The sequence below is a fragment of the Lepidochelys kempii genome, chromosome 16, assembly GCF_965140265.1.
Source record: "Lepidochelys kempii isolate rLepKem1 chromosome 16, rLepKem1.hap2, whole genome shotgun sequence".
NCBI classification, from domain to species: domain Eukaryota; kingdom Metazoa; phylum Chordata; order Testudines; family Cheloniidae; genus Lepidochelys; species Lepidochelys kempii.
The window spans coordinates 19,312,021-20,417,530 of record NC_133271.1 but is presented as its reverse complement, the minus strand read 5'-3'; the positions used below and the strand labels follow the sequence as shown (position 1 = coordinate 20,417,530).

General features: G+C 44.7%; 28 protein-coding genes, 1 long non-coding RNA gene and 5 other non-coding genes across 102 annotated transcripts; 15 read left to right on the top strand and 19 right to left on the bottom strand.

The window, feature by feature from the left end:
* Positions 1 to 3,530: 3,530 nt before the first annotated feature.
* Positions 3,531 to 15,444, top strand: MYMK (myomaker, myoblast fusion factor). Its single transcript, XM_073314759.1, has 5 exons — positions 3,531 to 3,665; positions 6,013 to 6,127; positions 10,656 to 10,804; positions 12,090 to 12,206; positions 15,298 to 15,444. Exons 1-5 carry the CDS (start codon positions 3,531 to 3,533, stop codon positions 15,442 to 15,444), a joined length of 663 nt encoding a protein of 220 aa, XP_073170860.1.
* Positions 15,445 to 100,180: 84,736 nt separating this feature from the next.
* Positions 100,181 to 112,122, top strand: SLC2A6 (solute carrier family 2 member 6). 2 transcript variants are annotated; one of them, XM_073313950.1, is made up of 10 exons: positions 100,181 to 100,490; positions 102,478 to 102,640; positions 103,267 to 103,473; positions 105,327 to 105,426; positions 106,253 to 106,464; positions 107,228 to 107,380; positions 108,809 to 108,917; positions 109,196 to 109,378; positions 109,831 to 109,976; positions 111,432 to 112,122. In XM_073313950.1, the coding sequence occupies exons 1-10, from the start codon at positions 100,390 to 100,392 to the stop codon at positions 111,576 to 111,578; spliced, it is 1,521 nt and encodes a 506-aa protein (XP_073170051.1). In that variant the 5' UTR covers positions 100,181 to 100,389; the 3' UTR covers positions 111,579 to 112,122. The 2 variants fall into 2 exon arrangements, with proteins under 2 accessions (XP_073170051.1, XP_073170050.1); XM_073313949.1 differs by having other exon boundaries at positions 111,428 to 112,122.
* Positions 112,123 to 112,367: 245 nt separating this feature from the next.
* Positions 112,368 to 131,187, bottom strand: CACFD1 (calcium channel flower domain containing 1). Of its 2 annotated transcripts, XR_012155239.1 has the most exons (6): positions 130,988 to 131,187; positions 124,472 to 124,544; positions 123,327 to 123,452; positions 121,175 to 121,282; positions 118,911 to 119,354; positions 112,368 to 113,707 (listed from the first exon to the last, which is right to left on the bottom strand). XR_012155239.1 is itself a non-coding variant. In XM_073314207.1 (5 exons), exons 1-5 carry the CDS (start codon positions 131,109 to 131,111, stop codon positions 119,261 to 119,263), a joined length of 525 nt encoding a protein of 174 aa, XP_073170308.1. In that variant the 5' UTR covers positions 131,112 to 131,187; the 3' UTR covers positions 112,368 to 119,260. The 2 variants fall into 2 exon arrangements, 1 of the variants encoding a protein (XP_073170308.1); XM_073314207.1 differs by having other exon boundaries at positions 112,368 to 119,354.
* A 1,501-nt stretch (positions 131,188 to 132,688) lies between these two features.
* ADAMTS13 (ADAM metallopeptidase with thrombospondin type 1 motif 13) lies at positions 132,689 to 166,376 on the bottom strand. The gene is made up of 32 exons (XM_073314814.1): positions 166,364 to 166,376; positions 165,799 to 165,954; positions 157,818 to 158,101; positions 156,309 to 156,450; positions 155,593 to 155,732; positions 154,597 to 154,680; positions 154,334 to 154,458; positions 153,290 to 153,436; positions 151,428 to 151,562; positions 150,989 to 151,139; positions 149,953 to 150,057; positions 149,168 to 149,319; positions 148,420 to 148,483; positions 147,387 to 147,513; positions 147,014 to 147,162; positions 146,201 to 146,321; positions 145,330 to 145,410; positions 144,883 to 145,064; positions 143,888 to 144,023; positions 142,910 to 143,039; positions 142,642 to 142,821; positions 141,909 to 142,098; positions 140,396 to 140,510; positions 139,898 to 140,027; positions 139,588 to 139,767; positions 138,996 to 139,175; positions 137,994 to 138,198; positions 137,043 to 137,391; positions 135,680 to 135,826; positions 134,657 to 134,833; positions 134,149 to 134,333; positions 132,689 to 133,816 (listed from the first exon to the last, which is right to left on the bottom strand). The coding sequence occupies exons 1-32, from the start codon at positions 166,374 to 166,376 to the stop codon at positions 133,658 to 133,660; spliced, it is 4,821 nt and encodes a 1,606-aa protein (XP_073170915.1). The 3' UTR covers positions 132,689 to 133,657.
* On the top strand, positions 165,882 to 174,389 carry REXO4 (REX4 homolog, 3'-5' exonuclease). 3 transcript variants are annotated; one of them, XM_073314031.1, is made up of 9 exons: positions 165,882 to 165,972; positions 166,490 to 166,712; positions 167,566 to 167,918; positions 169,185 to 169,340; positions 169,599 to 169,792; positions 170,329 to 170,417; positions 171,086 to 171,160; positions 172,697 to 172,771; positions 173,198 to 174,389. In XM_073314031.1, exons 2-9 carry the CDS (start codon positions 166,491 to 166,493, stop codon positions 173,282 to 173,284), a joined length of 1,251 nt encoding a protein of 416 aa, XP_073170132.1. In that variant the 5' UTR covers positions 165,882 to 165,972; position 166,490; the 3' UTR covers positions 173,285 to 174,389. The 3 variants fall into 3 exon arrangements, with proteins under 3 accessions (XP_073170132.1, XP_073170131.1, XP_073170133.1); XM_073314030.1 differs by having other exon boundaries at positions 166,447 to 166,712; XM_073314032.1 differs by lacking the exon at positions 166,490 to 166,712.
* Positions 168,699 to 206,895, bottom strand: STKLD1 (serine/threonine kinase like domain containing 1). Of its 7 annotated transcripts, none has more exons than XM_073314026.1 (22): positions 205,894 to 206,895; positions 205,537 to 205,710; positions 204,722 to 204,841; positions 201,738 to 201,836; positions 201,322 to 201,366; positions 199,474 to 199,548; positions 198,752 to 198,856; positions 198,204 to 198,274; positions 197,267 to 197,382; positions 196,487 to 196,605; positions 196,210 to 196,370; positions 195,403 to 195,533; positions 194,122 to 194,202; positions 191,687 to 191,803; positions 189,667 to 189,807; positions 188,256 to 188,384; positions 179,862 to 179,990; positions 178,745 to 178,873; positions 178,097 to 178,237; positions 177,023 to 177,102; positions 175,658 to 175,706; positions 168,700 to 171,104 (listed from the first exon to the last, which is right to left on the bottom strand). In XM_073314026.1, exons 3-21 carry the CDS (start codon positions 204,755 to 204,757, stop codon positions 175,659 to 175,661), a joined length of 1,953 nt encoding a protein of 650 aa, XP_073170127.1. In that variant the 5' UTR covers positions 204,758 to 204,841; positions 205,537 to 205,710; positions 205,894 to 206,895; the 3' UTR covers positions 168,700 to 171,104; position 175,658. The 7 variants fall into 7 exon arrangements, with proteins under 7 accessions (XP_073170125.1, XP_073170127.1, XP_073170123.1 ...); XM_073314022.1 differs by having other exon boundaries at positions 204,722 to 205,710; positions 205,894 to 206,082; positions 206,716 to 206,895; XM_073314027.1 differs by lacking the exon at positions 205,537 to 205,710 and having other exon boundaries at positions 206,062 to 206,082; positions 206,716 to 206,895.
* SURF4 (surfeit 4) lies at positions 206,814 to 225,532 on the top strand. Its single transcript, XM_073314036.1, has 6 exons — positions 206,814 to 207,133; positions 219,890 to 220,076; positions 221,657 to 221,733; positions 222,683 to 222,726; positions 223,493 to 223,679; positions 224,923 to 225,532. Exons 1-6 carry the CDS (start codon positions 207,086 to 207,088, stop codon positions 225,187 to 225,189), a joined length of 810 nt encoding a protein of 269 aa, XP_073170137.1. The 5' UTR covers positions 206,814 to 207,085; the 3' UTR covers positions 225,190 to 225,532.
* A 3,000-nt stretch (positions 225,533 to 228,532) lies between these two features.
* SURF2 (surfeit 2) lies at positions 228,533 to 235,453 on the bottom strand. Its single transcript, XM_073314039.1, has 6 exons — positions 235,238 to 235,453; positions 233,511 to 233,665; positions 233,179 to 233,282; positions 230,758 to 230,943; positions 229,634 to 229,809; positions 228,533 to 228,638 (listed from the first exon to the last, which is right to left on the bottom strand). The coding sequence occupies exons 1-6, from the start codon at positions 235,313 to 235,315 to the stop codon at positions 228,555 to 228,557; spliced, it is 783 nt and encodes a 260-aa protein (XP_073170140.1). The 5' UTR covers positions 235,316 to 235,453; the 3' UTR covers positions 228,533 to 228,554.
* Positions 235,454 to 235,498: 45 nt separating this feature from the next.
* SURF1 (SURF1 cytochrome c oxidase assembly factor) lies at positions 235,499 to 242,605 on the top strand. Its single transcript, XM_073314035.1, has 9 exons — positions 235,499 to 235,623; positions 237,193 to 237,274; positions 237,718 to 237,845; positions 238,286 to 238,368; positions 239,405 to 239,596; positions 239,974 to 240,046; positions 240,461 to 240,623; positions 241,418 to 241,499; positions 241,907 to 242,605. The coding sequence occupies exons 1-9, from the start codon at positions 235,576 to 235,578 to the stop codon at positions 241,971 to 241,973; spliced, it is 918 nt and encodes a 305-aa protein (XP_073170136.1). The 5' UTR covers positions 235,499 to 235,575; the 3' UTR covers positions 241,974 to 242,605.
* A 2,466-nt stretch (positions 242,606 to 245,071) lies between these two features.
* RPL7A (ribosomal protein L7a) lies at positions 245,072 to 250,765 on the bottom strand. The gene is made up of 8 exons (XM_073314038.1): positions 250,680 to 250,765; positions 249,590 to 249,710; positions 248,749 to 248,898; positions 247,646 to 247,786; positions 247,163 to 247,242; positions 246,453 to 246,583; positions 245,795 to 245,864; positions 245,072 to 245,234 (listed from the first exon to the last, which is right to left on the bottom strand). The coding sequence occupies exons 1-8, from the start codon at positions 250,680 to 250,682 to the stop codon at positions 245,130 to 245,132; spliced, it is 801 nt and encodes a 266-aa protein (XP_073170139.1). The 5' UTR covers positions 250,683 to 250,765; the 3' UTR covers positions 245,072 to 245,129.
* On the bottom strand, positions 245,938 to 246,010 carry LOC140899450 (small nucleolar RNA SNORD36). Its single transcript, XR_012155335.1, has one exon. It is a non-coding gene; the product is annotated as a small nucleolar RNA SNORD36 (small nucleolar RNA).
* LOC140899448 (small nucleolar RNA SNORD36) lies at positions 246,680 to 246,760 on the bottom strand. Its single transcript, XR_012155333.1, has one exon. It is a non-coding gene; the product is annotated as a small nucleolar RNA SNORD36 (small nucleolar RNA).
* Positions 247,425 to 247,502, bottom strand: LOC140899449 (small nucleolar RNA SNORD36). The gene has a single exon (XR_012155334.1). It is a non-coding gene; the product is annotated as a small nucleolar RNA SNORD36 (small nucleolar RNA).
* Positions 247,872 to 247,944, bottom strand: LOC140899452 (small nucleolar RNA SNORD24). Its single transcript, XR_012155337.1, has one exon. It is a non-coding gene; the product is annotated as a small nucleolar RNA SNORD24 (small nucleolar RNA).
* Positions 248,966 to 249,040, bottom strand: LOC140899451 (small nucleolar RNA SNORD24). Its single transcript, XR_012155336.1, has one exon. It is a non-coding gene; the product is annotated as a small nucleolar RNA SNORD24 (small nucleolar RNA).
* Positions 250,428 to 261,446, top strand: MED22 (mediator complex subunit 22). 4 transcript variants are annotated; one of them, XM_073314040.1, is made up of 6 exons: positions 250,428 to 251,040; positions 251,758 to 251,943; positions 252,471 to 252,613; positions 254,270 to 254,350; positions 254,983 to 255,191; positions 260,157 to 261,446. In XM_073314040.1, exons 3-6 carry the CDS (start codon positions 252,491 to 252,493, stop codon positions 260,353 to 260,355), a joined length of 612 nt encoding a protein of 203 aa, XP_073170141.1. In that variant the 5' UTR covers positions 250,428 to 251,040; positions 251,758 to 251,943; positions 252,471 to 252,490; the 3' UTR covers positions 260,356 to 261,446. The 4 variants fall into 4 exon arrangements, with proteins under 4 accessions (XP_073170141.1, XP_073170144.1, XP_073170142.1 ...); XM_073314043.1 differs by lacking the exon at positions 260,157 to 261,446 and having other exon boundaries at positions 250,434 to 251,040; positions 254,983 to 256,102; XM_073314041.1 differs by lacking the exon at positions 250,428 to 251,040 and having other exon boundaries at positions 251,586 to 251,943.
* SURF6 (surfeit 6) lies at positions 255,140 to 269,629 on the top strand. Of its 2 annotated transcripts, none has more exons than XM_073314034.1 (5): positions 255,140 to 255,191; positions 264,463 to 264,734; positions 265,488 to 265,742; positions 268,054 to 268,139; positions 268,854 to 269,629. In XM_073314034.1, exons 2-5 carry the CDS (start codon positions 264,641 to 264,643, stop codon positions 269,529 to 269,531), a joined length of 1,113 nt encoding a protein of 370 aa, XP_073170135.1. In that variant the 5' UTR covers positions 255,140 to 255,191; positions 264,463 to 264,640; the 3' UTR covers positions 269,532 to 269,629. The 2 variants fall into 2 exon arrangements, with proteins under 2 accessions (XP_073170135.1, XP_073170134.1); XM_073314033.1 differs by lacking the exon at positions 255,140 to 255,191 and adding an exon at positions 263,879 to 263,958.
* A 7,320-nt stretch (positions 269,630 to 276,949) lies between these two features.
* LOC140899125 (uncharacterized) lies at positions 276,950 to 279,086 on the bottom strand. Its single transcript, XR_012155222.1, has 2 exons — positions 278,483 to 279,086; positions 276,950 to 278,114 (listed from the first exon to the last, which is right to left on the bottom strand). It is a non-coding gene; the product is annotated as an uncharacterized lncRNA (long non-coding RNA).
* On the top strand, positions 279,012 to 319,580 carry CCDC180 (coiled-coil domain containing 180). Of its 2 annotated transcripts, XM_073314009.1 has the most exons (38): positions 279,012 to 279,105; positions 280,873 to 280,994; positions 281,647 to 281,840; positions 283,907 to 283,986; positions 284,971 to 285,080; positions 285,164 to 285,292; positions 285,461 to 285,571; positions 287,988 to 288,083; positions 289,042 to 289,205; positions 289,464 to 289,583; positions 290,511 to 290,590; positions 291,105 to 291,193; positions 293,135 to 293,257; positions 294,563 to 294,736; positions 296,174 to 296,289; positions 296,862 to 296,988; positions 297,464 to 297,488; positions 297,581 to 297,951; positions 299,427 to 299,644; positions 300,341 to 300,516; positions 301,881 to 302,061; positions 303,447 to 303,593; positions 303,894 to 304,038; positions 304,275 to 304,391; positions 304,920 to 305,018; positions 307,133 to 307,219; positions 307,975 to 308,165; positions 309,103 to 309,173; positions 310,778 to 310,955; positions 312,020 to 312,094; positions 312,632 to 312,698; positions 313,485 to 313,626; positions 314,166 to 314,326; positions 315,280 to 315,417; positions 316,141 to 316,252; positions 317,182 to 317,287; positions 317,780 to 317,918; positions 319,369 to 319,580. In XM_073314009.1, exons 2-38 carry the CDS (start codon positions 280,926 to 280,928, stop codon positions 319,498 to 319,500), a joined length of 4,860 nt encoding a protein of 1,619 aa, XP_073170110.1. In that variant the 5' UTR covers positions 279,012 to 279,105; positions 280,873 to 280,925; the 3' UTR covers positions 319,501 to 319,580. The 2 variants fall into 2 exon arrangements, with proteins under 2 accessions (XP_073170110.1, XP_073170111.1); XM_073314010.1 differs by lacking the exons at positions 312,632 to 312,698; positions 315,280 to 315,417; positions 316,141 to 316,252; ... (1 more) ...; positions 317,780 to 317,918; positions 319,369 to 319,580 and having other exon boundaries at positions 314,166 to 314,249.
* Positions 319,581 to 325,406: 5,826 nt separating this feature from the next.
* On the top strand, positions 325,407 to 343,769 carry GBGT1 (globoside alpha-1,3-N-acetylgalactosaminyltransferase 1 (FORS blood group)). 4 transcript variants are annotated; one of them, XM_073314546.1, is made up of 7 exons: positions 325,407 to 325,514; positions 331,847 to 331,919; positions 332,444 to 332,506; positions 334,967 to 335,017; positions 335,117 to 335,152; positions 338,298 to 338,432; positions 340,600 to 343,769. In XM_073314546.1, exons 2-7 carry the CDS (start codon positions 331,852 to 331,854, stop codon positions 341,282 to 341,284), a joined length of 1,038 nt encoding a protein of 345 aa, XP_073170647.1. In that variant the 5' UTR covers positions 325,407 to 325,514; positions 331,847 to 331,851; the 3' UTR covers positions 341,285 to 343,769. The 4 variants fall into 4 exon arrangements, with proteins under 4 accessions (XP_073170647.1, XP_073170648.1, XP_073170646.1 ...); XM_073314547.1 differs by having other exon boundaries at positions 325,418 to 325,448; XM_073314545.1 differs by lacking the exon at positions 325,407 to 325,514 and adding an exon at positions 328,619 to 328,775.
* Positions 343,770 to 351,895: 8,126 nt separating this feature from the next.
* Positions 351,896 to 451,649, top strand: RALGDS (ral guanine nucleotide dissociation stimulator). Of its 5 annotated transcripts, XM_073314059.1 has the most exons (19): positions 408,261 to 408,578; positions 409,297 to 409,374; positions 433,198 to 433,308; positions 435,520 to 435,713; positions 437,770 to 437,844; positions 438,413 to 438,606; positions 439,178 to 439,299; positions 439,474 to 439,689; positions 440,438 to 440,541; positions 441,177 to 441,261; positions 443,849 to 443,926; positions 444,021 to 444,107; positions 444,402 to 444,434; positions 444,736 to 444,857; positions 445,429 to 445,524; positions 446,163 to 446,364; positions 446,716 to 446,961; positions 447,235 to 447,349; positions 448,836 to 451,649. In XM_073314059.1, exons 1-19 carry the CDS (start codon positions 408,447 to 408,449, stop codon positions 449,009 to 449,011), a joined length of 2,466 nt encoding a protein of 821 aa, XP_073170160.1. In that variant the 5' UTR covers positions 408,261 to 408,446; the 3' UTR covers positions 449,012 to 451,649. The 5 variants fall into 5 exon arrangements, with proteins under 5 accessions (XP_073170163.1, XP_073170162.1, XP_073170160.1 ...); XM_073314062.1 differs by lacking the exons at positions 408,261 to 408,578; positions 409,297 to 409,374 and adding an exon at positions 351,896 to 352,196 and having other exon boundaries at positions 446,163 to 446,415; XM_073314061.1 differs by lacking the exons at positions 408,261 to 408,578; positions 409,297 to 409,374 and adding an exon at positions 378,708 to 378,865 and having other exon boundaries at positions 446,163 to 446,415.
* An 897-nt stretch (positions 451,650 to 452,546) lies between these two features.
* Positions 452,547 to 464,157, bottom strand: CEL (carboxyl ester lipase). Its single transcript, XM_073313875.1, has 11 exons — positions 463,459 to 464,157; positions 460,741 to 460,891; positions 459,937 to 460,059; positions 459,097 to 459,294; positions 458,330 to 458,460; positions 457,636 to 457,743; positions 457,068 to 457,185; positions 455,909 to 456,095; positions 454,648 to 454,851; positions 453,261 to 453,458; positions 452,547 to 452,819 (listed from the first exon to the last, which is right to left on the bottom strand). Exons 1-11 carry the CDS (start codon positions 463,522 to 463,524, stop codon positions 452,627 to 452,629), a joined length of 1,677 nt encoding a protein of 558 aa, XP_073169976.1. The 5' UTR covers positions 463,525 to 464,157; the 3' UTR covers positions 452,547 to 452,626.
* Positions 460,809 to 478,613, bottom strand: GTF3C5 (general transcription factor IIIC subunit 5). 2 transcript variants are annotated; one of them, XM_073313849.1, is made up of 12 exons: positions 478,432 to 478,613; positions 477,388 to 477,607; positions 476,592 to 476,790; positions 473,459 to 473,654; positions 472,149 to 472,253; positions 471,444 to 471,558; positions 469,896 to 469,976; positions 469,265 to 469,362; positions 468,337 to 468,419; positions 466,625 to 466,767; positions 465,593 to 465,748; positions 460,809 to 460,891 (listed from the first exon to the last, which is right to left on the bottom strand). In XM_073313849.1, the coding sequence occupies exons 1-11, from the start codon at positions 478,576 to 478,578 to the stop codon at positions 465,597 to 465,599; spliced, it is 1,539 nt and encodes a 512-aa protein (XP_073169950.1). In that variant the 5' UTR covers positions 478,579 to 478,613; the 3' UTR covers positions 460,809 to 460,891; positions 465,593 to 465,596. The 2 variants fall into 2 exon arrangements, with proteins under 2 accessions (XP_073169950.1, XP_073169949.1); XM_073313848.1 differs by lacking the exon at positions 460,809 to 460,891 and having other exon boundaries at positions 464,679 to 465,748.
* Positions 478,614 to 492,173: 13,560 nt separating this feature from the next.
* Positions 492,174 to 1,020,738, bottom strand: GFI1B (growth factor independent 1B transcriptional repressor). Of its 7 annotated transcripts, XM_073313861.1 has the most exons (8): positions 508,238 to 508,617; positions 503,994 to 504,146; positions 501,064 to 501,192; positions 498,564 to 498,731; positions 496,853 to 497,115; positions 496,016 to 496,153; positions 494,727 to 494,892; positions 492,174 to 493,898 (listed from the first exon to the last, which is right to left on the bottom strand). In XM_073313861.1, exons 3-8 carry the CDS (start codon positions 501,176 to 501,178, stop codon positions 493,720 to 493,722), a joined length of 1,029 nt encoding a protein of 342 aa, XP_073169962.1. In that variant the 5' UTR covers positions 501,179 to 501,192; positions 503,994 to 504,146; positions 508,238 to 508,617; the 3' UTR covers positions 492,174 to 493,719. The 7 variants fall into 7 exon arrangements, with proteins under 7 accessions (XP_073169962.1, XP_073169968.1, XP_073169965.1 ...); XM_073313867.1 differs by lacking the exons at positions 503,994 to 504,146; positions 508,238 to 508,617 and adding an exon at positions 1,020,720 to 1,020,738 and having other exon boundaries at positions 501,064 to 501,195; XM_073313864.1 differs by lacking the exons at positions 503,994 to 504,146; positions 508,238 to 508,617 and adding an exon at positions 553,620 to 553,623 and having other exon boundaries at positions 501,064 to 501,195.
* TSC1 (TSC complex subunit 1) lies at positions 515,273 to 573,864 on the top strand. 11 transcript variants are annotated; one of them, XM_073313822.1, is made up of 25 exons: positions 515,273 to 515,563; positions 524,305 to 524,367; positions 525,485 to 527,945; positions 537,316 to 537,440; positions 538,273 to 538,465; positions 539,377 to 539,480; positions 540,295 to 540,447; positions 541,854 to 541,998; positions 543,348 to 543,502; positions 543,859 to 543,932; positions 545,550 to 545,728; positions 546,316 to 546,431; positions 546,725 to 546,848; positions 547,406 to 547,518; positions 547,838 to 547,910; positions 549,366 to 549,467; positions 553,730 to 554,306; positions 560,473 to 560,516; positions 562,745 to 562,911; positions 563,911 to 564,093; positions 564,455 to 564,565; positions 566,365 to 566,487; positions 568,272 to 568,459; positions 568,808 to 568,969; positions 570,467 to 573,864. In XM_073313822.1, exons 5-25 carry the CDS (start codon positions 538,360 to 538,362, stop codon positions 570,981 to 570,983), a joined length of 3,516 nt encoding a protein of 1,171 aa, XP_073169923.1. In that variant the 5' UTR covers positions 515,273 to 515,563; positions 524,305 to 524,367; positions 525,485 to 527,945; positions 537,316 to 537,440; positions 538,273 to 538,359; the 3' UTR covers positions 570,984 to 573,864. The 11 variants fall into 11 exon arrangements, with proteins under 11 accessions (XP_073169923.1, XP_073169926.1, XP_073169927.1 ...); XM_073313825.1 differs by lacking the exon at positions 537,316 to 537,440 and adding an exon at positions 523,867 to 524,016; XM_073313826.1 differs by lacking the exon at positions 537,316 to 537,440 and adding an exon at positions 517,499 to 517,631.
* On the top strand, positions 571,096 to 696,258 carry AK8 (adenylate kinase 8). 10 transcript variants are annotated; one of them, XR_012155214.1, is made up of 15 exons: positions 588,676 to 589,011; positions 597,792 to 597,876; positions 602,192 to 602,241; positions 604,754 to 604,864; positions 612,235 to 612,303; positions 624,735 to 624,816; positions 626,199 to 626,270; positions 627,354 to 627,554; positions 630,949 to 631,080; positions 634,897 to 634,986; positions 652,120 to 652,261; positions 692,733 to 692,813; positions 692,907 to 693,023; positions 693,304 to 693,521; positions 695,577 to 695,663. XR_012155214.1 is itself a non-coding variant. In XM_073313852.1 (14 exons), the coding sequence occupies exons 3-14, from the start codon at positions 597,795 to 597,797 to the stop codon at positions 695,809 to 695,811; spliced, it is 1,347 nt and encodes a 448-aa protein (XP_073169953.1). In that variant the 5' UTR covers positions 571,096 to 571,175; positions 574,683 to 574,825; positions 597,792 to 597,794; the 3' UTR covers positions 695,812 to 696,258. The 10 variants fall into 10 exon arrangements, 8 of the variants coding, with proteins under 8 accessions (XP_073169953.1, XP_073169952.1, XP_073169958.1 ...); XM_073313852.1 differs by lacking the exons at positions 588,676 to 589,011; positions 692,907 to 693,023; positions 693,304 to 693,521 and adding exons at positions 571,096 to 571,175; positions 574,683 to 574,825 and having other exon boundaries at positions 695,577 to 696,258; XR_012155213.1 differs by having other exon boundaries at positions 692,907 to 693,521.
* On the bottom strand, positions 575,422 to 587,894 carry SPACA9 (sperm acrosome associated 9). Of its 3 annotated transcripts, none has more exons than XM_073313873.1 (5): positions 587,744 to 587,894; positions 587,312 to 587,375; positions 584,300 to 584,455; positions 582,725 to 582,927; positions 575,422 to 582,050 (listed from the first exon to the last, which is right to left on the bottom strand). In XM_073313873.1, the coding sequence occupies exons 3-5, from the start codon at positions 584,441 to 584,443 to the stop codon at positions 581,657 to 581,659; spliced, it is 741 nt and encodes a 246-aa protein (XP_073169974.1). In that variant the 5' UTR covers positions 584,444 to 584,455; positions 587,312 to 587,375; positions 587,744 to 587,894; the 3' UTR covers positions 575,422 to 581,656. The 3 variants fall into 3 exon arrangements, with proteins under 3 accessions (XP_073169974.1, XP_073169975.1, XP_073169973.1); XM_073313874.1 differs by lacking the exon at positions 587,312 to 587,375 and having other exon boundaries at positions 575,422 to 580,555; positions 581,903 to 582,050; positions 587,744 to 587,882; XM_073313872.1 differs by lacking the exon at positions 587,312 to 587,375.
* On the bottom strand, positions 696,036 to 721,931 carry GTF3C4 (general transcription factor IIIC subunit 4). 3 transcript variants are annotated; one of them, XM_073313833.1, is made up of 5 exons: positions 721,563 to 721,931; positions 714,939 to 716,762; positions 712,992 to 713,122; positions 711,743 to 711,831; positions 696,036 to 697,087 (listed from the first exon to the last, which is right to left on the bottom strand). In XM_073313833.1, the coding sequence occupies exons 1-5, from the start codon at positions 721,905 to 721,907 to the stop codon at positions 697,017 to 697,019; spliced, it is 2,460 nt and encodes an 819-aa protein (XP_073169934.1). In that variant the 5' UTR covers positions 721,908 to 721,931; the 3' UTR covers positions 696,036 to 697,016. The 3 variants fall into 3 exon arrangements, with proteins under 3 accessions (XP_073169934.1, XP_073169935.1, XP_073169936.1); XM_073313834.1 differs by lacking the exon at positions 696,036 to 697,087 and adding an exon at positions 708,416 to 710,431; XM_073313835.1 differs by lacking the exons at positions 696,036 to 697,087; positions 711,743 to 711,831 and adding an exon at positions 708,416 to 710,431.
* On the top strand, positions 723,319 to 798,794 carry DDX31 (DEAD-box helicase 31). 3 transcript variants are annotated; one of them, XM_073313841.1, is made up of 20 exons: positions 723,319 to 723,603; positions 726,459 to 726,712; positions 727,712 to 727,787; positions 728,467 to 728,510; positions 728,979 to 729,049; positions 729,992 to 730,056; positions 731,423 to 731,467; positions 733,587 to 733,628; positions 735,735 to 735,799; positions 739,324 to 739,443; positions 739,831 to 739,937; positions 740,449 to 740,672; positions 741,511 to 741,687; positions 745,496 to 745,555; positions 753,060 to 753,110; positions 754,859 to 754,998; positions 765,542 to 765,623; positions 770,999 to 771,110; positions 775,119 to 775,299; positions 793,427 to 798,794. In XM_073313841.1, exons 1-20 carry the CDS (start codon positions 723,490 to 723,492, stop codon positions 793,572 to 793,574), a joined length of 2,178 nt encoding a protein of 725 aa, XP_073169942.1. In that variant the 5' UTR covers positions 723,319 to 723,489; the 3' UTR covers positions 793,575 to 798,794. The 3 variants fall into 3 exon arrangements, with proteins under 3 accessions (XP_073169942.1, XP_073169943.1, XP_073169945.1); XM_073313842.1 differs by lacking the exons at positions 765,542 to 765,623; positions 770,999 to 771,110; positions 775,119 to 775,299; positions 793,427 to 798,794 and adding an exon at positions 760,330 to 760,524; XM_073313844.1 differs by lacking the exons at positions 765,542 to 765,623; positions 770,999 to 771,110; positions 775,119 to 775,299; positions 793,427 to 798,794 and adding an exon at positions 760,318 to 760,524.
* BARHL1 (BarH like homeobox 1) lies at positions 800,433 to 811,570 on the bottom strand. The gene is made up of 4 exons (XM_073314257.1): positions 811,270 to 811,570; positions 810,280 to 810,951; positions 805,590 to 805,812; positions 800,433 to 802,689 (listed from the first exon to the last, which is right to left on the bottom strand). The coding sequence occupies exons 2-4, from the start codon at positions 810,737 to 810,739 to the stop codon at positions 802,395 to 802,397; spliced, it is 978 nt and encodes a 325-aa protein (XP_073170358.1). The 5' UTR covers positions 810,740 to 810,951; positions 811,270 to 811,570; the 3' UTR covers positions 800,433 to 802,394.
* CFAP77 (cilia and flagella associated protein 77) lies at positions 820,851 to 926,699 on the bottom strand. 4 transcript variants are annotated; one of them, XM_073313871.1, is made up of 7 exons: positions 925,844 to 926,699; positions 863,895 to 863,960; positions 861,342 to 861,441; positions 859,826 to 860,054; positions 839,568 to 839,670; positions 836,112 to 836,213; positions 820,851 to 822,355 (listed from the first exon to the last, which is right to left on the bottom strand). In XM_073313871.1, exons 2-7 carry the CDS (start codon positions 863,910 to 863,912, stop codon positions 822,233 to 822,235), a joined length of 675 nt encoding a protein of 224 aa, XP_073169972.1. In that variant the 5' UTR covers positions 863,913 to 863,960; positions 925,844 to 926,699; the 3' UTR covers positions 820,851 to 822,232. The 4 variants fall into 4 exon arrangements, with proteins under 4 accessions (XP_073169972.1, XP_073169971.1, XP_073169969.1 ...); XM_073313870.1 differs by lacking the exon at positions 863,895 to 863,960; XM_073313868.1 differs by lacking the exons at positions 863,895 to 863,960; positions 925,844 to 926,699 and adding an exon at positions 922,296 to 922,504.
* Positions 926,779 to 948,840, top strand: TTF1 (transcription termination factor 1). Of its 5 annotated transcripts, none has more exons than XM_073313836.1 (11): positions 926,779 to 926,894; positions 931,535 to 932,489; positions 932,910 to 933,154; positions 934,802 to 934,987; positions 935,948 to 936,026; positions 937,625 to 937,755; positions 941,722 to 941,950; positions 942,995 to 943,084; positions 944,324 to 944,389; positions 944,737 to 944,822; positions 946,489 to 948,840. In XM_073313836.1, the coding sequence occupies exons 2-11, from the start codon at positions 931,597 to 931,599 to the stop codon at positions 946,659 to 946,661; spliced, it is 2,178 nt and encodes a 725-aa protein (XP_073169937.1). In that variant the 5' UTR covers positions 926,779 to 926,894; positions 931,535 to 931,596; the 3' UTR covers positions 946,662 to 948,840. The 5 variants fall into 5 exon arrangements, with proteins under 5 accessions (XP_073169937.1, XP_073169938.1, XP_073169940.1 ...); XM_073313837.1 differs by having other exon boundaries at positions 926,779 to 926,940; XM_073313838.1 differs by lacking the exon at positions 926,779 to 926,894 and adding an exon at positions 928,172 to 929,167.
* On the top strand, positions 956,876 to 1,006,175 carry SETX (senataxin). Of its 6 annotated transcripts, XR_012155212.1 has the most exons (26): positions 956,876 to 956,997; positions 964,285 to 964,468; positions 965,029 to 965,239; positions 965,439 to 965,548; positions 968,587 to 968,806; positions 969,898 to 970,017; positions 972,670 to 972,841; positions 973,619 to 973,709; positions 974,710 to 979,377; positions 980,469 to 980,571; positions 981,329 to 981,505; positions 983,997 to 984,226; positions 984,783 to 984,950; positions 985,559 to 985,715; positions 986,596 to 986,697; positions 987,285 to 987,400; positions 988,388 to 988,459; positions 989,464 to 989,613; positions 990,863 to 990,970; positions 991,754 to 991,941; positions 992,349 to 992,441; positions 995,846 to 996,010; positions 996,573 to 996,671; positions 999,435 to 999,522; positions 1,001,589 to 1,002,871; positions 1,003,085 to 1,006,175. XR_012155212.1 is itself a non-coding variant. In XM_073313816.1 (25 exons), the coding sequence occupies exons 2-25, from the start codon at positions 964,286 to 964,288 to the stop codon at positions 1,002,390 to 1,002,392; spliced, it is 8,595 nt and encodes a 2,864-aa protein (XP_073169917.1). In that variant the 5' UTR covers positions 956,876 to 956,997; position 964,285; the 3' UTR covers positions 1,002,393 to 1,006,175. The 6 variants fall into 6 exon arrangements, 5 of the variants coding, with proteins under 5 accessions (XP_073169917.1, XP_073169918.1, XP_073169921.1 ...); XM_073313816.1 differs by having other exon boundaries at positions 1,001,589 to 1,006,175; XM_073313817.1 differs by having other exon boundaries at positions 956,876 to 957,014; positions 1,001,589 to 1,006,175.
* On the bottom strand, positions 1,011,272 to 1,083,853 carry NTNG2 (netrin G2). 3 transcript variants are annotated; one of them, XM_073313846.1, is made up of 9 exons: positions 1,083,177 to 1,083,853; positions 1,081,859 to 1,081,977; positions 1,078,557 to 1,079,684; positions 1,053,011 to 1,053,654; positions 1,034,612 to 1,034,784; positions 1,032,548 to 1,032,574; positions 1,015,259 to 1,015,426; positions 1,013,273 to 1,013,407; positions 1,011,272 to 1,012,491 (listed from the first exon to the last, which is right to left on the bottom strand). In XM_073313846.1, exons 3-9 carry the CDS (start codon positions 1,078,767 to 1,078,769, stop codon positions 1,012,268 to 1,012,270), a joined length of 1,584 nt encoding a protein of 527 aa, XP_073169947.1. In that variant the 5' UTR covers positions 1,078,770 to 1,079,684; positions 1,081,859 to 1,081,977; positions 1,083,177 to 1,083,853; the 3' UTR covers positions 1,011,272 to 1,012,267. The 3 variants fall into 3 exon arrangements, with proteins under 3 accessions (XP_073169947.1, XP_073169946.1, XP_073169948.1); XM_073313845.1 differs by lacking the exon at positions 1,081,859 to 1,081,977; XM_073313847.1 differs by lacking the exons at positions 1,081,859 to 1,081,977; positions 1,083,177 to 1,083,853 and adding an exon at positions 1,056,473 to 1,056,623 and having other exon boundaries at positions 1,078,557 to 1,078,643.
* Positions 1,083,854 to 1,105,510: the final 21,657 nt, after the last annotated feature.

The following is a 1,105,510-nucleotide window of genomic DNA, read 5'->3' as shown; positions in this document are numbered from 1 at the left end:
ACTTTCCATGGCTGGCACCTACAGCATCCATCAGCCAACTGGATTTCCTTTCCAATGGGTTCCAAGTAGAGCTTGGGCAAAGACTACTGGGGGGGAAAAATAATTCTGCAAATATTCAGTCGTGTTTTTAAACAAATTCACTTTGGCCAGGTGCGCAGTTTGTTTCCTGCAAACGTTCGTGTGATGGCAATAGCACAAATGTTTGTGGCGAACAAGCGTGTAGCTTGCACGCCCAAATACTCGTGGCAAAAATTCATCCAGATCCTTGTGGTGAAATTCATTTTCTGGGAGCGTTCACACCACTCCAACCCAGATACTATGGTGCTGAAAGCAGAATGGAAAGATTAGATAGAGGATTATCAGGATTATGCTCATCCACTCAGGGAACAGAAATACCATGTGGTTTATGCGACCCTACAGCTTTGCCTTGTTGGCTGGTACAACAACACTGGAGAAGACTGAGTAAGTTTTAAAATGTTTGTGGTGAGTTTATTACTTATAAACGCAGGGGATTCACATGCATTGTGTGGGCAGATTTTAAACAAGCTTCCCGAAAACAGCTCTGCCAAAGCATTCCCTGGGACCCCAATGCACTTCAAACCTGACCACAACACCCCTTTCCATCGCAGTGTGTGGCCCCACACAGCCCTGCAAATGCATGTCAGTCCCAGCCTGCATTGCCTGCTGTTCTGCCACCCCAACCCCTTTCCAGAACAGAAATGGCCGGTCAGATAAACTGGATGGTGGTAACTGTGATGCAAACAAAGAGGGGACTGAGATGAAACCCAGCAAACTCATTCCACATGTAACCTAAGAAAGGTACATAGACCTCCAAAGTGGGCAGGCGAATGCATTAATGCACCAAACTGACGAGCTCCCCCCTTCCACCGTGGCTAAATTGTTTTAAAGAGAAGGCTTTCATTCCAAGCATCCCTTTCAGAGAGATCTCTTCCAAGGAGATAACGAGCCTGTCCTATCAGTACAAGAAACAGACGGTAGCTCATAGCATGACCCACAATCTTCTGCTTGAGCCTACAACCACAGGGACTATTGCTCAAGCATTACATTCCTATTCCCTGCTTCGCAAGAACAGCTGGACTGAAAAGATGCTGAGAATCTCTTCACGGTTCCAAGGAAAAGATATTAAGCTAGGAGGGGAGCCACAGGGCTATAATAAAAAGTCATAATAAACGAGAGAGGCCATTGAGTAGATTAGCAGCACAATGTTTGCTTGGCTTTTGGTTTCCTTTCATACAGCTTTATTCAACACACCGGGACCCGGTGAAGTTCTTTAGAAAGGTTCTACTGCTTCACTATTTAAGACAGATCTACAGCAGTTAAGATGCTATATGATCCATGGGGCAAAGCTTTAGGGCATTACTAAGAAAGAGGATGAATTTTAACTGTGTCAGAACACACAAATGACAGGACAAGAACATGTAACGGATTGTTACCTGTTGGAATCCTGTGTGGTTTTCCCATGGAATGACTAGTGAGCCTTAACATCCTACCTGAGAAATTATGGAAGGATTACAGCCAATCCTAGAAAGAAAAGGAGTACTTGTGGCACCTTAGAGACTAACCAATTTATTTGAGCATGAGCTTTCGTGAGCTACAGCTCACTTCATCGGATGCACGAAAGCTCATGCTCAAATAAATTGGTTAGTCTCTAAGGTGCCACAAGTACTCCTTTTCTTTTTGCGAATACAGACTAACACGGCTGTTACTCTGAAACCAGCCAATCCTAGGTCGCTGCTTCCTGCAGAAAAATAACAAAGGAGAATTTGCAGCTGGTATGTTCCTTTCTAGGTGGTGGACCATAGAATATCGGGGTTGGAAGGGACCTCAGGAGGTTATCTAGTCCAACCCCCTGCTCAAAGCAGGACCAATCCCCAATTTTTGCCCCAGATCCCTAAATGGCCCCCTCAAGGATTGAATTCACAACCCTGGGTTTAGCAGGCCAATGCTCAAAGCACTGAGCTATCCCTGCCCCACACCATAGGAAAGTCCACACCCTTATGGCCACTGTTAAGTCTGGAACTTAAAAAACTTCAGATAAGTAAAAGGACACAAGCTTGCAGGTCAGCAACAAAAACTCTGCTGTATATTGGTTTTCCGCAGACCACATACATTTAAGGTTAATAGATTTTAAGGTCTGATAAAACCATTACAAATAGCTAGTCTGTTGCCATCTCATAGGGGGCCAAGTTCAGCCACTCTTTCTTCTGTCAAGCTCTATCTGACTCCAAGAGCAGTCCAATGATTTCAGCTGAAAGTAAGTACTACTAAGATTGAGTACAGTGGCCCATACTTTTAAAGTAAGTGGTTTCCATGGAAAACTACTCCGAATGTTAACACACAATGGGCTAGAGCAGGGGTGGCACGTAAACTGCACCTCCCAGAGCTGGTCCCAATTTTTCCTTTAAAACTTTTTTTTTAATGGAAAAATGGCTTTTTGAGCTAATGGAAATTTTCTCACCAAACTTTTCATTTTTGTCCAAAACAAATGGTTTGTTTATTTGAAAACCAAAAATAATATTTTTTCAGTTTTTAATAACTGAAAAATGATGGCAAACCTAAAAAATCCACTTAAAGTTATAATGAACAATACTTTTTGATTGTTTTGTATATTTTTCAACTCGTTCTAACACCACTTCAAGAGTAGTCCTATGGTGCGCTGTGACTCCCTGACACCCCTCTGAGTCATAATTGCTCCTCTGCTTCCTCCTAGCTGCAGTGGGGAGTAATTTACTCTTGGGCTATCCCAGCAGCATGTATACGCAGGCTAACACAGCTGCCTGGCCAATGAGTTGAGGAGGTGGAGCTAATCCATCCATTCCCGCCCAAACTGAGAGGTGGTGGAGAAAAGCAAGCTTGCAGTCAGCTTACTTCTGGGCTCCTGGATTCAAGGTCTATGTGACCCATGCATGAGTACAACCGAATTCCTATGCCCCCTTACTCCCTTGTGCCAGCATGTAGTCCGTGTCACTAGCTGGTCCAAATGAGGCCTATTCTTCTTTCCACACATGCACCCTCTGCTACTTTCAGTGGGAATCCCCCCAGGGAACAAAACTTGACCCATATATGTTGCTTGATACCATAACAGCCTGTTTACAAGAACGCTGGGCAAGAGTGAGACGTGTCAAAGGATGTTTTGCTTGGCGACACAGGGCATTTGTCCCCATTGAGCTCCAATGCGTTTCAGGAATGTTAAAAAAAAAAAAAAGAAAGAGAATGTGAAGACCATTTAAAGGGCAAGCCATCAGCAGCTGTGCCATCTTCCCCTTCAGCTGCTGGCACATGTCATCTGCTGACATCACCTAGAACGAACCCAGCATCAGGGCATTTAAATTTTAAAGCACACTTGCCACAGCTGTTTTCACAACACTCTGTAGTCCTACTTAGAGCTGCTCCCTGCTGTCCTTCTGAGTTCTCTCTAACCAGCTTTCTTACTGATTTTTTTAAAAGGTTTTATTCCTCTGAATAATAATATTCCTCCGCGTTCTCCTGTGATTGTCACCCATCCCTCAATGGGTTCACTAGTTGCCAAGCTTCTCCTCCCAACTATCAGCAGCCTGGTCTTCCTCCCGACCATCAGTATTGCAGCCAAGCGAAGATTCCACATGGAAGCCATGGTTTATTTCTTCACTATGTTCTTTGTTGCGGTAAGAATTCCTTCTGTTTCTTTTGTTGGCAATGTCCTACTTTACCCCTTTTCTGCAGAGTCTCCGTTGGGAAATAAACATGCAAGTGGGATGAAGGATTTACAAAACAAACAAACAAACAGGAGTCTTATGAAATACTAACGGGGGGAAACACCATACACTGGGGGGGGGAACATAGCGTATTGCGTATCTGAAAAATACCCACTGTTGGATACGTCTTGCCACTGTGTATTGCCCTGAGTATTCTGAATGAGATTCTTCAGTTTATGATAACAAAGAGCAGTGATCATAGGGAAATATATTTGAATCCTTTATTGTAATTGCACATTTAGGGTGTGGTAGCATCTGTCGGTTTGTCTGTTACAGTTCATAAGTGGCCATCCCGTATTCTGGTTTTAAACTGTATTTAAAGTAAGTTGATGTTTTGTAATTTTAGACAAAAGCATACAGTGGAATTATTGATTTTACGATAGCTGAATTATGGTGTAAATTAAAGCTGGGAAAGGGGGAATTTATGGAGTAGCAGAGGAAAGATTGAGGGAGATGCCACAGAGTTATCAAGAAAGATGATTATTAACTTTCCAGTCTGGCCGAACAGTCTTGAAATTGTACTAGCCTAGAGTGAAAATCTATTTGCCTTCCCTTCCCATGATAATAATGGGGGTAAGAAGGCTATTTTGTTCACATGCACACACAGAAATAATTAATTCACTTGCTCTAGTCATGCAGATGAGTAGGACTTTGCACAACTGTTCACTCTATTATTATATACACACATTGTTTAACTATACAGAATAGAATTCGCATCATCAACCTAGTTACCTTTCATAGAATCATAGAATTCAGAGATACTGAAATTTTTACACATTCTTAATTTATTTACATGCACATTTCATAGAATCATAGAGTATCAGGGTTGGAAGGGACCTCAGGAGGTCATCTAGTCCAACCCCCTGCTCAAAGCAGGACCAATCTCCAATTTTTGCCCCAGATCTCTAAGTGGCCCCCTCAAGGATTGAACTCACAACCCTGGGTTTAGCAGGCCAATGCTCAAACCACTGACACAGTGGGGATGAGTGTGGTATAAGAACCTGAACAGAACTGGATTTCTTCCTCCATGCCCAATAACTGAACTCATATAATATTTAGCCTTTTCCATCATAGATTTCAAAGCACTTTGTAATGGCAAGTAAGAATCGTTACACCCATGTTACAGATGTAGGGAAACCCAGGCCCTGGAAGGTTAAGTGACCTACCCAGCATCGTCAAAGCACGTCGGTGGCAGAGCTAGGAGTAGCACACATGTCTCCAGATGCACAGTGCAGTGCTCCATCTGCAGGACCACGCTCATCCCTTATTATAAAGGCCAGCCTTGTTAACAGGGAAAAAAATCCTACTAGCATCTAAAAACCTACCAGACTGGCTAATAAAACTGTACCATGCCACGTAAACACATTTGGCACCATTTTAGGACCTATTACAACTCCCACTGAAGCCAATAGAAAACTTGCCAAGGACTTCGATAGGAGGTGGATCGGGCCCTTAGAGAATAATCTGAAGATGCAAAATATTAGAATGTAAGAAAAGGGAGACAGCTGCCAGGGCTGTCAGAGTATGTCAGGACGAGCAATGCAGTGATGCAGCTGCTGCTGCATTGTATAGTCCCACTCAGACTCCCCCACAGGAAATTCTTCAGCCCAGTGAAAGCATCTGTCCATCTTAGACAAGTGCTTCTACTTCAGCCAGAAATGCTCTCTCCAGCTCTCTCCTCCCCATCTCCAGCCTTCTCAAAGCCCAGCACCAAGCGGGGGAGGGGGGGTTCTCTCAATGGCAAAAGCTGCCATAGAAAAGAGAATGGGCTGAAGAATTTGCAGCAATTCTCACCGTAAACGATATTGGTGTCCCCAGAGAGAAATGCTGGCAAGAATTGTGTCAGGTCCATTTGTTGCCAAATGGGTAAGAGACCAAATCAGGAATGGAGAAGCATCTCAGAGCTAGCAGAGGGGGCGTAGTGGAGTCTAGTTGTCCGAGGAAGAAACTAGAGCTAGGCAAATATATACAACAAAAGAATTCCCACAAATATGCCTTTGATATTCCCAGTGAATTTTCTTTGCCTGTGCTCATACCCATTGTGCATGAAAATGTTTTGCAAATATTGTAGCGAATGAGTTTACGGGCAGGAACGTCCATTGAACCAGTGAATTTTAAGGGAATGCTGCAGAGCTTGAAACTCGCCCTTATACAGAGAAACAGCACAAAGGCCTAGGCACAGTGTAAGTCCTGTTTAGGCTCAGTTGTGGCTGACCCCTGCCTTGGTAATGTGCCTTTGAATTATCCTTTTTAATAGATTTACCATGCATGTGATGGACCTGGTTTGTCAGTGCTATGTTTCATGCGGTATGATATCCTGGAGTATTTCAGCGTCTATGGGACGGCTTTGTCCATTTGGGTGTCACTGATGGGTAAGCATGAGTCTTTGTCAGTTCTTAACATGTTGCAATATTTGTGGGTTGGTGTTTTAGGGTACAGGACTTGTTGGTGTCTGTGTCACAATGGTTAGTGGGCTTCAGTCATGAGAGAGATGCTGTCCCCTATGACTCCCAATTATAGGAGCCAACTTTGAGATATTTCCTTATGGAACCCAACCCAAGCTGTGGATTTCTATGATTTGAATTGTGCTAGGGCCTCAGGCCTGTAATCATAGGCCAGGGTCCCACTGTGCTAGGTGCTGTACAAACTCAGAACAAATAGACAGTACCTGTCCTAAAGAGTGGCTGGAAAAGCTCTGCATCTGGAGACAAGCACTGATTCTTGACAGATCTGTTTAGGTATTTGTACCACATTCCTCGCCCTGGAAGCCAAGAAGCCCACAGATGGATGTCCACCACCATTATCAACTCTTAAGCAAATCTTTTTATACCAGGGCTCATTTCTTCAAACTCTGGCAAACATACATAAGCAAATCAAAACTCATTTCTTCTAACAAATAAATCCCCCTGATTTATCAGGACCTAATTTTGGCTGTGAGGAAATATCAGAGCATGTTGGGAAATGGAAAAAATATCTCATTACCCTTTTTTATTTAAAATCTGTGGGTTTTGACCGTTTTCATTTTTTCCTTTCCCCCCTCCACCCTCCCTCCACGCCGTGTTTCCCATTTCCCTGCTTTCTTTTTCTCCCTTCTTCCATAAAGGGAAAAGAAAGGGCAAAGAAAAAAAGAAAAACAAAAGACTAAATTTTCCCTCTTTGATACGGTCAACACATTCTTTGAAAAAACTTTTTCACAAGAATTTCTGATTTTGGCAAAAAGGCCAGTTTTCAACAAAAAAATGTTTCATTCAAAAAATTCCAACCAGCTCTAGAATATATATTCTCTACCTTGATTCACGTGAACGACTGACAAATCACTCAACTCTACCAACCTTCCCAAAGCTCAAGTGAGAGTTTACAGTCACATTCCCAACATGCCTTGAGACCATTTTATCCCCACCTCTCTGGTCTCTTTTGATGGAAGGATGACTTGGCCAACATGGCCCTTCCAGGCCAGGGTATCCAGAGTTTATGCAGCATCTACACAGAAAAGGGGGACTGGAATACTTCACCCCACAACTAGGAACATGATAAACCTTCTGTATGTTAAAATGAGTGTGGGAGAAGTTAATCACAAATATGGTTGAGCTCAACAACAGTTTGAATATCAAGGGAAGGGTTCAGCTTGGTTCCTAATCTATCCATCGTGTGTATAGTCTCCTTTGTGATGACTTTAAAAAAATAGGCAAATAAGATTCCAGGGCCATTCTCCACTTGATTAGAGCAATTTCAAGGTAAATGAGTTTTAATCTCTATAACTTGGCTGGTTGCAGCTCGGTTGAACTTGATTGCTTTACTATTGAATTTTACAAAAAATAAAAAAATCAGAACTAAGAGGTTTAAACTATTGACCATCAGGGAAACAAATTAAAATGCGGACATTTATCCCTGTAAAAATGTGATCCAAGGACACAGAAGGTGTGGTGACTGAAATGTGGGATAGCTTTTCACCATGTTGCTTGTAAAGATTGAACACACATGTGCGTACGTACAGACCCTTGGGCATGTTTCCTGGAATGCAAATCCAGGACAGCCATAACACAGCTGGGTAAGCTGGAAAAGCATGGAGCCCACTGGGATCCATAACTTTTAATCAGTTATTACCTGATTCTGTGCTAAACAAAAGCCTCTAATAATTTACTTGCACTGGCGACTTCAAGTTTCCAAACTTCAAGCAGGTGTCTGTGCAGCCTCTGCTGCATCCAGAGCGAGTTAGCAGGATTCAGATCTTAGGGTGGACAGGGCCCAAATAGTCCTATAGGATCACATGTAGAAGATGGTGCAAAGTCATTAGGGCTGAGGGCTCAAAGTGAAGAGAATAAGGAGGAAGCTAGAGATCCTACCATGCCTGACCATTGGCTCAATTGGCTCAAGTGCCTTGGCCTGTCCACCTGGAAAACTGAATATTACGTTGTTCCCCAGGATCTCCTGGGAAAGTGAATTCAGCCACCACACCCTGAAACCTCTGGAGTTTGGCTGGCACTTGCAAAGTCAACTAGGGGAATTTAGCTACACAAATCCCACATCCACATCCACCCTAATTGAATTGGCCTCGTTAGCACTAACCCCCCACCCCCCACTTGGTAAGGCAACTCCCATCTTTTCATGTGCTGTATATTTAGTCCTGCTTACTTGTATTTTCCACTCCATGCATCTGATGAAGTGGGTTATATCCCACGAAAGCTTATGCCCAAATAAATTTGATAGTCGCTAAGGTGCCACAAGGACTCCTCGTTGTTTTTACAAGTCCCACTGAAATTAATGGGAGCTGTGTGGCTAAAGTCACCATCATCCTTGGAAATCTTAACCTTTGGGTAAACTTTTCAAAAGTGTCTAAGTCAGGCAGGGCCAAACTGTGGCTCGTGAGCTGCACACAGCTCTTTTACAGTTAAAGTGTGGCTCGCGGAGCTCCCCCTCCACACACAACCATTCTCTATCTACCAGACTGGGCTGGGGGGAGCTTGGGGTTTCTGCCCTGCAGGGAGGGGTGTCTAAGGGCTTTAGCCCCACAGGGGGCCATCAGAGCAGAAGCCCCAGGCCTCAGCAGATGCCACCCCATGGGGTTGGCTGTGCGTGTGTTGCGGCTCTTGAACTTCTGAAAATTATTGTATGTGGCTCAGAGGGTCAGTAAGTTTGGCCACTCCTGATCTAAGTGATTTTGAAGCCTAATTTCCATTTTGAAAAGGGACTGAGTCCCTTAAGAGCCTAAATCCCTTTGACTTTCAATGAGATGCAGGCTCCTGGGTGCCTGTGTCACTTAGAAAAATGGAACTATGTTCCTAAATCTTTGAGATACTTGAAAAGTTTTACCCTTTGTCTCTTTCTGCAAAGGTGCCTCGGAGAGCCACACACAAGAGAACTCTGAGCCTGTGAGCCCTTGTCTGCACAGCTGTGGGTCACACTTGGTGTGGCCCTGAAATAATCGTGCAGTTTATATTCCCTACAGATAACCCAGCAAGTCCTGTCTCACACTAGGGTACTAAAGAACTAGATGGGCCCAAGTTCCGCCTGAACAATTAACAAGATTTCTGCTGTTTGATCTCCTCATAGCACTTTACTGGGAAGAAATGATCGTCGTGGCTAATATTGTTAGCATGTCTGTGTTTGTACAGCACCTAGCACATTAAGGTCCTAGCTTATGACTCAGGCCCCTAGGCAGCACAGTAATACAAATAATTAATAATAATCACAATTATGTCATGCCACCATGTGGAACAATGGGAAATATCCACTTTGTGCCACTGCCCCGCACAATACAATGCAGTCTTGTGCTGTTCCAAACCTTAATTGTTTTGACAGACAAGCAGAAAATATCAGAGGCCAGCTTCCTACTGCTTCTCTCGGTCTGTAATTGATGACTTGGGGGAAGGAGGTAGCCAGCTACACAGTGCTAACTGATCCAATCCTGGGCAGTTTGTCAGCTGGGAAAGCCGCCACGTGAAATATTATAAAGCACTGAGTGGGCCATCAGACTGAATGAATATTCCTAGCCCTATTTGTTCTGCGTGCAGAGAGGGCCAGGTGCTGTAGAACGAGCTGGTCTTAGATTGCTCCATTTTAAAGTTGTTCTTAAAAACCTCTGATGGCAGTGATTCTACCCCCTCCCTTGGAAGCCTGTTCCAGAGCTTAACTACCCTTAGAGTCAGACGGTTTTTCCTACTATCGGACCTAAATCTCCCCTGCTGCACATTAAGCCCATTACTTCTCGGCCTATCTTCAACGGACGTGGAGAACAATTGATCACCTTCCTCTTTGACAACAGTTGGTGTTCCCTGTGTAAGATACGTCTAGGAACCTCAGTATGTCCCCACTGCGCCGAAATGCGCCCCAAAGCCCTGTCTGCAGCTAGAATCTCACTTTCTGGGAGAGAGCTTTGCGGCATCTCCAGCTGGTGTCCTGCTAACCTCCCCTTAATCCCTGCTTGCCTGGAGGCAAGGAGCTCTGGTGATCTCAGTGGTCTTTGAAGCTATCTTAGATGTGACACTGTATGTGATTCTCTCACCTCTGACTAAAGCTGCCCCTGGTTAAGAAGGAAGGAAGGAAATGAACTGGAGGGTAGAACATTTTCATGAGACATTCAATTACCCTTTTTTTATCTCAGAGAGCCTGGGAGTCAGGAAATCTGGGATCTACTCCCAGCTCTGCTAGAGGTTTCCTGCCCACCCTTGGGCAAGCCACTTTGCCTCTCTATGCTTCACTTTCCCCATGCACTGTATAATAACACCAACCTAATAGAGGAGTGGTGGGGTTAGGGTCAAATTCTCAGGGCTTCCATCAGCCATGTTTAGCCCAAAGTGAACCCTTGGATGGAAGGTGCTGTAGAAACACCAAGTATCTGGAGCAAATCAAAGCAATGGAAGATTAGATGCTCTGATCCTCACTTTGGTTTGTGCCTTGCAGCTCTGGCAGAGTTTGATGAGCCTAAAAGGTCGACCTTTGTGATGTTCGGCGTGCTCACTATAGCAGTGAGGATTTACCATGACCGATGGGGATATGGCGTCTATTCAGGACCAATCGGGACGGCCGTCCTTGTGATAACCGTGAAATGGGTAAGTAAGAAGCCAGCTGGCCACTTCACATGGGCTAAGTCACTTCTGGACAGAGAGCTGCAAAGTTCTATCCACCACATCAGTCCCATGTAAGCCCTGAGGTCTGCTTGTACCCACCTCTCAGCCTACCATCAAAGAACAAATTGGGAGTTTCCCAGTAAAGCTTTCAAGCGACAGAGAAGACACTGCAGGGGGAATAATTTTCTTTTCTAAACCAAAGTCTGCTGCACATTATGACACTGGGGCTGGATTCAGAAGGGAAATGGAGTTATTCTGTGTTCAGTGAAAACGGAAAGCAGGCAAATAACAAAAAGCTTTTGTGATCATTGCCGGATTTGATTGGTCTGAGCCACTCTAGCGGATCTCATGTTCTTATGTTTCTAGTCATCAAGAATATATTTATGGAGTTTTTACAATAACCAAGAGGCAGTGTGGTCTGGTAAATTGCCCTGAAATCAATGGAAGATTTACCTAAAAACAGGTGGTACAGCAGAGCCATAATTCTGGTGGAACAAACACAGGTCTGATTCTGTTTTAAGGCTACACAATGTGGCTTCCAACTTCTGGGGGTGACTAGAAAACAGTGGCCTTCCAAAGGGCATATTATGCAGCAAACCATAGGTTGCCACGAGTCAGATTTATTAAAGAGAGTGTCAGAGTTATTAGAGAGAGAGAGTGTGTGTAAAATTGATAGAACAAAAACTGTGTAAGGACCAAGCATCATGGAAAATTCAGTGAGCCCAGTCCCAAGTTAATAATGTCACTAACCTTCACTTCTTTATTAGTATTTATTGTATTACTGTAGCCCAGGGGTCGGCAACCTTCGGCGCGCAGCCCAACAGGGTAATCCGCTGGCGGGCGGCGAGACATTTTGTTTACGTTGGCTGTCCACAGGCACGGCCCCCCGCAGCTCCCAGCGGCCGCAGTTCACCATTCCCAGCCAATAGGAGCTGCAGATTGGGGTGCATTGTCAGAATGATGTGAAGGCCTAATAAAAAGGGATTTGCTGTGGCGAAGGGAAAAGTAGCCAAGTGCCTGCCCACACTGTACCTTGCTCTACTCAAGACTCACTCTTGAAAGCAGCAAACAAGAGCACAATCTTCTCGATCTCATGTCCGGTCCCAGGCGTTAAGAGCTTTAGGATCAAAGAGAGTAACCCAACCAGCCAGTCACTATCAGAGGTTTTGCTTACTTTGCTTTTTAATTGCATGGGATCTTTCAGAAGCTGAACAACGAGATTGAACATGGGGTGAAAGGGCTTCACGTGCTTTCTGTTCCCTTCCAGCTGCAGAAGATGAAAGAAAAGAGAGGCCTGTACCCTGACAAGAGCGTCTACACACAACAGATAGGCCCAGGCTTCTGCTTTGGGGCGTTAGCACTCATGCTGAGATTCTTCTTTGAGGTACCTGTCTGCACAATAAATTACAGTGATAATGACACTGTAGTCATTATCACTGTGTGAAGGAGATTCCCAGGGTAAGAGGATCTCTGGTTCAAATCCAACCCAGGCCAGAATTCATCTAAAATTATTGCCTAGTCAGCAGGTCTTAGTCTTAGTCCTAGTCCAGGTGCCAGCGGACAGATGTCCATTTCACATACAAAAACCACTGCCAAAGGCTCACCTGAGCAGACATTGTGCTGAGTAGTGATTTAGGTGCCTACATCCCTGTTTTGACTCCCTGCAATCCCCAAGACTCCCGCCAAACTCTGTAGGTGCCTAAACTCACTCGGCACCTAAGTGTCAGGTGAAAGGTCCCTCGGTGCCCATGTTGCTGCCTCTGAACATGCGCGTGGCTGCCTCACCCTAAGCGTCTGGAGGCCTATCTCCCGCGTAAGCCCCAGAGCAACTCGCATACCCGGGGAAGCCGGGCATTCATCCACCTAAATCATATGTGGGGCCCAATCCAGTAGACATATGCTGAGGCCACATAATGGATTGGACCCCCTACGAAATCCTGCTGAAGAAGGAAGGGGTGGGGCCACTACCTAGCAGTTAGAGTGCTCACCTGGACTGTCGGAGACCCAGGTTCAATTCCCTCTCTCGTCGGCATCTCCCATTGGCTAGCTACATGGCGTTCTGGCTTTTGCGGATTACATTGGCCCCTATCTTCCCCATGCATTGTATTGGATCCTAGGTGCCTCGCTCAGGCTTTGTGGATGGCAGTGTTGTTTTCTAAGCATCTAAAAGGTGGGCTCTGCAACACTGCGTATTGCAACACCTAAATCCCTTCATGGACCCCACCCTTCTTGCCCTAACTCACGGCACCACAAGGCCCTGAGGAGCTCTGCCAAAGGTGCTAATAAGACTATTTAAATGGACGGCTTCTCACAGTGGGCATGCCACCCTCTCATGCAGCTCCCCAAGGGAATGCCTTCAACCCCTGCGCACTGAACAGCTTAAAAAGGAGGAAAACTGATCTATTAATAGAGCCCTGCAAATCTGCAGATATCCGCCTTATATCCACGGATATCCATGGACTATGTTTGCAGATCGCGGATCGGATGTGGATACAAATTTTGTGTCTGCGCAGGCCTCTATCTATTAATTATAACCAGAGTTGGGCAAAGAATTGACAGCGAATCATTTAGTTGATGAAGATTTTTTTCGTCTCTTTTTCCATTGGCAAATTGTCTGTGAACAGCTCACAATTTTCTCCAGTGGGGGGACCTCTTGAAAATCTGGCCCTGTGTGATTTAGCCAAAGGTCAAAACCCATATCAGTGGCAGAGTGAGGACCAGAACCCAGGAGTTCTGATGAAGGGCCTGATCCAATGTCCACTGAACTGAGTGGAAGGATACTGATTGACTCCAATGGGCATTGGATTGGGCCCTCAACCTTCTGCTGTAACCACTAGACTATACTCTTTTCCTGTACAGAAGGCCCTACGTCACCAATGTCCATGAAGAAAAGGGGACATAACACTCTCGACCCTGCCTCTCGCTGAGCATGTGTTCAGCCCTTGGGTTACTGCCATTTTGTGCATTGGGAGCAAATCGATACGACTTCACAGGGCTGCCAGAGGATTATTTTTCAAAGCTTTAAGTAATTGCAACTTCTAGCAGAACATAAAAGCGTCACTTAGCACAAATTCCCCTCCCCCCAATCCACAATCTCCTCCTTCCTTCTGCTTGAGCTTCTCCTAAGCAGTGTAATGAAACACTTCATTCAAGAGCAGAGAAATGTGCAAATCAGCCTGTGTTAAGTCCACTTTACTTTTCCACGGCTGCCTGTTTAAGGCTGGAAACCCTTTTTCAGCACTGAAGGGAGGCAGAGGTCTCAGGATCTCATTTCTGGGCTGGTGGGTGTGACCGGTATTGCCCAGATGGCCTGTAACAGAAGAGGGGACGGGTAGGACGTGTACACAGAGCATTTATCAGTGATGCTCCTCGAAGGGAGAGATTTTCCAAAGAGCTCAGTGCTCCCATTGAGGCACCTGAATAAAGGCCCCATTTTCAGAAGTCCTCTGCATTCATCCTGGCCAAAATAGAAGCCAATCTCTTTTGGAAACTTGGTCTTGTTGCGGAGGCAAACCACACTGGGCCAGGTAGTTGTGAGTCTATTTGGACACAGCTCCTTTGTGGGAGACCACGAGTTGCAAATATGTTCACACCATAAGGGTGAAATTACACCAGAGACCAGCCTGATGAGGGCATATTCCATGTCTATGGGGATTTGCCAGTACTGGGTCTAAGTTCAGGCGTACCAAAGCAGTAGAAGCCTGCTGTACCATCTTAGGTGAGAGGTACTGCAATTTCTGGCACTTCGGGCAAATCAAAAGGCTTTCACAGTGAGTTGCTAGATGCTATACCATGGTCTCTTAATCTCAGTGCCCCAAGCCATGCTGGCATCTCTGTGATACTGCACACAGCAGATCTCCAGAGCTTCCCAGACAGGAGGTTCCAGCAGCAACAGCCACCCAGAGCTCAGTGAAAAGTGCAACAAATAGTTCACCTCCCTTTTGTTTTCACTTTCTGTGAGCATCCGCGTGACTGGTCTTTACTAGCATGAATAGCCCTCAGAGCGCAACCTTTCAGCATGCACATCCAAGCATCAGCAGAGAGCTAAATATAGTACAGTGGCAGAGAACTCATTTTAAATCTGGTTTCTGCAGCAGGCATTCACACCAGAAATCCACTGACGGGCCTGATCCAAAGTCCACTGAAGTCAATGGAAAGACTGCCGCTGACTTCAATGGGTTTTGGATCAGGCCCTATAAGAGCATTGCTTATCCAGTCAGGGAACAGAAATAATACCATGTGATTTATTTGACCAATCGCAACTAAGCAACACAGCTTGAATTTCAAATAGCAAGGCACTGAATGAAAAGGGAAAAAGACTGAATGGGGTGCCAGGGCAGAGAACCATGGGATTAAATCTGTCCTGTGTGTATATGAAATACTCTAAAATTTCAGTGATGTGAGAATCTTGAACCCAGAGAGGACGCAAATCCTCCAGCAGTGGAAACTCTCACTGACTCTCTCTTTGGTTTCAGGAGTGGGATTACACCTACGTGCATAGCTTCTACCATTGTGCTTTGGCCATGTCCTTTGTCCTGTTGCTGCCCAAGGTGAACAAGAAGGCAGGGAATGGGGGAAACCCCGCCAAACTGGACTGCTCCACTCTCTGCTGCTGTGTGTGATAAGAGTCTCCCCTGCCTGGAGGCTGGGGCGCCTGTATCCCAACACGCACCTGTTCGCCACCTGGAAGGACCCTACGAAAGTTATGCAGCCCTCGCTCGTTAGTCCAGTGGGGATTATGACCAGAAACAAGCTGCCAGCTCTGAAGCTTTTTTCCCTGCGGTGGAAAAGAATTCCACTGCCACCCCCCACACCAAAATGCAGGTTGTTACAAATTTTTAATTTGCTGATGAACAAAACTGGTCCTATTCAACCTGAAAGGCCTTGTCCCTTGGCCATCATTCATACCAGAGGCTTCCATGTGTCCATGTAGCCAGCTGATAACTTTCTCAGTAACTGTGTGTATATTCCCCAAAGAGAAACTTTTCTCCACCTTAGAGAAGTCCTGGCTGGCAAGTGATCCTGTCCATTGGCTACTGAGTAAATCCAGCAGGTCTTTGCATCCCCTAGAGAGTTTGGTGGGTCACATATCCCCATGGGGCATCACATTTCGTTTGCCTTTGGAAATGAGCGATAATATTGCACTTTGCACACTTGCAAGTGTGAGTTTGCTAAACCTGAGTGAGTGGGGTTTTGCTTTTTGTAACACTGAAATAACAGAGCCTGTATTTTTGCTAGACATTTACTATTTTATTTACACCTTCTCTTAACATTATATGTTTAACATGTTGATTTTGTAAGTATGGCCCAACCGAACCCTTAACACTGTGATTTGGGTACAGAGCAGATACCAGTGTTGTGGGTCACACAACTATCCTAACCTTAATGTCATTATTAGATGTTTAGAGAGAGCCACGGATGTACAGGGCACCTTACAGACAGAGAGGAGACAGAATCTCTGCCCTTGAGAGCTTACAGCCTAAATAAGGCCAGACAAACACAAGAGAAGACAACTGTGCAGAAGAGGGAGAGGGGAAGATTTGTGAGGAATTGCCTGAAGAGGAATGTGAAGAAGGAGAGAGGACCAAGAGAGACTGTCCCAGGCATAAAGAGCAACATGACGATTGGCTCAGAGGCCATGGCCCTGAATGACCGAGGAGGCCAGCTGAATCTGAGGTTATAGACACCCTAGATGGGAGAGGATCTGAATCCAGCCTACTGCTCTGAAGGTCCTGCGGGGGCACTGGCAGGGTGCCGGGGGGACACAGGTAGCCTAGCTTGGAACTCTGGTGCACAGAGCCTCCAGGTCTTTGTTCTCCCCTCCTATTCTCTCCGCTTGTCATTGGAGCTCTTGCAAATACTGAGCAAACCCCCGAAGCTCTGGCTTCGCTCAGACTCGCTCCTCACTCAGCCAAACTGCTCGGCAAAGTCAATGGCAGTTTTGCCCGAGCGAATAAGAAGCTGAAGGATTTGGCCCCCGGCTACCTCCTCTCCTCTGCCAAATCCACTCCGCCTCAGAGTGAGCTGCAACACTGGGCACTTTGTGCTTGCGAACCTGTTTGGCTCACACAGCCACCAGGTGTGCTTGCACAGAAGCTCATTAGTATGTAAACTACATGGAAAATTAGAGGCACAGAAAGAAGCTCCTGGAAGGGCGGGGAAGAGCTGTAACCCTATAATATCCCATCAAACAGACTATTTACTCTAGCAGAAGTGTATGATTAGTTTAGACTGTCTGGGAGAAAAGCCAAGACCATATGTCATGGACAATTAGAACAGTATTGATATACAGTGATCTCCATTGAAGGCCTGCCTTAAGCCTGGGCGCCTTGGGAACAGAGCTCCATGGGGGTCATTCATCAGAGCAGCCTCCTGCTTGCAGGGCGACAACCAAAAATGAATGCACTTCCAATAAAAACACAAATAAATGAAAAGGCACAATGGGCCCAGCCACCACTGAGAGGCTGGTGCTGCCAGGATACCACCAATGCTGCTGTAACCTCCAGGTACACACAGACATCCCATAGTCTTGTGCCTACAGCAAGGGTCACATACAGGGCTAGACTGTCCAGTTTATCACTCAGTCAGACACCTATACAAGTGGTTTTCCAAAGAGATGAGCATGGTGGGTTCCCTTGTTGCCCCATGCTGTATAGCCTCTGGGTAGCAGACATGCCCACCAGGCATTCACATTTTGTCCCTTGCATGCATGGTTTTTGAAGTGATCCTTCCCCATCTAGAGGTTCCTCGGAGTGCCCATTAGATGGCTCAGATGTCTTTGTTAGAGCACATGGAGGTCTCAAGATTATTTGGGGGACAGGAGGGCTCTTACCCGCAGCACGCTGTAAGCATCCCCGCCTAGCGTCCGAAGGAGCATTCTGCAAAGGATCACTGCCCACCTCTTAGGAATCTGTCTCAAATGCTAATTTCAATAGCCAATGAACAAACAGAAGACCGCACCCAAACAGAATATATTTCCCATGCATGAGGGACCACAGTCTCCTGCTCAGGAAATGGACGATCTTGTGGCTACGCTGCTGGCTTGGAAAGCAGGTGCTCTGCAATCTGCCACAGGCAAGTTACTCGGTCTCTCTCTGGCTCAGCTCCTCATCTGTAGAAGTGGGAGGATAAGACTTCCCAAGTCCCCTTGGGACGGTGCAAGCCATTCAGATACTAAAGTTATTGGGGTCTATACAAGTAGCTGCATCAATCATCTAATCTTAATTCTAGGTTTTAAAAGAGCACACATTTTTAAAAGACACCCAACAGCCAAACGTACCGTACAATCCAATACCAACTCAAAGCTACCTGGACAACTGGCCTTCAGCTTGCGTCGCTCCACCCAACCCCCAGCTATCTCTTTACTCACCTTCTGCACCTGGTCCTAACCGTAGACTGTGCGCTCTCTGAAGGCACAGATTGCCATTGTTTTAGCTTTTTGTACTGCAGCTAGTACAAAGAGGCCCTGAACCCTGACTGGGGACTCTAGATGCTTCTGCAATAAGAACAATCAGGGTCATCAAGCATGAGCTCTGGGCAGAGCATCAGCTGTAGTGTAATTTGCTGGATTTATGAGCATGCTGCAGAAAAATAATTTCAAAGTAATCATTTGCATGTATTTAACTTGCCCATTCTGCAATTGTTATTTTTAAAGGGGCGAGGGGGGAGGAGGAAAATCTTTTATGGAAGGCTTTAAAAGAAATGTATTTGTAGCACAAGGAAGTGGAATAGTTCCTACATAATTAAAGTTTTCTACTAAACGTGTATTATAGACTCATTTGGACCGAACACGCATGTGCCTTTTACAGACCTCCATTTTCAAAAGTCACGAGTGATTTTCGGGATTTTTGAGACACTTTAAAGAAGTCTGATTTTCCTGGGGGCGGGTGCTCAGTATTTTCTGTACATCAGGCCCCTTTACACTGTCTCAAATTAAGCCCCCCAAATCACTAGTCACTTTCAAAAAAATTTAGGCCACATTTTTTAGGGAAAAAAACACATATTACTGAGTCTATCAACTGAAACCAATGAGACAGTTCCAAATACAGACATTTATCACTTAAAAACTGACACAGTACTCTTCTTAAGGTAGCCCCGAGGGGCTACCACTAAACTTGGGCCTCCCTGCACTAGGCGCTCTATATACATATAGTAAGAGAATGCCAATTACTTGGGCAGAATGTGTGCTAAGCACTCTAAGGTCCTTACTAAGAGTTGTTACATAAATGCAATGTATTTTGATTACTGACTGCCAGGAAACAAATGGATCCATAAAGGGAAGGGAGTCAGACATGCTTTCAAAATATATTATGCATTTTAAAACAAACAAACAAACAAGCCGGGCAAATAAGCAAAAGCACAGCTAAGTAAATTAAAGCTGCATGAGCCAACCAATCTGCTGCTCACACCTGCCCTGCATTTAGGTGTCATATAAAAAAGTTAACTGGTCTATTGTATACTAATAAAATACTAGGCAAGGGACATTTTTCCCCTTGTGCTGATGCAACAGGGATCTGCACTGAATGTGCAAACCTCCAAAAAAATAAAAAAACACTTACTCTAGCAGCTGCTGTAATATATGACAAGGGAGGCTCTGGAACAGCAACTGCCTCCTTAAAAGGGACACAAAAGAGCAGAAGAATGTAAAAAAACCTGACCCTTTATTCCAAACGATTAGGAGATAAATATTTAAAGAGGTTAAAGGAGCTCGGGGGGGAGATTTTCAAAAAGTCCAGCTTCCATTGAAAATCAGTGGAAGCCGGGAGCCTCAAGTGAGACTTTCTACAGCACCAAGGTGACTCAGGGGTACAGTGAAAGTCAAGGGCACCAGTGCTCCTAAATCACTTTGTTACATCTGGAAATCCCACTCCCACCTCCCATTCGTGCCTTTGGAAAGCTTCCTGCAAACACGCAAGCTCAGTGCAGCGGCATCAAAGGCAGGCTGGACTAACCCTATGATGGTTTAAAACACAAAGGAGGCAGAAGAATTATGGAGGGTGGCACCGTGGAGAGAGTTAACCAGGAATAATGAGCAGGAAGGGAAATTTACATTGAACATCCAGGGACATTTCCCAACAGGGAGATCTCAAAGAGGGTGGGATAATTCACCCCAGGGAAGGAGCAGATGCCTCACCGCTCAGGACATTGCAAACTACCCTGCACAAACTCCAACTCTCTCCATCCGTGCTCTACCCACTCACTGTGCTGTTGTTGCTGAAGGGGAAATGCGGTGAGGGGGACAGCGTGGGACCTTCTTGCCCTTAAAAGCAGCCCTCTACGTTGGCAGGACGGTGTAGGGGAAGCTGGCTCAGCTGCTACCCAGGCTGTCCCTGTTCTGCCGACGCACAGAGGACTTTGGCAAACAAAACGAAACAAAAAACCATGGCAAAACATCCAGATGTCAGGGAGCTGAAGCCTGGGGCCCCAGTGAGAAAACCCTGAAGCCAGTCTTCGGAACTCACAGCAGGCGCGTCCCTGGGGATCCGGAACTGCTTCAGCAGGTTTAAGCACAAGCATGGACATTTTCAAAAGTGGCCACTAATTCTGCGTGCCTCCAAATCTGGATGCCCACCTGGAGACATCCTGGGCCTGGCTTTAATGGGTGCCTCGTCTGGTTAAAGCCAGCGGGAGCTCAGCGCCTCCAAACATCCGGCTCAAGCGGTCTCAAGGTTGGACAGCCAAAAACCGAGGCAGCCAGAAACAGAGGCCGCTTTAGAAAATACGGCCGCGGAGCTTTAAAACTAAGGGGGAGATTTTCAAGGGCACAAATGGCTGCGAGGTGGCCCTGTCTGCTTCCTGGGGACAGCAAGGTGCTCACCGGCCATTTCAGCCGCTGAGGATCTCCCCCCAATGTCTCTAGGAGCTTCCCCTCCACACACACTCCCCCGGGCCCCTGTAAACAGCTGCTTTCTGCAATCCTCACCCAGCCAAATTCTGGTCTTGGTTATGCCAGTGCAACTCTCCTGGCGGCAGTGGAGTTCTCCCGAGGTAGCAGAGAGAGCAGAATATGACCCCGCTGACGTCAAGGGAGATCTGCCCATGCCAGGGCAGAGTAGGGACTGCAGGACTCAGCCATGTGGGCTTGAACCCAGTCTCACTGAAATCAAGACAAAACTTCCACTGGTTTAAATGGCGCAGGATCAGGCCCCACATACGTGATGTTGCTGACATGCAGTACAATACCCATCATGCCATCCCCCTCCTGGGTGTCAATATTTCCTATAAACAGATAGCAGAACAAAGCAAACCCTCTCCCCTCTTTACCAAGCAAGAGTCAGGCTTCCTTATGAGAGGCACAATAGCCGAGTTCTGTATCTCGGAGGCAGGACATCCCAAGCAATACAAATGCAGAGAAATATTATAAACATTTACAGCAACGTAGACAAAACAGTCTCTTGTAACCTTTTAGCGTGGTGGAGAGCTTTGCCTGTAACAGCTCTTGAGTCTCTGCCAAAAATTCTTGCTGTTTTCATAAGAGTAGGTGTTTTTGTCTAAGGTGCAGTCTGAGTGCTGTGACCTTTGTCATGTCTGCTACTGAAATTTCCTGCCTCTCTGTTATTCTCCTCTTCGGTAAGACGATATGAAACCCAAAACTTTTATTGCCCCTTTTAAAGCGTCTTTATAGCTCCCCGTCTACTTCATATAGTGTCTTATTCTCCAACACTGGGATATTACTTATGGGATCCGTGCTTGACGCTGCAAAAGGCATTTGGGTTTCATACTGCCCAAACTGCCTGAGCTTTTTAACGGGGGGCAGAGGGATAAGAAAAAAGAAATGAGATGGGAGAGATTCCACATTTTAATTTAATAGGGCTTCTGAGTCTGTATACGGGGCACATGCTCCATGTGCAGCTGATACAGGGCAAGATTCTGCAAGCTTTATTCGTGCTGAGTTAGCTTTTCATTCATGCAGACAGGTACTACTCAGTATGTGGATGGGGTGCAGAGCCCAACCAGGGATAAATAAGGGGTGGGGGGGAGCGGCACCACCCTGTCTTTTAAATTACATAATGCCCGCAGCCTGGCTCGGCAGAGTGATGGTTTTAAAGGGTTCCCTTTTCTCTTCTCCTATTTGCCCTCATCAGATGTGCAGCATGCCGCTGTCACGCCTCTAGGCTCCTGCTCCAGTGCACGGAGGCGCTGCAGCTCGTGCCTAATGGCCACGACTTCCGGGAGCGTCTTTCACAGTTATCTGCACTGCAGTAGGGTCTAGGAGCCCTAGTCCCAGACCAGGACCCCACCTTGCAAGGCGCTGTACAAACACAGACCCCATACACACACCTGACACACAGAACAAACAAAGTTGGCCGCCTGCCCCACAGAATTTACAATCCGATCGAGGCTCCATGGTCTCCGCTGGCTTCTGCTTCCTCCCCGGCCGTCGGTGTTCGACTTACAAAGCTTTAAGGGCTGGAGCAGCTACACGACACACGTCCCCACACTGAGGCAGGTGGAGGTCTGGACAGACTGAGCTTCAGGAATTGTGTAGGCTTCATTGCTCAGGAGGGGCCCGCTTTGCTTCTGGCCACCTCTGCTGACAGGTGAGAAGAGGCTACGGCCCTGTACCCACCCCCCCGTCTCCCCCGTGTCCTCTGCACCTCCCTTTTGGAGTGGTTTGGCACCCCCTGTCAGTGGTGGGAAGGAGCAATCTCGACACTCTCTTGAGCATAGAGATGACAATCGTGCCTGACCTTCATGCCAGGTGTGCAAGGCGAAGAAACCCCCTCCCATGCCAGGCACTTGAGCGGGGATTGACCACAATCCAACTCTGTACAGCTTGGGTCCTGGCTTCTCATGCCACACAGAGGAGTTAGAGACACTCACCCACAGAATTAAACGGGACGGGCTCGTGACAGGACACACGCCACTCTAGAACTCCTCACCACCACTGACCTCCCAAGAGCCTGGATTCATTGATCTTCTGGGGGCACCACAAAGACTATTGCCCAAGGAGCTATCGAGAGGGATGCATGTTCATTTCCTGCATAGGAGGCAGATTTGGAGTCTCCTCTGGCATTGACCCAGTTTTTAAAGGGCTTTGTATCCATTACTGGACGTGGTTTCGGTCATACACTTGGAGCAGGAAACGCCCAGAACTCAGTTCAGCTGCGACGGAGACAGAACCTGAGAGATCCCGTAGAACCAACCCTCTCAGCTGAGAGCATCAACTCAGCTCATACTATTGCCAGAGAAAAATATGTTCGGTGTTATTTTTATCCGGCACAGTAGGCAGACATGGTGCTTTACCGCTTTGAAAAGTACACAGTGCGGTCAATACTGCTTAGCATTTCCAGAGCCCTCTCCATCCTCCCAAGCCTCACACCACCCCTGTGAAGGGACTATGTATTAGCGCCATTTTACAGAGTAATGGGCCCAGCACAATGGAGTTCTGGCCCCTAGGGGCTGCAGCGATACAAATAATAACACATTGCACTTGTACAGCACTGGTTCATGGTGGATCTCAAAGCCCTTCACAAACTTCTGTCCACGCCATTAGCCACATTCTAAGGAGAGGGAAATGGACCCACAGAGATGGGGAGGGACTGGCCCCACGCTTCAGATGGAGTCAGTGTCAGAGTGTGGATTGGAAGCCAGGAGTTCCTGGCCCCCAGACCTGTATGCAGAGCACTAGACCACACCCTTTGCAGGGAATCAAAAGAAGTCTCTATCCTGAAGAGTTTACACTCTAAGAGCCTGAGCCTGCTAGGTGCTGGCCATTCTCAACATCCCCTTCAAATCCGTGCTCAGCACCTGGCAGGATCCGGCCTAAGGGCCCAGCGAGGTGCAGCGCAGCCAAGAAGCAGTTGGCAGGCATTGCAGAACAAAAGGGCTTTGCGAAATGCTCTGAAGCTGGAGAAGGAGAGCTTTTGGCAGAGAGGGATGGGGAGACTGCTCCAAGCACACAGGCTAGGCAGCAGGAAAGAGAGGAATCCAGTCGGGAGTGGGAGAAGGCGACCGAGGGGCATTCGTGGGTAGAGAGGTGGACAGCAGGTGGGAGGAAAGGAGGACTCAGCAGGGGCTCTGGAGCTTCAGAATCATGCAGGGGAAGTGGGAAGGTCCTGAAGACAGAGAACCCCCTGGCCAGACGCCAGCTACCGCCCTAGTTCAATTATTATGTAAAATGGGTTCTCACTGCACACGTTAGTGCAGCGACTGCAAATGCTCTGGGGTCACTGAGGCCACAAACTCAGGGGAGAGAGGTTTCAATTGGGAGAGCAACGAGGACCTGATCCCGCTCCCAGCGGGCAATGGGAGTGAGATTGCCCCTCCCCCCACCAGTTATCTTCCACGCACCCACAGGAACCTTTGAAGCAGGACTACCCAGGTGAAGACATATCATCTCAGTCTCTGCTGCCAAATGTATTGGGCACTCAATAAAATGTCTTATCAGCATGTGGGCTTTGAAAGATTGGTTTGGTTTTTCCCAGATGTCTCTCCCCACCCCTCTCTCTGTACAGCAGACAACCAGCCAAATCCACTGCATTATTTCACAGACAGCAGGGTCTATTTTTTCCTAACTTTTTTTTTTTTTTGTATCCTCCAAACCACGGTATGCTCCAAGGTCCACCACTCCGAGCAGTGACTTACAAGCTTGTAATGAACAGTGACAGAACAACCCAGGTTATGCGCCGAACAGGACACTTGAAGAAAGTTTGCTCTCTCCAGTGCAAGGCTAGAGAAATCCTGCTTTTAACTCCCTCAAAATTCAAGCGTGAATGTGAATGTAAGAGCAACTGAGAGAAGCAGAGACAGCCAGGACACCGTGAGAAGCACCGCACAAGGGGCTCACTCAGACCTTTGTCAAAATACTCCAGTCCAGATGCGTGGCCTTCCCTTCCAGTCCCTGGCCTCTGAGCTGCAGAAATCCATCACACAATCTGGCACCGTTACAACATGGAAAGAACAGGGAATGAGATGAGACCACCAACCAAAGCTCACTTTCATAGGTAACCTGAGGGATCTGAATCTGTGTCTACAGCGGTGAAAGGGTGTTCTTATCTGGGTGACTAACCCCAGAGATCCCAGATGGGATCAGGGCCCCTTGGCAATGGACAAACGCACTGTAAGGGACAGTCCCCAGCTCTGAGAGCTTAGAGTCTAAAGAGACAAGACAGACCAAAGGGGAGAGAGGAAATAGAAGCACAGAGAAACCAAACGATTTGCCTGAGGTCACCCAGCAAATCAGTGGCAGAGCCAGGAATAGTCTCCTGGGCTCCTGATTCCCAGGCCTGTGCCCTATGCACCAAACCTCACCACCTGTCCCACAAATCACTGAGCAGCACTACATGCCTCCACTGTTAGAAACCCCAGTTAGCTGAACTAATTTCTCGTGCATTTCAGCCACTTTGCTCATCACTACTGGAAACCATATATAATGGTGCCTGATTGTGCATTCCTGGTTTACCCGAGAGTCTTACTGGCTTCAGTGGGAGTTTTGGGTGCATACAGCATGAGGGACTGGATTCGCTATGGTGCAGCGATACAGAAATAATAAAAGCTTTCAAATAGACGGTTTTAAATATAAGAATAAAAGGTCCCACTATCTGTAAAAATACCTGGGGCAGCGTAGGGGATGGATTTACATTGTTCTGCAAAGTGATACCAATCCAGTATTAGAATGCTAGTCTATAATGCTTCCAGATTTAGCCACAGTGACATCCAGATAGGATTGAGTCTGATTTTGACATCAGTTTTTTTTAAAACACTTGCAACAAGCAGTAAAATTAAGAGGAAGCACATACCCCCTAACAGTTGGCTCCCTGTCCAAATGCTTATTGCCCTCTTGATATTGATCTAGATGAGATTACCAATTTCCCACAATTTGGGAGCATGTATGTAGTGCCCTGGAGTTCAGATTGAGAATTAGATACTGCAGCATCCAGGTAGGGTGGTAATCTAAGATCCAAAACGTTCTATACATTCTGCAAGATGGGATCATCTTTACCTGTTGGTAAAGATCTTTACCCAGTAGCCCTTTAAATTTAATGTTGCATGAGTTGGATCAACTACAGAATTGGAATCCCAATGGAAGCCCATATGATAATTCACTTTCCAAGTTCTCCGATGCTTCTAATTTTGTTATTGAACTGTGTAAACTCCCCGAAAATCCCAGTGACTGAGCCATTTCCATCTTGTACTGTTTTTGAGACCGATCTCAAAAATGGTACTAGATGGACCATGGGCCCTGCCAGTCCCCCTGAGTGTAAAAATCATGAGACAGAATCGGGAAAAAAATTCTTAAGATTGAGCTATAAACCAGGAGATTTGTTTTAAAGGAATAGAGGCGGATCTTTGGGTCTGTTTTCTCTTGTTTTGTGACTCCCCCTGTCCATTCACCAGGCGTGCGTGATGCAGGTTGAAAAAAATTCAACCTTCAATGCACACAAAATGTGCATGGACAAAAATGCAGACTCCAGCTCCCAGGGCCCTCTCTGCTGCCCAGCTCCCCACCAGCAGGCTCCCATACCTCCCCAATCTGCTAGCCTCCATTCACCCCTAGGCAGGCTTTTCCAGCAGGGTCCTATGGCCACCACCCCACTGCTCTAGCCCCCAGTCCCTTGGCCGGTTCCAGCAGCTGCTCTCTGTCTGCAGCCTGCAAGGGAGGACTTCCCCCTGGGCTCTCCCCTCCACTACCCTCCCGTTCCGGCGGTTGTACTGGGTGGTGAGGTTAGCCTTGCAGAGCAAAGGGAGGGGTCAACTCCCCTGCCCTGCACCTGCTCTAGAGCTCTGCCCAAAGGCAACTTGGGACGGCAGGCTGTGGCTGCTGGTATAACTGCCTGCGGTATGAGCTGCACACCTGCTGACAGCTCTGCCCAAATTCCCGAGGAGCCAAGCTTTTTCTCACTAGATACCCCCAAAAAGGGCCCCAAATCACAACACTCGTGATAATATCAACACGGGCAAAGATTTGCGGCTGTCGTTTTTTATCCACTGCAGTGGTCCTTTATCTCAGAAGCTGAGTATGTTCACTGAGCACCCCATGCCACATTCACATGCTACCACCTTGGACACCGACCATCTTCCTGTACGGGGCTCCAAAGACAATCCAAAGGATCCCCACCAGTCCTGCATCCTGCTCAGAGGGAACCCGATCTTCATGGGCAGTATTAAAAATCAAACGCAGGTCAAAATAGCACAGGTTGTTCCTTTAAGAGCCTATATTTTCTTCTAGTTTTTTCCAGGAAGGAGGATCAAATCCCGTTAGAAAGCTGGGTTTAGCAATTAGCCCAGACAATGGAGACTTTTCGAGAAGGAGGATGGTTCAGGAGTAAAGGCACCAGCCTGAATTTAGGAAACCCCAGTTTCAAAAATTCCCTGCTCAGCCCCAGATTTCCTGTGTGACCGTGGGCAAGTCGCTTCTACTTGCTGCGCCACAGGGGTGTGATGCAGATAAACCCGTTAAAGACGGTGAGGTGCGCAAATGCTACTGCTCACAAGTAGCAGAGCTTGCGCATTAGATTTTGATTAGAGACGTGTCCAAGCGGCAAAATCAGAATCTGGAATCCTCCGAGTCCAGGGGTGTTTGTTCCACCTCAGTTCTCATTTGGCCCATAACAGAGATACTAGAGCAGCTGTAAAATTCTGACCCAAATCCAGGTTCCATTTATTAAACCTAGCCCATCCCTCCATCCCGCCCAGCCATCCCTCAACCAAATACCAGAGTATTCAGATCCAGTGTTTTGGTTTAGGCCCATCTCACAGAGATTCACTCATCAAGGAGTGCTTCATGCACATACCAGATGCATACCACAAAAGATTATAGAACCAACTATTGAAAGTCAGTGGTAAACCCCTTACTGATTACAATGGGGGCTGGATCAGATCAAATATGATCTGACCGACATCATTGAGCTAGATGATCTTTTCTTTTTTAATCCTAGAATATTTTGTGAAACTGAAGCTTCATTTGGAGGCTAACAAGGTAGCATGTCTGCATATTATATGCCATTCGAAACAGCCCCAAACCTATAACACTCTTTCAATAAGTATTTAACTAATCATCTTAATCTGAGCCACATGCTTTTAATGCCAGGGAACGAATTCTGACCTAAAATTGTGCACATAATCTGAATTTCTTAAAAGAGTGAATGTGTCTGGAAGCACCATACTCTAAGGAGCATTAGACAAATGGGGGAAAAGTTAGTAACACTAAGAAAACCACAGGCATGCTGCTTCTGGCACTGTATTAACCATATACCTTCTTTCCTTTAGCTACCTGGGGTTTCTAATGGAGCAAACATTTATAAAGAGATTGTGAGTTTGATCATTAAATAAGAACTCATTTTGAAGGTAGACAGGAACGTTTGGGGGGAAATGTTATGTGCATATATGTTTGCATGTCTTTATTGGTATTTTTATTTTCACAATAGTTCAACTAACCCAATCTGAGCAAGAGCGAGGGCCCAGGTTATAGCCAAAGTATTGGGTAGCACCTTCACATCTGGAAGGGATTTTGACAGACGTTCTCCCAGACTGTTACAGACAGTTTAAAAGCAAAACCTGATAAATAGCAAATGTTTTAACAAGTCAATAGGAAGCTGTGTTTGCTAGAACTTGTTGATATACCCATTCTGGTGTTACCATATTGCTAAACCCTTTCAAATTACACCCACACCCACACACACCCCACCATGCAGTGGGGATTTGCCTGGGCACTCATGGCTGGAGCTTAGGTCTCAGTTCAGAATGAAAGCAAATAAAGAAGGACTTGCCCAAAGTTACTCTTCAACGTCTGGCCAGTGGGCTGGCTCTCTCTCCCCTGCTTGGTTAGGATCTATAATCTTCACTCCCTAGACACGTCAGCAGTTCATGATCAGCTCTCTCAGGCTGTGTCTACACTAGAGATTTTGGGGACTATAAATTCCCAGCTCCACTGGGGGAGGCTCTAGTTTAGACATGGCTCAGAGGCCTTCACCGCCATCCCTCCTAACCCTGCTCGGAGCAGCTCTAGATGACACAGCAGTTAAAATGCTGGGACCTAATCTGCACTCATTTCTACTCGTGCTACCACCACCCATGATGCACCTGTAGAGAATTACAGGTCTGACGAAGTCATGCAGACAAGGTCTTAGACATAAAGCAGCACCCTCTGATTGTCCTCTCCCACCTTTACCAGAGCTATATTTTTCAGCACAGCCTGTGCTCCTATGCCCTTTCCTGAGCCTCAGCCGTCACCGTCCTGGAAATAGCACTCTTCTTGCGTTAGCAGGCTGAGACCTCCCCTCCATGCCCTAGTTTTCAATTCTACGACATCTCTTTGAGCCTTTTGTTATGCTGGCCTCCTAAAGCCCTCTCTGCTCTAAAGGATGATCTAGTTCACTGAGGAGATCATTACTTCTGGATTGCGGCTACAGGTCAATGATGGGCCTCGGGGTGGCCGTGGTCCTATGTTGAAAAGCCACACGCTCCTTAATGATGATCTTTTTTCCTTTTCCCTTTGGAGCTCCTGGGCACTTTGCTGGCTACTTAGACGATAAACTCTTTGGGTCGTGCCTTTTTGTTCTGTTTGCATGGTGCCTTGCACCAGGGTTTGTGGGCTTTGCCTGGAGCTCCTGAGCACACTAATGCAATACAAATACTAAATCAGAACAACAGTCATCACGTTCCTGTGCCCAGAGCCAAGCCCCCTGCTACAGTTCTGATGTGATCTCCGTTCCATAGAGATATTCTTCACTCTAACTGTGCATCTCCAGCTCCACACTCACCTCCTCATGACCTATCATTATTACTATTATCTCTTACTTGTATTACTGTACAGAGACCTGGCCATCCCGAATATCCACACGGCGCAGCGACAGTATACGATGACGAGAGGTGCTTGCAAATCCACATTCACTATGCACCTCGCCCTCCATTCCCTATATGCCCATAACAGCTAGCGGTAGGAAGAATGTTACCTGCAGCTCATGTTCCTGCCTTGCCTTGTCATACGCCTTGCCACCGCAAGCACAAACTCCATTCCCGCAGCTGGTGTGGGTGTGGGTCATGAGTCAAACATTCCCTGTGAGACCAGCCCCCACACTGGGAGAGTGAGGAGAAGGGCCACAGGGTAGTTACTCCACACCTGAACATAGCCATTATATGAACAACATACCCTCATATCTCAGTGTCTGTACTTTGACCCGTTAACCTTTTAGCCACAATCGGGGATGTTGCAGACTATGTATTCCTTACGCCATCCGATCCTAAACCGAACTTTGCACCCCTTGATAATCTGTACTTTATTCCCTGATAACCAGAAACTTCTATGCTTAAACTCTGTACCATTTCTTTTATTTTAACATCATCTTAATAAAATTGTTAAAGCAGGAGACAGGCAATTAGCACTGAGCTGCTCCTTTGATCCTGAACAAATGTCTTCATTTTTCTGCCTCAGTTCACCCAGCTGTAAAGTGAGGACAAAAATACCATCCTACCAGGTGCCTTTTGAAGCATAATTCCTGAATGTTTTCAAAGTTATTTGAGGTCCTCTTAGGAAAGACACTACTAAGGGTAAAATATCATTATGAAAGATGGGTCCCAGGTGCAGCCAATCCACACACAGAAAGTTCATGGGGGTGGGGGAAGGTCGTATCTAGGCTTTTGGTTACCGTTATTATTTGTTAAGTGCTGAGAACGTACTCAGAACTAGCTGTGTAAGACACAGAGAAAGACAGTTCTTGCCCCAGAGCTTAGGGTACAATTTGCAAAAGTGCCTAAGTGACTAAGGAACAGGTTAAGTCCCAACTTCCAAAGTGTCTTAGCCCAAGTTTTGTTGTAAATCAAAGGGTCTTAAGCTGCCAGCTACCATTTGTGCCTTTGAAAATCTACCGCAGTCTATGAAACAGCAACCAGCCACTACTGATCTAGGCTGGACTTGAAAAAAGTGACCTGAGGGGGAAAGACTCTACACCCCATTAACAATCCTCTGAGACCCTCACACACAAACACCTTGTTTTTAAAAAGAAATGTACCTTAGCAAGCAAAATATTACAACACAACAAGTGATGCCTCTTTGTGCATGCCCGACTTTAGGTATTTTCACCTCCACAAACAATACAACAGGCTAAAGCTTGAAAGAAACATTAACACAGACAGTGAGATGGGGGTGGAGGAATCAGAATTGACCAGAAAAACCACCATCACCACAGGACTCCTGCCTGTATTTCAAGATAATGTATGCAGCAGACCTGCCAAGTCCCACTCATTTGGAGCTAGACTCATGTTTGGGATTAATTTTAAGGCAGCTCTTAAAGCATCTCAGTCTCACAAAGAAGAATTTGGCTGCCTTTGCCAAGGAAACCTTTAAAAAAAATCTCACTTGCCATTTTTCAACATCTCGCTTGTTGAAAATTGTCATCACCTGGGAGCTGTGGGGCAGTCTGTTTAGACACCTGTTTTTCTCGTGCAGCATCCCCGTCTATGTCCCAGTCAGTGAGCAAAAGTACATTGGGGCTGGGCTTGGGGGTTTTTGGAGAGAGGGTTTTCATGTCTTCAGAAATACAGTGCCCCAGGTTGGTGTCATCCAACAAGGCACAGGTAAGCACAAGAACAGACAGCAGCTCTACCAGGCAGCTCACACTCTTCTCACAGTGTACCTTAACAAGGCTGGTTGAAAATTTTCCATCAATACTTTTTTTTTTTTTAAATGGAAGATCAGGGTTTCAACTCAATGATTTTTTTCTTGAAAAGTGCCTGCTTTTTTGTCAAAAAAAAACAAAAAAAACCCAAATACCTGAAAACTGAAATATTTCAATTTGGATATCTCGCTGTGGTGTCTCATGTGTGTTGTAGTTTAATTTCCTCAAGTCCCTGTTCTCCTCTTTGGGCCAGGTTTCTTCCACATACTCAATCTCCCATAGTGCACCATGGTCATAGGTGTTCATGATGCAACCACCTCCCCTCACTCTGAGGGGAAATCATAGTGCACCATGGGAGATGTAGTCCAACCAGGGAGCACAACCCATAGAGGAGAATGGGGGCATGAGGTACCTGAACTACAAGTCTCATGAGGAACCACAGTAGCATTTTCAAAGCAAAATGTTTCCTTTTTTAGCCACAGTGTATATCTGGTTTTGATTATTCACCAAAAAGTCTAAATTTCCCATGAAAAAAAGACCATTTTTTGAACAATGCTAGCCTCAACCCTTCCCTGGAGGGAAGCATCTGCAAACCTAAGAAACCAACTTGATCTCTATGCTTACTCAGTGTTTGGCCTCATTGTCCAGACCATATACAAGGATGCTTCTTATAATGATGGGTTTTGTGATGAAGATTTCTGTCCTTTCGAGGCTGGACTGAGAACCTCAAACCCATTTCCTTTCAGTCACTGAACAGCAATCAGATTGTAAATCACTGTTGCCCTCAATCAGATTCAGGAGGGGAAAGGCTCTGCAGCCCACTGCCAGTCCCCTGAACCATACAGTGGTATCTCACAACAAGAGGGAAGGGAGGGATCTGAAAATCAAATGACATGCTTCAAAGCTTGGCAGATTCAACCTAACAATCACCAGAAATACAGGGCAAAATCCCAGCCCCACTGAAGTCAATGGCAAAACTCCCATTTTGATTGCAATGGGACCAGGACTTTGCCTTTGATCAGGCTGCCAGCGCTTTTGGTGTCTCACCTACTCCCCCTTGGAATAAACATGCTTAAGTGATTTCTCTCTTGTGGGTATAGTTGAGACCTTCAGGTTGTGTATTTCCTTTCAACAGTCAAACGTTATTTACTCTCCCCCCTCACTACTGTGAAGGTGAACAACTCAAAGAGGTTATATTCTGTAGATTCAGTGTAATATAAATAAACCTCCCTCTGTCTTGTTTCTTAGGCATCTGCTGTCTCTTAATCACCCTGGAATCCTTAGCAATTCCATACCACGCCAGTCAGAGGATCCCACATTGTGAAACTGTCTGCAACATGTTCAGCCACTGACTCACTGCACGGCGCCAGCCAGGTCAGTTGCTTTGTGGGTGCTTCCGTTTCATCATCTACTAAATGAGGATAATTCCCCATGTTTAAGATCTTTAGACAAAAGACTCTATAAAGGCAAGGTGTCAACTAAGTATTTAGTGCCTTCCATCAAAGATCTCAAAGCACTAGAAGTAATTGGTGTAGTTTGCAGCCAGGGAGATTTAGGTTAGATATTAGGAAAAACTTTCTAATATAAGGATATTTAAGATCTGGAACAGGTTAACTAGGGAGGTTGTGGATCCCTGTCACTGCAGGTTTCTAAGAACAGGTAAGAGATGTTCTAGGTATACTTAATTCTGCCTCAGTGCAGGGGGGTGGACTAAGATGACCTCTGGAGGTGCCTTCCAGCCCTACATTTCTATGATTCTAAGATGAACAGCGTGATCTGCAAATTTCCTTCTTTCTTGAGCTGCTTATCCCAGAAGCTGTGCTGCATTTTAAATGACTATTTTGGACCAATGAATAGTGGAAGAACCATCTAACACAGGCTTGGAATGACTGTTGCTTCTCCTTTTCATCTTCGGCTTTGGACCAAACTCTACTCTGAGTTGCACTCATCATTGCAGAGTGACTTCACAGAAGTCAATGGAGTCACTCCAGACTGACACCCGGCCAACTTGAAATCAGCGGAGTTCATTTGGATTGGCACTGCAGTAAATGTGAGCAGTACTGAGCCTGTCTCACACAAACCATTGTCAGAAAAACCTCCAAGGTGTGTCAGAGATTCTGCTTTCAGCCCAAAAGTTCAGCCACTCAGACCTTTAGAAACTGAAAAATGATGGCCGGATCCTGCTTGTTTTCTCCATGCAAAACATCCTTTAATTTCTGTGAAAATTTGAAGCGACAAAGGTGATCAGGATTTGGCCCTTCGACTAGAAAAATCATGAGAACAAACAGCCTTGTGAAATTTCCATTACTTCACGCTTCCAGTGATGCCAGAAACTCTGCAAGGAAATCCTTCCTTGCAGTAGCTTTGATACTTTAGCTTCCAGCCCTGGATAGAACCAGGAAGTGCCAGAGCCAGCCATGAAAACTAGAAAGACATTTGGATTGTCAGTTACGCAAATTTTCTGAAAAAGTCCCATTTGGGTTTGGCTGGATTTTGTAGGATGAAGGTTCTAGACAGTTGGATTATTTTATCCAAACCAATTTGCCTAGCCCCCAAATAACTCCGTTCCACTTGTGGAAGGTGGAGATTAATGGTGCCTATTGTGCAGTAGATGATACTTTCTACCCAAGCAGGTCTGAGATAGTGTTTGCTCCATCTCTGTTCAGGCTAAAGGAAAGACCGCACACAAGATTACTTCAGGATGCCAGGAGCTCTGCTCAGAGCATTTGGTTTACATTAATTATATCTGGACAGACAGAAATTTACGCATAATTCTGATAATTGCCCAGCTACAATGTGAAGATTATAGATGCATGTCTTGATCTTAACATCTACTGATCTAAGCCACTTATGAAACACAGAACAATGTATCTCAGCTTAGCAGAAGCATCCTATCAATATAAGCCAGTCCGCACAGCAATTCAGCTGGCAATAATAAAGATGCACACAGAGTCTGTAATGTTTTCAAGGACACTAATGGGAATCCTTCTTGAGGGTTTTTCCCTCCTCCCCCTTTAATTATTGACACAAAAGTCCCAAGAAAGCCTGGAAAAAGATAGAACAAATACTGTCCCTGACAGGATGACAAATACTGGGACTTGTTGAGGAATGTGAGTAAAAGTCAATAGTAAAGAGAAAAATAAAGGTGGGGGGAGAAGGTATGTGACTTCATTTAAAAAGTCTCATTTCTTTGCAGTGAATGGAATCACTGCAATGGTTCTTTGGTGCCCTTTCACTGTATGCATTTCAGATGCAGGTGAAACAGAGACAGGAACAATGAGGAGTACCAAAAGGTGGGGATGTTGTATTCCTAAGGAACTGAGAGAAAGAACTTCTGGATTCTACTCCACTCTCTGCTGCACATCACTTAACCTCAGTGCCTCAATTTGCTAATGGACAGAGATACAATGGTGATGGGCCACCTTCTTACTCAACTAGGCAGCTCTGGTGCAACATGGGTTCGGTCTGTTTCCCTCCAACCCTGCCAGACCATTGAATGAGGGGTCAAGCCTGGGATCTGATACCAGAGCTCTCCACATGGCAGTGAAGAGCCCTCGTTACAGCTAGGGCAACACTTAATTTTTACACAGTCGGAAGGAGAAAGAGAGACCATTTTCCTTGCTCTACTCCACAAGAGAATGGACCTGCACAGGAGCTAATGTCTAACACAATATCCAATACCCATTCACTCACACCTGCTGAAGGCAGGAACTCTGGGGCACCTCTTGGTCCCTGAGTTCAGAGGAGACCTCCCATGTCTGGTAATATGTACCATTGGGCTCCAGTGAGCTGCCACTTATTGGGTGAAAACACACTGGCTGGTGCTTAGCTCCCTGTTGTGCTGGCTCTCACACAGAGGATGTGGGGAATTATAGACCAGTCAGCCTAACTTCAATACCTGGAAAGATATTGGGACAAATTATTAAACAATTTGTAAGCACCTGGAAGATAATAGGGTTATAGGGAATAGCCAGCATGTATTTGTCAAGAACTAATCATGCCAAACCAACCTAATTTCCTTCTCTTGACATGGTCACTGGCCTAGTGGATAGAGGGGAAGCAGTATATGGGATATATCTTGATCTTAGTAAGACTTTAAGGAAATGTGGTCTAAATGGAATTACCGTAAGATGGGGCACAACTGGTGAAAGACGGCGCTCAAAGGAGTAGTTATCAATGGTTTGCTGTCAAACTTGAGGAGTGTATCTAGTGGTGTCCCACAGGGGTCAGTCCTGGGTCTAGTCCTATTCCATATTTTCATGAATGACTTGGATAATGGAACAGAAAGTATGCTTATACAATTTGCATATGACACCAAGCTGGGAGTAGTTGCAAGCACTTTGAAGGACAGGATCAGAATTCAAAACGACCTAAACAACTGGAGAAACAAAGACAAGTGCAAAGTACTTCACTTAGGAGGGAAAAATCAAATGCACAACTACAAAATGGGGAATAACTGGCTAGGTGGTACTACTGTTGTAAAGGATCTGGGGGGGGCTATAGTGGGTCACAAATTGAATATGAGTCAATGTGATTCAGCTGCAAAAAAGGTTAATATTCTGGGGTGTATTAACAAGATTCTATGCAAGAAATGAGAGGAAAGTGTCCTCCTTTACTCAGCACTGGTGAGGCCTCAGCTGGAGAACTGTTCTGGGTGTCACACTTTAGAAAAGATGTGGACAATTTGGAGAGAGTCCAGCGCAATGTTCCCTCTAATTTTTGACAGGCCGTGTGTGCAAAAAATGTCTTCTGTGCAAATTATTATGCACGCGGTGTTTCACCATGTGCACGGGGGTTAGGATCTGTGTGCACACGCACACAGCTTAGAGGGAACAGTGGTCCAGAGGAGAACAACAAAAATGATAAAGGTTTTGGAAAACCGACCTATAAGAAACAGTTACAAAAATTGGACATGTTTACTGGGGAGAAAAGAAGATTGTGGGGAGACTTGATAACAGCCTCCAAATATGTTAAGGGCTGTTCTAAAGAGAAGGGTTATGTCCACTGAAGGTAGAACAAGAAGTAATGGGCTTAATATGCAGCAAGGGAGATAGAGATTAGATATTAGGAATTGAGCCCCTTTCTTAGAAGCTGAGACAAGTTAGCATACCACCCTCATCTTCTGAAACCCCAGCTACAGGGCCTACTCTCCGCCTCTCACACCCCCTCCGCATCCTAATTATATTATTAGTAGTATTCCAGTATCACCTAGCAGCCCCAGTCATGCATCAGGATTCCACTGGACTAGGCACTGTACACACACAGAACAAAAAAACCCCGAAAGAGCTTGGATTTGGAGAAACTGACCAGCACAGCTGTTGTGGAAGAGCTCCCCATGTTGACACTCTATTCTGGAATAAAAATTCCTTTATTCCAGAAGAATTAGTGTGTTTCCAAAACAGAGTAATTATTCAGGCATAAAATCACCCAGAGTGGTTTGCAAAATAGCTTGTTCCTCAATAGCTCCACCCGTCAATTTCCCTGTGTAGACAAGCCCACAATCTAAGTAAACTAGATATGCAGATAATGGTGATTCAGGCCAGAACACTATCCCCCTATGAGCGAGATTCGCCATCCAAGAGCTTGTGACACAAAGCTCTCCACGAGCTACTGCTTCCAGTTTGTTATTTCACAACACACTTCCATGCCCGAGGTAAAATTGCAACAACACTATCTCCTCTGCGTGGTTCAGGGGCCTGGGTGGGTCACATGCCAGAGCCTCAACTGACCCACGTCAGAGGTGATTAATTTATCAGGCTTCTGGCACCCACCACTGACTGGGAGAAAAACAATATCCCACATTTCATGCTGTCCCCACCCACCAGATGTGTCTTGGGGCGAGGTGGGGCTGGGGAGATGAACGTTCCAAATCAGCTCACAAAAGCTGCTTGACATCAGGCGCTGATTACTGGGACAGGGCCAGACTCGGCGCGTCCGGTTACACAAGTGACACTAGACAACAGCCTCTCATCTTGGGGGCCCTGCAGGGAGAGTTCCTAGCAAGGATATTACACATGCTCTCTATGCAGGACCAGAGACGGCGCTAACAGAGACATCGCTGGCCTCATTCACGAGCAAGTATATGATGCTTGAGCTGTCCACCAGCATGGACGCCACCCATTCCACTGGCTCATGTGCCTAGTCATTTTGTTTGCTCACGTTTCCATGCTGTGGCTCATTATTAAATTGCAATGTACACAGTCACTCGGCTGGGGAATCCAGCAGGTGTCCAGGCAAAGGAGCTCAGGGACCAAAGTTCTCTCCTGTGATTGGCTGCAAAAAGCTTAACTGACACAGCGATGAACCATGCAGCGACCGAACCACAGAATTATCGGTCGCCTGGGAATCTGTGTTCATTCTGAATGAGCAGCCAGTGATTAAGACCTAATTAAATGCACATTAATCTGTATAATTGGTGACATCCGCCAGGCCTTTTAAGTGGCACTTTAACCAAGTCATTCTAAATCAGTGGGGGGTGGGTAGAGATCAGGGACATGGAGAAGCTCTGCTACAGATTGTAAATCAACTCCAAGCCCCTTACTAAGCCTGTGGCATGTGGTAGTGAGTTTGGAATACCTCTTTCTCCTCCCCCAGCCCCATCAAAGAGCTAAGCTAGGAACAAAGAGCACAATGATATCATTCAGATGCTGAAAAGCACTTGTACAGCGGACAGCCGAAAAAAAAGGAAATTTTTCTTCTCCCCCTTCCCCCGCCGCCTTTCCCCCTAAATTTCAGTGATGGGCTGATAGCTCTACTGGAGCCAGGCATACTGCAGGCAAGCTTTCCCTTGACAAAGCCTAGACAATGTACGTTAATCCTGACCTGCAACACCCTTTGTTACTCCCATCCTGAGGTCTTAAAGGACTCTGCCAATGCTCCTCAGCCATCCTGAGCAGCAAAACGTACTTCTGCTTCTCCAGCCCTGGGCTTCTCCAGAGCTCAGAGTGCCAGGCTTGGCACTGGGGATGGGTAAGGCACTGAGGATGAGGATTCAAACTTAGGCCACCAGAGGTGACAGGTCAGTATATTAAAGCTGTTGCACTAACGAGACTCTCCCCCCACCATCACCATCCAAAAGAGACTCAAACTTCCCCATGACGTCAGACCATTTGTATAAGAAAGAAGCGGGGTGGGAAAGACAGCCCATTATTTATCCGAAAAGGTCACAACTGAGCTGGAATATGCAGCAGTTGGATGTGAGTCGTCTGGATGAGGCCCATGTCTCTTCGAAAGAGAGATTTCGCGATTCATCTCATTTGCTTGCTGTGGCATTTTCATCACAGTAGTTCTCCTTATGCAATTACATAAAAAATATCTAATGAAATCTCTGTGACACAAAACATGAACGTTTATATTGGCCTCCCCGTGCCGTGGAGTTGATCTTGGCCCGGATGCCCAGACAGACATTCTGCATTCTTCAGAGATTAAGCATTGAAATGTTCAGGAGGAACCCAGCTGACTTCTCCCCACTGTAATCACTGCACTAATTCCAAACACATGGTAGCTGTCCGGGGAGAAGGGAATACATATATCATACACACACACACACACATTACATATCTATATACACACACAGGGATGGATAGATATATAATGAGCATATATATATATGCACATACAAGAGGCCAAGCCAACTGCTTGGCAAAAAAACATTTTTGGAATAAATAAGGTACTTAAGCAAAATTGTTAAGAAAATAGTAGGAATGATGAATAATGGTCTCGTTTGGATGGGGATCCAGACCTCTAGTAATGCTTGGAGCACCCCCAAGTGTGACCCCGGAGCATTTTGATGATATCATCTCTCTGTGTCGACAGAGCGCCTCTCCGTCACTTTCAGTTTTTCAACCCATGAAATGTCAGGCCCCAGTCAAAATAAACACGCTCAAGAGATTCTGGGCAATGAAAATCTGTTCCGTGTGTGTATGGCAGGGGGGAGAGGGGTCTTTTAAATTTCTTCTGCCTCCTGTTAAAAAAAAAAGTGATCTTATATAAAAAAAAATAAAGAAGAAAAAGAAATGGTCCTAAAACTGCCATTGTTTTTGTTTACCTAGATGGTAAATTCCAAAAAACGGACTGATTAAGATTTATGGGAGAAATTCAGCTCTTGGGGTGGGCTAGGATGGTCCAGTGGTTAAGGACCTAGCCTAGGTGTGGATGAGCTGCATTCAGATCCCTGCTATGCCTCAGATGTCCGGTGTTAGCCTCTCTGTACCTCAGTTCCCCATCTGTAAAATGGGGGTGATAGCCCTGCCCTGCCTCACAGAGGTACTGGGTGGATAAAAAGATTGTGAGATACTCAGCTAGTTTCAGTAATGGGGATCATATAAGTTGTGTTTTCACACAATGCAGTCAACCTGCAGAACTCATTGTCAGAGGATGTTGTGAAGGGCAAAACCATAACGAGATTCAAATGACAATTAGATACGTTCATGGATTATTAGAGAATACGTCCATCAATGGCGATTAGCCAACATGGTCAGGGATGAAACCCCATGCTCTGGGTGTCCCTAAGCCTCTGAATGCCGGATTCTGGAACTGACGACAGGGGATGGATCACTTGATGATTGCCTATTCTGTTCATTCCCTCTGAAGCATCGGGCACTGGCAGAGAGGACACTGGGCTAGATGGACCATTGGTCTGATCCAGTATGGTCACTGTTATGTTCTCAAGACGATTAGATTAGACAGACAGATAGATGTAATTTATTAGAGAATTTCAGGGTGCAAAGTGTTGCATTGACAGGGCCTGGATCTAAAGATCTCTGTTTATCCACGGAACAAATACAGCACGGGCAAATCTTGCTACGTCTCCTCCCCTAACATTTCTGAGACCTAGCCTTTTCTTTCTGTCCAACCAGCTAAAACTCTCCTCTGGGTCTTTGTTGCCCCACCACCACCATGTTGATCACTGCCACCCCCTGCTCTCTGAGCTCCCTCCAGTCCATGCAAAACAGAGCTGCCGTGATCCTCTCCCTGGCTCCTCACCCTGATGATGTCACTTCCCTCTTTGCTACCACATCAGCTTCAAGCTTCTTGTCCGCACCTTTCTAAATCTTTGCCTCGCTTCCTAGCTCTCCACCCTGCCCTCAGAACCCCTACATCCACCAATGGCACCAGCATCACTCCCACCTCGTCTGCTTTTGCCACAGCTGGCTGCTTGGTCTCTAAAACACAACCCCTTGCAAACAACAGAGAGAAACTGCAGTAATCAAGGCTGCACGTGGCAAAGCTCTAGCAGATGGATCTTTGGGTAGAGCAAGTGATTACTGCAAATGTGCAACCACCTGGCCTGCTGACATTGACAAGTGACCAGGCCCTTCAAATACAGGGCCAAATCCTGGCACCCTCCTTACTTGGTGTTTGCTCAGGCAAACTGCCCAGCAAAGTCATTTAAAGAATGTTGGCATCCTTGGAGGAGAAGGTGCAAAGTGTTAATAAGAGCTGAGTTCATTTAAAATGTTAGCAATGCAAAAAGAAAAGAAAGTCTTAGGTTCATCTACTAATTACAGTGGCCTGCAGATCCTGGTCCACAGAAGCTGAACCTCCCTGTTCACTCTCAAATGAGGAGCAACCAAAGATCATTTTTCAAAGGACAAGCACACTTCAAGGTTGTTTCTTTGTATTCCCCCATCTGTCTGTATCCATCTGTTGCCTCTTGCCTTATACTTAGATTGTAAGCTCCTTGGGGCAGGAACCGTCTTTTAGTTCTGTGTTTCTACAGTGCCTAGCACAATGGGGCCATAGTCCATGAAATAATAGGAACATAAGAACGGCCATACTGGGTCAGATCAAAGGTCCATCTAGCCCAGTATCCTGTCTTCTGACAGTGGCCAATGCCAGGTGCCCCAGAGGGAATGAATAGAACAGGTAATCATCAAGTGATCCATCCCCTGTCACCCATTCCCAGCTTCTGGCAAACAGAGGCTAGGGACACCATTCCTGCCCATCCTGGCTAATAGCCATTGATGGACCTGTCCTCCATGAATTTATCTAGTTCTTTTTTGAACCCTGTTATAGTCTTGGCCTTCACAACATCCTCTGGCAAGGTGTTCCACAGGTTGACTGTGCATTGTATGAAGAAATACTTCCTTTTGTTTGTTTTAAACCTGTTGCCTATTAAGGATGAGATTTTCAGAAGCACTCAGCATTGGCCTAAGACTGCTCCCATTGACTTCAATGACAGTTTAACTATTAACTTCAATGGGAACGGCGTTACGCCAAAAGTGAGCACTTCTGAAAAGCCCATTTTATAGTCTTGAGATGAGAAAGAAAGAAAGATTAATGAAAAGGTCTGTTCCCCGCAGTGAAAACAGGCTTGGTGGTCCCATCCTATTCCCTTCCTTGCACACAACAAAACCATGTTTGCAGAACTGGGCCATCTCTGTTCAGGAGAGGGGGCAGCAGGTCAGTTTGGAGGTGCATTGGCAGAGCTGTGGGAGAGCCCAGGCCTGGAGTAGCAGAGATCTGATGGGTCAGGATTGGGGTGCATTGGCAGAGCTTCATGCAGAGGTATGGACAGCACTTGTCCTCATTATGCCAGGGTCTAGTCAGTGCTATAAGGCCTTCTCTTGCATGAGCACTAAAGATATAGAAAAGAGCTGGCTTGTATCCACGTGGAGGCCTAAGATACCGATTTGGTTTAGTTAATTTCTTAACTGTTCCATTAAAGACTGCTTTGAAATGGAAACTGGTAAATCCTGCCTCGTCCCTAACTAACTGAATGCCGTGTGCAGCCAGGAGTCCCTCAGGACTCAGACTGAGAGCATTTCTCCTACCTGTTAACATGCAAGGAATACGAGTCCATTTGAAGCCTCTTGTTCTCACCTTCAAGGTGCTGCATAATTCTGCCCTCCCCTCCTTTTCCACTCTCCACCCTTCCCGCATCATCCCCCATCCCCTCCGTTCTGCCAGGGATGCAGGCCTTGCTAAGCCTTTCATTGGCTTCTTCCACAATCATCTCCATGCTGCCTTTATGCCCCTTACCAGGCTCGTGTTCAAGGCTACTATTCTCCTGACTGCTGCCAGGACACCTACAAGAATTTAGCCAACAGATAAATGGGGTTGTGTCTCTTTTGCTCATTGCACAACACACATACGATACAGGAACCAGACAGGCTTGGTGGGGTCCAAGTAGCCCTGTTTACTGAACATACACAACATGCCTGGCCTAGCTACATACATACTGCTGCTCTGGTTGGGTTCTGGCAGCTTCTAAAACATAGAACAGAGTAAGTGCCACTATTCGAAGGGATATGACCCTATTCCATTAAACCAGGTCCCCAAATTATGGGGCACCCCCCCCAGAGGGGCACGGAGGAACATTCTGGGCGGGATGTGGAAAGCGTGGGGCAGCCCCCACAGGCTGCTGGGAGGGAGTGCCCCCCAGCCCTGCCCCACCCCCAGCTCTGCTCCGGCCCCATCCCCAGCCTCGGCACGCAGGCCCGGCAGCCAGCCCTTACCACAGCCTGGCTGCAGCTCCATTCCTGGCCCCGGCCCCACTCCCAGCCCCAGCCTTGGCCCCCTTACCCCTGTCCACATCCCCCCATCCCTCCCAGAGTCACAACCTCAGTCCCAGCCCCAGCTTGGGGTCGGGGGGGACATGAACAGGGGGTAAGAGCTGGTGCAACCCTGAACTGCATTACTCTACAGGGGACATGAGAACTGGCTGTCTCCTCAATTCAGACAACATTTTTGAGGTGTTTTTATATTGTATCCCTGACCCGCTCTCTTCATGTGGCTCCCTGGCCCCTTTGGAATGGAAGTTACAATAGGAAATACTAAAAAAATTAAGTGTTTTTAAGGGGTCAAATCCTCCTGATTCAGGGCATCAGCCAACCTCTTCCTATTAGAGTCAGGAGGAAACATTCCCTGGGGGCAGGTTACCCCTAACTGCCTATGGCAGGGATTCTTCCACTTTCCTCTGAAGCCGCTGGTACCAGCCATTGTTGGAGACAGGGTATTGGACAGCAATGCATGGCCCACCGGGCTGATTCAGGATGTTCTTATGGAAGCTCTTTGGAGCAAAAACTGACTGCCGCTTTCTATATTCACGTACAGGGCTTAGCACATTGTGGGCCCTACCATAAGAAGAAGAAAATATGGCCTTTCCACACTCTTTTTCAGTGGTTCAAAAAACGTTTTCATGGTGTCATTAAAATACACGGGCCAACTCTTTCTCGCATTGAATCAGTGGGAGTTTTGCCACAGACCTCCCTGCGACCAGGATTTTGCCTGCTAATGTGTTGATAGAAGACAGTACTAAGATCTGCATTATTTGTAGTAAGACGCACAGGGCTCAGTGCTGCCTTTGGGTGCTGTGCCTTTAACTATCCGTCCCAGAGGACAAACACATCATCCCGATGCCATGATGAAGCGTGGGCCACTGAAATTGCTATATTTCGGGACCCTTTGGCTAGGCTAGCAGGGCATGAGCTCACCCCACTGAAAAGGGAGCAATCCCAGAAACAAATGGAATGGGGTGGTGGCAACCTAGGCCGGACTAAGCCAGAGATTAGGAGTCTGGATGGCGGACAGGCAGCCAGCCAGTGGGAAAAGGACAGAACATTCAAAATGGGAATGTTGTGGTCACTAAAACAATCATGGTGCCTCAATTAAACGGCCATTGGAGTAGCCACTTCTTCTCATCATCTATTGCCTAGCAACCAGTGACACAAACACCATCCATGCTAGCAACAGCCAGCTGGGCTTTATTTGCAGTGCCGGAGTCTTTCTAAGATCTGGATAGTGGGGAGGAATGAAAGAAAGTATTTCAGAATGTCTGTTTAAAAGTCTCAGTAACAATCAATGGGAGATTTCTAGGGGATGCAGCCAAAGAGAATACAGGGAGCAGAAAGAGCCAGGGGAGCAGCAATAACCCTTTGTAATAGATCCATAGATCCCAAGGCCAGAAGGGACCACGGTGACCATCTAGCCTGACCTCCTGTAGAGCACAGGCCGTAGAACTTCCCCCATTTAATTCCTGGAGCAAGAATTTTAGAAACAAACCCAGTCTTGATTTTAAAATGGTCAGTGATGGAGAATCCACCGTGGCCCTTATTAAATTGTTCCAGTAGTCAGTTACTCTCACAGTCAAAACTTTACACCTCATTTCCAGTCTAGCTTCAACTTCCAACCATTGGGTTGTATTATATCTTTCTCTGCTACACTGAAGAGCCCACTATTAAATATTTGTTGCCCTTGGAAGTACTTATCAACTGCAATCATGTCGCCCCTTAACCTTCTCTTTATTAAGCTATCTGACATTGTACTCAATAACATATAGCCAACGTCCATTGATCATTAATTATTATCATTGTAAGGATGTGTTAGAGGTCACAGTCTCATCACCATGATATTAAGGTGCCATTACTAAATTTAAAGCTCACACACAGCATTGCCCATAAACAGGCAATAAATACCACACTAGGCATGGTAAGCCACTGGTCCTTCTGTAAGCTAGCAGGTACATTTTCCCCCTTGACATTCTGGTGCTCCATCCATTCCACTCCCTCGGACGCTCACAGGATCTTGGGTGCAAAAAGGAGCACAGTGTGATAGTGAGACAGCTTGCCATGAAAGCTGGCAGTCTTGCTAGGACAGAGATGAGCACTCACATTGCTTTGTTTACCGGCCATTTCACATACAGTTAAGTGCTTTTTCTCTCCCCATCTTCAACAGAAAAATTTTAGAGAAGCCACTGCTTAATAATAATTGAGTGGTGACCCTTAAACAGGTGCCAGTTGGCTGGAACTTGCAAAGGGGCTTAAGGGATTTGGGTGTTGAACTCCCTTAGCATGCTTTGAAAACCCCACCCTAAATGTTACCTAAACATCAGCAGTATGCCTGAGGCATGTCCTATAGTAAGTACAGGGCATATGGCAAACAGTGGGATAGCTGTATCTATTTACATAAGTATATCTTATGTTAAATATTTATATAACACTGGCAAGTTTTTTAATGCCAACCATGGCACATGGTATTTTTATAGAGCTTTTCAAAGTCACTTACCAAGGTGGTTACATTTTATTAATTATTATTATTAGAGACCAGCCCAAGCTAAAATCCCAGATCCAGACCCTGGAGCCAAACATTCCCAAAAGTTCAGGGAAGTGAGATTTGGGTTCTGAATCTGGTTCCCATAAAATTATAGATTGGGCAGCTGTAGACATAGATGTAAGCCGGAAACTCAGATCTGGGTCCCATCTCTAGTTATTACTCCCATTGTTTTACAGAGAGGGGAAGAGAGAGAGAGGAAGATGAAGTGACTTGCCCAGTAAGTCAGTGGCAGAAGGCTAACTCTAAGCACTAGACAAGTCTGTCCTCCCCCAAAAATTCGCATCTTACTGTAAAGCATAGGCTGCAGTGAGTATAGTAGATGGCAGGAACTCTAAAAAACCGCAGGTCACTATAAAATCAGCCTGAAACATCCTGCAGTGCCTTTAAACAAAGATATGATTCAAGTGTGAAACCCACCCATGGACCAATCAGCACCTGGGGATACCCACAAAGAGGCAATCTCTCATTAGAGGCGAACGTTACCTGCTGCAGGCACAGAAAGGCAAATGCTCAAAGCCACAAGAGAACATTCGACTTAACCCCAAACCCTCTCTCCTGTGCTGGAGTAATAGGTTGCCCCTCGCCCTGTCTTCTCCCTTCCCCCCCAGTCCCACTCCTCCTTGGTGCCCTCGCTTTAACGGTGGGACATTTTTGACATACTACAAACCATCGGCAAAACAAGATGTCAGCCCTACAATTGCTTCTGGCGTTGATTCCGTCAGGGCGCGGGCGGGTTCCAAGAATAACAAGGGAGAAAGTTAAACAAACAGCAGCCCATTTCTCATGTTGCAGCCAGCGTTCCAGCACAAGGGAAGCGCCCCTCAGCCGTTTACAGGCGCTCTTGTGGTCTGTATTTATGATATGTCTGAAAAAGGCCGAGCTTTATCGCCGCTTGCAGAAGAAGGAGCAAGGGAAAAGAAAGAAGGAAGGGGGAGGGGAAACTAGCCCCTTAGTCCACTTTCATCAAGGAAACGTCAAGCCATCCAAAAAAATTTAATGTCACATTTTAGCAAGAAAAACAGCTGTTGTGGTACTTTAAGGCACAGAAATATTTTGGCCTAGGCTGCATGTTGTGGATATTGGCTGAGTCAAGGTTAGCTGTTAAAAGGCAGAAATTCTAGACCCATACGAAGAAACACAGCATTCCTTTATATTCAGATAATATTTACTCACAGTCTTTTCTGTTGTTCTGTTTTCCTTTCGGGAGGCTGCCCAGCACCCTTGTTTTTTTATACTGCCATTGGCCTCGATGGTATTTTGGGTTGACTCTGCAGGGAGATGGATTTGTTTGAAGGTAGAGTGAGGAAGGAGCAGAAATAATAAGGACCCAGGGCTGGAAGCCTTACTTACATGAGTAATCCCCAAGGAGCTTATGAGACTGCTTGTGCAAGTAAGCAAAACTTGCGTGTGCAGTAGTTACACGATCAAGCAGTCAGACACCACAGCAGAGCTATTTTATACGGTATGAATAGAATAAGACATCCAGGATCCTCTCTAACACCTTCTGGGGCGTCTTGGGATTTAACAACCAAACTCTCCTGTGCAATCCACCCTCTCTCCAGTGTTGTTCAAAGGGACCGGGGAAAAAAGGACCTCACAGGTCCAGCGGTGATAGGTTTTAATACCGAGACACCCACTGAGTAGCCTCCCAAGAGTTTGTGGCATGTCACAGAGAGGTTAGAGCTCTTTTATATCGTCCACCTTGGGGGGATCTGGGTGAATTTTTAATCAATCATGGCCACGCAACAATAATGATACTGTAACCAATTGGTGGTCGTCCCAGTTGTCACTGTGTCATACATGCCATGGCTGATTCAAACTTTATGGATACAGTGGAGGTAGCATGTAACTCGTCCAGCTCTAAAAGCCCAGACCCCTGACACTTGAATTATAGGAGAATCTTCACTCTATGTTAGCAGTATAAGGCCTATGACACACAGTTGAAGAGCTCTGATTCTATCCAGCAGGGGGCAGTCGTACAAACACACATTAGCCTGCTCATTCCAATATAATAGTTAACATTTATGTAGCATTTTTCATATTCAACGGGTTTTTCGCCCACCATCCCGAGAGAGAGGCTGGTAAATATTACCCCCGTTTCAAAAGGCGGGAAAGTGAAGTGGAGTGAGACTAAATGAGCTGTCTAAGGTTTCAGAGGGAGTCAAAGGCTGAGCAGGCACCACAGCTGGAGTCCCTGAATGACAGCTCCATAGTCAAACCTCTCCCTACTCACAGCTCAGGCAGGCTGGACTGTCCGACACACACGCGCATGCACACCGTACAGGTGGCTCTGTCAGTGCACCTGCATCCAAACCTGCAACATCTCTGCTCTACTAGTCCCGGGCCATCATGCAACTCTACCTTTCCACCTCAATCCTGACTTAAAAGACCCCAGTTATTCCAGTCTCCGAAACAGACAGCGATGGCCATGCTGAAGGATGCAATGGTTTCTGATACAGATGGGCAGTTTGAAGACGCATGAGCCAAAACTTGCAGTGTGGTCCAAATTTCAGCTCAAGACTCTAGCAATTTATTCTATTACTATTTATTCAGATTTCTAAAAAGTGATTGTAGGTGCCTGTCATAAATATAAAGGGAAGGGTAAACCCCTTTGAAATCCCTCCTGGCCAGGGGAAAGCTCCTCTCACCTGTAAAGGGTTAAGAAGCTAAAGGTAACCTTGCTGGCACCTGACCAAAATGACCAATGAGGAGACAAGATACTTTCAAAAGCTGGGAGGAGGGAGAGAAACAAAGGGTCTGTGTGTCTGTCTATAGTCTGTCTTTGTCGGGGATAGACCAGGAATGGAGTCTTAGAACTTTTAGTAAGTAATCTAGCTAGGTATGTGTTAGATTATGAGTTCTTTAAATGGCTGAGAAAAGAATTGTGCTGAATAGAATAACTATTTCTGTCTGTGTATCTTTTTTGTAACTTAAGGTTTTGCCTAGAGGGGTTCTCTATGTTTTTGAATCTAATTACCCTGTAAGATATCTACCATCCTGATTTTACAGGGGGGATTTCTTCATTTCTATTTACTTCTATTTTTATTAAAAGTCTTCTTGTAAGAAACTGAATACTTTTTCATTGTTCTCAGATCCAAGGGTTTGGGTCTGTGGTCACCTATGCAAATTGGTGAGGCTTTTTATCCAACATTTCCCAGGAAAGGGGGGGTGCAAGTGTTGGGAGGATTGTTCATTGTTCTTAAGATCCAAGGGTCTGGGTCTGTAGTCACCTAGGCAAATTGGTGAGGCTTTTTACCAAACCTTGTCCAGGAAGTGGGGTGCAAGGTTTTGGGAAGTATTTTGGGGGGAAGGACGCGTCCAAACAGCTCTTCCCCAGTAACCAGTATTAGTTTGGTGGTGGTAGCGGCCAGTCCAAGGACAACGGGTGGAATATTTTGTACCTTGAGGAAGTTTTGACCTAAGCTGGTAAAGATAAGCTTAGGAGGTTTTTCATGCAGGTCCCCACATCTGTACCCTAGAGTTCAGAGTGGGGGAGGAACCTTGACAGTGCCCAACCTGCATTCTGGGCACCACCCTACCAATTCAAAAAAATATTGTAAAGCAGACAGAGAACTGCCTATAAAAATACCTAACCCCCTCCTCAACACACTTAGCGCAGAGAGAAAAAAGTAACCTTTGCCCAGCAGGTTAACAAATCTGGGCTCTGGAGGTAGGGCCGGATTAACTCTCCTGTGGGCCCAGAGCTCTTTGATTTGTGGGGCCCCTGTATACAAGTCTTTTTCCTAATTTAAAACAAAATGATCACAATTATGGCACTGAGGCTATTAACGCTATACTAAACTTGCCTTTTAATTAACATAAAGACGTTCTGTGGTTACATTTCAGTCTTAAAACATGTAGAATATAGTTAAATTAATTCAAAAGAGCCTACTTCTTACCTTAGAACAGCTGTTATATTAGTTTCTTTCTGGGAGGGAGTTTGCATGCAGAAGGGGGCTCCAGGCTGGGGCAGAGTGTTGGGGTGCAGGAGAGGGTGAGGGGTCTGGGAGGGAGTTTGGGTGCAGGAGAGGATTCTGACCTGAGGTGGGGGGGTTGGAGTGCAGAAGGCAGTGCAAGGTGCAGGCTCCAGCTGGGAGGCACTTACCACAGCGGGGCAGCAGGGCTCAGGCAGGCTGGCTGCAGAAATGTGCCAGCACCTGGCCGCTTCCAGGAGTGGCGTGGGGCCACAGCATGCAGGCAGGAAGCCCGCCTGAGCCCTGCTGCACCAGGGCTCCCTTTAGCCTGGGGTCCTGGGCTGCAGCCCCTAAAGCCCCTGTGTTAATCCAGCCCTGTCTAGAGGACCAAGGTGTGGGGAGGAAGTTGCAGAGAACACCTTGCCAGGGCGCTCCAGCTCAAGTGTCAGAGCTGATGTACGTCCTATAGAGAGAGGCGTTGTTATAGGGAACAAGGCCCCCAAACCATGTAGGGCTTTGTGGGTCAGGCATCTTTGTAGGCTATTCAGTGGAGATGCATGTTGGGTGCATTAGGCCAGCGCTTCCTGATCTGCACAGGCTTCCAATAGCCTCCGGGATGCAGTTCCATTCCTCTGGAATTCCATTATTGGAAGAGTGGGGCACACTGGCTTAACATGCGCCCAACATGCAAACTCCACTTCATCAACCCAGCACCATAGAAATGCCATGCCCCCAGATCTGAGAGTCCATAGACCTGTCTGGCAAACCCTGATATCCTACTTACACTCCTTTATCTAAGCTAAACAAAGGCAACTCAGCAAAGGGATTGAATGGCCAAAGGCGAGATTCGCATAGGTGATGAGATAAAAACAGCCACCAAAATCATTCCCAGTCATTGCAAACCAAGACCATGTGCCTCTTAAATATGACAGTCCAGAGTCATCCATCCTGGAGTTTGAGCAGGGAGTGTCTGGCTCAGCAACTCCATTACCCCACAGTGAACAATTCAGTCTCCGTGTCAGGATGGGTTTTTTGTTTGCTCTATTTTTCCAGTAAATAGTGTCTCATTAGGACGGCGCTCGCTGGAAGTGGGAAGACACACAGTCTGCCGCAGGGCTGTGCCCACCACAGCAAGCAACGCCGCCCGTACCTATTCTGAGACACCGCTTCTTTGTTTGTTTGCTGGAGCAGAGCTGGCTGGGAGGATTTCCAACCCCAGCAAACACTCTCCAAACCAGTTGTGAAGCTTATACAAGCCAAAAGGTTGAGCAGCCCCTGTGTGTGCAAGAGCACCAGAAGGCTCTCTCGGGCCTTTGCACAACCTGGGCTATGCAGGGCCACAATTTTATTCTCTATTAACATCCCCGGGGGAAAGGGAGGCGGCAGAGATATAGTTCCGCCCTCCATATCTCATTGCCCAGCTGGGCTGGCTGCAAAGGATTGGGATGCTGCAGCTCCTAAACGGGGGACAGTAGCAAGCATTACCCCCTCCAAAAGGCGTTGTGTGCCCCTGAGGCACGAACCCACTCAGTGCTTCCACTGGGACAATGAAGTTACTCTTGCAGCATTCTGCTTCCTGCATGGCTTGGCTACTTAGATTGCAAGTGTAGTCCACGTACCCATTAGTGTTAAATGTTCCCCTCCATACAAGAGCATGAGAATCTATTACAGCCCCTGCTACAGAGACTCAAGCTGTAGAAATTCCTGCCATTTGAACTGGAGACCCCCAGAGCTATCACCAAAGTGTCAGTGAAGATAGCAGTCCTTGCAAAAACTCTCCAGAGCAGGGACTCTTACTGGATTCACACAACGTCTAGCCCAAGAGGGTCCTAATCTTGGCTGGCGCCTACAGGCACTACTGGAATACAAATGCTCATTCATAATAATTAGGTTGCCACTTTCCTTTAGCAATCAGGGTATTTGGCATAGCCCAAGTAGCTCAACAGAGACGTTTATAATTGCACAAAGGCACAGGCAAGGGAACAGTCCTTAGATATGTACAGTGCACTCGTAATGAAGCAGTAACATCTGTAATGGATGGTATCATTGGATACATCTGCACTTTGAGCTGGGGATGTAACTCCCAGCTCAAGGAGATATAAGTGAGCTGCCCTGAATACATCCCTAGCATCTCTCACGAGTGCACGCGTAGGGTAGCTAACCCCTCCCATGGCTCACACTGCCCCAGCTACATTCTATTTTTAGTGCACTGATTGTATCAGAGCTAGTGCAGGTATGTCTACTCAAGCTTGGAATTACACCTCCAGCTCAGAGTGTAAACATACCCCTTGTCATTGCGGAATTTAAGACATTTTCCTGGGGCTTTTGTTTCATTTTTTACAGTTACAAAAATTGATTCCTGAGTTTTTAATAAATTCTGTATCCACCTGACAATCTCCTTCCATATGAGAGTGTTGTGATGGTCTCAGTTTGAACAATGAAACCCAGATTTTGCACCTTGTTGTCCTTTCTGGCCACACCTGATCAATCACACCTGAAAAACAGGACTTGCAAATTCTCCCCATACATCTTCTGTTCTCCTCATGCCCCACACAGACTTTGCACTGTTCCTAGCTAGAGGTGGCTGGGAAACAAAAACAGAAAAAAATAATAAATTCACTCCGAAAAAAAAAATATACAAGTTTCCAAGTTGTTTCTCTTTCACAGGGTTCAAAATGGACATGTTTTTCATTTGTTCAATTTTTTAAAAAAATGTTATAATCAACATCCTCCTTAAAACCCTAGTCAACATTTTTAGTTCACCAAAAACTGGGTTTTTCAGCAAACACAAAAATTTGGTAACCATTTCAATAAAACTGATCCAAAAAAGCTGCAAAAATTCAGAGAAAATCTTTGAAGAAGTCATTATTTTTTCCAAAATTACTGAGTTTGTAAAAAGGCAACTTTTCAATGCAAAATTCTTTTTATTCCAAAAATCTCTGCTGTGGACTCATTTCAAGAGGAGACTGGCGAGAGGGCAGATGGTTTCCTTGAATAAAGGAAACATGCTGCCTAGAAGATTCGGCATTTCAGCGGAACCCCAACACAGAGAAGCAGCACGAAGCCTCGTCATCACTTAAAGACCTCGTGGCTTAAATGGGACTAAGGGATAGCTCCAGTTCTCTGCACAGATTTCACCCACTGGTAATTCAGATAAGGTGAAATTCCACATGGAGCAGAGTACCAAGGAAGTCCCGAACTGTACCATGTATTACCCTGCACATCTATAGGAACTTCCCTTCCTGGAGCTCAAAGCACTTTTCAGGCTATCATTTTCTCAGTGCTCCAGGGACACCCCTTTTGAGAAGAGTAAACTGAGGCACTAATAGGTTGAGTAACTCATCCAGTGAGTTGGAGGAATAGACTCCTGACTCCCATCCCCTCAGCCTAGCCCACCAAATGCTTTGAAATGGGCAAAATGTGACTCCAGATTTAAATGAGTCTGCTTATAGTGACGCCACTCTGTTGGAAAATAGAGACAAAGGTTCCACTGTATTTGTTTCGAAATGTCGCAACTCCCCAAAGCACCTCCTCCAGAATTTTCCAAAAACAAAAACAACCAAAACCCAGATTTTTCCCACCACATCCAGTGGAGCCATTTCTAAATGTTGTGGAAATACCCTCTTGTATCATACCAGTGTCAGACCAGCAGTCACTCTTTAATACGGGTTGGGGAACACAGCAGATATATTTGACGATCCATACTTCACTCTCCAGTCAGTTGGGGTTTTTCCCTTTCATTCACCCAACCCCAACTACGTTCCATGTGCCGCAAATTGTGATCCACCAAACACAGCTCCTCATATTTTGCTAACCTCAGATGGTTGGATGAAAAAAAAAAAGTCCAAGGTGGAACCGCAATGTTTATAAAATGGGTCACTGAATTATACATAAAAATATTTTCCTTGTGGATGCAATTACTTCCTGGACTTGTTATTCCACAGATGCTTAAATTCGCCTCAAGCAACTCCAATAAATGCTTTACAGTCTGCTAGATCAACAGTAGCGATGTTGGAGCGAATTGAATAGCACTGTTTCAAATTTGTCAAAAAACCACACAGTGTTTTCATATGCACGTTTCAGAAACCCAAACAAAATTATTCTCAACCATCATACTGCCTTTTCTTACCCTTTTAATGTGTTTCACATTAGCTTCTCTAGACAAGCCAGGACACTGGGGGTCCAGGTGATTTGAGCAAGTGTTCTCAAAAAGTCATATCCTTCAGTGAGGAGATATTTTTCAATCCCCCCCTTTCTTTAATATAAAATCTGGTCTGTCTGTCTCACCTGAATTTTTCTGCCACATTTTGCAATGTCTGACTAGTCTTTATATTATACATACATATATATGTATAGAGTCCAGTATAGGCAGCAGGATGCGTAAGAGACTTCATAGGGGAAATGAATTTGTGGAAGTGGTAGCAGGATGCATGAAAAATTAAACCAGGAATTCTTCCTTACCAGCCATGTCAGCTTACGGGCAGGTGAGGGAGAGTTCAGAGGTCTATATTGGGATGTGAACCAGAGGCCAGATCCTCTGGCAGTGCCAGATTAGTTTTGAAGGTGTACTGAAATAAAAGAGAAGCAAATACATTCATTCAATCAAATCTTTTCTTCTCATATGAAAAACTACATGACCATGCTTTAAAGTAATAGCCCCAAATGCTGCAGTATTACTATTCCGGGAATGATTCTGGGACTAGTTTATTCACTCTTGCAGAAAACTCAAAGAAGGGGACTCAGAGGGAGGAAATCACTGGCCATTCCTCTTTCTCTTTTTTATGCAATTAAGAGATTAATACATAATGCTGCTGCTAGAACAGTCCTCAATGGAATGAGGCGACTGACAGATGAGTGCATGTCTCATTTCTACATTGGTTCTTGATGAAATGCTGTACTGAAGGACTTTGGTTAATGTCATTAAAAGACTTTAACCTACATGGTTTCACTACAGATGGGCCTGAATCAGAACCCAGAACGGGATCTCCACGCTAACAGTGGGATGCTTCAACTTCACTCTGAGGCGTTGACTTTTAGGAGGCAGCGTTTGAAATCCAGGCACTACAGCCCATTTCCAGTCATTAACAACGTGGGTTCCTGGTATTTCCTTATCCTTCTAGATTCCTCCTTATTCTCCTAGATTTTCAGCCCCCGGCCTATACCTGTGTGAGGGTGAAATGGCACGCATGCCTGCCTGCTCCAGCACTTTGCCAAAGAAAACACCTGTGTAGGTACACAAGTGTGAGAATTTGCACCTGCAAAGCCTATTTGTCCTAGGGGCATTCGCAGGGGTAAATTCTAACACTTGTGGGTGAGCAGGTGTTAATACCTTTTAAGTGTGCACACAGGCGTTTCCACCCACACCGCCTGGATGCAGATGTGTGTGGGTACAAGTAGAGCGTCAGCTGAAAACTCAGTCCGTAATCCAAGGCCATTGATCCAAAAGACAGGGGCACTGGACTAGGAGTCCTATCTCTGACTCTGCCATTGACTCACTGTGTGACTTGGGGCAAGTCACTTAACCTCTCTGAGTCTCGGAGGAGTTCTTGGGGAAAGGTCTTTTAATGGACCTAGAGAGTTTGTGCCTACCCCTATGTAAGAACATAAGAATGGCCCTACTGGGTCAGACCAAATGTCCATCTAGCCCAGTATCCTGTCTACCAACAGTGGCCAGTGCCAGGTGCCCCAGAGGGAATGAACAAAACAGGCAATCATCAAGTGATCCATCCCCTGTCACTCATTCCCAGCTTCTGGCAAACAGAGGCTAGGGACAACATCCCTGCCCATCCTGGCTAATAGCCATTGATGGACCTATCCTCCATGAATGTATCTAGTTCTTTTGTGTACGTAGCCCAATGAAGCTAATGAGACTCTTTCCATTGACTTCAATGGTCTCCGACTCAGAGCCTTAATCTGCAGAACAACTGCCTCCTGACATTACACAGCCAGCCCTGTCTATTTTATAACCACAGTTGAAAAGGTTCCTATTTAGTGCAGCTTTCAAAGTGCCTTGAATTAAACAGTGACCTGAGACTGTTTTAATGGAGGGCACTATATAAATATATAGCACGGTAATGTTATGCCAATAAAACGAATTAATCCCTGCTCAGGAAATATTCAGGACCTATTCAAAAAGTGCCACAAGATTATCCTGTTAACAGGTTTCTACCAGAGCAGAAATGTACAGGCCTCAATTTTTTCTTTCCAAATTGTATCCTTGAGTTCTTTTGTTGGAAAGATAAATGGGTTAAAAAAGTTCATGCAAAAACGGACGTGTAACAAGCTCCCCATCCTCCTGCTTTGAGGACATGACTATCTCCTGTTCTCCCCCTTATATGGAAATCCCAGTTCATCTTTGCCTTTTTATAGAACACAACAACAATTCTCTCTCTCCCCCGGGCTCTGGCAGTGGCTGCAGGCCAAAGAAGCTGAGAATTCAGACACTCATCTTGCCCAAAGCGATGTCCTGCCCAAAGCCCTGGACTTGGGACAAGGGCTTGTCCTCGTCCCTTCCCCACAGCAGCAGCTGACTTGAGGAGTCACCGCTCATTCTGGTGCAAACATGTTAGCGATATGCCTCCGCACAGCTGAGCAAGGGGGCAAATTCCAAAGAGTAACAACAAAAAGAAAGCCAAAGAAACCCCAACGGCCTAAACGTACCCCCAAAGCTCACCAGTTAGGGCCTGATCCAAAGACATTGATTGTGTTTCCATTGATATCAGTTGGCTTTGGACTAGCCCCTCGGTCACATCCTCCACCACACTCTCCAGCTGTATGGAGAATTTTGACCCATGTGCCCAGAAGGCAGAGGAGTTAGGGCTGGATTCTGGCCGTAGCCCATCCCAGAAGGACCACAAGCTCGGAACCACGTGTGTGCAACGAGATCCTCTCCATTCCTCCCTGCCCTTTCCTACACACCCCGCCAGCTACAAAACATCTAGCCTGGGGGCGAGGGGATGTAGCGAGAGGTGGGCTGCTTCAAAGGAAGAAGCTGACTTGCACCGAATGAAATGTGACCTCTCTGTGGTGCTATATCAGCCTCAAAAGGTTTCCTCGAGGGAAGGGTAGAACCCGGAGGTGGAGAAACTTGGTGGACCAGCATAAACTGGTGCCCAGATACTGCGGTGAGGCACGTATTAAAATTCCTTACCATAGGCAGAAAGAGGCAAAGCAGTATAAGAGGGGGAAATTAATGCATCACAAAGGCCAAAATGGCCATCTCTTAACCAAGGAGAGACACTGCTCTATAGCTCCCAGAAGGGGAGCGTGGAAATTAATGATGGACAAGACATACTTAGGTCCCTTCTAGTGCATCTCCTGCCAGGTCAAGATTGTCCTCTATGGTATATTTTATGGTGCTTTGTCCAGGGCAATTTTAATTGATTTAAGCTATTGGGGTTCTCTCACTTGCCCCCTCTGGCAGTGTACTCTGCCACAGAGCTCACGGTTATCACATTTTCCCTATTATTTCTTACTAATGAATTGGCATTACAGCAGCACCTAGAGGCCCTGATTAAAATCAGAGCCCCATTGTGCTAGGTGCTGTACACACACAGTGTGAGAGACAGTCCCTGCCCAGAAGTCTAAGTAGACCAAACAAACAAACTGGATGCGAAAGACCCATTTTACAGGTGGCAAGCTGAGAGATGGAGAGATTGAGGGCCTCAGGCCCTAGCACTGTTATTGTCCAGGGGTCACATGCCTTGTGCCAAGCAGCAGAAAGGATCTGGTTTAAGTTTGGGTCCCTGGGTTCAGTTTGCAGGGCTGCCTTCTGGATGTGGAAAGGGAGATGTCAGGGTGAGAAACTGAGCACAGCTCTTGCTGGCTCTGGAAGAGGGAAGATCCCCCTTGGACCTCCGCTAAAGCTGCTGTCTTTGGACCGCCAACGTCCCAATTCTTTCTCAGTGCTTACACGATGGGTTGTAGTTCAGACCTGATATAAGCGGGTGCAATGCTATGGAGTTCAATATTGCTGCTCCTAATTACATCAGGTCTGAATCTGACCTTACAAATCCAGCCACCTAATGGGGACAACTCTGCTGACTGGCTAAGACCAATGACAGCTGAATTGCACCAGTCTGTCTGGACACACAGAATGGATCAAAGCAGGAACACCCATTGCTCAGAACTTCCTTGTCTTATCAGGCATGGGGAGCTCTAAGCAAAAGAACAAGAGGTGAAGGACCAAGTTTTGTGATATTTGGTGGAGTTCTTAAATTCCCAACTCCTGGAGTCAGTTATTAAATACAAAAGCTTTCAGATTTTTTTTAAGTAAGTTTCTAGGCTAACTGAGTGCGGAGAAAATCTTGAAATGTGACCCCCTAAGGCTCAGAAGCTAGAAGACAGAGAACCCCGAATGCATGGGCTTGATAAATCTCATGCTTTTTAAAGGCAATCTCGTGATTTTGGGGGCCTGGCTGATGATTTGGGAACACTTGGAAGCACACAGAGGTGAGGAGGGGAAATTGGGGATTTCACACTGAGACACAAAGCAAGCCCAGCAATTGGGCACCTACCTTGTCCCAGGCCCAGGTGATCACCCATCCTGTTTTCCTCAGGCTGAACTCAGTTTTGGTAGGGCACCCTGCATCCGTAAGGTAGGGTCTGGAGTCATTAGTGTCCTGAAATAGCTTTGGGGACCGGGACAATAAAATCACAGCTACCAATGTGGTTTGCTTTTTTATTTTTTTTTAATTATTTTTTTAAAGTATTACTTGAGAAGTTTGTTCCACCGAACACATTTAAAGGTAGCAACACTCAGAGTTGTCCCGAACAGGGTCACCGCTAAACCCTATGAAGTGTCTGTAAAAGAGAAATGGGCCAACACCAGCAGCATGTATCCCAGCCATGCCCCAGAATGCTGGGTTTCCAGTTAGATGGACCCAAATCCAAGACACCCCTTCCTCTCCGCTCCCATCCTGCAACTCACCAGTTTGCCAAACCAAATCCAGGCTGCCGCATCTTTGCCAATTCCAAACCAAGCCATGCCTGGTTTTGTCCAGGCCCATGGGCTGAAGGGAACATATACCCCACATACCACATGCTTACGAATGTTCAAGGGTGCCAAGCTAGGCCACCCTAGAAATGTCGGGCAGCAAGGGACCTCGAGAAGTCATCAAGTCCATCCTCCCCGCCACTGAGGCAGGATCTTTGACTGCCCTGGTAATTCATTTAGCAGCGGTGCCCCTCCCTCCCTTTCAGAATAATCCCCATACATATATTTTAGTGCCACTTAGATGTCTGCAACTTACACTCTCCAACCACTCTCCTTTGCTCCCAAAGTGGAGCTAGGGATGCAGGTCTGGCAGATGGTCACAAATCCAGATCAGCTAGCACCACTCCAGATAGGCAGCAGCCTTTCCCCATTCCGGTCAGCAGTGACTGCATCAATCCACTTTGGCCCAGAGCCCTCCAGGGCAGCACCTCCAAGACAAGACCATCCACGCCACAAAACCCAGCCCACGTCCCCAGTGTCTTAGTGCTTGGTCGGGGCAGGCAGGGGAGACCCAGATAGCATCAGTCAGCACAGAACAGCAACATGAACTAATTATCTCTGCTTCACTGAGCACTCTCCTTCCCAGCCTGCAGCTTCAGAGGTGCCACCAAATCTTTTGGCAGGTCTCTGTGGATTATTCTGTGCTTGATGTGGGAGTCAGTTTCTGGGCAGTCATGGTAATAATACTGCATCTTGGGACAGTGACTGGAGCACTTCCTTGGGACTCGGGAGACCTGGGTTCCCTTCCCAGGGCTGGGTGACCCTGGGCAACTCACTTCACCGCTCCGTGCCTCAGTTTCCCCATCTGTACAATGGGAAAATGATACCAGCCATCTTTGTAAAGCACTTTGAGATCTCCAGATGAAAAGCCTGAGGGCTAGGGACTGTTATTTTAGTTCACCCAGTCTCCCATCTCAGGGCTGGAAACAGGCTCTTTTGAGCCTGGAACAAATGCCCCTGCCCTACCCTCCCCACTCCCATCCAGAAAATAAAACCAAGCTCCTTCTGCAGGCTCCTCAGAGCCAGCATTAAAGGCAGGTCAGAGCTGAGGCACACAGCCCCTTCCACTGTGTGTGTATATAACACACGCACGGCTGTAATGTACACAGTCTGCCTAGGAAGTTAAATAAAGGGCCCCAGAGGGAAAGTATTGGCATTTTTATTTGGGATTAGGGCCCAGCACATCTTAATTTTCAATTCAACCACCGATGAAAAGAAACATAAAATAAAATAAGAGCCAATGGTGGAGAGGAGGGAGAAGGCCAGCGTTGGACTGGCCCAGGGCCCTCAGGAATTAGCCACAGAAAAATGTTAACATTCCTGGCCTGGGATCTTGCCAAGAGACAAAGCACTTAAGGAGCCTGTAATATAATAAACGATGAATCCACATATGGTCTATGGGTCCCAGGACTGCTGCCTGAGCTGGAGAGGGGGAACGTGTGCTTTGCTGCTCCAAGGCTTTGCTGACAGAACTCGCATCGCTTCCACCGCAACCAGCAGCGTGTGTGGAAAAACGCCTGCCAGGTTGTTGCCGACGGGGCTTATTGCCCCGCTCTGTTCCGAGGCCTGCTACAGAAACGGGAGGATTCGCACCTTGGTCTCCACCGTTCCTGGTGGGCTTGGCATTGGGCTTTATGCTTCATTCCCCCAAGCCACGGCAGCGTTCAATGATTCCGCACAAGGTCTTCGACGTCGAATGTCATGTGTGTCCTGCCCAGCCCTGGAAAGCGTGAGAGGCTTCAGGCCGGGACCGCTGCTGCTGGAAAACAGCACATCAATGGAGCCTCCGGGCTTAACCCCACAATGCTTTACCAGGTGCCTGCATGGCAAAAACCTCCACCAGTTCAACCGGGGCTCACCGGGCCCCGTCGTACTCCCACGGAGAAGCCAACACCAACAAGTACCTAGCACATGGTCCCGTAGGAAAAGAAGTGCCACGTCTTGATACATAAAAAGAAAAGGAGTACTAGTGGCACCTTAGAGACTAACCAATTTATTTGAGCATAAGCTTTCGTGAGCTACAGCTCACTTCATCGGATGCATTCGATGCAAATAAATTGGTTAGTCTCTAAGGAGCCACTAGTACTCCTTTTCTCTTTGCGAATGCAGACTAACACGGCTGCTACTCTGAAACCTGTCTTGATACATGTAACACAGTGGCATCACAGAAAGATAAAATCAGATCATATTCAATGACTCTCCGAGGTGTTTTGACAGTTTCCTTGGGTTCACCATGCCTGGGTTGCGGCAGGAGGCGGGGTGAAGGGAGGAGTAAAAGAGGCAGTTAAAGAGTATCCCGTCAGCTATTGTTTCATTGTTAGCATTTCCACTTGAAGCGAAGGCCCACTGCAGAAGACAGTCTTTCCCATTCAGTGCGAGTGTGGCAGCTGGACCAGGATTCGGGAGGCTTTACCCCACAATGGGGTCTGGTTTTGGTTCTGCCACACTCAGAGAAGTCACTTCCTCTGTGTTTGGAGCTGGGACTGTCTCTCACCACATGTACGAACAGCGCCTGGTGTAATGGAGCTCTGATCTTGGTTGGGGGCCTCTGGGCACTACAGTAACACAGATAAAAAATTAACAACTCTGGTTTATAGGACTTGCCATATTGGCTCAGACCAATGCTTCATATAGTCCAGTATCTTGTCTCGATCGGTGGCAAGCACTGGGAATATGTCAAACTTCCAAACTGCGTGATTATGCCATAAACTGCCCATCATGGAAATTTCTTCCTAGCCCCAGGCAGTTGGTGACAAGTTCACACCCGAAAATAGGGTGACCAGATGTCCTGATTTTATAGGGACAGTCCTGATTTTTGGGGGCTTTTTCTTATATAGGCACCTATTATCCCCCCACCCCTATCCCGATTTTTTACACTTGCTGTCTGGTCACCCTACCCAAAAACATGAAAGCTGATACCACTATATCATAGGCACCCAATGAGTGGGACACTCCAGTAGCCACTGGGGCATTCCCAGTTAAATGCAGGTGTGAGGTGTAGATTACTCATGCCCATGACACTTTCCCCAACCAGCAGGAAGATACTGGAGGGAAAAAATATTTTCACTGAAAACCAGATTTCTACTGCATAGTCTGGGCTGGTTCCACTGACCTTGCTGAGGGCTCTGCACGGAGATCCATCTGCCTTTGCATTAGGAGAGGGAAATGTTTTTCTTCCTTTATAGCCACTACAGGTCTTTACTAAACCCCGCTCTACACGAAACAGGCACAGGTCCCCAGCACACAGGGAAAGCTCCCAAGAAACATTTTAGATCACAACGGGGAAAAAAAAAAAAAAAGAGGGAAAGGGTTACAAACAATGATTCAAAAGAAAAACACACCCCCAGATTGATTTTTGCTTGTGATTTCTGATGGGGGCGGTTCAGCAGGGTCAGCCACTGCTCAGCTTCAGGAATTCAAGGTGAAGCCGGGCTAACTTTCAGAAGAAGAGCTCAGGCTAAGGGTATGTCTACACTGCCAGTGAAGGTGTGAATGTAGCACTGGTAGGCAGGGTAATCTAGCAAGGGGAACAACAGGACACATGGCAGCATGGACTAGCCGCACGCATTCAACCTGCTGGGGAGCCTGGAGACATACTCAGGTTGCTAGCCTGGGCTGAAGCCCACACCGCCAGGTCTGCACCGTTATTGTTACCCGAGTTAGGCAGATGAAAGCTATCACCAGTGTGGCTAACCGTGTACAAACACACCTTCCCTTGCAGCACGGACGTCCCCGAAGGATGTTTTTATTCTGCCTCGCACAGACACCGAATGCTGCAAGGTAAACAGGACAACCTGACCCTGCAGGAGTGAGAGCCGTGCTCCGGGTTACTCCTTTGCAGGAGCAGGAGTGGGGGTTCAGAGGAGGAGTGTGCAGCAAAGTGCCTCGTGAGCATGGTGCCAAAACCCATGTCTCCACAGACACACCCATTCTCTGCTCATGCCCTGCCCTTTCTTTATCCTCCGAGAAAAGTGGAGGGCTACACCTTGCTTGCACTTCCTACTGGACACCCTCTAAGAACCTGTAGGGTCAAAGCCCAAACTCAAGAAGCCTGATAGCCCCAGTACCACACAAGCCACATGCAGATGCCCACCTGCCTGTTAGTCCTGGAAGCCAGACAGCAACACTGCCTGGCTGTCAGCTATTGTTTAATAACACTGGCATGTGCCCTGGCATCCAAACAATCCATTCCGCGCCTGCCCAACCTTCTGGGTTTTGCTATTTGCTCTGTTCGGTGCTCGAGGTACAGCATCACACTTTAAAACAGACAAGCGTTTCAATCTGTTCCTCATTAGGAAGGGCAGACAGCCCAGCGCAAGAGTCTGAGTGCTAATCTCCTTTCCAGTTGGTATCCATCAGCAGATGTACAACAAGTGGTTAGATATTTTAGAGGACATGTGTGACAGGGGCTTTAGCTTTTTCCACACACAGGGATAAGGTAACGTTGCTAAGGGCTTGGAGTAATGGACATCTTTGGTTGAATACGTTATTGGTCACATTTTTAATGTCATGGAAGAGTTATAATGGTCTGTTCTATTGTCTGAGTTTCGCTCTGGTATGCTGGGATGTTAGTTTATTTTACTAAGGTCTTTCTTGGAAGAAATGGTGATGAAGTTAACAGCCTGAGAGCCATAAGTGGCTGATATTAAATCAAGGAAATGATATGTTTTGTGTGTATGTGTATGTGTTTAAATCATATTAATTGGAAAAAATACACATAGTAAAGGGAGAACGAGACAGCAGAGTTCTCAGGAATTTGGGGGAAGATTTTTGTCCTAAGGAAAAACGAAACCCAGCACTCCCCGCAAAAAGAAAAACAGCTTCATTTCAAAATCACTAAACCAGCTGACAAGCTGCATATGTTCAAAGGCAGGTGGCAAGGAATGAAAACATAGATTATGGAGTCATAATAGACTGTTGCTTAAGGTCTATTCAGAGCTGTTTGTGTAGTTGAATTGAGCTCGCTTTAGAAAAATACAAAAGTATTGTTTAAATTAATCTTTATACCTCTAGAGCAGCTTGAGGGCTCAAACCCCCATTTGATGCCTTTACGTGGCCTCTGTGGCATATTAGGATTCTGCAGAATCTAAGCTTTCATTTTATTTTTAAGTAAATTCTTAGCCTCTGTGGTTGCAAAGATAACTTTTCAAATATGAGCTGAGTTTAAATGGATGCAAGCGCCATCTTCCTGAGTCTGCAGACAGACTGAAACAATGGCTCAGAGAGGGAACAGCTCCCCTGCTCTGCTACTCTTGGCGACCCGTTAACTCTGAAACTTAATGATGACATCCCTGCTCTAGGTCTTAATAGGCAATGACAGTCACTAAAATGTTGCATGTCATTGTGAGTGAATGGTAAAAGACTAATGGCTAAGGTTATGTCTACACCGCAATCAAAGGTGCATCTGCAGCACACGTAGAAATACCCAAGCTAGCTTTGGTCTAGCTAGCTCATATAACAATATCAGTGAAGCCAAAGCAGCACAAGCCTGCCTGGAAGCCTGGGTATGCACTCAAGCTGCTAGCCCCTGCTGCCGCAGCTTCGCTACTACTGTTATTCAAGCTAGCAAGATCAAACCAATCCTTTGAATGCAGTGTAGACCAGTGGTTCTCAACCTGTTTACCATTGTGGGCCACATCCAATACTACCCGTAGGGCCCTGAGGATGTCACGTGGGCCGCAGCTGTGTGCTGATTGGGCCACAGGTTGAGAACCGCTGGTGTAGACACACCCTAACCGGCAGGGAGACGTGACATGGAATGTTAGCAGTGTTGACCCTGGGCAGGGTACAGGGTGCTAGCAGGTATAATCTCAGACAATGGATCAACATCGCCCTGCACGTTGCACCCTAACGCAACAGCGACAGAGCATCTTCACAACAGTACTGTGATGTGGTGTGTCGCCATGCTGGGACGAGGAGTTCCGGGTCAGGCTCATCACAGCTCTGCACAGGAAGGAGAGAAGGAAGAAAAAAAAATCAGAGGAAAGGAGAAATGAGTGGGGAGAAGAGGAATTCCATGTACCACACAGGCCACTTCCCCCTATCACTCCTTGTAGTCTCTCCTGCAGACTCTTCTTGAAATGTCCAGATGCCTGCCCGTCTGCCAGCAAGAGCAGTTGTAACTGAAAGCAGGAGCCTGCCTTGCAGTGAGCACTACAAGAGCTCAATCTGGCTAAACAGAAAGAGAAGGCTAAGATAGAACCTGATCACGGTCTAGAAGTACCTGCATAGGGAGATGATTTCTGAGATCAGAGCGCTCTTCAGTCTAGCAGACAAAGAAAGTGAGATCCACTGGCCATAAGCTGAAGCTAGACAAATTCGGACTAGAAATATGGTGAGGGTAATTAACCATTGGAACAACTGACCAAGGGAGACGGTGGATTCTCCCTTACTTGGTGTCTTTAAATCAAGACCGGATGCCTTTCTAAGAGATAGACTCCAGCTCAACCACAAGTTATGAGCTTGATGTTTGGAAGCCCTGGATGAAATTCTCAGGCCCGTGTTATGCGGGAGGTCAGACCAGATTATCATAACAAGCCCCTTCGGCCAGAAAATGGTGACTGTGTGACCCAAAGGAGGAGAGTTGCCAACTCTTTCAGTCTCAGGAACCACATTCCACAAGGGTAACAACTCTCGGGGCAAGACAGACCCTGGTGCTACCAGTGTGCTGAGCGCGCTGCAGCTAGATTAGAATCCATAGCCCCGATTGTCCAGCACCTTACACCTCCTGCTTTCACTTCCACCTGTGCAAAATGGTGCCGTGCCGATTTGGTAGCATTTCAGCCCCACTTTACACTGCTGTGAATTTCCACCCAAGGTGCAGAGCCAAGGTGAATCAAGCCCTGTTTCTTGTCCTGCTAGGATCCTCAGGTCGGGATAGGCTGGGAGGTAAGATCCGCAAGAACTTGTAGACACTCCCAGAGGCAACTGGGAGCTGCCTTGACATATCCTCCTGTCCTGAAATGTGACTGAGGAGGACAAGTTGACCATGTTGGCCCATCTACCTAAATCTGACTTTTGTACCCTGGTACATTCCTCTCCTTCCACCAACACCAGGCTAACTCTTCTCAGCTCTTCACAAGGCCACCGCCCCTCTACATTTCCAGTTCATTCATCCTGTCTCAGCCCGCCATCCCCGCACGCGCACAAACAGCTCATGTAAGAGCATTTCTCAGTTCCCAGAAGTTACTAGTTCAATGAGTCCCATCCCCAAGACTGGCCAACGAGAGTTGTTCTGATGCTCTCATGCATCTCTTGTTTTTCATTGGCAGTGTGCGTTGTCACTCTGTAGCCTGCCGGGGTGGAATTTCTATAAACGGCTCAGCACTGGAACGTGTTCCTCCAGCATGCTCGCATGGTTGAATTAAAGTTTCCTGGTAAAAATCCATTATTGCTTTTCTAATTTGCTATTATTATTCTTCCTCTGAACTTGCTTTTCACTTCTTCTCCAGTCCAAAGACAAGTCCCTGACCTCCCATGCACACATGAACTGCTACCTCCCCCTACACAGAAGCCTAAGACACTGGAATATGTCACTTTGGGGCTTGCTGCCGCAGGAAACACACACATGAGGGAGCAGTGCACCATATGGGAATGGAGGGGAGAAAACAGGAAGAGGACACCCTGGACTCTTTTTTGCCTGCTACATTGCTGCAGATACTCCAGTGAGAAATACTTCTCATTCCGCAGAACTAGGGCCAGGACCCCTCTCCCAGGCACTGGCTATGCTTTCTGCTTTACTGCCATCCCAGTTTCTCCCCCTACTATACAGAACATATTGTGAAAGACAGTGACCATAAGTGACCCAGTCCCCTCCCTGCCGTGAGTGCACATGGCTGGGCTGGAGCAGGCCCGAATGGTTTCAGGGACCATCCAAGGTTTTCCCAAATTGCTCGCTAGTTTTCCACTGGCTCCAGTGTTCAGCTCCCAATCTCCAGACAGAGGCCGGCTGGCCAGGAGGAGCAGATAATCAAAACAACATGTGCTGCTCGTGCAATATGGAAAAGCAGCTACTCTTGGGGCCTTTGCAGCTCCCTACCCTGGATTTTTTTTTTTCATGCTTTTAAGCTTTTTTGGATGCAAAGCGTAGTCAGCGGGTGCCCCCTTTTACAGGAAAGCGCCCAGTGCAGTGCTGCCCGGACGCAGGGGAGCTGGCTCCAGTACTCTGTGCTTCTGTCGGAGATCTGAGGATCACACAGCAGCGTGCGAACGTTACTGGGGTCAGTTTCACAATATTCCTGCACAGTGAGACAGCCTCACCCCGACGTGACACATGGGGAAACTGAGGCACAGAGCAGTGCTACATCTTGCCCAAAGTCACACAGCGGAGTCTGCTTCTCCTGTCTCCCAGCCCAGTGTTCTAGCTACTACACCATGCTGTCTGTCCCAATTGGGAGGGTTTCGCCCAGGGATAGAATGTGGGGGGAAAGACAGGCTTTACCCCACAGAGGGTGTTTGCATACACTAAGATGCCCAGAGCTTCCCTTGCTTTAAGGAAAGATTAAAAAAAAAGAGAGAGAGAGAGACCGTGCATGAGACAAATACAGTATGTAGCACACCGAGCGATGGATGGCCGTATGCTCACTGCATCCCAGGTGACTGCTCTGGCTCCCCCATGTCATCCATCAGCATTACCAGGTGCCATTAGCTATCTGATCAGTCAGGGCTCTGCATGCTGCCTCTTCTCCCCTCACCCACTGATAGTGCCCCTCACCCTGCATCGACCACTTTGGCTCTGGTTGGATTACACATCAAATGCGCTGCTGGATAGTGTTAAAAGAGAAGTGGTGCGCAGTATCGCCATGATCAAGATGCAATGCTTGCAGTGTTGAAATTGGCTCCTGGGGAAGAGGGCAGGGCTGTAACAAAGTGATACTTGGCACTTCAGACAGGTACATCCAGCAAGGATCTCAAAACTTCCTCAAGGAAGATCGGTTCCAGTAGTCCTTTTATTCAAATAAAGCAGAGAGAGGAGCCCTGACTTATGCTAGGTCACAAACCAACTCATAGCTGAGACTAGAACACAAGACTCCTGCTTTCCAGCCCAAGGGACTATCCACTAGGCCACACTGCCTCTTCAGATAAACACCCCCTCCTTTCCAGCTCTGCCATCATGTACTGAAAGCCCTTCCCACCTTGTGCAGGCCCCCATCCCAGCAACACACTGCCCAGGAGTTTGCAAAGTTCTTTGTTTGAGAATCGGCCCTGCTTTCTCACGGCACCATCAGTAAACGTGGACAATGTAAAAAGAGAAAATTATAACCACCATCAAGTATGAGCCCCGCTGATGCTGCCAGCCTTTCCAACCCCACCAAACAAAGCCTGGAGCAGGTCGCAGGGACATATACTTTGATGAAAAGTTTTTCAAAAAGGTTCAACATTTGCGGGGGGGGGGGGGGAGGAAATCACTTTGGTGGGGAAAAGAGAAAATAACCCCTCTTCATTGGTTACTTTTGTTTTCTCCACCTAGGAAAAAGGGGGAGGGAGGAGCGAAAGTTAAAATAAAATGATTTTTTTTTTCCCAACCACCAAAAATATTTTTTTAACTTGACAGTTCTTCTTTTTTGTTGTTGTCGAAAAACATTTTTTGACCATCCCATCATTTTTATGTGAAAATTTTCATTTTCCAGGCCAAAAATACCCCTTAAGAAAAAAAGCTCTAGGGAGGACTTTTCAGCGTGAAAACATGAATTCTCTTCCCCCTGCTCTCCCATTTTCAACCACCTCTGCTGTGTCTATTGATTATGACGGAGGAGGGCTGGGAGTAGGTGTGTGGGGGAGGGTGCATGGGGAATTCATCCCAGATTCCATCCCAAAACACCCCTTCCTGTTGATTTGTGTCCGCATAAACAGCATTATGATGCAGCTCAGCATTATTTCTACACAGTCCACACAGAACCTATCACCATCACATAAGGACAACCACTTCTTAAAAAAACCCATCCTCCATAGCTCTTCTTTTAGGGCCTGATCCAAAGCCCAGTGAAGTCAATGGAAAAACTCCCATTGGCTGTCCTGGGTTTGGGATCGGGCCCGTTACAGTCTTTTCATGGTCAGTTCTGTGGGTGAAGGGATGTGGAAAGTTCTGTAGGTAAATTGCACATAAGAAGCTACATTCACGGTACTTCTAGTGTGACTTTTCCAACTTCCCGGTCTCCCTCTTGTCTCACCTGCTTGTGGGTAAAGGCGAAGGACAATCACACACCCCGGGAGGGAAGCCTAACAAGTATTAGGTTTCAGAGGAACAGCCGTGTTAGTCTGTATTCGCAAAAAGAAAAGGAGTACTTGTGGCACCTTAGAGACTAACCAATTTATTTGAGCATGAGCTTTCGTGAGCTACAGCTCACTTCATCAGATGTTTACCGTGGAAACTGCAGCAGACTTTATATACACACAGAAATCATGAAACAATACCTCCTCCCACCCCACTGTCCTGCTGGTAATAGCTTTTAGTATTAAAAGCTAATAGTATTAGGTTGCTTCAAGAGATAAGCGCAAACCAGAAAGTAGGACAAGCAGCTCTGCTGCTGATTAGGGGAAGCGTGAAGTGCACAAGCAATTGAATCAAAGTCTATTCAATTACTACGTTTTATTCCCTAGCTGGTATGCACGCAGAAGGAGTAACAATCTGAAAGCCGCTCAGAGAGGAAAGCCACCACTGTTCCAAGCTGATCCATTATCCTTGCTAATTAGCACAGGACAGGACAGAAGGGAACCCAATTAAAGCAAGCCAAACAGAATGGCTGGGGCATGACATCAGCCCTTGAAGTCAGACACATGGTCATTGTTTATGGGGGAGCCTGTCTCCTCACTTCCTCACACTGGCAAGGGGAGATGGCGAGGAGGAGACAGTTGGGTTGGGTTGTTTTTATGAAGGAAGAAAAAAAAATAGATAAACACGCTGTGGGAGTGAATTTAGTGCCTGTGAACGTGAGGGGCTGACAGGCCTGGCCAAAGCCAGGCAGACACACAGCCCTGCCACTGTCCAGACCTCCAGCACTGTCTGCTGTTCCAGCTCTGCACCTCCACGCAGCACAGCTAATGCACCCCAGTCCTGACCTGCAGCCCCTCTACTAGGCCAGTCCTGCATTCCACAGACCAGCCAGGGCGTATCCTAAAGAGAAATGCCAGTCCTGGCCAGTTAGCGGGTGGTTTTCTGGCAGGAAGGAAGAGAACTGGGGACAAGGAACAAACTCAGAAACAGGCTTTGAATCCAGATCTTCCGGGCTCCTCTATTCTACTCGCCCATCAGAAAGGGAGCATTTCTGTATGTTCCCTAGCTGGAAATAGTCAAAGAGCTCCAGAAAGCTGAGAGGTTATGTACTGCAGCTTGTCTACACAGTGATCTCCAGGAAAGTTAATTCCAATTAATTGAAGGTGTGAATTTGAAGTGAATTAATTAAACTACATTAAACCCCTGTGTGAACACCCTCATTTAGAATTGCAAAGTGAATTAGGCTAAACTGAACTAAGACCACTTTAATTCTGAGCAGCAGCCTCTACGGTTTAACTACGCCACTTCAAATTCACACCTTGAGATAATCCGGATTAATTTTCCTGGATGTCCCCCTGTGACAAGCCTTAAGGGAACATGCAGTGTAATGAAGAGGCATTTGAGAAGCCTGCTCCAGTTTGGGATAATGAAGGTCTATCTAATGCAAGTTGTACTATACAGAGCATTTAAAAACATTTTCAAAGTGCTCTGCAAACCTTGGCTCACATCCCCTGCCTGCATTCAGCAGGCACTCCATAGACTCCGTTGCACTCCATTGACTTCAGCAGAGCCACACAGTTGCAAATGAGTGATTAGTTTGGTCCAATAGCTAATTAATCCTGACTTTACCCTGTGAATTATTATCAGTTCTGCTTTAGAGATTGGAAACCAGATCCTGAGCATTGTAAAGAGCTGTAGGTTAGGGCAGTGGTTCTCAGCCAGGGGTATGCATACCCCTGCAGGTACACAGAGGTCTTCCACGGGGTACATCAACTCATCCAGAGATTGGCCTAGTTTTACAACAGGCTTCATAAAAAGCACTAGTGAAGTCAGTACAAACTAAAATTTCATACAATGACTTGTTATTACTGCTCTATACATTATACACTGAAATATAAGTACAATATTTATATTCCAATTGATTGATTTTATAAGTTTATGTTAAAATGCAAAAGTCATCAATTTGTCAGTAACAGTGTGCTGTGACACTTTTTAATTTTTATGTCCGATTTTGTAAGCAGGTAGTTTTTAAAATGAGGTGAAACTTGGGGATACACAAGACAAATCAGACTCCTGAAAGGGGTACAGTAGTCTGGAAAGGTTGAGAACCACTGGGTTAGGGGACTTGCCTAGAAATCACGAGTCGATCGGAGAGCCAATTAGAATTCAAGGGATGCTGAGTCACGTCCCACCCCCATTTAGCTGCCTTTCTTAAACACACAGGTTTAAAGTAGGCTTCTGCCAGCTGGCTAGGTTCTGCCATTTGAAACCTTAGGCCCTGTCTACACACAAACCTTGCATTGGTTGAACTAAAATTGGTTCTTAAATAGATTTCATTACACTGGTGCAAACCCCTGTGTTGACACATCCAGTTTACACCAATAGCTTAATTCCAGAACTGGCTTTAAAACCAACTGTAGTTAAACTGGAGCAATCTGTGTGTGTAAACTGGCTCTTAGACCTGGGCCCATGCCACAAAGATCTGGATCTGAATTTTCCCTGTGCTGCAGGCTGGGGTTTAATTGGATCCCACCTCTAGTGAACAACCACCCAGCCATTCCAAGCAGGAGCAATTGAACAACTGCATGCATCCTCCTCCATGTCTACAGCTCCATGGTCACCTCTCGGTAATGGTCTGGAGCCTAAACAGGTGGATGGTATTGTTAATTCAAACACATCGCTGCTCCTTCCTTCCCCCATCCCACCTCCCCAGTCTGGCTCTCATTCCATACCCCAGCGCCCTGTCCACACAATGCTAATCAAGGCAGAGTGAAGAGCTCTGCAGCTCGGAGCGTTTATTGACTTAACTAAAGCCTTTGATTGGGCCACGCATTCTTTTGCTCTTGACAGCAGTGGCCTGGGTTGGCCTCGCAGCTGGTTAAAGGCATCAGTTTCCAGCAGCAAAAAGGTGGAAGAGAAATAGATTCCGCACTGCTGTTGACTGGCACCACGGGAGTTTAATCACTTCCCCAGCACTCCACGCTGGATCCTTGTATTTTCTTTCTGGATGAGAGAGGAACTCTGCCGAGTCCTGTAGCATTCGTTTGCCGGGTGGAGAATGTTCAGCAGAGAGACCGGGTACTTACCCAAGAAGGCAGGTGCTGTTCCTGCCAATGGGCGAGCCCCCTGTAGGAGATGAACCCAGGTTTCCAACGGGGCACTAACCCACTGCCTATTGGTAATTTATATTGCAGTAGCACTTACAGGATTTGATCAGGATTTACACCACCTGGTGCCAGGTGCTGGACAAACACATAGTAAGACAGAGTCCATACCCTGAAGAGTTTACAGTCTAAAGCTAGGTCTACACTATGGACCGTACCACTGCAGCTGCACCGCTGTAAGAATCATAGAATATCAGGGTTGGAAGAGACCTCAGGAGGTCATCTAGTCCAACCCCCTGCTCAAAAGCAGGACCCATACCCAATTAAATCATCCCAGCCAGGGCTTTGTCAAGCCTGACCTTAAAAACTTCTAAGGAAGGAGATTCCACCACCTCCCTAGGCAACGCATTCCAGTGTTTCACCACCCTCCTAGTGAAAAAGGCTTTCCTAATATCCAACCTAAACCTCCCCCACTGCAACTTGAGACCATTACTCCTTGTCCTGTCCTCTTCTACCACTGAGAATAGTCTAGAACCATCCTCTCTGGCACTACCTCTCAGGTAGTTGAAAGCAGCTATCAAATCCCCCCTCATTCTTCTCTTCTGCAGACTAAACAATCCCAGTTCCCTCAGCTTCTCCTCATAACTCATGTGTTCCAGACCCCTAATCATTTTTGTTGCCCTTTGCTGGACTCTCTCCAATTTATCCACATTCTTCTTGTAGTGTGGGGCCCAAAACTGGACACAGTACTCCAGATGAGGCCTCACCAATGTCGAATAGAGGGGGACGATCACGTCCCTCGATCTGCTCACTATGCCCCTACTTATACATCCCAAAATGCCATTGGCCTTCTTGGCAACAAGGGCACACTGCTGGCTCATATCCAGCTTCTCGTCCACTGTCACCCCTAGGTCCTTTTCCGCAGAATTGCTGCCTAGCCATTCGGTCCCTAGTCTGTAGCTGTGCATTGGGTTCTTCCATCCTAAGTGCAGGACCCTGCACTTATCCTTATTGAACCTCATCAGATTTCTTTTGGCCCAATCCTCCAATTTGTCTAGGTCCCTCTGTATCCTATCCCTGCCCTCCAGCGTATCTACCACTCCTCCCAGTTAGTATCATCTGCAAATTTGCTGAGAGTGCAATCCACACCATCCTCCAGATCATTTATGAAGATATTGAACAAAACCGGCCCCAGGACTGACCCCTGGGGCACTCCACTTGATACCGGCTGCCAACTAGACATGGAGCCATTGATCACTACCCGTTGAGAGCTCTCCCACCGGCACAATTAAATCACCCCCAATGAGCGTCGGTAGCTGCGCCGGCAGGAGAGTATCTCCCGTCCACATAGCACTGTCCTTACTGGCGCGTCTGTGGGTGAAACTTAGGTCAGTTGCGGGGCGTGTTTTTCACACCCCTGACCAACGTAAGTTTTGCCGACAAAAGTGCTAGTGTGGACAAAGCCAAACAAGACAAACAAAGGATGAAAGGGGAAGCCACTTCCCCACAGTCACACAGGCAGGAATAGGAGCCAGGTCTCCTGACTTCAAGGTCATTGCCCTATTCACGAGGCCACTTTCTCTCCCTAGGGCCTCATTAACAATCCTTCCTCATGCCCGCAGCGCAGCTGGGACAAGTCACCTTAGCCAAGGTCCCACAGCAGCAAGGCTCCAGCAGAACATTTCAGCATGACTAAGTCCACCCCAATTCAGCAAAGCGCTTAAGAATGTGCTTAACTTTAAGCTGGTCCTTAAGTCCCATTGCGTTTTGTCAGCACTGCACACTAAGGCCGGGTCTGTGGGACCCAGGCTTGTGGACTCGGTGTTTCCAAGCCTGCATTTGAACGTCCACGCTGCACTGTAAACCTGTGTCTCACAGCCATGCTAACCCACTCCATATTGTACTACGCAGCCCTTCTGACTCGGGTCCACACTAAAGTGACAGGGCTTGGACCAGAATCACAGTGGGACTCGGGCTCTGACCCACCCCCCTACCAGGGTCCTGAGTGCTTGCTGATCCAAGTCAAGTCTGATTTGCATGTGGATGGAAGTGGGGCTTGGGCTCAAACCCGAGTCAGAGCCCAGGCTATGTGTTCAGGGTAGACATACCCACTGAAGCCCGTGGGTCTTAGCACATGCTTGAAAACTCCAGAGTAGGAAGGGATTGCTGGATTGGGACCGTCGGTCCGCAACATTAACTTCCCTCATTGGGAGTTATTATACACCTCACTGCTCCCATGCTGGTAGACGTCCCATTATCCTTTTGGCAGGGAAATGGAAGGAAGCAACATTTACAGTGGGAGAAAATAACCCACCCCCATCCCCCGTTATAACCCAACACACAGAAAGCAGAGATGGGCCAAGACTGCAGGGTGCAGATCCAGTTACAAATCAGAACAGGCCCAGAGCTTGCTGAAGAGCAAGGGGACAAAGTTCCGTGTTCCTGTTTGGTTCCATCACAACTGAAATTCCCTGGATTCTGTCTCTGAAAGCTTCACTACCCCAGGTGCTTATATGGCCCTCCATTACTGTAATACCCAATCACCTCCCAACAACCCTATGAGGGAGGGCAGTGCTCTTATCCCCATTTTACACTGGGGGACTATGAGGGACAAAGAGATTAAGTGACGGGCCCAGGGTCACAGAGGATGTCTGAGGTAGAGCAAGGAATTGAACTTGGGGCTCCCAAGACCTAAAATCACGCGCAAATAAGAAACTGCTATGCTTAGGGGTTTGACTCTCCACAGCCCGCAGGCTGGGCTATGTCTGAAGGAGCTGCAGCCGCTCAGCCAGCTCACTCTTCGCTCTGGAGGAAATATTATCCATGTGCTCTTCTTGGACCAGAGCCATCAGACTCCTGTCCAAAGCGATACGTGTTAGACACTATAAATTAGCTGGTACGTGGCCCAGGATCCAGGCATGGTCCCCCTAGTTTTGGATGAATCAGATGGGAAAACAAGCTAACATTCTTGTCCTATCAGGGACTGGTGGCTGGGGTCGGACAGGAGGAGCATTTTGCAGACACTGACCGTGCCGCGCTCCAAGTTTGCGCTCACTGAATGGCTTCGAGCTATGTTAGAAGGGGGAGGGGAAGAAAGTCTCCACTTCTCTTTAAATAAAAGGATTTGCTTTAAGTAGGAGAGGCTCGTGCTTTTAGGATCCAGTGGTCCTGGGTTCAGCCCCCACAGAGGACCCGATTGAGGCCTTGTTAAAAGCAGGCAGCCTGCCCGGGTAGAAAAAGTCACAGCACATTAGTGTGGGCGACGCTTACATTGGGTGATCCAAGGTGTGGGGAAACATTCACAGACAGACCCATTCCGTACATCTTGGGGATCAAACGCAGACCCAAACCCAGCCCAACATCTGCTCGCTACAATGACTCCGCACAGAACAGTGTCCTGTTCAGTCCTCCTGGTCACTGCTTTTGTTGGTATAGCCCCACCGTCTCTCAAGAACAGCTATACTGGGTCAGCCCAAAGGTCCATCTAGTCCCGTATCCTATCTTCCAACAATGACCAATGCCAGGCCTCTGCCAAAGAGATCACCTCTCACTCCAGGAGAGGCAAGAGTGCGATCTTTTGCTCTGCTCCTTTGACACAATATTATTCGTTGCAAAGATGAAGCTCACTGGTGAAGGGGGCACAGCTTTCTCAGGTCCCTTCCAAACGACAGGTTCATGCCTCTGACCTGACCTTCCCTCGGAAAAGTCCGTATAAAACAAAGAGAGAGAGAGAGAGAGAGAGAAAGAGAGAGACTCCCCCCACCCACCCCTTGGGAAAGGAATGGAGAAGGAACCACATGAGAGACCAATGCCATTGTTTACTTTTTGTCAGAAGATGCTCAGATACCAAGGTGATGGGTGCAGTACAAGAACCTGGATAGAAAAGAATGGCATCTTTAATGGTCCCATGGAACCTGGGTTCTAAAGTTCTCAAAAGACTAGGAAACTGTGTGGGGTTCAAAGGCCAGAACATAGCTGCATCGACTTCAGTCGAGTTATGCTAATTTACACCAGCTGGGGAGCTACCTACCTTGCAAGGCTAAAGGATGAATACAACCCTGCCAGGATTTTGAGTCTCTGGCTCCTGGCTCCTGATGCTTCAAGCCCTCAATGCAGTCCTTTTGCACCAATTACAAGCCTGTCTTAAGGGAAGCATGGAGGGAAGTGGGGGCATTCAAGGCAGTGGTGCTGGAACAATTTTTACAGTGGGAGTGCTGAAGACGGAAACCCTGTATTTGGGTTGTTATTACTACTTCAAACCAAGGGGTGTGGCAGCTTGCCCAGCACCCATGGTTCCAGCACCTATGATTCAAGGCGGAGAAACTCTTCTCTAAGGAATTCATCTGAAGGATTAGTCTGATTGGCCATTCATTCAGGTCTCCCTACCAGCTCAATTATGGGTCCATTTCCCTCTGAGAGGTGTCCACAGCTCACAGGAAATCAGCAGGATCGTTCTACTTTTCAGCTGACTAGATTCTCTCCTTCACGCGGAGCAGAAGCAATGTGGCCGAAGGCAAGCACCAAGAGTGTACCATTGATGTGCCATACCTACCAACTGCATATGTAGCATGACTGTATTGAAGTCACTTTACTGGAACCCAGTGGATTGGACCTTCGACTAGAACAGTGGAGACCTGGGTTCTATTCCTAGGTCTGCCAAGGACCTTGGGCAAGTCATTTCCTTTCTCTGTTTTCCCTCCCTTCCTTCATCAATCTTGTCTATTTCAATTGTAAGCTGTTTTGGGCAAGGATGATCTCTTACAGTGCTTAATGCAGTGCAGCTCCAATCTTACATGTTCCTGTGAGGCAAATAATAATCCGTAACCGCAATTGCATGTCTTCTGGCAGAGCCCAAGGTCAGGGGGAGAGGCAGTATTAGTCTGTAATACGGAGAATGAGATGGTGCAAACTCTACCCACTTGAAACTTTAATATGACCCGTCAAGAAGGAAAATTTGGACACCTCCTTGGCTGCCAATAGCATTGGATTAAATACACAGAGCTGACTTCAGTGGAGATACCCCGAATGTGGTTCAGAGTACAGGTCACTCTCCCGCTAGGATTGTGCGGCATCCATGGGATGGGCTAGCCAGGGCAATTCTGGTCCCCACACACAAGCCACATCTGCACAAGAGTGTTAGTCGCTGGTACTCCCCACTCTTGCTGTCCCTGGTTCCGCTGCCCCAGCAGAAGTGCAAGCCTGGACACAGTCCCAATGGCTGCCAGCCCCATGTCACACGGACCTACTCTGAACCAGGCTAGATGACACTGTAGTTAGAAGCCCTGTCCAGCCTGGGGTGCCCACCTGGGCGAGCACTGGGGCAGCTGAAATAGCGGTAGTAACAGTGGGAGATTTTAACGAACTCCTAGCGTCGACACAGCCAGCGATTTAAGGTGATCATCACTTCCGAAGGAGTTGGGAAAGGATTTTCTCCCAGTCATTCTGGAACCCTGAGCAGGTAACATCTGTTAAAATAAATTGGGTGTATCCAATAGAATCCAGTTTCTGCCATCCCACAGGACTTCCCGAGGCAGCTTTCACATAGGATTGCTGTACAGAGCTCCATGCACAATGGAACCACATATTTTGTCTGTAGGATGTGAAGGAAACAAACACAAATTAAGCCTCCACGAGAGAGCAGTGTGCATGTCTCTTATGTCGCGTTCTGCACCAACTCTGCCCAATAAAATGACAGGCAGGCAGGTTACGTAGAAATCTAGAGGAGCAATGCAGAGAAAAAACAAAGCTGTGATAGGTACATAGCTTCATATGCTACAGGTTCAAAGTATTCAGCCTGAGATTTTCCCCAAGCACTTAAACAACTTTGAAAATCTCACCTTTAATCTCTATTGATAACTAGAGTTGGCTGAAAATTTTCCATCAAGAAGATTTTCATGGGAAAATAGGATTTCATCTAAATTGAAAACTGGGGGGGAGGGCTTATTTTTGATCAAATTTGGGGAGAAAAAAAATCAGAATTTTTCATTTCAGAAGTGTGGAAATTCACACTTGATACCTTGCAACGGCTCCCCAACTAGGAAAATCTGGAAAACAGGAAGTGGGGGGGAACCTATTTTTAATTAAACAGTAAAAGCTGTGAAAGTGAGTTTTCATCCATACTTTAAAAAAAAAATCTTCTCCCCTTTTTTCCAGGGGATCATGAGGACAAAAATGAACTGGAGCTGGGGAACTTCAAAAATTCAAGAAATCAACATTTTTCAGTTTAAAACACCAAAATGAAACATTTGAAGTCAAAACGAAACAAAAAATTTCATGTTTCCAAATTTGCTGTGGGAATTATACTTCTTTGACCAAACCAGTTTTTTATAGAAGGATGCCCCCTCACTATGGCCAAAAAAAAAAAATTCCAGAGGGGAAAAAATTCCCATTTTGTAACTCTCTAGTGTTAGTTACTCTAAATATTGTCAGCAGAACTGACCTGGAGAAAGAAAGCAAGATAGTAGTCAGAATGATGTGATTTTTAAACTCCACTCACATCACCTGCTACAAAGATAAACCTTCTCGCAGAGCAGGGCAAACACTTTCTAGCCCAAAAATCTTTTTCAGGCATTACAGTACTTTGATTGCAGATATGGGGCTTGCTTATTCAGAATGGAGGTTTATTCTTTTTACGCCTAGTTACACCATTTTTTCCCAATACATTAAACAAACCTAACTCTCCACCTGAGCCCCGTGCCAATTCATCATTCACCACTGCTGCTTTCCATCTATTTGTGAGCAGAATGGGTTTTGCCCTGCATACGTTCCTCAGTCTATTAGACAGAGTGTTATTCTTTTGCTCTATGTTTTGATACTCACAAAGCTATTACCATCTATTGCACACACATCCATCATCAGGGCTTCAAACTCCAGAAAGTCCCAAAAAAAAAATTTTCCACTCACCATGCAGCCTGCCAGTCTCTGTTCTTTTACTCTGTGTTGCTTCGTTCATCGAAGTTCATTTTAGCAAGTCTTGAGTCCAGAAAGTAAACAGATGGCTGCCCCAAAGTGTTGCTTCTTTAAAACAGGGTCGGGAGGGGTGGGAGGCCAGAAGGCGGAAGAGATCTTTTTGCAAAACAATCCCAAAAAGATTGCACTGATTACGCATTGGACTGATTATGAAGAAGCTGGGTTGGTGCCCAGTTTGGAGAAAGTGGAGCCAAACAGCTTTATGCAGGGCCACCAATTCCCCAAAAGACCAGGGCATGTAGCAAATGGAATGCAGCTACTCTACCAGGGTCCAATCCAGTTACACCTGGAACTCTTGCTTGAACTTCACCCACTCCAGAGAAGTTTGCCATGCTAATGTAAGCCAGGCTGGCTCAGTCTGGGTCTTTGTCCCCCTCTCGTGGCTGCTCCAGATAAGAGGTTAATGAGTCATCTATAGCAGCCGGCTAAACCAATAAGGGTGGGAGTTTCAGAAGGAGCCTAGGGGAGTTAGAAGCTCATGATTTTAGTGTTGAAGGTCCCAGATTCAAATCCTGCTGTTGGTCTAACTGGGGTCAATTTCCCTAAGAGCCCTGCATGTCCTCCCAGCACATCTGTAAAACACATCACAGCCACACAGAGAAGTGCTCTAAATGCCATGTAACGTTTGGATCGGATTGCTTTCAGCATGATTAAACACTGGGTTAGTCTGGGCTGTTTCAGCGTCGACAGCATGGGCCGCATTAGAACAGTCCAGAAAGTCATCCCGTCCTGCACCGGTGGCCTTTAATGGTCTCCCAGAATCCACTGCTTCTGAGGGTCATGGAAGAGATATCCAGACTGCTCTGCAATGCTTAATTTGTGCTGGGGCTTTGCAAGGCTGCCCAGGCACCTCTAGGCTTGGCAGTTCATCGCCCCAGTACCTCTAGGCTTGGCGCATCAGTTATGAAAGTAAAAAAAAAAAAAATTGCATGAGTCCAAGCACCTAATTGCTTGAGCCCCAGCACCTCTTTCATTACAAACCAAGCGCTGCTGCTCTGCATCTCCAATGGTTCACAACAGCATTAATGAGAACGTGAGGCAAAATTGTAAAGGTGCCAAACAGAAGTCAGCCGGCTAGCGTGGACGCAGCAAACTAGTTGCACTTGGAGCAGCTGCATTTCACCAGATTTATTTCTCTAGTGCAAGCGCAGCCCTGGAGAGGCAGTTTGATCTAGTGGATTGAACATGGGATAAGGAGACCTGGGATCCAATCCCAGCTGTCAGTGACTTGCTAGGCAATATTGGGAAGTTATTTAACCCTGGCGGTGTTTACACGCAGGGCTTTCTCAGTGGAAGTGCTCGCATAGATCTCAGCCCCCTAGTACTACCAGGGGAGGTCGCTGGACTGGGAGTGAGGAGACCAACTCTACCCCAACCTACCGATTGTTTAGCCCCACTCAGAGCAGGTCTAGATGACATGGTGCTTAAAAGGCCACCATTGGCCTGGCACTAGAATCCCCACTGGTTCTATAGCAGAATCTGAGAAAACTCTCAGGTCTTGACTCTGTTTCCTCCACCCTATAAAGTAGGGCTAAAAACCACCCCAGGGGTGTGATGAAAATGAGGCAGATACTGTTCCTGAAGCACTTTATTTGTGTAACGCTCTGTACAGGCACTAAGTATTATTACATCTTGACCTGGTAATCACCAATTCAGACTTCCAGGAGAAGATTTATGAAAGGATGTGGCCAGATGAGAGAGAGAGACAGATAGCCTTGCGGATTGACCGATTTCTCCCTTCCCTTACAAGAGGAATAGAAATTAAATTTATGAATTTGGTCGTGCAGTTGCCAAGTGGCTTTGATGCAGTTTACTTTTTTGCGTATGTTCGTGATCTCCTGCACAGCTGCCAGAAGAGAATGATCCTGTGGAGCTAACTGATGCTTCTCTCCGGCCTGCCTGAGCCAAAAGCTCTCTGTGAAATTGTATTATCCTTTAAGCGGCCATGCATTTGGTTGCTGCCTTTTGGTAACACTTGTGGGTTTGATCCTTTCTGTTCTGGGGAGAGGGGGTGATCGCTAACAGAAAGCCCATGCAAATAGTTTTCCTACCTAACACAAAAGTCCGCTTTCATTTTTCTTGCTGTATATTTCTCAACTGCCTGTATTCTAATAAAAGATTTATTTCTCTCTCCCTGAACACACCAGGTGCAATTAACACACACGTTCTTCGTTCGGCGGCTCAGCAAGGCGCTGCCACTTCCAACAAGCCACGCTGTAGAGAATTTATTTTCCCAGCCAACAGGGGTTTTCTAGCCGTCCTTGGCCTGCCCCCTCGTGTTCCCGGCTGCCCATTACACCCAGCAGAACATGAAAACTTCGCCGTTGCCCCCTTTAGGCCATTAGTAAGGATCATCTGAGAGGGAAAGGGACATGTCTACATAACTCACTGGCCTGCAAGCACCAGCTCCATTCACACCAAATACTTGTGTGGTTTAGGTCATTACAGGCATCGGGAATTTCTTCCAGACCTGAATTCAATTCCCACCTAGCACAGAGAGATGCTGTAACCACAGCACTTGGCTCTGAATTTCAAGCACCCCAAGTTTCAGGGATGTTCAGATCGAGAGGGTTGGTTTGGGCTCCAGCTCTAATATTTTTGGGGCAACAAAGCGCACGGAGTGGGTTTGTAAGGTGCCAAACTGCCTGACACCATGGCTAGGCTGCTGTAGGTGTAACTAGAGAAAGGATACCAAGGCCCGTCATGAGACAGGGCTGGAGTATTAATCCTTTAGTACTCAGGTCAAATGGCTAGCCAGGTCCATCTCCTCCCAGCTCTCCTACATGTCCCACCATTCATGACAGCCAGGCCCAGAGCCACAAAGGGACTTGGGCATTGCATTGTGTGGCATCACAACACCTTGAGAAGCCACTGGAACACAACATTGAGATCCACAAAGCCTGAGACAGACATGTAGGCTCCCCCGTACCAGGCACGGGGAGAGGCAGGTGCCTAAGACAGAGAGGTGCTTGGCAGGGAGCTAGCCCCTGGGAGATCTCAACAAGAGGGGTATGCATTAAACCCTCCCCCTTTCATGGAGACAGGCACCTAAGTCCAGGCTGCAGATAGGCGCCTGTCTCTGCTATCGAGCCTGCCTCACGCCACACAAAAGGGCCAAAGGAGCAGCTGCTGCTACTCACCTACCTCACCTTATAACTCGTGGCTCAGTGTTAGAGCACTCGGCTGGGATAGAGGAGACAGAGGTTCAATTCCTGCCTCTGCCGGAGGGGGAGAAAGGGTCCGAGCAGAGGTCTTTCACCTCTCAGGAGCATGCTCTCATGGCCGAGCTTTGGGATATTCTAATGGGGGAGGGCTCCTCAGCCTCTGGTTGCACGAAATAGCAAAACGCTCACTGGGCCCGAGAGCGAGAAGGACTCCATAGCCCAGTGATTGGAAGAAGGAATCCCAGGGTCCAGTCCCCCTGCGCCAATGGCTGTAGTTATTTATCCACAGCAGAACAGCTTCCACAGGAGAGGCCAAGGGAGCCTCTCAGGTGAGGTCTCCATCCAATGGGCTAAAAAGCCATAAAGCTGGGTCCCACCACCTCCTCTTCCTCCTCCAGCCAGAGTCTGAACGGGACCTGATCTAGTAGGCAGCCTCTGAGCTCGCCTGCCAGATCAGGCCCAGCATGTCAGTTAGGCCAACAAGCGTTTATCTTCCCCTGGTTTGTGGATCACACTGGGACACAGGCACCTGAATGCCAAGAGTGAGGAAGCAGTGCACAGGCCCAGAGGCAGAAACTTAAGTGCCTAGGGAACTTTTACCACAGACGTTTAGGGGGTGAGTGAGTTTAGATGCCTACAGGTTTTGGCAGCACCCAAGCATGGATTTTATGGATCTCAGTGGCATCTAAAACTGGGAGAAGGCACCTACCCCCAGACTCAGGTACCTAAATGTCATTGTGGATCTGGACCCAGTTTTTTTCGAGACTCCTCACCTGGATGTAAACAGGACAAATATTTCCTGCTATACCCACAGGTCAGAGCATTGGGAGAAGTGATGCATGGGAATGCTTGGAATGGCTTCAGTCCAATGGGCAGACAGAGAGGCGCGGGGGTGGGGAAACAGCATTTATAGCTGGCGCTGGTCAAAAATTTGATGAAATTATTTTCCAAATTAAGAACTCAATTTTCAACCAAAAAAGCCAACCAAAACTTCCAAGGAATAGTTTAGTTGAAAATTTTCAGCCAGCTCTACATCAAACGTTTGTTGATAAGACAAAATGTTGATATTTTTGAAATTTTACAAAAGAATCCAGCAAAAATTTTACTGGTTTTCCAGCAAGCTCTGCACACAACCATTTCCAGTGTGAACCAGCTGTCAGATCCCTGGCTTTGGAGTCCAACTATTACTCAAGGTTTTTAACAGCGCTACTGTAACAAGATGGTTCAAATACCCAGCAGTACAGCACTCCTTTCCTATTTTGTATTTTTGGGGGCCTTTTTCAAGCGATACTCTATCCCAGCTTCCACTCCATATTGCGCTGTGACAAAGCAGATATGTTAAATAGTTCATGTCATGAATTACCTAGGGTGTGTTGGATCACTGCCCTCTGCGGAGCAGAATCAGAATGGCTGAAACATTCACAGGCCTATCCTGCTCACAGCAATCCTGTGAAATCTGGGCTTTTGGAAGAGGAGAGGTTTAATTCTCTTCCTACTGCTGTGGTTTAGGTCTAAGCAGTCACAGCCAGTTGAAAGGAGAAGAGCCCTACATGGTCACAGAATTAATACAGCCCCTTGCCATGGGTCACCTTTTGGGATAGACCTCAGGACCAACAGTTGCAGAACACAAATCTCTACAGTTTGCACAAAAGGACCAATGCCACTATTTGATAGCAGTAGCAGGTTCTCCTCTCTGTGGATCAGCATGATTGTGCAATGCATTGGCCAATTAGAAATGATCACAGGACATAGTGGCACATTCTGCTTCTTCAGAGCCACCCTATAGCTTGATTGGTTATTCCACCACTCAGTTGCCCTCAAAACACACCACCCTTTCCAGGCTTAACGATCACATCCTTTTCAATAGTCCATCTGCATCCAGGCTGCCCATCTCCTGAACACTTAGAACAATAGGACTAAAAACTATCTATTTATGGTATTGCAAATGGTGCTTTTCTCATTTAATTACCTCGTCACCTGATGCTGTTGCAAATCAATGGAATTACACCAGGGATGAATTTGCTCCATTGTATGGGTACCTCTAATGCAAGTTAGCACATGGCACCAGGGAGAGTTCTCATGCTATCAGCAAATTATCTCATTCAGGGTAACCGATGCCAGAACGACTCAGCTGAAAGAATGATCAGAACTCTGTCATTCACGTTCCCTTTCTAGATTCTCCCCCTCCCTTATACACACACGCTCACATCTGCTCCCACAACCCATGCACAGGACAGCAGTTTGGGGACTCTGTGGTTTTGATCAATTGAGACTAATTCTAGCCATTATCCATCCCCATCACAGCCCCAACATTCACACTGCATGAACTCCACGGCTCGAGGCGTGAGCTAAAAATGGAATCCTGCGAAGGCGCTCCTATCATAAATCTAATTTCAGATGCCTGTAGAACTAAGCCATACCTAACCTTAATGGCAGCCTTGCAGCTGTTGGATTACTTACTGCTCTTCTAGTTTAATAGTTTACGGTCCCAATTCGTTTCCAATGAAGCACGACAGATCAAAGATTAATCACCCAAGATGGACCAGAGCCAGCCCTGTCTAGCCAGGAGCCATGCTTTCCTTTTGTAGCAGGAGAAATTTAAAGGTGCTTAGAGAACACAATCAATCATTACCAAACGCCGGCAAGATTGGACAAAGCAAACGGCTCATTGGCAGCTACTAGACCCTAGCATTAATTGCTTAAGAGTTTGCAGAACTGCTGCAGAGAGCTGGACGACAAGGATAACATAACAGATTGATTGTTCCGACTTATCACCTTTGCAAAGAAAGCTGCACCCATAACTTTGGCAGTGCGGCAGCCTGAAAACTCCCTGTGGAAAGAGGCAGGGTGTGCGTGACCAGGGCTGGATGAAGTAATAACTGGCCCAAACCTCAAACCAAACCCTTAAGGTTTGGAAGAGTTTTGTTAGCCTCCTATGGCCCCTTTTTCCCAATCATACGGCATCAGTACAACCCTGGGAGATAAGGAAGTATTATGAGCCCCCATTTTGCAGATGGGAAACAAAGGTACAGAACCCAGGAGCCCTGAATCCCGCCCCTCCACCCACTTTCACCAGTCATCAGCATCCACTGGTTCCAGTCCACACACACTTACCATTGAGCCATCAGACAGACATTCTCATGCTTAGCGAGACCTATCGCCCTGAAACTGTATAGCGTCCAAGGGAAGAAGAAAAGCTCCCCAAGATGAGGAGCGGAGGCATTGTTTAAAAAAGAATTTTATTGTGTGTCCCCCATCACAGCCCTTCTCCCCCCACAAAGCAGCATTATCCACCAAGCAAGACACATCCTGTAGATTTCTGTCCCGCCTCCTTCCAGAGGTGGAAAAACCCCAGGAGTTCTGTACAGTCACAGGGCCAGCCCCTCAACTGACGTTAATGGAAGTAGATCTGTGGACTTCAATGGCGTGTGACAGATTTACAGCAGCTACAGAGTCGGCCCACATTGTTCATCAGCATCACTTGTTCTCCTGGTGCGTTTCAAAGGTAGCAGAGCGGAGTCTTGTCAGACTGAGCAGTCAAAGGTCTGACTCCCACAGACACTTCCCTGCCTCATTGTGGTCCTCTGGAAAGCTGGTATAAAAGTGACACCTTGCTAGCAGAGTCCTGAGCAAAGTCCTGAGCACCAGCTGCGCCAAGTCTGGAGAACGGGGCTTCTGGAGAGTGGGACCAAGAATGCTGAAGACCACTGGTTGTCCAGTTTGAATTCCAAGAGAGGAAGAGGTAACAGTTGTATCCACTGCTCTGCCAAGCTTCACACAGCCTGTTAGGCCATTTTAACCTGTGACATGCTGTACCTTTCACAGGCAGGCCCACGGTAGTATCATCACATGGTAGCACCAAGCATGTTCAGAGAGCTAAACAAGGGCCCCTTTTAAAAAAGTGTCATATCTTGGGCAGCCAGGCCCAACGACGGTAGCTCCTGAAGGCATGCCCAGTAGGTCACCTAGCTTCAGCAAATAAAACCACCTTCCAGATACGGTTCAGGCCTCATGACGAGCACAGGTAGGCTCCTCGCTGTGGCCCACAACTTGTCCGGTACCCTTCCCGTGCGAGAGATGCTGCTTAAAATGTCGGACGCCAGGCTGAACGTCAAATTGTGCAGGGAATTTTCTCCAGCCTGGTCCGTGCTGTTCGTCAGGAGGGCAAAGGTGGTCTCGGTGGCAAAGGGGCTTCCATCGAATGAGCGCTGTATGACCACAGTCATGCCATAAGGTGCAAACTTCTCCCTCTCATAAATAATGGAGAGGTATGTCCTGGTCTCTGGGTACCCTCCCCAAGGCAACTGAGTACTCTTGGAGTCTAGTATTTGGACTCTCACTGAAGGAGGCAGACCTTGTCCTGTGGCCAGCAAGGAAAGGGTCCATTTTGAGAGACAAAAGAGTGTATTCCTCACATCCCCCAGCCCAACAGCCACCAAAGAGACCCCGAACCCCTCAGGATGGTCAGCCCAACGCAGGCCACTCACACTGCGCTGGAGGGCACGCCATGTCGTTTCTGGCTGGTTTGGGAAGAGAAGACGAAATGGGCTGAGTTTATAGTCCAGTGAACAAACTCCACTGGAGCGGAGGGCCCTGCAGTGGTTAAATGGCACTCGGCCAGTATTGCCGTAAATCAGGAAGAGAGAGACAAGGATAAAAACAAGACACAAGATGCCTGCAAGTCTGACAGACAGCAAGAAGTCAGAGTCTTCTGGCCTCAGAGAAACAGGCTCGGGGGATGCAGAGGGAATTTGCCTTTCTCTGGATTCCATCTCCACTTGGTTCCTGGGCTCACACAGGGATACTGGCATGTTCAGACAGTGACAACAGCTTTTCTCAGATGGCTCCTTCTCAGGTGGCAGGTCTTGGTCTTCTACAGCTGGAAGCAAAACAAAAATAAGAATACCGTCAGCCAGATGGGAGCTTGAGGGATGCAAGAGGCAGTGGGCCCACTCTGTCCTCCATTAGCTGGCTTTATGTTGAAGTCACTGGAGCTAGACGAGGATAAGACCTATGTAATGGAGCAGAGATCTGAGCCCAGCGTGCCTGGTGACAGGACAGGGAATCAGGGGATTTGATCTATTCCAAGATCCAAGTTATTCCCTATCTCCCAGGATGATTCCTTCATGCTTGCAAAGCTTTTCGAATTTGAGGTGTGCCGTGGTTCGTGAGTGCATACCTAAATCAAGGGGAATAACCCTAATCCATTCAAATACTCTACACTGAAGTTATTGGCAGCTAAACACGTCCATGACTGGGGGGAGTCCTGGGTGGGAAAGGAAGGGACAGGGCGAAGAGGCAGTAGCAAGAATCTAGTGACTTTGGAGGCGAGTTCCAGAGACAAGGTTACTCATGGAGGAGAAGGAAATCAACAGCCTGTGTGTGCATTCATTCACACACACACACACACACACACACGTGCACTCTCCCTCCGCACCCAGGTTTACCACCTACACTGAAAATACATCAGCCATGCTTGATCTTGAATGAGGGACAGGCAAGATTGTTAAGAAACCCTGTAGAAACTGGTGGCTGATATGGCAACTGAAAACTCCTCAGGGCAGAGACTTGGCCCATTTTCGGCTTGATATAAATAACAGCGGTAGAAGAAACAATGACACATTGGTTATATTAGTTAGCTACCTAAGTAACATGAACTAATAACAGGTTTTCTCCAATATGAGCTATGACTTAAACCAAATTTGTTTATGTTATCAACATCAGGCTAAACGTCTCTCTGGGATGGACAGCTGTTTGCAAGCTAGGTCTAAAGGCAAAGCCACTTACTTTCACCTTGGAGCACAGACATCCTTGGGGCCGGTCCCAACACAGCTGCAGATTCCACACTGAGCTTCTCTGATCCACTTGCATTCCTGACTTTCCCACGGCTGCTGATTATCATTTGTGAAGAGACTGAAGAATCAGTCACATTGAGAGGCCTGGCTGCAGCAGAAGGATGGCACAGTGACCCAAACATGTCACTGCCAAGTGTCCAGTGTGGATGGTTTATGCCCAGTCATTGAGCAACCTTGCTGAACTTTTCTTGTTCCTGGTCCCCAGCTGCCAGATACGAAGCTTGGTGTAAAGACAGTACAATATTGTGACAGAGTTGTGTGCTGGCTGGTCTGGATGTGTTACCAATCCAGACACCCTCTAAGAGGTGTGGCTTCTTCCAGAGCAGGGGAAGGACCCAGCTACCTAGGAACTGAGGGTGTTTCCAGCCAGTGGGGAAGGCAAAGTTGTTTTGAAGTCAGCAGGAGGAGGAGCTGCCTCCATGCCTTCTTACAGATTTAAAAATTTTATTAAAGCTAATGTGAAAAAAAATTATATAACACATAAATTGAGAAAAGGGTGTCTGTACATCTGGGTATAGCGCTTAGATTATCCACAAAGTTTGTTTTTAAAGTCATAAAATACATAGAGTGCATAATCAGCAATAACCCAAATTTAGGTGAATGAATTTAAGAATACAGTTTAGATATTTAGCATCCATGCATTTGGGTACATTATTCACAAAAGAAGTTATGCAGAGAGTTGGTGGTGGAAAGCAAAATATATCAATGAGTGAAGATTGTCCCTCAATAACTGAGAATTTAGGATTGGTTATCCATTTAGAGAAAAAACAGTACATCAGGAAAAATATTTGAGTTACTTTCCTGATTACACTTCTCTAAGTACATGTTCTGTTTACTGTTTTCATGTCCATGTTGTTATTCCAGGGACTTTTCCTGCATGTGCTACCCCACCAAGGAGACCATGAGGTCATGCAACAGTAAAAATGCAAGAAGAGGAAACAAGATTAGAGCAGAAACTAGAGATGGGCCCCAAACCCAACCCTGAATCCAAACTCACAGAGCTTACGGGGTGTCAAAAATCCAACTCTACATCCAGCCTCCTTCCCATGGAGCCTGAACAGAAGATGTGTGTGCACTCGTTTTGTAACTCTGCCCCCAAAACACCAGCAGGCTGGAACTTATATTCCCAGTGTTAGCAGGCGGCTTGTGTCAGCAGCATTCAGAGATTGCTCAACAGCTGTCGTTAAATCCAGGCTGTCTGGGCATCTCAGAGATCGTGTTGTGCAATGAACATGGAAGTTACCTGTATTGATTTAATGAATTTTATATAACATGTGTGTGTTTGGCAGTTATAGTGTTGCTGGCTAATGAGTTACTAAAGAGTTAAATCAGTCTTAGTTTTTGCAGGTACCCAGAATCCATAGCTATACACAGCCCCAATGGCCAGTACTCAGACAATGGAGAGGATAGTTCCTTTTGGGGGTTGGGGAGACCAGCTTGAAACTAGGGGGTTTTAGGTGGGAACTCTGAAACAAAGCACTTGCAAGCTGTTAAAAGCAGAGCCTTCAAGGAGACTGGGAGAGACAGGAGGTCTGCATAAGAGTCAGGAGAACAGAGTGCGTAGGGGGATGACGCGTCAGGAAGAAGTTTTGTTTCAAAGTTTCCCATGAAAACAAAGTTTAACAGCACTGCCGTTTTCTGGGGGTGGGGAGGGGAATTGGTTTAAATGAAACCCAGTTTTTGGTGGGAAGAACTTCTCAGACGGAGAATTTCAGCCAGCTGTACTGTTGCTTCCAACATTCCCGGGTGATATTTGGTGATCACCCTCCCTTCTGCTGGGGATTCTCAGCCTGATGCTATGGTAGGCCAGAACATTTCCAGAACAGAACATGCCAAATTGCATTGGGGTTCTGGGACACAGACCACACACCCCTTTTTTTCCTTCCACTCAGGACACAACCTGAATCCAAGTGCATCAAGGTACTACACCCGTCATGGAGGGCCCCAGCCTGCAAGAGACAGGAGGGAGGATGGCAAGTGATTGCACCATGTGTGGTGCTCAGTTTGTGTGGTGTTCACTTACTATGCCGGTGGGAGTTATATAAGTGCGTAGCTAGAAGCACTGGTAGAAGATGGGCTTATGGAGACCTCGTGGTGGTGTGGTGACAAGATGGTCCTCAGCACACAGCAACGGTGAGGAGGACAGGGCTACATTGGCCATCAGTGCAGCAGAACCAAGGTGTGGAAAGGCAAGAGAGGTGTATCACCCCCATAGGAACATCTTAGAGTATGTATTACTGCCTGTGGCTCCAAAATACAAACCCTCACACCTCCATCTACCACAGAAAAGGCTGACAGAGAAAGTAGGCCCCCATGGCCAGCAAGGGGGAAATTCATAAGGAGCTGGCTCCCAAATACCCAGACCTTTTTCCTGTTGCTGTAAACTGAGACAACTCTCACCCCAAATGGCACAGACAAAGGGAACAGTGGCTCTGGGGACAACACAGCACGAGGGTCAGAGAGGGGACTACAAGTCTTGAGGGCTTCTGAGTCTTTCCTGGTTTGTGAGATCTTTCAAGGCCCATTGCCAAGGCTTACAGGGATTGGGAAATTTGCTCACTGATGGCCAGATTAAATCAATGGGCATGGAATCAGGCCCAGAGGGGGAATCATAGGTAGTGGAGATGGAGAAAGACTCGTTAGGCCGTTTATTCCATCACCAGAGGCCAAAGGCAATCTGCCCACTGTTACCATACATTCCCAGTGTTTTGTTGCACTAGGGACCCCAAGAGGCTCTCTTTCACTCCTGCATTTTACTCAGATACCAGGGAAGGTGGCATTAACTTGGCATCATAGAGCCGGGTGGAGCTAGGCTGTCCAGCTAAGACATTTCCCCTTCCACTGAATTTCTGCATGGCCGAGGCCCAACCAGGAAGTGGGGGAGATTCAGAATCCAGAGGGACATTGGTACCCAGCTGAAGCATGCAGGGCTGGAATCAAATCAGTACATACATCCTCCCCCAGCCGCACCCGCCACCACCAGGCAACACACTGAGATTAGAACCAGTAACAGAGAGAGGGCCAGCGAGCACGGGTACTGCCTGAGGACCATGCCTCGACCACCGGGCAGCCACCAGTAGCACATGCACAGAGCAGGTGGGATGTTTTTACTCATCTCCCTCCTGAAAGGGCTTACACAAGGTCAACAGGGGGGAAAGAAAAAAATCACATGGTGGGAGGAAGGGGTAGAGTCATCTGAAGGAACCAGGCCCTGTTTGTACAGGGAAGTGGAACAAGATGCTTCCAAGAACTGGGTTCCTTCAAGATTTGTCCCTAAGTCTGGGGACCTGACAGTGAATTTCCCTTTAGCACAACAAGTTCAAGGGCAAAATTAATCTCTCCTCAGTGAAGACAGGTTTGCAGCTAGCCCCTCATTTCCAGCGTAAGTCAAACAGGACCTGCAACCACAGGCCCAGAAGAACATCCCCCATCTCTGAGGGGAGGCTACACAGAGTCAGCGTGCCTTGTTAAGGAATCACCTGCATTGCCCACTGACACAGTCCCGCTCAAGAACACACTAGCCCCTCGGGCCCCATTCCTGTGACACAGGCACCCTGCAACCTCCAGTACATGCTTTTAAAGATTATTTGAGGCCTATGTAAAGTCGCAGCCTGGCAGGAAGTTCATTTACCCTGAGGAGCACGTGGAAACTTCTCCTTTTTCTTGCTGTGCCCAGGAAACCATCACAGTGTCCCTGGGGGACATTTCATAGAAGATCAGGGTTGGAAGGGACCTCAGGAGGTCATCTCGTCCAACCCCCTGCTCAGAGCAGGACCAATTTGTGCAGCCCAGGGTATTTCCTGGGCGGGGAACAGTGTCACACTGCAACATCGTTTACAAAACAAAAGTGAGCTGGGGCAAGTGTTGATGCCAGAATTATTCTTCACCCAACCAAGCCAAAATTCAGAATTGCAGAAGCTAGACTGGGAGTAAAAATGGTGCCATTTTCACTAACAAATGGGCCTAATTTGGAGCCAGAAGCCATTTCACGAGGGTTTGTGTGTCTCAGGGAATGTGTGCACTGTGAACTCTGCCACACAGCCCCCAGTCAGTCAGCTTCTGGGTAAACTGCAACAACAGCCTCCTTGGATGCTGGCGGAAAAGTTGTCAGACCAGCTCTGCCTGCAACTTTGCAGGAGCCAGGCACGTTTGCAATGACTCAGTTCGGGGAAAGGGGGAGAGTTAGACACAGTCCTTGCTGAGTGGAGCATCCACCCAGAGATACAGGGGCCAGGAGCCAGGGTTTAAAGTGAATTCTTGGTTCCCAATGGAAATACTAGACAGCCAGCTCCGTTACAGTAAGGCACTTCCAGCTACATTCAGATCCAGAACCACAATGCACAGCTCAGACCCATCTTTTGATAACAGGCAAGATAGCCCATGGGAATGGCTTACCTGAGCCTGTAAATCCATGGAACCTCCCTCCTCCATCATATCCACTCTCCAGCTGGGACCCACACTTATTTTATAAAAATTTCAGTTATTTTAGAAGGAGTGGGGAAATAAAGAAAGAATTGACACAATACAGCCTTGTATGAGGACATTAACCTAGTTTTCTAATAATCCTTGCAGTTAAATCACTAGACATGGATAAATTCCCAGCTCTGACACTGATTGCCTGCATGACCTTGGGCAAATCACTTAGCCTATCTGTGCGTCAGTTTCCCCCACCTGTAAAACAGGGGCTAATACTCAGCTAGCAGAGGTGCCAGGAGGATAAATACACTAGTGGTTGTATGGTGCTCAGGTACCATAGCAATAAGCCCATAAATAAGGCAAACAAACCTCCTCTCAGACCCAGCCTACACTGCAAACGCCTTGGCGGGCCTGCTGAGCCAAACCCCTCTTCCTTACACCAGTTTTACACCTTTGATTTCAGAGGAGTTACTGCTGAATGAGAGAATCAGGCTGTGCTTCCTTAATCTCTCTGTGAAGCATCATGCATAGCCCCGGCACAGTGTACAGGCACGTACCAATGAGACAGAACTCACATTCCCCAGCATTTAGAGCAGGTACTAAACCTAATGCCCTGGTTTTAAAGAGACGTTGGGGAGAGGTGGAGCCAGGGGCAACCAAGAGGAAAACTTCAGCTATTCATTGGAGACAGTGAGGGAAACACATTCAATCCAGGACCAGAGGGTCCAGCAGAGAAATAAGAGATATAGATATTTACCTCATTCTCCTCCACCGCAGGCTGACTCCCAGGGCAACAGCCCACACAGCAACTCATCTGACAGACTTCCTCAACCTCTCAGTTAAGCTCAGCCAGGTGAAGTTTTCCTTAGGTGTGTTGCCACCTGAAACCCTTTTCCTCCTGGAGGCAAGGTCTCCTCTTGGTCCTAACACCCATCTCATGCCTCTCTTTATTGTTTGGAGGGCAACCCCTCTCTGGGGGGCTGGTGGGTTCAAGGAGTGCCAATCAAAGATATCTTCCTGCCAAAATGTTTTCTTGCCACCAAGGGTCCTTTCTGATATCGACCCATGGATTTGCATAGAGAACCCCCGGGCTATGGACATTCTATCCCCAGAATATTTAAGAGCCTCTTTCAACGGGAAAAATATATGAATATTTGCCTTTCATCCGAGGCTGACAAAGTGCTTTACATGCAGTAATAAATGACACCTCCCAACCCAAGCAGGTGGACAAAGCAATTTCATTAGCCACATTTTACAGATAGGGAAACTGAGGCATGGAGCAGAGAGGCAATTTGCCCGAGGTCACCCATGGCACAGCTGGGAATATAACTCAGTCCCCTGTTCCAACCCTTCAGTGAAGTATTTCTGCAGTGTTGATATAAGCGTGTAATTTATTGGCCTCGCCTATAACAGATAGTCAGTATGTGTCCTCAGCCTCATCTGTGCCAACAGGACCCCTGGCACCATATATACACCCTGGGTAACAACATACAAAGTACTCAGCGGGTTCTCACTGAGACATACAGAGCTACATTTTTTAAAGCACAGTCCTGCACCTCCTGCATTTGTGTGCTTAAAGGGGCGTGCAAAATGGGTGATGGTTTCCATGGGCATGCGCGGGTGCCAGATCCCAGCACACAGTTCGGATATTCTGCATGCACGCCCTGGGCCTCCGGGTACAAACATTTGACCCGTCACATCAAGGTTTTGGATTCCTGCCACATCCCCAAGATCTTTGTAGGAGATGGTATGTCACAGCACAGCACAGAGCTGGTCTCTGATCCCAAGCAGGAAGCTGGTGCTTTCAGCAATGGGCTCTCCAACGATGTTCTGAGAGGGTCTGCGTACGGCAGACAGTGTCCATTTGGTTAGAGAAGCCTGTAATAAGTGATATAATAGCTGGCAGCCCCCTCTATCGATAGCTCAAAGCACGGTGCAGGCTGCATGTTGGTATATAAAGGATCATATGATTTCCCACGTTATTGGGAGTGTTTTAAATCAAGGCACAGTGTCAAAAGTGAGGTTCAAGACTAGGAGTTTGATTGATGCTCTCTGCCCTGCATCGGGGGTAGCCACACACCGTCCCGTCTCAGTGTAATAATCGCCATCTTGGTCAGCACTGGGAAGCCTACCCAGGACCTCCAGAGCTAAAGCATGAGCTGCTACAGCACCAACTGAAGGACACAGTCCCCAAGCTAGCAGCTGCAGGACACTCGGTATTCACTGTGGCTCAGACGCAGCAGGGGACATGTAATCAGGAGTGGCCCTGGCCATTTTGCCAGGTGGAAAATGTTTTTGGGTCCTTGCCCTTTAGCGGCAGAGCAATCAACAAAGAAAATATCACTCAGCTGGCCAATCAGCCATGGGGTGGGAGGTGCAGAAGCCAGCTAATTGGCAGATCAAAAACATGTGCCCAATCAGAGAGGAGAAAAAACAAAAAAAAAACCAAATGGCACAATAGGACATCACCCCCTGGAAATTGACACCCAAGGCGACAGCCCAGCTTGCCAGCCCCTGTCTGTAACACACACCGGAGAGTGGGCTACACCAGCAGGGAGCAGGCTCAGCACACAGCATGGGATGGCTTCTCAGGAGGTGACTCTTCCCCTTGATTGTTCCATAGTCCTGGAACAGGAACATGGAGGGATGTTGCAGTACAGATCACTCACATCAGGCATGAAATGCAGCCACCTCTGGGGCAGAACGCAACAGGAGGTCCATGACAGAGAGTCAAGACAACAGTTTTCAGAAAGAGGCTGGGGAGAACAACTTCTCCGACTGACCCTGTGAAGGGCGTTTGAGGAGGCAGGATGCACTGTAGAACTGGGCAAATTTACAAGCACTTCATTTCCGCTACATTCACAGTTTTCCAAAACCTATAAAAATCAACTGCCAGGGATCATTTCCTGGGTCCCTAACCCACCCAAGCAAGGCAGCACTCGTGCGAAGAGGCTGCCGCCTGCCTTGCCCCAGCTTAGCACAGAAATAAACAAGAACAAATATGTGGCTGGCCTAGACACGCAGAATGAAGTGGGTGTGATACTAACCAGTTACACTATCACTGTACACCTTGGCCGGTGGCAGCCACAGACGGCACACAGCCAGCTCGCCCCAAGTGGGAGTCGGTTCCACCATTCAAAGGTCGAAGTGAAGAGATAAAGTATAGCTTTCCCACACTCATGCAGCAAATACAATCTGATCTAGGAACGTACGACCACAGAAGGAGCCCCTGGCTAGGGAATCCAACTCACCAAGGAGATTATAGTCTGTAGTACAAGAGGGTTTAGAGACGCCAGTTGAGATCAAGGCCCCATCGTGCCAGGCAGACACACAGCAAGAGACAGTCCCTGTCCCAAAGTGTGTAGAGGCTAAATAGACAAGAGATGGGAGGGGACAGAGAGGTGAAGTGATTCCCCGCAAGACGATCAGTGACAAAGTTGAGAATACAGCTCCACTCTGCTAGTGTCTAGCCCAGTGGTTCTCAAACATTTGTACTGGTGACCCCTTTCACACAGCAAGCCTCTGAGTGCGACCCACCTTATGAATTAAAAACACTTTTTCATATATTTAGCACCATTATAAATTCTGGAGGCAATGCGGGGTTTGGGGTGGAGGCTGACAGCTCACAACCCGCCGTGTAATAACCTTGTGATCCCCTGAGGGGTCCTGACCCTCAGTTTGAGAACCCCTGGTCTGGCCCATGGGTTTAGTTGCAACACCGACCCAGTTGTTGGTGAGCAGGATTGAATCTGGGACCTCTGAAGCTAAATGCATGAGTCGCTACTGCATGAGCTATAAGCCACATGGCTCTTAGCTAAAGCTGTAGCAGACTCATTAATCTCTAAGTAGTCTCAGTGCCACTCCATGGGACAGAGCACCACACCCAGGAGGTGTGTGGGTTACATACTGCATGAGCTATAAGCCACATGGCTCTTAGCTAAAGCTGTAGCAGACTCATTAATCTCTAAGTAGTCTCAGTGCCACTCGAGGGGACAGAGCACCACACCCAGGAGGTGTGTGGGTTACATAGTCATCACACCACTCCCAACTCAACCCCATCAGCTATAGCAACCTACCCACCGCAGCACAGCACTTGTACAGCGCCCTGGGAATGGATGACTCTGTGGCCCGGCATAAAGATTTGGAGGTTTTGTTGCCAGGGCTTTGCTGGGAGGGCATTAGGAGCACAGCAGGACTAGGGCTCACTGAGTGCTAATGGGCCAGTGGGCTGAGGAAACCCCTGATCTCCCAAGGATGAAGAGCAGTGATTTTGCCTGCTTAAATGGAAATATTTTCCCCCACATGAACAGCCCAGCTTCCCTCTGCTTTTCACAATCTGGCGGGGATTCTGCTTCTGTCTCTGCAGGTACAGACCCTCACAGACCTTTGTTTTGCAGCCAGCATGACATCTGCTCAGGCCAATACCTGAATGGCACAAACCAGGCATCATCATTTAAAATGGACCTAACTTCAGAATTCACAGCCAGATTCCCATGAAGTTCCAGGGCCCAATGTTCCCCTGTGTAGCTCACGGGCCACTGGGATGTTTGAAACAGGGGCTTTGCTTTCGCCTCCTCTTGGCGACCTAAAAGTTCAAATCGCTGCTGATAGCTGCTAACCCCACTGCTACACTTGGGCTTTGCTTCAACACATTCCCTTTGGCCAGTGCCAGTTCCCTTCTCCTGGGATAGATCCAGAGGTGAAAGTAAGCCGGTATGCCCTGGTACGGCGTACCGGTAAGAGCCGGTGCGCTGTACCAGGACTGGCTTTCAGAGAGGGCAATTTAAAGCCCTGGCGTAGCGGCGGCGGAGCTGCAGTGGGGATTTAAAGGGCCCCCGAGCTCCAGCCACTGCTAACACCCCCCCCCCCCGGGCCCTTTAAATCCCAGCCTGAGCCCTGCTGCCCGAGCCCTGGGGTAGCAGCAGCGGGACTCCGGAGGGGATTTAAAGGGCCGGGGTGGTAGCGGCGGCTGGAGCCCCAAGCCCTTTAAATCCCTGCCTGAGCCCTGCTGCCCGAGCCCTGGGGTAGGGGTGCGGGGTGCTCTGGCGGGATTTAAAGAGCCCTGGAGCTCCAGCCACCCCTGGCTCCACCCATCATTTAAAGGGCCAGGGCGGTAGCAGGGCTCAGGCGGAGATTTAAAGGGCACAGGGCTCCGGCAGCTGCTACCACAGTGGAGCCCCAGGCCCTTTAAAGCTCTGCCAGAGCCCAGAGCCCTGGGGTAGCGGTGGCAGCCGGGAGCCCCCAGGGCTCCTCAGTGATTTAAAGGGCCCGGGGCTCCGCTGCAGCCCTGGGCCCTTTAAATCGCCCCCAAGCACCAGGGCTCCCAGCCGCCTCTGCAGCTGGTAGCTCGGGCGTGATTTAAAGGGCCCCGGGCTCCCAGCCCCCACTACCGCAGCTGGAGCCCTGGCCCTTTGAATCAAGATTTAAAGGGCCCGGGGATTTAAGGCCCTGCCTCTTCCGGTTGAGGCCATGCCCGCTGCTCAGGACCCCGGCATACCGGTAAGTCCTCTAACTGACTTTCGCCCCTGGATGGATCCAATTCTAACACAGTGCCAGCCTGGCAGATGGTACTGAGAACCAAGTGCAGTTCCCACCTGTCGCCACCAGATGGCAATGTAGCTACACCCTTTGAAACGCTGCCTTTTCTCCCTGGGGTGGTCCAGAGTTCAGGCAGAAGGTTTCCCAAGTTGTGGCGAGTTCAGATGCATCAGACGCAAAAGAGTATTCACCGTCAAAGCAGGTTTTTTAATTTCACGTGGTAAATCTGGCTGCTGCTTGCCTCTCTCTAGGAGTTTATTGCCTTTGCATATGGTTAACCGACCCGAGGAAAAGGCCCTTCAGCTTTATAGCAGAGCCGGATAAACGACCAGTGGTCCTGATCGCAGAGAGGAGTTAATTGGCACCTACCCATCCGTGTCTGTCAAGGACCAGCTTCTGCTTTCAGTGTCAATCCAGGGCAATGCAGAGCAGAACCCAGCCTGAGAACGTTACATCAGAGCAGAGAGTCCCCAGTGGGGTTTCAAAGCCATGTGGTCAGAACTGCTGAGAATGTGGCTTTGCCAGACTCTTCCTCCTAGCTGGGCAAGTGCTGCTGAGGGTCCACGCGGACAGGGTCATGCCCTGGCTTGGGCAATTTTCAGATGAGCTGAACTATGGCCTCGGGTTCCAAACGCCCCTCGCGCTCGGAGCTCTCTTCCTTCAGGGAAATCTGATGCCTGAGTCAAAGGTAATGTCCCAGCATGACTCTGACTCCAAATAAAATCTGCTTACACAAACCTGATGCAGTCAGGGCTGTGTGTGTGCACAAGAGAAACCAGCTCAGACAGTCTCCTGGGGCAGAGAGCCACCCCCACAGTGACTCCTCCGACTGCTGTGGGAATGGCATTGAGAGGAGTCCAAAGGGGGCCCTCCATCCCAGGCCTCACTGTACTATCCTTGGGCTTGGGAGGATTCGGGAAATGTTGATTTCACCCTACACACATGAACCACCAGAAAGAAATATTTCCATGGAGAACTCTCGACATTTGCAGCTAACCAAAATGAGACAGATCTGCTTGAGAACCTGGCGTTTGATTTAAGGACCTTTACTGTGTCTGTTCGGATATGTGATGGTGACTACTGGTGATTTACCAGCTCTTAAGCTTTCACTTTTGAATCTCTACCTCTACTGTCATTCAATAATTATTGTATGACACCCCCCCTCAACTGCCTGATGCTCCCCCATAATTGCCCACAACTGTGAATATTTAAATAGATAAATATTAAAAATACAGTTACAAGGAACCACAGATTTTAGCTGTTCAAATTATTAAAAAGTAAACATGGAAATCTGCCAAGCCCAACTCTGCTCCCCTGGGTTGCCCCTGCCCAGATAGCCTCTTGTCACAGGCTGAGTCCCTCAATGCCAAAGCTTATCATTGGCCCTGGTGTAAGCCAGATCCTCCCTCCATGATTTCAGATCTGGTTCCCCACCAGAAGAGCCACTCTGGCACGTTTCTGCAAGTTCATCCCACCATCACAGACCCGTAACCCCAATCCCCAAAACCTGGGGAGGCTGGAGCTGGGGTGCTGTTAGACCCACCATAGACCTAGAAACCAGCTGCAGTGTCTGGCTCCGGAGCCAAACTTCCCCAAGGTCTGGGATGGCTGGTTGCAAGTTGTGGTTTGGGCCCTTTGCTACTGATCCTCCAGTCGTGCCTGGCTACCTGCCTAACTGCCGTTTGCAGGAATGAGTCTTCCAGAAGGCTGGAGGGACTGGTTCCTGGGGGACGAGGTTTGCCCTCGATCCTGCATGCCCCTGATGGTGCAGGATTGCTGTGCTCCAATGCGTGCGAGCAGAGGGCCCGGGCAGGGAGATGTTAGAGATCCTCAGTGCTAGCGAGTCTCAGCCCCGTGCTCCCTGCCTGGCCAGGACACAGGGTAATGAAGCAGTGGGATGGGAAAGGGCTTTTCTGTGGAGTGAAGGGCTCCAGTGAGATCCTGATCACACTAAGCACACACGTAGCTACCCGCTCTCCTCTCAGCCCTGACACCAGCCACCAGGGCCAAGGGGCCCGCACAGCGTTACCCCCTCGGCTGTAGGAACAGGTCCCGCCCGGCTCATCGGTCCTGTTTCGCTGTATCGGTCATCGATCTCAGTCTTTCAGTTTGTGCTTGTGACCAGAGCTCCCCCCGAGCCATGTGGCTGCACCAGCCACACCCTGACAGAGGCACCAAGTGCCCTGGTGGAGATGCTTTCCCCAAGTAGGGGGCATGCCAGGCTCCCTTTGCCACATCAGTATGGAACATGCCACCCTCCCCTTGCTATGCCACATGGGGCATGCCAGCTGTCCCTGGCCACGTGCCGCCCAGGGGAGTTGCCCTCCCCTTCTCTCTGTCTCTCACACAAGAAGGGTGCGGGGAAGAGACAGGGCCAGATGATGAGGCATGTGAGCTCAGGAGTGAGCGAGGAGGAAGAGTGGGTGACTGAAGGAGGAAAGGGTGGAGGACAGGGTGGGATGGGGTGGCAGTGGGGGTGGGGCGAGGGGGATGATTATTTCCCTGTCACTTTTTCACATTTCCTGGCCCCAGCCAGCTTCCTCTTCTGGGGCGCTCAGCCGCTCACCCACAGGCACAGATTGCACCGGTTAAGCAAGGCTTTGAGCTGCCTCCTCGCATCTCTCGCTCTCTTTCGCTTTCATTCGACTTTGTTCCTGCTTGTCCCTTTGAGACAATCCCAAGCTAGCAGCAGCCCAGAAAGCTGCAGAGGCATCACACCCCCTGGGGACAGTGGCTCCTGCAGCCCGTGCTGCCCATCCACTGGAGAGACGAGGACAGTCGCCCCCATGGACGCCAGCATCCAGAAACCGCTCCTGGGAGCGCCCAGCTCAGCGTATCAGACCTTCCCTCAGAGGGATGCCCACCAGCTGGACCGGGAATACATCAGGTAGGAGCTGGGCTCGCCCGGCTGCGCTCTTTGCCTGGGGGCAGGGGTCTGACTGATGGGAGCCCGGCTGTGGCCATTGCTCTCCGAGAGGAGCATGTAGGAGTGACACACCTGTACTGGGGCTGCTCCTCTCCCCGCCTGTGCCCATTTCAGTGGGGTTGGAAGAAAGGCCTCATCTATTCCTCACTGTCCAGGACCATTATTGAGTCATCGGTATTCAGGTGGCACCCGGAGCCCTGCTGTGCCAGGCGCTGTACGCACACACTGAGAACCAGGCCCTGCCACACACAGCTCGCTGTTTAGTTTAAGACCAGAAGCAATGACTGAGTGTAACAGGTGCAGCTGGTTCAAACTGGCACCGCTCCCCTGGTATCGACAAGGCTATGCTGGGAATGCTGCGGGGGGGCGAGATGAACTGCAAGGCGCTCACACGCTGTCCTGGGCTACCAACATGCACAGCTAGATGGCCCTGAATGGCCGGGACACCCCTATGTCTGGCCCCACTGCGACAGGCCCTGTGCCCACAGGGAGGTCAGAGCCTAGCAGTCAGCGCCCAGAGCTCTGCGCGGCTGGCTCTTGCTCAGATGAGCCAGACACCAGGACTGCTGGCTTTGCCGGGCTGGTGGGGCTCAATGCTGAGCACACTGGGGGTGCGTGGGCTTGTGTGTGTGTAGAGGGGGTAGGGCTATAGGGAGAGGAAGGATTGTCCAGTGGTTAGGGATGTAGCCTAGGACCTGGGTTCAAGTCCCTGCTATGCCACAGACATCCTGTGTGACTTTGGGCAGGTCACTTCGCCTCTCTCTGCCTCAGCTGCCCGTCAGCACAACAGGGATGAAAGCCCTGCCCTGCTTCCCGGGGCGGGTGAGGGGGGCTGTGAAGATGCCGACACTAAGGACTGTGAGGCGCTCACACACGACAGTAATGGGGGCCAGATAAGCATCTCTGGGCACGTCTACACAGTACCAACAGACCCACAGCAGCAAGGCTCAGCACCTGGGTCCACTGACTCCGGCTTGCTGGGCTCGCGCCCTGGCTCTGAAACCCCCCGCGGGGGGGAGGCTCTCCGAGCCTGAATGATTACACTGCGAGTTGTAGCTCCCCAGCACCAGCCCACGGGGAGGGTTTGCTGGGTCGACGCACCCTAAGCTGGGCAGATGTGTGCTTTGGCCTGGGGTGGGACGCTGGTTTGGGTCCCGCTCTGGGAGAGTGACAGCTTTGTGTTCTGTGACTGCACGGCCCCTACCCAGGGTGCGCCTGGGCACTGGAACTAATACTAAACAAGGATTTACCAGCTTTCAAAAGGTAAACTGCCCCCAGACAGCCCTCTCCCCAGCTGCCAAGGGCTAAAGGGAGCGGAGGAACTGCAGTGCACCACATGGAGGCAGCCCCACCACCACTTCTGCATTCTTCAGCCTCGGGTACCTTAGGGTTCCTGGAACCTGAAAATCAGGTTTAAAGACCTCACTGACTTTGGAAGGGCTCATATTTCACAGCCCAACCTGCCTGAAGTCTCCAGCTGCCCCCCTCCCCACCCTTATAACCCACAAGGTCCCGGTCTCCCACTCACAACGGGACAGCTTAAAGGGGGGACGCTTACACATGGGTCCATTATGTAGAAGGGACTACAGTTATGCATTAATAATAATGTTGTGTATAACGCGCCCCCATCCCCAGGCGCCGCTCAGGGCTCCACACAGCAAAAAGGCCGTTGACAAGCCCATTCCACCCACATGCTCCAGAATCTGTAACCAACAAAATCAAGGAGGGCTGGAAAAGAGGGGCCCAAAGTTAAAGCAGGGGTTGGGGGTGGGGCAATAGAAGTGCCTGGGAGCCTAATGAGGAAAATCCTTTGGGATAAATAGGGTTTGATCTCATTCTTTATTCTGTCGAGAGCAATGTTAGCTTAATACACCCACAACCACCCCCGCCCCCAAACACCCTGTCCTCTCTTCCCTGCTCCATCTCTTGTCCTGTCTTTCTCCCACAGAACCCTTCAAAACAAGCGGCTCTTTCTAGCAGCTTTCGCTGCCGTCCTGGGGAACTTCAATTTTGGGTACGCGCTGGTTTACACGTCCCCTGTGATCCCTGCCTTGGAAACATCCAACATCCCCGCCTTGAAAATCACCCGGGTGGAGGAATCCTGGTTTGGGGTAAGAAGTGGCGAGTCACCCCGCTGAGGGGAACAGCACACACATGGCAGCCAAGCTGCGAGAGGCGATTTATGCCGATCCCGTGCTGGGAGATGCTGGGTTAAAGAGCCCTGCATTTCCACACGGGACTAGTCGGTCCCAACCCGAGACTCCTTGAAGGGCCTGTTTTTCAGAGGGTGGGTGCTCAGCACTCTCTGGAAATCAGGCTCCCTTTTTAGGGATCTCAAGTTGGGCCCCCCCAAAAAGTGAGACCGCCCCACAGTCACCAGGCGCTTTTCCCAGGTGACTGTGAAAGGGCAAAATGTGCGTATGTCGCTCCAGGGTGCCACCAGGTGGCTGGTGATGGCGGGGCTCTGACGGGGGAAGGAATGGAATGGCGGTCAAGGTGGGAGGAAACTTCCAGGGCTCTGGCCAGGATACACAGGAAGGCCCGAACGAGGGTTGGTAGGAGACAGCAGCTCCACCAGAGAGAGGTTTGCAAATCTGACAGTGAGTCAGAGCCAGGCTGCTGGGAATCCACGGGAGTTTTGCCATTCCGGTCACTCGGGCCAGGCCGTCCCCCCCGCCGACTTGCCGTGGGAGGGCACAGAGCCGCCATGTACCTCCCACGCACCCTCCTTTTGCAGTCCGTGTTCACGCTGGGAGCTGCCGCCGGAGGCCTCAGCGCCATGCTCCTGAATGACCGCCTGGGTCGGAAGCTGAGCATCATGTTCTCAGCCGTCCCTTCTGCTGTCGGATACGCCTTCATGGGCAGTGCCCAGGGAGTCTGGATGCTGCTGCTGGGGCGGCTGCTGACGGGCTACGCAGGCGGCGTGACGGCGGCATCCATACCGGTAACGAAGCGTCAATGAGTTAACAGGGCAACGGCTCATTGCCTCTCCCCCTCCGCTCCTCCCTCCCTGGGGCATTAGCCGAGGTAGCAAGTTCGTCCACGGGCTGGAGACGGGGCTCCACATTTAATCCGCTGTCGAGGTTACCCCAGCCAGGCCTTGGGACTTGGGGTGCAATAACCAGGCCCTACTGCTGCTATAGTAATTGACGGCCTTGAACGTCACAGCAGGGTCAGGTGCCAGCTCGGGGCTGGTATTGGGACACAGGTGACTTCCCTTGCCGGGCACCGAACCCGCAGTGCCCTGTTACTCAGTGGCGATTGGGCAGCCTGTGTGCAATGAGTTGGGTGCTTCTCCCAGGGATGCCCCTCCTGGCAATCGCTGCAGAGAAGTCAAGCGTTGAATGGGCCTGACCACTGAGCTAGGATACAGAGGGACCTAGACAAATTGGAGGATTGGGCCAAAAGAAATCTGATGAGGTTCAATAAGGATAAGTGCAGGGTCCTGCACTTAGGACGGAAGAACCCAACGCACAGCTACAGACTAGGGGCCGAATGGCTAGGCAGCAGTTCTGCGGAAAAGGACCTAGGGGTGACAGCGGATGAGAAGCTGGATATGAGTCAGCAGTGTGCCCTTGTTGCCAAGAAGGCCAATGGCATTTTGGGATGTATAAGTAGGGGCATAGTGAGCAGATCGAGGGACGTGATCGATCCCCTCTATTCGACATTGGTGAGGCCTCATCTGGAGTACTGTGTCCAGTTTTGGGCCCCACACTACAAGAAGGATGTGGATAAATTGGAGAGAGTCCAGCGAAGGGCAACAAAAATGATTAGGGATCTGGAACACATAACTTATGAGGAGAGGCTGAGGGAACTGGGATTGTTTAGTCTGCAGAAGAGAAGAATGAGGGGGGATTTGATAGCTGCTTTCAACTACCTGAGGGGTGGTTCCAAAGAGGTTGGATCTAGACTATTCTCAGTGGTAGAAGAGGACAGGACAAGGAGTAATGGTCTCAAGTTGCAGTGGGGGAGGTTTTGGTTGGATATTAGGAAAAACGTTTCCACTAGGAGGGTGGTGAAACACTGGAATGCGTTACCTAGGGAGGTGGTAGAATCTCCTTCCTTAGAAGTTTTTAAGGTCAGGCTTGACAAAGCCCTGGCTGGGATGATTTAATTGGGGATTGGTCCTGCTTTGAGCAGGGGGTTGGACTAGATGACCTCCTGAGGTCCCTTCCAACCCTGATATTCTATGATTCTATGACTTGCCCAGTTGGTTCCTCCAGCTCTGGGGGAGGCGCAGGGAGGCAGGGAGGGGGGCAGTTTCTGTGCTCTGGCTAAGGAGAGAACTAAGGCCCTGAAAGCTGTCAGTCGGCACCTTTCTGCACCACTAGATACCCACGCCCACAGGAAGAAGTGAAGAGCTGGTCTTTGCCCTGTGCTGCCGTCCTCACCACAGTTACTTCCTCCTACATGCAGGATGCATTGACAGTAATATCAGCCCAGGGTGGCTCAAAATAGGGAAGACAGAAATTGGGCAAGACTGAAAATAACCAGGCTGTGGCCTTGCTCCGTTTCTTGCCCTGACAACAGAGACGACTCATTTAGAACAGGTTTCAGAGTAGCAGCCGTGTTAGTCTGTATCCGCAAAAAGAAAAGGAGGACTTGTGGCACCTTAGAGACTAACAAATTTGTTAGTCTCTAAGGTGCCACAAGTCCTCCTTTTCTTTTTTCATTTAGAACAGTGCTCCTGCTTTCCCACTGGCTTTTCCCAGGACGCCCCTAGCAGGCACGCTGCAGAGTTTGGGAAGTGACACACACCCCTTCCTGTCCTGTAACCACAGTGTTACTCTCTTCTAGGTCTATATTTCCGAGATCTCTCACCCTGGGGTCAGAGGAGCTTTGGGCGCCTGCCCTCAGATCATGGCTGTCCTTGGCTCCCTCATCCTGTATGCACTGGGCAAGTACACACCACAGAGACTGTTTTCCTTTCGTATTTTGAGGGGTCACTGGGCAAATCATGAATATGTGAATGAAAAGAGGCAGAACCTAGTGGAAACTCCAGGAGGAGCTAGGATGACCACCCAGCTAAGGTCACCACAAGGGATGAGCGTGCATTGCAGTAGTATCTTGGCAGGAGACTGTTGAGTCTTGACTCTTCACTCTACAGAAGAGACCTGGGAAAACCGCAGCGGTTAGATGGGTACAGATAATGACCACATGCCCAGTGTGGGTAGATTTGCAGCAATTAAGTTGGTACTACAATGACTGGGCACCTCAGTCCCAGCGTCATCAAGAATGAAGAAAGGTTATTTCCACCACTGTGTGCAGCCCAGAACAGCTGGCCATGGAGGAACTCTTCTCCATTTCTGTTGAGTGCTGCCAGCTGCTGGAGGCAGGACACCACATTCAATGGGCCCCTGGTCTGTTGGGAGGGCTGGGATGGGGTCCTGCAGAGAAAGGAAGGTCTAGCCAGCTGCCGTCTAGCTAGAGTGGGTTGAAACTTTTCCATTGAAACACTTTTTCTAATGGAAAATGGCTTTTCCAAACAGGATTTTTCATGAAAAATGGCCATTGTGTCCCAAATTTTGATGCTTTTGTTGAAAAACAAAAAAAATTTCAATAGCTGAAAACGTTTAGTTTTTTTGACGAAAACACACAAAAAATGATTTTTTTAATGAAACCCATTTTTTTATTTGAATCAAAACTTTTGGGGGGAGGGAAGGGGTGGGGAGATCATTTCCTGGGCAGCCCTGCCTTTAACATCCTGCCGCTGCTTCCTGCAGGCCTGAAGCTCTCCTGGCGCTGGCTGGCCGTGGCTGGGGAGGTGCCGGTTCTCACTATGATCATCCTGCTCTGCTTCATGCCCAACTCGCCCCGTTTCCTCATCTCGAAGGGGAAGAACGACGAGGCGGTCAGGGTGCTGCGCTGGCTCCGGGGACAGAACACGGATTTCCGCCGGGAATTTGAGCAAATCAAAGAAAGCGTGAGGCAACAGGTGCGGTGGGATGGGGCCACTGCACTGGGGCATGCTGGGAATTCATACAAAAAAACATTAGAAACACAGCCTCCTTTCCCCCCCTCCAGCTCCCATGGACTGTAAGCATTACCCTGTGTGCCTGACTGGGAGAAGCAGAGTGGCCCAAAGTATGGGGCCTCAGGACAATTGGGTTCTGTTTCCAGCCCTGCCACACACTTGCTGTGTGACCTTGGGCACATCACCTTCCCCTCTCTAACAGCGTAATGAGACTTCCCCACCACTGAGCAGAGCTTGGAGACCGAGGGATGAAAACAACCCAGGATTTCTCACCATTCACCTGCTCTGTTCTTTACGTGCCAGATCTGGCCCCATGAGTGCAAAACGCGTGTTTACCTTTCCGCTCTCTGTCTGTGTGTCTAGACTTCTCTGTCTGTGTGTCTAGACTTCTCTGTCTGTGTGTCTAGACTTCCCCACCACTGAGCAGAGCTTGGAGACAGAGGGATGAAAACGACCCGGGATTTCTCACCATTCACCTGCTCTGTTCTTTACGTGCCAGATCTGGCCCCATGAGTGCAAACGCGTGTTTACCTTTCCGCTCTCTGTCTGTGTGTCTAGACTTCTCTGTCTGTGTGTCTAGACTTCCCCACCGAGCAGAGCTTGGAGACCGAGGGATGAAAACGACCCGGGATTTCTCACCATTAACCTGCTCTGTTCTTTACGTGCCAGATCTGGCCCCATGAGTGCAAACGCGTGTTTACCTTTCCGCACTCTGTGTGTCTAGAGCAGACGGATTTCCTGCGCGGAGATCAAGGACCCATTCATTTACAAGCCAATCCTGATCGCGGTGCTAATGAGGTTCCTGCAGCAGCTCTCAGGCGTCACCCCCATCCTGGTGTATTTGCAGTCGATATTTCAGAGCACAGCTGTGATACTGGTAAGTCCCACAAGGGACCTGACCTTCCACCTCCGGTCAATCATATGAGAATCCAGACAGCGTTTTGACTTTCAGCTAAAGCGTCGGGCAGTGGCCCCACTGCAGGAGACTGAACCCGATAGCCCCGCTCTTCAGAGCTGCTCTGATCCATCCTATGGCTCTTTGCTCCATGGCCTAGATATTCAAGTGACTAGTGATTCTGGAGGCTCAACCTGAGACAGCTTAAAGGGGGCTGGTTGTACAGAAGGCACCCGCCCCCAGAAAACCAGGCCCCTCTAAGGAGTCTCAGGTAGGGCACCAATAAATTGAGATGCTCAGAATCACTAGTCACTTTGCAAACTGTAGGCCCAGCATGTGTCATCTTCTGTCCCTACCCTCCAGTCATTCTGAGCCTGGAGAGGCTCCACAGGTCATCCCCAATGGCACAGGATGGACCAGGCGGTGAGGGGCATGTGGGTTCTAGTCAACACAAAGTATTTGTACTGGGGTATTGGCCAATGCTCCCCAAAGCTGTGCCCTACCTTGGGGGCAGGACGGCTTCCCCGTTCAGCCACCTCAGTCTGCTACAGAACATTTTAATGGCATTAGTGCTGATGTCCCAGTTCCAGTCAGGTGCATTCTGCCCAGGAAAACGTCCGTGGCAATTGCCGGGTGCCTGCATCAAACCCAACTCATGGGCAGGGCTGAAGAGAGATTCCCCTTTGCTGCTCTGTCCAATGCTGGGTTGGACAGGACGTGGCTCTCTGACTCACACCACCCTGCCCATCGCGGAGGCCCTCTTCACTCCTCCTGCCAGGCCTTCCACCTCTCTCCTCTTTGCTCCCCGCATGCACTGGGTTGGGGAAGAGCAAACCTTTCTTGAGTTAAAGGCAAAAAACCTATTATCCCTGTAGAGCAAACATACACCAAGCGGAGCCTCCTCTCTGTGCACTGCAGTCAGGGAGAGAGGGAGACCCCAGGCTTCCAAGGGGGAGTTGTCTCTGGCCATGTCTGGCCCCCTGCTGTCCCAAAGTCATGGCCATAAACGGTGGACTCCACGATTGCCAGTGGAAATTCACTCACAGAACATGGGGGACAGAACTTGGGACCTTCAGCTTCAAAGTCCCAGGCTTCTAGCATTGGAGCTAATGGCAAAATTCCTAGGAGGATATGGGTGACAGCCCCATACTCCAGCAGATCTGATGTGCCAGCCATTGGTGGGCGACAGTGGGACACAGACACACATACCAGTCGTACTTTACCCCAGGCAGTTGGCAGCCTGGTTTATTAGATCTAACTAAAGGGACCATTCTTCTGTGGCTTTCACAGAAGTAACAGTAGCTAAGTTCCATGGCTATGACTGAAGGTGATGCAAGCAGGAACCTGTACTGCCTCAGATCTTGCTTCTCGCTTTCCTACTATTTGATTATTTGTTTGTTTTTACTGTAGAAGCCGGAGTATGATGCAGCTATAGTAGGGGGAGTTCGCTTGGCGTCTGTGCTCATCGCCGCCGTCTCTATGGACAAAGCTGGGAGGAAAATTCTTCTTTTCGTATCAGGTATGTCTAGCCCCAAATTCCAGAGAGTTTTATCTCCCGGGGTGCTGGGCGAATGCTAATTCATGCGATGGTACAACCGTGGGGTGCTCCAGTGGCTCGTTTCCTTTGGAGCAGAGGGGGACAACACAGCTCACCAATGGGTCTGACTCCCGATCTCAGGCCTGTGTAAACCAGGAGGCATAACTCCATGGAACTCGCTGGAGCTCCACGGGGAGAAAACTGGGCCTCACCTCTTCATTTCACCTTTTTGTTTCTTTATTCTCGCTCTCTGTTAACAGCTGGGATCATGTTTGCCTCAAACCTGATCCTGGGGCTCTACATCCACTACACGTCGCTGCCTTCTCACAACTCTACCATGGCCGTCATTAATGGGACCCTAGTGAATCCAGAAAGCCTTACTGCAGAGCCCTCCAGCTACATCACCCTCATCCCTCTGGTGGCTACCATGCTCTTTATAATGGGTATGAACAGAAGCTACAATCCATATTCCAGCTGCAGAGGTGTCCCCCGTCCGGGACTAACCATCCTGGGCCGGTGTGATATGAGCTGGGGAGGTTCCACGCTGGGGCAGGGACTGGGGCAGGAATGAAATGTTTCTCGGGAAAAACAGTGTTTATGTGGAGACCCTCAGAGGTCTGGGGTGTTGGAACCAACGGCATAGGCAGAGAAGGGGATCAGAGGCACAGTGAATGTATTTGTCACATGAATATCACCACCACTTAGGGGGCTGTAATCAGCAAGGGCTGGATGTGAAGATGGATCCCTCTCTTTGAAGACCGGCTAGTCTTGGTAGAGTGCTGGTTGAAACGGAAATAGGAGCAGTCATGGGTCAGGGATTGGCAGGGAACTTTTCCACTCCCTACCCACTATGGTCCTCTGCTTTTCCCCTGATCTCTCCCTTTTCTCCCACCAGGTTATGCCATGGGCTGGGGTCCCATCACCTGGTTGCTGATGTCAGAGATCCTCCCTCTGAAGGCCCGTGGGGTGGCGTCAGGCCTCTGTGTCCTCGTGAGCTGGCTCACGGCCTTTGCGCTGACTAGATTCTTCCTGCTGGTCGTGGTGGGTACAGCTCATGGCGGCACGCGGAGGTTGACCTGAGGGAGGCCTTCGGGGGTTGGCTCTTTATTTATTTATTTATTATCATTTTTCTAACTGGTGCTAGGCCCTCCAAGGCTGCCACCCCATGGGAGCAATATGGCAGAGACAGCCAATCCTGTCAGTGACGCGGACAAGGGACACCGCTCTTGGAAGGCAGCACAGTCAGGAGAGCTGTAGCACAAAGATGAGACCTATTTTATCCAGGCATTGGTAGCTCTGCCCGCTCACACCATTTTATCGCAAATCTTGCGATATTTGGTGTTTTGCTTAAAGCCCCAGCTCCTGGAGTCAGGTGATGACCTGAGACTCTCAGCTTTCTTTTGTTTTTTAAAGTATATTTCTAGCCCTCATGATTGCAGTGCAAAAGCTTGAAACCATGACCCGAGTGCGACTTTGAGGCCCAGACACCAGAAGGCAATAGAAAGAACCTGAAAATCATTGTTATTTTTTTAAATCTCTTGATTCAGGCCCCAAAATATCATACCTGGGGTTGGCATTACGAGCTTCCTCCAGAACTTCATGCAGACACATGAACACTTAGTTGGCCCACATATGACTTTCCACCAGGAGGTCTCCAAATGTCTTGCAAAGGAAAGTCAGTGTCACTGTCTCCATTTTACAGATGGAGAAGCAGCAAGTGGAAGCTCAGGGTCACGCTTCAGAGCTGGGAATACAACCCAGCTGTTTTGACTCCCTGCCTGGTGATTTATCCACTGGACCACACTGCCTCCCATTAGCCCCTTCCATCCAAGGCACACTAAGCATATTAATGAAACAAGCCTCACTGTCTCCACATTAGAGGGGGAAACTTGGATGCAGAGAGATTAGGTGACCTGTGCAGGCCCACACACCAATTTAGTGGATGAGCTGTGAACCAGCCCCATATCTCCTGCCCCAACATCCCCACGCCCGTGCCTTAACCCCAAGACTATCCTTAGGTCTATAAGAACAGCCATACTGGGTCAGACCAATAGTCCATCTTGCCTAGTATCCTGTCTTCTGACAGTGGCTGGTGCCAGATGCTTCAGAGGGAGTGAACAGAACAGGGGAATTCTGAGTGATCTATCCCCTGCTGTCTAGTCCCAGCTTGTGGCAGGGAGAGGTTTAGGAACACCCGGAGCATGAGGTGCTTCCCAGACCATTTTGGCTAATAGCCACTGATGGACCTATCCTCCGTGAATTTCTCTCATTCTTTTTTGAACCCAGTTGTACTTTCGCCCTACACAACATCCCCTAGCAATGAGTTCCACAGGTTCACTGTGCATTATGTTCCTCTCCATGTATGATGTCTGAGGACACAGAGGGAAGGTGTCGACTTACTGCTTCCCTTCATTTTCCCCAGTATTTTGCTAACCCACTCTTTCAATGGCTCTCGGCTCCCAAGTCACGCGGGCATTTGTCCTATTTTCCAGCAAGACTTCGGCCTTGAAGTCCCGTTCCTGTTCTTTGCGGTCATCTGCGCAGGGAACCTCATCTTCACAGGTTGCTGTGTCCCAGAGACCAAAGGCCGATCCCTGGAGCAAATCGAATCCTACTTCAGGACTGGGCGGAGATCCTTTATGAGGAACCACATATGAGGATCCTTTAGGAGCACCACCCTTCAGCTGAGCTTTCAAAACAAAATCTGACATGCAAGGGGACAAGAAAATTTTTGTGCTGGCATTTTCTCTGTGCCAATAAGGTGTGCATACATCAGGCATGCAGGCTTGTTGGTGACTTGTTGGTGACTGTCTAATTTTGGATGGAACCAATGTCTTTGAGAATCACACACTGAAATTTCACTTCCTTTTCATGAGTCACTCAACACTAGTCTAAGGGACCTTTGGTCTCTGGACAGAATGTTAACGACCTGGAATTTCTATCTGTGCTGCTAATTTTAACCTACATAACAATACCAGCTCCAACACAGTACTGGATGTAAAGAGAGCTCCTTAAAGACAAACAAACAAGAGTCTGTGGACCAGAGAAAACCAGCAGTTTCTTAACACAGCCTGTAAGAGCAAAGCAGCCCAGGGGAAGCAGGATTTGAAACAAGAGCTTACATTGTTGGCCACTGCCCAAGGTGGGCTGGCAAAGGCCCCTCATGAATTGTAACAATAAAGTGGTTTTGACGCCAATGATCGTGGGCCATGAGACATCACGTTGATTTGTAAGGAAAGGCTCTAACACTCCAGGGCAGCACCCTGCACTGCGGGAGACCATGCTGTCCTGATGACCCCTCCCAAAGCACAGCTCCCAGACACACACCAGGGAAATGCCCGTTCTTTTGTGCAGCGTCACTTGGAGTCTTACAAGCACAGTGATTTCAAAAAAGGCAGCAAGAGAGAGAGTTTTTCATATAAAAAGCTGCCACATTTTATTGCTAAAAATGCACATTACACCAGATGCCTAATAAACAGGAGTGAGACCAAATGCAGTCCACACAGAAAGGACCCTTAGAACAGAACAAAGAAAGGGAATAGAAACAAAAACTAAGAGCTAGTGCAGCTGCCCTACTGCAGGAAGACACATTAGGTGCAGACAATACTTTTGCTGTAGCTACAGACAGGTCCTTCTCCTGCCAGGGATTGTTCTAACAAAGTGGGCATGAGAGCTGGTTTTCTTCCCATGTTCAGCCACTGAAGGAGGCAGGGGAACGCCTCTCTTGGAGATGTATTGGCCCTCCCATCTTTGAGATTTCAGCTACACATGGTTAGCAACACCTTGCCACCACCATCCTCAGCAACATCACCACAGGGCTACCCCAGTCTCTTGCAGGCTGATGGTCTCACTATAGCACCAGCCAATACCCACACTATCCCTGGGTTAAACACAACCATGCCAGTAGCTTGTAAAGGTTTTGAACGGCAGCCCATACCAAAGGAAGTTGGAGTTTCCAGAACAGCAAAGACCCAGGTTTGGACTGACTGTCCAACCATTCATCCAGCCACATGAACACTGTATCCGCAGCTGACTCACTGACTTGCCTGCTCCCTTCCATTACTAGTACACCTCAATGCACTGGAACTGGGAGCAGAGGGAGGAAATTAAGGCATAGTACATTTGGGCTGGATATCAGGAAAGGTTTCCTAATACTGAGACCTCCTGTATTAGACTGGAGAACAGTCCCCACCCCACGGTCAGCGGTGGAACTCCCACCAGATGAGACATTTCACACTGCATGGGACAGATGAGTAGAAGGTAGAGATGGGTCAAAACCAGAATTCCAGATCCAAACTCCTCTGAACTTCAGGAAATTTCAGATCCAGACCCAAACTTTGCAGCTCAGGCCCGTATCTACCATGCACTGGCTAGGGTTTGATTAAGTGTGACCCAGCACTAAGGGTTCCCTGCAGCTCTCACTTGAGTCACGGATGCTCAGCACCTTTGGAAGTCCTGCCCAAGACTTCTTCCATCTCAAATGCATACGGACCAAATCCTGAAGTCTCTGAAATGCTCATGGAAGCCAGTGGGCATTTTGCCTGAGTCAAGAGTGAGTGAGGCCAGAGCAAGAACCTCAGAATTTGGCCTAAGGGAGTTCTGCCTGAGTATAAAACTGGGAAGGATGGTGGGTTGTTCTCTATGATGAGAACTTTATTCTTTGAGTGTAGCTTCTTTTCCTTTATACCCACGTTGGTCCACGTTCTTCTATTAAGTTCAAAGTCTCAGAAATCACAGTGGCTCTTTCCGGAGGTAGAATGGTCTTTTATTCACTGCATACACAAAGAATCAAGTAATTAGTCTTACAAAACCAGCACTCGCCACCTTCTAGAGCAGCAAGGCCTGGATACACAGTATAAATGAAGCTTCAATTCTTCCCTTTAATGCCCAGTGTAAAATTGTCCCAGATGAAAATGGAGCTTGCAAATACAGTGCTGTCACCTTTTATGAATAAAATAGATGAGAGATTAGTAACTTTGCTTACGCCGTGCAAATGCACTTTGGGAACGAGAATTGCCCAGACAGCACTGTGTCTGGTGGTGGTGTGCACATTTGCACCCAGTACCTATGTATCGTTCGTTTGCAATGCCAAGCTCTTTGTAGCCAATGAATTCCCATCTCTCTGTAATTTGCACATTATACAACCTCCTGCCCTCTGGTCAGTTCTCTCCCGAGAGGCCTTTCCAGCATGACCTAGCGCACACAGAACACAGAGGTTCCTTGTCTGTAAAGACCCCTTGAAGTGTGGGCCTTCAGCCTACGCATCACCAGTGTCTGAAGGGTTAGCGTCAGGGTTGGACTGAGACTGTGTACTCCCTGGGCCAGGTACTGGAACTTCATCTATGCTTGTACAACTCCCAACCCGCTGACAGTGCTCAGCAAGTACTATTAATAACCACCCAGCACTGGGAATGGATCTACTCACTACTGTATTCATAATGTTATCTTCAGGGTTTTATCTACACCCCCAAAAGTAATTGCTTATCCATGCTAGGATCAGAGCCAGGCTAACTACAACTGTGTTTACTGCTGCTGCTCCTAAAAGCCCTTTATGTGGCACGTCTAACACAGAATTCAGCAGGAAGGAGGGTTGTCAGCCTGCTGAAGTCTACAACCATGATAACAACCATCACAGGGTCATCTGCAGCACGAAGAGGGGCTTGGGCTTTAAAGCCCGAGTTTCCAAAAGGATCCACTAATTTTGGGTGCCCCAGGCTGGTCTTGAAGTCAGTGAGATCTGTGGGTGCTCAGCAGCTCTGGAAATCAGGTCCTAGGTGTCTCGAGACACCCAAATTTAGTGGACACTTGAAAACTCTGGCCAAAGACTTGTACTCCATCCTTACAGAAACCTCCTTATGGCTCCAATTCATGTGCTTAACTCGGAGCCTGTTCTTAAGGCTCATTGAAGTCAGTGGGACCTAAGCACATGCCTAAGTGCTTTGCTGAATTGGGGCCTGACCCCAGACACTGGGGCTCAGAGCACAGGATGATCTCATGAGACTTCCTACCGAGGTCTGGGGTAGTTTTGCCTTTGACACCAATGGAAGCAAGATCAGACCATGCAAGCTGGCCAATCTTAGTAAATACTGTAAAGGTCAAAAGGCGCTCGGACGTTTTTGTAACAGGGGCCTTCTGAAAACCCCGTACTGACAGGAGTCTAGGCACAGCATGGTGAATGAAGGACCTTGTCCCTTCACTGGCTTACTTCTGTGGGTGTAGATTAGACTCAGTGTTATTCTATCGCATCTGCGTTGCTTTTAATTTCCTTTTATTAAGGCTACTACTCACAGAACAAAGCAATCACCACTAATTTATGCCAGCAACTATGTGCTTTACTCTGCGATATCCTTCTACTGAATGCGACTCTAACTTCACCAAACCCCATTGAAATCAACGGTGCAAGTGTCCCATTTACTCAGTGGGACATTACACTTTTTTTTTTAAAATCTAGTAAAGATTTTGCATAGGGACACTGTCCAGACTGCTCAAAGGACAGGGCTGCTGTCACATGACAGGCTCCATCACAGTTTTATTCTGAGGTATCCTTTAAACACAGAATCACTGTATGGTATCCATGCCATGAAGGGCCCACTGACATTAGTGGTACAAGTTATCCAGGGTGCCGTGCTACCTAGTAACACAAACACCCCGGAAAGTCAATGCTCCATGTGCAGGAAGGTCCATGTACGGTAACGCACCTCGAACACAGAGCTGGTGGCTCAAACATGGGATCGGACCCTTTATTAAACTCAGTGGCATCTGGGTTGACAAGTCACAGAGCGTGATGTAAAGTGATGGAGGCACTAAGAGCCTAGGGAGAGGGGACAAGAAAATAGCTGCTGAAGACTGAGCTGCAGGGACGCATGCGTGTCTGCGAGTCTGTCTGTCTGACTGTGCAATAAACCCTGTGCTAGATTCTCGGCTGGTGTAAAACTGCAAAGCTCCTTTGACTTTAATGGAGTGACACCAATTTGCACCCGCTGAGGCTTTGGCCCCGATAACCTTAGGAGGCACCGTCAGCTCACCCTACAATACACACACTCATGCCTTCCAGCAAAATAAAACCGGCAGTCTGATTTTCCCACAAGCCAGGGCCCAACCCTGATCCCACTGAGGTCAGTGGAAGTTTTGCCATTGACCTCAGTGACTATAGGGTCTGTGCTAGCCACAACGGTATCTGAACTGGATTGTTCAGCCATCCTGTGAACACAACTTAAAAAGATCATGTCACACGCTGACTGCAGCTGGAAGGCGACAGGTCATCTGGTCGGTGAATCCCTTTCCTGAGTGTGTAATAAACAGCCCCTCACTCTAAAGGCTGAAATAGTAGTTCAGAGCATTTTCTTACAGTAGCTAGGGCTCCGCTCTTTGCCCAGAGAGAGACCTGAAATTAAACAAAACAGGCCCTTGAACTATGGCGAAACACTGTCCTCTGTGAAATAGTGTTTCCTTCTATGTCCCATGAGAACAGTCCCAGCAGAAGTACTTAAATACCCCAAAATAAATTATTCTTCCTGTTCCCAACCAGAACAAAAAGCAACAGAGTAAAACAAAACAATAAATTCAATGTAAACCTATGATCAGAACAGAGTGTAGGGGTCAGGGTTGAGAATAGAGGGAACTGGACTTTGAGAATGATCCATACCCTCCAGAAGAGAATCAAACGGAGAATGCGATTAGGGCACCGTTTATGTAGCCTGTTGTATGGAAGAAGTGCATTGTGTAGTCCACCCAGTACAAAAGTGGTGAATGTGGATTTGATCCTGCACCACAGATGTCAATGGGAGTTTCACCACTGAGCTGAATGGGAGCAGGATCAGAGCCTGTGTGCCCAAGTAGAAAGTGGGTATGATGTATGTTAATTACTAAAGAGCCTTTTCTTTTTTTTCCTGTCAGGAAGATCCCAAAACTGCACCACCGAGAATCCTCAAGCCCTGCTCTAAAATGTAGCCACCTCTGGGGTAGCACCCGGCAGCAGTTTAACAGTGCACAGCAAAAGGGTAAAACAGGAAGTGACAAACAATTGAATTCATTTGGTTACATCTGTAGGATGTGTAAAGACTTCTCAAGTGCCGTGTACAGTTATAGCTTATTAAAACCCCAAAGCTATTATGTTGCCTTTTTCTTCTGCGAGCTAAGAGCCACATTTTGCTCTCAGCTAAACCAGTGTAACTCCAGAGTCATCCGCTGAGCTCAGTGGAACTAATCTGGATTACTCAGAGCGCAGAATCCGGGCTAGAGTTCCAAGGCACCAGGTTAGAAGTAATGTTCTTTTTCTCTGCGCTTTGTCTAGTGGCTCCAGGACAGGATGAGGCCTTTACTTTCCCAGTTTAAAAGGAAATCAAACGGTCACAAAGCATGCTGTTGGAGGCAACAGCTGCAAACAGTATGTAGTGTCTAGCTGGACTAGTCAGAGGGTCCATTTACAAGCACTGCCTCTTTAAAGTAGCAGCAACTTAGGATAGAAAAGTTAACTAGGGGAGAACAATACGAGCTGGAGTGGGCTGTCAGTGTCCATGCTGCTGCATGCAATGAATGCACCTCACTGTGCAAAAACACTACAGCCTGCCAGGGTACCCCCCCAGTGACACATGATGATAGGACAGGGGTGTATGTGTGTGTGCGTGTGTGTTAGAACATTAGGAGAGCAGGCCACAAATTCCACGGTATAAAGTGAGTTGGTTCATCTTTGAGAATCCTAAGCAAACTTTACCAGGAGGATGCAGCGTCGAACGCTTCCCAGATCTGAGGCGTCTCAACGTTGCAGGGAAAAGCATGCCACCTGCCCACACAGCAACAATATGGGTGGCTGAAAGCCACCTGCTTTTTGGCATGAGCCTAAATGCTAATATTGTTGCGGGACAGAAAAAAAGAATATGTCCCACATCCATAGGTACCGACTCTGCGTGGAGAGGCAGTAGGAGCAAGAGCACCTAAGGAGGTTTAAGATTCCAAATCAGAATCTGGGCACCTGAGCAAGGGACCTTCCTTCATACCAGTTAACGTAAGTCACAGTTTAAATGGGCAGGACTAGCAAAATCCTGCTCAGCTCAAGGAATGTTACCCTCATTTCTGATGAGGGAAAGAAATTCTTACTCCCCTTTTCCTCCAGTGAAAGGGTGAGTGGTAACAGGAGAAAAAAAAATCCCTACGGAGACAAACTGAGGAGCTGATCTGGTTCAAGACCTCTGTACAATGCAGCTGCTGCCTGCAGCTATACTCAGAGGGATGTGGAGGTTGTGCTTTACACGCATTAAGACCTGATCCAAAATCCATTCAAGATTGCGAGAGTGTCTCCATTAACTTCTGTGGGCTTTCGATCAGGTCTCCGGCAGGTCTGTTATTGTCTTAAGTTACTTTTGTGCTCTCAAAGGTGTTTTGCTAAACAGCAGTAATTCCTGACCTAACTGCCCCTAATCTAAAATCCTAAAATAAAGCAACACCAAGGATCAATTAGTTCCTAACACAATCCATTCAGGCATCTGCATTGTTGTATATCGTTAAACCCTAGATTAGCATAGTACACCCTTAAAAATCTGTACCACAGAGCACCACTAAAGACTTGTAATGCACAAAAAGCCAGACTTTAACCCTGTCGGAGCCAATGGGCAACCTCCCAATCACTTCAGTGGGACCAGGAACTGGCCCCATAGTGCACTCTGGAAAGGGGGGAAAGCATCTCAGTTGGGAGGGTAAGAGCTTGCCCAGTGTTCCTAATTCATCTTTCAGAAGCCAGGTATCCATATTGCAGGGCTCCTGAGCTTCCGTGATTGGTACATCTTCCATCTCTTCTCAGGCAATTCCCAGACTAGCCCCCAAGTGAAATCGTGGCCCGCTACATGTTCTCCAGCAAAAACCCCACTGTACATCACGATCCCCCATGGTGAACCAGGCACCTTGCTGAGGAATGGGTACATGCTATCGGCTTTGTCGAGCAGCACTTGAAGAGTCAGCTGAGATTTAAGTCACACGCACCTGGTGGCAAAAAGGGATTTTCAGATCTTTGGTGCTGGGTATAACCTGGGCTGGGCAGGGCAGCTAATCACACAGGAGGCTTCTTCCCAGTGAAACCTGCGTCTTCCAGTTGCAATGTGCAATATTCACAGACTGAGACGCCTCCATCTGAGGCTCTTTCCAGATTATTTTGGAAGGCAAGGTGCCACCTCCTGCCCCTTGGAATTCTAGTTGCTGCAGTGTTTGGAATGTTCACCAAGGAATTGATAGAAGAGTGATCAGATTCATGTCAGAAGGGATTTCCACGGTGTTTTTAAAGTCTCAGTGTCAGCAGGAAGTGGCTCCACAGGAGGTTTACCCAGGAGGGAATTCTACAGCACCTGCCCCTCCAGAGTCCCCGTTAGCTTCTCCTCATCCGCTTGCTTCTGCTGTTGCTGGATTCTTGCATAGGAAATGGCATCCCCTCTGCAGAGAGAAGGGACAGCATTAGAAGATAAGCTATTTGGAGGCAAGACTGTCCTCTGTGTGTGTGCAGTGCCTAGCACAAGGCAGCCCTGATCCAGAGTGGGACCTCTTGGTGCTACCGGAGTCCAAAGAGTAAATAATAACTACAGTGAAAAACTCAACAGTCAACAAGGTACGACAGGCAGGTGAGGAGGACTGGGAATGAAAGGAACAGCCCGTTACTGGCTCCTTAGGCGTTTGGGTCTGCTCCCACTGGAATCAGTGGGTGGGGTTTTACTATTGACCTGATCAGTTGCAGAATCTAACCCCATCTGAATAGATCTGGCTTTTGGGCTGGGATTTGCCGTCATCTCAGCCAGGGCAATTTAACTCCACAACTGAAGTTTTGTAAACAACAAAAGGCAAAGATTTATAGAGCCTGGGTCACTGAGAACTGCTCTCAGCTGTGATTTTCATTTAATGCCAGTGAAAACGTGTTTTCACATGGGGTTGTAAACGTTCTGCAGCAGCGTTTGCAGCCCAAATGCCGGCTTAGCACTAGAAAATGAAACTAACCAGAAATGTTAAAGTGAAGCTAATGGGAATTTCCTTTGGGTTGCAGAAAGCAAACGAACAGCATAAAAGAAAATCAGAGGGGCAAAATTCTGCTTTAATAATATAAAGCATGGTGAGGCAAGGAGATTTTTAAACACACCCACAAGATTCCAAACCTGAAAAGGTCCCTTTACATGCTGGGAAAATTCTTTATTGGTATATTGAAAGCTCCCACCTGTGAATTTAGGGCTGTGACAGGGGTGTCCACCCCACACAAGGCCTGAGAAGGTTAAAAAGGGCCAATTAACATTGTAAGCTGCACCAGGAGGAGTGCCAGGGCTGGATAAAGCCTAGCTGAAGATGAAGCCCGGCTAGGCTTTTACAAAGCCAGGAAGTTGAGCGCAAGAGGAGGCTGCAGGGAGCAGCTGTGCAGTCACTCCCTACAGAGAATGGGAGTTGTCTAGGGACAAGGAGGCGTCGTGGGGGGAAAGTAAGCCCTGGAATCCCACACTGGACTACAGAGACTGGCAAGGAGCCACAGGGAGTGTAGGAAGCTCAAGCTGGCAAACCCAGAGGTGGGCCCAGAGACAGAGAAGTGAGGGAGGAAGGAGCTCAGGGAAACAGGAACCGTCTGAGTTTGATCAGACCATGGTTGCAAAAAACAGAGTCCCTGGGCTGGAACTCAAAAGTAGCAGGCAGTTCCCCTACGAGCCACTGGGCCTGGGCTTGGACTGGAAGACTGCCTGACATGGCACACAGACAGCCTGTCCAGTGGGACTTTGACCCCCTGGAAGGGGAGGACTAAATCATGATCCGACCAGAGGGCTGAGTCACGAAGAGGGAGCACTCCAAGTCGCAGAGAGAAAGAGAGAGAGAGAGAGAGAGAGAGAGGCAACAGTGCGAGAAACCTATGGAAAATGGCACCAGATGCAGCGAGAACTAATCCCCAGCCCCAAAGAGGCACCCCAGCAGTGAATGCACCCCATTACAAGGATGCTCTGACCCTGGCTCTCCTAGTGTGCTCAGAAAGATGTTCACTTTCTAAAGATATGCTCTCCATGAAACACTCTTAGCCCCCAAATCCTGCCACACAAACTGTTTGCACGAACCTCGACTGCTGTAGGTATATTTAAATACCACCCACGCAGGCCCCAGTCTCACCACACTGACTGCCCAGCCTCCCACCAGCCCCGCTGAAGACCAAATGGCTCTGCTGCAGAGAGCCAGGGTCGCAGGGCCAGCCTCACCGCTGTACTGCATGTGAAACAAAGCACTTTCTTCCTTACTTTTTGCCAAGCGCCGACAAGCCATACAGCACTCCTGTTGCAAAAGCAATAGCATTTCCCAGTAACGTGGTCAGCGTCAGACTGAGAATGACTGGAAACACGGCCATCCTGGGGGAGAGAAACAACGTCAGCCACGAAACAATCCCCATGGGGCTCCCCTGTATGCCCCTGTTGGAAATTACTTCCCTTGGAAGTTTACTCAGAGTTCCCATGACTCAGTTAGCACACACACATATTTTTTTATTAGTTCAAAGGCCGCTTAGTGTTAACTTCACCCACAACGTCAGTGCACACTTGTCTTCTATATCCCAACAGCAACACAGCTACGAGTACCGCCCAAAATACTCACATCAGATCCAGGCCCAGGAGGCTCCTGCCTGTCATGGTGTAACTCCAAAGGGCTAAGGAAAAAGCTCTGACAAACAAACTTCTGAAAGCCTAACTTCTTCTACACTACAGCAAACAAGTTAAGTACTGCCGGTTACTGGACCTTCACCAAAGACAGAAAAGGCAGGCTAAGGGCTACACCCTGTACACTTCTGATGAAGTGAGCTGTAGCTCACGAAAGCTCATGCTCAAATAAATTGGTTAGTCTCTAAGGTGCCACAAGTACTCCTTTTCTTTTTGCGAATACAGACTAACACGGCTGTTCCTCTGAACCCTGTACATGATGTCCAATGAATCATGCTTTCTCTAGTTCCTAAGCCTTACATAAGATAGAGCTGATATTTCCAGGGTCACTACACCTTTAACCCAGACAAGTCTTCTTTCAATTTTATTCTCTTATTCACGCTTTAAGCCTATGGCTCACGCGAAGATTCAAACTCGGTCCCATAATCAGGGGTCTACTAAATTCACAGCCATGAAAATCATGTCATGGACCGTGAAATCTGGTCTCCCCCCGTGAAATCTGGTCTCCAGCCGCTCAGCTGGGAAGGCAGAGCAGCAAGTGGCGGCTGCTGCCCGGTGCCCAGCTCTGAAGTCAATGCCACCCACCAGGAGCAGTGGAAAAGTGAGGGTGGCAATACCGCAACCCCCAACAGGCTTGTGACCCCCGTTTTGGGTCCGGGCCCCTAGTTTGAGAAACGCTGCGAAGAAATCACACTTTTTTTGAGTACCATATCCGTGAAATTTGCTATTTATGCCATGGCCAACCCATGAAAACTGTGATTTCTCCACGATTTCAGTAGACCCCTACCCAATGCAGGCCCCAGTTTCTACCAGCTGGGAGTGGCTGCACTCTTCCATTCCCTGGAAGCAATGCACGTGCTCTCTGTGACGCCTGGACTGACCTCTCCGCTAAGGGCCAGATTCTGCCTTGATTCCTGCTGAATCCAGCACAGCACCGTCCTCACAGGGTTGGGCTGAACCGTGGCTCCTCCACCCACAGGCCAGCCAGTGCAGCTGGGCTGGCACAGGGTGGGCAGTGATCAGCTGCTACTCAGACTATTTCCCTCTGAAAGCAAGGGGAAAGCAGGGCCGAAATTGTGAGCACAGTCCCTTCCCTGGGCTGGCGCAGCTATGCGGAGCCCCTTCCTCAGGGCTTTGCCCTTAATGTGCCTGAGGTTCACAGACTGAAAAGCTCAAGGACCTGATTATGACCTCCCTGAGACTGGTGTAATTTCAAATCCTCCAGGGCAGGGATGGTCTATTTCCTGGTTCACATCCGATGAAGTGAGCTGTAGCTCACGAAAGCTTATGCTCAAATAAATTGGTTAGTCTCTAAGGTGCCACAAGTCCTCCTTTTCTTTTTCCTGGTTCTGTCCAACACCCAGCACAATAGGGACAATGGCTCTGGCTAGCCACCCAAGTCCAAGCCTGTGTGACCCCCTGGGTCCAAACTCAGGTGGCTAGCCTGAGCCGCTGGCAGGGCTGCAACCTCTACACTGCTCTTCTTAGCATGGTAGTTCGAGAGAAGCTAGCGCAAGTCTGTCTGCCTGGGCCGGGAGGCTGCTTCCAGGGGCAGTGTAGACGTATCCCTAGCGTTCAAGGCCGAAAGGGACCACCAGATCCTCTCGTCCGTATATCACAGGCCACCAAACCCACCAATCAGGGCCAAAGCCCACTAAACCGCCCGTCCAACCCCTCTGCCAGCCTCGTTTTTGCCTGCCCCCTCTCCGGCCCACAGCTGGAGCCAGCCATCAGTCCTTACCCACAGTAGAAGGCAGCTTTTTGCCAGGGCCGCAGTTTATCCGCCCGCGCAGACACCGCGTTTGCAAATTCGATAAACTGGCAACAGAATGGAGCTTCGCACAGGAACAGGATAAAGGCATTTAACCTTCAAAACAAAGCAAAAGAGGGTTAAGCCATCAGCATGCTCCGGAGAGGGAACTCGAGTCTCCCGGTCGGGGTCCCATTCACACATCTGTCAATGAGCCGAACAGCTCCGATTCTTAACAGTCAGAGAGATTTCATTACCTGGGGCCAGATTCTGCCTCCTCCTCTGCTCCAGTGGCCGACAGTCCCGTTGAACTGGCCACGTGGGACTCCCCCTTTCAGACAGGGACCCCCCGGGTGGCATGGAGCCAGTGTAGTGCGCTCCAGCAATCCTGAGGAAGGGGGATGACCCTGGCGAACAAGCTAGGCAGGGTAAGTTAGAGACAGCGCCACCCCTCAGTTGCATGGAGCATGAAACTCTAGCACAACCGAGACTCATGCCCTGAAAGCCTAGCTCAGCAGCCATGTAAATGGGGGCGTAAGTTACAGGTTGGTCCAAACTGGGTGAAAAGGCCCAATCCGCACACACTTGACCTTACACTCTCCTGTTAATCTCCTGCTGCACATCCCCTCCATGAGTGGCAGGTTACACTGCTTTACTGCCTACTCCCCACGTGTCACTTGGGCAGTTTAGGTCACCAGGGCAGCTACTTCAAGCCGTATCTGGCCCGAAGCCTTGCTGGTGATCACCAGGGTTTGCGCACAAGCTTTGTGGCGGCAGACATAGAAGCCTGTACGACATCTGCAACCGATGGCGCTTCAGGAAGGGACCCCGCTTATTTGCATGCAGGATGCCCGTTTTATTCTGGAAAAGAGTCTCCGGATAGTGGCAGACGGCAAGACCGGGGAAGATCAGTACACTAGGCTAACCCCAACTGCCTCACACATCAGTGAGGGCGAGACCCTCACGTCCCATGAGACAGACAGTGATCTCTTGCAGCGGTAGGCGGCCATTACAAAATGCAAGTGCAGAGTTATTTGCCCACAAAACGCAGCTCTACCGCCTGCCGCTGCTAAATGGTGATTCAAAAGTGGAGACCAGCAGCGCTGGGGCAAAGAGGGAAGAACAAGCGTACTTACATCATCCACACCCCAGCCGCTATGTTCAGGGGGTTGATGGTCACGCAGTTCCAAAGGCCGGCAAGTGCACAAGCTTAAAAGCAAAGAGATTGATTTTAATTCATGTGAAAAATAAACCATGAAGCACACAGAGGTGGCAGTGTGATCTAGTGGACAGAACACTAACCTAGCAGGTAGGAGATCTGGGTTCGAATCCTGGTTCGGTCACTGACCTGCTGCGTGACCTTGGGCAAGTCTCTGCACCTGTGCTTTCCCTCTTCAGTCTGTATTAAACTCCCTAGGTCAGGGATTATCTCCCATTACTTGTATGTACAACATCTAGCACGATAGGGCCCTGATTTCAATTGCCACCTGTAGCCACTACTATGATATGAATAACAACTACGTATACCAATCCACACTGAAGGGGAGAGATAATGGCCAGAATGATTGGGATGTAGGAGATAGGCTCTGCTCCCAATTTGGCTAAGACAAGAACACAGGGTGCCTTTGGCTTAGGACACTCGTCCTTCAGGCTTGTGTTTCTATGGACGTTCAGGGTTACACAGAACCCCAGTGTGTTTGCTTTTAAATTAAGTCATTTTAAGGGAGCCTCTATTTTTATTTGCTGAAGAATCTCGAGTCATGTGTAACTGGCCCCAAGGTAAACAACAAGCTACTTTGAAATGAAAAAATAGCTGCAGTCTGCAACAAACTGAAGGCAGAAACAAGAACTGACAGATGGGCCAAATTCCTCTCTCATCTACAGCGCTGTAAATTCAGAGTGATTCCTCTGGAGTCATAGGGACTTATCCGGAGATACTCTGGACAGACATGAGTGGAACCCAGAGCAGAACCTGGCCCTCTTTCTGCAGATATGGAAGCAGTTGTTTGACAAAACAAGCCTCAAAATAACCCACGAGGCCTTGAGTATGTAATGCAAAAAAAGGAGCCAGCGGGCAGTTTGTGAGCCCGCAGTGCATGCATTTACCTAGCAGCTCATTAAACTTGCAAAATGTCACCTGCATTTGATACAGTCAGTCTCCTCAATTAACAATAAGAGGCTACCTTTATGCCCAGGGTAACCAGAGCCCAGGTGTGGAGGAGGGGCTGCATGGCCTGAGTGTAGGACAGAATCAGCGGCTGGCTCAATAAGAAATAATGACACTAAACAAAACTCCAGCTAAAATAGGGTCTCTAAAGGTTAGTATAGAGGGTGCTGGTTTTTGTAGCCCATGCAATGCAAATGACTGGTGTCTCTCACAGCAACCACACACCACACAACAGAACCACTAACCCAGGAACCTATCCTTGCAACAAAGCCCGGTGCCAACTGTGCCCACATATCTATTCAGGGGACACCATCACAGGGCCTAATCACATCAGCCACACTATCAGGGGCTCGTTCACCTGCACATTTAACCAATGTGATATATGCCATCATGTGCCAGCAATGCCCCTCTGCCATGTACACTGGTCAAACTGGACAGTATCTACGTAAAAGAATAAATGGACACAAATCAGATGTCAAGAATTATAACATTCAAAAACCAGTCGGAGAACACTTCAATCTCTCTGGTCACTCGATTTCTGACCTAAAAGTGACTATTCTTCAACAACAAACTTCAAAAACAGAGTCCAAGGAGAGACTGCTGAATTGGAATTAATTTGCAAATTGGATACAATTAACTTAGGCTTGAATAGAGACTGGGAGTGGTTGAGTCATTATACAAAGTAAAACTATTTCCCCTTGTTTATTCCTCCCTCCCCCCCACCCCCCACCAACTGTTCCTCAGACGTTCTTGTTAACTCCTAATGTGCTGGAAACGGCCCACCTTGATTATCACTTCAAAAGGTTTTCTCTCCCCCCACCCCACTCTCCTGCTGGTAATAGCTCATCTTAAGTGATCAATCTCCTTACAATGTATATGATAAACACACATTTTTTCATGGTCTGTGTGTATATAAATCTCCTCACTGTATTTTCCACTTTATGCATCCGATGAAGTGAGCTGTGGCTCACGAAAGCTTACGCTCAGATAAATTGGTTAGTCTCTGAGGTGCCACAAGTCCTCCTTTTCTTTTGGCGTCTCTCTGTATTTGAAAGCTGTGACCTACTCAGCGTTAAGGATTTCCATAGGTGAGAGTCCACAGGGGTCATTGCCCTGCCTGTGGTGTGTCTCGTGTGGTTGTACCTCATCTTAGAAAACAGAGAGCAATGTGGGGGAGTTTTTAAAGCAATCATTAATGAACCCTCACAACCCACTATAATTAGCACCTTCCACATATGGGGAAACTGAGGCACAGGATGGCAAATTGACTTGCCCAAATTCACCCAGTGAGTCAGTATCACACTGAGAACTCAGGACTTCCTGTGCTCTGCCGTTGGAGCCCACCCTTTGGGAAACACTAAGCAGTACGATTTTCTAAAAGGGTCTGTTAGGGGTATTTCAAGGAGACTAACACATTCCAAAGATAATGAAGACTCAGTGTGAGAGGTCAGCCGGGGAGAAGAAAAGTCAAAGGAGAAATAATAACAACTCTTATCTAGTGCTGCTTTACAATGGAGGTATCATTATCCTCATTTCACAGATGGGGAAACTGAGGCACAAAGCAGTGGCGTGACTTCCCCAAGGTCACTCAACAAACCAGTGGCAGAGCCCGGTCCAGCACCAGGGTCTTCTGAGGCTCAGTCCAGTGCCCTATCCCCTAAGGATACATGCACTCAGAGGAAATGGAAACAGCCCTCAGGGTTCAGGAGATGACTTATTCTAATCTTCCTAAACTATCTGCTGATGAGACATGTGTGCGCTCCCACTGCAACCAGAGCTCCAGGCAGGGCTAGTGGAACCAGCTGCTGGCACAAGGACAGGGCATAGACAGCTCTACTGCTTGTCCTTGATACATCTTAGCAGATAAAAGCACCAGATTGTGAGCAGGGGAGGTGGGCAGTTAAACCCAGAGCTTCAGGCACTCACGCTGCCCACAAGAAAGTGCATGATTATCATAAGTAGGAACCACTTAACAGCCACATAGCATCTGTCATCCGAAAGCACTTTCAAACCGATAGACCAGTTATATACAGGGATCACTTCACCCACCACAGAAACACAGCTTCCTCTGGAGTGGAACACAGCAGCTGATATTCACCACTCACAGCAACACTACACAACAGTGTAGGACAGGAAATTTAGAAAGCTCCCACATTCAGCTGAAAGCACAGAGAGAATTTAGAGGGCAGAATGCTATAATCCGAGCACAAATTTGGACTAGATATCAGGGCTAATAAATTCTTGGAATACATTTAAAAACAATTATGGTTTGGGAGTTCTTTGTTATGAGGACCCACCCCCAAAACAAACCTGACTGCAGAATGCCTCTGTACAACTCTCAGCTAAGCAAGAGGTTGTTTTAGCCCTCAGTGTACCAGCACCCATGACCAAACTGTTCTTTCACTCTTGTTGATGCCAAGGGGGAACAAAGAGCTGTCAGCTGAGATTTCTTTTCCAGTTCTAGGCCACGGAGAGCTTTTCAATTATGAAAACGTCTGCTGGGATTTGTGGTGTGGAAGACGGACAGGTCTGGTGCTTAGTCAATTAACTAATTTGCTGAATGGCAAAGGAGCATCCAGAGAACGTGGAGCTAAAATGAACTCTTAGCAGAAGAATTCACTCCTCTATAATTCATAGAATCATAGGACTGGAAGGGTCCTCGAAAGGTCATCTAGTCCAGTTCCCTGCACTCATGGCAGAACTAAGTATTATCTAGACCATCCCTGACAGGTGTTTGTCCAACCTGCTCTTAAAAATCTCCAATGATGGAGATTCCACAACCTCCTTAGGCAATTATTCCAGTGCCTAACCATCCTGACAGTTAGGAACCTTTTCCTAATGTCCAACCTAAACTACCCTTGCTGCAATTTAAGCCCATTGCTTCTTGTCCTATCCTCAGAGGTTACGGAGAACAATTTTCTCCCTCTTCCTTGTAACAACCTTTTATGGGCTTGAAAACTATCATTACGTCCCCTCTCAGTCTTCTCTTCTCCAAACTAAACAAACCCCATATTTCCAATCTTCTCTCATAGGTCATGTTTTCTAGACCTTTCATCATTTTTGTTGCTTTTCTCTGGACTCTCTCCAATTTGTCCACATCTTTCCTGAGCCCCAGTCACCTGCTCCTACCAACAGACAGTTCTGTCTTTAATACATTTTGGGCCAAGTTCAGGTATCAGCAGTCACAGCTTCGCTGGGGCTGAATCTCCTTATGCTAGCATTTGAAACCATTACAATACAAACCCCTTTTGCATTTGAATGAATCTGGCATTGTATGAACAAACTCTCCTTTTAGCAGCCTGGATACAATCAACTAAAATACGAATAAATTGGTTCCATTTCTTAGTGACCCACAAAGGCTAGAATCTTGTAGCAAATTGTGTTGTCTCCCTGCACTCTGGAAAACTGCCTTCTGTTATTTTGCTTCCCTGATATGAAGCTCTTTGAAAAGACATTGTTGTTAGTATGGGAGATTCAGAGAATTGTCCCTTCTGTTACCTGCCATTAACTTTGGCATTGGGATTCAGAGAACTTTGGGATTCAGAGAATTGTCCCTTCGGTTACCTATCATTAACCCTACTTGCCCAAGAGTCGCTCGGCATATTTTTTCCCTGCTTGGCAAAATCACAAGGAGAAGAAACTACCAGGTGTATACATGGATTTTCCAGCCTTCCTGGTTTGTTTGCAATACTGTTACTGATCACAAGAGGCTGACCACAACTCTTGCCAAATCTGACGTTTGTTGGACAGCCCCAGCACCTGGAATCATGTGAATAGGTGAGACTCTCAGCTTTCATGTTTTTAAACCAAGTACATTTCGAGTGCTCCTGGTTGCAGAGAAAAGCTGGAAATGTGACCCGAGTGTGCCCTAAATGCTCAGAAGCCAGAAGAACCCAAATGTCTTTTTTTCCCCAATTTCATGACTTTTAAAGCACACTGGTGATTTTTTAAAGCTTGAAGTTGGCAATGCTGTCCGTGGCACATACCAGCTGTCCCCTTCAGCTCTGCACCCTCAGCCCAGAGCATTTCTGTGGCCCCCAACCATCCCTTGCTAAAAACCCCAGCTCGCCAAGGACTGTATGCTGCACTGAAACTACAGAGGCTGGAGTGGAAGTCTCCAGGTAGCTCTCGCAGCACTCACAACCTGTGAGGTAGATTCCTCCTCCCAGCCCTGGGGAGACTCTTCAGCAAATTTCCTGACTGTATGCAAGATACGGAGGGCCTTGCAAGAAGCGCTGTGCACTCAGGTGAATTTCACCCAGTAGGAGCAACTCTGTTACATCCTTTCACCACACCAGGAATGCAGGTGCCAACGTGCCTCAGCTGTGCAGCATGTTCTGAAGCCCCAGCCCGGCACACCCTCAGGTTAACAAACACGTTCTACACAGGCGAACAAAAGGAACTGAAGCAAACCTGCCACCCGTGCCGACACCAGAACAAGAGCCAACCGAGGAGGCGGAGACAGAGAAAGGGAATGGATGAAATGTTCCAGCACACACTGAACAAATCAAAAGTGGGTGCTTTCTCAGAGACACGCTCTCACTTCCCCAGAAGTGATGGGCTTGATGCAGGAACAGGCAGCCGGTGGAATTCTCCGGCCTGCGCTAGGCAGGAGGCCAGACACGGTGATCGTAACCGTCCCTTCTGGCTTTAAGATCTATTCATCTTGTCAAACCATGGAGCAGCACAACCCAGTATGACCCAATGATGCCTTGACTCTTTCCATGGGAGATTGTTAATTTCAGGGGCAAGTATTTAACAAGCCAGCACAGTTCTCCTGCTTTGTTCCATCTCCCTTCTGTTTGTTTCAAAGATAAAATCCCTTATTAAAAAAAAAAAAAAAGGCCCAATATTATCCTTTTGGGGTCTCTATTCAGGGGTTAGTAATAACAGAAGCAAACACAGGTACACAAAACCACTGTGAAACCAGCAGATCAGCAAGGAAAAGAAAAAGTGGATATATATAAGCAACGAATGGTCAATAACAACAATGAACCAACCCCTGAGCCTGCAAACTGCACGCGGATTGCTTTGCCCATGCAGATCCCCATTCAAGTCCAAGTGCCATCCATCTGCCTGCTACACATTGCAGGATCGGGGCCTCACACCCTGTTTCCATTGCCTCCCAGGGCATTCCACCTGAAGGGGAAACGTCACAATTTGGCACAAGCGTAATAATTTATACGGAGAATGACGTTCCTCCACCAGGATCCCAAAGTGCTTCACAGTGAGGCCCAGGCGGGTTAAACAATGAAAGCGTGCACAATGTAGGCTCCGGTTAAAATCACTCTGATTCCCGCACCTAGACAATGTGCTTCTGGATCTTTGCCTGGCTGTGATCAGACAGACAGACAGATAATTGCTGCTCGGACCTTCATCGCCAGTCACTGGCAGGCGGGCACAGGCCAGCACAGCTGACCCAGGACGGCCCATCCCTGGAGGTTATTCCAGGGGCACCGGCAAGCAGGACCTTAGGGCTACTTACACACGCCCCCGATGACACCGGCGATCCTGCACAGCCACTTGTACCACCAGGTCATGTCATCGTCCGCCGAGGAGGCAGCCGGGACAGGGGTTGCTTGTTGGAACTGATCCTCCTGGGAGCTCATTGTGTGGCCCCTCCTCAGGGGCTAGGGGCAGCCCCCCCTTTGCACCTGAGCCACAGCAGAAGGGGACCCCCCTTCCTCCCCCCCCCCACACACAAACACCCAGAAGAGTCAGTGACAGCTCCTGACACCCGTCCTGCGGCGGGGCCCCTCACCACCGCCCCATGGAGCCGGCCTGGCCCCTGACAGCTGCTCTGTTCTTGCTGACAATGGAGAGCCTCTGTCCCCAGCAGCAGCAGTTTCCCCAGCTCCCTGCGTGCTGCATGATGGGTCCCCTCCCTTCCGAGAGGGAGGACGCTGATGTCACCCTCTCATGACACAGCTACAGTGGGCAGGGCCCTGCCTGGCCCCAGCGAGGCACAGTGAGCAGGGGTGGCCATAGGGGTGCGTGTGTGCACACTGGTGTGTGTACGTGTAGGCACCTCGGCGAGTGCACGTGCCAAAGCATGCCTGTGAGGCTGCCTGTGTGCGCCTGGGTGCAGACGGGCTGCTACCTTGCGTTTAAAAAGCGTCTTTCAGCTCGCCCTGAACCACAGAGGGCTCGTTTCTAATAGCCACTATGGGAACACAGGCGTTCCTTGACGTCCTGTGTTCAGACCCCCCAACCGCACACCTCTCCCACGGGCATGAGCTCCTACTTCCATGTGGGTTCAACAACTCTGGCGAACTCGGTCTTCTCCACTCGCGTGTTTCATTCTTGTGCATGTCTCTGCACTTTTGCTTCATCAGAGAGGTGAACGGACTTGCCTAAGGTTACATAGAATATGTCAGTGGTAAAGCCAGAAGCAGGACCAGGAATCCTGACTCCTAGTGCCCTGCGCTAACTACTAGGACATGCTGCCAAGGTGGCCAGTGTGCGAGGGCAGGATCCAGGTCTGTCAGACCAAGTGAATAGGTAGGAGACATGACGGAGGTCTGTATATGCAAACAAAAAACGTACTGAGCTAAGGCTGATTAGAAGGGATTGGGTTGGCAGGGATTCAGGGAAACTCCCACTCCACCCTTCACCCCACCTCTCTTCTCTCTGGCAGTTAGTGTTCAGTGATTTCCAGAGCTGCCAAATCTCAGTCATTTGGAAAGAGAGTCCCTCAGTTAGGATTTAAGTTTATGGGGCAGTTCTTAAAGTGTTTCCCCCTCTGGTGAAAAGGGATTTTGCTGTGTGTTTCAACAAGGCTTTCCAAATCTCTTGTCTTCCTGGAAATCTTCCCATTCACATTTGAGACAGGAGGAAAGCACCTTTTAAATGTGGCGTTGACAACTCTCACGATTCTATCAGGCATCTCACAATATTTGGAGTTTTTCTTAAGGCCCCTGCTCCTGGAATCAAGGGAGTGCATTAGAATCTCAGCTCTGTTTTTTTACAAAAGTTTCTGGCTCTCATGGCTGCAGAGAAAAGCTTGAAAATATGAACCAACTGCCACCTAAAGGTTCAGAAACCAGAAAGCAATGAAAAAGAACCCAACATCCATTTTGGGTTTTTTTAAAAGCTCATGATTTTTGAGCCAACATCTTGATTTTTGAGGCCTGACTCATGATTTTGAAAAAGATATAGAAAAGAGCAACAAAAATGATCAGGGGTATGGAACAGCTTCCATATGAGGAGAGGTTAATAAGACTGGGACTTTTCAGTTTGGAAAAGAGACAATTATATGGGGGATATGACAGAGGTCTATAAAATCATGACTGGTGTGGAGAAAGTAAATAAGGAAGTGTTGTTTACTACTTCTCATAACACAAAAACCAGGGGTCACCAAAGGTAATTAACAGGCAGCAGGTTTAAAACAAAAGGAAGAATTTCTTCACACAACGCACAGTTACCCTGTGGAACTCTTGGCCAGAGTATATTGTGCACCAAATTCATCATTAGCAGGACAAGTTCTCTACCTAATTATTGGGAAATACTATTATTGCTAGAGGACATGTAGTGCCCTGTTCTCATTTATGCATAAGGCCCCTTTCCACCATTCGGACAGTAAAGTGGCTGTAAACGTTAGGGTCCTTGTACACTGCCAGAGTGTAAAGGAGTAACAGGTCCATCAATTCCGAATGGCTTCTCCGCCTGCGACACACATTCGTATCATTGGCCAAAAGGGAAAATGCTAAAGGGTTAAGCTGCTGACTTTTACTAACTACTCTAATCTACATCTTCATCAGTGGATGCTGAGGCCCTGTGGCAGACGAGACCCTTCTAACAAGATGACATTAAATCACAGTCATGACTTGGGCTTCAGTCTCCAAGTCATTCGTTTCAGGCAGCTAAGTAGTCTCAGTGCTAGTTGGGAGAGACAGGAAAAAGCTTTTAAGAGAATTATAATATTTGACATCTATATAATGCCTTTCACTTGAGCATCTCCACGTGCTTTACAAATATTAACTGATCAGCCCTGTGAAGGAGACAGGTATTGTTATTCCAATTAAACAGATGGGGAAACTGCGGCAGAGAGGTTAAATGACTTGCCCAAAGTCAAACAGTGAATCAGTGGCAGAGCTGGGTGTCCTGACTCTAATTGATCCACTGCCTCCCTGGTTGCGGTGCCCCTTGTTTCCATTTATCTGGGCTCTCTGACCCAGTACACTGCTCGGAAACTGACACGATCTTCTGTAAAGCCTTCATGAAATTCAATTTCAGCCCGGCTACCCGTCGATTCCCAGAAGAACATCTGTTTCCCATGAAACACTGTTGTCTTCATGGCACTCACATCGCGTATCTGAACAAAGAAAGGAATGAATCACAATCGCATAGCAGTCTGCCTCTTTCAAACAAGAGCACTGTTGTTGCTATGCCAGGACCCATCAGGGAAGCGCATCAATAGTTCAGGGGACCTGGTACTCACAGAATGGGAAGTCACAAAAGTTGGGGGCAGAGTCCCAGTGACTTCAGTGGGGTCACTCCAGATCTACACTGGTGTAACTGAGATCAGAATCTGGCCCTATATGATTTCCAGGGTGCTTTGAACCTCGAATGTAGAAGCAAACTTCTCAGGGCCTATGAGGGGAAAAGCGTGCCCTACAGGTGCCCCGCCCCAGGCTGATGTCTCACCGAGATGTAATTGGAGTGTGTTTGATTGTTTTCAGTCCCCAGGTCCATGTAGAGGGCATGGATGGCTATGCGATACCGTGGAGCCACGTTGATAAAGGTCCGACATGCCACTCGTTGTTTTGGGTCTGGCAACTGTCCGGGATTCACTATTTCACCCCAGGGTCCAAACAGCTGCACATCACAGTCTGGGATGGGGAAGTGGGGTAGGAGAGAAAGCAAACTGTGTTGGGTACGTCCATACAAAATAAAGCATGTGTCCAGCAAATTTCCCCAGTGCACTCCAGACGGGGATCTCAAAGCATGTGCAAGCATCTTGCAGGGACCCATCTTCAATATGGAAGGACAGCCAATGGAGACGACTGAGAGGCCTTATGGGCCCCTGGTGAAGGAGCAACATCTCTGGGCCCTTGGGTCTCCATGGGCAGCCATGAACTGCACAGTGAAACTCAGTGGGCCTTGCTTTCCCTGCCCCTGCCCAAAAGCCCCAGTGAAGAGTTCAGCAAAGTACCTTGGTGATATTTTTTTGCCGCTGCTTTGCTGTTGTACTGAAGAACTACACCATTCCCTGGCAGCAGGAGGCGCTGCCTCACCATCAATGTGTTGGTCCTGGAGTTTACGGATGACACCGTCAGCTTCTTACAGCCTGTCCACCACATCCTCCGTCCAGAAAACAGCACTATATCCCCTGTAATAAAATTAAATAGTGATAAAGGACCCTTTTACCACAAAGTATTTTTACAAGGAAAGTCTCAAAGGTTAACATCCATGAAAAAAGGAAAACCAACTAGCGTTGAGGCAATGATCGCCAAAACAAAGCTTAGAAAGAGAGGTCATGCTGTCAGAGTGGGCAATGATAGACTCCCGAAAAAAAGTTTTCTATGGTGAGCTGAAATTCAGAAAGTGCAGGAGGGATGGTCAATGAAAACACTTCAAAGACTCCCTTAATCAGAGTCTGACCTTCTGGGGCATAACTAGTGATAACTCTGAAGACACAGCCAAGGACAGACCTTAATGGACAGCAACTGTCAATCAAAGATGTAAACCCTTTGAGGAAGACAGATGCAAAAAACTGACTGGAAAAGGGCCAAGAGTCACGCCAAGGCCTCAGCAGGAGCCTGCATATTCCCATGTGACATCTGTTTGCAAGCTTGCACCTCATGGATTATTAAACTATACGACTACATGAGAACACACACTCTGTCGTGACATCACAGTCGGATACAACAGATAGGCATCTACTTCACAGATCTAAGAAATCGCTTTCCGACCACGTCACCCATCAATAAAATGCAGCACCTCTGGCATGGAACACAGCAGCTGTTTAACAGCACACAACAGTGCTACATAACAGTTCAAGAAAAGAAGCGAAGAATAATCGGGTATCTAAATGAAACCACAAGGATATTTTAAGGAGCAAGATTAGAATTGTGGACTACCAGCAAAAGTTTACACAGAAGTAACAAGGAGGAGGCAGGCGCAGGTTTCTGAAAGTCCCCTGCCATGGATGAGCTCTGCAGGCTCTGGAACATACCTGCACTGCAGTTTAGGGAGCTCTCCAGCACCTGGACTGTTACCACTTCCCCCAAGGGGCGTCCAATGGAAACCGTGCAGTCACTGACTTGCAGGCCAGTCATGTTGATGACCCCGGTGGAGTTGAGGAAGAGCCTCCCACAGACACCTGCACAATAAAACGAAAAGCACAGACATCGTGGATAAATAAGGGCAGCAGAAGGAACGTACGCCCACTGAAACCACTCCCTCTACATCGCGGCATGTGCGCCGTCCTGTCTGCAAGCTCCTTGGAGCACAGACTGTGATCACTGCTCCTGAACATGTGTCAACAGCGTGCTTGACCTCTGTACAAGACACACAGTAAGACAGTTGTTGGCCTGAGGTGCTTGCAATCCAAAGAATGCAGGAGGCCCTGGGAAGAGAATTGTAAAGCCTGCTGCAGTTTCCACGATATGCATCTGAAGAAGTGAGCTGTAGCTCACGAAAGCTTATGCTCTAATAAATTGGTTAGTCTCTAAGGTGCCACAAGTCCTCCTTTTCTCTTCTGATGGGTAGCCCATGACACACCTGGAAGGCGTGACCCACAGCAAGATTTTCAGTGAATCCGCTCCAACTTCTGAGTCTGCAGCAAACCTGAATCGTGCGTGCTGGGGGCTTCTGGCCTGTGCTATGAATGTTCCACACAGCTCCAAGCGAGATGCTCTTCACAGCAAAGCAGAGCAGGGGAACTCTGAGCGGAGCTTGCCTAGCCATACCAATGTGCTGTACCCGCTTGGGGCTTTCACCCTCCTGAGCTGGAAGGGAGCTGCCCTGGATCTGAACTTGCTGTGGGCCGGAATTAGGCTCTGCAATGAATTTCATTTGATTTTAAATGATCATGAGCCTGGAATCCGAAGTCTTGACCCAGACAAATTTCCTACTGGAGTGCTTCCATGCTCCCTGCCGGAGTACTGCCTAAGTGCGGGAGAAAAGGAGTACTTGTGGCACCTTAGAGACTAACCAATTTATTTGAGCATAAGTTTTCGTGAGCTACAGCTCACTTCATCGGATGCATCCTGTGGAAAGTGTAGAAGATCTTATTATATACACACAAAGCATGAAAAAATACCTCCTCCCACCCACATTTTTTCATGCTTTGTGTGTATATAATAAGATCTTCTACACTTTCCAAAGTATGCATCCGATGAAGTGAGCTGTAGCTCACGAAAGCTTATGCTCAAATAAATTGGTTAGTCTCTAAGGTGCCACAAGTACTCTTTTCTTTTTGCGAATACAGACTAACACGGCTGTTACTCTGAAACCTGTCATAAGTGCGGGAGGACTCTCAGACTCCTGGCCGGAGTATTGGCGAAGGACATCACCCTATGTAATCACCACCTAACTGTACTCTTCAGCAGTGTCCTCCTCCCCCGCTGAAAGCTCCTCGGGGCGTTTGGGTGAAGGAGCCAGCACCCTGGTTGGAGGACGATCCAGGGCTTTGTATTCTGGCCTCTCAGAATAAGTGGTGGCTGCTGTCGTTATCGGGTTCGTAGCTGAAGTTGGTATCTGGTGTTCTGATACCGAGGATCCATCCACCACAGGCTGCTCAGGACAGGGGCCGGCAGAGCAGCCACGCACCGTGATGGGCTTGGGGGAGCGCATGCAGAAGACGGGGTTCACATGCTCATGGGTTTTCGGATTGAGGCAGAAATCCTGCCGCATCTGAATGCCGTTCCCACACGACGCCGAGCACTGCAGTGGAAGAAACCCAGAGGCCTTTATAAATCCACAGTCAGGGTTCTATGCAGGGGGAAGGAGGTTCAATGGCTAAAGTGCAGGTCAGGGAGTAGGAAGACCTGGGTTATAGTCTCAGCCGTTCCACTGATATTGGCCAACGCATTTAACCTCTATGCCCTTGAGTTTCCCCAGCTGTGAAATGGAGATTATAGAGCTGAGCCACCTTACCGAAGAACCCTGAGACCCACAGATGTACCAATATGCATGCACAATAGTGATTATGTGGGTGTCTGATCTGACAGGGGAAGGTTTGAGCAAAGTTCAGAAAAGACTTGCATGGAGCACATCACCCCAAAACATGCAAAGGCAATTTTTAAACAGCAGCCAAAGAGCAGAAGTCTAGCAACTTGGGGGCTGCACAGATACCCTGCTCAGGGACGGAGAGCGGAAGGAAAGATGAATGACATCCCTAGGAACAGGTTGGCATTTTGATGGATGCTAACACCATGCAGTGTGCAAGAGAGGAGTTATTTCTCCTATAGTCCTGGGATTTGCTATGAAGCCAGTGGGCTACACAGCTTCTGCACCTAGCGCTGCGTTAGAAGGGTAGCAGGTACCTCTGTCCATTCACTGAAACCCCACTCATAGGAGCACATTCTGACGATACAGGGGATGCTGGAGAGGGGTTTCTCTGCCTCCGGACACAAACTCTCTTCCAGCTCGGTCTCTAGGCCTTGGCGGAGCTGGACACAGGTGATCAATTGCGTGGCTATGCCAAGCCCACAAGAGGAGGAACACGAACCAGTTGCTGCTACTTTCCATCTGATCCGAGGGGAAGGAGAAAATTCAGTGAGGACTGATACCTCTCCTCTCACCAGCCCCTGCTAAAAAGCACATACTGAGACTTCCTCATCTTCCCACTTCCCCAGCCATCTGTAGACTCCCTTCCTGAGCAACACGCACACTGCAGCATGGGATCATCCCAACTTACTGTGGCTCCAATCCATATCTGGAACAGAGTCAGTCCCTGTGGCGAGGTTAGAGTATCTGAGGCTGGTGTAGAAGTGGGTCCTCTGAAAGCTGTAGAGCAGCATCTTTGGGTTTTGCTGAAACCCCATGAGCTCAATGTTTGCATGGGGGTTCACAGTACATGCATCACAAGCCCTTTCCCCCGCGCCCCCCTCCCCGCCCTCGGGGAGACATGTACGGGCTGAAATGAGTCAAGATCTGGTCTTCTCGTGATATTTCCACCCCCCTGGAACTGACATATCCTGAACAGACCAACTCTTGTGTTATTTCAGCCCAGTAAACAGCCTCCGGAAACATCAAAAACGAAGCCACACACCCTCCTAGCCAGCCTGTCCTGAGCATGCTTCCGCTACCACCTTGCCATGCATCTCCATCCTGAAGTTACAAGGTCAGAAGTGACTGGGCAGTGAGCACCCTTCACCCTTCCTCTAGAACACAAAGCACTTTGTCTCCAGCTTCTGGAGAGTGACAATCCAGAGGTCCCCTCTGTAACCTGGTTCCCCAACCATCTGGGTTTGAGTCCATGGAACTTTTAAAGACACACACTCTCCGCAGGCACATGCGGTCTTGGTGAATGTGATTATAATGACCTTGGTGGGCACGGCTCCAGATTACACAGCTCCTGCTCCTCTGGGCGAGGCAAACCATGACACTGTGCGTCTGATACAATCTCTTCCACCTTGTCCCCTGTCTCCCTCGCACAGTACAGGACCCTGCGCACCACACCTCCTCCGCAGCTTACGCTGCACGAGTCCATTTTGTAATGCCACCTGGGAACAACACAGCCATCAATGAGTGACTCCAACCCTCAGCAAGCCATTCCCCGGCCATCAGTGAACTAAGGTGGAGTTTGGGTCCAACCTCCAAAGCACAAGATCCAAAGCTTTTCTTACCGGGCTTATTTGAGAGATTTGCCTGCAGAGACTATCAGCCCTATTTAAGAAGTACAGCTGATTGTCCTTTAGTTCACATGGTAGACACCTGGGGTACTGGAACGTCTAAGCACAATTTAGGTGGTAATTGTGGTGTCCACGTTTGCAACCCAGATTTGTTAAAACGGGGCTCCTACCCCACTCTGAGGTAGTGAGGTATCAGGGGTATTGGGCTAAGATTTCCCATGGCACATAAGCATTCAAGGGCTTCACTCAGTTATACCCAGGCCCTAAAGCGACAAGCAGTTACCTTGCTGGGCACAGATCAGTGCCACACTCCTTGGTGCTGGCTGGCCTGGGCATCCTACCACATTTGGAATGAGGAAGAGGACGGGTTGTATTTCCTTCTTGTCTTACACAGCGAAGAGAGAGTGGTATTCTCCCTCCTCCACAGCTCACTGGGCATGCAGCCAGCTCCTTCACCTCCCAACTGGGGGGGACAAGAATGGAGAGAACATCTGTACCAGAACCCACACAACATTTCCCCTGCGGGAAACAACTGATCCCATCACACCACCCCGTCACTGGAGGCTGACAGTGAAAAGAGACCTGTCTCGTACCTTGGCGGGCACAGCATGGGATTGCAGCTTTCCAGCCTGCTCGCTGGCTTTGGCACTTGATTACAATGTTTCTCTTGGGTTTCTTCTTTGGTCTTGAAAGCCACACACACATAGCGAAGCTGGGCCACACCTAGAAGGGAAGGGGAGACAGTCTGATAGCATGGCATGGACGCAGCTGTTGAAACAAGATCATTTATGAGAGCAGCAGCCTTATGCTGGAGCTCAGTGCTGTTTATCGATCAAGCAAGCTCCGCCCAAGCTCCTGGAACCTTGTATTAGTACCAGCCTACTCTGGATTCAAACCAGGAACGTTACAGGGGAAGGCTCTGCATCCTTGTTCCAAGCCCCCTAACTCTTCCAGACTCTGTGTACTTGTGACCACAACTACACATGCACCCCGCTCCTCAGCGGTGAAAGATTAATTGCACGAATGCACGAGGCTGCCGAGTTCATCCCCAGAACAAAGAACGTTTCCGTGCAGCGTCACAAGCATCTCACCTCCACCACAGGTCACGGTGCATTCGCCAAGGAGAGGGCTCCAGACATGCACCAAGCGATTTTCCTTCTGGAGACTCCCAAATGGCACCAGCTCTTCCCGTGAGGGCGAATTGTCCTGCTTCCAACACAGCAGCAAAAAACAACAAGTGATTGGCAGCTGCTGCTCGCCCAGGGCCTGAGCCAAGCCCACTGGAACCAAGGGAGTCTTTTCAGTCGTGTCACAGGGCTCTCTGACAGATTCCAAACTGGTATACCCCCAGGACTCCCCTTCAGTGATGCAAGCTGTGCATCTGAGCCCCCACAAGAATCTCCCTCTGTGACCATAGGTGCCGACTCTGTGAATGCTCCAGGGCTGGAAAATTGCACCCACCAGCAACCAAGCTCCCCGCCCCAGCTCACCTCCCCTCTGCCTCTGCCTTCTCCCCTGAGCGCGCCGCGTCTCCTCTTCTCCTCCCAGCACTTGCTGCCGCAAAACAGCTGTTTTGTGGCTTAACAAGCTGTGGGAGGGAGGGGGAGGAGTGGAAACGCAGCACACTCAAGGGAGGAGACAGGGCCGGGGCGGGGCTTTGGTGAAGGAGTCCAATGGGGCAGGGAGGGGGCGGGGACTTTGGGGAAGGGATTGGAATGGGGACGGGGCAGGGGTGGAGTCAGAGCATTGGCACCTATGTCTTTGACTGAAAGGGGACAGATTGGAGAATTTCCTTTTACCTGTTTTAGTGGGACACTGGCCTGTAGACTTTAGTGCTGACAAAAGGCCCCCGAAAGCCCTGGAGGCCGAACCCTGCGTTTACCCCACACAGTTGTAGCAGCACAGCACACTCAAGGGAAGTTTCCCTCACAGGGCCCCACCAATAAGGCTGAGCCCTGTGGAGAGAGCCCCTTCTGACTTCTGGCCCCTTGGCTGAGATTGCCTGGATGGGCACCTCTTGGGCACTGTGGGGGTGGTTCTCTGACATGGACACATTGTCTCCAGACCATTGGCCTACCTTAGATAGTCATGACTTTCAGTCACGCCTGATCTGGGCTGGCTTAGAACCAGTGGCCTGCAGGGGACAGTCTCTACACCCCATTAACAATCCCCAGAGCCAGTCAATTCCCCCTCCATTTTCCAGTTTCATCCTGCAGTCTGTTTGCGAATGCCAGGGTCCCTCTGACAGACAGCACTGCAGGTTTCTTTATGGGAGGTGATTTCATGAGGCGATGGCTCTCTGTGATAAATACTAAAGCATTTCGGCCTATGCTTTGCTTGGAGCAATATAGCTGTGTGGGAAGGAAAGTGGGTGGGATGATGCCCAAGGTGGTTTAGCTGGCCCCTGCCAGAATTAAATCACCCCCACCAAAGTCTGATGAACCTGGCAGCATTATCTAAGGTGAGCAAGGCTTCCTGCAGTGACTACAAGGGACTCTGGACTAATAAGCTGTCCTATGTGCATAACACCCTCTCAACCTCCAGCCTGGGATCCCCCACGGGCCAGAGTGTGAGGTTTCCCATTAGCCAAGCCAGTGTACTCACTGTGTTCCAGCCTAGAGGACAGATATTAACCACACATGGCACAAAAGCTAGAGGTTTCTCTTCCGCCAAGCACAGGCTGTCGTCTACTGTGGTCTCCAGTCCATCAAGAATCTGTACACAGGTCACGTTCTGCTGGGTGACTCCAGCCCCACAGATGGCAGAGCATTTGCCCGGCTCAGATTCCTTCCATCTACATGGGAAATAACAGCACCACCCAAGGATCTCAAAGCACTTTATAAACCTTAATCAGCTGACCCTCACACCACCTTCAGTAGGTAGGGATTACTACTCCCATTCCACATATGAGTCACAGACGGGTGACGTGATATGTTCAAGAGGTCAAACAGCAAGTCATGGCTGAGCTGATAAAGAACCCAGGCGTTCTGGCTCCCAGTCCCCTACTCCAGCCTAGACAATACTTAGACCTTCTCCCAATTAAGAGCTGGGCCTCTGGGGAGAACACTTGGTCTCCGTGATTGGAAAGGAGAGACAAAGATCTCCTCATGGCTGAGTCCGCACACTCCCAGCTTGAAGAATTGTGGCCCCAGCAGAAGTCACCGTGAAGGGCACAGTAACAGAAATGGTTACATAGCCCGGGCACGAACAAGGTGCCCTCAAGAATGAAGAACATGCAATAACCCCCCTGACTACGGGACTGTCACACAAAACAAGGGGAGAAAGAGTCAATTATTTATTCCCCCCCACACACATATTTAGGGAGCCTCTGAATTACCTTATGGGACACGGCTCAGTGCTACATGCCTCGGTGGAGGCAGATTTGGGAGCATCCATGCATTTGGAATCAGGAAGAGTCAGGATCAAGCCCCCTTCTCTCTTCATACAGCGAACCAGCCGCTCCATCGTTCCACCCCCACATGTGGCACTGCAGGGGCCGAAGTCCCCTGCCACCCAACTGTGAAAGGACAAGAGCCAGCTATGCCCATCTCTAGTGATAAGAGACTTTAGCTTAGTGGTGGAAAAGGCCATTCAGGAATACTCACCTGCCTGGGCATGGCGCCATTGCACAGGGCTCCTGCCTTGAAGGGGGCTGTGGAGTCTCCGAGCACTGCTGATCATCTGTTATTTCATTCCTGGTCTGATCAAAGCAGGAGTGATTGACCAGTAGCACCCCTGGGAACGAAAGTTCAGTAAAATATTAGAACTGCCATTGCAGAGGTTCTCAGCTGAAAAAGGGAAAGGAAATTCTAGGCTGTCTTACGGGCTGGTCTTTGCTCTTACAGGAAGAAACTATGAGCTCCCTCTGTCCAACAAGACAGAAGTGAATCCCCAGATGTGTCACAGAAAGAACAAATATGGGAATACAGCCCTTATATAAACTTTAAAAAACTGTATTTCTTACATGGATTTCATCTTGAAAGATTTTAAAGTAACTTTTTCTCAAGCAAGATGAAGGTTCTAAAAGATCAGCTGTTCAACTGTTAGCCCAGTTCCAAAACAGAAAGAAAATACGTTTTGGGCAAAAAAATTCATCCAGCTCTAGATCAGTCATTAGGTAATAATTCGGTTTCAGTATTTGCACTTAACTAGCTCTAAATCATAGACTTGATTGACTTTGACCAAATTCTTTAGCTAGGGTTTATAACCAAATGCACATCCCCCTTCTGAGAATCCTCTTTGGAGTGTATAAGGATTGGTTATGTTGAGTATTAACCTGAGGATTTAATTCCAATTCATTGTTGCGTCTAGCTTGTTGATGTTGATCATGATTTGATAGCTGTACTGCTTTATTCTTAGCTTAATTTAATATTAGTAATAACAGCTTAGATTTGGTCACTTTTTAAAATTTCAGTTTGTTTAGTAAGTTTTAATAAAATTTATGAGACTGATACCAAGCCGTATTTCTTTCAATAAGCAAAGTGAGTCCAGAAGGTTTGAGGACTTAGGTGGATAGCAGCCAGTCAACCTACAAGCCTGAGCAGCTTCCCCCAATTAACCATTGGTTCTCACATCTGCCTCACCTTCCCCACAGCTCACCGAGCAGGTCCTGAACTGAGGAATCCACACATGTGTCTGTTTCTCCTTTGGTATAAAGTACCTGAAGGTGATGTCTGGGTTGGTGACATCTCCATATTCCTTCTCATACTTCCTATAAACCTGGGGAAGGAGAAGAGTTATAAATCTAGAGCTTAGCCCAGGTCAGTATGGTGTTGCATATGCAGATCAAGTCAGAGGAATGGGTCTGAGCACATGGATAGCAAAGATGGAACCACGGTGCGAGATCTGGATGTGGATCCCAAACACTCCACTAGCTGGGGTCATACCCACCTCTAACAAACACCTGGTTGTACCAGTGTCCGTGGAATTTCTGTCAGCCAATCAGCATGCCGGAGGGTTGATTAGTATTCCCCAATAAAAGTTCTTTTAAAAAACACCCATCCGCTGGGCACTGACTAGAGACTAACGCCAATGCTCTTTGTAAACAGTTCAAGTTAACACTGGGTCTGTTTATCACTTCCAATCATTCACACTCAGATTAAGTCTGCCATAAGAACCAAAACCCAGAGCTGAATTCACGTCCTGATAGGGACATCCCTCGCCTGGATGGCTTTGCCTTAGCATGTGTGTATCTGCCACTAGAGCACCAACTTCGGTAATGAACGATGGGAACTGCTTAATTGGAGAAACAGCCTTGTACTTCCACCAGGTTTGTTTCTGGGAAGGGAACCGATCTCTTGTATCACAAGAGAGATTTGCTGTCAGGATTCCGCTGTTTTCTCCTTTTTCCCCCCGCATCCAACCTTCACATAAGTCTACAGAAAACCCACAGGGAACATGTGCTCAACCGTTTCCAAGGATAAGGAGACCATCACCAGCACGGAGCTCAATTTCTGCTGCCATGGGGGGAATCAGTAGAGCCTCAATCACCACCAGACTCTGCCTTGCAGGTCTTAGCCCTGAGCCACGCAGCCCCAAGCCAGTTCTGGCTATCCCCTTTCCAGCCCTACCAAGCTACCTGAATCTCAATGTCCTCTTGGGTTGGTCCATCGACATGGACTTCCTCCAGGCTTGGCAGGTTGTCCTCAGTAAGTAACACCCTGTATTTGATCTGGCTGTCCTCTATTACTGATGGATAGGTGATGTTCAAGGAGATTCTCTCCTTCCCAGCCACCACATACCGACCTTGGACCTTCACAGCTAGAGAAGCAACAATGGTAGTCAGGGCAGAGGGGTACTATGTGTTCACAGAATCAGCTAGAGACAATGGCTTCCTTCTATGTATCCACTAGTGACTTGTCCAGTCTATTTTAAACATCCCAAGCAATAGAGCTTCCCCTCCTTCTCTACAGAGAGTACCCCACTGCCAGGACGCTTCCCCCCCAGTCTGCCTTTTCTCGAGACTGCCTGGGTGTTTGGGGGCACAGAAACCAAACCAGCCCAGGAGCCTTTCCATTATACTCACCCAAATGTGTGAAGAGAGGTTTGCGATTGGTAACGTAGACGAGGGTGGCCTTGTGAGGCAGGGCTAGAAACGTAACATACTCTGGGGAACGAACACAGAGAAGATGTGGTCACTTTCACTTTAGCACCTTCTCTAAGGAGTGGGGGATTTGTTATTACAGTCCTTGCCCTCACAGTACACCTTCCGAGGATCTCAAAAGACTTTACAGACAGTAATTAACCCTCTAAACTCCCCTACACGGTAGGTATTATATCGCCATGCTACGGAAGGACAGGCGGAGGCCCAGAGAACTAAATTCCCCCCAGTGTCACTCCACTGACTTCAGAGTCACCCCGGGACGAATATGGCCAAGAGAACTTAACTGAATCAGTGGCAGACCTGGGAACATGGCCTCAGCATCCTCCGCTCTAGCTACCAAAGCCCTCCGCTCACTTTCAATTTTTTAAAATACCCTCCAGAGAAATCTACGTGTGAGTGACGGCAGGGGCAAGCTCGGGCAGATCAACATTTTACTGCTCAGGCAGAATTTGACAAAGCTCGCAGCCCCCCTGTTTTACAGAACTCAGCTAGGCTGAGCTCTTCCCCCCAGGCCAGAGTTCAGGATCCCTGCCCGTGGCAAACAGGGAAGCCACATTGCGAATGGCTTGGCAGGGAATCCAGGCTGCAACTAGCTCTCGGGCTGCACTGAGCATTAATCTCATCCGTTTCCATCTCTGACAGTCTCCACCAGCAGATTCCACACAAAACCGAAACAAGCAAAACCACACCCAAGAAGCTGCATAGGGACAGTACAGAGCTCTGCATCTGTTTTGGGGGCATCTGGCATCCGAGATAGACCCTGATGTGGAGAGCAGGGCTGAGGCTTGCAGACCTTTGGCTTTTCCTTCGGTGTAAGAGCCGCTCACTCTGGTGCACGTGGCGTTGTCTCCCCCGCACACCATGCAGGAGTCCATCACCATCCCAGAGTCCATCCTGCCGTCACAGCCGAACACCTGAGCAAACGGCAGAGCCACAAGACCAGCTTATTCTAGGAAGAACCTGAAGTGATCAAAGTGGCATTTCCTGTGTTACACTCTTTAAGCTACCTTTTCTCTTTGTAACCCACGTGGGCACGAACACTCATGGGCAGAGGAACCCACGTGGGCATGGACACTCATGGGCAGAGGAAGCAAGCACGGATGGTGGTTACAGCATGGCATTTAGAGTCAGGATTCTTAAATTCTAGTCCTCATTTTGCCACTGACCCACTGTCTGACTCTGAGCAAATCTCTCCTGGAGGAGAGTTAGGTCTGTCCAGGTCTGCCCACTTACCCTAACAACATATACAGCTATGCAAGCTGAATTGATGACAAGGTTGTTTCAGTCTCATGCTTCAAGGTATAAACTGATTGCTGCACTGTTCAGGAAGGAATTACACACACATGTACCGTACTGTATAATCGGCAGGATGGACTAGCTGGGGAGGGTTGGTATTGGATGCACAAGCGGGATGCCCAGTTAGTTAGTCCAAAAGTCTAAACAGTCCTAACAAATCCTGTTCTTATAGAAGAGCCAGCCTCAAAAGTTTGGGTCACAGTTTGCTTGTTCCTACCCTCAAGGAGGTGGCTCCTTTGAGACCATTTAGATCCCATGTCTGAAGTTTGGCCTGGATACACCATCCACTTGCAGAGAGGAAAATCCTTACCCTGCAGCTGCCCATCACGCACAGATCGAAAGCCCCTTTGGCTCTGCGGTTGCTCTGCTCACACCTGGTTCCATCTGTGAAACTGACCCCGCGGCTCACCATGAAATTCTTCTCCTCTGCCTTGCACATGTGTTTGCACAGGGTATCCCCTGGGGGAGACAGACATGGGGAGAAAGGCAGAGTTACTCAAGCAAAAAGGCACAAGAGAGTCAGGTACATTATGGGAAGAAGGTAAAAGGAATTGTCAGGAAAGGCTGTAACCACCAGTAAAGCTGCCATTTGATTTGCCATTAAGGTCAGGACTCGAGGTCACACTACGGGGTCTCTTTCCCAAAGGAACTGCTGTCTCTCTCTCTCTCCCTCCCCCCTTTACCTTTGGCATAACCAGTAGCCGACGTCCACTTATAAAAAGATGGGACTTCTGGAATGAGATACAGCGGCTTTACATTTGTCGCTGCACACTGTTCAGCCATAAACTCCAACTGGGAGCTCAAACAGGCCTATGGAAGAGGAAGATTATTATGCAAAGCAAGTGAAATGGAATACAATAAGAGCAGAATCCCAGGAACCACTTCACCCACTACCTAAGTGCAACCACCTCTGGGGTGAAAAGCAGCAGCTGACAAATAGAATAACAGCAAATGAAGAAGACTATCCCATTAAAGTGAAGTTGCAGGAGAATTTGGGGAGGAGGAGATGGGTTAGGAATGGGAGACAGACGGTTTGCCGATGATGTTATCTTTCCTACTTATCCAAAATAAATGCTGGGGGAAATGTGAGCAATACAAGCATGGCCCTTGTTGAGTGCAGTCCTGCACTGAAAGGACTCAGGGCATGTACGTTGCAGCTAGAGGGGTAATCTTCAACTCGGGTAGACAGACTCACACTACATTTGATTGAGCTGTCACGCTAATAGCTGCAGTGTTGCCATGGGGAGACAGGCAATGGGACAGCTGGCTGCCCAAGTGCAATCTCGTCCAAGACCCTAGGTCAGTACTCAAGCGGCTAGCGCATTCCATTGCCCACACCATCATGGCTATTTGCATGCTAGCTCAACCAAAGCTAGCGGCTGTCCATCTACCTGAGCTGGGAATTACCCCTCCCTTGGAGTGCCTGGCGGCTCTCTAGGGGTCCCAGATAAGATGCTTTATTACACCTTGCTGGGGCTGGTCAGTTATTAGTCGGTAATTGGCCTCAGTGACAGTGGAACAAATACCTGTCTTGTCACACAGATGGAGACTGCATACCCAATACTTGGTTTCCTTCCCAGGGAAATCAATTGTTTCGACTCTGAAAGCTGTGGCCCTGAATGGTAGAGTTCTTAAAGGGTTAAAAATGGCATATAACTGACAGTGCATTGTTTGGCCATGTGTGTGATGCCTGCAGAGCGAGAGAAGGCAGCCTACCTGCGTATTGCACATCTCAGCCTGGAGGTCTGCTCCCCTGCACTCCTGACCCCCGAAAGCAGGCCTGAAAACAACAGACATGTGAGTCCACAGGCAGCCAGGTGAGAGGCTGGAAGAGCTGCCCCACAGTAAGGAGACCGAGGATCCTGATCGTCCAAATACACAGGATCTGGCAGTGCCTAGCAGCAGCACCAAGATCTGGCTCATGGACAGCCACACCGAGCCGGCTAACGAAACGACAAATACACGGGTCGATGATGCAGCCAATCAATGGAACGACGGGGGGCATGGATCAGCGTTCACGTCGCGCTCCCTGTCAGTGTCTGGCCCAAGCCGGGGGAGCTAATGACCCAACCAGCAGACCAAGTTCAGTGACGAATCCTGGTCACGTGACACCTGAGGCACATTGTGCATATGCTAAGAGGAAGAATGGAGTGACACAGGGATCAAGGCACTGAAAAGACTCATCCGGACAACGACACACCTGGGCAGTGAAAAGGCAACGAGATCTGAGAATGATACACATGGTCAGTAGAGAGACAAGGAACTTGTTACACTGGCAAAACACGCAGCACATCCTAAGCTGGGTTCAGCGCAGGACGCCAGCCCATGTTTAAATGAACTCGAACATCAACAAGCTTTCGTCCATGGTAAACGAGTGGAAGCACGGATCCTTTGGGCCTGCAAACAGCCAGAGGGCCCCACGAGCACGTCCAATGGCGCTGCCGGGAAAGAAGAAGGTCTTTACCTGGGGTTGTTACAGAGTCGTCTTCTCGTTATAACTCCTCCTCCGCAGCTGCGGGAGCAAGCAGCGAGGGGGCTCCAGCTGGACCACTGCCCATGCACCGCTGCCCCGGGGTTCAGCTCTTCCAGAGAGCTACAGTGTCCCTTGGAGCACCACTGGAACCCAGAACACCAGAGATCAGCAACAGCCATGCTGCAACTAAGACTGCAGGGAGGTGGGGGGAGGCGCGCTGCCCCTTCAGCTGGGAGAAATGCAACTGGAAGGGGACAGTATCTTGTGCCTCAGTCACTCCCCTGCCTGGGAGGGGAGGTGAAGGAAATTGGACCCCAAATCGCGAGGGGAGGAGCTGAGCGAGGCATCTTCTCCTCCAACTCTACCTCCCATGGGGGACAAACAGTGAAAATACCCTGTGCCAACAGCATATTTGATAACGGGCTCTTCAGTCCAGCAGACAAAGGGATAACCCAGTCCAATGGCTGGAAGAGGACACCAGACAAATTCAGACAGGAAATAAGGTGCTCATTTTTACCAGTGAGGTTAATTAACCCTTGGAGCAATTTACCAAGAGTGGTGGTGGATTCTCCATCACTCTTCCAACTTAGCTCTCTACATGGGAAAGCTCATTCGTCCCACTGTACCAGCCATCCGCTATGCCCTGTAGCCAGCCACTCCGCCATCCAACCATCCAATGCGCTCTACAATCACTCACTGCACCGCCCTGCCACCCCATGTGTCTGGTAGCCACCCACTCCCCACTCCAATCTTCACCGCGCCCGGAGACTCTTTACCTTGTTGATCCCACACTTGGTCCCATCCAGAAGGGGAACAAGAAGGCGAGTACAGCTGGTCTGGTCGGCCTGATGGGTGTGGCAAGAAAGAACTCTGCACATGTCCTGGGAGGGCAGGGAAGCCAGGCTGTTCAGTGCGTGCCCGAGGCTGCTGTGCCAGTTACTCAGCCTGAGCTCCCACCCCTGTCCCACCAACATAGGAACCCCACGCCTCCCAGCCAGAACACTGCAGACCACGGCTAGATGGCTTCCCTAGGCCGTGCCATGGCTCTGTGTGTGCTCTGCACTCACCAGATACCGGGGAACAGCAGGAAGACAAGCATGCCTTACCCATACCCACCCACCTGCTTCCTGCTAGCAGGAAGCCAGCACCTGCTCTCTCCCTCCAAATCCCAAGGGCTTAGGCAATTTCCTGAGCGTCTCCATTTTGAGTGGAATGAGGTGAGGCCCATGCTGCAGGTGGCAGGCATTATAGGCGCTTCCAGTGACTGGCACTGCCAATCGTTATGGCTCAGGATGAGGGTCGGTGACAGCAGCTGAGGTTTGCAGCCGGATTAGTGTTTTCTTGTTAATGAGATGCATTAACAATACTGTCCGTGTGTTAGAGCCACGCAGTCTTGTACAAGGGAGAGGACAAAGGGGATCTGGAGAGCAAAGAGATGGAGTAGAACAAGAGAGGGACAATGGAGAACTCCTCACCACATGGAGTCTCTCTCCCTTTGTGTTTGTACGGTACCTAGCGCAGCATGGCCCTGACCAGGCCAGGATCCGTGGACACTATTACAATGCAAATGTTAAATAATAATGAAGAGGAGACTTGAGTGGAGGAGAGAGAGGAGGGGCTGAAAAAGGGGCAAGTGATCCAAATTCTTTATAAGCCTGCTCTCTGCCAAGAGCCCCCCAGCAGATGAATACTGTCCCCCGCTCCATGCCAGCCCACCGCCCTGCTGCGCCACCATGCCCGTCCCAGCTGCAGTACTTCAGGGGTGGCTGTTACCAGCCAGAAGCACAAGCGGGTAGAAAGTGTTCTACCTACAATGTCATTCCTGGCAAAGGTGCACGCCGTGGCTGCGCTCCCAAAGGCTATTTTACACTGCTCGTCTGCGCCGTAATACAAGCCAGGCTTCCACCCGGGGATGCTGCCCTCCAGGTCCGGCAGGTCGTTCAAGCAGCTTGCTTGGCCTGTCCTGGGAAAGCCACAAGAGACATCGCTTTCCAGCACACAGCCAGCAAGGACACGCACACATGCTAACACAGGCCTTGGGAGTTCATTATTGGTGTCCCAGGAAACGTGAGCATTGTCCTAGGCTTAGAGAAGTCTGCTCTCTTCACCACTTGTTCATTCCTAAAATCAACAAACCCCCGAGGAGTAACAGCACCTCGCTCTCCAAGAGTCCCCCACCTTGTTCCTTGCCTTTCTCCTCTCCCCAACGCAGACGTGCAGATGAGCATGGAGAGCAGCTGCTTCCTCCTACCTGAGAAAGGCAAGGAACTGCTCTCTGCTGCACTCCGACCAGACCAGGTCCACGCTGTTGTGGCTGCCCTCGGAACCCATGATGTTGCCACTCCCACTGCACCGGTTTCCTTCACCGTCGTGATGGATTCCAAAACTGCCGCAAGAGATAAAAGGGGGTGGGGGCGTTACCGATATTATCCAGCTGATCTCCTGGTGTTAAATTGCAGGAGCAGAACACAGTTCCAACCCCGGGCTGGGAGTCACCACTCCTGCATTCTATTCCGGGAGTGTATGAGTGATCTTGGCTAAGTCACTTCCCTGCTCTGTGCCTTAGTTTCTCCATTAGTAAAAGGGGGTCAATAGTATTTCCCTGCTATGTGGCAGTGTTGTGAGGCATAATTCATTGTTTATAAAGTGCTCTCAGACCCTCAGACCAATGTGGAGAGATGCAATGGGAGGGAAGTGCAAAGTGTTAATTAATATTGAAGTTTCCACTGCATTTTGTTCTAATTCCATCTCCCTCGGCCCTCCCTTTCCCCACAGCACAGCGTGCTTTCTCCTGACGCGCACTAGTGCTTACTGGGTCTTATTGACATTACGTTAGTGCCTCAAGGCCCCAGTCAGGATCAGGACCCCCTTGCACTTGGCACTGTCCACACACCTAGGAAAAGACAGTCTCTGGGCTGCAGAGTTTACACAGGTTAAGAAGGTCAGAGGGACAAAGGATTGGGGAAAGGGGGATGAAGCGGCTCCATTATACCTGAGGCTGATGGAAACCTTTGGGTGTGAATGACACGGCTCAAGAAAAACAACAGGCCAAATTCTAAACGAGCGCAGCCCCACTGATGTCACCAGAGCTGCACAAATTTACAGCAGCCGAGAATTTGGACCAGGGATTATAAATCTCGGCCTCTGTTTTGTTGTGGTTTTCTACGTCGCCAGTCTTCCCTTTGTTATTCCCCCCCCTGCCCATAGGTAACTCACTGCACACTGTTCTCGTCACCCGCCCTGCCATGCTACCGGGAGTCACCACCATTCTCTGGGCCAAGACGCCGCCACACCGATTACAAGAGTGACCTGAGCCCTCTGAGGGGCTGGAATCCAGCTGGTGGCACACTGAGCCGTGCCCGGAGGACGTCCATGCAGAAGAGGGTCGGCTCTGTGCAGAGTACCTCCTGAGATGATGAGTGCCCGCAGCTCCCACTGAAGATGATGGGAGTTAAGGGAGCGCAGAACCTTGCAGGATTGGGCCCCTCGTTCCCATTCCGTCTCTCCGGAGTTGCGTTTCAAGCAACCTGAACAGGGCTGACCATAGGCATACGCAGCATATGCGGCTGTGTGGGGCACCTGAAAATTTGGGGCACCACCAGGACAGCAGGTAAGAGCGGGTCGGCTCCCGCACACCCAGCGTGCACTGCAGTCTCCTTAGGCAGGGGCCGTATTCACAGAGCCGAATTTGCCAGTGCGGCGCATTCTGCGTGAGGGAGACGGTACGGGGGTCTCTGTGGGGAACTGGGACTCTCTGCCGCTGTGAGGCGGGCCGGGCGGCTCAGTATCCTTGGCTGCCTCGATGCCTCACAGCCCGGGCTGCCGCAGCGTCTGCTGTGTACGAAGCTCGGTGTGTGTCAGCAATGGGGGGGTGTGTCTTCTGGGGGTTCACAGGTGGGGGTGGTGGCTGTGCCCCGAGTGGGGCATAGGGGCACCAGTTTAATAATACTGCGTAGGGCCCCATAAATCCTAAGGATGGTCCTGAACCTAAGGGAATCCCAGCACCGCCCGAGGTGACTCGCTCACTCCCTGAACTCAGCTTGCAAACAATGGCCAATTTTCTCTGAGTGAATGGGCTGACACTTGGCAACTCTTTGGGTCTTGCCCTCTGACCTGTGCCCGATCTCGTGGGCTATGGTGACTCCCAAGTCGAAGCCAGTGTCCTCGGTGATAACGCAGCTCCAGGAGGAGGAGCAGGCTCCCCCCAGCTGGGTGACTCCGCGCAGTTGCTTGTTTCCATCGGGTAACTCCAGGTCAAACCTAGGGAAGGGTGAGACAGGCAGGGAGAAAACATGAGAGCAGATCCATTAGGATTAAAAACCCTAGCAGTGAACATTGTCAACTGAAAACGTCTTTAGCCTCTCCCAGCTCAACCTGACCAGGTATTTACCACCCCCTTTCACTTTGATTCATGAATCTCCCCAGGGATGAGATGCTCAATGAAGGTTTACACTGAGTACCTAGAACCACCCTACCCAGCACATGTTGATCAGATATAACCCTGTCTGCAGGAGAGAGAGATACCAGAATCCCCTCTGTGCAGAGATGAGCAACTAAACAAGGCCATTACATTCAACGGGAGCTTGGCGGGTGTCATTAGTTACAGTCAGTTGAGAATAATGTGAGCCTGGGAGTCAAGCGGCCTGTAGGAATGCGTGAGTCAGAGGAAATCTCGGAAGCTGGGGAATTTCTCTATAACAACCACTGGGTTTCTGCCTCTTCCAGACTTTTCTGCCCTCACATGAGCCTCCCGTGATCATGCAAACATTGCTTGGGGACGCAGGCCGCCGCTGGAATTGTGCCGAGTTCGCCACAGCCAGGCTGGCCACTTCCCGAGGGATATTCCAGTTAACACTGAAGCTGAGGAAGTGGAATTGTTGAGCGCTCAGCCCAGTCTGTGCTCTGGGAGCTGGTGTGTGCAGACATGCAGAATACCTCCCCCCTCCAGACCAGGGGAGCAAAGTGGCATGAGGGCTTCCTACACCACAGCAAGCCACTCACGGAAGAATTGTAAGGCCCCTCTCCAAAGGGTGCACATTTTACTACTACCCCATCTGAGCGCGTCCAGCAGGTGCTGCAGTTTGCCTGACCCTGCCGGCCTGACCTGACGTCTCTAATCTCCCCTCAGTCTAATCCCCCTCAGGGGCGTTCTGTTACCTGGTCACATACAGGACAAGGTCGGCATGCTGGGGATCTGAATCATTCTGGGGATTGACCTTCTTGCTCCACTCACAGACACTGACCAGCGAGGAGCTGATGTTCGTGGTGATGTTCATACCCACCTAAAGAGAAGGCACATCTTCATATGCTTCCCCTTTAGTGGCCCTGTCACAGGCTGGCTAGCCCTCTGAGGGGAGCTGGGCTCAGCCTCACCTGTGACGGACCCTTCCAAGGATTGTGAACAAATCTCCATTTTCTACCTCTGGTTCTGTCAGGACCATCATTCTCATCAGGTGAACCCTGAGCTGAGCTCCCAGTGAGGCATCTCTCAGCAGCTCTGCACCCTGTAAAAGGAAAAACAGGATCCAGATGGAGTTTCATAATGAAGATGCCGGTGTGACTCCTGTCTGTGCCCTGCATTGACACTAAGGCTTCCCTACACATAAGATCTTCCACCAAACCAGCCAGATGTACTTCCAAGGTGACACATCGGGTAATTATAATGGACAATTATAAAATCTGCAAGTCACCAGGGAAAGAAACAGGCAGTTGCATGAAATTTGCCCATTACAAACAGAACCAGGATTCATCTGAGAACTAAACTCAGTGTAAGCCACAAGTCTGTCCACCAGTGTGCACTAGATTTAACTAATAGGATTAAAAGCCTCCAGCAGAGCGAGAACAAGGGATTTCACAGAGTGTGAAAATTAATGTCAAGACCCTTCAAAGTGCCCCAGCCCCTGCTATCCACATGAAAACACAGTGATACATTCCTGACTGGAGCAAGGTGGGTAGCGCTGAGGAAATTAATAATAGAATGTTAAAACCCACACAGTGAAATGATAGATCAACTCAAATACGGCCGCGGAAATCAATGGGCACTGAAGGATAAACTCCTAATGCTGGAGCCAGCACCCAACCAGTTACTAAGGAAATTAAGGGACACATTTTCCAAATGGGGCTTTAAAGCTGCACTCCCAGCGTTCGTGAATGCCCTCCCTTATGCCTGCAGCTTCCTGGATGAGGGTACAATGGCCCATGCAAAGGAGGTGGCTGCACACTGAAGTGTGCTTTGCACCCCAGTCCAGTATTCTGTACATACCCGAGGGAGGGGTGCTCCCACTCACTTCTGTGGAGGCATTTCCAGAACATTTGGCTATGGGCTTAGCCAGACGCCCCCACCAGAGGTCCCTTCCAACACAAGCCACCATAGGCTCAGTAAACGTGGCACTGAAATCAAACAGAAAGCCACTCACGATGTTCAGGTTGGTAAGGATGTACCTCTCGGTGTCCTCTGTGTGGAACTGATAAACATCAGGGCCCACTACCACCAGCAGCTCCAGGTGCATGATGCTCCCCTCTGCCCTTTTCCAGAGACGAGGAGGAGACTTTCGTTCTACAACACCACGAGGGAATACAAGGGAGGTTAGGATGGAAGGAGGCCTGGAAGCCCTGTGGGTCCATCCCAGCCTTTTGAACACTTATGAGCAATACATCGCAAGATTGCTTCCTCCCGACACTGAGCTAATTCCCGTCTGCACTGATTTCTATTAGCTGCTGCTGCCGCCCTTGGTAATTGATCATGGACAAAATATCCCACCTACATACCCTGAGTCCTGACCCATCCTCAGCTGAAGTTCATATCTTTTTGCTCTTGTGTTTGGCAGTAACTGGTGAGTGACAAGGCCATGCCTATCCGCCCAAGATAAATCCTGAGTCCCTACTGAGGCTATATGTTGTTTTAGCAAGGGTGAAAGCAGACAGGAGAGTGATAGGATGCAGCTCGGCCTCTTCTCCAAGCCACAGACAGTGCTCCTGGACTACATAGGCCCCAATGAGAGCCTCATTTACACATTGTGACGGCAACAAGTCCTGCCCTCACTGTCACTCATGCAGCCCCACTGACTGCAGGTAAAAAGAGGGGGCAGAATTGGGCCAGTAGTTCCTCTCTCGGCCCCGAGACATCCAATACCTCCTTTCGTCCTTGTCCCTCTCCCTGCAGCTCTGAAGATGATGTGGGGTGTGGGGAGGCTGGGGTCTTCCAGCACATTCAGGTGTTTGCTTCTCACAGGTCTGATGTGAATCTTTTCTTTGTTCACGATGACGGCCCCTTGCTAAAGAAAGCAAAATCCCACCCCTACGTTATTCCAGAGGCATTCACCACCAAGAGAAAGTCACAGACCACCTCTCCTGCCAAGATTTACCGCCAAGATTTCCCAAATGGGTGCTGCACCCAGGCAAGACTGAATATGTTTGGGGCATGAGGATGCAAAACCAAAGGCTTCCTGTTCATTTGTGATCTGTAGGATACTACTAGGATCTAGGAGGGAGTATAGTCTAGTGGTTAGAATGAGGGACTAGGTGTTAGGCTCCTTATATTCTGTTTCTGACTTCACCACCAACTTGCTGTGTAATACTGGGTGAATCGTTATCCTGTCAGCTTTCTCGTCTATAAAATGGGGTTACTATTACCTGCCTCAGGGCAGTGCTTCATTAATGTTATAAAGCACTTTCAGATCCTCATAGGAAAGGATACTAAATCAATGCTAATTATTATCATTGCCATGGAGTACCTCACACATCATCGGGATCTCCTGTTATCAGAAGGATTTGGATGAACACCAAACTGCCAGGTTACCAAAAGCTCTGAAAAATAAAGCTACTGGAGGCTCAGTGAGGCAGCACTGGGGTGACCAAAATTGAGTGTTTCGAGACCTTCCTCCCTTTGAGTGGGGGAGAGGGGGGAGCGGCTTATTTATTTCTTTGCCTGTTTCCACATTTTCTCATGGCAGAATTGTGACCCCCCATATACTGTACTGAACTGCAGACTCTTCAGAGCAATGACTCTGACTTTTATGGACTCTCTGAAATGCCTTCACAGTGCTGTCTAGATAGGAGAGATGGTCCCAAGCCACAGCATTGGATCAGAAACCGTTCAGACTCTGGGGGAAATTTGGATTTGAACTTCTCAGCTCAACCTCACTTCTTCGAAACTGATCTGAACCTGAACATCAGATCTGAATCCCCTTAGACCTTGAAGGAAGTTTGGACACAAACTTTTGGGCTTTGGACCCAGCACCACCAATTAGTCATCAATAAATAAAAAGTAAATCCCCTTATGTTTTCGACAGGGCAGGAATTTTTCTTCCATTCCAAGCTCAGGGTGAAATTCATCCCTAGGCAGAGGGGCCAGCACCAGGCCAATGCGCCGCATAAATGCCACTTCCACCCCACGCATTCTTCACACCGCTTTCTGGGTCAAAGTTGAACTTTTATGTAGTGCATAGTCCTCGCACTGGTCCTCTGCACAGGAATGAATTTCGCTCTAACCCCTTATTTCTGATCTGACACTTTGCTTTCTAGGCACCTGGGTCTTCACTCTGAGACACCTGGCCAAGTGCATATGGCAAAACATCGTTGGTCATTAGTGGTTGTAAATGCAGCCAATGTTTTGATTTCAAAGTCTATGCTGCATACTCACCAGCTGCCCTTCGCAGTAAGTGACTCTACATTCAGCCCCTGGAGGGTGCAGTAGTTGTCCACTGGCAAAGCAGGTGCCTGGGAATTGCTTTAGTAAACTAACGGAGGAGTTCAGCTTTCGATCGCTCACGAAGGAAGAGGAAAGAAAGATGTGCTCCTCCAGGAATTCAAAGGTGTAGAGTTCTCCCCAGGCCCTAAGGGAGCAGCGTTGACCTTTACAAGATTTTGGTTCAACTTGGTCCTCTTCACAGGGACAAGCTGGCTGAGCAATAACAAATTCCGGTACTGGAAGAAATACCACAAATTACTAGGATTATACACATAATTAACTGTAATAATAATGATGCGTGGGAAAATAAATATAACTATCTGCTTCCATGAAAAACAATACTCTCCAAAGAGCCTTTTCCCTTTAATTATGTCAATAACTCTGGTCCACTGTGTTTTTATCAATCCCGAAACTGAGGATAGCCTTGCAGCTAAAGCACAGAACCGGTGATCAGGAGATCCAGGTTCTCCTATTAGCACTGAAACTGACTTGCTGTGTGAACTTGGTCAAGACTTGTAACCTCTCTGTGCCCCCATTTCCCCACTTGTATATGAGGATAACAATTTACCTGACAAAAAGGTAAGGTATTTTGAGTTCATCAGATGTAAAGCATTATAGAAGTGAAAATTATTATTGCTAGGCACTATACAAACATGTAAGTACAGCGTCCCTGCCCTGAGAATATTGCCTAAATCTAAACAGTATCTTAATCCTGAATTATCAATCTAAAAGTATTATTATATTTTCTTGAAATGTTTTTAAAAAAACACTTACATAAAATCATCATTATAATCTATAGTCTTATACCCAGCTGATCTGGATCTGTTCCAGGGTTATTTAGAACCTTTCATTCTATGAATTGTGCACTAAAACAATAGCAATATGCAGAAGGAGAAGTGAAACAGAAAAGTGCTAAAAGAATTACTGCATCTGATTTCCAAATCACATACCCAATTCTGCAAACACTTACACACTTGAACCAAACTACTTGTTTGAGTAAAGTCACTCACAAGCATAAGTGTTTGCAGGTCAGATCAGGGCTAATGTCAGTAATAGTGCGTGCTTACTGATATCAAATATACTGTATCAGAAACAAATTTACAAACATGACACATTACAAAATTCAGAAGGAAGAAGGCTTACATACCATCAAGGACTGCATTGGTGCCAAAATAAGAAAAAACGTCTTCTGGATCCAATGCCTCAAGAAATTTCTGCAAAAAGTAAAATAGCAGTTTTACATTTTCAAAGCAAAAACAAATGGAAATAAAACTTTATTCAGCACCACCTATCCTGCGCAGAACTTCATTTATTCATTTTAATGTTGATGTCTTTCTTTTGCATTAAATGTATGGTACAGAATGATCACCCAGAGGAGATGACTGTACTTTCTTGATTAGCGGGGCTTAATCCATTTTGATTTGAATGCACATTGTCCTATTTCCACAGAGAGGGGGGGGAAAGCATTCTTGCAATCTGTTCTCTCTGGAGGTCAGACTTACCTCTTGGAAAGCTGCTGGCCCGCAGAATGCCAGAGGGATCATCACAAAAGCTAGGAAAATTGAATTGATGGTCATGTTGAACGAACTGCAATTGACACTCAACAGCAAAGGCTGGCCCGGGGTGATTAAAATGTTTAGCCCAAGGCATCACATGGAGCGGAAGTGAAGAATACATAGTTTAAACAAATAGAAGAGTTGATCCACTGCAGAGAGGGGCAGCTGAGGGGGAAATCAGTTGCTGCAGGAGTTTTTACAAGAACAGCACTAGAGAGAAAGTTTTTGCGCAACATTTGCAAATTTTGTTACAGCCAAAGAGCACTGCAAGAATAGAAACTTTGGGCCAGTTTTAACAGCCAAGTAAACAATAAGTAAAGAAGCTATTTGGGGGAGGAGAAACGGGTCTAAAGTGTCAAAGCTAAGAAACAAGATGATTTCCCAGCTCCTGAGGGACCAATCTGGCAGTGCCTATCCAGGCAAAACTCCCACTCGCTCCAGTTCTAGGGGGAGAATGAGACGTTAACTCCACTGAGACACAAGAGTGAGCTGTATTAAATCTCAGAGGACAGGTTCAAGCCACGTCTACACAAGTTACATTGGCATACAGCCACCATAATTTGTGTGTAGCTCGAGCACGTGCATACTTGGCTGCTTGCATCGATGCAAAGCGTGGTGCACCGCAGGTAGGTATCCCAAGGTGCCATGCATCACCAACCAATGAAATGACTTTTGCGACATTTTTGCAACGTTTTGTGATACAGGAATGACTTGCCCAAGGCTCTTTGAGCGCTATGGGGTCCAGTTCCCAGCATGCAACTTTTTCCATCCAATAATACCATCCATATCCCATAATTTTTCATGCTGTTTTTTAAAAACCCCACAAACCCATGTGGTGCTTTGCAGTCTCTTCCATCTCTGACAGAAGCATAGAGCCTGCAAAGCTCTGCACTATTGTCACGAATGTTGTAAATACAGGACCTACGGTTCACCTGTATTTGCAGACCCACCGTAACTACTGTAACTGAGGATATGAGGATATCTTCAAGGACAGTTTGCTGATGGACATAGTGAAAAACAATTTAAGGGTTGCTGGTGCAACCAAGCAGCCGCAGAGAGACAACAAGCAGTGGCTGCAGAACTTTCACATGCAAAAGGCCACCCACATTCCTGCACATGTGTGCACAGCTCTCCCCAGCCCTCCAGTACAGGGACACCAGAAGGAGAGCTGCATTGACGGTGGAGAAGGGAGCAGCATTCACTGGAAGCTTGCAATGCTGAACTGCAACCAGTGGGAAATCACTTTGGAAGTGGAAAATCCACAGTGGGGGATTCTCAGGCAAGTATGCAGGGCCATTAATTGTACCCTTCTATGCAGCACTAGGACTCCCAGCAATGCGCAGGACATAGTGGATGTATTGAAGCAATGGGGTTCCCAAACTGCGGTGGGGCAATAGACAGCATGCATATCCTTATTTTGGCACCAGCTCACCTTGCCATGGAATACATCAACAGAAACGACTACTTTTCTATGGTTATGCAAGTGTTGGTGGATCACTGGGGATGCGTTACCATCATCAGTGTGGGCTGGTCAGGGAAGGTGCACGACACTCGCATCTTTAAAAACACCGGACTTTTAAAAAAGCTGCAACCAGGGATGTTCTTTCCTGATGGGCAGATTACCATTGGCAACATTGAAATGCTAATAGGGATCCAGCCCACACCCTTGCTCGTGAAGCCATACACCTCCCCCTCAACAGCACCAAGGAAAGATTCAGCTACCAGCTGCAGGTGCAGAAGGACTATTGAATGTGCTTTTGGTAAACTGAAGGAACGCTTGCGGTGTTTACCCACTAGAACGGATCTCAGTGAGAAAAATACCCCAACAGCCTGTTGTGTTCTGCATGGTATCTGTGAGGCAAAGGGGGGAAAGCTGCCGCCAAGGTGGAGAGCGGAGATAGAGCAGCTCTCCGCTGACTTTGAACAGACAGCCATCAGGGCTATTCCAAGAGCCCAGCACAGCGCTATGTGGTGGGAGGGGCTTTGAAAGAGCACTTTAAGGCAGTTACAGTAGTGTTCTAGGCTGCTTTTAGGGACTTGAATCTGTCTTGTGTCATCTACATTACGCATTGGTGGGTCTTTGCCGACTGGTATCTATTCTGTTGAGCCCGGAGCTTTGGGTGCTGCTAAGAACTGTGTACGCTTGCTGCCCATTTATAAATATGGCTGCGTGTTTTCCTGAAGCTATGAATTCAGTGGTGCTTGGTGTACATTTACAAGTACTATGTGCTTTAAGTACTGTTATGCATTCTGCAGTATTTGCTGTGAACTAATAAAGATCATTTGATTCTCCAAAACTAGAACTTTGAGTGAAACAAAAGTCCAGAAAAACTATGTATAAAAAACAAAAAAACCTTGTACAATACTGTACAAAATGTTAACAAAACTTAATGGGGTGAAAATTAAAATTAAAAAGGAGGTAAAAATGTATATCCATTTCAGTAAACAAATGTAGTCCGTTGCGATTACACGTACACCAGTCGTGGTTCTCACAGGTCAGTATAGGTGAAGCTGTGGTTTTCCTTGCTGTCCCCCAGCGTGGTGGGCTAGGGGGTCCGACTGCATCCCATGATGCCACATGGAATATTGGGGGTGTAAGAAGCAGTGACCATGGAGCTCTCCAAGGACTGCAAATAGTGGGAAATCCAGGATTTTTGGACCTGTCGGTCAACCAGGATCTGCAGCATTTGGGTTTGGTGCCTAAAAAGACCCATTATGTCCGGTGCATTTCCTGCTCCTTGACCCACTGGGACTCCAGGGCCTTTTTCCTGTCCTCGCTGTCTTTCTCCAGGCTGTCGGTCACACTGACTCTCCAAGCCCTTTGTTCATGATCCGATGCAGCACTGGCTTGCAGGATTTCGCAAAAACATGTCCTTCTCAGTCCTCCTCCTCATCAGTGCCAGGCATTCTGTGGGTGTGGAGGGGGCATCCTTCAAGGCTACACTGCCAGAAGCTGCTGATAAAAATAGACATATGCACCACTGGATCACAATGGAAAAGGAAAGAAATATGTCAAAACTCCCTTCCCATATTCCCATAAATGCTTTTAATAAGTTATACTTATTGACACTTCAGTTTTGGAGTGCCTCTGCACAGCACTGCTCTCCAGCCCCGTCCATGGCGAGTATGGCCTGCCAGGGATGGGATGGTGGGGGGTGACGTTCTGTTGTATGAAGCTATAAAATTACAGCCCTAGTCCATGGGTTCAAGTATAGGGCAATAGCAGTGAATACTGGCACTAGTTTTCACAAGATGTGGTGATTTTGGCTGGTATCTCACTTTGGAGAGTCACAAAGGCACAGAGAATACAGCTTGCTACAGGCATCCTCATTATCCTAAATATGAAATAGACATTATTAAAAAAAAAAACCTGGGGCCTCACACTGGCTTTTCCCCTCCTTGAGGTTTATGTTCATGTACACTTCCAGAAACTAAATTCAAAAGATTATGTTCCTCCAGTGTTCACAATCAATCAGACCACCTCCCCTCCCATCCATACTCACACAACAGCCTTGAAGCAACTATAGCAATTGCCTACACAGAAAAATAACATTAGGAATTTGTTTATTGCATTTTCAGTGATCTTTAATACAATGTCGGAATTAGAAACAGACAGGAGATTCAGCACTGTGTGAGCAGCCAGCTCTGTGCCAACCACCAGGAAGTGTTCCATGGACCACAGTTTGGGAACCTCTGAGTGAAATAATATAGATTCATACATTCCAAGGCCACAAGAGACCATTGTGATCTAGTCTGAACTCCTGTATAACACAGGCCATAGGACTTCCCGCAAAATAATACCTAGAGCAGATCTTTTAGAAAAACATTCAATCTTGATTTAAAAATTGTCAGTGATGGAGAATCCACCATGACCCTTGGTAAATTGTTCCAATGGTTAATTATTCTTATTATGTTAAAAATTCCTTATTGCCTGTCTGAATTTGTCTAGTTTCAACTTTCAGGTATTAGATTGTGTTCTATCTTTGTCTGCTAGATTGAAGAGCCCATTATTAAATATCTGTTCCCCATGTAGGTACTCATACACTGTGATCAAGTCACCCTTACCATTCTCTTTGTTAAACTAGATTGAGCTCCTGGAGTCTATCACTATAAGGCAGGTTTTCTAATCCTTTAATCATTCTCATGGCTCTTCTTTGAAACCCCTCCAATTTATCAATATCTTTCTTGAACTGTGGACACTGGAACTGGATATGGTAATATCAGCAATGGTTGCACCAGTGCCAAATACAGAGGTAAAATAACCTCTCTATTCCTACTCAAGATTCCATTTTATGGATCCAAGGATCACATTAGCATCTTTGGCCATAATGTTGCACTTAGAGCTCATGTTCAGTGATTATCCACCACAACCCCTAAATCTTTTTCAGAGTCACTGTTTCCAGGACAGAGTTCCCCATCCTGTAAGTATGCCCTATAGTCTTTGTTGGGTTGCCCAAACGCACACACACACTTCTGAGGAAATATCAATTTTCACAGGGTGATTCTGACTACTTGTATGCTTAACAATTGTTTTCACGGGTGCTTGCAAGACCCTGCTTACAAGTCACCAAGTCATGTTGGGGTGGGAGATATTTGTGAAACATCATTACACTAACATATGGTTTTGCAGGCCAATGGTATTTCGATGCTACGTGATAATGTTTTTCCAAAATGGTAGCATGTTGCATTGCCACATAAACACCAGGACTCCCAAGTGTGTCCGACCCAAAACACTCTCTAGAGCAGTAACACTACAAAATGGGTCTGTGCTATCTGCCAATTATATTACAGGGGCACCAGTGCTGTATCCCTAATGCCACACCCCTCTTGGGTTGAACCCCCAGCTAGTCTTCCCTCTTCTGTGCACCCCATATTCACCCTGCTGTGCTCCCTCTCAAGTGCACCCCACACACACACACACCAGATGACCCCTCAAACACCCCCATTAACAGTCCCCAAACCCCAGCACTCCCCAACAGTGATCCCCACATCCCCCAGTGCACCCCCATTAACAGTCCCCAAACCCGGCGCACCACAACGGCGATCCCCCCAACCCCCAGTGCACCCCCATTAACAGTCCCCAAACCCCGGCGCACCCCAATGGTGATCCCCACATCCCCCAGTGCACCCCCATTAACAGTCCCCAAACCCGGCACACCCCAACGGTGATCCCCGCATCCCCCAGTGCACCCCCATTAACAGTCCCCAAACCCGGCACACCCCAACGGTGATCCCCACATCCCCCAGTGCACCCCCATTAACAGTCCCCAAACCCGGCACACCCCAACGGTGATCCCCACATCCCCCAGTGAACCCCCATTAACAGTCCCCAAACCCCGGCGCATCCCCAGTGCACCCCCATTAACAGTCCCCAAACCCGGCGCTCCCCAACGGTGATCCCCACATCCCCCAGTGAACCCCCATTAACAGTCCTCAACCCCAGCGCTCCCCAACAGTGATCCCCGCATCCCCCAGTGCACCCCCATTAACAGTCCCCAAACCCGGCGCTCCCCAACAGTGATCCCCGCATCCCTCAGTGCACCCCCATTAACAGTCCCCAAACCCGGCGCATCCCCAGTGCACCCCCATTAACAGTCCCCAAACCCGGCGCACCCCAACGGCGATCCCCGCATCCCCCAGTGCACCCCCATTAACAGTCCCCAAACCCGGCGCTCCCCAACAGTGATCCCCGCATCCCTCAGTGCACCCCCATTAACAGTCCCCAAACCCCGGCGCATCCCCAGTGCACCCCCATTAACAGTCCCCAAACCCGGCGCACCCCAACGGCGATCCCCGCATCCCCCAGTGCACCCCCATTAACAGTCCCCAAACCCGGCGCTCCCCAACAGTGATCCCCGCATCCCTCAGTGCACCCCCATTAACAGTCCCCAAACCCCGGCGCATCCCCAGTGCACCCCCATTAACAGTCCCCAAACCCCGGCGCATCCCCAGTGCACCCCCATTAACAGTCCCCAAACCCGGCGCACCCCAACGGCGATCCCCGCATCCCCCAGTGCACCCCCATTAATAGTCCCCAAACCCGGCGCACCCCAACAGTGATCCCCGCATCCCTCAGTGCACCCCCATTAACAGTCCCCAAACCCGGCGCTCCCCAACAGTGATCCCCGCATCCCTCAGTGCACCCCCATTAACAGTCCCCAAACCCGGCGCACCCCAACGGTGATGCCCCCAACCCCCAGTGCACCCCCATTAACAGTCCCCAAACCCCGGCGCATCCCCAGTGCACCCCCATTAACAGTCCCCAAGCCCGGCGCACCCCAACGGCGATCCCCGCATCCCCCAGTGCACCCCCATTAACAGTCCCCAAACCCGGCGCACCCCAACGGTGATGCCCCCAACCCCCACACCGCCAGTACCATTCCCCAGTGCGCTCTGCAGCCCCGTGTCCCCGTCCCGCGGGGGGCCCGAGGCGGCGCGGTGCGTGTTTCCCGCCGGCGGCCGTTCGCAGCGGTTTCCGGGCGGCGCTGGGAGCCGAGGGGCGCTGACCGCGCACGTGTGCCGGGCTCCCGGCGCTGCAGCGCAAGCGGGCGGTGAGTGGGTCGCGCCCACCCCTGCGCTGGCAGGCGGCTCTGCGCGGGCGGGGGATGGGCGCTCCTTGGGGTGGGGGGTGACAGGGGTCTGTGGATGGGGTTGGCCTGGTTCTCAGGGCCTGGCAAGCCCTGGCTATGGGGTGGGGGAGAGGGAGAAGTTTAATAGAAGGCTTATCTGTATGGAAACCACAGGGAAGTGATCCCACATCAACCATACTGGAAATCCAGAGGGTGGTTATCCAGGTTTTGCTGTCTAGGGGGATGCAAAGCAAACTGTCACTTGCTGTGTAGTTCTGTAAACGCTTCCCTGCAGGCTGAGTGCGAAGCCCATGCTATGTCTCTTCTGTGGATAACCAGAGAGTGTCTGCATCCAGGCTTAGCTCACCAATACCTTTTGTAAGCATTAGCCGGTGTGGCAAATAAATGAATGGATATATATTCCTATAACGTAGGATTTATGCATCTTGTTGACAGAAATGGATGTTGCTTTCAAAGTGTGATTGTTTTCTGATGACAGAATGGCTAAAATAAAGACCAAAGAGTCAAAAGCTTCAATAAGCCTCCCCACCGCTAACCCTGAGAATCTAAAACAACAGCACAGGAAGAACAAGAAAAAAATATTATGGAAAAACAAAGTCAAGCAGGTGGGAAAGAAAAAACAAAAGGACACCAAAGTTCTGGGGGTGCTACCCCCAAAAGTTCCTCAGGAGTTCTCCTCTAACTGGAAGACTCTGCAAGAGGTCAGTGACATCCAAGAGTTTAGTACCAGGCCCCAGTGGGGTAACCCATAAACAGTTAAGTTCTAGTGAAAATCTGCAAGGGGGATTAAGTGTTTGAGATCCCCACAGGTGTTAGTTCAGTGTATCCTCTTTCTTTTGAAGTGCAGACTTAGGTACTGTACATAAAGACATGACATGTCCAGGGGGTGTTTTGGCTAAGGTCACAGCATGTTTTATGCAAATAAAGTTTGCTGTGAACTCTTGAAACAAGAAATGCTTTGCGGGTTCAGTAGTCAAATTAGGGAATTATCCAGAAGTGGAAATAAGTATCCCTTGGTCCATAGGAAACTAGTAAATTTCACAACCTCTTTCCTTCTGGCCTGATTTGAGAATTATAATAGTATGGTTCTCGGTATTAAACTATTGTAGGTACGATTGAGGAAAAGGAGTGTGTAAGGAGACTTAAAGATTCACTGTGAAATTGACTGAAAACTGCAGTTTTCATTGTACAAGAAAAACTTGTTCAGTTCTTAATAGATAGGTGTCCTCATCGCTAAAATTGTTGGCATTTATTGGCCCATTTCTCACTAATCTCAGCAGAGAGATCAATGACTTAATGGACCATGGAGAATGAACTATTCTTTCACCCCTTGAAATGGTGGGGCTCAGTATGGGGGAATCTTGCATTGCTGTTGCCTACATGTGTACCTGTATTGTAGGTATATGTAGAACTTGCAACTCCAGGGTTGGAAATGCACAGAAATTGAGTACTAAATTCACAAGCAAGAAAGTAAATGTGTTGGTGGGTTGGGTTGGGAAACTTCAAAGTTTAATGCTACAGTAAATTGTGTGGGGTTTCTTTGGGTCACATTAGCTGCTGAAACAAAAGGCTGCCAGTTTGGATAAGTCCCTTCCTGTATCCCAAACATATTCCAAGAAGCACACAACCAAAAAGGGAAATGTCAAAGGAATTCCAGCCCTAAATGGAGGTGGGAATATGGGAAAATTCAAATCTGTGAACAAGATGGACAGTGATCCTGCCAAAGTTTGTGTTCCTTTGGCTACCCCAAAATCGGAGAGAACTGCACCTGACAAGAATTTGAGTGATGGCAAGGGAAACAGAAAGAAACACAAGAAAAGAAAAAATGGCAATATTGAGAAGGAACAAGGTGACATAAAACATAAGAGGAGGAAAGCTGAAGAGCACACAGAGCAGCCACGAGCAGAGTGAGTATTTCAGGCCTAATGTTTACATATGTAGGTGGCTGTAACTATTCTAATTGCAGTTGATTAACATTAGACAGTGATGCAACGCTGTGCTTTTTGTCAAAGGAGGACTCCTTTGTTCCTTATACCACCTCCCCTTAAAATTTCACCTCTTCCCTACTGTACAGGCTGTAAGTTACTGCTGCTATCTTCATGGACTCTACATGGTTCCCCTTAGAATAGAGCTTCTCAAACTGTGGGGCGCACACACACCATATTGGGGTCCACAACTGCAGCCCGGGCCAGCCCCCATGGGGAACAGGGAGGGAACGCCACCCAGCTCTGCTCCTGCCCTGCGCTCAACTGTGGCCTCAGCCCTGTTGCCCCTGTCTGCATTCCCACCCCTCCCGGAGCCAGAGCCCCAGCTCTGGGGCAGGGGCACGGACATAGGGTGGGGGCATGAGGTAGAAAGTTTGGGGGCCACTGCCTGGAAGGGTGTTAGGACCATTGCTTAATGGCCAGAGGAGGCAGTTATTTGGCAATGCAAGATATTTTGCGCTTTCCCTTAATAGCACTTCCTACTTTAGCCACCCAGGGAATAAGAGACATGGGTTGAAAATGAAACCTGCATCTCATCTATTACAGTATATGATGTTTCTCTTCCCTTCCCACCAGAACGGACAGATTTCTGTACCATAACCCTGTTTTGGAGGTGCCTTTTCATACAAACATCCCAAGCTATTATAAATTAAAAGGTTTAGGGAAAAGAAATCCACAAAAATCTCGGCCCTGGACACGAATGAAAAAAGAAAACCTGCAATCTTGAAAGAGCTCCACTGAAATGCTGAAGGAGAGCAAAAGACGGGTGGAAGAGCACCTGGTGACTAACAGATTTAGACCTGGGAACTAAGGAATCTCTGGTACCTGAAGGGGCAGAATGGACAGGGGAATAGATTGGGTGTGTGGCTGGACAGAAGTTCAGACAGAGATACTTCTAAGCTTATAACGTGTATCCTGAAGAACACAGTATAAGATTACAGTAAAAATAATTCCACACTCTCCAGGCTAGCCATATGGGACAGACTAACCCAAGTCCTCTGATATTTGAGTAAAACTACATGGTCTACAGCATCTGACTGTTGCACTAGTTGGCACTGATTTAGACTAATTAGTTGAGTCCTTGCTTTTATAAACATCAGGCTTAGCCAAACTTTCAAAGATAAAACGGCCTTTTAGACAGTACATTTTTTAACAGTGTTACAGTGTAATTTTGTCTTTGCCTGGCAGGGTTGACATCTGGTTTGATGGTGTAGATCCAGAGGATATTGAAGCAGCAATAGGACCTGAAGCAGCAAAAGTTGCTAGAAGAAATATGGGAATTGAAGAAGGCAAATCAGAGCTGTCTGTGGAACAGGTGCTGGTTAAAGAAAAGGCTTTTGCGGGGTAGGTTTTATTTCTAACGTAAAATTTCTATATACTGTATATATATATAGAAGTGTCAAATATTTTCTCTTTCTTACCATTGTGGCTTCCAAACATAATAGAGCGTAAACTGATGTCTTCCTGAGTCTGTAAACAGACTGAAACTACTCTGAGATGTTAAGTGCCCCATTTGTTTTAACTGGTGGCTAACTTGTACATCTAGAAGTTAAAAGTATATGATCACAGCAAAGGCTTTCTAACTCTGGTATCCTCTTCTAGGCTGACAAAAGCTGTAGCCATGGACTGTGAGATGGTGGGAGTGGGGCCCCAGGGTGAAGACAGCATACTGGCTCGTGTATCCATTGTGAACCAGTTTGGAAAGTGTATTTATGACAAATATGTCAAGCCTACAGAAAAAGTGACCGATTACAGGACAGCTGTTAGCGGCATACGGCCCAAGGACATAAAGAAAGGTAAGAGATCTTTCCTAGCACATTCCTTAAGAGAGAGAGATCCAGTTGAGCACCACAGAAACATCCCTGACTGAGTTAGTGCTAAGCTATTTTGGGGCCTGTTTAGTTCTATTAATAAAAATAAAACAATCGCAATCTCAGCACACCCTAAAATATCTAAATGAAAGGTAACTCTACAATAGATCATGAATAAAATACATTCTGTGGAGACACTTTCTTGCAGAGTGATCATTATTGCCCCAGTAGAGTGTAACTTCTGTAACCATTGCCTACAAAAATGCAAGGGTGGTCTTAGGCCAATAAGTAGAAGTCTGTTTCTCAGTTGATTGCTACTTCTGTTCATGTGTGTGCCTGTTCTGCCATCTTCAAGTCTGTAGTTATGAGCAAGCTGGGGGTTACTGTGTACAAGAATTCTGCATTCTCCAGTACCCTGGGTCCCAAGGAAGTGACTACCACATAAAATACTTCACTTCCTAATGCTGTCTCACAACTTGTGCTTTGTTTTGTCTCTTACTGAAAATGTGTTGAATTTTTAGGAGCAGAGTTTAAAAGTGTTCAGAAGGAGGTGGCTGACATCTTGAGAGGAAGGATTTTAGTTGGGCATGCTGTCCACAATGACTTAAAGGTATGTAGTTAGATATTTACTGCTTTGAAGCCATTGTCTTCAGTGACTGACTTGTCACCCCAGAATGTTAGCTGAAGCATTAGGTTAAAACACCTCCGCTCTCTGGAACCATAGGTTCAGATTGTAGCTGGGTCCATTCGGTCTTTGTAATTCCAGAGTAGGTTAAAGTACAGCATTATTCAACTATACAATGACTGAGTCTTTCAGATGAAACCTTAGGATTGTCTGTTTTTATCTGCTCTTTAGGGACATTAAAGCTCTCATGGCACATTTTATGTAGTTTTAACATTGCCTTCTAATCTAGGAATCAGCACGTTGATCAAGTTGTTTGCATATTCAGGGAAGGCCAAAGCACAGTCTATGAAGTTCTACGGTGAGGCCCGTGGCCTCATTAATACAGAGACACACGGCCACTTGCATCAGATTGGAGTATTCTGTGCTGGGGCATACAAGCTCCACAGGCAGCACCTCCCGAAGATGGCTCCCATCTGAGCCACGTTATGCAAATTGGTTGGGGCTCTCATTCTTGGATACTGAGGATGTCCAAACACCGGCAATCTTACTTGTTCATGTTGTGAACTGTCCTTTGAATCGATGGGAGTGGTGCACTCAGCTGTATACAGTATCCTGCTACTGCATTCTTTACAGTGGAAATATTTTTCTTTCAGATCCTGTTTCTTGATCATCCTAAAAAGAAAATTCGGGACACACAAAGATACAAACCTTTCAGAAAGGAAGTCAAAGTAAGAAACTTGCAGAAAATAGTATCTTGATTCACTAACATTTAGTGCTAGTGCAAGGCAACAAGATCTACAGCAGGGGACCCCTAAGGGGGTCGCGAGGTTATTACATGGGGGTCACAAGCTGTCAGCCTCCACCCCAAACCCTGCTTTGCCTCCAGTATTTATAATGGTGTTAAATATATTAAAATTTTTAATTTATAAGGGAGGTTTCACACTCAGGAGCTTGCTATGTGAAAGAGGTCACCTGTACAAAAGTTTGAGAACTACTAATCTAGAGGAATGATTCCCCACTGCACATTCAATCTCCAGTCCTTGTTCTGCCACTGACTCTTTGTACGAGCTTAGGCAAGCCCTTTCCCCTCTCTGCTTGAATTGTCTTTATGTAAAATGAGGGTATCTGACGCACTGCCATTTATGAAGAGTAGCTAGTTTAATGTATTTTGACATAGACTTGGAAGGATAGATTTTTTTCAGTAAATAGCGGTAAACTTCGATTTCACTGTACAGACAAACTGAAGAAATATTTCCATCAATAATTGAAATGTACAGATAAGCAAAGGAAGAAAAATGCTGTTTAAGAACTTGAGTTTGATTTAAGGATATTTACTTTGTATATTTTGACATGTGATGTTGACAATTTGTGTTTTAATGGTTATAAAGCTTTAACTTTTTTGAATCTCAACATCTACGGTTATTAAATAATTGTCTGATCTGCCATAATTTCCTGCAACTGTGAACATTTAAATTTATACAAATTTTTAAAAAGCTTAAAATAAACATTGATTTTTATTGTTAAATTTTTTTTTAATTGAATTCTGCTAAGCCTATTATACAGTGTTTGGAATATCTAAAGTACTAAGGAACTTACTGCCAATCAAGATTACCATGCACAGCAAATTCAGTGGCTTTCCCATTTCCTGAAACCCAAAACAGGGAAGTGGGTCTTTCTATCATCTTTCTGGGCAGTCAAATAGGACAATATTGATCTATATATAGAAAATGGTGGGTTCTTCTATTTTGTGATATTGTTAATAGGAGCAGCTTCATAAGTAATATAAAAGTCACGTTTTTGCCTGGAAATATCTGTCAAGCAAGATCCAAAGGTTTACCTTTGAAGTGACAGGTCATATTTTAAATTTCAAAACAAGACACCTAATTTTTTCCTTTCTCCCTATCGCTAAAAGCTTTAAAAAGCCATGGTTGATGAGGCTATAGTCAGATGAGCTGCTGTAAGTGATATCACTGTGTATGTCATTCTTACAATGCTGAAGGGATTTACAAAAGTGGAGGTTTGAATAGATCCTTCAGTGATCTGATAAACGGCATCTGTCTCACCAATTCATTTGTAGAAACTTAGACACACTGTGGTTTAATGGGTATTCTTAAACTAAAACCTTCCATCCTAACTTTTTTTTTTTTTTTAAAATTACTGCAGGATTTAGCTTGAGTAATTGTGTCCTTCATGCAACGGAGTAGATGATATTCAATTTAGCTGTTGGCAGAACAAACATGTGATTCTCTTGTTTTTGCCTCTAGAGTGGACGTCCATCTCTGAAACTGCTTTGTGAGAAACTGCTGAATGTGAAAGTGCAGACATCGGAGCACTGTTCAGTATGTAAACCCGTGGGGGAAATGTATTTATGGGTGGATCAACAGTGCCTTGGGCTTTAGGCTCTGGAACCCTAGTAGAAGTATACCCTCATTGTCATCTCTGTACCCAAGAGATTTGGTAATCTTTACTCAGCATATCAATGTCCAATACCAGTCTGAGGAAAGCTTGTACCGTCCTTACCTGCTTCATACCAATAGCGTTAATCACCTATTTTCATGAACACTAACCCTATGGAAATTGCCCATCACCTACATTAAGTGTTCTCTTACATGATTTCAGTATCAAGAGAAACAGCAAGTGAAATTAAAAAGGTTTACTTTTATTTGGGGAGTAAAATGGGTGAGAGGATGTGACTACCATTAACAATGATCCTACAGCAACTTCTGCTTTTTCTTTAACCTGCTGCTTGTTTCATTGTTTTCCAGATTCAGGATGCGCAGGCAGCTATGAGACTATACACACTAGTGAAAAAGCAGTGGGAAGCAGCTATCAAAGCCAAACCTAAACTGTAGAAAAATAAATTCTAAAACGTCAACGATTCAATCCTGTCATTTTCTGCTGTGCAGCATTTACTGTGCAGATTCCAATGGTGACTAGATTCCTATGAAGTTGTATGATGGCTTTCTCCTCTTGCCAAGTGTATTATCCTTGAATCAGTCAGAGAAAAATCAATCAAAAACTGACCGTGGGTACTTTAAAAGAAGTTGCTTCGTATCCTTGCTCATGGCTATTTTTGGAAGGGGATGCTGCATAAATAGTCCCCTGCTCTAGAGGGCAAGAGTTTTAACAACCTCTACATCCATTTCTAGCATGGGCAAAGGTTACTAGTGTGGTAAATATTCTGTATGCTGCTCCCTTTCTCTGCCAGTACAGTGTATGTTATTATCTCTTCTCACTTGGTCTTGTGTTGACACACCTTCTGTCTCTCTGGATCCTGCTGCTTAGAGGCAGCATGTTTTGCTGCTTTCCATCCCTCCTCCTGTAGATAGTGTTGCACCCACATTTTTCAGCCAGCTGAGCTCTGTAAACACTTCATGTGCTATGAAAGAAGTTGATGCCCCAGCTGAAAGACTGTGTGCCCTCAGCTTTGTCAAGAGAAGATAAATTAGAGCCTCACTTCCTAGCTCCATGTATTTAGGTTTATAACAAGAAGGAGATGATACTGGGCTCTAAATACCTTTGACGTCACATCTGTTAATATTAGGATATTTAACAGCAAAAGACTAGTAGTGTCCCAAAAACTGGAAAGTGACCAGCTAGAAATATTGAACCAAAGTGTGCGAAGCCTGTTGCCCCGCTCCTGCATTTATTCCGATTACAGGGGAATGATCCCGTTTGACACAGGAGCAGCTGTGGCACGCCAGATTGCCCAGAGCAGCGTAAGATTTTATGAACAAACTGGTAGTACCTAAGAGTACGTGTTGAAAAGGAGACTATTGCAAGTGAAAGATAGACTAGAACACCTAAGCTAATCTGATAGTGGACCTATATACATGTTGGAACTGCAAGGGGAAGAAAGCAGTCAAAGTGCAGTAAACTTTACTGAGAGTCTTGTAAAAAGTTTCATTCACCCAGACATGTGAAACACATGCATAATAAACTCCTATTTCTTTACAAGGAATCATATGTCTGTTCATGAACTGCTGAGGTAGAGCTAATCCTGAGAAGAAGCTGTTATGCTCCGAATGAATAATCCATGGACCAAAAGCTCATTAAATACATAAAGCTCACTTAACTCCAAGACTGTAGTCCTTAGTATGATTTTTATTCATCTTTTAGGAGAGTATGTTAGAGATTAAATGTAGTTTAAAAATCCACAAAGAAAGGCAAGTTCCCAAAATAACACTGCTGTCAGACTCTCCATAGTCAGTAGTCAAAGCGGTTTGTTGTAAAGAATACAATGGAATATGTTCAAGCAGATGATATCTGTATAATACAGGCAGTATCTCCTTCTGGGGAGAAAAATCTTTTTAAAATACTTCTGAAGGAATCAGGCATTTCTACCTGAATCAGAAGACTTCAAGTCTTGTATATATAGAACAGCTTTTGTTATAGACTCATAGGACCGGAAGGGACCTCGAGAGGTCATCTAGTCCAGCCCCCTGCACTCATGGCAGTACTAAGTATTCTCTAGACCAGTGCTACTCAAGCTCTCTTATGTGGGGGACCGGCAATTTTTTCCCCCAATGTGCGCGCAGACCGGCAGCCAACGGCTCGCGGACCCCACCACTTTGAGTAGCACTGATCTAAACCATTCCTGACAGGTGTTTGTCTAACCTGCTCTTAAAAATCTCCAATGATGGAGATTCCATGACCTCCCTAGACAGTTTATTCCAGTGCTTAACCACCCTGACAGGAAGTTTATGACAGGTCCAGGCTCATACTCTCATTTGGCTGAGCCATTCTTGGTTGAGGACAAAGGCAGCTGATGGACATCTTTGTAGCCTCCTGATCGTGGAGGGGTCGGGGGGCTGGTTCAACTTCCAGCAAAGCTCCCAAAGTTAGTAACTCTCATAGATCTAAATGAGTGTTAGTAAGGATAGGAACTCTTTAGACTATTTCCCTAGTATGGTCCTTCAGGCAGAAATTAGAACGTGTTGTTCCTGAAGTATGGGTCACTTCCCAGGGGCAGATACCAGCTGATAGCTGGTATCGCTGCAAATGCCTTATTAACTGGGCCATACGTGCTGCCCGAGTGTAGTCTGGTATTTTGTTCCCTGCATCCCACTGCTTCTTTTTAAACAAAACAGAGCTGGGATAATACAAATAAAATGCTTACTTTAACTAAAAGGTGCTTTGAATTTGCCAAATAGTAAAGCGCTAATTTCATACACAGTGTATGTTAACACATACCCACAAAATGGGACTCAAAGCTTCACTTTTACCTTACTTCTGCAGTTTCAAAAGTGCTGAATCCACAAGGGTAATTATCTCCTGGGGAGAAATGTGAAAACTGTTAAATACAAGTTTATCCTGGTTTTTACTTTACAGTGTAAAGATACAATTAATAACTATGGTACAAAAATCTATTCTGTATTTAATGTCCTTTTATAGGAGTTCAGGCGGTATATCTCATTTGCATTTTTGGGTCTACAATAACTTACTTTTAGCAAATGTGTGGCCGAATTCAGAAACTTTACTCTCACCCTTAATTCCTTTGTACTACAGTGGTGAGCAAAGATTGCAGAATTGGCTCGTAAGACTATAAAATTTACATAAACTGTCTAAAACTAAAGAAAAGCTAAAAGGTAATCAGGAATCTGCTCTAAATATTTAGCAATAATTGTCATGTTACACAATGTATATAAGTACATGGAGCAATATCTAGCATGTAAAAAGCCTTGATAAGAGGAAGAGAAAAAGGGAGAGGGAAGGATCTCTCTTAGGGTTTGTAATAAAATCATTATTGTTTTTTCAGTGGTATTTCACATATGGAATGTTTTGTTTTGTTTTGAAATGGAAAGGGTAATGATAGCAAGAGAAACATTGTGGAAAGTAATTACTTTGTACTATGGCCTATGAGGCAAACATTCTGGAGGAAGAGAAATGTGAGCAAATTAAATTCATGACTAACAGAAGAGTAAGGGTGGAGGCTCTGACTGTCTGTTTTGGTTGGGTTTTTTTTTTAAATAACTGCTGCATGCTTGATGGCAAAGTACTCTAGGTTAATAACTTGGTGGTTTAAGAGTGTAGGTCACTCTAGTGTTGGAAAAACAAAGGTGGGAATTATTTTGCTGTTTAATGAATTTAATATAATTCTCTGAGAGGGCAAGCCCACACAATTAAGTGGCTTGGGTTTTTAGGGTTATTTAATAGATCAATAAATTCCTCTCTGCTTTGTAATATAGCTGTCTTGTTCCTATATACTTTAACCTGTATTTCTGGTATAAAAATGTAATAAAAAATATATGCAGGCTAATGCTGGATGAAGTGGGAATAATGTCAAACTTATATTTAATCGATTTAAGAGGATTTTCAGCATGAAGTTTGATAAACTATGCTCCCCCTGCTTATTTTTTTAGTACACTTAGAAATATTCTGAGTCCCCATGCCTCCGAAATACCCTGCACACTGAGTCCACACGAAGCCCCGACCCCAACAAGTTCCTGCACTGTATCTTCCTCTGGGTAAGATGGATGCCACAAACTACTCCAGATGGTTGATGTTTGTGCAAGCCATAGCCAAGAAATAAAACCATTTGTACAAATAGACGGAGCATGCTCTTTGTTACCACAGTGACCGCCACCTACCATACTGGATGTAAACTTGACTCTCATTTCAGTCAGCAGCTCCTTCATGTTCTGGGAGATCATCTCTAGCACTATGCCATCTGATGAAAAGGAACAGGGGAATCTATCTTAGTTACTGTAATAACGCTTGGAATAGTATTTCACCTTCCATAGCTCTCACCTGACAATGGCCAAAGGAGCTAGGGGAGGGAAAGGCCCTTATGTTAGGAAACAAGACTGACCTAAAGAAGTTTGAAACAAACATTGAGTTTATTGTAACCTCAGGTGCATGATTAAAGTATTACTGCCACGAGGAAGAGTGGGATACGGTTAGATGGAAATTAAAGTAAATCAAGTAAGGGACAATTGAAAAATTCCTTCAGCATCTATAAGTTGCTAATGAGCATTCATGTTAATACAATTGATATGCAAGCACAGAAACTGAGAGGCCTGGAGCTCTGCCTCTGTGTATTAATTACTCGCACTGCAGTAGAGTGTACAGGCTGTGACAAAGATTGGGGCCCCATTGCACTGGGTACTGTTTAAACACATCATGAGAACGTCTCTGCCCTGAGGAACTTACTGTACACACACAAAGCAATACTAGTAGGCAAGAGCAGTTTCAATGGAAGGGTCAGATGTTAACTCTTGTGGGAGAAAAATGAGCCCAGTGCATTATTTCTGAGGCAGGCCACACCTGAAATTTTGTTTCCTTCCTCTCTCCTGTCTTTCATAAGACAAACAAGGCTCTATGCTGATCTAGATGTTCTTATTCAAACTGCAATGTATTGCCTTTCCTGCTTTACTATTTACACTTCCATGGTGAACGATCTGGGGAGAAGCAACCGCAGACGTGCAGTTACTAGTTTCATAACAGCTCCTAACCTGAATCTGAAAACATATTTCAGGTTTCATACCACAGAAGCTGAGCGATACCTTATTGTACAGTATTGTAGTCTTGCTGGGGACTGCAAGCAGTAATTTCCAGTTACTGTGCTCATTGACAGTGTAGAATTATTCTTGGTTGCTGTTATGATTTTATGCATTGTCTGAACAAAAAGGACTGTGCAAAGACACGAAAGAACAAGACCTTACCATACTGAACCATCTCATTAATCAGCATACAGATGTTCTCCACCACTTCTGGATCATCACAGTGAAAGTGATAGGAGTCTTTGATCAGGCTTATTCCGCTGCCCTTTGTATCTGTTACTATAAGTCTGAAAGCAGATAACTCTGAAAGAGAAGGACACAAGTTCTACTAGGCCGCGGCAGATTTCCTGCCTTGGAAGACTATTCTGAAGCACCTTCAGATAATGTGTAGGACTGTGTAAGCAGCTGACACTTTCCTGCAGGACAAAACTTCTCTTTATGTCCCACATACCCTTTGTTCATTTTTCATTAACCGTCCTTGAGCTGTATCAGTTTTACACACTAGAACAACCTCAACACAAGGAAGTATTTTAAACACAGAGAGCTTACAACAGGGTCCCACTCCCTCTGCTGATCCACCAGTTCCCTCTGACATTCATGCTTCTGTTCTTGGGCAGGAGGGGTTAATCCAGTTTTCTTGTGTGAATGTTTTTCTCTGACAGGTTGTATGTTTTTCTCCGACAAAAGGAGAGAACTGATACAGGAGGGCAGATGCCCCTCCCAACCCCACTGGGAACCTTTGGTCTTTACAGTGTTGTTTGCCTCTGATGCCCACTTGCCATTGTTAAAAACACCTTTCTGGACTGTTACCAGATATCCTTAGGAGGCTTGCCAATGCCAAGCACGTATTCTTCACCAGCACTGGTCTTTCTGGGTTCATCCTGAGAGCATCCAACAGAAGCAGAGTTGTTGGTTCATACTGGTTTTCAGTTAAGCAGCCTGCAAAAATAACCAGTGAAATATCCATCAGTGCTTTCAGCTTCTGCCTCAAGCTTCTACAAGGATTCCTTTACCATGCACCAAAACTAAAACGTAAGCCCTGTTAGGCCTATTTTACTATAATACAGACTAATAGAATATCTGAGCATTGTGAGTTGGTCCAGGGGCTCAGAGACAGTTATGAGCCATCTGCTAGGTGAAGCTCCAGGTTCAATTCCTGGTTACAGCCTTTTACACCCCAGATCAGCAGAGGGTAGGAATGCTGCAAAAACAACATCCTTTACTAGTAGGGGTTGGAGAGGAAAGAATGCAGTGGCTAGAAAGATGGTGGCCATAATAAGGGGATTGAATGGTAGAGGTGAAAAAGGAGAAAGGGTAGCATGAAAATGCTGCAAGGATGTTTTCATCTATAAGGTGATTCCGAAGGAGCACTAGTATCGGACTCATACTGCAAAGATGTTCCTTTTAATGTACAGGAATAGTGATACATAGATAATGCTTCTATTTTTAACTTGTGTTCTTCCCAGGGCACTGACAACATTCATGTTAAACACCTTTCCTTGTAATACTCTCCACAGCACTAATACTGTGCTGGGTGGTTTTACGTTGGAAAGAGAGTAACAAACCTGAGATTCTTTAGTTGTGAGAGAAGACAACTAAGAGGTGACAATCTATTCTACAGAGGTTCTTAAACCGTGCTCATCACTGTAGTATCTGATAGCAGTATTTACTTAACCTAGCTAAGAGTTATTACAAAATTAAACTTCGTCTGAGGTTGTCAGAAAGAGATGAACTAGGGGGTGCTGGTTCAGTTAGGAGGGTAACTATGTTGCCAGCTAAAGTACAGCAGGTTGTATTGCACCAAGGTAACTTATAGAGGATTCACTTCTTCAACATTCATTTTAATTACTACTTAAATAACTGCTGTGCGTGATTTGGTCAGACTAACCCCTGCTGTGCATAAGGCATAGCAAGTACGAAAACTCACCCTGAAGTGTCAGAACCCAGAGGGCAGAGCAAGCCGACTCAACCACCTCTCCATTCTCACGGTGTTCTTGGAGGACTCCAGTGATAATCTGGACAGCATTTTTTAGTGATGCTTGTCCCATGTTACTTTCTGAATTAGGAAGAAAAGCCAAATGCCAATATAGCAAGCAGAGTTTGTTAACTCAAACATTAACGCAGTGAGCAGATTAAACTGCAGGCAAACATCATCTTACTGCACAAAGGTATCACAGAAGTTATGTTTTCTGTATAAAAACACACTATTGATTACTTATTTGATCATGCTCTAGATTACTTCCATCAGCTCTTCTTTATGTTAGTAAAATAATCTTGTGTAAAAGTAGAATGAATTATATTGAAATTATAATTCATTAAAGAAATGCTACTTGAAGGGTTTGTTGAAATATAGTTGTCAGGAAGAGAAACATTAAGGAGTGTGAGACAATGGGTCCTCAAACTAATTAACTTAGAGCTCCTACTGAGCTAGGAGATTGGTAAACGTTAGTATGCAAATAAGATATGTATGTATATTAGTCAGTTTCTGCTTTCTTTTGTCTCTTATGTTAAATTGGCTTTGGCTTAGCTGTATAAATAAGTTATCTTGAACCTCAGAAAGGGGCTCACATCTGGGTGCATTAGCAAAGCTCTTTGCTGATAAACAGAGTGGTCTGACAAATTATGTGAGTCCTGAATCTGACTTTGACAATTTTGAGGTTCCACCGAGTTGGCAACCGTCTTCTCTGGGGCTGTGTGACTCCTGACTGTTCTTAGGACGGCCGTGGCAAGCTGGCACCTGGGCATTTGGCCCGAGCGGTCCTCCACCAGAACGGAAGGGTGCATGACCACAGTGAAGTCTACGCCATCGAACCTGTTGGTTCCCACTCTGTTCTGGTAGGGATCCCGGGATCTGACATCAGGAATCTGGTCAGGTTATTATTTCTGTGTTTTGTCCGGACTGAGGACTGTCTTGTCTCTGTGTCTATCCGTCCTCCCTGTGGTGTGTTTGAGTCTGGGCGCCGTCTCCGTCCGGGGATCGGCTGACCAAAGGGTTCCTGTCCCCACGGTCTGAGTGAGTGAAATCTGCACAATCGCAGCCGCACCGCACCATGGGTAAAACCCTTGGTGTGAAAGCAAGGGCGATTGAGGCAGTAGCCTGTGGGCTCCTTTTGTGTGTTGCACCGGGCATGGCTCTGACGAACCCGACTTTCCTTCTTGTGTGATTGGCATGTAAAGTCCTCCTGTATGCGTAACCAGACGTCTAAGTTGGGACTGTTCCCTAAAGGAATGCCGGCTCAGTTTATGTATTTTAGGAAGAGTCCGGACTCCTGTAAATTTCTGGAAAAATGGTCTAGGCTAAGGGGGTTAGGTAGAGTGGCTACTACCACGACTACACTTCTGTCCCCAGAAGCCTTTACAGCTATTCTGAGGGAAAATGGGCCCTTTCCCCACAGAAATGGTCTATAAGGGACTGCTGTAGGCAGCAGGCAGAGAGAGAATCTGATCAAAATTATTTGACTATTGGGTAATGTAATCAAAATCACTAAAGGATGTAAGGGGTTTTTATTGGAACTTAACTTGGCTGCTCCTGGTTGTGTCTAGTTGTACAAGATGGAAGTGTAATTGGGGTACAGTTGTGTAAAAGAGTAATCACAGTGCAAGGGATGTTAGGCAAAAGAGAATTTTCTGTGTGTATATAGTGCTAAAATCTGAAGCTGTGTCTCAGCTATTACCTGAGAATAAACTTAAAGCTTGGTACAGAAGAGAAACTATTGCAAACATGGTCTGTTGCACAAGAGGGGAAACTGAGGTACACCACCTCATGAATTTCATAAATGACCAGTGAGTGGGGTAATTCACTAGCCTGACTATAGAACAAAATAAGTACAGCCTGGAGGTAATTCTTCTGTTTTTCCTGCAATTAGCAAGGAAATTTGTACAAGAAAGTGGTATTATTATTAAGCAATAATCTGCCCCACCAGGGGGGTGGAAATTGTTTCTTTTGTTTTTAGACTCTACAAGCAAGCTGGCGCCAGCGGAAGAATAACTCAGAATACCATGGATCTATGTTTTGTGTTGTTTGTCTGTGGTGTTGGTCTTGTTGCTAGCATTGTTGTGTTTTAATGAACAGAAAACCTCATGACATAGGTGGGGGATGGCTTCAAAAGGCTGACCTTTGGCGGGGGGAGAAAGATGTGTATGGGAATGCAAAGGACTAATTCAGGAGAATCCCAAAATTCAGTGGCCACTGTTAGGATCTCAGGACAAAGACCGAGTAGACGTCTTAAAAGACAAACTCGGCCAACCTAAAACTAAATTGGCAAAAGGAGAGGTTGATTGTTTCATGCAGTGGTGGGACGAGGCAAATGATAGGTGGACAGAATCAAAACTTGCCTCTCTCAAAGATTCTGGCTTCTATCCCACCAGATGCAACTCATTTTACTGTTGTTGATTTGTGCTCTGCTTTCTTTTCTGTCCCGGTTCACCCTGACTTCCAGTTCCTGTTTGCCCTTTCTTACAAGGGGCAACAGTACACATGGACCACACTGCCCCAGGGGTATACTGAAAGCCCGTCATATTTTTCCCAAGCATTAGCTCGAGACCTTGCTGACCTTGTTTTCCCGTCCAGGTCCACACTAGTCCAATATGTAGATGATCTACTCCTCTGTTCCCCTTCATTGTCTGCCTCTGAAACTGACTCTTTAGTGCTCCTTACTGCCCTAGCAAATAAGGGTCACAAAGCTTCTCACTCTAAACTACTACTCTGTCAAGTTTCTGTCACATACTGTCACGGTTCCTCCCCCACTCTGAACTCTAGGGTACAGATGTGGGGACCTGCATGAAAAACCTCCTAAGCTTATCTTTACCAGCTTAGGTCAAAACTTCCCCAAGGTACAAAATATTACACCTTGGACTGGCCGCTACCACCACCAGACTAATACTGGTTACTGGGGAAGAGCTGTTTGGACGCGTCCTTCCCCCCAAAATACTTCCCAAAACCTTGCACCCCACTTCCTGGACAAGGTTTGGTAAAAAGCCTCACCAATTTGCTTAGGTGACTACAGATCCAGACCCTTGGATCTTAAGAACAATGAACAATCCTCCCAACACTTGCACCCCCCGCTTTCCTGGGAAATGTTGGATAAAAAGCCTCACCAATTTGCATAGGTGACCACAGACCCAAACCCTTGGATCTGAGAACAATGAAAAAGCATTCAGTGTTTTACAAGAAGACTTTTAATAAAAAATAGAAGTAAATAGAAATAAAGGAATCCCCCCTGTAAAATCAGGATGGTAGATATCTTACAGGGTAATTAGATTCAAAAACATAGAGAACCCCTCTAGGCAAAACCTTAAGTTACAAAAAAGATACACAGACAGAAATAGTTATTCTATTCAGCACAATTCTTTTCTCAGCCATTTAAAGAAATCATAATCTAACACATACCTAGCTAGATTACTTACTAAAAGTTCTAAGACTCCATTCCTGTTCTGTCCCCGGCCAAGACGACTACAGACAGACACAGACCCTTTGTTTCTCTCCCTCCTCCCAGCTTTTGAAAGTATCTTGTCTCCTCATTGGTCATTTTGGTCAGGTGCCAGCGAGGTTACCTTTAGCTTCTTAACCCTTTACAGGTGAGAGGAGCTTTCCCCTGGCCAGGAGGGATTTCAAAGGGGTTTACCCTTCCCTTTATATTTATGACACATACCTTGGCTTTCTCCTCTCCTAGGATTCCCGTGCACTTTCTCCCACCCGCGTCCAAACTATCCTTAGCTTTCCCCGACCTCGCTCCCCACTCCAGGTCCAGAAGTTTTTCGGCATGGCTGGATTTTGCAGACAATGGATTCCCCGATATGCTTCCCTTGCAAAACCTCTCCAGGAACTCACTTGATTCTCTGTGCCTGACCCCATGCCATGGCCCCCTGAGGCCAATTCTGCCTTTGTTTCCCTCAAACAGGGTTTGGCTTCTGCCCCTGCCTTAGGGCTGTCTGACTATTCTAAGCCTTTTACCCTTTTCTGCCACGAACAATCTGGGTGTGCACTTGGAGTTCTCACTCAGATGCACGGAGAAAAGAACCGCCCAGTGGCTTATTTCTCTGCCACTTTAGACCCTGTTGCCCAAGGCTTACCCCCCTGCCTGCGTGCTGTGGCTGCTGCAGCGTGCCTAGTCGAAATGTCTGATTCCCTTGTTCTCCGCTCTCCTCTTACCCTCCTGGTCCCTCACTGACCTCACCCTGCTCCAAGACTCTGCCCCAGAAACCGAGAGAGAATCCTGGGTTGCCCAAGGTTGCTCTCTACATCCTGATTCCTTTTGGCGCTCGCCTACTGGCGCCTTTGTAGCCCCCTTTTCACTCTACCCATCTCTGGCCGCCCTGCTACATGGTGTTTCGCATGTCGGAAAGGAGGGGATGGTCTCTGCTGTAACAAAGACAGGATGGTGGCCCCCCCATTTTAGTTTTTTTGCAGCCCGCCACTGTGCAGCCTGTACCATTTGCCAAAGCCATAATATTGGTAAACCTGTAAAAGCGGCCCAGGGGTTCTGGGGCCTGCCTCAAGCACCGTTCTTGCACAAATGCCTAAGTGTCAACACTATGAATTGATATGGGTTATGGTATGTTTATTCTCCGGTTGGAGTGAAGCTGTTCCTTGTCGCAAGGCTGACTCATTGTCTGTTGCCAAATGTTTGTTAAATCATATTATGCCTGCCAAGGGAATTCCTGCTACTCTGTCCAGTGATCGGGGTACACATTTTACTGGACAACTTGTTCAACACCTGGACTGTATATTGCACATCAAACACATGTTGCACTGTCCCTACCACCCACAGGGCGCAGGTGCAGTTGAAAGACGAAATGGTGTCCTTAAGAATAAGCTTGCTAAAATTTGTGACTCTACAGGACTAAGCTGGCCAGTAGCCTTACCATTAGCCCTTATGGACATGAGATCCACTCCATCCCAAAGGCATAAATTAAGTCCCTTTGAAATTGTTATGGGACGCCCTATGCGAGCTATGACTACCATTACTCCCGTTCCAGATTTGAACTTGACTCACAGTGCACTCCTTCAGTATTGCAAGGGACTAATGCAAGCTGTAAGTCACTTCCATTCACAGGTTCGAGTCGCCTGGCCCATGGAACCCACCTCCGACGCTTGCCACAACCTTGAGTCAGGTGATTGGGTCTACGTACGGTGCCATCATCGAAAGCACACCTTGGAGCCCTGGTGGAAGGGTCCTCATCAGGTACTGCTTACTACACAGATGGCTGTTAAACTATCTGGCATCGCAGCATGGATACATGCTTCACAGTGTAAGAAGGCGCCATCCCCAGAGAACCAATCACCACCTCAGGACAACGCAGAGTCAATTTTGACTCCAGAAGAAGATGTAGAGGAACAGTCTGCAATATCTTACAATCTACGCTCTTGTAAGGGTTGCCAGAAGCAGACGACAAACACACACAAAAAAAAGGCAGTAGTGAGCCTAGCAGGCGTAAAACCGTGACTGCAGTTCCCTCAGTTGAGGTTGTCAGAACCAGAAAAGCCTTGCCTCCAACATGCGCCTCTGCCTGTTCCTTGGCTGCTGGTATCTTACGGTCAGGGGAGACAACGATGAAAATTCTTTTATCCAGCAGCAGGTGTGGATAGCTCAGACCCTTAATATTTCTAATTGCTGAGTCCGCAGCCACATCCCAGCCCACTCTCAAACTGGTATCTGGCTATCCCACTCAAGTCCCCAGACCTCACTGGAGGGCCTCGTCTGTTTAACAAAATATGGAACAGCAATGACACTTGGGAAGCGGTGGGAATAAACACATCTAAATGGATAAGTGTGGTGGAGGGAAATGGTCATTGGTGTTGGGTGTGTAATGGGACAGGGCTGGATCTGGGGAAAAGCCGTTGCCTTCAGCATATTGTGGCCAATGGTGTATGGGATTATTCAAACAAAACTAAAAAGTGGCGGGCCGGGTATGGAGATATGAATTTTTTCTCAACCTGGGATCAAACAGAGAAATCAATCTCATGTTCTCCCTACAGTAACCTTAGTGAAAATAATACAAACTTTCAATGTCATGCAAATAACACTACTCCTCCTAAGGAGACTTACCCTGTACCCTTTGGGGGATACTACTCCTCTTTTGCAAATACCTATATGACAAATGGGTGCAACCGAACCTTCCTGGCCTTAATAGGCCATCACTGGGTGTGTGGGACCAGAGCTTATACCGCACTACCAGCTAATTGGTCAGGAAACTGTTATCCCGCCCGACTCTTCTCACAATTCTGAGTGCTAGGAACCTTCCCTCGAGAACGCCTCCGCAATTTCAGGCGAAAAAGAAGGGACTTAACAGATGCCCAATGGTATGTAAATAACATAAGCCCCTTAACCTGGGAAGCAGCCATTGGCGGTTCCTTAATACCATTAGGGAGAGTAATACACCATGCAAAACGGCTCCTAAGGTTACAAGCAGTAATTGAAATAATGGCAAATGAAACTGGAGAAAGTTTAAGAGCCCTGGCCAAAGAAACAGGGGCAATCCGACAGATGGCCCTCCAAAACCGTCAGGCATTGGACATAGTGCTGGCAGCAAAAGGAGGGACTTGTGCTCTCACTGGAAAAGACTGCTGTGTGTATATACCAGACAACACCAATGAGGTAATAGATCGTGCTAGCCACTTAGAACAAATCACATATCTTCCCCACGAAGAGCCAAGTTCTTTATGGAAGTGGCTAGGTAACCTTTTCAATTTCTCTGGCATAGGAAACTGGTTGTTTCAGGGAGCCCTAACTCTCCTGTTTGGAATCCTAATAATTTTTGTATGTTTTCAGTTACTTTCCTGTTGTATCCAAAATTGTGTCAGGCATGCTACACAGATAGCTGCCCCAAACCAGAGTGCTAATTTGATTATTTTAAATATCACTGATGAACAAAGAGATAAAGAACGACTGATATGTGGAACCCAGGCATTGTTGGTCATTGCGTAGCTTGACCAAAAGGAGGGATTGTGAAAGTAGAATGAATTATATTGAAATTATAATTCATTAAAGAAATGCTACTTGAAGGGTTTGTTGAAATATAGTTGTCAGGAAGAGAAACATTAAGGAGTGTGAGACAATGGGTCCTCAAACTAATTAACTTAGAGCTCCTACTGAGCTAGGAGATTGGTAAACGTTAGTATGCAAATAAGATATGTATGTATATTAGTCAGTTTCTGCTTTCTTTTGTCTCTTATGTTAAATTGGCTTTGGCTTAGCTGTATAAATAAGTTATCTTGAACCTCAGAGAGGGGCTCACATCTGGGTGCATTAGCAAAGCGCTTTGCTGATAAACAGAGTGGTCTGACAAATTATGTGAGTCCTGAATCTGACTTTGACACTTGCATGATTCCAGCTGTTTTCATCTGCAAAAGTTTTACAAGCTTAATCTAACATGCAGACTATATACAGGAATTGCTTCACCCAAACCTAAAATGCAGCCATCTGTGGGTAGAACATGGCACTCAGGAATGATACCTAACAGACCACACAGAGAAAAATATCAAGTTGAACCTGCAGTGGGAAATTATACGTGCAGAATACAATTGCGCACATTTGTTTTGTTTTTTTGACCTTGACAATGAGAATAACACATCCCTGCTCTTTCAAGAAGCGTCATGGAATCTAATCACCACCCATGGTCAGGGCCTCAGATTTAGGTCTAGTGCAAAAGGGGATCTTCCAGCAGCAGCGTAATGCAATGCTGTGGCATAAATTCAGCACTGACTCAGAAGGAATGCCACCTGCTGGTGTTCCTTGGGGGTTTCTATTCAAGAGTGAGCCTGATCCTGTTTCTGACAGGACTGTAGGATAGAAATGCAAGGCTGGAGGTTTTTTACACAAATCTCTTCCTGAGGCAGCTAGGGTGTGTTGTGGGGTTATTTCAAAGACAATTCCCCCTCTCTACCAATCTATCATCTAATTCACCTGCACTTGCTAGGCTTGTTTCTTAAATCAATCCAATATGCTGATTATACTCCATTTCCTCTTCTTATCACAACACACCACATTATGTGATGGAACCCGTAGCCACATAACCCACTTTTCATTTCTGAATGTTTATAAACAGCACGCACCTCAGCCTTCCACAGAAACATTTATAAATTGGGTCCTTATCACCACTAGGGATATTGAGACGTTTGCACTGATCTTCAGTCTGTGTTGCCCCATAGCTCATTCAACGATGGATCTCCTAATGCTATTCAAGCAAAGCTCTCACCCACATTCTTTTCTCTAACACCCCACTGTACCCAAAGTTGGGAGAAGTCAGTAAAAAGATTCATCCCCAAGCTACAAGAATCTCTGAACCCAGCTAAGCACAGTATCTGCTGTGTTCTACTTACCATTCACAGCCAAGCTCCAAAGAATACCAGAGCAAGAGAGGCAGATCTGTCTGTTCTGAGGAAAATTGCTTATAATTGACAGAACATCTGTGATGACCCCAGCTTTCCTCAGGGCTTCTGCAGCCATTTCTAATAAGCACAGAAAAGGACATATTATAATTATATTGCCACTGCCACCACTAACAACAAATTTAAATCAGAAGGAGTCATGAAACAAGGGAGCAACATAATATGATAAAGGGCAATATGAAAATGAGCAAAAGAAATGTACTGGATTCTTAATGAGAACCACATGCACACAGACTATACTTGTGGTGACTGGCCTTTCCAGAACCTTTTCAATTTGAGCTTCTCTTCCTATTATAGTTTTGAGTTTCATGGAAGAAAAAAAAAAGTTATTGAGAGGGCACCAATCACTGCCATTCAAGTCAGTCTAGCAATCCAACCAACCTAGCCAACTCCAGAGTTAAGAATTCATTTTGAACCATAACTTAGGTAATTTAGGTCAAAGGTGCCAAAAATCTTAGATAGCTGCCTTTTTATATTTTTTATAAGTTGAAATAAAATACTTAAAATATTTTTGAGACAAGTGAGGTGAGGTAATATCTTTTATTGGACCAACTTCTGTTGGTGAGAGAGACAAGCTTTTGAACCACACATCACTCTTCTTTGGGTCTCTCAGGCCTCTTCTCTGATCTGAAGAAGAGCTCCACGTGGCTCGAAAGCTTGTCTCTCTCACCAACAGAAGCTGGTCCAATAAATATTATCTCACCTACCTTGTCTCTCTAATTTCCTCGGACCAACACTGCTACGACTACACTGCATACAATAATGTAAAATATTTTTGGTCAGTTTCAAATCTTTTTTGGACATGTTCATTTTGCATTGATGAATCCTTCCCCTAATCCTTCACAAAAATCAACCGAATACCATCATAATTAAGGCTATGATTTAGTCATGGGTATTTTTAGTAAAAGTCTCGGACAGGTCACAGGCAATAACCAAAAAGTCACGGCCAGTGACCTGACTGTGACTTTTACTAAAAATACCCCTAACTTAATCTTAGGTGCTGGTGGGGCAGCAATGGAACCCAGGTTTCATGCCCTAGCTTTCCCCAGTGTTACTATCTGTGTAAAGTAATAAGAATCACTTGTTAACCAACCAAGCCTGAGCGCACCACCTCTTTAATACATCCAGTCTCAAACCACTTAGTGCGAATATAATGTACCTTATGCTCCCAGCTGACTTGCAAATAGAACTGGCTGACTAATGCTTTCGAGATGGAAAAATACCCTATGTACAGCAACATAGCTAGGCTAAGTCACGGAGTTCTCCATTATGTATCTAATCCAACAGATAAAGATGGATAAACAACAAGAATATGTCCATATGAAAGGATCAGAGGACCCACCACTGGCTGAAATCATCATTAGTAAAGTGCAGATCATTGAGAGCAGTTCTTCATTTTCAGAATATGTCCTCATTGTCTTTAACAGAGAATTGATTCCTTCCTCACCAACTAGCATCTCCACCTCCACATTCTGTTGTAGGGCTGTCAAAAGCAAAACATGGAACAGCATGAGGAGGCTTCAGCAGCTTTCATTAAAGTCTGATCTTTCTGCTCTCAGCATAGGTATACCATGAAGCAAGCATCACTTGTTGACTTAGCATAGACTATACTGTTATTTTTCCCCCTCTCTTCCTGAAATCAAGCTGCTCTTTTTGTCTCATTTTCTGCAATTTTCATGTTCCTGTGGGAAATTATTTCACAAAAATGAGGACAGGTAAAAGAAGAACGAAAAGGAGATACAGTCTAGTTAATTACATTATTTTTGCACAGAACATTTGTTTTTATTCAGAGGCAACTTTAAACCTATGGGCTGCTCCTGGAGTTAATCATACTGCATCTTATATAGAAATTGTGTTAGATACCAGGGCTATATTGTCAAAAATATGCCCCTAAATCATATGCAGAAAGCACAATTGGAAACTGATCATTAACAGATTGCAAACTGCGAACATGAGCAATTACCCATTTTGCCCATTCAGTAGCATGTTTTGCAAGCATATTCTGAGAATTTAACCATAGCACTGAACCACATCACTTGTTTATAAACTTTAGTAAAAATCTGCATGCAGGACTTGGGAAAAATTTTTTACAAAAGCTTTCGTTCTTTAAAAGTCAACATTTATTAAAATAAATAAGAAGTAATTTGCTTCATCAATAAGGCCTCCTCAAATGTAAACAAGTTAAAGGGGTGCTGCTTTTTTAATTAGATACAGAATTGGGGGGGGGGCTTTAACTTTTGTGGTCTCAACACAAGCTTTATAAATATGTTACAATGTCATGTGCTGCATTAAGAATCTCTATTATTTGCAGTCTTTACACTGCTGCAAATGCTGGTATTTACATTTTTCCAAATGGTGGTTTCAGTTTACCAAGCAGGTGCCAGGGGAATATTTTCTGCATTTGGACTAGTTTATTTAAAATTGAGACCAACTGGGAGATGAAAAAGCAAGAAATCTCATTTCCTCTTCCAACAGGTGGGAGAGGATGAGATCTACTAATTCTAAAAACTTGAAGGACGTAGGGCCAGATTTTCAAAGGCCTTTAGGCACACAGAAGTACAGATAGGCACCTTGTGGGTTTTCCAAAAGTGCCTGAACAGGTTAGGTGCCTAATTCACAGGGATTTCAAAATCTAGCCCGTGGTGATCAAAAACACTCCATCAATTCACTAGCTACAGCTAATACTTCCTCTATTTAATAAATCAGTTAGTTTTAAATGCAAAACATGTTTTGAGAAACTTTCTTTTTTTCTTACATATGCAGCACCGTTAACGTAGTTTTATTTAACTAATAAAAAACAAATTTAAAATGCTGTTTTTGTTCATTTTAACTGCATTCTAATTTCCATCCAAATGCAGCTTGACACATATAATGAGTAAACAAAATAATCTAGTAAATGGGAAATGTATCATTCATTATTTTCTATCATAAAAAAATAAAAAGCAAGAATCTGAATAAACGTCTGTTTAAATAAATATGTATAGATATAGGGTATCCTCCTGGTGAGCAAACGGAAATACCAAATTTAATAGAAAGGCTGTATTTAGCTGCAAATAAAGAAGTTTTAATGATACTAGCTAATGAGAATCATCCTTCCTTTAGAAAAACTACTAAAAATACAAATGCAAAACAAGATTAAATCAAGGTTTCTTGCTTGCTGATTTACATCACTCTGACTTAAATTAAACCACCCACGCTAGAGAATCTGGACTCCCATTAAAGGTGGCTAAATTCCCATGTAACTATAAATTTACCCCTTAATAACTTAGTATGAATATTAATTGTCACCAAATCTATTTCAAATCTTGTTTACTACATGTAACAAGTTACTCAGTGTTTAGTATGGAACCTCATTACTGTACCTTGGCCAATAATGTCAAGCAGTAATCTGCAGCCACCTAATTGTAGCTCTAGAGAATCTATATGAGTCCTCATTGCACAAGTGACAGGATCCAGAAGTTCTAGCAAATACATAAAAGCTATGAAGAAAAGAATTGTTAAAGTCAACATTTAATAACACTATGAACAACATAGCTGGTTTATATGCTTCCCACCTTCAATACAACATGGAGTTCCTAGCTTTAGGACAGGTTGCATGACATGGTAAGGCAGAGATGGTTAAACAATGTTCTTGATCTGAAAGAAAAGCTGTGCATATCAAGATGGAGCATTACACACTGATACCAGTAGTCTCGTGGGCACCTTCTCTGTATTAAAAACAAAAGCCGCCACAATCTTCCATTTTGTTCAAGTTAGTTGTAGCCATCTTCTTCCTAGGAAATAGTATTGCAGTTCTTGGCTGGCTACATTCTAAGTCTGTGGTTCTCAACCAGGAATACACAAACCTCTGGGGGCACGCAGAGGTCTTCCAAGGGGTACATCAGTTCATCAAGATATTTGCCTAGTTTTACAATCGGCTACATAAAAGGCACTAGCGAAGTCACTACAAACTAAAATTCCATACAGAGAATTATATACTACTCTATATCCTATACACTGAAATGTAAGTAAAATATTTTTATTCCAATTGATTTTATAATTATATTGTAAAAATGAGAAAGTAAGCACTGTTTCAGTAATAGTGTGTTGTGACACTTTCGTATTTTTACGCCTGATTGTGTAAGCAAGTAGTTTTTAAGTGAGGTGAAACTTGGGGGTACACAAGACAAATCAGATTCCTGAAAGGGATACAGTAGTCTGGAAAGGTTGAGAGCCGCTGTTCTAAGTGATATGGGCTAGTATTCTGGTGTGGCAGTACTGAGATAGTATGCTTTTCAGACTCTGGGGGGAGATTACTTCACTAGATTTCTCAGTCCTAGCAAGTCTTTGAGCAGCATTAGCTATTCCAAAGGGGAGCAACAAACCCACAAAACACGGTGGTAAAAGGGAAAATTGTCCAAGGGAACTTAGATGTCCTCTTGGAACCCATTCTAAGCATTCTCAGAGACAGAGCCATCCCTTGGGTACAGCAAATCGGGGCGACCACCCCAGGCCCTGCACTGTGGGGGACCCTGCTCTTCAGGAGGAGGTGGGCAGGGGGGTGATGCGGGCGGGCGAGCGGGGTGAGGAGGCGAGCAGGAAGCAGGCCGGCAGGCGAGCAAGGAGGAGCCCCCCTATGAGAACCTCCCCCTTCCCCCAGCGCCTGCTGCTCACTGGTGAGCCCTGCCGATCAGCGCCTCCCCCTCCCTCTTTGCGCCTACCACCTGCTGCGGATCAGATGTTTTGCAGCATCAGGAGGCGCACAAGGGGAAGGGAGAGGAGCAAGGGCGCAGCGCGCTCAGAGGAGGGGAAGGAACTCGGCAGGGGAGAGGCAGAGCAGGAAGAGGCGGGGCCTTGGGGGAAGGGGTGGAATGGGGGCATGGCCTGGGCGGAGCTGTGGGGGAGCACCCCTCCAGCAGATTAGAAACTCGGCGCCTATGACCTGGACCCTGCACCCGCCTAGGGACAGCCCTGCTCAGAGATGTAATTATCTATTGTAACAAATTCTGCTTATATCACTGCTAGCAAGGTTCTATTCATGCCTAATTCAAACTGTTATTTATCACTGAGTCACATTATTTCAATGGGAAAAGTCACTTTTCACTTTAAATGCTTCACAGATATTGGCAGATGACAGGAAAACACCATGTTCTTTCCCCTTATTGCTTACATTCTTAGAGCATTAAATCACTATACATTAATATCTACCCAGATCTTAAACATCTCTATTTTTTAATATTAAAGATCAATGCCAGTATTAAAAGTGATAATAGTTTGAAATAAGAGTACTATTAATGGAATTTGTTTAACAGAGTGAATTTAGAGTTCATAAAAGCATTAGTCTAATAGCACCGCAGAGAGCTAGGCATAATGAAGGGAGAAGCTATGTAACCTTCCAACACACAGCTCTGCCAAAGCACTAAAATGCCAACCTGCACCACTCCCTGTTATTACAGTCCTGGGACCCCACAGGTGTCTGACAACACACACACCAGCCCTGACGTACAGCATCTTTGGTCCTGCTCCAAACAGCTCTGCCAGTGCACTCCAATCCTGTCCAACTATTTCAAACCAAGCTTTTCCCAAACAGAGTGAGATCACTAATTGTGCCAGTTTGTGGGTTTTTTCCACATGTGCACTAGTGGAAAATAAGTTGGGAGCAATCAACCTCATTTTCACTTGTAGCCAATGGCAGAATTTGAACCCAGTTTTCCAACAGGCTAATGTACTATTATGCAATATGTTTTCCCACTATTTTCAGAGTAAAAGCAGTGAGCAAGAACATTGTAAAACAAAATGCTGAAATACTGATTCATACCATTTTCATCTAGTAAGCTGGCAAGGCGCTTTATGGCTTTTGCTTGAGCCTGCTCTATGTCCCAGTAAGTCTCCATAAATTCTGCATAAAACAAGACATCAGAAGTTTCTGCTAAGTCATTTTACACAAATATTTACAGGATACGTTCATAATGTTATTGTTTTCCTATTCTGTGCCTAGCCTGTGAATTCACATAATTGAAAGAAATTCAGCTTGAGACTCAGTTAACAAAGGAACTGAAAGAAAGTGTAAAACATTTTAAAATTGCAAATCTCACTCAAAATAGTAGGTGTGTTGATATATGAACAAAAAATAGTCAGATTTTTTCCCCACCTACGCACATGGCACTTCCTGTTTGGGGGAATTGTAGACTGAACTAAAAAGGCTTTAGTGGTTTTACACACACTTTTTATCTTGTGCAGAGCAGATTTTTCACAACTAAAGCTAATTCCATCCCCACCCTTAACCCAAGCTAAGGGCCAGATCCCCAGATAACGTCAATTGGTAGAGGCCATTTTTAAAGCCAATGGAGCTATGCTGATTCCACCAACTGTGAATCTGATCTCATATATATGTAACATTTTCTTCAGTCAGTCTTCTCTGTGATGCTGAAAATCTCAGGAGGGAAAAAACTACGGCTCTAGCAGGTTTATGGAGCTGCTAAGCTTTAGAAACTAGAAATATTTATTATTGAATATGGCAACCCTCTACAAGTTACATTTTGTTTGGATTTTTTAAGAAGAAAATGTGCATAAGATCTATCTTGCTGGATATATTTAGGAGCCACCACAAACCTTATCATGTTGTTGTCTCATAAAATTCTTTGAGAGTTTGTAGCTTAAATATAATTTATATTCTTTAAAAACACTCCAATATGAAATCATGTTAATAATAAAATGTAAAGATATATAAGTAAAGAAAATGCTTTAAAGGAGCAGCTTTTTCTCTTTAGCCAATAATGCATTCTAACGGAATATCTTAATAGGTTTAACTGCCATAAACTAGAATGCAATCAGAGTGGGGAGCTCCCAGGAACTTCAGAACAGTCTGACAAAAATTCTTTTAATAACACTCTCTCACCCTATTCAGACAGAACATTAGATAAGAGCTACTACTCTTATGAAGTTATAAGACTGGTGACACAGAGATTCTTGTCCAAAACAGTGATGCATTTCATTTCAGGTACAATGGGTAGCCATCCACTCATTCATTTCTGTAGTATAATACATCCTAAATGGAACACACACAGCATTTCAATAGGCAACTTATTTTCCTGATTACCTAAAACACTTCCAATTCCCCCTTCAAGGAGCACATCTACAATTGCTGAAGGCAAGGTTTTTTCCTGTTTTGATAAAGAGGAACCAGCAAGAGCCAAACATTCCATAACACGTGGAATATCAACCAGATCCCTAGAAAAGGAGAGAGAAAGAAAGTCAACAAAGTTTTCCTGTTGATTTTGGTGTGTTTGGTTGGAAGTGGAAGTGTTAATTAGTGAGTAAAATAGGGTTCTGGTTGTCAGGACTACTAAATTCTGATCTTGACTCTTTCACTGATTTTGTGACTGTGGGCAAGTCAGTTAACCCTTGTGCCTCATTTTACCTACCTGGAAAGTGGACATAACACTAACCAATCTCATGATGTGCTCTGAGGCTTAATTAATTAATATTTGTAAAGAGCTTTGAGATTCTCATATAAAAATAAAACCTTAGGCAATGCGGATATTTTCTGAGAATGCAAACTGTATACAGACTACAGCCCAGCATCCAAAAGATTGTCTATAACTTTTTATAACATTGTTTTATAACATAATTCCCCAACAAAACCAACTATCCTCTCTGATCACAGAATCTCTGGTCAGTGTACACTGGAACACTCATTTCAAAGATGGGGAAACCAAAGCACTGATAGGTGAAGTGACTTTTTTACAGCAAGATAGCACAGCGAGCCAGTTGCAGAGACAGGGATAGAACCTAGGAGCCCTGGCTCAGTCCCCTAATCTAAACACTGAAGAACACTCCCTCTTACAGCAGATGGGGGGGAAAAGCAAAAAACAGAACAGAGCAGGGGAAAATGTCCAGAACTCACTTTGCTGAGGGTCTCATACTGGGCTGAATCTGTAACATCATAAGTAAAATTGGAGACAAAGGCTGAGTATCTTTATTCCTTTTCTGCATTAACGTCAGAACTCTCTCAAGACTACTGGTGTCCTTTCTAATATTCCGCAGTAATGAATTTGTCTCTTTCACCTGTAAACAGCAGAATATTGGTAGAATCTGTATGTATTCACTTTGTGGATCTCTTGGGGTTTTTTGACACATTATATTCCCAGTGAAATGTTCGTGGCACTCTCAATAGTACATACATTCAGAAAGAAGCAGGTCATCATGTCTAGTAGAATACATCCTAAAGACCAGATGTCAGACTTCTCACTAAAGGAAAAGCAGAGTGCTTCAGGGGACATGCAGGATTTAGAGTCAGGATCTGTTGAAATAAATGTCAGATCAGTAATGGTTTTGACACTGTGTAATGTTTTGCTTTGCTTGTATGGGTGTGACCTGCAGATAGCAGTTTCACATCAAAGTACAATTCAGTCAGAAAGATTCTACAGTGAGTCAGATTTTTACTGGTGATATTCCATAGAAGATTCTAAGAAGAACCGCACTACAATTAATGACAATTCTCCAAGATCTAACTTCCTATATATTATTGCAAATAGTCTTACAAATCCAGTTTAGCTTAGAGTCATCTCATGACTCTCAAAATATTAAAAGATCTATTTTTCCAACTGTGCAGTGGTTTGTTTGATGTGAGCATCTGTCCACTTGGAACTGGACAGACAACCTCCAAACTCATTTTAAATGTACCACAAAACTGCCATCAGATGGTAACGATTATTTTTTATCACTGCTGAGCAAGATTCAGACCAATTATGTACAGTAAGTGTGAAAGTTTTCATATCACAATCAATCTATTTAATTCTTGATCTTTTACAATGATCTTGCTTGCTGCTTAGAAGAAATAAAATGTAATAGGCCAAAAAAAGGTGTTTTCCTTCTTTATTTTGTAATAGAATTAAACTGTTAAAAAACACAGATTGAATCTCTTTAAAAAAAATACTAAAATATTAAAATTAAATAGCTACCTTCTTCCACTCTTATCTTCCATTTCATTTCATCAGTCATAAGAGTTTCTACACCAAAATCGCAAAGCATGAAGGATACTTCATCAGTTAAAAGGATGTTAGACGGTTTGAGGTTTCTGCAATACAGAGAAATGGTTTTTATCAACATGTTAAATCAGAGCGTAATCTTGTATAGCTACAGGCTCCTTATCTCTGAGACCTTTTACACAAAGAAGATGGGCTTTGTTTTTAAGTTACAAATGATAATGAAATAAAATACATTTATTTTCCTTTTTTACTGTGAATAAGGCAAAAAGCTTTAAAAATTGACACTGGAAGCCTCAACTTTATCTGAATACTGAGCATGAACTAGTCTTTTTTCCTCTCTTATTCCTGTTAAGTTTGTTCATTCTCTTAGGCACAGCTCATTTGCCAAGTTTTATGCAGGATTATAGACTGTAATATGAATGTGAATGAAGAGTCAATATTCCAGTACTTCATTAACTATAGGATCATGAACACTTTGTAAACATTCAAGAGTTAAGTTATACTCATTTTGTGGATGGATAAATCCGGGGAGAACATATGAATTAAATGACTTGCCTAAAGTCACACAACAATCAGATGCAGAAATATAATCCAGAAGTATAACTTCCACTCCCCTGCTTTAATCAATAAATTCACACTCAGACTACTGTCTCTGAAGTCAAACACCACTGAGGGGGAAAAATGGTGGAGGAAGGAGAAGAGCACTGATTAACACTCATACAGTAGATCTACTAATCATCTCTCTCTGCTGTAAACTCATTTTGACACTCCATCTTATCTCTGAAACTCCCCACCCTGCCATCAAAATGTACAATGTCTTGCTTCTCAAGTGAATAGTTGCGCTGAAGTAATAATTCAGCTGCAAACCAGCAAAGGTCGAGCAGTCAAAGAGGCTGGAATTTCTATTTACCTGTGAAAAACATTTTGTTTGTGTATATAAAACAAAGCATCCACCATCTGCCCCAGGAACTTCTGAATTACCTATGGACAGAAATATACATGAAAATGTAGTACATGAAGAATAACTACATGGTGAAATAAGCCATGTCTAAGAACACGAAGGCTGCTTAGTTTGATACAGGCTCCAGTCCAAGTGGGAATACTATACTCCTTTCACTTTCTGCAGATCAATTAACCTGCACATCACCCCTGTGAATTAGGCATTATTATTAGCTCCATTTTTCAGAAGTGTAAACTAAGGCACAGAAAGGCTAAGTTGCCCGGGAGTACAAAATTATATAAGTGCTAAGTATTATTAATGTGATTGTACAATGACTCAGTGGCAGAGCTGGGAAGAGAATTCAGAAGTTTTAAGTCCTGGTCTCCTGCTTTAAGCAATAAATACTATACTTTGATGTCTCTGGGGAGCAGCTGGGAAAGGACAGAAGGTGGTGAAAAAAGTTAAGGCAGTGAGATTCCTTTGCATTTCAGTAAGATGCCTTTTCTGTCATTTTTTACCATATCTTCTACTTTCTCTCGCTTCTTCCTTTTTGCCTTAATCAGAGATGAAAGGTCTCCTTGGCTTGAGTGCTGCATCACCAGACAAAGAAATAGAGATGAAATCTGCAACAGAGATTAGGTCAACATTATTCAGTCACTTATAGATAATGACATATGCAGCAACAAAGATACAAATTAGCAGCTGGGCCATTGGTCCTTGCAAAGAGATTTGGTGCACACCATGGAAGTATGAGATGGGATTATTTGTCTCCCACAAAAGAGTCAATATTTACTTTTGTCTACTTAAACATAAAACATCTGCTTCTAACAGGAACAAGTACCTTTGAAAACATATGAGCAAACAGTAAATGCTACTGAATTCAATGGGATTTAGGCCCAAGTAGAGTGCAAGATCGTGTCCACAAAGAAATAGCTCTGGCCTCCTGGCTTCTTTATGGGCCAGTTTTTAAAGTGCTTTATTCAGACATGCAAGGAACTGTAGCAGCTTAAAAACTGTATATCTGTTGGGTATGGAAGCAAAGGGGAAGACACTGCATACAGATCCTGGGCTGCAACACAGCTATATTGTGCTCCCCAATGGTAGTGTAATTCAGAGCTGCCTTCACAGAAGGTGGCTCAGTCACAGGCCCAGAAACCTTAAGTGTCCCCTTACCTAGCTACAGAAACTTTGACATGCCAGTTTGTGCACCCCTCTCTAACAGACAGCACTTCATTCTCACCTTATTATCCCAGGTGATAAACAATTCTTTGTAAATGCAGATGTTTGAATGCTGAAGTTTCAGCAGATCCATTGCCTGTTGGAAAGACAGCAAATGAAACCCAAAGGGTTTACTCGGAGTGAGCTACAACAATCCACATGCTTCTTTCTCCTGGATTAAGAAAATGTCTTCAAAACACAGAACACAAAGGGCAGATATCTGACTGTCATGCATGCCATGTCCCTGTTAAAGTAGCCAGGTCCAGTTCTTTTTCAGTTCTATTTCACATTTGCAATCGAAGGAGTGCCAAGAGAAGTGAAATATGGTACTTAAGTGAAGCTCTACTCTAAATATAACTCTGTACAAATAGCATAGTGGGGTTCAACATTTGTCATCTCGCAAAGGATCAGTTCACAAGTAAAAAGATTGTTTCCTAACAGCCAGCCTTGCAAACTCACCCTGGAATTTGAAAGTCAAGGTGAGTTATTTCTCGTACACCCATCATCTGCAGTAACGCTGAGTCAACTGTGAATTGCAGGTGTAACTAAAATGCACAAAGTGTCCTCCTCTCTAAACCTAGCCACGAGGTAAAGTCTCAAGGTAAAGATCCTAAAATTGGAACTTGCTTAAAAATTCTGTTGTTGATGTATGAGCTGGAACAGAATTCAGCTCACTCTCCCAGAGCTGTGCTCATGGCACTACAGAGCTAACTGGAGTAAAAAGGAGTAAAAACAAAGGGCCAAATTCCCAGCTAGCATAACTTCTTTTACTTTAATAGAACTACACCAACAGACAATTTGGCTCAAACTTTGGTCAGTAAAGTCAGCAGATCTAATTCTGAATACACACAGGGGACTGATATAGAATAGGCAATTTTAATTACTTTCTGACCACAACTACATATCAATTGGTTTTAAACGTTCCCACTCATTGCGAACAGCAGGTGCTAGGTGCAATGAACACCAGCAGAGACACTAGACACATTCTGTTGTGAATATTTGTGTTCTGGTGGAACAGTAATTATGATATTAGCAATATTGCTGACTTATTATTATGTCTTATTTATTAAATACTGAAGGAAGTATGCACAACACAGGTTACCATAGAAGGAAAAGGCCAGTGAAGACATTCCCATCAAGAAATTTCTAGATCCATGGGCACAAAAATCAACACAACATTAAAATAACATGTACTATGTAGAAATTGAGTCATTAATGTAAACAGGACTATCAACAGACCACTCTCCATCCTTCCACCTAATGACCAAACAAACAGATGGGCTTTGCACTGTGCCCTAAAGGTAAACAAATACAGGCTCTGAAGTGAGGGCCATCCATTGAGAACAGCTGGCCACTTGAACCCAAACATTCAAGTCCACCTCCTCTGTATGTATATATATAGAGAGAGATCTTCTTACTATATGTTCCATTCTGTGCATCCGATGAAGTGGGTTGTAGCCCACGAAAGCTTATGCTCTAATAAATTTGTTAGTCTCTACGGTGCCACAAGTCCTCCTCTTCTTTGTTCAAGCCTAAGGATTGTTAATAAGAATTCATAGGCTGAACTGAGTTGTTGTATTTACACTACAATAAAATACCCACGCCTGGCCCATGTCAGCTACTCAGGCTCCTGGGGCTTAGGCTGCTGGACTATAAAGCAGTTGTGTAGATTCAGGCTCAGGCTGGAGCCCAGGCTTTGGGACCCCACAAGGAGAGAGGACAGGACAGTTCAGTTTATGGGTAAGTCAAGGCCCAAATCAGGTAGGGCTATTTATAGTTTCAAATTATTGCTGATAAAGGATTTTTTACTGTTTAAGAGAAGACCCTGCTCCTTCTGAACAAGACTAGTAAAAAAAGACTGCGTCACTACCTCCTTCAGGGCATTATTTGCTTGTTGTTCATCAATGCATTCAACCTGTACCAAACAAACAAAAGACAAAGATAACAATATAACAAAAGACATGGATGAGAATATAATACAGAGGTGGCCAAGCTTTATGACACCGAGCATCAGGTAAGTAACCCCACCAGGAGAATGAGATTTACACCCAATTTGTAAATATCATCAGTAACGATACACTGCAACCCTAACATCTACTGCTGGGTGCTTGGATCTGCTGGGTGCTTGAACTGCAGTTCAAGACAGTGTCATCATTCAAAGTATAAGCCAAATCAGACCCAGTGTCTGTGACGGCTGGTGTGCTGGGCTACGTTGCTCTCAGGCGAAGGGCCTAGGGAGATGCACTAGAGAGCTGCATCTCGCTGTCATGGCAACCAAGTTCTCACCTGCTTCAGCACATATTTCCTCCCAGCACCTTCTTTCACCGTTTTTAACTCCACCACCAGCATTGTGCCCAGAGCCCCGGGCTCCAGCTGCTCCAGCACCTACGTGGGGGAAACAGGCATTGATAAACAGGGGGGAACCTGGGCACAAAAACACCTCAGAGCTGCCTCACTGTGCAACCCCCAGCTCCCCTGGGCAACAGGCACCCTCAGTGCCCTCTGCCCCATGGGCGACGGGCACCCCCCGGCTCTCCCCGCCCCATGGGCGACGGGCACCCCCCGGCTCTCCCTGCCCCATGGGCGACGGGCACCCCCCGGCTCTCCCCGCCCCATGGGCGACGGGCACCCCCCGGCGCCCTCTGCCCCATGGGCGATGGGCACCCCCCGGCTCTCCCTGCCCCATGGGCGACGGGCACCCCCCGGCTCTCCCTGCCCCATGGGCGACGGGCACCCCACCTCTCTCCCCGCCCCATGGGCGACGGGCACCCCCCGGCTCTCCCCGCCCCATGGGCAACGGGCACCCCACCTCTCTCCCTGCCCCATGGGCGACGGGCACCCCACCTCTCTCCCCGCCCCATGGGCGACGGGCACCCCCCGGCTCTCCCTGCCCCATGGGCGACGGGCACCCCACCTCTCTCCCTGCCCCATGGGCGACGGGCACCCCCCGGCTCTCCCTGCCCCACGGGCGACGGGCACCCCACCTCTCTCCCCGCCCCATGGGCGACGGGCACCCCCCGGCTCTCCCCGCCCCATGGGCGACGGGCACCCCCCGGCTCTCCCCGCCCCACGGGCGACGGGACCCCTCCCCTCCGGCCCGAGACCGGCCCCCAGCGCGCCCAGGGGCGGGGCAGCCGCCGGCCCTCACCGTGTAGCTCTCCATGGCTGGGGCCGCGGCCGAGATCGCTGCCGCCCGGTCCCGCTGCCCCGGGAGACGGGAACCAGAAACGGCTCCCACCTGGGCGGGTGCAGCGGGGCCTCCCCCTCCGCCAGCCCGCACGCGGCCTCCAGCTGGGGCCCCGGGCCCTGCTCCTCGCTCCCCCTTTTCCTGCCCCCCGCCCCTGGGCCCCCCCACCTCTCTGCCCCTTCCCCACTGGCCCACCTCTCACCGCCCGCCCCTGGGCCCCCCACCTCTCTGCCCCTTCCCCACTGGCCCACCTCTCACCGCCCGCCCCTGGGCCCCCCACCTCTCTGCCCCTTCCCCCCCTGCCCCGCCTCTCACCGCCCGCCCCTGGGCCCCCCACCTCTCTGCCCCTTCCCCACTGGCCCACCTCTCACCGCCCGCCCCTGGGCCCCCCACCTCTCTGCCCCTTCCCCACTGGCCCACCTCTCACCGCCCGCCCCTGGGCCCCCCACCTCTCTGCCCCTTCCCCCCCTGCCCCGCCTCTCACCGCCCGCCCCTGGGCCCCCCACCTCTCTGCCCCTTCCCCACTGGCCCACCTCTCACCGCCCGCCCCTGGGCCCCCCCACCTCTCTGCCCCTTCCCCCCCTGCCCCGCCTCTCACCGCCCGCCCCTGGGCCCCCCACCTCTCTGCCCCTTCCCCACTGGCCCACCTCTCACCGCCCGCCCCTGGGCCCCCCACCTCTCTGCCCCTTCCCCACTGGCCCACCTCTCACCGCCCGCCCCTGGGCCCCCCCACCTCTCTGCCCCTTCCCCCCCTGCCCCGCCTCTCACCGCCCGCCCCTGGGCCCCCCACCTCTCTGCCCCTTCCCCACTGGCCCACCTCTCACCGCCCACCCCTGGGCCCCCCCACCTCTCTGCCCCTTCCCCCCCTGCCCCGCCTCTCACCGCCCGCCCCTGGGCCCCCCCACCTCTCTGCCCCTTCCCCACTGGCCCACCTCTCACCGCCCGCCCCTGGGCCCCCCCACCTCTCTGCCCCTTCCCCCCCACCTCTCTGCCCCTTCCCCCCCTGCCCCGCCTCTCACCGCCCACCCCTGGGCCCCCCCACCTCTCTGCCCCTTCCCCCCCTGCCCCGCCTCTCACCGCCCGCCCCTGGGCCCCCCACCTCTCTGCCCCTTCCCCACTGGCCCACCTCTCACCGCCCGCCCCTGGGCCCCCCCACCTCTCTGCCCCTTCCCCATTGGCCCACCTCTCACCACCTGCCCCTGGGCCCCCAGCACCCCTGTGCCCCTCCACCCCGCCCCACTTCTCACCACCCGTCCCTGGGCCCCCCACACCCCTGTGCCCCTCCACCCCGCCCCACTTCTCACCACCCGTCCCTGGGCCCCCCACACTCCTCTGCCCCTTCTCCCCCTGCCCCGCCTCTCACCACCCGTCCCTGGGCCCCCTACACTCCTCTGCCCCTTCTCCCCCTGCCCCGCCTCTCACCGCCCGCCCCTGAACCCTCCCACACCCCTCTGCCCCTCCCCCCCCGGCCTGCCTCTCACCACCCGCCCCTGGGCCCCCCACACTCCTCTGCCCCTTCTCTCCCTGCCCCGCCTCTCACCATCTGTCTCTGGGCCCCCCGCACCCCTCTGCCCCTTCTCTCCCTGCCCCGCCTCTCACCATCTGTCCCTGGGCCCCCCGCACCCCTCTGCCCCTTCCCCCACCTCTCACCACCCACCCCTGGGCCCCCCACACCCCTCTGCCCCTTCCCCCCATGCCCTGCCTCTCACTACCCGGACCCAACCCTGGGCCCCCCACACTCCTTCACCCCTTGCCCCACACCCCGCCCCCTCTCCTGTTCCCCTTGTATTGGCTAAGCAGCTATAATAGCATTAGTAACACACTTAAGATTTGTTTTTGATGTATAGTTTTTAATTTAAAAAAATTCAAGGGGAACGAAATGTAGCAGCCCAGTGCCCAGTCATCGCTCCTGAGCAGCCCAGCTCCAGCCAAAAAGCAACTCAATGATGCCATGTTCATGTCAAAGCTCCAGACTAGAAGTAGGCCCCAATCCTGCCAGTGTTGCTCCTAGTCACGTTTCATATCAGTAAAGTTATTCACGTGCATAAGTGTTTGAAGGATTGGGCCCTTCATTCATACTTGCCTGGGGTGCTTTGTGGTTGAAGATTTCTGGAGTCATGTACCTTGCTTTCCTCTTAATCAGGGATGCTGGAACAATTGTAAGGGGGGGTGCGGAGAGCCCCACTGAACCAAACTGTAAACCCTGCATGTGATGGAAACCACTTTAAGCCAGGAGGTGGGGCAGCACCCCCAGCACCTGTAGGTCCAGCACCTATGCTTTAAATTACTCCCGCTGAATAGCTATGGGATTGCTCAGTCAAGCATTCCTTGGGCAGCCAAAAATTCCATTTAATCCTCTCCAAAATGTATAAATTGTGTAAAGCTGCCTATTTTAAGAAATGCATCATGATGCAATGGATACCTTCTCACTTGGGACTATGATTCCAGCTATCATTAAAAGTGTTAACAAATGCAAAATAGATCCAGGGACAAGAAAGAAGAATTTTTATGCCGCCGAGGCCCTGATGCTACACACGCTTTTGCACATGCTTCATTTTATGTGTGCCGCGAGTAGTCCAAGTTACTGCAGTTGGACTACTCACAATATGTATAGTCAAGCATGTGCATAAGCCTTTGCAGGATCAAGGTCCTTTTACTGGTCTCCGTCATACATTGCAACAGACTGTGATTCTACTGAAGGGAGAATTTTCATTTGAACAGAATAAGCTCTTGCAAAGAATATCAAAGGACTATAACTTTTCAAGGAGCAGGGTGCTCTGTCTCCTTATTCGCACTGCTCCCTTCACGTCGGTTTGAACTCGATTAAAGTGTGCACTTGTGCCACAGTCACTCCATAACCAAAAGAGATTATGACAATTTACTTTAGAGCACTCTTACTTTATTACACGTTCAGAGCATTATACGAGTTTCTGTGCTTGTGCTTATTGGTTGTGTGAACTTGACTCATCCTGTTTGCTCTGGAGACTTTTTTCCTCTCCAAATCTTTGTTTTGTACTTTGTATTCAATATGTGGTATTAAAACAAAAAACAAAACCCCAACTATTAATGCACCTACAAGATAGAGGAAAATATTTTGGTAAAGGGGAAAAAAGGTTTAGCAAGCCTCAGAAAAATGTTTATAAATAACATGGGAGGGGAGAGATTGTTTAAATGATGGAAATTATCTTCAGAATGCCCTTTTAAACAACATTACCTTCAGGGTAGATGTCAAAACAGTGAGATGAAAAGAATCACCTGGGGAAAGGGCAAGAGCCCCGGGCTCCAGCTGCTTTGGGTAGTTTTCTCATTGCCTTGTGGTTTTTGAGTCTTCAGGGTAATCTTAAGTCATGTTTTCAAGATTTTGTCTAATCCTGAGAGACTAGAAACTTGTTTTTTGTTTTTAATTAAAGCTGTGATTCTCACCTAATCGCATGCCTCCAGAAGCTGGGGATTTAAGAAAAAACACCAAATATTGTAAGGCATACAATAACATCTCAAGAGTTGGCAACATAGTGTTTCATAGTCTGCCATCCCACTTTGTAACTACTACCCCTCCATTTCAAGAGGAGATGGGCTCAAAACCAGTACCTTTTCCCAAAACCAAACAAAACCTCCCCTCTCCCTCCACCTTGAACACTGTAATTAGGCATCTTAGCACCTGAGGCAAGCAAGTATATTTGCGTCCCCTTCCATTTTTGGGCCATTTTTCCACGCTCACAGTTTTGTGCGCTGGTTGGCTGCCCCGCTCTTCCAGCCCTGGTTGCGGCAGTGCTGGGGGGTTGCATAAAAGGAAGAAGTGCTCAGACACCGCAGGGCAGGGCAGGGCAGGGCAGGGCAAGGCAGGAAGCAGTACGGAATAGCTACGAACCATCAAACAAAATGCAGGCAGACTGGACAGGGGCGGATTTTGCATATTGAAAATCTCCACCAGTTTTGCAGATCCACCCCCTCAGGCTTCGAACTTCGTGTGTTTCCTGGGTTCCCATCAAATGGGCCCTGGATCCAACCCCCCAGCTTTGGTTTGGCAAACAAGATTTCTCCAAAACTCAACCCCAAATCCACCGCGGCGTTGCCCACCTCTGATTGCAGGGGGACCCTGCTCCTCCTCCCTTCCCCGGGCCGCGGACACAGGGCTGCTGAGGGCCCTTTAAGAGCCAGGCACAGGCTGGAGCTAGGCGGGCCGGTATCTCCCGTCAGTCCCAGGCCGCCGACTCCCTCCCTCGCCGGGGAGCCTCCTGCGCCTGGCGCTGTCCCTTTAAGAGCTGGCCGACGTGGCAGAAGCAGGAGGGAGCAGCGGCTTTCGCGGCACTTCCTGTGCAGGCGCTGGCAGGAGAGGCAGGGCTGCGAGCGCCCAGGCAGCAGGCGGACGCCCAGCCGGCAGGAATCCCCCTCGGCAGCACCCACCCAGCCACCCTCCCTCCCTCCCGGCCGGCCGGCCGCCGAGACCATGGGCCAGAATGACCTAATGAGCACGGCTGAGGACTTTGCGGACCAGGTGGGTGTCTGTCCCTCCCTCTGATCCCTTCCCTAGGCTGGAGGCCTCCTCCACATGGAGGGTGTATCCCTCCCGGGGGCTGTGGGGTTCTCCCACCGACATAAAGGGGGAATCGGCCTGTGATCTGTACCTCTGGCGGGGTGTCCCCACTTCCCCCCCCCCCACCCAGAATAAATGGGAATCGGCTAATCTTGCGCATCCCTGAATGAGCCTGCTAGGGGGTCCTGCCCCTCCCAGGATAATGGGGTGGGGGATCAGTCGGTGGTGTGTGTCGCCGGCAGGCCAACACCCTAGAATATTGGGGGGTTAGGGAAACAGTCTGTGGTTTGTACACCGGAGAGACCATGGTGTTTGTCCCTGCCCCCTGAATAAAGGAGGGGATCGCTCAGTGGTGTGTACCCCTGAGGAGCTCTGGGGTCTGCCTCTCTCTGATCTGAGGATTTCATTAACTCAGCCAGAGTTTATGGGCCTCTTGGGTGGCTGAGGGTCTGTGGCCTGCAACATGCAGAAGGTCGGACTAGATGATCATGATGGTCCATTCTGGCCTTACAGTCTATGAGCCGTACCCCCCCCACCTCAAGGATAATGGGGAATCAGTCAGTGATGTATATCCTGGAAGGGACATGAGGCATCAGCCTCCTTTATTCTCAGGGTGTGACAGTTGGTGGTAATCCTGCCCCCCACTAACTAAAGAGGTATTTGTCATTTTTGTTACCCATGAAGGAACGGATCTTGCTCCCACCCTGGAGCCTGCATCTTGAGCCTTGTTTGAATGAAACTGTCAGATCAGTGCTGTAACCCTCCTCTCCTGGGAGCCTGGCTTCTTCCTATCTGTTAATAAATGTAAAGAGCCCCATAAGGGGGTGAGGAAAGCCAAGCCATTCTTCCTATCTCTCTCCAAGAAGTGTCCAGGTGGCATGTGGCAATAGGGGATATGCGAAAACAAACGTGCAGTGAAATGATAATGGAAAATCCTAACCCCAGACTGCTCTTAGACCATGTCCAGAATCATTAAGTGGAACAGAGGAGGAGGAACCATCGGTCTCTGTCTAAGCTTTAGGTTCAGAATAAAAGTCAACCCGGATTGTTAAACATTCCTTATAAACTGTCCTTGTAGATGTTGACGCCAACCTAGACGGACCATCTTGTGCTGTTGCGTAATACAGATATCTATGATAAGTCAAAGCTTAGAATCGCTCATCTTGCTGTGAGTGAGCAGAATAGTATGAATGAAGCGTTCAGTCACTCTCTTTGTGACAGTGTCGTAAAGCAAGATCTTTGTTGGCTTGGTGACCAGTATATTTAAAATGAGGTAGTAACATCTGGCTGCCTAGAGCTAAGATCTGAAAAATCGGACTTGATCTGACTCTAGACTTCTAAAGCAGGATGAAGGTTGGATGATGCATATTACAAGATCTAAAATGGATATGTCACCCTTGAATCTCTGTAACTGACCAGCACTGGAAAAACCTGCCATTTGCTGTCTTTTCTAGACAGATGGCTTGTTTAGGGCCAGATTCTGCTGTCTTTATGTTGATTTCAGTGGGACTCCGTATGGTGTTTGGTAGTACTCAGCCTGAATAAGGGTGTCAAAATCAGGCCCAGTTTGTCTTGTTGACCCATCAGAAGTGGGAGGACAAGATAAACAGTTACTGTATTATAAGGACTCCTCATTGGTTTTGCTGATCCAGACTAACACGGCTACCACGCTGAAACCTGGCAGTTGCTGTATTGTGTTCATACCCTTTGCTAAATGTTATGACTCTGGAGTCCTAGCTGCTACTGAGGGTTTTATTGTTTTAATATCTGTGTGTTTATTCCCATGTGACTATTTCTGGGATCTTAAATATTTCGTAAGAACTCCTGAATGCCTTTTTGTCCAGCATGAAACCATGTCTGCCCCCTTCCTGGAATAACTTTCACTGACACAACTTTATTTCTCTTTGACCTCATTTTATTTTAAAGTGACTATTCTTAGCTACAGCCTATTCCTGATGTTTGTGGACACTCAGCCATCAGATTGCAAAACCACGCTTAGGTTTTGCAAGTAAGTAATTCATTTGCTAACTCTAGGTCCAAATAGTTGCCCCCTGCTTATTCTAGCCACTACCTATGCTGCTAAAACACAGACCCATACGCATGTGGGAGTGAGTTTACAAAACAATAAGCACTGGGTATATTTTTGCATGGTGGGTATTTTGTATTAGGGAAGTTCTTAGCTCATTTGGAACAAAACATTTGAACTGGGATTAGACTGAAGATTTTTCAGATGGTTGGGGTGGGTACATCAGATTAATACCCTAGACATCCTTATTCCTTCCCATTCCTTGTTATAATAGTTGGGATTAGCTAATATGCTATTGCTTTCTCCCCAGGGGTGTAATGAGCAGGTTATTAGGGAAGCTCGAACCTGTGACCTTCAGCACCCAAAGCACAGGCATCTGCCCCTTGACCTTAAAGAGTAATGCTGCTAACTAGCAGCAGTAATAAGCTTTTAAGCCGTATGTGGACCAGCCACTAGAGGGGAATATGGCACACTTAAGTGTGTTACAAAGCTGACCGTGTTCTGAAGGAGAGATAGATTGGGGTTAGGATTGACCTTGGCTCTGGAAATGGTCTTTCTCTTACAACCAATGTTTGTCCACTTCATGGGTGTGCAATACAAGACACCTGTTCTTGTTTGGTGTTTTTCTTAACTGTGGGCTTTAAGTTGAGCGGGCTTTGCTGGTTGGCAGGTGTGGGTGGCTTAGGGGAAAACCAGCTTCTCTGATTTGATGGGATAGGGAATAATTATTTGTAGTGCCCAGTACAAACAGAAGATGCAGTCCCTTCTCCAAAGAGCTTACAGTCTAACTGTAGGTAATGTGGAATTGTTTCCTGGGTCTAGGCCCACATCTGCCATGAAATGGAAAAAAATCTCCATAACTGGGAGCAAAACTTCTCAAGGATCAGTGCTGAGAGCTTCTAATTGAATACAAAATGTTCAAGACTGAGCCTTTAACTGTGTTTCTAAATACTGTCTGCATTATCCAAAGCTGAAATAGCTGTAACTAGGTCTTGCGTTGAGTTTGCACTCACTACCTAGATTTGCAGGAGCAGTTGCCTATCTCTGAGGGAGCAGACTTCTGGCTAGTCTTCCATTTGTGCTGATATCACTTGAGAAGGTGGTTGTTTGGCACTCTACTCCATGTAGAGAGGAGTGCGGGGAGACTATGCAACTACTGTAAATGAGTGAAGTGATTCTAGCTGGTGGAAGGAGTGAGTGTGATGCCCAAACCATGTTCCTGTGGCCAAAAATGCAGAGTTTTCTTTAATCTTCCATCCCAAGGGCCTGTGAGTGTGCAGCTGATCAGATCTTCCTTCTGACCTCTAGCTTTCTGAGATAGTTCATATAAAAACAATGGGGTGAAGAAACGTTTTGGTATTAAACCTGGTCCTTTCATTTTCCAGTGAAGCTAACAGAGCATGGAAGGTCCTTATTTCAGCCTGGCATGTCCAAATAAGTGCACTGATCCTGTTTAGTAATAAGCCAAGCACCCTACTCCTGCCATAATATGGAAGTGTGACATTTGCTCCTATGGAGAGGATGGGCAGCCAAAGACTTGATGTGCCATGAGCCCACCTGGCAACTGGAGTGCTGTGAATTGCACTCAGGAGGCTTGTGTGAAAAATGGAATGCTATGGGGAAACCTTAAAGCTCAGAACAACAAAGATGAAACCCTATAAAGAATAAGATGTCCAGAAAGCTTCTGGCCTGCTCTTGTCCTTCCTCTGACCTCTTTTTAAAGTGACAGAGTGAGCCTATAGCAGCGTTTCTTAAATGCGGCCAACGTGGCTACATGCGGCCACCAGTGGCTTTTCTTGTGGCCACAGCGTCCTGGGCTGTGATTGGGAGAGGGGCTAAGCAGCGGCCCCTCCTCCCTGTTGCTCCTGGATGCCCCACCTTGGTGTTGGTTCCTGGCACCACATGCAGGAGTTGGGCCCTGCCCCCCTCTGAAGACATCTGGGGCATGGTGTTTGAGGAGTTCTGGCCCCCTTCCCCCCGCTGGCCCTTGCTGCCTTCCCCGACACCCCATCCAAGGCTTAATTTGTCCCATGTTTGCTGGGGCTGAGTAAATCTGCTGTGAAAAGTGATACTTGTATGCTTGTTGATATCACTTTTCACAACAGACTTACTAGCTAGCAATAAATAAATTGCAATGATTTGGACGCGTATATGCGCACATGTATTTGTTTTTCCGAAAACAAAGTATTTTAGGGAAAAGTGAGAGAGCGGCCACCAGCAAGACTTGGTGGCTGCACTCTGAGGCCACCAACTAATTTATCCTGAGAACCCTTGGCCTATAGTCCCTCTTTCTAAATACTGACTCCTCCTGGGAGGAGGGGAGGTGTCATTATCCCCACTTAATAGACGGGTTGAAACAGAGAGAGAAGAAATGATTCACCCCAGGCTAGAGTGTAGAGTTTGGTGCCAGGCGTGAAATGAGATCTTCAGCATTCCTTGCTCCCAGTCCTGTACTTGGGCCACTGGCTCATGCGTCTCTCCATATGGGAAACAGAGCGGCTCCACATCAGGGTTGCAGGGATGGGTCCTGTATCTTTATCAGAAACACAAGTCTGTAAACAGTATGTTGCAGTCCAAGTGTCTCTGTGCTGTTTGCTTGGCAGCTGCCTTTACCACTTTGATCCTAACGGTCACTAATTCAGGAATAAACAGAGGAGTCTCTTTCCTGGTGAACTTTGGAGCATTCTTCTTGTTCCTGTGTCCCCACCGGCATTGTGGAGATGAGAGCCCCAGGTGAAGCTTGGCGAAATCAGAGCTGCTTATAAAAGAGCAACTGCTTGCAGTGTGCAGTGGTCTTGATTAAAAAATATAATGCGGGGATGGGGAGTTCACTTAAGCACCTAGGTGAAATACAAAGCTAGGTTTGCCCAAGGTAACATGAGACATCTATGTATGTACGTCCCAACCAACCATCATAAGGTATTATCTCCCCCACCTTGTTTCTATAAGAAGTTTTATGTCAGAGCCAGGAATAGAATCCAGATCTTCTGGCTCCCAGTTCTGTGCATCAGTCTTAAACCCATCATATATCTACAGTCTCCCTAGCTGCTGCTTTCATTCTTGCTTATTACTTCGTAAGTGCCATAAATTAGCATTGTGCTTTAGAGGTGTGTATGTATAGAGACAGACCTTGCAACTTAGACCAAAGATGATGGGGTGATAACAAGGGATGGGGTTGGGAAGGAGGATGATTTGATCACTTAAGGAGACCAGGTGGGTGAGAGAATATCTTCTGGCTGGCCAGCTTCTGTTGCTGAAAGAGACAAGCTTTCAACAACAACACTGCAAATCACTTAAGGGAGTAAAGCAGGTGAGTCAAAGATTCGAGTTCTTTATTTGTTGGTTGGATTACGTAGCCTCCTTGAGGAAAGCCATTTGGAGAAGGGACTTGATCCAGAGAATGCTGGATCCTTGCGTGTGTTTATTCCTAAACTAAGAAGAGTATTTAAATCTGTCTGTGTCCTCCACAGGGCTTGGTTTACTGCCCTCATAACCTCATTAGAGGAGAAAATGCCAACACAAAGCCCTTCTGCAGTATGTGTTAATGACATGGCTGGGAGTGAAGAACCAATTGTCCTCTCAAATAATATTGTTTAGTTTTTCCAGCTTTGACTGTGCTTGTGTGAGATGCAGTCTTCAGTGTGGTCCATGCAAGGCCCACAGAATAATAGGTCATTTGATATTCAGTGTATAGAAAACCCTAAACTACAGATGTGCCATGAGTTTAACGTAATCTCCTTCCCTCACTTGAATAATTTAGTTTTAGGTTAAGTGTATTGTGTCAGTGAAGCTCAGGTAATTACATTCTGTGTACCTCTAATTCCCGGGTAGTTTCAGATGGATAAGATTTTAACTTTGTCCTAATCTGTTACTATGAACTGTTAAACAGCTGTACCCCAGAGGTGGCTGCATTGCAACAGTGGTTGAAGTGATTCTTACTATAGCTATAGTTTGCATGGTGCTGTAGGGCATTGAAATGAGATTTATAAATCATGACTACTAGAGATGGGCCCAAGCTGTAACATGTGGATCAGCACTTCCATGAAGTTTGATGTCTGGATCTGGCATTCTGGTTTGGTCCTATTGATTCAATCCCACCAGTAGAAGTTGCCCATTCTAGATAAATTCCACTGTACCTAGTTAAATCACTGAGAGAGTTCAGTACATAGGTACTCTGAATCCTAAAATCACTAGACACTTCTGATACGTGTCCCGCGCTATCATAGTTAACTATTGCTTTCTCCTCTCCTCCTAGATCTCCTCCGTTAGTCTTACACTTTTTTGTTGCGCATTCTATTTCTGAATTTGCCTCATTTTCTCTACCTTTGCTATGAGCAGTGGCCTCAATGCTTACATGTGAGTTGCATAAACACAGCTGTATGCATGACTGATGTCAGAAGATGGCTTGCATAGCATTGGTTGCCTAGCATTGCTCCCACCTTCAGTCCATCCTACTTGTCTTCCACTGATTGGATCACAAGCACTCATGTTTACTAGGCAACAAAATTCTTTCCTGTGTGTGCTAAGAAGGGAGGAAGCCTGAGTGAGGGAACAATTTACACTTTCTATCATAGGCTGTTTGGTTTCAGGGAAGGTGACAACGAGACTCGTCCATGTGACTTATTACAACAAAAGATGGCAGGTTCCAAAGCTGATTCTGGGAAGTAGAGCTGCCCCTTGGCAGTTGTGCTTATTTTGCAACCTTTCCACAGTCATGTTCCTGCTGATCTTCAAGACAGCAACCTCCCATTACACTCTCTCACCTGCTTCCGTTCTCTGCAGAAGTTGCCAGGGCAGGCTTCTCTCCACCTTTCCATTTTCCTGCTCCTGCTTTATCAAATCATTTTAACCTCTGCTCTTCCCCTCGCTTTAGGCCTAAATTTAAAAACTCCCTCTTGTAGAACGTATAACTTCCTCCCTCATTGGCTTGTTAGTGTGACCGATTTGTTGTTTAACAGTTGAAAGTTCTCTATTGATCCCTACAATTGTATCTGTTCATCTAGATCAGGGGTAGGCAACCGTATGCCCGCGTGCCGGAGCTGATTTTCAGTGGCAGTCGCACTGCCTGGGTCCCGGCCAACCATCCGGGGGCCTCTGCATTTTAATTTAATTTTAAATGAAGCTTCTTAAACATTTTAAAAATCTTATTTACTTCACATACAACAATAGTTTCATTATATATTAAAGACTTCTAGAAACAGACCTTCTAAAAACGTTAAAATGTATGACTGGCGCACACAACCTTAAATTAGAGTGACTAAATGAAGACTCGGCACACCACTTCTGAAAGGTTGCTGACCCCAATCTAGATACTTTCCAGACAGCCCCCATCAAGGAAAGGAAAGGTTTAGGAAGACTTTTTTTTTGTTTTTTTTGTTCTGTTTTTTAAACTGCCTCTCATTCCTCCTAACTCTATTCATAAAATCGCACTCTGAACCACCTTAAATAATTTGTGGCCCTGCCTGTCGCTTTTCAGACGTGTGGACACTTTTTCCTGGGCCTGGACTACACCTAAAAATTAGATTGACCTAGCTATATTGTTCAGGCCTGTGAAAAATGTCACGCCCTGTGCGATTTAGTTAGGTTGACCTATCCCCCATGATAGATGCAGCTCAGTCAGTGGAAGGATTTTTCCATAGACCTAGCTACCACTTCTCGGAGAGGAGGATTAACTGCACTGGCAGAAACCCCCTTCTGTCAACGTAGGAAGAGTCTATACTAGGATGCTGCAATGGCACAGGACTGTAGACATACCCTTAGTTAAACATCTCTAAAGCTCTTCCCACAACACACAGTCAACCTGGGGAACTCTTTGCCAGAGGATGTTGTGAAGGCCAATACTATAACAGGGTTCAAAAAAGAACTAGATAAATTGATGGAGGTCCATCAATGGCAATTAGCGAGGATGGGCAGGGATGGTGTCCCTAGCCTCTGTTTGCCAGAAGCTGGGAATGAGCGACAGGGGATGGATCACTTGATGATGACCTGTTCTGTTCATTCCCTCTGGGGCACCTGGCATTGGCCATTGTTGGAAGACCAGATACTGGGCCAGATTGACTTTTAGGCTGACCCAGTATGGCCATTCTTATGTTCTCTCCAGCTTCTGATGTAGCTGAAGAACAGGGGAAAGCTGCTGTCAAGGTGGAGAATCCTTTCTCCCTTGTAAAGGCCGAAGTGTACAGAATGCCCAGGGAGAGGCCTCCCTGCTCTGAGAGAGGCCAGGTCAGACCCAGAATTACATGCTCCCATGTGGGGGAGCTGGATTGAGGTCTTTAAGTCAGTGTGCACACACTCTCCCTTCCTCTGAACCCTAGGAAGAGCCAGCTGATTTGGCTTTCTCTGGCAGGTTGGGTTTGCATACGCTTTGGGTGGCGAGGAAAGAGACAGCTGTTTGAGAGTCTGTTTCTGACCCCCTCCAGGAATTCACTTGGCATTGGCACAATCTGTTCAAACGCTTGGGATGAAGAGTCTTCATTTCTGTCTTAAATGTAGTTAGTCTGTCACCTGGGAGAGCTTGTCTTAACATCGCAGTGTGGTATATTCTAACAGGACTCAGAGCTGCAAGCAGGGCAGGTGCCATTTGCTCGCTAGAAATCTTTTTTAGCAAGCTGTGGGTCAGTATAAACACAGAACTACTCTAATTCTAGGCCCAGGGTGGATATGGCACTTTGAATGCAAACATTTTTCACACCCCTGAGCGACACAGTTGTGCCGATATAGGTTTGTAGTGTAGACCAGACCTGAGTTAAGGATCTCTAATCAAAACTTGATCCTTGGAAGGTGGATCACAGCCTGCCTCTCTTGCCTTGTGCATTTGGGCCTTTTCTTCCAAATCAGCCACTGTTTTTAGCAGGTCTCTTACACACTTGCTGCATGCTCTGTACGCTCTCTACCTAGTTGATGGTACGAGCCAAATGTAGATCCCGTTCCTCTTGTTCTAGGAAGAAGACAAGGCTGCCCCCTATTTGTGACTTGCTGGTTGTGTATTCTTTTTGCATGGGGATTTCCAGTGCAGTGCACTGATGCTAAAACAGGTGCTTTCAACCCTCCTGATGCCCAGGTGTTGAGCTATTATGCTTTCCTGTCCAACGTGGCTGATTAGGGTGTTGCTGGGTGCTTTGAAAGCTTCTCCGTCGTTAGACTGATATTGGAAAGTGCTGTTTCCTCCTGATTAAAATTCATCAGATGTCTAGCATGTTGCACAAGCAACACCTCAGATTATTTCCAAACTGAGGAGTAAGACTTGCTATAGAAACCCTCTAGTTCTTTTCTGTAGGCATTCTATACTTTCTATCCAGTACTTTTGGAGCATTTAGTTCTTTTTTCCCCATGTCTCTCTGTGGAAATCCTGCTGGAATTCTGTGCCACTGTACAATGCAGAATTTGCACTGAATTAACGTTCCCCATAGAATTTTAATTTTTCCTGATGAACCTGTGATCTCCCGTGCATGGCAGCCAGAGCCTCGCCATGCGCAGGGCTGACAGTGGGAGCCGCAGCTGGATGCAGAATTTTAAAATATTCACAGAACCTTTAATTTTTTGGTGCAGAATTCCCCCAGGAGTATCTGTTGTTTGTGATAGTTTCTGTCTCTGCTACAGAAAAGGACCCTTCTAAATCAGTCTTGGTATTATCACAAGGGCCATAGAAGCTTGATCTGTAATTCTTCTTTCCCTGTAATCTTATCCTCTTCCATGGAAGTCACATGGTTTGTTTGCTTGTGTTTGTTAGCAAAGTCAACATGATTGCCTAATTGTGAGAATAAGGTTTATTAACTTGTAGAGGCTGAGTCTGGGGCCCCATTTTAAAAAATGGGAACAAAATTACAACAGTTATAATTTTAAAAAATATATAAACAATACACTTACTGGCAGAGGATAACATTTAAAGCATGCCAAATTTTGGGCTTGAACTTTTGGATGAAAGGTATAACTTTGTTATGTACAATAATGATCTGTTTGTTTTGTTTCTCCACTTGGGGTGCATGTAGGAGTTTCTTAGGTAACTCAAATACAGTTTGAAGCTCTCTTAATCTGCTATTCTGGACGAAGAAAAGAGCTCATTTGCAATTTTTTTTTTTAACTTCACATTGGTTAATTTTAGGTCACATCTCCCTTGTATTAATGTGTATTTAATTGTTCGGTTTGTATCTCACTAAATGACAAAGATCATAAGAAATGTATCTCTCCAGATTCACTCATCTAGCTGTTTGAAAAACATTTATATTCAAAAATCCCAAAGTATAACATTCAATCTGTACGTGGTTGAGGTTTGTGTTCAAAGTATGTTTAACTGACTTGAATCTTGACCCTTTAGACTCTAGATGCACATGAGCAAGACTAGTGTAGTTTGCTCTTCTGATATTAACTATTTGGGCATGTCTGTTGTGTTAACATTTCTGCTCTGTTTTTATTCATGCTGACCTTGAATTAGGCAGCAAGGAAGATTTCTAACTTGCACAGAACTTGGAACATCCTTTATTAATTGGTTAATTATGGTGGTGGGAATAAGCTTTTAGAAGTGCCTTTAATCTCCTGCTGCCCAGCTGTTGTGAAGCCAAATGTTGCCAGAGCTGCAAAATCATACTAACTAAAAGCAGAAAGTGAAACTGATTAGTCTAGTTTCATTGTCCAAACTGAGTAAAATGCAAGAAGTGAACGTCATAAACAATGAGAAGCTAACTTAATTTTTTTTGGTCAACATACATTTTTACTAGTTAGTTTGCTGACTCGATTAGCTAAATTCTCTGCTAGTATAAATTGGTGTACCTCCATTGACGTTAACTGAGTTGCATCAACAGAACATGGTCAGTGCTGGGTGTGACTCTGTACCTTTTTTAAGTTCCTGTTCCCTAATGGTACAAGAAACACTTGTGCAAGGGGACCAATACAAGATATATACACTGTTTTTTTCATTGTGAATTTCCTCTTTGTGGCGTTCCTGATACCTTTTTGAAGAACACCTCTTCAGGTGGGTGGGTTGGTTGGTATTGTGGGGTCCCCCCCCGAACATAGTTTAGATTCTAACACTGAGTAAAACGACTTGAATCAAAGTCCCATAAATTGTTTTTAATACATACTGTGTATGAGTTGTAGGAGGTTATAACACATGGTTCCCCTACCGCTAAACCAGGAGTCTCTGCAAAACCTGGCATTTCTGCATCAGGAGTCAGGCTTTTGCATGCATCTGGCTGTGACATTGCTCAGCGGGAACTGCCAATAAAATCAGGAGATAGGCACCTTCTGCTTCTCTTCTTCTGCTGTTTAATTTAGAATTGACCATATCTATCTCACATACAACCCCTGACAGATGTCACTTGAATTACCATTACCTCACTTTGTCAAGGATGTAACTTGGCTGTTCTGCACCTGGTGTTGATGCCCTAAATATGTTTCTTAAATAAACAGTCACCTCACTTTCAGCCAGTAGGCGTTTTCTGTTACCAAATGTCTGCTGGTACTATTACACCACTGCTTTCTATACAAAAAGTGGAATGTGCTATTTGCAGGTTTGTTAAGAAATAAACAACTTTTATTAATACCTTTCTGTACCAAAGGGATGGTTGGTTGGGTCGGAGGAATAACACCGGACACTTTTTAATATTAACCGGGGATCAATGCAATGGTTCTAAATTTTCAATAATGGAGTGCAAGAATCCAACACCCACGTGTATGCCAGCTTGCTCTAAAGGTACATATAATCATAGCAACTGCCTGCAGAAACACAATTGCTGATTAAGTCATATGTGTTCTAGGTGCCCGCATGTGGCTCCCTTTGCACACCAAAATTGTGGCCTTTTAGCCTGAGATTTGTGTCAGAGCATTAAATCTACAACCAGTTATTAATCCCCCTCAGGATATGCCTTGGTGCTCTATTACAGTTATTTAAATATGAATGAAGACTCAAACGATATACTAGCTGAGAACTGGAGAGTGAAGAGGTGATCAGATTTTTTTTTTTAATATGCAAATATCTTGCATGTGTGTAATTTGCAAAAGAAGCTAGACTCCTCAGGGTGTATGTTTTGGTTCTGCTCAGCAGTAGTTGCTCCTATATAATCTATAATTCTCACAATGGCAGAGTGATCTAATGGTAAATTTTCAGCATTCTGTTCACAGGATCAGACACAACTTTCCTTTCCAAGAAGAGAAGCGGTGTGCTCACTTCCTCGTGCCTCTTGGTGATATTTTTTTTAAATACTAGGTTGCATTGAACTGTAGTTATATATAACTGCCTAGTTCATCTTCCTGAGTAGTGTGTTTTTGTTATGTGGGTTGTGATTCTTAATGGGACTAGGGGCTGACCTCTGTCTCTGTATGTGTTTATCCTTGAAATCAACTAATATCCTATCCAGGATATCCAGTTTTTCATCTACAGTCAAACCCTTTTAGTATTGTATAGGAGAGTCTTAGGCCTGATGCCACAATGTGTTGATATTTGCAGAGGAAGAAGTCAGTGGAAATTTTGCCCATGAGAACAGGGGAAATGTAAAGGCATAGGTGTGTTAAACCAGCATGATATCGAGAGGGTTTGGCTTTATCTAATTCCCCAGCACATCTGCGTTCAGCGGGATCCTTGTGGTGGAGGTGGGTGTATCCATGTGCACACGCCAGTGATATACCTGCAGTCTGCAGAGGGGCATGGCTCTTGGTTGCCTTGGACATTACTCCTCCTGCACTGTCTGCCCATGTAGTTCCTGCGAGTGACGAAGCAGTACCTTCCCCACGTGGCCCGTCTGTGCCTGATCAGCACCTTCCTGGAGGATGGCATCCGCATGTGGTTCCAGTGGAGCGAGCAGAGGGATTACATTGATGCCACGTGGAACTGTGGCTATTTCCTGGCCTCCATCTTTGTGTTCCTAAATCTCTTCGGACAGCTGAGTAAGTGGCTCTTAATGGCCTATTAGGGCAGATGCCAAATCGCCCTAGTATTTCTGGCTCATGTTAGCATGGGAAGCCTAGTTTATTTTTCTTTACCCATCAAGCATTTTATATTTTGATGATGCTTCATAGGTTGAATAAAGACTTTTCATTGGCCTCCCCATGTTTTGCTCCTTGACTTTTGAGTCCCCATGGTACCTCTTGGTCAATGAAAACTCTCTGAGGAGTCCCTTAGTTGACAGTAGTATTATCTATTTAATTCTGTATGTGTACCCAGATGTTGATAGGTGCATTCTGTAAATAAAATACTTCCTGTATTTAAAGAAGAATTCATCCAATATATCAAGATGATTACAGTGCCATGTTTTTCTTGCCTCAGCCCAGTATTGGCTCTTATAGAGGTTAATGTCAACTGGAAAAATTATTTTTTGTCTTGTTTTTATACGGGAAGCATTTCAATCCTGCCCTGTTCACAAAAGCAATAGCACTGTGTTAGTTCATGAGGACTAGGAAGTGGAAACAGACTTGACACTTCAAGTCTAGCTTCTGTGTTCATGCTGAGTGAACAGTATCACTGGTGGGAAAGGAACTAAATTCTCCCTGTTTTATATTGCGTGTCCCCCTTTTTAAAATTGTCTCACGCACTCCAATTGCCTAGTCTTTCAAAGTCCTGTGTCCAGGGTTGGTTGGTTTTTTGTTTTTTTTTTTATTTTGTCCAGGCAAAAATTTAATTTTGCTAAATCTTTTCCTCTGTAGATTTTTTTTTTTTTTTTAGTCAAGTTCTCAACGTGGAAATCCGCCTGCTGGGAAATGCGATCAGTTTTCTTTTGAATGCAAGATTTACAGGAAAGCTTCTGTTTGTTTGTTTAATATTCTGTACTCTCGAAAGAACTATATCATCCTCCCACCACCACCTCAGGAAAGGCAATATCCAACATCTACATACTTGGCTGTTTTTTGTCTAACGTCTTGTGACCTTAAGCGTATGTCTACATTACCATAGAGCCGGGGTCAATTGACTCGGGTTCAGGCTGCAGGACTAAAAGTAGCAGTATAGACATTCAGGCTTGGGCTGGAGCCCAGGATCTGAGACCCACCCAGCCACCTTGCAGGGTTTGAAACAGCGGGCCCCAGCCTGAGCCCAAATGTCCATATTGAAATTTTATAACCCCCCACTCTGAGCTCCACAAGCTGGAGTCAGCTGACCTGGGCCAGCTATGGCTGTGCTGCAGGTCTTTTATTGCAGAGTAGATGTACCCTTGCATGGCACCTGCCAACTAGTACGATGTGCCAGGGACTAAACAAAGATTATGTTTGATCCCTTGCTCCATCACCTGGTGGAATAATGGAGAGATGTTCTTCAGGAGCCATACGACAATGTCTCACTGTGGAGAATGCAGACTTTAAAGCTGACCCCCCCCCCCCCCAAACCAGCAGTGTTTTGATACCAGATATCTCCTAGCAGAGGCTCTCTGTGACTTGGCTACATGAAATCCTTAACCTGCTGAAATTCAAACCAAAACCAACTGTTTCCTGTGTGAGCTGGAGATGTGGTAACGCTGTTTATTTCCCTTCCTCAGGCGGCTGTATCCTGGTGCTGAGTAGGAATTTTGTGCAGTATGCCTGCTTCGGCTTGTTTGGAATTATAGCATTACAGGTAGGAAGCCTCAAGTCTTCCAAAGTACAGTCCCTATCTTTCAGGCCCTCCCCACCAACCCCAATGGGACTGATCTGTCTCAGTTAAAGAAGCAGGAAGGATTGCCCTGCTCAGCCCATTGAGCCCACTGCCCTCCTTCAATTGGCCATGATCTCTTATGGCAACATGGTTACAGCTGTTCTTCCTCTGACATGCACAGCGGCAAGGTATTCTCCTTGGATGCTGATGCAGATCGGATCAGCCAGCTGTTTTTTCCAAGCACTGACAAGTATCGAATCAATCCTGTCCCATATAGTAGGAGGAGGTCCCCTTTGCAACTCACATGAGCTTCAGCAGCCTACTGCATAAGAGACCTATAACTGATTTGGTCTTGACCCCACAGTGATTGCTACAAGAATACCCCAAAGTGGAAGGATCCCCATTGAATGCTGAAAAAACAAAAACAAAAAAAACTTATTTTGGACAGGAAAGGTTTTCGTTAACATTTTGTCTAAAGCAGAAGAGTAGGAGTTATAACTTCTGGGTTCTATTCCCAAATTCGCCACTGACTAGTTGTGTGATCTTGGGCATTTAGTTTAACCTTCCTGCCTCTCTCTTTTTCCCCATCTGTACAATGGGATGGATACTTGACTGCCACAGGGGATTGTTGAGGGTTAATTAACTATCTGCAAAAAGCTCAGAGTCACAGATATGCGGGTGATATAAAAAGCACCTGGGCTAATGAGTGAGCCTGACCTTCTGCATCCAAAATAGATTCTCATAAAAGCTCCTTATTGTCGTCATGCCAAACTACTTGCTAAACTAAGTAACTTTTTGTAAGATGTTATTGATTCTTACATCCTGCATTTAATCACACTGGCTTTGAACACTCTCTAAAAGCTCTCCCTTTTCAAGGAGGTGGAAATAGCTTAAATATTTCAGTATTTCTTTTTTTCTTTTCCCCTCCCAGACCATTGCTTACAGCATTCTATGGGATCTGAAGTTCTTGATGAGGTAGGTCCTAGTTCATTTTACTTCCCTGTACTGTCCTTGCAGACTTGCTTCTGTGCATGTCACTCAGGGACAGGAATGAAGAGGTCTTTATAAAGGTCACATTTAAGGCCATCTCTACCCGACAAACTTTGGTCAACGCAAATTACGTCGGCACAAAGCTGCTGCAATCAATAGATTGCTTGCGCAGGTGCATACTTGACTCCTTGCGTCAACACTGCATATGCTTGCCAGGAGTGCTTCTGTCAATGTGTAGTGTACCATGGATAGATATCCCAGTGTGCAACCCACCACCATCCAGTGCACTGTCTTTTGGGGAAGTTTTGGCAATGCATGGCAGGGCAGAAATGAGTCGCGCGGAGTGATTGGGAGCAAGGAGTCTCCATCCCATAATGTCATCTATGTCCCATGTTGTTTGCACCTTTTTAAAAAAAAATCCCACAAATGCATGTAGTCTTTGATAGACGCTTGGGGCCTGCATAGCTCCACGCTATGGTCATAAGCGTTGCAAGCGCTGGATGCACGATCCTCTTGTATCTGCAGAGCCATAAGAACTACTGAATCAGTGGGGGAACATGATGCAATCTTGGAGGGCAGATTGCTGTGGGACATAATGAAAACCAATCCAAGGTTGTTGGCATTCTCACTCATTCAGGTAGAATGATCTTCATGACACATCCAACAAGCTCTATGATGTGGCTTTTATTTTTCTTGCACTGACCTGTAGATTTTTTTTTCCTTCTCTATGCCCCCCTCTCTCTCTCCCCAGGAACCTTGCCCTTGGGGGAGGCTTGCTGCTGCTTTTGGCTGAGTCACGGTCAGAGGGGAAAAGCATGTTTGCCGGGGTCCCCACCATGCGGGAAAGCTCCCCCAAACAGTACATGCAGCTGGGTGGACGTGTGCTGCTGGTCCTCATGTTCATGACACTGCTACATTTTGATGTTAGCTTCTTTTCTGTAAGTATCTGGCACAGAACTGGGAGTCAAGGCATTGGGCTTCACTGCTCTGCTACAGCCTGGGTGGGATCCCAATCCAGCAATTCTTCTCCTTCGAGTCCTCATCTATTTCACTGGGTCTCCTTATGTAAGAATGCCAGATTTGGGTCCTGTCAACTAGAGATACCGTGTTCTGAGTTAATGTCTATAAAGCATGTGATCTGCTTAGCACAAAGTGCTAGAGCAGGATAAAGTATCAGTCTTTTAACTAATTAATAATTGAGCCTTTCTTTAAGCAGTAGGGTAAAAAATATTTCTTCAGGTCTGAGTGACAGCAGAGAAACCTCAATCCAAACTACTCACCTCTTCATAAACAAGATCTTAGCTTAGGAAGCGCCAACTTGAAACTAAATTCCAGGGAATGGTACCCCAAAATCTACACTCAGGGTCCCACACAAGCTGAGGGTTGACCCTTGCAGCCATCAGTCACGCAAGTCCTGCCACTGGATCATTGTAATGAGTGGGACAATTCACATGAATAGAGGTAGCTGGAAAGAGCCCTTTAGTTACTGAAGGAACTTAGAGATGTCAGATAATCTAGTGCTAACCTGCCCTAGCCCATCTGTATCACAGCCAGGATGGGTAAGGATGGTGTCCCTGGCCTCTGTTTGCCAGAAGCTGGGGATGGGCAACGGGGGATGGATCGTTTGACTATCTCTTCTGTCCATTCCCGCTGGGGAATCTGGCTACTGTCGGAAGACAGGATACTGGGCTCGATGGACCTTTGGTCTGATCCAGGAGGGCCATTCTTGTGTTCTTACAGCAGCCTGTTGAATGGCCTTTACCTGAGCAACGCTGCAGCGACTACGCCGCCTCCATGCATGTTTCTTTAAGGCTACGTCTGCACCTACAGGCACTACGTGTGTAGCTACACACCCCAGTGAAAGGCTCTGGCGGTGGGGAAAGACTCCTACAGCTGCCAGATGCTTTTACTGTGGCAAGGAAAGGCTCTGACAGGAGGAGGCAGCAGAACATGACACTGCTAAAATTAGCAGTGCAGACATGGGTGGCATGGCTTGAGTGTGCAGGGTCTATACCCTGAGGTGTGTAGGACACTCTGCCCACCCTAAGCTGTGGCTTGCTGTCTACACTGCTATTCATACCTGTGCAAGCTGGGTATGCAGTGCCTGTGCTCTATAGGATACCATAACATAGCTGTGTATAACCCTGACTCTCCTCTTTCCTCCCCACTCTGCTCCCGCAGATTCTCCAGAACATCGTGGGCACAGCCCTGATTATCTTAGTGGCGATTGGCTTTAAGACCAAGCTGGCTGCCTTGACTCTGGTCATCTGGCTGTTTGCCATCAACATCTACTTTAATGCCTTCTGGACCATCCCGGCCTACAAGCCCATGCATGACTTCCTCAAGTACGACTTCTTCCAGACCATGTCTGTCATTGGAGGGCTTCTTCTGGTGGTGGCGCTGGGTCCTGGTGGTGTCTCCATGGATGAGAAGAAAAAAGAGTGGTAATGGGAGCAATGTAGCTTCTCAGGACACGACAGCTTAGGTCCAGGACGGATTCTCTATGGATTCAACAAAACCTGCCAGCATTTTACATATACCTGCTCCTGCTGTACCTTCCCCTGTTAAAGGCACAGATGTCTTGAGAATTTAATTTACAGTGGCACCAGTAATCTGATGATAGATGAGATATCCTACTACTTCGAGGAACATTGCCTAGGGTTATTTTATTGTTTTGTTTTTAACTTCCTAGAATTGGAACTAACCCAAGGAATCCACATTTCATTGAGTACTTCAGTATTGGCTTTTAAATTTTAAAGTATTGTGAGCAGATACACAGTAGTATCATTCAGTGTGCTGTTTGGTTATTTTTTCTGTTTCCTTTTTAACTCTAACAAGTGAATACCACATTCCCCTCAGAACTAAAACGCCTCTGGGTATATAAAATCCAGCTGCTGGTTAGAGCATTGTTTGTACAATTGGAGAGTTATGCTAAGAAGACATTGGTTTTAAAAATTACAGTATTCTCTACCCAGGTCTGAGCAAGGGGAAGGCCCTTCCACACCCGGAGGGAGGGAGGGGAAAAAGAGAATGTCAGAAGCAGCTGCATCCTTCTCTAGGTGAGGAAAGAGATGGTTTTATTCATCAAATGTCTCATTTCTGTTCCTGAGCGGAACAAGGGGGTAGTGGTGTTTATATTGCTTTAAAGATTTCAGTAAGATGGGGGGGTGGATTAGTGGGAAGGCTCTCAAGACAGATTTCATTTTAAAAGGTGCTGTGCCAAAATCAATCCTTTTCAGCATTTTCCACCCACCAACAAAGGGGAGCAAGCCAGGCAGTGATTCAGAGACAGCTCCTTTCAGCAACCAACCACCATTTATCTAAATGTGGCTCCAGGTTCTTTCAATGTGAGCAGTAACTGTTGGAACCAATATTTGCAGAGCTGTGAAAGACCCTGTTCCTGGCATTGAAAGGCAAAAGCTCAAATGGTTAGCATTTCATAATGCATGCAGGTCCGCATCACCTCACCAGTGGGTTCAGAGCAGTGTCTGATCTTCCAGCCTAGAGCACCCTTTGCTTTCTTGATCCATTGCTGCCAGTCTCTCTTGTACATGCAAACTCTTTTTTTTTTTTCCCCACTGTGCAACAGCAGGTACAGAACTCTCAAGGGAAAAGCACGTGCTCTAGCATCCCAGTACAGACACTCATGGGCTGGGGGAGAGAATGCTTTCCTGAACAGGCTCCATTGTTCCTGTATTAAACAGTATGCAAAAATCAGCTGTATGATGCCTTACTGCACTGATTCTCAGTTCTGTGTCTCAAATGGCATCTGCCTCATTTTTGACAGTAGTAGCTAAGACTTCTAGTGAGTAGAACATACTTGACAGTGTCTTAATGGCTAGGGGAGGTACCTTATGCATTTTAACTCTCTGCTGTGCATTTCGCTCAGAGAGGAAATAATCCTTTAGTGTAAGTGGGTTGAAAGGAAACAGAGGTCCTGACTTTGCCCCATCAGCGTAATCTCTTCTTTCACCTCACATTCATCCCTGCTGGGAAGGGGCATTTTAGCCTCTGCTAGTGGCCTAAATTGGTGGGATGGGTTTGCTCGTTTTTTTGGTTGGTCTTATTGACTTGGACTCTGTGAGACACTTGCCCTGTGACCTTAACTAGCAGCTCAGCAGGCTAACTGCCCTGGTTTCCTGCATCAATGGCTCCCTTCACCGTAGCTGCTTACATCTCCACTTTGAAGAGCAGCCCAGCTCATCATCTCCAGCAGGCAGCCAGCTCCTGGGCTTTCCTCCCCAAGGAATGCTGCTAAGCCCATTGACCTGGACAGCGCACTCTTGCCTTTACCCTGGAAAACAGGATTCTCAGCAGCTGGTGATAAATAGAAAAGCCTCCAAGAATGTTCAGCCACTTACACTGCTCGTAAGGGAGAATGGCCTCTGTAGTGATAGAGGGCACTATCACTGGAGAGATTTCTTAAATTAATTTGAGAGCAAGAGGGTTTAATAGTTATCCTGTGCGCCCCCCCCCCCCCCCCTACCCCCAGCAGGTTTTGTAGGAAAGGTTTTTGCCTCAGCTGCTCTTGCAGTGCCTGTGTCTTCATTGTGCAGGAAATGAGATCTTTCAGCTTCCTCCTGATGTTCAATACATAAAAGATATGACTGACTTTCACACTGCAGTTACAACAGGCAACTGTTTAGAATACACACATGCTCCTTAGCTGCAGCAATATTCTCTTCCAAACATTCTAGCTGCTGTGGGCAATTCAAGTATTTATAAGTGAATAGGTAGAAACAGCTCTTGTAACTACCCCTTAATTAGCTTCCTTAGGGTTAATCCCCTCATTCTGCCCAGCTAAGGAGCTTGATCACTTCAGAAGAGGGACTGTTTAATATTTCAGACACTAACTGATACAAAAAAAGGAGTACTTGTGGCACCTTAGAGACTAACATTTATTTGGGCACAAGCTGGGTTAAAACAAACCCACAGGAAATTCCTCTCTCCTGGAGAGGCTGCCTGCAGCCCCATAGGAAGTTCAGGCATCACAAAATAGATGTTCCCCTTTAGGAAAGGGGAATGTTACTAGCCATTTGCAGCAGGGATCTTGCAAGTAAAGTACAACATCAGCAGTAAGGAGAGGGCTTGTTTTTAAATACACTGCTCTCTTCCTACCAGTACCCTACCCAAACTGACTTTTTAGCCAACGTGTCCTTTGCAAGAGGGCTAGCTGTTTCTCACATGCGCTGCTGTACCACATATCTCCCAGAACTGATGCAGTGACTTCTCTAACAGTTGGAATGCTCTCTCAAAGGCAGGATGTAATCTACCAATTGGCTTTGCAAAGTGTTCTGAGTTCACTTTTTTTTTTGTTTTGCTTTATGTGGAAAGAGAAATAAGTATAAACTCTCATTTTATGCTGTATTTTGTATCTTAGTTGTGTTTGAAAATGTTTTGATTTTTGGAAACCATCAAAATAAAACTATGGCATCTTTGTTGTATCCAGCTTGAGCGCACAGTTGGTGACCCTTCAGGGATGGTGTTCCCTGGTTAACACTTGGTATTAATATCCTCTGTGTAGCAGATTCCTGGGTGTTGTGAAGTGGAATAAAAATGACACCCCTTTCAGCAAAAAATAAGGCACCCAATCATTGGTATCTCAGTCAGAGCTTGGGGATGCCTCAAGAATCAACCCTTAACCCATTTGTGCTCCAGCTTACTAAAGCCCCCTCCCCATCAGAAACAGATGGTTGGAATCTGACAACGGGGCAGGCTTTTCAGTAGGACTTGTGCCACCCTGCCCCATTTAGACAACAACACTGCCACATAACTACCTCCAGCCAACTAGTGTTTCATACTTATAGAAAAGTTTATTTTCTATTGGCTGCTTTCCTGAAGCTTTTGGGTTTTCGATGGTGACTCTTAAATTTCTTCTTTAAGGAATTCAACTGTGGCTGTGGAGAGAGAGAAATTGCACTGTCTTTCCAAGAACCTCTGCATGTGTCCAGGGTTAGAATGCTCGCACAAAGCATCACACCAAACTTCTTGTTTTTCAAGTTGAGAGTGTCCATACAATCCCAGTCCTAGTTACTGAGGACACAGGGCCAGTTAGAGACAAGACTTGACTTCCAGCTCCCCTCAGCCCTTGTATAAGATCTACAAACAACATCCCCTCCCTTTCTCCCAACAAATACAGTGTCTGTACCAAATGCTCCTCATAGAACTGAGCCATAAAATACTGCAGATCCTGTTCTTCCCCGGGTAGAGGAAGGGAGACAAGGAGGAAATCTACCTCCTCCCCTCTGAGTTGTCTTCTAGAATCATCCTTTTAATCAGCAATGATGTTCCTGAAACCCAGACCACTTTACACAGTCAGGGCCTGAACATGCATTCCTGCTGTTTTCCAAACACACAAGGACTGCAGGATCAGGACTAAAATGTCTGCTCCTGTGAAGAGATTCCACAGGCAGAATCAGGAACACTGAGAAAGGGTAAAGGGGGCAACTTGATAGGGTTTAAATCCTATCAACCTTTTCATTCTAAAGGAGACTGATTAAGGAGGGAGTAGTGGATGTAATTTTAGGACCTAAAGGACACTTCTGTCTCCTTGGCCTAAGATTCCCACTCCTGGGGCAGCAAGCAGTAGGATTCAAACCAGGACTAGACATTTGTATGGGTAATAATATCCCCAGTTACTCTAGCCAGGATACAAGTTCACTAAAGGATAGAAACCCAATACTTCAGGATCTAAGCCAGTCACGAGACTTCCAGGGTCAGGAGGAAACATCCCCTGAAAGGTGAGCCCATCTTGCATCGGCCCCTCTCACAGACAGGAGAGGGGATGGATCATTGGTCTAATCATGCAGTACATCCTCACACACAGAGGCTCACCTCTGATTCTGCAAACACTCTCCCTTGATGTGGCTGTGCATGGCAGCACAGCACTCACCTTTCCCCTTTTGTTGCCAGCTCGTCTGGTCTCGTCCATCTTTTCACTCTCCTCTCCATTCATGCTGCTGTTTTCCTCTGCAGGCTTGGCCCCATCTTCCTCACTGTCTGTCACAAAGTCATCACCACCTTCCCTGTCTCCTTGCACCACCGGCCTTTTTTCTGGGAAAAGCTCAGCTAAAACACAAAGTAAGGCCCAACTTGGGATCAGATTCCTCTGCCTACTGCTTTGACTTAGCCCTTACTCCAATGGCTTCCCAGGCAACTTTCTTAAAGGTGTTTCATCAGCAAAGGCACTGGAGGTTGCAAAACTGAAGCACCAAATTCCAGTCCTTTTATCAGCAATAGCTGAATATCCCCGACAGCTGGGCAGCACATTACTACCAAGACACCAGGAAGACAAATATAACCCCCGTATTTCAGTAGTAAGTGTCCAGTACCCTTATTAGCCCAGCTACAGGGGATATTTAGCAGACATACTCCAGTAGCCTTACAACCCCACCTCTCCTCCAGTCTTTTTTAGACAGGAACTTAATAGAATTCACCCTACCTGGTAGGAAATCCTCTGCAGGGTGGGAGGGATTGTAGGCTCCAGGACTGTTCTGGGAAAGGCAGAGGAGTGCATGTCGCCTGTGAGCATACAGGTTCCGGCAGGTCCTGTGCTGACAAGTGCTTCTCCCCTTGTATGATCTCAGTCTTGGTGGCGATTCAGTGAAAATTGGCATTTAATGCTCAGGATCTGGAGATTCCCCACCCACTCTGGATTCTGTGTTTAGGAATCACCACCTTCCCACATACATGTTGTACGTGCCACGTGTTCCTCCTGCTGGCATTACACCAGTAAAATCATTGGCTGGATCCAGTCCTGCTGCTGCCCTCTAATGCTAGCAGGAAGGAAACGCTACATCTCTTTTCCTACAATTTTGTTCTTTTCTGTTAGCAACCAACAATAAATTATCTCCAGGCATCCCTCCCCCATGCTGCTAACGAAGTTTAAATTGACATTAAATTGAGTTGGCTTTGTGGCTTCCCAGCGGGTAGCCAACTAGGAAGAGGAGGAGCCAGGGAATAGAAACTGAGAGCACCCCTTTAAGACAGTCAGAAAACACAAAAGCTCTTGCTCACATGGGTACAGGTCGCTCATGCTATCATCTGTGTCATCTTCTTCCTCTTCACTGGACATAGGCTCCCAAAATTCTCCCTTTCTGCGGGGCTGCCTGCTCCCCTCGGCCTGGTCATCTCGTCGCCGCTGTCTCTTCTGCAGGAGGCAGGCAGGGACGTACTCCACGCCCTCCTTCTGGCACTCCTCATCTAAAAACAAACCAGGCAGGGCTCATTCACAAATAATGCAAATGGTTCAAGAATTTGGTGGTCTCGTTAAGAACAGAATGGACTAGAAGCAGAGCACAGTGCTAGGCAGCACGTCAGAAATGCAAACAGCATCTATGAGCAGATCTAGAGGGACTTTAAGCAGACCTAGGGAGCCTAAGATTTTGTCACGCTGCCCATATTTCGGTTTCTAGCAGCAGCAAAGGGGGTGTGTGTTTACTGTTTGTGAAAGGTGCCCTGCAGACTGGAGTCCACTGAGGAAGTACAGCACGAGCAACACCAATGCCAGCTTCCCACACACACTGCCCCAACTCTCACTGGGAGATCCCTACGAGAGCTGCAGTGTAGTTCAGTCTTCCTGGTCCATTCAAAACTTGGCTTATCTGATGAGAATGCCAATAGTACCTACAGATACTGTAACTGCAGGGGAGATGTTTTATATGAGGTGGCTGCTTGCTCACCAGAACCTGGACTGGGATATGCCAGCTCACTTCATACATGCCATCAAGCAGCCAACAGATGCTGACATTTAGTCACTGCTGACCTGGGCAGGATCTGAAGACCAGTAATCTGCAACCTCCAGTACCTTTGCTGATGAAACATAACTATGTCAAGAGCCAGACACAGTTAGTCTTGAGAATGACTTGAAGTCTTAACACAATTCCCCACAGATAGGAGCTGTTATGCAGGTTTGCATTAGTGAGGCCCAAGAAGTTCACAAACTGTGGTGTGCAGATAGGTGGCTAGTCACTTGGTACCAGTTCCTCCCCATTTCCAGCTGGTAAGTTGTACTTAAGGGTGTTAGGGGGCTTATTCCTTCACCCACTTACTTCCCTGGTCCTTCTCGCATGAACAGAGAGCAACAATACCCGAAGTCCAAAGGTGCAAACAATTCGATGTTTATTGGGGTGAACTTCCAGCAAGCATGATTCCAGTTTCCTTCCTTAGTATCCTCCTTCCCAGCTCTGACACCACAGAGCCTTACACCTGTATCCCTGTTCCCATTCCTACCCTTAGCCAAACATGATTCCAACTTCCTTACTCCCATTCCCTGTTCCCATTTCCCCCTTTAGCAAAACATGATTCCAATTTTCTTACCCCCATTCCCTGTTCCCATCTCCCCCGCACACCCACCCCTCCCACCCACACCCACTTCCTCACTGACTACAGATTATATAGTAAAACTTGAGTTCCGCTTAGCTATACCTTAATCAATCATTTTCCTGAAATTTAACTAACCAATCCTAACATATTGTAACATGATTATGTAACCAATTATATCCCACCACCTTAATTAGTTTACACCCAGCAAAATTAATTATACAGCAGACAGGAACAATCACAGAACCAGAGAGATTATACAGACAAACAATAGCAAAGTGGGAACTATAATGACAAAACAATACAGAAGTGAGGATTTCACATCCCAGCTATTGATAAGTGAGTTCTTGCCAGACAGGATGCTATCAAACTAAGTTTCCTTTTACATTTTCTAGGCACTTCCCTTTCTCTGGAGGTGATAGGAATACAATCCTGTCCTGATAAGTGCCTAACAGCCCAATAGCACCTTATTTCAATGTGACTAGTTTGGAATGTGAGGATGTGACTGTTCGCTTCCCAGCTTATGGCTGCCTCTGCTGCTTAGCCAAAGGTCTTAGCCTAAGAACAGGGCCTCAGACCATCACAGTAAGAGAAGGCCCTTACACCAGCAGATAGTGATTTTGATTCTTTCTTTTATACCTCTATAATTAGCCAAGTGATAAGAATACACCTAAATTCTTAAAGTACAGGCCTTTGCAGACTGGCCTGAATATCTTTATCCTAACAAAGGGCAGCTAAAAAAATATTAAATAATTTCCTAATTACATTTTTGGTGCAAGTAACAATTGCCACAGGGACATTACGAGATCACAAATGGAAGGAAACATGTCTACAAGGCAATCCCTGAATTAAAGTGTGACCTACGCTATTGGAAAGTTTGAGAATCCCTACTTTAAAGTAGACACTCCAATTTGTTCACTATAGGAAACCATTGCTTTCTACTTTTGAAGTCACCCTTCCTTCCTGGCTGGGGGAAGCATGCAGGAGCACTGCTCTGTATTACTGCCATGCTGCAGAACGATTTCCAAACACTCTACACATGCATAGCAGGAGAGCACGTTAAAAGGTCAGAAAGGGAAGAGAAAAAACACAGCAGAAGACGATAGAGCCACTTACATTTTTTCAGCGCTCTCTGATAGCGCCTTCCTTGGACATGACGCAGCACATGCTCTGGAAGCCTGTTGATGTGCCTGAGAGTGAGCTTGCAAAACAGCTGGTGGCTAGAGAAGAAAAACCAGACATGCAGTTTAGTAAAATTATTATATAAAAGAAATGAAAGTCTCTCACCTCTAAGCGGCCAGTTCAGAGTCAAAAGCTGCTTTATAAATGCTTTTCCAGCCCACTGGATGGATACCTACTTAAACACTCAGGCATCACTCCCCCATTGGCCATACAATTAACAATAGCAAGAGCTCCATGTGAACATTAAGGAAGAAACAGACACGCACGGATTCTTAGTACTGGGCACAATGTGTGGCTCGAATTCGCTGTAGTCAAATGCTCTTGCGGTCTTTATCAGTCTCAGATACTTCTTGCCACTAGTATAAGCTTGCAGCTCTGGCATCCGACATGGCAGCTCGTGACCTGTCAACCTGCATTTTACCTGAGCAGCCAAAAAGGAGAGAAGAAAACAGCCTATTGGAGCACTGCAAGGGCCCCTGTGATACTCTGGCTCTTTCCAGGCTAGGCATAAAGGTCTCTAACTCCTCTTCCCCGGCTCCAGACACCCCCAAGCAACCTTCCCTGCGGTTTACATCATTTTGGTCCCCAAAACCCCACCCCTAACAGAGCAAGGGGCAGGGGTAGCAGACCCCTCCCCTGCCCACCCTGTGGGCCCTGTCTGCTGGGCTGGTATCCAGAGGTGCAGGCAGGGAGATCTGTGCTCCCCTTCATGAGCGCTGCACCACCCTCCCCCTGGCTAACACTTCCTCTGACTTGGAGATCCCCCCACCCCCGGACTGGGGTCCGCCCCTGGGCTGCTCGCCTCAGCCCACCCCCCCTCCATCCCTGGGACTGCCCCCCTTCTGCCCCAGGCCACTCACCTCAGCCCGCTCCCCCTCCATCCCTGGGACTGCCCCCTCCCCGCCCCCCGGCCACTCGCCTCAGCCCACCCCCCCTCCCCCTCCGGGCCACTCGCCTCAGCCCGCCCCCCCTCCACCCCTGGGAGTACCCCCTCCCCCCCGGGCCACTCGCCTCAGCCCGCCCCCCTCCACCCCTGGGACTGCCCCCTCCCCCCCGGGCCACTCGCCTCAGCCCGCCCCCCCTCCACCCCTGGGAGTACCCCCTCCCCCCCGGGCCACTCGCCTCAGCCCGCCCCCCCTCCACCCCTGGGAGTACCCCCTCCCCCCCGGGCCACTCGCCTCAGCCCGCCCCCCCTCCACCCCTGGGACTGCCCCCTCCCCCCCGGGCCACTCGCCTCAGCCCGCCCCCCCTCCACCCCTGGGACTGCCCCCTCCCCCCCGGGCCACTCGCTTCAGCCCGCCCCCCCTCCACCCCTGGGACTGCCCCCTCCCCCCCGGGCCACTCGCCTCAGCCCGCCCCCCCTCCACCCCTGGGAGTACCCCCTCCCCCCCGGGCCACTCGCCTCAGCCCGCCCCCCTCCACCCCTGGGACTGCCCCCTCCCCCCCGGGCCACTCGCCTCAGCCCGCCCCCCCCTCCACCCCTGGGAGTACCCCCTCCCCCCCGGGCCACTCGCCTCAGCCCGCCCCCCCTCCACCCCTGGGACTGCCCCCTCCCCCCCGGGCCACTCGCCTCAGCCCGCCCCCCCTCCACCCCTGGGACTGCCCCCTCCCCCCCGGGCCACTCGCCTCAGCCCGCCCCCCCTCCACCCCTGGGACTGCCCCCTCCCCCCCGGGCCACTCGCCTCAGCCCGCCCCCCCTCCACCCCTGGGACTGCCCCCTCCCCCCCGGGCCACTCGCCTCAGCCCGCCCCCCCTCCACCCCTGGGACTGCCCCCTCCCCCCCGGGCCACTCGCCTCAGCCCGCCCCCCCTCCACCCCTGGGACTGCCCCCTCCCCCCCGGGCCGCTCGCCTCAGCCCGCCCCCCCTCCACCCCTGGGACTGCCCCCCCCGGGCCGCTCGCCTCAGCCCGCCCCCCCTCCACCCCTGGGACTGCCCCCCCCCGGGTCCCCCGCCTCACCCCGCCCCCGGGACTGGCCCCCCCGGGCCACTTGCCTTATTGCCCGGCTCGACGAGGCGCAGCACCGGGTGCTGCTGTAGGAAGCGCTGAACCTCCGCGGGCACCTCGCACATGATGGCGCTGGAGGGTGGCGGAGCCCGGCCGCCTCCTGCTCCGCCCCGGCCCCCACGTGGGGGCAGCCGGCCAGCCTAGGCCCCGGCCCACGCCGGAAGTCAGGGAACCCCGGAGGCTCCGGGAGCCGGAACCATAGAGAGCAGCGGCCGGCCGGCCGGCCGGACACCCCCGACTTCCGGTGGGAGCCGGAAGAGGAAGCAGCGGAGGCGGGGCGGAAGAGCCGGGGAGCGGTGCCCCGCTGCTGCTCGCTGGGGCCGCTATGGCCGGCTGGGGCCGGTTGCTGCCGCTGCGCAAGGCCAGCTACCAGGTAGGAGCCCGGGGCCCCCCTTCCCCGGCCGGGGCCCCCAACTGCGGTGGGGCCGGGGCTTGCCCGGGCTGCCCGGTGAGGCGCAGGCCACCCCGCGCTCCGCTGCCAGGCTGGGCCAGGGGCCTGAGCGCTGTGTCAGGCCGCCTGCCCCTCGCTCCTGCCGCGAACGGTGTCGGGGAGGGAGGGAGCGCTGGTACCCGGCCAGGCCTCTCCTCGCCCTGTCGCGGGGGCTCGGGGGCAAGGTGGCCATGGGCTTGATCTGTGCTGTTAGGTTGGGTGTATCTAGTCTGTGGGCCCCCAGGGGTGTCAGGCCGGGGGAAGGGGTGTAGGTAGGTGGGGGTGTGGGGGGTGTTTATTATGAAAGATACGCTGCTTGTTTCCAGCTGGGGTACTCTGAACAGAGAGGTCTCAAAAACGGAGTGAGGCTCGCTAAAATATCCCACTGAAACACAATTGGGGAGGAGGGGTACATTCATCACAAAAGGGAGCGTGTATAACGACTGCTGTAAATGAAATCCCCGTCTGTCTGGTCTCTTAAACAGCACCCAGAACTCTAGTCCCTTCTAAAACCGTCTAAGGATACATTAGGTTATATTAGACGTGTTAAATATTGCATTATTGTCAATAGCACTGTGTGCCTCCAAAGTGCTTAGTTAATGTTCCAGGCTTCATGTAAGCTTAGGCTGAACACATCCTGGTTGGTCTGCTTGCGCCTGCAGTCACTGCACCACTTCTGGAGATTACTCATTTTTGTCAGTTAGACATTGAGCTTGTGAGATGACTGAAGGACATAGATAAATGGGACATCTTGTGTCAGGGATTAAGCCATCCAGTAGTGTCCAAATCCAAATGAAGCTAGTTCTAAAATACTGACCAATAACGACTGACAGCTGTCAATCTGTTATTAATCAACATGATGATGTTGGTAGGGGACAAAGTATCTGAGTCTGGCCATGTCTGTTAGATGGTAATATGCCAACTGATTTAATGAAGCTCAAAAGTTATGAGGTACCAGAACTCTGGTGGCATTTATAGCAAGGAGATGTTCCCAATCATGTTAAGAAACAGCATCCTAATTTGTTCTATCTGATTTCTAATACAGAATAACATGAAGGTAAAGAGCAGTCATAATTGAACTATATTCCTACAATTGAAATTTGATTTTAAATTCTTTGTTTTGTAATCTAAATCAGAATGAGTTAGGGATGATGGTTCAAAGGAGATCTACAATACCTTTTCCCCAGCAAATAAAATCTTATAAGGTCACTGTGACAACGATTATCATGTGGGGCCAATTGCAAAGCAGAGCAGCTACAACAGGGGTTCTCAGACTCGGGGTCGGGACCCCTCAGGGGGTCACAAGGTTATTACATGGGGGGGTCATGAGCTGTCAACCTCCACCCCAAACCACGCTTTGCCTCCACCATTTATAATGGTGTTAAATATATTAAAAAGTGTTTTTAATTTATAAGGGGGGGTCACACTTAGAGACTTGCTATGTGAAAGGGGTCACAAGTAAAAAAAAGTTTAAGAGCCACTGGGCTACAAGATGTCTCTCATTTTGTTTAGATATCAAACTGTTTGGTCAGAAGAAATTTTTTTGGATATTCTCTTATTAAAGCACATTCTGGTCTGGTTCAGCAAAATAAAGGTAAGGGAGAATTTTTTGGGTCCTACTCAGTTTGTCTGATTCCAGAAGGTGTTGTATTTTGAGCAGCCATGTACCTGTGCTTCATTGCAACAATATTTGGTATGAGGAGAGTGAAAAGAGGAATAGCTTCTGCTTTGGTAGTGGGTAATTTATTTTATTTTAAATGTATTAGGATTCAATGTAATTAAAAGGCTATTGTCATAAATAGAGTTCTTTCACCCACCTCAAGGAATGCAGGGAAGATTAACTAATTATAAAGCTCTCTGAAGATGAAAATCTCCAAGTGTCCTATTAATAGATACCTCATATAATGTAAATAAAATAGCTGACTAGCATTAAGCCAGTAGAATGGTAGCTTTGGAGCATGTTCACCTTCCATTTCTGATGGGGCAAACCCTGCAGGAATTTAGCTGGGTCCTGTTTCTCATTTTAATGTATTCCAGAGATTTGCTTGAGACCCTGCAGATGTGGAAGTTCCACAGCAGCTTCTGCTAAATCTGAAGAGGATGTCTTATTCAAGTGGGGCCTTTTACTGATCCCCCTCACCACATTTTGTCTTGGTACATGGCAGGTAAATACCACCATTTCATTCTCCTGAGATATCTGAGCACTTAGGAAGGAGTGGAAACTGTTCAGGATGGTGCGTGGCCTAACTCAAAGACATGGCCCTCTTAAGTGGCAACACAGAGGGTGGCCAACCCCCAAATTTGACCCCCCCCCTTTTTTTTTTTTTTCTTTGTGTCTGTTGGCAAATTCCATGCAAGTTTGAGGATGGGAGATTCATTTTCCTTAAACCTATGTTTTAGTACTCTTTTTTTCTCCCTAAAATGTAGTGGTCTCACTTTTCAAATCACAGGCTTTCCTGTAATAGACCAATGTGACCCATGATGGAGGAAAAAATCCTGATGATGATATGGAGTTCCCTCCCCAAATTGCAAGAACTCATTATAAACAGCTCCCATATATATGACACTGCTGTGCACTACTACTTGTGCGTTTGTGCATTCCCAGGTTCAGCGTCGGAAGTGGAAGCTAAAATTGATAGCAGATTTGGAGTCAAGAGTTGCGTCAGAGCCCGTTCCTCTGCCTATAGAGTAAGTGTGAGAGTTGGGATGCTACTGTTTGTTTATGTAGCTCCAACTATGTGCTAGGAACTTTAGACATAATCCTCATCCCCAGGGGCTTACTAGATGACATACAAATGAAGGGATGCCACAAAAAACAATGTGAACAAGAAGGGAAGGAAGGTAAATGTCATGTTAGTTCCATTATTTTAAATAGGGACTGGGAGCACGTCGCTGGGAGAGGCATCATGCAGTGCCATAAATATACGCAGTACTTTTAAAGACTTGCAAAAAGGCAAGGTCTCTGTCTTGTAGAGTTTGCAGTATAATTCAGACAAGTATGATGCACAGGATGACCACTCCGGGGCAGGAAGCTATTGGAGGTATTGCTGGGGATGAGATCCATAGAAGGGACAGTGTTTAGGATTCGATCCAAAGACCACTGAAGTCAATGGAAAGATTCCCATTGATTTCAGAGGGCCTTGGATCATGCCCTCAGTACCTGGGTTCTGGCCGAGCATGGAAACCGTTTGTCAGATGGAGGAAAGCGGTGTGGGAGAAGGGTTCTGTTAGATCACATGGCCATCCAATACTGAGTGTGAAAACACTCCCAGTTTGTGCAAATTCGGGGATTGAGACAGGAAGGGAAATCTCTCCTGTTGATTTGGCATCTATGTGCTGTGTTAGCAGGAAGCAGACCCTCCTCCTCTCTGACTGGTGTTTGCCTAGCTGGGACACATAAAAGTGTTTGGGTGCAAGTGGCATGGAAGAGACTCAACTGATTTATGCATCTGTGAATGCACTCAGAATACTACTGACTGATCTTACTGTGAATTGATGTAACCTTTTCTCTTGTGCTACTAAATTATGAAGCCAGCTGTTTATCTCAAGGGCATTCTCTCCTGCCCCCCCCCCCCTATTTCCACTGTTGCTGGTGCCTTCTTTGCTTTACTTGCCACCTTGCAAATTCGTCCATGGGGGAATAACAGGAGGAAGGAGATAAATCCTAAATGAAATTATGGAACTCACTGCATCTTTCATCTCCGTGCATCATGTTTCCCTGCAGCCCCATGGAGCTAAAGGAACTGGAGTACAGGTCTGTAAAGGCCCGAGGGTATTTCGACCACTCCAAGGAGCTCTATATTTTGCCACGTTCATTGGTGGATCCTGAACGAGAATCCAGAGAAGCTGGACGGCTGACATCCAACCCAGAGAGTGGAGCAAATGTCATTACTCCCTTCTACTGCACAGATCTAGGGTATGTTCAGATACTAACCAGAGAATCGTGTGTATTACTGCTGTGCTACAGCCAGGCACCTGAAACTCTGAAGCATGTGTTGCTTCCTCCTCCCTTCCAAAGATTGAATTGCAGCAGCTGGACTTGTATAAATCATTCTTTTCCCCTTATAAGAATCTTCCTGATAACCAGTAGGGCCACTGAGCCTTGACTCCAAATTGTTGATTACAGTGGGTTTTAAATACATTTAACAGGCTAAAAAAAAGTGGCCACCAAACGCCTGGCTTGCTAACCTCCTTGGTAGGTAGTTCAGGAAGTAGAGGAAGGTGATGGGAGTTCTGCTTTTGCTTGTGAAGGACTTTTTCTTTTCTTCTCTCTGTTTTTATATGTAACTGTAGGATCACAATTCTAGTCAATCGAGGATTTGTCCCTAAAAAGAAGGTGAAACCAGAGACCAGACTGAAAGGACAGGTAAGAGGAATAGCGTAAAGCCTCACTAGTTAGAGTTCTGCTGGGACTGTCTGGGAGAAGCTGTTCATATGCCAAGTAAGACCACTAGATGCGTTTGGCACCATAGTAGGTCACATGACTATTCAATATCTTGAAGTGGACGGATACACTGTACTACTCAAAGCAGGTGGAGTTTTTCTCCCCTTTGGCTTGAATGAATGTAGTGCTCTTTAAAATGAGAAACTGATACTGATCTGCCTATTCCTCTGCTACACATCTCTGTCTTAACCTGCGGCACCATCAGTTCTCCCCTCTGTGGGCCTTGGATGGTGCTGGAGTTTTATGACCCAGATAAATATTCACCAGGGCCCAAGGGAATTTTGGAAAGGTATAAGCTGCAAAGAAATCTGCTGTTTTTTTGTTCCCTTCCTTTAGATCCGAGACGAAATAGACCTTGTTGGAGTGGTGAGGCTGTCGGAAACCCGGAAGCCTTTTGTGCCTGAAAACAACATAGAAAAGAACCGCTGGCATTACCGTGACCTGGAGGCTATGGCGAGGGTGACTGGCGCTGAGCCCATCTTTATCGATGCAGATTTCAGTAAGACAAAGGGGAATCTAGCTCTTTGTCTATCTTTTGTCCAATCTACATGGACCTATCTCCTCCTCAGTTTGAGAGTGGCCTAGTGTGTCTCTTGCCCTGAAATCTGTAATACCTGTGGGAGGCAGAGGAGTCCTAGTGCAGTGACTGACAGAAGTACTTTGCTTATTTTTCTTAGTGTAGAAATATTAATTTGCTAACTGGCTTAGACTTTAGTGCATTTCTCTAGAGACTTACCTCAGGCATTTCAAGACAGTAGGCGGGGCAGACAGGTATTGCACCTCTATCTTTGTTTCCTGTATTTTGCCAAGTTTAGTATCTTGAATAAGATTACCAGCACTGCAGAATGACAGCTCAGTATACAAAGGTGCATGAGAATTCTATGTTCTCACCTCCATTCCTATAGCAAGGGGCCAAGCCAGCACCCACAGAGAGATAAGAGCACCTGTTTCATGTGGCTGGGCTCAAGAAGGAAAACAGCACCTGTTATAGAATGCTGCTGCTACAGCAAAAATATGTTTTATATTCACCATTGAGCTCCCAGGGAAGAGTCAACTCTACAGCTGCAGTAGGTTTTGCAAATAACTCAAGAAACTTGTAGGCACAGTGGGTAATAGGATGGGGAGATACTGACTCCATTGTAGTTCTGATTCTAGAACAGTCATGTGCGATGCAGACTATTAATTTATATTACCATAGCCCCAGTCATAGACCAAGACCCCATTGTGCTTGGTGTTGTACAAACACTATTCTTTAAGCCTGTTTTAATCTGTGGCACCATATTGCACTTATAGGGAGCACAGTCCCAGGGGGACCCATTGGAGGCCAGACAAGAGTGACCTTGAGGAATGAACATATGCAGTACATAATTACCTGGTAAGCCTGCATTTACTATTACTTTAAGCTTCCAGAGTTTAAATTGGCTGACTTACTTAAGCTTCCAGAGTTTAAATTGGCTGACTTATGCAACACTGGGAGGACTGAAAGTGAGGGAGTTAACAGCATTGACTCGAAAATATCTGGCTTTCCTACTGCTTCGCTTTATGGCCTGTGACAAGTCACTTAAGGAAATGGAGGCCCAGAAAGGCTATCTGTAAAATGAGTTCTTTTAAGGCCTAATGTATGGAAAATACGTGGAGATCTGTGCATGGTAGATGCTCCAGTAATCCAAGCTGCAGCTACAGAGCAGTATATAATATTGTCTGCCAGCCCTCCCCCTTTAAAATCACCCGCTGAAACTGTCTTGTTCCCTTTCTGACTGACTCTTCCATTCCCATTTGCAGGTATGGCTTATGTGCTGCAACATCCTACATGTGGTACAAAAAGTTCATACAAAAAATACCCCTCTGAGAGAAGGCCCCCTATGGGTCTTTCCTTGATGCAACACATACAAGACCTCAAGCTCTCAGAAGACCCACAGAGAAGAAACTGGCCTGACTGTGAAAGAACCAAATTCACAAATTGCAAGTTTCATTTGAGTCTTCATCCCAAGCTGGCTCTGGCCTATCAAATGCTTGTTGTGGCTATGCTGCTCTGTAAATCAATGCAGCTAGTGAATGACCATAAAACTGCTGATCAGCTTCTGTAAAAGAAATCTGTAAAGCCAGATGTTCTAGCATCTTGAGTCTGGCCACTCCCTGGAAATTGGTTGTAGCTGCTTCTTGGAAGCATTGAGCCATGGTTGTGTAGGGCTTATGCTATCACTGCCTTGCCTGTTTTTGCATAAGGTGGGGAAGAAATATTTTCAAATTGATTACTACTTTCACCTGGTGTAGGTGATAATTCAGGAAATGGTTTATCAATCACAAGGAGGTATGAGGTACAACTTGAGTACTTCTGTCATGATTGTGGAAACTATTAGAAATACCTCTCAAAGTTCACTCATGATCCAATGAATCAGGTCCTCTGGATTGTTTTATTAAAGAATGCACTTTACAGGGGAAGGTTTGCAGATGAGGAAATAAAGGGCTCTTTGTACATGTGGTCTTTTGCTCTGTGTATATCTGAACCAAGAACTCACCATGTCTTATCAGCTAGGAGATATTAGATCCTCTGCACTTAAGCTTCCTTAACTTAATGGGGTAGGTGCTATAATACTAATAGTTGAGGTAGCCCTGGCATTACCCTGAAAGTGTCTATGCCCCACCAGTGCTGACTAAGGGGTTCTTTCATCTATCTCACCTTTGGGGCCCATTCTGGTAGATATGGTCTGGGCATGCCTAAACCTACACAAGGAGTGGGGGAAGGATGCACCCCTTAACCTTTAGGCTAGTAGCTACAATATCTGTGCAGGATACACAGGTTCAGGCCCCCCCTGTAAAGGCAAAGAGTAACTAACTTCCTTTGAGAGGCGGGGCTTAAGTAACACAAGTTTTGTAGTGGCTAACTTACACATACTGGCTTTTATGAATCCCATTCTTTGGTAGCTAGGCTCCCTCTACAATATTCAGAGTGTTAAGTGCTAAACTCTAGGTTGTGAACAGCAGTTGGCTAGTTCTGCACCTTAGACAGGGCTTCCTTTATATTAACTGATAAAAGCCTAGCTACAAAAAAAGTGAGTCAGCATTTATCCAATGACCACCAAAAACAGCTACCTCTGTCTAAGAGCTTGCCCACACAAAGCTATAATGCATACTACAGCAGTGGGATTTCTAAAGCACGCTAACAGTTCCCTAGTGCTAGTTGAAAGAGTACTACACTAAAATGCACAAGTAAAGGTTACTCATTCCAGTAGTACATACTGTACATTCGTTACATGTACAAAGAGCTACTCTTGAGGGCACTCTGCCAAAAACTAAAAATTCTGCACACTTTAAAATTCCGCAAATTTTGTCAAATAAACATGGAGGCTTCAATAGAGCATTGGGGAGCACAGGCCACTGGCTCCATAGAGGGGGGGGAAGACCACTGTGCAGCTCCCAAACATGGAGGGATTGAGGTGTGGGTTGAGAGGGTTCTACATGGGGCAATCTGGGTGCAGGTGGTTCACTGGGGGATTAGGGAGATCTGGATGCAGATGGGCTTGTTAGGGGTTCTAGGTGCAATGGTAATGGGACTCTGCAAGGGGAGGCAAGCTGAAGGTGGTTGGGGCAGGACAGAGCTTAGTGGAGGGTCCAGCTGATAGGAGAGTGGCACTCTGGGGTGGGGATCTGGGTCCAGCTGGTTGAGTTACACTGAGGAAGCAGTTGCCTGTACAAGGATCCCTCCCCCCTGCAGCTGAGAAGCCATAGGTGCAGAAGGTGGTGGGGAGGGTTGTATGACTTCCTTTGCTTACCCCTCAGTCATTTTTCTGCAGAGAAACAAGAAGCTGTGGAGGACAAATTCTGCACAGGCTCAGAACTCCCCAGGAGTTTTCAGCATCTACATAAAACTCAGAAATTGCAAACACTAAACCATGGAAAACAGAAGTGCCCTCTTGACATTTGCTACAGTAAAGCTTGAGCCTGTAAGCAGGCCTTGACAAGGCTTTTAAAAGGCATGATTTTGATTTAGGTATGTCAGCTACATAATTTAAGGCAGTCAAGTGAAAATAGTTTAATATAGCTAGCTTGGTACATGCATAGTTATGTTTATTAGATCAAGCTTAGAAAATTAGAATGAGTTAGATCAGTGGCTCTCAAACTTTTGTACTGGTGACCCCTTTCACATAGCAAGCCTCAAGTGTGACCCCCCTAAACACACTAACACCATTACAAATGCTGGAGGCAAAGTTGGGTTTGGGGTGGATGCTGACAGCTAGTGACCCTCAGGTACAACCTTGTGACCCCCTGAGGGGTCACAACCCCCAGTTTGGGAACCCCTAAGGTAGATAAACTAGCTTTTAAATCACAGGCCTGGCCTACAGTCATGTATCATCATAGCTTGTAGACAAACCATACTTGCATCCCCAATAGGGATTATACTGCTTTAGCAATACAGGTCTTGTGAAGAGTATTTCAGACAAATCCACAACAAACGGTTAGGGGAAGGGACTCCTCCAAGAGCCAGAAGGAAAAAGTCTCCTGTTTTACAAGTTGTGTACTGATTAAGTGCGTCACTGCACAGGAGCAGCAGGTTCAGTTCCTAGCTTTGCAATGGGAGTCCTGAGGCCCAGTGTACTGCCATAGCCACAGGTCCATTTAAAGAGAAAAGTGGGCCATACATACATGATGCATTTAAGGTTAAATTTTCTGGTGAATTTCACGAGGTTTTACAGCATATATGTATTAAGGCAGAAGTTATCCAGGACACTACAGAAGACTGGCAGTAAGGGGTAAAGTGGTTTCTAGTTTACTGAGTCTTTGCAGTAGGTTCAGTGGCTTCCTTCTTTTTGTTAACTGGGTTTACACTCCCAGCACTAAGGGATTGATGAACACTCAATGGCTATTCAGTTCTTGTCTTCGCATTTACTTAGGACTCAAGTGCTTTAATACTAGCTTTTTTGAAACATCCCAGATCAGATGCCATGCTGAAACACTGTTTTAGATTTTATTTTTTTATGTACAGAAAAATTTATGTCCAGTACATTTAGCCCAGCTTGGTGGCTAGTTCTTTAGCCTTGGCTTTCTCAAGCTTGGCAATGCGAGCCACTGATTTTGGCCCCAAGACATTACCACCCCAGTGACGACGGATCTAGAGAGGGGGGAAAAAAAAAATAGGTTAGGCACCCTTTCCCAGTAAGTCCAGCATAAGCTATCAGAATGATTAGTTAACCCTTTATCCCACAGTGTGGAACTTTAACAGTTCAGTTCCTGCAAGTCACTGACTTCAGGTTCCAGATGCTTAAAGAATGTCTGTATTTGGCAACTACATCACATCTTCCCCATGATGGATTTACTAAGCAGATTGTGAAAATCACTAAGACTGAGAAAAGAATGGGTTTGAATTCACTGAATTTGTACATAACAGTGAAACATGATCTGAACTGGTATCCTGGGAGCTGTAATTTTAACTCCAGGAAGCCCTGGTTCTGGAAGGCAGACTGCAAAGTTCCTATGAAAGGACCAAAAGGTGCTGTGTGCAGAGGTTTGGGCCTGTCAGACAGTTGGTGTCATTTATTTCTAGCTACTTGCACCTAAATCTGCACTGTTTTCCGCTTCTGTCCAATAAGATTTTTTTTCAAGGAATCTTGAAGTGTATGGGCTCAAGACGGATGTTGACACAAAAAGGGCTAGTGGCACAGAAATTCTTACCTCATCATATCTATCATTATAGTTGGTCTTGACAGCCTCAACCAGCTTGGCTAGGGCTCCTTTATCCTCACTGTAATGAGATACTAGCGTTAGTTCCTTTGGAACACCCACAGAAATAGCAGCCGCATTTTCTGAGGAACCTTTTGTCTCAGGGTTAAAAAGCTCTTAATGCCACATGATTTTTCAGGTGAAGAAATTCTATTTGCATCATTGTCAAAAGGTCCACCATTATTAAAACCACCATTTAGCATGGCCTCTCCATGCAGCAGACTGACAATACTTCACAACTATTCCCCCTCCCAAACGGAGTCGGGGCCCAGGCTCCAGCCCAGATGTCTACAATGCAATTCTAAAACCCCACAGCCCAAACCTGAATCAACTGTCCTGGGCCAGCTACAGCCATGCCATAGGTTGTACTACTGTGTAGACATATCCAGATTTACACCTGTATTAACAGTGGTTTTATCAGGCCCTATGTACTGTTCAGTTTTTTAAGTCTGTTGGTACTTAGTCTAGAATAGAAATCTGGTGTAGCTTTTTCTTTGGAAGATGGTCTTCCCCTCCCACCCCCCAATCTTTAACTAGGAGGATGGCTGTCTGCTCTCTGCTTCTGAGCTAATCAAATTTAGATTCTTAGAAAGCATGAGAACAAACTTACGGGTTAACCTGTGTGAAGGCAACACTGGTGCAGGTCTTTCTGTGGACCAGCCGCCCCAGTCTGGCCTTGCCCTTGATGATACAGTACGGAACTCCCATTTTGCGGCACAAGGCAGGCAGGAAGACCACCAACTAGGAAGAGATTAAGGATGTGTAGGGTCAGAGGCCCAAGAATGAAGACTACCCTCTTGGCTTTGCAACATGCAAATAAAAGGGTGGGCTTTGGCAATTGCTCAGGGTTAAAAAGCTCTTATATAGTTTACTCTTCATGGTTGAGTTTCAGGTGAAGAAATTCATACATCATTGCAATGGCCAAGCCTCACTATGTAAAAGCCAAGAACTCTACCACTAAGACCATTCAGTACAAATTTGGTTTATTACATGTTGTACAGAACATGCATACAAAGTAACAGTAACAAATTTCTCAGATTCTTTCAAGGTTAGTTTTGCTACTTCATAATGAAATAATGAATAATAATGTTTTCTATAATGAAAAATGTCTTACTATGCCTTTGCCTGAGCTAGGCTCCAAACCTGGCATAGCAAATTAATGCCAATTATGGCTTTACCCTTTCCTAGCTCAATCCAGTTAGAGAGTTGTGTTACTGAATTACTGATATTGCTCCAGACACCCCTAGAAGTCCATATAATAGAGGGATCTGATCAGGACTATTTTAGAACAGAGTACTTACAAAAGAATAAGCCACTTACCTCAATGGGATCCACATCATGGGCAATCACTACCAGCTGAGCTTTCTTGTTCTCTACTAGAGTAGTGACCGTGTTGACACCTGCAAAGAAAAATCAATGAAGTAAGGTCTTTGCTATGGCCAAGTTTTTGAAATAGCCAACAGAAGGCCTTTGAGTATTACATGGCTTGTATACAGATCTACGATTCAAGGGACAGTTGTGTGTGGCCACCAGCTCCTACCGATCAAGATTTGCAAGAGAAATATTATATGGACAATCTGCTATAGCTCAGGGTTAAAAAGCTCGTTTTGTTTGCTCTTCAGTTTGCATTTCAGGTGAAGAAATTCATACATCATTGCAATAGCTTGTCCAAGTCATTGATCAATGTGGAGAAGGAAGAACACAAAAGAAAACAAACTAGCCTACTCTTGTCAGTTGTAGAATAAGGCCTTGTCTCTCTAGACACCAAGGCAAGTTAAACACAAAACAAATGTAGACAGTTACCAGCTCTGAGGACAGGTGGTCTCTTAGTAGGAACATCCCCCTTTCCTGCAGCTTTCTGCTCAGCACGAGCCAGCAGCCTCTGTTTCTTCTCTTGCTTGGTCTCGGGTCTGTATTTGTGAGCCAATTTCAGAAGTTGAGTAGCTGAAACATAATCCAGATTCCATTAGTTGCCTTAAAGACAGGTTATCTCCCCCCCCTCCCCACCCCCCAAAAAAAGATACTTTTGTGCATCAGCGATCTTGGTGGTGAGTAGTCATCATTAATGCTCAGATAGCAAATATTAATCATCATCATCTGCACAGTGTTATCTTATTCTTGCACTACGCAGCTCTAGTGCCAATTTTAGGCTCTGCTGCTGTGCATGTACCTTCTCATTTGCATGTCACAAGTTAGATCTCTTCCTGGCACCCCTGCTTCATTCATACCAACATAGATATCTGCTCATAGTATCAGCCAACTAAACCCCTCTTTCTACAGGATCTATGGTTAAAGTGTGGGCAACTTATCCCTTGTTGTCCCCCTCCTTGTAATAGAGGAGCACATTTTATATCAGCCTCCCAGATAACTAGTTACTCTGTATTACTTAGGCTGAAAATTCTTCTATACTTATTGCTCTTTTACAAACCATTTCCGTGCGTTGGCAGTTGTATCTTTCTGACCTCCAGCCCCAATTTTCCCCTTATTCTAGCTCAACTTATCTGACTGCTGTTCCCTCCACAAGCCTGCACCCCAATCCAACTCTACTCAGGAGACTATTTACAGTGATGCAACTGGGCCCCATACTTTCCATGTACACTTAAGGTACATACTAAGGTCCAAATTCAAGATCAGGGCTCTTGTATTTTTGGGAGAACATGGAGAGTGGGAATGATCTAACATTTCCCCAGACAGATAGTGAACCCTGATGATGCACAGGTGTGTTCAGATAGCTCTTGAATGGAACTACAAATTCCCCCTCCCCCACACAGATCAGTATCAGAACCCACACAAAAAACCTTTCAAATTGAATGTAGATTTTTACATGTTAAGTCAAAATTTTGTTTTCTCAGACCCTCATTATAAGCAACTAGAACCAAGAAAGGTTTTTCAGATCTTGATCTTACCTGTTTGGCGGTCCAAAGCCTGGGTGAACTGGTTAATTGCAGGGGGCACCTTCAAACGTTTGTAAAGAATGGATCTCTGCCGCTGGAGTCTGATGTAGCGTGGCCATTTCACAAAACGTGTCAGATCACGCTTGGGCTGGATATCCTGTCCTGAAACACAGACCACCATTCAGATGCTCCAAAGCCATTTGAGTACACTATGGAGCACAGATAGGAGTGCATCAGCGATCTTGGTGGATATACATGTCAGCACTATCACTCAGATAGCAAATATTCTTTTGCATCATCTGCACACAGTATGAAAAGCTGCTGTTCAACTATTTTAGCAAACTATGCAGGGGGGGGGCGCACAGGTGGTGTCAGGTCTGGTCTCTGTTAAAACCAGAATTTGAGAATGTTTTCTACTACCATATTCAATCCCTGGTCTCCCTCCCCACCACTCCTAAACCCAAGATTTCTGTCCACAGCCTATTAGAAATGGCATTTCTATGAAAGGCGCCCATTTACACCACAATTAGATACTCATCTTATTTCAGACAACCATAATATATCCCTATCACACGATGAACTCTGCTAATTGCTTAACAATGCTTTACCACCAAAACATAAGACACATCTACATTAGATTTTCATTTAGCATGTCGTGTCTGTGCAGCCAGTAAGCCTAAACAGTTAACTTCACTATCAGTTGCAGGGGTAGAGGAAGTCCACACTACAACTTTAATCAAATGCAACAAAAATGTTGGTTATGCCTGAGACAAACACCATTACCTATTCAGAGCATTATCTCTTGAACAGCAGCTGAAACAGTCCAAAGCACCCCAAATGCCCATTTACTCACCAATGCCAAAGTTCTTGGGCCTCTTCTCGAAGAGAGGATTTACAACCTTCTTGGCCTCCTGCTTCTTGACTACAGCAGGGGCAGGTGCCACCTTCTTGCCCTTAGCCTTCTTTCCTTTTGGCTGCAAATGAAAGAAATGCTAAATTCCCTCCATTCAAGCCATGCCCGCTTGGAGAGGCTTATGTTTGTTAAAAATGGAGCATATTAGTGTGCAGGTCTAGACCCTGCCCTTGCAGGGGGAGCCATGATGCCTCAACCCCCTCCTCTTGATTATTGAGGCTCTTTTAAAGAGCCTCTTGTAAGAGATTTTGCTTGTGCAGATCAATGAGCCATTTTTCATCTCACTCAAACGCCCTTAGTCACAGAAAAACTCCGCCCAGTGCACAGCAATGTCCCAGCAGAGAGCTGCACCTAGTCTCCTCCAAATGGTGGTGTTGATGCTTTGCGATGGGAGCAAGAGCCCCCTCTCCCCCGCCCCAGTAAAGAGGAACTGGCTCCTCACACCGTCCTGCAGTACTGAAACCAGAAGTGATTATCTGCTCCGCGAGGAGACCATTCAGCAGGCAGACCCAGGGGCTTGGTTTGGACGCGGGTCCCAATCGCCTGGGTCTGCCGCATTTGAGCCGCGGCATACCAGGTGGTGCGAAGGCCCTTTGCTGGTTGGGGGCGGCTTGAACCTCAGCCCGAGGGGGGGAAAAAAGAGACCGCGCAAGGGCCGGGAGAGGAAACACGCCCGCCGGGCCGGGAGTCTCCTCTGCGGGTGCGAGTCCCCCCGGCCCGACACCAGAGGCACCGGCCTGCCCTTGTCCCCGGGGCCCCAACCCATCTCTGGGAAAGGCGCCCGAGAGCCCAAAGACGCGGCTCCCCACGGGCTACCCTCAGCCCCCCGGGGCCCTGCTGCAGGCGGCGGAGGCCCCGGCCGGCCCCGACTCCCGCAGACCTCGAAAGACAGCCCGGCCGGGCCCCTCCCGGGGGCCGCGCGTCCGCCCCGCCCGGTAGCGCCCGGCTACGACCCCGACGAAGGGGCGGATGGCGGCGGATTCACGCTCCCCCCCCCGACCCGGGCCCAGCAGCAACCGCCGACACTCACCATTTTGGATTGAGGTGGAAAAAGAGAGAGCGGGGCATACTGGGTAATATATGTATGGAGCTGGAAATCCCGCGAGAGCGAGGCAACGCTCGAGAGAGGCAGGGAGCAAGCAAGCCGGAGAGGATTTAAAGGGGCCGTGGTCTACTTCCTCTTAAAGGGGAAGTTGCCGACATTACCCTTTCGTGACCCCCTAACCTAGGGGGTGGTGGGGCTGAAACGAACAAAGGACGGAGCTTGTGGAGGTAGAGACTGGACTCAGGAGATGTTCTTGTGGTGACCCCTATATTGGATGCAAATAAAGAACCATGGTCTATTTAATTAGGGGCATTTTAGGGAAACCCTGTTTCCCTGAGCAAAGCAGGTATTTCTCTCTCAAAGGTGTATTTCTTCTACTCCGTTTACTATTTAAAATGGTCAGGCGAGGTCCCTTAAAATAAGGGGCAAGTGGTCACGCTGTGTTGTTCCTTGTCTGGTGGAAGTGAATGGGGACGTTGCTATTAATGCATTACATTCCACAGCATGAACCAGACACGAATGGAAAGCTTAAGAAAGTTTTGCACCAGTTTCCCCCACCCCTGCTCAACTAGGGTTGGGCCATGCATTTACTTTGGAATGGGGCCTGTTTATGCCCAGACAGGAGCTGGTACTTTGTGTCGGTGGCTCTGCCTTGTGCTCAAGACAAGCTTTAATAATAATAAATACAGTCTCACTAGCTCTTCTGGCTAGAAATTCTTCGAGAAGTGACAAATGGAGGGATATCTGCCGGACCCTTCAGACAGCCCAGCTTAAATGCTATAGGCCGATGCTTTCAAGGCTGCTTAAGGGGGGGCGGAGGGGGGGAAGAAGAGAGAGAGAGAAAGGGTCCTTCCAAGTGATAAAGGTTTGGAGCAATTCTGCAGCTTCCCCCTTGCATGCACGTCCTTAAAGCATGTGAGGGGTGCCTTTTTAAAGAGCAGGGACTGCAGACATTCTAGTGTCTGACCAAGCCGCAAGTCAGGGACGGGGAGACAGACAGACAGACACCCACACCCCTACTGCGGCTTTAAAAAATGTGCTCGCTCAACTCTACTTGAAACAGGTCCTAAGCCGGGGCAAAGGACTGGCGTCTGCAGCAGCCAACCACCGGCGAAGAGGCGGCCAATCTAGGGGAGGCGGGCGTGCGGATGGCCAGCGGGGCTTGCTCGCCGCGAAGCCCGGGCTGAGAGCAGCCGTGCTCGGGGCAGGTGGCGGCCGGGAGCGGGCAATGCCCTGCGTCGCTCGCTGGGTGAGTGAGGCAGAGCCTGCAGCACGCACTGCCGGCCGTGGCTGCTTCGAGGGAGGGTGCCGATGGATGGATCCCTGCTAGAGATGGATCCCTGCAAGTTCATGCACAGCCCTGCCTGCAGGGCGAACGCTCACTCCAGCAATCAGGGAGGCTACTAGGTACCAGAGGGCTTGGCTAGGGGGACCTTCTTTCCCGTCCCCAGGGAGCTGGTTTGCCGGGGATGCTGCCTGGAAATAGCTGTGGTGGACCCCTATAACGTCCCCCTGCGGCCCCTGAGAGTAACTATTCGCCTAGGCGGATCTTTTGTTTAAATTGTTGTGTAGATTTAAGACTGCAGAGCGGCCCAGTCCTGCTCTTGTTGGTCAGTGGGAGTAGAATTGCAGCCCTTACTGGTTAGGGTAGGGAGAAGAGATTGGCTTAGTGGGGTTTTGACTCCTAGTAAAATTAGGAGTTTCACAGGAAGTATTTAGATATGCTGGTGTAATGTTGGGCTGGCTCGTAACAGGCTCTCTCTTCCTGCCTTTCAGTTACAATCTAATTTAACACAATGTCACAACAACGAGTCCTGCCTCAAAGTAAAGAGACCCTCCTACAGTCCTACAACAAGAGGCTGAAAGATGACATCAAGTCAATCATGGATAACTTCACAGAGATCATCAAGACTGCTAAGGTGGGTATTTGAAAGAAGGTCAATGAAGTCAATACCTATTTAGTAGCAGTCAGAGCAAGGCATGGGTATAGAAGTCTATCCCAGAGCCCATTCAAGTTTTATTTCCATTAGTTAGAAGAACCCTCTAATCCTAGACAAGGGAACAAGTGTCTGTACATAACAGACACAAAAGTGTTAAGTCTTATGTAAAGATGGATTTTTTTAAAACATTCTCTCCCTTTCCATAGTTAGATTTTAGGCAAGCTATCTGAGAAGAGTCAGTTTTCTGTACTACTTAAAGGAACAAATTTCCTCTACTAACATCACATTTAACAACTATATATCAAAACACTCTTACCCCAGATGTATACATCCTGGAGATGACTCCTAATAACCTTCAGCTTGGAGCACCTTCACAGTTGTGGGGTCCCTAAATCTTGGTTAACTTGCTTTGTCACTACAAAATCAGTGTATCTATATTTCTTCCTCCTTTTTACTTAGACTTGTTAACCACTCTCCCAGCCTATAATATATAGAACAATCCTCGGGCCTGTGACCAACTAGAATAGTCCCCACCTTCTTACACCAGCTTCCTCATGTAAAACACCTGTGGGTGAGGCAAAGGCCAATTAGCTACTCTGGAAAAGGCAACACATTGCAGATGGGGATTTTCTGACAGCACTAAACAAAAGAATAGATCTGTTCATCCTGAAAATAGCTGTAGATAATCAGCAAACTTCTGATCGGACTCCTTGTTTTCTAACGAACTAATAGAGACTAATTAGCTCTCTCACTGAAATCTAGAGCAGAGGTGGCTCAGTTTGAGTGCTGGGGAAAAGTGATCCTTGTCTATAATTTTTTGAGGTGCTTTGGGATCCCTTTGGATGAAAGGCACCATAAAAATGGAAGATTATAATTTAGGCCCTGATCTTCCAGTCAGTGGGACTATCTGCATCCTAATTATGCATTTGTAGGACTAGATCCTAAGGTAACATGGGTTGAAATATAAACATAGATCCAATAATTTTGTTCAGAATGATCGTTACACTGATCTGAAGGCTAGAAATACCCATCCAGCTCACAGGAAAAGGCTGCATTTGAAAATTAACCAGTGAGATGTAGGTGGCTCATAGAGATTCAGCAGCTGAAGCTTTCACTTCCTGGAGTCAAATTCTGCATTTATGCATCTATTCTGCATGTACACCAAGCTTAGCCTTATTCTTCAATGAGGCTTTAATAGCTTTGCAAGGGATGAGGGGAGGTTGATGCCAAATTTGGACTCCTGAGTTTTCAACAGTTCTTTTTAGCAGGTTACTAGTGAACAGCTGCAAATTATGCTACTCAGTTTTCAAACAAACAGTCCGATCAAACAAGCTGGAAGTGCTGGAAAATCAATGGTGGGAAGAATCCAAGAAGACAGTCCAAGGAAAACAGAGAGGCGAACATTGTTCTGCACAGCAATTGATTAACATGAGGGAAGAGATGGGAGCTCAACAAATGGTGCACTCTTAACTCTGATCCTACCAAAAGCATCTGCTAGATGGGATCAGGGACATAAGCCCCTTTTATATGTGGTTTGAACTGAAACAAGATATTCTTTTAAGTAATAACCTCTTCTGGGATGCAGGAATATTGGGTGAGCTGAAGACACATGGCTTTTTTTAAATTGATTTTTAGATTGAAGATGAAACCCAAGTCTCTCGAGCAACCCAGAGTGAGCAGGACAACTATGAGATGCACGTCAGAGCTGCCAATATAGTAAGTACAGCTTGTGTGCCAAGCCGGCGTGCTGCCTAGCGGATCTTGTGTGTTCTGTGCTCTGTTACAGCATCCATGAGGAGCACTCAGAATACTAATGTCAATTACTGCCAGAGGTGTAATCGTCACTGGGTGGCTTTCCCAGTGCAAAGGAAGGGAGTGATTTTTCTGTTTCCTCTGGATTTCTCTTTCGGTCCCAACCCAAAGCTACCAACTTTCACTTTTAGAGCTGCCCAGTTTTAACTGGTGAGGCCCCTGACTAAAATCCTACTCCTGGCTTGCAATGTTAATACCTTCTTTTGCCTTTGGTTGGTGACAAAACATACAGTTCTGGGTTTATACTACTGAAGGCTGTGCTTGCCTGTGAAACAAAAGAACATCATTGTTTGTGCATAGAGTGCCAGAAGGCTGCACAGTACCCAGGGTGTGCGTGGACAACTGTATTGTGCTAATGCATTCTTCTCTGGTACTGCAGGCTTTTGGCTAGCATTTTAGCCAAGTTGCTCCCATGTTGCAAAGTCTGGTATCAGGAGGCTGAGGGAGCAGCCCAGCAGACCATGTTGCAGAGCCATGGTAAAGGACCCCAAAGTCACTTTGTGTCCGTTTGCTTAATATTTTATCCACCTTGCAAGGTCCGAGCTGGCGAATCCCTGATGAAGCTTGTGTCTGACCTGAAGCAGTTCTTGATTCTCAATGACTTCCCCTCCGTGAACGAAGCCATTAACCAGCGTAACCAGCAGCTGCGGAGCGTGCAGGAAGAGTGTGACAAGAAGCTGATCTCGCTGAGGGATGAGATTTCCATTGACCTGTATGAACTAGAAGAAGAATATTACTCTTCCAGGTACAAATAGGGCCATGGACTCCCATGTACTAACAAGCCTCCTCTTGTCTCCAGCCCTTTCTGAGAAACAGGATAGGAGAGCAGATTGTCCTTAAGACACAAGCCTAAATGGATATTTCCCCTTAAAATTCACACCTGTTTTTAATTAGATCAAACTTGTCTTCTGCAACCTAAAACAAGCTATCGAGATGCTAAGCAGTCAGGCTGATATGGGGCAGAGCCTCTTTGTGTGCTCTTTCACAAGTGTCTTAAACTACATAACATGCCTATTCCTTGTAGCTCACCCCCACCAACTGTCTGAAATCTGTTTAAAATGAACTAAAGGGACATCATCAAGTAGCTTAGAATCGACATTTTTCTATCTCTAGCAGGGTGAGAGGGTTGGTGGTTTTTTGTAAAAACTTACCACTAATGTATCTTTTGTGAAATCTTTTTAAAGACTTTCAATAGAACATAGGTTCTGGTGGATACAACTTTTTTTCCCTCCTAATATTATTGCAACCCCCAACATCGCTAGTTAATGAGGTCCAGTAAATGAAAGTGACCAGAATCCGATCTGAAAGGGACTGGTTTGGTTGCACTGTCCAAGCTCAGTGAAATGCAACAAATTCTAATAATTACAAGCCACATCTAAACACCACAGACAAATTAATCAACAGCATAAATGGTAAAAAGCAAACTAGCTCTTTAAACTTCTTTCACTTTTAATAAGCTTTGATAAGATGATTTTTTTTTTAATTTTATTATTTTTTAATTCCCTAAAATGTTTAGTGGTAGCTACAGATGCTCAATTCAACTGGAATTTAGAAAATCAGGCCGCCATTTACTGGTAATGCAGGTATTTTAGAAATAAAAGTTAGCCCAACAGTGTCCCTTTAAAATTGATGCATTATTTTAAGAAAATTTACCTTTCATAGCTGCGAAAAGGAGAGCAACAATTATAAAAAGATGTCTTAGGACAGTGAGAGGCCCACTAAATATTTTGGAGATGAGTGGAAAGGAAGTTGAGTAGGGTTACACAATGCTGACTGATCTAAGCAAAAATTCTGGTCTTAACTGGGGTCAGGACTTTATTATTTCATAACTTGATTGGACAGCAAAGCAGTCAATGTTGTCTAACAGGGGTGTGTGCAGTTATGGTGACCCAAATGTGAGCCTGTGATGTGTGTTTGTGGTATTGTAACCAGACACTCTGGCATGTACACTTGTGGTTCTAAAATGGTTATTTTAATCTTTGGACCAATGGGTTCTGACCATGCTAGTGTGGTCTTTTATCTACCTAGCTCTGAAACTGCACTAAGCAATCATTCCTAGCAGAACTACTGTCTAAGCAGGAGTGGGGGGGAGGGGAGGTTGTCCCTTCCCTCCCCCCGTTGTACCAAATCAATCCATTCTTCTGTTTCTAATATGAAGTGCTCGTTTGGTGAGAAATCTTGCCTAGAATATAGAGCTATGCTCTCTTTAATGACCCCTCATGTCCTGTAGCTGCACCTAGTGTTTTATCCACTGGTCCTTGAGCACTTATTTCCTTTTCCTTCATGTGCCATCGGCTACAGGTTTTAACCAATCTTTATTTCTGCACCAAAGAAACATGTGAGTGTTTAAATAGAAACAACAAGTGGCTTATTCAAAGTACTTTTATAAATGGTCATAAGGATTTTTTTTAACAGAATTTTACTGTCTGATGTGGAGAAAGGGGTTTCTATTTTGTATTAAAGCACACATGGCTGTAGGATGTTAATTGTGTTTAAACGGCTGTAAAGAGTCAGTGTGTACCTGGAGAGGGCGACATGAAACTCATTCTGAGAGCTCAGCTGGGGGTCAGTAGCTGTCAGCTCCTTGTGCCGCCTAGGATCAAGCATATCATTTTGTGCTATAGTGGCCTGATCCTGCTCTCACTTAAATTGATGGGAGCTTTGCAGTTGACTTCAGTGGGAGCAGGACAGTAGGATTCCACACAACCACCATTCCAAATTGCTCTCTCAATCTCTGGTTTCCATTGGTGGATTTTCACCATCCCCAATAGTTAGAGCTTTAGAGTTTAACACTTGAAACACTGTTGTTTCCTGGCATCCCTTTGGGTGAAGCTGCAGAGCACTGCGTTCTCTGCACCCAGTCTGTTAGGCTCCGGCTGGTCCCTATGTATTGCTAGGGCCCAAAAGTCCTTGTGCAGACAAAACTCCTGTTGACTTTACTGCTTGTCTGTGAGAGGACTATAGAATTAGACTCTGTGCTTTTGGGTAGGTGTCACCTGGAAGGGCATGTTCTCACTCCCATCACGGTAGCAGGGGTTTGGGAGACACTCTTGCCCCATATACTGGTAAATACTGCGTGTCCGTAGGGTTTTTGCTAGTAAATATTGACTTCATGAGGAAACTTGCGAGCCAAGAATCTTTCAAAGCAACTCATGTGCTTTTGTGTTCTAGGCAGGTGCCTTCCCACACAGTCCCAATAGTGTGCCCTGGGAGAGCATTTAACATCTCCTTTGGGTTCACATCCAGCCAAGCCTCAGGGTTCTCTCCACTGGGAAGCTGGATGGTGCCTTGCAGAGCCCCATAGCAACTATGAACTTTGGGTTACTGACTGGAGAACTGTAGTGTAAATTTTGAGGTCTCTATAATTTGGAGGGAAGGGGGGGGTCAGGGAGGGAGAAGAAGGAGAGATGCCCACTTCCTTTCCAGAGCTGCATTCTACCCGGATGCTAGGCTGAAGAGTTCTTAGTAGTCCTCCAGTGTGAGGTGTGCTGGACACCAGACCCTAGTGCTCTGGGATCCGGTCCTGAGGGGCTGAGATCCAGGAGTAAGGGAGAGAAATGGTTGGTGGATTCAGGACTAGTTAGGCCCCAGTCCTGCAGTCCTTCATGCATACCTCAGTGGCAGCTTTGTTTTGCATAGTCACTGCAGGATGTGATGCTAAGCCTTCATACCCCAATGAAGGGACCTCACTTGGTAATAGTGCAAAAGCTCCAGATGCTAAGCCCCCACCCCTCTTCTCTAGCAAGCCCAGCAGGGCAACTGCTGGGAAAGAGATGACTTGGCATTGAGTGAATTCTCTGTAACCGCCAAAAACCAAGTGTCTAAAATCAGTGACCTCCTCATGTGCTTATTCCCCGAAGATGTAGCTCCGTGCACTCCAGCTTGCCTTCTCCAGCCACTTGTGGCTGGAGCTCTGAATTCCTGGTCCACCATTCCCGTCTCTTTGAGAGCATGGCTTGATGACTGGAGGGTGGGTTTGGAGTTCAACCTGTTAGACACATCTCTTCAGTTCAGAGTGTTTAGTCTCATATATATATATTTTGCTCTTAAAATATTTCCCAAAAATCTCTATTTGAGTCTATTAATGGTAAAACAAACCCAAGGGGTCCAGTGGTTTTCTTGGTTCTGTTTTATTTATTTTGAACACAAGCTACTTCCTGTTCCAGCACTCACTTCGGTCTCTGGGTGTCTCTTGCATGGGCAGCTCCTTCCTCTCTTTCAGCATTTTTTCCTCTATTTTTATTTTGGTTTATAGCCCTGCCACTGTGCATCCGCCTCAAACTTCAGAGTAGGAGCTAGGGCAACAAAGGGACAAGAGATAGCCACTGACTTAGGAACACAGGATTTGCCATAACTGTTCACCTTACTGGTCCACCTAATCTTATACCCTGCAGTGGTCAACCACTGTCGCCTGCTTTTTCAGAGGAGCTGAGCACACACAATTCCTGTTGAAGTTAATGGGAGCTGCAGGTGATCAACACCTTTGAAAGTCTGGCCAAAGATGCTGCAGGAGAAGGCATAAATCTCCCATAAATCTTTGCCAATCTTGTAATGCTGGAGATGGGGGAGGGGAGGTTTCCTGACCCCTGCAGTGATCCTGCAGCATGAGACTCAATTGTCCTTTTCTTAGCACATAACTTTTGTAGCTATTAGTCATAACACTAGAGTAGGGGAGAAGGGGATAGAGACTTTGGGGTTTTTTGGTTCTTAACAAAAAGAATGGAGTGATGATCTTACAAATACAGACCTTCAAACAATTCAGTGACAATCTAGTAATGCTCCTTGAAAGAACTTAAAGTACATTTTTTGGTGGGGTGGGGGGAGGTTGTTTGTTTTTTGCCCCATGGTAGATCAAGAATAACCCTGATTCTAAACACTTACAGCCCAAACTTTTAAAAACTTTTAGACCTGGGTTTGAGAGGTGTAGAGTATTCACAGCTCCAAGCACCTGGAGTTGTGAGCACACTCTGCTTTTCTAAAAACTCAGGATCAGATGTCTTAAGTTGGGCACCCAAAATCACTAATGAAATTAGGGCCGAAGGGTCTGATTCTCCTCTTGGTTGGTTCCTGATCCAACTCTCAGTGAAATTGTTAGGGATGAAACCCTGGCCCTGCTTACGTGAATGGGAGTTTTGCCATTGACTTTAAGGAGGCTGGGATTTTGCCTCAGGTGTCTTTCCTTTGACTTGAATGGGAATTAGAGTGGGAGCACACGCCAGTTTCAGACTGGAGTAACCCCACTGGCTTCAATGAAAGGACTCCTGACCCTTCCCAGGGCAGTGAGATCACACACCAGCCTGAGTCCTGTTAGGGAACATCAGTGTCATGAGACTCGTGATAAAATTATGATCCACAAACATGATGTCCATGTATCAGGGGGTAGCCGTTTTAGTCTGTATCCACAAAAACAACGAGGAGTCCGATGGCACCTTAAAGACTAACAGATTTATTTGGGCATAAGCTTTCGTGGGTAAAATATTCATCTGAAGAAGTGGGGATTTTTACCCACGAAAGCTTATGCCCAAATGAATATGTTAGTCTTTAAGGCGTCACCGGACTCCTCATTGTTATTATGTTCACGGATGCTTTTGCCATTTTCTTAACACTTTGCTTCTGTCTTGCTTTCTCTCCCCGCCTCTTTTTTTTCCCCCCCTCCGCTCTCTGATTGCACCTCCTGTCTCTCCTTACTGGGGTGGCTTGTTCTGGAAAGCTACAGTCTATGTGACACCAATGATCTTCCTCTGTGCGAAGCCTACTGGAGAGAAGACCCTGCCGTGCTTTCCCCCGAAGGCCTCTCCATGCCTCTGGCAGCTGCCACGGCAGAGCAGAGCACTACAGCCCCTCAGAGCTCAACCCCATCGCACCCTCACGTGAACGGGCACGGGGCAGGTCCAATGGAGCACTCCTGAAGAGGATGCCGTGCCCGCTGAGCACACTCAAACCAGTGGTGCTGAGCTGCTGGAGTCTTCCCAGCTGCTGAATTGGGCCAACTTTCTCCCACTGCTGGAATAGCCTACTGTAGCTGTGTTTGCAGGTCAGCTGCTGCCGTTCACTGGATATCAGCAGTGTCTTCTTCACCTCTTGAGCCGCGCCCGTGAAAGTGTTCCCATAGGGGTATGGTAGAAGTAATAGGCCAACAGGAAATTGACTGCGGTAGCAACTTTGAGCTAGGATTTGTCTGATGTTACCACATGATGGCTACATGTAGAGACCATTAGGAGCATGGAGTTTGTTTCCATGTGAATCCCGGGTTGGGAACATGTTGTTGCGCTGTGCAGGAATCTAGTGTATTCTGGTTCTGAATAGGAAATTTGGGTCAAGGTTTGGGGTGGGTTTTTTTAGTATTTATTTCTTCCTAAGACTCAAGTTAACCAACATTGGGGTGCTTCCTATATCAGTATTCTCAGCCTCTTCCTCTTCTGTGGTGGCACTAAAATGACTTCTGCTGTAGTTTACAAGAATAATAACCTCCTCAGTACTTGTATATAACACTCTTCACCCTCAAGGTGCTCTGCAAACTTGAATCCTTGTGCTCAGAAACTACTGAGATGGGAGAGCTAAAACTACCTGGACTCCCCAGAACACCGCTGCCACAGACATAAATACTATTCCCATTGAAGTGCAAGGGAAACTGAGGCAGCAGTGCAGTGACTTGCCCAAGGCTATAGTTGGAGGCAGTGTCAGCGCCAGGATTAGAATTAAGGACTCTCTGGCTCCCAAGTGGGTGTTCTCTCATAGCCTGAGACCACTGCAAACTGCTTCCTCCTTTCAGTCATTTAAGCTAATTCTACTTGTATAATTGAAAGAAAGTATTTGAAATGGGATGTAACCATTAGATCAATGTCCAATCATTGTTGAACTACTGGTGTACCCAGAATGCAATTAAGTCCCTGGTCAGTATTCTACTGTAGCTTCACACGTCTCTGTGGGGTTGTTTTTCCCCCCACTCCATTTGTTTTGTAAGTAGATGGCTGAATAAAACTAACTTTGTTTTGTATAATTTTTAAAGTGTGTGTTTTCAGCTGCAAGGGGCGGATGACGTGAGCATCTTGTGTGTGTATGTAGTGGGAAGAGCATTTCCCAAAATGTTCAAAGCAAATATGAACCACTCCAGCTCCTCTTCCTGCTGATACTGAAGTTGGGCTATGTAGAAGAGTTGATTATTGCTGAGCTGAAACCTACAAGGTGAAACAGGAGGTCCATGGGGCTTGTCTGGGGAGCTGCTTAGGGGCTTTCTCAAACGTTGCTATGCTTTCTCACCTACATCACAGGCCAGTGCTTTGACTCAGTCTGGATGTTACATCTCGGGGTCACAGGTGTAAAATCTTTGTTGCGAAAGCCTGGCAACATGCAGAACATTAGCATCTAATTTGTCACTTCTCAGATAGACCCTACGGACACTTCACGCACCTCACATCTTGCTATGAAAAACTAAGGCTGAGATTTCCAAGAAGAGTTAGGCACCCTGCTCCCACTGAAAGGCACCTATGAATCCTAACCCACTGAGGCCCCACTAAAAATCCCAACCGAAAAGATCACTGTCCAAAATAATTCCTGGGGAGGATTCCCTGTACCAACCTCATGTAGTGCTCTTAATATGAACACTGCTTTAGTGCCATGAATCCAACTAAAATGTCAAATAAGGCTACTGTGGTCTTTGCTAACTGGGAGAGTAACTTCTATTCTAACACGATTTTTATTTTACTTCTAAAGACCAGTAAAGCTGCATTGCGAGTGCTACCCTAACAAGTCCTTACCAGAAAGTCCTTTCCGCTCTCCCTTCGTCACAAGGAAAAATACTGTTAGGGATGCAATTTTGCAATCCTTACTCAAGCTAATGTTCCACGAACGTTAACCTGGGTTGAGTGTGAATATGTGGACTAGAGGAGCAGGACTTACAGCTTGGGGACTCAAAACCATATAGAAATACTCTTGCACAGTGATTAATCAACTGTGCCCACTGCAGTGTTTACAGTACTTTATTAATAAAAGATAAACATGGTATGTTATCTTGTACACAATGCATTAGGTCATCTGTAAACTACAGGTGCACTTCCTGGACGGATATAGCAGGATTCTCTACTGCCGCATTGTACAAAGAGTTAATATTAGTTACATATTTGCTCTATGCTTATTTATTGTTGCTAACTCTCATGATTTTAGCACAGGTTCCATGATAGTTGGTGTTTTTTTTCTCAAAGCCCAAGTTCCTGGAGTCATGTGATTTTATGAGCATCTGAGCTTCCACTAAAAAGAAAAAGTTTCTACTGTGAAAACGTGATCCCGTTCAGTCAACCCTAAAGACTCAGAAACACAAAAGCAACTACAAAACACCTGAAGTATATTATTTTTTAAAATCTCATGATTTTTGTACATTTCAAGTTGTCGGTATTGTGTTAAGTACATTAAAATCAGGATGTGTGTGTTCTGTTTAAAATATTTCAGAATAAATAACACCCAGGGCAGTTTAAACAAGATTAAGGGCAAGGTTGTTTCCACAATCCCCACCTATCTTAGTCAATTTACATTTGCATAATTGCATCCTGCCTCCCTAAAATTCCTTGTGTGGTTTCAATTCACTGCCTGGCCTAACTGAAGGATGACCAGATAGCCAATGTGAAAAATCGGGACACCTTTTTTTCAGGGGACCGATATAATTGCGTATATAAGACAAAGTTCCTACTATTGGGATGGTCCCGATAACACTGGGACGTCTGTTCGCCTTACCTAACAGCTATGTTGTGTTGTAAACTGTTCAGCGTCAGCTGTTCCATCCTAGAAGTGGCTGAATTTTGGTAGCTGGGCAATGAACTTGTAAGTTAGTTAGCCTCTAAGGCGCCACAAGTCCTCCTTTTCTTTTTGCGGACACAGACCAACACGGCTGCTCCTCTGAAGCCAGAAATAAAGCAGGAGCTCCTGGTGTGGACACAAGTCTGGAATAAAAATTACTTTATTCGGGAATAATTCACTCACCAAGCAGAATAATGATGATGGGATAAAAGTGGCTTTATTCTGGCATACTGTCGGCACCGGAGGAGCTACGCCAGCGAGTGGCAGTTTGTAGACAAGGGGACAGAGAAATCTCTGGGACACGTACAAAGAGTCTCTCCCTCTCACACACACACGCGCAGAACTGGTTTAATTTGGACGCAGCTGCAACAGAAGGGAGCCGGCAGAGGGGTTTACAAATTCAGCTTTCAGGCGGGCACGGCAGTGCCGAGGGAGCAAGGCGGGGGCGGGGGATCGCTGGGGAGCTGCGTGCGACCGGCTGTAGGCACAGCCTGGCCCAGCGGCCTGCAACCCCCCCCCACGCTGCGGCGATACAACAGAGCGCGCGCCGCAGGGCCCCGGGGCAGGCCAGGCGGCCCCCGCCCGAGCCCGGCTTCCCCCGCGGGCCCCGCCCCTCGCCGCCTCCGCCAATGGGAAGCGAGGGTGCGCTCTGCGTTCGGCTAGCGCTGCCTGCCCGGCCATGTGGGGCCCTGGCTCGGCTGGCAGGCGGAGGTGGCGCGCGGGTGAGGCTGCTGGGGTCCCTCCACGGTCAGGGGGCGCCTAGGACCCTCCCGCCCCCATTGCCCCCTCCCCCTGTGCCCCCCATTGCCCCCTCCCCCAGGAACCCCCTTCCCCCATCACCCCTCCCCCTGTGCCCCCCATTGCCCCCTCCCCCAGGAACCCCCTTCCCCCATCACCCTTCCCCCTGTGCCCCCTCCCTCCCCGCTGACCCCCGCCCACCCCCGTAGCCCCCTCTACTGTCCCGACCCCCGCCCACTCCCCGTGTCCCCTTCTACTGTCTGCACCCCACCCCTGTAGCCCCCTCTATTGCCCCTCCCTTCCTCCCCGCCGTCCCCCCTTTCTCCTGCAGCTCTCTCCCCCAGTTCTCCCTCCCTCCCTCCTCTTCTGTGTTGCCCCGTGCAGTTATAAAGTTGCTACCCAAGTCTACGTTATTTAATGCAAAAAGAGAAATGTAACAACGCCCCTTGTCATTCTCTCATTAACCAGCTTTTTTTTTCAACATCTAGGGCAAGGAGATGGATGTTGCAGCCCTCTGGACTTCATTCGGTGCTGGTGGCCCTGCTCCAAGGAAGGACACGTGTGTGGAGCGCATCATCGCTTGAATTGAGCTGCTCTTAGTTCTGGGGCACTACTGTGTAGATTCTCCTGTATTTTATTGCTGTTGCTGGGTGACCTGGATTAGACATGGCTAGTCTGGCCACCAAAGACTCATACCTGCAGAGTTTAGCTAAGAAAATTTGTGTGCAGCAGGTCCAGGAGCCACGGAAAAGAACGTTTGGTATTATTTCTATTTGCCCTGTGCAATGAGACTCCATTTCTTGATGCTAATTTCTGATCTCTAGAAACCCTGTCTTGTAGCATGGTTTTCTTAGTAGGGTTATTAGGCCGTTTGATCTGGTGTGTAAGACTTGGTAGGTAAAAATCAAACCATACTATAATGTGGGCCCTGATCCTGCAAACATTTAAGCACATGTGTATCCACTCATTATACTCCACACCTGAACATCGCCATTATATGAACAACATATCCCCATATCTCAATGTCTGTACTTTGACCCGTTAACCTTTTACCCCAATCGGGGATATTACAGATTATGTATTCCTTACGCCACCTGATCCTAAACCGAATTTTGCACTCCTTGATAATCTGCACCTTATTCCCTGATAACCAGAAACTTCTATGCTTAAACTCTGTACTGTTTTATTTTAATATCATCTTAATACAGTTACTCACATGATTAGCTCCCTTGACTGCTATGCAGCTGTTTATGTGCATAAAATTATACACATTTAAATAGTTGCTGGACCAGGGATGTAGGATACAACTGGGCTGTAGCTGGGTTCTCCTAATGTCTGTCATTTTAACATAGATAAAATCTAAATCCCATAACTAAAGAGAGGTTTATGTCTGCATTAAAATTAGATGCAGAATGTTGCTGGGTGCCTAATTTTCAGTAATATGTGGTTGGTGAGGGGGACAGTGAAGAAATAGCTGTCCTATTACTTTCTAAACCTTTCCTGTGCCTTTCAGCTTCCAAGCGAGCTGGGTCTGGAGATGCTAGCAGCGAGCCGAAGAAAAAGAAGAGAAAGAAACCCAGAAAGCAAACTGAGAAGGCAAATTCCCCTCCAGCTAAGCAGGCAGCACCCAGTACCAGCAAATCTTCTCCAGCTAAGCAGGCAGTACCTAATCTTAACACATCTACTCCAGCCAAACCGACAGCACCCAATGAGAGCAGATCCACTCCAACTGGAACAGCAGTGAGCAAAACTGAGAACGGAACCACAGGTGAGAGGGCTCAAATGGCGGATTCACAGGCTAAATATGTCTGAGCCAAGCCATGTCTTTCTTCCTTCCCCATGCCAACAAACTGGGACTGGGAAGACTGTTCAGAGTCTCCAAGCACAAGTACTGAGTTTGTCCTTTGCTAAGATCAGACTGCAAACTGGCTCTGAAACTGAGGTTCAAGACAAGCAAGTTGTAATGTTGCAGCTGGGTACACTTACTGGAGATGTGCAAAGGAGAGTTGTCTGTAACTGCAGGGGGGAAAAAAGAGACTCTGTTGGTTCAGATCTAATCTAATTTTGTTGAAGCTTTTTGTAAATCCTAAAATTGACAAATATTTCCATGAATATTTAAAAATCTAAATTCCAACACAAACCGTTGTTCTTAAACTAATAAACACTCAATTGTAGGGCTTGCCGCCTAACTGTCCCAGCACCTGTAGGGCTCTAGACAAAATGGAAACTGATTAACTGATTTTTCATTGTCCCAGTTGGGAGAAATGAAATATGGATCATGTGTTGTACAGCAGGTTGGTTTAATGGACTGAACCACTACTGTGGAATAACTAGATTCCTTGCAGCAGGGGTGGCCATCCTGAGTCTGAGAAGGAGCCAGAATATACCAATGTACATTGACAAAGAGTCACAGTAATACGTCAGCAGCCCCACTGATCAGCGCCTCCCCCTCCCTCCCTGATCAGCTGTTTTGTGGCATGCTGGATGGGGGGAGGAGCGAGGGGACGGGGTGGAAAGGGGTGGAGTGGGGGCTGGGCCTGTGGCAGAGCCAGGGGTTGAGCAGTGAGCACCCCCCGGCACATTGAAATGTTGGCGCCTGTAGCTCCAGCCCTGGAGTTGGTGCCTATACAAGGAGCCGCATATTAACTTCTGAAGAGCCGCATGCGGCTCTGGAGCCACAGGTTGGCCACCACTGCCCTGGAGCCATGGTTTTGATCTTAATAGGGTAGAACTCAGCCCTTGTTCTTTGCAGCTATGTCATTTTGAGTTCTGTGTTTGGGGATCTTCTGGAAGAGATCTTTTAAGGGGAAAAAAAAACTCATAAAATTCTTTCTGCGTGGAGCAGATATTTAGCTTAAATTTTCCTTTTCTGCAGTCCTTTGTAGCATGTAGTATAGTTGCCTTTCCCTGGTACACTGAATATATTTAGTCTGCAAAACCCTTAGAAATCCTTCAGCAGAATATACAATATTTTTCTCATTAAATGTTCTTATAGAAGTGAAGATTGTGTGTGCGCACGTGCACATGTGAGACCCAGCTTCACAAGGTGGTTAGTAGGGGGTTTTCTGGAAACATAAATCCCTTAAATCACCGCTTCTCAATCTCTTCATATTGTGGATCGCTTCGTCAACTAGCAATTGTCACGTGGCTGACGCCCCTGCCAGTCCCCACTTACTCTGCAGCAACTAGAGTGCTTGGTCACCTGAAAAAGTAATTTTTCACACATTGCTAAGGAGAGAGGCTGAAAATAAACTCACTCTAATTTGATCGCTATGGCTGCTTGGTTCTTTGTTTCCACTGCCTGGGAGTATGACTTCTCCTTTACAGGCACCCTGGAATCTCCCCAAGCAGCAAGAGCTGTAAGCAGCTCTGATCTCCCTAGGTCACTCTGCAGCTGCTTCACCAATGTTAAAGAGGCAACTTCCTGAACCACAGTTGGAAATGCCACCCTAATGTATTGAGGAGTTGGGGTATGTCTGCACTACAGCTGCACAGCTATGGTGCCGCAACTATGCCACTGTGAAGCTGTAGTGTAGATGATGTAGTTAATCAACCTCTCCGAGAGGTGGTGCCTAGATCAAGGGCAGAATTCTTCTGTTGACCTAGCTGTATCTATAGTGAGGGTTAATATAAAGTTTTTCACAGCCCTGAGCAGTGTAGCTAGGTCAATCAAATTTTTAGGCATAAAGCAGGCCTGTGTTTGAAAAGGTGTGTTTCATATGAATAGAGAGGAGAGTCTTTGTAATTCTCCCCCCCTTTCAGTCTTCAGTGAAAAGGCTTTTGTCTGGATTTAGACATTCCCCCTTAGTGTTTGCAAGTGTGATAGCTCAGAGCTGCACTAAAGGCATGAGAGAGAAACTGACCAGCTGCTGGATGGTGCTAAAACATTCTTCTGGGCTCAACCACCTTGAATAGTGTTAGGGATGGAGGGGAGGAAATTCTAAAGAAATGTTCCTTTCTAAGGAAAGTGCGTCTTGCATTTCCTTCCTGTGTCCCACTGGAAACTGTCAAAGATCTTTCCAGTGTGACTAGTGCCTTATTCTAAGTGAATTACTTCATTCTCCCACTCTTTTTACCAGGTGGAAAAAGTGATCCCGGTTCGTTTTCTGCTGTGAATATCTTGCGTCAGAGGTTACATGAGAAGATGCAAGAAGTCTCTGGTCAGGTAAGGGCGTTAGCCACACATTGGATAGGTTTGTTGGTCACTTTTTTCTCCCCCCTGCAGTGCAGCTTGTTGCTGGGAGACTGGGACTGAGTGGCCACCCTGCAATATCCAGAGCTTGCTAAGTGACCTGTGAAGGGAATTCATTCTCATTGAAGATGATGTGTTTGGGGCTGTCTCCTGGGGGACACTCCTATTGATGTCACTCAGGGTTCTGTGCATGAGTTGAAGGTAGTGTATGGCCCAGAGTGACTAGGAAAACTAGATAGACCTCTTTGACAGCCAGTTCATACACGCCAGTCTTGGAGAACATCTACCCGACCAGAGGAAGGGCACTGTGGTGGGAATCTCATGAGAGGTGAAACGGCTCCAGAATCAAGAGCTAAGGAAACCCCAAGGTCTGTGGACTCCACATAGTCTGAAGTCAGGGACAGTAAGGGAGAAGCTCATTCACAAATGTGTGAAGGATGGAGGTTAGGAGAGTCCCGGAAGGCTGAGATCTAGCAAGATTTGGGATGCACAGCTGGAGTTGGGAGTTCTGGGCACCCAGCACCTCTGAAAGTCAGGCCCATAACTTGGATTGTCCTGTGATAGATGGTAAATGTTTAAGGTGTTTGAGAAATGTAAATCAAGGGAGTTGTGGTCATCTCTGCTGTAATATCTAAATTCTGTACAACCCCTTTACAGCCTCTCTTTCTCTTCTGGCCTGTCCTTTAGGGTGGCACTAAAGAGCTATCACCAGCTGTGCTGGAGAAGAGGCGCCGAAGGAAGTATGAGAAGGAGAGAAAGAGGCGCCGGAGAAAGGAGCTGAAGATGAAGGAGAAAATGGAGAAGAAGGGAGCCCAGGAGGCAGCTGCAGCTGTGGAGCCGCAGCAAGCAAAGGAGGAGAACAAGGTTGGGATCATCTTCAACCAGGTCAAAGTCTGTGAGGAGGAGGAGCTGAGCAAGACAGAGAAGAAGAGAGAGAAGAGGAAGAGAGTGAAGGGAAACCTCACTCCTCTGACAGGCAAGAACTACAAGCAGCTGCTGAGCAGGCTGGAAGCCCGGAAGAGCAAACTGGAGGAGCTGAAGGACAAGGACCAAAAGAAAGCCATGGAGCTGGAAAATAAGATGAAATGGACCAACGTCCTTTACAAGGCAGAAGGCGTCAAGATCCGCGATGACGAGGAGCGTCTGAAGGCTGCCCTGAAGCGCAAGGAGAAGCGCAAGGCCCAGCGCCAGAAGCAGTGGGAGAAGAGGACGGAGCACGTGGTAGAGAAGATGCAGCAGCGGCAGGACAAGCGGCGTAAGAACATCCAGAAGAAGAAGGTGGCCAAGGTGGAGCACAGGAAGGACAAGGCCCGGAAGAAGGGTCGTATCCTGCCAGAGGACTTGGAGAAAGCTGGTGTGAAATGAGACTAGGGCTTCCAGTGTTGGTGGCCTGGAAATGGACACTCAGCCTGTGTTCATGGAGCTTGTTGTGGGATCTCTTAATAAACTGTTTTACAAAACTGCTCTGATACCTGCGCCTGGTGCCATTTATCCTGTAGCCACCCAAACGCATATTTAGGCACCTATGGATGTGGCCTGATTTTTTCAGGGGTGCTGAGTGTTGGGCCTGGGTTTGGTTTACTTGGCTGCTTAATGTTAAGTTTGGAAGATGCGGGCCCTACTTCTTCTAACTTCATGATGCCCAAAATGGAATGTTTGTATTCCAGGTATCCGCTGACTAGCTCTCATTTCTCTCAGATTGCAACGGTTTATCCCTGTGGGGGAAAATCCGTGGCATCTCTCGTTCATTATCACTTAGTCTGTAGCATGTTAGCGCATCTAAAATTGCATAGAATCTGATACAGGCTTTTGAGGTTTGGCTCGGCCCCCTTAATGCCTTCCATGGGGGGCATGGATCAGCATTCACTTCACGCTCCCCATCAGTACGCAGCCTGGAGAAGCTAATGATCCAACCAGCAGACCAATTTTGATGATGGTGCCTGGCCCCCTGCCAGCTGAGGCACATTGCACATATGCAAAGATGATGCCTTACACACCCAACCCGGTCTTTCTAACTTTATTCATCAGCTGCAGGTCTCCATGCACACCCCCTTCCCCTATTTCCAGTTTTGAGCTCAGGGTGAAGTTCATTTTTGATTCCGCCCTTCAGTGCCAAAAGGGGCTCTTACAAATTGTGAACTAAATGGCAAGGAAGGAAAGAGCTGTGTGTGTAGCGCCATGCTCTTAAAGAGCACCGCAACATGCTCCCTGGTAGCCACTCTCTGGCCACAGACACCAGAGCTGGAGCACAGGGTTTCCATATGGCAATGCAGAGACAGAGTTCTGTTTTCTGTTGTACCAGCGCAAATCTATTTTCTGTAAACAACAGGAGTGGAACTTCCATGATCATTCAAATTGCCAAGTTTGGGGGGGGGGGGCGTCCTGTTAACCTGATCTTTATGGGCTGATTTATTATAGGCTTGCAAATAATCTGACCGGAAAATACTTAGGTTCTTGTCCTGAAATCAGGTTACAGAATTAGAGAACGTGGAGAGTTCAGTACTTTGTCCAGCTCCTTGGGATGTGTGGCAAAAGACATTCACACTGAGGACAAAGCCAGGCTCTAGAGATTTTTATTAAAATAAAGGAATTATCAACACTCCAAACCATCCAGCCACAAAGCACTAGTACAGTTCTGTAGACTCTTGTGGTGTCATCCCGTTACCAAGCTACTTAAGCTAGCATACACACATCCTTCCTTGGGGACCTGGGAGTGGGAGACAAAGGACCAGCCTCATCTCTGGCATGCCTGATAAATTCAGTGGTCCAGGTTCCTCAAGCCTGAGATGGTGGAGATCAGGGTCAGGTGTTAAGTAGCTGAGCTATATTGCAAAAGGTGAGTTGAAACCCAAACAAAAGATGCCTTAGGCCAAAGAGAAGGAAAATGATCTAACCCCCACATGGGGGCTTGCCCTGGCACTATCCTGAATATTCACATCATTGCCCAGCCTTCCATCCCCAAATCGTATTTCCTCACCCAGATAAATCTCAGGGTACTCTTACACTATTTGTTACAATATTCTCAAAACCGTAACCTTTGGCCTGAGCTGTTACTTCCATGTTCTTGCAGTGTACCTGGAGGTTATCGGTGTGTTCCAGAATTCTGGTAAACACATTCAGTTCCCCCAAGTTAAAACGGGTAACAGGTAGGACATTTCTCTATGCCAAAGGTTATAGATACTTCTGGTAACTTGCTCTATCTAATCATAGAGGGTACAGGCCTGTAGATTCTTTGCATTACAGCCAAATATAATGAAATAATGTTTACTGAAATTACTCAGTACAAAAACATAAAACAATATCATCAACCAATAAAGAAAAACATATAATCTAGCAGGCTAGCCCCATAGGCTACGCAACCACTGCCCCTAAACAATCTGGAGGTAGTCCATGTGTAGATCCCCCTACTGCTCCTTGAGCATATGTGGTCTAGGTACAATATTGTTCCCTGCATACACTACAAACAGCATGCTCTGAGAAACCGGGGGAGGGGGGTGTTTCCAGTTAGTGGGAGCTCCTTAAACTGAGTGCCTGTGATTTGATAGTAACATAGATCACTATGAGCTTTATTGCGGTCTGTGCTGCATAGACATCTACACAGCATTCATTAAACTGCCAGAGTCCAATCCCACTGTACATGGACTCACTTCAAAAACCTGGGATGGATTCTTGGGGGCCAATCTGTTGTTTTGTTCCAAGAGTGAGACTGGGCATGTGGCAGGGATGTTCCCAGGATACCATATTGGGCTCTAATCAGAGGATGGCAAAGGAGGGGAGATCATGAATTCATCGGCCAATTTTCATTGACTCTAAATAGGGGATGGAGGATGATCATTAAAGGGGAAGGAGGGAGGGAGGGGTGTGCTAGATCTCTCATAATGTCTTCCAAGTGTTTAATTGAGCATTTACATAAGTTTTAATATAAGAAAATGTTCTTTAACATCTGATCTTTTGGTTATTCCACTGTCCTCCATAGCAGCTTCTGGGTACATGTGAAAAAAATAACTAAAACTTGCAAACCCATCAAATGAGATGTGGGCAAAGGTCAGTGCAAAAGCTCGTCTGCATTTCTAAGGTGTCCATCACCATGGCATCTAGGCACCAATACATCATTTTAGAAGTAACCAACAGTCCTCCCTCGCTCCCTCTCAATTATAGTTTGAGCTGCTCATGTATGAGGCATTGAATCTAGATGGCTTACTCGAGGAATAAAATGTCATCTGATAGTATCCCTTTAACTCAAAGTGTCATCTCTAGAGATGGAAAAAAATTTCCTAGCACTGCCCACGTTGGCACTGTGCCCGTGAGAGAGGGTGCCTTGCTCAGAGCAGGTTTGCTCCAAAGGGCATGATCACCTATGGGCTCCTGGAAGCAATTTGGTGGGTGAATGCATGGTATGGTGCAGGCACATTAGGGGCACCACGTAGTTAGGACAATGTTCTAGTGCGGACAATGACTCAAAGTGGCTCCCTGAGGCATATGATACAGCAGGGGTCAGCAACCTATGGCACGCATGCCAAACATGGCATGCGAGCCAATTTTTAATGGCATGCTGCTGTCTGCCGGACCCGCAAAACCTTAAATTAAAGTGAATAAATGAAGACTCGGCACACCACTTCTAAAAGGTTGCCAACCCCTGTGATACAGTCATTTAAAATCAGTACAGCAGATCCTGTCCTGGTTTGTGCAAGTGCTTTGGTGGAAAGGAGCCATTAGTGTCACATCCCAGCAGCATCTGAGCCAGATTCCCCCCCGAGGGCTTGAGGGAGCACCAGGAGGGCACACTGACCACCACAGCTGCTGGCACGTAAGGTCCAAAAGAAGCAGGGTCTGCAAACTAGGGCATTTACCCAGGTCCCCAGCCAGTTAGCTCCTGAGGGGATGAATGCTGTAAGCAGCCATAAGGCTCACCTAGTAGTATACCCTCGCTCCCCTCGCTTTGCCTTCCACAGTCAGGGTGGCTCTAGGCCAGGGGTCGGCAACCTTTCAGAAGTGGTGAGCCAAGTCTTCATTTATTCCCTCTAATTTAAGGTTTCACAAGCCAGTCATACATTTTAAAGTTTTTTAGAAGGTCTCTCTCTATAAGTCTATATATTATATAACTAAACTATTGTTGTATGTAAACAAGGTTTTCAAAATGTTTAAGAAGCTTCATTTAAAATTAAATTAAAATGCTGATCTTAGGCCACCGCCCCACTCAGCCCATTGCTGGCCTGGGGTTCCATTCACCTAGGCTGGCAGCGGGCTGAGCGGGGCCTGCGGCCGGGACCCCGGCTGGCAAGGGGCAGGCAGGCAGCCAGAACCCCAGACCGGCAGTGGGCTGAGCGGGGCCTGCGGCCGGGACTCCAGCTGGCAAGGGGCAGGCAGCCAGAACCCCAGACCAGCAGTGGGCTGAGCGGGGCCGGTGGCCGGGACCCCAGACCGGCAGTGGGCTGAGCGGCTCAGCGTGCTGCCGCTCAGCTGCCATTCTGTCCGCCGTCTCCTGCCAGCCAGGGTCCCGGCTGCTGGCCCTGCTCAGCCCGCTGTCGGTCTGGAGTCCTGGCCCTGTCCACATAGAGTGGGTACCTACCTTCTCCCTGGTTCTAGCCATTCTCTTCCTCTCTCTACACTGAGATGAGGGTGGGAGTGCGCTGAGAACAGGGCTGTGGGTGAAGGAGCAGGCTGGGACTTGGGGTTCAGGGTCTGGCCAGGAGCTAGAATGAGGGAGGGGGCTCAGGGTTCGGGCAGGAGGTTTGGGTGTGGAGCACTTATCTGGGCTGCTCCCATTTGGTGTGAGGGGTGGAGGTGGGAATGTCGGGGTGTGTGTGTGCAGGAGCTCCTGTTTGATGCTCAGGGTGGGAATGGGTATGTGGGGGGTGCAAGAGTCTGGGCATGGGGTGGGAGGGTCTGGGTATGTGGGGGGGGGTGCAGGAGTCAGGGCAGAGGGCTGGGAGTGTGTGAGGGGGGTGCAAGGGTCAGGGCAGAGGGCCGGGGGTGTGTGAGGGGGTGCAGGGGTCAGGGCAGAGGGCTGGGGGGTGTGTGAGGGGGATGCAGGGTCCGGGCAGAGGGCTGGGGGGTGCAGGGTCAGGGCAGAGGGCTAGAAGTGCGTGAGGTGGGTGCAGGGTCAGGGCAGAGGGCTGGGGGGGTGTGAGGGAGTGCAGGGGTCAGGTCAGAGGGCTGGGTGTGGGGGGGTGCAGGGATCAAGGCAGAGGGCTAGAGGTGTGTGAGGGGGGTGCAGGGGTCAGGGCAGAGGTCTGGGGGTGTGTGAGGGGGTGCAGGGGTCAGGGCAGAGGGCTGAGGGTGTGTGAGGGGGTGCAGGGGTCAGGGCAGAGGGCTGGGGGGTGTGAGGGGGTGCAGGGGTCAGGGCAGAGGGCTGGGGGGGTGTGAGGGGGTGCAGGGCAGAGGGCTGAGGGTGTGTGAGGGGGTGCAGGGGTCAGGGCAGAGGGCTGGGGGGTGTGAGGGGGTGCAGGGGTCAGGGCAGAGGGCTGGGTGTGTGTGTGTGGGGGTGCAGGGTCAAGGTAGAGGGCTGGGGGTGTGGGGGGGGCAGGGTCAGGGCAGAGGGCTGGGGGTGTGTGTGGGGGGGGTGCAGGGTCCGGGTAGAGGGCTGGGTGTGTGTGAGGGGGGTGCAGGGTCCGGGTAGAGGGCTGGGGGTGTGTGAGGGGGGTGCAGGGTCCAGGTAGAGGGCTGGGGGTGTGTGGGGGGGTCAGGGTCAGAGCAGAGGGCTGGGAGTGTGTGAGGGGGTGTAGGGTCAAGGTAGAGGGCTGGGTGTGTGTGGGGGAGCAGGGGCAGGGCAGAGGGTTGGGGAGGCAGGGGCAGGGCAGAGGTCTGGGGGTGTGTGAGGGGGGTGCAGGGGTCAGGGCAGAGGGCTGGGGGGGTGTGAGGGGGTGCAGGGGTCAGGGCAGAGGGCTGGGGGTGTGTGTGGGGGGGTGCAGGGTCCGGATAGAGGGCTGGGGGTGTGTGGAGGGATTAGGGATCAGGGCAGAGGGCTGGGGGTCTGTGAGGGGGGTGCATGGGTCAGGGCAGAGGGCTGGGTGTGTGTGTGAGGGGGTGCAGGGTCCAGGTGGAGGGCTCGGGGTGTGTGGGGGGGGTCAGGGGTCAGGGCAGAGGGCTGGGGGTGTGTGGAATGCAGTCCTGCATATTAACCTCAGTAAAGTCACACCAGTGTAATGTGGGAGAGAATTTGTTCCTCTGCATTTTACCTGCACACATTTATGTATATATTAATATAGGACTCAATCCTGACCCACTAAAGACAATGGAAGTTCAGTCGGTGCAGGATAGGGCCCATACTTTTTGATCTATTTGGGGAATATGGATCATTGTCAATAAGAATATTAAATGAAATACTGCACTGGCTTTCTATCAGATGTAAAAAGCACTTTTATTTTGCTGTCCCCATTGTCTGAGTTGGTCTGTATATTTACAAATAATTTTTGGGGAAAATCTAATACCCAAAAATCCCAGGCTCTGAGCTGGATTTGTAGCTTTCTTTGCATTCGTCTAGCATGTGGCAGAAACCCACCATTTGTGAATGTAATTATATGGCAGTGACAGTCTAAATCTCCAGCTTGATTGTGCAATTCCTTGTAAGTAGCCCTAGTCAAGTCAGTGGAACAGCTTGCATTAGGACTACTTGCATGAGTAAGGATTTCTAGACATTCCATATCTCCCTTTCTTTCCTCTGTAAACTATAGATTTCATAACCCTTTCTTCAGGGAAATGTCAGTAACCAACAGGTTTTCCTGAAGCTGGGTTCACTCTGGAGAAAAAGAGCAATTTGTGTTTAAGAACTAACCCCTGCCCCTAAAACGTTTCAATCTTTTGATTTTTGATCATTTGTGTGATCCAAATCTGCACGGTCCAGAATCTTTAGTAAGACAGAATACTCTCTCCATGTTTCTCTTGCCCACCTTTTGAAGGTTTAAATTACTATGGAAAATTTCATGGAGATTACCTTAGAATTGCCTCAGGGATTGTTCCCTGAAATCACATGCATCGCAGAAAGGAAATGGAATGCTTTATAGCCATTTTTTAATTTTTTATCCCCAACTTTTTACTGTACAGTCCTGGCTCCAAACCCTGCAGTCATTAGTAGATGTGTGGGGTCTGGCACCTGCTAATCAGAGAGTAAACACCTCCCCTTGGCATTCAGTTTATATCAAGCAGGTTTCTTTCTTTAAAAGAACAGGACATTGTCCAGATATATCTATAATATCAGACTGCATGATCTGAATCAAGTTGCCTAAAAATGTTGAAGAACTGGTGGTAGCTGCTTCCATTGTTGTTGCTGAAAAAGCATTGGACTATGATTTATTTTGCCTTCTGGAGTACTCTGGGCACAGGGCAGTATTTTCAGGGGATGTGTCAGGGACAGTTGTAGAGCTGCATATGATGTGGCCTTTACAGATTTTTAGATGCAAATTGGAGCTAGCCAAAGAAGGGTGTTTCCTAGCAGCTGATCCCTTCTATTGCAGCATTAGATCCACTGGCAGTGTTGGTGGATCCAGTCCTGTCCAACGAATGCTGCTCAGTTAACCAGCCTGTATGGGTTACCAGTGAGTGCTGGCTTTTGAGCAGCCCCATTATCCATTGGCTTGGATGTGGTGAGTTAATTTCAAAGGAATAAATGGGCCCAGAGGGCCAAGGGTGTTAACAGGACACTGTCACTGTACAAGCACTAAACAGTTGAACATGGTTTGGGGTTTTTGAATACAGAGCCCTTGGCCTGTTTAGCCCCATGGCAACCAATGCCATTAAAAATTGTTATTATCTTTTATTAAAGATACAGTAAAAAGGGAAATCAGTTGAAGCATTTAAAATGTAATGCATTTATTAAAGCTTTCATTTAACGAATTTCCCTTCCTCCCTTTCCCTTTAGCTGGGGTTTTTATAAGGAAAACCTTCTCTTTGATAGTCTTTTAGATGATATTAATAATCATAATAACTGCCATTTTTTGGAGAAAAGAGCAAACCTTAGTTCAGAGGGGCTAGAGCTGCTGTTATTGTTAACGTCTGATCCAGTTTCTTTAAACACAAAACAAGATAAACACAAACAAAAGAGAAGAAAAAAGATTAGCAAAAATAGAAAATGCTGCTTCTGTCTCCACTGGGAGGTAATTTTTGGACATGTAGCCACTAACTCACAGGAAGTTTGGTTTTCTAGATCAATCATCACAGCCAAACAGCTTATTGCTTAGATAGAAAAGCAAATTGCTTCTGGGGATAGAAGCTTGGCACAGTAATATGTGGACTTGGAACCAAAAAAAAGATAATGTTTTGGAGAAGAGGGACCTCGGACAAGTTTGAAAAGATTTGGTCTAATTTTTTGAAACCTGTGATTAATTCCTAGTGAATGGAAACCAAGATGTCGCTCTTCTTTCCTCTCCCTGCCCCATTTCCTTCTCCTTTCTCTCTGCCCATTCCTTTACTTTTCTGTTTTCTGCCTCCCCTTAGTTAGCAGTGGGAGGGAATAGATATTTTTCAATAAAATATAAATTAAAATACTTCTAAATTTTACTCCTGGCTCTGACATTTTTCACTGCGCCTCAGTTTTCCCACAACAAAATGGGAATAATAATAGTCACTGTAAAGTGCTAGGTAACTACTGTCATTATTTATTAGTCTAGCAAAAGTTTTATGCAGACTGTGAATGGCAAAAAAAATCTGCTCATTTTTTTCTCAACAAGCAGAACTTTTTATAAGTGAATTTCATACTGGTGGAAGCTGCTGCCGTGGCAGCCTTGAAAACTGCAGACTCCTTCCTATTCACACAAGTACTTACAGAGGTGGCAGCAGTACAAGCTTCTACCAAATTGCTTCACGTATCAGAGTGGTAGCCGTGTGAATCTGAATGTTATAATTCTTGACACTATCAGATGCTCGTTCACCTGCACATCTACCAATGTGATATATGCCATCATGTGCCAGCAATGCCCCTCTGTCATGTACACTGGCCAAACCGCACGGTCTCTATGTAAAAGAATAAATGGACACAAATCAGACGTCAAGAATTATAACATTAAAAAACCAGTCGGAGAACACTTCAATCTCCCTGGTTACTCGATTACAGACCTAAGTCGCAATACTACAACAACAAAAACTTCAAAAACAGACTCCAACGAGAGACTGCTGAGTTGGAATTCATTTGCAAACTGGGCACCATTAACTTAGGCTTGAATAAAGACTGGGAGTGGATGGGTCATTACACAACGAAAAACTATTTCCCCGTGCTTATTTTCCCCCCTGCTGTTACTCACACCTTCTTGTCAACTGTTGAAAATGGACCACCCTGATTATGACTGCCAAAGGTTTTTTTTCTCCCGCTGATAACAACTCACCTATTATTACTATTAGGCTTGTTCTAGTTGGTATGGCAACACCCATTTTTTCATGTTCTCGGCGTATATATATCTTCCCACCGTATTTTCCACCGCACGCATCGGATGAAGTGGGTTTTAACCCCCAGAAGCTTATGCTCAGGTAAATGTGTTAGTCTCGAAGGTGCCACAAGTCCTCCTTGTTCTGTTTTGCTTCACGTCTGTGACTCAGAGCCAGATTCACGGAGTCCATGCGGCGTAACTGTGGTTCAGACTCAGTGGATCACTCGCTTCTGGGCCTCTGCTGGGACCCGCTGGTGCCACAGGTAACACCGGTCCGCTGGCACTGAGACCAGCACCGCCCTCCCCGGAGGCCGCTGAGCAACCAGCAAATGGCATCAGCGGGGCGGGGGGCGGGAGGCAGGGCCCCCGTGCAGCAGGCCCCAGAGGGATGACGCAAGCCTCGGCCCGCCTCCCTGCGTTGCCCTGGCAACAGGCAGCCGCTCGGAGAAGGCGTGCCGGAGTTGACAGGTTCTCGCGGGAAGATGAGCTCTCGCGCTCTCTCTGTCTCCGGCGCCTGGGGTTACCATGGCGACTAGGAGACTCTGGGCCTAGCCGGGAAGCCGCGCTGCGAGGCTGTTCAGGTAGTAGGGCGCTTGAGAGATTAACCGCCCCCGTCCTGCTGTGGGCAGGGGTGCTGGGGAGAGTGACCCCCTATCTCTGCTGGGGCGAACCGGTAGCCTGCGCCCCGCTCTGGTCCTGCCGGGGGGGTTGGTAGAATTCCCTCCCCGTCGCCATCTCACCGCATCGGAACCTCGCTGCTTCTCATTGCTCTGATCCACGCGCCCCGTTCATTTCACGCGAGCGCTAGCGGCCTCCCCCCATTTCATAGAACCAGAGTATCAGGGTTGGAAGGGACCTCAGGAGGTCATCTCGTCCAACCCCCTGCTCAGAGCAGGACCGATCCGCAACTAAATCCTAGGGACAGACTTGTCTCACATGAAAACAAAAAAAATCTCACTTTGGGGGGGAGGGATAGCTCAGTGGTTTGAGCATTGGCCTGCTAAACCCAGGGTTGTGAGTTCAATCCTTGAGGGGGCCATTTAGGGATCTGGGGAAAAAATGGGGGATTGGTCCTGCTTTGAGCAGGGGGTTGGAGTAGATGACCTCCTGAGGTCCCTTCCAACTCTGATATTCTATGATTCTATGATCCCAGCCAGGGCTTGGTCAAGCCTGACCTGAAAAACTTCTCAGCCAAGGTGCAAGAGCCGAGGCGGGAGGTGCCTTGCTCGGGGCTCAGGGGCCAGGCTCTGCTGTCCAGAATCTAGGTTATGGAATCACGTATCAGAGGGGTAGCCGTGTTAGTCTGGATCTGTAAAAGCGGCAGAGTCCTGTGGCACCTTACAGACTAACAGACGTATTGGAGCACGAGCTGTTGTGGGTGAATACATCCGACGAAGTGGGCATTCACCCACGAAAGCTTATGCTCCAATACGTCTGTTAGTCTATAAGGTGCCACAGGACTCTTCGTAGGTTATGGCAGAAACACACTGCCAAATCACAGCTGTGGTCTTCATTAATAGCTTTTTGGATGGTCATCATCATTGTTTTTTGAGTTTCTGTGGGTAGAAGCTTTGCATAACTTTTCTCTTACAGCCCTGATCTTGCAGATCCTTGTGCCTGTGTGGATCCCAATCATTTCAGTGAGACTGTGCAGCAGGCACAGGGATCCACTCTCATGAAGTGATCTTGCAGGATCAGGGCCTATGTAATTATTTTTTTTTAAAGCTTTCAGTAAGCAACAATATTTCTCTGCAGCGGGGTGATGGCAACTCAATTTTTTTTTAATTTCACTGACTTCAAAATATGTCTGTATCTTAGTGGGCTTTTAATAGTTTGTCTTGAGTTTTTAAAAAAGAATTTAAAATGTATAAGCTTTTCTGTTCCCCTGTTTATTAAGGGTCTTTCAGAGACAAAACTGCCTACAACCAGAAACCCAAATCCATCCCTGTGCCAATGCTGGGCTTAAATTTAGGGACTGGAAGAGGCAATGAGGACAAGGTGCTTTTCCTATCCTGGGGGCTGCCTGGGATTGCCTTGATGCCTGGCACAGATTAGAGAACCATGAAAGTTACCCCAATTTGCTTGCCTGCTGGAATAACTGTTGTGGGGTGTTGCAGAATAGCTAGATGGTAGGCAAGTCCCCACCCCACCCAGGGCAGTCCTGTCAAATGCACAAAGTAAAGAAACCACCAATGTTTTTACATCTTTAAGTTATAATAATTGTAGTGTATATTTATAATGATATAGAGGTGCAAAATTTTCAGATCGATGTCTAATTCTAAAGTTGATGGTGTCCTTTAAAGATTTAATTCTCATGCCTCCCTCTCTCTTGTGCCCTCTCCCCCAAGTTGGTACAAGGAAATTGTTCTGCAAACAAGCCAAGAATTGAGGACTTTGCAATATGGTGCTGGTGGGAGCAGTACGTGTTGTCCCCAGTGGGAAAATCTACAGGCAGATCTTCGACGATGAGGTACAGGAACATCAGAGTCTAAGCCAAATTTACTGTTTTGTTCCTGCTGTTGTGAATTCAGTAGTTAGACCAGAGATGAATTTGAACCTTTTGGATTTTTGGTTTGTTTTAGCAGAAAATAATTTTAATATTGTCAGGGTGCCCTCTCCATCAAACCCTTTAAGATCCTACTATGTGTCTTTTGAACCTCAGAATGTATTTGCCAAGCCAAAATTTGCTATGTTAATGACATGGCAATGATGGCTAAATTCAGAGGTTTAGTTTGCCAGACTCAGAAGGATTTGGCTAGTGTACACAGCTCGTTTACTTTTTAAAAGGAAAATCAGCATGGCTTAGCGGTTGGAGCATGGGACTTGAAGTCAGGGTTACGTAATTTCTGTTCCTGACTCTGCCACTGACTTGCTGTGTGACCTTACGCAAGTCATATAACCTTTCTTTGCCTCGGTTTCCCCATCTGTTAAAAGGGGGATGTTCTTGCTCATTTTGTAAAGAACCTTGGATGAAAGATGTTATGTAAGTGCAAAGAATTGTTTATTACTTTATCTCCTATTCAGCCACTTTTACCCCATTGTTTTCAGTGCAGCTTCTTTGATCTTCTCTGCCTTCAGTGGATTACTGAGAATTTTAACACCTTGATTATGTTTCTATGAAGGTGCAGTTAGTACGCTCTCTGAAGGAAGTGAGAAACAAGGCAGAGCAACACAAGTTTCCTATGAACAGTGGAAGGATTCCTGTGGTTAGGGACTTGGAAATGTGTGCTGGTAAAGGATTGTTATCTCATCGCCAGCAGAAATGGGTTGAGGGAATGCCCAATGATGACTTCACTGAAAACCCAGTGTTGTACAGGTATAGATTGGAAGTATACATTTATAATTATATCTGGTTACTGGTTGGGTTAAACCTCTTTGAAACTAGTGGGTATCACAGCCAACCTTCATTATTGATAAATGTAAGAAACAGTTAAGCTCCTTTATGGAACCAGCTGAAACAATAGCAGCTTCCACCCAGAACAAAGGCACATGTCACCACCCAAAGTAAAGGCACATGTGGGTGGAGGGCTGACACTAGGTATTGTTTGGTGGAAGTGTGTGTCTCTGTCTTTGTGAGAGGGGAAAAAAAGAAACAGAGAAGCTGGGAGAGAAACCGCAGAAAGCCAAAGATGCAGCCAGAGCAAGCACTGGGAATGTGGCCCTGAGAAAGGCCGAGAGAGATAACTTTTGGTCTAAGTGCTAACTGGAAAGGGGCTTGGAACTGTGAGTAAAGAAACTGTCACCTGCTGTGTTGAGGGAAACAGGACTTGGTACATTCTTTGTAAACAAACAGGGTTGCATCAAAGAAAGACCTGACTCCAACATCCATTTCTCCTCCTAACCAAAACAACCCACTAGATACCAAATTTTGGCCCTAGCTACTTGGGTCAAAAAGGGGTAACAATATGTATTATGACTAAGGGCAGTGAGGTTTGGGCATTGAACTGGAAGCTAGGAACTCCCTGAATTTTAATTGTGCTTCTGGCAATAACTCCCTCTGTAGCATTGGGAAAATTACTCAACCTCCATGTGACTCAGTTTTCCTAGCTATGAAGAGGGGTAATATTGGCCTACTGCACATGGATTTGCGAGGATTAATTAGCCAGTGTTTGTAGAGGGCTGCATATTATGGTTTTCATTTTTAAAAGGTATTGTACTTCTTTTTTGTTTAAAATGGTCTAGAACTATGCACAGTTTTCATTGGTCTTTAAATTGCATTTATTTTTAGAAAAGTGACTATGTAAAAAGGGTCCCTTGCTAAATAGATTAGCATCTTGTATGCCTTTAAGTCTGATGCACCTATTAATTACGAACGAAATTCTACTCCTGTTAGACCATAGGTGTAGATCAGCTTTGGAAGAATGAAAATAGTCTGTTCTGCTTCATGCATCCTCAACAAAGTGTCTGCTAAGTTCTAATTGCAGAATCTCTATTAACAGTCAAGATATAAGAGGGAGAGAAATCATAGTTGGATTTGCAGATCCTAGGTGGACTTTGCAATGAATAAAATAGTCTTTGAACGTGTAAAGTAAGAATATTGTATCTGGAATATCACTGAACGAGAACAAATATGCTGTTCAGTGTGTAACCATAGCCATGACCAGAAGTGGAAGTAAAATTGAAATCCAAGTTATACAAAGGTGATACCTGCGTTAACAGAACTGACACATTTTAAACCCCCCATGAAAAGTTTCTGTCTCCAATGCATTTGTAAAACATGTGAGAGATGTTCCTGCTGGCAAATATCTTGTTATCTGTGAGGAAAGTCAGGTCTGTCCTAATTGAGAATTGGTCATTGCTCTCATAGCAGAACATGAGAAGACTATAGTTTTAGAAGTGACACAAACGGTCTATCCAACTAGTGTTTTCTTTTTGTCTCATTTTGCTGTAGAGTCCCTCTAGTATTCTAGTATTAGTATAGTAGAGTCCCTCTAGTATTCTAGTAATTCTGAGAACAACCACATAGAGAAATACATTGTGCCCCACTGACTGGAAGAGTCAGAGGGCAGAAAAATGTACTTTTGTATTGTAATGTATTTCAAGTACTTTTGCCTAAAGCTTGCCTTATATTTTGCAGATTGCCTCTATAGTTAGTATGTATTTAATTCTGGGATTTGTTGCTATTATGCCATTATATTCTGGGTTATTTTCACCAAATGAGCTATGATAAAGAATTTGGCCCACTTCATCTGTGAAAATAGTAACATTCATTCTGTGAAACACTAGCCCCTCCAAATTCACTACAATTATGATGATGCTTATGGTCATTTAGATTTTTTACAAATGAAGCTAATTTACAAAATGTGAAGCAATGCCTTTTGGAGATCCCTACTTTTTCTCGTATGGCATAGGTCAAGGCTTTCATCTCTGTTTCTATTTCAGGAAAATTACATTTAGAAAAGCTCAAGAAAGTGAAGATGTGATTGCAGCCCGGGAAGTCAGAGGCCTCAGTGATTTCATTAGTAAATTTTACTTACTTCATCTTACGTTATTTTTTATGATTTTTTAGGAATTCTCCAGATGGAAGGGAGGGAATAATCACAGAAACATTTATTGTATTTTTGTACTTGTTTGATTACTTAGAATGAATAGATGTGGAGTCAAATTCAGCCCTAGTATAAGCAGACCAAAATCCTTTGATGTCAGTGGAGTTTCACCTGTTTATACCAGATGTGAATTTAATAGCTGGTGTGTTTTTGTCCATTACAGAAACAAAGCTTAATAACAAACACTAAAAATCAATATTTGGCTTTCAGAGAACCATTCTTTACAATACAGTATGGATTAACCTTTACCCTTGTAGACTTTCTGTGATAGGAAAAGCATTTTAGCACTGTTTTGCAAAAATGTAATGGGCAAATATTTATTGTAGAGCTCCCATATCTCACTTAGTGCATCACCTATTAAAATCCATATCTTTCCAGTGTATACCAAGGGGCTCTGCCCTTTCTCCACTGCAAATATATTCTCCAAATAATTATGTGATACTGAATTAATATTGTATCACAAGGTTCCCTCTGAGTTTTTCGCTCAATAACTTGTTCATGTGTGAAAATTAAAGACAAAGTTTTCTAGAGGCTGGAGCAGGGGAATGGGAGTCAATATTTCCTGGGTTCTATTCTGTGTCTTTACTATTTGGCAAGTCACTTAACATCTCTTTGGCATAATTTTCCCTATCTGTGAAAATGGAGATAATATTCGCCTACCTTACAGAGGGAATGTGAGACTTAATAAATGTATTCAAAGTGTTTTGGCATGATAGGATAAAAAGTGCTGCATAATTGCAGGGTGCTATAATCTGTGCCCTTTTCTATTTTGTAAGGCTTTGGATCTTTTCTGCTGCACAAAGCCCAGAGATCTTAGTGTTGATAGTGCATTGGTGTCTACATTAGACATTCTGCAGCAACACATCCAGTCTGCATCATCTTTATTTTCTTCCTTGGCAGTTCCTGAGAAGACAAACAGCAATATCATTGAACGCCTCTCAGAGCGCAGACGAGGCCGTCACAATGAAGCAGTGGCTGTGTTACACCAGGAGTTAGCCTGCATTGGGAGGGTGAGACTCTAGGTAGTCTGGACTGTTATATTAGGGTCAAGGCCTAGTACCCAATATCTCACTCACATATCTGCCTGTTTTAGGAAGTGGAACCGTTCATTTTGGAGTCTGGAAAATTGCTTTTGACAAAACTGTCAGAATCTGATAGAGCCATTGAACTTCTGTTCAAAAAGATTGAGAGTGACACTGATCTGGAAACCTTTTCAATCAAAGTAAGGGAGTGTATTTGATTCGATCTAGTTCTCTAGCTCAAGCCCTTGTCTCTCATTTTTTCTTTGCTTGCCACGTGTATATATAATGTCTATTTCTACCTCCTGCTGCAGTCATATTTTTTCATTTTTAGTTTTCCAATGGGACTGACATTACATTTCTTCTTGCAGAGTTTTGAGGAGTTATGGGATGCCATCTCCCAGGAGTCCTTGTATAGAAGAGAGTGGATTAAAGAAATGGATGAAACGTTAATAAAGCTTGAAGTGGCTCGAGCTGAGAAAGTGAGCTAAAGTTTGAATGGTTATTAATTAATTGCTGGATTAAGAATTTGTTCCTAACCCTGGGTAAGGAGCAGGAAGCAACTTGCTCCCTATGGGTTGTATTCTGCTACAGGCCCTGACTAATAGCAGGTTACTGCCTTCCTTTACTGGATTATCCTGTCATTCTTTACCTACCTGCACAGGTGGGGAGAGATGTGTACCATGTTCACAGCCTCTGCTTCCTCCCTCCTCCATCCCGGCACCTGCAACAGACACATGAAGAGGCCATGCAGGTGTATGTGAGGTGTCTGAGTCTTCCTTCTGCCGCTGCTTGGTTGCTTTAGAGCAAAGCCATGATCAGACCCTAAAGTGTTTGTCAGTATGCAAATCAAACACCACCACTAGTAACTTCTATGTACTATCTGATTATCCATTGTGACTACCATTGTAACATTTCCAGCCTTTTAAGCAACCAAAACCTCTTTAGAAGGAAGGGTTGCTTATCATTTATTTATTTGGATTTATAAAATGCTTCACTTTAGGCACATATGCAAACGGTTGCATACAAAAACACATGCTAGTATTACAGTGTGAACCAATGTCCACAACAGAATCGTCTCAACTCATCAGGACTGCTATTTTTCTTTCACCCATGCTATATCTTTCTCAACTTATTCTTGAGGAACCTGGGAAAAGAAAGACGCCTGGCTGTAATGAGTCATTCGCTGAATAATTGTAAACATGATGGAAACAAGTAAACAAACAAAATCATCCTTGGCCCTTGAGTACCCATTTTCTGAAGTATATTTGATCTCCTGTAGCATTGATAATGAACAGTTTTACTTCAAGCTCCAATATTTGGTTATCACTTAACCTATTCTTTGTTATAATATGATAGTATACAACTCTGTTTTGCCAGTCTTTCATACAAACTGTAATAAAATATGAAATACAATACGGTTCATAATAAAAAGTCATTGCATGTATCAGGATCAGGCATATAGCTCCTTACATATGAGCCATGAAACTTCTCTGTGCCTCAATTTTCCCATCTGTAAAATGGAGATAATGATATTGCCCATCTTTTCAAAGCTTTTTTAAAAGATAAAATAGTATCTTTTACAGATGAAAAGTATGATATAAGTGTTTAGAGAGAAAACACTCATTGGTTCATTGGGTAGGGTGCAAGCCAGGGGTTTGGGAGGTCTAGTTTCAGTTTCTTGCTTTGCAGAAGACTTTCTGTTCGCTCTTGAGCGAGTCACTTATTCTCTCTGGGCCTGAGGTCTATCTGTAAAGTGAAGATACTAGTATTTCCCTACCTCACAGAGTGGGTTGTGAGGATAAATACATTAAAGCTTCTGAGGTGCTCAGATGCTATACTAATGGGACAAATAAGTGCCTTATTTTCTTATCCCTATTTAAGGATCTCCTCACAACGCCTCTGTGATGTATGAGGAATAATATTTCTATTTTACAAATGGGTAAATTGAGGGTCAGAGAGTTAGATGAGTTGTCCAAAGCCACACAGGAGGTTGTGACAGTGCCAGAAATAGAGCTCAGATTGTCTGACTTCCAGTCCTGTGCCTTAGCGACACATATACAGCAGCAAGAGGCTTGTGTGCTTAGTGCTGTTGTTTAAACGGGGCCTTGGATTTGGCTGTAAATATCTAAGAGGAAGTTGATTCAAATGTTTCACTTCGTTTGCAACCTGTCTATGGTGATCTACAGCAGTGGCTCTCAACCTTTCCAGACTACTGTACCCCTTTCAGAAGTCTGATTTGTCTTATGTACCCCAAGTCCACATCACTTAAAAACTACTTGCTTACAAAATCAGACGTAAAAATACAGAAGTGACACAGCACACTATTACTAAAAAATTGCGTACTTTCTCATTTTTACCATATAATTATAAAGTAAATCAATTGGAATATAAATATTGTACTTCCAGTTACGTGTATAGTATATAGCGCAGTATAAACAAGTCATTGTATGACATTTTAGTTTGTACTGACTTCATTAGTGCTTTTTATGTAGCCTCTTGTAAAACTAGGCAAATGTCTAGATGAGTTGATGTACCCACCCTGGAAGACCTCTGTGTACCTGTAGGGGTACACATACCCCAGTTGAGAACCACCAATCTAAAGGGTGAGGTATATTAAGTAGCAGTTGATTTTAGTAATGGTTGTATCAAATATTTTAGTAACTATGTTTTTATTATGTCTTTATTTATTAAAGGTGTCAAATTTTAGAAGAAAAATACAATAGTTTGTCTTAAGTCATACATCCAGCTTTAAATCTGTGCTATGACTATGTATTTCAGTCAGCTGAATTTTTTTTTTAAGGAAACAAAACATCTATGTCTTATTTCAGATCTCTTGTCTTAAGAAATACTGATTTTTTGGGCTCTTTCTTTTTTCTCTTTCCTTTCATTTCCCAGATAAAAGATTTACTGAAGAAACATACCAAGATTCTGGAGGATATTTCTTATCTCTTACCCTCTGATGTTCACAGGTTCATACATACTGAAGCCATGGTAAATCTCTCATATTGATATGCAGTCATTCATTTGTCTCAGAGGCTATATTGAAAGTAGCAAGATGGAATACTTCCTGTGTACTATAAGGAGTGATTAATTTTCTTCCTCTTTCAGTCGGGAAGTGTTAGTCACTCTTCTACCTCTCTTTCAAACTTATCACCTTCTTAACAATGAAAAGATAAAAGAGCTGAATCATCATTTCTCATAACGTTTTTCAGCTGCAGTTCCCTCCATCCAGGTGCTGTCTTATCTCTCTGACATACATCAGTATTTTCCAGTACTCAACAAATCATTCCATTCTGAAACATATAGGTCCATTTTCCATACCTTTTTACTGTCCATTAAGGAAAGAAAATATCCTTCATTTTTAATATGTACAGTTCCCTCAAGCTAGGCGCTGACAGCGATATGATCAAAATCAGAGTGTTTGCTCACTCGTGTAATTCAGCTGGGCATACTGTGTGAAGGCTTTTCTTTCAACATATTTTTATATTTATAGCATTTACCTCACTGGATCATACAGCTGGGCCATTATGTCTAGTATTCTGCCTCTAAGGCTGTGCCTAAGCTGGCAGTTTTCAGGAAATCTCCCACTGTTGCAGCTCTACAGCTATGGGAGATTTCCTGACTGTAGACAAGGTCATCACTGTCTAATACCTTGTGCTTCAGAGAAAGTCTAAAACCCTCCCAAATTGCATATGGCTATTGTGCTATGTCTGAATCAGTGACTTCTTGATTTGTTCAGTGCTGTTGTTCAAACATATCGTCATCCCAGTGCAGGAGGAGTGTTCTCTATTGTACAAAATACTCCCCATTTATGCTCCCCATTTTCCCACTGTCTCTCTAACAGTCTCTTCTAGTTCAGTGCATTGCGCTGGATTAAAAAACTATAGCTGTCAAATTTTTGTATGCTTTATGCTGCCCTTTATTCCTCTTTGTATCTTCCAATACACAGATGATAAACCAAGCCCTACTAGCCAATCAGAGGGCAATAGCCAAGTTGTTTGTTAATCTGATGGAGGCAGACCTGAAGAGGGAGCTGTCTCAATGGTTCAAGTGGCAAGAGAGGCTGAAGGACTGGAAAATCATACAGAAGGACTTTGTGGTTCGCAGTTTCAGGTCTGTAATTCTGCAACAGATTTATATTTTTAGTGGGATTGAAACTAAATGACCAGACCCCATTTGTGTTTCTGTTACAGAATAATCTTTGATTCTGTTCTCTTTGTAAAGTTAACAGTGTTCTGGCAATTATGCTGGCATTTATACTCCTTTTTAGTGACTGGGGTTAAATCTATGTGGTTCAAAATAACTTTTAGATGTCAAGATACAGATTGTCCCAAACATACCTTTATTTAAATGGTTACTTGTGTCCTGCAGAGAATTTATGGCAAGGAAGGAGGTACAGGAACCCACATCTGTAAAAAGAGACTTGGAGAACATGATAAAGGACCAGATTTCACTTAGTAGAAGGAGAATGGAGCTTCTGCAAGTTCTTTGGTATGAAGTGAGAGACAGAAAAAATAGTGTTTCTTGCTATAGTGAACAATGCACCTGATTTGACACTGTAAAATGGACCAACACAGTACTAAATGAGCCCCCAAACTTCTTTTTATCTTTCACTGGTGAGGTGATGCTCATGGTTTTCAGTGGACAGATTGTGTTGAATGAAAGTGTCATTAAATGTTTCATTATTAGCAATGTCAAGTAGCTGGAAGTAGTGATGTACAGGGATGATAAGAAGGAGAGAAAGGGGAGACAATTGGCCCGGGGCTAGAGCTCAGGGCCCCCCAAAATGTCTGTAACATCCATGAAAAGTGAAATGGAAGGGGGTGGAGACCCAGCGAATATGATATACCAGACCGCAAATTTCTCTGAATAGGCCTGATGTAAAAACTCTAAAGAGTAGAAATCAGTGGCTCTGGAAGTACAATATAAATAGTGGCAAGTCAGGATGAATGGGAAGGTAAAAATCCCACAACCCTAACTTGGCCTGACTGAAAAGTTTGAGTGCCTCTCTTGGGTATGGTGTGAGATTTTAGTATATATAGTAAATAATCAGCAGAGGAGACAAAGGAAATCTCATACAATATATCTGGGACACCCTCCATTCTAAACCAGAAAAGTTGCTATGTGTATAACCTATTAAAATATTCTAATTTTAAAATAATGATTCCTTTTCATTTTAAAACTAACATAGCAACTAAACAGAAAACAATTCATCTGTTTTCCAGAAGGCAGCTTTTTTGCACAAATTGCAGCCATCTTTATGGTTTTGCCTTGCTGATTTGGCTGAAAATCTGTCTTCTAACAAACAGAATGTGGAAAAACAGTAGTGCTATTATACTACTTCACAGTTTTAACCCATTGAGAACTGGAATGGATTATGTATGAAATGTATGTGTCTCTTGTTTCTTATTTTGGTAGTGATTTGTTGCCTCCGACACATTCAAAAGCGGAGATAAATGAATGGTACGAATCTCTTGTGGCTTTAAACAAATATATAGGTAAGTGAGGAATTCATGACAATGAATTGGGATTTAAGCAATCATTTTCTTTCTAAGGCCATGATTGAACTGTACCATGTGTCTATACATACATCTGCTGCCCTGATCTTGGTCTCTCCATTTTTTTTTTCTCTTTAGAATGAGGGGGGGAAAATGATCTGAAGTGATTCTTTCCTCTACGTTTTGCAGTATGCCTTGTCTTTCTATATGTGTGTCTTCTAGACTAAACTTTCCAGGCAGGAACTGTCTTGATAGTTGTAGCCTGTTTAGTAGCGCAAACAGTGTTGGACTGTAATAAAAATAACAGTTCACCATTACTAAGCATAATGGCAAAAAGATTTGGGTAGAGGCAGCCGAGTGATGTTGGCTGGTAATGCCCATATACGAGAGTCAAGTATGCCAGTAGGGTAAAGTGAGGTTAGACACAACTGTTCAGTCATATTCACATGTGTTACAATGTGAAATGGTGAAGTCTTCACACTGGACTCTTAGTTACTTTCCTTCTTTTCTAAAGACACCCATAATGTGCAGCATATGATGATCATTCGCATCCAGTATGAGAGAGTTTGCCAGGAATGTTTGGCCAATGTACAGCTATGCAAGGTCAGTGTCATGAGAATGAAAGTTGCTGAATTTGGAGACCCAATGAAGGATTTTGGTAGCAGCGGATCATCCAGTATAACGTCTGGTTTGAGACCCACTATTTCAGCGTGGCAACCCAAATTACTCACGAAGTTCTCTTTTATTCTGTTAGTCAAAAGTATGTTGTGTACTTTACTTCACAATAACATGGTATTTGTATTTGGAACGTGTAGAATAGCAGTAACAAATACTAATTTAGTAGAGGGAAGATGTTATGCTTATAAGAAGCACACAGAATCTTTTTAAAGGGGATAAGGCAATAAGCTGCATTTATTGAGAGTACAATTTAAGCATTAAAAATCAGCATATGCTTCCATTCCCTCACCCCCAAAAGAAAAAAATTTAAAAATGGGTTCTTCAGCTGGATCTTATAGTTACCAGTCCTTAGTGTTGCTTGGTCAGTTCCAGTGGCCAGTTGAAACTGCACAGGAGGGAGGGGAGCTTGGTCTCTGTCAAACACATTCAAAGCTCCAATGTTGCTGCAGAACAAACCCGAAGTCCCATGGCAATACACCCTTCTTTTATAGTAATAAGTTCCCATACAAGTCTATGGCCCTTGCTGTGTCACACTGGAGCTGTCAATCATGATTTATTCAGGGTTGCTCTTAATTAGCATTATTTTGAGTTGTTACCGGGAAGATCCGCAGCTGTTTCTTATCTCATAGCTCTGGCTTAACTACTTATTTTGTGCCTGGGTGTATGCCTGTGCTTTAGTGTCATCAATCTGTCATCCAGGTGATTCTGATAATAAAGTTTGTACCTCTCCACTCCCCTTTTGACCATCCGGCCCAGCTGTCTCTTCTCAGTTAATCAGTATACCATACATTTTTCATTCACACAGCAAACAGTAAATAAGACAATAATTACAGCCATAAAACTTTTGTCCTTCTAAGAACAATCATTAACACAATCAGCAAAGAATAAACTCAGAGCAGTTTCTTCTTACTAATTCAAGGCTACAATTTGTTCTTACTAATTCAAAGCTAGCAAAATGGAGTATAAAGCAAAATAAGCAAAATGAGTACAATTTACTCAAGACAATTTCTCCCCATTAGGCTTTTGGCCTACAAAGAGAGTCCACTACTTAAGCTAGGAGATTGAGAGTCAGGACTCCAGCATAGCCATGGTTCGCTCTGTGGCCTTGGGAAAATCATTTAACCTCTATACCTCAATTTCTCCATATATAAAATGGGGATAATACTACTGACCTGCGGCATAAGGGGGTTTTGAGGCTTAAATCCACATTTGTAAAGGGATTTGAGAGTTTTGGATGACAAAGACTATGTGTAAATACAAAGCATTAATTATTTACAGTTTTCTAGTATTTGCAATTCAATCACAGGACTCAAATATCACAGGCATTCATTTTCTGAAACTATTACTGATTGTTATAAACAGTATGTCATCAAAGACTTAGTGCTCTTCCTGTTGGAAGGGTACACAACTCCTCACCTTGCACACCCACTGTCTATTCCCAGCTTAATTTTTCCTCCATTTAAAGTTTCCTCAGGAAAAGATACTGAAGTTGGATATTTATTTCTGAAACTATCAGTTCAAAAGAAAAGAATGCATGTTGAGGTTAAACAAACTCTGTTGAACCATGCAATATGTTAACTGGGATGCCAGGTACATTAGAGAGATAAGGTGGGTGAGGTAGTATCTTTTATTGGACCACCTTGTGTTGGTAAGAGAGACAAGTGTTGAGCTTACAGTGAGCTTCTGGTCCAGACCTGAAAAAGAGCTCTGTGTAGTTCGAAAGCTTGTCTCTCTTACCAACAGAAGTTGGTCCAATACAAGATAATACCTCATCTACCTTGTCTTTCTAATATCCTGAGACCAGCACGGCTACAACAACACTGCATGCCAGGTACATGTCAGTAATGTAATATTCCTTTCCTTTAGGATAAACTGTTGAGTTTAAAAGTTTGCACAGAGAAAGAGGCTGAAAAGGTTGTGAATCCTGACTTCTTCAAGATGGTTGGAAGGCTGCAGCGTCGGTTTGAACAGGAGCTGGAGCAGATGGATGTACGTTTACTAAGGCCATTCTTTTTATTGCATCCTGGGAATAGTCAAATCCAACATCTATCCTGCAGTCTATGCTGGTTTAAATTTTCACATTTCATTTCATTATTCTACTGATGCTCTGTTAGAGAGTGTGCAATGATATCGACTACTTATCCTGTAAATAGAGACGCTTGAGGCGATTCAATGATAGTTCATAACTTCTGGTTTTACTTTTACCATGACTATATATGAAAACAACTGGCCTGTTTTGCTCAAGGTTCTAGATGGCTAAATAATTCAGGGCTCATGCAGAGCTTAACTCTGTGGTTGCTACTCTTGTGGGGGATGGATGGTCTTTTAGCTGAAGTACTAGCTGTGAATTTTTATTCCTGACTCTGTCGCTGACTTGTTGCGTGTTCTTTGAGATCATAAGATGGAACGTGATGTATAAGTGCAAAATATTATTATTTTGTTGGCCTCTTCTATTTGTTTACGCTAGCTATTGTTTTTAACTTGTGCTAATTCTGTGCTAATTTATATGGGAAAGGAGGTGGGTTTCCGGTATTATCCACCAACAAAAGAGGACATGAATATTTTTTTGAGTGGTAAATGAGCTGAGCTTTAGCCATATGTATATGTTTTATTTTGATGTATTTACACATGACTATTAGATGTCAGAAAGCTATTTTTCCATCCATTGTCTTCGACTAATAAAGCATTATAGTACATATACTGATATCAGTTATAAATATCATAATCTGCAAAGTCATCTGTGAGGTTCATCCACTTTGGCACTTTGTTTTAGATTTTATCAGTGGTGAGAAAAATGTTCACTGAATTTACAGGACTGGAAAGGAAAAAAGAGTAGTCCAAAATCAGAGGCTGTGCAGTTGTTCTTTCACACTCTGTGTTCTAAATATCTTTCCAGGTTCTCATACCTTGCTCTTTGTCATGGTACCTCAGGGCTTCCAATTTCTGAAAAGTGGACTACTACCCCACTCCAACACCCCCACCCAAACAGCATTGTGGTGCTATCTTCTAATCGTATGATATGTCATTGAAAGTGGTAATGCTAGAAATTATATTGTTGATGGTAATATAATTCCCATTAGCACAGTTGCAAGAACAGATTGGATGGTAGTGACATGAAAAAAGATGGTGTTCTCTGATTCTTGCTGTACTTTCTGCTTTATCAGGTACCTGTAGGATTCCTCCAGGCAGCCTTGGCAAGTCAGCTATCCCCCTACTACTCATGCATCTCTACTCCCAGATATCAGTCTAATAATAATTTAATGATAATTTGTTCTATCCGTTTGATTGTTTTAGAGAGACTTTGAGGATCTGGCTAAACATATTGAACAGGGTTGCAAAGACTTGTACAAATATTTCCAGCAAGCTATTGTCCTTTGGGATGAACATCAGCTCAAACTGTCCCAGCAAGAAAACGAACTTCAGGTGAAACTGAGTGAGTGCCGGCGGAAACATGAAAACCTAAATCAGGTACAATCAAAAGTCTAAAATGTTGGTGTGGTGTAAAGAAACCACTTCCTAGCAAAAAGATGCTATTGATATCCAAAGAATCCTTTATAGCAAGTATAACTTAAAATGGGAGTGTTTCTCATGGTTTCTGCGTTTGGAAGGTGGCTGCATACTGCTAAGTGTATTAGTCTAATATCTGATACATCCTCTGAGGGAGACTATATCTTATTATTGACAGGGGAATGACCTCATTTATCTAAATTGGTATTTTCCAGCTCTAGCAACTAGAACCTTATTATTACTCATATGCGGTTGCATGCACATTCACAAGGAAAGTCTTATGCAGTTACAGAACCATGCATGTATATTGAGTTATCACATCATATTTGTGTTCTGTGGCTTGATAAAAGGATATTTTCAGGGCATTGTTCAGAATCTTTAAATGATTTTCGTACCTGTCAACTTTTGGAAAGAAAGCAGCATGGTCTCCCCTCTCTATGTAAGATCACTTTGCCCCTTCTGGAATGTCTTGTGCAGTCTCCCTGATCTCCCTGTACCTTTGGCAGAGGAAGCAGTAAGTGCCAATGGTGACTGAATTACTGGATATAGAAGCCTAGTCTGGATGTCTGTTGTTCATCAATCAAGATCTCACTTCTACCAGGCTTGATAGAGCCCCAAAGAAGTGGATGAGGTAGTGCTGCTTGATGATGAATTTACCAGGCCAAACATCCCAGATGGGAACTGAGACAGAGGTGTTCTCACATGTTATCTAGTCTTCACTGTTCTTTTGCTTGGGCAAATTCTATCCATTAGAATCTTCAGTAACTACTTTGGTCCTGAAATGATGGGCCACCATGACTAGTCCAGGTGTCAGTGAGACTCTGGAGGTAGCTGAGGAATCCATTTTCTCCAGAAGCAGAGGTGAGTCTTTGACTCTTCCTGTGGTTCACTGGAGTGCCTGACTGCAGTGAGTAGTTTTGGTGAGCTGAGATTCACATCACTTGCCTTGGCCAGTGACAAATGTTGTGTTTGCAAAAGAGCAATAGCCTTGGAGTAAATGCATGTAACACTCACAAGGCATGTGCTAGCTCTTTACAATAAGTTCTTGATAGCTTAAAACTGAAATTCTCTTGCCTTATATATATTCTTTCTCTCCATTATTCTCTTTCTTACATGCATGGGCAAATACACATAGTGCTGTGATCACTTATTCTTTTTTAACGGGCACTTGATGCCTCTGATTTGGGGGAAAACATACTGTCCATAAATAGACATAAGGAGTTCGAGACAAGTTAGATCAAATTTTGAGCCTCAATAATGCCCCTTTAAAGTATTATCTAATGTATAATTAAAATACAGACGTGTACATGAAACTAATTACTTGAATCCTAAATAGATATGAAATATTTGGGCTTCTTACAGCTTTATGCTTATTGTTTGTTTTTCATATGGGCCCAGATAAGGGAAGCTAATCTGGATATAATTTTGGACAAACTGAGAACACAAAGCTCTGAGGGAAAGCTGAAGAATCTTTTAGGAAAGGCCTTTGCTTCTCTGGATGACATTAGAGCTGGGTATGTATTCTGGATTGTAGAAAATGTGACAAACATTCCGAGTGAGGGATGTCCAAATCTTGATAAGACCATTTCAATCACATTTGTGTTGTATTTTGAATGCATTTGTAGAAAAGCCAAAATTGCACTAGCTACTTCACCTTCAGGAAGACTAATGTCAAATAATGTACTCTCCTGTCTTATTGCATTTGCTCAGAGTGGGCAAAAAACTGTTGGCGCAGAACTCTGCTTTTTTAAAGAGTTGGGGGGAAACAAACAAATAAATAAATACGTGATTTTTAAAAAATGTCTTTCATTTGAATTTCTTGGGTTGACCTCATTAGTGTTCTGTATTATGCTAAGCTAGTCCAGGATATGCTAGCATAAAAATTAATGATTTAATCACAAGAACATTGCAGTAGCCCTGGAAAGTAAAGATCTTAGATAATGGACTGCATAGGTCAGGAAATTGATTTATGCCAACAACTTCACTTCTAGATCACATATTAGATGCAGATGTATATTATGTTCACATTTAATTTTTATTATATTATGTAATGAATTCTCTTAAATAGCAACCTGGTATTTGACAGGTATGAGGCCTTTCACCAAGACATTGTGAAGATGGTAGCATCCTACCCAGAAGCTATACTGAAGGAATTGATTTCTTATAGTGCATCCATTGGCCAGTATTTTGGCGTAAAGGAAGTCTATAAACAGGTATAAAGAAAACAAACTTCTTATGATTTGAAATCTGGCTGATGCATTGTTGTTTCATTGTTGGGGATCTTGCATTCAAATCCATTTAGATTTGATCAATCAAAGATTAGATCAAATGAAGAAGAGTTTTGGCCACCATAGGACTGAGGTTCATTGGCAGAGCTGAGTGAGGGAGACTTTTTGCATCATCTGCCCACACTGTGCTTACCTCCATCCTAGTCTCAAATCTGTCATTTTCATGGCCTACGTTTCAACAACTTCACCTACATTTTAAAACAGAAAAATTAGAATTAAAAAATCATTCAAATCTGGATTACATTTTAGAAATGAGTTCCTTTTAATGATAAATTATTACTTTGAACTTTCAAATGCTGATGGAGTACATTAATTTTGGAAAGTGAAGTGAATTTGATGTTATTCTAAACAAGTAACTTGTCACCTTTGTTTCTTTTTCTTCTCACTCTTATCCGGGGAGATGGGCTCTGCATATGAAGAGCAAGGTAATGTTTCAAGAGTACAAATCTTTATTTTTTTAATCTGTGCTTCTTTGGAATGTGACTGATGACATTTCTGTCTTATTTTAATTGGGAAGTATTTGTTGAAGACTCAGAAGTTGAAAATATGGCAGAGGCGACAGGGGATAGCCTTCTACAAGAAACTGAAGAAACAGAGCAACAGGCTGAGAGTTTTCCACAAGGAAGTACAGAAGCAGAGCAGCAGGCTGAGAGCCTCACAAACAAAACTGAAGAAACAACGACAGTCGAGAATGAGGAGAGCATTGTACAAGAAACTGAGGAAACAGAGAAACCAGGGGATGAGGAGAGCACAGCTCCAGAAAGTGAAGAAACTGAACACTTAGAGGACAGTGAAGAAAGTGAAGCAAATTCATTTGAGGATGGAGATAGTCCTGCACAAGTGTCTGAAGAAATGGATTATTTGAAAGATATTCTTCCTGAGTCTGAGGTAGGTCTAATTTCTTCATAAAAATAAATCAGCTTCAGCACAAATGCAAATCTTTTTGATGTTTATACAACCAAATCACATATGGGTCTTTCCTGTATTAGTTTAGTGACGTTCTGTAATATGTACCATTAGGTATTTAGAGCAGCTGAAGATTCTGTATTGAGATGGTGAAGCCCATACATTAGTGCATGACCATTCCCTCTTGCACTTTTCCTGTCCTTTTTCCAAGAAACAGCCAAAAAGAGACTTTTCTGACGTGGGTCTGTTTCCTTCCTTCATTTAGTATTGTCAGCCCAAGGTGATGATATAACACTATCTCTATAGTTCAATGTTTTCTTTTCAGGTCTGTACTTAGTGGAGAACCTAAATGGTCAGTGCCGCAATGTAACAGAGCCTTTTATGTGAGTGGCGTGCCTCTGAATAGTTGGGAGTTGGTGGCAAGACATTAAAACAAAGTTAACTAATTAGTGTAGTACTAGTCCCTCACCGTATGTCTGGCCTTGCCACGTGTGTGTTCTGCACATTTCAGCAGCACGATCCTGAACTGGAATTCTTCTCATCCCCTGACATTAATGGTCCTATTAGGTCAACCCAACTGGGAACCAGTAAGCATTTTGCAAAGAGAAAAGGAGTACTTGTGGCTGTAGCTCACGAAAGCTCATGCTCAAATAAATTGGTTAGTCTCTAAGGTGCCACAAGTACTCCTTTTCTTTTTGCGAATACAGACTAACACGGCTGCTACTCTGAAACCTGTCATTTTGCAAAGGTTGTCTCAGCTGAAAATCACTCTTTGCTTTGTGTATTTTACAGCTGACAGAAAGAAAAACTAGTTCCTAATTGTAATATTGCTTTGGGGACATAGGGAGAGCTGAGGAAACTCTCTCTAAATTACAAAAGAGCATTTCAACAAAAAACTACAAAGGCAATTACAAAATCTATAGTGAAACTAGACAACCTTTCAGCCCATATATCCGAGCATTTGCAGCTCATGTTTCAAAGGGATTGAAATAATAATAAAACTCAGCAAAGAGGATATATCTGTATCCAGATCTTAATACGGTTCTTTAAAAAAAATCCAAATCATGCAGACCTTTTGCTGGCTATGCTGTAAAGTTTCATTTGTATTATTTCTGGAGACACTGACAGAGGTACTGGTGACCTGAAGCTAGTGACCACCCTGAAGTACTAGGATATTCTTAATTTCTCTGTAGATTGAAAAAAATTGAATGACTACCTTCTACTTTTTGCCTTGCACAAACACTGCTAGGCTAACAGCAAAGTATCAGCATGCTGAGATGCACAAACTTGCGTGCTCATTATAGCTTTGTTTTCCAAATTAGGAATCAGAACATGGCTCATGATTCTTGAAATCTATAGGTTCTCAACATTAACCTGTGTATGGCCCATGTTAGTAGGTCTTTAAAAACTTGTCAGTAGCAAAGATAACAAATGATGATTTCCTGTTACCTTCCTAGGTTCTGTTCCATGATTACAGTGAGGCTGAAAGCTGTGAAGTAATAGCAGAAGTCTTCACCACCTCTAGTGGGAACACTTACTCAGTCCTTGGGCATGAGGAGACAGGCAAGACCAAGACCTCCGAGATCTATTATGCTGCATTTGCAGAAAAAACACTTCCTGTGTACCTGGAGAATGTGCTTGTACCAGACAGCTTGTTTACAGAGCTTAAGAAAGAGTTAGTAGAGTTTAGTTTGTCCTTTTTTCTTTCCCCTAAGTAATTGACACACCTCAGAAGGTTTGGAGGTAAAGTTTGAATGAGCATCCAAAAGTTATCTTAATGCTACCCCTTGTTATTATTATTTCCAAAAGAATAATAAGAAACATTTTATATTGCATTCCATCAAACGTTTAAGTCTTACTGCACCTCTGTGAGGAAGACGTTATCCTTATTTTAAAGACTGAGGCACTGAGAGGTTACTGCCTTGTCCAGTCACACAACAAAGCACTGGCAGAGCCATGAACTCAAAGCATCTAGCCTCCAATTCCTTGCTCAAAATTCTGAACCCTATCCCTCCAAGTCCCTTTTCTTATCCTTCGTTTTGACAAAGCACCAGCTCTTCTGCAGTTGTATTTTAGCAGTTGTATTTCGATTGAAAGCAGTGGATTAACTATATCAAAGAAATCCAGGGCAGGATGAGTGAACTGAGATGCTGTAAAGAGAATAACAAGTTGGGCAGGCTAACATTATTTATGTTTGATTGTTGTGCGATTGGTGAGAAACCTTATCTCAGTGGAGTCAGACTCCTCAGAGCTTGTTTTTTTTTTTTACTGAGATCTTTGAAGAGTTTTTCTCCAAAATGAAATCCTTTGTCTCTCACACACATGCATGCACTCTGTCTCCCAAAGCAATGTGTTTGCTTTTCAATCGTAGGATCCGCCTCTGCTTTTTTGAGCACCTCGAGAAGTGGTTTCCCCAATCCTTGTCCAACTCCTGGATCATTGTAACAGCCAAGAAAGAGGAGCTGAATTCGGAACTGCAACTGCGTCTTCACATGCATCAGCCAAGGCGCGCGCACATAGAAAAGGATATCCATAATGTCAGAGCTGGTACATATATTCACTTTGGGCATCACATCTCTTTTTTAGAGCTCTCTGGGTGTGACTCATAACGTGGCACAACAGTGGCTAGTGTTAATTGATTCAATATTGGGGAATAATGTGGGTTCAAGGGACCTTTTCCAGCTCCTACCCTAAACTTGCTAGTTTCTTACATATTGTGGGGGGGTTTTAACTTTCCTTTTTCATAGCTCACATTTGTTTTCTCCTGGTTCACACTAAGAAGAGATTCATGAATGACCCTCTGAGCTGATCGTTAACAATGCAGAGCATCCACAGGTCCCATTGAAGTCAAAAGGAGCAGTGGATGCTCAGTACCTTTGAAATTCAGCTAATAATGTTTTGTTGTGGCAGACAAAAGAAAAAGGGGGGATTTTAGAATAGTTTTAGAGAAAGAAGTGACAAAGTTTAACAAGAGCCTGGATGTAGGAGAAGGATTGAGGTGTTGAAGGTATCACTGAGGTTTAAAGCTGGCCAGAAAATGAAATTTCTATCCTGTGGAAAATGTTAAAGTGTAGGAAAAAATTACATCTCCATTTGGGATGAAAAATAGAAACCTCTATATTTTTCGCAGGACAGACATTCTAAAAATTTCATTTTAGGTCAGCTTGCTATCTGGCTGCCTGGAAGGCTCTTGTCAATGTCTCTTTCCCTCTTATATCCAGCACTCCAGCTCTCTGCCTCCCTGTCTTTCAGTCTCCCTGCTTCCCGTCCGGAGAGGGCAGGTGGACAGCCAAGACGTTCAGTCTCCCTGCTTCCCCACAAGCTTGGCTGCAGCTCCCCTTCAGGCAGAGAACTGGGAAGCTATCATTTTGATTTTCCTAATGGAAAATCAAATTTTTTTTTTCAAAATTGAAATTTTCCCACAGAAAAATTTGGCTTTGCAAAAGGAGCATCATCCATTGGACAATCATTCAGACAAGAAATTTCCCAACCAGCTCTACTGAGGTTGCAAGTCTGGGTGATGGGAAGGATAGTGGAGATGTCAGCAATGACTGAGAAGGGAGGGAGAGGAGAAAGCATAGGAGCAGAGGGGAGAAATTCACATTTTAACATATTGAGTTTGAAATAAATCCAGGAGAAGTCAGAGAGGCATTCAGAGATGGAAGAAAAGTCAGGGATACAAAGGCAAATTTTCCTCTTCTCGGTGCTAATTTCATGGCTGATATGAGATTTGCCTGGTTTGTTTTCACCCCTCTTTTCACACCACCAGCCATCTTCTACTGAGCATAGTGGCTAGTTGTTGGGGTAAGGCAGAGTCACCTGTGTTGGAAGTCAGGAGCGGTCATGTCATGCTTGGGCTCAATCCAAGCTTGAGGCGATGGCCATCTGAGAGTATTTTCCTTTCCTCTCAGCGGAGTTGCTTCTTCACCAAGACCGTTTGGAGTGTCACTGTGCAGGGGTGGTGGAAGCTTTGACCAAGGAGAAAAATGAGTTTATGAAACTGAGAGAGGACCAAAATAACATCAGCAAGAACTTCGGCAGAAGGATCCAGGACATGGAGGCCATCTTCCTCAGTTCCACTAAGGCTGAACAGTAAGCACATCATGAGTCTCATGATTTGTGAGGTTTCCCACTCCTGGACTGCATCCTGAGTCTGCCTTATCCCAGATTTCCTGAACAGCAGCATGTATCATCATTCTTTGAAGCATTTATCATACTGTTTGATTGCCAGACAGCTCATTTGACTGAGGTAGGATCATTTGATCTAATTATTGTTCTGTCCACCTTCAGCTGGACAATAACTCAGAGTGGGACAATCTTTACCAGGTTCTTTTGTATAATGTACAGTCACATGACTCTGTGATCTAAAACAGAAAAGCTTCGGCATAGAGGAACAGATACTTGTACACGCTGAGATCAAAAAGCTCATGTATCTGAGACATTTATCATTATCCAGCCTTCGTACAGTATTTATTGCTCTTCTGCTACTTTTAGGCTTCTCACCCATGTTTTACGGCAATTATAATAATGAGGGAACAATGGTGTGAAAAATAAAACTAAATACAAACACACTTTATCATTCCCAGGATACAAGAAGGCATGTCCAATAATGTTTGGGCAAAAATGAAATAACAAATGGAAATGACAATGTGTAAATAAATAAGAGGAAAATTCCATTTACATTCATTTATTTGTGTGCGTGTGTGCCCGTCTGCGTATATGTACTAACTTAGCTCACACAACTATTTCTCACAACAGTGATGGTGTCCAAACTATGGAATAAACATAAAGATTGGACCACGCTGAGTTCTTTTTTTCCATAATATCCTTTGCAAGGGAGACACGTGGAATGCTTTTCTCACTTTAATCTCCATTCCTTTGAGTGATAGTCTTCATTACAAAGAAATCCTTTGGTTAACTCAGTTAGACTCTCTGTTTCCTCTCTCAGTGCACTGTAAAACCTAGAAACCCCAGGTACTGTGAAGTCAGTTACTCCAGGTCTCTTTGGCAGAAGTAGAAGTTAATATCTCAAGACCAACACCTTCTGTGCCATTACTCTTTAATGTGTTACCTCATAAATATGAATAGGAAAAGTAAAGCCTCTTCCGGGTTTATCTCCCTGCTAAGAAACTAAAGTCATTGGTGAATTTTATAATAATTTTAGAATAAAGTAGAAAAAGCTTGTTTCATGTATCCAGATTTTATCCAGGCTACCTATCCTGTATACTAGCAGCAATTGGCAAGTTAGGTTATGATAGCACATGTATGAGATTCCTCTTTCATACCACTGACTGTTTGCTAGTAGTGTGTCTGCTGTATGCTGCCACATCAAAACATTCACAATGGAAGGGAAACAGAAGCGCACTGATTAAACTCTCATTCTTCTGGTACCTCTAAGACACAGCAGCCTTTAAAAAGGAATGTCTAGTCTTCCATAGATTTCCCTGAAAAGGCTGTCTTTTGTTATTTGCTCTTAGGTTGGTTGCTCTAAGCAACTCTCTGCACTCAGAGCTGCTTAATCATGTAGAAGTTATCCAAATATCCCTGCGGAGTTACCGGAACTATTTAGAAGAAGCCTTGGGGAAACTACGAGATTCAAATGTGGACTTTCTTAAAGCTTGCAGGTATAAGGGGGAGGTGCGAGTGTGTTTATTTCTATATCAATCTCTGTTTGCCTGGCTTGTATGGTTTTATTTCTCTCTCTCTCTCTCTCCTTGTGTCCTTACCTAAATTCTGTAATTTATTGTCAAGTCAGCAAAATAAAATTCAAGTTCATCCTTTAAAAAAGTGTATTGCTAATATTATAATAGTGTTTTCATCCCATGAAAAAATATATATAATAGGGATTGTTCAGCTAAGGATTCTTTTGAGGAGGTGGCAGAACCCTAAGACAATTACTTTCCTTTCTCACCTATTGTTTTCAGATTGTTTTCAGAAGGAGGTAACTTTTCTCCAGAAGAGGTGGAGTTCTTCTGTAAGCGTCTGGAGAAAGAAACGGGACGCATTGACTTCATTGAAGGCTTAATCATGATTGATATGGAGAAAATGGAGTCAAACTACTTAGAGCAAGTGGGCAGATCTTCATTCCCTTCTAGTGTTCAAATTCCTGGCTGCTGCTCATGTAACCATTGTAATCCCCTGTGTTCCTAGATTTTGGTTGTGAGACTTTCTTAGATTTAGTTAATATTTGTGTGACATGATAATAATGGAAAATGATTATATAAATGCTAAGTGTTATTATTAAAGGCTAAGAAAGACAGGTTTAAGACTGATTTATCTCCTGATTTTTGGCTTTTGTTTTCAAGGCTACTGAGGTTATCAACAAGTTTGAAACAAAATTCCATAATCTTGCAGTGGACCGTCTCTTCATGGAGAAAATCCAGAGGTTTCTAACAAACCTACAAGTGAAAATCAAATCAGAGGTACAAATACAAATTCCAGAACTTTAGTTTGGTTCAATCTCAATCATTTATATATTTCACTTATTCTATCCAAAGGGGTTTTGGCTGGGTTTGGAGAGACAAATGCACAGATGGGACATAGGTACAATGTTTTTATCTATTATTTAAGGACTGTGTTTTCCTCTGTCATTGCCAGCCTTGAATCTGGGGATTTAGGACCCAATCCTGCTCCTGTTGCAGTCAAGTAGGATCGCACCCTAGGTTTGCAGCACTTCACTCTAACCACCTACAACTAAATAGACCAGCCATCTGGTTGATGCAATATAGGCCATGAAAAAAGAGTTACTGTTGTAAATCACTGAATTTGGCTTCCATTTTGGGTACCAGTGAGTCAATGTTTTTGTTCTTTGAAAATAAATAGTATGCTCTTTCATGAGGATCTCTGTGCTTGCTCTCTCCTGGAGAAATCTTTTGATAGTTCTATAAATGTTTGAGTGTTCATTTATCTCAACTGGGTTTTCATTTCACTAACATCTGCTTCTGTTCTAGGTGGCAAACTCCAATTTCCAGGCACAGACATTAAACTCTTCTTTGGAGAAATTCCTTAAGAAAATAGATGCTTGTGCTCATCCTACTGTGGATAAAGAAGTAAGTTCCAAAGAGACATCATGTAGCTGTATGATGTGCATGTTTGTGTGTGTCTGTTAGTATCCACCATAGTTCATTGTAGTCAAACTGGCATGACATATTGTATTGAACTATAGAGGGAAAAGGAGGATATTGCCAAACCAGCAATAGGAAAAGTGCGCACACATAAATATATAGATTTTTTTTAAAAAAAAAAAGTCAAGAAAAATACCCAAGAATATAAATAAAGCTTTTGAGAAACATGAATTTTGGTAATGAGGCTGCAAAACTGGCAGTGCCAATCAATCCTCTTTAAATTATCAGAAAGTCTTTTTACCTGCTTTTGGAACAGTGAACTATCAGATTCGTGCAGCTGCCTACTGTTTAACAAAGGAAAAATTCGTAATACATAATAAAAAATCAGCTACATCCAGGGTCATGTGGCACAGTAGGTTAATGCATAGGCAATTTACTTGAGGAGCACTGAGTTCAAATTCTAAATTTTGACCTTGTTCATAAGTGGAAAATTAGTTCACCCTGAAATGAGTCTCCATTTGTGCACATCAAAAAAATCACCAAACAAGTTGACGTGGCATTCTTCGCTCAAGAAGCTGTTGTGGAGAGGCTTACTCTAAGGTGTCCAAGGTAACAAAGAGCCAACTCAGCCTGTCACACAAAATTGTTTATAAAAATGAGCAAAACTTGAAGCAAGACTGGAAGAAACAAAAGTTTACTACCACTACTCAAGGACTATGTTAAGATCCTGACTGGTGAACAAAAGAGAATGGAATCGGAAATTAATTAACTAAAATTGATGTGTTGGAAGGTTGTCTTACTTGGTCCTTTTGAGGTCCTTAAAAAGAGACAGGGGAGGGAATCAAGATGCCAGGATGAAGGAAAAGTAGACTGAAAGGAATTAACTTTATCATTATGGTTCACACTCCTATCATCTCTTATGACACGGGGTCCACCATGATACCATTGGGCCTTCGTCAACCTGATCCTGAGAGATGTCCTGGCCAGACTAGGCCAGAAATAGGGATCCACACATCAACACCTGGAATGTGTCATGTGTCTTTTACCTTCCCAACCTTATTTCTTCTCTTTCCTATCGCTCTCTTTTTTGCCTTCTGTTTAATAAGAGTCTGGCTTAACTGACCAAGACTATCTCTATCGCAACAGTGCCATGAGCCCTTGACCAATGAGGCAGCTAAAACCAGTGCCCTAAACAACAAGTTTGCCAGGTTTTGGAGTGGCTGATGAGGCCATGTGTTTCTGTAGCAGTGAGGTTGCAGGTGAAAGTCATCACCAGAGACAGATGCTGCATTTTCTGCCTTTGCTATTCTTTGCTCTCCCCTTCTGTGTGTATTTGTTTTGTGTAGTCTTAAAGGAAGCAGGACTGGATTTCAGCAACAACAACATCAATTCCAGACCATCTTAGCTTGTTTTTTTTCTTTTCCCCAAAAAGGACAGTTATTACCATCTAAAAGGCTGTCAAACAGGAGGTTCTCACTACAAAAACTCTCTACAGCTAAAAAAAGAATAAGGGATATTTTTAAAATGTAAGCTTTTCTTAATACTCTACATTTTAAATGATTTAATTGTTTTTTCTTCCTTTTTCTATATCTTTAATAAAAAGTTATAAAGATTTTTAATGACATTTGTTGCCCTGGGCTAAGCAGGCCGAGGTCTCTGTACTCAAAACCCTCAATCATGTTAAGCTGTTTAGTGTTTTTTCAGTGATAGGGTCAGGTTAACGCCTTTGACTCTCGGGGGTCCATTTATTCCATTGATATTAACACAACAAAGTTCCTTCTCCATGCTTCCTCGCCCTACTATATCACAGCTGATAAGAGTCATGAGAAGTTGCATTGGTAGAGACACTAAAACCACTAGTCCTTCATTTTCCTGACCAGCATATTCACACTCAAAATTATTTTCAAAAAAGAAAAACATCAGCTTCTATAGGCAGTGAATTGATCCCTTGGTTTCCACGAATGCCTAGATACAAGTGATAGAACAGATTAGAAACATCTTCGACAGACAGATGTGATATGTCAACATGTTTGGTACATTCTAAATTTTCTACCATATTGAGCAAAATGCTATCCACATTATCCTTTCCTTTTAACTAGGCTGTGACTTCGGAAGAACTGTATGACTTTGCCAAAACTGTGATGAAAGAACTGAAAAAAAGGAGCAAGTATCTCAATTGCCTACTGGTAACAACAATCATCCCCTTCTGTACTGTAAGATAACAGGAGCCGGAATTGCTATATTTTGTGTAATCTTCGGGTGAATTTTACTATTCAAATGCAAACTATTTTGATTACTCCTGTATTTTAAAAGGTTTTCAGAATGCATATTTTGAATTTTCAGGTAAAGCGTACGTATGCCATTGAATTTCAAATGATCACAAGCTGCCCAAGAGGTGGTGATATAGGGCCCAATCTTGCAAGGTACTGAGTGCCTTCAACCACCAATGAGGCTATCAAGTGTTGAGGGTGCTCAGGACTACTCAGGAGATGCTCAGCACTTTGTAGAAGGTGATCCTTAATGAGAGGTTGTGCTTGTGCATGCATGTGTGTTTGAGTGTGTTTTTAAAGGTTTCTTTAAGGAATTCAGATGCACTTGCTGAAGGCTTTGATGGGATAGCAGATTTTGTATCAGGTGATTAATCTTCCTTATTGGTTGGTACATCTTCTTTATAGAGTGTTTTATTTTGTAAACTAGAAGGCATCATTATTATTAATTATATTTATTTGAAGATTGCTTGTAATAATTATAGTTATACTTAACTCTTAACCTCTCATAGCTGCAGAAAGGGGAAAAATCAATTGGAAATGTTTCTAAGTTATAAAACGTTTTCATCTAGCCTGTGGGGCAGCACAGATGGTAGCCGGCACCTCCATGGAATAGTATAACTAACTTCCTGTTCTCTTTAGTAATATCTAATTTTGTTTTCCTTCACTTCCAGGACCCCATCCCAGCTCAGACAGAGTTTGCATTACGAGGTTCCATTGCAGCTGCAATCCGATCAGAGAGTCTCAAAGAGGAGAGTAGGATGATGGTTATGGAGGCAGATAATGTTCCACTGTTGAATTCAAGCAGAATTGGAAAGTCAGTAATTGATGATGTAGCAGTAAGCGTTATCAAAAATTTACTCCAGTAAGTAAATGCTCTCTGTGCCTAAAGCTGTTAGTCCTTTAACTTACTTAATTTTTTGCTCACTGTCATGTTGTGCACAGGAGGCAGTGTAAGCAATTCAAATACATATTTATTACTTTTGCCCAACAATTTATGTTCCTTTGTGTGTCTTGACAATTTTATTCTTAACTATTGTTTCAACTAATTTGCCCAGTACTGATGTTAGACTTACTGGTCTGTATTTGCCGGGATCACCTCTAGAGCCCTTTTTAAATATTGGCGTTACATTAGCTATCTTCCAGTCATTGGGTATAGAAGCTGATTTAAAGGACAGGTTACAAACCATAGTTAATAGTTCCGAAATTTTGCATTTGAGTTCTTTCAGAACTCTTGGGTGAATGCCATCTGGTCCCGGTGACTTGTTACTGTTAAGTTTATCAATTAATTCCAAAACCTCCTCTAATGGCACTTTAATCTGTGACAATTAATCAGATTTGTCGCCTACAAAGGATGGCTCAGGTTTTACTAGTTCTATTAAATTTCACTAGTTCAACTAAAGTGCTGTAAAAATAGATGTTAACTGGCTACTAGTTTTCTGGCTTCAAGGGCATTGTTTGAATTAAAGGGAGATAAAATGTTACGTAAAGGTAAAAGTATGAGGAAAATGTATAAACGTTAATGAATAATTAGACAGTGGATGGTGTGAAATGGCAAGCTCCAGACCTTTTCAATAGCATGCTTGAGTGTACAATTGTGCTTGCAGAAACTTCTAATTTACAATTATGCTAGCTCATTTGAATTGTTCTCACGCAAATTATTGCAGTTAGACGTGCATTTGTAAATTTAGCCCTAACATTAGGCAGTATCTCAGAGATTAAAGTGCTCTCAGACCATGACAACAATAGAGAACTGGTAGCTGGGTATTTAGAAGCCACATAGCTCTTAATTTTTGTTGCAGAATTCAGCAACCAAAGAAATCTCCAGAACTGCGGCATGAGAGAGATGATCGCTCACAGTCAGTAGCAGGAGGTATGCAAGCAGTCTTTTTACTGCTGAAGTTTTCTTTCTTATGGATTGACAGAAAGAAATATATATTTTAACTGGAAACTCTTAATATGTGACTATATATTTATACCTCTGAGCAGGAATAAAGTACATATCAGCCTACTACAGGCCATGTTTTTTCTTGCTTGCATCATACATGCCAGTTGACTGGGTATGTGTGCACCAGACATCCTTTGGGATATGGCGTGCAGGGAAACATACTGGATAGCCATATCTCCTAGTACTGTCTTGAGAGGTTTGGATGAATCCTGTCCTGCTGCTTATGAGAAGGAAAGAGGCCCCCTACACACTCTTTGTCCCCAACCATATGTGTCAGTATACAGGGGACAAGACTTATCCCTATATCTTTATGTGAGTGCATATATACTCCCATTAGGAGAAGGCAATGATATTCTCTCTCTCTCTTTTTTGTTTTTGTTTTGTTTTAAATGAAGGATTATGTTGGTTTAGGTAAAGTGTTTGTGGCAGCTGTTCATGTAATTCCATTGAGGTTTTGAAAGTGGCAGCTCTCCATATAACTCCCATGGAGGTTAATAGGAGTTTTAGAGCTAAACCCCATGCAGCACTTCGAAAATGTAACCGTGATGGAGATCCAGTAATAGAGTAAGCCCTCTTCCCACATCCTTGCCTTGGTCCTAGACATGATACAATGTGAGCTTTCTCAGGCTGCCTAATCAATAACCTCCCTCTGACATGGAGAGTCCACTCTGGGCTAGCCATACCTGCTCATTTCTGAGCCTCCCTTAAGCAGACACTGCCATTTGTGTCAAACATGTGGTAGTTTTATGAGGACACACATTCACCAGAGGCTGAGTTGAGGCCATCAAACTCAGGTCACTTAGTACTTCAAGTTGGACTTAAATTCTGGTGTGAAAAATGAAAGCGGAGAGCTGTAGCCAGAAAAGAACCCAACTTCTTATGAAAGAAGTATCTAATCAGGCAGGGACAAATTGGTTTGGATGAGATAAAAATATGCTCATATCTTCATCCAAACCTTTCTGAGGTTCAGAAACTGTTTGCTTAACTTCTCTGTATGTTTTCCACTTGCTTTTGTTTCTAATTTAGTTCAGGACCTGAAGTGGAAATACCAAAACACAATGAAGCAGACTGTTCTTTTGTGGCTGGATTTTACCCTTGTCTTAAATGGCACTGCAAGGGAATAAGACCCCTGAGCCCTTTCTTACCTTTGTGAGATATACCTGGATCTTGGGCCTGCATCTGGTGCAGAGGGCAGCTCCTAGTTTCTAGATTCTCTTCCCATGAGCATATACATGGAATGGGGCTGGAGGGAAGCCAGGAGTGGCAGAGGCTCATACCTCTTCCCTACCCAAAGGTGATGCAAGGAGCCCTTCCCTGGGTAACTGCTGGGGCAGCATACCTACATCTTGCATAGAGTAGCACCTAGACTTCTGGGTGCTGAATCCAATTTAGAAACATCTTGATGTTTTCTCTTCACTTGTGTCAATTAATGTGAGGAGTACTCAGCATGGAAGTGAAAACACATGCTGTATAAATGTATAGAAATGACTTCAAATTTGACTTACAGAATTTACTTCTTTCCTTATAAGGGATTTATCAACCCATTTATCAGCCGATTTATCAAGCAACTTATCAGGCTCCCACAGCACAGAGAGGTTCTGTTTCAAATCTGCAGGCTGAAAATCCCCAGAACGCTGTTCTTTATAGCAATTTATCTGTAGGACCCAAGATGTCTACCTCTGTAAGCAAAAAGTTGTCAGTGGGGAGGTAAGGACTATGGAAAGAGAAACTCCAGCATCTTGTGTATGTGGGTTTTTTTTTGTCTACTTCTCTTTCTTGTCTAACACTAGCCTGCTTTCCATCCTCCCACACATTCTCACTACTGTTGGTGTGAGCCTTTTCCCCAGCGGTGCCTACCATCTGGAACAGCTGCGCTGTGTATTTGTGCCTTATCTGCTCGCTCTCATTTTAAATCGCGTCTCAAACCTCACCTCTACCTATTAATTTCTCTCTCCCTCTCCTATTTCAGTTAATACAAAGGGTTTGGGGATGCAGGTTGATGCTAAGTTGTGTGTATGTAATATAAAAACACACAGTAATTTCCAAATATATGGATGTGTGTGTATATTATTGATAGCACAGACAACACAGGTATTCGCAAAAAGAAAAGGAGTACTTGTGGCACCTTAGAGACTAACCAATTTATTTGAGCATAAGCTTTCGTGAGCTACAGCTCACTTCATCGGATGAATGCGATCCGATGAAGTGAGCTGTAGCTCACGAAAGCTTATGCTCAAATAAATTGGTTAGTCTCTAAGGTGCCACAAGTACTCCTTTTCTTTTTGCGAATACAGACTAACACGGCTGTTACTCTGAAACACAGGTATTATAATTTTCAAATGTGGGTGCCTAAACTGGATGTCCTATTTTGGAAACTCAAGTTGGCTCTTAGACACATTAAATGGGCATTTATGTGGCTAGATGCTAATCTGTATGCAGTGTAGTTGTAGTGATATTGATCGCGGGATATTAGAGAGACAAGGTGCGTGAGGTAATACCTTGTAGTGGATCATCTGTTCTAAAGGAAGGTCAGGAAATAGAGGATCTGGAGGGCCCATAGGAAGCAGAATCCTGAGAACGTCTCTATCAGATGATAATTTTCATGTAATATAAATGTGGGGCATGAAAATCTTCCCAGCTTTTTTTTTTTTAATTTGATAACGCTCATATGACCATAGTATCATAAACAACTGGTGAGAGGGGGTGGAGAGAGACTATGTATTAAAAGTCTGAATTCTTTTGAATAAAGTAGAAAATCTTTGCCTTTTCAGCATACAAAAATACTCCAGAACAGGTCGAATTGACAAGAAGTTCCACATCTTTGGAGAGAAGCCTAAAGAATCTGAGTAAGTTTGCTCTGTATTTCGTAAAGTATTGATCCAATACACCATTAAATTGCTATTTTTGAAAAGCTAGATTAGACAATTGTACAGTCTTAATGTGAAGTGTTAATTATAGGTGTGGTTGTTTTATATTATTTGATGCATTGGACAAAAAGGGGTGGGACACAAAAGGAGAAGGGGTGGAAACCTGTCAAAAAGCATAATGTTGGAAGCTATGGAGCTATATTATATATGCTCTTTAGTGTAGAAATTTAGCTGGTTTTGCCTTTTTTGTTATGCTACACCTAATATTTTCTGCATGGGCTTTTGTATGTGCATTTTACTCTTGTCTTTGCTTGCCTTGAAGAGGAGCTGTACCCAGAGGGATGGGGTCATCTTAGGCATTCTTACAGCAACGTACAAATATATGTTATTTACATTGTATTTATGATTATTTTAATATATGTACCTCTCATATTCAATGAGATAAAATGTTTTTAAAAGTCAGAAATATTCCTAGTACCAAGTACTTTTTGGATTGTCATTGTGTTTTGGTTTCAGTCATTTTAAGGGGATTATCACCTGTATTCTCTGGGAGGGTAATGATACCTTGCTGTATCTTGCTGAGGTAAGAAAACTTCATTTTCTGCAGTAAATTTCTACTATTGTGGATTTACTCCGGTAGTAGCTTAGCAATTTGGTTCTACTATATTGCATTGGAGCTCCACAATAATTTGTCTTACTCTATTAGTGCATCCAGTGTATAATAATAATAATAATAATACTTAATACATGCATTGGCTTTTATATCTTAAAGTTCTGTACAAACAATAACTAAACTTTATACCATCCCTGTTTGGCAGAATAGCAGGTGTGGATGAATATACATACCTCTGCCATAGTTATGTGATAGAAAGGCTTCATTACCAACACAACTCAAACCCTGTTAGTTGTAACGGGGTCAGACGGTAGGCGCAGATTAAGACAAAATGGAGGTGAAGAAGTCTTGGTCTCAGTTTTTCACAGATAAGGTATAAATATACCAAAATGCCCTGCTTTTAATGGCCATAACCACACCTCAGTGTCATGAATTCAGAGACTAGAACATCACCTTAATAACAAGATGATTAGGAAAGCTGAGATCAGAGACTGGATGTGATCTAGTTACAAGGGAAAGAGATTTGACAATACGCCTGATATCTGGTAAGGAATCTGCATTCTCAGCAAACATTCCCTCTCTGAGCTCAGGTCAAAGCTGCTGGTAAAGTTCAAGTCGGGGAGGATAAAGGTGGCACAGAATGAAGGGGAGGTTGAAAGCCCTAAAGATCCACTGTACTGATATATTTGCAATGGTTACTCTTAGACTGGACACTTTGTCAAGTCCTTTTCTTTACCACATCTTTACCTTCCAAAGGAGTTTTACCGAAAGGATAAGCATCAAATCACGAGGCCTGAATATCTGCAAGAGACGTTTGACCATTGTGCAGAATTGTTTGGGCAAAAGCTCCTGTCTTATCAGAGCCAGACGGATGATTACCATAATTCCTGCCTAATAGGTAAAATCCTAGGGCTTAATACGTTGTCATATATATCAATTGGAATTGAAAACTGAAATGATCAGAAGTCCAGAGTTTTCTTAAATCAGTCTTGGGCCAATGCCAATGGAAGAAGAAGGAACCAGAGTAGCCTTAGTATAAATGTAAGGTCCTGTTATCATTGAAAAGGCTGGAATCTCCGCTTTCAAATTATGCAGTTTTAAAGCCTAGTTATGTTTCCACTCCAGTCAGTGGCAATGCTCTTATTAACTTCTGTGGGACCAGAATTGGGCTAATTACCTGTAACTGGAGTGCTGTCAGTTACTAAAATTATGTGAGAAAGACCACTGGAAAAATATTTAATTGAAAGACCTGTACAAATGCTTCATGACCTGTGTGTGTCTCCAACCACTGGTCCTGTGAAAAAATTATCCCTGTGAAAGAAAATTCCAGTCACTTTTGGCACTTATACTATACATTAGTTTGATTGGTTTCTGGTTCCGTGACGTCAATGTCTGTATGTGACACAAACCTTCCTCTGGTTGTACCTTTTCCACCAGAGTTCTGGGATCAGTTGAAGTTGTTTGAAGAACATCTCCCTCAGATCTCCCATCTGGTTATCGACAGCCTTCTCAAAGAGCATGAGCAGCAGCTCAGACACTTCACTGATCAGATCCGGCAACTCTTCAAAGAACAGCTGGAAGAATGGGACAATGCAAAGGTATAGTTTATGGGCATGCTGGAATACCCTTCCACATAAGGTATCCACAGTGTGACAGAACATGTTATTGTCATTTACATTAAACTCATTTGCTTGCTTATGCCACTGACTCCTAAACTACCCGCTGATTTAATTTCCTAGTTTCAGTCTCATGTTTTTAACTAGAATAGTTAAACTTGGAGGTAAGTTCAGGCTTTCAAAAGCATGTTAGGATTTTGTTTTGTTTCCAGTATTTTTATTTGCTGTCATATGAATCTCTGTTCTTTGATTAAAAAAAAATCTCTAAGTGCTGTGTGTTAAGTGGAATGGTGATCCTTAGTTGACACTAGTAAGCTTGTGTGCACTATCCCTTTGGGAGCAGAGAATCTGGAAGTTCAGTGAGTATTCAGTGGATCAGGGCTGGGCACTCCAGAGGAATGCTCGGAGTTCTCAGGTGCTATGTGCTTCTCGCTAACCTATACGGAGAGAGCGAAGCCTGCAAAGGCCTGCAGGACAGTGTTAGTGCTGCCAGAGGCTGGTGGAATCAAGGGTCTGACCCACAGTAGCTACAACAAGACTTCCTTGTGCTAAGGGCAGGTGATAGAGAGGTGCCTCACAACACAGGGGACCCTTGAGAAGCATCACAATATCACTGATATCTCAGGGTTCTCTGCTGAAGCCTATCTGCTTCCCTCACCCTCTGTCATCTCTCTGTCCCCACTCTGATCTACCTGGGGATTCTCTCTGTGCAGCTTGTGGCTGTTCTTTATAGGGGAATCAGCTGATCCCTGCTCAGGTGTATCTCCTTAGTAACTAGGGTTGGCTGGCCCCAGGCCTTTAGCCATTAAAGGGCATGCCACCCTGTTACAACCGATACACAAAAGGGTTGTGTTTCTACTTATCCCTCTTTCTCTCTAGGACCTAGTCACACATTCTTTACAAAAAATGCTAGTGATGTATTTGTTTGATTAAAGGCTGAGAACAAGAACAAACTGCGTCCAGCTCTGGGGCACCCGGACAACTTACTCCAGCTGGAGGCTTTGTGCCAGAAGGAGTTAAAAAGACAAAAAGACCAAGCTGATGGGATACTCCTTAACGCCCAGAAACTGCAGGTATGAATGACATACTAGACTGTGGCTTGTTAGAACCTATTTGATTTCTTGCTCAAGGTCAGAGGTTGGAGTTTAGGGTGCATTTTACCTCCCCATTAAAAGTGAACTGGAAAAGATTTTTAGTTTTAGGCAGCCCCATTAAAGACAATATCATATGACTCTTAATTCTGTGCTGTCACCACTAGACCATGCTTTCTTCCTAAGATTGTAGTCAATCTGTTGTTCGCATGGGGTATTTAGTCACAGTGCAAACTGAGGAAAGGGATGAACTTGCATTTGTCTGCTCCCATAATGACAATATTCTGGGTTCTGAAGCTAGTGTTGTAGTGATGGCATGTGAGAATGGAGTAATGGTGACATCTCCTGGTTAGCTATCTTAATTGCAGCAGGTGATGAGTGTTTTCCCTGTGGATGTTTCAGTTTTCTGTTTAATCATTTTGTGCAACTCTTCGGGCAGATTCTGTCTAACTACACAGATCTTCTTGTGCCATTTTATAATTTACATCAATCTGATCAGTGACGTGTTTGCATTCGGAGCATTCCAGAGAGGCCACTCTGTGAGCTTTTCATAAAGTGCTGCTCTGTAGCTGTTGCACAAAAGCAAAGTTGGAGAGTTGTGTAACTCCTCAGAGCTGCTCTGAAAGGAGATGAGATTCTTTGGAGGGAGAACTTTTCCCATCTGCACTCATACTTGAGTCCTAAATGATAACTGTGTCCCCATAGGCCTGTGCTGCTGAGTGTGCCCAGAAATTTGTTTCTGCGCTAGCGAGCCTCACAGAAAAACTGCTTCTGGAGTTGGATGAAAGTATCACCATTGATGATATACAAGTAGCAAGTAAGTCAACTGAATGGAACACTTACCCAGTTCTCCACTTCCTTCTTGATGCTTTCAGTAAAATGTTGTTAAAAGGAGAAATAGAGTTCCTTCTGTAATCTTCTGCACTATTCCTTCTAGAATTGCATATGCCTATTGCTTTTCATAGCTATATTTCATTATACTGAATAACTTGTAATACCAAACGCTGTCATCCATTGCTTTTTTCTATAGTGTTCCTTGTCTAAAGATTTCAAGGGAAGTTTTATGCAATTTAAGTTTTGTAAAAAGTACCCAGAGATTTGGATGGGTGCTATTCTGGTTGCTTTTCAGACTAACTACAAGTACAAATTTAGAGTTTGTGATTTCAGATCAAGTTCTCGAGAGCGACATATTTGCATCTCCCTTCTTCCCTGACTGACACTGTAGGTGAGGTTCTGTGCTGTGCCCCTTGGAGATGCAGCATAGACAGCACAGACGGGAGGAAGTGGTGAGGGTCCAATGATAGTTTGTGCACGCAAATTCAAAGTTGTCATGGAGGCTAATGCAGCCCCCGGATGCTCTAATTACAGCTGCCTCCCAGGGCTGCCTGTTAACTAGTTTGTAGCCCAGAACCTTACCCCTGCCACCCCCTACTCTGGGTCTTGTGATCAAACCAGAATTGGCCCTGAGGATGTTCCAGCACCTCAGTCCCACCACATGGCAGTTCAGGATGCTACTAACAGGGTTCTAGGGCCAATTGGAAAACTATTTCTGTGCTCTGGTGATGGGGTTTAGGAATAGGAGACCCTTGAGTACTGTGAAAGGAAAGAATTTGGATGATCCACTGACTTTTGCAAAGTTACCTCTTGAAAACTGAAAGTATCCAGCTTTGTACAGTTGCTTTGGAGCAATGATATGTAGCTGATCTTGTTTTGCTGTTACTAAGTCTGTCCTTTGCTATGTCCCAGAAATTGAAATGCCAAAAGAGAAGATCTCCACCTTAATCCGTCGTAAACAAGCTGGGCTTTCTTTAGAGATCCATGACATTAAGCCATTAACTGAACGTGGCAGCAGGTATCACTAGTATATATTGAATGCTTCTCTGTACATTCTGTCAAAAATGCTTCTGGGTACTGTCCACACAGTTTTCTACTATACTTGTTGATGTCACTACACTTGTTGAACTTCCTAAGTTCTACCCACAACAGTTACGATGTTGTTTCTCTAGTAACTAATGTACTTCAGAGAGGGGGGAAATGCCTACCTCAGGACAAACCCTACCTGTTTTGATCATGTGACCACATATTAATCAATGGGATTCACACATAACAAAAAACAAAGCATTTTTTTGTTCTAGTTTTTTTTAAATAACTAAATTCCCCACTCCTAGGCTAAGAATATCAAAGACAAGTATTAATCTAAATTCTGCTTTTGTGGAGATTTCTTTCTGGAAAAAAAAATCTGTATTTCCTCTTTAGGTATAACTAGCAGTAGAATCGTTCTACTCCCTTACTCCTCCTCCTCCACCAAAAAGTTTTTAAAAAATTTCTTGTTTGTGGTTTTAAGGACTTGGCCAGGAATACCCAAGACCACGCTCACAGACGGTCCAGACCATATTCTCTGCAGAGAAACTGCCTCTGTAACAACAGCCAAAACTACTCTGGGTCATGTTTCAGCAAAAGAAGCAAGAGATGCAGCCTATGTGGTTTGTGCAGGGGAGAGGTGTAATTTCAAGGGGCTATAAGAGAAGAAAATGTATCTGCTCATAAAACCAAGGCACACTGCGAGTCTTTTCAAAGATTATAGTCAGAATCAATGTGACTAGAAATCCCCTCTCATTTCCATTTCTTTATGATGGTGACAAAAGTAGAAAGTGCTTGAGTGATTTCTGCTGAGAGCCTTTTCCATCAGGCCCTTCCCCACTTTTCAATAGGACAAAACAATGAGTGTTGCCAGAACAAATGATCACTATTGTATGTAAAGTTGATGATGATGTAGAGTTGCAGTTTGGAGAGTAACAGTGTTGTCAGGATTTCCCCCTCGTGCTGTTTCAATACAGCACTCATTTCTCTTCCCAAAGTCTGCAATTTCAGTCTTGGATCACAAGGCTAGTTCTCCCTTGGAGTGGAATGGGTAGTAAGAGCCATTCCCATTTCCATCCTAAATCCTGAGTCATCTCAGATTTCTCTGCCACTAGCAGGGTCACTCTCTCGTCACTTTGGTCATTAGGAAAAATGAACAGATTCCATTCCAGACTCCTTCAAAGCCCTCCAACTCACATTGCGAATAGCTCAAAGAACAGCAAAATCAGCAGCTGGGGAGAGGTGCTTTGTTAAGTCCTCATGGGAATAAAAGATCAATGCTGCTGGGCCAGTTCTGGAAGTGACTTTATTTCAACAATCATTTTGTATGGACAGTAAAAAATATATATATTATGGCAGAGGTAGCAAGACCATAAAACCGTGTCAGTTTTATATGTGTAGTAATGATGATGAAGCACTTGCCTCAAAACACTCCTGTGAAGTAGGAGTGGTGTATGCGTAGATGTATGTAAGTAATATTAATCAATGGTATATATCATATAGTACATACATGCTGCACAATAAAATATATTTTGGTAAGGCAAAATGAAACAATGTAGGTTCAAGAAAACCATTTTCATTTTTAGAATAAGAAATCATTTGTTTGGTCTGGAGGTTTTAATGATGGTAAAAGGTTCACAACTTCCCCATCCTGTCTAGGTGATGTACCTCAGAGCAGCTTCATCACACAGTTTAGCTCGTCTCTTTGCCTTACTGAGTTGTAGGACAAAAGTAGATTTGAGACTTAAAGCCCTTCCCCCTTCTAGAACAGGTAGATCTTTAGTCACATGAACTCACTGAGGTGAGATAGAGAATCTTACATTTTAACCCAATGTATACTTAAAAGCAAAACTTAAATATTTATTTTGTTTATTTCAGTACCCATTAAATAAAGGAAAGGAAAGAAGGCAATGAATAATTAAATACCTGTGTAGCACTATTGTCAAATATGGAAAACAAGTGGCCAGTACACAATCATTTGACACAGCAGAGCAGGGCATGGAGTTAGAAACTAAAAGAAATGGCAGGTATATCTGATCTTAACCAGTTTCTTCTTTTTGGTTATTTGTTCAGAAATATAAGCATAAGCTGGAAGAGGAGTTTGCCAAGATTAAGGAGGAAAACACAGCCCAGCTAATGAAGGCTCAGCGCTGGGAGGGTTGGTGGAAACAATCTGTTCAGAAGATAAAGCAGCTGTATGCTTGAACCTCTTGTTACATGTAAATCTGTGTTGATAATATATCAGTATCTTTGTTCTACAAATAAAACTTTATACTTTACTTTATTAGAGGAAAAAGTATGAACATCCTGCAACTTTCCTAGAATAATTGGTGAGTGTCTGTAACTGGTCCATGGACAGTCCGTCTTTGCTGACTGGTCTGTGTCCAAAGCTGATTCTGTCATGAGAATAATTAGTTGTGCTTGTGTCTCTTTATAACAGCCACTAACTGATGGAGGTTAGGAAGAAATTTCTCCTCTAGACTAGTTATTTTATAATTGTCCACTGTTGGATTACTTGAACCTTACAGGATGCTGCATTAGCTGCACCACAGCTCTGATCCAATCTGGCAATTCCTGTAACTAATGTACTTGATACCAAAAGGCTGATTGGTCTGTAATTAGAATAATCTGTAACACCTTTTTAACATTGCTGCCCCCTGGAATAATAGCTGATTATATGGAGAGACGGGCTATTTTTGTTAATAACTCAGACACTTCAGTCTTAAATTTCTTGAGAATTCTCGGATTTATCCCATCCCTTGTACTTGTATCCAGACTGAAAATGCCTTGTTCTTCCCTCCTAGAGCTTATTTTCTAAACCTTGAATCATGTACATTGTTTTCTTCTGAGCTCTTTCTTTCTCTTATTTCAGTGAACTTTAAGGACTCTAGTCTTAAGGGGTCAAAAGTGTACATGCTTTAGCTCATCTTCTGGCCATTTAAAAAATTATGTTATTACATGCAGATAAATTCAAGCCTCTTCGGTAGAATTTTTTAACAATCCTCCAATCATTCAAGCTAGGGCATAATTAACATACTAATTGCATGAATTTTTTGAGAGACGGGTTTGAACTGAGGGCAGGGAGTTGCTGTTAAGTTGTTCGTTTGTTTGGAACCCCATGAACTGTTTTATTTTATTGTACTCCAGCAGCTCTACTCTGAAAAGAGACTCTTTGGGCCAGAACCTTAGCTGGTGTAAATCAATATAGGTCTGTTAAAGTCAATGGAGCTACATCAGTTTACTCCGGTGCTGTAAAAGTGACCGTGTGAGGTTTAATGGTTATTGTCTTGACAATTTCTATGTCAGATGCACTCAGTTTGCCACCCCTCAAGCTTCAAGATCAACCTGGTCTCTAAGCATCAGAATGGTTTCTTTCCTTCTCATGCATCATCATCAGAAGTAAACTTCTGCAGGCCCCTATTAACTCTTGGTGGCAGCTCCATTGAACCAAATGATGCCTTCAGTGACAAGGATACATTTTGCACTATTGTTTCTTGATTCTGATACCTTTATGTGGAGTCCTTTCATGCTTACTGTCACGTTGTCTGGAGTGGCTCATAACCGTGAGTGCATGCCTCAGGGCAGACTGTCAAGAAGCAGGGCAGAGACTCCAGATAGGTTGTGTGTTCTATAATTAGACTTCACCAACCCAGTAACAAGTATGAACTCCTAAGTGCTATAATAATCTTACCGTGGAGTCACAGACCATCCCTTGGGGCATTCCAGTCTATTTTGCAGCCAGGCAAGCTGAACTTAGTGACAGTTGGTTGCTATACACCAGTGGTCTCCAAACTTTTTACACACAAGATCACTTTTTGAATTTAAGTGCAACCCAGGATCTACCCTGCGCCTTCCCCGAGGCCCCTCCGTGCTCACTTCATCCCCCTTCCCTCCGTTGCTTGCTATCCCCCACCCTCACTCACTTTCACAAGGCTGGGGCAGGGGGTTGGGGTGCGGGAGGGGGTGCGGGCTCTGGGCTGGGGCCAAGGCATTTGGAGTGTGGGAGGGGGTGAGGGTGCAAGCTCTGGGAGGGGGTTCAGGGCTGGGGCAAGGGGTTGGGGTGCTGGAGGGGGTTCAGGGTGCAGGAGGGGGTATGTGATTCTGGCTCTGGAAGGGGGCTCCGGGAGGGGCTGGGGGTTGGTGTGCAGGAGGGGTGCGTGCTCCCGCTCGGCGGCACTTACCTCGGGCGGCTCCTGGTCAGTGGTGCAGTGGGGCTAAGGCAGGCTCCCTGCCTGCCCCGGCCCCATGCCACTCCTGGAGTACATCCCTGTAGCCCGGAGTGGGGGGTGAGCATTTGGCTCTGTGCGCTGCCCCTCCTTGTAGGCACCGTCCCCACAGCTCCCATTGGCCGCAGTTCCCCATTCCCAGTGCTTGCAGGCAGGAGCAGCACACAGAAACCCCTTCCCTCCCACCCAGGGGCATGCTTGTTGCTTCCAGGAGCGGCAGAGCGCCAAGGCAGGCAGGGAGCCTGCCTTAGCCCCACTGTGCCACTGGACTTTTAGCAGCTGGAGATCGCACTGACTGTTAGAGGCTCCAGGGTCAACCAGTCGATCGCGATCTACTGGTTGGTGACCACTGCTATACACCAAAGATTGCAAAATATTCAGGTTGCTCCCAGTTCCCAAGAGACCAGTCACTTACCCCACTTACATTGATCTCACACCAAAGACAACGCCTGTAGCCAATCCTATAGTAAATTACCTAAGGGTTTATTAATTAAGAAAAAAATGAGAGCATTATTACAAGGTTAAAGCAGGCAAGCATATTATACACAAATGGGTTACAGTGTATGGTTTCAAAAGGTGACAGAGTTGTAGTAATCTGTCAGCTCTGAATAACCTTTTGGTCTAACCCAGGTTGACACTGGGGATCTCTGCTTCTGTTTCGTAGCTCCAGCCCTGTGAGCGTCCAAATAGCAAAAGACATGCAAAAATGTCTTGTCAGCTATTTTAATTTCCTTCTTCCAGAAGTCAAGATGATGGGACGAGCCTTTTTGCAGGGAGCCTCTTCATGGACTGAAGGAGCAATTAGCAAAATCTTTGCATGGTGATGTCCCACAATGGTCCATTCAGTTTTGATAGGTCTGCTTGATGGGCAGGAAAGGATCCCTCCTGACTGAGTTTGCAGTTTCACAGCAAATATTTTTACAGTTACAAATCAAAACCTTAAATATTACCTTATAGCATGTGATAAAGAAATTATAAGATTAATGCATGCAGCAACTTACAAGCATTTCATAAAGCCTACACACTAAACATATTGTTAGGCTACATTTTTGTCATGGGTATTTTTTGTAAAAGTCAAACAAAAATTAACAGCCCCTGACCTGTCCATGACTTTTACTAAAAATATCTGTGACTAAAACTTGAGCAGGGGGCTGTGGGTGCTGGGGGAGGTGGCCCAGGACCCTGCTGGTGCTGGGTAGGTGGAGTGTTAACGGGCCTGGCAGGGGCTCCCTACCTGGTTCCATGTCCCTGCAACTCCTAGGTGGCGGAGGGGCACAAGCGCTGGCTGCCACAGTTCCCATTGACCCCCCGACCCCTCCGCCGCTTAGGAGCTGCAGGACCATGCCAGTGGGAGCCTCCCACCCCGAGGTAAGCACCCCCCTGCATGCTCCAATCCCCTGCCCCTAGTCTTAAGCCCCCTCCCATACACCCAAACTGCTGGCCCAGGGGCTGCCCTGCTCAGGCAGCCCCTAAGCCAGGACCAGCTGCTGCAGAAGTCATGGAAAGTCATGGAATCTGTGACCTCTGTGACAGACTCGCAGCCTTCGTAAAAAGTCCAATACCCATTTTACTCATGTTAACACAAGTGAAACAGACTGGTTTCCAGCAATGAATTTGTCAGTGCTCTGCTGAGGCCGAAAGCCTTGGCAAGAGCTGGCGTCACACTCACTGTAAATGCTGGTTGCTATAAAGCAGGCAAATGAGTTTTGGCCTGTGTTTTGCAGTACTCTCTCTCCTTAGATTTTATAGGTATTCCCTATGGCAATTTTCTGCCACTTGATCCAAGACTTAGGAGGCTGCCATTGTTAGCACTGATGTGGTTATGAAATGGGCTCCCCGGCAGTGGCAGATGCTGTTGATTCTCTCATCCTCAGGGGACATTCGGCACATCACATGTAATATCGAGTGTTTGTTTGTTCATGCACGCCCAGGCTAATGGAGAGCTTTGAATTGCAGACCCTTTTTGCGTGGCCAGTCAATGCCAGGTATGTTTTCGAAGGGACCTATCCTGGAAAACGATCCCTTACTCTCCCAGATCTTGGGAGACAGGCCAGTCCTCGCTTACAGACAGCCCTCCAACCTGAAGCAAATACTCACCAGCAACTACACACCACACCCCAGAAACACTAACCCAGGAACCTATCCCTGTAGCAAACCTCGTTGCCTACTCTGTCCCCAAATCTACTCTAGCGACACCGTCAGAGGACCCAACTGCATCGGCCACACCATCAGGGGCTCACTCACCTGCACACCTACTAATGTGATATACGCCATCATGTGCCAGCAATGCCCGTCTGCCATGTACATTGGCCAAACCGGACAGTCCCTATGTAAAAGAATAAATGGACGCAAATTGGACATCAGGAATGGTAACATACAAAAGCCAGTAGGAGAACACTTCAATCTTCCTGGACATTCTAGAACAGATTTGAAAGTAGCTGTACTTGAACAAAAAAACTTCAGAAACAGACTTCAAAGAGAAAAACAGCAGAACTAAAATTAATTTGCAAATTTAACACCATTAATTTGGGCTTGAATAGGGACTGGGAGTGTCTGGCTCATTACAGAAGCAGCTTTGCCTGTCCTGGAATTGACACCTCCTCATCTATTATTGGGAGTGGACTACATCCCCCCTGACTGAATTGGCCCTGTCAACACTGGTTCTCCACTTGTGAGGTAACTCCCTTCTCTTCATGTGTCAGTATATTTATGTCTGCAGCTGTACTTGTCATGCCATGCATCTGAAGAAGTGGGGTTTTTACCCACGAAAGCTTATGCTCAAATAAACCTGTTAATCTTTAAGGTGCCACTGAACTCTTTGTTCTTATTTGGGGGGAGGGTCACCTTTTTGGTTAGCAGACTTTGTCTAACGTAAAGCACCATGTGCCTTAGAGCTCATCATAAGGCTTTGGAGTGGATGGGCAGGAAGGCCTCTCTGGTCCAGCCAGTGCTATGTGTTATGATAATTATACACAGCGCTCAGAGAGTCGGAAGGACGTTTTCATCAGAGGCACGCCAATAAATGCAAGTCGTCTCTGTTAGTATGAAACATGGTTGTTTCAGTCAAGTCAAAAATTACTTAGACAAGTTAGATGTCTTCAAATCACCAGGGCCTGACAAAATGCATCCTAGAATACTTAAGGAGCTGACTGAGGAGATATCTGAGCCATTAGCAATTACCTTTGAAAAGTCATGGAAGACGGGAGACATTCCAGAAGACTGGAAAAGGGAAAATATAGTGCCATCTATAAAAAGGGAAATAAGGACAACCTGGGGAATTACAGACCAGTCAGCTTAACTTCTGTACCCTGAAAGATAATGGAGCAAATAATTAAGCAATCAATTTGGAAACACCTAGAAGATAATGAGGTTATAAGTAACAGTCAGCATAGATTTGTCAAGAACAAATCGTGTCAAACCAACCTGATAGCTTTCTTTGACAGGGTAACAAGACTTGTGGATAGAGGGGAAGCAGAAGATGTGGTATATCTCGACTTTAGTAAGGTTTTTGATACTGTCTCGCATGACCATCTCATAAACAAACTAGGGAAATGCAACCTAGATGGAGCTACTATAAGGTGGGTGCATAATTGGTTGGAAAATTGTTCTAAGAGAGTAGTTATCAGTGGTTCACAGTTGTGCTAAATGAAGGGGTTGGGGGGTAGCTCTCTTTTATGGACACCCAGCCAGCCAGTTAGCTATAAAGTCCCTCTTGATGTCTGTTCTCTGCTTGCTTTACCTGTAAAGGCTTTAAAAAAAAAAAAGTCCCTCAGGTAAAGGAAAGGGAATGGGCACCTGACCAAAAGAGCCAATGGGAAGGCTAGAACTTTTTAAAAAGAGGAAAAAAGCTTTCCCTTTGTCTCTTTGTTGTTCTCTCTTGGCTGAAGAGACAGGAGCAGCAGGAATGCTGTGTAAAGTTTGGACCAGGTATGAAAAATCATCTTCCATACCTAGAAGGATTCACTGGGACAGGCAATGTTTAGATAAATTCAGGTTTGTTTCTTTATTTTGCCTTGTAGACTTCCTCTGTGCTAAGCTCAGGTATTTTTGTTTTCTTTTGTAACATTAAGCTGAACCCCAGGGAGCCATTCCTGGTGTTTAACCCCTTTTCAGTCGCTCTATAAGATCTAGCAATAGCTTGATTTGCCAGATGTGTTTCCTTTCTTCTTCTTTTTTTTTTAAATTTACCTTTTTTAAGAACATGATTGATTTTGTGTCTTAAAAGGTGTGTGCATATGTTTTTCAATTAGCTGGTGGCAACAGCTGGGTTTCCCTTTTGTTTGTTTTCTTTCTCGGCTTCCCCAAGGGAGGGGGGGGGAAAGCCGAGGGGCCTCAGGAAAAACTTCCCAAGTGAGTTTTTCCAGGATTTGCAAGAGGCAGTTTTTCACTTGGGTGGTGGCAGCATTTATGAAGCCAAGTTCAGAGAAAAGCTGGAACTTTGGGAGTTTAATACAAGCCTGGAATTTAATACAAGTATTAATTTTTAGAATACTTGCAGGCCCCCACCTTCTGTACTCGAAGTGCCAGAGTGGGGAATCAGCCTTGACAACGGTCATGCTGGAAGGACATAATGAGTGGGGTCCCACAGGGATGGGTTCTGGGTCCGGTTCTGTTCAATATCTTCATCAATGATTTAGATAATAGCATAGAGAGCACACTTATAAAGTTTGCGGATGATACCAAGCTGGGAGGGGTTGCAAGTGCCTTGAAGGATAGGATTAAAATTCAGATTGATCTGGAGAAATGGTCTGAAGTAAATAGGAAGAAATTCAATAAGGACAAATGCAAACTACTCCACTTAGGAGGCAACAATCAATTGCACACATACAAAATGGGAAATGACTGCCTAGGAAGGAGTACTGCAGAAAGGGATCTGGGGGTCATAGTGGATCAGAAGGTAAATATGAGTCAACAGTGTAACGCTGTTGCAAAAAAAACAAACATCATTCTGGGATGTATTAGCAGGAGTGTTGTAAATAAGACACAAGAAGTAATTCTTCTGCTCTACTCTGCGCTGATACGGCCTCAACTGGAGTATTGTGTCCAGTTCTGGGTGCCACATTTCCGAAAAGATGAGGACAAATTGGAGCAAGTCCAGAGAAGAGCAACAAAAATGATGAAAGGTCTAGAAAACATGGCCTATGAGGGAAGATTGAAAAAATTGGGTTTGTTTAGTCTGGAGAAGAGAAGACTCAGAGGGGTCTTGATATCAGTTTTCAAGTACATAAAAGGTTGTTACAAGGAGAAGGGAGAAGAATTGTTCTTCTTAACTGCTGAGGATAGGACAAGAAGCAACGGGCTTAAATTGCAGAAAGGGAGGTTTAGGCTGGACATTAGGCAAAACTTCCGAACTGTCAGGGTGGTTAAGCAATGGAATAAATTGCCTAGGGAGGTTGTGGCATCTCCATCATTGAGGATTTTTAAGAGCAGGTTGGACAAACACCTTTCGGGGTGATCTAGATAATACTTAGTCCTACCTTGAGTGCAGGGGACTAGACTAGATGACCTCTTGAGGTCCCTTCCAGGTCTATGATTCTATGGTTCAGTGCCTTTTGGTTGTACTATCTAAGAGCCTGACTGGGCCCCTCCTGCCCACATTCACTGTGTAGTACCTTACTGCAGGAATATTTCCTTGCAATATTACCAACCCTGAAGGTTCAAAAATAATGACTTAGGACCCCCCCCACCCAAAATCATGAGATTGGCTCAAAAATAACACTTTTTGAGGCTTTTGATTTGCCTTCTGGTATTGGAGCTGTTAGGGGGGTCATGTTTGCAAGCTTTCTTTGCAATCAAGAGAGACAACTTACTTTTTTAAAAACATGCAAGCTGAGATTCCCACCTCATCACAGAGCTCCAGGAGCTGAGGCTTGCAGAAAAACACAAGACTCGTTATAAAATTGCATGAGTTGGCAACACTGCACTGGGCTCCTGGCAGTGCTGAGCATTATGCCCTGTAGTGTTTGCAGGATTGGGCCCTTGAAGGGTTAATGTCTAGCTATTCCACCTGGAAGCAGGCGGGGCACACCCTGACTGTTTCCTAGGAGCAATGCACACATTGCTCTATCCAAGGACAAGGGCTAGATATGAACCCTGAGAACTTGATTGTTTGGACAGCAACTGTGGGAGGTTTCTTTAGCCTGGGCTCAAGGCCTGAGAACCAGGATTGTAGTAGATAGAGGATGGTAACTAAGCATATGAATCAACGTCATACATTCCTTTGTGTAGCAGCGTGTAATGCTTAGGGGGAGAAATATAATAAAAGGAGAAGGTGGAAGGCAGGGGGGGCAGAACAGCCCATCTCTGCTGACCAGCCTGTTTGCTTGCATAAAGCTGTGTTCTGTCTCATCACTGAACCGCAACAGGGCCCTGCTGTTATCATTATGGGCTTGCCTGAGCAAGGGCCAGCCTGCAAGCTGCACTGCCCCAGAAATAGCTTCAGAGACACCCCTATTAGGCACAAATCTCCTGATGCTCGCCTCTTGCGCTGGGTCTGGGAGGTAAACCGTCTGCTACAACTTCTCCAGCCCCCAGCTGCAGTCAGCTCTGTGAATGGGCCTGGGGAGGTATTGTTCTGCCCCTGTATGCCCACCTGCCCATTTTTGGAGGGAGGCAGGGCACACAGTCCTTGCTTCCTCCCCCTCCCCTTGAGCTCCCTACCAGCAAACCTGGAGCTACAATCCAGGCAGGTCTTACCCAGCCATACTCCCCTGCCTGGCTGCATAAGAGCCAGCCAAAAACCTAGCGCTATAACCATTTAAAAAAACATGTATTCAAGCTTTGTACCCAGCACCTTTGCCTATGCTCTCTGACTGCCTGCTGCATGTCTCTGCCACCCTCCCTCTGCTCCCCTCGTACAATAGCTTAATGGAACAATAGTAAAAATCTTTACATTGGGTAGGCCCTGGATACATATAGTGCTTCATTCTCCAGGGCTGTCGGTCTGTTATCATTTCCCAGAACGACGTTAAAACACGGAACAGGAGGAAAATTGTTGCTCTGGAGATGAGACCTCTTATGCCAAGACTAATCCTGGGCTGAGTGTTTACCAGTGCGCAGTTGTTATTCCTCCACTAGACATTCTGGCTGGACTGCAGTCCCTGGAAACAATCACAGCTGCAATGCAGCGGCACTTCCTGCTCTCTTAGCGCTGTAATCAGGAGAGGCAGGTCTGAGCACAGGAGAACGGCAAGGAGGGAAGGGCTGCTAGAAAATCTGGCTGAGCTCCTACTTGGGGATCTGCAGAACACTCAGGTAAGAGTCCGGAATTGCCAAACGTGACTCTATTAGGATTTTAAATGTCAGGCTGCCCTGATCTTTCTTCATTTCTTGGCAAGCACTAACTCCTCCAGTCCAGATACTATGGGCACCATGGAAATGTGCGTGTGATAATAAAGAAACTTCATTTGCTTTCTGTTCTCCATTCTGTAGGAGTGAAATTAGAAATGGGGAAATACTAAGGAGTCCATGTAGTGCATTGCCCACCCTCCCCTGGGCCCACGCAGGATGGATCCCCGTGGTACATTCTCCAGTGCTGTGTGGGCAGGTGATATCCAAGCACTGTTTACAGCTAAAGGGCAGTCCCCAGCAGAGACCGCTCTAGGCACAGACTAGCTAGGCAGCTGTCTGGGGCAGCAGATTCATCAGCAAGTTGGGATGTTACCCACCAGGCACTAGCTGTCTGTGTGTACCCTGCTGATGCAAATCAACGGTTCATTAAAGCACTTTGAGCTGGTCCCTCCTGCCCTTCCCATGCCATCAGCTGCCTTCTCTAGTGTCCTGCTCCATCTACCCCCTGTGTCCTATTCCCCAACCCCATCTGCCCCAGGATCTGCTCTCTGCCCCATTTTCCTAGCCTCTCCCTATCCTGTTTGCCCCTCACTACATCCTGAACCCCACCCCATCTGTCCTCTGTGTCCTGGTCTCCCCCGAGTCCTGGTCCCCATCCCTATCCCATGTCCAGGCTCTAGTCCCCCAGTATTATCCCTCCATTGTTCCCCCATGGCTTGCATCCCCAACTTCTCCCAGCTACATGATGGGGACTCTCCACCCTGTAACGTGGTGCAGCTCCACTTGCACCAATGTTGCCAGATGTCCAGTTTTTGACCAGAACGCCCGGTCGAAAAGGGACCCCAGTGGGTCCGGTTGGCACCACCGACTGGGCCGTTAAAAGTCTGGTCAGCGACACAGCGGGGCTAAGGCAGGTTCCCTGCCTGTCCTAGATCCATGCAGCTCCCGGAAGTGGCCACCAGGTCCCAGCAGCCCATAGGCACATGGGTGGCCAGGGAGGCTCCATACGCTGCCCAGTCCTGAGTGTCGGCTCCGCAGCTCCCATTGGCCAGGAACCGTAACCAATGGGAGCTGCAGGGACAGCGCCTTCAGGCACGAGAGCAGCACAAGGAGCCTCCCTGTCCGCCCATGCGCCTAGAGGCTGCAGAGACCTGGCAGCTGCTTCCTGGAAGCTGTGGTAAGCGCCGCCGGGACCCCTCACCCTGTCCCACACCCCTGCCCCAGCCAAGTGGAAGTGAGTGAGGGTGGGGGAGAGCGAGCGACAGAGGGGGGGGGGATGGAGCGAGTGATGGCAGGGCCTCAGTGAAGGGGCGGGGCAGGGGTGTTCGGTTTTGTGCCATTAGAAAGTTGGCAACCCTAACCTGCACTGTAGGGTGCCTTTTGGATTGACCCAGAGGGATGTCTTGGGATGGGGTTGCTAGATGCCACCTGGGGAGGGTACAGCAGATCGAGCCGAATGCTGCAAGTCCCAGCACATGCTGCTCTTGGGGGCAGATCTGTAATGCGGGCCTGGGTAGGGCTGCTGGCTCCTTTGGGGCCTCAGTGGCGGGGTACTTCCAGGGAAGCCTCTAAAGGAGGAGTTTGCTGCTATATTTGCCTCTCTGTCACCCTGAAAGAGAACTGACTAGGGGTGGGGACAGGGAGCGGCAGGGTTCCCATCTGTCTGCATGAGGCATCCTCTTTGAAATGTGGGTGCTGTTTTAAAGGAATCACTTTGGTCCCATCCACATTTCTACCAGATCCTGGGTGGGAGCGACAGTCACTTACCCACCCACCAGGCCAGGACTGTAGCCAGGTTTAGCACCTCAGTTCGATCCAGTTTGTGTGGACCAGACTTGAGGGGGCTCCGCCCCTTACATCGCTGCTGGGGTCTCTGTTCCCTGATCTCTGGGCCTCACACACAATCGTATAAACCTGGCACCCATGTTAAGGAACTGCCAATGCTCACTGGGTGCACACTGTCTAGTAGAGGGGGGCAGCACACGGAAGTCCTGTGTACAGGCCTGCCAATGAGGGAAAAGGGGCAATTGCTCAGGGGCCCCTGGTGATTTAAAATGTTGATTGTCTGGAGCAGCTGCTGGTTCTTTGCACCAGCAGGAGCTGGGAGCTGAGAGCAACACGCTGGGCTGCCAGGCAGGAGGGAATTGCCTTGTGTTGCCCCTTATCAGACCTTCCAGCTGTTTAAGGTGTGACTCAGGGTTGTGTCAGGGCTACAGAGACCACCCTGAAATAGAGATCCATTATTATCTAGTCTATATTATGGCTCGCATCTGTTCCATATTACAGGGTGTTACCTTGACTATGGCAGATCCCAATTTGCCTTCATCTCATATGCACATATGCTGGGATCTTTCTGTCTTGGGCAATTATTAGCCCATGGAGGCTGGTATCTATATTCTACAGTGATGACTACATTAACTGTACCTACCCTCTGATATCACTGAGTCCAGCAGCTTACTAAACCTCAAAAAGAGATTATAGCTTTATCTGAACAAGTGGCTTCACGCAGGTTAGGATAAAATTAGGAGGGCTATCAACCTCCAGGCTTCGGGACATAACCAAATGAGCCACTGTGATCAGGAAAAACTACAAGGAGTCCTTGTGGCACCTTAGAGCAGCTTATATGTAAATATACAGCACATGAAAAGATGGGAGTTGCTTTATCAAGTGGGGGGTCAGTGCTAATGAGGCCAATTCAATTAGGGTGGATGTGGCCACAATAGTCTATTACAGTATAACTAGCCAGGGCATTGTGGCCATAGTGAGGTTTCTCTGATGCAGCTTGGGAAGACAGCTGTAGAGACTAGCTGGGCTCTCAGACTGTTGCAATCCAACCCCTGCTGGATTCCCGCATGCGCAAGAGGAGGAATTAAAACTGTGAGATAAAATGAGCCACATAGCATTTCATGCTTCCCTGTGTGTCCCTTGCTGTGGGATCTTTATACCCAGTTCGAAGACTAGTGCCTCATCTTTTGTCCATGGCCGATTGAGAACTGCTGCGAATGGAAATTTGTCTTTTTTTTGCTTCACTTTAGGAGAAATGACTTGCTGGAAAGTGGTGAAATCTGTTCTCATACTCTGCCTGATCCTCATTCCCATATTTATCTGGTGAGTATCTACTGCTGGCCTTACTTACCCACTGACTCATACTCGAGGAATGCTCACAGGCAAACACTGCTAGTGATGCATCACAAACCACTTGGAAGGAGACTTTATTGTTACTATTTATACTTTGCATGTATTTCTGGCCCTATACTAATGGCTGTTCTGCACCATTCCAGGGGTGGCTGTCTGTCACCAGTGGTGAAGGGAGCCCTATATATTTACATGGTTTGCAGTCTGTAAAACACTTTGATGTAAATAATAATAATACGACTCCTTTACTTTAAAGTTGGAGCCTATTGGACATCAGCCGTTCATGGTGCCCTTTCGCATATGACCAGCAGTAAATTAGTCCAAAAATGTTCACAGAGGTTGTATATCACTGTATTCTGCATCCGCTGGTGAATTGGCTAGATAAGCTAGCAGGCCGTCTCAGGCTCTGTGTAGGATTCTGAGAAAACCTTTGAAAATCCTGACAAGTGCTGGAAAATGTCTTCCTACCTTTTAATGCTTTCTCCTGTTACTTACAGGATGACTGTCTGGAATGGGCCAGTCCACTACCTTCCACACTACCTTCCTTGCCCAGAAATCTTGTAAGTATCCAGTTTGAGACCGAGCTGAAATGATGACTTGCCTAAAGTCACACAGTGTGTCTTGGCTGAGGTGGGACTAGAACTGAGATCGCCTAGTTCCTGGTCCTTTTCCGTGGTGACTGGATGATTATTATTATTTGTTATCTACATCGCTGCAGTGCTTAGAAGTCCTAATCTTGGAGCCAGGCCCCTTTGTGCTAGGCGCTATACAAACACAGAACAAAAAGATGGCCCCTGTCCTAAAGAGCTTAGGCCCAGATCCTCACAAGTATTAGGACCACTTACTTCCATTGATTTCAATGCAAGTTAGGGGCCTCAATACCTTTGTGAATCTGGGCCTAACACCTAAGTAACCATAGGATCTTAGTCAGTGGTGTTAGACAATATCATTCCCCACTCCATGTCACGGTCTATTGTTCTTGTTAAAGATTCCATTACTTAGAAATGGGAAACACAACATTCTGTAGGGAGAATAAGAATCTAGACGTTTCGGGTTGCTTCTCAATATACTCAGCTTGAAACATTCACTGTCCATTAAGATGCATATGCCTCTGAAAGCCATTTTATCCTGGAATCTGTTCCAGCTGATGGAATAGCTCCCTTCCCTCTTCTTTCTTTAACAGGTCATATGTTCATAGTTTAATAAAAGCACAGAGAGCTGCATGCAATCACTCTGTGGCTCCCTCACCTGGAGTTCCTCATCTCCCTCTTTCCCTCTAGTATTTTTGTTACACTCCATAACCATAGGTTTCAGAGTAGCAGCCATGTTAGTCTCTATCCGCAAAAAGAAAAGGAGTACTTGTGGCACCTTAGAGACTCACAAATTTATAAGCTTTCGTGAGCTACAGCTCACTTCATCGGATGCATTCAGTTTTTCCACTGAATGCATCCGATGAAGTGAGCTGTAGCTCACGAAAACTTATAAATTTGTTAGTCTCTAAGGTGCCACACCTACTCCATAACCATGTTATTTGGCTCTGCAAAGCAATTTGGGATACAGAAATCAAGCCGTTCTGAATGGCTACCAACAGCACCACCCTGCTGTGTGAGCTCAGCAACTGCCCAAGTTATCTTTAAACAAATCCAGTGCAGCAGGCGGTGGAAGGAAATCTGACCGAGGGCATCTCGGCTAAGCCTTCAGGTAATGAACTCCAAGTAGGCTGTGAATGTGTGGCTTAGCGATGCTGGAAATCCCGCCAGGCTGCTTTTCTCAATAGGCTTGATACTGGCTGCAGCAATGCAAAGTGCTGACCACGCTGCACTGAAAGCTGTGCTCGCCCAGGGATGATGCGGTTAAGAAGTGATGTGTCAGTTCTCAGAAATATAGGGCCAGGTTCTGCGCTGCCTCTCCGGAGCGGTTTAGCGCCTGTGTGGGAGAAGTCAGGGTAAAGGTGGCTGTCAGCTGCCCTCCTGCGCCCGTGTTCTGGGCAGCTGCAGCGACACAAGATCAAAGCTAAATTCTAACCTGTAACGGAGGGAAGACAAAACAGACGTGCCTGCTCCCTATGACAGAGCCTGCAGTGGGGTAGGGGTAGCGGAGGGCTGTCTACATCGGCCCTCTGCGGCTCCTGTGGCCAGTGGAAATCTCCTGCAGCTCCTCGACAGTCCACTGATCGGAATCTAGAGTTTTCTGTTTTGTCTTCCCTCCGTTACAGGTTAGAATTTAGCTTTGATTTTGTGTCGCTGCCCAGTGCTGCTGGGATCTGTAAACAAAGCTGGTGCCCCTTGAGTTCTCACCAGCAACGAAGAACTGGAACTTTGGTGTCAAACAGTGTTATTGGTCAGAGGAGAAGCCAGTATTCGCTCCCCTGTCATTGTTCTGGCGTTGCGGGGCTAAGAGGAGGACAAATGTCCTTTGGTCAGCAGGTGGGAATGGAAGCCTTAGCCCTGCTGAGTAGCACTCCTGCTTGCATTCCAAGGGGCTTCAGGGGGACACTTGTATACGTGTGACTGCACGTGAATCAGGCTCAGATTCCCTGGCCCAACTCTCCTCCCTCTACATCGCAAACCCCATCTCTCCCCAGCTAAAAATTCCTCCAGTAGTGGGGGGGGGGCGGTGCCCCAGTGGGTACAGAGCCAACAAAGTGCAGTGCATGCTGACAATCCCTTGCTAGCGTGTATTCCATTGGCTTATTGCCCTGAGGCTCTAGCCTTCTCCTGATTCCCCCAGAGAATCTGGGAGGTGTAAAGGACTCCCCGAAAGCCCCCAGTCTCTCCCACCCCATGGGGTTGTGTGGCGAGGTGCCATTTTAAAGGACTGGTTTCTCTAACGGCTCTTAAAGCTTTACCTAGGGAGGCAATGCATGCAGCCCCTGCCAGGCAATGCAGCTTGTGCGGTAGGAGCAACCAGTGCCTGTGCTTTGAGGAGTATTTGGTGCAAGGACCAATCCTGAAACTGACCTGCCCCCTTGTGTCAAGGAGAATGTACAGACCTTTCCCTCTTTCCTTCTTCTTATGCAGCTCCATGAAACTACAATATGCAGAAGAGAAGCCTGTCCAGCTTTTCCCCCAGTAAGCACCAATCTTTGTAATGTCTCCCCTTTTAAATGCTTTTCCTCTCCTCCAGGCCTAGTCCTCCATTATTCAGTGGATGTTTGTTCTCCTTTGCAGGCTATTTTATCCTCAGCCCAGATTACTGGATCAGAAGTAAGTCTCCTCCCAGGACAGTCTGATTCTGCGACACCCCCTCCCCACCCCCAACAACTGATGCGAATAGCACCACTGACTTCAATTCGGGGCGCCCGGGGTCTGTCAGGATTGGACCCTTTAAGATGACGGGTCAGATTGCAAAACGCGTAATCACACTGAACAGCACCTTACTCTATGAGTAGGCCAATTGAAGTCAATGAGACTGCTTGTGGAGAAAGATACTACTCAACAGGAGTAACGGTAACAGAATACAGCCTCATGAAGACTAATGGGTAGCTGTGTCTCATCCCCAGGCTGATGTATTATCTTCCAAATATTTTGGTGTTTGGTGTCTTCGGCCTCATTCTCTTTTAATCCTCCCCCATTAGCCAATGAGGAATGCCTAATTAGGTGAGCAGATGCTATGGTGATGGCCAACGGTATAAAACCCCAAGAGAGGCAGTTTCAGTTCCCTTTGGGTGCATCATTAGGATTTGGAAGGATCCTTGCAATGCTTTTCCATAGTGATGACTTACCAGAGAGAAAAGTGCAGTCACTAATCTTCCCCTGGCTTCAGCAGGGAGCTGAGCATGCTCAGCACCTTTGCAGGAGTGGGCCCAACAGGAGCAGTGTGTCTGACGCCTCTAACAAGTTCCCTTCATTAGCCACCATTTTAACACCTAACGTGTGTCTATCCATCCATGTTTGCATCTCGTTTCTGTTTTGCTAGGACACATGGGGCCTAATTCTCCTCTCACTCACGCTGGTGTAAATTGAAAATAACTGCAGTGAAGTCAATGGAGTTATATTGGTGTAGGGTGACCAGATGTCCTGATTTTATAGGTACAGTCCCGATTTTGGGGCCTTTTTCTTATATAGGCTCCTATTACCCTGCACTCCCTATCCCGATTTTTCACACTTGCTGTCTGGTCACCCTATATTGGTGTAAGTGAGAGGAGAATCAGGCCCATTGTGTGGTATTTTATAGCAGCTTTTTGTGTGAAATGTTTCCGGGGAGAGCTAATTAGTGGTTGCATATGCTTCGCTGAGTGTATAAATACCATGGAGGATGAGTCACCCAGAGAGATCCAGTGAAGCCCTTTGTAAGGAGAGGAAATTGGATACAAGGGATAAACTTACTCCCAGGGTGTCCAAAAATAAGACCTCAGATAACTGATCTGGAAAGAGAAGATCTTGGTTAAATTAATGTGTTTTCTACATACAAAACCAAATTCTAGTCTTTCTCCCCCATCAGTTCCTGAATTTATTTTTGTCTCAATATATCAGACTTCCCTAATGTACAAGGAAGTCACACTCAAGGCTCACCAAACATTGTGTCCAATCTGACTGAATCTGCTGCAGCTGAGCTACGATGCAATACAATGTTGGGCCACCAAGCTATTCCCCTGGTTCCTTGAACCTAGCTTACATGCCCTCTGTGGCCTTAGGGGATCTGGGTTGGAAGGTGGGGTCGGGAAGACAGCTGCATATTGGCATAGTCCCAAAACGTGGCCAAACAAGGCTTCTGCTAAGTCTCAGCAACAAATCTCAGGGTCAGGCAAGCATCATAAAACATACCTCATAAAACACTCCAGAGCCCTTGCAAACAGCCCTTCGTATAGGAAGAAGGATAAAATGTGAGTGAACTACTGTGGTCAGGTTTCAGAGTAGCAGCCGTGTTCGTCTGTATTCGCAAAAAGAAAAGGAGGACTTGTGGCACCTTAGAGACTAACCAATTTATTTGAGCATAAGCTCACTTCATCGGATGCATTCAGTGGACTGTGGTCAGGAATAACAGGCCTCTGTTACGTGTGCATGAGATGCTTACACTGTGCAGGTGAAAGAGGGTATGGATTTCCCTTAGCTTTGTTACATGTCCGAATGCTGGACCAGATATTAAAAACATTAGCTATGATCCAACATATGAAAACTACATTTCCAGGCTGGGATAATGCAGTGCCATACCACAGATTGCCCCGTTGCCATGGTTATGAAAAGACAGTTTTGTTTAATTTTAATAATTTTGCATATATTTTAAATCCATATGCAGCTACCCGTATAGGCCTGCAACAGATATAAGGAGGGTATGCGTGGCCTCCCCCTATGTGGAGTTCAGTGGCCCTGTGCAGAGATCCCATGGGCTTAAGTAGGATGTAAGTGGAGCATGGACCTTTTGCTAGCCCCTCTGCACAGGACTGGATTTCACCCTAGGAGCAGAAATTCAGAGCCTGCTTTATCTTGCTCTGAGGCCTCCTGCAATGAGGTGATGGAAGTAGCTGGAGAGAATCATATAGTTATGAATAAGGCTGCGTGTCTGTCACAGAAGTCACGGATTCTGTGACTTTCTGTGACTTTTGCGGCTGGCTCAGGGGCTGCCCGAATACTCAGGCACCCCTGGGCCAGCAGCAGCTGTAGATTAGGGGTGGGGGTGCAGGGCGGTGGTTACTGGGGGGGCGGGGGAAGGCTCCTTGGAAGCGGCCGGCATGACTCCACAACTCCTGACCTAGGCAGAGGAGCCAGGGGGCTCTGCACGCTGTCCCTGCTTGCAGGCACTGCTCCCGCAGCTTCCATTGGCTGTGGTTCCCAGGTAATGGGAGCTGCAGAACCGGAGCTCGGCGGGGGCAGTGCATGGAGCCCCCCTGGACTTCCCTCTCCCTAGGAGCTGCAGGGACACACGGAGCTGGGTAGGGAGCCTATCAGCCCCACCAAGCCCCTCCCTGCCCAGCACCAGCTGGGGTCCCGGGTCACACGCTGTCCCCGTACCACCCAGCACCAGCAGAGGTCCCAGGCCACTCCCCACAGCACCCATGGTCCCCTCCCCACAGACCGCCCCCCGAGCACTGAGGGCCCCAGCCCAAGTTTTAGTTATGGGTAAACAGTACAAATCATGGACAGGTCATGGGCCATGAATTTTTGTTTACTGTCCGTGACTTTTACTAAAAACACCCGTGACTAAATCGAAGCCTTAGTTATGAAGCCTCCAGGCTGCCGTGAGGGAAAATTTCCAATGGGGGAGCCTGGCATGTTTCATGTACAATGGAACTTGAAGGGTTAACTATTGACTTCACACATGCATTATCCAGCATCTCTTTCACAGCCGTACTGGGCTCAGACCAAAGGGGACTGTTTCGTTTTGTTTACTGCCCTTCTCGTCTTCCTTCAGGCGCCAGGACGTGCTGACTCTCACGCCTTGGCTGGCCCCCATTGTTTGGGAAGGAATTTTCAACTCCGAACTCTTGGACAGTGCCTACAAGCCACTGAACCTCACCATAGGGGTGACAGCCTTTGCCGTTGGCAAGTAAGTGAGTCGCACAACGGCTCTGGTTCGTGAGGCAAAAGGTTTGCGTCCTCCCAAAGCTCCCCAGCCAGCATTGTCCCCAGTGTTGGTCCTCCCACAGAGGACTAGGTGGGGGGCAGTGAGAGCAAGAGGAGGGCAAAGGTGGAATTAAAGGAGTTGCTCAGAGAAGAGAGACCAGACTCGCACAGGCTAGAGAGCTGGGGTCAGGAACAACCTTTTACGTCTGCTCAAGTTTCCCCTCTGTAAGAGTAAGGGCCTTGTAACCTGTTGGTAGCAATGACACTGGTTAGAGCCTGGCCTGGTGGAATCAGCTAGAAATAGGCATCATCATCCCTTGCTCTTGTATTGCACTTGGCATCAGTAGATCACCAACGACTTTATGCTTTACACCATTAGCCCCCTTTTACAGATGGGCAAACGGAGGCCTAGAGTGGGGAAATGACTTGCCCAAGGTCGCCCAGCAGGCTAGTGACAGAACCCAGGTTTCTGGAGACCTCGGCCAGTGTTCTAGCCACTAGACCATGCTGCCTCCCAATAGCTCAAGTAGGTTCTATTGCTGCCTATCAGCCCTGCTGTGCTGAGTAACACCGGTGCTAGTCCAGTGCCACACCTCCTCTGGCATCCAAGCCACCGGCTCCTGCTGGCCTAGTTACGTCAGGCCTGGTCTTTACTTAAAAGTTAGGTTGGCATGAATCACTCCTCCAAGCGCCGTAGCTATGCCAGCCTAACCCCTGGCTAGGTCTTCCATCACCTTAGCTACAGCTGCTCGGGGAGCTGGATGACCTGCACCGATGGAAACACCCCTTCCATCACTGTAGGAAGCATCTACACTTCAGCGCTACAGTGGCACAGTTACAGAGCTATCGTCATGCCACTGAAGTGCCCGAAGCGCAGCTGTGGCCTCAGTCAGGCAAGAGGTGTGAGCCCTGACTGACAGCACTGTGCTGGCAAAAGCCCCGATGAAGACGCAGCGCTATGGGCAAAGCCGACCTTATACTAGTAGAGCTTGTTTCACTCCGGGGGGGTTACGATACCGGTATTTGCCGGCATAGCTGCGTCCACACTGGAAGCGCTTTGCCAGTGTAGCATATGGGTATTCCTATACTTGGTAAAGCCTTCTAGAGTAGACAAGGCCTGGCAGGAAGGCTGGTTTTATTACATAGATAAGTATCCACCAGTGAGTAGGCCAAGACCACCAAACTCCGTTCGCTGGTATAATCGAACTCGGACGTGATCATCTCCAGAGGCTGGCATGCAATAACCTACCTTGCCAGCCATCAACCCGCAATTTTAGAGAATCCCAGGAACAGGAGACGCAATGTCCGTCAGACTTTAAATTAAACGTGTGGTTTTGATGCTGAGTGTAAGTCAAATGACTCCCCAGGGACTTGCCCCATCTGCCAAACTGGAACCACATGGGTGATCATTAGACAGTCTGAGAAGAGACCCCTTCTGTGATGGAAAGACCTGCTGCGTGCGCTAAGCCAGGAGCGTGAGTCACCGCTGCCCCGTGTGATCATTTACACCCACACGGATCAGACTGATGATGTGTACAGCGCAATGGAGGTGCGATTGCTGCACGTGTAGACCCAGCTGAGCTAGCTCGGGTGCTAATAGCCGTGAAGCGGTGGAACCCAGGCTGCAGCGTAGGCCAGCCGCCTGCGTACACGCCCGCCAAGGAGCCTGGCTTCTTGGCTGGCTAGTGCATGCTGCAGCCCAGGCTGCCACAGCTTCGCTGCTGTTGGGACCTGAGCTAGCTAGATCAAAGCTTGCTCGGGTACGTCTACACATGCTGCAGTCACACCTCTGACTGTCATGTGGACGTATCCTAAAGGGCCACATGAGCTGTAAGGCCACAGAGAAGCACAGTCAGCAATTTTGAAAGTCCATCCCAGGTTCTCTGTGAGACTAGCGAGAGCTGGGACATGTGGGATTTCTAGTTCATTTCAGGTAGTTGACCAGCCAAGGCATGTTCTTTAGTGTCTCTCTGCCCTCATCTAATGTAGCGCTATTCCAACCCATTGCACCTGTAATGTGCCCATCGTTAGAGCAGTATCTAGGCAAAACTCTTCCTACCACATCCTAGTGTACTATAGACCCCCAGTAACCTGGGCCACGGCCCCTCTCCTCCATGGTGCTATGCATCAATGCCTTTGTGTCTGCACAGGTACACCACATTTGTGGGCCGCTTCGTGGCTTCTGCGGAGAAGCTCTTCATGAAAGGCTATCGAGTGAAGTACTACATCTTTACCAACGACCCCCAGGTGATCCCCAGAGTCCAGCTGCAGCCCGGCCGGAGCCTCAGCATTGTCCCCATCAAAAAATACTCTCACTGGCAGGAGATTTCCATGCGCAGGATGGAGGCAATAAACAGGCACATCGCAGAGGTGAGCCACCAGGAGGTGAACTACCTCTTCTGCCTGGACATCGACATGGTGTTTCACAACCCATGGGGGGCGGAGACTTTGGGTGAGATGGTAGCAGCCATACACCCTGGGTACTACAATGTCCCTCGCAGCCAGTTCCCTTATGAGAGGAGGAGCTCTTCCGCTGCCTTCATCCCTGACAGCCAGGGGGACTTCTACTATGCAGGGGCCGTCTTCGGCGGGCTGGTCAAGCAGGTGTACGAGTTTACCAGGGCCTGCCACATGACCATCCTGACGGACAAAGCCAACGGGATCATGGCGACCTGGCAGGAGGAGAGCCACCTCAATAGGCACTTCTTTTCCCACAAGCCCTCAAAGCTCCTCTCCCCGGAGTACGTGTGGGATGACACCAAGCCCAAGCCGCCTGAGGTGCGCCTGATACGCTTTTCCACGGTGGATAAGGACTACAAGGAGATACGGGACTGATGTGTCAGGCCCTCTTGGAGGTATCTAGCCCTCTCTTTTTTGCCATGCAATCAGGCCCTTGATCTGCTGCCAGTGCAGGATGTGTCCCAGTCAGTGTTTTGGCTCCCCTCTGTGGATGGATTGTGGAGCTGGCACTGGGAAGGGCAGGTGGTTCTTTCAGCTCAGGGATGGTGTAAGGTACTTGTTGAGAATGGTGTGATGATGCCTTAGTGATGGTGACTCCTTGAGCTACTTGATTCCTCTTCCCTGTAAAACTGGGAGGCTGCCAGGGCCTGGATGGTGGCCTTTTGCCAAGCAATACCAAAGCTTAGAATCCCCTGTGTGCTGGTTTAAAAGAAAAAAACCCAAATTGTAGTTTGGTCTGAGCCTGGGCAATAAAATGACAATCAGTCCTGTCAAACCTCAGCCCTGAATGGAAAGGTGCTGTTAACTTTCATGATGATTTTCACGCTCCAGAAGCAAGGCTCAACTCGTAATTAGCCTGGGGAACTCATTGCCACAAGTCATTGCTGAGACCAAGAATTTAGCAGGATTCAAAAAAAGATTGCACATTAATCTGGATAAGGAGAATATTCACAATTGTGGTAAAAAAATTAAAAGAATAAACAAGGAAGAAATATAAACCCTCATAGTGCAGGGCATAAACCAACCTCCAATGATTGGGGTCCTGAGGAAGCTTTTCCTGGAAGAAGGTTTTTCTCTAGCTGCCTCCCACAGGGTTTATTGCACCTTCCTCTGAAGCAGCTCGTTCCAGCCACTGTCAGAGACAGGATACTCAACTAGACAGAAAAATGATCTTACCCTGTCTGGCATTTTCTATGTTCCTCATATCCTGCCCAGTTTTGCAGACCCAAGAGATCTGAACAGATCAGATACAAATCAGGCCAGCATCTGAATGTCTGCATGCATATCTCAACCAAAGCCAACCTCTGAACCTTTTCAATGGTTCATATCTCTCTGTGGATCATTCAGTCTTCTCTGATAAAGAAAATTTGGCATTGAGGTGTCCAGGCGCATCCCACTATTCAGTCCATTCCAGCGTTCCTAAGCTCTGTGAAATAAATTGGCTAGAAGCTGCTGGGTTGCTGGGAGTAACAGTAACACCTAATGTGTTTTGTAGCAAATGGGTTAATTTCACTTTGTCCTATTAATGAAATACTGCAGTGAAATGGCAAGTTCTACTCTGGGGCTCCCTGCTCCAGCTGAATAACCTTGACGTGACAGTCAGAGGAGGGGGAGTGGAGGTGCGAGGTGGGCCGAGGTTACTATTTGTTTGGCATGAGAACAAGGAGAAGCTGATCTGGGTACTGGGAGCCTCAGAACCCGACTCTTCCTCTGGAACCAGAAGAGAAATACAAATGCAGGAAAACAACAATCACCTGCAATGGTGGCTGCCTAACTAAGGCCCAAATGCCACCCACCCTGCTGAAGCACCTGTGCCATAAGCATCTTTCAAATAGCTCCCGAGGCACACGACCGAAGAATAACGCACGTCTTTGCCACGCTCGTTTAATGAGAGCTGGTAGAGAGATCTTGGGGAAGAGCAGAGACTGCCTGAGCACAGCTCTGCTCCTGCACTGGAAAGCAAGGAGGGGAGGGGGCAGAGGTGAGAGGGCTAAGCGGTCTGTTTCCAAGGAAACCGTTCAAAAAAGACTCATTTGGCAGTAGAGGGAGGGAACATGGGGAAGAGGCAGCTGGCTGCTCTTGCCTCAGATAATTGCTAAATGGCAGTGAATCAAGCGGTCCATTTCCAAAGGTGAGTGGCTAATGCGGCTATTCCAGGCTATTCCGATTATCACTCAGGTGTGTCACTGTGGGCATTTACCTGCTGCAATGCATGTTAGACAGGCCCTCAGCATTTCCATTGTTGTTATACATTTTATGGGCAACACCCCCTCAGCAATCATCACCAGCTGGACCCATTTTGCTCTCCTGTGATGCTTTCTTCATTAGGGCTTGGATGCTGATGTGTGCCTTAGAGATATATTTGGATCCCCTATTAAAGTGCCCACCTTGGAGAATTGTGCTCCTCATCCCTTCCTCGGGACCAGGAGGCCAAAGGAAAAGCCCCATCCTATTTCAAGCCTTACGCCCCTTCCCCCCAAGATCTCTAGCTCTTATTTGTTATTTGTATTGCAGTCGTGCTTGAAGATCCCAGCCAAGTTCCAGCTCCCATTGTGCTGGCTGCTGTACACATATGGATTAATAGGTTATCAGGCCAGAAGGTACTATTGGGCTCAACTAGTCTGATCTCCTGCATACAACAGGCCATTGAATTTCACCCAGTGAGGCCTATGTCAAGCCCATAACTTGGGGTTGAGCTAGAGAGTATCTCGTAGACAGGGATCCAGTTTTGGCTTGAAGACTTCGTGACGGAGAATCCACCACTGCCCTAGGTCAGGTGTTTCATGGGTGAATTGCCCTCACTGTTGAAAATGTGTCTTATTTCCCATTTGAATTTGTCCAGCTTCAGCCTCCAGCCATAGGATATCGATCTGCCTTTGTCTGTTACATTAAAATGCTCATTGCTATCAGAAATCTTCTCCCCACCAAGGTTTACAGACTGTGACCACGTCATCTCTCCATCCCCACCACACACAGCGAGAAGCAGTCCCTGCCTCAGGGCCATGCAGAGGGGATAGTACCTGCTTTCATGACAGCTGCTTATGGGGCCTCAGTTAAAGGTGTCTGTATCCAGCTGTTTGAGAGAAGTTGCAGCTTTGCTTCCCAGGCTGCTGCTAACCTGGTGCTTTCCAGCCAAATCAAAGGCCCGCAGTCACCCCAGTGATTGGCATAGCATAGGGTCTAAGCTGTACCATGTCATGGGCCGTGTTGTCCCTGGCTGGCCCACACGCTGCAGCTTCTCCCTAGGGCTGACCTCCTGTCATGCAGCCTGCTCTGCGAATAGCGCTTTGCGGGGCTGCAATTTGTAACTGCATCTGGGGAATCCCTGTGCATCCAGGCAGCAGGGCTGTGTGACAGGCGAGATGCACGCCCAGCCTGGGAGGAGGGGGTGGGGCCCTGGATTAGCTCATGCTGGCTGAGAGCAGACGGGAACCAGTCCTCTGCCATCACCTCTCCCTGCTTCACCCCTCTGGAGCCAAGAACACTCCCTTCCCCCAGCACTAGCAGGCAGCTTTGGCTCCTGTGGGAGGAGAGCTGGAGTCTGTCTATGGCAGCCAGCCACAGGGCACCATCCGCTGCCTCTGTCCGCTCCCAGGTGGCCTCCGTAATTAGACAACAGCCTGATTCTTCTTTTCCCTACAGCTCAGGGTGGCATTAACACCAGGGCAAAGTGGGTCTAGATTGCCATCATTCCAATTGGGTGGCACTCTGCCCTCCTGTAAATGATGGCCTGAGACCCAGGCCCCCGGAGAATTGGGCTGCCTGGGGTGGGAGGTCTGATGTAGGAGAAACACAAATAAGGAAACCACTTACCTTCAAAGGGGAGTGCGTGGGCTGAGGCCTGAAATGAGCCTGGAAGCATCACTCCATCACAGTGTCAATCTAGGGTATCATTGCATAGGGGAAACTGAGGCACCCAGCAGTGAAGTGACCTATCCCTTTATTTGGTGGCAGCACGCTAGACTGACTCTGCTTCCTGCTGTAACCACTGGACCATGCTGTCACCAGAGTTCTCATGCCAATGGAATTGAGTTGATTCTAAGTGTCCACATAGTACCATATTAGAGTATACATTAGAGGTAGAAATACAGGACCAGATCCTCAGTGGGTGCAAATTGCTGTCACTCCCTGGAAGTTAGTTCACACCGGGTGAGGCTCTGGCTCACTGCTTTCAAGATATTTCTGACTCAACCTCATCCTTGACCAAGGGCCCCCTGTTCCATCCATCCCCCTCCAGATGCATGGAACAGACTCATCATTCATTGTCTGTCTAACGCAAGACCCTTCTGACAAGCGTTTTCTTTCCCTCTCTTTGCTGATTTCTTGTGCGATGCATTAAACCACAAAAGGAAGTCTGCGGTAGGCTGCTGGGGACAGAAACCCCCAGTGTGGAAGAGAATCCCGAGAGAGGCCAGCTAGTGACCCACTTGATCCCGTCAATGGCGTGGAGTCTTTTCTGTGCCAGGCCATGCTGGCACCACTCTGTGGCTCCCGTTTTGGCTACTCTTGATCCTCCTCTAGATCCCATCTCAGGCCCTGGTGCTCTGGGTCATGTATCCGAAATGTCACTTGCAACCAGTTAGTTTAAAAAAAAATAGTAGCCTGCCTCCCCCTACCCCAATTAGGGGGCTGGTTGGTGGCTGGGAAGAAGGGAACTGAGGTGGTCTTTAAGGGAGCTATGACAGAGGCCTGTGGGTAGTGTATTAGTTGTAAGTTCCTCGTGCAAAGCCAGCACAAGGAGGCTGGGAAAATGCAGCAAAACAAGTGCTTCTGGCCAGCTTAATGACATGCCTGGGCAATGAGAGGAAGCATGGTCCAGTGACGGGTTTCTGAGCTGCAACTCGGGAGATCTGGGCTCTCTTCTCCGATCAGCCACTGAGCTGCTGGGTGACCTTGAGCAAGTGACTTTCCACCACTGTTCCCTCTAAGCTGTGCACGTGTACGCACGCACACAGATCTTAAACCCCGCGCACACGGCGAAACACCGCACGCACTCCGGTTTTGGCGGCGGTACAGAAGAAATTTTTTGCGCACACGGCCTGTTAAAAATTAGAGGGAACATTGCTTGCCACCTCCGTTTTCAGCTCCCCTGCCCTTTGCTTTATCTGTTTAGATTGTGAACTCTTCGGGGCAGGGACTGTCTCTTGCTCTGTGCACTTACAGCACTTCGCACAGCGGGATCACCGTCTTCATATTAGTAGAAATAATAATAAAAACAAGGTGCGCTGGTAGGATTTCTCCCCCAGTGAGCAATAGGGTTGCCTTGGCGGAGCTTCCTCCCTGAGCACCCCGGCTCTGCTTCACAACACTGCTCCTGGAGTCGCACGTCCTGCGGGTGGCCACAGCCATGCGTGGGGATCTGCAGAGGAGATGTGTGCCAAGAACACCAGCAATGTGCCCAGCCCCCTTTCTGTCTAGGAGTGACAACAACCGCAATGGGAGGTGTGGGGGTGATCGGGAATTGGAGGAGGAATGCTCCACATCAGTCTGCCTTCCATTTACACTGAGACCCCCATCCTGCCATCAGAGCTGTACCTAGGACTGCAGGAGCAACTCCGTTGGGAAAGTTGTGATGGCTGAGTGTACTGGGCGTGTGAATTTTAAAGCTCAGTAACCCTCCTTCCCCCATCACCTCCCAAATAGAGATACTTTAGTTAAGCTTTTCCAGACTTAGTTACAGATTCACCTAGATGCTTTCAAGCAGAACAAGTTTAAGGCTATCTGAATGCAAAACCCTGGCAGCTTTGAACCAGGAAACTTCCCTTTTTCTCTCTCGACATTGAACTGATTTAACAAGAGTTAAATGCTAGTAACCCTTTTTTAAGGATTTTATTCTGAGCCTTTGTAGCAACATTTTGCCATGAGCAAATTTTACCATCAACTTAAAGGTCCAAAGTCTTTCAAACCTGTATTTTCTCCACTGTGCAGCTGTGGCTTGTTACTATGATTAGAGCGTTCATAGTAGTGTAGTGACATCTAGTGCCACTGGGCGTAAATGAGAACAACCTTTGTCCATGATTCTCCTCTTCTGTTGAGTTTCTATTCTGTTCACAGAGCCATGGATGCCTACATTCTGTTGAAGGTGAAGGAGACTACAAGAGACAGTGAGGCATCGGGGGGCTAAACGTGGAATCCAGTCCCAGCTCTGCAGCTGACTTGCCTGTGGCCTTGGGCACATCACTACACTTTTCTGCCTCAGTTTCCCCACCTATAAAATGGGGATAATCCTTCCCTACCTCACTGGGATGTTGGGAAGACGAATTAATGTTTGCAACGTGCTTTGAATACGTAATCATCATATAAATGCTAAGGCTTATTTTATAAGCCAGGAAACCAGAGAGAATCCCATACTGGTCTTGAAAAGTTAAGTTCCGTTTTCCATTTCTGCACAGCACCAGCTGCCAAGGGTGGATAGCAGAAGCTTTAGTGTGTTTCAGCTGAAGAACTGCAGCTGTAGCAAAGCAGCGACCCCTCTAGTGCTGAGTGTGGTGCAGATGGAGCTAGGAGATCCAGTTATATCTGCAGTCAGCAGTGTGAGTTCTGGGTATGAATGGAGCCAGGCCCTAGTATAAGACATAAAGCCACAACTCTAGCCTGGAGGGGAGAGTTTTGTCAGCAGTGTCGAGTGTTATAACAATACGAGAGCTCTGTGTGTACAAACATGAACCCGTTTATCCTCGCAGCACCTCAGTGAGCTCAGGATTATCATGCCCCTGGTACGTATGGAGGACGGAAGCTATGAAGTTAAGGGACTTGCACAGAGGGAGTTGGTGGCAATGCTGGATTTAAAAGGCAGGAGTTCCTGCTCACCATGCCTGGCAATAGCCTGCTGAAAACGATCACTCAGACCTGATAACAGGTCTCAGGACACCACAAACTCTCCTCTGGCCTTTTCTTGGAGCGATCTAACAACACTGACTATAGACATACACGCTCACTGGTTTGACTGCGGCCTAGCTCGGCAGGAACCCAGAGCCGTTCTCAAAGCTATGCCGTGGTCTCTGTGTAGGGTTGCCAGGTGTCCGGTTTTTGACCAGAATGTCCAGTCAAAAAGGGAACCTGGCAGCATCTAGTCAGCACAGCTGACTAGACACGAAAGATCGGGTTGGCCACAGTAACCGGCCTCCACGCCTGTGGGGGCAGGAAGTGCAGCAACGGCGGCTGCAGCCACATGGGTGAGCTGCTCTCTGCTCAGCTGCTGACACGCGCCTGACAGAGCAGTGGCTGGCTTCTGGACCGGGCTCCAAGAGGTAGGTGCTGCCTGGGAGGGTGGAAATCCTGTCCGCCCCACATTTTGCTCAACTGTGCCCCAGTTGTCTCCGTGCCCTGGCCCCTCGCTCCGGGAACCGACCTGCGCTGTGACCCGACGGGGCTGGCCGGCCGGCTTCATGTCATCTCCTCCCAGCCTGACCCTGCAGGCAGCAGGTGAGCCCCGGGAGATCGGGGCGTGAGCGAGGGGGGAGGAGGGAAAGGAGTGAGTGGAGGCGGGGCCTCAGGGGAAGAGGCGGGGCAAGGGTGTTCGGTTGTCAGCAATTAGAAAGTTGGCAACCCTATCTCTGGGAGATTAGTGGTGGTTCTCAGTCCAATTCTAGTGGACAGGGGGCCACCACATGCTGGAGACTGGAGCCCCTTCTTGACCAGAGACTGCCTGTAACCTCTCAACCCAAGGAGTAGCTCCTGCACCACCTGAGACGAGGCATGTTGGTGGGGTTCTGTGTTTCAGAGGACTTCGGACTCCAGGGCTGCCAGGCTGGTGCCAGCCGCATTAGAACTGAACTCACTGCTTGAGACCCCATTTTTACTGCTCCAAAAGGGCCTGGGGACCCCAGCTGGCCTGGCCCTGCCATTCTAATCTGAGCCAGCTGCCCAGGACCTGACTGGGCCCACGCTCCGCCAGCGTGTGTGGGCGGCCTCCTCTCCCCTGAGCTCCTGCCTCTCCCAGCATCCCTCTGAAATGGCACATGTCACCGCCCTCATAAATATGAACAAGGAGTCTCCTTTAAACAGCAGCCTTTCTGTTTCCATGGAAACCCCGTTCTGCTCAGCCCTCTTCAGTATCAAAAGCTTGGCACTCCAGCAAATTGATCGTGCGTGGAGATTTCCAGCAGCTTTTTCCTCCTTGCTTCCATTTCAGGTGTCCGTTTGAACAGAGATGAAACGGCTGGGGGTGGATGTCGTTTGCGCAGCAGCCCCACAGTCACGATACCACACGGCGCTAGAGGATGCGGCTCGGCTTGGCTAATTAGATGGGTCCTGCTGGGATGTGGCTGGCTTTAGTCCCCCAGCTCTGCTCCCTCCCATTCCCCTGCCCCCATTGATAGCCTTACAAAATAGCTCTCTCCAGGCAGGAATCATTGCAAAAGGCCTCCCCCCTCCTGGCTGGGCCTGGTGCAGGGGAGGGGACTCCACTTCTGGTGGCTGGTTTGGCACTGAGCTCTCTGGGTTGGCATGAGCCGGGGGGTGTGGTGAAGGAGGCAGTGGTCTCTGTGCTCAGATGGGGATGGTGCATCTAGGGGATGGGGGTGGGTCTGGCCACAGGTAGCGGAGGAATCAGAGGGAGCCCTTGGAGTTGTACCTCCTACAGGGCCCCACACTTGGTCCGTGGAGGTGAAGTGCTGAGCCAGCCCCTGCTGGCCAGCTCCAGAGGGAGCCAACTCATTGACTGGATGGGGAGACTCTGGGAAAAGGTGCAATAAGGGTTTCCAGAGGGCCCATCCCACTCCACTGGATATCCCCCATCCCTAGGGGCCCCTCCAAAATATCCCCCTGGCTGTTGTGTAACCCATGTCCCCCTTCGTGTTAACTAGGTTTTCTGTCTGCTGCTGAGAACCTAATCTGTTTTGCCTCTGCCAGCGGCCTGGTGTGTGTGAGAGCAGAGCAGGGGAGGGAGCAGGGGTTAGTCACCCGAGGGAGGAGTGGCGTATCTGGGAAGAGACAGGGACCAGCCTCTACTGAACACAGCTGGTGCCCTGCAGGCGACCGAGTGGCAGTGTGGGCTCATCAGTCACCACGTGTTGCTCCAGCCCAGACAGGGAAACCAGCTCAGATCAAACCCAGCCCCTGTCCTGAGGTCTGACAACACTGGGCTGACATCCCTCACCAACCTGTTTGATTCAGGGCCGGTCCATGGGTCTGGCCCATGCTTTGAAGAGGCACCTGACATGTGTCACTACAGACAACACACCATCACGCCCAGCCAGTTGCAGGCCCTACCTCTCTCTGACTGACATCAGCCCCAATTTGAGCCTGCCTTTGTGGATCTCTGTGACTCAGCTGAGCCCCAGATGGATCTAATGGAACAGCAGCATCTGCTGCAGACTGTTAGTCCCACGCTGGGAGGAGCAGGGCCTCCTGGGGCAGCCCGGAGGAGGGAACTGGTCAGAGGCGCTGAGGCAAAAATAGATTCTTCTGTGTGGCCTGATCCCAGTACTGCGTGTGGCAGCGTGCGTAAACAGATGTGCAAACCCAAGAGACCTCAAGGGGCTTTGCTTTCTCCCACGCATCGCTTGAGCACTTTGTGCTGGGCACGTGACCCGGAAGGTAGATCCGTTTTACAGGGTGGTGCTGAGGGGGAGAGCCAGCAAGCAGGTAATCCAGGGCAGTGCCCTCCCTCTGCCAGGCTGGTGCTACGCCCTCACTCCCTTCCGTTTGCAGTTTGCCAGGTGGCTTTTGGCAACGAGCAGCCCCTTTCCGCTCTCCCTGCTGGAGCTGTGACAGAAAGAGATGCCCAGGGACACTGTGGTGCCATAATAAACTCATCAGATTTCTGCTGGGGTGCAAAACACCTGCCTGGGAGTGCAGGGCAAGGAGAAATGCGTTGAGTGTGAGTGACATCTGGGTGTCTGCAAGTGACTGTGTATGTGTGTGACTGTGCACCTGTCATGGACTCCGCCTGGGGGATTGGTGTTTATGAGTGACTGGTTCTCAGTGTAACTGTGTGTGGTTGTTGTGTCTGTGTGTAGCAGTGAGCCCAGTGATTGTGGGTCTGGGAATGACTGAACTGGGGTCACTGGTGCCCAGCTAACATGGTTTTGAACTCAGCTGTCTTTGTCTATGTGCCATAGTGCTTGACCAGGGGCTCATTCAAATATTGTGCTTAGCACAATTTACTGCCAACTCATTTGCTCCAGGCAGGCGAAGCCTGGGCGTCTGTAAGACCAAACCCTACAACTCCAAGGGGCTGAGGAGCATTAGGGGGTGGTGATCTTAAATTCGAAGCACTGACACCATCCCTCCCCTAATCTCCTGGGAACTCCCCTGTCTCCTCGGTTACCCCAGGTGGGATCAAAGCTCCAGGAGGAAAGGCTGACCTGGGCGGGGGGGAAACCCTGCCTTTCCCTGAGCCACACGCCGGCTGGATCTCGAGAATCATCCGATCGCCTGCTCCAGCCCCGCCTGGGCGATTGGATTCCTGGCTGCTTCGTTTGCAACGATTTTTTGTTGTTAATGCTGCTGCTCTCCTGGCTGCAGGGAAGTTTCTCTGCCCTGGAAAGGGATCCAGCGCAGAGACCCGGGGAAGAAGGCTTTATTCTGGAGCTCCCCTTAAACGCCTGGTGCCTGATTCATTCCCTCCCCTTCCACCGCCTTTGCACACACACGCTCACGCTCGCTTTGCAAATTGTTGCAGCCAAGCCGTGTGTTGGCTTTGCAATCTGCCGCCTGCAACGTGCGTTTGTTGGAAAGCTAGCTAGCTTCCCCCCCCCCCCTCCGCCACCGGGGCACGAGCTCTCGGGTCCCACACGCTGGATTTCCTCGCAGGAGGAAGAGGAAGAGAAGGCAGGGACTGGGAGCTTTCCTAAAGGGGCAAAGCTACTGCTCCGTGGGGTTGTTTGCAGACAATGGGAAACTGACCCAGCCCCCCCGCGAGGAAATGTGTCTTCTGGAGACTGCTCCCGTCCTTCGGGTCCCTGGATCCTGCTGATTCCGCGTGGAGCTCCGAGCTGTGGTTTTGATTTGCAATGTGACCATGGCAGCCCTGTGTCGGGGATGCCGGCTCATCACCTGCCTCTCCTAGCCTGTCAACGCCTTGAGCCTCTCAGCCCTGACAAGGGATCTTACCCGGGGGATTCCTTCCTTCCAGCGCCAGGAGATGGAAGGCAACCGGTGACCCAGCAGGGCTTGGGGTGGGGGCTAGGACCAGCTTCCCCTCACCCCTCCTAGCCAGAGCACCCTCCATCTGAATCCCTGAGAGAGCGGCTGAGCTGATGGGATGGAGGCCTCTGGATACCTTTCTCTGTGAGGACCCCACCGAGGAGATGAGAGGGAGATGATGATGATCGACACACAGGTGAGCTTGACAGGATGGGTGTCCGCGGTGCTGCCCTGGTCTCTATGCCGGTGAAGTGGGATCAGCGGGATAAATACTTAGATCTCCTGGATTGGCACCATCCCGGGTGGCACTCAAGCCCCCGCCGCTGGGGAGATTCAAGTACCAGCTCTTACCCAGGCTGCTGCTGCACCGGGACGCTCAGGGTCAGTAGAAGCCACCTGTGTTAATTAGGAGCCGTGGGATAGATAAATGGATCCACCTTCGCTGCTCCCAAACGGTCTTGTCTGATGCACTGAGTGAGATGAGGCGGCTCACATTTACTTACAGAAGGCCCTGTGTGCTAATTATATTTCCTGTAGATACGTGTGCAGGGTACAACCCCGACCAGGCAGCCACTCGGCTTCTGCCACCACATGACAGCATCCCCGAGGTTTCCCGTCAGGTTTTGTTGAACCTCTTGTTAATGCCCCACACGTCTGTTGGGCACGGGGCACGGTGGCAATAAGGGGGGCATGGCCTGGCATGCTTTGGGTGGGTACAGGGGACAGATGGCAGTAATAGGGAAACAGACCACGGCAGGCATGCTTGGTAAGGGGAAGTAACCACAGGGGAGCTTCCCATTCTGAGTTCTTGGTCTCTGTGAAAATGGCCGAAGAAAATGGCACACTGCATGTGCCAAAGGAGGTGGGTCATGGAAAGGGGAGGGATCCAGAGTCTAAGAGACCAGGTGCTTTTAAACTAGAGACCAGCGGTTCTCAAACTGTGGGTCGGGACCCCAAGGTGAGTTGCGACCCTGTTTTAATGGGGGTCGCCAGGGATGGCGTTAGACTTGCTGGGGTCCAGGGCCAAAGCCGAGCCCCACCACCTGGGGCTGAGGGCTTCAGCCCTGTGTGGCAAGGCTCAGGTTACAGGCCCCCCCCCCCAGCCCCCAGGACAGTGGGGTTTGGGCTCGGGCTTTGGCTCACCCCCCTATCCCCACCTACCCGGGGTGGTGGAGCTCGGGTGGGCTCAGGCTTTGGTCCCCCTCCTGGGGTCGGGTAGTAATTTTTGTTGTCAGAAGGGGGTCGTGCTGCCATGAAGTTTGAGAACCCCTGCAAGAGATGCTTCAGTCATCGCTGAGCTGAGTGACAGACTGGTGGGCAGCAAATGCTCCCGAATGGTGAGACTCTGCTCCACTGTGTGATGGGCTTGGAGCCACATAGGCAATGCCTAGGCCAAAGAGACATTAGAAGATGTCAGGCCCCCTTGCACTGTCCCTTATGCCCCAAACTCTCTGCACCATCCCAGCGCCTTGATGGGGCAGGCTCAAGGTGAAATGGGGCCTAGGCAACCAAATCGCAGGGCCTCAAACCCTCTGGAGCTATTTCTGGGAGTGGGTTGAAGTTGGAAACATTTGGAGAGTGGGTCCTGGATTGGCATGAATCCTCAACTGGCTCCTTCCTCCCACTCCTGCTTTTCCCCCATCAGTTAACCCCTAAGAATTTGCATGTTCTGACAGATGCATGCCTGGGCCAGATGCTGAGCTTCCCACCAACCCCTCAGACTGGGGGACCTGATCTTCCACTCTCCTAGGCTGGTGAAACATCACTGACCTCAGTGGAATTCCCCCTGGATTTACACCTGTGCCCGTGAGAAGAGAATCTGGCCCTAAGCATGGAAGCACATCCTGCAGGCGCTACCCTCCATCTGGTCAGCCTTGAAGCACTGCCTGGGGTCTCTGGGCTCTGCCTGTAGCAGGCACCAGAGGAGGGCCTGCCGTGTGAATTTTAGATTGATGCTCCCCCTCTAAATCCCAAACCTGCACGCGGACCAGTCCAGCGAGTGACTTCCAGACTAAATCCAACTCCTAGAGCAGGAGGCAAAATGTCGGCTGAAGGGAGATCCCTGCCTCTCCCTTTGTTGGAGGAATTACATGGGCCTTTGGGGAGAAGGGAGTGATTGTTGCATTGGCAGATTCAAAACGGGAGGAGCCTCTGATAACACACTGATCTCCAAGGGGTAGTGAGCGAGGCTGGAACCAAACTCTGGTCAGTGCCTTTTCTTGAGTGTTGGCCTGAAGTTTAGCAGAGAGCGGAGCCTGGCCTGGAATGACTCTTCATCCAGAGCTCCTCCTGGCTCTCAGCTGGTCTGTGGGGGCTTGGACTTTGGTACCAAGGAAAGCTGACAGAGGGTACACAAAGGAGTCCAGCTGCCATGATGTCCTGGTGGGGACATCCTGAGTCTTTCACAGACTGGTTCAGCTGGTGTATTTGGGACCCCTATTTCCAAATGTTGGTGCAAATTAGGGGCCAGGGGAGCCCCTTTAGACACCAGGTGCTGGCAGGTCAGGGGGAGAAAGGCAAGCTGTGCAGATAGCACCAAGGCAGACCTGTGGCAATGGTTATCCTCACGCTGTAGCCCAGTGCGGGTTCCCCCCTAGGGCCCAGTTTGCTCTGAGAGCCCGTTTGGGGTTTTCCAAGACCAGTTTTCCCAGTGTCTTTGGGTTTGTGTTTCTTTCTGTCACTCCAAGTATTTCTGCTGCACTCCTTGTGCTGGGCTGTGGGGCTGCTAGGGGCTGGGGAGGCTGGTGAGAAGCAGCGTTCCCGGCCCTGCGTAGGAATCCTGGAGAAAGCTGCATTGCCCACAGACTCGAGCTAGGTTTCCAATACATTGCTATAGCAATGATCATTCCTGAGGATGCCAACCTGCTATCTACATTGTGATAGCCGAGGAATCATTTCACCTGCCATTGCCTCAAACTCACTCATGGAACAGGAGTCGCTAGCCAGCCTCGTACACACACCAGCCTAGGGCAGTAGGAGGAGAGGAGTCCAACCGGAGCGGGGGGTGGCGGGGGCAGATAACTAGCAGATTCAGGAAAGTGCAGGGGCAATTTAGAGAAGCTGAATGTCTGTTCCCCCACCCACCCCCTTCTCCCCACTGGAATGGCCCAGGACTGCAGGGTGACAGGCTGACACTTCCACAGAAATGACCAGGAGTCCGAGGACTTTGCTTTTAATCTCTTCCAAAAAGAGCAGCTTATGTCCTCATCGATCAGCTTCGGCTGATGCTGAGTGCACTCAGCTCCCCTTTGTCAGGAAGGCAGGAGGCGGGGTTGGGAGGTAGGGTTCACCTGCAAGATGTTGATGGGGAAAAGCGATTGTTTGCCCGTTTTGACAGAGACTGTCCCAGGCGGTGTTTGCTTCTTTCTCCACACTGGGCTGGCTACAAGCGCCTTTATATGAAGGTGTCGCTGGATGGGATTTAGCACAGTGTCCCTGACCCATTCTGCCCCCTGTCCTGCTGCTCACTGTGCTGAGTGAAGGACAGGATCAAGCCGCAGGTTGCCCCACACACTCACATCCCACTGCTGGACGGGGAGACCTGGCCAGTCAGTGAGCGGCTCAGTCCCCATTCCCTTCAATGGGAGCTGAGCACCTCACCAGCTCCCAGGCCCACGTGGGCCTCAAGCAGCGGTTTGTGCTGCTTGTCTCTGGCCAGGGGTTCCCTCAGGCCCTGTGACGGATGGACATGCCCAGGAAGGAGGTGGGATGGGCTGGGATCTGAGCCAGGATGGTGGAGGTGGAAGGGCATTGCCCGAATGCTACCTGGACTTCCTGGCTGGTGGCTCTCTATAGACAAATACAGCTGCTATGGGGGTCCTGCCATGGCTGGGAGCCGCTGTCATTCCCCGCAGTGCTAGGGGCACACAGGTAAGAGGTCACACTGCTTCGTGAGGCTCCCCATGACTTGCAGCCATCTGGGCCTCAGCCAGTGTGTGCGCTCACCTCCCCAGTGCCAGCCTGCGCAGTGGATAAATGGAGCAGGGAGGGAGCTGACGGCTCAGTGTGATGCCTCCCCAGCCCCCTCCCTCCCTCCTCAGGGTAATCGAGCTTGAGGGTGACATTTGTTGAATCATTCTTGAAAAATCAACACCGGTAAAAGGTTAGAAGAAGGGGGGGAGGGGGAATTCCTGGTCCCTTCCCGGATCCCCGACCCTCTGGGGAGCTGGTGCCGCAGAAGACAGCTCGCACCGTTGGGGACGCAGAGCTGGGACTCCCAAAGGGCTGCAGCAAGCCCCCACCTCAAGCCATGGGCAGGGTGGGAGAGGTCGGTGCTTGGGAGGGTTCTAGATGGGTGGCAGTGGTGTCGCTGGCTCAGTAGGGGGCGCTCCGCTCCCTGCATCGATGTCGTGTGGGTGTGTTGGAGGGCAGAGAGGGCCTCTGTGTGCAGCGTTACCGTTCCCACTACAGTTCTCTCCTCTCCTGATTGATTGTTTGAACGTTGGAAGTGATCACTAGGGCTGGGCCTGAGCCCTGTGAGGTTTGGCCCCTGACCCGGATGTGCCCAGAGACTGGGGTTTGTCTCTGGGGCTTGAGCCCTATTGTCGCTGTCATGCAACCCTTTGACGTTACTGTTACAGGTGGCTGCTCTAATCCGGGTCTATTATCCTGGAACAGGAATGGAACCACCATGGGGGCTGGGGCGGCTGGGCAGTGCAACACCCCCACAATTGGTATGGGAGACTCAGATCCATCCAACAGGCACTAGGTAACAACCTGAGCTGTGCCCCATGCCTGGGCATGACCCAGGAAGTCTCTGACCTGCTGCATCTGGAGAGCTTGACTGTCCAGCAGGTGGCGCTGTTGCTTTCTCTATGGAATATCAGCTGGTCACCTCTCATGAGTCCACTGGGAAATGTGACCCACCTCCAGGGCGTGGGCTTGGCGACTCCCTGTGGCTCTCCTCATCATGCTTGGGTAGCCTCAGTCTGCACAGGGACCTGGACTTCCCCGCGGGGAGGAGGGGCTGGCGGAAGGTTGGGGAGAATGATCTTTGCCTCTCAAAGGCCTTGGTGCCTGAAGACAAGGTTTGCTTTGCCATTGATGGTGATGATGGTGATCATTAATACAAAGTTGCATTTATTAAGCAAGGCAGTGGCTGTCCCATGCACACTTAGCTAGGAGATCTGGGTTCCATTCTCAGTCCTGCCACTGATCTACTGCATGACCTCAGGGAGGTCATGGTAACGTCTCTGTGCCTCGGTTTCCCCATCTGTAAAACAGAGATAATGATACTGACCTTCCTTTGTAAAGGGCTGTGAGATCTCCTAATTAAAAGCACCATATAGCCGCTAGGTACTATTTATAGAGGTCTTGATCCAAAGCCCACTCACTTTGGTGAGAATCTTTCCATTGACTTTGATGGATTTTGGATCAGGCCCAAAGTACCTTTCTGACCGAATGACCACAGAGTGCATAATTAACTATGCACAGAAGTTACTTCACCCAGCCCTGAAATGCAGCAACTTCTGGGATGGGGCCTGGCAACTGTTTAACTACCACACTACCCCAGTTTAGGACAGGAAGTGAAGAAGTATCCTCTATGCCATAAAACTGCAAGGAGGGCTTAGGTATGTGGAATGTACCAAACACACCCATGCTGGAGACCAGTTGGCACAACTGGGTGAACATCCCAGAACCCAAGGGTTACATTTCAGAGAGTTTAGGAAGGCAGAGCAGACTGACTGGAGTTGGAATGTACCCAGCGTGGTTATCTCAATAACCAAAGCGCTCTTCCGCATTTTGTTGGGATTATTTCCACTTGAATCCTGTCTCCCAGGATCTCAGTAATGGGTGCTGTGATGCAGAGACTCTGCTGTTTCATGAGTGAGCACAGCATGCATCTCTGCCACCCCTGAGACCGATCTTCCATTTTATTAGGAAAAGCCAAACCAAGCCTTCATTTGGCACATGAAGCTGGGGGCTCATGGGGGCCCTGCTGCTGTGGCTGGAATATAGAAAAGAACTGTATGAAAACCAGCATGTAAGGAGCAGCACACAGGGATCACCTCTTTTCCTCAAGGACACTTCAACCCATCAGAATAATCCTTTGCCCTCTCTGCCCCCTTCCCTCAATGCATCTCCCCGTGCTTCACGAGCATTTATGTCTTGCATCCCTGTGAGGTTGGACTGTATTGTTATCCCCATCTTACAGAGGGGGATGCGGAGACGCAGGCTTGGTGGAGCGGAGAACAGACCCAGGATGGTGGCTCCTGTCCCTACATATCTGGGGCCTGGAGTTAGAACCCGTCCCCAGCCCAAGTGATAGAGGGATTGGGATATTGTCAAGGGAACAGCCTGCCCTTGCGTTGAGAGTTCTCCCTCACATGTGCGGGATTTATTCTGCTCTGGGGGTGTGCGTAGATCCCGCTGCTAATGCTGATAGGACACATCCAGTGACAGGAGAGAGCTACACAAGGTGTCCCAGCCATCTCTTATTTAAAATGCACTGTTCACCTGCACCCATCTGAGGTCCTTCCAGGGCACAAATCTCAGAATGCGGCCCTGCGTTACTACGGTGACGAGGGCCGTATAAGTACTCAGATACTGAGGCCCTCATCACCATAGTATCCCACTGCTTTCTTCTGAGGTTCAGATGATTGGGGGCAAGGTGGTGTATTTTTATGGGAACCTGACACAAAGCTTACCATACAGAACGTACTCCTCACTGGGGCCGGAGCTGCATGAAACGCCTTTGCCTTTGTCTGCTGTCTAGATCTAAGCCCCTGTGCTGCTGGTATTTGCGTCAGCGGGTGCTTTTGGCTGAACCATGATAGAACGTGCTCTGCTCTTGCTTGTGTGAGAGGAAGCTGATATTAGGGACCCATGGCTTAACTCCGGTGGCTGTAGCATAGATGGGACATAAAGGCTCTCAGCTGATGGTTGATTATTAATTTGTATTTCAGTATTGTCCAACTGAGAGCATGGCCCGTTGTGCTGGGCACCGCACATACACATAGTGAGATGGTCCCTGCCTCAAAGAGCTTCAATCTAAACGGACAAGACGAAGGTCAGGAAGGGAAGTGGAGGCACAGAGAGGTCACATGACCATGCTGAAGGTCACACAGCAGGTCAGTGGCAACGCTGGGACTGGAATCCCGGTCTGTTGATTCCCAGTCCAGTGCTCTGTGATGCCTGGAAGGAAACTGACCTGCCCTACAAGGTGGCTAAAGAGATCAGGGTGAAGAGGCCCCAGCAATGAGGAGGGCACTTTGTGCTCTTGGCTTTCGGCAGAGGCTGCTATAAAAAATTTCAGCTGCCAGCCATTAATGTGCTAAGTGCACTGAATTTACCACATGCCCAGATCCTCTCTGCATGGAGCCATTCCCTGCCATCACTGCTTATCAAATGACCTAATGGCAACAGCAGGGAGAGCGGCCTGGACCTTGCTGGGGCCCTTTGTTCTATTACTGACATTTGATTGTTGCTGGGTTAGCTGTGGCTGGGAATGTCTGACCGGCTCAGCCCCGGTCAGTATCACCGGATGAATTCCCATCAGGTCTGTGGTGGGATCGCAGGTTTGGTGTTCCCCAGGGATCTGTGCCACTGGTTGAGTGACTTCTCTGGGCCCTGTTAGCTCGTAAAGCAGCCTGAGAATGACTGTGCATTCATCCCAGGAGGGCTGCAGAATCAGTTGTCTAACGTCCATCGAACTGGCTTTCTCCTTTGTATCGGATGTTCTGTTCTCCACATTCTTTTGTGTCCCTGCTTTGCGCGCTTTGGCCATCAGTCAAAGAAAATGTTTGTAGACACAAGCTGACGTCAAGGGCTGCCTGGTGACTGCATGTCATTGATCACAGGCTTCCAAGACAGAGCTCCTGCTCCCTGGAGGCCTGGTGCAGACAGTGGGAGTTCATCCATTCAGGAGATCGTTGTGTGCCCTGACAAATTTATGGTCTCTGGCTCCTCCTCTGTTGCTGTCTCCTTGGAGCATGACTGAGCTGGACAGAGATGGGATGCTGGGTCTCTGTGCCAGACTTTTCTTTCTGAGCCCCGGGCTGGCAGACGTCTGCAATGGAGGGCGGGGGGTGGGATGGCAGTGAGGTGGGCCTTGTTTCTATTGAACTGTCTGTCCCAAGCAGGATAACAACCTTCATTATGTTGCCTAGAGAGAAGTGTCTTCAGGGGGATAATTAAGGGGAGAGGCTGTGAGACAGAGAAGGTGAAGGATGAGGGAAAGCACCCAGGGGTGAAATTGGAACCAACCTAAACACACGCCCATTACAGAGCCAAATTGTCTGAGGTTCTGACACGATCAGCCAACCCTCTCCCCTGGCCCTCACCCTGGCTTCTAGCCATGACTGGAAGCTGAGGCCACGTGGGACCCTGTACCTGAGGGACATCCAGCCCACTGCTGGAGCCTCGGGAGCTTCAGAGAGGTTCTGGGGCTTGGTGGTAGAGCTCTGGGTTGCTCTTCCCAACCTGGATTCCAAGCCTTCCTGAGCTTCCCCATCAAAGAGCGTGAGGAGGTGGTGAAGATAGGAGGAATGGGGTGAGTGGTGCTTAAACTTCTGGAGGGAACTGTTCAGGGGACACTCTGTGTCGGGATTTGACGTAAGGCGCCGTGAGCCGGGCACAGCCTCCCCCAAGGCTCATGCTAGCTATTATTATCCCTTTGTGTTGACATATGTGGTTCCATAACAGCCATCTCCGTCTCTGCCCCTCGCCGGTTTCTCAGGATGGTGAGAACCTGATATTCCTTTTCTCCCCTTCCTCCAAAGCTTCCCCACCTCCCACCTCGCCCTGCCTCAGCTAAAAATGCCCCGCTCCTTTTTTAGACAGGACATGAACTCTGTAAAGGTTGCATCCGACACATTGGCACTTGCCAAGTCGTCCTGTAGAAAGAGAATGGGTCGGCCTGCCCATCAGCTTTGCACCCAAGGATGCATAGGGGTGGGGAGTGCAGGGGTGTCTCGCTGTGCCTGGGGAGATTATTTTGGACCCCTGTAAAGGCCTCCAGGTTCCGTCCTGTTGTGCATTCCTGGCCTCACTGCTGCCATCTGATGCCAGATTTCCTGCCATGTGTTTACTGCCATGGGAGCAAAGCAGCCGCTCTGCAGCATGTTCTGTGCTCATAGGCCCGTGTGGCCTGTGTTTCCAGCCTCCCAGTGCAGCAGTGAGGAGTGCTGGCTGGAGACTTGACTCGTGTAAATAACTGTGACAGGAATTTGGGAAGGAACCTATGATTGCAAGTCAGTGAAAGGCCGGCACAGCAAACTCTGGCTTCTTCCCTGAGAAAGAAGGAAATGGCCCATCCAGAGGATGCTCTCTGACGCATTGGGTTATGGAGACCTGGCTCCGAGAATGGCTTTGAGTGAACGGGATTTTGGCCGACGGCTCAGCCTCTGTCTGGTTCCTCCAGGAAAGGGTGGTTTGACGCTTGGGGATCAGGCAAAGGCCAGGGCTGGAATAGCTGGGTGTAAAAGGTCAATGGAGGGTCCCAGTTCTGGAACAGCAGCAGAGGCTGAGAGTCAGGACTGAGGTCCCTTGGCGGGGCTCATTAGACAAGAATAGCAGAGGGTGCACCAGGTTCGGGTTAAGGAACATTGGCAGAGTTGTGCGTGAGGAGCCCTGAGCTGGAATACCAGGGGACAGGAAGGCTTCCAGTTGGGACAGTGGTGCGTTGGCAGAGCTATGGGCAGGGTGGATTTGATTTAAATCAAATTGATTTAAATCATGATTTAAATCACTAGTCAGGAAGACTCGATTTAATCATGGATTTCTACATTAAAGTGCATTCTTGTTGGTTGTTATAACATTAATACATAATTCTTCACAACTCAGCGATAGATGTAGGTTTCATTTTTAGAAGGTAAACACTAAACATTTTTAAAGTGATTTATTTTGAAAACTTTTCAGATTAGTTTTACAGCTATATCAGAAAATGAATGATTGTTTGGTTATTTCATTTACCAAAGGTAATTGAAGCAGATATTTATGAAGTCATTGGGCGGTGAACTAGCTCCAATTCAACAGATTAATCATTAACATTTGGAGGATTTTCTTGCCATGCTTTATTAGTCGGAGAACATCACCAGACAAACATTTAAATTGTTTTATTTAACTAAAACAACGTTATGTTTTCTGGATTTTTTTCTTCAACAGCAAACATATAATATTTTAACAAAACAAACATATGAATTTTTGAATTTAGTTAAACATTCAAGTTTTTAAAAATCAGGTTTGTTTTTGTTAAAATTGTTTTTAACTAAAATAGTTAAATTAAATATTTAAAAAACAAAACAAAATTAAATTAACTATATCAGCCAGGTCAACATGAGAAACTTAAAATAATGGCTTCTGCAGCTAACTCAGTTGTCTTCACCTTCATTTTCCTGTTTGTTCACAATCTGGAAAAGAAAACCAAGCTTTCCTGCTTTTTCAGGTCCCAAACGATTTCTCAATTTGGAATGAATTAGTCCAAAGGAAGAAAATATTCTTTCCACACCAGCAGAAGAAGCTACTGCTGGTAAAAGTGAGATTATCGCTTCAACAGTCTTTGAATCCTAGTGCTTAAGTGACTTCCACGAGTTCACTGGTGTGACTTTCTTTAAAACATCATCAGCAAACATATATTTCTTGAATGGCTCTTATTTCCAAACTGGGTCTCTTTTACGGCCTGCTGCCATTATAGGTTTTCCCTTCTAGTGAGAGAATGGTATGGTAGATCTCAAATCAATGAAGGCTACACTCAGAAAGACCTCAAGACTGCGGGAATATGCTTCTCACTTTTGTTTCTACTGCCTGTCCCTCCCTTCTCACATTTATCTCCAAACTTCTCCTTGTCCAGATCTATTCCGCCCCTAACAATCTTCTATTCATTGAACTTTTTGAAACTTTGCACTTTTAGAGAGAGGTAAGGGATTGACTCTGTGTACACAAATTTGCAGAGGGACAATAGGGTTGAGGTCTGTTATTTCTTTCCTCTATATATTATTGATTTATTTAAAAACATTTTTGCTGTTAACAAGCATGTTATCTCTGGAGACACATATTCACAGTTTGAGAACTGTAAAACTAAGCATCTCTGATGGTATCTTCTAGACTGAGCATTGGATAAATAGATTATATAGGTTAATCTTTCTATACAGAAGCCCCTGGAACCCCATAAGATTGGGTCCCTAATCCATGAACTATTGGAACTCATTTACAAAACTTTTCTTAAACATGACATGAATATATTGTCTCATACTATAGAATTAGAATTTATAATCCTTGTTCCATGATGAGATATTTTTGAACTATAATGTATCTTAATTAAAACTATCTTTAGATAGGTTTTTCCTCAAAAAACATTTTATCAAAAAAATCCAATTTAAATAAAAAAAATCCGATTTTTTTGAAATTTATTTTTTAAAAATCATTGATTTTTATCCACCCTGGCTATGAGGAATCCCCGGGCTGGAAGAGCTCCGCGAGTTTGTGGTCAGAATTGCAGGGCTTTCTCTGTGTGTGCGGTGGGCGCGGGTCCGAGGACCGGAGGAGCCGGGGTGCTGCAGGGCAGGATTGAAGTACCCTGGTCGAGCCGTGTGGTGACCTAGCCCAGCTGCACTGAGGTGCTGAGCGGACAGATGGGGAAGGACAGAGCAGACAAGTCTGCCAGGAGGCGTAATGTGAGACGAAACCTAGGGCAGCGGGAAGGCCCTTGCTACGGGAGAAGGTGTTTCTCCCTGCTGTCGTGTGGCTTCAGTGGCTTGGCGAGCGCTAATCCCATAGCAGAGGGGCCTCCGAGTGCTGCACTGGGCCCTTTGGGCCAACAGGAGATGGAAAGGTCGTGAGTCTGTTACCCAGCCAAGCGCTCTGGAGCAGCGGTGCCTGTTCTGCTTGGCAGTGGTTCAGAGTCCCAGCAGGCTTCCACATTTCCATGGCGATGGGGCGGGAGTTCCTGTCAGCCGCGCTGTCCTCAGGGGCACTGAAATAACAAGGCTGGAGTGAGCTGTGCTGCGTTGTGATCGGTGTACTCCAGTTCCTGTGGCTCTGTAGCCCAGTCTCAGCACAGGCCGGATGGTCACAACTCTACCCCATGTGGGCCAAGACTGGGTCACTCCCCTCAGGGAGGCCAGATTCTTGTGGCAAGAGACAGATTAATAATAAGACTCTGCCCTTCTCCGTTAGGAGCACTTTACAAACAACAGCAGCGCCCCGCAAGGTCTGTCGGTATCACCATTCCCATTCTGCCCTCGGGGAAACTGAGGCACAGAGTGATGCGGCAACTCACCCTAGTCCCACAGTGAGCCAATGGCAGAGCAGGGAGCAGATCTCACATGTCCTGACTCAGCCCTGTGCTCTAACCACTAGGCATGCTTCATCCCAAAGGCTAAGTGGGATCCAGATCTGACTGGACAGACCATTCCTCCCACTTGTCTTCCTCCTGCTCTTCTATCCCAGAGGAGGATCCCCAACCCAGCAGCAGCTTGAACCTTTGTACTCTGCCTCTTCACCTGCTGCACCCTCTGAGTGCAGAGCCTGGATCCCACGGGTTCATGGCGCCCTGCCTTGATCTGCTGTTGGTGAGTAAGGCCACGTGCTCTGAATTATGTGGATGCAGCCAGTGTTCTTGAGAGCAGATTCAAATAGGGGGAAAGAGCCCCTTTCAGTGGGACTGGCCCATCGGGCACTAGCCCCTTTGGGAGTATATGGGAGTGATTGGAATGCCAATCCCACTCGTGCCAGTGAGGTGCAAAAAGAGAACAGCTTAAGCATCCATATTCATAATCCAAGCTGGGAAAATATGAGGCCTGGCAGTTGCCCAGCGTAAGAGAATGACTAAAGGGGGGGTCTGTGGGTGTGCTGTGATGTGGGAAATGCTGTCGTTGGTATTAGGCACCAGCCTGACATTTGGATTGCCTGCCATTATTAAAACTCCTCCAGTGGCATTCTTCAGAAGAGTTGGGCCCGAGCCCCAGTGGCTTGGCCAAATCCCAGTCATCCTGTGTTGCCTAGCAACGTTTCCTTGTTGGCTCACTAGGATACAGGATTTTCCTTCGCTCCTTGTCCCTCAAGCTCCTGTGTAGAGCTGCTGGTGCGACTGCAGTGGCTTTGTATCTCCTCTGCCTCGCGCCTGCTTAGACCTGGCTGCAAAACAGAATTGAGTCCTGCAGGAAATTCCGAAATTTGGTTTTGTCCCGAAATCTCAGAATTTTTTGAAAAATGAAATATCTAAAAATACTTCCTTTCCACTGATAAATAAAAGTCACAAAATGTTTTGTCCTTTATCATGATGAATCTTTTCAGCCTTTTTGAGATTTTCTGTGGGAATCTCCATGTTCCTGCAAAACATTTAGCTGTTGTCAAATCAGCATAGGGAAACTCTTTGACCAGCTTTCCTATCGCCTCAGAAAAGTGGCTGCATTTCAGTAGGGCATGAAGTGAAGGAATTCCACTGTGTTCCACTGGGTATGGACCCATTCCTAAATGCTCTTACATATGTGACTAGCCCTTGTGCAAAGGGTTCTTACTGACTGGGTTCAGGCTCTTGTAGTTTGTAACTCAGAGAGCCCTCTGAGGATTGCAGCAGGGGCTCTATGAATCTGTGAATAAACTCAGGTGCAAGTGTGTACAGAATCTCTGTGGCAGGGTATAAGACGATGCAAAACTGGACAGCGCTATTGAGAGCTTAAATGCATGGGATGTTAGAGATTTTACTCTGTATTAGGTGGTGCTGTGCACTTTAAATCTCATGGAAAAATGGCCTCTTTCATAATAATGTGACACATATTATCACCTAGTTGCACAATGTTTTAACCAACTGTATTGGAATCTTTGGGAGCATAAATTCCACTGGCCCGGTCGGGGACTAACAGCTGCCTCCCCCATCAGGGTTAGTGATTTGAAGGCCTAAGCATGTGCTCCCCAGAAGAACCCAGTATCTTTGTGGGAGGGGGGAGGGGTTACAAGAGACAGTTGCACCTGCAGCTACACCCACCGTTTCTCCGCTTTTGGGAATTCACCCGGCCTTGGATAAAGCCAACAGGCCGTGTTCCCGGGCTTTGTAACACTCTGCTATTTACATAACCCCCCTTTGCTCCATCCTCATTCCAATGCTCTTTGAAAGTGTGTTTAGTTAATAGGATTATAAAGCTTTCCTGTCGTTAAGCAACAGAAATCAATGCTCAGCCCCAGGCCTGAGCTTAATGTCAGTTACAATGGTCTGTCACTAGGTGGCTCCAAGCCTCCTACCTGACTCAGGTTATGGCAGTGGAAGACCCAGAGCGGAGAGAGCTGGCACAGGGGAGCCTGTGCGGATGGGCAGGTAGGCAGCTGTCTGAACCGGGTCCCTGCATCCTTTACCCTGCTGCTCAAGCCCTCTGAGGGCTGGTGTTAAACCCAGATGGTAAGAGCTTGTGTGTGTCCACCCACAACAGCTGCCAATGGGGTTCTGCCTGGTGGGTGGTCCCAGTTGGCTGCAATGCCTGGGATGATGGCTCTTGCTCAGGCTGGCCTCTGTGTGGACGGGACCGCCTGAGGCAGCCTTCCCAGCCCAGTCCCACAATGCAATGCGTCAGCCCCTGCTCCCAACAAGTGCCAACCACATGGGGTCGTTGTTCTCAGAATGCACCAAGGGCAGAAGCTTCCATGCATTTCATACAGTCACTGCAGTGGCTTCCTCACTTGGTGCTGAAGTCCAGGGAGCCAAGGCACCTGTTTTCTTTGGGCCAGGGGAATCTTCCTGCCAGGCCTGGTAAATGAGCAGCAGCCCCATCTCACAGGAGGGCTTCCCCTTCTCTCTGTTGGTTTATAAAGCATCTGGAGCCAGCCTCCCTCGACTGAGTGGTAGCTTTGCAGAGGGCCCCCTACTAGTGCAATTACTGAACAGAGCTATTTGACGCAAACCAGCTCAGTCCCAAATCTGTGAGTGGCTGCAGAACTGGCTCTTGTTGGGAACCTGGCAGGGATCCAGTCTTCTCTGTGGTAGGCTGAACTACTGTGCTCCAGAGGCGGGGCCAGGCCTGGGAGAACTGATATTTGACACCAGCCCTCAAGGAGGTCAGGGCAGGACCTTTGCAACACCTGGATTGTGTCCACCAAAGCAGACAGCCCTCCTGCCCCACTATGCCCTTCCCCTGCCTCCCCTCCCTCCGAGCGAGAGTGCAGGACTAAAGCCAGACTGCGAGGGGAAAGGAAGAGATGCAAACTAAAGTGACTTTCTCTCTCTGGTCCCTGGGTGCGGCTGAGCCAACTTGGAAAAGGGAAAGGTCTGCAGAAGGGATCAGCTTCCCACGCTGCTGAGGGATTGGCTCCAGCAATATTGGGCAGCTCTTTGTCACGGTAAGGGGTGGGGAGATGTTGAGGGACTAAATTTTTGTGCGCATCACAAAGGAAATTCTCAGTAGAAAATGGACCCGCTCAAAGAATCTGTCTCTATGATACACACTTTCCATCCACCCACCCACCGCCCGAAGCAGAGATGGTAAAAGAATGGATCACCTGTCAAATGGAAATCTGTAGAAAAGGCCAAACCTGCAAAGCAAGCACTGAGAGGAAGGACGGCCTTCCTGTGTGACTCCGGGCACATCATCGCTTTGTGCCGCAGTTCCCTGCCTGTAGGATCTCCTGGCTTTTGTCTATTTAAATTCTTGTAGTGCTGTCAAATGTCACAATATTTGCTTTGAGCCCCAGCCCCTGGAGACAAGCTTTCGATGAGAATCTCTGCTTTCATTTTTAAAAAGTGTCTTGCTCACGTGGCTGTGGAGAAAAGTTTGAAAATGTGACCTGAGTGTGTCCTAAGGGCTCAGAAATGAGAAGACAAGGAAAAAGAGCTCCATACGTGCTTACCACATACAGAGGTATATACGTCTCTATGCATACATATTGCCCCTTCTATTGATCCATCCAGGAGAGGAAGGATGATCCAGTGGTTTGCATGCTAGTCTGGGCCGTGGGAGACCCAGGTTCAATTCCTGCTCTGCCACAGACTCGCTGTGTAGTCCCTGGGCAAGTCACTTAGCCTCTGTGTGCCTCACTTTCCCCACCTGTCAAACGAAGAGGGTGGGGGGGTGGGAATGGGCTGCTGATAACTGGAGGCTGTAAAGCACCCAGGAAGGAGTAGGGCTATGAAGGGTGGAGCAAGGGGGTAGAACTAGGAGTTATGAGATGAAATTAAGAAAAGGAGTATTAGTATCAGGAAACACTTCCAGTCCTCCGGTGCGATGGGCTGGGCTGTGGAATGGTCTCCAGAGGGAGGCGGTAGAAGCCTCCTCAGTAAGCCCTGGAGAAGGCAGCTCTGTGCTGACGGGAATAATCCTGCGCTGACTGGGAGGGAAGGAGGATCCTAGGCCTGGCCATGCCTAACACCTGTGAGTTTGTGGGTGCTTCTGCTGTGAGGAGAGGAGCCCTTCCTGCACAGAGCACTCTCCTTTGTGTGCACACACGCACTCTCTGGTGGACACCTGTTTACATGTGTGCTCGCACACAGGGAAGCACCCTGCCCTGCTGGGGTTCTGACTGCATCACCCAGGCGTGCAGGTTCCCTGGACATCCGAGGAATCCTGTCTCTAAGGCCCTTGCAGAAGAATGATAATTGGTAACTGTCGAGATGGCCGCAGCTTGCTTGTGTCGTCATTTCTGCCAGCCCCAGGGCACCTGTGGATTCTCCAGACAAGGCAGCCAGAGCCTCACCTGCAGCCAGGCTGGCTTCTGGGCCCTGCAGCTCCTGCAGGCTTGGGGTTGGCTGGGTGGTGTGTTGGGGATGAGGGGGGCTGCCTTGGGTGGGGCCTTCAGAGCTGTTGCTTTACCCCTCTCTGCTCCAGCTTGGGCCCAAGCAGGGCACTGCACGTGTAACTGTCTGTTTTGCACGTTCAACTGCATAGCTTCTGCTCACAGTGGCCTTGGTTCTTGTGCACGCCTGTGTCACATGGGTGCCTGGTTTTGAAATGGGCCCCTCTTCTCTCCATCTGCCCCAGAGAAAGATCCTTTCCTGGCTCTTGGGAGTTTCAAATGCATCAAGCTTTGCCCTCCCTAGGGGCTAATCACCTGCTTCATAGCTGCTCAGCTTCTCTGCCTCATCAGGCCCTAATGAGGTGACCTGTCCCCTGTGAGAGCACAATGGGGAAGCAGATCAAAGTGGTTCTGATGGAGCTGTCCGTGTGCTCCCCGGGTGCCTAGACTCTCATGTGTGCCTGAGAAATGCCTCTTATTTCTCAAACCTCCCCTCCCGCCATTCCCCAGGAACGATGCCTTCAGGGAAGTGTTAACGAGACGCAGAGAGGGGGAGATAGGCTGGCTAGAGGGGCAAGGGGGCTGCATATGGTGGGAAGCAGCCTCTTGCTGCTATTACCCACCCTTTGCTCCTTCTGGGTGCATGGGAATGCCATTTTTGGATGGGGAAGAATCTAAACAGGATTCCTTTGCTGGGATTTACTGGGAAGGGCTGGGAGTGCTGGGGAGACAGCCCAGCTGTGGTGGTGGGACGTGCCTTTTGTTGCTCAGTAGCACCCCTTCTGGTTGATAAAAGGAATGCCGGTGGCAGACTTTACAGCATCTCCAGAAGTCCTCCGCTGGAAAGATGATGAGGCAGGAGGCCTGGAGGTTAATCCGGGGCAGAAATGACAGTGAGCCCCACTGGCCTAGCACACTGCAGAGGGCGCTGCTAAGGTTGCGGCAGGGTTGGTGTACTCATATGCAGTGCAGCCACCTGATGAAGCAAGCTGGTCAGAGTGGAGCCAGCTGGCACACTGCTCTATCGCAGCAGTGGGGGGGAGGCAGTGGGGGGCCAGGGAGCTCGCACTGGTGTTACTCCCCTTGGCTGGGCGGGATTAGTCAGGAATGATGCAGGCCTCTGGAATGGTGTTCATACCCGGCTCAGGAATGCTCCCCGCTCTTGACAGGGGATTCCTCTCTGACAGCTGCTGCTGTCTCACCTAGATGGAATAGTGTGTGTGTATGTGAGCATGTGTGTGTGTGCGCACGGGGAGGGGAGAGTCTGAGTCACCGGGGCCAGCTAGGACAGGCCCACCCCTGTGACCTAATACCAAACCCAAACACTGCAGGTCTGACACCTTGACACACACTCTCTCTCTCTCTCTCTCTCTCTCTCTCTCTCTCTCTCTCTCTCTCGGGATCGTGTCAAAGCTTAGGAGAGCCTGGGGTGGGGGAGAGGGAGTATGAAAAACAAATCTAATGTGGCAGTAAATTCCGTCTATTTCCCATCTGTAGGGTCTCTACTTTTGCCAGTCTAGATGGCGGGGGTGGGGGAGGCTCACAGACCCCTAATGCAGGGCACAGGCTGCCCTATAGCTGAGAAAACAGGTGGTTGAGTTTTTAAGATGAATCTGCCATGGGGGGGGAGGGAAATGATGGGTTTAAGTAATGGGGGGTGCAGGGGTGGGAGTGATGAACTCAAGGGAGTACAGTGACCCAAAACAAACGGCTCTAGAGAGTCACGAAACCGCAAGCTGCACCTTTTCTCCGCCTCCCACAATGGCTCAGAACTACCTCCTGCCCCACTGGATACACCATTCTGCTTCCCAGCTGTTGGCCCCACCGGGCTAGCCCCTTCCCAGCCCTCTGAGCTCTGGAAACGAGAGGCTATGTCCCATCATGTGGCAGACTCAGGACTGACTCGTCATCTCCGTCCCCACTATGCAGTCAAAAATCCATCTGCTTACACCTTTGCTCTGTGCCGGGTTGGTGGTAACCTGGCCGGTAGCATAGTGAATAGCGGATACCTTTGTATCATGTGGGCAGACAGCTGGTTTCCAGGTAAACAGCAAAATAGATTGCTCAGTTTCCAACCCGTCCCTTGGCTGACACCCTTTCAGTGCCCCATGTGACTCAAGATCAATGCTAGGCGTGTCTGGGTGAGGCTAGGCAGCGTTGTCAGGGAGTGTGGGCAAAACACCAGCGCTGGAGGGGAAAAGACGACAGATGTCATTTGGGAGGCGTGGCCGTTAAAGAACAGCTGTTAGACAGATGTTGTGTCCCCATCCAGAAGTGAGTCACTCACCGACAACATCCTGTTGTAGGCAGTTTTCAGTGGGGGATGGAGGTCCAGTTTCCCTGACTGTCCATGTCCAGGGAAGCCAACAACAAATACAGACGATATTCTGTAGAACTGACTCAATCACACTGATAAGGCACCACACCTGGGCAGTAATAGAGGGCAAGGGACATAACAGGGATCGTATCACCTGCAGAGTGGCCTTTGTGTTTCTACCTATCCCTGCAGCTGCAGAAGGGCTCCAGTTTGCCACGTGTTTTTGGTTTTTAATACCTGGGGAGCCAGGGTGAGTGATGGGATGGGGCAGCTGTATTTATCAAAGAAATGTGGAGGTATTTATTAGCGCATGCATGCAGCTCGTATGCATATTTGTGGGGTCTGTCTTCATGCATATGGTGGGCTGTTGCGGGGGTGACTGGATGGATGCACAGGACATGTGCATCCATGCCTCTGTGCAGTGTGTGTGCTGTGTTCTATGGTGTGACATTCATCAGGTCTCTATCACTCGACCCCATCTTGCTGTTGAAGCGGACGCTGATTACGACCTGTACCTCTGTCTGTCACCGCACCCAGAAACCCAGGGTGTCCAGCAGAACTGGCTACGGAAATGGCCTCTGGCAGATCACATGCTCTTCAGAAGCAGGGGGTTTTCTATGGAAACTCAATAAATTTTGTAACCATAGCAACCCCAAGTAAAGATCACCCCCCGTCTCCTCCAGATGAAATACCCTTCATGACAGCTCAATGTTACCAACTCCTGGGGGATTTATTTCAGCTGGAGAAAGCACTTTAGCATTGAATAAGGCAGTTGGATTGCAAGCAACAGAGCTGCTTCTTCTTCTTTTTTTTTTTTAACTGATGAATGAAGATGTGTTTAGAAGCAGAAATGACGTTCATAGATAACTGCCGTTCCCTCCTGACCCGGTGTAAGAAGCAGCCCCTCTGCTATTTTGGTGCCATTTCCTAAAAACACCCCCTTTGTTCCCCTCTCCTCCCGCCCCAAACAAAACAGGCTGCTTGAGATGCATCTGTATCCGATTTTTTTTTTTCTCCATCGGTTAGGTGGTTGTTGCATATGGTCGTCTCCATGGAGACAGAGCCCGGCTCTGCCATATCCTAGATACCTGTTTGATTGATGGTGAGCAAAACCAACAGCTCATTTTCTATTTGGAATTAAGTAACGATAGCGACTGGGATCTCCGCTACGTTCAGGTCCTGGTGTGAAATTCCAACCCACACAGGAGCTTAAAAATCAAAATACATCAAGTGTTAAAGGCGTGGAGGAATCCCGTGAAAACTAATTGGTTTTCCCTTTTAATGCTCGTTAGCTGTTCAGTTTGCATTGCTAATTGGCGCTCTGAATTTATTAAAAGGCGCTTCATAAGGTCTTGATTGCAAATGAATTTCACATGCCTGTCTCTTCTGGGGAGCAAGGGAGTTTGCAGAGTGATGGGAGTCCATGGCATTCCGTGGACTTGGGAGACAGTTCAGGCAGTGGAATTTATTAGGAGTTGAACTCTCTGGTTGAAGACGGAGAGCATGTCAACTAATCCACATCCTCATCTTCAGGGCAGCTGGCAGCAACACTGGGCTTTTCCTGACTGGCTCCACTGCAGAAGGAAAGTGAACGCAAGGAACAGAAGTAGCCAGGTGTATGGGGATCCTGTGGCAGAAATAAGCTTTGATGGGAATGAGGGTGGAATGTTCAAAATGCTTCTTCGCCATTCAGGGACTGGAAGTCAGTGCAGCTTCTGTTCTTATGTCCCTTAGGGCCAGACTGGCAAACGTATCTTAGGTGCCTAAAGATGCAGATAGGCATCAAGTGGGATTGACAAAAGTGCCTAAGTGAATTAGATGCCTAACTTCCGTTGACTTTGAATGGGACTTAGGCACCTGACCTCCATGGGCACATTTGTGAATCTGACTAGGTGCCTAAATACCTTTGTAAATCTGGCCCTTAGGCTCTTTGCTAGTCCCACCCAGGGGGATTCTGTAGAGGGACTCTGTGAGGATAAGATTTCTGTGTTTATAAAACCAGATTTCCTCCCTCTGTTACTGCTGGGTATCAAAGGGGAAGAACTTCTTGGAAACCTTATTTACTTTTCATTCCTCAGACTGTTTTATTTCCTATTTACATTTCTATCAGCTTGGGGCAGTGAAAACAAAAGGGTCCATTTCAAGGTGTTTCTCCTGAATTTCACATTCTCCTGTGTGAGCAGGATGCTGCTATGTTTGGGTTGCAGACAGCTCACGGGGTTGTGATTTCCTTTGGAAAGCAAACTTTCCATTGTCTTTATGGGATTTCTTTAATAGCATGGAGCCTTTGATGTTTGACTTGTAAAACCTTCAGGTCAGATTGTGCAACCCTTGGTGAACACTGTCTCCTGTGAGCTGTCTACTCCCCTAAGGTCTTGCCTATGCTGCATTTTTAAGTCACTCGGTACAAATCTGTGCCAGGTCTTTGTAAATGGTGTCTATGCTTTGGGTTTGCACCATCGCAACTACACCAGTGGCTAAAATTTCAGTGTATACAAGGCCTTTTGGTTTACAAATGCTAGCTTCAGTGCCCTAAGTTGAACTGATGATGAGCAAACCTCACACAGCAGCCTTTTCCTTACAGTCTGCAGGGATCTGCTGGGCAATCAGTCTCACAGCCGAAAACCTGGGAGCATTTTCATAAAGGACCTTGGGGGTTAAAAACCACCCTGTGTTGGGAGAGGTGCATGTCCCAGACAGGCAGTTGTCTATCCATTAGGGCAGTGGTGGACCAGTCAGAGCCCGCGGGGACCTGCGTAGGAATTCCTAATGAACTTCCCTGGAGTCATTCCTTTCCTGACGAGACCTTTACTGGAAAGCGGCGTTTTCCCAACAATGGTTGCCAGCTGCCTGGCTGGACCTGCAGGAAACAATCAACCCCAAGCTCCTGTGCAAAATTGACGAGGTGGAATTTTGGCCATATGCCCAAGTCCCTGGGGATCCTTGTGGAAAGTGGCTGGCTTGTCAAGAGCAAGGGCAATCTCTGCATTCCACTCCTGTTGAAGATCCCTGATGAAGCCATTCTTCAAAGCTCCTGGGATAGGGTCACTAGTTTCCCCATCCTACCAGAGCTGTTGGGAGAACACTGAAGGGGAATGAAACATCCTTCGTGGATGGAGAAGCTTGTGGTGTCCTGGCAACGACTTCAGATACCTGATGGGGACCAAGGAAGAGCCTGATTCCCCCAAAGAATCCACCCCAGGTTTTACCCAGTGCATGTTGGGATCATGGTCGGTGGATTCTCCTCTGGAGATCATATAAAGCCGGTCACCTTCCTGACCAGCAGTCTCAGAGCTCTAGTTTTAAGACGCTGTCAGCAACAGCAGGGTTGGCTTAAGTCTGGGAGTCCATCACGGGTGAGAACTGCTGCCTGTCGTCTAGGGACATGGAGCAGAATGTAGGATGGGGGGCTATGAACTTTGTGAATGCAAAGGAGTAATAGCCTGGAGCCCCACTGCTGGGCCTCTGCTGGTGCCTCCCTGGCAGAGCAAACCCTTATCTTTCCCTTCAGCCACCTTTCCACCAGATCCAGCTGCTACTTGTTCCAGGTGCGCCTGCCCTGTGTAGCCCCCCAATCTCTTGCTGCCCATGCTCCTCTGTTGCAAGTGGCACCAGCCTTTCCCTTGGGCCAGTCCAGGGGACCTAATGTTTTGTTTTTCTTTCAAAGTCTTTTGCATGGTTTCTGACTCTCCCTGAGAGGTTATTTCCCCTCTTTGACAGCTTTATGGCTGCCCTACGCAGAGGTCACTGAGCTCTGGGGCTTGCGGAGCAGCCACTGGCCCCGTGCCAGCCATGTGCTGACTTGGAGACAATTACCCCTGTCGCTTTTCTCTTTTTGCTGCCACCGGGGATGGGGACAGACCCATCCACCAGGTGGACAATGGGCCTCGGTTTCCATATCGCCACTTAATTAATTGCAGAGGCTTCCATGGGAAAGAGCCAGGGAACTGTTCTCCTAGGGGACTTCAGGGCTTGAACCTGACCTCATTTTCCTTCTCCAGATGTCAATTCTGCCAGTGCCCACATACACTGGTTCATTGCGTGGTCTGATGGCGAGCCTAAGCTGTGCCCCCTGGCTTGTTACTGTAGGGATGTGTCCCACTGTGGTTTGTCGCGTGAGCTGGGCTGTGTATACTGGAGCCAGGATTTGAACTTGGGTCTTCAGAGCGGGGTCTGAAACCATGATCCCCTGCACCTACCATCACTGGAAATGTAGTTGGGACTTGAGCTCGAACCCCAGGGGAAGGGAACTAAAGGTCCTTATAGACCATCCTACACAGAGGACTCCGGTCTCCTGCTTTAGAGCATGAGCTGATCAGCACAGGGGCAGGGAGGAATTGCTCACCCCACCCTCTTGTAGAGCCTTGCACAGCACTAATGGAGTGCATTAAGGGCCCCTTTCTTAGGGGTGCTAGCAGAAGGTATTGGTTCGCACTGGAGGCTTTAAGCGCCATCTAGCTGGTAAAACCTATGAAAGAGCCCCTCCCCTGGCACTGCTGGGGGCAAATTCCCCCGTCAGCGATGCCGGGGTCAGTCCTTTAGGACTGATTCCCCATTGCTTTAAGGGCTTTTCTAAGCATAAAGTGGCCTTTGGGTAGGAGCCATCCTGACTGGTGTAGGAAGAACATATGGGTTCTACACTGGTCCCCTCACAGTCCCCAGCATCGGGGCATAGTGGGAATGGTTAGAAAGAAGAAGAGGGTGTGGCTGGAACGCTCTGGCTATTCTCAGCTGCCCATGAGCCATAGGCAGCCTGAGCTCCCATTAGAGCAACCTCAGAGCTGCTCTAACTGTCCGAGAGCCAGGCAGGCCCCTGGACAGGCCCAAAACATGGGCGGCAGACATGCCAAACCCATGGGGAAAAAACACAGAAATTGGACTTGGTTTTGGCTTAATTGGCTTGTGAGTTGCTTGTTGGCTAGTTTGGGGCTTGTTGCTTGTTTGGCTTGTAGCTCGTTGCTTCTTTTTTTTTTGATCGGCTCCTGGCAAGCAGGGGCAAGGGGCAAGCAGGGACAATGGGGTGAGAGAGTCAGGGGTGCACAGCGGGCCCACCACAGTCCCAGACTGTACGCTGGGGGGCCTAGTCACTTAGAGTGTTGGGGTTCTTAGGGATTGGATTGTTTTGGCCTCGTTTTGTAATGGGATTAGCTTGATTTTTGGCTTATTGTGAAGGTTGGGGTGCTTATTTACCGTGTGAAATTTGGCAACTGTGCGGTACAAAGGTGGTATTTAACCCCACCCTCTCGGTTGTCGCCCTGAGTGCAGGCCCTGGGTAGCAGACCCTGGGCCCACGGAGCTCAGCAGAGGCCCTGCAGATTTACCACAGTGTAATGGAGGGAACACTCTGGATCTCAGCCTCTCCCGGCTGTGCCCTGGTTTATGCTACTAGACAGGGATGTTGCTGGGCCTGAGGCAGCATCGCCTCTAGTAGGCACAGCCCCCAGCTCCGGGTAGCTGGAGCCTGGGGAACAGTTCCAGCAGGAGGCTGGGAAAGTCCCCTCCCATGTGCCCAGGGACAGGCTATCTCAGCAGGGCTGACGGAGCGTGCCAGGCCCCCTGCCCTGAGAGGCAGTGGCACAGAGGAGGCTGTAGCTTTTCCCCATGAGGCTGTGCATGTGTGAGGCCTGCCCGGGCCCAGGGGCTTGGACAGCTCTGGCTTGTGTGCGAGTGACGCGCCCACGTCGGAGGAGGGCAGGAAGAGAGCGGCAGTGGCTCCGAGGCTGAACGCTGAGCAGCCGGTTACCTAATGGCAGAGGAATGCAAACCCCAACAGGTCCCTGCCCGTGCTCCCCGGGAAATCCACGTGTGCTCCAGGCCAGGCCCTGTGGCCAAGGCCAGCCGGATGGAGATGGAACAGCAGGGACAGTGGAGATTCAGGCCTCCTTGTGTGTGCCCGGAGCCGAGGGGTTCCCGTTCACTGCACCCCATCATGCTGCGCCCCCACAACCGGCTGCGCAGGGGCTCCCTTAGCCCCTGGTGAATATACCCAGTGTGATTTTGAAAGGCCTCTCACGCCGCACAGCCAAGGCGAAATATTCTATGTGCCCAAGTTGGCACAGCTGCCAGGTGCCGGGGTGAGGGTCCAGGAGGGTCAGTGCGGGCCGAGACAGGGCAGCTCTCTGCCACCAGTGCGGCAGATGGGAGTTTACACTCCGCCGTTGGCCTGTCTACAGAGACTACCTGGAAGGGGGCTGGTTGTGAGGGTCGCTCTCGTTAGTAGGGACCCGGCAGAGCCATTTGAAATCATACCTGTTGGAATCTAGAACTAGCCCTGCAGCGAGTACCCAGGGGATTCCAGCCACTTCCAGTCTGCTCACTGGGCCCAGTTACCTGAGCCCTCTGGCCTGCTCCTTTGTGACTAGCCATTTCCACCAGACGGGACAGGCCTGATTTCAGGCCCTGGTGGGGATAAGGGCCGTGGCGCCGAGCGGCCTTGCCATCTGGCCGGAGCCGGTGCTCTGCTGCAGGGTGAGGTGCTGAGCCGCGCAGAGCTGAGCAAAGGGCAAAAGCAGCAGAGCCATGCTTCCTTGGGGAGCAGCCTCTCTATAGCCAGTGCCCATCCACCAGGAAAGGCCAGGAGGACACAAGTACTGGGTGGAGACACCCCAGGGGCCCTGTTCTGTGACGGATCCATATGGTGACCAGCAGCCTCGTTTCACTGGGTCCCCAGTCTCCAGATGTTGGAGACCAGTGCAGTTGTCCCAGCAGGTCTCTCATTTGCTCCTCTGCACCCAAGAGGTGTGCTCCTAATGCAGGTGAGCAGAAGGGTCCTAGGGACGGGGTTTGCTGGGGAGACTGACCCATGGAGGCAGGGACACTAAACTCCTAGTGGAGGGAGAGCTCCCCGCTGACACCGATCCAGTCACTGCTGATGGACATTATGGGGGGACATGCTCCATGCCCAGAACATACCTCCAGCAAAGCCTCATGTCAAACTCAAGGCACAATGCAATGGACTCCGTGGCTGGCAAGGCTCCCTGATAGGTGGCATTGCCTGGCCCATGGGGCAAAGCTTTTCACGAATGAAATGATTGAGAATCTCACCTGGTCCGTTTTAGAAATGCACTGCTCTTCCATAACAGGAACCCCCAGCGCTCTCTGGGCATGAATTATTTGAGCCTCCTGGTGCCCCTGTGAGCATAGGGAAGCATTTGTCTGAAATGGTACCTCACACTATACAAGAGAGGGATGGAAAAAGGAAAGAAAAGGGGGAGGATAAGGCTGAAGTTTGCCCTCCCCACACACCTATTCCTCCAACACAGCTTGCCTACCTGACACAACAACCACAGGGAAATGCTGTAGCTACAGCAGACACAGTTCGATCCTAATAGGAAATCAACAGCAGGCAGGACCTGTTGTGGCTTGGAGACAATGCACAGGGGTTTGCGAGTGCCATGCATGTAGATGAGGCTGGAAACCCTGCGCCAGTGCAAAGCGGCCGCAGGAGCTAGCAGCATAGATCACACCAAGTGAGAGGAAGAGAGGCTGGGGAAAGGAGCACGTTGTGGCACGCTTGCAGAGAAGGGCTGTTTCTCAGATCTCGAGAACATCGCTGGCTGCACACGCACACGGAAAGCCTCTTGGTGTGGCTCCGCGGCTCTTTGATTTGCAAGGAAGGAAATAAGACCTCTTAGTGCAGCAGAAGCAGCAGCTGTTGGCAAGATGCACTGGCAAAGCTGATCAAAGGGAGAGCTTCAATCTACTTCATCTCCAGGGCTGGACTTACTCTTAGTCTAAGAATTGGAAGGAAAGAGAGAGAAAAAGAGGGAGAGAGAAATCTTTCCAGTGCTGCGAAGATGGAGGCAAAACCTTTGTTCAATGTGCAGAAGGCTCTGGTTCAGCCCATGCAGATGTGCATGCTGGATATTCCCCTGAGTGTCCAGGATGATGATGTGAGTACAGAGAAAGCAAGTAAAAGGGGTGTACTGCTCGAGGGGGTGGGGATGGGGCATAAGGAGCTGGGAGGGGTTTTTGATCCCCATGCTCCCATCCAACCAGCAGCATTCCTGGGAACGGGGAAGTTCTGGTGAAGTTAGAGCTGCTGAGGGCTGGTGTAATCTCCATGAGCAACAGTTTGTCTCCTTTGCAGAGGCGTATTTTGTGGCAGACTGTCTCTTGCTCTTCCAAAATCCAGGGGACCAAATATGGGAGGAGAGGGTGGGGGAAACGTTTCTAGAAAGTTAAATGCATTTCACCAGTCAAAGCAAAAGAGGATGTTTGTCATGTGAAGTGGGACAACAAGTGAAACCCCATTTCTGTGTCACCCCAGGGCAGCCTGTTGGTATGGGTTGCCTTGTGTCAATGCAGGACAGTTCTGATGTGGGATTTCAGAGGCACCATTCCGCTACAGAGCTTAAATCTCCTTCCGCACAGGCTTTGTTTTACACCTTCAATCACTGACTCTCCAGCTGTTTAGTAGTTCACTCTGAGCTAGAGTCTGCTCTCTATTACTCTAGTGCAAACCCCACTGGAGCAACTCAGAGTGGTATTTGGCCCATTAAGTGCAAAATTCCTGTCTGGTGCATTTGGGAATCTCCTCCTCAATGCTGCATTCAATGCCAGGAAATTCAGAGGCAAGGTTCCTTCAGCAACCTTAACTCTGCCCAACGTGTGAATACATTACAGACCTGATTACACAGCACTGGGCCATGTGACACGCTGTACTGCTCAACGACCCAATATCACTGCCCCTCTTTCCGTAGGCTTAGACACACGCAGGTGGCATCTGGTCTCCCTGTTCATACTTCATGTTGGGTGTTCATATGGTACCCAGTCCTGGTCCTGTTGGTGTCTGGGGTAAAACTTCTTCTGGCTTCACGGGGGGCAGAATTGCGCCCATCATGGGTATATCCAAGGGGGGCAGGCGGAGTTTGGTTGTTGCAGGGACATTACATCTGAATTTCTTGACAGTTGTGCAATTAACGTTTTGATGTTGACGTCACACTTATTGATTGAGTGATTATATTTATTGATGTGATTCCCATGTGGTGGCGGTGGTTTTAAAGAGACCCAAAAAAGACAAAGAAGGAGAAGGACCTTGTGCCTCCCCTCCCCCACACGCCCATGTGGCAGGTTCCGGTCCCAGCAGGGAGGGAAACCCCCAACAGGCCGTGCTCAGCAGCCTGGGAAAGTGTCTCCATAAATAAAAAGTGACTTGCACAGCATCTGCAATTAGATACACCCCAGGGCTTTGGCCAGGAGATGCTGGCTGGCTGCTGTGGCTGTGGTAATGAGGATTCCTGGGTGGCTGCCACACAGCTGGCTGGAGCTAGGTAACCAAGCTGTGTACGGAGAGGTGCAGCAGGTGGGGGGCCAGCTGCTTACAGGGCTCAGCACTTTGCAACTCCCACTGCAGTGACTGGGGCTTGGGGGCAGCCCAAGCTTCTCAGGACCAGCTCTGAGGGGCGTGGAGGAAGACAGGAAGCTTCGTATTTCAAGGGAGTGAGGAGAGGTGTGCAGCCAACCCACACCCTCCTCCAGCGCTGCAAAGGGCTGGGGCGAAGAGGGCCGGATCCTGCCAGTGGTCCCGTTGTCCTGACACTTCCGTCATCTCATTCTCCTTCCCATGTCTGTTGTGCTCACCGCTGCGGTATCTGAGCACCTGATTTGCCTGTATCTCTTAGGGCAGTGCCTCCTGGCATCTTGTTCATCATTTAATTTGTCTGCAGTGTGTTGGCAGGTTCCTTAAGGCTAGGGTGACCAGATAGCTAGTGTGAAAAATCGGGATGGCCCTGGGGGTATTAGGGTCTTGTGAGGGTAAGAGGCACCTATATAAGACAAAGCCCCAGTAGTGGGATGGTCCAGATAATATCAGGACATCTGGTCACCCTATTTAGGACCAAGGGGCTTGTACAGCCCTAACCAGGCTGAGTGTTTCACTGTCATGTAACTGAATTCAGAAGTGTAGTCAGTCCAGAATCCATTCCTGCTGGGCAGGGAAAGCCAGTGCTGGATTTACCTGTGACTGTTGGAGCATTACCTAGGGAACTCGCTGGGCTGCCCCAAGACAGTTAGAGGATTCTCTGGGAGATTAATGTAAACTAAGGAAGACGAAAGTCTGAACTGGATCTTTATGCTCACCTGAGCTGGCCTCTCAGGACTGAATTTAGGAGGAGAAAACCCTGGCCTGGATTGATCTGGAACGGCCTCTCCTTGTTAATGTCACTCCTGGTTTTAGAATAACAGCCGTGTTAGTCTGTATTCGCAAAAAGAAAAGGAGTACTTGTGGCACCTTAGAGACTAACCAATTTATAAATAAAATTGGTTAGTCTCTAGGGTGCCACAAGTCCTCCTTTTCTTTTTACGCCTGGTTTTACTGCACGAAGTCAAATTTGCTTTTATTTCAGACCATAAACACTGTATTTTAGGAGTTATTTCCATTAACCCCTTTGCAGCTGCTGGAACATGCACAGGTCTCAGCAGCCAAGTCGCTGTGAGAGGCCCAGATAGTTGGCTGGAATGTCAGGGTGTGTCCTGGTCCTGGGGTAGCTTGTTTTTGGGGTGCCCCTGGCTCCACCAGAGAGCTGTTTGTCCTTGAACATACCAGGTCTCCTGTTCAGGATGGAAGGGTTAATGGGCATTTTCCTATGGCCTCAGGTCTGGTGTAGATTCTGAATTCTGCTCTTAGTTACTTTGGAGTGAGTTCAAGGTAGGAGGAGTTGCTCTGGATTTACACCATCATAGGTGAGCACGGAATTTGTCCCAGCTTTCCCATTGCAAGTACAACTTGAGTGCCTCAGTGTATGGCTTGTGCTTTGTCCTGAAACTCTCCTAATTTAGGAGAGTTACAGGGTAATTCAGGACAAAGCGCAAGCTATACACAGAGGGTGTCAAGCTAACTTGAAGGGAGTTATTCTTGTCCATCATGCGCAAAGCAATGCTGGCATTTTCCAACTTCTTGGCCTTCCTGCTTCTAGCAGAGAGCATTTGGATTCCAGCTGGGCGAGTGTCACAGGCAATGCTTGGGAGCAGACTGCGGCTTTTGAGTAGAAGGATTAGCATCTGCAGGTTGGAGATGGGCTCCTTCTTGCTGTGTATAAACTTGCCTTGAGTCCCTGCAGTCCCTCTGCAAGCCTGGGAAGAAATTAACCCTGTCCATCAGCCCTGGGAAGTGGGGGAGCAGTTGCATACAAATATGCTGGCAGAGCTGGCATCCTTTCATACTCCTCCTCTGCTGGTTGGCACAGCTCACGCCATAGTGGAAACTTCAGTGGGGAAATCCAGAGCCGTATCTCTCATGTGCCAATAGGGAAACTCCACTTGCACAATCTCAAGTGCTTACTCGCGCTCTCTGCCCGGGGGAGGCCAAATTGAGCATATTATTCCCGGCATGCCCACGCTCATATCTTCTGTTGCTGTGCTGGCAGCATCACCCGCCCGCCTGTGCCAGGACGGGGAGACCCACCCCAGTGAGAGCCAGTGAGGGGTGCCTGCCCTGGCATTTCCCCTGAAGGAGGAATCTCAGCTTCCCAGGCCGCCTCTCTCAGTGGAGTCAAGTTTGGAAATCTTTGGTGACCCTGGACCGTTGGGTATTTGGAGAGGGGGATCTCTGCACCCTCTGATCTCTGTTCTCCGGCCCCCCAGGAGATCCCCAAAGAGACTCTTTTGGAGACGTATTTCCCAAGACCTTTCATGGTCTCTCATTCCCAGCCCAAAATTACAGGCAGTGATTGTTTCACCCCAACCCTTGGCTCAGCAAACCAACTCCACGTCCCTCCCAGCCCAGGGAGTGGAAGCCTGCCCAACTTGGAGTGCAGTTTCCAGGGACCTGTGTTCAAATCCTGCTGCAGGTTACAAGCATGAGAGGAAGTTGGTCTCCTCATCCCCAGTGGATCTTTGTCCGCTTAGTCAAACATCACAGTTCATGAGAGGGGCTGGCAGAGCTGCGTGGGGGCTGGAGTGTGGGACAGTAGGGGATGTTGTGGGTCAGGACAGTAGCACATTGGCAGAGCTGAGTGGGGGGGGCATGGGCAGGGGATTCTGTGGGTCAGGATGGTGGTGCATTGGCAAAGTTATGTAGAGGAAAACTTGTCCTGTGTCTGCCCTTCACTGGATGTGCCTCCAGTCAGTGAGATCAGATTCTCAACTTCCCAAGCAATGAAATTCATCCAGATGCAGAATGAGCAAATGATTGAATACATGGGCCCCGCCGCAGTGAGCAGGCCCCAGCCCCGATCTGATCTGCTAGCAAGAGAGAATTTGGGGGGGGCCAGGCGGGGGAGATAAAAAATGAACTTCACGCAAAGGGAGGCAGCAGCTTCCCCAGCACTGTGCTGCCTCAGCAGAGTGTGAGTGCCAGGGGCTGAGTCACTGACCCGCTCACGCTGCCTGATGCTCTTTCCCAGAAGCTCCCAGGCATGTCAGCGAGTCGTTTTCCCTTGCACTTGATGATGATCAGCCCCCACTCCCCCCCCCAGCGGTTGCTGTAGGCCCTGCTATCTTGCCGTGGAGCCCGGTCCACTCTTTGCCAACAGCATAGCACTGCCAACAGACCCCTGCAGCGCCTCTTCCCAGCTCCACCTCTCTGCTCCCTCCCTGATCAGGCACCAGTACCGCCAGGTTAGCAACATGGCACCTTTGCTGGCTGCCATGTTCCACCCCAGAATTGGCTGCATTTCCACAGTGGGTGGAGAGATACCTGTAAACGTATGGTGGAGCCAGTTTGTCTTAGTGTGAAAGATGCTTTCCACGTAGTTTCAGGCTCCCTGCTGGGTGCTGTGCAAGCTTCTCCACACACAGCCTGACCCCAGCGTTCTCGGGTACCCCAGAGCTTCAACGCGTACAGCATTCCTAGTTCACTAGAAATAATCACTGCCAATTAACTGTACTGATTTTGGAGTGCCTGTGGACAGAGCAGAGATGAATGAAGGTAGACAGCTAATAGAAATTTGACTGTGTGGATGGTTAGACATACCACTTGTAGTAAGAGGCAGTGTTAGCTGGTAAGTAGAGCATTGGACTGGGATTCAGGAAACCTGGATTCTTTTCCAGTTTTTACTGTTGTGACTGTGGGCAAGTCACTTTGTGTCTCCGTGCCTCCGTTTCCCCATCTGTAAAATGGGGAAGAGGATGCTGACCTTCCTTTGTAAAGTGTTTTGAGAGCTATTGATAACATGGGATCGATTAAAACTATCATTGCTGGGCCTGATTTTCAAAATCTGGGCAGCCTAGGGCTGTAGTGGGGGGAGGGGGGAGAGAAGTCTGTGCAATTGCACAAGTAATTGGTGAGTACCATTGTCATGATTGTGCCTGCAACATCAGGTCTTTGGGCTGAATGGCTAGTGAAGTATTTTTGCCCCCAGTGCGGTGGCTCTTGGTTTTTGAAAAGGAGGTCTAAAGTGTGTGTTAACCGTGCCAAGCTGACATGTTTTTAAACATGACTTGTCCTTTGTCTGCACCACTATGTTTAACCTCCTTTCGGGTAACATGCTCTCTAACATGCTGCATTTTCCCAGTGCATCTGTACCCTATTGTGGGGCTTATTGCAGTTCCACTTGCAGCACGATGCAAACTTTGCTGCTCAGTGGGAAGCAGTGACCTCGCTATAGGAGGGCTCCAGTGGCTGTATAAGCCTGTCCAAGCATCCCTTGGGAGGAGAGAAGGATTCAGACCATCGGTCAAGGGGGAAGGACAGGCGTGCAGGAGTACAGCAGGGTCTGGACAGGAGCTCTTGAGGACAAACGGACACAGGGTATCAAGAGGACAGATGGACAGGAAGAGGACTATTGAGAGGCACTAGGGGGAGAGAGAGATGGGCTCGGGTTAGCTAGATATTGGAAGGATAGCTGGCCAGGATGTCTGGAGGATGGATGGATTTGGGTGGGAGCTCGGGAGAACGGATGGAGAGGGCACCCGAAGGAGAGATGGACGGCAGATTCAGGTGGAAGCATAGAAGGGCTGCCTGCAGCTGGGGAAGTGGAGCCCCTCGCTGTGGCCTGCGCCTCTGGCTCTGATTAGGAGCTCGTCTGGTGTGATTTGGGGCCAGGAGAAGACATCATTCTCCAGGTATGCAGCTGCTGTTGTCCCATCTGGCGATAACGTCAGGCGGCCCTTTCCCATCCGTGATGGGAAGTCCTGGCCTGGCTCCAGGCTCAGTGTCCCGGACGCGCCCCTCCCGCAGGCAAGGGGGAGATGGACAATTGGCTTTGTGTGTTTTTAAAACAGACGTAATTGCACCGGGGGCCATTTGCTGAGTGATAACAAGGCTCCTGTCCAGCAGCTTCATGCTGAGTCTCTATGCAATATCCTTGTACAGGCTGGGGTGCAGCACACCCTCAAAAATGCCGTTCCCTGAGAATGGGGCCCTTCCCCATTGCCCTGAAACCCACCAGTGGGCAGCAGAAATTGGAGAGCTCCCCTCACCTGCCGGGAGTGTCCAGGTGCACAGGAAGAGCTGTCTATTAATTGGAGCACAGACCTGGGGGGATGAGTTCTGGGTTCTAGTCCAAGTTCTGCCACTGACTTTCTATGGGACCATGGGCAGGTCACTTTACCTCTCAGGTTCCCTGTCTGTAAGATGGGGCTTGGTAACCCTGTCCTCCATCACGGGGTTGTGAGGGTTAGCACATTAAGGGCTGTGAAGTGCTTTGAAGTCCTGGATTGCAAGGTATTAGTTTGGTGCCAAGGGTCTAGTCTAGACTAGAGCCCATTGAACGTGGTGTTAAGTGACTCTCAGTAACTCCTGTGGGTTTTGGATCAGGCTGCTGGTGTCTGAGCTTGGCAGGTTCTTGAACCTGTGTCCTGCACCATGTGACCCAAACCCTTGGGCTGACATACCACAGTGCTGTAGGTCCGGTCGAGGGGCAATGGCAGAGCTGTGCAGGAAGCTTGACTGTGGCCCACCTGTTCTTGGCCTCTTGCTTCCACGACTCAGCAGAAACAATTGCAAAATCCACCCCAGAACAGCAAGAAAGGCAAAATGGGAAGGATTGCTAAAGAACCTGGAGTGCTTTGCCAGCAAAAGAGCAGCTGCTTCTATGGCTGTGCAAGCCGATCTGAGAAGGGGAAATCCATGCACTGGCTGCTGCAAGCAACGCACACTGGCTTTTGGGGGCATCTCTGGCATATTTGTAAATGCTTCATCAAATGGCACTTTACAGTACACTGCTTTGCCAGCTGAACCAGCAACATCCGCACCCTGAGAGACAGTTGGAAGCTGCAGGATCAGGAGGGACGAGTGCGATATGTCCCATTATGATGTTACACTCTATTACAGGGAGCAACGCAAAGTACAGTGTGTCAGCCTAATGGTTTGGCTCACTTGGTGCAGGAGATCATAGGTTCAAGTCCCCATTATTCTGTGAAGCAATGCAATCAATCCGCTCCTGTACGGCAATGCATTATAATGCAATACAGTCAGTCCAGTGCTGTATTACAATGCACTGCATGTTAAAATGCAATGTATATGGTCCATTCCTGGCTAGAGTATGCTGCAAAGTAATGCAGTGTAACACAACCATTTATATAACCCATATCACTGTAGTACCTAAGCGCTACATAAGCTGTACAGAGAAAAACAACTGTGGACACTCTTATTCCAATAGGAGAGGGCCTTTTTCCCTATTTAACTTACGTTGCTTTGGAAGGGTTTTAATGCAAAGCAGATCAACCACTCTAATACCAGAATAGCAGTAACCACAAGGGGTTATAGTGGTGTAACTATAGCAGGGTAACTATACCAGTATCACTGGTCAAACTTTCCTGTGCAGACAAGCCTTAAGTGACACAGGAGCACAAGTCCTTGCACTCCTCTGTCACTTGGATGCTTTTCCAAATTCCACCCCTTAGTCAGAGATGTTCTCGAGGGTCCGTTCCCCTCCCTCTACCTGCACAGCAGGTTTGACTTCAAAGATATTAGAAAATATTTTCCACTCAATGGGCTAATTGGTTAAATTGTATTTCACATGCTGATTTATTCCTTTAATATATTTTTCTCCAGCACTCTGGAAGCTGGAAGATAAACGCTTAGTTTTGAACTTAGGCTCAGGAGCCGAGGCAGGAGATGGGAAAGACATTTTAGGGCCCATTTTACCCAAGTGCTAGATTGTTCCCTGCCACATTCAGTGCTTGGTGCAGTTGAGCTTTCGGAGTAAAAGCAGGCTGCAAGCCCTGGGTATCTTAGGTTTAACACTGGCCTATGGCACATACAAAAAGAACTTTCAGATCAGCTGTAATGAGCTAGTAATTTACTGGTTTCAGAGTAACAGCCGTGTTAGTCTGTATTTGCAAAAAGAAAAGGAGTACTTGTGGCACCTTAGAGACTAAATAAATTGGTTAGTCTCTAAGGTGCCACAAGTACTCCTTTTCTTTTAGTAATTTACTGTCTACAGCACTTTACAGCTTCAAAGCACTGTGCAAACATCAACTAATCAGTCCCTGCAAGGCTCCTAGATGGGAATACATGTTGTGCCCTTGCTCACAGAGGATGTGCTCAGGGTCCTACAGTGAGTCAGTGGCAGAGCAAGGGTTAGAACTCAGAAGGGCTGAACTCCCAGGTCCATGTGCAATCCACTTGAGCAGACTGCCAACCTCATACTCTTTTACTGGGGTTTAATCCTCTTCCTTAAGTAAAACCCATCACAGAAGGGAGGACTGGTGCACAGGGGAGGCAGTGTGGCCTAGAGGATGGAGCATTGGATTGAGACCCAGCAGAAGGGTCTAGTCTCTTTTCTGCCGCTGGCCTGCTGGGCAACCCTGGGGAACTCTCTTCCCTGCTCTGTGCCTCAGTTTCCCCATCCATAAAATCTGATAGATTTTTCATGGAAGAGTGAAATGTAGAAGGTTTCTCTTTTAGGGAATGAGCATAGAGACTGCACTGCTGTATCCTTTCACCCATCCACATGGTCCTTTTGTGTCAGAAACTTCATTCTCCAGGGCTCCCAACCCAGCTCCTTTCTCCCAAACTCACTGCTAACAGCTTCCCAAAGGGAGTAGCCCTGCGATGCTAAGAGCCTCAGGGAGTAGTTTGCTGCCTTGCATCAGCACATCCCAGGCTGGCACACAGCCCATGTGCCTCTCGTGGCCTCCTCATCAGCGTTAAGTGCCTCTCTGTCTGTGGCTATGCAAGCCCGGTTTTGTTCTGCATGCATGAACGGAGCAGACACGTTTTGCTGGTGTGTCTGGCTGTTGCTGTTGCTCAGCCTGTGTTTGGATTAATCCGTAGGCTTCGCCGGCGCATGGGCTGTTTGGATGGACTGACAGTCACTAGCAGCCCCGGTAATGAATCAGAGACATTGTCATGTTGATCTCATACACTGTGTCTTTTCCACTGCCCCTGCACTGTAGATGTTATCGGGAGGGTGGAGCTGCAAGCTAAAAGTTGGACTGTTTCCTGGTGAAGGCTGTCGTTCAAAACAGCACACCCTCTCCCCTCGCTCTCAGCACAGAGCACCAAGCCCTTCTGTGGTGCGGCGCGAAGGGTGGGCTGGTTTCTTTGGAGAAAACTAGAAACCACAGAAGAAGTGATCCGGACCAAATCTGCCCCTCACATCCAGAGGTGTAAATCCAGAGGCTGTTCTGTCGAGCCGGTGAGGTTACTTTGGGTTTACACCAGCCAGGCTGAGAGCTGAGTTGGGCACCACGAGCCATGAGGACTGTGTCTGCGCTGACAATTTTAGACACCCCCCCCCCGGGTTCTGTTGCTCTAGCCTTGCACTGCCCCTGCAGTATGAGTGCTGGTGGACTGGTTTCCAGTGGTGTCTCACCCTGTTCTGAGGAGGACTGGATGGCAGCGTGGCCGGCTACACGAGGGTTCCCATGGTTGCTAGTCCTCGTGGGGCTGCGCTGGTGCCAGAGGACTGCCCCAAAATTGTCATTGTCGACCAGGCCTATTGCAGGTTCTCCTGTCTGTCTGTGCTTTATTCCCTGAGCATAACCCAGCTGGTGACGTGTGTTTCATTTAACAGGCCTCACGTTTATCTTTAATGATGGTTTCAAGACTCAGCAAAAAACGACTCAGCAGCAAATGCCAAGAATAACCCCATGCGGCTCTCAGTGCTTTTCATCTTCAAAGCCCTCTGCAAACGTTGGCTGGTCGCATTAAATGGGAATGTAATTAATAATCCCAGCCAAACCCTTCGTTTGCCCAGAGTGCAGGCAGAGAGTTCTCCGCGAGAGGCCCTCTGCTTTGGAGCCTTGGGGACTGAAATAGCTCAGGTTTGTTGGCCACCTGGAAGAATCGTTTTGCTCAGGCTCCAGAGGAGGGAGGCGCCTGGTTTGGGGGTGTTCTCGTGGCGTGTGTGGTGAGTGGGAGTTGGGTGCCGTTTAGCTGAGGAAGCGAGGGGCCTGCGTGGGGGTAGGTGCCAGGTTTGGTTATGTGTCCCTGTTCACGGGTGTCGGAGGCAATGAGAGGTTTCAGAAGGGCGCCTCTTTGTGTACATTTATCACTGGAAATAAATAAGTAACGCAAGGTCGCTGCGGTGACGGTCCCAGCAACACGCGCTGAAGGCGGCATGAGCATCAGTCAATTTGATGAGACTATATTGGCATGACAAGCTGGCCGAGGGTTGCCCCTCTCTTGTCTGTCAGTCAGGTAAGAACCACGCAGGCTAGGGTTACACCTGGGGCCTCATCTCCTGTGCCCATTTGGCCGTTGCTGCTTGACCGTGGAAACCTCACTCACACACCCAGTCATCCCGCTATCCAATGCACTCCCAGGCTCCTCCTCTCCACAGCAGTTCCCTCACACTGGTTTCCTCTACATCACATGCACACGCTAGGGTAACATCTGATCTCTCCAGAAACGTACGCTGGTGAAGTTTAGAATGTGCTGTTATAGGCAGGTCTTTGTCCTCTCCACCTGTAGGCCCAGTCGGTTTATTCAGAGCAGGCCTTCCCTTCAGAGACCCTGGGGAGGTTTGTCTAAGGCAGAGCTTGCCTCAGGTGGTCAGACGGATCCTCTACAAGTAAGCCACCTCTCTCCGCCCCTGGCCCCAGTGGGATGTGATCAGGGTGGGAAGCACGTGGAAGAAACTGCCCAGGTGATATCTGTTGTATGGTAACAGGACATCAGACATCGGGGCTGGCACTAAAATGACAATCCACTAACGGACCCAATGGCAGGTTTGTGTGGGATGGGGTGAGACGCTGCAGACCCTCCCGGTGAGGGGCATTGGAGGGCCAGGCTGCACAGGGGCTTGGGGTGCTGCCGGACCTTCTGGCTTGAAGTGGTTTTCGTCATATTCAGTTTGGTTCAGTGGTTCTCAGCACCCCCACTATACAAATTGTTCCAGCCCCCTGACAGGCTGCCCATTAGGGTGCTTTGCCCTGAATTCCTTTTCTTTCCTCCAGGCTGTGTCTACTGCTTTCCCGGCTTTATCTGGCATGTGGGTCACAGGCCAACACCACTAGAGCATGCGCTTTCCATGATCCATCAGTCCAGACTCCATCGCTCAGACCATATCTTCCAGCTGCGGCTGGGAGGCGCCAGGGAAATTGGGAGAGATGGCGTTGGGTGCTCCCTCTGGGCTCCAGCAGAGGGACATCCATACACCACTGCACACCTAGAAATAGCTTCCCCTTGTAGGAGGGGTAATGTAGCAATATTTCATTTGAATGAACAGCGCTGGCTGGGTGTCATTGCACAAGCTGTGGGATTGGTGCAGTTAAAGCAACTTTAATGGTTACTGTGCTGCAAACTGGGAAAGAGTTGCCACTTCCTGCAATTGTTCGATCAACCTGCTTTCAGTGTACAAGAATAAATGACTGTATTTTATCCACTTCTGGTGGTAACCGTTGCAGTGCAAAAATTAGAATGAAACCTGTGTAAAATACCATGTGCCAGATCCTCAGCTGGTGTAGAGCAGGATAATTCCAGTAAAACTATCCCAGTTTACACTAGCTGAGGACATGGTTTGATGTAAATGGTTTCACCCTAAAGCTTGTCTCTTGTCACTCCATTTCCCTCCTTGTTCATTCTGTTCACCTAGTACCCAACATCCCTCTATCCCATTACCTCTGCAGCTCCTGGAGTCTGGGATAGCTTTTCTCTATGGCTCTGCCTCCTCCGCATTCCACCTAAGATGGTGTCTCATCTTCCTTGCTTCTGCCCCTTCATTTCTCTCCCCTTCCGCTCTCATTTTTCATCCCGACGTTGTCACTAGGTCATCTCACTCCGTAAAGCGTCTGGTGTTGCAGCTTGTGCAATGATCCATAATCAAGCCCTGTTGGGGCGCCTGGTCGCTGATTGTAATTCGTTACCTTTTCTGAGTGCTGCAGCTGGACAGAATAAAATTTAGCAAATTGTCTGTGGACAGTGCTTAATTTGTAATGAAAGAGGTGCCGGGGTTCAAGCAATTTTTTTTACATTTGTAACTGATGCAGCAAGCCCTGAGGTGCTGGGGCTACGAACTGCCACTCCTTGCAGCCCTTGCAAGCCCCAGCACAAATTCAGCCCTGGCTTTGGGAATGATGGAACGCGATTGGCTGCTGCTGAACAGTTGCATTCAATAAGGGTCTGTCGATACAATTTGCTGTCAGCTGTCAGTTTGCATCATGGCGGATGGGTTTAGGACAGTACCATTAGAAAACTGGCTGCCGTTGGGAGCGCTAGGAAGGCTGTGTGTACATGTGACTAGGAAGATGGGTGGGTGTCTTTAAAAAAAAAAAAGTCAAGTCAATGTATTGACTGATGTGGTTTGTTGTAGCAGTTCAAACACAAGTGCTGTAATTTAAATCAGTCATGTGGGGCTAGGTTGCCTCTGGACTGAGCTGCCGCACAAGGGCATAAGGGCCTCCGAACACTGTTGCATGCCCTTCCCAGGTCTTGGATCGAGAGCCCGTGCACTTTCTCCTTTCTCCCCACCATCTCCCATGTGGGCAGGGGAGTGGCCAAGGCTGAGCTCTCCCTCCCCCAATGCACCAGCCCTGGCAGGGAGCTGGCAAAGGGAGAGGACAGTAATGTGATATGGGTAGGGGCCAGCAGCAAATTACTACCCTGCTAGAGTAAGGGGAATGCAGGGAAGGACTGGTGCTGCCCTGGCGTCTGATGCCTTCCCTCTGCTACTCCATGCAGCTCAGCTTCGAGTTCTGAACTGTGGCTCATCCGCACTCAGATGGCCTCCGTGGGGGAACGGGGTTTTCTGGGCGATGAGTTAAGCCCAATCATTACACCCTCCAAAAACACTGCCATTCACTCCTCTGGGAGGTCAGACCCGGGGGCTCCCTTCTCCCTGTTGCGACAATAAAAAGCACAGGCCACAGCCATGCTCCCCTGGGGAGAGAGGAGTGGCAGAGATGGGGTGATCATGCTGAAGTTTGGGTAAACTGGGCTTGCATCTAAGGGTCTTTGTTGGAGTGAAACAGAAGCTGCTGGCCTCACAAAGAGACTTGTGTTGTGCTTGCAGCTCATCTTGATGACTCAAGCTCTGCCCTTGTGGTTTATGGTGTCGACAGAACCTGTTAATGGAAATATAGCCTCAAGTTACATGTATCTTATCTCTTGTAATGCATAGGGCATCTGGACTATCAGTCAAGACACCTGTGCTCTGTTCTAAGCTCTGCTACTGATTCACCATATAGCCTTGGCCAAGGTACCAAACCTTTCCGTGCCTCAGTTTCCCCACCTATAAACCAGTTACACCTCCTTTCTAATGGGCTCTGAGATCCAGAGGGTGCTATATAAGTGCTGCACATCACGGCCATGACTCAGGACAACATATAAGCATGTGTTTAGCTTTTATCGCATTCTTAAGTGCTGTCCGGAAAAGGAATGCTTTCCTGAACTGGGGCCTCCGGGTCTACTGCTGCCAGCCTTACTCACATCCAGCAGTACCTCATGACTCAGCTAGCCTCTTAATTTCAGCGTGACTGTTTGCATAGTAAAATGCTACTCCCTGTGTGTCAAGGATGGCATGATTCAATAATGATCAAGAGCTGAATAGTATAACCTCTTGGGTTTTACTCTCATGCATTTTCAGTATTGATGCCTCTGCTGGAAACCTTGGTCACACCCCACCCTTACGAAATGCAACTCTCCCCAGGCCAAGCCGCCTTTGCAGTTTGCAGGAAGGGGCCTTTGATTTGGAGATGTATAGAAGCTGTTTGAAAGATGCCTGGAACTGAACAGTGTGACAATCTCAGCAGCATCGAGCTGTGATCCTAGCAACAGGCAAACAGATGCGCACCAACTTCCTCTTTACAGCTAGTGGACTGAGTGGAGGGGGTTTGTGCAGCCAGCCTGTCAGGCTCTAGGATTTGAGTTCAAGATAACTTAAAATAACCTCTCTCTGCTCATCCTTCCTTCCCCCCACCTCTCAGTTTTTATCTGCACAGCTCTGGGTTTCTTTTTCTCTTTTCATCTTAGATCCGCTGTACGAAATGCTTAACTTCCAGAACCAAAAGAGAAGTTAGAGGCTGCCAACACACGAATAAAGAAGTGTGATTCTCAGTGTTATTTATGGCTGGTTGAACAGAGCAGCCATGAGCAGCTGCAATACACACTTGAGAACACTAGTAGGAACTGAGGGGGCTGAAAGCGAGAGGAAAAGGAGATGGCAACTGCTGTTGTATTGTTGTGAGCTCGCTGAGCCACTCCTCAGCCGCTGGGGCAAAACCATCCATAGATCCTGCACTCCTCCTCTGTGGGGTCGTTTGGCTATGGCTCCACTGGCCATTCCCCTGCCACGCCCCTTGTGACTCCAGCCCCTGTAGTCACCCAGGCCCATGTGGGGGCTAGGAACTGAAAAACAGTCTCTGTTGCACCCTGCATGGGGACACAAAGAGCCAGATCAGAGCAGCTGAAAATCCAGGGGTTCTCTTTCCCCTTGGTACATGGATGGCTTAAACAGTGGCTCCGGTGAGTCTCAGCTGAGAGAGGGTAAGGGATGGCTGGGCCATGGGCCCAAACTCCGCTCTCCCCCGTGCTCCACAGTGGTGGTTCCACCAAGGCAGGGGAGGCCTTTTCTGCAGGGATAAGACTCCAGTGGCTGGATTTACTAGTCCAGCCTCTTACTTATCGGATTAATTTTGCTGCAGCCCTCAGAAAAACTCCTGTCCCCAGGCGTAGGGGACATGACAGCTGTTAACAATCCAGGCCATAGCAACCCAGCAGCAAACCCCACCCAAGCGAGCAGGGAAACATAACAAACCCCAATCCCCCTGCCTCTCTGGTTTCCAGAAGAGCCCCTCCCTTCTCCGACCCACAAACTCCCCAAACTAGGGGCTTTGCAGCAGACTCTGCAGATCCATGGGAGGAGCCAGTTTCAAAATCCAGGTGCCCTGCTGGGGTCCAACCTTAGAAAAGGGCTTATTTGCTGCATACTTCCAAGCTGGTGCCTTATACCTGTCAGCCCTGAGTGAATTCTTGCTGCTGAGTTTCAGAGCCCAGTGTGTGTAATGGAAATGCTGACACGACTCCTGGCTAGAGCATCCTACATAACAGTGTGGTAATTAACTGTTGATAAGGAGATAGTGTTACCAGACTGATTTAAGCAATAAACCTTCATCAATTGAGGCTGCTCAGCAGGAAGTAAAACAACCCATCCATCTGCTGAGAGGAGAGTCAAATAATGTAGCACTGCTCACTAGACAACTCACTGTACCCCCACGGGCAGGACGTATCCCAGGCTGTGAGGAGATCTCTGCAGGGATCCTACACTGCTGAATGGGGAGGGATCCTCTTTCCTCCTGGGCCCGTGGAAGCCAATGGAGAGAGTCTCATTGACTTCCATGGTGGCTGGATCTGGCCCTGAGCCAATGCTGGTGAAGCTGCTTTCCCCAGATCTCTGATGGCAGCAAGGAATGGATGCTCTGTGTGTGTGCTTGTCTGCTGGAGGCTTTCTTCTGAGGTGAACTTCTCTAGCCCTAGGCGGTGGGAGGCAAAAGTCCTGCTCCTTGAAAAAAACCCCAGGCCCTGCTTCTGATAGACTGCCAAGAGCCAGCAGCCCAGTGCTTGAATTATGGGGAAACGATAGGGGGCCCTGACTGGCAAGCAGCTTGCTTCAATTTAAACAGTAGGGAGAAGGAAGGGAGCCATAAGACAGAAGTGAGGTGGGCCCAGGCTCCCCATAATTCAAGTACTGTTCTCAGTTTTGTTCCAAATGCAAATCCCAGGCATAGGGTCAACATCTGAAGGGTCAACAACCCCAGGTAGTCAAAAATCATGAGCCAGGCCCCCCAAAATCATGAGATTGGCTTAAAAAATACTTGTTGAGTTCTTTTCATTTGGATCGTGAGCCTTCAGGGAGCACTCGGGTCACGCTTTCAAGCTTTCGTCTGCAACCATGGGGATGAGAAACAGCCAGTTTTTAAGGAACGCTGAGATTCTTGTGCAGTCACGTGACTTCAGGATCTGGGGCCTCCAGAAACACAGCATAAATTGCAAGGCTTGTGATTAAAACCACGAGAGTTGGCAGCACCGCTCGACTACAATGACACCGGTGTGGGGTGTGGGTGAGCGACACTGATGCAATGTCAGCGGCGTCACTCCATGTTTGCCCCGGTGTAAGAGGTGAATCTGGTCCTCTGCCACTGGAGTCCAGTGTTGTTTGGAAGAAGTCTTGCTTGCAATTGAAAGGCATCCAGACTAACATCCCTTCCTAAAACAATGCACAGTGGAAACCTCTTTTAGTGCCAGTAGAAGAGGCGGAGGGAACATCCTTTGTCTGTGTTGTTAACAATACCAGGGAACATTTAAATGACTTTAAATTTCTTACTTGCTTTTTGTCACTGCTGCTGTTGAAGTTGCATTTCACTTAGTTTGGGGCCTGGACCACGGAACTTTCTCTTTCTGACCCTCACGCTAGTTTTCCTTTCTGATTTTCATACGAAAGACAATGATCTTGTGTGTGGATTGATACTACTACAGAAGGACGTTTAAAATTCCATGCATTTTCCGATGTTGGTCCCTGCACAGCCACGTGGGTGAATTTGGGTCGAAGTGACGTGCCCGGGGTCACATACCAAATCAGTGTCAGAATCAAGACTAAAACCCAGGGGTCCTGATTCCCCGTCCTGTGCTTCAACCGCTAGAGTCAGACCGTGTAACATTTTCCTCTCTGCTACGAAGCACTTCCTCAGACTTCTCTGTTTGAATCCTGCCAGGCTGTGCTCAGCATCCTCCTCGGTCAGCTGCTCGGTTTAGATCACATCAGCTTTCCACTTTTCAGTTCACCTAAGCCTGACAGCAAGGTTTCATTCTTCACTTTAAAGCTCGTCAGCTCTCTTACGGGGAGCTCCCTGCCTTCTACAATGCTGTAGTATTGCTTTCCATTTTAAATGAGTTTCCTTCAACACCAAATGCTTACAGGGCTGCTGTTGCCACCTGTCACCTCCTCTGCCATCCTTTAAATTGCTTTGATCCTATTGTTTAATTTGACTCCATGGTAAGCTTGCGCCCTGCTGTGTTAGGGGGCTATTGGTGGCTTCCAGAGAAGTCCCCCTCCCCGTGCCCTCCTGCAGTGGGGGGTCAGACAGTAACTGCAGCTGTAGGAATGTTAGAGAAGGTGCTTGAGTGGTGTTCTAGGTTTGCCGAGGTGCCATTCTCACAGGCCCCAATTCCAGCTGCAGGGCAGGCCTGGAGGATAACCCATTTCACACCGTTACTTAGAACTCAGTCCTCTGTCCCTGTGGGCTTGTAAGTGAGAGCCAGTGTGCCATGCACAGGCTGGGCAGATTCATAGAGACAGCTAGGAGACTGCTACATCCATCACCAAGAATAGAACCATAGACACTGTTCCACAGCTGGAGAGCACGGCCCAGATCATGCCACGTACGAAGACCGTTCGGCGCCGTCCCTCTTTTCTGTCTGTCCGCTCCATGGGCGAGTGTGTGTGTTCCTAATGGTTCCATCATGCACCTCCCACTGGGATAGATCAGAACAGAAGGGAACTGGGATAGAAAATGTATTGGGGCGGAGCTGGCAGGCACGTGCCCTGCTTAGCAAAGTTTCTTCTTTGTCTCATGAGGCTTCTCTGTTGATCGGGTGCCAAAGGCTGTTTCTGAGATTCTCTTTTTACTCAATTCAGCTAAATGTATCATTTTGGCTGTATGTGGTTTGCTGGAAAAAATGTACTCACTGCTCTTGAGAGGAGAGCGGAGCCAGAGCCTGATTTCTCAGACCCCCAAGCTCCGCTGCCCACAATTCATGCCTCACACCAACCCCCCAAATTTGCAAACCAGTTCCCAAATTATACTTGGAGGTGCTGTGGTCTGAGTGCTTCGAGCAGGGGTGGGGAGGAGGGCAGAGAAAGGCTAAAGATGATGGTTGTGTCAGAGTGAGGGAATGACCCCGCCCCAAAGATAATGTCAGTGAGGGCCCCCCAGCATCCTAATGCTGGCTCAAGGAGTGGAGAGGGAGGGGTTTATGTCAAGTTGGCTGTTTTCCCAGAGCAGCTGAAACAGTCCATAACCCAGAGCAACAGCTATTTCACCAACTGCAAAGCCCGTGCTAAAAGCCCAGATGGAGGGGAGGACGCAGGCATGGTTCAGGAGAGAGCTTCTTATGCCCCCTGGATAATTCTCTTCTGATTTGACTGGGGCTTGGAAACCAAAAGCTAGATTTACTGAACTGAGCGGGAGTTTTAACAAGCCATTAGCTTTGCACTTTGCTAAAGTTTACCCCTCTAGATGGAGCGTGTGGGGAAGTGAAGATGCTCTCTAGGCCCACTGGAACTGTGTACAGGAAGGCATGGCCCGTAATATACATGGACTTTGTGCAGGGTATAGGAGAGCTTTATCTGGTGTGCACTGTGCAGCCACAGACATTAGAAGGATCCTATAGGACAGCTGCAGGCAAAATGCTCCTTGGACTTCACAGCTATCTCCCACTTCGGCTTCATGCAGCCAAAATGTCCCAGAATCAGGAACGCCCTGGTACGTCTTGAGTCCCTTCCCCCATTGTCTCTCTCAGCTGCTTAAGAAGAGGGTGAAGGAGAAAACTGTGAACAAACTGTGTAGATCCAATCAGAAAGAATGGGTTCCAATTCAAATCTGTTTCCCACCCCCCTTCCCCAAAAAACCCACATGCAGTTGGATTGATTAGGTCCAGACAGAACTGCTTCTCTGTGAGATCCAGACAATTTCCTGCTTTGGTCGCTGTGACCATTAGACTCTCCCCTGGCCTGGCATCTCCTGCTGTGGTCAATATTTCACAGGCAGTTGATGGTTAGCGTCACTGCTGTACATACTTTTGCATAATTAATACTACTGTATATAGCTTGGAGATATTGCTTATGTACATTCCACTCATTTGTCCCCCCACCCTCCAATAATTTAATGTAAGGGGAAGAAATAGCGAAATACATAGAACATCCTCCATAGATTCTAGTCCCTAGTGGGTGGGGAGGGGAAAATAAGCTATGCCCAGTAAGTGCCTTTATAGCTTGGGCTTTCTTTTGGGAAATGGTGAGGCAGCTGGGACTCGGGAGCTAGCTTGACTTTGTTCTGTGCATCTGTACAGCCTCGAGTTGTTATCTGGTCTGCTAAGATAAGCAGGGATGGGCTCTGTCATTCCTTGAGTAAGAGACCTGTGAGGAGCACGTAGGAGTTTCAGGAAATGATGATGGTGAAGAGAAATTGACATTATTCCTCCTGAGTCAGGCCTGTGATCTCCCAGCATGGTGTTAGATGGAGATGTCACCACTTGGATCAAGTGCAACATTGAGGTTCACCCGATTTGGGTTTCATTGTACAAAAGAGCAAATTGTACGTGCTCACGGTGTGAAATTACTTTTATTTTAGAATAAAGGGACAGTCTCAATTTGAAAACGGAATTTAAAGAATTTAGGTAGTACGCCTGCCCTGTGTCCCGGCCAGTTTTAGTGTTTTCCCAACCACGTTTTCCTATGAAAAATATTTCTCTCTTCCTTGTGTGACAAAGTTCCTGCTCTACCTTGGTGGGTCTTGCACTTATAGGCGGATTTGCTCACCTTGGAGCTTCACGGCAGCCCTCAGCTTGGCCGTTTTTCTGAACCCACAGTCCAGGTCGACTCCTCCTGTGTCTGACCAGGAGTTGGGAGGATTTGGGGGGAACCCGGGCCCGCCCTCTACTCCGGGTTCCAGCCCAGGGCCCTGTGGAATTAAGCTGTCTGGAGTGCCTCCTGGAACAGCTGTGCGACAGCTAAACTCCCTGGGCTACTTCCCCATGGTCTCCTCCCAACACCTTCTTTATCCTCGCCATAGGACCTTCCTCCTGGTGTCCGATAATGCTTGTACACCTCAGTCCTCCAACAGTCCACGTTCTCGCTCCTAGTGCCTCTTGCTCCCAGCTCCTCACATGCACACCACAAACTGAAGTGAGCTCCTTTTTAAAACCCAGGTGCCCTGATTAGCCTGCCTTAATTGATTCTAGCAGCTTCTTGATTGGCTGCAGGTGTTCTAATCAGCCTGTCTTAATTGTCTCCAGAAGATTCCGGATTGTTCTGGAACCTTTCCTGTTACCTTACCCAGGGAAAAGGGACCTACTTAGCCTGGGGCTAAATATTTGCCTTCTATTATTCTACTATAGCCATCTGACCCGACCATGTCACACTTGCTACTGTATGAAAGACCCATGTAAGCAACAGGAGAAACTGACTAAGTGGCTCAACTGGGAAAACAGTGAAACTGGCTCTACACAAATCACTGTCAAACAATGGAGGAAAAATATTTTTCCTCTATTTTCTTTCAGTTGTAGTCGCTTTAGCTGGTACTTGTTACAATCACAGATGAAAATATTCAGAGAGAAGGGTGATGTTAAGCTAACAGCATCCTTTCAAGCAAAAAAGCACAAGAAAGAACGAAAGTCAAGTCTCCCGGGGAGAACACAGTGTGGTCTCTTCTGTGTAAAAGGCTGAGCCCTGAGATCAAAATGGCTGCTGAACTGTGCTCACAGGGAGAGTGCTTAGACATATAAAGTTATAGGGCATGTAAAGTTCAAGTTCCCATACAAGGTGTAACACATGGAAAACAAAGGCATCACAAATTCACAGTGACACGCATCACGCTGGCCTCTTGTGATCATTAAAATATCCCATGACACTTTGCGCAAAAGTAGAGCTGTTATCTCTGGTTTTCTGGACAAATCCCAATGTAAATAGCTACATTGTGCCTCTCTAAATTCTGCATGTAGTTTACATTGGCTAAGGTAAGCTTCCCTTCCCCTCCTGATAACAGTTGTGTCGTATTGCAGTGTACTGTTATATAGCCACTGAGCACCTCCCCAGAGGTAGCACCTGCATGAGAGGTGTTGTGCAAAACTGTCAGACAGGGGCTTTTGAATTCGGATTGCCTGGGGGGTGGTGCCTGTGTCCTTGTGCTGCTTCTGGGCACTAGCTGTAATTAGGAGCTGGTCTGGCTGTGTGAGACAGTGTGTATGCTTAAAGGCGACTTGGAAGGAGAACTGAGCTCCTGGGCTAGCACTTGTGGCTTAATCTAGGGCCAGAACCGGCGCTAGGAATAAGCAATTGCTAAGGGCCCCAAGCAGCTCAAGGGGGCACCCTATTAATCATTAGTATGTGTTGTGAGGGGGCCCCCAAAATATTCCTGCTGAGGGGCCCCAATGGGCTAGCACCGGCCCTGTCCATGGCTCCCTGTGGGGGGAGCGGGCTTTGCTGAGGAAGAGCAATATATCCCAGCTGGAGAACAGGTGCCACTGGGTAGAAAGGGCACAGAGTACAAAGCCAGAGACAGGCTTTTTAATCAGCAAAACAGAGAATCCCAATCAGTTCAAAAGATTCAGTGGTTCCATCCTGCGAAGCACCATGAGGCTGAGTCAAATGGTGCAGACCTCTCAGATCTGAAACAGCAGGCTGAATGTCTCAGGGAATTAGGAGCTGTCTACCTGGGAAAGTCTTTCCAGATTAAGGTAGGATGTGAATGTAAAGCGGAATAGCTATTCATAATTCTGCAATTGCTCCCATGTAGACACACTTATTCCCGAGGAGCAATTCTGTAATTCCTATTCCAGTGAATTCTCTATGTAAACAGGTCCTAAAACTGTTCTTAGGGATTGCTGACTGGGATAGGAGTGTGATGGTTGCATCCTTCCTTGCTGTGTTCTGACGCACATCATCCAGCCCTGGCTTGGACCAGGAAATTCAGGGGGGCGCAGAAATGGAAGTTTTTAAAAATAAAATGAAACAACAAAAAAGTTTTGGTTCAGGATTCAGTTCAAGTCAACCTGAACAGAGCACTGGGACTAATATTTCATAACTCTTTGTACTCCACAGTCCTTTGCATCCAGAGTGCCTCACAAGCAGCAATGAGTTTAGCCCTCCACCACTCCTGTAAAATAGGACGTATCCTGAGACACAGAGCACTGAAGTAACGTATCCAACCCCATGTAGTGAGTTAGTACTAGAACTGGGACTAGGGCCCAGACAGCTTGTTGCCCAGCCTACAGTATTCCCCACAAACCACTAGAGCAGGGGTTCTCAAACTGGGGGTCGGGACCCCTCAGGGGTTCGCAAGGTTATTACGTGGGGGGTCATGAGCTGTCAGCTTCCACCCCAAGCCCCGCTTTGCCTCCAGCATTTATAATGGTGTTAAATATATAAAAAAGTGTTTTTAATTTATAAGGCGGGGAGTTGCACTCAGAGGCTTGCTATGTGAAAGGGGTCACCAATACAAACGTTTGAGAACCACTGCACAAGACCAGGCTGCCTCTCAGCCTGGGAGTTTACCAAACTCTCTGAAGCAACAGAAGTCACTAGCTGATAATAATCGGGGGGACACTCCCCTAGGATTAGATGGTACGTGCCTGTCCCCTCCTAAACGGAGAGCTGAAAACAGGGGTTCTGAATTCTCTGCTCTGATGCCTGCTCCTCTCTGTTAGCGTTTTTGCTTTCAAAGGCCTGAGGGAGATGTACATTGTGTAACTCAGAGACCAATGTACGATCCCAGGACAGCTGCTTGAGATATTTGTACAGTTACACGAGCTTATGCGTCAGGACTTGTCAATGCCAATGTTCTGTATGAACAGACATTTTGGAATTGTGCATTGTCTGGGTGGAGAAACCCAGGCATGCGGATAAGGAGCGAAGGGTCAGTGTATGGCAACGGGAATGTGGGGGATTTATCCAAACAGTGTATTGACATGTGAAGCATCAGCGTGTGATGACAGCACGTTGGTGCGGGGGCGGGGAGCTTTGTCACTCTCTGAGCCAACATCAGGATGCAAAAGCAGGAACCGTGCTGCATGGGGAGCGGGATTGCAGTGGGATTGTTTTGTTCTGTAGGAAATACAAACAAGTGGAAAGCATTAGCGAGGAGCACAGGGGGCTAAAGCTGTACAGGGAAGTCAGGGTGAGGTCTGGAGATCCAGTGTGGGCAGAGCTTTAGATGTGTCATTTATTGCTCCCTCTTTCCCCTTGAGGTAGATGTGTCTATCTCCATTGACTTAATCCATTTCCCCCTTTCCTCTTGTTTCTGGGAAGCAGGACAGACCCTCTGGACCCACTCCATAGTTTGTAGCCCCCCAGTGGTAGATTGCTGCCTTGTCCCAGCTGTAATGGTTTCGTCCTGAAGTTCAAACAAACACTTAACCTCTCCATGAATCTTTAAACCCGATGGTGAGAGAGGACCCTGCTATCCTGGGGACTGGGACACAGCACGGCTGTTTCTGTTTTCTGCATCCCCTTGTTCCTTCCCTGCCACAGTGACAAAGTGGCTGAGCAGAAGCAAAAGGCAAAGAGCCATCAATAGGGTTACACTGGACTTGAGGAGAACACACAGGCAAGAATGGTTCAAGCATCAATCAGGCTGTAATGTAGACGAAGAGAAGCTGAGTGATACAAAGTGACGGCTTTATGATCCCATCCTTAACTAACCCCACCGTACCCTGATGCCGTGAGGTCCCAGCCAGCCCCTAAGGTAGTCTATTGCAGGATCTGGGGGCCACTGGAGTATTGTGTATGCAACTCCCAGAGTGGGGAGGGGAGGAGGCCACACATAAGTTTCAAAGCAGCATACTCGCTCTGGGATCATTATTTGTGTGGGTTTGGCACCTTCCGTCTCAAACCACCTTAAAACCATTAATGCATTGAGCCTCACAGCTCCCACACCCCCAATGTGGGAGACAAGTATTATCATCCCCATTTTGCAGATGGGGTTACTGAGGCACAGACAATTTGAGAAACTTGCCCAAGGTCACACAGTGAGTCAGTGGCAGTACTGGGAATAAAGCCCTTCTCTCCTGCACTTTAACCACTAGACATTTTTCCCCCTCTGTGGCATGTTGTAAGGCAGTCAGGAAAGGAGAATGCAAACCACAGAAAAGAAGGGGTTCTTAAATGACTGAGGATGGAGAACTGGGATGAGAACCAGGGGGCCGTTTCAGAAGATTGGCAATCACTTGGTTTCCTAACCTCTCCAAAATAAATTGCTAAATGGGCAAATACAGTTTGAGGACTGGGCACTTTGAATCCTTGTGTCTAAATATAATATTGTCTTCAAATAAGCTCCCCAAATGCTGCCACTCCAGCCAGCATGAAGCCCGGCACCCGGAGATTAGAACAGAAACACTGACGCAGCCTGGAGGTGAGCAGTGCTGATGGGCCAGGAGAAAAACGTTGGAATATTGGACAGATCGCAGAGGCTCAGAAAAAGCCTGGGGCCCAGAAGGGCTGAAAACGATTAAAATCGTCTCTGTGGGATTTGAACTCTCTCTTTGGGTTGGGTTTTGTTCTTTGAGTGTTTGGAAATAAACACATTGGTGTGTTGAATGTAAATTCCCTCTGACGCCCGGCAGCCCGGTCTTGCTGATTGTTCTGTGCAAGGGGCGAGGTTACTAAGCATTTCTCTGGCTAGTGCTTCGAAGAAGCAGAGGTCAAGAGGTGGACGGATGCAGAGTGATCCAGAGGCCTGGCTTGGAAAGTGGGTGCTGGATCTGACTCAGTTTCCCCATCTGTAAAGTGGCGGTGATGATACATGCTCAGGGGTCACATGGAGATTAACATGATTTGCAAAGCAACGCTGGTGCTGATGATCAGTGCTAATGCTAAGGGACGTGACCTAGGCCACGTGGCCACCTCCTACCAACCCTTTCAGTACCTCTTCCCCTCACTCCGGAATGTTTACAATAGGTTGGTGCCAGCATTAGAGAAAGTGTGCCCCCTAGGGTGTTGGAGGAAGGCTGTAGGAGCCCACGTGCAGCCGGCACAGAGCCCTGCTGATCCTGGGCTATACAGATAGGCCAAATCTAGGAGTAAGATGGGGATGGGAAGCGCTGTAAGGGGGACATGAGGAAAGTGGCCACAGGGAATGGGGCAGGGGGAAGAGATACCACAGGAGAGAGGAATGAAGAAACCTGGGGTTAGAGAGGGACTGTGTGAGAAGTAAGAAATGGGAGTAGTGGAAGAAGTAGAGAGAGAGGCACAGGGAAGGTGTGTGTGCGACAGGTGTGATGGTGTGTGTGGGGGGCACAGACTGGGGGGGGGATAAATGAACAGGGAAAGGGGAGGACTATGGCAGGCAGGGATGAAGAAGAGAGACAGGAATAACCAAAGGGAAAAGGAAACGCACAAGGCAGGCAGGGAAGGAAAAGAGGAACTGGTAGGAAGTGAAGGAGAGAGAGAGGGAGAGCAGGGACACACAGACACAGCCTCAAGGAGAGAGAGACAGAGAGTGTGTGTGTGTGTGTGTGTGGTTCCAGCACTGATTAGAGAGGGACACAGAGGGATGGAGTTTGCATCATGCTCAATTCCTATTCATTGGCCTAATTCTATTCCCACGTTAGTTAATAGGAGGTTTACCACGGACGTACGTCAGCGGGAGCACAGTTAGGCCAAAGCACTCAACGTGCTGTGAAACCTTTCTGCTGTGGGTAAAACCCACATTGCCATTTTATCACAAGTGTCATGTTTCATGTTATTTCTTAAAGCCCCAGCTCCTGGAGTCATGTGAAAGCCTCATTTAAAAAATAGTACATTTCTAGTCTTCATGGTTATGAAGAAAGGCTTGAAAATGTGATCTGAGTGCATCCTACATGGTCAAAAGTAGGAGGTAAAGAACACCCAATTAGGTTAAAAGTCATGAAACATTTTAATAATCTCATGATTTTGGGAGGGCTAGTTCATGAATATTGAATGCGTGGGGCTGGCAGTACTGAGTAACTGTTCTGCGCTTGGGCCAGTGACTGTGGTTTGAGTGTTTTGTTTTTCAGGCCCAGAAAGATCCCAGGAGAACAGAGAGGAAACCGTCCAGCTATTTTTAAAGCCTTATAGTTTACTTCCTATCATGTATTATTTGTTACCCACTATCATTAGTATTATTCCAGGGAAACTGTCTTAAGTGGCCAACCAAGGGACCAGCAAAAATTAGTCACCTAGTGGAGCTGCATCTTTTAGTAAAGGACAAACATAGCTGAACTGGAGACTGGTGCGAAAGGCATGGGTCTGCCTACAGAAAGTGATGATGATGATGATTAGTCTGTATTGTGGTAGTGTGTAGGAGCCCTAGTCATGGACCAGGACCCCATTATGCTAGATGCTGTACAAATACAGATCCAAATGACAGTATCCGCCCCAAAGAACTTACAATCTAAGGGTATGTCTACATTAGAGCTCACAGTGGTGCAGCTGCACCGATGCAGTGAGGTAGCGAGGTCTAGATGTCTTGGCTTCCAGTCCTTTGCCTTCACCACATGCCCATCCAGCTACTGGTGAGAGCCCTGAATTTTAGCAATCACACACATGGATTGCCAACTCTCTCTATTTAGGAGGGACACTTTCTGTGTGTTAAGCACAATCTCTCTCTTTTTTCTACTGAGTCCCTATAAAAAATACCCATCCAACCGATTTCAAAGGAGTGCCCCTGTTCACCTCCCCATGTGTTCCTATTTATAACTTCCAGATGTTGCCAGGACTGCATTCAAATCCAAAAAGGAGGAAAAGTCTGCTGATTGTAGGTTCAGGGTCTCTGCTGGTTTCCTGCAATTTTTGCTCTTTGTTAAAGTCCCTAAATTGGGGTTTAAGAAAACAAGGAAAAATTTGTAGCCTTCCAGTGTCTGGGCTGATCACCTTTCAACTGATGCACCATTGTTCCTTTGGAGTCTGCAGATAGGCTGGGACAATAGCACGGATTACTCTCATTCATCTCAGGGGGCTGTTAACTTTCAAGTTGACTCATTATCACTTTAGTGTTGGCTTTGTTAACCCTTTCTTTACCCATCATCCTGGCAGAAGCTTCCAACTGCTCATGTGCTAATCTAAAAATACAGCTGGATGTACTTATCTCAGCCTGATGTTCTCCTAGGTAATGTGGCTGTGGGGTTTCGAATACACAAAGAGTTTAATATTCTTTCAGCTGTTCGGAAAACTGAGACGTGAAAGTCCAGGTTCTGACCTTGGGATTGGGACTCCATGTTTGCAGGATTGCACCTTTTAGCAGCAGTGACAGCTAATGAACAGTTTTGCCTGGTTCTTTTTGGTACTTAATAATAGTTACAATATGTGGATTCAGCATCTGTTTGGGGGCTCAGAGCCCATTGGTTAAGATCCACAACCCCCTCCCCATGCTGGCATCATGAACCATGTACTGGGTCAAATTCAGTCCTGCTGTAACCCATTTGCATGGGAGTCTTCACCTGTAGCCCCTTGATCTCTGGTACAGCAGGACTGAGTTGGTTCTGCTCTCAGGCCTTCTGCACCCACCGAGGGCACCAAGGAATGTCCACGCTGCATCAGACCTATGGTCACATCCTGATACTGACTTGCTGGGAGATCTTGGGCAAGTTACTTCATCTCCTTGTATCTCAGCTTCCTCTTCTGAACAATGGTGGCACAGACCATGACCCACAGCCCTAGGTAGTTAATGATTGCATAATACTTTTCAACATTTCCAGTAGCTAAGGTGGGACAGGTCCTGCCCTCCGCAGGTGGGAGGTGTGTGTGTGTGAGGTGCTGTCCCTGGGGTAGGCAGTTGCAGAGCGAGCCTGTCCTGGATTGACCCCGCAGCAGCTGTCCCGCAGGGCTGGCTGGGCTCCCCACTCTGGCCATTGTGACTTGGCCCCTGGTGCCACAGGGTCGCAGCACTGCTCAGGTTTGGCCCAGCCCCCTGTTGGCAGCAGGGCAACCTGGCCAAATCTGAGCGAGTGGTGCTACTCAAATTTTGCCTGGTGGCTGCTCCCCTCCCATGCCCCCATCAGGGGGTTCAGGCCAAACCTGAACAGCACTGAAACCCTGTGCACTAGGGACCAGGTTGCAAAGCTCAGAGGGGGGAGCCAAGCCCAGCCAGGCCTGTGGGACAGGAGCTGCTTCAGCTGTGGTCTTTCTTTGCAATCTGGGGCTTCAGGGATCAAAGAAGGACAGTCCCCATGAAAGCGGGAACTGTTGGGAGTTATGTGATTGTTCAGTGCTTTGAACATGGGGTTTTTCATACTTGCCCAGAGTATGAAAAATCGGGACAGCATGTAGGGGGTAATAGGCACCTAAATAAGAAAAAGCTCTGAGTATTGGGACTGTCCCTATACAATTGGGACCTCTGGTCACCCTAACATGTGGTGCTAAGGGTTAATCTCTCTCTCTGGTCTGGTCTGTATTACAAAGGTTGCAATGGTGTAACTAAATCAAATTCTAATCTGCCTAGACACCCATGCAAACCACTAATGTACGTGTCTGAAACTGAATGATTATTACTGTATCACCTAGGGACCTCAGTCCTAGGCCAGGACCCATTGTGCTAGGTCCTGTACAAACACATGGCAAAAAGACAGTCCCTGCCCTGAGGAGTTTATAGTCTTTGCTTACTTGGTTTAGTTTAATTTGATAATTTAGGAAGCTAAATTAAATCAACATTAAACCAGGCCTGAAGGGGGTTAAATTTGTCTCCAGCAGGGATTCCCGCTGCTGTGACTAGATTGATTTTAAATAGATTGAGTTACAGGGGTGCAGCTTGTCTTCGGCAGACCAGTCCTGCCTCTCTCTGTGTGCGGGTTTCTCTTGCCGCAGATGTGTGTCTCTTGCCATTTAAAGCTCCCTGCCAGGGTCAGATTTTCAAGGGCTCATGATCACTGCCAGATTTTCCAAAGAGCTGAGCTGAGGGGAGCATCTCCCATGGAGGCCCCAGGGCCCTGTTTCCCAAAGCAGCTTCCCCCGGCTGAGCTCTTCTGAGAGCCCGGCGCTCCAGCTTCCCGTCGCGGGTGCTTTGTGGCGATCGGCTCCCGTCCTTGCCGGACCCTGCCGATCCGCCGGGGGCTGAGGAGAGCGGCTGCCCTTCCCCTCCCCGCCAGAAGGGCCGGCTCCAGCGCCTGGCTTTGCGGGTTCCCCTTTCGGCCGCGGCGGGGCGGGCTGACGCCGGGGCTTCTCCCGCGGGTGGGTGGGATCAGGCTGCCCAGTGCATGACAAACCCGCTGCGCGCAGGGGAGCCGCCGGCTGCTCGGGGCGCGTCGGAGCCGCCGCCGCCGGGCTGGGGCTGGGGCTGCGGCGGAGAGCGAGCCAGAGCCGCGCCGCGCCGGGCCGGGCCGGCAGCGGGTCCCGATGGGGGGCTAGCGGCCCGGCGGCTCCCACGGTGAAGCGCGGGCGGGCGGCGCGGCGCGATGCCGGGGCGGGCAGCCCGGAGACCATGTTCGAGAGCTCGCGGAGGATGCGGAGCCTGTGGGACGGCGTGAGGCTGGAGGTGGCCGGCGAGAGCAGCGGCCGCCCCGTGGTGCTGCACAGCTTCACCCAGCTCGACCCCGACCTGCCCCCGCTGGAGGTGAGGCTGGGGCTGCGGGGCGCGGGGGGCCCGGCTGCGGGGCGCGGGGGGCCCGGCTGCGGGGCGCGGGGGGCCTGGCAGCGGGCTCCGGAGCGAGCCCGGCAGCGGGCTCCGGGGCGGCTCTGCTGGGCCCCGGGTGGGGAGAGAGCCCCGCTGGGTCTCAGCAGAGCTCAGTCCGGGGGCACGCTGTGGTTTAGACCGGGGTAGTAAATTATTATTTTCCAATGAGGGGAGCTTGTCCCATGGAGGCACCAGGGCCCTGTCAAGGTCCGGGCACCAGGGAAAATAATAAATTCTCTCCTTCCTCCGCCCCCAATAATAAGTAAATACGATTTCAGGGTCTGTTCCAAAGCACCTGGTAGTTTGGCTTTGGCCCGCGGTCTGCCTATTGACTACCCCTGGCTTAGTCTGTGTGAACGCCTGCTTCAGGATTCACTTATAGGCTTTGTGTTTCATTCTCCCCTCCCCACACAACACAGGCTTTATAGAGGATTGATTTCCCCCTTGGGATTTGGTGCTCTGGGTTATTGACATCATAGCTAAAAAACACTTGGGGGTCCTTAGCTGCTTTACAGTGCAGGTAACTGTTGGGGAGAGTGTGCATGCTCCCTTTTCTCCGGATAGGGACTCCTGGCTTGGTTTGCAGGTGCTGTGAGTTTGCACAGTCTCTGCCTAGTGTGTTTCTGATGCTGGCTTGTGTTGTGTATCTGATGCTCAGAAGCTGAGCCCTGGCATGGTGAGGGAGGCCGGAGCATATGGTGCAGGTTGTCTGAGAAGGAGAGGAGCACAGTTGAAGGTATTTTGGCAGCACGTTTTGCCTTTCACTAGGAGTGGGTAAATAGCTGTCCTCTGTGATCTCTTTACTCCCCCTTATGCCATTATCCTTTTGGCAGGCCTGCTGCCAAGCTGGAATATCTATTAGGAGAAACCAGAGAGATGCGCGCCATCTGATGCAGCTAGCGGAGAGCTAGAACCAGGGCCTTTAAATATTTTATTTGAGAGTCTGGCATCCTGTTGGAGGCTTGCGGTCCCATCTGCTCTGACTCTAGCTGCCTGTGAAGGCTTTGGGCCTGTCCAGGTTGCAAAGGAAGACCCAAGCATTCTCCCCCATGGTGAGGAAGACCATGGGGATTGGCCTAATGGGACACTCAGTGGAGGATGCAAAACTGTCATACTCTAGGGCAAGACCGTGGCTGTTTCTACTAGCACCAGCCCCCAGCAGCTCTTGCTGGCTTCAGATCCAGGCTGCCCTTCTAGGGGGATGTGTGACACACAAAACAGCCTGCAGGGTGGTGGCTGCTTTTTGTCAACAAGGAGTTTGGTTATGAAACCTTCACATGTTGGGAAAACATGGGGGACCCTGATCAAATGAGAGGTTCAGCTCAGGGAAGGGAGTTGGCATAGCACAGCATAACATAGGAAGGGAACTGGGGGCTCTCAGGTCAATGTTGGAGACCCACAAAGCATCCCTTGGTATGTCTCTGCAAGCCAGGGCTATGCCCATCAACCACTTCTCAATCCTCTGGGTCAAAAAGAGCACTGAGCCATTCATTCACTAGGATAGTGGCTTTGGCTCAGGGTGGTGAGTGTTCAGAGACCTTCCATCAATCCCTGGATAACTAATGCTGTGTTTCACAGCGGGCTCATTCATTCTGTCTAGTTCCTTCCGTTGGTGGGATGGGGGAAGTTGAAGTGTGCACATGTGTCCCAGTGGTGATGAAGAGATTCAAACCAGAATGGGTCAGCAAGATCCATTTCCATCAGTATTTACAGCCCTATGTTTATCCAGCCCTGGATATGTCTTGCTGTTGAGTAATCCCACTAAAACTTTTGGGATTACTGCACAGATAGCTGGGGATGGAGGGAAGACCAGATTTCAATAGGTTGCAGGGCAGAGTAGGTAGCACTGGGATTAACAGCCAGTCCCCATGGCAGAGGCAACTTCCTTGAACAGCTCCCTGCCCATGTAGAGCCCTGGTCACTCAAAATCTGAGACAGGAAGGAAAGGAAGTATCTGTGGCACCTTAAAGACTAACAGATTTATTTGAGCATAAGCTTTCGTGAGTTACAGCTCACTTCATCGGATGCATGCAGTGGAAAATACAGTGGGGAGATCTTATATACACAGAGAACATGAAACAACGGGTGTTATCATACACACTGTAACGAGAGTGATCAGGTAAGGTGAGCTATTACCAGCAGGAGAGGAAAAAAAACCTGGCTTCATGGGGCATTGGCTGTGTCACCCCAGGCCTTGCTTGTCTGGTCCTCTCGCCCCATGACAGGTTTTCTAGGGACCGGCCCCGTCAACACTGTAGAAAGTACACAAATGTGCCATTGAGTCTGTTTTCCTTCCCTCCCCCTTCCTCCTGCTTCTCTCTCTCAGGGGTGGGCATAGTGACATTGTTTAGAGCACATCATCTGCTTCTTGTTATGTCTGGCAGATCCCCCTGCGCTCGCGGAGCCTGGCTCTTGGCTGGGAGAGCATTCGGCGCAAGTGGGCGGGGAGGAGCGCCATTCTGCTTGTTGCGCTTCTCCTGGTGGGAGAGCGGTTGAGCATAGTGAAGCCCTCGTGCACTCTGGCCCGGGGCTTGGAGTTCAGAAGTTTGGCAGGACCCCAGGACTCGCAGCAGGGGTTGGAAAAGGGTGATTGGGGGCATGGTATAGGAACAGAGCTGGCTTGTATCACCCCCTGCTGGCAGCCTTATGGTAAAAACACTGAAGGAGGCACCTGTTTGGTTATTTGTTTGGTTTAATGGCCCCTTCCCCCCCTCCCCCCAGTCCTCTGACCAAGGGGGGTGTCTTATCTCAGTACTTCTCCCTTTTGTTGACTGAGGGAAAGAGAGTCGTCTAGTGGTCAGAGCAGTGGACTAGGCATCAGGATTCTTGGGTTCTATTCCTGACACTGCCACTCTCTCCCTGTGTGAGCATTGACAAGTCACTTCTCTCTGTACCTCAGTTTCCCCATTTATAACATGGGCATATTGCTACCTAACCAAGAGGGGTGTTGTGGATTAAGGCTAGTAAATGGTTTTGAGAGCCTCACAAGGAACATGCTTTGAAAGTGCTGCTATTCTGATTGAATTGTATAAGGGCCTATTCGTTCCTCTTTGAGTGTTTTTGTGTTTTGTTGTGACAAAACAACTAGAGAATGGCAAACTGTTAACTCAGTGCTGTTGTGGCAACTTCCTCAGCAGCAGCCTGGTGTGACTAAAAGCAGAGATGAAGTCGTTCTGTGGGACTTACCCTGGGGGAAGAACTCAGTTTATTTTTTTTTTTTAAATGAGAAAAGCTTTGGAGACATAAGAATGGCCACACTGGGTCAGACCATTGGTCCATCTAGTCCAGTAGCTTCTGACAGTGGCCAGCGCCAGGTGCTTCAGCAAGAATGAACAGACCAGGCCAATTATCGAGTGATCCATCCCCTGTCGTCCGGTCCCAACTTCTGGCAGTTGCAGGTTTAGAGACACCCAGAGCATGGGGTTGTGTCCTTGACTGTTTAGCCACTAGCCATTGATGGACCTACCCTCCATGAACTTCTCATTCTTTTTTGAATCCTGTTCTACTTTTGGCCTTCACACTCTCCCCGGCAATGAGTTCCGCAGGTTGACTGTGTGTTGTGTGAAGAAGTTTTTCCTTATGTTTGTTTTTAAACCTGATGCCTATTAATGGACTGTGAATGGAAGTTAGAAAAACCATTGATAATCTGTCTCTAAACGCCTTGGGATGCATGAAGAATCCCTGTAATCAAGGTCAGGGGAGAGCCTAGGGTTTACCTTGACCTGCTGATACATGTTAAAACGACATCCACCTTGTCCAAGCTAGAAGTTTACCGTGTGTTAATCAACACATGGCAAAAAATGTAGGTTTTTTTCCAGACTTGGCTTTTATTCATTCCTGGCTCAAACCTTTTCTATGCATTGGGCCACAGCTTCACCAATTGGTCCAACAAAGGACCAATGCTTATAATAGGGCTTCATGAAAAGCTGTTTATCTTCTAAGTGCATATTCTCCTCCTGGCCTCAGCTGATCTCCTGCGATGCCTGTGGAGCAAACAAGCCCACACTGCTCTCTGTACCATGTCCAAGGCATCATCTTGATGTCTCCATTCAGGTTCTGTTATACACACATGCTGCATCTTCCTTACGCTGGGGGAAGGTTGTACGGTTGCCACCCAGGCTGTACTTGTACCACAGACAATAAAGAGGCCTGCTGTTGTTTAGTTGGTCCCTCGGTAACATGAATTGCTCATGGGACCAGTGCATCACACGGTATGGTTTGTGGGAGAGGAGACCTCTCTTCCCCTGGCCTCCCGCGTTTGGTTTGGGGAGCAGAGATCCTGTCTGCACAGAGTGCTCTCCTTTGAGCTCAAGTTGCATCCTGATAGTCTCCTGCAGCCCGCAGGGCAATCATGTGTTGGTATTTCCTGGATGGGGATCTACCTTCTGGCACTGTTCCAAAAGGTGCAGCCCCGGCTGCGAAGCGGGCTGAGGAGGTGGTGATTGTGTGTGCAGAAGAACATAAGCAGCCAGGCTGGCAGGATTTTTTTTTTGTTTGATACCATTAAAGCGGGATGGGGGAGAGGCTTCCAAGTATGTTTGTATAAGGATCGTGTTACCTGGAGATTGCTGTCTCGGTTTCCATAGGAGGGAGGGACCTTCCAGAGCCTGGATCTGTTTGGGGTGTAAGTGGATTTAGTGCTGGATTGGCAGCCCTGGCAGAGGAAACCTCTTCTTTATCCACAGGCTCAGGCTTCCCCACCCACCCCTTCATCATGCCTCTGCCCTGCCCTAGGGGGATCACCTGGCAGGGATGAGGAAGGAGGTGTGGGTTCTCAGCCTGGCCTGGCCACTTATTCCTTGGCCTCCCAGGTGAGAATACCAGTGAGGGGACTGAATAGTTCCAGTGATATTGGAGCTGGATACTGTCAAATTCACGTCACATCTGCCCAGATCAGTAGCACCTGAGTGTTGGATTTGAACCAGTGACTTAGGCTTACAGGGCCTGATCCGAAGGCCATTGATGCTAACAGGAGTCTCTCCATTGACTGCAGTGGGTTTTGTGGCAGGGACCGTCTTGTAGTTCTGCTTGCACCAAACCTAGCACAGTGAGCTCCTCCGCACTCCTGGAATGCAGATAATAAATAGTAGCTGGCTTTGATTTGATTGAAGTATAATATAGCTACCTTTTAGTTCTCCAGCAACCAAGCCGTGATAAAGCTCAGGCTGAAGTGATTGTAAGCTAATGTTGAGGAACTGGGGCTGAGTAGGAGGGACCTGTGGGAGGAGACCAAGACTCATGTCACTTGCAGAGTACTAGTTTTATGTCCCCTATTGGGGTGTGTGTTACAGAATCTCCTTTGCTCCTTAGAATCATAGACGATCAGGGTTGGAAGAGACCTCAGGAGGTCATCTTGTCCAACCCCCTGCTCAGAGCAGGACCAACCCCAACTAAATCATCCCAGCCAGGGCTTTGTCAAAATGGGCCTTAAAAACCTCTAAGGATTGAGACTCTACCACCTCCCTAGGTAACCCCTTCCAGTACTTCCTTCCTAGTGCTCAGAGCATTGCCATAAACCCTATGAAGTCAAACCTGAGTTAGAGAGAGGGAAAGGGCAAAGGAGTATTGGCTGTTTACTGTTCGGGGGTGGAACAGGTTCTGCTCACAGAGAGATTTCTCAATGGGATAACAAAGGGATGCCTGTGCGGGTTTGGTACCGTTGTGTGTTGGGAAGCCTGGCCCTCCCTTTGGGAGTCCTGGGGGCTGTGATTGTAACCCACTGGCAGTGAGTCTAGGAGTGTCAGTGAACGCTATGTTCCTCCATTGCACTTCGGCTGGGCTTGTCATTGAAATGGCATCTATACGGGCAGGCCCATCCTTTCTGGCACTTTGATTAATTGCCAGTCACTGCGTGTGTGTCCTCCCCCCCCCCCCCCCCCGGGATGTATAACTGAAACAGCAGTCAGGAGCTTATTTAGGTCACTCCAGACCACATTTAAAGGCCTAGCGTCCTCCTAATCTGTACTTTCTCCAGCGCCGTTGCAGTCAGAACTGCCCAGTGGCTCTTCTGTTCAGGCAGTTGTATAAATAAACACAAGGAATGTGGTTTTGCAGCGCTGTGGTGCTGTTGCAACTCACAAATATCTCTGCATTGCCGATGGACCCAGCAAGGGGGGGGAAAACTGTTGCTAAGGAATGGGATTTGGATACAATGCCGGCTGAGCTGGCCACATGTGGGGAGAGCATCTTACCCGTGACTTCGCTTTCTGGGAGGTGGAATTCCAGCATGAGCTCGGTCTGTGGTGGAATTTGTGCGTCTCCTCCGTATAATGGTATCTGCAAAGGGAGTACATGAGAATGTGCTCATATGGGTAACTGGACCCTTCGAAGGGAATGCTGAGTGATAGGACGCATCCCATCAATGGATTATATTGTCTGTCTGGTGCTATAAATGTGCCAGGCATCTTATAGATCCAAAGATAATGTCCCTGCCCCAAAGAGCTTACAGTCCAGATAGTTTGCAGTCAACATAAAAGCTACCTAATTAAAAATGTTTTATATGATGCTCATGCAGTTTATCCAAACGGCCCCAGAGGGCCATTCTCTTTTCCATGTAAGCATCAGTGCACTGCAATGTAAAACTGACGTGTATGAGCGTCTTTCCCATCCCCAACATCCCCCAAATGGCTTTGATGTTGGTTATCTGGAGAATACATTCAGGGTTATATTGCAAGGGGCAAGTGTTCTATTGAAACTGTGTCCACAAACCTACATTTTAACAGACCCATCCAAACTGGTCAGTGATGAAATAGTTAAGTGGCCTTGCTACTTAAACAGTCATAGTTAGCATCTCAGGGTTAACATCCTATTGAGCTGGATGGATGCAGTTCACGCCTCTCAAGGCAGGCCCCATCCAAAGCCCATTGAAATCAGTGGAAAGATTCCCATTGACCTCAGTAGGTTTTGCATCAGGCCCTTAGTCTGTGTCTTCACTGCACTGTTAATCTGGGTGACTGGCCCCTGGGTCAGCCTTAGCATCCCCACTGCAAGGCCCTTCTCGCGTTACTGTGACCTCACTAGTTATGTACTTGCCCCATGTGTCTGGGGCTGTATCCTATGGTTCTTTGGGACAGAATCCTAGAGCGCTCTGCACACTCAATTGAGGGTGAACCTGTTTGTCTTTTGGGGGGGAATTGTGGGATTGGAGCTTTAGCAGCACTCAAATGACTTTTGCTCCCATCCTTACTGCAAAGTGGATAGATTGGAGCTGAGCTCGGCTCTGACCCATCCCTCCACCTGAGTAAACTAGCGTAAAGCACCTCCAAACCTGGGTCAGAGGCTTTTCTGTGTGGATGGTAGAGGATTCTGGGCTAAAACCCAGGTAAGAGCCTGGATTAATTGTGCAGTGAAGACAAAACTGTTAGAGCTGTTCTCTCAGGCTGTCTGGAAACATGGGAAGACCGTACTGCCAAGTCTAGAAAAAACTGTTTAAGACAATGGAAATCCGAACCCCTTTAGACTCTCACGTAGCCGCTTTCAGAAAGTGCTGTTAAATCCTGTTGTCATGTGCCTGTTCAATCCATGCTTTATCCACAATGCACTAGATTGGGCTCCCTCTTCAATAAAGATACACTTGGACATTGGTCCCAAGGCAATTAAAGAAAGAGACACAGCGAAAGAGCACAGTAACACCAGCTGGTTCTGTGGAACTGTCCCTAGGTCCTCTGCCTTGTAAATGGATCCACCACTGCTTGACTGGTTCAGCTCAGAATGGCTGTGAAGCAGAGGGGAAGTGAAAACCAAGTGCTAGGCTTCAGGGCTAAATTGTGCGTTTAAATTTCGTCCTCCCCTCCCCCAGGTAGGAAAGGGTATGTCTCTGGAGACAGCTAATGATCTGTATCTCTAACTCTTTTAATAGCTAGTTTCAATACATGCAGTTAGCAAAAATAAATATGTAAGCAGCCCTGCTGACTTTGATGGAGTTGTTCCTGCCTATAAAGGTGTTTGCATGCAAGGGTCCTCAATTCTGTTCAGACAGATTTAAAAAGGGTGAGGCTTTGCTTTCTGTGCTGTCTGCCATGAATTCCCTTATGCCATAGAAATTGGAGAGAAGAGAGTTCCTCTACAGATTAATCACTGGGCAACACTGGTAATGGATTGTTAGCTCTCTGGGGCAGGGATTGCCTTTGTTATGTGTTTGTACAGCGCCTAGCACAATGTGTCCGGAACCCTCTGGCTCTACTGCAATATGAGAAAATAATAACTGTAACTTGGCAGTAACATGGAGCATGTCATGTCTATGGCTTTCTTTTCCTTTAGTGCTATGCAAATGCTAATTAGTTAATGAACATAGAGCATGTGTCCCCAGGGCTCCAGTTTGTTTTGGTTTTAACAGGACAGTTATTTGACATTAAATAACTACCAAACATACCTGAGGAGCAGCAGTAACGTAACAGCTGGCATTGTCAGAGTGTTGTCAGAGCTTTGAGCTGACATACATGCATGTGTAATGCATATTTATCTTGCATAACTAAACAACAGTGGGTTTGTTTTTATTACTCAGCTGGTCTTTTGCTTGGGTTCATCTCAGAAATGTGACTGTACAGAGGGAAATGGCCTCTTCTTACTGCTCACATTGGCTTCTGGGCGCTTTCTGAATCGTGCACCATGAACGCAGCTGCCCGGCTAAATTCTGATTTCTCAGTCCTTGATGCTGCTGATACTGTAGGAAGCAGGAAAAACACAGCTTAAATTTCCATTCACCAAGGTTGAGCTTTCAGTGCTGGCATTTGGGACAGTGGGGGAGAGAAGAAAAATTTTGTTTTGACTTGCAAACGAAGCAGATTTAATAGGAAAGTCAATGGTGGTGACTTAATCTGGAATGCTGAGGTGTTATTTTTAGAGTTGCTTTTCTCTCTGTTAACCACATTTTAACAAATAACAGCTGAGCAGAATGCCTGTATGGAAATCTGGCTTTTAAACTGTTCCCTACCCGTAATACAGAATGTCTTTCTGTATGACAGAGCAAAACCACTGAGATTTCCCCTCTCTTTATAGTGAACGTGTTTCCATAGTGACGCGAAACCTGAGAGTCCGCTCCGGGTGCCTGTTTGAGGTTGATGTTTTCAGTTTAATAGATTTGTTTGTTTTGTTTTTTTAACCTGAATTAACTTCAAGGAACATGTATGTGCATGTGTGTACACACAAATTCCTTCTCTTAGTGAAGCTGGACAAAGCAAGACTGTTTGGAGCCAAAACTGTAGACGGGAACTGAAACTGAAATCCTGACTCCAAACCCCTGGAACTTTGAGGAAACTTGGATCCAGCTGAACCTTTCAGCTCAGGCCAAAAACTTGGGGTAATTCAGCTCTGGGTTTGTTTTATCTGAACCCTCATAAAGTTCAAAAAGGTCTGGGTAAATGGTTCTGCCTTTGGCCCCTCTCTCTTGCAGGGTCTGGCTCCATGCACCAAATTCCAGTTGAAGTCAATGGCAAATGAAGATTTGCAGGATGTAGCTATTATAGTGAGTAAGGCCAGGATTGACTTGATCTTTCCCCAAATGCTCTCCATGTAGTTTCCAGGAGTGTCACTGAAAGCAGGGCAGGGGAAGGCTGTTGTTTGGTTTGCCTTAGTCAAACAACAGAACTTTCCTCCTGCTTGTTTTTACTCAGCTGCACTTTGGAAAGTGGGTATTTTGGTTAAACTTTTCTCTTGCCTCTGGTGTTTAAATCCCTTGGCTGGAGCCTCTGGATGGATGGTGCGGCACCATTGCCTGTTGCTAGTTTGCAGCTCTGTGGCTGGTTGGCCGTCTCTTGACGATGTCATTTAGTGATGGTGTCCTGGTCCTCACAATGCAGCTTAGCTTAGTGTAGGCACTGGCCTCTCTTTCGCTTCTGCGAGCATCTAAATGACTCAGGACATCGCTATGGCTTACTGTTGGCAGGGTGATGTAACTAAGCCCCTGTTTCCTGCAGTAAGAAAAGGAGTACTTGTGGCACCTTAGAGACTAAGCAATTTATTCGAGCATAAGCTTTCGTGAGCTACAGCTCACTTCCTCAGATGCATATCGTGGAAACTGCAGCAGGCTTTATATATACACAGAGAATATGAAACAATACCTCCTCCCACCCCACTGTCCTGCTGGTAATAGCTTATCTAAAGTGATCATCAGGTGGGCCATTTCCAGCACAAATCCAGGTTTTCTCACCCTCCACCCCCCCACACAAATTAACTCTCCTGCTGGTGATAGCCCATCCAAAGTGACAACTCTTTACACAATGTGCATGACAATCAAGTTGGGCTATTTCCTGCACAAATCCAGGTTTTCTCACATCCCCCCCACCCCCATACACACACAAACTCACTATCCTGCTGGTAATAGCTCATCCAAACTGACCACTCTTCAAGTTTAAATCCAAGTTAAACCAGAACATCTGGGGGGGGGGGGTAGGGAAAAACAAAAGGAAACAGGCTACCTTGCATAATGACTTAGCCACTCCCAGTCTCTATTTAAGCCTAAATTAATAGTATCCAATTTGCAAATAAATCCCAATTCAGCAGTTTCTCGCTGGAGTCTGGATTTGAAGTTTTTTTGTTTTAAGATAGCGACCTTCATGTCTGTGATTGCGTGACCAGAGAGGTTGAAGTGTTCTCCGACTGGTTTATGAATGTTATAATTCTTGACATCTGATTTGTGTCCATTTATTCTTTTACGTAGAGACTGTCCAGTTTGACCAATGTACATGGCAGAGGGGCATTGCTGGCACATGATGGCATATATCACATTGGTGGATGTGCAGGTGAACGAGCCTCTGATAGTGTGGCTGATGTTATTAGGCCCTGTGATGGTGTCCCCTGAATAGATATGTGGGCACAATTGGCTGTGTATATATAAAGCCTGCTGCAGTTTCCACGATATGCATCTGAGGAAGTGAGCTGTAGCTCACGAAAGCTTATGCTCTAATAAATTGGTTAGTCTCTAAGGTGCCACAAGTACTCCTTTTCTTTTTGCGAATACAGACTAACACGGCTGTTACTCTGAAACCTGTTTCCTGCAGTGTTTCTGATCATGTTGGATTGTGCCATAACTTTCATCTCTGGATTTTTTTGAATGCCCCCCAGATTTGAGTGTGTCTGGCCCTGGAGTGGATTCAGACCCATCTCTGCTAATGTGTAGATGGGTCTCAATGAGCCTGGGAAGCTTTGGACATCCTGCAGAGAAGCCCCTGAATGCTTGGCTGTTGAGTTGCATCTTCTCCAAGCTGTCAGAACTTCTTGGGGCTTTGGATCTGGGCCATCAGTGCTGTAACAGCCTTTTATTGCACTGAAGTAATTCCCTCTCCAGTCCTTTCCAGGGCCCGGAGTCTGATCCCATGCAAGTGAACAGAGAAAGTGGATGGGGTGCTAGAGAGTTCAGAACCTCCCCACAAAGCTCTGGTGTCGCGAGAGGGGACAGTTCAGGGTGGTCCTTCCTTCCGCTCAGCCCCTGAAACCCAAAGAGTTGTGGGTGGAAGGCAGGAACCTCTGCCTCTCTTGCACACCAGTGCTTACGCAGTGACGGTGGATGTTGCCTACGGATCCCAACAGCTGTTGTTTTGGGGCTGCTGAGGCCCCTCCAGCAGTCCTTGCCCTAGAGAAATGATTTTAAACAGGAACGTGGCTTGGAATTCAGACTGAGGGGATAAGTCTCTGTGGCGGCGGGTAGCTGGTAATCCGGAGCAGGTGAATGAGGCTCCGCAAAGGGAAACAGAGTGCTAATCCAGCTCTGGAAAGTTTTTGAGTGGGAGGAGCAGACCAGTTAGCCCACCAGCATGTGTCTGCAGTGGCTTGTTAAATTGCTGCGTCTAGGGATGAGCTGACTTTGCTCAGTGTTTATTATTTGATTTTCTGTGCAATGGGAGCTGCAGGTACTCTGGTAACATGACTGAAAGGCGGTCCCTAATATCTGTAATGTGCTGCTGTCCTGCCCAGAACGTGGCCTCAAAAGTGCTAGCTCAGGGCAGGGGAAATGGCCCCTGGGCAGAAGCTGCCTCACCCTAGGACGTATAACCTAGGATATTGATTTTAAATCTTCGTGTTACAGGGGATTTCTTGGCTGCATCGCCAAATGATCAGCCTTTGGGTGGTGCTGGGGTGGGCTGTGCTGCAGGCTATGCATGCACAAATGCAATGCAGGCCAAGCAGGGATGAGGGGGATCAAGGGACTATGTTCAGGCAGGTAGCAGAGAAGACCATTCTCAAGCCCTGATGTTGCCCTAATTCTGTGCGCTGAGGGCACAGAGCCTGGGTACTCTTTTCCACCTCGCTGGGGCTGCTCTCAGCAGCGTATGCAGGGTTGGGCCCTCGGACCCTTTCGGGCAGGAACTGTGGTCAGAATGTTCCGACCTGGGTGTTTACCAGTTAGGCTGCTCGGTGCACAGGTTAGGCCCTTAAATGAGAGTAACTTGATTCTCAAAGGTGCTGAGAACCTTCAGCTCCCATTGTCTTCAGTAGCTCAGCACCTGTGAAAACCAGGCGGCTTTAATTCCAGATATTGATGTTCAGCTCCCAGGTGTCAACTTGTTGGCCTGTGACTCTCTTTCCTGATTGCAAGCACCTACCGACCTGTGGGCGCCATCTCTGCAGTCCCAATAATATGAGATTTTCCTAATTACAAAACAGAAGCGCTTGCTGTCAGGTCTCCTCCCCTCCAGCTCTCTTTTCTCCTCTCCCTCCTCCCCCCCCATGGCAGAACCGACTCTGGGGGCTGGGAGGGTAACCATCTGAGAGGAAAATCTCCAACTAATCAACATTGCCAGGCACATCCCCATTTCACGGTGGTGGAGCCGAAGGAGACACTGCAGCATAGGGCTCTGTCATGAAATCTGGGCAGTCAGAAGGCTGTGGGGAGCGGCTGGGGGTGGGGGGGATTGAACCCTCTCACGCGGTGCAGAACAACCCAGAAAGCACAGCAGTAACAAATGGAAGAGTCATGCGTCAGCTGTGTCCGGAATCGGGGGCGGGGAGCATGGCGGGAGAACAAAAGCCCTCGTTTTCTTTCTCCCTGCCTTTCACAAACAGCCCCGCGCTGGCCGCTGCATTCAATGGACCTTTCCTGCATTTTCTCTACTTCAGCTGTTTACTGGGTCACCCTAAATAACAACAACAACAGAAAGAAAGCTAGGGAGAGAGAGAGGGTGGTTTTTTGATTGGCTAGACTGTACAATGAGACCCTCTCTGCCTTAATTAATACAGTAGCAGCATTGAATTGGGTTACTTGAGTGCATTGACCCTGCCGTGCCATGCGGATCAGTGGTGGGGCTGGGGTTCACAGCTTGCAGAGCACTCAGGCCATAGATTTTCGGTGGGGTGTCTGGGGATTGTATATATCTTTTTGGGAACCCTTCGCTAGCCGCTTCAGTGCCGTTACATTGTGCAGGTGCAATGGCTGATCCAGACAAGGGTGCAAATGAATCTGGGTATCTAGGACCTTGTGGCATCCTCCTTCCTGTAAAAGGGGAAGAAGCTGAGGTAGAGAGATTCTGGCTGACTTTTCAAAATAGCCCACTCACTTTCGCTGCCCCCCTTTTTCATACACCAGCCTACCTTGCAGAAATCTGAGAACCAGCTGCGCCCACTGGTTTCTGCTGGAGTTGAGAGCTCATCACCTCTGAACAAAGTCCATGCATGTCCCAAGTCGGACACCTGAAATAAGTGCGTGCTTTTTTTGGAAAATGTTTTCCTAAGTGATTTGATGACTGCCAAGAGAAGCAGTTGGGGTCACCAGGACTCTTAAAATGCCGGAATTCTTGACTCTTAGGGTTTGCCTAGGCATAGAGTTTGTACCAGATTAATTAAAATCTGAATGTAATCCTATTTAAACTGGTACACATCCCTGTGTGGACACTCTTATTTGAGTTTGTGTGGCTTGCTCTGGTTTAGCTTAAATCAGTTAGGAACAGCCCCTCTTAAACTGAAATAAGCGTGTCCACACGGGGCCTTGCACTGGCTAAAGTAAAGCAGTGCTAATTTGTGTACAGGCAAGGTCAGATCCCTTGGCAGTCATCTTCATCAGCAGAGAATGTCGGTGCCTTAGAGATGGCTAGCACTGATGCAGAGATCCTTGTTTCCTCTTGCCAGTCCCAGACACTGACTTGATCTTTATTGCCACTTTAGTAACCAGGTCTGCATTAAAGGCATCCAGTGGAGTGGGAGGTGGGGGTGTGTGTGGAAAAAACAGAAGTGAGATTGGAATCGCACAGCTAAAACATGTTTGAACTGCGGCCAGTTGATGAGTTACAAGCTAAAGCTGGTGGATTATTGAATAGGCAGCTATTTACAGAGTAGTGGAGCTGCAGTGAGTGGCTGCTCTGGAATGGTGCATGGATAGGAGAAGAATGGATTGGCCCCTGTGGAGAGGGTTGAGGATTAATCCCTCAAGAGGAGAGAAGCCCCCCATTCCACTCCTGTCCCAAGAGCTCAACAGGCAGCTAGAAACCAGCGTGGACTCATTTTAAATCACAGCAATTTAAAGCACCAATTTTAATCATGATTTAAATCAACAATCAGGAAACCTTGATTTAAAGCATCAATTTTAATTGTGTTTTGCATTTGTACTTCAGTTATTTCCCTAAAGAGAGGTTGATTCTCATTGGTTGGTAACCATTAAAACATGTTGATTTGCAACTAATAAGCTTGGCACTAAAATTGGTGCTTCTTTTTGCTAACCAGAAGGTTACACTATTCTGTACACATTTATTTAAACAATTATATAGCTTGACTTTGGGGGGTTTTTTTGTTTTTTGTTTTTCCCCCCAGATTCTTAACTTTTACATTTTTTATGATGTTAAAAAATGGTGAATGATAGCTTTCATACTTGTGATTTGGTGTCAAGCTCTGTTTGGATGGAAATTCAAATTCAATGCACAAAAGATATATTTTAATTTTTTTATTAAATAAAACTTCCTTAAATGTGCTGGATATATAAGGAGAAAAAGGTTTATCAAAATACATTTTGCATTTAAAACTAACAGGTTTATTAAACAAAGGAAGTAAATTGTGAGGTTTTTGCAGGAGTGGTGGGTGAAATTCTGTGGCCTGCGTTGTGCAGGAGGTCAGACTAGATGGTCATAATGGTCCCTTCTGACCTAAAAATATCTATCTATGAATATTTCTGGTTACCATAGCCTTCAAGATTTTAAAATTGATATCTCTCATCCTTTGATACCTAGTTCTTATTCATAGATTAAAAGAGGAATAAAACCTTTTCTGCTTTTTCATCTCCTCGGTGCAAGGGCTCTGTCTTCCCTATGTGTTTGAATACCATGTGTAGCACAAAGGGGCCCTGGTCATGTGTGTGCACTGCCATAACATAAATAATTACATCTGCTGGACGCATTTCTATTATATTCACGAGAGAAGGTGGGTGAGGTAATATCTTTTATTGGACCAACTTTGGTTGGTGAAAAAGACAAGCTTTTGGGTTCATGCTTTCAGTGCAGAGATTTTTTCCATCCAGATTAAACACGGAACCTTTAATTCTCTAGTCTGTCAGAGTTCGTTTTGCTCATTTCTAAAATCAAGTGGTAGATTTAGGTTTTGCAAAACACTAAAATATTTGATTTTTTGTAAGCCCAATCCCCTTGTGTCCTCCCCACATGCCTCCAAACCAGAGTTATTTTTTACCTGGCTCTCATTTTAATTATACATGTTCCTAGGTTAGCAGCGGGACTGAGGACAGATAAGTGGTTCTAATTCTGGCCTATCAAGGCTGCGAATAGTGATGGTCAAAAATGCAGGTAGCTTTTTCTTGGTTTTCAAATCATTGCTAGGCAGATCTTATTTTTGCCAAAAAACCAAACCCATGGGTCAAGTACTGGCTCCCTGGGAACCTACCCCCGAGGCATGGCTGGAAGAAGACAGAAAAATCACTATGGTTTTGATTCGTCTCTAAGTTGTAATGATGTTGTTGCATATCAAATGCACCCATTACAATAGTGTCTAGACACTTCCATCTCTGGACCCCTCTCTCTCTCTCCCTCCATCTCCTGCACCACGTCCCTGCATTTGGGGGTCAGATCTACGTCGTTTGAGTCCTTCTGAAGTGGAGTGAGTTACCGTCAGACACTCTCTCTGTTTAATCCGATGCAGTGATACCTATTGTTGTTTTGTGTACTATTGGCCACCCACAGTGACATTCTGGTTCCTCTTCCTTGTGCCCTAAGCTGTGCCCTCGTGTGTGAGCAGCATGTGGCCATGCGTGGCTGCCGCTGTATATAATTTGTGGAAATGCAAGCTTAAGTTAACAAGAACAGAAAGCTCAGAAATGTGGAAGCAAGGGCTGAAATTGCTGTGTTGGCTGGGTGCTTTTTGCCCTGAGCTTTTGGGTGGAGGGAGAAACGTGCAGCGCTGAGTTTTCTCATGAATTCCATCACCCTAGAAAAGGAGCTGTTCCCAGAATGCCTGTCTGTCCTTGGAAGTCCTGCCTCTGGGGAAGCTTGTCCGTGTAGTTTTTCATATAGGGTGCAACTGTCTGCGTGCACAAGTGGCCGTCGTACATTGTTGTGTTCAGAGATGTGGGGTTTGGATTAAATCCAGCGCCCCGGTGTCTCGCTCAGTCAGTGCTTCCACACTGTGGAGTGCAACTCTCCTGTGTGTTCCATGTAAGGGGCCTGAGTTTCAGAAGCTCTGAGCCCTGCGGTTCCAGCTGAAAGCGGTGGGGACTTGGTGGGTGCTGAGCACCCCTTTAAATCCAGCCCGTTATTGCCAGCGGATGAGGAGACTGTGTGCAGCAAAGAGGTGTGGGTGTGGCTTTTTTTTTTTTTAAACCCCCTTTAGAAGAGAAACCAGACCAGAGGAGAACTCCGTCTCCCTGCACTGCCTCGTGTCTGAACGAAGAGGTTTAGTTCCTAATCCCCAGCCACTGACTCACTTGTGCAAGTTGCAAAGACTCCCTTGTAACAGACCCCCATGCCATTGGGGTTCTCTTCTGCCAAAACAATGAGTGTGGATTTTAGTAACTCAGGCCAAGGTTTTTCCGAAGGGCCTAGTGATTTTGGGTGTCTTGACTTGAGGTGCCTTAAAAGGGCCTACTTCCCCCCCCACCCCACCGACCTGAAAATTGGGCCCCTTAAATGTGTGTCAGGTTGGGCCCCCAAAACCACTGGTCACTTTGGAGAATCTTGGTCAAAATGGAGCAAGCTGTGGAATAGTTCCCCAAAGGAAGGGACGGGAGCCCCATCCCTCGAGTCACTTAAAATTCGACTGGACTTAATACTGGAGAATATGCCTGCATTGGTTCCCGACAGTGGGGGGGTTCATGGGTATCTCCCAGATCTTGATTTCAGTCAGGGGCAACTTGAGGTTTCTAAAGCCATTGAAAATACTGGTCCTTCAGGTCCGGTAGCTCAGGCTGGCTCCGCTGGGGCCAGGGACTGCAATTTTCCGCTCTTAATGCCTAAAGTAAAACAAAATATGCATTAAGTGTGTCAGGAAATCCTGACCTGCAAAGCCAAGCAGCTGATGGGGCGACTGGCCGCTCCCATGTCTTGGGGGAAACCATTCTCCTCTGCTCCCTCACCCCCATTCAAGTTTGGCTTCTGGCCCCTGGTCCATACCTTTCCTGTTTTCCCCTTTGTAGTTACTTTTTAATAGGGCTTTGGAATTGTTCCTTGACTGAAGTGGCTCAAGGACAGGAAGGAAGGAAGGCAGAGACTCTATAGAGTTGGAAGAATACATCTCCATCTGTTTAACTTCCTGACACTATTGTTCTGATGCTTGAGTGATTAGCTCTCAGGGATGGAGCCGCTGGAGGCTACAGTGGGCTTGGTAACCCACAGTAAGGGAGGTTGGCCCTGTCTCCCCTTCCAGTCAGTGAGACTGGAGAAGGAGACTGGGAGTCAGGATCTTTGGGTTCCTTTCACAGCTGCTTTACTTTTCTGTGTCTCGGTTTCCCTATCTGTAGAATGGGGGTGATCATGCCTGCCTTTCTCACAGGGGGACTGTAAGGTGCTGTTCAACGTTTGTGCTTTGAGAACCAGGGATGAAGGGAGTTGTGGAAGTGTGTATGTTCCCTGTATTGCGGCATGCGGTGTCTTGGCAGTGGTGGGGCACCTGCAGTTCCCATTGGACTTCAGAGGAAGCGAATGCAAGGACTTCACGCCACTCAGGGTGTGGTTAGCATCTTGCTGGGTTGAGCCTGTTGCTGTTCTCCCCATCTGCTCCCACCACCCAGTGCAGATTCAGCTTCCAAAGGACTGCTCCATCTTGGCTCCAGAGACCATCAGCTCAGTGTTGCTGGGTCTCTCCAAAGCTCCCTCCCTGGTTATGTGTTAACAAAGATGTAATGGTTGAAAGGGGGTTGATTTAAAGCACCTCTGCCTCAGTGTTTGTGAAGACCCCATCTCTCTGCACAGTGAAACCCTGCCCCTGGAGAATAGACAACAGCAGGGCCTGAGGGGCAAAGTTCTAGCTCAATGGGCATCCGTGAGGTTTTTGCCTCTTGTGATGGTTTCTCAGAAAGGCTGGCCCTACATGCTGCCCCAGGTGCAGTTGGTGCTCTACTGGTACCTTAAATGGGTGTCCTACATTCCTGGCACCTTAAGTTGCTTGTCTACCAAGGCCCATGCTAGCAGTAATCTAGATCTGGTATGTTGTTACGCAGGGCATCTTTCCCGTGTCCTTGGCCCTTGGATACCACGGGGATGGGGTTGGCACAATAATCAGAGTATGGCCTCTCTCGAGGACATTCTGAGCATGGCACTTGAAAGGATATGGCTTAGATCCCTGTGTGTAGATGGTGAGGGGAGGACAATCCCAAGGGGTGGGGAAAACAAAACTCTGCTGCTTGTATTGCCGTTCTCTGGCATTGCATGGAAATCCCCCCAAGAAAACCTCTTGCGTTGCTTATTCTTATTTTAGACAAGCAGAACAAGGCGGAGCTTCTGCCTTTGTGTCCGATTCACAGAAAGGAAGCTGTTTTTCTCTCACTAGAGAGGGGTTTTTTTGTTTCCTTTCAAGCAGGGTCACATGTTGTGGCTTATGTAAGAGGCCCAGAAGTAACTGCAGTTCATCCTGATGAACCCAGGCTTCTGCTTCAGTGAATGAGGGAAACCCTACTCAGGGCTTGTGTGAACCCTGGGGGAAAGGGGCATAGGTGGAACACATTTCTAGAGGAAGCTTCTTGGCTTTCTCTGAAGGACTCTTCCCAAGTTATCAATGAGTGAGCGCTGTCTAGAATGGGGCACCGGAAATCTTACTTTCACTGACCTTGAAAAAGTCACCTACGTTTTGATCCGAAGTCCGTTGTACAAAATGGAGCAAGCTGTGGAATAGTTCCCCAAAGGAAGGGACGGGAGCCCCATCCCTTGAGTCCCTTAAAGTTCGACCATTGCATGCAAAGACTCTCATTGACTTCAATGGGCTTTGGAGCAGGTCCTTAATCTTGTCTAGGCTAGCATTCTCAGCCTGTTAATTCTCAGCAGGTGCAGAGCCACTGGTGGCGGGTGAATTGTAGACAGGGTTAGATGAGATGACGGTAAAACACGCTTGAGTCTTGGCCTGTACGGCAGCCTCCACTTCCACTGCCGCTGGAGTAGCTGCATTTATTTGGAATTGTGCGTCCAGATCTACCCTGTGGTAGTAACCGCTCCAGTGCCCTGTTTTTTCCTATCTGTGTAAACAGGGTGATGGTATCTCTTGGGGAAGGATGCAAGGTATCATTCACTTAGGCTCAAATAATAAACAGTAAAGCATTTGTGTTCCCCAGCTGGAAGGTGTTAGAGAAGTGCAGAGTCTTATTATTTAATCCAGATGCTGTCCAGGATGCCTCAGTGTAAAAATAGCTTCTCTGTCACCTGTATTGCAGGCTGATACCTTTTTAATAACAGTTCATTATCTGTATTTACTGACGGCTAAGTGTGAACTAATGGGCACATGAGTTAACTCTTAGGCCTTGGTAATTGTGTGTTAATTGTTTGTATGTCACCTGCAGTGGCTTTGTCATGCCCACACTTAAATTAAGTCACACACTTCCTCTCCTCTTTCACCTTAGTTGACTCATCTCAAAGAAGTTAAAAAACCAAATTTGTTTGCCACTGTTTCGGAGGCCTTTCAGGAGCCTGTTGCCAAGCCACTAGATCTCACCTCATTCCCAGTCCAACTTCCTGTTCTGTTTCTGCTAAATTGCAGAGTAAGGGGGAAATATTAGTGCAGATGTCAGTTTGGGCCTTAGCTGCCTCTGTGTTTCTGCTTTGTTTTGCTTCCTTAGTTTCTGGCCAACATGTGCAGAACGCACAATCAGCAGGAAAAAATGGGGAGGAAAGAGGAAGCTGATGCCAAGAATAAAGATTTAATATTTAATAGAGTCCCATCCTAGCAACCCATCAGGCCCTCGGTGCGTGCCTGTCCTATGCCCATCGGATATCCGTTTACTTTGTGCATGATTTGTCAAGAGGGTATCGCAAAACTCATCGGGGGAAAAAATAACTGAATCAGAAGGACTCAAAGTAGGAAGGAAATGGAGTTTGCACATATATGTGACAAAACAGGGTATTCCATCTGCATGTGACATGGAACTCGTGAGTGGGATTGATTGCTGAGTCATAACATTGCTTTCCCTTTCAGCTGCATGGCAACTCTGCTAGTGATTCATGGATTAAACACTGGAAATTTTGTACTTGCCAATATATGTCTGTTTATATTTTAATTAGGTGAATTCAGTTTTAGCAGTCCTTCAAAATTCTGCATCAGGAATTTATAGCGGCTGAATCAAGCTCTGCTCTTAGTTATACCCAATTAAGGGCTGATCCTGACTGGTACTGGGCACCTCCAGATCCCCGTTCACTTTGCTGGGAGGTACAGCTGCTGCTCAGCATCTCTTGGGATCAGGCCATAAATCCAGAGGAACCCGATTATCACCAGATTTACACCAGTGTAATTAGAGAGCAGAATTTGCTCTGCAAGTTAGATTATGGTGATTGCACGAGTGGCAAAGCAGAAACTGACCAACTCCATGTGTGTCCCTGTGCAACTGGATAGGTCCTTTTGTGGGAGCAGGGTTTGGTTTCCTCTGAAGCATTTGGTGGTTGCCATCCTAGAGAATAGGGACTAATAGGCTGATCCGGTGGGAAAATTGCATGTCTGAGGGTGTAAATTACAGGAAACATTGTCTTTTTTGTGGAAACATCAACAATTTGGGACAAACCCTTCTGGCTGAAATGGTTTTTAAAAGGCGTTTCTTGGCATTCTTTTTAAGCAGACTGGGCCTAAGAATGGGTGTGAGGATTTGTGGTATAATTAACACTATCGTAAGGGATATGCCTTGACTTCAGAGGAGCATGTGTGTGTTCCAGACGCCCATACTTAACCACGTTCCCATTTCACTGATCCCCATCTAAGGCCTTGTCTATTTGGACATTCTTATTCCAGAATAAGTGTGGCTTGTTCTTGTTCCTGAAGCTAAACAAGCACAACTACATGTGGAGTTTTTCAGGAATAGCTATTCCTGGATTACTCTCTGCGTAGACAAGCCCTAAGCTGTGAAGTCAATGGGGGGTGGAGCGGAGGGAATAGTTTCCGCCGTCTGTAGCTATGATGGAGATGGCTGCCTGCAGGGATTGGTTCAGGGTGGCTTGGTTTGTTGGTTTATGATAGAAATGCTTCCTGCAATCTCTGCTGGAGAAGCCAAGGGACTTCCATGGCTGAGAACTCCAGGTTTTGCAGAAATCCTGGAAAGACCCTTACCCAGCAGACCCACCATTTGCATGACTCCCTCTTCCCCAGACAGAGCTCGCTTACGGGGAGCGTCTACCCCAATCCAATGCCCAGGTTAAATCCGTGCAGTGGCAGTCACCACCAGCTGGGCTCAGTTTGTGTCTGAGTAGGAAGGCAGGGTCCCAGCATGGGAGCAGCTGACTGGGGTCAGATCCTGCTCCTGTGGAAACCAGGCTGTTCTCTCCACTGGATGGGGTTTCTGTAGCAGCACAAGGTGTCTCCGTCTCCTCAGCAACAGGCTCTCGGAGCCGGCTGCCTAACTCAGCTTTTCAGCTGGAAACTGGGAGCCAGGCAGGCTGCTACAGGAGCTGGTCGCTGCCCACCAGGCTGGGGCCAGCCCATTTGCTTCATGCGCTCAACCCCGGTATTGCATCAAGTTTGTGTTTTCCCCTCCGAGGCGCGCAAAGGTGAGCGGCCAGCCCAGGTTAGATAAACGATGGCGCAAGGGGTCCCTGTGGCCGTGCAGGGCGGCTTTCCTGCCTTTTCGCGGGCATGTGTTATGGTTCATAAACCAAAGTGCAATGTCTGACTGGGCCAAACCCATCCCTGGGGTGGGTCCGTTAACCTCAGTGGCTGAGAAAGCCCGTTGCGCATCACCCACGGGAACTAGGAGGGCTGTTGCTAGCCACCGTTCCTTTTGTTCCTTTGCTCGCTCTGCAGTGTCACAGCCCAGCTTTCTCTCTGTTGATGTGCTGTGTGTACACAGGAGGGAATTGGCTGCAAGCCTCCTCTGGGTAAATCTCTCCATTGAACTGGCTTAGCCAGGTATTGCTGTCAGGTGTGTTCTCCATAGGACAAGTGGCAGGTTTATTGTATGTCAACATGTTTCGCCATTTTGGGCAGGAAAAGGCGGGGAGGGAGGGATCCCCCAGTGTTTTAAAAGGATCCGGATAAATCCTCTTAGAGGGAGTTTTGCCTCAGCAAGCCGTAGGGAGGAAGGGCCATAGGCTTCTGTGGAGCCGTTGTGGGTAATGGAGCTAAATTGGCCTCATTGGCCTGGAGGCCTAGAGCCCAGTTCAAGGCTGCTTTGCAGCTGCTGTGACAGCTATGCCAGCTGGAGGGGAGCTTGGGGAAGCAGGCAGAAGTTAGAGCAACCATCAGAGCTGCCCTAACCAGCCTCCTGGACCAGTCCAGACCTCAGGATCAGTCAGGCGTAAACTGCCACTCCTCGCCCCCCCACCCCAAAAGCCCTTTCTCTGTGGGGGGCAGAATGGTCTTTTGGATGAGCTCTAGGGCCTTCAGTTGGGCCAGAGGATTTGATTCCTAGCGGAGCTGTAGCCCTCCTGTATGGCCTAGGTGCAAGGCACTTAGCCCCCCATTTTCCCAGTGACTGCTAATTTCGGGTGCTCTGCTTGAGAAAACAAAGGCCTGCTGTTCAGCCGTGCCAGGGACCCGCAGCCCTGTTGGCTTCAGCGGGACTTATGGGTGCTGAGCGCCTCTGAGAATGGGGCACCAGGCACCTCTGGTTGAGCACTCAAGAACCGCCACACTCAAAATGTGGGGGCACTGGAATGTAGGCCAGGTCTCTCATTTGCACAAAGGGGATCCTGGCACGTATCCCTCTCACGTTCGGTGTTGGAACCCCTGACACTAGTATTTGCAAAGCGCTTCAGGGTCTGTAGAAGGTGCCATCAAGAGAGGGGCAAAATATTGGTACCTGAATGCCCTGGTGATGGGTCCATTAGAAATGGCTGGGGACAAACCAGTCAGTGGCATGTCACTGCAGTGCCTCCTGTGGATGCGGTTTCAGAGTAACAGCCATGTTAGTCTGTATTCGCAAAAAGAAAAGGAGGACTTGTGGCACCTTAGAGACTAACCAATTTATTTGAGCATGAGCTTTCGTGAGCTACAGCTCACTTCACGAAAGCTCATGCTCAAATAAATTGGTTAGTCTCTAAGGTGCCACAAGTCCTCCTTTTCTTCCTGTGGATGCAGTAATTCAGCCTCTCCTGTCTGTATCCAAAGCCCACTTCGCAGGCTTTCCCTGTGTCTGAGCTTCCCTGCTGGATGTTGTCTCCCGAGCAGGTTCCCTGCCACAGGTGCGATCCCTCGCTCCAGTGCAGATTGGTTTCACTGTGACGGTTTGTTTGTTACGTGTGTTGTGATTGCACGGCCCAGCAGTGAGGCGCAGAGGGCAGAGTGCGGTGTTCCCCTGTGCGGTTACCAGAGGGACTAGGAAGTGCTCCAGGGGCTGGAATGGGCAGCAGCCCAGGCAAGGAAGGGAGAGCAACTGGAGCACTACTACTACGTTCTGGCAGCTGGGAGCACTCGCTCCCAGGTTAAAACCCACCAGGGAACGCTGCCGACCTAGCCCCAAATGCTGCCGAAGTGTTAGCTGCAGGGGGCGGGGTTCTTGCTCTGATCAGCGTCAGGCACCTTGGGCCTGATTGGCAGAGGGGCTGAGCACCCTAAAGGCAGTGGGAGCGGCTGTGTCCGAGCTCGAGGCTGTGATTTTTGGCCCTTGGCCCCCCTGCATTTTGGGGAGGAGGCGAGTTTTGGGGGTTCAGCTCTCCTACAGTTTGCAGGACAGGGGGTTGAGTGACCAGCTTATTGAGCTGGCTCTCCCAGTGCTTGTGCTGCTGTTGAAACACGGATGCATTAGGAGGTGCCCCCCTTACCGATGCCTATCTGTAGGTAGGTAGAACCCCCCCCGGTACAGCACTCTAGAGCTCTTCTTACATTAGAAGAGAAGTACCTGTAGGCTTTGCTCCCCCCAAAAAACCTTCCTACCCCCCCCCCCCAGGACTGATGCCTCCTGATTTTCATATTTAAATATGCAAATGTCACCATCTTGGCCTCCCAGCCATTCCCAGGGCTAAATTCCCCCATGCCGTGAAGGTAACTGCGCTGTTTCCTCTCCCCATGGCAGAGCTCCACGCAGGAGATTGGAGAAGAGCTGGGAGACGGAGTGATCTACAGCATATCGCTCCGGAAGGTGCAGCTCCACCATACAGCCAACAAGGGGCAGCGATGGCTCGGGGTAAGCTGGGCCCAGCCTCCCTTTGTCCTCTCTGACTACAGCTGTGCTGATTTCCCCACGCTTGCTCCTCCTTGTGCCTTCCGAGCATGGCAGCAGGTGGCCTTCGGGGTGTCGTGGTTCCAGCAGGGTGGGCACATGCCACATAAGCCACAGGTCCAGTTCTTAGCATGCTAGGGGCAGCGTTTCCTACAGCGGCCAGGAGATCCATTCGTCCTTTCCCTCTCCAGGCCTGTCATTGCACCTACTGTGGCACTCATTGTGCTGCCTGCAGGCAGGTGGCTGGCTTGGGGATCATGGGCATACAACAGTCAGGGTGAGGGGATGGAGCACCCCAGCCAATGTGGACACAGATGTTTCGATTTGCCAACTGCAGCTCCGTGCAGGGGGTGACCCCCCAATAGGACGGCCTGATGAAACATGCTCACATGTGCCTCATCCTCTTCCTGCTTTGGGCATTAAACTGGGCATCCCCATTTTGGGGTCTCCTACCAAGAGCTCACCAGCACCTGGCCCTGTGTCTGGATTGAGTGTGCATGGGAGAGTTCAAATCCTTGTCTGACTCCTTGCCAGAGTTGGAAGGAGAAGGTGCCTGACCCTGGGGAGGCAGGAGGAGCCATGTGATTACTTGCACATCAGGAAGGGATTGGGAGGGATGCAAATTAGGCTGCCCTTTGCAGAATAGGGCCCCAATCTCCTGGGAAGGGCCGAGCACACATTTCCCACTGAAATCTGTGGGAGTTGGAGAGCTCCGTGCTCAATGGGATCTGGTGCTTTGTTCCCTGGAGAAGAAGGGGTTAAGAGAGGCTCTCTCTCCTGCTGAACAGCCTGTCTTGGAGGAAGCCGACATCCTTTTTGTCCTTCCCATACCAACTCAGACACGGCCAACAAAAAGCCTCTCCCCTCCGGGAGCTGGCATGGGGCCGGGGGACCAGACAGGCCCGCAGGAATGCAGCGCTGGGTATTATTGTTTCCGGCTGTCCAATTCCATCACATTCCAGTGGCAGAGCGGATGGGCAACCCCTGCATGGGAGCGCTGAGAGAAGGATCCCGGAGCCATAAGGTTCCAGGCCTGGTTTTCCCTGCTGCCCGCGGGTGGGTGTGTCTCATGCAGAGTCCATGTGGGAGCCCTGAAGCCAGTAGAAGGAAGAGGCGGCTGCTGGAGATCCTCATTTTGCCCTTCCCCGCCTATTGTTTTCTCTTTAACTTTCTGTTTCCTGAGCTGAGCCAGGCAGGTCCAGGCCGTGGGCAACGGGGAGCCAGGGATGCCAGCCCTTCTGTCTGCTTGAGCAGGGATAACAGATACCAGGGGTGTAGGAATGGGGAGGGCATAGCAAGTTGGATCTGCTTGGGCACCTCCCCACTGGGACAGATTGCTCTGTCAGTAGAGGGGCGGACTGGGCATAGGGCTGGAAGCCAGGAATGCCCCAGTTCTAATCCTGGCACTGACAGCCTCTGTAGCCTTGGGCGAGTTGCTTGGCCTCTCAGTGCCTCAGTTCCCCCCCCCCGTAAAATTGGGGTAATCACCCCCCCCCCCCCAGGAGTGTCATGGTGAGTCTTTAGCCAGACCTGCCTGGACACATGTGCTGGTCCAATTCTGATTTTGTCCCTCTGTGAGCAGCGCCTCCCATGGGTCACTAAACAGAACTGCAGCTCTCACAAATGCATGTGCGCTGAGCAGGATCTCCTTGCATGGAGCTTTCCAAGTGCCCAGGCTAGGGGGAAACGCAAGGCCTCTAGGAAGGGGGCGGAGCTCTTGAGCCTTTTGGTTTCCAAAGGGACTTGGTTCCCCATCCCTACCCCTTGTGACCTCCCTGTCTGTGGAGCCCATGCTTGCGATCATGCTTAAAGGAGCAGGCCCATTGCGGGAGCGTTGCCCTGGCCTGATTGAATGCTGCAGAAGCTCCTGGGGAAGCTACTCAGGCTTTACTGGACTGAGTCCCTGTCCACACGAGGGAAGTGACCCACTGGTGACGGATTCAGTGGCGTAGCAAGAACCAGCACAACGTCCGCATTTGTCCTGTGCTCATTCCAGCGCTGCTTTGCACTGGGACACCGTCCCATAGCGCCCTGAAGGGAGAGGTGCCCTGGCACCATTAGGGAAATGATTGTGTGTGTGTGTGTGTCCCCCTTGGGGCCTGGCTTCCTCAGCTCTGCGCTCGTGTTCCTCTCTCTGTCCTCCGCCTAACGCCGTCCATCATCCCCCACCTCCAGTTTGAGAACGAGTCGGCCTTGAACCTCTACGAGACGTGTAAGGTGCGGACAATAAAAGCTGGGACCCTGGAGAAGCTGGTGGAGTATCTGGTCTCAGCCTTCAAGGGCAATGACTCCACCTACGTCACCATCTTCCTTTGCACGTACCGGGCCTTCGCCACCACCAAGCAAGTGCTAGACCTGCTGCTCAACAGGTGATGCTGCCTCTCCCTCCCTGTGGTGCCCCTGGGGTGGTGCTCAGGGTTTAGCTGATCGCCATATTTGGGGTCGGGAAGGAATTTTCCTCCAGGGCAGATTGGAAGGCCCTGGAGGTTTTTCGCCTTCCTCTGTAGCATGGGGCACGGGTCACTTGCTGGAGGATTCTCTGCTCCTTGAGGTCTTCAAACTACAATTTGAGGACTTCAATAGCATAGATATAGGTGTGAGGTCTCTTTTAGGAGTGGTGGGTGAAATTCTGTGGCCTGCATTGTGCAGGAGGTCAGACTAGATGATCATAATGGTCCCTTCTGGCCTAAATATCTATGAAATCTATGAAGTCTGTGCCCTATCCGTGCCACGATCCCTCCTGTGCCCCACACCCCCATGTTCCAGACAGGCGATTCATGCAGCTCTCTCCTCCGGGCCCTGCTCGTGCGGGTTCATGCCTGCCTCTGACCATGGCTCAGCACCTCACATCACAGCTGCTCCTTGGGGGGGCCCCTCTGGGTTTAGCGGGGAGCTGCCCCCATTCCAGCCTCAAAACTCTGGCTGGGCTGGGTCCTCTCCTCTCATGCAGACTGAGTGGGGGGCAGGGTGGTGGGGTGGTACTCAGCCATGCTACAGCCTCAGGGATGGAATAGTCCATGTAGCGTGTCTTTCCTCCCCTCCGCCCTCCCCCCACCCCCCCAAGGCCCATAGCTGGGAGTGGAGATCTTTGTGTAGTCCCGGATCGACCAGCTCTGCCCTTCCCTTAGCCCACCTGTGCTCAGGGCCTTCCAAGCCCGACAGGAGGTGGAGCAGGGCACATCCCAGTACTGTGTGGAAAGCTAGGCTAGGAGAGCTGCTCCTGCTTTCTCCAGAGACGTTAGCGTCCCCAACCTTGAGTCCTTTTTCATGCTGCTGTTTGTAACTGGAGCTGTATCGCCCCCACCCCCTCCAGAGGCAGCCTTTCATTGTGCCCCTAGCACAGCGCATTTGCCAGGACGCCGGAACAATGGGGGCAATGTTAGCGGGAGCGCATACCAGGGAGCATGTATACTCCCGGGATTGTCCGGGCATTGCACTCTGTGTGGGGGGAGGAGGGGGCCTTATGGGCCATGCGATGACTACAGCAGGGGGGAGACAGTGTGAACTCTGCTCTTCATGCCTGTGCTGTCCCTCTCAAAGGGCCAGTCCAGTCCAATGAGTCTGTGAAATGCCCAGAGCTGCCTCGGTGCCGGGTCTCAGCATTCCTAGATCAAAGCCAGGTCCATCCCACCGGGTACCCTGTTCTGACCGTGGCCAGTGCCTGCTGCTTTAGGAGAAGGTGGCCCTCTGTCTTCTATAATGCACCTGGTTCATTATACATTGAAATACTCTAAGAGCATCACCGTGGGGGTGGGAACACTGATTGATGGATGTTACAATGGCGTTCCCAGAAGTGCCGCCTCTGGGAATGCTGTCCAGACGTGACAGCCCTGTCGGCTGTCTCAAGCAGTGCGGGTACTTCAGGAGATGCCCATGGATGCAGTGCCACTTCCCTGGCACCAGGCTGAGCCAGAGAGACATGGGCTAAGCTGTCCAACTCTGAAACTGGTGTGGTTTCATTGAACAAGTTGGTGACTTTTGCCTGCCAGCTGCAGCTTCTCTTTGCCTGGCAAGGTATGCATGGGAAAGGGCGACCTGTCGTGGTTGCTTAGGGTGGTTGTCCCTGTGTGCATGGGACATGGGCCGGTCCTGTCGTCCCCCACAGTTTGAAATCCAGAGTCCTCCTAAGGCAACCCTGAGAGTCCACAGTGGGTACTAGTTGCCCCTCCTGGCTTGGCAACAGGCTCCTGAAAGGCCCCTGGCAGGAGTGCATGGATATAGGTGTCTTCGGAACCCTGCCCTGGCTGAAATGCCTCGTAAGTCCCCAAACTCCATGCAGGGGGTAGGACTCATTTGGCCGGGGGCAGGTGGTATGCTGGGAAGAGATCCAGAGCGAAGGATGCCTGCCTGCTCCAGCAGGGTCGCTGTGGAGAGGCAACTGCCCAGGGGTGTGTGGTTTAACTGGCGCATTTATCCCCTTGTCAGGTACGGCAAACTGCATGTCCAGGTGAATGGGGACCACACCAGATACACTGTGGATGAGAGACTGGAGCTGAAAAAGTAAGCATACCTCTGCTGCCATGAGCCCTCCACTCGGCACCAGGGTAGGGAGGGAATGTGTCTGCCTGGCCCCTCTGCTCTCTTCATGGATGGAACTGTCTCCCGGTGCCAAAGGACCATCCACTCTGGGCTGTGTGCTGTGGAATTAGGTCTAGGAGGATACAGGCAGGGAGAATGCTGGGCTGAGATGGGCTGGGATTTGGATCGAGTCAGAAGCTGGGAACTCGGATTGGGTGGGTCTTGGAAAGAAGCCAGGAATAGAATCCAGGTCTCCCGAGCCTGTCTCCTTCTCCAACTGCTAGGCCATGTGTCCTTGCCTGTCAAGGTCCAATTTGTTGAGCTGTAATATCCTGTGGCAGTGAGTTCCACAGGTTAATGATGTGACACTGCTGAAAGTACATTTGCAGCTCTGTTAGCACATTTGGGGGATGTTGGCTCTCGGCTGATGGGCATGTGGGCGCTCCGCCATCAGACGTGTACGCGTACGTACACTTTGGCACGCGCCTGCACACAGGTGTCACTTTATGCCCACTTTTAACAGCCAGTCTGTCCGTCTGCTTCTCCCCAGCACCATCTCCTCCATCCTGGGTGCCTGGCTGGACCAGTATTCTGAAGACTTCCGCAAGCCCCCAGACTTCACCTGCCTCAAGCAGCTCATCTCCTACGTGCGCCACAACATCCCTGGCTCGGACCTGGAGCGGAGAGCACGGATCCTGCTGGCCCAGTTCCAGCAGCAGGAGCACAGCGAGGCAGAGGCAGACGGTGAGCGGTGCTTCCTCCCCGTGCCCCTTAGTGCTCTGTGTGGTGTGTGTCCTGGGCTTCCCTGGTGACGCCTGTGAGAACTGCGTGTGAGGGCCGTCGGTGGGGCCTGGGTGGAAAGGAGGAGGGTTAGCACCCCGGAGGATCTCCAGAGCTGAAAAACCTGCCACATGACCAAAGCCGAATGAATCCACCCTTAAATGAGTCCGTTCTGTTCTGCCCTGCCCTCTTGAGCCCCTCGGACCTCTTCGTGCCCACAACAAGGGGAATTCAGTTTGTAAATGACCCTGGGAGGATTCAGTCTGGGGAAGGATGCTGGCTTTCCTTGCATTGGGCGGGAGTTCCTGCAGGCACCTCCTGTGCGCCCTCCTGGCCTGTACAAGATGGGTGGCCTGAGGGGTGTGAGCGTGTCTGTTTGTGTAGGGGGAGGGGAGGGCAAGCTGTGTATCGGGATGTGGGAAGGGGGGTTAGGGGGAAGGGTCTGGCTGTGGTGTGGGGTGTCTGTATTTGGGGCGAAGTGTGTAACTGAGGAATGGAGGGTTGTCCCTTTGTCATTTCCCCCTGTTTTTCTCAGCTGCGGACCAGACCAGCTGCACCTTCCGGATAGTGGAGGAGAACGGGCTGGGGGAGGGGAAGCCAGACTTCCTCGCCTTCTCCCAGGAGATGGTGGCTGAGCAGTTCACGCTGATGGATGCTGTGAGTACTGCTGCCTTGCCACTGAGTGCTCTGCCCATGTGCTTGGGGTCCTGCCCGTTTGCGCTCTGCTGTCTGCCTGGCCTCTGCTGTCTGCCTGGGCTCTCGCTCTCCTGCTTGCACGTTCCCTGCTCAGAGTTCCCTCGAGAGACCCATCTCCAACCCTCTCTCTTCCAGGAGCTGTTTAAGAAAGTGGTGCCTTACCACTGCCTGGGCTGCATCTGGTCCCAGCGGGACAAGAAGGGCAAAGAGCACCTGGCCCCCACCATCCGCGCCACCGTCTCCCAGTTCAACAGCGTCACCAACTGCGTCATCGCAACGTGCCTGGGGGACCGTTCCCTCAAACCGCAGCAGAGGGCCAAAGTGGTGGAGCGGTGGATTGAAGTGGCTCGGGTAGGACTGTCCTCTGTGATGCCAGCCGTTGCCCAGTGGGGTCTTTCTGGGATGTCCCTTGCTGGTGCTTGAAGCAGTGTAGCCCAGTGGATAGGGCACTGGCTTGGGAGGGGGTTCTAAGCCCCGCTCTGCGACCCTGGGCAAGTCTCAACTTCCAGGGCCTCCGTTTCCCCCTCTGTACAGTGGGGATAATGATACCCGTTATAAAGCCTTATGAATGGGGATAAGAATTGTAACTAATGGCAGGAACTCCCTGTCCCACCTACCATGCCCCCACTAGAAAACTAGATCGTTTTCCAAGGAGCCCATGGCTGAGGGGGACCAAACTAAACCCCCATCATCTGTGGGTTTGAGTAAGTGGGGTTCAGCTCTGACATCCCTCTGCCTTGGACTTTTGATTCTGCAGAATGAAAACTCGGCCAGTGCGGTTCTGTAGAGCTAAAGTCACCCATTCCTGTCTGTGTGAAGGGAGACCCCCGTTTGAGGGGCCTAAGCCTGGGCTGGGACCTACCTGAAAAAGGTTTGCAGGGAGGGGAGGGTACAGATGGGACTCGAGATGTTAAGGGGCCAGCTGCCCAGCTGGGCGAAATCAGCATAGCTCTGACTTCAGTGGAGCTGCACTGATTTACACCAGCTGAGGATTTGGCCCTAAAAGTCTCCATGGCCAAAGGGGGAAACCAATAACTATTGCCTGGCTGCCATCTTTCCAACTAACATTAAACCTTGCCGCCTCCCTGTCTCCCCTCAGGAGTGTCGCATCCTAAAGAATTTCTCCTCTCTCCGAGCCATCCTCTCCGCCCTGCAGTGTAACGCGGTTCACAGGCTGAAGAAGACCTGGGACGAGGTGTCACGGTGAGCGCAGCCCCTTGAGTCCCGTGGCCGGAGTGTTAGCATAGTTTGGGGGTTCCCATCTATGCCACAAGCTGTAACGCTGTCTGACTCACATCCCAGGGCTATAGCCAGGGCCTGGTGATCGTGCAGATGGCACTGTGATCATTTCGGCTCTCCTCCTGGAGTGTGTCCAAAAGCCAGGGACCAATGTAAGACATTTTGCTGTCTTATCAGCATGAGGAAACTACGGTAGATCCCACACGTAAAATATTCCTGGATACCCTCCAAAATGGCAGAACTACCCACTAATGCTGTGATCAGCTGGGTCCTTCCCAGGGGCATGGCCCAGCCTGGAAGGGAATGTTTCATTCAGGCAGATTCCCAGGCAAATGAGGTCAATAAATCTGCGAGCCAAAGGGGAAGAATGGCCATTCTCCCAAGGCATGCTGGGAAAATCTTCTCCATCGCCTAAGAAAGAATCCAGAATACAAGCTGGTGTTTTGGGGAAGTGGAAATTTGGAGAATGAAATGGACTCGTGGTCTACTAGCAGCGTGGGGCTTAGAAAGGGGCATAGGCTTGCACAAGAAGAGGGGAAGACAGCCCCAAACGGGTTGGGGACACCGGTGCTGATGCCTCCTTGTTTCGCCCCGAACAGGGAGAGCTTCCGCACTTTCCACGAGCTGTCGGAAATCTTCTCGGATGAGAACAACCACTCGCTGAGCCGGGAGCTTCTCATTAAGGTACCAGGAGCTCAGAGTCTCTCTACACGTGGGCTTGTTTCTGAACCGGGGGTGGGATGGGAGTTTACCCTGATGCTGCCCAGTCTGCAGTGAGGATGTGTGGAGCAATGGGAACGGGTAGTGAAGTCTATAGCAGCACATACCATGAGATGATAGAGGTCTTGCATGATCTTTAAAGCATGCCCTTTACAGACACACTAAGTGTGCACACACAGACAAACTTTTTGCACGCTTCTGCACCCAATGGGAATGTATATGGGAGTGTGGGTGATTTTAAAACCGAAATGAGGATTCCCTCTGAAATATTTGCATCTCTGATGTTGCAGCCTTTTGCTGGAACATGAGTGTCAGGAAGTGAGAGACTTGAAACTGACTGGGCTATTTCGGCTGCCCAAGATGAAAGGAGAAAGGGGCATGTGGTTTGTAGAATCCTCCCCAGTTTTAACTGTCAGGCAGTGTTTATAATACACACAGGGGAAACTAGTTTTTCATGGGCCAGATCCTCAGTCTATGTAAATCGATGGCTCTTCAGTGGAACTACATCAGCTGAGGGTCTGGCCCAGAACTTCCAACTGGACAGTTTCCCTTTAAGTCTGAAAGGGGCAGAGCAAGGCGGCATGTTGTGAATGGCTGATGCTGACAGCCTGGACTGCTGAGCATGGCTCTGATTGGGCTTGGGCTGCAGCCAGCTCTGGCAGCAAGGAAATCCCCAGCGAGGGCAGAAGATAAGTAGGGGAGAGGCTTATCTATGAGAGAGGAGTGTCTGCAGAGGGATTCCCTCCCCTTATCTCCCTGGAACAGAGGTAAAGGAGCTCTGGCTGTGTGAGCCCATGCCAGATGCCGGCTGTGAGATGAACTCCTGGACTGGCTCCTTGCACATGCACACACGCGTGCTCTCTCTCATATATGTGCGCTTGCTGGCCTAGTGTGTGCAGCCAGCACCGCGGCAGCCGCCCCCGCCTGTTAGCTGCCTAGAAAGGAAGTAGCCGACTTGGTGGCCAAACCAAGACTGCATCTGAAAATCTCTCTAGTGGGCCTGATTCTGCTCTCGTTCACACCACCGTGGCACAAGAGTAACCCGGCTGATGGCAGCAGCCTTGCACGAGGATGCAGTGGGTGCGAAAGGAGTATTGGAGCCTGCTTGTTACTGTATTGCCCAGTGTCATGTATGGAGCTTTCATTCTGGCTCCATGTAGGGCTGGGCTTAATGGTTCTGTGCTGGAATCGCCTGGCTGCCTGAGGCCCCAGGGTCAAATCCCAACATCAGAGGGGTGTGTATAGGATGTTGTGCACCAGGTGGCTGCTCTGCCCCAGAGGTGGCTGCATTTTAGCAGCCCTGCACATACAAAGGGCCTGCCCAGAGTCCCACTGTCATAGATTGTCTGTCATAGAATATCAGGGTTGGAAGGGACCTCAGAAGGTCATCTAGTCCAACCCCCTGCTGAAAGCAGGACCAATCCCCAACTTTTGTCCCAGATCCCTAAATGGCCCCATCAAGGATTGAACTGAAAACCCTGGGTTTAGCAGGCCAATGCTCAAACCACTGAGCCATCCCTGATTTTAGGGTGCGCAGTGAGTGCTCAGCCCTTCTCAGGCTCGGGCCCAAAGCTTGTAAAATGCTGCTATAGAAATGTCCATCTCCGCATCAGGGCGTTCACTCGGACGTTGCATCCCATCTCTGTCTGGGGCTGAGATCACAAAATCCAAAAGGGAACAGAGCATCCCTTTGATGAGCTATTAATATGTACGTGTGTGTGTGTGTGTGAGAGACGGAGAGAGAGATTGAGATGAGGGGAGGGCGGCATGACTCATATCGGGTGAGACTCCTCCTGTTTATAGCATGAATGCTCAGCTTTGATCATGTTCCCACCCCCATAGAGACAGAGGTCTTGTCCACATGGGATGCTATACTGGTATAAGGTAGGGTGTGAATTTAAACCGTTATCACTATACCAGTTTAACTCCCCTTGTGGGCGCTCCTGTTCCGGTAGAAGAGGGCCTGGTTTCACTTGAGCAAATGTCGCTTTGGAAGCTGTTTAATAATAATACCCGGCTCTTTATCTAGCGCTTTTCACCTGTAGCTCTCAAACTGAGGTACAGAGGGGATGTGCCTGAGGTCACCTAGCAGGCCAGTGGGAGAGGTGGGAACAGAAAACCAGGTCTCTTGCGTCCCAGTCCAGTGCTCTGTGCAGTAGGCAGCACTGTTTAAGATGAGCCAAAAAAAAGCCACTCTTAGTCTGGGATAAGTGTGTCCGCATGGGGAGTTGTGCCAGTAGAACTGTAGCAGCTTAACTGTGCTGATATAATTCTACACCAGAAAAGTCTCCCACATAGACAAGCCCTTTGCCCCTCAGCAGGTGGGTGGCACTTCTGTAAACCTGGCTGGGTGGGGCTCCTGTGTTCCCTGCCCTACCTGAATTTCTGTCTGACAGCATGAGCTGCAAGGCAGGGAGTGGGACTTACCCAGGGTTTGCAAAGCACTGTCTGAATTCTTGCCCCAGGAGGCCTGATCTTAGCGATCAAGGAGAGCCTCTAGCAGGGACGTTAAATCAATAAGCCAACCTATGTCGTCTTCCCACCAATCCAGGAGGGGACGTCCAAATTCGCCACCCTGGAGATCAACCCAAAGAGGGCCCAGAAACGGCAGCAGCAGCAGCGGGAGATGGTGAGTGGCGTGGCCGCCCGTTGCTGGTAGCTCACTCAGAGCTCTGCGGCCGTCGCTTGTGTGGGGCTCACCCCGGCTCTCTCTCCTTTTCCAGGGCGTGATGCAGGGCACCATTCCCTACCTGGGCACCTTCCTCACAGACCTAGTGATGCTGGATACTGCCATGAAAGACTTCCTGGATGTAAGTATTCCCCCCCCGCCTCCCCTTCTCTGCCTGGCTTCCCTCACTGAGCCCTGGAGCTCCCAGAAACTGGCTGAGGGAGGCTGTGGCTGAAAATAAAGGGCTGGATCCCTGCATGGTGAGACTCCCGGGACGCATGGGTACATTACTGAAGTCACGCTGCCCCCTAGCGTGATGCAAGGCCTCGCCTGTCTTGCTCTGCGGGATCGGTTCCCAGGGGGAGGGGTTATTGGCAGCTGCGGGAACCCTCGCTTGCAGGTTCCCTGTAACCTTTGTTTGATTTCTATCTTTCAGGGGGGGCTGATCAACTTTGAGAAGAGAAGGAAGGTGAGAGCTGTTCACGTACAGCCGAGCTTTCAGCTTGAGCAGACCTGGGTTAGAGGAAGGGGCTGACTTTGTGCATCCAGGCAGCTGGGGCCCTGCAGATACCTCAGCCCAGTTGGGCTCCCTCATTCTGAAGTCTGAAGCTTCAGTAGCTGGCTCTGGGGGAGTGGTTCCCTGGGGCTCTGAGATTCCATGTATGGTGCCTGTCTAAGACACACACCCCTACCTCATGGGGCAGGAGTCTGGGGGTCTGGTCAGCCAGTAGGAGCGGGCCTCATTCTGTCTCTGCCTCGGCTCCCTGCAGGAGTTTGAAGTCATCGCCCAGATCAAGCTGCTCCAGTCGGCCTGCAACAACTACAGCTTCACGCAGGAGGATCGCTTCGTGGAGTGGTTCCATGGCGTGGAGCGGCTGAGTGAGGCTGAAAGGTGAGCTGGGCCCGGAGCCAGGGGCTTTAGCTACCGGTCCGTCTGCAGGGACCCAGCACCTTCCTCCTCTGGATGGGCCTCCAGAGCGTGGGCTGTTCTGCTGCTCACCCTCCCTCTGTGATGCTCTGCTGCCTGGACCCATAGCGGGACCCTTTGTCTCCTTCAGATCCAGGCTGCTGAAAATCTGCGGCTGAGCCCTTAGGCCCGTTGCTCTGTCCCCTCCACTGTGCGCCGCCCCGAGCCGCCTCCCTGCAAACCCCAACGCACTGGGCGAATCTGGCACTGGGAAAGGGGTGCAGGGTTGGTGACCCTGCAGACTGACTCCCCCAGAACAGGGGGCGTCTAAACACCTGTAGCCTCCCCGCTCTTCAGATGCCAGGCTGAAACCTCAGGACTTGGACCACAACCCCACCTTGCACCCCAACTCCTGAGGCTGTCAGAAACCTGCGGTCACCCTAGTGCTGTGCGTGGGCTCCAATCCATTCCCTTCCCTGCACTGTTAACATGGCTAGCTCTGGAGGGGGACCCTAGCCTCACCTGACTGAATCTTTGCTCTCTTCCCCTCTCCTAGCTATAGCCTCTCATGTGAGATCGAGCCCCTGTCTGAGTCGGCCAGCAACACGCTGAAGGCAAAGAAAAACACAGGCATCATCAAGCGATGGAGCGAGTGAGTCTCCCTGCTCCCCTTCTCACCAGGGCCCCGAGCAGAGATGGGCTGCCCAGAGCTAGCGGCCAGGCCAAGCTGTGGGGGGTGGTATTTGGGTAACTGCTGGCTGGCATGTCTCCCTCCAGCCCCCCGCTCTTGACCCAAGTGCTGTGGGTGAAACCAGCCACAGCAGCGAAGGGCGCCATGGGCCGAGAGTAAGGGGCGATGGCCAAGCTGGGGGAGATCCTAGGGGGCTGCCTGTTAACAATGAGCTGCATTGGCAGAGTTTGGGCCCCAGGCCTGGGATAGCAGGGGTGGCTGCACTTCAGGCTGTGGGTGCATTAGCACATCTTGGTTGTGGGGTCAGGGTTAGAATAGCAGTGGGGCTGTGCGACGTTAACAGAGCTGGGGGAGGGCTCACGGTTACAGAAGGGAACTGCTGGAGCTGGAGTGCAGGCAGGACACTGGGCTCTTTCTAGAGCGGAGGGAGCTGGGCCTGGGACAGAGGCTTCAGAGGGCATGGGGTGGGTGCTGCGGGGCAGGTTCCCTGGGGGCGGGCAACAGAGGCTGCAGGGGCGGGCGTGGGGCGGGTGCCCCGGCTGCACGGTGCATGTCTGCTTTGTTCCTTCCTGACCGTATCTGTCTCCCGCGTCCTGCAGCCGGCAGGTGCCGAGCACTGAGCCCTGCACTAGCAGCAGCTCCCACTCCAAATCCTTCGACCAGCTCAAGTGCGGGCAGTACCTGTGCAGCGGGGACGCGGCCGACTCGGTCAGCGTCACCTCGGCTGGCTCCAGCAGCTCCGACGTGGAGGAAATCAACATCAGCTTCATCCCCGAGTCCCCCGACTGCCAGGAGAAGAAGGTACAGGGCAGCTCGCTGGGCTCTCCTCGCACCCAGGCGATCAGGAGCCAGGTGCGCCCATTGCAGCCCCGCCTCTGCCCTGGGGGGTGGGGGTTCCCCCCACGCGTCTCCTAAAGGCTGGTTCTAACCTGGAGCAGATGGGAGGCTGAGCCCCTCTCCTTCCATCCCTCCCGTCCAAGGCATGAGTGGGGGTTGTCATTGGGAATTCCCTGCCCCCCCGCTGTGGCTGTAACTCCCTTGAGCAGAACCCCCGCTCCTCTCCTGGCCCTGGGGGTGCAGTTGGGGGAGACACCCGCTTTCCTCTCTGGATGGAGATGCTGAAGCCGGTGCTTGTCCCTCCTTCCCCCCCAGTTCTGGGAATGCACCTCGCTCTCCTCCCTGGACACGTCGGGGATCGGCTCTGGCTCCAGCAGCGCCTCCTCCTCCTCGGTCTCCTCTACCCCGGTGACGGCCTCGCGCACCCACAAGCGCTCCGTCTCGGGCATCTCCAGCTACTCCTCCCTCTCCCTCCCCCTCTACAACCAGCAGATCGATGACTGCTGCATCATCCGGGTTAGCCTGGCCGTGGACAATGGCAACATGTACAAAAGCATCCTGGTGAGCACTGGGTACCCGCAGCGCATCCGGGGGAGGGGGCTAGTCTGGGCTAGTGCATCCGGGGGAGAGTCTGCTGCGTGCCCAATCCCAGAGCCTCCTGAGGCAGGTGTTTGATCCTCACAGCACCTCCTGGCAGAGCTTGCAGCGGGAAGGACAGAGGGCGATTGCTGCTGAACTAACAAGCAGGGGGGCATGGGACCTGTCTTAGGCCTGGCAGCCACTTCTGGGTCCTTGTCCCTGATCCCTGGATTGATGAGCACTCTCCCCTTCCAGGTGACGAGCCAGGATAAGACCCCAGTGGTGATTCGCAAGGCTATGGCCAAACACAACCTGGACGGGGACCGGCCGGAAGACTACGAGCTCGTTCAGATCATCTCAGAGGAAAGAGGTACCTAGGGCTTCTGCTGGGACCCTGCCTCTGGCATTAACTGCCCCTCACAGTATCCTTCGCTTCCTCTCCCCTTCGGTATGAGGCTGTCACCCCAGACTTCTGCCCCTATCATGAGATGGAGCGTGCCCTCACAGCGCCCTGTGTGAGCAGAGGCCCTTGGGCAGTTCAAAAACACCTCTGCTGGCCAAGGGAGACTAGAGCGTGCTGCTGCTGGGATGCTTGGCCTGAGCCCTTAGCTCTGCACCACCCAGCTGCAGAAGCCGCTGAAAGGAACGAGCTGTCCCGGTGTTTGCTGCTTCTCCCAGGCCAGCTGGGACCAGGCCCTGCAGAGTTGGGGTGGGGAAGCTAATGGACCCATTCTGAACTTTGTGACGTTTTGGGTCTGACACATGTTTTGTCTGACACGGTCCCCCCTTCCTAGGGCCTTCTGGTGTCCCTCGTAGCCTGAGCTGCCCATGTTACACTGGGGTATGTCTACACAGAAGCTGGGAGGTGTATGTCTCGCTGAGCTAGGAATTACATGTGCTAGTACTCTAAAATAAGGCCTAAACTTTTAACGGGGAGAAAAATGAACCATTGGAACAATTTACCCGGGGTCAGGTGGATTCTCCAGCACGAACAATTTTCAGAACAAGAGTGGATGTTTCTGAAAGATCTGCCCTGGGAATTATTTTAGGGAAGGTCTGTGCTCTACAGGAGATCAGATTAGATGGTCACAACAGTCTCTTCTGAGCTTGGGATCTATGAAAACAGCAGCCGGGGCTGCAGCTGCGCAGCCAGGGGCTTGGGCTGGTGACCCAAGGACAGACCATAGCTCTCCCGTAGGGTTGTAGTTGGGTAGCTAACCCCAGCTGCTGGGGCTATGCTATTTCAGCACAGTAGCCTGAGTAGAACTAGCCTGTGTACATCTGGCAGCTGCTGTGTAGGCAGAACCTTAGATGGAGCTGTCCACAACTCCTTAGAGGGGATGTGCCCCCCAGGGAAGGAGCTACTGGAGCTGCTTCTGCCATCACTTTCTGGGGAGAACATTCCCCTAGAGTCGTAAAAGAAAGGATGGCCCGGCGCTTAGGGTACCAGCCTGGGCTGCTGGAGACCCAGATCCTGTTCCCTCTCCACCACAGACTTCTTGTTAGACCTTGGGCAAGTTGTGTAGTCTGTGGGCCTCAGTTCCCCCACCTGTAAAATGGGCCCTCCCTCCCAGATGCTCTGAGCCAGAGAGATTCCCTGTGATCCTCCCAGTGGCTGAGGCAGCCCCATGCCGCTCTCCTGTCTGTCAGGGAGGTGAGCACCATCTCCGTCCTGCCAAGGCTGCAGCACTTGGCCAAAGTTAAATGTGAGTCAGCGGCAGAGGTGGGGCTAGGACCCAGGGGCTCACCCTGTGCAGTCCCAGCCTTGCTCTACCTTGGCTCCTGGCTACGTGCTCCTTCCCCTTCCGTGAAGGCAGCCGGAGCCCGTGGGTGACTTAACTGAACTCTCCTTGCAGAGCTGAAGATCCCTGACAACGCCAACGTCTTCTACGCCATGAACTCTGCTGCCAACTACGACTTTGTGCTAAAGAAGAGGGGCTTCTCCAAGGGCGTGAAGATCAAGCACGGCTCCAGCTCCACCCTGCCCAGGATGAAGCAGAAGGGCCTGAAGATTGCCAAGGGCATCTTCTAGCCATGGCTGGGCTGCACCCCTCGCTGACTGGGCTTCGAGGGCAGCCTGCTCTGGGCCTGGCTGCTGGTCTATCTTTACGCCACCCGGCCTGGGTGAGGTGAGCCAGCCTGACCCGCGAGGAAGGGTATCACTCTCCTGGAGCTGCATGGGCGGGTGTGGCTGTGGCCTCTCGGTGGAACCCTGCGTTCCGAGCCGGGCGCTCTCCTACACGCAGGCTGGGTTTTTAACTCCTTCCAATGTGTGACACTGCTGTGGCCGTCGGGTCGCCCAGAGCTGGGCCCTGCCTCTCTGCCTTAGGTGCCTTCTGTCAAAGAGCGGAGGAGAGGACTACTTGCCAAGGGCCCCCTTCACCTACCTGCAGGGGGGGCCACATGCAGGGAGTTTTAGCGGACTCCCTGGAGCGAAAGAGCTGAGCTCTCCCTCTCCAACGGGGTGTATCCCCTCCTGTGCTGAGTTGGGCCCTGAAGCTGCTTTCCCTCCAGGTCCCTCGTTCCCCTTCTGGGGTAAACTGGCAGCATGACCATTTTGCATCGCCCACCTGCCCCTGGGGAGCTGCACTTTGCCTCTGGACCATTCCCCTAGGGACACGAAACTGAAAACCACGCAGCTGCTGTTCCACAGGATCGGTGGGGCATCCTTGGTGTGATGACCTGGCCGGTGGCTTTGATGACTCAGCTCTGCAAGGCTGCTTTTTCTTTCTACTGATCCTCTGGGTTGGACTCCCGTGTCCCTCCAGTGCTCTATTACTTTCAAACCTGCACCAAAGATCAAATGCCAGTGTCTCTTCGTCGGCAAAAAACACCCAGCCGGAACTGCCATCTGAGCCAGGAGGAGCGGAGCCAACTTCTGTACAAGTGTCTGTAAATAGAGACTTTCTTTTTGGTTGGGTGGGAGAGGAGCAGCCAGGTGGGGCTAACAGCCCTGGGCTCCATCCACCCAGCCCCTAGAAAGTGCCACTTACATTGGGCTTTAAAAAGACTTTTTTAAACATTTGACAATGAAATGGAGGAGGGGTGTGAGCAAACTTTTGTAAAAACAAACCCCTGATGTTTACTGAATCTTTTTCAATATTTATTGGTTGTAAATAGGACCGTCAAATGTGTACATTTTTACTAACCCTCCCCGCCCTCCGCTTGTCTTTAAAGTTGCTGGGAGCCATCTTTGTAATGGCTGCCTTCTGTTGTGTGCAGGAGTGGAGACTTTTCCACATCCCCTTTGTTTCTTTATCACTAACAGGGAATTGCTTCAGCAGGGGAGAGAAAAAGCCCAGTTTTTTAAATCACTGAACAAAACACTCACAGTGGGGGGGCTCTTTGTTCCTGGAGCTCCTCAAGCCCTTTCCTGTTTATGCCCATGCCCCTGCCCATTGTAGCAATGCTGGTGAGCCTGCCAGCTCTGGGAGCAGACAGGACCTTTCCTGAACAAGCCTGTAGGAGTGCTAGTCCCTGGGAGCTGTCTTTTAGGAGCCAGGTCTGTAGGACCCTGTTGGAAGTTGCCACCTGACCTGCATGTCTCATCTGTGCTGTGACTTGGGCCATGCAGGGAGGAAAGCTAGACACAGGTATGTAGAGGTAGCGTCAAGCTGCGGGGAGCATGGGGAGGGAAGCTCTTATCCCAGCATGACTGTATCCAGCGCATGCTGACCTTTCCCGGGACCTGCCTGCTCTCTTCCACCCCACTTCTGTCTCTAGCAGCTGCTTCTGGGTTGGGTGGTAACTCCTAGCAGGGCCTTGGGCCTGTCACTCTGGAGTGTTGCTGCTTTGGGGTCTGGCCTGGGCACTTTGTAAAGGGCATTTGTTCATGCATCTGCATGGGCCTAAGCTTCAGGTAATACCCTCTCTCCTCTCCTTCCCTCCCCCACCCCCCAGCTCCTGCACATGAAGGGAGCCATGGCCTCCTTGAAGCAGGAGCCTCTCCTCTCTCCATGGCCTGCCTACAGCGTCTCAGTGGCCCCTTTGCCAGGCACAGCCTCAACAAGCTGGACCTCCTCCGCTGGAGGCTGAATGAGCGACTCCCCGGCTGTGCTGCAAACCAAACCCCTCCAGCTTCCGCCAGGCAGCTGAACCTGTCCCCTCCTTACCTGAGGAGTATTGTAGTATCAGGGGAGGCTGGGAGGAAGAGATCATCTTCATGCAAGGACTCTCTGCAGATCAGCCAGCATGGCCAGCCTGCAAGCCTAGGGCATTCCCTTACCCTACACTACGCTGTGGCAGAAAGTGCCTAAATGCTACTGTCTTGTGGGGGCGCCCTGGCTCCAGAGGATCCTACAGGGTGAACTGTCACTGTGAAATATTCCCTTAACTCCCTATGAGAATGTGAACACCCCTACATCCCACACACACACAAACTGACCCCACCCCCACTGCCCTCTCCACTGGACAGCTGCCTGCTCAGCTTTTGTACTGCTCTGTGCCTGAACACCTGTGCCCACTCCTGAAATTAAAGGCAGGGCAGGGTCAACTTCCCTGTCTTTCCAGGTGGGCTCAGCTCGCCCCATGTGTATGTGATCACTGAAGCTGGATGTATTATATGTATGTATTTTGTAACACAACTTCAATGAAGGAGCACACTGAGCGGTGTGACATGTACACAGCAATGTAATTAGTCTTTGCAATAAAATACCAATGTGCAAATGTCACAGCCAGGAGGCTGGATGCAGTTTGTCCTCAGGTGCTGGCCTACCACAAAAATGAGGAAAGGACAAAGGCTGGTGCTGTTCCTGCGAAGCCCTGGGCTTCTCACCAGCCAAAAGAGGAGCAGGGAGGGACTGATGCCTGCAGGGATTGCTCGAGTGAGTGACATTTTATTGCTAGGAAAAGAGTGAGGCCCTGAGGCAATTGACAGGATTTGAATCACTGTGTTTTTTCTATTACTAGCAGGTCTGCTCTTTCAGATGGGAGCAGAGATGGTCCTGCTGGATTGATGTCAGCAAACTATCTACTTCTCACCTAAACAGACTGGACCCCAGGTTTCCAACACTGAAGTAGCATTGCATTAGGCCACTGAATCCCACAGCGAGAGCAAAGGAGGAGGGTCAGGACCTGACAGCTGGTCGTAGCTCTACCCATTCTGGGGTAAGTCAGTTCCCCATCTGTAAAACAGGGCTAAATATCTAGTTAATATGGTAGAGATTTTAGTAGGGTTAGCACCATGCCTGCATGAAGGCTTAGGGCCAAGTAGCATTAGTGAACTGATCTCATCTGGTGTAGTGCAGGAGAAAGCAGCCAGCTTTCTAAACAGGGCTCTTCTGTTGCCGAGGATTGTCAGTCAGTGACAGCTTTATGAAAGACCCCCATTTCAAGCAACTCCTTTAAAGTCTCTCTGTGCAAGGTTTGACCTTTACATGAAGAGCAATTTACTAGGCCAAGATGATGATGCAGGTTTGATGAATGGCTCCATGCAACAGGTGCCACCAGGTATATTTTTCACAGAACAAAACTGCCCACTAAATTTGATGTCACCCCTTCTCCCACCAGCTCTGAATGTTCTTAGGGAAAATTCTGTTGTAGTAAATAGACCGGAAGAGGCCAGGAGGTGCAGCCAGAAACAAGCATTTAATCAGAATTTGGCGAGGAGGAGTAGTTTTTTTTACAGAATTGGTGTGCTGGCCTGGCTCTAATCCAGGAAAGGTAAAGAAAGGTCGGGCAGGCTCTGGTAGGTCGTATTCCAGAACTGCACGTAGGAGGCTCTCAGACCTTGCTTCACCGAATCATAGTTGATGTCGCTGTTGATTTCGAGGTAGAAGCTCTCCTCCTGAGTGTAGGGTATCCACCTAATGGGTACAGTAGACGTCCCTTCGTTGGGGTCACTGAAAAAGCAGACGAAACAGCTGGTATTAAATGCAAAGCTGCCAAGGGGCTCACAGGTCAGCCTTTCTAATGGCCTATAAACCTGGGAGAGGGAAGCATTTGCCTGCACACCTTTTGAGGAGCTAGACCTAAACCTTGGGGTTAGCTGTCATGGGGCTGCTGGGCAGAGAAATGTTGTGTATGTTAGTACAGTGAACTGCCACGGTGCACACCCAGGTTTACACTGGAACACCACTACCTCACCATCACGTTCAACTCAAGATCCCAGTTCAGTGTGTTTGCCATTCCCCTATAGCAGGGGGACCTAGTGGCCACCTACATGTGGGTGGGTGCTGCAGGTGTGACAGATTCCCCCCCGCTGTGGGAAGATTGCTCACTGGAATTTTGCATCAAGCTGTGCAACTAGCAGGGCATTTGCCCCCACAGGCTGAGTTCCTTACCCGGTTCTGGCAAAGTTGGTCCAATAAGCTATCAAGGCCTTTGAGACGGTCCTGTGCTTAGGCCAGTAACCCAGTGGGGTGCTGAAGGGTTTCCCAAAGACATATTGAAGGTCATCTGCATGGTCTGCCCCTACCCAGCTGGGGTACACAGGCATTCGAGAAGGCTGGGAGAACACATAGGAGTAAGTCTTGGCATTCCTACACAAACCAAAATAGATTCTCAGCAAGTGAAGAGGATCTGCACCACCATTACTCCCTATGCACAAAGTCAGACAATATTGGCACTGGAAGAGGTTTGGTCTTGCAAGATCCATGCACTGTCAGGTTAAAATCCTATTACAAATACTTGCCCTTCCATTTTACCTTGGCCACCTTGACTTGAGCCGTACAATTTTTTTTTTTTTAATAAAACCTGTTTCCATGGGAATCTTTAAATGTTTTCTGGGCCCTGTGCGTAAAAGTTCATTTTTACAAACGAAACCAAATTTGACCCCACGAAGACACATTCGTGGCTGAACTGAGTCACCAACCTACTCCTAGGGTAGATAAAAATCAATGATTTTTAAAATGTAGGTTTATTTTTAAATAGAAAAAAACTAATTTGGAATGAAGATACATTATTAAGGCTTAAATTTACTATAACCTATTAATCATTTAAATAAAAAATATTAAGCAGTATATATTTGCTCCCAAAGTGTTAAAGGTAATCAAGTCACTGGCTGAGCCCCTAGAACCAGAGTTGCGGGGCTAATCCAGTTTTTGACAGCAGTAGCCTCTTCTGCATGTGCAGAAAGAATTTATTTTTTCATGTCAGTTTATTCAGCTGGCACAGCCCAATGACTAACTCAAAGTTGAGAAACTGACTGGGAGTTGCAAAAGCAGAAATGCTTGTTTTCCCATATGACTAAAAATGAGATCTAAACTTTTGAAAGACAACAGTGACCAGAAATAACCAGTTCAATTCACTAACTACAGTTGATACTTTAATACAAACCATGTTATTTACAGTAGCTTATTTTAAAATCCTGGTTCTGTGCATTTAATAAAATTTCAGTTTCCATCCAAATGCAGCTTGACACAAGTAAAAATATTCATCTAGTAGATTAAGAAATGCATGGGTAACCATTTTCTAAGTAAAATTTAAGCTAAACTATTGCTTCGAGCTATGGTGTAACTTCCAGGGTAGCAAGAGAACCTTTACACTTAATTTACTACAATTAAACAAGTTTGAGTGGCTACCAAGCAATGAGAATCAACCTTTCTTTAGGAAAATAAAGAGCAAAACAAGATTCCAGTGACTGTTTCCAGCTCGCTGATTTAAACCATGAGTAAAGTAGCTGAATCACAGACTCTGCCTCTGGGCCCACCATAACCCTCTCGGACTCACCTAGCGTTCGCATTATGCAGAGCAAGTGCCTGCTGCGTGGGACTCAGGAAGAGGTAGTCTGTCTCCAGGTCCACCACTGTCCTTTTCATGACCTCCTGGTCAGGTTTGTCATTCCACAACTGGGTGTATAGGGAGAATGTGGCATTTGCGGCCTGCACCCCCTTCTTTAGAGTCAGCCCCTGCACCAGGTTGTAGACCTCATCTCTGAAAAGACACAAAACATCTTAACTAGGTCCTGGTTCTGAGCTCACTGCTCAAAGCAATAGATCTTGGTGCTATAGATGAGATACCTTCAGGCAGTAGGCTGCTAGTGTAAATCCAGCTCAAGGGTGACTGCAGGTTACCATCATCCTGTGACTCACAACTGGTAGCTCAACCTTTGGCAAGGCTTGCAGCCTGGGAAGACAGCTGGAAGCTAAGCTTGGTGTAGCTGGTGAATGTGACTTTCACTTCCAGCCCTGCCTGGGTTCAGTTCCTGGCTCCGAGGGATTCAGCATCTCAATTTTCTATCCCTTTTCCCTTCCCAAAGAGCAGGAAGGAGCCAGGGGGATTTGGAGCCCTCTAGAATACTGTTCTATAGAGGTCCTTATGCCCAGTGACTTGGTACAACTGTTGCCCACTGAGTCAGCCTTGTTCTTTACACGCTACTTGTGAAGCCAAGAAACTTTTGCTTTCTGGAACGCAGGATGTCTGACAGGTGAGGGACCCAAAAGCCCCCACCCAGATGGGGGGGGAGAGAAGCCACAAAGTAGTTTGAAAGCTGGAGGAAAAAAGGAAGAGTTCTCCTTTCTAAGCCCCTGGCTAAACGATACAAGAGGCAAAGATCCAGGCTGGCTCTTGGAAACTGTTCTCTGCCCTGCCATTGCATTCATATGCCGCAGGAGCAAAGCTGGCTCTAAACAGGTGCTATTTTGGCCCAGGCCTGATCTGCAGCGGTTCTCAACCTTTTGTATAGGTGACCCCTTTCACACAGTAAGCCTATGAGTGCGACCCCCCTTTATATTAAAAACACTTTTATATTTAACACTATTATAAATTGTGGCGATAAAGCAGGATTTGGAGTGGAGGCTGACAGCTCACAACCCCTCCAAGTAATAACCTTACAACCCCCAGTTTGAGAAGCCCTGATCTATGGGAGTGGTGGTGTTATTGACAGGGCGCCCAAGCCAATCACTGCATTGCCAGTTCTCAGGTGCTCTACTCATTGGTTGTCCCCTTCTCGACAAAAGCCCAACTTGCTTTTCCTTTCTATGGAACTTACGCTGTGATCTTCACAAGCGGGCGGTTGATAGCAGGCATGTCAAAGCCAGCGAAGAAGTGCCCGTCCATGTTGTTTATGCCCGCAATGTAGTCAATGTCTGCAGCGTTAGCGAAGAGATTCTCTGGCCGGTCTGGGAGGAAATCTCCATCAACCACAGGAATGAAAGAGAGGTAATGGACTAGAGGATCTGCAGGAGGGAACAGAAACAGAAATCCACTATACATCTGTGAGAGGAGCCAACAGCCCTCGTGCCATGGCCGACAGCTGCTTTACACAGGGAGCTTCTGGGTGATATCCTGGCTGCACTGGCATCAATGGGAGTCTTGCCACTGACTTCAGAGGGGCCAGAATTTCCCCCGTTACATAGTGGAAGGTGAGCATATACCTATATACTATAGACCTCTCACCTAGCACACCCTATGGCTGCCTTGCACAGGGAGCTTCAGGGTATATACAGTATATAGTGCAAGACAGGCTTTAGCCAGATATCACAGACACTGCATTAAGGTGGCAGGAGGGCGCAAAACAGCAGACATCTGTGTCAGACCAGTGTCAAAGTCAGCTAACTCGCCCACCCAAGGCTACAGAAGAGTGGGGCTTGCTCCTGAGCGAAAGCTCCTCCGTTCGTTCCAGCCCTGTTCACCTGCTGCCAGCAGCAGAGGATTCAGACATGGGGCTGCAGGGCAACCATTCTTGTGAAAAGCTAGTCCTGTATTCACTGAATTGGCAAACAACACTTCCCTACCAGCTGTACTGGGAGTGGGTCTTGCTGGCTCATATGCCCCACCTAGTGGCCCAACTGAAAATTGCAGGGCAGTGGCAATTTTTGAGCATTGCTCCTGAATTCTGCTCTCTGCTTTCACAGAATATAAAGTGTGGTACAGTACTGGCCAGTACAGCTGTCTCCAAGGGACACAGAGGTTGTGTTAAGCCATGCCATGGCTACCTCGGTAGTGCAGCTCCACTGTGCTAAAGAGAGCAGCATCTTTTCCAGCATGATCAATCCCAGTCAGTACAAAATGTACTTTATTGAGCTGGGGGCTGACATCTTCCCTTATCGAATGATCAACATAATGTCCCATCTGCTCATTGACTGGGCTCTGTGGGCACGCAACACACAGTGCCCTGATTCCCATCCTGGTAGCACCCACTGACTCACATGGCAGGTTGACTAGCGGCAGGTGATAGGCCAGCGTCACAGCCTGGGGGTCGGTGACCCGGAGGCAGTTGCCCATGGCCGTGGTGTTGTCCGTAGGGCAGCCCACCTTCTCTGCCACCTTTGGAACATGAATGAGAGAAACTACCTTGTAGTTACACTCCTAGCCATTGTTGGCACAACCAGCCAGGAATTAGCACTGAACTAATACCCATTGGGAAAGGGGGAGTTTCTTTTTAATCCTAGAGGATTTTGTTTGCAAGTCTCCATCTCTATGGAGTATTGTCCTGCTCTGAACACTTTTGGTTTTGCTTCTGCTCCTGCTTATTAAATCACCCTCAGTTTTTCACATGCAAGACAGACCTTTAACTGCAGGAAGTCTGGCCAGGACAGCTGGCCTCAGCTTGGGAGTATCAGTGCGTCTCTGAATCCAAAGGCCTTGGACAACTGGAGCACCATTTGTCCTCCTGGAGCTGTAACTACCGTGCAGCTTCTCCCAGGCTCAAATCTGACAAAGACCCTAGGAAACTCTTGCCTCAGGACACTGCCCTACTTCTGGAGTCCACTTTACCTTGGTAGCCCAGAAGAGAGGGTTCTCCTGGATAGCCCAGGGGCACAGGCCGACTCCGCTTTGGCTGATGCCTCGTTTGATCAGCCCCTTGTTGTACGGAGATAGTGTCTGCAACATGGAAGAGAAATAAGAAGGTTATTTGGTATCAAGTCCTGAAAAGATCCTTCCGTATTCTGGCATGGCCATGGCAGAGAGCTCCAGCTCCCATCCAGGCTTTACGTGGGACTCAAAAGTCATTAGCTCTTTTCAAGTCTCAATTACAGTGTCTCAGGAATCCAGGGACTCAATCTTCTAAACCACCAGGCAGCTGAGGTGCTCAGCTATAGAGCCAGCAGGGCAGTACAAGAACCCCTATAGGAGAACAGAACTGGGGCTGAAGATAAAGAGATGCTGTTACATTAGGGGAACCCTAAGGTGGATCATCACTTGGGAAAGCAGTACCCTCCAGATCTGGAAGGTTTAGAAAGGACATTTCTAAATCAAAGCTGAGAGAGCAGCTGTGAGGAAAACAATTACTTTCTCTATCAGGGTGGGCTGCTCAAAACGGGATGTTAATTAACCCACTGTGGCTGGACCTACTCCCGGGACAGCACCTGCAGTGAGAAAAGACCAGCAACTGTGATGGGGCAGTTTTGACCCTTCACAAAACTGAGGGGAAAAGGAACCCCATGATGGCCCAGCGGCAATCACACACCTGTAATGAGACACTGGCGGCACCAGCTGACTCCCCGAAGATGGTGATGTTTTCTGGGTCGCCCCCGAAGGCCTTGATGTTTCTCTTCACCCATGCAATGGCCATGTGCTGGTCCTTTAGCCCGTAGTTACCTGGCCAAGGGAAGGCATTTACATTTCAAGGAGGAGAGTTGAAGCAGTGAGGCTCAAAGCCCACCCTGCCCAGTGCCCCCAGCTCCACTCAGTATCAGAGCTGGGGTTAGAACTCAGGAGTTCCTGGCTCCTGCGTTCATGTCTATATGTTTTGTGAAGCTGTGCGTTCAAACAAGGGCTTTTTCCCTCTCAACACCCATGTTCTCCTCGTGCCACATGCTGAAAAGAAACCAAGATCTCGTGCTGCTGGATGTTATCCCCAGCTATCACAGAAATCACTGCAGTATCTTAACTCTGCTAACCGTCTGGTCAGAGAGGAGAGACAAGATGTGCTGGGTGGGTACCCAACCCATCTAACAAACGCCAGCTGTGCCTCAAATACCCAATCCACTTGCAGCCTCTGCTCCAAGTATAAACGTGGGCCCTCTCATCCTGTGAGAGAGATCTCTTCTGCCACACTCCCCCATACAGAGTGAAGGTGGCACCCCGCCGTGCGTGCGTGAGAGAGGGGGACATAACATGAGACAGCTCAGTATGTTGTGTGAGGGGAGTGTGGTGGCAGGAGATACCCCAGCGTGTGCGGAGGTGTGGGGGCAGACTGGAGGTCTCTGGAGCAAAGTGAAATAGCTGCCATACCTGGAATACTGGCATCCCCCGTGCTGAGGAACCCCAGCGGTCCCACTCGGTAGTTGAAGGTCACCACGATGACGTTTCCTCGCACTGCGATTTCCTGGCCGTCGTAGAGGTAGTTATTGAGGAAGTTAGCACCCTGCCCACCTCCCACGAGGAATCCGCCTCCATATATCCATATCATCACCGGCAGATTTGTGGACACTGCGGGGAGGGACAGACCACACAGAGTCAGACGAAAGCCCTTCCTTGTCCAAATGAAACCAAGTCCCTTGATGCCACGTAGGCAGGATACCACCTGTTGGGCCCATTCATCAGCAAGTACTGCCTCACTCAGGCATAAGCCCATCTCTTGTGTGAATATACAAACATCTGACTCCAGGTCCACCTGGCCACAGACACAGGCAGATGATTCATCATGACAATGGACTTAGGACTCAGCTACTTTGCTCTATCAGGGCTTAAGGAGCCCGGGGCAGCAATACAGTGCAGAAGAGACACCCAGCATGGAACTCCAATCTCTACTCGCCAAGAGAAGCACAAGCTCTCCATGGAAACAGGTTCAGTGTTGTCTCCAGTATCACCGTCTATCCTCCCAGAGCCTGCAGGGAGGGTCATGTCCACAGAAACACAGTGCTTTGCAAGAGAACTCACCATAACGGGAGTGGGGGCTGTAGCTGCCATAACCCGAGGAGCCCACTACTGCCCATGGAGTTGGGGAGAATACATGACTGCAGACTGACAGCCCCAAGGGAGTCTGTCAGGGATGGGCAGCCAAACACAGAGCTGCTCAGGCCTGCAGAGAACCTTCTCCCTAATCACCTAGTGTTACCATCATGCCTGTACCTCCTTTCCTGTCTTGAGGGATCCAGATGTTCAGATAAAGACAGTCCTCTCTCCCACGAGTACTGGTTTGGGTGAGCGTGACCTGCAGACAACGGTTTTTGTACTCCTTGGCCTTCAAAGTACCTCCAAGGAGAGAGAAAACAACATCCCACTTTAGAACCCTCGGTTCCATCCTGCAGGCCTGTGACTCAGGTCCCATTCCCGGCCCTCACTCACCGCCACGGCGTTGTTTCCAACTAGCAAAATAGCTGTGATGAGACAGCCCCTTTCTGACTGGCCACCTCATACCCACGAGACTGCAGAAGCTACAACGACTTTAAGCTTGCGGGAACCTCGGGAATTGTGGCCACAGAATCTGCAGGTTCCTAGCTCTGTCCCTGCACTTCCACGCAAAGTTCCTGTCTACAATCATCAGCCTTTCTAACAGCCCGGGCAACGTCTTAGTGACATTCACTTAGTGAATGAAAGCAACATACCCAGCTGATCACCTGAATGAAAGTGCAGTATGTTACCGCTGAGGCAAGGTATGCCACAGAGAAGGGCAATGACAGAAAAGGGGAACAGAACTTTATGACGTTCATGAGGGTGGAGCAAAATATATCCCCAAATAAAATCATTGGTAGCCACCCTTGACCAGCAGGGGTATGAAAGCTAGAGCCCCTCGCAGAGGAGGCCTCTGTCATACTCAACAAGATGGCTAATGCAGTATTGGGGAAACAAACCAGGCTTCCAAAATGGTATGAGAATTAAAATGTTCTGGGGATGAGGGCAGAAAACAAAAGATATTCTAAATGTGTGTCTTACCATCCCAGCCAGGATGTTGTTGGGGGTCTTCAAAACTCTTTGGAGGAGCAGCAAAAGGGATTCCTTTGAAGATATCGACGTAGTCACCAAAGAGACCCAGTTTTTCACTGATGCCCTCAACAAAACCTCCTTCAGTGTACACTACACCCAGCTAAACACATGCCAAGAGGAGAGAGGGGACAGCAAACATCTTCCCGTGAACGCAGATAGGCAGAATTCACAGCAGGAACACAAATCTCCCCAATCATTCAGCCCTAAGATGCATTCGCTATGAAAACAGTATGTTTCCACAGTAGTGGTGTTCCTAACCAGACTTCAACTGAAATAGCATCCTCTGAAGACTCTTTATAAAATTAATGACCACCACACTCTGTTAATGAATAACTTGCACTTGTGTTCAGGATTTTATCCAGCAGGCATTTCTAAGCGTTTTACAAATATTAGATGGTGATAAATCCTGACTGCATTTTACAGATGGGGATGTTGAGATACAGCAAAGGAGTGACATGAAGTCAAAGGGAGTTCCAGCAAGAAAGTTTTGAACTAAATGTTGTTTTATGCAATACTGAAGATACCAGCCCATGCAACACAAGGGTTGGGATTTTTAATGAAGCTTAAGGAGTCAGGCACCCAGATCCCCTTGAATATCAACACACTGGGATTCTCAATGGAGCCTAAGTATCAGACTTACTCCAACTGGCCATTTCAAGGACTACAGAAGCAGCGAAATTAACTCATAACGAACAGAACTGGACCTTAAATTACTTTGCAGAGAATCTTACAGTCAAGATATAACAGATGATATGCAAAAGGTAAATGTTTGCCACCACCTGCTGCCAAAAATTATCACAATGGGCTCCCTAATATTGGACCAGGAGCTGTACAGAAGAATAAATCCTACCCTTCAACATTACTGAGGAGGCAGGAGCTGCTCAAACAAGTTTGAGCATGCTCAGGGAGACACAGCAGGGAGAAGGCTGGGTGGCTCTCGTTTCATTGGATGAAAGCTACCCAGATACCAGGAAGGCGAAGATGAGCATTGGCAAGAGAAACATAGGCCAGCCCCATTCAAACACTCTGGGTACACGTTAGCTGCCTGCACTCAGTAGCTAGAATTGCCCATTTCCATTATTTACTTTATGCAAAGTTAAAAAAACCAGCCCCTTGCTACTTTGCTTTCCTACTTAACCACAGCCCACCAGTACACAAGTGTTTTGGCTGGTGGATCAATACAGTTTGTAAAACTGCTTCCCTGTCCCTCACGTCCCTTCCTGACATGCCCATTCAGACTCTGTGGAAAGACCATAAGACAGGGCTCTGCCACACACAGGATGTGGAATATCCCTTATGCAGCTACTCTGAAGGCTGCCTTGCAGTTCCGTCGCTTTCCCGAATTCACAAAACAGTACAAAGGAGTAGAGAGAACAGAAAATTTATCCCAAATTAATGCATAATATCGAAGAATAAGTTAAAACTTATTTTGCTTGTATTTGATTCTAGATATATCACACAAGGTATGCTTCTACTCAGATACCATGGTAACCAGCCCTTTCTGTGTACTTGATCAAATTTTTCTCAAAAATGCTCTGTTTGGGTTGGAACTTTCCACATTTCATCTCATCTGTATCTAAGTGGTTCACTGTGCTGGAAAGTTGACTTAAGGTCTGTTCAGCTACTGATGTATTAAGGCAATTGGTGGGAAAGAGATTCAGTTTGTTTTATAAAAAAAATCGGTTGCAAAGTTAAATACAAAATTAAAACAGATGATATTTAAAAACAAACCACTCTGGAAGAGTTAAATTGTGCCTGAACCTAAATTCCTGGCATGCCCAAAATTCCCACTGATTTCAGTGAGTTTTGGATGCATGCAGGGTCAATGGTATGTTTGAGAATATATATTTTAAAGTACATTGCAAATAAAAACAGTTTGTTTCGTTATATTGTTGCCTGCAACTATTGATTAACTCCACAGTGCTCCAGGTATATTTTAGGTATCTCTAAAGTGGCAACATTTAAAAGATACTGAGTTGCGTAAATCAGTATTGAACAATACTATAGCGTCACAGATAAAGTTGTTTCTGTTCTTTAAATCCTGGTCAAAAGGGAAAAAAAATGCAAAATCCATGAATCAGGAAGTGCAAACATTAAGGTTCTAATGGCAACAATGAATCACCCACACATACCCCTTAATAGTATTTTCAATAGCTAAACGTAGAACTCTGTATAAAACAGGTGTAAAGTTTCCATTGGAATGTTAAAATGAGTATTTCCCAAATAGGTGTGCATTCAGATTTGCAATCTGCATATTGCAGTACCAACAAGGTTTCCGCACTTAATAGATTCCTTTTCTTACTCAGAAAAATGAAGAGGAAGAAAGAAAAACCGGAAAGTGGAGTGCTGCAGACGATAGTTTATATCAGCGAGGTAGTAGGCAACGAGCTATACATTAAAGGAGAACTGCAAAGGAAAGGAAAAAATGGGTTGGAGCCCTTTATATACTATAAAATAGCAAGGGGACACAGCCCCCTTTTTCCCCTTTCTCCTTTAATGGAAGTCTTAGGTAACTATCCAAAATAGCTACATCTGTTTTCTCATCTAGCTAATGGCATACAAAACCTTAAAAGCACATTTTTCTTCTACCCAGGCAGCCTGTTTTCACTCTAACACAATTTACCTTTACACTGATGGTTATGCATCAATGAACTACCTCATACTTACTGTTGTAGCCCTTGCTACTCCAAGGTAGCAGGCTAGGGCAAGGCACAGAACCTCCCAATGACACATGATGCGTGCTAGACAAGCCTGTCCCAGCACGTATGCCTATATATACGGAATAGGAGTGCAGAGAAACTGGCACATGTCCACGCACTCTGCGGAACGCCCTTCTCGCTGCCGTGTGAACCAGCAGAGACCACGCACACCTGCAATTCACCTGGCTGCAACCAAATCTTCCATTTCATGGTTGAAAATGTAGATAACTGGCACTAGAGTATGAGAGACCTCCAGCTGTTGCTGTTATGGGCTGGAAGCCAACTGTTTCATGAGTTCCATGTCTATAAGAGTTCTATGCGGGAAGGGAAAAGACTTAAGAAGGCCCATGTATGCTACATTTAAAGTTAGGCTAAACCATGCATTAGAAAACGTACTATAGGCCAGGCAACAATCTTGCACTGGTTGGGGATTGGAGAATATAAGACTCAACAGGTCCCAAGAGATCTTTAATTTCTATGACAGAATGTCAGAAATTCAGCAAAACAACAGCATGTTCATGGCTAGAGGTCCCAGGCTCCAAGCATCTGAAGCTGTGTGTTTCTGTCCCCACACTCTCTCGATGAGCAGAATCAAAAGCCGGCTGATGACTGCAAAGTTGTGGGAGTAAATGCCTGGCAGGGACAACATGCATCATCATGGAGAAGTGAATTACTCACTGCCATGGAAGTCTTTTCTAATTTGAGTTCCTTCCTACTGCTTTTCTTTCCAACTTCTCAAGCTGATCGAATGCAGAAGGTGCAGTCAATGTACAAAGAATATTTTATTCCCACTCAGAAGAGCAAAAGGCAACACATCCCAGTAACTGCGAGGTATGGAATTCCTTCCTGAACTTCTCTCTCATCTTTACCCATCAAACTGAGGATGTGAACCCAATCAGTGCATTTTACAGGGAAGAACAAACACAGAAATCCAATTCAGGTTTTTCTCCTTACTTCAAGTGAATTATCAGTCTGATCCGGATCTTTGTCTCAGTTTATATATCTGACCACCAAGTAAAACTCAGTTTAGATGAACTCTCTTAATCCAACTCTTAGTTAAAATTCTCAAATCAGAATCACTTACCTAATGAATGTCCAGTTTACCAAAATGTTTCTGTTGACTCAAAATCATTTTGGGGATATTGGCTGTATTATGTATATCTACACGGAAATCCATGAAAGAATGTGTTATTGGAAAAAGGAAGAATTTTATTAGAAAAATAGACAGGGGGTTCTGTTTCATGGGGAGATGGACTTTCCCCAAGAGAAATTACTGTTTGCTTCTCATGCATATGCAAAGTTATTACAGATACCTGCACATGTCCCATTGGATAGACTCCACATTTGATTTAAGCCAGCCCAAATGACACTCTCCAGAGCCTCTTGATTAAGAATCAGCAATGACCTTGTTCGATACAGAATTAATTTTGTTTGAAGTTTTTCCCACTGACCCAGACACTAGGTTTAGAATGGTGTGACCTTCACACATTCCCTGCAATGGTTCTAATGAAAGGTTAACACTTTGGGCCCAAGAGGCCAGTGGAACACCTCTGATCTGGGTTGGATTCAGCACTTGTTGAAGTCTCTGACATATCAGAGCTAGCAAGGATGAAGAGGCTCTCAACTTCTGGTAAGAGGAGACAGTACACTAACATACCCTCACAATGGCTGTCCTAGGAACACCTATATGGTCTCAAAGGGAAGTATAGATCTCTTTGATGATGGGATCAGATGTTGCAGTTTGTAAGCACAGGGAGGGAAGGGAAAACAAACAACAATCTAATGGCCAAGAGAACCAAAGCAAGTGAAATCCCAACCAGCTCCACTCTGACCAAAAAACTGCCAGAGTAAATGCCGGCCATGCATGTTGCCTGGGATGGGCCAGCATCCCACAATGCCACCTTCACAAATGCTTGTCACCCCAGCACTGTGAAAAGGTGATCTTTAGCGCCTGCACCTTCAGAGTACTTAGCACAACTGCTAGCACCACATCCCGTGAGCCATGAGTTTGGTTAGCATCTTCCCGAAAGCCTGGTCATGATTCCATATCCCCCAGGGCTCAAGGAACAAAAGTTCCAAGCAGCCTCATCCTGCTCGCTCACTGTGTCACACATAGTCCAGGATCTCTGTTTCCATTTCATTCTCGCTCCCATCAGAAGGCTTGAAGTCCTCCTCCTCCTCTTCATCCTCTTCCTCTCCAGAATCGTACGTCAGCTGTTCTTTGCCATCTTCAGTGTTCGACGTACTCGAAAACAGAGCTTAGTCAGAAAGAGAAGAAAAGATGTCAACATTACTTCCCTCCTCACTAAAACCGGGGACGTGTTTGCAGATAAGATTAACAGAGCCAGCCAGAAGATGTAAAAATGAAGATCATAGTTACAGTCAGGCACCTTAATAAAACCAAATAAAAAAAAAAAATCAAACAAAAGCAGCTTTCCTGTGCCAGGAATTCTAACAGAACAAGGCCAGGAGGTTTTGCATTTAGAGTGATCGTGCATCTCATTCCAACTGAGACTAACCTAATTCCTTGGGCCAGGATCACGACAAGAGACTTTCCTCTCCTGTCCTTGCTCTATTACAGTATGCTATTAAACACATTAATGAAAAGATCCAGATGCCTCCAATTTGAATAACTATAAAAACATGAGTAAGAGTATCATGGAACGAAGACATTTAAAACCTAGCCACGATGACATTGGAAAGGCAAAGTTGGGAGGTTCTTACCCCCAAACTATTTCATACTCATGCCTCCATTCACTTTGCTGGTCTTCAAATGGCAAAATCTAGTTACATTTTCCCAGTGCCACAGAGTTTTAGGTCTTTTTCCAATGGCCTAACCAGTGCTGCTTTAAGAAGAGCAGGTGTCCTGCAGGTATCCAGGTTGATGACATCAACTTGCACATCATGCTAACATTGCAAGTGAAGAATCTAGCCACCTACATCTAACCAGGCAGACTGAGTCTCCTACCACAAGAGGAGGGGATCTACAGCAGGAAACGAACAGACAAGTTCCCAGTGCTACTGCAAAGTGCAACACTGTGACTCAGCTGCTCCCAACAACATGCCCCCCTGTGTCTCGAAACATTTTTTTATAACATACCCTCCAAGGCTCAAAACCCCAGAGCCATCCTTACCGGGTCTGGTGGATCTGATGATCTGCTTTATCATCAGAGACATGGTATCCCTCAGATCATCACTGGTCTTCTGAAGGCACCACCCGTCCCGTTCTGTGCATTCTGCCTCCATGCCATCATTCCGATGGATGATTTTCTGTAAGCTAAATAGCCGTCAAGAAAAGAGTCAGCCTCCGGCAGCCAGATCTGACTCTGAAACCTTCCTATGCCGCCAAACACCACACAGGGCACGAACAAGGCTCCATTGTTCAAATCACTTGTGCTGTTTGCCCGAACGGCCACACTGCTGTGTTTCTATAACTCAGCTTTTTACAAGGCTACGCTGTTGACCTATTACTCAACCCCCAACCTGGAGGGTCAGTGGACTGCTCTTCATCTGGTCCCTGCCCTATGACCTGTCCAGCCTGAGTGGCACTAGCAGGAGTTAAAACTTCTGCTGCTATAGTTTTCAGAGTCACTGGAAGAACCTGCAACCAGAAAAATCAGTGTGATTCAGGGTTGCATTCATGAAACAGATTAAGTAATAAAGTTTGTAGTGCTCCTCCTCAAGGATCTCGTAGCATGTCACACATATAAGACCTCCATCGTAGAGCTCGTTGGGAATTTTCCTACAAAAAAAGGCAGTTTCTGCAAAACTGAAATTTTTCATTGGAAAATTTAAATTTTGCCTACGTTTTTCAGTTTTTTATTGTGAAAAAAAATCAAAACCAACTATTTCATTTCAGGTTGATTCAATCCAAACTGGAATATTTCATTTTGGTGAAAAGACCCAAAACATTTTGTTTCACATCAGTTCGATTGTTCAAATGGTTTAGAGAATAAAAAATCAAATTTTTTCAGAATATTTTGTTCTGTGAAAAATTTCAATATTCCAATGTTTTGTCCCAGACTGAGATGAAAACACTTGTTAAATTTCAGAATTTCCCACAAGTTAAGGCCAAATTTCGCTCAGCTCTACTTGCTAACCACCTGTAAAGTAAGAAAGTTATTTCCAATGTACACAAGGAAAGAATGAGGCTCAGATAGATGAAGTACCTCACTCAGATTGCATGAGTCAGTTGCAGAACCAATAAGAGTCCCAAGCCTGTGCTTCAATCACTAGATCATGCCATGCTTTTCTTCTCAGGTAGGTTTCTCTGGCTGTGCTTTGTTCTACTTGCCTATCGTACCTCAACTATGTCTACCCTATCCCTCTGTAACAACATATGCATCTTATGAATGCAGAGGGAAATAAGACTGTAAATAAAATGCTTTTCTAAATGTGATGGCTAGTTGGTTACATTAAGTGTCTATAGTGTATATTTTTAAACCTATAGGGGTACATGTGTACATGAAAATCCAAACTAAAGTAACAATGCATTTCCCCAGAATTATGTGACAATTTGTTTTTCCTTCTGCAGGTTAAATATTTATCCAATGGGAGTAGGGCCTAACCTACTCCTGTTGAAGTCACTAGGAGTTTCCCCACTGATTTCAATGGATTGGGATCAGGCCCAAAACACGTGTTGGGAAAGTATATTTTGCTAGCTCATACAACTTTACTGGGAAGGAATTTCCACTGTAAATAAAGTCTGTCTGTTGAGAAACTAGGAATCTCCTAAGCATCCGGGTCAAGGAGAAAGATAGGAGGTTAGGTACAAATGGGGGCCTTTGTACTCAATCATCTGCAAAATCTCCCTTTGTCAAAAGATCCAGCTAATCGGGTGCAGTACCTGTCCACATTCAAGTCACAGAGCTGATAAAACATCTGTCGATATGGAGGCAGATCTCCTTCCTGGAAGATATAGATGGAGTCCTAGAAGGAGGCAAAGACAAAGATTCAATGGGCATTCCAAATCATTTCCACACCCATACATTAGAGATCCTTCCTTAAGAGCTATTTCAGGATCCAGGCATTTCCTGTAAGAGTTCAGTTCCCTGGCAGGAAGAGGAGTGTGAGAGAGCGTGTGAGTCTGTGTGCGGTAGAGGACAAAGTCAGACTGTGGATGCAGCAGAATTGCACTGCAGCCTGCCAGCCACAGCAATCAGAACTAACACAGCAAAGTTCTGTGGAGAAAACCATTCACACCTATTAACAGTTACACTATCACCCATACTTCAAAATGAGGAAGGGGGGAGGAATTGCCATTACAGGAAAATGGAGAATGGCAAAAGTATAGACTACCCTGTTCCCTTATTTCTTTTGCTTTACTGGATTCTACAGAGCAATCTGAAAATGCACCATAATGGGCTTAAGAGTTTGCTATTCATAGCACTCCACAATCTGCTTCCTGAAATGCAATGTAAGTCTCATTCAAGGCAAGGGCTGAATGTATGACTTTCCATGCTTAGAAAAGACATTAAAAACAACAGCAAACTTTGCAGTGATGTGGATGACTACTGGCTTTCCAGATAAGTCTACCATAAGGTTAGCTAGAGAGGCAATATCTTTTACTGGACCAACTTCTGTTGAAGACAGAGACAAGCTTTCAGGTTTACAGAGAGCTCTTCTTAGCTAGTCACTTGCATCTCCAAGTAAAATCTGTATCAATGCCCATAGTACATCTGGGTCAACACTGCCCCCAAAAGAGTGACAAACCATAACAGATACCCTTCCTATTACACCACTCCGAGCTCTTGGTAGGAGAGAGTAATACCTACTTTAAGTTTGTACCTGCTGGAGGCAGGTTTTTTTGCACTGGATGTACTCGCTGTGTCCAGCCCATGTTTTAGGTCCTGTACACTGACCGTGTGACTTACTGAAAGACATAAAGGAAGAAGATTCCTGAAGTGCACAATAGTTTGCACTTCATGGCATAGTATAGTATTTTAGCTGCTTCTCTACTTCAGTTCAACTTTGTTGGCAGCAGAAAAATAGCCAGCATAGCAAAAGTTAGCGTAAACATTCATTTTTCATTCCTCCACTTCATTCCCTCTACCCTGTTTTCTGGCAGTTGTATTGGCAGGCAGACCATTTCTGCAGCTACTGGGAAGTGTTTCTGATACAGCCTCATTCAAATAGACCCCTTTTCTAATTTCTGATCGCTCACCTCCCATTATTACCCCTGGCTCCATCAGCCAGACATGTCTTAAGACATGCCTCAAAGGGCAACACTTCCACAGGTTTTAATAGGGCACATATATCGCGATCTGAGATAAAGGAAACCCCAAAAATCTACTGAAATAAGTTGAACTGTGTTCTCTTCACCCACCAGCAGCAACGAAAAGATGAAATGAAGAAGCCACGGTAAGCTGCGCACCTTTTTCCAACCCCTTTGCCTGTTCGGCATACCTGGTTTTTTGATAGTGATGGGCAGGCTGTAATTGTATGTGCTGCGTTTTGCTTTCACGGGCATGTCGCTAGGGGCGTAACCTGGAGGCCAAGAAAGAAAACAGTTTCTGAACAGAGATCAGCATCCTGTAGAATATTCCAGTTTTTATAACACGGGGCGTAGGACTAGGGTTTGAAAGGAGAGCCAACCAATACTGTGTTGTTGATTTTGGTGAGATGGAGAGAGAAAGAACAATCAGGGAAATAAAGCTATTTAATATGACAAGGTGGGAAGATGTGCCCTGTCACTGACTTACTGCATGGTCATTAGACCTCAATTTCCCCCTCTATAAAATAGAGATGATAATACTTAGAGATTTAGTAGTTTGTGAAGAGCTCTGAGATCCTTGAAGAATAAGCACTATCATTATTGTATTGAAACCCCCCCACAAAAAAAGAGAGACCTAAATTTACATCACACATCTAAAACTATGGCAGGGAACGTATGAAACTGAAGTACGAAAATGCAATAAATGAGGTGTTTTGTACAGAGCTGAGCACTACACTAAACTTAAATAGGCCAAACGAATTGGTAAAAACAACACACCCCAGATGTGTTACAATGGTATAAACCAAAAACTCATGCAATGGCATAAGCTAAAACAGGGGTTCTCAAACTGGGGGTCGCAAGGTTATCACATGGGGGGGTCGCGAGCTGTTAGCCTCCACCCCAAACCCCACTTTCCCTCCAGCAGTTATAATGGTGTTAAATATATATAAAAAAGGTGTTTTTAATTTATAAGGGGGGTTGCATTCACAGGCTTGCTATGAAAGGGGTCACCAGCACAAAAGTTTGAGAACCACTGAGCTAAAAGATCTTAAACTCTCACTGTGTTGTCTGTAGCATCTGATAGGGCACTATGGGATTTTTCTTGTAGGGCGGATGAGGATGGATAAGAGCCAGATGCATCCTTGAGTTCATAATGCACATTCCTCCATTTTGCACAAGTCTTATGTGCTTTTCCAGCTGGTGGCATTAAATGTTATTATTATTTATTTTTTTAAAAGAAATTGCTTCTCCAGCATTAGTTGGCCAGATGGACAAGTCATCCTTGTAACAGTCACTCAATTGGTCCCTTCTGGAAGTGGAAGAAATGACAAAGAAACGAATCCTTAGGTGGCATTTTAAATGTCTCCCCCTTCTGAAATTGTAGCAGGTCCTGGAGTGGGAAGGAAGATAACAAGATACCCCACTGACACACATTTGTGTTTTGAACATAACAAGGAAGGAAGTTGAGTAGCTTTTTGTTAGGCCTGGAATATGCCCAGTGGCCAAATAAAAGTCCCTTCTGCTCCTCTAACTTGGGGTTATCGGATGTCCCCATAGATTCTAGGGAAGGAAATTCAGAAACAATCACCGATACGACCTCCTCTCCCGCACCTTTCTGCGGACAGAAAGCTTGAGGAAAGAGGCCCTGAGGGTTTAAAAACAAATGGAAAGAGATGACAGAAGAGCTGTGGGGGGGGGGGCGGCGTTTTAGTGAATCTATTTTGCTTGGGCCATTTTACCATATTTCATTCCACAGCGAATTCTGAAGTCCAGGACTTGATAAATCTTTGCTTCGGGATGTTTCCTGGGGTCATACCCATACCGAACCCACAGGCTTCTCCAGGGACCTGTGAGCTGCACAGATACAGAGTATGAGTGGTTACAGGAGACAGTACAGAGATGCAGAGTTTAATGAGCGCAACAGTGTTACCCCAAAATATTTATTTTACAGATTCTCCCTCCCTCCCTCTTTTCCCCCTTTCAACACACGCATTTAACACCTAACCTTGGGCAAAGGAAGGCTACATGCTGCAGATATTTGTGATTTCAGAAATGAAGTCCAAAGCTCACAGCAGACTGTTTTTGAGGGCTCCTGCTAGCATTTCCAGACAGACAGTCAATTTGACTGTTTGTTACTATAACTTTAAGGCAGACCAGAACCAACAGTAGCACAAAGCCACTGCATCACTCATTGCTTTAATTGGTAACTATGCGTGGGTTCCATTTGGAAGCAAGATTTTCCTCCTCTCTCCACCCCTCCCAAAAAAAGTTGGAATTCCTACTTAAGGATATTTAATGCAAAGCTTTGGGTACCAGACAGGGGAATCTGAACAGTAGATAACCAGGAATTGTCCATAGACATCCAGCTGGTTCTCTCATCCCTTTGCCCCCAAGTCTGCCTCAAATAAGAACAAGCTGCACAGCAGGTATACAAAGAAACTCACCATATAATAGGCCAAATATGGTAGCAGAAGTTTAAGCTTGTCCGGATGGACACTGATATTGGCCTTTACAGCATTCCGAGACCAAATGGGACGAATCTCAAACAGCTAAAGAAACACACAAAGTGGAGAGTAAGCGTTAATAATGCCAATTTCGATTTCCTAATGGGAATCTGCTTTTTATTACAGCCTCTGCCCCAGACTAAAAGCTGTCACCGCATTTCTACAGTGCAGCACGATGGCAATGGAAAGAAAAGTAAAAATAAGCCTTATTTAAGGGATGTTGGCACAGCGAGGGAACAAGCCTGCCTTTCATCTCTGAAGAGAAAGGCTCAAATAATAACTTGGGTAGCACATGAAATGAACAGTGGTCTCAGCTTAGTCCCTAGGCAGTGGCCTGTCCCATCAACAAAAACACACCAGAAAATTCAGTACAATAGATGGGCTCTGCTCCTGAATGGCTTGAGAGCTGGTAGGCTCAGGCAAACTGAAAGATATGGTTTCACAATATATGCCCACATGAAAAGGATACATTTTCAGAGCTATGGGTAGGGTTTCAGACACATGACATCCACTGCCTTTAACAGAGTTGCTCCTGATAAACTTTCATCCCATATATCTCACATTTAAGAACACATAATTCACTCAAAGTTTAAAATACGTGGGGAAGTGGAAGAAGGTAATGGATGTACCACCTGGCTGTTCAGGTTTCAAGTAACTTAGGATAATTATAGCTTCTCCTTGGTGGTTTAAGCCATGCCCTATCCTTCAGTGTATTTACTCTTGCTTCCAATAGAATTTTCATAAAACCATGAAGAACCCTAAAACTCTTGGCAATGAGAATTGTAAGTGTCCTGGGGATCTAATATTTCTATAGCACCTTACACCTCAAGATTTCAAAGGACTTGGCAAACATTAAATATTATAACCAGGTACATCCATGTTATCATTCCCATTTTACAAATCAAGAAACAGAGAGAGGGATAAAACACTGACAAAATTACAAAGCAAATAAGAGGCAGAAATATAAACAGAACCCATGAGTTCTGGCTTTCCGTTCCCTGCTCTAATGATCAGACCACACTGTCTCATTCACCATCACATTTATAATACAGCACCTTGATCAGTCTTTAGAATCCTTTGTGGAGGTCTGTAAATAATGTTAAACACAGATATATAAAATAAATCCTTGTAGATAGCAGTTTTCCGGGAAGTCAAAAAAGTCACTGAAGGCAGCTGATGAAGTTTCTCCCACACACTGTGCACTGGGGTGGCTTTTGGCCCAGTCCCTTCCCCTGAGATTTGGCCTGTACCTTTCTCAGCTCTTCCTCCACGTTTTTATCCACAGGATTGGTGCACACTTTCTTCCAGGTCTGCACTGCAGGCTCTAGCGGCTTAGTGGGGATGTCATCATCATCAAAGTTCACAAAGATGGCATTGTGTGGTCGACGGGCCCTGCTGAGGCCGATCAGGTTCTCACAAGACACCTGGGGATTGTTGTAGCCATCCCTAAGAAGCAATGCAAAGTATTAGTCATACTTTCTTCCTCCTCCTCTTTTACACTTAGTGGCCTCCACTGAACCACGTGGAAAATAAGTTTATTTTCTGGTCTTAGAAAAAGTGGTGGTGGGGAATTGCATTAGGTAGAATAAGGGGTTTCTGAACTAGCCCTTTGCCCCTCAAGATCTAGGGTCGGAAGATATTTGGGTCCCAAGTAAACATGGATTTGGGTAGTCCAAGCTAGGTCACCATTAAAGACTCCTTTATGGAGTAGTCCAGAGTGAAAAAGTTGAGAATCACTCTTCCAATGAGAAAACTATGATCGATGTCCAATACCCCTAGGACAGAGCTTCCATGTACTGATATTAACTGAAATAAACCTTACTCCAGTGGTCCCCAAATTTTTGAGGGTCTGCGCCCCGCCGCCCCCTCCCTGGAGCCGGGAGCAGTGATGCGGCTCAGGGGCGGGGGAATGTGGACGAGGTAAGGGGGCCGAGGCTGGGAACAGAGCCACAGACAGGGGCCTGCAGCTGGGTACGGAGCCACACTGAGGCTGGGGATGGGGCCAGGAGCGGAGCCACGGCTGGGGGCAGGAGCAGAGCTGGGGGCGGGGCGGTACTCCCCGCCACTCGTCCCTCCCCAGTGGGGGCTGGCATGAGCCTGCTATGCCCCTCTGAATGTTCCTCCACGCCCACCTACAGGTGCATGCCCCATAGTTTGGGGACCTTTGCATTACATGTTAGTCACTCAATCAGAATTTTCAATCCACAAAGGCAGGCTTAGCTTCCATGGGTACCTACTTTATGTTCCCATTGCTACAGTCACCAAGAGTACAGGGATATACAGGGAGATAAGGCAATGGAGCAGTTAAAAATTCAATCCTGGAGTCAGATTATATTTATTTGCACTTTTTAGCCCCAATGAAGGACAACAGTGAGAAAAATAAAGATGTTTCTCGTGGGAGACATCACAGATTTCATTTATGGCAAAACAAACAAACAAAGTAACAGAAGCAAACAGTGCCAGTGAATGCTAGCCCAACAACACATGGCATGTGCTCTTGCACCACTCTCCATCAACCTCCAGCTCACTGGAAACACATGGAAGCCAGCCAAAAGGCCAAACTGATACAACTTCACATTACCATGCAGTGTCCAACTCCCACTCTTAGGAGTGGAAATTTTCTCTTATGTTTAGATGCAACAGACCTTCAACCCAAAGTTTCACTTGGGAACCCGCCAAGAGTGCCTAATGAAACAAAAAGCTTTAAAGCAGCTATTAAAATGGGATTTCTCAGCTCACCTGCCAAAATTTCTAGGGAGGGGGAGAGAGAGAGAGAAAGAAGCTGCCAAATAGTCTCAAGCTGCATCTCAATACTGGGAGAAGAGTGGAAATTTAAAACAAAAAAAAATAAAAGATTTATTTTGTTATAGTTTTAGTTTGGGTTTAAAGTAGACAGAAGGCTTTTAGGGAAGAGAATGCATGGGATGGAAAATGGACACGCAGGTGAGATCCTAACTCTTTATGTTTCTGAGGGAAAAACCTATCTAAGATACTTATATAGCATTCATCAGTGTAGTGACAGAGCACCTCACAGTTGATACTGTATTTTTCCTCACAAACATCGGTGAAGTAGAGAAGTGCTATTATCCCCCTTTTACAGATTGGGAACTGAAGCACACAGACAAGTGATTTGCCCAGATCTCACAGAATATCTGTGACAGACTGAAATTAATCCAGGTCTCTGGAGTTTTAATCCACAACCTTGACTATGAGGCTATCCTTCCTTTTTCTCAGAACCTTGAATGCCACAAGCTGGAAGTCCTCTGCCACAATGAGATTTGAAATCACATTAATACTTTTCCAGTAAGAACCACATTTACATACTGCACAATTCTCTAGGATACGGCACACTATTTTTGATGTTTGTTTTGAGACTGCCTGAAAGCAAAGTGAGGTGAGATTGCAGTGCTATCCACCAGGCTGTATTTCCCAAAACATGATCCCATTAATGGCTCTCTCTTACACAGTGCAATTTCTCCACAGGGCTCCTTTGTTCAATCCCCAGTAGGCTAGTGCAGGATTACTTCCCCACAGTATACTTTCTACCCATTTCTTCCTTTTTTTTAAAAAAAAATCTCTGTGACAATGGCACTTGTTCCCCCCAAACACAAAGGAAGTCCACTAAACTCAAACCAGAAACAACTTAATAGGCCACAAGCCCCAACTAAGCAACCCCTTATCTCCACTCTGGAGAGACCTATTTTGTGCAGGTGACTATAATTATCATCTCAGTTAGTTCAGAACAAGAATAAGGAAACAGAAAGTAGTGACTTGCCCAAGACCACACACTTGCTAGTGGCAGAGCTCTTGACTTTCAGAGCCTCATTTAGCCCGTGCTACCTTCCAAGTATTTTTGTCCATATTGTATTGAAACAAACAAAGCTAACACAGAAAGAGAGATATAACAAAGGCATATAACAGTTATAGCTGTTTGCCCTGATGAGGCATATGACTGAAATATTTTAAAATGCTGCTCTGAAAGAGCACAGATTCCACTATTAAAAAACACTCAGTGGTATATTGGTTACTTTAATTCTATTTTTTTCTCATTTCAATTACATAGATAGACTCTGGACAAAGAAACAAAAAACAAAAGCGTCCTATGCTTTGGTCATGATCGCTGCCTGATACAAACAACATGACCCCCAAGGTCATCAAACCCCATCATTTTTCTTATAGGCCATTTTGAAAGATCCTTTACTACTGAACCACGCCAGTTATACTACAAGAGATTTCTTCAGGTAATGAAGCAGGGATATCCTCCCAGTGAACTTGAAAATTCAGATTTTATAAGTGATATGCTGGCCCAGTAAAAGGTTTCCATTATCTATTCATTCAAGAGACAATGTAACTATTTACTACATCACAAGAAAAGGCACTGACCGGTGTTGTACATCTGGCCGATAGAAATAGTCTATAGGGGTGTCCAGACGTGAAAAAATAGGTGGGGGGATGTAGAGGGGCAATTCCCTATTGAAGAATTCCTCCTTTTCTGGTTTGAGCATCAAGACCTTGTCATACATAGAGATCTGTTTGCTATCAGGTCCAGAATGCATTGCCAGGTACTGGAAATCAGACATTCCTATGAGGAAGGAAAAGTCAAGATAAAAATGTGTATCAGAGACAATAATATGCTGCACAATACCTAGTTCTCCTTTCCTCAGACAGCTCACTCAGGGAAGATGCTGTTTCCTGAGCTGAGTTAAATGGGCTAGGTATTAATTCACGTTGGGAAGCAGCACCACGGTCCCCCTACACTGCATTCATAAAAGCACCCTAGAAGCCTTGTCCTACTTTCACTTTCAAAGCATAATACTTTCTATTTCCTTATCTTAAACATCTGCCAAGCAGTCAACTAAAGATTAAAAACAATAATACATGAAACTACTACTTTTCCCCTTCCTCCTGCATAGGTGCATCCATTATAGAACATCTTGGATTACACCATAACCTAATGCAACAGCAGAGAGAACAATGTATTATTAAGTCACAGTACAGAAGGGGGACGGTATCAAATCCAGGTCACACATTGAGGTCCCTAGATACCAGCACTGTAAGGCTGACATGCAGGGTTTTCTGAACACACTGTTTGTTGGACTCAAGCAAGAGGGAGCACTGCCCTTTTCCCACCAGAACTGCTAGTCACTACTCCACACACATGGTCCGATGAAATTACTACCTTGAAATTTGTAAACAGTGGAGACAACCCCAAGAACTTCCATTTCAAACTTGACTTCCTGTTGGGTTTCTCCTTCAGCTTCCAGCTGCTTCCTCCTGATCTTCCTCTTTACCTTGAACAGCATGGAGGAGGTAGGGAAACGGTTGGCACACACAGGATGGCAGTAGGGATCCTTGGGGCGGAAGTACAACTCGAGCCTTTTTCCAGGGTCGGCATATATCTACATTACCAAGAGTGTAAGCACTTTTCAACATCAAATTTGTCCCTCCAAAAAAACCACTGAATTTTCCTTTGCATCATACCCCCTGCCCAATCCACCTCCAAACCAAAACGCTATCCCTGTCTTCCCTTAGTGACCATCACCTCCTTTCCACAGAGCACCATGCCAGAGCAAGTCTCTTTACCCCAGAGAACCATAGATTCTCACACTCTTATTTACGGCATTGCCCTCCAATTACAGTCTATCTAATACCCCTACCTGAGCCCTACTCTAATCCCAACACGTACCTTATGGGGTCACCCACAGCAAGCGCTGAACTGGATCATCCACCCTTACTCAGCACTCTAGACCCTCTTCCCAGGGCTCCCTTTATCCACGACAAATACCTTCATTACCCACCCCCCACCTCTGAAGTTAACATCTCCAACATCTCCCTCTATCCTTCGCCCTCTGCTTCGCTAGGATAGCCCCCAGCCTCCTTCCCCTTGAGGTCCCGTTAACCAGGACATCTCCCACCTTCTGAAAAATCCCAGGCCCTTCTCACTGTAACCCAGTCAACTCTTACCAAGAGCACCCTGTTCCCAGCCCCCCTCCGCAGCGCACCCCCACCCGCTCCCTGAGATTTACTGGGACAACCCCTCCCCCAGGAAGCCCTTAGCTCCATCCCCACGTTACCCCGGATGACCCGCACCCAGGGAACCCCTCACCCAGGAACCCGCCCCAACAGGCCTGCAACCAGCCAGGAAAGCCCCCGCCACCCGGGCATCCTTTACCCAGGAAGCCTGGTTACCCCGAGCTCGCCCTCCCCCCGGGGCCCCCCTTACCCGGGACACCCCCTCGTCTCCCCCCAGAGTCTGCAGCATCTTGCCCACGTCGCGCACCAGGCCCGGATACTCCACGCATACCAGCCGCGGGCCGCGAGGCAGCTCGAGCACGGCCGAGCCCTGCTCCCCGCCTCCCCCGGCCGCCATCTCCCGCCGCGCCGCCTCCGCCGCCCGGTTCTGCGACACCCCCCCCCCTCCGGTCCGCCCCTCAATGCGCTCCCCCAGCCGGTGCAGCACCAAGGTTCCGGGGAAGAATGGTTCCTGCCACAACAACCTGCCCCCAGCCAGACTGCAAGGGGGCGAGGTGGGGGAACAGCGCCCCCTGGAACAGCCTGGCTCTTGACATTCCATAGCTTCCCAGCCCCCTCTCCCAAGGGCTTTGTGGCTCAAACAAGGCCTGACAGCCTTTGTGTGGCTCCCACCCGCCTCCCCACCCGCTTTGTGTGGGTCCTCCTGCTCCAGCCCCTTCATTTGTGCCTCTTCCACTTCTCTGCAGCTTGGAGACCATTAACTAGCTTCCCTCCCACAGCGCCTTTGCTTTCACCCCCAAATCCTCACCTGTTGCCTCAAGTCCTGCGTGCGGCTCCCACACACACACCTCAGCCTGTAGCCTCCATGCCCTTGTGTGGCATCTCCCAAGCCTGTACTTTTTACAGCTCATTCACCACTCTTCCATTCAGATTCTTATACCATCCCTATTATTCTTGTATCTGGGTGCCTTCCAACGATGCACTGAGTAACATGGTGAGCCTTAAGTGTAGTTCCTTTCCCAAGGACCCAGGAGGGGGAAAGAGGCACAGAGCAATGGAGTGACTTGCCCCTCAGGTCACACAGCAGATCCATAGTAGAGGACAGAACAGAACCTGTGTCTTCTGGCTATCAGGTCAGTGCCCCATTTATTGTACCACATTGTCCTCCTTTGTTTTCCTTTTAGTACTGGTAATGAACCTGGAGAGCTGTTTTTTTCTGGGATGTGCTGATGTAAATTATGGAGAAAGCCGAAGGTAGATAGAACCTATCATTTAAAAAATTAGTGCTTATAGAATCATTGGGCCTTATTTTACTGTTTTGGCTGATTTAAATCAGACATAACTCCACAGCAGAGAGTGGAGTTACACATATTTTAATTTATCTCTAGTGTTTCATTGTTTTACACGTCTTAAATTTATTTTTTTTTAATTGTTTGCTTTTCTTGTTGTTGCAGCTGTAGTTAATTGTTTTGTGCTACACCCAGAGAACCTTGGTAAAGGGTGGAAGTAGTATAGCCGATACCAAGTGGTCAAAAGACATGAATCAGGACACCCAAAATCATGAGATTATTTTACAGATTATGAGATTTATAATAAATAATTAATTTGGGGTTGTTTTTATATACTTTCTGTGTTTTGAGCTCTCAGGATATTCCAGCATCACATTTCTAAGCTTTTCTCTGCAACCATTAAGGTTAGAAACTGACTTTTTAAAAAATGAAAGCTCAGATTTGAAATACTCGCTTGTTTTTGGGAGCTGGGGCCTTAAGGAGTACACTAATTATCTCAAGATAATAGTGAAAATCAAGATAATATTGTGAAAGTTGGCAATATTGCAATTAATAAAACAATCATCATTTCCTATTACATACTAGGTATTGAAAGAGTTCTTGCAATAGTTGCTGATTAGAGAAGCAAGGTAGATGAGGTAATATCTTTTACTGGGCCGACTTCTGTTGGTGAGCGAGACAAGCTTTCGAGCTTACACAGAGCTCTTCTTCAGCTCTGGGAAATCTACACAGAGTGTCACAGCTAAATACGGGGTGGAACAGATTGTTTAGCGTAAGTTGTTCAAGGTTAATGGTCCCTAGAAATACATGTTAATAACTTATGCTAAACAATCTGTTCCACCCCGTATTTAGCTGTGACGCTCTGTGTAGATTTCCCAGAGCTGAAGAAGAGCTCTGTGTAAGCTCGAAAGCTTGTCTCGCTCACCAACAAAAGTGGGTTCAATAAAAGATATTATCTCGCCCTCTTTGTCTCTCTAATGTCCTGGGACCATACAATTGTTGCTGATATTCATCTGACCTACAGCAGGGGGCGCATTAGGACAGAATTCAGCTGATAGCCGCACTGTGGTTTGTTAATCGAACAGGGTGTTGTGGTCATTTAGAATAAGAATTAGACGTCAATAATTCCCTGGGTGAGCACAATAGGAAGTCAGTGTTCGCCATGACAGAGACACTTGTTTTTAAGTTAATATTTGAGAAAGAATTAACATCTTACAAAGGAATAAAATACTCTAGAGTTGCTAGGGAGGCTCATCATCTGCACTGATTCAGGTACCGGGGGACATGGAAGAACTTGCAGCCCTGTGGCTAGGTTTGGATGTTTGCCACCTACCCACTTTTCCATCCTTCACTCTTATGCCAGCTCTCCCTATCTATTAGCATGGTGGTTTCTGTCCATTTGAAGGAAAAACACATGGGTGGATTGACCCTGACTCTGATCCTTTCAGGTCAGTGGGAGCTGCAACCACTTATGCCAGGGCTGAGTATGTCATCTAAGATTACCAAAGATGCTGTTCATGTGACAGCCAGTAAAAGGGACTCAAAGAGCATTGGTGTTTCCCCACCTCCCCATCCCACATTTCTTCTGCTCCTCCAACCTGAGATAGGGCAAGTACAGATGTGTCAGTTCTCTGCTAGCTGTGGGGGTGAAGAGCTTTTTGCATGAAGTACCCAGTTCAAATATTGTGAGCTGGATCAGCAGTCTCATATGGGTGACTTATTTTTTGTTGTACGAGATACTTAGCTTCCCAATAGTCAGTTACATTAATGTTCAGCCCTGTTCTTATCTCATTAACTGTCACCCAGGCTATAGTGTTGAAGAATGAATACTTGCCACAATAATACATTTCCAAGGTCCTAATGTGTGACTTTAACAGGTTTCTAATATGCACTGGTCTACAGGTGTGGTATTGTTCTGATCAGCAGTACCCCATCTCCAGTACACAGAGCTTGGGTTTCCTCTTGCTTACACTGGTGTAAATAAGGAAGAGTTATGTTGGTGTGAAACTGGTGTGAGAGCAGAATCAAGGTTCACAGTTTTCATCCGCCAGTATACACAAACACACATACTCACAACTTGACATCACAAATTCTTGAGCAACTTTTGTGAATTCTGCGTAAGGCTGACTTTCTGGCTTTCCTGCTATGTCTTCATTTTGCATTTGTGTTTCCGTCTTGTGTACAGCTCTATCTTGGAGTTTTGCAGACCTCAGGGGGACCACTGGAATGGCCCATGCTGCAGGAAAGGAGTGGCTTGTGAATACTAAATATGAACTGGGAAACTTTATTTTCTACAGGATAATCCTAGATCATCAAATATGGGCAATATAGATCTCTTCCTATAAAAGGCTGAGCCATTAAAGATTCCATGGCATTTCTTGTAAGAGTAGGGGGGTCTTTAATTGTTATGTCCTGGTCAAATTCCAGTTTTGGAAGTAATATTTTTTCTATCTAAACTGTTGCATTTTCTTTTCATTTTCTCTTCTGTCATGGAGTATTGCTTTGAACTGTTAAGCAGCTGCCACATTCTACTCCAGAGGTGGCTGCCTTTTAATGGAAGGTGAAATGGTTGCTGACCAAGATTTTCTGAAGTAAGTAGTGATGCTCGGTGCCCAACTTGAGATATCTTAAAGGTGCCTGATTTTCCAAGAACAGCTGCTCAGCACTTTCTGAAAACCCAGCCCCTTTAAGGTGTGTCTCACCTTGGGCACTCAGACTTTTGAAAATGGTAGCCAGTATTTTTGTATTAGTATTAACACAGAAAGTACTTTTGAAAATAGCTTGCATGATAGAATGGGCATCATATTATAATATTAAACAGATTGGACCAAATTCTGCTCTCACTTACAGTCTTGAAAATCGAGAGTAACCCCATTGACACCAGCACAACTACGAGCAGCATGAGCCCCATTTCCGCCCACGCTCCTGCATTGTATTGTACTGCTAGCAAGCTCAGCATTTGAAGGTATTAGCACTGCAAGTTCTTAGCGCATTTTCATGTGTTTTTTATTCGACAAAAAACAAAATAAAACAAAGAAAGTCTTCATAAGTCCTGACAGTCACTGGGCCACATGACTCTGTCGCCCTTTATCTCCCTCTTTGTGCCACACTTTCCCCTGCTCATCTCTGTAATCTGACATTGTGATTTGTTCACTTATATGCTTGTTTTTCTCCTCTAAGAAGATTTGCTGAATCATCGGGGAGGAGGCAGGGGCACGGGAGGCAGCTGGCGGGCAGTGATAAAACTGCGGCCACATCCAGCCTCTAGGTTTTGCCAGTGACAACCTGTCAGTTTAAGGCCTGAGTCACATTCCATTTCTGAGCTAAGATTGCTGGGGACACTGGGATTGAAGGAGTGGGGCAAAGGAAGAAATTCCCAAAAGTTTAAATGATTGACTTTGACAGCTATTGTTTATTATTGTTATTAATAATAATAATAATTTGTATTTTTATTACCATGGGCCCAGAGCCCCAAAGATATTGAGGCACTTAGTTCCCATTGAAATCAATGGAACTTAGGCACCTAAATACTTTCAAGTATCTGGGCCGAAGCACATGGGAATCCCAGACGCGGACCAGGACCCCATTGTGGTAGCACTGTACAAACACAAAACAACCAGGAGGCTTCATGTTACCTCTCCTGTGAAGCTTAAGAACATACGAACATAAGAATGGCCATACTGGGTCCGACCAAAGGTCCATCCAGCCCAGTATCCTGTCTACCGACAGTGGACAATGCCAGGTGCCCCAGAGGGAGTGAACCTAACAGGTAATGATCTAATGATCTCTCTCCTGCCATCCATCTCCACCCTCTGACAAACAGAGGCTAGGGACACCATTCCTTACCCATCCTGGCTAATAGTCATTAATGGACTTAACCTCCATGAATTTATCCCATTCTCTTTTAAACCCTGTTATAGTCCTAGCCTTCAAAACCTCCTTAGGCAAGGAGTTCCACAGGTTGACTGTGCGCTGAGTGAAGAAGAACGTCCTTTTATTTGTTTGCAACCTGCTGCCCATTAATTTCATTTGGTGGCCCCTAGTTCTTATATTATGGGAACAAGTAAATAACTTTTCCTTATTCACTTTCTCCACACCACTCATGATTTTATAGTTCTCTATCCTATCCCCTTAGTCTCCTCTTTTCCAAGCTGAAAAGTCTTAGCCTCTTTAATCTCTCCTCATATCGGACCCGTTCCAAACCCCTAATCATTTTAGTTGGCCTTTTCTGAACCTTTTCTAATGCCAGTATATCTTTTCACCCAGAGATCTCTGTAACAAGGCGGCCTGCCCCTGTAAGGGCCAGCAGGTCTTGGGTCAGCCAACCCTGTCCCATTCACCCTGCCCAGCTACACCTGCATTGGGTGTGGGACTTAAAAGGAGCTCATGTAAGTGTCACTGAGACTCCAGCTAGGGAGTGATAGGAAGGACAGAAGCCTGGAGCTGCAGGTGAGTATTGAGGGAACAAGACTACTTTCTGCAGTGAATAAAGGAACAGAACCCTGATCTGGGAAGGAGGGTTGGGATGCCAGACTCAAGGGAAGGAAAAACAGTGAACTGGTGTTGGGTCCTGTAGGGTTAATATGTTAAGGGCTAAATAAATTGGACCCCAGAATGGGAGAGTTTTAATTGCCATTGGACTGTGAGGTGGAGTTCTTGTGGAACTTTATAGGGATGGAAACTGAGGCATGGCAGTGCAGAGCTACCCCAGGCCACCAGAGGATGCTTGGGAGGCAGCTGCCAAGTTACAATCTCAGAGCACTCTACAAAGGAGTATCATTATCGTGATTTTACAGATGGGGAAACTGAGGCACAGTGGGGCAGTGATTTGCCCAAGGTCACTCAGCAGGCCAATGGTAGAGCCAGGAATAGAATAGAATAGAATAGAACCTAGGTTTCTTGAGTCCCAGGCCTGTGGTCTGTGCACTAGGCTGTACTGCCTCTGAATGCAGCTGAAGTTCTTCTAACTCTCTCTTTCAAGGGTTATTGAAGGGCAGTTCTTGAACCTGACTCACTTGCAGTCAGGCTGGTGCAGGCTGGATCAAAATAAATGGCCGGCTACAGCAGTGAATGATTGACATGCTGACTCACCAGGCCCCGGTGCCTTTCAGGATGTGGCTCCTTAAGGAACAGTAATGCTCCAGTCTCTTGACTTCCTAGTCCCCACTTGAGGCAAAAGATAACTTATATTTTATAAAGGGAAGAAACCAACAGGCTTGGCCACTGCCAAAAATCCTGTTAAAGCTCCTAATATAGAAGGGCCTGGGAAGCGAGATAAGTCCTGTTTTAAAATGACCCAGTAGGGAGCCAAAATCAAGGGGGTAGTGGGTTGTTTTGTTGAAACCTTTGAAACTCAGAGTGGCATTGACAGAAGTTGGGAATGGATGAATCGCTTTAGAACCAGCCTCAGCCTTCTAGAGGTGTGAAGGGATTGGACAGTGCACGGGGCTGGTAATGGGCTGGAGAGCAGTAGATTATGGAATGGAACAGAGGGGGCTGTGGGAATTTGACCCCAAAGTCTCTTAGTTCCCTGAGAGGAGTGAGGGTATCCTTCCCACAGAGTAGCATGGCAGATGGTGGCATAGGACACTGGGATGCTACCCACTGTTTCATTAGCAAAGAGTGAAGCAATACAAGTTAAGTTGAACAAATGGAACTTTATTAAACCCTGTGCACTGCTCTGTTCATTTGACTGAGGTGCTTCCAGTCTAAGCAACCCGTTCCATTGATGTCCAGTCGGTCCCCCCAGGAAACATAGGCCCTGAGACTCCAGTTTCACTGATCATGATACATTCGTGGTGCAACACTTCTTTTGCTGATACAATCTGATGCTGCATGGACACGGTGCATGGGCAGAAGCAACCAAGTGTGACTGCACTTTGCCAAAAAAGTTTTATTAAGTAGCATTATGCTGGCAGCACTACGCCTGCAGAAATATTGCCAGTAAAACTTTCTAGTGGAGTCTGGACAAGCCCTAGGTCATCAGTTTGAATGCAGCCTAAGAGCCAGAGCATGGCTGGTTCTGATGCAGGGTGAGGGCCTGCAGGTAAGCAAGGCTCTGTCACAATCACAGTCCTTGCAGAAATGTATAAGAACATAAGAATGGCCATACTGGATCAGACCAATGGTCCAGACAGCCCAGTATCCTCTCTTCCAACAGTAGATGTGTCAGAGGGAGTGAACCGAACAAAGTGATCCATCCCCTGTAATCTAGTCCCCCAAAATGGGAGTGCTTCTTCTAGGTGCCTGCCCCAGTGATGTACAGCACCCTGAAGGGGGTGGGGAGGAGTTATAATGGTTCTTTCAGTCCATGGCCTCTCTGCTGAGGCTGCCATCAAAGTGTCCACAATGGTGCTTATCTGTGTGTGGCACATATTACTACTTCTGTTCAACACAAAACCCAAAACCCACTCAGCTCCCTTTACACTGTGCTGGGAATTTAAAATGAGTGGAAATGTAATTGCTTATTGGGCCTTTGGCTTTGCTGGCTATAAATGCCATCTACTCCTAAACTCAGGCTCCTTTATACTGCTGGAGTGGTGTAAAGGGGCCTCAGTGTAAATGGGTATCTGGCCCAATTGCTCAGCTACATATTAAAGCAGCTGGGGGCTTGTTGTTTCTCTCTGATTCCCCTCCCCTATTTTCTTCTTTTATAAGTCCCCCCTACCTCCCAAGGAAATTATACACAAAAGCCCACATTAATGCTGCATTGAAGTCTCAGATTTGATCCACAAAATGTCAGGAAAGCTAATGTCCCAAAACAAATGTTTTCTCAGCCACATTGAATAGGTAGTCTGCTCAATAACTGGCTGGGCTATTTGCTGGAAATCTGAATGTACACTGCTGGCAAGGCTCCTGTTAGAATCTTAACCTTTGCATTTCCTGGAGATTTTATGGTCAAATTTGCAACTTTCCTGTTGCATTTAACATAGTTATTTGCATGGAACAGGTCTGTCTGTTGAGGCCTGGTTGGGCTTGACAGTCTTTTCCTGCCAATCTGTCTGTTGTTCAGATGAAGTGGTTGGAAAGCACGCTCTTTCTCCAGCTCTCTCTTTCATTCAGACGCTCTGATAAGGCATGGGCTGTCCTATCTCACACCAGGAGCTGTTCCTCCTCCCTAACAGGCCCGCTTTGCTGGCTGACAGTTAGCAGCCGGCAGTGCTTGATAAACTTATCAGACAAAAGCTGAGCTCGATGCATGGTCAGCTCCTCCCCAGCCTCAGATTTCCCCACTCCTGCTCTCTCTACGCTTGCTTCTCTTGCTCTTTTGCCCTTCCTGATTGGCAAAGGGAGTGCTCCTAGGTCACCAGTTCAAAACCAGTCTCAGGGCCAGAATAGCAAATATTTGCCTTTAAACTGCTCCTTGAAAATTAAATCTTCAGTGAAACCAGACTGTGGCAGGATGATTCTTAGGCTTAATGTCCCCCTAGGTCTCTTTCCTTGGGATGTTCTTCACAGTTGCACATACCATTGGTGGTCTGGTTTGTTCTTTCTCTTTATTCTTCCTGTCTCTTGGGTATGTTGGGGGGTTATTATAGTGCTGGGGGGTTATTATTTGTGTGTCTGGTTAGGATGATATTCTCTTTCATCCTCTGATAGTTCTGGAATTAGATTGCTTTGCAGAGTTATTTTTCTAATTAACTATTTGTATTCTAATAATGCCTAGAGGGCCCAACTGAGATCAGAGCTTCATCATGTTGGGCGCTGTTTATATAAATAATGAGAGTCAGTCTCTGCCCTGAAGATCTTACAATCTAAGTGGATAGGGCAGACAAAAGGTTGGAGAAAGGAGGTATTCTCTCCATTTTACAGATGGAGAACGGAGGCTCAAGGATTAAGGGACAGGTTTTAAAAAGTGGGTGCTGAGCAATTATGAAAATGTGAACTAAGTGATTTGCCCAAGGACACAGGAAATCTGTGCCAGATCTCTGGAGCCCTAGCCTGGCCACAAGACCAACCTTTCTGTCGACATTGACTCATGATATGTTAGAGTGCCCTTGTTCAGTAACTCTGCTGCATAGATCTGTGTTGTCTCAGTCCTTCTCTACAGAGTACATTGACTGTCATAGCTATTCTGGTATAATTTAACTATTCCACAATAATGCTCCCTTGTGGACTCTATTCCAGAATAAAAGTAATTTTTATCCCAGAATGGTTACTCCACTGTGTGAGTGGAGTAATTCTTTCTGAATCAAAGACACTTTTAGTTTGGAATAGAGTGTCCATATGTGGATCTATTCTGGAATAGCTAAATTATACCTGAATAGCTTTTCTGGAATAGTTTATTCACAGATATGCCGGTCAACTTCCCCCCTGTAGACAAGGCCTTAATAATAGGAAAGAATCTTTATTAGACTAACGGGGAACATGTTTCTGCAGCTGTATTGTGAGACTGACTAATGTCCTGAGGCTTCCATTTATGTCCTCTGTTTAGAGTGTAGAGCGGTGACTTGCTGATCCCCTTGAGCTGAGAGAAGCTCCCAAGGGATGCAGCACTTGCAGAGAGGTGGGGATTTGGGCTGGGAAATGGGCTTATTTGTTTTCCCTTTCAGTGAAAACACTTCCTCATAACCACAGCTCAGGAGGGAGGCAACAGCACTTGGCAAACAAACTCCTCTGAAACCTGCACTTGCTGGACATGCTTAGGCTGTTTCTGAAGAGTGTGTGGCTTGCTTCTGCCCTACCCTGGCCTAGAAGCAGCCATTTTGCTTAGTGAGTGTCCGCTACTCACAGACCTCACCTGCACTAGGAGAACAGAAGGGTTCTTCCCTGGTGCTAGCTAACATGTGGTAACCAATACGAGGTAAAATCCTAGTAGAGATAAGGCATCTTGTAGTTTTCACCTGAGTCAGCATAAGTCAGGTTAAAGACTAGGGGCGGCTTTTTTACACTTAAAACGCTGCATCAGTACAGCTGCACTGCTGTAGCGCTTAAGTGAAGATGCTCCTATGCTGACGGGAAAGCTTCTCTCGTCAGCGTAGTTAATCCACCTCTGCGAGAGGCGGTAGCTATGTCGACCAGAGAAGCTCTCCCCTTAGCACAGCACTGTCTACATGGGGGGGTTAGGTCAGAATAACTACCTTGCTCAGGGGGTGTGGATTTTCACACCCCTGAGGGGATGTAGTTACACCGATATAGGTCTGTAATGTAGACTGGGCCTAGGCCTCCCCATAGTCTTTCAAGAGGCTCTGATTCAGGAGAGGACTTAAGCGAGTCTGTTTCTATTCATAGCAACGCTAATCTGCTGTCCTGAACAGAGGTGCTTTCCTGAAACTGGCACAGATTTTGGTTCCCATCAACACCCTCCAACCTCACTTACTAAAGCTTTTTTTCTTGCTGGCACTCCCCTGGGAAAGTATTCCCCTCTCCTTTCCCTCCTCCCAGCTCTTCCCAGTTTTGATCATTCCGGGGCCAGGCTATGTCCAGACAGATCCATGATCAATAGCATGCAGCTGGGCTGGAGCCCTCTATGGCTGAAGGCTGCTGGGAGCAACTCATTCCCCTCCCCCACCTTTTGGCAGCTGCCCGGAGGGATCGCTTTGCATGGCCCTCATTTGCTAAACAAAACAGTCCAAATACCAGGATTTCTTCCTCCAATAAAGGAACGAAGGTGTTGGGGGAGAGACATGGGAGGGGGGAAGGGAGGGCTCAGCGAGGAGCAAAAACAGTCAGCTCTTTCTTCAGCCACAAAGATTAGTTGAGATTTTTTGTTATGTTATCTGGTTTCTTGATTGACTGACCAAAATGTTCTGATGCTGGGATAGACGGTGGGAAGGGGGCTATGTTCAGAGCAGTCAAAATTGGGAAGGATTTGTATGTTTGGGGAACAAGGGGGCAGGTGTGTCCGAATCTGATGACACCAGTGGCCTGATCCTGTAGGGTACTGAGCACCACCAACTACCAGCTAAGTCAGCTGAGCAGCTCCCAGGTTTGGATGAAGCATGAGCCAAAGGGAAGCCCTTTACAGCAAAGCCTAGCCCATAGGCTAACTGACTTCTCGAAAGAGGCTGTATGCTGCCTAAAGGCCTCCTCCCTATCTTGTGCCCATGATCTGTTCTCTGCTGACAGGTCTCCTTCCAGAATTCGGACCTGAAGGCTCTTCCACCAGCCCTGTGCAGTGTGGTGTGTCTGTAGGCACAACTGCTTCCTCCTTCCCTCCCTCCTTCACGTGAATTTCAACAGTTTTAGGTGATGCAGATTAAAGTGTGGAATTGTGCAAAGGAGAATCACTTAGCTCCATAGTGTTGCAGCTGTGGGCCTTTTGCTTTTCTTCCTCCTTTCCCTTTCCTTTTCAGAAAACCAGGGAAATGAAATGCAAAAAGCTCTGTTGGGGCAATGTTAGAGTGCACTGACATAGTCAGCTCAGGTGTGTGGGAAGTGTGTCAGTGCAGAGTGCTGTAACAGGGCTCCCACTGGACAAAGGAGCCTTTTGTGTTGGCAAAGACGAGGACAACAGAACTGTGATTTCTGAACAAGCGGTGTAACATGAAAGGGTGCTTAGGGCTATGGCCCACACTCATGTCTTGGGTGTGCTGTGAAGCCCAGTAGGTTGGCCTGAAATGCACTGTTGTGCTTAGAACATTGTTACTTCATTGTGGCTGTGACTCAGGTTTCCCCACCCCTATCCTCCTGGTCTCATAACCCCATGCAGTTTGGAGTCCTGGTTGGGTAACTGGATCCCTTCCTCAAGAGGAGCCATGTTATGAGATAAGAGCAACTTACATGTTGACCCCAGTCTGGGGCCTCTCAGGCCCCTTCTCACAGGGATAAGCCTAGATTCTCAAGGATCTTGTGAGGAAAGACCTGCAGGGCTCTGCCCAGTTTCCTCCTGGCCTGTGATTAAGCTCTCCCCTCAAACTCCACATACCTATGAAACCCCCTTGGCCACCACCCAAGAACAAAAGCTATAGGGAAGGGTAGAAGCCAAGAGCACAACACACAAAGCGGGGATGGAAACCAGTTGGAAAAGGTCCCCTGCACCCATTGCATGGAATGGAGGCTGAGCAGAAATCAGGGAATGCAGGATGCAGAGGAAATGACCAGGGTCCCTAGAGCTATCCATTGTTTGGCAGCAGGGAGCAGTGCCTGGCCCTACCCCAGGTATACTGTTACCCTACGTGAAGAATAGCTGTGGTATCTCAGCCTCCAACCCAATAAGTTCTATCCCTTCCCCCTTTCCCAGGTCACCTTCCATTTCTTCCCGTCCCCTTCTGCCAGCTGGCCTCATTCCACCACCCATGCTCCTAGAGATGTGCTCTGAGAGACTTCTGGGCACGGGGAGGCTTCTAGGTCAGGCAGACCCTTCTCCTGTTGCATTTGATCTGCAGATGAGCTCTCAGTGCATGGCATCTTCTGGCCACATTGCAGCTTTCAGTAGTGGAATGCCTGAATATCATAGTACCCCGAAAATGTGTTTCTCTAGAGGCTGCCTGTCTAGCCTGTGTCTAAAGTCAGCCTTGCATGACATGAGACTCCAAGATATACAGGGCTCATGTGATCACATAATTAGCATAAATGTAGGGCTGCCATTGCTTACTCCAGTCTAACAACTCTTCAGTTATCCAGTCAGCTCAGTGATACCAGGGCTGATACCAAGGCAAAATAAATGACTGAAGCGGGTGAGTGGCTTTGGTTCGAAGGAAAGAAGTTGGCTGTGGAGGCAGGGATTCAGGAGAGGAGATATCAGCCCCCTCCCCCAAGCAGCGACTCTGCCATCCCATGGAAATCAGTGATAACAATGGAAATGTCCCAGACACAGCAGCTGTTGTTTGCTAGTGCTTGGAAGAACCAGCTGTCTGATTTGTTTTTATGAGTGGTTTTACAGGTTCTCTTGGTGTAGCTTCTATTCAGGCCACGCCAGCACTGCAGTGACCAGCTCTGCCCCTAACTTAGTCCCAAACACCTGCTGCCACAGAGCATAAGGGCGGGAGGTTGGGAGTGGGAAGCAGTCGAGAGGTTCAGATACCTGGGAACTCCTTAAATATTTTTTTTATAGATTTTAGGGGTGCAAAATAAACAAACAAATCGCAATCAACATTTGGATTCTTGGCAGCACTTCTAGTAATCTTACAATGACTTTTTACCCTGCGGAGGGGTTGCACGCGCTGTGTGTCCCCGAGTATGTGTGAGTGTGTGTGTGCTTGCTGTCCCATTCGTAATCCTGAGAGTGATTCCTCAGTCCCATTTCCCCCCACTTGTTGATACCCAACCCATGAAGCCCTGCCATTGACCAGGATCCTAACATTGGCTGTGATCTATTAAAAGAGCTGACCAAATGGGAGCTGACTATAAGTCTCTCTCAGTGTATTACCTGCTGATGGTAACTGTACTCTGCCTATATGGGGCTCTCTGTATGTATCACGCTGTGAACAGGACCAAAACCTGATCCAAGATTTCTTTGCTGGTCTGAGTGTAGGCTCTGAGTAGAGGATGCTCTGTAGCAACTGAGTGTGCCTTAGCCACTAGGTTATGCTGGCATTTCCCCCCAAGTGACACTTTAGTTCATGGCGTGGACTAGGCCCCTGTGATACGTAAAGAGAGAGATTTGTAAATCAGACAGATTACTGCAAATCCAGTGCTGGGCATGGTCAAAGCCTTTCTTGAAATTTGTGTCTTTAGTCCACATAGTGTTGTGATAGTCTTCCTCCCCCGGGTGCTGAGAAGAAACATAGCGTTTATCTGGGAAATCTAACAGGCCCGTACAGGTTGTTACAGTCTGGTGTATTACAGTAAAAATATACATTACAAGAAGTATAAATACATATGTAAATGTACAAGCAAAGGAGGGGAGAGTGTTTTGAGTGGCCAGATTGCATATTAGTGGAAAGTAGCCTAGACACAGCACAAACACTGAGGCTTTTATGCTTCACATCCTCGGCCAGAGCCATTGGGGTTACTTTGGATTTACCCTGGGGTAACTGCGAGCAGGATTTGGCCCCTTTCCTCCTGCCAGTAAATGAATTCTCCACTTGCATCATGTCTTTCCTGTCTGTAGGAGAGTCACTGCAGGGCTTTTTGTTTCCTTCATCAGTGCTAGGGTAAGGAGAGGGGCAAAGGAACCGACGCTGCATCCCAGCCTCAAGCTAAACACAGCGATGTCACTGTTTGACACAGTGTCCCAGGCTGCCTTGGTTGGGGCTGCATTGCCCCTCTCATTTAAAGGCACGTCTCTCCCTAACATAGCACTTTGCCCTTCTCTAGTGTCTTCCAGCTGAGGGTCTCAAAGCACTTGACAAGTCTGGATATATTAATATTTATCGTCTCCATTTTACAGATGGAGAAGCTGAGTCAGAAAGAGGGGAAGCGCCCTGCCTGAGGTCACATAGTGCGGTTGTAGCAGAGCCAAGGAAAGAACCCATGGCTCTTGTTCTCAGCCCTGTGCTTTAACTGCTAGACCAGAGAGAGAAGGAAATCCTGCTACTTTGCCTTGCTAATACTTGTGGGGTACTCACATACTAATGGGATGGGTGCAAGATGGATAGATCAGCTTCTTCTTTTATAAGAGTGACTGGGAAACAAAATTCCCCATGGTCCTGAATTCCGAGTAGCTCAGAAGTCCATGTAGGTAGCCAGGTGGTACTAATATGGGCATGCAGCATCTGATTTTTAGTTTCCTCCCTCCCCCCCCCCACTCTATTGTAAGATAAACATGCAGTGCTACATATTTTTCACCCGATAACAAAAAGACTCCTGTTGAAAGAATGTGAATCTAGGTGTATGTGCCCCACATTTATGCCCTCTGTGGGAACCCTGTTTTAGCTGAGCGCAGCTCATTGAATGCAAATTATTTGCATGCCCAGGCCTTATCTTCCTAACCATCAAAGTAAAGCGTGGTTAGGGAACCCGCCTGGCACAGATTGCTAGTCAGTTGGTGTCATCAACCCAGGAGTCCCTCTGTGTTGCCAGTGGATGAGATGAGCCAGATCCGGCACTCAGTGTAAATCCAGAGTAATGATGACTCCAGGGGATTTACAGCCGAGTAACTGAGATCAGAGCCTAGCCCAATTCCTATGACAAAACTAGACAGTGAGTGCTCCTGGCAGTGCCATTCTTGGTCACGCACAGGGGGATGCGGGGTAACACCAGGGAGGATGACGTTGCTGTGCCAGTCCCACAGGGAATCTGGGCAGAGATAAGCATTTAACAAGGTGGGTGCCCCAAGCCAAGCAGAGGGAGAGACGAGGCCAGAATACTGGTGGGATTCCATGTGGCTGGGAGTGGGGGTCCAAGACAGAGCTCGGGGCGCGCTCTCACTTCAAGCTGTGCTGGGTCTCCCTGTGCCGCCGCAGGTCCACCTTGCGCTGGAAGCCCTTGGCACAGAGCTCACAGCTGAAGGGCTTGAAGCCGGTGTGCTTGCGGCTGTGGGTGATGAGATTGGAGCTCTGGCTGAAGGCTTTGCCGCACACTTGGCACTTGTGGGGCTTCTCCCCTATGGGACAGAAACAAACCATCACGGATCCAAACTGAGGTGGCTGTTTGTGCTGGGCCGATGGGCGTGGGCAGTGCGGGTCTGTTCGCCACACACTGCCCTGCTGATGTGCCGCCACGCGGCCCTGTAGGGCTGAGAGGGGAGCTCGGCCTGCAGAGCCCATTCAGTCCCTGGTCTCTCTGCCGCGGCTGCTCAGTCAGTGCCCCCTCTGCTCTTTTTCACCCTCTTTTTGTCACTTTTTTCTCATCCCCCGTCTCTGATCCCTGCACCTCTTCCCCAACTCTCCCAAGCAGAACACAAACTCAAACCCCCTACACTAGGGAAAATGGGCTCATCCCTCCCGCCTGGCATTACGGACTGGGTCCCAAGGGGGAACATTCAACCCCTGCAGGGGGCCAGTGGGACTTCATTGGTGCCGAGACCTTGTGCTGCCCCCTCCGCCTCCCCCCCACCCCCACCCGCACAGGTGTGAATGCATCTATCATACCCTCTGGCATACATGCAAAATTAAAAACACATATGCTGAGCCCACAATTGGACTCACCATCAGCATCTTTCTGTACATCATCTCAGTGCATATGCACAAGTGTGTGCGTGAACACCGGGCTCACGTGTCTGTGTACATGTGTGCACCGGTGTGTGCATGAATGTTGTGGGCTCGGGTGCGCATGTACAGGTGTGCAGGTTAGTGTTGTCAGTTCAGGTGCATGTATGCACGTATAAGTGTGACTGGTGTGTGTGTGCGTGTGTCTGTATGCGTGACTGCTGTGGGCTCAGGTGTGTGTGTGTGTGTGTGTGTGTGTGTTTCATGTCAGAAAGGTTTCTCACCGGTGTGAATGTAGGTGTGTTTCTTCATGTCCGATTTCTGGTGGAAGCGCTTGCCGCAGTACTGGCAGGGATAGGGCCGCGTGTCTGAATGGATCAGGAGGTGGGTGGACAACGTGGACGAGCGTTTAAAAGTCTTTCCACACATCTTACACTCAAAGCTTCTCTCCTGTTGGGGGAAATGAAATGTTGGGGATCAGATTTGTCATTCACAGGTGAAGTGATGGAGCCCAAAGCTAGCAGAAAACTAGGCAGGCTAGCAAGTTAGACAAGACAAATCAGGTAATCCTCTCCTAGGAATACTATTATTATTATTCATTTGTATTGCAGTAGCACACAGCAGCGACTAGTCATGGACCAGGAGGATCCCATTGTGCTAGGTGCTGTCCAAACACAGGATAAAAAAGTCTCTATCCCAAAGAGCTTAAAGGAGTCTAGTCACTAGATTGTGTCAGGCAGGAGGAGTGTATCACAGGAGGAAACTATTGCAAATGAACCACTGACATGAGCAGGGAATTACCAAGGAGAACATTGAGATTTGTGAGAACAGAGAGCCAAGAATGAGGTCCATTGTCCTCAGTCCTCCTGACTGTTGTGGATGTGTAAATGTTTTTGGCACTGGTGTTGCTCTGTTGGTGTGTCTGCAGGAAGGCTGTTGTGTTTACCTGCTGGGGATTCCCCCTTTGTTATAGCAGATGGCTGCCAGCCAAATTCCTGTATCCAAATACTCTCAAACTCTGGGGAGGCTTAGACCTGAATGTCAGGGTGCGCCTGTCTTGCTGCAGTGGACTGAACCAAAACCCTGGTTATCCAGACAACCCCTTAACTCTTAGGACATTTGGATCTGGCTCCAGATCTGAATGTTGTGGCCAGGGCCAGCCCACAACATTTTGGCACCTGAGGCGGAGAGCTCAAATGATGCCCCCATGCCCCCTCGCTTGGGCCAAAACTTTGAAACTCTGGGTCCTAGTGGCGCCCCCCAGTCTGGCACCTGAGGTGGCCTACTCAGTTTGCCTCATGGTAAGGCCAGCCCTGGTTGTGGCTCAGACCCATCTCTAGTTATGTCTGTTCCCTCCCAAACTCCCTGCTATTTTTCAAGAGGGCCTGCCAATTAAAGTCCAGCAAATCATATCATGTCACGTGAGGTGTGCCACCAAACCTAACAAGGAGGACTCAGCACGAGCAGGGATTTGCCCAGAATCTGCTTCGAGGTATCAGAGGAGCCAGCCCCTTTCGGAATTCAGTGCCACGGGTGACTCTGCAATGCCATCGGCTCCCTGTTGGCGACCAACCTGGGAGTGGACGTTCGTGTGCTGCTCCAGGCTCACAGCGTGTCCAAAGGTTTTGCCGCACACATCACAAGCAAAGGGCCGCATCCCACTGTGAGATCTTCGGACATGGACCTCCAGCCCATGTGGGGTAGAGAATACCTGGAAGAGGAAAGCTGCCAGTGAGGATCCTGGGAGCCAGCCATGTCTCCAACTCTATTTTCCAGTTCCCTCTCTTTGTCTGATGTTTCCCTCCAGCTGCCCATATTAGCTGAGCCCAATCACAGAACTATTTCCCCAGCCAGGAGAGTGAATAGCTAGCTGTCTCCGCTAGTTCTACTTCTGGGCTAGTTAAAATGAGGTGCTCTTATTTACCAGCAGAGAGGGGCTCAAACCAAACCCCTGGGAACACACCCGCTCTTCCCAAACTTTTATGCTGGCTCTGAACGTGGCAGCTAGCCTTACTCTCCCAGTGGGCTAAGCCAAAACTCTAGATCCAAACTTTAGTGATGTTCAGATTCAGATCCATATCCAAACTCTGTGGCTTATGGCAATCTCTGCTCAGCAGAGCCAGGTTCTTGTTTACAGAGACCTTCTGCTATCAACTTGATCGTGGTTGGTAGTGTAGGTGCCAGTGCAGGAGCTATACTTTTGGTGTGGCATGGGTGGGGGAGCACTGAGCACCAAGTACATGTTGCCTGCATAGGCTCCCGGTGCCCTTGGCTGTATCGGACCCATGGTATCCATCCTCCAGCTGGGTCCCTTGTACCTTAAATCAAGCCTGTGGGACACTGGTGTATGTATGTGATGAAAATCATCCCAGGCTCCTCCCCAGCCCTATGGCTTTAGTTGGTGATGTACCTTGTTGCACTTCACACAGTGGTATGTCTCCAGGTCCGGTGAGTAACGCATGCTGTAATCAATAGGCGGCTCAGAGCTCGGCAGGAGGTGGCTGCCATACAGACTAACTGAGCGCTCCAGGAGGGCTGACTGCATGCTGGAAGACATCTGCCTGTAGCTGTATGGAGAATGGAAGGCATCCCAAGAGAATCTGGGCTTGTAGAAGGTGGGGGTGCTTGTGGAATTGCTGCAGCCCTTCACTTGCAGAGCTGGGACGGATGTTTCTGAGGTGGCAAAGGAGAAGGAGAACAGATTGGCAGGCTTTCTGCTTTGCCTGGGTACTCATGCAAATGCTCCCAGACCTGCTCAGCAAAGTCATTTTATTACTGCTTAATATCTTTAATGAGAATACAAGACTCAGGAAAGCTACAGGGAAAGATTAGTAACCAGTGCGCTTCAATTCAAACGCTGATCTCATCTACAGATGGGCCTAAGCCACAGCATTCAGATCAGGATACAGTCCCTTTCATGGATGCCCAGACCAGGCCAGGGCTTTGGGAGAGCCTGTGTAATGAGACTAGTGCAGTCTGGGAGCTCGAGCCTCAGAGAGACCTGCAGGATATGGCTGTGCCTCTGTAATAAGTCCCCTTTGCATTCATTACTGTCTCTTCTCTCTTGTGCAGGAAACGACAGAACGAGCTCACCGTTAGGGGGGTTTGACATGTTTCTAATCTCAGTCTGAAATGTATGGCCGTGCTGTCTGGCATGAAACAAATCTATCCCAGAAGCACAGAGGGAAATGCTGCCCGTGGGAAACACAGAAAAGCCTTCTCATAACTCTGGTAGGTGGGCAGAGCTGTCTTAATTCTGCTGTATGTGGTCTAGGAGCCACCCTAGACACAAATCTGTCCCAGCGTATGGTGGCTGGATTAGCTTCATGTTGCTGATACTCTAGGCAGGGCAGTTAGTACTTCCCAGCAGCTCAGCTTGTACTTCCTAGTTTGGTGCGGTGCCTGTCAATGGCCTGCTACATACAAGCAGACTGGGCAACCTACCGCAGACGGAGAACAGAGGGGTTGAGGTACTAGTGGAGACTGTCATCAGGTGGTGCTGTAAGAATGTGGTGGTATGGACGTGTGTGCACATGTGGGGCCATATGCAACCGTGACAGTAACAACCCCAGTCTATCTCTCAATCACCAACATCTCTAAGGTGCCCATACTGTAGTAACCATATGCCAAGCTCATCAGATTTAAAGGCCACCAGGGCCTATGAGGTAGGGAAGAGATGCTTCCAGCACTCATGTTATCTTGGCGGATATGAGACTTCCCTTTAACACGGGGCTAGTGGTGCTGGTGCCGATGGGCCGTGACATTCCTACATTCAGATGTTGGCTGTGAAGGTGAGCTAGTGGATGAAACCCTCTCAGAATCACTAGGCCTTTAGTTGGTCAATACCTCATATAATCTGGAATAATATCTCTTGATCCCTATTTATTCTGAGGTCCTCGTTACCAAAGCAACAACCATTGTGCAATTCTTAGATTCATGAACCATTCAGGGCCAGGTTTTCAAAAGGGCTCAGCTCTGCCATAAACAGTGTGATCAGAGGTGTCACAATGGGAGTCAGCTGGGCACTGAAGTCTTTTGAAAATCTGGCCCTAATTGTAGGTGCAGAGCATGTGAAAATCAGGCCCTGAGCTCTTTGGAGAGTCTGGCCTTGTATAGCTAACCTTGAGCGGGAGGCCCTGACAATGTCCTGTTCAGATACAGGGCAGGCGCACCTTCTTCCTTCAGTCCAGCACGGTCCTTGTCTTGTTTTGGAACAAGGCATTCTGGGTACTCGCTTTTGAACTCTGCGCTGAAGGTCCTGACTTCTTCTGATGACTTGTCACATGGGGCTGTGATCAGAATGGCATCAGGGTTAGTTTATTCTAGCTGGCAAAATATCAATAATGTAATGAGTTAGCGAGTGTGTATGAATGAGTGTGTCTGTGTATGTGTATATACTACATTGTCCTCTGGTGGAGGGAATCAGAACTGCTTAACTGTGTGTCATAAGCCCTGTGGTGCTAATGGAGATTATTCTTAGCTCCAGAATCAGGGCCTGTGCATGCTGGAGAAGAAGAATCTGAATTCTATCGTTGCCTTGACGGCTCAAGTGGAAAACCATGGACTGGGAAGAGGGAAGCAGGGAGGAAGGAGTGGGGCATTTGGTATGCAGCAGGCTGACAGCCATGAAATCCTAAGTGTCCAGGGGTTTGTTACAGTAAGTTGCACATATATAACACCTTTCATCCAGGTGCTTAACAATCATTAACAAATTCAGCCTCACCGCCCTTCCTGCAGAGCATTCAGGATTATTATTCCCAAATCTAGACAGATAAACTGAGATTAAAGGGCTTGTCACATTGTGGCAGAGCTGGAAACAGAGCCCAGAAGTCTCCTCCCTACCCCAGCGTTCAATGACCCTCACATTTTCTACACCTGGCCAGGCCATCTCTAAAACAGACCCACCACCTTTTGCTGGTTGGCAATAGGAGATGGAATGGGCCTGTTCCAAGTGTCTGAATTGGTCTGAGGCCAAGTACTGGTTTCACCTCTCTCCTTGCTCAGCAATGGGTTGACCTTGGAAATGGGAGGAGTTGGGCTATCTGAAAAGGGAGAGTGTCGTAGATTTCAGAAGAGGCTGGGGTTTCTTGAGGGTAATAGAGATCAGAGAAAGGCCCGGACCCTTCCTTGATACTGAACTGGACAATACGACTCTCCAAAGGATGGGGATTTACCATGCTGTCTCTTTACTTCTTCCCATGAGGGTATGGCAGGGCTAGGCTCTAGTTTCACAGATGGGGCCAAAACAAACTGTAAATTGAGCCTGAATTTGAATAAAGTAAATTTGAATGGTGCCTGAGGGGTGCAGATAACTGCCCCATCTGTCCTGCTCCAGTGACAGCTGTGGGAGAATGCATGGGAGGAGAGAGGGGTTGGTAGGGGCGGGAAATCCATCCACAAAAGAAGGCTGGTTTAAGTTCAGGCAACACACATCAGCTTGCCCCTCAAGTTCCTCACTGTGAAATAGTCAGGGGGCAATTCCTTCCACGGTCGTGACTACGCTGGTATCCTGTCACCCCTCCATCCTGCTGTGAAATTCCTTGCAACTCACCGGCGGTTGGTATTGCACAGACAGTGGGGTATAGACACAGGTTACGCTGCAGCTGGGGTGTGATTTGCAGCTCAGGTAGACATATCTGTCTTCACTGCACCCTAGCTTAGAAGTGAGGATGCTGTGGTGCAGGCTTCAGCACCACCTGTGCAAGCTAGTGTGTACCTCGATGTGTACCTAGCCCCCATGGAAGCCCAGGCTATAGGGACCTTGCTTCTATTTTTAGTGAGCTAGCTAGTGCAGGTATATCTACACAAGCTGCCATTCACTTGCGCAGGTGCAGCATAGAAATACCCATAGCGACAGTGCACGGATGGGGCCTAGACAAAGAGTGTATGTGTGGCAGATAGGTATACAGGCAGCATAGTTAGGCACCCGTGAAAATTCATCCACCAACTCCAAGCATTTCTGATCGCTCGTGGATGTTTGCTGGAGTCAGCTGCCGTGGCTGAACATAAGTGCAGCGAGATCCACACAGGTTTCGCTGCATGTCCTAAACCTGCCCTCTGGGGGGAACATGGGAATAAATATTTATATTTAAAATGAAAGAAAGCAGAAGAAGGGAGGGTTTTTTGCAGTGATTTCCATGCAAGCAAGGCAGGGATCTGGGAATCAATAGAAACACATTTATTCAAGCTTTTAAATTCACAGGTGCGAGCAAAGCCCTCCAGTATAGTATGGTATCTCTGTGCTGCCCCTGGAATCGCTAAACCATCAAGTCAAAGGGGAGACACAAACAGAGGCCAAATGCAGTTTCTGAAGAAAAGGTGCAATTCCATTGACTTCAACAGGGTTGCACCTGTTTATGCCAGCAGTGGATTTGGTCTAGAAGCAGGGCAAGGGAGAAAGCACGTAGAGGGGAAGCCACTGTCTGTGTATTGGGGCCCTTCACTCACTGTTTAATCAGTTCATACTCACGCTTTACTCAAGCTAAACGCCCATTGACTTCAATAGGCAAGTTTCTTAAAGAGGTTCCCAGCTGGTGTCACAGCTCTGTGTTCCAGCATGGCTTTCCAATTGCTGTTTGCCTTGGTGTACTTCAGCAAGCCCAGAGGATGCATCTGACTCACCAAGACAGAGCGATGGTATGGGATCCCATGTGGATACAGGCAGGTCCTCTTCCACAGAGTGGTGCTGGTGGTAGGTATGGGCCTTCTTACTCTTCACCAAAAAAGAACGTGGCATTTTCCAGGCACTTCCTGGGCAGAAACATTGAAGGATGGGATAAATAATGGTGAGGGACAGAAATGTTTTCTATCACTCTCCACTCTCCTACCCCTCAGCTCCTGGTGCTTTGATGACCAGAAATAAAACCCTTATGTCATGTTTATGGATGAACAACCTATACTGAGACAGAGCATTCAGTTGAAAGATCCTGCCCCCCCTACTCCTAGCCAGTCAAAGAGGAATGGCTGCAGGGAATTAGGAGCTGGGATGGATTCAGCTCCAGGGCAGGAGACTGAAACCCATGGACAGGGCAAGAGGAGCACCATGTCATTGTCAAACACTGTTTGTCAGTGGCTGCAGAGATGACTGCAAATCTCAAAGTGCTTTAATATAAGCCCCCTGCCCTTTGAGGCAAAGAAGTATTGTTATCTTTATTTTACAGAGGGAGAAAATGAGGCACGTTGAGATTAAATGATTTGCCCAAGGCCACACAGTGAGTCAGTGGCAAAGACAGGAACTGAATGCAGAACTCCTACTCCCCAGCTCTAGCCGCTAGACAATGCTGCATCTCTGATTCTAGTCTTTTGAATGGACAACAAAGTGGGAGAGCTGGCTGGAAAACATCTCTTTGGGCCAGAGGGTGTCTTTCTGTTCTGTATCTCTACAGTACCTAGCACAGTGGGGTCCTATTCCATGATGGGACTCCTAGGTGCTGCCACTGTACAAATGCTAATGATGATAACAACAAAACAACGTGAAAGACATGCTGAACAACGATAGAGAGGGAGCCTTGATCTGATGTGGGGTTAAACTCTTTAATGCACATGAAATTTCTTTACCAGCGCTGCGAGATGATTTGGCTTTTTATCTGACAAATGACAGTCAAAGCAATGGCATAGCAGAAGTGCTCAGTGGGAAAGGGTTACACGCTGTCTCTGAAACAAACACTATGAGGCTGTTGAAATGCACGAGTTAGAAACAAACATCAAATGCTGGAATTTAATCATATGAAATTCACTTGCAGTGCATCTGTTATCTTTAGTACCCAGGCCTACTCCCTCCCCACTTCCCAAGGGCTAATAACTGGTCTTGTGCTAGAGAACATGGGAAAATGTTCAACGTTAGACACTACAAGGAGATCAGGTGATCTCTTATTTGCATACACATTTGCATTTTTCCCTATACTTGTTCAGTACAGGTTTCAGAGTAACAGCCGTGTTAGTCTGTATTCGCAAAAAGAAAAGGAGTACTTGTGGCACCTTAGAGACTAACCAATTTATTTGAGCATGAGCTTTCGTGAGCTACAGCTCACTTCATCGGATGCATACCGTGGAAACTGCAGCAGACTTTATATATACACAGAGAATATGAAACAATACCTCCTCCCACCCCACTGTCCTGCTGGTAATAGCTTATCTAAAGTGCTGGGCCATTTCCAGCACAAATCCAGGTTTTCTCACCCTCCACCCCCCCCCCCCACAAATTCACTCTCCTGCTGGTGATAGCCCATCCAAAGTGACAACTCTTTACACAATGTGCATGATAATAAAGTTGGGCCATTTCCTGCACAAATCCAGGTTCTCTCACCCCCTCACCCCCCTCCAAAAAACCACACACACAAACTCACTATCCTGCTGGTAATAGCTCATCCAAAGTGACCATTCTCCCTACAATGTGCATGATAATTAAGGTGGGCCATTTCCAGCACAAATCCAGGTTTTCTCACATCCCCCCCACCCCCATACACACACAAACTCACTCTCCTGCTGGTAATAGCTCATCCAAACTGACCACTCTCCAAGTTTAAATCCAAGTTAAACCAGAACATCTGGGGGGGGGGGTAGGAAAAAACAAGAGGAAATAGGCTACCTTGCATAATGACTTAGCCACTCCCAGTCTCTATTTAAGCCTAAATTAATAGTATCCAATTTGCAAATGAATTCCAATTCAGCAGTTTCTCGCTGGAGTCTGGATTTGAAGTTTTTTTGTTTTAAGATAGCGACCTTCATGTCTGTGATTGCGTGACCAGAGAGATTGAAGTGTTCTCCGACTGGTTTATGAATGTTATAATTCTTGACATCTGATTTGTGTCCATTTATTCTTTTACGTAGAGACTGTCCAGTTTGACCAATGTACATGGCAGAGGGGCATTGCTGGCACATGATGGCATATATCACATTGGTGGATGTGCAGGTGAACGAGCCTCTGATAGTGTGGCTGATGTTATTAGGCCCTGTGATGGTGTCCCCTGAATAGATATGTGGGCACAATTGGCAACGGGTTTTGTTGCAAGGATAAGTTCCTGGGTTAGTGGTTCTGTTGTGTGGTATGTGGTTGTTGGTGAGTATTTGCTTCAGGTTGCGGGGCTGTCTGTAGGCAAGGACTGGCCTGTCTCCCAAGATTTGTGAGAGTGTTGGGTCATCCTTCAGGATAGGTTGTAGATCCTTAATAATGTGTTGGAGGGGTTTTAGTTGGGGGCTGAAGGTGACGGCTAGTGGCGTTCTGTTATTTTCTTTGTTAGGTCTGTCCTGTAGTAGGTAACTGCAGTTTCCACGGTATGCATCCGATGAAGTGAGCTGTAGCTCACGAAAGCTCATGCTCAAATAAATTGGTTAGCCTCTAAGGTGCCACAAGTACTCCTTTTCTTTTTGTTCAGTACAGTGGCAGTAAAAGCAAAGCCTGGTATATTTTACCCTGGAAAGTTTGTAGTAAATCCTGGCTCTGTGTTGACAGGGAAGTGTTCCTCTCCCCCTTTCCCTCTCACCCCACCCCCACATGAGAGGAGTTGAAGCATAATGTACATATTTACTAAAAAAAGAAAAAAGCCTAGCACCTGTAGAGCAAGAATGACCTGAAATGTCTCAGTGAGGCAGGATAGGGCAGCCAGGGAAAGTTGTGAATGGATCATGGAAACACAGCAACTAGAGATGGGAAAGGTCTCTGAGTTCATCTAGTCCATTCTTCAGGGCCCAGTGCAGAAACTGACCTAGAGTATTTGAAATATAATTGTATAGGCTAGTGCTTTGTGCAAGGGACAGGGGAACAGATTTCCAAAAGCATTTAGGTGCCGGAAGGTGCAAATAGGGTGACTAGTGTGATTTACAAAAGTGTCTACGTAGGTTAGGTGCCTATGTCCCATTTAAGTCAATAAGAGTTAGGCACCTAACTAGTTTAGGTGCTTTTGTAAATCACACGTCACCCCATCCTCATCTTTAGGCACCTAAATACCTTTGTAAATCTGGCCCAGGGCTCCTATCACTTAACCCATCTATTAGGCCAAATCTTGAACGCCCTAGTCAGATTTTACTCTGAAATAGGCTCACCTGGTTTTCTTCAAATTTTACTAAGAAAATTTCAAGTGACTTGAGATTAACATGTGAAAGTTTGGGTCACAAGGAGAATTTTTTTTTTATGTTAGAAAGTTAGAAGGGGACCAATATAGAGCTGAAAATGGACAGCGTATTTTAACCATCAGTGTTGATTAGCAGGCAATGACTCCATATTACCTAGTTCTATTTACTTTCCCATAACTCCCTACTGAGGCTTCTTTTAAGCACCACAAAGTTACAGGGCCCAGTCCTGCAAGTCAATGTGTGTAGAACTGCCACTGAAGTCAATAGGAGTTTCCCAGGTGGGGTGTTTGCCAGATTGGGCCCACAGTGTTTCATTTAGATACACTGGGCCAAATTCTGCTCTCAGTTCACTAGAATAAATCTGGAATAGCTCCACAGAAATCAATGGAATTACTCCAGATTTACACCAGTATAAATGACACCCAAATTTGGCTCAGTGTCTGTATGGCAGATAATGGCCTGTGCCTAGTTTAACAATCTTTTATGCACTACTGAACGTTGCAAAAGGAAGTCCCCCTCCCCCCACCCCACATTACAGAGAAAACAGGAACTGGGAACCCAGAGTGTAGTTAATTAACTGCATCAGATTATATTTGTGATTCACACGACCAAATGTGAGGAAAGCTGGAAGCACAGATTGTGAGAGAAAAATATTATCTCCCCCTGAAACACAGATTATCAGTAGCAAGTGGTCAACTGCTACTAATATCTAACCATGATATCAAGGGAAACCAGCACTATGGACCCCACCTTAAACAGACAACACTTGTATTATTTTATAGGCTTGCCAGCCCTCCAGGATTGTCCTGGAGTCTCCAGGAATCAAAGATTAATTTTTAATTAAAGATTATGTCATGTGATGAAACCTCCAGGAATACATACAACCAAAATTGGCAGCCCTATGTCTTAAGCAACCACTGAGTCTTCCAGCACAGTTTTGTTCAACCTTTAGTTTAAAACCCATCTTTTAGGGAGCTGGTTTTTGCTGGTCTCTTTGGTGACAATCCCTTCCTTGGATGGTGATCATCCGATGAAGTGAGCTGTAGCTCACGAAAGCTCATGCTCAAATAAATTGGTTAGTCTCTAAGGTGCCACAAGTACTCCTTTTCTTTTTGCGAATACAGACTAACACGGCTGTTACTCTGAAACCTGTCATATAAGAAAGGTTTCACTGATTAGCCAAGGATGTGGCTCAAAATGTGACTGTTTTGGCTTCTTCTTGGTTCAAAAGAGAATGTAAATTCAATGTCAGACTTATCAGAGTTACTTGTTTACTGCTCAGTTACAGAACGCACAACTGGCTACTGTATTTTCCAAGCAGCCAGAGGAAGCCCCAGGGAGAGTAGCCAAGTTACAATTCTGGCTTGCAGCATGGAAAAAATATTCCTAGATTTTTAGATCAAAAGTGGCTCGTGATTTAGTGATTTTGGACTTTTTGATTTTTGGGTGCCTAACTTGAGACCCTTTAAAGGTCCTGATTTACAAAGGGTGGGTGGTCAGCAATTTCTGAAAATCAGGCCCCGTTAATGCATCTTTGGTACCCCCAAAACTGAGGCACCCAAAGTTACTAGCCCCTTTTGAAAATCTAGGCCAATGTTCACAATAATATCTTATATTTGCAGCACACCTTCCATCCCAAAGGTTCCTAGAGCCTTTAGGACACTTTTGATAGGTGGACAATAGAATTTATAGGGACATCTAATCAAAAATGTGTAAGATGTACTGCAGTCACATTGTTACACTCAATGTACAAGAACTTCTATTAGAATGTCTTATTTTCAGGGGTTTCTGACTTCTGTTTGAGCTGAGACATGGGGCCTGAGCCTACATTCCTTGTGCATCCCTGACTCGCACTGAAATGAATTGGAGTTTGCAGTGCACAAAAAATGCAGGATCAGGCCCTTTGTTAGTGCTGTAAAGGGTTCTTGTGCCTGTCAGAAGACTGCTGTTATGGAGAGACAAATATGGTCTTCATAGCTTAGACCCTGATCCTGCAAACACTTACTCCCGAGTGAAGCACTTACAGCTGTGAGTAGTCCCATTGACTTCAAGGGGAATACTCACAACAATAAGCAAACATTCGATAGCAGATGTTTTCAGGATTGCAACCTATGGACCTAATCCTGGAAGGCACTCAACACCATCCAGAATCAGGCCTTAAATTTGTTACATATGTTCCATTCTAAGACAGACTTTCATCTCCTTGTAACTCCTGAAATTCAAATCTCTCTATCTCCGAATTTGGAAAGTTAACTCTCAAGATGAAGGAAGCTTTTTTCACTATGTTTGAAGGAAATCCACAACAGACTTTTAGAGTTACAAATAAAATACATTTTCAGATGGGTTGCTCATTGTACAAGTGTTCAGCCCAGGGGAAAATATTTTCTTCTTCCTACAAACTTTAATTGATATTATAGTTTTTTTCCCAGTATTCTGGTGCAAAACAAAACAAAACAAACAACAAAACCAAACCAAAGCACAAACCTTATAAAAATAAAGAACTCTCTGTTTTACAGAAGATTCTACATTATGAAGAAACCTCACTATCATCCGCATGTATTTTAATTTTTTTGAGTACTGACAAAATAAGAGGTTTTACGGGCTCCTGACGCTTTGGATCTTAAGTAGCATTCAAAAAGACTTTCAGTTTTTTAAACCAAAACTTAAACTCACTAGTCCAGCCTTATAAAATTCTACTCATTAGGAATGAGTAATTTGTGCTTGTTTTTAGTGGAGAGGTAAACATATAATTAGTTCTTCATTATCATGGTAAGGTTGGGCAAATGGACGTTGTGCCAGGGCTGGCAATTTTTCATAAAAATTTTGCCCATAATGTGGATGGAAATACTCGCCCATCTGGATTAAATACATTTTTTAAAAATAAAGGGATTTAAAAAGTGATTCCAGGATTGTTCATTAGGAGCGGATTCATTGACTTCAATGGGCATTGGATCGGGTGTCAAAGGATAAATAGCTTTGACAAGGTACTGTAAAGCAAATCCTATATTCCTTTAATTTACAGGCTCACACATCGTGTGGGCTTGTCATTTGTTCACTCTCCTGACCAGTGCATTGAGCCGATCTGGCTGTATGTCAGGTGGGAGTTCAAACTTATTCCATATGCTAAAAATTATGCCACATTAATCAACATATTTAAGAGGGGGAAAAACAAGTTAAATCAATTGGTAAACTGGAGCCAACAATACTAAATAATATGGGCCAAATCCTCAACTGTTGTAAACTGACATAGCTTCATTGAAGTGAATGGAGCTTTGTGAATTTACTTAAGCTGAAGATCTGGCCCCATGAAAATATCAATTAAAAGAAAAAATGTAATATGTTCTCATTGCTGAGATACAAAGGGGCACATCTGGAAATGAGTTCTGCTTATAGGTGCTTGTTGTGACCTAGGTGTTTAAGGGCATAGTAATATCTTATCTGTACCTTTTTTGCTGTTATCATTCTCTGCTACTAATTACTTAAGTGTGTGTGCATGCACATGCCCGTGTGCATGTGTTTAACTTAAATAAATGTACAGTTTTTAAAAGGTTTGATCATTTTATCTAAGCACCTTATTATCCTGAAAAAATCCCCAGCACATGTAACTGACTCATGTGGTGGGATATATCTGCAAACACAAGAAAAGAAAAAAGAAAAGCTTATGAAGACACATCATAGGAATGAATTCAACAAAGTCAGTAAACGTGTAAAAAAAAAAAATCACCTGTTTGGGGGGCTGTGGTTTGCAGGAATCAAGCTCAGCCTTGAAATCTCCCCAGACAGACCCCCAGCAAGAGGTCTTCTCTTTCTCTTTTTGTGGCTCTTTCTTCCACTTTTTCACTTGGTAGCTGTCTTCTGAAATAGATACTTCTCCTTTTTTCTTTCTGTTTTTTGCCCCTGTTCCCCTCCCTGATTTTTCAATCAGATTATTTGTGTCAAAATCTGGCGGTGAAGAAACAACCAATGGAGAAGCAGAGCCTGCATAGTATTTGCTTATCAAAACTTTCCAGGACTTTGAAAACTTGAAGAGAATTCATGTTGCTCAACTATGCTCCGTAGAAGCAGTGCCCTTAACACAGTGGGGCTTTCTGCTGGAATAGTCTTTTGTGATACTGACAAAGTGCATGACACAGGGAAATAATGTACCAAACAGACTTTACAAAAAAAGAAACGGCTGTTAAGGAAGCTGTATTTGTACACACATTCATTTACACATCACAGCTCTCAGACATCTCACCACTCTCTCTCATACACACACTCACACACTTCAGACTCATGCACAAAACCATTTAATGCACATACACAAGATTTTTTTTATTTCAAAATGTATCTTTACCTCTGCAGTCTACATGGAAAAAAGGATTAGATACCTCCATCTAATATCTGCAAAAGATGCTTGTTAATGATCTTGTATTTTTGCTAAATGTATGCGTGTAATGTATATACATATTTATTTTTGTTGCATGCATATGTATATGCAACAAAATGTACATTATATGCGTGTAATGTATATACATGCAACAAAAATAAATATGTATATACATTACACGCATACATTTAGCAAAAATACAAGATCATTAACAAGCATCTATATGAATAATTACACATACTTCATTCACATATGTATTATATAAATATATATTTAGAAAAATGCAAGTTAATTAATAGACCTCTTTCCAATATGCTTTTCCACTCAAGAGTAAAGATAAGAATTTGTACTTCTGTAGCTTCCTTCACCCGAGAATCACAAAGGAATTTACCAATATGAAACAACTGAACATCACAACACCTTTGTGAGGCACTTTGCAAATGGGGAAATCTAGTCACACAGAGGTAAACTGACTTGCCCAAAATCACACAGTGAGTCTGTAGAGAGCTGGGAACAGAATCTGTGAGTTCTGAATACCAGCAACTTGCAATAATCATTAGACAGTGCCCTCACTTGCTGCACTGATAGTTATGTGATCTCCCCAAATGACATGCCAATAAAAACTTGTCCTCCACTTTCTCCTGTTCTCTCTGATCTTCCCTATCAGAGACACACTTGTATTATAGCATGTGCAAAGCGTTGTGCTCTATCAGCATGCTCAGCAATGTACAGAGCATGGAGTAGACAAGGTGTCTGCCCAAGGAGTTTACAATTTAAGAAGTGTAATCTAAGATTAGATGCATATCCATGCATGGAGTACAGAACACGCTCATGGATGCCATCAAAGAAAAGCTTTCACTTAGTGGAGTTTTGCTGCTCAGTAGGAACCTTTTCAAATACACCTTATTTTTTGGAGAACCAGTCCACCAGAAATCAGCGTGTCCTTTTGTCCTATACAGTTCAACGTGGTGCAAGTATAAGGAAGCAATACCATTTCTTTTACAGTTAAAAGAGATCCTGTTGCAATGTTACAATCATCCTGAAGAAGTAAAACTACTACATATAAGTGACAGGTATTTTAGAGTCTACTCATAATATGCAGTGTTGTTATAGCCATATTGGTCCCAGGATAATCGAGAGAGAAGGTGGGTGAAGTAATATCTTTTATTGGGCCAACCTTTGTTGGTGAGAGAGACAAGCTTCCAAGCTACACAGAGGAAGAGCTCTGTGTAGCTCAAAAACTTGTCTCTCTCACCAACAGAAGTTGGTCCACTGAAAGACATTACCTCATCTACCTTGTCTCTTTACTAATGATAGTTCTTGTGAGGTTTTCTATTTGTGGTGCCATCTGCTGGTGCTATCTCAAATTACAATGCACAGCCAGCCCCCAGCCCTTCAGACTCCTTACTTCACCAGGACACTAGACAAGGCAAGGGCCGTTGCTATAGGTTTTGTTGCAACATTTAGCTCTAGATCTAGACTTCTCCAAAGTTCAGAAAGATTCAGATCTTAAGGTTTTTGATTCTGTCACATCTGTGATTTTGTTGAAGGATAATTAATTCTTGTTGTTTATAGAAGCAGCATCTCCTCTACCTCCTCCCTCCTATTCCCCCCTTTGATTTTTATTTATCTAGCAGAGTTTTGCATGAAAGAAACTGTTCACAAAGCATTCTGCTGGCAAACTTATTTGCATCCTCTTAAACACAGACATTTGTGGGATTACATTTTCCCCTACAAAAACATGCATTGTGAAAGAAAACCAATAAGTGAACTGGAATTTCAGGGGGATTTTATGTGAAGAGAATTGCAGGAATTAAAAAAAGGGAAAGATGACAGGCTGGTGAAAGGGTTGAGATGTTATTTCATGACACACTTAGGGCTAGAATCTGGTTCTGGGACTGTAGTTGGGGAAAACAGTCACCCAATCGGGCATGACTCTATTAGGTTTTGTTTGCTGGGCAATCTGTGCAGGGAACCCAGCAATGTACTCAATAAATTCTCACCAAACCCAGCTGGTTGAATCAGGTGTCAAAGGCTTCAAAGCGTTTAGCGTCCAGCGCTCACTAGAAGGATGACAGCTAGATTCCTGGGCCTCAGTGACCAATGGGGAGGAGTACAGCTGGAACTATGACATTTATACCAGCCAATCCACTGTCCCAGTTTGCCATAATCTCCCAAAGCAGAGATGTCATTGCACACAATCAGATCATTAACATAATAGGTACAGTTGTTTTATTAATTATTATATGTAGCCCAACACAGCCTAGAGGCCCAACCAAGATCAGGGCCCCATTGTGCTAGGCACTGTACATAAGAGACAGTCCCTGCCCCCAATCTAAATACACAGCACAGACAAAGGGCAGGAGGAAGGAAGGATTATTATTATCCCTATTATACCTCATGGAAAGTTGAGGATCAAAGAGTAACTATTATCACCCTTCCTTCAATAGAGCCGCAGCTGTCTTTACTGCATATTAACTCAATTGTATGTACACTTGAGTTAGTCCCCCTAAGTTAGCCTACCTTGAATGAGAGTGGCCATGCTGAAATAACACTGGAGCTGCTGTGTCCACACTGGAACTGCACTCACTTGTGTGTGGTACTAAGAGTTCTGGGGGCACATCCCTTGGTTTTTAGTGCCACATTAAGCTGAGCCACACTATGAATTCTTTCCCAGTGACGTATGAGAGTTGTCTGTCCTTTCTGGGCACACAAGGAATTGTGGCAAGACATTGGAGGACACTAGCCTATGTCCATCCTACAGAGTGGTCATGTCAGTAGCTGATGAGTTGTGATCACTTGGGTTTTACCCGAAACGCCCTGATGGGCTGCACAACTTGAGTTGAAGGATTTTGTGTGTGGACAGGGCAACTCTCATGTCATAACTCCAGTTAACTTTGCAGTGCAGAGAAGCCCATTGAGAGAGCTCCCACAGCAGCAGCTACCCCAGAGGCACACCCTTTGAGGGGGATTCCCACTATGGATACACTTGGGGCTGTATTTTCTTTCTGCTCTGATCTCCACTGGGCTGATGTGGGCACAATACATATCTGTCTGGCCCTGCTTCAGCTGATTCATTCCCCATCTCATCTGTTCCCCCTTGAAATTTCCAGGACCAGTAGAGCACCCTCTGCAGAACCTAGGAGGAAGGAAGGCAGGCTGCCTGCCATGGAGGGCTCAAGTGAGACTGCTTAGGTTTGTGCTGGCTCCTTACACAAGGATGAATTTCACCCATGGTACACTGGGGGCATACTGGAGGCAGGACTATTTGTGCTGTCCACTGAGGACAATTTAATTCTGAGTTTTGCTACCTGCTCTTAATACACATCACATGCTCAGATGGCTCATGATGGGCAAATTAAACAAATCATTGAAGTATGTAGGTAAATAAGACTAAGCAAGGTTAATTATATCACACAAAAACCACTCTTTATGCACTATTCTTTCCTTTTTGTGTCTGTCCAGCAATAAGAAGCATGTGCAAACCCCTCCCAGCTTGTCTGGGTTTCCTTTTGTGCTGGTAGTACTATGGTAATTAAGTCAATGCGGAATAACACCACTAATTGCTTCCATTTCTTTTCTGAAACTCAGCCTAATTTGAGATCTTTTTTCCAGGAAGATTAAATAAACATGTCCCCAGCACAGCAGGGAGAGAAAAAAAAGCCCACTCAGCCCAGACTGGAATAAAAATTAATTATAATGCACAAAGCAGGACTAGGTTAGAGACATGCTCACATCTAGAAACTCTTTCTCACCCTACAATAGGATGACCTATTGCAGGTGCAACATCAACGGAAACAAGCTCAGAGGGATCTCAGTTCCACAGGGAGAGCAATCAGAGCTGTAACATATGCCATCTAGTGCTGCAGTAGTTAAAGAGCAACGGATACCTCACCAGTAGCATTATAATCCTGCTTTTATTTTCCTTGAACCTAGGCTCTATCTTGCCACCCTTATGAGAGAATTCTCATTAGCTTCAAAGGGACTACTAGTATGAGTTGCAGAATCAGGCCAGAGGTTCACAATCTGTAGCCTGTGGATCACCAGAGAGCCACAGAACTCTTCCTGCTAGCCCACAGAATGAAACTTTTTTGAGAACCAACCTATATGGAGACTGGGGTGCGGGGTAAAGAGATGGTTGGTGAGAGGTCCATGAATGGTCTACAAAATTAAAAGGCAGGAGAACCCCTGTTTTACATAATTTCATTCTTCCGCCCTAAATTCTTGCACTTTGAACTGGATAAGATATACTTAATCTCTAAACCTGAAGGGGTGAAATGTTATGCATCTTCCCACAGTTGCTGCATTTTGGCAAGGGGTGAAGTGATCCCTGTGCAAGGTTTGTACATCAGCTCATAAAGCATTTTGCAATCCATCACTGTATAGATCATTAAAAATATAAAGAATGGCATGAACTTTGCTAACTCAAAGTAAAAAGTAGATCACATTTTGAGCATACCAGACTTCAGAGTTTTCCTGTAAATTTTTTGCAACAATGGTGCATGCCTCCATACTGTCTTGTAAATATTATTTCACATAAACCTAAAGTTATCCTCGGATCATGTTTTCATGCTTTTCTGCACAACCCTGAGCCTAGAAACTTTTTTTAAATGAAAGCTTAGATTCTCATAGTATCCCATGAGTCTGGCTACTGTGGCACTAAGTATGTGTCTATCGTGTCTTTGCCTTAATCTGGCCTGTGCAAGGATGTATCACTGCTGGGGAGCCGAGTTTGAGGAGTCCAGCTGAACCCAGGTGGTCACATTTTGAACATCTGCACAATCTGCTGTGAGTCTAATCTCATTCTGGTATCTTGAGTGGGCAGAGCTTGGTGTGGGCAGAACTTAGTGGGACCACCACTGTTCTCTGGTGAAGGCCGTGGAGTTACATCAGGGGTGGAACTGGGCCAGCGTTGCAAGGATGTTTCTTTTTCAGATATGCAGTACTATTATTTTTACACATGGTGGTGCTGCAACGCATTCTTTGTCCCAGGTTAAAAGTACACTGGCAACCACAGCAACTGACAGCCTAAAAGAACGGAATATTTTGATAGCTGTGAGTTTTCAATAGTGCCCCCTGACACACAGCCATATGCTTTCTTATACCTTCCACGTACTTTTACAAGTAAGGTAGTTTTGTTCTTTGTGGGCTATGAAGGAGCTTGTTCATTGCAATGTAAATTTGAAATGGCACTCTGGCTGATAGATTCTAGGACAGCCCATTTTGTACATTTGCAATGGTAAGGTTAAAAATTACAGCACTCCATGGGAATTACATGGCTAAAAAAAATTTCAGGAGTTTCCAGAAATGAAATTTACCATGGCTTAGAGAAGACAAAAGGAGGATAAAAATGGGGCTTCGTTAGATCCCTGTTTTAAACTGGTAACAGTACGATCTGTGGATGAATGGAAATTGCAAAGGTGCATTACACAAGAAAACAGAGAGATGTGCTGCTCGTTTGATCATTACTTCACCAAAACAGTACTTCCAACTTCAAGCATTCAAAAAGCATGAGTCAGGGCCCCCCAAAACCACAAGTGGCAAAAATCTTGAGATCTTTTTAAAAAAGTAAGTGCTGAGGTTCTTTTCATTTACTTTTCCGTTTCTGAGCCTTGCTTCATGTTTTCCAGCTTTCCTCTGCAACCGCGAGGACTAGACATATCCTTTTTTTTTCAATGAAAGCTGAGAGCCAATTGATGCCAGGAGCTGGGCACATATATTGCGAGACTTGTGATAAAGTCTTGAGAGTTGGCAACACTGCATAGGAGCACATTCTGGTTGAGAAGGTCAGGGGGAGGTCTACATAGGTCACATTTATATGTAGTGTAACTCCATGGATTTCAGTGGCATCACCATCTTCTGTCACCCTGGCAACATGGTGTCAGAGTATTGCATTGCATGGTGTCAGAGTATTGCAGAGTATTGCTGTAATATTGCCGTGGTGCGGCTGGGGCTTCTCATTGTAGATGTCAACGCAACGGTGGCCTCATTGAGCGTGGCCATGGCGTGTTGTGACTGCGTGTCTACCGTGGCATGTCACCATGGTGGTGCCACAATGAACTGCCGAGAGCCACTCTGTGTGGCACCTCCTGTGTGCGGCTGCGTGCGCCCTTGGCACTGTAACATGACAGACAGCCTGCCTGGAAAGCTGCCTGAGCTCAGCACTCAGACACCCTTGGGTGCTAGGCGCTGAGGCTGCAGCAGGTCCAGGCCCACTACCAGAGCCATCCTGCCTCGCCCCCACAGGCAGCAGGCCTTGTTTACCTCCCAGCCTGACTCGCCCCGCCCACTCCCTCCCGAAGACTCCGAATCACGTGATCCTCAGCCGGCGCTTCTTGCGGCCCTCTCCAGAATCACGAGACCGCTCTGGGGCCGCTTCGCTCCCTCTTGAGATAACTCCGCGCCATTTCGGCGCGGGGCATCCCAAGCCTGGAACGCGGACCGCCGAGGGACAGAGGCCGCTCAGAGGAAACAGCGAGGGCGGGGCGCGGGCAGGCGGCGCCGTATCGCGCAGACGGGGCTGGTCCCGCGCACTACTTTCTGCAGCGGAGGGATTCGAGGAGTGACTAGCTAGGCTGGGGGTGGAGAGGGGAGGAGGGAGGGAGGCAGGGCCAAGATGGCGGCGCCCTGTGGGCTAGAGGAGCCCCGAGTGGTAAACAGCTGAGTTGGAGAGAAGGAGGGGTGAGTATCCTGGACCCGCACCCAGGAGGGAGCTGGGGAAGAGTGAGAGAGAGAAAGGAGGGAGAGGGATAGAAAGAAAAGGGCGTTAGAGAAGCTGGGAGTGAGGAGGGGGAGTAAGAAGAGGAGGGATAGAGGGGGAAGTGGATGGGAGATGTGAGGAGGGGGAGGAAGGAGAGGAGGGATGGGGGAAGGGGATGGGAGATGCTCGGAGTGAGGAGGGGGAGGAAGGAGAGGAGGGATAGATGGGGGAGGGGAAAGAAGGGGATGGGAGATGAGAGGAGGGAGGGAATAGATGGGGGATAGGAGAGAGGAGGTGATGAGGGAGAAGAAGGGGATGGGAGATGTTAGGAATGAGGAGGGGGAGTGAGGAGAGGGGATAGATGGGGGAGGAGGAGAGGAAGGAAAGAAGTTGTGGGGGGAAGAGAGAGGATGAATAACGTGTAATTTCCCCCTCCCCCCTTGTTTGTGTCCCCCAGTTAAACCTGGTCTTTGTCATCAGCTCCCCCATGTGACTCTGCCCAGACACGGCTCCTCTGGGCATCTCCTTTTAAGATGGTTTCTCTCTCTATTTTGTTTTATTCATCTGGTGCATTGACTGTGGAAGCAGACTCTGCACCTTCCTTTCAAATGCTGAGTGGCAATTTCCAGACCTGACCCCAAGGACTCTCACACATTTGCAAGGGGGACTCATTCCTTTGAGATTAATTTTAAAGCAGTTTTTAAAAGTTTCTTTCTCTGGTGATAAAGGATTTTCTCATTCTCTTGTGGAATGGCTGATGTGTCAAGTCAATGGAAAAATTGTTTGGATACTATTAACTTTTTAAAAAAAATCACACTTTTGCTTGAAAATATTTTGTTAGTGTTACAAGTAACACCTGAAAGGACTAAATCTAAGAGGGTAGAGACAAATTATTTTTTTTCTTTCTGTCTTTGTTTACTTTGTATGTAATTTGTATGGGGGAAGCAGAATAATACAGTCAGTCTCTTTCTCTTATTGTTTGTGAGAGTCTCATACAAGTCAACAAGGGAGAGAAACACAGGCCTGTAAGGAGCATGTGGGTCTGAAACCACACAAATTGGCAGGGAGATTTGGAAGCAGCTGGAGTGTACAAAACCACTTGAAACTCTTGAAACTGGATGCTGAGCACCTCCTAGGAGATGCTAGAATTGAAGGTTTTCAGGATGCCATAGGATCAGACTGACAATTATTATAAGTTATTTTCTGTACAAGTCACTGTAAGCTTGTCAGAATGGAAGTGGTATTATAATGATACTGTTAGATCAAATAACTCTTTTCAATTCGTTTGTTACTAACAATATTTTAGACATTTGAAAACAAAGAACTAAAAATTAGATCTTCCACAATGTATGCAGTTTGTTTTACTTTTTTGTGATAAGTAAGAATACACACTTTTTTTTGTTGTGGTTCTTAGTTGATTTCATTTCCTGTTGTGCACTAGTACAAGGCTTTGGTGTTGCATTATAAACACTGCTGGGTAATGTTTAAATGCACACTAAAATCATTAATTAAAAAGAGCTTTATAAAAGAGAGAGAGTTAGTTTTGTAACTTTTTTTGAGCAACGAAGGAGACCCACATGACTTCATTGAGAAAGCAGGTTTTGTTTAAACTAAAATATGATGGTTACAGCAGCTGATGTAGATAAGGTAAAATCACTTAAATTAAAGCAAATCTCAATTCTCTCTTTTTTTTGACAAGGTGTCTAACACTTGAGTATAAAAACTAAGGGTTATATTGACTAAAACTACTTTGCTCTTTGTTAAAGGGCTTTAATCTGTGGTGTATAGTCCAACTACAGATATTTTAATAAACAATCTTTTGGTTTCTGTAGTGACTTCTGGATTAAAACATACATATGTGATCTAGAACTGATGCTGATTAGTAGGATGCTGATTTTTTTTTTATCTAACCCTAGCAGTCTTGCACTATCAAAGATCTTGTTCACCTCATGTTGCAAATGGAGTATCTGATCACTGACGCTGGTCTTTACAGGAACTGAATGTTCTACCATAGAAAACAATCAGAAAATATGCCTTCAACAATGACAAGTCAGCAAGTCAAATGAGTAAACACAACAGCCTCTAATGGTGTCCTTGGGGGACTGTGGGATTTGTATGATATGTAGCAGCCAGGTGTATGGCTTTTTAAAGGGGTATTATAATGGCTTAGGATAGAATTCACAATGTAGTGGCCACAAACTAGGTCATTTAGTTTAATATAGTCAGTGGGATTACCGGAACCAGAACAGCTGTATTTAGAAAGGCAAATGTTTGCCTTTGGTATGCCTTGTGTATCTGCACTGTTTTCTTTCTTACCTTACATGCAACCCAGAGAGTATCAAGTATTTTCCTTAATTTCTATGGGAGTTAAAATGCTTAGTCTAACCAGACTAGTTACCTTATCTGTCTTGCACTATATTCAAGAGCAGGGTAGTTGCAGCCCAGTTCAGTGAACATGTGCCAAGAGTACTGTTGTTGACAAAAATTTGTTCTCAAGATTTAGGAGAGGCCTGATGCTTATATATCTCTGTGGAGTGTAGAGCCCTTCCCTTGCCTGTTAGTTTACCTAAGGGATCTGACAAGGTATTTACTATTTAATAAAAGTAGTATAGTAAAATGGATCACTCTGTTCCTTTTTTTAAGTAATCTATTTTGAGTCTTGTAAGCAGAGCTAAAATAAAAAATTCTCTTTCAGGTTAGTAATGGCTTATTAGCAGTAAGTCCATGGCTTCTATCAAAGAGCCAAAGAGTATCAGCCCTACCAAGCTTCATTCCCACCCCCCACCCCCTTTCCTGACGTGCTTTTTTAATTTTCTTCTTTTTTTCCTCTGTCAGGTATTTGTAGGGAAGCAATTAGCATAGTATCTTGGCACAAAACACAATTTCAAGAGAAGCATAAAAAACACTGAATTGGACTCTGCTCTTACAGTCCTAGGATTTGTCTGTTTAACCTTGATTTTTTTTCTTTTTTCTTCCTTCCTGTTGAGGGTAACCTTTTGCAAAAAGGTAGATGAAAATGGACAGGCTAGGTAACTATGATTTTAACTCAGTAGTTGGTAAGTAACTAGAATTGGCAGCTTACATTGGACTTGAAAGTGAACAGGGCAGAGGAGATGTGTGATGTGTTACTAGTGGCTAATTCTATTGAAATGCAGGCTGCCACATATTATAACATGCTGGAGTTATTGTTTGGACTGTTGTAATCCCAGCTACATAGTGGTGTTGGTTAAGACTAGACAAATGTGTGCATCATAGTTGCTAGGTCTGAGAGGAAACAGTGAAGCTTTGTAAGTCTGGGAGTGGAAGGATATCTTTTGCTACTTTCTGCAGCCAGAGGGAAAAGATGAACTTTGCATGGCCTTAGGGTAATTACTGTTTTGACAGTTGGAGAGCCCGTGTAGTTGTAGAGTGTGTGGTCAGTGCTTTGGTTAGCTGTTCAGTGCTTCTCTCTCCATACAAGCATTACTCTCTTCTGAGTTGAGTTACTGTTTTTCATTGTCACTTATTTCATCCATTATCTTTGTGGCAATGATGATAGTCTTACCTGAAAAGGAAGTGTACAAATGGGCACTGTTAGGATATTGATGGCAGTAGAACCCATGGTGACACATAGGCTCTCGGAAGTCTTGTATCTCAAGCGAGAGGAGACAGGATTGATCCTTTTGGGACTGTATGTAAGTGCTGCTGAGGATGAGGAGCAATTGCTTATCAATTTCTGAGTTCTCATTGAAACGAGTGATTACACCACCACTCACTCCCATTGTCCGCTAATGCTGGTTAAGCAGCACTTTGTGGTGTCTGCCTAAAATACTAATTAGGTGGAGTAGTATGAGCCTGAAGGTTTGTCGTACCATAGCCAAGTCTAATTCCTGATTGTGAAGAGTCCAGGGTGTTAGTGGATGTCATGTGCTGTTGAAGCGTTTCTGTGTTTGGTAACATTTAGTCCCCCTTATGGGGTGCATCTTGAAACAATTTGTTGGCCTCTTCTCCCTCCCCCCCACCAAACGTAAAGTCATGGCAAGTGGGGTGAAATACTGATGTCAGCAATAGAAAAAGTGCCTCACTTGTCTGAATCTGTATTACTATAGGAAGTGGTATTACCTTTATGGAGGAAATGTGTGTTCCTTTCTTCTGCTTGGGATAAAAGCTCACAACAGAAGAAAATTTTCTCTTGACAAAAATGTGTGTGGAAGTCCTGTACCCTACAGAGAGATCCCATTATCTCTTTCACTGTACAGATGCTTTGTTTACCCTTTCCCTTCTGGCCTCAGTCTATTGTTCCTTGACTGGTTACAATGACTTGTGGGCAAACTGCACCTTGAAAAGAACACATCGTTTATAGGTCCCATAATTGAGGTTTCCTGGCTTCTCCCTCTTTCTCTGTAGGCCAATTCTTTAGTCCTACTGCTTTGACTCATTTAATAAGATTCTCTTTTGTGAAAGCTCCTGAATGTAAGATTAGGATAATTTGCTATAGCTATTTCTAATTTTTCAATGGGAGGGGATGAACTTGTGTGTGTGTGTAAACACTTAAACAAGTTCATTTCTTCTTTTCTTTTTTTTAATACCCAACCAAGGGATCTTGACTTTCCTTGTAGAAGATATTAAAATTAGCCACAAAAAAGGTATAAATACTAGGGGCTAAAATACCTAGTGATAAACTGGAAGAAAAGTTATTGATTCACCATTGTCATCCTGCCAACTCCAAGCACTGACAGTATCTTGCTGAATTTACTGTCTCTAATAGGGGACTGAGAACATGCAAACTGGGAAATAAGGAATTTTGTTTTCAGTCTGTCTTGTGCACAGTGTAAACGGCGATGAAGGAAGTGACTTTTCTTCACATAAGTACAAGGGTCAGATGGAGAGCTGGTTTACTACTGACAATATTCCAAATCCTAGTTGGATATAATAATACCAAACAGCTATGATAGTCTTCATCTGAAGATTTCTGTGTTTTACATAGTAGGGTTAAGTATCTGTATTCCCCACCTTACAGAAGAGAAACTCAAGTGATGTCTGTGTTTTTTGCAGAAGATTATACAACAGGTCTTTGGACAGGAATGGGTATACATCTTCCAAACCTGTGTTTTTCATTGGAACACATTGCCTCCTTATAGATGTTAAATACTTTCCCAAAATTGACTTTAAAATTGATTTAATTATTAGAGGACAACTTGTAGCTTAGTCTTCAAGAGTGATGTGGAAATATGAGTTCCTTTGTCTTACAGTGAGCATCATAGACCAGGTTGATCAGAAAGCCACAATTGACAGCTTAAGACTATATCAACAAATAATTCATTTGAAACCCTGTGTCGGCAAAGTATTTAATTTGCCTTAAACGTTTTTAGTTCATGGCATTGTGTTACTTGCTGTTTTCATTTAACTTCAGCAATATATCAGATCGGGTTGCAAGATGCTGTACAGTATAAATTTGAAACTTTTATTTAGAATGTTTTTACACGTGTTTAAAAAAATCAGCTTATTGGAGTGAAGATTGTTAGTACTTCTATAAAAATAGAGCAGTAATAATGTACAATCCACTGACTGACATGTCTTGTAGGAATATTCTGCATTTACTGGCACAAGGTCACTCCAGGGTTTAATTAGTTAGGGAACCGAGTAATTCTTTTAGATAACTACATCTCTGATAGAACAGCCATGTTCTTTACTATCCTCCTCATCTTTGTCAGGTTTTGTGAAGACTAAATTTAAACAGATTGACACCCTAAAAGTTTGACATTCATTTATCTGCAGAACAGGTACATCACCAACAATGCTTCCCCACACTCCTCTCATTGTGTTGTGGAACCTTGTGCTTGAGAGACGTATCTGCTTTTCCTACATGGGCATTTTTCTTAATTTCCCACTGGTATACTAACACCAATATAGCTTCACATGCTCTAATGATAGCAAGCACACTAGTGAGGAGCTGCTGTTGGTGTTATTACCACTTTCATCTAGACCTATTCTGAGCATTTATAGAGGATGCTTTTTTTTTTTAAATGAAAGTCTACACTCTGTCTACAGTAGTGGAAACCCTACTGTAGGTGTACCTGCCTTGGTGGTATGACAGAGGGAGATCAGAAGAAAAAGGACAATGTAGACAAGTCCATATAGAGTAAAAGAGTAGGCTAGAACTTACGCCCCTTCTGTTTTTGGCCTCTTGGTCTCAAAATAGGTGTCGCTTGTCACTGTTTTGATGTGGATATGTGCACTAGTAATGACTTAGATCACCAATTCTGTTAATTTAGGCAACCAAATAGTTGTGAAATAATAACTTTACTTCACTATTGTTCTGGAATGGATTCACCAGCATCCTATGTTTGGCAGATTCCATATCCCAAAAAACAATTGAGGCATCAAGCTCTCTAACTCCATTATATAATCTTGCAGATAGTGGCCACGGAAATCAAGGAACGGGCTGCTTGGTTGTAGACCATGCTGCTTGCAGGCAAGCAGTTTTCTCCCATACAGTTATGCCAATGTACCTCAATCCTGATGTGTAGTATGCCTATTAAAAATGTGGATGTCTCAGGTGAAGGTTTTAACTGTCAAACTTAGAGGTGTAGACCTACTCAGAGGGGAGTTTGAGACTAACCCACTTGTGGTCTATTCAGGTTGAATGCAGTTGCTGAAGTGAAAGGCCAGTGCATTAAGTCTCTTGAACGTAGGCTAGAGAGCGGGCTAGCTGTTTTTTTGTGTTTTGTTTTTTGTTTCCTTTTTTTAATAAAGGATTGTGTGTTTTATTCCTCTCTCTCCTTCATATCTCAGTTGCCTTAATAAAATGCAGTCCCTTTCCCAAAGGCTCACATTTTAACTTTGGCACACTCTGGATGCTCGTGTGGTCCAATCCCTGTAAAAATAAAGAACCACCCATCTGCTTTGGAAAACACTTGAAAACAAGCTGCTGATGAGAATTTGAAACAGGTGTTAATAGTCTCCTGTTAAGTATCTTCCATTGGAAGTCTTGCTATTGATCCCAGTTGGAATCGTCAGTCAGAGCCTAACAGTCAGACTGTGTGAGGGGATAGCTTTTACATTTGAAACATTTGACTATTGAAGGACTCTGAACATAACACTGCTTGTTTATAAATGGACTGTGACATTTCACTTTGACTGTCCAGCCATGACTGCTGAAGACTGAATTAAAGTTTTATTGCTAAAGGGAAGAGCAAAGTGTGTATGCTCTAGCCATGCTAGTAACATAGATTATTGGAACATTATTGGATAGTTTGTTGCGAAAGATATAGCTCTTGCAAAAACAACTAAGTTGCCAACTTTGAACTTGCAACCATTTTCCTCTTACTCTTCACACTTCTGTCTTTCTTCTGTTGGGAATGGTCAGTGGTTATCACTTTGTTAATCTTGTCTTTGTTCCTACACATGAATGTGTATTTTTCCTCACTGTCCATCCTGAGAATGACAGGCAAAAACTTAAGTAAACTAAACGAGTAATGAGATTCACTGGAAGAAGAAATGGTATTTCTAAGTCAGTTAATTGGAAAACTGAAATACATCATAAGTTAACCTACATCATTTCTACTGTATAAATTGCTCTATATGTGCTAAGAAATAACCCCTCTCACCTCCCCATACAAAATCAAGCCCACGTGCATAATAACTTTTCAAAAGCACCTCTTTTGAAGGTGTATAAATATAACTTCTTGGCTGCCACTCTACCCAGTTACACCAAAAACCTTTTTCTTCAGAGGATCAAGTGATATCGCTCCCCTTTGAGGGGCCTGTGCTTATTGCTTGTATAGGGATTGACTCAGTGGTCTAAATCTTTCTCCTTTTCTAACTTTTGCGATTCTATGCAAGGCCAGGCAGCTGTATTGTGACAGTCCCTCAGTAGGGTATCTGGTGTGTCCATGGCTTCACCCGTGAACTGGATAAACCCAGCTCACGTTTTAAAACACAACTTATCAGTAAAGGTACTGAGCATGAGAATCATTGAAGTGTCAGGCTTAATAATTATATGATCTTATAAATGTCAGAGACTGCCCTACAACCCCCAGCTAACTCATAGCAGTGTGTCCAAGTAATAGAAATGGCCCAAAAGTTTAGGTGTGTGAATGGAATTATTTTCTGTAATGAATCATCTTGAGATGCGCAAGTGTGTTTATTTTTATATATATGTATGTATATAAAAAAAGTACAGCTTCCTTTTTTTTTTTTTTTTGAAGCAATCCTGTCAACATAAAACATGTTTATTTAAAGTCCTTGATTCTGTTACTAACACTGTAGACAAAACTGAATTTTAATCTTTTATTTTCTACAGTTTTAATTTTAGTTTTGTATCTTGCTCAATTTGGACAGCAAAATGAAATGGTCCTCTTCACTTCTGTCTAAAGTCCTCTTCTCTGCTTCTTCTCTGGTTCATGATTCTCTAGGGGAATGTTTAAATACAAAAATCTTGTGTTTATTAAAGGTATACACTAAAAAACGTCTCTTCATAGCAGATTTTGTAAATTCATACCATTAAGCACAAATATGAATGTGGAAGCCAACATTTTGTTGATTCTCTTGTGGCTTTAAGCTATCAAGAACCAGAAGAAGTAACCATGCAACTTATTTGGTTGTTACTCAAATTGGGGGCTGATGTTGTAATGCAGGAACGACAAAACTGCAGTGAAACATAACAGCAGGCTTTTTCAACTGCTTTATAACAGTGTTAATGGTAGCATATGCTAACCTCTCTATCCTTTTTTCAATTCAGTGATCATGAAAGGTGCCAGATTGACAGCACTGGAAACTGAAGTCCTACTTGTCCACAGAACAGGTACAGCATACCCAATAGCAGTTAAAAGCTTCCCCTGCACGCTCTGTTGTATTTCAAACCTGATTTTGAGGGAGGACTTCTGAGGGGGGGAGAACAGTTCAGGACTTGTAAAATTTGTCCAAAACCTACTAGCCAGAGGTAAATACAAAGGGTAGGGCCCTCACCAGTGAGATTATTGGTGGGGGAAAGCCTAGTGAGACACCAAGGCCCTTCTGCCACGTCAGCTGCTGGTAAGTGTGCTGTCCCTGGACGCTGCTGGAAGGAGGGAAACTCCATCATTTGCATCAGGTTGTGACTAGTAAGCATCTTATCTAAAGCCCTTCCCTAGCTGCTAGAAGGGAGGAGGTTTCTGTCTTGTCTTCCTACTGCTAAGTTCCTGGCTGCTGTGAAGGCAGGGTTGTCACCACTGTTTCTCAACCTTTTTTTTTTTTTTTCATTCCTTCTCCTTGAATAACTCAAGTGCCTGTCTCTGTTCATAGCTTTCCCAAGTAGTGTTAAGAGTGTGAAAATTCTTGATTCATTACTGCTCACAACATTCTGAATATTGGCACTGAAACTGTCCGGAGTTTTGTTATCTTCATACTGTTTCTTGGTAAAGCTACGAACAGCAGTAGTCACCGGAGCCATCCTAGCAGGTTTAGGAAGATGGCACTACAGCTGGTTTTATTTGCAAACATAAAAGCTAGGAATTTAACTTTTAAAAAATGAAAGCCTGAAATCTGCAGAAATTTTTGGCTTAAGTCCTTCTCTTCCCACTCTAAGGGGTTCTCGGAATTCCTGTTGAAGCTCTGAGTATCGATCCATTTCCTCCTCCTCCTCCCCACCCCCCCATCCTTTCCAAACACTCTTTCCAAAAGTTTGTGTGATGGTGAAGTAATGCATTGAAATCATTCAGTTTCCATGAATCTAGGACTTTTCAAATATAGAAGTTTAAGCCTGTGTGACTGTCTTTCTGGAGCTTGGAGAGTTTGGTTTTGCTGGTCCCTGACCAATTTTTACAATGACTGTATAGCAGCACCTACCATAATGGGGGTTGTAGCCTTTACTTTATTACTTGTATCCATTTGGTGGGTTGTGTTCATGTCTTGAAATTGGCATTTAATATTTTTCTTTTCAGAAGAGCGGGCATAACACTTAGCTGTTCCCAATGCTGGAAGCAAAGAGTAAAGAAAGATGCCACAACAGTAGTTCGGACTTCATCCTGTAGACCCATGCACACTCTCATTACCTTTGTATTTGGGAATGAGACAGGATTAAATGTTTAAGATAGGCATTTTCACAATGAATGTTGGAGGATTTGAATCAAAGTGAAGGATTTGGTCTCCTTGTTCCAGGACATATACACTTGAGATACTTGCAGTTTTCAAACACTCTCTTTTTTACAACAGCAAATGCACTTCATTTTCAGAATCTGTTTTAATGCAATATGATGAGTGAAACTTTAAATGCACAAATCAGGAAATTCAAGGCAATGGTTCCCACAGTGACCAGAATTCTGCTATCCTGTACTTAGTATTACTGTATGCTGTTAAATTTGTGTTTTAATACATGCAATGTAGCCACATAGCAGCTGTTATCAGGAAATTCAGTTATGGTTACTACAGCTGCTGTTACTTGGCTTTACTGCATGTAGTAAGTCACACACTGAGCAGCACAACTTAATACAAATACAGGCAGGCCAGGGAGGTTCTGGTTACTGTGGGAACTATAAGTTAGAATTTTCTGATTTGTGTATTGAGTTTTGCTTACAGTATTTAATTAAAGCAGTGTTTAAAAATTAAGTTTGCTTACCCTTGCTGCAAGATAATGGTTGTATCTTTGTTTTTCATTGAACATATCTGAGTTAAGAATATCAGAATTAAAGGTGATTAGAAGATCTCATTGTCAGTCAAGTTATTTACTTGAAAGAGATTGGAAAATGAATTTTCTTTATAAAATGTTAGAGACTAATAAAAATTGCACATAGAAGACTTTTATTGGGAGCGATTTACCAAACTTTTATCAGGTTGTATTTGTCACAATTGATAACTCTGGATGCTACCTGATTGAAAAGGGATTCTTTACAATTTGAGACATTTGCTATCCCATCTATGTGCAGAAGATTTAAATAGTTGACACCTGTTATAACAGACACACTTCAAGTAGACTCTAGAGTCAAATTAAGCCTCATCCTGTCCTTTTTTTTTATGGGCAAACACTCCAATGTGAATGAGAGTTTTCTGTGCATATCTAGGTTAGGATCAATAAGACATTGCCCTTCTTAGTTATTTACCAAGCTGCCTCTTCACTAAATTGCATTTGTCTCTACTTTTCCATTGACCAGCTGGTATGCATTCTTAAAATCTTTTGGTTATTCCTTTTGTGTGCTACTAGCACACTCTTCTCAAATTAGAAATTGTACTAAATAAGTTTTCTTCTAGGCTTTCTAAAAATGTGGTGTTCCTAAGCAAACATTTGCTTCATACTTTACATTCTTTAAGGAACCTTTCACTCAAGATCTGTGTACTGAGCTTCAGGCTCTTTAAATGACGTGCTCTCTAATACAGTTCAGTACCTCTGGGGAGAGCCGTATTTGAGTGGTAGTATGGAGATACTTTTTTAGATTTTGTTAGTCTCTAAGGTGCCACACGAACTCCCTTCTGTTTTAGATCACTTGAACTTAAACAGAAGTCCTTTGCCGCCTCCTGATATTGTTGACCTTAGTGCGCTATGGGGGGAGGGGATTAACCATAATTTACTTAGAGCTGCCCCTCTTATCTCCCCTAGGTAAAGCTCATGGAGTGCTTCAGCAAATTATCTTTGCATCTGCAAAGGCTGACCCTTTCTGATTTCTAAGTTAACCTTGTCTTTATTGAGCAACTAGCCCTTGTTCTAAAATAATAAAGCTAATCCATTTTAACGCTTTACTAGTAACTCTTGGGGGGAAAAAGTACAACTTAAAGAGTCTTATTTCTCTGCTCCAGATTAACCAGGTGATTTCCATGTTTTGTTTATTTTATATACATATGTGATATGTTCCTTGTTTAGCACAGTTCTAACTCTTATCTACTGGGATTTATTTTCTAGATTGTTCATACTATAAAATCAATAGTTGCCTTTCCAATTTGGGTGTAAAGGTCGATTATAGAATAACTTCTAAAGTGAGACTTGTTAACACTGGTTCTCACTTGGAATTAGAGAGTTGTGATGCTTGCATTCAGAATGTCAAGCTGTCAGCACTGCAATGTAAAGCTGACATCAAAACCAGACGATGGCAAGTGTCCAGTTTGCTTGGCTACAGCCACGGTAACTGGTTTCAACTATTCAGCCTAGATTTCAGTATTTGCAAAATGCAGATTATTGTGGTAAGACTAAAACGAGGCTCTCTGTGGTTACTTGATAAAGGCTTGTCTTTCTATCACAGAAAGAGATAATTGGTAATAGTTGCTTATTCAGCAAGAACTAACTTATCTGAGATTTGGTGATCTAGTAAATGTTTTAAATGGCTTTATACCATATTTTTCCTTGAAGGACCAGGAAGGAGGTTGCCCAGAAGCTTGAATAACTGAAATGAAAACATCAAAGTTTAGTCCTTCAAGGTAGAAAAAGAGGGGAAACTTATAACTTTAAAGTTTACATACTGCTGATGATTTAACATGTTTTTTGATTCACAAGTGAGATTAAAGGGACCTTCTACAGATTTCCTTTAAGAATACATTACGCTAGAAGGCAGAGGTGGTTCTCCCTCTTCCCCCCCCGAAGTGTTACGAAGCACTGCAGTTGCAAGTAGGATGTAGAGTGTGGACTTGTGTATTTTGCATGGCATGCTTCTGTATGAAAGATTCAAAATGTAATACAACATTTTTCTAACTCGCAGGCTTGCCCTCTATATTAAATTGAAGTAATTTCTCTTTCCTGCTCTGACTGAATCTTCTCTACTTCAGTCCTTGTTTAGAAAAACATCTCAATACATGTGAAAGTGCTAACTGTGGGTGTGAATCTGAACTTTGTATCCTACCCAGTTTCTTAATCCTGGGTATTAAAGTCCTGATAAAGTTGACACTGACTGAATCTACAGCTAAACAGTCTAACAGATAAACTACAGCATCCCATTCCACTTGACCCATAATAGGCTGTGATCTTCTTGCTGCTGTTGATTTGGCTCTTGACTTCAAGAAAACAGAGCAAGATACTTTTAGTGAACTTCTCTCCAGTTTGACTCATGTTAGAATTAAATGTTTCACCTTATGTTCTTAGGAGCCATGATTTAACTATTTGTCAAGTGACTGGTTTGTTTTCTGTTGTTCACTTTTTCCTTCACCTTTATGCTAAATGCTTAGCTTGCTATTGTCCAGCTAAATATGAACTCTGACTTTGAGGGTTCCAAACACAAGATGTCAAGTATCCGGGGTAACCATGTTAGTCTGTATCCACAAAAACAACAAGGAGTCTGGTGGCACCTTAAAGACTAACAGATTTATTTGGGCATAAGTTTTTGTGGGCTAGAACCTACTTCATCCACAAGATGATGACTCTCTTGCTTTAGGAAACTTCTAACACAGTCTGCCATTCTTGGTGTATTCATGAGATTGTGATTTCTGCTAGTTGGGCAATAAACCAGGATCCCAGCATTGTTTATTGTGGACTCAGAGCAGGGCGGTATGTGTAAATCTGTGCTTTGACTCCTAATCCACTCAAGTTTGTCTTTGCTCATTTCACTTCCTGTTTGTGATGTGCTGTTAACTGTACTTGTTCCCTCTAAAAAATTAAGTGGGCAGGCTGTAGACTACTAAAGAATGTGATTTGCCATATTTTTCAGAATTTTATCTATATAGGTGATAAAATTATCCTCCCTGTAATTCATACATCTTGTTTCATGAAATCCAAGCAAGTAGTCAGAAATGTCACTGTGCTGGTTTTCTGCTAGTCTAACATTTTGTATACCTTTTGGGTAAATAAAATCGCCCTGTCCCATTTAGTAAGGATCAACATGTTTTAATTTGAATGTAGAATAACTGTCTGTTTGCTGGCGTTATCTGGAGAGGTTGATGTTTTACTTTTCCTTTGGGTAAAATAAAGAATGGAATTACATTAGTAAATTATGGAATTTTGGCTACTAGTTATGCACTCGGCAATGGCTTATGCATCCATGTGTTCAAAATAGGAATCTGAAAGGTTAATGTAGTAAAACATTACTGTCACAAAAAGAAAGGGAGTACTTGTGGCACCTTAGAGACTAACCAATTTATTTGAGCATAAGCTTTCGTGAGCTACAAATTGGTTAGTCTCTAAGGTGCCACAAGCACTCCTTTTCTTTTTGCGAATACAGACTAACACTACTGTTACTCTGAAACCTGTGATTACTGTCATAAAACCTGGTCTGAATGCAGTTCAGTTTTGCCCTATGTATATTAATACAAATGTGCCACTCCCTATTTAGATGTCTATATTGTGAACAAGATTCCTCCTATTTCAGAAAAGTCATCAAAATTCTTGTCAGCAGCTGGCTTGGTAGACCATTTTTTGCTAGTATGGTAAATATTTTTCCTTGCCCCACAGAAACCGTACAAATTGCTAGTTTAGTTGCAGGAAACCTAATGCAATTAGGCTGCAGATCATCCCTTTCTAGGTTCTAATCCAGCTCCATACTACTTTTATTGGAGTCCCCTTACAGTTGATTGACAGATACCACCATGTTTCTTGGGTCATACTCTTGCACAGTTAACTTCATCTGCACTTTATTACCTCCCCCCACCTTCCCTTTTTCCGTTCTGTACCCTTTCCCACACCAACCTGTCCACTCAGAGTTGATCTCATTCACTAAAGGGCTATGAACCTCTGGAAGAATGAGGAGGGGCTGTAAGTAAGTCTCTGGAATGAGGCTGGATTGCAGCTGACCTGAAAATATGGGAGGAAAGAGAATCTTGAGTATGCAGGCTACTTCCTGAGTGTAGCCTGGTATGTGTGAACTGTTCTAAAGCCGGGCTGCATTAGGGGCCACTGTGGGAGGAGGAGGAGGATTGGTGCTTTCAGGGAGCTATTGCCACTTTGTTCACAGCTGCTTTTTCTTGTAATCATAACTGGCTGACCAGATCTACACTAAAGATTCATAGCACTCTGATGAGAAGGGCGTAATCCAGGTGTCTCAGCCAACATATTCTCAACAAAACAGGGTCTAATGTTCAAGGTTGCATATAATGTATTGGTTTCATTGAGTGTGAAGGGAAAGTTATAAACTTTCTCCCATGCATGTGCATAGGAAAAATATCCCTAGTAGCCTCTTCAATTTAACATTACAGCAGAGTGAGAACTCTGCTATAGTCAAGATTAAGACCAACTTTTTCTGTTTAAAGCTCAATTCTAAGTGCTCTGAAATCTACATGGTTACATGGATTGACTTGAAAGTTGGAATGCCTCTTGGAGGCTTGGGTTATTTTAGTGATCCAAATTTGGGGGCATTTGACCAAACGGTTCCAGAAATATAGCACCCAGGGAAAAAGCAGTTTTGGTTGAAGTTGCCAGAACCTGTCAACTATCTTTGCTCACTGATAGAGCTCAAACCAGGGCTCAGCTCATTGCACCATGATCTCAAAGATTATCCCAGTAGAGTGCATGGCACCCACTGGGGAACATCAAATTAAAATCTTTTTTCAAAAAGAGTTTGCTTCTCAGTTATCAGGCACACAAAGAGGCATGCAAGTATCTCTCTATGCACATGCTCAGTGTAATCTATCTGGAAAACTACCCCGTATTACAGGGGCTGGGTGGCTCTGAGGATGTTTTAAGTTCATTGAATCTGAGCACTACCCAAGGCACTGTGAGGTAAAATCCAAGCGAGGGCAGAAATCTGAAGGAAGAAAAGTTGGTATACTGCTCCAGTCTGCCTCTGGCAAAGGGGAGGGGGTTATTTTGGAGAAATATAATCTGAATACAGCAGAATAGTCAGAACGTGCTGAAACTATTTAAAAAAGAAAAAAAAAGAAAACTGTGCAAGCAAATGCTTGCTGGGAGGGGAGGGTGATTGGGGTGGAAGAGTAGGTGAAGTGGGAGGGGAGAAGATAGGAGAGTGGGAGGGGGGACAGGGGAGTGAGTGCTTGGAGAGCTGGGAGAGGGCAGGGGCACATGTCAGCCCCACATTCCCCTGCTCTGTGTTTCTCCTGAGGGCATTCTGCACCTAAAAATTCTGCAAATTTTATTTGTCAAATAAATGTGAAGGCTGTAGCATGGCATGGGGGAGCATAGGCCACTGGCTGCACAGAGATGCAAGATTACTGTGCACCTCCCCCTGGGACCTGGACTCAGCGGTGAGGCTACACCCAATCCTGATACAGCGCAAGGACAGGGCCTGCCCCAGAAACACCCCAGGGCCGTGCTCTCCATACCAGGTGTGTACAGGCAGGCTCAGCAAGGCAGGATCCAAGTGTGAAAGGGTTTAGTGTGGGGGAATCCAGCTGTGGGTTCAGAGGGTTCTGTGTGGGGCAGTCTGAGTGTGGGTGGCTCAGTGGGGCATTTGAGTGTGTGGGAGGTCTGGATGCACAGGGGCTTGTTGTGGGGGGGCAGGATTCTGGGTGCAATAGTAAGGGTACTCTGCAGGGGGGTCCAGGTGAAGGTGGTTGGGGCTAAGTGGGGCGGGGGGTTGGGTGTGTGGAGGATAGAGCTCATCAGAGGGCTCTGAGTGCGGGGGGCTCAGTGAGGGGTCCAGATGCTGGGGGAGAGGGACTCAATGGGGTGGGGATCCAGGTGCAGTAGGGGGTTGATAGGGTGGGGATCCAGGTGTGGGTGGCTCATCAGGGTAGTCCAGGGGGAGTGGTGCTCATTTGGGGGGGGAAGGGGTAGTCTGAGTGCGGAAGGGTTGGGCAAATGGGGGAGCAGCTCCTTGTACAGTGATCCCTCCCCCTGCAGCTGAGGAGAGATGGGTGCAGGAAGTTGGGGAGGGGAAGGAGAGTAGAGTTTGCAGAGCTTATCATGTGGGGGAGAAATCTGAAGGTGGGTCTGACACGGCCCGGATGCTGTGCAGGGAAAGAGGAAGTCCCGTCCTCCCCACCCAGCTGAGCCCAGTGCAGGATAGGAGCCACCAGCTGGGTCTTTCCTAGTCCCACCTCATGCCCCACAGTGATTTACCTCTCTGCCGGCTGCCCTGGGCACCCAAAACATATTGCTGGGAAGGGTTGCATGGCCGCTCTTGTGGCTTTCCTTTGCTTCCCTCCAGAAAAATTACTTTGATAGTGAAGCAAAGAAATATATGGGGGACATAAATTCTGTGCATTCACAGTGGTGCAGAATTCCTCCAGGAGTAACACTGTGTGTGTGCTGTCCTTGGGTCCCCAGCCCATCTACAGTGGTGTGACCCTCCCATATGAGCCGGGTTCTGGAGGAGGCTTGCCTATCTGTGGAATGTCTGAGCCCCTGCTTCTTGCCCCTTGTTTGTGACATGCTTCGGGGGTGGGACTGCACATCTATGGCAGTCTGTTCCCCCCTTCATGTGAGCCAGGTTCTGGAGGTCCCTGAGCCCCTATCCCTACCCTACCATGCAATCTGAGATCTGCGGGGTCCCTGCTCTGCCCCTGCTCCTTATCCCCTATGTGTGCTGGGATCTGGGGGACTCCTGCCCATCTGTGAGGTATGACTCCCCATCTCTCCCCATGTGAGCCAGATTCTTTGTGGGGGGTTGCTTTTCTTTGGCGGGGTCTGAGCCCCACTCCCTTCCCCTTATGTGAGCTAGGATCTAGAGGTCCATGCCCTCTGGAGTTGTCTGAGCCCCCTCTCTGACCCTCTCCCTGTGTGTATGCCAGGATCTGGGGGCCCCATCCCATCTATGTGGGGGCTGATCCTATCTCTGCTCCCCTGCATGTGAGCCAGGTTCAGGGTTGGGGGGGGCTGCCTTTGTGGGAGTGTCTTAGCTCCTCTCCATACCTCCCCTGTGAGCCAGTATCTGGGGAAGCCCTCCATCTCTGGGTGGGGAGCTTAGAACAGACATGCTCAGAGCATGCACCAAGAACACGCTGCTGAGGCTGCGGTAAGGAACTGAGAGTGGGTATGCTTGGCACACATCTGGAACTCTCCAGCAGTGGGAAAGGTAGAAAAGGAATGCTTACTGATGTGAATGGAGCAGCTCTCTGTCAGAGTTATTGTTTCAGGCTGTATTCATTTCCATTAGGTACTCTCGTCTCAATGAGAGGTTCTCAGCTGAAAGAATGGGCCCGTTAATATCTCTGAGCCTACAACTAAGGCTATGTCTATGCTACTGCCTATGTTGGCAAAACTTACATCACTCAGCGGTGTGACTGTTCCACCCTCTGAGTGACCTAAGTTATGCTGACATGAGCGCTAATGGGCACAGTGTTATGCTGGCAGGAGAGTTTCTCCTGCTGACAGTTTGTTTGTGGGGGTGGGTTTTTTTATACCAATGGGAGAGCTCTCTCCCATCGGCATAAAGAGTCTTCATCAGACGCACTGCAGTGATGCAGTTGTAGTGCTGTATGTGTAGACATGGCTTAAGTTTGAAACCCACTCTGGGCAGAAATCTGAGTGTGACGGGTTGCCCCCCTTTCAAGGTGCCGTTTGATGTGCTGAGATCCCACTGAGTCCACCTGTTCTGCCAGCATAGGTCCCCTTTAACCTGTCTTGCTGAGCCGGGCTATTAAGCCTCCTCTAGTACACACATAGGCAGGGCCACACCCCGCTGCAGACACAGATTGAAGTCAGCTAGCTCTGTGTGAGAGGATTCTCCCAGCACTCACGGGTACACCCCTTTTGAGGAATAAACCCAAAATAATACCGTCTTGTGCTGTAGAGAAATATATACAATGTAAGCTCATAAATTTGCCCCCTCCCTCACTGTGGAGGAAGAGATGCATAACTTCTTGCACTCCGCAGTTAGAAATTGCGCAAACTGGGTTTAATAATAAACCAAACAAATTTATCAAGTATAAAAGGCAGATTTTAAATGGTTAAAGGAATAGTAAACAGAACAAAGAAGATTACTAAGCAAATAAAACAAAACACGCAAACTAAGCTTGATTCACTGAAGAAAGGGGTTACAAAATGTAATTTCTCCCTGAATGTTGAATTAGGCAGGATGAGGAGTTTCTACAGCTCAGAGTTCCAGATATTTCTTCTTATAGACTGGAACTTTGTCTCAGTCTGGACTCACCCCTGCCTTTCCCTTCAAGTTAGTTCCTTTGTCCCTTCAGGTTCTTTCAACAGTCCTTCCTCTTGGGTAGGCAATGGAAGAGAGTCCAGTTTGCCTTCCTACCCACCCTTAAATAAGATTTACATAAGGCGGGAATCTTTTGTTTCCCAAGCTTGCCCCCTTCCTTCTCTCCCCCTCCCCCCCAGTGGAAAGTTACAAGAAGTCCAAGATAATGTTTAGTCTTTAGTATTAGGTGACAAGACCACCTGACCTAGTATTCAGAGTAACAGCCGTGTTAGTCTGTATTCGCAAAAAGAAAAGGAGTACTTGTGGCACCTTAGAGACTAACCAATTTATTAGAGCATAAGCTTTCGTGAGCTACAGCTCACTTCCTCAGATGCATATCGTGGAAACTGCATATCGTGGCAGTTTCCACGATATGCATCTGAGGAAGTGAGCTGTAGCTCACGAAAGCTTATGCTCTAATAAATTGGTTAGTCTCTAAGGTGCCACAAGTACTCCTTTTCTTTTGACCTAGTATTGTCACAGCTAAGTCCCAGTATGCCTTCCTCCTAATGGCCCATCAAATTTGATGGCCTGTTGTCTGGTGGGTGTCTTCGAAATACACACCCAGTAATTGTTACATAGTCCATATTCCTAACTTTAGATACAGAAATGATACATGCATACAAATTGGATAATCACATTCAGTAAGTCATAACGTTTCCAGTGATATCTTACATGAGCCATCTTGCATAAAACATATCTTAGTTATGTCATATCCATATCATAAGCATATTTTCATAAAGAATATGGAGTGTAATGTCCCACTGAGAATGAGCTGTAAACAGCTTAGAAAAATCTGTCTCTGTCAAGGTTTTTAATAGGAGAAATGTTAGCTGAGTACAGCAGAATATTCAGAAGGTGTGAAACTATTTTTTGAATAGAAAATAAATTACATGTGAGAATTCTCACTGGAAGGGGAGGGGCAAAAGAGTAGGTGGTGGTCGGGGAAAGGAGAAGTGAGGGATGGGCGTATTTTGGGGAGAAGAATAAATGGAAATGAGGAGTTGGGGAGAGCTCAGGTTAAGGGGGAAGAAGTAGGGATTAGGGATAGGTTGGAAAATAAGGAGTGGCAGAGGAGTTGGGGGGCAGTCAGCCCTGAATTCTCCTCTTCTGTATGTGTACTCTAGGATGTAGGGGACCTCTGCCCTGCAGGAGTCTTAGCCCCTCGCCCTGCCCCTCCATATGAGGTGGGGGGACTGAAGGTAATACACGTTTAAACATCTGAAAACACCAGAAAATAAATAGTTTAGATACACATCACCCATGTGGGGTGGGAGGGAGCTGGCCAGAATGTGGTGGGGAGGCGCTAGGTTTGGAGGAAGGGCAGACTAGGTGAGTCTGGGGCCTGAGAGGGGAAGACTGGCTGAAGCAGAAGTCCCAACTGGAAATGGGTAATGGGAGTGAGGGGCCCAGCTCTGTGCAGCTCATCTACATGTCCAAGGCAGTTTGCCACCCTTCAGTAAGCTGCTGTCTGTGATACATGTATGCAGCAGCATAAGGCAGGAGAGAGCAAGGAGCAATTTTTCTTATGTATTAATGGCTTCTACAGTGTCAACTAATGTCTTAATGGGATGGGAAGGGGAGCTGGAAATGTTGGTGGGGGGCTACATGTTGCGGGGAATGATGGGCCAGGGGGTGGAGAAGGAAAAAGAGAGACATCAGTCTTCTCTCAATGCTTAAAGTTACCTTAACAACCATATAATAAAACTGTCAAGGTTTTGGGACACAGACCATGGATGAGATTTCTCTCACCAGCCCTGTTAGCAACTAGACACTGAATATATTTCAAAGCATGATCATTATTCCCATTCCACTATCACAGAATATACAGGATGAGAGAGGAGCACTGAGGAATCGTATAGCAACTATGTGGCTTCATGGAAAGACCACTTGACTGGGACTATTCCTAGCTCTGCTATTGGCCTGCTGGGTGACCTTTGGCAAGTCATTTCACCCCTCTGTGTCTCAGTATCCCCATTTTACAGATGGGAAAATGATGTAAAGTTGACATTTTCTGGTGAAATGCAGTATATAAAAGCTAGGGGTATGCTTACACTTAAACCTCTACAGTGGCGCAGCTGCACTGCTGTAGCACTTCAGTGTAGACACTACCTATGCCAGTGGTTCCCAAACTAGGGGTGCTGCTTGTTCAGGGAAAGCCCCTGGCGGGCCAGGCCAGTTTGTTTACCTGCCGCGTCCGCAGGTTTGTCCGATCGTGGTTTCCACTGGCCGCTGTTCGCTGCTCCAGGCCAATGGGGGCTGTGGGAAGCGGTGCGGGCCGAGGGACATGGTGGCCGCCCTTCCTGCAGCCCCCATTGGCCTGGACCAGCTAACCGCGGTCAGTGGGAACCACAATCAGCCAAACCTGCAGACGCAGCGGGTAAACAAACCGGCCTGGCCCGCCAGGGGCTTTCCCTGAACAAGTGGCGCCCTTAGTTTGGGAACCACTGACCTATGCCAGTGGGAAGGCTCTTCTATCAGTATAGAAGTGGTGGTAGTTAAGCCAGCAGAAGATAGCGCTAGGTTGACAGTAGAATTCTGTACCTGGGGTTAGGTTGGCATAGCTATGTCTCTCAGTGGTTTGGATTTTTCACACCTATGAGGGATGTAGCTATGATGATGTAAGTTCCCAGTATAGACCAGCCAAGGGTCTTTTGATTTATTACATAGTTATAGCAGCATATCATCTGCAAACCTGTGTGAGAACTAAAATTGTCTAAATGACCACTATCGCCTATCAGTAAATATTTCTCTTTCTGTTTAAAATCTAGGAAACTAAATAGCAAAAAATGTCGTCAATGCAAAGTTAATGTTTCCTGGGGATAACTTGTGCCCTTTGAGAAAATTAAATTCAGCAAACCTCAGACTTGTGAAAACCAGGAAACATAGAGTCATGGTAAATGCCAACACAACTTTAACTTTACCCTCTTTCAGCGATGCACCAATACAGCTATGATACACACACTTCCATTCAGTCCATCTTACAGTGAAAAGGCAATTTGTCCTTGCCCTGTGTTCAAACACTGAGCCTCTTCTCCCAACACAATAGAACACTTTAAAAAAATTTAACAGCCATTTTATACTGTTTTAGAACTCCTGCACACTTGAACACAGGATACCGTCTAAACTTATCCTTTCCTGTACCCATCATTAAATCCAGACTGCTCTCATATCCCACTTCACTACTGGCAGTACCCATGGCAAAGAGACCCCCAGTGCCTTGCCACTGATACAACCTACACAGTTCTGCATTGAAATAATGTAGACTGGAGCTTCATGGCACATATGCACCTCTTTCCTTTGATAATATACATAGGGGACTCAGGCCCAGATCTCCTAAATCACAGCTTTCCCAACAGTGTGTTCCTGTTGCTAACAGTGTATTCCTCCACCATTCAATACAGCTATACCTAACACTGTGACTACAGCTAGAGCGCATGCATATAATTCCCATTGGCTGTTGCCAGCTCTAGTGGGGCAGAGTTAAGGTTCTCTGAGCATTTACCTTAACTCTGTATTTCCTGGTTTTCAGAAGTTCGAGTTCTGCTGAACTCGATGTTCTGGAAGGGTACAAGCTATCACTGGGCAGCCTTAATTCTGCACTAACAAACGTTTTTGGTATTTAACTGTCAAAAAGGGTAATATTGCAGCTACCAGTATAGCAGTGATGAGGTCTTTGAGATGAGAAAGATATATTCTGTTATCTGTACTCTGCTCTGTCTTCCCAGTGTGGTAGGGGCACCAATGAGGAACCTGAAGAAGTTTTAACTTGCACATTCATATAACACGTGCATAAGCCTATAGTAGTAAACAGAATGGCCCAGCAAGCAAATATTGGTGAGCTCCTCTCTATGTTGGATTCTTCAGTTCTGCTTGTCCAGGAAGATATAACAGCTGTCTTCAAAGATAACCTCAACTCTGGTATGTGCCTCTTAGATGTTAAACTGGAGGGTTGGAGGAAGCTTTGTAGAGAAATAAGCAAAAAGTTGAAGTTCCCTATCAAATCTACTCATTATCTCCTGCAAATGTGACTTACTTTGAAGAAACCCTCTGTCAGAGGCAGTGATTGCTTCAAGGATTAATGCTCCTTATGTTCCTCCTGCTAAAAGAGGCACTTCTTGGAAGGTCTGATAAACTGTAACTCCTGGTTCCTTGAGACGGTGGTCTTGACCCTTTTATAAGGTTACTAGGGTTTTGTGGTGTACTAAAGAAAACATGCACACCCCGGTTTTAAGTAGATATCATGCTCTCTTCCTACCAAGTACGTCCAACAAGTGAAGGTGTTTCATCCACGTCAGTCACTTCAAACAATGCCTTCTCCTTGTGAAATGCCATTCTTCATTTTGCTATACAAATGCTTTCTGCTACCTCTAAGAGCATTCCTATGGCTATTAGTGGACCCATTTCAGTGTGGAACAGCATCATTACTCCCCTTGCCCCTAAACTTGCTTCATGTGGGGAACGGAGGAGGGAATCCAGCTGATTGCCAGATTTCACCCAGCAGCATGGAACACTAGCTGTAGACTCTCTACAAAGGTTTAGTCAGTGTCACACATCTAATCATTTAGTTTGGGACACTTCAGGAAATCCTGGTGTCAGTTTTCAGGAAGGTCTGTTTCCTCTCTCTCACCAAGCTAGACAATCAGAGAGACACTTGGGGGTGGGAGAATATAATTGGGAGGTCTCATTTTTAAAAACCTGGGTAACTTTTTAGAGGCACTTGTAAGAATAAAATTGCAGAATTGAACAACAATCTTTTACAATAGAAAATTTTTGTTCATTTTAGTTTATAACCTGTCCTATTCCTTTTTGTTGCTGACAACAAACTGTAGACCGTGGACCGATGCTTGTGAATATGCTAGTAGATTACTACTTGGAAAACAATTCTCAGCAGGCATTGCAGATCCTGTCCACATTGCAAGAGCCTCATGACAAGGTAAAATAACTTAGTTTTTGGAGAAGATGGAGCATGGCAGATGTTACTCTAGTATTAGAGAAGCTTCTAAATAGAAGGCCAGTTAAAATTCTTCTTTTCCCTTGATGTAGAATCAATTGATACATTTTATCTGTGTTGTAAGAATGGGTTGAGTTTTGTTTTTTGTTTTGTTTTGTTTTTAAAAAACTAAACCTAAACACAAAACTTCATTTTGTTTCATGGATTACTTAAACTGGGTCCATGGCTGCCATCAACTTTACATGTTGATCACGAGATGAAATTACAAAGCTCATAAAAGATCTTTCATACAGATACTTAATATCTTTTACTGTAATGAATTGCTTTACAGCTTGTGGCAGCAGCTGCTTATTACTGTTACTAGATTTGTTTCCCATTGAAGGGAGGGGAAAGTGCAACTGCACAAGAATATACAGGGATTCTGCAGGCATGTGGGAATTTTTAAATGAACACTTGGCAAAACTAACAGCTGTTTTTTTTCTGCTATGGCTGAATACTTCGGAGCAGAATGAGTTTCCAAGCACAATGACAAATTCTGTTTTGAACAACATTTTGTTGTCAGTATCACCACAGAGAGACTTAATCCGTATCCCTGTGTTGTACTCACAGAATTGTATTCAGTCTGGCTCCCTAGACACACTTGTAAAACGCATGTAATTCCTGTAACTGAGAAGAGCAACTTGTCAAACATACAGATTGGTGTCCTTTCCTGTTGTTCATCAGGTTCCTGTAAATATTTTGTAACATTTCATTTCATTTTCTACTCCTCCGCCTCCTCCCCCAAATTTGGTTTCAGCACCTACTGGACAAAATTAATGAATATATGGGCAAAGCTGCTACCCGTTTACATACTCTCTCACTGCTGGGTCATGTGATAAGACGACAGCCATCTTGGAAACATAAACTTTCTCAAGCACCTCTCCTGCTTTCCTTACTTAAGTGTCTTAAGGTAAGAACTATGTCAACACTGAGTATTTATTATATGTATTATAAGGGGCCCTTGCTGTAATATCTGGGTGCCATTTGCATGAATTGGTTAGGGGAAAGGAAAATTTTGAAAAATAGTGAGTACATTCTCTATTTCCATTGAAGCACACTGGTGGAGGAAGCTTACACTGACACTTCCCATGTGGTAGATGTTCTGTGGATCACTGATAATCCTAGGTCTGAATGCTTCTTGTTTTATAAACACTGAATTTTCCTAAATTGTACAACTTTGTATCCTTTGCTTTATGAAAACATGTAAAAAGTTAAGATACTAAGTTAATATAGGGAGAAAACAATGTTTTGTGATTAGCAGGAAGACTGCAAGTCAAGACTCCTGGTTTCTTTTCCTTCCTGTGCCCCTAACTTGCTGAGAGAACGTGCCAGACACTTGACCGTCCTGTACTTTTATTTCCCCATCTGATAAATGAGTAGTAATTTATATACTCTGTGTGTATCTCACATGCGAGTTATGAGAATAGATTGAAGTTTGCAAAGATACATGAATACAAGGTACCGAAATTTGCATAATTAGTTATAGTAGATTAGCATTAGTAGAGTCACTATTCATAAAGTTTTGTTTATTTTTTTCTTTTAAATTGGAGGCATCGGGCAGACAGAATTTACAGTTTGGGACCTCTTCAGCTACCTTAGATTTATCATGCAACAGTGCCTTCAGCTAACATAAGTGTTTTGTTTCAGCAGTGCTCAGTTTTTTGGTCTGTATTTCAGCAATCTGACAAACTGGTTGTAGCTAACCTCAAGTTTTAATACTAAAGCTCTAAACTCAAGATACAGATTATTATGCTCTGGTCCAAATGGTTTCATATTTATCATGTTTTTGGCCTTGTTACTATAACAGGTATACTATTTAACTTGTGTGGCTGTACAGAAAGAGGCTTGTATGCATGTAAGAGATGTTAACATGAGGACAGCTGGGGCCTAGTTTTAGTCCTCTGCCAGGCATGTGGGGTACCCAGATCAAATTTCAAATCTCTTGGGCTCTGGAGGCAGAGCATGTTTAGCTCTAGACAGGCAGAGGTAGGTATACCAGTAGTGGTTCTCTCCATTCAGATAAGGAACTGGTATAAAGACTGCCTTTGAAGAAAGTTAACGAATTCTTAGGCAGCAGGTCAGTGGTTGGAAGACAGAATGGTAGCTGAATCCCTGACTTTCTCTTGGGGATCTGCAAGATTAAAGGGCAGGTGTGAGAGTGAGTCAAGGTTTGGTTGGTTTAGATTACAACCTGATAAGGGTCCTTACTTTAAGGATGCCTAACTATGTGATGTCCATTGTGTACCAGTGCTGCGTCAGGAAAAAATGAAGCTTTTCCATTTGAATTCTGACTAATACGACTTTTCTTCATTGCAGACTGACACAGATGTTGTAGTACTCACCACTGGTGTCCTAGTGTTAATAACCATGCTGCCAATGATTCCACAGTCAGGCAAAATGTACCTTCATGATTTCTTTGGTATATTTGGCCGTCTCTCATCCTGGTGCTTGAAGAATCCAGGTGAGAGATCTGACTTTGTTGCAAGTATGATTCAGTAGCACCATTTCTCTGACTGCTGGCGAGCACTTTATCTTGGGAGACTAGCGGTGGGCTGCAGTTCTGACTCCTGGGGTTAGTTAAATGGGGAAAATTAGATACTAAACTCAAAGCTGTTTCTTTTCTTTGACAGCTAATGTCTGGATGTTGCTCTTGCACCATGGTGCTTATTGGTACAACACTCTGAAATGAGAGATTCTGTGATGCTTTAAGATCAGTAGTGCTGTTTCTGCCACTACATGGCAGGAATGCAACCCTTAGAGCTCTAAGGATGTGGATGGATAGTTAGGTCTAGTAGATGGAAAGGTGAGAGAAAACAACTAGCTTGAACCAGGTGCTAGTTTGGAGGCTCTCAGTTATGAGTAAAAAGAAAAGGAGTACTTGTGGCACCTTAGAGACTAACCAATTTATTTGAGCATGAGCTTTCGTGAGCTACAGCTCACTTCATCAGATGTTTACCGTGGAAACTGAAACCTGTCAGTTATGAGTGTTAACTATGGATGTAGGAATTTCTGACAATGCTTCTGAACCAGTAACCACTAAAGTGCTATTAGTATTAGACTTTTCATTTTAACATTGATTGGTCTTAGTCCATTCTGACAATCCATACGCCATTTTGGGGCACTATTCTAGAAATTGTATGTCTTCTGTCTGTGTGACCCTGTGAACAAACGCCATAGTTGAGTATATAGAGGGGTGATTTAGAAGGCTATTTTGATATTGACTAATATCATAGCTGCATCTACAGGCCAGAAAGACAAGCCAGTAGTTACACAATTCAAACTTGTGATACTTTTTTCCCTGTGGTTATCGGATTTTTATTTGACTTTGAGCGGAAAGGGGTATCCTTATTGATTTGCTTAGTGTTCAGTCAGTCATGCAAGCTATGATGGTTGAAAAAATAACTCTTCTGCAAAGGAGCCAATCTGAATAGAAAGCGCTTTGTTTTAAGGATTTATTATGTGTATTGCTGTAGCATGTAGGCTTCCTAGCTGTGGACCTTAGGTACTATACAAACACAGGATAAAAGACAGCCTGAATGAATACTCCATTCCTGATTTTACTTTTTAGTTCAGAGCTGATTGACACTTGTGACATGCAAGTGCGGCCTCTCCTTTCACACAGATGATAGTGTTAAGCATTGCTAGGCTATTGTACTTCCAAACTGTCATTTGTCTTGAATCAGAACAGACATTCTTAAAGCACTATCTCTTAACTTCTGACGCTCAATTTCTTTGATCTCATCAGCACAATTTCTCTTCTTTCTCTCCTCCAATTCCATCATGTAAAAAGGCTCTAACTATTTCCCCCAGGTCATGTGGCAGAGATCTATCTCGTCCATCTCCATGCCAGTGTTTATGCACTCTTTCACCGCCTTTATGGAATGTATCCTTGCAACTTTGTCTCCTTTCTGCGCTCTCACTACAGTATGAAGGAAAACTTGGAGACTTTTGAAGAGGTGGTCAAGGTAAAATATGGCTTATGTTCATATCAGCTAAGAAGGTGTAGTTTATAGCTGCAAGACTGTAGTTATCTGCCAGAGTTACTGCATTGATATAATTGGATTGAGTACTGTGCAGTGAAATGGGATCATGACAGATTACTGGCAGAATGAACCCTTAGTGGAAGCAAAAACAGCTTTCTAAATACAAGCAAGTCTGAAAAATTAATCTAGCTGTCACACTTGTGTAACTGTCCTCTAAACTTTTAGCCCTTGCCTATTTCAACTACTTGTTGTTGCTCCATTTTTGGAGTTGAATATGGTACGAAGCTTTTTCAGAAGCACTAAATACATATTTCTGTGTTTTGCCCCCACTTTTCCAGCCAATGATGGAACATGTACGAATTCATCCAGAATTAGTGACTGGATCCAAGGACCATGAACTGGACCCACGAAGGTATATAAATTCACTCCTCTATTAGGAAAGGCTGTGAATGAGCAGTCTTTAGATGGTCTTTTTCAGGAGGCTCACAACAGAAATTTGTGCCTGCCAACAGAAAAGTCCTATGCCAGTGATACTCTGCAATCAATATTCTAAGGTACCCCAGATAAATCATAAGGTTTCTGCATCCTAGCTTTCAGTTGGGGGTGGGGACACAAAAATTGTTGGAATAGGTCATTTACCAGTTGTTTGTTTGGGGGTTGAACTTCATTTTGTGTCTGGTGGGTGGATAATTACAATACCTGAGGAAGATATTTTAGTTATGGAAGAAACCAGTTAGTACTACTGTGATGTAACAATGTTATCGACAACTAATTTGCTCATTTTTCTTAACAAAATAAAGAGGAATCTGCAGGCTCATTATGTGCATTTTGATTTGACATAAGCTACCCATATCTGTTTCACTGGGTCAAGTTTTAATATTGTGTTTTTTTACCTTTGGCTCATTAGAAGTGCTTAATAGAATTTAAGTATTTAAAATGGCTTCAGTGTATCTGATCTGGTGCCTAGAAAATTCGATTCGGTTAACAGATCAATTCTTTTAACAGGTGTGTCTTTATGTGGCCTCAGCTGTACTAACTTTTAGAAATAGGCCCATTTGCCTGCAGCAGCACCACTTGCTGCTTTTCTCTTGTCTCCACAGGCCCAGCAACTGAAGAGGAGAAATTGATTCTTGTTCCTGCACAATAGTGCTCTTCCCCTGCTTTGAGTCACTAGGAAAACACTACTAAATGGGAACCCATTGACTATCACAATGATCAATTTTGCAGGCTTCTCCCAGCTGCATTTTGGGGTGGGGGCAGGGCAACACCTCTGAAGAGTTAGATTGGCACAGAATTGTCAGTTAAAGCCCTTTGGGTTAGTATCTTGCATAAACTATCTTACTTCAAATGTTATCTTATGGCCAAAAGCAAAGCAGCTTCTAAATGGATAACTTCCCATTTTTTCTTACTATACTTTAACGTGCAATGAACTTCCATCCTCTGAGGTCTTGGTCTGTTCTAATTTGACTGCTGAGTTTAGTTACTCAGTTATACAGAGAAGAGGTGTACAGAGTGAAAGAAACAAATATAATATTTGTGCCCAAAACTTAAAACAAGTAAAACTCCTTAGTTGGTGTACCAGATAGCAATTTGCAAAATAGTTTCAGATTCTGCACTGCTCGTTTGTCTAAATTTGGACTCCCAACATCTGAGGGTAGCTGATCTGATCTCTCCATGTATTGAAGCTCAGGACCATTCAAGCCTTTGTATGCTTTTCCTCCTTTCCAGAGTGCTCCACAGAAGACTCTGCTTGGTTCAAATAGATCTATTTCAAAGCGGTTATGTTTCCAAATTGGAGTCACCTCTTATGAGTCATCTAGGTGCAATTTCTTTGTAAACTGTCTAAAATGTTGCAAGGCACTTGTATGGTGCCTCAGTCGTGTTTCAGATGGGATCATGCAAAGCTGGCAGGAACACAAATGAGCCATCCGACAAACCAGTTCCTAATATGTCCAGGAACCTTGATTTAGAATCATAATTAGCTTATTTAAGACTAACTTATTCTTTTGGCTCCAAAAACTATCTGCAGGTGGAAAAGACTAGAAACTCATGATGTTGTGATAGAATGTGCCAAAATTTCCCTGGACGCAAAAGAAGCCTCATATGAAGACCGCTATTATTCTGTGTCACAGCCAGTCAGCATATGCTTGCAGCCCCGTCAAACTGACCCCAATGCCAGTCCTTACATTGACACACACAGCAGCTACGGTAAGAGCTGATTGGCACTTTTAATATCCATTGGAAGCAGACCAGCTATGTTACAAAAAAATCAGTTCTTACTATTATACCCTCCTTAGAGTCCAGTTCTGCAAGGCGACTTTCGCAAAAAGAACATTCTGTCTTTGTCTCTCCCCCCCACCCCCTTCTGTACATGCGTATGAAGTCCTGATATTACTGTTCTCTAGCAATGTCACAAAGCTGTGTCCTTTTTCCTTGAAGGATGAGCTAAGACAATTCCTGTTGCCTTGTCTGTCATATACTCAGAATTGACAGTAGTGATTAGCTGGTCAAGTGTTCAGCACTTTGAGAATTAGGCCTCTTTAAGGTTGCACGCTCAAATACTGAAAAAATCATTAGCCACTTAAAATTAGTGGTGTTATATATTTTGCATGGATGGAAAGGGATAAATCTGCTCTCCAATAGCCAGATTGTGTATAAGAACGGATGAGTGGATTTGATTTTTTTTAAATAAAAACTTAAATATCTGCAAGAAGGACCATCAAGACCTAAATAAGATTTGATAAACTAACATGAATGTTCCTTTTCTTTTCTTTTTTTTTTTTTTTAAACTCCAGGGACTTCCACTTCTACCCCTTATTCCACTCCTAGGCTAACCCTATTACAAATGCAAGGGCAGCTACCTCCGATTCTGAGCCCACAGTCTTCGCGGCTGTCAACTGAGCCACAGCAGGTAATGCACCTAACCATGGCATACCAGCTTCTTATTACAAAGATGTTCACTCTTCAGTTCTTAAATTGGCTTTTTCATTGGATTTGGATATTTTAGAAATAAGTGCATTTTCTTTCAGTTGAGCAAGCATTGCAGCTTCCTAGTATAACTTCTGTACCTAATATAGTAAAGAATTAAATGTAATCCTCATTTATACCTTTTTGTTTTTGACATTTGGCATTGGCCAGAATGTGTGTATTTCATTTAGGTTTTTATTACATATGCCTAATTGATTTGCTTATATTGTGAGTCAGGTTACCATCTGGAGCCCCTCTGCAGTTTGTGGTATGACCACTCCACCAACCTCTCCAGGAATTGTCTCGTCAGAGTCCTCACAAACTTCATCACAGCCTTATAGCAAATATTTTAGCACACCTGGTATGTACTGCATTTCAGAGTTAGTATTTTAATGGGTTTTTTAACTTGGTCTAGAAGTGATACTTTGTTAAAAATATCTGTGTAGATACTTAGGGTTGCATACAGGCTCTTTAAAGGTGAATCTAAGTGTATTTGGAACTTCTTTAAACTGCTTTTCCCCTAAAAATTCTCTTATGTAGTTTGCTGTTTGTAAGTTTTGATGTCTTTAGCTATATCATTACTCTACACTTGAATGGAGCATACAATTTTTTGAATGGCCGTCTTAAATGGGAACTGCCAATTCTGCATTTGAGTTCTCCAAATCAGCATTTAGACATCCAAGTACTCATTTACACAGCTAAGTTCTACTGTGAACACTGATACAGAGAACTGGGTACCCCGAGTTAAGTACCAAAGTTTGAAAACTGGATGTCCCATATGAAACTGAAAATTGTGAGGTTTGAATGGCAAATCATTTGAAGTGTGTATTACTTGAACTTTATGAATGTGAAATTAACTCAAATAAGAAGGATATGGAGTTTTAATGGTGATTAACCTTTTCTTTGCCTTTTGAGCAGGTGGAAAAGGAACCCCACTAGGAACACCAGCCACCTCCCCTCCTCCACCCTGCATTTCAGATGACTTTGTGCACGTTTCACTCCCTCCAGCTGCTGCCACACCTCTCAAGAAGGTAAAGACAAAATGTAACTTGCAGGCAAAGCTGGCTTCAGTCTTTGGGTTAACTTTTCATGAGAACCTGTTTTTCACTCATGGTTGTCTGTGTGTAAATCAAAAGTATTTAATTATGAAAACATAGTTTGGGCCTTAACACAAACTAACAAATTGCCTGTAACTTCAGGCAATTTATATTTGGGTTAGCCTGTCTCCGAAGTCCTTTATCAATTTACCACTTAAAGTCATCTGTCTGGAAAAATTCCCTCTCACTGAACATGTACTAGAGGCTGCTTTATGATAGATGTCTGTTGCAAAGAATCCTTATTTTCTTCCAGGAGGACAAACCGGATCCCGGGAGGCCTTCGCTGTCCCGACAGCAAAATGTCATAAACAGCGAGAAAGCATTGGGTAAACTACATCCTCTTCTCCCAGCTCTCAATAGTCTTACCCCAAAGCAGTGATCTCATTTGTGGATAAATGTTTCCAGTTACGAAAGACTTCTCCCTTGCCCTTTCTCCATTTTTTTTCCCCATCCATTCCATAGTGGTTCCAGAATCCCACTCTAGCACTACGATTCAGCTTAACTTCACATGATAAAAACTTTTTATTTGTTTTCTGTTAACTATTCATCTCCAGAAATACTTTGCATGGACTGCCTTCTTAGCTGCCCCTCATCCCCACCCCAGTGTTCCACAATTTAAATATTTAATGTTTGGAACACAGAACTAAAGTGAAGGTTGCAAAAGATTAAAAAGGAGAAGTTCAAGCTTTGAGGATGATCTTTGGAAGCTCTCTTATGTTTAGATTCCTCAACTTCAAAAGGACTTGCAGTGTTATGCATCTATAAGACTGCCCAGGTGTGTTCCTTCACTGCGTCAGCAGTTCAGTATAGACTCTTTCCCCTCAAATGCTTCTGGAAGCAGAACTTGGTATTTTTTCATGCTCCTGCAGTGTTACTATATCACTGCATTTGAGAGAACCCTTTCTAGTTACTTGTGGAGTAGTAAAATCTATAGAGAATGTTTGAGAGAAAAGTGTATCTTACTGGAAAAGGAATCTGTATTTGCCATTTCCTCTTCCCTCTATCCCACAGCCACACATCTCTGGAAGGGGTGGGAAAGGACTTTGATGGCACCACACTTAGGATGTTAAAGAATTGCTGTAGAAATGTTTTCAGGGTGGAGAAGATGCTGGAATTTAAAACTAGCTTTCCACAGTGGAGTTGTCTTGCAACACTGGTATCTGAACTTTCTGGTATTTGGCATTTGTGCTAGACTTTCCATTGGATTCACAGCTTGTGACTGAGCTGCGAACCTAAGGTTTCTGTCCCTGCATTGCTTAGTATGTGCCTCTCTATCATCTGTCTCAGACTTTTGATCTGTTATTCAGTCACACATGGTTTAGTTTATACTGCATTCATTCGGTTAAGCTTTTTTTGTAGGTAAGTACTGTTTATTGGAGCAAGATGAGTGTTTTAAAGGGAGTTTAGATCTGGCCTGGAAATCTAGCAGTGCAAACATATTTGAGACGTAAGCTTTGTCCTTCCTTTTCGTGGGTAGGAGAACTGCAGACAACGTACTTCTCTTCTGTGGAGGAGACTACCTCATCTCACTCTGCAGTAACACTTCTTGTCATTTCAATATCACATTGGCTGTCTCTGGAGGGACCAGTGACCTAACACTTCAGGACTCTTTGATTTGCGGGTGGAGCAGAAATGGGGTACGCTCCTGTTTTGGGGAGGATCTAGAGGGATGGAGAATGTTGTTTGAAGATTATTTCAGCAGAAGTGGAAGATATCATATTGTTAAGTCTTATGATGACATATAGCACCTGTACAATTAATTTTTGTTTTTTTTTCTTCAGAAGTGCCTGGCAGTAAAAGTTCTGTAAATTTAAGTGATCTTCCAGAATTTTTAGGTTGCCTGGCCTCTGATGAAGATAGTGTTGAGAAGGACAGAGAAGAAGGTAATGTCTGTTGGTATTCTTATGTAGGTTTTATATGCATTTAGACCTCGAGCTAGTATGGTACTGAGTTTGACGATGCAGACTTTCTAATTTTATCAAGCCAGTTATAAATGAGTATTAGTTATTACTGCAGCCAGAAGAAAATGTGTGGATTCAGGGAACCTATCGGGGATACCAGCTGCTTCTTGATAAGTATTCCAAAAGTGGCATAAATGTATAGTTAGTTAATTTCACCTTGCTTCTTATCAACTCTTCCCCTGTAAATCAAGAGACTTCATATTCAATATGCAGCAACTCTGCACATATTTCTGATGAGAAGGAAATATCCTTAATTTCTGAAAGAAGTTGTTCCTGTCAAGGTATACTGAGCCACACTGCCCTGCTTAATTGTTGTAACCCCCCCTATTGGCTTTGTCTTCCTGGTCCATTTAAATGTTCTATTTTTGAAACCTCCTCCTTTTATGCAACAGTCCTCGTAGCGATCCTTATCGTTTACATATGTATCAATGTAAAAATCGGATTATTTCAGAAGTAAGTGTAATACATAAATAATAGTAAACCCTTCTTTACATGACTAGTGTTAAGGCTGTATTTCCTCTTTTTAATCTGGGAAGAATTTCTGACTTTGAGACAATCAGTAAGTCCCGAGTTAACTCTGTGGACTCTTTTTTTGCACTGGTTTTAAAAAAAAAAATTACTATTTATAGGCAAGTGGAAAATCTATTTATTTTAAAATCAAGGATCAAACTATCTTAATTTTAGGACATTATCATTTACATTTTGTAAGAATGAATTACTTCTGTGCACCCATCCCTGACATACATGATGATTACATAGTCCCTTTATAAAATATTCTGGTCAAGATAATTTTGAAATAAAACTTTATAATGTTCCTTAATTAGCATGCCAGGCTAGATGGCACGGCTCTAGACTTTTCTTCTAGTGACTTTATTTGGGGCCTGAGCCAAAGTCTATTGAAGTCAATAGAATGATTCCATTGACTTCAGTGGATTTTAGATCAGGCACTTATAGTATCTCTTTTCACTCTCCCTTAAGATTTTTTTTCCAAAATTTTATAGAGTTTTTAATATCTACAGGTTAACTTTCCTTTTTTCCATCCCTGTTCTGTTAGTTTTTTGATATTCTGTAAAACAGCATAATATCTGTATTTTCTAGATACATAAACAGGGATAGCCATTATTTAAAAAAAAAAAAAAAATGGTTGCAATACCCTTAACTATTCCTTTGAAAAATTATTCCATCCTAAAGTCTGTACTTATTTCCAGTATTCACAACAGCCTTCTTTCCCCACAAGTAAAAAATCCAAACTCTATACTAGGAAGTAGTTAGCAGAAAGGAAAAATCAATTTCCTCTCTGTCAAAATTTCTAAAAACAAACTTATAGGAGGATAAGCAAATATTTGATTTTTGTATAAAAATAGACCCCCTACTTGCTATGTGGAAAATTCACCCTTATGGAGAGGCCTATTGCAAGGTTTATGTACCACTTAAAACCCTATTTTGAGTATTTGAGTGAGACAGTAGTCAGTTTCATAGTAGTGTCTTAACACACATTGTGTTGATAGGGTGTCCTTCAATATTTTCTTCATATTAGCACTATAAGGGACGATATAACACTTTTTCCATGTTTAGTATAGTTAGTCTCCCTTTTTCTTACAGATGTATGTGACTCTTTAATTCAGAGGCGTTTTTTCCTATGGATAAACTAAACAATATATTTACAAATTTATCACTCTTCTTTGGAACTTCAATTGACAAGGACTCGAATTAAATAAAAAAACCCCAAAACTCTAGAAACAAAGTGCATTGATTTACATCACCAGTTTTGATCATGATTTAATTCAACAAGCAGAAAACATTGATATATATAATTCTTTATATTTTTAATTACTTTCCTAATGAAAGGTTGATTCTCATTGGTTGGCGACCATTAAAACATGTTGATTTGTAACTAAATATAGTCTTTTTACACAGACTTTAGTGGTGCTTTTTGAAAACCAGGAGGATACAATATATCTATATACCTATATTTAAGCAATTATATAGTGTGACAAAGTTCCTGCTCTACCTTGGTGGGTCTTGCACTTATTGGCGGATTTTTTCGCCTTGGAGCTTCACGGCAGCCCTCAGCTTGGCCTTTTTTCTGAACCCACAGTCCAGGTAGACTCCTCCTGTGTCTGACCAGGAGTTGGGAGGATTTGGGGAGAACCCGGGCCCGCCCTCTACTCCGGGTTCCAGCCCAGGGCCCTGTGGAATGTAGCTGTCACAAGTGCCTCCTGGAACAGCTGTGCAACAGCTACAACTCCCTGGGCTACTTCCCCATGGCCTCCTCCCAACACCTTCTTTATCCTCGCCATAGGACCTTCCTCCTGGTGTCCGATAATGCTTGTACACCTCAGTCCTCCAACAGTCCGCGTTCTCACTCCCAGCTCCTAGTGCCTCTTGCTCGCAGCTCCTCACATGCACACCACAAACTGAAGTGAGCTCCTTTTTAAAACCCAGGTGCCCTGAGTAGCCTGCCTTAATTGATTCTAGCAGCTTCTTGATTGGCTGCAGGTGTTTTAATCAGCCTGTCTTAATGATCTCCAGAAGGTTCCTGATTGTTCTGGAACCTTCCCTGGTACCTGACCCAGGGAAAAGGGACCTACTTAGCCTGAGGCTAATGTATCTGCCTTCTGTAACTCTCCTACAGCCATCTGGCCCGACCCTGTCACAATAGCTTAACTTACCTCTATTTGGTTTCTTAATTTTCACATTTTTTATTGTTGAGAAATGCATCGTTCACCATTGTCTATTTACTGAACTTATTTTTTTTATTTTTGATTTGTGTAAAGTGCTATTTGGATAGAAATTCAAATTCAGTTAAAATGCACAAAAATAACTTTTTTTTTATTCAATAAAACTACCGTAAATGTGCTGGATACATTTTAAAAAAAACTTATCAAAACATGCTTTGCATTTAAAACTAACGGTTTTATTAAATGAAGTATTATCTCTAGTTAATGAATTGAACTGATGATTTCTGGTCAGTGTCTTTCAAGATTTTAGAATGAATAGATCTCGTTTTTTCATACCTAGTTTTTATTCATAGATTGGAAGAGGAAAACAAGCTTTCCTGCTTTATTCAACTAGTTCATTTCAGTGTTAAGAAATTGATTGGAAGCTGAAAAACTGAAATGAAGAAAAGATTCTCTCTACACCTGCAAAAGAGGCTACTGCTGTCAAAAGCTGGTTTAGCACTTTCACAAACTCTGGTTCCAAGTGTTTATCCAGTGACTTTCACTATTATTCAGTGGTTTGACTTCTTCCTAAAACTTAGCAGCAAATATGAACTGCTGAATATTTTTTGTATTTGATTAAAATGATTGTAATTTGTAATAAGTTTAGGCCTTAAAAGAAGTTGTCAATTTTAAATTAAATTTTAAGTATTTAATGAAATTTTAAAAACTTCAATTTTTAAATGACAGGTTTCAGAGTAGCAGCCATGTTAGTCTGTATCCGAAAAAAGAACAGGAGTATTTGTGACACCTTAGAGACTAACAAATTTATTAGAGCATAAGCTTTCATGGGCTACAGCTCACTTCATCGGCTGTATAGAATGGAACATATAGTAAAAAGATATATATACGTACGTACAGAGAAGGTGGAAGTTGCCATACAAACTGTAAGAGGCTAATTAGGATAAGCTATTATCAGCATAAATGTTTCTTAGTTGGTGTTTTTATTCACCCTGTATAGAAAGGCTGGTTTATTTTATTTGCTTTATTTCTAGCTTTTTACCCACAAGCTAGTTTTTCCAATTTAATAAAACTTACTCTTATTTGTATTATCTTAATTGTGGTAAATAATTTAAATCCTATTGTGTATATTCCGAAATACTTTGTCTGGTGTATTTCAATGTGAAAAATCTTCCCAAAGTTTTAAGAACTCACTTTACACTTTTGAAATTACACTTTGAAAAATTCATCTCTCTGACATAAAGCCATGAGTTAATTTGCATCCCTCAGTTTTGATATTGGACCCTGTTCTAATTTTACATTAAGAAAGTGTACAGGATTTGTATCCCAGGTTACAAAGAGCAAGCCTGAGTGTGTGCCAGGTAAACTGATGTCTAAATGTTCACAGAGTTGGTTTGGGGGCGTTCTATAGGGGGTGAAAGGTGGATTGTCTTAACACAGCACCAAACTTATTTTTTTTAAAGCTTTTTTGCCTATTAACTGCCTTTCCTTTTTTTTCCTCAGATGCAATATCAAAAGAGATTTCTGAGATCACTACAGCAGATGCTGAGCCCGTGGTGCCTAGAGGAGGATTTGACTCTCCTTTTTACCGCACAAGTGAGAGTCTACCAGCCTCTCAAAGGAAGCCCCATTCAGTAGTCTCCAGTGTTCAAGGACACAGTCTGAACTCTGAACCATTAGCCTCGTCTCTAGACAAATCTGGGCCTGAGGGTGCACGAGACACACCAAAACAAGCATTTACTCCCATTGACAGACCCTGTGGAGCCTCTCATGAAGGCCCTGCTGGTATCAGGGTAGGCCAATCCTCTATGGAGACCAGTATCCTCACTCCCAGCCCTTGCAAAGTATCAGCACAGAGAAAAATGGGGTTTGGGAGCGGGCAGCATCCCTCATATGAGCACCTTTTTGAGGTTGCATTACCAAAGACTGCCTACCTCTTTGTTAGCAAGAAGACTGAGGAACTGCGAAAGAAAGTCAAGGGAAACCAGGAAGAAGACTGCACATCCTCCACCTCTCCAATGGAAGTACTGGATAGACTGATACAGCAAGGAGCAGATGCACATACCAAGGAGCTCAACAAGTAAGTGTCTACAGACCTTGCTCTGCAAACACTTGGTTACCATTTCATTATTCCTTTCCTTGTCAGTTCATATATCAATAGCTGTGCCTAAAAGGCTGCTTTGTTTGGAAACCAAGAAGCTCTGCAGACATGGCTCTGTAGTCCTTATATTGAAAGTGCAGAATTGCTTCATGTTAAGTCACCTCTTCAGAGGTTCCTAGCTGGACATGCGTGAGTTCTTGAACGTGAACTTTATAGCCAGAAAGGTAGCTTAACATCTGTATAAGTAAAATGTCTTTATGAAGGTAGAAATTACCACATCTGAGGTGGAAGTCAAACTCAAACAGCTTAATGGGACTAAATCAGGCAGCCCAGATAATCTCCATCCTAGAATATTAAAGGAACTGTCACATGAAATTGCGAGCTCAATAACAAGGATTTTTAATGAATCTGTAAACTCAGGGGTCATACTCTGACTGGAGAATTGCTAATATAGTTCCTATTTTTAATAAAGGGGAAAAAGTGACCCAGCAAACTACAAGCCTGTTAGTTTGACCTCAATTGTATCCAAGGTCTTGGAACAAATTTTGAAAGAGAAAGTAGTTAAGGACATAGAGGTGAATGGTAATTGGGATAAAATAGACATGGTTTTACAAAAGGTAGATCCTGCCAAACTAACCTGATCTCCTCCTTTGAGAAGATAACTGATCTTTTAGACAAAGGAAATGCAGTAGATCTAATCTACCTGGATTTCTGTAAGGCATCTGATATAGTTCCACATGGGAAATTATTAGCCAAATTGGAGCAGATGGGGATTAATATGAGAATTGAAAGGTGAAGAAGAAATTGGTTAAAGGGGTGACTACAGTGGGTCATACTGAAAGGTGAACTGTCAGGCTGGAGGGAGGTTACTAGTGGAATTTCTGAGGGTTTGGTTTTGGGATCAATCTTATTAAACATTTTTATTACTGACTTTTTGGTTTAAAAAAAAAAAGAGTTTGTGCTAATAAAATTTGCGGTTGACACAAAGTTGGGAGGTATTGCCAATACCAAGGAGGACCCAAAATATCATACAAGAAGATATGGATTACTTTGTAAACTGGAGTAATAGAAATTGGATGAAATTTAGTAGAGCAAAATGCAAGGTCATGCATTTAGGGACCAACCACAAGAATTTTTGCTATAAGCTGGGGACTTATCAGGTCAAAGTGACAGAGGAAGAGAAAGACCTGGGTGTATTGATCACAGGATGACTATGAACTGTCAGTGTGATGCAATTGTGAAAAAGGCTAATGCAGTCCTAGGGTGCATCAGGTGAGGTATTTCTAGTAGAGACAGGGAAGTGTTAGTACCATTATACCAGGCACTGGTCAGATCACATCTGGAATATTGTGTGCAGTTCTAGTGTCCCATGTTTAAGAAAGATAAATTCAAATTGGAACAGATGCAGAGAAAGGTTATTAGGATGATCTGAGGAATGGAAAACCTACCTTATAAAAGGAGACCCAAAGAGCTTGGCTTGTTTAGCCTAACCAAAAGATGGCTGAGGGGAGATATGATTGCTTTCTATAAATACATCAGAGTAATAAATACCAGGAAGGGAGAGGAGTTATTTAAGTTAAGCTTGAATGTGGACACAAAAACAAATGGCTATAACCTGGCCACCAACAAGTTTTGGCTCAAAATTAGGCAAAGGTTTCTAATCCTCAGAGGAGTGAAGTTTTGGAACAGCCTTCCAAGTGGAGCACTGCTGGGCAAAAAACCTACCTGGCTTCAAGACTGAGCTTGATAAATTTATGGAGGGGATGATATGAGGAGATTACCTACAATGGCATGTGGCCCATTGGCTATCATCAGTAGCAAAAAAAACCCAACTGCTGGAGACAGGACACTAGATGGGGAGAGCTCCGAGTTACTACAGAGAATTCTTTCCCAGGTATCTGCCTGTCGAGTCTTGCCCACATGCTCAGGGTCTAACTGACTGCCATATTTGGAATTGGGAGGAATTTCTCTCTGGGTCAGGTTGGCAGAGACCCTGGGGGTTTTCTCCTTCCCCTGCAGCATGGGGCATAAGGCACTTGCAGGTTTAAACTAGTGTAAATGGTAAATTCTCTTGAAGGTAAAGTCTTTAAACCATGATTTGAGGTTCTGGGTCTATTTCAGGAGTGGGTGGGTGAGGTTCTGTGGCCTGCCATGTGCAGGAGGTCAGACTAGATGATCACGATGGTTCCTTCTGACCTTAAAGTCTAGCAGTCTGTGAATAACCTAAGGACTCTTGCTGCCTTTGCTGATGGAGCTCAGCTGTGTTGCTAAACCTGATGGTGAGGAAGTGGAGGACCATTGGCTGCCTCTCTCTAATGTGGCTTAGATGCTTGTCTGAGACAAGGTTAGGTTGAGATAAGTCAGGTTATGTCGGCCTAATAATATCAGTGTACACACTGCAGCCTTCTCCCGCCAATATAAAAGTGCCCTTCTACATTGACAAAATAACTCACCCTACGCCTCTCGTGGAGGTTTTTTGTCGGGGTAGGTAGGGCAACGCAATTTCTGTGTAGACACTGCTATTGGCTGTCTTGTCAATTTCAGGGCTCCATGCTGCCAGTGCCTGGCTCCCCACTTAGGGAGCTGAGAAGGTCCAGCGGCTGCTCCCACTCCCAGCGGAGAGCCAAGAACTCTAGGGGGAGGCTGGTCCCCCTGCTCCTGGTGGGGAGCTGCATGGAGCTGAGAGTCCTGGCTCTCAGCCCCCGCGCGTGCGTGCTCGCGCTCTCTCTCTCTCTCTCTCTCTCTCTGTCACACTCGCACTCACACACCCCTCTTCAGTTAGTGGAACCACTCCTAGGGAGGATGTGCACCACTGACAGAAGGAGGGTAATGTGGACATATGTCAATTTAAAGTCTGTAGTGTAGTCATGCCCTTAGATAAAGTTGTTCATGAGGGCAGAGTTATGTGTCCAGTAATGGGGCGAAGTCTAGCGCCCAGGAGAAGCATAGCAATTCCTTCCCCCTAGTGTGAAAGTCAGGAACTGGAAAAACTTGTTTGGGCCAAGGTGTAAGAAGGGAGATTCATATATGGATGCATCCATGTCTGTTTTCATTTCCTATTATGTACTCCCTTCATCTCCTTATCCTACTTCCTGCTTCTCCCCTTTCTCAAGCTGCTTTTTACACTTGGGACAGTCTCTCCCATTCTGTCTACCAAGCATCCTTTCTGTCTTTCAAATTCCGCCTTAAAGCCCACTTCTTGCAGTGATCTTTACACCCTCTTACCTGAATTATTCTCGAGTATGATGTTTCATTTGTTAGATTGCAAAGCCTTAGGGACAGGGGCTGTATTTCAATCTGCCTTGTAAAGTGTTCACTTACAGCGTATATAGAACATAAGAATGGCCATACCGGGTCAGACCAAAGGTCCATCCAGCCCAGTATCCTGTCTCCCGACAGTTGCCAATGCCAAGTGCCCCAGAGGGAGTGAGCCTAACAGGTGTGGAAGAAAACAGAGTCTTCGCTCTTAGGTTGGTTGCAGCAAGTCAGAGACAGTCTTTATTCTCTAGCAGTTGCAAGGCGGGAGAGAGTACACACAGACAGGGATTCCCCCTTCCTCGGCCGGTCTCTCAAAAGAAAAACAATTATGTCAAGCATTTATACCTTTTGTTACATACAATAATAATCAACAGCTGCATTTTGTTTATACATATTCCTTCCTGATATCTTATTTTTCTCAACAATTTCTGCTATAGTCTGCTTTCCATTCTTATCTTAAAGCAAGGTCCCTTGTAGTTTTCCCATCCGCTTCACACAAACCCCACTTCTACAAATCTTGCGTTACTAGGGTTGAGGTTGGCCTATTTCTTGCTCTGTCTCTTAACCAAACTAAAATAACTGCACACAAATCTTCTTTTCCCTTTCACACTTCCACACAGGTAATGATCAAGTGATCTCTGTCCTGCCATCCAACTCCACCCTCTGACAAACAGAGGCTAGGGACATCATTCCTTACCCATCCTGGCTGTTAGCCATTAATGGACTTAATCTCCATGAATTTATCCCGTTCTCTTTTAAACCCTGTTATAGTCCTAGCCTTCACAACCTCCTCAGGCAAGGAGTTCCACAGGTTGACTGTGCGCTAGTGAAGAAGAACGTCCTTTTATTTGGTTGCAACCTGCTGCCTATTAATTTCATTTGGTGGCCCCATGTTCTTATATTATGGGAACAAGTAAATAACTTTTCCTTATTCAATTTCTCCACAGCACTCATGATTTTATAGACCTCTATCATATCCCCCCCTTAGTCTCCTCTTTTCCAAGCTGAAAAGTCCTTGCCTCTTTAATCTCTCCTCATATGGGACCTGTCAAGGTTCCTTCCCCACTCTGAACTCTAGGGTACAGATGTAGGAACCTGCATGAAAACCTCCTAAGCTTACTTTTACCAGCTTAGGTTAAAACTTCCCCAAGGTACAAACTATTTTACCTTTTGCCCTTGGACTTTCGCTGCCACCACCAAACGTCTAACCGGTATTATTATTAAGAAAGAGTCCGTTTGGAAACGTCTCCCCTCCCCCCCCCCCAAATCCTCCCAAAACCCTTCCTTCCTGGGGAAGGTTTGATAAAAATCCTCACCAATTTGCATAGGTGACCACAGACCCAAACCCTTGGATCTTAAGAAGAATGAAAAAGCATTCAGTTTCTTAAAAAAAGAATTTTAATAGAAGAAAAAGTAAAAAAGAATCACCTCTGTAAAATCAGGATGGTAAATACCTTATAGGGTAATTAGATTCAAAACATAGAGAATCCCTCTAGGCAAAACCTTAAGTTACAAAAAGACACAAAAACAGGAATATACATTCCATTCAGCACTGCTTATTTTTCTCAGCCACTTAAAGAAATCAGAATCTAACGCATATCTAGCTAGAGTACTTACTAAGTTCTAAGACTCCATTCCTATTCTGTCCCTGGCAAAAGCATCACACACACAGAGAGAGAGAGAGAGAGAGAGAGGCTTTGTTTATCCCTCCCCGCAGCTTTTGAAAGTATCTTGTCTCCTCATTGGTCATTTTCGTCTGGTGCCAGCGAGGTTATCCTAGCTTCTTAACCCTTTACAGGTGAAAGGGTTTTCTTCTGGCCAGGAGGGATTTAAAAAGTGTTTACCCTTCCCTTTATATTTATGACAGGACCCGTTCCAAACCCCTAATCATTTTAGTTGCCCTTTTCTGAACCTTTTCTAATGCCAGTATATCTTCTTTGAGATGAGGAGACCACATCTGTATGCAGTATTCAAGATGTGGGCGTAGCATGGATTTATATAAGGGCAATAAGATGTTCTCCATCTTATTCTCTATCCGTTTTTTAATGATTCCTAACATCCCGTTTGCTTTTTTGACTGCCACTGCATGGACGTCTTCAGAGAACTATCCACAATGACTCCAAGAACTTTCTCCTGATTAGCTGTAGCTAAATTAGTCCCTATCATATTGTATATGTAGTTGGGGTTATTTTTTCCAATGTGAATTACTTTACAATTATCCACGTTAAATTTCATTTCCCATTTTGTTGCCCAATCACTTAGTTTTGTGAGATCTTTTTGATCTTCTTCACAGTCGGCTTTGGCCTTAACTATCTTAAGCAGTTTAGACAAACTTTGCCACCTCACTGTTTACCTCTTTGCCACCTCACTGTTTACCCCTTTCTCCAGATCATTACGAATACATTGAATAGGGTTGGTCCTAGGTCTGACCCTTAGGGAACACCATTAGTTACCCCTCTCCAGTCTGAAAATTTACCATTTATTCCTACCCTGGAAATTTACCATTTATTCCCTGTCCTTTAACCAGCTCTCAGTCCATGAAAGGATCTTCCCTCTTATCCCATGACAACTTAATTTACATAAGAGCCTTTGGTGAGGGACCTTGTCAAAGGCTTTCTGGAAATCTAAGTACGCTGTGTCCACTGGATTGCCGTGTCCACATGTTTGTTGACCCCCTCAAAGAACTCTAATAGATTAGTAAGACATGATCTCCATTTACAGAAACCATGTTGACTTTTGTGCAACAATTTATGTTCTTCTGTGTGTCTGACAATTTTATTCTTTACTATTGTTTCAACTAATTTGCCCAGTACTGACGTCAGACTTACTGGTCTGTAACTTACTGGTCTGTAACGATAAACTGTTAATACTGTGTTTTTATTTTCAGATTGCCTCTGCCAAGCAAATCTGCTGACTGGACTCACTTTGGAGGTAAACAAGTTTTTCTTGGTTTAGTACCATAAGTGTAGTCCGTAATCAGTAAAAATACATTTCTTTGTATCTTCTTCTACTTGGTTTACTTAAATGGTGGACTGCGTATTTGGCTTCTTTCTTTTCAACTGCTGCAGTTCCATGATGACCGTCATTAGGATCAGTGTCAGAGTAGCAGCCGTGTTTGTCTGTATTCGCAAAAAGAAAAGGAGTACTTGTGGCACCGATGACACATTTCATTTTGTGAGCATCCAATGAAGTGAGCATCTGATGAAGTGAGCTGTAGCTCACGAAAGCTTATGCTCAAATAAATTGGTTAGTCTCTAAGGTGCCACAAGTACTCCATTTCTTTTTGCGTCATTAAGATATAGTTTATCTGCTCGACAGACGGTGCACCTTTGTGTTTCAACATTACAAGTTTCTTTTTCTTTGGAAAGTGATAATTGCCTTTCCTGCAGAACCAAAAATATTGCTATGTGCTTTTTTCCCCATTAGATTGGAGTGGTACTCATGCCCATTATCAAATCTGCAATTGCATGTACAGGCCTTCTTCAAAGGGACACTCGTTCTCTTTATGGGTTTGTTTTTATGGCCACCTATGCAGAAACAAATTCTACTCAGGTGAATGGCCCTTCAGTTTTAAAGCTGAATTCCACCTGGTTTAAAGACCTACTTAAATATTCCCCCCGCTCCACCCCCAGCTGATCATAACTCAGCCTAAAACTGAAATCTTTCCTCACCATTTTAACATATATCTCACAGTTTTGTCACCTTAGGCTTCCTTTTGACTTCCATGATGGTAATATTTACTCCTCTGGGGAGATTTAAAAAAATGAGCCGGTTGAAAAATCAATATAACTATGAGGCAGAGGGGTTTTAGAACAGAAGTTGTTTTTGGACACATTGGTCTGGTTCCCTTAATTCAAATATGTCCCTTGTCTTTCTTCACTTGAGCCATCTGGAAGCTCCACTTAAGTCATAGCTGACTTAAGCACAGTTTTGTCAATCAAAAATCTACTTTGTACAGTGTTAGAAAACTTTTCAGTGTTGCCTGTGCTTAGGAATGCTTTTAGATAAATCTGTCTTACTAAGGTAGGATGGTGAAATAACAAAGGAGTGTGAAATTGGCCTGTCTTAAAATCTTTCCCGTGGCTTTTTGGAAGACATCATCTCTTGAAATATTTAAAACTGACATTTTTAGATGGCTTGAGGCTAATCTCAATCTTACCACTTTTAGATGGTGCAGTAAAAGCCATGTCCTACAATTTCTCATTACTCTTTCCCAGAAATAATAATGTAAGCCACAAGCACAGCACTCATGAGCAACCTGCTTATGAGAGACAAAAACATGTAATGTAAGAGAAAATGTTGGCAGGGAAACAGACTTCAGTTTCAGGCTTCAAATAGTTGTTGTATTATTTTTTTTAATATAATTATGAAGGCTATATAGGTTGGAGGAATGAGCCACAGGCTTAGAAATTGGAAGGTCCTAAATTCTAATTCTGGTTCTGTCACTGATTTGCTGTGTAACTTTGTGCAAATTAGTTCTTTCAGATTCTGTGGGTAAAACTTTCAAAAGTGTCTTCGGTAGCACTGGAAGTCAGTGGAACGTAGGTAGCTTAGGCTAGGTCTACATAGCAAAAAAAAAAAATGTAGAGCCCAGTCTCAGAACCCAGGTCAGTTGGCTCAGGCTGTAGGGTTAAAAATAGCAGTATAGACAGGCTAGAGCCTGGGCTTTGAAATTTGTCAAGGGGGGAGGGTCTTAGAGCTCAGGCTCCAGCCTGAGGGGGAATGTCTGTACTGTTATTTTTAGCCTGGCTGCCTGAGCCCTGTAAGCGCAAGTCAGTTGACCCAGGCTCTAAGCTGGTGCCGTCAGTTTTTTACTTTGTAGTGTAGACATAATCTCACTCACACTTTCTAAAGTATCTAAGCCATCTAAACACTCTAGAAAACTTTACCCCCTTCTGTAAAGTGTAGATAATAAATTAGTACTGTGAACTGTGGGTATGATGAAGATTCAAGACTGTATAAAGTTTTGAACATGTAAAGTTTTGTGCTAACTATTGATACCTTTATTTAAATTCCTAATTTTTTCCATTCAGTTTTGAAGTTAAAAAATAACCCTGGAAAAGAAGAATGGGCCTGAAAGAGGATGTAAGTTTGAATGTATGTAATAGAATCAAATATATTTAGCAGTAACCTCTGCTCTGTCATTTAACTCTGTCTAGGTTCTCCCCCTTCAGATGAGATTCACACCCTGCGTAACCAGCTGCTTTTGCTACACAACCAGTTATTGTATGAGCGCTTCAAAAGGCAACAACATGCCCTTCGGAACCGGCGACTCCTGCGGAAAGTGATCAAAGCAACAGCACTGGAGGAACATAATGCTGCCATGGTGAGCAAGGATTTAAGAGTTGGGCATGCCAAGAAGTGCTACTAATACATCACTATCAAATCTATGAATGCCTGCCCCAGACAACATCTACTATAGTATCATAGAACTTTAAAATCTTTTAAAGTATTTATTTTTGAAGTTTTTTCTTGTTTTTAAAGTAACCGTTGAACACTCCAGTTTTTGTGGAATGGATTGTGGATAATTTTGATGCAGTATGATTAGTTGAAACTGGAAATTTCCCATAAAGGGCATTGAACTGAACACATACATGAAGAAGCCAGCTGGCTTAAATAACTGCCAAACTTAGCTTAGAAAGATGTTGTGATTTAACAGTTAATGTTGTGCTTGCTTAACATTTGGGCAGTCTTAGCATTAGGCTAGTAACCTTGTTAAGTTTCCTGAAGAGGTACATACTTTCCATTTGAGGAGGAAGAATGCTGGCAGAAAGCTAAGTATTTCAAGTGTGTTCTCCCTTTCAGAGTCTCTGAATCTGGCCCTAATTAGTGATGGAAACTTAGTTGTGTGGAAACCATTTGAAATAACTTTAATCTTGTTTGAATTCTTAAGTCCATGTTATAAAAGCTGCCATGTAAATTGGGATCTTTATTGCAGTCACAGCAAAGAGGCTAAGAACGAAGTAATTATTGGAAATGGAACTACCCTCTCTTCCCTGAGGCTGTCCCTTTAGGTCACTACTGGAGCATGGGGTGATGTGGAGGAACATACATAACTGCTGACCATATTTCATGGATGTAACTTCAGTTTCCAGTATGTTCAGCCTGGCATCTTTAACCATTTCTTTAAAAAAACAACAAAAAAAAACTTTTTATATGAGGAACATACTAAAGTGCTGTAACATAGCCAAGTTTGAAGATTGTGCTATTAGTGGGTTTTGGTTTTGATCCTTTATTTGGTGCTTGACTTGGGGCAGTGGTCTCTGATGTACTAGTTGAAGTAGCAAATTTGGTCATCTGACTTTTGGTATATGGTTCCGGACAGAAAGATCAGCTGAAACTACAGGAGAAAGATATCCAGTCCTTGAAGCTTAGTCTGCAGAAAGAGCAGGCCAGGTACCACCAGTTTCAGGAAGAACATGATAATATAGTGGCTCAGCTTCACAGCCAGATCCGACAGCTGCAACATGACAGGGAAGAATTCTACAACCAGAGCCAGGAATTGCAGGTATGAAACATAGCATGGAAAAGCTATAGTGAACAGATAACATAGCTTTAAAAATAACCCCCCAATGATCTGGCTCTTAAGTATATTAAACCTCTCACTTCAATCCAAATAAGACAACATGCAGTTAAAAATTCATCTAACTAATGTGATTCTGTTCTTTGTGGCTTTGTTTTATTTTGCTTTGAAATGGAAAATTGCATGCCTTTCACTAGTCCGTAGATGATGATCATTTTTAGTGTTTAGTCTGTAACTGCTGATTATGCTGGGTGGGGGGAATGCTGGCCATCCTGCCAAATGTGTATTTTGCTAGATTTGTGGTACAGTTTCAGAACCTTAAGCCTCTTGCTGTTTATTTAAACAGACCAAGCTGAAGGACTGTAGGAATATGATTGCAGATTTGAGGGTAGAATTAAAGAAAGCCAACAACAAGGTGTGTCACACAGAGTTGCTTCTCAGCCAAGTTTCTCAGAAGGTAAGATTCTCCTTGTGGCCCTTCTGTTATGTCTTTTTTTGTTAGTACCCATTTCAAATTTCTCTTCGTTCCTCATAAGGCCTCTATCACTTTGGGTAAGCTGCTCCTCATACCACACTGAGTTCCATGGTATTGATTTTAAATGAGTGAGAACAGAAAGAGTATGAAAAATGTTATGCTGAAGAAATTAAATGTGCGTTGTCCTGATGCTTCTGAAATCTCGCTCCTCATTTTGGGTCTGGCCCGCATTTGGAATTTCACAGATTGAGCAATGCCTGAGGGCATTCTGTGCCAAAAATATAAAAATTCTGCACACAGTGTTTAAAAATTCTGCAAATTTTATTTGCCAAATAAATATGGAGGCTCCAGCTTGGCACTGGGAAGCACAGGCCACTGGCCGCACAGAGGTGGGAGATCACTGTGCAGCTCTTCTTCGCCCCCCCGGCCAGGACATGGACTCAGTGGTGAGGCCGCACCCAACCCTGACACAGTGCAAGGACCAAGCCTGTCCCAGAAACACCCCAGGGCCCTGCCCCTCCATGCCAGGTGTGGGCAGGAAGAATGCAAGTGTGGAGGGGCTTAAATGTGGGGAGATCCAAGTATGGGTTGAGAGGGTTCTGTGTGGGGCAATCTGGGTGTGGGTGACTCGGTGTGGGATCTGGCTGCGGGGGAGATCTGGATGCACAGGGGCTTGTTGGGGGCAGGGTTCTGGGTGCAACAGTAATGGGACTCTGCAGGGGGTCCAGGTGAAGGTGGTTTGGGCTTAGCGGGAGGGTTTGGGGGCGGGGGACTCAGTGGGGGTCCAGATGCTGGGAGAGTAGGGGTCCAGATGCAGCTGGTTGGGCATCAGTGGGGTGGGAATCTGGTGGTGGGTGGCTTGTCAGGGTGGTTCAGGGGGCGTGGGGCTCAGCAGCCAGATTCTGAGTGCGGGTGGGTGAGGCTTGGCAGAAGGGTCTGGGTATGAGGGGGTCTGGATGCACCTGGGTTGGGCAGATGGAGGAGCAGCTCCCTGTACAGGGATTCTTCCCCCTGCAGCTGAGGAGCGATGGCAGTAGGAAGCGGCAGGTGGGAGGAGGAGTTTTGCAGAGCTTCCTGCAACTGGGGAAGAAATCTGGGGGTGGGTCTGACCTGACCCTGGATGCCATGTAGGGGAAAAGGAAGTCCCATCCTCCCCAGCCCAGCCAGGACTAGCAGCTGAGCCTAGCACAGGGTAGGAGTCACCAATCAGGTCTTCCCCAGTCCTGCCCTCTGCCCCACAGTGACTTACCTCTCTGTTGGCCGCCCTGGGCACCCAAAACATATTGTTGGGGAGGGTCTCATGACTGCTCTTGTGGCTTCCCTATGCTTCCCCATCAGAAAGTCATTTTACTGCAGGGAAGTAAAGAAATCTGTGAGGGACATAAATTCTGCGCATGCGCAGTGGCACAGAATTTCCCCAGAAGTAATTAATAATGTGCTTGGATTAAAACTTTCTGTATGTTAAAGAGCTCCTGTCAGAAGTTAAAGGGACTTCACATACAAATGGAGAAGCAGTTACCTTATTTGAAGCAAACTGAGGGGTTAAGCTAACTAAATGCTGCATTTGTCTCATGGAATGTCACAATTTACCAGAAGCAACTTTGAGTAACATCCATTCACTTGATTGTCATAATTGCCTGCTACTTTCCCTAGGCACCATGGTTTGATTTTCCTTTTTCCTCTCAGTAAAAAATAACCCCCAGATGTAGTGCAGGTCAGGTGTGACACTTAGATTAAACTGTTCACTGCGGACTCTTCTTTTTTTAAAATTTTTTTTTAAGCTTTCCAACAGCGAGTCAGTCCAGCAGCAGATGGAGTTCTTGAATAGGCAACTTCTGGTTCTTGGGGAGGTCAATGAGCTGTACTTGGAACAGCTGCAGCACAAGCATGCAGACACAACAAAGGTACCGTATGTGGGTCACAGGCAAGGCTTTCCTGAAAAGATTTGTCTTAGGATCATCATCAAGTTCAGCAGTGGCTTTTCAGTGAAGAAGGAAACTCTTTATAAATCAGCAAACAGACATAGATGTTTGCATCCAGTTTCAAAGCAAATGAAGGAATATACTACTGTGATTTATCTTTCAGTGAGAGCTTTTGTGTTAGTCATGCCAGGCTATCCAGTCTGTCTTCAAATAGCTTCTTGGATGGCATAGTTTTTACTAGGTAAATAATGGTTTTTACTGCACCAGGAAAAACTAGTTCATCACAGTTTAAGTCATTTTCTATTTTAAAAATTGTTTAATTGATGCAGACCACATTACACTTAGGTTTAGTTATACATTCAGATTGTTACATAATGCAGTAGATGCATAGATTAATTTAGAGTTGCACAAATAAAAAGTAAAAGTGCAGTGGACGTAATACTAATATATGTAATTATTATACCGAACATTGGAATGACTGTGCATTTTGGTTTGGTATTTTCTCAAGGAAGTTATTCATGTCATGACTCATTTCAGTTTTCAGTATTATATAAATAAAAGTCGAAAACATTATAGGAAAATGACAGTAATGCAGAGTTGTAGGCTTGACGCATTGAGCAGTCAGAAGCATGAGAATTGCAAACTACCAGTCCATTTGGCCATGCATCAAAAGACCAACTTTGATATAATAGATAGACTGAGCTTATTCCTCAGTTTTGAATGGGTATATCCAAAGGTTGAAAAGATTTGTTCTCTGCTTGCTGAACTCACTGGATGTGGATGCAATTATTTTTCTCAGTTTAAACTGGATTTAACCTGGTATTTACCAGCGTCCTGGCATAAACTAGCTTTTCCTGGAAAATTGCCAACCCTTAATAGGTTCAGTGACCTTGGAAACTTACATTTGTATCACCCTGGAGCAGAAATCCATATTGCATATCATTTTCTAGGTGAAGGTAAAAAGAGAATCTGCTCCTTGAGATATTGCATGGGAATGCGCTTAGTGTTAATACAGTAGGTCTCAGCATGCAGAAGTAGTGCCATGTCACTTCTTCAACAATTGTCACCAAAAGTGCTTATCTCTGCAACCACACATACGTCTCATGCTCCTTGCTTCTTTTTTTGTAATAGTTCTAAGGACCATATGATTTTATTACCCCTGCTCAGGGAAACATTTTTGTACCAGTAGGGCAAGTGACATTTACAGCACAATGTACCTGCTTTTACATGAGAGACAGCAACCAGTAAAAGTGAACTGTAAAGCCAAAAAAAGTGCCCTTTTGGCACTTTGAGGGCCACATTTCAAAGAAATTGAAAATTATCCATTCTAATCTGATACAAGATTACCCCTATTGGAAAGGGCTTAAGTAAGGAACACTGATGTGCTAATAAATTCTGGTCATGTGGAGCTATATTCATGGTAATTTAGTATCCCTGATACATTCACAAATTCTCCAATTCTGCATCTCTTTTTTTGGACACTTGCTTTGTTTCATCTTGCATAGAAATTATGCTATCTGTAACTGTATGCACACGTATAAATACTACAAACCATATAGGAATCCTGTCCCTATTAAAGCCCTATTTAAAACCTTTCTTCCCCAGTGAAATCCTGAGAAAACAGATTTAGACTCTTCAAAACAAAGGGGCATGGGATGGATCTACTGTTGTAGATATTTTACTATATCTGATGAAAGTTAGCCTTTTTACTTATGTGACACTAAATGGTATATTGCTCAGGAACACAGAATACCCCTCTTTTTCAGGAAGTGGAAATGATGCAGGCTGCTTTTCGGAAAGAACTGGAGAAAGCAAAATTCTGTGTTCAACAGCAAAGCCAGAGGCTTGATGCCTCCCAGAAGCGGATAGTTGAACTGGAGTCTCAGCTTTCTAAGAAAGATCACCTGTTACTGGAGCAAAAGAAATATCTGGAGGATGTCAAAATCCAAGCAAGGTTGGGATTTCAACTTCAGTAACTAATACTAACTTACATTATAGATAAAGTTGTTTGCCATTTTGTTGTAGCTGTAGGTCCCAGGATATTAGAGAAATAAGATGGGTGAGGTAGTATGTTTTATTGGACCAACTTCTATTGGTGCAAGAGACAAGCTCACACGGAGCTCTTCTTCAGGACTTGAAGAAGCGTGTGTAAGCTTAGAAGAAAGCTCGTCTCTTTCACCAATAGAAGTTTGTGCAATAAAATATATTACGTTGTTATAAATAAAATTCAAAAAATGTATTGGCAGATGGGTTATACTTTGAGAAATTTAAATTGATAGTAATGTGTTCTTTGTATGTTCAGAGGCCAGCTGCAAGCGGTAGAGAGCAGATACAAAGCCCAGAAAAGAATTACACAAGCATTTGAGCTGGAGATTTTAGATCTGTATGGCCGATGGGAGAAGGATAGCCTATTGAAAAAACTTGACGATGAAAAAACAGAAGCAGCTGAAGCAGCAGAAGAAAGGTAAGGACAATATTACAAAACTTGGTGAGTGACTTGCAAGCTGCTTGAGGTAAACCTCCCTTAGTAATGTTTAGCATTCAGTGTCTGCCATCCTTAAGTATCCAAGTACTTTACTCACCTTTGCGAAGCATCAGTTTTTCTCATTCTTACAGGTGATGAAACTGAGATGAGTGGCTTGTCCAGGTAACCCAGTGAGTCAGTAACAGAGTTGAGAATAAACTGTAAAGGAGCTCTTTAGTAACTACAATACTATGCAAACTAGCTACACCTGAAACCCATTCCAGTAAAACACTCTATTTTCTCTCTGAAGAATTTGAGTTCCAGTAGCTCACATCCAGGACCTATCATTTTAATCTACAACCAAATAGAATTTTCTTAACTATTCTAATTGCTGCATAATGAATCTAGTTTAGCTTGTCTGATTGGGCAGCTCTACCCTTTGTAACAATTAGCTGACTGACTAGCAGGAACTAGTGTAGGCAGTGTAGACAATACCTTCTATTTAAATGGGATGTTGTCCAGGGAAATAGTTTACTCCATTAGCACTTTTTGTTCCTGTTGCATTAAATAGGGACCGTTAGGATTGCTAATATCCAAATTTGGATGTTATGATCTAATCCAAACTGCTGCATTAGCATGAAAGTTGCTGAACCCTCATTATGACTACAAAAGTCTCAGGAATTGACCATCTTTTCTGGTCTGAAACATTGTCAGTTATGAGGCATTGTTTCTCACAACTTATCTGGATTTACCATCATCACACCAAAACTTGGGCATGACTGGCTTGTGTAGAAGATGTCAGAGGCATCTCTTTTATGCTAGCACATTTGAATTGAAGCTATCTCGAAGTCAAAGAAAAGCTCTCTATTGCTTTCATTGAAGTCTAGAGACTTTTATCTGAGTTTAAAAAGGGATTCTCCACTGGGGGAGGAAATAATAATAACCTTGATTATACTCAACGGTTACCTTTGCCCTCTTAGGAATTTGTCTGTTCTGCTGATTAGCATCCACCTATATATGATTTAAATAAATCCTTCCCACTCATGAAATGCTTCCTGCTCCTAACCCTGTAGTAATTTCAGAATGGCTACAAAAAACAATTGGTATAGTGAGAGCAGCTATTGTTCAGGTCTGCAGCAGGCAAAGGATAGATCTACAAATCCAAGTGGGAACTATAGCCCCATTCCTTTCCTAAAGCAGTGAGGATGCAGGTACATCCTACCCTTTGGCTCTCTGCCAGTCCTGGACCTACGACCACCACTAAATCTGTGATGTTGGTTATGTTTCTGGCTGTAGTATGTTCAATGGTTTATGCTTTGCTGCAGGATTGATTTGAAAGGAGAAACTGGTGAGGGTATGTTTTAGCCCATCTGCAATGGTAGAGTTAGAAACTAATCAAAGTAAACTGCCTTTTTCTCCAGCAAGCTTAATCTCTTCATGGTGTACCTTTGCTACCATCACTTTGACTCTCTCTTTCTCTGTCTCATTCCAAAACAGGTTGGATTGTAGTAATGAAGGATTTGCAGACTCTGTGGCAGGATACGGTGAAGAAGCAATTGGTAGAAATGGAGAGACCAAACCTCCGAGCACCCGGGGTGGTGGTAGTAGCACTAAAGGCAGCGGCAGCAGCAGCAGTGAGTTGTCCACCCCAGAAAAACCCCAGAACCAGAGAATGGGTCAGTTCAGCAGTCGCTGGGAAGCACCCATGTTGCTGGAGCCTTCCACTAGTGTCCCACTAACTGTAGGCTCACTCCCCAGCTCCAAGAGCTTTCTTGGAATGAAGGTGCGTGAATTATTCCGCAACAAGAGTGAGAGCCAGTGTGATGAGGAGAGTATGACCATCAACAGTCTTTCTGACACTCTAAAGAGTGAACTATGTAAAGATCCAAGCATGGTGGAGGTAAAGGCTCCTTCAAGCCCTGACAACCCCAGTCCCTCGCCCATGAACCAGGAAAGCAGTGTTGGACAGCTTCATATCATGGACTACAATGAAACTCATCATGACCACAGTTAAAAAGGAAGATAGTCAATCAGTGTTATTTTCATATTCTTGGCATAGAACAGGAGGCGTGAATGCAAGTTTAATTAAAAGCTTTTATGTTTCATTGGTATGAGCAGCTAGCTCGTGGAGTGGAAACAGGACTGATGTTTTTTTTGCAGAAGATGACTGCTGAATGAATGCAAAACGGATTTAGGGTCTGGAACGGTAATGCCCAACCTAACTTTCTTTTGCTTCTCCTCTCTCAAATCCCATCAGTAGTAGTGTGTACTAATTTGAAGGGGCAACTGTTAGCATTTATAAGTATTTTTTCCCTTCTCCCCTCCCCAATGAGTGGTTGCATCCTATGAACTTGAGTGCAATATGAGGCCAAATTAACTTTTGTGAATCTACCTATGAATGGCACCTTAGAGACTAACAAATTTATTTGAGCATAAGCTTTCATGAGCTACAGATCATTCACGAAAGCTTATGCTCAAATAAATTTGTTAGTCAATAAGGTGCCACAAGTCCTCCTTTTATTTTTACCTATGAATGCTTAGTGCTTTGCTTAGCTGAAATATCTCAGCAAGCTTCCAATTTAGAACAGTTAATTGTGTTGCCCTTGCAGGTGACTTTGGTTATTATGTTCTGTAAAGAAGCAAAACCAGAGTTTCTAGTGCATTCATCTGAAGGTCTTTATTTTGCCTCTTTGTTTTCCCCCAACTTTAGTCTTTATTAGATTGGACTATGATCAAGTGACTAAATGGTTAAAGAACAACACATATCTGCAAACTGATGTTGCATTCACCCCAATTCATAATCATTGTTTCTTTTGTCCTTAACATTTCCTGGAAAATTACATGTGAACAAATGTTGTCCCACCCCAAGGAACTCCAAACTATTTGCTGAGGTCTCGTTAAAACACTATTGCTTCTGATTTTTTTCCTTGGGTGGGTAAGGAGGATGTTCATTGTTTGTTTGACAAACTGGTACTTGTCTGACCTTAAATTGTTGCATGAGTAGAGGTGATGAGAACTGAATACTGAGTGCAGGAAGATCCAGACAAGGACAGTATGTAGAGATTTTGTGTAAAGTAGTGGGTTCACCAAAACTTCCAAGTGAGCATTTTGAAGAAGATTCTGCAAATGTTTCTCTAGGCTGGGAGACCATTGTGATGCCTGGACTCTTTTCATTGTGGTCTTTGTCCAGGCTGACCAAGACAGCCTCATTCTGGGTTGAAAAATCTCAAACATTCTTCTTCCCAGGAGTAGGTTATAAGATTCCAGGCTTGATTCAAGAATAATTGGATAGACTCCCAAAGGAAGTCCTCCCCACAGTGCTATTGCTCTCTTGGATACAGAGGTCATGGCAGTCCAATTTGTGGCTACCTAGTTTTCTCCTTTTCTCTCTCCTTCCCCCTCCACTCCAATTTCCCAAGCAACTGAGCTTGCTGTTGGGCCAGTGTATATAGCTCAAAATTATATACAGGACCCAATCCTGCAGCCTTCCCATCTTTATTATTCCCATTGAAGTCAATGGGGAGCCTTGCATGCTGAAGGACTTTGGGATCAGGATTTATGTCAGTCATCAAACTCTGGTTTCCTTCTTGTCAGAACAGAGATCCATTATTAGGAAAGAGAGAGAAGTTCATTTTTGTGAGACTCTGATATGTCTTGGGTCCAGGATTACTTAGTCTGTAATATGACCTTTTCAGCTTGAGAGCCAAGCTGCAACAGTATTCATTTTGTTCCTACTTTTACAGATGTAGTCTTTTTTTTCCTTAAACAGTCTACATGGGTGGTGGTGAGAATTTTCTGAAAGGTAACTACACTTGTACTCTGTTTTTCTAGCTTGACCTAATCTAAATAGGGATAGAACTGATCAAAGCAGGCTGGCATTCTGCTAACCTGACAAACAGAGCTGCTGTGATTTCCAGTCTTCTCACCACCCCCCCACCCTCATTGCCCAACCAGACAATACCTTCCCTTCCATTCCACCTCTCCCATAACACCTATGGTCTGTATACATTTCTGCCTTTCAGCCAGTCCTGACTCTGAAAGTAAAGGTGAACTTCAGTGTTTTTTTTTTTTTTTTTTCAAAGCTTGAACCTGCACAGAATAGGAAATAGTGTCACTTAACAAATGACATTGACTGGTTTCGTTGACACGTCTGTAGGTTTTCTAAGACTTGGTGGTAGTTGCAATAGTAAATGAGTGAAGACTCAAAGGCTTCATATCCCACTCACCCAGAAGTAAACAGTTTGCACATTGCCCCTAAAAGGGCTAGCTCAGCTATTGGGTACGGTTCTGTCACGGGAATCAGAACATCCCTACAGTTTGGCAATTCCCAACAGACTATCCTGCCACATGGTGACTCACTTCTTTTAGTGGAGGGTCTTTTGTTGTTGTTAGTAGCAAAAATGCTCTGGAGCTAATCAGAGCTCATCAGTAGGTGACCTTTTCTCTTTTAAAAGGATGTTAGCACTGGGATGGAATCAGAAACCACTTTAGAAGGTTTATCTATGGACCACAAAGATTATGGAGGAACAAATTTTGCCATTGTTTTTGTAAATCTCTAAAATTATGGATCTACTTTATGTAGTAACTTGCATTTTGTTTAAAGGGATCCCATCAGTGAAGTGGAGACAGATATTTTTTAACTGACTGCTTTTAGTTAAATCTAAAAACACTGTCTTTGTCAAAAGTTAATCTGTTCCCTGCCTCGCTCTTTATAAGCATGTTAAACAATCCACATTAAATGCCATAAATATGAAATACAAGGAAAAATGGTACAATCTAAGCTAAAGAGAACTTTAAACCAAAAGGAGGTTTTGCTGTCCTTATTAGAATGTTCTAAAATGTCAAGGCAGTTGCTTGTGTTTAACTGTGAACAAATAAAAATGTATTGTTTTGCACTACTCTGTGTTGAGCTCTCTGCAAGCTGTGCCCTCAGGGTGAAGGATCTGTGCCAGTAACCTATACTGACTAAACGTGAGCTGTGCAGGAATAAGATTAGCATTAAAGCGCTTTTCATAGCATTAAAGCACTTTTAGAGGTCCAAGTGTTTAATAGTATTGGGAATGTTACAAAACGGATAAATGTCCTGCCCTTCAGATGGGGTCCTTTATATTTCTATAACCTATTTTTATAGATAGCATGAGCAATTTTTCCCTCTTTGCAAAATAGCTTTGATGTTGTCATAGCTATGTATAATCCAGTAATTTAACTGCACATATAGTTTTCAGTGTTAATTCTGTGCCAGACCTATTACTTCTGGTATCCAAGCATATCTACAAACCCAGAGATACCTGCAAGTAGTCTGGATATTTGACTTGTCTTCTACGTAGCACTGCTTGCTGGTCTGGAGGGTAGGACTATGATCAGAATGCTGCTGTTCATCTTCTACAGCAGGGGTTCTCAAACTGGGGGTCGTGACCCCTCAGGGGGTCAAGAGGTTATTACATGGGGGGTCACAAGCTGTAACCCTCCATCCCAAACCCCACATCACCTCCAGCATTTATAATAGTGTTAAATATAAAAAGAAGTGTTTTTAATGTACAAGGGGGGGTTGCACTCAGAGGCGTGCTGTGTGAAAGGGGTCACCAGTAAAAAAAAAAATAAAAAAATTGAGAACCACTGTTCTACAAGCAGCCAATGATAGTTGAACATCACAGTGGTATAGTGAGCTATCCTTTCCAGAAAGAAAGCATTTACCGTTGTGACTTTATTCCAGATGTCAGCTTCAGATGCCATACCTGAAGTTCCCAAAGAGAAGTTGAGTGTGTTTGGAGGCCCCCAAAGACAACAGAAAAGTGTCTAGTTGTTGGAACACATTTAACATCTACTGCAGATGACCCAGTTAGAATCATCTTAAAGGTCTGACTTGTATTAGAATCTTGCCAGCTAGTTTTACTATGATTAAGGTTGTGACTACATAACAAATTCCACTTTGGGACTTTTTACATAGGAGTGTACCAGCGTAGGGAATTGTATGCACTGAAGGACCAATAGACCCAGAGAACAACTTCTCAAATGCAATGGAACAGCCATTCTTAAATACAGATGAGTCAAAAGATGTTTCAGAAGCTGACCTGTGCTCTTATAACATTCTGGAATCAGAATGAAAATCTGAAAGAGCACAAATGCAACTTTTTTTTTTAAACTTGCTCTTCGAGCATGAATCTCAGTGGTGCAGTTAAAGTACTTTGAGCATAAAAATTAACACTTTTAAATGCATGAACCAACTTGGACCGTTTGATGCTGCCGGAGAGATCATATTATTTTTGCACAGGTCAACTACTTGTATGGGGATAAACTTCATCCCCAAAACAGGATTTATCCAAAGCCTACCACACTTTAATCCCTTACTGTGAGGGTCAGATGGTGTGGGAAGCCTTGTTGTGACTCTCTGCACTGGGATGAATTTTTCCAATAGGATGTAAATGGCAGAAAAACAGCAGAAACAGAATCTTGACTCTCTTTTATTGAGTGTTACATATCTCAATACAAGTTTAACATTCAAAAACTGCTCTGACCAGCATAAAAATAGTTAACTATATATTTCCACAAAGGTAGAAAAAGAGAAATAAATTATCCTTGTTACTTTCTAATGCTCATAAACACAACCATGAATAAGAATCATACAACAGGAGAGGAAAATACTCAATTACTCATTTTACTGAATCTGTACAAGAATTCCTCAATGAATCTTGATTTTATTACTTTAGCTATTTAACTATTGGTGCAATGGTATGGATTTTAAAAACAATGTGAAAAATTATTTGACATCTGAGGATGAAATATTTTAGGAAATGAACAAAAATTGATTATCCAGTTGCCTTCTTGATTTGTAGACATGCTAGAGGCTTGACTTGTAGGCAAACAGCTAAAACTTAAATGTGCTTTGTTTCTGAGACTAATTTTAATCCCAAGTGGTTTTAATGATTTTGCTGCCCTTTGTGATTACACTTCCAATGGGCCTGAGTTTGCAAGTCCTTTTCCAAGGCGTTCTCTCACAATCAAGACTATTTCACGCAAGCTTTGGACTCATTGCTTGACACGCTTTAATGTGTATATCAGTTCATAATTCTATTTTTCTAAATTCACATTATTTTTCCACCTCTGTGTTAACCAAAAATAAGTCAGTGGAAGATTGTAATCTCAAATCAAAGTCTTGATCCTATCCCTCAAAAGAAAGCAGAGGAATGGGGGTCCTCCACTTCCAAAATACGATCACTCTGTGGTTTTTACTTGTTCAGTTGAGTTACATAAAATATACTCTTCCAGGTAAAAGATCCAATGGGCTCATAGTAACTGAGTCATGAGTGATTAACTGTTTTTAAATCAAAACTACTTTTGAAATCTACAGTCACGAGTTTCTGATCAATGTATCGCATCTGGGACTTAGTTCAGAAGGAAAAATGTTTTCAGTAAGACAGCTAATGGCTAATGGCTATGAACTGTCTTTCATGGGTGTTTCACTGCAGTAGTTTGTTCTGGATTGCACAAAACAAACTGTCCAAATTCAGGACTGAATTTAGACATAGCAACGCTTATCAATTCAGTTTCAAGATCTTTGGCATCCCTGTTGGCTCATCTTAATGCATCTGATGAAGCGAGCTGTAGCTCACGAAAGCTTATGCTCAAATAAATTTGTTAGTCTCTAAGGTGCCACAAGTACTCCTTTTTTCTTTTTGCAAACTGCAGAGTGTTAGTACAAACCCCACAATATAGTAAGAAGATTGTTGCTTGAGCACTGATGTCTGGGATTCTTGAACTTCTGATAGGGTAACAAGCGTTTTTCTGATTTTTTTGTTCACTTTAAAATACTGTTGTAAAGTATACTTATTATTGACAGCATTCAAATTAATTTAGTGGATATGGGCCAGTGCATTTCCAGACATAGAATTCTGTGTGCTTTGCTGTACATTGCTGTTGTGCTCTTCAAAAAATGTACTGTGTGTCATGCTGTCCCAGAAAAAGCACAACAGGTTGATCTTCAGGAACTCCTCAGTCCACAGTTGCTATGGCCCTGAGCCAAACTCCTGGTTCCTCTTCCCATCCTTCCAGTAGCCTGGCTTTCCTCCCAGCTCACAGTTCTGCTGCCACGTACCAGACTCTCCTTTTGACCTTCTTGTTGTGTTCTTTAGTGCTGCTTCCCAAACCTGACCACTAGAGGCCTCCATGACTCTGCCACCTCACTCAGAACTAATCTTTTGAGCTGCAGAGCTCAAAACTCCCTGTTGTGATTCCATGCAAGACTTTTCAGGTCTAGCTGAATCCCTGACTTCCTAATTGTTGACTTGATCCTGGCTCTCTTCTGGATGGCTTGTAAGCAGCATCCTTTTGGTTATGGTGTCTCCAGTCTTAAAGATTTGGTTTTTAAAAGTTTAACCTAAGGGGTATTTTGGATTTGATACAGGTTGTTGATTGATGCCATCCCCTGTCTAAATTGGATCAGAACTACAGAAGTAGTATGTAGCATACAGACAGCTGGATTTTATTGGGATCCTGTGTACTCTGCTTGTATCTGTATTTGTCTTCAGAAGGAAAAGCAGGTGATCAAGGAGATCTTCAGGAACTTGAGGAACACAAAGTAAGTTAGTTTGGCTGCCTGACAGGCTTCTTGTGTTTGTGGGTATGAACTTGGAAGACAAAGTTAAAGCAAAGTTTTTTATTACAGTGCTATGTTTGGATAATTACATTCCAACTACCGCAATTTCTACTCAGTGTCAACTGGATTTATGGCAAGATGGTACTCTTTCCAACATTGCCACTAGGTTGCTGCTGCAAAGCTGATTCTTGTCTCTTCCTACCCTACGAACCTTCTAAATTTCTCTCAAACTTCGCTCTATCTGAAGTAGTGGTCATCTATTTTGTAGAGGAAAACTTGTATAGAAACTAAAGTAATTTGGACAAACTGTTTTTGCAACTTATCTTTGAAAAAATCTTCCAAAAGACCATTGTCATGTTATTGCAAAACTATAGTTTCCCTAGAAACTTCCAATTTTTCCATTCAAGAGTCCATGAGGAATTTTAGTGAACAGGACTGGGTGAGAGGACTGGGGCAGTTAGTTTTGGAATTATTCACTAATTTGCTAAGTTTAGGAACTCTTGGGTAAGACATGAGCAACAGCTCTTAACTTGTTGGGTGGCAGGGTTCTGATATTTAATACACAAAACTGAAAGTGAACTGGTACTATGTTAACCTCAAAATTAATACGGTAGTTTGAGCTGATCAGAAGCCAAATATTGCAGCTTACACGATATAAAGAATGATGTTAAAACTGGATTTTCAGATCTTATACTAGTGCAATAAGACCTGGTCTGTGCCCAGGACTAGGAGTCAAAGCTGGGATTAGAAATCAGGAATCCCCAAAACTTGGACTTTGGCCTTGGGCAAGTCACTTGACCTCTCACTGTGCCTCAGTTTTCCCATCTGTAATTTGCCGATCTCACAAAGTTGTGAATGACTTAATGTTTGTAAAATGCTTGGTAGATGAAATATGCCTGTCTGCCCACCCTGCAATTTTTGTTTTGTTTTGGGGAGATTTTGTGCTTTCCCTCTTCTAGAGTCACTGAGCTCCCCTACCATAGTAGAGATTCTTTTTTCAGACTTATGCAGCTGCTGGAACAATGTGCTGATCAACATACGAAAATGCACAAACAAATGCTAGGACATTTATCTTTCATATACCATAACTTTTGATTAGGCTGGCAGACATTTACAGTAAGTGCAAATTCCCTATTTTCATACTATTTTTTTATTTAAATATAGGTCAGAACGTATGGTCACATAACCACTATTCTCAGAAATCCTAAACTGCACTCATTTTATGTAGCAAGAACAGATAAGTGATAACTAACTGCTTGCCTTTGACATTTAAAATACAGGTATTTAAAGAGAATATAACTGAATATCTGTTTTAACAATTGCATTTTTTAATTGCCATTTTAGTCACACTTGTGGCCCTTTTAAAACTAAATTTAGATGGTGATTTCTGATCAACTTGTACTGCAGTAAAAAGAGTTGGTAGTTTTAATGAATGGGAAATACCCTTGTTAGATTTCCCCCCTCTCCCCACCCCCAGCAATTCTGCTGTGTGGCATAAGCACAGGCAAAATAATGGAACCCTGTTACAGTGAGAGTAATTAACCATTGGAACAACTTAATGAGGGTTGTGGTGGATTCTCCATCACTGGAACAGTTAAAATCAAGATTGAATGATTTTTTTTTTTTTTTTTTAGAAGATATGCTCTAGTTCAACCACAGCAATTGGACTTGAAGCAGGAATTTATTCAAGGAAGTCTTGTGTCCTGTGTCTAATCTGGAGTAGGGTGCAGCTGTGGAAGTTCAGACTGGCTGACACACTGATACTGAAGAAGGGTTGTTTTTAACTTGCTAACACAGGTCCTGATTCTTCTCTCACTGAAATCAGTGTCAGTGTTCCCTTTGACTTAAATGACAGAAGGATGGGGGCCCTAGTTTTGCAAACTCCCTTAAAATGCCAACTCCAACATCCCCCAGTGTTTGTTGTGTATGTGGATCTGGAGACACTCTGGATATTGGTTGCAGATGTACTTTCAGTGCTCTGCAAGTCTCAAATTGAGCATGCTCAGCCAGCCTTTTCCAGAGGCGGAGTGATACCCTCTGGGGGTTTTCCTTTGCTGCTGGTAGTATTTACACCCACTCTCTGGGCTGACATAGCAAGGGGCTTCAAGAAACTGATCGTTAGTGGGTAAAAATCATTCTTGTTGTAGCCCCTTTCATCTAAGGATTTTAAAAGGTGCTTTTACAAACAATTAGCTTCCCAGCCCCTCTGCTTTCCTGAATTTCAGATTGGGAAATTAAGCCACAGAGGTTAGATGACTTTTACCTAAAGTCATTCAATGAGGCAATAGCAGAGCTGGGAATAGGACCTGGAAGTGGTAACCTTCAGGCCCATGGTCTAACCAATAGCCCACATTTCCTGCTTAACAGTTCCTGCTCCAGAGAGCATTTTATCTGTTACTTGTCTGTACAGTGCCTAGCACAATCAGGCCTGAAACTTGACTTGAAGTATTTAGATGCTATTAGTGACTTTAATTTTTCTCTCTAAAGCCACCTCCATGATACAGCTATTAAATAAAGCCTTCTACAGGAAGGTGGCTTTTTTGCTAGTTAAAATCTTTTCTAGCAACTATGTCTGTTAAATAGCCCAACAATCTTCAATCTGTTCGAATTCCCCAGTAGTTTCAGTTGAATAGGATCACTTAAAAATAATTGACGTTTGCTGAAGAAATCATGTCTATCCCAGTGCTGAGGGTTAGTGCAATGATTCCTGTACATCTTATGAAGAAGTGTGTGAGTGGTGGGGGAAGAGAATGAGAACAAATACATAGAGGGGGAGGTGAAAGTTCACCTGTAAATACTTCCGAACTGCCATTCCCTCCTGCACTTCCTTGTTTGCTCAACCCTCCCATCTCAGTTGATACTTGTTTCAAAAATCTGGTCATCTTAAGGTAATAGCACCCCCATAATTTTAGCAAACACAGCCATGCATGCACGGGAAACTTTTATTCAGGAGTGTCTTCAGGCAGGAGGCAAAAGAACAGGAGCTAACTTGCCTGTAGGAGGGGAAAAGAGCAATCAGATACAGGAAAATACATCAGACTATCAAGATCTTGTTAAGAGCTTAGTTAATGCTTCCATAAAGCATAGAGCAAATGATACAGATCAGTTCTAAGTGATAACTGTGGGAAGAGAGCCTACAGATGGACTGGCTTTCATAACCTAGTCCTGGAAAGGTAGATAGCTAGCTGGCTTCAGAGACTCTGTAGGAAGGCAAGGATTTAAAAATACTTTGCACTTTTCTATGCACACTCCATCAGCTGATCTCAAATGCCTTACGGCTGTTAATGCCCCAAGCATCAAACACCTCTGTGAGGTAGGTAAGATGTACCCAAGGGAAAGCAGAGGCACAGAGACCTTGAAGTGCAATTCTACTCTGAAAAGAGGCTGTGTCTGAAAATGGTCACCTCTTCCTCAGTAGATCTGCTCCCTGGATTGGAGTCTTGCACACTAATACTAGTGATAAATAACTTTTTCCTCTAGTTAGCCCTGCATAGCCAAAACAGCTCTGGGAGAGTGAGCTGGATTCTGTTGTGGTTCACACACTGACAATTAAACTACAGGACCACATTCTGTCCTCACTTACACCTATGCAACCCCATAGAAAGTGAAGGGGTTGAACGGCTATAAATGAAGTCAGATTTTGGCTTAGTCTTTGTTACTAGTATTGGTGTGGGATGCAATGCACCCAGCTTAGATTTCAGATAGCAGGCTATTTACAACAGTAAGTTTGAGCAACCTGTAACCTGAGAAAATCAGATAGGAAGTCATACAATTGGACTTCAGGTGACTTGCCCAAGACACAGCATTGGTGAGAGACCAGAATCTGATTAGTCCTAACTCCATCCACTACCCTCACCACTAGACCTGTCAAGGAGGAATACATGTGACATATACTACCCCTGTTCCCACTCTTTCTCTGGATCTCAGTAGAAAGGTGTCTGATAAGATCTAGGTTTATTTGCTTTTGGAGACTTACAGGACTACCTATATTCAGAACTTGGGTCAAGGCAGGAGGAAACAACTGAAGTGAATACTGGATACCATATTTAATAACCAGCCACCTCTATGCAAAAGATGTATGAGCTTTGTTCCTTTTAAAAGGAGTGTTTCCCAGGTGGTTTCCAGGGTCCATTGAGAGATTTCCAAGTGGTACTCCCTGTGCCATTCAGGTGCTTTTTTTTACCATGCTTACTGTTCTGCTCTCGTGAATAGTCCTTGTAACTAACCAAGGTCTGAGTAGCAGTAGTGAGGATAGCGGGACGTGGGCCTAGGGGAGCAGATGCCTTTGCTGACACATCCTGCTGTGTTCTCTTCCGAGAGTCAGCACTTCCATCACTCACATTTTGCAAGAAGTTCCGAGGTAACTTCTCACTGTGGGCCACCCATGATTTCATGCAGTCCAGGACTATGGGTATGAGGCTCACCACACCTCCATAGTGGTTCTTTGCTTCATCGCAGCTCAGGTGATTCACCACATCATGAGGGTACCTGCGGGGGGCAGGAAGCAGTTATTTACCAAATAGTAAATAAACACACATGGAACCCCACAATGCCACTTTCAGGGTCGCTGCTACAAGTACATAGACACTTTCAATTACTTTCTCAAGACAAAAGGTCAGTGATGGTCAGAACTAGACTGCGTGGCTGAAATCGTTCCTGTCCAATAACAATCCTCACCACTGGGCCCAAATCTGGTTGCCCCCAGATTTAATTTCAACAGCGTGTAAAAAATACTTGACTCTCCTCTGCTCGTTGCTCAGTTGAAATAAACCATTGACAGTGTGGGGTGGGGAAACCCTGTATTGCCATTGCATGTGACTTCAGTATTCTAGGCTGCGCATATGTTACATTTCACTAGCACTGAAATTCACAAATTTAAAAAAAAAATCTAACCATTTGTGAGTGGGGAGTAAATAGTATTGGGGGAAATTCTCCAAAAACCAACGGGATTACTGGGGCACCCTTGCTCTTTTACTGGAATTAGAAGACCTAGTCACATGGCTTTAATGGATGGGTGGTGGTGGTGGTGGTCTGGAGTACAAATTTTGCTTACATCCGCAGAGGACCATGCCTCTCTGATTGTTTCCCAGCTTTATAAGTGATGTGATGTTTGCTTTTTTTACAATGAGAAATGTATCAAAGTGAGCTGATAATAGACCTACTTGGCTCGGATGGTGCTCAGGTCGTTGCTGGGGCTAACGAGCAGCTTGCATTTCTCCAAAATATTGTTCGTTACACTGGTACCAGGATGCAGGGCTTCTAGCTTTTGGCAGAGTTTGTTCAGATCACTACAGATGTTCAAGAACAAAAGGAGGATGCGTCTGTCGGTAGTGTTGTTACAGTGATGATCCATGTATGCCTGCACCTGTGTAATGCAACATGTACAAGGAAGGGCAATATGTAAACTGCACTGAAACTAGTTCAGACAAGCTGGTGCCGTTTTTATTGCTTTACATTCAAAGGGCTGCTTCGATGCAGTTTGTGTTATATTGCAGAGAAACTGCCCTCTCAACCCTGGCTCCGAAGGAAGCAATGTGCAGTGGAACCTACATGCAATTGGATTTCCGGAGCCTGCCTGGGTAAAAAGCTTCCTCTGTTCCCATGCAATAGGATTTGGAGAGGTGTGGCTGGTGAAATCCACTGATGTGCAAATCCTTGGCCATTCTTCTCCCTCCCCTGCTGGAACAGGAGTGCTGGCCGAGCTACTGCAGCCACGTGGCCAGTGTGGCTCCATTACTATGATCTGAGGGTGTTTCCTGTCACCTTTTTTTTTTTTTATACTAGTGAGTGGTGGATCAAAATTAAAGAGATGAAATGACTAGGTACAAGGTCTTCCTGCCGAGTAGCAGGAGGTGGATTAGTTTGAACCTTAGTCATTGACATAATAATTTACACTTACAAAGCATCTGTATTGCTAAATTTATTATTTAATAAAAATTAAGACTAAATCTCAATGCTAATTCCTGGTAGAAACTGACATTTCATAACACAATCTATCCAGATACTCTTCTGAATAGTGAACAAAGCCCTGGCGTTATTACAGTAGAAAAATTAAATCGTAATGAACCCTGATTTTGATGACACATGCTGTCTCCACATGCAAAGGGATTGATCCTGGTGACGTAATATTGCTCTCAGCACAATTGTAATTTTATTGAGATTTTTTTCCCAGTCTCTCTTCCAGGCTCTGAGTTCTTCACATTATTTAAAATATTCAATATTTTTGAAAGTTCCAAGACAAATTACATACCAACTCAGAACCCCCTACTCTCTAGAGACATTCAGCCCTCATTCCATCATCCCACCTCTCTAACACAGCCATTATTTAAAAAAAACACTATAGAAAGATACAGTAGCTCCAATACCGGGGGAAGAGGCAAGTAAGCTGCTTACTACAACAAGTGTGGCAGGGGAGGATGAGTTTGTTCGTCTTGTACTGTATATTTGTGGTTAGGAGTGAGGTGGGGAAATGGGGTGGTTAGGCTAAATTGTCTAAAGTGGTACTGAGCAGTATAGCATTTGTATAAATGGGTAGATCATCATGTAGATACTTTTGTATCTATTTGATCTATTGTAGCATATAATAATGAGTTAATAAACAGATCTTACTAGAGGGGTTTGTATATAGTTTCCCCTAGCAAATAGTTATTTGCCACTGAAATATACACAAGCGCATAACAGCATTATGCTATCCCCATCACTACTGGCAGAGATCTTTGTGCTGATTTCTTTGTTACCTGTCCAATACTTGCTACAGGCCTGATCTTGTCATGTGCTTCCTCTCTGGTGTGGTCCAGTGCTGCAATAAATGTGAACTGCTGTTGCTGGAAGACCTTGTAAGTCTGTTCTATGTTTCTCAGACACTCTTTTACCTCGTTCATTTTCCCGCCCTCCTGGATTTTGAAAAAGGAGAGGGAGGAAGTTATTTTTTTAACGTGATACAATTTTACATGTGCAACTTTATTTTCACCTACAGCTCTAGCCAGATGGGTTGAATTGCCCCCCAAAAATGAAAAAAATCAAGAAGATGGGAAAATATATTGTGTTAAGGCTCTGCAGCCCCAGAGCGCCAAACAGTAAGTCAATGAGGTAGTAATGATGCTGCAAACAGAGGCAGAGAACCCAGAGGGGACCACTGACAATCAGATGCCATAAACCCTAGTGGATCTATTGTAAACATAATGTAGCAATGCATCTAACACAATGCTGTGAGAGGACCAAAGGGAGAAATATCTTCTCTTATCCAGTGTAAAACTATTGCCCAAGCGGCTTGAAAACTGTCTTCTAACATTAAATGAAGGCCAGCTTGAGAGGCAGTGTGCAGTAAAGTGCGATGGAACAAGGGAGACCTGGACTTGAGGTTAACCTCTGGCTCTTTCACAGCAAGATGGGGGCCTGGCAAGGGGTGCTGATTTCCAGTGCTGGTCTTGTATGAATGTAGAGGCGGTGTGAACACTGCCTAGGGCTACCAGTTTCTGTACTCCCTGCATCCCCATAGTTGTACCTTAACTTGCCTTGCTCCTACTCCGGAGATGCTGCTATTGTTCTTTCCCTTTTGATCTTCCTCCAGTTTAAAAACCAACAACAAATCATTACTATTGCTCCTAGCCCCAGCAATCTAGATGCTGAAGGGGCACTGTGGGCACCACCACCATTTGCATGTCCTTGGGTAAATCTGGCTCTCAAGTTCTGGGGTCAGAAGAAGGATTCTTAGAGTGCCCATAAATGCACACACCACTCAGCTGGGAGTGGTATTAATACTCCGAGGATACAGTGCAGAGCCAGAAGGTGACCCAGAATGAAAGGCAAAACTGTCCATGGTTCCAAATTTCATGGCTGGATTTGTCAAGTGTATAGTTACTTTTGGGGTGCCTTCTCCATCAGCAGATCATGAGGATTTCCTCTCTTACGGACTGAACATGGGCCACCTCCCAGTTGCTAAAATCCCCCATCTCTACACTTCTGATGATGCCCCATAGCAACAAGCACCCTGATGTCCCTATCTTCCTCCAATACTAGTTTGAAATCTTCCTGTATCCCCATAATCTGTTTTACCCAGCTGCCAAACCATCCCACTCCCAAATATGTGGTGGAGTTTATGGATGTATGCCTGAGGCCCCACACATCCCCACATAAAAACTATAGCTGGCCCTCAGAAGCCCTCATGTTGGAGTGAGGTAAAATCTACATATACTCTGGGATGGGTGAGGATGGGAAACTCACTTGGGTGGGCTTAGGTTTGTCCCTCTACCAAGATCAAAACTGATCACAAAGAAGCTATTTACACTTTCTGCATGTTTAATAACTAAGTAGCAATTTGGCATTGAAATCCACAATGTAAAAGTCTCCAGTGGAGAAAATGTATTTTTTCCCTCAATCCTAATAGTTTGACACAGCAAACATGTTTACATTTCTGCACTAAAAATTGTTTGTTTGTAAAAGGGTAGAGATTAGATCAGAAATATAACAAATCTAAATTAAATACAAAATGCATCTGACTTTCCATAAAAAAAAATGGGTAATATATCTTGATTCTTCCCAAAGGTACTGAGCACCATCAGCTCCCATTTGAATTCAGTGGGAGTTGGATTACATAGCTCCTCTAAAAATCAAAGCACAGGTCAAATGAATTTATTTGCAGGTGTCATAAATAGGCTACAACTCTGTTAGGAAAAAAATGTCCAAAGGGGCCAAAAAAAAGTATAGGTCTACAATGGATTTCAGAAACAGAGCAAGTAACAGGTCTGACTATTGAGTTTTTACAAATATAGCTTGTACTCCTTACTATTAGGGTTTTACTAGCAAAATAATTCATTACAAGATCTATTAATGGATGTTTTTATAAGATAGTAAATAGGTTTAACTAAAATTGTATATTCTTGTCTAAAGTAGCTCCCATTCCTTACCATGCGAATTGCTTAAAGTCTTACACTTCATGGGCAAGTTTGAAAAACTTTTGAGATACCTTGCCTTTAAAATCACCCTCTGTAACTCTCCTCTTACAATTTATTTTTATGAGCAAGTTTTCATTCAAGTGGAAACTCTAGCAGCTTGGAAGATACAATAGGTCCTCAAATTGCCTTTAAGGTTTCAATGGGGCACATAGGGCACCTAGCACTTCCCAGAATCAGTCGTGGCATTCACTTGTTCCTGTTGCTTGTTCGTCATCTCTACAGTCCTGCCTCTCTGTGACATCAATACAGTTTGACTGTCACAAAAGTGAGACTACACTAAGAACAGACAGACTAAAACTCTCAATCTCATTTTCATCCAGTAGTAAATAGAGACAGGAGGATGGATGGGATTTTCCTAGGAATTAAGTGTCCTCACAGTGAAATTCAATGGGATCTGGGAACCTAACTCCCTTAGGCTCCTCTGAACACTCCCTGCTGCTGTGTAAAGTGCTTTGAAGTCTTTAGCAGAAAGGCCTTAGACAAGAAAAAAAGTTGTTTACTAAACGGCACACAAGGAATTGGTTTCGATTAGCGTGGCTGCCAGTAACGCAGCATAAGCAAACTTCTCCAGCAACTGACTTATGCCAGAAGTGCCTTATCTTGTAAAGCGTTCTTGAGGCTAACTAGGGCCTTTAGTAAAAACTTTCACCGACTGACCAGGACCCTACAGCTCAGAGAAGCTCATGATCAATTCAGTTACAGAATATAAGCCTACTCTTTATCTCTTGTCATTGTTAACTTTTGCATGTTGTCAACCATCCTCTTTCCTTACCTGTCTTACTAATGACACCTTACCTTATTCAAAACGGTATTTAAAATCAAGTTCCCTTCTTCCTGTTGGAGGATTTATTTTCTATAGCTGTCAAGGCAGGAGGTCAGTTTCACTTAGCTGCTGGTTAGTTTCGACAGCAGCCCCTCTAGGCTGCGCTGTTTGGGTCGCTGATAGGACAGAGGCGGGTTGGCTCAGGAGCCTGGCCGGTAAGTGGGATATGGAGGGGCTGGCGGAGAACGGGGCTGTGGCCTTGACCAGAGGCATGGTCAGAATTTTGAATAGGCAGCTTCAGCCTTTGGGGCCCGCTGCAGGTGCATTGATCGCCCCATGCATCCAAGGGCTGAGGGGCTCGCGGGTGCGGAGAGGGCATTTGCATTGGCTGAGGGGCACCCCTTATCCCAGCCCGGCAGACTGGTGAGTCCCTCTGGCCAGTCCAGACTCCGAGCTACACTCACCTGTGGCTGCTGTCCCACCCCTGCATGTCCCGGACCTCCTGCCCCCGACACCGCCTGTTTCCCGGAGCCCTGCGGGCGCCAGCCCCAGCTGCGAGCTCCCAGCAGGGCAATTGTTACAACCGTCTCCCGAGGTAACGGTGACGTAGGGTATCCACGTCTCCCCCTGCCATAGGGCAACACAGACCAGGGGGCGGGGGAAAGTCAGTTTGGGTCGAGTAGGGGGAGTGGGCATTGAGCTGGGCAGCATTGGCAGGGGGGCTGTGAGGGGCATTGTTGGCGGGGAGCATTGGCAGGGGCACTGGCAGGAGACCATATGTGAGGGGGCAGGGGCACTGATGGGGAGGCAGGGGCTGTGTGGGGGAGGGCCGGGGGCACTGGCAGGGGGCTAGGGGTACAGATAGGGGTTGTGGGGGACGGGGGCCCGGGAGGCACTGGCACGGAGACTGTATGTGAGGGGGCAGGGGCACTGATGGGGAGTTGTAGGGGAGGCAGGGGCTGTGTGGGGGAGGGCCGGGGGCACTGGCAGGGGGCTGTGGGGGAGGGGTACAGATAGGGGTTGTGGGGGACGGGGGCCCAGAAGGCACTGGCACGGAGACTGAATGTGAGGGGGCAGGGGCACTGATGGAGAGTTGTAGGGGAGGCAGGGGCTGTGTGGGGGAGGGCCGGGGGCACTGGCAGGGGGCTGTGGGGGAGGGGTACAGATAGGGGGCTGTGGGGGACGGGGGCCCGGGAGGCACTGGCAGGAGACTGTATGTGAGGGGGCAGGGGCACTGATAGGGAGTTGTAAGGGAGGCAGGGGCTGTGTGGGGGAGGGCCGGGGGCACTGGCACGGGCTTGTGTGGGGGGTAGGGGCTGTGGGGGACGGGTCCTGGGGTGGGGATTTGGAAGGCGCGAGGATCTGATTCAGCTTTTCTCTCCCCCGCCACGTCCAGACAGCGAAGGGCTCGTGTCCACGCCCTTGGGTGAGAGGCAGAAGGGGGGGGGGGGAGTCATTGACTCGCCGGGGCACGGACACGCCGGGAGCAGTTGCCGCCCCTTTAAAGGAGTCTGTCGCTGTTTGATGAGGTCACACGCCCCATTCCGAGCCTGGGGAAGGCTCGTGCCGATTCGGGGGCGGGCGAGGCCTCCTGCGTCGCGTGGTGAGAACGTAACCTCCTTAGCGACGAGCGGTTGCTAAGGGTGCGATGGACGCTACCTCCAGGCCGCTCCGTGTGCCCCGGGAGATGGGCATTTATGCGGAAAAGCACGAGCTCTTCCAGCTCCTGCAGGTGAGGGCAGGGGCGGGGAGGCCGCAAGTCCCTTCGCCCGCAGGTTATACTGATGGAATAACAGTGTTCCCCCCAGCCCCGGAGGGGGGACACCTCCCAGTATGCACTGGGGCACCCAAGGGCTTGGGGGTGGGTATGGTGGTGGTTATCAGCAACCAAAGTTCCCAGCGTGCCTTGGGGGGCCCAAGCCAGAGGTGAAGGGAGGGTGGTAACAACTATAGTTCCCAGCATGCACCAGCATTGGTTGGAGGGGAGCCCCCTATAAGGAGGACTGCTCCCAGCATGCATTGGGGTGCCCAGCGCAGGTGGGTGGTGCTTATAATTCCCGGCACTGGTTAGGCTGCACCCAGCATGCAGTGGGTTCTGCCCCATGTGTGGGGGTTTAACAGTTGCTGCCACCGTATGCTGGTATATTGGACATATTGACAATTCCTAGCACGCACTAGGTAACCCTACTCCAGGCCTGGGGTTACCTGATGCAGACTGTTCCTGAGTACCAACATGCCACAGTATATTTGAGGACATGAGGCATAATGACTGTTCCCAGCATGTGGTAGAGTGCTCAGAGGAGGTGTATAAACCATTCCCAGCATACAGTGGGGTACGCTGAGGGTGGGAGAAAGTGTAATGACCATTCCCAGCAGGCAGGTGAGAGCTGTGGGGTGGAGGGGTTCAGCTCCATGAAGAGTGATGCTAGCACTTGCTGGGGTGCATCTGGCAAAAAAGAAGCAATGATTCCTCGGGTACATCAGGGCACCTCTGATATGCAGTTGGGCACTTTTGGTGCAGGCATCACTTACAACACGAGGTATCTGACCATATCTTTCAAGATATATTTATGCCTGTATCTGTAATTTTCACTCCGTGCATCTGAAGAAGTGGGTTTTTTTACCCACGAAAGCTTATGTCCAAATAAATCTGTTAGTCTTTAAGGTATCACCGGACTCCTCATTATCTTTCAAGAGGGAGCACTGTTTATGTCTGCAGCCTGGGGTGTTGTCAAATTAATCATAAGGAAATATGAATCTCTTTGTATCCCCCATGTATTGAGGTTATCGTTATTTATTTAAGCACTATGATTCTTTACTTTTCAAGCACTATCTTGAGTAGTTTGCCACTCTGGAAAACTTAGATGACACAGTCCCTGTCTCAAGGAAATTGGACAAGCTATATGCTAGAAAAACATAATGCACTGGCTATCAACAAGGTTTAATTGCAATCTATAATTCTGTAAAAATGTTGACTGTCTGTGGAAGAAAGGTGTTGAGTCGATCAAATGCAAAGCAGGCCTGATAAGTATTATACTTTGTGGATTGTGATGGAAAGTAGTATGGTAGAATAGTAGTAGGGAAATCTGTATTTAAAAATTATGTGAAGGTACCTGCCCTTTTTGAAACTAGATTAGTGAATTAATGCATAATCTTAATATATGTTGGGGTTTTTTTGGGGGGGGGGGCATTGTCTATTTTGTGCTGTTTCATCAAAAAATTATGCTCTTGTTGTGCCTTTTTATGAATATGTACAACTAATATGAAACCAATAAAAACAGAGTTACAAAGAAGCCTTGTTATTTTAGTAAAGAATGAGATTGACTTCTTAGCCAAAAAGGAGGTTGTGAGTTTCTACAGTCTGTTCCTTAGGTCTAATTTACTTATATTGAGCATTGAAAAGTTTGTTGAGGGATAAGAGTTCTAATATTGTGATGAACATTGTTATAGTTTGTTATAAAAAGTGTCCATAACACATACCAGTGTTAACATTGTTCACATCCTTATTTTGTGCATTAGGAAGATGGTCTCTTCTCAAATCTCACCCCAAAACATACTTTTTCTCCTTTGCATATGCCTTTTTTTCTCTGTCTCTACTATTATTTGTTAGCTCTGTAACTTAATCATGTTATTCTGTGAGAATTTTGAGATCCACTTAGTATGAGCAATGCTGTATAAAATTTGTTCTTTAACATAAAACTTCATTCTGCATGCCAAAGAGAGGTGAAAAACACCAGCATGACCGCACATCACAGAAAATCCTTCTTGGACTGCTAAGAGTGAATCTGGATCTGCTCAGATCACAGCTTTGTTAGCCATCTGAGGGCACAAACACACACCTGTAAATAATAGCCCCAACTCTTCAACATTTATGCATTTACCTAACCTTAAACACGTGAGTAAAATTAAGTTTGTGCATAAGTGATTGGAGCACTGGAGCTTAGAATCATAGAAGTAACAGTCATCAACAGCTCAAAGAACCATGTGTCATCATAACTTCACAAGTTTTCTGGGTTTGTTATTTATAATCTTTAAAGAATCACTGTCAGGTAAACTTAGGTGCCAAATTTGGTTTTGGGGGTTTTTTAAAATAATTTTTTAACAACATAGTATATTTTTTCATGTATTTACACTGTAATACCAATGAAAACAATTTTCTTTCCTGAGATTTAAATATTTTCCTGTGGTGTTTGTTACCCAGATGTTGCAGCATGAGCACTTGCAAGTGAAACTGGTTAGTTTATTTTCATTGTCCAAACAGCATAAAATACAGAAGGTAAACTGCATAAATTGGATAAAATACAAAAGGTAAACAGCATAAATAGTCAGGCAGATATGCTGTAGATTCATTGCCCCTCACACACTCAGTTTATCGAAATGGAACAGGAGATGTGGAATTTATTTGGATAAATGGGGTTTTGGATATGAGTGTAACTGTGGCTCATTATGTTTCCTACCTTTAGTTAGGAAGGTTTTGGATGTGAGGCTTTATTAGGTTAGAAATGAGTTGCACACAGTACTCTGGGAGATAAGGATTAATTGGTGGACGATACCAAGCTTGGAGGGGTTGCAAGTGCTTTGGAGAATAGGATTATAATTAAAAATGATCTGAACAAACTGGAGAAATGGTCTGAAGTAAATAGGATAAAATTCAATAAGGACAAATGCAAAGTACTCCATTTAGGAAGGAACAATCAGTTGCACACATACAAAATGGGAAATGACTGCCTAGGAAGGAGTACTGCACAAAGGGATCTGGGGGTCATAGTGGACCACAAGCTAAATATAAGTCAACAGTGTAATGCTGTTGCAAAAAAAGTGAACATAACTCTAGGATGTATTAGCAGGAGTGTCGTAAGCAAGACACGAGAAATAATTCTTCTGCTCTACTCTGTGCTGATTAGGCCTCAACTGAAGTATTGTGTCCATTCTGGACGCCACATTTCAGGAAAAATGTGGACAAATTGGAGAAAGTCCAGAGAAGAGCAACAAAAATGATGAAAGGTCTAGAAAACATGACCTATGAGGGAAGATTGAAAAAAATGGGTTTGTTTAGTCTGGAAAAGAGAAGACTGAAAGGGGACATAACAGTTTTAAAGTACATAAAAGATTGTTACAAAGAGGAGAGAGAGGAATTGTTCTTCTTAACCTCTAAGGATAGGACAAGCTGCAATTTAAGTCCATTGGTTCAAGGGAGGTTTAGGTTGGACATTAGGAAAAACTTCTAACTGTCAGGGTGGTTAAGCATTGGAATAAATTGCCTAGGGAGGTTGTGGAATCTCCAACATTGGAGATTTTTAAGAGCAGGTTAGATGAACACCTGTCAGGGATGGTCTAGATAATATTTAATCCTGCCATGAGTGCAGGACACTGGACTAGTTGACCACTTGAGGTCCCTTCCAGTCCTATGAGTCTGTGATAAATTCCCATCATGCAACTTCCTCCATCCCATAATACCATCCCTATGGCATAATTTTCAGACCTTTTGTTAAAATCCCACAAACCTGCATGGCAATTGTCGCTGCCTGCTATCTCTGACAGAAGCGTGGAGCCCGCACAGCTCTGCCCTGTTGTCATGAACATTGCAAACACAGGACATGCGATCCTCAGGTAATTGAGGAGCCGCACAAAGTACCGCAACAGTGGGGGACAGGATGATTTCTTTGAGGAGGGACTGCTGAGGGGCACAGCAAAACCAATTAAAGGTTGATGGTGTTCACAGAGCAGCTGCAAGAGGTGGATCACTGCTTCTGGGTCAGAGAAATGAGCACTGAATGGTGGGATTGCATCGCAATGCCTGTTGGGGATGACGAGCAGTGGCTGCAGAACTTTCAGATGCAAAATGCCACATTCCTGGATCTGTCTGCCGAGCTCACACCAGCTCTCCAGAGCCTGGACACCAGAATGAGAGCTGCATTGATAGTTGAGAAGCAAGTGGTGATTGCAATGTGCATGCTTGCAACACTGGATTGCTACCGCTTAGTGGGAAATAATTTTTGAGTTGGTTAATTGGCTAAGCAGGACTGAGATTCTCAGCAGTATGCACGACATCGTGGATGGATTTGCAGCTATGGGATTTCCAAACTGCAGTGGGGTGATAGATGGCTTGCATATCCATATTTTGACCCCATCTCACCTTGCAACACAGTACATCAGTAAAAGGGCTACTTTTCTATGGTTATCCAAGCATTGTGAGTCACTGGGGTCACTTCACTGATATCAGTAGGGGCTGGTCAGGGAAGGTGCATGACACTTGTATCTTTAAGAACACAGGACTGTTCAGAAAGCTGCAAGCAGGAACATTCTTTCTTGATTGGCAGATTATTACCATTTGTGGTGATGAAATGCCAATAGTGATCCCGAGGAACCTGGTTCATGGAGCCTTACACTAGCCAGCTTGACACTTCCAAGGAAAGATTCAACTACCAGCTCAGCAGGTGCAGAATGACAATTGAATGTGTTTTTGGTGGATTGAAGGGACACTGGTGATGTTTACTCACTAAATTAGCTCTCAGTGAGAAAAATATCCCAATGTTATAGCTGCCTGTTTGTCCTGCATAATATCTGTGAGGCAAAGGGGGAAGGCAGAGGTGGAGCATCTGTCCGCTGACTTTGAACTGCCAGACACCAGGTCTATAAAAGAGCTCAATAGGGAGCTACGCAGCTGAAGGAGGCCTTGAAAGAGCATTTTAACAGTCAGCAATGTTAATATGTTGTGCTGGACTATGCTGTGCCTGGCCCTGACGTTTTGGGGGGTGTTTGCAATTGTAGAGTACATTTATGAATATCACACTGGTTACTGGACTTTTATAATGATTACAGTGTGTTTTGCACTGAACCTATGAATTCTGTGATCCTGTTCAACTATAATTTAATGTGTGCTTTCGATAGCACTAGGTATTCTGCTGTATATGTTATGAAGTAAGATAAATTAATTTCCAAAAAATAAAAATGTATTGTGTAACAAAAACAGTGCAAAGAGTAATGTGCAGTTAAAAAGCAGACTTATAAAATAAATAAACAGAACAGAGCTTTAAAATTAGGACATGAATGTTTTCTAGCAATTTCAGTTCATTTCTGCCAAACATACATCAACCATGGTTCTCACAGATCAGTATGTGTGAAGCTGTGGTTTTTGTTATTGTCTCCTGGCACGGAGTGGTAATGATAGGGATATAGCCCATGATGCCATGTGGGGCGTAGGGAGCAGGTGAAATGGAGTTCTCCACTGATTGCAAGGGGAGGCGAGCACTTGACTGTTGGACCTGTAGGACAACAGGAGTCTGCAGCATTTGCATTTGCTGCCTGAGATGCCCTTTTATACCCTGGGGCATCTCCCTCTCCTTTTCCTGCTGGATCTCCTAGGCCTTTCTCCTGTCTGCTCTTTCCTTCTCCAGGCTGACTTCTATATTCACCCACCAAACCCTCTGCTTGTGGTCCAAGACAGCAGTGGCCTGCAGGATCTCACTGAACATGTCCTCCCAAGTCTGCTTCTTTCTTCTCATCAGGGTCAGGCATTCTGTGGGTGTGAATGGGGCACCCTTCAAGGCTGCAATGGCAGCAGCTATGGATAAAACAGACAGGTGTATCGTGTTTACAGTCACAAAGGAAAGCAAAAGATAAATTTCAGAACTCCTTTCCCCTATTCCCATAAAAGTTTTAAATCAGATATGCTTCAATCAAGACACCTCAGCTTTGGTGCACCTCTGTACAACACCACTGTCTAGCTGGAGCCATAGTGAGTCTGGCTTGCTGAGGGTGAGGAGAGAGTAGGGTGAAGAGTGAGTTGTCTGGTTAAGTAAACCAAAAAAAATCTGGCCCCTATTTCTGTGGGTACGAGTACAGGGCAATGGCACTGCATACTGGTGCTGTATTCCACAGGCAGTGTGATTTTAGCTGTTATCTCACTTCTGAGGCTAACAAAGGCACAGAGAGCACAGCAACTGTTGGTGTCCTGAAGCTGCCCAGGCCCTTATCCTGCTAGCTTGTTTACCCCAGTGGTGCCTGCTGAAGTCGTTGCAGAGTGGTGTAGGAAAGTGTCCTACTGAGGAGGGAGAAATACAGCAACCTTTCCTCATATCCTTTGGGAAAGGATTTGTACTTCCATGGAAGTTTCATTGATATCCCTCAGAAGTGTATAAGGGACATCCCTGTATACATAAACTAATCAGCATTCCACCCCACCCAATAATACAAGGGAATGAAAAGCAGATAACTCTACCTCTGTTTGTTGTACCTCTGTGTCTTTTTGTACGAGTGAAACAGTGAAAAGCAGATGCCTGTGTCCTGCTAACTTGGGTTCGTGCTGGGTACCATCTTCACATTTAAACTTTTTATGGGAGAATACATGCATGTGCTTATCCTGGTCTCTTCCCCTGGATTGGGCTTGGCTGGCAGGACTGGTTAGACTGTGGTAGAGTCTTGAATAGATCTTGGCTCACTCATAGCTGGACTCCCCCCACCATGGGACCCCCGCCCCCCTTGTTCACAGCCTTGGTCTCGGACTCCACTGAGGAACCCAGGGTGCTCTGCAGGGTGCTGGTGGGGTCTCCGCCAGGTATGGCATGCTGCTCCCTGTAAAACTAGCAGCAGGTCTGAAGCTCTGCACCAGGTTGAGTGTTGGCCTCCCCGGCCTTATGAGATGCCTGCTGCAGTTCCTTCACCTCTTCATGTCACTGCTGCTGATCCTTGTCATACCCTTTCGCTTTCGTCCCCTGTGCAATCTTTCTGTAGATGACCATGTTTCTACGAGTGGTTTCTAGCTGTGATTGCATAGCCTCTTCTCTCCGGAGGCCCAGGAGATCCAGTACCTCCTGGATACTGGAGGCCAGGAGCATGTCTATAACATATCGCCAGCAGGATCGGTTGGAAAGTTGCACACAACAAGGGAGAGCTGCTAGGTGTGTTCACCAAGCTGGCAGTCAGGAAATGGCATTTAAAAAATACGCAGAGATCAGGGGGTAGGGATTGGCTTCTGGTCTCCATGACCTGGGCAGTGGAGTTCACAATTGTGATCAGAGTGATCACTGTCAGGCATTGTACAACACCTGCTGGGGGAGTGGTAAGGTTGACATATGTCACTCAATGTCTACTTTGCATTGTGTTGACCATGGTACATCAACCATGAATCAATGCCATTTGGGGAGGTGGTGTTACTGCTTCTCAAGAATGGGGTGCTTACATCAGCGGGAGACACATTTGAGTGTAGACACATGAATAAATAGTTGACATAAGGCAACTTATGTCAAACTAACTTTGTAGGGTAGACCAGTCCTTAGGCATCACAGAAAATGGAAGGAGGTTTTATTGAGTTAGGTCCTATATTCCTAAAGGCTAACCTCCAGAGCGTTGCGTCCGACAAAGTAGGTATTCACCCACAAAAGCTTATGCTCCAATACGTCTGTTAGTCTATAAGGTGCCACAGGACTCTTTGCCGCTTCTCCAGAGCGTTGTTGCCTGCTACCAGAAATAATATGCACCACCTTATTATGATAAAATTCCAGCACTGAAAAAGCTAAGGAGTAATATTAGAGACATTTTTCACATGTAGGTTATGGACTTATCTGCTGTGATGGAGTGCTGGGTAGTTACAGTAAGAGTGTCTGAAAGTTAGGATTCCTGGATATTATTCCAAAGTCAGTGCAAAGATATCCATTGATTTCAGTGGGAATTGGATCAGATCCTATATGAACCTGAGAAATGGAAACGTGACAAGGTTGTGGGCATGGTGGAAAGAAGTTTGTGCTCTTTTTTTTTTTTTTTTGGTTCTTTATGAAGTATGAAGAAGACTTGAAAACAATATTTTTTTTAAGGCAGGGTTTTTTACAACAGAAATTCAGGTCTTGTCTACCCTTGAAGCCTGTAGGCTACCGGAGAACTAATAGGATTATGACCAAAAGAGGATGGGGAAACTGATCAAGAGGGAAAGTTATTTTTATTTACACTAGTCACAATTCCTTATTTTTTAATTTGTTTGTGTTAACACTGACTTGATTTGGCTGAGAAACGTTTGGGACAAAGGATGTCTTTAAGATTCACCATCCTGCCCTTTCAATGAAGGTCTGAGAGAGCTGACAATCCACATTTCTATGTTCTCCAAGAAGCCTTTCAGCAAGAACAGGGAAGACCATATGTGAAATTCTTGATACTTTTAGGGTAAATCAAGTAAGGGGGGGGAGTTTATAAATAAAATAAATAACAGCCCCCAAATCTTTCAGGCCTTCTTGCTGCACCATAAACAATAAAAGGTCCACACATCCATTTATTTTCCTTTGCAAATCGTCTTTGAACCGCTATGTACTTAGTCTGTCCCTCTCTAAAATGGGCTTCATATTTCCCTACCTCACAGGAACTTATGAAGATGAATGAATATCAATCTCTGAGGTCCTCATATGAAAGATTGCTATAGAAATGCAAAGTATCATCATCATCATCATTATTATTGTTATTTATTTATTATTATTACTACGGCTGTGTTAAATTTCCTGCTGAGTCTGTCCTATTTACTTTCAGAACATGCTTGAAGGGTTGTTAATCCATAAACCTGATGAGCCCATCCAGTATATGATAAGCCACTTAAAGCAAGACAATGATCATGGTAAGTGAAAATGAGAGACCATATGTAGTTCAACTCGTGATTTATAAACCATTGTTGTGAAACTCTACTTCAGTTGGTAAATGGTGGATAAAAGTTTTCAGCCTGTGTCTCAAATTTTTTTAAGCAATTTGGAATAGTTATTGGTAAGATGTTTTTAATTTCTTTTCTAGTGGATAATCAAATAAAAATGCACTTTAACTGTTATAAAAATGAAATCCTCTAAGGGAATAACAAAGAGTTCTAGTGTATCAATTATTAATGCTTTCTGTGCCCCATCTGATATTTTCTGTTGTCTTTAAACTCGCTAATTACCCCTTTTGTCAGGTGTAAAATTGGTTTCCCATTCTACCTGGGCTGGCAGCTTCTCTGTTTTTTTGAGTACTTAGTTACTTGCTACTGTTAATGAGTTCCACAGCTCAGTGGCATCTCAGATGAAGGAACAGCAAGCATGCCTACCCATGTGTATAACAAAACCTGATAAATTGAATAGGAAGTATGTATTCTGCACAATAAAAGCATGTACACTCAATCAAATTATTTGATTTACAAACTGTTCACCCTTAGGCAGATTATATTTGGAGATGCACAACTGAACTATAATTTTTGTTCTGCATGAGCTGTCAGGAATAGCTGGTATCACGTTGCTTTGATGTTTCTTTAAAACCATAGTAAACCATTATGAAAGTTCTGCTACAGCATCAATGAAATCATTATCACAAGAGATGCTAAGAGCTCTTTCTCCTTCGTGATCAGATGGCTGTCAACTGAAATGCGGCTAAATAGCAAAAATCAAATCCTGCAAATTGTGTCCAGCCTGTTCTGATGTGGGCAGCATGAGAAATCTGATCTGTTTTACAGCCCCGTTGAAAGTATACAGATGAGGAGTTTCATGAGATTTTATAGAATGCTGATAAATCTCCATCACACTGAGCTAAGGCTTGTTCTTTAACCCCACAGTATTATTTGAACAGAATCAAGCAGGTTGCCATTCATAACTTCAGTAAAACAAGAGACTAAAGAATGAACCACAACAATTGTTTGTCAAATGAAAAACTGCTATCTGTTTGTGGTTTGAAAGAATCTATTAAGATGTGGAAGGAACTCCAATTAAAATTAAAGCCTAAATGTTGTTTTAAAAGTAAATTTTATGGAAAACAATGTAAGAGAAATCTGTAGTAGAGATTATATTTACTTTTTGATCATGGTGGAAGGTGCTGACTCTTTAGAAGAAAAAACCCTTATCAGAGCCATCAGTAAAGTGATGAATTTTCATGAGCTTGCCTAGCTAAACAGGTTTAGCCCCAGAGAAATTTTCAAACAGAGATGTGGGAAAAAGGTATTGCAGCTACCCCAGGTGTAAAGTTAGAAAATCTATTTAATTAACAACAGTATCTAAAGCACTCTTAAAAAAATACAAACAAACCCAATGATTATAACTTACAACAATCCTGATGAAGCTTTTAGGTCAAATCTTACGTGACTGGGCTCTCGTACTCAAGGCCATGTGTTAGTGTTCTTTCATGTGATTGTTCTAAAAAGTGAGAGCGGTGTGATGACTAAGCTATTTTTTAATGCAAAGATGTCTGTTTTGTACACTTTATCTGGGTTTGTGCTAATAAAAGGTTTCCAGAATCCAAGTAACATTTTTTTTGGTGAGTACTTCCTATATAACCATGCCCATGATGAAATGTTACAAAATTCTGGAAAAATGTTAGTCTTGTACTGTATGCTTCTCCGGTTCAACAGAGGAGTTGCCTTACATGTTAAGTTATTTTTTTTGCATTAATATTAATCACCGAATCATTTGGACTTGACGGGACCCCTACCGAGTCCAACCCATCCTTTTGCATTGTGCCAGGAATAATTCAATTCCATCTAAAACTGAATGCTAAATGTTAAGACTGCTTGGAAAAGTAAATTCTGTAACATCTCAAGACTCAACGTTGAGATGTGGTTTATTACCAAAGAAAAAGGTGTTGGGCAGATTTCTCAGTGTTCATTTAGTTGCCTGTGTGGACCTCAAGCATTTAATATTAACTGTGTGCTGATTTGAGGGGTTAAACATTACATACAGTGAGTGAAGCTCTGGTTGTGCCCTTGTGTCATATGTTTAGGGGAAAATGCCTTAGAAGATTCTTACAAGTGTGCAAATGAGTAAATCAGTGCATTACACTGCCTCATCTGCTGCCAGCCACTAAGCAGAGAGAAAACCAGATTTAGTACAAAGTGAGCATTTACAGTAGCCCTGGGCAATATTAAAGCATGATATGGTGTATATAATGGTACGTTTCGTTTTTCATCAAACGTTTGTCCAAGAAAGTTGTGTATTAAAGCTTCAATACCTAAGGGTTTTCTTGTGAATTTTAAATCATGCTCCTAGTTAAACCTCAAAAGGATCTGTGGATGGAAAGGTTTTTTGATTTTCTTTGAAGTGGTTTGAAGAAGTTGATTAGTGTTGGCACCCGAGCACTCTTTTATGACGCTGTTTATAAATAATTCCTCAGTACCGGGCTGAGTTTCAAGGTGTTAGATTTTAAGAAACTAGGATTTAATCACATTACATTTGAAAGAAATTAGGTGATAAAAACAGCTGATGTATCCTTTTAAAGTATTTTTCGACATTGTGTACTAGTTCTGTTGCGCTTGCAAGAACCAATACAGGGGGAGTTTTCCTTAAACCTTCCCAGTCAAATAACTTTGTAAAGATTAAGCTGTAATTTGGGTTCTATGAATGTTTAAAAATTGCACCTGCCCAACTGCTCCTACGTGTTTGGAAGGTCCTCATAAAAATACATTTCCCATTCTTTCCTGTCTGCTGAGATCAGAGAGTATATATTCCTTTTGGTTGTCATGACCTGGGGAGGTTTTTGGCTGGATAGATACCCTAACTCATCTTCTTTGACCCATACTACTGCCAATAAATACCTATCAGTCACTGTTTTCAAGCCTGATTCCTTCTCTCCCCGCAATGGAAAGTGGAGAGGAAAAACCCAAGGTGTTAATGTAGCATGACGATTCAAGGGATCACAGCCCAAAATGCATGCGTGCAAAAAAAGCCTCAAATCTTTCTCAAGCAATATTTCCCTTTCTCCTTGTTTTTTCACACTGCTGATCCTTCCCTACATCACCGTAGAATGAGAATAATCATTGTGTTGTCTATATGATAGTAAATTTCTTGGGACAGGGGCCTTATTCAGTTTTTTTATTCTTTAGGTTGCCTTGTACAGCTGTGGCACTATACGAATAATAAAACTGGAACTAATAAATACTAAAAGAGATGAGACAGGAATTTGTGTGCTAAGGGAAAAGAGGTTGCTGCCATGGCAAGTAACTCTTTTTCCTTCCTTCCCTCTTGCATCCCCTCCGTATGGAAGGGAGACTGACATGCAGCAGATAAACACAAAGGGAGAAAAAAATGGAACTTAATGCTGACTAGAGAAATTGAGGGCATTTAAATGGATAGAGGAGAAATGTGGAGTAGCCCATTTTCTCCCGTGATTATGAAAAGTTTTAGTGTCCCACAGGTAATCTGAAAAATGTTCCGTATACATTTTTTTTCTATTTCTACCCATGAGGTAGCTATCCTCAATAGCAAGGAAAAGTGCCCATTTTGCAATGTATAAACCTTCCTGATCCATGACATAAACTGTCTAGAGAAAGGTGTGAGTTGAAATTATATTACTCGTGTTTCATTTTCTAAAAATGAAAAGGAAATGCATTATTAGTACAAAGTAGTAAAATAAGAAACTATACACTTTGAAATTTTCCATCATACTGCAGATACAAAATTAAAATACTTTACTGTAAGATGCATCAGATCAAAACCATTTAACCATTGGCCTGCTAAACCCTGGGTTGTGAGTTCAATCCTTGAGGGGGCCATTTAGGGATCTGGGGCAAAAAAAATTGGGGATTGGTCCTGCTTTGAGCAGGGGGTTGGACTAGATGATCTCCTGAGGTCCCTTCCAACTCTGATATTCTATGTTGGGAATAAAAAGAAAAGTTAGAAAAATAAGTATTCAGTATTTATGCCCTGTTTATGTGAGTTACAAATAAGCTACCTGTGCTTAAAGCTAGATATGTGCTAAGTGCCTGGCCAAATCAGAGTCTTAAACGTGTTAACTATGGAAATTAATTAAGACATAGCCATGACTAGTTTGGTCCCCCAATCCTGCAGTCCTTACTCAAGCAGGACTCCCAGTGAAATAACTGTATTACAATATAATTACATATGTTGTATATTATGTAATATGGAGAAACAATAAAGGTGTCTTGCCTTTCTGTATTTTGACATTCATGTATATTTATTCTATAGTTCCAAGAATTTGTATACTTGGTCCACCCGCCTCTGGAAAAACCACTATTGTAAGTATATTACCTTAAGTGTTATAAAACTGCACTGCCATATATTTGCAAATAAGAACTTGTTCTTCAGTTATGCTAGAATAACTATGTATTTAGAAGTCAAAAGTCTTGTGACTATAGAATAAAAATAACTTTTATTCCTGTTTTGTGGGCTTTTGTGTGCCATAGTTTTGGCCTGTGCCTAGATACCACAGTGATAGACTGACTAGATTAGATTAGACAGAAGCACAGGCACCTCAGAACAGGGGAACTGAAAAAATGTGAGAAACGAGCGGTGTCTACACAAAACAACCTAGCAAGCCTATTACATTTATGGATTTGAGACATTTAGGTTCAAATTTTCGGAAGTGTTTTCTAAGTTTTGGGTGTACAACTTTAGATGTTTTGGGCTTGATTTTCAGAGGTGCTGGTCATACACAGCTCCCAATTAAGTTGGAGTTCTGGGTGCTTGGCACTTCTGAAAATCAGGCTTGAGGGGTACGATTTTCATAGTGCCTATGTGACTTAGGAGCACAGATACTATTAAAGTTAGTGTTTCTTAATCACCTGGGCACTTCTGAAAATTCTACCCTGAGTGTCTAAAGTTGGGCACTCAAACTTAGAGGCCACTTTTGAAAGTGTGATTCTTAGTGTACTGTTGTGTGTGTGTGTGTGGTGGGTGGGAGGGGAGGGGAAGGAGGGAGTTGAGCCACACAGAATTTAAAATGTGTTAATTGTCACAACTGCTTTTGACTTAAAAGTTTTACAGTTTACAGGACTACAGTATAACAGTGTATTTTCCAAAAAAAAAAAAAATTATGGCTTTTTATCTTTTAAGAATTAATATCCATTTTTATTTTTATTTTTTAGAAACTTTTTTCAGATGCAGTTAAGACTTGTCAAAGAAATGGTCTTTGTACAACTAGCACCTTTCTCAACAGCTTCCATTCTCTGTGTGTATTTAAAATCACATTTGCAAATTTCAGGGACAAAAATAAGTTTCTACCGTTTTTTGTTTTTTGGTTTTTTTTCCTCTCCTTTTGGCAGTGCAGAAACAGTGCAGTTGTGAGATAGGGAGCTGGATTCTGATCTGGTTTGTGCATCATTGAGAAAATGGTTAGCTGGTTCAGCAGCAGGGCCAATATTACTCTCATTTACGCTGGTACAACTCCATTGAAAACGATGAGGTTGCACTGGTGTTTATTTTCCGTGTAACATAAATATATATTTCCATTATGTGGCAGGGTACTGGTATCTTCCCTTGACAAGATGATAAGACTTTATGGAATTCCCAGCCAAAAAAACTTTGTGAAAATGGTGTTAAACTTGTAAATACACATTAAAAATGTAAAAAGGGGAGGAAACAAACTTTAAAAGAACTGTGGAATTTCAAAGAAAACATTGAAAAGCTAGGAAATTAAGTTAAATTAAAAATTTTAGACAATACTATGTAATTAGAGAATTAAAGTACCATACGTTATCTATATTCTGTCCTGATATCCCCGCCATCCAGTGCACCCTACTTGAAAGATAGGTACTTGATCGACAAGTATTGTTGTATATTACAGCCAGCTGCCCTATTCAACCCGACATATAGCTTCGTGGTTGGCCCCTGACCTCTCGTGTCTGGGAGACATCTTAAATCCTATGTAGTCAGTGGGAGTTGGAGATGCTCAGTACTTCTCAGGTTCAGTCTTATAATTTGGTGGTTCATCCATAGAGTTTAAGAAATCTGTAACTCCAGACACCTTTACAAAATTCCCCCCTGGACTGATATACCATGGTTTACATAGTTGAGTTTCAAGTGTGTTTAGGAAACTATATTGGGAAAGTGAGGAAGAGGTTAAGTGAGTCATTCAGGCCTTGTCCAAAATGTGCTGAAGTCAGTGGAAATACTCTTTGATTTCAGTGGGCCTTGGATTGGAACCTTTGTGCTTATGACTTGTAAAAGGTAAGTATTTGGTGTTGCCATGTTGTGAATGGAGGACCGTCTGTGACCATGGAGTGGGTGGGTATTGCACAGATTATGCTGAGTATGATCACAGTGTAATGGGAGTATTTGGCTCATTATTCAATGTCTATCTAAGGTATTAGAAACCTATTCAATTACTTTCTAAGCCAGGAAAGATGTCATACAGGCATAAGGTTGTGTCATTAATTTGGATGGAGGGTTAGGGGCATGGATACAGAGTTAAGGTTGTTTTTGTGTTTCTTAACAATGCATATTCATATTTGTCTGCTTTTTTAAGTTTTACCTTAAAATCAGTTTTTCCTGGCTGTTCAATATATATGGTTTTGAAAACTTCAGCATTCTTTTATTTCCCCTTAATTTACTGATAAGTATTCACAACCTTAATTACATATTAACAAAGCATCTGTTCTGCAATGTGAGTACTTATTAAGCTTAGAATTACGGATTATTTGTCTAAATTGGAGGCTAGGAAAATACTGACTTGTTTTGCTTTCTGTGGGGCTTCTGAAAACATATTTTATTTTCTTTGCACCCATCTCCCCCTGCCCCTTCTTTCCCCAGGCAACATGGCTTTGTAAACAATTGAATACCCCTTGTATCACTCAGGAGACTTTATTGGAAGAAACATTAGAGCTGACAAAAGAAGTAACGGCATTTCAAGAGAGAGGACAGGTATGTAGGGAGAGGTAATGGTACCAGCTCAGTGCGCTACGGAAGACAAATTATATGACACTGCCATGATTTCAAATGGTGGACAACTTGATCAGATTAAAGTATATAGTTTTGCATCAATGGTGGTTTGAACATGGGTGTACGAATTCGTAGGTGCAGGGGTTTCCATAGAGACAAAATAATCTTTTTGCTGCATATGATAATATGAACAGAGATAAAAATATGCTATGACACAGACAGGGATGGGAGAGACAGGGATTGGCAATGATTGAAAACCTTAACATTAGATTCTTATTAGATACTAGATATACATTTCTGGGTATGCACAGTACTGTTTAAAGAGTTATACGGTTTCACAAGAGAGACCCTGTTCTGTTTTAGCATGTTTGATGATCTCCATTAAGTAAGCACTATTCTCTGGGGTCTGTTTCAGTACAAAATACTTCCAGAAGATATGTTCATGGAGACCAAACACTTCGATGTGACAGAGCTACTTAGCTATGTAGGGTTGATTTTTCTGTAGCATGACACAAATAATGTACTTGGTGCACTAATTTAGAGTAGTGTGCCAATCTAGTCATTTGGTGAGTGCAAACCCAAGAGGCACTCAGGCTGAGGAGGCAGCAGCAGGGTTAGGAGGACTTTTAGAGTATGTGTGTACTGCAGTGTAAGCCCAGGGTTTGAACTCAGGCTCAAGACTAACACCCCTTCCATCTAAACACAAATCATGCTCACCCAGGGCTCAGACCCAGGGTCCCAGGACTCGATGAGGGTGGAACCTCTGAGTCGGGACCCAGGTTTCTAGCCCTATTGCTTTGTAGTGAAGATGCAGCTACACTGGACTCACACTCTCAGAGTCCACCAAAAGTATTCCACAATCCCAAGTGCCGACTTTCTTTGTCCTCTGTACAGTCAAGTTTGGTGGACAATGAAGTTTTCCCACACTGCACCTGAACAAAGGGCTAGAGTGGCCACATTTTGGGAAGCCATTAGGAAGTCTGGGATATGGGTGGTTGGACTCAAGTCCACATAATGCCATGTAGATGCTGGGGTCCCACATTGGGACCCAGGGTTCAACAGTTCCTAAACTGGGGTTACAGTTGAATGTAGATGCTGAAGCCCTTGGTTAACAAACCCAGGATCTGGTAGGTTAACCAACTCAAGTTCTACTAATCTGGGGTTTACATAGCAGTGTAGACATACCCAGTTCCTAGGCTGGCCAAATTTAAATGCTCCAACCAACCGTCAGAAGAGCATTTGTTTCACTACTCTCTCTGAATTTATTAATCCTTCCACCCCACATCTATGGCCCAGTACTCTGGAGCCATTCTTTCCCCGTCCCTAACATCTCATGGAAGATTTTTTGAAATAAGTTGTTCAGTGAGCATTTTTGCCAGTTGACTTGAGGTATGGTATTGACATGAGAGTTACTTGCCTTGTAGGTCAGTGAAGTAAGACGTACAGCAGTGGTTCTCAAAGCCGGTCCGCTGCTTGTTCAGGGAAAGCTCATGGCGAGCCAAGGCTGGTTTGTTTACCTGCCACGTCCGCAGGTTCGGCCGATTGCGGCTCCCACTGGCCACGGTTCACCACTCCAGGCCAATGGGGGCTGCGGGAAGGGCGGCCAGCACGTCCCTTGATCCGCGCCGCTTCCCGCAGCTAGTGAAGATAGAAGAAAATGAAATGGGGGAAGGATGTCCTGAATAAATCGGGTCAGCACCCTCTTTACCCTCCCTGCCACAAAAAAATAAAAATAAACCCCTGTATTTATTACATTGAATCAAAGAGTAAGGTTTGGAGATGCCTCGAGTAGCACTCCTGGTCTGAAGATTTGTGAGGAAAAAGTCCATCAAAATCACTGAGACTACCTCCAAAACGTCTGCTTTTGAATGGGATGGAATAGGTTGGTATAAAAATGGCTTTTATTGAGAAAGTGAACTTTAATAATTTGAGTGAAGGGTTTTTTTAAAGATTATTTTACTAGATTCATGAAACTCAATTCAGAGAGGGGGAAATTTAAAACAAAAATTCCCTTTGGTTTAATTACTGTAATTATTAACATATCTCAGACTGAAGAGAAGCACTTTCAAGGGTGTCCTTTTGGGCTTACTTGATTTAAAAACACTGATGGTGTAGAAGATTAAAGCCAAAGATATCAGGGCTAATCAAGTGGCAAAGAGCATCTGAGAGCTGAAATCGGTGGTGTTTTTGTGTTGTGCTGTTTACACCTTTGTTTGTAGGATGTTAGCTACTAGAGGGATGACTTTCATAAATAATTTTTCCAATTCCCTTGCATGATTTTGTCTTTTCATGTATGACTGTTATGACTAAGGATGAAATTCTGGCTCTATGGAAGTCAGTGGGAGCTTGGCCACTGATTTAATTGTGCCCAGGATTTCCCCCTCAAAGATTTTTTTTTTTCCTCCTTGCTCACTCCTTCTGTCCATGATCTAAACCCACTTTTGGCATAAGTGGCCATAATTCCAGTGGTGAATTTGATGCCATATGCACACTTTGCACCCATTAGCACTAAGAGGAAAAGGGTGAGTATGCAGAGACTAGAATACAGAACGCAATATACATATAGCTCAATATACAACTGGGCACTAAAGAACTGCAAACTTCTCCAAAGCAGTTTAATAAATGAAATGAGCTTATGTTTTGTAAAGTCCATCTTGAAGATCATCCATTGCAGTTTAATTTATTTAGATGATCATTTTACTTCGTGTGTATGAGATAACCAGGGCTGAATTAGCCCAAAGGCCAAAAAGCTCAGGCATTCATTAACTTAGTATACCTATGTATTGTTACTAGAGCTGGGCATGTACTGCAAAACAATTTCCACAAATATTTATTCAAACTTTTTGATTAGTTCACTTTGGCCCCATTTGCTTCCTGTGAAAATTTGAGCATTTGAGTTTTACTGGCCCAGAGGTTTATGGAATGGGGATTTTAAATGTATGATTATTCTCAGAAACTGAATTTTTAAATTTGCACATGCAAGCATTCACTAACCCATGGTCTAGCACTGACTAATGAGCTCAAATAGTGACAGCCAGCTGTCATCAATATACATTTACAAATATTCAAAGAAGAAGTCAGATATTTTTGAATACTGGATAAATTTGAGGGAATCATGATCTGCTAACAAATATTCCATGAACGGAAGTAGAGGGTCCATTTTTAGATAAATTATTGCAAATTATTTCCTCATCTCTAGTTATGGCAATGTTAATACAGTAGAAACCACCTTCAAGTTATTCCTCTAGTGAAGTGTAATGATTAAGTATTTAAAGATTTACTTATTTTGTCAACTGGCTAAAACAAGAAATTGAAACAACTATAGGTGTTAGGGGCTTGTGTGGAAAGTTTGTTCTTTGGACTGTAGCAAATTGTAGTGCAGATATTTGCATACTATGTAATTACTTAAAAGTGCTCTGCTGTTGCGAGTCAGCACCTGCATAGTCTCCCTGTGTGTTTAAAGGAGAAATAAAGAAGAGAAGAAAAACAGAGGCATCCTTATCTTTGCATGCTCAGTGATCAGATCTGTTCCAGGACAAAGCACTACAAAAGAACAAATAGAAAATGTCTGTATGTATGAGTCGCATGGTACGCACACCCCATCCTCCTTTGGGGCATGGTGGGGTTGTGATACCACCACAGTTACAGTCTACCAGACAGTCTTTAGGCTGAAAGCAGCACGGCCCAGAGGTCAGAGACAATATGGCTGCCCTTGGGGTCAGGGCAGTGCAGCCCAATGGCCAGAATCAATTACAGCGGCCTTTGCATTCAGGACAGCGCGGCCTAGTGGCTAGAGTCAATTACAGCATCCCTTGTATTCAGGGCAATACAATACAATAGTGTAGTGATCTGGTCTAAAGTGATTGAATATGCCCTATTAAAATATTAAACAGAGTGGTGATTTTGTAGACTACTGTTTAGTGAAAACTTCACTGACCAGGAAACTAAACTGGAATTGAGCCATAGTCTTCAGAAAGATCTGGCTTGAGTGCTGATAAAGTGCAGCACCGATACATATGCCCTTGATTATTTTTCTCCGGCAAATTCTGGTCAAAAAAGAGGACTAAGATTACCACTGCAGTGAAAGAAGTTAGAATAATTTTGGTTTAAATTGATTTGGCAGGGCTCAGCAGAGTGGACCCCCTGGCAGTTGCTAGCCTTTCTTGACATGACACATCAAAGAAGTCAGTAAGACACTAGCTGTTTCTGATAGCAGCATGACGCACCTTTGGAAGGTGACAGACTCAAAGCCACAGACCCAGGCTCCAACAATGAAGGGCTGCAGGAGGCTTTGACGCACCACCCTATGGGACTGACTGACTTTCAAGAAACAGAGCAATTTCTTTCACTTTTTCTCTTTTACCTGCTTGAATGCTGTTTCGTGAATGGCTGATATTAGGAAAATGATTGAGAATTGGAGACATTAGAGATAACAAAGACCTAATTGGGTCATCTTGGCTATTCCCCAGCAGGGGCAGCATTGTTCTCTGTAGTATATTCTTAAATGCTTTTTCCATCCAATTTTAAATGACTTGCATAATGGAGCTTTCACCATTTCCTTTGGAAATTTTCCATGGTCTAACAGAGATCATTGTTAGGGAATCTTTCCTGATGTTCAGCCAAATTTTCTGTTGTTCACTTTCATCTAGTTATACCCACTACGTTATCCTAAACAAGAAGACCAAAAAACGAAACAAAAAAACCCCAAACGAAACCTTCTTCAGGTTTACACCCATCAGATTGTGTGGTGAAAGCAAGGAATGGGGAAACCCACAAGTGATGTAAATGTTTATTTGGAACAACAAACATCAAATGCACATAATCAAAGAGTTTTCTGAGTTAGGTGGAGGATAACTTTGAGTCAGAAAGTAGAATATCCAACTAGAGAAGTAATCCTGGATCTAGTTCTTAACAATAATGGGGAACTCAATGAGATTGTGAAAATTAATAGGGGAGCTTGGTACCATGGACCATGAGCTGCTTCAATTTAGCAGAGTAATTAATGATTTTGCTGAGCAGTAGAGGGTTTTAGACTTCTGCAAGGTACATTCTGGAAAACTGCAAAATTAAGGTACTTATCCTGCAATGAACTCTGTGTGGGCCCTTGGGGGTCCGCCTATGCAAAGCTCATTTTAGGATCAGGCCCCTAGTGAATAAGAAGTGGTAGAAAGGGATTTTAAGATCCACCAGTCTGGATGACCTAAATAAGGCTTAATATGTTAAGTTCCAAAGAAAAAGAAGTATCCAATGTACATTGCCTTTATGAGGATACTCAGTCAGCTAAGACTTTTAAGTAAAAAGAAAAAGAGCCAACTGCCCTAGTAATTTAATAATTAATAGTTATCTTAACATTGATAGAATGATACTCCTTTATGGTATTAGAGTAATTAGCTAATGAATTTACCAAACCATTATTCATTATTTTTGAAAAGCCATGGAGAAATGGGAGGTACTAAAATAATGGAGAAATACAGCTGTGATACAGCCTTCAGAAAAAGAAAGAAGGGTGTTTCTGACAATAGCTGCCAAGTGAACCTAGTAAAACAATGGAACAAATATTAGGGGAAAAAATCATTAAACATCTAGAATAATATAATCTCTTCTGCTATCTGACATGGAAGATATTTGCTTATGAAATATTGCCAGAAAGTAAAGATATTGAGAAGTTGGATAGAATACAGAAAAGAGTAACTGAAAGGAATGGGGCTGAAGGGGTTTAATTATGAAGAAAGATGAAAAGCTTTTGTTAATGTTTAATTTGTCTGACTAACAACTACAGCTTTGTGGGGTGGGACATGATAATTGTCTGCCGATATGTGGCGTACACACCACAAATTATTTAGGGAGATACAAAGAGTTATTAATTAGGAGTATTGCGATAAAATAAAGAAAGGGAAATTCAAATTGATTATCAAGAAAACTTTCCTGACAGCAAGAGCTACAAGACCGTTGAATATTTTCCTAAGGGAAGTTGTGGAAGCCATATTGCTCAGAACATTAAAAATTACACTGACTTAAGCTCTAAACAAAATATGGTAGGGAACAGTCTTGGCTTACCAGAGGATGCACTAGGTGGCTTAATAGATTTTTTTTTCTATATCCAATTTCTTTGAGTCAAGGATCCTGCATTATGTTTTCCCTCTAAGTTTTAACATTTAATTGAAGAAAGCGACCATGGGTGTGTGGCATGATTTGATTTTTATAAACCCATGCTAGTTATTGCTTGTAGTTCCATCATCCTGTAGGTGTTTACGGATTATTTTCCTCTTGGAGAGTTGTTTGGTTATTTGAACAGTGATTTAAGTTAGGTTCTTTCAGTGAGTAATTACCAGGATTGCCCTTTCCTCTTTTTTTGAAAAGTTAGTGTCCTATTTGTGTCTCTCCTCCTCTCCTCCAGTATTCAGGTGTTTCTCTAGTTTTCCTTGGCTTCATAACAATGTCAGTAGCTCAGTACACTTGTTAGCAAATAATTCATTTAGTAACCCGTGTTGCAGACCATCCAGACCCGTTGAATTAGTATAGATTGTTTTTGTTAATGCATTCTTCATTTTTTCTTACTGTCTGTACACTTTTCATCTTTTTTCCTTGTTATTAAAAAAACGTTAAGTAGCTTTTTAGAATCATTGTGAATTTCCTGTCTCCCACTTCTCTTATTAGTGAACCTACAGTATTTGTATTTGTTTTCCTCTGATATATTTGTAAATTGTTTCCCCTAATTTAAAAGGAGAAATGCTTTTGGGAAAAAATATGAAGGACTGTTTTAAGAACACAGGAAATTAGCAGTGTATATATGTAAAAAATTCAGAGATATAAGATTATAAAATACAGTATTTGAAAATCATGTTCTCCCTGATTGCCAGTGCTGAGTTCAGGGTTCTTCATGTCCCATGTTACAGCTGATAACATCACTAATGCCACAGACCTTGTCCTGTAAAACAGCACGTAGACCAGAATTCTTCTGAAGTCAGTGGGACTTCTTATGATCATAAGATTTTTTTTCACTTGCAGGATTGTGGCCTAACACAATAGTAGGAGTGTGGATCTCGGGGCTGTTTACATGTTCATGACATGTTTAAGCCTGGTAGGTGAAAAGCAGAACCATGAACTCAGACCTTAGCAAGTAAAAAGTCATTTCGTTTATTTTTAAAATGAATTTCTGTGTTCTTTTTAACTCAACATATATGTTGTGCTAATGATTTGGGGGTCTCAGTTTGATTGATTGATGTATTTTAAGAAGACATTTCAGTCCACCATTAGCCAGAGTGCCTGAGTGATAAAATTCCTTTTGAACTCCATTGTGAATATTCAGCCTTTCTTTTTTTGTTTTATTTTTTGTTTTGTTCTTTCTTTAGAAAATTCCCAATGCACTGTGGGCCAATCTGATCCAGGAGCGTCTGTCAAATGTGGACTGCATCAAACAAGTAAGAATTGCTCCTTGGAGGGCCAGTGGATAAGCACTTACAGGACTCACACACAGTAGTTAGCATTCCAAGTCCCGAGCAGAGGAGGGAATGGGAGCAAATCAACAGGGACTGAGGAGCGGATTGCTTTCTTGAACATCCGTGGAGGGAGTTTGGAGCTTTACTAGCAGGATGAAGGGGAGGATGAGAGTATGCATATGCTAATCGTATAGCAGTGAGATGATCAAAGGTTGAACAAGCATAGCTTTGTTGATTGCCTGGGGCAACTGGCAGTTACAGTGGACAAAACAGATAAACAGAAAATACGTAAAAATCAATATATTGGTTTAGAGTTTTAACTTCCCTTGTAGGTGGGGAGAAAGAGCCCTAATGTTTATCATTTCATTTCAATCTCCTCTGTTTCTCATCATATCTTTTTTTCCCCCTCCATGCTAAGAAATGCTGTATTTGAACATATACTCTTCCCAGTAATCATTAATAAGTTAATTATTAGGTTGCAGAAATGGGCAAATGAATAGGCTCGAATATGCCCATGGGTGCAAGAAATTCTTTCCTGTGGGCTTTGCATAAATGTAAGGAGGGTGTCCTAAACTGGAACTTCTGAAGTAGATTAATACTGGGCAAACTGAGTGGTTTGAATCTGGACTAAAGGAAAGCCCAACCCCCTCTTGTGTATTTCCTTTAGATCTGCAGAAGCTGTTATGGTTATTGAGTCAATAATCAGTCCATTAATAAGATTGTTAGAGCCATAACAGTCTGTTGGGTATAAAGCCTCTTTTTGAATTATGCCATAACACAGACTATGCAGTATATGGTGCACTTTTCTAAAAGCACTGTACAGACCACAGTCTACATTAGGTTCACGCAGTCTGTGGTGTATCAGCTGAACTGTGCCTCAGTTTACCCACCTGCAGATGGCAATTCCTGCCATGACAGGGATGTTGTGAGGTTTGCCATTTAATAAAACCTTGTCCCTTTTTGACATCACTGCCTGGCTTGTTCATTGAATAAAGCAAGACAGTAGCTAATGTTGAGATAATGTCTTATTGAAATACTGAAAAATCCTCTCCTAAAACAGCCTTAACAGATAATTGCAGGTGCCAAAAATATCATGTAGCCCATGAATCTGTAGTGTTTCCATGATTTGTACTGCATTTTGCAATGTTCTGCAAATTCTAGGCTTTTGTTTTAAGAGGAAAAATAGAGGCCTTGTTTATTTTACAAAACCAACCACATTTAAACATCCGGGGCTGGAATAAGATTGTAACATGTCATGGTCCCATCATCACAGGTGAGACCAAACCATGGGCCACCACATACTTGGGCCACTACCTTGTGCTTTAAGATTGTAGATTTTGTGGCACAAGTAGTGTAACTCTTCTATCTATTTTTGTTGCAAGTACATAGCTATGACCACATAAGTGGTGTGGTACTGTCCAGTAGCAGAAAATGCTGTCCAGCCGAGCAACAGCTGAAGTGTGCACTGTTCCATTGCTCAACCCATTACCACCATTAAATCTGAACTTAAAAGTTTACATGCAACCATTTAAATGACAAGGTGGAAATTAAAAAAACAAAAACAAAAAGGAAACCAAATGCAAAAAACGGCATTAATACACTATGGTTACATATTTGCAGTTCACAAAAGGCCAAACTGTGGTACCATTATTTGCGTTATGTTGTGTCTTACTCCTTAAGTAATTTCATTCAAATCTAAAGAGAAGGCATCAAAGGAATAAACAAATCACAGTCTGTAAATTCCTATATGGGGAAAAATATTTAATAAAGCGCTTTTCAATCTAGTGGATAAAGATATAACACAGTTCAATGACTGGAAGTTGAAGCTAGACAAATTCAGACTGGAAAGAAGGCGTACATTTTTAACAGTGAGGATAATTAACCACTGGAACAATTTATCAAGGGTCCTTGTGAATTCTCCATGATTGGCAATTTTTAAATCAAATTCGGATGTTTTTCTAAAAGGTGTTCAAGTGGAATTATTTTGGAGAAGTTCTACGGCCTGTTATATGAGGTTAGACTAGATGCAAAATGGTTGCTTCTTCCCTTGGAATCTGTGAATCTATTAAATTATTGCTACATATTTTACAAATAAAGTTATTTTAAAATACCTTAATATATATTTAGCTAAATATGTATTTACTAAGGAGACTGGAGTCATCCAAAAAATCAGGGTATGCTTTGTAACATTTCAATAAGATTTTTTTCCAAGTTACCATGTATTCAAAAACCCCAAACAAATATATACCATAACTTTACAAAAGGAAATTTATAGACCAAGTACCTGATTCACCATTACATTAATCCAGATTTATGCCAGTGTACCTCCCTTGAAATCAATGGGGTTACAGCTGCATAAAACTGGAGTAGCATAATGATGAATCAGGCCCCAGATATCTAAATTACATCATCTATGATGAAAGACACAACTTTATTAGTTCAAGCTAATGCTCCTTCCCTAAATCTAGCTGTTATTTCCCCTTTGAATCCTCATGGTATAGTGGTATGAGTCCAGGACAGAAAAAACTATGGAATAGCTTTTGAGTTCATTATGTATAAGACTTCCCCTCCCCCTCCTTTTTTAAATGGCCTATTTTCTTTGCATTTTAGAATGTCCTGGCACACTCTCCATCTCTCAACCACTGGGAGATTTGAAACAATCATTTTGAATTGTTAGAAAGAAATTAGTAAAGAGTTTGGGAAAAAAACCTAAATGTCTGGGAAGTGGTTGTCAGTTTTCCTGTACAAAATACTGTATGCCTTAATCCATAATTTATCTGTTCATTTTGAATTTGCAAAGTAGAATTAAACTTATGCATTGCAAATCATTATGCTTGAATTATTTGGGTCTGCCTAGTTTCTCTTAGAGCTTTTTTTAAGATGATCTGCCTTTTTTTTTTTTTTAAATGGTGATAGATGTTTATCCCTTCAGGCCAAATATCTGGTGGTATTTACTGTATTTGCATAAATGTACTAAATACACTCTGGAATTAAGCCTTTCTGTGTAACTGTAGAATGTGTTTAAAAACACAACTATACAATACACAGTCTTGTACAATTATGTGATATGTGGTTTAGCAACTGCTGAACTCAAGTGAAACCAATATTGTCAGTTGTGGGTATAATTGAAACCGAGCAGAATGGGGCAATAGAAACAACCAAAATTTTACATCGAGGTAGTGCTATGAGACTGTCAAAGATCTGTGGCAATTCTATGGCAAGGAATGATTCAGTTTATTGTACGATTGTTGCCCTCACAATTGGATATGAACATTTTAATATTTCTCTAGTTGAGTAAAATCAGCATGCTTATCATGCCCCCTAATAATAGTGACACAATTCTCACTTAGAAGGCAGGGAGTATGATTTAATGGCTAGACCAGGAGAGTGGGAGGTAAGACACCTGATGGCTATAAAGTGCTAGATGGAACTGCTTGCTTGTTCTCAGAGGCCAAACCCACTGAAATAAAAATAATTACAAAACACAGCAAAGCCCAGAATGAAACCCAGGAGTTCTGACTGCTAACCACTAGACATACTGTCCTTGCATTATCAAAGAAAGGAGTGTCTATGCTAGGTTTTTATTTTTACTCAGATTTGCCACCATAACTACCACTGGTGGAACTCCACTGCTGGTGGAAGCAATGGGGTCGCTAGCGTAGACAAGGTTACAGGCTGCCACTAGCGTTTTTAAAAGCATGTTTTTTAACCATGGTCAGAGCAGACCTACTGAAATGATAGCTGCTGGTACATTGTGTACATTAGTGCTTCCATTGTTGTCACCAGTAGTGGAGGTGATTGGTGGTAGAAATGGTGGGAAATTTTAGAGAAAGAGGTTATGTGCAGACAAGGCCTTCAAAGCAGATTCTGTTTACTGGTGAATAATTCTTCAGTTTAGGAGTTTTTGAAAAGCACCAGAGTATTTCTAAACCTTCTGTAATGTACTCCCATCCCTCACAGAAACCATATTCTCTCTTGCTGAAGCACACACGTTTTTAACTGCTAAGTTTCTTACATGTTCATTGTGGTGCTATTAAGATAAGTGTCGACATTCTTCAATATGCAGACAAATTCCACTCTTCTCCAAAGGTCCTGTGCACACTACACTTTTTTGCCCCATATTTTCCACAGTTGCTAATGCTGTTTAAGCTCCACTAGTGGTGGCAATGATCGGAGCTTGAGTCAAGAAAAGGCACTTCCAGCTGCTGACATTTTAAGCATGTAGACCTACTCTGAGTAGGACATCATGATGTTTAAAATGCCAGCAACTGCCTGGAACCCTGTCACTCCCATTGTTGTTACTGCCAGTAGAACTGAACCAGTGCTTGCAGTGATGGGACATTTGGGGCAATAAAAACTTACAGACATCTCCAAAAAAGCCAAGTTAAGCAAAAAGGGAGTGCTTGCTACTAGTTGAGTTAGATGTGAATAAGTTCACTGGGCTCTAGAAAGAATGTATAATGGTGCAGTAATCAACAGCCACTAAACGTAAGGCTGTCCTCTACTTGCGCATGCTTAATTTCCATATGAAAGAGGATCAGTGCATTTTTATTACGCTTTTTAAGTGAAATCTAATACAATTAATATTGTGGACTGTAGATTTTTGAATTCTTTCTATAGATTTATGCTATATTGCTCATAACACAATTCAGTATTTTATACTGAAGATGTTACTAGATTGCAGGAGCAGTGTGCTGGACTAACATAGTACCACCAGCTGTTTGTTTTATTTCTCCTTGTGGTGTCATTGGGCTGGCATTAATTGCACAGCTTTCATCCCACTGACAGTAGGAATACAGAATTTTTTGTGCCATTGTTTTGACACTCACAGGTTTATAGATGTCACAGGCATCCTCTAAGGAGTACAATTTTATTGATCAACAGCTCTGCTGAGATTGTATGTGTGTGTTCCTCTAACACAAATGTAGTTAGGACTGCAAGGGATCAGGCAGGTAGGTCTTACAGCATACACAGAAAACTTATTGCAGGCATTATGTTAGAACAAGGGACCTGTGAAGCTGATATGAGGATGTTTCATCTTATAGGGTTAGTACATGGTGTCTATAGCTCCACTGGCTATTACCTAATTCTTGGTGCTGTTGGGATGTAATTTTGTGGAATGAATTTATAGAACTGGAGAAGTCTAGTGTAGAGGTTGGTCAGTGGTGAATTTGCACCCTTAGGAATGGCTTTTTGAGAGAGTGGCAGTTGAACCTTATGTACCAGTCTCAAGATCATTTGGGAACTTAGCCTTTGCCAGTGATTAACTTGAGTAATTGGGGTATTTTACTTGTTGATACTAAGCAGTTTGGGAGAGTTGAAGAGGCTTTCATTGATGTGAAAGAAAAGATTGCTGGTGGTTGGGTGTAAAAAGTGATGAACTCACACTTGCATTGGCTACAGGAACTTTCTTTGGTTATTGTTTGGTGGATGAGATCATGTAATCATGGGCCAAATCCTGCCTCCTGTTTCATCTGTGCAACCCCATGCAAGTTGATAGTGTACTGTGTTAGTGTAACAGAGGGGAGAATTTGACCCATTAACATTAATTTATTTGTCTAAACAGGACACGGCTTCTTATTCAGTACTGAGGCTACCAAAATGCTTTTTGTGTGGGAAAAGACTTTCCTGTCCAATAGAGAGATTGACAAAGTGTGACCTCCTCCAACCTCTAGTCCTCCTTGTGACGGGTTGCCCCCGTTTCACCCCTGTCTGGGGTGCCACCTGATGTACTGGAGTATCCCTGAGGCTGCCTGTTCCACCAGCCTGGGCTTCCTTACACTGTCCTGCTGAGCCAGGCCCTCAGGCCTCCTCCAGCACACACACAGGTGCAGCTCCAGCTGCAGAAAGACACAGACATTGAAATCAGCACTGTATGGGAAGGCTTCAGCTAAGGAATTGCTTAGCACTCAAGTGCACACCCCCTCTGGAGTGTAAACCCCAAATTGTATTGTCTTGCGCTGGACAGAGAACTATACAGTGTAAGCTCATGAAATTCGTCCCCTCCCTCAATGTGGAGGAAGATATGCACAGCTTTTTGCTTCCCAGTTATGAATTCCACAAACTGGTTTTAGAGAAAACAAAACTAAGTTTATTAGATTTTAAAAAGATAGATTTTAAGTGATTATAAAGGATAGCCAACAAATCAAAGCAGATTACTGAGCAAATAAAACAAACACACAAACTAAGCTTAATATACTAAAGAAACTGGTTACAGATAGTAATTTCTCACCCTAAATGTTGTTTTAGGCATTTCTTTCATAGGCCAGACACCTTTTCCAGCCTGGGCTCAGCTCTTCTTCCTCCCCCACTTTTGTCCTTGTTTCTAAGATGTTTTCAGCAGTCATCCTGGGCAGGGATTCAGTGAAGAATGAAACCTGATTAACTCATTTCCCTGTCTTAAATAGGATTTACATATGGCGGGATTTACTTTGTCTTTCAGTGGAATTCCCACCCCTCTTAGTTGAAAATACAGGTATTCTATGATGGAGTCCAGTACCAGGTGACATGATCACATGGCCCTGCAGTGTCAAATCAGCCACGAGTCTAAGGACATTTGTAGCATTCCAGGAAGCTTCTCAGAAAGGTGGGAGATTAGCATCTTCAAAGTCCTATTGTTTTCCCCTATGGCCCATCCAGACTGATTGCATTCTGTCTTGTGGGCGTTCCCCAGGTACAAACACTTTTGTAACTGATACATAGACAATATTCCTAAGTTCAGATACATAAACGATACATGCATACAGATAGGATAATCATATTCAGCAAATCATAATCTTTCCAATGATATCTCAAAAGACCCATCTTGCATAAAACACATCTGAGTTATGCCATATTCACAGAATGGAGATAACAGTATCTCTATGAAGAATATGGGGTCTAGTGTCACACTCCTAATACCGACAAATTGCAGGAATCAGCTTGTCAGTAGATACTGTCACATATACTGCCCTCTGCATAGTGATTATTGTGGCATCTTTGCTAGAGGTATCCTCCCCGATTCCCTTTGGTCTTGTTCCCCCAGTTCATAGGGATGGAGGAAGAGGATGTGCCCAGTACAGAATAAATAAAGGAGTAGTTCACTGCAGAAAAGATTGTACAATTGAAGCTTATAGAGATGCCATCAAAAGGCCTGAGACAGTGCATTGTATTGGCAAGAGGTATGGTCATGGGAGAGTTTCAGTCGGTAAAGGTCATGCAGCCTACATCAGTCCGGATGCTCCTATTCTTGTAAGAATTATTATGTCACCTTTAAGTCTGTCTGCTTATCTCACTATTTATACTGCACTCCATGCCCCGGTATCTAACAGACTTGGGTCCACAGAGGACTATATTCATTGATAATTTTTTGTTGTTTGGTTACCTCTCCTTTCTTTGGATGGGAGGGAAGGGCATATAATACATTTTTAAAAAATCTGAATGTTGTGGGAAAACAATGGTGGAGACATTTTGTTCTAAAGGCAACAAGATTTGTGGGCTTTCTAATCTTTTATGAAAGGGCATTCCAAAGCTGTGGGCCTGTGGCTGAGAATTCTTTCTCAAGTCTAATGTGATTGAGTGTTGATTTTCTGCATTTCTTCACTCTTTGCCTCGTTCTAACCCTATCTGTGTAAATAGCTTTCTGTTTTTGTAATGAGTTTTGAGGATGCTCAGGCCAAACACTAACAAAAGAAAGCTGAGTGTCAGTGTAACTATTATTTGGGTGGAAGGTGTCAGTCACAGATAGGTTGATAGCAATACTGCACTGTAGCAAAGGACACCCATGTTTGAGAATGACCTTGGGTTTTGTCTGCTTCAGATTGCTTGAATTTGAAGGAGTTAGGTGATATCTGTACAAATACCTCATTGCTGCTGATTTACACAGTGAGATAGGTCTCCAAGGAGCACTTTACCTGACCTTAAGGCAAGAGCTGAATGCTGCATTTATCACTGTCTTTAAGTTGGAGGGGATTTGAGGGTCCAGTTGTGGGGAGTAGATGATGGCCCCAGAATGAAGCATTATGGAATCCTCAGGATCCTAGCTTTTATTCACGGCTAGATGTGAGGATGTGCTGCCCATGCTTGGATGCCTGGAGGTTATTGTTATCAAGAAGAGAAAATAGATGGCTTCATAAAGAAACACATTCTTATCAAGTGAAGTTACTAATTACACTTTAATGATAGTCAGGAGGGCAGAAAAGACCGGTGTTTGCATAAAGCACGATAGGCATATTTTAAGTCAGGTCTTGCTCTGCTGTATGTTGCTACCTCTTGCTTAGTTCCCAAGCCACACTCCCTTTTTACTGTCTTTTTCTTTTTTTATCTGTGACATCTGCTTGGAGCTTGTCCCTCCTGTGATACCATACTACTTGCAGCTGTTCAGACCTCCAGCTCTGAGCTGTGCATGGGGTGCCCTGAGCATACGGCCTTTTTGATGTGTGATAAAACAGAACCAAGCCACTGGGGGTATGGAGAGGGAATGCATCAGAATATCAATAAACCTGCTCTGAACAAAGCTCCAACTCTGTGGTAGAATAGACATTTCACTGAAGTGTCAAGTAGATGGATAATATATTCTAATTAGGGACTATTGGTACCTCAGAATTCAGAGACCTTGGAAATAAGATCCAAAAAGCTAACTATTTATATAGGGTTTATTTATTATGTATTTGTTTAGTGACTTAAAATATATTTGTTACACGCAGCTATTCACTGAGCTATGATTTCTTACTTAAACTTTTAGCCATTAAATTGTATGCGATCTGCTTTAAGGGACTTTGGCATTTGTATAATTGTATGTGAATCTTATGAAGTGTGTTGCATCTTGTTAAAAAGATCATCCTCTATCTTTTGTTCATTGCCAAGTATTTGCTTTTGAGCTGTAATGCTTCTAAACTGCCCTGGCACCAGAAAGCTTGTAATATGTTGTTTAGTTTGGATTCCAAAGAATATTAAACTAGGAATGGAGATAGTGGGTCAGGTCCTCAACTGGTGTAAATTGGCATAGCTGTATTGATGTCGGAGGTGTTATACTCATTTACACCATCTTAGGATCTGGCCCACTGTGGGTACAGGACTCAGTTTCACATGTATGACTGAACAGATCACATTTACAATGCCTAGGATCCTAACATACTGCTAAAACACCGTGGAACCTATTTCTGTTTTCTCTCCTCGGTAACTCTCAAGGGAAAAACTGATTTTTTAGCACCTGTGTGACCTTATTCAGTGGTTCATCCTAATTTGATAAAGCAAACACTGGGAGTGGCAAAATATGGCTTGCAGTTACTGGAGTCTTTTTTTATTGTCCTCAGATAACTGCAGGATGGCATATGAGTGAAATCGGACTAATTAGGGAATTTTAAGTAGTCTACTCTATTTTCTTGTGTAATTAGAATGCCCGGATTTCCTCCTACAAAAGTCACTGAGGTATGTTTAGCTGAAATAATTCTAAAATCTTTGTACCCCATAGTGATAGAGCTTCAGATTTATGTGGGCGATGACGATGATTGCTAGCTAATGCAATACAGTATTAAAATGTCTTTTTTCATACAAAGATATGTTCTTTCAGCTTCCTTACCACCTCAGAAAGTTATTGGGAGTACAGTGACAAGCACTTGTTCAGCTAAACAACTAACAGAGAGAAATTTAGACAAAGTTTAGCAGATTTAGACTCAGGAGACATAAGAGAGGTAGATTTCAGATACTGCATCACATAGAAATTGAGTAATGCTGCAGCACTCCTGTGGTATTTCATAGATCTGTAAATGCTTCTTTTTTAAAGACGTTCAGTCCAACACTTATCTGGCTATAACAAGGACTTAAGGGAGCAAAAGGATTTTCTTTCTTTTGCTCTGTTGCTTCATTAGCTATGGGAAGTAGGTTTCCATTACTATGAGTTTTCCTGTATAATTTAAGAAAATAATGAAAGAGTGCATATTTTCTTCAGTGCTCATTGCTCTTTAGATTTGTTTAGTTTCTCTTTTTTTTAATCCATGGTGTGGCTTGGTATTCCTTTGAATATTTCAAAATTGTAGTGGTGGGTTTGTGCTGTTTGAGGGTATTTTTGCCTTTTGTTTTGTTTTTTCAAGAAAGAAGACATTTGTTTGTATCCTTTTAGGTTTTTTAGATTGAAACTTTAAAAATAAATCACGAGTAGAATATGTAAGTGTCCATTTTACTGTGATGATGTTATTAGTGCATGTCATTTTCCAACATATTCAACACTGCAAATGGTCAGTTTCTTTTCTCCCAAACATCCACAGTAGAACAAATCTTATGCTCTAGGTCATTGAGATGCTTTTCTCCCTGCTGGATGAAATTCATTTTTGGTACTGAGTACAAGGTCCCATTTTGAGGCAAAACTTTGTGTGCAGGCAAAGGGGCATCACATCTGTATTGTGGAGGGGTGGACTACCCTCTGCAGAAAGCTGGAGTAACCACTTTAGAGGGACTGCATTGCAACGCCCTGGTCTGCCTGCAGATTGGGATGTGTAAATGTTATATTTCCTTAATGCCTGCTTAATGGTTCACATCAAATCTGATTTCTTGGGCTTTGGGCGGATGTGGGTGTGAATTCTACCTTAAATAAAGGAGAAAGGATGATATTGCAGCTAAAGCACAGGACAAGAAGTGAAGAGATCTGGTTCCTGTTACCTCCTCTGATTCCCTGTCTGAACTTGAGCAAGTCACTTCACTGCTCTGTTCCTCAGTTTTCCTGTCTGATAAATGGGGATAATAATTTGACCTGTCTGATTTCACTGCCCAAGCTGAGTGCTAATAGTTCAAGTGGTGAAAAGTACATTTGATTTAAGAAATTATTTCAGTTGTAAAAAATTGAGATGATGGTGTTAACATGTGAAATTATTTTTTAACATCTGCTGCTAATTTTTGGTGGTGTCTCTTTAAGTTTAATTTATATTATTTATAATACTATGTGAACTTAATGAATCATACAATGAGTGAGGAGGAAGATGGTATATAATCTTCAATAGGAATTGGAAGTGCAGTCAACTGAAAGATGGCTTTATTTGCAGTTTCTCATGTACCAAAATCTTCCATAAATGTAATATTTTTTTAAACTATCCAAAATTAGGAAAAAAGTTAATCACATAAATGATCTAAAATATGGCAAAATAGAAATAAATCTGGATAAATTCATTTGCATTTAGCCAGTCCCCAGCTCACTGCACCCTAACTTTATGTATCCTATAGAAATGTTAAGAGATCAGCTTTCTAGAAAAAAGATGAACCACAAGGCAATAAGAACTAGGCATTTAGAGCCAGACCTTGGCCCATGCTATGACCCCATTGTACAACTCTGCTGGCATAAAGGGGCCGTAAAGCTGCCCTAAAATGACATCTGAAGATTCCCCCCAGCAAAGAGGAATTCCAGACTGGTTTACAGCTAGTCTGTTCTAACATCTAAAATCCACCCCCACCCCCATATAGGGTTATGTCGGGGCAGTGCGCTTGGAAAGAACATGGTATACCCCAAATATCCCCACCTGGCATTTACACCATAAACTAGAGCAGTGCTGAGGCTGCTCTGACACATGCAGAGTATGAACTGGCCCCCAGTTGCCTCTCCACCTTCTCATGTCCTGTGTTGAGCATATCTCAGTCAGATCCAAGGATCCAGGCTTTATCCAGATAAATATTCAAGAGGTAATAACTTGATGTAACTAGCAATATTACCAAGGGCTCAATCCTGGGGGAGGTGTGTGTGTGTGCTATGTCCTTAAATCCCATTGATTTGAATGGACTGAGAATCAAGTGCTCTTGACGCCTTACAGAATTGGGTCTCCAGTGATCTGTAGATGTAATTAAATCTTCTTGACACTCAAAAATCTCAAAAGTGCCCAGTACTGAAACTATCAAGCTTTCAAAACATCAAACTTATAACTACCTCCACTCACTGGAAGTGATTATGATATTCCATAGATGAGCTCAGTGTTGGAAGAGTCTTCATCAGTCATTCATTTAAGAGGTTTGTATGGATTGTACTAAACAATTTCTTGGATGAGTACTCTGAATATGTTCATTATCCAAATCCTCCCCTTGTTTTAGGGTCAGTATAAGATTATGATCCTAAATCTCTTCTAAAAATATTTCATAGGTTGAACTTGTCCACTAGGAAAGAATGAAATGAGGTTACAATTGTTTTTGTCTGAGCAGGTGAGATAACTCTGTGTTTCAGAGAGGTAGAAGGAGATTCAAATGTTAACTGATATTTTAGTCTGGGAAATGGGTACATTTTCCGGAAACATTTGGGAAGCCCTGGTCTAAATGCATGACTTATTCCTGATTTACACTGATGTGAGATCAGAATCAGATAGTCTGTGTTCAACAAATGGGATTTTTAGTCATAGGATTTAATTGTTAAGATTCCCTCTGTTTAGATCAATAATTCTTTCATGTTTTTTGTGCAATAGGGTTGGATTTTGGAAGGTTTTCCTGAAAACCGGGACCAAGCATGGATGCTGCAGTTAGCTGGCATCACTCCGAGACATGTTGGTAAGAAATACAAGATTGTTTTGTGTGCCAGAGGCGAAAGCCACTACTGACCTAAACAAAAACACCTTAAAACGTTAAAACCAGTATTTCTTAAATGCGTATAACATGCCCAAGAGATCAGAGCAAACCAGAAACAGTCACTGGACTGGAGAAAATGGCTAAATGCCCCCCCCCCCCGAAACTTTGGGGCAGTCTGTTGAATTATTTACCCCACCTTACCTAGATGAACCTTTGTCTTCTTACCACTTCGGAGCCCACTACCTCCCTCTAGTCCAGAAAATTCAAGCCTCTTCTGGCAAGTGACTGCAAACAGCTGTGCCTCTCTGCCTCTCCATTGAGTCTAAACCTCCTCTGACCTCAGGACCCAAATCTCAAGGATTCTGCTTTAATTGATCCCTGGGAGCAAAAAGGATCTAAAAGAGCCCCCAAGCCATTCCCTCTGTATGATAGAATAATAAATACAATTTACTGAATACACACAAAATGAAATGGAAACACCCAGGTCTTAAGCCTGACCTTTCATGCCACAGGTGGAATCTTGGGCAAGTCAAAGCAAAGATAATTCTATAGTGGCAGGGCCTTGAAGGACAAGACCCTAGCACCTGCCCTGCCCACCTTCGGACTGTCTGCATTTCCAAGTCATTATTAAATAGGGCCCTATCCAAAATACATGAGAAAAATGAAAATTGGGGTGAGGGTGGGGCTGGTGAATATGATTTAAAATCTGCACAGCTCAAGTGTGAGTAATAAACCAGCCCCAGTTGTAGTCAGCAGAGACAGGATAATTTGCTACTTTGGATTTGATTTGTACACAATTCCGCTGTTAGTAAAGGAATTCAGAATCACTGTGATAGTGTTTAGAAAAATATGTATATTGGATAGTACTTGTATGTAGTACATGTGTTTAAATGGTCATTTCTGAAGGTAGCTAACAGTATTGAAGGTCAAATTCTTTCCTCAATTTTATCGGTATAATCAAGAACAAAATAGCACCCTTAATTAGAATATAAATGAAGAAGAACCTTGCAAGATCGAATGCACATGCCTAAATTAGTTGAATTTAGTAAGTGAATGACCATTAAAGAAGCAAGATTATTGCATCACAGAATGTACTAAATTGAACTATGTATTTATCACAATATATTTCTTCCTAAAAGTGCCACCTGACTGATAGTTTTGGCCAAAATTTTCCCCCAAAATCAAATGTTCATAGGTAAAATACAGGCAAATAAGGAAAAATGCTACAAATGGGGAAGATGGCTAAATGTAGATGAACTGCATCAATCCATCCTTACTTGCAGAGCACACTTGGAAGCATCTCCAAGAAATGAAATCAGTAACTAACTGAAAATGCATTTCTATTCTGTTTCTTCTATGCTTAGTCGTGCTGTATGCTCCAGACACTGTGCTTATTGAGAGGAACCTTGGGAAAAGGATTGATCCATCCACAAAAGGTGTAGTATGCTTTTGTTACTGATCCCATCAGGAGAACATTTTTGTGTCAACCCAAGAGACACTGAAGTGTTGATGCTTTTAAAGTTGATTTTTACTGCTGTCCCTTTACGATGTGAGTAGGCAATGTAATTCTGAATCAGATGTTGTTTTAAATTCAACTTATATCATTTTCTGCACCAATTTAGTGGGGAAAGTATTTGTAAAGACCTGTTTTGCGGCAAGCAGCACTGCTGTATTACAGCACAGGTCACCCTAATGTGTAGTTACACCATAAGAATTTTACTGTTTACTATGGCATCTTTGATAGACCTTGAATGTCTGCCTCTCCATAAAAGGCAGTAACACCTTTGGATAACCTCCACTGTGTGTGATGCCAAGTGGGAGAGCCAACAGGAAATGGCAATGTTGCAGGTGGCACGCTTTGGATGTTCCACAGGAATCCATGTCAGTTGTTTCAGGAGTAGCACTGGGAGGACATGCTGAATTAAAGAGATGGCTTTTATTTGCTTTTCTACAAAGGCCTTGGTTAAAGTTCAGGGTAGGAGCCAGGAAATCTAAGTCCGGTTCCCAGCTCTGCCACAGACTTCTCGTGTAACCGTGGGCAACCATTCTGCACCTCCATCTCCCCATTTGGAAAACAGGGATAATATCCTACCTTACAGCTGTGCTATAAGAATCAATATTTTAATGCTTAAAAAGTGTTTATTGATCATTAGGTGGAAGGTGCTAGGGAAGTGCAAAGTATTATTCGTATTCTTAATTAAAGGCTTGATGTTACCAGATATGCATAGATCTGTTCTGGAGATCCCAGTGTGTAGTGGTAGCGGGCACTAAGGGACATAAACATACCTACCCCGCACTGTCACATGGCTGGCTAGTTCTCTCTGCCACTATCTGTCTTCTTTGTGGAGCTATGCAGTAGTAGTTAGGAAGGAATCACTGTGCTTCCCCTCTCCTTATGCCCCAACCTAAGGTCTTAGTACAATCTAGACCTTGATTATGATGAGGAACCTTTTTGCAAACTGAACAAGTTCTATCAAATTCTTTTTCGTAATGGGTCCTAATTACTGTTTAACTTCTAGAGGTGTACCATACCACCTTTGACTGGCCAAGCGACCCTCTGGTGCAACAGCGTTTGGTGGAGGCAGAAGGCATATCTGAACAGGAGACTGCAAAGCACCTGCTGGAATATCATAGAAACTTTCCCAGAGTTTTCCAGATCTATCAGCAAATATTAAAATTGATCAATGCCGACCAACCTTGTGCAGACGTATTCTCCCAGGGTAAATATCGATTATGTACAATTAGAAGGAAATTTGATAGCTGACAAATTCTCATCTGAAAGATTTCAGAGAGGTAGCCGTGTTAGTCTGTATCAGCAAAAACAACAAGGAGTCCTTTTGGCATCTTGGAGACTAACAAATTTATTTGGGCATAAGCTTTCATGGGCTTTAGCCAGTGGGTTTTATAATAAATTTGTTAGTCTCTAAGGTGCCACAAGGACTCCTTGTTGTTTTTTCATCTGAAAGAGTGATTCCCAAACTTTAGATAGGTTTCAGAGTAGCAGCCGTGTTAGTCTGTATCCCTAAAAAGAAAAGGAGGACTTGTGGCACCTTAGAGACTAACAAATTTATAGAGCATAAGCTTTCGTGAGCTAAAGCTCACTTCATCGGTGTAGCTCACGAAAGCTTATGTTCTAATAAATTTGTTAGTCTCTAAGGTGCCACAAGTCCTCCCGAACTTTAGAGACAAGTGTGCCAAGTTATAGGACTAAGATCTCACCTGTATCAGTCAGTGTTGATTTGCCTCTAATTTGATTGTGTTCCCTGTAACTTGCTGAGCTTGGGCTGTTCCAGACAGCTTCTTTGCTGGTTAGAACAGGCACGGTTGAATGGGAGGTCGTCTTGGTTCTGTAACCCTTACTCAGAACGAATAGCAATTCCTCATAAGAGCAGTCCCATTGGGGATGGAATGTGAGTAAGGGTTACAGAATCATTTCCTAAGTGATGGGGAAGCCTAGAGCTGCAGTTATAAAAGCCTGCAGTATCCATATTGGTACGCATACTGGAACCACTGCTAGTCTCTTGTACAGGTACTACCTGCACAAGTCTATTAACAAGTAGTGGTCGTTCAAGGCAGGTTGTATTTCATTATATAAAAGTTGCCTGCACTGAAAGGTTTGCTATGTGGTAATGCTTTGTTTGCTTTTGTTCAACTTTACTTTGATGCATTCTGATATTGCATGTCGATTCTTCATGAAAAAATGAGGAAACTGTCGGGAAGACCAAGTGATAATGTACTTTGTATCTGTCAGCCTGTTGATGGTCTATTATAGCCCTGTAATTTTGCATCTCAAAAAGGTCTTTTTTTAATGACAAGTGCTGCACTTTTAAGATAAACAACTAGGAAGTTTATATTCGGAATTTACACATTAATTACCTCTAAATTACTTAATTAAATTTAAAAGTTCATATCATAATTCATAAATAATTCATGCATTGAATTGTAAATAAAAATTTGAGTGCCTGAATATTAATTATTATTAATTAATAATGTAGTGAGATAAATTGAAAACTGGAATGAAAAAAAATCCTCTCTAGATCTTTTTCTGCAGTGCATCAAGCAGCCAGATATTTTTTAAAGGAATAATTAGATGTGGAGACTGTCTGGGGGATCATTACTCCTAATTAACTTGGTTATTTACTGCAAATTAAGCATCATTTGTAAGCAGGATGGTTTGCCAATAATGTTTGTGCTTTTGGATACCCTGGTTGTGGAAAGTGCTTAGAATAAATAGAGCCCTCCTTGGTTAGCTGACATTTGTTTTTGGATAAATTATGTGATAGACAGATTATGATTTTCAAGATTTGTATGTTTAATTTGTATGTTTAATGACAGATGTGGGTGAGAAAGGGAGTCAAGAAATTGCAACTTCATTACATTTTTAGGAACTGAGGGTCTGGTTCTGATCCCACACCAATTAGACACCAGTGCAACTCCAATGACTTAATTGGAATTGCTTCTGATTTATTCTGGTGTGAGATCAGACTCACATCCAATATATTCAGTGATCTCAGCTGTACAGCATTCACCATGGTTTGGGAGCAAGGAATGTATCCCATGCACTATGATTCAGTATGATTCAAGTGCTCCTTAGCAACTACTCCCAGTTCAGGAGCTAGAAATGTCAGAACTGGAATGTGCTATTCTGACTTTTTTCTACAGTAGGAGGTACAAGGATCTGGAAATCAGACACAAAAGGGGATCATTAAACAAGTATACGTTAGTGTCTCAAAAACACGTAAAATGCTAGATTAAAGCACCAATCCCTTAAAGTGCCAAATGCAGTGAAGGAGAACTTGTTTAAAATATGGGATTACTCTTAAAGGGAAAATCAGTGTCTAAGATTTGGATTCTTGTACCCATTTTATTAGACTATTATAGTGTGCATCACAGAGAGTCATAGAATCTATTTGAATTTAAGGTTGTCTGGACTGAAATAGTCATTCAGACATTCAGTTGTGTCTTCCATAGTCCATACACTATTGTGTAACATGGGAAATTTAGAGTCTTGCTTAAATGTTTCTATTTCTCTTTAGAGAGACAAGGTAGGACAGGTAATATCTTACCTCTCTTATATCCTGGGACCAACACGGCTACAACAACATTGTATATCTACTTCGTCTTGTTCATCAAGGGCCTGATCCTGAAAGGAGTATGGGAGTTGAGGGTCTCAACGCATTGGCAGACTGTGTTCCAAATATTCTGATGATAAAATATCTTCATTATCAAGCTAAACCTTACTGTACCTTCTTTCAGACCTATCTTATCAACTTTTCTTCTAGGACTGCAGCAAAGTTGGGATCACTGTAATGCAACAATTTGAATTATTCTTTACAAGGTCTATGGTCTTTTCAGAGTTCCCAGGAGATGGGCCCCTAGACTGATATAAAATTAATAGTTTCCTACCCAATACAAAGCAAGATCAGCAAAAATTAAGCCGTGTCCAACAGGGAGAGTGGAGCTGGGCTGAGAACATCAAGTTGTCTTTACCCTTCATGCAAAAATTATGTGCACAAGAATAAAATCACATGTAATTATATGGCATCAATGCTATATTGTGTCATGACTTACTAGTCCCACAAAAATTTAAAACATACTAAATAGGGGGGCATTAATCACATATGAAGCTGGGGAAGTGTCATGACAAATTGATATCCTGCCTCTTTCATAATTACCATATCTATTTGTTTAGAAACTACCGTAACTATTAAATGTAATGATATCCCCCTGCAGCTTGCATGGTAAGTGTAGCTAAAAAGCAAAGCTGGTTTCTGTTAAAAATTGCATGGTAAAAGTGCAGTTAGTAATTGAATCTCTCCTTTAAAGTGCTTTGAGATCCACTGATGAAAGGCACAATATAAGTGCTAAGTATAATTTAGCTATACTAGGATTCCTAAAATGCCTGTCACCATAGTATGGTAAGTTACAGATAGAATATGTCAGGTATGTTGGAGCCCTGATCTCAATTCATGTAATACAAATAAATGATGATAATGTCATAGTTATAAATAAAGAAATTCATCAATTATTGTTTCTGTTAAGAAAGCAAAAGTAAATGGATTTTAACTCTTTTTATAGGCTTCTAACTTTCTTATCCTTCTGTTACCTTTCTAGCTCTGACCTATGTCCAAACCTGGTGCCGATCAGCTGCCCCCTTTACACCACGGATTCTCTTTTGTGGACCCCCAGGCAGTGGGAAGAGCCTGCAGGCAGCACTAATAGCTCAGAAATACAGCATTGTCAACAGTAAGTTCTCAGTAAATATGCACTTTGCTCCATTCCCTCTTTCTCTCCTTTTGATCATTTATCTTTTGCTGTCTTTCTTTCTTACTCGCTCGTAAAATTTCCCTGTTAGTCCATCACTGTGGATGTCAAACTTTTTGCGGGGGGGGCTGGAAAATCTTGCAATAAAAAAATATTAACCAATAAAAACATATATCCTGTGCCAAACTAGCTCCAACATTTTTTTTAGTCATCATTTTTTATACCCTTTAGATCAGTAGTTTTTCATGTGTTATACACCAGAGGTACTCCTGTGAATAGTCTGTAGTGCTCTGAATTCTCCATCGCATCAGTGGGTCTTGCATAATGACTTTGCACTTTCAGATGTCTACTCAGTATTGGGAGGCTTTTAAAAGAAAAGTGGTTTTGAAATGGGAAGAAGACTCTTAGTGTCTTATTATGTGTAATAATGGTGTAATATTGTGTAATACTGGAAAAACTGCAGATATTTTGGAATTGTGATGTAAAATTGCATAGCTGATCAGCTCTTCTCCTTCAAGTAATATTTAAGCAGATTTCATTAGTGTGCTTTAAACACCCAAAACCCTACAATAATAACCAGAAATAATAAGTTTTAGGGAAAAAAGACAGCAGTAGGCCTGATCCTGCCTCCTATATTGATGTGACGAGTCCTGTGGACTTAATTGAACTCTTGCTGAAGTCAACTGAAAGAATTCAATGAGAGCTGGATCAGGCCCTCAGCAAAGCAATCCTGTGAGATTACTCTTGTGAATAAGAACTGAATGATCTTACCTGTGTTATTACAGATCAGAAAATGTCATTAAAAATGTTGATGAAAACAAAAGAATACATTTGTCTACATTGCTGTGGAAAATTTGGCTTTTTGTCAAAAAACAAACCAAAATTTTAGACAGAAAACAAATAATTTTTAGATTTTGATTTTTTTGACAAAAACTCAAACTGTTCTGCAGAAGGTAGACACCTTTTGCAAAAAAAAAAAAAATATATTGTTGAAAAACCCTCTTTTCTGTCAAAACTGTTTCGACAGAAAATTTTTGACCAGCCCTACATTTACACTAGTCCTAGTCATGGCCCAATCCTGTAAGTGCTACGTGCTCAGAACCTGCAATGAGTTCAGTGTGAGTTTGCTGTATGGATTGCAAGAGAGGGCTCATACGTTCCTTAAGCTCATTGCCATTAAAGGAAAACATTTTCAGTCCAGATCTTTAGCAGGTATAAATTGGTGTAGCTCCACTGAAGTCATGAAGCTATGTTGAAATTATGCCAGTTGGGGATCTGGCCCCTGTATTTTTTTATTTTGAACAATTATCATTTTACTTAAATGCTTCTGAAAATACACTACAAATAATTAACAAACATTATCTAATAAAATTAAAAAAAGATAAGAAACCTTATTTTTAAATCTGTATAATAAAAAAATTAAATCTGTAGATAGAATTAGTAAAACCTTACTGTACCTTGAAGTATGTTAATTCCATTATGTTACATTGTATCTTTATTTTTAAAAATATTTTATTAATTTTAACAAAAGCTTTATTCTTTAATGCAGTAATGACTGTCATTTGACTAATCAAAAATAAAATTGGTTGGTTACACTTTCTCTTTAAATTCTTCATATTTTGTATATTTCTATACACTTTTCTGAACTTTATAAGAATAGACTAAAGTTTGATTTAATATTTTAATATTTCATCTAGATATACAATTTGCATTTTATTTTCCATAAAACAGGCCCATCATCATGTACTGAAAGACCATGCCATAGTGCGGGGGTCGGCAGCCTTTCAGAAGCGGTGTGCTGAGTCTTCATTTATTGACTCAAATTTAAGGTTTCACGTGCCAGTAATACATTTTAACATTTTTAGAAAGTCTCTTTCTATAAGTCTATAATATAGAACTAAACTATTGTTGTATGTAAAGTAAATAAGGTTTTTAAAAGGTTTAAGAAGCTTCATTTAAAATTAAATTAAAATGCAGATCTTATCAGTTTAGTGTGATCCTTGCCCTTGCTTTTCCTTGCTGAGTTTTCCAATATCTGGCATGTATTTGGATACTTTAAGCTGCACACAGGCTTCTGAGTGATCAGTTGTTAACCGGCTCCGAGAGGGACAGAGAACAGATTTCATGTGTGAAAATACCTGTTCAACACAGGTTTGTGGATCCAAATGCTGAAAGCATTGCAAACACAATTTTCTTCAAACAGTTAGATTTTACTGGCAGGGACGTCCAGCAGGTCAGAATAGAAGCCTCATGATCTCTCTCGGTAGCTTCAAGTGCACTCTGCAGATCTCCAATCTTTGATGCCTACAATTCTTAGCATTTTAACTGAATGAGCTGCATTTCGAAATCTTCAGCATCCATCCACTGAAATAAAATCGCTTTCGTTGAACTTTTCAGGTTTAGTCAAAAAAGAAAGCATTGGGTCAAATTGCTGGAAATCTTGAAATCTGTCAGAAAATTCCGATTCCAGTTCTTGCATGTAGATTCTAATCTCAAAGTCAAATGCAGTGTGCGGTTCCACATGGTGTGATAGTGATGTAAGCAGCAAATCAGGACTTAAAAATATCCCAGCACAGTGGCACTGGAACAATTTTTAAGGTGGGGGTGCTAAGCTGTGCTCTCTCTTTCCCCTGTCTGAATCCCTCACTGCCCCAGGCTAGGGCCAGTGGGCCACAGCTGGGGATGGCTGTAGAGCCCCGGCCCAGCAGCTGGGACCCCAGGCCAACAGCGGAGCCCCCCGAGTTGGGACCTGGGGCCAGCAGCAGGCTGAGCAGGGCCGGTGGATGGAACCCTGGCTGGCAGGGGCTGGCAGCCAGTACCCCAGGCCAGCTGCGGAGCCCCCCGGACTGGTGGCCAGGACCTGGGGCCAGCAGCTGGCTGAGCAGAGCCAGTGGACGGAACCCCAAGTGACATGGGGCCGACAGCCGGTACCCCGCCCAGCAGCGGAGCTGGCCAGGACCCAGGCAGTGTGAGTGCCACTGAAAATCAGTTCGTGTGCCGCCTTTGGCATGCGTGCCATAGGTTATCTACCCCTGCCATAGTGCATACAAAGGGATTGTTATCTAGTATTTAGCACAGATGATTGGGAGTCAGGAGTTTGTGTGACCTTATACAAGTCAGAACGTCTCCATGCCTTAGCTTACCCCTCTGTAAAATGAGGATAATACTTATCTAACTCGCTTAGGGGTAATGAGGCTTAATTTGCTGGGATGAAATGTGCCATATAGGTACAAATATTGTTATTTAATATGCAGTGGCCTGATTTGGTATCTTAATTCTAAATTTCATGATGTTCTGCTTATTTGAACTTTGAACCATCATATTGCATTAATACAGTTTCATGAACATAATTCTTACATGATTGTTAAATGATCCAAGGGGCCACTTTCTTGAACTGCATATTATCCAGTACCTCTAGCAGAACTGTTCAGATGCTGTTCAGCAAGTGTAACTTTATTCAGTAATTATAAGTTTTATAAAAAGTGAAAACCCCACCAGCTATCCCTTGAGTTATTATTTTAGTAACGTATTTGATTAGTATCTTTCTCTCTGCGTCCGTTTTTAATATGTTCCTTGTCAAAAGTATTCTTTTTTATTCAGTATTCTCCCTTGCTCAATCTCTTTGCTTTTTGGTTTGCCTGGCCAAAAAAACCCAACCCCAAAATCCAAAAAATCCCACAACTTTTATTTTATTCAGTGACCTTTTTCCAATATGCAGCTTCTTGGGTTTTTTCTCTTTCTTGCTTGCTTCCTTTTTAAAATTTAACCTTGTGTCTTTTTGTTCCTCCTTCCTCTCAGTTTGCTGCGGGCAACTGCTAAAGGAAGCTGTTGCAGACAAGACAAAACTTGGAGAACTCATTAAGCCTTATTTTGACAGCAGATGGCCAGGTAGGGCATGTTGTTGTCTTACTGCATTGTAGTTACTAGTTCATGGGAGAAAATAATCTGTGGGAGAAATTCATACAGCCACTGGTGTAAATATAAAGTTACTTCATTGATGCAGTTTAGTTATTCCAGATTTACACTGGAGTTAACTGAGATCAGAATTTTCAGTTGGTAAATCTCTTCAGGGTAACTGAGACTGAATACCTATGTGAGTGAAGCCCAGACTCTTTACTTCCAGATCCCATATTTGAATTCTAATTGTTGTCCCTGAATTAAAATTAGGAATCTGGTGTTGTTTTTTTATCACTGGTAGTTTGTAAAACACAACAACCTTTTGATTTTCATTTGAAGCATGCTCTGATGGAGATTGTCTGTCTGGTTTGACGCAAGTATTTTAACTTAGGAGAAATGCTACTGCAAGATTTGTCCCATAGGATTTTTTGGTGAGGGGGCACCATAAGAATTTAACAGTTTTGCCTTTGGGAGGCTGACGAGTGATTATATTGAGAAAAATGGTAAAGATTGTAAGCTTCTCAGGTTAGCAGCCTAATCTTATTCGGACGTTAATTGCCTTGCACACTATATATATGGCCATAACGGTGCAAGTCAATTAACAGCCGAATACGGCTAGGCTGCTGCCCTGAGAAGCTTACAGTCTTTACCATTTATTCTTATAGATATGAAAAAGACCCCACAATTCCAAAGGGTAGGCTGTATATCAATGTGGTGAAGGAATGCTTGTATTTTGGCAAGTACAAGAGCCTAGACACTATAGGAACCTCCAGTCCTTTTTCTGGCACCATGCCAAATAGTTACCAGAGGAACAAGTATTACAGGGAAATAGTCTTGCTGAAGATGGAGAAATCTCAGTTAAGCTTTAGTATTAATGGAGTTTTGAGCAAACCCCCTCTGAGTGCAGGGAAATCTGCATTGTCTTTTTTTTTCGGAAAGGAAAGCCATTTGGTGAATTGGAAAGCCCAGCAAGTCCCCTCTTTCATACAATAGCTTAATTCTGAGATTGAATTACATAGATCCGAAACGTGAGCCTATAAAATTAACTGATGTTCCCCAGATACCATGTCAGGAGACAGAGTACTTTTTGAAGCATTTCAAAAAGGCCTCCGGCAGGCTGCAGTATCCTATCCTCTGTCAATTTGTCAAACCACATGATAATAATTTTTAACACTTAACTTCAGCTCCACTGAATGGGTCATGTTCATTGCTGGTGCAATAACTCCATCTGGTTCAAGATATGTAATACAGTGTGACAGTCACCATCTTGGCTGACATCAGGGATTGAACCAGGGACCTCCAGAACATGGAAGTATAAGCTTTTACAACTTGAGCCAAAGAGGGTAGGTTGTATTATTGGGGTCTGCAACAGACGCATCTCCTCCGTCGATCCAGCAGTGAGGGGGACACACAAAGGACACTGACCAAGTGGATTACAATAACTTTCACACGCCTCCTACCACCACCGCGTCGCCGCCCCTTTGTCTTGGAGCTGCCATTTTTAAGAGAAGGTTCTATATATTTCGAGCATTAAGGTATTTTCAGTGCTAAACTTGGTGGTCATATAACTCAAGGGTAGGAGACCTATGTGGGTTATTAGTAAAAAAAAATCACAGAAAAAACATTTATGTATGGGACTCCTCATGTGTGAAGTTACTTGCATGCCTAAGTGGTTGCAGGATCAGGGTCCATGTATCTTTCACAGTTTATAATACTTTTAGACACTCTTATGCATATTCCATTTTCACTTTCTCCTCAGCCCACTAGACTGAAGAACAACTATTGTAAAGACATGCCTCTCTAAATTTCAATTATAGCTGTTTTCAGAGTAGCAGCCATGTTAGTCTAACAGTCTCTAAGGTGCCACAAGTACTCCTTTTCTTTTTGCGAATTATAACTGTGTTGGGAGCCTGGGTGAATTATATCCTTATAGGAAAGTCCTTTAAGAGCTTTACCATGAATGCTTCAAGTGTATTTTACAAACTTCTCCTTAATGATTAAGGTCTTTAACAAAGATGTTGGGAGCATTTCCAATATGTTAAAATAATTGGAAGGCTATTAATATCCTAGCCAGTCCAAAAAATACATCCTTCCTTAGTCCAAGTGAGCTGCTTTCACTTCAGCAAAATGAAATTGGAATTATAACTTCCCCAGAAAATTAGGAATTATTTCAAATTTATGTGAACGTATTTTTATTGTAACATGCAATAATGCAGCTGTCCAATTCTTATGTGAGCCATGACTATTCCTGTGCACTGTGCTAAAAATTTTTCCCATAGTTTTTGCTTATATATACACTGTTTGTTTGTTTTTGTTTGTGGTGGGGCATACTACAGAATTAAGGACTGAATAGCAATAAATATTATATAGCAGTATCAGGAATAATAAGTTCTGTGATTTCACTAATCCTCCTCTCCAAGGGATAACAAAGAATGAATATACATTAGTAAACACTAACAAGAATTCATTAGTGCCCTCACAAAGGCCTTGAGAAAATGAAAGAGCATAGCATACTGAGGAGAGAAGATGGCAAAGAATTCCATTTAGAATGGTGCAAAAATGCAAGCAGGTTAAAACAGGAGAGAAACATAGATAATACTTGACCGAATTTGGTCTCGGGGTCACATGTCAACTGATTACTTAATTAGCCAGCAACTGGCAATATTTAAAATGTGAAAGGCAATTAATATTTGACTGACCTTTTCATGGCATCCCTAGCCCTCTGAGCCAACAAACCCCACAGGGTATAGACAAAGGGGCCCTATTCCTCCTTCCAAGCAATGACTCATAAATGACATCAGCCACTACGGGGGAACCAAACATAGCCCCTGTGAAACCTAACCCCCAAGTTATTATCTCTCAGAATCATAATAGTCTTAACATCATGTGACTTCTCTGAAACTCTCATATAAAGCCAAGTTTTAAGACTGGCCTGAACCCGGCCACTCTTTTTGTGGGCATAAGTAATTGCACAGTTAATGTCAGTTAGATACTGAAGTACCACATTGTGCCCATGAATGAGACATTTCAATGTCTGACATTAACTGTACCCACAATATTGTACTTTCAAATTATGGGCGTGAAACTGGAGGTCAGCTTTTAAAAATCTGACCCCAACACATAAACGCTGCAGCAATGTATGACAGTTTGGCATATGCCAATAAATTAACAACTAGCCCAGCCACAGAGCATAAAAACATAATGAAAATGCTTAAGGAAGCCAGTAACAAGCAGTAGTACTAAGATCTAAATGTAATAGTTTTATCACAGAGTCTAGAAGTGGAATAGCCCTGTTAAGGCATCATTTCTCCTCCTGCCTATTCAAGATTGTTCTACTATAGTACAATCCTTGAGTACTTTGTCCAATAGAGCTTCCACCACTTCCCTTGGGAAACTGTTTCATAGTCTGAACTTTACAAAGGCCGTAAGTAGCATTATCTGTATTTTGCAGATGGGGAACCGGAGATGTAGGGAGATGATGTGAATTGCCTAAGGTCACTCTGCAGTCCAGTGGCAAAGCTGGGCATAGTGCAAAGTCTGGAACTTGAAGTGTGCCCATAGCATCCACACTGGGGAGTTACTGTGCAGCACTTTAGTGCACACTGCTATTCACAGTCTGAACTGAGGGGCAGGGTAGACATGCCCTAGACAGTGCTGTGGGGCTGTTTATGTTATGGCAGCCTGTCCCTGGCTGCCTATGGACAGCAACACTGCACAGAATCTTCACAGTTGTAGGTGCTGTAGCTTCATCCCCAACACCCACCTCCAGACCCACCCTGGCAAACCCCTTTATGTCAGACCTTGCGAAAGTGTCCTCAGATGACAGCCTGTAGCTGTCTTCTTCACTTCCTGTGCCAGAGGAATTCTCTCACAGGCCTTTTTGAGCCCCTTTGCGTTGCTCCAGCCTTTTTACTGATGTAAAGGGGTCAGAGTGGGGGTGAGACACTCTATGCATCACGTGGTAAATTTGAGCCCTAAATCATATAGTTATGTGCTACCAGAAGGATCTTGATACTCTCCTTTCCAGCAATATAGTGGCGTTTATCTGGGTTCATACCAGTTCTTAAGTTCTGGTAGATAAGCACAGCTACTGTGTTAGCTTTTAAAGATTTAAAAACAATCACAATTATTCTTGGTATTGCCGGGGGATGTTTTCCCTGTGATTGTCCTTTACATAGATTACATGTACTACAAGAGGACCCCAATCTTATATTCAAACAATTCTATTATTCAAGCCACTAACAAACTCTGTACATTTCTATTCTGTGCATTTGCTTACAGTCACACTCTCCTGAAGTTCCAACTCCTTGCTTTATCAGCCTCATCCATGTTGTTCATGGTGATTGATTTGGCTTAATGAAGGCAGCATAAATGTCCTTGAGTCCATGAATTTTTAATTTCCCAGGACACTTATCCTACACTTTGTGCCCATTGGATAATTAAAAAATGTATTTTCACTCAAAAGTTCAGCATCCAAATTCTTTCTGTCTGTCATGTCCATAGAGTGATCCTTTGGATAACCAGTCTGAAATGCACTGACTATTCCTTAGGGGTTCTTTGATCTTGTGTTTTCACCAAGTGTTAAACATGAATTATTGCTAAATTTACTCTTGACTGTATGTGAAAAGTGACAGTATTAGAGTTTGATCCCAGTTTTCTGGAGCTAAATCCAGTGAGTCTAATTCTCCATTCCCGCTTTTAGTTAACAGTGTTACTGGATGTTAGTGGTATGGTAATGCTGACCATTCTCACTCTTTGCACGTTTTTTGCTTGCTCTGTGCATTGGCTCATGCCAGAAAGCCCATAGTCAACAACAACACAAGGCCCACATTAATCCAATCTATTTGATTCCCTCCAAAATATTATGGAGAGGCTGTTTTGCAGACCACCTCTCTCCTACATCCTTTTGGGACATAGTCAAGGAATCTACATGCATAGGGACCATTCATGTACACTCTTGACCTTTATGAACAGCTACCACCTACTCCCTAGATTATTATTAGTAATAGTAGGGCTAGATTGCACATGGAGCAGATCTCTGCCAGAGTACAGGTGCACAGTGATGCTGCTTTTGCCATTTTTCAGATGCCTGTCAGAATATGATACCTTGGGAGGACATTAAAACTTCAAAAACGTGTATCAGATTTTTCAGTTGAAATCCTTCCTGTTCGGTATGTGAGGAGTGTGGTTTTATTAACAAAAATAAAAGCAATAACTTCCTGGGATGTGAGGTTATCACGAGAACACCAAGGTTAATCTTCACATGAGAAGGAATTCATGTGTCATTCTTTACCTTTCAAACATTTGCATGTGTTTATCAGAGAGATGGGATGGAAGAATCACTGCTAATTCATATACCTGTTTGGAATACTGCAATAAGCCGAGCCCAGAAAAAATTAAACAGAACCATGCAAAGCAAGCACCAAAATGTAAAAAACTAGATGCTTCTTTTCAGCTGGGAAAAGCACTGTTTGTTTGGATAATGGCTTTTCCACCAAAAGGGAAGATTGAGATAGTAAAGATAGCTGATTCGTGGAAGATCGAAAACATCCTACTATTTGCAGCCTTTTAGAGTCAAACACAAACAATCTGTGTTGCTTTTTTTTTCCCCTTACCTTTTCTATTTATAAAATAGTAATATCTGAAGCAGTCCCCAATAGCATTCTACATGTGGGGGTATAAAATATGGGATTCCCTAATTTCTGAAATTACTAATACAAAGTATTGCTATACAAATGTAGCTTTTTTTTTAAATCGGCATGATTTTAAAGGGGTGCTTTTGGTGCAGTCTGTGAAAGTTGGGGTCCCCTGGCAATGGTGATCACAGCCTCCCTGAAGCACTTCATTCCTTTTGACAGTAAATTAATATTCTCATCACTAAGTGTGAGCTAAAGATTTAACAATAGAACAGCTTTCTCTTTTGTTAAAAACTTGGAAAGAGCTTGAGAGTTGAAAGGAGAAGTAAATCTTGATATCTAAGGAGGTAAGCTTAGTGTTATTTCTTGTTTTTAACAGCGTTGTACTGGCGAGCTGCAAGCTGTCTGAACATTGGAGAGAGACCCTTTGGGAGCTCCATTGGTTTTCAGCAAGTCTTTGCATGCAGTGTGTTTGTACTAGCTGAAGACAGCGCATGGCTCTCTAAATAATTTACAAGTTGATTAATAGACTCACATGGGTATAATTAGAAGAGGGAGAGACAGCAGCTACAGTAACGGGTACAGTGCTTGGGGGAACTAGAGACTTTATTTTTTTTAAAGAAACTTTCTAGGGTGCTGGGCGTTTGAAGATAAGTTGGGAAGAGCTCAGTGCCTCTTCTCTTTTGAAGTGGAAATAGGACAGTTTGAATCCGTCGAGTTTAATTTTTCACAAGGTTTAGAGGCCCTGCAGTGCAACTCCCTTTTTATTATTGAAAAAAACTCTCCACTTTTCTTTCATTTTTCACATATGCACGCACATACACATACAGTCCAAACAGATTGATTTTCTATTTTATGAAAGTTCTATTTATACCCAGGCTGTACATTCATCTGGACCTTCTGTACGCCACATCTATATCACGAATAGACGGTATAAAGTTATAGAGATATTTATTAACACACCACACTTAAATTTATACATTTTTAAGAACCCTTCACCTCTGCTTGACAATGCTTTTGAAGTGGCTCCGTTTTTCAAGTCAAACTTTTGACTTTTCCACTGGGACTGCTACAAAGATTTCTTTATGGAAAATAGGTAGGAGCCTTTTTTTTCCACTAGTAGAAAATTGGTGGTCAGAAGAACAAAATAACATTTTAAAATATAGATATTTTCCTTTTTAAATGCTAATGTTTCAATAGAAAAGGAGAGGTTGTAGACTAGTGAGCTGTACATCAACATACGTGGGCTATATGTTGTCCCTCTGTTTGTCTGAGTTTTGGTGTTATTTTTTTCCTTATGTGTTTGAATTGTCACAGTGATGAGAAATTAGTGTCCCCTTTTTTTTTAATTTAATATCCTGGAATCTATTGGCTGTATTTCTGCTCAACACAGACCAGCTAAAATTGACAAATACTGTTACCAAATATTCAGATCAGAAATGGGCCATGGTGAGAATCACTCGGCAAAGAAATAAAAATCCCAAAGACCCATCCTGTTAAAATGAAGATCCCATCTTGGACCCCAGATCGGAGGAAATAGATACTAGTGAGGGTATTTTCCAATGCAGATAGATGTGAGCATTAATTAGTTAATGGGCCTACTCTGATTAACATAAATGAAAGTTTTGCCATTGGCTTAAGTGAAAGTATGATCATGACCTCAGGTCCTGATCCTCAACCCTTATTTAAAATTATTACTTGTATTTTGGTAGTATCTATTAATGACCCTTACTTAGATGAGAAGTTCTATTCAAATTAATGGAATTATTCACATAAATAAGGGGTGCAGGATGGGACGCATGTTACAAGGTGATGTGTGTCCACAACTCCCATTGATATCAGTGGGCCCAATCTGCAGAGTGCTGAGTGCCCTAAATCTTGACTGATGTCAGTAGGAACTGAGGGTGCTCAGCACTTCATAGGATGAAGCCCTGTGTTCATAAAGAGCTTTGAAGAGGCAAAGTGCTACGTGTTAATCATTTAAAATTTATTTGACTCCTTCTTGTTTACAAGAATTCTTGGGAAGCTGACAAATATCTTCTTTCCCTTCCCACTACTCTCCATCCTGCCCAGCTGACTAAACCAGTGGCTCATGAGCACTAGACTGCTAACTTGGTTTCTGTTTTGTTTTTGTTTTTAATAACAAATTTTATTTTCCCAGTGGGGTTAAGTAATCACATCAATTTATAAGATACCTATGAAGGGGAAAGCGTATCACATTTTGGCAGCCACCTTTTTTATTCTGTAAATACTAAAAATTAAATTCTGTGGGTATGTTTCATCCTTGTGGGTACGTTTCATTAGGAGCCATGTATATAGAATCAGGCCTTAATGCAAAACTGAAATGCTGCTTTTTTTTTTTAAGAGGTTTAAAAAACATACTTAGCTCTTACATAACGCTGTATATTTTCAAAGCATTGTATTAACATGAACAAGCTGTTCTGTTCTCCAAGTGACAGGAAAAATGGCCCGGTGGGGTTCCAGATTTGTTGCCTTAATGACCCCTTATCAAGCTTGTTCAGTTTAGAAGTCAAAGATATTTTTTGCAAGTGCTGGCCTAGGTGCTTTCCTTCCTGCACATCGGCAGCAGTAGGAAAGATTCTGCAGGCCAAATTCTTCCTTCAGTCACAAACCCTATGATCTTCAGTAAAAATGCACAGGTGTAAATGAGGGAAGAATCTGTGTCTTCGGTTGCACAATTCCAGTAATTCAACATGAGCTGACAGAGAATTCTATTTGCTGTCCTGTAGCCGTATTGGCTCTGCAGTAGTAGTACAAATGTATTTTTGTCCCTAACATTAGCAGATAGAACTCTGAATACATGTGGAGAGCAGAGATGTAGAGTAAACTGATGCCATTTTTACAGAGTCACTTGTCAGATTAGACGCATCACTGTGAGGTAGGGAAGTAAGTAGTATCTCCATTTCGCAGATGGTGAAACCGAGGCAGAAAGCTTGAGTAACTCCCTTTAAAGCCACGTAGCAAGTCAGTGGCAGAACCTGGATTAGACCCGAGGAGCTCTGGTTCCCAGCTCACCATGGACTGGAAAAATTCAAATAATATTTTAGAAGAGAAACTAAGTAGCTTTTTATGTACCAGCCTTTGAGTTTGGACTTCTCTGTTTCTCCTGCTATAACTAAGGATATCACTAATAGCTACATCGGTATAGGGAGCTGTCTTTCTTAGTTCTTTAAGCGTGAAGAATATCATAACGTGTAATGGGGCAAACAAAGACTCCCAAAACTCACGCTTTGCAGCTGAGAAAAAGAATGGTCAACTCCTTTCATTTAAAAATATGTCTTGTAATTTTTAATTCTACACATGTTGTATTAATGATTTAAGTTCTTAAATATCTTTTACAAATATTTTCACTTCAACTCTAATATAGCTGCTTTCTATTAAAAAAAACAAAAATCAAAGCCCAAAGTTATACCATATTATCTCTGTAAAACCTTAGGAATCGAAAAGCTTCTCATTTGTCCCAAGAGGTAAAAAGTTGAGACTGTAGAATGGAAATACTTGGATTATTATATTTTACTTTATTACATAAAAATAAGTATCCTAATTCTGATGACAAGTCCTACATCAGCATAGCTGGGGATAGTGAATATGAGAATACAGTAAGAGTGTTTTTTGGTTTTGTTTTTTATTTTGTTAATATTGCGCAGTGCTTTGAAAATGCTACATAAATACTGGTTATTATTTATTAAATTTTCTCTTAACCAGATTAAAAGTGGTTTCAGAATGAATAAATAGAAATGCTTCTAGAATCCCCTGGGTCAAGTAGCTAAATCTCTGCACTTAAAGGAGGTTAACAGAGCAACTGAGAAGTATCTTCGACAGTCTCTGTAAATTAGCCAAAATTCTATGCTGTTGATTGGCATATAATACTGGAAATGGCCCACCTTGATTATCATACACATTGCAAGGAGAGTGGTCACTTTAGATAAGCTATTACCAGCAGGAGAGTGGGTTTGTGTGTGCGGGGGGGAGGGGAGTGAGAAAACCTGGATTTGTGCTGGAAATAGCCCAACTTGATTATCATACACATTGTAAGGAGAGTGATCACTTTAGATAAGCTATTAGCAGGAGGTGGGAGGAGGTATTTTTTCATGCTTTGTGTGTATATAAAAAGATCTTCTACACTTTCCACAGTATGCATCCGATGAAGTGAGCTGTAGCTCCTGAAAGCTTATGCTCAAATAAATTGGTTAGTCTCTAAGGTGCCACAAGTACTCCTTTTCTTTTTGCGAATACAGACTAACACGGCTGTTACTCTGAAACATATAATACTGTGGAACTCTATTGTCGGTTGCAGTTATGGACAAATAAGAGTCTGCTCTATAGCAAGTCGTGTTTTCTTGTTCCAGCCTTCACCTGATGAGATTCTGCAGAAATGCATAATTGAAACTTCTATACAGGGTCGTCTCCATTTCATAATTTAACTTGCCTTTTCCCATACCTTGTCTGGAGTGATTACCTTGTGTGTCAGTAATCTCATTTTACCAGCAGGTGGCAATAAATAACAAACAACAGCATCGAAAAAAATCCTTGCCTAATGTGATCTCTGTTCTGTTTATTACTATCATAGGCATCTACAGTAGTCATGATTTCTTGTAATATCAGTGAGGAGCTTATGAAAGCACCAATTGAGGAGGCTCAAAACCATAAATGCAGCTTCTGTGTTAAGGAATTAATGGTTGCTTCGCTATCACCATACTACATGTTAGCTGTCACTTGAAAAGTCCAAAGCTCAGTGTACAATGGAAAGCCTCATTTATATAAACCTCTTTGCAATATATTGTGGCTTTTATACTGCATGTAGTTTTGGAATTCATCTTCAAAGTGTCTCGAGTTTCCTAGAGAGTCATATCTGAGTCCATGCACATACCCTGGAAGTCGAGGTAGGCTATATATGAGCGTCTGAATTAATAAATTCACATTCAAAGGAACAGAAGACTAGATGACTGCTGTTCAGTGATGTCTGAAGCCCCATGCCCCCTGCAAGTGCAGGGAACTGAACATATGTTACTCAACCATGTGTTCCTGCTCAATGTTCCAGGAGAAGGTGAAAACTCCCCAAGGCTCCTGCCAATAATAGTGTGGGGAGGAAATTCCTTCTACAATCAACTCTGTGCATGTGAACAAAAATCATCCCTCACTCCCATAGCTATTCCTTTTTGCACTGATTTACCATTTACCTGAAGAATTATATTTATTTGTATGTATTTCATTAGGTGAAACACAGTGCATAATATATGGTAAGAAAATCCTTCTGTCATCACAAATCTGGTGCATTGGCAAGGCTGAATGAAGGTATTGGTCAGCCTACGCCACAGTGACCACAGTAAATCACTGTTTAAATCTCTCTTTAGCACATTAAAAAAACCCAAATGAATATGAACTCTAACAACCCTGAGGCCAGTGAGAAAACTGAAGAACCAAATAAAATTATCCAGTGTGGGTAATCTGATGCTCTTGGAACAATAGGATATTCATATCTCACTCTTTGCTAAATTTATGGTTGACAGGACAATCCAGGGAAGTAGCCCTTGGCAGTGGTTTATACTCAGGGCAAGATGTTAACTGTCAAACATTGAGATCAGGCCTCAGGCATCTGAATTAACAGTGAAAGACTTAGACCTAGCTGAAAAATCTCTGTCTAAGGAAATGATAAAGGCTATATGGACAGTATTATCAAAGGGACTTTAAACTTTCTGCTGCTGCACAAAACTGACAGGACACGTTCCTGCAAATGCATTTGTGCTGTACTTGAAATCAAGGATTTATAGGTTTGGAGAAGTGAGTCAATGTCTTTCAACATTGTGTTTTAAAGGAAAAGATATTGGGAAGGTATTATTTGAAATATGAGGTGTTCAGCTTGGAACATGTGCATTTTATCAGTTCTACAAAAGTATCCTTTGTGGATCCAGAGTCCTGGCTTATCCGCACCCTCTAGTGCAGTGGGTCTCAACCTGTTTATCAGTGGGGACCACATATGCGGCCCACAATGTGTTACCTGGCCACAGGTTGAGAACCACAGTGTCCCCATCCCAACCCCCCGAATCTTGTAGACCTCTATACCCAGCACCTCCTGCCCAGAGTCCCCTCCACAGAGTGGGGCCAGGTGGGGGGCCGGGTGGCAGGGACCCTGGACCCTGCTCTGTGGGGCTGGATGACAGCTCCAATCTGCTGGACCCCACTGCATGGGGCCGGGTGGCAGGGCAGCCCTGGATCCCTGACGTGCAGGGCTCGCCGGCAGCTCCAGACACGCACTGTGCAGGACTGGCCAACAGCCCCAACCCCAGACCCCGCTGCACTGGGCAGCCCAACTGCCCCTAGCTGGGCCGCGGGTTGAGAACCACTGCTCTAGTATTTCACTCTGGAGCTGACTGACAAGGTGATTTAATAAAGTTTACTGTATCTCCGAGAAAGCACTGGAACTTGCATGCATAGAGGGGCGTAGTACATTGTAGCCTCCCAAGTAATATATTTCCTTCCTTCCTGGTGTGCATGAGAAATGCTTGATTGCACTGCTCCTTTTTAGGTCTTCATGAGAGAAACCTTCCACCACAACTTCACTTACACAGCCTCTACTGAACCTCAGAGCCTCTGCCCTTAATGTACCACTTCTTTGCTATCCTGTGTCCTGTAGCAGCCAATAAAGATAAAAAAAATTTAACTGATCAACATTTCTGTTCTCTTATTGTTTCTAGAGGTTTTTTGTGACGGGCGCAAGCTTATAGGCCACATTCCCATGAGTTTCATCAGTGGGTACTTTGTGGGAAAGTTTGCAGTCCTTTGGGATGAATGACAGGTTCATGACTTCCCTTGAATACCCATCAACTTTTCCTACTGTTTTGGCTATTTTACAGCAGACTGCTGCAAGTGTATGTTCATTAAACGTTCTACATTATCTTCTGATCATGTGTGTTTGCACTGTACTCTAATGTCTGAAAACTAGTACTCATGAAAAGTGCTGATTGACTGTCCTAGAGACTGAAGTTCTCTTGTTATTCAGAGAATGGTTACAGCACAAAGAGCAGCAGTTCACACTTACCCACACCACCCTGCCAATGTGCCTCATCCTTCAATTGATTGGATCATCTATTAGGTCAGGAGGCTGATTCAATCTTCGTGTCTAATTCAAGGAGTTCAGCTGTATGACACAGGTCATGTGTCCACTGTGTCAATGACTGTGAGATAATGGAGACATGCTAAGTTATCTGCCATGAAGCATTGATACTTATTTGGCAGGTATGCACAGTAAAGCAAAGAGCATACTTCCTTAGCTAAACATCACAATATAATGCAGATAATGCAATGTATGGTTCTGAGGCAAGGGACTCCCATTGGTACTTATCGTACATATCACCGTATTCATACATTCCAAGGCCAGAAGGGACCACTGTGATCATCTAGTGTGACCTCCTGTGTAACACTCCATAGAACTTCCTCCAAATAATTCCTAGAGCAGATCTTTTAGAAAAAAAAATTCTAATTTTGATTTTAAAATGGTCAGTGATGGAGAATCCACCATGACCCTTAGTAAGTTGTTTCAGTGGTTAAATACTCTGTCTCTTAAAAATGTATGCTTTATTTCCAGTCTAAATTTGTCTAGCTTCAACTTCCAGCCATTGCTGGAGATCTTCTACATATGCTTTGTTGGAAGATATTAGGGATATTCCTCTGTTCTTTCTTTGCACTTCTGTATGGGGCTGGTCTGGAGCCGAGCTCTGCCATGTATACAGATTATGGAGCACCGTTGGTTCCTTGTCCACAGCTACTTACCCCTGTCCCAATGTAGAGACATCATTGTGGTTCTGCTGCCTTGCGGACTCTGTGCTAGTGGCTGAACTTCATTTCTGTGTCTTGATCTCACTAGCTAATGGGGATATGTTTCCACAATACTTAATAGGGATATCCTTCTTGGCTAACAATCTCCACAAGTGGAAATCTCTAAAAGTCTCTTATATTTGGACTTCTGTAAAGATAAGAAACCTCTCTAGAGCTTCATTCGCCCAACTCTCAGAGACAGAGTTGGAAACTCACACAAGTTTAGGTTGGGAAAAAAAAAAAAAGATTATTCAAAGCTCATGTGCTTCATAATCCCCCTAAAGCATGTAGATTGACTGCCTCATCAGAATGGCTCTAAATTCTACTTTGCTAGCAAGCACTCTTGGTCGTACGCTTGAGGCCAGTGGATCCAAGGCTAGTTATCTAGAGACTGTGTATCACTCCAATTACAGGTTAGTAATTTCCCTCGCAGTCACTAGGGAGTTCCACATGAATGAAAAGGAATTCCATACCCCACAGTTCTTCATTATGTACTACTCTGTTTGTACCACAAGGAAGTAAGAATAATATGGATTTCTTTTCCCCCTTTTATTTATTTATTTATTTATTTTTGGTCTGCCAAGGATGTTACAGTTTTAAAGCAGCTGCTTTAACTGTGACTATTTCTGTTCAAGGGTGACTGATGTACTTTGTAACGCCATTGAACAGCCTACAAGCTATCTTCCCCTACTGTATAGAAGTGATAGTTATGTTTTCTAATCAGAGCCTGCTGTCTGACTTGTTTATGCTTCATTTCTCACCATCAAACTTAGAAACACAAGAAAACATGTAAACATATACACTGGTGTGTGTTTATGTACACATGTACTGTACCGAATATATAAAGTGATGCATGGCTATCCATTTGTGTTGCTGTTATCTAGTGACACGGCATTGAAATTAGCAGCATTTCATGATATACTTGATATATTCAGCATTGCAGATATGTCTAGTACATTGCACAGGAGTCACACCATTAACGGATGAATTGTTGGTTCACCGTACAGTAGAATTTTTCCTTTTTATCTTATGGCTGCTACACTCTGGCCAGAAGAAACCGTCACCTAAGAATTGGAATCTGATCACTCACTCAAACTAAAGACTTGCGGAAGGTAGCCAGGGTAAGGAATAATTCCACAATGTTCCCTTCACAGTTTCTTTTGACTTTTTTGTTTTAGGGTTTGGGGGGTTTCCCTCCCATTATGCAAGAAGCAAAGACTTGGCACCTTAAATCTGAGGATCCCTGAGATCTGCTGGAGGGGATATTGTGTACCAGCCTCTTCCTCTGTATCATCTTCAGGGCCTTATGCTGCTCCCTCTATTTCCCTGTTTCACCTTATTGGAGCCAGCAAGAGCTCTTGCCAGCTGCTGCCTCTGGAATCCTGCATGAAAGGGTATTCTACATCAGTAATGGGGCTCCAGTGAACAGTCAATACGGTATCACTTAATTCCTTTATGAAGTAGTGGTGAAACATTTTAAGGAATCTTTAAAAATTTCCATTGATATGAATTGGGCATCTATGTAAACTGTTCTGAAGATGATTATTGCAGGCATCATGAATATCAAGACAGAAAGTCCAGTCCTCAAACCGGAGATGAAGGGAACAGGAGGAAATTTCCACAGCTTCTCTTTAGTTGATTTCTTAATTTTTGTCCTGGGCTTTTTCAGTTTTGTGTTAATCTGTGAAACTCCTGGAAAAAATAAAGAATTCACCTTTATTCCCTCCCCACAAAATAGCCAACCAGTGGGGGATCTCCTGTTCCTTCTGTCTCTGGATGTAGCTCTGATCTTCCTCTTGTTATATATATATATATCATCAGTCTGACAATATGGCTGCTTCTTTCTTCATGCTGGCATTTTACAGAAGTACCTCTTGTGATTTTGTCACTTCACATGGGATCAGGTGACTGGAAAAGATTATATTCCATTGCAGTTTTCGTTTAGCAGATGCTTTTTAGAGAAGAGTACTATCCTTAACTTGTTAGTGTGAAGTGGGTATCCTCAATTAATACACTAATCAGTTTTCTAATTAATTCCCTATGGTTTTCTTTCATTTTTGCTGGCACATTGAAGCCTGAGAGCAATTCTGTAAACTCAGTGATTCAATTCCAAAAGGAGAAGTGGTGAATTTCATGGCTGAGGGTTAAAGGCTCTGAAAAATGAGAGAATAAGCATGTACTGGTGCTGGAAATGGAGTGGCAGCTGTCATAGATTTACAGGAGTCAATAGAAACAAGACTCCCCAACAACTGGGACTGAAGGGATTTTTCCCTTGTCGATGATGTTGAAGTTTCAGGAATAGAAAGTGGGGGATGCAATGGAGATTCCATTCTTTAAAAATTGCTAGAAACATGGACTATACAGTGTGTCCTGCAATACACAGCACTTGTGATAGTATCATGTCAATGGTAACATACCCAACTGAAATACATGTGTGCACCTGTCTATTTGCTGCAAAGGTGAGTCCCAGCATTACAGATCTGAAACACATACTTTGGTATGAAAACTTTCCACTGTACTATTGTATGCAAATGCTATGGCAGGATGAATAATAAAATGTCGACATTCCTTATTATGGATTTATGTGGCAATCCATTATTCTTCTTTGTTTCTGATAGGACCCCTAATGTAATAGATACTGTGCAAATACAAGAGGAGGCACTGTCTCTGCTTTTTAAAAATTGTTTTAGATGTTTGCCCCTGTAAGGACTCCGAGTAGGTCTTTCTGATCATGCTCCCTAACCACTTTCATGGGGCTAGTTGAGTATTTGCTTCTAAACCTAATACATCAGATCAGCCCTTGGAAGTTTGGCAATAGTCCTTGTTCAGTCCACTAATTTAATTCTTCAATAAATCAGTAGGAATAAACAATGATAATGGAGTATCTTGATTGAAGTAGTTTAGATTATGAAGGCTATAGTGAAAACTGAGCCATCCCTCCATTCTCCTCTATCCTATAAAATTAAAACAAAGGTTTACTTGGTTCTAAATAGCAGTTGTGAAACCAATCAGAGCCTTGTAAACAGAAACAGCAACAGAGGTGCTAGAATTCTGTCTGCAAGCTAAGGAAGACAACACTGCAACAGTTTACAATTGTTTCACATTTGGAAATTTATCTCTCAGTCAAAGACTAGAAAATAATTATTATTTTTACAGGAAAGCTTAAGGCCAGAATATACACTAGGCACTGCTGGAGAGGAGCCACTATGAACTGCTATGTTAAATATGTTCAAATACCGTTTGTTTGTTTTTCCTCCACAAAGTAGGTATTTAATCCAATTTACATCATTGCCTGTGTAGGTCTTTATGTAGTCATGTCACACAATTGAGAGTTAAAATATGGATAATGTAGATATACATAGATAACTGTTTATGAGAAAAATTACTCTGTATGCTTATGTAGGCAGTATTTATTATTTATATTGTGATTGTCCTGAAGGCGTCAACAAGTTTGAAGCCCCACTGTGGCATTGTACATACACAGTAAATGATAGTCCCTACTCAAAAAGCTTACAGCTTTCAAACATTAATAACTTTTTTGTATCCAAGTTCACTTCATAGCTAACAAGAAGCATTCTGCTGTCTGCTTAGTGCTGAAATTTGACAAACAAAATAAGCGGTGGTTTTTTGGTTTTTTTTAAATCCTCTCCAGTCCCAGACAACATCATTTTAAAGTTACTGACAGATCGTCTCAACAGATTAGACTGCATGACTGACGGTTGGGTGCTACATGGTTTCCCAAGAGATTTAGATCAGGCAGAACAGATGGTAAAAGCAGGAATTATTCCAAACAGGTAAGACTTTAAAAAATGTTTTTAATAACAATATGTATTATTCTTGTTTATTTGTTATTCTTACCTACTTTAATCAAATCTGAGAGATAAAAAGGTCTTATTCTCGTAGAAGCATTTGATTCCTTTTATCCATTTTTTCTTGGCTCATTGAAGAGTCAGTTTTTGTATGGGTAAACACTCTTTTTTTTTTTTTGATCCACTTTTTTTGATTGAGCCAGGAGTCTAAGGGTGGGATTTTCAAAAGAACTCAGTGTTGGCCTCACTCAGGTCCCACTGAAGTCAATAGTAGTTTTACCATTGATTTCAGTGGGAGCAGAATTAGGCCAATGATGAGGGCTTCAGAAAATCCCACCCTGCAAGTTTCGAGAAGACTTATACTTAGAACTAGGTGCATCATTATTATTCTGAGGACTTTAAACAACAGAGTCTGGCTGTTTATGCTAGTTATAACAGACTGGCAGACTCTAGGACCTTGTACAGGAATGAGGGCTCCCCTTTTGAATCATCCCAATGACAGGTGCTTGAACCCTGCATAAAGATGCAGGATAAATACTGTGGAGTCATAGTGACAGATGAATGTTGTTAACTCCAGCCAGAGATATAAAAAGGGTTTAGAGCTTCTCTGTTAGAGAGAGAGAGGCTAGAACAGAGATGTCCTGCAGGGAAAACCTAGGGACAGCCAAACTTGGGGAGCAAGCTGAGGTTGAGATTTGTTTTGTGGTGGTTTATCATTAAAGCCAGACCCCAAGAAGGGGTTAAATTTGGACTATATGCAGTGCATATATTTTGTTAGAGCTGGGTGCAAATTACAGCTGCTTACATCTGTGTATGTGTGATCTCCTAGAATTATATTGGTATGGCTGGGACCTCACTATGAGATCAGTGTCTTTTTGTTTTATGTGGAATAATGAAAGACAATGTGATGTTTGTATTTGATTTTAGCTTATTAAAAGAATGTTCAGGAATGTAGCGTGAGGGACTGAGTTCTTGGGGCAGAAACTACTCAAACATCATAAAAGAACTGTTATAACCTCTTGAGAAAATAATCTATGGCACTCTCTGCGCCTGGTCCACAGAGGGTGGGAGTCTGTTACAGCTCTCAGCTAGAGTTCCTGGCTATTTAGCTCAAGTTGTTAAGATTCCTGCTTTCACCTCAGGAGGTCCCTGATTCCAGTACTTGGGTGTTGACCAAGATGGTGGCCATCACAAAAGCACATGTTAGAAATTCTTAGCTCCTAGACTTCCAGAGCTAACCTTGAAAAAGGCAATTCACATGCAAAAATGTTTAACACAACACTGAACTGGCAAAATCTCTCCTTCCCCCAGCTGTTTTTCCATGTGACTGCTACCCAAGGCTACAGTGGAAGGAGGTGAAAGGGTAGGATTGAGTTGGGAGAGGAGGTATTGCGAATATGGCAAGGAAAGAGAAGGGAGGGTGTTGTTTTTGTATAAAGTCTTTGGTATAGAAAAACTATTGAAAACAAATATTTTTAAAAGAGAAACCAGTTTCCTGATGACTTGAGATAAAGAGGAGAAGATGCTTAAACCCGTGTCAGATTAGGTTAAATAATAGCATTTCCTGGAAGGTGCATTCATAAACAAAAAAAATTAAGGGACGGAGTATACATGACTGGGTATACATGACCATAAGTAAGGCTACAATTTAGTCATGAGTATTTTTAGTAAAAGTCATGGGCAATAAACAAAAATTCACGGGCCATGACCTGTGCATGGCTTTTACTATATACCCCTGACTAAATCTTAGCTGGCGGGTGGGACGTGGTGGTACTGTTCTTGGGGGCCAGGGGAGGGGGTGGGCTCCACTTTGGGGGGGGGCAAGGGGACCCCTGCTCTGGGGCAGGGACTGGTGGCCAGTGTCACCAACTGCTGGGGGCCACTGAGCAGCGGCTGCTCCAGCTGACCCTGGGGCCGCCCACCCACCGGTGCTCCCGTCGCCCCCAGGATTGCTACTCAGATGGACCCCAGGGCCAACTGCACAGGCCACTGCTTGGGCAGTCCCCAGGGCCAACTGCCCGGGACTGCCCCATGCCGCTGCTCTGGCCACCCCCGGAATGCTGCCTCGGGGCCACTCCAGCAGCACCTGGCTGCAGAGCCATTCTGGCAGCAGCTGGTGTGGCTGTCCCTGGGGCCACCTGGGCCAGTTGCTTGGGCGGCCCTGGAGTCAGCCACACTGGCTGCTGCAGAAGTCACAGAGGTAGTGGAAAGTCATGGAATCCATGACTTCCACGATCTCTGTGACAGACACAGAGCCCTACTCATAAATAGGTATATGCATGTGAATATTCCCATTGAATTCACTGTGCATGTTTGCAGAATCAGGGCATAATAATGCACATAACAGTGGCTGGTGTATAAAGGCTTAGATGTGAAAATTCCACTCTGATCCATGCACTCAATTCCCATCGGCTTTAATAGAAGCTGTATGTATGTATTTCAGTACAGACTTTGGCCCTTTACTGTTTTACACAGAGGTTGAAGTAAGGGACGAAAACAGATATCATGCTAACCTGATTGATTCTGGAGTTGATTTTTTTCCATGAAACTGAAGTACCAGGTATATACAGAAAGAAAGAGAGAGATTATAAACAAAGGACATATAGCAATACGGAATAGAAGGGCTGTAATTTAGTTTCTCTTGTGATGCTAGTTATAAAACACTATCTGTGGTGGTGGTGTTTTTGACATCAGTAGAAAATCCTGATAGAATTATAGCCTTGAAATCAATCTGGGAATAGAATGCAGAAATCTATAAATCAGACACAAAACAACCTACAAAGTCTCATTTTAGGAGGGCTCTGTAGATGAAATTAAATTAAAATAAATTTACATATATATCAAGTTTATTATTAAAATCTAGTCACATCAGTAAACAAAATTATTTGTGAAAGGGTACGTTACTCTGTATTTTGAACTCAAAGTAGACCTCTTTGGCTGATCGGAAAACAGAGTTATTGTCTCGTTGTCAAGTCATAAATCTGTTCCTTAGAGCTAATAAATGGTTAGTGTTCAAATACTATGTTTTATCAGACTCCCACCTCATAAACCTAGTGCACATAATACTAAATTATACACCATTGAGCGGGATCAGTCTCCTGACTCCTCCGTCTTATGGAAAGAGAAACAAACCTAGTAATTGATGGAAAAAAAGAAAGAAAATAAAGTTATTTGAAAACAAACAAAATGGGCTATAAAGTTAGTTAAAATGTAATAATAAAAAAAGGGCATACAGCATCAGCCACTGCATCCAAAGACCTGCCCAAGAACAACGAGGAAAATAATTCATTTTCACATTGCAAATCTAAGGTATTAGATTTTTTTTTAAAATTAGTATTAGAGCAAGACTAGCCTGCAGACTGGTGCAGGGACACCTGTATTCTATCAGACAGAAATGTCCTCCTGTAGCACCAGTCTTTCTGTACTCTGAGAACACATGCGTTGCCTTCTACAGTCCTCCTTATGATGCAGTTATAGCATAAGTGGACAGGATCCTAATCGTGTTGAACTGTGGCAGCCTTTAGGGCAAATAAGAAGCTGAATCTATTAGTGGTCTCTCAGCCTCCTAGTAAAGGAAGACTGTTAACCCCTTCGTGTCTGCAGTAAATGAGAGTCCAAATATAGTTACAGGTTAGCATCAGATGCTCAGGACTGCTGATGTTAAGGGTTCAGTGTAGTCCTTTATCAAAGCAGGTGCAAATGTCAGTTCTAGCTCTTGTTCTTTTATTACTAGAGCTAAAATAGAAAGTAGATTGTACAGCTCTGGATGTTTCTAAGATACAGTAAAACCTCTATAAAAATATGCTGTTCCACCCTACATATACAAGTATGGACTAGGTCGAGGGGCAAATTGTTCTCCAAACAATCTAGAGAAAACCACAGGCCAAATGAAAATATCAAGTTTGGATTTTTCTACAAAAGTACACATTGAGTAAAACAGAGCTACAGCTCTTTGCCAAACTTACAGCTGAAATAAAGTTCACCAGCAACAACGTAGGCTATTACTATTATACATCTCCTGTTATTAACTTCAGCTCCCAACTGGTGCACAGCTCGTCTCAGTCAATTCTGAATATAATGACAATGATCACAGTCACATCAACTGAGTGTATGAGAGCACATTTGTCTACAAACTGACTGCATTTGTCTGTGCTTGCTAAGGAATAGAACTTCCCATTTCACTGAAGATGCACTGAAAAATTGCTTTGTGTCATGAATATCATATATTGATGCAGCGTATTTGGACTCAAAAAGAAGTAGCATAAGACCGTTTAGCTCAAGGCCCAATAAGCCTGTATTATATGCCTGTTATCAATGCCTCTTCCCCAACCCCTCAAAACTGGTAAAACAACCCCTCTTTTTGTTACCTTATTGTTATTGATCATACTGTAAATATTGAGCTGGTAAGTCAAAACCCCTGGATTCTACCATTCATAACTTTCCTAATAATTCATTTTTAGACTATATCTTTCCATGCGTGGACTCAATCCGAAATGGTCTGTTTTTATTTATTTAAGTTTGAGTATAATCCATAACCCATTTGATTTATCTGAGCAAGAGGAAACAAATTTTCTGTATTAAACACCACACTATTTTTATGCCTGGATAACTAAAATATGACTCCTGCTATAGTTCCTATTGGCATGTTAGCATCCTTCATTAAAGACATGGCTTCCATTTCATTTCTGCTATGGGCTCTGTAGGAAGCATGCAGGCCAAGCCAGGTGTAGGGATGCTCTAAATCATGCATCTTCTAGATTCCCTGGCCATGCCCAGCTCCCTAGTCTGGGCTGCTCACTTTTTGTGAGCTCTAGCTCTTTGTAAGTCCCTGAGAGAAAGGAAGTTGTGACCACCTTGTGCCACTGCAGCCTCCCTCTAGTGGACTTTCTACCACTGGTGGTCCTGTGGTCTGATTTATGTTGGCAGTTTGTTAAAGTGCCTGAGAATGTGTGTGCCTTGATACAATCTCTCTCTCTCTAATGTGTCCACCACCAAGATCATTTGATTCAACATACAACCCCTTTCTCTAGCATTCTCTATCTTCTCCCTAGTTCTATGATTTGGTATCTTGGGCAGGAAGAAAGCTCAATCCTGTCTGTCAATCCAGAGCATTCCAGAGATAATCTGGATCTTCTAGGGAACCTGAAGAAGACCATCAAAAACTTAACCTAAAAGCACAGTATTGGATTCACATCTTTAAAATGTAATCATAAGGTGTGCACAAGAGTAAACAAACCTGCCCTAATAGATCAGCAACATTAGTGCACAAGAATTGGTTGTTATCTTTCAGACATGTTTGTTTTAAAAAGTTATCAGAGACCCACATATTCTTGTAAAAAAATTATTTAACTATACAGTACTGTCTACTCACAGGCAGCAAAAGCACAGACAGCCTTGTGTGTTGACCATAGTAGCCTTTGTCAAGGGACAGTTCCTCAGGAGTTCAAGTTGCTAGAGTTAATTACTATTATTTATAGAAGTCTCCATAAAGGGCGTCTAGAAAACAGGCAAACTGGCAGGTGGTTGAAGAGGTCTGAGTAGAGAGGCAACCTGCTGTTCTCACAGATATTGGCCAGGAGCATGATGGAGGCCCCCTCATGGTGAATATGGGGCGTTGCTATGTTACTAAGTATTGGCAGCCATGGCAACACAAAAAGAAGAGGAGTACTTGTGGCACCTTAGAGACTAACCAATTTATTTGAGCATGAGCTTTCGTGAGCTATGAAGAGAGCTGTAGCTCACGAAAGCTCATGCTCAAATAAATTGGTTAGTCTCTAAGGTGCCACAAGTACTCCTTTTCTTTTTGCGAATACAGACTAACACGGCTGTTACTCTGAAACCTGTCATGGCAACACAGTTTCATGTAAAGTCCCAGTAACACTGTGCATAGCTTTGATAAGTTCTTCATCGACCAGGCTCCTGTGAGATGAGTGACACCAGACAGGAGCACAGTACTCTGCTGCTGAATAGCAGAGGGCAAGGGCTGATATTCTAAGCATCCAGGTTGAGCCAGCCAATTCTGAGAAAATTGTTCTGAGTGCTAACTTTGGCTGCTGTCTTCTTAAAGTGGTTGCGGTACAGCAAAGACCTTTCCAATGTCATGCTGAGGTAACCCAGGTTTGGGTTGTGCTGTTTAAGAAAATATTTAACTCGTGGCTTGCGCCTACATTATGCAGATGAAATATGCTAGAAACCCTCTTGGAAAAGTTAGCTGCAGGTGCCATCAACGACAATAGTCTGCCATGAGCTTCATATCATTCAGGACCTTGTCAATTTCTGAGAAGGACTGTGCTTGATAGCTGCAGATGTTGTTGGCATAGGTAAACTTGCACGAGAGTGTTTCTGGCAAATCGTTGATATACACATTGAACAGTTTTGGTGAAAGAACTGAATCTTGCGGAAGACCGCTAATCTGACACTTCCAGGAACTGCAATGGTCACCCATGTTTAGTCTGAACTGCCTGTTTTGGAGGAAGAGCTCTGCTACTTCAACCACCCAACACAGTGTAACTCCAGAGAGTTTACACAGAAAACTTCTGTGCCAAGCCATGTCATAAGCAGCAGTCAAATCCGGGAAGATGGCTTCTGTCTTTAGATTTTGTTGAAAACTGTTTTTGATAAAGGTGGTCAAGGCCAAGACTTGATCACAGGTGCTGTGTCCTTTTCTGAACCCTGCCTGCTCAACCTGCAAGACATCATCCAACTCCGGAGTGATTTGTAGGAGGTTTAATTGGTCAAACACCTTAAAACACACTTACGGAAGGATATTGGGCGGTAACTCACCATGTTGTGGGGGGTCCTTGCCCAGCTTGAGAATGGTAATAATCTTTGCTTGACACCAAGGGTGTGGTAGCTTCTTTTCATTAATGACCCATATATAGAAATTAGTGAGCCACTGTGACACCGTTGGTCCAAGGTGCTTAAGGAATTCCAGCAAGATGTTATCATACACTGCTGCTGTGCCTGGTTTGATGGAGTTAAGGGCCTTATCTAACTCAATGACTGGGAATGGTTCTGGTTGACTTCTGCCCACACTCTTATGTTGAAGATGACCCCATTTGACATATACTTTGTGTATAACTCGCTTTTCCAGAGGAACCTTTGCTACCTGCAGTAGATGACTTGCAACCTCATTGGGCTGAACCAGTGGGTGATTTTGGCCTGGAGGTCATTGGGCAGCACCCAGCCAGCCAATCAGGTTCGAGCACTTCCAGCTAGAATAAGTGAAGTCAAGCTTTGCCAGAAATTCCTTCCACCGAGTGCACCTGGCAGTGTCTAGAGATTCAGTCAGTTGGTCTGCAATATCTGGGTTGCCAGATAATTCAAATTTCCTGAGCAAGGCTTGGTAATTGGCACTCAGGCAGGGAGTGTAAATTGGTCGACAGCCCCGTGCTATGACTGAAAATGCAGCTTTGTAAATGGCTCCTTGGAATTGGCAATAGGCTTCATCAACTGGGATACTATGCGACAGAATGGTAACCACACTATGTTCCAAAGCATTGGAAAACTTTTTCCAGAATGTCTTACAAAAATTCCGCTGATGCTTGATTGAATGATGGGTAGCTGGAACCCAACGTGGATGAGTGATGGTCTATGTTGGCTGTGAGGGAAGTTATCAACTACTATATGACTTGCTAGTTGTGGATGGCCAACTAGTGAACTAACCCAACAAAGGTCGGGTGAGTACTCTTTCGAGAGAAATATGCCAAGTTGTTTTGCATCATGAATCAACACAAAGTTGTTGTTAATTGCCCAGTCCTTGAACCGTTCACCGTCGTCATCCAAATCCACATACTCCCACTCAGAGTGATGACTGTTGAAATCTCCAATGAAGATTGCTGGATGATCAAGTGTTGGGAGGCCCCAGTGCAAAGTTGGTGACGTATATATGTTCGCAATCCAAAAGCTGCCAACCTGGATTACATGATAAAAATTGGAGGAAGAGCATGGAATAGCATCAGATATGTTGGAAAGCATGTATGTTGCATGGCCAAGTTTAACATCTGAGAAATGTGAAATGGTGTCAAAGCCATCAATACCGTAATGTTCTGCTACACTGATAGCTGATAAATGACCTTTATGGTCACTTATGCCACCACAGGATATGACGGTGGAATCTGCTTGGCATAACAAGTGGTCTACAACAACAGTCATCAATCACTATCTTGTCACGAACCCAACCATCTGCCCACCAGGTTTTGACCTGTCAAGGCACCTGTGGTTATCTCTGAACCAGTTTCAAACAGGACAGGGCAATTGTGTGGCCAGTCTCTTCAAATGGGTTTTCTTTAATGACCCGTGATGTAGATCTGGTCAATTTAAGACTATGTTGCATATCCTTGATGGGTGCCAGCTGACTTACTTCAACAGCAGGCTACTGGCTTTTTACCTGGCTGATGATGATACTGTCAAATGGCTGGGAACACTGCGCATACACAGAGAGAGAGATTTATATTGCTATTATATTTATCTGACTCAAAGATCAGAGCCCCATTGTACTACACAAGTAACAAAGCTGACAGTCCCTGCCCCAGAAAGCACACAATGCAGATGTCAGATGGAACACAACAGGTGGACAAAATGGACACATGAAGTGGGTGAGTTAGGAGGAGGAGCTAATTCTAAAATTAATAGAGGTTTATGGCATACTTCACCAAATTTCCAGTTGTCAGATCCCAAAGTTTCTTTACCAATACAGAAAATACTTTAAATATGACTCTAGAGAGTTTATTTTGGAGATCATATTGCTTCTTGATCGGACTTCAAAAGGATGTGGCTGTGTCTCCAATTATGTCACTTATCTAATATTTTTAAACTTCTTTTTCATCTGATTAATAATAGCCTGTATGCCAATAACTTAGAACAAGGATAATGTTGTTTTTATTTCCTAAAATAGAATCTGGGAATATATTAAGAACAAAAGGAAAAAATTAGAATGCAAAAAAAGGATTTTTTTTTTTATCATTTGGTCTTTACATGGAGCTTTCATATTTCTGCAGCTGATCCCAATGTGGATTAGGGATAATAAACAGCCTATTAATGGAGGCCTGAACTAGGAAATGGAGTTTGAATCAGCAGCAAAATTCAATGGCTGGCGAAGGTTAATAACTCCATTACTACCAGCTTTATTTTTTAGCCGTTTGAAGAGCTAGGTGTTAGCCTTATCTTACTCCTCGTTAATTGAGCTAATAGAATCCCTGTGACCCTACCATGCTGCCATTATCTGAGAGTTTACCAGACATGGACTAGAATACTTATCACTGAATATGTATTTCCACAGATGCCTTTTCTTTATCAGAAGAAATATTTTTGTTAAAGATAAGAACTTCAAATTCTTTTTTTTTTCAACATTTCCTTGCTGTTCTTTGTAACTGACATAGATATGGAAAAGAAGGTAAATGACTTAATATCTTGCTTCGTTAATGAGGAAAAAGGTAAGTCCCAAAATAGTTGTATCGAGAATCCATATAATGACTGAATTATTCTGGCATGGAAAATGTTACAAGGGCATTTTTTAAAACATGGGTCAAATTTAAATGCTGGATTATATGTATTTACAATAGGCATGCATTTTAACTGACGATATACAAAAATCTGTGATGAATGACGGAGAGGTAAATGTTATAACTTCTCTTCCGATTTGCTCCTCATTTTCACAAGAAAAACACAGAAAAAAAAAAAAGTTTGGTGATCAAGACATTTAAACCAATATAATAATCTTCACTAACATCAGGAATACAGAGAGAGGGATTGTAAGCAGGCACCTTTCCCAAACTACGCTTATAAATACAGGCAACATAGTATACAAGGTCCAAACATATCACTTTACTGGACTTTGGCCTTATCAGTAAAGAAAACAACAATAAGAATGATAAAGATCAGCACAAGCCTTTTTCCCAAGTTTGGCTGCTTCCTGGGTTCCGCACTCAGCACTACTCAGCCCACACACTAGATCCTCTTCTCCTAGAAATCTGCTTCCTTCTCCTTTATATCTGTATTAGAGATTGAGGCATCTGTCTCACTGAGTCAGCAGACCCCGCGTAATTCTTTCTCAGCAAGATCGACAGCTGCTAACTGCGTGTGATATTTCAAGCAAACACTGCCAGCCTGTTACATATATATGTAACTTATTTATATATAACTCTAGACATTGCTGTCACATTCAAGAATTCCTTTCGATAAACAGACCACTTGCATTCACAGAGGCAGCTCAGTTGGATACTTTTTGGCACCAACTAATCCCCTATATTTAGGGCCCTACCAAATTCACGGGCAATTGTGGTCAATTTCACAGTCATAGGATTTTAAAAATAATAAATTTCATGATTTCAGATATTTAAATCTGAAATTTCATGGTGTTGTAACTATAGGGGTCCTGACCCAAAAGGGAGTCCTGGGGTTGTAAGGTTATTGTAGGGGGGTCATGGTCTTACCACCCTTACTTCTGCGCTGCTCCTGGTAGCTGCTGCTTTCCAGCCATCCGGGTCTGAAAGCAGTGCAGAAGTAAGGGTGGCAATACCATGACTCCCCTATAATAACCTTGGAACCCCCCCAGCAACCCTCTTTTGGGTTGGGACCCCCCAGTTTGAGAAATGCCGGTCTTCCCCGTGAAATCTGTATAGTATAAGGTAAAAGTACACAGAAGACCAGATTTCACGGTGGAGACCAGATTTCACGGCCCGTGACGTGTTTTTCACAGCCGTGAATTTGGTAGAGCTCTACCTATATTTAATGTGGAGAACTGCACTCAAACCCCTTAACTGGCAGAAGTCGCTCCTTGCCCAGAGAGGTGTGAATTTCTGTGGCCTGGATGGCAGAGGGGAATCTTTTTTTCCACCCCTCATCTCACCTGGAGACTTGGGCACCTTAGCAGGAGACAATAAGAGTGTGGCAAGAGTGATGCCTCACACTCCCAGTAGCAATGAGGAACACTGTCATAAAGTCATGGAATTTAAGGCCTGAAAGCACCACCATATTATCTCATCTGACTTGCTGTGTATCACAGGCCACCAGTACCACCCAGCACCTGCACATTAGACTAAGGTATTGCAGCCCCCAGGAGACTGTTATTTTGTGTCACAGGGAGAGCATAGGAGGGACCTAGTTACACCAATGTCTGAGGCCCCTGCAATAGCAGGGAAATATTAAATGAGATATACCCAGATAATCCTGGCAAGTGACCTGAATCTCGTGCTGTAGAGGAAGGCGAAAACCCTACCAAGTCACTGCCAATCTTACCTGGGGGAAAATTCCTTCCTGAACCTCCATATGGCAATCTGCTAGACCCTCAGCATGTGAGAAAGCGCCAGCCAGCCAAGCACCAGGGAGAGCGAGAATGCTTGGTCCAAGCAATCTTTAATACAACATTAAATGAGATGATGATGCCTTCTCTGTACTTCTAAACCTGACAAACCCCACCTTGCTTTTGACCTTTCCTTCCTTCCTCTTTCCCCATCCATCACCAAGGATTATCCTTCTTCACCAGAGAACATTTGGAATTGTTTCCTGTCCTCCACAGCGTTTCCTCCTAAGAAAAAACAACAGACAAAGACAGAGAAAGGCAGCAAGGGTAGGAAACCAGTCAGAAAGATAATGCCTTCATCCTCATAGGAAGGTGAAGTCTCCTCCTCCTCTTTGGTTCCTCTAGAGACTGAGACTCTTTGACTCAAGTGACTTGGACAAACTGATTTGGAAGATTGCTAAAATGTTGGAGATTGAGGAGACAGACAGTAAGTTCCTTGATGCTCCCCAGGGGGAACCAGAGGATAAAATAAAAGTCTGAGCATTCCCTCAAAAGAGATTGATGCCTTTTCTGCAGCTCTTGGTGCAGCTACCGTATGACCTGCTGTAATGGGGCTGTCACCCACCTCTTGCAGGTGCCTGCTCTCTGGCTGGTATGTGCCTGCAATCACTCAGTTTTGAATGGGGTGGCACCCCCCTCTCGCAAGCGCCCCTTCCCCCAGGCCGACAGTTTTCTGGGGGGGTCTTCAGTGACTCAGCCCTCCGGCCGAATCACACACACTGTCCCCCCCTTCCAGGGTATGCAGTCTCTAGTTCTTGTTCATGGCCCTGGTATGGAGCTGTAGTGCAAAGGCTTCCTCCCTGGAGGCACTGCTTTCTTCAACAGCCCAGCAGGGGCCCATCTTGGTACATTCAGTTGGTGTACTTTCAGCAGCCCTTGCCTGGGCTCAGTCTTCAACCAGACCAGCAGGGCCCATCATGACCTGGTCTGGCTACGTTCTGGGCTCAGTCCCTTGGGCTCAGCCAGCCTCCACTGACCTGTCCATGGTCCTGCTGCTCTTTTAGCCAGCCAGCCACCCAGTCCTCCATTGTTGAGCTCCAGGCACCAACTGACTGCTCTGTCTCTGCTGCCTGGTTCCTTTTAAATGGTCCATCTGGCCCCTGATTGCTGTCTCCTGCAGCCACTCTAGGCTACCTAGAGGACTTCTCCTCTGCTCTTTCCTGGGCCAGGGTGAGGCAGGGCCGAGAAGTGTCCAGCAGGGAGCCTCCTGACCTAACCCACAATGTCACACCTGTGCTGTCCCCTTCAGGGCCTCTCTATCCTGGGGTAAAGCCATTAACTTATGTGTTGAGAATCTAGAACCAAGCATAACCAAATCAGCAGAGAGTCCCTGCATCTTCATAACACCCTTTCATTTATGGGGGACGCTGCACGTTATCACGAGATTCGCCTCTTGTTCTCTGCTCTGTTCCAGTGTGGCTAGAGGGCTTTGGTCATGGGAGGCAGATGCTGTTTTTGGAAACTCATCTGATACAGGCTCCCTTTGATGGTAATGGAAAAGCAATGTATTCTTATTCAACTAGTCTAATCATCTGATTTGTGCTTTTCCTCCCATAACTCTCCTTGCTTAGGTCACTAGAAAATCAGGACAGACAGAGCCAGCAAGCGTACTCCTAATAGCTCCTTACTAACCCCACAGAACTTGGTTCACCAAAGTCTCCCAGTTTGCTCCACATTAATTCTAGTCTTAGTGACTTTTTGACTCAGAATCCAATGAGATGCCAGTATCCCAAGACGTTATTTTAGGCATTGTCATGTTGAAACTGTAAGTCCAGGCTGCAAATTTGAGCTGAGCTTACTTGCTACTTTTATTTAGCCAGTCTCAATAAAGTTTGTCGTATGTCCAATGTTGTCATTTAGCATCACTCCATTTCCTAAAATGTAGCATCAATAGAACTGACCAAGTAACATAAGATGTACTGAAGTCTTCTACTGTGATAGATCTGGCCATTTCATCTTAATTTCTTCATTCCTCTAGAGTTCACAAAAATATCTGTGTTCATTCCTCATTCCGCTAGAGTTCACAGAAATATTTGCTAGTCTGATTGTAGATGTTTTAGGAAGCTTTCATAAGGAAGCAACTGGAGGCAGGAATTGACTGGGACCAGAAAAACTTTTGGCAAATAATAATTGGGGTGGGGAAATATCAAATGTATTATGATGTAGCATTCTAATCTTCTGGGGACTGATCCCGCAAGAGATCAAATGCTCATTGACTAAGTCGATAGGAGTTTTGTCTCTGTAAGAACAGGGGGATGGAGCCCATAGTAACTGAGAAACAGTAGTAGGAAAAGGAAGGCTATCACATTAGTTTCAGCATATTGGACTGTTGACATTTTACCTTTTATTTCCAGTGTTTGTGCTAGAAAAAGTCTGGTGAATATTATTCTGAGTAAATGTGGAAGGGTCCTTGCTTCTGGGTGGGTTAAAACTTAGTTTATGAAAGTCTGTTACTACCTTTGCTATCTGCCTTTGAGGGCACAAGTGCAATTACTTTTGAAGCAACTACATCAGAAATGTACATTACCTTTGAACCTCATGGCTGCCAGCTCCTAGAACTTTGGGAATAAAAACATACGGTCAGATTCTGCCAACTATACTCATCTTGAGTAGGACCTTACTCCTCGAATACTCCTTTGGAATCAATGGGACTACTCCTAGAGGAAGGCACTACTCAAAGTGAGTAGTTCTGACAGAATCTGGGCCATAGTGAAATCCACAGACAGAGCAGGGAATATGCTGCTTTTACTTAGGATCCTAAAATCGTCTGTTTAGAGCTGAAAATTTGGAAAGTGAATGCATCCTTTTGCGGCAATACAATCCAGATGGGGTGGTTAGAACTGTCAAGTGATGCTGCATGTTGAATGCAGACGAGTTTGTTATTACCATGAGGATTAACAGATCTAATCTACATTAAAATTCCAATGGATTTACTGATGTTTGCCTTGCACCAAGATATTTGCTCAGTATTTTCTAGTAGGTAAGTGCAGGATAATTTAAGACTGAAGTCAGAAATGTAATATCATTACAGCTATTATTGTGGGGAAGATATTGTTGGAGCATTTTCCTCTTCTTACAGCCTCAATGGGCCTGACTCTCTACTACTTTGCATCTCATGCGGTCATTTACACATGTAAACTGCCACCATTCTAATTTGGTACCATTTCACACACACTTTGCATAGGTGATGCCAGGTGCAAGATTGTGGTATGTAAGTTTCATATTTTCTATCCTTAAATGCATTATATTTACAAGTTCTCTATTAATGCTGTTTTTCTCTCTTAGTGTGGCATAGGATGAATTTTGAACCAGGTTTGCTTCTTTTCCATATAGACCTACTATGATGCCAATTTTTTTCTAAAACTATTTGTTTCTGAGAAGCTTATGGGCTTCCTAAAAGCAGTGTTACACATTGCACAGATCAGCAAAACAGAGATAATTAAATTCCCTTTAGATTATAATTCTTATAATATGAACTCTGATAAATGTCCCACTAATATGTGTTCTTGTAGTCTTTTTGGTCCCAGGATATGAGACAGACAAGGTACGTAAGATAATAGCTTTTATTGGACATACACTGACCTGAAAAAGAACTTTGTGTGTAGTTTGAAAACTTGTATTTTCCACCAACAAAAGTTGGTCCAATAAAAGATATTACTTTACAAACCTTGTCCCACTGATATGTACTAAATTAATGCATTTGAGACATCTCACAGTACATCAGGTTAATGTTTAGCAGAGAACAGACCACAAAATACTTGGCACTTGATTTAAGTATTGATGAATAAATCTCACCAGTTTTAGTAAATATAAGACCGAACAGTTAACAAACTAATTTCCAGGCTAAGGACAAAGGACCAACTTCCTCCCTAGTGTAACTGCAGTGAAGTCAGTGGAGTTGCAGTAGACAAGAATTCAGTCCCAAAGGTTCAAAAAACAGAGATGAACGTAAAAAAACTGTATTTTCCCTCATCCATATCATACTTTAGGAGTCTTCAGATTTCACTTCAATTATCTATCTTTCTTACTGAAATGTTGAAGCCCGCATTACACTTAAGAATTTATGAGCTCAAATACAAGATGCAGGTGTTGGAAAGCTTTTAGAGATTTTTTTTTAATGCTCTTTCCCCTTCCAAAAAAGACAACTTTAGGACAGAATTATTTCTCCAGTTACACCTGTGTAACCTCTGTAACCAGGGCTGCATAGACATAACTGGGGCAGAATGTAGTCATTAGTTTTTATAACTTCGTCACAAATGTAAATACAGCTTGAAAACACACTGTCCAGTTCTTTTAACTTCAGTTGGAGAACATTACTAGAAGCCCAATTATAGTGACATCAAAGAGCATGATGGTTTGAATTCCTGCATGTGGTATTGAGTTTTATTTATTTAAAAAAAAAGAAATTGTAAATAAATTTCTGGAATGCATCCTGCTCACTGGCTTTTAAAGAGCATTTTATTCTCTTAGACATGGTATCTTATACTCTGAGTCTGCAATCCTTCCTATTGTTGAGTAGCAGTTACTCAGGTGAACAGTCCCATAAAAGTCAAAGGAACTTGCCTGAGTTACGGTTCCAGAATTGGGCCCCTAAACATCTTGACATGAGAAATTTAGGACCAAATCAGTTTTCAGGCTCTTTTTGGTGCACTCTATCTCCATATATTTGCATTACAAACATGCAGTGTTAAAAGGTCCAGCTTTCAAACCCTCCCTTCTAGGGGTACCTCATTTTAACTTCCTATGGTTTGTTAAGCATCATGTTATTGTGGTCTTAGGCATATGAGAGCTCTGTCTTTAAGCAGAATGATATTTTAAATTACTGCCTTATGGACAATTTCTGCAGCAGTTCCTATGTTTCTCATAGTGATATCTTCCTTTCCCCCACCCCTACCTGACCCTGCTATAGATTTCAACTGTTGTTTAACCTTGTTGATGTTTTGTCTATATTTGCTTTAACCAGATGCCCCTCTTTGCCTGCAGCACTGGGACTTGTCCCCTCTCTCCTATCAACAATAATTAGCCTTGTAAGACTAATGGAAGAAATCGTGTCTAATTACCCTGTTGAAGGCCCAATTATGTTATTAACATTCGTGGGCTATAAGCTAATGATGAAGAGAGCCTCTCATTTGCATAGCATTAAGGTAATTGAGCTGGAAGCTATGGGGCAGATAGTGGTGATGATAGCAGGATTCTGTTACAGAATGGATAATGATGACCGGAGCAGGACGATTCACCTGACAGGTTTATTAATTAACAGCTATCTGATTACCTAGAAGGAATGGCAAGTGGCAACCCTTCTGAAAGGCTTGCTTTCTATTTTTTTAATGAAAGATGCTGTATCAGTGCTAATATTCTAGTGTAATTTATGGTAATGACAGAGCAAGCCTTTTACTTAAGGCCTGTATAGAAACCTATTCTGGGACCAACCAGCCCTAGCAAAAATGGCTTATGATTTTTCAGTCCTTCTAAACATACTTTATTCTGCACAAACAAATACAATGCCAGTTACGTTGCTTAAGCTATGCACACAGTGCCCTTAGAATATTGAACAATTCAGTGTTTTCTGGGAGTTTTACTTTTGTAAGGACTGCAGGAATTGGCTCTGCAAAAGTGTTGCCTTGATTATTGGTTTCAGAGAGAGAATTCTTGTGATTTAATTATTGTAAACTTAAGGCTCTGTGGATCATCCTGCTTTGTATAAATTGGGAGTAGAGATGACCTTATCCTACATTTAACCATAGATACAAACGGTTTTGCGAAGATGCTGAGCCTTTAAAGCATGTGGTTTTTCTTTCTTCAGAACATTCTTCAGGGTGAAACTCCACCTTTTTATTTTTTTCAGTAGCTTTCAAATTCTATCCAGTTATACTCCAAACATAGATTCATAGATTCGAAGGCCAAAAGGGATAATTTTTATCATCTAGCCTGACCTGCTGTATAACACGGGCCATTGAACTTCCCCAAAATAATTCCTTGAGCAGATCTTTTAGAAACACATCCAATCTTGATTTTAAAATTCCCAGTGATGGAGAATCCACCATGACCCTTGGTAAATTGTTCCAGTGGTTAATTATTCTCAACTTTAAAAATTTACAACTTGAATTTCCAGTCTGAATTTGTTCTAGCTCGATCATCCAGCCATTATCGTGTTATATTTTTCTGTGCTAGATTGAAGGGCCCATTATTAAATATTTGTTCCCCATATAGATATTATAGGCTGTAATCAAGTCACCCATTAACCTTCTCTTTGTTAAGCTAACATAATGTCACTCGCAATAAGGACTGGAGGTAGACCAAAGAAGTAGTATTGACCACCACTAAATTAGATGGGAACTTGGAGGGCTTCCATTTTAGACTTTTTTTAAAGGAGCTGTATTCTCTAAACACAAACATTGCTCCAGATTTAAAGTTAGTTTTGTTATATCTCTGTCTCCTATTACAACTGTATTTTCTACTTTTACCAATTGATCCCTTCCAGAGGAAGTCTTCTAATTCTTCGTCTTCCAGAAAGGTTTGGCTGGTTCTTATATTTTCCAAACTTCAAATACCAAGTGTTCCTCTATCTGAAAACAAGAACTGTTCTGCAACCAACTAGTCCCAATCTTTGCTGCTAGCCTTTAAAATTCATGATGGGATATTGTCAGTCTCCATTGGGCTAGCTGATGTCTTTAAACCTTGTGATCTCCAGGCCTTCCCCAGTGGTCGAGTTACACAGTGCATCCTGAACAGCCTCTGACTGGACAAGTTTCAGAGAAGATTGAAGATTTTAAACTTTAAGCTCCAAAAAGCCCTATCAGTGAAGATGGCAGTAAACTAAGAAATTATATGAGGCCTGATGATTTGGGTCTCAGTAGTAATAGGATTAGGAAGGGCAGGAGATGTATTGACAAAGTACCTTCTCCATTATTTTACAACTGCAGAACATCCTTAAATCAGAAATTCTCCTTGGATTCTGGTTATGAGATTTGTTTTTGTTTGGTAAAAAGGAAACAAAAATATCCAACCACATTAATCCAATTTGGGGTAACGCTGGACTTTCAAACTAATCAGGGCTGGTTCTGACATTATAAATGACCACTGAGGCTGACTAACTGGTACACTAGATGCCTCTCTAATGGATCTAAATCATTAGAGGAGCTCATGATCAAAAGGAGGAAAGGAAAATGCCTGGATAACTAAAGATGAAACAAATGAGCTTGCAAAGAGCTCGTAGAAATGGCTTACAGTCTGATCATTTTATCAGTGTTTATGACTAGCAGCTGCAGCACAGAATAAAAGATCCAACTGTTAAAATGCATTGGGAGAGAATCCCTTTCTGTAGCTGTGCACATGTGTGGGAGATGTGAATTAAGTGGTGAGAAAAGTATATATGTAACATTTACAAGGTGTTTTTTCCATCTCCTCTTGCTGGCATGTGATGGTACAAATCCAAATGTCCATATTTGTGTGTAAATTACATAAAATGGTTGTTCAAGGATCACAATATAACAAGTGAGTAGTAGCTTAGCCCGAATTTAAAGCTTAGCCCAGAATCTCCCTAGTTCTCATTATGTTGCTTTAATCACTAACCTGCACAGCCAGTGTTGGATAGAAATATCTTTACTATATAAATTAGTTTTCCTATAAGGCATTCTGTAGCTCACTACAATGGCTTACTGTATAATGTAGACAAACATAGCATCAAGCCAAGATTTGATAGATCAGGAATTATGTATTTAATTCAGAGTTGTGTACAGAGTGCTCATAAAATCTTGATCATGATAGAGGGGCCAATAAACATTTGGGAACATAAATATTTCTGTAGGAAATGGCTTTGTGAAACATTTAGTTGTTGAGCAATAAGAAGAACAGAGAAAATCAGATGAGTAGAAATCTCTAGGTACTAATCTGATGGGTTATATATGTTGCAATGATAATAATATTGAGAGAGAAATATTATGGGACTAGAGGCATCAAATACATAGAGCCCTGCACTTTTTATTAATGTCTTCATCTCCCTGTACTTCACCCCACATACAAGAATAGCACTCATTGCTGCCCCAAAATTTGGCTTTAAAGGCAGTATGGTAAAGGATAAGGTGGGAGTGCTGACTAATCACTGCTGTTTACATGACCTGGGGCAGAAAAATCTGGAGTGAGGACAAAAGCCCCATGAAAACTCTGAGCTGCCTCTGGTATTTGCATGAAGACAGGCACATCCCTGATATCTTATACAGGGGAAGGAAGAAGTCATGATCCAGAAATGCTGTCCTCAGTGACTGGTGAATTAAAGAACCCTCTCCTCCTCCTGACTGACATAGTTAAACTGACCTAATTTTCTAGTGTAGACCAGGACTTATTCCCATAAGGGAAGGGGAATAAGCTCCATTGGTATAAGGCTTCTTTATGTTGGTATAAGTGCACCCACACAATGGCTTGTACCAGTATAATTATTTAAGTAAGCAAATCACACCCCTAACTGAGATAGTTATATTGGTACAAATACTGTGTATCATTCAGGTATAATAAATAATCCAAAATAGAAACAATGGAGGCAAAATATGGATGTAGATTTGTATCTGCTGCTCATAAGGAAATCTTTTTCTTTGAGAAACATTTCAGTGTGTATGGTTTCCTGGAATACAGCCAGATAGCAGAATATACTAGATCAGAAATTGTAAATTCCCCATGATCCAGGCCATGAGGTGAAGGGAAAGAATGAGGATTTGGAATGAGACTTTCGTCCATTAGGTGGTGCGGTGACACTGGTGGATGATATGAAGGTTCCCATGATAGATACAGGAGAGCTGTGTATCAGTATAACCTGATCTTTCTGATTTCTAATGGAAGAGAAAGAATAAAAGGGGAAGCAGACATGATCTTGTCACACGAGGGTAGAGATCTCCTCTATAATTTCGTACTGTTCCGTGACTTCCATTGGTGATCAGAAAGAACAGATAAGCCTAGACTAAGGTGATTTTGATCTCTCCAGGTTGGGCCAAGCAATGCTTCCAAGAATGCAACTCCCTCAACGCCATCCACCTCAAACTGGAAAAGGCCTGGGGCCCCAACACATGTTCATGGGTAACAGTCCCTTTAGCAAGGAGTCTGTCATTCTTTCTGACTTTCATTGCTCCCAAGAGGAGGATCTAGGCTCCCTCAAGGGCTGGATATGCCTTTGAATTTCATCTCCAGTTACATAAAGGACAACAAAGGCGGCACACATCAGTGCAGTGAAAGTCTCCAAAAAGGAGTACTATGTGGAAAGAGGGACCAATCCCGCCACGGATTGCGAGGTGTTACACACAGCAGTAACACTTCCCTAAGAAAGGGACCTAAAGAAAATAATGAATGAGACTACACTTGGCAAAATACAAGTTAATGCATGTGGGGGGAAATAATGTGAACTTAAAAGAAGAACAGGAATACTTGTGGCACCTTAGAGACTAACAAATTTATTAGAGCATAAGCTTTCGTGGGCTACAACCCACTTCATCGGATGCATAGAATAGAACATATAGTAAGATATATATATATATATACAGATAAGTTGGAAGTTACCATACAAACTGTGAGAGGCTAATTAGTTAAGATGAGCTATTATCAGCAGGAGAAAAAAACTTTTGTAGTGATCATCAAGATGGCCCATTTAGGCAGTTGACAAGAAGGTGTGAGGATTCTTAAGGAAATAGATTCAATATGTGTAATGACCCAGCCACTCCCAGTCTCTATTCAAACCCAGTAATGGTATCTAGTTTGCATATTAAATCAAGCTCAGCAGTTTCTCGTTGGAGTCTGTTTCTGAAGCTTTTCTGTTGCAAAATTGCCACCCTTAAATCTTTTACTGAGTGGCCAGAGAGGCTGAAGTGTTCTCCTACCGGTTTTTAATGTTATGATTCCTGATGTCAGATTTGTGTCCATTTATTCTTTTGCATAGAGACTGTCCGGTTTGGCCAATGTACATGGCAGAGGGGCATTGCTGGCACATGATGGCATATATCACATTGGTAGATGTGCAGGTGAACGAGCCCCTGATGGCGTGGCTAATGTGATTAGGTCCTATGATGGTGTCACTTCAATAAATATGTGGACTTGGTGAGGCAAACTCTGACCGATGTCAGGCATTTGAACTAGTCTGCCAGGGGACCAGCTGGCATTACAGGGCTTCAGTTAAAGAAGGGTACTGACTGGAGACAGTGATTCTGAGTACACTGTGGAAGGCAGTCTACAAACATCAGGCAGTATTTGTTACAGGGGAAGGTCTGAAGGGTAAAATAATAAACACATGAGAATTTCAGGGGAAATGATGTTTTGTCTTTCTCTCGTTCCCCTTTCTCTCAGCTTTTCTATAATGTCCATTATGCTTGTGTATAGGTGCCGATCCAGCTAGGCAACACGGGGAAAGATATTTTTAAAGAATCACTCTTAAATATTTTAAATGACCAAATCGTAGAACAAAACGTTCTGGCGACACAGCTAGCAGTCCTGTCAGTATGTAGGCTGAAAAATAAGAAAAGAGCCAATAAAAAACCCTCAAGTTGGGAATAGCTAATTGGGATAGAAGTAATGTTTTGGCTTCAAGGATTTTTCAGGGCTGTAGAGAAAAATAGAATAAGATTAGAAAATATTTGTCCATCTTGTATGACAGATGTGGGGGAAAATGCTGTCGCTCTTTACATTTCTTTTTTTCTCCTAAAACAGCAGCAGGAATGAGCTGGCAGGCACAGAGAAATGCAGTTAGCAAGAGTAATCGGAGTTGAAAGTTTGACCTTTGGTGATGGAAATTTGATATGAAAAAAGGGCTTTTGATAATTTCCCCATCCAATCAGATAAGGGAGAGATCTTGATCCTGTTTCCTTATTTGCATGCTGACTGATCTCATTTGAAAACCCAATCATTCAGAAATATAAAGAAGTCAACAGAAGTGTTACAAGTAAGGAGCTGTTTTATCTAAAAGGTCTGCAGGATGTCATCTTCTGTTTTTCACTCCAGCGGGCTGATCTCTTCTTCTTGGTTCCATGTTTTTATTGGCAGGATGAGTCGAATATATTGAAATGCAAATAGTCTTTTCCATACTGACCCAAAATATAGGATTTTTTTTATGATTGATTGTATCGAGGGCACTTCAAAAACAACAAAGAAAATAATTTCTGCAGTGCTTCTGATTTCATGGCACTGTCATATTCTGATGTCTCCTGTCAGCAGTCATTGGTAGAGAGCAATTTCTGTGCGTGTCCCATCTCCATCTTTCACTGCTTATGTTGGAATCTCCAGGGCTACATCTTGATGCAGTTTATCATTTCTGGGAATGGTGTGTCAGGTCATTTAGCTTATGTCTAAAGGGTCTTGGAAGTTTCCTTCCTTGGATGTCATAAGGCATTGAAAGAGTAAAATTTGTATTTAACGTATCTTGGCAAGTTGCAGATCTGATTACCCCAGAAATGGGTTTAGTTCTAAACCTACCCATACAGCTCCTAGGCTTTAAATTGTATACTTAACTAACCAGCTGATCACCTAGCAATTCAGATTTCAAATTTTAGGCACTACTCACTTAAGGGAGTTTAGCCCCACCTTTATTCTCCCAAATAAACAGTTTAACCATGCATTTTTTCCTAAACAGGCGATTGAATTTCCATTCTACTCAACTAGGCAGTGGGGTTAATGGGAAACTTTCCTGTTGTGTAACTGGTGTCATTATTCCCTACTCCAGAGCCCACCTGCTTAGTTAATGACTTAAACCTAGGGCTAAATTTGCATCGCTTGACTGACCCAGAAATTGAGGATAAAGTAACCACTTTGAAGTTGGCCTGTATTTAAATAGCTCTGACTAAAATGAATGGTCTAAAGTTTTCTTTGACATATAGCCTTGCTAACTTCAATGAGGCTATGTGGCGTGCAAGCCAGGACAGAATTTTGCCCTATATACTTAAAAGAAAAGTCAGCTGTTACATTAAAGTCTGCCCCGCCGTTATTTAAATCAAAGCAGCAAATGAAATCACAAGAAGGGACACCAAACATACCTATTACAAAACAGGAGAGCTCTCTCCTTTGTCTAGTCAATGGGTTTGATTTGAGACCTCCAGATTCTATAGCAGGTTTGCCCACAAATCCATCTGACTAAATAGTGAGTGTGCAGCCCTACCTCTCCAAACACTGATTCTGAGTGCTGCCTGCACACATCAGAACATGAATCTGGTTCACTTTATTCATGAAGGGCTCCCCAGTCCGCTTTTCTGAGTTGCTTTAAAAAAGTATGATTTATCCAGTTGTTTTTCTGCCGGGATCTTGTTCCACCCTTTCTTACTCTTGCAGGGCCTTTTTTGAAATGCCCCTGTACATGAGCTCTCCTTTGCCCTGCTGTGTTGGAATAGAGTCCTTTTGATTAAATAATTCATCCTGAAATATAGATCTTGCATTTTCAATTGCAAATGTAAATTCCAGAATTCAGTGGTTTTGGCTGCTCCCCATTGCTCTAGCCCCTCAGCTGTTTGACACTTTCATTTGTCTCTCCATAATAGTATCTCCCTGAGGCTGGGTAATCATTAGTGAAAATTCTTTGTAGTTTCATGGGCAAGGGGAATGACACATTAACCCAGGAGTCTTCTATCACCCCACCTTTACTCTTGCATTGGCATATTTTGGCCAATATTTTGGCTTTCCAGAGGAACATGTTTAGATCCCTCTACCAAACTCCACTGGGTGGCCTATGTCTTGTGCCAAAGACTTAAATCCCATTTACACTGCAAAATAACCATGTTTAAACATGGTTGTGGCCAAATTGTTACAAATTTTACTTCTTTTAAGAATTAGGCTAGATATCTACCAGGGTTATAATATAACTTTTTCTGTCTGCACAAGCAAGGAAAAAGCAAATTATAGCATGTCTTGGACAAAACCATGTTTAGAGGGTATTTTTGTAATATAGATGGAGCATAAGGTAGAACCTCCATCCCTATGTAGCCAGTAAAGGTAACTCATACAGTTGGAGGAGTTTTCCTGAGGAATTGCCCAGCATTGCATTTCCCATCTCCAGCCAGCTTGGGGAGTGATGCATCAAATTAATGTCAAAGTCAAATTCCACAAGACATGGTATTACGTTGTACAACTGTTAGACCACCAAGCAAGCCTGAGTTCATTATATCGAACACTGCGTACTGTGGGTCCTAGATTGATGTGACCAGATTGTAATCCCAGCAAGAACCATCGTATTCTGGTGCTTCGAGCATTGGTCAGGAAACCAGGAACTCCTGTGTTCTAATCAGGCTGTGCCTCTGACTCACTGGCTAGACATGAGAAAGTCACTTAAACTCTCTTGACCATTGGTTTTCAAACTAGGGAGCTCAACAAAGTTATGAAGGGCCGCAAAGTAGGGCACAGAGCTGCGGTGGGCCAGGGCAGGGCAGAAGCGGGGAGAGCACACAGGGAGTACCTGGGGTGGGCAGGGAACACAGCCCCACTCAGCGCTGTCCCAGCACAGCAGCAGCCTGGTCCCCTCCTGCTCTACCTCTTACAGACTGCTGAGAACTCCTTGCATGCTCTCCCTGTTGCTGCCCTGCCCTGGGCGCCTGGTCAGCTGCAGCCCCATGTATTTTAAACTCCCTGGAGCCTGCAGGAGCGAGAGGCTCTGGGCAAGGTGTAGGAGGGAGAGGATCCTTGGTCTGCTCTGAGCCACACTGCCTTTGGGCTCCAGCTGGGTTCCGTTGCTACCATGGGTGTGAGCTGCCCAGTGCCTTTGATGAGTCACTTTCTGCCTCAGACAGATGGGAGTTGAGAGGCACAGCAAAAAAAAAGTTTGGGAACCTCTGTTCTAGATCTAATACCGAGGTGATGTGTAAGGCAGTGTAATTTATGTTCCCTTACATTCCCTTGCAGAGCTGGCTGGCCTTGCAGGAATCAGGATCCAATCTTTCATGAGAAACTCCCCCCGCTCCATAAGATGTTTCCTCAGTGAATGAATGCAGAGGTCTTTCTCCACTCTCTCATATACTGAATCAGTCTTCTGTTCTGTATTTATTCACAGACAGGGCGATCCCATCTGTTATAGTGTTCCTTTTTACCTCCACGTGGTGTCAATTGTTTGCAGTTGGCTTTGATGGTTTTCCATGGACTATTCTGGGATGAGGCAAGGGTAGGCAGTTGAATAATACATTACATAATCAGATAGCTAGGGAGGGGTGACAACACCCTCACACTTCAACAGGTCTCACTGAGACATATGATTCCCTGCTAACTAACTTATACTCCAAGACCATGAGGGCATCATTTTCAATATAGGTACATTATTCCTTAAATATTACCCGTAAACGTATCTCACAATGATTATAGGTATTAATAAGTTACAAGCTTTCAGTAGAGACCTCACAAGTTACCCTTCATGGATAATAGCATGAAAATGCTGTATTCGGTGTAGTGAGTTTGTCAGGTCTGAGACAAGAGTTGCTTGTAGAGAACATCGACTTCTTTACCAACAATGGGGATCTGTGTCATGGGTTGGGGTGGGGGTTGAGAGAGACCCACACTCATCTGGACATAGCAGAATGTTAGAGGAGGAGTCAGTAAGGGCTCTCTCTAGTGGGTTTGTGGGAGGAGATGATCCAGACCATAGTAGCTCAAAGCGGGGTTGTAAAAATCATGTAGTTAATGTTTGTACAGCACTTTGAAAATATAAGGCATTGAGAGTATGTCTATGCTACAAACCTAAGTCAACCTATATTAGGTCGACTTATAGCCACTGCAGTAATTAATGCGGTGGTGCATGTCCACACTACCCTCCTTGGGTCAGTGGTGCACATCCTCACCAGGAGCACTTCCACCGACCTAAGAGGGGCAGTGTGTGGACCTGACAGGCTCCTGGCAGGTTCCTGCCCCCACAAACTCCCAGTTCCTCACAGGGAGTGGAGGAAGCCGCCTGGGGCTTCTCCCCTACCTGTTCCCTGTCAGGGGCTTCTCGCCCCCGGGGAGCAGGGTCCAGCTGTCCCAGCTTCTTCCTCCCAGCTCCCACTCCCGCCATGAAATTGACAAGACAGCTGATGTAAGGGATACAGTGTCTGCATAGAGACTACCTTGTCCAAACTACACCAACATAAGCCTTATGCCTCTTGTGGAGGTGGAGTTATTATGCTGGTGTAGTAGGGTACTTACATTAGTGGGAGGAAGGCTGTGGTGTAGACACTGACATAATTAGGTCAACATAAACTACCTTATGACAATCTTCCTGATTAGGGAACAGTTCACGATAGCAATCCTTGTTATCCACTTAAAATTTTGCTTATGTATTTACCTGGCTTTTTATTTAGTGGCATCAGTTAGTACCAATGATTTCCAGGCCTAGACATCAATATAAAGTATGTGAGATCCCAGGCTGAATGGGCAAAGGGTGACAAGGGTGACATTGGGCTCATGGTTTTGAGTCTGGTGTGTTCATTTGTGTGAGAGAGTTCCTTGACTTGCCACTTTCTTGTCTGTGATTTTATGTCCATTCACCAGAAGGATTTAAGGTGGTAACCGCTAATATCTTCAGGAATATAGGGTGTATGTGTGTTTGTTGTTTTGGTTATGTACTTTTCATTTTATCAGAGAAATGTGCCTGGTTTTGAGAGAGGGCTGCAGTAGCCTGACTGATAGGCAGTAAGTGTTTTAGTGGATCTGTTTAATCAAATCCAGTGGCCTGTCAGCTAGGGGTGTGTACTTTGTAAAAGCAGAATTGGTAAATTCCCCCTCCTTGCAGAGTAGTAAACTGAAGTTGTTGGTATGAATAGCTAGCACGACTCAGCAGCTCTCTAAATTAGACATAGAACATTCTCCCAGAAGGGAAATCAGCCTCCTTCATCTCCCATGTATTTCAGAATACAGAACCATGTAAGTTAAAACATGATGTATATTATCTGTGATAATCATAGCAATTCAACTCTTTCCTTCTGGACCTTTTTATTTATTTATTTTTTAATCAAACCCTCCCTCAACCCCCAATAAATAAAAAAGACTCAAGTGTTTAGTTTCCTAATATTTTGTCTGCAGTGAAGTCAGCATAGAAAATTAGTGTCCAAAAAGTTGTAAAACAAAAGACTATCCTATGTTTCGCCTTTTAATCATGTAATTGCTGAGTGACATTTAACTCTAAGGCTTTAAATTACTCCTCTGTCAGCCAGCCTTCTCCTTCTGCCCCTTCTCATCCCTCCCATCCCCAATCAGCCTGCTTTTGCGGAGTAGTGCTTTAACTACACTGAAGTTTGGCTGGGCTTCTACATATTACAGCAGCGACACGAAAGCAAACAATTCAAGTATTTGAGAACAATGAAATATGCATGGCTATCTGTGACAGCCCTATAAAGCAGGGCAATTAGCCGCGTAATCCCAGAAAGCCAAGGCGACCGGCAGCCCATGGTTCCCTATTAGTTAAATGCTTTTTGTACGTCCTCATCCCATCAAATCAACTAACACTTCCTTTAATTGGTTCATGAATTATACAGCTCTGCTGCATTATAATTTAATCACCAGTAAACATTCCTGGGGCCCACTGTAAAGTGTATAGCGCTCATTAATTCGTTAATTTCAGCAGATGGAAGAGGAGATTGGATGAACGGTGGCAGTACAGAGCGCCTTGGGCAATGGAAGAAGGAAAAAAAGGTGGGGGGCCGTTTATGTTTTTTAAGGGCTGTCAGAAACTCAATCTGTGAGCTGTCAGCAGCTTGGACCCATTTCTTCCCCCTCCTTCCCATCCCTTCACCCCACCTACAGCTGAAAGTGACTGACGGATTCATATGGAGGCTTGTCAACCCGTCTTTAAACATCAAGCCAGTGGGTAAACCGAGCCCAATGTAAATTAATTCTTGTCTTACGGGCCCCCCTTTCTCTGTCCCCATGAATATTTCATGGCAGGAAGCATAAATATTAATTCTAATAGCTCTGCACAGTGGTTATTATTTCTGTTTTATGACAAATATTCATAAAATATTCAGGACCCTTTTTTAGAACATTTACACACTTGGTTGTGAAATTTTCCAGCTTCCTGGGGACACAGTAAACATATTGGGGTTCTCTTGATGGACCTTTTTCCCTCTTAATTAATACTACTTGATATTAATATTTAATCAGATTTAGTTTTTCTTTTCCCCAGAAGTGAACCCTATTAGATTTGAGGGTTTATCTGACAGTATTTAAACAGATAATTTTTATTCCCTACGATGAAATTAGTTTCCTTTGACACACATATATAAAATGACACATTATAATCCACTCTTTTATTTTTCCCAGTACACTTTTTGGTGTCAATTCTTTTGTATTTATTTATTTAATAACCAAATACCCTACCAATAACAAAAGCTAATGTTTAATGCGTTCTCCCCTCCCCCCCAAAAAAAATCATTCAATGCAATATTACATAGCAGCAACAAGGATAAAACATTATTTTTGGTAAATTTGATTGTTTAAAAGGGGGAGGGGAATATAGCTTTTCTTTGTTAAGCACAGGTTGTGCCAGTGAAAAAGGTGCAGACAAGTAACCAGGACATCAACTGTAATATGAGTTTGTTGGTCCTTAACCCTGGAATTCTTGCACTGCTCAAAATTTGCTCTGGAGAATCTAATTATTGGAGGGGAGCACGGTCAGCTTCTAAGGAAACATTAAAATTGCATTTTTGGGAATGGATTCAGATTCCTGACCTCAGGCCTTGAGGAAGCAGAGGCTTTAGAATATCTGAGAGGGAATTCGATTAACCTTACAGGTAGGGGAAACTGTGCCAGCTACACATTACTCTGAAGCAGCCCTGCTGCCATCTTACTCTGTGATTCATAAAGCACCACGGGAATGAGCTCCAGAGGGAATGCAAAGATGCTAGAATAATAGCTGAGAGTAAGAAGAAGGGAAAGAATAAAAATGAGGGGAAAATGTAAAGCAGTTTTGGATGGAGATACTAATGCATCCAAACCCCCTGCCTATTAAGGGTAGAAAGGGTTAAAACTGACTTCTCAAAAGAAGCTTTAAAAATGTATTGAAGACCCCAGAATGGAAACATTTGCTCTGTATTTGTGAGTGCTTTTCAATGTGCCTATGGAACATTTACACAACAGATAATTCTTCAGACCACTTTTGAATTGAGTAGCTTTCCCTGACACAATAAATGGGACCAAAACCTCAGCTGGTGTAAACTGATACACCAATTTATACTAGCTGAAGATCCAACTCACTGGTTTTGTAATATAAATCAGCACTGATGGTAATTACATAGGAAAGTTATATTTGTTCTCTATGAAAAGATGGTCTTGGTACCCACTATCAGTGATGCTGAGATAACAGAGTGGTGTGCTGTGATGTGGGTGGGCCCATGACATTTTGACTCCTTGGGCTGCTGGAGATTGAGCACAGCTCGGAAGTGATGCTCTTGATCTAGGGGAGGGAGAGCCATCTGACTCCGTCATGGCTCTGCCCTACTGATTCATATATAGAGCAGCATGACTGCAGCCACAGAGGAAGTTGTTCATCTTGTTCTCCTGGCCAGAGGCCAGGTACTGGGAATAGTGACCCACTTAGCTTCCTTTTGTAGATATTTGACAGAAACATAGCTGTTGAAAAAGAAGAATCTAGTGTCTGGAAATAGCTTGATATCAAATGAATTATTATAGGATCTCGATGATAGCTTCACTTTCGTTGATTAACCTGTGTCTTAGATGTTATACAATGTATTCTTCCCTTATGGTTAAAGCCTAGAGGCTAAGATTGCTTCCCATAATAATACCCCACATCTTTCATCGAAGGATCTTGAAGGCATTAATTAATTAAACCTCCCAGCAGCCCTCTTACATAAGTAAGGGATAAATACTTCACCCATCACTGAGCAGGATGCAGCAGCGACACTTAGGACAGGAAATAAAAAATACAGTGTCCGGTCAGTGGTTCAAGCACATTAAAAGATTGGTGGGATGTGTACCAGTAGTGGAAATATGTACAGCTCAACTAAGGGGGACATAAGCAAGACAGACAAAATGGGGGGAGGGGAACATATCCCTCTTGTTCCTCCTAGTGGGTGCACCTAAGTATCCAATTGAACTTTCAGAGGAAATTTAGGGATGCAGAATGTACAAAAACTGAAATATGGCCCGCCTATTTGAGCTAGCACCCTGATTCTTGGGGGGAAAAAGCATCATCTGACCTTTAGTGACCACAAGTGGTCAGGACCTCATTTTTATATCTCAACCAGAAGATGGCATCTCATCCCAGACTAGTTTCAGAGTAGCAGCCGTGTTAGTCTGTATTCGCAAAAAGAAAAGGAGTACTTGTGGCACCTTAGAGACGAACAAATTTATTTGAGCATAAGCTTTCGTGAGCTACAGCTCACTTCATCGGATGCATTCAGTGGAAAATACAGTGGGGAGATTTATATACATAGAGAACATGAAACAATGGGTGTTACCATACACACTGTAACCAGAGTGATCACTTAAGGTGAGCTATTACCAGCAGGAGAGCGCGGGGGGGGGGGGGAAGAGAAAACCAGTTGGAGTACACTTCAGTCTCTTTGGTCACTCAATTACAGACCTAAAAGTTGCAATTCTTCAACAAAAAAACCTTCAAAAACAGACTCCAACGAGAGACTGCTGAATTGGAATTAATTTGCAAACTGGATACAATTAACTTAGGCTTGAATAGAGACTGGGAATGGATGGATCATTACACAAAGTAAAACTATTTCCCCTTGTTTATTCCCCCGCCCCCACCCCCCACTGTTCCTCAGCCGTTCTTGTCAACTGCTGGAAATGGCCCACCTTGATTATCACTACAAACGGTTCCCCCCTCTCCCACCCCCGCTCTCCTGCTGGTAATAGCTCACCTTAAGTGATCACTCTCCTCACAGTGTGTATGGTAACACCCATTGTTTCATGTTCTCTATGTATATAAATCTCCCCACTGTATTTTCCACTGAATGCCTCCGATGAAGTGAGCTGTAGCTCACGAAAGCTTATGATTAAGTAAATTTGTTAGTCTCTAAGGTGCCACAAGTATTCCTTTTCTCATCCCAGACTACTTACTTAGCCAGACCCTATTAAGCTACTTAGGCCTGACGTGACCCAACATGGGGTGGTATGGCTGTAGGCACTTCCCACAGTTATTTGACAGTATATATTTCAAAGATCTCCTTTGAAACTTTCTTCAGCTAGAAAATTAAGGCATGGGGCATTCAATTTAGCCAAACCCAGCAGAAATAGCACAGGGAGATAGAAAGTACATCAACCAGTGTCAACTGAGCCTATATTGCACCAGGGCTTTCTCACCACTTTGGCTGGCCTATGGTGTTTCCATGCCTGCCTTTCAGAAATGTGTGTGAGCACCATCTCTGAGTTCTGCTGGTGGGGACTGCTGAATCAGCACTCTCTCCAAGAGCCCAGCCTCACCTGCTTCTTAGCCAGCACTGCCTTTTATCTCAGTTAATGGAACTGTGGCTATTACATTTCTGGAGCCAAGTCCTGCAGCAGAGTTCCTATCCCCAGCGAATTGTGCCACAGGTAAAGCCAGTGTAAGCTGCTAGTGAATTTAGTTCTTTGTATGTCCCATCAGATGTATGGTACTTTGCTAATGTCTTCGTTTTCTAACTTCCCAACACTGATTTTGACAAGCTCTATTTGTCTGTCTGCCTTGGAAAAGTTGGTTAGTTTTTTGTTTGTTTGTTTTTCTCTGTCCTGAAAGCGCATTTCAGACTCAACTCGGGGTGTTTAAATATCTGATAGTAAAGTTTGCTATAACTTTAAGATCACACAGGAATCTGATCCTTGCATCCTCCTCCTTAAAACAGACTGATGTGGTGCATTGTAAATTGCAAGGAGCGCTTGCTAATTTAGTAGTTAATGACAGTCATAGACAGTGTTTTTCTTGCCCCTGGAGAGGTTTTAGACACAGCTGGGGTAGATTTGCCACTATCAATTATGCACAGTTTTAAACAAGAAATGGCCGGCAGGGGCCTCTTTTTTGTGTGGTGTGCAGAGCGTGCAGAATGGGAATATTGCAGCTGCTACCTGTGTGCAAGAGGGAAGATGTATAGGATTTTTTAAAAAACAAGAACAAGATGAATAGCCCGCTATTTTTAAAGTTGCTGTTTCAACTTAAAAGTTAAAATGCTGCATTAAAAGTGGCAAAGAATTTTTTTAAATCTAGGCTTTCCAACTTCATTGCAGGAGAACTTGGTCCATCACCAAGGCTGTCACAAGAACACCAATGGTCTTGTGTCATTGGTCCTAGTCTGTCTGTAAATGGTACCCAGAAAGGTAGCATTCTGCATGGATCTTTCTATCTGAGATCTTTCTTTTTATTTCTTAATAATGAAAAGTTATTTATTTATTTAGATCTGTTTTTAATGTGCTGATCAACACACTCCCAGACAGTAATTAAACAAAATGGGACAGATTTGGTCTCAATTACACTGGGGTAAATCTGAAGTAAAGTCAGTGTAAATACTCTGCATTTACATCACTGTAACAGAGATCAGAATCAGACCCATGGTATATATAAAATGGCACAATACCAATAGTGGATTTTCCCAGCCATCAGCCCCAGAACCCCACTCAACTGCTTTGTCCCAGGAAAGCCTGGTAGAACAACTAGACTTAAATCCCAGAGCCAAAGACTGTTGACTGAGAACACATTGCCAGCAGCTCCCTCTTATTTTAAAGTAGGGAACTATTAGTCTCAGTGCCTCAGCTGACTGCAATGCACCATGGTATCACTCAAGAAGAGAGATGGTCTCTAGATAGGCAGGCCCAAGCTATTTAGTGTTCTGTAGGTTGAAACCAGCACTTTAAACTTCCCCCAACCATTAATGGTTGGTTAGGAAGACAGGTGCAATGTGTTCTCTGTGGGAAACACCGCTTAGCAAGCAGGCAGCTTGTTGCCCTTTCCAAGTAGCCTTACGAGGTAGCTTCGTGTAAACGCATCACAATAATTCAGTCCTGACTATATCCATGAAGAGGGAAAGGTTGACACTTTCTTTTCAAGTCCAAGTGAAAAAAACGTTCTTGGTAGCTGCTACTGCCTGATCATCCATCCCCAGAAAGGGATCCATCAGCAGTTGGAGAGCCAACAAGATCATCAGGTTGCAAAGCTTCATAGCAAATTGTGGGAAAATCTCCTATTGGGGGTGCTAGTAACAACCCTGTCAGTACTTATGGTTGCCTGTAAGAGTTAGCCAATATCTATGTGGTATGCTGCATATGGCACGCCACATTAATATGTATTACATGCACAACATGAATATTGTACATACTCTATTCTATCTGACTGTTGGGTAGTTATGTTAAATCATATAACTATGAATTTTATTATGCTTTCCCCATATTATGCTGTTCACGCATGTATCCTATATCGTGTATCCTATAACACTTTGTACGGTTGAACTCTTTCGTTGGCATAGACAAACACAAAACCCATCAGAAACCAAATATATGAATAGTATGTCCTTGTACATTTCGGAGGTATCTCCATGGCCCAATGACACCTGGAATTTGATATTCAAAACAAAGATAAGGGGGGAGCGATAGCTCAGTGGTTTGAGCATTGGCCTGCTAAACCCAGGGTTGAGAGTTCAATCCTTGTGGGGGCCATTTAGGGATCTGGGGCAAAAATTGGGGATTGGTCCTGCTTTGAGCAGGGGGTTGGACTAGATGACCTCCTGAGGTCCCTTCCAACCCTGATATTCTATGAAAGTGCAGGACCGTATAGAAAAACAAGATTAGAAACTGGTGGGTTGAGGCTGGGTGATGTATAGAGTGCTTTTAGCATATAAACTATCGTATAAATACATGTAGTCTTGAATGCATATTTTTGAAGCAGAACTATCATCTAAGGTGAATGCTGCGAGGCTGCTTCCCAAGAGGGCTTGTACGTATCACTCCTTTTCATGTTCTCCTGCTTTGTCTTTGACTAATAAACAGTTTAAGCTTGGCTATTTGGTCTCTTGAATATTTTTAATTTTGAATCCTGAGCATAGCCAAGCAACTGGCTATACCTAGTTTACTTAAATTTCACTAGGACATATCTGACTTGAGCCTCAGACAGTTAACCCTCATCTGTGCCTCACTTTCTTCTAGACATGGGACAAGTTCTTCAATCACACCCGCCAAACTGGAAGAGATGGTGATATAAAGCTGAGTGTCGTCATCATCCTGAAGACAATGTATGCTGTGGTGGTTCACTAACCCTCTTACTGATTCCATATGCAGCATATGGTGCAGACAGGCCAACCGCATAGAAACCTGCAAAACTCAACTTGGGGGCATCCTCAGGGCAGATGAACAACTACACAATACAAACCTCTGTTTGAGTCGCTCCGCTCCTTCATATCTTCCTTCGCGAGGGTTCACGAAGTCAAGTCAAGACAAGTCAGTGGCACTTCGTGCTCAGTGGTATTGATGGGAGCTCTGTGGAGCGTCGGTAGTGCTCCTAGAGCTGCTGCTGTTGTGGCTCTGATGTCAGCTGCACCAGCAGAGAGCGCAGCATGTAGATTCGTCATCCCTCAGCGTTGCTCATAAAGAAAAAACACAGGCTCAGTTTGGTGGAGAAGGCACTCGGCCAGGTTTATTGTCGACAAAGCACGGTACTAGTGCCCTGGCTCAATGGCTATCGGTACACGAAACACATGTATGCCTGTGACAAGGTAGCGGCTCAGTCAGCATAACCTAATGCTGTTCTGTGGGCCAATACAAAGATGCCCCTCCTTCGACTCTCCTTTTATACAGTGATACAAACAAGTTACGCATTACCTTCCTTATGTTTTTCATTATTATCCTGTACCTTGTACCTGCTAATTTGAAAAAAAGTCCTCAACCATTAATCTGTCATTCCATCCTTATCTTACGAGGGGTCAGTGTGTTCCTGTACCCTTTTTTGGGAATTTGTATACGTAGTTATTTGAGAACTCTGGGTGTTCTTGTTCCAGCCTCTCAAGTCACGAATGTGTTTACTTGGTTAGCTAATACCTGGTGTGTTACTATTCTGCTAAGGCCAGGACTACTTTGGTTCACCCTGCCAGCTATGCCTAGGGCTCCAGCAAGGCCTACAGTAGTTGGCAGTTAAGACAAATTTGACATGGTGACCTCATTTTTGTTAGTCACCAAGAGAAGATCCACCAGCACAACCAGGGAGCCTCTAACAAATGGCTAGCCTAAAACCAAAGTGACTGAGGGCAAGAAGATCTGAGGACTCTAGAGGCTGCTGGAGATGTTCTGGAACAATCTTCTCAATAATCTTCCCAAAAAGGGAAGATTTCAGACAGAACAATAATTGGAGAGAACTTCCATGTCAAGAGATATTTCCTTGAGCAAGCAACTGATCACTTATTTAAAAGAAGCTGGCATCTTGCCTCCTGAAGAGGAGATATTCACGGTCTATACCAACAATGGTCCCACTGCTTCTCCATTTGCCTTCGCTAGCCAAGAGGAACATAGATCTAACTCACAAGTCACAGCATAGAGCGCCCACAGCAGATCAGTGAGTGACTCCAGTCACAATTCAAGTATAGAACGTTTTGTTTGTTGTGCCACCAGTCATGACTCTACCACTGTAGAAACAGATTGCTTTGGCACAGTGCAGTTTTATCCACAAAACAGCATAAAAATTCCTCGGGATGAGAAAAACTTAACACCATCACTAGATGAAAATAACTTGAATTAACCAGGTTGTTCACCAGCCAAAACAGGTGTGGTGATCACAGCAAGGTGGATGTAAAGAAACCTTCCTTTGCCTACTGCATGACTATGGCACATGTTTCCTGAAATGCTTTGTCACAGTTGATCCAGTTTGGAATGAAAATTCTACCACCAATGCTCTTGGCAGGATCCTTCTTACTCCATGAGTCACCGTGAAGCCATCAAAATACCATGGTGACTTATAAGGCTTCAGACAGCAAAGAGGCTGTATCAATAGCAAGAGCAAAAGATGACTGTAAGAGTCCTATTAGACAATCAATAGTACTCTGTCACCAAAGCAGCATTCTTCCCCAGAGCCTCTGCAAAACCAATAGGTTCCCTCAAAGTCCCAGAATGGAGCAACAAAAAAGTCCTTTGCCTTGACAGGCAATGACGGTTACCATCAATCTTATCAGTCTGTGGGACTTAACCTTACTGCTGTGCCCTAACGCTCTAAGAGATTAGATTGGTAATTTCAGATACAGTGAGGAAGAGACAGCGTTCTGATATCTCTCTCACCTTGTTCCTTTTAACTGCTTTATTTATTATTTCATTACTTAGGAAAACTACTAGATTGACAGCACTGGATCCTTAAGTCTTCCTACCATCAGTGGTATATGTACTTCCCTAATATTGCCTGCCAACATGCCTGAACTCTGACATAAGGGACCACCACTCGAGGAGAGAGCATAGTGTAGTACCCATGACCCAGTCGATCCTTGGCCTGTACACTGAGACTGCCAACAAGACTGCCAGCCTGTGGTGGTGATTTTTGTGATGGGGATATGTTTCCACTGGGAACTGAACTGAGACCCTACAAAGTTACGTCATGTAGGACACCAAACAGCAATCGATGCTAATAACTTTTGGTCACTACTGAGCTAGATGAGATTTGAATCAATGATGTAGAGGGGAAAGATTCTATGTGCTGCTCCCCCCAAGCCATCCAATCTTCTATTAGACATCTTATGCCATCACTGTTGGATGTTTTTCAATGACGTATGGTTGCATAGTTAAAATAGCAGCTTGCCAGCTCTGAAATAGAAGCAGTACCAGATGCTAATCCATCACTATAATGTATTATTATTCTTTGATATTACACTACTTTTCCTTGCCTTCCTGCCTATCAACCACAGTGCAAATTTCCTATGGATAGAAGATACAACACATGGCAACACACAAAGACATGATGATTCCTAAGGAGAGCTTTATGGAGTGTGCATATATAAAAGATATTACATTCTTCAAGGGTAAGGGGCCAAGCAATGGGCCCAATCCAGTGTCCTTTGGGAGTCTTTCCATTGACTTTAATGAATGCTGGATCAAACTCTGTGCTTTTTAAAATCTAAGGAGGACATAATGTTGTATCTGTGAAGTATTCTAGACAGAAGTCTTACCAAAATATCACTCAAACAGTTGGTGGGCTGAGTTAAATTACCTAACCAAAATCATAGCCTCTTGAAGAAACTGACGCAGGGCTGGAGGTTGGTGGTGTTTTCCAGAAACACTTTCCTGAACAGAAAGAGAATGATTATGTGCCCAAGATGTGCATTATACAGTGGATTTATTTTAAAAGTCTCTCCCGTATTCCCCATTAATGGGCTAGGTTGGACAGCCCTTAATCACATGAGTAAGCCCCATTAGGTTGTACAGGAAGACCCTATGTGTATTGGAAATATCTCTCAAACTGTTATAATCTTTCTAGTTAGAAGCATTTTAACTGCAGTCACTAGCTATATATATTTTCTCTTTTACATTTTTCCATTGAATATATTGCTTATGAGTGATGAGCCCTAGAGATTGATATAATCCTTATCCACAGAACATGTACGGTATGTACAGTTTGGGCAGGGCAATGCAGGCTTCTTCACACCACATGTAGGCCTAACCCCTGTTCTGAAAAGGCTGTCAGATTTGATTCTGTGATGTTGTATGGTAAATTCTGTCATGTGTTGTTTTGGGGAAAAAAACACATCTTAGAAAAGATGTCTGTAGTCTCCTACATCTTCCCCCTACACTTTTCTTTAATGGTGACACCAGACTGGATAATAAGAAGAATCTTGTATAAAAAAGATGAGTCTCAGACAAGGCTTTCAGAGTTCATTTTGTTTGCAGCTTTTTAAGTACAGTTTTTAGGCTCTTCTGTTTCAAATACTATAATATTTTTTGAGTTAGTAACTATGAATTGCGACAAGCTTTCTTGATATGCCAGGTTATAATCCTTTAACTGTTCTGTTTATTTCAGAATATAATAGGGAGCTGTATCAATTATCAGGGCTGTATAAACATTGTTCCACTCTACTAGAATATTCATCTCGAGATATATCATCAGATGTTACCTATTCTGACAATCACATTTTTGTGCCATTGTTGGGCAAGAGAAACAAAGAAAAACAAAATGTTAGAGTGTAAGGGATAAAAGAATGTTGGAACTATGATTCTTTTCCTGTCTTTAGAATCTCCGAGATCTTGAATGTTTTATTCCAGCCTGTTATTTTGTTACCACAACGTGAACAGAAATCATTATCTGTAAACATTTGAAGAGAGAAATGATTTTCATAACTTTAAGTCCTACAAAGAATTCTAGTGATCTGTTATATGCATGCCAAGGTAAAGCTCAGCCTTTCATCTGGTCTGATTCCAGCCAGTCAGTGTAAAATGTTTCTTTGGTGAATGTCTAAAACATACAGTATCTTTTGTGAGGCAGACAAAAATCAAAATAGGAAGTCTGCCCTCGAAGGCAGAAATTGTTGTATTGTAAATAAATCTACATTTGAAAGCCCACAATCCTTTTTTTTTTTTTTTTTAAGTTTAGTTCCATAAGTTTGGAAGGATTTTTTTTTTGTTCTTTTAAAAATTCCCATATGAAAAATTTCCCTTTATGTGACATCAGCACAGTCTGTGGAATATCCCACAGCCTAGTGATTTATATCTACTCTTCATAAATGTATTTGTGAGAATTTTCTGCTTAAGAGTTTATGAACTTGAATATAAAATTAATAAAAACATTACAGTGAGGTTAACTGACTTAGGAAGATAATTGTACGACCGGGGCAACTCTATTTGTTTCTTTCAGTTGATACAACAGTGTAGCTCAGGGGGTTGGTGTTTGGAGCACGCCTTCCAGATTGGACCCCAGAGGTGAGAGAGCTGCTCCTCCACCTATTTTGTCTTGGTTCATGGATCATATCAGGGCTTAGGCAGAAGATGGATGTCAGGGTATCAAGAGTGAAGCAGCACTGCACATGCCCAGAGACAGAAACTTAGGTGCCTCGGGAACTTCGACAGAAACTTTGACAGAAATTGTAGGTGTCAGGTGAGTTTAGGTGCCTGTAGAGTTAGGTGACTGCCAAAGAGAGGTTTTGTGGATCACAGTGGTGCCTAAAACGGGACTTAGGTGCCAAAGTCTGGGGTTTAGGTGCCTAAGTACCTGTGTGGATCTGGATCTAGGGTCCGATTTTTACAAGTGCTGAGCAACTACATCTCCAGTTATAGTTAATGGGAGCTGCAGGTGTTCACCCTCTGAAAATCAAGCCCTAATTGTCTGTCATATTGGCAGTCTCAACAGAGGAACCAAGTGTTGAATGCACCATGGCAACCAAACTCCCATAGCAGTGGTCCCTCTGGGTCAGGTTTGAGAGAAAGGACAATTCTATGCTGGCACCAAACAGTGACAATTAGTATGTGATGGATTCCAAATCTGATTCCATACACTGCTACAGAAGGATGTCTGGGGATGGAGTTGCAGGAGTGGGATGTAGGAGGACTTGAATGCTGGGGCACTGGTTGGAAGTAGCCATACTGCAATAAAGACAAAGAGATAGAAAAGGGAGAAAAAGACAAACTGGGCTCTACTTAAGATGTCCACTGGCACAAACACTAACAGTCATACAGTGTTGCTGGGGTTTTTTACGGAAGAAATTGTAGAATAAGGGAGCAATCTCCATCCTGCAATTGGAGATGCTGTTACAAGCCAAACTATTTCTCTGTCCTTGAGAGTCCACTGAAAGGCTAGCCATTGGAATGATCTTCCATCTGGCTCTTGCAGAATATTAATATGACTTGAACTGTGAATTGGGTTTAGAGAGTGGATTCTGAGAAGGTCCAGAGGTAGCACGGACTACTGGATGGCAAAGGAAATGTGAAACCCCCTGACTGATGTATGCTCAGCCTGTGGAAATCAAGTATGAGTCTGCACTGTATTATTTGTTATACGCTGGTAATATGCTTGGTTCTGTATAGGACACGTATAAAACAGTCCCCAGCCCAAAGAGTTTATAATCTAAAAAATATAAGAAAGACCAAGATGCAACGGCCAAGCTGAAGAAAAGAGTTTCTTTACATGCATTATGCTTTTTGACATTGACCTCGGGGTTGTTCAAAATTATTTCCTTTCTCATTATGTGTGCATTCCTGTAGTGTAAATATTAATTCATACTGTGAAGGCCACAGTTACTATTCTGAGGATGTTAATGTTGTTCCTTACTGTTTGTCTACAATTAGGATATTTTTCCTGAATCTCCCATCTGAATCTGTCATGGAACGTCTGGCTCAGCGGATGATTGATCCAGTCACAGGAGAAAGGTTAGCACTAATGTCCCGTGTTTAACAATTTGTAAGGCTGCCCAGGTGGGTGAGGTAATAACTTTTACTGGACCAATTTCTGTAACTTCGTAGGGCTGTCAGCAAGACAAAAGCTTCTGACAAGCTTCGTAGAAAACTAAAGAAAATCAAGTGGACTGTGCTCTTGCTTAAGGATACCTGAAAAGGAAAAGGTCATTCATCGCCCCTCAGGTACCAGCTCTCCATGAAGGAAGTTCCAGACCTCAGCTCAGTGCAGTTTTAAATCTCTGATATCAAAGTCCATAGCAGCAGTTGATCTAACTTTTACATGTTCCATGAAAACTAAAATGGGTGGCAAAATAATGTTTAGGGATGATAATGCTATAAACCAGACTGCAATAATGGAAGGCTTTCTAACAGAGGCACCTGGAGATCTGGCCGCATTTGATTTCCCCAGTCCCACTGATGGCTTCTTGTGTTGTGAAATATTAATGCATTTGTCCCTCAATAGATCAAGCTTTTATTTGAGCCACTGGATATGAGCTCAAGTTTCATATGTGACAGCTCTTCGTAGTGGCAGTCACTCCAGCTTGGTGGGGTCAGTGATCTTCAGGCTCTACTGATCGATCCATCCTAACTGTTCTAGGAATAAAGTAACAAGGAAAACTCTTCCTAAATTCCTTCCAGAAGTGGTACTTGAATTGCACCTTACATTTGTGCTTTATTTTTGTAAGTAGTACATCAATTTGTGAGCAATATTAAACCCCTATGCTGAGAAACAGCAAAACAATATTTTACTTTCCTGGTAGATTTGGATTGTATGTCTTACTGCCTTCCCAATGCTGAATCAATAACAAATGCTGGGAACCTTCTAAATCCTAGTCCTAAAGGGTTAAAGGCATAAATACTGTATTTATGTCAAAGTGGTACACTATTATTCAGACATTTCACTCTAGGTGCAACATGTAATTTGCTGTAATTATTCTCCCTCCTTTTGTTCTAGTAATAAGTGACACAGTTATTCAGCAGAAGTTAATGCTATGAAGCAAATCTTTGCATTTCTTATCATTAGGATTAGTCTCTACAGTATCTGCTCTAGTTAACACGCTTTCAGGCTTTAAGTCTTGGTTTTAGTCTTCCCAAATTCATTGTGAATTGATGGAGGTATGTTTTAGATGCTACATCTAATCCTGGGCATTATGCTACTGCAGCAATGGATCCAATGAAGTGAAGGGAGTAGGCTAGCCCTCCATCGTATTCTAACTTGTACTAATGTAGGATGAATACACAATATCCAAGACAGTGTCTTAACTGGACTCTGCTTTTCTTCTTGGTTTTGTATTTATCCAACCATCTTATCTACGTGTAAGTCTCTTGCACATAAGACTATTTTCAGGGTGATACAGTGAGAAGGACGAAGTTGTTTCTTCATTTGAGGAAAATAAATAATTCACCTGAAATAGGACTGTGGCATCAGTTCTGAGGACCTGTTTACAAAGCAGTTTTTAGTGATCTTCACAAGGCTGTATCATAACTTTGCAACATGGGTAAAGCACATTTTGGTTCCAGCTACACAGGCAACCCAAACTCTGCTACAGCATTGCTAGGGGGCTCAGGTTATAAAAATGTTCCTCTGACTTACTAAAAATTGTGGTGTAGATGATTGGGCTTTTGCTATTAATTCCAGAAAGTCAAAATCTTGTGCCTTTGGAAGGCATGGTTAGAAATATCCACAATCCAGTTCAGAAATGGGTTAACCGTCTTCCTCTCCCCTTAATATATAAACATACGCTCTTCGAAGACAGATTGATGGTGATCCTAGAAAATCCTAACAGGATTTAATATATTCTACGTGGTACCCTCCATGAGAGACAGGATCAGGGGAAGGGTGGCTTGTGTCTTCTTTAGTTCAGTGGTTATGGGCTTTGGGCCAGCAGCATTCTGTAGAGCTCCTTCCAGCACGTCATAAACTTGAAACCCTTTGAGAACCAAGCAGCGGAGTACTAGGGCATCAGGAGGGGGAGACGGGTCCATGAGAGGGCTTTTCTTTTGGAAGACGCAGTACAGAGCCATTGCTCTGGCCAACTGAAAAACAGCATGACCTTAATTAACATTGTTTGTTACTTTAAGAATCTTTTTAGCTGATCAGTTGTAGATTTGCTGTCAGCCAGCCTTGGGAAGCCCTTGTCCCTTATGTGCACATCCATGGACTTCATGGGCATTGTTCACCTAAATCCATTTGAACTCACCATTGCCAGCTAACTTTCCTCTGTGGCCTTTGGGACAGGTGGGTCTAGAGGGTTTGCACAAGTGAAGGTGGGGGTGGAGCAGAATCCCAAGATTACAATATAGAACTAGAACAAACTGAATCTGGATTAGGCTCTGCAACAGGCCAAGCTTGGTATGCCCTTGAAGTCTTCATAAAAATTCAAATTCCTGCTAACAGAGCCCTCAAATGGAGCATCGGCTGCTGTAGTATAGACTCCTGCTCAGTCACCTATGGGATTGATTGTGCCAAATCAATATTTAGGACTAGATCACTTCAAGAAAAACTCATATCTCCAAGTATCTAGGATCCCTGACAGTCATGATATCAAATAAATCGGAAGTATCAACTTGTCCTAAACTTTCCCAACATCTTTTTGACAGAGCCTAACTGCCAAGTTAGTTGCACAGCAGGGGACACCTATTTGGATAAGCAAAAACAAACCGTGTATTTGGTAACATCTGTCACTTCCCAGATTTTCATTGTGAACTGAAGTGGGGTTTGTGTCTTATCTCTAGATATCACGCCATGTACAAACCAGCTCCATTACCAGAGGTCCAAGCTCGTCTCAAGCAGAACCCTAAAGACACTGAAGAAAATATCAGGATTTGCCTGGAGACCTATTACAGGCATGCTGGCGACTTGGAGGAGTTTTATGACAATGCTTTCTACATCAATGCTGACCAAGACCCTTATGTTGTCTTTGAGTATATAGAAAGCTGTATTGTTAAGCCCCTTCCACACAAGTCCTGACATATTAAAAACAGCAGTTCCAGCTAGTCCAAAATGCTACCAGGCAATGTCAATTAGTTGGTGACTTAAGACTCAAATTTATGAGGCTAAATTTTTTTGCAAAAGCTAATATTAATGAGTAGGGATGATTTCCCAAAACCTTGTAAAATGAAAAGCTTGTTTGGATTTAAACTTTTCCCTGCGGTGTTTATAATCCAAACATTGCAGTATTGGGCTAGTGTCAGGGACCTAGAACTCAAATGGACTGGCACTGTCTGAAGTGAGTGAAGTGCAGAGAGTAAACAAACAACATAAACGGTGAAAAGTTTCAGTGGTTCAAGCTCTTTGTTTTAATAATCCCAGAGGGTGAGACAGGAAGAAAGTTCATTTTTTAGAAATTATGTTTAAACTTCCTCTCCTTTTCCAGGTGCGTGATTCAGGGAAATGTGGAATATTAAACCTATTTGAAGTGTACTTGTCTGGAGTCATACTCACTGCCACTAAACAAAACCTGCAGCCTGACCGCGTGTGTGCTGCGCTGCTGCAGTTCTCTGTACGGCGTACAGTTAGGATGGTGGCGTTCATCATCATGCTAGTCTAGGATTTAAAAAACAGGGCACTAGGGCTTTGAAAATGAGGATCAGTGGTAGCAACAGCAGAGTCTGAAGTGTTGACAGGATGCAAGTACTGTTACCCCCATGTCACTTCAGCTTGCTCTGAGTAAGTGCGGATGAGACAGCAGTAAAAACACCCACATGTTGTCTGCACAATAGCATCTACTACTGCAGTATTATAGGTCCTAATAGAGTGACTGGGACAGGCTTCCCAAGGGATGCAGAGCAAGTGAAGCTAAAACAAAAGCATATATTAACACACCCACGAAATGGGTCACAGATTCCTCTGTTTCAGAATTAAATTAAACAGATTATCTCTAGCCATTGAGACATGTACTAGAGCCCTCCTTCCTTGTGGAGTGAAAATCCAGGTTTCTTATCCTGCCTCATTCCTTGCTGCCTGAGTGCAGCACCTGTGACTGCCTTAAATTAGCCACAGCTGAACTGCCAGAGCCTAATAGTAGCCATTTATCAGGAAGTAGCAGATGATGAGTCACACACACAGTCTTTCTGGAGCAAACTAGAGCCAAGGAGCAGCCATGCCAGGTAAGTCTGTTTTCAGTGGAAGATGCTCGACTTTAGCCAACACTTACCATATTGCACTACTGTTAACTAGATCACTCCATATCTAGGGCAACGCTGATTCCCTCCTGATCCTGGGAAAGGGTTGGAGAAACAGCAGTCTGCAGGGATTGGGAGAAAAGACAGGAGGAGAGTTAGACCCTTTACTATCCCTAAGTGTTCTCAGTGCAGAGAAGGCACTAAAAAATGAAAGGGGAGCTTCCCCAGGGTCTTGAAGGAAGGGAGGCTCCTACCTTCTCCTTCAGGAGCTGTGTATTCCCTGCCATGCAGTCCCCCAAGAATTCTTAGTCTCCAAACAACTTCTGCCTGGTCCAGATCCAGTGCTTAATTTGCAATGAAAGAGGCGCCCAGGCTCAAGCAATTTTTTTTATATTCATAACTGATGCCCCAGGCTCAACCCTAGCAAGGCCTGGCACAAATTAAGCACTGTCCAGATCATAGTAAATAAGTTTCTATGCTTGTGGCTGTTGTGATCATGTTTGTCCAAGGTTACACATAAATCAGCAGGAAAGCTCCTGTAAAATCCTCTCCTTGCACATACAAAATACATAGGTGAGCCTCTCCATTAGCCAAATGGCCCAGGGGACACTGAAATGTTTGGGATATTTGGGGTTCAGATAATCAGCCTTTAAAGCTGAGATTTTTTTCAAAGCGTCCTAAAAGATTAAAAAATGAGAATCAGGTATGCAAATGCCCTACACAATTTAGAAACTCTCAGCTTACGTGTCTGTGTTGAAATCTAAGGAAACTAAAGCTACTGCCACCAGCAGCGTGAATCACTAATGAATTTTGTGCCAAGAAATTCCAACCCACAGCACCAGGGGGCTAATGGTGAATGTAGTTTACACAGGGCTGGGCCTGACTGCAATACCCTCTCATGAGGCTGGGCCAGTGGATTTGTAACAGTTCCCCAGTTACAAATGTGCTGTTCGGTAACCAAGTTGGACAGCCGTTTTTCCTCAATGGATATAAAGACATGCTTTAGCCTCTAGGCATAATTGGGAGCCCTTCTATTAATAATACATAGAAGCTCATCTTGCTAATATTGTCTCCATTTGAGTGTTCCTGCTAAATATTTTGATAGTTGAAATGGATCAAGAATGCATTTAAATACTGTTTGCGCTGCAACTAGGGTACAAAGGGACAGTGCATCTTTAATTAGACAGGTACATCTGCTTAATTAATTTAGCTGTAAAGCCCTTTTTCCTCTCCATTCTTTCATCTACATGCGAATGCTATATTAGTTCCACTCTGCTGGTTCCATAGAAACTGAGAAAAAGAGCTCATCTCATTGAGATGCACTTGGCATGTCTGTGCATGGAGTCTCAGGTCAATGGTCAACCCCCAAGGGTTTGCAGCAGGCCTGAAGTGCAGCACATAAGGGTTAGCAGAACATGCTAATACTCTTGTAGAACTCTCCCTCAGAAACAACTAAAACAATTGACATTCATTTAATTACTGTAAATGAAACAGCCCTTTGCATCACTTTGCATAGTAAAGCCTGTTAATACCAAAAAGGTTCAGTGGCTGGAAGAAGGAATTAGGCTTTTATAATTGGAATATGGCATTTTAAAACCAATTAGGAAACTAGGCTTGAGTTTTTTAGCATCTTATTCTGGCCAAACAAACATTAAGCAACAAGAAAAACAAGGTAAAGAGGAGAAGGTAGCAGCACAGCAGGGAAAGAACTTCTTATTTTGGAACGCTTGTACAGCTCTGAAATGTACAGCTTGGATCTTCCCACTGTGTTGCAAACACACTTTGCGGAGAGGGGTGTTTGGAGGTTGTATTGCACAGTGCATCTTACACTATTAATTGGGGAGCTTGGCAAAGAATGAGGTAAGTCCAGTTGCTCCACAAACTTCCACATATACCTGTTGGAAAAAGGAAGCATTTCTTCACACAACACTTAGTTGGCCTGTGGAACTCTTTGCCAGAGGATGTTGTGAAGGCCAAGACTATGTAACAGGGTTTTTAAAAAAAAAAAATTAGGCAAGTTCATGGAGGACAGGTCCATTAATGGCTATTAGCCAGGATGGGCAGGGATGGTGTCCCTAGCCTCTCTTTGCAAGAAGCTGGGAGTGGGCAACAGGGGATGGATCACTTGATGATTCCCTGTTCTGTTCATTCCCTCTGGGGCACTTGGCATTGGCCACTGTTGGAAGACAGGATACTGGGCTAGATGGACCTTTTTATGGTCTTATAAAATGACACATCTTGGAGCAAATCATGCTGCAGGATGAAGTTTGAATGGCTACAGGCAGGAATGTTGTTCATTTGATACTGTGTCAGCAGTGGACCCCCACCTCTCTTGTAAATGTGAAACAAAACCTGGTGGAGGGGGAAAGGTACTTATCCCCACTAGAGGAATACAAACACTGATTCTGCAGTGATGGTGCTGGTGCAAAACTGTAAAATAGGTAGACATATACCTTCAGAAGTAAGACACTATAGGAACAATAAGACTGTCAATGGGTGGAGGGAGAGGGACAAATGTAGTTCAAGAGATCAAATATAAACCAAGAAGCTCCCAAGAATCCTCCTGTGCTCTGAAAGCCTTGTTAGGATAAAACTTGCATGCAGCTCAATGGGTTGAGACTATACATTCTGTCTACCATTTCTTGCACTCCAGGCCTGCTTCCCCTAGATGCAGCGGGAGAAGGGTTAGTCTCAAGTAGGAACAAACTGAGGTCATGACCATGAATTGCCTCTGGCTGCATGGATGCAGCTACAGAAACAGGGCTCAAGACTTAATTTGTTCCTCATTTGTAGGTTGTTTTTTTTTTAAATGCTGAAATTGTTTCCCATCTAGAAAATGACTTGGGTCACTCTCCCCCCTCTACAGGAGAGGCCGTTTGAGTTTTGGGGGGTAGGAGAGGGAAAGGTGCATCAGCTCACTTCATTCATATACAAAAAGGAGGTGCCCTGGTGTAATGGCTAGCACTCCCTTGGCTTTAGCTTCCCCAGGCAGGGATAAAGTTTAATTTAACCCTCATAACCCTAATGAGGTAGTTACCATTTGCAAAGCATTGCAGATCTGTAGATGGAAGAATTACACAAACATTTATTTTAAAGAATAAGTGCACCTATAAAAATCTTTGGTGACAATACCTAGTTTTGAGGTCTTGTGTGCAGGTAGAAGTTAAGATTCCCACTAGATGTTTGGAAGCGTTCTGTTGTTTTTCCTACATGAATTTTGTCAGAGTTGAGGGCACTGGAGTTCTTTTATACTGCATCCTAACTGTGTGATCATCCTCTGAGGAGGTAGCAACACCACAGAATGTGTTTGCTGTAGAACAACTAGATGGGTCATGAAGAAGCCCCTACCCAAGAGCATGGATCTAACATGCACAAGCAGCATTTGCCAGTACAAGTTCTCTCTCACATAAGGCCTTGCACCTGAGTGAGCCGATCAGCTCAACCAGCATGGACCCCTATAACTAAGCAATGACCACACACTTGCTCTGTGGTGAAACCAATACAGCAATTTTACTTCTGTTCCTTTCCTACTCCAATGGGGCCCCAGACCCAGAGCATGTACTCGAAGGACTGGTGATAGTGAATGAAAAGATCTTACAGGCGTACCTTTTCATAGAGCAAATTCTATGCATAATAAAACCTAAATCCCTGCTTTAACTTTTAAAAAAATAAATTTATATATATCCCCCCATGCAACCTATAAAGCTTCTAACAAAACCTACATAACCATCACATCTGTATATTTGGAAGTGGATCACACATTTCATTTATATTTACTACTTTTAGAGTTGTTAGTTCTTTATCAGTTTTAACTTAAAAACCTGCCCCCCTCCCCCCCCAGCCCTATTGGACCAAATATGGATGTATACCTTTCAGCAGTGTGTCTTACCAACAGGAGAATAAATATAAATCAAAGAGCACATGAGTATGTTTCACACACACGACTTGTCAACCTCAAAGCAGGCATTTACTGAGTTAGGAACAGGAAAGAGGTCCAAAATTGAAGGTGGCAACATGAAGGCCTGTTTTCTTGTTGACATTCGAACTATCTGTATATTTTTCAATTATTGTCAAGATGACAGAATACAAAATCAAGTCATTGTTAACAAATGGAAGAGAGGCAAGCTTCGTAGTACATTCTCTCCCCCCACCTTCCCTGATTCCACTGTGCTGCCTTGAGAACATTTAAACCCTTATTTCTCTGTAAATAGACTAAGATATTGAGCATGGTCCTTCAAAATAGCAGAGAACCCCCTTCTCTGCAAAGGCAGAAAGAGCTGGTGGAGGGCATTTCAAAGGGAGAGCAGCACCCTGGCCCTGTTCAAAGCACAGAATCAAAACTATTCCTGTCAGTCGGTATTAGATGTATTCACTAGGGTCCCAAATTCAAATCAATCAGCTCTGAGTCCCGATATTGGAAGGTACTCAGGATCTTCAATTCTCGGACTTCTGTGGGAACTGAGGGTGTTCAAGTGTTCAAGGACCACTTGAATTATTGGTGCAAGGCTCATCTTTTCAACCTGCAGAATTGGCATCAGGCTGCCATATTTAAATATTTGTTTAGAAAACAATCAGAAAACCTGATGAATTAGATACATTAACTGCACAAATTCCTTCCACAATACCAGGAGTGGCCAGCCAGACTCATTGGCCAATACTTCACCCTTCCCATGTCCTATAAAACATGTGAAGAGCCTTTCAAGTTTAATAATTGAGCTTTTGAAATGTGCTTTGATTTTACAAACCATAGGGGTCTATTCCCCATCCTGCATAGCTCCAATTTATGCAGGTAGAAGCTGTGGCTGTATCAAGAGGAGATCTCAGCCCACCTTATATTTCTACACCATGAAGCCATTCTGAAGAGCTGTATTCTTTAAACCACCAGCCCCCTACTTCCCCCTCAAATCTTGGGAACCCATGTTTCTCCCCTAAAGCCATCCCCTTATAATGCACACATAATACAAGAACTAGGCTGTTTGTTTATTTGAAATAAAAAAGAGGGGTGGGATTACAATGCTACTGTTGCAGTATACAAAACACATCATTCAAGTTTGCTTCACATTTACAAAAAGTGCCATATACACAGCATCAGTATTCACAGCAACTTTGTCAGACCCTCTTATGAGCTGAATTTGAAATACAAGGGAAATTAACAAATATCCTTCCATTCAGCCTGGTAACTGAGTGGCCTGCCAGCTAAACTGTTCCCACCCCAGAATGCATTTAAGTGGCCTTTAGGCCTGAAAAGATGAATGAATAAATTAACTTCCAGCTCCATCATTAGGTCAAAAATGTGTCAAAACTTGAGAACTCCTCTTTGAACACTTCCATTGCCCTCAACTTTCCCTTTGCAGGACCAGTTAACTGCAGTAGTATTAAATAAAGAAAATACCACAGGACTGAACATGGCACCATCTGTAAGGGAAACAGCAGTGTGTTAGGTCCTCTATGAAGAGGAAACTCCACTGCCATCATCTACCTTCTGGCTTATCCCACTGAAGTCTAGGATAGCATAGGGAAAACCTTCACTTCTAGCCCTGACCTGCACTGTAGTTAGCACTAGTAAGTAACCCAGGTACCACCCAAGAGGTGGCTGCATTCAGCAGTGAAAGCAACACCGGCTGCGTACGCGGTCAGATGCCACATCAAAGGCAGTAAATAGATCACACATACAAAATCTAAAGTGGCAGGGGCTCCGGATCTTTTGAATTAAGAATATAAGCTTTAGTTTTTAACACTAAGTAAAAATGGTGAAAAGCCCCATGTCCCACTCGTAAAAATGATGTACAACCTGATGCTGAGGGTCTGGGAACATTTCCAGTGTAAAAATATTCACACATACTTTGTACAATGTAACACCAAACGTAGAGTTTAGGATTAGGATAGGTGTTAATTTCAATTAAAACATTTACACATAGCCCTGCTTCACTACAGTTTAATGCAGACAATAGATCACTGTACATAGTTCTGGGTATACATTAGTTTGTGATACATGAAAGGAACTAGCCAGGCTTGAGGTTTACACAGCCTAAATTCCAGATGCATTCTGTATTAGAGCAGGGAATTTAGCTGAAACTTACTGGAAAATGCCAATTCCTCAAAACTGAAATGTTGTGGAGACGTACCTGTTTTGATCAAACTTTCATTAGGTCTGATTCAGGCAGAGCAGGGACTTGAATCTGGCTCTTCCATAGCCCAACCATTAGGGTATTGCTTGTTCAGTAGTGTCTCTGTTTGACTAGAAATGCTATACCTGACGAACAAGTTTTATCAAAATCAGGAGAGGGGTCTGCTGCCTGAATTCAAGCCAGGGTTTGACCCTGTCTCTTCCCCATCCCAGTAGTGTACCCTAGCCACTGGGCTATAGAGTCAGTTTTTCTGGCCCAGTGAATAATTAGTCATATGAAGTGGAACCGCTTCAACAGGAGGTTGTGGGAGAGACACACTCTACACCTTAGTGATGAGGGCACCCACCTGAGATGTGGGAGGCCCAGGATCTAGGCCCTTCTCAATCTGGGTCTCCCACATCCCAGGTGAGTGCACCGGACCATTGGCTACACAGGGGTGTGCGTCTCATTTTCCATGAAAAGCTTCGCAAAAGCTAGATTTCATTCCCACAAGAACAAAAATTCCAAACCCTCCATTTTTCACAACATGGAAACCTTGTTTTCTTGTCAGCCCTACTCTGCATTTCAACTGGACTCTAGCATCCTTAAGGGAACTTTAGATTCCTAGACTACACAAAGCTGATGAAGTCCCTAGCTCCACATATAAGCTCTGCTTGTTTATGTAAAATCAGGGCAACTTTATCAGTTAAAAATGTACCAGTGTAAATCTACCAATGCAAGCTAAACCATTGGTTTGCATCAGTTCAGCTGCATCAGTTTTAAACTGATTCAATTAAAAACTGGTCCAATTTGTGTGTTTTGACCAGGCCTGAAAAGGAGGCTTCCAGAGGTACTTTAGACTGGAAATTTTAAAGGGTAGAAAAGAAATCCAATAGCTACTCAGACAATTTCATTTTTATTAACCAAGTACCTACAACTTTAAATCTGTTTTACTTCTAAATTATTATTTAGGTCTTACCTCTAAATCTGACTTTGAGGGTTAAAAGGATGAGTACGTTAGTCCCATTCCCAGCTGCAAAAAGATAATACAAACCAGATTTAGTGCTTGAATCTAGCAAGGTTTGCATGTTTACTACCTTCCAGGAAATATGACCTTTTAAAGCAGAAGGTGGCTACCAGAATGAATGGACAATTGAAACTCATAATGAAGACAGTGAAGGCTGGCAGGTAAAACAAACTAGCAGCTGTTTCTTGATTCATTACAGCAAGCACAGGCATATGGCGTTGTTCCACTGAAACGCCTGGCCGCTCCATTCAAAAAAGGACACAGGATAGTGTGGTTAGGAGTGCCCTGCTCTCTAAGAAGCTGACCAACACACAATTATGAGACCTGGGGGTTTGTTTTAGTAGACTTGCTTTTTGCTGTTTTTTCTGTGCCTCTACGAGATGCAGGATTGAAGTATTTGAGCCTAAAAATCCTACATTTTGACATAAGAGCAGTAGTTTGGGTAGTGCCGGTCTCCTACCCAAAAGGATAAGGAACCCCCTTTTGGAGAGAGAAGGTAGTTCACCTTCCCTGACCTTTCTGCAGAGGCTACACACAAGGGTGTCAACTGAGGATATTTGTGATTCCATCTATAAAGAATTCTACTGTTTCACAAACTGCAGAACAGCAGACAGAAGGACTGTGTGTTTAGGATGCTACTAATCTCTCGCACTAACTAGTCCTCAATTTTATTTTGGGCATAAGGACAGCACAAAAGAGATCTGAAATTTGTAAAGGTATATAAATACAGACATCAACTAGGACTATCAAAATTCACATTTAACTCTTCTCTCAAGAAATCCTTAGCAGTAATGACAAAATAAATGGGTATCAACACACTGAGTGTAAAGTCACTATATGATACATGAGCCACAAGGGAAATTCACATAATATGCTGAGAAACGTTTATTGGGTTTGTTAGAAATCCATGAACAAGCACTAACATAGTCTTGCAGGAAAAACCAGTGATGTACAGCAGAACTAGCAGCCTGGAAGGGGGCATTTAAAAACAGGCTCTTTCTAGACTATTTTTTATTTATATTCAATTACTTTTAAATGTAAGGAAACAATGGAGAGAAGAATTAATACTCAACCACTGGATGGGGCTGGTATAAAAATAAGTGCTTTCCATTGCTACTGATCCTGACATCCAAGGAATGATTGGAGCACTGGAGCCAGTCACTGCCACTCCAGCTTTCCACCACAACATGAGTGATGGTGCTTTGACAGCTATAAGAGAAGAGGTTTATGCACCAAATTATCACAAATCCGGACAGTCAGTGCCTTTCCAGAGCCCGTTTGTGAATCCATCATAGCAGTTTGGATTTCTTAGCTAGCACCAACAGAAGAGGATTTAGCTGCTCTGTAAGCTCCCATTAGTCTTACCACAATAAGAATATATTGTTCAGTATTTAATTACCCGTTTACACAGTTTTAATCCAATTAACCCAGTGTACTGCCTATTATGTATTAAACTCACAGTACACCGTGAATAGCCTCAAACTACAGGCAAGGCAAGGCTTGGGGAAAACAGTTACACTAGTAACTACTAGCTTCTTCAGCAGTTCCAATAATTTCCAACAGCGAGAACACCCCAGTATCCTGGCATACACACCAGTTAGGTAGGAATTGCTTGAGGTCAGGATGGAAGATTGATGTCCGTATGAATCTTAGTAGTTAGAGGCATAAGAAGCTATTCCTTATCAAGGATCATGACAGATTAACTTGAGGCAGAGAGTAGGTGATAGATCTATATATATATATAGATATTTATCTATCTCAATATATATCTCCCCTAATCAATCCCCAAACACAACAGCAAACAACTTAAGTCTGTCTGTGCATCACCTTCTGTATTGTATTTTAAGTGCAATGCAGTGACTCCAGCTTATAGTATCTCGGCTGGTCCTGAAATATTATTTAGTCAGTTTTAGATGATGGCAAGTTACATTTGAAATGGGCCTCTCAATTATAAGTCAGATTTGGGAGCTCCAAGTTTAGTGTCTTTATAACAAAAAGCTGGGAGAGAGTCTACTAAAACCTTCAAGCATCCACTTTCATTGCAAAGGCAGGTCCTCGCTTCAGCATTAGAGGTACAAATTTCAAAAGAACCTCAGTCCATTAACTTTCAAAGGGCCTTAGGTGCTTTTACAAATGTTAGCTTAGGACACCAAGTTTCTCACACAACAAAAATTGGGTGCCAATACCAGACTTTACCTTTAAGGCAGTGATTTTCAACCAGTAGTCCGTGGACATCTGGGGGGCCACAACTATGTCAAAGATTTCCAAAGGGGTCCTCACCTCCACTGAAAATTTTTTAGGGGCCAGGAAATGAAAAATGGTTGAAAACCACTGCTTTAAGAAACCACAGATTGGTTTAAAAAACTGAAATCCCAAAGATAAAGCAGTACAAGAATCTGTGTTTTGTAGAGTAGAAATACCATCCTCAGACACAATTCTGCCATGAGGGGGCAAATCCTGTCTCCCACCCCTGCAAGAGAACAAGGTGAGGGGATCTCTGCAAAGAACACCTTTCCCCTCCCCGCCCCCTCCTCCCCACAGCTTGTATAGCAATTTTCCCCAGGAAGGACCAATCTAGCCTTATGAATCTACCACACTCATAACCATGGTATCTGGGTGCTAGTCCCATGGAGTTTCTTCTACATTTCATTCAACTGTTAGTTAAAAAGGATGGTGGCTGAGTACTGATCACTTCATCCATGTTTCAGTCAGACTACCATGATTTCATACTCCAACACATTTGCTCTGCTGCATACACATGCTTTAATCACAGAATGGTTCCAGAGGAATCCACTAAGACAACATGTGCCACAGCAAAGTTACACAGCCAGGTGTGCAAGCCCCACACTGCTGATTGTATTTGCTACATGTCAGCACAATCACAGTATGGAGCGGAGAGACACATATGGCCTCTCCCCAGCTGCTTGCTCTCATCTTGCAGACTCCCAGGAAGGGCTCCTCAGACTATAGTTGAGACAATGACTGTTCCATTCCCCTGTGTCTCATTTTGGAATTGTGTAGTACTCCCATGAGCTGCTGGGGACAATGCCAAGCACCCTCTCAGAGGAGAGCAGTTCTTGTGCAAGACTGTTCCCTATTGAACTGGTATTCTGTCCAGTCTACTGTTAAATGTTCCAGGGAGAGAGACTATTCCACAATAATGTATTTAGGAAGAGCAATGCTTAGGGTGTTGATGTAGGTTCTGCAGGTTGTTTCAATGCTCTAGAGAAACAGGACTAAACCTATTCCTAGAATGACAAGTGATGGGCACTACTCAACAGCTACAAGTTATTTCACTAGAGGGAAGTTCTGAGAAGGTAGGTGAGGGAGGGAGGGAAAAAAAATCCAGTGGGACACTACTGGTCTGAAACTTGCTATTTTATTCAGCTCTCAACTAATTGCCAAAAAAAATGACATGGCTTTAAAACCCACAGTACCTCTTGACTCAGAGCAATAAGAAACAAAAGCTGTTTCCATAAGGAAATCTGAGACTCTCAGCTATCCAGTGGCATATAAACTTGCAGGTTGTGGGAAGACTTTAAAATCTCATCATCTCAACTGCCACCATGTACAACCACCAAATTAATCTAATTTGAGTGTCCACTACCTTGAAAATTTCTGAAGCTAAACACCAATGCTGAAAGTAGCTTGGACTCTTACCTTCCAAGTATATAAAGCATTAGGTTCGAGCTAGGGCAGTTTGAGAGAACAGCTGCTAAAATTATACCATAATTAAAGCAAGTCAGTAATCAGAATAATGAGTTTAGGTCTAATACCTTCTGGTCTGCCAGACCTAGAAATACTTCAGTGGACCAGTAGATTTTACAACCACTAAGCCTGAAACAGAGATTAAATCAAATTTATCAGAAAAATTAGATTTCATTTATATAATTTTTTTAAAAGCTCCTCTAACCCTCCCCATGATTAGAATTATTTCAGAAGGGCAACAGAATATTCGACTAGGACCAGTTGATTAGCACTGTTTTTTACAAGAGCCTATAAAGCTTTACTTCTCAAGGCCATTACCCACCACCAATCCTAGACTATCACAGCATTCAGATTGGATTAAAAATGATGCACTTGTTTCCCCAGGGAAAGGAGAGTTAGGTAGCATCTGAGAAGGGAAAGGAATCCTACCACAGGCACAACCTTGGTACTTGCCTCGAACTGTGCATACAACAGATGTCAGTTCAACTCTGAGCATTCCAACTGACAATGGTTTTCCATTGCTTGCTTTGCTAGCTGACACTGGGAGCTACAAACTCTCTTTGCAAATATACCACTAAGTTTATTTCAATTTGTAATGCACACCAATAAAAAACTAAACATTTCTTTAATACAAGTATGGTATCACTCCCAGGGATATTTACAGACAAGGCTATGGTTATTTTACAAATGAACCTTTTTCTAATCTTCTGAATTATTAGAATTGTCTATTGTAGGAGCACTATCATGCTCAACACATGAAACACTGAAATGTAAAGGCAGCTGGCTTGTTTGAATATGAATTGAGATGTGACTGCTCCTAGTAAGGGTAAAGGAACAATAGGAAAATGTGCATAGTCATTAAGTCAAGAAAACTTAAGCATCAATCCACACATGCATTTGTTGAATACTGTCTGGATAATTCCTTGCTGCTCTCAAATACCTAATACAGTATTTGTGCTCTGTAACAGAGTCCACATAAAATGTTAATGCATAACAAGCTGGTGCGCCATAGATTCACACTCTTGCTTCCCACACAATAAGAAGCCTGGAGAAGTGAATTTTACACATCATGCATTCCACAAACAAAACTAAAAATCTTTTTTTTCCAGGGAGCATCTAGTGGACTGGCATTTTTAAGTAGAAACAAAGAATTTTGGATGGCCTGAGAAAATGGTTCTTAACCAGACAAGATGGATTCTAATGACAGAAACTCGTTTTGGAATTATTATTCCTCTGGCACTTTGTAGAAAGTTGAAAAGGAAATGTCCCCCACATAAGTTGGGTCCCAAAGGCAGAAAGGACAATTATCCAGTGGGACAGTCAAAGAAAACACTGTTTCAGTGACAGTGACAAACAGGGGTTCCACCAGGATAATTCACACACGTTTCTGAATGCCTGATATAATCACCTTTTATTTTATAACTACCTCAGAACAGCTTCACCAAACTCTGAAAGTTTTGGTTAGATATTTCCCATCTAATTTAATACTTCTCTTTTATACTCTATTTACTATAAAAAGCCAGTTTAAGAAAACCAAATGACAACCAGAAATGACTGGTTTTGGGTCAAGGTATTGCAATGCTTTTGAAGAGAATCCCACTGCCTGATTGGAGGGAAGGAAAAGTGGTGATTACTGGGTTATATAGGAGGGGAGCATGGTACCTGTTGACAGTGTGTGAAATGAACTGAAGAGATCAGGTGTTAGCACAAGTGTGGTAAATGGTTAAAATGTATTTCAGAAAAGGATAAGGAGATTTGATCACCAGATATTATACATTTTAGAGTTGGGTCTCTGACATGGAATATATAAATGCTAATATTGTTTACTTATAACCATTAGAATTTAAAAACTTCCTCTTGATCCATATTTGGCACAAGCTGCCGATTTTAGCTTTCTGACTGCAATTTTTCCCCCCAAACCCTGAGAAATACCAGGAATTATTTTGCTAGTTATGGAGTGAAACATCTAATGCAGTGGCTGACTTCTCTCAAGTGGCTAAAATTGACATGCAGGTCACTTAAGAAATATATTAGAATCACACATTATTTCTGATAGTTTAATATTCTGTGGTACAGTGAGTGCCAGTACTCATTAAGCAAACAAATAGGAGCACTGGAGACTGAAGCCCTCTTCCCACTAAGACTGTTCAAGAAGTGCCTCCTGCATTCTACCTGCTGGGATGCTCTCACCCTTGAGAAAAGCATCCAGTTTTCACCAGAGATCGTATTCAGGCTGCATGCTTCTCAGATTTCTGATCTTTCAATAAAAGGAAATTTATCCAATCAAATGCTGATGCTTTAACAGGGTCCATGGTTGCCTCAACATTGCTCCATAAATCCCTTGTGCTAGGTATTCAGAGGATGCTCTCATTTCTGGAGTATGAAATGGGTCATTACACTACTGAGCTTCTTGAACGTCAAGTGCTCTATTTACAGGGTTAGGAACAGTGTCTTCTGCCTTCAGTAAAATGTATATACTCCTGCACCTTCTGCCTCTTTCCAGACTGAATGGAGTCTTATGCAGTAGAGAAAAGGTCTTCAAGCTTCCCACAGCTTTCTCTAGAACACAGGAGAATCACAGAAAGTACAAGGTCCTTGCAATAACCTCTTGATCCATTCAGGATCTGCAAATAGGAAAACAAGTGGTTTAAAGCCCAAGTTACACAGAAGAAAGATCACAATGATGGATGAATATTTTGCTTCACATCCTTTAACTGGACCAAACTTCTTCTACAAAAGTCTCTGAAATGATGTTTTGAGATGTACATCTGACAAGACTCACTGAAGATTTAGGATGAACCCAACTCCTCATATTAATTAATTTAAATGCCATTTCAGCAGAAAGAGACAAAGTTAAGGCTGAAGCTGTCCACACCACCCTATAGCTTGCCTAGGTATTGCAGCTTGTCTTTACACACAAACAAGTCTGCCATGCACAGACAAAATGGGTAGAGTTTAAGGACAATTTTCTGCTATAACTTAGTGATCTTGTTTTTGTGAGTTGAAATTAGATCTTTGAATTACTGCAGTAATTCAGTCTCCCATATGTAAAATGAAGCCAGCAACGCTTTCTCCAGCATTTTAGATCCATTTGTAGCTGATCTGGTATCGATGAGAATTAGACCTCACAAGTTCTAGGAAGGGAACACACATGCCTGTAGAATAAAACTTCCTTTGAGATCGCATCAGTTCTGCAGAAAAGTGCTTTGGAAAACCAGATAAGTTCATATCCTCCCTGAAGAACAGCATTACAAAAATACCTTAACGAACTGAGGTTTAATATTTTGCCATCAGACACAGTAGATACATTTTTAAATGTTAAAACTTGGACATAAAAAAACACTGATTTCAAAGAACTATAAGGCATCAGCTGCAATTCAAAACAAGTTACTACAGAATTTCTGTCTTCTCAGATATAGGAAAAGCATGGAAGTTCAGAATCAAAAGACCTGCTCCTTCAATTTGATTACATTGTCTAAACAAGCTGTATTTATCACATTTCAGAGCCTAAGCCTGCAAGATGCCAAGATCCTTCTAAGCTTGTGCTGAGAAAACTCACCTTTCATTGAAATCAGTGGTGCTCAGCATTTTGTAGGATTGGGCTTGCAATTTGTACATGTAAAGAAATCTAAACAAATTAGTATTAATCTATCTGTTGTAACACTCCAGCACAGACTGCATATGTACTTGGCTCATATTAAAATGCAATACATATTTACACATGATTTTCTCTAATTATTATATTCTAATTAGGGCTTTACAACTGTGACACAGACTACAGTCAAACATCACGAAGAGTAGAATGTTACTACTCCATTTGATAGCTGCCTGCAATAACAGTTAGTCATTGAGCCGGATCCATGTCACTATACAGATGACAAAACACTCGGTGAGAAAATGCAATCTTGCCCTTTCAAGCCACGGAAGCAGCTCACCTTCTGGGGTTGGATGCCGTGCAATGCTGTCATGAAGCAGACACCTTCTGTATACCAAACTCTGGCAGGACTGGTAGGTTAAAAAGCACCTGAAAGGTGGCAAATTGCATCATCAAACAGAAGTTTCTAATTGTATGCTTTATGACAGAGGGATAAATTCTGTTCTCAGCTAACAGCTGTGCTTCTGTCAGGCTGTGTAAGAGCAGCATTTACCCCAATATCACTGATTACATCATATCAAAACCTTTAAAAAATATGAGTTAGCATTAACATTTCACATCTAACTTAATTAGCCAAATTACGTAGGCTGGCATGAACTAATTAAGATTGCCTTGTAATAATATACATGTACAAGAGGTCAGAGGGCAACATATCAAGGATCAGGGAGGGAAGTATTTCCACTATTGGCTTTACAATTTTAAGCAAAATACACCTGAAGAGACGAAGATTTTGAGAGCTATTTTAACGGACAGTCATTGAACAGCAATCACCATGATTTAAAGATGCATGCAGGTTTTATGTACTATCTTAAGGGCTCACAACACTTAGAAAGGTCAAGGGACTCTTCAAGACAGTGGATTCTGTTATCAGAATAATGAATTCACACCAAAGGCTGTGGCCAAACCTCTACTGACAACCACCATTAAGTATCCAATTTCTTGGTCTTCAGTGTTAAAAGCTTTGTGAGGATTCTGCACTCTGGTCATTCTGAAATGATGTTAAAGTAACTCTGGGCATGCAAATTGACTGGTTTCATTAAGACCCAATCAACTGCCAGATTTGTTTTTGGCAACCAAGTAATTTGAGATAAGAAGCATAAATAGCCAGAAATGCACAAAATATATTTCCATAGGGACTTTTTCCTCTTCTACCCTCCCATCCAAAAAGCTATAAGCCATTTGATTTTCTTTGGGGGTGGGGAAAGGAGGAGAAGAGAAACAAAGCGTGAATTAGGAGCACTGAAGCATTAGTTTTGAAAATAAAACAATATTCAAAAGAATATAAATAAGGTCAAATCTAGGCCTACCTCCCTCCCTCTACAATATCCCTTAGTTCTTTCTCACTCTTACGAAGAGAGTACCAGACACCTTGTCTGCTTCCTCTCTTTTCTTTGCAGAGCATGGACAACATGCTCCATGCCATTAACTCGTTCACAATATGAGAATATATTTTACATTAGCTACTGAAATGCCTTCCACTCATCCAAAACAGAGAAGAGAATCAAAGCAAAAGCTCCTTAACCGCTTACCTGAGCCAAATGTGGCCATTGGAGCAGACCGCCTGTTTGCGATCTGTGAATGGCAGGATCTCTTTACACAAGCTGCAGTGCTCCGGGAAAGTCTGTTTGTTCATTTTCTTTAAGATATGTCCAATCAGCACCTGGGAACACACAGCAGTCAGCAGTGTTTACAGGAAAAGACTGCCTGTTGAAAGGTGGAGAATCTCCCAGGATAGCATGATTTCAGAAGAAAATACAAGATGCAAAAATCCAGTGCACTCAACTGAATTCAAATGAAAGAAAAGGCAACTCAAATACATAGTGCTGTAGTAGAGATGGATTGATTCACATGCTATTCATGCAATCGGATGGATTTAATTGCCTAACCCCACACATCACTGAAAGGGATACAAAATTTGTTTTAAAATAACCAGGATTTTTGGTACTTAAATGCTAATGGTGACTGGAAAAAAAGCAACTTGGACTTGAGACCCACACATTCCACCACATTACAGAACATCAAAGGCAAGACACAATTTTTTTTAAATAAGTCTCATGGCTGTGACAATGGAGGAGTTTAAAGTCCTGTTAATTATTTATGAATCTGATGCCGTTGTTTTAGCAATCACTATCAAACACAATACATATAGCTGTTCCACTGAAAGCCTAAGTATTAGGTCAAATTTATTACCATACTTGTCATTTATAATTTACCTTTGACATTTCAACGGATACAAGCCATATCCCTAAATTATGCTGAAGAAATATTTTAGGCAGGTACAACAGTCATGACTGACAGAGGTTCATAACAGAATTTGAGTGGTTTATATATATATATATATATATATATAGCCTAGAAATCTACACTGCAACGAAACAGCCCCAGAGCCCAAGCATGGCAAGCCTGAGTCAGCTGACATGGGCCAGCCGATGGTTGTCTAATTGCAGTGTGTGCTCTAAGTCTGAACATCTGGTGGCAGACCATTCTCAGTAGAGGGTCTCTTGCTTCTCTTCTTTGTCTGATACAGCACACGTTTGCTAACTTCATTACCCACCACAAGGAACATAGTTCAGAAAAAAGCATGAGTGAACAGAGTTTGCTGTGATGAGTATTTTTGTTTTCAGGATTGGATGCTGCTCTTGTATTTAAGTTTTACTGCAGAAGGGAGAATTGTAAACCTGGGGCATGTTCTTGACAGTGCTTGGATGCAACATCCTATTCAGTTACGTTTATTTTAATATTTTTAGAATATAAATGGACCCAGAGGTTCAGGCAATAATACATGTTTTATAAATCAAATTTTAAATTATGTCTTTAAGATACTTCAAGTCAATTGATTGGTTTTCCATTTACATAATTTTTTGAAACACTGACTTTTACAATTTTTTTTGTCATTTTAAAAAAAAATCTCAAACCTGATGCTTTCCTTGATTTCATAACAGCACTACTAAAGGAAGTGTGTTTAAAATAAGCCAAATTTATCATTTAAAATGAACAGTGACAATGTTTTACATAAAATATTTGTATTCAAGAATTAAAATTTTGAAGATGTAATAACTGATTTTGGGGGGAAAAGGCCGCCTCCATTTTAGTGTAAATAGATGAAGTGATAGATAATCCTAATCACAGGGGAAAAAAACAAGGATGCCCCCTTCTACCACCACATTCTTTCAGATCACTTAAATTATTTTGAAAGTGATTACAGGTCTGTCGTCCTCCCCAGTTTACCCATCCCAGCAGAAATGTATACACAGGTTTGTTCTTTACTATGCCTGACCCAAATTCTAAGGTGTGTATTCAGATTTCCCACATCCAGCACCACCCACCATCCTCAGTTGGAGAGGCAGGCAACTAATCTCCAAAACAGATACAAGCAACCATCCACCTTCTGCCCCCAAGGGAGTAAAGCTGAGAATGAAGAAAACCAGGAAATTTTGTAGCATGGAATCCCAAAAAAAATATACATGTGCACTTACTCGTGCTGTTCTGTCATCATAGCCTTCATCAGACATTAAGAAGTCACAGACTCCTCTGGTAGGAATGCTGGTGTTCTCTGTAATCCATGTATGCAAGTAGACTTCTCCCAACACTCGCTTCATGTGTTCCCGTGTCAAGTGCATTTCTACTGCTTCAATTCGTGCCTGTATTTCAAGGAGCTTCTCCTCCATTGGCTCATGTCCTCCTATGTCACTTGAGTGGACAAGAGTGTCATCTGCTGGATCATCTGGGTCTCTTCCTTTGCTCACTTCACACAAACTCTGCTTGCTGGCCTGTTTTGAAGTTCCCTCTTCTTGATGATCATCCTCAGTACTCCCCATCCCAGGGGAATCCGATATTAATACTTTTGTGTCCTCATGTGAAGGCCTCCACATGACCTCAGATGGAGTTTTCTGCATTGACTGGTACAAAATTCTCAAGAGGAATAGTTTAAAACGCCAAAAGTAAGTAGATCCACAGCTCTCAATCTTTTTATCCAAGGCTTCTTGTAAGAATTGAGGGATATGCTTATCCTTCAAAATCTTCCAGCGCACAAGGTCTGTCAGGTCCACTTGTCTGAAAAGATTTTGCACAGAAGACTCCAAGAGCTGAGCAGCTGCCTCCTCAAATGTTTTGAGAGTTACAAATTGAACTTGATAGTTTTTGTTTACAGGGTGAAGGCCGTTGGTCATACCCTCTGTTGTAATAACTGCTAGGTATGCGCCACATGGGCTTACAGCTATCCCGTGAGTCCGCACAGAGCCAAACACTTCAGACAGCTTAATAAGCTGATGCTCAAACTTTAATGCAACATCTGTGAAGATGGGAATGAGTTGCCTTACCTTTCCGTCACTTGAGCACGTGTATACTGTGCCATTCTGTTTATCCGCAGTCATGGATACAATTGGTAAAGAGTGAAGCCCTGTCACATGGGAATTATGGACATTCAGACCTGCTTTGGATATCAAGAGAAGACACCAAAACACATAAGATCCTCTTGCAGCCACTACTAAGCTACAGCTACATTTCTGGTAAGGATGGTAGAGAGGAATACATTTGATACTGTGTACTGGCAACTGGTCCATTTCTTGCCATAAGACAACAGGTTGCCTGAGCGTGAAGTAGCCTTTAACTGCTTTTAAGTTGACAGGAAGGATTTTAACTGGTCCAAAAGCACTCCCTACAATGAGTCCACTCATCTTTCGGTTGTTGTGTTCGTATTCCCACCAAGACAAGACGCTAGGGGAATTTATTCCTGACTCTATGGTATTGCAAGAAGTGATGGATTCCTTACCCACAAAAGGAAGCTGAAATTGCCAAACGGCAATGTTTCCGTTTTCAAAGAGTACGGCTAGGAGTACACTGCCAACATCTCGGCATTCATTGTTGTGTTTCACTTGCTGGGTGGTGCAGATACCTGACCACTCCATACGGACTGGAGTCTGCATGCTATGCCGTCTCTGAAATTCTGCAAAGTCCCCTAGTTCTCCTCTGGGGGTCTCAACCTTCGAAAGTTTGTAACTGGTTTCATACAGACGCTCCCCATAAATCTCTGTCAGATCAACCAGCTGCACCCACTGTAGTCTGTTAAGATTAGCATGGATGGTTAATCTATTGTCCATAGTTAGAGCAGCTAGAAGGCATCTTCCATTAGCATCACAGCCCAGTGGAGACCAGCTGGAATATTTGAATCCTCGCATAGGTGGTAGTGACTTTCCTTCAGGGTTGAATACTCTATCTAGCATAAAGGTTTGACTAACAGTTGGATCCTTAGAGCTTGCAAACTTTTCCTTACATTCTGCAACCTCCTTTTTTGAACCAACCTGAAACAGAATAAGTACTATTAAAACACAATTTTACAAAAACATTTCCTAAAACAGTATTTTAGTTGTACTATAACAAATATCAATTTAATAATTCTATGTGCTGTGTCCAATACAGGAGAGAGGAAGGAGAGAAGGATTTTAGCTTCCATTAAAATCAATGGAAGACACGGCTGAAAGTATGGCCCCTATTCCGAGTAAATCTTAAGATGTGACCTTCAGCATTTGTGTCCAGTAGTTGAAAGGTACACACAACACTAAAGTGAAGCACTCCCTCATACTGGTGAAAAGAGGAAAACCCAATTGCAAATGTGTAATTTCTGCTACGCTAATCATGGCCTTTTACACTTCCAAAAACAAACAAACAACCTGAAAAGTAGCATGTAGTAATACACTCGGTTACTGTCATAAAAGTTTTTAAGTATCCTAGAATATCAGGGTTGGAAGGGACCAGGAGGTCATCTAGTCCAACCCCTGCTCAAAGCAGGACCAATCCCCAATTTTTGCCCCAGATCCCTAAATGGCCCTCTCAAGGATTGAATTGACATCCCTGGGTTTAGCAGGCCAATGCTCAAACCACTGAGCTATCCCTCTCCCCCTCCCCCAATCACCATGAATATGGATGCAACAAATGCACAAATAGCTACTAGCTACTTCCTCAACCAACAATAGCCCCAAATTTTGAGTATTCCTGTGAGATAGCATCTTCACACATTGTATATTTTATTAAAGAGACACACTAGAAAACTGAATCAAACCAATCAGTTTACGATCAAAAACTCCGCACACCACTCTGTGCAGGCTAGACAACTTATTAAAATATTGCTTCCATAAACTTTCCTACTATAACCTTCCCCTCAACGGTCTATTCTCTCTCTACAAATTACAATGAAGCCTCCAAACTCACTTAATCCTGTGCATCATCTAACCATGTTTATGGGAAGGTCACACACACAATTCTTGATTACCTGCAAAAGTTTACAATGACTGTCACTTTTGGGTTTGGAAGGGTCATAGTCTTAGCCTACAGGGCATATTAACTTACGAATTATTGCCTCTCTCCTGAGTACTGAGCAGTGGTTACATATATATTAAGTATCAGATGAGTACAACCTAAAATGTTCTAGTATTGCAGAGAAGCAGGATTTGGGAGTCCTCATATGACATCAGAGCTGTTCCAGGCTGAAACAGGCCTGGTAAGGCTGTGCTTACACTTTTCCATCAAAATCTGAATTATGAAGCTGAAAGATGCAAGTAAAACTCTTACTTCAAAAATTTCCTCTTTATCCCCTCTCCCAATTTGCATGTATTTGGCTTTTAGTAAATTTAAAACTATGCTTTGAGGCCTCTTAAAAATTGCCAACTATAACTGCATTTTGTGATTGTAAATTTCTCCTTTCCATTTGCAACTCAGCTGAGAACATAAAAATATTGACAAGTTCCCAAAACTGAAGTCTTCTGTTTATCCACAGAACAGATAAAGCAAAGGTGCAAGCTTCTTCATACTGTTCTCTCAGTGTGTCTCAACTATGATCTGGAGAATCAATCCTAGGAACAGATGGAGAGTTCACTCTTCTTATCCCTTTTAACTCTTGTTTCTGTGGTGGAAGAGGCAACAATGTGTTGTGAGCCAGGAACACCAGCCCATAAACTAAGACCACTTCAAATGAGATTACTGGTTATGTCTTTGTTACTAATATCCCTTCAGTAGATTTGAACTGGTTGAAATGCTCTGATATTTTGAGCCATCTAATTTAATATTTCTAAACTTACTGCTACTGGTAGCCATGTTGCTAAATGTGACACTGGCAGTGTGGAAGATCTTAGATCAGATCTGCTGCAATCTTATGAGTATTTCATATCTGTATCTCTCAGACATACTTAATCAGGATTGGGGTCCTTCTGTGCTAGGTTCTATATAAAACAGATACAGTCCCTGGCTAAGAGATCTTACAGTCTAAGAAACCTACATTAATAATAACTGAAGTTGCACCTGAGTTTACTCATTGTCAATCTGCAACAACGACACTGAGTTTTACAACCCGTGCCTTTTCCATTTAAGTTTAACCCAATTAGTTAAATGAGGGGTTTAAAAAGCCATTTAAGGGTTTGTTTACATTATGGAATTTTGCACCACTGAAGATGCACTGCATCAGTGTAACCTACCTCTGTTTGAAACTGCTGCAAATATTGGGGCAGTGCATCTTTACTGGGAGAGGTTTGCACTTGTGTAGCTAGACTGGTGCAAAAATCCATAATGTAGACAAGCCCTAAAATCAGCCAAAGATTTCAGGCTTAAATCTTTATATGCTAGCAGTCAGCAAAAACAGGTTCAATGGACTCTTTGGACATGCAGATATAAATACACTTAGGACACTCATACTAGTTTTTCAGTCAGCAAATAGCATACAACATAGGAAACTGCAACGAGACCAAACCGCAGTTTACACATCCACCCCAAACAAATCCCAAGGTAACATATCTGATATTAGTGTCCATATTAGATCTGACATTAGGCTCTTCTTAAAGTCTGGGAGAAGTACTAAGAATGTCACAGGTACAAGGTAGAATAGATTATTTAGCATAAGTAGTTAACACATCACCTTGAATGATCTCTTAAATTTAGGGTAAGTGGCCCTTTAACACCTCTGCAGTCAAAGAACAAAAAAGGGTGGTTGGTGAGTCAAATTGCTGTAATAAGTCATAAATGCAGTGTGTCTGTTCAGTGCATAATTTTAGTGTCTAGCAAAGTTTGAGTTTAAGCTCCCAGATTTGTCTTTTGAAAGTGCTGAGGACGAGGACTGAAAGGTCAGATGAGTGATCATTTTATAAAACGTGTATGCCCACAGGTGATGGGGCATTTGTGTGTGTTATTTTCCTATATGAGTTCATTTGAGAACATATGGATTGTCTGGTTTCACCCATATAGTTGCTATTGAGGTATTTAGTGCACTGGATGAAGTAAACACAGCTGCTACTTTGATCTGTTTGGTACAGTCTTCCCCACTGCACTTCTAAATGACAATGCATTTTGCTTAAATAATCAATACTCTTCTAGTTAAACAAATTCTAGAGTAGAATGGAAGCTGATTTGCAGTCTCATACAAGACTGACAACAGCAAGAGTGTCAGTAAAACTTAGTCCTAATTAGAGTCTTTTTCAGATGCATAATAGTTGCACACTGAAACAATTTCACTTGGACATTCCTGGGATAAGCACAGGTGTAGTTTTAGTTTGTGCTTTAGTGCCTAGAACTTTTTTCAAGAGTTAGAAAGTCAAGTCGTTGCCTAGCCTACTTTATAAGAATACCTTAAAACTGAAAAAGTTTTGGGAAGTCTAATTTACTTGTAACTATTAATGCTTTTTTTACTTTCTGTATTTAGTTCCTCTTAGGAAAAGAAAACAGATGAGCAGTTTTACTTTCTGGTTTTCATGTACTAGGAATAATGCTTTAATCATGGTATAAACAAACTACAGGGAAATTTTAAAATCCAAAATAAAGTTTAACTTCTGAAAATTCTGTTTTAGTTTTCTTTTAAAGAAGTGGCTCTGAAAATAAAGAACTAGGAAGGCTCAGGATATAACCAAGGTAAATGTTTTTATTTAAATAAATATTTACATTTAATGTACTATCCTGTATTACACCGTACAACAAGAACACACTGAAATGTGCCCTACACAAAATGAAAGTAGAAGAAAAAGGACAGGGGCACAGATAGCCCAGTGGTTTGAGCATTGGCCTGCTAAACCTGCAGTTGTGAGTTCAGTCCTTGAGAGGACCATTTAGGGATCTAGAGCAAAAGTTGGGGATTGGCCCTGCTTTGAGCAGGGGGTTGGACTAGATGACATCCTGAGGTCTCTTCCAACCCTGATATTCTATGACATTGAGTGCCCTTCCCAAACCTGAAGAAAAGCTCAGTGTAAGCTTGTATCTTTCACCAACAGAAATTGGTCCAATAAAATATATTACCTCACCCACCTTCTCTCTCTAGTATTGGCAAAGATGCAGTCAGTCTACTCTAGGAGCTGCTCCAAGAAGCAAACCGAAAGCAACAAGGTTTTTTAAAAAGTAACGTTTAGAATGAACATTCTCCATACTATTATTTTGCGTGGCACTGATTGTGAACCCGCTATACATAGATGGACTCAGCGAATATACAGGCAATACTTTGTACTGTCACACACAAACGGATGTGACAAAAACCTGTTCTTGCTGTTGTGTACAATGGGTATTTATGTGGTGTGTCAACACAGATCCTGCACTACTGCTGTACTCATGGACTAAGAAGTTATCTCCTAAAGTTTATCCCAGGATAGAAAATTCGTTTTCCAGTAATTAATCCTTATCTGGATTAGCCTGGATCTGAGGAACAGCGGAGGTGGAGTCAGGGTGAGAGAAACTCCTCTAGTAAACAAAGCCACATGTTCCAACAAAACACAGGCCAACCTCTGACAATAGCAGCAGCTGTGGGAACGGGATTGGACCAAGAGCAGGGCAGCCTTAGGAGAGGGGGGTCACAGCGCTTTGAACAGTCAGTGGCGTGGTCAGGTCCAAGTGGTCTCGCCCTCAGCAGGCGGCTCCTGCCTCTCGTTTGGGGGGACGGCTGGAAAAGGCGAAGGGCAGAGCCCCGAACTAGAGCGCAGGGACCGGGAGAAGACAAGGATGAGCGTGGGGAGGGAGCGGGGCTCAACCCTGCAGCCCCCGGTCGGGAGAGGGGCACAGTCTCTCCCCGGCCCAGGGGCGCTGGTCCATCCGCGGGGCAGGAGAGGAGGGTCCCCAGCCGCCCTCCGCCGCCTCACCTTGAGCAGGCAGCCCGCGGCGGGCGCGGGCACGGCCGTGCGGTGGATGACCAGCTCCTGCCCGCCGCTGTGAATGTCGCTGAGCTGCTCCAGCACGGCGATGCTCCGGGCCGTGCTCACCGACACCCGGTGGTCCTCGGACCAGGCCAGCGGCTCCAGCCCGCTCACGCCGTGCTGCAGCCGCACGGCCGGCTCCCGCCGCACGGCCGTCAGCCGAAACCCCGTGCTCGGCCCCGCCGACACCGCCTCCTCCGCCGGCGACTCGAGGCCCGTCGGTGGCTCTTCCCCGCCCGAGGACAGCGCGGGACTCCCCCCACTTCCAGCTGCCGCCTCCGCCTCCGCCATCTTGCCGCCGCCTCACACAAGCCACTCGCCGCGCATGCGCGGCGCGCGGCGAGACCGTGGCCATAAAGGACCCATGCCCGGCTTGGGTTAGGGGTGGCCTACCCACTGCCTGACTAAAATCCCTTCCTTCCAGCCGTGGATGAGAGCAATAACTAGAGTACGTGGATCCTTGAGTCATGATCATGGTGCAGGAGGAAGAGTGATATTATCCATAATAGTGATCAGTAATGATGTTGCACGGGGGCTATAATTATAATAAACCACAACAATACTTATTAATATTGCATGTAAACTAAAATTATATTACCCTGTCATAACAATCATCCAAAAATGATGCAGGGAAGAATTTACAATAATGTCAACAAGTGTTATGACATGATGGCAGAGATTTAATGAATAATCATAGAATCCTAGGACTGGAAGGGACCCGTGAGAGGTCATCTAGTCCAGTCCCCTGCAATAATAATACTGTGCAGCTGTATACTAAATAATATTACTATATTCTACACATTGCATTGACAGTAATTACTGTTATTAAATTGAAGATTTGACACTGTAACCTTCTCAAGGCAGGGTCTTTTTTGTTAGGTGTTTGTGTAGCACCCAGCACAGTGGAGTCCTGGTATATGAGTGGATCGCTTGGGTGCAATACCAATAAAATAAATAATAATAAAACGAAAACACTATGTTCTCACTGGACCCAAGTGAAATCCAAATTAAAAGGCTTTGCCTGCGGAAACTATGCAGGATTTGTAACAGTTGGATCCTCAGCCCCTGGCAAGCTCACAGCCCTTACTGCAACCACTAAGTCTGTGTAGCTACCTGACCTGCTGCTCATCCTCACCAAAGATACTTGGTGGCCTTACGCTGTATGCCAACCCATTGTCCTGGGGATATTGAAAGCTGTACACATGGATATTGACAGTGAAATGCATTTTAATTCTTCTGAAATACATGGGATCGGGAGAGATTTTTGGAAGAATAAAATAGGGAAATGGCAAATATTTGGAATAGGGATTGTAGGGTAATTTTTAAAGCTGCTTTCTTTGGAAAGAAGAATTTTTGCTCTACAAATGTAAAAGCGACATTTTAAGAATCTCACTCATTTATTTTGCAAAAAAAAAGAGAGCCTTCCTTCTTCAATTTTTTCCCCAGTTTGAGAGCAGCCCAAGTCGGTGAGATTTTAAATGTCTCATTGGTACTGCAAAAAAATCTTTCCTCACAAAAGAGAGAGGGAGACTTTAAACATTGCCCTTCAAATTAAATCCCTCCTCTCTCAGGATGAATGTAGGACCCTGAGCTGGTTGGCTCAAAATGAAATAATCTGTCCAGAAAAGTGCGTTTGCGATTTGTTGTTTAGGGGACTTTGGAAGACAGCTATGTTTGGGGTCCTCCCTCACTGGGCTGAGCTGGGAGTGGGTAGCACGTGTGGGGTCTGGTGTAGCTGGCTGCTGCTAAGTTGAACTCTGCCTTGGAGCTTCGGGTTCTCTGCAATCGCATGGGTGTCTCTGTGGAGTAATATGCTTCAGGGCTGTGGTTTTATTGCAGATAAAGGCCCCCTTCAAAAGCTGTGTATCAAACCATGGAGGCAGATGAGGGATTGATTCTCAACGTGAGTTCTCTGCCTTCCCCAGAGTCCCACCATTCTGCAGGACACAAGAGGTGCCGCAAGCCACTGCCCGGCAAGGACAAGTGGGTATGTTTAGTTCTTCATCCGAGTCTGATACAAACAGAAAAAATACTTTGATCAAACTATTCCAGAAAAGAATTCAAATGCAATATTATAAACCTAAACTGCTATGGCTTGTGATTTGCAGCAAGTCATTCCCTCTTTTTTTTTTTTTTAAGATTTGAAATAAGCATTAGTTATAATTCACTTCTCTGTAACTGGGTCCACTGCACCCAGTTTGGGCTTGAGTCTTTCTATGTTTGGTCTCAGTCCAAAGGAGAGTTTTATATTATTTGTTTGATTCGGTGAGACTCACTAACACAAACCAGTACCAACAGTATGCTTCCCTTATGCCTAATTTAAAAGCCCCCAACTTTATAAAAACTGCCTGATCCTGCAATGCTCACTGCTTACTCACTCAAACCTTCCCATTGTCTTTAGTGCAGCTACTGATGTGAAGAAAGACTACTCAAGTGAGTAAGGGTCTCAGGATTTGTTCTTTAGGCCCCAGTGCTGCAGCTGGATCTGCCTGGGCACATCATTGTGGGGCTCCGCACAGACACAGCGGTCTACCCACACATGTATGTAAGTGAAGGATTTTGTCCTGGTTCCTTGATCCTGCAATCGATCTGTGTGGACAGGGGCCTGGTCGTAGCACCACTGACTTGGCTCTGTGCGGACGCAGAAGTCCTTCATTGCAGGGTCAGAGCCTTAGGCCCATTAAATTCAATGGGGCTGTTCACAGGGTTAAAGCTAAGCACATGCACACGTTTTTGTCGGATTGGAACCTTAGTTTGTGAACTCTTCAGAGTAGGGACTTTGTCATAGTCATAGAGGTTAAGGCCAGAGGGGACCACAGATCATCTCGTTTGACTTCTGGTATATCACAGGCCACCACCAGCACCCGCAGTCTTCATTTGTCTTGAATAGTACTGAGTGTAGTTAACAAATGATAATAAATATTGTTTATATATATATATATATATATATATATATATATATATATATATATAAATCATTGTGTAGTCTGCAAAGAGATTCCCTTGTGACAGGTCTTGATCAATAAATTAAATGCTGAAAGGGCTGCACAAGTATCAACATCCAAGAAAATTTATAGCGCTAAATTTTGTGCTTTGGAGTCTGTTGGTTTCCACCCCCATGGATGGAATTTGCACCCATGCTGAGTACCGTTGAAGTCAGTGTGTCTCTACGTGAGTGCAAAGGTCTGCCCATGTAGATCGGATTTTTGGATTAGGATCGTTGGCTGTGACTGTCGAAGTGAAAGAATACATCATCTGATGGGCATGATTTTGAAAATGTCACGTGTGAGCCTCTTTGTAACTTAATCCCTTTAGAACTCTGGGTGCTAGGAAGATTCTCAGCAGGCTACAGGCTGCCGCTTTCTCAGTTTATAATTTGTTCTTGAGTCATTCGAAGATTGTTGAATTTTGTGTACATTTTCAAAAGTACCTAAGTGACTTAGGCACTTCTGAAAATTGCATAATCAATGGAATTATAGGATTCAGTTAGCAAGCTATTCCCCAGTAGAGGAGAGAATTCTGAAAGAAGTTTTTTAACATCATGAGCAAATGACAATATCTTCTTAAGCACTGTGAGAGCATGATGGTTTTTAAGCGGATGCAGACGTGTTAAAATTAGTAGTAGTAGTAGTATGAAAATGTGTGTGATGTAAGTGTTTGAGGGCATGGAGGTTATGCTGATATTAGAAGGGGCACATAGGAGTGGGTTTGTTGACATCTTAACTGCCTGATTGGGGAACTTTTTTAAGAAAAAAGTGTTACGTTGACAGTCCCCCTTTGAATTTCAGCACATTTTGGACGAATGTATAAGATGTTGGACAAGATTAAATAAGATAAATCAATGGGGGAAATGACATGGAGGGATAATAAAAAATATTTAAAGAAAAATTGATGTGCAGTCATCTTAAGACTTCTGTTAGCCATCTATGAAATAAGGGCCAGACCCTCAACTGGTGTAAATTGACACAGTTCCATTGATGTCACTAGCATTGCATTGATTTACACCAGATAAGGAGCATGCCCTAGGAGTTTGTTTTGTAAAGGCCAATATAATTGAAGAAAGAAAGGCAGAACATAATAAGGGGCTTGAAAGGCATGTGTTGAGAAGGCTGGAAAGATTGCAGAATGAAATCCAGAATGTGGAGGATAAGGAGGAAATATAAGGACGAGTAGAGAAAGAATAGAGGATTGCTCAGTGAGTTAAGGTGATTCAGAACGTTTTCAGGTATGTAAGCAAAACGACGTGACTGATGTAGGACATGCATGAGATGGTGAAGGACATTCAGCGATGGAAGAAAATTAAATTAATTGTGTGCCTCAGTATTGACAGAGAAATATGGGGCAAGCAAAAACATTTCCAAAAGGAAGCAGAAGGAATTTCAAAAGAAATTAGGATCACTGTAGAGCCAGGAATAGAGAGATCAGAATTCCTGAAGTCTGATGGAAGCACAGGTCAGAATCAAGGAGGATTCATCCCTGAAAGAGAGAAAGAAAGACGAGGGGTTGAGGTCTGGCTTCAATTTGATCATGAGATTTGCACAGCAATGCTTTGGATTATATATATTTTAAAGAGGGTACTGTTCAGTTACTATAGAAACTGAATCAGATACAGTAGTGATGGGCACCAAAATAAGAATTTAGATTGTTACTATTTGTATTACAGTCTCTGCTCTGAAGAATGTGAACAGATCCAGTTGTAAAATCAAACTCTGTTCTCTATATGTGGTCATGAAGGTTCCAATAGGAAGAGATTTGAAACTCTCTAGGGCCTTAGGAAGGGTATAATATTGCATAGTTAATCCTTATGTATTAATCCATCCTGTTTGTTTGCTATCACTGAAGCAACCTAAAGCTCTGAAAAGGAAGCTCCAATGGGCAGACGAAGGCGCACCTTCAAAGCAGAAACACAAGTTGTCAGTATCCCCAATCAAGAAATGCACTAAGGAGGCTAACATCTGCGTGAAGGGAAATTTGTCATCAAAATCTCCTCCAAAGAAGCACTCGGTTGACAGACAGAATGAGAGCCTAAGTAGCAGACCTTTCATTAAGACGTCTTGTCTGTTTAAAAACAACCCTGAGATTCCAGAAATTCGCAGGTATTTTAAACAAACAATCCCACACACCCCACTAAAATGCTATTGATTTATCACCCTTATATGTACAAAGTATGAGGCTTTGTCCTTTTTCCCCCCATTGCTATGTACTTGCAGTCTCATCATCCATCTGGTATGGTGGTTTTCAGCCATTTCTAGACCAGGATCCCCCATCCATGTACCTTGGTTCTAGCCAGGCGCCTTCTCCCATTTCACAATCTGGGAAGGTATAAGAACCCATGTCGAATAGAATAGGAAGGGCAGGGTAGTTGTGACCCCCATGCTGAGAGCCTCTGATCTAATAAGGCAAAAATCCTGATTCTGCTTCTGCTGAAGTCAGTACGAGTTTTGTCATTGAATTAAGTGGCAGATGGAAGAATTGGACCTAGGGTTGGTTGGTATTTTCAAAAGACCCATGGCAGAGAGTGGTCTCAAACCACTCAAATAGACTGTACCTCTCCCTAGATTTATAACACTGTAGCCTGGAGACCATCCTGGTTTGCCCTATGGATTTAACCTGGCTCTAAACTGTTTTATTTCTTGGATGGTCCTTTATGAATCCCATGCCCTTTGGTGGGGTAGGCCCTCAGGAGCTGGAGTAGGTTCCCTAGCTGCTGTTAACAATGTACTGATTAGGTAGTTTTCCTTCATTGTCTGTTGTTGTGCTGGATCATGAAAGGAGGCTTTAATGGGAGCCCCTGTAAAGAAAAAGCAGCATTAAGTAAGGGGTCAGATTCACTTTTGCTGTCTCCAGAAGGTGCAAATTACATTAGGATTCCACCAATAATGGGGGATTCCCCTAGAGGGTGCCCTAGGGATGTGCTGAATCAGCATATTCCATGCTGTCCCTTCCCCAGGCAGATGTCTTGTTCCAGGCAGACTTTCTGCCACTGGGATTTTTGCATTGGAACCCAAGCTTGACTCTCCTGTGAATCTGGCCTGTAGCCTGTGGGTGTTTGGAACTGTCTCAAGTTGCTTTGGATTATTTCTCCTAACTTGCAGAGGTGGAGTGAAACAGGTGCAGGAAAAAGTTTTCACTTCGGATTCATTCAGCCAGCTGGACCTCCATCCCCATCTGGTGAGTGCTAGATGGGCAACAAGGTCATTGTGTAGTGGTGTAAGGCTGTTTTACAGAGTTGTTTTTAATGGGTCTTTGTTTGGGAGGGTTTGTGCTTTTATACGTGGAGATGAACTTTTGGAGGATATCCCCCTGTGAAGTGAGACATGCTCCCTGTAGGAACCGCTCCTGGTGACTCCGATTAGCTCACTAGTGATGTTGCCATCTGAGGGCAGCTTTTGCATCAACCTCCCAATCAGTACCCTTAGCTGTGCTCCATCCAATGTCAGCAACCCACATCAGCGCTACATCCAGATGCCATTTCAACACCAGTAGCCCATATCCCCACCAGTCCCAGGTCATCTTTCTCAGCTAACACCAGGCCCAGCTGGCACCCAATCCCACTGCATCCAAACACCTCCCATGGTTTCATGTGGGTTGCCAACCAAAATATGTTGAGGATCACTCTGAGGCCATGATTTGATAGCATGTCATGACCCGTCAGGATTAATAACATTTTGAGGGACTAACAGGAATGCTTGTAGGACCAGTGAACTTTTCCAAGCACTTGCCTGGACTAGTGATCAGAGAGAGGGAGAGAATACCATGCTTTGGGGTGTCTCCCTCTCCTGCATTGCAAAAGTCATGAAAGTGAGTACTATAGAATTAAAACCTTTTAACACTGTATTTATCTCTTTAGGTTTCCACAATAACCACTGTCTTGAAGCTGTCTAGTATGACCAGGTAAACTAACCTGTATAAAATACTTTTCACTTCTGTAGCACCTTTCACTGGATGATCTCCAAGCACTTTACAAACGTAATTAATTCATAAGCCCCCACAATTCCTGTGAAAGTCTACGGGAGCTGTGAGTGTGCCACACCTCCAGAAAGCAAGCCATAAAGTAACTTGATGTAGAGAGTCATTGGCAGTGCTGGAAATGGAACCCAGGAGTCCTGGCTCTTGGGCTTTAACCACAAAATCATCCTTATTTCTATTTAGCACAAATAACATTTTTCTGTTGCTCTATTTTCACAAATCCCCATTTCTGGTGTAGTAATTTTCAGCAATAACTGGGAGAGCATCCAGGTTGTGTAAACCCAGGTACATGGTTTTGAAACAATTGAAGGGTTTTAAAACCTCACATCTTTATTAATACTTTGAGACTGATTTGGTGTTTGGTGTTCTTAATTTGTGTTCTTTGTTACGTAGTGTTCAGAAGCAAACTATTCCTGTGCTGCTAAAAGGCAAGGATGCACTGGTGAGGTCCCAGACAGGGTCAGGTCAGTATTTAATTGACAGTGTTCCTTACTCGGGCACAATATCATTTGGATTACATATACTTAAACTAAGCGTTACGTTCACCTGTTACAGTTTGTGAAAATGACAGACCAACAACACTGGCTAGAGACAGGCACACTGTAGATACGGGGTGTGCAGATTTCTTCCATGCAGCTCCACCAGTGTATCTCAATCATGACATGCATCTGCCAGCTAGTCCCAAATCCAAGGAGCCCAGCAAAGGCCAAAGAAGAAGCCACGCTCAAGGGGACCAGTGGATCCAGGCTGCACGCAGTGTCATATTTTGAATACCTGCTCAGTCTTTTGTGAGCAGCATCAAATTTTGCCGATTCACATAGGTGGGGCTGGAAAGAGTATCACCACGTTTTTTCTCCCAGTCTGACCCCATGACCCATCAAGCTTCCCATTTGAGGTTTCTGGCCTCTGACCTCAATTTAGGAGCAGTGGGATCTCTGTTTTTTCATGATTCACTTAAGAACATAAGAACGGCCATACTGGACCAGACCAAAGGTCTGTCTTCTGATGGTGGCCATTGCCAGATGCTCTAGAGAGAATGAACAGAGTGGGGCAATTTTGAGTGACCCATCTCCTGTAGTCCCATCCCAGCTTCTGGCAGTTGGAGTTTTAGGGACACATGGAGCACAGGGTTGCGTCCCTGACCACCTTGGCTAATAGCCGTTGATGGACCTATCCTCCATGAACTTATCTAATTCTTTTTTGAACCGAGTTATACTTTTGGCCTTCACAGCATCCCATGGCAGTGAGTTCCACAGGTTGACTGTGCATTATGTGAAAAAGTACCTCCTTTTGTTTGTTTTAAACCTTCCTCCGATTCATTAAATTTGATTTCCCATCACTACTGAAATCTACAATTTCTACCAGTTTTAAAATGACATAAACATCTTGTTGTTTTTCTTACTAAGGTAAAACTCTTGCCTATGGTATCCCCCTTGTACAGTCCTTGCAGGGAATGAAGTCAAAAATACAGGTATGTACCATAGAAATAAGTGTGCTCTCTTTTATTTTCAAAGCAATAAAAATAAACTACAGCTGGTGCACTGAGGTCAGTAGTGTCTCTTCCTGTTATGATGGTTAAGCAATCTCTCTCCCTATTTAGTTATGACATTTTGGAATTTGGCCTACATGACCCTCGTACTCTGTAAATATAAAAGCAATATAAGAAAAATATTAAGGGCTATATGTTCCCCTACACTTAATGTAGCACAGAGGGTGGATGAATGGGCCAAAATCTTAAGGTGGGGAGTAGGGGAAGGGAAATATCTGTGTAGTGGGAAAGGTGGTTACATGGCAGATGTCCTCCACCACTCCTGCACAGCTACCTCTTTCCTTTCTGCAGCAATAGAGCCTGGCTCCATGTTCCTGAAGCAGGAAGAGTCGGGGAACAGCTGCTTTATCTTATACGTTCCCTCTCAAGTCCATCAAGAGTTGCCATGCTTAAAGCATTTGGAGGTTGACACTTCTAGGAGCAGCAGTAGCTCCCTCTCCGTGGTTTTTCAAACCCTGATGGGAGTGGTCAGTGCATGCCGGGAGGCTAGCTTCAGAGCATGGCAGTGGCTCAGAACTAGGGTGGAGGTCCAGAGACTTGCAAAGGCAGGTTCCTGGTATGCTTTCTCCTCTTCACGTCCTGGCCTCCATATATTTCAACAGCCTCTCTCCATTCAGATCATCATGTTGACCCAGGGGATGGTGCTGCAGATCCGTCCTCCTGTTTTGTGCCTCTTTAGGATGTGACAAGGGGGGTTTGTTCTGAAATTGTTTATGGGTTGAAATAATTGCAGAACAGCCTGGGTTGTCACTATCTGTCTGTTGTGTGTCTAATTGTTTCTGTGCATCAAATATTAGTGTATTTCTGCAGACTAAGAAATAATATGTGAAATTGTATAGATCATATATAACAGGTGTGTGTAACATAATAAAATCTTAGCTACATGATCAGCATGGTGGATTTCACAGTGCAAAAAAGAGAAGACCATCCTCTGCTAACATTTAAAGGTTGTTAGCACCAGGGAAGGAAAAAAGATTTGTTTATGATTATAAGTAGGAGTAATGGAATGACACTGTGCAAAAACAAATGTAGGTTGAATATCAGGGAACAACTTCCTAACGGAGCTCTGCCGTCTAGTAGAAATTCACTAGAAGCCTTAAGGAAAGTGATGGAATCTCCATTGCTTTGAGTCATTTCAAACTGGACTGGGCAATGCAGTGAGGGGGACAATTCTGTCTTGAACCTTAGTAGGATTGATTTCATGAGCGAATAGCCACCTTTGTCTTCTATGATTCTCTGAGTTCACAGTGCATTCTGCTCAATGGTACCCTGTCTCTTCTATTTGCAGCGCAGTGATGGGCCTTATGCACTTATATTAGTTCCAACAAGAGAGGTAAGTTAAGTCGCCTTTTTTCTAAGGTTCATGCAGGCATTTTAGAGTTGTGGTTCTTGTTACTTTCTCAGGCCCTGAGTATTTGACCATTGATTCCAGTAGGAGCAGGTTTGGGCTCTTGGCAAGCTCAAGAGTGCTCGTGAGATGTCTTAGCTAGTGAGAAGTTTACGTGAAAACTTTCAAGTGCAGGAGAGTTCAGTGCCTCCTGCCGTACACTCTAATTTCCATCCTAAGTTACATTATAACAACTTTCAGCATGGCAGTGCTTGCACTAGTTCTTGCTCTGTGATCTTTTAGGGATATCCTTGATTTTATTCCAGTGCCGAGGGGTAGATTTTCAGGTAGAGATTCGTGGCTCGTGTCATTGCCAGGAGGAATTATTGGCCGAATTCACTCCTGGCATAAGCATTTGCGACTCCATTGCAGGGAGTGGAGTTGTGCCCACAACTACCAGTGGTGATCTTTGGCCCACATGGTCTCCAGATCCCCCACATGGAAATGTTTCTTCCCGGGATATCCCATATGATCAGCTGGCATGTTACCAGTTAGTGGTGAACTATAAAGAGAGGCAGTCCAATCTTGATTTCAGTTCTGTACCCCATGTGTTCCCTTCTATCAAAGTCTCCCTGTCATCTTTAATTTAACAAAAAGTAAGCATTTAAGAGTGAGAGATTTGGGATGCCCAGTGGGACAGTTTGGTGGTTCATCTCTTCTCTCCTTTCCAATCCTTCACTCAAATCTTCCCCTTCCAGTAAGAATATTTGCTGTCAGTATGAAATGTTTTCTCTTGCCTTCAGTGCCATACAGAAGTAAGCTGGGGAGAAACATCCAAGTTTCCCCTTGTGTTTAAGAATTGGTGGCAACACTGGAAGCTCCTTGGCTTAATACATAGGAAGGGAGAAATTTGTCTAGCATGGGAAGGGAGAGTTTGAGTAAAATCAGTGCTGCAAACGCAACGGTTTATACAGACATTCCTGTTGATTTTTAAAGCCCCTTTTCAAATCCATCAGTGAATGTATACGCAAACCAGGAGTTTGTTTGTTCTCTGAACTCTTGCTTGATTTATTTTATTTGCCTTACAAAGGCAATTTCAGAGCAGAGTATCAATGTTTTCCATATCAAACGCTAATAACTTCCATGTGGAGAATTGATCACAGGTAACTAGTTTTGGGCACAATGTTTTATGCAACCTGCATTGCAGTATCTCAGCTCAATTCTGGGAAGGGAGAAGGCTCTGAAGCTATTTTAAATTTTTTACAGTGGCAAACTTTCTGATTCCCCAGGATGCTGCATAAATACTAAGCATGTTCATAAAATGGATTAAAGGGTTGCTGTTGAGTACATTTATAAAGTTAGTCTGTGATTACAATTGGTATTATTTTTACTTTCCAGGGTTTGTAATGGCCTCTTTGAAAGTTTGGCAAATAAATAATATTTAGCACTTGCCCACGTTTCGTCAGAGGAATTCAAATCATTTTACCCACATAAATAAGCCTCACTCATATACATGTGCAACGTGTGCTCGGTAAATGTTATCCCCACTTTGCAGGAGGGGAAATGAAGTTGCAGAAAGGTCACATGGCATGTCCTCGGTCGCACACTGAGTCAGTGGCAGTGCTGGGAACGCAACCCACAAGTGCTGGCTGCCAGTCCACTGCTTTAACCCATGGTTTACACTCCCTTTCTCTAACAGTTTTCTCCTGGAAGACATTCCATATTATCCCACACTGGTTTTAGTGAAGGAAAACCCAGCATGCCTTGGATAGTTTCTTTCTTGTGCATCAGCATCACCGAAGATGTCAACGGAAACGTGCACAGCTCTGAGAACAGTGTTTATTAATTTGAACCAGCAGAGGGAGCACAAGACATTGTTTTTGTATAGGTCCAAAGCAAATAGAGGTTTCTTCCTTTTTGCTGACTGTTTAATTGATAGGATACTGGGTGGGGTATATTTTTTTATTTAATAAAGATATTTAGAATTCATCACCAACATACATCACCAGTTTTTAAGAGTCTGCAGAAAAATTAAAATTTGATATAAATTGTGTGAAGCTATCTTTCTAGTACGGACGTGTCAGACTTCCATAAAACTTTATTTTCCATCTGTTGATATCTGCAGCTAGCCCTACAGAGCTTTGATACAGTCCAGAAATTGCTGAAGGTAAGGATTTCATTCTTTATTTCCTTTTCACTCCTTCCCGAGCCTTTTGCTATGAGATGCTAAGCATCGTCACTTCCCCTAAGCGCAATAGGGAGTTGAGGGGACTCCGTACCTAACAGGATATCTAGTCCTTAAAGTAAAGAATAAAACCAGTTCACTTTGTTTTTAACGTTCAAGGGAAAGCTGAGCACATTTAAGCTTGATTTTCCCTATTGGATGTTTTCAACTATTCAGTGACTGCTGTGATGATTCTTTCTAATACCCTAGGGAGCTAAATACATATTTGTTAAAGAAGAGTAGTAGATATTAAAAATAGATTTGTTGCAATGTTTTGTTTTTAGAGATGCCTGCCACTGCTTCAGAATTTCCATGTCTCTGAATGGGAACTCTTACCGGGACAGATACCACTGGACTCAGACTGATGTTAGACAGAGAAGGCTCTGATGTAGTAAAATGGGCCTCAGGGAATCAGAGGGCCTCTTGAATGTGTGCGGAAATTTGAGACTTGCAAAGTGTTGTGTTGGTATTTTTTTTTTTTTTAATTTGGTTAAATTAACCCAAAGAAAATGACGGTAAGAATATTAGAACGCCCCTCACAACAGCTTTAGGCAATGGTCCTACAAACACTTACTCATATGTTGAACTTTACTTCCGTGAGTAGTTCCATTGATTTCAATGGGACGACGGCCAGTGGTAAAGTTATGCCTATGAATAAGCATTTGCAAGCTCGAGGCCTTAGTCTCTGCCTTCCCATGCAGCCAGCTAGTTTCCCAAGTCCTACCCCATCACCCTACTGTCAAGGTGTTTTTTTTTAAAAATTATACTAAAGACATTTTAAAAATATTTTAGTCATTTTTTCTTTGTAATTAAATGTCATAATTAAAAGATCTTTGATATTAAATTCAAGTCTTCCTTTTAACATTGGCCAATTGCATTCCATCAAGATCTAGAGCAGTTAAAGGTGACATTTCAATGAGGAGGGGAAAATTGGACTTGCACTCTTGTTTTCTTCTTTCTTATGTGTAACAGGTAATATCCACACAAGCAAGACTAAACCTGGTTAAAATACAGTCATGGCCACTGCTTTGTTATGGTATGATGGCCCAGTGTGGTAAAATTTGTAGTGTTGGTGAGGCCTACATTTCCTGGTATAGCTAATTTCTTTGATCGGGTTTTTGTAAGGGCTTCCCATAATGATGAAGGGGTGGAAAGACATTTCTGTAAGGAGCTGGCTGAATTCCTGTTGAAAATATTAATGCTGCTGGGGTTTTATTGTGTTTGTTAGGGCACCTAGAACCTTGGATACATTCCTTTTAAAATATTTATTTATTTGATTTATTATAAGTTTAAATGTAATAAATTATTGGCGATGGTATGCTGGACTAGATGGTCCAATGGCCCGCTCCGTTAGGGGAGTTCTTGTATTCCTACATGGCATGTCACAAGCTGAGCAGTGTCCTGGCCTTTACATATCTTGTGGTTAATTATGTACCGTGTTAAAACTTATGTTCCATCTTTCTTCCAAGCCCCCTCTTGAATGAGGTGGAGGGGGTCCGTATTTTGTTTTCAACTGTTAAAAACTGGGCTTCGCTCTATTCTGCTGGAGATTAGGACCCCATTGACATCAATGACAGAACTCCTATTGACTTCAGTGGAGCTGGTATTTCACCTTGGGAGCCTTTATTAGCCCAATAACAAACCTATATAAAGGATCTTTATTATGTTTCTTTATATTTTGCTTGGCTATAGGAAGATTTTGCTTAAAAGGCAACAGGAAGAAATAGAATCGCAAATTGTCTTTGATCATTTAGGTTACACAGGGAGGAGGGGGAGACTTATTATACTATTGGAAGCGATGCAAAAATGATTGTATTTCCATCTTCCCAAACAACATTAGAAGCAAGTTAAATAGCTAGAATTAAATTTACCACTGATATTTAGCTGCAGGTAGTACAGTGCACGTGGGCTGTATCTGTTAGATCAAATCAGAAGCACAGCTATAAATCTGAGTTGCCTATCTTTTTGTCAAGAAAAATCAGTTTTGGATTAGTATCAGGCCTCTTCTTAAGACTACTTCATATAGGTCTTGGTTTACCCCCACTGTAGCCATTTACCTGGATTGTGCCTGGCGTGCTAATGGGGGGAGAAAAGAGGAAGTCTGAAAAAGCCAGGTAGGAAGCCAATTTCTTAAAATTATGTTTGGGTTCTACTTGTATCCTTTCATCTGTTTCTATTGCTGAGAATGCCTTTTTATTGGGAGAGATGCTTGTGGCTTGATCAAGGGGTGACCCCCCCGCCCCCGATCTTACACAGAACTAGTGACTGGGTGAGCAGGGAGCATTCGCCTCCCTCAGTTAGCTCTAGTTTTAAAATGTTGATGAGCCTTCTGATGAGATGACCCCTGTCGAAGTCAGTGTTTTTCTTCCTCTGACAAACACCTATATTTGCTTAGTCTACAGCACTGACTGAAACAGGAATGTATTTGTCATGGAGATAACAGCTGGATTTTTTCCCCCTACTGTTAAAATCTCACCCTTTTTATTTAATTGTAAGCAAATAATCCTAAACAGTGTTCTTGCATAAGTGGATATTACATATATAAGAGCTGTGTGGGAACCAACATTCCCATTTAGTGGGAAATTCCATGATTTTGACATTTGTTTTAGTTCTGAATCGGAACAAAACCAAAGATTTTCTAAATATTCTGCAAAACAATTTTCAAATGTTGTTTGTTTTGATTTTGACTTTTTTAGTTTTATGTTGTAATTTATCTTGTAAAATAGATTTAAAAACAAAAAATTGAAGTGTTCTATTATGAAGAAGTCAAAATGGAACTTTTCAACATTATCAAAACCTTTCATTTTAATTTTTTTCAAAATTTCCTCAAAAATCAGCACTTTCCCACAGAAAGTTTTGATTTAGATGAAAAGGCATTTTCCAATGGAAATCCTTTCCATTGGAAATTTTTTTTGCCAGTTCTAATACATACATGTACACCTTGTGTGGTTAAAAATCAAAACTTTTTTTTTTTTTCATTTAAATTATTTTTTTAATGAACCTTCTATGGTTAAATTTGCTGTAAGCGATTAAAATCATTTAAATAACATTTTAAAAATATGATGCTTCACTGAGCCCTCCTCAACTCTGAGTGAGTTAATGCTGCTTTTCAAATTATATATAAAATCAAGAAGAAAATGCATTTAATTTTTTGTGATCCATTCAAACTTATAAATGTCACAGCCATGTTCGACATTAAGTATCCGTATTATTGTCCGTCTTTCTAATGAAGCAAATGCTGGTATTTACATTTTTTCGAAATGGAAGTATTTCCAGATTGTGTTGTGCAGAAAAGCTTTTGCCTTAATTGCTACTTAAACTGAAACTAAAAGTATGTGCAGAGGGAATGTTTTCTTCATTTGAATTAGTTCATTCAAAGTTGGGAAGCTGATTGGGAGTTGAAAAGGCAGGGAAGCTGGTTTTCTCCTCCAATCTATGAATAAAAACCAGGTGGAAGACAAAGAGGTCTACTAATTCTAAACGTTTGAAGGATGTGGTGTCAGATGTTCAGAGATATTACATAAGAATGGCCATCCTGGGTCAGACCAATGGTCCATGTAGCCCAGTATCCTGTCTTCTGACAGTGACCAATGCCAGATGCTTCAGAGGGAATGAACAGAACAGAGCAATTACTGAATGATCTATACCCTGTCATCCAATCCCAGCATCTGGCAGTCAGAGGCTTAGCTATCTTGGTTAATAGCCATAGACGGACCTATCCTCTAGGAACTTACCTAATTCTATTTTGAACCCAGTTATACTTTTGGCCTTAATGATGCTGATAAGTGCCTTTTGGGGTTTTCAGAAGTGCCAAAGCAGGCTGGGTGCTAATTCTCTTTAATTTCAACTCCCATTGATGTCAATGGGAATTAGGTGCCCAACCTGTGTCGGCACTTTTGAAAATCCTACTATGCACCTATCTGCATCTTTAGGTGCCTTTGGCAGTGCTGGGAGCTAAAGATGAGCCAGCACTCTGATCACTTATGTACCATCAGCCCTTCTCCCCCACACAAGGCCTAGTGGGGATATGTAAGATAATTAACTGGGAAGGCTGATGAACCAATTAGCCCATCTATAAGAAAGGCATAGGGAGGAAGTAGTGGAGAGAGGGCCTGGGCTAGCTGAGGCTGGTGTGTTCCGAGAGCTCAAGTAAGGGAGATCTCTGTTCCTCCCTAGCCCTGTGGGAAAGGGCTAAAGGTGACGAAGCGCTGTAAAAAAATTCGCTGCACAAGATTGTGTTGGGGTTGGTGATGGGAATGTAAATAAATCACATGAAGTTGCCTCTTACTGCACAGAGTCTGAGAAGTTTCTGGGGCATCAGAGTACGGGGACAGAGCATGTCTCGGTACAGTGCCTACATACCTTTGAAAGTCTGGCCTATGCTGATCAGAAATAATCCATCAGTTCACTAACTACAGTTAATATTTCCTTTGTTTTAGAAACCAGTTTTAAATGCAGAGCTTGTTTTGATAAACTTGCTTTTTTTTCTGGTACATCCAGCACAAATTTAAAATGCTGGTTTTGTGCAATTTTAATTGAATTCCAGTTTACATCCAAATGCGGCTTGAAAAAAATCAGAAATTATCATCTAGTAAATAAGAAATGCATCACTTGCCATTAGCTAACATTATAAACCATGTAAAATTCAATGAAATGTATGTCCAGCTATAAAATTGCTAAAGTAAATGTGTATAGATACAGTGTATCCTCCTGGTTAGCAAAAACAAGTACCAAATTTAGTGTAAAAGCTATATTTTAATCATTACCAACCAATTAAAAAAAATTCATTCTAAGGAAAATAACTAAAAGGTACAAATGCAAGAGAAGATTTAAAATCAATTCTTTAAATTTAGGTTTCCTGCTTGCTGATTTAAGTCATGATTAACAGTGATGATTTAAATCAGTCTACCCAGATATAGGGGGTGTGTGGATATCTGTATTTTTATATTATTGTTTATATATAAGCAAATTGTGTGTGTGCACATATATTTATGCACACGATAGCCTCAAACCCCCGTTATCTAAATTTGTCACTGACATAGGAAAACCCCCTGCATTTATGAGGACAAGACTTGAGAGCCAGAAATGCCTGTGTTTTAATCTCTGATATTGGCTCACTTTGTGGCCTTGGGAAAGTTATTTAACCCTGCCTGTGTAAAATGGAGATTAAAATATTGGCCTGTCTCGCAGCGGGTTGCATTAATTAGCTGTATTTGTACAGCATTTTGAAGATAGAAAACTCCATATTAGTGCCATGTATTATTTATATTAATGATGGAAATGAAGAGCTAGTGTAGTAGATAACCTGAAGAGTGAAGTGAGCTATTATATGATAATACGCATGCTGCTATCCAAGATTGGGCACTTCTGCAGAGTAAAGCTGAAAACTCAGATGCATCTCTTGCAAACTAGGGATGAGTTGTCCTTGGTTGCTTTTTAGCTGTGTGAAGCATCTTCTCTTTAAAGAACTAGAGTGAAATCCTGGCCCCACTGAAGTCAATGAGCGTTCTGGCATTGACTGTAGTGGGGATGGGATTTCTCCCCTGTACTATGCGGGCTCCAGTTCCCAAGTCCAGATCACTGCTATTACCAGATTAAGGATAAACTGTGAACTCTTTATTTAATTTAATTTGAACAGATTACGTAAAGGAATAAATATTCTCATTTCAACTCCTGGCCGCCTGATTGATCACATCAAGTCCACAAAGTGCATTCACTTCCGTCGTATTCAGTGGCTGATTATGGATGAGGCTGACAGGTAAACTTTTAAGTGTTTAGACATTTGACATGGATAACGAGAACCTCTACAGCTACATTAGATAATGTATTCAACATTTTAAAAATAAGAGATCTAAACCGTAATGCTCCAGGGCATAAACCAACCACTTAGTGCCTGGGGTTTGGATGACGTTTCCCTCTGGGCAGGTTATTCTACAGCTGTCCATTACAGGGATTCTTGCACCTTCTGACACATCTGGTGCTGGCCACTGTTGGAGATAGGGTACGGGACTAGACAGGCCACTTGTCTAATCCACTATGGCCCATCCTATGTTCCTAATTGGCTCATGTAACCTTGAGCCTTCTCTTCCTTCTCTTTTCCTCTCTCTTCCCATAATGTCTTCTGTGGTCTCCATCTTATTTGCAGGATCCTGGACATGGGCTTTGAGAAGGATGTGACCGTGATACTCAATGCTTTAAATGCAGAGAGTGAGAGGCGGCAGAATGTCCTGCTCTCAGCCACGCTCACAGAGGGTAAGTTATAAATTGGGGAGTGGTCCTGCTTTGAGCAGGGGTTGGACTAGATGACCTCCTGAGGTCTCTTCCAACCCTGATATTCTATGATTCTATAGACATAGTTGCTGGAACTAGGGATGCTGGGGGTGCTACTGCACCCCCGGCTTCAAGTGGTTTCCATCATAGACAGGGTTTGGTTCAATGGCTCTCAGCACCCCCACTATATCAATTGTTCCTGCAGCTCTGATTGTAGAGCACGCCTAGACCATGCCTCTCTCTCAGGTCACACATCTCTCATGTATCAAACATTGAAGTCTGTCGGAATGTTTTGCCAATTTCTTGAAAACGTTACACCTACATCAACCTCAAGCTGACCTCTACTGCTCCTGTAGACCAGCATGCCTTGCTCTTGAGGTGCACATGTTTATTCTACTACATTAATACTCAGGGAGACAAAGCGGAACAATTTCCTACAGTTTACTTGCAGAGAAGCTTCTGCTTTGTGTGTAATGGATTTTGTTTGGTGCAGGAGTAACGAGGTTGGCCGATATCAGTTTGCATGATCCAGTGAGCATTGCCATTGTGGATGAAACCTGGGACAGAACCACACCAGAGCAGGAAGCCATGTGTTCACCAGCCCGCATGGTAGAGGAAGGCTTTGCCATACCGGAAAAACTCAAACAGCATGTGGTGCTGGTTCCCAGCAAACTGCGGCTTGTCACCCTAGCAGCTTTTATCCTGGGGAAGTGCAAGGTGAGGCTCCGTCTGTGTTGTATTCACACCTGATTGGAATGAAGTGGCTCATGAGCATTTCTGCCTCCTATTTTTCTATAGGGTCATGCAACTGAAAATGAAAGCGAGTAGCAGATGGGATTGTGTTCTGCTGCATAAAATCCAATGGCCGAAGTCATTCCATGGTAGCCTGATTTTGTCTGTGAACCAAATCCTGAGCTCCTTCCTTGGGCTAAACTTCCACTGAATCCAACTCTTGTGTGTGTGTTTTCAAGGGCTCTGGGGTTGAGGGCCAGCTCTACATATATGGTGTACACACACACACGCACACACACACACCCCTCACCCCCGTTTGGAAACACGAATACCTAAATTGCATTGTGTTCTGATGAAGGTCAGACTTGGGCTCAGTCTAACTTCCTCTGGTCAGGAGTTGTGGAACTTGGGGCCTTCCACTGAGAAATCCCTTATTTCAGCACCCGAGGAGCCCAGCCTAGGCTCTGTCAGCTGCAGTGTTCCAGTGGCATACAGCTGTCTCAGATTGGGGCATTGCCTGGTCCTAGGCCATCAAGGGCCATGTGGCTTATATCTAAGACTTCGATCTGTGTTCAGAAGTGAACTAGGAGCCAGTGGAGTGTGCAGGGCACCAGCGTGAGCTGTTCCCCTCTGTCTTCCTAGCTCAGCCGGGAGGCTCCTGTGTGTGGGATGGGAACTTTTGTTTTTAGCCGCCAGTTTATGTGCCAACATTTTTAATTGGTCTGTCTTCGGATGTATTAGAAACTGAGGTCATTGGGGGCTCAGAGAATCGCCCGAGGCTTATAAACATGGCCGTGTGTGTGTGTTCTTGTTCTCCCTGCAGTTTGAAAAACGCCACAAGATGATCGTTTTTTTCTCCAGCTGTGAGCAAGTGGAGTTCCATTGCAAGCTCCTCCTGAAAATCCTGCTGGGAGGCCGAAAGGCTGAAGAACCTGAACGTTTGCCGCTCCCCCCTTCACACTTAAAGTTCCTGCGACTACACGGCAACATGGAGCAGGAGGTGAGTACCGCTGAAGAGTGTATTAAAAGTGGAATGGGCTGAGGACTGTCCTCATTTGCCCCTCCACCCTAATCTCCTCCCCCACAGGAAAAGTTTTTTCACATCCTCTGTTTTGTTCTACAACCACATTCCAGTTACGTGACTGGGGTAAAACTGGTACATCCTAATAATACAAATACCTCGCTTTTATATCGCCCCTTTGATCGGTGGCTCTCGAAGCCCTTTACAAAGGAGGTCAATATCATCATCCCCTCTGGTACATGGTGCTAGGACTGGAAATTGGTCACTCACTGTGCTGTTGAATCTATGCAGCTGTGCTTCTAGGCATGTTATGGGTTCTTTATACCCAAGGGATCACATGGTGTGAACAGAACACTGGTGAAGGGGTCTACAGGTGCTGTCTTGTAGCAGAAACTTCCTCTTCCTTCTCCTCCTCTTCTGATTCCAGCCTTGGTCAGCCCTCTTAAGTGTGGCAACATGGTCCAGCAGTTAGGGCACAGGTATGGGAGTCCGGAGACCTGGCTTCTATACCGGACTCGGCCAATGATCCATTGTGTGACTTTGGGTGAGTTGTTTCACCTTGTGGGGCCTTCGGTTTCCCCATGCATTGATACGCAGAGTGATCCACGCCCACGAAGCGCTACGGCAAAGCTGTGCTGTTGTTTCAGTGCGCTGATGCAGTCACACAATGTTCCCCAGTGGACAAACTTAAACCATTGCCCCTTCGTGAGCCTACATTTTCAGCTTTCTGAGCTAGGCAGGAAAGTTCTCTGACTAGCAAAGGAAATAATCGTATAAAATAACATTTATTATGAATAACATTCAGGACTCGGTCAGCCAGTGTATCAGCTAACAAATTGCTGGCCCCATTATTATGGAGCTGAGCAGAGTGGCTTTGGCTGCAAAGAACAGTCCCGTGGGAGGGAGTTGTCTGGCAAGGGATTGTATTACAGCAACCCAACGAAAGATCACCTAACAAAAGCGACTGGTGTGTTGGTGTTGGATATGCAGGGCCTCGCTGACCAGCTGATTAGAATAAGATTTGATCCAGAAGGAAGTGAGAGGCCAGGAGAAGCGTGTCAGTTTCTGCTGTGAATGTTCATTCTCTCTTAGTAGGAGAGTGAAACGTGTGAGCCATTGTCTCTGAAAAGACAGCAACCCTCTCCCTGCCCCTCTCCCAGGGGGAGAGTCACTGCCCTGCCCTGAGCAGCAAGGCAGAGGTGGCAAATGAACAGTGCTCATTTGATGAGGCAAGAGGTGAAGAGCCATTGTTTCTCTCGCTCATTCCCATCCTGCCAAGACCAGGAACATGTGTTTCGCTGTCCTGTATGCTGGCCTTCCTTCAGCCTGCCCGCCTGAGAGCAAGCAGGCCTGGTCTGGTCCGACTCTACCCCGACCAGCTGTTAAGGCAACAGAACGCCACTAAGTAGCTGGCATCAAGGGAAGGGTTTTGCCTTTTTAGTACCCAGTGTGTAATTAGTGCTTGATGTCTTCAAATTAAGAGCATTAATGGAGCTAAATTGTGGATCCCATATGGTACTGCTGAGCACGGCTGCTGTCAGTGTCAACAAGATGCAATGCGTTCTTTTCTTCCGTTTTTGTTGGGAGAAGGTTGGGCATGTCAGGGAGGCCCAGGCTGCTAGTGTCCTTCCTCGGAGCAGAATGATGCGTCCAGCCAGGGCACAAATGGGTAAAGATTCCATAGATGCCTCTTTCATCTAGCCCCCTGCTAAAAATAGACCTATATTGATAGGGATTGGAGCTGGAGCAAGGCTTGGAGAGTGAGGGCAAGGATACCTTGGGGGGGAAAAACCTGCTGCCAATAGATACCAAAGAGACGTGTGATATTCTTGAGGCTAGAGAGAGCCTGAGCTAGAGAAATGGAAAGGGTGAGATCTAAGACAACTCAGGAAAGTAGATTGGGACATGTTCACTGACTTCCCTCAGCTGAGAAGAGAGGAGAGGTGGTGGAGACCAGGTGGTACAGTAAATTAAAGCATTCACCTTTTGCCTCTGGAGACCTGGGTTCAAGGATTGCCTCATGTGGGTTTGATGGGATGATGTAAGTCAAAGTCCCTTTTTATTTCACAAGAAAATACAGTGTGGTTGGATGCAATAAACAGTGTCTGTTCAGGAAAGTCCCAGGGCTGGAATAGCAAAAGGTTCTGCAGGTAGAGCTGGAGGTGAATTGGTGGAGCTGTGTCGGGTCTTGGCAGAGCTGTGCGAGGTGATGTCAGATGAGCCCGTGTTCCAAGCTCTGTTAGGGTGAGAGACGTCTCTGGTGACAATTCAGTGTATATGGCCCAGGCCATGGTGACAAGGCTAAGCTGCTTCCCCACATGCGAGTGTCTTCCTGGGGATGCTGATGGGGGAATGGCAGGGAGGGTCTCGCTTTAGAGTGGGTTCGAGAAAATGTTTCATTCAGCTCAGCAGTTGATGATTCTGATACTTAAGCCCCACAAGATGTGAGTGCTGCATGGATTGGGGGAGAGGAAAGCAGTGATTTTTTTTTTTTCACTGTCACAGTGCTTTAACCCAACTTGATCGCTAGGGGGAACCTCATAGACTCTCCCAGGCAGAGTTATATCTAAGCCAGCAACTAGACCTGCCTCCTTCTAGTCCAGGGGTGGGCAAACTTTTTGGCCCTAGGACTACATCGGGTACAGAAATTGTATGGAGGGCCAGGTAGGGAAGGCTGAGGGCGGTTATGCCACCCCAAACAGCAAGGCATGGCCTGGCCCCCACCCCTATTCCAGCCCCCAGGAACTCCCACCCCCATCCAACCCCCCTTGCTCCCCACCCCCTGACCGCTCCCCTGGGCCCCCCCCCCATCCAACCCTCCCTGCTCTCCCCACCCCACATTACCTCTGGGGTTGGGGGACTCAGGGGGGCTCAGTCCTTTCCCTGTGCATTTCCCCTACTCGTTTGGCTGCTCTTCCTGGCATTCGGGCAAGGCTTGCTTCCTGTCTGGGCTTGGCTGCTGGGGACAGGGGCCAAGCATGCTGGAGGTGGAAGGGGGCCCTGGTTTGCTCTGCCCCTTTCCCCAGCAGCAGGGCCCAGGCTCCTTGACCACCCCCATGCAAGCCCTCCTGCTCCTTGCCTCCCCCCCACCCCCTGAACTCCCCCTGACCATGCCGCCCTGGAGCACCAGATCTGGCCGCTGTAGCCGTGCCACCCGGCCGGAGCTGCAGCCATGCTGCCAAGGTGCTGGGGGAACTGTGACTGTGAGGGAGGGAGGGGAGCAGAATGGGAGGGGCCAGGGGCTAGCCTCCGCCCCGCTCACCACGCTGCTGGGGAGTTGAGCTGGCTCCTTTGCAAGCCTGTCCTGACCCTGCTCCCTGGCAGGAGCTCGGGGGCCAGAGGGAGGGGTCCTGTGGGCCGTACTTTGCCCCCCTCTGTTCTAGTCCAACGTAAACTACTGTTTTCTTCTTTGGTGGGTCCTTTTCCCACAGATACAGGTGATTCTTTTCAGCATACTAACATCACCCTCCCACCTGCGTCTTCACAGGCCCTTGGGATGTTGGCCATCTTGAGCTGGGCATATGCATTTGGGCCAGCACCAGATGCTGCACCTTCCTCGATGGTGTGATCGTCTTTACTGTGTGGAATGACACCACTATTGCCATAGATTTTTTTCTCACTTCCAAATCTCCTAAGGTGCTGGGATGGAGCCACAGAATTCCACCCACTTCTCGAAACTGGACAGAAATGATGGACGATGAAGAGGGTTCAAACATAAACTGTTAAATTTTAGTTATTTGCTTTACAACAGAGTATAAACATGTGCTGTGTTTCTTTTATCCTCCAGGAAAGGACAGCAGTGTTCCAGGAGTTCTTACAATGCAAGACAGGCATCTTACTTTGCACTGTAGGTAAAGTAGCATACAACATGCAAAAGACTATATGGGTCTTGATCTGGGAGTGGGAGAGCAGATGACTTGGTGATAGGAGACCTTGACTTAATCCTGACTCTCTAGGGGAAAGGCATTTATCGGCTGTATGCTGTAGTTTCCCTCGCTTGTAGAATAGGAACTTTACCGCTCTTTGTAAATTACTTTATGATCCTTGCATGTAATGCACTATATGTAAAGCGTCTGTATACCTGCATGTCTTGGAAAATGTGTCCATTTGTGGCAACTTGCCCTACATGTGCAGTAAACGAAAAGTTGTCCTGACTTGATGACTATCCCAAGGTTAAAGACACAAACATGCAGGGATTAAAGGGAAGACCAACCAGAGGACTACTTCATTATAACTGTGTTTTGCTTTGTTGCTATCCATGGCTTGCCCTTCAAGCTTCCTTCAAGGGTGGGGAGGGAAATTGCCATGCTCTGCTAAAGTTTGCTGGCACCTTTGTGTAGATGTGGCATCTTCCACTTCTAGCTTCTGACCGGTCAGTGCCACAGCTAGCCTGCTGCAGTGGTGCAGAAGGCTGCACGATTTGCTCTCTAATAGTGGCAGCTGTTGATCTGAAAACGTGTGAATCTTGGTGATTTCGACACACGGCAAACTTGTAAATTACAGTGATCGGGAATAATTAGAGCTGAGAAACCCTCTCCAGCTCTGAAATTACTCTCTTTGCTGTGACATATTGTTCTTAAAGGGAAAAGGTGGCAGGTTTGTGGGGGTTTGTAGTTTAATGTATTGTATGTAAAAGCCATAGTTTGCACTGGGATTACCAAGCCTGAATAGAGGAGCCTTTGACTCAGAGTGTTGCTTCTCCCAGTTTGTGACACCTGCAAAATGTGCCCATCTGATGCTAGTTCTGGCCTGAGGAACCCACTTCCGTTTGCTGCTTGACCTTGATCGAGTCACTGTGCCTCGGTTTCCCCGATAATATCAAGATAATATTTATCTACTGCGACATGAGGAGGGCTGTAAATCTTATTAATTCGCTGATGTTTGTAAAATACTTTGAAACTAATACTAAGGCCTGGGCTACACGGGGGGGGGGGAACGGGTTCGAACTAAGATACGCAACTTCAGCTACGCTATTCGCGTAGCTGAAGTCGAAGTATCTCGACTTACCTGGCCGACCTCACGGCAGCGAGTCGACCGCGGCAGCTCCCCCGTTAACTCCGCTTACTCCTCCTGCCGAGGTGGAGTACAGGCGTTGCTTCAGGGATTGATTTATCGCGTCTAGACAAGACGCAATAAATCTATCTCCAATAGATTGATCACTACCCGCCGATGCGGCGGGTAGTGAAGTCATAGCCTAGGTAATGCTAAATACTATATAACTGTTATTTACTAGAATCTGTGCTCGCGCTCTATATTAAAAGCATTTTCAGGGAAGTAGCATATTACTGTGTAATTATAGGCCAATCCCAATTTAGAAAGCAGCATGCAAGGCTGTGTGAAGGTTTGATGGGTAGTAAATGTAGGTTTGCTAACAACATATTGTTCCAGTTTTCTGCAGAAGTGCAGATGGAACATAAACATGTTGTCTTTTCTGTGTGGCATATGTTCAAAGTTATCAAGTCTGTAGTTTTGGTCCCTCCATCTCCCATCAATGCACAAATTCAGATCTGCTTTAAGTAGATGGATGAAGTGCAAGGGGAGTGAGCCGCAAAATCCATCCACAGAAGTTAGGGAGAATTATAATGAGCACGGTGCAGCTGTGCAAATGCACCTCATTCCTGAATTTCAATACATCCCCACCTCTTCTGTGCCGATCACATGGCACAAAGGGCTGGTTTGAAAATTCCTTTTCACTTGGAACTTGATCCAGGTTTGGAACCCAGAATCCGCAGAAATGAAAGGCTGGTGGCTTAACCCTCTTCCTCCTGCTAATCATTGTGCCATGGTTTTAACTGGGTGATTCTCAACATCTAAGAACCGCAGTGCATAGTAGATGCTTTACCGGATCACACGAGGGCACAACAGTTGGTGGTGGGTGAAGCTTTCTACTTCCTTAAACCAGCCTGTTGCTTTCTAGCTACATGCCGCGATCATCTTTAGCACAAATCTAGACAAAGGCAGTTGGAGAACTAGCCTGTTTTATAAACCGGAGCTGCTCCTGGGTTTGTGCCCTGCTTTGTTCATTTGTCTCAAGCTATGACTAGGCGGCTGCAGGAGTATGTCTCTGGGCTGGTGATCTTTAGTTAAGTACATTTATACTCAGCATGGACCCTTTATAAACAGCTGGGAAGTTGGTGTTGGTTCCTTGGGCTCACAGAATCCAGCTGCAACGGGGCTGGGTGGGAAGGGAGAGAACGGGAAGATTTGGTTACCTTCTTCCCAGGTAGAAGTAGAGGGAGGAGACTGAGCCTTGGACAAAGAGATAGAGATGAATCAATTTGCTGGGCACCTGCTCCTGGGAGAGACCATTCAACAGGAAGATGGATTGGGAGAGGAGACGCAGTCTACGACAACCTCCTTTACAAGATACTCCGCTCTTGGGAACAGGGTGGGGACAGACGGGAAGATAAATAGGATGAAGGGGGACAGAAAGGAAGATACTCCAGTGGTTAGGGTGCTAGCCTGGGACTCTGGAGACTTGGATTCTGTTCCCTCTTCTACTACAGCCGTCCTCTGCGACCCTGAGGATGTCACAGAGGGCTTGTCTGTATGAACACTTAGTTTGTGGCAAGCCGGGGTATAAATCTACCTTGCACTAGCCTGCTGACTGTCCACGGGGACCCTGCTGCTGCACTCTTAACGGTTCCTTAGTGCTCTTTGACTTACCCCACCGTGAAATGGGAGTTGATTAAAGCACACAAAGGAGCTTTTAGTGTGTAGCTGCAGGATCCACATGGATCCTTAGTATGTGCGGACTAGTGCAGGTCCAAGTCACACCCCAGCTTACCACAAATTAAGTGTTCGCACAGACAAGCCCTTTGTCTCTCTCTGTGCCTCACTGCCCCGTCTGGAAAATGCGAGCCATATAAATACCTTAGGGAAAGAGAGACACTTTAGCACTATTCCCGAACTGCAGGTGCCACCTAACACGCACGTCCCCAGGGCAGCCAGGAAATGTGCCTGCCTACTAGTTCATTGCTCTATCTGACAGCCGGTGTCTTCTATACAGTTGTCATTCCCTGACTAGCAGTGAAAATGTTTCACGTGGGGGAGTTCCCAGCCCCTTTACTAGAAAGCCCTCTACGTGCTTTGTACCCATAAGGTGCCAGGTCTTGCTCACTAAACGCAGGCTTCTGTTACTTAACAAAGAGCCATGGAAAAATAAAAATCCCTCTTCCTTCCTATTTCTCTGTGACTCCGGTGTCTCTCTCACTCATCTTTCCATGGTGGCAGTCCCTGTGATGCTTTGTTTCTTTCATTATTTATATAATATAATATAATTTTTTTTTTGCCATGCAAAGTAGGCTGGCAAACAAAGAATAAAGAGGCTATGACTCTCCAAGGGTTTCCTGCAGCTGAAGTTCTGCGCAGCTTCCTTCGGGATGTGCCTTTTAAACAAGTTCATCTCTTCCAGGGAGAGAGGAAAGATCATTTGGAGATTGTTTGCTGTTTATTCAGTCACGCTAACTCATCTTGCCAGTTTTCTGGCGGCCCCAGCCAAGAGCTTTCGCCTCTGACAGCTTCTGTGCTCTCTCCTTCCTCCTCTGATTACGCAGCCCAATCTGTCACCCTGCCGGTGGGGGTCTCTACCCTGCTGATGGCTTTCCACACTCAGCAGTAATGACTTTTGGCAGGCCGGGTAAGCACGAGAGCGCCTTCCCCAGCTCAGAGAGCTGTTAGGCCCTCTCTCCCTGTTAGCTAAAGCACTTTGTGAGGTTCTTTGGTAAATAAATGAGTCATTTTAATCCAACTGACAGCCTGGCACCTGAGCAAGCTGCCTTCCATCTGTACTTCTAGGCCTCATGTAGGCAACCAATTGTCAAGCCCAGGATCTTCAAGACCTCACCATTGAGTGTCTTTCAAAAGCGACTTTAGTGATTTCTTTCACCGTCATTAGGTTGCACAAGAGCGACCAAGTGGACCGAGGCCCAAACAAAAGTTTCATGTCCATCGGTAATGTTTTGTGGCAATTCACCTTGTTTAGCTTCCTTAGTCACTTCCCTGACCCCACACCCTGCCACAGGCAACTAACACAATCTGGTGACAAGAATCGGTGAGAGCAGAAATTCCAACAATTTCAGTGGTCCCCCCGGCTGGATACGTCCTGATGCCATGCCCTTCTGCGGCTTCCAGTCTAGCTGCAGATGGGATCAGATGAAACACGTGTATACGGCTTCTGCGGTTTTTTTCCTCCTTGCTCTATCGCTGTTCCTTTCACATCGTTCCTGTAAAATAGTCTCCATGTTCCTCCCACTCCCGGATGGAAGGCCCATTGCTGTGGAGGCAGTGCACTCAGGCACCAGGTGGGAGGAGGAGCTCCTGGCTTGGGCCAGCAGGGATCCCTACAGCTGATTACGGAGTGGTGTTGATAGGCTGCAAAGGGCATTTTCTCGCTTTTGTCATGTGCCTTGGAAAAACTAAGGGGAGCATTAAATGGAAGATCCTCTGGACTTCCTCATGAATGCAGAATAGTCTTTTCTCACCTGTAATCTCTGGGTCTCTATCGTTTCCACTAAAGATGTGAAGTTAAGAGCCAGATTTTCAGCCCCCGTCTCTGTTTTTGCGGGAGCAGTTCTTGTGCCCACAGATAACTGTGGTCACCTTTTTGCACTCACTGAGTTGCAGGCCTGGCTCTTTGTAGTGAAGTGATAGCTACCTGGCTGTGTTTCAGATCAGCTGGGTAGAGATGGAATTATTGATATTTGCACCAGCAATTTCTTTGAGGCCACGTGCAAATCTGGCCCTAATTGTACTAGCGATGATATCAGCATGTTCATTACTGACATGCATTGTACCGTGCCTGGCGTGCTTCGACACACTGAGTGTGGCAGCGTATCTAGTTATAAAGTGGACTGGGGCTAGTCAGAGCTCATTCTCATATCTCTGCTGCGTGTGGTAAATCCCACTTCTATTAACTGGGTCTTTAGAATGGAATCGAATAGCTGGTCAGAACTGAAGGAGTTGGTCAAATCAAATTTAAACCTCGCTTTTCTTCACTGATACCAGGATGTCACCTCTGGAGCATTGAGAACCGCTAAATGTGACCATCTAGTCTAGTTGGTGCTTGTAAAAGGGATATTTATCCCCGCAATTCTGTAGCTCTGTCTGGTACCTTCCCAGAGCAGATTCCCAAAGAGTATTTTATGGAGGTTTATGAAGTAAGAATCTCATCGCATATGGGGTGTCCCAGCAGCAGAAGGCGAATAGGCTCAGAGTTCTACCACCGAACTGCCCTGTGCTGCTTTCACACTACGCAGTTTATAGGAATAGGATCCACAAGAGACGCACGTGGGCTAATGTTGAGGAATCTCTGAAGGACTGCAGAGCTTTCCAATTACCAGTAAATCACATGACCTCATTTTAAAAGGCTGGTATAATCCTCAAGAGAATAAAGGTTAGTAATTAGCAAACTAAACTGAATCCTGCTGCTGATACTGAGAAGGCAGCATGGCCTAATGAACTGAGCAGGAGTCTGGGAGCCTGGAACTCCTCCTAAATTCTAATCCCAGCTCCTACCCCTGACTCTCTGTAAGGACAAGAATTAACCTCTTCATTTTTCTGACTGCTTTCCCAAATGTACAATGGGGATAATGCTGTTTACAGCAGTGGTTCTCAACCTGGGGCTTGAGAACACAGGTTCAGAGGAATAGGGTGTATTGACCTCTCTGATCTTCCCGTACTGCTGCAAAATTGATTTCTCCCTATTTATTTGCTTTAATGTTCTTATGTGACTTTTTGCACCTCTGCTCATCTGACTGTAGGAGTGAGCCGTTTCATAATGAGCACTTCAGGGCGAAAGGATGTGTTGACTTCTAAGGGTATGTCTACACTGCAGTTAGACACCCGCGGCTGGCCTGTGCCAGCTGACTTGGGCTAAGGGGCTGTTTAATTGCAGTGTAGACGTTGGGGGACAGGCTGGAATCCAGACTCCATGGCCCTGCAAGGTGGGAGGGTGCCGGAGCTCGGGCTGCAGCCCCAAGCCCAAACAATGACATCATAATTAAACAGCCCCTCAGCGCAAGCCCCATGAGCCCGAGTCTGCTGGCACAGGCCAGCCGCAGGTGTCTACATACCCTAAGTAGTCTCTATGCAAAGTGGCTCCTGTTTGACTTCACTTGGAGCCACAGTGTAACCTGGCTGGCGTTCATGGGAAGGCCTTTGCTGCTGGAACTTCGGCTTCCTAGTCTTTCACGTGCGTGGGAGTTGCTTGAAGACACTTCAGTGGGCGGCTGACACACTTTTAGCACATTAGGCTCCTACTTACATTCTTAATGTGTTCTATTTTGCAATGAGCTGAAAGATACATGTGTTCCAAAACATTTCCCAGCAGAGGCAAATCTGCATACTGCCACTGTACTGAGTGGGGCAATTGCTAAATCCAAGGAATGTGTAAGGATGATACTGATGCTGCAGGAAATCGGGGATGGGGATTTTGAAGCTATTTTGGAGGGCAATATTTAAACCTTAAGACCTGTTCGAAAAGGTTTGTTTGTAATCTTCACTGGCTGTGGGTATGTCAAAGGATCTCACTCAAAAGTCCTTCTGTAAGTTGGTAAGCCAGTTCACTAGCCAGTGCTTCGTATAACTCTCCCAGCAGCGGCAGGGTTTCAGACTGTTCTCTTCAGGGCTGAGTTTTATTGCTCCAAATCAAAACCTGTTCAGTGTAAATCAAATGGCTAGATCAGGTCCCATCTTCTGGAGGAGCCCACCTGCTCCCTGCAAGTCTTGGTCTCTACTGAAGTGCTTGTTGGCCTTTTAAATAAGAAGCAGGTGCTTGGAAAGTAAACTCAGGCAAGTCGGTTTCCACTCTTAGGTTCTCATGCACTAGCACAAGCTGAAACGTCCAGATTGCAAACATTGCATTGGAACGCTTAAATTCAAACAGTAACATTGTTTTCAGAGGGCTACATACTGCCACCCTTAGTCATAGTGGATAGTATCTTCCTGTCTGAGCACTTCCGTTTTCTTCAGTGGCACAAATCAAGAAGTAAGGCATCACGAGCATGAGGGGGGCAGAATCTCTCCCATAGAATTTAAAGGGCCAAAGACTCAGCTACCATAAATCAACATAACTACAGTGAAGTGGGTATATTTACATCTGCTAGGGTCTGGCCCAGAATAATGAAAATATTTCTGGTTTTGTAAAAACCCTTTTTCGACTTTGTTTTTGTTTAACTCATAAACATTGGTTTTAAACTTTCTGTCTGTCTCTATTTAAACAAAGTATGTAAAACTCCCACAGCCTGAAACTCTGCATTTCCCCAAATATCAATCATTCTGAATGCATTGTATCTGCCTTTATTTTGTAAGCAGTTTTTAAAAATTGTGGTTTTTTTAAATTACTTTTAAAGGATGTCGCAGCACGAGGATTAGACCTGCCTCAGGTCACCTGGATTGTTCAGGTAGGTTTCCGTGTGTGCGCGTGTAAATAAATACTATATACTCGTGGTCAGACAAGTGAAACCTTGTATTGATACTCTTATACCTGGATACAATCCCTGAAAGCCGGGGGTCCATGCTAGGTCAAGTCCTACAGTCTCTGCGTAAGTGCCGTGGTCCACAGGTGCAGTAGATCCCACAGGATCGGGGCCCAAGCTTCCTTCTGGGTCACAGGATTCCCAGGTACCCTCTTTTTCCACAGCAGGATTTGCCCTTCTTTTGAGTGGGAGCTGGATCGAACCCTGAATAAATGGCAGGTTGTAAGTTCAAGGACTGAGGGCGAGAGAGGAGTGTGTGTAAAATATTGTTTATAACTTTAAAATAATTGTAAATTTTATAAGTTGACTTTGAAAAATACAAGGAGAAATATGGAACCCAAGATTTTCACCTACTAAGGGTCCATCTCCATTGCAGCTCTGGGGTGTAATTCAGGCACGCTCTAGCTTTGATCGAGCCAGCATGTTAAAAATAGCAGTGTGGCTGTGATGGCCGCTGGCCCAAGGTGCTGCCACCTCCCAGCAGATGTGTAGATGGTTGGGTACTAGCATGCTATGTTCACCAACAAAAAAGCCTTTTAATTTCTAGCACGCCCCTCGATGTAATTAGTCTGATTTTAATTTTAGCTAAAAAAAAAAAGAGATTTTGTAGCAAATAGCTGGTCAGAGGAGGATGGGGGCAAAGTCTTTAGTTTGCAGGCCAAATTTATTTATCCAAAGATATAGTTGCCAGTGCTTGAACACAGTGCAAATTATCTAAGGCCCTGGGAGACTTGTGCTTGTCCAGAAGGCGAAAGCTCGGTTGTCTTGAGAGCAGTGTCCATGAGCACTGACCTGCAGAGAGCAATTAGATTGCTCACAGCGTCTTACTCAGACCTCTAGCCAGTAGAATTTTTGCCAAAGGGCACAGATATAAAGACTAAAATGGGCTTTGGTCGTTGGGTTTTTTCCAAGTAAACTGCAGAGGGCTTACTTCTAAGCAGTATCTCTGTGCGTGTTGGTTTTCCAGGATGATTTGGGGGAGGACGTGTCCCAATTTATAGGACCTGATGCTGCAAATTGCTGAACACCTTTAATGCCTACTGAAGTAAATGGGTGTCACTGGTTTATTACTGGGGGCTTAATCAAAATGTTAATAGTGTCTGATGAGTAGAGATGGAAAGACAATTGGTCTGTATCCATCACCTACCTCCTACATAAAGAGCTGTACACCTGTACTTTGCCTGTGGTTGTTTTCTGCCGAGTAACTGGCACTGATTCACTTTAAATAAACCAGAGCAATTTAGCCTGACTTTGAATTTGAATCCTTCTCCTTTCTCCTGGCAGCTTTTTCTCCCAAATGTACTGCAGGCAGCTTATTGCTCTGTGTGGGCAATCTTGTTTTTTTTAAAAAAAGGCAAACAGATTACTGACAAGCCTGTGCAGAAATAAAATTTAAAAGGCGAAGAGAGACATTGAGATGGGGAAACTGTCCTATTATCTGAAACTTGGCCAATGTGTCACATTCTCATGTCAAAACCCTGCTATGGCTGATGAGGCTGAGCTGAGTGATGGTTCCAGGGATCAGTCCGATGGGTTCTTTATAAACAGCCCCTTTCTAAGGAAGGCAAGGCACCCAGATCCTCTCTACGTTAATAGACGAGGTGCCTTGTTTATAATTAACACCACCGTGTTCTGTTAATTCCTCCTTTTCCCTCTCATGTTTCCTTCTGAAGTATAACGCTCCGGCTTCGCCTGCGGAATACGTCCACCGAATTGGGAGGACGGCTCGGATTGGCTGTCACGGGAACAGCTTGCTCGTCCTGACTCCTTCGGAGGCAGAATATGTCAACTCGCTGGCTTCTCACAAGATTAAGTGAGTCAGAAACCTGAACAAAAGTTTCAGCTCATCTCAGCTAATTAACCTTCCATGGCACTTGCAGAGGGACTGTGTCTTGTACAGGTTTTAATAAGAGTTATTAATTCTTGTGCTTCAGGACTAGCCACAGAATGGCAAAAAGAGGGAACTAAAACCTATAAAATCCTCAGTATGACAAATTTACTGTGTGGGGGACGGCAAGGAAGGGAACTATTGTGCACAGTTGTTACCTTTAAAGCCCTGTGTTCAGACTTTGCCTACTGGAGGTCACAAGTCAAGTGAGCACCTCTAATGGCTACTGGACACTTGTCCACGTTGTCAGAGTTCATGCTGTCTCTTCACCAGAGATCCAGGACTGGCATAACTGGGGAGTTGCAGGTCACAGTTGAGAGAGTTGGCCAAGCCGTGCCCTATGTTTGGGCTCAGGACTGCAATAGTAGAGACTCTTGGACGTCCTACTTAAGAGAGGCTGGTAGAACTGTACAGGGCCCTGGCACTGGGATGGCATGAGTGTTGCAGGCTAAAAGTGAGGTGTATTGGCAAAGCCTGGGGAGGAGGCTTCAGTAGCGCTTGCCGGCTCTGGCTAGTCAAAGAATGTGGGAGTATGGCTGAGGAAGGCCAGACAGGCTAGTAAGGATGCCCAGAGCCTACATATGGATGGCTGTTCGGCAGTCTGCATGAAATGAGGTCTTAGTTCTCAATGGACAAGCATCCACATCACAAAACCCACCACCCTGTTAGTCCCTCTCTCAGCTCCCTCCTGAATAAAACCGAGGATGAACGTGTCATGAAGACCAAATTGCCTTCTGACCCTTAGAGGTGACCCAACATGAGGTACATTGAGAGGTGGGGGAAGTTTGCACTGCCTCTACCTGCTTTGTGTATAAATAGGAGTTCTGTGTCTGGGAGCCATCAGTCTTGAAGTTGTTGTGAACACTAAAGTCTTCCTCACAATTTAGGAGGGAAAGAGCCTACCTCTAACTAGGGCTGTGCATCCTAGAGTGAATCCTCCCCATCCTTGCTAATCACTGCTGTTTTGGAGCGCTCGTTACTCTGCCACCATGTCCCAAATCTCTTCACCAGCCATTTGGATGTTCACACCTTCCTGTACTCCTCGTATCAATGTCTCTTGTTGTTCAGAACAACAGCCAAGTCACATCACTGTGATATACAATGAACTGGCTTTTATTTTGCGCGTGTATGTATGGGGTGGAACAGCCCAGATTCTAGTTTGGTTTTGGATTCTTGAAATAAACTAACATTGGCAACAAATACCAGATTCTTCTAGGCAGTGAGCCATTTAGTGGTCTAACAAAGAGCCATCCATCATCCCAGGAAACAATCTATTAAGCAGACACCAGCAAGACCTGGAGCGCTAAGCTGACATGTTTTGGGGTTTTTTTCCTTCTCTTCCATGTAACAAATAGCACTGACATTTTAAAGGTGAAATCCCACATTTTTGTGAGTTTTTAACTCCAGGTAGAAAGTTGTATTTTTGTTTGTGTGAGAGAAAGAGGTGAAATTGCATGTTTTTATTTTACTTTAATTTTAATTAGCAAAGTTTCAGCCTTTTGGGTATTTTTGAGACGTTTAAGGAGCAGTGTCTCCTGAGCTTGCTAGCAGTTATAGCAGCTAAGGAGACCTCTTGTTGAGCTGGATACTGATCGTTGGGTGTCCTTAGATGTTATGTTCCACAGCTTGACTGGAGGAGGTGTATGTGAATGTATTTTAGCCCTTCTGAAATCAGTACAGCCAAATTACACTGAGTATATTGTCTTATTTTTCAATTTAATCTTCGTAATAAAACTTGCACGCAATAGGATTGCGGGCCTCTAGAAGAGTGGAGTGTAATTCACCCACAGTTACCTGATCAGAGAAATGTGTGGCTAATTGGGACAGGCTGGTGGTTTGGCTTGTATGTAGTGGCATATCTTGTTCTCTTCCAAATCATCGTGCCAGTGTATGTGAGGGGGCAACAGGCAAGAGAGGAGTGCTAAAGAATTACCGAAAAGATTTGGAAAGGCAACTTGAAGCTCAGGGCAGCAAGTGCCATCCATACAAATTGCCACCACACTTCATAACCTGAGCGTTACGGTGATAATCCTGACCATTTAAATTAGGGTAGAGGGCAAAAGCCAGCAGGCGCTGGACTGCCATGAGAACTTTTGTTCCTGGATCTTCTTTGTATCTTTCTATGAAGCCTGCATAAGTTGTTTGGGTTTGTGGTTTGTTTCTTTGCTTAACTGAAAATATGCTTTTAATCAAAGTCCTGATGGGTTTATCGGTTTATGTAAAATAGTAGGTAAAATGTGTTTCTAGGAAGACAAAGCACAAGACAGATCGCTGGAATTTTGGTGTAAATTAACAGCTATGCTGATTTATGCCAGCTGAGGATCTGGCCAGGAGGATTTTTTCCTCCCACAGTGGGCATTGGGTTTAGGTTCAGAACTGTTCACAGTCGTAAATAATCAGAGCAGATGCAGCATGTTCCTGAATGAAAATCTCTTTCAGAATTAGGAATGATTACCTTTACTTCATTTTCACCTGTACCTGAAGTCGTTATTTGGCTTCTAAAATCTCAGAGCAGGGTTAGCCTTTGCCAAAACCGTTCCATTTTGGCTTTGCTGAGAACAGTAATACCCAGTGGGTTCAGGAATGCTGTATGGTTTCCTTTGCAACTTTGTTTTCTTGCTTTGCGTAATTTAATGTTACGTTTTCCCTCCCTAGCCAGAAATTCTCTCTCTCTCTTCCCCCCCTCCCTCCCTCCCTCCCTGTCATTTCTTATGTATTTCCCTCTTTTTTTAAGGTTAGATTCCAAAATGGTCTGCCTCAGCCCTGTGTGTAACTAAAAGATTTTCCTTCAAAGGAAGGAAGCAAGAAGCAGAAGAAAGTCAGCAAGATATGGATATATATATTTTTTGCTTATGTCTCTTTTAGTTCCTTCAAGTGTAATCTAGCCGCGCCTGCTTCGACAGCCATCAGATAATTTCTTTATCTCCTAACGGCTGCCTAACTAATTTATGAAGGAAAGCGCATCCACTTGAAGGCACCAGTCGTTCCCCCCATTTCCCCTTTGCATGATGCTCCCCGCTGTGAACTGAGTTTGCATAGCTATAAGGCTGTGAGCTGGCACCATGCCAGGAGAGAGGAGCGGGGGTGACATATCTCAGGCAAATCAGTGTCAAAGGCTTGACATGTTCATTCACAGCTTTGTCAAAGCAACCTTTGGGGGTATGGGGAGAAATGCATTTCTCTTGCTTAAGTGGTTGCCATTTATGTTTTAATTTACCGTTATGCTTTTCAAAAACAAACAGAAAAACCCTCAGTTGTCTTTTTATGCTCCATTTCCCTTCCTTCCATTCCCCTGCCTCCCCTTTCCTTTCTCTACCTCTACATTCTCTGTGAAGGAATCTTCTCTGTGCAGGATTTCCTAGCTGCATAAGGGATGATGCTTGCGTTCCACATAGGTTGGGATCTTGGCCAATGCAGAACCATAACTCTCAACCCTTTGGACCGAATCATAACTTCTCTGGACTGGCTCCGCTCCTTCATGGCATGTCATGAACTTGATGTTTCAAGAAGTTGTGTTCACCTCAGTTTCTTTAACTGGGTATGACTGAAATAGCAGGGATGGTGTGGTACTGCAGGTCACAATCAAGGTTCATTAGCAGAACTGTAAGGGGAAGCTTTCCCATGTGCCATGCTTGCATTTAGCAGGGTGATTTAGCGAATAAATTGTGGAGCTGTCAGTATTTACTCTTGGGTTCTGTTCCTGGTTCTGCCATTGACTCCCTGTGTAACCTGGGAAAAGTTATTTAACCTGTCTCTGCCTCTTTTTCCATAGCTGCAAAATAGGTCACCTCTGTTATCCCTGTCTTGCAGGGTATTGTGAGTATCGAGATCAATTCCTATTTGTAAAGTGCTTTGAGATCCTCAGATGCAGGCACTGAAGTGCAGAGCATTATTATTAATCTCTGAATTCACCAAATTTAAGAAAACAAAAATAATACCTTTCAGAATCCTTACATTCCTATGATAACGTTGATCGAGAAAGATTCCTAAACAGTGGTCCAAACTCTGCTGTCCTGTAAACAGGTATAAATCCATAGTAACTCCGTTGACTTTGGTGGAGCTACTTTGGCTTTACATCAGTGTAACAAAGAGAAGAATTTGGTCTTTTGTATAGAGGGATCTATCTACCCACCTCTGAATGTAGCCTCTTGGGAACCCAGGCCCCATCCTTCAAACATTCATGCATGTGCTTTACTTTATGTATTACAACTGGGAGTGGAGAGCAACACATCCAGTTAAAATGACAGGAGAAATTGAAATAGACAGCATGAAAATAAACACCCCTTGCGACACTTGGCTATGACACCAGATTGTCTCCTTTATTTCAAAAGGCTCCATGGGATTTTTAATGATCACAAACAGGCAGGGCATTGGTTTTACACGTAACCTGAAAGAGATGTTGAAGTTTCACTTTTTTGACTGTGATCCCAGAAAGGAAAGAAAATAAAGTCTTAGGGCTGGCATTGAAAATGGCTGCTGAGGCTATGTCAGACTTGGTGAGTGAGCTTATCCAACAGGGAGACTGGGTCTGATCAGCCCTAACCCAAGTAACATTGCATTCAATCGTAATGATTGCAAGATCTTGTGGGAAAGGGAAATAACTTGGCTGGGAAATGGATGCTGCAAGCTAGTAAAACAAAGTCCTTTACAGTATTTTGTTTTGCAGGATGGTGGGGGATGGAAAAATCCTGGTGATCCCACTCTTTTCCCCTAGCCTCTAGACCCTTTGTTGCTGTCACCATCCTTCTGGGTGAGAATATACTGATTTTAGGAGCTCCTTAATCACATGACGAGCATCATTGCTGAGTGACAGTGAGGCTGCTTGGTCCCTACTCCAGAGCTGTATAGGCTGCCTTTTACAGAATCATTGAAATGTAGGACTGGAAGGAACCTCGAGAGGTCATTTAGTCCAGTCCCCTGCACTCATGGCAGGACTAAGTATTAACTAGACCATCCCTGGCAGATGTTTGTCTAACCTGCTCTTAAAAATCTCCAACGATGGAGATTCCACAACCTCCCTAGGTAATTTATTCCAGTGCTTAACCACCCTGACAGTTAGGAACCTTTTCCTAATGTTCAACCTAAACTGCCCTTGCTGCAAGTTAAGCCCATTGATTTTTGTCCTATCCTCAGAGGCTAGGGAGAACAGTTTTTCTTCCTCCTTCTTGTAACAACCTTTTATGTACTTGAAAACTGTTATCATGACCCTCTTTGTCTTCTCTTCTCTGAACTAAACACACCTAGTTTTTAACCTAGGTGTTAGATGATAACACCATCCTGGCCACTATGGATGTAGAAGCCCTCTACACCAACATTCCACACAAAGATGGACTACAAGCCGTCAAGAACACTATCCCCGATAATGTCACGGCTAACCTGGTGGCTGAACTTTGTGACTTTGTCCTTACCCATAACTACTTCACATTTGGGGACAATGTATACCTTCAGATCAGCGGCACTGCTATGGGTACCCGCATGGCCCCACAGTATGCCAACATTTTTATGGCTGATTTAGAACAACGCTTCCTCAGCTCTCGTCCCCTAAAGCCCCTACTCTACTTGCGCTATATTGATGACATCTTCATCATCTGGACCCATGGAAAAGAAGCCCTTGAGGAATTCCACCATGATTTCAACAATTTCCATCCCACCACCAACCTCAGCCTGGTCCAGTCCACACAAGAGATCCACTTCCTGGACACTACAGTGCTAATAAACAATGGTCACATAAACACCACCCTATACCGGAAACCTACTGACCGCTATTCCTACCTGCATGCCTCCAGCTTTCACCCTGACCACACCACACGATCCATCGTCTACAGCCAAGCTCTGCGATACAACCGCATTTGCTCCAACCCCTCAGACAGAGACAAACACCTACAAGATCTCTGTCAAGCTTTCTTACAACTACAATACCCACCTGCAGAAGTAAAGAAACAGATTGATAGAGCCAGAAGAGTTCCCAGAAGTTACCTACTACAGGACAGGCCTAACAAAGAAAATAACAGAACGCCACTAGCCGTCACCTTCAGCCCCCAACTAAAACCCCTCCAACGCATTATTAAGGATCTACAACCTATCCTAAAGGATGACCCAACACTCTCACAAATCTTGGGAGACAGGCCAGTCCTTGCCTACAGACAGCCCCGCAACCTGAAGCAAATACTCACCAACAACCACATACCACACAACAGAACCACTAACCCAGGAACTTATCCTTGCAACAAAGCCCGTTGCCAACTGTGCCCACATATCTATTCAGGGGACACCATCACAGGGCCTAATAACATCAGCCACACTATCAGAGGCTCGTTCACCTGCACATCCACCAATGTGATATATGCCATCATGTGCCAGCAATGCCCCTCTGCCATGTACATTGGTCAAACTGGACAGTCTCTACGTAAAAGAATAAATGGACACAAATCAGATGTCAAGAATTATAACATTCATAAACCAGTCGGAGAACACTTCAATCTCTCTGGTCACGCGATCACAGACATGAAGGTCGCTATCTTAAAACAAAAAAACTTCAAATCCAGACTCCAGCGAGAAACTGCTGAATTGGAATTCATTTGCAAATTGGATACTATTAATTTAGGCTTAAATAGAGACTTGGAGTGGCTAAGTCATTATGCAAGGTAGCCTGTTTCCTCTTGTTTTTTCCTACCCCCCCCCCCCCAGATGTTCTGGTTTAACTTGGATTTTAACTTGAAGAGTGGTCAGTTTGGATGAGCTATTACCAGCAGGAGAGTGAGTTTGTGTGTGTATGGGGGTGGGGGGATGTGAGAACCTGGATTTATGCAGGAAATAGCCCAGCTTAATTGTCATGCACATTGTGTAAAGAGTTATCACTTTGGATGGGCTATCACCAGCAGGAGAGTGAATTTGTGGGGGGGGTGGAGGGTGAGAAAACCTGGATTTGTGCTGGAAATCACTTTAGATAAGCTATTACCAGCAGGACAGTGGGGTGGGAATAGGTATTGTTTCATATTCTCTGTGTATATATAAAGCCTGCTGCAGTTTCCACGATATGCAGCTGAAGAAGTGAGCTGTAGCTCACGAAAGCTTATGCTCTAATAAATTGGTTAGTCTCTAAGGTGCCACAAGTCCTCCTTTTCTAGTTTTTTCAATCTTCCCTTATAGGTCATGTTTTCTAGACCTTTAATCTTTTTTGTTGCTCTTCTCTGGACTTTCTCCAGCTTGTCCACATCTTTCCTGAAATGTTGCACTCAGAACTGGACACAATGCTCCAGTTGAGGCCTAATCAGCGTGGAGTAGAGCAGAAGAATTATTTCTTGTGTCTTGCTTACAACACTCCTGCTAATAGATCCCAGAATGATGTTTGGGTTTTTTTACGACATTGTTGACTCATATTTAGCTTGTGATCCACTATGACCTCCAGATCCCTTTCTGCAGTACTCCTTCCAAGGCACTCATTTCCCATTTTGTATGTGTGCAACTGATTGTTCCTTCCTAAATGGAGTACTTTGCATTTGTCCTTATTGAATTTCATCCTATTTACTTCAGACCATTTCTCCAGTTTGTCCAGATCATTTTGAATTTTAATTCTGTCCTCCAAAGCACTTGCAACCCCTCCCACCTTGGTATCGTCTGCAGACTTTATAAGTGTACTCTCTATGCCATTATCTAAATCATTGATGAAGATATTGAACAGAACCGGACCCAGAACTGATCCCTGCAAAACCCCACTCAATATGTCCTTCCAGCTTGACTGTGAACCACTGATGATTACTCTCTGGGAACAGTTTTCCAACCAGTTATGCACCCACCTAATAGTAGCTCCATGTAGATTGTATCTAGGTTGACTTGCCTGCCTGGAAGTACGCTTTGTGTGTTCCAGTGGAGACTTGGATGCACTCCATGCCTTGTTGAGCTGGGGAATGATATGATGGGTCTGTACGTTGACCTGGAGTCTTCCACATGGCAGCATTAAGCAAAAGAACTTGGCGAAAAAAATCTGTTTGTTACATTTAGAATGCTGTGATTTAAAAATAAGAGCCCCTCTATGCTTTCACATGGGCACAGATAGAAAGGTAGAAAAAGATAGAAGGTAGAAAAACGTGGAGGAGCAACTGCATAATATGCCAGAAAAAAAATTTTGGCCCTCAAATTTTCCCAGAATTTTGGTTTAATTCTTAATACAGTACTGTTCATACAGCCAAATATTGGTCCTACTGAAGCCAATGGAAAAACTTCCATTGGCTTCAATTAGCACAAGATATGACCTATGAATGCTTATACCTGCATTTCAAGCATTTGTTTTTCAACACAATATTTGGGCGAGGGGGTTGTTAACATGTGGGAGAAAACCTTTCCTATGCTAGAGTTAAAAATGCTCTGCCCATGAAGGCTAAGAATGCTCCGTCTCACGTTCTGTAGTCTTCTGAGGAGTCCACCACTAAAACAAGGAAAGATGAGACCTAATAAAAAATAAGCAAAAAGAAACACTTTCTTTTCTGGGAGCAGGGGAAAAACCTTTCTTGTGTCTCAAAATGTAATTGTAAATCAGGAGTATCCATCCAGCAGGTGTGTTTCCAATGGGGTCCTGCGGGGGTTGGTTCTTGGCCCTATGCTATTTAACATTTTTATCAATGACTTGGAAGAAAGCATAAAATCATCACTGATAAAGCTTGCAGATGACACAAAAATTGGCAGTGGTGAATAATGAAGAGGACAGGCCACTGATACAGAGCAGTATGGATCACTAAATAAACCGGGTGCCAGCAGAGAATATGCATTTTAATATGGCTAAATGTAAATTTATACATCTAGGAACAAAGAATATCAGCCATACTTATGGGATGGGGGGCTGTGTCCTGGGAAGCAGTGATTCTGAAAAGGATTTGGGGGTTATGGGGGAACTGAGGAGGAGAAGAGAGGCTATTTTACCTCTATATTGGGCATAAATGCAACTGCTGCTGGAATACTGCGACCAGTTCTGGTGTCCACAATTCAAGAAGGATGTTGATAAATTGGAGAGGGTTCAGAGAAGAGCTGTGAGAATGATTAAAGAATTAGACATCAGAAAACATGCCTTATAGCAATAGACTCAAAGAGAAGGTTAAGGGGTTACTTGATTACAGTCTATAAGTATCTACCTGGGGAACAAATATTTAATTATGGGCTCTTCAATCTAGCAAAAAAGATGTAACACAATCCAATGGCTGAAAGTTGAAGCTAGACAATATCAGACTGGAAATAAGACGGTACGAGTGAGAGTAATTAACCATTAGAACAATTTACCAAGTGTATTGGTGAATTCTCCAGCACTGACCGTTTTAAAATGAAGATGGGATGTTTTTCTAAAAGATATTCTTTCGGAATTATTTTGGGGAAGGTCTGTGGCCTATGTTATATAGGGGTCAGACTAGATGGTCAGAATGGTCCCTTCTGGCCTTGAATCTATGAATTTCTCTCTCTCATATATATGCACACACAAGTGCACAAACTCAATTCCTTTCTTTTGCAGGTCACCTTAATGTTTATTAAATCCTTTGAGTTCGTCCAGGTGTGTTAGAGGTTCATAGTCTTATCAATTATTACTGTAAAACTGACCAGCTCAAAATTACTGAGGATAGGAACCATATGAAAACTTTATCTGGTACTTTTTCCATAATACACTAATATTTCCCAGTTACCCTGCTTCTTTTCTCTAGAGCTAAATTAATAATTTTCAGTTAAACCTTAAAATTGGAAGTGCTAATTATTGAAGACTTTATGGTAGGTGAGAGCCAAGAATCTTCCAATGGACTATAGTGTTCTTCACTTCCCACCCATGGCTACTGTTACGTTAGTTTCCGCACCATTAAAGTGTGTGATAATTTTTCCCTTCACTTTAATGGGAGCAAGATTATGGGTGAAATCGTGGCCCTATTGAAATCAATATAAAAAACTCTCATTGACTTCAGTAGGACAAAGATTTCACTCCAGGTCTTCAGACATCTCCCAGGTTCCGTGTCTGTTATGGCAGTGTTGTAAATTGTGTCTGAAGTGAGACTTTTTGGGAGTGAAAAGCACTATAAAAACGTATCTGGCATCATCTCAGGCTGAAATTTTAGGCGTCGGTCCCTTCTGCCCCGCTTTACCATTCTGTGGCATTTTTGGGATCACTGGTTATGTCTGATCCCCTTGGTGAGGAATCGAGTCCACTTTTGAAGGCTATGTCTCCACAGCCATGCCCCTAAAAGTTACGCAGTGTAGCGGCTGTTTGTTGGCTCCCCTGCCGACAAAAAACTTCTACCCCCAACGGGCGGCGCTGTTCACACTGGCACTTGTCGCGGCAAAACTTTTGTCTTTTGGGGGGCGGGAGGGTTTACACCTCTGAAAGACACAAGTTCTGTCGTTCAATTGCCGGTGTAGACACAGCCGTATAGAAAGCTGTGCGTCGTCTTTGGGAAAAGAGGAGACATTACAATTTTTTTTTTCTTTTCTGCTGCGTCAGTGTCTCCGAGATGAAGATGGAGGATATTCTGTCCAGCCTGATGAAAGACGATCGTTTCAAGGGGCGCCAGTGGGGAAACAAGGTGAGCAAATGTTCCGATTTGGAATTGCTTAAATTTTCGTTTCCTAACCAAGCATGACAAATAGGCTTTTCCTTGGCTCTGTTTCTTCAAGCCAAGGGATTAGCAAACCCATGATCTGGGCAGTGCAAAATGACAGTTGAACCTCTCTATTCCACACTTCCCTAATCTATGTTCCTTGAAAGTTTTGCCCCAAAACGTACCTCTACAATGCTCAGCAAAGATTTCACAGTAGGTCATGCCGTAGTGAGGGCTTTTATGGCAAAGAAACTGCATTGCTCTTTTTACAAACCTACTGCAGACCATTAGCTAGCAGATTCTGACCTATTTTAAGTGATTACAAACTACACAATAGTCCTCCAAGTAAATAAACATTTTTTGTGATGCATTCTCCAGGCTTTTTTAATCCTCACCTTGTTTGCCCAGGGCCTGATCCAAAGCCCATTGCTGCAGATGGGAGTCTTTCCACTGATATTGGTGGGCTTTGGATCAGCCCCTTCCTTGCTCATTCCCAGAATGTAGACACTTGTAATGGATCTTTCAGTCATTAGAGCAAATTGGAGAGTATTGCTGTTTAAGAGCCCAGGTCTTAGATAGAATGTGAGTGAAAGTCAAGCATTATCCAGGTTTATTTTTCCACTCGCTCATTATTTTGCCAATTCACTCGTTCCATTACATCACCCAGCAGTCTTCAACTTGTCCACTGTCTTCCAGTTTCCTACTGACGGCTCTGTTGGGAACTGTGTGTGTTCCCATGGCTTTGAAAAATAGTCATCCTTCTGTTATGCCGTACATCTTCTACAATGAAGATCTGTAGATCATCTGACATTTCTATTCAAAACCCATGTATTTCTGGCCCTTTGCTAAAGTCAATATATAGTATATACTTTTTTTTATTTTCTGTTGTATGTTGCCTGGAACAAATCCTTATTGTTCAGGAGTGTGGTCTGTAAAGTAGTCTAACAAATACATAGTTTAATAAGCGTGTGTGTTAGTATAAAGGCTTCATTGGTGTGAGTTTGGGATTGCTGCATTCTTTAAAAATGACCTAACGTACCTTTTCTGTGCATAAAAATGTCACCACTTTGAAGTCCAGTATCCTTGGAAGCAGGGGCATACACAAGGGGGGACAAGCAGGGGCACACCTCCTCCAAAAGTGATCATATTTTATTCTTGTGCATGCTCCTGTCAAGAAGTAAGCTTTGTGTGTACCGTTGGAGACTTGGAATCCCCTTTCAACGATTATAAAACTCCCAATTTCTAGCCCTGCTGGCTCTAAAGATATCCCACTTTAAATCTGGCACTGGCCCAGGGCAGAATATAACCCATCTTGGGCCAGTGTAATTGTGTTGTCTGGGAAGAGAAAATCTTTCTCTGGAAGGTTTCGGTTTGGTCTTTCAATTGCAGCTGTTTTTGAAGCTTGTGAAAATCAGGGCCATGGTGCATTGAATTGAGAACCCAACGACTGAGGACTCTCAAATCAATGGCCACTTTTGAAAACATTGACATTAACAAACTCTTTGTGCCTCATTTTCTCCATCTGTAGAATAAGGCTAACCGCTAACCACACCAAAATAAACTGATATTTGGAAACTGGTTAGTATTCCCATTCATTACTTGTGGTAGTGTCTAGAGAACCCCATTATGCTAGGTGAGGTACGTATAACAAAAAGATAATCCCTGCCCCAGGGATCTTGCCAATCTAAAGTTGAAATCCTGGCCCTTTTTAAGACAATGGGATATTTGCCATTTAATTCAGTGGAGCTGGGATTCACCCTAACTGTGGGAAGTTGGTGGTGCTGCCTGACACAGGTTTAAAAGACTTTGACCAAGAGAGGAAATATCTTGTTACGGGAATGTCCTGAAAAATTTAATAGGGATGAAACCAATGTAGTTCTATGGACATTAAATAGGATTCTATAGACATTACTCTTTAAAAGCCTATAAAATGTAATAGAGGATGCAATCCTTTCTATGGCAGCCTGTAGCATTCTGTGTCAGGGATCTAATTCTCTGTCAGATTCTATAGGGTGATTTCTAAAAGGTCTATGGAAAAGTTATCATCCCCTACTAAATGCTATAGGACTTCTCCATAGGGCCAGTATAGCGAACGAGGAACAAAATAGACTGTGTGTGGAACAGACAGCGACTGCAAGTTTTAATTTCCGCTTGTTATGAAGGATGTAACCGAACCCAGTCATGACTTTGCTACTTGCAAGTTACAGAGTTCTCTTTACCTTATCAGCTCTCCACGCATGGAGTCATGTATACGTGAGACTTGTGCACACAGAGACCTCATTATAATGCTCTTCGGCTCTCACCACCTTGACTGAAGTCCATTATAAATACCCCTTTGGAACACACATTTTTGGGCTCCTGTGAGCAACGGGGGAGTGAGCTGAAGTGCCTGTAAAATGTATATTTTATATTTAGACACATAAAATATATATGTGGCTACATCTGTTCACACACCTACAAAGAGAATAAATCTGATCTTTCAACTTTTATGGGGGGAGGGGTAGAAAAAAAAATACCGTGGTGGGTTCTAGGGACTGTGCAGGAGGATCAGAATCAGCCAGGCAATAAAAAGTTATTAAAACAACATCCTTCATTTTGTTTTCCAGTATCACAGAAGCAGGACGTGTTATGGCCTCGCCCTTCTTTTTTTAACCATAAGAACATCCCTCCTGTTCTCGTTTCTATTAACCCTCTTCCTTAATGAACTTGGAGATTTCCAATATCCTTCCCCTCCTTCCAAAAAAAATTCCAGTCTTAATAGGCATACGTTTCTCTCTTATGAAATAGAGAATCTATCTTTTTTTTTAGCCTGCTTGCTTTTTCTTTTCTGTGATGTCACGAAATGCTCAGATAAAATGAGTTGCTCCTTGTGTATATTATTATTTATTAATTATTATTATTATGGCAGTGCCTATGGACCAGCCAAGTATGTGGTGCCATTGCGCAAGGCACTGCACAAACGCAGAGTAGTAGAAGCTTTTGTAAATGAGGCGGAGTATGTAACATAGTGTGCACACATGTACACACACACGTACACACACACGTTCGTACACACACTTACACACACACACACAGAGTTTAGCATGCGTTCATTACAAAGGTTAGTTCCGCTAACTGAGGCAGTAAATATATCTGGAAGGAGAAACAGCCAAGCAAACCAATACTGCGATGCATTATCTTTTGGGCCTTGGCATATGGTAGAAGGGCCTCAGATGTATTGTCTCTCTGACTTGAACAGGGATGCTCTCAGGAATGAGATTTACTCGGGTGTGTAAAGGATGCAGACTTTCTTGTAGCTGCCAATCCACTCGTTTTATCTGTCCACAGCCTCAGACAGTGGTGTATGGTGGGTTGTTTTTTTTTTTTACACTGCTCGACTGAGTCAGTTTTAAATTTAGATTTTTTTTTTTTAAAGACCAACCTCCCTGGAAGGCAGGAATCAAAACCCAGATTTCTTCATGCCCATTAAGGGGCAACTTTAAAATGAAATCTTTCTGGCAGGGTTGAGGGGGATAGAAGAGAAGGAAGGAGAGGAAGGAGGAAGCTGTTTTCTAAGTACGTTATGTTTTCTTCCATTTGCTTTTTTTTTTATTATTTTTCTTGGGCTGACCTCACACTTTGGAAATTATGCACCTAGTTTTTATCCCTCGTTTTAGTCTTACTCCCACCCTCTCCCGCACCAGCAAGAAGAGATGCCTCATTTTGAAGCCTAAAGGGGGAAATAAGAAAAGTCCTTTGTAATATATTGCCATATTATCACTAAATCCCCTGACAGTTGTGACACAGAAGCAAGTCACCTGTCACTTAAGCTTGAGGTCTCTTTAATTTTCTCCTGGAATTCGCACCAGGCTGTCTTTAATTTGAGGCCTTTATTGGAATTCTGAAACCTTTCTGCCTCCCCAGTGCTCAGATCTATTCTGAGTGCTGTTACAGAATGTATACAATAACCAACAGAGGGATTCGGAGAGGGCTGAAGCGCTGTTTATTTAACACTCTGGAGGGATTTTCGTGCTTATTCGGTCCTGGCTACCCGGCTTTCAATATCGCTTTGACAACTGTTATGCCCTTCTCATTAATTTTAAACAGTTAAAACACAGGAAAAAGAGAAAAAGTTTTCATTATTAAAGTGCTTTACTTTTTAATAACAGAGGATTCTGTCCGCCAGGGGAAAGGGCAACCTCGCTAATTTCACATTCATATTAAAAAACGCAGGGAAGGTGACACTCTATGCTGCCTGAGAGGCTTAACAAAAGAAAAAGTGGGGAGGGGAGAGAAAAAAAAGTTTTATGTTTCACGTCAGTAGAAACTTGATAATGACAACGACAAATGTCCGCTTTTGTGAGGTGGCTCCACTTCTGGCATATTATATCCTTGCATGGACCCCCGACTGCGAAATAGCTCATCAGATTAGTTATTGTTAATAATTCAGTTCTCCACAGGTGTAAGCAGACATGACTGCATTTAAGTCAGCCTTGCACCCTGTGTCACCAGGAGTGAATTTGGTCTGCTGTGCTTTGTAGCTTGGAGATTATATAGAGACCTTTTTTCCCCAAAAAATCCAGTAAAATGACTAGATCCCCTTGTCTGCCGTGCACAGATGCAATACATGGGACAATGGTTGATGCATGGGAAGGTGCAGAGACGTCATTGCATAAAGGGGCTCTCTGGAAGGAAGTGAAGAGGGCACTTAGGGTGCAGGAAGGAAGAGATTGTTCACGGTGTAGGAAGACAGTAGGCCAAGAGTGGAAGAAAGAAGTGGAGAGAGCAGCTTGGATGGAGAGTCCTGGGAAGTGTAGGGAGAGGAAGATCAGTGAAGACGAGAATAAGGAGCAGGAAGTTGATAGGGAATGAGAGAGAACGAATGTGGGGGGGTTTAATTCATTGTCCTAGGGCAGGACTGGTTATATGGATGGATGGATTGATTTACTCCCTGTTTTACTTAGCATAACATCATTCTAAAACGCAAGAGAAAACTGGGCCCAGTGGTGTCAGTCTGGAGTAACTCCACTGATCTGGATGGAGTTATTCCAGACTGACTCTGCTGTAACCAAGATTGGAAGCTAAATTGGTGAATCCAAAGTGGCTGCTAGCAGGAGGGGGGGAAAACATACGTAATAGGTGTTAGAAAACACAAAATTAAACCTGATTTGCTCCCGTCACGAAGCAGTGCTCACTGGTTGCTTTGACTTTAACATCTTTATCTATACATATTTTTTTCCCTAGTAATATTGAGAGGATTACCCTCGTTGGCCCTGGGGTGGTTACTGTGTGATTTTACTGTTATTAAATCTATTCTAAACTGCTTCATTATTCCTGACTCAAACTCTGTCTTTCCTCTAATCCTCCCACCGCCCTCCTAGAAATCTCGTGGCGTGAACCCCCAGGAAGTGCGGGAACGGGCGACGGTCTTGCAGACCGAATTTGAAAATTATGTGCACTCCAGTGAGGGAACTGTCCGGTGGGCAAAGAAAGGTCAGTAGGTTTCTTTAAACTTATTACCGAATGGCTGATACAAACTGAAAGGATTCCCCTCTGATGGGGAAGTCTTTGGGGGAAAGGCCTAGCAGAAGCATTCGGGGCCAGTGTCTCTAAGGGGGGTTGAAATGGAAGCAGAAGGCTTTATAACGATATTAAATATTAATTTCTTATTTTCACGTATTACGCACAAATGAGGTTCAGTCTTGGCTTTCATTAGGATTTGCATCCAGGCGGCTCTGACCTAGTCACGTGAGTGTCTAGGTTGTGTGTTACAAGGGGAAGGTCAGAGGCAACTGGCTAACCTCATCTTGGCTGTAACTGCATTGAATCCACTGTTCACACCAGGGGTGCATTTGACCCAGTGAGACAGAATGTCTTGGAAGAAACGCCTAGCAGCCCTCAGCCAAGGATATATTTCCATTTGATGTGTGTGTACGTGTGTGTACGTGTGTGCATGGAGGAAAGCACACCAATAGCAGAGAAAGCACAATCACTGATAACTACAATGATTATTGCATCTTTATGTACAAATCTGCGGTTTCATCTTCTGTTTTTGCCAGATAGGATATGTAAAGTATGGTACAGAGCAATGCAGTGAGTTTTTACCATCTATACCTAGATTTGAGAATATGGAAGTGGGACAGGGGGCAAGAAATTGTGTCTGCTCTGGGGGAAAATTACCAGGGAAGTGGCCAGAGATCCTGTACTGATGCACTGCCTCCTGGCAGAAACCAAACCAAACAATATGAACTGTTACAGCCCTCCTGTTCTGCAAGGCAGATCTGGGGCACAGGAGAATGTGCATGCAAAAACAAAGTACCTGTTGTGAAGACAGTATCCAAGGCAAATTACTAAGTGTTACCCAAACTTAATATTGGATGCCCTTTCGAGGACCCCAATCCTGCACCCAAGGAACTGAACCATCTATGCTCTAGGGTAAATGTATAAGTAGATTGTTTGTTTGTTTGTTTGTTTTCCTTTTAACTTCTTCCTTCCATCTACTTCGCCTCCTGGTCAATTTCTTCCCATCCCACTCAGGTACGGACTAAACGTTGCTGTCCTAACTTCAGTAGAATTCCCATTGGCTTCAGTTCTTCAGAACTTCCCATTAACTTCTAAGAGAGGAGGGTTCTTTATGAATTCACTCTGTGTATTGAGTTATTAACAATCTGAATCATCCTTACCAAAACAAAAACCCACCATAAAAGCGAAATACTTTCCTTGTGGATGGTAATGTCTGCCAGAAAAGATCATTCTGTTTTAAGGTACAAATAAAGAAAAGGACCACAGAGCACCATCTTGTACATGCTGGGGAGGGAGAAGATGCGCCCAATATATCATGTAAATTCAGGATTCAAGGCTGTTGTATTTAAATGTAAGACAAATGGCTGGGTCTGTTGCCAAGAGGGCTATTTTCTGAATGTCGTGCTAGCTTCTTGAGTAAGGGTATAGTGAAGGAATCATGCTTAGTAATAGATCTTCCTACCCTAATCTAATCTGTACATTTCAAACGGCGTGCATCAAGATGATGATGAGCAAGGAACTGGGAGTCAGAATTCTCGGGTTCTGGTCCTGGCTTTCACTTTGGGTATGTCATAGAATCTCTCTCTGCCTTGTTTTCTCCTTTAATTCTTGCCTCCCTCCTCTGGAGGCCTGGGAGGCTTAACTCATTCATGTTTTAAAGTGCTTTGAGCTCCTTGGATGGAAGGTGCTAGAGACTTGCAAAGTATAGTAGCCAAACCTCGCTGTCATGGGTGTTGCTATGCATTGCTTAATTGATGCTATAGTACTTTTATGGTTTTTAACCAAGTACCTCAAAGCTGATTACAAACACAAGGGCCAAGCCCTCCTTCCTGATCAAATTCTTGTTCCTAACGAACTAGGCTTCTTGACATTCCAGTGAGTGTCCCCAGTTATCCCCATTTTACAGCTGAGGAAACTCTGAGGCCGAGAACCGTTCCATGACTTGCAAGTGGTCATGCAGAGTCAGCAGAAGGGCTGGGAATAGTCCTGGGCCCTAGTGCCCTGCTCATGTCTCCAGACCACGCTCCCTGTAATAGACTGTGACAAAAGGAAACAACTGAATGGGCTTGAGTCCTGTACAAAACATATCCATGTCTGTGCAGGCACAGTGTAACTATACACACGCTCTTGTTGCTGAGCTACATGCTGATGACTTTTGATGGCTGCTGTGGGGAAATGCATACAGAATGTCATGAAATGTTGAAACATGATGCACCCACTGTTTGTCTTGAACCAGGGCTGCCCGTCCCCCCTTCTCCGGTTCCACTATTTGCATATGCAAATTTTCCATCACTGACTAGCTTCCATAGACTCCCTTCTTCCTCCCCTTCCGAGCCAAGAATCATGAATAATTAACATTTGCAGCTGGCTTTTGCCTTCATGGCAGACAAGCCATTGGAAACCATGCCAGCAGTGCATTTGTTTCCCTTTTCTGCATTTTCTCACCAAGTCAGTGGTAACGTCCAGTGTTTGATTACAGGCTACTTCCAAAAGGATTGGCTCCCCAAGGTCCTTGGGATCCAAGCGTTTTAAGTGCTGTAAGGGACTTTATAGCTTGGATGGAAGTGAAATAGTCAGTGGGCCAGATTCTGAGCTGATGCAAGTGGGTGCAGCTGCCTTAGAATTTTTCATGGGAGTTACACCTTACAGCAGGAGTGAATTTGACCCCATAGCTTTATTGAGAGAGAGGAGGAGTATTGGGATTTTGAGAGCATTCAAGCTGGGTCCTTATTGCTCTTGGTGTCTTATCGAGGGCCTCTCCAGCAGACTGCGCCTTTGAAATGTTAAGCATCCTCTCCGAAAACACTGGTCCCTAGTTGTTCAGATGTCCCTGAAAGACTCCCGGTAGGAAATCAGGGGAGGGGTGCGAAAGGATTCACCTGAGTTTCTTCTCATCGATTGGGAAAAGGCTTTCGCTTTACTCAGTAAACAGAGCTTTGATGGATTCCCAAGGTCCTTCCAGGAGCTGAGCTGTTAAAATGACATTTTTATTACTGTTCATAAACTCCACGCTCCTGCTGCTGCTGAGAGATTAGATTTAAGCTGTGGGCAAACTTGCTGGTCCAGTGGCTCAACAAGCAAGGGCATGGGAGGTTAGAGTTTAGAGCTTGCTGCTGTCGGGGACTGTGAGAGGGAGCTTTAGGTGCAGGTCTGAGTGGGAGGCACGAATGGGAGATTTAGTGAGCCAAGCAGGGGATTTTGGAAGTTGGGGGTGAACGTCGGTCAGAGTGTCCCAGTAGCAGAGAGGAAAGCTGCAGCCTGAAGTGTGGGTGCCGTTAGCATTCTGGGATCCCCTCAGGTGTGGTTCGCAGTGTTGCCATTCATGAGACTTGTCCTTAGAGCAGTAGGATCTGAGGAAGGCATTAGAGGGGTAAAGACTCAAAGGAAATATACATGCTGCTGGGGTTTTTTTTTTTCCCCCTTTTAAAAAATGAGCTCTGTTCTCAGCCTGGTGATGAAATGGAAAATCCATGTGTCTCTCAGGTATTTCTAAGGGACTAGCTGGTGACTGGCGAAGAATTTATTGGCTGCTGGGATTGTGGTACCGGAGGAGTCTGCCCCCCACCCTCCTCACAACCTTTTCTCTGCCTCTCTTCATCCCACTTCCTTCCTGTCTTCTTCCTCCTCTTTCCTCCCCTTTTTCCCCTCTCAAAGTTTCTACTGGACAAGGGCACCAGCTCAGTTCCTGAGCAGGTGGAAGACCACCACCCTGTTGGGCAGGGGGACAGTGTTTAGAAGAGGCAGACCTGTGCAAACCTAGTGTATCTTCATGTCGTTTCTTTTCTGCTCCTGACCTCTCTCCTCACAACATTCCTCCTCCTACAGGATTGCACTAGTACTTCACATATTTTTAATATCCCAACCATTCCTAGAGCTGATATCCAGGGTGTCACAAATGGCTAGGCAACATCCTTTCAGCTGAGACAGGCAGGATGGAATAGGTTTAAAAAAAAAAATCTCTCTCTCTGTCCTTCGCAGCACTGCAGTCTTTCCTTCGCTCCTACACCACCTACCCCAAGACCCTGAAGCACATCTTCCACATCAAATCCCTCCACCTGGGCCATGTGGCCAAGAGCTTTGGGCTGAGAGACGCCCCTCAGAACCTCAGCACCTCCATGGCTGCCAGTCCAGGAAAGAAAACCAAACTGAAACCAAAAAGGTAGGAAGGTCCAGCTCTCTGGAGCCAGGGCCACGTCATGCGCATGCAGTTTTTACCCCTGGTTTGAATGTTTTCTACCAACGGGGCTGAGAAATAATGGGAGAAAACTGGGATAAATTGAGGAGCAGAAAGATGGAGATGAGGACACAAAAACCACCTGCCCCTCTGGGTCCACTGTTTCTACTGTCAACACAATATCCCACCATCCAATCAGTCAGGAGCCTCCCCCAGGAGAGAGAAAAGAAAAAGGCCTGATAGTTTCTGTTTGCAGTGGAAAGAGCTACTTCAAGAGGGCTAGCGTTTTTTGTTTGCCCTATTGACTTCTGCTTTAATAACAGCCATCCTCCTCTTTACAAGCTGTGCTGGGGTCTGGGGTCATGGAGAGGCCCTGGGGTTCTGAATGACTTGCTACCCAAAAGTCACTCACAAGACCGTGGGATGCAGTGGGTGGCTCTCAGGAAAAGCATTACCTGCTCTGAGAGGAGGGCGACTCAACTGCTACTGAGTGCCCACATTGAGTAGACGATACACTGTGCTCCTGGCCGTCCTCTGGCCACCTGTGAAGAGGCAGAATTTCTGTGCCAAGCACCTTTCGGGACACATACACACGCCATACAGTGACAGCACTCTCATACACACCTGCCTACAAGACATAACCGTGTCACATCTGCCTGGCGCTGAGCTGCACTGAGGCATGGCTGTGTGGTATGTTTCCCCACGAATCTGCTAATGAGCATGCGGGGGGGAGAGAGGTGCTGTTTCATTTGGCCTGTTAGGGTCTCTGGCTCTCTAATCTATTTCTGTGAATGAACACGCTTCCCCCTTTCAGATTGTGTTCCAAAATAAATCCTTGTGCGTTCACTGTGCAAAGCTATTCACTTCTGCTGCATGATCCGAAGGGCATTGGCAAACCTGGAGCTGGTCTATGGATGTGTATCAGTGTAGCCTGGCCCACTGTAATGTCACTGCTGCACATGAGACCTGGACAAGAGAGTGACCTTGAAACCTGTTGTGGGAGAGTGGGCATGCCACTGAGGTGAACTGCCTGGGATGTGGGCAGATAAGGGAGAGCAGCGTTTGAGCGAATGAACCTCATAAATACAAGCAATGCTGCTGGCTAATCTAATGATCCTGAACATAGGACGGGGAACCGGGAAATTCTGGCTGTGATACTGGTTTGTTTGATTAGGCAAGTTATATGATTTCACTGTGCCTCAGTTTTCCGCCATGCTAATTGCAGTGTATACTTAATTAGTTTATTTTCCCAAAGCCTTTATTAGTCCTAAGTGTTATTTTGATATGCTTTATTACTAAACACAGCTAAACTGGGTGTTTGAGTGGGAGCTCAGTCTTAAAAAAATAATAATAATAATAATTTTTTTTAATTACCGTGTATTTTGGCTTCCAGTAAATATCACCTTTTCTGAGTTCAGTTTAGAAGCATGAAGATGCTCCTGTGTGGATCAGCAACTCTGCATCCGGTAGCTCTGAGTTTGCTGCAGTTGTTCTATTTCTATCTTCTGGGCACTTATTACCTCTGTGAAAACACCATCTCCAGTAGGCCTTTTGAACAGGAAGGTCATGGTTTGATAGGGAGTTTTTTCTCTCCCCTTTGAAGAATTCATGTGAGGAGGAAATCAACCTGCCAGAAGTGTGTGTGTCAGGGGGCAGAGGGGCAGGCAGGGTGGACGGGATACAAAGGATGCTGTGAACATTCCAGGACACAGTGCAGAACGTGACACATTTCACAGCTTGGAATCTTTCTCTCCCATTGACAGTTAGTCCGTCTCCCATCGCTGCCATGCTCTAGCACCTCCTGGAGCGATGGTTCTCAACTTATTTACCATTGTGGGCTCCACCCAATACTACCTGTATGGCCCTGAGGATGTCACATGGGCCGCAGCTCTTTGCTGATTGGGCCGCAAACAGCCTGTGGGCCGCAGGTTGAGAACCATCCTGTCCCACTACATCCTTCTCCCTCCTGGAGGTATGTTCTCTGGGACATGGCCCTTCACACTAAATGTTTGCAAGAGATAATTGTTTTCACTTGAATTGATTCCTGAAGAGTATCCCCAAGTCAGCAGAGTGCTTTGCTTTGCTTTGCATGTTACTTCTTATACCGTGCAAATACTGTGTTCCACAATACACCTTCCCAGGCTGGCCCTCTGGGTATTCAGAAGCTGAGACCATGATTTTCCCACACGCTCAGAAACAATTCTGCTGTAGCCTCTCCCTGACCTAGTTTAATGCAGTCTCTCATGGCTGGTATTCCGCGTTGGATGGGGAAGCACTGGCATCGAAGGCATGGTGAGGAGATGAACGCTTTCACTTTCAATTTTTTAAGTAGCGACTCTCCTGTTCATTAGCAGTGAGGCTGCATTAGCGACCATCGATATCACGGCAGCCTCCTCCTCTCTGGCCTCGGCAAATGCAGTTGCTGCTGCAGAAAGGGTTTTCCTGACTCGCTTTGAGACCGTAGCACCCTCTCTTTGCGCCCTCCGCTGGCTCCCCTTTTTCCACCACAACAAGCACCAACAACTAGTCTTCACTTTTAAGGCCTTTCATGGCGTATTCTCATCCCATTTATCCTCTCTTCTGTGCTACAGAAATGTAAACTCCCACCTGCGCTCTGCCGGTGATGCCTACACTGATTGCCTATTTGTCAGATTTCCCTACAAGTGGGGTTGGTGCTTTCCCCCATGCACTGTCCCTTACGCATGCAAGGAGCTCACTTCATCTGCAAGGCATTATCCTCCCTGACGTCTCTCCGCAGAACCCACCGAGACCTACAAAACACTTGACGGTGGGTAGGCAGTAGGTGTGCTGCAACCGTGGCTTATCACTCTCATCGCATTGTTGCCTTGCGTTCCGTTCCGCCCATCTGTTTGTCAGATCTACCTCTCGTCTTAAACCTAGACTGTAAGCTCTTCTGGGCAGGGGCCGTGACCTCCTGAGGTCCTTTCCAACCCTGATATTGTGTGATTCTACATGTTTGCACAGCACCTAGCATTACTACTGGCTTCTCAGCACTACCGCAGTGTAAGTAACACATCGTCATCGTCAAAGCAGAAGAATGGAATTCAGAACTCCTAGATGTTCTGTTCCCTTATCTGCTACCGTGCGGCCTTGGGCGTGTCACCAAAGCTCACATTTCCAACATTAGGCACATAAACAACAGCTCTGATTGTCCGAGTCACAATACCCAGTGAATTCAGCTCTGAAAATCAGGCCGCTGAAATGGTTTCATACAAATTTGGGTGTCTGATTTTAGGTACCCAGGGCCAGGCACCTAGCTGGTGTCAATAGGCCCAGCATCATTGGAAGCCTTGGGAATTATGCCCATTTACACCATCTGAGAATCTAGCCCCCCAGATTTGAAACTGTTGACCTTAGCTTCTCCGTATCACAGCTGGTCAAATGAGGATGATGCTGGTGAGACAGTTGTGAGGCTTAATTAATGTTTGTAAAGTACTTTATAAATCTGATGGTCGCAAAATGTTACTTGTCACTTGCAACTAACCGTGTTCTTGGGCCAGATCCCTAGATCCCCAGAGGTGCCCTGCATCTGCACTTCTGCAGTTCCTCTTCTTTCGGGATTTGCCTCTTTACCATTACACTAGCAATCCCACCGTTCCGACTACAGGCAGTGCCTCATTGGTGCTCGTGTGCCTGCAGGAAATTAAGGAAAATGCTGGTGCAGACAAGGTTTAGTGGTTGAACTACAACCAGGGCTTCAAACGCTCCAAACGTTCAGCGGGTTTGAATCAATCCAAATGACTCACTGTTAATAAATAGACCGATAGTTGTTTGTCAGCAAATCCAGAGTTGCACAGACCTGTTGCGTTACCTCTGGGTTTAGTTGCGGGTCTCATCCTGTAACGCAGACTGGGCTGATGAAGTCTCTCCTCGGTTTGCTGGTGAAGGTTGAATTTGTCTGCCAGACTGGGGAAGGATGGAACAGCCACCCCTGCTTTTTAGAGAGCTGGCTGCAATTTGTGTTTGATCAGACCCAGGCAGCTCTGGCTCATCCAGTGCTTTATGCATTCCCACCCCTGCAGTCTGCCGCACACAAAGCCCGTTCTTCCCGAAAAAGTCTGCAAAGGCCTGATCTGTACACAGTTCTTGTACTGGTATATTTATGTTGGTTAGGGGAGTGATTTTTCCCCCAACTGTTTTATGCCTTTAATAGCTTATTCCCCTTCCCTTACAGCATAAGCTGTAAGCTCCTTTACACCAGTACTGCTGTATCCACACTAGGGGATTCGTACCAGTACAGTAAAAGTGGGGCAACTTTTGTGTGTAGACAGGGCCTAATGTGGGCTGTCTTGGTTCTTGTGTGACCAACCTTAGACACGGTGGGCTTGGTTTTCAGCAGCGCTGAGCCCCCATAGCACTCATTAACTTGTAATGTTGTGGGTGCTCGGCACCTCTGAAAATCAGACGGTTGGTGTTCCAGTTGCTCCCACACAAATGAAGGCCTTTCTGCTCGGAAATGAGGCAATACGGGCGCCACGGTCCTGCTCAGTAGCCAGAGCAGAGGACTTGCTCCCAGTAATCGCTTGCCACTAAAATGTAGCTGTGTGTTTAAAAGGAAGAAAGTCTCTTTTCGTTAATAAATGTCTGTTGGACTCTTTCTGTGTAATGGTTGCTGCAAACTCGTATTAGCAACCATTTGCCATGCATTTAAAGTACTACTCCGCATAATGGTTTATAGGCCTGTGACAACTCCAGCTCATGCACAGACCCTGGAAAAGGCAAGGGGGGAGGGGAAAGAGATGCGGGGGGCGGCGGGGCGCGAGAGTTGGAGACAGCATTGTCCTTGCTTTGAGAAGCCACCGGGGATAGGCCCGGGCTCTGCCTCCTGCTTCAGCTGACCCTTGCCAGCAGATGGGCAACAGGACGGGAATGCCCTTGTGAGCCAGGGATTTAACAGGGCTTTATTTAGGGAAGAATAGCCTGCTTAGCCGATAAAGAGCATGTAAGATGGTATGGGGCGGGCTTTGATGTCTTGCTGGCCCAGCAGGGAGCCAAGTGATGACTGACAGCAGTGTGTCACAGGATTACTCGGCCCCTGACAATGCCTCTCTCTGTTCCTGTGATGTTGCTAGTCTGTTACAGCTACTTTTTCTGTTGTTATGTGCCTCTTTAGGTGGCATTCCTCCTCCCCAAGCCTCCTACCCCATTAGAGTACAGACAGGCTGAAGATACAGTAGGTAGCATGAGGCAGTGGGGAGGCATTAGAACAAATGGCGTAAGAGTGACTTGAACGCTCATGTGTACATGGATTTGTATAATTGCAGGTCAGGGAAAGTGAGCAGGCTTTGCACAGGCCGGTCACGGCTCAGACTCCAGATTTCAAACTTGGGGCAGCTGGAAAATAAAGAGTCCACAAAGTAACCAGAGTTGCCCTGTACAACGATTGTTGTTCTGTGCAGAGCCTTGTTTTTTAATTAACTTTCTCTCTGTGTGTATGAGAGAGAGAGAGAGAGAGACTATGTTAGAATTTATAGTGAAAAGAATAGTGAATATGGGTTCAAATTCTGCTCTCAGTTACATCAGTGTAAATCCAGAGTAACTCTCTTAATTTCTGTAGAGGTTTCAGAGTAACAGCCGTGTTAGTCTGTATTCGCAAAAAGAAAAGGAGGACTTGTGGCACCTTAGAGACTAACCAATTTATTAGAGCATAAGCTTTCGTGAGCTACAGCTCACTTCTTCAGATGCATATCGTGGAAGGATTTACACTGGTGTAACTGAGATCAGAATTTGGCCTGCGATTTTTTTTTTAATTACTTGTAAAATGCAGGCTTGAAATAATAGCAGCACAGCCATGGAACAGACTTTCTTCTTCATAGCATTTATCACGTGATACTGCAAGCGTCGGTTGTCATATGGTAATTACACATTGTGTCCAAACACCCGATATCTTTTTAGTAGTCTGCAAACCAAAGCCCCATCTCTCACCACCTGCATGGAGAATAAAGAGCAAACAGCTCAGAGAAAAAGAAAGAAATAGAGAAATAAAATGCCGGGGCTGGAGGTCATTAAACGGACAAAGACCAAGTTGTTGTTTTTTTTTTTCATTTTTTCAAACATCCTTCCTTAATCACCCTTAGAAAGTCCAGGTAGAAAAGCCAAAAACGGACACCATGGCAGCCAGGAATTTGTTTTGTTGTAAATGCTGAAACTCTGAATCACACCCTTTCTATCCTGAATACACACGTTTGTTTTCTCTGTCTCTTATGCTTGCTAGTACTCTTCATAAACTGTTTGGGTATAAACTGAATAGCCCCTTAACAGTACCGTTCTTTGCAAGACTTCATTCGGAAGATAGCATGTTTATATTAAAATAATCACTCAGGATCTTCTTAGAAGGTTGAAATGCAGCGTTTATTTAGCAGTTGTGTAGGAGGAGCTGGCAGTTTTCTCTCTTCTGTCAACGACAGTGGAACTCCTTGCCACATGATGTCATTGTGGTCACAAACTTACTGAGCTTGAAAGAAAGATTGGATGTTTATAGGTTAACAAGAATAGCTAGAGTTGTAATTAATGCAGCCAAAAAAAAAAAAAAGTTTTGGAAGGGGAAAATACCTAACATTTTAGGGTTTAAGCCAATCTCTATTGGGGATCTGGATGAGACCCTTTATGGGCGGAGGGGCGGGGACAGATTACACCCCATCTGTCTATCGAGGGGTTCTTACACCTTCCTCTGAAGCAGCTGGTGCTGGCCACACTCTGAGACAGTACACTGAACTAGATGAACCTCAGGTCTGATCCAGTCTGGCAGTTCCCATGGTCCTTTGTGTCTGAATGCTGTTCCAGATCCATTCAGTTATTTTCTCTGTGTGAGGGGCTGTACGTGAGATAATCAGGATGGGGAGTGCTGCTGCTTGATTGCCAAGCTGGACTGGGAATTCTCTGCTTCTCTGAAGCCATTTTTCAGTTACAAAAGCACCAAAAAATCTCGGGAACCACCAGCTTCTAAGTCAATTACAGTGATTCCCTTTAACATTAAAGGCTGATGTTTGAATATTGTCTCTTTTCTGGGAGGGGAGGAAAGGGGATGTTAAAATAAGGAATAGAACATAAAGTAACAAATGAAGAGTTATAAAGAACATAGGACTTACCCGATCAGCCTACTCGTCTGTGTTACCTGCCTCACAGGGGTCTTTATGAGGCTTAATTTAATTAATGGTTCTAAAACACATTGAGCAAAGTGACATCACCAGGGCCTTTGGCAATGTCCATTAATTGTTGCTTCAGGGAAAGGGAAGAGGTATGGCCTTGTAGTTAAGACACTGGGCTGGGGTTCCAGCTGTGCCGCAGACTCCCTGTATGACCTTGCTAAGTCAAGTCACTTCATCTCTCTGTGCCCCTGTTCCCCATCAGAAAAATGAAGATGATAATCCCTCTGAGGTGATGTAAGGATAAATGCATTCATGAGTTTGATGCACGTAGGTATTACAGTGGGGCTGTCTAAGTAGCTAGCTAGATAGAAAGGTTTAAAAGCTCTTCTTTAGATGACCAGCTTTTTAGTGTAGAGGTCAGACTTGCAGGTCTGTAAGGTGCGTAGCACTCTGGCCAGTTGGATGGTGAATCGGTCTGTTACGTTTTCCTTCCCCACTAAGGGCCCAGATCGGAGGGTGTGCTCAGTTCCCTCCACTCCCATTGACTTCAAAGTGAGCTATGGGTGTTCAGCACCTCAGTGGTTCGGGCCATATGGCTTTGTCTACATTAGGAAAATTAGTACCTGTTTCTCAGCACAGGTACAGATGCAGCATTGCTACCAGAGATGAAAGCATTAGCACAGACTGGGCTCAGGTGTTTTATCCCACAGTGTCATGAAAGCCTTCTCAGAATTAGATGAGACAGTGGTGAAAATGCCTGTGCCCATGTACATCACCATTGCTGCGGAACATTGATCAGCTGGTCTCTCCTCTGTCTCCCCTCCTCTAAGTAGTGACATGGCTATGCTTGTTCATCTGATGAGCACTTTGACATGGACTACTTAGTGGTCAGTTATACTAACGCTCCTTGGAGTGATAAGTTATACCCCAAATCATATCCTTCTCCTGATTGCTAGACAGCAGACTCTCACAACCGCCCCACACCCAGGCACTGCTGGAGATGCAGGGGTGGGGAGCAGAATGGGATGCAAACTGGTACCCTTTTTTTTTTTTTTTGGTATCCTTGGTGTGACATCTTTGAACTTTTCTTTGGCATTGACAACCTTGAAAAGACTGACTCCTCTAACAAAAGGGCTCTCATAGCAAGGCTGCAGCTGTATCTCCCTATGAAGCAATAATCTAATCATTAGAAGCAGCTTGCCTGCCAATTTTTGTGTGGCATTTACAGCTTCCTTAATATCACTTAATTAGTCAAAGGCAAATCTGGAGTTTTGCCCATTGAGGGATTTCACTCAGTTTGGTTGATGGACGGTCTGCTCTGCAAAAAGGCAAACAGGGCCAAATGTTAGATACAAGAGAAGGGCTGGAACCACACTCAGAAATTCAAAGTTGATCCAAAAAATGCAGGAGGAATGGCCGGGAGAAGAGGAGCTAGTCAATAGAGACAAATGCACAGTAGTTCCACACGGTATTTCAAGCGAAACAGGCAAGTCCTTTTACCAGCATCATGGTGCTACCAGAAGGTTTGTCCTGAGAGCAGAGTATGCTTTATATCCATCATATGCATGCAAGGCAGAGAAGGTTCTCTTTGAATGCCTGTCTTATCCCACCAAAGCCACAATACAGAATCTTTGCTCCATCTTTTGGCTTTGCAATGTTCTAAGGCAAGCAGGTAGAGCCAGAAAATCGCAATGACCAGTGCTGGAATTGAACACCTTTCTCTATTTGAAGAGTCTCTTCTGCCTGTTAGGCCAAGGGAGTGAGTAGACATAGGCCAGGGTGCTGTGGGGTGAACAGCTCTCCAGTTTCATTTTTCATCCTGTCTCCACAGGGAGATGAACAGTGGGTGGTTGGTAAGTGAGAGATCTGTCCGTTCTCTTCTGTGTAGCTATAGTGTGATCGACCTAGATAATTCTACGGTTGGGTTCTTTATTGGTTAACGTTTTCTGCAGCAGAGCAACAGTCGATGCTCCGTGTCATCCAGTGATCTTTTCCCTTCATCTTACCAAGCTTGTTTGCATCAACCGATGACATTGTATGTAGGCCATCTGTTGACGTGTCGAAAGGCACGCGGCACCGTTGATGAATTCTTTGCCCCCAAAAGCCTGGGTTGCGTTGGCTGCAGATGGCTCGTCCAACACGATAGGTAAAAAAGCAGGTGTTGCATCAGCCTTGGCCCATAGGTATCCCAGCCCTGTTGCCTGGCACAGATTCAGCCGCAGGATGGAATTAGCTGTTGGAGATGCTGTCAAGCAGATTGATGGCGTGATCCACATTGAAATGTTCTCTGATAAATTATACGGGCCGCTCAGTTCTTCTCCAAAGACACACCATGAGTTCTAGGTCTGTGCATCAGAACTCAATATGCTTTCTAAACCTGGCGCAATTCTGGGAACTCCTTGGGTTGTTACAACCTACACGTGTTGGTTAAAGGTCATTAGGACTTGTTGCATTGCATTGCACAAGGGTTTCACACAGCTGAAGACAAAGAAAGAGCAGGCCATGCTGAACAAAGATCGCTGAGAATGAGCTTGTTCACAGTTAAGGGGCGATAAAGATATTATCAGAAGGATTTCTTGGAGTTATCAGATTTCTCATTATGGCCCCAAAACAAGAGTATTCTCCCAAATATGTGCCTTTGAACTAATCCAGCACATAGGAGTTTTTGAATCCAAGATGAGTGTTCTGCACAGCTCTTCAATTAAACAAAAGTATCAGTGAAACATAGCATGTTAGAATTTTAGTGTGCAAATTAAGGATAGCTTCAGATTTTTTTTCTGTCTGTGTCTCTTAGTCCTTTCCAACAATGAATGTTTGATATTCTCAAACCATGAGCGTATTTTGCATATTCTAGCAAATTGAATCTGACAGAAGTAGCCTTCTCTGTTGGATATTCAGGACTTTGATGCACAAGTTTTAGAACCAAATAGGGAACACTAGAGTTACTACAGAATTTACTACTCCAGGGTTCAGTGAGAGCAAAGCAAAGTGTGGAGTTAATGTTCCACTGAGTTCAGAAAGCTACAGTGGGATTTTCAAAAATGCCTAGAAGGTTTGGGAGCACAAGTCTCATTCAGTCCCATGGGACTTGTGCTTTGTTTTAGTTCTTTCGAAAATCCCACCCCAAAATTATAATCTTAGATTATAAATTTACTTATAGTTTAGTAAATATTTTGGGAGCAGGAATTGTGTGTTCCAACGAGTAAATGGACAGCAGTAACGTCTAGCGCTCTCTGTCAAGAATCAGGACCCAGTTGTGCTAGGTACTCCTAGACTAGTGGTTCTCAACCCACGGCTTGCGGTCCATTTGCAACCCAGTCAGCACACAGCTGCGTCACATGTGACATCCTCAGGGCCATACAGGTAGTATATTTATTGTGTGAATGTATGCCATATAACACATAGAGAGCTGCATATGTGGCCCACAATGGTAAATAGATTGAGAACCACTGCTCCAGATATACAATGAAAAAAACAATTGAGCATATTGTTGATGATACCATAATAAAAATAATAAACAATAAAATGACAACCCTTTGCAAACCTCTCCTAAAGTCCTTTTCCCTCTCATCTTTTAATTTTATCCATCCATTACTGTGCTTCCAATAGGATCCCATTTATCTGAACTCTGAACCACCAAAATGTTCTCATATCTGCATCACAGTCATATCCCCCAGACACCAGCATTTGGACTTCAGCTCCTCTGCCATTTCTCTAAATGCTTTACGTCCCCAGAACACTTCTTGAATAAAGAGATCGCACGGTAAATCAGAAGGTTCTAAACCCAAAAGAGGTGTGCATGTTGTCACCGTGTTCCAGGTGACTCCGCCATGGTGGATGTCTTTCAGGGAGCACACTGGCAGCACTACTAAGAATTAGTCTCTCTGTTGTGCAAAACAATAATGATTCTTTAAACCGGGGGGCTGGGGGGAAAGAATCTGTACAACAGCCATGAAACCTCTGTTCAGTTTGGTATTCCCTTTTTATCTTGTGTTTGGACCAGCCAAAGCCTTGGTTGGGAATGAGAAACAATGCATCATGGAGAACATTGAGGGGGGGGGGAATCATTCTTCTTTAAACTCGCATCATCTTAGTTCTCTTGTTGAATTCCCAAGACTGACTGACTTGATCCATATTTTTTTCTACTTCGTGATGTCACAGGTGGATCTTATGACTTGGAGACTGAGAACAAATCTCAGGAGCAGATGATCGCTTCAAATGGGCAGATAAAAAACAGAAATTATAGAGAAGCAGAACAGTTTCTGGGTGTTTGTCTCACTTCTGTTTCTTCCTCTCAGTTGTCCAGAAGGTCTCAGCATCTGAAATGTTCCGAAACTTGGTTTGGTGCAAAGCATCAGTAGCTCTAGTCTTGTTTTGGATCTTGGCTGTCATAGAATATCAGGGTTGGAAGGGACCTCAGGAGGTCATCTAGTCCAATCCCCTGCTCAAAGCAGGACCAATCCCCAATTTTTGCCCCAGATGCCTAAATGGCCCCCTCAAGGAACTGACAACCCTGGGTTTAGCAGGCCAATGCTCAAAACAACTGAGCTATCCCTTCCCCCTGTGTCACACGTCATTTTATGTTGAATGTTTCCCTGGTTTTCCTTTCCCTCTGCATTTTACCATCAGTTGTCTTGGAGTCTAGAAGGTGATAAACATTTGAGTCCACTGCACTAGCAAAGCCATCAAGCGCCCAAGACAGTGTGAAAGTGGTGATTCATGCCTGGTACGGTCTGCTGGCGTTCTCAAAGTGTGGGTTATATTTCTTGCACCACGCAATGGTGCTACAGGCTTCAGAGCAGCTAGGCTAAAGGATGGTGCTTGGAAGATACAAGTCCAAGAACAGGCATTGCATTTTGCTTTGAGGGGAGGAGAGGTTGTTGGGAAAGGCACCACCATCCCTTCCTGGTCAGTCTGCATTTAGGAGCTGCCTGACCTCCTGCATAGCGATAGCATTCTGGGGTGGTGACTCGGATTGTGGGACAAGGTGGGGATGGGAGGAAACTGTTATTTTTAAGAATAGTGAATACTGGGAAGAAAAAGAGCAAATTGCCTCATTTTTCCACTCTAGTATGTTCTTTTCTCTTGTCTTTTTTTTCCTGCCAGGCCCCATCACTTTTCCATTTATTTTCTGTTGTGTCAGTTCTACATTGTCTGTCTCTCTTTTGGAAAGAGAAACCAAGAGGTAGGGATGGGGATGTCCTCCTGAATTCACACTCCAGCACTTGGCACTTTACAGAGACCTCAGAAATGTTTTGTGCCGGGGGCGGGGGGTGTGGTTGAGGTTGACCTGGCTGCCAGCTTCTTACACTGATAAGCCCCTCTGGATACTAGCCTGGTTTTGTATTCAGCGTGATGTAGAAATCGCCTGTTGTACTTAATGTGAGTCAGATGACTCCAGGTTATTTTTTCCCCAGGAGTGCTGAGCTTTTTCCTCTTTTGCAAACTGGCCGCATCCGGCCGCCTTCATCTTTGCTCAGGATAAAACAAATCATTTTAGGCTGTTTCCTCTGCTCCCGTAATTGTCTCTCTTCAGAGGCTCCTGGTGCCCTGTTCTCCAAGGCTGCAATTTAATTACAGGTGTGCGCAGGCAGCTTTAAGTGTGGTCTCTTATTCCTACCAGTGTGGAGGTTTATTCCCCAAATGACACCACGCAATTACTGGCTTCTATCTCTCTCTCCCCACCTTGTCCCCCCACCCCTGCCCCACTGCACAAACACAGCTTTGTCCCCACCCTCTTAATGAAGTGATTAGAGGGACTCCAGGGGGACTTTGATCTTACCTGTCACCTGGCAACACTAAAAACATCTTCTAGATTTCTGACAAGAAAGAACAGGAACCAGGGCTGTCTCTGGGTAGAGGGTGCCAAGTTTCTAGCTGTGTATCCCAGAGCAATGCGTAGACCTTTAATGGGCCTGGCACTAGAAATCAGGGTGTAACGGTGCCCCTGAAATGTAGATGGAGTGTGCTCTTGACATCTGTCCCTGTTAGTGCCTCTGATCCAATATTGCTTTAGGTAATTCTTCGCCGGAGTCCAGACGCTGCAAAGATCTGATACAGTAGGAACATATTTCAGAGTAACAGCCGTGTTAGTCTGTATTCACAAAAAGAAAAGGAGGACTTGTGGCACCTTAGAGACTAACCAGTTTATTTGAGCATGAGCTTTCGTGAGCTACAGCTCACTTCATCGGTAGGAACATAGGAATTGCCGGACTGGACCAGGCCCATAGTCCATCATGAACGGCATCCTGCCTCTGATGGCAGCCAGGTCCAAATGCTTCAGAATACAGTACAAGGAACCCCATAATGAACAGTTAATGGAATGTTTCAGAGTAGCAGCTGTGTTAGTCTGTATCTGCAAGAAGAAAAGGAGGACTTGTGGCACCTTAGAGACTAACCAATTTATTTGAGCATAAGCTTTCATGAGCTACAGCTCACTTCATTGGATGCATGCAGTGGAAAAGTTAATGGAATGACTTGCTTATAGGGGAAGTTTCTTCCTAACCCCTGACATTTAGTGTCTATCTTGTGCCCTGAACTTTGACTTTTTCTGACCCTTTCATATTTTACTCCATCTAATGAAAGAGAAGATTGGCTTTTTGTATCCATTTAAATGTTTGCTCCTCCTCTGAACTGTGCTAAAATCTTGGCATTTCAGAGTCGGGCTGGGACTGTGTGTTGAGAAACCTTTTTCCTACCAGTGCCCCTAAGTTACCTGGGTTTGCAGAACTCTACCTCAGACGTGGAGGGCTGCTTTTGGAATGGCTCGTCTGGAAGGAAGAATTTAACAGGCTGTGGATTTCTCTGCCCATCATGAGTCCTGGTTAGGGCTCAAGAGCCTGTCATGTCTAGGTGCTGGATCACAGAAAGAAACCTTGGACAGTCCCCCAGTTATGGGGACATGGTTAGGTTCTATCTGTCCTACAGCTGTGTTATGCATTTGTAAGCCTTTCTGCAGAGCCCCTTACCATAGTATCTGGGGGCCCCACAAACCTTCATGAATGTGGCTGTACAACAGGGTGTGGAGTGGCAGGGGGCATGTTATCATCCCTGTTTTGCAGCTGAGGGAGCTGAGGCACAGTGAAATTAAGTGACTTGCCCAGCGTTGCACAGCAAGTGTGTGACAGAGTCAAGGACTGAATTCAGATCTCAGATCTTTGTGGTTATGACACTGAGCCCACAGCCCAGTGTCATAACCACAAAGCCATCCTTCCTCACTGTGGTCATCTGTAGACGAGACCCTAGAGATCTACAGTAACTCAGAAGTCAGTGGAGTTTCCGGATTTTACTCTGGTGTAACTGAGATCAGAATCTGGCCCGGTGATCCTGACCTTCCAAATTTACTATTGCTATAGATTATTACTACTGCCTAGGACTCTTTCACCTCTTGTTTCAATAGGGTCCCGACACCAACAGCAACGCTATATTTGTCTTAGGTTTCAGAGGAGCAGCCGTGTTAGTCTGTATCCGCAAGAAGAACAGGAGGACTTGTGGCACCTTAGAGACTAACCAATTTATTAGAGCATAAGCTTTCATGGGCTATAGCCCCCTTCATCGGCTGCATAGAATGGAACATATAGTAAGAAGATAGATATATACATACATAAAGAGAACATGAAAAGGTGGAGTAAGAAGCTAATTAATTAAGATGAGCTATTATCAGCAGGAGAAAAAAAAACTTCTGTAGTGATCATCAAGATGGCCAATTTCAACAGTTGACAAGAAGGTGTGAGGATACTTAACATGGGGAAATAGATTCAATATGTAGGTAACTTCTGGGTACTCTTCTGGCTCTGTCAATAGTTTTTTCACTTCAGCAGGTGGGTATTGTAGCTTGATAGAGATCTTGTAGGTGTTTGTCTCTGTCTGAGGGATTGGAGCAAATGCGGTTGTATCTTAGAGCTTGGCTGTAGACAATGGATCATCGTGTGGTGTGTCCTGGATGGAAGCTGGAGGAATGTAGGGAAGTATAGCGCTCAGTATAGGGGGTTGTTTATGTGACCATCGCTTATTAGTACATTAGTGTCCAGGAAATGGACCGCTTGTGTGGATTGGTCTAGGCTGAGGTTGATGGTGGGATGGAAATTGTTGAAATCGTGGTGGAATTCCTCAAGGGCTTCTTTTCCATGGGTCCAGATGATGAAGATGTCATCAATGTAGCACAAGTAGAGTGGGGGCGTTTGGGGACGAGAGCTAAGTCAGCCATGATTAGTGTAGGTTCCACAGCACAGCTCCATCGATTTGTGGCACTGGTTACAGGAAGCAGCCTTTCCTCTCCTGCATCCCCATTCCCTGCCTCTCCCTCTACAGCTGATCACTGTAGCAGGGGGTATTGATTTACTAATTGGGCAGTGATTTCACCTGATTGATAATAAAGTGGTGTACAACCTCCCTGCTGAGCTGAAATTCAGCCTGGCAGCTACTGATAGATTACTTGTCCTCAGCAGCAAATAGTTCTGTGTTGTTAAGTAAACTTATTTGTTGGCCAGTAACCCTCAAATTACTGTCGTAAGTGCTTGAAGACGCAATGAAAGTGTCCGTCTGAAACTTCATCATATGTTGAGAAACTCACTTAAATAAGTAAGTGGTGACTAAAATTACTACCTAAATAAAAGTAGGTGACTGTGTGTCAAGACTCCTCGGTTCTATTCCTGGCTGTTCCCCAACTCATTATGTGACTTTGGGTGGGTCATTTCACCTCTGTGCCTCAGTTTCCCCCTCTGCTAAATGACCTGGCACTTGGTAGACAATATAACACAAAATGCAAGACCAAACGCCTGTGGTTTCTAACGCTCTAGTCTAGTGCATACCCGTGTATATGAATGAATATCACTGCTAGAGCATGCTCAGGGCGTTTGTTGTCTACCATCACCTCATGTAGAAGAGCAGATACATTCTTACCTGCTTTGCAATGGGCTCTGAGATCCATTATTGCTATTTATTACTTATATCACTATAGCACCTACAGGCACCTACCAGAGCTGGGGCTCCACTGTGCTGGGCACTGTGCAGATCCATAGTGAGTGATGGCTCCTGCACTGAAGAACTTACACTCTAAACAGACAAGACAGCCTAAAGGCTGGGAGGGTAAACAGAAGCCCCAAGAGGGGAGGTGACTTGCCCAAAGTCACAGACCAGGACCTTGTGGCAGAGCCTATAGAACAGGGGTGGGCAAACTTTTTGGCCCGAGGGCTGGGTAGGGAAGGCTGTGCCTGCCAAACAGCCTGGCCCCCTCCCTCTATTCGCCCCCTCCCCCTTCCCACCCCCTGACTGTCCCCCTGAGAACCCCCGACCCATCCAACCCCCCCTTACTCCTTGTCCCCTGACTGCCCCCCCATCCCACCCCCTATCCAACCCCCCCCCCGTTCCCCAACCCGTGACCACTCCAGAATCTCCACCCCATCCAACCGCCCCCTGTCCTCTGCCTGCCCCCCGGAGACCCCCGCCCCTAACCACCCACTGCTCCCTGCCTGCCCCCCAGGATCCCCTACCTACCCAACTGTTTTCACCGCCGCGCGTGTGCCGTCCCCTCACCATGCCTCTCAGAGTGGCAGGAGTTCGCAGCCCCGCTGCCTGCGCATTGGCGTGGCTGTGGGGGAAGGGGCTGGGGGCTAGCCTCCTGGACCAGGAGCTCAGGGGCCGGGCAGGCTGGTCCCGCAGGCCGTAGTTTGCCCACCTCTCCTATAGAACCACTAGAAGATCCATTTTGGAATGTAGCAGCCAGTCAGAATACAGTTGTCTTTGCAACAGACTCCGGTGCGGAAGCTGTCACAATTCCAGGCAACTGTACCTGTCTTCCCCCTCAGAGGTCTGGCTCATCAGCCATCACCTCTCTTGGGGGAGACCTGCATCTCTCTTCTTCCTGACTGGGGTTTTTCCAGGCTGCACAATTCCGTACCTACACTGTGTTATTTGCCCACAAGCCAGAGAGCCTAAACAGGCCAGCGTCGGTGGCTCTCTTCAGAGGCCAGAATTGCCCTCATGTATAAGTTACCACACAGCAAGCACATGTATTCTTAAGGTGGAAGAATCAAAGAGAAAAAGTACTAAAAGAATAAAAGAGCCTAGTCACATGCTAATAAACTTACTCGAGATCACCCTGCCTGCCAACTCCTGCGGGTGCTCTGATAGGAGTCAATCCTTCAAACCCTTGTGTTTACAAGTTCATAACAGCGATAGCTCAGAACAAGCAGACTCATGCATACTTTTCCCTTATACAACTTGATCTTCCTATTCCAGGAATAGATAATCCATATGGTCCCTTCCTCAGGGCATAGCTTCAAAAGGCTGGGGTTTTGCATACCTGGGGAGGAGGCCAGGAATTTGTATTCACGTCCCCCTAGATATTTCTCAGGAAACCCACTTCATACGTATTACCCCAAAAGACCATTCTTGTCTGCTGCATTGTTCAGTACAGTCCTTTGGTCAGCCAGGCCCACAATAATACAGAACCTTTGTATCTCATACAGTGGACTCCAAAGATACTTAAACTTAGTTCAAGAAGGTTTTTCCAGGCTATTGCAGGCAATTGCCGTATCTGCCACAAAAGTCGACAAGTTGTATGTGTTGTTTGCAGGCTACTGGCAGAAATAATTGTCTTGGGTTGGGGTATTTGTTTTTTTAGCACAGGGTTTAGTTCTGTTATAAAATATTTTCATTGCTCAGTGTCTTAAGGCTGGGGGTTTTTTTTATTTGAAAACTGCTGTGTCACACACTTCATCAGCCGTCAGCACACACACACCCTCCCACCCTCCCCCCGCCAGAGCATTTGTTCAGAACAAAGGCTCCCTTTTAAAAATGGCATGATATTTTGCCACTTTTATGAAAAACCTGTCACAACAATATCTAATTCTGCATGAGACAGAATTTAAAAACAGGCATCAAGGAGAGGAAGCTGCTAATGCACAAATGTCACTTGCACAGCTGTAGAATAAGTAACCCACCAAACTGGATTTCAAAAGGAAAGAAATGTAAACTCCTTCTCTTTGCTCTCTTCTTTTCAGGCCTGACCTTCGCAGGAAAACCCAAGGCAAACGCTGCCTGGCTGAAATCTTGCGATCTGAATACTCTAGTGGGATGGACTCTGGTGTATCCAAGGTCAAGAGAAAGAAAAAACATGGAAAACCTGGCAACCAGAAAATGCTGACCTGAACTGGGAGTTTCCAGCCCTTTGCTGCAGAAACTAGTTCTGGAGAATGCATGGGGCAGAAGGCAAAGGGACATGCAACGCAAACTGAGGTGCACCAGAATTTAACAGAATTTTTAAAAGGCTAAACCCTCAGAGAGCTGAGCCTCCAGAAGACCTGAATGGGGCTGAAATCAAACATGTCCTGTTCTCAGTCAAGATTGCTCCGTTGCAAATAAACGCAGCTTCATGAAGATGCACAAAGTTTCTAAGTTTTGCAGTGTTAAGCCATGACCATTGTTTTTGTAAAGAAAATTTGGAGCAGTCACATGAAGTGTAGGGGGAAATGTGCAACCACCAAAATATAAAGTGACCATCAAATGGGTTAAGATAGGAGCGGAGTTCATTGGGGTGATTATGATGTTTAAAAGGTCTATAGGAACCAATTGTTTAATTTTTTTTAATAGAGAAAGCTGAAGTATTGCAGTGGGCATTACTACCTTAGTTGCTTATTCTAAGGTTAGCTAGTATGCAAGCCTTAGTCTGACCTGAACAAACTGTGGCATTTGGGCCAGATCTCAATGGCATTGAAGTGAATGGCAAAACTCCCAATCACTTAGGAACAAGATTGTATGTAAATAGACAAAGGACCAAATGCTCTATTCCCTACTCCTGTCTCAGGCAAAATTTATAGGTAAGATTTGTCCCTGAATCCTTCAGGATTTAGCCACATGTAATGTCTTGCTTCTCAGCACAGAAAAGTCTGAGAGGAGCATTTCTAACACTTAATGATACCATCATTTTGAAGCGCGCCTTGTTGCTTATTCTGAAAAGCACATTGACTTTAGCTGTTCCTGGCATCGGTCAAGCTTATTTATTTATTTTCTTCTCCTTTTCAGGAGTATATTGTAGGCTAATTGATTTGTCTCCTTGTGTTCCCCTGTTTGCCTTTGAAGTGGAAAGACCCAACAGCTGGAATTTCTTCCTTCCTTTATTTATTTTATTCCTCATCTGAACCCAGGAGGGAGGGGACTCCTGGGAGTTCTTTGTGGTGTGATCTGAGAGAGGCTGTGATTGGGCCCATTCATGATTGCCTTGCACTTGGAACGAAATCCTAGGCCCTTTGAAGGCAATAGCAAAACTCCCCGTGATGTCAGTCGGGCCAGGATTCTGTTGGGTCGTCATTCTGTGCAGGAGATGGTGCTTTCTCAAGGCCTGGTCTGAGATTGCAGAATGAGTTTCCCACTGGAACTACGGACCTTCACAAACTTCACCACCTTCCGCTCTGAGTGCAAGGCTCATGGCGTCAGTCTGCCTTCTCTAAGAAAAGGACAGAGCAAACACACATGCTAAAAAACAAAATAAACGCGAACCAAAACACAAACCCTACCAAAACAGTGCGCTCCACTGCACACACCATTCTCCCCTGGGGAGAGGATGAGAGAGAGAGAACAAACTACACATGACAGATGTTAGTCATGTCGCCTAATGCACGACCGTAAGGGGCTCAGATAGAACAGCAAGGAGGGTGGGATAAGAACGTATATGAAACTGAATTCACAGCAGTGCAAAGTGGGGTTAAAATTTGCCCGAATCAGCATGGTATCCACTTGGCACTGAGATAAGTGATGACACACGATGCGGAGTAACAGTGAGTTGGGTCTCGTGTTGCAGAAGGAGAGCAATCAGTCCAAAAGTGTGTATTTTGTCAAGAACAATTCTTCCCTTCTCCCGGGCGATCACTGAACAGCGACTTCCTGGTTTGACAGCAGTAGTTTTTGAGAAAGAAGGATGTGGAAAAACTGAAGGGCAGAGAGTAGGAGGGCAATCAGCATTTATTAGATTAAAATTAAATAAAGAAACCACCCTCCTGATATTTGTGGGAGTGGAAGGGAATGGGAAATCAGGTTTATAAAACAACCTGAGGCTGAAAATGACTCATCATGTGATGCAGAAAGTGTAAGCTTGGGGAGAATTGATCCTGTGCATGAAGGGTGGGAAAAGTATGACCTTCTCCAAGCTGATTGTCATATGAGAATTAATAGAGACTATTGGTGAATTTATAATACTAAAGACCAGACAACACATGTTAGTCAGACATTAGGAAATCTCTTCGCTCTCTGTGTTATTGGGGCATGTAATGGGCTTGATGAAACAGTGAGCCATTAAGCTTTTTTACCTGTATACTTTTCTCTGTGAGCCGCACCATCTTTTAGTTGAGAGCTGCGGATTAATGCTGAGTGATTCTGGGAAGGAAGGTGGGGGAGATCATCAGGAAAAATGGTAAAGGAAATAGATGTATAGTTAAAGAAAAGTCCAAGATCTGATCATGATGTTGAGGTCCCTTCTGCAAACCTGGATTTATGGGTGGGTTTATCTGTAGCTAAATTCTGCTCTCAGTTACACCTGTGCAGCCGAACTGATTGCATTGTCTGTCCCAGAATCTGTATTCTGATCTAGTTTATCACTTTACTGCCCAGATAATACAGGAAGGAAGATGTAGCAGCTTTAGCTAAATTTAAACCACATTTAATATAAATCATACAATATAAATATTGAGTGTTGCTCTTGGTATAGAGATTCTATCTCGGTTGTGTGAAAACCTCAGCATAATTCTACTGTATATTTGTCTGTATCTTTAAATTTTAAAGGGCGCCTTTATTGTCCCATTGACTTTTTGTTTGATTTCACAGCAGAGTTTGGTTTTAAAAGTGATAACGCCTTTTGTTTTTAATTTTCAGTTAATCCCACCTCTTCTGATATGCTGCACTTCAGATTTCCATTCATATATACCCTTACAATCAAGGAATTCTATTCCTGGTGTGTGGATGGAGCCTGGAATTCTCATTCCAAAAAACGCTCCTGCACTTTCTTGCTTACAATCTAAATAAACATGAGTCCAAAGATGTAAGATCCATGGGGCAGTGACCATATCTTTGTCTGTGTCTGGCATAGGGCCAAGTAAGGGGCCAGATCCTACTCTTTTCAAGGTCAGAAAGGGCCCTGCCTGGGTGGGACTGGTACAATTGTGCTGCACAATTGGGGCAGACTAGCAATTCATGCTCTCCCAGAGGCTAAGTGGAACCATCCCAAGAAAGCTGAAGTTGGTGCATCATCCCGTGGGTGCTTTTGATCTCCACTGACTCCCCATTCGCTTCAGAAGAGAATTCAAGATTCTGCTCCTAATGTACCTTTGGGCTGGGGCCTGGTTCCAGCAGAGACTGCCTCTGAGACCCTCCAAGACAGCTACGCTGCGCAGATATTTGAAATGCCCCAGATTTCACCTCTCAGATGCTGGCAGGGGGAGGTGCTGTTGGTGGTAGGGCTCCACTTGGGGCTTCCTTTCCAGAAGATCAGGCTGAGCATGTTCAGATCTAAGTTGAAGACACCTTTGCTATAAAACCTTTTCCCTGGGCCAATGCCTGTAATCAAAAACAAAACAGCAAAACTTCCCTGCCCATCCAAATTCTCATTCCTCTGTAACCCAGGGGAGCAGAGAGAGAAACACCATTTGTTCAGGACTCGTGCTTCAGCATAATTTGTTCAGTGCTTAGATGCTAGGGTAATAGGTGCTTTGTAAATACCTTTGATGGAGAGCTACTGCAGCGTGATGATTCTGCTGATCTGTGGTCTGGAATGGAGGGAAGGGGGGTATTCCTTCAGCCTCTGCAGAGAACCCCACTCTGCTGCCTGATCACTCAGGCTGTGACCTTGTTCCAGCATTTGGCACAATGGTTGCACCTGTTTACACCTGAAGTCAACGGTTAGAAAGGATCATTGACCGTCCCTGCATTGAGAAAGGAACAGACTAGCGATCCACAGGCATGTATATGTCCTTAAGTGAATCACTGCTTATACAGTATAAACAGTAGGCCAGACTCTGATCTCACATAGACTGGTTGGGATGCAGAGTAATCTTACTGACTTTCATGGAGTTGCTTCAGATTTACCATGTTCGAAATGGGAGCTGGGGTTAGCCCCCTTGTCATCCATTCCTCCTGCAGCCAGCTCCCTTAAAACCGAAAGAGCAAAGAATGAAGATGGACCACAAAGTTGGACAAAAGATCCTTTCTGTGCTTGGAAACCTAGATTGCATTTATAGTGGGCCTGACAATTGTACTAATTTGTTGATGTTTCAGAACCCAAACTCTGAACAGAAAGCAAAAGATTAATGAAATGTTTGTCAAGGAAAATCTTGGCCCTTGGGGGAAAAATAATCCTTGGACTAGAACAGTTGTAGTCTTGTAGCTGGTTTCTTTCACATGACTGATGCATCTCATCCAGCATTTGATTTCAAAAGTTTTTTTGTTTTGTTTTAAAGCCATTGCACCAGGTTTAATTCCACTAAGAATTCTCCAGGGATTTTATTCTTTGCTTTAGAGTAGAGCCCAGGATTGCAGCTGCACTTGGCAAGATGATGTACAAACAGCTAGTAATAAAGCAGGCCCTGTCCTGAGGACCATTGCATTGCAATTTTCAGTATATTGGGGAAAGATAGTCTTGTGGCTAAAACACAGAACTAAGACTTGATGCAGCTGAATTCTATGTCCACCTCTGACACAAACTTGCTCTATGATTTCTTTGGGCAGTCTCTTCCCCCGCCCAATGCCTCAGTTTCTCCATTTGTAAAATGACGATAATACCCTACCTCAGAAGGGTAGTGTGAGGTTAAATGTTTTAATGGTTTCAAAGCACGTTGGGATCCTCTTACAGAAGGTGCTATTTACATGGGAAATATACTTCATTATTATAAAGGGCATATACTCAGTGTGGTGTTTTCACTAAATTGTGATTTTAAAAAATTAACTGTTTCTTTTACTGTGACTATTAAAGCTCCCTTAAGGAAACAGCTCTAACGTTCAACACCTCTCCACTTTCTTTACCAGAAGGACTCTAGTTTGGTCAGTTCCTATTCCCTAAGCTTGATATTTCTTTTGGACTGTAGCCTTGGTTTCTCCTACTGCAGTAATTTTAGCACAAACACTATGCTAGTTAATATTTTAATAGGCTGGTTAAAATCCACTTTACCATGGAGGTTTCCAGCTTCTTCCAGGTGTGAATTAGCAAAACAAATTTAAATATTGCCATTCTAAACTTGTAGGGAAGCTTGTCCTTCATTAATGTAAGAGATGCAATCTGCTAAGAGGTACAAGGACAATTAAATATTGGAGAATGTCTTTGATTTACATTCCTACTGGGTAAATGTAAGAAAGGTTGCTGTATTTTCTCTGCCTTCACTCTCACAAAATGAAAAGCGCACCCAGTGCAAGTTGTCCTTTGATAGATTTTTAATATGATTTTAAAGAGTGTTGTTTGGCCTCATTCTTATTCAATGAGATTAATTTAAAGCACTTATCCCCTGGGTTTAAGTCAATCCATGTAGGATTTTGGACTGGGTTTGTTGCATGGGGGGTTTTGTTTGCATGCTGCTCTGAGAGACTCCTTTCCCACTTCATTAACCCTGAGCTGGGGACAATCCCTCCCATCCAGAGCCGGGGATTTACCAAACCCCACCATTCAGATGCAAAGAAACAGCACCCTCCACAAAGGCAAGGGGGCTGCTTGACTTAATTAGTTGCTGTGCATTTTGCAAAATTATAACAATGCTGACATACTGTCAGGAAGAATACAAAACAAAATAAATAGAAACAGGGTCAGCTCTGGATCTGGCGTTCCTTAGGCCTGGGAGATTCTGGGTGTTATTTCTTCGAAGGCTTTTTCCACCACCCCATCCTCCCCGAGATCTCTCCATCGTTGCCATTTACATGGAGATCCCTGGCCCAGCCTGGTCCCCCCCCTTTCCCAGCGTCCCTCGCTGTAGTAATCACTCCTGCTGCAGGGGCTGGTCAGGGGCTAGTTGTTTTTGATCAGCAGCAGTTCGCCCTGCCCGAGGTAGGGTCCCATCACGGCGCCCCCCGGGGCGCGGTGCTAGCGGCCGGGGGAAGGCGTGGGGCCCACCACGCTGCAGCCGGGGGTCATTGGGGTGGTTAGTGGTGGGGGGGGGGTGTGACAGGTGATGGGCGCTAGACTTGGCCTGGGCTCTGTGCTGAGAAGTTTGCAGAGCTGGGTTGGGGGAGGGGATGGCCGGGGAGCTAGGACCTGCTGCACTCTAGGGTCCCGTCCCCGTCCCCCCCCCGCACGGGAAGGGCAGCGTGCGCTCAGACGGGAGTTGTGCAAGGAGCCTGGCCCACAGGTTGGCCGGGGGGGCGGCCCAGGGCTAAGCCTCGCAGCCCATCTGTCGGGTCCCCGGGACGGGTAGCCGCTCTCAGCCTGTCCCGGTGACCAGCTGCTGGGCTAGCTGGCTGCAGCCAGATGAGCGACACTTTTAAAGGGTGGAAACAATCCATTTTCCAAAGCGATCATTTAAAGCACTTAGGCAATTACACACTTAAGATTAGCGTTAATAATTCACCAGGACCGCGGCTAGCCCTGCGCCAAGGCTCCTCCACCCACCACCCCGCAAGGTGCGAGGGGCCGGGACAAGGGGGCTGCCAGGGATCGCGGGGGCTGCCGGCTCTGCTCCCCACATGCCAGCACTGTGGCGCTGCTTGGGTTTCCTCTGGGGCTGATCCTGCTGGAGTCTAAATCGGGAGTGGCTCTGGAATCAGAGGGCCTGATTCCCCTCTCCCAGGGGTAGAAATCAGGAGTGACTCCCTGGCAGTCAGGGATGAGTCTCCTTTCTCTGAGACACGTGTGTAAATCAGCATTGACTTCTCTTGAGCGGGTGGAGTTACAACCCAGCAGAATCAGGCCCCCTCTTTGAGTGGCCAAAATACGTTTGCCCGTGGGTGAGAATCGTGGAAACTTCCCCCACCCCCTTCCCTTCGGCTTCTTTGATCAGCCAGAGTAAACACCATAAAAAGGCCGCGAATGACTGGATCTGCTTGTTTGTAAAGAAGTTTATTTCCACATTTAAAAAAAAAGAGAGAGAGGGCGAGCCAGAGTTTTGTTTTGTTTTTCTTTTCTGATCTCTTTAAAGCCGCATTCTCCTTCGCTTCTTTTCCTTGCAAAGTCCAGACAGGAGAACCCGGGAATACAGACTTACAAGAATCACTTACACAAATACGTCCTCGGGGTTCACAAATAAATAATTCATATACATTTTGCACACAAGTATTTACAATTTTTTCTTAGTTACATACTCTCGGGTTAGCATGAAAGGGCTCCTCTTACTCTAGGTAATACTGCGACCCAATGGGTCGGTGCCATGGGGCGAGCTCCGAGCTGTTCATTATGAATCTAACGAGGGTCCAGATGTTGTATGTTTCATGTCAGCACACGCGGGCCATCCGCCTACCTACCCCCATTTCTGCACAAGTAGAATTGTTACTTACGAAGGCCAGGAACGGATGCCCTATCGCAAAGCGCGGCCTGGGGATGGCAGAAAGGAGAATGGCTAATACTTGGGAACAAACAAACCAACAAAAATGAGAAGCCATGCTCAGGTGAGCTAGTTTATTGGCAATTACCTTTGCCTCATCCTCCAGTCCTTGCTCAGGCAAAAACCACTGAAGTCGGGCGCGTGTTTAGCATGAGGGAAGTCTGTCTGTCTGTCTGTCTGTCTGTCTTTCTTTCTTTCTTTCTTTCGAGGAAGTGTGTTTGGAACTGCAAGGAACTGGAAACTCCAGCCTGAAGTTAGCCAGGGGCTGGTCCTGCTGGTGAAATAGAGCTTCAAGCCGGTACATAATTGGAACGCAGTGAATTCGTTGAATGGAAACAAAACCTGAGATGTGTTTAACGGTGTGTCTCCTACGCCCAGAATCCTAAACCTCCTCTTGTTATTGATCCTTTAAAACGTAATACGGCTTTTTTTTTTTAAAAAAAAAGGCTTATTTAGCAGATTAATTCGGTTCCTCTCTTCAAACTAACTCCGTCTGAAAGGGGAACGCTTCTGAATTCTGCAGCTTGTGGAGATTCCTTATTTGATCTTTGGGTATTATCTGTCCCCAAGTCTCCTTTAAAAAAGAAAAGGAGAACTTGTGGCACTTGAGAGACTAACCAATTTATGAACACCCATTGTTTCATGTTCTCTGTGTATATAAATCTCCCCACTGTATTTTCCACGGCATGCATCCCACCAAGTGAGCTGTAGCTCAGGAAAGCTTATGCTCAAATAAATTGGTTAGTCTCTAAGGTGCCACAAGTCCTCCTTTTCTTTTTGGGGATGCAGACTAACAGGGCTGCTACTCTGAAACAAGTCTCCTTTGTGTGTGTGGCAAAGTTTAGTGCTAGAAAGCGGGGGAAGGGGCAGAAAGGCCTCAATGGGCAAAAAGAGAAGGGTGGGGGGGGGGGGGTGAAGCCGGAAAAAATCTGTGTTGTGCGTGTGCGCGGGAGGGGGGAATTATATCCCCTCAATGTTTTTAAGGAGGATATTTTTCAGTATTGAAAGGTCTTTCGGAATCGTCTGTGTCTGGGCGATCACAAAAGATTTGTCTATTTGTGTGTTTCCTCCTAGCTCCTCCGTGTCTCCCGCCCACCCCAGAGTTGAACAGATGCTTTCCAGGAAGTTTGAGTTGTCGTTTGTTAGGTTCCCTTTCTCCATTGCTAGGCAGGCGATCGCTCACCCCCTTCCAGGTTAGGCAGCGCGGATCACCAACCGCATCGAAAGAGCGCGCGAGATGTTCCTTTGATGTGTTTTTTCCTTTCCAGCTTCCTCTTGCTCCGTTAGGGTGAACGATGGTTTTGTGAGGTGGCTAGGCGGGGGTTGAAGTGCCAAGGATCCGGCCCGCCTCTCTCCCCCCCCCAGGCTCGGGGTACAGTTTCTGATGGTCAGGGCGGTCTACGCAAGGGAGCAGAGGGGGCCTCTTGGCTTCCTTGGCAGCGGGCTTTGCTGCGAACTCGGCGCTTCACCGCGGTTGAGCCGCTCGCGGGAGGACGCCTGCCAGGGGGGGCAAAGGTGGGGGCGGCTCGCTACCCCCCTGCAGTCCGTGAATGAGGATCCGGGGTACCAAAGGTCTCTGCAAAGCCGGGGGAGGGGCGCTGGGACCCCGGTACAGATAGAGGGCCGCTCCGGGGTCCAGGTTGGAGACCAAGCTCTGCGGGTAGAAATAGGGAGATGGGAACATTCGCTGGAGGGCTGAATAATTCCCAGCTTCTGCCAGTAGCTCCAGTCCCACTGCTGTCTGCCTCTTCCACTTGGTCCTGGGGAGGGAAGCCAAGATACGCGGGTCAGGAGAGAGCCAGCATGCGACAGAAAAGCAGCCCCGGGGGTGCACCCCCACTCCTCCGACTGAGCGGACGTGGCCAAACCGCCGGCCTTCCATGGGCAAGAAACCTGAGCACCCTTCCAGAGTTTGCAACGCTCCAGCCCCGGCTCTCTCAGGAGCAGCCAAGCCCCTGGAGACCCCTGCAGCCCCTCCTGCAGTCACAGGTGGGAGAGATTTGCAGCGCCCACACCTGATATAGCTCGGGTGAAAGCTGTGGAATCTTTCACACCCACTCACACGCCTGTGCTGAACCGCAGGGCAACACAATCATTGATCTGCATGTTCCATTCTATGCAGCCGATGAAGGGGGCTGTAGCCCCCCAAAGCTGATGCTCAAATAAATGTGTTCCTCCCTAAGGTGCCGCAAGTCCTCCTGTTCTTTTTATTGAGCTGACGCTTGTTTCCAGAACCCAAATCCTCTTCCCGCAGCGATTTATTACCCCGACGGCCAGGAACGCGGGTGGACTCTCTGGATGTTAACTTTGCGAATATTAACGTGAAGTGTGTGTGGGGGGGAGGGGAAATTGACAAGAGTATTAATTGTCCACTATTTGTACAAGCCCACGTATAGCATAGTATGTTAGCAGTGCAATGCCAGCTATGCCCCCCGGGCAAAATGTGTATATTTTATTGCGTGTTGTGATCATGAGAGAGGTATTATTATTTATTAGTCACTCACAAGTATATAACGTATCAGATAGTATGTCTGATACCAGTTGCCTGAATATATTTTTTCAGCTCAGGCAAATGGCATCAGACATACTCTCTGCTATATTGTGTGTGTAAGAATAATTAATAATAATATGTGATCACAGCACATGGTAACATGTAACTGCACATACGCTGATCTACAGTGATTGGAAACATCCATCTCTAATTTGCCAGCTCAGGCAGGTGATTATCTTTCTATCTGTCTGATGTGATCATATATGATGATCACATGCTAAGACAGAATCACACGCTCTCCTGAAGAGTTCGGCCCTCTCAGACATTTGGATTCTTGTTGGTTTCTAATCAGTGCGCTGGGTTCTTAAAACGTTCACACAAGCCCCAGAAAATCACTTAAACCAAATTTAAACCGGTGTTTAAAAAGTTCAGGTTTCAGATGAAGCTAGAAGGAAGACTGAATTCGTACAAGGCCTTTTGGAAATCTGGGGAGAGAAATAGCACCTGGAATTTTTTATCGCGGCCTTAGGAGTTTAGTTGAAACCAAATAAATAACCCTAAACGGGGAAACTAAACTCTCACCAGATTTGTTCCCGTTCCTTCCCCCCCCGCAAAAAAGCGAAATGTTGTGATCGCTTTCTAAATGGCAATATTAAAGCATTGATCAGACCCGACCTGAGAAATACCCACATCGCTTTCTCTCTGGGGGTGGGAAAGAGAGAGAATAAACTACCCCAAGGAGCAGCCTCCTAGCTGGGCGATTTTATTTTGCGTCCTCCGAATGTCAGACCAGAGCTGCCCCCGCGCCCAGAAACAGGGTGAACTTTACTGGGCAGCGGGTCGTGCTGGAAGCCAGACGTGTTTGCTGCTCCTTTTGTTGCGATGACAATCGTTCTCCAGACAATGGCCGGAGCAGGGGTCAGAGCCCCGGGATGCACGTCGGGGCAGGCGGCCGGGGATCAGCCGAGCCTGTCGCTGACGCGCTAGGCCCATTTCCATCCTTAAATTATTCATCATCATCATAATTGTGTAATTACTGTAACTGGCGTTAATTATGGATGCCCGGGATTTATTATTAATGGGCCGATGTGTTATGCTGTTGTGTTTATCGAAAAGGACATTTCTTCCTTTTTCCTGAACGGTTGTTGGGGTGGGGTGGGGGCTTCCTGTTACCTGGATGGGGGGGGGGCTGGGAATAGGAGACCCACACGGATAGCACGGAGGGGGGGGGGGCATTGCTGCTGGTGTTTTGTTTTTTAAGCCAGTGACTATTAAAAGGAGACGAGGAAGACACGTGTTGCTTCGCTAGACCGCGGCAAGGCCCGGTGTGGAAGGAGCCAGGGGCTGCTCTCTGCCTTTCCAGCCCCGTGTGCCCATGGCTGGGTGGCTCATCTTCATCCCTTGTTCCCCAGCCTTTGTATGGGGGCGGGTTCTGCTTTCACCCATTGCACCCCCACCCAGGTATCCACTCTGCTGGGGTTTGGAGGCAGGTCTTCCAGGGCTTGCGTTTTTCATTGTGATTTTATGAAGAGCCCGTTCTAGGAGCGGCGTCCGAGCTTGGGGTGGCCAAACTGCCGCCTTCTGCGGCGGGGTCGGGCCCGATCCTGGTCCATGCCACCCGCCCCCCCCCCCGCGCCCGCTTTCCTTGGCGCCCAGCCGGGCTGCTGGTTGGTACAGGGGCGGATTTCCTGGGCTCCCGCTCGGGGAGGTTTGGTTTTAGAGATAAGGGGCTGTCTGTCTTCCTGTGGTGGCTATGGTTCGCAAATCCCCGCTGAGCATTGCCACTCCGCGGCAAGCAGCGGGCCGCTTTCAGCCGCCCATCCCCTCGGGCCTGGCCTTTGCAGCCTGCATTCAGACCCAGTCTTTTTACTTTTGCCAGATAAAACCGCGCCGCAGCCTCTGGTCCCCGCTCAGCCCGCTCCAGCCCGGGACCTGGCACCCCAGCTACCTGGGCCCCCGCCCTTCAAACCCCCGCCCTTCGGACGCGCTGGGAAACCTGGCGGCTTTCAGGGACTCGCTTCAAAGCCACTTCCTAGTTGGTGTCTTGGGGAAAGCCTGTTTAGTGCATCTCTGCGGAAGATGCTGTGGGCCCAGAGGCTGCCCCCGGAACTCCCCTGGGTCCGGGGTGGGGGGTGGGAATCAGGGAGATTTGCGCTGTGCTGTTTTTACCTTCTGTTCTGGTACCACGTTTTCACTTGGGTGTCAGTGAGGTTGAGGGAGGCCGCCAGCTCCATCCTGTCCTGCACACTCAGGTATTTCTGCCTCTCAAAGCTCCGCTCCAGCTGGGCGAGCTGGTGATCGGTGAAGGCGGTGCGGGCTTTGCGCGGCTTTTTCAGCCTCACCGGGGGGCTGTCCCTGGAGCTGGAGATTTCTCGGTCCCCTTCTTCTTTCACTAGAGGGGGAGAAAGAATGCACATCGTGTCAGGGCAGAAAGAGAGGTGATGCAAAGCGGCTCTGGGTCGCTTCCTTGCAACAGCAGGAACAGAGAGGCTCAGGCAGAGAAAGAAATAAGTATCACACGCACACACCCTGCCCGGCTATTGTTTTGCAAATGCAAGCGGGCGAGTTTGCCCTGAGTTTTTTGCCTTCTCTCCTAGGCCCTGGTGTTCTCTGATCACGGCTGCCTTTTGGCTCTGTGAGGTTGGTGATGGGATTCAAATGTCATGCCGCTCGGAAGGAGGGTAATGCAGAAGAAGTTGGAAAAATAAGAGCAAATGCTGGGCATGACCGGATATCAGAATAGTAGCCAATGGTCCATGTTTCGTTTGAATACCAGAGATGCAGTTCAAAGAGAGAGAGAGAGAGAGCGAATGAATTCCTGGGGAAAAGGCTAATATATCCAGAGTATGTATAGGATACACCCAGGATTGACCCGTATTTTGTCTTTTAGTAGAAATCCTCATTTAAAAAATATATATAATTCTGCGAGCTCTTTGATTGAGTCCCTTTACATTTCCTCCTCCGGTGTCATGCCTGACAAGGGAGTTTCCCCATCTCCTCTAGGTTTACCCCAGTCAACCCGACCAATGCTTTTGCAATGATGGATCGGTTGATGTTTGTACAGGAAAAATCAAGTGTGTGTGTGTGTGGGGGGGAGGATCTGGATTTGCTGACCATAAAGTTGTGGAGCTGCGGATTTGGTGTTAGTGGGGGGCTTGTTAGCATGGCCTACTTTTTAATTCATGTAATGCTTAAAAAGAGCCACTTTTCACTGACAAATGATTGTTAATATGCTGTAAAGAAATGCGTATATCTCTGAGTAGGGCATACGGCGCACAGGCATAAGACAAATGGAACCCTTAAACGGGTAGAAGGAAACATTTGAGAAGTGGTGCTGTGAGGCCAGGCTTTTGCCATGATTTAACTTTTAAAATGCCTAATGAGAGGTTTTATTGATGGTTCATTAACGCAGGAAAGTCTCTGTGTGTCTATAATATACACACAAGCAGATCAATATATTACACAGACGCTGATGGCTAGAAAGAATGATTTACACCCGAAAACATCTGTACGAGATTGGAAAATCTAAGCAAGAAAAGCTCTGTTTTTCCCCCTCCTGAAAGAGATTATGTAACAAAAAGCTTCAGTTTATATAAATTGGCTGCATTAGGTTTTTACAGGGGTTTATGGTAAATTTCATTGTGAAAGGTTTTAGAAGTGACAGGGCTGTAGTTGAATGCGAGTTGATTTCTCTCTGTAGGAAGACAATAATCCGGTTAATTGAGCCACCAGGGAACGAAACCCTTCAACCAGAAATCCAGAATCTAGCAGACCAGATAGAGACAAACCCGCTGAATAGCTCTTAAACATGAGATTCTGTTTCATTTAATGGCGAAACAAACACCCACCCACCCCCATCTTCTCCCCCTCCAAAAATAAAATAAAATCAAATAGGGGCCGGTGGAACCAGTAGCCTGTGACTTCTGCAAAGAGGATAGTTTGGGAAACACCCTTTCAACGGAATCTTCACGATGTTTATTTCAGGTCTCAGGGTGAAGCGATCGGGGAGAAACTTTGGGGATTATTTGATTGGCCATTAAAGTTATTGCAGATGTAGCTGCATTTCCTTAGACGGCCATTGGAATTTGAGAAACATGATTTGAGCCAAACACTTAAACATTATTAAAGTTTGGACTTCTCAAAAAAGTTAATTGGGAAAGAGAGAGAGAGAAATGACTGAGTTTGGAATGGATTGTTCTCCCGGATTCCCAGAATCCCTGTTTAGCCACTGAACTTCCCTTTGGATTTCAGTCCAACTGAACACAAAAGAGTTTCTCTGATTTGCTCTACGACTAGTCAACACAGCTGGAAAATATGTTTAGCCCAGTATTTAGATGAGGTGCGGAAATAAAATAAAATAAAACACCTCCCTTAAAAGCTATTGCTTTGAAAAGCTCGCTCAATTATTAAGGGAGTTTTTCTTGTACATATCAGGGTCCCCCCCCCACTTAAAAAAAGTTAATGTTTTGGCTGCATAGAAACTCATGGGAAGCGTTTATTTTTCATCTGGGCTCAATCCCGAAATCCTTGTGTGCCAGCACGTTTTAAACAACCCTCCCATTGAACTCGGGAGACTCTGTCCGTAAAGCAATCGGGCGCTCAGGGTTATTTACATCAATGGGAACGAGTGGCTTCAACACGGAGGAAGGGGCCCTATCTTTGGGTCTGGGCCTTATATTTTTAAACAATTAAACAACTAGTTGCTTGTTACCATTCGATGCATGAAATGGTTTTCCGTTCCGCTGTATTTTATTCGAATGGAAACACACAAGCTACGAGTTTCTCCTGATAGGGAAGGGGAAAGCTGTCTTTGACTGCGGACTCCGCCTTGCACTGGGGAAGGGCTGGTTACTGCTAGTTGCCTTTTATTAATTTTATTATTATTATTCATTATTATATATTATTTAATCGATTACTATGAAATGGAATTTGTCAGCTCCCACTTGCGGGCAGCCTGGCTGTGCATGGCTTTGACAAGAAATCTTTCATGGTAAAAACTGGTTTGAAAAATTTCCTGTTGAGGATCAGATCGACATATATAGTTTATATTTTTTGCTTGAGGGGAGATACAAGCGTGCATTTCTTTTTCTACCTAGTTTCTTTCCCAGCTTGGCAGTTTTGAAAAGAGAGACAGGATTTAAAAATAAAGAAACAAAAAAGCTCGTAATGTTGACTTCCATTTGATCACCTTCCTTCAAAAGACCGGAGTCAATTTCTATTCCTCCCCAGCCAGATACATTTCACTTCTGCTTATTGTGAGAGGAATGAGAATATAAAATGCAGCTTCATTCGGGCATATTCAGAAAGTTTCCAAAATCTGCTTGGCAAATAGTTTGCTACCTAAACTATATTTTTAAAGAGGCACGTTTCCCTTACTTCCCCATGAATGAATTTAATATTTAGTTGTTGCTGTTGGGGTTTTTTATCTGCTGTAAAATAGAGGATGGGAATTAATTATAATTAAAATCGTGAGGCCAGTAGGTAAAACATTATTAAGAAAGATACAAATAAATAAGCAGCCAAGCAGAGAAGATCAAAGTTCTCTTCTTCCAAGGAAATTCAGGCCTATTTTACCACATTCCTCAATCTTTCTTTCAGTCACCCATAAATACAATATGCAGAAATTAGGAATGTTTGCAGCAGAAACCTTAATTCTGCCTGATGCATTATTGCATCCGAGCGGCGCAGACTTCAAACGGCCCCTTTAAAATGATTGTATCCCTTGTGGACTTTGTGCAGAGGTTAGAACTAGCGATCTGTAATGTTTCCATGTTAAAAGTTTTAAAAGAAAGTGCGAGAGACCGAATACACTTGCAAGGATACACCACAATCAGACACAGACGGGAAAAAACCCAACAACCCACCGGGGTTATAGAATGTCCCTCTCAAAAACGTGAAGTTAAAATCCCAGTCTCCTGCCAGGGTTTTTCACGAACTAGGATGAGAAGAACCTCTTCCTCCTTTCATGATGGAGCTTACCCACATTTGTATAGCTTGGTAATAGAGCTGATCCTTCTCGAACGGACTGGAGTGAAATTAATTCTGATCACCTGACGTTACTTAAACAATACCTTATTTTTAAAAACTCGCACAGCTTTCCCCCGTGTCTAAAAGCGACGGACAAATCTAACTTGCTGGGCAACCATTTCTTTTTGGGCTCTTCTAATCTGGAAATAGCTCGGAAGCAAAATTCCAAGAGTCTAAAGGTTAATTCTCTATGCGTGATGGATTAGCCAATTACCTCCCGAAAATGCAGAATGAAATTGCTAAAATAAAATATATTAATTGAGTTCTGGGGCACATACCACTCTTGTGATTCATAATTATTCAGATCTTTACAGGGGCAAGGAAATTCTGCGGGTTTAATCGAAGGAGCGTATTCATTTGTATTTTTTCTCCCCAAGTGATCTTTATATTCCTCAATCCGATGCTATAAATCCCCCCATCCCCCTCCTGACCCCACTATTTAAAGTTCGACCTGATTGTTTTAAACTCAAGCTTTGTGAAGTTTTCATTATTTATTCCTGATTGCTGGACTGTCGACGGGAGGTGTAAAGAATCAGCTTCCTCCCAGACACAACCTATGGGCTCAATAGCAAATCAAGATTCACCCCCACCCCCAAGAAATAACAGGGACCCAAAATCACCCCACCATCCCCAATTCTCTTCCCAGAGACAGAGGACCAGCGCTTTCTTGGATGGGAAGGGGGAGTGCAGGAAATGTCAAGCTCTTTAAAATGCCTTCACAGCAGAGCGAGGAGTGAAAAGAAAGGCTGGAGGGATGTTTTGAAAGCAATCCAATCGCTGGCTGGGGGCAGCTGGTCAGTAGCTCGGGCTCTCGCCTCCCCTCGGCTCTTACCTTTGTACTCCGAGTCCGACGAGGCGTTGCTGCTACTTTTGTCCATTTTCTCTCTAAAGTCCTCCCCGGGTTTGGCCGGGATTCGCCCCGCCGGCTCCGGGCCGCTCTGTCCATTGGTGCTAGAGTAAGGCGCGCAGGCTGCCAGGGGCTTGCAATCGGCGAGGATGTCCCTGATTAGGAAAGACGAGGTCACTGTTCTGGACTGGGAAGGCGCCGAGCTCTGCCCCGGCTGGAGGTGAGATTCCAAGCCCACGGCCACCCCTTGCCTGGGAGCCGCCGCCTCCAGGCATTCCTTCCCTGGCGAGTGGGGAGACGGGCACCCGCTGCTGACTTCGGAGCCGGGGCTTAGTTCCAGGGGGGACCTGCACTCCCCCATCAGCGGGTCTCCTTGGGGCGCGGCCGGGCTCCCCGCTCTGTGGGACAGGATGGAGTCGATCCCAAATCCGTTGGAGCCTTCCATGGCCAGGCTCGTCCCCCAGCCCCAGCCGATCGCTCGCACCCGGCACCTTTCAGGCGGACATTGGCCGGCAGTCCGGACCTGGTGGGGGAGGGTGGGGCTGGGGCAAGGCAGAGTTCAGCGTGGGGTCCAGGGAGCCCGTTGACCAACAATTCCCGTGGGGCGCGGTGCATTAGATCCAAGGCTCAGCTCTCCTGCTTCAGCATCCCAGCCAGCTGCGGCCAGGGGGAGAGACAGACAGACAGACAGAGACAGACAGACAGGAAGAGAAAAAGGATTAAAAAGTCAAAGTTTGCTTGGGGGGGACCCCCCCTCGATTTAATCCTAACTCCACCCCCCACCCCCCTCCCCACTACATCTATCAGCGCTGAACTCCGGCGCCCGCAGGGAGGAGGAGGAGGAGGAGGAGGAGGAGGGGGGGGGGAAAATCGACCCAACGGGGTTTTCGGCGCCGTAACTAGTTAATGATTCAAAAATCAATGTGTGGGGGTGGGGGAGGGGGGGGGAAGGGGGGAAGGGTGCCCTGCCAGCACCTCGGCCGGATCCTGCTTTGGCGCTCAATAGCCAGGCTGGTCCCACGACGCGAGGCGGGATGGAGATTTCAGCACCTCCGAGAGCGCCTGGGCGGGCGCCTGGGAGCGGCGGCACCCATGGCGTCGGGGCGGGCGGGCCGCCCTCCTGGCGGCGGACGGGGCGGGCGGAGCGCGGCTCGGTTTCAGCACCGTGGACAGAGGCAGCGGCAGGCTCGACCCGCGGGCTCCGCGGGTGACACGTTCCCCTTTAAAAAAACCAACTTGTGTCACTTAAGTTTGGGTTTCTTCTTCGTCGTCTTCTTCTTTTTTTAAGGTGCCAGGGCCACGTGTCTGAGCATCCGCCCTTCTCATTGGCTGGGGTGCTTTTGGGGTGATGTCACACACTGACTAAGGAACCTGATCTCCTTTCAGTTTGATTAAAAGAGACACTGAATTAATTACAGCCCAGATCCAACTGTTTACAGGCAATTTCCACCCTGTTTGCTTTCATTACACCGCTGATGAAGCTCTTAATGGGGTTATTACCGATAGGGGGTAGGTCTGGGTTGATGTGTGTGGGGTTGTGGTTTTTTTTTTTTTTTTTAACTTTTGCTTCTTCCACAATTAGCTGAATCATTAGTTCCCCTCACGCTGAGAAAGTTTTTCTGCATGTTTAAAAACAAAAACCCACGGACGAATGAGTTAAATGTGCTCTAAATACTGAAGACCAGACAGGAGTAGTAAGAATTCCTCCCCCTCCTCTTTAAATGGCAAGGATAAAGTTTTAGTGATTTATCTGTACATTTGTCAAACCCTCTTTCCTTTACACCGATTTTCATTTTTTTTTAATTTAAAATTTCTTGCTCCGTTGCCGGGCTCTGTCTAGCGAAATGTTTATTTGCTTTTGATGGTTTTTTTTTAAAACAAGATAGCACTAAAGACTGAGAAGTTGGAAATGACGCCACACCAGTAATAGACTCGTAAATCGAGCAATGGGCAATATATAGAGAGCGGTAGCGCAGAAAGAGGAAACAATAATAAAGTAGGAAACAGATCCGGATCAGGATTATCTGGCTTTTAATGAGATACTTATCCGATCCATCAGGTAGGAAGAAGTAACATACAAAGGCAGGTGTTACCCTACCATGAAGTGAATGTAACAATCGATAGAATGGTGTGCGTGTGTGGTTCTCATCACTGTCAACGCTAAAGAATTTTGCTGGATTGGCTTTTTCTGCCCGTCTAAACCCTTCCACAAAACCCCACGAGGGAATGGGACCCCACTGCTCATTAAACACCTAGAAATGATCTCCATGGCCGAGCACTCTTTCCTTTCCCGAGCTTCCAGTCCAGGGGAGGCGAAGCTGCTCTACCCCAGCCTCTCAAACTTCCAGAAATGCAGATGAAATAAAGGATCGGGGGCTGGGGAGGGGGATGCATTTAGGTGAGAACTCTGAAGGGGTTCCCCCCACCCCTTTTGTGGAACCATTTCCCTTCCTATTTCCCCAAGAGAACGATTTTTTCTTAGATTTTGGAGCTCTTAAAAAAAATCAAAATCTCCAGATCTCCGAAGATCTGTAAATCGCTGTCTCTAGTTTAAGGGCTCACAATACCACTCGGGACAGAGTTTGTAATTAATTCAAGTTACTCCCTGGCAATGCAACTGGGAGAGCTTCCAAGCCCCTTTACAAGGAATACACCTTAACAGGTTTGTAGACAAATCGGTCTGTCTGTCCATTCATCCAGGTACTTATATGTAGCAGTTTTTGTCGTTTCTGACGGGTCTTGGGCCCCCGCTTTGCATGTTACACTGAGTTCTGAGCAGCCCCTCGCCACAAAGGCAGGGAACGGCGTGGATCTGTCTGTACAAAGTTTTGTTATTTTTACAAATATTTCCCCCCCTCTTTCTCATTTTTTATTTATTTCCCTCTTCTTCTCCTTTCGCCCCTTCCATCCAGGCGGCTGCTGGCTCTTGTCCCTCCTCCAAAGATCCCCTTGGCCAGCAGCTTGGAAGCGGGCAATGCACCGAGCTTCGGGACTGCAGAAGTTGCTCCTTATCCCCAGAGAGGACCGAATGCGGCTGCCAGCTGTCGCAGAGGGGCAGACTCTGCCAGCACTTCCAGGACTTGCTCCTGGAGTTCTGGGTCGGACCTGGATCCTAGTCCTCCGCCCCCCACCCCCAGCACAGGCTCTCCCCATTTCCAGGCTAAAGATTTTCCTTCTCCTCCGCTTTCAAGAACAAAACCGAACAAACAAACCAAAATCTAGGGACGATTCTTAGCGCACCCTCCCCCTGCAGGGGCGGGGGCTTACCCCTTTTAACTGTGCTGTTTAACGTCGCTTCAGCGATGCTCAGCCCTGATCCAGGTTAATACTAAGCACAGCCCCAATGCTGCCATCCCCTGCCACCTCTGAAATTGACGCATGCTGTGAAATGGTCAACGAAAATCCAGGCACCTTACGCCAGTTCCTGAGAGAAGGTAACTGAACCCTTCCTTCCCCCGGGCTGTTATTTCAAACTGCTTGCCTATGGAGTTCTGATCTGGGGCTGGCTAACCGCTGCCTTTAGCCTCCACCTTGACATCGAGATTCCTCTGCCAACAGCCTCCAGGATTTTGGATACATACATGCTCTCTTTAATTATTGTTTTTTTCCCCTCCCCAGTTTCCTCCCTCCCAGCCAGGCTCAGCACACCAGCCGGGAGGGAAAGGAAAGCCCTCCGTTGAAGGAAATCTTGTTGTTAATCTGGTTAATTTCTTTCCCCCCTCGTTTTTAACAGAAAGGTTGGATAGTTTTAGTACTCCCTGCGCAAAGTCCATAAAGAGGCTTGTTTTAAGTGGCTTCTCATTCCATTGGAGTCTTCCTGCCTTTGCTCCGTTTCAACCAGAGCCAGGCCACGCTGCGGTCACTCAGCCCAAAGTCCTTTCAAAGGTGTGTGTGGCGGGGTTAGGCCTTTATCTGACACGCTTCAATTCTGACCGGACACCTGAAGTTGCCTTTTTGAACCGCCCATAGATTAATGGGGCTGATCCAAAGCCCAAGAAAGTCAAGGAAAAGACTTCAGGTGACTGTCAGGCGTCTGGCTCCATCCCAACCCCTTGGATCATTGCAAAAAATCTCTCTGCCGGGGGAGTTTAGAGTTGATACAAGTTTGGGAACGGGCAGCGCCTCTCCTAGCAGAGGTCAGGGCCTCATCAGAGCCCCGACTCCATCGCTTTCTCACTGGCGGCTCCGAAGGTGGTTTTTGAGTCGTTTGCCCTTTTTAACACGGTGCAGAGCACAAGTTTGGGACAGTCTCCGCCGGATTCCACCTGCCCCGAGGAGACAGGATTTTAAAATAAATAAGAACAATGGGGTCCAACCTACGAGGCCGGTTTTATGAATTTTAAAATCGGGTGAAAGAGACAGAAGTGGATCATAAAAGCTCTTTGTATTTCTGGGTAACCCTCCATTATTAGCTATGTTACGGTATCCCTCCCACGGCGCCGTCGCCTAGTATCCAGGCACAATAAGTAGCCAGGACTTTAGCCTCCCCCAGACAGAATCGGGTTAAACCGATTGTATTAGTGATCACGTTAACTGGATCGGGTTGATGAGAAACATCCTAATCGCCTCTTGGCTTAATTCTTTAGCTAAACCACGCAGCCTCCAGAGTGAACGAAATGAAAACCGAATCGGCCCCTTCCAGGGCTGTGCCATTTTCACTTTCCCCTGGTTATTTCTCACTCGCTTCATCCCCCCTTAGGCAGAGACCAGCTCGGGCTCTGCGAGGTCGCCCCAGCAGCCCAAACCCAACACCATTTAGGAGGCAGTTTTGGTTTTGCGCCAGGTCAGGTGTCAGGACAATGCAGTAGGCAATTGGCTTTTGAGATATGACAGGGCACGTCACAAAGCCATTCCCCAAGGGCTCGAAATCGAATGTTGCTAACAACAGCATACCATTAATTAATACACAAATATAAACGCTCAGTTTAGGGCGGGGGGGAAGGAAATTAATTCTAGGGAAAGTTGTGAAATTGGAGCCTCAGGTTGTATTTACTGGTAAAATATCAACATTAAAATGCGTTGGTAAGGTTCCCAGGCTAGGAGTCTTTCAAGGTCCAGCATAATCTGTCATCTCAACTTCATTATTTTTGGAGAGGAAATTACTACCTGTAGATTTGTTTTCATCCTTTTCAGAGTTTTTAAACAGTACACTAGGAAATCGGGTATTCTGCAGGCTCACTGGAATGAGGAGAGTTGATTTTAAGCTCTTTGGAGCAGGTTGTGTCTAAGGTTTCTAAATGAGGGATTATATTTATGTCTGGGTCTGGAACCTTTTCCTTTAACCTTCTACTAAACAGTCACTTGATGGTAAATGGCACTATCTGTAAATAAATTCTGTGGGGCAGGGACTGTCTTTTGGTTATGTGTTTGTACAGTACCAATCACAAAATGGAGTCCTGGTCTATTGCTAGATCTGCTGGGTGCTACATCATTAATAAATAAATATAATGAATGCATTAATATACATAAAGAATGAACGTTATGTTATGCCAGTTTTAGTCTCCCAAAGATTTGAACACATGCCTAACTTTGCCCATGTGAGTAGTCCTATTGACTTCAAATGAGTATTAATTAATTAGGATTTGACTTCAATTAAACTAATCAGTGTTGGCATGTGCTTAAGTTTTTGTAGGATCTAGACTTTTCACTGGCTCTACCTTCTAGCTGAATCTGGCACTGGGGGAGCCAATGCCGTGAAATATATTTAGAAGAACTGAACACTGGATGGAAGAATAATATAATAAATATAATATGATATGATATACTTTCCCCTTCTTATTCCTCTTCCATCTGAGGATCTCAAAGCACTTTCCAAGCAATGAGTGTGGTACTCAACCCTCCCTTTGTGAGTTAGGTGGACTTCAGTTAGATTTGCCATATAGAAGGGTAGTTAAGCATGTAATGCCATGAAGTACTGAGCACCTCTTACTGGACTGCCTTCATTTCCCATTGACATCAGTAGATGTTGAGATTACTCAGCATTTCGCAGGCCTGGGCCCCAGATGACTTGTTCTAGGTCTCACTGCTAGTCAGTGGAAAATCCAGGACTAGAACCCCAGTCAGTTGACTCCTAGGCCTGTGCCTTGACCACACACTGTATTTATTATATTCTAGTTCCCTTGGACTATGTTAGATCAATTGTACTGGAAACAGAGGATCCCTATTTATCCATAGCCACAGCAATAACCTGTGTAGTAGAAGCAATGCAAGCTTTCTCCATTACTCCATCAACATAGAATCATAGAATCATAGACATGTAGGGCTGGAAGGGACCTTGAGAAATCATCAAGACTAAACATGCCCGGTTTTTAAAAAATCTTTCCTCATAGATCAATTTTCTAAATATTTTATCATGTTTGTTCTTCTCCTCTGGAGTTTCTCCAGTTGTCCATGTCTTTCCTAAAGTGTGATCCCCAGAATGGGACACAGTTCTCCAGCTGAGGCCTCACCAGTGCCACATAAAGCACGACAATTACCTCTCATGTCTGACATATGACACTCCTGTAAATAGACCCCAGAATGATATTAGCCTTTTTCACAGCTGCATCACATGGTTGATGCATATTCAATTTTGTATTCAAATCCTGTCCTCTAAAGTGCTGGTAGCCCTTCCCAGCTTGGTGTCATCGGCAAATTTTATAAGCCTATTCTCCACTCCAGTATCCAAGTCATGAATGAAAATAGCGCATAGTACCAGGACTCACCTCTGAGGGATCCTCTTGATCTGTCCTCCCAGTTTGACAGCAAACCACTGACAACTATGCTTGCAGTTTGGTCTTTCAACCAGTTGTGCACCCACCTTATATTAATTTAATCTAGACCACATTTCCCTAGTTTGCTTATGAGACTGTCATGTGGGACTGCGTCAAAGCCTTATTAAAATCAAGCTATAACATCTTTATAGCTTCCTCCCTATCATGGATATGGCCAGTAATTTTTTCAAAAAGGAAATTAGGTTGGTTTGGCATGATTTGTTCTTGACAATTCCATGCTGGCTATTCCTTATTACCCTATTATCTTCCAGGCACTTAAAACGTATCTCAAACCTGAGCAAAGGGCCCCATTCTAGGGGCAAGGAAGTCAAGTAGTTCAGTTTCCATGGCCCATTTGCTCATTGGTCTTTCTGTTAATAATGTCAGGAGGTCAATATTGCAGTCCTTGCACACACCAGATGCTCACTGATTGCATCAGGAGTTTTGTCTGCATATAGTGTGCAAGGCTGGGTCTTCAGTGTCAAATGTGCAGGTTTCTTTTGTGATGTGCACTCTTGTCCAGGAGCAAGTGGAATGAGCCCCATCAACTCCTTTCACAGCATGCCACCATGAAGCCAGCAGCTGTCAACAACTTTGGGACACTGCTCATCTGGGACGGCGGTGGACTACTGATCAAGAAATGAAAGTCTGTGTGTTCTATTACCAAGCCCCAGGCACTATGGCCCTTAAAGGTATTTTGATGCCTAGCTCCCAGGGAGATACCTTTGAGGATCTGGGCTTAAATCTTTTAGTTAATGAGTGCCTTATTACAGATTTTAGGGCCTGATCCTGTGGGGTGCTGTGTGTCCTCCAGCTCCCATTGACTGAAGCAGGAGTTGGGGGCACCCAAGACCTTTGCAGGATCCGGTCCTTATGATAGGCTTGTTGCCCAGTGATTTTATACAACACAAGTGCAGCTGCTGTTAAAACCCATATTCCTGAGGCGTTTCTGTTCATAAAACACCAGGAGTGCGCTGTGCAAGCACAAAACCCCACTGAGTTTGAGCTGAGCCTCCTGCAGTGTCCTCATATGCCTCATATGCCTCACACCCAGGGACACGGCTAGGGGTTTGATGTCCTGTGCCATTGACAAACATCCATTCCTTCCTCCGAATCAAACTCCTCCTTACCTGTTAGAGCCACATCCTCAGAGGCACAGGGCATCTAAAACTCCCATGGGCGTTGTAAGAGTTCATCACTTCTGAGGATTTAGCTCTCACTGCCCTGTAGGTGACCGCCCGTCCTGTTTATGTGGTAGAATCAGACCTGCATGCTCCCGAGTGGGTGTGAGCTGGCAAAGAGAGCCCCTAACTCAGGGCAGGGGCTGTGAACTGTAAATGATCTCAGTCAGTTCGGGTGAATGCGTGCAGATATTTAAGGCAAGGAGATTTCAGGTCAGCCTGGGTGCTGTTATAAATGGAAGTGATCCTTTTTTTTTTTTTTTTTTTTTTAAATTAGCAGCTATTTCTTGTATAACTCTTGCCACAAAAAAGTCTTTAAACCACACCTGGAATTATTAAGAGGCTAACCTATAAAAATATCCCAGTAGACTCTATTAGGCTAAATTCATAGTTATATGATGACATGTAAACTCTGCATTTACTGCAAGGGGCATATAGTTCCAGCAGATGAGGGAATGCAGCAGGGTCGATGTGCTGTACTTGCGATATTCTAACACCTAAATGAAGATCTTATTAACTAGTAGAAAGGCCCGCAGAGCACAAATAGAAGGGAAGAGAGGGACAGGGGGTTCTGGGAAGATGATAACATGGTAAAGGGGAATCAGAGTTAACCTGCAGCTTTGTGCTTTGCAGAAATCATTAACTAGGAGGTGTTTGCAAAGAGGCCTCAGCTGTGGGGAACCTGCAAGAGCATCAAAATCTTAGAGTTACCAGTGGGTGTCACTACAGGACAAGCAGCATCCTGTAAAGAAGGGCTGGGGAAAGGGGTGGGGGAAGAAAGCGGATCTGAAAAACAGGATGCAGACCTGGAAATACCATATGACTAGGTGAGACATCTGCATATTCTGTTCCCCCCCAGCCCCTGCTTTGTGCAGTACCAAGATTCCCTTTGCAACAAATTAACCAATACATAAAACAGCTTTTAGAACTAGCTGACACAGCACTTTGCATTGTGATGTACAGATGAGAGGACCCTAATTTTCTTCTTCTGAGTGAACTTGGTGCTAGATGGGCAGCAGCAAGTTCAGCATCTCCTGCCATTGTGCCCCAACCTGCAATGTGAATGGGGTTCAGGCTCCATGGCCCATTCAGTCCTTGGCCTCTCTGCAGTGACTGACAATAAAGGCATTAGGGTGGGAATTGGTTCAAACTGAAGTGGTGTGGATGCGGGTCCAGTCGGACCTGGAGTGAGGTGCACCCACTTCTTTCTGAGCAGGCCACCAGATTGCAGCAACTTTTGCCCTTGGATTCAGCCTGGCAATCTAGAGGTAAAACACTCCACAGTCCATTACCAGCCAGTCCCCTTTAACACTCTTTTATTTGACTCAACCATTCTCATATTCCGTCTGGGCATCTGGCACCCACCACTGGGAAAACCTCAGTATTCCAGCCAGCAGGGACCCATAGTATAGTATAGTATGGAGAGGTACCTAAACCCCTTTCTTTTCACAATTTCATATGGAACAGCCTTGCAAGATGTAGTGATTGCCCAAACCCTATTAACTTCTATAGGAGTTGAGGGCATTCAGCATGTGGGATCAGACCCATGGAGCTTAGTTCTAGTCTCCTTTTCACTGTACTGACTTTCTGTAAGCCCACAGAACTCAAACAGCATTCGTTAGGCCCACGGAAAGTTTTTTTTAGCCCTGTACTAATGAAGCCCTTCTGGGGAGAGAGATGTTATTATCATGGTCCTTTCCCCTTTTACCCAGCCTTACAATGAGCTGACAGGTCACTTTACATGGCCAGGGAAGTTGTTTTCCTGTTGTTGAATGGCAGGTTGTGCATGAACCTAATCATAGTATATAGTTGAGAACTTGTTGCAAATGGTTTATTAGATGCATAGTGGCTTGGCTCCAGGATTCAGGTTATAAGCCAAATCACTTTTTAGCAAAACAAGACATTTAAGGCCCAGCCTTCTTCCTCCCCAGTGTGATGGGAAAGGTCTCTTGTTACACCCAACTTCTCTCAGCTCAGCACATCACATCACATCTTACTATTAGCCTGCCAGTTACTTTGTATCTGCTCTAGTAAGAGACCCACACTAGACAAAGAGAAATATATAGAGCACCTGTCTCTGGAACTGGCCTTTTATCTCTCTCTCACCAGGCTTAGCTGGGCTCAGGTGTGCTCAGGGTGGAGCAGTGAGGCAGACACTCCCTTATATAAATGGGTAGTTAAGCAGCAGATGCCCCTAGGGGCAGGGTCACTTAGAAATCTCAGACACAACACACCAGGCCTAGCTCGCCCCAGGGAGCTGCCAGTGTAATGGAGTCATCCCTCCAAGGTAAGAAAAGTGCTTGTTTGTCCCAGTGTCCAGATCAACAATCTCACTATTCATGCAGGACTCTGTCCCATTATGCATAGGTGCCAAAGGTCAGGCTGGAAAGTCTGATATTCTTAAGTGGAAGCCCTATGCTGGGCACCAGTTCTGGAACCATCAGTTTGATCTCTTGGCTGGCTTCAAGCCCACCCAACTCTCTATTAGAATTGTACATGGGGTTGGGTGCTGTGAGGATAAAACCCTTGAATGATTGTGAGGTGCTAAGGAACTGCAGTGCTAAGGGCTGTGTAAGGACTTAGCTTGATATGGCCACTCAATGAGAAAGGAATGATGCAAACAGATGTTTAAAACATTGTATTTAAATATAACTGGTACAACGTGAGACATGTTAATAGAGCTGAAAAGCAGAAAACACAGGAGTAATTCATTATTCAGCAAACAGTTTTTCAGAAAAGCAATTAAAGTGATCAGACCCATTATTCAGAGGCAATTTCTTAAGGTCATAGAATCATAGAATATCAGGGTTGGAAGGGACCTCAGGAGGTCATCTAGTCCAACTCCCTGCTCAAAGCAGGACCAATCTCCCATTTTTGTCCCAGATCCCTAAATGGCCCCCTCAGTGATTGAACTCACAACCCTGGGTTTAGCAGGCCAATGCTCAAACCACTGAGCTATCCCTCCCCCAAAATAAATCCCACTGGGAGTGGCCTTTTTAAACTTGCCAGTGTAAATGCTGCTCTTTAGGGGCAGGTCTGGGTCTTCATATGTGTTTGTACGGTGTCTAGCACAAAGGGGCATATAAGTGCGTTACTGTAATATTTATAGGAAATAATAAAAATTGTCATTACTTGTACTGAAGTTGGTTGAGCTTGTAAATTCATTTGGTAGCCCTGTGGAAAATGGACAGGCCTGATTGCTACAAGGAGCCAAGAGTTAATCAAGTACAAATGTCATCATCATTGTCTGGCTTCAAGTAAAGAGTTACTTTGCACTAAGGCCCTAATTCAGTAAAGTATTTAAGCACATACTTAAAGTCCAATTGAAGTTAAATACATCATTAGATGCTTTTCTGAGGGTGGGCCTACTGGAGGACTTATTTATCAATTGGAACATGTTGAAAAATATTATATAAATGATAAGATATAAGTCAGGGAACTAGGGACTGTTACTCCCGTCTAATGTACTATGGAAGAAAGAAGAGCTATCTTCAGTGTAGTCATGCTATGTAATCAAGCTAGTAAGGGTGGCTTTGTGCTACCATTTTGAATCCAAGGGAGAAATGCACTGTAGCATTATTAACCTGACCACAGTAATGGATTTTTTCCTGTTTGCCAGAAGCTGGGAATGGGCGACAGGGGATGGATCACTTGATGATTACCTGTTACCTGTTCTGTTCATTCCCTCTGGGGCACCTGGCACTGGCCTCTGTCTGAAGACAGGACACTGGGCTAGATGGACCTTTGGTCTGACCCAGTATGGCAATTCTTATGTTCTTATTTGATATGATAAGATTGGTTAAAATGCTTGCATATGCCCCTAGTGAAGAAATGTATATGGCAAGCCAGAAACTGGTAAATGTGCTGATTTATTCAGTTACAACATGAATGTAGCCTTTCTAAACTTGAAAAAATAATTGTACACTAGAATAAAAATCTATCTTATATTGCTAACTTAGTATTCTAACATATTACATTGTTCAGTAAATGACTTCTGTGGAGCTTTCAGGCGGCTGTATATATGCCCTGGGTAAGGGGACCACATCTCACAGGCATTTCTGAGTGGTAGACACTGAACGCCTTTTTATGAGCGTCACGGTCTGGAAAGGTACTGAGATGAGGACCAACCTATAATGAAAGAAGCAGATATATGATTGGTTACAGCGAGCAGAAATTCAAAGAGAAGAAATTTGTAATATGAATTGAAAACAGATTACAGTTTAGCTCATCGGCTTCAGTCTTTTTCAGAACATTATTCCACACTCTAAAGAAAGTTGCATCTGAAGAAGTGCGGTTTTTACCCATAAAAGCTTATGCCCAAATAAATCTGTTAGTCTTTAAGGTGCCACCAGACTCCTCATTGTTATTACTCTTAAGAAAGTCAATTAACAATTTTAAAATTAAGACTAACTCTCTGGTTGGCTGATGAGTATTTAATCATGGAGATAATCTTGTTAACATTCCAGAAACAAGTCCTATAACCTCATTACAACAAATCACTCATTTAAGCTGACATTTTCAAATGTCCATGGCTAGAGCTTGGCACCTGCACAAGTGGGCTCATTGTCAGAGGTGTGGAATGCATTCCACTCCTCACACTGAAGACACGAGGAAATGTTGTTGTTTTGGTAGCACCTAGAAAACCCAGTCAGGATCAGGGCCTCCTTGTGGTAGGTGCTGTGCAAACATACTTAAGAGACAGCTGTTGCCATGAAGAGCTTACAGTTTAAATGGACAAGAAGACATAGAGTGGGGGAAAGGGATGGAACATATTAGAAGAGTGATCAGAGTGATAGTTGGCAGACATCATATTAGTTCCCATGACTTTTTTTTAGAGTGGTGGGGTGTGTGTGTGTATACATATACATACACAGCAAATATATACAATATCTATGCATGTATGTGTGTGTATGAGATTGCCTATTTAGATTGTAAATTCTTCTGGGCAGAGACTAAGGCAGTCAAAGGGTGCGTTTAGATTATCAGCAACTCTGAAAATATGGCATTTAAGTGCTTTCATATGGATTTAAGTGCTTAACTGTAGACACTCACATTTGAAAACTCTGGCTATAATAAGTGTCTCAACATCACAGTTGTAACATGATAAATCTCTCTATGAGAAGAAAATGGGTATGAGAGAGAGATCCCAGAAGCTAATGTGTTTTCTCTTAAAAATTTGATCATTTTTTCAGTGTCTTTTAAGAGTCAGAGCTTGGGATTCTCAAACGTGTTTATTGTTGGGCTAACTCTACTTTTGAAAACCATGAGAGTTTTACCACTGATTTGAACTGAAGTAGAATTGAACCAGGTAGAATTGAAACTGTGTGCTTTTGAAAATTCCACTCAAATACTTTAGGGACAAATGGCATCACTTTAATATACTTGTTATTTCACATACAATGGTATTAATTTTTCCATTAGACTGTGTGAAACTGGACGGAAGTGCTACATTTTGCAACAATTCTAGTTTATATATAAATATTTGTTGTATTTCTCTCCCACCCCACTTCAAGTCCAGAAGCTCAAACTCCTGACTCAACTTCCTCCATTCCAACTCTTTATTCCCTAACTGAAGTCATGATATCATTTGTTACGTTGGCATTGCATGCTGTGAGAATGACTACCACGAGCAGAACACAGGAGCAGGGGAATGCATCGCAGGGGGAAAAAATCCCTCTTTTCATGCAGGGTCCTTTGTTCATAAATATAAAGAGGACAGAAGAGAAATAAAATGTTGTTTAAGCAGAATTGTTACTAGGTTTGTAAGGATCTCCTACAAGTTAACAGCAGTATTCTGGTGTCTTGTGTATAAACTACAGTACAAGTGGATGCATTCTATTAGTGTTATCCAGGGTAAATGCTGATTATGGTTGAATGAGACTAGTCCTAGAGTCAAAATTCCTACATTAACTTCCTGGCACAAGCTGACACCCTAAATTTGGAGGGCTACTTTTCACAGGGGTAATAGTTTAAGCTTAGCAGCTTCCAGAGCATCTGAACACGCTGCAGTTAGGTGGACCTGGAACTAACCCTCCAGACCTATAACACATAAACTCCTGGTTGCGTTTGAGGCCCTAATGACAGAGGCTGGCTGCTTATTCACTACCTCACCTGGGAACTTTGCACTGAGATTCCACCCTACTAACACCCAAATGTAGGAACAATGGACAATACGACCAGTTAAAGCCCTCCACAAACCTATGAACAGCCTAAGGCTTCTGACCTCGGTATGAATAAGTGGGAAGCACCAGGTGTAAGTTAGGGGCAAATTTTGCTTTAAAAAATGAGAAGTCCTCTGATAACAAGGGTCATTTGAGAAGTATGGATTAGTCCCAGGACAGTAATTATAGTCAAGACCGGGATGGCTTTATGTCAGAGGTCATGATATGACAGAGGTTGGTACAAGAAGTCAATGCTAAACTGGTGAATCCTAATCTCTGGCTGTTCCACTTCTAATTCTCATTTTAAGTGATGGACCAAATAACATTTTCTCTAGAGAACTCTGATAATCTAAACCATTATTCTGATGGTGTTTGAACTGCAATACTGAAGTCTCACATCTGATACACAAATTGAAACAAATCATGTGAGCGGGTGCTAATGTACAAAGTGCTTTTTTAAATGTCCTATGTTGTAGGGTTTTATAGTTGTAATTACTTTCAACTCAGCTCATTAAAAGCAACTTTTAACTGAAACCATATTTTAATGTCAGATCACACCAAGAATCTATACAAGCCTTTTGCAGGTGGATTGTATTTAACATCTGAGCTCACATCCAGGAATTACAGGGGAAAACCCTTATTATGAAAAATTAGAGATGCATATTTGTGGGTTACTTCCACATAAATTTCTCAATTACACAAAGTCCTTTTAGCTGAGAAGGAAGAAAAATATAAAGAGTCACCTACTGAGCATTAGCATTGTTGTGCAAAAGTCATTGCAAGTAAAGGCTGATCTATCGTTTTAATGGAGGATGGATAAATAGTACAAAAGACAATAAACACGGAGGGCCTGATCCTCAGCTGGTGAAAACTGGCAGAGCTCCAGAGTGATGCTGAGGATCTGCCCCTGAGACTTTTATTTTGCTCCAAGTATATAGGAACTAAATTTGTTAGAAATGTTTTACTAGAAATCTACATTTATATTACCACTTTAGCCCTTTGAATGTATAAAGTGATTAGTAGTATTTATTAATGAACAGGGCTCCATGGAAGAGTGGCAGAATAGTTGATTGACATAACTGGATTAAATTATTTGAAAGATTTGCTTTTGAGGATGAACCTGTTAAGGGATGCTAGGTGGGGAATGAATGGGGTCATGGCTTTTCTTGCCTAATGAAAGGACCTGCATCCAGTTGCCTGTTCCTTTTGTGAGCTTTACCCCAAACTACACACGTATGGGGAGGTGGGATCCAATCCCTGTATGACTCTTCATGTTAATAAAAAGGATGCCCCCAGACTCCCCCTTGTTTCCCCATCACCCACTTGATTTAATCCCTTTAGCAGGTGACAAAACCCTTTCTTAAGCTTCCATCACAGGAAAACAATCTTTACTCCCTTTCCAAAGCATCGCTCATTTACAGGATCCTAACAAAGGAAGGCCCTTTTAAGTTTTCTTAAAAAAAAAATCAATACAAAATAACTGTCATATTTGTAGATTTCTTTCCAGCGGAAAATAGCACACAATATGGAAGACAAGTACACACGTGCACTCTCACCTATATATACAATATCCCCATGCACACACACACACATATATATGGATGCAAATGATTTCCGTGAAGCCATCACTTGTGAAGCTTGACAGAAAATAATGAGAAACACTAAATCTTTTATAAGGTCAACAGTCGAGCAGCTGTCAAACAAGAAAAGAATTTAGCGAAAGAGCCGCAAAAACTTCCATCGCCTCATTAAACCCAACAGGCCCGGGCCTGGCGTGGTGAGGAGACGCCGGGGCGCCTCCGTTTTGTGTCAGTAATTTGCGGCGGAGGAGGAGTGAAGACGAAACAGTCAGCGCCGAAGGGGCCTAGGGGGAGGCTGGGGAATCGTTAACGCGCCAGGAGCGGCCTCGGTTCCTAATTGGAAGCATTGGGCATTATCAACGGAGGATTTGCCTCTGCTCCCTGACAGCTATCTGGGCCTGGAATGATAGCCCACTTGTCAGTGTAAAAGACCATTAAAAACAAACCATTTTGATTTAATTGGAGGCGGTGCGCTGGGGGCCCAGGTGAGGAGCCTCATCAGCCGATGCTGGCTGCTGATGCTTTTTTCCCCCTGTATTGATGGGTCCCCCTTGCCACCTCCCTTTCAAAAACTGTCTGGGAAAGAGAAAGAGGTACTGAAAGATCCTTCACAGTCACATTGAGAGCTGCTTTCAATAGGGTTGTCAACAAATGCCATGACAAGTTACAGAGCAGGAGGTATTTTTAAAGCAGATGTTATTCTGTCCACAGCTGCACCAAACTCAGAGAGTTTAGCATCTGAATTATTAGGGTTATAAATACTGTGGCTATTACTGTAGGTAGAGTGGTTAGCAAGTTAAATAAATGGAGGGTTATTTCCCTCCTCACACTCCACATTTTCTTTTCTAATTAAAAGGAAAATAAAGAGATTAAAAGACACAATGGGGTGTTTGTGTGTGGGGGGAATATTCTTATTTTGCTTCAAAAACATGAAGATATTCAAAAGCGACTAGCATTTTTTTTGTTTGTCTTGAGACACTTTAAAGGGGGCTGATTGGCAGAATGTAGCTGCTCAGCACTTTCTGAAAATTGGGGCCCTTTAAGATGCGTTAAGTTGAGCACCAAAAGTCCCTTGTCACTTGGCCTTGGGAGGGTTTAGGGCAGTGGTTTTCAACCTTTTTTCATTTGTGGACCCCTAAAAAATTTTCAATTGGAGGTGTGGATCCCTTTGGCTATCTTAGACACAGTCTGCGGACCCCAGAGGTCTGTGGACCAAAGATCAAAAACCACTGGTCTAGAGGAATTCACTCATTTGGACCTTCAACTAGCTCACCTTGACACTGGATCCAGATAACTTTCACATTGGCTGTCAGAGCATCCTGGGGAGTTAAGCCCAGGACCTTGTGCGTGCTGAGAGCCTATTCTCTAGACCAACAAACCTGTTGGTAAATGTGTCCTGTGTTGAAGGTAGAAAAGGGACCCATGGTATGAAACATCAGGTGATTTTAAAAAGCATTTGCATGTGCTTAGTTCATAGTGAAAGTAGTGATGGAGGTACCCTGCAGTGCATGCTGAGGACACGATTTGTATTACATGTGCAAAACGATGTTGAAAGCAAACTGGTCGGAGTCCATTTGCTCATGGTTAAGTGTCCCCAGGATGGGAAACACCAGGAGAACAGGCACCAGCTGCCAACCCTTGTTGGTAGCCAATGAAGGGGACAAGAATTTGAATGAATGTGGATACTGAGCTTACCTTCTCAGCCCTGAAGGTGTTAGTATGGGGAAGATTACGCATTGCCTGTGCTCTACCTTATCTTATGGACACTTTGAGGCCTTCAGTCTCCAGGGCTGTCAATCTGGCATCTTCCACCAGCACCAAAATCACTCCATTTTTTAAAAACAAAATGTGGAGGAAAAGCAATTTAAAACATAGATATTTTTTTACCCATCAAAAACAAGAGCTGGTCTGAGCTGCAAAGTTCAGTGTGTATGACTGGATCTCAGATTTTGGCATGGTTCGTTGAACGTACAGCGGAAGTGGACCAGTTGCAAATCAACTTACAAATGGTTCTGAGGTATTTGGGTTTAGGTTTTGGATTGGGCCTATCTCTGATCAGAAGATAAGATCTCTTTTTAACAGAGAACTTCAGGACCCGATCCGGCTTTCCCTTACATCAGTGTCAATCAGGAGAAGTGGAAGGAGTTGGAAGAGCAGTGGAGACAGTCAGAGGGAAAAGCAACGAGGGCCATCAGTGCACTGGGAAGGAAGGGTAAACTGAGGATTGCTGAAGAAGGCTTAGAGACACAAGGGGAGAAGTTACTAATTACACTGTAGACATGGAAAGGGATACTGGTGAAAATAGGATTACTGGGGTTATTAAATATATGGGAAGGGGAGTACCAGGGGCTGTGATCAGAGCTGCCATGCTGGGTGAGGTATCGGCCACCATTATGCAAAAGTGTTAGCAGAAACCAAAGTGATTTTAGTGCTTGTGGCCAACACTTGAGACTAAAGTCCTCAATTTATCCATAAAACAAGGATTGCACAGGCAGGAGTAAGATTCCCCTCACGTTGCCCCAACCCAGATCTGGAAGGGTCACCTGAAGGGTAAAATGGTAGTTCCATTTTCCATAGCCCATTCAATCTTTGGTGCCTCTGCTGAGAATATCTGCCTTAGGTTTTTATATAGTGTCTATCACTGAGGCATCTAACTTGCCTACAAGGTGCCAATTAAAGGCCATCGTGGTATTTGATGCAGAGCTCTGAGTCCACTAGGAACTGGACTGAGATCCACCAACTCATTTGACATAGGCTGCAAAACAACCCTCAGATGCTATTGACTCTTGGTCAGTCAATATTCTGACCGGAGTTAGATGTCAACTACAGCTTAGCATGGAAAACTCTCTTGGCCATTACTCTATTCTCTAAGAATGATCTAGATCTCCAGGAGATGAGTTTTATAACACCCTGAATGTGTGAAGTTTTTTGCTGTCCTCCTCAAACTTCTGAAGATAAATGCCAGATCTAAACAGCTGGCCCAGTGTGTATTACATATATTCAACACTGGTTATTTAAGCACAGGGTAAGGCTTTTCTGACAAGACAACAATTGCAAGATTACATGAGCTGTGCTTGTCAGTTCGGTTCCTTAGATAGAAATAGAGGTACAGCAGAAAAAAACAAACTCTACTCTTTTTTTTTTTTATTAAACCTCAACTGTTAATTTTTGTGAAGGATCAGGCTGTGAGCAGATATCCGATCCCTGGTGAGAATCAAATTCTAGAGCCCAGAATTTTGCTGCAACATTTATACGGTGGGGATTCCTTAATTACTTTCACTGGAAATTTACCTGACAGTGCTTTCTCAGGTAATGCAAGGCATATTCAAGGAGAGCTCCTCAGCCGTTGACAGTGTCTTTGATTTTGTGCTAGGTTGCAAATTAAGTCTTTTGCCAAGGTATCCTAACACTTGCTTGTCAATTGCTTATCGCTTATTCATATAGCGTATTGAGTGCAGCTTATTTTATCTGTTTGGGAAAGCAGTGTCTGTTGACAAATGTTTTGTCCAAAGTTGTTGTGGGATTTCTCTTTTTTCTTTTTCTTTTGTGCCCAAGTAAACAAGAATACTTTCCCTGAAAAGCGAGCCTGCATTCCTATGTGAGTTTAAACCTCTAATGAGTAAAGAGACACTAATGCGTGTCAATGACAGTGTGTAGGTATATTTATTCTGACGGGCCATTTCTTCTCTTTTATATCAGTGCAATCTGGAGTAACTCCACGCAAGTTGGCAGCCAGTCTGGATTTATACCAGTACAACTGAGACTAGAAGCTAGTCCAGACTGTCCAATTTTGGCTTACTGACATGCGAGCTTATTATTAGTATTAAACATTTATGTTTGAGTAGACCCAAAAGGCCCCAACCAGGACTGGCTCTCGCTGTGTTTGGTGCTGTACAAATGCTATATTTCAACAGCAGCTTCCTGCCAGAATCAGAATTGACACCTAGGACTAAATTCTGGTTAAACCAAAACAGGCAAATCGTGACCCTTAAACAGATAAAGGGTCAGATACATCCGTGATTGAGATATGAGGTCAGAAGCCAAGCTGGCCCAGTGCATTGCAGAGAGCTAGTCATCTTTGGAGTTGTCACTGATTAGATTGCTGTGGGTCCAAATTTACCCCTCTCATAGGGTTTGGTTTTAGTTTCAAAAGAAACTCAAAATGAAACGCAAAAATCCAAGCCAAATCCTTCTCCCCAGTTCTGGCTGCTCCAGGGTTCCTTCCCCAGGACTGCTCAGCCTACATCCTGTGTCTTCTTTCTAGAAAGCCACTTCCACCTTCCTTATATCCAGTGCATAACCGCAAAACACAATTCTTTCCAGCAGTATCCTTGCCTATTAGCAAGGTGAGGTTTTAGGCAACCACTGTCAGATTATGACAGCATGATTCATCAACTCACATGGTAATATTCAAGGAGGTGAGTCCAGCTTTTTTAGGTCCCCAAAATTACCTTAACCTCCTTTCTCCTTCTGAAGCTCAAGATTTTCATGACCTCTTCCTTTTCAAACCATTCCATATAGCAGCAAGGTATTCAAAAAATAAAAAAGGCTTTGTAGCAGCCCCTCTACAGCATAAATGCAGAGATGTCACTCTGTGCCCCTAATGTGGGAGCACAAGGTTGGTTTGTATTTAGGGGACACACAAGAACTGTTTGGTTCTGTTTGCTTTGACTTGCAGTTAGTTAGCACTGCAAAGGGTTGGTTTCTTTAAAGCTTGGGAATGTTTGGATCTGGGATTTCATACAGCGAAATTTGGGTCCCAAATTTCCTTCTTATAAATTTAATTACCTGGCTGCTACACGGAGTGTCTTGCAAAAAGGGCATTGCTGGAATCCTGACCTTCAGGCCTACAAGGAAAAACATCCTTATAAAATAATGGGAATTTGGTTTATTTAAAGGCAAAACAAGTTTATGGCCAAATTCTGGGTGGTTATGGGCATATATGTGTTCTAGCCAGTGAAACAGCTTGCATCGCCCCCAGTCCCGGCTCCTCTGATAAGTTACAGAAGAACTCATTCTGCACATCCTGTATGCTCAGCATTGCAACGGAGCATAACAGACGCTACCAATGAGTAAGGGAGGTGGTCTACGTATTTATGCACATGCCCTTTCTCAGTGGCTGGCCACTGATTACAATCCCTTGTGTATTTAGTCCCATGTCTAGAAAGGACAGATTGTCTAAAGGGCTCAAGGTGCATTTCTCTGGGCTGTACATAGCTGGAATTCCCCTGCATTCTGCAGCGTATGTGCGTAGTTGTATCTAATCACACACAAGTTTGTTTTTCACTGTGCAGGATTGTCCCTGTCCCTGCACTCGCTAGAGTGTGGTCCCCTCAAGACTAAGTTTTAGGAAGGAGAAATAAAATGGGCCACAGAGAATTTCTTGGACACACGAGAGCTGCATTAGCAAAACTGGAACCCAGGAACTGAAACAAAACTAAAACAAATCAACGGAAAAGTGTCCTTTCCCTTCTTTGGGTGGGTGGGTAGAGGCTTCCTGTTGGGATAAACAAGGGGTTAAGCCTAGAGCAACTGCCTGTTGTGTCTTATAAAAATACCACAAATCAGCAACTTTCACTAATGAACTGCACCTTGGTGTGTCACTGGTTCCCCACTATCCTGTTATATCAGCGAGCTGGGCAGTGCCTGCCAAGCTGGGGGCCCCAGGAGAATCCGGAATCAGGGTTAGTCTTCCACAAAGAGCTGTTAAGTAAGAACAAACTGTACAGTGAATGAAAGCTTGTAAATCAAATGGTTAGCTGAATAGCATGTGCCATTATTCTAAAGCAGTGGGGCTGAAACCTAAATCCAAACGACAATATAGTCAATTTTTCTATACTTTAGTGACTGAATGACTATGTAATGTCATGGAACCGTGGAGCTGTGGAGAATGGACAGAGGCAATTAGTGGAAAAGAGCAAAGCTCCTTCATTTCCTCCTCCTCCTCCCTCCCACCAGGCACTAGTTTGAGGTCAGGTGAAAGTCCTCGGTGGATTCGGTGTTGACTCCAGTCTAAGGGCTGTTGAAGATCTGTGCGCCCAATTTCTGCCCCTCTGCAAGTGACCAGAGCAAAGCGTATGAGAAATTTTCCTCTCCTTTTCATAAGCTTAAAAGAATAATGTAATTACCATAGGATTTATTCTTCCATTACAAGGATGTGATGCTACAGGGCGCTCAGCCCTCTCACTTCCCATGGAAATCAATGTGAGATCAGGCCTGATGTTTATAAGGCACCTGAAAGATGATGTACAAGGACAAAGTCTGATCATTAAGAGAGAGGAAGCTTCACACCATTTGCTCTCTCACTGCTGCTGTTGAATCTCCTTCTCTTGGAGCACCTACGGGGAAAAATTAGTGGGTGCTCTGCACCCACTGGCAGCCAAACTCCAACCTCCTGCCCCACCTCACCTCTGCTCCGCCTCTGCCTCCTCCACTGAGCGCGCCATGTCTCTGCTTCTCCGCCTATCTCCCAGCGCTTGCCACTGCCAAACAGCTGTTTGGTGGCGTAGCAAGCTCCAGGAGGGAGGGAGGGGGGAGGAGCGGGAATGTGGTGTGCTCAGGGGAGGAGGCGGGGAAGCGGCGGGGCCGGGGAAGGAGTCAAAATAGGGGCAGGGAGGGGGCGGAGTTGGGGCAGGGACTTTGGGGAAGGGGTTGGAATGGGGGTGGGACAGGGGGGAGTCGAGCACCCTCTGGTGTGAGCAAAGTCGGCACCTATGATATCCACCTCCTAGCAGAGCTGAGGCTTGATTAATGCTTGTCAAACTCTATGTGAGAGCAAAGTATTAATACAATATCGGTGTCCATTCAGGGTGCCTTCCAGAGGAGGGTCTCACAACATTTTGCAAACATCAGTTGAACTTTACAACCCTTCCACCCCCCACCCCATTCCCCTCATGAGATGAGAAAGCTTTATTGTCCCCATTTTACAGATGGGGAAACCAAAGCATAGGATTTGCCGAAGTTTCTTGGCAAGTCTGTGGCAGACCTGGAGTGGAACCAGGATCTCCTGCCTTCCAGTCTTGTATCATAGCAACCCTTCTCCTGAATCCCCAATTACCCTCCACAGCTAAATAACGCAAGACAGTATATTAAGTGCCCTGTGTGTTATGGGGCACATTAGACCAAAACATTATGCTCCAAGGCCGAGAACCATCTGCTGCACTGCCGTCACCCTCCCTCCTTGCCATTCTCTGGGCTAGTGTGGCTGAGAAGAATACGCCTTACCCATACGCTCTAGACAGCTGCCATAAACTGGCTTTAAATGCTCCTCCTTCCTTGGGGGAAATGTAGCAGTGGCCAGGAGGTATAGGGGGTTCTTTCGAGTTTCCCCTGGGTAATGCAGAGGCCCCCAAGAACAGAGGGTGGAGCTGGAGAGCCATTATAGTTAAAATCCAGCTGTGGGCTGTCTGATTTGTGGAGCTCCTCATCTCTGCTGGAGCACCTCCCTGCTCTGCTGGACCTTAGGAACCATACAGCGCTGGCTTCTGCTCCAGAGGCAGAATTCTGAAAGTGCACAGGAGTGGGGCATGGCGAGACCAGGGTGGGCTGGCTAAGGAGCAGTGACGAAGATTGCAGGAGATGGTGCTTGGGAGAGGGTTTCTTGAGAGAAGTAGGAAGCCTGGGAGAAGGGGGCTGGTCTAGGGGAGCTGTTAGACTTTAAACTGGTCTATAAACAGTTCTGAGTGCATAGACTTTCTTGCACTAACTGATAGGATCCAGTCCAGATGCCGTTTAAGCCTTATGAGAAGCTTCTCCTGACCTCTTATGGATTGGAAATCTAACGGGAACAGACTCTTGAGACTTATATTGTTTATTAACTCATTGATTTTTTTTTTAACCCCATCACCAAAGCATCGGGACATATTATATAGATTAAAGGTAGCATCATGTTAAACTGCCTGCATTGACAGCACTATCTGTCTCCTCCCTGTGCCATCATATTCAGTTTTCACTAAGACTGCAGCCACTTAACCACAACCAAGAAAGTGCTTGTGTAAAAAGATACCTTGCACCATGCACAAAAGGTTGGATTATACCTCCTGATTCTGCCCTGCTCTGAAATATCAGGAGACTAGGCTTTCTTGTATGATTCTGGTATTGCTCCTTCTTGTTCTGGCTGGAATTAAATAAATGCAAAGCGGGCACAACTGAAGTTCATCCAACTTCTTAAAACCTCAACAAACGCTTGGGTTCAGTGTAGTTCAACAGTTGAATCAGTTAGTATTTTAACAGAACTGTTTCACCACCCCTCATATGAAGTTATAAGTGGGAGATATGTATTAAGACCAGGGATTGGAAAACATTGAGTAGAGGTACATGGCCATGGAACTGTCAGCCATAGCACCATGCATCTTCTTTGTTTTATTATTATTGCTGTATTAACTTGGCAAATAGTTTCATGGCCGTACAATGGAAATATTTAATTTCCCTTTATGGGAACCCTGCTCTGAAGCCCTGTTGAGCATTGCCTTTCCCAATCTAAGTTTTCATATGGACTGATAGCAAATCATATCTGCAGCTGGGGAGAAGCAACGCTTTCCAGATTAATGTAGTAAGAAATAGAAGGATTATGGAATCGATGGGCCTCTACAGAAAACTGGCTAAGGCCTGGATCCCACAAATGGAACAGTCCCAGCAGACCAAGGGAAGAGCAGATAGAGAAGAGCTTGGAAAAGAGAGTGCATGAGACTGCCTGTGTGGGCAATATATAAAAACTCAACTACTCTCACGGACAAAACAAAAGGGGGAGAGTGAAAAAGAAAGAGAGAGAGTGAAAAATGAATAGTGATGGAAAGGTCCAGGGTGAAAGGAGCTATAAAGCAAAGGCATGCCCCAGTATCTTGTGTGACTTGCACAATCTGTTTAACAGCGATCGGTCATGTTCTTTCCCTGACATTAGCTGCAGTAGCAGCTCCGAGCTGACAGGCAGCTGGGATAAATGATTACTGGCATATGCTAATAGGACAGACTTAGGCAGGACGTAAGAGGCATACATCAAGGTGGTGCAAAACATATTTCCTGGTCGAAACTCTGCAACTTGTGTAAGTAGATTAGCTTCAGGAAGCCACGAATCCTCTTCGTTGTTTAAACTGCAGTTTAAATCAACGTAGCTGCAAAAACTAATTCCCACCCCCCACCCCGAAATGGTGGCCAATGCTAAGGGGTTTTTTATAATAGTATCTATCAATGCCAGATGTGGCCATGTAAACTCCCCACAGGTTTTGGATTCTCAGGCTTTCAGTTGTTTTCCCCTTCAGCCTAGCTCCCTTCTTCGTTTTCTTTGTAAAATGCCCCCTGGCTCTGTACTTGCGGTCTCTCTGTAATTTACACCACAAACAAACATCCCAGAATTCAAAAAAGCACCCAAGAGTGCAACGGGGGGGCAGAGATTAATACAGTGAGGTGCTTAGATCCCATGCTAGGACATGAAACCTTAACCTTGTCTCTTATCTGGATCAAATTAGGTAAGTGTCATGTGGTTCTATAAACCTCAGCAGACCCTTCATTCAATCTCAAGGAGACTATTGTCAATCAGACAGTTTAGAGGAATACCAAGAGTGCAGACATTTCTGGAAACCTGTAATTCTCAGGGTAACAATACTTCTTGAACCAAATTAACCCGGCGTGGTATGAATTATTTATAGAGCTAAGCAACAAGATGGCACACTTTGTAAATGCCTGTTTTCTGAACAGTATTGCTTGCTCATTTCAAGGGTACGTTTGAGGTTCAGTTATTAATGAAGAATAAAAGATCTGGCTCGTATTAAGAGCGAGGCATAAAAAGATGCGTTTCTAATCTGGCAAAGCTGCTGAAAGTGTTCACAAGAATTTGGCAAACAAATAGCCTGAAGGAGGGAGTGACTTGGAGGTTCCTATTTCCTCCATATCTGTCTTCTAGGCCCCTATGCTGCAAACACGCACATTCTTAACTTCAACCCTGTGAGTGGTACAACTGAAGTCAATGGGGCAATTCACATGCTTAAAATTAAATATGTGTAAGTGTTTGCAAAACTGGGGCTTTAGATTGCAAGCTCATCAGGGCAAGGGCTGTCTTCATTGTTTGCTTTGTACAATAATACCAAGCACACTGTTGTATAGTGTTAAATGGGGTACACATGTATCTGTGCAGGTGCCCAATCATACCTTCTGAAAGTGGGGCATGTGCCAAAGGGAATCCAATTTCACAGGCTGTGGTGGTTTTCTGAGAAGCGTGGTCCGAGTTTCATAGACTTTATTTTTCTGCAACTAAAGGCAAATAAGATATGGGAAATAACCACCTAGGAACAATCCTATTCCAGTGAAGAGATGCCTTCATGGATAAGATGATCTCCAATATGCAGTGGCAATTTAGACCTCATCCCGACAGAATTATAATTTTGTGAATTAAAGACATTTCTTGATAAATCATTTTTGGATCGATGGTCTTTAGAGGCAGCCTTTGGGTAAAGGGGATACTCCTATTTAATGGGTCTCGGTTTTCCTCTCATATTAACTTTTAACTCTAGCTGGCATTTATGCAGAGAACATTTTGCTCAGGAAAACCTCAATGTTCAACAAATGTAATAAGCTGATAAAACCATGCAGAAGCATTGTTTTCCTCATCACTATGGTGCAGCAACCCCTGGAGTGAAACAGGGCAGCTGTTCTGAAGAGAAAGAAGAAAATTATCCACATTTAACTGAAAGGCAGAGGGATTTTAGATAAGCAGATGATGTAGTTCTGATCTGAGCAGGGCATAAAGGTTAATGGGCCTACTCTTGCAAAAATGGTTATGGGATTCTTAGTGACCAAAAGTGATCAGGACCTCTATTTTATACTCCATCCCAAAGGGACCAGCACAGAGCCCTATTCTCCATGCTCGAGCAGTGGTTCAATAGTGACCCAGGAGAAGAGTCCATCTTGCAAGGTGTGGATTTCTTGACTGTTGGCCATTCAAGTACTATGCTAGCATGACCATGCTTAGCTTGTAGCACCTGATAGACACATAAAGTGCTACAGATTTTGTGAACTTTTTTGGCTATATGGTGAAACCTGGGATTCTGTATCACCTAAGTGCAGTCTAGTGTTTAGGTTTGCATTCCTTAATTCAATAGGAGATGCCTGCAGATTTCAGGAACTCTTGAGAAAATGGAGGGAAACACAATAGTCTCTCTAAGATTAAAAAAAAATCAGTCATTAATAGATCAGGTAGCAATGTATTTTCCAACATTCCAGACAGTGCAGCTGTAAACTAGCTGCTAATTAAAAACATTGTATTCTTGCACTTCAACTATAAAACATACTTTGTAATGGCAATAATACCGCTGAAATTGGTCATTACCATATTAACTCAACTCTTCCTTGAGCCATTAACTAATAAAACCAGTCATTGGCTGCTTTTAAATGTTATTACAATATTGCTGCATATAATGGTGCTGTGTTTCACACTCGGACGACCACTCTGCCTGCTGGAGACAGACAAGCAATGCTTAGATGCCTTTACTAATTTTAACACATGTTGGAAAGTATGTTAGGATGGTCACTGGTCCCAAGTAACTTGCACAGAGTCCATCTCTGGGGGTGACATTGTTCTGAGATCTTTCACTGTGACTCCCAGGGTAAAGATAAAATTCCTTTGAGGACTGCGGAATGTCAGAAGACTTTGGTCCCAATTGTCATTAACAAAAAAGCCGCTTCCCACTGCAGCAGCGAAAAAGAGGCCTTACTGTTAAGGACAATCAAGCCCATTCATGTTAATTGATATGAGGGTTTTCAATCACAGTGGGAACCTTGGACCTGATTTTAAATGGTATTTAGGCATCTAAAGATGCAGATTGATGCATAGTAGGGTTTTCAAAACTGCCTAGGTAGGTTAGATTCCTAATTCCTATTGAAAAAAGAACAGGAGGACTTGTGGCACCTTATAGACTAACAAATTTATTAGAGCATAAGCTTTCGTGGGCTACAGCTCACTTCACTGGATGCATAAAATGGAACATATAGTAAGATGTACACACATACAGATAAGTTGGAAGTTAGCATACAAACTGTGAGAGGCTAATTAGTTAAGATGAGCTATTATCAGCAGGAGAAAAAAAAACTTTTGTAGTGATAATCAAGATGGCCCAATGCCAACTCTGTCCACATATTTATTCAAGTGACACCGTCATAGGATCTAATCACATTAGCCACGCCATCAGGGGCTTGTTCACCTGCACATCTACTAATGTGATATATGCCATCATGTGCCAGCAATGCCCCTCTGCCATGTACATTGGCCAAACCGGACAGTGTCTACGCAAAAGAATAAATGGACACAAATCTGACATCAGGAATCATAACATTCAAAAACCGGTAGGAGAACACTTCAGCCTCTCTGGCCACTCAGTAAAAGATTTAAGGGTGGCAATTTTGCAACAGAAAAGCTTCAAAAACAGACTCCAACGAGAAACTGCTGAGCTTGAATTAATATGCAAACTAGATACCATTACCTTGGGTTTGAATAGAGACTGGGAGTGGCTGGGTCATTACACATATTGAATCTATCTCCTTAAGTTAAGTATCCTCACACCTTCTTGTCAACTGCCTAAATGGGCCATCATGATTATCACTAAAAATTTTTTTTTCTCCTGCTGATAATAGCTCATCTTAACTAATTAGCCTCTCACAGTTTGTATGGTAACTTCCAACTTATCTGTATGTGTGTATATCTATATCTAACTATATGTTCCATTCTATGCATCCGATGAAGTGGGCTGTAGCCCATGAAAGCTTATACTCTAATAAATTTGTTAGTCTCTAAGGTGCCACAAGTACTATTGTTCTTTTTGCGGATACAGATTAACATGGCTGCTACTCTGAAACTTAATTCCTACTGAGTCATTCAGGGTTAGGTGCCAAGGGGATTTTGAAAATTCCATTAAGCATCTATCTGCCTCTTTCAGTGCCTAAATACCTCTAAAAATCTTCCCCCGTCCCTAAAACATATACTCAGTTGTACAAATCTTGAGATTTGCACTATATAGCTATGGTGGTGTATGCTGACATAGAACAATGCTCTAGATACCTGCTAGCTGAAGCGAAGCTGACTTTAATGGAAAGGAAAAAAGAGAAATACGGACATTTCTGCAGAGGGAAAATGCTTTGCCGCAGAAAATGCAGTACTTTAAGATCTTTTTGCTTTGTTTTGATGGTGCTATTAGCAGCCAGGGAACCAAAGCTCCATCTTTAAACGTATCACTGATCTTAGAGCAACTGACATTTAGGGCATTGCCTTTTGCCCTGAAAAATCCCACAGGTATTTATAAAAATAAAAAGGGGATGTAGGGAGACCTTGCTTACCAGCAGCTCTTGTTCTCCAAATGCATTGCTTACATGAAGTGGCTTTGTAGGAAGAGTCCTGGCCCAACCATGGAACCTTTTTGAGCTGCTAGGGGCTGAGGCATGTCTCTCAAACCCTACACTCTTAGGGAGTGAGAGTATAAAAGCACTGTGCCCTCCACCCACTACTGAAATGTTTCCAACTCTGGGGAGGAACAAAGCAGTGGCTTAACAGTGGTCAGCAAAGCTACACAAGTTTAGGACAGGAAGTGAGGGATACTACATCCAAAGTGCTGTTACCTTTTTTTTTTCCACTTGCTGGGTATTGGCTACTGCCCTCTGTTGCTCCATCCACACCTCCTTGTACCTGTGCTGGAGAAGGTCGAAGAGGGGAGTGGAAGGCCTACAAAACATTCAGACGATAAAATCACAATGGGCCAAAGCATCCCACGGGTACACCCATTTGGTCCCTCTAAAAAAGACTTTGATTTATGTCTGCAGAGGATGGCAAATGCGACTGGTGAGAATGTTATGGTTATATCATCTCTGCTGGAAATACGAAAATCTGTTTTGATGAGAGGGCTCTGCTGCAGAAAGAAACCGTATCATGTACGCTCACACAGCACTAAATGCCCCATGTATAGTATTTGCTCAAGATAACCACGCAATATATAGTGTAAGCTTCCCTAGTGCATTCACCACACTCCGATCACCAAATGTGCCTTTCTGCACAATATTGGGGCAGCTTTGGTCTCCAGCAATAAAGGTCTCTAGTATGGTGGAAGGATCGCAGCAGCACCTTGCCTGACAACTCAGTCTGGGACCCAGCTAAGACTTAGAGACAGCACATTCTAGCCTTCTGGACTTGGGGCATCCATTCTGGGAACCAAGTAGCTCAGGGAAAAATGATAAAAGGCTGTGCTGAGCCTTCACATCAATATCCAAGAGCTTTGAGCTGTGATTCTGGCCCTGACAGGCCTCCAGAAGTCCTGCCTTGTCAGTCGTTCCCCACCCATCTGAGTGGTAGTTGCCTCTGAATTAACAAAGGGGCACAAAGAGTGAGGTGGTGTGACGAGAGGCTCTGAAGTCCATCAGACCTCCCATGTGCCAAAGAAGCTGAACCAGGCAACAGCAGGGCCGAACTGAAGGCCTGGCAGACTGGGCCTGGGAGGGGCTTCCAGCTGTAGCGGGACAAAGGGAAGATGCTGATAAACACCTTGCCCATTAAGCAACTTAAACGAGAGTTGAAATGTTCCATCAGAAAAATGATCCATTTGTGCTCAGAGAGGAAGGTCTTGAAAAGCAAAACCAAAAACCTCCTCCTCACTGACAAAGAAAATAGACATTCAGGCCAAGGTCTCCCAGTCTCATCGTTCACTGACCTCGATCCCTGCAATCAGTATACAGAGGAGCCAGAACCCATCACACAAACTGCACAAAGATTCACAGATTCCAAGGCCAGAAGGGACCACGGTGGTCATCTGGCCTGACCTGAGGTATAACAGAGGCCACGGATTTAATTCCTCTTTGAACTAGCTCAGATCTTTTAGAAAAACGTCCAATCTTGATTTTAAAATTTCTAATGATGGCAAAGCTACCCCTGCCCCCAGCATGAATCCAGTTGCAGGCCTTGCATTTCACACCCTGATTCCTAGCATGGTAGGTGCTCTTCAAATTTTCTGTTTTGCTTTGTTTTTGTTTTTTTATTCTATTTTTTTTTACCTCCTTCCCCACACTTCATACAAAACAACAACTACTATATCCGGGAAGGAAATACAATTAAAACAAAAGAGAGAGATTACGGTATCCCTGACACGGCGGTTTAGTGATCATTACAAGTGATGATGTCTGAAGTGGTGGGTGTACTCAGGCCTAAGTTTAAGCCCGACCCAGACCTAAATTGGATCCAAGACCACATAAGCCAAGCCCAAAAGAGTCTAATTATTTTCTGACTTGACCCCGACTCTTTCCCCTCAACTTAAGTCAGTGCATCTGCAACCTCTGGCCCATGGGGTTGGCCTAGTGGTGGCTCCATGCTCCGCTCCTGCCTGCCGTTGCCCCCGCCTGGGCTGTGTGTGTTGTGAAGTGAGAGGTGCTGTGATTCCTTGGCACACTCACTCTGCATTGCAACAGCAAGATGGTGCTGGCTGGCAGGAGCAAGGTAGGAAGCTGCCCTGGCACCAACCCTATGGGCAGGAGGAGAAGAGCTGACCTGAACCCGACACTTGTAATTGGGTCCTGTTCGGTCTGGGCTGGGTTGCGGGGCTCTGCTCTGAAGCTCATACAAAATTTTAATTTGTAGAACTACTGACTATAGGCCCTAACTGAAATCAGGGCCTCATTGTGCTAGGCCCTGTACAGACATAAATAAAAGGTAGGCCCTTCCCCAAACACCTTAATAGTTCAGATAAAATGTGGGAGCAGGGAAGGATTATTATCCCAATTTAACCAAGGAGGAACTGAGGCACAGAGATTAAATGGACTTGTTCAAGGTCACATAGGGAGTCTGTAGGAGAGCTGTCAACTGAGTCCAGATCTCCTGGGTCCCAGTCCAATGCCTTCTCCATGTGCACCAAACACATCCTGCCTCTTAAAATAAAGTTCTTAAAGTTGGCAAAGAACTGGGAGAACCTTCTTTTTTTTTTTCATTTTTTAAATTTTTTGGGGGGGGAGGGATGGAGTCTTAATAGTAAAAGTCTGACTTTAATATCACACTAAATACAGTGTTTTCGATGTGGCTTCCCAACAGGCTCCACTACACTAGCTGTGTGTGAACGGATACAATGGTGAAATGCTCCCGCCAGGAGGCATGTACAGGGCATGTACGATGCCAGAGGTAACATGTTCAGCACATGGCTTAGCTAAGCCTCGAGGAACAGAAGAATAAAGAGAGTAAAAAGGCAGCTGCTTCTCAGCTAGTATCCTGGCTAAATGAATTGAGCTGATAGTAGCCAGAGTGGCAAGCTGTGAGAATCGGAACTGTGTGTTTGCACCCTTCCTTCTTTGTGACTTTGGTCCGAGGAGGCAGGGCAGGTTTAATTTCACCAACCAATGTGAAAGATGGAGCAATAGCAAGGAAGCAGAAAACATCCTTACTGTGAATACAGTTCGTTTCCTCAGGGTGAGTTTCATGATTGAGAAATGGTCTGAAATAAACAGGATGAAATTCAATGACAAACGCAAAGTACTTCACTTAACAAGGAACAATCAGTTGCACACATACAAAATGGGAAGTGACTGCCTAGGAAGGTGTACCGCAGAAAGGGATCTGGGGGTCATAGTGGATCACAAGCTAAATATGAGTCAACAGTGTAACGCTGTTGCAAAAAAAGCAATCATTCTGGGATGCATTAGCAGGAGTGTTATAAGCGAGACACGAGAAGTAATTCTTCCGCTCTACTCTGTGCTGATTACACTTCAACTGGAGTATTGTGTCCAATTCTGGGTGCCACATTTCAGGAAAGATGTGGACTGATTGGAGAGAGTGTAGCGAAAAGCATAAAAAATGATTAAGGTCTAGAAAACAAGACCGATGAGGGAAGATTGAAAAAATTGGGTTTGTTTAGTCTGGAGAAGAGAAGACTGAGAGGGGACACAACAGTTTACAAGGTGGTTACAAGGAGGAGGGAGAAAAATTTTATTTAACCTCTGAGGATAGGACAAGAAGCAATGGGCTTAAATTGCAGTAAGGATGGTTTAGGTTGGACATTAGGAAAAACTTCCAAACTGTCAGGGAGGTTAAGGACTGGAATAAATTGCCCAGGGAGGTTGTGGAATCTCCATGATTGGAGGTTTTTGTTTGTTTTAAGAGCAGGTTAGACAAACCTGTCGGGGATGGTCTAGGTAATCTTAGTCCTGCCTTGAGTGCAGGGGACTGGACTAGATGCCCTCTTGAGGTCCCTTCCAGTTCTACGACTCCATGATGGTATTTCCAGCAGCAAATGTTAAACTAAAAACGCTAAATGATGAGTAAGTGAAGGGATCTTGATTTTACTATTTTTATAAATTCTCCTCCCCACACACCCTTCTGATGAGGAATTCTTCCATTGCAGCAGCAGCAGCCTATTACAATATGTAGCCACCAGACACCCTGCTCTGCTTACTCCTGTAGCATAGCCTTAGTTGCCACTACTACAATAGGAATGCTCTCTTCCAGGCCTGTCCAGGCCAACTGCTAGGTGGCATTAACAGCAAGAAACTACCACCACTGGCTAGCAATCAGGGCTACTCCTGTATCCTCCTGCACCAGGAGATTGTCTTCTGTGGAGAGAGCATGTCCTCTGGTCCACAGAACCACTCCCTTCTTATGCTTCTAAGTTTCCAGCAGGACTCAGTCTGAAATCAGTAGCAACCAGCTTTTAAATGCCACTCGTGCTTGGAGAATCTTTTAATAGTGCAGAAGGATGCCAGCAGTGTATATGCAAATACTAACTCTTCTGTTTCTGTTTCCTTCACCCCTGCGGTGACTTTTATTACTTAATTATTGCACGCCACATGCTTCAGAACAGCCTAATCTATGGTCGTGTTTTCTAATGATACTGGATGCCCAATCTAGCCATGTACACCCCCAGAGGCCATTTGTATGGGAAGAGACATCTTTCTACAAATCTACCATTTCATAGATCACATGCTGCTGGGGTCGGTCTTTTCAAGCATTTGCTTACCAACCAGCTGCTGACTCTAACCATTCACCAGCTGGCTAGCAAGGGGACACCACGACACAAAAGATTACACTGACTTGTCCCTTGGTTTCCTTTTCTCCCTCTGATTTGAATCTACATTCTAATCAGGGAGCTTGGCAAATTAGATACTAAAATAATTTACTAAAAGAAAATGCAGAACAGGTCTGATTGTGTGAGGTGCTGAGCACACTTTATCCACAGGAGAGGGCCCCCAGGGGAAAATTGGCAACTCTTGAGCAGGTAACTTAAATTTGACAGCCTGGTTTAGTAACTCAGTCTACCTGGGTACGTTTGTTTAGTCCTGGCAAAAACACAATACAAAGCCACACACATTAACTTGTTTGCTGCTTGGCTGATCGCCCTTTATTTACTGTTTGGATGGTATAGTGCAAGCCACTGTCCCAATGGTGCGGTGCTTGCATATTGCGTCATCGGAAAGCTGCTAATACAGTACCCACCAGTGTGACAAAAGGAACAGAAAGCATCACTGATTGCATTGGCTTGCAGTGTGCAGAAAGATACATTTGGAACACAGAAATGATCAAACTGGGGACAGAGCGGTGACACATCTAATCCACTCCCTCTGGTGTGTCACTTTATGGCCACCATCTTTCTGGTCCACTGGGATTCCCTCCCGCATTGTTCAGAAGGGTTGCTGCTGTGTGATGTTGCTACCCACCCCCCCAACAGACAGAGGGTGCTGCCCCACTGTATATTCAGCTCCTCTCAGAATGGATATGAAACCCAGGCTAGGGTCAAAGCACAATAGTGAGGGTGGGAGGAAGCTTGTGCTGCCAGTGTCACTGGAATATGTGTCATCAAGAAACAGAGGGATTCAGTCTTCAAGGCTGTCAAGACTGCACCTTCTACCAGCACTAATTTCACTTCTACATGGTACATAGGGGGTAAAGGTGTAAGTGTGGTAGGGATTCCACGAAGCTTTGAATACAGACTCTGGTTATTCGTTCTGCAACAGAGGCATGTCTTGTAGCTCCACGGAGGTGACTATTTAACTGTGTTGAATTTACTGGTTGAAAGATGAATTTGGGTTTGATCTTCTTCTTCAGGGATCCTTCCCTCTTGTGATTAATTACAGTGAGGTCCTGATCCTGCAAGGCTTTTAAGCACATGTGTAATTTTAAGTGACTCGCATGTTCAAAGTTACACCCATGCTCAAGTGCTTGGCTGGAGCAGGGGCTTACTATATCTTTTCATTGTGGATGCTCCACCTTGTTTCTCCAAGATCCTCTATGAGCTAAATGTGGAAAAGGGAGTGGAGGAGGGGGAAAAAAGAACAGTTCAGCAACAATAACTTCAACCAGAGAAACTTCAGAGGGAAACCCACTCTTCGTGGGTCAAATGCTGGTCCCACCGAAGTTGCTAGGCGTTTTGCCATTGATTTCAATGGGCCCAGGATTTGGCACTAATGCAGTAAATCTCATCTGCAGCCAGACCTAAGAGGAAATTCACTTTCACATTAGTGTTACTCAAGGAGAGGAGTCTCTTCCTGTAGCCCTGATTAAATGTCTGGGAACAGATGCCATTGTTCTAAATCAGGCAGACTTTGTTGTTGTTGTTTTGCAGATGCTTGTGTGGGGGGTGGGAGGCGGCAGCCAGTCAAAACATTTATTATGGATTAAAACAAAGCTCCTTCACAACAAGTGAGATCTTCTTTGTTTTGGCACAAGGGCCCTGCCAGGGGAAGGAGAGGAGAGAAAAGTTTTGATGTGATGTAACAAATTATTTATACCTGTGGAAAAAACCCAGCCTCTTCCGTTTATAGTCACCTTGTTCGAGCCATTTCTAATGCTGACATTTCCTACATAGTTTAAAATTTATTTATGCACATTTTCGAAACTATTACCCTTGGAACATTTTCTGTGTCTTTAATAGACTCCTCTGCTAAATTATTTTCAAGAGACAGGATTTATAACTACATTCTATAGAAATGACAGGCTCCTGCTAACTTGGTTATATGATGTGGTAGACTCTCCTGCCAGAAATCTCTTGGAAAAGAAACTTTCAGCCTTTTAATGGGTTCTTTTTACTGTAAAAATAATGTTAACTATAATAAAGTATTAACACACATTAAAATGAAATGGTGTAGACCTTAAATGAGCTACAAACTAGTTAAATCTATTCCCCGCAATGTGATCCTTCAGTGCTTTGCAACCGATACCACGGAGCCGGGATTTATCTAAAATGAAGGCACTGGGGACATGCAAGAGAAATGGTAATTATAATTTGCAAATATTAGTCTGACACTTTCTTTGTGTATGTGTGTATAAATCCTGACAGCTATGATTCATGCGTTCTGCCCAATAGTGCTCTACCGAGATTAGACGGGATCCTTTTACGGCAGGCCATCATCATATCTGCCGCTCATTAAAACTTTGTGGAGAACGAGAACTTGCAGAAAATAGGGAGCCGTCAGAACCTTCTGAGGGACTTTCGGTACACGCTTGTTGAAAGGTGTTTGAGAAGGGAGCCTTGGGTCTGACAAACTGGAATTTTAGTACTCCTCTCCGTTCACAGTGGGGCAAAATAATTGGTCATCAGTGACTACTAATTTGGTTTAGTAGCCAGAGGCATTTTTTTTCTTCCCAGAAAATCAATGACAGTGCAGAGGTCTGTTCAACGTGATTCAGCTCAAGACGGGTCCTCATTTAGCTCTTGATGCTCCTTCCACTGGAGACAGCTATTTTGTTACGATGAAATTTAAATCTATCCACAATACTCGACTCTGAGTGTGGCACCACTGTAGTCAAAGTTGTGACAGTTTCCCCTCAAACTTATTTTCGAAGATTTAAACACTGTCCATTAAAAAAAAAAATCACATTTGGCAAAAAGTTGGTGTAAAGGACTGTGCTCAGGAGGAATTTTTTAAGGCACAATTGGTTTGATCACTGCTGTAAAAGGGTAAAAGCTAAACTTGTAGATGCTTTTCTGTGCTTAGTGTAAGTCAAAAGCAGATCAGATATAAACATTTAGGGCAAAATTGAGCTCTTGAATTGTCCTGGTAGATTTGAGTTCCAATATATTGCCTTTCCTACATTACAGGTCACCCACTGATAATCAATGAGATAAATTGGCAGGCAGAGCAGAATGACAGAATTTGTCACTGGATTCACCCATATGTAGGGTGCAGCTGATAGGGCCTATTGCAAAAACCTGTACATGACAAATAGGGCTTTAATAGGAGCAGGAGCTAGCCTTACCTGGTATTTATGCTATAGACCATAATAGCACCAAACAATTAGATGAGTTATGGTGTCACCCACCTTCCTGATGGCTTAATCAATTAATTTTTTTTAAATGGAAATGTGTACAGAACAGATTCTGTAAAATGAACATTGAGTTTAGCTGAGTTCTTTTGGGGACTGGGCTGCTGCTGCTGTTCAGAGACTACTCATCAGTACAACTGACTTCGGATGTCAAGGAGTTAAATGCACCAAAAGCCAGGAAAACTTAGATTTAGGGATGACAGGTGCAGCACACGAGCTACATAAAACCATGTCCTGTTGAGATGCCACCAGGACAACAGGGGCAGGCAAAAAATGTAGGCCCAGTCCTATTATTTTTGGTTTGCGTTGGTTTGTCAGGCCCTAGCTGCTGTTTTGCTGCAGCAGATTAGTGCATGAATAGATGACTTTTCCAGCTGGACCCTCCTTGGCAAAATCTCTTTCAAACCAGTTCCTCCTCCTCTAGAACTGAGCAGTGCATTTCCTCATTCACAGTCCAGTTGGCAAAGATCACAGTAAAGGCCAAATTTCCAAACATTGCGAGAAATGCAAACTTGGCAAGTACAAACTCAGGCTTTTTTTAATGCCTATGGTGTGCAAAATGGCTTGTAAGGGAGGGTGCACGGACCGATTTGCAGATTTTCTGAAAATTCAGCCCTAAGGGGACTGGCTTGATAAAACCAAAGCCCAAGATAAGAGTTAGGGTTGAAACTTTATCCTTAAGCTCATGTCTCCAGACAGTGGGTGATTTCATTTGCTGTACCATATGTGCTATACTAGAGCTTCTGAAGGACAATATATAACTCCTGCCTTAGAGTATACGCTGGTTTCTGGGAGCAATCAATGTTTACATTAAGATCTTGCTTTTTACTGTTAAAATTTGGCATGGCTTAGGCCCCTTGTACGTCCTAAATGTGTTAGACCCGTTTATTCTTAACCCCACTTTTTACAATTCTCTGACCTGAGGCTGCCATTAATTCTATATGTAGGAGTCCGATGGAGCCATTTTCTTGATGTTGCCGCCATTTTGTGGAATTTGTTCCCTTCTGATATCAGGAACTCTGAATTTCTCACTGCCTTTGTAGACAAAGTCTAAGGAGACTGAGGTCTTATTTTTATTGGCTTTGGGTTACTGTTTGTTTAGCTTCTGGCTTTGTTGCTTTTGTCGTAAAGTGCTGTGAGACAGTAAATGTGGATAGCACCTTATGAGCCTTTTATTGTATCTTTTCCGTGAATATTCTCCTTGTTGCAGAAAGAGTTTGTTTGCATTGTGGTGAGATGAGTTACCCTCCATGTCGATGCAGTGTAAATATCTGGTGGCAATTGGTTTTTGGGAAACAATCATTTCTAGTTACATGGTGGGACATGACATGTTAAAATCTTGCTACACCACACCAGCCAGGAAAATGTCCAGGTCACAACAGTGCAACCAATACTGCAGGCCCACGGTATGGTCAGATTGGCTTAAATTTCAGCCTCCATTCCTGCAGTATGACTCCCAAGGGGCTAATTGCTGGGATCCTCACACTGCGGAGAAGTAGCTGCTCCTCCCAGTGGGAGAGAAAGTAACACATTTACAGAATGACCTCTTAGCAAGATGCCTGGATTTACTTCTTTATCCTCATTATTATTATTATCCATCTGGATACTCACTGAACAACTTTCTCCCTACTGAACTCGTCTCTGTGTGCCCACTAACTGAGCAAGAACTTGTGATTTGTAGATGGCTTCAGAATGTTAACTGGGGAACTGGTGCTACGATGTGGATTCCTCATTGGGAAATCCAATTCATTTCCTGGACCTCTTCAAAGCAAAAGTGTCCTTAGCAAGGCCATAGACGGCAGCAGATTGCCTTAAGCAAATGGGGTTTTCTGTTGATTCCTCATTCCATTTTTCTTTTTTTTGAAAATAGATGGAACTTTATTTTCTTGCCATTAGGGTGAGCCTAGACTAACAACTCCGAAATCAGGAGATGGGGAAGGGACACAGAGACAGACATTTGCTCTCTAACAGTCAGGACATGGAGATGTAAAAATGTGATCTGACATTGACAGTTATCACAATTTACAGGTCATCATATGATGGGCCCTGGCCGCAGACATGCTGTGGGTCTATATAGCACCTAGCACAATGGGGTTCTGGTCCTATCGAGGTCCCCAGTGTGACAGCAATTTAAATAATAGTAAAGAGCTAATGCTTTATACCAGGCTGCCCAGGCAGGTGGACAGCACAGGAAAATGCCGACTACACTAGCGGTGGTATTATGCTGGCTCCCCACCCTTCCTTGTTACTGATGAGCTAGAACTAGCTATCTATCCACCATTAATTTGTCTCTCTGTATAGCCCAGCAGGAATCTGGGGCATGATTACAGCTATGGCCCTTGCTTGGGAGGCAGGCATAGCCCAGCCATCCCCCTGCACACTGCCTGCCTTTCGCTTGCTTTAATTGTTCCCCTTTGGCCAGCAGACCTGTCTGTTCTAACAAGGACAGTCAAGAGGAGGGGGAAGTAATTGAGGCACTTAACCACACTCACAAGCGTTGACTTCTGCAGCTAATTAGGAAAGAGGGCCGCTGGGCTTTTTGTTATTTTTTAATTGTGGTTTATGCATAAAAGCTAACGGCAGAGGAGGGACATATATTTAACAGCAAATTCTTGACTTCTAAATTTGTATAAAAGGTCATTTACAATTTGTTAACATTTGCACAAGGGTGAATTCAATTAGCCGCTCCAAAAGTCCCTACACATGTGCACACGTATTCCTAATGAGAACGATGGAAAAACTAGCAGGGCATTAATGTCCTGCCTCTTTATTTTCCTAAGGAGCTTGCAGAACATAAAGTTACCTTAACAGCTTCACAGAACTCTAAATGGGCCCTGGCAATAAACCCATAGAGAAGCCAGAAAGATCATTTTTAAATGCTCTCCACTTATCCTCACTTTTTGTTAACCACTGAAGAAAATAAGAAGAGACAAATTGGTTAAATAAAAATGGGGACCAATTTTTTGCAGTCCTTATGATGGCAAATCTCCTAGTGAAATCAGTGGGTGTTTTGCCTACACAGGGGCTGCTGGATCTGTGCTGCTGCAGATTCCTCTGAATTTCCAGTGTTTCTCTACTACTCTTTGGAATCTGGATGGGGAAATAACATACATTATTTCACTGTGGGCAGCCAATGAGAGAACTTCTTTTTCGAAGTGTTGGAGGATCCGTTATTTTGCTCAGAGGGCTCGTACGTATAGGACAGTAAAAAGAATAAAATCCATTGTAAACATACACTTTAAAAGATTTATCAGATGCTCATAGATGTACTTAGGAGTATACGTAGTTACAAGAGCACCAATTTGCTTTACTGTTTTCTCCCAAGCTAAGAATACAAGAGACACCCTCATACCAATCATAAGCACACGCACAAGCCCATATCTTATATACAGGGTACTAAGTCCAGCTCTTACCGTCCACTAAATAACTGACTTCACATGTTGAAGGTTGTGCAATCGCTGTTAGGCAGCTCAGCTGTAATTGTGACCAATTTAACCTTTTGATCTTTAGAGAGGGTAAGGAAACTAAATATCTATATTTTTCCTTCATAGTTGTTTGAAAGTCTGTGTCTTGCTCTCTGAAAAACGAAGGCAGGAAATGGTTATTCTAGAAGCTGGCCATTACAAACCAGCTGGCCTTGTTCCTAAAGCACAGTTTGAAATGCAGGTTGGAGTGCTCTGCTCTGGCTGAGCCTTAACCAGCACCAGCATTCGATGGGCAACCATCAAAATCAACAAGTGAAAGAAGAGTTGAGGAAACCAGTCGTAGGGGCCTTTACTTTCACTCGGTACTGAAAGAATAGTTACAGCAAAAATAAAGTGTTTGAATCTATATTAGGGCTGGTAGAGACTTTTTTTGTGAAACATTTAAACAAAAACTCCAATTTTTTTGGTTTCCATCAAATTTTCTCTTCTAAAATTTTCAGGTTTTCATTGTAAAACCATAATTTTTTGACAAAAACCAGATTTTTTTGGTGAAAATTTCCATTTAATCCAAAAAGCCATTTTCTGTTTGAAAAAATTCTACCAATTTTTTTTTTTACCAGCTCTAATATATATACAATCAAAGCCCACACACACCACATAAGGGGATTACACATGTGTGCGGGCAAATTCTTTCCCCTTTCTTTTGCTATTCAGGATGAGCTATTTGATAAGAAGAAATCTAGATCTTAAGTTTAACACTAAGGCCATATGCTGCTCTCCTTACTCATCATGCCTTCCATAATAAGCAAGACTTGGTTGTACATTAACAATGATATGACAGCTCATTTTCTCTTAAAAAGAAAAATATCCAAGAGCCTGAAGAAGTTGAGTAGAAACCATAACTGCAGCAAATATCCATATTTTACCAGAACCAATATTTGCATGAGTACACTCAAAGTTATTTAAAAACAATAACAATACTTAGCTTTTACAGAGCACTTTGCATGTTCAAAGCACTGTGCAGACAATTAGGAGAACTGCAGTGTGCTATAAAAGAGAATCACCCTCTAGCAACACTACAGCTAGTTAGCAGGAAATGTAAATGTCTCCAATATAATAAAAGAATTATTCTTGAAACAGAAGTTTCTCTCTTGACAACATGAGGATGGTGGTCAGGACACAGAAAATACATGTTGCCTTTGGCTGATTGTCCAGTTGGGGTTAGTCCTGATTTTTTTAAGGTTAATTTCACAAGAGCAAACCAGAGTGATCATATTTATCTTACAACAACTCTAGAAATTCCTAATTTCCTATTCAGTCCAATAGTGAAATGCATTTCTTGTGTCTCAATCTACTTCCTGACAGGAATGTTGAGTCTAGTGGCGCATTGGCAAAGTATGAGCATTCTCTAAGGGAGAAACTAACACCAGTCACAGTAATGGTCACAGAAACACTTGTCACTAAAACCTGTGGAGATGTTGCCATACGGTTGGGACACTGGCTGGGACTTGAGAATTGAACCCAAGTCTTCCTGCTCCCCCACAAACTTCTTGTATGACCTTGGGAAAGTCACTTCATCAGATATTTAAAGGCATTTAGGCACCTAAAAATGCAGATAGGTGTCTACTTGGATTTTCAACAGCACCTACGTGCCCCTCTTATTGATTTAAACAACAATCCCCCTAGGTCCTATCTGCATCTTCAGGGGCTTAAATTCCTTTAAAAATCTCCGCTGTAATGTGGGGATAGCAGCACTTTCCTACCACACTGGGGTGCTGAGGATAAATATATGAAAGATTCTGAGGTGCTCAGATACTACAGGAATAGGGGCAAGATAAGTACCATGGCTGGACAGAGATGTTAGACCCATTTTTCAGTGCTAACACCACAGAGCAAGGTTTTATTTAAAGTGAAGGTGCCAGGGGAATAAATGCAAAGGAAACGGTAACCATCATCTGCAAACATTATGTAGGTATGTTACACTCTGTGTAGGAGATTCTCACCCCGCCAGGGTGTATTTAGCTATTGCAGGAGGTAACACTGATGACGGCCGTTTTCCTTCAGAGAAAGCACAGAAACCTGTTTACAATTCAGAGGGGCCTGAGCGTGTGCATCGGCAGCAGCCCAGCCATTACTCCAGCTCTCGTACTCAGCGGACACACTCTCTGTTGCAAATCCTGGTTCACACAAGGTAGCTCTTGTAAAGATCAGAAGCTGGAGCATGAATCTGAGAAATCTGATTGGAGGATGCCCCATGGGGGAGGCCGGGACCCTACCACATCCTCGTTAGTGCTGACCTTGGCACAAGCACTGCCTGCTGATGGATAGGCTATGGAGCTGGACAAGACCCTGGGGAACCACTGTATTATCTATTATTGTCCCATCAGCGCCTCCCCTGACCCCTCCCAACTCTGAATGCCACAGGCATCAGGGAGAGAATAAATCTATGTCTGATACTAAAAGAGAAAGAGAGAGAGAATGAAAAAGGAGATGAAAAATGTCCTTTTTATGACTCTTACAACAAAGCTGGCCACATGGTTTGTAGAAAACAATTCTCTGGGCGGGGGAGGGGTGGAATCAGCAAAAAGCAGAGTGGCTAATCAACCCAACCCCTCGTAAACTAGTCAAAAGCACTCATGACCTTCTAAGGTAACATCCATTGGAACAAACAGGCCCCATAACTTCAGCCTCGCTCTAATGCCTACAACCCTGTGCGTACGAAACGAACTGTGGAATATGCATCCACCAAGATTGGAAAGTGCCATTCTCAAAAGCATAAGATGATCTGCCTTACTATGGAGAATGTACAGATCAGGATTAATAAGACCTGGATAGCAACCAAAGCATTATGCTCACATTTATTTTTATTCTGGATGAGCCAAAATGGTAGGGAAGTCTACTCTCGGTGCCCTTGGAGAATGCCTGACATTAGTGGCTGGGGGACACATATAGGCCTGTGTCATGGCAGTGGGGCTAATATCTGAAATGAAGGAGGCCAGAGAAACACTACTCCATTTTGAAAAGGAGTCTGTGCATTATCCATAGGCAGCAATATAGTAATATAGAATATGTTCCAGTGACAGTAAAATTGCTTCCCCCACATGAATTTACCCTTATAACTCCTGCTGCTGTTCTGAAATGGGAACTAGAGAGCTGATTCTGGCTCCTCTGGGCAACCTTGGTGGCGTAAAGTGACCACAACGGGCCATGGGAGATTACCCCAGTCCAGATGCAGAGCAGGGCCAGCATAAATGTCCCTATGGTGCCGCCTCTCTGTCTTCAAGTGCTCATAGTCAGCCCTATGTGGGATTCTGGGGTGCTGTGCAGCCTATAGGCAGTTTAAGCAGAGGTCCTGCATAGGGTTGCCAACTTGGTAATATTTAAAAACTGGACACTCCAGCAGGAGTGCCGGAATCTCCCCTGTCCTACCTATTCCCCCCAAGGCCCTGCCCCGCCTCTTCCCCTGAGGCCCCGCCCCTGTCTACTATACCCCTCTTCCCCCTGTCATTTGCTGTTTTTCCCCTCCCACTCCCCGCCACCTAGGTCAGGGAGGACTTGTCTGCGGAGCCGGGGCCAGGAGGTGGTCCTGGCTAAGTAGGGGCCAGAGTGGGTGATGACCTGGTGCCTCCACTCACAGTAATTGGACTTTGGGTGTCCAGTCAGTAGATCTGACTGGACACTGTCAAGTCCCCCTTTCAACTGGACTTTCCAGTTGAAAACCACCTGGCCACCCTAGGACTCCTGCAGCAGCCCAGAACAGAGGCAATGGTGGCATAAAGTCATCTTTTCCCCTACTCCTCCTGAATTGTGCTGTCTGCTGTACCTCAGGAGATGAGGCCCAGAGTAGGCCCTAGATAGTCAGATGTAACTTTGCTTCATTTGAATATGATGTTCACCAAAGCCACTTTTTTCTAAAGACATTTGAGTTCCCAGCTCCTGGAGTCCATGAAGGGTACGATATGTTGCAATTATCTCTGCCCTTTTACCTCCAAACACCCCATCCCCTTAACTGAGAGTGCTCTCCCAATGATCAGCAGCCACAGCTGAGATGTAGTGGTAAGGCCCTACCAAATTCATGGCCATGAAAAACACGTTATGGACCGTGAAATCTGGTCTCCCCCCATGAAATCTTGTCTTTTGAGTGCTTTTACCTTATACTATACAGATTTTATGGGGGAGACCAGCATTTCTCAAATGGGGGTCCTAACCCAAAAAGGAGTTGCCGGGGGCGGGGGGAGGGTGTCAAAAGGTTATTTTAAGGGAGTCGTGGTATTGCCACCCTTACTTCTGTGCTGACTTCAGAGCTGGGTGGCCAGAGAGCGGCAGGCTGCAGCTGCTGACTCAGGGCCCAGCTCTGCAGGCAGCAGCACAGAAGTAAAGGTGGCAACACCAGACCAGGCCATCCTTCCTTCTGCACTGCTGCTGGCGGCGGCTCTGCCTTCAGAGCTGGGCTCCCGGCCTGCAGCTGCCGCTCTCCAGGCACCCAGCTCTGAAGGCAGCGCTGCTGCCATCAGCTGCATAGAATGCAGGGCAGAAGTACTGCAACACCCCCTACAATGCAATGCCCCTCTGCCATGTGCACTGGCCAAACTGGACAGTCTCTACGTAAAAGAATAAGTGGACACAAATCAGATGTCAAGAATTATAACATTCATAAACCGGTCGGAGGACACTTCAATCTCTCTGGTCGTTCGCTTTCTGATCTCAAAGTGACTATTCTTCAACAAAAAAACTTCGAAAACAGACTCCAAGGAGAGACTGCTGAATTGGAATTCATTTGCAAATTGGATACAATTAACCTAGGCTTGAATAGAGACTGGGAGTGGTTGAGTCATTATACTAAGTGAAACTATTTCCCCTTGTTTATTCCTCCTCCTCCCCCTCCCCCCCCACTCTTCCTCAGATGTTCTAGTTAACTCCTGGAAACCTACTGGAAATGGCCCACCTTGATTATCACTTCAAAAGGTTTTCTCTCCCCCCACCCCACTCTCCTGCTGGTAATAGCTCATCTTAAGTGATCACTCTCCTTACAATGTATATTTTTTCATGGTCTGTGTGTATATAAAATCTCCTCACTGTACTTTCCACTTTATGCATCCGATGAAGTGAGCGGTAGCTCATGAAAGCTTATGCTCAAATAAATTGGTTAGTCTCTAAGGTGCCACAAGTCCTCCTTTTCTTTTTGCGAATACAGACTAACACGGCTGCTACTCTGAAACCTTCAATAACCATGTGACACCCCCCTCCCCAACTCCTTTTTGGGTCAGGATCCCTACAATTACAACACTGTGAAATTTCAGATTTAAATAGCTGAAATCATGAAATTTATGATTTTTAAAATCCTATGACCATGAAATTGACCAAAATGGACTGTGAATTTGGTAGGGTCCTATGTATTGGGCAAGAGCTTTGAATCTGCAAACGGAAATTATTTAAATGTACCAATAATTAAGTGACTTTTTAAAATAAGTGTAGTTTTGGCTGCCTGACATAGCAAGCCCCAGAAATCTCCAACATGCATGAACTAGCCTGTGCATTTTGGATCTGCTTAAAGCCTTCTGACTGGGGTCTGTAAATAAACATTAACAGACATTACAAATACAATGTAGCATGGCTAGTATAGTTTTCCAAGCCATAATCCACTAAACCCAGAGGCTGCTAAAACAGAATCTCCAGACCTAGAATAAATCAGTGACAGGCCAAATTCCACCTTGATTTACAACTTCGGCAGCCCTGCTGAAATTAATGTAAATTGAGATAGAATTGGACCCAATAACTTTTGCCCTTGCTGGTGGTATCTTTAACTCACCAGTTATGAGAAGTGAGTTAAATATCCCATAACAACTCCTTAATAATCCTAGTAATCCTAGTAATTTGATTTTGTCTATAACCTGCTTTTAAAGTAAGGGGATAAATACAATCAGCCTGCATAAAAGGTGGCTATTAAAGAACCAGCAAGATGTGCTACAATAACTTTAAATTAAAAGACTGGTGCCTCTTTCCCTGATGCTGTGGGGTCTGTGGATTTTCAGTAAAACTTTTGAACCTGGCCTAGATCTCTCCCAGGCAGCCATTTAACCTCCCGTTTATGAAGAAATAAAGCACAATTGATGTTGATTTTGGTCTGCGTTAGGGGATACTTTTGCAACATAAAAGCCCTTTTGCCTGCAATTTGCAGAGCAGCCCTGTCACATCAGCAAGGGCTGGTACTGATAAAGATAAAGCTTTATAGCTGGGGCATTTGCTACTAACAGCAAGCTAATGCTGCATTTTCATTTTGATGCAATTAATGTTAATGTCTGCTACGAAAATTGTCATTAAATACCATTTTAAAATCCATTCAATTTGCATATGCAAAGCCCATTTACTATCACGTAAAATACACACCACTGCTCATCATGTCTTTTCCCTTGAATTTGTAGCTGCTATTTATTTCTTTTGTTAGTGATTAGATTTCATTTTAAAAGCTAGATAGTAATGTCTAGCCTAGCCCCTGGCAGAGCACAAAAAACCTACAACATACAACCACAGAGGCATTTCTGAGCCAGGTTCAGAAAGTGTTTGCGGTCCTTTTGATGCACCTGAATGCTTGTGATACAAACTCTTACTGGCTCTTAAAGGCTCCCCTCTTCCCACCCCTCCAGTGGAAGTGAGAGGGGAGAGAACTGTGGAGAAGTCCACAGCAGGACAGGGCTGAAGTCAAAGGGTGCTAAGCAGGATACTTTCTACTCTTCCTTGTGGGTGACTAATTCCCCGCTACAAAAGATGAAGGGGAAATTATCCTGGTCAAGATGCAAAGGGAAGAGCCCCATGAAGCTGTGGGGCTTACCCCCCACCAATTTTACACCCCCCCTCCCATACAGTAAAACAGATGCAAGTTAAGGTAGCATTTATGCCTGCTGTGTGCTTCGTAAAACCTTTTTGAAGGTGTCACAAAGTGCAATGGACAGCTCCTCCGCTCATGGCAGCGCAGCTACTGGCCCAGCTGGGGACTGAATAAGGTGATCGGGGCCCTGTGCCACAATCGGAGTGGCAATGGCAAGGTAGTCCCCTCCCCTCCTGTAGAAGCAGAGGTACAAGCCCCTTTCTCTCCCCCAGGAGTGGTTGCAGGGATAGCAACAAAGGTCCACTTTCCCTCTGGAGAGGCAAGAGTAGCAGCAGGGGGGCACCTTAGTATTTACCCCTGCAACCAGCATGTGTCTGCTTGGGGAGGTGGGGCCCACGGCACTCATCTCCTCCTGCTACACTCAGAACTCTCTGAGGTCCAGTTGGTGGGTCTCGGCGTTAACTCCCCAGTGAGAGGCAGGGCCCAGTTTGCACCTGACAGAGCTATTGTTTCAGACCATCTGCAGACTCAGACAGGAATTATTGCATTGGTCACACTTAGGTCACGTTTTTGAAGTTTTCTTTGCACCCATGAGGGCTAGATGTTTACTTTTTTAAATGAAATATGAGATTCTGATGTAATCACATGACTCAAGGAGCTGGGGCCTTAGACATGAGCTTATTGGGCCTATGCTTTAAGGCATTCCTGGGCCTAGCCATGCTGATGTAGATGAGCAGGGTCCAGGGAAAGCAAACAGGGAGGGTCCCTGCATGCAGCTGGCCAGGATCCCTAGAGTTGGGAGTCTGCTGTCCTGCAGATTTCTGGCTTTCTGCACATTTGTGATCCAGCTGCTCACTCCATACACCCTTATCCCATGGTGGAGAATATGCTGACTCCACAGCTCTTTCTGGGCCACGTAGTTCTTGTCTGCATCCGTATTTTTGCAGCGGAGAACACATGGATCATAGTCTTATAATTACTGACAAATATACAGGTATTAAACTCCTGCTCTAAGGTCTGGATCTGACAGAAACAACCAGAAGCATCATGTCACAGTGCAGGGAGGTATTTATCCCTCTCCATTCACCTCTGCTGCAGCTGCCCCAAGATACTGCAGTAAAAATACTAATGAATTGGAGACTGTTTGGAGAAGTCACAAAAGTGACACCCCATATTGCCAGACTTGTGGTAAAATCATGAGTAGGAGAGTTGCTTTGGAGACAAAAAGGAATTTTTAAGTCTTAGTAGCATAATAATCTGGGAGTCAAGTGGAGAGACTGTGACCAAAACCATTAGCATCCCCGTCACCAAAGACAAACCACAAATTTTAAAACAAGCCACTCAAGGTACTAAATAGAAGACTATACATGTACTAAATGAATAAATAAAGAGGCATATGTGAAAAGCAAATATTCTGTGCTGCTCCATACATTATTGTTTGCATGATTTTATTGTTCATTAAAAAACCCAATAAATTAAAACCCTCTGCAATAGGCTGTTATGATTTGTATGTTAGTAGAGGCTGACCCAGTCTGCAGCTGCTTTGTCTCCCTCCCTGGATGACTTTCAAATTGAGCTTTCTAATCTCTCAGCCCTCTTAACCGAGACCCTGAGTTATTTTGCTTTGTTGTTAAACCTCTGAAGAGTATACGTTTTATTCCTGATTATATTTATATACATATATGGTTACACAGGTGCAGAGAAATGGAGATTCAGGCCCTATGTTCTTTACTCATGCATATACAATGACTATTTGATGACCTATCTATTTGGATGTATATCTCCAAACATAGAGGTCATCACATATGCATGAATATAGTATGTAGGGCCTGATTCTCTAATGCCCTACACCTGTGTAATCATTTACACCAGTAGAAAACAGGTAGTTAGATATCTAATGCTAGCCTGCATGCCTGCAATTAGCTATGCCTCTAATTAAATGCTGGTGCAAAATTGCATCCACAAAATGAGTGGCCCGACTGAAGCCCCTTTAAAAAATACATTTGGCACTAATCCTTTAACTCATATAACTGAATCCAACTAATTGAGGCTCTTGAGATTATGGGTTAGATTCTCCATTGCTCAGCACCTCATGTTGTCATTTACATCAGTGCAAAGTGGATGCCAAATGCTACCAAATCTGAATTTTATATGTATTTTGTACTCGTGTAAATGGTTACATGGCTGCAGAGTGATAGAGAATTAGGCCCTATGTACTGTGCTACAGCAATTCAGCTCACAGCAAACCTCCCTCAAGTCACTGTTTGGAGAGACAGAGATGAGGATCAGATCTGAGTGGAGAATCTAGCCCTTAGAGAAGCCTGGGTTTTCTCCCTCTTACCGTGCTGGAATTCCGTAGGTCATATCTGGAGGTACTCTTGGGTGGGCTCTCTTAAAACGACTCTCGTTATCTTCATTGCAGCGGATGTCCTTGAGCTGGCGGTACAGGTTGTATTCACGTGCTGTGACATAACCAGCCTTAACAGCTCCACGGTTCATGGCAATGTAATTCCGTGGCATCTCCCTTGGGGAAGGCGGCCTGGGTTTCATCGAGTGCCAATGGCCTATCGCTAAGGCCAGAAAGGAATACAAGAGCCAGAACAAAGAAAGTTACTAGAATTTCATTTTGAGTAACCCATCCTCGGTGAATCTTGTTCTGGTGCAGAGGGCCAGCTCAAGGCCTATGTACTGCATCAGTGAGAATTAAGTGATGCATAGGCCTTTTGCTTGTCCTCTACTCAGAGTGAAATTCAAACTGCATTCACATCAGTGTGGTTCAAACAGAGACCAGTAAGAAAATCCACAAATCTTAAGCATAGAGTTTCTCAAGTAAATTGTTCCTATTTCCCACAATTTCCCCACCTCCAATTTGTAATGCTCAGCAATTTTGACAAAGCCGTCCATTTTTTTCCTCACTGAAAGTTACGTGAATTTTCACAGGTGTCCAATGCAAAAGCCAGCTCTGCTCATGAAAGTGGGCCAATTCATGCACATCTTTGCTTGGATTTGGGCCCGTCTCTGCTCAGTTTTCACATACATGAGCAAAAGTTTCTGTAAAGGTGGGTCAGCTTCAAAAGTTGTAAGGAACTGTGACAGACCTTGAGTTTGTGAGTAGCTGTGCATTTTCTTAGAAAAACTTTGTATACTCTTATGACGGCCTCTGCTACAGGACAGAAGGGTCACAACAATCTGACTTGGTCTTGATTGAAGCACATGGTTATTTTCATATATTCTACCCTATTTATGTGAAGCAGGATTTTTTGTGTGTTTGAGTACCGGGCTTAGCAATTGGGTACAGCAAAAGCAAAGCAAAGGCCTTGTTGATATTTGGTAAAAGCAAAGGCCTTGTTGATATTTGGAATTAGACATGATTCAACTATTGTAGCCTGGCCACTGGTGTAGCTGCACTAATACGAGCCCCGAGTGTAGAAAAGGAAAGCTGCGACTTGCACCAGCTGACCTTACACTGATTTCAAACAGGAGTAAGCTCATCTGGAGCATGTTACAACTTTTCTGGTCTACGCTTTTTGGGCTTGCACTGGTGCAGCTACGCCTGCTGCTGGCCATTGATGGTTGAATCCCAAATATAGACAAGGCCAGGGACTCTTGCACACAACAGTTACCAAATGCCACAGATGGTGTTCATGTGAGCAGGTAAAATGCTAGAGTTCTTACTCTCCCGCTTCAGCTCAGTGAGAGTGTTTTCTCCCCTGCACTCCTCCATTGCTATTAAGACTTTAATAGGTACAAGGCATGTTGTTACACTCTAACCTGCCAGTCGTTTGGTGCCATCCACGTGGGGGGAACCTTTTAATAGCCTCTAATGGCATCGCTAATCTTTACTTGCATTGTCATACCTTCAGGTACTCCTCCGTCAGCCCCATGAAGGTATAACCCATATGCAAAGTCATAGCCTGGAAGAGTGTAGCAGCTTCTCCGAGGTTTTCCGACTTCCGCCTGCAAGGGAAAGGTTTGGGAGTAAGAGGGTGAGAAAAGTAAAGATTTCGCTTAACACGTTAAACTCCCTGAAAATAGGGATTTGTAATAAAAGCTTGGACAGTTAGGCCCTGTTTACACTAGGGAAACGTCTCAAAAAGTTCCCCATGTTGCTAACACTAGTTTGGTTCCACTAGTGTAGGCAATGCTGGGAGTTCTAGCATAGCTGCGTTGCTGGTGTCATTTTAAGCGCCATGTCAATTCGACTTACTCTGAGGAGAGTTAGGCAACACAGTTTTTAAAATGGCACCGCCGGCTTGGAACCTTTTCTTCATGTTGCTAACAAAGGTGGAGCTTGACTGGTCTTAACGAGACTTATTACACTCTCAGGAATGGTATGGAAACAGGTCTGTCCCATCTACATCAGCAGCTAAATTGTTGTCATCTGCAGATGGGGCTGGGCTAGGAGAGCCTGTTGGTGACAATAATTTTCAGCAGTGGGTCATTTCCTAGTGTAGACAGTGTGACGGGATCTCGGGGGCGCAGCTTGGGACTGTGGGACTGCTGTGCCCCCTTAACTTGCTAGCCTGGGCTATCTCACAGTGCCTTGCTAGTGACCAGCAGCAAACCCCTCCAGGCACTGTGATCACTCAGCACAACAACATGTGGAGCCTCACACCAGGCTAGTTTACATGAATGCTCCCAGAGCCACTCATGAATCTCATAGAGCAAGGCACCAGCCAAATCCCCCCGCTCCCAGCACTGTACCTCAGGAATATACCATTTTGCACTGCTCAAGATGAGCAATGCAGACTTATTAATTGGTTCACCACTTCATCAATGGAAAGTGAATATACACTAGTCTTTGCAAATCTGAGCAGATTTACCACACGCTTCAGGCAAACTCACTGGTAAAGATAAACAGTAAAACAAATGTATTGACTACAAAAGATAGATTTTAAGTGATTATAAGGGGCAAAAAGTTAGTTACCAAAATAAAATAAAATATATAAGCATGCAGTCTAAACTCTCAACCCTATTAAACTGGGCAACATCTAGATTAAGCAGTTTTTCTCACCCCACTGGATATTGCAATTCATAATATACAGGTTTGTCCCTTAAACAGAGTCTTCTGAGTGTCTTTGTTGCTTGCAGCATAGGTGGGGGCAGGAGCAAGGCGAAGCATGGGCCCCCTCTGTTCTGTTTTACACCCTTAGCCCATATGCTTGAGAACACAAGTCCATGAATGTTTGGTGGGCATTGCTGAGTCCCCAGGCAAGGTTAATCAATTCCCCTGGTGTGGCCCTATGCAGGTAAGTCATTGAATTGTAGCTCCCTTGCTGGACAATGGCTGTTGATGGTTGTTTGACACCCTGCCCGGACATTGGTTACTCTCCTTGCTCTTGTCTCTGGGGAGCTAATATCTGGCTGATTCCCCAATTTACAGCATGTTTTAGTGACCACCATACAACACAATTCTCATAACTTCATATGCACTAAAGATGTACATATTTAGATAGAACAGTGACTTTCAGCTGATTATAACCTTTCCCCTGATACCTCCCATGGCGTGCTTTATCTGCAATATATATACAGTTATATACAGGTGTGTGTGTGTATATATACAATTATATACAGATGAGGAATATGGGGGTTACAAGCCACTCCCCCAAGGTATAGTATGTCACAGATAGGTCCCTTGAAGTGTGGCTACTGACTGAAAAGTGACACTATAAAAACGGCACCTTCAGAAGGAGATGCTCTTGTTTTGTTGAAGGAGGCAGGAGCAGAACTTCTGCACATGGAAAGGCTTCTTATTTTCACACTTTAATTTTTCATCTATGCAACATTATTCTGTATTGCAGAATAATAAGGGGTTTTCTTCAGCCCTTGTTCATGAAAATTACCTAGACTCTCCAGGTCCTTCATTACATTCAACCCCTCTCTTCCAGTTTGGACTGGTGGATGGAAATGACAGGGATGGGGGAAGCAAACTGACCATTCTTACATTTTGTCAGAGAAAAACATTACTCAGCAGGTTTGTCTACAGGGGTTTGTGCCAACATTTGCTTTAGGTTGTTTTGATCTATGTGTGTTTGAATCCCCCTGTCCCAAATTCAAATGAACTACAAATCTCAAAACAAAACTCAGTCAAAACCATCAAGGTTCACCAGGTTTTGAGTCAAAGCTGTGATATTTTTATGGGTTTTTCCCAAAATTATAAACCAACCTAGAGTTACTGGAAAAGTGGGGCGAGACTTGCTTAAGAATACATGGATTTGAACTATTAACATAGTGTATGTTCAGATCTGCTTGGTTAACTCTGAGAAGATCCATCTGTTTGAACAAGGTTATTGGAGGGCTACTTCTGAAGATTATACCTTTGCAGTGTCTAAAAGTCCTTAAATTTCTTTCAGCTCCATTTGTGTCTTTCATTTACAAGTTGTGCATCCCTTTTGAAATTTGGAACTAACCCCAGAAGAGTCTGTCATGTTCTCACTCCTGCCTGGGAATGATCAATAATCTCTGAGAAGCCAAATCTAAGCAACCAAAGGGGAGAAGAAAACAAAAAATATTAGTGACAGTGTTCGCAGTTCAGAAAAGAGAGAGCATGAACCCAACACTTCGTTTTTATTTAGTTTTAAAATTAACCCCCTTTTGCTCTCCTCTGTGTGTCCCAGCTTTGTGGAATCTGTGGGATTAACTGACCTCACTTCCCTCCTTTATATTTGGACCATGATCTCCATGGTGAAGTCACTCTGAGATTTGTGTGTCTTGAAACCTTATTGGCTTTTGAAAGGAAGGGGGCAAAGGGGTCATGACCGGCTGCCCGAAAGCTTATGTCTAGTGAGGTTCTGCTCTCGGATGGCTGGAGCAAGGTTACGCAATGAGCTCCCAAACCCTCTGCAGTGGACCTTGTTCTTTCTGTGGGGCTTGGGATGGGATATTTTTCAGTCTAGAGAAGGTATAAATATGAAATTGCCAGGTCGTATTATAAGTGATAGGGTATCATAGGGTCAGGTTGGTGGGATGGGTGTGGAAATTCTCAGCTCTAGTCACATGTGGATGTTTCAAAATCATCAGCAGTGAGACAGTGAGTGGCCAGCAGTTGAAATATATATATATATATATATATGTGTGTGTGTGTGTGTGTATATATATATATATATATATATATATATATATATATATATATATATATATAAAATTAATCAGACAACATGTGTCCACCACTGGATGCAAAATCTAATGGACATGAAGTGAATGGATGTGAAATCTGATGGGCTAAGCTTTCTAATAACTAAGAGTTTGAAAAAAGTTCACACGATAGCATGTGACATCATCAATGTCAAAGCCTATCCTTATGCTTGAGAGATCTATAAAGAAGGAAGCATTGAGATATAATACTACCACTTAACAAGTCTCTTCAGTGAAAAGGTAGCAGAACTTCTGGCTAATTGTTTCCTTTATTGTCAGATGGGACAAAACTTTTTGCAATGGAAGTATAAACACAATTCATGCAGATTATAAAATTGCAGTTTATGAAGATATGCAGGAGTTATTACAGCACATTTCAAAACAGTTATGTTTCAAGGACTAGTGAGGCCTTCAGTCTTGCAGAGCTCAAACAAAAATCAGCTAATAAACTAGGTATTAGATTACTTTAAAAGCAAACATTTTACAGAATCAGTTACACATTGGCTCTTATCTAATGTCTGCCTAACTGCGGGTGCACCAAATGGCAACACTATGACTGTGCTGTCAAAGATCTTCACCTGACTTCTACAGGAACTGAACTGAGCTTTTAATCATTATTTCTGATGCTGTAACCTATACACAGGAAGTAACACTTTGGTGGAGGCAGTACTATGGCCTCAGGATGTGAGTGGTCACTACCAAGTGAAAACAACGCAAAGTCCTTGTGGTACCGTAGAGACTAACAAATTTATCTGGGCATAAATGTGACTGGATCACTACAAAAAATAATTTTCCCTCTCTTGATACCCCTTCTTGTCAACTGCTGGGAATGGGCCACATCCACCCTAACTGAATTGGCCTCATTAGCACTAACCCCCCCACTTGGTAAGGCAACTCCCGTCTTTTCATGCGCTGTATATTTATACCTGCCTACTGTATTTTCCACTCCATGCATCTGATGAAGTGGGTTATATCCCACGAAAGCTTATGCTCAAATAAATTTGTTAGTCTCTAAGGTGCCACAAGTCCTCCTGTTCTTTTAGTGATATTTAAATGACTGTTGTTACATTCTAGGATCAACACCCTTTTGAGATATAGTAGGCAATTCGTATCTCTCTGGCCCAACCGCTGCTCTATCTGCAAAGCCTGAAGCAACAGGAGGAAAGAATTCTTTGGGAGGGCAATAAAACCATCCCCACTCTAACCTGACACCTTGGTGAGCAGCAGCTGCATAGAGGCTCCAGTGCTCTTACAATAGTTCAGTAGCTGCTTTGCACCCTTGTGAGAAGGATTTAGCCCTTGGGTTGGTGCAGTGGCAGATACCTTGCGGCATGCCACCAAACCCATCCTTCTGTGCAGCCTCTCTCCCGCTCAGTGGAACAAGAAGGGCTGTGATGCATTGAGAGCAGGCGTGTCAAACCTGTGGGTTGCATCCGGCCCGCAGCACGGTTTAATCTGGCCTGCAGACTTCCTATGAATTTTCGGGCTTGTCTACACAGCTCCAGAGAATGCACTACAGGGTTGTGATTTGTAGAGCGCACCAGTGTGTTGCATTCTAACTCCCGCCATTTAGACCCTGCCAGCATGCACTGATATAGTCCTGTTCCAAACAGGGCTACGTCAGCTTGCATTAAGGAACATGTAGTGTGCGGCAGGAGGGTCTGCATGTGGGAGTTAGAGTACAACACACTGGTGTGCTCTACAAATCACGCCTCTGTAGTCCAGACTCCGGCACAGCAATCCAGCAAAACCTCGAGTACATGTGTCAAACCACGTGTTCGCATTTGAGGCCCTGAGAGGCATAAGACTGGTGGAAGCTGGTATGTGTCCAGACAAGGGGAAATGGCACAGAAGAGTGCTTACCTGCAGGCTGGAGAGGGGACCTACCGCCAACCTGGCAAGTCCAAAAAAAAAAAAAAAAAGGAAACTTTACATAAGTCAAAAGATGAATGCTGACTGTGGCCACTAGACCAGCAGACGCCCCTTTAAATGAAAATAATAATAAAAAAAACCCCCACCCTTTGGTCTACCCTTCCCTTTCTTCACTTCTTTATTCAGCTTGTGACAAGTGGCCATTATGTTTTTATTGGGGAGCAGCAGTCACTAAAATCTAAAACAAACGTAAGTCATTACTGCTGTGGTTTATTTTTAATCTCTATTTTAACAACCTTTGCTGAATGTGGCCCGCACCCAGTGGCAGGTTATTGGCTCAGGCCTGCCATGTGGATGAGTTTGACACCCCTGATTTAGAGTGTCCTGTGCCCATGGAGGAGGTAGGATTTTGCCATTAGAGTATTATTTCATTCTGCAAACCGACTCAGCCCTGCATCCATTCTTATTCAGAACAAAATCATTACAAATGGAAGGACTAGAATCCATTTTTTAAAATGAAAGTTTAGGTTCAGAGACATGGAGGCCACTAGAGAAATCCTGCTACACTGAGCCACGAGTAGCATTATTCCTGTTTTACAGATGGGAGAAACTAAAGCACCAAGAGGTGAAATGACTTGCCCAAGTTCACTCAGTGCATCAGTTGCAGGGTGGGGAATAGAACCCAAGTTTTCTGTTACCCAGCCTTGAGCTTTAACTGCAAGATAAGCCTCCCCTTTATCTATTGTTCCATATGTTAGTGATTTTAGGTATATTTCTAGTAAATGACCAGGACTAGTGAGAAGTTAGTGAATGGAGGGAGGGGGAAATATTAGCAATGAATAAGGCTGGAGCTCGTACCAATTGTCCTTGCTATTATAGAATCATAGGACTGGAAGGGACATCAGGAGGTCATTTAGTCTAGTCCCCTGCACTCAAGTATTATGACAGGTGTTTGTCCAACCTGCTCTTAAAAATCTCCAATGTTGGAGATTCCACAACCTCCCTAGGCAATTTATTCCAGTGCTTAACCACTCTGACTTCAGTTAAGAAGTTTTTCCTAATGTCCAACCTAAACAGCCCTTGCTGCAATTTAAGCCCATTGCTTCTTGTCCTATCCTCAGCAGTTAAGAAGAACAATTTTTCTTCCTCCTCCTTGTAACAACTTTTTATGTTCTTGAAAACTGTTATCATGTCCCCTCTGAGTCTTCTTTTCTCTAGACTAAACAAACCCAATTTTTTCAATCTTCTCTCATAGGTCATGTTTTCTAGTCCTTTAATATTTTTTTGTTGCTCTTCCCTGGACTCTCTCCAATTTGTCCACATCTTTCCTGAAATGTGGCGCCCAGAACTGGACACAATACTCCAGCTGAGGCCTAATCAGTGCGGAGTAGAGCGGAAGAATGACTTCTCGTGTCTTGCTTACAACACTCCTGCTAATACATTCCAGAATGATGTTTACTTTTTTTGCAACAGTGTTACACTGTTGACTCATATTTAACTTGTGGTCCGCTATGACCCCCAGATCCCTTTCTGCAATACTCCTTCCTAGGCCGTCATTTCCCATTTTGTAATCCTTGAAAATGTCTCCACAAAAGCAATGTGTCTACCTTTTTTTAAATAACTCCAGATTAATAGCAGCTATAGAGAGATGCCGCATTAGATACTGCAGATTACTGCAAGGTTTAATAATTTCATAGAGTCATAGAATATCAGGATTAGAAGGGACCTCAGCAGGTCATCTAGTCCAACCCCCTGCTCAAAGCAGGACCAATCCCCAATTTTTGCCCCAGATCCCTAAATGGCCCCCTCAAGGATTGAACTCACAACCCTCGGTTTAGCAGGCCAATGCTCAAACCACTGAGCTATTCCTGCACATCCTGGTTCCAGAGACTGCCTATTCAAAGGGTCTGCAGGGAGTCTGTACATGATGCCACCTCCATGCAATTACATATAACCCAGAACCAATAAACAGCCTCCTCCTGAGCAGGAAAAATTTGACATAAAAGGCAAATTGTGGTTTTATAGCATTTTTCAAATATATGAGCTCAGGCTTTTCCCTGGGATCCTCTCCTGATACCACAGAAAATGATGATTTGGCGTCAGAAATTAGTTATTAAAATGAAGGAGATGTGTTGTGGGGGAGAAACCCCATAGAAATCCCAGCAAAGGCAGAGGCCTGTAACACTCTTGCAAATCTGTTTGAAAAAGTTTAGGTGAGATTTTTAGCATGGGGGACCTCATAGGATTTGAATTTTTCCACAAACAGAGCTCATTTATTTCATAGTCAAGAGGCCTGATTCTCTTTTGTGCATGTTGTGCAGTCATTTACACCACTGCTCAGTGAGTGCATAGTCGCATCTGGTTGCATTTTACAGCCCCATGGTATAAGTGACTACACAAGATGCAGGGCAACAAAGAATCTGGCCCAATAGGCCAAACCCTGAGAGAACCCATGACTGCCACTGAAATCAGTGAAACTGGGAGGTTCTGAACACCTCCCAGAACTTGGTCATATACGTCCTTCCACCCAACTGCTCACTTGTGTAAGGAAGTCTCCTTATTGGCTATAGAACGAAGGCAATCTTTGTAACAGTCATTAAGGATTAAAGTTTGCCTAGTTCATGAATTAGCAAAAAACTATTATAACTTTATCAGTCAGTTTGTTGTTTGTCATCAAGTGATTAGATGTGCTGCATTACTAAATGCTTCAGAGAGGCACCCAAAGTGGATGCAAAGCCTCCTGTCTCTTCCCCCACCCCACCAGCATTGCCTCCTTTCAGGTTTAGCCTGTCACAAAGCTGCTTGGCTGGAATACAGATCTGTCTGACAGCTGTCCCCATCAGCAGACAACTTCATTAAACCTCATTAAGATGTCATCTCTCTGCCTTATTTCCCACCTCTCCACTCTAATTAAAACCATCTCACTCTGCATCCCAGGCGGTCCTAATTTTCTCTTGGTACCTTCTGCAAGTTTTTTCCCTTTATGATGTTAGCAAGGAAAATCAGGCATCTTAAATCAGCCCATTCAGAAAAGACGACCCTGTTTTTTTCCCCCCTGAAGCATTCCCAATACATTTAATCATCCTGCAGAGATCACATCCTTCCAGGGATGAGAGTGAGAGAGATGTCACCTTGAGACCCAGGCCGTAACTAACTCTTTCCATATATTCATTGAGGATGCATTTAGAAGGGTGGTAAATGTTCTATTGCCTATAAAAACGATGAATTCCATTTAAATCTGAGTACGCTTGTCCATTTTGTTTGTTTTTTGGTTAATCAGACTCTTAAATAGGGTTTGTGCTGGGGGGGGGGTTGGTTTATTTTGGAAATAGATTGTGTATGTGCCCTACTGCCCTCTGCTGGATAGAATCAGAACTGCTCAGCTACATGTCATAAGCCATATACAGCACAAGGCGATCGCCAGATCTCACTCGGGGGCAAAGAAAAGCAATCTGCTTGGAAGTGGGCCTGTTTCATTGTGGAAATGGGACGGATTTCACATTTTCACCAAAATGCAAACATTTCAAGCATTTCCTATTTTGTTGCAAATACTTTGTGCACCTCCCATTTCATATATACTTATAGCTTATCAACCCCCTACGTTCACTCATCTAGGGAGATTTAGAATGTGAGAGGTATAGAAAGATAGAAAAAGCCTGCAAAGAGAGCTACACAGAGAGAGGGAGGCATGTATTTTTAATCCCTGTATCTAGCACAGCTCTTCACTGGGAGGGGGTGCTCTGGAAATTCATGAATTCTCCCTGTGCTTTTATTCAGCTGGGCATACCCAGCTCCTTCCTAGATGATTCTATGGTCTTTGGTTGCCTGCAAACCCCATGCCTGTGCCTTTTCAATTCATATGATCCTGTTTCTTTCCCTACCTTCTGTTCCACTTTTCATTACACCCCCTTGTACAGTAAAGCCTCCCATCACGCTGCCATTACCATTATTACTGCTGATTTACTGCGCTTACAGAGTGAAGTGATTGCAGTGACATGGCCCAGCATTTTCCCTCCCTTCCCCCCGTGACAGCTTGAAATCAAGCCCCTCATTTGCATTTACATGATCTTGCTGTGCAGCTTATGAGATCGGGAGATTTATTTGCTACTTAGCTTGATGTTTGATTACACTCTAAGAAGGCGGTGAGCTACAAAGTGCAGGGATACATCAGATCCGAGCTACTGAGAGCCTCAGGGGGACAGTAACTCAACATCAGGTTTAGGTATATGAGAACAGGAATGTTTGGTGTTTTGAAGGAGGCAAATTTGATGAGCTTAAAAAAAAGGGAGGGTGGGGGGAACTTGTTTGCTCCCTTCCTGCCCAAAAATGATTAGTAAAATGTGGATGCTGTTTTCTAAAGACAGCTCCAGCTTTGTTAGCTCTGGAGAAATGCTACCTGGCAGCTAGTTACAAGGAGTTTGCTCCATATAACTTCCTTTCTTGAGTGGAGGAGTAATAACACTCAGCGCTTACCATCCTCAAAGCTTTTCATAAACACGAAAGGTCGAATTCAATGGGAGTTTTGCTTGCTGAAAGCCCACAAAATTTGACCCTAATTTATTAATCCCCACAACACGTCCTTAAGTAATAATCCCTATATTACAGTTGGGGAAAGAGAGACCGAGAAGCTCATTATCTTGTGCAAGACTGCAGAGGAAATCAGGAACATAGCAGGAAATAGAATTTATTGGTTCCTGGCTCAGTCTTGTGGTCAGATCACCAGACCACAGATTACTGCCACAGAAGTAAGTCAGAAAGAGTGTAACTGTACGGGACTGTATATCAATGGGTGTTGCATCCCATCTGAAAAGGACTGCTTGGACGTGATATAATGTCTATGAACCTGTTAATCATAATATGATGCCAGTTGGAGAATGAGCTTTGTATGTTGGTACATTAGACACAATACAATGTCAAATTAATGTTAAATGCAGAAACCTACTTACACTCAACATCAAAGACAGCACGTTAGGGACCCAACCTTGCATTTACACATGTCAATAAAGCTACTTACATGAGTAGTCCAGTGAATTCAATTAAACTACTCTGGTGAATAAAGTGACTCACGTGCATAAGTGTTACATATTCAGAATAAAAAAATGCAATGGCTAATATTCTCATAATAAGCTTAAACTCACCCACATTGCACATATTATAGATAAAGCTATTGCACGCAATGGAATAGCTTCTAATCCAATAATGTGCAAATCCTAATTTTTGCACTTCCTGACTTCTGAGTGCTCAAAACCATAATCTTCATTTTACACAAGGTAAGAATTTTTTGTATTTAATTTCTCTCCCTTTTTTTCTTAATTTAAGAAAAGATTACTAAATGCTCCTCTGGGCCAGGATGCATCCGTCGTTCTATAGTAGGGGTTGGGCAAACTTTTTGGTCTGAGAGCCATATCTGGGCATGGAAATTGTATGGTGGGCCATGAATGCTCACAAAATTGGGGTTGGGGGTTGGGGCTCCGGCTGGGGGTGCAGGCTCTCGGGTGGAGCCAGAAATGAGGAGTTCAGTGTGTGGGAGGGGGCTCCAGGCTGAAGCAGGGGGTTGGGGTGCGGGTCGGGGGGTGAGGGCTCTGGCTGATAGTGTGGGCTCTGGAGTGCAGGAGTATGGGACTGAGGGGTTCAGAGGGTGGGAGGGGGATCAGGGCTGGGGAAGTGGGTTGGGGTGCTGGAGGAGGTAAGGGGTGCAGGCTCCAGGCAGCGCTTACCTCAAGCACCTCCTGAAAGCAGCAGCATGTCCCCCCTCCAGCTCCTATGAGGAAGCATGGACAGGCAGCTCTGTGTGCTGCCCTGTCCACAGGTGCCGCCCCTGCATCTCCCATCGGCTGTGGTTCCTGGCCAATGGGAGCTGTGGGGGTGGTGCTTGGGGCGGGGGAAGTGTGCGGAGCCCCTTGGCTGCCTCTACACATAGGAGCCGGAGCGGGAGACATGCTGCTGCTTCCGGGAGTGGCGCAGAGTCACGGCATGAGCTCGAGAGTCGGATGCGGCCCCCGGGCTGTAGTTTGCCCACCCCGATCTAGATTAATACAACAGGGGTTAGGGTGAGGAGTTTTAGATACAAGTATTACAGTATCTGAGAATAATCTGTTTTTCTCAGACACTGGGCCAAATTCACCCTTGTGTAACTCCTCTCTTTTCACTGAAGTTACTCTAGGGATGAATTTGAAGATGCAGCACATAAACATGGGTCAGGCTGGGGTGGGGGGGTGGCTTTCTGCCACCTTTGTCCCTCCTGAAGTTCCGGGCTATTGTAGAGGTCAGCATGGCACCCAATGTAAGTTGGAGCAGCCGCAGGGACTATCCCCACAGCTGCCAATGGGCTGCTCTTCAGTCCAAAATACCTGTAGTGCAAAGCACTCTGACCATTTCTCCTCCCATCAGTGTAGTTCTGTGCCAGGGGCTGCATGGGTTGGGCTACCTACACTGGCCTGGTTCTGGGGGAAATTCCCCAGAAGGCCTTTCCAGTCCTTTTGTGCTGCTATAGTGAGGGACAGAATCTGGCCCCTAGTTTACAAAGTATGGGGCGGGGGGAAGAGTTATTGCTCATTAGATTTCAATAGTGTTTCTATACTGTAACAATTTGCCCTAACATCAATACGTTTTGTGCTAAATCTTGCCATTGTATTGTTGCAATTGACTTCATTGGGTTGCATGGGGGATGGGACTGTGATAAGAATTCAGCTTATGCTGTATCCAAAAGGATGGCATGATGCTTTTGTAGCACTGAAAACGAGTAAAAAGAAATTTAGATCTCCAAGTGACTTACAAAGATTGGTGGGCATCATAACCCCTATTGTACAGATGGGGGTGCTGTGCCAGAGAAAAGTAACTTGTTCAAGGTCACCCTGCGAGTCAGTGGCAGAGGAGAGACTAGGGCCCCATTTGGTGCCATATCCCCAAGCTCCTGTTGTACAGGTGATATTTTAGATATAAAAATGGGATGAAATAATAAATATTTAGCAGATCTGTGACACGCTCATTTGGCCAGATGATCAGTAAAGGGTTGAATATACTGGACAGTGGAGTTAGCAAGTTTGGAATGAATCTTGAGAAAATAAAACAGTGATAGGAGTGCTTCAAAAATAGAAATCAAAATTACTGAACTGTTTTAAGTTTTGAAGGGGTGCAGGGATCATTCTGTGTGTGTCTGTTTTCATTTCTTTATAGATTCATTAAAAATCCCTCCATGTAAAATGAAAGTGAACATGATTAATGTGCTAATTCCTGGCTCTTCCATACCATAGACCAGAAGAAAACATTGGCTCCAATGACTTGTACTCTGACATATTTCATTATAAAGTGTTTGGCTTTTTTAATTGTTATTGCAGTGTCATGTTATGGTTGCTAGCCACAGGCGGAGCACTAGTGGTATAAGTCCTGGACTGGGAATCAGCCACTTTTGAGTACCGGGTCTGATCGAAATGCCTCCTGTAACCATCAAAGGTGAGACACGTAGCCCCTGTGCCTTAATTTCCCCATTGGTAAAGTAAGAATAATATTTAGCAACTTCACAGGTGGGGGTTGCAAGGTTTAACTGATGTGTATAGAACTTGAAAGTGCTACTGAAGTGCTAAGTGTCGTTCTTTCATTTGAAAGATTTTCCCTGTTTAAGCTGCTGTTTAAGAAACGAAAGTAGCAGAGGCTGGTGAGGGTAAGCAGGATGGGCATCATCTGCTCTCTGGCATGGTCTTTACTCACTGCTCTAAACTGGCTTTCGTGCCTCAATTTTGCCTACAGTGTCAGATGTCACCGGCCTCCACTGAGCGAAGGGTCTCTGCCTCACTCTAAGGATTGTGTGCTGGCAAAACATCAACATTTAAGATGATGCTGAGTCACTCCAAATGTGCAATCACCAGACACCCGAGTGGATTGACCGTGCTGAAAAATAACTGATTCGGTTTAAAAAACTGGGACACTCAGGTTGCATTAACTTTTAGGGCGGATTTTAAAATTGGTGGCCAAGTGAGGGGGCACAGAGAAAGAGAACACTTGCCCCAACTCATGAAGGAATAATCTCCAAGCTGGGACAGTGACCGAGAAATGCAACGCTGGCTCCTTGTACAGTAAAGTCCACATTTAACCAGGTTGGGCAGAAGCACAGTCAGAACTATTTGTCTGAAACAAAAATCCCTCTTTATGGTGATGTGCTTTATGCTACAGCTCATCCTACTATGCTCTCAGATGACAGCTGTAAAGTGAATTTAATAACATGGCAACTGACCATTTGATATAGCAGAGTTGGGGCACAGGGCCTTAATATGTGATCAAAGAGGTCTACAATTAGAAAAAAGAAAAGGAGGACTTGTGGCACCTTAGAGACTAACCAATTTATTTGAGCATGAGCTTTCGTGAGCTACAGCTCACTTCATCACATCTGATGAAGTGAGCTGTAGCTCACGAAAGCTCATGCTCAAATAAATTGGTTAGTCTCTAAGGTGCCACAAGTCCTCCTTTTCTTTTTGCGAATACAGACTAACACGGCTGTTCCTCTGAAACCTACAATTAGAAAGCAATGCTCTCTCTTAGCTGCTGTAGAGTATTGAAGAAGCTCAGTTGGAAACTTATTTCAGTTGCTCTTTCTGAAAGGAAAAATACTGTGGCTCACAAGCCTCCCTTTGAATAAGCAAGTAAAATTTCCCAATAGAGCCCTGAGACAGGATACAAACTAGTCAACAGGTGACTGACTTTGCTGGGTTTTTCAGCATTGTCGAGACGTTTAGTTATGAGCTACCCACTCCAAAAATATGGTTGATATGTTAACCAGAGGGTAAAAAAGTAGGATGTTCCTGTGGTTAAGTCGTTGGAGTGGGGCTCAGAAAAGCTGGGTTCAATCCTCTGCTCTGCATCATACTGCCTGCATGTCCTTAGGCACGGAGGTTGAAATCCTGACTCAGCTGAAGATAACGGGAGTTTTGTTATCAACTTCACTGGGGCCAGGATTTCACAGAGAGAGATAAAGGACTTGTCCCGGTGCCCCACCTGTAATCGTGAGGATGATAATACTTCCCCTTCCCACACCTTTTTGTCTGTCTTGTCTATTTAGTTGTAAATTCTTCAGGGCAAGGAGTGGCCCTTACTATGCATATATACAGTGCCTAGCGCCCTTACCTTCACTGGTGCCTCTGAGCACTACTGTAATACAAATAACAATAAAAGATTGAATGGGAGTTTTCTTAGATGGACTGAGAGTGCATCTCCAAGGGAAAGAAATCCACTATCTGGTACAGGAGCTAGACCATGCGAGATGCTGGTACATGCAAGAACTGTTTGTACTTAGTTTTTAGTCTTGAAAATTACCATGAGATATGATACTACAAGTAATTATTAAAGACTTAAGAAAGAGGCTTCCCTATTATATAAAAGACTCCAGTGATGATCTTTATCCAACTTGTCAAATGGGCGGACTTGGTGGAACTGAATAATTTTCTTCTCTTCTGCACAAATCATGAATGCTAGTCATACTTCAAGTCTGAAGCGAATACTGTGAGGCTGGTATAGACCAGCTTATAATTACCAAACTAGAGAAAAAGAACAGCATTTCCTAATGAATGACAAGCCACTAGGTGGAAATCTAATTTGGTCTAATTAAGCAGCCTTTGTGAGGATTTGTCTTTAGATGAAAAGAGGGAGCCAAAGAGATCTAAATGCAAATGAACTCTATCTTTTTGGTTTTAAAGGGCCAGCCAGATATGAAAGTATTTACGCACACACTATTTTCATTCTTCTTCATGGGAGTATTTACCAGCCTTTTAGTTTTCACCTAACAGCTACATTTTGCTCCCAACTTCTGGTAATTTGTAAATGCTTATTGCACTGTTTCTTGACTGAGAATACTTTGAATACAATATCTGCTAGGTGGACAATTCTGACACCAGAATCCCACAAACAGAAAATCGGTTTTCCATATAACAAGGAAAGAGGCGATTTGCTAGGGAATGAAATTCCAAGTTTGGTATGCTCCAGTCTGTTCATGGTGTCAGGTAACCCTGGAGATTTGTGGGGGTTCCTTAATGGATTCTGAGCTCTTCATCAGATTTATACATTTATCTTTCTGTCTACAATATGAATTATTTTATCACTGATAAGTCAACAACATCTGGCTCAGTTTTGCTCTTTCTGCTGATTCCGCTAAGATGGCATTGTGTCTATCAGGTACACACCTGCAAATTGGAAGTTCTTAAGTGTTTAATTTAGATCAAAAGGAAATATTGAAAATAAGTTTGCCTCTGCTACTAAATCTGCTCTTGACTTTAGGCCAAATATGCTCTTGTGCCAATGTACAGGGCCAAAAAAGCAAATCTAGTCTCTGTAAGGGTGGTATAGTTGATGAAGTGCACACCAGAGCAATTCTGCCCCAGAGCTAGCACACAAGCAAGACAAGGCAGATAGATTGGACTGTACATATTATGCAAGGCTGCTAGGCAGGAAGAAAAGGGGGCACCTGGTCAGAGCAAAAGTGGGTGTGGATAGTAGTGGGTCTGAGCTGTGAAGTTCAGATCTGAACTTTCCAAAGTTTGAGGGGTGTTCAGATCCAGGGCTTTCACTTGAGCCCATCTCTAAACAGGGACACCTAAATTCATGCTCCTCACATGCATGACTCCTAAAGCAACATAGACACCTTGGGTGGAAATTTCAAGAGTCTAAAGTGATTTAGTCCCTATTGGTTTGCAAGATGGGGGTAATACTTACCTACTTCGCAACTCCTCATGAACCTCACTGGTACCACTTTATAGAATCCTTCTAGAACACTGAGGCCAAATTTTGTCGAGATTTACATCCACTGTGAGCTCAATGAGTCAGGGGAGAATTAAGTCCTTGGTGTTCACACCCTGCAGACACTTATGTAACCTGTCCCCTGCTTTAGCCGTGCTATGCATATTTTGCACTTTTGGTCCTTCCTTATAAATCACCTGGGGCTCAGTAGAACACAGTGGACCTCATGGTCTCCGCGAGATCCATGCAACAAGAGCGATGTCAAGGGAACTGAAAAGTGTAACGGAGACCAGGATTTGGCTCAATGCCTTTCTGTGGAGGCAATGTTACTAGGCCGTGGGTACAATCCAAAGCAGACTTCCATTGGCGTAGAACTCAGTCGTGGGGGCCAAAAGTTGACCCTCTGATACGTATCTGTTGGCTGCATTGAGGGTTGCACACGTTAATTCAAGGGAATTGGTATTTGTTGTATATGTATTAGTCAATACGTTCACAGTGACTTCCAGAGCCAAACAATCTGATATCAGAGATTGGCAAGCAATGTGTTACAGTCAGGCAACCCCTCTTTGTTTGCAGTGCTCAGACCTCCCACAGGAAGACACAAGGCTGCGATAATTGCAACAAATTACCAACTTCTGGTACTTCTTGGACTGAATAATTTCCATTTTCATCATAGAACAGTTAAAAGTTTTTGCTACTAAAAAGGATGCTGTTTCTTTAATGTAATAAAACCTCAGCAGGACAGAACATCTTTACTAGACTATCCCCCACAATTCCCATAAGAAATCAAATATAATCCTATTTAAGAAGCTTTAAATAATTTTGAGCTTTCATATTGACATATTAAAATGCAGCTTAAAAAACGCCTTCACTGCAATCCCTTTACAAGGGTCAGGGATATAAAATTTGCAGAAATATGATTAGTAGATCAGTTGGAAAGACATAGGGAGCGGGTTCCAATTTTACTATGTAAAGTGCCATTCTGCATCAGAAAGTGACTGTAAAAGCGGCCCCTTCTTACTAAATGGATCTAGTCCCTGTGTCTCTTTAGTCAGATCAGCCCCCTTTAGTGCTTTAAGCTTTTACACTTAGACCTGCAGAACCAACGTAGCTAAGGAAGAAAGAGCTAGATTCTACTCCTTGTGCACCACCAGAATAAATGTTCACTAACTTCCAGTTATGGGACAAATCAGTTACACTTGAGCAAACACATTGGATGTCACAGAGAACATAATCTGAAGATAGAGGAGATGCAACTATGTCATGGAGTACAGTGGGGTTTCCCAGATGTCAATGAGGATACAGTTTGGCCCACAGTCAGTTTGGCCTGCTGGTGGTGAGTGAGAAGACAAGAACCCATCCTGACTTTCAGATTCTGAGGTGTGGAGATGGGAACAACAAACATATTTTTATTTGTAAATGGAACATAGTTGCTATTGAAATTATTAGGAGACAATCATGGGATCCCACAACACAATTTCTACAGACTTACATTTCACAGTGAACCTGAACTTTAAAGCAAAGGCTGAAATGGGCTCCTCAAAGGTCTAGAAAGAAATTCTAGCCCCACTGATTTCATTCCCAGAATTTGAAATTTATTGGATGTTGCAGCTGCCTGAAAGAAGACATGCCATAGGAAGCACTTACGCTATTTGTAAGGTCAGGAATAGAAACCTTAAACCCTTTAGGTGCATCACAAATTGACTTGGTAGCACACAATCTAAAGATAGTTGTGTCAGAAAACATGCGGTGAAATATCTTCACTAATATTCACCCTGTGTCTGTGCATATGAACTTCAAGTGTGGGCTTCTCTCTCCTTCCTATTGATGCCCTGAACCAGTAAATATGTCTTTCTTGTCAGTGTCCAAGTTTGGCTTTTTCCACTAATATGTTTTCATGATCTGAACAAGGCAGGATTTGCTGTTCTGAAGTTTATCACAATACTCCCTTCACTTTTTGTCATATGAGAACTGCAATATCACTCCAGGGAGAAATATATGCTATAATAATTGCATGCTTCATTATCACAATGTGAATGCAGGGGTGTGTATCTGTGTATACAATGGGCCATACTCAGCTCTATTACACATATGCAACCCCCACAGACATCAAAATCTTTGCATGTGTAACCGAGAGCAGTTTTCAACCCAGGCTATTAGAAAAATTAGATAAAAATTTCTAACCAAACATAGGGAAATCAAGTGGGTTAAATGTCTCTCTTCAGGCAAAATTTTGCCCTGAGTTACATCTGTGCAATTCTATTGAAATCAGTAGGCTTGCATGGATGTAAATGACAGAATTTGGTCCCACACCTTTGAGTATATAAAATATAATGGACTCAAATTGTGCTGCCAGCGATAGGTAAACTCAATAGGGCTTGCACATGTGTAACTGAGAGAAGATTCTGGCCCATATTGTTTACTCTGTCCCACAGCAAAATGTACTCGGCACATTGAAATTTAATAGCAAAACCAGGCAAGCAAATCACACCCTCCTCATTACATAATGGCACTTACTGTGAAAGCTTAATGTGTCAAACTGTTTCTCCAGGCAATAATGTGACTAATAACTTTACTTCTGCCTAAGGCTGGACTTTGGTCACGGCTGTCACAGATTCTATGATTTTTGTTGTCCCCCCCGTGTCCCCCCCCGCAAAATATCCATGATTTTGACATGTTGGGACTCATGCGTGTGTGTGAGAGCGAGTGGGTTGAGAGACGTAACAGCTCAACAAACTGCATGGAGAGCTGTGGTGGTAAACCTGGGTCTGTACAGGAGGCAAACAGAGAGAGTCTGATGCCACAAGGGACCAAGTGCCTTCAGTTCCCAACTGAGGTCAGTCAATGGGAGCAGAGTTGAGTATGCCTGACACCTTACACAGTCTCGACGATGAGCTCATGCAGAAAAACTGCAGTGACACCAAGGACCAGAACAGTGATCACTTGGTGAGATCTTTAATTCCCTCCTGAGTTTTCTTCCTGTCCTGCTTTACCCTGCTAAATTTTTACACTTAACCTGGCTTTCCAATTATTGCTTTGGGTTTACAAAGGTCATTCTGGTATGGTCAAAACTGCAATTGAAGCTCATAGACTAAGAACATAACTTATTTTTTCCACATTTTTAGTTTAAATAATTTGGGGTACATATTAAAGCCAGTTATTTTGGACTTTATTACTATATTTCCGTTAGTCCTGCTCGTGATTTCCTTGTTCCTTTCTTCACCAAATCGCTACAATAAAATACCAGCCCTACTCATGTCTATCGCTTTGTCTTTATTCATAGTTTTTGTTGAAAGTCTAAAACACCGTGGGTCATACTGCTTGTCTAACATACATTAGTAATGCCACTGATTTCCAAAAGGGCTAATTGTGTGAGTAAGACCAGCAAGACCTGGCCCTAAAAAGCCAGTATTTGCTACATCAGATGTTTTCTGTGCTTCAAAATTCTGTATGTTCCCTTATTACTCAACTCTTACAAAAGGATTCTGCTCTGTTGGAGTTCTGACCCATATTTTCAGTGCAGCAGCCCAAATTTGGTTGCTAAAAGGTAAAGATACATGCGGCTCCTCATATCTCTCCCAACCCCTGTTCAGCTGCTGTGGTATTTTCCTTCATTATTCTGGTGCCTCAGACAGTAAACCCCTCTAATTTTCTACATCGCAGCTATTTATTTAAATGCTAACTCACATTATGAAGTGATAATCCACAAGCGCAGGAGATAATTTATGAAGCATTTAAATTAAGAGGAGCAGCTAATTGGGAGCATGTGTCTTATAAGCCCTGCTAACACCAGAAAACTACAAATTAGGGGAAAATGGAAGATATTTTTATCTTGCCTTTTCTTTTGATAATGCACTAAGAAAAAAATATTACCATGCATCACACAAATACTGCTGCTCACAGAAGTCTACTATTCCTTTTCTCTTATAGCCAGTCAAACACGCAATGCTTTCATTATTATAAATACCTCATTATAACACACACAATAATCTTTGTTCCTGAAGAAGGTGGGAAGAGGGTTTTTTCCTTCTAAATAAGGTGGAATAAATTTTCCCAGAGAGGTTCCCTTCTCAGCCACACACCGTAATTTAAAGAGCAAAGACTCACTGGTTATATAGGGATGCTGAAATGCATTTAATTTAGGGCTGCATTGTGTTGTATGAATTTTATTGGTTTCTGCTGAAATTAGAATATAAATGGCCATGAATCAGAGAAGAGTAAATTTACTACGATCACAAAATTGTGCAGAATGGTGGCTCAACATATTTGGAAGCAGATTATATTTGGGAAGCTCCATTTGGTTTTTGATACCAAAGCTGAAAAATGTAAATCTCAGCAAGGTTGAGTGGTGGCTCTTTGTTCTTAAGGGCCACACTGCCCAGAATTAAAATACTTATGCACCCCAAGTACATGCAGTTCCCAGTGGGACAGCTGTACAATAACTGTTTCAGTGTTTCAAGTTACCGTGACCATCCATCAATTAAAAGTCCATAAAATACAGCTGGGCTAGAGCTGAATGCGTAGGACAGGTCTCAACACATGGCAGCATGCACAGCTGCTCTGAAAGACTGTGAATATCAAGATACTTGCCAAACCTCCAAACACAGATACCCCAAATTTTCAAAAGTAATTTGTTACCACAAACACGAGGATGGAATACTCAGTGTATTTACAAAGTTAGTTCCTGTTTTCATGGAGTGCAAAGTACCGTTGGCCACTAAAGGACGGAATCTGTTACTTCATAGAATCATAGAATATCAGGGTTGGAAGGGACCTCAGGAGGTCATCTAGTCCAACCCCCTGCTCAAAGCAGGACCAATTCCCAACTAAATCATCCCAGCCAGGGCTTTGTCAAGCCTGACCTTAAAAACTTCTAAGGAAGGAGATTCCACCACCTCCCTAGGTAATGCATTCCAGTGTTTCATCACCCTCCTAGTGAAGAAGTTTTTCCTAATATCCAACCTAAACCTCCCCCACTGCAACTTGAGACCATTACTCCTTGTTCTGTCATCTGCTACCATTGAGAACAGTCTAGATCCATCCTCTTTGGAACCCCCTTTCAGGTAGTTGAAAGCAGCTATCAAATCCCCCCTCATTCCTCTCTTCTGCAGACTAAACAATCCCAGTTCCCTCAGCCTCTCCTCATAAGTCATGTGTTCCAGTCCCCTAATCAGTTTTGTTGCCCTCTGTTGGACTCTTTCCAATTTTTCCACATCCTTCTTGTAATGTGGGGCCCAAAACTGGACACAGTACTCCAGATGAGGCCTCACCAATGTCGAATAGAGGGGAACGATCACGTCCCTCGATCTGCTGGCCGTGCCCCTACTTATACATCCCAAAATGCCATTGGCCTTCTTGGCAACAAGGGCACCCTGTTGACTCATATCCAGCTTCTCGTCCACTGTAACCCCTAGGTCCTTTTCTGCAGAACTGCTGCCTAGCCATTCGGTCCCTAGTGTGTAGCAGTGCATGGGATTTTTCCGTCCTAAGTGCAGGACTCTGCACTTGTCCTTGTTGAACCTCATCAGATTTCTTTTGGCCCAATCCTCTAATTTATCTAGGGCCCTCTGTATCCTATCCCTACCCTCCAGCATATCTACCTCTCCTCCCAGTTTAGTGTCATCTGCAAAATTGCTGAGGGTGGAATCCACACCATCCTCCAGATCATTTATGAAGATATTGAACAAAACCAGCCCGAGGACCGACCCTTGGGGCACTCCACTTGATACCGGCTGCCAACTAGACATGGAGCCATTGATCACTACCCATTGAGTCCGACGATCTAGCCAACTTTCTATCCACCTTATAGTCCATTCATCCAGCCCATACTACTTTAACTTGCTGGCAGAATACTGTGGGAGAGACCGTGTCAAAAGCTTTGCTAAAGTCAAGGAACAACACGTCCACTGCTTTCCCCTCATCCACAGAGCCAGTCATCTCGTCATAGAAGGCAATTAGATTAGTCAGGCATGACTTGCCCTTGGTGAATCCATGCTGACTGTTCCTGATCACTTACATCTCCTCTAAGTGCTTCAGAATTGATTCCTTGAGGACCTGCTCCATGATTTTTTCAGGGACTGAGGTGAGGCTGACTGGCCTGTAGTTCCCAGGATCCTCCTTCCCTTTTTAAAAGATGGGCACTACATTAGCCTTTTTCCAGTAGTCTGGGACTTCCCCTGATTGCCATGAGTTTTCAAAGATAATGGCCAATGGCTCTGCAATCACATCCGCCAACTCTTTTAGCACTCTCGGATGCAGCGCATCCGGCCCCATGGACTTGTGCTCATCCAGCTTTTCTAAATAGTCCTGAACCACTTCTTTCTCCACAGAGGGCTGGTCACCTCCTCCCCATGCTGTGCTGCCCAGTGCAGCAGTATGGGAGCTGACCTTGTTCGCGAAGACAGGCAAAAAAAGCATTGAGTACATTAGCTTTTTCCACATCTTCTGTCATTAGGTTGCCTCCCTCATTCAGTAAGGGGCCCACACTTTCCTTGACTTTCTTCTTGTTGCTAACATACCTGAAGAAACCCTTCTTGTTACTCTTAACATCTCTTGCTAGCTGCAACTCCAGGTGTGATTTGGCCTTCCTGATTTCACTCCTGCATGCCCGAGCAATATTTTTATACTCTTCCCTCGTCATTTGTCCCATCTTCCACTTCTTGTAAGCTTCTTTTTTGTGTTTAAGATCAGCAAGGATTTCACTGTTAAGCCGAGCTGGTTGCCTGCCATATTTACTATTCTTTCTACACATCGGGATAGTTTGTCCCTGTAACCTCAATAAGGATTCTTTAAAATACAGCCAGCTCTCCTGGACTCCTTTCCCCCTCATGTTGTTCTCCCAGGGGATCCTGCCCATCAGTTCCCTGAGGGAGTCAAAGTCTGCTTTTCTGAAGTCCAAGGTCCATATTCTGCTGCTCTCCTTTCTTCCCTGTGTCAGGATCCTGAACTCGACCATCTCATGTTCACTGCCTCCCAGGTTCCCATCCACTTTTGCTTCCCCTACTAATTCTTCCCGGTTTGTGAGCAGCAGGTCAAGAAAAGCTCTGCCCCTAGGGGGTTCCTCCAGCACTTGCACCAGGAAATTGTCCCCTACACTTTCCAAAAACTTCCTGGATTGTCTGTGCACCGCTGTATTGCTTTCCCAGCACATATCAGGGTGATTAAAGTCTCCCATGAGAACCAGGGCCTGCGATCTAGTTGCAGAGGTTAGGAATTTCAGCCTCTTTGGTTTCTGGTGCTTTGATCGCAAAAAGGCCTGTAACTATACGAGGAGGATTGCTTTGCATAGCTCCCTTAGTGTCCACCTCTGGCTAACAATGGAATCTAGAAGGAGCAACATGGGTACATAGATAATGAAACCTGCACTAAGGACCATGCTCAGATGCAACCACTCTAGAGTAGTTAACAGTACCATTTTGTTTGATCCTTAGTTAAAAGACCACCTGTATTAGGCAACCAATTCTTGTTAGGTCCCTGGTGTGGTTACTTGAGACAGGTTTCATTGGCCATGTAAAATATTACACACAAATTCCTACCGGTCTCAGGAATGTTTGTAGAGCGCATTATGGTCCTTGGAAGGAAGGTGCTATGAAAAGGTATGTGAATTAAACACACACGTGTGTGAACATACCATGGCTATAAAATATCATTTTAATCTTTGCATTCCTATTTCTGCTCTTACAATTCCCCCTCACCTATACCTTGTCAAGTGCAGTCACAAAACAGGCTCTGGCATTACCAGTGTTGCACTTCAATCCAAAGGAAGCCATAAATCTGAAACTTCAATCATGTCTTTATGATCATTCAGCAAACACAGATGGAGGATTTATTCAATGTGGGATGGCAAAGAGGAAACTGCAGGGGGTTATTGAAGGAGATATTGGTTTAGCTAAGGCAGAACTGCTCCCATGGGCCTCTCTAGGGGCCAGCCGATGAACAATGACAATAACAAGGCAATTACAGGGAAGAGGGTGGGGAGGGTCAAGTGCTTTGGTAAAGACAGGTAAGTTTCCAGCATGGTGGCCAATCCAAGGCTGTTTGTGCTCTTCAATACTAAAAGATTGTGTGTGTGATTTTATCAGTAGTCAGGGTCCTAAGAATGCAGCAAGTGTTTACAAAGCTAGGTGGGTTTCCTTTAGGAAAACCCTCCCCCATATTATTAATAGCTAAAAGTCACATAGCTAAGGTGGATGTGATTTACTGTATCCGTTTTCATGCATTTAGGACTAAATTCTTGTTCTCAGTAGCCAGGCTCAGGGGATCCCATCTTGGGCTGGGGATGTGGAAACCTTCTGTCTTGTGCTGCAGAATGGCTACAGAGCAGCACCGTGGCTGCTACTGCAGCCTTGGATGTGCAGGAACCCCTGTGACTAGTGCATGCCACCTCTGTAGGGAAGAACGGCTGGTGGATCTATGTGCTCAAGGGGATGCTGATCCTACACTATGGACCATAGGGACGCTTCCACTGATCAGAGCTTCACAGCATACATGGGTGGGGGTGAGGGCACTGACCTTCCTCCTTCCCATTCTGGAGGAGAACAGAACCATGTCCAGTAGGTTAGAGTCTGCCATGGCTGTGGAGGAGGGTGAAGAGTTTGGTCAACACAGGTTATACTAGTAATAATGGGGTGGGGTCGGGTGGGGGAAGGGCAGTGGAGAGAGAGTGGAAATGCAGGAAGACGCAGATAAACTGGAAAACGTTCTTTGTCTCCATCTCCTATCTGGTATAACCAGAGCTCTGTTGTGCGAAAATCTGCAGTTGCTCTTGAACCAGCTTGACCCTGCGGGTCCTCCTGAGATTGCTCACTGAACTGGTGTCCAACCATTGCAGAGCTAACTAGCAGCACGGCTTGTAGGGGAGCATCATTTTCTAATCTTACAAACAGGACAGAGAAGAACTTGTGTCCTGCGTTAGAGGCCCAAATCCTGCTTACCTTACTCATGCAAGGAGGCCCACTGAAATCAGGGTCACTGTACACATGAATAAGGGCAGCAGGATTTGGCCTGGAATAATTCACTTCAGTTTACTCCTGGGCATAAGCATGTTGATGATTGATAAGTCCCTTGCTATTACTAGTATTCTCAGCCCCTTAGCTTTTTCTTTTTTTAAACAGCAATGGCCATTTTCAAAAGCCAGAGTAGAAAACAAAAGCAAAAGAACAGCGTTCTTAGTTCTGATATACAAAGCACAAGAGGTGAGCTAGACAAATAAGCAGGCATTACTCCACTGAAATGAATGGGATTGTGCCTGCTTTCACAGGGGCTGAATGCGACACTGATGTAGATGGGGGCTATTTAGTCAAGTCCTAAATCTTGGTGTAGGGCCTGATTTTTCATCACTCAGTCTCATGGAACAGCCAGGACTGAGACCAGGAGAAAACATGGACCTTCCTCGGCACAATCCCAATACAGAGGATAGAATCATAAGGGGGGGGCATTGATTATTATTGATTTGTATTACTGTAGCACCTAGGAGCCCCAGTCATAGGCCAGGACCTCACCATGCTGGGGGCTGTACAAACCCGGAACAAAAATGAGGCACCAAAGATTTGGTTGGAAGGGATCAAAGCTGTTAGGCCCCGGGAGAGCTGGACCCTACTATTGCCCCCAAGAGATTAGACATTTGCTTGAAATCTGCATGTTTCCAGCATGTATTAGAGATGTGATGACAAATTTTTCTTTTTAAAAAGAGACAGTATCACAAAAGCAGGAACGAAAGCAATTCATCCCCACCTGTCCTACCTTCCCTCCCACCGTACTGCTGGCTTCCCCTTCCCGTGCCAGCCCCCAAGCTGTTAGTGTTAGCCTGCAGACGGAGGTTTGAAATATTACAAGGGGGGGTGCAGGCAGTGCTCCCTGCGGCCTTGCCCCCGATGGCACGAATGCAGACATAAAATAACCAGGCAACATCAGTAACCTGTCGCGAAAGACCAGCTCCGAGGCGAGAGTTTTCCTCCCTGCCGTGACTGTTAGCTGCAATGTATTTCTCCCTGCACTAAGCACCGTCTTTCCCAGGGCTGCATTACGATGATTTATAAACCCCATTTCTGTGGAAAACTAATAGATCAAAGTGAGGGGAAGGCAAAGGAGACACAAGCAGCTGGAGGAAGATATTGAAGCATGAAACAAAAACACAAATGAAAAAATCGTTTGTGGCACAAGCGAACTGTTCCGTGTTGCACTTTTATTATAGAAAAAAAACAGGGGCATCTGTATTTTAATCTGCTCTTTTAAAGACACTCCATTCTGTAAATCTCACTCTGAGGCTTGCTTATGTATGTACTCACACGTTTATGTTATTAAATCAAACATTTATTCCAACATTTTAGCCCCTCTAGACATTTAGCTCCATATTTTTGATACCTTCCACATTTTGATCAAGATCCTGTTTTCAGTTCTCTAGGACCAGATTTTCAGGGAATGCTAATTCACTCTGGCTGAATCTGAACTTTAAAAATGTTTGTTCGCAGATGGAAGGTTGGGATTGCATTTTGCAAGGGGCATAGTTTAGAGATCTGAGTGCAGGACTGGGAGCCAGGAATGGCCGTGTGTCAAATCCTATCTCTGACACTAACTTGCTCTGTGGTATGGCTTGTCACTTACCCTCTCTACTTCAGTCTCCCCATCTATATAATGGGGAGAATGGACTAGATTAATTGATAGTGCAACTATCAATTTCTAGCAAGATACATAAGGAATTAATTTGAGCCAATATCACATACCAGTACTCACTCTGTGTTGCAATGATTATTTGGTGCATTAATGTTTGTAAGAGCTTTGGAGATGTAAAACTAATTGGGGCTTTTTGTGTGTTCTGCTTGACTAGTTCAACCATCTATATTCACCAGACATCCTTTATTTCAAACAGAGGTAACTGTAGAGAATAATTATCAAAATAACCATAATCCTCAGCACTTTGAACATACATAAGTGCTGCACAAACATTAACTGATACCTACAATTTCCCCACATGGCGTATGCATAAATGCAAATGGTAGGACAATGGATTAAATGTAGTGAACTGGGGCAAACAGCAGCATTGATGTGAAACAGATATATTTCGTAAGGTTTTAAGGGGGTTGTAAATAAGTGTACAGATGCTCAAGATGGAATTCTGCTGCATTATGTCAGTGTGTATTTGTCATTTTTGAATGTTTCCATTTATAAATTTTTTTTACATTTTTTGTGTATTTAGTTTTTTGTGGGGTTTTTGATGGCAATTTCCAGTTGCTAATTAATATTGCTGCCTAGTATCACAGTAACTCCAGGGGGGCTATCTTGCTAGAGCTCCTACGTTGCTGTTGCAGTCTCTAGGGTGCCTTGTTTTCCCCATTTCCAAGGAGGCCTTGGTATCAGTCACACTCTGAGAAACAGCCCACTCATGCTACTTCACATAGATATGTACATTGTTGAATTAAGGAAGTGCCTGTGAAAGGTGCCAGCCCCGGAGAGTCACGTCCTATGTTCAGTAACAGGACAGGAACAGCATGGGCAGCAGAAGAGCACATTTCCCTCACACGCTGATTTGCAAAACCTTGGAATGGAGGGCCCACCTCTAGGGATGTGGGGGGAGTTGACTCTCCATGACACACTTGGGTTCTGTGTTGAGAAACTGCCAACAAGTGGGGGCTAAACAGTGGCATTTGTGATGTGGACATCTGCCCATTAAGGACCAAATCAACTTCATTTCACATAGTCTTCCAAAGAGCCAAAGGTCCATTACTGACCTGGACCAGATCTGAATCCGTATCAGAAGCAAAAGTCCATCCCCGCTCTTTCCCATGCCCTGAGCAATCTGATCTCCTTTCAATCCACTGGAGAGGTAACGTTAATGACATGAGACAATCACCTGTTTTCTCTCCATGCCCCATCTATAGCACTTCCACCATGTGCTTGTCTACTGAGCACAAGACTAGCAGTAATATCATTAATATTTTAGGTGGTCTGTTGCATGATAGAAAGATTCAGCAAACACATTCTTTTATTTCTATAGATACCTATAAAATTGCTATACATATCTGCACCACTGGATGGAATCTGAACTGCTCAGTTGTCATAGGCCCTATGCTGAGAGCAACTAAAGGAGATTCTTCTTTAGCTGAAAGGACCTCTGCTTTGAAGCAAGAGGATCTGAAATCTCTCCTTCCTGTCACCATGAAGTTTGGAATGACCATGGTGTGCAGCATGGTGACAACTGTGAAGTCCCCCCTGCTCTAGCCATTTGACCACACTCCCTATTACAGCAAGAGGAGACAGTCATATCTGCACAGTTCATTGTTACTTAGTAGGTATTTTAAAAGTTCCAGCACTCCGAACAATATTCTTTTCCCAGATCCCTGTGGCCTGACAGAACTTGATCCTGTTGTTCTGCTCCCTGAACATGCAGAGAACTGTCGCCTTCATCTATGGCTGTACAATGAATGTAGGGAAAACAGAATCTCAGAGCTGAGATCTGCCATGTAATGTGAGAGGAGCATTTTGTCCTATAACTTTAACAAGGTGGTAGGTTAAAAGAAATGCAGCTAGGGAAAAATATGGGGAATGTTCTCTCTCCAAACAGGCAGTGCTCCACTTTGCAAAAACACCAGGGATTCCCCATGTGGCTTAATTTATTATTTTCCCAGTTGTTAAATGCCAAAACAATAAAGCAAAATCTATTGTTAGCTTTAAAAGGCAGGTGATTTGCATATGGTTGTGATAGCCCTACGGCTGCCTTCATTTAAACTCAGTAAGCTGAGGTACCTTTATAAATTACGACTTGTTTTACATCTAATATACTGAACTATATTAACATAATATTAAGGGGCTGACTTCACAGCTTAATTGCTGATCATGTAGAAGGCTGGTTTAGCAAAAGCATCAGTCTAACATTGCTGTTGAGGTCTGAGGTAACATCAGATCGAATACTGCACAAAGGGGCTGTGAAATGCTTGTTGACTAGCATGGTCAGATGCTCCCCCTGAGAGAGCGCTTGAAAGCCTGGGTGATTTTTATTCCACTGTTGGTTCACCCCATTGTGCTAGAAGTTACCAGCCTACTTGGACCTCTGTCACAGAGAATCAGCAAGACAGCACAGCAAGTGTAAGATACTAGCTGTAGAAAATCCCACTGACAAAATCAATGCTTCTTTTTATTTCAGGAAGACTTTGCACAGATAAAATAATATGTCGTGAGATATCACTGTCTGGCAGAGCCATGCTCTAATCATACAAGCCACCCCAGCAACTGGACCACCAAAATTGTCTTGCAGAGTTACCTTCTGATGTCACTATCACCATAGTACCTCATCTTCCCTGCTCGCTCTCCCCGTTTTTTTCTGTTTGACCCTCACTTGTGTCATGTTGAATTTAGAGAGTACATGTATTTGGGCAGGGACTGTCTTTAAATAATTGATACTGATAACATTGGTCTGATCCGCACCTACATCCAAAGACCATATGCTGCAGCTGAAGAAGAGTGTATGTAAATCTCACTTGTTCACCCCCTGGATCATAGGCTCGCTGAAGGCTGCTCTAAGTTACTCTGTCAGCCAATAGCACCAAGAAGATGACGTGGCAGCTGGGTCCTAGGTGGGCCTGAGGATGTATTGGCCTCTGCTCTCTATGTTGCTTTCAGGCAGGTGGGCTTGTGTGGGAACTGTTATCAGCTCTGCAGCACTAGAGAATCACGCTACCTTGTGGAATCCTGAGTGACTGAACCAGATGTGTGGTGGGAAGTGGCATACTGCATGGGTAAATCAGGCCTTGCATATCAACTGTGCAGTAACATATTACAAAAACCTAACATTTTCAGGACTAAATCATGTCCTGAGTTGTGTTCTGGACAAGAGGCCCTCAGCCACTGTATGGCAGCCACAAATACAGAAGAGCAGACTGAACGGGTATAAATTCTCTCTCACACACTCTCTTGCATACCTCTGAGCACCACATATAGCGCTAAAATCCATGGGAGTTTTAGACTCTGAAAGACTTTAGGGCTGGGGCCAGATTTTAGTTTTTTTAAAATGTATCTGGGTTGACAAAGTTGTATGTCAAGTTTCAGGCCAATGAGATTTCATAGAATCATAGAATCATAGAATATCAGGGTTGGAAGGGACCCCAGAAGGTTATCTAGTCCAACCCCCTGCTCAAAGCAGGACCAATTCCCAGTTAAATCATCCCAGCCAGGGCTTTGTCAAGCCTGACCTTAAAAACCTCTAAGGAAGGAGATTCTACCACCTCCCTAGGTAACGCATTCCAGTGTTTCACCACCCTCTTAGTGAAAAAGTTTTTCCTAATATCCAATCTAAACCTCCCCCACTGCAACTTGAGACCATTACTCCTCGTTCTGTCATCTGCTACCATTGAGAACAGTCTAGAGCCATCCTCTTTGGAACCCCCTTTCAGGTAGTTGAAAGCAGCTATCAAATCCCCCCTCATTCTTCTCTTCTGCAGGCTAAACAATCCCAGCTCCCTCAGCCTCTCCTCATAACTCATGTGTTCCAGTCCCCTAATCATTTTTGTTGCCCTTCGCTGGACTCTCTCCAATTTATCCACATCCTTCTTGAAGTGTGGGGCCCAAAACTGAACACAGTACTCCAGATGAGGCCTCACCAATGTCGAATAGAGGGGAACGATCACGTCCCTCGATCTGCTCGCTATGCCCCTACTTATACATCCCAAAATGCCATTGGCCTTCTTGGCAACAAGGGCACACTGCTGACTCATATCCAGCTTCTCGTCCACTGTAACCCCTAGGTCCTTTTCCGCAGAACTGCTGCCTAGCCATTCGGTCCCTAGTCTGTAGCTGTGCATTGGGTTCTTCCGTCCTAAGTGCAGGACCCTGCACTTATCCTTATTGAACCTCATCAGATTTCTTTTGGCCCAATCCTCTAATTTGTCTAGGTCCTTCTGTATCCTATCCCTCCCCTCCAGCGTATCTACCACTCCTCCCAGTTTAGTATCATCCGCAAATTTGCTGAGAGTGCAATCCACACCATCCTCCAGATCATTTATGAAGATATTGAATAAAACCGGCCCCAGGACCGACTCTTGGGGCACTCCACTTGATACCGGCTGCCAACTAGACATGGAGCCATTGATCACTACCCGTTGAGCCCGACAATCTAGCCAGCTTTCTACCCACCTTATAGTGCATTTAAAAGAGCAGAGTTATAGATCCCTGAAAATTGGGGTTTATAATGGAAATACTGGCAAATTCTTAACTACAGAGAAGCTACCAGGCATTGCTACAATAACTGGCAAGGAGGAGAAAAATCATACTATTTTTCAGTGCTTAGCTAAGAAATACAACAAGAGAGTTTATTGCTTACAAAACACAGCTGCACTCCCTCAAATTGGATGAAAAAATGAATCCTGATAATTTATTACAGCCCTAAAGTCACAAGAATGTACCCATAAATTACTTTTTGGAGGGTGGGGAATGGTACCACTGTTACCATTCTGTACAACTTACTTATTAGTATCATAATTTATTATTATTATTATTATTATGCCCTGCTGCAAATACAGAAGCAGATAAAATTCAAATCTATTAAAAACAACAGCTCTACTTTCTCTGAGCCACTGTGGGACACCATTCCAAAGGAAATGAGATAAATTACTAAGATGAATGTATGCATCTTGTATTACAGTATGTTGCTTGTATATATGCAAGTGTAGAACTAGAAAGATAATTTAACCAAAAAAGACAGAGTTGTGTTAAGTTTTATCATTCAGCACGGACGACTTGATTAAGTGTCAAATGGTCAATTAAGTATTTTTTAAATGGACTGATTATTTGTGGAAGAGCATATATGTTAACTTTGCATAAATTAATGTACATAATTGTTGAAATACCTACCTTGTTTGTAGATCAAATGTGCCATGATTCTACATGTATTTTAAAATAACTTTTAGCCAGGTGTTGCAGGGCGGTAAAGATTATCCTGATATGACTGGATATTATACTGTTGGAATAGGCATCCCAATGTGAAAGAAAGATAGGAGGAATAGTAACAGGCCAATATAGCTCCATCAGGAGCTCTTTAATGACCTACAAATCAAAAAGAAATTTTACAAAAAGTGGAAACATGAACAAATTTCTAAGGATTAATACAAAAGAATAGCACAAGTATGTAGGGACAAAATCTTATGGCACAAAATAAGTTACACCTAGTAAGGGACATAAGAGATGTTCTATAAATACACTAGAAGCAAGAGATACACAAAGCAAAGTGTATGTCCTCTGCTTACTGGGGAAGGAGAGCTAATAACAGATGTCACTGAGAAGGTTGAGGTGTTTAATGCCTATTTTGCTTCAGTCTTCACTAAAAGGTTGACTGTGATCTTGCTCCCACTGAAGTCAATAGGAGTTTCCTATTATCTTTCCTCCTCTTAATTACCTTTTTAGGTAGATAGTTGAGCTGACAAACAAAACTGTTCATTTACTTTATATACAGAAACAACTAAGGCACCGAAGGGGGACTTTCCTTTCTTAAGATTCTAAATGAAATTCTCTCCTTTCCTGATGCACAGATGGATTAGCACAGGTGAAAACTATACTGAATGGTTTATTGTGCAATACCCACTGTCCACTTCTGGAGGCATAGGACTTGTCTCCACTTACTGGGGGATCAAGTGCGGTGATCAATCCACTGCGGGTCAATATAGCGGGCCCAGTGAAGACACGCTAAATCTACTGCCGATCGCTCTCCCGTAGCCTCCGGTACTCCACCGGAATGAGAAGCGTACGGTAAGTTGACAGGAGAGTTTCTCCCATTGACCCAGCGTGGTATAGACACTGCAAAAGGTCGACCTAAGCTACGTTGACTCCAGCTATGTTGTTCATGCAGCTGGAGTTGCGTAACTTAGGTTGACTGAGCCCCATAGTGTAGACCTGCCTATAGGTTCAAAGCCTTGTTAGGTCACGACAGTGTCAGTGAGTTTGGTGGTCATGGCCTAATGGATATAGGTCCCCATCACTGTTCTACTATACAGTTGGATGTGGCTGATATTCTCTGCTCAGGAAAGGCCTGGAACCCAGACATGAAGGGGTGTGTCAGCTCAGGACTAGAGTGCATTGAGAGGCCTGTGTGCTGAAGTTTGCACTCCACCTACCCGATAGTCTTAAGTGTATCTCTAGCCTTCTATTCAGCCAATTGTGGTTTTTTAAAAGAATTTTGTGTTTGTGATACAAAATTCACGTATCTTTCGAAGTAATCTAAGAGTTGTGTGGGTTTAGACAGCTTCACTTTTATGAATGCTGTGGGTCTTCTCACAGCAGAGTTCATGAAATAGAAATCCAGCTAAATCTCAGTGGTCCAAAATGTAAACAAACTTAAGAAGAAAAGAGCCAGCAATCATTTCATCTTGCCTTCAAAGACTGCCACTCTTATCTTGAAAACAACATCCAAGTCATACAGTAGGACAACAAGACGTCACCATCTTACTAAAGAAGCAGTGGAAAAAAGGATAGAGTGGTTAAGCCAGAAGATGATGCCACAAACTAGCTGTGATCCTGCAGATTAGAATATTTACAGACCCACAGGTGGCATTCATCAGTATGGAGACAGATTTTTACTCCTGTACTTGCACATTGATAGTAACGTGTATTACTGTATATCTATCTATCTATCTACCTATTTGGCACATGCTTTTGTACTACATGTATTTCCCTTTTTTGAGTGGGGATTAGGTAACATGTAAACGAATTGTAAATTCTGTTCTTAAAGTAAAAACTGAGAAACAATTTAAAAACAAACCCTGTAGGAGAGGGACCTGCTGCCTTGAGAGTTGTAAGATGTATAAAATGCAACTGCATATGTACAGGTATGGATTCATAAAGCTCCATTTAACACCCTATCAAATCTGGGATCATACATTAATTAACCCTCCTCCCTTCTTAAAATAAAACACTAAAGTCAACTGTGGGGGATAGGGGAGAAAGACGGTTGCAACTTGTTCCTCCTTCATTTGAATCTCAGTTGGCAAACCCAACTATTTTAATGGATTTTATTCTTTTTTTTTTTTTACTGGCATTGGTTCAAACCATAATTAGCAAAATTCTCAGAGGAGACTGAATTTTCACTCTCCAAATGACAAACGGTGGATTACATTGATATTCCTCCAGATGTGGCATTTCCCTTCTTGGCAGAGAGTAAAACAGTTGTTCAGGTGGCTTTGGATATCTGCCTTTGTTCAGTGTACGGTAAAACTCCTCCTGAGTTGTCGTATCTTCTAACACCTCATTCTTCCATTGAATCCTCTTTGATTTGTAGCATTCGGCTTCCCTTTGCACATACGAGAGGAATTTAAGTAAGTTCCTTGTAAGATTTTGGTGTAGTGAGTTAACTAGGTGTAGGAGGTGAGGTTAGGAAAAGACACCTCTTCCCATGTTCAAATAAATGCTCATTACACTGGGCTTAGTCTCACTTACACATTGATATTCGTCTCTTGGATGAGGGTCCTAATCTGCTGTTTCCCATTTAATTAAATGGGAAAATTGCAGACAAATTCCTGCTGGTTCTGAAATGTCATGGATGGACCCAGTGGCCAGCTCTGTCCAAGTTACTTTTGTAAATCAGAGAGACAATCTAGTCTCCCCACAGCATAAAAAAATGTACATTTTTCTGGTGGTAGGACATGGACGACATTACTACAAAACTCGGGGTCTTGTAGTTCATTGGCTATGGCTGAATTACAAAATGATGATGTCTGTATAGAAATAATTCATTATGCTCACCAGTGTTAAATGAAAACTGGGGGCCCATAGCATTCCACTGCTTTTTTGCATGGAGAGGATGACAGACGGGAGAGCAAGTGTGGGAGAGAACTCCAAGTGACATTTCCCCTTCTTCCCGATATACTACAGATGCCCCGCTAGATAAACTGTTCAGGATTGGGATTCCAAGAGGACATGGGGTAAAACGTTCAGTGGTGGAGTTGGCAATATGGCTGCTTTACATGGCATTATCCCTTTTCAACCTCACAGAAATTTTGACTCATTAATTCTGGTCACAGCAACTGAATTTCCTCATTTATTAACCCTGCACCTTCTACACCCTCTGGTGATTTTGGCGATCTTGTGTTCTGGCCTGGCTAACTCTTTAGGATCAAAAGAAGAGCCTCAGAGTAGCACGCAGGGATGGAGGGAACTGCCTCTACGTACAAAAACCCTGAGATCCTCATGTATCCTGGGATATCCCATGCATTGGAGAGCCATACCTGCATCCTCTACATGGGGAGGAAATGCCTTCCTGTGAATGGGAGGGCACCTGGGAGTCACACAAGTTTAAACTCAGGGAGCCCTTATGTCCGGCTGCATGTTACGGGCAGCTCCACTGAAGCCAGTGTTTTTCAGGCACCTTCCCCTTTCAATGGGGGGGAGAGGATGATGTGAGCCTAAGTAAAGTCATGATAGTGAAAGTCAAAGTATAATGCAAAAACAAAAAGAGTACTTGTGGCACCTTAGAGACTAACAAATTTTATTTGAGCGTAAGCTTTCCGATGAAGTGAGCTATAGCTCACGAAAGCTCATGCTCAAATAAATCTGTTAGGCTCTAAGGTGCCACAAGTACTCCTTTTCTTTTTGTGGATACAGACTAACATGGCTGCTACTCTGAAACCTGTCAAAGTATAATGACCACACTTATCTTTAGTGTTACATCACATATAAGGGAACAAACACAGATAATCCCAGTATTACAAGATGAACACTGATCACACAATGTTAAAATAAGTCACCCCTTTTAATGCTTTGTGATCGCTGGTCCTTTGTTTACAGTTTTGGATCTGCTTTGTTTTTGAGGGATAAAGACCCTACCAGCTGGAACAAACATGAAACTTTCCCTTTTTTATTTTCTAGTATGTAATTTCTTTTGATTCACAGCTAATAAATAGGTCATCTTGTACTTTAAAAATGCCAGCATGCAGTATTTCAGTGAAATAGTGACTCTACATTAAAAAGCTGTCAACTTCACTGCAATTTTTTGGTACCCCGCACTGTGGAAAGATGCCTTGTCATTCATGGTTCAATGCTGTGTTCCTGAAATATCTCTGCTTCTGCATAAATAATGAATGTTGCATGAAAATATCTGGCATGAAGTCTGATTTTCATTCCACTCTAAGGAGTGGTTGTACATACTCTGTATTTATTGGTTGATCTTTTTACAAATCTTATTGAAATCACAGCTGTGGTGATAGCACAATCCCTGCTACCACCTGCATGCAGGTGTTCTTACTGACTGTATTGTCTGTTTTAAGTCACCATAATTGCTGCCTGAAAAGGACACTGTTCCATTTAGTGCTGGAAATGTAAAGACAAGCTGGGTAAATAATAATTTAGAACATTGGTTTTCTTTGAATATTCTTTCATTTTTACTACATGATGGAGTTCTGTTTTTCCTCACACAGCATAGGCTGATCTTGCTTTCTTGAGGAGCTCTTAAAATGGAGTCTACTTTGAAAAGTGAGAAAAGCATCTTCTTACTCAGCAGTTCTTCAGTGTAGGCAGATCTGCTTACTTGCCTAAGGTTTTGCTACTTTTTACTCCAGTCAGTGCTCCGGAGACAACACAGAGATGGGGAGATCTGGATTCTATTCCAGATCTTGTATTACCAAGAGAATTGTTAACTTAGGTTCCAACTGCAGAATCTTTATTGCGGGTGGTGCCCAAACAGGAACAAGCCCAGCTCAACCTTCAGATCCCTGAGTTTATTCATAGATTGTAAGGCCAGAAGGGATCACTGTGATCATCTAATCTGACCTCCTGCACAACATAGCCCATAGGACTTCCATGAATTAACTCCTGCTTCAAGTCTAAAAGCTGTGGGTAAACAAGAGCATCTTTTTTAGTAAAACATCCAATCCTGATTCAAATATTTCCAGTAATAGAGAATCCACCACAACTGTTGGTAAATTGTCCCAATTACCCTACAGTTAAAAAATTTCACCTTATTTCTAGTCTGTATTTGTCTAGCTTCAAGTTCCAGTCACTGGATCTTGCTATACCTTTATCAGCTAGACTGAAGAACCCTCTATTAGATTTCTGACCTTGCAGTATAGCAAGTATACTACACCAATATTATTACCTTTATCAAACAACCCATGTAATCTCATAAAAAATACCAAAGTTAGACAAGACCTATTTTCAATAAACCCGTGCTGATAAGCATAAATCATGTTATCCTCCATAAATTCTTTATTAATAGAGTCCCTTATCAGTCATTCCGTTATTTTGCCAGAGATCAATGTCAGGCTGACAGGCCTATAATTATTCAGGTCATCCATTTACCCTTTAAAAATACTGGCACAATATTAGCTTTCTTTCAGTACTCGTTCAGAGAGCTGGCTTTTAGAAAAAATGGGTCAGATCCTCAGCTGATGTCAATTGGTATAACTACATTGACTTTAATACAGTTATCATCAATTTACACCTGCTGAGGATCTGATACTGCTTTCACAGAGTCGATTTTCAAAGTAGAAGCATGCTTGAAGCTTGAACAGATGATCCTGATACTGTTTGGTATTGGTTTCATTCTATTAAACTTTTGCCCACATTAAAACTGGGTAACATGAGCATGCTGGAAGAGAGGCATAGTGTGGGTAAACTTTAAAACAGTGACTTCCAGTTGATATACAATTGTAAATAGCTTTAAACCCACTATCAAGCTAAATTGCCTGAGTTCCAAACTAAAGATCTGATTCTGTAAACAGTTACTTATGTGAGTATGCTTTATGCACATTAATAATCCCACTGAGTGAGCAGTCCCTATTTTTGAGTGAGTTTTAAGTGTCAGAGAGGAGATACATGGTTTCATGTGGAAATCACTGGCCTACAACTATGCAAAATTTGGCAGTTTCAGTTGAGTTTCTCTGAGTTTTTGGGTGCATCTGGACACGAAATAAATGGGATGCAAGCCCCATATAAGCTGAAAAATGGGGGTGGGTAAGGAGTTTGCACAGAAATCCCTGTGAACCAAATTGCTGAGATCCATGAGGTTCTACAGTAATTTAATTTTGTGTGTGTGTGTGGCTAATTTCCCCATGCCTGTTGTTGCTAGAAGCATTAGCTGGGGCAAAAAGTCAGAGGACTGACCCTAACAAGGAAGAGGCCTGGGACATGCTAATAGTATTAAAAGGTTAGGGCATGCAGACTTCTATTAAATGGAATATTAATTGAATTCCTGACATCTTAGCTGACCTGTGACACATTCATGGGATAAACAGTGCATTTAATAGCGCATCATGACTAAAGCCTCTAAATACTATCAAGCATCAGTACCAATTCTTCAAGATATATTACAGGCTCGACCCTTGGGGCGAGGATGCCTTGAAAATAGCCCCCCTGGAAGTCTTGGAAGCAGCACATTAAAATATGTTTCAAATGTCTTTATTCTCTTTTCAGTTCAAATTCAAAACCTGTCCCCCCATGCTCCAACAACAACAACAACAACACACACACAAAATTTTTGTTGTTGGCACTTAATATATTCAGAAACACACACTTTAAAGGCCAGACATTAAGATTTTAAACCTATCAGCACTGTACAAGAAAGGTTTAAAAAAATTCTTCTCAACCCCCCCAGCAAAAGGAGATTAAAACGTTAAAAAGACCAATTAAGAAAGGAATCTCATGGCAACATTTTCATTAACCCTCCCCTAGTTCTTCTTTCTGTCTCATTAGCCATTAGAGAGAGGAAGGATCATTTTAATTAGCAGCATTGTAAAGCTTTATTTAAGGCAGCCGTCCCTCCTGCTGCTCTCTGGATTACCCTGTCGGCTTATAAATACAATATCAAATCATTACAGCCAAAAACAACATCACTGAAGGGTTTGGAAGAAAGGGGATCCGCTACGGTCAGTGTTTAGGGCTGTTTAACAATGTCCTTTCTCCTTATTCAGGCATAATTCAAGCGTAATATTGGGCTTCATAAAAAACAACTCAATATCCTCTTACAGCAAAGCCTTTTCTAGTTTGAGACTGCCATGTGTTCTCTTTCTTCCCTTTTGTTTTCAAGGCAGTGAAAGCACAGAGCCACATCTGATAGGATCGACATGCTAGATAGGATCGCAGGTTTTCCAAAGTCCCAAATTAGAATTACTTGTTAAATTCTCAAATCAAAAGGACTGATGCACACAAACAGGCCTGCGAGGAGAAGAAAAGAAAACAGTGCAGGTTTGTATAGCCTGTCACAGTTTCATAAATAGGCTCATATGAATTTTGGTGGCATAAAATAAACAATTTACGCAGATCTTATGAAAAGGCAATTTTCTTTTTCTAAGCATCACTTGCTGGATTTCATTTTTGCACAGAAATGACCCAGGTAACACAGTTAGTCATGAAATCATACTGTAACGTTTCACCAATATTGAAACAGCTAACTGAAATGTGGTCTCAGAGCTAATACAAGCATAAAAGGACAAATTCTGCTCTCTGTTACACTTGTGAAGCCAATGGAGTTGCGCAGCCGTAATTGGCCCCCAGACTATTATTAGTAAACAAGAGATGGGTCCAAATCATTAAGTTCTGACCTGGAATCAGATCAAAATCCAAATGTCCTCCTGCTCTGGGGAATGTTCTTGTTCAGCACATTATAGACAGACCTGAGCATTGATGTCTGGATCCATATCTAAACTTCCCCAAAGCTGGGGGGATTCAGTTACTATGGTCCAGCTCAGGACCATCTCTAATTTTTACTAACCAAAGCAAGGCCCCCTTCCTTTGGGCCATATTGTCGCAATTTGTCTCTTGCATCAATGTCCTGTCCATTACAAACAATTCATTTCTTGAAATGGAAACTGCACAAAAACTTCATCCACATTAAAGAAATTGTATTAAACTATTAAAATTCATCATTCAGACCTGTGTGCTACTTTACTTGACCTGAATAGCTAAATATAGATTCTTCTGTTTGAATTAACGTTATCTCAGTTCATCATCGAACATTGCCCTGCATTTTCCTTAAAAAAACATATTGTTTGCTTATGGACATTTCAGCAATTCTTAATATTTCACTGTGGTGTTTTAGACACCAATGCCCATTGGTTCTGGAGTCTGTTTAGTTTAGATTCTCAGAGATAGACCATGAAATGAACTAAATTGAAAAGTTTCACAAGTGTTTTTGCCAGACCTTGTAGTGGTTACATCTTCCAGTAAGATGAACAAAAATTATTGGACTTCATCTAGTGGCCTCAAATATTTAAGAATGTTTATGACAGAAAACATGCAGCCCAATTCTGCTCCTACTGAAGTCAATAGCCAAACTCCCATTGACTTCAGTCAGCATGAGTAGACCAATAATTTTAATGAAGAGTGAGTGTGAAGACAAGGATGTGTGAAATACGCAGTTCCCTTAAAATGGTGATTCATTTTACTACAATGATGCTTAGGAAAATGAATACAGTTAAACCTTAGCTAGCCAAATCATGAGAATCCACAAAACTAATTTATTTTAACCAAAGTCAAGTTTGTTGTGTATAACATATGCTGAAAAATGACACACTTATCTAAAATTCTGTTATCTGAATTATTTCATATCCCACATCTTATTTGGATAAATGAGGTTTGAATGTACATACATAATGATATGTAATCTAAGAGTCTCAGAAAAACAACTGAAGCAATTTCACTGTGATGGAGAAGAACACAGGTGAAAATTAAAAACACTGAGGCATTAGATCCAGAACGACACTAGTTGAATAGCCATCGATAATCTGTATCCTGGAACTTTGGTTTGGCATTTGCCTTTGTCTACAGCAGTTCTTGCTATTGACAGTTCAGGTGCTTCAAAATGGCATCCTGATCCTGGAAAAAGATGCTCTGGAGTGGCAGAAGGAATAACTGACACTGGGCACTTAGATTTTTTTTGCCCAAGCTTTGGCATGCTTTTGGCTTATCTCTAGAAAATCTACTCTAATTAACATGATCTAACTAGATGTGTCACTGGGAAATATATACCAGCTTCCTTCTTGTTTGATATTCCTTGCCAGTCTACAATGGACCCTCTTCAGATGTTAGATACCGACAGCCTGGTTAGGTATGAAAAAGTACCTCCCTGTAAGGAAGACAAATCCTAGACAACCTATGTAGCATTTCTAGAGGCTGTATATATACTTACTATATTGGAAACTGCACCTCTACATTAACTATAAGGTTTGTCCTGAGTCTACACGAGACACTCCACTTAATCTGGGTGTGCTTAATTGGGAAATCCATTTAACTGGGTCAGTCCCCTAGGGAGCATATTTAAGAGAATGATGGTAAACGGTAGTGACTGCTGTTTAAATGGGACAGTTACCAAAAATTCTGCTTAATAGGGACACATTAAGTTAGACTATGTTGAGGCTACAAGGCCTATGCCCACATAGTCCCCTCACGTAGATGCAGTGTATGCTGACAGCAGTTCTGCCTGTGTACGAATACCATCACCCTGTGACATTAGCTGTGTTGACAGCCACACTCTTCTATTGGCTTAGCTGCGTCTACACTGGGGTTTTGTCGGCAGGGCTATATTGGGCAAGGGTGTGGTTTTTCTCACCCCTGACAACATCGCTATGCCGATATACATTAAGTGTAGCTCAAGCCTTAGTTTTCAGAGTAGCAGCCTTGTTAGTCTGTATCCACAAAAAGAAAAGGAGGACTTGTGGCGCCTTAGAGACTAACAAATGTATTTGAGTGTTGCGGTTCAAAGACAAGACAGGACAAAGCTTTTTGCAAGCAAGCAAGCTGGTCTGCTAACGGGCTTCTTCCTGTCAGCTTTCCACCTTCCCTTTTATTTCTCTCCCTCCTGCGCATTACATATTCCGACCGCAAGAGGCATCAACAAAGAAATAATATGATTTTGATTAATATTCTTATTTACCAGCCTCTGTCTACTACAGTCCTTGTTCTCAGGCCTTGAGCCCAGTCCAAGGAAGCTTCCCACGGTTCATGTCCTCTGGGCGACTTCCCCTAGTCCATGTCCTTGGACGGAGCAGTGTGTGCACTGCTCCTACACAACACTCAGGGTGTGCCCTGAATGTTTCCAGGTGCATGAACTCTACATGAACCCTTCATTTGAGCATAAGCTTTTGAGAGCTACAGCTCACTTCATCGGATGCCTTAAGTGTCAATCAAGTGGTGCTTAGCAGGTGTAATTTACATTTGTTAACTATAGGGTGAAATGCACTTCACCCACGTAAAGCTCAGCCAATCAGCCTTTGTGCGCTGCTCTGCATGGGGGCTGAAGAAATATCAACCTCCTCAACTCAGGGAAACTACATGGGCCACTATGGCGGCTGCTGTGTTCCATATACAAGATTCCTGGCCGCTGATTTGTATATGTCTTTCCCCAAACGCTTTCCTGTGTGTTGACATAGACACAGTCTACACTGACAGGAAGAGGAATTCTGCCAATATACCAACAGCAGTGCCCCCAAGCACTCTTCTGTCAGCATAGCGGCATCTACACTGGGGATTCTGTTGGCAAAGCCATGTCACTGGGGTGTGGCTCTTCCACATCACTGACCAGGGTGCTGACACAGTTTTTATAGTGGGGGTGCTGATGATGGAAATCAGGTATTTGGTGTTTATTACTACTTCAAGTCAGGGGGTGCAGCAGCACCCCTAGTTCCAGCACCACTGCTCCTGACTGCCATAGCTGTGGCAGTATACATTTTAAGTGTAGACCAGGTCAAAGAACCAACTTCCCCAAAGTGGCAGGGGGCCTGTGAAGGCATCCTTTCACACAGGGACACTGTGGAGTTTCCAAGGCACAAGGAATGGGCACTGCCAGCAATGAGTTTCACCCAGAAGAGATTCTGTCAAGTGAATTTGGTCTATTTGAACCCAGTTCTGCTCCCACTTTTGTCAATGGGAGCAGGACCAGTATTTTGAAGTGTATTTGTTATATATAAAATCAGTACTTTTTCCAGAGGACATGATGGCTCAAGAGGTTGGGAGTGGGATAATAGAACCTTTCAGCTCAAATCAAGCCTAGATCAGTAGTGGCTGAAAGAGGTGGTGACCTCTGATGGCTGTTCAGCAGCCTCTGTGAAATGAGCTTGGTCAGTCAAAAAGGGCACACAAAGAGGACAACTGAATTACATACCCTTCTTCCTCTAATTTTCCACACTTTCTATCTCCCAAAACTCTATCCCAACCCCAGGAAATTTTCGCTTCCCAATAAAGGTTTAAAAAAGTGAATAGGAACGGTTAAATTATACATAGCTCAAGCTTTGGTTTTGTTTAAATATTCTGAAAAAGGGGAACAAATGATACAGCAATGTTCCATGAATATACAATATGCTGTTAAATATTTGTGTTGTAATAACATAGATATTTATACATGTCAAGACACTGTAATTGAAATATTTTATTGGAAATGACCTGAAATCAATAAATAAAATATTATCCTTAAAAAAAGTGAGCTTGGTGTCAGTCTGCTTCCCAGTGGTCAGTGAGCACACCACAAACATCCCCACCCCAGCTTGCACTAACTGGCAATCTCTGGAGACAGACCAAGGACTGAATGGGTCACACAACCTGAACTATTGTCACTAGAGGTTGATCATCAAAATTAAGGTATATTTGCAGGGGCCAATGTGAGGGAAGCTTGCACTGCCGATGCCCAAGCTGCAAGCCTACGGTTTCAAGGGCTGTCAATTTCCAGTGAGTACAAGTGCTAAATTCACCTAAAAACTGGGGGTGGGGATAAATAATAACTTTGTGTAAAAACTTTAAATTAAAAATTACATACATCCACTCAGTAATTTTCTTTTAGTATCTTTTAAAACATCATGTGGCCTATTTATTTATTATCATAGAGTCAAATGCTTTCCTGCCCCCACAACCTGAGTAAATGAGCCTTGCACAGAGGAATTACATTAGAGCTGGAAGAGACTAAATCCTCTCCCTGCTCCCCTGGCAGCAGGATGAGAGAGCTGCTTTGCAGCCACTATTATAGTCCATGGATGCTCAGCTAATTGAGAAATAGGTGCCTTAGAGAGAAACAGCTCCTAATGCCCCTGTGAACAGAGTACACTGGATGGACAAATTATGGCGATCCACAGGCCACACAATTTGGCCCCTTTTTTGAAGTCCTCAGTGAGTGACATCACAGATTCACTCTTGCATGGCTTTTCTCTGATCTGCCTCTCTCCCTGTGCAACTAAAGATGCTGTGATTTGGGGGTGTTTCATAGTAGTGGGGAAGCAGCGGGTGGCATTTGACTCATGGCAAATATTAGAGAGACAAGGTGGGTGAGTTAATCTTTTATTGGACCAACTTCTATTGGTGAGAAAGACAGGTTTGTCTTTCCAAGCTTCCAAGCTTGTGTCTCTCACCAACAAAAGTTGGTCCAATCAAACAGATTGCCTCACCCACCTTGTCTCTCTAATATCCTGGGACCGACATGGCTACCACGTCATGGAATATATTACAGATGCGACTGTTACAAAATGACTACTCATGACAGCACATTTTTATTCTTGGTGTCTCCATTTGCTGTGACTGTGTTCTAATTTTTTTTTCAACACAAAATTAACAAAACTTTTTGAAGTCAACAAATCTGCAGAAGCCACCCCAAACCCAGCTGCTAGAAAGTTATAGGACAACACCACAAACCCTAGAGCTAAACAAAAGTAAGGGCTGGTTATCCTCTAAAGTGGCAGATTTTCACATAAAATATAATTAATGTGCTAACACATCATCCATTTTTGTATACACAGGCTGATTGCTTTATGGGGACTGTAACCGGAATAGGTACTAACTCTACTAAATTTTTTTTAACTGTTATGAACCCAATATTTTTCCTGACTCTGCTTTCTATTGAGATTAATAACCTGCATCATCACCTCATTAGTTTATTTAGATTCTGTCATGTTAGGAAATTATTGTTTAGCTCAGCCTTGTCTTTCCCTTCCACCCTTGCCTTCTCTGAATTAAGTAATATCTGAGGAAACCAACTAATTGCAACTCAGTCACTGTAATGGGGTCTGCAGTACAATGTTGCGACGTCTAATGGAGTTTTAATTCCCCCCCCCCCCCCGCAGTGAGTCAACATTTGCTTAAAGAGAGGAAAATGTCATTGCAAACCATTGCCCCAAATGAGTTTGGTAACTGAAAGGCTACGTGAGGCTTTCTTTCAGGTACATAGTAACTAGGATCCATGGGCCACTTCCTCTTTTATTAGGGGTGAAATTCATTAAGGGCCCTATCCTGGGATGTGCCGAGTGCTCTCAACTCTCATTGAACACTGTGGGAGGTGTGGCACTTGGGATTTCCCAGAAGCAGAATCAAACCCTAAAGGCTTACAGGTGCAGAGGGCCTAGCATGGAGGAATCTACACTTGCATGCACATCCCCATTGGAGAAAATTCCAGTATAACAGGAGAGACTGGAATCATAGAATCATAGAATCATAGAATATCAGGGTTGGAAGGGACCCCAGAAGGTCATCTAGTCCAACCCCCTGCTCAAAGCAGGACCAATTCCCAGTTAAATCATCCCAGCCAGGGCTTTGTCAAGCCTGACCTTAAGCCTGGAATCCCAAAGAGTGACATTTGCCCTGGTGTGGAAAGCCTATGCTGGGGGTAGGTCACTGGATCAGGAATTACAAGGATCCAGCAGCCCTAACTTCCCCTCACAAGGAAGCCCGTGGAGCTATGGCTCCTTCTGTGTGCCAGTGGCTGTAGGGGTTGAGGGACAGAGGACGCTCTGTTACAGCCCTACACCCTGACTCTGGGTTAGGAAAGTGCACTTCACATGCCCATCTCTCCCCTCCCTTCCCCCCACAAACCCCCCAACTATCAGTGCTCTTACACAGGTATAGTGAATGTCACCATAACCCTAGTTAGAAAGAAGGGTAAAGCCCCAGTCCTGCTCCCACTGAAGACAGTAGGAGTTTTCCCATTTTCTTCAATGGCAGCAGGAGCATGTGCTACATTGCTGTAGAAAAAAATGTCTTAAAAAGGATAACCATCATACAGGAAGCCATCACCTTGGCAATGTGAGGATGCAAGAAAATAGAAAACACTGGAAATCTGAAAGATTACAGCTTGTTGTAAGATATGTTCTTTAATGTTTTTAAAATAAGTACATTGGTTATTTTACGAACTTTCTTTGCAACAGCATGGATCTTTCCAATTTCTGCTACTTTCTAAAGGATAAGCAGGGTCCTTCCTTCCTGCATCAAATGCGGCCTTGCTAGGAAGCACCTTTTATAATGACAATCCCCTCGGTGACAGAGGTGACCGACCTATTTACAGAGGGTGAAATTCACCATCTGCGGAGGGCTCATTTGAGGCCCTCCACAACATCCAAAGGTGGGCTCCTGTGGCCACATGTAGCTCATGCATGATGTGGTCCTAAGCTGTTTAATGTGGTACTTAAATGGCAGGCAGAACCTGGTGTGGGCCCCATGCACTGGGATGAATCTAAACCTCACTGGAGATATTTAAACTGTGATAGGTGTTTCTAAAATATGGTTCTGACCAATCATTTTTAAACACACATTGGTCTTTAGTAAATATTTCGTTATCTAAAGTCTTATTATTTATGATTCCTATTGTGGTAGCACCTAGGAGTCCCAGTCCTGGACCCCACTGGTGATAGGTGCTGTACAAACACAGACCAATAAGACAGTCCCTGCCCCATAGAACTTACAATCTAAATTACAACAGGTGGATACATACAGTTGGGGGAGCAAATGGAAACAATGAGACAATAGAATTTACCACTAGACTTTTCCTGTTATGGGATTGTTCACAGTTCTTACTACAGCCAGAAATTACAGGTGGGATTCTCAAAGGATCCTAAGAGAGTCAAGCACCCAGATTCCATTGCAATTCTATGGGAGGTAGCACCTAATTTCCTTAGGCACCTTTGAATCTCTCATCTTTTACTGCTATGGATTAATGAACGTTCTTCTTGGTGAACGCTGACACATTTCTGTAGTCAATCTGCCTTTCCCAACCTTTTGCCAGTTTAAAAGATTTGAAACAAAGCCACATTATCTATGATGCAACCAATTTCAGCAGCATCTGATTAGCACAGAGGGGCTGCACTTTCCTGACTACGTTTTGCGGTGATTTTTTATTTCTAAAACAAATTGATTGCCTCAAGAAACAACGGTACATTTTTTACAAAATGCATTATTTCCAGGATTTTCAGGATTGTGTAGGGAAATAAAGTTTTGCAATCCTTCCCCTCATAATAAGTCTGTCCAAAAATGATGTTGCTCATTCTGTTGAAAGATGGTTTCATTTTCTACTCAAAATTGGTATGAAAAATTTGCCTTGCCAAATGAACATTGTGTACTGAACTTGTCAAATCCTCTCTCCTGACACAAATAAAAGATAACATTGGGTGGCAGCATGTAAAACAGTCCTGACAAGACAGCTAGGATGGAAGCAAAGAAATACATGTTTCTCTTTTCCTTTTCTTAAGAAAGGTAGGGGAAAGGGCTGTAGGAGTGAATGGCCACTTGTTACAACTAAAAATACATTATCTAAGAATTTAATAAGACATTTCTGTGTGGGTTTTAAGGAAGATCAAAGTGATCCTATTTCCAACTAGCAAAAACATGATGAAGTCTCAACTTTTTCCAGGTACCAAAAAGCTGCCAAAGTGCAGAGTACAGCTGAATGAAAGGGCTATTCATTCAAAAGTTTACAGTGGCACAATGTAGGCTGTAATTACTAGCTATAACACTGTGGAAAATTATTCAAAGTATGTTTAAAAATAAATAAGGTAAATGATAGCACTTTCATTAGATCTGTAGTCACACTATGTGAGTGACTTTTTTTCCTATTAAAATTGTTCATGGAAGGCCGTTAGCTGTTTATCAACTCAAAATTACATTTCTTCTCTCTTAGGGGTTGCCTCCGTTAAAAATCACAACAACTGCCTAGTTAGTAACAAGAAAAGACTCCTAAAACTGCAATTTTAGGGGGGGAAAAACCACAAGCATGAAACACAGATTGCACCTTCAAATCCCCAAAGGCATCACGCTTCTTTGTTCTGCTAAGAAAAATTAACCTCAATCTTGGCTCAAGGTCCCCCGATTGATTATCATAGTCATTTAAATACTGTAATCTCATTTTCAGCATCAGGGAAGGGGAGCGAAAAGAAGAAAAAGAGAGTGAGGGGGAGAGCCGGGGCGGGGGAGGGAGAGAACAGAATAAATTATCTGACAAAAGGAAAAAAGGCCTTTCTGCTTACGGAGCCTATTTCAGATCCTTCCACTTGATTGGAAAAGTTGATGAAGTTTAAATGAAGCAGAATTAGAGGCTCAGGCCACTGAGTATTGATGGGGGCCCATGGAAGAATGTGCAATTCAATAGGCCTGATTTCTGTGGAAAACAGGGGAAAGGCCTAAATGGTATAATCTTCAATCAAATCTAACATCGACACTGACAAGGCAGGGTAATGAGATAGGCCAGATCAGGCATGTTGGTTAAAGAAATTAATCCCTCTTGCTGCACCAAGAGTTCAGCTTTGATGCCTATTGTACAGACCCCTGTCCCAGCCTATCTAAATGCTAACTAACTGTGAGTGTGATCTGGGACTGTGCTTTTCATTGCTTGGGCTAATCTGATAACAATTTTATGTCTCTGATTATGGAAGCAGAGATAGCGAGGGAGCCCATAACAGTGGCTATGGGTGGAAAAGGAAAGGAAGAAAGGGGTGGACATATAGAGAGAGAACAAGATACTTTTTTTTTTTTTTGGATGTGAGAGGATACTTACGTTTCAGTGTGTATTAGTGCTTTAACACACCATAATACTTGGTAATTATTGTCCTTACAATCGCCTCCTGGCCAGCTGATCGGTGTCTCATGGGACTATGGAAGGGGACACGTAGCAACCATGGAGGCAAGCTGAATGAGTCATAGCAAAACAAACTTAAAGGGACATTGCCAGCTTAAAAATCATACTGCAAACAAAGAAATCTCTTTATCTGCGTTATAAGCATAAGCATAATGAAAGCAGATTTTTAAAAAAAATCCAAATTGCTCTTCACTAAATAGTCTTTAGCTCACTTTGAACATTTGCCATTCTCTTACCTTGAGAATTTAGGTAGTGAAGGTAGTTTCACTTTTACTTTTAATCAAGTTTCACTTGCAGGTTCTAAGTGCTCTGATTTTGGGTTACAACCACAGAAGGGGATGTCTGTTTAAGAATAAATATTTCTACTGGTATTAAAATATATGTATATAAAATAAACATGGTATGGAATATATATTTCTACCCATCTATTTATCTAAAATTTTGGTCCAAGTTTCATTTGACAGTGTTACTTTAAATCAATTCTATATCAAAACAAATGCAAACAAAAAGTTACAATACAATGTAGCTTATTTTAAAGAATTGTAAAAGTTAAAGTCAGAATATCCTTGAAAATTCAGGACTTTGTGTAATCTATATAGAGTAAAAAGAAAAGGAGTATTTGTGGCACCTTAGAGACTAACCAATTTATTTGAGCATAAACTTTCAGCTCACTTAAGCTTAAATTGGTTAGTCTCTAAGGTGCCACAAGTACTCCTTTTCTTTTTGTGAATACAGACTAACACGGCTGTTACTCTGAAATCTATATAGAGTTAGTGGCCAAGGTGAGAACTAAATCATTACTGCAAGATTACAAAGATTTTAGATACAATAAATAAACATAATACCTAGCCTAAGGGAATTAGCATGGTAAGGAGTTTTTGCCTTTTAAGAAAGTGTGACTCACTCTCAAAATGTTGAAATAAAAAATTGGTCCCTATGACCTTTGTAATGGCATTTGGTTTGATCTATCTTCTGCCATCCAGTACAAGAAAAGATGGACAAATTATTTTCACTGTAGTAAATCCTCTAAAAATAAAGAGATGCTCTTATGACTTTCCTCCAGGAAACTAGAAATATACTTGTGTGCTTGAGAATTTTTCTTGCCTTCCCCATTGTGTAGTGCTTATTTCTTCTGGATGTTGCAATTCCTTATTTGAGCCTCTTCAGGTTTTTTTACTGTATGCTCAGCCTGCTTTCTGCCTGCTCTTCCAGAGGTGCTGTGTTTTTTTGTTCCAGAAGGTAGGGCCATTATTGTGTTCTTACGAGTTTCTTTTAGTGGAGTCTAAGGTGTTGCTCGCAAACTGCTGGGTACTCTGCCTCTGGAGAAAGGCTTGTGAACAAGGTGGTATCATCAAGTATTTGGTTGAACTAGTAGAGGGGAATAAACTTTAAAAAGAACTGTGAGAAATTGAGTGGTGCTGGCCGATTCTGAAGACCTCTCTCCTCTATTTAAAAGGGGCTCCCTTCCTCTGAGTTTCACTTGGAATTTGAATTAATCTGAGAACACCAAGAAAAAAACCACCACCCTGGTTTGGCACAGTTTTAGGTCCACACCATAAACTGGTTGCTAGCCCAAAAGCTTCTTCAATCTTTCAAAGACACAGTCCAAGTCTTAGGTTTGTCACAAAACTTTACACCTTGACACCGCTCCAGCTGCACTTAGTGGCACTGCAGCCTCATTTTATGCATTGCTCCATTTGTGACCTTTTTTCCCTTCCAGCTATGTTCTGTCCTCCTTTAGCTTAATTTCTTTGAGATTTCCCAGCACTGAAGGTTCTCACAAGAGGCAGTGTAGATGTTCTCTGCTATGACAACACTACCATTATGGTTACACTATTACAACAATCCAGTCTAATGGTTATTATTGTACTGCCTAACTTTAATACTGCTTCTTTAAATCAAAGCATCTTTGAGTCTTTATTTCCATTGTATTACACAGATAAACACATGAGATTTTCACCAACATAAAGGCTTTCACCTTGTGATGTCTATGGGTTTATTGGTCTCACCAATTTGTATTGTTTGGTTCACATAAAGGATCAAAACTCCCTCTTGCTCACTCTTTTATATACTCTATGCAGTCCTTTCGGCCGAGCAACTATCCATTTAAATGTGCTACTAGTAACTGACTCCTCTGTCCACTGACCCACATTTGTCAGTTTCTAGCCTGAACCCTGATGTGCCTTTAAATTATTGTTAGAAAAATACAGCATTTTCATTTGTAAAGAATATTTATTTACTACTTTGAAATGCTTTATGAATCTCAGCAGTGACCATGTAAGATGTGGGACAGCACTGAAGCACACTGGGAGTTTAACTTCTTGGGTACCAAATAAATTATGTTTAAAAATTTAGATCAGATCATGCTGAGAAGGGAACCCTTAGAAGTCAGTGGACTGGTTAAACAAAGCTCAAAAACCAGTCGAATGATTACTCAGCTACCCAGCCCTACATTAATGTATTTATCTAATTAATTATTGAGCTACACTCTGTAGATTTCTTGGAACACACTTTTAAAAACGTAATGCTGGCCTTAGATGGCAATAATATAATCATAATATTTAGGACTCAAAGTGCTGCACAAACACCAATTCATCCTCAGTGTCCCTGAGTGGTAGGTACAGAAGGCACCACATGCAGAGAATTTGGGTAAACAGAATAATTAACATAAAATAAACAAAGACTTTGGGCCAAACCCTGCTCATTCCACTCATGCGTGTCGTATAATTTAGATCAGTGGGAATACTCACATGACTAAGGCAAGCTAAGACTTGGCCCCTTAAGATGTTTTGAAGAGGAGATTTCTTGGTTCTGAATAACTGAGTCGATACAGGAATTGGGAAAGAGAACAATAACTTAAACCAACAAAACTGATAATTAAGGGGAAGTTACTTAGAATGCCTCTGTAGTCCAGATCATGGCAGATAAACAACCGCCATGCCACATTTGGCCCTCTGACTGGCAGCCTCCACGCTAATGTCAAAAGCTGAATGGGCTCTGAAGTCTTGAACATCTGCCCAATGTGCAGTGGCAGTCAAAAAGGCTAACAATGTTTGGAACCATTAAGAAACTGATAGATAATAAGACAGAAAATATCAACATGCCACTATATAAATCCTTGGTACACCCTTGAATACTGCACAAAGTTCTGGTTGCCCCATCTCAAAAAACATATATTAGAATTGGAAAAGGTGCAGAGAAGGGCAACAAAAATGATGAGGGGTGTGGAACAGCTTCCATCTGAGGAGAGATTAAAAGGACTGGGACTATGCAGCTTGGAAAAAAGACAATTGCGGAGGGAAATGATAGACATCCATAAAATCATGAATGGTTTGGAGAAAGTGAGTATGGAAGTGTTATTTAGCCCTTCACATAACACAAGAACCAGGGGTCACCCAATGAAATTAATAGGCAGCAGGTTTAAAATAACCATAGGGAAGTACTTTTTCACATAACGCACAGTCAACCTGTGGAACTCGTCACTAGGGGGTGTTGGAAAGACTAAAAGTATAACTGGCTTCAAAAAAGAATGAGATAAATTCATGGAGGACAGATCCATCAATGGCTATTAGCCAAGATGGTCAGGGACGTAATCCCATGCTCCAGGTGGCCCTAAATCTCTGATTGCCAGAAGCTGGGACTGGACGACAGGGGATGGAACCCTTGATAATTGCCCTGTTCTGTTCTTTCCTTCTGAAGCATCTGGCCACTGTTAGAAGACAGGATATTGGGCTAGATGGACCATTGGTCTGACCCAGTGTGGTCATTCTTATGTTCCTATGTTAACTATCATTTCACTCCTAGATTTGGTCCCTCCAGGTCACAGGGGGAGGCACATACATGAGGCAGTGAGTAGAACCTTGAACGGTTGCTGCATATGCTCTATCTGTTTGGCTACGGTGATGATTTTACTATATGTCAGTCTGTCACCTTTCACAAAGACACTATGTTCACACAATTTTTTTAAGATGCATATGAACATTAATGTGCTGTGTTATGAACATGTTGGTAAATTTCCGTAGCGATGATCCTTTTTAAAAGGAAGCCCTTATTTTAGTAACTTAAGGTCCAATCCTCCAACTCCTACTCTCACAAGGCTGTGTACAGATTCCCTACGTGAGTGAAAATTGCAGGATTCCACCCTAGGTTAATCTGAGAAGGAGGAGGAGCAGGGATCTGGTTATTTTACCAGTTGCTAGCAATATTGTTTTATAATTTTTTGTAAATGTGCCCTGATACAATTATGGAGAAATTTCTAAAATAAATAATAGTGTGAAGGTGTAAATCTAATAGTGTCACAAGGCACAGCAATGCAGTTTTGAATCTCAGTGCATTAAATAGGCATGACTTACTTATTGGGGTGATTGCGCTTGCCAAGAAAATGGTGAGAAACCAAGTGGCCAAAGATTAAGGAGAACATCTTGACTTTGTAACACTGGCTCATGCAAAGACAGAGGGTGTTGGTGACACTAGTTGACAGCTGCAGTTTCACCATGGCACATGGATATAACTGTGCAGTGGGTGCTTAAGAAAAGAGAATGATTAGGGAAGAAGGGTGAAGATATGAAATCGGATTTAACTATAGGTACAAGAAACTAATCCATGATGATTACAGTACACACAAAAAACGGTTAAGATGACGATGCTGGGATGCAGGTGTGCTACAGAGGCCCGAACTGCAAATGAAGGTGAGTAACCCTGCAATAACTCACGGGTGTGCTTAGAGATAGCCTTGATTAGTACATTTTATAAGTTGAAATAAGAACACAAGAATGGTCCTACTTGGTCAGACCAAAAGTCCATTCAGCCCAGTATCCTGTCTACTGACAGTGGCCAATGCCTGGTGCCCAGAGGGAGTGAACCTAACAGCTAATGATCAAGTGATCCATCTCCTGCCATCCATCTCCACCCTCTGACCAGGGCCGGCTCTAGGATTTTTGCCGCCCCGCTTTTTTTTCCATGCCCCCCACCCCAACTCCGCCCCTTCCCAACCCTTTCCCCAAATCCCCGGCCCTGCCTTCTCCCCCGGGTGTGCTGCATTCCTCCCCCCTTCCCCCCCAGCTCATCTCCACTCCACCTGCTCCTCTGAACTCGCCGTCCGCTTCTCCCCCCTCCCTCTCAGGCAAGGTAGAGGCAGCGTGTTCAGGGGAGCAAGCGGAGCGGAGGTGTGGGGGGGAGCGCAGGAAGTTATGGGGGCGGGGGGTAGAGGAACTGCTCCCTGCCCCAGCTCACCTCTGCTCCACCACTGCCACCGCTCGGCTTCTCCCTCCCTCCCAGCCAGGCTTGCCGCACCAAACAGCTGTTTCGCGCTCAGCAAGCCTGGGAGGGAAGGGGGAGAAGCGGAGCAGGCGGAGGTGGAGTGGAGGCGAGCTGGGGCAGCGGGGGCACATTTCTAGGGGCGGCATGGCCGGAGCCCTGGTGCCTAGAGCCGGCCCTGCCTCTGACAAATGGAGGCTAGGGATACCATTCCTTACACATCCTGGCTAATAGCCATTAATTGACTTAACCTCCATGAATTTATCCAGTTCTCTTATCAACCCTGTTATAGCCCTAGCCTTCACAAGTTGTTGTTGCTGAAAAAGCATTGGACTATGATTTATTTTTCCTTTCCCTCCCACCACACATATTTATAGCTAATGTCTTTCCTTAACTTAGTTTCCTTGACTTCTGCAGGGTGTACTATAACTTTAACTTGATGCAATATGGCTTTTCTTTCTTGTCCTCCTCTTCCTCCCTATCCTTTATGCCCCTGAAAACAAAATTACTTCCTGGAGTGACTTTCCATGTTTCCATAGTCTGTAACGAATCAGACTGTTTAGGAGTATCTGATAGCAATATTATTGAGGCTTTTTGGAAAAAATAAATCTGAATGCCATGTTGGGGAAAGGTTCCAGCCTATTAGATACCTACATACCAGGTGGAGCCCCTGCTGAAAGATTCTGGATTGATGGCCCTGGAAATAGAAGTACTCTGTGTATCCATAGGTTTCAGAGTAACAGCCGTGTTAGTCTGTATTCACAAAAAGAAAAGGAGTACTTGTGGCACCTTAGAGACTAACCAATTATTTGAGCATAAGCTTTCATGAGCTACAGCTCACTTCATCGGATGCATACTGTGGAAAGTGTAGAAGATCTTTTTATACATACAAAGCATGAAAAAATACCTCCCCCCACCCCACTCTCCTGCTGGTAATAGCTTATCTAAAGTGATCACTCTCCTTACAATGTGTATGATAATCAAGTTGGGCCATTTCCAGCACAAATCCAGGTTTTCTCACCCCCTCCCACCCCCTCACAAACCCACTCTCCTGCTGGTAATAGTAATGGTAATTGGTTAGTCTCTAAGATGCCACAAGTACTCCTTTTCTTTCTGTGTATCCATAGAATTGCCATAGCAAGGGCAGCAGCAGGGCTAGCTTTACCCAAACTATCTCACTTTGACTTGGAAGGAATGGAAGTTCAGTCTCCCTGGCCTACTTAATCCATTATTTCTCCACTGTGACTGCAGGACTAATGGTGATGGGATCTGCATTGTCATCTCTCATGATTTTATCAGAAGTTTTGTGATATTTTTTACTTGTTTATAAAGCCTCAGCTCATGTACTTAAGTTATTGCCTGAGTATCCTAGCTTTCATTTTTTGTTTAAAGGCAGTTTCTAGCCTTTGTGGCTATGGATAAAAGCTGGAAAATGTGACACCGCCCCAGAATGCTACAACAGAAGGCAAATAAAAATAACCTAAGATCTGTTGCTTTTAAAATGTCATGCTTTTTAAGCCAATCTGATGATCGTGGGGAGGTTGACTCATGATTCTGGAACTCTTAGAGGGTTAGCAAACCGCTGGTGTTTTTTGTGGTGGGGAAGCCTGAGTTCTGGGACCCCGACAGACCTGCCTGTTCATGGAGGCCAGCATATTTAGGCATTTTAAAAGTAGCTCTCTCAAGGTTAGTAGGCCACAGCTGCACAGGGCTCTTGTGTGGCAACTCTGACCTTTTGGATTCTTTCCATCCTTGTTTTCCAAGCTGCTGCTTGCTGACACTGAAGTAACTTTTTAAAAAATTGCATCTGGCTTTTCTATGATACTCAATGGAGGCAAACTAGTATGTGTCTTGGGTCACATTCATTCCTGGTGTAGTCAAGTCTGGAGCTTCCTTTCTTGAAAGTTCCCCTTTAAGTGGTTTACAAGTAAGCACATGCTTTGGTACCCATATCATGGGACAAAATGTGATTTCTATGCAGTGCATTTCTCCGTCTCTCTCAAATTACATCTCAGATCACAAATAGCTTTGGACTGTAAACATTACACGTTCAGCCAATGTAAGACCAGTTTTTGGAAGGTGCTATATAACCTCAACTCCCAGGATCAGCCTTAGAGCTTTGACTGAAGGAATGTTGGCCAGGATACCAAGATTATCATCCATTCTTTTTAAAGAGTGCTATAGGATCTTTAATTGCCACCTGCAGAGATATCAGAGACACAGACAGAGAAAACCCTTTTAAAATGTCTTATGCAAAAGCTTGCTCCTTTACCAGTTCAGGACTCCCATCGCCACGCTCCTCTGCACTAACAGTACCGGACATAAACTCAGGCCTTGGAGCTAGATTTGAGCAAAGTGTTTTCTTGGCTCCTCCAAGAAATCATATCAGCTGAGCGGTAGTGACACAGGTAACTCTAAGCCCAGTTCTGTAGTTCTTAAATTGACTTCAGTGTAAGCTTTGTCTCTATAATAATGTTGTGTGGGTTACAAATGCATATCAGTTATGATATATGATACATATATGACAGGATTATCCCAATTTATATTTTTTGTAAACATACAATTTATCCAGCAGATTGGTTGTTTATGCCTGTTTTGATGTAAAGCATGTGCATTAATTGTGAAAAGTGCTTTTACCCAATACACGGTAGCTACTGCTTAACTGAGCATGACCTTAACTCTCAAATAAATACATAATTCTTTAACACCTTTTTTAATAAAGGGGGAAAATATTGACTCATTTTATTACAGAAAAATCATAGTGATCTGTTAACATCTGTCCTTATAAAAATACTTCTAAAATTTTAGTTGGAGGGAGGGAAGGAATGTAGTGCAAACTTGTCCCAGGCAAATTCCACTTATAACAAAAGGAACTGTCATTCGATAACATAGCTGAAGGATCCAGTGAGTTAACAGCCTTCAGATTTTCAGGTTATAAAATGAAGTTGGTTTTGAGATACAAGCAAAAAAATAAAACTACTTTTTTCTTTCACTCCCACTATATAATCACCAAGTTGATTTTTAAAGAAAAAAAATGAATTGCTGGAAGGCTGGAAGTTTTTAGATTATGTTTAAAACCCTGAATTTTTATGGCTAAACTATACACCCCATGGAATTGGGGTGGGCGAGATTATAAAAGGAACTCAAGCCCTAACTACAGTGACACAACCTGAACTGTATTGGTGCGAATGGCACCACTGTATGTTGTAGTAAAATGAGGAAATTAAGCAGGAGAGGCTGCCCCCAAGGGGAGAGAGCAAAAAACACAGACAGTCAAACTGCTTGCAAACTGCTCAATGCTGCTGACTCAAGAGAGGCTTGGCATTGACTGAGGTAGACCTTGCGTCTCCCCTTCATCCTGTAACAAGAAGCAATCACAGCCCCACAGTACTGCAGGGAGGAACACGAATAGGTCAGCATTTTTTTCCAGCCCTTAGCTGAGGATTGGGAATCGAGGAGTTGGTTGATCCTTGAGGCTATTCTGCTAGTGCCATCAAGAGGACAAAAGCTGTAATTCAAGTGGCTGCCAGGGGGAAAAACAAATCAGTTACTCTTTCATACCTACAAAACTGAGGTCTGCTCAGGGCTGAGCTTATGATGTGCAGGGCCCCAAAGTTCCAGAAAGGCTGCGGAAGAGAAATCAGGCTACAAGCCCCAGTGCTGAAGTTTGCGTGGGAATTTGCTGGTGAGTGGTTTCCTTTAGCTTTGGATCCACTGCCAAAGGGGTGACAGAGCCGGCCTATGAATTGCTGAACTCATACAGGCTGCGGGAGCCCCTCAAGAGCAGGGTCCCAGAGCTGCTGTTTGCTTATGTTTATGACAAGCCCTCCATTTACTTATACTGCTTTGATGATATTAAATATAAATTCCATTTAAATTAGATGCAAAACAGGAGGAGGAATGGAGCAGGCACTCACTGAAATCACTTTTTTTTTAAAAAGGCCCAACAGTAATACAAACAGTGTCTACGAAAATGCTGAAAGACTTGGAATGCCCCCCAAAAGTCAGGCTTTGGTGATTTCTGTGAAGAAGCAGAACCTTACCAACATGAATATGACTGAAGAAAAAGGTGACAGAAAAAGGCTAGTCTGAAATGTCTCATTCAAAAGAAGAGACCTACAAGAAAGTTTACAAGGTGCTCAGATCCAACAGTGATGAGTGTTTATAAATATACACAAACATATGTTTAGCAAGAGATTTGTTCTTCAGCAGTAACATGAGAAGAATTTAAAACAGCACCAAGTCTCTCTGAATACTCAATGGATGAAGTCTGGTTACCAAACTCTTTCTGAGTATGGTACTAAAAGGAAAGCCTAAAAGCCAGAGATTAGAAAAATGTCACACACACCATTTTTAATAATTTCAAATTGAAGTGAATTTAGTAACCAGGGAAGCAAGAGCCTAACTGTACAGTCATCCTCTCAGAGGATGCTAAGCATCCCTGTTTAGTGTTGCTAGGTGTTGATAAACAGCTACCAAATCCAGTGGCTGCATCTTAGCAGTGTGTGATCTCTGTCACTCCCTGAGCTAACTCCCAGGGGTGTTGTACCTCAGTGCTGAGGTGCAGTCAGCACCCATTGTTATTCTAGTCCTGACCTTGAGAGCATGCCAGCCATGCTCAACATTGTGGTAACTTATGTGGATATGCAAGTAAGATGTAATCAGCAATTCATTTTTCACCTGTAACTAGGGAAAAGCTGAGCTTGGGGAGTGCTCTGCTCTGAAATTTTGATTTGGGCCCATTTCCACTTGTGATGTAGGCTGTGCCCTTCTCCATCCTATTGTTTTTAAATGAGAAGTAACAGTTCTCAACCCCTTCTCTCCATAAGCACATTCTTACCTTAAAGCCTCAGATTAAGACGTTTCTACACTGTTTGATATTTACTGCGGGATTCCCATTTCCACTGTCCCACAAGCCCTGAACAGCTGCAAACTTGCCAAGTTCTCATTTTCTAACACCTCCCACTCCCAATTGATTATTCCCCCCCTGAAATCCTTTTCCTGCTATCATTGGCAAAGTTAAATTGTTTTTTAAATGAACGATCTCTCTCTTCTTACAGTTGCTCTAAAGAGATACCTGAGGCACAGTGAAGGATCTGACCATTGAGACAAGCTTTGTGGATGTCGTTCTGGCTTATTTATATATTAAGATACTGCGGTGGGGAGAGAAAGGGGACGACCTAAAGCACAAATTATGTATGTACACGAGTACTGAAATGCAGCCAGTCTAGGATGGAAGATAAATAACAGACACACAACACAAGGCACAAAAGTAGAGGGAAATAATACTTTGCCCAAGGACACTGGGGCAAACCTTGCCACAAAAAGTACCCTAGGATCTTTAGTGTCCACACAGAACCTCCATTTCTAAGGTCTAGTCTGAAAGGCACTCACAGTAAACTGCATGAAGCTCAATTTATCCACCTCAGAAAGACATAAGCTGAGCTGATATGGCCAAGAAGTCTGGAGGTCTCAGCCGTGGTTTTAACCCTAGTACTCTGGCTAAAATGTCAGCTTAGGCCTTATACCTGGCTAAGCTAAATCCATCCTCTAAATTTACAACTGGATGCAGGACTCTTCTTCACCTCTTGCCCTCCATTATTGTTTAGTGTTGCTAGGTGCTGATAAACAGCTACCACATCCAGCACCTGCATTTCAGGAGTTTATGATCTCTGTCTGTCCCTTAACTACCTACCATGGGTGTTGAGGCTCAGTTAGTTAATATTTATAAAATGCTTTGAGATCCTGAGATGAAAGGTATTATAGAAAGGCAAACTATTATTGCATTACTATTTTTGGACCAATAAGCCCTGTTCCTGCTTATTAATGAAAAGATACTAATCTCCTTGAGTGAGAAAGCGAAAGAGAATTAACATTTTCTGTCACTACTATATAGATATGTGGATTTCTTTTCTTTTAGTCTCCCCCTTACCCAATATTTCATTCTGAAAACTTTTAGCAGTTTTGGTGGCCATGGGATCAGTATAGGCTCCCTCTACCCCTGCACATACAACTATTCCCTCCTTCTCTTGGTTACTGTATGATCTCTAACCCATTTTCTCTGTAGCTTATAGTACGGATGGCAGATGTTTGTTTCACTAGTACCCTTGTAATTGTTTTTGTTATAGTGTAAATTCTGTTTATTGTTGAAAAATTAACAGATCTAAAATTGTTTACTCCAATGGAAAGCTTGTTTCAAAATACCAACATTTATTAGTAAGTAATTGTATTTTAACGAGTATGTTCACAACTCCTCTCTGCCTGGAGAGTTTATTTTCAGAGATCGCTTGCATCTCAGCATTAGTAAGAGCAGGACACCATTGCATGATATAAATGTATTAAATGCTGCTCTCTAGCGTTTAAAACTGCACCAGCAAGCACTGCTCCTCTATTCAATACTTACAAACCTGCTGTCACTGCTCAGCAACTTTACTATGTCAAGGAGATCAAGGTCACTGGTCTTTATCACAGTCATATAGTAAATTTACCCTGCTACTACATAATCTGGCATTTCTATTTACCCCTTCTTGGGGGGAGAGGGAGGTACTTTGGTTGTGGTGTAATCTGGATCATTTTCTGCTGAGTGGGGAGACTCCTTAGTGGGACTGGGAAACCATGGAGCCTCCCCTCCAGGAATGAGAGTTCAGGAACTAGCTCTCTGTTCCCCTGGGAGAGGTGTGTGGCTCAGAGGCTTTTTCTTATCCTTGGGGGACATGGATGGAGTGTCTTCCAAGGAGGTGGGCACCCAAGTACCTCACCTTGAAAACAAGTTGATTCTACACCATGCTCTCCCCCGGAAGTGTGAAATCTACTTGTGGAGGGATTGCTCACTTAGGGTGGAGGATGGAGTGATGAGGGTCCTGGAGGGCTCTAAGATAGGGGAGGGTTGTATCTGGGGGCTCCTATGGAGGGTTACCCCTCTCCTTGGCTATGAGTGGGGTCTTCACTGTGCAGTGTGGGGGACGGTGGGTATTTGGGGCAGGGGATCCCCCAGGCTGGGTGGGGTCTATGGGGGGGTCTCTGCTGAGGGGGGCCCCCTCACCTTGGCTATGAGCGGGTTCTGCACCATGCTGTCTCGGGCCACCCCCAGCCGCTCGTTCTCGCTGCCCGGCTGCACTTCGGCCAGGGTCCTGGGCCGCCGCGGCGGGGGGCAGATCTGGCTGGCGCTGCGGCGCCGGGGGCGTTCCTTGGGGCCGCTGGGGGCCGCCGCCATGGCCGGGGGTCCCGCTCCGGCGCTCGGGAACAGGGTGCCGCTGGCTCCCGGCCCCCTAGACCGCACCACGCGGCGGGGGGTGGGGGAGGTTCGGGAGTGGGAAAGCGGAGACACCCCCCCACCTGGGGCAGAGGCACCCTGCGCTCGCAGGGAGAGACGAGAGGCAGAGACCCCGGCCCTGAGACCCACCACACCGGGGCTACAGCTCTGGGGGGGGGGCCCAATAGGGACCGCTGTGAGGAGACGCCCCCCCGCTTAGTGATGGAGCGGCCCGTTGCCAGGACAACGAAGGACGCTAACAGGCTCTATAGAGTAAGGAAGAGTTTGGGCGTGGGGAAAATTACTAAGGGGCGGGGGGGTCCCAGGCACTAACCCCGCCTCCATCCTTAACCCCTGCAGCTGCCCTGCTGGGGAACTGGCCCTTTGACAGGCCTTTTGCTGTTCCAAAGCAGCAGCAGATGGAGGAGGAAACCCGGGCCCAACCTACATAAGAATGTCCCTACTGGGTCAGACCAAAGGTCCATCTAGCCCAGTGTCCTGTCTTCCAACAGTGGCCAGTCCCAGGTGCCCCAGGGGAATGAACAGAACAGGTCATTATCTAGTGATCCATCCCTGTCGCCCATTCCCAGCTTCTGGCAAACAGAGGCTAGGGACCCCATCCCCGCCCATCCTGGCTAATAGCCATTGCTGGATCTAGCCTCCATGAACTTATTTAGTTCTTTTTTCAAGCCTGTTATGGTCTTGGCCTTCACAACATCCTCTGGCAAGGAGTTCCACAGGACTGCGCGTTGTGTGAAGAAATACTTCCTTTTATTTGTTTTAAACCTGTTGCCTATTAATTTCATTTGGTGACCCCCAGTTCTTGTGTTGTGAGAAGTAGTAAACAACAGGACCTTATGTACTCTCTCTGCACCAGTCATGATTTTATAGACCTCAATCATATCTCCCCTTAGTTGTCTCTTTTCCAAGATGAAAAGTCCCAGTCTTATTAATCTCTCCTCATACAGAAGCCGTTCCATACCTCTAATAATTTTTGTTGCCCTTTTCTGAACCTTTTCCAACTCCAATAGATCTTTTTTGAGATGCGGTGACCATATCTGCCCACACTATTCAAGATGTGGGCGTACTATGGATTTATATAGAGGCAACACGATATTTTCTGTCCTATTATCTATCCCTTTCTTAATTATTCCCAACATTCTGTTCATTTTTCTGAATGCCACTGCACATTGAGTGGATGTTTTCAGAGAACTATCCACAACGACTCCAAGATCATTTTCTTGAGTGGTAACAGCTAATTTAGAGCCCATCATTTTATATGTACAGCTGGGATTATGTTTTCCAATGTGCATTACTTTGCATTTATCAACATTAAATTTCATCTGCCATTTTGTTGCCCAGTCACCCAATTTTGTGAGATCCTTTTGTAGCTCTTCACAGTCTGCCTGGGTCTTAACTATCTTTAGTAATTTTGTATCATCTGCAAATTTTGCCATCTCACTGTTTACCCTTTTTCCAGATCATTTACGAATATGTTGAATAGGACTGGTCCCAGAACAGACGCCTGGGGGACATCACTATTTATCTCTCCGTTCTGAAAACTGACAATTTGCTTCCCCCAAAACCATGGAAAGATTAAATGGCTGCCTTAGCTCAACATTACAAGGGACACCACCTCCCAGAAACCTAGTCAGTTACGGGGGAAACATATCAGGTAGTACCTGGAACCTGTAATATAGCTGATTCCCTCCACCCCCAGCCAACTCTGGTATTTTTATAATCCTCTTTTTTCGGTCCTTTCTATTCCATGTGAATGCCTCAACAAATGACAGGGGAACTGATTATATCCCAACCTGACAATACAAAGTGCTAACAGAAAGACAAGGTGGGTGACGGTGAGGTAACATCTTTTATTGGACCAACTTCTGTTGGTGAGAGAGACAAGCTTTTCAGCAAGCTTGTCTCTCTCCAACAGAAGTTGGTCCAGTAAAAGATATTTGCCTGGCAAATGGGAAGCTGTCAAAGTAGACTCATCAGGGTTTGCTGGAATTCTGTCTGCTGTTAGCTTGCAGCAAGACTGTCAGAGAGGGAGGGACAAGAGGAGAGCCATTTGATGTCTGAGTTGAAGTTGTAACTAGTAAAAGAAGCACACATGGATGATTCTATTGAGGAACTGCTCACATTACCACTCTCCTTGAACTGGACTCATACTATGATCTATTGTTAATATCTGGTTAAATATTGTTGAGTGGAAAAACATGGTTCACACCAATTTAGCAAGCTTAATCAATTTCAAAACTTTATTAAGAGAATTTTAGGACAATATACTACTACCTTCAAGCATAAAATATAAGTGCATAAGTAAAACGAGAAAGGATAATGATCAGTTACCAGTCCTGGGGAGCAGGTAGGCGGTTTCTTTCATCACCACGTCCTTACTGGGTCAGTCGTGTGTGTCCTGCATTGCTCTGATTGTTTTCAATAGTTCACATAATTTTATACCCTTATATAACCTGTACATTTGCACGATGCCCATATCTAATCATTAATTTTCCTTGTCCATATTTGATCTCTCATGCTATATGCATGCTGCATTTTTATATCAAAACATCCTAATTGGTTCCTTCATATCAATCATGCACAGATCACGCACAGTAATACATGTCATCTCTTCCATTCATCTGTTTCCTGTTTTTCTCAACTTATCTATTTTAGCCATCTTGCTCTTGTCCCTGACACGGGGCGGGGATATTTTGTTCTTCTCAGGAAGTCTGTTCAATATTTAGCAAGCATCTGTGTTTCTTAACTTTTAGAAGCTAAAGAACTAGTGAAATTTCTCCCTGGCTTTGGAGTAGTATTCATGCATGAAGGTACTTGCACACCAAAGTTTGTTAAATACCAATCCATACAGTTGTGTCCTGGACTGTAAAGAATGCATGGATTTTAAGGCTTCTTAATCACTGAGTTGAGAAGCAGAGTGAAAATTCTAGATTCCTTGTAATACTTCCAACACATCTTTTTGGCAAATACTACTGAAGCCCCATTAAACCTTGTGCATACATTCAACTATAGATTACTCAAAAAAACACAGACTCCAATCTTAAAAAGACTTGTGCCTAGCCTTAGCTTTGCACTGCTCACAGTGCATAAAATTAAGTATCTGTGTATAAAGATTGAGTATTACTTTTGGCACCTTAGAGACTAACAAATTTATTTGAGCCTAACAAATTGTGTACGTCTTTCCAGGATCACAGCCTAAAGTTGTTATACCCCCACTAGAATCTGACTGCTATAATCCTCACTGAAAGATTCAAATTTTTAATTTCTGAAGGAAATGCATCCTTAAAATGTTGTTGCTAAGCAAATCTTTTACTCACCTGACCCAACAGCAACCACGAAAAGAAGCAGGACATACACTTTTACCAGTCGCTGTGATCGGCAGGACAAAGCAGAAAAGCAAAATGCCCACTCGGCAAGGTTAGCTGCATTTTTACATCAAAACATCCTAATTGGATGTTCCACTTCAGATCACTGATGATCATCATGCTGGATGAGCTTTTGACCAGATGTGACAGGCAAATGGATATTTCTGCTTTTAGCTTTTTAAAGCAAATGAGCACCACGCACCTCAACTGTGCAAGTTCTTTTTTTTTTTTTTTTTTTTAAAAAAACAGTCTTTGAAACTTCTGTACTGCAGGCAGGTGCACTATTGTGTCCGGGTGAAGTGATTTGCAGGAGCAGGCCTTCCCACCAGCTAATGACATGGTCGATTTAAAATATTTTCTCACCTGTATTGCTCAGGCAAAGCGAGAATGGAAATCTGTAAAACACAGTTTTTGGCCACGTGTTTACTTTTGACCTTCCTGCCAGCTTGACCAACAAAAGCAGCTCCCCAGGCAGGTTTCCAGGAAGCTGTAGGCAGGGTGCCAGGCTGGTTGTTAGGCTCTGGTACCACTGATGTACAACCGGGGCGGGGGGGGAACGGGACCCATGTGTACTGAGGCCTCCGTGGGACGCGTCGGGCTGTGCAGATTTCCCCTTGGACGAAGCCGATGGGCTCAGCAGCGCCCCGTGCGGGACAAGGGGGGGCTTGGCTTGGCTTGGCCCGGCCCGGGGGGGGAGGGGATCGGCCCAGGTGGAGCCCAGGCCCAGTCGGCCAGGCCCAGCCCGCTAAGGAGCAGGCGCGGCGGGGCCCCGCGTTCTCCCCTCCCGAGCGGAAGCAGCGCAGCCGCCAGCCCGTGACAGAGGAACTCAGCTCCGTTCCGCCTCAGGTCCGGCGGGGGACACTTCCGGTCCATGGGGCAGCGGAACTCGGCTAAGACACTTTCGGCCCGGGGGAAGCCCGATGGCGACGGGCGCTTCCGGGAGCCAGGCGGGCGCGTTGGTGGTGCTGCTGTGTCCTGCGGAAAGCCGAGCCGAGCCGGACCGGTACGGGGCGGGGGGAGCGGCCTGAAATTGGAGTAGCGGGGAGATGGTGGGTCGGAGGAGTGACGGCGATGCGGGGCGGAAAGCGGAATGGTTTTGGGGTGGGGGTAGTGGGGGAGGGATGAAGGGTTGGGGGAGTGAGGGGGCGAGTGGGGAGGGATGGAGGATTAGGGATGGGGCAGTGAGGGGAGGGATGGAGGATTGGGGGCAGTGAGGGGGCGAGTGGTGGGAGGGTTGGGGGAGTGAGGGGGCGAGTGGGGGAGGGATGGAGGATTAGGGATGGGGCAGTGAGGGGAGGGATGGAGGATTGGGGGCAGTGAGGGGGCGAGTGGTGGGAGGGTTGGGGGAGTGAGGGGGCGAGTGGGGAGGGATGGAGGATTAGGGATGGGGCAGTGAGGGGAGGGATGGAGGATTGGGGGCAGTGAGGGGGCGAGTGGTGGGAGGGTTGGGGGAGTGAGGGGGCGAGTGGGGAGGGATGGAGGATTAGGGATGGGGCAGTGAGGGGAGGGATGGAGGATTGGGGGCAGTGAGGGGGCGAGTGGTGGGAGGGTTGGGGGAGTGAAGGGGCGAGTGGGGAGGGATGGAGGATTAGGGATGTGTGAAGGCGTGGATGGAGGATTGGGGTACTGAGGGGGTGAGTGGGGATGGATGGATGGAGGATTAGGGATGGGGTAGTGAGGGGAGGGATGGAGGATTGGGGCAGTGAGGGGGTGAGTGGTGGGAGGGTTGGGGGAGTGAGGGGGCGAGTGGGGATGGATGGAGGATTAGGGATGTGTGAAGGGGGCGTGGATGGAGGATTGGGGCAGTGAGGGGGCGAGTGGGGAGGGATGGAAGATTAGGGATGGATGAATGGGGGATGGATGGATGGAGGATTGGGGGCAGTGAGGGGGCGAGTGGTGGGAGGGAAGGTTGGGGGCCGGGAGGGAGGAAAGGATGGATGAAGGGTTGGGGGCAGTAAGGAAGGAAGGCGGGGCTAGTGGTTCTGTGGAGGATTATGGGCAGAAAGCGTAATGGCTTGGGGCAGAATGTTACGGGATACCAGAACCAAGGCCCTTTGTGCGGGAGTAAGTGCGGCTGGGGATGGTATTTTGGGAAGAATCGCAGTACTAGCTTCAACACAGTAACTTGCCTCCCTGGGGTGGGCATGTGATTCAGCCCTACCATTCTCTTGTAACTACTGTCTGGCCATGGAATGGCTGTTGGTGTGAATTAATTTAGGGTTATCTATCAGGTAATGAGATGATAAAAACTATTACTGATTAATCAGTTCCTTTGTTGGCAGACTCAGCAGAGAGGCCAGAGAGTCAATGGTTCATGGCAGCATGCTTGATTTCTTCATTTAGTTAATGTAGCTGCAGCTATAAATGGTGTACTGTGTGGCTCGAAAGCTTGTCTCACTCACCAACAGAAGTTGGTCCAAATAAAAGATATTATCTCACCCACCTTGTCTCTCTCGAAGAAAAAAGGGGAAGGAATAGAGGAAGCCCTCAGAGGGTTTGTCCCTACTGAAGATTTTTACCTTGGGTTAACTGATGGCTAATTAACTCAAAAGCTTTATCACTTTTGTATACTAGTCCTGATGCTCTCCAAAACATTTCCCCAGCTACACTAGGAACAAACCTTTGGAGTGTGTCCAGACAAGCCTTAACCTTTACAAAGGTGGTAACTACCTTGTGTCACGTTATTGACTTGAACTGGGACCATATAGAACATGGTTGCAACCAAGGTCCTGTAGTGGCACCAAATTTTGTATAAAGGGGGTCAAATAAGGTGTCTCAGACAATGTTATGGTTTGCTGGTTATGACTGTGTGATCTGTATGCATGTATAATTTTTGTATTTAAAGTTATAAGTATTGGCTCTATGCTGTCTGTATTTCAAACTTGGGCTATGCTTTTCGGTGACACCCCAGATGAGGTGGTGTAAGCTCTGCCTAGCCTGCTTGATGAAGGCAGACATGCCTTGGGACTCAGCAAGGTATGCAGGAACATGCCTATGGACAGAACTTTGAGGTTTTTCCATGCCATGTGATGGACAGCTTGTCTTTGGAACAAAGGAAGAAAGACCACATGGCAAGAGAATATAAAAAGCTGCTGCAGCTCCTTCATCTTGTCTTCAGTCCTGCTTCTTACCTCTGGAGGAACTTTGCTACACTGAAGCCTTGAACCAACGACTGAAAGACCCATCCCAGCTGTGGATGTACTCCAGAGACTTGATTTGAACCTGCAGTTTATTCTATCACTGCTACAAGCCTGAACCAAGAACTTTGCTATGACTGTATGTAATTGATTCCATTTAACCAGTTCTAGCTCTCATCTATATCTTTTTCCTTTTATGAATAAACCTTTGGATTTTAGATTCTAAAGGATTGGCAACAGTGTGATTTGTGGGTAAGATCTGATTTGTATATTGACCTGGGTTTGGGGCTTGGCCCTTTGGGATCGAGAGAACCTTTTTTCTTTTACTGGCTTATTGTTTTTCATAACTATCTGTCCCCATAATGAGTGGCACTGGTGGTGATACTGGGAAACTGGCATGTCTAAGGGAATTGCTTGTGTGACTTGTGGTTAGCCAGTGGGGTAAAACTGAAGGCTTCTCTGTTTGGCTGGTTTGGTTTGCCTTGGTGTGCATAGAAACCCCAGCCTTGGGCTGTAACTGCCCTGCTTTAAGCAATTTGACCTAAATTGGCACACTCAGTTGGGTCCCACCAGAACCAGCATCGTTACAGTGGCGTAGTCATGCTTGGATCCACAGAACCAGGTCAATTCAACTTTAAGTCAGAACCCCACGGTATCCAAATTTGAATTTTGGTATTGAGAGTTTGGTTGGTTAAAGAGCAGTTGCAATGGGTGAGCGAAGAGCATATGAGCGCATTGGCAAAAAAGGCCCTGGAAGGTTTGTGTTCAGAAAAGGCGATAAGCTTAAGAAAGAAAGCTACGAATCAAGAACTGAGAAGGTTTTTTTCCCCCCCACTCTCCTGTTGGCAATAGCTCACCTTAAGTGATCACTCTGTTGTTACAGTGTGTATGGTAACACCCATTGTTTCATGTTCTCTATGTATATAAATCTCCCCACTGTATTTTCCACTGAATGCATCCGATGAAGTGAGCTGTAGCTCCCGAAAGCTTATGCTCAAATAAATTGGTTAGTCTCTAAGGTGCCACAAGTACTCCTTTTCTTTTTGCAAATACAGACTAACACGGCTGCTACTCTGAAACTTATACCTTAAGTGTTTCCTGTGTGGAGAATTGTGACAGTGAAGGAAATGTACCTGTGTCTGTCAGGAGAATTGACTTGCCTATGGAGTTGTCTGTGAACAGCCCTGTGTGCTGGGACAAGGGAAATGAGATCCCAAGCTGTGTGTCTGGTAAAGGATAATGTGTCTCCAGCTCTTCTTTGTCTGTGGAGCAGACAGAAGGTGCCTTTCAGCCTGTGATGGCAGAGAGTAGTGCAGTTGTCTCAGAGTTGGTTCTGAATTCAATTAAGGCCCAGGAAGGGAATGGTCCTAAGTTTGTATCTGCTAGGGAGAATAGCCCTGTAACTAGGTTGCATCCAGTTAGTGTTGTAGCAAAATCCCAGAGACCAGACAATTCTTGTGCTTGTATTTTGCCTGTTGCTAATGTGTGGCTGGGAAAGAGTGTAGCAACTCTGTCTAATCAAGATGATACCCTAGCCAGGGAACAAGGAGAGCAGAGAGGTGATTTAATTGTGTTACTTACTGATGGTGTGGAAACTTATAGCAAGAAGGAAAAGATTCCTGAACTTGTGTGTGGCAAAGGGAAGAAGAATGCTTCTAATCTTTTATCTAGGGAGTCTATGGGTTTGCCTGAAAGGGAATTGTGTAGGAATCCACCTGATGACCCAAAGGTGATCGTGAATGTGAGTGCAAGCCCTAGGTGAAGAGGGTAAAGGCAAAATTTCTGTGAGGAGTGAAATGCTGCTTAGAAAAGCTCCTAGGGAAAGGAATCCTCATGGTTGTCTTTGCAAGCAGTTTTCTACAATTGAAGGGCGTGAAAGTGATTTAATCAAGAAAGTTTCAGTTCCTAACAGCCAGAAATTTACTGTTGTGAATGGATCCACTGACTTTCCTTTTGAAAGATCCAGCGTGGATAGCTTTGAGAAGGTCTCAGATGGAGTGAAAGCTGGTAAGAAAATTGAACAGTCCTATAACCAAGTGGCTGTTTGGGGCCAGCTTGTTGGGGAGACAAGGTTGTTGAAAGAGGAATGTCTCCATGTAGATTCTGTAAGTGAACAGTCTGTGTCTCAGGTTCAGAGGGAAGACTGTAACTGAGTCTGCAGAGCAGAACAGCTGTGTAGTTAATCTGTCAAGAATGCAGGGGATGGCAGGTATACTTTCATCTCTAGACACTTATTGGACCAACTTTTACCTAGTCACTTTTCAAAGTAAAATTGCATTTGAAAGCACAACAGCTTAAATGTTTTGGTTCTTTAGGAAAACTGGATGACTCTGAAGTAGTGCCAGTGGTAATTTTAACTATCCTTGTTTTTCTTCCATGTAACTCTATTTAACGGTGTTGATGTGGAGATTATCAAGATATCCAATTGTATGTTGTTGACTTTCATGAAGTTTTCTTGTGTAAATTATGACACTTGAGTAAAACTTCTTTTCTTTTTATTATTCAGGGAAAGTGAAGCAGACATAAGAAGCAAGTACAAATTATTTTCGTATCCTGCACTTTATAAAGATGAAGAAGAAAAACAGAGAACATAGCGAGAGCCTTGAAAGCAACAAAAAGAAATGTATGCAGAGTGTGGAAGTTTGCCCTCATTCTCCTTTGCTCTTTGAAGATCAGTCTTCCCAGGACATTGATGTTCATAAAAAGAAATCAAAAAAAAAGAAAACCAAGCAAGAGAAACAAGACTCTTGGCTAGATAATTCTTGTATCGGTAGGAAGTGTGAAATTAATAATGAAACTGTAACAGATGCTTCCAAAAAGAAAACAAAGAAAAAAAAGAAACAGAAACACAGTGATAGTGAGCAGGAGCAAAATAATGTACGCTGTATCCATGTGAACCAGGAGGTGGACACAACTTTGGAGAGTGTTGATTATATTTATGTAAATGCATCTGCTAAGAAGAAAAAAAGAAAAAAGAATTTGTCAGAAGAGCTGGATGAGGTAAACGAACTGCCTGGCTTGTATGAATTTGGAAATGATTGCAGAAGCCAAAAAAAGAAAAAAAAGAGAAAACAGACCAGCCCCTGTGATACACAAGAAGCCAGAGATGAAACCTTCACATCATCGTTTTTGTCAGATTCAGAACAAAAGTCTACGTCTTCTCAAGAAAGGAATGATGAGGTTATGATGTCAGGGTCATCTACTAAAATGAGCATCCCAATAGTGCCAAAAAAATGCCACAAAACCCATGAAGGTGGAAAATCCTCCAAAGAAGATAAGGCTGATATGACAAAGATTTCTTCAGTAATTGATGAAAATCCTCTGGATGTGACTGCTGACATTTCTAAGGTTACTTCAGAGGGTAATAATGGCTGTTCTGAAGAAACTGTGGTACCAGTTAGAAAGATTGATTTCCCTTTCCAGTCACACTCTGAACAAGCAACCTCAGAAGCTAAGAGAAAGTAAGGCTTGAATTTTCTCTCTCATCATTTCTATTGCATCCATCACATAGTTATCTGAGCTACTGCATTTGGTGAAGTAAAGTATGTTCTAAACATTATTTCACTATGAATAATCAAAGGTATTAGTAACAGAGAGAAAGGGAAATGTTATAAGGCAACAGCATCTCTCTTAGTAGTAGCCTCCATCAAAACGTCTATGGATATAATCTACATTTACATGTTGGGGATTTTGATGACCTTGACAAACCATTTGATCAGGATTTGGTATCAAATTCCTTAATGGAATTACAGCTATATTGTAAGGTTAGAAACAGGTTGGGTTGAGGCAAGGAATATAGTTCCTTACCCTTTGTCTGAAGAATCATAGGGAGGTTGATAATCATCTACAGCATTGAGCTATATAATTCTTCTCTTTACCAGGTTACCAGAGTCTGTGGCATCTGAAAATGAGGAAGACCAGGATGTTGGATTTACAGAATCTGAAAACTCTATGATGTTGAATAATGAAGAGTTCCTTGAAAGTTCCATGTATTCAGCAATGGATTTGGAGACTCTCAAAAGGAAACTGGAGGAGTTTATTCCTCAAGTGTGGACAATGTCAGAAACAACAATCCTAAAGATGGCTGGGAGAGACCTGATCAGGTTTAAAAAGTTTAAAGAACAAGGTGAACCCCCAGGAGGATACTGTACTGATTGGGGGACTGAAAATAATAGGATAGAGGAGAATAAACAGGAGATTTTATATAGATTCATAGATTCATAGATTCATAGATATTTAGGTCAGAAGGGACCATTATGATCATCTAGTCTGACCTCCTGCACAATGCAGGCCACAGAACTTCACCCACCACTCCTAAAAAAGACCTCACACCTATATCTGTGCTATTGAAGTCCTCAAATTGTAGTTTGAAGACCTCAAGGAGCAGAGAATCCTCCAGCAAGTGACCCGTGCCCCATGCTACAGAGGAAGGCGAAAAACCTCCAGGGCCTTCCAATCTGCCCTGGAGGAAAATTCCTTCCCGACCCCAAATATGGCGATCAGCTAAACCCTGAGCATATGGGCAAGATTCATCAGCCAGATACTACAGAAAATTCTTTCCCGGGTAACTTGGATCTTACCCCATCTAAAAACCCATCACAGGCCATTGGGCCTATTTACCATGAATATTTAATTACCAAAACCATGTTATCCCATCATACCATCTCCTCCATAAACTTATCGAGTTTAATCTTAAAGCAAGATAGATCTTTTGCCCCCACCACTTCCCTCGGAAGGCTATTCCAAAACTTCACTCCTCTGATGGTTAGAAACCTTCGTCTAATTTCTAATCTAAATTTCCTAGTGGCCAGTTTATATCCATATATATATATATGGTGCCTTTCATGTCCAAAATATCTGGCTTCCGGAAATTGAAATGCAGGAGACTCTATCACAGCTTCCAATTCCAGTGGAATAGCAGCAGGTTAAAATTATTAAACAGAAAGACAAAAAGTCTGACTTAGCTCCAGCTAGAGTATTTCTTTAGGACAGTGGTCCCCAAACTTTTTGTCCTGCGCCCCTTCAGCCCCCCACCCCAGAGCTAGGAGCAGGGCTGCGGCTCCGAGAGGGGGGATGTGGACAGGGGTAAGGAGGCCAGGGCAGAGGCCACAGCTGGGGGTGGGGGCAGAAGCAGACGTTCAGTCAGTGGCTGAGGCCTGCAGCCATGACTGGACACGGAACCCAGGGCGGGCAGCGGGGACTCCGAGCTGGCAGCTGCAGCTGGGACCCTAGGCGCAGGGCTGGCGGCCAGGACCCCGGCATGGATTCCCGGGAGCGGGGTGGCAGCCAAGGCAGCAGTCATGAGTGGAGCTGGGCAGTGCTTCCTCCCCGCCCCCTGTGTGGGCTGGTCCAGGCTCTATTCCCTCCTGACCCCGAACATTATTCTGCGCCCCCCTAGGAGGGGCATGCCCCACAGATTGAAGGCCTCTGCTTTGGGATGTAAAACATTTACTGTCTGAATATTGTTTCCTTGTTCTGCGTTATATTCTGTTAAAAATGATCGTTGCATTCTATCTGTGCACAGCTCTATTATGTGCTTATTCCCAGTTCCATTTTTCTGTTATTTCAGTCTTTGTTGGTGCACATTATCCTGGCACCCAAATTACAATCACGAGGGTACATCTAAATCATCTCTCATTGCTCCCTTTCTCTGTTAATTGCTATCTTATCATCTGTTTGCCAACATTTCCTGTAAACTTGTCTTTTCAAGATGTAATGCAAATGAGTTGTCTGAGTTTTTGTTTTCCTAAACCTAACTTATTCTATATTCCAGGTAAGCCTATCAAGTTTGGCAGGTTTTCTCAGAAGGAAAATACTCAAATACAGAAGAATGTTGAAGACTTTTTATCGCTTACAGAAATAGAGAATGCAGAGAAACTATTATTTACCTACCGGTACCCAGAAGAGCAAGAAGCCATCACCAAATTAAAAACAAAATATGCTTTTGGTATGAAGATTGGTGAGTATTAATTATAGTTCCACTATAGATCCTGCCCTCCAGTATATGAGGGCATCATTTGCATGTCTTGTAAAATGATCTGTTTAAAAATGTTCAATTGTAAATCTTATTAAAATGAAAGAAACACAATTTTGAGATTACATATAGTTGGTAAAATATCTTTTATGCTGTTGTGAATAACTCTGTTCATTTGTGATGGGGTTGGAGGTTGGGATTCAACTTCATGTCCCCTAGCAAGATTAATTGATTTTTAAGACCATTATGATCCAAAGGTGCAATTTGTGCCATTTCTTACTGGCTGGGCAATAAGTAAACCGACTGGCTGAAATTTTCAGAGCAATCTAGGAGGCTTATTAATGGTTGCGATTAGTCTAAATCCCTTAGGCTGCTTTGCAAATCTTAACCATTGTTCTCAGTGTACATGATAAGCTGGCAAATTCCGTGCACAGTGTTGACCTAAACCAAAGGAAATTAGATTACTAAAAGAGGCAGTTAGTCAAAATGTTTGTGTGTAAAATTCTATTTGCTTTGCTCCTATCTTGGAAAATTAACTATTGAACTTTTAGATGATTTCCCAAATTACTTGCTAAGCCCCGTTTTCACGTGTGCTAGAAAACAGGATCAAACCATTTTTTCTCTTCTAAAAGCAGATGCTTCAAATAGCATACTTGTTCATCTGTGTCTTTTATCTATTTGATGTGCTTTCAAAATGACTTTTCATACTACATTTATTTTGTGTTGTACTAACTGTTTAACAAAACTATTCAAAAGATTCAATTCAAATTGGTCTCAACCCCTTTTTTTCCCACCCCATTTTCTTCAGCACCATAGAATGTGTTTTTATACTGATTATATAAAATCACTGATCTTTTTCTCATTACTATGTTATGTTACTTTCCTCAGTAGCCTTTCCTCTGTGTCAAATATATTTTTAAACTGTATTATTTGTCTGTCTTGTAGCTGAAGGGATTCCACGGCCCTGGAAACAGGTATATTTTCGGGCAAGGAAGATGTTTGACCCAAACAACTATAAAGGGAGGTAAGAAAATAATTCAGGCAGCATCTGAATTCACAAATTGTCTCAGATGTTCACACATTAATTTATTTCAGTTTTAAAAACCTATATACTAAGAGGACCACTCCCCTCCCCTGATGTGAGAGAACTTTCCAGTTATTAAAACAAAATAATGAATTTACACTGTTCTGCTGACCAGTCCTAATTGATTCCAATTCCATTACTATTACATTGCAACTCCCATGTAATGAAACACCCTGTCCTGCCCTCAATCTAACCCCTACACAAATATCTGAGCAAAAAGTTGAACCTTACAGCATGTCTGGAAGGTTAAAAAATCTGGGTTTTGGCAGAATGGGAAGAAGTGCATTTCAGAATTGAGGGTCTCTCCGAGAATGCTCGTCTGTGAGTTTCGACTCCAGAGTTTCTGTTGTGATTGCTACTCTGTTTGTGTGAACAAGGAGGGAGGGGCCATCTTAAACAACGCACATCTTTTGATGAGTTTGACGCTGCATTAGACAAAGCTCTTATGGTTGCAGTCAATTTGGGTTCATTTAAAAACAAAATGTGGCATGTATAATTCATTGCTGGTCGGTCTTTTTCCTTTTAAAACATAAATTGTTGAGTCCTATAGTCTGAAAATTCCATGTCTCATAATGACTGCATGAATAAAGTGTAATCTCTCCAAGTACTGCCTCTGTCAGAGTTCCTCTGCCAAGTCTATGGGTTTACAGTCACATTTTTCTACTCTAAAATATTTTTCTCTACCTTGTTGCATCATCCATGTAAACGGGGAGACTGACTGTACAGGGAATATGTGCATTTGACAGTGAGTAAAGCCAAAGTAAACAAACTAATATTCCTGTAAGTGTAAGACTAGAGAGAGGAAACAGTCTGTTTCAAAGGACTACTTATAACAGGAGCAGGTATCTTTTCAGACTTTTTAAAGTTGATGTTCATCTATAGCAACCTAGGGTTTTTTGGATTTGCAATTACACAAATCAGACGTCAAGAATTATAACATTCAAAATTACAACATTCAGTTGGAGAACACTTCAGTCTCTTTGGTCACTCGATTACAGACCTAAAAGTTGCAATTCTTCAACAAAAAAACCTTCAAAAACAGACTCCAACGAGAGACTGCTGAATTGGAATTAATTTGCAAACTGGATACAATTAACTTAGGCTTGAATAGAGACTGGGAGTGGATGGGTCATTACACAAAGTAAAACTATTTCCCCATGTTTATTCCCCCCCTTCACCCTCCACTGTTCCTCAGATGTTCTTGTCAACTGCTAGAAATGGCCCACCTTGATTATCACTACAATAGGTCCTCCCCACCCACCCACCCCCGCCTCCTGCTAGTAATAGCTCACCTTAAGTGATCACTCTCCTTACTGTGCGTATGGTAACACCCATTGTTTCATGTTCTCTATGTATATAAATCTCCTCACTGTATTTTCCACTGAATGCATCCGATGAAGTGAGCTGTAGCTCACGAAAGCTTATAGTCAAATAAATTTGTTAGTCTCTAAGGTGCCACTAGTATACCTTTTCTTTTTGCGAATACAGACTAACACAACTGCTACTCTGAAACCTGTACTTACTTTTTGCTATCTTAGGTATTCTGAGGACGAAAAAGAAAGATTAAAGAAGTATCATGCTATACATGGCAACAACTGGAAGAAAATTTCTGAGATGATGTCCCGCAGTACCCACTCAGTTGCAATGAAGTATTCTCAGATTAAGTCCCGTAAGACATAATATGAATCATTTAAAAATAACAGTTCACATTTTAATTTACCACTCTAGCAAGTATTTTTAGTATAGTTTTTGGATGTTAGGAATTAAACAGTTCAGGAGGTTGATTTCTTTCTGGAGGTTCAGGACGTTGCATGGGTTCTTACTTTTCCAAATCACTGTTTTCGGTGCACAGAATTTTAGAAATGTAGGGCCAGAGGGTATCTTGAAATGTCATCAGGTCCCGGCTCAGTCTTTTCTCAAGACAAAAAATGTCCATTTTTTTTGTTTTGTTTTTTTAAACCTTTCCTCATTGGTCAGCTTTTCTAAACCTTTTAACATTTTTGTTGTTCTCTTCTGTACTCTCTCCATTTGTCCACATCTTTCCTGAAGTGTGGTGCCCAGAACTGGACACAGTACTCCATCTGAAGCCTCACCAGTGCTGAGTAGAGTGGACAGTTACTTCCCTTGTCTTACGTATGACACTCCTGTTAATACACCGCAGAATGATAATTAGTCTTTTTTACAACTGCTTCACATCATTGACTCATATTCAATTTTAGATCCATAGCCAGCCATTCCTCATTTTGTAGTTGTGCATTTGATTTTTCCTTTCTAAGTGTAGTACTTTACACTTGTCTTTACTGAATTTTATCTTGTTGATTTCAGACCAATTCTCCAGTTTTGTAAAGGTCATCTTGAATTCTAATCCTGTCCTCCAAAGTGCTTGCAAACCCTCCCAGGTTGATGTCCTCTGCAAATTTTATAAGTATACTCTTCACACCATTATCTAAGTCATTAATTAAAATATTGGCTAGTAGTACCAGAACAGACTAACCCCTGTCGGACCCTACTAGCTATGCCTTTCCAGTTTGACAGCAAACCATTGATGACTCCTCTTTGACTTTGGTCTTTCAACCAGTTTTGCCACCCACCTTATATTAATTTCATATAGACCACGTTTTCCTAGTTTGGTTATGAAAATGTCATGTCGGACTGTACCAAAAACCTTACTAAAATAAAGATATGTCACGTCTACCCCTTCCCCACATTCACTTTGTTAGTAACCTTGTCAAAGAAGGTAATTAGGTTGGTTTAGCATTATTTGTTTTTTGACAAATCCATGTTGGCCATTCCTTTTAACCCTATTGCCCTCTAGATGCTTACAAATTGCTTGTTTAATAATTTGTTCCAGTATCTTTCCAGGTATCTGGAAATCAGGTAAGCTAATCAGTTTATAATTCCCTGGTCCTCTTTTTTTAAAGATAGGTACTACGTTTGCCTTTCTTCAGTTCTCTGGGACCTCACGTAGATTGCGTCAGCTAGTTTCTGAAGTACACTAGGATGAATTTCATCAAGTCCTGCCTACATGATTAACTATATCTTTATATGAAATTGATAAGTACAAGCACATCTTATAAGAGGCACAGAGATGAAGTGATGCACTATTTTTCCTTCAATTTTCAGCTTTGTTTTGGACATTTATTTAATAAGTGACACCACTGGCATTAGAAAAGGTTCAGAAAAGGGCAACTAAAATGATTAGGGGTTTGGAATAGGTCCCACATGAGAAGAGATTAAAGAGGCTAGGACTTTTCAGCTTGGAAAAGAGGAGACTAAGGGGGGATATGATAGAGGTCTATAAAATCATGAATGGTGTGGAGAAAGTGAATACGGAAAAGTTATTTACTTGTTCTCATAATATAAGAACTAGGGGCCACCAAATGAAATTAATGGGCAGCAGGTTTAAAACAAATAAAAGGAAGTTCTTCTTCACTCAGCGCACAGTCAACCTGTGGAACTCCATGCCTGAGGAGGTTGGGAAGGTGAGGACTATAACAGGATTTAAAAGAGAACTGGATAAATTCATAGGGGTTAAGTCCATTAATGGCTATTAGCCAGGTTGGGTAAGGAATGGTGTCCCTAGCCTCTGTTTGTCAGAGGGTGGAGATGGATGGCAGGAGAGAGATCACTAGATCATTACCTGTTATGTTCACTCCCTCTGGGACACCTAGCATTGTCCACTGTCGGTAGACAGAATACTGGGCTGGCTGGACCTTTGGTCTGACCCAGTATGGCCGTTCTTATGTTTATGTTCAAAATCTAGATAGGCTCCTTTGGTTTTCTAGTTTAAGTCTAAGGCAGTTAGAGCCAGATTTTCAAAGGTATATAGATGTCTAAAAATGCAGCTAGATACCTAAGTAGGATTTTCACGATTTGCCTAGCTGCATCATTGGGTGCCTAGACACCTTTGAAAATCTGGCCCTGGGTGCCTGACTCTCACTAGATTTCAGTGGCACTCAGATCACCTACCATTTTAGGCTCCTTTGACTATCTCAGCATAAATGTTTACTCACAAGGCCACAGTTTTCACAAGCCAAAAAATACAAAGGAATACAATTTAGTGAGCCAAATTTCTCTTGCTGTTGAACTGTCCTCTGCCAAGGGTTTCATGTAGTGCTTCAGGATCTGATGTGTGAGAGAGAAATCACAGGAAATAGTGTGGCTAAACTAGCAATCTCTTGGGTTATCAAATTCCACTTATCTGCTCAACTGCTTACTCAGGAGTTGCAGGTTGCTACACTACATGTAAAACAGAGCAGCACCTGGCATGGAATGATCCAGGAACTACTTATTTAATCAACTGTATATAGGCCTAACTAAATAAAATCAATTGACTTATTACATAATAATGTATATAATGGCATTCCTTAGCTATGAGAATATCTGTAATTTCCATGTACAGGGAAATATACCCTTTGCAAATTCACATTATATTTAAGACAGATTCAGTTGGCTGCAGTCCCTTTAGACAAATAAATGGCTAAGTATACTTTTTTGTTTTGCTGTTTCTCAAAAACGAAAAAAAAAAATTTGACAACTCTAATCTGCAGAGAGGAAAGATGTTCCTTGCTTCATGGGATGGCAGTAAAAATATTCACTGGGAGGCTTTTGTAACACAGTGGCTGGTGTTAAAAAGTAGACGCATTAGTATGTGTCACTTCCCCATGCTTCTCCATTGCAAAAATAGGAACATATTTCCAGTTAGCAAAATAAGTAATACATATACACTAGCTACTGTACAAGTATTCCTGTTATGTTTTCAATTTAGTACTTATGAAAAGTCAAGAAAACTTGTTGTTTTCTGGAGTAATTAAATTGGAGATTGAAGCCCAAACAGTGCATTAATCTAATATGAATTCCCCCCTCCCCCCCTTCTAGTTCCCACACACTCTAGTTGCCATATTCTGATATAGAATGTTTGAAAAGTTGCCATTGTTTGAAACTGCATTGTAATTTAAGGTAAGCTATAATTCATCAGCAAATATTGAGAAAAAAAATCACTGTTCTTTAGGAGGTCCATTTCTATTTTTCCAGCTCTTACTACAAGCAACAGATGGCATTAGCTTATAACAATTTTTTCTTGTTTTCCTAATTAGTTCTTTGCACTGCACTTTGAAAATATAATGTGTTTATATAAACAATAGGTATCAGAACACTCCTGGGCGAAGTAGGCAAGTATGATCTGCATTTGTCAGACAGGGAAATTGGTACAGAGTTCAGTTATCAAAAATGGATGCCTAAAGTTAGGAGCCTAAGTCTATATTTAGGCATGCAAATAAGAGGCTCAACTTTTCAAAAATGGCAAGTACCCAGCAATGTCTACTCAAGTCAGTGGGCATTGCTGGGGTGCTTGGCACTTTTGAAAATCAGGCCACTTATTTGTATGCCTGGATATGGATTTAGGCTTCTAATTTTTGGTATCCTTTTTGAAAACTTCAGTCAAAGAAGTTAGGTAACCTAGCCAAAATCTACTGAAGGAGTTAGTGATGGGTGCGGGAATGGAGGTCTGGAGTTCCTGGCTCCTGGTATTGTCCTTTGTTCACTTGTGATGCAGGATCAGACACTTCTTTTTCTCTTTATTTTACTCACTTATGAGAGGTGCTATATAAATCAATAACTTTATTTAATAATATAGAGGTTAATTCTGGTCCTTGGAGTAAGGAGGAGACACAGAAGCTAGTTCAAGCAGTGAAGGAGACCATTCAGCAGAGGGCTGATTTGGAAGACATAACATCCTTGCTACAGGCAGAGAATTCAGATGGAACTCTCTCAGTTGAACGTGAAAAACTGTACAAGAACATATCTTGGACTGAGATAGAGGCTAAAGTGGGAACCAGATATTGGAGACAGTGTAAACAGAAATGGTAAGGTTTATTTTGGGTCTGGCTACTAATACACACTTCTGGAGTTACCTCTCTTACCTTCTTGTTCCCTTTCCCCAAGCTAGATGTACTGTGGCATATGTTTGCATGATTAAACAACTGGTCATAACAGATATGTCACATCAGTTGGTTTAAAAAGACTTTCTTCTTTCTCAGTTCCAAAACTTGTTTATCTGTGCACAGACTATAGCCCCAATTCTGCAAAGACATAAGAATGTGCATAACTGGAAGTGGGGCTACTTTCACGTGTAAAATTACACACACGCTTAAGCCTTTGCATGGTCTGGGCCTGTTCTATTGTTGTCTGTGACAGTGTGGTGTTACATATTATGAATTTTTTTTTTTTTAAAGAAAGGAGGCAACTTCATAGGCACAGTTGGTGGTTTTCATCATAGTAATGAAAAGAAATTGTTAGTGAATTGACGGGAAAGTAAAAGTTTTAAGAAATAGGAGATCTAGAACCAAAGTTTGTCCTTACACTAGTGCAAATCTGGAGTAATTCCACTGTAGTGGAATTTGGGGGGAGGGATAGCTCAGTGGTTTGTGCATTGGCCTGCTAAACGCAGGGTTGTGAGTTCAATCCTTGAGGGGGCCATTTAGGGATCTGGGGCAAAAATTGGGGTTTGGTCCTGCTTTGAGCAGGGGGTTGGACTAGATGACCTCCTGAGGTCCCTTCCAACCCTAATAATCTATGAATTACACTGATGTAAGTGACAAGAGAGTCAAGCCCCCTAGATTTGAATGTTGCATTAGACTGAGCCTCTTGGATCTGAACACTTTCACTTACAAAACATGTTAGCAAGCTCATAAGAGAGGTAAAACCATTGGAAGGTAGGGCAGAAAGGGTCTTAGAGGGAAAAGCAAAGCTACAGAGCCATATAAGACAATTAACAAAACACATAACTTTCTAATTTAATGGGGAACAAAAACAGATCTTTTTTTAAACCGCAACCTTGATGATTTCCCCCTCCCCCCCCCCCCCGACATGATGGGAAAATGCCCTTTTCTTATCTTTGTTTTCCCTAGGATTTCAATTGTAACAAAGAAAATGTCCAATGGGCAGAATGTATATGGTGGGACTAAAGGTTTACAGGCCAAAATCGATCTTATTAAAAGGTATGGATCATATTTGTGCAATGTTCTATGGTTTTTGTCTAGGGATCATGGGTTATGTTATGAAAGTGTCCTGGTTGATAAGAACCTGCGAGTAAAATAAAAATCTGGAGTACATGTAAGGGAAAAGTGAAGAGTGGGAGGTTTCTGGATTATTAAACTCAAAGGACAGTAACCTCCATGGTGTTATATTCCACACTTAGGTTTCTGTAATGTTTATACAGGCATTTTGTAACAGAAAAACAGTTATAAAGAACCCTAATAATTATCCTGGCTTGACTATGTAAAAACAGTACTTTTATACTCAACAGAGCTGCTCCTTGTGTATGTTCAGATTCATATTTGTTGTCCATTTCTTTTTATTCTTGTTAGTCCTACAGAGCCAACACAACTGATATTGAGCAAGTAGTTATGTTCTTTTCCATCTTGTGCATCATCGAGAAAATTACTTAAATTCCAATCAGTAACCACTGTGTAATCCTATTGTGTTCAGTGGTTTTGCCACAGGTGAATGAGAGCATGATCTGAAGACTGGCAGTTGCATGCATGTTAAGTATTATTGAAGACCTAATTTGACTTGCAGCACCTTTATCTACTGGTAACGAAGCATGAGATGGAAAGAGTGTAGGCTGAATCTTCATGGCTGGCACTTGGAGAAAAATGTTTCTACTCTTGTAATCCGAGCACACTCAATCTGGAAAATTTCAGCGCAAATAGATAAAACTTTCAGAAAGATATAAGCAATTCAAAAAAAGGATTTTAATTAACTAAATGCTTCTACTTTAGCACCTTAACTTATTATTATTATTATTGTAATTTATTATTTGTATTATCGTAGTACCTAAGAGCATTAGTCATAGACTCCATTGTGCTAGGCACTGTACAAACACAGAACAAAAAGGTGGTCCCTACCCCATGGAGCCTAAAATCTATAATACAATAGACTAGACAATAGATGGATATAGACAGTGTAAGTCTTGCCAGTGCACATGAAACAGTATTTGAAAATGCTGTTGTGAGGACAAGGAGTAGAAGATGTTTTCATGTAGCTTTGTCTTAATTTGGCAACCTTAATGTTGCATTAACAGTTTATGCACTTAACACACAAGCACACTTGCACACAGATTTTACCAGCCCAAAATGTGCTGTGTCTTGTAATGGGGAGGAGGAACATGGACTCAGGGTTTAGTTAACTGCCGTCTCAGATCTCCCTATAAGTTCCTTCTGTGTTTTGATTCTCAGATTGTATGAAATGAAGGTAGAAGACGCTAATGAAGTGAACTGGGAAGAGCTCTGTGAGATATTTGGGTAAAAACATTTGTTTGTTTTTTGGCCACAAACAAGTAGCATTTATTATACATCTTATCTGGCTTATGCTACAAAGGAATCCACAGATCTGGACCCATACAGCCTCATGTATTCCAGTGTTAGCCTTGATGTACTAATGCTAAAGGGACAAGAGTGTCTTGGTCAATATTTTCTATTCATTTGGGATCTGTATTCAGTGGTCTAAAGACCAAAAAGATTTTAGCTAACACTGTGAGAGGTTAGTTAATTGGAGCAAAAAGTGCCATTCCCATGAATGGACGCCATTATAATAGTGAAACTTCCCAGTAGTATGTTGTATCACTAATTTTGAACCTTTCTCTTCTCAGAGATGTCCCTGAAGCCTATGTTCAAGCCAAATTTTACAAGTTAAAAGCTACCAGTGTCCCTTCTTGGCAAACAAAGTCTTTTCCCGGTTAGTATATTTATGGTTGCATTGTGTGTCATTCTGTCAGGTTTTTCCCTATAGAATTTGACTAAGATCATACACATTCTATGATTGTTTAATATTTTTGATGTATAGTTACACAGTAGCACCCAATCACTGATGCATTGCACAGTGTCAGTCTGCATTGCCCAACCACCCTAGACTTGGAACTTTTAGTACTACTTTCCTTGGAAAGTATAATTGTGTACTGATAGGATTACCAGTGCAAGCTCTACCCATTGGATATGCGGCTCCTAGTAGATATTCAAAATATGGTCATGCATGGTCTCTATGCTTGGCTTCCTCTCAGTGAGACCAAGTACGCCCATGGGCTCTGCTGGGGAAACTTGGACCTGACTTGCCCTGTATTAGACATGTGTGTCCCACTGGGCTTCTTGAACGTGGCTCCATAAGGGTGGCAATGTGGTTTATATGCTTTGTAGAGCTCTGCTAGTTTCCCTTGGCTTGGCTCTTTCTTGATTTGAGGTGAGATGAAGTGGTGCTTTTTCCAAGTCAACTTGCTCGTGGTGCCAAAATGAGCGGTCATTATACATTGTGCAGGTCTTCATATATTCTTTTCCGGCATGCTTTGAGGAGCCATGAAACTGTTAACAATATTGAATTAATACCCACTGTATGAGATGAATAGGGCAGGTCACACCTATCAGAGCAATTGTTTTGTGTACCGCAAATGCAGTCAGATGTCAGTGTATCAATTATAAACTCAGTTCACATTTTCAATGCTATCTCAGCAACCATAACGGCTAGAAAATTAATTTAAAAATAAAAAGCCTAGATTCTGGAAAACAAGGAGGCAGAATGAAAAAGGCATTGGTAACCAATTTGAGCCTTGATGGGTACAAACAAATGACAGTGGTGGAATACCAAACTGTGAAGGGTGTAGGGCATTGAGGTTTCCCATTAAAAGATTATATTAAATTATTCCTTTTTAAACCATTCCTTTTTAAACCATCAGACATTTAAGTGGAGATTGTTGCAACATTTTTATAGTGTTGTACACATCCATCACACCTTTAAACCAAGGTTCTTAAAGCATTTACAATGAATTAAGCCTTACCAAACACTTTGTAAGATTGTATTATTATCCCCATTTTACATGTGGTTAAGGGATTTACTCAAATTCACACAGTGAATCATTGACAATAAGAAAGAGGACTCAGGAGTCTGAGCTCCTAGTCCACTAATCTGCCACTCAACAGCATCCATCACATAATACCTTTCTGATATTAAACAAGAAAAACTTCCGTTTTGAGTCTGTGATTAAGACTATGCAGAACAAATTCATGGTTAGAGCAGAAGACTAAGAGTCTCAGGATTCCTGGGTTCTATTTCCAACTTGCTGACTTGCTCCCTAAGCGTAGTCAATTCACTTCTCTTTGTCAAAGTTCTGATATCAGTAAAACAGATCTTAGGCTTATGGGGGTACACTGCAAACATTAATGTTAATATGGTGCCTTGAGATTCTCTGCAAAAAGTGCACCATATACTCTTAGCACATAAATGCAATTGTTAATATAAAAGCAAAAAAAAGTCACAATATGTTTAGTTTTGCAAACCTTTATGAGAGAACTGTTTGCTAATGAAAAGACCAAGATGAAATTAAAACTAAACTGAGTGTTGTTCATTTTTAAAGAAATAATCGATTACCTTTATGCTGAGACACTTCCATTGCTTGAGGAAAGATTAGAAAAAAGGCACAAGGGTCCTCAGAGTTGGGACAGGTCGTCTTCCAGCTGCGAGAAAAAGGTTTTCCAGTTTAGCGACATCTTTGACAACTGTGAAGATGATGTTGATGACAATGACTGATTATCCTCCAAAATGCTCCCTCTTTGCACACCCCCAAAATGAAAAATGGATTCTGATTAAACTGGGGTTAAATCAGAAACTGAATGTACATGACCATGAAATAATGGGAAGAATGAAGACACGCAAGCCTGCTTCTCCTGTTTTGTATTGAAGAGAGAAGTAAATGTAGATTATTTGTTGCGGTATCTTTGTTACTAGAGACTTTTAACCTTATCTTCAGATTGTTTGGGGAAGCTAAAGGTCACTTTGTACTGGACTTGTGGAAACACTGAAAAACAATATTTTTTTCTTAATACTTCATTACAAATTTGCTAGAAGTCCTGGGTAAGCCTGTCTGAGTGAATTTAGGTTTTCAGCATTCTAATGTCAAATTAGGATCTTTTTTTTTTTTTTTTTTTTTTAAAGGCAGATTTTTTTAAAAAGAGGTCCATTTATTTTAAGTCTGTGTAAGTAGAATTTTTTTAATTTGCTGTGTTCGGTATTTAAAAAAATGCAACAAACTGTTTAGGTAAGTAGAGGGTACCACTAGTTTTCAGAGATAACAAGAACTGGGGATAAATCAACTTGAAATCTAATGACTAAGATTTTGTAGATTCTGTCAAACATTTTCCACCTAATTGAAACATTGGAATATTAATGGAACCAGTGTACTGTTAGCCAGACTGCGGAGAATTGATTGCTATATGGCTAATTTAAGCTGTTACACTGGACAGTCAGTAACTACACAGTTGCCCCCTTTCTCCTTGCACCCCCCTTTGCTCTGACTGACTAAGACAAATCCATTTCAGTTTAATCATTTATATGACCCAACTGATTTTGATACTGTAAAAATGGTCAAATAACTGAAGTTTATAAACACTCTATTGATCTGAAGAATTTTCTTCAGAAAAGTGGACTTAAGAATCTTTATTACATAGCCCACATTGGGCACTGTAGAAGTATTAGAGTAATAAATTTTTGAAGAGTTATGGAGCATTTCTGGGCCTCTGGTTAAATAGTATCAGTTTATAAAATGTCCAAATACATAGAGGAGCCATAGTGTGGTCTCTTAGGTACATCATGTGTTTTTATTGGCCTGTGCATTTTATATTTTTCTTTTTAATCAAAAGTATTAACTTTTATGAGTAAAAACTTTTAGGTGGTTTCCTAAGGGCTTGTCTACAACTGAAAACTGTTCCAGAATAAGGAAGGGTTTAAGTTTAGTTCAGAAAACTATATTAATAAGATGGCTTATTCTAGTGTCAAACTCTGCGTTTATGCTTAGTGTATGCCCAGTGTGGTATGTTGCCAGTTCTTCAATATCCAAATGATCTATTCATAGTTGTTAAAACCAGACGATGCCATTGTGGTCATCTAGTCAGACCTCTAGCAAACACAGGCCCTAGGGCTTCCATGAATTCAGTTTAGAAAGCTATTTATCTGCTGAGACCTGAAATTTGGGTATTTCTCCAGCAACAGTTGATAACCCAATAACAACTAAAAGAAATCAGGGAGCTGCACTGTTTTAGATGATTGTGACATCTTCTGTTGCTGCAGAGGAACTGTAGAAGCCTGACTTGTAGTTTTAGCAGCTATTTTGTTTTTAAAACAGCTGTAATATGTCCTGCATAAATTGTTAGTAGTTTTGGAGCTTGGGTTACTCTGTTTTAATCTTTTATACAACATTTTTTTAATGTTTCTATGAAAACTGAAGTGATACACTTAAGATTTTCTTAATTTTTTTTAATATAATGCAGAGAGAAAATACTCAACAGATCATATATTCCTTTTTTCTTGGAAGTCTTATTGTAATATTTACATAGAAATAATGTTGATGGACAAGATGAAAATTGTACATATGTCTTCATTTTATGATTTAATTGTTGTAAGATAATAGCATTTTTCTATAAATAGATGAAGAGAATGTAAATAATTTGCTGAGACTGTGCAAGTAAAGTTAGTCTTTGTGTAGGGTTTGTTCATTACATTTTCTATAAAGTCTCATCAGAAAATGAGGATACAAGCAGTATTGCAACCTGTTATGATATTTAGTGTATTACTTAAACTTCCAGCTCCTGGAGTCAGGTTGTTAGGTGAGAATCTTATCTCTCACTTTAAAAAAAAAAAAGTTTCCAGTTTGAAAACTGTAGATCTTAGAGGCTCAAACACCAGAAGGCAAATAAACAGAATCCAAAATTTATTATTTTAAAGTCTCGTTTTTAAACCAATCTTGATTTTTTGGGAGTCTGACTCATGATTTTTGAATGCGTGGGATTAATAATACTGTACAAGTGGATGCTGGCTAATCCTGGCCTACAAAGATCACATTTTAGCATCTGAAAAACTGAGATGCTTGTTCTGATTGTATGCACTCAGCCAGACACACAAGTGATGTTGTCAGTTGTTGGTTCTGTGTGTGTTCTTTCTGTGTGCTGCACTGGCTGTGGCCAGGTAGCCAGTATAGCAGACTCTGATCAAACTGCCCAAGAAGAGCAAGTTTTCGTGAGCTACAGCTCACTGCATCCAATGAAGCCAGGTTTATTGCAAATAAAGCACAATATTAATGCCCCGGTTCAAAGTATACTAATACATGTATGCCTGCGACAGTGGACCAGCTCAGTGAGCAGTAGAATATTCCACTCCCCCTCGGCCAGACAAAGATACCCCCTCTGTGACCCCTTTCTTATACACTGATGCAAACAAGTTAGGTATTGCCCATCTGACGTGGTTGGTTACCACCCTTTACCTTGTACTTGTTGGTCCAGTCAAAACATATCTATCCATCACCATGTCATCCTGACCTTATCCTTAGGAGAGGTCAGTGTGTCCCTGTTAGGGTGACCAGATGTCCCAATTTTATAGGGACAGTCCTGATTTTTGGGTCTTTTTCTTATATAGGCTCCTACTACGCCCCACCCCCTGTCCCAATTTTTCACACTTGCTGTCTGGTCACCCTAGTCTCTGTATTATCTTCGGGGAGTATATTTACACCATAACTTTGTATCGAGGTGTTCTGGCACAATCCTTCTGGAATGTGTTTACGTGAATACTTAGCACCTAGGAGTGCTTGTGTTTTTGCAATGCCAGCCCTGTTCTTGCCAAGTTCATGTATTGGATAGTGAACTGCAAGCAGGCATCTGCTTTGTAACAAGGCCTGACTTTTGCTTGTAGCCTGGCTCTTGCTAACTTTGCTTTATATCAGCAGGGCCTGACTTTTGCTCACTTTAGTTCAGCCCTTAGGCCTTGTACCAGGCCCCATGTTTCTGGCTCTTTCTTCCTACTACATTCCTCCACTTTTTATCCTTTTATGGGGAGGATGTTTTACCTGCCATCCTGGAGAAGCACAGTACATGGACTGAAGATGACCCAGTGGGCTAAATACTGTTATATGACCACCTTACGTTACTATCCACACATTCACGCCCCTCTGTCCCTTGCTGCACAGTCCCTTGTATGAGCCTGGGACAGATTTTATTTTCCAAGTGTTTTTAGTCTCTAATGGAGGGCCTGGGAATGTTAGATCTGGGACTTTGATTGAGGAATGTAGTTTTATAGTTCTGAAATATTAGGTTAGGCACTGTTACAATGTAGTTCCACAATACTATGTATATGAAGAGGAAAACAAAAATTGGGAGTAGCAACATCACACATGAGGCCTTCATATATAAATGTCTTGTGGTTAGTTACTACATAGTAGGTCCATCCATGTTACAGGTTATCCTTACTGCTGGTTGTTACCATCTGGTAAGCTTTGCTGGGCAGGAGACAGGATTGGCCTGAATTATTATGGCCGCACATTGGTGTTGCGAAGTCAATATCATTCCTGGCATAACAAGCCATGGTGCAAAGCTCTTTAGGTTTGCATTGCTCTATGACAGAGGCTCTCAAACTGTGAGGCAGGACCCCATTTATGGGGTTGCCAGGGCTGGCTTAGACTTGCTGGGGCCTGAGGCTGAAGCCCGAGCCCCACTGTCTGTGGCCAAAGCTGAAGCTCGAGGGCTTCAGCCCTGGACAGCGGGGCTCAGGTTACAGGCTCCCTGCCTGGGGCTGAAGTCCTTGGCTTCGACTTCACCCCTGAGCCCCGCCACCCCTGGGCGGCAGGACTTGGGCAGGCTCAGGCTTCATTCCCTCCTCCTGGGATTGTGTAGTAATTTTTGTTGTTGGAAGGTGGTCGCAGTGCAATGAAATTTGAGAACCCCTGCTCTATGATACATCAGTAGTGGATGTAGAGCCAGTTGTTTCTTGTCGATGCTGTCTTCCAGATAACCTACTGAATGGACAGTAACCAACTTATCAAATATTGCTGTGTTAGGATTCACTATTGTTAACCAGATACTGAACAAGATTGTTTTAAATAACCTGTGACTCAGTTAGGATGCTCTATCACTGATCCAATATCATGACTGATATTAACAGGGAATTTGTCTACACAATTTGACATATTGCCCATTTACCATTGCTTTTGTTATACACTGAGGACAAGACAAGTTAGCTAATAAGATCAGGTGATTTTTCTTTTTTAATGTTCCCTAATGAGTTGGTTATGGTCGTTATTATGTAACTGCCATAAGCAGTACAAATAACTTCTTTATTAATTTGTGTTTTCCTTGTCTTCATGTTGTTTGCTGACATTAGTTTGTTAATTTTTATTTGTGTTTGATTAAACAGTTTTAGGAATGTTATGCACATTGTAAATGATGTACCGATTCTTAATACCATGAGAGACAGTTTCCACTGCCCGGTTGTCGAAGTAGTTAGTTTTGTTAAATATATATATTTTATATTACTCCTGTTCCAAATAGATCTTCAGAGTTAGATAATTTTGAAATGTAATTCATAATTCTACTTAGATTTTGGAGTCTTCTATTTTGAGCGATACCAAACTGCAGAATGGTCCTTTGCCCAGCCCTCCAGTCTTGTGTACGTTCCTGATAAATGCTAGGATATTAGTTAACATGAAGTATACAGCAATAATACAGTTGCTTTTACACAGTAGCCAATTTCACCCATATTTCAGTGCTAAAGATTTAAAACCACAGGCACATGAACTTACTTTGCTTAATAATACACAGTTTAAATGACAGACCTGGTTCAACTAGTGGTTTCTAGCTGATTGCCTACTTAACTGTATATATATGGTAGACGGAGGTGTAGTTCACCAGTCTGTTGTTTGTAAAGCTCTTCATTTTTCTTTTCTTGATGCCCAGGGGTTTCTTCACAGTGCACTGATATATTCTGGTGTCTTCATTGAGTGATATCTTCTGGTGTCCTCGGTTTGTGGGATGCACCCTTAAACAGCTTAAGTTGGTAAACATAATACAGCTTTTGCTTGTTTACATTTCGCTTGTTTTCAACCCATATTTAATACACAGATTAACTTTAGTTTGTTTACAGTGTAATAGGGACCAAGTCTCTTATAACACAAGCTATGCTTCTGTTCTCATTTTCCCAATTTAGCACAAATAGACCAGGTTTAGATACTTTTGCAGTTATGGCATAGACATTCTTTTTCACTTCACATGGACTTCACTATTTTTTCGTAATAAATATTGTGCTTAACCTGCTCAAATAGATGATCACAATCTTCTGTGAGCAGGTGCACGCCTCTGCTGAGCATTCTGGTTTAGCAAAAGAATTAATAACAGAGTTTTTACCCAGGGTTTTTTGGGTTTTTTAGAGTTAATTTGCTTGCGATACCAGTTCCACTTTTGATATACAAACTTTACCAACCACAACTTCCCTTGTACATAACATAACATATATAAAAGAAAAGGGTATAAAAATTAAACCAGACTGAATTTTAAGTGCAGGTCTATGTAAACACTTTGAGAGTATTACATTTTCATGATGTTTTGTTTGGGAGACTAAGGTAGAAACCTGTTGAAATTGGTTAGCTTTAAGGTTTTGTGACATAACCAGACAGTATATATTCTATTTTTTACCTTTTTGCTATAATATTCTTACAACTATATTTCAGTAATTAGTAAAGGCACTGACAACTTTATAAAAACCCAAACAAGAAATAGACATTTTATTAATATCGCCTTTACATTCATGTTAAGGTTTCCCCTTACATTTTTTCCGTTGAATAAAAAGCTTTGGGATTAATAAAAAAATTCTTTTTGTTTGCAATTGCATTATTTGTTGAGGCAAAAATAATGTACATATATTTATAACTGAGGCCTTTTTGAGCTTTTGCAAAAAAAATTGGTGGTGGTTGTTGTTATTATTATTAGTAATAATAATATGGTTATATCTAGGGCCCTACCAAATTCAGGGTCCATTTTGATCAATTTCATGGTCCAAGGATTTTAACAATTGTAAATTTCATGATTTCAGCTATTTAAATCTGAAATTTCATGGTATTTTAATTGTGGGGGTCCTGACCCAAAACGGAGTTGGGGGGAAGTGGGGGGGGGTTGCAAAGTTATTGTGAGGGGGGTTGCGGTACTGCTACCCTTACTTCTGCGCCGCTGCTGATGGCGGCGCTACCTTCAGAGCTGGGCAGCTGGAGAGAGGCGGCTGCTAGCTGGAACCCAGCTCTGAAGGCAGAGCCGCTGTCAGCAGCAGTGCAGAAGTAAGGATGGCATCGTATGGTATTGCCACCCTTACTTCTGTGCTGCTTCTGGTGGGGCGCTGCCTTCAGAGCTTGGCATCTGACTGAGAGCTGCTGTGCTCCCGCTGCCCAGGTCTGAAGGCAACGCAGAAGCAATACCACGACCCCCGCTAAAATAACCTTGCAGTCCCCCTGAAGCTCCCTTTCTCAGACTGGATGTCCTGACCGAAAACACCGGTCTCCCCTGTGAAATCTGTGTAGTAAAGGGTAAAAGTACACAAAAGAGCAGATTTCATGGGGGGGAGACCAGATTTCACGGACCGTGATGCATTTTTCGTGCCCATGAATTTGGCAGGGCCCTAGTTATATCCAGTTATATAGTATTAAAATAGCATAGTATCACTTATATTTTAAAAAATTTTAAATTGATATTTGCTGCAACAAAATTAACATTGGTTTGGTTATTTGGTTCGAATCCATAATTGTTAATTTGTTGATTTGATTTTAATCTGACTTTAATTTGACAATTGTATTGTTTTATCTTTAGTTTAGTAGTTTTTTTGTAGTTTGTTAGTTATGTCGTCTTGATTTTATTTTTTGTTTAACTTTAATAAAACTTAAGTTCATTATAACATTGAATCATAATAAGCAACTGGTCCAGAACCATTGAGAATCTTGGTGAATTTCAACCAGTTTTCTAAGGAGCCTCCCTCCCTCTTAAATTTACTCCTTTGGTTCTCACAAATGCCTCTTAAGGAGGACATGTAAATTAATTAAATCAATGGACGTTATGAGGTGCTGAGCATCCTCAGAGTCAGGCCTTGTGGTAGTACAATAAACCTTGTTTAAGCTATCACCTAAATTGTTTGTCCAGTTTATAAAGTGAAATAGCTACCTCTTTAAAAAAAAAAAAATTAGAGTAGGTGTGAAGCCTGTAACAGTAGTAAGAATTGCATACTAGAGCCAGTGTGCAATGGCAGCCTTCAGTACAAGTAACTGCTTGGAGTAATGTGCAGATATCCTGTATCTGCCAGGGAACAAGAGGGAGACAGCTTGCAGAGGGAATGGGATAGGGGAAGTAGCTTATCACTCAAGATCCCTTTCCAGCACTGGAACCAGAGAGGGCAGCAATTCTGACTGCCTTATTTATTTTGACACTTAGTTTCTGGTCTCTTTCACCAGCAGGACTGGATGAAGAGAAGTCCGCCACTCTGCATAGGGATCTTGGGGAGAGAGGCATTTACTATCCCCTATCAATGGGACTTGAAAGGGAGGTAACAACACCCAACTTCCTCATTCACTTGTTTATTTTGAAGAAACAGAAGATTGTAGAGGGCAGAAGGAAATGCTGTCATCTCAGAGGTGGAGAGGAAACATGAGGTAGAAACAAAGTAATTGTAAGTAGAGGTAGAAAAACAAGTGCCACCAAAAAAAAAAGAAAAAAAAAAGTTAGGCCAGAAATAAGAGAATCAACACTGACAAAGCTCTGTGTAGCAGGCTCCTGTTATGAATGAGAGCACAAGGCTCAAACAGTACTAAAAAACTGAACTGAGACCCTAGAACTCCAGTGATTCAAACAAATATGTAATTTAACATATGTTCATGGAACATTAATGGTCTCAGTGGTGTTAGAGAGAAAATGCTTGAGTATGTAAAATTACCAAAGGCTGAGACAGCAAGGTTACAAGGGATGCATCTGCAGCTAAGAGACACTTCAAAGTTGGGGAAGTGTTAGAGTGGCAACAGCTAAAGATCAAAAGGGGATTAGCTGCTCTTTATCAGTAAGAGTCTAAATGTACATATTAGAGGCTGATAGGAAAGGCTGTTAAACTTGATGGAGCTCTCCTAATGCTAGGTGTAGCGTCCTCTAGTTACCCACAGAGCGCCTTTTACTTGAATTAGTGCAGTCTAGTGGACAGAGACAGATGATGGGCAAGTCACTTCAGCTCTGTTTGTTTCCCCATCTGTAAAATGGGAATAATTATACTTAGCATCCTTTGTTAAACACTTTGAAATCTGCAGATAAAGAATATAATAGCTGGATGATGCTGATATTCCTCCATCAGAACACAACATCAGTCATGCTCCATGGTGACGGCAGTTGCATATTGGACCCCTACTGGGATAAATCATCCCCAAAGGCCTTGTCATCTGAGCTAGAGTTCCCTTAACTGCCACTGGCTTCACAAATGATCATGCACAAATTAGGGGCAGACTTGAAAATCAGATAAAAAACACCATGCACAAATTAGGGGCAGACTTGAAAATCAGATAAAAAACACCATGCACAAATTAGGGGCAGACTTGAAAATCAGATAAAAAACACCATGCACAAATTAGGGGCAGACTTGAAAATCAGATAAAAAACACCAGTGTGATTTATAAGAGAGATAAGACAGGTGAGGCAATATCTTTTATGGGACCAACTTCTGTGGGTGAGAGAAACAAGCTCTCAAGCGTATACAGCGCTCTTCTTCAGGTCTGGGAAACTAACTCAGAGGGTCACTGCTAAACATAAAGTGGAACAGTATTTTTTATTTACATCTGGTTATAAATCATGAATCTCAAGATTTTAGGATTTGGCCTCTGATTTCACTGTGCTCAGCTCTAGCATCAATGTCAAACCTTACAGCTGCCCCCGAAAGAGTTGAGTGTTATCAGCCCAGCTCTGCCACTGACTGCCTGCCTCTGAGCAAGTTCCTCAATTTCCCCAGCTGCAGAGTGGGGGCAATGGTTCTGATCTGCTTCACAGGGGTGGGAGGTAGGATGGTGAGAGGGGCTCTGAGCTGCTGGGCTGGCAGAGGCTAGAAATAGGCTCAGTAGGAGCTAATGGCAGCGGTGTGATAATCACACCGAGTGTAGGACAGGTGGTACCTGCCCAGCCAAACTGTCAATTCTCCCCTCCCTTTCCAGTTCCTCCCCGAATATGTTTTTAAGTCTCCTGCCCCACTTCCCCTTCATCCCCCTTTCCCTTGAACCTTCCGCTGGAGCCTCCTCCACTTCTTCCTGCCTACCTAGGATAGCCACTCCCGTGTTCCCAGAACAGTGGTTATTCCGGGAAGAGAGTGGGCCCGGGCCGGCCAGCATGACCCAACCCTGGCCAGCGCGACCGTGTACCCAGGGTGCATGCGAGGGTCGCGCCACGAGGGGGCAGCACCAATTTCCCGGTGCGCTGCCCCGCCGGCGCGGGCAGGACCCCACAGGCACCGTGCGCCTGAGGCCACCCTGGTGGGGGGGGGGGAGGGGTGTGTTCAAAATGGCATAGTCCCTGTCTTCTGCCCGCTAACGCGATGCCTGGGTTTGTCCCAGTACTGGATGGGGGGGGGGGGGGGGGCTGTCAGGGGGAAACTGAGGCACAGAGCGGTTACAGTCCAGCCCGACACAGGTCTTTATGCTCCTCATTTCCAGGGGACTAGCCCAGGCTGGGGCCAACCTCAATTGAACCCACGTCCTCCTAGGCTAGTGCCCTGGACCTCTCCTACGTCGCTCCTTCTCTCCCCTTTCCGCGCGGCAGCTCCTTCCCGCGTCTCTCCCGCCGGCCGCGGGCCCTTTAAGAGCCTCCCCCGCCCCGCCCCCCCCAGCCTGGGGCGGGGCCCCTCCAGGTTAGAGCTGCGCGCTCCTGGCCCCGCCCCGCCCCGGAGGAAAAACAAACTCACTTCCGGCCGCGACACCCGGATGGGCCGGAAGTGAGGAGAACCCGGGGTGGGGGCTGTGCCGGGGGCTGGCCTGAGGCGGGGGAGCGTTGGCTGGACGCCCACCGGGGCCATGGTGGCGGAGTAGAGCTGAGGCCCGCGCCCAGAGGTTGGTGGTGGGAGGAGGTGAGGGGGCAGCCGAGAGGGAGGGAAAGAGGAGAAGCCCCCGCGCCTGGAAACGTCCCCCCCCGGCCAGTGCCCCCTCCCCGCCTGTGGAAACGTCCCCCGAGCCTGGAGACTGCCCCCGGCCAGAGCCCTCCCGAGGGGACTGCCCCCGAGCCTGGAGACTGCCCCCCCCCCCGCCCCGGCCAGAGCCCTCCCGAGGGGACTGCCCCCGAGCCTGGAGACTGCCCCCCCTCCCCCCGCCCCGGCCAGAGCCCTCCCGAGGGGACTGCCCCTCCCCCCGCCCCGGCCAGAGCCCCCCCGAGCCTGGAGACTGCCCCCCCTCCCCCCGCCCCGGCCAGAGCCCCCCCGAGCCTGGAGACTGCCCCCCCTCCCCCCGCCCCGGCCAGAGCCCTCCCGAGGGGACTGCCCCTCCCCGCCCCGGCCAGAGCCCTCCCGAGGGGACTGCCCCTCCCCGCCCCGGCCAGAGCCCTCCCGAGGGGACTGCCCCCGAGCCTGGAGACTGCCCCCCCCCGCCCCGGCCAGAGCCCTCCCGAGGGGACTGCCCCCGAGCCTGGAGACTGCCCCCCCTCCCCCCGCCCCGGCCAGAGCCCTCCCGAGGGGACTGCCCCCGAGCCTGGAGACTGTCCTCCCCCCGCCCCGGCCAGAGCCCTCCCGAGGGGACTGCCCCTCCCCCCGCGCCCCGGCCAGAGCCCTCCCGAGGGGACTGCCCCTCCCCCCGCCCCGGCCAGAGCCCTCCCGAGGGGACTGCCCCTCCCCCCGCCCCGGCCAGAGCCCCCCCGAGCCTGGAGACTGCCCCCCCTCCCCCCGCCCCGGCCAGAGCCCTCCCGAGGGGACTGCCCCCGAGCCTGGAGACTGTCCTCCCCCCGCCCCGGCCAGAGCCCTCCCGAGGGGACTGCCCCTCCCCGCCCCGGCCAGAGCCCTCCCGAGGGGACTGCCCCTCCCCGCCCCGGCCAGAGCCCTCCCGAGGGGACTGCCCCTCCCCGCCCCGGCCAGAGCCCTCCCGAGGGGACTGCCCCCGAGCCTGGAGACTGCCCCTCCCCCCGCCCCAGCCAGAGCCCTCCCGAGGGGACTGCCCCTCCCCCCGCCCCGGCCAGAGCCCCCCCGAGCCTGGAGACTGCCCCCCCTCCCCCCGCCCCGGCCAGAGCCCTCCCGAGGGGACTGCCCCCGAGCCTGGAGACTGTCCTCCCCCCGCCCCGGCCAGAGCCCTCCCGAGGGGACTGCCCCTCCCCGCCCCGGCCAGAGCCCTCCCGAGGGGACTGCCCCCAAGCCTGGAGACTGTCCTCCCCCCGCCCCGGCCAGAGCCCTCCCGAGGGGACTGCCCCTCCCCCCGCCCCGGCCAGAGGCCCCCCCGAGCCTGGAGACTGCCCCCCCCCCCCCGCCCCGGCCAGAGCCCTCCCGAGGGGACTGCCCCCCCCCCCCGCCCCGGCCAGAGCCCTCCCGAGGGGACTGCCCCCCCCCCCCCGCCCCGGCCAGAGCCCTCCCGAGGGGACTGCCCCCCCCCCCCCCGCCCCGGCCAGAGCCCTCCCGAGGGGACTGCCCCCCCCCCCCCCCCGCCCCGGCCAGAGCCCTCCCGAGGGGACTGCCCCCCCCCCCGCCCCGGCCAGAGCCCTCCCGAGGGGACTGCCCCCCCCCCCCGCCCCGGCCAGAGCCCTCCCGAGGGGACTGCCCCCGAGCCTGGAGACTGCCCCCCCCACCCCTGCCAGAGCCCTCCCGAGGGGACTGCCCCCCGAGCCTGGAGACTGCCCTGGCCAGTGCCCCCCGCCCCCCCCCCCGAGCCTGGAGACTGCCCCTTGCCTTCCTGAACCTAGAGACTGCCCCTGTCCTGGCCAGTGCCCTCCAAGCATGGAGACTGCTCTTACCTCAGCTCCCTGTTCCCCTCCTCCCCTGAGCATGGAGACTGTCCTTGTTCCAGTGCCCCCAGAACATGGTGCTCCTGTTCCCCAAGCATGGAGACTGCTCCCTTGCCAGCCTGCTCAGCCAGTCCCACCTACAGCATGGAAATTGCCCCCTTCTCTATTATTCTCCAACCTCTTCCCCACAGACATGCAGATCTAGGAAGTAAATTCTTCTACTTCCCCAGATCCCCATCACACTCAGTTTAGAAGGTCAGCTCAAATCCTTACCCCAAGTAGAATTCCTCCTTTTGTAGAAAATATACACACACTCCTCTCCCATAGTAATTGGGCCCCAGTTGCCAAAAAATTCCTCCCTGTTCTTCCACCACTATCTTCCTGTCTTCCTTGCCATGGAATAGAAGATGAGTCCCCCTCTGGGATGTCTTCACCTGTAGCTGAGGTCAGGTATCACTCTCCCTGTCCAGACCAGACCTTTCATTTGTTCCTGAACTGGCAGAGATTTACCAGGCGTTCCAGAGGCAACACTCCTAGAAAGCATATGCTTAGTTTGTTCATGCCCTAACATTTTAAAAAACATTTAACATTTTTTAAAACACTAATGGTCCTGTCCTGTCCCATTCCACAGAAATCTTCTTAAGCCTGTGGAAAGTGTAATGTTAAATGGAGTCATCTAGTTATTTTGAGGTACAGTGTACAGATGTTGCTGAAGTACCTTTAGTAACTCTTAGGCAGCGACTTCTGGTTTGTCCAGTGATGTGGAGCAGCTGGTTACACTATAGGGAAGCTGCTTGCATGCAAACAACTTGCAAGGGGGTAACATCTGTCTTACAGGATTCTGAGAATAAATTAGCCAGTACTTACAGTGACTTGAACATGCAGTGTACTATATGTGTTAAATTTTCATATATAGTTATGATTGAATTCTATTTTCTATTCTAATCCTTTTTGTTTGGTTGCTCATAATTTTAAAACTAATTCCTGAGGTGCTGAAATTTTCATGGCTTGCTTTCAATCTGGAGGTGAATTAATCTGTTTTTGGAAAAACTGAACAAAATTGGGTGCATTATTTTTAAATTTTCAATCAAAAAGTTTGTACACGGGCTAATTCAGTGACTAAAAACATAACAAACTTAGCCTGGTTTGTAGATCTCATTGAGCTAGAAGGAACAGAACAAGTTTGAAGAAAATTGGTTCAGTAATTTTAAAGTTAAAAGCATGTAAATGGGGAAACTTCCTGCATGCTTTGTAGAATTTTGCTATATGTCTTGACAGATTGATCCAAAAGATACAGCTCTTAAACGTTGGAGTGCTGAAGCACTTTCCATTGGAGGTGTTAGTCAAAATTACTTAGCCAAAATTAATGTATTATTGAAAGCTGTGCACCTATGCTTAATGTATTGCTTTCAGCATGCTTTGTGCTGGAAATGTATTAAAAATTGTGTAAGCTTTTATTGTTTGCATTTGTAGAGATCATCAAGGACAAGATAGTGTTCTCTGTTTTGCTTGGGCTTTAAGTAATAAGCAACTGTTGTAATTGTTGCAAGATTGTTAAATTAACTGGATGCAGATATCTAAGAACCTTGGACAGTAGGTGCAACCTGCATGGAAAAGGAAGATTAGGGTATGTCATGAGATGAAGGAATTTGGGGCATTTTTGTGTCCATGATAAACAGGGTTATAAATATAAGTAGAAGTGAGGTAATGATTTGGAACAGAATGAAGATGTAACTTCTGCAAAAACCTGTTCTTCAGATTGGTGAAGTATTAACTCATTCCTTTCTGTATAGTGCTCCTGAATCTTTGACTAATAATCTTTTGATTACTAAGCTTGCCTAAGCTTTGGTTATTTGACCTATCATAACACTGATGGTCTAAAACTGAACCCTAATAGAAGTGATTTAAAGTCTGAGAATGTGTAGTGTTTGAGTTGGTGAGGAGTTTGAGATGGCCTTGTTTTGATCTTCACATTTGTAAAGCAGTGTGGCTAAGACGTCTGAGTTCAGAAGGCATTGTACAGCACGTAACAGAGGGCCTCAACACTGATTGGAGGTTCTGGGCACTACTGTAATAACAATATTAAATATTTATTAATGTGTCTAGCAAATCAAGTTTTCAACAGTCAATGATGTGCCCTTGTCTCGTTGAATAAGGTATGCAATGAATGAAGGAAGACTCTGTAGGCGGCCTTGCTTTAATGATTGTGCACCTTGTGCAGGATAAGACATTCTGGTGGTTCTTAGACAAATAGTTTCAGATTATAATTTAAAAAAAAAATCTAGGTAATTCCTTTAACAAAATCTTGGTGAGAGTGTTAAAGTTGCAGGTAAATTCTCAGAAGTCAGGAAATGCTGGTTCTTGCTTGGATTATTTAGTGCAAAAGCTAACTTGGGAGAGAGAATATTTGTAAAAATATACTTGGCCTGGTCTTCCTTGGTTGCTGTAGGAGATGGTTTTTATTTTTTACTCTACTAAGTTGTGTTTGGCATCCTTGTATTGCTGGAAATATTTTGATGATGTCATAAACAAAACCATGTGACTTAATTGCAACATCAAATAGGAGAAGAGGAGTTGAGAGAATTGCCCCTTGTTTAGACATAACTCTTGTATTATTAACAAGCCAGTGATGCAAATGATAGAAAAATGTGTTGAGTAAATGGATTTATATTTAAGATAATTAAAACTTTTTCCAGTATGCATGTTAATTAATGTTCATAAGAAATGGCATAAAATGAGGGAAACTAATTCATTTTTAAGCCAATAGATTTCCCTGGGTAAATCAGCAAGATAAAAAACACGCATGCATAGCAGTTTTGTTTGTTATCTGGGGAATCTTACTACGTTTTTGTTTTTCACTCACACTTCATGTTCTCTCAAAGTCCATATCAGTGCTGGGCTTCACTATTATGGAACCATGTTCAAACATATTCCCGCAAAGCCCACAGAAATGAACTTGTCAGAGTTCAGTAGTGTTGTTCTTTGGCCCAGTTACAACACAGTTCCATTTTGTGGTGGAGACCTGTGCAATGACTTAACCTTGTAATGGAATTCAGTAAACTGAAATGTATGGTCTTGTCTAAGTTACATAACCAAGACAAGCTGTAAATTGGTCTCCAGATGTGGTGAGATTGATGGTGTAGACTGGCCCTGAATTGATTTCTATCATGATTTGGTCACCATTATGACTCTTCACATGATGGTGGTGGTCCTCTAATCTTAGGTTTTCTAAAAACTTATTATTTAAGTATTTAACATAAACATCATAGGACCATATTCTCTCACCTGTCCTCCCTGAGTGATTTCATACTCTGTACTTAGTCCCATTAATTTCAATAGGGCTGCTTGACAAGAAAGGTACACCCCAATGTGTGGACAATGGTGGCAGAATCTGACTTACAGTTTACATAGTCTAATACAGGGATCCTGAAACTTTTCAGTGTGGCCTCCATCCTATTCGAGAAATTCTCATAGACCACTACTTCCTTTTCATTTATGGTTATGTAAGGTCACAGTGTCAAGTACAGAAACTGGTATCAGAAAAAAAATTAGGAAAATGTTTTTAATTGCGTTGTAATGCAATTTAGCATCTGGAAGCAAGGAGACTCAGTAGCATGGAGCACCAGCAAATGCTTCAGGGAAAAGCAGTAGTATGCTGACTACAATTTGAGCACCAGTGAAGGCACAGTCATGTTAAAAAAACAAAACAAAACGAAGAGTACTTGTGGCACCTTGTTGTTGTTAAAGATTTAAGATCCCTGTAATATTCAAATTAACTTGTGATATTTCAGCCACTTTTTAAGGATAGGTGGGCTATCTTTAGTAATTAAGAAAAGTCTACTAGTTTTAAATACAGCTGATTTTTGTATGGTATTAGTGAGGATATATACTGATCCAGTTGTAGGCCAGTATTATGCAGATGTATGTTTACTAATAGACGTTAACCAAATGATTTATTGGAATATTTGGTCAGGAAGAATAAGTCAATGTCTGGTCCTAGAATGTTTAGAATACTGTGGATTTGTGAAAATATTTAGAAATGCTGACAAGAAGTGCCCATTTTGGAGACTTTTATTATTTTAATTATAGTGACAGAATATTAACTTTGATTAGGTTGTTACTCCAAGCTGTGCACTATGTTGTTTCATTAGGGGAGTCTCATAAACGCAATAGAAATTATCTGGACTTTATTCTCAATTTCAAGACCATTCATGTTTAGACTATTGCTCATGGAGTGCTAGTTCACCAAGGCCTCCTTTCCAAATGTCAGTAGTCATATGATAGCTAATTGCTCCACACACAACAGATATTACTGATGCATTTTAGGCTAAACCCATAAAAATTGAAACTGACACACAATTTTAGGTGATAGCTTACTAAATATTTTCTCAAGTTACTAAATATGCATGTACCTCCACTTTCATAGCTTCATAAAGTAGTATAATATTTGCCTAATTCAAGACTGTGTCCAGCAAATTGAGGAACTGTCCCTTTCAGTACCATTCCTGTGTGGGTTAAGTAACAATAACAAACCAAGTGCACAAACCCTTTTTCATAACGTGAGTACCTTTTAGGAAGTGATACTAATAAATTAGGTTGTCACCTTAACTGATACAAAGTGAGGAGAATGAAAACGTTTGATTCATAGCCAGCGTATACCTTTAGTATTGGTATTAATAAAGCTGAGCACCTGTAGTTACACAATTGTTATATAGAATCTATTCTTTGTTTGTTTATTATTAGCTTGGTAGAAGTGATAGAATTTATCATAAACTTCTCTTATTCTGAATGTAGAGGTAGCCACTTGTGGGAATGTCAGGGATGACTACTAAACTGAAAAATCTTTAATCCATTTTCCTAAATCTAAGCGATGGCTTCATTGAATTATGAGAATCTTAGGGAGCTGAAGTAGAACTAATCAAACTTTGTATCGATAAACCCTCGTTTTCACAAACAAATGTTCTGATGCATACGTATATTAATATTATATATGTTGAAAGAGTTCATTAAAGTTGTATTGTGGGTTAGTTATCGATTCTTTAGTTACATGCAAGGTGAAATTTTTCATATCCGTGTTATCCAAATGAATTAATTGTAGGAGTAATAAAATACTTTTTAATTATTAGTTTTTAAATTTTGTTTTGTATTTCACTGGGAACTGTAGGTGTTCAAATGCTCTGAAAATGAGGCCACTTCTATGAGGTGCATAAATATGGATATAAATGCTTAAACTTGGGCACTTACATTTGATTGTTTTGGTCATAGTGTTTTAAAAATCATATATGACCACTGCATCTGCACATTACAGAAATCTCTAGCCCTTAGCATTTAAGAGATCTTGGTGAAATTGGATCTTATTACTACTTTCAGTGTTTTGATTGCTAATAACTCCCTCCCTCTTTCTATGTGTGTATCTGAAGAATGAGCACATGTTGTTGGTGTACGCCTGGTGGTTCCTCCACCACCCAGTTCCTAAGAACTTATGCTTCCAAGACTTTGTCTCCTGAAGATCGTGCAGCAGCCAATGATGATCTCTGTTACTGCCTGGAATGTGTGGTTGAATATCACAAGGCAAGGGATGAATTGCCAAGCTTACTGCAGGAGGTAATTGTCTCCTACTGAGCTGCACAGAATAAAAGCTTTAATTGAGTTACCTCAGAGGGTGGGATTTGATGGTGGTTAGGTCTGACTGAGGGAGAGGAATTTTGTGAGGGCTCTGTGTTTAGCTGACTATTGCAGGAGGCATATGCTACCATTTAATTGTAAGTTCTTGTAATGTGCTCTATTCCTGTATTTAAATACAGAACTTTGTCCCAATTATCAGTCTTCTGTCTAAAATAATGATAAAGCTATTAACTTTATTCAGAAATGAATAAATTATTCAAAACTTTATTCATTAAGTACCTACAATTTCTGACTGCCACTAAAGTTACTTTACTTATTCTATAATCAGTCAATTCCAAATTGAAAATGTTGATGATGATCTGTGTCACCTGAGTTCCATGCCCAACTGTTAATATTTTCTCACCATGTCTGCAAAGTAACTTTCCAAAACAAAGTAATGAGCTCTTAGAATCTCATCAGGAGTTCCACATGATGTTAAACATCCTCAGTCTTAGCAACCTGGACAGACTATTGTCTCCTTTTTCCTTTTCCCTGAATAGATCTTATGGGAGTTGGAAACCTCCCGTCTCATAGACCACTTTGAGAAATCCATGAAGACAGATATTGAAGAGGATGATGAATTATTTATAGTGGATGACAATGGGGAAACTAAACTGTCTGGTTACACAGGCCCAGATTTTGAGAACAACCTGCGTGTACCTCTTCTAGAAATACTGAAATACCCATACCTGCTGCTACATGAACGAATCAGTGAGTATCTCATGGCTTACACTTGAAAGAATCTAGTATTCTCACTATTGCAGAAGGTGAAAATAATTATTTTAAACAGGCATTAGTGAAATGTTTAGTTGCCCTACTAAAATAAGGGTAATATTTCTTTAAGGAGTAAAATAAGTTAGCTTGTCTTGGTGTTGGTTAATTTTTACCATTTATGTCTCCTCTTGTTTAGGTGAGCTCTGTGTTGAGGCTCTTTGTAAAATGGAACAAGTTAACTTCTCCTTTCAGGTCTTTGACAAACATCCAGGCATTTATCTGTTGTTGGTACACCCCAATGAAGTGGTGAGTTATTTCTCCTACAATGAGAATACAATCAGAAAAATTAACTCACTTTAAGCTTTTACTGGGCACTTCTGTTTCAGGGATTTGACTGTGTACGTGTATCCTTGTTCATATTTGGCAGGAGAAATACGCCTGTTGTTTCAAGGTTCAAACATTTCTGCGGTATCCTCCTCATATAAACAATCCATAGAAGCATGTAACCTTGATTAGTAATGGTATTAGTATGTCTTGGCATATAATATTCCTATCCATGATAATAAGTGATTGTTTTGCAAAATCAGCTGTTCTCAGCATTTTTCAAGAGCATGCAAGAAAGAAAAGTCAGTGCCACGGCACATTAAAGTCAGCAGACTAATCAATGTTTACTGTTTAATTTGAGCCATTTGTAACATTGTTAACATTTTGGGTATTATATGGCTTTTCTCAAGGTGGATAATAGGAGCACCTAACAGTTTAAAGCATTTAATTTCTACTGAGTCTTTTCCTAATTTCACCTGTTCTGGAGATTGAGCCTCATACTGAATTGAGAACCTAAAGAAGCAGGTGTTTTTCAAAATAAAAATTGTACCGAAAGGAAATTCCACTACATAGACTGAGTTTAAATAACATTCAGATTGATTTTATTTTTAATTACAAGATTTGGAAAAACAGAGTTAAGGTTCAAAATTCAGCATGATTCTTCATTCTCCTTTTTTGGCACAGCAGGTTATTCAATTAGAATTTGGATAGGAATACAATCCAAAGAAAATGGAATTCTGTTGCCTGTAAAGAAAATAATTGATTGAGAATGGGGGGATCAGAAGTGAAGGAGAGGAGGGAAATGCATCATGTATTCAGCAAATGAAGTTCATATAAAGTGGAAAGTGTGGTGCAGAAGCTCACAATATGTAACCCTGCATCACTGATACCTGTCAAGGGACAAAAGCCATGGGACTTTGTTTTCAGAAGTGATGAGAACTTAAAAGTTCAGTTAAAGTCAATAGGAGTTGCAGGAGTTCAGCATCTCTGTAAATAAAGATCTGTGCTTTCAAACTGAGTCCAAGTATATTTTGTATGCCACTCTTTCCAAGATAGCCAAATACAATGTTCATACTCCAGCCGTGTTCTAGGATGTTGAGTCTTTCCATCTCTGTTATCATTTGTTTTTAGTCACTAAAAGCTATATCCTTGGGTAGTCTGAGGTTCAGAGATCTTGGAATTACCTCCAATGTGAAATAGAAGTGGTGAGAGTGGCACTGTCAGTTGGAATAAGAGACGGCCAGGAACACACTTCCTCCCCAAATCCTGTAATTACAGAGCATTCCCATAGCATATATAGTGACATAGCACACAGAGTTTGATATTACCAGCAGGCACAGTTGTCCTTTATTTTAGTCTTCTTCATTCTGAGACTAGTGGAGGCTAGATGGTATTTTTAGTTGTATGTATCTGAACGAGGTTCAGGGAGGATATTTTAATAGGCCAATCCTAGACCACAATGGGAGGTCTCTGTGCCATATGTTCTAGTTCGAAGCAGACCTTGAGGGCATTCATAATGTAGTAGATGGCGGTAGCTTATCACCTTTTGAACCCAGTCCCTTAAGGAATGGTAAGAAAGTGGGAATTTCTGGGGTGCATCTGGGTTGAAAATCACAGGTATTATCAAAATGTCGATATTTGCAAGCCAAATAGCATTGGAAGACCAGAAAAAGACCTACGGAAGTAATTGGTACAGAGTTGTTCACTCCCTTGACATAATCTTAACTCTACAGGGAGACTTAGATTATCCTACAAAACTGCCTTTGTGTACAACGAAGTGTGAAACTCTAGGACTCCAGCTGGAGCTGTCCTGATCTTGCTGGTAGCTTCAATAGCTGTGGGAAGGATTGAGGAGTGGTGGTTATATAGAATCCACAGAACACCTGGATCTTAGGATCTAAGCCCTGATACCATTGAAAGGCCTGCTGTGTATCTTGAGGGGATTCATAGTACACTTTAGGACTAAGGCAGGACAGAATGTCCTCCTTACCTCACTTCCGAGAAAGTCAGTGAATAGTTTGATATGAGTAAGCAACTTTGGGTGTGTAGATCAGGAGGGATATAAGGGTTTATAGTAACCTAGGCAGGCTATTCACCTTAATATTCTTTTTATTCCACAGGAAGAGGTGAGTATTTGTCATTTTTTCAAGTTATTTGATATTGTGTCTGTGGATCCAGATTTTACTTGACAGAGTTTGATAGCTGGTATGGATGTGGATCTGTAGGCATTTTAGGGAGGCTACCCATTGAAAATTCTGCCATTCAAACTGGTGTACAAGCTGGTCCTGAGAAATGCATAGGAGATATATTACCCTATTTTATAATCTGACAATATACTGTACATAACATAAAAATGGCCATACTGGGTCAGACCAAAGGTCTATCTAGCCCAGTATCCTGTCTTCCGACAGTGGCCAATGCCAGGTGCCCCAGGGGGAATGAACAGAACGGTAAGTATCAAGTGATCCATCCCATCGCCCATTCCCAGCTTCTGGCAAACAGAGGCTAGGGACACCATCCCTGTCCATCCTGGCTGATAGCCATTGATGGACCTATCCTCCGTGAACTTATCCATAGTCCTTCAAGTATGTCAAAAGATGGATTCTGGCTCAGTAATAAGTAGACAGGCATCCTTCACATACAGCATTAACTTATGGTTCCTTAATTGCACTTCTGTCTGTGTTAAATGTTGATCAGTAAAGTTTCAAGGATATCAAACAAGTCTAGAGATAAAGAGTGCCTCTATCTTGTGCCTCCAGTTAGATTTTGCCCTTGAATGTATGCTTTCTAACTCTTTTGGATTTTTTAGATTGCATTGCACACAGTTTGTAATATGCACGGGGAAATGTTTGTTTATGCTGGAAGAATACTTGATTCTCACTTTCAAGAACTTGCCCTTAGTACAAATGTATTTGACCACATTTTATTAGGAATATGGCTGTTAAACTTACAGCTTTTTCTGAGATTCCTGTTTGTCGTATTCCTTTTAGTAGTAATTAAGTATTTTTTTTAATATATAGATTCGTCGATGGGCCATCCTGACAGCAAGAAATTTAGGGAAAGTCGACAGGGATGATTACTATGACTTACAGGAAGTGTTGACTTGCTTGTTTAAAGTCATTGAGTTGGGGCTGTTTGACAGTCCTGATATTTATAGTTCTTCAATGATTGAGAAGGGGAAACTCATTCTTCTGCCATCCCATTTGTATGATACCACCAACTACAAAAACTACTGGCTTGGTGAGTGTTTGTTCAGTAGTGAGCTGTATTTGTGCTTGCTCTCCCCCCCCCCCACCTAGGGGTGGGGGTTGGCTGTGGCATTTCTTTCAAGTGGCAGGCCAACCCCTACGCTCTGCTCTGAGTGGAATTCTGCGATTCACCCCACTTCTAACTGAACCCCTAGGTTACAGTGCCTCTGGAGAATCCTTGCTAGAGAATCCTCTCTGGGAATTGGACCAGCTGGTAAACGCAGTAACAGAGAACAGCTTTTTCAAGACAGAGTATGATTTATTTACTCTTAGGAACATTACAAGCAGGAAGAAAAGGGTTAAAAAAAGCCTAAATGCATATTGCCTTACCTAAGCATAGCCTTTCCTTGCTAGTTTAAGTAGGTTCCACTTGAACCAGACACCTCTCAAACTCTGAAGCTTGGTGAAACAGGATGTACCTTTGTAGCTGCTGCTGCCTCTCTGTGTCTCCCCCTCAGGACACAGGCTGTCTTTTATTCATTTCAAAGATTTCTTTGAAAGTTCCCACCTGAAGATCTCCGGTCAGTTTCAGGAACCCTGTTTGAAACCTTAGAACTGGCTTGTTCGCTTCTTTAGATGGGGTTTGGAGGTGCCTTCATCCATTAGATTCTTGGTATTGTCCAGGCAATTGAATTCTGTCTACAGCTATTGTTTTGGGTTCATGCAGGATTTAACCTTTAGTCGCCTTTTAGCTGGCAAAATACAGTAACCACCAAACCCACAGGTATATCGCTGTTCTTCATGGGAATATTCATTCTGCAAAGTTAGAGTTGTTGAAATTTCAGTTAATTCTCTTTGGATCTTGTCTCAAGCCCTATGAGATCAGTGCAATCAAAGTTCTTGAAATGTGTAATGCATTTTGGGAGTTGTCAAATAGAAGAATTCTAACTGTGTCTGTCCAGGAGGCTCAGTAGCTTATTTAAATTCATCCGCTTCAGGTTCCTCTGATGCTGATCATTTCCTCTGAGAGCTTTCATTGCAGTGAGCTTTGGAAAACAGTACTATTTAGGTTTGCCAAAACTTGAAGGGAGGAAAAAAATGGATCTCCTACACAAACGTAAAGACAGATTGCTTTCATTGCAGGTATCTGTATGTTGCTAACAGTGCTGGAAGAACAAGCTATGGATTCTTTGTTGCTGGGTCCAGATAAGCAGAATGATTTCATGCAGTCTATACTTCACACCATGGAGAAACAAACAGATGGTAATTAATTTTAACTGATGAGGCAGTGATAGAGATTAAAAAATGGATTATGAACAGTCATATTCTGGTTGTGATATAATTCCTAATAGAACTTACTACTTTTGTTGAACAAATTATTTTTGGTATAGAAGTATAATGCCAAAGACAGGGTTTCTCAGACTTCAACATTTCATTCCTTCCCTGATGTGAAGAACAGTATTTGAACATATACCTTGAGACAAACACTGAAAAACAAGGTTCAAAGGGACTTTGAAAAGTGGAGAAAAGGTGCCTCTTATGGCTTTATGGAGCCATATGTAAAGCGTTAGATGAGGGCAAACTTTTTTTTTCTAATTAGTGGGTGATTTCCCCTTAGAAGAGATGGTGCAGTTTTTTCCATGTGGTATGTATTCTGGCTCTTGCATTCTAAAGGGAAGAAGTCATTCTTCCAGGATTATGTTTTTACCTTTCCTGGAAGCTGAATTTCCATATCCTCCTGATTAGTGGTGTGAGAGACAATTCAGTGAAAATGGAAAGTTCATAGTTGTGTGGTAACTATTTTAATTTGCAAAGGTAACATTTCAAACTTTGTAGTTCCTGCTAATTATTTTTCGGATCCTTTTTCTGAGATTTGGATGTTTTTAATTATTTATAAGTTTCTTTTTGTAATATGAGAAGAAAAAGATTGGATCTTTATAAGTGCAATATTTTCATTAAAGAAAAAGTTTATAATCTTACATGAAGAAGAACACATATACAAGAAAACTGTATAGTATCATTATCTCAGATCTGAAGGAGCTTTAAAAGGAAATATCCCTTCAATAGTTGATAGATTATTCTATTTTAATTAGCATCTAGATGAAGCAACAAAACAAAGGAAAAGAGGAGGAGGAGGAGGAAAAGTTAAAATTACTCAAATTGTGGTAAGAGCCTACTGTACACATGAGGATCCTCTCCTTTTTTATCTTTTTCCTGAAGTAATTGCATCTAAACATCTAAGACTTTTTTGCTTTGTCAGTCATAAAAATACAACCTTTTACCATCAAAAATTAGTGCTAGTCTTCTGGGGTAAAAAAAAAAAAGCCTAAATACCAATATAATTCAATCACTTTTTAATTATTCTGCGCCCCCTTGTTAGTGTTATGTGAGCTAGAACTCGAAAAATGGAGACTATGTCCTGAGTATAAAATTGAGCTTTAACATTATCCGAACTAAAGGAGATAATTAAGGTCTGGGATTTCTGCAGACAAAGAGTCTTGTTTGCCATCAATTTTTTTATTGGCAGAGTAAATTTATAATCAGATATTTTGTCAAGTAACAAAGGAATTTCTTTAATAGCATCTTCTCTTTCATTTCTTTTGGTAATCCCAGTACTCTAGTTTTTAATGCAAGAGTTGTTTTTTAAAAACTCAAGAGTTCTTCTACAGAAGCATATGTTTTCTTGAATCAGTGAACTTCTAGCAAATTTACATTTATCTAAAGCAGATTGAAGCTTCATTTTTTTAGCTGATGTCTGTAATTTACTTTATACTGTTTACAAATTCCTCAGTTTCAGTTACTGTGGGAAAAGAATCTGATTTATCTGCACTCATTTTAACAGTTTCCAAAATATCCTCTAAAGATATATCAGATTCTGATTCTTAACAGCTTCGTTAATGAAACTAGAATGGAATGCTGAGAATGAGTTACTCTGTGCTGGACACTCAAAATGCTGTGTCATTTTCTGTACCAGAAGAGAAGATGCTGATTTAAAAAAAAAACAAAAAAACCCTTTATCTTTGTAGCTGAATCTTCTTAGGTACTTTTCTCCATTGAATCATTAAAAATTTTCTAACTGCAGAAGTCTAAATAGAAGATTCTTTTGAACAAATCAGTTGACAAAGCTGTAAGATTCAGATATTCTTCCCTGTCTAGCCCTGTGTTCTCCACACAAATACCTGTAAATAACAATAATAAACACTTTTACCAAATCTTTTTATCTCTTCAGATTTTATTGTGTTTAGAGGCAAGAGGGAAAAAATTAAATTTCTCATCTTGTTCACTTCTTCTAGGGAGGGGGCTCCTAGCCACACTAATGGCTAGGCAGGGGAGGCAGGCCAAACAGAAGGACACAGTGGCTGCAAAAGCTGAAATATAAAATAATCAAAGAAAAATAGAGCTCTTTCTCAGACATAACACTCCTTCCCTGGGCAGCTATATGAGGCATAATAACTCATCTCAATAATATATCTCTTACCCGCGCCCACCAAAATATCAACAACCAAAACAAAAAGGGAAAAAGGTAGGAATGACATAGCTTTGCAGTGAGGGGAAGCTTTAAAAATTATCATCCATTTTATATCTTCCCTTCTCTCGCTCCTCCAGGTTACTTGTTATAGAGGGAAAGCGTGGCTGGTCTCAGACCTTATCTGCAAAACCAGTGTTGCTTCTGAGGGGAATTTTTAAATTCTTCCCTTCTCCTCTTCCTCTGGGTGTTTTTTTTTTAAATTTTTTTAAGACTTTTTTAGGCTTAAACATTATTTTTAAAAGTTGTAATCCACTTTTTTTTCAATGTTTAAACTAATAAAAGCACTGAAATGAAGAATTAAATTCACTTTGTATTCAGCTAGCAGTAGGAAAGGGCAGAACACTTCCCCCCTCAACTGTTCATGATCTTAAACTGTTACATTTCAGATGAAAGCATTGATCCTTTCTGGCCAGCGCTGCACTGTTTTATGGTGATTTTGGATCAGCTCGGGTCTAAAGTATGGGGTCAACTCATCGATCCAGTCCAGGCCTTTCAAACCATTATCAACAATGTCAGCTACAACAATGAAATAAAAAATATACGCAATAGTTCAAGGAGGTGAGTTCAAGTTTTAAAATTTAACATAGTGTTTGAGTTGCATCTTTTAAGAATAACCATAACATCTTTTAAGAGTAATCATATATTAGACATTCAAAATTAAGCAACCAGCAGACTAGCTAAGTCACCCATTCAACGGTCTTTTTTCATTATCATTAATGAGTGAAGTGAAAATAGTAAATGGCATAAATAGGTAAATTTGATTATTAAAACTGCGAATTTTTAAACATCAAAGCAGCTGTTAGTAATACAACTAAGGACGATCATTTCAAAAAGGATCTTGTTCAGTTAAACAACGTGTTTATGCAAGTACTTATTACATTATATTTCTTCCTAGTATATGTTAAATCCTGAAGTCATTTTCCAAATCTGTCATTTAGTAGTAAGATCTCTCTGAAGCCTGTAGCTTTCTTTTATGCAAGTTCTTTAAAGCACCTACTTGGGTTGCCAACCCTCCAGGATTGCCCTGGAATTTCCAGGAATTAAAGATTACTCTTTAATTAAAGATTGTCATTATGATGAAACTTCCAGGAATATATCCAAGCAAAATTGGCAATCCTATCTACCACACTTGTGGGCACCATAAAATAATAGAACTAGAACAATCTTACACATTCTAACGTACCATATTAATGTTTTCCCACATACATTTTATCACTTGCATCAGTTAGTAATAAAATGTGGCATCTGAAACTGTGAAATCTTCTCTGACTCTTATTTCACTTAGTTCATGAATAATTTGCACGTCTTGGAGCAACTTGTATTTCTTTTCTTTAGGACTAAATCTGAACCAGAGTCAAACTATGAGGAAGAAATGGTTACTTGCAGCCAGATAGTGTATAATTATAACACAGAAAAGCCCAAAAAGGTAAATTCAAAAAAAAAAAAAGCTTTGTATTTATTTTATCTGCTATTTTTCTGATTCATTTATTAGTGTTCTTGAGTAGGTTTCTTTTCAGATATATTATTTTTCTCTATTTGTAATTTGTGTGCACTGGATAGAAGTTTGTCTCTAGGCACGTTCACTGTTTACCCAGTATAGTCAGTCATTTTTCTTCCTGTTTGTGTGGATCTTTCGTGGAGCAATGGAGGAGAGAGAAACATTTTATAAAATGGGCATGTGTTGTGGTAAAACAAAAATTGGTAGGGGAACTAGGAGACAGGTGTTTGTACGTGGAAATACTTTTTACCCATTTTTAAGTTTCCTAGATTTTTATTTGACAGTGTCCCTTTTATATCCTTTTTGTCGGTTTATGGATATTTTTAAACTACTGTGCTAAATATGTAATGAAGCGACATGCCATTAAATGTTTGATCTACTGAATACTTTGGACCCATACATAACTTACTTTTTTAACTGTTTCTGTTTATAAGGAACACACTTGCATCATAACTGTCACTCAACTTTTGTATCTTAAGCAAAAGTGCTGTGACTATCTGATATCAAAATAGTGCAGAGTCTGTAAACATTTAAAATAAAGTACATTTGACACTTTGACATGGAAACTCATACTACATACTGTGACTGGTGCTTTGGTTTTTTAAATGACTAAGTGAACTGTTTTCAATATTTTAATCTCATGGTTTATTCTTTGGGACTTGGAGAAGTTCCTTGTGTATGGTAGAGTTTGGTCTTGTTTAGACTGTAGAGGTAAAATGGTTAGTAACTGATTTCTAGGATGCCACTGAACTGCTGTATCAAATCAGTGCCCATAAATAAATAATGAGCACTATTTGTAGGGGTGGAAGCTAAAAGAAATTTTTGGCTGAGAGTATTGTTTGGTAAATCAAAGCAATCCAAATGAATAATAAGAGTGATATTGTGCAAAATACCTAATGAATAGTTGATTTGTCTTTTTCTATTTCAGGATACTGGATGGAAGACAGCCATTTGTCCGGATTATTGCCCCAACATGTACGAAGATATGCAGACATTGGCTAATGTGCTTCAATCTGATATTGGCCAAGATATGCGTGTCCATAACAGCACATTTCTATGGTTTATTCCTTTTGTTCAGTCCCTAATGGACCTCAAGGACTTGGGCGTGGCTTATATAGTAGAGGTCATTCACCATCTGTGCTCGGAAATCAAAGGCTTTCTCAGTGAAAGAGTCCAGCAATGTGACAAAGTTTCTGAATTTTTCATCCTGATTTTGGTGTCAGTTGTTGAACTACACAGAAATAAAAAGTGCCTGCATTTGCTTTGGGTTAGCTCTCAGGAATGGGTGGAAGCAGTAGTGAAATGTGCTAAACTTCCAACTATAGCATTTATGCGCTGCTCTGAAAAAGCACCTGGAAACGCTCCTAAACTTACACCAACAATATCTTCACAGGCTTCTAACTCTGTACAGCATGCTTGCGTGCAGTTGATACGCAGCCTTCTTCGAGAAGGCTACCAGTTAGGGCAACAAACTGTTTGCAAACAGTTTCTAGATAAACTCAATCTGCTTTTGCGTGGAAACTTACCTATGGGTTGGCAGCTGAACAACCGGGAAACTCAGGAATTGCAAATGTGTTTAAAGCAGGTAATAAGAAGTATAAAGGACAGATCATCAAATGCTTCCATACCTGTGGAAAATAGCGTGATCTGTACAAATTTGCCCACCATTCCTATAAAGCAAGAGAAAGGGACAGCCAGTGACAGGTGTCAGATGAATATACAATACAGGGATAGCCTCAGTCCCCCATTTTCTTTAGCATCTGGGAGCGATGAGGCTTGTCAAGAGAGTTCTTCCCCAAGAAGAAGAGGTATCTGGGAAGAGGAATATAGGGAAATGTCTTTTAACAATACAAAATTATGTGTAACTGCAGAATGCCTTTTGACAGATATTAAAAAAGAACCTCATGATAGGTCATTTCAGGAATGTGAACATCCCGATAGCTCTGGAGCAACAAAAATACACAGGGATACCCATAAAAATGGAAACAACTACCAAGTGCAGGGGAACCAAAATAAGAATAACTCCTTACTTAAACAGTGCTTCAACACAAGTCCTCAAGTCTGTGATTTCAAAAGTCATGCTATATTGGAGAGAGACGAAACAGAAGTGAGGATGCCAGAGTGTCTGAATGCTCAATCTTGTTCCAGTTCTCATGAAGACACTCACAGCTCAAATGGAAAGGATGGAAGTTGCTCCCCTAATTCCTGTTCAAAGTTTAAAGTAGATCCTGATAAAATCACAAATTTGAAAACCCAGGTACAGAATGCTGATTGGGCCACAAAACTATTGAAGTTAATGAAGCAATCAGCTTCAAATTCGGAAGTAGACCAACTACAGTCTCGCTCTGAGAGTCTCTGTACAAGTAAAGATGGCAGCAGAGATCAGGAAGTGAATATTTTGAATGAAGGTGAAACCTCAGTTAACTTTAATACTTTAAACGCTTCTGAAAATAAACAGGAGAATAGCATGAACAGTACTTTTCAAATCAAGCTGCTCTCTCTTAAGCAGGAATCAAATGACACCAAGGCAGATTATTCAAATTCCATTAAAAAAGAGGCTGGTTTGGAAGAAAGTGAAAGTGGAGGTGAAGAAGACAATATTCCACTTGATACGTTTATACATTATTTAAAGAAAAAGAGATCCCTTTCAGGAAGATCAAGTTCTTTGCCAAAGCCTTTACTGAATAAAGACCTGAACACAGAAATACCAGATCAAGGACAGTCTAATTCTGGCAGTTTATGCCCAAAGAGAGGTGACCTCAAAGATCAAAAAGTGAGCATGCTACGTACAGATAAAACTTCAGCAAATTTTAACAGTCTATCTAGTTCTGAAAATAAAGAGGAGATACCTAGGAATGCTCCTCTAATCAGTCCGCTCTTAATTAAGCATGAGTCAACTGACAGACTGTTAAATTTTTCAAGATATTTTAAAAGAGAAGGCGATTCAGAGGAAAAAAGAAATAATGAAGATAATGCAGCAGTTGCATGTGATTTGGTGAAGCAATTTGGAGCTAGCCCCTTAACAGACTCTCAGATCGATAGAGACCTTGATAAATTATCCTTAGCCGCTTATGCCAAAGGTGTCAATTTTCCTGTTGATTCAAGCCAAGAATGCTCAGTACGTCTGAGTCACATTAAAAGGAAAGTAAAAGGTGCTGTTAGATCATCCACAAAGGGCCAAAGTAATGAGTCCTCTTCTGATGCAGATTGTCCCAACAATGAAGTCATCGTCATTTCAGATTCTTCTTCTGATGAGGAAAAAAAGTTGGATATTAAGAAACCAGTAAAAAAAGATGTGTATATGTGTCCAGAAAAACAGCCTTTAACACCTGACTATGTTTCTGATAGTGCAAACAAAAAAGAGCAATTGGAGACTCATAGCTCCCCTTTGCCATGTGAGGAACATAATTCTCAGTTTTTTGAGTTTGAAACTGAAGACGATGTCTTTTCAGTCTGGCAAGATTCTCAGATAAATGATGAGGAAGTGAATCAGGCACAGGAACAAGACTCTAACTTGACATCAACAAGCAAATGTGCTTCAGATAGTTTTGAGTTGGCAGATCGTATAAATGACTGGGGTTATGATACAGATTATATCAGTGATGATGTCATTGAAAAAGCAGAAGAGGTCATTGAAAGGCAGGTAGATTCTCTGTCTCATAAGGAAGTTAGTAAAACTGGCACGAAATCTGAGGCAACTTTTCAAGAGCCTGCTATCCAGGGAAATGCAACTGCTCAGTCTGAGAATTCTACTCAGCCAGATGCTGTTGCTAAAGACCATGCCAAAAACACAGGCTTGATGGAACCCAGAGCATCTGCATCTAGTGTATCATTAGCTTCAAAGTTGACTATTAAAAAAAGCACTTTAAGCCCAGGCAAAAGCTTAGCAAAATCCAAGTTGGTAAGAACTGCCCTTAGAAGTCCCAGAAAAGTGAGCCTTAAAACTGTGCAAAACAAAAAACTTCCTCAGACTAGTTCTAGAAATACTGAGCCTTGCAGGTCAACCCCTGCTGTAGTTCCTCCAAAGAAAGTTCACCAGTGTCCTGAGCCAACTTCAACTGTGGTCAAACTTGGCCTAAAAAAGGCCCCCCGCAAAGCATTTGAGTTATCCCAGCGATCCTTAGATAGTCTGGCTGAATTGCGCAGTTATGGGAAAGCTGCTGGGGCAGTTCAGACTCCACAGAAACAAAAAACTAAATTAATTGCTCCACAGAATCTAGTTACAAAACATAATAGAAAAATGTTAGCCTGCCAAGATCTTCCGTTTCGGAGGCAGATAAGACCCACACAAGTGGGGAGAGGGAAAAATCAGATAGGAAGTTCTGAGGGCAGAAGGAAAAAAATAACTGAAAAGTCTGATCCAAAGCACCCAATACAACAGCCTGTGGATTTTGACCCAGTATCTGCTGCGGGAACTAGTGAAAAACAAAAAGCAAGCACAGCTGAGCGGGTATGGTGTCCCTCAAGCAATGATGGGAAAAAAGTGAGAAAAAGCTTCTCACCTGGGAGAAAGGAAGTCCAAACTACACACATGAGTAAAATGGCTCCACATGGTTCTAAGGAATCTAACATGAAAATAGAAGAAAACAATATGGCAGTTCCTGCATTACAGATCAAATCATGTTTTTCTTCATCTTTAAATGGAGACTACAAAAATGAAACTGCAGAGAGAGAATATGTTGTCCCTCTGGTTTCCCCATCTACACCTAACTTTGAGGGGGCAACTCTGGAAGTGAGCAAGCCTAAATTAAATGAAGAGAGTGATGATGATTTATTTTTAACTCAGTTAGATCCTGTGGATATGGAAATGTGTTCGCAGATGGAAAATGTTGGCGATATTATAATAGCTAGTGAAAAAGAGCTAGTAGACACGGAAGTAGATGCTACTGAAAGTCTGCTGCAGAATGAGCCCTTAGGTATTGTGAAATGCAAGTACAAAGATTGTACAGAACAGGTGGAAAAGACAGTGGAGTACTGTAGGAAGCATTCTGCCTCTGATGCTTCAGATCATCTCTTTGTCAAGCCAGCTTTACCACCTCGTAAGCCTGAAAAACCTTCCACTACTAAAATTTTCAGCTCAAATAGCTCTTCACGGAGTGCCAACCTCACGAAGGATCTTGAAAATATTTCAAAGCACTCGTCATCAAAAGCCAAGTCAAATGTGGTAAAATCCAGAGTGTCCAAGACAGGGAATCCAAAAGCTGTATTGACAGAGAACCAGATAGTCAAGACCCCAAGTTTCAGCAATAGTCTTCAGTCCCAGAGTTCCAGCAATGTTCTCCGGCCCCAGAACATGCAGACAAACAGTACTTCATGTTTTCCCAACAGGTCTGCCTTGGGGGCTCATTCAGGGCAAGCAAGAGGTCTCCCTTCCTTTCCACAAGCAAATGCTCTTGTCACTCAACAGCGTGATCATAGTATTTTTGTTACAGAGATTCTGAAATGGAACTATGAAATGTTTGTCAACTTCAGCCAGTTTGGACTTCCACATAATCTCCTTCAATCAATTATGGTCTCTGTTCCTGTCAAATTTCAGGGATACAATGACTATTTTAATATATTTTTCCCCTTGATGATGCTAAATGCCTTTGAAACAGTAAGTAACTTATCTGCTTTTTTTATGAAACTGTTACCACTTTAAGTTTGTTTTCATCAAGCATAGAAAATTTTAGGAAGAGCTAAAAGAACTAGGTACCTGCTCTTCTTAACTTCTGAAAATGTTATTGTGCCTTGATTTAAAAAAAAAAAAAATCTTAATGATATTTGTACATTTCTGTGGAAAGGACAGGGTTAGAGCTTAAAATGTTATAGCTTAATTTAGTGCTCAAAAAAATGACATTCCATGAGCACTGTTGCCATGCCCTCTGCACTCCCATCCACTATAACTGAGCTCTTTCAGTTAACTTTAAAAAGGCCACCTGCAAAGGGAAAAATTGGGTTTGTGCCCCTTTTTCTTCATAGTGTATAAAGAAGACCTAAAAGGGAAAATCGCAATGTCTTTTTACAAGAAAAAGTCAGGTCTTGGCTATTTTGTTTTCCAAAAATATGTTAAGAATGAATAGATCAGTCAGGCTTATGACATCAAGAAGCTTTGTAAAAGAGATCCAGTTGATATGGGAAATGATCTTATTTCAGACTGCTTAAAACTTTAACATCAGTGTAACACAAACATTTGCTAGAAAAGTGTTCTGGTAAAGATACAGTATCCCTGTCCCTTCAGTTAAGGAAGAACTCTGTGTAAGCTTGAAAGCTTGTCTCTTTCACCAACAAAAGTTAGTCCAATAAAAATTATTACCTCACTCACCTTGTCCCTTCAATTAGCGTCTGAGAGTGCTTTCAAGCTCCACCTTTGCATCCCCCCAAAAGTCCTTCAGCAGAAACAGGGCAGATAAGACTTGACAGTAAAAAAACTAACAGAAAAACTGTTTTTGGAGCAGACTGGTAAGAAAAACCCTTTCAGGCTTCTTTCTTGCACAAATATTGAATGTTGTTCCATTTTGAAGGTCACCTTATATCTTGACCTGCAACAGTACCATCGGTTTCGCTTCATTTCTGCCAGTTCGCTTCAGTACTGGTGCTCTTCACTAGTCATGACAAATCATGGTGTAATTTTAGAACGTAATTTATCCTTATGAAAAACAACCTCCTAAAATATTTTCATATAACTTCCACTTTTATTACATGCAGGTTGCACAGGAATGGATAGAAAACCAGAAAACAAGAGAGAAAAATTGTTATCATTTGCACTTACAAAATTTCTGCGCTGACTTGAATCGAGCAGATTTTACAGGTGAGTATTTATGAAAACACCCAGTTTTCTGGGGAAATAGGCAAAAATACAATGAATTGAATTAATGAATTAAAACTGAGTAGTAGAAATAGGTGTAGGAGATGCTCAAATTTATGTTGTGGTTACAGGTCGAACCTGAGGCCTAGTTACAAATACAGTGATGACCTTGGTATAAATGCATAAACAGAAATGTACTTTATTGCCAATCTAGAGAAAACACTGTGCCAGTCGGATATGGCACAACTATTACTCCTCATTATATAGGAGCAGTTTGCATGTGACATCCAGAATGCCCAGATTTATAAGACTTTTCCATTGTTTGTTTGAAAAAAGGTACAAAATACATGTTGGTGAAAAGTACCCCATGCAAGGAATTCATGCTTCAAAATTGCTCACTATGCCAAGCTGTTTTCTAAATATTTTAATATATCAGATCTGACCCATTTAGAATTGTTTGATGACAAATTTCCTGGAAAAGGAGATGGGAATGAAGTAGCTTTTCGGCTTATTTGGTTTCATGTGTCTGATCTGAGTCCAAGATTGGTAACCAGGTACTCTTGAGTTATAATCCTGCTTCTTGCATAGATTCCTTGAGCCTTGGGCAGGTCACACACTGTAAAGTCTGCATTTTTGTAACTTTTAACCATTTTAAAAATTAGATGCATATTTCAGAAGTGCCTGCAATAAATGAATAGTTCAGTGGTTACCCAAATACGGCTGGCTGTGCCCATGTTAATTTTTACATTGTTCCCGGTAGCATGCATTCGGGAAAGTGATCTGGCAAAACAGCTTCATCCAAAGGATGACGACTTGATCTTTTTGGTGGTGCCTGAAAAACAAAACACCTTTACAGAAGAAAGTGAGATGGAGAGCCATCTAATGTATCATGTTGGTTTTGTGACCCGCTTCTCCCGTGCATCACTCCGTGAAACGAGTAAGTAAAAGTCGTTGAGAGATATTATAGTATAATCCACTAGGATGGGAGCTGGTTCTTTTTGCATGATGACACCATATCTTTTTATTCCCTCCAAAGTCATATTTCTCTAAATCCATTCTAATTGGTACATTTTTAACTTATTTTATTTGTATTTATTATTTCTTCTTTAGTGTTTGTCTCCAATGGCGAGCTTAGCAAGAGTTTCTGCAACAAATCTATTGTCTGATCATCTAAATATAAATTTGAGAACCCTTTTACTCTCCAGCCAATATGGCTTGTAAAGGTTATAACAGTGCCACTGTTAGTATTTGATCCTTGTTGTTCCAAAATTAAAATGTTACCTTTATTTGGGCCTGTCCCTTAATTTAGACTTTCCAAAGTACTATTTAATTAATCAAGAATTAACAATTCGTCTAATCAATAACCAATAATAATTTAAAAACTGTGATTATGTTTAGTGAGAGGGGTTCTCTTGAGTCTGAGTTAGTTTAATAATAACAAACCTCGGATAAGTTAGCTTGATTGGATTTATTAATGCTTAGTAAACACAGCACATACACTGAGAGAAATAGTTACCAACAGCTGTGAAAGACTTTTCCCTATATTTCCCTGACAGCATGCATTCAGTCTGCAGATACTCTACTTCCTCCTGATTTTTAAGGGCAATTATTTTTACCGTTATCATGTATCATTCTGGTCCTTATGTATTTCCTCTTTTTGGTACAAACTTGTTATCTTAAGGTCTTTCCAAGATTCCCCATAACATTGCAACTTTTGAACTGTCTCCACATCTATTGGTTAGTCATTTTTTAAGCCCTTATTTTAGACGTTTATTTGTTTTGTGTCTTGCAGGTAGTACATTGATAAAATATCTCCGACAACCATTTTCAAAATATTCTAAGGGTTACTGCTCAGTAAAATTCCACTCTGTAAAGTTAGCTTCATCTTCCCTGTGAAACATCATGGGAGCCTTGCTCTCAGGCAAGCCTCAAAATCTTTCTTGGTCTAGCTGAAGTGTCAACAAACCTTTTACGGGTACCATCTTTTTCTATTTTAAAAAATTTATGGAGACCCCAGGAATCAAATCCTTTCTCAGCAAAAGTGGGCCATATAATTAAGTGGCAATTTCCCCCTCTCTTTTGAAATGCTGTTTATGATTTTTATATTCACCCTCCCTCAGAGTCATGTGTTGCTGCGACCCTGATAAAAATCGGACTCCCTTTATAACACCCTGTTATAACACTCCCTTTATACCACACTGTTCCTTAGCTGGCTGAAAAGGTTTCTGTTTAGTTATGTTATACACTTATTTCCCACACAAGTTGAATGCACTTACTTACTCCTGGGAAGTAATAGACCAAGAGTCTAATCCTCATGTGCCTCCCATGTAGCTGACCTAGACATTGTTTCTTGGACCTAGTTGTAAGTCTCTTCAGCGTGTCGTGTGGTAAACTAGAAGTGGAGATCTGCTGTAATGGGTGTATAACATTTTTATATAAAGTTGGTGTAGCAGGGCGTGCAGTCACTGGCACGGCTCCTCAGGCTGGTTGTCCAGGAATGAGCTCATCCAGCTCAGGAGCACCTCCTCTGGCCGGTTTCTCGCCCTTTGTTACCTGCCCTGTTGTCTCCACCACCTCTGGCCCCGTGTCCCTTCCGGACCCTGGTGCCCCTTTCTTTGGGGTGCTGCCTTATGGCAGTGCCTCCACATTCTGGCTCTCCCCACCCAGGGGAACCCAACCCCCTATACCCACCTTGCCTCAGTGGCTCCTGCCAGTCATCATCTAACCCATTCTCTCAGGGGAAAACTGCAGTCTGAAATGGCCGCTCATCATTGGCAAGGGGGTTGAACCTACTGCCTTTTTTTGGCCTGGCTGCCTCCCTGCAGCCCTAGTATCTCCTCAGGCCTTTGCTGCAAGGCCTCAACCTGTGAGGTCACCAGGCCAGAGCCCCCCAGCTCAGCCTGCCCTTTCCCAGTACTGCTCTGTCCAAGGTACCCCTGCTTGCTCTCCTAGGCAACCTGGTTCTCTCTTCTCCCCAGCTGGAGCAAGAGTCTCTCTCACTCTCCCAGCCTGCCCTCTTTTCAGGGCCAGCAGTGCCCTAATTGGGTGCAACCACACCTGTGGCTGACTACCCAACCAGCCTCTCCTGGATGCTTTTAACCCCTTTCTGACTGGAGCGGGGTGACTGCACTGCTACAGTTGGTTAAAGCCTTGGTATTCTGTCCAAGTAAAGACTGACAGTGAATAAGTGCTGTGTGTACTCTTTGGGCCCCGTCCTGTAAGATACTGAGTGTCCTAACAATTTCAGCTGGAAAATGTTTAACATCTTCCAGAATCAGGCTGCAATGCACTAAGATGTGTTGGAGTGAAGAGTTGCAGGAGTAGTAAAATTTGTATTTGAAAAGAAATGTAACCATCAAACTTGAAACGTTAATGTAAGAAGAATAAAATATATGGTTGCTTTACCATGATGCTCTTTCTTTTAACAGGGCAAAATGAGCAGCATGTTGTCTGTCACCTTTCTGTCCAAACTCGAGGCAATTTGTCATACTACATAAATCAGCCAGTGAAATGTGTAGTGGTCAGCTCTCTAGTGACCACGCAACGAAGGTTCAAAGGTCTGCTACTGTTGAGCAGGAGTCCTCTGGCTAAACCCATCATAAATCCAAGTTACACTGACTTCTGTCCCAGGGATTTGAATGTAACTTCAGAGAGCACTGTAAGTCCTGTAACTAAGTAGTAAATGGTGGTGAGGGATGACAAGTGAGCAAATTATTTTACCAATTTTGCTAAATTGTTAGAAAAGCCATCCCAGTATTTGGGTGCTCACTGAACGTAGTATTGGGCAGCTGAGCCAGGTTCAAAAGCATCTTTGAGTGCCAAACTCCATGGAGTTGATGAACTTTGTGCCTAGATAAGGGGCTGAACATATGTTCAGATGCCTCTTTTTTGTTTTGATTTATGGCACTGTATTGATATCTGTTTTAATCAAGAAGCACTCCCGTCCGCTGTTTAGTGGAGAAATATCTGCTTAGGAGTTGAGGGGGTGGTGGTAGAAACTAAAAGAAAACTAAAAGAAGGCATGGGAGACCTAAAATCCTCTCAGTAGCAGCCTTCAGGTCAGGGGTGTGCTGTGCAGAGAGAAAACTCAGTCTCAGAAGTGTGTGCACTCTATAAGCTCTTCAAACTGAGGGCACGACAAGAAACACAAACTGAAAGCACAGAAACTTTTATTGATGACTTCAGTTAACAGAACATTATTTTTTTCCCTTTAGACTTCCTACATGAGAGACTACAATGCAGATCAGAAGAAGGCTATTGAAACTGCTTATGCTATGGTGAAGGAGCATCCAAGACTTCCCAGAATCTGCCTGATCCATGGGCCACCTGGGACAGGGAAATCAAAAACTATTGTTGGACTCCTGTACCGTATTCTGACAGAGGTAGGTGAATATGGTTACATATTCCGTCAGGCATTCCACCTTTGCTCACCCAAGAGAAGCAGTGAAATGAAGTAGTTGGCAACATGAACTAAATGTAATCATTCTTAAAGTATTTATTGTAGTAACTACTAGAGAATATAACTCATTCACTTTTATTTGTTTGGTACTGAATAAGAGGCTGTGAATTTAATTGGCTACTAGCTGTGACTCTGGTATTGAAACACCACATGCATTTTGGAAAAAAAAGTTATTAATTCCAGCAATGCTTGAAAAACAAAATGCATAAATCTACTTTGCCTAGCTGCTGCATAGTTAGCAAGGTAAGAAACCTGAGTCATCTGTCACAGTAAAATCATCACACCTGTTAGTTTTCATGTTAACTCCCTATACATTAGCCAAATGTATCTCCATTAAATAGAATTCATGCCAATACTTTGCAGTTTAAGCAGAAGTCACTGTTAAGATTGGGTGGTTCCTTGAGAGAGGTCCCAGTAAAGCAGTCTTCCAGATTAACCATATCCTGTTTGAGAGGAGTGTACTGTCTAACTTTTGAAATTAAAAATCTGGACTAGACTGCTGGTTTTGATGTCTTGTTTATTAACCTGCAGAGGTCTGGGAATGAGAATCCAGCTCAAAACTTGAATGCCAAGATCAAGCGAAACCGTGTTCTGGTTTGTGCACCATCCAATGCTGCTGTTGATGAACTCATGAAAAAGATAATCTTGGAATTCAAAGAAAAATGCCAAGACAGAAAAAATCCTTTGGGTGTGCAAGTTTATCTCCATATATAAAATGGGTAACATTGAAGGAGAAAAAGGAACTGTTTAACCAGGATGCAATTGCTTCATATCATCACTTATTCATAAAGCATGTGTACAATTACAGTGCTATACAGATAAGAGTAAGATACGTTCTCCCCACAGAAGAACATAATCAGTATGACCTCACATTCCCTATTGATTGCTTTCATATGTTTCTCTAGAATGTGCATGGTATAACTTGTTTGTCAGTGACTATATTGCTTTAATAGCAAGCACTTACAAAACTTTGCAGCTTGAAATCACTGTCATTGACCCTTTTCCTCTTTTTGTGTTAAAGTATTAATACACTTTTTTCTCAATATGGCTCAAAGGCTTGGATGGACGATTTCCATCTTTATACTGAAACTATTGGAATTTCCAGCTCTTATCAGTTTGAGTTGCCATTAAAGGTCAGGGTAAAATGTTTTTGCAATATATTCTGGAGTCGGTTCACTTTGTGGTTCTATTTTCTCTCACTGTTTGTGCTTGTGTGAAATTGACAATGTCTAAGCAAAGGGAGGGATTGCTCTCTACTTTGGTGGGTCAGTGTTAGGAAAAGTGAATTACTAGCAGGGAATATTCCAGTACAAAGGCAAAATACTGCTGTCAGAACTGCATGCACTGTTTTTTAAACATGGCTTCACTGAAGCTCTCAGGGATTCTTCCATATAGCTGATGTTTACTCCATATTCATGTGCCTGCATTTCTGACTGTGATCTCATAGCAGATATGTAAATGTGCATCAGAAAATGCCCTTTTTAAATGAGAAATATTGTAGATAATGAAGTCTAGCATAACTAGCTCCTATCTTGAATCTGTGATCTGAAACTGTGGTTTATATACAGGAAATTGTGGAGATATAAACTTAGTGCGACTCGGTCCAGAAAAGTCAATAAGCACTGATGTCCTGAGATTCAGCCTGGACAGCCAAGTTAGCCACAGGATGAGTAAGTAACATGCAAAGATGATTACTTTAGTTTCCTTTATAAGAATATGGTCTTGAGACTGGTTATGGGATGTGCTCAGTTCCACTGGACACAAAGGAGAAACTTCATGAAGGCAGGTATTTATAGAACAGCCTATATTATGCCACAGTGCTTTTATAAGGAACTTGTTTTCTCTACGGGCCTAAAAAGGGGGACACTGTCAATATAGATTTGGCCTAAAACTTAAATTTTGTATTTTTTTTTAAAAAGTAAACAGCTTTTATAAGGCCAGTAGATTTTTCCCGCAAATAAAAATCTACTGAGAACGTTTGTATTTAAACAAACGCTTCAGTAACATTTGAAATCTAGACACTGTGGCATTTAAAAGCCTGGTTAATAAATAGAAAGGATACTGACTTCATTGATTTTCGTTGTCCAAGGTGAGAAATGCAGGAAGTAAAAGGAATATAAACAATGTCAAGTAAACTGGGCGCCAGTCCTTTCATTCTTAGGTGGTGCTAGTCACATAGTTTTTTTTAAAAAAAAAAAAATTGGTCTGTAACATTTAAATTTCTCCTTTTAATTTCCTCCTCATTTTATTTTCATAGACAGGGGACAACCTGGCCGTGACCAGGATATTCACAGGAAAAAGGAAGCTCTAGATCGCCAGCTGGACAGTCTCTCTCGGCAGCGTGCCATGGATAGATGTGATAAGAGGCAGAGGGTAGTTTAATTTTGCTTTGTAGTTTTTTTCATACATCTTCATTTCCGTGGAGGCTCAATCCACAAGAGTTCTTCTTTCTAAACCGAATATACCTTTCTCAATTGTGATGGGAAGCAACGTTTTCTTTCATCCCTCCAAACACATGGCACTTGACCAATACTGTTAAAATAAGCCAGGAATTAATAGCCTTCTACCATAGAGGCATTTGTCTCTGTCATTTAGCTGTGTCAAAGTTCTAGATAAGGCAATGTACACACCTGGAACTCTCTAAGGCAGTTTGCAGGATCCTTCATTTACTTTGTGGTCAGCTAGAGGGAATAGTCCCTTCTTGCTCACTGTAATTGGCACTTAAAATCTTTCATGAATTCATTTTCTTGTGTGTTTTTAAGCTTAGGTTTTTTTTACCTTTAACCCTGGAATTGGATACATATCAAGCAGTGTTGTTATGCTAAACAATCAGTTCCACTTTTTATTCAGCTGTGACACTGATTAACTTTCCCAGACTTCAAGAAGAGCTGCATGTAAGCTTGAAATCGTGTCTCTCTCTCCAACAGAAACTGGTCCAATAAAAGATATTCCATCACCCACCTTGTCTCTTTACATATCAAGCAGTCAGACAAGAAACATTTTTATGACTGATTGTTATACTTTACTTCACTTATAAGTCTCCCCTCAATTTTTGCTTTAAACACTTGGCATACCTGTGTGTTGCAGCTACTTGATAGTAAATTACAGTGCTTAGCTTCATGGAGACAAGCCAGTGTAGTGTGTTTAGGAATCTGAATATCTTATGTTGTCAACAGCTCACAGTTGTGTATCTTTTCTAAGAAACTGTGGTCTGCATATACAGGTACACTTAGATATTAAAAGGCTGTAAGTTGAACATGTTTAGATGTATAGAAAACCTTGAGGCCATAGGAGAACAAAGGAAATGTGCATTGTTAATTACTCTTGATACGAATATTCCAGTTCATATCTTTCTTTCAGAGTCAAAAGTTAGATGAGGAAATTGCCAGACTTTCAAGAGAGCGGCAACAACTCACTTCTCAGCTGAGGCAGGTAGGAATCTTTCCTCAGGGCAACTCTTTAAAACAAACTTAGTTAATTTGTATAGATGCATCATTTTTTCATCTCTTACAAAATAGATGGTTCTTGGTTTTGAGGTTGCTGGGAGGATTTAAAAGTAACTAAATAAAACTTGAGTGAAAATCCAGGTACATTCTGCTGGCAGGATTTTACAAAGAAACAGATGGGAAGTGTGTTAAAAATGTAACATCATTAGTTTAGGGTGAATTTAAAATAATGAACAATCTACCCACTTGAGCATTGTTAGGAGCAACAGACTCTAGGGGAGACATCTATTATATATGAACTTTCCCTCAGGACTCCTTCCCTTCACCATCCTACTCCTAAACATCTGGCTGAAATACACTTAAATGTTTTTAAGCAAGTCAGCACACAGGAATTGGGGGAATTACTTGGCTTATGGAGAATGATGAGGTTATGTAAAGTAATTTGATATGCTCTTAGAGGTAGAAACACACTCTGATGCTGAGCTCTTTTGCCAAAAACAGAAAATAGGGCCAAACTACAGGCAGCTATCCAAGGTATCATGAAAGCTGGATCTGTAACGGATATAGGCTGTTCATGACTCCCTACTTTGTCCTAAGGAGTTAAGGAATGTGGTGATGGTGAACTAATTCTAATACAACAATTGTAAAGTCTGGATTGCATACATACAGACATAAAAGTACACTTTCAATGAAGTTTACATCCTGTACAGCAATGTCTTGTAAACTACATAGAGATATTGTTGTGTTTGGGAGTTAGTGAGAGCAAAACCTTAGTCAGGCAGACTAAAAATATTTGTTTCATGTTCAGTTTCTTTTGGTATGAGCTAATATGCCTCCAAAGGAGCTGACTTTAGTGTAACCATATGTTTAGCTGTTTGAATTGGCCAAACTGGTAGATGCTGTTATCACAAGTCAAAACAGATGATTAAGAAAATTTTAAATCCATCTAAAAGAAGCACGATATTAAGAGTCTTGCCCTTGTACCCAAAGGTTGGAGGGCGCCCTCAGGAAGTGCAGGCTAGCATCATCTTGGAGTCCCACATCATCTGTTGCACATTGAGCACAAGCGGAGGCTTTCTGCTGGAGTCTGCTTTTCGCCGGCAAGGACTTGACCCTTTCAGCTGTGTCATTGTGGATGAGGTCAGCAAAGCTATTAGTAACTATAAGCAGTTTAGTATCGATGGCAACAGCTGCAGCATGATATTTGGAAGGATGGAGAAACATCCATTATAAAGCTAACGTTTTTTGTTGCAGTCTTTCCTCAACACTGCTTTGTGGCTTCTGATGATAGGCTCTCCTCAGTGCCAGAGCCAGACCATAATCCCCAAACTATGTTCTCTTCTGCTTAAGGCAGAACACGATAAGGCTACACACACTGTTTGTCAGCCAGGGGCCTGAGGCCTTTGTAGATAGGCCTTTTTTGTCCTAGTTATAAATAGCAACCATCTGAGTCCATGTTCTACGATTTAGCAAAGTCTGGGAGATCCCAGACCCATGAAAGACGAGAACAGCGTCAAAGTTCATTACTTCTATCATGTATCTGTTACTCAGGTGGGAGATTAATCTGAATTAATCTAAACCATTGGTTTTCAAACTATGGGGTGTGTCGCTGTGTGGGGGCACAAGGACCTGACTGGTTCTGAATTTTGTCTTGTTTCTTCAAAATATTCCTCTCACTACCTGAGTCTTTTGGCTCACCTGCTGCCGTGAGGCTCTAAGAACGAGGAGGAAGGTTGGACTAAGGGAGTGTGGCCCCTCCCTTTGCAGGAGATGTGCGGGCGGGAAAGAGCATTCCAGCTCACTCACCTCTCCAGAGGCTGAAGTGCATGTGTCCCCTTGGGGGGTAGTTCTTGCCTGCCCATGCATGTGTGCTTGGAATTGCACCAGAGCCAAGGGAGCCTGTAGCCTGTGAGTGATTTTGGGAGTCTCAGGGGTGGGGACCTGGCTTCCTGCGTATCCCAAGAAGGGGATGCTCATGGGCTGGGGAGCAGCAGGTTGCTCTGGCCAGGATGGCCTCCCAAACCACAGAAATACTGCAGAAATACTGTTTCTTAGAAGGAGAGGGATCCACATGGGACATGAATCTCTGAAGGTGAGCACAGCAAAAAAAAAGTGGTGGAAACTTTCCAGATTGATGGGTTATAAATGTTTCTGTTTAGAGAGCAAGGAATATTTGCTTTGCATGTAATTTCATATTGAGAGCAATTTATTTTAGTCGTCTTTGCTCAGATTTCTTAAGCAAAGCAATATTCCTTCTTTTGTTTTTTTTAACTTTGAAAAATGAATGTGTTGGGTTATTCTGAGTACGTTTTAGGAAATGTAACACTTATGTTTCCTCTTTTTGGCTTACAACTCCTACTTCATTTATTCCTGCTTGTGTATATGAAAGGCAGGGCAGTCATGTGAGGTTGAAACTCTGATTCCATTGACTCATCGCTGTAGTAAACTTGTCCTTGTTGGAGATCCCAAGCAGCTGCCTCCTACTGTAATATCTATGGTAAGCAGATTGTATTTGTACCTTTGGTAACGGAGTTGTATAATGGAAATAGTGAAAGGACAATAATGTCTAGTAGCACAGACTGCATAAAAGTATGTAATCAAGGCTAGATGGGACAATTTGAACATATAAAATACAAGGGGGAAAAGGATGGTCCAGTGGTCAGGGCACTAGCCTGGGACTCAGGTGATCAGGTTCAATGCCCTGCTGTGCCACAGACTTTCTGTGTGATGTTGGTCAAGTAAGTCACTTAGGGTATGTCTTCACTGCAGCTGGGAGTGAGCCTCCTGACACAGGTAGAGAAACTCACCCAAGTGGGGCTCACGCTAGCTTGCTAAAAATATCAGTGTGGACATTGTAGCTCGGACTGGAGGTTGGGCTCTATATTCCTATCTGTATGAGCCAAGAAAGGGGAAACATTGAATGTAATTCATACCGCACATTGCTTTTTTACCTCTGAAACTGCATGTTGGAAACTTTTCTTATTGGATAGATTAATAAGAAATATAACCTCATTTTTTTTTCCAAAAGATCCACTAACTATAAAGCTTCTGACTGGTTAATGCCAGTAAAATTCTGCTGAAATGAAGGTGCAGATTTACTGACAAATACAAATTGTGAAAACTAAAATATAAATATCTGTAACGCTCTCAAACTCAGTGTCTTGTTGGTGAGTTAAAGGTGTGAAAACGAATGTACAAAGCTGCAAGTTTAAGCCCATATTGGATTTCTTATGATGCACCTAACACCACAAAAGTCAGTCCTGTGTTTTGCCTCTGGCAGAAAGCTCAAGAGTATGGCTATGATCAGTCTATGATGGCTCGCCTGCACAAACACCTGGAGGAACAGATGGAGCAGAATGTTACAGGGAAGCTGCCCGTTTTACAGCTGACTGTACAATATAGGATGCATCCTGACATCTGCCTCTTCCCATCCAATTACATTTATGGCAGGACTTTAAAGACTGACAGGTGGGTCGCATTCTGTTTGTTTTGTTAGTAGGGGTATTCCAGCAAAAACTTAACAGCACTTAGTTATTTCCCCACATATCAATCAGTGTACTCCTTTGCCCGTAGGATTTCTTTCCAAAAGAGGGAAACAGATGTTTGCATAACTGGCGTGGAAACTCCCATAGCCTTCTTCCAGCTGTTGTCTTGGGCTCATGAATTAACTAGATCATAATCTCAAAGACTGGGCTAATTCTCTATCACCAAGAGCTCGGTTTCTTGCCTTGGTATACATTGATGGCATAAGGAATTATGGAATCTAGAAGAGAAGCTGAAAGTCTCCTGAGTTTTTTTACCTGTCGTAAATAAGTGATGTATCAATTCTCATAACTCTTGATGGTTGCAATGGTGATAATTACAATTATTTACAGAGCAACAGAAGAGAACAGATGTTCTTCAGATTGGCTATTCCAGCCATACCTGGTCTTTGATGTAGCAGATGGCCACGAGAAACGGAATAATGAGTAAGTTCTCTATTCTCCTTTCCACCAAAATCTAAATCTGCTGGTATAATTAACTGCAGAATGATTTTTCATACATGGAACGTAGCCAAAGCTCCATTCTGAACTAAAGACCTGATGTTGACATTCAGTAGTGGGAGAACATTGTTGCTCAGGGCACGAGTTTGGCATGTCTCTGATGTAAATATATTATCTTGTCTTTATAAAAGGGCTTGGGTGTAAGTGATTGTATATCTGAGTAGAGTCAGGGCTATCCTTCCTGATGTAGTTATCTTGTAGTGAACCAGAGACCCTGTGAACAGCCTGTTTACTATCTGGAATGAGTGTCATTAACTTTGTCAGGTTTTTTTTCCTTCTAACTCTTTTCATATCCAGTTTGGGACCCACTTACCTTTCTGTGGGTGCAGGGTAGTGTTTCACAAGTCTTTAAATGTAGTGGTGTTTTTAGTCAAGGTCACCTGCCCTTTCTTCTTTTCTCTGCTAATCTCCAGGGCTTTCCATGGCTGTCCAAGGTCAATCCATGGTTACCTTTGAATGGCTCCAGTTGCTCCACATAAAGTTTGCTGGCACTTAGTTCTTCCACCATGGTTTGTGCTGAATCTGTCTGAGTATGGTTCAAAGCACTATTGTCACAAATACTTAGTTCCAGAGAGTGAGTGGTAGTGTCTGACCATCAAATGGCTCTACTACATTGGTCGAGGAAACAACGTTCAAAGAGAAATCCCAACCCACTTTCAATTTAAAGTCCTGCTGTCTTCTAAATAAAAAAGCACACAATACATGTAGCACTGACTGTTTGGACTTTCTCTGCTATGTCTTGCTCCTCATGCTTTCTTCATTCCCGTATTCAGACTGCTATCTCAACTGTTTTGTATTGTTCTCAGAGAACAAACTCAGAACTGGTAGGTAAGGTCCCATGGGAAGAAAATGTAAGGGGAAAAGAGTTCAGGAGAGCTGGCAGTTTCTCAGGGAGACAATATTGAAGACACAACTGCTAACAATCTCAATGTGAAGGAAAGATAGGAAGAATAGTGTGGCTCCATCAGGAGCTCTTTAATGACCTGAATATCAAAAAGAAATCTTACAAAAAGTGGAAATGTTGACTAATTGCAAAGGAGGAAGTACAAAAGAATAGCACAAGCGTATAGGAACAAAATCAGAAATCTTTAAATACATTAGGAGCAAGAGAAAGATGAAGAAAAGTATAGGTCCTCTACTTATCGGGGAAGGAGAGCTAATAACGATGACATCAGGAAAGCTGAAATGTGTAATGCCTATTTTGCATCAGTCATCTCTAAAAAGGTTAATGGCAACCAGATACTCAACACAAGTAATATTAACATCAAGGGGTGAAGGAATTCTACCCAAAATAGGGAAAGAACAGGTTAAAGACTATTTATTTAGATAAGTAGGATATATTCAAGTCGTCAGGGCATGATGAAATTCATCCTTGGGCACTTAAGGGCCTAGCTGAAACAGTCTTGGAACTGTTATCAGTTATCTTTAATAACTCCTGGAGGAGGAGTGAGGTCCCAGAGGACTAGAGAAAGTCAAACATAATATTTATCTTTGAAAAGGGGAACAAAGAGGACCTGGAGAATTATAGACCAGTCAGCTTAACTTTGATACCTGGCAAGATACTGGAACAAATTATTAAACAATCAATTTGTAAGCACCTAGAGATAATAGGGTTATAAGAAATAACCAACATGGATTTGTCAAAAGGAAAAAGCAAAGCCAAACCACCCTAATTTCCTTCTTTGACGGGGTTACTCGTCTACTGGATGGGGAGAAGCAGTAGATGTGAGAGATCTTGATTTTTAGTAAGGCATTTGACACAGTCCCACATGAAATTCTCATAAGCACACTAGTGAAATGTGGTCTACATGGAATTACTATAAGATGGGTGCACAACTGGTTGAAAGACTTATCAATGGTTTGCTGCCAAACTGGGAGGACGTACCTAATGGGGTCTTGTAGGGGTCAGTCATGCATCTGGTACTATTCAATATAGTTATTAATGACTTGGATAATGGAGTGAAAGTATGCTTATAAAATTTGCAGATGACACCATGCTGTGAGGGGTACAAGGAATTTGGAGGGCAGGATTATAATTCAAAATGACCTTGACAAATTGAAGAATTGGTCTGAATTCAACAAGATGAAATTCAGTAAAGACAAGTGTAAAGTACTTCACTTGGGAAGGAAAAATCAAATGCACAACTACCAAATGGGGAGTAATTGGCTAGGTGGTAGAACTGCTGAAAAGCATCTGGGAGCTATAATGAATCAAAAACTGAATGAGAGTCAACAGTGTGGTGCAGCTGCAAAAAAGGACTAATATCATTCTGGGGTGTATTAATAAGAGTGTTGTATGTAAGGCATTAGGTGGTAATTGTCCCATTCTGCTTGACCCTGGTGAGGCCTCAGCTGGAGTAGTGTTCCCAATTCTGGGCTCTCTCCAGTTTGTCCAAATCTTTCCTAAAATAGAGAGTCCAGAGGAGAGCAACTAAAATGATATGATGTAAGGTTTAGAAAAACTGACCTCTTAGGAAAGATTACAAAAACTGGGTGTGTTTAGTCTTGAGAAAAGGTGACTGGTAAGTCTTCAGATATGTTAAGGGCTGTTATAAAGAGGACGGTGATCAATTGTTCTCCATATCCATTGACAGGAGGACAAGAAGTAATGGGCTTAATCTGCAGCAAGGGAAAAGTAGGTTAGATATTAGGGAAAACTTTCTAACTACAAGGGTACATACATTGGAATAGGCTTCCAAGAGAGGCTGTGGAATCCCCATCACTGGAGGTTTTTAAAAACAGGTTGGACAAACCCCTGTCAGGTTGGTCTAGGTTTACTTGGTCCTGCCACAGTGCAGGGGGCTGTACTTGTTGATTTCTTGAGGCCCCTTCCAGCCCTACATTGCTGTGATGCGTGGGTGCAAATATAAATAAGTGTTCATTTTGTGACTGTGTGGAATTTAATCCCTTGCAGCCTGGTTTGGTGTCCCACTAGCTGCCATTTCACACTGCTAACTCTAGCACCATTTCTCCAGACCCCTATGACCTCACTGACTTGCTTCTCCCTGCTGAATTCTAAGGGTCTGCTGTCACAAGACACACTTGCTCCCCTCCTCTATAATTTCCCCAGGCATTAGAGCTCACATGGGACCAATAACAGAGCCTTTCACAGGAGAACAAACTGTGAATGGTGTATGTCACTGGTGTATGTCAGCCCTAGCTTGGCGGTGGCTTATAAGTGCTTTGCAGCATCTTTCATCCAGAGATCTCAAAAGGATAAAGCATGAAGAGGCACAGTAAATCCTAGCACATGAGCTGTGCTAAAGTAGTGAGTTTAACAGTATGTAAATGGTTTTGATGTTGTTTTTCTTCCTCTTTATCTTGTTCAGCTCTTTTGCTAATCCCCAGGAAGTAAAGCTGGTGATGGAAATAATGAAATTGATTAAAGAAAAAAAGAATGATATTGGTTTTCGTCACATAGGAATAATCACCCCTTACAGTGCACAGAAAAAGATGATTCAACAAGAACTGGACAGAGAGTTTGGCAGGGGCAGGTAAAAATACCCTATATGTTCTACCTGGGATGAAATCCTTTGGATGGAAGATTTCCTTTTGCATTTCCTCTGTCAAATATTGCAGTAGGTTAGAAACTGTAATCGTTAAAATTTTTTTGTGCTGAGAAAAAGTACTGACAATTGGCTGCAACTGGTTAAGCAATTACAAGCATAGAGCAGCATTCAAAGCTTTTTCTCTTCATAGTGCTAGTGAGGTCCTTGGGTACCATTCTCTAGTTTGGATCTCTTTATGTGATCTGATTTATACAACTGTTCAGAATAAAGGTGATAAAAGAGCACACTTCAAATGATTCCTGAACTACAGTGAATCTGAACCACATTCTGGCATAATCTTGGCGTCTGAAAAAGAAAGTGAATGTTTTCAGAAAGGAGGGTCATGCACTGTATCTTTTTTTTTTTTTTTTAAAGAAATAGTTTAATTTACAGCATGGATTATGTTAAGAGGTTAACCTTTCATAAAAGTGCTTAGGTTATTGGGATAAGCACTTGGTTAAAATCCAAAGATGAAAATTTTAAACAGCTCAAAATTCCTCTTTCCTAGAGCGGGAGAAGTAGACACAGTTGACGGGTTCCAGGGTCGACAGAAAGACTGCATTATAGTGACGTGTGTAAGAGCGAACAGCACACAAGGGTCAATTGGGTATGTCTTGCCCTTTTTTTAAAAAAAAAAGGGGGAGTATTGGTGACTTGAAGTCTGCACACACCTAGAGAGACTTTATTTACATGTGTTCTCTGCAGAATGTCAGTAAGAGAACATCAAGGAGATATCTGTCTGGTGTTTTTCATCTCTGCCAAATTAAGCATTCTAATGGTCACCCCTCCCCACTGATCTCCTAAAAGTGGTCTGGACAGGGGGTGCTATAGAAATACCTAACTCTTATGTAATTCTTTTCTTCAGTAGATTTCCAAGCACTTCAAAATATTTACTGTATTTCTTCTCTTAGCGCCCATGTGAGGTAGGGCAGTATTATCCTCGTTGTAGAACAGGAAACTGAAGCACAGTGTGGGGCTAAGTGATTTGTCCAGGTTCTCACACAGAGTCTATAGTGGAGCAGGGAATTAAACCTGAGTCTCCCAATGCCAAGTATTATAATAATCTGCACTGAGCACAGATTAAATTGCGTGCATCCTTTGGTTTGCCATTTTAATTGTCTGTTTAGTTTGGACAGAGATGATACACAGCCATTAGTTACCCAGGTATCTATCTTCATGCTATTAGCTCTGCTGTGCAATCTTACAAATTATATTCATATGGCTGTGTATTGTAACTTTGTTGATATGCTGATCTTCCTTTCTTTAAAAAAAAAAAAATTATTCATGATTATGAATGAAAGTGACTTATTTATATAGCACTTCCAGTGCCAAAGTATTGCTAAACAGGAAAGTGGTTTATAAATATGATTCAGAAATCCCTAATCTAGATGATTGTTTGGGAATGGGAGCCAGGTGTAATTCTGGTGCTGTTACTGGCTGGCTGTTACCCTCTTTGCTTCAGTTTGCCCCTTTATAAAGGTTAAAAGCTCACCCAGCTGTTCAGGCTTTATTTGTACATTGCTTTGGCAATAAGATGCTCTTTAAGTTCTAAGGGCTTGTCTACATGAACAGTTAGACCGCTCTACCCTGCGCTAGCCTGCTACAGTCTAACTGTCCCTGGGGATGCTGCTGACATACATTAACAGTTCATTAGACCGCTTTGATCTATCCTTCTTTGAAATGGGACTAGCTGAAAGCGCTCTAACAAACTGTTAACATGGATCACCAAGGGTGTATGTGGACAGGCCACGGCTGGCTGGTGTGGTGTAGAGTCACACCCCAGCTTGCTGCAGTCTAATTGTTCATGTAGGCAGGCACGAAGTATTAATCACTGTGGTCTCTTCAAAGCAGGGTCCAACCACCTTGGCAAGGTGTTACAGGAAATTTGCACCACCGCTGCCTGTGCTATAGATTATTGTGTAGTGAGCAGAGGGGCTTTGCTCTTCAGGGTAACCAGTCCAGCAGTGAATTCACTGAAAAAGTGACCTACAAAGGGAGCAAAACCCTGTCCAAGAAGTGACACTGAAAGGGTATTTCAGTGGGGGGAGAAGGGACCCCTGTAGATTTTTTTTACCTTAAAACTATCAGGAATATCAAGCTGTGCCTTCCCATTTTTTAGCTGGAGAACCGCATGGTGTCTACACTAGGGAATTTTACCTCAGAAATTCCCCTGGTGGGAGCCCTAACATAGGCCGTTCTCTGGGTTGCAATGTTTTTACTATCGTATGTGTGAAACTGCTGAAGAATAGGGTTCATTAACATGCTGGTAACACCAGGTATTGCTGTGGGACCTGTTTGACTAAATTGGTGTCAGCCGTGACGAGACTTGTTTTTGCAAAATTCTTTGTGTAGAGTAGGCTCTGGAGTTGGGAGCTTTCTCAATCCTCATTGGAGGAGGAGTGGTAGCGTTATAGTCTTTAACAGAGCTTTTTTCCACAAGGTTCATCAGGAGTTTGAATTAAGTAGGTGCTAACAAAAATTGAACTTTAAACAATGAATAAAACCTGTAATTCTAACAAATTTATTTGAGCATAAGCTTACGTGAGCTACAGCTCACTTCTTCGGATGCTGTAGTTCACGAAAGCTTATGCTCAAATTTGTTAGTCTCTAAGGTGCCACAAGTACTCCTTTTCTTTTTGCGAATACAGACTAACACGGCTGCTACTCTGAAACCTATAATTCTGTTATCTGTAGAGTCCTCTGGCAAAAATAGGGTAGACAAGATCTAATATTTCCAATGTGAAAACTTTTTTGTCAAGGAACAATAATGTCAGGTCTCAAAAACCATGACAAAGCAAAAACGGCACCAACAGTGTGTTTCTCCTTTGCAGGTGACCTTAAAATAAATAAAATATTCAAGCACAGTGCTGAAATATTAAATAGAACGTTTTCATGTTAATCATACCAAATATTATCAATCTATTTCAGTTCAAGTCAAAAGGAAGCTCAAAGTCTTGACAGGAGAAATAAATTTTGATCTCTTCCATCTGTGAGTCTATGCAGGGAAGGGAAGTGGCAGAGGGAATAGGAAGACTTTGGAGACTGTTTTAAGATGAAAGAAGTAGTGGCTACCAGGAGGGACTGGAGATATCATTGAGAAGGGAAGCAGCAGCAGTAGAAGCTGGGGGGAGAGAGATTCTCTACAGGGGATTGAAGATGGCAAAGGGAGCCTGGGTAACAACCAAAGTACCTTGTTTAGGGGAGGGCTGGCTGCTGTAGTGGGAACAAGGGATGGAGGAAAACCCACCTTCTTTGTAGTTAGCTTTTTTTTTTATTTCCGCAATTGTCACTTCTTAAAAATAAGAACTAAAGTTCAGTTAAGTGTGTTGGAAGAAATAGTACAGCAACTTAATTTTGTTTCATTATTTAGGTTTCTGGCAAGTCTTCAGCGTCTGAATGTTACAATTACCCGAGCCAGGTACAGCCTCTTCATCCTTGGAAGATTGACAACGTTAATGGTAGGTACAGTGTTGTAGTCTGGTGCATCTCTGCCTGTTCTCCCTGTTAGTTCAAGTCAGGAATGAGAAAGTGAAAGTCATTCCCAACCCATCCTTGTGTGAAAGAGGAGTCTGTGTTGGGATAAGGTTGCTCAGTTAAAGCAATCCAGTGGTCTGAAAGCTACTCTTGGGCGGAGTCAATTGTCCTGTGGCTGTGTATTACACAAGAAGGCTTTCTGAAGGGAGAACTGTATCCATTGTTTCAAGCCAGGCAAATGAGATGCTGTTCTGTAAAATGGCTTGCAATAAAATTTATCAGTAAAAAATACTGAAAGTATGAGGGGGTAAATCTTCTCCTCAGTGGCAGCATGAACGAGAGCTGGCACTGGCAAGCTCCACAGCCTGACGGTCAGAATCATCCCCTTTCTTCCCTCCAAAGCCAAACAATAAACCAAACGAAGCTGCCTTCCCCAGTCCTAGTGACCCCTTCAGATAGGGAGAAGACCAGAGGACCCACCAGCCCCAAATACTCCCCAGATCTGCTCCCCATTCCCTTTTAGAGCAGAACTGCATAATATCTACTGACAGGGCCCTCCATGCCTGAGGAAGAGTTGGTTTTCCGCTGTAGCACATGTTGAGAATGCAAATTAAGCATAAAGAGGCCAGTTTAGTTCCAGGTACTGGCTTGTTGATGTTGTCCTGTTCACCCCTTTGCTTCCAGAATTTGTTAGATCCTAGGCATGGTGGCATAAAGTAAGGAGGAAAAGGGGAAGATCTTAGCTTATTTCACTGGGATCAAGTGTACTGCACTTGGCCAGTTTTGCGGTTATTAGTCGGCATTGTAATAAGAATCAGGACTGCTGGGACAGTTTAACTGCTGTAGCTGGCATTTCTCATTCAGCAGAGAATCAGTAAATGTCCCTGTTCTCATTATATCATTGTCCTTGCATATAGTGACTTGTTTCTAATATAATCAATCTAAGAAACCATTAGATTTTACTCATTTAGGAAGCTAAAATGTCTTTTTTTGAATTTGAAATTTTTAAAGGAACACTTTTCGCTTTTAAAAAAAACCACACTTTTGTCTGAATTTTTACTTACACATTTCAAGTAATGCCTAAGATAACCAACTGAAAAAAATTAGATTTTTTTTCTATTACTTCAGTTTGTTTACCTTATGCACAAAATGCTATCAAATGCACAGTCAGTTTCACAGTTTCCCTGGGATAGTCAGTTTTCCCTGCGTGTGGGTCTTTCACTCCGAAACAGTGGAGAAAAACGTTTTTACAAAACAAGAAAATGTGACTGGACCCCCACAGAAATTGACAGGGTGGAATCTGGAGCAGGTGTAGTAATTGAAACTGCTTAAATTCACCTTTTAAAAATTGCCTATATTTGAAGTTGGTGTCCCTTATCCAGTAGTGTGCAAATTTATCAAATCGTGCCCCCCATTACCATTCAGATAATTTGGCATGCCCCCTCCATTATTGTAATCTGAAACGTTTTTCATGCAGAAGTAAGAGTAGCAACGTGTGAAAAGTGGTATTTGTCAATATCACTTTTCACAGAAGTCTTAGCACCTCATTGCCAGCAGCAGCAGAAGTAAGGGTGGCAACTGGGGGCTAGTAAGTCTCCTATGAAAAGTGATATTAACAGAATTTCTTTGCACGCCTGCCCTAGACAAACTCTTGTACCCCCCGCAGTTTGCACACCACTGCCTTAATTTTTCAAAAAACATATTCTTTTACTGTATCTCATGCACCACTAGGGGGCAATCACACCATATTCTTGTCTTGTATTTGGACAAGGTCGAAGGACCGCTGTCCTGACAATCATAGTTACAGGAGCTGTCAGTTTAAATGAGTTTGTACGATGATGGCTAAAAGTATCCTCTCTGTGTTGGATCAGTGGGATGCTGTATTGCTTTTTAATGAAACTTTTACTAAAAATCCTTTCATCCCAGAGCAAGTGTACATATAGTTCCCGTGATGGCTATCAGAAGTGAGGTTGTGTGGATTAAAAATAGGACAACATGCACCCTGAGATTCCTGTGTGCGCTATTTGCTAACTATTTTTCTTCTTTCAAGGACAATAAAGACTGGAATAAGCTGATTCAGGATGCTCAGAGAAGAGGCGCTATCATCAAGACTTGTGACAAAAACTATAAAAGAGATACTGTTAAAATTCTGAAGCTCAAACCAACATTACAGCGGCCACTCTCTTATCCTCCTACTGCTGCGCTGTCAGAGAAAGCTACTCAAATGCAGGCGTGTTTGGGCAATGATGGGAAGAATAAGGTCCCCAACAGAAAAAGCAGCAATGACTCTGGAATACTCTCGGCCTGTGCTGGCCTGTCAGCACAAGGCAATGGAGTAGTAAGACAGGCACCAGAGTCTCAAGCTTTGGGTTTCAAAGGAGTCACTCTTCCCACACCGGTGCAGCCTGCTGTTCGAGAGAGACCACGGGATCCAAGACTGGCTAGGAGGGCAGAAGCGACAGGGAAGGAGCAGGCCTCCAAGAATAGCAATCCATCAGCCCTGAGCAATCCAGATGTGACATTGTCACGGGGACCTGATGCATCGGCAGCCCACTGGGGTCAGATCAGCACTGTGCAGCCTGCTGTCTCCAAGGCGGAAAATTCCAACAAACCCAACCAAACTGTAAGACAGCCGGACATGCTTTTCACTGCTTCCCATACAGCCAGGCAGGACCATGACTGGAGAGTTTCTGTCTCCTCAAAAGAGGCAAGAACTGGCAGTAAAGAAGACCAGAAAGGTAATGAGTGGAGCAAAGACAAGGACTGTCGGACCCCTGCAAGCAGAAGAGCATTGGAACAACCCCCAGAGAACAAAGACTTGAGTGAGGCCAAGAGGAGGAAGGTCTCCTATTAGCTGAAATCTTTCTAGGATCAGCAGCGGCTGGCAGCCTTGCCCCCACTATATAAGCCCCTCCAAAACCTATCCCTGCCCTTAAAAATATGGACTATATTTAAAAAAAATAAATATCTAGTTCACCTGGAACTCCTTCATATTGCTACTTTTCTACTAACAGATCCAGTTTTTCCCATCCCATCACTGACTGTTGGGTGAATTCATACCTGAAAAATCATATCCTTGGAGCTTTTGAACTGAAAAGTTGGGGAATTGCGCCATATGTAATGGCAATAAGTTTGAACTATGATCCTAGGAAGTGAAGTGCTGTAAATGTTGAATTGATGTATATTTGTATAGCATACAAAATTATTTTAAGATTTAATTCAGCAAGCGTATTGCTGCTTGTTTCCGTGCCCGAAAGCTGATTTCAGAGTGGAGCAAATTTTTTTTATAAAAAAAAAAAAAAAACTGAGAGAAAACCTCACCAGAGATTTTCGGTAAGTCTAGTTTCTTTAATAGCAAATAGGACATTTTGAAAAGGCTGAGAGGGTGGTAACGGGTCAGATGGCTTTTGATTCTTTCTGAAATTCCACTGGTATCTGGTGGAAGACAGTGAGAAGGTTGTTTGTGTGCGTGAATGTTCAACAGAATTCTACATATGGTGTGTATATATATAATTTTTTTTATTTCACTTCCCCATTTTTTCATAGGAACAAAATATCCTTGGCTTATGCAGATGTGCCTTGAGTCTTACTTTTGGTCCTTATTCTTCAGCTGTTGTCCTTAGCCCTCTGATTGTGACATCAGTTTATTGCAGTTTGAGTCTATAGACTGATGGCACTAACTGTGGCTCAAGACACTGAGCTCCCACTGAAGTCGGTAGTAGTTGAGGACGGTCAGATTGCATGAGCCTGGTTAGGCCTATTGGCTCCAAGTGAGGAATAAGCAGCAGAAGTTTTTGAAATCTTTATCAAAGATCCAGTCCATCCTTGATGATGATGATGATACTTGGCTTGCTTGGTAACGGAGCACGTTGAAATCTGCAGAGATGAAAAGGCTAGCTATATAAGAGCTGAGTATGATTATTACTATTACTGGATTCTGTTTACTCTGTAGATGTAGAATATCTAACTGGTAAATGAATAAAACTGCAATAACTAATTTTTTAAAAACAAAAAAAAAAGCCCTACTCATGTGCATGTTTTCGTAACCGAACCAAAAAAAGAAGTGCAAGTGGAGTTGTTTCTAAATAGAATATGTTCAGAGTAAGGCATCAGTTGCTCTTTCAGGAATATCATGAATGTCTAAGTGTATAAAGAAAGTGAATAACATCTGTTAGGTGTACTATCTGTTTTGCATAGAGACAATACAGAGCTCATGTTTTGTTTGCGTGTGTTTATTTAGCACTTTGACGATCTGTCACTGGCTAGAGCCAGAAGTAGTGTGGGCAAGCAAGGTGCAGATTTTTTCTTTGGACCTTTGATGATGATGCAGCTCATTTTCAACTTGCAAATACCTCTACTATGGCTTTTCTAAGTTTGATCTGAGAAGAGATTACCATGGTATGCCAAATCATTTCATGCTGTGGACAAATGACACCTCAGAACTAGAAGGAAGCCATCAAACTTGCTTTATATGTGAGCTCTTGTGAGATAGAACCCAGCTTTCTTAAGATGCAAAATTAAGACCTAGCTCCATTAAATTAACGGGAGCAGGTTCTCGGCACATCTACTGAATGACTTATGCCCACCGCTGCACAGGAGGGTTTTGATTCTGTTAGCATGCTGGTCTTTCCAGTTTCACCACAACATAAGAAAATTGGGCTAAACAGTCGTGCCAATGGTTTTGTTTAGGTTTCCCTCCCGATACTTTCATTGCAGTGATTAATGTTGCCTTCTTCCTTTCATACCGACAAACGGCTGCGTGGTGCTGGTGGTGTCACAGCAAAATATAGAGATGACATAACCACTGTCAGAATAATAGGACAGTAGCCTGTGTGGTAAACTGTAAGCTGAACTGGTCTGAATTCACCCATCCGAGCTTGAAATAGATGGGTTTTACTAGCGACAGCTGAGTGCTAGGTATATTGGAAGGCTATATCTCCTGTATCGGCATGGCGCAGCTCATGACCTGCTGTTCTCTATTACAGTGATGGTAAGGAGAATAAATGGGCTAAATTCTGCCCTTAGATAGGCACAAGGAATAATGCCAATAACAGATGTTGCCCACAAAATTTGAGGGCAGTATTTCACCTCAGAGCTTTGTTTCATATGTGTACTACATTAATTGCTAGCACCGTACGCACCTTAAACTGTCATGAAAGTCGTTCAGAGTAGCGTGTGATGTAACTTGCGTTTGCGGGGAGTAGAGCTGTTAGAATGAGCTGCTTGTTGTCGCACATTAGAGATCTCTGTATAACTCCTAGTTGAGATTCATGCCCTGTGTGTATCTATATCTAGGCTAAATAGGAACACTTTGAAATGCTGTCTCCCTTATAAACCTGTTGTATCGGTGCAGTATTGGTTAAAAAGGCAGGGTTAATCAGCTAACCGATGTAGTTCCTATAGCTATGGAAACTATGCAGTGTATATTCATGTAAAAAAACTGAAGACAAAGTCAGTGTAAATCAGGGAATGCTTTTCTAACGATTAACTGGAAAACTGTTTGTTTGTCAAGCAAATCTTCGAACTCTTCCAGTCTTCTTTTTGTCAGATCAGCTGCACATTCCAGAATGTAAGTTCTATCCTGAAAATGACACTTGTCAGGTGCTGGAAGGAATTTTATTCTGATGTCTTACATTGCCTTTGTGGCATTACATCACCCATGCTTTGTATATTTTATATCTCCTGCCTCTGTATAGGGAGAAGTGATGAGCTGTGCAATTTTTACTACACAGGGATAAGTGGCTTGTGCGTGCCTATCTGGACCCAATAAATCCTGTATTACACGCACTATTGCTTAGTGGAGTTGTATAACTTCTCAATAAACCCTGTTTGATTGAGAGACTGCAGTACCGTTCCAGTTTACTCCTCAGTTGATACAAGGTTTTATTGCCTTTACTTGCTTTGTATATGTCGCCGCTTTGTCCGTCATTTCTCTGCACTAGCTCATTCTGCCACATCAGTCTGTTAATGCTCTATTTTGTTTTTGAATAAAAAATGTTTGAGTTGAGTTTGCCCTTTATGTTAAGCATTTTTCTCTTTATGCATAGCCCAGAATTGGTTGCTTTTAGTAAAAATGAGAGTTCATGTGGAATAGATTAAGTTTTTAATTAGTATTTTTCTTCCAGCTATATACATAACACTTAATGTAACCAGCAGGCAAACTGTGATCCAAGGCACTTTCTTCACTTTGAGAGTTTAGACTAAATGTATTACAAAAATAAAACCTATGCCAAGATGCACACTGATACGGTGCAGTTTTAACGTATTTTCATCTCAACTGTTTCTTTTGCCCATGCATCATGTAATCAACCTTTTAGTAGAGACTGATGAACATACATGCAATCTACATTATGTTGTTATTTTGTTTTCTCCTCCTTTGACTGATCTGGCTAATCCCTCAACTATGCAAGTAGTCTTGTACTATTCTTTCTCATGTATTTTTGTTTCAGAACTATTAAGTGGCAGAATAGCCATCGGAAGACCCCCGCCCACCCTCTTGCACGTGTATTGCCTAGATGAATCATTAATTAATGAATGTATGGAAGACTGACCGCATGTATTTTAATGTGAAGCAGTTTAATTTGGTCTTTGGACCAAATGAATTTGGAGGAAGAAACTTTAAATGTGTTTGAATCAATGGCTTCTGTTTTTTTCCAGCTCATTGGCTTAATTTTCAATGCTATAGCAGCTCCTTTGTGGTGATTGTCATTTGTTATCTCTGAATAATAGAATGGGATTCCCTTGTGCTTATAAGTGCTGAAATATACTCTGTCCAGAATAGGTGGCCTTCTTGTGAAGGTGGAAGAGAATTGCCCTTAGAGGAGAATCAGACACTGTCTGTTAAGGCGGTATCCAAACATTGCCTAATATGAGTATCTTCCTTTTGCAGATTTCACTGCAGTTATACAGGATACAGCACCATAACCTCAGTCTGGCACTCAAGGTACCTCCCTTCATGGTATCTATACAGAGGTCAGATTTACTAGCCAAATAAAAGCAATAACCTAGTTCAGAAAATGTAGTCATACCTGGTACCTTAACTTTTTGTCACTTGTGTGAAGTGCTTGGCATTTGACTGTTACAAATGCACCCAAAGCCTACTTAACTAAATTTACTGGAAGGGGGAAGGTGTTCACATGAAATTAAAAAAAAAAAAAAAAAAAGTGTCCCACTGTCAGTAACACAGATCCAGCTCCCACTGTAGCAACGTTAGGTGCTCTATAGTAGACAAGGCTCTCATGGCCATGTATTTTTAACATTTTCTGTCTAACTCTGCTTTGACTAGATCTAAACCACACGCCATTAAAAACAGCAGCAGCCCCCAGGGCCTTGTCTGCTTTCGAGCTCTCAAAGCCACTAAAACTGGGAAAGTGGTGGAAGAATTTTCAGAAGAAAAGTCTAATGTAGACAAGTCACGTGTGGCTTGCTGATTTGAAGGCAACTTGGTCCAGTGAACAAAACAAAGGAGTGGGCATTGAGGTATCTGGGTTTGAGTTGTGCTACTGACTCAGAGGGCAGCATAGGGCAAGCCATTTATCCTCTGTGCCTGTTGCCCAGTGTCTAAAATGGAAGTAATTCTTCCCCTTCTTTATGAAGGATCTTGATCTCTACTGATGCCATGTAAGTGCCAAGTATTATGTATTTCCAGGTCAAAACAAGTGATGAGGCTAGAGAGCATGTTCCAGTAAATGAAGGGTAAGGCAAGATTTATAAGTATGTTGTAGTTCCCTTTTTAAAGCAAGTGTTAAAAATGCAGGGACTTCAGTCTTTTTTTTTTTTTTAAGCAACCATTTGAATGTGCAAGCTGATAGCTATACTTTAAAATTAGGGCATAACATTGTTCTGGTGGTTGACAGCTGAAGGCTAGTTGGTCATTTGCAGACTATATTTACTCTAGCAATACCACAACAACCAGAAACATGTTTCTAAAATGGCAAGACACTCTCCTCTATGCTGCATGAATAAATAATTCAGAGATGAAACAAACTGCTATATTGTAATTGGGATTTATGGTGCTAAACCGTAGAATACAACTTCTATCCACAAAGGCTCCATTCCCAAGTCATATATAAGGCCTTTCTAAATCCCTGGAAAAATCCATTGCACTGTTTTCAGTGCAAATAAATCTAAACTAAGCAGTGAGTTGTATATTAAATGCCTCTGAAAGATGAAGCCTGTTAGCCATGTGCTCCTGTCTGCTAAGGTACAGACTCCCTTCCCATTAGTGTCCAGGAAGATCATGGGGAGTGAGAGGTAAATTTATCTTGTACACTTGTTACATCTGGTATGGTTCAGCATGTATAAAACTTGCTTTCTAGACTGGCATATGTGACACTGCCCAGTGCAGTCTTACTTAATTGCTGTATCAAGTAGAGAATTTGCTCTTCTGCAGTGGGATTCAGTGCAATCTGGACTTGAGGACCGTTACTGATTTCCGCTCTCTCCCCACTTTAAACTCCCAGATCACTGCAGAGTTGCATGGGGTTTCCTTCAGAGTCTATCACTCCTGCTCCTGGCTAACCGAGGGTCAATTTAGAGCCACTTTGCAAAATTCTCAGCAATCTTTAGAGTTCCCCACCATTATGGCCCATGACAACAGATTTTTTACATTCCTGTCCCCCTCCTTTTTCCCCCCTTACACTCCCCGACCCCAAAACCAACACTTTTTCTGGGCAAGCAAAACTGTACAAGTGTACTTTAGAGCAACTTGAAACTCTCCTCTGCCCCTGGTGCCTAAATGTGCCACTCCCAACCAACCCTTACGTGCCCCAGCAAAGCACTCCAGGTCTGGCCATGGACTAGGAACATTTCCTAGAAGATGCTGCTTTAACTCTTATCTTATTTAGAACTAAGAAAACACTGAGCTTCTGCTTTTATTTACACTTGGGGCATTTCATGAAAGCCAATTAAAGCACAAAATGTTGCTGATGGGACAAAGTGCTGATAGCATGTGCTGAGTTCCTTTAATGGTCTGTATTTCCCCCTTTCAGATAAACTGTCCATTTCCTAACCATTTAAAAAAGAACAACTGTCCTGTGTGGCTCTCACAAATTCTAGCAAAGGTAGATTTTACCTGTCTTCAGCTGAGAATGAATATGGTTAAAAGCTTTCTTGGGTGAGTGAATTTGTGCATAAACCCAAATGACTGATTTTTTTCTCTTTTCTGTAGCTATGGTGATAGATTCATACTGGCGGCACTATTTAATCATGCCAGACAACAGGTCTAGGATTGCAGATTTTTTGGTGGCTTTTATTTGGGTAAACAGATTTGTTATGACACCACCAAATAGTTAAAGTTGGAATACAATTTGAGGTAAATAGGAAAAACAAAGGTCTGTCTTAATGCTTGTTTAAAGAGGTCAGCATTTTGCAGACTGGTATAATTTTAAAAATAAACAGGCAAACCAACTTAAAACATTAATGTGAGTAGATTTTCTAGGAGGGTGCTGGTGCCTTTTAAGGATTTTTTTTGTTAGCCTTCCCACAACTAATATTTCCCTGCCTATTTAAAAGCATAAACTTTTGCTTCATGAGTGACTGCAGCTTCTATATGGGTCTTCCAGAATGTAAACATTCATCAGTAGCATGTACCTAAGATGAAGGATGTTTCTTCTTTTTGTATTATAGTAAAGCTATTTCTCCTCTGTGTGGATACTTGTCTTGCATGTTACCTTTTGTCAATATGCTCAAAGCACTGAAGTTCTCAAAGCTTTGAAAAACATTTCCTTTTTTAAACGCTGAATTTGTGATTGGGGAGATGCGTTTTCAGTTGTATGTCCTTCCTGGCTGCATAAGTGCTAAATTTTAAAATGAAAATGGGCTTTCTAAAACAGGACCAACCATAGCAGCTTTGAGTCTGTCTTTATGAGGGGACCAGAACTCCTCCCCTTGCTTTCTAACTGGCTATTTGGAGTTGTCCTAACCAAAGTCCATGGATCATTTAATTTGCCTTTGAGACAATTCCTTGGTGTCCGTGTTTTCCTATGGTTAGATTACTTTAGCGTGGCATCCTCTTCTGTCTAGGTAGGTATTTATAAAGAGCCCAATACTAGGTAATAGGTACCATGGTTTTTTTCCCTTTTTTTTTTTTTTTTTTTTTTGCACCATGACTTCAGCAGCTGTAACTTGTGTTGTATCCCCCTTGTGGCTACTCTAAAGGATAACAGCCTACTTTTGTTACTAGCTAAGGAGGAGCTGCTTCGGCTCAAGTTATAGAAGCCCGTGTGTTGGTACTGAAGGTACGTGGTCTAAACCCTGCTGCCAACCTGTGGTGAAAGGGTCATAACATCATTACTGCTTATTTCTCTCTCAAGCCATGCAAGGAAGCCAGTGACATCTTTTTAAGAATGCTGTCTAATGTAATACTGCCTCCTGTCCAGCAGCCATTTGCACATAGGCTCTAGCTGGTCAGTTCCCAGCAGTGCCACCCTTGATTGTTTTTTTCCCCCCCATGGAAGCTTTGTGTTGATGTTATAAATGTTCCGACTTCCAGTGCAATAAAGCCACTTGAGCACAGAGCGGGGGCTCCAGTAGCTGTGGAGTCTGTCTGGGGAAATGGTTTTATGAAGTAGTAAATTATTTGCAGTTGCTTATAATCTAATTTCCTAGAGAAATAGTAGCAGTTGGACAAGGAAATGTGTATTTTCCCCCTCCAGACGTGCTTTTAAGGTCTTGATTTAGTTATAGACTCTCCTATAAAAACTGCTTGCAAGAATTGTAACTCATGGGGACTTTATGTGGTAGAGCAAGAACAAATGGTAGCAACAAGCAGCATCTAGCCAATTCTAGACAATGTACAGCTGCACCAAAGAAAAGGAGAGAATGCCTCTGCCAACAAGTTCATGAAGTTGGCAGTACTTAAACTCCCTGTACCTAAAGGGTCAATTCAGCCCTTCTCCCCTTCTGTGCTGGATTGAATCAAGTTCCGTGCTCTTTGTATGTGAGATCCTTCATATGAAAAAATGAGCTCAAAGGAAACAAGACCTCTGGATTTAATGATTCCATGATACTATTTTCATTGAACGAGAGAATTTTTCCTGTCTTTACTCAGGTTTTCCCCTTCTTTTACAAAGTAGTGGTCCTTTGCCATCCTCCACTGCAGCGGTGGCTACATTTCAGAGGTTCTAGTTGTATATAGTTTTTGAAATAGAGGGCTGAAAGATTCGAAGTGGTGTTGTTTTCAGACCTGGAGTACTCCCACTGCTGGGTACAAGCTATGGCTTAGAGCCGCAAAGTGGGAAGTAGGGGCGGTTCCTATATGAAGAGTATCAAAAGAGGAGAGATGTTGATCTGGGAAAGGGCAGTAGCATGATACTTTGGGTAAGGATACTAGAAATGGAAAATGCCAGTGGAGGACTGGTGGAAAAACAATTTCTGAGCTACCTCAGGCTGAAACTAGAGCATTGGAGTTGCTCAGGGAGCAAGAGATCTAAAGCATTCAGCTGGGGGATCAAACTGATTGCTCAGTTTGCAAATTATATCACGTACTGCTTCAGAATTCTCCAACCCCCTTCCATGTGGAATGTCTTAAAATACTTCCCCCTATGTAGCATGTCCATGAGCTTTAAATCCCTTCCCATATTTGAACTAACACCTGTAAGTTTACATTGAAGTCCAAGATTGACGCTGCTTGTGGCTTCAATAAAATTTAAATTCCTTAGATCTTAAAGACAAAACAAACCCCCAGAGGGTGCACCTTGGTATTTGAGTCAGAAAACACAAGAGGACATCATGTATCAAAAAATAAGTCTTTACCTGTAATTAACTTTGCACGCAAAGGAAAACATGGTGGTCAAGCAGCAATTAATAGTTGCTTTACTGTAGGATTATACACCAGAATCAAATGCTCATAGTAAAACGTCCCTTTAGGTTGTAGTCCTTTTATAGCATTTAATTCAAACAAAAATAATTCTCTACCAAAAAAGTATTTGAACCGTACACTATACGGAAATGCCTGGATAAGACATTGCACTCTGATATACCATGCGCACAATGGCCTTTTTGTTCTGGTCAAGTGCAAGAAAAGGAAATAAAAATCCAACAACAAAAATACAAAACTTAATAAATTCCGCAACTAGATTTGTAGGCAACGGTATCCCTAGGGTCCACCAGGTCAACAATGAAACATGGGAGTATGTAGCAAGGATGGACCAAAGAGTCCCCCAGGGATGCCTTGGACTCCAGTCTCTAGTGCCATGGGGCTCTGGAGCAATTAGGACTGGCTCTTTCAAAACAAGAAAGAAAATGAAACTACTGAAAAGTTTAAAAAAAAAAAAAATCCTTGGATTGCGGCACTGTTTTGGCAGGGTCCCCCACGCCCTGGAACCAGAGCCCCCTGTGCGAAATGGGGAACGAGTCACTGCTTTTAAGGAAGTGTGTGTGACAGGAGTCCTTTCTAATGATAGTAAAGTACTGTCACTTCTGCACAACGGCTGTCACAGTTCTCGCCCTGCAGCTCAGCAGCCAAGTCCGTGTTGCAGCCACCTCTGTCCGGGGCGCGGATGTGTGAGCAAGGCTGCTGCTGGTGGAGTGACAGGAGTCAGCCCCTGAGATGCTGTGCCTCCCTGTGGACAGGGGTCTGAATGACGTCATGGAAGTCCTAGAGTAAAGGAAGGCTGAGGAGGTGGTGCTATGGAGGGCTACCTATGACCTTAGTCTCCTTGCCTCCTCTCTCCCCCCGCCCCCTCTCCCTCATGATGCACCTTGACTTGGCTCCCTTGTGTTTGCAATTCAGAAGTCCAACAAGCGTCGCAGCTGGAGGATGAGTGCACTAATGAGGAAGAGGGTTAGGCTGAGGTATGTGCTGGAGGCAGAATTGCAGGCCTTGTTGTCAGAGTCACACTTGGATTGCTCACACAGGACGCCTTTGTAGCCAGCAGGGCAGATGCATCTCTGGTTCTGGTAGCAGGTGCCACCATTCTGGCAAATCAAGAGCTCCTCGTCACAGACATTGGCTGCAAGGTGAAGAGGGAAGAAAGAACACGGGGAATTACTCCTGGATACCTACAGCCCTGGGGCCTTAAGATTCTGCCCTGTGCTATAACAAAGGTTTATTGCCTTCAATTTAATTAAGGGGTGTTGAAGGCTACGCCACTGGGCTGCCATCAGGAACAAGGTGTAGCTGAAAAAGCCTGGGTTAAAACTGTAACTAGAATGTGTGGAAAGAATAGGAGGACTTGTGGCACCTTAGAGACTAACAAATGTATTAGAGCATCAGCTTTCTTGAGCTACAGCCCCCTTCGTCGGATGCATAGAATGGAACATATAGTAAGAAGATATATACACACACCCCCATAAAGAGAATGTGTAGGCTGGCTTTTGCTCAGGTCTTTTTTCAGGCCCTTGGTATAAATCCAATTGCCCGGCAGCACCAGTGCAAGTCTAAGGCCCCAGACTCATAGGAAAACACCGTGGCTGCAGACTCTGCAATAACATAACATTAATGGGGTGGGACCTCAGTATTCCACTGCTGTTCTCTGAACAGCCCTATAAACTGGGCTCTCTGCAACTACCTCCAATTGGCAGCTGAGCAAGTCTTGCTAAAGACGACTCCCTCCTGCTGGCTCACTTCATCACTCCTGTTCTCTGGCCATGCCGGAGTAAGGGCTTTGCCTTGCCTGGGGATCCTTGGGACAGCACGCTCTAGCTCATTCCACAGCTGTCAAGTACAGTGGCTTTATGGCTGCTGCTGTGCATTTGTTACCCTGCTACTACCCGCCGGCCTGCGGTACTTACGAAAACAACCCTGTCTCCAGTAGTAATTGGGAAGGCAGTCGTCACACTTAGGCCCGGAGGCACCTTCTCTGCATTCACAGTAGCCAGTCTCATTACAGCGGTCGTGCAACGACCCGATTTGATTGCAGTTACATTCTGTCCAAACACATGGAAGCTAGTTACTACATTAGACTGTGCACACTGAGCGCCAGGGAGCTCTCCGTGCCTTGCTGACAGGGCCTTGAAAAGGGCTAGCAGTGTGAGCTGCCCATTTAATCCTTGACTTTTAGGAGCGAACTGTTACAAGTACTTTACAAGTACCCCACCTTGCTCTGGGCTGCCTTTCCGCCACAGCAGTTTATACCCAGAATCTGCTCTACCTACTACTAAAATGCAGCTTGTTCTGGGCTCCCCAGAAGTGATGGGAAGGAAAGGCATATTTTGGCCAAGCTTCTCCCCTTACGCAATGTACCACTGGCTCAACGTCCACACACGAGCTTGGATCTCAGGATTGTAGCTGAAGGGTTGACCACACCAAACTACCTGGAAGTCCATTTAATTGCCTCAAAAGTGAAGAGGTGCTCTGAGCCTCTGCTGTCGTTCGGAGGGAGACTCGGTATTTTCTAAGTGGATACTCAGCCCTCGGTGTCAGGGGGGTGGGTGGTATTGATTCGTATTACCTCAGGGCCTAGCAGTGCTAGTGGTAGACCAGGCCCTTGTTACGCCAGGCACTGTACAATGGCTTCTAGGGCATTACAGATCCACCCCACCTCCCTCTACCTGTTCCAACCTTCTTGTGCTAGAGATTTGGATGAGCTGCTCCAGTTTGGTGGCCAGTGTGACCCAGAGCTCGGGTGCTACCCGCTCTGCAGCCTCTCACTCTAATTGGGAACCTCTGTCTCCAGCTGTCCTTTTGTACTCCATTGGAGGCCAGCAGGAGTGGGACTGATTGCCAGGAGAGCAGTTCCATGGAGGTGGCGGAGGAAGTAGATGGGGTGTTGGTTTGGTAGCCCTAGAGCTGCAGAGTTGCTGGGTAGGGCGCATGTGGCTGTTGCCGCTCACCTCAGGGGCGGGGGCGAGGTAGCTGGGCAAGGGCCTGGATTCTGGATGCAGTTATGCCACTGATGCTAATGGGGTGACATTCGTGTAATGGGGTGCAGACTCTGCCCTCTTCCGCTGGAGCAATAGGGTGATGAGTAAAAGGAGGAAAATGACAGAAGAGAAATGGAGAAGGCCCAGTGCCAACCTGCTCCTTGATTAATTCACATCAGTCCTCCAAGATGTGACTCAAAGCCTCCCAGCCGGGAGCTGGTGTAAAGCTCAGAAGAGAGACGTTTTACTCCGGGCTTGTGGAATGTTGGCGGCATGGGGAGAAGGGAGTCCTCATCACTGGCTCAAACGGGTCAGACCCAGCAGCAGCGCTGTGTTGCTCAGAGGGACTGGCAAGAGCTGAGCCTTTCTCAAGGCTGAGTGAATTAGTGCCCAGTGGGGCAACAGCCCCAGGGATCATTCAGAGTGCGTGCAGTGGGGAAGAGCACAGCAAAGCTGCAGTGACTACCTCCACTACTGAACCGTGCCATGGGTGGGGATAATCCAGCAAGAGCCGGATAGCTGGGGCTGGCAGCTAGGCTGGCTCAGGGAAGTGGGGATAGCATATCGGTTACTGTGAGTTTGCCCGTTCAAATCCGGGCTTGCTTTCTAGGACAGTGCAAGCTTCCCCTATCCTGGGCTGTCAATGAACCTGACCTGAGCTGGAGCTGAAAAACCTCCTTTGGGAGAGACAGAATTATTTCGTCTTTGAGGCCCATTTACCCCTTGGCCGCTCTGTGCCGATTGCTGACCAGAAACGGGATGGCCACCAGGCTCCGTTCTCTCAGGCCACCGAACAGCCAGCGGCTGGTAACTACTTTCAGCCGTTATTAATTTCAGCCACGTGTGAAGCAGCGACCTCGTGAAACTCCCCAGAGAGCAGTGCCTGCCCCCCGCCCTAGCGCCCCAGCTCCTCACCTATGCACACGTTCTCGTCGTCTAGCTCAGCCGAGCCGTTCCGGTAGAAGCCAAGGCGGCAGTGCTGGCAGTGCTGCCCCCTGGTGTTGTGTTTGCAGCTGACGCAGGTCACCACATTCAGGAAGTCGATGTAGCTGCAGCGGTTGGAGTGGCCATAACACTCGCAGTCTGGGCGGGAGAGAAGCGAGAGAAGTCCCTGGCATGCGGTCATTCCCGTGGCACTGGGCCAGAATGGCCATGCACCATCAGAGTTAATAAGGCAGTGACATGAATCCAGGGGACTCAGGTGGGTTCTCTTTTGACAGTACAATCCCTCCCTCCCCCACCCACCCACCCCCCAAAAAGTGGAGACAGCCAGCTAGGTTGGTTGTGGCTCTGTGCTGGCATGTGGGTGATCAGGGTTTGAGAGTAACTACCCTGCTCTCACTGCAGGAAAAAGCAGTTTTTTAAGGCCTTGTTCCTCAGGTGTAGATGGGTACACAGCCTTCTAAGCCACAGGCCCGCAGTTTTATTTCCAGGAGCAGGGTTTTTATCAGGGCGACAAGTGAGCGCTTTTGTCCTCAGTCTCCATTAGACACACCAGAGGATAAGATGGCTAGCAACGTCTGTCTCGTGGCACTGACAGCATTATGGCTCAGGGCGACAAGTTTGCCTGGGGAGCTTGAAGGGATAATGGGGAGCGGACTGGCACAAGAGAGGGGCCGATGTGTGTCTAGTCCACATTGCTAGTTCCACCCCGCTTCAACATTCCGCTGTCATAGGCGGCATTGGTGTGTCCCTAATCACCAGCAGCAGAATAAAGAGGCTGAAAGGGGCAGAAGGTGCAGTAGAAACAGGCCCAAGCTGCAAAGGACAGACCAGGTCTGACCTTTCCCAGTAGTTGGGGGATTCTGGAGATTTGGTTCAAGCCTATCTTGACTGTTAGTGTAACACAAAGGATGGCAAGGAAACAGAATGCAAGTGACAAGTTGACATGCGCTGGGGGGGGGGGGAGGTGATGGGGAAGGGAGTGAGATCTGCTTCTATGAAAGAGCCAGGCAGGGTTTTCCCCCACAGTTCACAGTGCCTTTGAGATGAATTGTAAACACTGAATCTCAGTGAAATAAATTTTGCCTCTTCAGTTAATGTTCAAGGAATCTTCTAATTGGGTATTGGTGGCTGTTGTAGGTGTGTGACGGTTATTTTATCATAAGGATTCTTTCTTATGATAAATAGCAGATGTATTCAGAGACAAGTGTAACTGCTAGTCTTCAAAGTGTCTGACATCTCCCTGACCCAGGTAGGTGGTGTTTGTGTTTTTTAAAGGTGAGGAAAATCTTGATCACAGAGTTAGAAAGGTCCCTCCAAAGCTTGCAGTGTCTTAGTTTCAGTTTTCTGTTTTCCCACCAACCATCATTTCTCCCTCTTACCTCTAAATGTTTCAACAGGTGCCACTGGGCCAGAGCCAGATTTGAGCCTGATGAGTTTGGAGATCTTTGAAGCCGCTTGGAAAAATTAAAAACATGCTTTTTCTCATCACTTAACACACATTCACTTCCTACCCTGCGGGCGAGCAGCTCTGGTGCTAGAACAATAATGGAGTAAGCCAAGAACATCACGTTGGCATCGCTGAAATCTATTTCTGCTCAAGACAGCTGGTGGCTTTCTACATTTCTCATTTGTTTTTCTTTTCCCCCTAAAGTTTGGTGCATAAGAAATTCCACCCATAAAAGTGCTCTATTGCACAGAGCTCAGTGAAAAGCAGAGTTATTGTTCCTGGGTCCTGCCCACTGCTTTACCTACGTGTAGAGGAATGAATCAGGTTAGACAGTCAGACTAAAGATATACAAGTCTAACCATTTAAAAATACCTCTTTCCGTGGACTCCATTTAATGTAGGTCACCCCAAATAGCATACAAAAAGATGTTAGCAATTTATAGACTCAGACGTGGAGGACTGGAAGGGACCTCGAGAGGACTTCTAGTCCAGTCCCCTACACTCAAAGCAGAACTAAGTATTATTTAGACCATATTACCCAGTGTTACCTCACCCAATTAAGACTGAAAGAGCCACTGCTCTAAGGCTTAGGACCAGGCAGGGCTCTCCTAACAGCACCCAAACTACCCCACCAGCCAGCTAACGTACTACAGCAGGAAGTACCTGGCGTCTTTGCCTGCTTCTTGCCAGCAGAGCGTGCTGTGTGTCCTGGTTTGCTCTTTGGAGCAGCTGCATGTGAGATTAAAAAAAAGATACAGCTCAATGCTCAGGAAGAGAGAGGGCATTCCCAACAGCAGTGGAAGGTAAGTAGCCGGGCAGCCCGAGAAGGGGACTTACTCGGAGCTGTCCCAGCAGAGAGAAACATTTGCTGCTAACATGCCCTTTATAGCAGTACTTCAGTGCATTACCATAGCGATTACATTCTTGGCCTTTGCTTCCAACGAGGGCTAATGGGTTTCAGTGCCTGGGATGCTTTGTCCTTTTTAAACCCTAGCAGGGATGAGAAGAGGCTGACAAACAGGTTTGCTGCCTGGGTGGGGGGCGAGCTATAACAAAAAATCAGGTAATAAACTTAACACTGCTATGTTCGTCCAAGTGCCCACACTGTGCTCCGTGCTGCACAAGGCGGAAGATGACACGTTCTCTTCCCAAGGAGCTTCCAGTGTGAACACAGCTACAGAGCTGTCTCGCTAAGGATTCCACTTTCCTTTACAAACATTAAACTTCACAACACGCCCAGGCTGTGGGAAAGGGCCAGTTATCCCCCACTTTGCAGGTGGGGAAACTGAGTCACGGGGGGGGAGATAGTGGTTTGGTGAAGTGGGAATCCCAAGGCTGAGTCACCTGTTCTAATCACTAATTCAGGCCCACCCATTGAAAGCATTCTGGGACCCTAACACTCTGAGCTGCATTTGTCCCAGGGCTGTCCCCCTCACGCTGGTGCCAGCCTTAGGTAGTGTAGCTACTCACCGCTTACCTGCCCTATGGGAGTTCTTAGGCCAAACAAAGTACTGTCCACACTCATGTACCCTAAGGGGAAAGTTCACCCCAGTGCAAAGGTGTCAGGGAGATTCAGGGCCTCCTGCAGACCCTCTGCACAGGGATGAATTTTACTCTTCATTTCTGTTTAGGAAGAACAGTCAATCAGCCAGCAAGAGCTGGAGCAGGAGCCCCTGTGAGGTATAGTTTCAAATATGCTTGAAATAGACTTAAAAAGAAAAAAACCCAACTAACTTGTTTCCTGCGGGAAGGGGAAGGAGATGAGACAAGCCTCTTTCATTTGACAGTAAACAGCCTAACCCCTCTCGAATTACAAACGGCTCACTAGCAAAAAAGCCCCAGCCTCACACTGTCTGTCTCTCTGTTTTTCCTGCGCATAGCGGTTTCATAGCTGGCTTTCATCTGAGGAGCACCAAGCACTTTACAAGATCTTCATTAGCAAAGCCTCCCAAAGGCCCTTGGAGGTACAGTAGGTGGTGGTAGCTCTCTCTTACAATGGGGACACTGAGGCACAAGGCAGTTAAGTGACTAGCGCACAATCATATCGTGCATCAGGTGTGGAGCTGGAAATAGGCTCTAGGAGGCCTGATGCCCAATACCTTGTTCTAATCAACAGATCCCCACGCATTTCTCCCAACCCATTGCTGCGCTTATGACCCTTCAGCCTCCCACCTTGCTAGGGTCTAGGATGAGTGTCTGCAGCACCAGGTAAAATGGCCCACTGATAGACGATCACGAACCAACCAGCAAAGTGACACCAGTGAGCGTTATTTTGTAAGCAGCGGATGCTGGCTGAGTAACACCCCTACCCCATCCCAGCGGCTGTCAGCTAAAAGGCTCACTGTGCGTCCCTTCATTTCTGCCATCCCTGGGAGAAGCTGTGTCTCTCAGCAGATGTGCTTCTTTCTGAGGGGGAGAGGGGGAGGGATGTTGTTTCACTGCATCATGCTAGAATGGCAGTGACCCCCCACGAGGGCAAGCTCCCGCCTTACAGCGCTTCAGAGGCATGTTCCTAACAGCATAGCATGGGTGCAGCTGCTTAGCTCCTCTCAGCTGCCCTCTCCAACCAGGCAGATGGAGCCACGCACCTCCCAGCGCCTTTGGGCTAGATTTAGCTCAGCAGACTGGAGGGGAGGAGGACACTGCAGGCTGCATCCCCAGCACTGGCCGGGATGAGGTGCCAGTTACAGGCAGGGCCAGCTGCTGGATCGGGCTGCCAGCCACAGAGGCACCAGGAGGGGATGACGCAGCCTGTGTAGCCAGACCACTAGGCCTCACATAGCACAAATCACAGCCCGGGGCCTGTTCTTAGGCCCAGACAGGCCTTGTCCCGAAGAGCTGCTGGCAGTATGATGCCAAGCACAGTGGGGCCTCCGTCCTGCCTGGGGGGACGGTAGGCAGTACCACAATATACATCATAATAATGAGGCCTTGGTGACAGGGAACAATTGGCCGGGCATGGAGAGGAATGGTCAGCCTTCTGGCTGCTGGTGAACCCTCTACACCGGTGACAGGGGCTAGTGCTCAGAGAAGGTGGCTGGGAGCCAGCCCCCCGGCAGGGTCCTTCCCCTGCTGTAACACGCCCATTGTGTAAAACGCTGGCAAGTTACTTAATTGCCCCGTGCCTCAGTTTCTGCAGCTGCAGCAACTTTTAAGTGAGGACTCACTTGCCTTTGCAAAGCACCTGTTGAGCCTAAGGTGGCCGACGCGAGGGCGAAGAGTTACTCAATGACAGAAAAGGAGCACTTGGCCAGGCTGGGGTGCTGGGGGGGGCCACTGCAGGGTTGCTGCTAGCAGCCCATTCTCCAGTGCTTTATGATACTGCCCTCTGGAGAACAGCTATGGGGTTAGCCAGGACGAGAAGAAAGGCTAAAAGACACACTGAGGGCAGCCAGGCTCTGTCAGGCAGCCTGTTTGCTGCAGTGCTTCCGGCGATCATTTGGTCCATGCAGAGAACAAACAGACAGTCACCAGAGTCTCCCAGGTGCCTCTGCACCTGCGTTTTGTTACTTCTCGCCATGTGCCGCGGGCCTGAGTTTCCATCCTGACTAGTTTCAACAGCAGCCCCATCAGAGAAAAGTGAACCTGGCAGGCAGCCCAAGCTATTGCGAGCCCTTAGGCAGTTGACAGCCCTTGAACAGGTGGGCTGTTTCCTATCCCCTAGCCAGGTGGCTTTAGCCTGGGGGGGAGCCTCGCTAGGCTGATGTTTCCATGGTGACAGAGCCCCAATCCTGCCTGTGTATTCTTTTTGATCAGCTGTGATCAGAGCAGTTCAGCTCAGTGCTTCTGTCTGGCCTCTTCTCCCACTGTCGCTGCTCACCAGGCCGGGGGATTGGCACAGGATGAAGGGCAGTGCAGCCAGCAGAACGCAGCCCCCCCCGCCCCCTACACACACCAGAACACCTGCACGCCTTTGTGCCAGTCCCCAGGGCCGTGAAACCCTCCAACTCAGTGGCATTTAGGCTCAGCAAACACTATGGTTGATTTTGGGGGGGGCCTTTGACAGGACTGTTCTGAATGTAATTTGTGGCGAGGTGGGGGGGCTGCAGAGGTAACAAGGCAAATAGCAGGAGATGGTCCCTGATGTCCCACCCCCTAGTAAGGGATTGAGGGAAATAGTCCCACCGGCTGCCTATTTCCCTGAAAGAGGGATGAGCCTAAGTAAAAGAAAAGTGAATGAACACTTTGTGGGGGAGGAAGCATGAGGGATTGGAGACACCCCCCCCTCCCTTCTTTCTTAATACTTGGGGGGGGGTCACACGGGGAACCTCCAGATCCCAGAGTCAACTCTGATGCCCTGGCACCTCCCCGCCCCCCCCCCCCAAGCCCCTGTTTGGCGCAGCACGGCAGGCCGGCACGCTCGGCCAGGTTTGGGGCGAGGTAGTGTCTGTAACACAGGCTGGGCGCTCACGTCTCTGTCGGCCAGTTAGTTGTACCTGGGCACAGTGGGTGCGAGAGGCTAGCGCAGTGGTGCGTGCACAGTTGGGCTTTACACTCACTTGAGACAGCCTCAGCCGCTGAGGCGTGGTACAAGGCCATGTTAAAAATCAGCCCCCGGCTTCTCCGTTGCTGCAGCTTGCAAGGAGACTGGCTTTCGCTAGACGCCTATGGCTCTGAGGAACCCAAAGGAAAAAAACTGTCTGGGGGGTTGGGGGGAAGGTTTAAGAATCCAGGGATCAGCTAATTAGGCTTAACTATGTCAGTCCAGGGTGGCCGATTAGCCTAATTAAACTAGCCATTTGATTGGTCAGGGGGAGGGGCGTGTGGCATTCTCAGCTGCAGCTGGTGAAATCTCTTCTAAATACAGCACCTGGGGCTGGTATCTTTTCAGTTAACTGGGTGCAGGGCCACAGCTTCTAGCTAGGAAAGCAAAGCTCCAGTCCAACCGGGCATCAGGCTGGTTGAGGGAACTGGTTCCTGTATATTACTGGCAACCAGTATGAGGACCTGGGAAAGCACCTCCCCTCCTCCCTCAGTGGGTTCTAAATAAGCTTGTTGAAAGGTCACCAACTTTATCTCATTTTAAAAAATGGGACTTTTCTGGCATCTCCCACTCAGGGCACTCCAAGTGATCCACAAGCATGAGTGGATGTAGAATCACAGGCACCCCTCCAAGGTAAGCTGCATCACCCCCTTTTATACAGAGGGGGAAACTGAAGGTGTAGAAAAGAGAAGTGACTTGAATATGGTCACATTAAGTCAGTGGGATAGCCAGAGAGAGAATCTAGATCTTGCAGCTCCTCAAGACCATCCTTCTTCCCATCCCAGTCTGTCTTCATCCATTGTTCCTACAAGCTTACGAAGAAAGAGCTCCAGGATACGGGCTGAAGAGCGTTCGTTGCCTTAAGGGGCTAGTCTAGCCCGAATCTCTTATGGTCCGCCTGGGAATTAGCTACCCATTGTCGGCTCCTCCTAGTGAGTCATTCTAATAACTGCTATGCGTCTGCATTTTATTGACCTTGGAAGAGAACCCCCTCGCTCTGTCCTTGCTTCCCTTTGACACAGGCTCCGAGCCCGAGAGCACCTCCTTACCTCGGATGTTTTCAGGAGGCTCCTGTGGAACAGGTTTGGGTCCAAGCCTTGTTGGGTTTGCTGGACGTCGAACAGCTTGAAATGGCACCAACAAAGAAAACATCAGCTTAATGTAGATACTGTATTTGTTCCTCATAGAGGCTGTGCAGGGAGCTGATTCAGTCAGACACATTGACTCCGAGGGTGAGCAGTATCAAATTTCTCTGCCCCCCCCTCGCAATTTCTAAAAACCATCATCGCTCCATGGACATTAGGATCTTCAACAAGGGTTAGAAGCAGTAAAATTACCTTTCCTCATGCAAGGAGCTGCTGGGTTGGCTGGCAGCATGGCTATTCTACAGACTATACAGGAGAGGAAAGCTGTGGCTTGAATCTCACCAGCTACAGAGGATCCTCTAGCCACCATTTCTAACTCCTTCCTTAAACAAAAGGGATGCCTGTTAGCTCACTTGGCAACAGTCCGAGTGGTAGAAATTTAGGTTGGTCTTGAAACACTTTTAACTCCACCCAGAGAAGAAAGCATCTGTCCCTGTTAATTGACAGAATGCAAGACAATTACTTTCTTCTTGTTTTGTTTAAATATCTTCAGCTCAGAATCAGCTGGATTTCACATAAGCAACTCAAACCTGATGAACAAACCGCAGGGGGACTATTTGAGAACACAGATCTGAGGGAAACCCCCTCACGGTGGTCAGACATCACTGGGAGCCCAGCCACTTCTAATGTACCTTCTCAGGTGATAGTAAATCTTAGCACTTATATAGTGCTTTGCATTCATAGATCTCAAAGCACCCTGCAAAGGTGGACATCATTAGATCTATTTTACAGACCAAGCAACTGAGACAGGGGGAGGGGAAATGACTCAACCAAGGTCAGATGCAGATGCAAAGGTAGAACCAGAACTCGGGGTCCCAATTATTCCATAAAGGCCATTAGGAGGACCCTACAGATCTGGTACACTTTCTATCAGCACAATCTAGCATAGATATGGATAATATGTATCCATCTCTCCACACACAGTACCATATCTACGTGTAGTTTAGAGCTGGGCCCAAGCCACAAAGATTTCAAATGCCCCAAAGTTGGGGCAGTGTTTGGCTTCAGGTTTTTGGCTTGACATTGTTATGGAGATAGGGACCAACAGTGAACTCCAGAACTAGGTACGAATTCCAGCCCTCCATTCCAAACCCCTCGCATTTCCAGATCTTTGGTTTTCATGTGGGCCCAACGCTAATACACATTACCTTCTATATTAAAAGGGATGCTAATTTATACAGCAGGAACTTGTCAGGAGCTCATCGACTGGGAAACAGGGTTGGATATTGCCAGTCTGCTGCCAGCACTTAGCATATCCGTATGAACCAGGAAGGAGGGGCACTAGGCAAGGTAAGCTGAGCCTCAGGCTCCAAAGCCCAGCATGCCAACTCCTGAGATTCCCTCATGTAGTGTATACAGCGCACCATAGTCACATACGCACAGGGCAAGAAGCCAAGGAAACATACAGAGTCTATGCACTAAACAACACATTCCTGACAATTTACAAAGTTACTCCATTTTACAAACACAGTTTACAAACTCAAGAATCTACTAGATTTCCAGGATCCAAGCTGAGAACAATCTCTTCTACCATTTATCATCTTCATCTTTCATGTATATGACTAAACCCAGAGGCTCAGTCTAGCTTCTTCACATTACCAGTGGAGTGCAGGGCATAGACAAAACCAGAGCCTTTCCTAGCTGGGCTAGAGAGAGAGATGCATGGAAAGCCGAGCTATAATTCTAGTAACAAGCAATTTCTAAGCATCAGTCCCTACGTGGACTGTACTAGCCTGTTATACCAGTTCAGCAGCATGTCTCCTACCTTCTTTGCCAGGATCAGCCTTGGACTGGGGGGCGCCCACCTGCAGTGGGGCAGCTGCCGATGAGCTGGTGAATTCTTGCAGAGGTAATATAAGAAAGTCACATTACAAAAGGGGTTGAAATAGCCTTGGGTTTATGAGATGAAGGGCCAGATCTCCTGCTGACATAAATTGGCAGAGCCCCATTGACTTCAATGGAGTGACACAGACTTATTCCTGCACCTATACAACTGTGCAGCTTGCAATGTTTCAGACACCACCCACGTTAGGTATGTACCACCACAGGCATTCCTTCATTTCTGAGGCCTTCGCCACTAGAGGCACTGTGGGATACTGACCAAGTGCAGAGCCAAGGGCTATAAAGTGTAGAGATCGACTGCAACACACGGTCACTGGGAGCTGCAGGTGTTCTGCCCTTCTCAAAGTCAGGCCAGTTGTTTAGGTGTCTAGATAGGGATTTAGGCATCTAATTTTACACACCCATGTCTGACATTTTTGGACTCTAAGTAGCTTGACAAAAATTACAGGAAATTGGCAGGGTGCTAGAACAGTGTTTATAGTGTGGGTGCTGAAAGCAGAAACCATTGTTGGAAACCATTATGGCTTCAAGCCAGGGGGTGCTGGTGGACCCCAAGTATCCCCAGGTTCAGTACCCCTGAAGTTGGTATCAGAGGCAAGATTAGAACTCGGGAGTTCCTAACTCCCAGGCCTGTGCTTCGGCCTTGCCTATTTTCTGAAAAATCAGTGAAAGAACTCAAGAAACTACTGCAAAGAAATTAAAACAACAAGATGGCTGCCCATTTGTGTAAATAACTCACTCGTTGAAAATAACTCTCTGTGTGCCCTCCCCACTGGGTCTGTAGCAAATCCTAGTGCCACAGTTTTGTTGACAATCTTCATTCTTGTGAGTGTACAAACCAGGAAGTAAAATGAAAAAGCCCTCTTGTTAACTTCAAGCTTCAGTTGAGTAACATAAGGAAGAGGAGAAAAAAAAACACCCCTCAATCTTTGCCAAATTTTAAAGAACAAACCCAAGAAGAAGAGAAATGTGATTTCCCAGCCCCTATTAGGGGATTATAAACAATGCAGAGTAAGAAATATATGACCAGCTCTAAAAGTAGGTGACAGTATCCTTTTCGTTGGGAAAATGGAAGCCGATTGATATTAATATGGTGTTAAAGAGAATATGAAAAAAGCCCCTCACTAATTGGCAAGGGTTTAATTAGTCACAATAAAAAAACAGCCCTTGAGGCATTTTGCTTTTTAGTCATTCACACACACCTCCACTTGTTCCTCTTTACAGAGTCAGGAGAATTATTAATGCTCTTTATCCCAAGAACTTTTCCCTTGTAGCTTTGTGACATTCACAGATGGTTTTACATTTCAGGGGTGGGTGTGAGGTAAAGACACAAATTTCTCCTCCAGACCCTCTCAGTTAAAATTAGAGTACAGCAAAAATCAGGACGGTCCCATCACTGAGCTTTTTCAATGCAGACAAGACATGTTCTAGGTCTTGTCTATACTGGGGGAAGGGGGTTCCAATAAATTGGACGTTTCTTACACTCTCTCAGTTGTGGGAAGCATTTGCTAAGTGCATATGAGCCTCACATTGAGAAAAGGCTGAAACTGGATTGTTCAAACATTAGGAAGCCAACAGAAAATAAATAAATACGGAAGTGGAGTAGCTAATATTTATGTAGAACCTATACAAAACCGATGTTTTGCACTCCACTTCTGTGCTCCTTCTGCTGGCTCTGTCAGAGCAGTTAACCAACAAATTGCTTTTCCCAGAGCTGAACTGATACCATTGAGATGGTTGGACCATGAACCAAAAAAAAAAAAAGAGAGAGAGAGGTAGAGAGAGCTGGGGTTTTTTGATCACCCCAAATCTGGGGAAAGAATGTCACTGCCTGACAATGGAAAGCAGAAAATCTGATGGAATCTGACAAATTTCTATGAGGAAATAGGAAAGGTAAATTAACAGATTAAGTAAAGCACTTGATTAATTTCTCTTCAGCTTGACTCCTTTAGTTTCCTTTAGTTGTCTCTCCCCTTCAGTGTCCTTTGGCTGAGTTTAGTTTATGTCCCTGTTGGGGACACTGGGGCATGGCCACTAGGTAACTCGAGGGGATGGAAGACCACGAGTGTCCTCGGCACTGGGTGCCGGCAACATCCCTATGTTTTTAAATGGACGCTATTCCCCCTCCCATCTTGGATTTGCTCCTTGGCAACATGAAAGACAAAAGAGGTTCATACTAACACACAACCACAGCTCCACCTTGACCACAAAGAACAATACAAGCGGCTAAAAGGAGCAATCATCTAGTGGATCTATGCAACTTGAAGATCAAAACCAAATCTAATCTGCTCTTCTAGTCTACGTTCCACATTCTTCTCCCGACTGCTGCCAGCTAGTACATGACAGCACAAATGGGGAAGGGGGGGGAAAATCAGTCTAGCTTTAAATACCTGCTTTTTTCTGCGTCTGTTGGATAGGCACAGAGGCAGGGAGCTCAGCTGGCTGTTTGGCAGTGACTGCTCAGGGTGGGAAGCAAAAATTGAGAGGGTAAAAGAACTGAACACATGCCAAAAGAAGGAGAAACAGCACAGAGACAGGGAAGCATTTGAAAGGAAACTTTATAAATTTCTTCGTGGCTAACGCTGTGTTTAAAGTACAGCTGGGACCTGAGCAGCAAAATTCAGACCTGGATTTTGAACCCATCTGAAGGGGCAGGTGGAGAACGCTGGGGTTCTGGCCCAGCTCTAGGAGTAACTCCACTGACGTTAATAGAGTTGCACTGATTTTAAACATATTTAGCAGGGCCAATCAGAATTAGGGCCTTGTCTTTGATTCCTATATGGGCCTAGTCATGTACACGTAATGTATTGTGGCCACATGTGTGCAGGCCATAGCCATCCATGGGGATCAAGTCCAGGACTTTCACACCCTTGCCATTTCAGCTAGAGGAGTAACTCAGTTAGCTGTCAGTCCGTAGCAGGCTGTTTTTCTCATCAGGACCAACCACGAGATGGAATCACAATGACACGCATTAAGTAGGCAGAGGAACAAAAGAGGGAACAAGAGGCTCGAAGCTCAGCCCTGCCAACCCCAATCTAGAAACATGGACGTCGTGTTGCAAATTTTGCAGCCTGGCACCAGTTAATTCAATGGAAGAAACCAGTTTTGCACAGAAAGTGGGTCACAGGTCACCTGCTCTTTTTGACAGGCCATTAACACATGGGCAACTCTCTGGAAGGGTCATGTTTAAGAACAGCTGGGAGTCTCATGCAGCCCTTGGGATCATAGTTTAAGCCTCTCTTCCCAGCAACCTCCAGTCATAGATGTTGTTCTTCAAAAGCTTTGGAGTCACCCTGAACCCTCTGGGCCTTGTGGGGCTAGAAAGGCCATGAGAACAGGTTTTATTGTTGGCATTTGTTCTGATCTGGATTAGAACCTAGAGCTGCAGATACTGCCTGGGAAAGGAGAAATCATTAACTGAAAAGTGAGTGGTGTAAACCAGAACCTTCAGAGAGGGGCTGGTTCCAGCCTAGAGAATGACAAAGGTCCTGTGTTCAGGGGAAGATGGTTTGATTCTTCTCTCAGAGCTGTTCACCCCTCTCTAATAGAAACATGCAGCTTTTCTGCCATCTCCCCCTTCCCTCCCCTCCCATCCCCTCTGCTCCCCCCCACTCCTCGACAGACCCCAAGCATACCAGGAAGCCAGGGCAGCAGATCATTAATTGCACCATAAGGGACAGATGCTCAGCAAGATGCTCCCTCTCTCTCTAACACACACACACATGCACGCGCGCGTGCGCTATATGCAAAAGCATTTCTATGGTCAAATATGGATAAAAATCACATGACATTGGGTACATATTACGTATATGTAACCCAAGTTTCATTATTACAGGTATGTAGATAATATACACACATTCTTCACTATATATATTAGCATAGATGGGCAAGTATTATTTCCATTTTACAGATGAAGAAACTGAAGTGACTAGCCCAAGGTCACACAATGCCTTAGCGGAAATGGAACCCAGGCTTCCTGATCCATCTAAACCCCCATTGTAAACACTAAACCATGGTGCCTCCATGAATATATCTATATTTGCATAAACACACTGTGGCTTTGTGGACTGTCACATGTGGGTAGGAGGGGAAAACCAAGCAGCTGACTCCAATTACCCACTCCACTCAGAGGCTGCTGGGAGTGGGCAGGGCCTGGGGTTTAGCTAAACTCATTCCAGGGCTGAGAGGAGGAGAGGTAATACCCAAGGAGATTGGAGGCTGAAGGAGTGCTATGTTAGGGGAGGAAAAGAGCTCAGAAAGGGTCCAGAGAAGATACTATCACCCTTGGGGAAAAGGTAAGATACTGAGTTTGGGGAGAGTTGGGCACAGGCTGGGGGCCACCTCCCTAGGCAACTATGGATTTGCCTGAGAGGTCAGAGAATTTATAGGGCAATGGGACTGAAGACTTTAGCTGAAGATGATGATAAACTAAATATAGGTACACCCCCTTTATAAGTTCTTCTACATTCCCTCTGGTGTTCTTTCTCCCGCCTTCCCACTTCTGTGGTGGTCAGGGTCCTTCTGGCCGACCAGGCAATGGTGACATTTGGAGCTGTGGGATCTGGACCTTAGCCACAGGGCTAAGTCATGTTAGGGATCATCTGCTGAACCCCCCCAGGCCTGGTAAGAATCCACCAGCTTGCACACACAATCAAGCTTTGCCTTTCCCTCAACTGGCTTCCAGCAACTCCCCCAGAAGACTGACTGTTACTAATGTACTGTGGGTGGAAAATGTCCCCATGGGAAAATCAGATCCAGAAAGCACAGCAGCAGAATAAGTGCATGAGGCTGTAAACTAACAGCAGAAACATTTCATTTCCTCTTCTCCAAAAGAAGAGAGAAACCAGGCCTGCATGTAGTTTTAAAAAAAACCAAACAAACCTCCTCCTCCCCCCCACAAAAAAGTGATACAAATTATCTCTAGTGGGCAATCTAGAAGATATTAAGAAATAATGTTCTGGGACTTCCAGTGTGTGTGTTCAGCCTGTCCCCAAGCATTTTATGGAATCATTCTGATGATCATTAAAGTATGGCTCTTCCCTCTAAATCCACTTTTTCAAATGTAAAATTTCACAGATTATATCCTCAGGTCTGGCCAAGAGGGGCTTGGTACAGGACCCAAGAGGCTGAGGAGCAGAGCAAAGATAGCTGATTCAATTCCTGGCCCAGCTTAGAGCACCCTTAGGGCTGCTCTAAATTACACCCCCCTGCAATGGGCCCTGAGGGGCCACTCTATTAGCTGGGGAAGCACTAGAATGCAGCAGTGCTCAGGCCAGGCCCTCTTTCCCTGACCATGGCATTATGCTATGGAGAATTCCCTGATGCAAGAAAAATCCTCAACTGCCTACTCAGGCCGATTTTCATCATTCTGCTGGAAGGTCAAAGCAGAAGTAGGAGTGTGGAGGTCCTGCCCCTGCATTTTGAAAACTCCTTATTAGAGTTGTGCAAAGAGGAGAGACACAAAACCAGCCTTCTAAATCCCACATGCCCCTTTGCTTGGGGTGAGTCAAGTTCGTTTGTTCTTTTCTGGTAAAGAAACAGGCAAATAAAACCTCAGATTTATTTCTCCACAATCCTGGGCCTCATTATAGTACACACATAAGAGCGACTTTTGTGGCTCCGCTATTCATTCTCAGGAGGACTTTGAAAGGCTGCTCTCAAAGTAAAAACTTCAAAATGATATCTTTAGACTCCCCCACATTCCAGCTCTGGCCTCTACTTCCTGGTCTGAGGCAAAGGGAAATGATGCTCCGATAACCTCAGAGCAGCAGCAAAGGATAGACGGACAGATGAAGGGTCATGCAACAACCTGCCTCTTCTAAGGAGCAGACTTTGGGATTGTGGTTCACTGTTGTTGCTGAAGAGGGAAGAATCTGTGTATTATTAATGTTCAAGGCCCAGATGCCCTTTCCCTGAATTGAATTAAATTAGGGATGAACATTAATTAGGCTTTCTGCTGGCTGGGAGGATCTCAACCCATCCAGTGTGATTTTTATCCATGTCCCCAGAAACTCCTACAAGATGGATGAACAAGGAGTCAGAGGAGATAATCTTCCTTTTACAGCTAATCATTGCCATTCAAAGAGCTGCAGCGTGAAGCAAAGCTGGTAGAGAAATAAGGAAGTGGAACAAGCTAAGGGACCTATCTGTACTAACATGGGTAGGATCTGCCTTGCGGGGTGGAGCTTGGCACCCACCTGGCTGCTGCGTGGTGACAGGCTGGTTAGTGGGAGTGGTGATTGTAGTTTTGGGTGTTGTAGGGGTAATGGGTTTTGTAGTGGAAACTTGCAGTGGTCGTTCATACGCTAACAAGAAACAAAGAAAAGAGGTGGAAAGAAGGCGCTGGAGGGTCTCTGTGGCTCTCGCTGTTGCTTCTTATGGTACACAAAATCCTAAGCCCATGGGCACCTCCATGATCTATTTTCATGGTGAAGAAGGCACACAGGGCCTGCTCCCACTCAAGTCAATGCCAAAACTCCCACTGAATCTAATGGAAGAGAATTAGCTCTAAGTCCCTGTAAATTCCAGCCATTACTATTCATATAAAGGAGTAGCAAAAGCTGCTCATTTCTCCTTCCTTACTGGAGTCATCTCGGAGCCCTGAGAGTATGCCTGTGGGAATGGCTCTCACCTGGCCCCATGGGTTCCCATTCTGCAGTCACCAACCAGCACTCTACAGAAATTACATCAACATGCTGTCCCGGGGACTTTATCCAGTACACTACCAAAGGGGATTAACAGTGACCACTACAAACCAGCCCTCAGCTGGTGGTTACAGAACACAAGGACAGCCTCACTCCTGAGAGTACGTCACCTACCAGGAACTGGGGACACTGATGACCAAAAGCTGCAGGATATCTACAGAAGAAGCTGCTGGGTTTGGGGGAGGGGGAGTAACCAATTCCAGAGAGAATTTAGCACTGGGACAGTGTTATATCTGTGATGAGAGACCAAGAAGATTCTGTGTGCGCGTGCATGTTTCGGTTGGGTTACTACATAACTTTACTTTGTTGGCACGGATGTTGGTTTCAATATTGACAACTTTATCACTAACTCATTGTTAATTAAGCCTAAAAAGGACAAGAGAGAATGAGAGTCTGTATCATGACGGGATAGATAAAGGCAAAGAGAGGTAGGATTTGCACAGTCATGTGGGATCAGAAGCAGGCCACACAAGCCTTTCCTGTCTGAAAGCTTGACAATAGCTGTGCCATCTCTCTCCTATACATTTGAGCTCTCTGATAGCAAAGATACTCCGAGGCAAACCTCCTAATCAGCAAAACAATTCCCTTCAGACCACAAAAAGGTGATCATAAAAATCAAATGACGTCCCTTTCACTTAATAAATTCCAAAAAGCTAACACTGGATTATTTAATACAAATAGGCCAAATTAATCACTGGTAAACTCCTGAAAAGTCAGGGGAGTTACCCCAGGGATGACGGAGTAATCCAGGAACACTACTTGATACCATGATTTGACTATAATATTCATTCTATTCCAATTCTCATTGCTCTGACCAGTAATAATAAAATGCGAGGGATTATAATGAATATAAATTCTTCAACCTATATCCCTGAGTCCTTGCTTGTCCCACAACCTCATGTACTGCAGATTATCATGTTTAATTTCATAATAACCTTTAGCTAGTTTAAATACTTAATTCAGGTCACCTCTTGTCTTCTGTGAAGGCTAAATAATCCCTCTTTAGCTGCCCTATGCTCATAAACAAGCCCATCTATCCCATTCACCATCACATTTCCACTGTGTTCTCTCCAGCTTCACCATATGGTTTTCAGAGAGTAACCTGAGCCACAAAATGCAGATCTATATTCGAGGTGACCCAAAGTTTGAAGGTGCTTGGTCTGCAGAAATCCCCACTGAAATCAATTGCTTGTGCCTCAAATATTACATTTATATAGACTTTTATTTTTAAATGGATGGCATGATAGGCCCAAGGTAACCCAAACTGAATGCCGTATCCAAGCATTCAAAAACAGCTCCTTGGAGCAGGAGTCTGTAAAACTGGGGGGAAAAGTTCACTGCAATCATTGGTGTTTTTGAAGAAGTGTGTTGTTTTTTATTTCCTTTCCTGTTGCCACTCTAACGAACCTCATGGGGAGAAACCATGCCAGAGAAAGAAACAATGGGGTTACTGAAGTCAAAGAAGGAAAATAGAAAGCTCTTTGATGGGACAGACAATGAGAGACAATTAGAGAAGAAGACTTATTGCCTGGCAGATGATAATGAGCAGAAAAGAACCATTTGTCTCCCAAGTGATGTGCACAGGGCCCATGCGCTGAAGATGTCACATGCCAGCAGTTCAGTTACATTTTTTACTTACTGCCAAAGGCCGAGCCTGCAGCTGCACCTGGAGGAAAGGAAAAGAAACAGGGTCAGCAGAAGCCGAGAAGCCATTGTGCTAATTAACAGGAGTCTTGCTGATAGTTGCTCCCGCTTGCTGCATCTTAAAAGCTGCCTAAGGCAAATCGTGGAGGTGACCAGACAGCAGTGGCCTTGAAAATGTTTGGGTTCTGAGGCACAGGCTGAAATCTACCCGCAGTGGCGGCGGGGAGGAAAGCCAGCTTGCATACTGCTAATAGAATTTCTTCTTAACCCTTTTCCTGACCTGCCATTATGCCCAATAAGGGTCATGTATGCTTTTGAGATTTGTCATAGTCTCTTCTGAGAAACCGTGTGATGTGAACTCAGTCAGTGCTGCTACGGCACTTGCTCCACATCGCCACTGCTGCATTCCCAAAGCGCGGGCCCTGACTCATGAGTGGATTGTATTGGGGCTGGTATTTTTCAGGTTGGAACAGAACACCCAGCAATGGAGGTTGGGGGAGACGGGAAGCCGCATCTGACCTGAGGCTGGGAGGTTTTGGTGGGAAGAAGTTGCCTCTAAGTTGTATATTCATTAGGGGTGAGGCTGAGGGTGCCAGCTTCCAACCCCGCTAGTTTATTGGTCACAGGTGGGGGGGAAAGTTTGAAGACTGTTTAAGGTCACATTTAATCCAGATATTACAGTGGAGATAAACATCCAGTAGTCAGGTTTCCCCAACCATAAAGAAGGTGGCTAGCAATGAAAATGCTATGACGACTGATGAGAAAGGCCTTTGGAGAATTGCTTCTACTCCAGAAGTTGGCCATAAATCTGCCAGAGAGAAAGTTGAAGGGAGAGAGGATGAGATGGGTACTGGCAGGGGGAGCAAAGTGGAGATATAGGGAAGGAAGAATGAGTGACAGATGTCCAAAAGAGCAAGAAATGGAGGGAAGAGAAGTGGGGATAAAGAAAGTGAAGAAAAAGGAAGGGGAGATAGAGAAATGGAGAGAGATGGAAGAAAGACAAAGAGAATAGCATGTCATTGTCCCTGTAAACACCAAAAAAAAAACCTCTCCCAGGATCCTTTGAAGGAACACAGACACTTGGCGGTAGCTGACAAGCTTGTTCTCTTTCAAAGAACCAGCTCATCTACCATCCCTGGCAAACACAAAACATTCCTGTCACGGCCTTCGGAGCCTGTATTTCAGCTTTGATCATCTTAAAGCACATAAATCTTTCAGAAATGGAGGGGGAGAGAAAAAAGGATTCTCTTTGGTAACACTCAAGGCTGCTACTTAAAAGGCTGGAGTAGTTACTGCGGCTCGGTGACATTTAAGCAAGCCTGCTAATGTAAACTGGACATAACCCTGGAGATATTGGACTATGTCTGGTGTCATCCTCCACCAACATTCCCGTGCTCATATGATGATGATGATGGCTTACAGCCTTGATGTTTGTTCTTGTTTTCATGTGAGCATGTACCACAGCACGAATGCAGCAGACAGTTAATTGCACGGGACTGTAGCTGTGCTGAGGAACAGGAACGCTTTTGTCTTCTTCACTGTGGCCAGATACTCCATGATGTACATATGAATAGCTTCCAGCTGACAATCTATAGGGCACCCAACACTCCTTTCCATCCTCCTGTTCTTCAGTCTTCAGTGCAATTATTGTGCACTGAATTGAAGGTAAACACATTCCCACAGTTGCTTGATGATGTTTTCTTTAAGGGACATAGAGTAATTCAGAGTAAAATGCCTATTCAAGGCCATGGACCTCTCTGAGGGCCTACACCTAACCATCTGTGAGCCTGGATACCATTCTGTCCATCTACATCCATTTACTCCAGCCACTCCACTACAAATAGTCATCAAGCTCCCCTTCCATCTACCCACGTAGCAATCAATTCCTGTGCACACTGAGAACCGAGCAAATGTTCACTTCCACTGTAAAACCAAACCTGCCTCTTCTGCAGACCTGTGCATTGACTCCAGATGGAGGCATCCTGAAGCAGTGCTCACTTAACTTGCAGGCACTGTGCAGAGGGCCAGTGTGCGGGCTCAGTTTAGTATAGTGACTTACATGCGTTAGGGGATCCGTTGGGGAGAGGCAGGTAGGAGCCAGCCCGCCAAGATCTGGTACGAAAGTTCTTCTTGCACTTGCCACAGTCCTGGCCAGTGGTGTTGTGTTCGCACTCACACTGCAGGCTGCCCTCCTTAAAGGAGCACAGGTTGGCATGGAGATTGCATTTACACCTGTAGGAGGAAAATGAGAGAAAGAGAGAGGTAGAATGGTACACAATGCCACCGTGGAACTCTGCCAGAGGATGTTGTGAAGGCCAAGTCTATAACAAGGTTAAAAAAAGAACTAAATAAATTCATGGAGGATAGGTCCATCAATGGCTATTAGCCAGGATGGGCAGGGATAGAGTCCCTAGCCTCTGCCAGAAGCTGGGAATGGGCGACAGGAGATGCATCACTTGATGATTAGTTGTCCTATTCATTCCCTCTGGAGCACCTGGCACTGGCCTCTGTTGGAAGACAGGACACTCGGCTAGATGGACCTTTGGTGTGACCCAGTAGGGCTGTTCTTATGTTCTCAGGACAGTAAGCCATCCGCTCCCAGCTGAGATGGACATGCTGTGTAGCTGAATGTACAGAATTAGATCCAAGCTAATTACCCCTTCACAGCAGCTCTGACAAGGGTTTCATGGCACTCACCCATGTTCCTATTGTGTCTGGCATTTGTGCTACAAGGATTCATTCACCTATTTATGGAGGATCTGAAACATCTCTTCCAATGTGAGCGGTATCATCCTTTAACCACATGACTGCAATAGGACAGGACTATCCATGTTTATAAATCATAGTAGTGAATGGCACAACCTAGCCTGGTAAGATCAAGGTTCTAGGAGACAGGAGACTCATGGAGCAACTGCATCTCTGGCCACTTTTATATTTGTGCCTAAAGATGGATTTAGGGGCCTGACTTTAGGCAACCAGCTTTGGCCTTACTTTCTAACGCTGTGCCTCTCTCTTCTCATCAGTGAAATGGGGGTAATGTTATGAGGCCTATTTATAATGTGCTTTGAGATCCTTGGATGAAAGGCATTATCTACATGTTAAGGTCTAAATTCTGTGCTGACTCATGCCCTGTGCAACACCACTGAATTCAATGCCACCGCACCAACAATCACCAAATCTTAAGTGAAGATCAGCAAAATCTTTTCACCTGTGATCCAAGGCAGACTGATGTTAAATAAACCCTCCATATCAATCCAAAACACCAGACCCCCCAGTTTCACGTGTTCTTCCCATGCTGAAATCCTAGGGGGATAAGATAGGGGAAGGCTGACTCTGAGAATCATTGAGATCACCCAGAACCGCCCCCCCCCGCCATTTTCTTCTTCTGAACTATCTTGGGCCCTTAGACACACAGGATATTAGAGGAATAGCTCGTGTTTATATTAATGAGTCACGACCCTCAATCCCCAAGCAGGTTGTTAAAATTAAGAGCCTTTCTCCCAGGGGGTGGAGTAGTGATAGGATATAGAACCTTTTATCCTGAGACCACCCATTGCAATCCAGCCCTGATCAGTGATGACTGAAAGTTATGACCAACTGATGGCTATTTGGTGCCCTGTGTGAAATTAATGTAGTGAGTCTCAGGCCAGTTCTTAGTGGACAAAAGGCCACTTGTCAAAAAAAAAAATCCTCACAACTTGCTCCCTTTCTGGAAGTGTCCAGAGAAAACAAAGAATGAAAACAGTACTAAGCACTTTGCAAATATTAATGACTAAACTTTTAATGAACCACTGCAAGACTGGTAGTCCTTAAATACCCCCATTTTACACATAAGGACTCTGAAGAAGAGGGGTTAGGTAACTCCTACAAAGTCAGAGCTGAGATTAGAACTCAGGGCTCGCAGGCCTAGGCTCAGGCTATGAGCCCTATAGACCACAGAAACCGAGTACCCTGCTTATCCTACAAGTAGTTCCTCTAGGTTAGGGTTGAGGTACAATGGGCCTGATTCTTTACTACCTTGCACCTTGTGTAATCATTTATATCTGGGCAAAGGGGGTGTAGAAATGTAACCCCCCATGTAAGTGAGCAAAGAAATCTGATTGGGTAGTACTCATTTTTTAACGGTGTAAATGATCAGAAGGTGCATGGCATTGGAGAATCAGGCCTATTGATGGGACAGTGCATAAGAGAAGCTTGTCTGGCTACTTTCTCTGCTGTATCTGTTCTGGGAATAAACAGATGACATTAGTCTCAAGAACCGTAAACCCGGTACTGTTCACCTGTACTATACCCAGTCAAGAGACAAATCACAATCTCTTGTGGAAAATATTCCAGGAGCAGAAGTTTCTTTAGAATCTCCAAAGAGTCCCATACCCATGTTTCTGATCCACGGAGTCTGCCCTTGCTGTGATCCCATTTGTGCATAGCTGGAAGATTTTACTCATAAGTTATTTTTGTTTCCTTGTTCTTATTTCCGGCAAACTATTTACTCACATGCCATGCAGAAACTGGGCGGAGTCCCTCCTCCCCAACATACTATCATTGCTCATCTCTGACCCAGGCAGAGAAGGAAATATACACTCCATAAGGGAGCAAATTTGCACTCTCAAGCAGGAGCTGCCAAACACAGCATGTTATGTTTGAGTGTCTGTGTTACTGCAGGCTGGCAATGGCAGGTAACAGCTGAAAGAGCTAAAAACCATAGCACTTAAAAACGCTGGGAGCAGCTTGTAAATCAGAGAGTCTGGAAAAGGGGGTGTTAGCCAGCACTTATAAAAAAGGGTCCCCATGTCTCAGCTGTGATGGGTTCTTCCTTCTGTCTCTGATTGAGGGAAGTTTCTGCACTGATGTCCTAACCCCCTTGAATAGGCAATGACCAGCACTCTGGAGCATGGAGCCTGACTCTGTGAATTATTTAGAGTCCACAGAGCACTGGCTCCTTCTCTTGCTATAAAATTAACAAAAGAAGAAGGGGGAGAGGAGTAAGCAAATAGCAGGTTAAAACAGGTCAGAGCATCACCATTGCTGAGCTGGCCCAGGCTTGAGTCAGAGAGCAAGGGCTTCGGGGAGGTACAGCACTACTCACTCTTTGTGAAAGGGGACAACAAAGTGCATGATTCAATTCTAGCACCCACCATTTAAAAGCCAGCATACAAACACTCAGAAGCAGGGGTGCTACACATGGGCAGCCTTGACTTCACAGGCTAACTTCTTCTAGCTCCTCACTCCCCTTCTTTCAGACACTCCAGTGGTCAAGGCCACGCGTTCCTCCTCTCATTTTCTCAGCAGAGGAGAGATGGATTCCTGATGCTCCTGAGGCGGCACTGATCCCAGAGCACAAGTTGTCCTCTCCCCCCTGCAGAACTGTTAGCTCCAGGTCAAGGGATGGAGACGAGATGGAAGCTTAAAGTATGACCAGAAGGCATATAGGCCTAAGGCAGATGGAACCCTAGCACTGTTGTGTGCCAAATGATCATAGAATCATAGAATATCTGGGTCAGAAGGGACCACAGGAGGTCATCTAGTCCAACCCCCTGCTCAAAGCAGGACCAATCCCTGATTTTTGCCCCAGATCGCTAAATGACCCCCTCAAGGATTAAACTCACAACCCTGGGTTTAGCAGGCCAATGCTCAAACCACTGAACTATCCCTCTCCCCTACACTTAGGCTTTTCAGAAGAGTGGAGCAAAGGGCAACTCCCCCTCCTCAGTTCACCGGTGGAGCTGTAAGTTTGGTCAGAGCAAAGGCCTGGATGACAGGGCTCCTGGTTCTGTTCCTGGCTATGCCATAGACTTATAGGCAAGTTACTTCACCTCTTTGCCTCCAATTCCTCATCTATAATGTAACCCTTCTGCCCGTCAGAGTTGGCAGCAACAAGGGCCGGGTTCAATATCTAGGGGTTCCATTCCAATAACACAATGCAAACCGGCTCGAGCCCCCACCCAGTGACCTGGGACAAATATATACCACTCCCGCTGGGCGCCTCCAAGAGGCGATACTTCCCCTCTCGCAAGCACATAGTCTGAGTGTAGCAAAAGCCTTTTAATAACAGAGAGAAACAATGTGGCATTATGTTGGGGAAACACCACCAACAGGATTCATAACACAACCCATGAGCAAAAAAAAACCCACCCCAGGCAAATTGGGGCATGCCCTTTTCCCTTTGGTTCTTGAGTCCAGCAACCCCAAAGTCCCAAAAGTCCAATGCCCCAAAAGTCTCTGTCCCTGGTCAGGGCAGCCCCAGAGTTCGAAAGTTTATCTGCGGAGCTTTACCTCCCAACCTGGGTGGAATTGGGACGGGGGTAAGAGGCACCTTACGTGATCTGAAGCTGACCGCCCCATAGCTCCACAGCAAGTTACTTCACCTCTTTGCCTCCAATTCCTCATCTATAAAATGTGTCTAATACTTCCCAGTGCAGCGTGGATAATGCTTAACCAATCAATATTTGCCAGCTTCTTTGGGAGCCTCAGGAATGGAAAGGTATTATAGCTCATCCCTCTGCCGTGCACACAGCTATCACATGACAAGGGGACCAAAAGCCACTACTGGGCATAGGCCCCGGTACCTTTTACAGTCACGCATAGGTGCACTGTTGTAATGACAAGGCAGCTGAGGCAGATCATGTGCGAAATGTGACAGTCTCTTCATGCCCCAAGGCCTTCCCCGAGTCAGAAGACTGTTCACCACCAGCTGCATTCCCACGGCAGCAACAGAGGCTAACCAGGGTTATTCAGTCATGGCCTGGACCTCCCTGGGCAGGGCCTGGGCAGCTCTTACAATAGAAAGGTGCTGCTGAGCTGCTAGTGTCTGAACTTCCATCTGCATGGGGCATTTTACTAAACATTTCTCTTAACTTCACCTGCAGTCGCATGGCACAATGATGGGGGCAGAGAAGCTCACCAAATCCTCTGCCCTTTTCTAGGGCTCGCGTATCTCCCCCACTCTTCTAGGGGGGTTCCCTGGAAGAGCTGAGGTGCTGCACCCCACCATGGAATTTGAACCTGCTCCTAACTACTAGGCCTCTGATACCAAATCTCAGCCAGAGAGTGGGATGCAGCCCTGACTTATCTTACAAGGAGCGTGAAAGAAGGGTCTCTGCTGGAAGCGGGTAGACATGCACGCTCATGACCTGCGTGCGCACACAGAGCTCACTGCCCATGATGCACAGCGGCCAAGCCAAGCGCCAGCTACCGGATCAGCACTTGGGGCTGCTCTCAGTCCTGGGGCAGTGGTCATGCATTCCTCTGTCACGCCTGCAGGGCATGGCTGAGGAAGGACAGGCTTCTTGGGTCAGCCACAAAATGCTTCAATCTGTCTGGCTGTCGGAGCACGTCGAGATGACTGGGCACTGTGCTTCCCAGAGAGGGCTCTCGCTCTCTAATGAGCGTAAACAAGCAAAATTAAATAAAGAGCAAGCAAGCAGCAGAGACAGCCCGCCGCCCTCCCCCTTTAGTCCCAGGTCAGCTATTTCTCGCTGCCTGGCCCTATCCATAGCACAAAAGTTACCTCGTCCAAAGGATCAATTTTGCCAGGGAATTGCTTTCTGAATTCGGCCTTTGAGAATCATCCATCTAACCAGAAAACTATAACTTGAGCGGCCTGACCCCACAACACAGCACTTTTCAGACCAATCCATCAGGATGCATCATTTAATAATGAACAGCGGAGCAGCTTAACATGGCCCAGGCTGCTGATCCCGCTGCGCTGCTGCTGCCTGGAGCAAAACTTGCCACTCCCGTCCCCCATCCACATCCCCAACTGCCGCCCCATCTTTTGTTCTGCTTTAACTCCTTCGTCAGGGTTGGCTGGGTGAAAACAACTCTCCTCCTTCCATCACCATCAATGCCTTCAGTTCAAGGACATACGCTTTAGCTTGGCAGCATAGGGGAAAGAGTGCCTTTCTCTAGCCAAGATCCAGCAGGCAGAGAACGGAGAAAATAGCATTAGTCCAGTCCCAAGGGTTGCAAGCCTTGCTTCTCTTTGCTCCTTTTTATCAGGTACCCAACTGTCTGAGCCAGGGCAGGACCAGGAAAAGGGGTTTAGGATCTAATCAATTATATTAGAGGGGTGAACAATGCCACAAGTCCTAGCAGAGGCTACTGTGCACCTCTCCATTCTCAGGGCGGCCACAACTCCTTTCCCTTTCTACCATTATAAAATGATTACACCAGGGAGGTCTGTCTGGCTCAAGGGCTGCTAAAGGGAGAGAGCCTTTCCCCCTTAAGTTGCTGGTTCAAGTCTAGACCAGGTGACAGTGGTTACCATTTGATAATTATTCAATGACCTTTGTGTGAAATGAGTGTGGTGGGTCTCAGTCCAGTTCCTCATGGGTAAGCTTCTCTAACACAAAAACCCAGCAGAGGAGGTGGCATCAGCAGAGAGGCCAAGTACTAAATAGGCCATAGAGTCTCAGCTTCTCTCATCCCCAGCCTCAGGGCAATATGGGGGAAGCATACATGGCTTGTCCATGCTGGGAATAAACAGAAGAATGTCAAACAGAATTCCCTAGTAATAGGCCTGAATGCTGCAGTAACGCTACAGTATTGGCTCCAAATGCTGTAGCTTACATTACAGAAGTATTTATTGATTTTTAATGCAGGTCCTTTAGCCGTCCTCCCCTTCCCTTTTGAAATGACGCAGCGTGGCCTAGTCTGCCAAGGCCTAAGCCAGGGACACAAGGATAACCGCAGGGCGCCAGGGAAAGTTTACAGGTGTGTAAGCATCATTTTGCAGCCGTGAAGAACGTTTCCTAGTCATCTCCATTTCTACGAATCAGCATTCCAGAGGTCTCAGTGAGAGAGGCACGTCAGTGCCAAGTCTCCGCGTGAGAGATGGAGGGCCAGCACGCTTAAGGTTTGTAAATGAGGAGCCGACGAGACTAAGGCAAGGGCAGCAGACTTCCAGCATAGCTGAAAGAATGAAAAAGGCAGCCACCACCCTGGTATTTCATTCATCATAAAATTAAAACATACATAGTTTTTTTTAAAAATCCATGGAGATAGTCTATTTGATTCCCACGTCCTTTACAATCATTGAATTCAGTCTCACAATGCCCCGTGAGCTAACTAAGGGTCCTTATCCCCATTTTACAGATCAAGAAACTGAGACAGAGAGAGATGTTAAATGACTGTCCACATAGTGGAGGTGCTGAGAGCCATTGAAGCAAACTGTAAACCCTGTAGATGATGGAAATCACTTCAAGCCAGGGAGTACTGCCATACCCCTAGCACCCCTAGTTCCAGCACCTATGTGACGTCCCTCCCCACCAAAAAAAATCACCATGAATCACTTCAGTTGCAGAACCCAGAAACCCTGACTCCCAGTCCTCTGTTCTAACCACTGGACCACACTGTAATGCTGCTCTAGGGATGGGGAAACACTCAGTAAGTGGGTAAGTTATCCTACTCGCTTTCCTTGCACTCATCACCTCTGAAATCTTTTTGTCCCCAGTACTCACTCTCCAAGAGCTTTAGAGTCATAGATCCCAAGGCCAGAAGGGACCATTGTGATCATCTAGGCTGACTTCCTGTGTAACACAGGCAGTAGAATTTCCCCAAACTAAAGAAGGAGCCCTGGCCCCAAGCCCCCTCCGTCTGAGTCAGACATACACACTGCACATACAAGCAGCTCGAGGCATCCAGAATTTCCAGACAGGCCTGTGACTGGCATACAAGAGAGTGGTGGAAGGGGAGAAGCTGGGTTCCTCCAGTGCTTTCTTCCACACCATTTCTACAGTGGGAGATGACCTCTACCCACCAACGTCTCTCCTCCACCTCCACCTGTCCTCCCTTCCCTCCTCCATCACCTGCCCTCTCTCCACAACTGAGAGTAAGGCCAGCATATACTTCAAAGCTGATAACTTTGCCACCATCTTCTTAGCAATGCAGATTGCGTCTCAGGCTAGAGATGGAGAGCTTTCCTAATCCCCAGTCAGAGACCATCTAGACTCACCCTGGAGCTCAGCAATGGAATTGCTCCAAATTAAAATCCCTGCTTCCACCCTGCTTATCACAGCTGGCATCGGGAAAACTCAGCACAGGTGTGGAAAGCTGTTATTGTCTGCCATCCAAAGGATGGATTACGATGACTTTCCACTGAATTGTTTGCTCACTGTAACTGATGAACCTTTAATGAGTCTCACGGGACCATGTGTTTGAAGGGAGCTCTTTCCTTTCTGTCCCTGAGAAAGTCCCTCTTTCAACTAATCTTGGCTCTCGTGAATACATGAATAACTATTTTCCTCCCTTCCCGCTATTGTCATCCACCGCCTGTGCTTACACACAGCACTTAGGCAGCTCTTGGACGATTAACCCTGTTTCTACCTAATTCTCTGCAACTGTTCTGGCAGATCAGCAAAGCATGAAGCAACTATTTCACTGACCTCGCAGCAAGTCTGCAAATACAACATACAATGGCCATTGCACTGGGACTCTTTGTGCTCCATCTGTGCACCCAGAAGCTAGTGAAACAGTGCCCAGTGAATACAGAATGTAGGTGGCTCCCTGCTTTCCCAGAAAGAAGAGTTTTTTTCTATTTGGATTCAAATTCCTGGAAAAAATAACCTAGTCTGGGTTTCTCACTGTTCCAGATTGTGACGTGGGAAAACATCACGTGGTAAATCAGCCCAAGTAATCTCAAGGTGCAGAAGACACTTGTCATGACAACGTCCGATGGCTTCAGCATGAGGTTCACATCCTGCTATTTGATCTTATAGTGGGGTCTGGAACACATGACTTATGAGGAGAGGCTGAGGGAGCTGGGATTGTTTAGTCTGCAGAAGAGAAGAATCAGGGGGGATTTGATAGCTGCTTTCAACTACCTGAGGGGTGGTTCCAAAGAGGATGGTTCTAGGCTATTCTCAGTGGTAGAAGAGGACAGGACAAGGAGTAATGGTCTCAAGTTGCAGTGGGGGAGGTTTAGGTTGGATATTAGGAAAATCTTTTTCACTAGGAGGGTGGTGAAACACTGGAATGCGTTACCTAGGGAGGTGGTAGAATCTCCTTCCTTAGAAGTTTTTAAGGTCAGGCTTGACAAAGCCCTGGCTGCGATGATTTAATTGGGGATTGGTCCTGCTTTGAGCAGGGGGTTGGACTAGATGACCTCCTGAGGTCCCTTCCAACCCTGATATTCTATGATTCTATGATCATATGACTAGAGATGGGCCTGAATTACATGGGATTACATGGGATCCGAATCCCCAACGCTGCCACCTCTGAACCCTGGGGAAATCCAGATCTGAATGTCCAGATCTGAATGTCCCCATTTCAGCTTCAAACCACCACTCCAGGTCTGAATACAGGCTACACTGTTGGGATATTCAAATCCCAGTCTGAACTTGGCAGCTTTGCATAAGGCAGATTAATGTCCTGGATCCTCATCGTGTGGAACAAGATATGTGTCACGCTGCCTCAATGTGCAGGACACTTCACATAATGCATCCACTGTACAGTGCCTGACAGAGCAAAGCACCATACCGATTAAACTCATCCCCCGAGATGCTTTTCTCCTCCCAGCCTCCATAAGCAATACTCTCCACAGAGATTCCTAGCACCACAGAGTTGTTATGGACTGGTGAATTCTACTGGAACCCTTGAGGGAAAAGAAAACTATTTGTGCCGCCCTTAGAAATTCATTTGAAGTTGGGTTATCAAGAGAAGACCATCTAAAAGATGCCAAGATGATTAGCATAATGGATAGCCACTCCATTGGGTGCAGCAAGTCATTTTAAATAAATTGCTACTCAGCAGCAGTCAAAATATTGCTGAACTTTGGAAAGGATTTCCCCTTATCATTATTTACATGCAGAGCAGTCTTTTTAAAAACCTTCTGAGGTAGGGGTTTGGGGGCAGACGAGGAGGAAGGGTGAAAAGGATGTACCACGGATATACTAACATAAATATTTGCAGAGTAATGTGTATAAATGCTCTCTGGACTTTCTCCTGGAACGCAATAATGCCTGCAATTGAGTTCATTGGCCAAATTTAATTTGGGCTCCGGTAGAAGTCTCTTTATATTAAGTACTTTAACATACATCACCTCCTCAGTCTATCGATGAAATTCTATTATTTGCTCAGGACCGGACACAACTCGGCAACAAAAGGAAAGAAGGCTCCACAAAACAAAGCCAGAGGCAGGTAATAGGACCTTGGGCATCTCTCAGCTGGCATTGATGAAATGTCACTAGTGCTTGGACAAAGGGGGAGCGTTCTGTGTCTCCCACTCTCGCCCCCCCTTACTGCAAGCCTGCAAGGACTCTCCTCCATTTTGCAGCAATTACAGTAATAGCATTTAAGAGTCTTGGGGAAATATAAGCAAACAGCTGATGTGAGTTAATAACTTAATTTAACTATACGGCCTGGAGCAAGATGTCTCTTAAATTAGTTAATTCCAGTTCAGACCATTTCCAAAGAAACTCCATCCATATAATCCTCCTGCAGCGAGAGAGAACACACTCAGCCAATGGAATATTGCATCATCGGAACACTCTCCCTAGCTGACTGGCAATCCTCAAAGCCAGGATACCATAGTTTATTGGGTGCCAATCACCCCTAACTTGGGTGACACATACCACACCTCTTGGAAATTCCAAGAACAATGCAGGGAAAGAGTGGTAGGAACCTTGTACTCAGTAGCAGCATCTCCTCAGAGGGAAACCCAAAATGTATTACAACATTTTGCCTTGTACCCATGTGTATTTTTCATGCTGCTAACAGGTGGAGATGCTGCTCCCAGACCCCCCTTCATTCCTCAGTAAAACATGTCTGATCGCTGGTCAGTTGTTCATCAAAATCTAAGAACCTCACCTCTAAAACAACCCAGTAGCAGCTGTCAGATGACTGAAGATAGCAAGCGATGTTTCTACACATGTGGAGATTCTCCTACAACTTTCTAAATAGACAGAGGGTTAGGAAATTCCGTGCACTGAAATACAGGCTGAGACCAAACAGAACTCATTTCACACGTGTACCGATTTCCAGATTCCAATCTGGGTCCTAAACATGAAAACACAAAGGGCTGTGGCCACTGCACCATACAAAGGGACAGAATCAGGAGGCTGCAGCTCAGCTGAGCAGAGGGGTAACTGTATTTCTTTTGGCAAGATTTTTTATCTAGTACCACCAACTGTCATGTTTTGCGGTACAGGATGACTGGGAGGGCAGCAAAGAATACCCCCCTGCATGTGACCAGCAGTGGACAATTAACCAGCTGCACTATAAGGCTGTTTGGGGAGGGTCATGTTCCTTTGAGTCTGAAGCTGCAGGTACTGGCCACTGCGAGAGGCAGAATAGTGGACTAGTGTTTTGGTCTGGTATGGCAAACTCTATGCTCTTATTCAAGCAGAAAGAAAGGCAACCCTGGTAGGGAATCCATGTGTAAAAGTGTGTGTACCTCACAGCAGCATGAAACAACCGGAGAAAAAAATTACAAACCAAAGCATTGGAAGGTGGAAAATTTAAACCAAAAAATACCCACCACCAACAAAAAAACCTTCACAGAAAGAAAACAGATTGTGAAGGGGGAGGCAGGGAATCTAAAACAAACAACCTACAAAACTGAAAATCATCTCTTCTAATTAATTAATCCTTGGCCTGACAAAGGCCTAGCAGCCGAGGTATTATTATTCTCTAAGCCTATTTCACATGTGCATTTTGTAATATAAATGACATCTCTGAGCTCACATTCTGCAATTTTCTCAGAGGACTACTTAGGTCTAGAAAGAGAGAACGAAAGAGAAAAAGGGAAAAAAAAAACAGGGAAGAGAGGAAGAAAGAGGAATCTGTTAATTAGTCTGAAATTGAGTCACTTCTCTCAAATCTGATTTCTCATAACTGAATCTGTGTCCTGGCTATGCCACATTAACTTCAATTACTGCTCATTAATCCCTCTGGGATGGAGTTTGCCCTAGTGAATGCTGCTGTGCCTGACATTCCAGAGAGGAGAAAATTACTCCAAAGAGATGCTGCATGATAGGAGTAGAGTGTGGCCTTTTCTATCTCACCTGCCTGACGAGCCCACTGTGACTCTGCACACAGGAAAAGAGACGAGGAGCCTCATTCATTTAATCTCACATGGTTAACTGCGTTGGTTGCTGTTCTGAGCAGAGAACTAAGCTGTGAACAGAGAGCTGTGTGGAAAGGTCTTTCCATTTCCCTCCCTCGCACTACCCCGACTGATGCGCGGGCACACACTCATGCAGGCCAAGCGCTTTCTCGTTTCTATTCCTGTCCTAAGGTCTGTGCATCTCCAGTTACTCAGCAGATCAATAGGGACAGGATGGAAGAAGAAAAAGAACACCAAGGAAGAGCGAGAGAGTAAAAATAACCTGCCAGACGTGAACTGAGAAACAGACCTAGCTGAGCTAGTGTGACGTGAAGGTGCAGACAGAGAAGGGTGCCTGTGTGCGTATGTATGCGCTTGGGGGGATAGCAGAGTCAATAGTCTGCTCCAGCCAACACCACACTTAGCCCTCACAAAATGGAGACCTCCAAGCCTACCCAGAGCTTCCATGGATTGCCCCACATTCTCCTCCAGGGTACGTATGGTCCCCGGAAAAGTGCGGCCTACAGAATGTGGATGTGAGAATGAGGCCAACAGCTTCCATTAGTCTGAGTCCTTTTAAGCTCTGCCCTGCTCTTGTTCCAGGAAGTTTTGTCAGGTTCCTGTGATAACTTTTCTTCTAGAGAAGCTGGGGATGGGAGGTTTGGCTGGGAGAGCCCAGGAGCTTGCAGAAATGCCATTTTGACCGAAGGAGGATTTGTGTAACCTACCAGCAGGACTACGGGTTCTGGGGTGGCCCATCCAACAGCATCACAGTATCTGTAACAGGAACACACTGTTCTGCAGAGGAATTAGATAAACTGCACTGAATTCATGAGCTAAGTCTAGGTGACAGAAGTACATAGGTGTAAATTTTTAACAGTGGGAGTAATTGACCATTGGAACAGTGGTGGAGTCTCCATCACTGACCATTTTTAAAATCAAGATGGGATGTTTTTCTAAAAGATCTGCTGTAGGAATTACTGTGGGGAAGTTCTCTGGCCTGTGTGATACAGGAGGGCAGACTAGATGATCACAATGGTCCCTTCTGGCCTTTGAATCTATGAAAGCTCCACTGAGGCATACGCTGTATTGGTGACAAAGGGTTTTGTTTAAGTGATGATCAAATTCTTCTCCTGCCTGTTAAAGCCAATTGGAAACTGGCTAGCCACCTCGATGTACTCCAATCTCATCAGTATCAGAAACGAAGTCACTTTATACCAAGATGCTGGAAGTCTGCAAGAGGAGTCAAAGTTGCCAGTCTTACTTAACTGATCGGAGGGCCACTCAAACTGAAACTTGGTGATGGACTATTAATTAAAAGAGAGGTGCCTAAATTTTGCCCACCAGAAAGCCACCTATGCCTCAGAACCATACCCACTGCAGCTGCTCCCATTTGTAATATGGAGGAGCAACCCACAGAGACTGCTGTTCCTAGCATGCAGTGTTCCACCTTCATCCAACTGGCTGTCCAGATCTGTAGGTCACTGGATCCCACATATTGCAGGTAAGTTTTTTTCCTTCTGGTTTTTAAAATGTTTGTTTCTTTGTAATTATAGTCTCCCTCTTCCTTTGTAATCTCCCTTCCTGATCCTCAACATTATACACCATCTTATCTATGCACTTGCACCTTTCTGCACACCGCGATTCATTCCCTTGCCCTGGAATCACTCAATACCCTCCCCTCCTCCTTCTGGCCCACTGAAGCAGTCCTGGGTATTCTTAGCTACATCTCTCTTTCCAGTGCAGTGTTTATATCAGTCTCTCATTGATTTTTTTCCCCCGTACTTGCACCTGGTGACCCTTCCTTGCTGAGCTGTACACAGGGTTTGATTTGGTTTTAAATACCTGCGTCCTAATTAGCTTCACTTACAGTCAGTATTAGATTAGTTTCCAGTGAAAACCTGCAGGCTGGAACTGAAGTAATCACAGGACTCGCGGGGAGGGAGTCAATTCAGATGAAGACTCCCTCCCACGCACCCATGGCTCCTCTCCAACAGGCAAGAATTCCTCCCACCACCCTCTTGGCATTTCAGTTGCAGAGCTGGCAGCTGTGGGCAAGCCAGACTGAGGGACACCTCTACCTCTCCGCCCTCAATCTGACCCACAAAGGGCCTGTCCTCTTGGGGAAAGGACAGAGCGATTACTAGCATGAACAAGGGGAGAGCAAGGGTAGCTGAAAGCTGGGTCTCATTTTATCAGCAGGCCTAAAGTCTGGGAGCGGAGAAGAGGCTGCGTAAACAGTTCCGATTTCAGCCCAGGGAAAACTCAGAGTACTCAGAAAGCACCCAAGCCAGTGTGCTTGTGAAGTCACCCTACACAGCTGAAATGTTAACTGGAGGTGAGTGGAGGGACCAGGGGAGCAGAGATGCCACTGTTCTGCAGCAGGCATGGGCAGCCTGCCAGCTCTGGCAGGAGGGAGCTCTTCAGACACTTAAAAAGCAAAAACAAAACCACCCATAATTGTCCCCCTACTTAAAATAGTGCTGCAGTTTCCACTGGTCATTTGTAGTCTAACCCTCCCTCCTCTTTGCCCTCCCCTTCCCTGTGAGCCCTAGAGACGCATTACACAACCCACTGCGGCTTCTACTTGTTGGAGGAAAGAACAAATAAATAAATCAAAAGTTAATCTCATTAAGTTTGGGGTCAGAGCTGGCTTTAGCTGCTGAGGCACCTCGCTCAGAAGCCGAAGCTTGAATGGCAAATATTGAGTAAGTGGAACCCCACACAAGGGCTGGGATTTTGTTTTTAACCTTCCGTGCTGTGAAGGTCTCATTTACTTTCCTCTTAATAACAGAGAGAATGAAAAATATCACAATGGAGAACGCTATGCAGCCCAGAAAGGAGGGGCAAATATCAAATGAAGTACCCAGTGCAGTGCACAAGAGAAGGAAAAAGTCTCAACAGCTATAGCAATTCCACTGAATGTGAAAAAAGCTCCAGCATATTTATATTATATACCAATTACTTTATTTTAACAAGTACAATGGGTGGGGAGGGGAGTCCAGCCCCTTCTGCTTTACTCTGAGCCCTACTCAGAGCATATCTTTGGTGTCCCCTACACTACACGGCTCAATGATTGCAGGATGGCTCAGGGTTCACAAAAACACATCACTCCCGAAGCATTTGCACTCAGTCCTGCTCACCTGAGTAAAATACTGGAACCTCTCAGGACATTTGTGACAAGCTGCCCTTTGTCCTTGAAGTGCCCCATGCAGTCACAGTTACTCCTCAGCCTTACTAGTCACCCAGAGGGGCTCGATCCAGGCTGTTTGGGTCTTCAAGGGGAAAAAAGAAGTGGCTGGAGTATGGAAGTGGGAGCAAGGGACTCCTGAGTTCTAATCTCAGTTGTGACACCAACTTCCTCTGTGACCCTGGGCAGGTCGCATGACTTCTCTAGCTGGGTCTCCACCTCTGTAAAATGGGGCTACTAATCCTTGCCTGCCTCAAAGAGGTGTTTATGAGGCTTAGATAGTTAATGTTTGTAAAATACACTGTGTTTGGTTATAGCATTTCTTATGATGAATAATTGGACAGTAGGCAAATCTCAACTGGATTGTAAGCTCCATGGGGCAGGATCATTTTGGTTGGACTACGTACACTGACGGTGCTGTATAAATAATACTAGATCTTGGGTTTGCCCACACAACAGGTACAAACTTTGTACATTTTTGAAACCCAAAGGTCATTATGCAAAGGCACCAAGTATTTGATCCTAATTTACCCCTTTCAGAGATGAGACCCCTTCCAACCTTGTCATGGCCCCACAGTCCAACCAAACCTAATAAATTGATACACCACCTACAACTGTCATGCCAACACAGTCATTCAAAGTGTGCTTACTGGAGCTGTGAATTGATTACCATGGCTTTGCCACTGCTGTCAGTAACCACACCGGCTGCTTCCACACCAAGCTTTCAGCGAGCGCACCCTGTGAGAAGTGGACTCCCAAGTGGGCTGAAGGAGGAAAGGGAGATACTGGCAGGAGATGGAGCGGAAAGTAAAGGTGTTCACTGTTTTCTGTGAGGAAAATAAGGGCAAGGAAAAGAAAAGAGGGTCTAGGCACCTTCCTCATCTCCTCTCGTCACTCAGCTTCCCACTTTTCACCCTCTTGCCCTGTCCCTTTGTTTCTTCTCTCTCTTGCTCTGTTCTTTTCCCTCCTCCCCACATGTTTCAAACTGCCTATGCGTTCTACACCACAAGCCTGACATGGAGGAGAGCAGGGCATGCTCTCCCACAGGGAAATCTGCTAATGCAGAGGGAAGGGCAGGGATGTGACACCCAGATGGGGAGCTCCCTGGTTAAAATTCCACCATCAAACAGAAGGGAAAGTTGGGGTGACTTCCTGTATCTGATGGACTCACCCACTCACTGGACACTGCTCAGTCATCCCTGCCAGAGGCTCAGAATAATACTTCTGAAAGGCAGATTTTTACTTATTTATTTTGCCTTTGGAACAGAACAGATTGTGCCCAGCAAGGACAGCTCAAAGTCTGCCCCAGGTGATGCTGCCTGTGTCCTGGGTTATAGTTCTGAGAATGTATCTTTGTTTAAAGGGAAAAACAAACACATGGGTTCCCCAGCCCCTCACAGTTGCTCCCTGTGAGCAGAAACGTATGTGGTTACTTGGCTGCATTGGCAGCTAAAGGGGAAAACTTTTGTGGGAGCCCCTGCTAATAAACTGGCAGCCCATTGCTGAATTAGGGCAGCTATGAACCTGGGAACCAAACTTCTCCCCTAATACAGTGCACGCACTGTGCTCCCTGCATCACCCTGTCCCCCACTCCGAAAGAGAGGGACCCTTTCATTTCTTTGCACGGTTTCCTTTTCCCGGGCATGAATTCAGAAAACCCAACCACGGTGGCACCTCCCAAACATTTCTACTTGCAAGTCTTAGCAGCAAGCAGTTTGGAAATGATACAAGATGCTCTTCTGTCACTCTGGTGATCGTTGAGAGCCTTGCTAGTTGGGTGGGAATTTTTCCCTCCTGCTTGCAAGTCTCACACAAGCTGGATGGGAAATTAGCCAGCTCGGCACTTTTCCACCTTACTTTGCTTTTTCAGTTGATGTCATAACGTAACATATGGCATTGCACAGAGAAATAAGCATTGAAACCAAGGGAAACAACAAAATTGCCAGTGGGATAAAACTTCACAAAGACCTCTTGTGACTAAAACACTGACAGCCTGGGGTGTGGGGCTCAGTGGGGTAGACCATCATCTCTGAAGAGCCAGGTTCAAATCTTGACGTGCATCATAAATGAAATGGAGTTCAGTGATTGGAGCCTAGTATCCCTCTCCACCAGCCTTCATATATCACTCATCATCTTAGACAACCTTAGAAAGGTTTTCAGGGCAGAGACTGTCATCCTGTGTTAAAGGGCTGGAATAGCAGCGGAGTAGGTGTCAGGACTGAGGTGAATTGGCAGAGCTGTGTCAGTGCTCGGGACTATAATAGCCGTGGTTAATGAAGGGCAGGACTGAGGTGTTACTGGAAGACTTGTGTGCATATAGCAGCAGGGCAAAGTAGGTTCTCAGTGGATGCTATTCCAGCCCTCTAGCCCGGGAGATGAATCTCTTATTTGTGATCCCTTTAACACAGTTAAATCTCGGGTCACATCTGAGTGGGTGTTTGGCCTTTCCCAACAATCTACTATGCTACCTGATAGACTGCGCTGCTAAATGGGTTTGGGGGTCAGATAGTTTGATGGGCAGAAGAGCAGCAGTGCTAGCAAGAAGGGAGATCAGTGAAGGGGCTCGAGGAAGCTGTTGACCTAACTCAAACTTACCCAATATTCAGAGGCATCCCTTGCTCCAGGGTGAAGATGATCAACTTTTTGACATATATTATGCCATCCCTCTGGTTGGAGTGAAGGAAAGTCTATGTTTACATACCAGAGAGCCTCCTGTACTTCTATGCTGCTTTTCATTTCAAAGTGTTTTATAACATTAATAAAACCTCAAAACACTCTAATAATATAGGTATTAATACCCCCATTTTATTGGTGGGGGGCAGTGGAGATACAGGGGAGCTGAGTGACTTGGCCCAGGACAAAGAGCAAGTCTGTGGCAGAGCTGGGAATAGAACTCAGAACACCCACTTCCCAACTCTTTAATCTCCTGCTCTTGCTGCTAGATTGGCTATTGTGTTTGAGTGTGGGGACTCAGCAATTCTTCATGGCAGACTCTCACAGTCCCTTCAGGAGGCTCATTTGTAATCCCGTGAGGGGACATGCCACCCATCTGCTCGAATGTTGATATTGTCTTGAATTGGGAGAGTGGTGAGGAAGGGGAGAAATACTGAGTTGATGATCTGATGGGTTGACAAACGCATATAGTTGGGTTCTTTCTGATATTAACACTAGGTCCCCTTCCCCATCCCTCCAAGAAGAGAGACAAACATGGATATAGTAACTGTTACCTGCCGGTGACTTCAATGTTGGAGACAGCATAGAAGTATTTGTACAAGTTCTCCCTCTGCACGTAGGTGCCCCCAAGTGCCGGTCTTAGCAACCTCATCCGCAGGTCAGTCATGGTGAAGAAGTCCTTCAAGCCCTTGGCGCTCTCCAGCCTGGTGTACAGGTTGTCCATGTTCCTGAGGTCCTGGCCAGCGAAAATGGCAAAGCGATCCCTCACCTCCAACCGCACGTTCTTCTCCTTCTTGGAGCCTGCCCAGCGGGAGTACTCCTCTGTGCAGATGATCCTGTTGGCACTGGTAGTAGAGAGGTCTCTGACCCGCCGGGCTGGCATGCCAAAGGCTTCCATGCAGTCATCCGCATAGTACTGGTATGGGTGCCAAGTCCTCCCATTGTCCAGGGACTTCTCCAGCATCATGATGGTGGGGCGTCCGTACTCGAAGGTCACCACAATGTCATCTGTCAGCTCTATGCTCTTGTTCCAGGAAAGTGTGATGTTAGCCAGCAGGGGTTCTGGGTAGCGGCTCCAGGTCACACTCTGCCAGTAGGTGGCCAGCCCTTCATCCTCTTTGTCGAACATCAGCTTTGGTGGGTGGGCCAGGTCAGGGGTGGAAGCGTCACACTCATCACTGCACAGGTATGGGTTCTCCTGGAAGATGAACAATAATAAGAGAAGAAGGCGAGCCTTAGTGTTGTTAAAGGTGGGGCTGGTAGTGCCAACTATTATTCAAGCTGCCCACACGTCCCATGACAAACATCCTGTTTCCAGTTTCCTATAACATTGCCAAATTTTAACCCTTCAGGATGAAATTTGATATGCTGGGTATCTCTCAGGCTGAAATTTTGGGAAAATTTCAGACAAAATGGTTCAGCCATTTTCAAGATAAGGCTAAGAGAAAAGGTGGGTGTTTTGCCCATGATTGAGACTGGATGAGACCAAGACCGGAGGAGGGGAGAGACATACCAGATGAGGAGCCAGGAAAGGGGAACTTGGACTGACAGGGCAGGAAGACTGGAACTGGGTAGAGAGGGGAGAGGGAAGATTGGAATTTAGACATAAAACTGGAGAGAGAGCATAGGACTGGCTGGGCAAGGAGACTGGGACTGAGACAAGGAGCCAGAGGTTGGGAAGAGACAGGACTGTGACAGGAACAAAATGGAGGGGATGGAGCCAGAAAGGGTCAAGCGTGGGTGGGAATGGGCAGGCACTGAGGTCTATGCCCACTAGAGCACATTCCCTTCCAGAGCCAGGGAGGAAACCCAATATTCCTCTGCTGTCAGCAGCTATCTCTGAAACTCACTGGCAAAGCGTGTGTTTCATCCCCCTGCCGGGCTGGCCCACAGAGTGGATGAGAATCCCCTATTGCTAGCACTGACTCCATTAAGTCAAGTGGCAATGCTCTGTGCAGTGGAACGAAAGGTTCCAGCCCTGCTGATGAACTGTGTGGGTGTCAGTGATGTCACGTGATGGAATTTGTTTATTCAGTTTGTCTTCAAAAATATAGGAAATCTCTCACACAACCTACAAGAAAGGAACATTATTAAGGTTGCACTCAAAAGTTAGGAAATGCCAGAATTAAGGCTGTCTGTAATTAAAGACTGTGTCATAATGCACGTGCCCAAGGGAATTGAATTCACATTGCACAAGCAACCTTAATTCTGGCATTTCTTAACGTTTGAGTGCTTGACTTTGTAACTTTAGTAATATTGGTTTGATCCAGTTGTGTGTAAAGAAACAGAAGCCTCTGGAACCACAGAAGGACAGTAGTAATTAGAGCAAAATTATCAGATTAACAAACTCTTCTCCTGGTAAAAGGACATTTGATATTAAATCGACACTTCAGCTAATCTTTAAAACAAAAGGTGCTGGGTAATTTTCTTCCCTTTTAACTACACTTGCATCTATGCAAATGGAATAAGGTGAATCAATGCTATGCTTCAGACTCACTTGCAGAGGTCAGGTACGAATTTAGAGCACTGCACAATTGGCCAAGTGTTTTGTGATAGTTTTCCCCATCTTCCTTTGAAGGAAAAAAATACATTGGCCACTAGTAGGTTGGATGGAACAGGGGCCTGATCCCATATGGTAAGGCTTATGTTCCATTGTGGGGGGGGGGGGTGTATGTGTATATCTATATATATTTATAGAATACTGGTATATAATTTAAGATATAATATAGCACAATCATCCAACTCCCTATAATGAGGGATTACTTGCATTCATTACTGAAATGCAGGCACCTATTGGATGGATTGTAGGAGTTATTTACTAATACACAGCAGCACTATATGAAAGTGGCTGATGGAAAATGAAGAAACCCATATCCAATTGAAACTGTAGGAGAAATTTAGCATTGGGTCATTGTTCTGCTGCAGTACGCTCAAAACTTCATCATCATGAAACCAGGACACTTGCTGGTTTAAAGTAGAGTAAATGGTGGATTCTCTGTAACTTGAAGGTTTAAATCATGATTTGGGGACTTCAGTAACTCAGCCAGAGGTTATGAGTCTATTACAGAAGAGGGTAGGTGCAGGCCACAGAACCTCAATATGCAGGAGGTCAGACTAGATGATCCCGATGGTCCCTTCTGGCCTTTAAGTCTAAGACAGCTAATTTATTTTACTGGGACAAACAAACAGGTAATAGTCCTGGTACCTTGGTTTTGCCTCTCATCTGAAAGATGGCACAAATAGCAGCAAAGCACCTCTTAACACAAGGGTAAGCCATATAAGTGGGAAAAATGCCACTAAGGCAAGGTCTACACTAGAAACTTTTGTCTGTTTCCTAATATCCTTTAGGGCTGTTGTTTGTTTTAACAACATTTCTATGCTAGCAAATGCCTACTGCAGACACAAATTATACTGGTTTAAAAAAAAAGAAAAAAGATTTTGCTAGCATGGTTTATTTCATTCAGGGAATCTCTGTAAACAATGTTGACAAAAGCCCTCTTTTGCCCATAAAGCTGCATCGGCACTGAAAAGGTTTTCTGTAGCTTTACTAGCAAACCTTTCAGTGTAGACTAGGCCTCAGAGGCTCACTTTCCTCTGGGTTTTCCCTGGAGAGGCTTCTTTTCTAGTAGTGACCAGGCAGGTTCACACAGGGGACAAACATCATGGGGAAAGAACATCAGAGTCAAAACATAACAAGGGATATGGACAATGCAAGAGAAAACACAATATGCAAAAACAGCACCGATGAAATCACTGCAAAACAGAAACATACATGGTATAAGCATTTTGTATGGGGTGACACACAACAGTCTTGCCCCAGGAGCACTGCAAGGAAAGAAAGGTGCCTCTGACAGGCACTATTCTCCTCCTGCTTCCCCCTTCTTCTAGGGGGCAGCAATTTACTGCTGGGATAAGGATAGCAGCAAATTAGGATGCCCATCTCACTGACTCAGGTGTGGGCTGGTGTGTTTAGGGAAGGAGGAAGAGGAGCAAGACTCTACCCACGTCCCACACACCTGTTCTGAAGGGAGGGGAGTAGCGGATGCGTAGCCTGCTTACTCCTATACATCTGAACCCAAAGTCTGCATAGCCCACGCAGGGGTGTGAAGGATGTCCATATTTCACTTTATGCCCCATAATGAGTACCCAGTGCAGGGCCCAGTCTAGCTGTGGAAGATACAATAAGGTTTATTAATTGCACATTAAATGCTGTAACAGGACACGTGCAGACATAGTTTAAAGAAAAGTGAACATGCGAGAAGATGGAGGTTGGGGTGATGGGGTGCTTACCCCACACAGGTGATGGAAGGGTTAATGTGGGCTGGAGAGGCCAATTGAGTCCACCTGGTTGCACCTGGAGGGTGGGTCAGGCCTAATTAATGATGAAACCCAGCTGGGAAGGGGCTGGGTGATGCAAACAGAGGAAGTTTAAAAAAGAAGGGAGCTGCAGGGGGGGAGGAACTCTGTAGTCACTCTTCTGGTAGTAGGGTAGGAAGGGGTATAGAAGGCACAAGATGATTCTTGCAGGGGGAAGAGAGCCCAAGGAAAGGCTTAGCGGGGGAAAAAGATGTGGCAGCAAGCAGTTTGGTGGAGTGAGCTTTGACTGCTAGTCTTAGGGTCTTGGACTGGAACCCAGTGAAAAGAGCAGGCCTGGGTTCTCCTACCAGCCACTGGGGAAGGTGGTGTGAAGTCCCTGATGTAAGGGGACAAGCATTTTTGAGGGCCCTGAGAAAAGGGCATAGGGACCACTGGACCCAGGATTGATGGTGGCAGACTGGATGGAGGGATTGGACAATTATTTCTGTTGGACTTTCTATTAAACTGGAAGGGTTGGACTAAAATGCAACCTGGCTGGAGGGCTGAGTCATGAAAATAGGTGGACCATCACAGGGCTACAGCAACTGTCTGCATGGGCTGCTAGAGAGGGGAGAACGTCTATGCCAGGCCCAGCCATGAGAGGGGCACTCCAGTAGTGAGTCACTCATACAGTTGGGTACAACCTCACAATAGTCATCAAGCAAGTCACAAAGGTAGTGACTCTCTCCCTTCCTCTCCTACAATGAACTTTGTTGTTGTTTTTTTAAAGCTCATTAAGATGTTCTGTCTCTTGAGATACTCAATAAATTTCCAAATGGTAGGTGGATTGCAGCTCCGTATGGAGGAGGGGGAGAGCAGAAGCAGATGGCTAGCCTTTAGCTCCTGTGTTGGTTCTGAGAAGATCATTTAAAAAGTGCCATTGAAACAATTCCAGGTATTATTTCAGTATCTGTTCCCTCATGCATGCAGGGAGACCCTAGGTAGATTATTTTGAGGATTCAAGATATTTACACTTTCATTATAAAAGGCTTACATGAGCTGATTTGACTTTTTTTTTTAAGTCACATGCTACCATTCATGGCTGCTTGATTATTCTCATGGCAATCTGATGTTTCCATTTTCCTATTATTTTGTATGCTGTATTTTGGTCACTATTTTTTCTGTTGTGTAATGATATGATACCACCCCTGTTTAGCTGGTGAGACCACACCCCAAGGTGGCCGAGCAAACTCCAATAGCCTAATCTGAGTACAGGTTTTATAATGACCAATTAGAGGCACTCTTGTGCTATTATATCTGGAAGATCTGCTTGAGAGCATGAACTGTCTAGAAATGGGTTACGGTGACTGTTCAAATCCAGATCTGAACCTCCTCAAAGTCCAGGTGAGTTCAGATTCAAGGTTTTGCTTCAGCCCAGTATAGAGATGGAGCCTGCTGCAATGTTCAAAGCCTGATAAATATTTACCCCAAATGTAAGGGTGTTTGGTTCCAGAGTTTGGATTTGGGATCCATCTCTAAAAATTATGCCCTGGAGCTGAAAACATCACTTACAATCTGATCCTGCAAGGTGCTGAGAAACTCTTAAGTGGTGCTTAGTGCACTAGAGTTGATGGTGCCTAACACCTTGCAGAATTGAGTCCTCAGACCATACCTATCAAGAGGGAACATGATCCAAGTTAGTGAGCGATAGGCAGATGATCTTGTGCATCAGACACGAAACTGCTTAGGTACTGAAATACCAAGAGGAGTAAGGGCATGGAGGTCAGAGAACCAGTTACAGGTTTATTGAGAGGCTAGCTGAGAAAAAAGAGATTAAAGTCTGGCAATACAAAAGAATATAAATACAAGACACTGGAGCTGGACTGGTTATTCAACTGGGGTGAAGAGAGATGGAAGGTATAAAAAAAAAATCTGGATGCAAAATGAGAGAGCCCTACAACTCTATAAAACCAGTTAGTTTTTAGGGCCTGCTCCTGCTCCCAGTAAAGTCAGTGGAAATTTTGCAATTGACTTTAATAGGAGCAGAATTTGGCCCTTAATGAAGATGGGAAGTTGTTTGCTTTTCTACCAGATAAACCACTTGTGTATTATAGCACAAAGTATGTGTGTGTGTGTGTGTGTATATATATATATATATATATATATATATATAATTTTTGTAGATGAAATTACTTTATTTATTGTTAAGATGTTGAATGCTTTAAATAAGCTAGACATTTGTTATGAACGATGAAAGCCGCACAAAAATACAAATGTAGCCCTCTGTGGATCTCCATGCCAGGAAAAAAACAGAACAGAAAACCACTAACAGCCTAGTTGGGGAAAAATACTATATTTAAAAAAAAAAAAATCAAATACATTCTGAGCTGGGCTGTGAAAAATACAAATATTAGTGTCACCCCATTTTTATTGTGAAATTTCATCCAAAATATTAATTATGGTCCTGTTCTTGCAATCTGATTTGCTTGGGCCCTTGTGCCTGCACACACAATGTGACTGGAGTCGATGGAACCCCATGCAGGTGTAATGTAATTGCTTCCTGGGTCAGATTGCTAGGTTTATTGTCAACACAGCCATTTTAAGAGGGCACAAATTTTGCTTTTCACAAAATAAGTACTATAATAGTAAAGAAATGTGACTAATACAAATGGAAGATTTTGCCTCAAGACAAAATATCAATTTTGATACTAAAATTGGTCCTTGAAATAAAGTTTTGAATTTTAAAAATGGAAGATTTTCTTAAATAGGACAATTTCTAAATGAAAATGCATTTGTTTGACAAATAATAAAACAAAACTCAGTGTTCTGTAGATTTCCCCCCACCCCAATCTAGACCTGTGTTACAACACCAACACACACAAAGCAAGAACCTCAGATTTTTGGAGGGTTTTCAGATTTCGTTGCAAGTACTGCAAACAGCTGTGGTATAGAGGGACTAGGATGAAAGGCATTTCAGTCACACCTACTGCGGCTGATATCAACTGCAGGTTTAGAAGGAACCTGACTAAAAGTCTGACTTTGCTCCTTTGGAAATCAGTGGCAAAACTCCAATTGATTTCAAAGTGAACACGATCGGGCCATAGGTAAAGTGACAAAAGACTGACGGCAAGAAAAGAAGAGGTTTGGCAGTGTTTCCGTATTAGGGCCTGATTCCATGAGGTGCTCGGCACCCATCATTCCCACTGAAGCTAATGGGAATTGTGGGTGCTTGCCACCTCTCAGGATCAAGCCCAGAGGAAAAGAGTAGTGAAGGCTAGTGACAACTGACAGTAGTGGGCAAATTTGACACACACAAGGATTAGGATCAGAGCCCGTTTATGGAAGCAGGTAAGGACAATATTCTGAATTAAAACAGGGACTAATAAAAGCAAGTTGCAAAGGGACTTTTTATTGATTCTTAGCTAAAATAATCTAAGATTCTTGGTTTATCAGGGACACATCTGGAAGTTTCGATAGGAGACACTTGTGTTTTGTAGGAAAAATATCACTGAGAGGAATTAGAATTTCTGTGGCCTTCAAGTTTTTTCAATTTGGGGCAATTTCAGAGGTGGACACAGTTGGAAATCTGTATGCAATTTCCTCCTGTGGATATTGGTAGCTAGATAACTGCAGCTAACTGCATTCACCCCCACTCCTACCAGGTTGCAGTCCTCCCCCCTTAACACCACTAGCCCATCCTGATTGCACTTCAGGTGTCTTAAGGACCTTATGACACAATTGAGAGCTCCTTATGCTTCTAGTAGGGTGCCATATGACCCTGCCTTTGATTTCCATCTTAAAGATTAGCTGATTAGTCTACAAAGTCCCTGTTTTGCCTAGGACAGCAACAAAGTGCTTAAGTTAGGATCAAATTTTATTCAGATTCTGCAAAGGCAACTGTAGACATTATTCACTTGCACCTGATTACTGGATTTCCTGCAATTAGTGCCACAAGGAGCAGCAGACATTACAAAAGCACATTCTACTGTATCAAGCAGTGCTCTGATGAACCATGGGTGTCTTTTAGTCCTCTTTCCTCTCGCCCCCGCAAGCAACCTGTCAATCACTGAGAAGATTGACACCCAACAGCCACAGGAGATGTGTAAATCTCTAACCTCACTGCTGTCAAACCCCGTTCTGACCTGACCTGTGGAGTCGGAGCTCAGCCTCAGCTCCAAGCTCTGAGGAGCAGATGGTCAGGAGCACTAATGAATCAGCCTGTGTATTTACCCTGCCCGCTCCTGCTGCGGAAAGGTTTAAACAAACAGCGCCCATAACAACATTCTGTCTCTCTCACATATGCTCACAAGCACAGAGAGATGTATTCTATTTAATGCAGTTGGTTATTGTTTTTCTTTGAAGCACAAAGTTGGAGTTGTTTGTCTCGGAGACTGCAGGATAAAGCTGAAATTTTCATTCCAGTGCATTTGATGTTCTGTTTCTCTTCTTTACACTTAGCCGAGTTCCCCAGATTAATCCTAGGATTAGAGGCCCTATCAGCACTAATATTCTGCCAGCCCCAAGTGCTCTTCACAGCAGCTGATTATATTGTACGTGTTCGACAGGCACCCAAACATCATTCCTTTTATTTTCTGTCCCTTTTCAGGGGGCAAAGGAGTGATTTGCCTGTGCTAGTTCCTAGTGCAGATCTTTGTCCTCCCGCCCCCACCCCGTGAGTTGGGTATGGAGCCTCACATTAATCGGGCATCTAGTAACGTGGTAAGTAGGGCAAAATAAAACTCCATTGGCCTCAATGTAAATACACCAGGGATGAATTTGGCTCCTGGTGTCATATACCTGTAATTCGAATAAGGCCTCTGACCTTCATTCTGATGAAGGTTCTCTAAGCACTTTCATTATAAAACCCTAACTGCGGAGGATTATAACAATACGTGGTGGAGAAAGTTAGAAGACGGGATAAATCAAGGTAATGAATACTGGATTATGGGGCTGCCCTCTCTAGACCACTGGTTCAGAGCTCGTGCAGGTCGATAGCAAACAACCAACAGTCCTTAGCACTCGGTGGCCTTTGCACAATAAGTTTGTCTCAGGCCAGTTCCTAGCAGGCAGAGATCACAAAAAGTCCACCATAACTGGTAACATAATTGGCAGTCTCAACAGAGAGAGCAAAACACTGAGTAGGCCATGGAACCTGAACTCCACCATCCATACAGATGGTTTCCTCCGCGCCCCAGAACAGGTCTGAGGTAGATTGGTGAAGGAGGAAGTGTGAACTGCCATTGTCTGTGCAATCCCTCTTCTGTGGAGAAAATGGAGAACTTTGGTTGCAGAGGAAATCAATCTGTCCCCTTTCCCAAATAATTAACTTCAGTGTTTAAAACAAAAACTCCTCAACTTTCTTTTTTTGTTGTCGAAGCTTGAAATGCCCAGGAGAAGCTTTGGTTTTTAGTGACCAGTTTGGGCTTGACTTTCCTTTATCTGAGTTCCTCATCCCACCCCCAAAATGGGACTCGTGAGACGGGGATTCCAATTCAGCATCAGAGTTACAGGTAAGACACTCCTGCAATGAAGGTTTAGCTGGGCATCTTTATTTTATTTTTTTTTGGTGACTACTAAATTTGCCAAAATATGCAGTCTCTGGGGCACCAAAACTATTCACAAATTTGGGGTGAAATCAGTGAACAGCTTCAGCCAAAAAAAAAAAATTCTTAAATTTCCAAAAAACACTGAAATGGGTGGTTTCATCCATTTTGAAATGTTTTGACTTTTCATTTTGAAACCATGTTTCATTTTGAAACACAGGTATCAAACGCAACAAATTTCATTTCAGGTCCAAGGAAATATTTCATTTGACCCCAAATGATTTTTTTTTTTCATTTTGGCAAGGAAAAATAATCCGTTTTGGTTTGAACTTTTTTTTTTAAAGAATTGTTTTAGTTCAGCCACTGAATTGAAAAATCAGTTATTCAATCAGCTCTGTGTAGGACAATCTTAGAAAATGTGAATCGTTAACAAACACCAAATTCAGAGATCCTTAAATCAAAAACTATTCTACTATCTTCAGCTGGCTTTAATTAAAGAACTTTTTTTTCAAAAATAAAAAAATATGACTATACACCAGCTGCTTAAATATTTTTTATTTAAAAATAGCCTAGTTAAATATTTTTTTTCTTGCTGCTTTTGACTCATAGGGTCAAATGTTGTGTCTGGATTTAAGAAAGGACAAGGTGATTTTTATAACCAAAAATTACATTTGTAGGTAATTACATCTCATGCTTCAGGGCATAAACAGATAACTTGCCAGTGGTCAGGATGGAATTCCCAGAGAAATGGAAATATTTCACTGACAATTAGTTTTTGCTCTTCACACATTTGGGAGGGAAGAGATGGGTGAAACAGCTATAATTAATTTTTCAGAGATTATTTCTAACAGCTGGCAAGCAGCATAACTCGCCAGCAGAGGCATCTGGATGCTTGAAAATAATCTAACACGTATATGTGGTGAACCTCTCTCATACTAAACAAACAGTTCTGCAGTATTTCCACCCACCCCCTATACAAAGTTGCTCAATTCACCCAAGTGCATCATGGGGATATTTACATCTTCCTCTGAACCATCAAGTATTGCATAGTGCTAGAAGACTTGAAAGACCCATAGTCTTCAAATCATTGCTGGTTTTGAAATTACAGTTGATCAAAACACATTCCTGAAACAGAAGTAGCTAAACCAGTACGAACTGGGACTGGGTCTCATACCACCATTCTGAATCAGGTTAGAAAGCATGACCTAGTAGCGCCAGCCAAGTGAAATTCTGCTATCCTGAGCCATGTATTGAGTCTGGTGCAAGACATCTTTAAAGAAGGAAATGAGTCTAAGCTATCTGACTTCTGAAAACTTCAACTAAATTGTTATGTTGGTATCATCTCAGATGCTCTTAAAGGCAAGGGGGAGTGTCTGGGGGCAGGGAATGGGGTGAGGTTAGGGCATGGTGGTGCTGACTCTGTGCCCTCTCTCCTATCTCTGGCTGGGGTAGGTGGATAATGAGGCCATGGAAGGGACTGAGGCTATATCAGACTGTGATGGGATTATTGGTTTGGAAAGACGAAGCCGCTCACAAATTATTACATTGAAGCCAGGACTGTGTGCAGTGCATGTGTGTGCCCCGCTGGCTGAATTTTTTCATTCAAAATCTTTTTATAAAAAAGGCCTTTTTTTCCTAAATGAAAATTTCAGTGGAAAATTGTCCTTTTCTTAAAGTTATCGAGTCTCTCCATTGGGAAAAAACACTGGAAAATTTCTGCATGTTTTTTGTGGAAAAAAACAAAAACAAACCCAAAGGCTTTCTTCCTTTCCTTCCAAATTGTGGGAAGATACAGTAGATTGGACGGAAGATTGTAAGGGGGGGGGGCAAAATACAACCCCCTGAAAACCCGGTCGGGTAGGTGCACCTGTAAATGACCTTGTAGCTATAAGAGCCTCACTTACTTCCTAAAAGCGAGCAAACCTGAGCTGCACAGCTGGAGATGGAGGAGAAATTGCCTTCTTATTCATTTTCATGTTAAACAAACATTCTGAGGAGAAATTCGGAAATGGCCATGTACATAGGAAAAGATTCTGGTGAGATGTCAGCAGTTATGTGACACATTTTAGAAGTTTCATCCTCCTAGGAATGTATCTGGCCTTCTCCCTAAGGTGATGGCACTAGGGAAGAGAGGCAGATGAGGGGTGGGAAGGATGGGGCAGCATAACTTGCATCCTTTCTGCCCTTCCCCACATCCCCTTCCACCTCTGCACTAGCCACCAGGGGCTCGTCTCAGGGCAGAGAAAGCAAAGGGGCGAAAAAAAATGTCCTTACTAACAAGCTGTTTCCTGTTTGTTGGTAAGAAAAGTCAGAGCTGGTATGAATTATTAACACAGTAGAAATGGGGTCCCTGTACAGAGACGCTTCTAATTCTGGCTCACCCTCATGTCACTCATCCTCTCTCCTCCCCCGCTCCTGTGGTTTTCGCAATTGATTGCACTCTTCCCTATTCTTCCCTCCTTCCCCCCCCCCCCCTCGGTTTCTTTTTCTATTTCTTCCCAATCAAAGGTTGTCTGAGTGCAAGGTCACTCCTCAGCAAGGGGCATTAGGAAACATTTTGTCTGTGTGCTTGTTCAGGATTCCATGAGTCAGCAGAAACAGACACCACTTTGTCTGAATAAAACAGCCCTTAGTAATCATAAGCCGGGATATGTCTAGTAAGACATCTTGCTTCCACCCCCACCCCTTTTTGTCTTGAAGCAGATATACTTATTCTGTCAACCGCATGCAGTTCATCCAAGCCCCATGTGTTCCCCTGGGCCTGTCTTACCATGGAAAGAAATAGAAAAGATTCAACCTATATGTCCAGGCTACTTGTTTCCTTCCCCCCGCCTCCAATCTATTATATTGTGAATTCTAGAAGGATCTTGTTAGTGCTTTATTATAGTCCAGCGGTATTCGACAGTTACTGCTGATAATATGGTGCATTCTTTTCAGCCCAACATCTCTAACCACTTTCCAAACGATAATTAAGCTTCATAATTATGAACACAGTTGTGTGGTAGACAGGCACAGTACCCATTTTACAGACTGGGGAAATGAGGCTCAGAAGACTTAAGGCCCAACATTACAGAAGCAGCCCCTGATCTTGGAAATCCAACTCAAGACAGGTTGTACTCTGATTTTCAGAGTTGCTCAGCACTCACTGCTCCTACTGACTTCAGATGGATTTTTGGGTGCTTAGAATTTCTGAAGATCAGGCCCCTTACGAGGTTTACAGCTGGACACCCCAAAATTGAAGCATCCAAGAATCAGAGACCACTTTAGAAGATTCTGGCTTAAGTGACTGGCCCTAATAAAGTGAGTCAGGGTCAGAGCTGGTAACAGAACCCTAAAATCTCAGCTCCTGCTCTAACCAAGAGACGACGTTCCCTAGAACTCAGTAGTACGTCCACCTCATGAGGGTAAAGAGGTGAACTGTCTCTGCCAAGGTTATATGAGGCGTGGTACCAGGGTCAACTGAGCTAGCTAAGACAGAGAACAAAGAGTTTGCTCTTCCCATTGGCAATAAAGGAGTGACTGAGAGTCTTCATATTCCAAGCTGGACGGTCATGTTTCTGCCGTCACAGAACTGGGTACAGAATAAAACCCTTTTATCTTGCCTCTTAAATCTGCACTCACCCCAGGGACGCAAGTAGTTTAACCAACATTCTGACAGGTCTGTCACAGCTCCACTGTAGTGTTTTCCATCAGTAGATCTCAAAGTGCTTTACAAAGGAGGGCAGTATCATCCCCATTTTACTCATGGGGAAACTGAGACACAGCAGTGAAGTGACTTGCCAAAAGTCACCCAGCAGGCCAGTGTTTGAGCTGGGAACAGAACCCAGGTCTCTTGAGTCCCAGGTCAGTGTTCTACCCACTAGGACACACTGCCTAGAAATTTACATGTGGGCGGAGTATCACAGTGACAACATTTTAAGATGTAACCTTTCAACCCTAGTGAACAATTTATCTTCATAGTAAAAAAAGGCTAGAAACTTTATTTTAAAGACAGCTTGACACTGGTATTTCTAGGGCCCTGAATAGATGGGCTGCAGCTTTGGGCTCCCCAAAGTTGGCCCTGTGTCTGTCTGCTGATTGTTCAAAGATATGTAGTTTGTGTTTTCCCCACATCATTAGAGGTCTGGGCAGAGGTATATATTATGCTTTGAGGAGGCAGGGGTTAACAGTTCTCTGTGCTGAAAATTCCATTCTTAAGAAGATAATCTCCTCTTTGCACCGGGCAAATACATGCATCACACGCAGCCCCAGCTTCCAGGGAATAATTTTTGAACAGCTCCTTCTTTCTGAACCGATAATCCCATCACCATCAGATACAGTCCTTTCACCTCCACAGCCTTGCCTTACCTTACCTCTTTACCCACCTAACCCACCACAGGCAGGCTAAGATCTCAGACACAGGATTGCCAGCAGTGACTATTTGTTCTGTGAGTTTGATTGTGGATTAACAGAGTGACCTACAGTCCAAGATCCTCCAAACAAACAGGGCGCAAAGTGATCAGAAACCGTATCGGAGATAAATATACGTATACATTCAAAGAAGCTGAGGGAGATTTAACCCAATGTTCTCAGCACCTCTTTATTCATATGTTTCCTGGTTCTCTCTTCTTGCATTGACAAATTGCTGGGGGGAATTATTGCCACCCTCTCTCCCCTCTTCCCTTCCCCAATGCTTGTGGCCAGGAGTTAGCTTCTTGGCCTCTGTCCCCAATCAAGCCCCTGACAGATTTGGGGCCTGGATCTGGCTATGGCGATAAATCACGCGTGTGTGCATGCGCACACGCAGCATGAGAAGGAACACAATCAAAATGACCCACATACTGAATAGTAAGTGCATTATTGATTCAAGACTAAGAAAATGCTTAGGAAGTAGTAAAAGTGTCCTGCTCTTTAAAAGCTTATACGCCTCGTAAGCTCAATACACGCAGCCTTGGCAGAGAGACTGTCTATGCTGACATTAATATTTTATTATGTAAAAAAAGGCCTAGATAATTTGAATGGGGGAGGGCAGGACACAGGGGTAAGGGTGGAAAGGGGTAGGGGAGGTGAGCTGAGAACTGATGTGGGAGTTCCTAAAAAGGCTGGCAGGGATTCTCTCAGCAAAGCTTCATGCAGGGAACTTAGCTCATATCAAAATGATGGATACATGAGTGACCACCACTCTGACCCTTTGGCCTAGTATCATGGCTCCTGTGTATGGCACTTTAGCACGTACTTCTGTTTTATGTAAGAAATATTCCAGCAGAATTACATAGCTATTATATTCTTTAAAAGGCGAAGTATTAACACAAATTCATGGCCATATTGGACTTCAGAGGTGTTACTGTCAGTCATTAGTGACACTGTTTTGGTGAATAGTAAATTCACCAAAAAATTGTTTTGGGCGACCAAAACTATTCATGAATAGTCCAATTATTTCCTCTAAAATAATGGTGATGGAATTTTTTTTTGAAAGTCAAACTGTTTGTTTCAAAATTTTCTAGACCAACCATTTAGTTTTTTTTAAATCAGTTTTGGATTGAAATTAAACTATTTTTGGTTCAGCTACTGAACCGAAAAATCAATTATCTGCTAAGCTCTAGACAGAGCTGTAGCTCACGAAAGCTCATGTTCAAATAAATTGGTTAGTCTCTAAGGTGCCACAAGTCCTCCTTTTCTTTTTACCAGGATCACAGTAACTTAACAACAACAACAGGGGACAGAAGAGAGATCCTCCTTCCCCAAATTACTATCATTTTGAGTTTTCATTAGTTGCTAGCAGTACAGGGCCATTGACACAATGGAGCAGGTCTGAGTCTGTCCATTAGAGGGCAGAGGTGCACACTCTAACCAGTTCAATACACCTGTCTTTCTTTAACCATTTAATTGTCCTTTTCAGTCCAACCCCTGTGCAGGGATTAGAATGCAGGGGCATTCTCTGAAGCACTGGCTGGCTATTCCTCTGGAACATGAGCATTCCAAAAAGGACATGTCTAGTACAAATGGTAACATGTAAGATGATGTGGGCTTTACCTGGTACATGTACTTTACATGGTACATTAGGCAGTACCAAAGTGGCTGACGAATGCTCTAAGAAAGTGACTTTTCTGTCTCTCCATAGAGAGCGCAGCGTCACACCCTTCTGCAAGTGTACAGGGACACAAAGCTATTAAGTACCCACGCGGTGTGAGGGAGCTTTCCCACTTCCTTAAATGTGTTTAGCACTGGCAACGGAAGATTCTTTTCTAGTTTGCGTTTAAAAGGAATTTGTAGGTGTGCACTTGGAAACGTGCATAATTGTTTTCCATTAAAATGTACATACACACCCACTTCTCTCTCATGCAACACCCCTCAACCCTCAGCTCCTGGATTAATCCAGATGCACATCCACCATTCCCATGCAAGCATACACTGACATATCACTGTCTTATGCACCAGTGTGCTACACATGGGGCCTGATTCTTCATAAACTTTGCCTTGTGTATAGCAATTCACACCGGTGTAAAGTGAGTTCAAATTGTGCATAAAAACAAACAGAACGGTTGTGGTTTAGACCAATTTTGCACAGGTATAGGTGAGAGCACAACATGTGATCAATCTGGCCCACAGAGTCTGCACAGCTACATATACCTGAATGCACTCTCCATACTTAGTTCTGTCTCCCACCTTCCCTCATCTCTCTACCTCTGAACTGAGTCTGGAACCTGCTCAGGAAAAGTTAGAGAATAAAGTTGAGTTCCACTGGAGCTAGGGGTATCCTGTGGAAAAACAAATTCACTCCCCACCCACCCCAAAGCTGTCTGTGTGTAGGCACAGAAATAACTGGGTAGATGCATGTGTGCAGAATGCTGTGGAGTAACCACAGGTTACTGTCTGTATGAGAGTGATCTTTATCAATAGGCTAACATTGTCTGCCACTTTTTGGGGTTGGTCTTCCAACCTGCAAAATGCTACCTCCCTGTGGTTCAGTCCAGCAGGACCTATGAATGCTACAGATACCAGATGAAGTCACAAGATAGCAGCACTTTCTCTGCCCCACACTCTGAAAGAACTTCATATCTGCAGATGATCATGCTGGAAATGGATCCACGGTACCCTATGACCCTCTCTGCCACTTTAAATCCTATTATTCCTTTCCCTAAACATCAGATACTTTCTTTTCTGGCAGAGCCATGTGAATGGTAAAAAATATCATGCTAAGTATATAAACAAATGCCCATCAGTGTGCTAAACAATGTCTCAAGGGATAGGAGGAGATGATCCCGTAACGAGAGAATGTGTGCGAACGTGCCAGTGAGCAAGAAAAAATGTTCATCTTCCATACAGTGGTTATAACAATCCTTTAATACTAATACCTCTATAGAGGATCTTGAAGTACTTTGTAAACCTTAATTTATTAAGCATCACAGCTACACTGTGAAGGCAGGAAGTATCAATGCCCCCATTTTACAAATGGGGAAACTCACAGAGAATCTAAAGGACTTGCCCAAGATCACAGACTGATCAGGATTAGAACTAAAGGGCTCCTGGTTTCCTTTCCTCATCTCAGTCCATTAGACATTGGTGCCTCACTAAATATCTTCAAGCCAACATGAGTATCGTCATGGCAATGCTACTCTTCTCCTTGAGCAAGTCACTTGAAAAAAACTCTGCCTTGGTTTCCCCTTCATTAAAATGGGGATTATAATACTGACTGTTCAGTGCTTTGCGTTTCTTGGATAGAAAACGCTATAAGTGTTAAATATTATTACTTGCAGTGGTTCTTGGCCAGGATTCTGCAGCCACAGTGCTCCCCATCCTCCCCCACCTTTCAACTTCCTTGACCTGACTGGAGTTTATGTATTGCAATGGACAGTCCATGTGGATGCATGAGAAGCAGGGGCTTTTTGACATTTTCCAGCGCAGGAAAATGTGTACCAGGTTGAACTGTTTGAATATAAACAAGGGACATCTTCACTAATGAATCTGAACTGCATAAAGCCTGTGGGTCGCCGCATATTTAGGGAAAGACACTAATTTGAAAGGAGGTATAGAATGATGCTCTCTAAAGAACTCCTGCTAACGAGGTCACTGAAAACCCCACGTGCATAATAAGTTTGACAAGTCTGAAATTTGGGCTCTTTTACTTGAGCATTGCTGAGTTGCTGTTGTATACGCATGAGTGAGCTCACAAACTAGGTCAGAAAATGAATTCATTAACCTAAGAGACCCCATCGCCTTAAATTTGTTGGCATAAGATCTGCATCTTTTTGTGGTGGTCAGACATGACTAGGGTGGTTGCTCCTTCTCTCTCAAACAATCAATTGCATCTGTCTGCTCAGACAAGAGACAGCATGGAGGAAACCAGCAGTTCTCCGTCAGATCCGGCTGGGAATTTTCTGGCAATGTTTTTTCTCCGTCAGATCCGGCTGGGAATTTTCTGGCAATGTTTTTTCTCCGTCAGATCCGGCTGGGAATTTTCTGGCAATGTTTTTTCTCAGAAAATGCCAATGTGTTGAAACCTATCCTTTTTGCAGGAAAGGATTGGGTGCTAACACATTTCTTGACTTGAAATGTTTTTGTAAAAAGTTTCTAAATTGTCAAAATACTGTTTCAATATTTTCTATATGAAATACTCCAGTTTTCTGATTCAAAATGACTAAGAAACTTGACCAAGACCAGGCCAAATGAGCCAGTTGCAGAGCTGGTATTAAAACAGAAGAGTTCCTAATCTAGATAAACGTAATTTAGATTAGAAATTCATCAGAGCAGAAACCTGTCATGTATTCATTATCTGTAAAGTGCCATACACAGCAATCTATAAATAATAATACCAGTAACAGAAAAAAGTTCTCTAGTTCCATGCATTATCCTGTGCCCTGGGTCTGTGTTTGTTCCACTTAAAGGAAACTCCATATCACTGACAAAGAAATAAACTCTTGCTTTTACTTTTAAAAATCTACTGAGTTCTCCCCAATACTTTCCCCTTAATATGAACTCCATGAATTTTACCTGAAGTGCCCAACAGTAACACGCATTTGCTGCAGCCTACCTTCGGAAAGAACATAAGCACTAAGCGTGTTCTTTCCACTGGACCACAATGCCTCCTATACACGTCTTTGGAGTAATTTCCATAGAACACTATTAAATTCTATAGGACTTTTCCGCAGTGGTAAAAATGGCTCATTCCCTTTCCCCTATCCTTCACAGAGGGGTTAGCCGAAAGTTCACTGTATCATTTAAATCCATTTGGCAGCCTAATTTTGTATCACCATGTTTTTCCATCAACATTTTGAGAAGAGTTGATTGTATAGTGGGACATTATTCTCATCACAAGATGAATCCTGCTTCATGCATTTAAATAGATCATTGAACTGATTTAGCTAAAGCTTGTGTGGGAAACTCAGTCTACACAGTAACTTCTAATTTAAGGCTGGAGATGCACTCCCCCTTAGAGTACATCTACACAGCAGCTGGGAGGCCGACAGACACGCACTAGATCTGCTTGAGCTAGTGTGTTTAAAAAACAGAAGTGTGACTGCAGCAGCGCAGGTGATGGTTTGAGCTAGCTGCCCACGTTTGCACCCAGCAGGTTAGTTGGGATTGTACTTGTGTGGCTAACCCAAGCTGCTGCCCATGCTGCGGGGGCCAAATTGCTATTTCTAAGCTCTAGCTCAAGCAGAGCTAGCAGGTGTATGTCTACCTGCACTGGGAATCATGCCTCTCAGCTGCTGTGTAGACCTCAGGCTCTTTTTGTACAATATGTCTACACTAGAAATACTACAGCTGTAGCTCTGTAGGGTAGACACTTACTACACCAACGAAAGGGGTTCTTCCATCTTCCACGTCTCTGAGAGACGGTAGCTAGGATGATGGAAGAATTCTTCCGTCAACCTACCAGTGTCTATGCTGAGGCTTAGGTTGGCTTTATTATTTTGCATAGTGGCATAACATTTTTCACAACCCTGAGCAAGCGATGTAGTTAAGCCAACCTAACTTTGTGGTGTAGATCCCCCAGATTATTAGAGCATTCAAATTCTATGGTACCTAAGTAGAACCTTTGGTTGCTTTTGCAGCCAGAGCTGGAAAATTTTAATACATATTGGGGTCTGGCAGCAGGCAAGGAGTCATCGACCTTAATTTCAAATGCAGCAGTGAATGTCACACTAACATCAGTGCTGTTGATGAAGGTGATTAGGAATAGGAAACTAACTCTGAGTCCTACCCAGCCTTTCCTCCCAAATTTGGAAGTAATACTGATCAATGGATGGAATTGGTGCATTAGAAAACCTTTCGCTCCTGATTTAAAGAAACAGTAATGCTTTGTTGCTTGCTTTTCTCCCACCACTTTCATCAGAGGAACTCAAACCATTTTAAACATTAATTTAGCATCCTAACACCACAATGTTGGTAAATATGGTCCTTCCAAGCTTACAAAGGGGGAGGAAAAACATCTTCACAAAATGGTATTTGCCCACCCCTCCCCCAGCCAAGTAGTTACATTAGGTTTTTGATAGGTGAGTAAAATATCATTCATAATTTCATCATCTTCATGTTAGAGTAAGAGGCTAGATTTTGTGCCTGGACTGATAAATTTTGGCATAAAGAAGTGAAATGTCTTTCCCAAGGTCATACAACAAGTCAGCAGAAGAGCTGTAAATAGAACTGCAAGGAGCTCTGATTCCCTGTCCCCTAGTCAAACCAATGATGTTTTAAAGTCAACAGAAGGTAGGCTTGAACTTATGAAAAGCAAGAGGGGAAGTGGATACACATATTTGTCATTGCTCATGTATGCTCCGAGATCACTAAGACATCACACGCAGTTTCACACTTGAAGTTTTACCAGTTTTCTGGACTCAGCTCCAGTAACGTAGGTAATATAAAACAGATAGTGAGGTTGGCTTGTTTATTTCCTGCCAGGACATTGTGTGAGCTGGGGGGTGGGGGTGGGGCGGGCGGGGGCAATTTTAGTCGTGGCTCAAGCTAACAAGAAGAGTTAAACCATCAGTTGTTCGGACCCCTAGATATGTTGTGTCAAGGCATCTCTGAGAGTGTCTTTGGAAGAGCATTCTTTAAACAAGCCCCATTTTCGTGTGGCTTTAAAACTTACAGAAACAACATTAACCAATGGTGTAAAGACCTAACATGAGGATCCATTCAGAGAAGTTAGCCAGGAATCAACACAGATCACATGTAGCTGAAGGTGCAACAAATAAAGTGGAGCTCTTTCTTTTCACAGACTCCTGTCAAAATCAACAAGCTATATTTACAGATGAAGCAATGCTGACACTGTAAAAAATACCCCTGACCCATTAATATGGGCTAAGAGCCCTGCCCTCTGTCAAAGAGCACCATGTGAATGAGGATTAGCACCCCCCTCTGCAGACTAAGGCTAATTCACAATGGAAAGATGGGCTGCATGCACCACGGAGGTATTCTAGCACAGTGACAGCTCTCTGTAGCATTAATCAACAACTAATTATATGGATTACAGTTTTGGACATTAGCTTGCTGCCGCACCTCTCTAGTACCTGAGGGCTGTAGCTGAGCATTTCCCACCCTGATCAGAATGCATTTGTTATAACTAGCTGGGAACCCTAACATTTGCCTGTGTTTGGGGCAGAGAATGTGTCTTTTCGGTGTCTGTAAGTTGCACTGTAAACCTACACAACTGTGTTAATTGTAAATAATTAGTCTTTTGCAGACCTGGAAAAATAAAGTACAAATGTCACATTCTCTTCTCAGTGGCATCAGTTCATACTCAATAGGGGCTGACTCTGTATGTCACAGTGGGGAATTTGGTCCAAAATATCTGGATACCGGAGTGTGTTTTATTAGAAAGGACATATTCTGCCACTCACCCCCCAATAAAACAGCTTGATGACAAAGTAGCTTTGTATCAGGTAATGCAGAAGCATGCTACTGCACTCACACAAACCCATAGAAAGATTTACTATAGAGCAGCAATTCTTACTTTCCCTCATTTGAAATCTGGTTTTAGCTGTTGTATGCAGCACACTGCAGCTGGTCTTTGAAATTTCACCCTTCTCCCCAAGCACCCTTGGTTAAGAGATCTATTTCCTATTAATTTCTAGTCTCACTTTTAGATTCATTCAGGTTCTTATTCATCCATCCATCCATCTTCCCTGTCCCCCCCCCCACCCCTTTTCCAGCCATCATGAAATTTACAATTCATTTTTTCAGGTGACCCTGCCAGAAGGGTACTGACATAAACAGGAGAAAGTTCAAGAACTGTGAAAACAAAACCCCTTACTTTAATAATCAGCAGGAATGCTCTGTGGAGTGGAAAAAGCAGCCAGATGTGAACAGAAATTTCTTTAGAACTGGGACGGTACAGTACTCGGTAGAGTTTTTGCAATCCCCCAGACAACCACCTCAGCCTATCACACTCCACTTTTCAAATACCATCTGAAAACACTCCTCTTTCAGAATTGTTACAGTTTTAGAGCCTGATTCTGAAGGCTGCAGAGTGTCTCCTTGACTTCAATACAAGTTGAGGGTACCACACAGAAGGCATCCAACATCTTGCAGGATAGCCACCTTAACATGAGCTTCTGTGCAGGACTCCCCTCCTACATCCATTTTTAATAATGCCAGGTGTTTAGATCACCATTTCCTCTTTATCTACTTTGAAGTTCTTAATCATGTATTATTAATCTTGTGTGTAATTTTATTTTTATTTCAATTGTCTGTACAGTGCCCTGCACACACCTCGGCACTGAGTGCTTAATTAGTAATTAAATTATTATTTTAACTAGATGCATAGCAGCCTGCCATTACAGAAGACACCTGAGAGAAGAGAGATCAAAACAGCCATCATAAAATTTACTCTGCTAGAAAGCCATGCTCTGAGGAGTGTCTACTTGCTCTGCATCGGTAATTAAAAACTACAGAGGAGAGCAAATGATTGAATATATTACTATCAGCTCAACAGGAGAGGAAAAAGTGTGTGGAGAATGTAATCATACACCATAGTTAGCTTTGCTATACAGCATCTAACACAACATTTGTGGGAGTTGCTAAACCTGCAATTCTTGAATACAGGGACTAAGGATTAGAAGCCACAATGACTGATGGAGAGCCCTGGGATTTTGCTCATAGGTCCTTTACACAGGGCCATTATTCTTTGCTCACAGTCCTCACTCCCGCACTTTAGATTGTCTTCTCCTCTCTGTGTCAATAGGTGCTAAGTCACCACGCAAGCCCTGTGACTGAACCAACCACCTCTTCCAAGACTGGCTCTCTCTCTGCTGACCACAAGGGGCTGCTCAAGGGTAAGGGAGCATATACCATTCTCCATGACAGAAGCTGTGAAAAGTTACCATGGTGGCCTTCCAGCCAAAGGTGCAGAAGTCCTAAGAATTAGACTCCATCCTAGGTTTCTCTCATAGCAGCACATTGTTCTACCCACTGAATATTGGGCTGGCTGTCTACTCTGCTTAATTTTTATTATTACATTTCTATCTACTGTTATATGCAACATTATCATATACCTCTTTACGCCTTTAGAATTTATTCAGCATTGGGAGAGGCAAGGGGTTTGGTGGGGATGGCCCAGGAAGGGGGAATGGCAGCTTGAGCTGGGGTTTTATAAGGCTAATTAACTAACATGATCCGTTAATTTTTCTAAATGGAATCTCTGCTATTTTTAATTATGTTAAACACCAGGAGTTTAAGAAAGAGGCAATAAAAATTAAAATAAACGGAACAAAATGCATAGGATGAACAGATACGTTACCTGAAGAGGCTTCAAGAGTCACGCTCTACCTTCATGATATTATATTTTACCATTGGGCTATGATGGAGAGTTATTACACAATTCCTAGGTTCACAGCTCCCCCAGGTACTTATTTAACTGCACTGTTAAATGCATGGGACCCTAACTCCACCTTCAGCTACACATGCTTAACTCCCATGAATTGTAATAACAGTTGCACAAGTGGGTCTGGGAGCAGAATTTGTCACATGATATAGAAAATGACTTACAATTAAATACTTTTGTTCCAAAAGTATTTAATTTCTGTTTGTTCTTCAAGGAATATATTTGGGTGCATTTTGTTGCATTACAAGTTGAAACTTTAACAAGATGTCAAATTATCCCTGTTGTACAACTCAGTTAATATCTATAGTAGGACTGGTATGTTTATTCTGGAGTTAGCTGTGGAAGTGCAACCAAATCCGTAATAATATTTTGCATTTCTAGATCCGTTTCTTTCAAGGTTCTCCAAGCAGTTCAGGTACGTTATTTAAGACACAACAACCATGTAAGACAGGAATTATTATTGTTACATGTAATAGATGCTGGCTCATTACTGGCTAAATACATTTATGTAGTGGGTCGGTAAATTTCTAACTGACCTCCTGATAGGTCAACAACACCAAGGTCTGATGGAGTGTTAACCAGAGTGCATTGGTGAGTAACTGCATCCTGACGAATTCAGTGAAATCTGTTGTTCACCTTTTAATCCCTTTGCAGCCAATCAGATAAATGGAAATCTATGCCTCTAGACTGACTTATCAATAGTTAACTATATTCTTGTGGACCTATAACTTCATCGGTCCTATAAGAATATTAGTTTAAAAGAGAAAATTGTTACAAATTTGGAATTAGTGGACTTAATTACTAGATGTTTCTAATGAAAACACTCTGAACATATGTAACAATACAAATGTTGGATTTGTATTTTGATGAACATAAAGATTTGGCATCAGTTAGCTTTAGGTCAATATTTTCCTCTTGGGATAATAAATCTTGATTTTTCTCAAGAGCAGTAAATGAACTGCTTATTTTGCCTATTTTACAGATAGGGCAACTGAGGCACAGAGTTCATGTGGTTTAACTAATCTTAAATAAGTCAGTGGTAGAGTGGAGAATAGACACTGAGAATCCTCACTCCCAGCCAGTTGGTCTAGCCACTAGACAATACTCCCGCCTCAACACAAATAATTGGTGATTTAGAATCTGTAAAGAAGAAATTTCCCCTTTCAGTGCCATTAGGATGGAAGCCTCTTCAGTACATAGTTTGATTGTTGTCAATCTTCCTTAAAAATGTGATTTGATTTTTTTTTTTTGACTCATCATGGTTCTAACGTTGTATAGTTTAGGAAAGGACTTTTAAACCATATTGCTTTGCTGTTTGTTTTGACTTCTGAATTCTTTAAACAAAGTAATCCTTGTGAATTACAAATCAAATGGTCCTGCCCAGCTTTGTGGTGCACTCAATAAAAGGCAATGGTTAATATTTAAGGGAAAATAGGTTGAAGATTTTAAATACAAGAGTGAGTGTCTGGCTATGGTGCCTCTTCATGTTGAAGATGGAGAAAAGAAAAGGGGTAGGCTATAGGGATTTCTCACTATGAAGCTGTTTTGAGATGCAGGAGTCTTACATGTAAGCCATCTGCCTCTATGAACCAAAATATACCCTTCCTTTCTATTCAGCACCCTAGCACACACTTACAGAACATCTACTCATCACTGATAAAATATGGCTCCTGAGATTAGTATTCTGTGCCATTGACATAGGAGTCCAGTGAACTACACAGACCTTTGGATCCAGATTTTCAGAAGTGCTCTGCTCCCATTTAGGCACTAATTAAGTGGACGTTTTCAAAATATGGATGCACATTGGGCACTGAGCTCTTTTGAAAATCTGGCCCTAGTGACCTAAAAACATCATCCATCCCAAACTGATAACAAAACAACTGATCTTCAGCTTCAGTGATTCTTCCTTTGATCTAAGGACTGTCTTCATTATTCTGTTCTGTGACACAGCACTATCTCCCACTCTTAGGCTGTTCTGCTGGTATTTACATGTTGCAGCAAAAGATATGACAGGGGAGCTTCTAAGAAAGATGAATGCTATTGAGAGCCAGACATGTAGTATAATGCTGATTGCATACTTCATTCACAGGCCTCAAAATCATTTTGCAAACAGTTACTTACCACCCCTGTGTGATGATAAGTATTCTTCCCATGCCACATATGGGGAAACTGAGGTCCTAGGGAGATTAAAGGGATTTCGCCAAGGTCTCACAGTGAGTCAGTGGCAGAGTTGGGAATAAAACTAAGGTGTTCAGAAAGGACAATGAGGAGAACAGTATAAGAACCTAGATAGACAAGCTGATTTCAAGTTCCTTGTTCTAACTACCAGATAACAGTGGCACTGTGATCCAGGGTATCCTTATTACCCATTGTCTCAGAGCTACAGTACTCTGTCTCTGATGACATAAGCATAATTAATTACCACATCAACTAGGAAAACAAATGAAACCAAATACTTACATGAGTACAGAATCTCTCAGGGGGGTCCCCACAGGTGACTCCTGGTGGATCCACTCTCACTGTCACATAGTCCTTCATTCGCATGGCCTTGGGCTGGCAAGCATAAAACTCCCATGATGGGCCATCATCTGTGGTCACCCAGGATTTGCAAATGTCATAGTGTCCCATGGCCAGAGGGAGACAGTGCAACAGAAAAGCAACCAGGTGCAGCATGGCAACTGATACCAAGCGCAGAGTCCCTGGGCAAAGGAAATGCCTAGAGTCCCGAGAAAGGCAGCTACTGGACTAGGGGTTACTGTCAGGATCAGCATGGAAACGTCTCATTTAAAAAATTATATAGCCTAAGGAGATCCAGATGACAACAATGGCCCAGCTCTGTATGCTGTGTTCAGACAAGGAAAGTCTCTTAGTACAGAAGCCAAGTTTGCAAGTCACTTGATCTGGAGAATTATAGACAGCCCTTCCAGAACTGCTGATCAGCGGTCAAAAGTCTTCCTTAACTTAATGGTTTTTTTGTTTTGTTTTGTTTGTTTTGCATAAAAGATCGTCTACATCAGTGTGAAAATATCTAGAGGTGACTCTACTCAATCAATAGCGCTATCAAGTTCTGATTCGCTGATGAAATTTGATAGGAGAAAAATTGGAGAGGCTATATGATGAGGCTAGATCAAGTTTTCTTTAACCTTTTCATCTGCTACCAATGTATAGTTTTTTAAAGTGCCTTAAACTGTGGTGTGCCTTAAATAATTATTTTTAAAAAAAAAACAACTTTATTTAAAAAATATTTAAATGACATTATTATCTATGTAACCTTGAAATGGGAGACTCTTTGGTCCTAAACTTTACTTCTTTTAAAGGGCAACTTTTCTGACAACATAATTTGGGTGGTAAATTTTGCAAGCCATCTAAACCGATTGTCCTATGGTCACTTTATTGAAAATAAGACCATTGACTTGTTTGTTTGTTTCTTATTTTGCTTCTTGCATTGGTGAAAAGGCATGCACGTAGGACAATTTCTGGCTGATAATGACAAGTTTCCAAAGCTTCAGCTACAAACCATCCAACTACCTGCAGTCTCGTTTCTTGTTCATTATAAGGGGAAAGGGAGAGCTCATTAGCAAGCACCACCTGCAACAAATTAAAAGACAGATTAGCTGGAAGAAAGGGGAAGAAGGTGAAACAAGGTTTGCAAGAACACAACTGTCCCATGGAATATACAAAAATTAGGCTGAGCTTTCTAGGAGTCATGAGATTTAAAAAAGCTTGTAAGTGAGACATACAACTTTAATAAAAACAATCCATATTAAAATACTTATGGGCGTTCTATTGTATAGAAGGTTTGTATCAGTAGCTACCTCAGTTAAGGGTATCTGATTTTTAACAGTATCTGAAAAACAATAGCACTAATGGATCTCTAAATTATATCAAGAAGAAATGATAGGTCATTAGAAGATTGAGAATGGACCATGAATAGGTAGACATAGACAGGAGGGATAGACAGACAAATTGATAGTCTTACAAAATAAGCAAATAAATAAGGTAGCTAGGCAGACAGATACACAGTCCAGTATCCACAGACAGGATTTATTTGCACAATAACATTTAATGAAAACAATTTAAAGTACTAATAACCTTTAAGGTTTCCTAATACACGAAGATCAATGACCTCTCCCGGTATTCATTTCAGATTAAACAAAAAAAAGTGTGTAATCTTTTCCTCTCTTGCCACTGGAGTATAAAAATCACAAGTAATCACAAAACAAAATAACAAAAAAAGGCAAACTTCTCTCAGCATTAATCCCAAAGTAGTTCTATAATGAGAGGTGTGAAGTGTGTTTTCAGAACAAAAACTTGAGCAATGACTAATTCTCTTTCCACCTGAGTCTACAACTCCCTTTCCCCCTCCAGAATTTAAAGATGACTTTGCCTGCATAGTGTGTTCAGTATTTGCTTTATCATGAACCTTGGTTACTATGTGAAACTCTAGGTTACAGATCCATTGATCCATGTTAGGGGGATTCATACATCTATGTTAACATCTCCCTCCCCGCCCCCTTTTTTAGACTGAAGGGTTTCTGACTGAGATGAATGAATGCAGAAAAGAAAACCAATCTTTCATGCTTCATCTCTAGTTGTTCAAAGGAGAGCCAGTTATAGCTTCATTGACCCTGAATAAACTCCCCAAAAAAGAATAGTCTGCTATTTTTACATTGAGTAAATTTAGTAAAAAAAATAAAATGGTGTGACACAGAAGTGTCTATAAGCCCTGCTGACATCAGAGCTGGTTTTTTATTATAAAAGTCAGTGCCTAATTATTACATCAAATTGGCCACCACCAACTGGTAAACAACATCACAGAGAAGTAGAGATTTCAGTAGAATACACAAACCAAGTAAGGTAATTTTCTGTCGACGGGCACTCCGTGCTGTTATCTTTAAGAAATTATTTTCATAACCTTAAAAATAATACATTTTGCACTTGAATGGTTGACGGAGGGAGAAGCTTAAGAAGGAAAGACTTTATACTATCTATTAGTTGTTTTGTTGTTATATTTGGCAAATATCACATATTCCCAAGGAAATAAAAATCTGCCTGAGAATATATCTACAATTAGTCAAACAAGCACATTGTCTCCTTGTTATAGTTGTAGTGTCAACGTTTTAACCGTACAGATGTTTTGCAGAAATAATTCAGTGTTGCTCTGAAATAATATGGCATAAAGCAAATACGGAAAAAAAATCTTTTGAAACTACAGGTTTCACCCTGATCAGTTTTGTTTTGTCCTTGGAAAATAAATCTTCACCCAATGTAATTAAGAAACTGTAGTTCACAGGAACAAATAGAATCAATGCTCTTTATTTTCCTTTAAGAGTACTCAGCAATCACAAGGGACTGATAGCCAAAGTATTAAAAACACAAAATTAGATTTTATCTGGGTATCTGGACTTAGCTCTTTCCTTTTTTTATTGGATCAACCCTTTATTGAAATAACGAGACAACACTTTGAGTTACAAAACACTGCTCTGGAATTAAGTACAGAAAGTAAACTTGATGGAGTTGTCAATGTTCTTTCCAGAAGTGTCGCCTTGAACTATAAAAATCAAAAAGACTGACACACACTGTGTGCAAGGAGATTTTTTAATCCCCTCTCTCTTTTTCAGGATGATAATACCCCTTTTTAATTCATTCTAAAGAGCAAAGTTAGAAAATATACCCCCAGCATGTAATACAGCAGGCACATGATGTTGCAAAGCTCAGAGGAGAACCATATTCCCAACAGAAAGATTGCAAATCTCACTCACATTTAGCTGCTATCCTTAATGCATTTGTGGTTCCACATAAATTGATGCTGCTTTTTTTTTCTTTCTTTCTTTCTTTCTTTCTTACCCCTTTGCATAAGGACTTTGAGATCATTCAAGGACTAATGTTAGAAAGCAGGCAAAATAGGAAATTAGATGTCAGTGTAATATGATGATCTCTAGCTTTGCATCACTTACTCTGAAACTCTAAAAAAAGTTTAAGTGGAGAGAACAGCACTTCCTTGGCACAAGAAGGGTGAAAGCTTGAGAAATAATCTAGAGTGTACTTTGCAAGGGTCGTACAACTAACTTTAGAGAAAGAAAGTGGAGGAAAAAAGCTCCAGACAACTTGTTTGGAAATTAGAGCTTGTTACCAGGGGACTTCGCTATTAGTCTCTATCTTTCATCTCTGTCAGATAGGGAAAATTGCAGGCACTGAAAATTCCAAGATACTGGTTAATTTCATAAAAGTTTTCCTGCAGAAAGTTGGGTGCAATCAATAAGGTGAGGCTTTTAAAAATATTTGTCCAGATAATATTGCACTTGGAATTTGTGTGTCCTTATAGTTTTACAAAGCCTCCCCTAATCACAAAAATCTATGCATCATCTTTTTACAATAGGCAGAGCAGAGTAAATCATTTAACATCTGCCTAAACATATGCAGGCAAACAAATTATTGCATAGGTGCACTTTATCCATAAAAGCCAGGAAGAGAACTGCAGGGGGGAGACTCTAAGGTTTTGTGTGTTTCCTGCTACTTTTGTTTTTTCCAAACAAATCAGAGCTCTATTAGATAGATAGATAGATAGATAGATAGATAGATAGATAGATAGATAGATAGATAGACATGTTTAAAATGTGAAAAGCAGCCAGTCAAGGCAGAGTTAAGGAGGGGAGGGGACGGGGAAGGCGGACAGAGCACTTTGATAGAAAAGACTGAAGTGAGCCACCCTGTAACTTCACACCTTTCAGAAACTGCTGGACTGTTAATCTCTTGCCCAAACACCCGGAGAAAGCCGCCGTGGGAGCGATGGGTTGGTCACAGAGCATCCTCCCCAAACGATCCCTTCCATCCAGATCACAAGTTAAAAGGAAAATTAAAGAAACGGGCAGGGCACCGCCCGCCAGTGGCCCCATCTTGCTCACTAACTTCTGCCCAGGGAGGTGGGTGCTTTGGCCAGCCTCAGCGGCGGCTTCCCACCCGCCCGCCGGCTTTGGACAAACCCACGCAGCGGAGGGGGGCAGCTCCCTGCTCAGCGATATCGGGGGGCCCTCCCCGCCTCCGATTTCCTTCCCTCCCCCACGCCGCGGGATTCCTTACCGGGGCTCGACGCTCCTGGAGCCGCTGCAGCGAGGGAGGTTCCGCCGGAGCTCCGTGCCAGGCGGGCGATGCACACGCGTCCTCTCCTCCTGGCTGGGGGGGGGGGGGGAAGGCTGCTCCCCACCCCTCGGTAAGGACCAACCTGCCAAGGCAGCGTCGCAGGGCTTGGCGGAGCGGGCGGCTGGGCGGGGGGGCGGGGGGGAGAGGAAAGGGGCTGCGGGGGGGGGTGGTAAAATGGGGGGGGGCGGTGTAGAAATTTCAACCCCCTTCCCTCCGTCTCCAGGGGGAGCTCGGAAGCCCGGAGCAGGGATACGAGAAGTTGAACTTTTTCGTACCGCAAACACCCGCGGCCCTACCCCGCCCGCCGCCCCCCCCCCCCGGCCAGAAATAGAAACCCAAACCCAAATTCGCATCCGCGCCCCGGGCCGGGTCCCCAGACACCGGGGCCGGTCCCCCGCCTTGAGCTCAAGGGCAGATGGCAGGGAGCTTTAGGAGAGCTCCCTCCGCCCCCGCCCTCGCGCCTCTCCCGCAAGTTAATACTGAGGCTCAAAGCCTTTTGCCATCACTTTCAATCACAGTCCTCGCTTTTATCTCAGTGCCTGATCCCGGGCTGCGTAACTTCCTCTGTGGAGCTTTCCCCCACACACCATCCCACCGGCGAGCAATGTGCTTTGCTTAAAGGGGCAGGGAAGGAAATGCCGGGGCGGGGGAGCGGCGCCAAGGAAGAGAAGGCAGCGGGCGGAGGATGTCTTGGGCAGCTCTGCGAAGCGTCCTTAGCTTTCAGCACCACGCTCCTGGACACTCGGAGCATGCAGACAAAGCAGCTTCTGCCCAGTCCCAAGGGACCGACCCCCTCCCCTTCCCCCCCCCCCATGTGATTAATGTGCATACCTAGATCAACTGAATAATGAGCACGGTTAGCTTGGCATCGTGTTATTGCAGGGATATGTGCAGTTCTTTCTGGGTAAGTTTCACTACCTCTGATCAGATAACGAAGGGTCGGGATCATTGGGTGTGCCCCTCTTCGTACATGGGGTGGGGAGCTGGCTTTTTGGTTTGTTTTGCTGCTCTGTTTTTGTTTTGCAGATATTCGCTGGTGACAGGGGATCCATGTGGCCAGCCGCTTGTGATTCAGCGCGCCTGCCGTGAGCTCTGCGCCCAGAAACCTTGGGATCATGCTTCTCCTTTACTCTGAAGCGACAGTACAAATAAGGCTATGGGGTGTGTGTATGGGGGGGGGTGTTTGGGGGAGCGGGAGGTTGGGATTAAGGGGGAGGAATCAAGCAGGAGCTACTGAGCCTGTTAATCAGATAATAAAGAAATACCTTGGTAATGGTGGGATGTGCTTTTGGATTTAACCAAACCAGATTTTCTTACATGAGGCTGGGGATTATCATGGAAATCTGTAATGCCTGATAACACTTTCCCAGCAGCAGGAAGCAGGAGCTGTAGGTGTTGAGAGCAACTCTCCTGTGACCAAGAGGCCGGGGAGAAGAATATGCAGACTATGGCTATGGACTGGTGGTTAACTCAAGGGCAGGTGAAGGTGCTAAGCCCCTCTGTGCATCAGGTCCATAATTCTAATGTAAGGCCTCAACATAGATGGGTACTGAAAGGCGGGATCATTCCTAAACATAAAGAGGCAAAGGGTCCAAAGAGAGTGGCACATTCTTGGTGTATACAAAAACAGAGATGAAGGATTTATAGGAAAAATCCAGAAAACCCACCCCACCAAAATAAATATGTCTGTTCCTTCCCTCTAAACAAACCTTCAGTAATTTCCCAGCCAGAAAATGCATTATCTATCCCTTATATGTTTCTGTGGTTTGCATTATCATTTGCTAACTGTATTAGGTCATACCATTTGCTTTGGTCCACAACTCTGAGACCTTGATATGGCTTTCCCTGCCTAGGAATTCCATAAATACATGCAGAGGGATCCCTCTGTCCTGAAGCTGGGTGGATGTAATTTAGAATTACCCCAGCGAAAGGGGAAATATGAAAGGGGAAATATAAAAACAATGTCTCAAGGCCAGGTTGTGGTCCAAACTATGTGCCAGCACAAGCTATAAAGAGGAGTTCACCTGCAAGACCCCCTTGACTTTGGGTCTGGGCACCATTTAGAGGGGTTGGGGTGGGAGAAATCTGGATCCACTTCCACGCATCCAATTTGCTGGCCAGTGAGCAGGTTACTACTCTCCATATACCATTTTTATTGTAATGTTTATTTCATAATAGCAATATTACTTAGATATAGGGCATTGCCTGGGGATTCATGGTTGGCTAATGTCCCTAGGCTTCACTGTGTACCATCAGCTCCTCCCCCTGGTCATTAATCCCCTGGAAATTCCCTGTGTTTTACCTATTACTGCTTTATTAAATTTTATGGTATAGCCACAGGATAAAAATGAGTTGGTATTTTATTTTCATTCTCTCTAATAGCTATGGCAAGGACCGAGTAGTGTGCTATTTATTGACAACAGAGTTAAATGTTATGTATGTGTCATTAGGTTTCAACTGAAAACTAAAATGCTTACAGGAGAAGTCACACTTCTAAACTGCTCTGCATTTAAGGATAACTCCAGTCATGTTGGTCAGCCCTGCAAAGTTCCAAAGCTCAACATAATATTTAAATACACACAGGTAAAATGTGCTACCTCAAAGCACTTTACAAGCATTAACTAAGCATCACAACTCCCCAGAGAGGCAGCTAAGTATTGCTATACTCATTTCACAGATGACAAAATGAAGTGACTTGTCCAAGCAAACATAACAATCCAGTAATAAATTCAAGAATGGGACTATATGGTCTCTACTTCAAGAATACTCAGAAATAATTGAATATTAAGGTTTTAATTACAGTTTGGTATTTCTGATCTTTGTTTTGATGAAAAGAGAAATTATTTGTGAGACTAACCAAAAGAGGGACCCAAAGGAAGAAATTATTAGCCAATCTCTAACTGGCTGTGATTCTAGTTATACAACCCAGAAGAAAAAATGGTGACTAAACAATATTTAATTTTTTTAAATGTGCATTATTTTTAAAACTACATTTTTGGTGATTATTAATGCTGAGAACTGTTTTCCGCCTTATGAAATTTCAGTGCTGAACAAAATAGGTGCAATTTTCCTTTAAGGTCCAATTATGCCATGTGCTTACTCAGACTGAGTAGTACCTTACTACACAAGTAGTCCCCAGTTGCAAATCAATGGGACTACTTTGATATTCAATTACTACAGGATGAGTAAGGCTGAAGAATAAGGCCCTTAATATTTAATTCAGTTTTTGCTCCAGAAAGTATTAGTCCACAGAGTTTAGGGGGCCAAAGTGTAAGCAGATGTGACTCCGCTGACTTCAGCTGAGTTGCACCTATTTACACCACAGCTGCATTTGGCTCTGCAAGTTCAAAAGGTTGAATGTCGTTTGGATATGTTGAAGAGAGTGAAAAAAATGTAGAGGTAAGGTGTTTGCCCAATTCTACATCCAGAGTAGAATAATTCAAAGTACAAAAACGTTAAACATTATGCATGGTGGGGCTAAATTCTGTGCTGGTGCAAGCAGATGCAATCTCCCTGACTTCAATGGGGCTACACTTGCTAACACCAGAGATGAATCTAGCCCCGAGAGCTACCCAAGGTTACTGATATATTAATAATTGTACTGAAAAAGGATGTCTCCTTTGAAGATACCAACACCTATATAGTCAGTAAGTAACACACTGTATTTATAGCTCTTATCTAGCACATTGCAGCAGGGTCTCAAAGCGCTTTATAAAGGTGGGTAAATGTTGTTAAAACCCATTTGACAGAAATATATATTTCTTTTACATCTGATTGGCTGAATTTAACACTCACGAAAGTGTGAAGCTAATGACAGTGACCTGAGCCAAGGATAGTGTGAAAGACCAATGTGGTGGGTTTCAAACACAGGTTACAGAGTAGCAGCCGTGTTAGTCTGTATTCGCAAAAAGAAAAGGAGGACTTGTGGCACCTAAGAGACTAACCAATTTATTTGAGCATAAGGTTTCATGAGCTACAGCTCACTTCATCGGATGCCACAAGTACTCCTTTTCTCTTTGCAAGCACAGGTTAGCTAACCTACCTCAATCACAACCTGCAACACCCTTGCTATTCTAGTCCTGGCCCTCTCCATAGTGGAGATTGCCCATTATTCCAGGCTGCTGGGCAGTGTTGTAGGGAGCATAAATGGAATGTAGGAAGAAACCACTAAAGTCATTTTCACTTGGGACCTAAGTGAGGTGTCCTGAAGTGAAAATCAGTGCACTATGGGTCTGAACCCATGTCCTTTAAAGTCAATTGCAAAACTCCTATTGACTTCATTCATGCAGGATTAGGCCCTACTCACTACCCCACCCATTGTACCTTCCTCGCTGAATATGAAAAGATATCGTAAATTGTTAAGGCTGGGTAAGTGAACATTTCCCAGCTATTTGCCCTTCATATGAAAATAAAACTAGTGTATTTTAAAACACTGCGAGGCATGGTATTTTGCACTCAGGGCGAAACTCTGAAATCCTGCACAAAGCCTGAGGAACCAAGCTTTGAATGGCTTTGGCACGTGGAGAAGTCTACCCCACTTCCCTGCAGTGCTGCACTTTAGCAGATGCTGCTTCAACCTGTGGGCTGGAATAACAGTAACTACCCAGCCACGCCTGTTAGCAGGGGTATTCCCAGCCACTGGATGTATGTAAGTGTGGCTCTGGTGTTTCTGCAGCTCAGAGAGCTTTACAAGGGCCCTTAGTGAATGTTACCCTCACTGATTAAATAACCAAAGGAGCAGTGACTGTGCTCTCTAGAGGGAAGATGCTATTTCCTGCCAGAGGGACAGCTGGAGGGAGGGGGGGTGGGATTTTCAGCATGCAAGCACTTAGACAGATCAAGGAAACTGGGATGCAAAGCATTTTAGGCTATGAAAGGTTGTTGTGCAGGGAAACATGAAGCTGCTGTTCTGTGAGGGACATAATGCTTCTCAAAATGCTTGTGCAAGCCAAACTGCTTAACCATGACAGGTCATTGCCCCTTTAAGGAAAAGAAGCATCACAAGTTTAAAAAAATGTTTTCTCCACCATCTTCTCTGAAACACTTTGATCAGTTAAACAATACTAAAGCACATTAACTCCAGAAAAGTTCAGCCAGGTGATGGGAAGTGCTTCGCCTTGACACAGGGAAAATAAGTCACTCTCAGCCCCTTGTCTTTTGTTTCATATATCAAATCACAGTACAGCCAAGCAGCATGGCTCAGGAAGTGCTTAAGATTTATTTGATTTTTAGGAAGAGAGCGGTTCCCTGATCGCCAGCTCTGGGGGAAGAGGTAAGGGTAAAGCAGAAGGGGCTTTTAGAGAAGGAATCTATAATTAACAACCCATCAGAAAGGGAATTTGCCTTTCAGCTTATTATATAAATGGAGGTATTTGTTTGAGAGTATATCTTTTTTGGCTCCAGGGGCTTCTGTGCATCCTTGATGGAGCCCTGAAGATTCCTCTATTCCCTACTCTCTCCTTCCCTACCATCACCATACACATTTTAAAACACTTCCCCACCACGCCTCTCCCCACTGAGGCCTAGCGTCAACCATCCTTCTGGCTAAGAACTGGAAGAGGTATTCCCTCTGGAACCCATCAGTACTGCTCCTCTACCCCGCATAGGATTCACTGCTGAGTGATGTGAGATGCTTCCTCTCATACCTCAGGGCTGTATGCATTTCCGTTTGCAGTACTCCCAGCCGCTGTCGGCCCTGGAAAGCAAGAGATGGCAATCTTAGACTTGAATTAGAAGTTTTCCATGGATTCTTTTTAACGCCCAGTGTATGCAGCCAGGTGCACGTCACCTCTAATGGAGTTGACAGCAACAGCAAGGGGTTTTAGGTTAGTGGTTGAAGAACACGCTTGTAATGAGTGAAGTAATTGAATAAATGCTGACAATTTGATATGGAAAATGCATGATCAGCTAGCTCTAGAAGGTTGAGTTGTACTTTTTCTCTCTCTTTCTCTCCTTTACACTGTAATACACATATTTATTTTTTACTGAGCAGGTGATCTGTTCAGCTGCACAGATGCAGCACATGCACGTGCTGATTGCTAAATAACTGACCCAGTTATGCAAATATTGTACTTGCATCATTGGAGCTTAATAAATACATAGATAACTAATTCCAACACTCCACTTTCTCTCTGGGTAAATCCTGGTTGAACAATCCAGTCAATATTATACTCAGGTCTATCACCAATCATGGCAGTAACATCCATGTAGGAAATAATGGTCACAATCTCTCGGCCAGACAAAAATGAAAAAGAGTCCGTCCTGAGCAGGTACCAGTGAAAGTTGATCATCGAATAATAACTGTGAGTCTACACAGATTTCCCCATCGCAAACATGAGTAACACATTGTAGACAAACTTCCTCAGTGAGAGGCGGCCAATGTACTCTTCAGTGTTTGTTCCTGTTGATTTTCCCAACCTACCATCACCTCTGTTTTATCTGGACCATCTAAGTTGGAAGAGAGAGTCACAAAACTGGGTGTCATCTATATATCTGCAAAGTGAAGACCTGGTAGCTCATGCCTTCTCACTGGTCCTCCTGGCTGCCTCATATATCTGCTAAACCAAAGGAAGGATAAGATGGAATCCTGTGGAGGTCCACATGTTGGGAGCATCCTTGGGATAAAGGAGCAATTGCCAATGCAAGCTTTTGGGATCTCTTTGAGGGTTAAGAACTAAGCCACTGAGCAGAGCCATCCATTCCCCGCAAAGTCTGCAGGCATATAAACAATACCCCATGGACTATGGTATCAAAGGCAGCCAGTAAATCTGAAAATATCAGCATGGATACCTCAGTTTTAACTGTCACCAGGAGGACACCATAACCGCAGTCTCTGTGCCATACCAGTTCACTACCCGGCTATTTAGGATGTCTAGACTTAACATGCAAGTTGTTACATTAAGAAAGTCTTAACTTTTATGTAATTAAAACAATTTTTTTTCTTAACTATTGATGTGGAACTGCACTTGGACACATACATATATGCGCACATATACACACACAGAGGAAAAGGCAAAAGTAAGGGGGATAACAATTCCATAAGAATAAAATGAATGTGAACTTTTCATCCTGGAAATAAATTCAAAGAATTGGTTAGCACAAAAGAGGAGAAATAGCACCACATGACAATGCATTAAGGGCCAGGAATCCAAACTTAACATTGAGTTTTGTACTCAAAGAAGAGGTAGGTGTGAGTGTGGTGTCTTTAGATAAGGTCAGGATCATATCAGACCCAAGTCATCAATTATTATATGGCCAAAATGTAAGTTTATTTTATCTTTATATGTAAAATATTTTTACTTACAGAACTCTGTAAAATATCTATATGTGATTTAACAGGCAATATATTTTGGGAAAGAATTAGTCTTATGTTTTTCCTATCTTCACTAGGTCAGCTGTGTTGATTTTCTATGGGATTGGCAAGTTCAATTTATTTGTGTTACTGGTTAAGATTTATCAATGGTGTAACATATTTCACTTGTTTGGCAGATTTCAGAAACAACTGTAACTTCTGTCTACAAACTTCAGATGGAAGAAGACAACCAGGTGGAGTTAAATGTTGCGAATGAGAAAGGAGAGACCGTAGCAATGGATTGTGAAATCCTTACAAATCATTGGGGCTACTTGTGTAAATAATGGTTGCAGGATCTGGCTGATAATTTTATACCTGTAATTAATCATTCAACTTCATGTGGGGTTTTTTTGTTTTTGTTTTTATTTTTTGAGATCTCATAGGGATATAAATGCTGCAAGCATTACTAGTAGAGCGTTCAGGATCTGGTTCATTGTTTGTAGAGCACATTGGGATTGTTTGGGATGAAAGGCTCTATGTAAATATAAATTACTAAGGGTTTGACTCTCCACTCAGTTACACTGGAATAACTTGGTTAATTTCAATACATGGACTCCCTATTTTCAATGGTGCAAAGAAGAGCCTAAGGGTTGAGGTTTACATATTTTTCCTCATATTTTGTATATTATTTTCATACTCAAAGGAAAAGTAATAGCTGCTTTGTCTGTTAAGGAGAGGTGTGCGTGTCTATATATAGATATCAGAGTAACAGCCGTGTTAGTCTGTATTCGCAAAAAGAAAAGGAGTACTTGTGGCACCTTAGAGACTAACCAATTTATTTGAGCATGAGCTTTCGTGAGCTACAGCTCACTTCTGAGCTGTAGCTCACGAAAGCTCATGCTCAAATAAATTGGTTAGTCTCTAAGGTGCCACAAGTACTCCTTTTCTTTTTATATATAGATACACACACACACACACAGCCAGTGATGACTGTGTTGCGCTTTTTCACTCAAATTACACTTTTGTGAAAATTTATAAACTAAAATTAAAATCATCTGCAAAAACAATGGGTTTCAGAGTAGCAGCCATGTTAGTCTGTATCCACAAAAAGAAAAGGAGTACTTGTGGCACCTTAGAGACTAACAAATTTATTTGAGCATAGATGAAGTGAGCTGTAGCTCACGAAAGCTTATGCTCAAATAAATTTATTAGCCTCTAAAGTGCCACAAGTACTCCTTTCCTTTTTGCAAAAAAAAATTAATGTGAAATACAAATAATGGAAGAAGCATGAGATGTTTTCCCTTTTTTTTATAACTCGTGGTCACTGTGTGTAAAAGCTTATTGCATGGCAACTGCATTCACACATCTCTATAATAAAATATCCTAGCAGATGGATCCACTATTAAAGTATATCCCCCAAATATGCGTATTTCATATTCATAACAAGATGGCACTAAGTACACATGGGATAAACAAGGCTGATACAAACACAATAGCATCAGATTAATGAAAGGGTGAAAGGAGGTTGGTTTAGGGCACCCTAAACTGCTAGGAACCCAGTTTCTCATATTAATAATCACAGCTCAGTCCAACTCCCACTGAAGTCAAATGAAAGTCTTTCACTGATCTGAAATGCAGTTCGACTGGGCTCTTAGCTACGGCTAAGATTGGTACTTCATGAATATCAAGGGTGATAATATTATTGAATAATGGAGACAAGCCCAAAACTCAGTATTTGGAACTGGATTGTGAAGACCCCAGAGTTTGAGACTGGTCAAATCAGGGGGGTTGCTCCAGCCTACTATGAAATTAGGGTCTACCTGAAATTCAGATTTTGATCCAGATTCAGATTCCAAGCAGCCACAAAGTTCATGTGTGTTCAGATCTTTTGGGAAGAAGAGTCCCTCTATAATTTAATAAAGTAACATCCTATCAAACACTGGGTGTTAAAAAGTGGGGTTTGGGAATCTAAAATCATTATGCCTGGATTCCCAAAGAGGCTTTGGTGTTTTGATGCTGAGCATTGCAACACCTAACTTTTAGGTGCCTAGAAAAATCCCAGAAACAAAGCCCGAGGTAGGTGCCTCATCTTCCTATACAATAATGGGGTGAGATAGGCGCCTTAGAATGTGATCCACAAAAGCCAGTGTGCAAGGTGGGGAGTTGCCTAAGCCTAATGGGAGATGTCGATGAGAGGGAAGTGTCCAAAGCGCTGGCCCTCACATAGAGATAGGTGCCTAAGTCCAGGATGTAGGTAGGTGCCCATCTCTGCTAGCAAGTCACAGCCAGGAGCCCCTCTTCTGCAGTCATGTGGCTAAGGCATCGAAGCTGGTTTTTCTGAGAGTGCGTTAGGTGCCTGCCTCATTCCACACAAAATGGCCGGAGGAGGAGAAGGTGCCAACTGTATAACTTTTAGCTCAGTGGTTAGAGCACTCACCGGAGATGTGGAAGACCAGGTTTAATTCACCCCTGTGCCTGAGGGGGAGAAAGGGTTTAAAGAAGGGTCTCTCCCCTCTCAGGTCAGTGCTCTAACCAGGGCCAGATTTAGGGGAAGGCGACCCAGGCAACCACAGGGTGCCAGGCTTGTGGGGTGCCAGGCTCAGGGTCCTGTTTTTGTGGCTAGTGACAAAAGGGAAAATAGAATGTTTGAAGGAAAATGTTTCAGATATTTCCGATGTAGATTCATTTTCCACTAACCTCCTCGAATGTTCTGGACCTTTGTAGAATCTCATGAAACCTTCCAGACTTTCTGAGAACTACATTTTCCTTGAACCTCAGAATGTTGTCAGCCATGCCCTAGCAGGTATATAAGGAGCAGGGCATCACCATTCAGTCAGTGATATAAGAATGAACTGAAGTGAAGTGAGAGCCCAGCTGCAATATTGTGAAGTTATATATATATATATAAAGTTTAATATATTGAGGGGGAGGGGCGCTGAAGACGCTCCTCACCTGGGATTCATAGATTGCTCTGAAGGCTTAGGCAGAGAGAGAGAGATGTCCGGACTCCTAGAATGAAGCCGCACTGCATGTGTCCAGAGTCAGAAACTTGGGTGCCGAGGGAAATTTGACTGAAATTTTAGGTGCTGAGTGAGTTTAGGCTCCTACAGGGTTTGGTGGGAGTTTTGTGGCACCTAAAACTGGGATTTATGGGCCTAAATCCCAGATTTAGATGTCTAAATCTGAGGTGTAGATGCCTTAGTACCTTTGTGAATCCTACCCTAAAATTCTTGTCACAGAATGGCCCTTTCCCTTTCAGAGGTAAGAAGCCAGTGCACCTGCGCCTGGAAGCAAGCTGTGCCTGTTTCTCCCTTTCCCTCTCCCTCTCTCCCCTTCCCCGTCATGGGCTTAAGGGAAGGCACCTGGGGCTTGGAAGGGAAGGAGTCTGGGTGAGTCTGATAAGAAAGGGGCAGAGAGAGATGTAGGCTTCTTCCCTGCCTGCTCCCTGGGAATAGGGAGAGAAGCCAGGAGGCCTGGGTAGCAGGAGAGGGAGTCTCTGGACCAAGAGGAAAGCCCAAGGGAGCACCTTGTGACCACACTCCTGTACAAAGGGCAGACAGCTGGGAAAGACTCTGGAGAATGATGAGCTTTTATTAAGTCCAAGGTGGGTGGATGTTGTGTTATGGCTTCACTTGAGTTTTTGAACTCCAGCAGGGAACTCTGGGGGTAAGCCACAAGCTCTCCTGCCTGTAGGATGATTGAGATGAAGAGCCTTCGGTCACAGATGGTGGTGGAGCCTGAACCTTTTGAGTTATGGTATTGGGCTATATTTTGTGATTTGAGTTGTCCTTTATGTAATTTATGTTGTTAGAGTGTCTTTTATCCCAATGCATTTAAATGACTAGATATATTAGAATCTTTTCTCTCACCATTTAATTACAACCAGCTCTGAAGCGGAGCACAGTAGTTCTTTAGTAACATGACACAGTAGCTCAGACCTGGAAATTAAACTGAATCTTGCATTCAGTTGTAATTAGGCAGAAATTTATGACAGTAGATTGTATGTAACTCCACAAATTAATCCCAGTATTTTTGACAAGTTAATACTAATTTTGCATTGAGTGCCATGAGATCTTTTATGATCACAAGTGCACCTTTTCCCATCCCAAAACATTTAACAATACAGTGCCCTCTAGCACTGGGGCACTGGCTCAGTAAGAAGAGGGGCACCTACTGAATAACACCACCATTCACTACAGCATCCACAACTTGCCTTGGAGATTTTACTTCTCGAACTTTTCAAGCATGTTCTGCTAAGTGTGGGAGAGCTGACAAGAGCACAGTTCCGAAGTGGTATGGATGGCTCTGTTCCAGGGAGTGGACTCAAGTATGCCCTGACTCTAATGAGGTGGAGAAAAGATTTCTTGACATCTTGTATCCTACATACAAATTGTATTCTCTTACAATAAAATGCAAGTAAAGAGGGCCGTTGTGGCCAGGCTGCTAGGGGAAAGCATGCTCCATGATTTGTGATAATTTATTAAAATTATTTTAATATCTTGCATTTAGATTTATATGGGACTTCTCAGATATTCACATGCAGCTGCTAACTAGCAAAATGCACATGAAGGGAGTGGAGAGGAAAGGACAAAAGCTGAATCATATGGAACATGCTAAAGGATACTCAGGGCCACATCTTAGCCTTGTTGTGGCTGCTTTGTGCAGGGATGGTGGCACAAAGCTGCCATAAATCTGGTGGATTCAGCTGCCTGAGGATTCCTCTGTGAAGTGAGTGTAGGAGAATTTCCAAGTGGAGCAGCACCACTGTCATGGTTTCTATATCACCCTCCTTCCTGACCATAGCCGTAGTGACCACTGATCTCTATGCTCTGAAGATTCCCAGCTGCTGAAATAGCCTGTTGGGGCTGGTTGTGTGAGGCTGACCCAATTTAGAGCAGCCCTACTACTGCCAAATTGCAATTTGGGACAGGCTGAGTGTGCCCTGAGTCAGGGGGGTATAAAGGTACTTTAAAGCTATCTTTACCCCCACACTAAACTATGTGGGGTTCTGAATGGCTTGACCAGAAGATTTCACCCAAGTCTTTACACACAGCTAAATTGATGAAGTCTCTTCTGAAAGACGCACATTCTATAAGCTACATGGGATTTATTTTATTTGTTTCACATGGAGGAAGTACTGTATCAACCCTTGTGGGATTTGAACCTGTAATTCTAGGGAATTAAGATGGTCCAAATCAGTATGTTAGACAAATAAACCATCCTTTTAGCTTCAATAGGCATGGATTGTACTATGGTGTTTGATTGGACAAGAAAGGAGCCAGCTCGTTCCTTCGGTTCATATAAAACCCTAGGAAAAAATGTAGCAAAGCCTGGCAATAAGTTGTTTAATTCAGAATATGTTCATGCTATTGATTGACATATTTCACTGATGTGAGGGAAAGGTAACTGGTGAATTTCAAATGGCATGGTCATTTCTATCTACTGTTGGCAAGCTGGAATTACCAAGTGACAACTAGATAAGTTATGGTCTTGACACACAGTTTTTCATATATTTCATGAGACTTCCTCTGAGAAATCATCATGGATAATGCTATCATAATCTCTTATTTACTTTGGACCATACCATGGCTGTGACAATACATAGTCATATGTTAACAGCAGCTCATCATTTGGAACGTGTAACAACTGGAAAAGGAAAATAAAATGTATTGATTTATAGTAACTAGTGTTTTTGATGAGAACTAATTATTATTATTATATATAGTGCAGCAACTGTGTTTTCATATGAGAAAATAACATTTGCTTATATTAAAAATAAGTACTATACATAATATTTACCTTTACACTCTCTCGTTCACTCTCTGACACACTTATAAAGTGGTGAAATGTGGAATAGTAAAGGGAAACCAGTAATAGAAGTGGGTATTTAACTGAAGGTTAAACAAATATTCTGGCAACCCTGGTAATTCTTTAAATTGGTCACTTGAGACAGTATGGCTCCTTTTTGGCGGTGATCTATAGTCTACATTTCATTGTATTTATTTTCATAAGTGTTACTCATGAATGGCAGCATGAAGCATAAAGAAGCTGTGGAGAATAATTCACATCCCAAACAACTAACCCTAAAAAAATCTGTAGCACATTAATGACCTGAGAGGCAGCATGACAGAAACTTTATAAAGCCAAATTCTCCTTTCTCATCAACAGGGTTGCTTTCTCTCTAATAGTCTCTGCCTTCGTGTCAAATGCAGAACTTTTATTATTGTCAGTAGTATTTCCATACATGGGGCCATGAGATTAAGTCTGTAATAAGAGGTCTTGAGCCCTTCTGCTTTAATTTCTAACTCTGCTAACTATTGTGATAGAAATGGAGAGCTATCTCATCATGTATGCAATCTGTAAGTAATTGCACAAAGATGTCTCCTTACAGCCTGAGTGTCAGCACTGAATAGATGGATTGGGGGCTTCTTGAAAGACAGCACTACACATCTCTGCATCATCATTTGCAAAAACTTTAGTTAAGTATCTTAAATTCCTTGCACAGCAATACAACCAACTGCCTCAGCTTCTCAAGGGCACTATACCTTTGATAATGAATACATTTAAACAAAAGAGAGGGGGGAACCTTTCCTGAATATAATAAAGTGCAGCTTTCTACTTTCATATTTCATGGGACATGAAGGTTCATCATTTATTGAAAATATGATGTGGACTATCAGTAACATCCTGTCTAGATTTCATTTTCAGAGGAAAATGCCTTTGCAGTAAAATTACCCAAAACTGCTTTTCTCAGAGAAAACCTTTTGTACTGGATATTCATGTTCAGGCTATGCTGCAATGTTCTCCAGCATATTTTCTCCCTCTTTTTGTTTCTTTTATATCTTGTATTCCCAATTGAGAAACTTTCTATTGCAAACCTATGTTTTCTTTAAGTTTAAAAATTGTAAACTCATCATGGACAACTTTCCAAGTTTCATTCTAAGATTCCAGTTTTACTGATATCATCCCAGACTGACTGAGCACCTAGGTCAACTTAATTAGAGCCACTCCTCCACAAAGAAATGTTGGGGTCTCGACTACCACATAAATTCCTTCTTAGCTAGTACAATCCATTCGTCATGAGTTGCAACTCAGTGTATCATGACCAACATTTTCCAACTATTAGCTCACCTGTCACAAGAGCTGCACTGTGTAGACATCCTCACTGCAATACAAGGTCTAAAGTATACACTGCCTTTGAGCCTCATATTGTACAATAATAGATGCTGTTAAACACCACAGGGGGTATCAATGAGCTGATGTGAGTGACGCAACTGAATGTCAAACCCCAGGCAGCAGAGCCAACAAAGAGGGTTAAAAGTTAAATCAAATTTCTATTCCATGGCAATAGACTGTAACCAAACAATTCTGAAGACTGGGCGCTTTGGATGGGGGCAAGGAAATAGCAACTAAGAAGGAACTAGCAACTAGCAAGGAAAGTTTCTGATAGTCTCTTGGTTTTTTCTACTATCATCTGTCCCAGAGACAATTTCCCTCTCCAACATAAAGTCTCTGATAAAAGAGCTAAATCATGTAATGGATAAATTCCACTAAGGACTAGACTGAGACCCTCAAATTAACAGCCTGGAGCCATACCACCTTGGGCTGTGATCCTGCAGCCCTCGCAAGCAAAACAACGTTCGGATGCTGGGTCAGTGCATGGATGGGACCTCTATGAAAAGCCCCAAGCACTACAGGAAGTTGTGCTGGCGATTCAGAATAGCAGTTTCTCCTGAATAGTACTGAACCAATGCTGCAGTATTGGGTCAGGGGGTACTGTGCATCTAGAGGTGCTGACTTTCAGGTGAGATGAAAAATTGAGATACTGACTACCTGTAATAGTTTCTGGCTACAGCATGTTACTGGACCTTTAAAAGGGAAACTGTGACTGGTTAACTGATCCACAGCTGGTCTTAAGAGGAGCCCCAGGGACTTAAAGGAGAGAGAAACCTGGTGAGTCAGGAGGTGAGAGCTGCTTGAGGCAGGAGGTCCATGATAGAAGATGTAGGTAGGTCCTGGCTGAAGGCAGGAGAACAGTAAGAGGGAGCTGCCTGCTGGCTCTCTGAGCTGGGGAGTAGCAGCAGAGGGCTGAAGGTAGAGCAGCAGTGGAGGGGCTTACTTGCTGACATCTCTGCTGGAGCCTGGGGACCTGTAGAAAGGCCTGGCTGTTGGCCCGTCTGGGACATGAGACGTTAATGGACAAAGGGGCCTTGGGGATGCTTCTCTGGTAAGGATGAACTCCCAGCACAGAGACTGTAAGGTTCCTGCTGGAAAGAGTGGGGTTGCACTCTAGCTGGATAGGTTGGGGTGGCTGCCCTGGTAAAATGGCAGGAAAAGGACCAATGAAGAGTGCAGGTGTGATGGAAGATACACGAATGTGGGGTGTCAAGGGACTAGATATCTTGGGATTTTAAGGATGATATAATTGGGGTGGGGGGTGATCAATGGACTACATTTTGGAACTTTTGTTATGAACTATGTGCACTATGTTTTTGTAATGAATTGGCCCCAAGGAGGGGTATGTACTGAAGTAAGAGAGCCTGGCATGGAGTTACTAAGGATTTTGAAGGAGGGAAACTGAGGCAGATGCACTTGCTGTGCTGCAGCCTGTAGCAGGAAGGTGTCCCAGGTGGGGCTACCTTGTGGCAATTCCATTGCAATTTTGTAACATAGGGTATTTTGGCCAAATTATAACCTGCTTTACTGTGTGATCTCTACATAAGGCTTTGCCTACATTTTTCATTTTTGACTATAGCACTGTCTTCCCTTCCTATCTTAAGCTGTTCATTGGTGCTATGCACTATTAAACTACTGCTGTGTTCCACAACAAATGTGCTTTCATTTAGTGTTGGATTAATTCTTGGGGAGAGTGTATTAGCTTGTAAACTGCTATATAAATAAATGCAAGATATTAGTTACTACACTTGGTGTCCTAAACTAATTTAGAACTCAGCTCTCCGGAGAAAGGAGGTTCATGCATTAGCTCACTGGGTTATGAAATCCTCATCTGCAGAAGCCTAGCAATTTACATTTTTTTTTACCTGACTATTTCATGCAAACAAACAAAATGACCAGTTTGCTTAATACCTCCTCATTAGGCATGGTCTTCCAAACACTGAAATGCAATGTTGTGTTTTTCCCCCATACAATAGATTAGCACCTCTTAGCAGAGCTGGGCCACAGCTGTATTCACCTTTGTGAATCCAAATAAAGAACCCTGAAGAGGAATATATGACTTGATGTCACAAGCCAGGGAAAGAGAGAAATCCCATTAAGAGGCTAATCAATACTAATAGCAAAGAGTAAGATTTTTTAAAAGCCTCTCAATGAAGTCAGGCAGCATCTTACCAGTCAGTCAATGGAAATGGAAGTGGGAGAGAGAGAGAGACCCTACTTTGGGAGGGACACAGAGGAGATGGGTCGCTGATATGGTACAGCACGTCCTGGCTGATGTGTGTAAAAGCTTGCCCAGTCTGATGATGTGGAAGGAACACCACAGCCTGAAGGGGTATGGGAGACATCAATTCAGTGTCCTTGCCGCCACTTTCCTTTCCTTTCTCTTAACTCTTACAACTGCTGTTACCCTCTGAAAAGTGATACTGTAAAAGTGACATTGAGGGTGTCAATGTTTAGCCTCACTCTGCAATTTCCACATTTGTTCAGGTCACAAGACATAAGGAGTTGCTGGGTTGTTGGGTTTTTTGTTTTGTTTTCCCACCCCCAAATGGCAGTAATCTTCACCCTGGGATCAGGAAGTCAAGGTGGCTTCCTCTCTCCCTTCATCACGGTGACAAAGATTCTGCAGTCAGAATCTGGCTAACAATTTTGAGGGTGATACATATGAGGCAGAACAGAATCCACCACACTTTCTCATAGCTGTACCAACTCTAAAGGATCAATAGGTGTAAGATCTTGTTTACATCAGAGAAGTTACAAGATAGGTTTATCTGCTCCATAAACATCTGAGACATAATACCATTTTAAACGTTCATTTCTATGAACATAACTGAACTAAAATCTAAATTACATTTTTGGCTTTGTTTTTATATTTCTCAATCTTTCTTAGCTGTAATTAAGGCTGTTTTGTATGACTCATACTTGTTTCTCTCTTTTTATGCCATTAACAGTGAATTCAGTGCTCAGGAAAAGCATTGGACTGACAAGCCATGCAGACTGAAATCTTCAGAGCAGGTAAACAAAGTCCACAGCAGTGCCAGTTTCCTCAATGCTGATCCACTAACATGCCTCATTTCTGACTCACTTCCATGGTGAGAAGGTTGCTCAGTCTCTAGCTCTGTCAGTCCTTGGTCACTCTACTGAAATTGCCTCAAAGGCAGTGCCTCCGTATTTTCAGAAAAATCACTTCCGCTTATACAGAAGAAAGCAATAGCAGGAGACACATGCAAAGTTAATGTGTGTGTTAATGTTCAGGAAGCATATTGCTTAAAAGTCAGTACCCGCTTTAAAAAAAAACACCTCAAATTGATGCGTGTAGAACAGCTATCTGATAATAACGCTTTAGGAGCCCTGAACACCATGAGTCACATTTAAACCAATGAATTAGAAATTTAATTTATATTATATTGCCAACCCACTTACCCATCCACTTCCTCCCCTCTGGCATGAAATACCCCTGCCTAACATGGTTTGGTTTTGGTTAATGTGCCAGCAAAAATGGTGCCAAGCAATACACATGCATGGAATACAACTATGTATGTGTGAAAAATCTTAAGAGCAAAATTCAGAGCTCCATAAACTGTCCTTTGAAAGATATTCAGTTGATGAAGGCCATTTGTCATTATAAATGCAGTAATAGCTGCACAAGGAATTTTCAATGTACAAAATGTGTTATACAGAAAAAGAAAATCCTTGTAAAGGGGAACCTCTTGCTATAATGAGGATCCTTTCTGAAATAGAGTTGGCTCTGGTATAAGACTATTGCTGCACTGCAAGCCATGATAAATATTATGTCAAAGCGAACACCACCTCCATTTCTGGAAGACGACAAAACACAGCCTAACAGAGGATGAGTTGCAGCCCTACTGGGGGAGCTAGTACATCCTCAGAGCTTTCTGTTAAGCCTTTCATTTTTGCAGTGGTCGCACATTGTGCTGCTCAGTCTAAAGTTTTACCAAAAAGTCCATTTTAACACCTTAGCAGAGACATGAAATATGCCTTGTGCTTTGGGGCTAGGTTGGAAGGGGAGGGCTGCATTTTCCCCTTAGTGTTGTGTTCACAGAAAACTTGCTCTCAGACCAGTCCAGAATTTTGTAACGCAATCCCACAAGGTCATTCCCCACCAGCTGAGAAAAGCATATATGAGCCTACTTGTTAGAGTGCATTGGGGTTTGGTATTCTGTATATATTTTTTTTCCACAATTCAATTACCATTCCTGCATAACTTATAATTATATTGTACCAAAATATCTAATATTGTATCAAATGTGCTATCTGAGGGCACACCTACCTGTAAAAATACTGTACCAAATATTTATCTGTATATGTGCCTATAGAACAGTATTATACCAACTATTTGTTTACTTAACCTGCATAGCAATAATTTACAAAATATTTACCAGTGTACGTACTTGTATAATTATGCATATAGTTGGATAACTACTTATTGTGCAAGCGGCAAAGAGTCCTGTGGCACCCTATAGACTAACAGATGTATTGGAGCGTAAGCTTTCGTGGGTGAATACCCACTTCGTTGGATCTGCTTCTTTTAATAAAGTGAAGCTTCTTGTTACAGACTCTGCAACATCCTTTGTAAGAGCTTCTTATTAACACCAGGTTAGGTATCCAAAGTGTAGGAGACTGAACTATTTTAAAGTGCTGAAATCCCATGAATAATTAAGTAGAGGTGAAACTCTATTTTTCCACCCCAGAAGGAAGCACAGGGCCCATAGTATTTACACTGTAGCTCCCAGGTTAGGGCTATGCCACAGACAAACTTCAGAGGTACCACTCACCCAGTGTGAATTGCTCCATAGATGTTATCCAGTAGTGCTTTCCAAAGGAGACAACTTTGATATTGGTAAGCAAGGAAGCTCAGTCTTAGACAAACTTAGGTGGCAGTAATCCAAGCACTTGCTCCCCTTATTCCATCACTAAACAAAGAGAAGTTTAGTGTTATCATTGACCAGAAAATCCTACATTTCCCATCAAGTGCCAAAACAAACAAATAAAAAGCAAACCTATGCTTGACGATTCCCCTTGTGGCACTCCAACAGAAATGATTGATACGGTTAAGGTTTAGTTGTAAGAGAGAACTTGAAGATACCTAAATGCCTTGTCTATGGGGAGCGCTGTTGGCTGAATTATTCATACAAATGCAGCATGAATGAAGAATCAGCACACGTCTTTCCTACATTTGCTTTCCAAGCTAGAATGTAAGCAAATCACCATAAAATCAGTAGGCTGACTTGGCTGGCACTTTTTATTAAATGCAAAAAAATCAGTTTTATTGTGCCAAATTAAAACCTGATGCAGGTCCAGTGAAGTTGTTACACAAGAGATGATTTTGGCCCACTATCCTAATAATGATTTATCAGTCACTAGGTTGTGGAGGAGAATATCCTTGTAAGGAAAACAAGAATGTAATGAAACATTGGAGGTGGGGAAAGAGCAATAAGAAAGCTATTAAATGCTTCTTCATCCTAAATTCATTGTAGAGAGAATGGGGTAAGATGAGATTTTCTTATTGTGGGGAGAAATGATGTGTGTGTGTGTGTGTGTGTGGTGTTTTTGTTTGTTTTTAAAGGAATTGGTGACATTAAAAATCTGTGTCTTACGCATCAAGCTTTGAAGTACTCCCCAAGCTTTTCCTTTCCCTGTTTATTCTCCTGCCAAAACTTTGATAGCTTCAGCTTGCAAACCAGCAAGTTCAGAGATTCGACTGTGCCTAATATAGTTTTTTAAAAAAAATTGAGCATGAATTTTACTACAGCTGCAGCCTTCACTCATCCCATTTCTGATCAAGTCCAGCTATCCTAAGTGAATGGGACTTCCCAAAGGAAATGAACTGTAAAGTTTAATGAGAACGGTTTTCTCTGATGGTCTGTTATAAATAGTGGATTTCTAATGGGCTTGAAAAGGCTTTTGTTTTATCCAATGGGTGAAAGAAACCTTATAATTATTTAGGGAGTGGGAGGTGGAGACACAAATCTGTCTCTCAAACATTTTATAATCAGAATATTTTATGAATCAACAAATCTGTAACAATGCAGGACACTTTTGAACAGCTTATTGTTTTGTGAATAGACTTCTGTTTGCATATCAAGGCTATTTTTTTAAATGACAATAAACAGCACTGGATCAATATTCCTCATGGGGGTTATTCTGTCCTGCATCAGGTACAGCATCCCGGAAAGGGCACCAGATAGCAGACTTCACAGTGCAATCCCTTATTTTAAATTTCTGTAGTAGTCTACAAAAATTCTCCAAAATGCTAGAGCATACAATAGAGATACTGCAGTGTTTGGGGGCTGTCACTGCAGTATACTTTGTTTGTTTGTTTTTTTAAATTAAAATTAGGAACGTTTTTACCTCTTCCTCTTTGTTATATTTGTCTGCTGTAGAATATTTTTCCCTTGTGCCATTTGTAGGAAAGTTCAATTGTCTTATGTTTTTCAGGAGTCATGTTTTTGCCACATTTTCAGAAGTACTGCTGTGATTTCAGGAAAAAAGTACATTAAAATATAATCGGCAATGTCAGTTATTATTATTTAATTTGGAAAGTTGAAGTGTTAAATGCAACAAAGCAAAGCATTATGTTAAGATGGAGTGTTAAAACATGAGTGGTAGCAAATACTAATTATTGTAGCTTCAGTTTCATACAAACTAAAATGAGATTTAGTCTCAGATGGTGACATATGATATGGCTCCTTCAGGGGAAACACTTTTTGCTAATTTGTTAAACTTGGATCTGGTTATCTGAGCAGGGCAGGTTTCCAAAGAAAGAACCAGGAAATGGATCAGTGCAGGTGATACCTGGGTACAGAATTAAGCCACTTTTTATGTTAGGAAGGCTGGGGAAGTACTCACTCTTTGGTGAACGTTGAGAGGAAAATGACGTAGGCCTCATATAGTACATGTAAAAGTTTTGCCATCATAGCTATGTTGGTTATGAGTGTGGGGAAAAATCCCAGCCCTGACTGACATAGCAATGCCAGCAAAAGCTCTAATGTCGACAGTTATATCATCAGAAAAGTCATTTCACCAGCACAGCTTAGCTTGTTCAGGGAACTGGTATAAGCTAAACTGGCAAAAGAATTATGTTGCTGGTATAAGCTATGCCTCCATCTCAACAAGGAGGGTTTGGCAAACCCTTTCTAATGTAGACAAGGTATTAGTATCACATCTCCCAGATTTGTGAACAGCAAGGGTATGTGAGTGCAATATGCAGTGGCTCTTCAAAACTGTTTGCATAACTGGGTTTATGAGCAGTGTTTCAATGATCCCATTTACTACTGTTTATAACAAATAGCATACTGATTACTAAACTGTGAACCAAGGTGTCTGTGCAGGGGTGGATGGTTGCAGTGGGGCAGGGTCTATTCAGGCAATGTTTGTCTTCAGAAGAAAGCAGGTTTGGGGAAAGATTGATAAACCTGTCTAGGCAAGAGATGACTAGTGGAAATGGGGTGGGGTCAGGAGAGGATCAGGGAATCTGCTTTAGCTGCAGAGAAACTGAGTGAGGATTAGGAGGTTTCTACAGGTGGGAAATGTCTACCATGGGAATGATTAGAAAATCTGTCCAGGAACAGGGTGACTTCAATAAGAGTGGAGAGGAAGGGTAGAACACCTTGGAGAATCTGTGTTAGGAAGCAAGCAGTGGAGCCTAGTGACATACATTAGTGTAGCTTATTTGTTCTTGGTCCAGACTTTATCTGAAGAATAAAATATCTGAATTTCACCTCCACCTAGTTTCTGTAGAAGATTTGCTACAGTTCTCTGGGCATTTTAATGTTTTATGATCAAT

Excerpts from the sequence above, each read along its gene's own strand:
- RALGDS (XM_073314059.1), top strand. The coding sequence starts at position 408,447 with ATGTTCGAGAGCTCGCGGAGGATGCGGAGCCTGTGGGACGGCGTGAGG. Across the intron at positions 435,714-437,769 it reads CTAGACCTGCTGCTCAACAG|GTACGGCAAACTGCATGTCC; the intron begins GTGATGCTGCCT and ends TCCCCTTGTCAG. Across the intron at positions 440,542-441,176 it reads ACCTGGGACGAGGTGTCACG|GGAGAGCTTCCGCACTTTCC; the intron begins GTGAGCGCAGCC and ends CGCCCCGAACAG.
- ADAMTS13 (XM_073314814.1), bottom strand. Across the intron at positions 154,681-155,592 it reads TCCTTACCAACCTGAACATC|GGTGCAGAGCTGCTGAGAGA; the intron begins GTGAGTGGCTTT and ends TTCCTTTTACAG. Across the intron at positions 148,484-149,167 it reads CGACTCTGTAACAACCCCAG|GCCTGCTTTCGGGGGTCAGG; the intron begins GTAAAGACCTTC and ends TGTTGTTTTCAG.
- GBGT1 (XM_073314546.1), top strand. The coding sequence starts at position 331,852 with ATGACTTGCTGGAAAGTGGTGAAATCTGTTCTCATACTCTGCCTGATC. Across the intron at positions 331,920-332,443 it reads CTCATTCCCATATTTATCTG|GATGACTGTCTGGAATGGGC; the intron begins GTGAGTATCTAC and ends TGTTACTTACAG. Across the intron at positions 332,507-334,966 it reads CTTCCTTGCCCAGAAATCTT|CTCCATGAAACTACAATATG; the intron begins GTAAGTATCCAG and ends CTTCTTATGCAG.
- SPACA9 (XM_073313873.1), bottom strand. The coding sequence starts at position 584,443 with ATGAACGAGGTAAAAGAGTGTCTGAGAAACATAGAACAGACTTACAAG. Across the intron at positions 582,928-584,299 it reads CTGTAGCAAGTATTGGACAG|GTGCAGGCATACATGGATCA; the intron begins GTAACAAAGAAA and ends TGCATTACACAG. Across the intron at positions 582,051-582,724 it reads CTGAGCACCATCCGAGCCAA|GTACCCTCATGATGTGGTGA; the intron begins GTAGGTCTATTA and ends TGCCCCCCGCAG.
- SURF6 (XM_073314034.1), top strand. The coding sequence starts at position 264,641 with ATGGCTAGTCTGGCCACCAAAGACTCATACCTGCAGAGTTTAGCTAAG. Across the intron at positions 264,735-265,487 it reads GCCACGGAAAAGAACGTTTG|CTTCCAAGCGAGCTGGGTCT; the intron begins GTATTATTTCTA and ends TGTGCCTTTCAG. Across the intron at positions 265,743-268,053 it reads AACTGAGAACGGAACCACAG|GTGGAAAAAGTGATCCCGGT; the intron begins GTGAGAGGGCTC and ends TCTTTTTACCAG.
- GFI1B (XM_073313867.1), bottom strand. The coding sequence starts at position 501,178 with ATGCCACGTTCTTTTTTGGTGAAGAGTAAGAAGGCCCATACCTACCAC. Across the intron at positions 497,116-498,563 it reads GTCAGGGCCTCCCGCTCAAG|AAACATCCGTCCCAGCTCTG; the intron begins GTTAGCTATACA and ends TTGCCACCTCAG. Across the intron at positions 496,154-496,852 it reads ACTGTGTGAAGTGCAACAAG|GTATTCTCTACCCCACATGG; the intron begins GTACATCACCAA and ends TTCCTCTTCCAG.
- REXO4 (XM_073314031.1), top strand. The coding sequence starts at position 166,491 with ATGGCTAAAATAAAGACCAAAGAGTCAAAAGCTTCAATAAGCCTCCCC. Across the intron at positions 166,713-167,565 it reads ACTGGAAGACTCTGCAAGAG|CTGCTGAAACAAAAGGCTGC; the intron begins GTCAGTGACATC and ends GGGTCACATTAG. Across the intron at positions 167,919-169,184 it reads ACAGAGCAGCCACGAGCAGA|GGTTGACATCTGGTTTGATG; the intron begins GTGAGTATTTCA and ends TTTGCCTGGCAG.
- SURF2 (XM_073314039.1), bottom strand. The coding sequence starts at position 235,315 with ATGTGCGAGGTGCCCGCGGAGGTTCAGCGCTTCCTACAGCAGCACCCG. Across the intron at positions 230,944-233,178 it reads TCAGAGAGCGCTGAAAAAAT|ATGAGGAGTGCCAGAAGGAG; the intron begins GTAAGTGGCTCT and ends GTTTGTTTTTAG. Across the intron at positions 228,639-229,633 it reads CTGGCAACAAAAGGGGAAAG|CCACAGTTGAATTCCTTAAA; the intron begins GTGAGTGCTGTG and ends CTCTCTCCACAG.
- CFAP77 (XM_073313868.1), bottom strand. The coding sequence starts at position 922,466 with ATGGCGGCGGCCCCCAGCGGCCCCAAGGAACGCCCCCGGCGCCGCAGC. Across the intron at positions 861,442-922,295 it reads AGAACCCGCTCATAGCCAAG|GCGGAAGTCGGAAAACCTCG; the intron begins GTGAGGGGGCCC and ends TTTCCCTTGCAG. Across the intron at positions 836,214-839,567 it reads AGCAAGTGGAAAAAAAAAAG|TTGCAGAAAAATAAAGTCTA; the intron begins GTAACAGCACTT and ends ATTTGCCTTTAG.
- SURF4 (XM_073314036.1), top strand. The coding sequence starts at position 207,086 with ATGGGCCAGAATGACCTAATGAGCACGGCTGAGGACTTTGCGGACCAG. Across the intron at positions 220,077-221,656 it reads AAATCTCTTCGGACAGCTGA|GCGGCTGTATCCTGGTGCTG; the intron begins GTAAGTGGCTCT and ends TCCCTTCCTCAG. Across the intron at positions 223,680-224,922 it reads TTGATGTTAGCTTCTTTTCT|ATTCTCCAGAACATCGTGGG; the intron begins GTAAGTATCTGG and ends CTGCTCCCGCAG.
- SETX (XM_073313816.1), top strand. The coding sequence starts at position 964,286 with ATGAGCACATGTTGTTGGTGTACGCCTGGTGGTTCCTCCACCACCCAG. Across the intron at positions 988,460-989,463 it reads TCACTTCTCAGCTGAGGCAG|GTTGGAGGGCGCCCTCAGGA; the intron begins GTAGGAATCTTT and ends TTGTACCCAAAG. Across the intron at positions 992,442-995,845 it reads CACGAGAAACGGAATAATGA|CTCTTTTGCTAATCCCCAGG; the intron begins GTAAGTTCTCTA and ends TATCTTGTTCAG.
- STKLD1 (XM_073314024.1), bottom strand. The coding sequence starts at position 204,847 with ATGCAGGGTTTACAGTTTGGTTCAGTGGGGCTCTCCGCACCCCCCCTT. Across the intron at positions 198,275-198,751 it reads GAGAGAAAGTAGAAGATATG|GTAATTCAGAAGTTCCTGGG; the intron begins GTAAAAAATGAC and ends TTCTGTCCATAG. Across the intron at positions 197,383-198,203 it reads AAACAAAATGTTTTTCACAG|AAACCTCAAACCGTCTAACA; the intron begins GTAAATAGAAAT and ends TCTGTATTGCAG.
- GTF3C4 (XM_073313833.1), bottom strand. The coding sequence starts at position 721,907 with ATGGCGGAGGCGGAGGCGGCAGCTGGAAGTGGGGGGAGTCCCGCGCTG. Across the intron at positions 716,763-721,562 it reads CCGCGGGCTGCCTGCTCAAG|GTTGGTTCAAAAAAGGAGGT; the intron begins GTGAGGCGGCGG and ends ATTCTGTTTCAG. Across the intron at positions 713,123-714,938 it reads ATGATGACAGAACAGCACGA|GTGCTGATTGGACATATCTT; the intron begins GTAAGTGCACAT and ends GTGTGTTCCCAG.
- GTF3C5 (XM_073313849.1), bottom strand. The coding sequence starts at position 478,578 with ATGGCGGCCGGGGGAGGCGGGGAGCAGGGCTCGGCCGTGCTCGAGCTG. Across the intron at positions 477,608-478,431 it reads GAGACGAGGGGGTGTCCCGG|ATATATGCCGACCCTGGAAA; the intron begins GTAAGGGGGGCC and ends TTGGTAATGTAG. Across the intron at positions 468,420-469,264 it reads CCAGCAGGTACAAACTTAAA|GACTCCATCTATATCTTCCA; the intron begins GTAGGTATTACT and ends GCCTCCTTCTAG.
- BARHL1 (XM_073314257.1), bottom strand. The coding sequence starts at position 810,739 with ATGGAAGGCTCCAACGGATTTGGGATCGACTCCATCCTGTCCCACAGA. Across the intron at positions 805,813-810,279 it reads GTCGGACTCGGAGTACAAAG|TGAAAGAAGAAGGGGACCGA; the intron begins GTAAGAGCCGAG and ends CTCCCCCTCTAG. Across the intron at positions 802,690-805,589 it reads ACGTGGTACCAGAACAGAAG|GACCAAGTGGAAGAGGCAGA; the intron begins GTAAAAACAGCA and ends TTCCCTCCCCAG.
- MYMK (XM_073314759.1), top strand. The coding sequence starts at position 3,531 with ATGGGTTCACTAGTTGCCAAGCTTCTCCTCCCAACTATCAGCAGCCTG. Across the intron at positions 10,805-12,089 it reads TTGTGATAACCGTGAAATGG|CTGCAGAAGATGAAAGAAAA; the intron begins GTAAGTAAGAAG and ends GTTCCCTTCCAG. Across the intron at positions 12,207-15,297 it reads TGCTGAGATTCTTCTTTGAG|GAGTGGGATTACACCTACGT; the intron begins GTACCTGTCTGC and ends CTTTGGTTTCAG.
- TTF1 (XM_073313836.1), top strand. The coding sequence starts at position 931,597 with ATGAAGAAGAAAAACAGAGAACATAGCGAGAGCCTTGAAAGCAACAAA. Across the intron at positions 936,027-937,624 it reads CCAAACAACTATAAAGGGAG|GTATTCTGAGGACGAAAAAG; the intron begins GTAAGAAAATAA and ends TTGCTATCTTAG. Across the intron at positions 941,951-942,994 it reads AGACAGTGTAAACAGAAATG|GATTTCAATTGTAACAAAGA; the intron begins GTAAGGTTTATT and ends TGTTTTCCCTAG.
- AK8 (XM_073313850.1), top strand. The coding sequence starts at position 588,928 with ATGGACGCTACCTCCAGGCCGCTCCGTGTGCCCCGGGAGATGGGCATT. Across the intron at positions 589,012-597,791 it reads AGCTCTTCCAGCTCCTGCAG|AACATGCTTGAAGGGTTGTT; the intron begins GTGAGGGCAGGG and ends ATTTACTTTCAG. Across the intron at positions 612,304-624,734 it reads ATGTGGACTGCATCAAACAA|GGTTGGATTTTGGAAGGTTT; the intron begins GTAAGAATTGCT and ends TTTGTGCAATAG.
- NTNG2 (XM_073313846.1), bottom strand. The coding sequence starts at position 1,078,769 with ATGCTGCACCTGGTTGCTTTTCTGTTGCACTGTCTCCCTCTGGCCATG. Across the intron at positions 1,032,575-1,034,611 it reads CAACGGATCCCCTAACGCAT|GTGCAGCTGCAGGCTCGGCC; the intron begins GTAAGTCACTAT and ends CCTTTCCTCCAG. Across the intron at positions 1,012,492-1,013,272 it reads CTGGAGACAGGGTTGTTTTC|CCAATGTCTGTGACGAGGAG; the intron begins GTAAGTACCGCA and ends TTCACCTTGCAG.
- RPL7A (XM_073314038.1), bottom strand. Across the intron at positions 247,787-248,748 it reads GGCTTTGGACCGCCAAACAG|CTACTCAACTTCTGAAATTG; the intron begins GTAAGATCAAGA and ends ATTATGTTTCAG. Across the intron at positions 245,865-246,452 it reads GCCTTCACACAGGTTAACCC|TGAGGATAAAGGAGCCCTAG; the intron begins GTAAGTTTGTTC and ends ATCTCATTACAG.
- CEL (XM_073313875.1), bottom strand. The coding sequence starts at position 463,524 with ATGTGTCATTGGGAGGTTCTGTGCCTTGCCCTAGCCTGCTACCTTGGA. Across the intron at positions 459,295-459,936 it reads CCCTCAAGACAGGAAAGGAG|TGTCCACAAATCTGCCGGTG; the intron begins GTACAGGCATGA and ends CCCTCCCCGCAG. Across the intron at positions 453,459-454,647 it reads CTGCATAATGCGAACGCTAG|GAATGCCAAGACTTACTCCT; the intron begins GTGAGTCCGAGA and ends TGGTTTGTGTAG.
- MED22 (XM_073314040.1), top strand. The coding sequence starts at position 252,491 with ATGTCACAACAACGAGTCCTGCCTCAAAGTAAAGAGACCCTCCTACAG. Across the intron at positions 252,614-254,269 it reads AGATCATCAAGACTGCTAAG|ATTGAAGATGAAACCCAAGT; the intron begins GTGGGTATTTGA and ends ATTGATTTTTAG. Across the intron at positions 255,192-260,156 it reads GAAGAATATTACTCTTCCAG|CTACAGTCTATGTGACACCA; the intron begins GTACAAATAGGG and ends TGTTCTGGAAAG.
- TSC1 (XM_073313823.1), top strand. The coding sequence starts at position 538,360 with ATGGCCCAGCAAGCAAATATTGGTGAGCTCCTCTCTATGTTGGATTCT. Across the intron at positions 554,307-560,472 it reads CATACCAAGGAGCTCAACAA|ATTGCCTCTGCCAAGCAAAT; the intron begins GTAAGTGTCTAC and ends TTTTATTTTCAG. Across the intron at positions 564,566-566,364 it reads TCAGCCAAGTTTCTCAGAAG|CTTTCCAACAGCGAGTCAGT; the intron begins GTAAGATTCTCC and ends TTTTTTTTTAAG.
- SURF1 (XM_073314035.1), top strand. The coding sequence starts at position 235,576 with ATGGCCGGCTGGGGCCGGTTGCTGCCGCTGCGCAAGGCCAGCTACCAG. Across the intron at positions 240,047-240,460 it reads AGACCAGACTGAAAGGACAG|ATCCGAGACGAAATAGACCT; the intron begins GTAAGAGGAATA and ends CCCTTCCTTTAG. Across the intron at positions 240,624-241,417 it reads CTTTATCGATGCAGATTTCA|GGAGCACAGTCCCAGGGGGA; the intron begins GTAAGACAAAGG and ends TTGCACTTATAG.
- SLC2A6 (XM_073313949.1), top strand. The coding sequence starts at position 100,390 with ATGGACGCCAGCATCCAGAAACCGCTCCTGGGAGCGCCCAGCTCAGCG. Across the intron at positions 105,427-106,252 it reads CCTCATCCTGTATGCACTGG|GCCTGAAGCTCTCCTGGCGC; the intron begins GCAAGTACACAC and ends TGCTTCCTGCAG. Across the intron at positions 107,381-108,808 it reads AGAGCACAGCTGTGATACTG|AAGCCGGAGTATGATGCAGC; the intron begins GTAAGTCCCACA and ends TTTTTACTGTAG.
- DDX31 (XM_073313841.1), top strand. The coding sequence starts at position 723,490 with ATGGAGGCAGATGAGGGATTGATTCTCAACGTGAGTTCTCTGCCTTCC. Across the intron at positions 727,788-728,466 it reads TGGACCTCCATCCCCATCTG|GTTTCCACAATAACCACTGT; the intron begins GTGAGTGCTAGA and ends TTATCTCTTTAG. Across the intron at positions 729,050-729,991 it reads GAGGTCCCAGACAGGGTCAG|GTAAAACTCTTGCCTATGGT; the intron begins GTCAGTATTTAA and ends TTTCTTACTAAG.
- CCDC180 (XM_073314009.1), top strand. The coding sequence starts at position 280,926 with ATGGTGCTGGTGGGAGCAGTACGTGTTGTCCCCAGTGGGAAAATCTAC. Across the intron at positions 280,995-281,646 it reads GGCAGATCTTCGACGATGAG|GTGCAGTTAGTACGCTCTCT; the intron begins GTACAGGAACAT and ends GTTTCTATGAAG. Across the intron at positions 288,084-289,041 it reads TCATACATACTGAAGCCATG|ATGATAAACCAAGCCCTACT; the intron begins GTAAATCTCTCA and ends TCCAATACACAG.
- CACFD1 (XM_073314207.1), bottom strand. The coding sequence starts at position 131,111 with ATGAGCTCCCAGGAGGATCAGTTCCAACAAGCAACCCCTGTCCCGGCT. Across the intron at positions 121,283-123,326 it reads AAAGCTGCCTTCTACTGTGG|GATGGCCGTGTTTCCAGTCA; the intron begins GTAAGGACTGAT and ends TCTCTCCCCCAG. Across the intron at positions 119,355-121,174 it reads TTGTCGGCGCTTGGCAAAAA|AGGGGATGCCATTTCCTATG; the intron begins GTAAGGAAGAAA and ends TTCTCTCTGCAG.